A 965,806-nucleotide genomic window follows, 5' to 3' on the forward strand; every position below is an offset into this window, starting at 1 on the left:
CAGAAAAATGACTAGTTTTTTCAATATTTAAAAATATTTTTCAAACAAAAAAAGTTCATGAACCAGTAATCTTAAAAAATGAGACAAAGATGTGGGTTGATGCTTTACTGATAAAAACACATGATCAAACAAACAAAAGAGAGAGAGAGGGGGAGAGAGAGAGAGAAAGAAAGTAAACTAAAAAAGCTGAACTGCCATGGGGCTGGTGTTGTGACATAAGAGTAAGTCACTGCCTGGGGATGTCAACATCCCATACGAGTGTCAGGTCTAGTCCTGGCTGCTCTACTTCTGATTCAGCACCCTGCGAATGCACCTGGGAAAGCAAGCAAAGACGGCCCAAGTACTTGGGCCCCTGCACCCATGTGGAAGACCTAGATGGAGTTCCAGGCTCCTGGGTTTTGCCTGGTCCAGCCTCAGCTGTCGTGGTCATCTGGGGTGTGAACCAGTAGATAGAAGATCTCTTACTCTCCATCTCTCCCCATCTGCCTTTCAAACAAATAAGATAAAGATGAACTACCTCACTGATAAGTAATGAAAATTAAAACAAAAGTAAACTCTTTTGCTAATACTCATTGTTGAGAAGGCATGAAGAACTGTTCTTATTAATCACACAGAAGTGCAAATGGGCATTCTAAAATTCAACGGTAGCATTCTAAATACATGGAGCCTTTCACCCAGGAATTCCACTTCTCTGTCTTTTCCCCATATAATTAATTAAGTATGTAAACAGATAAGTACAAGCATATTTACTATAGTAGTATTTGAATAGAAAGTTCTTATATTTAAATAAATTCAGCTAAGGAAGATAACATGGGAAACTTTCTTGAATTACTTAGATTAACCACTAGATGTCATAACTTCTCCACAAAAATTACACTACAGCACGCACAGAGCTGGAAAGAACTTTGGATGTGTAAAGTACTTCACTTCAGGTGAGGAGGTAGTGCCTACAGATGCTGCCCACTAGATTCTAAAACAAGAGCGATTTCCTACATCACAAAACACTTTGTAAAGCAGAGTATGCCCCAAAGTGAAATCTTTAAATTATCTTTTTTGAAAGAATTATAGCCAAATAGGTTTATTTATTTAAGAAAGCTTATATTTAATGAATACAAATTTCATTGGTACAGCTTTAGGAATATAGTGGTTCTTTCCTCCATATCTGCCCCCTCACCCCCATTCCTGTCCCACCTCCTACTCCCTTCTCCCATCCCATTTTTCTTTAAGATTTGTTTTTAATTAACTTTATATATAGAAGACCAACTCTATACTAAAGATTTCAACAATTCACACCCCCCCCACACACAAAGTATATTGTTTTAAAACAAGTTTTACAGTTAATTCTCATAATAAAACTCATTAAGGACAGAAGTCCTACATAGGGAGTAAGTGCACAGTGACTCCTGTTGTTGATTTAACAATTAACACTCTTATTTATGACATCAGTGATCACCCAAGGTTCTTGACATGAGCTGCCAAGGCTATGGAAGCCTCTTGAGTCCACAAACTACTTCAGTATTTAGACAGGGTCATAAGCAAAGTGGAAGTCCTCTCCTCCCTTCAGAGAAAAGTACCTCCTTCTTTGATGGCCCCTTCTTTCCACTGGGGTCTCACAGAGATCCTTCATGTTGAACATTTTTTTGCCACAGTGTCTGGGCTTTCCATGCCTGAAATTCTCTCATGGCTTTTCAGCATGACTAGGATGCTGATTCTGAGGTCAGAGTGCTGTTTAGGGCATTTGTCATTCTGAGTCTGCCGTGTGGACTGCTTCCCATGTTGGAACATTCCTTCCTTTTTAATTCTATCTATTGTATTACAGACATTTGGTCTTATTTATGTGATCCTTTTGACACTTAATCTTATCTATATCATCAATTACACACTTAATATGATCACTTTAACATGTAAGATGGCATTAGTACCACCCAGCTTAATGGGATTTGGAGTTCCTGGGCAAGTTTTTTGGTTTTATAGAAAGCTTTTATTTAATAAATATAAATTTCATAAGTACAACTTTTGGATTATAGTGGTTCTTCCCCCCATACTCGCCCTCCCACCCCCAAACCGTCCCATCTCCTACTCCCTCTCCCATCCCATTCTTCATTAAGATTCATTTTTAATTATCTTTATATAAAGATCAACTCTATACTAAGTAAAGATTTCAACAGTTTGCATCCACACAGACACACAAAGGTCCTCCATGGGGAGCAAGTACACAGTGACTCCTGCTGTTAACAACTGACACTCTTATTTATGACATCAGTGATCACCTGAGGCTCTTGTCATGAGCTGCCAAGGCTATGGAAGCCTCTTGAGTCCACAAACTATGTCAGTATTTAGACAGGGTCATAAGCAAAGTGGAAATTCTTTCTTCACTTCAGAGAAAAGTGCATCCTTCTTTGATGGCCCCTTCTTTCCACCAGGGTCTCACTCACAGAGATCCTTCATGTAGGTCATTTTTTGACACAGTGTCTTGGCTTTCCCCATGGCAAGTTTTTAGCTTTATCCTTAGTGGCAAGTCTGTGGGAATGTGTGCCAGACTGTACATCTCCTCCCTCTTATTCCTACTCCTATTTTTTACTGGGATCTATTTTCAATTGAATTTATACACCTATAATTAATTCTATGTTCAGTAAAGAGTTCAACCGATGGTATTAAGTAGAAAAAAAATTTTTAAATAAAATAAAATAATAAATTGTTCCTGGACAGTCAAGACAAGGGCTGTTCAAGTCATTGCTTCAATTATCTTTCAGAAAGCAGATTTAAAAAAATCTATTAAGTTTTTCTATGCTGTCATAAGGCTTTAGCCTAAAAGCACTAAAATTAAGTAGACTCACATAGTGTGACTTAGGAGTTTCCAGGAGGAACTCAGTCTTCAGAGGGAAGATTCTTGCCACTTGAAATGCCACCATGGAAAAATCATCTGGGGAGTTCACAGTTCCCAACCTTTAGGAGGGACACTCTAAGTGACGGAGTCCTCTCATGGGAGTGAGCTCTCAAAAACTCTTGCTGGACAGTAGTAAAGATTCATTAGGGTTTAAACAAGAACAAGGCCTACTGAGACTGACATGAGAAAGGTGCCTAGGGAAAAGGGAAGGCTGGAGTGACAGCACACCAGGAAGATGTAGCTCTTAGCCTGGGATTAGTATATCTACTCTAATGTCCTTTAAGCTAAATAAGCACAACAGGATCTTACTACAGATGCCCCTCAGTTTATCACAGTGTCACAACGAACTCATTATATGAGTAATAGTTGTGCGATTATTTTATGAATATCTGCATAACTATATCTGCACAGTGTCTAATCTGCACAATAATTACCCTAGAAGGACAATGGCAATGCCCCTGGGGCAGATACAAATCTGAGCCTCAGTGAGAACCAATGTTTTCCCACTGCATAGCAAGCAAGAGGCAATTTGGATAGAATCCCAAGTCTATTTGCCTTCAAAGCTTCCCCTGCTGTTCTGTGAGTGACCTCATGTGGGATGAGTTACATAATTTGTGGGACCCAGGGCAAAAAGAAAATGCACGGACTCTTGTTCAAAAATTAAGAATTTGAGGACAGACACCACACAATCCGAAACCACAGGCGGGGCCTCTGAGTGCCCTCCAAGACTCCCAGAGGGGCCATGAGAACGTGCTGGGAGGAGGAGGGACTTCTATTTGCCTTTTTATGATTCACGTCTATGCCCTGCAGAATGCATGGCTGACTTCTCTTGGCAGTCTGAGTGCCTTTGCCTTTAACAAAGATTTTACAGGCATCTGCAACACAGAAATAAAAGCATAAACTCAGGCAGGCCACTAGTGGTGATGGCAAGGGTTTTAAGTAAAAACTTAGTAAGGCAAATTTTTGGCCATTTTTTTCTCTTTAAAGTATCTTTAAAATTCTAGTCCCTTATTTCCTAACACATGCTTTGGTTGTCTGAATAAACTGAACTTTTGTTTCATTCTTTCACTGCATCACTTCTAAGAGCACAGAATTTCAGTTGATTGGAGCTAGACTATAGATAATTCTTTTACCACCAGACATCAGGGCTTCTTCATTCCTATTCTGTCCCTGCCAAAGCTGGCTTCAGTCCACTGGCACCGGATTTCCACCTGGTGGAAAATCTGACTCTCCTTGCTCCACCTTAGCATGTCCGACTGTTTCAGCCTTGGTGTGTAACAAGTTGTACAGACTGTTGAGCAGGGGATGGGGAGAATCTGCCTAAAAAGAGCAGAAGGGAGAGGCCACACTCCGCTGGGTCCTATTTTCTCCCACGGATCTCACTGATCCCTCAACTGAGGAGCTCAGTGTCCCCCTCTGGGACACTGAAGCCATTCGATTGTTTGGGCCAAGCATTAGGAAAACAACCAGATTAAATTCACTTATCGTGAAATGTCAACACAACTCTGCTTCCTTCTCCAGACCTTATTTCACTTCTATCTTGCTCTTTGTATGCATGGTCAACTCAACTGCACAAACATCTCTGCCTACTGGGAAATTATCAGTTGTACTCCCTTCCTAACGTGTTGACCCCCAGATGCAATTGGTCAGTTGATAAAAGCAAACAAAAGATTATTTTTATAGGAATGGTTTATTTGTTCCTGGCAGCCACCCGACAACATAACCATTATTAGATTAATTTGACTGGAAGTATATTTAGTTCCTGTGCCATGTAAGATCAGTGTTCAGTTCACTGCTTTAGTCACAACAGCTACCACTCATACCACCCCAAATCGGAAAGAGCCTCACTCCCAATCTGAGCTCAGATACCTCCCCCTTCCCTGACCTACAGATTAGGTTGTTTCCCCAAATTTTGGCAAGAAATATTCAGTACTTTTCAAAGGAGCCTGGGATCCTGGGAAACATCTTTTCTGATAGGGAGCAAGAAAAGTTCACATACTTCATAGCCTGGAAACAAATATCTCTCAAAGACTGGTCTCCTGCATCTGCTGCCTAAGAAAGCACTGCACAATGTAGCAGCTGAAAGCAACAATAAGCATTAAATCACACACTGTGTGTGGGTCGGGAAGTTGGAGCCAGTTTACCCAGGTGATTTGGGCTCAGGATCTCTCAGTCAGGTCGTAATTAAGATGTTGCCAGGGCTGTAGTCATCTGAAGATTTAACTGGAGCTGGTAAATCTGCTTCCAAGACGGCTCTCTGATCTGGCTGGTGAACTGGCACTGGTCATTGGCCTCAGATTCCCCTAATCTAATCATAAAGTTGGGTGTGTCCTCACTACATGGTGGCTGCCTCCCTCCAGAGGCAATGGGCCAAGAAGGAACAACAGAAAGGCTACACTGTATGACCTATAGCCTGGGAAGTCACCATCAGTTCTGAAAAAGCCCATTAAGACAGGTCAGCTCTGCTTGGTGGGGGATGGTACCACACAAGACTGTGACTACCTGCAGGCAGGATCCTTGGAGTTCATCCTAGAGATCAGCCTCCACTCTGGCCATTACACAGGAAGCAAATTCCCTGAATAAAGATAGTGACCAATTTAGTCATGGAAAAGGAATATTCCCCACTATTTATTATTGAATTTGTTCAGTCTTGTGAGCTATTGTGTCAATAACAGCTAATAATCTGACTAGCTCTGGACACAGTGAAAAAAATTCTCTCCTTCTAGACAGCTCTTATGTCTCTGCTATGTCTGCAAGTTTACTTTTCCAGGCCCTGTATTCCCTGATGCACTCCTGTTTATACTACTGCACAAGACCTTCCACTTAGATTTAAAAGGCTTAAACAGTGTTCTAAGGGGCTCCTGCTGAATCATTTTAAGCATAGAAGAGAGTAGGTCATAGTTGCATTGTATGACAATCATTCTGTTGCTGTGTACAGGATGGATATGTGATGGGGAGAGAGATAAAGCAACAGTGGTAAACAGAGGGTGATGTGGTAAAAGAACCATTTCAGGTAATCCCTTTATCACAAATAAAAGTTTTACAACTCTCAGCATTTCCTTTGGTTCCTCATTTCTTCAATTAGCCTGAAACTCAGCAAATTAATCTGGTCTTTGGTATGCAGTGGGGTGCCCTTAAAAGTTTAACCACTAGCTCTCAAAAAGCAGAAAAGCCAAAGCCCTAAATTGTAGTATTTAATGATTTCTGAGGCATAACTACTTGCTCCATGGCCAATTTCAAGTCACTGAACAGGGAGAGGGAACAGTGTACACAACTGGTTCTGGTGAACCAGACCAGCTGGCTCCAGCACTCAGTTGCTACCTTTGAATTGTCAACACAGAAGCAGCCAGAGGAGCAGGCTAGCAGGTCAGGAAAACCAGGAACCAGCTGGGTCAGTTCTCATCCACACAGCCAGCAAGGGAGAGGCTTCATAGGCACTAGAGGATGGCTGTTGGGTCCCCACTACCAGCACATCCCAAGATCATCTGAGAGCGAAGGTGGGAAGAGGCACATGGGAAAACTAGAGTTATCTTGATTTGTTTACTAGAGTTATCTTTTCCACCTGCTGAGAGTGAATCTTGGAGTAAGACTACTAAATAATAATATCAGATTGCCCCCACTAGTTTCCCCAGCTTCCCAAGCTCAAAATTTCTATTTCCTTGCTCTTTCCTTATAAATTCTCCTATGTTATACTTTGACAAGGGGTCTAATCATATATATTTTTAAAAGATCCTGTTTCTTAGAGGTGCTCTCAGAACACAATAGTGCTGTGCTGTCTTGATTCCTAGTCCTCCCCTTGGAATCTGCATCAGTGTTTCTGCACCCCAGCTCCCTCCTACCTAACCCCTAAAACTCCTCACACCCCTGAAGGAGGAGTCGCATTTGTCCAGTGACTCATGACTCTCTGCTTGGCTGCCTTCTAATAAAATTTCTCTCCACAGAAGATCACACCTTTGATATTTGGCCTGAGGGCAGACTCATCTTGGTTTAGTAAAATATCATGCAGTTAAAGTATCAATAACTCCTTTTCCCTTAATGATAAGCTGTGACATTGTTCTATAAAAATCCTAGAAAAATGAAAATATATTTCATCTTAATAAAAAGACAGAACACCAAAATCATGATTAGTAGATGCCTGCTAACAGGCTCAGTGTTTTACATAAAAAATATTTTTTTAGCCGGCACCGCGGCTCAATAGGCTAATCCTCTGCCTGTGGCACCGGCACACCGGGTTCTAGTCCTGGTTGGGGCGCTGGATTCTGTCCCAGTTGCTCCTCTTCCAGTCCAGCTCTCTGCTGTGTCCCGGGAGGGCAGGAGGATGGCCCAGGTCCTGCACCCGCAAGGGAGACCAGGAGAAGCACCTGGCTCCTGGCTTTGGATCAGCGTGGTGCGCCGGCCACAGTGTGCTGGCCGTGGCGGCCACTGGGGGATGAACCAACAGAAAAAGGAAGACCTTTCTCTCTGTCTCTCACTGTCCACTCTGCCTGTCGAAAAAAAAATTTTTTTTTTCTCCTTTCCATACCATATCATTTCCTTCCCAAAATTTGCTTAATTTGTTTATTGAAGAGTCTAAGAATTTGGTGTATTTCTTAACAAAACACAAACAAAACAAAAGTCCTGTTAATCGCAGGCTATGGGTGTGCTTTTTCTCCAAGTTCCAAGTCCTGCAGTGAGGTTTAAAGGTCTCCAGAACTGGGCAGGAGGACAGAGAGAATGACCTTCTCTGGAAGAGGCTCTGCCAGTGTGTGAATGGTGTGTATTTGGGAGCAGGGAGTAGAGGGGAGCAAAGAGAGGGAGACACGGCCCTCTTAGGCCAACCTGTTAGTTTGCTTCAGGCCTGAAGACACCTCTGACCAATGAAAATGGAGTGGCCAATTAGGACCCCTTCCAGTCCAGTGATTCTGTGCCTTCTGCTGACATCTCCTTAAGACTTTTTTCCTTTTTAGTTTTCCAGAGGATCTGAAACAAATTCTTCAAAATCCCTCCAAAGAGTTATTTTATAAAATATTTTGGAGATAACTTGAAGTTTGATGTATTTGATAAAGAGGCACAAGATCAGGCAAGGTAGAGAAAAAAGCAGAAGGTAAAAATGGGTCCAATGAGCTGTGCATGTTTCCTCAGTGTTGTTATGTCTACACTTCATCTTCTGGAGCTGCATGGTGCTGCTTTGTCTCATCATTGGTGATAAATTTTACCACTAAGGTCATGTCTGCAGTTTAGCCCATGGTAAGTTATTTTTCCCTCTGAAATTAATATGCCATCTTCCACATGGAGACCATCTAAAAATCCTGTTTCTCACCATACTTTGGCCAAGTAGTTTTAATTCCATTGATGTTTAACTTTGTTGTTTTTTTTTTCATATTTGTTATTTTAAGTTTTTTTTTCCTCCCCATTTATTTCTTTAAGTATGATCACTTGGATTTTTATTTTATTAAAGAGATTTAAACTCATTACTACTATTTACTTTGATGCAAAATTGTCCCAGATTTGGCCAGTGGGAGCTCCTTTAAGCTGGTTCCATGATTCTTTGCACATTTCCTCACTTCTGGGCAGATGTGCTGGGCTCATCTTATACTTTTCCTGCCCAGTGCTGGGAACAGTCTTTTCTCCGAGGAGCTCTGTGCAGGGTGTATTTTTAAAAACTGGTCTTGGATAATGGCTGCAAACAATGCAAATGTCTGACTTCTGCTTGAAATATCAACCTTGTGAACTTAGTTAACGAGAAAGAATTCTCTAGCATTTAGTCACCCTGGTCGGTGAAAGCAGCTAGGGATGCTCAGCTGACATGGCTTCTGACATCCAGTGCAACATACAGCTCTACATCTAACACATGTTCATAGTGCCTTGGGTTTCGGTGAGGAGTGTTAAGTGGGAACTGTCCCCAGTTGACGGTAACTGGAAACTAAAAGCTCATCACAGGTTTCAGAAATGTTGTGGTGACCTCCCTGCCACTTCTCCTGGTAACCTCAATCTTCGTAGACTGGAGAAAGGTCTGCCTCAACTTTTAAGAACTCCCCATCTTTGGCCGGCGCCGTGGCGGCCATTGGAGGGTGAACCAACGGCAAAAGGAAGAAGACCTTTCTCTCTGTCTCTCACTGTCCACTCTGCCTGTCAAAAAAAAAAAAAAAAAAAAAAAAAAAGAACTCCTCATCTCCAAGATCACAGACTCCACTGACCAGGCAGAGGAAATACACAACCTCACTGGGTGTTTTGTGGACCGTTCAAACAGCCTAGGGAACTCCTGGGACCACGCTTAGAAATCAATGAAGGCACTCGATACTTCTGGAATAAGATTCTATGCTTTCCAATTCCTTTCTGGTTCCTATTCTAAAGGACTTCAAACAGGACTGCATCTTTTTCAATTTACATACACTTGAGAAACATAATTAGAAATATTTCACCTTAAAGCAACAAGGAGGGGCCAGTGCTGTGGCACAGTGGGTTTAAACCCCAGCGCAGGCATCCCAAATGAGCACCAGTTCGAGTCCCGGTTGCTCCTCTTCTGATCCAGCTCTCTGCTATGGCTTGGAAGCAGTAGAAGATGGCCCAAGTCCTTGGGTCCCTGCACCCATGTGGAAGACCTGGAAGAAGCTCTTGGCTCCTGACTTCAGATCAGCTCGGCTCTGGCCATTGTGGTCATTTGGGAAGTGAACCAGCAGAATGGAAGACCCCTCTCTCTCAGGCTCTACCTCTCTCTGTATCTCTTTCAAATAAAATAAAATAATTCTCAAAAAAAAAAAAAAAGCAACAAGGAAAGAACAGAAGCAGAAACTTGTAAAAATACATCTTTTAATAAACATCAAGAAGTACAGTGCACTTTCAATGAGGTTTTACATTACAGTTTACAGCAAATATTGTATCCATTATTGTGTATATGTACAAATAAAGTAAACTCAGGTTCATTTGTTTTCTCCCATGGCTGGGTAAACCAAATCTGACACACCCTAACACTTGAACGTTGTTTCCTAAGTTGCTGTCAATAAAGGCCTTTAAGTTGTTATCTATAAAGGCCTTTAAAATTAATAAGCTTTTAATATTAATGGAAAAAGATAATGCCTCTCAACATAATGACAGCCTGGTAAGTACTCTAAAGTGACTGAAAAAAATTGTAAGTATTTGCTTTCATTTGATAGCTTTCAAAAGTAGCTTCTCAATAGCAAATCTGAAACCCTAAAGAAAAATAATAAAGAATTCTTTTTTCTGCCTAATAAATCAATAATAAATAACTAATTTAATGTTACAAACCAAAAGATTCTTGTACAAAAGCTAATGTTTATATTTACAATCCCATGAATTAAAAACTGTCTAGTATCTTAATGGCTTAGTCTAGTTTTCTTTAACATTATGTATATGAAGACCAAGTGGATGGTGGAATTCTCAATACTTCTGGACAAATGCTTCATGGGAGAGATTAATTACCAAATAGGCAAAATTAATATTAGCAGTTTTAATATTAATCTCAAAATTTCACCCCCATTGTCTTGGAATGATACAGACTCAGCCACATCAGAAAAAAATGAAAAGGATCAGAACTCAAAGAAATCAGAAACTGTAAATAAAAATCCATAGCCTTGAGAAAAGTATACAACTGGCCTTATTTTCTATATACATAAAGTAGTGTTACAATTAGGAAAAAAAATACCACATGTAACTACAGAATTGTAAGAATCTTATTCAGATTTGCAAAAGAGGCATAATAATTTTACAACTCCCTGCTTGTAAAATCCACAATGGCTAAAGGAACAAAATCCTTTTGGACACAATGCTAACATGTAGCAAATTACACAATAAGCAGCTCAAATTCCTAATAGTAGAGGTCCAATATCCCTGAATTTCTAAGTATCTGTCTTAGCATTAACATGGTTTTATCTAATCGTTAACCCATCAGAAGAGATTTTAAAAATTTCTTCCTTTTTAACATGGCATCATACTTCCAAGGGTGGAAAGGATACAACTTAATTGCTCTACCACTTCTGCCCATTCCTGTGCATCTGATACATAGTGTTTCACAGCATCCAGGTTAAGCTAGCTCCCTAAGGATCCAATGAATTGAAGTAAACTGAATATCTCTAGGTCCAGGATATTGCTGGTGCTGTACAACTAGTGTGCTAGAAAGTCAGATCTCTGGTCGAAATATATTCCTGGATCAATGATTCTAAAGTCAAAGGCCAGCCATCAGTGAAGTCAGGCTGTTCCCTAATATCAGATAACAACTGCATTTTCCTGATTATTTTAAAAGTTATTAGTGGATGGAACCAGAGAGCACACTCTTCAGGGATTCTCCAAAGCACCTCTGAAGGTACTGGGCAGAAATATATACACAAGGAAATCATCAGTGATGGTGCAGGAACTGAGTCAAAGGTAGAGGAGGTCATGGGAAAACCATTCCTTACTTCTTCACCCATTGCTCAACAGGGAGTCACCAGAGTGAGGCTCTGATGTTGTCACTGAACAACAGACTCTTGTCCCCTACCACATATGTCTTTCAAAACCCAAATCATTAGGGCCCTTTTATTTATTTCTGTTAGCCACTAGGAGATTATGTGTGGACATGAGTACTGCTTGATGGGTGGTATCTGGAAAAAGGTTTCCCCTTCTTCCCAGGAAGCACCAACCTGTCACATGGCACATTTAAACTCTGATAATACAATTTATGAAATCATTAACTTTAAAAATTACAGTAAGTATTATCCATAACTAATATAGACTTGAAATGTTAGTCTTACCCTGATATCACTTAAAATGTATTTTACTTTTAAACAGTGGCATGAGGTAGAAGATAAGAAACTCACAAAAGAAAGTTATCTTCAACATACTAAAGTCTACTTAGCACAATTAGTCCCAAGAGTGAAGTAAGAAAAATTATAGCCTTAAATTGGTAGATTATTGACTACAGTTAAAATTTTACCTTTATTTGGAGTAAATTTCTCATATATGAATTGCCTTTGAGTTTATGGTATCACAGAAAAAGGAAAATATACAACAGAAATATTCATAAAGATTATATGCAATGATTTCTCAGAGTTATCACTCTTTAACCATGTTATTCTGTCACCTCAATTGTGACATAAGTCCTTTCTATTTAAATATTTGACCAGATATCAATATGAAAGTTAAAAACCTCTCCATAGAAGAAGCAATAGGAACGATTCACATTTAAAATAATGTCCTTCTCATAAAAACTAGCAGCACTTCATTCTAACAAGACATACAAATTTGGTTTCACTGGTCAGGAACAAAGGAAAATGTATATATGTCCAAAAATGCTCCTTGCACAAGGGGAATATGAGGCTACAAGAAATTTTCTTTAACAACTATTTCCCCATTAGGTGGCATGGGAAACTACTGGAATGTCGATTTCAATGGCAGAGAGGCGGGAGCGTGCTGAATAGGGCTGTGAGTAAGTGTGCATACTGGGAGGATGGGAGTACAGTGGTTGCCAGAAAGGAGAGGGCAAGGATTTGCAGACACAGTACCAAATAAACAGCAAGAGGGAGGTCATAAACAGGCCCCCTGCACTGGCGATCGTGACATACACTGCATAGTCAAACGTAAAGACTGGCTCAAATTTCCTGTTCAGGTGGAAGTTGTAAAAGATGACCCAGATGGACGGGGAGAGGCTCACGGTACCTGCCAAGAAAAACAGCAGCCCGGCCACAAGGTGGCAGCCGGCACTATTGACCAGACACTTGGCCAGCTTGATGTTAGGCACGGAGGCTCTGAAGGCCGTGTTGCACATTCCTATGAGGGAGAGCAGCAGGGCGCCCATGGCGATCAGGATGCTGAGGGGCAGGGCAAACTGGAGAACACGCAGGTCCAGCTGGTCAACCGACGAGTACCAGGTAGTGTCGTACATCAGGCAGTCACTGCTCCCGTCATACCGGGCACATTTTACCCACAGGCCTGTGTAAACAGTCAGGTTCTTCTCATTCCTGTTGAACGTGATCAGTCGTAACTTTCTCCAGTTGGGAAGCATAGTCCCCGCAAAGAGACCTGCTACTGAGGCGATTCCACACAGGAAAGAGAGGACCGTGGCCGCATGGACATCCCGACAGCCCATGGCAGGAAAGCTGGTGCAGTACTGGCAGTCAGACTAGGGGTGACACACAAGAAGACACATATGAGGGGACAACAGGAGAGCAGAGCAGGAAAGGTGGTGCCCACTGGCAACACATCTAATAATGAGAGTCAATACGAAGGGGAAACTCTCCTTTGCCTCCTGCGTATAACAGGAATGTATAGAAACACAAGTGCACGTGGTCCTGGAGCACAGGGTACACACCTACACTTGGTTATCACTGCCTGGGTTCTGTAGCAACCATAATCTTTAGTCATCAGTGTTTTTCTTTACAGTTAAACAAAGGAGCAAACAATGTCAAATTCTCTTAACATCATACCTCAAATTCTCTTGGCTGTCAATAATCATTCATTCGGCACACATACATCAAGTACATTTATGTGCTGGGCACTTAAATTTATAGCAGGGGCCAGAGCACTCATCAATCATCATTTAGCTGCAAATATCACAAATGCTCATGCAAGTGTAAAGTAAGAACAGCACACAGCAAAGGGGAAGGCAGCTCAAGGCAAAGGTGTGGGCCAAAGAGGCAGTACAGGACAGCAGAGTGGCTGAGAGCTGAACCCAGCCAGAATGCTCGAGTTCTAATCCTTACCTCCTTATCTACAGGCTGAGTGACCCTGGGCCAGTTACAGAACTTCCCTGCATCTCATTTTCCCCATTTGAAAAATGGAAAAAAATAACAGTACCTATTTCATGTGTTGTTCATTGGATCTGATGAGTTAATGTCATGTCAAGGGCTTCAATCATGTTTGGAGCTCTGTAAGCACTATGCAAGGGTACTACCTCTCAGCATTCAATGGTCAGCTCTGTACTTCGCATGCTGGCCAGTTCAGGAAACATTTGTTGAATGCATATTTAAGAAAAAGCAACTGATTTCATTTCTACACACTAGACACATTGGTAAATTACAGAAAGCAAATGGACTCATCTCCAACCAGTTAGTCAGGTGAAAAGATAAGAACAAAGGTCCTTGAAATTATTCAACTATTTCCTGACTGATTCAAGATCACCCAAGTGCTTTTCAAAGAAATCTATAGCCCTCATTGGTTCATGTACTTTTACTATTCACATTAAGATGAATGCAAAGATTTCTGAAGCAATGACAACCTATCTCTACTAATGCTATTGAAAAAAAAAAAAAAACAGAGCCAGGCTTTTCTTATCCCAAATTAGAAAGCTGTGTTCCTTTTCTATATGAAAAACAGTATCTTATTCAGCTTTAATTTCTTCAAGAGTTTGAAACTCCCTTTCAAAACACTACACGAATGTATTTTCTCTGTCTTATATAATACCCCCATGAGGCAACAGAGCAGACCTTTTTTTTTTTGGCCAGAGCATGAAAAAAGTCACAAAGAATAATTTTTATTTCTGGAGATAGTGTGGTGGTGCCTACAAAGTCCATCATCCTTTGCAGAATCAAATATCATCTGCTGAGATGGTGGAGTCGCACTCCTAGGAGTTCAGGATCAGAAAAATTATCATGACCAAACTGCTAGGAAAGTGGGTCAAGACACGATTCAAACATGTGTTCCATCAGAAAGGCATAATATTCTAAACAGTATGTTACATGTATATTTAAGCCAGTCATACGAAACAGGAATAACTTTACTAGCAAAAAGGTCTATGTGTATATACCTATAATCATAGATATATAAGTATTCAGTATAAAATCAGAGTTTATGCACAAATGACTATAAAAGTCTGTAAGTTAAACATGGTTAGTTCTAAATGTTTCCACTAATATTAGCTTATTATTTGTTTATTATGTTGCCTCTATCAGTATTCTCAGAAGTAGCAATTGTTTAAGAAAATCTCATGGATAAAAAGACCTAAAGAAATTATATTCCTAATTTTTTCATGCAAATTGGGGGGGGGGGAACCTCCTGCTTAATGTTAGTACCTTGCTTGCACGTGTCTTGATTAATTTTTACCATGATGATCCAGCAATGGAAACTCTAGTGTGGATTTGAGGATATTTACATTGGATAACAGGATAACAGTATTAATGAAGCCAAGCTCCACAGTCCAGCTCTAACCTGGTTTTTGCTTATTCACCTATCTCCTCATCAGGAACAACTTGCACACCACCTGGCACACAAGTCATTCTAGCTTTAATAAATGAGCAGAGAGCCCTACACTAGTCAAGAACATGAAAGGTGGGCCACAGGAATTGGATAAAGAAGTAGCTATTAGTAAGTAATCATTCAGCAAGTACATAAAAAATACAAGTATTTATGTTGTGCAGAGTATCTAGCAACTGCAAAACACACTGTTTGGCCTGGGAAGGACACTGAGACCACTGGAATCTAGAACCTGTTCCCTGTGTGTTAACAGTCAGGAAAAGAACATGCTGTTTAATGCAAACTCTAATGCTGACAGTGAATCAACTATATTACTACATACTAAATATTCATTGTTAGCTAGTTTATGAAATGAACTAATAAGGTATCTACTCATAGAAATTTATTATCCAGGGTTACTAAGCAATAAAGGAAAATAAGGATTTGATCAATGTTGTCAAGATAGATGAAAAAGGTTCCCCCTGTTTTTTCAAAGCTTGAGAACTCCTTCAGACAACCCACTCAGAGTCTAACACAATCACAACTACTACTTGCTTTCAGAGGTAAGGAACAAATACTTGGAATTTCAATGTAACAGATTTCATCAATCAAGCTAACCTATACCACTGACTACTGCAAAGTAAGTGCAATGAAAAGCAAGATCAGGATGAATAATGTTGTTATTAATAAATTCCTTTAAGTCTTAGCCTACAGATTATAAACTGACATTAATAAACAGAGGTGGGCCAATACTTGTTTCGATATTAAGTGTGTTTAACTATATCCTCTACCCAAAGACACAATGGCATTTTTCAGAAAAGAAATACTATTAGCCTCTGTTCTTACGCTAAATTCCAACACTGGTAATGAAACTGGCATCTAGTTCCTTCTAACTTCCTTTCACTGCTTTACTTTTTATGCCCTGTTCTTAATTCCAGATGCCTACGATTTGATGTCACATATTTTACTAGAAGAATAAAGCAATATAGTTAGGGGAAGGAATATATTCAGTGTCTTAAAAATCAAAGATGCTAAATTCCAAATTAGGATTTTTTCATACTTGAGAAGATAAAAAGACCTCTACGTTTGTGCTATGTCAATTAACTTTGAATCCAGATTAATTTCTTTAAATGAAAATCTTATGTCACACCAATTTTTACCAATCAGTAGTTTCAATTTCTCACATAGTAAAGTCATTACAGTTTCCAGTCTTCCCCACAGTTTACCCCCATCTGGTTCCTGCTAGATCCTCAACCTCCCTCTGTCACTCTCCCAATTTACATACCACAGTCTATGCAGTCATAATGTCTTTTTTTTAAAAATTGCATTTATTTATTTGAGAGGCATGGAGACAGGGAGAGAGACAGACCTGTCAGCTAGTTCACTCCCCAAATTCCTGCAATCACCAGGGGCTGGGCGAAGGCCAAAGCTGGGAGCCAAGAACACAATCCAGGTCTCCCATGTACGTAGCAGGAGTCCCATTACGTGAGTCATCACCACTGCCTTCTAGCATCTGCAGAAACTGGTCAGGTACTTCAGCATGGGATGTAGGCCGCATATCCTAGACTAATCACATACCTCTGCTTTCTTTTAAAACTTCAAAAATGTTTCACTTTCTGATTTGGTTAAGGGATTCCCCTCATGTTATTCTTTCTCCTATAACTTTCTTAACCCCATCCTATTTTTTTGCTTAACTAACAAATTTATCCTTCTTTCTGGTTTCCACCCCAATCTTCTTCCTCCTGCCTATGGTTACATGCTACAGCAGCACAGCACCTCTGTGTTTTTTGTTTGGTAGCAGTAATCATGTTTATAATTCCTTGTTCAGTGTTCGTCTTTCCCACCAATCTATGAATCCCAGAACAAATATCTTTGTTTTGTGCACTATGGCTAACACTGGCACATAGAAGACACTTGGTTATTTGTTGAATCAATGAAGAAACAAACAAAGGGTACTTATGAGGCTGATCAGGATACAGAGAAAGTTATAAATTTGCTTAAGTATCAGTTTCATTCATCTCATTTGAGACAATTCACATCATCATGGGTAGTGAAGCATCCAGGCTGCTGTTATAACCATGCCCCTGTTGTCGACTCCTTACCGGCCAAAAGTCTCAAAGGTCATTTTCTTCTCCCCAGAATCCTGTGACCAGGAAAGATGAGGCCATTCGCAGACTACTTATAAATAGACTATGCCTCTAGAAATACATATCTAAGTTTGGCAACACTAACTTCAATAGTGGTTAGGAGAGCAATCTATTTTGTCTGTGTTTATTTTGTTTTCAATTTATAGGCATGTGGCACATTGGATATACTTCATTAAAAGTGCTTAGAATATCAAATGTATGTTTTAATAGCAGTGTGTGGGGAGAATACATCTTTTTTGCTACATAAAAACCCCTAACTGGGGATGACAGAAAAGATGTAAGGCTAAGAACACCCTTCACGAATCTGAAGCTGGGTCACTCATACTGACGCACAGGTGCCACTTCCAGCTGGCAGGCAGCTTGTACTGCTGTCGAGGAGACCAATGACCCAAATACTAGTCACAACCTATCATTTTCAAAGTGAGCAAGTCATCTATGCCTTCTGAACCTCAAATTTCTCATCTGCAAAATGTCCCCCAAGGTAGCTGTGAGACAATGAACAGCAAAGCCCTTTGCAAACCAGAATATGGTCAAAAATTTAACTTGATAATGATAACTAACTAGGCATATTTACTTTAACTAGGAAGAAGCCTTTCTTTTGAATTCTCAGCTTATAACCACAAACGATTACAGTCACATAACAATAATGACAAAATTTTATCTTCAGAGCAGTTACTGACCAAATCAAATAATCACTGTTTCAAAACAACCTCTTCCCATTTGTTATTCGACTTCTTTTCACAGTGACTTTCAGAGAAGAAAGTGGATAAAATTTGGAACATACTTAAATGTTATCAAAGATATCACTTCAAATAAAAATGTTCTCAAAAGGACGTATTTCTGTGCTTTTGAACAGAGTTCAAGCAAGGCTAAGAGCTTTAGGAATTCAAAGACCATTACTATTTTTTCAAAGGCAATTTCAAGGAAAAGCTATAAGAGAACATGTCTAATAGCTAAATTTCTCAAAGATAACACTGATAATCCTGTCTACCTGTAATTTGGGATTTTTAGAAAATGTAAGTCATCAACCACTGCACTCAGAAGAGGTCTGCCCCACACTTTAATTTTGTTGAAGAAGATTAGAAAGTGTCATTACTGTTGGATAAATAGTAGCAGGAGGAAGGGAAATAAGATATTATCAAAGGATGTACTTACCCTTTGAGGTATCTGATAGTTTTAAAATAGCTTTAACCAACTTAAAAGAAACACATGTACATCTGAACACACAGTAGAGATGATCTGGACCTAAAGAAAGAGTAAAAACATCCCAGATTAAGACAGTACTTCTCCAAAATCCAATTAAATTCATATAGAATTATGAAGCTCATATAGAATTTGAAAAAAAATTAAGTCTAGGGGCTGGTGCCGTGGCTCACTTGGCTAATCCTCCACCTGCGGTGCCGGAATCCCATGTGGGCGCCGGGTTCTAGTCCCGGTTGCTCCTCTTTCATTCCAGCTCTCTGCTGTGGCCCGGAAAGGCAGTGGAGGATGGCCCAAGTGCTTGGGCCCTGCACCCGCATGGGAGACTAGGAGGAGGCACCTGGCTCCTGGCTTCAGATAGGCACAGTGCACCGGCCGTAGCAGCCATTTGGGGGGTGAACCAACAGAAGGAAAACCTTTCTCTCTGTCTCTCCCTCACACTGTCTGTAACTCTACCTGTCAAATTAAAAAAAAAAAAAAAAAACTTAAAAAAAAAATTAAGTCTCAAACCAATACAATGTTATATCAAAAGGGTAGACATTAAGTTTTTTAAAAAGACAGCTTTTTTTTTTTTTTTTTAAAGATTTATTTATTTGGGCCGGTGCTGTGGCTCAATAGGCTAATCCTCCGCCTTGCGATGCCAGCACACCGGGTTCTAGTCCTGATCAGGGTGCCAGATTCTGTCCCGGTTGCCCCTCTTCCAGGCCAGCTCTCTGCTATGGCCCGGGAAGGCAGTGGAGGATGGCCCAAGTGCTTGGGCCCTGCACCCCATGGGAGACCAGGAGAAGCACCTGGCTCCTGCCTTCGGATCAGCGCGATGTGCCAGCCGCGGTGGCCATTGGAGGGTGAACCAACGGCAAAAGGAAGACCTTTCTCTCTGTCTCTCTCTCTCTCACTGTCTACTCTGTCAAAAAAAAAAAAAAAAAGATTTATTTATTTGAAAGTCAGAGTTACATAGAGAGAGGAGAGGCAGAGAGAGAGGAGGTCTTCCATCTGATGGTTCACTCCCCAGTTGGCCACAACAATGGCTGGAGCTGCACCAATCTGAAGCCAGGAGCCAGGAGTTTCTTCCAGGTCTCCCATGTGGGTACAGGGACCCAAGGACTTGGGCCATCTTCCACTGCTTTCCCAAGCCATAGCAGAGAGCTGGATCGGAAAAGGAGCAGCCAGGACTAGAACCGGTGCCCATATTGCTGGCACTTCAGGCCAGGGTGTTAACCTGCTGTACCACAGCGCCAGCCCCCTGCTTATTCTTAAATTCGTATATTATTTATACTTAAGATACAGGAGAAAAAATTAACTCACTGTCTTGGAAATATACGACTAACGTTTAATGAGCTTTTACATCTTTTTTATAACTACAGCGAAAGAGTAAGGAAGGCAACGACACCCCTACAGTTGTCTTGGAAGTAAAAGAAACTGTCTCTTCTCTTCTTTATCGAAGGATACTGACAACAAAACCAGGCAAAGGTGATCTGCACAACGTATCCGAAAATTTGCAGCTAGAACTTTTTTTTTTTTTTTTTTTTTTGACAGGCAGAGTGGATAGTGAGAGACAGAGAGAAAGGTCTTCCTTTTTGCCGTTGGTTCACCCTCCAATGGCCGCTGCGGTCGGCGCATCTCGCTGATCCAAAGCCAGGAGCCTTTTTTTTTTTTTGAGTTTATAATCCCACCAATGTCTCAACACACCACCTAAAGATGTTTCCACACTCAGGTTCAGCACCCTTGTCTGAAACGCCTGGAACCAGAAGTATCTCAGATTTCAGGGTCTTTTTGCCTTTTGGAATAACTGCATGTGCATAATAAGACAGAATGGGGATGGGACCCAAGCCCAAACAGGAAATCCATGTATGCTTCACATACACCTTGGACACACAGCCTGCGGCTAATTCCACACCGCACTCTGCGACCTGGCCCAGGAGGTCAGGGGTGGCGTCTTCCACCTGTGGCATCACACCGGTGCGCAGAAGGCTTCACGCTGTTGGAGCATCTGGATTCCCGACGTTCACAACCTGTACCTACTTTAAACATCTGGAACTTCCTCTTCAACGACTGTTATTCTCCAACAGGCAGGATGAGAACCACAGCTCGTGAACTGGGGCGCTTCCAGGACGGAGGCGACCATCATGGGGGGCCCTAGGGGACCATTCTGCACAAGGTCTCTGCAGCAGGGTGCAGGGAGATTGCAGTCCGGTCTCAGTGTTAGGTTTCCTGAGCTGGAATCCAGGACACCTGCTCACTCCGAAGTCGGAGGAAACGGCTTACCGGTTAGGAACACGCACAGGATCCGAGGGCAATCACGGGGGTGGGGGGGACAAGGCTGGCCGTTCTCTAACAAGGCTACCGACCCCTTCCCAGGCCCGGAGCCCAGAATGTCAGAAGACAGCAAACCAAGCTTCCAGCGCAGCCCGCAGCCCGCAGCCCCCTCCCTCCCACGCCCTCCTTAGGAGCTGCGTCCTTAGAAGCACCAGAGCCGGCAGAAAAAAATAAAGCAGGCGATCAAAAGGCCTCCAGGCTGAGGCAGCGGAAGGAGACCGCGGCAGTGCGCGGGGCCGCGCTCGGGGCAGGCGTGGGGCTGAACCGCGGCTCGGGCATCATCGTTACACAACCAGCGTCACCGCCTCGTCAAAAATAGCACCCGCAGCCCCGCACCGCGCACCGGCCCTCCCGCCCCCGCGAGACACCGCCACGTCCCGCACTCCCGCGGACATCGTATTTCCAGAGTTTTATCAATTATCTCCTCACACCCACTCAGTGTCCACGTCCACGCTGTGGACAGCGTTTCCCAACGCCCCCGGCACTCCTCCCCTCAGCTATTTTACATAAAATTCTCAACTGCGTATGCAAAAGACCCCAAGCCCGCAGACTCGTGACCACACCTACCTGATCCCCACACTCGGGGCAGAACCCTAGCCCCCTCGGAGGAGCCTCTGCGAGCGTCTCCCTCTCGGCGTCCCAGGAAGTGCGTTCCCTGCAAGCCGTCCCGGAGGCTTCTGGGAGCGCAGGCAGGTTCTCCCGCGCCCCGAACGCGAACGCCCGAACGGCCGCGGACTACAACTCCCAGCATGCACTGGGCCGCCGGCGCGAGCAACGTCCCGCCGCCCTCGTCGCCGACCTCCCCCGTCCCTCCCCTCGCACTTTAAGTTCCGACCAGATTCAGGTCTTCAAAAAAACAAAAACAGAGACAAAACCGACCAGCAGCACCAAAAAAAAGAAAAAAGGACAAAGCGAAAGGAAACTAAGAATAGTTGTGACGGGTATTCAACCCGTTAGGTTAGCAAAAATTCTGAATCCGTACCCCTCCACACCCCTCCCACCCCAGGTATTGATGTAGGCCTGAGTGGTTCTCAATCCAGCGACGGGGTCCTGCACGCAGCCCCTCTTTGGGGTTACCTGTGACGCTGGGATACACCTGGTTCGGACGGCTGTCCTGAAAACTAAGGGACTTAAGCAAGTACCGAGCACACTGGATATTGGAACATTAGATATCGGAACTAACGTTGCTGTCCCGCAGTGTCAGCTGCGCTTCCCTGTCTTTGCTGGATTCTTCTTCAGTCTTTGTTTCTGTATTGATATTTGAAAGAGAGAGAGAGAGACAAAGATGGAGATCCCCGCTACTGGTTCACTCCCGCAACGGGCAACAGCTGGGGCTGGGCCAGGCTGCAGCCGGGAGTTCCACTGGGTCTCCCAGAGGGTGGCATGGACTCAAGTGCTTGGGTCACCGTCAGCTGCTCCCAGGGGAGTTTGCAGAATGCTGGATTGGAAGCGGAGGCGGGACTCCAACCCAAGCCCTGGACGTGGGATGCAGTGTCTGCCTCTGCTGAATTCTAAATACGAGGCCCTGCGTTGGTGAAAATCTGAATTACAGTAAAGGATTCGGACCTTCTAAACAGCACTGATCTGATTTTTTTATGAACACAGGATGCTGAAGTGCTCCACCTACAACTTTAAAATGATCACACACAAGTGGAGACACAGAAAATGTTGCACATGTTTGAATCTAGGACAGAAAGTATATTGGTGTCCACTATACTATTCTTTCAAATTCCCTGTGGCTTTGAAATTTTCAAACTGAAAGAAAAAGGATCATAGTTGACACAAAAGTAAAGGATGACAATCATATCTATGTCACTGCGCCCCTGTGTGGTCCTGGGCAAGTTAAGGAGCCTCTTTGCGCCTCTGGGTGTCACAGTAACACTGTGCTGTATCCACACTAGAAATTTATGAGAACTAAATGAGTGACTATACAAAGAAAAGTCTCCAACGGGGTGCCGCACAATAAGGACTATATATTTGCTATCAGCATTTTCAGTAATAACAATGGGATTATCTGTCCATGCAGGAAAAGGGGAAAGGTTTTATCTGTCTGCTTCTACTCCTTTCTTGTTGGCCATATTGCTTCAGAGAATGGATAAGGTTATTTGAAGCCAGGAGCAACCTGATACCAGAGCCAGGCCCAGAAATGCACTAATGAGGAAGAAAGCATTGAGCAGGGAATAAATGTGTGGGCAGGGATAGGCCCTGGACTTCAGGCCAGCTCTGGCATTAGCAGCGAGAGGACGGCAGTGTGACACAGGATAATCACTTCTGTGCTCTCACTTTCTCCCATCTATTGATCTCAATTTCAAAATCTGTGAACAATTCCATATTATAATTTATTACCCAGTCATTAATGAATACTGCCTGGTTAGCTGACTTTAGCTAGAGTGTATATGTAGTTGATTGTAACTATTACAAATAACAACCCAAAAATAAAGGAAGAACACCTTCTTCCTAGGCTTATTCAAGATGACAGCTTGCCTTTGGTATAGCAAAGAGAGAACAGAGTATTCAAATGCCCAATGCTTAAATTACCTGAATATAATTACCAAAAGGACTTTAAAATTAATCCTAATGGAGAATGGGATTGGCAAGGGGAGATGGAGGAGGAGGAGCAGTGGGAGTGTGGGTGGGAGGGTGGGTGTGGTGGGAAGAATAACTATATTCCTAAAGTTATACTTATGAAATTTGGATTCCTTAAAAAATAAATTAAAAAAAAAAAGACTTTAGATAAGTTTTTAACAATCCTGGCTGTCCTGTTTTTCTGATCACAGATTTAACTTAAGAAGTAAAAGCTTTTTTAAAATGATTTATTTATTTATTTGAAAGGTAGAGTTACAGAGAGAGGGACAGAGAGAGGAAGGTCTTCCATCCTCTGGTTCACTCCCCAAATGGCCACAACAATTGGAGCTGGGCCAATCCAAAGATAAGAGCTGGGAGCTTCTTCCAGGTCTCCCATACAGGAGCAGGGCCCAAGGACTTGGGCCATCATCCAATGCTTTCCCAGGCCACAGTAGAGATCTGGATCAGAAGGGGAGCAGCCAGAACACAAATCAGTGCCCATATGGGCTGCTGGTGCCACAGGTGGAGGCTTAGTCTATTACACCACAGCATCAGCCCCAGAAGTAAAATCTTAGAACAAATGCATTGCAATAAACCATTTACCACCAACCTCTTACAAAGATTCCCATTTGGTCACTATACTTCTACTGCTGCTGTAACAAATTACTGCAAACTCAGAAACCTAAAAACACCATAGATGTATTTGCTTACAGGTCTGGAGCACAGAAGTCCAACATAGGTCTCCTTGGGCTAAAGGCAAGATGTCAGCAGGGCTGCGGTTTCCTTGTGGGAGTTTTGTTTTGCTTTTGGAAGCTGCAGGAGAAAATCCTTTTCTTGCCATTCCCAGCTTCCTGAAGTCACCTGCATCCCCAGGCTTGTGGCCCCTCCTCTCTTCAAAACCAGCAGTATCTGGCCAAGTCTTTCTCATATCACATGGACATCCTTCTGCCTTGTTCTTGCATCTTTAAAGAACCCTTGTGATTTCTCGGACCCACCGGGATAACCAAGGGTAGTTTTTCTGTTTTGCAGTCATCTGGTTAGCACCTTTAATTCCATCCAAAACCTAAATTTCTCCTTGCCAAGTACAACAGTTCGTTTTGCATTACTACAAAAAAGTACCTGAGGCAGCTAACTTTATAAAGGGAAGAGGTTTTTTTTTTTTTAATTATTATTATTTTACAAGCTCATGCTTGTAAAGGTTTAAGGGCATGGGATCTACAGTGGTTCAGTTCTGGTGAGGACCTCATGACCCAAGGATCACACCAGGATGGAGAGGGAGAAAGAGACGAAGAGGGAGAGAGCAAGAGTGCAAGCTTGCTCTTTTAATACCAATCCTCTTTGGAGAATTCAAGGGTTCTCATGAGAAATACCTTCTCCGAGCATGCCCCTACTGACCTATGGGACCTCTGACTAGGCCCCATCTGATAAAGGTTCCACCACCCTCCAATATGGCCACCACAGTGCTCAAGCCCCTAGTCACATGAGCCTTTGGGAGGATATAAATGAAAGCACATCCCGACCATAGCACCACGTAACACATTCACAGACTCACAGATGAAGATGGGGATATCGCTGGAGACAATTATTCTCCATACCAACCGTTCCAGTAACCTCTTCCTATCTGAACCCCAAAGCCTCTTCTCCATCTTCATATCCACATTAAGCAATTAAAAAAAAAAAAGTTAAACTCCTTTTTGTTGATGAAGAAACACTACATTTCTTCTTCTAGTTCCCTCTCCACTTGTGGTTTTCATGCTCACCCCCCTATTCTCCAATGCAGTTAACAAATGGCACTGTCCTAGGTCCCTTCTTTGTCAACAAACTTCTTCAGAGGGCCACCAGTTTTCTATCTCCAGAAATCTACTACTTTAGCCCAGACTTTCCACTTTAGTATTATTTCTAATACTTGTATTTTTTTTTAAGATTTATTTTGTTTATTTGAAAGACAGAGTTACAGAGAAAGGCAGAGACAGAGAGAGAGGTCTTCCAACTGCTGGTTCACTCCTCAGGTGGCCGCAACTGCCGGAGCTGCACTGATCTGAAGCCAGGAGCCAGGAGCCAGGAGCCAGGAGCTTCTTCTGGGTCTCCCACGCAGGTGCAGGGGCCCAAGGACTTGGGCCATCTTCTACTGCTTTCCCAGGCTATAGCAGAGAGCTGGATTGGAAGTGGAGCAGCCGGGACTAGAACCGGCGCCCATATTGGATGCTGGCACTTTAGGCCAGGGCTTTAAGCACTTATTATGAACCAAGCACTGGCCTCTTTGTCATCAATCATCTAATTACAATGTCCCCTTATATTTCCAACAAAGACACCGAAATGCAGATGATTAAGTAATTTGCCCTACATTGACAAGGGTTAAGTGGTGGCTCTCGCTAAAAGGTTGCTGTTACTGCTTGGGATGCAACAGACACACGCCAGTCTCCTTATTGTGTATTTCTTCTCCAAGACTTACTCCACATGCTCCTTGAAGGTATTCCTGAACTTTAAATGGCCTCTTTCTATCCTCTTTGCTCACCCAAATCCTATCTGTGTTCCCCCTTCTCTCAATATTTGTTCCTTCTATAAGCTATTCACAGTTCATCAATCCTAACTTGTACAGGTTTTATGTTAGTTATATCTCACCAGAGTATTTCCAAGTCCATAAATGAAATTCAACAAATACAGATTAATGAAAGGCTCCCCATATGCAATTTTAGGAGCATATCAAAAAGTAATAGATAATACTATTAATTGGGAGGTGTATTAATACTAAGTGTAGAGAAAAAATATGGGTGCCTCAGGTTGAACGTATCATTCCCACCCCCCAAGTTCATATACTGACGTCTTAATCCCCAGTACCTTAGAATGCAACTTGATTTGGAGATAGGGTCTTTACAGTCAGGTGGTTAGGGTGGGCCCTAATCCACTATGGCTGGTATCCTTATAAAAAAAAGGAGAAATTTGCAGAGAACCATGCACACATGTGATGATGAAGGCAGAAATTGGGATGATGCTGGGGCTGGCTCTACAGCACAGGGGGTTAAACATGCTTCAGTGCCAGCATCCCATATGGATGCCAGTTTGAGTACTGGAGGCTCCACTTTCAGTTCAGCTCCCTGCTAATGTGCCTGGGAAGGCAGCAGAGGATGACCATGTGCTTGGGCCCCTGCAACCACGAGGGAGACCTCAATGAAGCTCAGTGAAGCTCCTAGCTCCTGGCTTCAGCCATTTGGGGAGGAAACCAGTGGATGGAAGCGCTCTCTCTCTCCCTCCAACTCTCTTAAACAAAATAAATAAATCTTTAAAAAAATTGGGATGACGCTTCTAAGAGGTTATTTCAAGTTCACAGAAAATGGGATTAAAAGTTTATTTTGATGTAAAAAATACCTGAAGTCCATGCTTAGTTTCTCATAATCTACATCTCCAGGAACTTTCTGAAGCCACCATGTACTAGCCAAGGGATGCCCAGTGTTGTCAGTAAGCTTCTGCTGCACAAGGCGTGGGCAGACTCTTCCACAGCCCTCAGAAGCAACCACCACAGCTGCCAGAACCGCGAGACCATACGTTTCTGCAGTTTAAGTCACCGGTTAATAAAGAAAGGACTTTCAGTAATTTAAACAGTGATCTATCATTTTTTGGGACTTTGTAGTGCACCACCACATTTGTTTGCTAATAAAATTACCATGGGGGAAGGAGAGAGAAAGGGCTCTGCACCAAAGAATTGGCCTCTAAGGAAGGAAGCTGAAGGCTTTTGCCTACAATGGCTTTCAGGCAGGTTAAATCGTTGTGCTTTGGGCTTTACCCTGCTTGCCACCCCTTCCTACCTCACCACTATTTTTTTTTTTTTACCAGATTTCAAAAGAAACCTGTATTTCAGCAGATGAAACAAAAATATGTTACAAATCCAGCATTATAACAATAATGGTTCCTTGAGGCAGATCAGTTTTTCTGGCTCATATTTTTATAGGAAACACTCTGTGTGCTCATATTTTTCTTCCAATTTCTCTTGACCCCAAAGTGTACCACTTCCTGGAAAGATTTGTTTTTGAAACTGAGGCTCAATTATTGACCAAGGGCTTTTATTTATTCTGTCATTTAATCATGTTCCAAATCTATCCAAAGTCATAAGCTTTTATTCAATGTCTACCCTTGATCTAAAATTTTCAGGATCCCTCAATTTATAGCAAACCATATACAAACAAAAATGGAAAGTATATTTTAGCTTTACAATAGTGCCCTTTCTAAATATGAGAAAATTACAGCAAAGTGTTTTTAAAATCTTTCATACAGAAATGATACCAATAATAATGTTTGATAACCAATAGAAAATGAAGGCAGTGGTTAGAAGATATTGGCAATTTCAGAAAAATACATTGGAATATGGATCATGAACAAAGGAAGCTTTTGTCCTTTGCTTTCAACCTTCAATGCACTCAGAGTTTACAAAACAAATAGGAAAAAATTGTCTTGCCATATATCGCTCCAAAATTAGTTATAATATAAAGTACATAGCCTGTTCTTCAAATTCCAAGAATTGCAAAGGACATGATTCAGATAATAGTTATGCTTCACAAAGCTTGGTAGCTGGGCATCCCAAAAAATTTAATTTCTATTTTAAATACATTAATATATACAAAGGGATTACTTCCTCTGAAGTCATCCAAGCACCCAATAAATATTAACTAAGAAACTTTCATATGGTCAGAAACATAAAAAAAAATTATAAAATCACTGGCTAGTATTGGTCAGAGTAGGTAATTAAAATTGCCCATGGCTTTTTCATGTCAGTCAACTAAAGGAATACCCTATCTGCTATTCCTGAGTTATCCAGTTTTTCAACATTCCTATTTTTCTCTCTGTCCTCACTCCCTTTCTCAAGCCTCATATTTATTTGATTTTGTTTTCTCCTTTAACCAGCTAGTGAAACCTAAGCACAGCTAGAGATTACCCTGACATTTCCCCTCTACTTCCCAAGCTCCAATCAAAAAAACAAGAGATAGAAAAGGTCTTTTTTTACAAACTTTTGTAAAGACAAGACTATACATTTTCTCCTAATGTCTTTTTCAAAAGTTATGAAATATTAGAGTGAATCCTTAACCCGAGCTGCAGGTAATGGCACATGTATCCCATATCAGAGTGGCTGAGTACAGTTCCTGGCTCTGGATCCTGCTAATGTGCACCCTGTTAGGCCACAAGTGATGGCTCAAGTAGCTGGGTCCTTGCCACAAACAGAACTGACCTGGACTGAGTTCCCAGCTCCCAGGTTTAGCAGGGCCAGGTAACGGTTTAGCCATTACAGATATCTGTGGAGTGTACCATCAGATGAAAGTTCTCTCTCTCAAAAAAAAAAATAAAAATAAATAAAAAATAAAAAAGAACTTATCAACTATTTTAGAATCTCAAAAAATTGAATACTGCATATATGCATTACTCATTGAAAAACATAAATGACCAGAAGGCAAGATAGGATAGTCTTCACATGAGTTAATATACATGATGTACTCAGCACAGTGCCAGAATATGATAACATTCCCAACTCAAAACAGATTACCACATATTCAAACTACATTTCTGGGTTGGTTTCACATGATTTTTCTGTAAGGATAGATTTAAGCCAAATTTGAGATACTCTTAAGGATTTGAAAATATATATTAAATTCAAGTTACTATATTTGGTCTTCAAATAAAATGCTTTGTTTGCAAATGTCATTTGTGTGGGTTTATAATTCACATTATTGCTTACTTTCATTTTTATGTCAGAAGACAGGGATTCAACCTGGGTCTCCCAAGTTGGCAGCAGGGACCTAACTATTGTAGCTTTAACACACTATCTCCCAGTGTGCACATCAACCAGAAACCAGAATTGGGAGTGGAGCCAGGGCTGGAGCTAAGACAGAACCCAGGCCCTGCTACAGGATGCAGGTGTCCCAAGCAGCCTTCTAACCACCACGCCATAGATCTACTCCCGGAACATTATTTTCAATCAACCTTAATTATATTACACATTTCTGGATAGAATATGCCTTTTTTGAACTGGGTTTTTAATCTGAACTTTTCAAATTCTATGAAAATACTTGAGAACTACTTCATGTGTTGATGTATATTTTTTGACAAGAAAAATTCGGCTTTTATTATCTCAAAGGAATCTCTGATCTCCATGCTTAGAAAGCAAATAAGCACAGAATTAAAAGGAAACACTTAATGGTACGAGAAATGAATAAACCTGAAATTAAATACCCTTGAGAGAGTTTTTCCCAATTATGTTTACCATTTAAAGGAAAACAAAATTCACCTACTGTGATAAATAATAATATGGATATTGTACAATGACATTGTGGTCAACAGTGCTCCCTTAAGATCATATGGCCTCCTGATACTGCAGCTGTCTTGGTTTGTAGAAGTAAACTCTATCATGTCTGTGCAACTAACTAACAATGGAGGTCTCAGAGTGTGCCTTCTGTTAAGTGACGCCTGATTGTATATCACAAAAAGCACAATACAGTAAGCAAACTGGAATTCTGTTTATTCGTAGATAAAATCTTCAGAGCACAAACCCATCTTCACAGTACAACATATCTAGTATTTAACAATTTGTTAGTATTCTTGTATTTCATGACAGTAAATAAATCTGATGTAGCAAGCCCAGTAAGAACTATTGGAAATCAATATTTGTTATATATAGTATATTGATACTCTGACTACTCAGTAATATAATGATTAAACATTCCAACCAGTATAGATTTTGAAAAATGTATTTTGAAAGGTAAAAATGCAGTCTTGCTTAATGAAAAAATAAATTGCATCTGAGATAATATTAAAATATTTGATTCAAAATAAAGCTTTCAAAATTTTATTTTATATATATTCTTAAACTTGGCTATTTACTCTTTAAAAAATTATTTATTTGAAAGACAGAGCATTATGGAGAAGAGGAGGTGGAGGAGAGAGGAAGGCATAGGTAGAGGTGGTAGAAGAGAGAGGGAGGTATTTTCCACCTGCTAGTTCACTCCCAGATAGCTACAACAACTAGGTCTGGGCCAGGATAAAGTCAAGGAGCCAAAAACTCCTTGCAGGTCTCCTACCCAGGTGGCAGGGATCCAAATACTTATGCCATTTTCCACTGCCTTCCCAGGCACGTTAACTGGGAGCTGGATCAGAAGCGGAGCAGTCACTACTTGAACCTGCACTCCAATATGAGATGCTGGTGTTGCAAGTGGCATCTTAACCCTGCACCACAACACCGGCCCCTGAAATATATATATATATTTACATACATACATATATATTTATTTATATACATTTATTTATTTATATTTATTTAATAAAACATAGAAGGAATCTGGATTTTTTTTTGTCTAGAATAAAAATCAAATGTCAGAAAAGGTTACACGGGGTACTCTCAGTAACTAGAAAAACTAGCAAGTAGAACTTTTTGGTGAGTCACATAATGAACCGCTTCAGTTAATTGTGCAGCAGTACCCTGGGCATTACTGATAGCAAACAAGATACTACTCCTCTCAGCCCTCAACACACACATACTATCCTTTGCCATAGCGCACACTGGGACTATGATGTCAGAACATTTTAAATTCATGCCATGAAACTATCCTCACATTGCTCCTTGTTTCTATGTAGAAAATATACTGCTGAAAAAGAAAATAGAAGCCACACTGAAGCTACAAATGTAAAACACAGCCAATATTAATGATCACGCTGAGGTACAGATTCCAAATGCTTTTCTCTACTCATGCTTTTGTTGTGACCTGGAACCACGTCATTCCAACCCCATGCACTTTCTGCTACGGGATGCAAGATCCATGAGGGCAGCAGATCCTGTCTGTTCTCTCAACACAGTTTGTAAAGCACCTTGCATAGTGCCTGGCACATGGGAGACACTCAATAAACACGGGTGTGAAGAAAAACTAAGACAGGAAGAGCCTGTCTGAGGACTAGCATGGGAGTTAGGAGTGGAGGGCAGAACAGGGAGTACAAATGGAACAACACTTGTAATCCAACCACACTGTCAAGTTAGAAGAAATTTAAGTCTAGAACAACAAATTTTAATTCAATACTTTCCAAAAGGACAAATAGCCTTATATAAAGACTTTCTTAAACATTAAATTTCAAAATAAATGCTAAGAATTTTAAAGTAGCAGAGCTTTTTAAAGCTCATTAACTTGCTACTATTGTGTAAAAAAAAGGTTGGAAAAAGTTTATAATAATGAAGTCATCTGGTACTGTTTGAATTTTTAAGATAATAAACATAATTATAAAACTCAGCTAAAGGGAAAATGTCCAATTTTTAAGTATTTTTTAAACACTCCAGCAGAAATTTAGAAACTATAATCTCTTACAAATGTATTAGTATATTGTGGCCAGCGCCGTGGCTCAACAGGCTAATCCTCCGCCTAGAGGTGCTGGCACACCGGGTTCTAGTCCCTGTCGGGGCGCCGGATTCTGTCCCGGTTGCCCCTCTTCCAGGCCAGCTCTCTGCTGTGGCCTGGGAAGGCAGTGGAGGATGGCCCAAGTGCTTGGGCCCTGCACCCGCATGGGAGACCAGGAGAAGCACCTGGCTCCTGCCTTTGGATCAGCGCAGTGCACCAGCCGCGGCGGCCATTGGAGGGTGAACCAATGGCAAAAGGAAGACCTTTATCTCTGTCTCTCTCTCTCTCACTGTCCACTCTGCCTGTCAAAAAACAAAACAAACAAACAAAAAAACTAAAGATATTAGTATATTGTATAAAATCTGCATTTCTTATTCTCTTTGCTAAAATATGAAGTGGACAATGAAACAGACTAGGATATAAGAAAATAAAACAAAAAGATCAGCCTCTTTCAAACCAGGGAAAAAAAAATTCTATGATATTAAGGAAGGAATTATTTTCCAAGAGCACAAATCACATCTATCATCTGGTTTCTGCTAAATATTATCAGTAATCTTTATTTTCATTGAACACTTATTCAAATTTAGGGTTTAGAAGTTTTCTCTATTGGGGAACTAGTATATTTAGTTCAGTCAGGCACATGACAAAATCAAAAGCAAAGTCTAGTTGCTTATTTTAGTAACAACCTAAGGAATGCTTCTCCACAATTTAAAAAACTGATCTCAGTACAGGTATCCTAAGTAATGAGTATCAGAGAATGTTACTATAGGTAGGTTGGCTATAAACTTGTAAAATGTAGCTTTCAGTTTTATTATTGATACTTAACTACAAGAGAATAATTTAAAAAGGTTTAATTCTTGAATGACAGTACATATGTCAGAAGGTTACTTATAACATTTTTCAAAATATATAATAGCTTTCAAATTAACACAGTTCCAATACCGTTTTTAGTTGACACATACAAATTGCATGTATTTATTGTTACAACAGGATGTTTTTGAGATATGTATAAACTATGGGGAGGCTCAGCTGAGCTAAGTAACACACACTCTTTAGACATTGATTTTTTGTAGTGAGAGCATTTAAGTCTTACTCTGATTTTTAAAATCCATTTTGTACACTAGACCTCCAGGACGTACTCTGTGTCCTTTGACCAGTATCTCCCCATTCCCCACCATCCCCAGGCCCAGTAACCACTGCTTTCTCTGCTTCCATGATTTCCAGTCCCCACACAAGGGGGATCACACGGTATTTGTCTCTTTGTGCCTGGCTTATTTCACTTAATAGTAGATTTCCCAGGTTCATCCACATTGTTGTAAATAATATTTTCTTATTTCTTAGGGCCAAATAGTATTTCTATCGATACCACTGTTAGCAGACTTCAATTCTACCCCTTCTGGAATTGTGACAGCATGCTTTGACGGTGGCTCACTGGATGTCTGTAAATTCAGCAGCTGTTTCTTACGATATGCATTGTTTTCCTGGTCGGCATGCTCGTCCAGTGACTTTCTTATACAGTCCTTTAACTCCTCAATCCCTTCTCCGGTAGCTGCAGAGACCGGGATGATGTGCTGGAACGCCACAGTCCTCTCTGGAATCATACTTCTTTCAAATAAATGCAGAAAATCTGAAACAACACAAATCTAAGCTGATTCTCAAGGTCTTTGAAAATAAGTTAAAACTGTTAGGGTTTTGATTTGTGAAGCAGGGCACTGAAAACTGTTGAGTTCTTTTTTTTTTTTTTAACTGACACATAAAAATTGTGTTTATGGGGTATCACATGATGGTTCTATACACGTATACAATGTATACTGTCCAATCAGGGTAAACATACCTATCTCCTCAAACGTTTAACATTTCTTTAAGGTAAAAATATTCGGAATTCTTTAAAAAAAAAAAGAAATATATAATACACATCATTATCTGTGGTCATCCTACTATATAACTGAACAAAACTTATTTCTGCTAATTATAACTTAGTACCCATCCCTGCCCAGCCTCTGGCAACCACAATAACACTCTTAGCACTGATGAGATCAGCAAATTTAGGCTGCACTTGGATGAACTCATCTGGAACTTGGCTTACTTCACTTCGTTTAAGGAACTCTAGTTCCAACCAAGTTTTTGCAAATGTAAGATCTCTTCCTTTCTATGGTGAAGAGTATTCCTTTATGCATATGTAATATGTACCACATTTTCTTTGTCCATTTATCAGTGAAAGACACTTAGGTTGTTTCCATTTCTTGGATACTATGAATAGTGCTGCAATAAACGTCGGAGCACAGATGTCTCTTCCATGGAGAGATTTCATTTCCTGTGGATATAAACCCAGGAGTAGGAAAGCTGGGTCATTTGGAAGCTCTATCTGCAGTTTTGGAGGAACTGCCTTTCTGTTTTCCACAATGGCTGTACTAATTAATGTACATCCTACCAACAGTGTGTAAGGGTTTCCTTTCCTCTACATCCTTGCCAGCACTGTTAGCTTTTGTCTTTTTTTTTTTTTTTTCTGACAGGCAGAGTGGACAGTGAGAGAGAGACAGACAGAGAGAAAGGTCTTCCTTTTCCATTAGTTCATCCCCCAGTGGCCGCTGCGGCCAGCGCACCGCGCTGATCTGAAGCCAGGAGCCAGGTGCTTCTCCTGGTCTCCCATGCGGGTGCAGGACCAAATGACCTGGGCCATCCTCCACTGCACTCCCGGGCCACAGAAGAGAGCTGGACAGGAAGAGGAGTGACCAGGACAGAACCTGGTGCCCCAACTGGGACTAGAACCCGGTGTGCCGGCGCCGCAGGCAGAGGATTAGCCTATTGAGCCACAGCACTGGCCTCTTTTGTCTTTCTGATAATAGTCCACTGCAGTTTGATTTGCATTGCTCTGATGATCTGTAATGCTGAGCATATTTTCATGTACGTGTTGACCATTTCTTTTGTCTTCTTTTAAGAAATATATTTTTATATCTATTGTCCATTTTTAAAAAAGATTTATTTATTTATTTATTTATTTATTTGAAAGTCAGAGTTACACAGAAAGAAGAGAGGCAGAGAGAGAGAGAGAAAGGTCTTCCATCCACTGGTTCACTCCCCAGATAGCCACAATGGCCAGAGCTGCACTGATCCAAAGCCAGGAGCCAGGAGCTTCTTCCAGGTCTCCCATGTGGGTACAGGGGCCCAAGGGTTTGGACCATCTTCTATTGCTTTGCCAGGCCATAGCAGAGAGCTGGATTGGAAGTGGAGAAGCTGGGACTTGAATTGGTGCCCATATGGGATGCCAGCACTGCAGGCAGCGGCTTTGCCAGTTACAGCACCGGCTCCTCTATTGTCCATTTTTAAATTGATTTTTCACTGTTGAATCCTCATATTTTCTGTATATTAACCCTTTGTCAGATTGGTAGCTTGTAAGTATTTTCTTCCATTCTGTAAGCTCTCTCTTCACTCTGGTGACTGTTTCCTTTGCTGTACAGAAGTTCTTTATTTTAATGAACTCCTTCTATTTTTGCTTTTAGTTCCTGTGCTTTTGGGGTCTGATCCAAAAAAAATTCTTGCCCATTCCAAAGTCCTGAAGCATCTTCCCAAACTTCTTCTCATAGTTTCAAAGTCCTTATATTTGGATACATTTTAAGTTGATTTTTATATATGGTGAAAGATAAGGGTCTGGTTTCATTCTGCAGATGGAAATACAGTTTTTCCAGGAGCATTTGCTGAAAAGTCTATACTTTTCCCAATATGTGTTCTTAGAACTTCTGTCAAAAATCAGATGCTACAGATGCAAGAATTCACTTCTAGGATCTGTGTTCTGCTTCACAGGTCTATGTGTATGTTTGAATGCCAATACCATTCTGTTTTAATTATTGTAGCTCTGTAATGTATTTTAAAGTCAGGTAGTGAAATGCCTCCTGCTTTTGTTCTTTTTGCTCATGATCACCTTGAGCATTCAAGAGCCTATTCTGGGTTTTCTTTTATGGTTCCACACAAATTTTAGTAGTTTATCTATTTTTGTGAAAAATGTCATTGGTATTTTTATAGGGATTTTACTGAATCTGTAAATTGCTTTAGGTAGTATGGACATTTTAATGACAATGATTCTTCCAATCCACGAACACAAGATGTCTTTTGATTTCTGGCTATATTCTTCAATTTCTTTCACAGTGTTTTACAGTTTGCACTGTAGATATCTTTCATGTCTTTGATTAATTTCATTAATAGGTATTTCATTTGTTGCACTGGAAATGTGATTTCTTCCTTGATTTCTTTTTCAGATAATTCACAATTGGTGTGTAACAATGCTATTGATTTTTCTGTTGACTTTGTGTCCTGCGACTTTGCTGAATTTATTTACAAGTTTGGTAGCATTTTGGTGGAGTCTTTGGGTTTCTATATAAGTGATCCTGTCACCTGCAAACAGTGACAATTTAACTTCTTCTTTTCCATTTTGAATACCCTTTCTTTATTTTACCTAACTGTTGGAAATAACATTTTTAATTCATTTTTTCCCTTCTTTGTCTTGTAAGTTTTCAGATTCTGGTAAGCTTAGGATTTTACTAATGATAATGTTAAGGCTCTTCAAGATAAATACTTAATAAATATATTTTTCAATGAATAGATTTTAAACTAAGTATAAATAGAAGATAAATCATAAAATGATGCACTTATAGAATTAATAAATTTTGCTTTGGGAGGTTTCAATAAATGAGGCAACAGATTATTTGAAAGGAATTTGCCATCAAAATAACAACATCATTTATAACGTGGAACCTTCTAGCTGGCCTCAGCACATAGAAAAACTTTAAATTCCCCAAAATAGGCCAGCGCCGTAGCTCTATAGGCTAATCCTCTGCCTTGCGGCGCCGGCACACCGGGTTCTAGTCCCAGTCGGGGCGCCGGATTCTGTCCTGGTTGCGCCTCTTCCAGGCCAGCTCTCTGCTATGGCCACAGAATGCAGAGGAGGATGGCCCAAGTCCTTGGGCCCTGCACCCACATGGGAGACCAGGAGAAACACCTGGCTCCTGCCTTTGGATCAGCGCGGTGCGCTGGCCGCAGCGCGCTGGCCGCGGCGGCCATTGGAGGGTGAACCAGCAGCAAAAAGGAAGACCTTTCTCTTTGTCTCTCTCTCTCACTGTCCACTCTGCCTGTCCAAAAAAAAAAAAAAAAAAAAAATCCCCAAAATATACCTACTCATTACTGATGCTAAGATCCATACTAACACTGAAGAGACAGTGGGGAGAGCGGAAGGGGAGATCATTTCTACTCCACATCACATCAGGCCACAGTGGCTGAGAGATGCTTTATCTCTCCTCTTCCCTGCCTCCATGGCATGGAAGCGGGCAGCATGATGGGTTAACAATACTATGAATCAGAAAAGCTGGACTGCAAGCCATTGGACAAGTCATCAGGGAGCTTGGTTTCTGAGATCTGAGGACCCCAAAGGAAGTCCAGAGAAGCCCACTCAGGAATCACCACTGAAGGCCTACATTTTGTTTTAAGATGGTCTAGGATAGCTACAAACTCTTGGGTTACCAGACTACCTCTGAAAATTCTCTTCTCTAAAAGACCTACAAGCAAACAGAATAACCTTATAAAGCAAATGACATTAACAAATAAAGACTGGTATCAGGAAATGTCTATATTCGAAGACTAACTCATTAACGCAAGAACAGCTCTACCATGTATGTTACACAGAGGAAACTTTTTGAGAGAAGAAAGATCTTCTGATGCTGTCCGCTAGTTTTAACATAGTACATTTACCCAACTGTTATTCCAGAGAGAAAACAGTACCATTAAAAACATGTGAGGCACTTAACCAGGCACCCTACTTTTCCTTGTTTCTACATGAAGCCCCCTATTAGTCTCAGAAAACTGAAAGTATCTCCACCATAGGGTGAAAGTGTTCGGCAAAGGTCAATGTTCAAAACTGTAGAGCGTCGCATAAAGTGATCCATTTGGGAAATTTCTTTCTTTTTTTTTTTTTTTTATTCTACAATTTCTTTTTTTTTTTTTTTTTTACTTTTATTTAATGAATATAAATTTCCAGTGTACAGCTTATGGATTACAATGGCTTCCCCCTGCCCCCCCATAACTTCCCTCCAACCCGCAACCCTCCCCTCTCCCACTCCCTCTCCCCTTCCATTTGCATCAAGATTCATTTTCAATTCTCTTTATATACAGAAGATCAATTTAGTATAAAGATTTCAACAGTTTGCACCCACATAGAAACACAAAGTGAAACATACTGTTGGAGTACTAGTTATAGCATTAAATCAAAATGTACAGCACATTAAGGACAGAGATCCCACATGAGGAGCAACTGCACAGTGGCTCCTGTTGTTGACCCAACAAATTGACACTCTAGTTTATGGCGCCAGTAACCATCCTAGGCTGTCGTCATGAGTTGCCAAGGCTATGGAAGCCTTCCAAGTTTGCCGACTCTGATCATATTTAGACAAGGTCATAAAAGACAGAGTGAGGATAGTAACCAATGATCCTAAGAGTGGCATTTACCAGGTTTGAACAATTATACAGCATTAAGTGGGGAAGAGGACCATCAGTACACACAGGTTGGGAGTAGAGCCATTGGTGGTAGAGTAGAGGTTATGATTACAAAGGAGTGAGGCCCAAGTGCACTAGACAGGGCCTAGAACAAAGGACAGAGTCATTATTAGAGGAGCTAAGAAAGGTGCTGTCTAAGCTACAAGTAATTTTTCTGATTGAGAGGCAAATAGAACCTGATAGAAGGGGCTTGATAATAATCTGGTGGGCTTTAGGCCTTGTAAATTCAGAGGCCCAGACCTATCTATCTCTTCCCATGGGGTATATCCTAAGGGAGGTGTGAACCTCCTAGGGGAAGGCACTCTGTTGACTTTCATTACTTGGCTGGCCTGGGAGGAGAGCTGGCCAGGTAAAGGCAGGTGGCATCTCTAACAAGAAATTTACAGTTCTGCCTGCAATGTTGCTCACCCTACTTGACCATCCCCTCAGCTGCAGTGGTCACTTTGGAAGTTGGGCTGAGTGAAGGGCTTTTCAGCTTAGAGCCAATAAGATCTGTGGCTCTGACCTGGGCATCCTTCGACTCCAGGGCAGGTCCATTTCCAGTGATCCAACTCTTGGCAGAGCTGCCAGGGCTCTTCACAAGCTGACTTCTGCTGAAGCCCAGGCTTACCACATTGAAAGCCACTGCAGTGGACTGGCCTGTTGGGTCTCCTGGAGGGCAGATCACTGTACAGATCAGCCATTAATAGGCCTGCCACCCATTGCTTCTGATGCCGAGCTTTCTTTTCCTCCTGGTTTGTGTTAAAGCAGACCAGAGGATGCAAGTCAAGGGAGTGCCCGTATCCCATCTCTAATCTTCGGTGGCCTGAACTACAAGTCTATAGTCACAGGCATGTTCTGTAGTAGTTTTTCTAAGGTAGACAATGCCCATGAGGAAAATTATATTCTCACTTTAAAACTTTCTTTCCCTTTGGTCTGAAAGGGAGGTTTTTTCTACTTACTGTATACTTCGCTGATGGCGAAGTGAATCTAGCTATGAGATTATTATTTGAGTTCTTATTTTGGCTATGCTATTGCAGAAAAATGTTAGCCATCTCTTTTATAAGGTCTAAAGATTAAAATGTGCATCCTACTGATTCCTTCATAATAGAATTAGTTTCCTACCTTGAAGAGAATAGAGAAATGAAAGAACAAGTTGGGCTTAGAATAGAGAAATGAGGGAGCAAGTCCTAGATCGCTTGCTGACAATAGCAATATCACATGAATACTTAGCAAACCGTTTCAACCATTAGATAACAACTTAAGAAAACATTTACCAGAAGGTCCAATGCCTTCTATAAATTTTAAGAATCATGTATTTGAAAACACCTCTTAAATATCTAACATGGTGTAGTTTGTTTAGCCAGTAAACTTAAGCACAACCATCTAAAATGTTTTTAGTTTCTTTCTACCAACAAGTCTAAAACATATGATACACAGATTCAGGTCCCACAAATTAAAATGTATCTTTGATTGATTTTAGCAGCTTAAATTTATGGACAATCTTATCTATAAGCCATTTAAAATAAAACTCTTAATAAAATTTCCCCTTGTGGACATACAATATGTACACACATATAATATAGCATAATAGACCAATATAGCAATTTTAATAATAGCTTTTAAAATCTTTAACTCTTTTTGTAGATTGCCAATTGATTTGAATTGCTTTTTCTTCTTAGTAACCTCAGTTAACCATACTTTCTCTCAGTTGGTACTGTTAATACATTATTGGCTTCATCTGTTTACAGAGCCATCCCAAAGTACTGAATACAATAAAAGTGGCTGGAAAAAGTCCATAGGAACCTATAGGAGGACAGCTAAACACAGAACTAACAATGCTTTAGTTTTATGAGCAGCAGATCATATATAACTGTGGATGACAAAAGACTTTAAGTCGCCATGTTTAAAATTATAAACTCATCAACCAACAAGAGGCACTTGCTTACTTCACAGTATTTTTGAAAGCACCTGTAGGATTTTACAAGTATTTAACCCTTTAAGCCTCTGGGGCTTTCTCATTAAGATAACTATCATGTCTAGTAACACAAGATCATTAGACTTTTTAATTCTCAAACATTTGTATTAATAGCATTTTCCATTATAGAAACTTAAAGTCTGGTACCACATCATATCTTGACAGTACTTCTAATATACTCCAAATAGACTGATTAGTTGGTGTCTCTATAAGATGAGAGACATAGGTCCTTCGATTTTTTCAGTTGGGCCCAAACTGGAAAAACCAAAGTCCAGGATTTACTGGAAATTTTAGAGACCAGATTGTTTGAAACTTTGATTTTTTGAATGCCTGTCAAGAATGCCAAGAAGGCTCAAAATCCAAAATATCTGGTTGAAATAAGATTTCTTAAAATCATGACATAACATAGACCAAATTTGATCATTGTTACAAGGTGATTATTCAAATTTTTGAAAAAAGCACATATTTAAATAACCCATAGCTCTTAATAAAAATTCAGCTGTTTTTGAACAATTAGAATTTAACAGACATCAAGAGAACATAATAGATTACTTTAACACATTGCTTTAACAGAGCATCAGAGTTTAATTCTATGTCAAAGAGAAATTGAGCTTCCTGTGATCTTTTGCTGTGAGGTTTCCTTCCTTTACCTTCTTTCATATTGGTGACCATGTTTCTGTGTTTCTGTGTGTAACACATCTTTAAGCATCTTTTGCAGGGCAGGATGAGTGGCAACAAATTCTTTCAGTTTCTGTTTGCTATGAAAAGTCTTAATTTCACCTTCATTCACAAATGAGAGCTTTGCAGGATATAGTATTCTGGGCTGGCAGTTTTTCTCTCTTAGTACCTGGGCTATGTCTCGCCATTCCCTTCTAGCTTGTAGGGTTTCTGATGAGAAGTCTGCTGTGAGTCTAATTGGAGATCCTCTAAGAGTGATCTGACGTTTCTCTCTTGCACCTTTTAGGATCTTTTCTTTATGTTTCACTGTGGTGAGTTTGATTACAACATGTCGTGGTGAGGATCTCTTTTGGTCATGTTTATTAGGGGTTCTATAAGCTTCCTGTACTAAGATGCCTCTGTCCTTCTCCAAACCTGGGAAATTTTCTGCTAGTATCTCACTGAAAATGCCTTCTAATCCTTTCTCCCTCTCCATGCCTTCAGGAACTCCTAGAACCCGAATGTTGGGTTTTTTAATAGTATCCTGTAGATTCCCGACAATATTTTTTAGATTTCTAATTTCTTCTTCTTTTCTTTGGTTTGCCTGTTTCCTTTCCTGTTCTCTGTCTTCTAAGTCTGATATTCTCTCTTCTGCTTCGCCCATTCTGTTTTTAAGGCTCTCTAATGTGTTTGTCATTTGATCTATTGAACTCTTCATTTCATTATGATTTCTAGTCACTATCAGAGTTTCTTGTTCCACTAGTTGTTTCATTTCATTTTGATTCCTCCTTAATATTTCACTTTCACGAGAGAGATTTTCTATCTTGTCCATGAAGGATTTCTGTAGTTCAAGAATTTGTTTTTGAGAACTTCTTAATGTTCTTATCAATTTTTTGAGATCTGCTTCTTGCATTTCTTCAATCTCATCATCTTCATAATCTTGAATTGGGGTGTCTTTTTCATTTGGGGGCGTCATAGTTTCTTCCTTGTTCTTGTTAGCTTGGTTTTTGCGTTTGTTGTTTGGCATGTTGGAGATATTTGGTTTCTTCAATGTGGTGTTTTTTCTTGTTACACTATGGCTCTAGATTAAGTGGACTGTCTGCTTTCAGTGGAGCCTTAGAGGCTTGAGATGAGTGTGGACTGAGAGCTGTGTTTGGTTCCTCAGGGTTGAGGGTGTGTCAAGGATGACACTCCCAGGTTAGGTGTGGTAAATCTCTCTTTCTTTTTTTGATTTAAAAGGGAAGTAATTCCACACAGCTGAAGGTAATTGGAGGTAGTTAGCAGGCAAATGATATACCCACAGGAGCCAGAGATTGGAAGCTCTTTCCCAAGGACCACACAGGGAATCTCTGCTGCCCTCAGTGTGGGCTCCAATTCTCCTGCAGTCTCCCACTGGGTTGCCAAGTTAGATGCTAATCTCCTGTTATTTCACCCCTCCCCACAGAGTCAGGTTTTTCTGCTAGGCTCAGGGCTGGTGCAGACCTGAGGTCGCCCTGCTTATGACGTATGTCCAAAATGGCGCCTGCTCTGTCTTGCTCGCCTTTGAGAGGTGAGCAGAGAGAGAGAAACTTGTGTCCGTATCAGTCACTTTTTAAATTTTTTTTTCTCTCTCTTCTAGTTAGCCTGGTGAACTTTTCCCCACGGAGTTTCAAGCCTCGTTCCCTCTAGCCTCCTCTTTCCGCTTGCCTGCTGGTATCTCGGGCTATGGAGGTTCAGCTCACCTCGCGTTCCAGCGCTGGTGCGTTGAGTCTGCCGCTGGTGTCCCGAACTTGGGCTCCCGCGCTCTCCACGCAGGTCCACTGTGAATCACTAGTTCCGGAAGAGTTTCCTCTGCTGTTTCATCCCCTACTCTTCCTTGACCCTGCAGTATCTCCACTTATATTATACTTTCTCTCCCCCCGGACTAAGTGTGCTCCCTGCCTATTCCGCCATCTTCCAGACTCTCCCATTTGGGAAATTTCAAACAAATACTTTCAAAGTAACAAGATCTATTTTTCTGTGTCGCACACACACAGGATTCATGTTCTTTCTAGAGGACTAATACTCTTGAGAGACCTACAGAGTTGACGTTGCAAAGCAGCACAGCTCTACAGAACTATTGGCTCTGCTTTAAAATTTCTGGTGTACGAGGGGAGTGAAATTCTGGAGCTTGCAGAGTCTGTCAATTAAAGTGGAACTCTTCAGGGAGATGCTGACTTCTTCCTCCTTTCATCCAAATCCCATGCACTCTATTTAAGGGTTCAGTTTAAATTTTATTTGTTTATGAAGCCAGACCTTTTCAGTTCAAATTAATTTTTCTTTTTTTTTTCCTCCTTTAACTTACTTACTGTGCATATCACATTCTGAAACTTGATGATTGTATTTACAATGTTATTTAAATGAATCAAATAGTAAGTGTTGTTTCTTCAAACATCCATGGTTTTTAAAAGCAGAAACTGTCAATTTTCTTTTCCAGTGATTATAACCTTCAGCCTTCTCTGTAGAGAATGAGTATCCATTACACTGAGATTAAATGAATAAATGGGCCTACCTTTAGGGTTCTGGAGTTGGTTCATTAGGTCCTGGAATTTATCTCGTGCTCCAGGCAAGTCCATTTTATTCACTGCCAGGAGTGCAGGTTTTGTCTGAAGTTCTTCTTTGTACAATTCCAACTCCTTTAAACCAAAAAAATCAAGGAACTTTACAAAAGTTACCTATATGAATTACTTACTGGCTAATGTCTTTCTTTAGTAGTATGGGTAATCTAGAGTCTGTTCACATTACTGAACTGTACTGAATCCCAACAACCACAAAATTAGAAAAGGAAACTCAGAAAGTGTTCCTGGCTAGGTCATATGTTAGTATATTTTAGCTCACATGACATCCTAGAGATAGCTAGGATTGTGTCCAAAGCCAAATACTGAGCTGCACACAGATGAAATTTAGATAATTTACTGTTTTACTTACAGTATTCTCAGAAAAAGTAAATGTACTTAAGGAGTACATGTCCATGACTTTGCATTAAGCAACCATTTTTTAGATATGACACCAGAAGCACAAACAAAAACAGATGAGATTTCATTAAAATTAAAATTCTTGGATTTTCTTGCTATTGAGTTATTTGAGTTCCTTATATATTTTGGATATTAAGCCCTTACCAGATATATGGTTTACAAATATTTCCTCCCATTCCACAGGCTGTCTCTTCATTCTGTTGTTTCCTTTGCTGTGCAGAAACTCTTTAGTTTAATGCAATCTCACTTGTCTGTTTTCACTTTTGTTGCCTGTGCTTGGGAATCATATGCAAAAAATCACTGCCCAGAGACCTGTGTCAAGCAGCTCATGCTTATATTTTTTTCTAGCAGTTTCACACTTTCAAGTCTTACTTTTAACTAATTTTAATTCATTTAAAATTGACTTTTGAATAAGGGATGGGATTAGGATAGAATTTTATTTTTCTGAACATGGGTATCAGGTTTTCCCATTTATTGAAGAGACTGCTTTCTCCCCCATTGTGTATTCTTGGTATCTTTGTTTTAAAAATTAGTTGACTACAAATGTAATAATTTATTTCTGGGCTCTCTATTAAGATTTATTTTTGTGGGGGCCAGATGCTATGGCACAGCAGATTAAGCTGCCATCTGCAGTGCCAGCATCCCATGTGAGCACCAGTTCGAGCCTCGGCTTGCTCCTCTTCTGATCCAGCTCCTGTTAATGTGCCTGGGAAAGCAGAAGAGGATGGCCCAAGACCTTGGGCTGCTGCACCCACATGAGAGACCAGGATACAGGATTCTGTAATTCTGACTTGCAAATGAATAAATCATTTTTTTTTTAAAGTTTATTCTTGTTTCTTTGAAAGGCAGAGTTATAGACAGTGAGGGAGAGACAGAGACAGAGATCTTCCATCTGTTGGTTCTCTCCACAAATGGCAACAACAGGCAGAGCTAAGGCAGGCAAAAGCCAGGAGTCTGGAACTCCATCTGGTTCTCCCACTTGGGTGGCAGGGGCCCAAGCACTTGGGCCATCTTCCACTGTTTTCCCAGGCCCATTTGCAGGGAGCTGCATTGGAAGTGGAGTAGCCTAGACTGGAAGTGGTACTCATATGGGACGCTGGTGTCGCAGGTGGTGGCCTAACCTGCTGCACTACAATGTTGGCCCCTGGGTTCTCCACTCTGCTCCACTGGTTTATATGTATACTGTTATGCCAATACTAAGAAGTTTTGATTAATATGGCGTTGTTGCAGAGGTCCTGACATTAGGTACTGTGAAGTCTCCAGTTTTTCTGTTTTAGCTCAAGATTGCTTTGGCTACTTAGATTTTTAAATTTCTGTTTATAATGCCATTGGACACAGTACTGAAGTGTAAATCACTTTTGGTAGTACAAACCAGATTAAAACTGGGTAATCTGAATAGGTAATTTTCAGAAGACATATAAATGGCCAATCATATACCAGAAAATGCTCAACATCACTAATCATCAGGGAAATACAAATTAAAACCCCAATGAGATATCATCTATCAGAATGACCATTATCAAAAAGGCAAAAGATAACAAATGTTAGCAAGAGTACAGAGAAAAAGGAACCTTTGTACACTGTTGGTGGTAATGTGAATTAGTATAGACATTATAGAAAACAATATGGAACTTCCTCAAAAAATAGAACTATCATTATGTTCAGCGATCTCACTTCTGGGAATAGATGCAAAGGTAAACAAGTCAGAGTATCACAGAGTTATCTACACTTCCCTGTTCACTACATCATTATTCATACTAGCCAAGATATGAAATCAACCTAAGTGACAGATGAATAAAGAAAATGTGGTATACATAAACAATGGACTACTATTCAGTCTTAATAAAGAAAGAAATCCTGGGGCCGGCACTGTAGTGTAGCAGGTAAAGCTGCTGCCTGCGGTGCTGAAATCCCTTATGGGTGCCAGTTCAAGTCCTGGCTGCTCCACTTCCAGTCCAGCTCTCTGCTATGGCCTGAGAAAGCAGAAGAAGATGGCCCAAGTCCTTGGGCCCCTGCAGCGGGCTGGGAGACCTGGAGGAAGCTCCTGGCTCTGGATCAGTGCAGCTCTGGCCATTGCAGCAACCTGGAGAGTGAACCAGAGGATGGAAGACCTCTCTCTCTTTGCCTCTCTTAAGAAAAAGAAAGGGAGGGAAGGAGGGCAAGCAAGTCTACCGCTTTAAATAACATGGAGGACACGGTGCTCAATAAAATAAGCTGGGCACAGAAAAACAGATATGGCATGATCTAACACATATGTGGAACCTAAAAGACTGAACTCACAGAAGGAGAAAGCAGAATGGTGGTTGCCAGAGGGTTGGGTGAGTGGGGGTGGGGGTATAGATCAAGGGAATAAAGTGTGAGTTAGGATGAATAAGTTCTCGAGCTCTATTACACAGCACAGGGACTACAGTTAATAACAATGTACGGGGGTGGCTGCTACAGCACAGCAGGCTAAGCCACCACTTGGGACTCACATACCCCACACAAGAATGTTTGGTTCAAGTCACTGCTACTCTGTGCTTCAGATCCAGCTTCCTGCTAATGTACCTGAGAGGCAATGGCTGATGGCTCAAGTATTGGGGTTCTTGCCAGCCAGGTGGGAGATCCAGAAGGAATTCTTGGCTCCTGGTTTTAGCCTGACCTACTCTCAGCTGTTGGGGACATTTGGATATGAATCAGCAGATGGAAGATCTCTTTCTGCATATCCCTCGCTCTCTGCTGCTCTGCTTTTGAAATAAGTAAATAAATAATTAAAAAAAAAAAAAAAGTATTGTGGGGGCCGGTGCCGTGGCTCACTTGGTTAATCCTCTGCCTGCGGCACCGGCATCTCATATGGGGACCAGGTTCTAGTCCCAGTTGCTCCTCTTCCAGTCCAGCTCTCTGCTGTGGCCTGGGAAGGCAGTGGAGAATGGCCCAAGTACTTGGGCCCCTGCACCCCCACGGGAGACCAGGAGGAGGCACCTGGCCTCTGGCTTCAGATCAGTGCAGCGCCAGCCATGGCGGCCATTTGGGGAGTGAACCAATAGAGGGAAGACCTTTCTCTCTGACTCTCTCACTGTCTATAACTCTGTCAAATAAATAAAATTTTTAAAAAATGTATTGTGACTGGCATTGTGGCTTAGTGAATAAAGCCATTGCCTATGATGCTTACATCCCATATGAGCACCACTTTGAGCCTTAACTGCTCCACTTCTGGTCCACCTCCCTGCTAATGCACCTGGGAAAGCAGCGCAAGATGGCCCAAGTACTTGGGCCCCTGCCATCCATGCGGGAGACCTGGATGGAGCTCCTGGATCCTGGCTCCAGCCGCCCAGTCCCAGTCATTGAGGGAAGCGGGGGAGTGAAAGAGCGGATAGGAGGGAACTCATTTTCTCCGATTCTCAAATAAATATTTAAAGAAAAGAGCCTAAAAAGTAGGTTGAAAAATAGTTTAAGTAGCAACAAAATCAGATTATGGTGTAGCAAGCTAAGAATGGAGAATTTTTCAAGGAGAAATAGGCAACATGTCACAGATGAAGCAAGAGAAAATATAAAAAATATATAATAAGGATTTGGAAGCCCACAAGAGTTTTATCCATTGTAATAGTTTAAGGAACAGATAAATATTGCAGAGCTGGAGTTTAAATAATCCTTTAAACCTATAAAAAGTTGGAATATGCATTTATTCTTTTTTTTTTAAGATTTATTTATTTGAAAGGCAGAGTTACAGAGAGGCAGAGGGGGAGAGAGAGAGAGAGGTCTTCCATACGTTGGTTCACTTCCCAGATAGCTGTAACAGCTGGAGCTATGCCGATATGTAGCCAGGAGCCAGGAGCTTCTTCCCAGTCTCCCACCTGGGTGCAGGGGCCTGAGCACTTGGGCCACCTCCTGCTTTCCCAGGCCACAACAGAGAGCTAGATCGGAAGTGGGGCAGCTGGGACTCAAACCAGCGACCATATGGGATGTTGGAACTGCAGGGGGCAGCTATACCCGCTATACCACAGCGCCAGCCCCAACATTAATTATTATGCTATTTCATATAATCCCCCATGCCTATTCATCAGATCAGATACAGAACACAGTGAAAAAAAAAAAAATAAAAAAGAATAAAAAACCCTACTTTTGTAAGCAGTATTATGGTTTCAAAGGCAGTTCTGTAATGAGTTTGGGATGAAAGCTGAAATCCAGAAATATCGACCTGGAAATGGAGAGGAAAGAGATAGTTCATAACATATGAAGAATAGCTGCATTACATGTTTTGAAATGCCTTATTCTCTCAAGCTAACAATAATTTCTCAATCTAAACTCTATTGGTAATTTAGTAATTCAAAGTAAGCAAAAGAAACTGAGGTGTCAAGATAACTATCAGTATAAAACACAGGAAACTAGTTTAGATAAGACTATACAAACATTGACAAGCATGAAAGAGTGCTATAATAGCATGTTGGAAATCTTAAGGAGCTACATATTGACACCTGATAAGGAAACAATGCAATTTGCATCTCCATACTATAAACAAAAGTTAGTTCCTGTATTTGGCTCCCATTTGAATAGACTCAGTGAAGTAACAAATGCTATTACAATCACCATTGCTTAAGATAAGGAATTGTTCTAAGAAATGTGACTTCCCAACAGGCCAGTCCACTGCAGTGGCTTTCAATGTGGTAAGCCTGGGCTTCAGCAGAAGTCAGCTTGTGAAGAGCCCTGGCAGCTCTGCCAAGAGTTGGATCACTGGAAATGGACCTGCCCTGGAGTCGAAGGATGCCCAGGTCAGAGCCACAGATCTTATTGGCTCTAAGCTGAAAAGCCCTTCACTCAGCCCAACTTCCAAAGTGACCACTGCAGCTGAGGGGATGGTCAAGTAGGGTCAGCAACATTGAAGGCAGAACTGTAAATTTCTTGTTAGAGATGCCCCCTGCCTTTACCTGGCCAGCTCTCCTCCCAGGCCAGCCAAGTAATGAAAGTCAACAGAGTGCCTTCCCCTAGGAGGTTCACACCTCCCTTAGTATGATATACCCCATGTGAAGAGATAGATAGGTCTGGGCCTCTTAACTTACAAGGCCTAAAGCCCACCAGATTATTATCAAGCCCCTTCTGTGAGGTTCTATTTGCCTCTCAGTCAGAAAACTTAATTGTAGCTTAGACAGCACCTTTCTTAGCTCCTCTAATAATAACTCTGTCCTTTGTTCTAGACCCTGCCTAGCATACTTGGGCCTCATTCCTTCGTAATCATAACCTCTACCACCAATGGCTCTACTCCCAACCTGTGTGTACTGATGGTCCTCTTCCCCACTTAATGCTGTATAATTGTTCAAACCTGGTAAATGCCACTCTTAGGATCATTGGTTACTATCCTCACTCTGTCTTTTATGACCTTGTCTAAATATGATCAGAGTCGGCAAACTTGGAAGGCTTCCATAGCCTTGGCAACTCATGACGACAGCCTAGGGTGGTTACTGGCGCCATAAACTAGAGTGTCAATTTGTTGGGTCAACAACAGGAGCCACTGTGCAGTTGCTCCTCATGTGGGATCTCTGTCCTTAATGTGCTGTACATTTTGATTTAATGCTATAACTAGTACTCCAACAGTATGTTTCACTTTGTGTTTCTATGTGGGTGCAAACTGTTGAAATCTTTATACTAAATTGATCTTCTGTATATAAAGAGAATTGAAAATGAATCTTGATGCAAATGGAAGGGGAGAGGGAGCGGGAGAGGGGAGGGTTGCGGGTGGGAGGGAAGTTATGGGAGGGGGAAGCCATTGTAATCTATAAGCTGTACACTGGAAATTTATATTCATTAAATAAAATTAAAAAAAAAAAAGAAATGTGATTTCACCATGGCACAAACATCACACAGAGTACTTACACAAACTAAGACAGCTGCATCCCTACTAAGCCATGTAACCTTATGGGACTACCACCGTAAATGCCAACGGTTACTGACTAAAATGTTATGCAGTCTATGACTGTACTTTCTCTTCAAATCTTATCTACAAAAGTAATCTATGAACACTAAGTTCATTCATTTGAACATTACATTGGTATGCACATGACTTACAACAAAAAGTAGATGTCTAGTTCTTTCTATATGCTTGAGGAATTTGTGGCCCATTCCTTTGTTCATATGTGCTCCTTCTATCAAACCAGGGAGATCAGCTACAGATATCTGATAAAAAGTAAAGGTTGGTTGAAAAAGAAAAATATATGAAAACTACAAGTCCAATTACACCCCATTTTCATATTTCAAATATTGTTTCAAATTTATGATCACTACTATAACTTTGAAAAGCCAACATATCTTTATAGTAAAACTAATGTATATTTTTAAAGATTTATTTATTTGAAAGACAGAGTGACAAAAAGGGAGAGAGAGCAAGATCTTCAATCAATAGGTTCACTCTCCAAATGGCTGTCAATAGCCAGGGCTGGGCCAGGCAGAAGCCAGGAGCCAGGAACTCCATCTGGGTCTCCCACAGAAGTGGCAAGGGTTCCAAGGATGGAGGCCATCAACCACTGCTTTCCCAGACAAATTAGCAGGGAGCTGAGAAGGAAGCAGAATAGCTAGCACACAAACAGAAACTCCCATATGGTTGCTGTGTTGCAAACAGCAGCATAACCTACTGCATCAGAATGCCATCCGCAGAATAAATATTTTAAAGATCAAAATCTCTTGTTACCAGATACTAGAGTCCCATTCAAAATCAGCAAGAAGCTGGAATCAGGTGAAGAGCTGAAAACTGTTCCCGGGCATCTTAACAACCGGGCCCTTTGTCCACTCCTAAATGCCCATAATGTCCACATTTCCATGAACACTATGAAGCATCCTCATATGAGAAAGCCGTATATACAACAGAGATCTCATGTCCTGAAACATTCCTTGGAGGTCCTCTACTATTTCCCTTAAAAATGACATATAAACAGTGTTCTTGGGACAGGCATTTGGCACAGTTGTTAAGACGCCACTTGGGACACCTGCATCCCAAGTCAGAGTACCTGTGTACAAGTCCCGGCTCCGCTCCTGACTCCAGCTCCCTGATGATGTGTACCATGTGAAAGCCCTGGATGGAGATCCGAGCTCCTAGGTTTGGCCACACTGAACAGTTCAATAACCCAATGTTGCAAGCATTTGGGAAGTGAAAAAAGTGGACGGTACATCTTTCTCTGTCTCTCTGGCAATAACATAAATGTATTTTTAAAAAATATCCTCATTTCTTCTAAATATTATTCTCTATATTATGTTACACAGTATTACAGTTTTAAAATTTAATATTCTATAATTGTTGAAGTTATTACTATTATATCACTACTTAAAATGAATATAAATCTTTTACACCTTTTGAATTATGAAACTAACACTGACTCATCATTATCACACAAAGTCCTTGACATTAGGGTTCATTCTCGGTTTGATAAATGCACAATGTCATTATAATACCATACAGAGCATCTTCACCACCATAACGATCCTCTGAGACAGCTTTGGAATCCTCTGGGCTAGCTCTGCCTATTCCATCCCTCCTTCCTCCCTGACTCTGAAAGCCACTGATCTTGCTGCTGTCTCCATAGTTCACTTTTTCCAGTGCATCACATTGTTGGAACCATAAAGTGTGCAGTCTTTTCAGATTGGCGTCTTTCATTCAGTAATACACAGACAAGGTTCTTCCTTGTCTTTTCATGACTGGAGAGCCCATTTCTTTTTATAGCTGAATGATATTCCACTGTCTGGATGTACCACAGTTTAATGATTCATTTACTGAAGATCTGGTGACTGTTGACAAGTTTTAGTATTTATCAATAAAGCTGCTAGAAAACATTTGTGTGCAGGCTTTTGTGGGATAATTTTCCCAAGTTATTTGGTTAAATATTAAGGGGCACAACTGTTAAACTGTACATTTTAAGAGGGACCTTCAAAAAGTTCATGAACAATTCACATTATCTTTCAATTCCATTTTTCGGGCCGGCACTGTGGCTCAATAGGCTAATCCTCCACCTGCGTCACCGGCACCCTGGGTTCTAGTCCTGATTGGGGCACTGGTTCTGTACCGGTTGCTCCTCTTACAGTCCAGCTCTCTGCTGTGGCCTGGGAGTGCAGTGGAGGATGGCCCAAGTCCTTGGGCTCTGCACCAGCATGGGAGACCAGGAGGAAGCACCTGGTTCCTGGCTTCGGATCAGTGCAGCGCACTGGCCGTAGCAGCCATTTGGGGGGGTGAACCAATGGAAAAGGAAGACCTTTCTCTCTGTCTCTCACTCGCTCTCACTGTCTAACTCTGCTTGTCAAAAAAAAAAAAAAAAAAAAAAAATTCCATTTTTCCAGGAATTTTATGAAGTCCCCCTCATATACCTTTAAATGCATTATTTTCCATTTTTTATCTCAGTTTTTATTTTCTCTATTATACAGAACATCAACAGATCTATTTCAAGGAAAAGCAAAATTTAATACTTTGATGAGACCAAATCCCATTAAAACTTTTTTTTCAAAAGAAGAAATTTATAATAAAGTCATTTCCATAAGCATTAGAAAGTGTTCCTAGTATATGAAAAGCAAGAAACCAATGTGGTAGTAAAATATACACTTGCAATGAGAAGAAACAGAAATTAAGGAAATAATAATACATACATAAAATAAAACAAAATAAAATGTTACAGTGATAAACTGGACCTAATATTCAGAAAAAGGAGAAATTAAATTCTTACATAATATTCTGCTATAATAGTACTGGGCAGAATTAATGTGACCATATTTCCCCTACCATAAAACAAAACCTTCTAATTTTTTTCCTAACACCACAGAAACAGGCAAACATTACAAAGTCAAAGCATCAACACAAAATACTTTTACTTCTTATCAAGTGTTCTACTTTAAAAACACTTACTTGTTTGAAATCACTATACATAATTTTTCCGAGTTGTGGCTTCAATGTTGTAACTGAAAGGAAAACAACAATCAATTTTTAAGGCTGGTACTTTGAAAAAACAATCAAATTAAGGCTGATACTTTGAAAACTGTCATACCATTACGTATAGAATCAACAGTATTGTTTTTGTGTGAATAGTTTAATTCAAATATTTTTCCCAATTTGTTGAAATGGAAGCTACAATTATCCTTGCCAATTACAATGTGCTTGGAAAAAACAAAACTACATAAGCTTAAACCTAATCTAATTACTGGTCCTCAAAGTTTTTCCACGGCACTGGGGGTGCACACAAAGAATGTTTGGAGAGGCTCAGAATGTAGGTTTCTGTCCCTTATATCTGGGTGACACTTTTCTGCCCTTTCTCACGCAGTTATCCTTAAGTTTCACGAATCCTCTCTCTAGCTTCTTTCCTAGGATTTTTTGCTTTGCCTCTCCTTTCTTTCTCAAGAGTCCAGTGTACTTTGATAAACACTGGCTATGTAATTTATAGTAACTAGCCCAAAATTAACCCTGGTTTATTGCAGCCTAATTTTAGAATGGGTTCATTTTATTTGCAGGTTAATGTTAGTCTATGCTGTTTTTGTTCAGTGATGGCAGAGATCTTATATTGACTCATTACTCTTAGATCTAAGCTTCCATTATATCTTAGTAGTCACTGCAACACCCCACTAACTGGTCTTTCCAGATTGTTTATGTCCCACACCAATTCATTTTCTACCTCACAAGCAGAGATTCTTTTTGAGAAAGCTCATCTAATCATTTCCTTCCATTCTTAAAGATTTCCAGTTGCTTTTCAGATAAAAACACGGATTACCCTCTATGCGATCTATGTGATAGACTCTACCTACATCTCCAGCCTCATCTCGATTCCCTCCTCCCTTAAGTTCATATTCTATAGGCACAAATCTATTATCTGCCACCACAAAGCCTTTGTGATTATGCCATAACCTCAGATTTAATGATCCTTCACCTCCATTCTCATCCACTAATTACCTCATTATTATTCTTCATAACTCAGCATCGCACTTTTCAAGGAACTCTAAAGCAATCACCTATACTCGTTCACAGAACGCATTTGTATACCCTTACATTTATTAGTGATATATATGCCTTCCACCACCAGTCTACAAGCACAAAAAAAGCCAGAACAGTAGCTATTTCTGCTCCATCAGTATTTGTAACCTAGAACCTAATGTGGTTCCTAGGAAAAATATTTACAAAATGAATGAAAAATATTTATCTCTGCCTTCTAGCATTTATCACAGTGCTTGATAAAAGGCAGGTGGATCATAAAATCTTAACTAAAGCAAATGATTACACAACAAAGAAATAAATGCAACCAAGTGTCTAACAAGTACCAGAAACCTTCCTGAGGGCAACAGAGGTATCAAAGACGAACAGGAAATGCACCTTTCTATCTGTCAAGTTTTCAAATCACGACTACCCTCAGAGTTTTTATTTTACTCACACTTAGAGAAAAATTAGTCTTTCAGAGTTTACCTCCACACATTTAAATACAGAATCAAATTATACTCACACGCATAATCTGCAATAGCAGGCTTTGCATGAGAAACCCGACTTAACAAAGAGGATTTTCCAGCATTTGGGAATCTGGAATGAGAAAATAAAAACGATACATTGCAACAAACATCAATATCATAATACTTGCTTATCTTTGAATTCTGAACAATTCAAGAAGTAGACTTCTTGAAAATTTCTAGGACTATAAATGCAGAATAATCTAGAAAAAACTGGAGAACAAAACACAAAAAAGATAAAGATAAATCCATGATAGACACTAGAGATACTGCAGATGTTTCAGCACTGAGATACTAAAATAATTGCTACTAGAAGAATAAGTAAAAAAAGATCTTGAAAGCCATAGAAAAAAATAGACAATATCTGCAATCTACTATCTCTAGCCAAACACTGGCAAAATATTACTCATATTATTATGTCAACTACATTTTTTTAAATATTGTGAACATTTTCAAATATAAATAAAAGTAGAAAAGAGTAATAAATCCCATTGAGCTATTATTTGGCTTCAACAAATATTAATGCATTGTCAATACATTTTTAATAAGTTGGTTTGCTTGAACAGAGACCCAAATAAGGTCTGTGCATTATAAATGGTAGCTATATTTTTTACATTTTTGATATAAGCTCCATCTCCATTTTTTTTCCTTTTGCAATTTATTTTTTTGGTAAGATTTATTTATTTATTTGAAAGGCAGAGTATACAGAGAGAGAAGGAGAGGCAGAGAGAGAGAGATGTCTTCCATCTGCTGGTTCGCTCCCAAGTTGACCACAACAGCTGGGCTGATGCAAAGCCAGGAGCCAGGAGCTTCCTCTGGGTCTCCCATGTGGGTGCAGTGGCCCCAGGACTTGGGCCATCTTCTACTGCTTTTCCAGGCCATAGCAGGGTGCTGGATCAGAAGTGGAGCAGCTGGGACTCAAACCAGTGCCCATATGGGATGCTCGCACTGCAGATGGCAGCTTTACTCACTATGCCACAGTACCAGCCCGTGCAAGTTATTTTATAGACCTGGGTCGTTTGTCTCGTAGAGTTTCTTTCTCACATAGTCTGGATTTTTCTACTGACACCTACACAACCTCATTTAATATGCTCCCTTGCCCCGAATTTTCTACAAATTCATATTTACAAGGACTGGATTTTTTTTAAGACTCCTTTATAGTTGGTTGGCATTCTTTTAATTGAATAATGTAAGGTGAACACCTTTCAAGGATACAGTGTAACTTACCTAATTTCCTGATAGACATTTAGATTGTCTCCAATTTTTTACTATTATAAATACCATTGCAATATATAAGATAATAAATACACTGTTAATAGTCATTTCCAAGTGTGGGAGGTTAATAAATAACTTTGTTTTGCTCTGCAAATAAATGCATGCTATTTGTCTAACTCTTTTCTGAACTTTTTTTTTTTTGACAGGCAGAGTGGATAGTGAGAGAGAGAGAGACAGAGAGAAAGGTCTTCCTTTTTGCCGTTGGTTCACCCTCCAATGGCCATTGCGGACGGTGCATTGCGCTGATCTGAAGCCAGGAGCCAGGTGCTTCTCCTGGTCTCCCATGCGGGTGCAGGGCCCAAGCACTTGGGCCATCCTCCACTGCCTTCCCGGGCCATAGCAGAGAGCTGGCCTGGAAGAGGGGCAACCGGGATAGAACCCGGCGCCCCAACTGGGACTAGAACTCGGTATGCCAGTGCCGCAAGGCGGAGGATTAGCCTGTTAAGCCACGGCGCTGGCCTTCTTTTCTGTACTTTAAACAATGCAGTGACTATCCTTGAATACATATCTTTAGTCTGTCTTGGGATACATTTCAAGATGAAGAAATACTAGATTAAAAATATATGCTCACATCAAAGTCTTTTTTATTTTATTATATAAGGCCTACCATACAGAAAAAGTACTAGGAATGAGAGTCACTTGAAAGATTCTTTCGTACATCTCATTATACATTTTCATACATTACATTCATATACATTACACTTATCCAATAAATAGTCATGGCGTAAAGACTCTGTATCAGGCAGCATATGAACATCAGAAATACAGTAACGTGACATACGTGATCCCTAGCTTCAGAATTTTCAAATTTGAGGAGCTTCTTTAAAAAATTCTGCCAAAATTTTATATGGACAATGTAGTATTTTGTAAATATTAAGCTGGAATTCTGTAAATGTTTAAGCTTTACAATGAAGCTTTTAATAACTCTCTCATAAAAACATTCCTATATTGGGGCCAGCACTATAGTGTGACAGGCAAAGCCACTGCCTGCAGTGCTGGCATCCCACATGGGTGCCAGCTCAAGTCCTAGCTGCTCCACTTCCAATCCAGCTCCCTGCTAAAAAAAAGCAGTGGAAAATGGTCCAAGTCCTTGGGGCCCTGCACCCTCCTGGGAGACCCCGAAGAAGCTTCAGATTGGTCCAGCTCTGGTCATTGTAGCCATTTGGGGACTGAACCAGCAGATGGAAGATCTCTCTCTCTCTCTCTCTCTGCCTCTGCCTCTCCATAACTCTGCCTTTCAAATAAATAAATATATCTTTAAAAAAAATTCCTATAGTAAATTTAGGATAAAATGCTGCAAGATTTCTTAAAATGACTTGTTTTCCCTGTAACATACATTATTTTCTCATATCCTTTTCCCCGAGCTCTTATAATTTTTTGAAAAGCAAATTGCATCTATTTTTATCCATGACTATCACTATCTAACTTGCTTATTTGCCAGTACCTTCGTATTTTCATAATAATGATTAGCACAGAAAAATTCAAGTAAATGTGCATGCTGGGAGGGAGCAGGTGATAGCTCAAGTGCCTGAGCCCCTGTCATCCACAAGAGACCCAGATTGAGTTCCCAGCTCCCAGCTTTGGCTTGGCCCAGCCCTATCTGTTGTGGGTATTTGGGGAGTGAACCAGCAGATGAGAGCTGTGTTTCTCCCTCTGCCTCTCAAATAAATAGTTGAAAACATTTTTTTTTCATTTTGATGCTTTAACTATATTTTTAAACCCACTTCTGAAAAATCTAGTATTTACTATATGTAGTCACCAATAAGTTGGCAACATAAAATGATTATATCAGCTACACATCACTGAGCATTCCTAAGTGCAAAGCATGTGTCCAACGGTAAATGCATTATCTTATCTATCAACGCTTTAATTTAAGATGAGCTCTCTAGCCACCAGCACAGATGAGAAAGCAAAGTTGTAGAGAGGCTGCGTAACTCATCTATTACCAGCCAGACAAGTGCTGAAGGATTTACGATTCTAACCCAAACAGTCCACTCTGAGTCGCATACCCCAGCCTACCTTTACTACTCAGCCTGGCTAAGCTTTGGAACTTGAAACGTTTTTTTCCTGTGGATGGCTGGACTCCCAGTTTTGACCAGAAAATCCTGTTATTCTCATAATATCCCCGAAGAATAGAGGATTATAGAACTCAGGTCTCATAACTCCCACAACTTTGTTTTATTGAAAAAATTAAAAGTGAATGGCAAGCCAGGATCACATCTTTGCTGTTGTAATTTGAGCAGAAATGGGCCTCTGTAAACAGTAAGCCAATGGCAATAAGACTCAATAGCTGCTCAGGCTAGGAGAGAGAAGGACTTAGACTTTGATAAGTCTGGCAAAGCAGTGAGATGCAGAAGAAAATGAAAAGAGCTTAGTGAAAAAAAAAAAAAAAACTATAGGGAAGCAGGAAACAGAACTAGGAATCTGGAGTAGCACAGCAAGATGGCAGTTTTCTCCATCTTCCCCTTAAGCCTTCCCACTAAATTACTGTGCAGTGTTACAGCTGGACCAGGGGAAGGAGTGCAGAAATGCCAATTGAAGTTTTTGTTTCCTTTATCTATTCTCCATCTTTCTATCCATCCCCCTCAAGGGGACACAAGCATTGCAAACCCCTCAACTAACTTACATTGTTTAATGAAAGGATGGAGGCTGGTAGAAAAGACAATACTATGGGGTATGCAGTACTGAGAATAGACAGATCCCAAGAAGACACGAAAGATACAGAAACAGTCTTGGCTACATCCCATATGCTGCTCACCAGTGCATAGGCCTGAGGACTGAAATCATTTGCACTGGTCTTCAACCATCTGATTAATGATACCTCAATGGCTTGGATCACTCTTTATTTTTTTCCTTTTTTTTTTTTCTTCTGTATATATATTTTAAAATGTGGTGTGTTAGGATTTTGAATTTTATTCCTTAGTATCTGATAGCATTCTTTAACTTTGTTATATTTCATTTGATTTACTTTTCTTTTTTATTCTCTAATATTCTCACTGAACTACTCAATTTATATGATTTTCCTTTAAAAAAAAAAAATCTTATTTATTTGACAGAGTTAGAGAGAGAGACAGATCTTTCATCCTCTGGTTCATTCTCCAGATGGTTGCAACTGCCAGCCCTGAGCCAGGCCAAAGTCAGCAGCTTCCTCCAGGTCTCCCAGGAGGGTATCAGGGGGCCCAAGCATTTGAGCCATCTTCTGCTACTTTTCCCAGGCATTAGCAGGGAGCTGGATAGGAAGTGGAGCAGCCAGGACTTAACTGGTGCCATACGGGATGCCAGCATCACAAACGGCAGCTTTACCTGCTATGCTACAACACCATTCCCCCATCTAGGATCTTCCTTTTACAAATTAACAATAATATGAAAGTCTGCGTTGACTTATTGGAAAATAACTATATTTAGCAACATATTCCCAAAATATATACATAACGCACAAATCCCATAAACTAGAAATAATTCTGGCCAAAATTATAATTTACACTTATTTCCTATTCAAAGACTGTTTCTACAAAAATATAATAAATATGTAATACTTACCCTACAAGGCCTACATCAGCTGTAAGTTTTAGATCAAGGTGAATTATTCGTTTTTGGCCTTTCAACGGTAAGAAATTTGTAAGTAATTTACCACCAAGACCTCCTTCAGCTACCAAAATTCTGTCCTCCTCCTTATTGAGTTCTCCTTAAAAAGAGAAATACAGCAAAGATTAATTAAATGGAATCATAAATATCACATTATTTTTATTTATGAGTTTTTATTCAGAATACAACACGAATGGATACAGTAAAATATGCTTACTGAAATATGGCAGGCACAGAAAGTCAGTGAGCATTTCCTTCGAAATCAATATCAACAACAGACAAATTCAAAGGAAGGGGAAGTAGAGACTACCCTGGGATGGAAGGAGAGAGAAGTCTGTGTTGTAATTCAGCAATTGTGTTGGGCGTAATGGAAACTGTTGGTGCACATGGTGGCGATGGGCACATGGTATTGTCATTGTAATTAATGTCCCTGAAATATACTTACAAATTACAGAAGTCAGTGTTAAATATCATGCATACCGTAACAATCAAACAATGCCCAATGGAATCAATGGCAAGCGTGGTAGCAGTCTACGCAGACCCACGCAAGCTGAATGGTCTTGGGACAGGTCAAGAGAAAGCAGGGATTTCCCTGCCCCCCTCTACACTGGTTCTTTCATATTGCCTGGTTGTCTTCAGCAAGACAGCCAAGACTCCAGTTCTCATCTCTTCCCTGATCCTCTCCCGGGGCTTCTTGACTACACCAAGGACGACAGCCCAGCAATGGCTGAGTCTGGGACTGTTCACCGACCACCTCCACACAATCTAGTCCCACGTGCACAGCAAAGGCTCCCTGCCTAACTCTTCCACAAGACCAATTCACTGACAGTTACCCTGTGTTCTCTTAGTTGTCCCTGAGGACCTGCTAGAAGAGACTCCAAGTGACAGGCCAGGTGAGGAGGACACATCTCTTGTCAAGGTTGCCTTTGTCAGACATAGAAATGCTGTTTATTTTTCAGTCATCCTTCTTTATATATGAAAATAAGTCCAAAATATCACAGTTTTCTTTCAGAAATACTTACCAAGAAATTCTAATTTACAAATCTAAAAGGCTAAACAATAGGATTACGTCTCTATTAAAAGTCAGACCCTAGAAAATTACTTTTGCAAGCAGCTAAAATGAGACAATACAGCTTATATATAAAGTAAGTACTTTTATATCTTTAAAATAATCTGAAATCTAACAGTCAATTTTGAACAACTTTTATAAAGATTTTCTAAACTGGCAACTAAAATTGTAAATGTTACGATGAGCAACTGGCCTAATGGTTAAGATGCCAGTTGGGAGGCCTGCGCTGTGGCACAGTGGGTAAAACCTGCCTGCAGTGCCGGCATCCCTTATGGGTGCCGGTTTGAGTCCCGGCTGCTCCACTTCAGATCCAGCTCTCAACTATGGCCTGGGAAAGCAGTAGAAGATGGCCCAAGTCCTTGGGCCCCTGCACCTGTGTGGGAAACCTGGAAGCTCCTGGCTCCTGGTTTCAGATCAGCACAGCTCTGGCCGTTGTAGCCAACTGGGGAGTAAACCAGTGGATGGAAGACCTTTTCTCTCTCTCACTCTCTCTAACTCTTTCAAATAAATAAATCTTAAAAAAAAAAAAAAAAAAAAGATGCCAGTTAGGACACAAGATGTGGGAATGCCTGGGGTTCCTGGATCTGGCTTTGATTCTAGGTTCTCACCAATATGGACAAGGCAATGGTGATGGCTCAAGTGACTGAGTTCCTGCTACCCACGTGGGAGACCTGGATAAAGTTCCTAGCTCATAGCTTGTACCCTGGCTGGCCATTGGGGGCATCTAGGGAGTGTATTGATGGGTGGATGGGAGCTCTGTTTCTCTGTCTACCTGCCCTGCCCCTCTGGCCCTCAAATGAATAAAATTAAAAAAAAAAAAAAAAAAAAAAAGTTCAAAATTCTGAAACTCTAGAGAAGCTATTTCCCAAAGCTCTCATATAATTTCAGAAAATATGCACATTCTTGGGCGAACACAGTGGCACAGTGGGTAAAGCCACTGCTTGGGACGCCTACATCTGATATCAAGTGCTTGGAATCAAGTCCCTCCACTTCCAATCTAGCTGCCCTCTAGCGCACACCCTGGGAGCAGCAGATGATGGCTCAGGTATTGGGATTCCTGTCACAGAGAAGTGAAACACAGACGGGATTCCCAGTTCCTGGCTTCAGCCTGGCCCAGCCCTGGCTATGGCAGACTTCTGGAATGAAAGAGATGAAAGATCTCCCTCTATTTCTGTCACTCTGCCTTTGAAATAAATAAACTTTTTTAAAAAGCGCACATTTTTCACAACCTGAGAAGCTATAGTACACTTACCTATAATTTTACCATTTTCATCTTTTACTGAAATACCAACAGGTGCAGGGATTTCACAGTCTTTTCCTTTGGAGCCTTTCAGTGCACTAACCCTACAAAAAAAAAAGCTAAATTAAAATAAGGAAAACCTACTATATTAAGTAGCCTTATGCTTTAAGCAAATTTAAAAGTTTACAAGTAAAAGCAGCAATCAGCTCTTCTAACACAAATGTTAAACAAATATTAAAGGAAAACTAAAATTATCCCGAATTATTTTTTATTGGATTTTAGACTACAGTATCCTATAAAAATGGTATCAATAATTTGTTACCATGGTAACTACCAAAAGTCATTTTAGCCCATAATGAACTAAAGACTTTACATGCATGAAATGAAGAGATGGTTGCTACAATACAAACAGGCTTAAAAAACAAATAGAGAACCTACTGGCTGAGGAAGCAAGCGTTTAAAAACTTGACCTCAAACAGAGTACTCAAATTACAGCAGAACAATTTGGCTACTCTCAAGCTGCTTAGGAAAAAAAAAAATGGGTACAAATTCTAACTTAGTGATTCTACTTTAGGGATTTTATTACACATAAAAATTATCAAAAAAAATTATCAACCATGGAAAACAGTGTCACAAAAGGACATTGAATTATACTTTTATTGTAAAAATAAAGAAAAAAAGTCAACAATAACCTAAGTAGGCAAATGACAAAGTAAATTATTAATATATTGCACAGCCATTCTGAATAATTTTCTGACATGGAAATAAATGTTACATGAAGAGAGGAGGTTGTGAAGTATTGGGCTGTCACTTTTGTATCCCCAGATTTTCTATGTAAGAGACTTAGAAAAGTCAAGGGAAGGTTAACAGTGCTAATATCCGGATGGAAGACTGACAAGGGATTGACGGGGTTGGTGGTGGGGTGGAATAGCACAGTTGGGCTATGAGAAAGATTTCCTAAAGGCTGTAAAAAATAAGTGAGAAGAAAACAGTGGATTCAGAGAATTTCTGTTTCTACAAGCAGAAGTATAAAAAAAGAATACAGACAATTAGAAGAAATGGATGAAAAAGCCCCAGATATTCTGTAGAGCCCGTTTTCTATGAGCTGAGACATTTTAGACTTTCGCTCCATTACAAACACAGGAAATAAAACCAAAGTCATTCAGCAAGTACTTACCGACTGTTTGCTCCTCCTCCAGCCACAAACCGCTTTTGAGGATATTTGTCTTTCAGTTGTTTCAAGGTCATTTTTTTATGGGCTACAACCCAGACGTCACCACCTTTTCCACCTTCTCCACCCAAGCGAGGATAACCCATTCCACCACTTCCTCCCTTGGTGAAGATTCTGAGGTTATCAATGAAATTTCCATACTTAAAAAAGAAAGAAAGAGGTCTCTATACCAAAGGTGCTTATGCGCTTACCAACTCAGAACTCCTAGCTCTTTGCTTTTTGTTCCACTAAAAGTTCTTTAAGGGGATGGGAGAGTGGGAGCCTTTCAGTATGCCAGTTCTTCTTCTTCTTTTTTAAAGATGTATTCCATTTATATAAAGGCAGAGTTAAACACAGAAGGAAACAGACCTCCCATATGCTGGCTCACTCCTCAAACAGCCCCAAGGCCTGGGCTGGGTTTCCCACAGGGTGGCAGGGGCCCAGTACTTGAGCCATCTTCCACTGCTTTCCCAGACACATTAGCAGGAAGCTGTATCAGAAGTGGAGCAGCTGGGACTCAAGCTGGCACTCAGATGGATGCTGGCGTTGCAGATGGCAGCTTAACCTACTATGCCACAACTTGTCTGTCCCTCAGTATGCCACTTCTATAAGCTTTTCCTTCTTGACTCACCTTCAGGCTGACCTCTCTCCCATGTGATTATCTCTGTTAAGACTTTTTATCAGCCGGCACAACAGCTCACTAGGCTAATTTTCCGCCTGCAGCACCAGTACCCTGAGTTCTAGTCCCGGTTGGGGCACCGGATTCTGTCTCGGTTGCTCTTCTTCCAGTCCAGCTCTCTGCTGTGGCCTGGGAAGGCAGGGGAGGATGACCCAAGTGCTTGGGCCCTGCACCCACATGGGAGACCAGGAGAAGCACCTGGCTCCTGGCTTCGGATTGGCATAGCTCCGGCCTTTGCGGCCATTTGGGGGTGAACCAACGGAAGGAAGACCTTTCTCTCTTTCTCACTGTCTAACTCTGCCTGTCAAAAAAAAAAAAAAGACTTTTTCTCAATTATTGTCTCATCTATCCTCAGGGTGTCTGCCTTAGTCTCCTCTTCATTCTAAACCCTCTCCCCTGGGTGGCCTGAGGCTGTAACTATTACCCAGGCGAGACAGTTTCAATGTCCAATTCATTGGACATCTCCACGTTCAGTAGTTTAAAGCAACTGAGAGCAGGATCTGTATTTAATTTATATTTGAAACCCAATATGTAACTTGTTAGTGGCTATCAGTCAAAAAGATAAGTCACTTGAAAAAGAAAATGTTAACATAAAACCTTTCCCAGGCAAAATGTGTTCCTCCAATAAATCCATACTTTATCAATTCATTGAGATTGCACAAAGTGGAAATCTTTTAGACTACACCTGCGTCTTTCTTGAAGTCCTGTACTCTTCGATCCAGTACCAATGGCTTACTTAGGACAGTATGTTAGCTCCTACGTGATCTCTCAATGTCTACTCATTTCTTCCTGAATGCATCCTTCATTTTGCTGCCAAGTCATTTTTCTGAATCAGGTTTGGTCCCTAACAATGTTTCTCCTCTATTCAAAAATTATCCATGACTATTTGTGCCTATAAAATAAAGTCTAAAATTCTTAATATCAAGGGGCCAGCATTGTGGCCTAGTGGGTTAAGTTGCCACCTGGGAGGCTGGCATCACATATGGGCACCGGTTCAAGTCCCAGTCACTACACTTCTGATCCAGCTCCCTGCTGATACTCCTGGGAAAGCAGAAGAAGAAGGCCCAAATACTTGGTCCCCTGCCACCAATGTGGAAGACCAGGATGAAGTTCCTGGCTTCGGCCTGGCCCAGCCCTGGCCACTGCAGCCATTTGAGGAGAGAATCATAGAACAAAGATCTCTTTCTGTCTCTGTCTTTCCCTTTCCCTGTAACTCTGCCCTTAAAATAAAATATATCTTTTAATACTATTATGAAACACCATAACCCTTCAGCATCATTTTCATTTGTTCAACTCTTATCTCCCTACCTCTTTGCTCTACTCTAGATGATGTACTACCCAGTCCCCATGACACCCTGCTCACACCTACTCTCTACTTAGAATGTCACCCTCTCTTTTCTAGCATAAACCCGTGTGAGGGGCCAGCATTGTGGCACAGCAGGTAAAGCCACCACCTGCCACACCAGCATCCCATATAGGTGCCGGTTTGTGTCTGGGCTGCTCCACTTCTGATCCACCTCCCTGCTAATGGCCTGGGAAAGCAGCACATGATGGCTCTAGTATCTGGGTCCCTGCCACCCACATGAGAGACATGGAAGATGCTCTTGGCTCCTGGCCTCAGCCCGGCCCAGCGCTGGCCATTGCAACCATCTGGGGAGTGAACCAGCACATGGAAGATCTCTCTCTCTCTCCCTCTGTAACTTTTTCAAAATAACTGAGTCTTAAGAAAAAAATAAAAAACCTGAATGCCATAGTTTCTACATTCTCTCAAATAATGGAACCAAAATGATTCAAAATATGGCTTCATTACTTGACAAAACACTAGAGAACCATCTTTCTTTCTTTCTTTCTTTTTTGACAGGCAGAGTTAGACAGTGAGAGAGAGAGACAGAGAGAAAGATCTTCCTTCCGTTGGTTCACCCCCAGATGGCCGCTGCGGCCGGCGCGCTGCGCTGATCCGAAGCCAGGAGCCAGGCGCTTCCTCCTGGTCTCCCATGCGGGTGCAGGGCCCAAGCACTTGGGCCATCCTCCACTGCACTCCCTGGCCACAGCAGAGAGCTGGCCTGGAAGAGGGGCAACCGGGACAGGATCGGTGCCCCGACCAGGACTAGAACCCGGTGTGCCGGCGCCGCAGGCGGAGGAATTAGCCTAGAGAGCCCCGCGCCGGCCAGCAGCTGTAGATTTTTACACGCATGATTCCACAGCCGGCACTGCACAAAGAGGGACCCAAAATTTTCTGCGAGAAACCACGTCAGTTACGTATTCTCATTTCCTGATAGTCTTTAGAAAGAAGTTAAAAACCTGCACTGGAGGACAATTTGTAACAGCGGGATACGGATATTAAAGGGGGGCAACCGAGATACGATCTAAACCAAAAAGCCAACCAACCGTACACCACATTAAGCAGGTACCGCACCTCCGCATCGCAGGTGCACACAACGCTCCCCAAGACTGGGAACTCCCCACCCCTTATCGGCAAAGCCCTGGACCTGAAGAGCGGAGAGGACTTTGACGGAACCAAGCAACAAGGAGGCCTCCGGCACGGAAACGGGGCGGGGTGCGACAGGGAGCCAGCGCCCCGACTAGCGGCTACAGGCACTGGGCTGAGAGACAGCGGGTACGGACCTTTCGGAACAACAAGCAGCTACAGTGCACCATGATTGCGACCGACGACGGTTCACTCCTGCCGCAGCAGCACGAACTGACGTGCGGCGCCGCCTTTGTACGTCACTGACAGCGCCCTGCGCATGCGTTGTGTGGTGAGTTCGCGGTGGGACGCATGCGCCGTCTGCCCTTCGCCGCCGTCTGCCCTTCGCCGCCGTCTGTGAAGCCGGAGCCGTGTTTCTATGGATGTAAAGCACAATCAAACACTGGGAAGAATTCAGGCGCTGTGGCAGGGGACAATAGGGTGCCCCAGGAATTAAAACTTTGAGTAGAGTCCTGGTGGAGACCGAGACTTAAAAGACGTTCTATGCTAATTGAAACCATGCACTCTGGAAAAGCCTCGCAGTCTATGAAACCGAATGCCTAAAAGCCAGAGAAACCAGCTAGGAAAAAAAAAAACCTGAAAAGTTCCCAGCCAAGGCTTCCAGGGGACAATGGACTTAACACTTACGGCGCGGAAGTGTCACTCAAGATAACGACCAGGCCGCCTGTGGCACAGCAGGAAGGAGGCCAGCATGGCTTCTCGCCCAGCTGTCTGCCAGTGCACCTGGGAAAGCTGCGCGGATGGCCCACGTGGGAGGCCCGGGTGGAGCTCCAGACACTTGTGTTAGCCGGCTTTTTGTCACTGTTACTAAAATTCCTGAGAAAAACTGCCTATGAAGGAAGGAGGTTTGTTGTGGCCCGTGGTTCTGGAGGTTCACAGCCCTAAATCAGGTGGTGAATGTAGACGATAACTGGAGGGGCCTCACATGGCCCCTAGGAAGCATGCTTGTCCTCCAGACAAGCGCTCTCTAATGCTATAATGCTCTCTATAAAGCCACTGTCGTTACATGAGGCTTAACCTGCGCAACATCATGCAACGTAACCACTTCCCCAAATCCACACCTTCAAACATCACAGCCAATTAAGTGTTAACCTTTACTTCATTAACCGTTAACGTAAGGCTTTGGGAACCAACGCCATAATACATGAGCCCTGAGAGACTCCCAAACTAAAGTAAAGTGAAGCATTGACAAAGAGCTTCAGGCCACATGAAGAAAAAATATGTGAAGAAAAAATAAGTGGCTTTATATTATTGCCCTTCTTCCTAGAAATTTACAGTTCATTCATTTATATGACAGTTGGGATTCCTAATTTGTTCCACATACTCAGTTCCTAGTAAAAAAAAATTGGACTCAAACTTCAGCATGTAATAGAATTCATTGGATAAAATCCTACAAAGTTTTCCAACTATAGGCTGAGCATCAGCCACACCTCCCTACCCCTGACCTAACAGAATGCTGAGACAACTTCTAATGACTCAAAAGGACGTGGCAATGACTGAACAAAACAGAGGTTGAGTCTCCATCCGGAGAGCAGGCTGTTCACTCTGAAGGGCCCTGTTAGAGTAGTGTCAGAAGGTTTATCTGTGGGTGATCCTCACATTAGTTTTACGTTGAACAGCCCTATGAATAAATTATAGCTTACACAAATGTCTTCCGTTATCTCCTTAATTATTTTCAGTGGTGGGAGCTTTTCTCATTTGAGTTCCAGGATTTTTTGCCCATCTTTAGATTGAGCAGTCCTGAAGACATTTTAAGGCCACAAATTCTGTCTCGATTCAAAAATTACCATGTTGGTTCCTGTATAGAATAGTAATCAGAACTTTGAATTTAATTTAAAGTTACTTCTTTTCCCCTCCCACAGCTGCTGCTGATTTTAGGAGCTGGCTTATCAAACAGAACATTCTGGACCTGGAGTATGGAAGACAGAAAGAGAAGGGTAATAAGAAAATTACTTGAACTTTTTTTTTTGGTGGGCTATGTTTGAATTCCTTCTTGATTGTCTGAATCATGGGATTAAGCACTCCCTTATGGGTACTTTTGTGCGTACTTGGAAGAATCCCATCACTTGGGCCTCTCCCCTCTGGTTCTGTTAACGGATATCGTTTCCCTTAATACCCCTAGAAAACCATCTGGGATCTACCTAGATCCCATCCTTGTGGCTGGACCCTTGATCTCTTTCAGTAACTTCATTGGATTGAATCCCAAGTTAGCTCTGTCTCATACTTGATCTACCTCCGGTCATGAGAAATTCTCATGTAGACTACCTGGGCACAGATGGAGTTCAGGCCAACCTCAAAGCTGTAAAACCCGTCCCCCTTTCCCACTGACCATAGCTGGTAGGACAATTTCTCTGCACAGGAGAAAGACTACAGTCATTATTCCTCCCCACAGTAAGTGAAGAGAGCAAGCTCTCCTATAGGCTTGTTGCAGATCCCTGCCCAATCAAAGAACATGAGGAAACGGGTAAATTACTCCCTCCTCCTCCTCACTAGGAATGCAAGACCTGAAGGGTCCAAGAATTTTGTGATCATTTCCTATAAAAATCTGTAGGTGGGGGCTGGCGCTGTGGTGCAGTGGGTTAACACCCTGGCCTGAAGTGCCAGCATCCCATATGGGCGCCAGTTCGTGTCCGGGCTGCTCCACTTCCGATCCAGCTCTCTGCTATGGCCTGGGAAAGCAGTAGAAGACGGCCCAAGGCCTCGGACCCCTGCACGCATGTGGGAGACCCGCAGGAAGTTCCTGGCTCCTGGTTACGGATTGGCACAGCTCTGGCCATTGCGGCCATCTGGAGAGTGAACTAGTGGATGGAAGACCTCTCTCTCTTTCTCTACCTCTCTCTGTAATGCTGTCTTTCAAATAAATACAATGAATCTTTAAAAAAAATCTGTGTGTGGATGTAGCAGCTTACTTTGGTTGGAAGCATTTACTCCATCTTAATGTGTCAGGTGGAACTTGTCATTCAATACCTTGAGGTATTTCCTTCTTGAAGAAATAAAAATTTAAAGCTGCAATTTAATTTGACTAACATAGACACACATTGTTTTTGCATTCTTTCCTGTCTCTCTGCGTGATTTGAAACTTTCATCATTTCTCTTTCCTTGGTTCATTGATAATTTAGTATTGGAATTGGCCTAGGGAAAATGTTGATATGAATTTTTCTCTTTACAAGTTTTCTATTATAACAACATATTTATTTGGAAATGATACCCTCAGCCTCTTTTATCCTTTTTTTTTAAAAAAAGAGGTTTATTTATTTTATTTGAAAGACAGAGTTACAGAGAGAGGCTGAGGTGGGGAGAGAGAGGTCTTCCATCTGCTGGTTCACTCCCCAGATGGCCTCAACAGCCAGAGCTGTGCCAATCCAAAGCCAGGAGCCAGGTGCTTCCTCCGGGTCTCCCACATGGGTGCAGGGGCCCAAGGACTTGGGCCATCCTCTGCTGCTATTCCCAGGCAATAGCAGAGAGCTGGATCAGAAGTGGAGCAGCCGGGACTCAAACCGCACACATATGGGATACCGGCACTGCAGGCGGCAGCCTTACCTGCCATGCCACAGCGCCAACCTCATCCTTTTTTTTTTTTTTTAAATGAGAAGGAAAAAATAACGTCCAAGAAACCTCCAAGTAAACCACCATCCTTCTAGTGATTAGGTGCCACCACCCAACTTCCGTTACTCTGAGAGTGGGGTGGGCAACATCCCATCGTCATCAGTGAGCTGAGCTCTGGAACAGAGAGTTCTCTTTTCAGCCCTGGGGCCAGAGAGGCAGCACTGAGTCACTTAGTGATGCTGGTTGTGCTTCTCTTGCTGGCACAGGGTCGATCTTAAACTGTGACAATTGCCCTCCTCCATGCTATTAACCTACATTTTGACTTCTCTTTACCTACTGTGTAAATTCCTCTGATAGGAATGATTACATCTGTTCATTAATGAAGTCATCTCATATGAATGTCATCTTAGAAAAAATGTTAATAATGCCAATCTTGTCATTAAGACTCCGGACAGAAAATTCTCTCGTAGATTAAAGGCAGTATTTTTTTCTTTTTATCAAAGAAAAATGGTGCTATATTATTTGGTGAACACTTTTTTCTTGAAAGAAGATGAGATCTATAATGTATCAAAATGACTTATAGTTCACAGAGGAGAAAAATCCAATAACTACATCAATTTCATATTGCATCCTTCTAAGATACTAAAATGATACAACAAGAAAGCAAGCAGATCACACAAAAATATTACTTTAAGGGTAGACATAAAAGGCTATAGCAGAATTAGACAGGATATAGAATTAAGTAATCCTGACCTATTTTATTTATGGAGTCACATCGGAGTTACTACTGACTCAAAGCTATGATCCATCTAGTCTAGCATTTTACCAAAAATGATAACCCAAGTGCATAAAAACTGCTATGCTAATGCTACTAATCATGTCTGAGAATGTCAGGTGGCATTATTTGGTAGATAGACCAGAAAATAGTTCACTGAGTTTTTCTGACCCATCGCTTCCAAGGAACCTAAATACATCCTGGTTCACTTCATGTCTTATTTGATACGGCCATAGTTGAGGTTCAGATGAATCACCAAATTTTTTTCTCATAGTATGTTTAGTGAAGATCATGACTGTGGTAATTTTTACCAAGTCAATTCAGGTATAATAATGGTTCCCGGGCCGGCACCGAGACTCAATAGGCTAATCCTCCACCTGCGGTGCCGGCACACCAGGTTCTAGTTCCAGTCGGGGCGCCAGATTCTGTCCCGGTTTCTCCTCTTCCAGTCCAGCTCTCTGCTATGGCCCGGGAGTACAGTGGAGGATGGCCCAAGTGAACCAACAGAAAAAAGGAAGACCTTTCTCTCTGTCTCTCTCTCTCACTGTCCACTCTGCCTGTCAAACAAACAAACAAACAAATAATAATGGTTCCCAAATTTATATCCCTATGATAGTTTCACTACTTTTAATTTAAATTTTTAAAATTTTCTTTATTTAAGAGACAGAGAGTCAGAGGAGAGAGTCCTTATCCTTTGGTTTACTCTAGAAATACCTGCAGTAGCTGGGGCTGGGCCAGGGCTCAAGCTGGGAGCCAGGAATGCAACCCAGGACGCCTGTGTGGCTGGCAGAGACTCGGCTTCCTGAATCATCAACTTGCTGCCTCCCAGGCTGTGCATTGTCAGAAAGCTGCAACCAGAAGAGGAGCTGGGACTTAAACCCAAGTGCTCTGGTAGAAGACAAGGGTATGTTACTTGCTAGACCAAATGCACACCCCTCTCCCAATGGTGATTTTAATTTGAAGTTAGTCATTAGAGAAATTTACATGAGATTTGCAATTATCCTCTGAAGGTTTGTGCAGGAAACTAGGCGTTGCTATAATACATGGGTCATGTGCACATGTGTGTGCATGTATATGTGTTTTGTTGTTGTTGTTACTGACATTCTGGATTGCCTTGTTCACATGGCTCTGAACCCAGGTCCACAGCTTCTCCAGCTCCCAAGGGATCCTCAACATCTCTAATTTTGGAGCCAGTAGCATGTGTAGCAACACAGCCAATGGTACCAACTTTTTCTGCAGATGGCCTGCATCTGCATCATTGAGGGTTGGTAGTGAATGGCCAACGTAGCTTCAGCTTTGTCTCCATGGGTTCTTTGTTCTTGCTTCACCCCTGTATGTCCAACTAAACTTCCCACCTCTCTGACCTGCTGACAACAATGACTACAGATTCACCACCCACCCCACTCCTGCCCCCGAAGCAGAGGAAATAGCCTTGCATGTGCTTTTTTACCAGCTTCCTTTGTGGTCCCGAATTTGTGACTCGTTTGGGGAGCGGACTATTTGGTCCTCCAACAATTCCTTTTCAGACTTTTATTTCCTCAGCACCCACACTGCATACACTCTAATACCTATGATAAATTCCTTATTCCATAGCATTCCTAGTGCTCCCTTGATGGAACTCCATTTTACAGATGAAATACAGAGAATGGGATAATGCTTTAGTTACATCTTCGTTAGACAGCTAAAATAAACAAAAAGAAGACAGAAAAATCTAAGAGAAAAGATGTCTCTTGGAGCACCAGTTGGAGATTCAGCTGCTGTACTTTCAATCCAACCTCCTGCTAATGCACCTAGAAATGTAGCAGAAGATGGCCCAGGTATCTGGACCCCTGCTACCCACCACACAGGAGTCCTGGATGGAATTCCAGACTCCTTGTTTTGGCCTGGTCCAACCCTGGCCATTGTGGCCATTTGGGGAGAGAACCAGCAGATAGAAGATCTCTCTGTCTCTCCACTCCCCCCATTCTGCCTTTCAAATAAATAAATAACTCTTCTAAAAATATATGCCCCTCAAATGTGCAAGAAAGAAAGTGTGTGGTTAGCCTGGGAGGAGAGCTCAGGATAGAGTACACCAAGGAATGTGGAAGAACCATGAATAGAATAAAGGTTTTTTTTTTAATTATTTATTTGAATGGCAGAGAGAAAGAGAAAGACGAAGACATATCTCCCATTTGCTGGTTCACTGGCCAAATGCCTGCACCAGGCTGAATCCAGGATCAAGACCTCAGTAGGTTCCCCATGTGGATAGCAGGAGTCCAGCCATTGGAGCCATCACCTGCTGCCACCAGGATGCACACTGGCAGCAAGCTGACCTTAGGAACAGATCTGAGGCTGAAACCCACACTCTCAGATGCCATGTGTCTGTCCCAAGCAGTTTCTTAACCATTACACCAAATATTCACCCTGAAATTAGCATTTGTCTTGGTAGACTAAAGAAGGTCGCCCTCACAAATGTGAGTGGGCATCATCCAGTCTATTAAGGGTCTGAGTAGGACAAAAAGGTGAAGGGAGGACAAATTTGCTCTCTACTTGACCTGGAACATCCATTTTCTTCTGTTTGTAAACAGTAACACTCCAGGTTTTCAGGCCTTTGGTCTTAGAGTGAAACTTACACCATTGGCTCTCCTGATTCTCAGGTTTTTAGACCTGGACAGAACTACACACGCAGCTTTCCTGGGCCTCCAACTTACAGACCACAGGACTTCTCAGCCTCCATCATGAGACATTCTGGCAAAATAGTATTCTTTTTGCATGCCTGTAGGTACCTAGTGGTTCTGTTTATCTGAAGAACAAACAATAATATAAATTGTCAGATAAAACCTAAAATTACTTTAAAAACTAAGAAACATGAAAACATCAGAGTGACATGAAATTTTTTAGAGAAAAGATAACCGACAGAGATCAACCAACAAATGCCCCAAATATTGGGATTATCTAAGAAGGATTCAACACAGTTACTATAAACATATTCAAGGACATAAAGGAAAAGATGTGCATCATGAATGAAATATGACAAAGCTAAGAAGGAAAAAGACACACAGAAAGAAACAGGGCCAGCGCTATGGCGTAGCGGGTAAGCCACTGCCTGTAGTACCAGCATGCCATATGGGTGCCAATTCGAGACACGGCTTTTCCACTTCCAGTCCAGCTCTCTTCTATGGCTTGGGAAAGCAGTGGAAGATGGCCCAAGTGCTTGGGCCCTGCATATGCATGGGAGACCTGGAAGAAGCTCCTGGCTCCTGGCTTCTGGCTTCGGATCAGCACAGCTCCGGCCATTGCTGCCAATTGGGGAGTGAAGTAATGGATGGAAGACCTCTCCCTTCCTCTCTCTCTCTCTTTCCCTTTCTCTCTTTTTCTCTCTCTCTCTCTCCATCTCTGCATCTGCCTCTCTGTAACTCTGCCTTTCAAATAAATAAATAAATAAATCTTAAATGAAAAAAAAGAAACCAATAGAAATCCAGAACTTTAAAAAAAAATCTGAAATAAAATTAATCATATGGACTTAACCAGAGAATACAGATAACAAAAGCCAGCAAACCAGAAGATAAATTGACAGAAATGATCTAACCTGAGAAACACAGATTAAAAAGTAAAGCAAAAAAGGCTCAGAAACCGTATCAATATGTCTAAATAATGGGTAATTAAATCTCAAAGGATATGAGGGATAAAGAATGAATAGAAACAATATCTCAGGGAAAAATAGCTGATTGTTTTCAAATGTGGTGAAAGATCTCAATTTACACACCCAAAAAGCTCAAAAACCCCATATAAAATACATTTAAAAAAAAAAAAAACATGATTGTGGGGGCTGGTGCTGTGGTGTAGCTGATACACACTGCCTGCAGTGCCAGCATCCCATATGGGCGCCGGTTCTAGTCCCAGCTGCTCCACTTCTAACCCAGTTCTCTGCTATGGCCTGAGAAAGCAGTAGAAGATGGCCCAAGTGCTTGGGCCCCTGTCCTCCCATGGGAGACCTGAAAGAAGCTACTGGCTTTGAATCGGCCCAGCTCCAGCCATTGCGGCCATTTGGGGAAACCTCCCTCTCTCTCTCTCTCTGTCTCTGCCTCTCTGTAACTCTTCCTTTCAAATAAATAAATAAATCTTTTTTTAAAAAAACATGATTGCATAATAAGTAATTTGATTGACTTTGTTTCCTGCAAGGTACCACTAACTCCATGGATTTTCTTGGAGTGTTAGGAATGTTTTTGCTATTTATAATGGGTCCTAGAGCCCATACCTGGACTTATGCTAATGAGATGACTCAGGATGGGGGCTTATTACACCCAAAAGACCAACCATGTGATCACAGGTGATATCAGTTAAGCCTTTCAGAGAACCTGCAGATGGAGTTAAATCATAAGAATGATTCAAGGCCAGCGCCTTGGCTCAATAGGCTAATCTTCCACCTTGCGGCGCCAGCACACCGGGTTCTAGTCCCAGTTGGGGCGCCGGATTCTGTCCCGGTTGCCCCTCTTCCAGGCCAGCTCTTTGCTGTGGCCAGGGAGTGCAGTGTAGGATGGCCCAAGTGTTTGGGCTCTGCACCCGCATGGCAGACCAGGATAAGCACCTGGCTCCTGGCTTTGGATCAGCGCGATGTGGCGGCCTCCTTCTCTCTCACTGTCCACTCTGCCTGTCAAAAAAAAAAAAAAAAAAAGATTCAATCAATCATGTCTATGTAATGAAGATCTAGTGAAAACTCTCAATTGAGCCTCTTCGTTTGGCTGGTTCTGAATCATATCCTTGACCCAAAAAAAAAAAAAAAATGGTGTAGTTCTTTTTTTTTTTTTTTTAAAGATTTATTTATTTACTTGAGCATCAGAGTTACAGAGAGAGAGAGAAGGAGAGGCAGAGAGAGGGAGAGAGGTCTTCTATCCTCTGGTTCACTCCCCAGATGGCTGCAATGGCTGGAGCTGCGCCTATCCGAAGCCAGGAGCCAGGAGCTTCTTCCAGATCTTCCACAAAGGTGCAGGGGCCCAAGGACTTGGGCCATCTCCTACTGCTTTCCCAGGCCATAGCAGAGAGCTGGATCAGAAGTGGAGCAGCCGGGACTCAAACTAATGCCCATATGGGATGCTGGCACTGCAGGTGGTGGCTTTACCCACTATGCCGCAGCGCTGGCCAAAAGGTGTAGTTCTAATAGTGCTGTGAGTCATTCTGAAGGATTACAGATCCTAAACATTTAGGGGGAAGCCCTCAGTGTGTAGCCAGCTGATCAGAGCATGGGTGGCCTGAGAACCCTGAAGCTTGTAGCTGGTTCTGCAGCAAGAAGGGGGCTGTTTCCTGCACCTGTGACTGTATCAGAATTGCATCACACACTCCTAGGCATGTCACCATCAAGTGGCACAGATATTTTGAAAGCTGTCAGAGAAAAATGGCACATTATATGAAATGGAACTATAATCTGAAAGTGTTGACTTCTTTTTTTTTAATTTATTTGACAGATAGAGTTAGACAGTGAGAGAGAGAGACAGAGAGAAAGGTCTTCCTATCCGTTGGTTCACCCCCCAAATGGCTGCTACAGCCAGCACGATGCGGCCAGCTCGCCGTGCAGATCTGAAGCCAGGAGCCAGGTGCTTCCTCCTGGTCTCCCATGCAGGTGCAGGGCCCAAGCACTTGGGCCATCCTCCACTGCCTTCCCAGGCCACAGCAGAGAACTGGACTGGAAGAGGAGCAACCGGGACAGAATCCAGCACCCCAACTGGGACTAGAACCCAGGGTTCCAGTGCTGCAGGCAGAGGATTAGCCTAGTGAGACACAGCACCGGCCCCGAGTGTTGACTTCTTATCAGGAAGATAGTGGAGGACAGGAGACCATAGAACAGTATGTCTAAAGTCTGGGGGAACCATATCAACTCAGAGCTCCATATCCAGTGAAAATGATACTCCAAGCACAAAGGTGGGAAAAATACACTGTCCAATACAGAAAACTAAAAGGATGTGTTGTCCTATGATTTGAATATGGTTTGTCCTCCTGAACTCACTTAAGAATTTAATCTCTGGGGGCTGATGTTGTGACCTATCAGGTTAAGCCATCCCCTATGGACACAGGTTGGAATCCTGGCTGCTCCACTTCTAATCCAGTTCTCCTCTAATGATCCGGGTCCCCTCTAATGGGCACCAGAAGATGGCCCATATGGGAGATCCAGATGAACTACTCCTGGCTTCTGACTTTGGCCTGACCTCACCCCAGACTTTGTGGACATCTGAGGAATGAACCCATAGATGGAAGATCTCTCTCTGTCTCTCCCTCTCTCTTTGTAACTCTGACTTTCAAGTAAATAAATAAATCCTTATTTAAAAAAGAAATTTAGATGCCAGCATTGTGGTGTAGGGGGTAAAGCCACTGTCTGTGAAGCCAGCATCCCATATGGAAGCCAGTTTGAATCTGGCTGCTCCACTTCCAATCCAGCTTCCTGCTAATGGCCTGGGAAAAGCAGTGGAAGCTGGACCAAATATTTAGACCCCTGACACACACACATGGGAGACCTGAATGAAGGTCCTGGTGTTGAGTTATAGGTCTGAGATTTTTCCCAATTAACCCACAAAAGACAGTCAGAGATACAAGGGCAAGAGGATTTATTGTTTTACTGCCAGCTAGCTGGGGCTCCCACCGACACATACAGCATAGTGCAGTGCGGGGGTGAGAAGCCCCGCCTCTCTCCTTCTCAGCGTTTTTTATACGCTTGAGTAAACAAGTACATCTGTCATCACACACGTATGCTAGTTTCTTATTTTTTATATGGCAAGTGCCTAAATTTGAGCATTTTATTGGTGTATCTCAGCAGTCTGGGGACTACGCGTCACACAAGGAAGTGGGAGACCATTAATTTCAGGAAGTATTTACTAAGTTTTGTTTTTCTAAGAATTGGGCCTTCCCATCTTCCTGGAGTTTGTGAAGCCTGGCATGGAGGTACAGTTATCCCCCACCCTTCTCTTACTCTGGGCATCCCGCATTAAGTCATTGAGCGAGCAGTGCAGTACGGAAGCAAAAAGCAATTAATATTCAGCATCAGTTAGTTCTAGATTTTTTTCACTTCAACACTAGCTCCTGGCTTTGGCCTGGCCCAGCCTTGGCCATTGTGGTAATCTGTGGTAATCATTATGATAATGCAAGACTGGATACTACATGCTGCAAAAGGACATACACTTGAAGAAATAGCAAAGGCATTCTTCAAACTTGAGAAAAATAAAACCAGAATGAAAAATCGTATCTTGGAAGATGAAGAATGATGAACATTGGCTATTGTAACATTACATCATGAAATTAATAATGTATGAGGGTACTTCACAAAGTCCATGGAAAATAGAACTAAAAGATAACCTGTGTTTTCCACGAACCTTCTGAAGTATGCACTTGACAACTATAGTGGAAGAGATTGAAGGGTAAGTAAATGACTCAAACCTTGTAAGCGTTTTCCGTTTCGCAGGAATTGATTCACTATTAACCCTAAGCACCCTGTGAGCAGTTAGGGATAGGTGTACTCCTTCCAGCAACCACCAAAAAACAATACAAAGAGAGAAAATGAGGATCCTACAATATAAAATTTTTATGCCTTCGGTGCTCTTATGTCCTAAGACAAACTTTTATCTCTTTTTCTTCTTAAACAATAACAATATATTTTGTACTGATAATCCTTTTTTTTTTTTTTTGACAGAGTGGATAGTGAGAGAGAAAGACAGAGAGGAAGGTCTTCCTTTTGCCGTTGGTTCACCCTCCAATGGCCACCGCGGTAGGCGTGCTGCGGCTGGCGCACCGCGCTGATCCAATGGCAGGAGCCAGGGGCTTCTCCTGGTCTCCCATGGGGTGCAGGGCCCAAGCACTTGGGCCATCCTCCACTGCACTCCCTGGCCACAGCAGAGAGCTGGCCTGGAAGAGGGGCAACCGGGACAGGATCGGTGCCCTGACCGGGACTAGAACCCGGTGTGCCGGCGCCGCAAGGCGGAGGATTAGCCTAGTGAGCCGCGGCGCCGGCTGTACTAATAATCCTTTTTAAAAGGACTAAGGACCAATGATCTCTTTTCAACTTCTCTCAACTTTTTTTTTTTCATTCTTGTCTCAATTACAGTGTTATATTCATCTTTGTCTCTTATTTTCCTGGAGGGGAAAAAAGCTTTCTCTTCAATTAGTCAGCAGTCCAGGAGTGCTTGTTTCTCTGTGGGGTTCCTACTTGTTTCAACTTCATTTCCTGCGCTCCTTCTCCCCAGGGTCATTGAATCACACTTTGATTAACACACTGTTACTAGGGTTTACTAGAGGCAACTGCAATTGCAGACGTTTTAAATTAATGTCTTTCATTATAATGACTCAGACGTTAGGGAATTGAAAAATGATTCTTTTTGTAGGTATTGGGCTGCGTTACTCAGTCGATGTCTCTGCTGTGGGTGCTCTTCTGGATTCTGTGGGGAATGAGGATGGCAGTGTTTCCTGGAGACACGAGTTCTACAGAGTAATCAGGCAGACACAAGGGTGACAACGGCTGCACAGTGATGGGAAGGTAGCAAGCCTGGGGGCCTGTGACAAGACTACCAGGGCATTTTCACAGGCACCACTGGAGTTCCAAAGACTTGAGGGGCATGGCTGGTTTAAAACAAAAATTGATGGAAGGTCCTAAGGGGAGGGAATGGCATAGATATGAAATAAAAATCAACTGAAAATGTTTATTCAAAGCCCTTGGTACTAAATGACAGACACTAGAAAAATGGGAAATAAAGATAGCAGGGGCTGGGGCAGGAATCTGGCCTATCAGTTAAGAAGCCTGCGTCCCACGTTAGACTGCCTTGGTTTGATCGCTGGGTCCAGCTCCTGGCTCCAGCTTCCTGCTAATGCAGACCCTGGAAGGCAGTGCTGGCTCAAGTAATTGGATTCTTGCCGTCGGTATGGGAGACCTGGATTGAGTTCCTGGGGCTTCGGCCTGGCTCAGCCCGGGTCATCACAGGCATCTGGGGAGTGAACCAGCAAATGGGAGCCCTTATCTCTCTGTCTCTCTCTGAGTATGCGTGTCTCTGGCACTCAAACCAACGAAACAAAATGAAACAAAAACAAAAATACCTTGGGGGGTGGATTTCACATCTTTGTGGAGAAAAGAGAAAATACTGTAGTATTTCACAGTTAGGGGACATGGAATGTCCTGCAGTAGACAGCTAACTGCAGAGAGAAAGCTGAATTAAGTGGCAAGGACTTCGGAGTGTGGTCAAGTCTCCACGAAAAAGAGTGAGAGAGAGAGAGATGGGGTGGGTGAGATGCTCTACTATGTAACTAAGAGACCAATGGAAATATAGTGAGGACAGGATGTTGATGATAAGATGTTAATAAATATTTTGCTGCTGGTGAAATTTTAATAAAAATAATGCTTGTCTTGAAAAATATACTGGTTTTGCTAAATGCTTGAGTTTGGATATACAGATTGAGAATTCCTAATCTGAAATGCTCTAAAATCTGAAGCTTTTTGAGGATTGACATAATGCTACAACAAGAGGAAAATTCCAAGCCTGACCTCATATGATGCATCGCAGTTAAAATGCAGGTGCACTAAAAATATCGTACAAAATCACTTTCAGGTAGTGTGAAACATGTAAATTTCATGTTTAGAATTGGGGGCTGACGCCGTGTCTCACTAGGCTAATCCTCTGCCTGCAGCACCGGCACCCTGGGTTCTAGTCCCAGTTGGGGCGCCGGATTCTGTCCCGGTTGCTCCTCTTCCAGTCCAGTTCTCTGCTGTGGCCTGGGAAGGCAGTGGAGGATGGCCCAGGTGTTTGGGCACCTGCGCCCACATGGGAGACCAGGAGGAAGCACCTGGCTCCTGGCTTCGGATCGGCGTAGCTCCGGCTGTAGTGGCCATTTTGGGGGTGAACCAATGGAAGGAAGACCTTTCTCTCTGTCTCTCTATCTCACTGTCTAACTCTATCTGTCAAATAAATTAAAAAAAAAAAAAGTCAACACTTTCAGATTATAGTTCCATTTCATATAATGTGCCATTTTTCTCTGACAGCTTTCAAAATATCTGTGCCACTTGATGGTGACATGCCTAGGAGTGTGTGATGCAATTCTGATACAGTCACAGGTGCAGGAAACAGCCCCCTTCTTGCTGCAGAACCAGCTACAAACTTCAGGGTTCTCAGGCCACCCATGCTCTGATCAGCTGGCTACACACTGAGGGCTTCCCCCTAAATGTTTAGGATCTGTAATCCTTCAGAATGACTCACAGCACTATTAGAACTACACCTTTTGGCCAGCGCTGCGGCATAGTGGGTAAAGCCACCACCTGCAGTGCCAGCATCCCATATGGGCATTAGTTTGAGTCCCGGCTGCTCCACTTCTGATCCAGCTCTCTGCTATGGCCTGGAAAAGCAGTGGAAGATGGCTCAAGTGCCTAGAAGAAGCCCTGACTCCTGGCTTCAGATCAGCCCAGCTCTGGCTGTTGTAGTCATTTGGGGAATGAACCAATCTATGTCTCTTCCTCTCTGTCTACAACTCTGCCTCTCAAATAAATAAATAAATAAAACAAAAATATACTTTGGAAAAAAATAAAATAATAAAAATATCTAAATTCTGCATGAGTTTTGGGGAGACAAATGCCAACAGTAGAATTTCCAAATCACTTTCATTTGAAAAAGAATATGCCAGTTTTATCCCACGGTGATTAAGCCAGCTCTTACTCTGTCATAAGTACACGAAACAATGATATTCTTGAAAATTTGCTAACACTGTATGTTACCAAACTGATTTGCTGTAAGCTTTAACTGGGGAAAACTACGTATCATTTCCTTGAAGTTAGCATCTTTTCTCATTTTTACTGGGAATTAGAAATTACTCTTTTGTGAACTGCCAGTGTTTTTGCTCGTTTTTTTCCCACAGGCTATTATCATTATTATTATTCAGGATATCCTTCCTTGTGTGTGTGTGTGCCACCACAGTCATACCCAAATATCCTTTACAAATGCGTATGAGGAAATATTTGAGATCACATAAGTGGAAAAAAGTGTACTAAGTTATCCTTATGCCAGAATTTGCATTTTAACAAGCACTGGTGCTTTCAGTAGAATGTTTGTGTTCCTCCAAAATTCATGCTGAAATTTAATCTCCACTGTAATCATATTAGGAGGCGGGGCCTTTAGGGGATAATCAAGTCACGAGGACACTTCCCACTTGAATGGGACTGGGGCTCTTCTCCAGGGGGCCTCACACAGAATCTGCCCTTTCTGCCTTTGTTACGTGAAGACACGAGGGCGAGGAGAGAGACCCCTGACACCAGGTGACTGGGTGTCCGTCTTGCACTTATGGGCTCCAGAGCTGTAAGAAGTAAATTTCTGTTTTTTCTTTCTTTCCCTAAAACAACTGTTTATTTATTTGGGAGGTAGCATTAAAGACACATAGAGGAAAAGAGAAGTCCTCCATCCTCTGGTTCACTCCCCAAATGGAGGCAAAGGCAGGAGCTGGGCCAATCCGAAGTCTCTTGTGGATCTCCTACGTGGGTGCAGGGGCCCAAGGACTCGGGCCATCTTCTACTGCTTTCCCAGACCATAGCAGAGAGCTGGATTGGAAGAGCAGCAGCCGAGGCTCGAACCGGCCCCCAAATGGGATCCCGCCACTGCAGGCGGAGGCTTTACCTACTATGGCCACAGCTGCAACCCCAGGAAGTAAGTTTCTGTTCTTCATAAATTACGCAGTCCCTGGTATTTTGTGACAACAGCACAAAGACAACTGGGAACAAAAAGTGGAAAGAAACACACCAACCATTGCCTTTTTTATATTTTTCTGTATCTTACAAGTTTTCTATAAAGGCTTCGCAAGACTTGCACACACAAGCGTTTCACGAAAAATAAAGTACATTTCACAGAAATAACGTTCGCAGGTCCTTCGGTAGAGAAGTGAGAACAGATGCACCTTAGAAGGGACTGGGGCCGAGCCTGTGTTACCTGGAGGATGGGAGGGGATGGGCGGTGCCCACAGCCGGCTCTGCTGGGACAGCAGCAGTGGTGCGTGGAAGCGGCCCCGGTGGGATACTGGACTGGGAGCCGGGCTAGCACCTGGGACAGAGGGGGCTGTCAGTAGAGGTAGACGCCGGCAGAAGCGGGCTTCTGGGGACGGGGGGGGGAGAGCCACGAAGGAATCGGGGTGCCGGGCGTGGCGCACACCCTCGCGCGGATCTCCCCGCCCCAGCTCGGGCACCTGCCCAGGGCGCGGAGCGAGCACGGCCGCCGGCGGGGCGCTGAGATCCGCTCCAGCTGCCTGTGACCATCGCCGCGGGGTTCGGGCACGGGACACGGCCGTAAACCACGAAGACGGTTCCAGCGACGTGTCGGGGCCGCGGAGGGTGCAGAACACGGACGGGGAATTCTAGGGACCCGCCTAGAGGCTCCGATCCACCGACGGCCGAGGGAAGTCGCTACAAACGCCCTGAACTCCGGCGCAGGCGAAGTCCGTTTGTGTGCCGGGGTCAGCGATGTCCACGGTGCTTGGTTAGGGGGTAGAGCCGCCCTGGCAGGCTGAGCGTTTAGTGGGGCCCACAGCCGTGAGAGCTGGCGTGGGGGCCGGGGTCTGCGGACTCACGATGGCCCGTTCTCAGCGAGGAAGACAGCCCCGAGCCGCTGCCCGCTCCGCGGAGTCGGAGGCGGGCGAGAGGCGCTGCAGCACGCGGCGGCCCCCGGGCCCGTGCACGGCGCCAGGCGGCGGGGGCGGCGCCTCCCGAGCGGAGCCGCCCCCGCCTCTGCCCCCTCGCTCGGCCCCTAGAAAAGGAGCGCGCCGGGGCTGCGGGAGGGACTCCGAGTCCCACGCGGCGGCGGCCTCCGAGAGCCGGAGCCTCCTAGCTGCCTGCGCCCCGGTTAGGGCGAGACCGGGCCGGCCGAGCGAGACCCGAGCGCCGTGGCGCCTCTGCCTTCTCCGGGGCGGCTGGTGCCGAGCCCCCGCGGCCGCGGCCGGCGCCTCCGGGCGGGCGCAGCGCACGGCCAGCCCCGCGCCGGGACGCGCGCCCTGGACACCGACGAGAGCTCCCCGGTTCCCGCGCGCTCCCTCCTCGGCCGCCAGGTGAGCCTCCCCGGGCGCGGACCGTGGCCAGGCGGATAACCTGGGCAGGAGGGCGAGACAAGTCCTCGGTCCCACCCCGCGCGTCCCTCTGACAGCTGCCCACTGCCGGCCGGGTGCGGGCCATCTGCGGTCTGCGGCGAGGAAGCGACCCGCGCCTGCGGTTTAGATGGGTTTCCTTTGATTTCTCTCTGAGAGTAAGTTGTTCGGGGGAGGTGGCTGGGTACTGGGAGACGGTGCCTGCGCACTGGGTGACGGCTCTGCCGCGCCAGCCGGGACAGCAGCTCCGTGGCGGATCGTAGCCTCCACCGGTGCGCCTTCGGTCAGCGGAGCCACGAACTGGCCGGGAGAGGTCGAGATTTCGCTGACCCTAAGCGGCCCTGCGCCCCGGTTAGCCTCTCGCCTCTGTTTCGCGTGCGTGGACCTGCCGCCAGCGCCCCCGGAGCAGCGGGAGAGAAGCCGGGGCTCCCCTCGGACAGCGCCTTCAATGAGTACTGGTGCAAGCTGCAGCGACTCTGAAACGGAGGGAGGTCCAGGTAGCAGATCGGAGACATTTCCCTAAGAGCGAAACCTCAGGGTTACCCACACAACGGGCTGGGCCGGCGGGGGGCTTGGAGCGAGGTCCGCAGGCTTCGAACTTTTCCGCTCTGTGACGGGAGGCTGCTGGAGCGCCTGCCCTTTCCTTCTCCCCTCTGAAAATGTTTAAATACACTGTTGAAGACTCGAGTAACTTTGCGAGCTAAAAATGCCCTCTCTCTCCCTTGTTCCTGTTTAGCGATGGGCTCTGCCGCGAGGCGGCGGCTCTCCCTACCCCTGAGCTGCGCGCTGCTCCTCGGGCTGGTGGGCGCGGACCTTGAATTCCAGAAGGCGGTGCTGGCCGGCGTCAGCCCCGGGATGGCAGAGGACGTGGACCCCCAGTGCTGGACCGCGTGCTCGCTGACGCTGATCGAGCTCAAGGAACTCAAGATAGAGCGCAGCGTGGATGCCTTCTGGAATTTCATGTTGTTCCTGCAGAAATCCCCGCGGCCCGCACATTACAGCGTCTTCTTAAACATAGCTCAGGACTTCTGGGACATGTACATAGACTGCCTGCTTTCCAGGTCCCATGGGATGGGCAGAAGACAGGTGACGCCTCCCAAGTATAATTTTCCAGAGAAAGTAACAGGAGGTAATTTAAATGTGTACTTAAGAGGATAGTTTTAATCACAATTCAATATTTAATCCTTTGGATTTTTTCAAGTTTATTCAACATGACAGCAAATTTCCCTACGTGATAGGCTTTTTATTTTTATTGGTTTTATATAATTTGGAAACCATGGGAGTACTGATGTATAAACACTTGACCCTAAATGGTCTTGGAATATAACACATTTTGGTAATCACAAAAGTTAATGTATTGTTTTCCCAAGAATAGTTAGTTGGAAAGCACTTTAACCCTGTAGTTACTCATAATTGTTGAAGAATGTTTAAACATCATGTACTTAGGCTTCAGAAATGATTTTTTGATAGTGGTAGAAAAGGGTGGAATCTTGAGTCATAGTAGAGTAAATATGAACGACTTCTCTCTAATCTACAGGACTGAGTTTTATAAAACACGAGGTTTTAAAGAAAAGTTTAAGAGGAAAAACACAGAGGATACCTCAGGCAAGATAATATTATCTGGAGGCTTAACCGTCAGTGTTTATGAGGTCAGATATCTCCTGCAGCAGTTACCAGAATAGATTGTTATTTGTAGTTCTTTACTATTGGTCAAAGTTGTATTTTTGTTGATGTGTAATTGCTTTACTATTACTGTTCCACCTTTTCAGGTTATTTGTTAACAATTTTTATTTACTTTGCAGAGTGTCTTTGTTTTAAAGAGAACACCACTTACAGTGGACATGTGATGTATTTTTACCACAGTAGTCAATTGAGCAGCATTGTAACTTATTTTTATAAGGTACCTTATTCCCTCAATATTGATCATAGAAACTGTGCCAACTCTAATGCCAGTATTATCTGAAAAATACTGAATCTTGATGTAGTATACTGTGTAGGTACTGAAACGTGCATTTCATCACCAGGCCATCTTATATATTAAAGTATTTTTCTATGCATTAAGAACTAAAAATTTTGTGTTCTCATTTTCATTGTCTTAATTTGGACAATAAAACAGCAAAAGGCAGTAAGAAACTTTATTTTAGTGAAGTTTAATTCAATAGAATTCTTGTCCTTAGGTGTTATCTTCTTTTTTAAATATTACCTGTGTATGTCTCAAATCTTATTCCACAAAGGATGTGAAGCGTTAAAGAAACCTACCAAACAATAGCATAGCAGGACTCAGAAGAGGAAACTGGAATGATGGGAAATGAAGACAGGACGTGCTAACATGCAGGTGGTTTAGATTAGTGCTCTTGAGTGCATGTCACAAAAGCCTAAACCTTTGACATAGGGTACCTGTAGATTTGGTTTCAATTTCTCAGAAGTGAAGAGGGTCTCAGGATTCACGTGCTACTATGAAAACCCAGGCCACAGGTTCAGGAGAAGCCACCCTTTCCCAGGGCTCAGAACCAATGGGAACCTGCCCCACGGATCCTCACAATAGCTACCAGGTTGCCCAAGTATCATTATAATGACAGATTTCCTTTCTATGCAAGTAGATGCCAGTATACCCAAACTCAAATATCATTCATTTTAAAAGCAGCAAAAGTTATATGACACAATTATGTTTGTCTGATGGTCTGATTGAAGAAAGTACTTTGGAGTAAAGGAGGGTTTTGTTTTTTTTTTTTTTTAATTTATTTTGACAGAGTCATAGTGGTTCACTCCCCAAATGGCCGCTGTGGCCAGAGCTATGCTGATCTGAAGCCAGGAGCCAGGTGCTTCGTCCTGGTCTTCCACGCGGGTACAGGCGCCCAAGCACTTGGGCCATCCTCCACTGCTTTCCTGGGCCACAGCAGAGAGCTGGCCTGGAAGAGGAGCAGCCGGGACTAGAACCTGGTGCCTATAGGGGATGCTGGCGCTGCAGGCAGAGGATTAAGCAAGTGAGCCACGGCACAGGCCCCGGGGGCATTCTTTGAGTTACAGGCTGCTTTGAAATTGTGATGAAGCTATAGACCCTTTGCTAGGGGTTTTACAAGGACTCAGGAGGGTATATGAACTCCAGGTTAATATTCCTAATGGACTTGCATGGATCTCAGGTATTCTTTTACTCACACACATATATTTTGAAAGGCAGAATTGGAGAGACAGAGGTAACTTCCATCTTCTGGTTCACTCCACAAGTGGCTGCAACATCTGGGGCTGGGCCAGGCCAAAGCCAAGAGCCTGCAGCTGGACCAGAAGCAGAGCAGCTGGGACATGAACCAATGCCCATATGAGATGCTGGTGTTGTAGGTGGAGGCTTAACCTGCTACACCACAGCACTATATAAACAAGTTTTTATAATAACTGGGTAGCAAATAATATGTTTGTAAGCTGAATACATTCCTAGATTGAGAATTTTTTTATCTTGCCAATTGATAGCGAAGCCTTAAGGAAAACCAGCTGGAAGGTAGGGCATGATCTCATGACAAGGACCAGATACTGAGGAGGGTGTCTAAAACCCATTCCTTGCAGATGGCCTGAAGAGGTAGCCACAGGCACAGTTGAGAAGCCATCATCACACTTAGCCAATAATTTACTTACTGAGTACTGACTGCAATCATGAATGAGATATGGTCTCTGTCTTATCCTTGGGAAGTTAAAGTCTGGGGCAGGAGCTTATTGCCTACAGAATGGGGCAAAGATTCATAGTTCTTAGCCATGGTGTGTCTGATGTATACCTGAATGTATCTGGTGCTTTTGTGTGTGTATCCCATCAGTGTTTGCCCCTTACACACATCCATTCTGGTCTTGGGCCTTCAGCGAAGAAAAGGAATAACTTGTGCTTTCAGATGACATTTTGAAGGTGGCAACAAAGGAAGGGATTTGAAAGAGAAGAAAGCCCACGGGAAAGCTGATGCACGTTGTCTACTCTTGTGAGCCACAAGGGGACTGGGGCAGGGTGAGGTGCAAGCCAAGGTCAACCGGCTACTCAGTTCTTTGTAAAAAGTTTAACTTTACTCATTTGAGAGGTAGAGGGAGAGAAGAGAGAAGGGAGGGAGGGAGAGACAGAAAGAGAAAGAGAGAGAGAGAGAAGAGAGAAGAGAGACAGAGACAGAGAGGGCTCTCATCCACTGGCTCACTCCCCAAATGCCTTCAATGGCTGGGACTGAGCCAGGTGGAAGCTGGGAACCAGGCACTCAATCCAGGTCTCTCACAACAGTGGCAGGGACTCAACTTCTTAAGCCATCACTACTGCCTCCCGGAGTCTGTATTAGCAGGCAGCTGGAATCAGGAGCCAGAGCTAGGAACAGAACCCAGGGCACGCCAGTGTAGGAACATGAGCCAAACATCATCCCATGGCATTTCATCTGATTATAACTGCGATAACTTCTCCTTTCATTGAAGATGCTACTATCCTTACAGGCAGGCTAGCAGATAGTTGGGGAAGGTGGAGGAAAAGGAGATAGGAGAAGATGGACCCCAGGGGTTGATGGGTCCCCCTCTTACCCGATAGTGAAAGTGGAATGCAGGCATCTCTGCCCAACCCTGCATTCAATGGCATCACGTTTGTACTTGAAATTGTAGCCAAGTGTTTCCATCATGCAAGTAGGAAAATGCTATAGACATACATGCTACTCCCCACTCCATCCACTGCTTTGGATGGGGGGCTGCCTCTGGCTCCAGGAGTAGGCAGCACTCAGAGCTAGCCAGTCAGAGAATGGGGCAGGAGTGGGCATGTGGCCAGTTAGGAACCCCGAGGTGCAGAGGCAGCTGTTGGAACTGGTGAGACAGACACGCACACACACTTCTCTGCTGGGCAAGATCCTACTCACAGAGTTTCAGTCCCTTGATCCAAGAACACCTGTAGCCCAAATCACTGCTAGGTTTGATAGGTGCAGAGCTTGCAAACCTTTTTTTTTTTTTTCTTTTTGGCTTAGACTGATTGAAGTAGTTCACATGCTGCCTGTCAACTCAGATACAGAAAGATTCTCCAAAGAACAATGATATTTATTCGGGTAGAACAGAGCACTACAACTGGAATATGCATGCCATAGTAAACTTTGCGCCTGTCAAGAAGGGTAAAACAAGGGCATTTAAAGGCAAATGGGAGAAATCTACATAAACTGCTTGGACACCAAGTTCACTGACCTTGGAGACCCACAGCAGGAGGTGTGGCCCTCCTTGGGCCAGTGTTCTGTCCAGGGCATCTAGTCTGGATCCTTTCAGTCTTTAAAGAATGTTCAAGAGAAACTGTTACAGAAACCTGGGCATACCTGCAGGAGGCATACAATGTATGAGGTGTGTGTAGGACAAGAGAGTCTCTTTAGGGCCTTTGAAAAGTCATTGAGAAAGTAACTTAAATAGGCGAGCACAGGGCCTTTCTCTGCCCTGCCTGAATGTGACAAGAACAATCTCACCTTGGTATCACCGACTCGAACACACCGAGAGTCCACCCTGACTGACAGACCACGTTTTACAATTTCAGTTACGAGAATCAGTAGTTTTTCTAAAGAAACTGATGATAATATTGTAGTGTAAAAATAAATTATTTCTTACTTTGATTTTTTACTAGTATTTCACTAAAATCGTTATTCTAAAATATTTGTTTGCCTTTACATACAAAGATATAAAGCTTGTAAGCAGAATTTATCCGAGCGTCTCCCGGGGGCAGAGGGTGGGAACACTCTTCTTGGGCTCATCGGCAGTCTTCACCGCTTTCACCCTCTGCGAGGCGCCCCCGCCAACGGGCGGCCTTTTGAGGGCGATGTCGGTGTCAGCCAGGGGTCCCCCCAGGAACCGCACAGGGGTGCTCTCCACCGTTACGACCGGACCAGAGGGCACCTACAAAGGCCAAAGGCAAATATCTGAGAGCCCGTTTATAAAGTTTTTCAGTAAGAGAAACATCCACTCACCCTCCAGTTTACTCTGGAAAAGACACCAAATGTGCTCTCAGTGACAGGGAGCACAGGGCACACTGGAAAGGTGAGGGCTTTGGAGCCTGGAACGGCGTTTGAATTCCGGTTCTATTGCTCCTGGGCTTTGTAACTGGGGGCAGATTATGTCCAGCAGAGGACGCCACACCCACGGGCATCTGGCATGGACAGTCCTGCTAGGCAAAGGACACGGCACACTTTCTGTGGGAAATGTAAAGATACAGAGACTCGTGTCTGTAGCAGCTCCGCGGGAATCTCCGGGGCTGTGTTTGCGCTCCATCAGCGCAGGTGGGCATGGGTGTGCCTTGGAGATAGGTGTCCCTTAATGATTTGAAATTTGAGTAGCAAAAAGAAGAAAAAAATGCGATGAAAACCCCACACAAATAACGTTTCGGGAACCTAAATTCAATGACTACCGAGAAAGAGTTAAAAAGCAAAGTAAGCTTACCGTTGTGTTAAGGCCTTTAATATCTGTCTGGTGAAATATCGCATTTTGTGGTCGTTCACTGTGTCTAGAGGCTTCTATAGCTTTTTCCTGAAGCCTTTTGGCTTTCTGAATATTTTTAAATCAGAAAGAAAAGCGTATCAGTTGCTGGTAGAGCGTTCGCTATGAGCAGGTAATGAAGATACAAAGTGCAGTCAGCTGTGCCTCACTTACGCTCTGTTTATCAGGTAGCCTGGAACCTGCACTGACTCATTCAGGCTAAAAAGGCAATTTAGTTAAGTAGATTGGGAAGCTAAATTCTTTGTGCATTGAGGAAGATACCAGTCACCTGACGATTTCCAGAGGTGCTGGTCATACACGACCAAGGAGTAAGGCAGCTTTTGAGGAAATTACATGTAATTCCTAGCACAAAGCTAACAAGCCACTAAATGTCTATCAGGTGACGCATGTTTCAAAACGTGCTGCATACACGAAATACTAATTCCGTACACTTAAGTGTTTCAAACATTTAGAATAATATAATGATACCAATCTTTGCAGTGGATTTGAGTTCAATGTATGAGACATTACAGAGGTGAAACAGGAAGTAGTATGGTCCCGAGGGAGGAGGCTGATTTGCATTAATTATCCCTTTAAAATACAGGCAACTATGAAGATAATTTGCAAGTAAGGCTGGGAAGAACGTTGACTGAAAAGGGCAGGGCCATCCTCGCTACTTTAGTGAGCTCATTCTCAGCTCTGGCTTTCCTCTCTTAATATGGTTCCACTACTTTCAGGGACTAAACAATTAGCAATTTCATATCTGGAGAAAGAAGTATAACATTAGGCAAAAGTACATCCAAGGTATTAAATGAAATTTTGGAAATTCACGATGCTTCTCACAGATTCCAAGTGAACAAGTAGCATTATGAACTTTTTTTTAAAAGGCTTGATTTGTAGCAGCTGCTGGTTAAAAAAATTTTTTTTAAAGGCAGAGTTACAGAGGCAGAGAGAGAGAGAGAGAGAGAGAGAGAGTCTTGCACCTGCTGGTTCATGCCCTAAATGGCTGCAGTGGCCGGAGCTGGGCCCATCTGAAGCCAGGAGCCAGGAGCCAGGAGCCAGGAGCTTCTTCCGGGTCTCCCACACAGATGCAGGGGCCCAAGGATCTGGGCCTTCACCTACTGCTTTCCTAGGCTGTAGCAGAGAGCTGGACAGGAAGTGGAGCAGCCGAGACTCAAACTGGCACCCACATGGGATGCCGGCACTGCAGGTGAGGCTGGCCTCAGCATTATGAACTTTTTAGAATAGTTTCTAGCTTCTAATTAAAGCAGCTTATCATAGGTTCTTCCAAAGGCATATTTAAAATTCTCACTGAAATGTTAATATCATGTTCCTCCCAGGGATCAGAGAGGGAGGAAACTCCTGGGAGCAGTGGGTGACACAGCACGGCTGCCTTTTCCATCCTTCACTGGACTCCCTACAGAAAGCAAATCCACGAGCGGCTCCAGGTGGAAAGCACAGCCTCTTTGTCCTGCGCTCTCCGGGCTGACTTCCACCTCCTCCTCCATGCAGGCAGCAACCCAGCCTTGCTTCCTGCTCCAAAACCAACTGAAACTCCAAGCGGCACCTTGTGTACTGGGACAGTGCGGCTTCAGCCATCACCCTACACTGCGTCTGAGGATCTAACAGTGCCTGACAGACTGCAGAAAGGTTACCAGAAAAACAGTGAACGGACAGTCATTGCTGAAACTGTAAGAACTGGTTACTTGTTGTGGATATTGTAAGATTTTAAAACTCTTACCTTTAATGTTTTAGCATTTGATGTTCTAGCCAAGAAATTTTCCCATGATTTATTAGCCAATTCTCTTTGTTTGTGTGTGGCTTGTATCTGAAATGAGAAACATAATCAAGAGTTTCTGTTTCTATGCCAGGATGTCGAAGGATTGAAGGTTCTTATTTCGAGGCAAACACCTCCCTTCCCAAGGTTAAGGCTGACTAGCGAAGGCAGTAACAGAGTCATAGAACTTAACAAGTGAAAATACAGCAGCCTTAAAGTGAAAAAAAAAAAAAAAAAAAAAAATCCGTAGCTGCTCTTTGTGTGTCTCCGGTTTGAACTGCTTCCCGTAAGATGTAATGTGTAACTGCTATTTTCTTAACAACAGTAGTTCCCAGCAATACTGCTTTACACTGTTGCCACTAGTGAGGACAGATCAAAATTCAGAAAAAGTTATCTGAATGACTTAACAGCAGATTCACAGGAAAAGTAAAAAGAGATTCTTGTTGACTACTAAAAATGGCTTATGCAAAAGTATATTGGCAAAACTGCTTCTATTTTGTGACTGCAGCAAGACAAGCCACTTTGTGAGAGTGCGGAGTGTAACGTGGTGACGCAGTCTAGGAAGGCAATGACAGCAGCCTGCGAAGTCTGCTCCTCAGCAGGCTATCTAGTAAACACACAGTGGGAGCGCACAGCCCTGGTTGGCGTAGAACAGACCTTTCTCTCGGTCTCTCCCTCTCTCTGTAACTCTACCTCTCAAATAAATAAATACATCTTCAAAAAAAGTTTTTGAAAAGAAAAAAAAAGTCCTCCTGCTAACCTGAGCATCTGAGATAATCTTTGTGACACGAAGTCCGCCACCTCCTCAAGGCACAGCTTCTTGAATAAACCTGATTTCCTCGCATCAGCTCTTGTCTCTCGAGCACTGGCTTTTGAGCGGCAAGCAGTAGCAGTCTGCTTTTGGTACCAAGGTCATAAAACATCACGTAAAATACGTCACTGAGCCTCATTATCTTAACTCTGGCTGCTGCTTCTTCCTTTTTTTAAATATTTATTTATTTATTTGAAAGGTAGAATTACAGAGAGGCAGAGGCAGAGAGAGAGAGAGAGGTCTTCCATCTGCTGGTTCACTCCCCTAGATGGCTGCAATGGCAGGAGCTGCTTCGATCTGATGCCAGGAGCTTCTTCCGAGTCTCCCACACAGGTGCAGGGTCATCTGCTTTCCCAGGCTACAGCAGGGATCCGAAGTGGAGCCGCTGGGACTCGAACTGGCGCCCATATGAGATGCTGGCACTGCAGGCGGCAGCTTTACCTGCTACGCCACCACTCCAGCCCCCTTTCTTCTTCTTCTTCTTCTTCTTTTTTTTTTTTTTTTTGACAGGCAGAGTGGATAGTGAGATAGTAAGAGAGAGAGAGAGAGAGAGAGAAAGGTCTTCCTTTTTGCTGTTGGTTCACCCTCCAATGGCCGCGGCTGGCGCATCGCGCTGATCCGAAGCCAGGAGTCAGGTGCTTCTCCTGGTCTCCCATGCGGGTGCAGGGCCCAAGCACTTGGGCCATCCTCCACTGCCTTCCCGGGCCATAGCAGAGAGCTGGTCTGGAAGAGGGGCAACCAGGATAGAATCTGGCACCCCAACCAGGACTAGAACCCGGTGTGCCGGCGCTGCAAGGCGGAGGATTAGCCTGTTGAGCCACGGCGCCGGCTCTTCTTTTTTTGACAGGTAGAGTTATAAACAGTGAGAGAGAGAGAAAGGTCTTCCTTCAATTGCTTCAATCCCCAAATGGCCGCCACGGCTGGCACTGCACCGATCCAAAGCCAGGACCCAGGAGTTTCCTCCTGGTCTCCCATGTGGGTGCAGGGGCCCAAGCACTTGGGCCATCCTCCACTGCACTCCCAGGCCACAGCAGAGGGTGGGACCGGAAGAGGAGCAACCGGGACTAGAACCCGGCGCCCACATGGGATGCCGGCCCCGCAGGTGGAGGATTAACCAAGTGAGCCTCGGCACCGGTCCCAACTCTGGCTTCTTTTAAAACTATACAAAGTCACTGAAATAACAGAAAAGAAAATAACTCATGGTTGAAACATTCAAAAGATAAATATACCCTCTGGATAACTTCATCTTGTTTATACATAGAAATCGTTAGCTTGAGCCCCAGTGGTATCCTATGGCTTACTTTTGCATATACTTTTTGTTCATTCTGCACATCTTGGCGAGCTTGGCTTTCAATCATTTCGCTCTGCAGAGAAACAACCATCTTTCCAATGTTTTCTGATCCTGTTGTAATAGCTTCCAAACTTTTTTTATCTGTAGTGACTGGTCTTAACTTTTCCAATTTTATTTCTTCACATATTTCATTCCATATTTCTCCAATCTGTTACAAGAAAGTTTAAGTTTAATGAAGTTAAATGATCCAAAAAAATTATATAATTTTATGTAATTTTTTAGCTATTCCTGTTAATGTACAAGTTTTTCCTAACTAACTTCTTGAAATAAGCTAGGTGCATTGGGAATGATTTGGGGTACCAGTTCAATAATTGAGAAGTAATTTACCAAATGTTTTTCCATGATAAAGTGTTCGTGTGTGATGCGCCATGATTTATGTCCAGCTCACGCCCTCTGTTTTGGAGCTACTTTGTTTTCACAGCTGCAGAAACTGCTGATTTAGTCTCCTCTTCCTGTTTGCCTCCATAACGGTCTATACTGACAATCAGGAAGCTCGAGCTGAATTTGTGGAAGAGTGTCCTCCAACACTAGAACCAGCTACCCTGAGAAATACGGCCCTGCCTCTCATTTTCCGGTTAAAGCAAATTATAACTGGATCTGAAGCTTTTATCTCCATGGTTCTATCATGCTCTTGTACTCTGGGTTATCTAGAAATAAATGTATGTGAGACAATTTAAGATTAGAGAAAATTTTACATATCTAGGTTAGGCACAAGAGTTAGCTTTTTTTTTCATTTGAAAATAGTGGTTTATTCAATTACACTCAAATACATAGTGCTAATATTAATAGGATGAAAATACTTTCCTAAAAAAGACTTTCCTGAAACTTCAAAATTATTTACTGATGAAAATATAATTAGTGAGATAAGTAACCTAATATTCTTCCACCAGGATATGATCATGACATAAAGTAATGATAAGATATTTTAATAAGTAGTAATAATATATTTTAATAAATAACATTTAACTCTAGTTCCTAATCTTTTCTAAAGAGAATAAATTACATTTCTTAAATGCTGTCAGGATTCTGAGCAGCTCTATGTCAGTAACGACCATTTTCAAACTAATAAATTGCTGAATGAAATCTTATTCCATGAAAAACACCCCAATTATGGTACATTTCTTTAACAGCATTAGATGCAAAATTTGGAAAATAAAACTGTACAATATATAAGTGATTGCTCATAATTTTTATGAGTAGATCATGTATTTTTCAATTGATTATTTGTCAGGTAGCTTTTAATAAGAAGGTTACTTAAAAGGTACTTACTTTAAAATCAAGATATCTATGTATGATACAAAGGGTGACAAAATCTTCAGCAGATAGGCCTGGTAAATTTTCAAAATCTAAACAAAGGTTACAAAGAGAATTTACTTAAATAGAGCAAGTCATTCCAAGAGGCATGTGTTTATCATAAAAACAAATGCAAACAATTATTTCTGAGTTCACCTTAATTTAAGAAAAAGTTGCTCCTGTGAGAGCATCTGGCTGATTCCTATAATTTACCCTCTGACAGATCATCTTTATCTGGACTACAGAAGAGGAATAATCCTTTCTGTGTTTTTGCTTTCAGAGGCTGAAGTGTGTTTCAGGACTTTTTCCTTAGTAGGAAGCAAGGACATCAAAAACAAAATGACCTCAGATGACTCCAAATGCTATCCTGAGTCTAATCATCTAAACTAACTGCCCTGAATCCGAGCTGCACACTGGAGCTGGCTGGAGAGCTTTAGAAAATACTGACGCTGGCATCCCACACCCGCAGCATCTGATGTGTGGTTAGGGATGCAGCCTGGGCACTGGAGTAGCAGTGGAACATCCATTTACCAGCATAAAGGGACGTTTGGTCATTATATTTGAGAAATGGGCTCCTGAGTAAAATCAGCATGCATATTCTGCACATCCACACAGGCTGTTATAAACCAGAGGAGCAGTTTCTTACCTAGTTTGCCCAACACAGCATAAATTTTTGCTCTGATATTCTCAGCAACGTCCATAACTGCAATAGATGGGCAGTTTGCAGGCAGTGGCATGATTTTTTGCTCTTCTTGAAAACTAGTAAACAAGGGTTTCTTTGTATCTAATCATGGAAATACAGAAAGGAGATAAAAACCATAGGGAAAAAGAAGTTAATCTTAGATTTTAGTCTACAACATAAAATTTATAAAAATATTTTAACAGTAAAAATGTCTTATATATGGTTACTCTTTTGAAAGCATAAAGAATCAGTAATTTCCTCCCCACTCAGTAACAAAACTTAAAGTTTTCATTATTTATGTAAAGTTTGAAAGTTCTATAAAATTACTTTGAAAAATCAAACTTACATAAATACACTAGCATTTATGAGATCTAGAAATTGAATATGTCAGTTTAACAATGATGGCACCTCCTCTGTTTTTGGTTTCCATCTACTATGTTATAAATATAAAAATATTTTATGTTGTTATAGATCAAAACTCAGAAATAATAAAATTGCATTGAAATAGAAAAAATCAGAAGAAGTATTTTTGTTAAAATTAAGTAATACAGTTTAAATGAAACATAGAAATCTTAAAAGATTTAGAAAATGTAGCAATACAGACTATATAAATGAACTATAAATTCTGATATTGTAAGCTTCATTAATATAGAATCTAGTAATTAAATTTATTTATTTATTTTTATATATTTGACAGAGTTAGATAGTGAGAGAGACAGAGAGAAAGGTCTTCCTTTCATTGGTTCACCACCTAAGTGGCTGCTACGCCGATCCGAAGCAGGAGCCAGGTGCTTCCTCCTGATCTCCCACGCGGGTGCAGGCGCCCAAGCACTTGGGCCATCCTCCACTGCCTTCCCAGGCCACAGCAGAGAGCTGGCCTGGAAGAGGAGCAACTGGGACTAGAACCTGGCGCCCATATGGAATGCCGACGCCGCAGGCAGAGGATTAACCAAGTGAGCTGTGGCACCGGCCCCTAAATTTATAAACATTTGTTTTCAAGCATTCTGCTTATATTGCAAAATTTTATTGGTAAGTGAAATATCACCCAATCTATATCTGAATGCAGGAAAGCAAAAGAAACTTCTTTAGAAAGTACTGTTAGTTTGAGTTAACGAACATAATCAAATACCATTTCTTGAAAATATTCTATAACAATATGAACCTGCTAATAATTTACTTGGCTTTCTTCCAATTATTCAGAATTTATGTTATCAAGTTTTTTTTTGTGTGTGTGTGAAGACTTTTAGACAAAGGAGTAAAAGTCTTCAGACCTTCCCAACACCTTTTAAAATTCTCTTTAAAAAATATACATTTGCTTCTACAAGCATAAATAAACTTACCAATGATCTTCCCATTTTTGTCACGTTTTACTCCTAATTCTTTTTCTTCCTTTCTCCATAATTTAATTAAAAGACTAGCAGCTGTCTGATCTTTCTTCCCTCGCCAAGCATTGACATGAGCTGCTGTTTTGGGATTATCACAAAATTCAACCATTATTCCAAGTATTAGATTACAGAATTTTTTTTGGCTCAACTTTGTCAAGGAAAAGGAAAGAAGAGAAAAAAAGGAAAAAAAAAAGTTGCCATAAATATTAAGGATTATTGCCTTTAAAAAAAAGGAAACACTTGTATTATCAGTAATTTCACCATTATTAGCAATTAGTATTGCACACTAAATAGATATTTTAGCAGAACTGTATTAAGTAGAATCCTCAATCAAATGAATTAATTCCTGAGAAAGAGGCATATATCAAAGGTTAAAGTTGGTATAAAAGTGTCATTAAAGAATATTTGTAATTTCTACTGAACTTGCTTGGCTCCGTCCATATTTAATACAATCCAGAATACTCATAATAATAACAGACACACAGCAGTCACATGTGTCAGGCACATATGTATATGAACACATCTGTGTGCACCTGCACACATACACCCACAATGTCACTCATTTGATGCTCCTGACAGTGCGATGAGGTAGCTGCCGTTATCCCTGTGCGACAGGTGAGGAAGCACAAGACAGAGACATCAACCGTTGTTCTTTCAGGGGGTGAAGAGGCACAAGTAATTTTCACACGTTTGCGAAGTCAAAGGAGGCTTATATTCTGTTAATAACATGAAGGCCAATGGCAATCACAGACAGTGGCACAGTTGGAACTCTACGTGAGTCAACCTCGAATAGGTTTTCCTCCCTCTCATCGTGACTTTGGACTCCACTTGGAGTCAAAGCTAGCAGAGGGTTACAGTCATTGCAGCTGCTGCCTGGGCAGTGTCCTTCTGGAAGACTGAGAAAGCTCCCCTTGCTCCTTCCGCAACACATGGGCTGTGACACACTGGACTTCACACCACCTCCAAACTGTACACTGTTCTCTAAAAACACTTACTTTGCTCCTTATCCACTGTTGAAGGAACACCTGGACAGTAGGGACTCCACTTTAAAGCACCCAAGACTCCATCTTGAGAAATCACCCCCTGTCGTGAGACTCAGGTCTGAAACTATGATCTAAAACTCACACAGTAACAGCCCTCACACAGTAACAGTCCTCACGCAGTAACAGTACACTGCATCCCACTTGGCAGAGCATAGAAACTTGCTACCATGATAGCTCAAGCTTAAAACAGGCTGCAGCAGCCATTGGAGGGTGAACCAACGGCAAAAAGGAAGACCTTTCTCTCTGTCTCTCTCTCTCTCTCACTGTCCACTCTGCCTGTCAAAAAAAAAAAAAAAAACACAAAAACCACCAAAAAAAAAAAACCAAACAGGCTGCACCGGGATTAATGTTAAGATTATAATTTGTCTATTGTCAAGATTGCAACTGATTAGTTTCCCATAGGCCTTATTCAGGTCAGCTTGACCCTAGTAAACATGTATTCCTCCCAATCCTAGCAACTATGTATTCTCCCTCCTCTCTTTGTGGCTTTTGCCTTTATAAACCCTGTTGCTTTGAACTTCAGGGTCCAGAGCTCTTTAGGGCATGAGCCCGCTCTCCACCACTGACAATAAAGGACTATCAGATTTTATCAGTGGGTGGTGCTCTTCTGTTCGCACTGGCTCAGGCCACTGTGGCCCTTAACCTTTAACACCAGGGAAAGAAGCTAGAAGTTACTAATAAATGACCATGGATTTTGATACAACCTAGCTCTTCATAAACTGTTTCTTAGCAGACTGATGGAACACAATGAAAAAACAAGTTCTCTGTTTATGTATATTTGGGAACATTGACCTAAGTAACCAGATTTCTTAATTGGAAGAATTTTCAGTGTTTCCAAATACTTAGTTATTCATGTATTTATTTATTTATTTATTTTCATCTGATTTGAAAGGGGTGGGGAGGAAGGGAGAGAAGGAAGGAGAGAAAGAGAGAGAGAGAGAGAGAATCTTCTACTTCACAAATACCTACAACAGATAGGGCTGGCAGGCTGAAGCGAGGAGCCTAGAACTTTTTTCTTTTTTTAAAATTTATTTGACAGGTAGAGTTATAGACAGCGAGAGAGACAAAGAGAAAGGTCTTCCCTCCGCCATTCACTCCCCAAATGGCCACTACGGCTGGCACTGTGCCGATCTGAAGCCAGGAGCCAGGAGCTTCTTCCTGGTCTCCCATGCGGGTGCAGGGGCCCAGGCACTTGGGCCATCCTCCACTGCCCTCCCGGGCCACAGCAGAGAGTTGGACTGGAAAAGGAGCAACCAGGACTAGAACCTGGCGCCTATATGGGATGCCAGCGCCACAGGCAGAGGATTAGCCTAGTGAGCCATGGTGCCAGCAAGCCTAGAACTTAATCCACATCTGCCATGAGGATGGCAGGGACCCCACTACCTGAGCCATCACTTGCTGCCTCCCAGAGCGCACATGAGCAGGAAGCTGGATTGGAAGCAGAGGTACCAGGACCTGAACCCAGGCACTCTAGTGTGGGATGCGGGCACCACATGTGGGACTTAACCACTGTGCCAGATGCCTGCTCCTTCATGGTCTTTACTATGCTATTCTACTACGACTCCCGAAAGGGAGATTTTGTTTAAAACAAGGCATTTGAACATGATCTGGGGCAACTCTATTCACAGATTAGTTTTTGCTACTATTCAGGTTAGAAAAGGCGAATAAAGACATACTTATCTTTTGTCTCATAATTGTTATAATGATACTTACTGCCAATATATCCAAAAGGAGAAAAATTCCTTCCTTCTCAAGAAAGTAATCCTCTGAGGAATAACACCCCAAAATGCAGCACCTTAAATTAAAACAAAGTTATTCATTTGCCAAAACTTTGTTAAATTCAATTGGTGGAGCCTTCTTTCTATCAAAGCATTTGCAAATAGTATCTGTTCTTCATCCCTTCACAAGTAGCTAATGTTTTTACTCAAAATATACAGAACTCTGAAGAAACTTCACCAGTGTGGTTTAAACTGAACTGTTTTTTAATCGATGTCAGTGAATTATTTTTCATCATTGCTTATTTCCTTCCTGTAAATGCAACATTCTCCTTTGCTTCCATGACATTAAGGATTCTTAAAGATCTCCTCTAGTTGCTCCGGTAACTATTGCTTTTAGGTTTATCTGTTTGTTTCTCTTTCAAGATGCTGGCGTGTCTCAAACATTTGCTAATTTGGGATTCCATCTCATATTTGGTGAATAACCACAGAGGCCAGTTGCTACTCCTCCTGGCATTTTAAGCTCCCTTGTATCCCTTTACTAAACACGGTTCCCTCATGAAATAAAGAGACCCTTGTTTCTACTGCTTGTTCCATGGCAGTGGCTGTGGAGGAGGTGGAGGCTGGCGCCTGAAAAGCCATCAGCTTGGTCCTTTCCATTCACGCGGTCTGGTTACCACCTCTGGGGTTATACCACATTATTCTGGGTTCTGAGGATATTTCTGGATGTGATTTACGTTTCAATTAGCAGTAGACTAAATAAAGCAGAGCAAGTAGGCTTTAGCTAACCAATAGAACAAGAAGGCTGAGTAAGAGGGAACCCCTCTGACTGCCCTGAGAGGCAAACTGAAGACCGGCCCTTTCTGGGCCTTGGGTAGATGGCCTTAGGAGCTCAGCCCACTGGCTCTCCAGGTTCTCAGACCTGCACCTGCAGACTGGAATTACCACACAGACGCTCCGGTCTCCAGCCTGCTGACTTCTTCCCTCTGCATGAGATTTTGTGGCCTTGGTTATCACGTGAGTCTCAGAGAAGAGAGAGAGTGAGATCTTCCATCTGTTGGTTCACTCCCTAAATGCCTGCAACAGCCGGGGGAGGGGGAGGTGGGCCAGGCCAAACCCAGGAGTCCAGAACTTGGGACTCTCACAGGGTGGCAGAGACCAGGTTCTTGAGCCATCACCTACTGCCTCCCACAGAGCACATCAGCAGGAAGCTGGAATTGGGAACCAAGTGTGGACTCAAACCCAGGCTTTCTGATCAGGAATGAAGGTGCCCTAACAGCCCTAGCAAATGCCTGCCTCCAGGAAACATCTTGAGGAGGACTGCGGCTGCGTGGGTACTTCTGTGAGAATTATGGAATGACATGCCTTAGCATACGCATCTTTAAAAAGAAAAAAGTTTAGAAAGCATTAAAAAAAACCCATAAGCCCGCTGTGTAATTCTGCCTTTCTAATAAATAAATCCTTAAAACAAAACAAAGCAAAAGAAACCATAAGACAACTGTAAAGGGGCCGGCACTGTGGCGCAGCAGGTTAATGCCCTGGCCTGAAGTGCTGGTATCCCATATGGGCGCCGGTTCTAGTCCCAGCCTCTCCACTTCTGATCCAGCTCTCTGCTGTGGCCTGGGAAGGCAGTAGAAGATGGCCCAAGTCCTTGGGCCCCTGCACCCATGTGGGAGACTCAGAAGAAGCTCCTGGCTCCTGGCTTTGGATTAGCACAGCTCCAGCCGTTGCAGCCAACTGGGGAGTGAACCATCAAATGGAAGACCTCTCTCTCTCTCTCTCTCTTTCTGCCTCTCCTCTTTCTGTGTAACACTTTCAAATAAATAAGTAAACCTTAAAAAAAAAAAAAAAAAGACAACTGTAAAGACATAAGAGTGGCTTTGTATTTGAATAATGGATAGGATGACTTTCCAGAGTATGTGGGCAGCATTTTTAGGCTAAAAGAAAAAGGCATAGAAGGAGCTATCTTTCTGATACAGTTTTGAGGGAAGAAAATCGGGGTACATGGCTTCAGGTATAATTTTCTTATGTTGTGACTCTACCTAAGTGGGTTATAGCAATACTTACCAAATGCTGTCCAGCGTACTAAAAAGAAGCACATTATAGCCTAAGCCACTCTGTAACTTCTTGGGGTCTGTTTTCATCACGTGAAGAATTATATCTACTCCTTCTGTTCCAAAAATTTCCTGTTTAAGAGATTTGTTTAAAATTATTTCTTAAATTTTTGAAATAAATAAATATACTCCATTCCTTCCCTACTTCTGAAATCATTTTATTCTACCAGGAAGATTTTGTTAGCAACATTGTCAAGAAGATAGTATTTTTAATATAATTTTAAAAATTCAGACTTGCTTGTTCTGAGGAATTTAAGACAAATTATTGTGAAACTAATCATTAAAGGCATCAATGTGCCAACATATATCCTTTTGCATTTTTCTTCCTTTTCCTTCGAAAACAAAAATACCCCTTAGGACTGGCCCCCTGATTTTCTCTACATCACAATAAATGCAGTCTAGCAACTAGCATCACGCCGGATGAATACTATACAGCAATAGCAGACATGTCTAATGCTTCCAAGAGAGAAGTGTTTTAGTGGAAGTTAAACCTTTCATTAATTTATATGATGTTACTATTACTTAGTATTTTCTCCTTATCAATTATTTTACTCATTTTCTTTTTGTTTAGTTCTGGATCCCAGTAAGCAAGATTATGATTATTCTTCCAGAAGAGCACATGGTATCAGAATGTAAGGAATACTGTATAAAGGTATGGAGCTAAGCATATATTCACTGTTCTTAAAAGTTACCTATGTAAATCTTCACCATTTTTCAATTTTATCTTTTTTTTTTTTCAAAAGATTTATTTTATTTATTTGAAAGACAGAGTTACAGAAAGATGGAGAGACAGAGAGAGGTCTTCCATCTGCTGGTTCACTCCCTAGATGGCCGCCAATGGCTAGAGCTGTGCCAATCTGAAGCCAGGAGCTTCTTCCAGGTCTCCCATGTGGGTGCAGGGCCCCAAGGACTTGGGTCATCTTCCACTGTTTTCCCAGGGCATAGCAGAGAGCTGGACTGGAAGAGGAACAGCCAGGACTAGACCTGGCGCCCATATGGATGCTGGCACTTCAGGCCAGGGCTTTAACTTGCTGCGCCACAGCACTGGCCCCCAATTTTATCTTTTCAATTCCATTTCTTTCTATTTATCAATTTCTGAGACTCAGACTACACTATGGAGCTCAACGTGATCAAAAGAAATGAAGCTCATACTCTTTTAGTTTTAGGTATGAACCCAATTGAAAGCCCAAAAAACATTTACAATAGTAGAGACTTTAGAAAACTGGGCAGTTTCTTATAAAGATGAATTTATATCTTCTTATGATCCACCAGTTATACTCCTGTGTATTATTCAAGACAAATGAAAGCATGCGGATCAGCAGGGGAATGGATAAACAAATTCAGGTACATTCATGTAGTAGAATATCATTCAGCAATAAAAAGATTTTAACTACTGATATAGGCACCAACATGGACATACTTTGGAAATATGATGCTGGATGACAGAGATCAGACACAGAAGAGTAAATACTTTGTTATGCCATTCATTTAGAGGCAAAACCAATCAATAGGGATGGAAACCTGAATGATGACTGCTTAGAGGTGAATGGGGGATGGCCGTTAAGAGGATAAGGAAATTTTATAGAGATATGGCCATAGTCCATATTTTAATTGGGGTATTAGTTACTTAAAGGGGTATATAAACCTACTGATATATATATATATATGACCTGTACATTTTACTGTATTTAATTGTACTCTGACCAAAAATATTAAATTTTCACAAGATTTTAAAAAAAATACAACATCTGCAGGCACTTCTAAAAGAAAAGTTCACAGTGTTAGGTGATTGGGAGATCTGACCAAAATTTTGATTCATGGGCATACATACCTTCCTTTGAATATGATTTTCGCAAAGACCAGATAAGATAAGCAATATATCAGACTGGATTTCCAAAACAATGGCCTCTTCATTTTCATCAGGGTTGCTTATAATAGTTTGAAATATTCCTATTACAAAATATTCAAAGATTGTAAAGGTATTAGAAACCCATATTTTTCTATTTTGATCATTGTTTAGAAACCACTTCTAAAAACTTTCTTCACTCAGACAAATTATTTTTAGAAGCGGGGCTACTTTCATTGCATAATAACCAGACGCTGTGGACAGAGGATGATAAATTGATTTCCTGAGTCTCTCTTCAATCGGTAGCCCCACAAATGGAAAATTCTATCAACACATGTATTATAGCCCTGCAAACACTGAACTTCAATACATTCAGTAGGCCTGCAGACACAGAAACACCAACACAGAAGTAATGTCAGGTCTTTAAAAGGTGCCCTCAACAACCTGATGCTTTGCCCAGCAAACCGTGTTTAGAAATACACAGAGTTTTCACGAGGCAGCGATGAAGGCCTTCGCAAACACTTGTGTATGACCCAATGCCAGCCTGCAGCCTGCCTCTATCTGCCTCTCCCCAGGTCAACTTTAACAAGTGTGGAAGATCTCTCCAGGCATATTCCTCTTCTCCTCGCAGCTTTCTGTGCCTTCTCATGTCTGCCCGAGGATACCTTCAGCAACTTCAGGCAGCAGCATTCTGTGTCCTTTAAATCCTTTGCTTGTAATCAAAATTGAAGGACTGGAAAACAACCTCTAATACTGATCAAATGACATTCACGGTTAAACAAGGTCTTAAAAAGGAACTTTAATCTTTAGATAAGCAACGAAAGTTATTTTTCCTGTTGAACGGAGCACTGGCATTTGCAGGCAGATATGCAGCTACGTCCTAGAGTAGAGGCTTACAGAGACATTCCTGGTCCTGTTGGGATGAGTTACAGGTGGGGAGTGAGACCCTAGGGAGGCCCCTGGAGCCTGATGGAGGACAGCTGTGGGGCTTCCCAGGGACACAGGCTCCTTGTCCAAGGGCATCTTCTAGGAATCCAACCTGGGGGCCACAGGTCTGTTTCTGTTTCTAGATTATCTCATTCTCCTACCTAGGTGTAGGTCTATAACTTCCCTTGCTGTCTTTTTTTTTTTTTTTTTTTTTTTTTTTTGACAGGCCGAGTTAGATAGTGAGAGACAGAGAGAGACAAAGAGAAAGGGCTTCCTTTTCTGTTGGTTCACCCCACAAATGGCTGCTACGGCCGGCGCGCTGCGGCCAGTGTGCTGCGCCGATCTGAAGCCAGGAGCCAGGAGCTTCCTCCTGGTCTCCCATGCGGGTGCATGGCCCAAGCACTTGGGCCATCCTCCACTGCTTTCCTGGGCCCCGGCAGAGAGCTGGCCTGGAAGAGGAGCAACTGGGACGGAATCCAGCGCCCTGACCAGGACTAGAACCCGGTGTGCCGGCACTGCAGGTGGAGGATTAGCCTAGTGAGCTGCGGCACCGGCCTCCCCTGCTGTCTTTAACATATAGTATAATAATACTGAATGGTTTTCTCCACATTTAAGTGTACTTAAACTCTCTGCCTTTCTCTTTCCTTGTTCTATTCTAAATCATTCTATTGCTTCCAGTTTTCTTCCTAGGACAGCATTGTACACACAGCCTCACTGATACCTCCCTACACCTCAAGATTAAGATAAAAGGTGGTAGAGTATCACTCAAACCCTTTCCAGCTTGTCCGCTGACTATATAACTAGCCTCATCCATTTGTCTTCATAAAACCCTGGTTCCTCTTAAACTAGCTCTGAACACATCATCAGACATATTTTAGCACTAAGTCTTTGTTCATGCTATCCCTTTGTTTGAATAGCTATCCCATTTTTTTTCCCTCTTGAAAATACTCTTACCCTCACAAGCTCCTGTTAAGACTTCCTAGCCTTTAAAAACCTACCCAAGCCTCCCAGTTTCTGCAACACACTATACTACTAACCAAGTGCCTCACTGATGGTGTCGGGTAACACACGCTATCTTCCTATGATACATGTATTGTCTTTTGTGTTCTCATCAAAGGCAAGGTCCCAAGTGTCCTGCTCTATAAATGTTTGCAACCCAGTGTCTACACAGAAAGTGTAAACCCACTCAAGTTTATAATGCAGTTACTGCTTACTGAGTGTCTACTACCTCCAATCCCTTTAAGATTCGGTGAGATAAGGCCCTGCCTCCGAGAGCTCACATGAGAACCAAGACCAACTTCTCTCCAGCTAAAGGGAGAAGGTCCTGAGAAGAGATGAACCTTTACAATTGTTCTCTTTTCCCTATCACACCTCCCAGACCAGGCAAATTAAGACTTCTTCCAGGGTGTGTAGAAGACTTATTTCCTGGATTTCCTGCAGTATGGAAGAGGCAGGCCTTAAGGACTGCTGCCTGTGACACCAGCATCCCATATGAGCCCCTGTTCGAGTCCTGTCTGTACTGGATGGCCCAAGTGCTTGAGTCCCTGCCACCCACACGGGAGACCTGAATAGAGTTCCAGGCACCTGGCTTCGGTCTGGCCCAGCCCCAAATAAAATAAATAAATCTTAAAAAAAACTACTTTCTTCAGTAAACTAGCATGTTGTTTCTTACCTGTAAGTTGCTGAATTGCTCCATTTTCACACAGATCTGTGTTTACGGTCTCATCTTCTGTGCTGACCATGGCTCGCAGGAGTCGTAAACTGTAACGCATCTGGGCAAACTTGTTGCCGCGACCACCTGAGCCATGGAAACTGTTGCCATGACTAAAGAAGGGATCTGAGGCGAAAAACCAGTAATTTACTTTACATCAAGAAGCTTCAAACATTAAAGCAAAATGCTTAAAATAAAATAAGACAATATGTCAGATATCTTATAAATCTACCTCTAAGTTTAAACGGATGTCAAAATTTTGTCATATTTGTTTTAGAGAAACAAAATTTCATCTCCCTTTTTCTATTCTCAGAACAGATACATGCTTTAAGATTTTATCAAGTATATCATATCGTACATTTATATTGCAATTTGCCTCTGTTACTAAATATGTTTTTGAAATTATTCACGTTGTGGGCTGGCGCCGTGGCTCACTAGGTTAATCCTCTGCCTGTGGCACTGGCATCCCATATGGGCGCCAGGTTCTAGTCCTGGTTGCTCCTCTTCCAGTCCAGCTCTCTGCTGTGGCCTGGGAGGGCAGTGGAGGATGGCCTAGGTGCTTGGGCCCCTGCACCCGCATGGGTGACCAGGCTCCTGGCTTCAGATCGGCGTAGCTCTGGGCCGTGGTGGCCTTTTGGGGGTTGAACCAACGGAAGAGAAGACCTTTCTCTCTGTCTCTCTCTCTCACTGTCTAACCCTGTCAAATAAATAAAAAAATTATTCATGTTGTTACAAATAATCTACAACATTTATTTGAATTGTTTTCAGAATTCATTTTACAAATGAGTCACAGTTTATATGTTCATTACTACAAACTGCCACAATAAACATTCCAGTTCATATTCTCTTCTTTCCAATGAGAAGAGTTTCTCTACATGACACTAGAATTTATAGGGGATACTCACTGAAATTTTAATGAATTTGCCAATTTGTTTCCCAAAGTGACTATATGGATGTAATATATAACATTAATTGATCGTTCCCCAAACCTGTTAAACGTGAAATGGTAGTTCATTGTTATCTTAATTTATACTTCCTTGATTACCAATAAAGTTGAGTACTTTAAATGTTTTTAAAAAATAATTTGGGATTTTCTCTGTGAAGTGTCATTCCTATCCTTTCTATACTTCTCTATTTTATGAACCTGGATGCTAATCCCTTATCAGTCACAGGGTAACAAACGTCTTCCCTCAAATTATTGACTAATAGTTTATTCAGATGTCAAAGGATCTTAACAGTATTTTTAAGTTTTATAATATTCAAATGCATCAATCTTTTTTGTAAAGCTTAAGCTTGAAAGTCCTTTTAAAGAAATACTCTTTTTTAATAATATGCATTCAAAAGTTATTGTTACTGGAACTGCATTTTTTAAAAAAAAAGATTTGAGGCCGGCGCCGTGGCTCACTAGGCTAATCCTCCACCTGTGGCGCCAGCACCCCGGGTTTTAGTCCTGGTTGAGGCGCCGGATTCTGTCCCGGTTGCTCCTCTTCCAGTCCAGCTCTCTGCTGTGGTCCAGGAGGGCAGTGGAGGATGGCCCAGGTCCTTGGGTCCTGCACCTGCATGGGAGACCAGGAGGAAGCACCTGGTTCCTGGCTTTGGATCGATGCAGCACGCCGGCCGTAGCGGCCACTTGGGGAGTGAACCCAACGGAAAAGAAAGACCTTTCTCTCTCTCTCTCACTGTCTAACTCTGCCTATTTGAAAGGCAGAGTTACAGAGTGAGAGTGAGAATGAGAAAGAGAGAGAGATCTCCATCTGCTGGTTTATTCCCCAAAATGGCCACAACAGCTGGGACTGGGCCAGGTCGAAGACAGGAGCTCCACCAGGGTCTCCCATGTGGATGGCAGGGGCCTAAGTACTCTGGCCATCTTCTGCTGCTTTCCCGGGTACATTAGTGTGGAGCTGGGTTGCAAGTTGAACAGCCAGGACTCAAATGCAAGCTCACATGGGATAACTGGCTGCATCACAATGCCGGCCCCTACAGAAATATTCTGAAAACAGAGTAAGACAGCTGTGGAGTAAGGCCCTCCAGTGATCATTTCTTCATAGAAACACCAATTTGAATAACTGTACATGCACCATCTACCTTCATAAGAGCCAGGGAAAACAGGTGAGCAGTTACAGTACCTGACTTTAGCACAATGAAAAAAAAAAAATATGCAGGAAAGAATGAGTTGCCTATCTTAACTTCATCCTCAATTCCAAGCAAATTAGCAAGGGGAGAAATGCCTCCTACTTGGAAGAGGGAGAAGAAATTAACCAGGCCTTAGACTTGAAACCTAGTGCCAGGCCTTCCAAGGCGAAACAGTAGTTGGTAGAGCCCCACGGCCCCCTCCCCCAGGACAGTGTCCACAGACTGAGCCTCAGGAACCACATTCGCCTGCTGGCCAAAGGGCTGCTTCCATCACCACTCCCCCAACCTTAGGCATGCAGCGCAGCATGGAGAAAGACTCGGTCTTCTGGGAGGTAAGCCAGGAAAGTAGGCAGCTTTGCTTGGAACTGAGTGTGAGGCTGATGAAAACCAACTCTTGGCTGGCGCCGTAGCTTAACAGGCTAATCCTCCGCCTTGCGGCGCTGGCACACCGGGTTCTAGTCCCGGTTGGGGTGCCGGATTCTATCCCGGTTGCTCCTCTTCCAGGCCAGCTCTCTGCTATGGCCCGGGAGTGCAGTGGAGGATGGCCCAAGTCCTTGGGCCCTGCACCCGCATGGGAGACCGGGAGAAGCACCTGGCTCCTGGCTTCGGATCAACGAGATGCGCCGGCCGCGGCGGCCATTGGAGGGTGAACCAACGGCAAAAAGGAAGACCTTTCTCTCTGTCTTTCTCTCTCTCACTATCCACTCTGCCTGTCAAAAAATAAATAAATAAATAAATAAATAAAAGAAAAAGAAAAAGAAAACCAACTCTAGGTGTATCCTAACAGCCCTAATCCTCAGGCCAATGGCCAGACCTGTAGATGAAGACCCTGGACCAATGTGATGTCAGGCAGAGAGACCTGCTGCTCTAATCCAAGGAAGCTGTATTCCAACCAGCACCACCTGTGGCTCAGACCGTAAGTTCACCACAAGAACAGTCAGGCCACAGAAGCATGGACTTGATTCCGCTTCTGTGCTGCACTGGTCTTGGTGGGCTGAAGGTTCTGAGTGCAATCTAGTGTTGCAGTGGTGGTGGTCACAGGACTGTATAATCTATCCTTCCCCTAGGCCCAGGCAACACAACATACCGATAGTCAGTATCTGCTTTGGGGAAGATGAGGAAGGTGGGTACCAAGTTATAACACAGGATCCTAGATGTCCCATTCACTGTGTGGCCCAGTGACAGGCAGTATCCACTAGGTAATGACCATAGGCTGTGATTGTGGATGGTGAATCCAGGCCTGTCTTGGTCCACAGAAAAGGCTTGTGGGGATGCACTGCCCGTGTTAGTAACTTCCCCAGTCTATCGTGAGCAAAAGACCGACTGTTGATTTGGGACAATCCTGGACTTGGAGCATCCTTTCTTGCTGAAACAAGGATGATGGCAGGCTTAGAGAAAATAAGGAGCCTGCTTAGAGCCTCTGGAAGGATTCTAAGGAACACACAAAGCCATATTATTGAGACAGAGCACCTAATCCTTCCATTTGCAGACATTGTTGTATGCTAACAAGCATCAGGAACATTGAAGGGACCATGATCTCACCTAATGAACAAACTAATGTGGCAGACACTGATGATAAACCAATTAATATGTGTGTACACTTAGAGAATTTTAAATAGTCAATGAACTTCAAGAAAACACAGATAAACAATTCATTACTTTGACAGAGATTAAAGTGTTGAAAAAAATCAAATATAAATCCTTGAGTGGAAAGCTACACAAAAGGAAATGAAAAGTACAATACTTTAGCAGAACAGATCATTAGCAGAACAGACCAAACAGAAGAAAGAAGCAGCTAAGTTGAAGACAGAGCTATTTTGAAAATAGCTCAGGGCTGGCGCTGCTGGCTTTGGATCAGTGCAGCTCTGGCCTGCAGCCATCTGGGGGGTGGACCAGCAGATGGAAGACCTCTCTCTGTCTCTATCTCTCCCTGTAACTCTGTCTTTATCTCTCTCTATAACTCTATCTTTCAAATAAATAAAATAAATCTTAAAAAAGAGAGAGAAAGACAATCTGCAGGTATAGGAAGGTCAAAAGTCTGATTCAACTCAACACAGCCTGCTTCAACATACATTATAATCAAGCTCTCAAAAGTTGAAAACAGACAGCCGGCGCCGTGGCTCAACAGGCTAATCCTCCGCCTAGCGGCGCTGGCACACCGGATTCTAGTCCCGGTCGGGGCGCCGGATTCTGTCCCGGTTGCCCCTCTTCCAGGCCAGCTCTCTGCTGTGGCCAGGGAGTACAGTGGAGGATGGCTCAAGTGGTTGGGTCCTGCACCCCATGGGAGACCAGGATAAGCAACTGGCTCCTGCCTTCAGAACAGCGCAGTGCGCCGGCCATAGCGCGCCAGCTGCGGCGGCCATTGGAGGGTGAACCAACGGTAAAGGAAGACCTTTCTCTCTGTCTCTCTCTCTCACTGTCCACTCTGCCTGTCAAAAAGTTAAAAAAAAAAAAAAAAGTTGAACACAGAGAGGATTCTCAAAGAAACAGGTAGAAAAGCGATAATATATAAGGATGTTACAGTTTGCCTGACTGGAACTAAGAAACTAATTAAAAATAACAACATAACTATCAAAAGATAGTCAACACAGAAAGATGCAAAGTAGGACATCAAAAATTCAAAATGTGAGGCCGGCGCCGTGGCTTAATAGGCTAATCCTCCGCCTTGCGGCGCCGGCACACCGGGTTCTAGTCCCGGTTGGGGCGCCGGATTCTATCCCGGTTGCCCCTCTTCCAGGCCAGCTCTCTGCTATGGCCCGGGAAGGCAGTGGAGGATGGCCCAAGTACTTGGGCCCTGCACCCGCACGGGAGACCAGGAGAAGCACCTGGCTCCTGGCTTCGGATCAGCGAGATGCGCCGGCCGCAGCGGCCATTGGAGGGTGAACCAACGGCAAAAAGGAAGACCTTTCTCTCTGTCTCTCTCTCACTATCCATTCTGCCTGTCAAAAATAAATAAATAAATAAATAAAAATTAAAAAAAAAAATTCAAAATGTGGGTAGAAATGCAGTGCAAGTGCAGAGATTTTTACTAGTGTTTTTAAAAGGATTTGTTTTTTTATTTTGAAAGGTAGAGTGACAGAGAAGGGAAAGAGAGAAAGAGGAGATGGGAGGGGAAAAGAAGAGAGGAGCAGTCGAATCTTCTATCTGCTGCTTCCTTCCACAGATGGCTGCAACAGTTAGGTTTGGGCCAGGCCAAAGCCAGAAGCCAGGAACTCCATCTGGATCTCCTATGAGGGTGGCAGGGGCAAAAGTACTTGGGCCAGAATCTGCTGTTTCTCAGGCACCTTAGCTGGGAGCTGGATCAGAAGTGGGGTTGCCAGGATCCAAATCAGCACTCTGATATGGGATGAAGGCAATTCAAACAGCAGCCTTCCCTGATACCTTACAGAACTGCTCTCTCATTATTTTTTAATCTTTCTTTTTTGTGGTTGTTTCCTATTTTTATGACAAATGATGAATTGTTATCATTTCAAATAGTTTGTTAGAATCAAAACACTCTACTAAAGAAAATCACTTAACTACAAAGGGTTGTAAGAGGGGGAGAAAACAAGCAAGCAAAGAAGGGAGAGGGGATTAAGTAATGAAATGTTGGTAGTAAGACTCTACCTGCAATAATTTTCTTAAATAAAAATGGATCAAATTCTCTAATTAAAAGGTATAGAGTGACTGAAGTTTTTTGAAGACCCAACTACCCAACTATATACTGTTTACAGGAAATCACTTCATCTCTAAGGACACACGTAGACTGAAAGTAAAGGAAAAAGATATTCCATAAAAATGGAATTCAAAACAAAGTAGGAGTAGAAATGCCTATATCAGATGATGTAGAATTAAATAAAAACAAGACAAACAATGAAGGTCATTATAAAAAGAGGTGAATTCACCAAAAGTAATATTTATAAATACATATACATACCAGATTATGTAATTACAAAACAATATTAATAGACCTAAAGGAAGAAATAGACTCCAATACAATAAAAAGGACTTTTAACAACCCACTTTTATATATGGATAGATATTTCACACAGAAAATTAACACAGATCACGATTAAACTGAGTCCTAGACCAAATGGACCTAACAGCTTCTACAGAACATTTCGTCCATTAGCTGCAGAATGCAAATTCTCCTCTTCTCACAGCACGTGCAATATTATCCAAGACAGACCACATGGTAGGCCATAAAACAAGTTTCAACAAAGTTTTAAAAGGGGCCAGCACCGTGGCTAACTTGGTTGATCCTCTGCCTGCGGCGCCAGCATCCCATATGGGTGCTGGGTTCTAGTCCCGGTTGCTTCTCTTCCAGTCCAGCTCTCTGCTGGGGCCCAGGAAGGCAGTGGAGGATGGCCCAGGTGCTTGGGCCCCTGAACCCGCATGGGAGAATAGGAGGAAGCTCCTGGCTCCTGGCTTCGGATTGGTGCAACGCCGGCCGTGGCAGCCATTTGGGGGGGTGAACCAACAGAAGGAAGCCCTTTCTCTCTGTCTCTCTCTCTCACTGTCTATAACTCTATCTGTCAAATAAAAAAAAATTTTGAAATTTTACCAAGTATCTTTTCTGACCACAATGCAATAAAACTAGAAATCAATAGTAAGAAAGACTTTGGAAACTTGGAAATCTATGGAAAGTAACCAACTCCTGAAGAAAAAATGGATCAAGGAGGAAATCAAAAAAATTTAAAAATTTCTTTGAACAAGTTAAAATGGAGATACATCATACCAAAATCCACTGAATACAGCAAAAATAGTATTAAGATGGAAATTTACAGCAATCAAGGCCTACATTTTGAAAGCAGAAAAATATCAACTAAACAACCTATTGTTGCACTACAAAGAGTTAGAAAAACAAGAACAAATCAAACTCCAAATTAGTAAAAAAAAAAAAAAATTATAAAGATCAGGGGGTTGGCACTGTGGCATAGTAGGCTAAGCCTCTGCCTGCAAGCCGGCATCCCATATGAGTGCTGGTTCATGTCCCGGCTACTCTTCTTCAATCCAGCTCTCTGCTAATGGCCTGGGAAAGCAGTAAAAGGTAGCCCAAGTGCTTGGGTCCCTGCACCTACTTGAGAGACCTGGAAGAAGCTCCTGGCTCCTGACTGGCCTGGCTCCAATTGCGGCTGTTTGGGGAGTGGACCAGCAGATTCAAGACCTTTCCTCTCTGTCTGTAAGTCTACCTCTCAAATAAATAAATAAAATGTTTTTTAAAAAGTCCATTAAATTTGTTAAAAATTAACTAAAAATTAAAAAGATCAGAGAAGACTGAATGAAACAGACTTAAAAATACAAGATTAATGAAATGAAGAGTGGTTTCTCCAAAAAGAAAGAAAATTAACAAATCCTTTGTTATGCTAAGAAATAAAAGAAGACTCAAAGACTCAAAAAAAAAAAAAGAGCAATGAGAAGGGAGGCATTACAAATGACACCATCAAAAATACAAATGGCCATGAGAAGCTATTATGAACAACTATATGCTAACACATCTGATAATCTAGAAGAAATTGACAAATTCCTGGATATTACTCTGCACCTTACCAAGAATGAATCATGCTGGGGCTGGCATTGTGGCATAGCAGGGAAAGCTCTTGCCTGTAGTGCCAGCATCCCATGGGGTGCTGATTCAAGTCCCAGCTGCTCTACTTTTTTTTTTTTTTTTTTAAATTGACAGGCAGAGTTAGACAGTGCGAGAGAGGTCTTCCTTCCATTGGTTCACCCCACAAATGGCTGCCACGGCTGACGCTGCGCCGATCCGAAGCCAGGAGCCAGGTGCTTCCTCCTGGTCTCCCATGTGGGTGCAGGGCCCAAGCACTTGGGCCATCCTCCACTGCCTTCCTGGGCCCCGGCAGAGAGCTGGACTGGAAGAGGAGCAACCGGGACTAGAACCCAGCACCCATATGGGATGCTGACACTGCAGGTGGAGGATTAACCAAGTGAGCCACAGCGCTGGCCCCCAGCTGCTCTACTTCTGATCCAGTTCTCTGCTATGACCTGGGAAAGCAGTAGAGGATGGCTCAAGTCCTTGGGCCCCTGCACCTGTATGGAGAGACCTGGAAGAAGCTCCTAGCTCCTGGCTTTGGATCTGCCTAGCTCTGGCCATTTGGGGAGTGAACCAGCAAATGGAAGACTTCTCTCTCTCTGCCTCTATCTCTCTATAAGTCTTTCAAAAAAATCTTTAAAAAATGGAAAAAAGGACGAATCATAATAAAAAACCTGAGGAGACCAACAATGAGTAAGGAGACTGACTCTGTAATAAAAGGTTTCCTATCAAAGACAAGACTAGGATCAGCTCCTTCACTGCTGAGTCCTACCAATGCAAGAATTAATATTAGTTATCTGGGAAAAATATTAGTTGTCAAATTACTCCAAAAAATTGAAGAGGATGGAATCCTTCCAAACTCATTCCACAAGGCCAGCATCACCATGATATCAAAAACAGAGGATACAACATAACAAAAAAATGACACACCATTATCTCTGCTGAACACAGGACAAAAATACTCAACAAAATATTAACAAACCAAATCCAATAGCACATTAAAGAGTTTGTTCACCATGATGAAGTGGGAGTTATCCCAGAGAAGCAATACTCCAGCATACACAAATCAAGCAAGCGTGATAAAGCACCCTCACCAGAATGGAGGAGAAAGTCACAGGATCATTCAAGTACATGCAGTGAGTCATTTGCTAAAATTCAACATTGTCTCATGACAGAAATTCCGAACAAATTAGGCACAGAAGGAATGTACCAAAACATAATAAAGGCCACTTACGAGGGTGCTTCCAAAGTGTTCATGGAAAACACAATTAAAAGATTTTGGTGAAGGGCTGGCGCCGTGGCTTAACAGGCTAATCCTCCGCCTCGCAGCGCCGGCACACCGGGTTCTAGTCCCGGTCAGGGCGCCGGATTCTATCCTGGTTGCCCCTCTTCCAGGCCAGCTCTCTGCTATGGCCCGGGAAGGCAGTGGAGGATGGCCCAAGTGCTTGGGCCCTGCACCCCATGGGAGACCAGGAGAAGCACCTGGCTCCTGGCTTCGGATCAGCGAGATGCAGCGGCCATTGGAGGGTGAGCCAACGGCAAAAAGGAAGACCTTTCTCTCTGTCTCTCTCTCACTATCCACTCTGCCTGTCAAAAAAAAAAAAAAAAAAAAAAAAAAAAAAAAGATTTTGGTGAAGAAAAAAAAATGAAATCCATGTATGCTTTCTAAGAATTAAAATATTAGGGCCAGCACTGTGGCATAGCAGACAAAGCCGCCACCTACAGTGCCGGTATCCCATATGGATGCTGGTTCCCGGCTGCTCCACTTCTGATTCAGCTCTCTGCTATGGCCTGGGAAAGCAGTAGAAGATGGCCCAAGTCCTTGGGCCCCTGCACCCTGCATGGGAGACCCAGAGGAAGCTCCTGGCTCCTGGCTTTGGATCGGTACAGCTCTGGCCATTGCAGCCAACTGAGGAATGAACCAGTGGATGGAAGACCTCTCTCTCTCTGCCTTTCTTCTTTCTGTGTAACTCAAACTTTCAAATAAATAAATAAATCTTTAAAAAATAAAATAAAATCTTGCGGCGCCGGCACACTGGGTTCTAGTCCCGGTTCGGGTGCCGGATTCTGTCCTGGTTGCCCCTCTTCCAGGCCAGCTCTCTGCTGTGGCCCGGGAGTGCAGTGGAGGATGGCCCAAGTGCTTGGGCCCTGCACCCCATGGGAGACCAGGAGAAGCACCTGGCTCCTGCCATCGGATCAGCGCGGTAGGCTGGCTGCGGCGGCCATTGGAGGGTGAACCAACGGCAAAAGGAAGACCTTTCTCTCTGTCTCTCTCTCTCACTGTCCACTCTGCCTGTCAAAAAAATAAAAATAAAAATAAAATAAATAAAATAAAATATTAATACATATTGGGACTTTGCCAATTTGGTAAGCTACATAAGAAGTAATCACTTCTGGCTAGAGATGTAGATTTTAAGCTCCAAGAAGTAAGGATTTTTTTATTATTTCTGAAATTTATTTTTAAAAATTATCTTTTCCCATTTATTTGAAAAGGAGAGAGGGAGGGAGTGAGAGTAGAACACAGAAATAGTACAAGAGATAGAGAGGGAGATAGAGAGAGAGAAAGAGAAAATGAATCAGAGAAAGATCTCCCATCTGCTGATTCACTTTACAAAGCCAGGGCTGAGTCAGACCAAATCCAGGACACCAGAATTCAGTCCAGGTCTCCAACACGAGTGGCAGGTTGCCAACTACTTGAGCCATCCTCTGCTGTTTCCCAGGGTACACCTTAGCAAGACCCTGGATAGGAAGTGGAGGGGCCAGGACTTGAGGTTTAATTACAGTGCCAAATTTCTGTCACAGACTTTTATTTATTTTCAGCAGTTAAAATAAAATAGTAGCTAGTACCTAGTAGGCATTCAATAAACATTTGAAGGAATGAATTAAAATATTATCAGGATTTATCTCCTTCCTAAATATAATTTCTGGATAGTAATACTAAAGTATAAATCAAATCATGTGTATGATTTCTTTTGGTTGTATATCAACGATAGTTACATTTTCAGAAGTCTCGCTCTAAATGAAATCTCAGTGCTTTTTCTTAAAACATAGAGATACAGTAAATGGAAAGCAAATCTATATGTTTTTATTTCTCTTCATCTTAATAGACTTCAGTTTTTTTCTACACACATATATGAAAGTTGAGATATGTGAGGGCCACTCACCTTCGCTTTTACACCACTGTAGAAATGCAAGAACTCGAGCATTTCCCTGGCATGACATGTAGTCTTCTATCAATAAAGGAGCCACCGAGGACAAAGTGGCGATTGCATGCAGTTGCAATTCTTCATGCTGTGCCAGAGACCATTCAATTATTTTATGTCTCTCAGGCTTTTTCACATAGGTAAACAAAGCCAAAACAACTTTGCCCTCAATTAATAGCTATAAAAATAAAGCAAAAGACACTTTGTTAGAAACATAATAACTTTAATCCAAAAAATTTAAAGAAATAGTTCCAATTTAATGTTTTATTGATGATAATTTCAAATATTTCCTTCACCAATCTACAATATCAAAGAACACAAAAACTAAAAAGACAAAAACAAAACAGAACTCAATAGTACATCAGTTGGCTACGAGCCCCTTTTCTGAGTTATGAACTCTCTAGCTGATAATATAAAATGTGTATTGTTTTTAGATATGCTATATATATATATGCACATATATATATTATAGCTTACGCTTATGATGAAACCATAGTAGAATATTTTAGCAAACAAACTTGTTGGCATTTCTTTCCTCATCCTCTCTTTCAAAGGAAATATATATATATATATATTTTTTTTTTTTTTGACAGGTAGAGTGACAGTAAGAGAGACAGAGAGAAAGGTCTTCCTTCCCTTGGTTCACCCCCCAAATGGCCGCTACGGCCGGCGCTGCGCCGATCCAAAGCCAGAAGCCAGGTCCTTCCTCCTGGTCTCCCATGCAGGTGCAGGAGCCAAGCACTTGGGCCATCCTCCACTGCCTTCCTGGGCCCCAGCAGAGAGCTGAACTGGAAGAGGAGCAACCAGGACTAGAATCCGGTGCCTACATCGGATGCTGGTGCCGCAGGCGGGGGATTAACCAAGTGAGCCATGGCACCGGTCCCAAAGGAAATATTTTTTAAAAGATTTATTTTCTTATTTGGAAGTCAGAGTTACGGAGACAGAGGGAGAGAAAGCAAGAGAGTGATCTTCCCTCTGCTGGCTCACCCCCAAGATGGCCACAACGGCCCGGGCTGGGCCAGGTGGAGGCCAGGAGCTTTATCCAGGCGTCCGGTCTCCCACATGGGTGCAGGGCCCAAACACAGGCCTCCGCTGCTTTGCCTAGTGCATCAGCAGGGAGATGGATAGGAAGTGGAGCAGTGGAGACATGAACCTGCTCCCATGTGGGATGCTGGAGCTGCAGGCAGAGGCTTTACCTGCTATGCCACAGCAGTGGCCCCTGAGAGGAAATATTTCTTTTCTTTTCTTTTTTTTTTTTTAAATTTTTGACAGGCAGAGTGGACAGTGAGAGAGAGACAGAGAGAAAGGTCTTCCTTTTGCCGTTGGTTCACCCTCCAATGGCCGCCGCGGTAGTGCGTTGCGGCCGGCGCACCGCGCTGTTCCGAAGGCAGGAGCCAGGTGCTTCTCCTGGTCTCCCATGGGGTGCAGAGCCCAAACACTTGGGCCGTCCTCCACTGCACTCCCTGGCCACAGCAGAGAGCTGGCCTGGAAGAGGGGCAACCGGGACAGGATCGGTGCCCTGACCGGGACTAGAACCCGGTGTGCCGGCGCCACAAGGCGGAGGATTAGCCTGTTGAGCCATGGCGCCGGCCAAATATTTCAAAGACTCAGTTGTGCATTATTAAAAAAAAATTTGAAGTGATGACTACAGTCAATATTTAACTTCTGAAAATACTCTATCAAATGAATGCCACTCAGGTCACAAGCCATGTTACACATCTAGTGCGGAAAAATTGTACTGAATCTATAATTTCAATGCAAATAAAATAAAAAATGCAGTTATTATAAAATGACAACAGAACTATCATCACAGTTGGTTCTGATACATATTTACAGTTTTCTGGAGTATAAAACACTTGATGCTATTTTCTATTTAATTTTCTTTTATTTCGGTGTTAATCTATAAAGACTTTTTTCACAATACTGATTTTTAATTTTTGTAAATTCTCCACAAGTCCATATGGAAAGAATGTCAGACTTAGAGCAGAGAAAACAGGAATAAGAAAAACTACCAGTTGTGGCATTTATAGGAAGAAAGTGGATAATGTTTTTGATATACCCTGTGAGCTACAAATAATAGCATACATGTTCTTTATCATCACTATTATTGGCCACAAATGTACAACATGCACAGAAAGTGCTTCACCAAGTTCACCACAATCTTTGTGCTGTTTTACTCTGTTGGCTATAAAGTGTCCAATCAACTAAAATTGTTTTTTAAAGTGGAAAGTTTATTGTTTCTTTGTGTCTCATTTTAATAGCTGTATAATACCATACTGGAATAATAAAACATTTTATGGAATGATTTTCTCTTTGGCATTTTAGAAAACATATTTAAATTCTATTTAGTATCTATTTTGACACAAACATTAAAGTCATAACTGTAAAGACAATTTCTCATTTTCTGAGTATTTAAAAATACATACACATACCTCTAAATGGCATTATTAAGAAAATGTTGAGCTCATTTAAATACTCACAATAATCCCACGAGGTAAGTTATTAGTCTCATGTGTAAACTGAGCTATTTGGGATTTAGAGAAACTAAACCTACTCAAGATCATAAGCTATCAAGTAACAGCACTGGGATTCCAGCTGACAAAAACCTTATCTTCTACGTTATCTTCCTATTATCAGTAATGAGTTGATAGATAGATTCCCGCTTCTTTTTTATGGGAGGCAACTGGAGCGTGGAAGACTTTTAGGACTAAAAGGAAATTGCACTCTATGCAACAAGCAATGAAACAAATGAAACTGCTAGTGATACAGCTTCTCTCACTTTATAGTTTACAGAACCTTCATCTCAGTCTCACAAGAGGCCTGTCAACTGGGCAGAAGTATTAAAGTCTTTCTTTTACAGATGGTGAAACTGAGCTTCAGAGAGTTTATGTGAGTTTTCCAAGGCCATACAACTAGTAGGCGATAAGCCAGAAGTGAAATTCAGTCCCAGCATTCTTCAAATTACATCATGTTGCTAGATTGGTATTAAATGTATTAAAGTAAGTGCAAGAATCATAAAAAAATATTAACAGTGCTAGGTTTGCATGGAGAAAAAGCAGATTCATAAGGGATTGAGATCGGTAGTGCAAAGGTTAACAGTTTCCTTCAACATTATATCATTCCTGTTGTTATGGTCAGAGAAAGATTATAGGTTGCATGTGCCTGTATGGAACTCCTTTTATGTTTTCTTATTCAGGAGTTCTAAATATGTTAATAAATCTCTTAGGTTCTATTGTTTTTCACTGATTTAAATTGAGGTACTTCATTGCTTATTAGCAGATAAGCAAAAAAAAAAAAAATTTTCAAAGCTAAAATGCAGGCCAGTAAGAATTTGTTACTTTTTATGGTACCTATAAGGTCAATGAAAGATATGCAACCATGATTTAAAAAATATATATATTATACTACATATTTTAAATATACTACACAATTTTATACTACATATTTTAAATATACTACATATACTACATAATTTTAAATGAATTCTTTTCTTTCAATTACTCTTTACCTGGACAGTAGGTAAATCTTTACATAAAATCACAATTATATTAAACAGCAATTTCTTCAACTCAAAATCTTCATAGAAATTTGCAAGTTTAAGACCTTTTACCAAAGGATTTTGACTTTTAACTGTGAAAGAAAGAAAAAAAAAGAGTAAAATGAAAGCTAGATTATACACAAGGCTTATTGATACAAGTTTTAAGTTTTATGGTTTTTATACCTTCATTAAAGGTTGCAAATAATATCAAATCCTTGGTAAAGCCAGTTTCCTGATATAAACAAAATGAACAAAGAGATGAATTAGAAGTTAAGATACAGACTTCAACACTCATATTTACCAGCTGTTTAAACGGCCTTATTAAAATCCCCTATTGTCATTCATTTGAATTTCTAAAGTGCTAATAATAATGAAATAAAAGTAAGAAAATAAATGTATACCGGCAGACAGACTTGCACTTTATTTAATTTTAAACTTATTTCTACAGGTCCTAAGAAATATTTTACATTATTCTAGAGTATTTTACAAGATACCATGTAAAATGTAGCAGGAATCCCAAATGGTTTTTAACCCCAGAGTAGGGTTGTTAGAACACAAAGTGATCCCTTGGCTTGAAGTATCAGGGGACAGGGGTGACCACAACCACTAGAGAGTAGGGGAGAAATCCCATAAAGGAGAAAGAGAGAGGGAACTCCAAATTCTGTGTATAAACTCTTCCCCAGTCTCTGGCGGATGCCTGACCCACGTGTGCAGCGAATACTCAACCATAAGGCTAAGATGGATACTAGATGAGGCAAGAGGGACTGAACTAAGATTTAAACTGCCACAGGGCTGACTGGCAAGTTAAATGCCTAGTAATCACAATATACAAAAGGCTCTTCAGAGGGGTCTACCAGACCCACAGTAAGGGTGCTCACAATGAACAGAATGACAGGAACTGTCAGCAGACAAATGGAAACTGTAAAAGGCACACAAAAAAGCATTTCCAAAACTGAAAAACATCAATCTGAACCAAAGGCACTAGATGGGATTAACAGCAGAATGGGGATGACTGAAGATTAGACTTAATGAATTTAAATATGTAGTAATTCCAATACTCATTTTGAAGAATACAGAGAAAATGATTGAAAAAAGTGAACAGAGCCTCAGAAACAATATCAAAAAGTCAGGCACATAATCAGAGTCTCATAATAAGAAGGGAAAACTAAGGGTCTAAGCGGCAGGCACTGTGGTGCAGTGGGCTATCACAACGGTTTGCAATGCTGGCATCTTGTATCTGAGTGCTTTTCCAGCTCTCCATCCGGCTTCCTGCTAATCCCCCGGGAAGGCAGTGGATGGTGGGTCCAGAACTTGGGGCCCTGCACCCTTGTGGGAGACCAGGAAGAAGGAGTTTCTGCCTCCTGGCTTCAGCCTGGCTTCGACCAGATGGTTGTCAGCATTTGGGGAGTGAACCAATGGCTGGAAGATTTCTTTCTCCCTCCCTGTCCTTTCTCCTCTCTTTCCATCTCTATTATTTTTAAATAATATATACATAAAGAAATCTTAAGGGACTAATGCTGTGGTGTAGCGGGTAAAGCTGCCACCTGCATTGCTGGCAACCCATGTGGACACCGGTTCAAGACCCAGCTGCTCCACTTCCAATCTAGCTCTCTACTATGGCTTGGGAAGGCAGTGGAAGATGGCCCAAGTCCTTGGGCCCCTGCACCCATGTGGGAGACCCAGAAGAAGCTCCTGGCTCCTGGCTTCAGATCAGCGCAGCTCTGGCTGTTGCAGCCATTTGGTGAGTGAACCAGTGGATGGAAGGCCTCCCTCTCTCTCTCTCTCTCTCTCTCTCTCTCTCTGCCTCTTTGTAACTCTGCCTTTCAAATAAAATAAAATAAAATAAATAAAATCTTAAAAAAAATAGGGCCAAAAGGATACTTGAAGAAATAATGGCCAAAAATACTACAAATTTGGTTGGTGACTTAAATTTATATATTGAAGAAGGTCCATGAATCCTAAACAGCATAAAGATAAAAGAGATCACACTTTGGCACAAGTAGTAAAACTGCTCAAAATTGAAGACAGAGTAAAAATCTTGAAAAAAACCAAAGGATTTCTGAATGTGAGCCATTCTAACCGGGGTGAGGTGAAACCTCATTGTGGTTTTGATTTGCATTTCCCTGATGGCTAGTGATCTTGAACATTTTTTCATGTGTCTGTTGGCCATTTGGATTTCCTCTTTTGAAAAATGTCTATTGAGGTCCTTGGCCCATCTCTTAAGTGGGTTGTTTGCTTTGATGTTGTGGAGTTTCTTGATTTCTTTGTAGGTTCTGGTTATCAACCCTTTATCTGTTGCGTAGTATGCAAATATTTTTTCCCATTCTGTCGGTTGCCTCTTCACTTTCCTGACTGTTTCTTTTGAAGTACAGAAACTTCTCAATTTGATGCAATCCCAAATGTTAATTTTTGCTTTGACTGCCTGTGCTTCTGGGGTCTTTTCCAAGAAGTCTTTGCCGGTAGCTATATCTTGCAGGGTTTCTCCAATGCTCTCTAATAATTTGATGGTGTCGGGTCATAGATTTAAGTCTTTAATCCATGTTGAGCGAATTTTTGTGTAAGGTGAAAGGTAGGGGTCTTGCTTCATGATTCTGCATGTGGAAATCCAGTTTTCCCAGCACCATTTATTGAATAGACTATCCCTACTCCAGGGATTGGTTTTGGATCCTTGATCAAATATAAGTTGGCTGTAAATGTTTGGATTGATTTCTGTTGTTTCTATTCTGTTCCATTGGTTTATCCATCTGTTTCTGTACCAGTACCATGATGTTTTGATAACAACTGCCCTGTAGTATGTCCTGAAATCTGGTATCGTAATGCCTCCGGCTTTGTTTTTGTTGTACAAGATTGCTTTAGCTATTCGAGGTCTCCTGTGTCTCCATATGAATTTCAGCATCATTTTTTCCAGATCTGAGAAGAATGTCTTTGGTATTTTGATTGGTATTGCATTGAATGTATAAATTGCTTTTGGGAGAATGGACATTTTGATGATGTTGATTCTTCCAATCCATGAGCATGGAAGATTTTTCCATTTTTTGGTATCCTCTTCTATTTCTTTCTTTAAGGTTTTGTAATTTTCATCGTAGAGATCTTTAATGTCCTTGGTTAAGTTTATTCCAAGATATTTGATTTTTTTTGTAGCTATTGTGAATGGGATTGACCTTAGAAGTTCTTCCTCAGCCATGGCATTTCCTGTGTATACAAAGGCTGTTGATTTTTGTGCATTGATTTTTTTTTTTTGACAGGCAGAGTGGACAGTGAGAGAGAGAGACAGAGATAAAGGTCTTCCTTTGCTGTTGGTTCACCCTCCAATGGCTGCTGAGGCCGGTGCGCTGTGGTCGGCGCACTGCGCTGATCCGAAGGCAGGAGCCAGGTGCTTCTCCTGGTCTCCCATGGGGTGCAAGGCCCAAGCACTTGGGCCATTCTCCACTGCACTCCCGGGCCATAGCAGAGAGCTGGCCTGGAAGAGGGGCAACTGGGACAGAATCTGGCGCCTCGACTGGGACTAGAACCCAGTGCGCCAGTGCTGCAGGCAGAGGATTAGCCTATTGAGCTGTGGCACTGGCTTGTGCATTGATTTTATATCCTGCTACTTTGCCGAACTCTTCTATGAGTTCCAATAGTCTCTTAGTAGAGTTCTTTGAATCCCCTAAAGAATCATATCATCTGCAAAGAGGGATAGTTTGAGTTCTTCCTTCCCAATTTGTATCCCTTTAATTTCTTTTTCTTGCCTAATAGCTCTGGTGAAAACTTCCAGAACTATATTGAATAACACACATTCAGAAATCAGAAATTGAATGGCTCACATTCAGAAATCCACCAATAATAGATGCTGGAGAGGATGTGGGGAAAAAGGGACACTAACCCACTGTTGGTGGGAATGCAAACTGGTTAAGCCACTATGGAAGTCAGTCTGGAGATTCCTCAGAAACCTGAATACAACCCTACCATACAACCCAGCCATACCACTCCTTGGAATTTACCCAAAGGAAATTAAATTGGCAAACAAAAAAGCTGTCTGCACATTAATGTTTATTGCAGCTCAATTCACAATAGCTAAGACCTGGAACCAACCCAAATGCCCCTCAACAGTAGACTGGATAAAGAAATTATGGGACATGTACTCTATAGAATACTATACAGCAGTCAAAAACAATGAAATCTGGTCATTTGCTACAAGATGGAGGAATCTGGAAAACATTATGCTGAGTAAATTAAGCCAGTCACAAAGGGACAAATATCGTATGTTCTCCCTGATTGGCGACAACTAACTGAGCACCAAAGGGGAAACCTGTTGAAGTGAAATGGACACTATAAGAAACAGTGACTTGATCAGCTTTTGTCCTGACTGTTGATGTAAAATGTAATACTTTATCTATTTTAGTATTTTTTTTGTTCTAGTACTATTGGTTGAACTCTGTAATTAACACACAATTATTCTTAGGTGTTTAAATTTTAACTGAAAAGTGATCTCTGTTAAATATAAGAGTGGAAATAAGAGAGGGAGGAGATGTACAAGTTGGGACATGCTCAATCAGACTTGCCCCAAATGGTGGAGTTAGAAATGTGCCAGGGGATTCCAATACAATCCCATCAAGGTGGCATGTACCAATGCCATCTCACTAGTCCAAGTGATCAATTTCAGTTCACAACTGATCACACTGATAGGGCTAAGAGTCAAAGGGATCACACAAACAAGACTAGTGTCTGCTAATACTAACTGATAGAATCAAAAAGGGAGAGAACGATCCAATATGGGAAGCGGGAAACACAGCAGACTCATAGAAGGGCAGATGTCATAAATAGCACTCTGGCCTCAGAATCAGCCCTTAAGGCATTCGGATATGGCTGAAGAGCCCATGAGAGTATTGTAGGCATGGAAAGCCAAGACACTCTGGAAAAAAAAAAAAAAAGACCTAAATGAAAGATCTCTGCGAGTGAGATCCCAGTGGAAAGAACGGGGCCATCAAAGTAGGAGGTACCTTTCTCTGAAGGGAGGAGAGAACTTCCACTTTGACTATGACCCTGTCGGAATAAGATCGAAGTCGGCGAACTCAAAAGGCTTCCATAGCCTTGGCAACTCATGACTAGAGCCTAGGGAAATTACTGATGCCATAAACAAGAGTGTCAAATTGTTAAGTCAACAACAGGAGTCACTGTGTACTTACTTCTCATGTGGGATCTGTCCTTAATGTGTTGTCCAATGTGAAGTAATGCTATAACTAGTACTGAAACAGTAGTTTACACTTTGTGTTTCTGTGTGGGTGCAAACTGATGAAATATTTACTTAATATATACTAAATCGATCTTCTGTATATAAAGATAATTGAAAATGAATCTTGATGTGAATGGAATGGGAGAGAGAGCGGGAGATGGGGAGGTGCGAGTGGGAGGGAAATTATTGGGGGGGGGGAAGCCATTGTAATCCATAAACTGTACTTTGGAAATTTATATTTACTAAATAAAAAAAAAAAGAAAAGAACCAAAGGAAAAATTGATACATTGTAATAAGGGAAACAACAATTTAAAACAATGAATACTTCTCATAGAAACTATGGAGTCCAGAATACCATGTTTAAAGTGTTGAGAGACATTTTCTCAATGTGAAATTCTACAGTCAATGAAACCGCACATCAAGATTTAAGGTGAAGTAAGGAGCATCTACAGGCGCAGCCAGCAGATCTTCACCAGAAGCAATGCTGAAGGGAGTTCTTCAGGTGAAAGAGGGAGGCCGCTAGGTGCAAGAGAAAGCATCACGAAGGCTAAATTAGATGTAAACTAGAAAACATGAGGACAGCCCCACGTTTCTGAGGAATGTAAAGAAACCTTGACGGAGTGACAAGTGCACTGGTGACCGTTAGGACACACAACATAAGTTGGCATAACCATAAAATACATAAACATATAACAATTTAAACACCTGCCAGGCCCACCACGTCCACAGCTAAAACTAATGCAATTTGATTCATACTTACAATCATTGGTGCTCCAGGGTTTTGAGCTATAATTGTAGTGATAACTAATATATCATTTCTAAGCTGACGATCATAATGACTAAAACTTCTCATAAACAGATTCTTAAAAACTTCCTTCAAGGCCCTAGAAAGTAAAACCATATTTTAAAAACATTTCTGTGGAAGGAACGTTTGTGTATCTCCTCCAAGATTCAAATGCTGAAATCCTAACCACCCAGGTAGCTGAACTGGGAGGTGGGACCTGTGGGGGGCAATGAAGTCTTGAAGGCGGAACCCACATGAATGGGATTAGTGCCCCCATAAACAGGGCCCCAGGAGGCTCTCTCACCATCTTTCCTCCATGGGAGGAGATGAGAGGTCGGCAGTCTGTCACCCAGGACTACATCTTCACCAGAGCATAACTGTGCGGGCACCCTGATCCCAGACTGCCATCCGGTCCATGATTCTTTGTTATAATAGCCCAAACTAAAACATGTATTTCTATGGAAATACCACTGGAAGGTCTATCAACAAAATCCGACTTTTCATATTAGATGTTTTGTTTTAAGCTATTTCTAATCTCCCACATTTCCCAATCTGCTTCCCTAGTTCACTATGCATGTATCATAAAACAGTCCCACCAATGCACGTGGTCAAACTGACTGCTCTAAAATAAAGATTTAATCACGCCATCTTCCTTTTTAAACCCTCTTTTTTTTTTTTAAGATTTATTTTATTTATTTGAAAGACAGAGTTACAGAGAGAGGTAGAGACAGAGAGAGAGGTCTTCCATCCACTGCTTCATTCCCCAGATGGCCGCAATGGCTGGAGCTGTGCCAATCCGAAGCCAGCAGCCAGGAGCTTCCTCTGGGTCTCCCACGTGGGTGCAGGGGCCCAAGGACTTGGGCCATGCTCCACTGCTATCTCAGGTCACAGCAGAGAGCTGGATCGGAAGTGGAGCAGCTGGGTCTCAAACCAGCGCCCATTTAGGATGCTGGCGCTTCATGCCAGGGCATTAACCCGATGTGCCACAGTGCTGACCCCCTTTTTAAACCCTCTTAAGGGGTGACTATCTGGTGCCACAGTTAGGATGTCAGTTGGGACAACCATAGACCATATTAGAATGCCTGGTTTTGAGTCCTGACTCCATTCCTAATTCCAGTTTCCTAATGATGTGTACTCTGGGAGGCAGTAGGTGATGGCTAAAGAAGTTGGATTCCTGCCCTCCATGTCGGACACCTGGACTGAGTGCCTGACTCTCGGGCGGGCATTTGGGGAATTAAACAGCAGATGGAAATTCTGTGTCCATCTGCCTTTCAACTCAATAATTAATTTTTTTTTTTAAAAGCTTCTCTGTTCTTGGGATAAAGCCCTGCCTCCTTAACAAGGCTTATCAAGTTTTTCATGTTATGGTACCTGCTAACATTGTTAGCTTTATCTCTCACCATTCTACCTTGTTTTTTCTGCTCTCTCCATAATGAATTTCTCTTAGATTTTTGATTTTGCTAATTCTACTTTTTTTTTTTTTTTTTTGACAGGCAGAGTGGATAGTGAGAGAGAGAGAGAGACAGAGAGAAAGGTCTTCCTTTTTGCCGTTGGTTCACCCTCCAATGGCAGCCACGGCCGGCGCATCTCGCTGATCCGAAGCCAGGAGCCAGGTGCTTCTCCTGGTCTCCCATGTGGGTGCAGGGCCCAAGCACTTGGGCCATCCTCCACTGCCTTCCCGGGCCACAGCAGAGAGCTGGCCTGCAAGAGGGGCAACCGGGATAGAATCCGGCGCCCCAACTGGGACTAGAACCTGGTGTGCCGGCGCCGCTAGGCGGAGGATTAGCCTGTTAAGCCACGGTGCCGGCCACTAATTCTACTTTCACTTCTGCTTCCCCTATCTTGGGTGCTCTGTGCATGCAAAACTTTGCTGTGCTGCAAATTCCTATTTATCATTCAGGAATCAGATTAGGGTTGATCAGGAAGACTTATTAACTCTCCAAATCTGCGTCAAGTTCCTTCTACTGTAGACACTTGTTACTTTGTCTCCTAGGGCCCACATGCCAGTATCCTTATTTTACTGTAGGCATTCACTCCTCCCCAGCGTTTGGTCCTGGGAAGCTGCCCTGGGCTGCCTTCTGTAGTCAGAGCAGTCCTTCTCTCAGGCATTGTTATTCACTATGAAATGGGCATTGGCCAACATCAGACGATTTAGGGCCAAAAGGGACTCAACTCAACTTTTTCCGTGTGCTTTCAGGTAGCAAGCTTACTCTTCTGTTTAGCTTGGCATTGAGAGGATCTGAATCTGTACTTCCTAGGTCTCACCACGTGGAGCCTGAGAGTGAAGCCAATGCCATGGGAAACTGCAGAGGGATAAAGACCAAGTCCAGCCCTGACTAACCCTGCAGGTGAAAGTTTCATGCTTCGGCCAGCGCCATGGCTCAACAGGCTAATCCTCCGCCTTGCGGCTCTGGCACACTGGGTTCTAGTCCCGGTCGGGGCACCGGATTCTGTCCCGGTTGCTCCTCTTTCGGGCCAGCTCTCTGCTATGGCCCAGGAGTGCAGTGGAGGATGGCCCAAGTGCTTGGGCCCTGCATCCCGTGAGAGACCAGGAGAAGCACCTGGCTCCTGCCTTGGGATCAGCACGGTGCGCTGGCTGCAGCGTGCCGGCCGTGGCGGCCATTGGAGGGTGAACCAATGGCAAAGGAAGACCTTTCTCTCTGTCTCTCTCTCTCTCACTGTCCACTCTGCCTGTCAAAATAAATAAATAGATAAAATTAAAAAAAAAAAAAAGAAAGTTTCATGCTTGGTTTCATGGTTTTGTGAGCCCACACATTTCATATATGGATTAAGTTAGTTGGGTTGTTTTTTTGATCCCTTGCAAACAAAAATGTGCTGACTCAACCCTCTTCTGGAGAGAACACGCAGTATGTTACACGAATCTCTTTCAAACATTTACTACACTTGCTTTGAGTTGCCTCTTCACTTGTCTATCTCTCCTAGCAGTCATAAATTCTGTGAAAGTAGAGACGTTTGTATTGCTTTCAATTGTAATTTTATGGCCCAGAACTGAACCTGGCACAGAAGAGATAACAGTTATTTGTTGAATAAATGAGTGAGCAACTTGTAGGCTTCATCACATTTTACTGTTAAAGCTTATTTCAATATTTGGAAGGCAGTAAATATTCAATAAGAAATTTAATGAATGATTAAATGAAATAGTTTTTTTAAAAGTCTTGTTTCATTCATATGCAAAGGCATAATTTATCCCTAGCAAGCTGCTTTAAGAGCTGCCATGTAGAAAAACATAGCCTATTACTGTTAGGATTCAGTTACACCATGGCACAAAAAGATGTCCTAAAGCATGTTCAATGAATCAAAAGCCTAACTGGATGCAGGCTTACCCAAAGACGTTAGCTATGTCACTATCATTTTAAGGTTAAAAAAATCTCTCTATCCAGCCACATACACTTACAGCAAGCATTCCAAGTTACTAAGCTGTTGTATGATTTCCTCTTTTGAAGACTTCTCCAGTAAGTTCCAAAGTATTTCTGCCGAGCGAAACAGAAGCTGTCCAGAGGGATCTGGGTCATTGAGGTGGGCACAGATTTCCCTGGCTGCTTCTGCCTTCATCATGGAAGTACAATTCACTTCTGACAATAAAGTTTAAGAATTATTTATGTTGTACAGCAGAAACAAAAACAACTGGCCATGAAGTATTCAGATCTAATATTATACAAACCAGAAGTGGAGAGATGTTGCAGAACTTTAAGTACCCAAAGTTTCTCAGCAAGCTGATTTTCAAGCAAGGTCATTGACCAGACCATCGTTTTTGCCAGTCCTCCAACTTCAGCCATTTTAATCTTGTATGATGAACTAGCTTGCTGGTACCCTACCAATAATTAGTTAATGAGTGTGTATAGTTATTATAGATAATAATCATTAAGACAAAAAATCAGTAAGAGAAAATAATTTACCATTTAACAACAGCAAAAACAACAGAAATTTTTAAAAAAGGGTATAGCTTTGAAAGTTTTTTAAAGGTCAGATTATAAGTACAAATATCTCAAGCTGTGCACAATACAAAGCTTTTGCCTCAACTACTCAATTCCGTAGGCTGCTATAGCACAATACATAGCAAGGAGCAACCATGGACAATATAAAAATAAATGGATGTGGCTGTGTTCCAATACAATTTTATTTGCAGTGGGTTGATTCTGGCTCCATGGTTTACTAATTGCTGGTAATGTACTTGAAAAAGGACCATGAATTTTCGGGCACATCTTGAATTCTAAAAAGAACATGTTTCTGACTTGCCAGTTGATAGGACTTTCTTTTTTTTTTTTTTTTAATTTATTTTTTAAAATTTTTTGACAGGCAGAGTGGACAGTGAGAGAGGGAGACAGAGAGAAAGGTCTTCCTTTGCCGTTGGTTCACCCTCCAGTGGTCACCGCGGCTGGCGCGCTGTGACTGGCGCACCATGCTGATCTGATGGCAGGAGCCAGGTGCTTCTCCTGGTCTCCCATGGGGTGCAGGGCCCAAGCACTTGGGCCATCCTCCACTGCACTCCCAGGCCACAGCAGAGAGCTGGCCTGGAAGAGGGGCAACTGGGACAGAATCCGGCGCCCTGACCGGGACTAGAACCTGGTGTGCCAGCGCCGCAAGGCGGAGGATTAGCCTAGTGAGCCACGGCGCCGGCTTGAAAGGACTTTCTGTAAAGGGAAATAGCATGATTACATATACTGAATGTGGGGCAGGCACTGTGGTGCAGTGGGTTAATGCCCTGGCCTGCAGCACCAGCATCCCATATGGGTGCCGGTTCTAGTCCCGGCTGCTCCTCTTCCAATCCAGCTCTCTGCTATGGCCTGGGGAAGAGTAGAAGATGGCCCAATTCCTTGGGCCCCTGCACCCACGTGGGAGACCTGAAAGAAGCTCCTGGCTTCAGATTGGCGCAGCTCTGGCCGTTTCGGACAATTGGGGAGTGAACCAGCGGATGGAAGACCTCTCTCTCTGCCTCTCCTCTCTCTGTGTAACTCTTTCAAACAAACAAACAAACAAACAAATAAATCTTAAAAAAAAAATACTGAACGTTTTCAGTATTCAGGTTGGTACATTACTTCAGTGCTTTCAAGGGACAAGTATGTTGGTACGAGCAATAAAATTAGAAGTAAAATGTAGTGCTGCTTTGATAAATGCTAATTGGCATTTTGGGGAGTTGATTCTTGGGGACATGTACTATAAGAATTTCCTTCTGCATGAGGGACTGTGAGAAATAGCCCTTCTTTCAATGCTGTCATACAGATACCCACCTACCTAACTGTACTCAATGAGGGAGTAAATAAACATCACAAGTACTTTCTCACCTGAGATGAAACAGTTTTTTCTTAGTAATCTCACTAATTTTACTCCCTAACTTGTTAACGTTTGAGAACAAAAAGAGTCCTTTACTTTGCTAAAGTTCTGAGAGATCTGTCAGCTTCTCCTGACTTTCTGAGCTCACACTCTGGCCATGGAAAGGTCCTGTCCATTCCTGGGATGTGTTCTCTATGATGTGCTCTAGCTACTCACTGCAAGAACTTAAAACAGCTTAAAAGCTGAATGAAGGGGGAAATTTAAATTGCCTACAATTTCACCATTTAGAAAAAGAAGCTTTAACATTTTGGTATATTTCTTATTGATATTTCTAATGTTTATATTGATAAATTGATATTTCTAATATTAATGTATTTAATTTTAACAATACACTATATATTGAATTTATATTCTATTATTGCTACTAAAATTTTTATTGTAGGCTTCTTATGCTCTAAAATATTTTCCAAAATCAAAATATTTGTTTGCATACTGGTCTATAATATGGATGGACCAAAAGATACTTTCTACTTAAATAAAACATTTTTTTCTATTAAGTTTACATTTCTTTAGAAAAGTATAATAATAAAACTATGGATCTAATTCCTATTCTATGGCTACGTTTCATCTATTTGCTCTAATGAGGATTTTCCAGCTGTGATCCCAATATCCAGCTTAGCCCATCACTGGAAACTGTCAGTGTGAGAGTGAATGAGAGTGTTAATGCTCCTGATTTCCAGTCTGATAAAACTAAGGTCAGGCCTCGCTTCTTCGCACATCAACATCTGTTTTAACATACATGCCACTGTCTGCCTTCCTTTTCACTGACTGTATTTTGCCAAAATTAACTCTAAGCTTGTGTTGTTAACTACACCTTCTTAAGCTTTGAGAAATCTGTCTTCTTATTTTTTACTTACTATCTGCTAGTTCCTCTGCCTACAAATTTTACTTCCCATCATCCTAAAAACAACAAATCCTAGTAACTTTCCTTTGATTTTGTTATCATTTGAGCTACTCTCCAGCTTTCTTCCTGTTCTTCATACTTTGATCCTACAATAAAAGGAAGTTTCAAAAAAGTTCATGGAACTTTACATTATCTTTAGAAAAATTATTTATTTTCACTTTTCTTGAAAGGCAAAGAGACAGACACAGAGAGATTTTCCATTCACTGGTTCATTCCTCAAATACCTACTACAGCTGGGGCTGGGCCAGGCTGAAATCATGAGCCATTTGGTTTTCCTGTGTGGGTGGCAGGGACCCAAGAACTTGAGCCATCATCTGCTGCCTCCCAGGATGCTCATCAGCAGGAAAGTGGATTCAAAGTGGAACTGGCACTCAAATCAGGCACTTCAGTGTGGGCACTCCAATCAGCCTCAACCACCAAGCCACTCACCTACCCCATAATATCTTTTAATTTCATTTCTACGAGCCTCCTGAATCCCCTTCATGTAAGCTTGCATTCACGCACTGCCTCTTCTCCCTCACTCTTAAACTCAGTCACTATTCTTCCAAGCCTCTCATCTGTCAATCCTGCATCTGTCCTGAGCACTTTATTTCAACTGATCTGACAAAGAACAACTTTTTTTTTCAAAGATTTATTCATTTATTTGAGAGGCAGTGTTACAGACAGAGAGAAAGGTCTTCCATCTGCTGGTTCACTCCCCAAATGGCTGTAATGGCTGGAGTGGGGCTGATCTGATGCCAGGAGCCAGAAGCTTCTTCTAGGTCTCCCACACAGGTGCAGGGGTCCAAGCACATGGGCCATCTTCTACTGCTTTCCCAGGCCATTAGCAGAGAGCTAGATTGGAAGAGGAGCAGCCAGGACAAGAACCAGCATCCATATGGGATGTTGGGGCTCCAGGCAGAGGCTTTACCTACTATGTCATAGCACTGGCCCCTCAAAGAGTAACTTTTCAGATGCTACATCAACTTGGTACCTTCGTCCTCAACTACAGAAGCACCTGCAACACTTCAGAGACCACTGCCTCCCTCATCAAACATTTCATTAATTGGCACAAAAGCCATAGCAGGAAGTGTTTAGGTTTTCTTCCCTCCTTTTGAAACTCCCTTTGGACACATGTAGTGACATAGCAAGTAAAGCTGCCACCTGTGATGCTGGCATCCCATATGGGTGCTGGTTTGAGACCTGGCCACTCCACTTCTGATCCATCTCACTACTAATGTGCCTGAGAAAGCAGCGGAAGGTGGCCCAAGAGCTTGGGTCTCTGCTACTCACATGGGAGACCTTGAGGAACCTCCTGGCTCCTGACTTCAGCCTGACCCAACCTCAGCCATTGCAGTCACTTGGGGAGTGAACCAGTGGATGAAAGATTCTCTCTGTCTCTTCTTCTCTCGCTGTAACTCTGACTCTCAAATATATAAATCTTAAAAAAAGAAACTCCCTTAAATGCTAATTTCTTTGGGTCATATTTCCCAAATTTCAATGTGGTGCTCTCCCTGATGTACTTCTTAATCCCTTGTTATTTATACACTTTATCTCCTGGCAAACTTGAGCACTCTCATGGCTTTTATTTTGGCCATCTCTGTTTTGATAAATTCCAAGCCTATATTTTTGGCCTCTGATATTTTTAGCATCCAGTGTCTACTACCTACAAAACACTATATCATTAGTAGTTCAAATTTGATATTTAATAATATCCTTACTAATTTCTTTAGTTCAGAGGTTATTTCCATTTTTCCCTAGTCATAATCTTTGTTTTGAGCTCTAATTTCCACCTGTGTTAAAGAACACATAAATTAACAACTACTTACACATTTTCTCTTTTGCTAGATCGATTATAGAAATTGTAAAGGTAGGAAGTCTATCTTAATAACATTATATCCTCACAGGACACAGGCCCCTTGACACCACCCATTTCAGTGTATTTCATTTTACCATGCTATATTACGATGCCTTAGCTGTAACACATAGAACTGTTTTCCCAAACATGATTGAGAATGATCCTAGCATTATGAATTTAGCATCTCATTAGGTGGGGGAGATATTATGAATAATTTTTAAATGTTAGAAAAATAAGTTTAATGGCAGCATTAAATAGCATTAGTTAAAAGTAACAGTTACATTTAAACTAATTTGAATGTGACCTCACAAAGTGTCATAAATATTTAGCATCAGAATAAAAATAGCATGCAAACCCCAAGCAAAAAAAGTATTATTTTTAGGATGACTGAATTATTTGAGACTACAAAAAAGTTTTTTTTTTCAATATGTGGCATTTATGAGCCTAACTCTATCTTTCAAGTTCAAAGAGAAATGAGATAGCATATTTTATTTTCTAAAGTCACAAGCTGAAAAGTTCACCTGGAATATGCTTCTTTGGTGGTTCTGAATGATAAAAGTCAACAATACACTTACAAATTTGTATCCTTAATTCAGAACTTGGTATTTTCATTAAATCACCTGCCAGAAAGAAAAATAAATGCTATTTAATAACACTGTTATAAGTCTACTTGCAAACTTAAGCATCAAATATTAACATTATGATTATTAAATATATTCTTATCAGGGATACAAACTGGGTCATGTGTAATTTTATATGTATATGTGTGTGAGTAAACACATATACAATTCAGCCTCTTCCTCCTAGGAAGAAAAGAATGATTAGTAACATAAATGCTGGAGGGACTGTGTATTATCACCCTTTTGGCAAGATGTAGATTAGTAGTTTTTCTCCTAACTAGAGTCAGTAATTTGTATTCTTCACTTAGAGATGTACCAAGTAAGCTTTGCTTTTCTATTTGCTGGCAGACTGGAAGGGAGCAAATTTCTAGGTAGTCTTTACCCAACAGGTTCAAGTTATCTGGGTGGTACTGAGGAAATGGAAGGTCCCTTTACTATCTAAACTACTATCAAATTGGCTTCAGCCTATTATTTCAAGCTGGATTGCATTTATTCTGTTGAGATCCTACAAGTATTCCAAGGGAACCTGAAAATGATGTGCAAACTCTGGAAATGATCCACGCCCACTGGATGCCTGAGGACAAATGGAGTCGCTGGCATCAGCTTTAGAAACGAAAGGGATCCAGTTGGATTCTATGAGAGTAAATGAATGATTAGGTGTTTCCTGAAGACTTGAATTTTGTCTTAGACTTTGAATAATGTTTATCTCTGGAGGACAGCGAGTGAGAAGGCAAGGAGATGGAAGGAGGGGACACAAAACAATGCCTTGTTAAAATTTTTATGTATTTATTTTTTAAAGACTTATTTATTTACTTGAAAGAGTTTTACACATACACATACAGAGAGAGAGAGAAAGAAAGAGAGAGAGAGAGAGAGAGAGAGAGACTTCCATTTGCTGGTTTGCTCTCTAGATGGTTGCAACAGCCAGGGCTGGTCCAGGTTGAATCTGGGAGCCGGGAGTTTCCTCCAGGTCTTCCACATAGGTAGCAGGGGCCCAAACACTTGGGCCACCTTCTGCTGCTTTTCCCAGGCCATTAGCAGGGAGTTGGATTAGAAGTGGAGCAGCCAGGACACAAATAGGAGCCCATATGGGATGCAGGGGTTACAAGTGGCGGCTATACCTGCAACACCACAGCTCTGGTCCCAAGGAATGTCTTACTCTTACTTAAAGTTCAGCACAATCCATCTGCAAAAGATACCACTTTAAAAATAACAGTTGCGAGATTATTTTATTTTTTTTTTTAAAAGATTTTATTTACTTCAAAGACAGAGTTACAGAGAGAGGTAGAGACAGAGAAAGAGGTCTTCCATCTGCTGGTTCGCTCCCCAGATAGCCACAATGGCTGGAGCTGCGCCCATCTGAAACCAGGAGCCAGGAGCTTCTCTGGGTCTCCCACGTGGGTGCAGGGTCCCAAGGAGTTGAGCCATCTTCTACTGCTTTCCCAGGCCATAGCAGAGAGCTGGATCGGAAGAGGAGCAGCCGGGACTAGAACCGGCACCCATATGGGATGCCGGCGCTTCAGGCCAGGGCTTTAACCTGCTGCGCCACAGCACTGGCCCCTCAAGATTATTTTATTAATTTAATCTTTTGGACATTTCTTTTGAAATTGAAAAAATTACTGTTTAGGTTTCAAAAAACTTTAACCAACAAGAACAACTACACTTTTTTTCAACAAAAGTACTGAAACGTGCAAGTTTATAGAAAATTCTAGAATTTCCCAATCGCTTCTCCACCTTTTTAATTCTTTTTCAAAAATGGCAGGCTGAAAGTTACAGGCTGAAGAATTACAGACAGAAGAGTAACAGAGTTTCTACCTTTAGAAGAAAACTTGATTTGACTTACTTGTTCACGGTAGAAACTGGAAGGTATTAGGAAATATCATGCTAGCCTTTGTTAAACATTTCATACTGTGTTTAATTATTTTAAACTCAGGTTTCTACAATTAAGAAAATAAGGAATAGTAGTACTTGCAGTCAGTGCTTAGTGAAAGGAGCTCAGTTTAAGCTAAGAGTTCATTCTACCCTCAAATGAAACAGTGACATGTTCTGTAGGCATCAGTCAGTAAGCAAGCAACGAGCAGGTGAACACTCAATAAGATATGTGCCATGTATTTGTCATACAAATGTCTGCTCATACAATTAAAATAATGGAGGGAACAGAAGAATAATTTTAGCAATAATTTACCAAGAAAAGCTACACTTTTAATCTGTTAACACTGCCACATTTTTTTTGGGTTGGCTTTCCATTACACATTTATTGATGACAGAGATTCATGGAATTAAAATTTCCCACTATTTTTCAACCTGCCTGCTTCTTAACATTTCCTTCTCTAGGGGGCTGTTCTGTGGCGTAGCAGGTAAAGCCGCAGACTGCAATGCCGGCATCCTATTTTTTTTAAATATAAGAATATTTTTAGACTTTTTCATTTTTTAAAAATTTATTTATTTATTTATTTGAAAGGCAGAGTTACAGAGAGGCAGAGGCAGAGGCAGAGGCAGAGGCAGAGAGAGAGAGAGAGAGAGAGAGAGAGAGAGAGGTCTTCCATCCTCTGGTTCCTCCCCAGATTGCTGCAACGGCTGGAGCTGTGCTGATCCGAAGCCAGGAGCCAGGAGCTTCCTCCAGGTCTCCCACGCAGATGCAGGGGCCCAAGGACTTAGGCCATCTTCTACTGCTTTCGCAGGCCAGAGCTGGATCAGAGGTAGAGCAGCTGGGACTTGAACCGGCACCCATTTGGGATTTACCCGCTTTGCAACAGCTTTACCGGCTATGCCACAGCAAAGTCTCTCATTTTTTTTTTTTTTTTAAAGACTTATTTTATTTATCTGAAAGGCAGAGTTACACACAGAGAGAAGGAGAGACACAGAGAGATTTTCCATTCTCTGGTTCATTCCCCAAATGGCCGCAACAGCCAGGACTGGGTCAGGCTGAAGCCAGGAGATTCTTTTGGATCTTCCATGTGGATGCAGGGGTCCAACCACTTGGGCCATCCTCCACTGCTCCCCCAGGCTCATTAGCAGAGAGCTGGATTGGAAGTGGAGCAGCCGGGACTTGAACCAGAGCCTATATGGGATGCTTGCACTCCAGAAGATGGTTTTACCTGCTGTGCCACAACCCAGGCCCCAATAAATCAATCTTAAAAAAAATTTTTTCCTTCTCTAATTCCTTGTGTTTACAAAAATCTCCATGACACTTTCTCTTATTCTAGGCCAGAAAGTAGGTGAGCTCTAGGTAATTCTTTCAAAACAACTAAAGTTGAAGACTATGAAACTTAGATTTAGGTTACCAATGGAAATGTTAAAAATAAAATGTTATAATAAAAATATAAAGTACTAAAAATAAAATTGCTAAAAATAAAAATGCTTTTTACTCATTGAATAACATCTGTACAAAGTGGAATGCTGAGTTCATAACTAGCAAATACCTTTTCTCCTTTTTTTTTTAAAAAAAATCATTGGGTCAGTCATGTATTTTTTATTTCCCTTTTACAAATAAAGACATAAATCAATCAACATAACGCAGGATTTGTTTGGGAACATGCTGTCATGTCTCAGGGGCTTACTCAAAGCGCTCATGTTTCACTGATCTCATTTCCTAGGAAACTATTATTTTCTTTCTCCAGAAAGTCAAGCAATCACTCAGGCATGAATTCCTACCTTTTTATGATATTTTTTCAGATTTCTGTGTCCAAAATACAGGTACCTGCTGCTTTATGTGTACTTTGCCAAAGTTCTTAATGCACCACCATTTTATGATTTTTATTTAAAATTTTAGATAATTTACTGAACAATGAGGTACTCAATGATTCTAGAAATTAAGTATTAAAGTTGTAAGCTGAAAACTTTCTGTTGCTGCTGGAAGAGGAGAACATATGCTTTCTGACCGAAAACAAATGTCAAATATTTCATCAAACTAAACAACATCAAGTCAGTTAAGCAGGAAGAATTATCTGCCAGTCTTTGCAATTTAGGAACACAGAATCTCATTATCAAGAAACACCTGAGCAGAAAACAAGTGCAGAATTATCACCAAGCACACCAGGATTAACTCCCAGCCAGAAAAGAAAGAGTGAGCCCAGATTTGGAGAGCAACTTTCTGTGAAACACAGTGGACTGACTGCAATAGCAGGGACTGGTACCTGTTAAACTCCCCTCCCATAAGGAAGTCTGAACGTACCGAGAAGTGCAATCGAATTGGCAGTATCTTCAGCATACGTTACTTCATCCGATGTTTTCTTTTTCAAAAATGGCAGGCTTCAATAAGAATGAAGAATTTAAGACAGTTTTGTAATGAAGTCCTAGATGGAAACATCTTTTGTAAAGAAGGGAAGGGAACAGTTTCTTTCTAAAGATAAAATGAGGATAATATCCTGTTCTTTAGCCCTGGGGGAACAGAGAGCTATAAATAAGGAATTTCTAACTGACCAGAAGGAAAAGTGTTTTATAGAAGTGAAAAGAGACACATGTGAAAAGCATGGGTTAAGAAAGCTGTTTCACATCTCATGAATAAATGACTTAGGAATTCTCTTTCTCATTGAGGGCAAAGCAATAATGAATTACAGCATAATTCATCAAAAGTTAGGAAGATAATAGTTTGATACAAAGCACAGAGCCAAGCTTACCTATAACTTAAAAACCGTGCAAGGGTTTTCTCTAAAGTTTTTCAAACTCTAGTTAATAGATCAGTGGTCTGTTTGTACTTAAAGGTCAGTGCCCTTTTCCTTGTTAACTGGATTAGGGACTGTCCACAAAGAACAGTTTGCTTTTGGGGACACTAAGGAATTCAAGTTAAGTATCAGTTATACTACAATTGCATTTCACAGCTGTCAAATTTATAGTTATCTGAAAATAACTTATCTAACTATCATGAAAGATAAGGCACATAACCTGGGTCATTAGTCTGAACTTCAAAGGAGAGATAAAAGTTATTTTTTAAAAACAAAATATAAACTGTTTTGGCATTTTGTGAATTCAAAATTTGAGTCTCCTGTGCTATTTAAAATACAATATATCCTATATATAGAATTTTAAAAAATATTTATTTATTTGAAAGATTTATTTCTCTGAGCTGGTTCAGAGGTGGAGTAGCTGGGATTCCCACCCACACTTTGGTAAGGGGTCTGGGAATCCAAGCATAGAATTATTGTAAGAATTAAGGTTTGCACTGCTGAGGAAGGCTCCCTGGGACTGTCTGACCACGTTCCCCTCCTCCTCCCAGCCTCTTGTCCACCGAGCCCTCAGGCCGTCAGCATATCCTGGGGTGAGAGTTGAGGGAAGGGGACTCCTGTCTGTGATGGGTGGAGTGGCTGTGTGGGCTCGCACCAGAGCTCACAGAGCAATACCAAAGTCTGGTTTGGATTGGGCAGGGTGGTCGGTAACCCTAGAGTATTTCCCAAGGTCCTGGGAGGGTGGCTCACTAATGCTGCTTTGAACATTAGTGTCCCAGTTTGGAAAGTTGCATCAAACCTAGCCCCAAGCCCACACGGGGAACTCCAGCCTTGTCCCTCTCAGTGATTCTGTTGTAGAACATGGAAACCTGGGCCTGACTCTGGGGTGGTGGGAGAAGGAGGTGGGAATCAAACCCAGCCATTCTCCCCCTGGAATTCCCTTAATTGAGTGAGTTGACCTTTAAATGGAGCTGACTTGCAGCCAGAGTGGGCACAGGCCACAAGCTAAGAGGCCCGGTGAAGGGAACTTCAGAGCTGTAATGTCTGTTGCAGGCCCACTGGAGGCCAGAGGACTGGGGTCAGTCAGTGGAAGAGCAGTCGGCTGTATGTATAAACCGAGTAAATATCTAAACTGTAGAAGTCACTTGTATGGGCCTTTGGCGCAATGGTTAAGTCATCTCTCGAGAGCCTGGGTTCAAGTCCCCGTTTACTTCTCCATTTCAGTTTTCTGCTAATGCTGCCACCCACCTGGAAGTCCAAGATTAATTCCTGTCTCCAGGCTTTGGCCCTCCAGCCATTATGGGCATTTCTGGGCTGAACCAGCAGATGGGAGGTCTCTCACTCTTGAAATAAAAGTTTTAAAACAAAACAAAACAAGAAAGTAAAGGTTTAAGTATTTCTAAGAGCATTTAGCAAAGTGCTTAGCACACACATTGTGAATGCCCCATAGATAGTAACTCTTTTGACTTAATAAAAATTACTTATTTGAAATGCAGAGAAAGAGACCTTCCATCCGCTGGTTCACTCCCCAAATGGCTGCAATAGCCAGGGCCAGTCTAGGCCAAAGCCAGGAGCCAGGAACTCTGTCCTAGTCTCCCACATAGATGGCAAGAACCCAAGTACTTGGGCCATCATTCACTACTTCCCAGGTACATCAGCAGGGAGCTGGGTTGGAAGTGGAGCAATCAGGACTAGAACTGGCACTCCAGTATAGGATGCAGGCATCACAAGTGGAGGCGTAGTCCTCTGTGCCACAATGCAGGTCCCTAGAACTTTAATTGATGTCTTTCAAGAAAAAATAACGCAGTTGGAAAATGGCCCTGAGAACTACCACAGGTGAATGTAGAATACACAGGTCAAGCTGAATTTAAATATGAATATTCAGAGGACAAGCTCTGAGAAGGACAGATTTATAAATGCCACAGAGGTGCATTTCTAGTGTTTCTAGAGTAAAATAGCAAATAATATATTACTTTATCTAACTGACTATTCTTATCTCTAAAGTGAAGAATTCTTAAACTAGTACTTTTCATCTTCAAATATTTTCCTTTCCTTTCCTACCACAGGAGAGAACCTATAAGAAGCAGCATCAGAAGAGTTTTTAAACTAAAAAGGCTAAGTAAAAGTAGGCATTATACTTCTGATACACTAAGGAAAACAAGTTGCTCATTATTCTCAATGTTTCTATCTTCTAAAAATGGCTTAAAAAGAATCGAGTAAGGATAAGATGTGGAGAAATGCAGGACAGAAGTAGAACTCAGGAAAGTAGAAAAACTGCAGAGCCACGCAGGAGTGCTGGTGTTGAAAGTAAGGATTGTGTTTCCTTAGAACTTGCACAACCCTGAAATTTGAAAGTCTTGTACATAACAAAACCTCATGTCATCATAATAATAATTTTTAATTCATTCCTTGAAAGCAGGAGAGCAGTCATTTATTTTTCATGGCTCCTATGAAAAAGTAGGACATGATGCAAGCATTCAACAAATTATTCTTGATTATTTTATTCAGATTATCAAAAATAGTAAATTTTAGTGGCTATAAAATTTTAAATATTATTGCTGCTAAATTCCAAAAAACAGACAATGTTATTGAAGACGTTAAGTTGGTAGAAACACTTAGAAGATAAAATTGTCACATTTATTTACAATGGCGGTTTCAACACATATCCAGGTTAGCCACTGTGTGGCAGCAAAGTAGCATAATGTATCGTAGTTTCCAGAATTGGTTGTAGAAACAAAAAAGTAGGGATAATGGGATGTAGTATTTTTATCATTGTGACTTCTAATTTGCATTAAAAAGTATAAGCCAAACATAATTGATAATTTATTCTTCATTCAAATTTATAAAATCAAATAAAACTTGACACAGAGCTTACTATTATCCTTGAGAGCCAAATTTTCTAAAGACAGAAAAAAAACAGACTAAAACAACACGTATTATCTATAAATTTATTTAGTGAGTTTCTAAAAATACTAAAATTCTTTGATTTAACTTAATACTTACCAATCACTTGACAGTAACTAACTACAAGAAAATATTTTAGTATGCTTACCATCTAATCTTTGTGGCTCATGATCACAGGCTACTGTAAAACTGACAACATCTGAAACACACTGCTGGCCTCCAGGGATCAGCTGAAGCTTCCGGAGTCTGTGTCACTCTGCTGCCTCATAATGCATAAACCTTCTGCGATACACAGTAATAAAATACCACATTCTAACACAAGATTAAAGAAAGTCAACCTACCCACACAGTTGTAGGATATCATATGTAGATTCTATGAAACGGGGATGGTGTTCAATTTTTTCTGCACACAGATTAAGAATTTTAAATATCTGTGCCAAATCCCTTAAGGGCTTTAGTATCATTGGTTAAGAAATAAACAGTAAGACCAATATATTTATTAAAATAGTCCTTATAGCCCATCTGCCAAGAAAATCTATAGAATTCCACCTATTTTGTTCAATATGGCAGATATTATTACAATTATTTTTATTTTCAAGACTAAAGAAAATTTAGAACCATTTTAGAAGTATTATTTTGACTCAGTAATCTCACTCAATTTCTTCCTCTCACCCCAGTTTAGGACTAGATTACCAACCACAACACCACACACTCAGTGGTTCAGTGATCTACTGTTGGCCATGGACAACACCACACTGCACAAAGTCACCTTAGTGATTAGATTCAATTATATCCTTTCTCTTCAACCTCCCATGCATAAACACCTACCTCAAGGCTTATCTTATATTACCACATTATTTATTCAAGTTTAACTCAGACACATTTTCTTATATTTCAGGTTTAAATTGGTTGGGATTTCATTTCATTTAAAACTAGTATGCAGGTGGGCACTTAGCCTAGCAGGTAACACAGGAGCATGTGTATAAGCCCAATTCCCAGCCCTAGTTCCTGAGTCCAGCGTCTTGCTAATGCACACCATGGGAGGCAGCAGTGACGGCTTGAGTAGCTGGGTCCTTGCCAACACGTGGGAGACCTGGATTGCATCCCTGCTCCTGGCTTTGGCCCAGTGCAGATCAGGCCATGCCTCTGAAGACTGAGCCAGTGAATGGGGGCATTGTCTTTCTCACTCTCTTTCTGCCTCTCAAATAAACAAACAAAAAATTTAAAACTAATATGAAAGCAAACTGTAACCTCTCTAGACCTTCAGGTAAAAGTACCTTTTATTTTACCCTTTTAAATAACCCTTCTGTTGCAAAAATAAAATTTGTTGATTTTGTTTTACAACTAAGAAATCATGGTAGTTGTGACTTAAACGTCTTGGCTGAATGCTGCTACTTCTGGCCTCCTTCTAGGAGCTTCTTAGGAAAAGCTGGAAGAGCGGGTATATGAGGACTTAAATCTGTTAACTTCCTAGAGAAGTGATCAAGATAGTGGCCTAATTTATCTTTGACAAGTTTTATAACTTCCTAAAGACAGCCTGCTACAGGCATTTAGAAATAGAGCCATCTGCCACCAGCTGTCTCACCTGAAGCAATCAACAGGAAATCACCTCCCTGGCTACCGGTAAATAGTGCTTAATGCTCACGGGCCCTCACTGATCCAACAGAGCCATAGAAAACCAGCTCAAGAATAACAGAAAAGACTTAGATGAATGTAGGAGGCACATTTTCCTGACGGGAAGCCTTACGGTGCTTTGAACTGGAACAAGTTAATGCCAGAGGCCGCAGTCTTCTTTATACATGTCAGAGATAGTTTACATCAGTTCTCCTCCAAGTGTGGTATACAGGATACTGCCCATTCTGGAACTGTACCTCACTAGCCTGTGGTAAGAAAGTCAGACTGGGCATTTAAAAACTATAATAATCTGATATTTTTGTGGCACTTCTATTCTTTTTTTTTTTTTAAAGATTTATTTACTTGAAAGAGTACAACACAGAGGAGAGGCAGAAAAAGAGAGAGAGAGAGAGAGAGAGAGAGGTCTTCCATCTGCTGGTTCACTCTCCAGATGGCCACAACGGTCAGAGATGCATCAGTCTGTAGCCAGGAGCCAGGAGCCTCCTCTGGGTCCCCAACGTGGGCACAGGGGCCCAACGACCTGGGCCATCCTCTACTGCTTTCCCAGGCCACAGCAGATAGCAGATCTGAAGTGGAACAGATGAGACTTGAACTGACGCCCAAACAGGACGCCAGCACCACAGGCGGCAGCCCTAATCACCATGCCACAGCGCCGGCCCCTGCAAATGGCTTTTAACAGCTGTAGCTGGGCCAGACCAAAGCTAGGAGCCTGGAACTCCATCCCAATCTCTCACATGGGTGCAAGGACCCAAGGGTTTCTTCCACTGGTTTCTCAGGTGTGTCAGCAGGGAGCTGGATTGAGAGTGGAGCAGCCGGGATAAGAACCGCTACCCATACAGGATGCTGGCATTGTTGGCAGCAGATTTACCCACTGCAACATAACACCAGCCCCACTTTTATTCTGTTTCACAATTACACACAGTTTTTTTTTTTTTTTTTTTTTTTTTTTTTAAAGAACAAAACAAAAAAATGGTTCTTCAGCACAGATAGTTGTGAGGTTTTGAGCCACGTATTCTGACGGTGGCAGATTCTGCGGGGATACTGCATTCACGCCATGTTATGCGGATTATCCGGTACTTGCATGTACATTGCCTATTCTGATCTTACCAACCTCATGAGGTGTGAGCATATCCTATCTTAGAGGGATGGAGAGGTGAAGAAGCTTATCAAAGGTGCAAGTGCTCACACAAAGTGGTAGAATCACGACTTGGGCTCGGTCCTACTGACTACACCCACTGTCTTCCTAAATCTGTAGAAAGTGACATTATCCACAGTTAATCGTGCTACACTGCTTCTTCCATTTATTTATATTCTCTGATAGAAAATAAAAGTCTGTAAAAAATGCAAAAGGTTTCAGTATTTTTTACTGTAGACACAATAATGACCTCCCCAAAGACGTCCACCTGCTAAGCTAGGGAACCCACGTACATGCCACCTCACATGATGGAAGTACTTTTCAGATGTGGTTATGGATTTCGGGATTATGCAGGTAGGCACAATGCAATCACAGGGATCCTTGTACAGGAAAGAGGGAGGCGGGGGGGGGGGGGCTGAGAGAGAGAAGGAAGTGTGATGTCATAAGCCAAGTTGAGAGTGATGCCAGCTGTGAAGAAGGTTATGAGCCAAGGGATGCAGGCAGGAAGCCTCTGGATGGTGAGACAGGCAAGAGAATGGATTCTCCCCTGGAGTCCTCACAAGGAACCAGCCCTGCCGGTACCCTGACTGTAGCTCAGTGAGAGGAAGTTCACACTTCTGATCTCTAGAACTATAATATACTGGCTTACATTGTTTTAAGTCACTAAATTTGTGATAACTGGTTGCAGCAGCAACAGGAAGCTATAGATTTTCTAGTAGAATTTCTCCAGTTTCAGAATAACCAAAATGAATACACATATATACATGCGAAGGATACAAGTCCATTCTGATAATACTGCATCACTTTCTTGACAGATTTAAGTTGTTTTTCTTCTAAATCATCCTGAAACAAATGATCTATTTTAGCCATTTTGTGTTATTAAATCTGTTGACATATCTACCATTTTACTCAATAAAGGAGACCCACTACAATTATCAAGTAGTTCTTAAATTACTATACCAGAAGCATTATAAATGTTTCCTGAAACAGTAAAAGCAAAAATAAACTACCATTTTAATTTGATTGGGAAATTGAGAATTAAAACTAGGCTAACATAAAAGCAGCAATTACTTCCAGAAATAATATTAACAATACTTGCAGAAGTATGTTGAGAATTTTCTCTATGCAATGCACCAGATAGGCACTAACTATGTACATATTACTTCATTCATCTTCAAAATGACTTTATTAGGAAAATATTATTATTATTATTCTTTTCCAGAACAGGAAACATAAGCTGAATCACTGTTGATAGCTTGTGCAAAAACACATAACTAAAAAGTGATGGTGCTGTCTCTCTCTCTCTCTCACTGTCCACTCTGCCTGTCAAAAAATAAAAAAAAGAAAGAAAGAAGGCTGGCGCCGCGCTCAATAGGCTAATCCTCTGCCTGCGGTGCCAGCACACCGGGTTCTAGTCCCGGTCGGGGCGCTGGATTCTGTCCCAGTTGCCCCTCTTCCAGGCCAGCTCTCTGCTGTGGCCTGGGAAGGCAGTGGAGGATGGCCCAAGTCCTTGGGCCCTGCACCCGCATGGAAGACCAGGATAAGCACCTGGCTCCTGCCTTCGGATCAGCGCGATGTGCCGGCTGCAACGCGCCGGCCGCAGCGGCCATTGGAGGGTGAACCAACGGCACAAAAAGGAAGACCTTTCTCTCTGTCTCTCTCTCACTGTCCACTCTGCCTGTCAAAAAAAAAAAAAAAAAAAGTGATGGTGGGGGCCAGCACTGTGGTGTATCAGGTAAAGCTGCTGCCTGCAGTGCCGGCATCCCATATGGGCGCTGGTTCAAGTCCCAGCTGCTCCACTTCCCATCCAGCTCTCTGCTATGGCTTGGGAAAACAGCAGAAGATGGCCCAGATCCTTGGGCCCCTGTACCCATTTGGGAGACCTGGAAGAAGCTCCTAGTTCCTGGCTTTGGATAGGTGCAGCTCCAGCCATTGTGGCCAATTGGAGAGTGAACCAACCGATGGAAGACCATTCTCTCTCTCTCTGCCTCTCCTTCTCTCTCTGTGTAACCCTGACTTTCAAATAAAATAATAAATAAATCTTTTTTTTAAAAAAATGATGGCATTAGGAGTCAAATTTGGCAATATGACTCCAGAAACCACACTTTTTTTTTTAACTTTTAAAACATGAAGTTTAGGGCTGGCATTGTGGTATAGTGCACAAGGCTGACACCTGCAATGTTGGCATCCCATATGTGTGCCAATTCATGCTCTGGCTGATCTACTTCTGATCCAGCTCCCTGTTGGTAGCCTGGGAAAAGCAGTGGAAGATGGCCCAAGTGTTTGGGCACCCACATGGGAGACAGGGAGGAAGTTCCTGGCTCCTGGCTCCAGCCTGGCCTAGCCCTGGACATTGCAGCTATCTGGAGAGTGAACCAACGGATGGCAGATCTCTCTCTCTCTCTCTCTCTCTCTCTGTTTCAAATAACATTTTAAACAGCTTTTAAGATAAAAAAAAAAAGTTCAGTGTACTGTATAAACCAAGTATTCTTAGTCAATCAAAAAAGCCAACCAACCCAAATTCCTGCACAGTGATGTGTTTTCATGACTGAGTCTCTCTATCCTTTTAATCTTCATAAAACATTTATAAAAAGCTGTGGCATTATCTACACTTTTTCCCTCTTTTCCCCCCTCCAACCACACTTCATAACAAGCAATTAACAAATACTAGATGACCACTTCTCTACTCTTAAGATTCAATCTGTTTATATTACCTTCTCCATGCCTCCCTACGTCACAAATATATATATTCCCATGAACTTTTTACAGATCCCTTGTATATTTATCCTAAATTTAAACAGTCCTTGCATGTAAGATACATACTGTTTGAAATGTTTTCAACAAAAGGAGTTAAAAGATTTACAGTTGGTGGAATACATGTTACCATTCAGGGAAACAAAAGTTCATAAGTGATGTAGCTTACTCACGTTATCGGTTCCTTCAAGGAGTCTGATGACACGATTAAGGTCCATAGGTTTGAAAACACCCTAGAAAACACACAACTGCTAGTATTCTACATCATGGGAATCAAGAAACTATATCAAACATACTACTTTTAGAGGGTATTTTCCCTCTGTAACTTGAGAATAATCGTATGACCATTACACAGTAGGAAGAGTGAAAAGCAGATGAGATCTTCAGGAGCAAATAATTTTGGAAAAAAACCCACAAATCCTTCTGAATTCTGGTGTCATTACTGTAATGCTTAAAATTTCATTAGCTCTGAAAAGCCCATGAGCATGTGAAATAATAGCACTTGTGCTTTAAAAAATAAAAGTATCTGATATGTGCATACATTATGTTAAGTTTGCATAAGGAGATACACGGTAAGACCAGCTTCTAAACTATGGGTAGGAGATCCTCTTCTTTAATTAGGTACTCCCTCTCTCTTCTGGTACTAGCATTCCTCTACCCACTGCATTAGAAACAGGAGCCTTTAAGATTTTACATCTCACTTTTCATTTCACGGATTTCTCGAGACAATTCCTCTTCCTGATTCAGGCAGTCATCATCTCTCACTCAGTTGCTAAGGTTTCCTGCTGCTCTCCTACTCTCCACTCCTGTACCCTTCAACACCACCCTTTATGGTCAAAATAATAAAAATCTAATCTGAACATGACCTAAGTCATGCGATGACTCATCACTAATGCCATATCCCAGCTCCTCTGTCGTCCCTTATATTGTTGTAATCTTATTCCCCTCCTTGGTTCATTCCCACAGATCCTTCAAGATGAAGTCCAGGTGTCACTTCCCCGAATGATAAAAAAAAAAAAGGCTAGAAAAATGGTCTCTCCTCCATGCCCCTATAGCACCCACGTGTATGTGTATCTGTTGTAACTACAACCCCGTCACCTTGTTCTGAAAGGGCTTCCATGTTTTCCCCCCAACCACTCCATGCTCTCAAGTCTGCATAAGGACTAAAAAGTTGTTCTCTGGCACCCCCAGCACCCAACACTGTGCCTGGCACACAGAATTGTTAGTTGCTCAACAAATGCTTAGAAAATGCATCCAAGAAGAGGCCATTTGATGATAAAGCTATCCGGTAAGGAATGAAACAAGAAATGCTACTTTCCAAAGTTGAATGACTTTTATGGAGATACAGAAATCTCCAGTTGTAAATGCTGCTTTGGTTATATTTATTTCAAAGATTAATTCTTTATTGAGTAGTATTTTCCTTTCAATTTAAGTATTATGTTAATATCACTTGTTCCCATTGCATGAATTAAGCTATTTCAATTTCCTTTGTTTATTTTTTATGGCCTGCTTTCACATTAACTCTTACTTTAAAATAATTGGGGCCAGCGCTGTGGCGTAGTGGGTAAAGGCCACCGCCTGCAATGCCAACAGCCCACCCATATGGATGCCGGTTCAAGTCAGGACTTCTCCACTTCCTTTTTTTTTTTTTTTTTTAATTTTTTTAAAGATTCATTTTTATTCATTCAAAAGACAGAGTTACATAAGCAGGTAGACACACAGAGAGAAAGGTCTTGCATCTGCTGGTTCACTCCCCAAATGGCCACAATAGCTGGAGCTGAGCAGATCTGAAGCCAGGAGCCAGCCAGGAGATTCCTCCAGGTCTCCAACACGGGAGCAGGGGCCCAAGGACTTGAGCCATCCTCTGCTGCTTTCCCAGGTGCATTAGCAGGAAGCTGGATCAGAAGTGGAGCAACTGGTACTCGAATGGGCACCCAAATGGGATGCTGGTGCTGCAGGCTGGGGATTTAACCCACTGTGCCACAGTGCCAGCCCCATGCTCCACTTCCAATCCAGCTCTCTGCTATGACCTGGGAAAGCAGACGATGGCCCAAATCCTTGGGCCACTGCACTCGCATGGAAGACCTGGAAGAGGCTCCTGGTTCCTGGCTTTGGATTGGCCCAGCTCCCAAAGTTGTAGCCATTTGGGGAGTGAACTAGTGGATGGAAGACCTCTCTCTGTGCTTCTGCCTCTCTGTAACTCTGCCTTTCAAATGAATAAATAAATTTAAAAAAAAAAGAAGAAGAAATATTGGCAGAAAAAGGGATGATTATGCTTCCCAAGTCAACCAGAGGATGCTCTGCTGCTCTCCAGGGCAGGTCAGAAGCCTTCCCCTCCCCTCTTCATCCGCTGTAAAGCTCCCTGCCTGCCCAGGCTCTGCCTACAGCAAGTGATGGCAGCTGATGGTCTGTGTTCCCATTGGGTGGTCTTCATTTATCTCCGCTAAATTCAGCCAGGAGAACGTGATGATAAAACTGTCATTTTGTTGGCTTGGTGGAGACTGAACTAGAGAGGATCAGACGGCGGGAGGGAGTCTAGTTGGTAACTCTGGACTTTTACTAAGGTTTTGGCAACTAGAATAGACAACAGCGAATGGAGCTGAATCATCAAAGAAGCAGAATCAGCAGGACGGAATGACTGATGGGACGCAGCGGGAAAAGAGGGAAGGTAAGGGTGACTTCACGGCTTGAGGGTCATACAAAAGACACAGGCAATGCTGGAGGAAGCGGCTTGTGCTGGGGATGAGTTACAGCTGCGACAGGCTTCTGAGTCATAGACTTAAACAGTAATTGAAGATTTTGAGTAAATAAGGTCAACTAATCACAAATACATATTTATCCTACAAATATTTATTGAGTGCCCATACTGTGTTTGGCAGTTCTAAGGGCAAAAGATTCGGCCATGATTAAAATGTTCACATCTGCTTCTATAAGAAACTGCCATGCTTTGGGGGAGACAGGTGAATAAGTTGTATAGTACAGGACAATATGATAACACTGTGCAGAAAATGAAGGGGGTGGGAAGTGCTGGGGAGCTGGGAGTACGATTTTACACCCAGCGGCCAGCGAAGGACTTGCAGAGAGGTAAGCGTATCAAAGAGAAGACTTCCAAACAGTGGGCAGAGCAAGTGCAAAGGCCCTGAGGCTGGGACACTTGGCCTTGTTTGAAGAGAAGCCAAGGGTCAAAAGGCCTGGAGCACGGAAGCCTTTCTCAGCTAGGACTTAACTTTTCTGCTCTGAGCTTAGAATGGAGAAGTTCTGGGAAGGACACAGAACCATCAAGATATCTAAGGGGGCTTCAAAAAGTTCAGGGCCAGTGAAACTAAAAGCTAAGCTGATTTTGGTGAAGTTATTTTGAAATCCATGCAGTTGTTTTCATAATTTGGATTTTTCATGAATTTTTTGAAGACTCCTTTGTATTTCCTACTCTTGAGGAACACATATTCTGGTGGGAGAGACAAAAACTTAGACAAATGAAACAGTGACCATTGTAAAACAAGCGATAGTGGGTGACAGAATGTGTGACTCAGACCTAGGGCAAGTAAACGGGAAGTGCCACCCAGGGAGCTGCAGCTTCCCAAATCACTTGGGCCTTGAAGCTCAGGACGCCTCTGGAATTCTTAGTATTTCCAGTGGCTTCCAGGATGTAAGAGTGAGACTGGATCACGCTGAAACAACACTTGCTTTCATCCAGACACCCATCTGTTCACCTTGCCTCTGCAAAGATGCTTCTAAGTGGCAGCGAAGATTCGAGAATCTAGAAGTGACACCTTTGGCTTCCTATGTCTTTGACAGCTTTGTATCAGCTTCCTTTTTACAGACCTAAATCTTAACTGTTTCAGTTACCCTACACCAAGCTTATAAATTTGAAGAAATAGGCTTGAACGTTGTTACCTAAGGCAACAGATAAAATGTGCAAGTTATTTTGCACGTTTTTAATGAATATTTCGCTTCTGCTTTAAGTAGTATCGATATTTGTGTTTTTCTTGGAAATAACTTGTGTAGGAGACAAAACCACAATTTACATTTGCAGGATATTGGATTTTTCTTACTTAACTAACTTTGGAGTGGTTGTAGATGGAATTGTGGGAAACAGAAATCTGGATTATGGATTGAAGCTAGTAGTCAATGGGGAAAACAATAGTTAAGGAATGTGGAATTCTGAATTTTATCTTTTGTTCCATGTTGTGGTTTTCACAGAAAGGTATTCATTCATTCTAAGCACTCTATCTTCCGATTTTCTCTCTAAAATCTTTTATAATGACTCCTAAGTGTAATGGTTAGAAAACCTTTTTAACATGACTTACTGGGCCAGCGTAGCGGTGCAGCAGATTAAGTCGCCTTTTGAAATGCCGGCATCCCCTACCAGAGCGCCCACTGGAGTCCTGGCTGCTCCACTTCTGATCCAGCTCCCTGCTAGCATGCTTGGGTAAGCAGCGGAAGACAGCCCAAGTGCTTGGGCCTCTGTCATCCACATGGGAGACCTGGGTGGAGTTCCTGGCTCCTGGCTTTGGCCTGGACTGACCCTGGTGAAGACCTTTGGTGTGTGAACCAGCAGATGAAAGATCTCTCTCCTTTCCCCACATCTCAGTCTCTGTCTCTGCCATTCAACTTTTCAAGTAGATAAAAATAAATTTAAAATAAACATGAGAAATTAAAAAAAAATATTTTAAAATGACCTGTTACACTTTTCAGGTGGTCGCCACTTTTTTTTTTTTTTTTTTTTTTTTGACAGGCAGAGTGGACAGTGAGAGAGAGAGAGAGACAGAGAGAAAGGTCTTCCTTTTGCCGTTGGTTCACCCTCTAATGGCCGCCGCGGTAGCGCGCTGCGGCCGGCGCACCGCGCTGTTCCGATGGCAGGAGCCAGGTGCTTATCCTGGTCTCCCATGGGGTGCAGAGCCCAAACACTTGAGCCATCCTCCACTGCACTCCCTGGCCACAGCAGAGAGCTGGCCTGGAAGAGGGGCAACCGGGACAGGATCGGTGCCCCGACCGGGACTAGAACCCGGTGTGCCGGCGCCGGTGTGCCGGCGCCGCAAGGCGGAGGATTAGCCTGTTGAGCCACGGCGCCGGCCAGGTCGCCACTTTTTAAAGATGTAGCTACTCGGCTGAAAGGCTGAGCGATGGACGGGGAGATTCTGAGATTTCCATCCGCTGGCGCACTCCCGGGATGCCTGCAGCAGCTGGGCCAGGTGGAAGCCAGGAGCCCCGAACTCCATCCAGGCCTCCCATGCAGGTGGCGGGGACTCAAGTACTCATCATCTTCTGCTTCCGAGGGTGAACAGGGAGCCGGCTCCGACGCTTGGACAGGCAGTCTGGACATCCCAAGCACCCGCTTACCCCCCGGGACCACAAGGCCGGCCCTGGTCGGCTGCTTGCCTTTTCTGTCTCGGTTTGGTCATCTGTAGATTTTTCTCTTACGCCAAAACATAGAAATGAAGAACCACACAGTCTCCCCAGCTCACCCACCTACCTCTCCAGTGCCGGGGAGCGGAGCGGCAGCCGTGGGCGCCCCTGCAGCCGGCGGGGAGAGCAGCGGTCTCCGGCGTGGAACCCCTCCACCTGCGCCGCCGGGGCCCCGCGGGGGAGCTCGGCCCACTCCCCGCAGCCGCCAGGTCCCCGTGCGGGAGCTCTGCAGGGCTCGGGCGCCCGGGATTCCTGGACCCGGGGGCACCGCCGCGCCCCTCCCCCGGGAGAGCCCCAGTGTGAATGAACCGCGGCCTCCAAACGCTGGGCCCGGGGTCCCCCGGCGCCGGCTCTCCCGGGACCCCGAAGCCAGCGCGAGTCGGAGTTCGGCCGCACGGCCCCTCTCCACGCCCCAGCGACTTCCCGGGACGGCGCGGACAGCGAGTCCACGCTGTCCGGACGCCAGCGGCGGAACCCCGGCTGCCCCGGCCCCCCACACCGGCCCTGCCCGGCGGGGTCCGCCCCGCGCCGCGTCTCCGCCCGGCCCCCGGCCCCCGCCCGCACCTGCGCCTCCGCGTCCGCCGCCGCCGCAGCCCTCAGCCCTGGCGTGTGGCGGGCACTGCTGGACTTCTTCCTGCCGCCGGGTTCCGGGGCCTCGGCCGTCGGCGCGGCCTCGCGGGCAGACATGTCTGGCGGCTCCGGGATGCGGGGCGAGGTCCTCCTGGGCTTCTGCTGTGCGGGGGCCCGAAGAGGCCCCACCACCAGGAAGAGAAGGCAGCCTGACGGCCACTGGAGTCTCGAAAAGCCCCGCGGGTCTGGTTGCAGCCTTCAGCCACCGCGATGCCCCCTGCACGGAGCCCACCCGGGGACCTCGACGCCCTCTAGCCCGCCGGTTGCTACCACAAGCTGCTGCGTTGCTAGGGGCGAGGCCAGGGGCGTGACTCCTACGGAAAGCCGGAGAGCCAAACTACCTCAAAGGTCAATCTCGCCCTCCGCTCTCCGAAGGGCCCGTTTGCAGGTGTGCTGGAGGGAGGAGAGGGAGACCAGGTTAGGCGGCGGAGGGGCGGTCCCTCAGGCGTCGAGCACGTGTTGGTGTTGGTAGTTCGGTGGCGTGGTGAGGGGAGGCTGTGGGTTACGTTGCAAGTGAAGTGATGAAGAGTGTGGAAAGCATACCCGTTTAGAAATGACCCGTCTCACCTACCTTGCCCAGCGTTTACGCCTGTTCTGCACCTCCGTAGCCAGCCGGACTGGGGACGGACAAGGCCTGCTACCCAGTGTTGAAAGGCTTTTGTCAACTATTGAGTCTAGGGTAGGTTAGCCCTTGGAAGCCCACCTTCTGTCATCTATACCGGATTGAATGAGATGGCGATGTTGAGTGGTGCTTGGCACGGAATAAGGTCTGGTCAAGATCTTCTCTTTCCTAGCACTGTCGTTTTCTACCCAGTGTAGCCTGAACAATCAGAAGGCCGAAGATATTAAAGGAAAGCTCATGAGGATCATCTGGATAACTTCACTCCCAACACCGTGCCTTGACAACTTTAAATCTTTCTGCCCTTTTAATCTTTCAAGAGTTAAATGTGGCTTTTTATGTCAGCTATTGAATATACAGATTTTAAAATGACACCTGACAAACTCCATGAAAATAAATGTCACTTCCCTTCTCAGAAATTCTCTCTTCATTTGTAAAATGGACAGGTTGATCAATTTTTAAAAATAATTTATATATATTGAAAGGCACAGTTACAAAGAGGAGAGACAGAGACTGAGAGATCTTTCATCTGCTGGTTCACTCCCCAAATGGTTGTAATGGCCAGGGCTGGGCCAGACTGACGCCAGAAGCCACGAGTTTCCACTGGGTCTCCCATGTGTGTGCAAGGACCCAAATACTTATGCCATCTTTGTCTGCTTTCCCAGGCGCATTAGCAGGGAGCTGGGTCGGAAGTGGAGCAGCTAGGACTGGAACCTGTGCCCATATGGTGGTGTCACTGGTGGCAGCTTTACCCACAATGCCACAACACCGACCCTGATCAATGACTTCCAAGGTTCCTTCCAGCTTAGACACTGAATGACATTTCTGGCCTTAGAATAGAAATGGAAAAATGAGATTGGGCCTGGCAGCGCTTGACATATCCCATAGCCGAAGAAACTAAGATTCTTTGAAAGACAGTTGAGCACTTCCAATCCCTATATCTGCTCTCTGTTCTTGTACTTGCCTGGTCCTTAGTCCCCTGAAAGTTCACAGAGATCAGAGACACTGTTGTCAGTGAACACCTTTCTGTCTTGTAGTACTATACACTGTTGGCCACTCTCTCCTGGAAACTCCCTTGCTTAGGTTTCCACATTCCTGTTTTTTCATTTTTATCTTTACAGGTACAAGAGCACTTAAAAAGTATCTTTTTGTCTACTTGAAAGGCAGAGCTAGAGAGAGGAGGGAAGGAGAAGAGAGAGAAATATTGTCCATCCACTGTTTCACTCCCCAGATACCTGTGGGAGCTAAGGCTGGGCCCGGCTGAAGCATAGCAGTAGGAGAGTCATGAGGAATGTTATGGTGATAGGAGAGAGATTTGTGGGAGGAGCAGAAACTAAGGCTGCCACAGAAGTCTGGAAAGAGCCTGGTAGGCCAACAGAGGAGTTGTTGTTATGTTTTATCTAATATGCTGTTAATTTGTAATACTTATCTTATACATTAAGAAAAAATGCTACCTATTATGACATGATGCTTAGAAGCCATTGATTGAAAGATGCAGGGGAAGGGGAGGGAGGGAAAGTGAGAGGAAGATCTTCCATTCATTGGTTCATTCCCCAAAAATGGCTGCAATGGTAAGGGTTGACTGTTGCTGTGGATTCCTTCCTGAAGAGGAGGAGCGTGGTCACCACACAGACCCCAGGAGTCAGGTGAAAGCGGGCAAGAGGCGAGCAGCCAGCAGACTCGTTTATTTCAGTTGGTAGAACAGCTTATATAGCCAAGACAGCCAATCCAGTCAAGGGGCAGTCTATGCCCTAACCAATCACAGCCTGTTGCCAGGCAGGCTCCGAAGCCATCCAATCACAGCCTGTTGCCAGGCAGGCTCCGTTTGCCATGTGGTTTCCAAAGCCATCCAATCACAGCCCGTTGCCAGGCAGGCTCCGTTGCCAGGTAGGTTTCAAAGCCATTCCTGAGTAACTGACACCCGCTTGCCAGAGGCCATCTTGGCATGGCCTTCTCATTCCACCACAGTGGGCCAGGCTGAAATCAGGAGTGTGGAACTCCATCAAGCTCTCCCACTTGGGTGGCAGGAACCCAAGTAGCTGAGCCATCATATGCTGCCTCCCATGATGCATTTGCAGGAACCTGGATCAGAAGTGGAGCTGCTAGAACTGAATCGCACTCTGATATAGGATGTGGAGATCCTGAGAGGCAGCTAAACCTGCTGCACCACAACGCCCACCTCTTTTCCACAGGATCTTATTTGTCGTTGTATAGTCAGAGGACACCAGCTGAAAGGAGACTGAAACCACTTGGACAGAGCAGAATCCTGTGAGTTGACACCCAAAACCAAGATGGTCACCCTGGCCCCTCCAAATCAGAAAAGAGGAGAGATCGCAATGGGCAATGCTGCACTTAAAGTGGCGCTTGCCTCGGAGACACCAGCTGACTATTGTGTTTCAGCTCAACCAGCTGAAGCTGATAAGGGTCCATAAACCTCCCTGACCCTGGAAAGGCAGACCCTCCCCCTGGGCCTCCCTGAAGTCACTTTCCTGACTAATGATCAACAGGATATTTATTTTAACCAACTGTGTACAGACCCATGTATTTATTCTGTCCAGAGTGCCAGTTTCCACTGCTCCATGAGCATAATTCTCACCAGCTCTCCCTCGCTAGCACTTAACAAGCCTCTGAAATTTCCTCCTTAGTGAACTAAGGGAAGCTCGCCACAGGGCAGGTTTCATGGTGGCCTGGTGAGTTAACAGAACCAGTTTGTGTGTATATATATTGTTAACTCCAATGGTATTTGTTTTAATCACTGACTAGTGAACATGATAGACATTCTCAAACGGCCCACACTCAGCCATCTTGAGAGAAGTTCTTGCAGTTCTACACAGGTGCCAAGCATCCTCCTGTGCTACTTCTGCATTATGTTGTAGAGTTGTCACTGGGTGTCCATGAGGGAGTGGTTCCATTCCACCTTTCCCAGAAGTTAGCAAAATCAAGGGGCCGGCCCCATGGCACAGTAAGTTAATCCTCCACCTGCAGTGCTGACAATCCATATGGGTGCTGGTTCTTGTCCTGGCTGCTCCACTTCCGATCCAGCTCTCGGCTGTGGCCTGGGAAAACAGTGGAAGATGGCCCAAGTCCTTGGGCCCCTGCACTCATGTGGGAGACCCAGAAGAAGCTCCTGGCTTTGGATCAGCGCAGCTCTGGCCATTGCGGCCATTTGGGGAGTGAACCAATGGAAGGAAGACATTTCTCTCTGTCTCTCCCTTTCACTATCTGGAACTCTACCTCTCAAATAAATAAATAAGTTAGCAAAATCTGCAGATGCTCAAGTCTCTAATACAAAATGGCTGGTATTTGCATAAAACTGTGCACATTTTCCTGCTTTAGACAATTTCTGGGCTACTCATATACCTAATGCAAAATAAAAGCTATGGAAACAGTTGCTATGCTGTTATTGTTTAAGGAATACTGACCGTGAAAAAGACTACATGTTCAGATTTGCTTTTAAAAAGATTTATTTATTTGAAAGGGAGAATATCAACAAAAGAGGAAAAGACACATACACATACACAAAGAGAAAAAGAGAGCGAGAACTCGAGAGAGGCAGAGAGAGAATCATCCATGTGCTGGTTCACTCCCCAAAAGCCTGCATCAGCCAGAGGTAGGCCAGGCTGAAGCTAAAAGCCAGGAACTCCATCTGGGCCTCCCACTTACAGCTTCCCGGGCACATCAGCAGGAAGCTGGATTGGAAGCTGAGGCAGGAACTGACCCCAGGCACTCAATATGGCATGAGGGCATCCCAAGTGGTGCCTTAACCAAATGGGTTAAGGCACAATGCCTACCCTGACATGCAAGTTTTTATAGAGTATTTTTGCTTCACGGTTTGTGGTGGAATGAGAAGACCATGCCAAGATGGCCTCTGGCAAGCGGGTGTCAGTTACTCAGGAATGGCTTTGAAACCCACCTGGCAGCGGAGCCTGCCTGGCAACAGGCTGTGATTGGATGGCTTCGGAGCCTGCCTGGCAACAGGCTGTGATTGGTTAGGGCATAAACCGCCCCTTACCAGATTGGCTGTCTTGGCTATTTAAGTCACTGTACCAACTGAAATAAACAAGTCTGCGGGTTGCTTGCCTCTTGCCCGCTTTCACCCAACTCCCGGGGTCTGTGTGGTGACTCCGTGCCTCTTGCCCCCACCACGCTCCTCCTCTCAGAACAAATCCTCTCAGAAAGAAATCAACCTCGACAACGGTTGGCTAACTTTGCTGATGGAAAAGCTGACATTGCAGAGGGTGAACATGCCGCTGTCTTTAGATGGCTAACTCCCTATGAAACTCCGCTCACCTGAGCCTTTCTAGAAAACTTTCTGAACACCCTCTGCCTTGCCACCGTGTGTGACATTCTGTTTTCATATGCAGCATATACTTAATGGTATTTACTGATTCAGCAGCCCAACCCCTTCCTACCATACAGGGGTTCTTAAAAGCTAGGAGGTCACTTAGGTTTGCACCACAGGCTCTGTGATATATTGTCTAAAGCAATGGTTTCCAAAAACTTAGCATGTGCCAGAATCACCTGGAGATCTAGTTAGCACAGACCCCTGAGCCCCTCTCCGGGGTATTTACTTCACTAAGTCTGGGGTGAGGCCCAAGGGTTTGCAGCCTTAACGAGTTCCCAGGTGATGCTGATGCTGCTTGTCTGGAGACCACACTTTGGGATCTCCTGGTCTGGGTCACACTCGGTACTCATTCAACACTCAGAGGTTTCGAGATTATAAGTTACATTTTTAGTTGATTTGAAGCCCAATTTAATTTCACACATTACCCAGAGTAAGGCCAACACTCCTAAGTCATCGCACTGCCTGTCTGCCCAGGGGCTCACTAGGAATGCAGACTCCCTGACCCCGTGGTAGATCTACTAAATCGGAATCTCCATTTCAACAAGACGCCCAGCTGAGCCACACACACCCAAGCTTGAGAAGCTGCTCTCCTGTGCCACTGTTTTGGAGTAGTTTCACATAAAACCAGCTTTTACTAATTACTCCACTTGTGAATTTTCTGTGTTCTTTGTTCCCAGGATGATGGTAATATTAGATTTATTTACTTTTCTTCTTGGTAAGTAAACCAAGCCTAAGGCTCTTAAAAGCTTTAACTGTTTAAATTATGTGAATTTGATTTTAATCATTATTCACGGATTCTTTTTTTATGATGCCAAAACATAGAAGGATAAAAGGGTGAAATAACTATTGAAGTGGCAAATTATTTCAGCAAAAAGAAAAATGAATAGTAGAGAAGCACAGGAGATGAATTATACTTAGAAAATAGAGATGCTTCAGTCTGAAAACAATTCTGCAGAACAACTGTTGAGTTACAAATTTTAGAAGCAACTATAGACTTAAAAATTAACTAGAAATTTTACTATGTTGACCTACATACAATGTTTACTTTAAAAAGTAACAAAGAAAGCTAAATACATTTTCAAAATAAATAAATGTAGCTAAGAAATAATAAGATTTTTCTAATTTTTTTGCTTTTGAGTTTTTTCTTGATTGCACTCTACCAATGTTTGGTAAAACTGTAATTACTTATTAGCCTCAATTAAAAGCATTCCAAATAAGTATTTTAGATTACATGTTTAGTTTGGGATTCTGTAAATTAATGCCAGATGTTTGAAATTTCAAACAAATATTACTCCTTTCTGAGTCAGAGTAAATTAAAGAGAATTTTTATAGAACATATGAAATTTAATTATTGTCTTAGCAGGTTAGCTTTGGGGGAATTTTGTATCACTAGAAATGCATATAGCACTGGAATTTAATCTACTTTGTTGTCTTTAAAGTCTTTCAGGTCAGGCTGGCCTCGTGGCACAGTGGGTTAAGCTGTCGCTTGCTATGCTGGCGTCCCATATTGGAGCGCTAGTTGGAATCCCAGCTGCTTCACTTTTGATCTGGCTTCCTGCTAATGCTCCTGGAAAGGCAGCAGCAGATGGCCCAAGTGCACGGGCTCCTGCCACCCACCCAGGAGACTAGAATGGAGTTCCTGGCTCCTGGCTCCAGCTTGGTGTAGCCTTGGCTGGTGCAGCCGTTTGGTGAGTGAATCAGTGAATGGAAGCTCTCTGTCTCTCCTCTCTGTTGCTCTGCCTTTCAAGTAAATAAATGTTAAAGAATCTTTTGGATTGACTTATAGAAATAAAACCTGAGAAAGAAATAAAACTAACTACTACTTCTTTCCATCAGTTATTGATGCAAATTTGGGAATAGTAACCATGTAGAACAACAAAGATCAAAGTAAAAGAATGGCCAAGCCTGAAGTCAAGTGTACTGACAGTAGTCCAGAGTGCACGTGATTTAAAGCAGAAAGCAGGAGGAACTATGCATATCTGGGGGAAAGTTCAGTAAATGCTAATAAATGAAGAATTTATTAAGGGCTGTATTTATCTGATGGGAATCTTCGGCTCTATAGGATTAATTACATGAAATGAACACGTTCCTGAGCTTTTAGTAGTAACAACCATTCATTGTGTTTACATGGTTTCGGGGGGAATTCAGAGAAGCACACCCAGTAGTTAGACAAATCTACTGCAACAACACGAATTCCTCAGGCTCTGTGACGAATTTCACAGACTGTGTTGGATTGCTGGGGCCACAGTAACACAGCAAGTGCCGCAACAACAGAAATGTATTTCCTCACCATTCTGCAGGCGAGGAATCCAAGACCAAGGTGCCTGGCCAGGCGCCTCTCCTCGGCCTGGTCTCTTCGTTTCTTCACACGGTCCTCCCACTGTGCATGCCAGTCACGTTGGATTAGGGCCCAACCACATGACCTCACCTGACCTCCATCACCTGGTTAAAGGCCCTGTCTCCAGAGACAGTCGTAGTAGTTGGAGCAGAGGGTAAGGACTTCAACACATGGATTTGAAGGAGCCGCAGTTCAGCCCATAACACATCCCAGTATCCTTTGGATTCAAAAGTGAATTGTTACAAACATGAGGCAACGATGATATTTTTTCCTAGGACAGTGATATTTCTCACAGTAGTGATAAATGACTGCTCTCATCTATCACCAAACATTTGTTCCATGTGAACCCATACTCAAGATAAATGTACTCTCAGGGATCTCAACAAATCAGGATTTTGAGCCTGCAGGATCCTATGCCAGACTGTCAAAATCACATTTCATGCATCCCCTTCCATTCAAAGAATCCACTCCCAAGATGGCCCAAGTCCTTGGGCCCTGCACCCACATGGGAGACCAGGAGAAGCACCTGGCTCCTGCCTTTGGATCAGCATGGTGTGCCAGCTGCAGCGTGCTGGCCACGGCGGCCATTGAGGGGTGAACCAACAGAAAAGGAAGACCTTTCTCTCTGTCTCTCTCTCACACTGTCCACTCTGCCTGTCAAAAAAAAAAAAAAAAAAAGAATCCACTCCCAAAAGTACTGTGCTATGGGGGCTCCCTGAGCCTGCCATAGAGAAACCACAGCCGACATCACTCACCTGCCGCCACTTTACTGGGGACTGCCCCTCCCAGGAAGCAGAGGAAGGGAACTAGAAGCGAGGCCCTAGAGAAGGGTGACTCGGTTTTGGAACTAGCACAGGTAATTGCCTGGTCTTTTAGGATATTTTCATGAAGGATTTATGAACAGCCCATCTGAGGGGACAGAAAGGGAGGAGAATTCATCCACTTCTCCCTGGGGCTACATCTCCTTGACGCAAGCTCAGCCTTCCAGTCCTGTTGTCAGAGTTAACAAGGCATACACGCCACGCTCAGAACACACGGGCACTGCAGTCACTGGCTGGGGCATTTCCGGTTTAAGTGAGAATCCTGCTTTCCACTGGCAATGCTGTTCTTAGGACATTAGCACTCTGGGACTCCCCAGCAGCGACCAGACAAGCCAGAGACTCCCAGATCCAACACACAGGCCAGAGGTCGGAGCACACAGGACTCCTTAGTAGCAGTGTGCCGGTGGTGGCAGCAGCCACAAGGGGTCCACGCTAGGAGGAAGGGGCAGCTCCAGGCCACGGCCCTGAAGCAAGGCAAGGAGTGGAGGCCGAGAGGGTTAGGGGTGTGAAGAGGCAGGGGAAAATGGGCATGGCTGCACAGATGTGACTGATAAATAACCCAACTTCTGTAAAAATGAGCTACAATTCATCATACTACGTCTTCAATGTCAACCATCGCTCCCACTGCACTGGAAACTGGCATTTAGAAGTCATTCAACGTTTCTGCTTGAACATTGTGTAAGTCCTGATTTAAAGGCGCTTCATGGATATGCGTGTAATGAAATAATTTGAAGAATACCACCTTATTTTGTTTAAATTTGTCTTTACTTATTTGAAAGGCAGAGTTACAGAGAGAGGAGGCTGAGGGGGAGGAGGAGGAGGAGGAGAAGAGAGATCTTCCATCCACTGGTTCACTCTCCACTTGGCTGAAAGGCAGGGGGTAGGTTATGCCAAGGCCAGGAGCCCGGAGCTTCTTCCGGGTCTTCCACATGGCTGCAAGGGCCAAACACTTGAGCCATTTTCTGCAGCCTTCCCAGGCGGGTGCATTAGCAGGGAGCTGGATCAGAAGTAGAGCAGCTGGGTCTTCAACAGCGCCTGTGCTGGATGCCAGCATCAGACACTGGCCCCAGACACCTTGTTAAGTAGAGGGCTTTCTAAATGACTACTTTGGTAAAAACAAAGTCCCCTCGCCTGCAAAATCATCACACATATTGCTTTCTGGATGCCTCTGAAAACAAAACAGGAACCTATTAGATGGCCTCCATCAAGTCCTGGAACTATTACTCCGTAAGGAGGAAAAAAATCCATTTTTCAAAAGAAGTGAAAACATTTGTATTTTTATTTAAATGTTTATAAAGCAGATCTATGAGAATGATATAAAAATCTGGCATGTAACTTGACAGTGATACTTTGGAGATTACACAGATTTAGCAAATATCAATTACACAGTTATAAAGAAAACAATATTTTCTAAGCAGATACAAAATATCTAATGAAAAATCAAGGCAAGAAAATGAGTACAATTAACTGGCAATGGAAATCCAATTTAATATGAATTGCACATTACCCTTTACAAGATTTTAAAGGTAAGAATTATTGCAGCCTATTTTATTTGAACAGTCTTACACAGTATCATGATAAAGAAGCCAAATCCAGAAAGGATTAATTTTGACTTCAGGTAGCAAATAAACCCAACATTTGCAATGGCTTAAAGGCAGAAAAAAGCTGTGGAAGTAGGGAAGTGCTCAAGCTCTTTCTAGCCTAAACTGCCTTGCGGGGGAGGGGGCTGGCCTCAATCCTCTGAGGACAGTCGCTAGTCCACATCCCCAGCAGCAAGGAGGAAGCAGCAAGAACACAGGCTGCTGTCCCCTGGGAGACTGGATCTCATTGGGCAGCAGGACAGCCAGCTTCAAGGGAGCTGAGGCGTGGGAAAGGTGGAGCTCGTCAAAGGAGGGGATCCCGACTTCCACTGCTGCCTGGGCTCCGAATCTACAAAGCTGAGCAAGACCTGTACTGAGAAATCTGGAGAGAACATGTTCTCAAGGCTGGCAATTTGGAAACCACACAGAAGCATCTGCTTTTGTGACTGAATTTAACCCATTTAGTCATACGGTTGGGAAAGCTAAAAAATTACTCAGTGTGTGTGGGTCTTGGGCCGAACAAAGGACATTTTTGTCTCAGTTGGACAGAATCTTTGAAAATTCAGCACTTTAAAATTTTCTCCCACTAAAAAAACTGAAGAATCTATTCATTCCAGTAAATCTCACTGTTCAAAGGTAAGAAGAGATTGTATTTTCACTAAAATTACTGCAGTTCCATTTAGAGCTAGTGACAGATACAGAATATATGCCTGACTTTGTTTTACTGACTTATGAACAAGTGAGAGCGGAACATGTCATTTCATGATGACATAATCTTGACACTGGCCTGAGGCTAACATACTCTGTGTAGTAGGTCACAAAATTACCAGATAAATTCAATGTAGCATTTTAGGCTGTTTAAACACGTATTCCAAAATGCGGATTCTATAGACTGCTGCAGCTATAATTAGTTCAGTGTTTACAGTATTCCTAAAGAAATACCTATGAGTTTTATTTATGGTACTTTATTTAAAATATCACCTAAGAAACCTTAAGCTTCATAAATAAACTTCTTTTGCGGGGAAAACTCTCCATATAGAATCTATTATGAAATAGTTTCATGGCAAAAGGCAATTAAAAAGAATGAAGGCTATATCATATCACACTAGACAAATAAAAAACTGCTATATTCTCGAAGCCCTTTTACACAAATATATTTCATAATCTGACTGATGCTAAGTATAAATATACCTGAAGCTACTGTCACAGAATTTTGAAAGTAAAATTCCTTAAGTGAGGGATATGCTAATTTACAAAAATTAACCAGGTCGTGTAACACCAGATCTCATTAGCCATCTTTATGTATGTAGCCCAAAATAATTCTCTCAGATAAATATTTATAAATATAATTTATTCATACTTTTACATATTTTAAAATTTAAATAAAAATCTCACATGTAGACTATCTGGGCTGATTTCCATATATGCTTTGAAAAATAAATGTTAGCATGAATATAGTCATATTTAAATATGACTTTAAAGATTCTTACTAGAGAAGACACTAAGTCTGTACATAAAAGCTAAGTAGCATGACATAACTCACGGTTATTTTCCTCATAGGAAAAAGTTACTAGATTTTCTTTGCATAGAATTAAAACTGGGTATATTTTCTATATTCTTCTAATTTTCTCAGGGGTGCTTCTCAAAACACCCATCAGGGCACAAGTCACTGCTCTGAAGTTAACACCCCATTCTCACATTTACCAGCAGCAGAAATCAGTCCTACCTCTGAGGACAGCAGAATGATGTGAAAAAATACTTACTAGGAAAAATAATGATTCACAAAAATAATCACATAAGCAGTAGAAGCATTAAAATCAATTTCATTTTTAGAAAGGCTTTAAACACTTAACATAATAATTTACTACATTTACCCTACAACTTCAAGATTATCTCATTTTTATAAGACTGAAAAGGAGATATTATCATTTTGAACAATTATGTCTTTCATACATTTTCAGAAGTTCTTTTATATTTTCAAAGGCTTCTTTTTTGATACTTTTATTTATATTGCGGGCTACTTATTATAAACATGCAACAATATACTTGAGTAGTCATCTAACTTTTAGAACTATTTCACTGTATTTCCAAATTGAATGGTTAGGGTACGGTATTCAGTGAGTGAAATTTGAGGAGCAAGACGGTATTGAAAATATCTTCAAGTATGACAGTGTGTATAGGTATTTACCCTTAAAAGTTATCATCCAATTGAATTCCAACCATGGACAAGTGATCCCCAAGAGGGAAGAAATATAATTAAATAAAGAACACAGAGAACCCAACTGAAAAATACGAGATATTAAAATTCACCAAGCAGAGAACATCAGAGAGTCTTGAGTAGCTCATCAAACCGACAATGCAATGGTGGGAAAACAGCTGGTGGTGGGAAAGGTAGAGCCTGCTAAAGAAAAGTCCTTCTATTTTTGGCAGCTGGATTAAAGTCAGTGGGTAAGTTCAGAAATGTTACAATTTCCTGGAGAGGAATGCATATAATTGCATCTTGGCTGAAATTTTCCATCTTAATAAGAGTCAATGGAAAAACACATAGAGCATTCTAAGATTTGAACAAAACACAATTTGAGGTGGAATGTCAGCACCAAAAACTTACAGGCATAATCTGTATGATCCTGTCTCTACAGTAGATCTGTAATTAACCACTTATCCTCACACCCTTCATGCCGTAAACTGCTCCGTAATGAATGGTTGTGCAGGCAGGAGGGATGGTCTGGCAGAGAAAGGGAGATAACCAGCCCCACTGGCATTATTAAAAGATTCTGCAGAACCTCAGTAACTTATCGGCACTGCTGCGGCTCTCTATCTACCGCAGGGCTTCACTGCACAGGGAGGCACACAGACTGCTTGGGGTCCCCAGGCTCCTGTTGCAGTAAAGTGACTGGACTGCCCAATGAGCAGTATTGTATTTATGACTGACGGACACAAACCACCGTCAAGAATGCCAGTGTCATCCTACAAAAGAGGAAACGTCTTTTATGCCTGGGGATGGAGCAGAGGCTATGCAGCTGAGTAGTTACAACCGTGGCTTCTAAAATATGTTACCTGGACTTGGAGGTTCACTCTGCCACTTTCTAACTGTGTGGACTTGGGCAAAAAGGTAAGTGATGCTCTTTCTAACCTTCAGCTCCTCATACACAAAATGAGGATGGTACCTATCTCATGGGAGTTGTTTTGAGTATTCAATGGGATAACACAAGTGACTGCTTAGCATGGTGCATGGTACATTATAATCCTTCACTGAACATAATCTGTAAAACCCCATACCAGCGAGAGTGGTGTTGGCTAACGTGTGGTGACAACTATTGTTTGTCTAACAACAATTACACAGTCCCCAGAATTGGTACCATATCTGAGACGGCAGTTTGGGAACCCAAATATTATGGAGTCCTCTCCCTGATCAACATGTTAATATGAAAATGAAAGTGCTCTGTACACGAGAAAGAGTAAATTTTCATGAGGTATGCATTATCAGCATGTATATCATGTCTCCAGTGCACTTTTAAAATAATTTCATGTTTGTCTTTTAAATTTGCTTTTATCATAAAATCACATTGCTTCATACAATTAGCTACATTCTTCACATCCTATCTTATGAGAGAAATACAGGAATGTTACTATGCACCTTATGTAGATGCTACTGTAATGTATCATTTCTTAAAAATGATGTATGCTTATGCATTTCTATTTCTTAAGTTGGATAATAATTAAAAATTTAAGCTTCAGAAAAAAATGTATTCAATGAATTATATTAAAAGCTTAAAATGTTGCTGGTTTGCATAGTATTTTTAACATTATGCCATATCTATATTGCTAACCATGACTATTTTTGCCCGAGTATGAAGTAGTTAAAATAACACTTGTGTTACAGTTGTGCAAAACAAAAACAAAACATACCTAAAGTTAAACAATATGCTGACTACAAAAATTCATATTGGCAACATGTGACACTTGTGAAAATTAACTTGAAGAAAATTCTGTCACTAATTTGACTGCACTCTCATTTCACAGGTATCAACCTGCCTCACTGACAGCACACCTAGAGCGGAACACAGAGGAAGTCCTCCACACACCTTCCCGTGGCAGCAGGGAGCGCCACTCAGCGTCACATCACCGTGACCCGCTCCGGGGAGAGCTGCGGGATCGCTCCAGCAATGTCTTCTTCCGGAAACTGGCTCTTTTCCCAGCCTTTCTTGATTCTTTTTAGCTTTCGGTTTATGCATGGAAAGAGCAAAATGATCTTACCCAGAATGACAACTGAGGGCAACACCAGAGCAAGAACAAAGTTTGGCGGCGTGTAGAACCTGTAGTACTCTTCCTCGAAAGCTCGCTTCCAGCCGTAAATTAGGACATGGAGAGTGCTTATGAGCAGCGCCACATACCCCAGTGTAGACTTGAGCACGGGCAGGGAAAAGGAAGCAAAGAGTAAGGAAAAAAATCAGTCAGACTTGTGGACCAAGCCTTCCAGATACCCCAGCTTCACGTCTCAATAAAACGGAATTAAACACTTTCTAACCACTTCTTAGATTCCACCTATAGAGCTGTATTGACTTATTAATATGCATAACTTATTTTACACAAAGAAGGCCACAATGTGTACATTTAACATTCTGATAATTGCATGTATTCTATCAGGGTCATTTTCCTTATGTCTTTAAATATGAACCATTCATTGATACTGCATAATATGCTATTAAATGCATGTGCATAATTTAGTTAACCATTTCTTTTTGTTGATTATTTACTGTTTTTTCAACTATAAATGATGCCACTTTAGACCCTTTTCAATGTCTTTATCAGATAGTAGTGGGATTATTGGTCACAATGTGTAGCTTTTCCTTGTGTGTTGATAAACTCTGCTAGCTTTTCTTTCATAAAGGTGATCCACATCCCCAGAGTGGTGTACACAAGGGAACTTACAAGTTTATAGAAAATTAAAAAATAAGCTTATTTGGGTGCAAAAATTTTGAAATCCATGCATAGTGTTTCATAATAAAGACTTCTTATATATGTGAGTATGTATATGTATACATACATATAAATACATAATAAACACATATATGATAAAATTACTTGCTGAAGAGCATTCTCATGGGCATATAGACATGCACACAAACATATATATGTATATATACACACCACTAGTTATAGGTAAATATGAAAAATTCTGCACTATTAATATGTAATATAAATGGCAATTAAACGTAAGGCTTTAATGTCAATACTAAATGGAATTGAGAATATTTAAGTCAGGCAGTTTATAGGTTGAATTCTAAAATCTTAGCATTCTTTGATCCCCTAAATTATTGTGTTTAAGATTGCTTACTCAGGCCAGCGCTGTGGCTCACTAGGCTAATCCTCCGCCTGCAGCGCCAGCACCCTAGGTTCTAGTCCCAGTTGGGGCACCGGATTCCATCCCGGTTGCTCCTCCTCCAGTCCAGCTCTCTGCTGTGGCCGGGGAAGGCAGTGGAGGATGGCCCAAGTGCTTGGGCCCTGCACCCGTATGGGAGACCAGGAGAAGCGCCTGGCTCCTGGCTTCAGATAGGCGTAGCGCACCAGCCGTAGTGGCCACTTGGGGGGTGAACCAATGGAAAAAGGAAGAGCTTCCTCTCTGTCTCTCTCTCTCACTGTCTAACTCTGCCTGTCAAAAAAAATTGCTTACTTTGAGAAATGGTGCAGGTTACAAAAAGTAGTATTATATCAGTATAATGATGTAATGTCTAACTTCACAGGGCAAAATACCCACTCATGCAGGCAAAGTGATTGCAATTACTCATCTAAATTTGCAATGATAATTTGTATCTGTCTAGCACCTTTTATCAGAGAATTTTCAATTTCTTCTTAGGTGTGATTAAACTGGTAGTTGGGAAAATATTCATTTTCTCTTCTTCAGAAAGGGAAAATGAGTTTAGACAAGGGTTATGTCCTGAATTTGAATGACATTTTTCGTGATTTTTTTTTTTTAAAGCTCAAACAGACAAAGAAAGGAAACAAAAATATACTACCAAGGGACACTCATGCACATGTCGTACTATAAACAATTTGCATTTAATCAAGATATATATTTTGTGATATGTAAGTTGGGTCTAAGTTTGAGCTATATGTTTTTAAAATATACAAACTAATTATATAGGTATTACTGGGGAAGGCGAAGGTTTAACTACTGAAGTTCTGAACTCCTATGCATCCACATACAGCTGTTATAGTAAATGAATCACTAAGAGGAGTCCTAAGGCTGGCCGCTGCCATGTCCATGAACCTCGTCACCTGGCTTGACACTGCTTGTATTTGTGCGTAGTTTGTACACAGACTCACATTTATTTAAAATGCTTGACTTACTTGTTCCCCACTTGAATTCAAATGAATGATTTTTGTTCTGGACAGATTAAGATGAGTCAAGACAAAAAATACGTTTTCCTTTATTTAGCCAATAATAAATTAACTTGGCAATTACTTTATTATTTTTCTCTCTAAAATAACCTTCATCTTGCCTTTCAAATAAACAAATAAATCTTAAAAAAAGAACCTGTATCGTCACATGTTTGGGGGTGCTGTCAGCGCCTTCGGGACACTGAGGGTCTTGTCTTGCACTGACGATGCTGCACTGGTTCTAAGCTGGTTTCCTGCCACGCGTTCCCCAAGATGCATGCACAGATACAGCCCCCGAAGGCACTCTCTCTAGAGGGAGCATGTTTTCTAAAAATTTTATTTCAGACTAGTTCTAAATTTCCAAATATACAGGAATCGTGAGGCAGTAATGGCTCTAAGGAGCAGGTTTAAAATGCAGCTTAAGAACGAACTCCATGCAGCCCCAGTCCTCACCAAACAAAGCCACACACACCTGAATGAAACTGAATTCCCTCCAGTTGAGCGCGTTGCTCACGGAGGGGATGGAAGTGACTGCCAGCAGGGAAAGCAGGCCCAGGCTCATGATGCCGAAGGAGATGTACATTTCGATCCTCCAGACCTCCTCCTCGTTCCAGGAGTTCTCGATGTTGGCATGGACCTGATAAAGAAGGCGGATGTGAACGTCCACGATCTGCTGCGACAGTGACTGAGCACCGAGTTCCCCCTCCATCACACACGAACACACTTGAGTTGTACTAAATCAACACTCTGGGGACCTCGTTACTGTTCAGAGTAGAAGGGAGAGTTAAATGTCAGGACTCAGCCCTTCTGCTCATGTCATTGTATCTGTGATATCCTCCTGTTACAGGGAACCTGGAGTCCAAGACTATGAAATACCAAGAAGTGCTGGCAGTCACACTTGGGTTTGAGGTACTTTCACAAGCTGGTTTAAACTTGGTAGACTACTCGGGGTACATTCTGGTCTTAATTCAGCTTAGAATTCAGGCAGGCAGTTTCTTTCTTTAAAAAATATTATTTATTATTATTATTATTATTTTGACAGGCAGAGTGGACAGTGAGAGAGGGAGACAGAGAGAAAGGTCTTCCTTTGCTGTTGGTTCACCCTCCAATGGCCGCCACGGCCAGCGTACTGCACTGATCCGAAGGCAGGAGCCAGGTGCTTCTCCTGGTCTCCCACAGGGTGCAGGGCCCAAGCACTTGGGCCATCTTCCACTGCCCTCCCTGGCCACAGCAGAGAGCTGGCCTGGAAGAGGGGCAATCAGGACAGGATCCTGCACCCCGACTGGGACTAGAATCCGGTGTCCTGGCACCGCAAGGCGGAGGATTAGCCTATTGAGCCACGGCGCCGGCCCTAAAAATATTATTTATTATTTTTAAAAATGTGTTGAAGGGGTGGGGTAGAGAGAGAGATGAAAGAGAGAATCTTCCATATGCTGGTTCACTCCCTAAATGCCCACAACAGCTCAGGCTAGACCAGGCCAAAAACCCCAGGAGCCTGGAACTCCCATCTAGGTCTCCCACGAGGTGGCGGGGACCCAAGAAGTTCACTCATCCCAGGCTTCCTGCACAATAGCAGGAAGCTGGAACTGGAAGTAGAGCCAGGCACTCTGATCCGGGAGCAGTGGCTTAACAGGCTGTGCGAGTGCCCACCCCCAGGCAGGAAGTTTCCGGACTACTTTTATAGCTTCCTGCCTCACCCAATTAATGTAGCTGAATTGACTTATCTCTTTCTTCTTACCTCCTCTTCTCAGGAAACTGGGTTTTCCCTGAGGACAAAGCTCTATGAGGCAAATATTTACTTGAATTGGTGTACAGCGGCTGTATTTGGATACAGTATTTTTCCAAATGTGAAACAAGTACTAGAAGTTGCATAGGTAGGTCAGGATGCCCCGGATGCTTGTAAAATGCAAAGTATTTTATGCGTTTGTTTTGTTGCAACGTCCTTGGCTTTCATTGAGAAATGCTACACCAAAGAGCTTCAGTGAAATCCCTCACACTGTATTTGCAGAATGGGAATTACTGCGGAAAATCCACTTACCCTTCCATGAAGGTATTTTTCCTGCTGCGTGGTAACAAGAGCCTTTTAAGTAATGGGGTCTCCTTTTTCATTGTTTCAGAAATCACCAAGCCAAAGCAGAGCTGTGTGAACACTCTGAACCAGCACAGATATGTTCTTTCTTTTCCCCCGATGTATGTTTTCTACTCTTTTTATGTTTTTATTGGTTCTAATTTTATTGTCCATGTTTACTGACAGTTGCTTGATCATTTCGTGGACTGCCAATTATAAAATTACATTAAGATATATATGCTGGAGCCGGTACTGTGGCATAGCCGCCACCTGCAGTGCCGGCATCCCATGAGTGCCCATCTGAGACCCAGCTGCTCCACTTGCAATCCAGCTCTCTGCTATGGCCTGGGAAAGCAGCTAAAAATGGCCCAACTCCTTGGGCCCCTGCACCCACGTGGGAGACCCAGAAGAAGCTCCTGGTTCCTGGCTTGAGATGGGCCCAGTTCTTGCCATTGTGGCCATTTGGATGGTGAACCAGCAGATGGAAGATCTCTCTCTAACTCTGTCTTTCAAATAAATAAATCTTTTTTTTTTAAATCTACCATATTAAAAAAAGATATATAATGCTGTTGTAACATAAATGATTAATGTTATCATTCAATGATAAAAGCAACCACTGCAATCATAACACTATGGAAAAAAATAAAAATCAATGTTTTATTTATTAAATTATATTCTGCAAAGTAAGAGATGGCAGCAGCTTCTAACCTGATGTTGACTTACCCAAATAATTCTTATTTTTTTATTAAAACTGTTTATATTTATTTGAGAAGCAAAGACAGACAGAACTCCCATCTATGGTTTACCCTTCTAAATGCCCACAATAGCCTTAATCTGGGGCTGAAGGCTGGGAGCTGGGGATTCAGTCCATGTCTCCCCTGTGAGTGGCAGAGACCCAAGCACTTGAGCCATCCTCACTGCAGACAGAAGTGGAGCCTGGTATCAATCTTAAGCATTCTGATATGGGACACAGGCATCCTAACCAGCATCTTTTTTTTTTTTTTTTTTTTTTTTTTTTAAACATGGAGCTACAGAGAGAGGTAGAGACAGAGAGGTCTTCCATCTGCTGGTTTACTCCCCAGATGGTCGCAACGGCCGGAGCTGCGCAGATCCGAAGCCAGGGGCCAGGAGCCTCTTCCAGGTCTCCCACATGGGTGTAGGGGCCCAAGTACTTGGACCACCCTCCACTGCCTTCCCAGGCCACAGCAGAGAGCTGGATTGGAAGAGGAGCAGCTGGGATCAGAACCCACGCCCACATGGGATGCTAGTGCCTCAGGCCAGGGCCTTAACCCGCTATGCCAGAGTGCCGGCCTGCAGCCAGCATCTTAATGATAGGCCAAACCTCACCCTTGGCCAGAATACTGTTCAGAGTACAGTTCTTTTCCTCCCTAAATAAACCAAAAGAAAACATGCATTAGGAGGTATGCACGACATCACAGTCTGTACTAGCAAAGGCATTCACTGGCGTCAGATGAGTAGCAAGCAGAAGCTCAGTACCTGCTGGTAAGCCATGTTGAGAAACAGGTATCTTTCTGACCGTCTCATTGGTAAGCAGAGGCTGTAGGCAACGTGGACAACAGTGAAGAAAAAACTTAGTAATCCGAGCTGTTTCCTGCACTGCAACCAGGTCTCCAGCCAAGGCGGAAATCTCCTGTACTTGGTGCCATAATAAAGTTGATAGGCAGCTGCCAGGAGCCCTGCTAGGTACACCAGGGACAGCAGGGTAATGGCAACGACAGGCAAGGTTTTATTCACAACCTCAACAGGGATCTTGTAAAAGTCACTCTGCTGATTTCTCGCATATGGGTGGACCACATCTCTGACAAAGGAGTAAAGGAAGAAAAACGTGGCCAAGCTTATGGCCACCACTACTGGCCCCCTCCAGAGGGTAAACAGTCGCAGGGGTAAATTTTCAATCTCTCTGGCAGATGATAAAGATCCCAAGTCAACGGGGATGAAATTCAATTGACGGGCAAGTTCAATGACCTGCTGTCGAGCCTGAATATTGTTGCTGCATATATAAACCTGCAGAGAGAACAAAAAGACTCATCATTAATGACTGTTGTTGTATGTGTGTGTTTTAATCTGAAAGATAAGTCAGAGTCACAGAGAGAGAGGTGGGTGGGGAGAGAGGGAGAGAGAGAGTGAGAGACACAGAGAGAGAGAGAATCTTCCATCTGCTGGTTCATTCTCCAAATGGCTGCAACGGCCAGGGCTGTGCCAGGCCAAAGCCAGGAGCCAGGAGCTTCTTCTGGGTCTCCCACAGGGGTACTGGGACCCAAGCAATTGGGCCATCCTCCACTGCTTTCCCAGGTGCATCAAAAGCGAGCTGGATCGGAAGTGGAGCAGCTGGGACACAAAACGGTGCCCACATGGGATGCCGGAGCTGCAGGCAGCGACTTTACCCACTACGCCAGGACACCAGCCCCTAATGATTGTTGTTTAAAATAATGGCAGTGGGCACATGCTCCTCTCAATCTCATCACTTCGGACAGCCTTGAGTGATGCAAATGATTCAAGTTAAGGAGGGAAAGCATTTATTAGCCTATTATTAATAGATTAGAAATGGTGCCGTAAAAACAAAAAAGTCCTTGTCACCTGGGGATGACATGGGGGAAAAAAGTGGGACGATCCAGCTGCAACCCGGGATCCTTAGACGAGAGTCCTCAGGAGTAGCGAGCCAGGTGGAAAAAAAGGTGGCGCTGTCTGGGTCGCAGGGCAAAGCCTCCCTTCCAGCAGTGCAGGTGGACTCTAAGCTGCTGGCTCTGCCTCTCTCCCTGAGGCTCTCTAACTAACTCCCCTAGGAAAGCGGGGGTGGTGGCTCTCCCTGCTTTGGGGACAATCTTTGTTCTAGAATTACAGTGATTCTGCCTACAAAAGTGGTTGCGAGTGCTGCTCAGATACAGATACTCAGCAGGAGACAAGATGGATACGGCCTCAGCAAAGAAAACCTCAACACTTTGTCACGATGCTGGGCAATGTGTCTGACACTTACCTTTAGGCTTAGAAACCAACTTGGCTGAGTATCCCTGAAAAACCATGGCCAGTCTCAGGTATATTACTTCATGGGTCATATATGGGCTAGAGAAAGACTGCTGCAGAGTCTCCAAGAAATGTCTGGGAAAACAAACTCCTAAATATGTCCCTGAAGATGTTTGTATAAGGGCTCTGAAATACGCCACACTGATCCTATTTACATAAGGGGGATGATGGCAGGGCTCTTTGGTTTGTTAGTCTTGACTAACATCAGCCAAAAGAATGACAAATCCTATACTATCAAAAAACACTCATGAACTTCTAAAATGGAAGTCCTTTAATGCTAAAGAAATAAGGAAAAATAATTTATGAGCATGGTGACAACAGTAAACTTTTTTTTTCATTTAGGAATAAAATGTCTATAGACTACAAAATCTTATAATAAATCTAAAAGGATGAATCAAACATTCAAAATAAGGGCACCAGCACTTTGAGAATACAAATCAAACTACTAACATAGCTTATTTTGGATTTAATCATTGTTACATAATTTTATCTGTTAAACATTTTAAGCAATCACAAATGTAGATAAAGGATTAAATCCAGGCTTGTCTCACAGGTCCTAGCTGTATTTCACTTGATCCATAGCTATTGATAAACTTCAGCAGAGATGCAAAAAGAAAACAGAAAAGAGTATACCAATAGGCTCCAGGAAAGTACAGGTTGTTTTGCTGGCCTTTGCAACAGATTTGACAATGAAATGGGTATGATGAGTCTGATGTACAGCACACAACACCACTAACTTCACATTTATGTTGTAGGGAATCCACTCCACTGTCTTTACAGACAGGAGTAATAAATGCATTTTATCATAGTGCTCAATCACAATGCATATCTTTACAAGATTTTTAGGGCATCCTATTTTATGTCTCATGGAAACACTCATATCACAAAGATACGGACAGAACTCGCCACCTGCTGTATTCTCAAGTAGAATTAGATAAAGTGCTACATAGATTTGAATGCTCAGAGGGAAGCTAAAAGACATCCAGCCTGTCTTTACTTGCATAGATTAAAATCTATCCTTAAAAAAACTCCAACTGTACTTTTTAAAATCCTATGAATATTTTATCTATGTATAATAAAAAGGCTCTCGTAAAGCATTCTTCTTGAGATTCATGTCTCGCTCGGAGGTGGAATACCGTGGGAACAAATTTTGGCAGGGAAGGGAGAGGGAGGAAAAGAGCAAGAAGAAAACAGGTTTGTTATTGTTTCTGTGTTCAGGGGAGCCAGGAGAGACCCAGTGCAAGGAACCTCATTATTCACCGGCCAGCACCGTCTTGCCTTTAATTAACTGGCTGTGTCAGGGCAGACCAGGTGACTTTCGTTGCTTTCCATATGGCTTTGAGAATGGAAATGAGTCCCTACGATATCAGGACATGCATTTCCAGACACTCATATGTAGTTTACAAAACAATCACTGAAGGGAGTCAGAATTTGTTTTTAAATGTCTGGTATTTGTTTAACTATAAAACACCAGATGAGTAACGGTAAAATTTACAAATACACACCTGACGGCTGGCGTCCTTAGGTCCTAACTGAAGGGCCCAAGCTGAGATAACATTGAATCCTTTGACAACCAAGGAATCTGGAAATAATGAAGCCAAATATTCAGCATTGGACTCCGGGTACTGGTTTATCCTCATGTTATTGCTCACGTCAATCAGGACTTTGCCCACGAGCAGGTGCCGCAGGTCCCACAGGGAGGTGTAATGTTCTCTATGTATAGCAACGAATATTATATTTGTTTTTGTGAGAGCATCTTCATGATGGGTGACATCTACCACGTGAGGAAAAAATTCAGAAGCAAACTTAGGATTTCTGCTTCCTATAACCACATGATAACCACATCTAATCAGTCGAATGGTCAGGGATTTGGCAAAATCCCCACTTCCTATCACTCCCACAGTGACCTTCCTTGCATCTTTGATGCCATTTATGCCATTAGGCAAAAAGGTTTCACTTAGGCTCTTCGGGCTTCCCATCATAGAGATGGATTCCATGGTACGACTCTTCCAAGATCACCGGGAATATCTAGGACAGAGAACAAGAAGTGTCCATCAGTTATCTATTACCAAGCTTAAAAATGCTTGTGGTCATTTAGCGAGATTCCACATTTCTAGAGGTAAACTATTATCAAGGTACAATTTGCAACCTAAAAAAAAAACAATTTCTAAATAGAAAAATTAACTGCCACAAAGACAATGAGCCTAAATGGGGCTTCTCACATTTTAATGTATGCATGAATCACCTGGGAATCTCTCTCTCTCTCTCTTTTTTTTTTTTTTTTGGTTGTTCTTTTTTTATTATTTTATTTTAGAAAGCTTTTATTTAATGAACACAAATTTCATAGGTACAGCTTTAGGAATATAGCAGTTCTTCCCCCCATACCTGCCCTCCCACCCCCACTCCTGTCCCACCTCCTACTCCCTCTCCCATCCCATTCTTCATTAAGATTCATTTTTAATTATCTTTATATACAGAAGATCAACTCTATACTAAATAAAGATTTAAACAGTTTTCACCCACACAGACACACAAAGTATAAAGTACTGTTTGAAGGCAAGTTTTACAGTTAATTCTCATGTTATAACTCATTAAGGACAGAGATCCTTCATGGGAAGTAAGAGCACGGTGACTCCTGTTGTTGATTTAACAATTAACTCTCTTATTTATGACATCAGTGATCACCCGAGGCTCTTGTCATGAACTGCCAAGGCTATGGAAGCCTTCTGAATCCACAAACTCCGTCAGTATTTAGACAGAGTCATAAGCAAAGTGGAAGTTCTCTCCTCCCTACAGAGAAAAGTACACTCTTCTTTGATGGCCCCTTCTTTCCACTGGGGTCTCATTCACAGAGATCCTTCATGTAGATGATTTTTTTGCCACAGTGTCTTGGCTTTCCATGCCTGAAATGCTCTTATGGGCTTTTCAGTCAGATCCAAATGCCTTGAGGGCTGATTCTGAGGTCAGAGTGCTGTTTTAGGTGCTTATCATTCTATGAGTCTGCTGTGTAGCCTGCTTCTGGGAATCTTATTACACAGTAGATTCTGGGCTGTTTGGCCTAGTGGCTAAGTCAGCAGTTGGGATGCTCATGTCCCATACTGGAGTACCTGAGTTCCACTCCTGCTGCCATTCCCAGCTTCAGCTTTCTGCTAATGCACACCCTGGGAGGCAGTGGTGCCAGCTCAGATAGTTGCATCCCTGACACCCATGTGAGAGACCTGATTGAGTTCCCAACTCCTGACTTCAGCTTGGCCCTGGCCCAGCTGTTACAGGTCCGGCGAGGCTCAGGATTCTGCATTTCTAACAAAAGCGATGCTGTGCTGCTGCTCAACAGAGCCTTCTCTGAGCAGCAACAGGGTCCCTGGAGCAGAAAAGGAAGACTGAAGTCTACACCCAGAATGTTTCCAAATACAGCTGTAAGGAGTGTGATAACCCAGCATCTCAGCAGGTCAGAGGAAGCAGCAAACCAGATAAGTTGCCCTAGAGGCACACAGAAGGACCCTGGTACCAGGTGACATGGCACACAAGACCACTAAGACGATACACTGTTTAAAAAGAGAACTCTAAATCAAAATTATAGTCATTTGTGGTGTGGCCCACAAACTCTCCCATGCAGATGAGGCGCTACTGGCTTTAAATTAGCTCATAAAAATGAATCCTTGGGGCTGGTGTTGTACTGTAGCGGGTTAAGCTGCCATCTGCAATGCTGGCAACCCATAAGGGTGTCAGTTTGAGTCCCAGCTGCTCCATTTCCAACCCGGCTCCCTATGTATATGCCTGGGAAAGCAGTGGAAGATGGCCTAAGTCCTTGGGCCTCTGTATCCACATGGGAGACCCACATGGCTTCTGACTTTGGCATGGCCCAGCCCTGGCTGTTGCAGCTATTTGTGGATTAAATAATGGATGAAAAATACTCTGTCTCTTCTCTTCCTCTCTCTGTAGCTCTGCCTTTTAAATAAATAAATATTTTAAAAATTGAACTTTGCTAGTTTAATAAAATTATATTTAATGCTATTTTATGAAAATATTTTAATGATATTTTAAGAAAATGATATTTTTGGTATAATTTAATAAATGATATTTTAAGAAACATAAGCATCAGGGCCGGTGTTGGTGCACAACAGGTTTAAGCCACTACTTGTGATACCAGCATCCCATATGGGCACTGATATGAATCCTGGCTACTCTACTTCAGCTCTGGCTCCCTGCTGATATGCCTGGGAAGGTAGCAGATGATGGCCCAAGTGCTTGGACTCATGTGGGAGACCCAGTAAGAGTTCCTGGTTCCAGGCTTCAGCCTGGACCAGCCCCAGCTGCAGTGTCCATTTGAGGAGTGACCCACTGGATGGAAGCTCGATCGATCTCTCTCTCCCTCCTCTCCTCTATCTCTCACTCTGCCTTTCAAATAAATAAATAAATAAATAAATATTTTTTAAAGTAGAAAAGAAACATATGTATCAAAATATAGCAAAGGATTAATTAAACACCATAGACTTCTATCCTTCACCCTGAATCCTATGACTTCCTGAGAAAGATAGTTTCCCCACGGCAAAGGAGTTAGCAGTGTGTTCACAGTCTTAAATTACACAGCACTTGTGAAACAGCTTTTTTGCCCTTTCATTTGTTGGCTACAAAGCCTATGATGCAGCAATTCTTCCTGGAAAATGTTGTCAAGCTATTTTTTATTAAGTGACTAACATCTGAAAGGTTCCTATTTGTATAACTTTCTCAAGAAAGTTCACATCTGTATAACCTTGTCAGACAGCCATGAATCGGTGTCACAAACGGGTCTAAACGAAAAATACTCCTCCATTCCACCATTGCACAATTTCTTTTATGTTAACACCAGATGTGGACAACTTCAGAAGGTTAATGGGTTTTACAGGCACTGCTGGAATGTTTCACAAGCATGTTTTGTAGGTCTGTACCAAATTACTGGAGTCATGAAAATTCAACTTTTCAATAACTGAAAACATCCATACTTCAAACTGGAAAGACATTACTGTTGGTACTATTATCTAGTTCTTCCATAGCACACACTGCTTCAGTTCAGCCTAGTGTTTTGCAGACACTGACTGACTGGATCTGCACAACCACCCTTGAGACAGGCGCTAACTTTGTCATGTCAGTTTTGCAGAAGAGGAAGAGAAAGCGAGGAATCCAGGATCAGAACCCGGCAGTCCAGCTAAGGCAGGCGTCATCTGGGTGGATGTAAGAGATTTAAGAAAGGTTTTTTGGGGGTAGTGACAAAGGGATGGGTTCGACAGTCTGAACATGACTCGACTCCCCAACTCACACATGTTTCAACTCCAGTCTTACGTTAATGGTGCTCACGGGATGGAGGCTTGGCTCAGTGATAGGAGGAGGATCTGAAGCTCTGTAACCCCCGCCCATCCCCCTCCAGCAGCAGGTACAGGGGCGCACTGGCCCCTTGGTGGGGCTGGGCCTTCAGAATCCCCAAGGTGACTCAAAAAACAGTGTGGCCAGCGTGGGGCCAAGCAGGACTCCCTGGTAGCATGGCCACTTCAGGGGGCAGTGGTCAGCACAGCCACGGGGAGAGCTTGGTGGGCCAATGTGTGGGCCCCTCGCTGGGCTGAGCTGGCATCCAGAGCTCCTCCTGGGGCAAGCATGTGCTCTCCTGTAGTTGCAGAGGGGAATTTAAAAAAAAAGAGGGGGGTGTGTGTGTGAAGGGTGGGCCTTAGGGATGGGATTGAATTGGACTGGGTTGCTAAGATGGGGCCCGTGATCAAACCATGGTGGCTTCCAACCAGGGACCACTTGGATGGATGTGTGTGCTCCCTGTCTCTGTGCTTCCAGGCTGGCCACGTGACTGTTCCTCCCCGACACACTCCATCTGCCAGCCTCCACCCTCATTGGACACCAGACAAAACGGGGTGCTTGCTCTTGGACTGTGAACCTCCAAAAGAGAGCTGAAATCAACCTTTCCTTTGTAAGTTAGTTCCTCTCAGGTGTTTGAGTCGTGAATGAAAAGCTAATAGTGTGGGAAAGTTATGGCTGTACTCATAACAGTGTACACTGCTTCTTCTTCAGTCATTTCATTGCTTCTCAGCATTACCTAGTGATCTAATGCCTAATTTAGGGGCTGGGAACAGAGAAAACTGATTTGAGAATCTACTGCCCATTTTATTTCACACCTTTCAGGACAGAAGAAGTGCTATACATCTGCTTTCCCCTAAGAGTGGTACCATGTACCAGGGTAGCACCAAACCATCAGCATCATCTTGAAGATACTACTGTCTTCAGGACCAGAAGCAGTAAAAGGAACCAGAGATAATGAAATTAATGTTCATTTCCTTTGAATCTTAAGGATGAAGTGACCGACACTTAGATGCTATGCATTATCTAGGGGTGAAAAAGGTCACTAGATTAACACAAAGCGCTCATGGCCTTTATAGTCCAGTCCTGAGTTCTTCTAAGTATACCCTGAATCATCTACCAAAGTAAAAGAACTACCAAACCTTTAAGTCTAACAATGAGGATGATCAATGTCTTTTCAAGCTACAAACACAAATATAAGTTTTCTGATTACCTTAAAAAGTAAGTTCAAATCCCTTCTGTAAATAAGAATATGAACAGGTAAAAAATACATTAGGATCGTATAATATCACCAATGAGACCCTTGTAATGGCACATATTTGGTACATTTTAATGGGCGACTCTGGTCTAACATGTATGAAATTTCCAAGGGCAAGTTCTAACCAAACCCTTTAATAGTGTGGCTATGGCTACAAACAGAAGTTGGCTTAATAAATGACTCTTTTCATGACAGTTTTAAGGTATGTATGTAAAAGCACCCAATAGAGAAAGGGAAACAGAGAGAGGGAAAATGAGAGAGAGCGAGCGAGTGAGAGAGAAACAGCTGCAATTCTGTTATGGATCTGGAAGATGGCAGGCATTTAACACCATATGCTTGTGTGCCTTTTCATAATTCAGAGTTTTCAAATATAATACTCCCTTAATTCTGAAATGGTTTGGAGTAGAGATTATGCCTATCTTAGAGTCGGGGAAACACTCAGAACTTGAGTGATTTGCCTATGACAGTGCAGTTTGTGGTGACACAGCAGGACCCAAATACAAGTCTTCCAATGTTGCTTATGTGTCTACCTTGTATGGGGAATATTAAAACTTGCAATGTCTACCTTATACAGAGAATAATAAAACTGTGTAGCATCTCCAAGTGTCACTCACAATGCTTTCTAAAAATGATACTATCTGTAAATAAACTGTGGCCCACAGCTTAGAGTAGTCATAGATATATCCAGAGGTGTACATTTGGGAATTTTAGTTATAAACACATTTTAATATGGTGGAAATAACCCCTTCTTTTGGATCAAAACCAACAAATGACCTATATTTATTAATACTATGAAACAAAACGTGATTGGCTGCTGTGTAACTGTGGAAGAAACCTGGACAGCAACCCTCATGTCTTCTGCAGTCTCTGCAGACACCATGAAGATGGGTACTGTTTTAGAGGGTGAGGAAGGAAAAAGGCCTGGACGTGTGTCCATGTCCTCTTAGCTTCACCCATACCTAGGACAAAGAGCTATGGGTATCATCTGGTGCTGAGACATTGGAGCAAATCAGCCTCAATTTGTAATTTGCTAACCTAGTATTTTGTATCATTTAGTTAACAGCTTAGCTGAAGTTAACATCACGATATTCATGGGGGGAACAAAAGGGTCATACAAATGAATGATGTCAGGGTCAGCATTGGTGAGTGGGTTAAGCCACCGCCTGCAAAGCTGGCGTCCCATATGAGCTCTGGTTTGAGTCCCTGCTGCTTCACCTCTAATTCAGCTCCCTGCTAATGGCCTGGGAAAGCAGCAGAAGATGGCCCAAGTGCTTGGGCCCCTGCCACCCATGTTGGAGACCCTCGTGGAGTTCCAGGTTCCTGGCTTTGGCCTGGCCCAATCCTGGCTGTTGTGGCCACTTGGGGAGTGAACCAACAGATGGAAGATCTCTCTGTCTCCTTCTCTCTGTAACTCTGCCTTTCAAATAAATAAATTTTCTAAAAAAAGTTTTCTGTGTGATTAAAAAAAGAATAATGTCAACATCTGAAGGAAGTTTATCTATTTATAAAAAAGAATAGTGGAAACACACGAACTTTGTCAGTAACAAGGAATGCAGCAACAATAATCTAACAGCAGATCTACCCTCTGTGGCCCAACAGGAATGCATTCAGATCACTGTGTGCTTTGTGTCTAAGAGATAAAAGGTAGAAGAAGACACAGTGCTTACACCGATGTAATTTACATTCCAGTAGGGAGAGACAGGATGTACTTATAATAAAAAGTGCAATAAAAATCTTCTCATCCCCTTAAAATTAAGAGCTAGATTGTATGATCAGAGAATACTCTAGAAAGTCAGCGAAGAGATAATTTTTCACAGTGTGTTTCCTTACCCCAAGCCACCGTTTGTGTGTGTGTGTGTGTGTGTGTATGTAAGAAAACTAGTAGGGGCCGGCACTGTGGTGTAGCAGGTAAAGCCGCTGCCTGCAGTGCCGGCATCCCGTGGGCACTGGTGGGCGCTGGTTCATGTCCTAGCTGCTCCACTTCTGATCCTGCTGTCTGCTGTGGCCTGGGAAAGCAGCAGAAGATGGCCCAAGTCCTTGGGCCCCTGAGCCCGTGTGGGAGATCTGAAAGAAGCTCCTGGCTCCTGGCTGTTGCAGCCAACTGGGGGGTGAACCAATAGATGGAGGACCTCTCTCTCTCTCTCTGCCTCTCCTTCTCTCTCTCTATAACTCTTTCAAATAAATAAATAAATCTTCAAAAAAAATTAGCAAAGACATTTGCAACACAATCACTAATTTGCACAGAATTTCTTCAAATCAATTTGATGACACTATAGTACGAATTCACCTAGCTTAAAATTAGAAGATCCTCAAATAATGTGAATTTTTGTGTGACCTCACCTTAAGGAGTGTTTGGGCACTGGTTCTTAAATAGTAAATATACGATGGAGCCAGGAGTTTGCTGTAGCAGTTCAGCCACCACTTTGGGACACCCGCAGCCCATGTAGGGGTGCCTGGTTTCGAGTCCCGGCTCTGCTCCAGCTTCCAGCTAATGTGCACCCTTGGCGGCAGCAGGCGAAGACTCAAGCACTTGGATCCTTGCCACCCACGAGAGGGATCCAGATTGAGTTTCCAGCTCCTGGCTTCCACTCCTGCAGCTGCTGCAGCCAACTGTGGACTGAACGGTGGATGAGAGATCTCTGCCTGTCTCTGTCTCTCCCTGCCTTTCCACACACACACACATACACACACACACACGGATAGAGTAGGGGGCTTTTCATTAAAATTATTCAACTTAAAAGAACTGTCCTGTCCTCTGAGAGCATGTCTCTCCTCCTTGTAGGGGTCAGGGTCCTTTCTCATAAAAGGATGGTGACAGTCCCCGTGTGTCTGAGTTGGCCATCCCGCGTGGATTCTTTCCTATGTTCTCTTTTACTCGTCTGCAAGTCTGAGGACCTCTGCCCTCAGTGGTAGAAGCCCTCTCTGTGAAACCGCTCCTTCAGCTGCCAGAGAGGATGGGGGGCACCAAGGCCCCCTGCGCCCCGCCCTGACACTGGATATGTACCCTTAATGACATCCAAGAACAGGGCCACATTCTGAGACGAAGTGTCAAAAATCCTAGTCGGGTTTTTTACAAACATCTATTGTCATTTATTTGAAAGGCAGAGTGGCAGAGAGAGGGGGAAAGACAGAAGTATTTTCCATCTGCTGTCTCACTCCCAAAATGGCTATGACAGCTGGGGCTGGGTCAGGCCAAAGCTAGGAGTCAGGAATGCCACTGGGTCTCCCACATGGGTGGGCAGGGGTCCAAATACCTGGAGTGTCTCCTGCAGCTTTCCTAGGTGCGTTAGCAGGAAGCTGGATCTGATGCACAGAGTAGTAGGGACTTGAACTGGCGCTCTGATACCAGATGCCAGCTGAAATGTAGCAGCTTAACCTGCTGTGCCTCATCACCAACCCCTCCCCTCCCCAAACTGGATCTTCTATAACTAGATGTTGACTGTTACCATCACACTTTGGATTAAAATAGCCCCTAAATTCTCTTGGAATTAAAATAGACAAAATCTAACACTTTATATCTATGACAACAAGGGAGAAAAGTGGAGTTTTGTTTTGGAGTTTTCGTTTTTTTTTTTTTTTTGAATTCTTACTTATTTTTATTTGAGAGAGGGAGGAAGGGAAAGAGAGGAATGGGGAAGGGGAGGGGGAGAGGGAGGGACAGGGAAGGGGTAGGGAGAGAATAGGTAGACAGAGGTCTCCCATCCACTGCTTTACTCCCCAAATGCCTGCAAAGGCAGGGGGTGGGGCTGAAGCCAGGAACTCACTCTAGGTCTTCCACATGGGCAGAAGACTTGAGCCACCACTGCTGCCTCCCAGGGTCTGCATCAGCAGGAAGTGGAGTCAGGGAGAGACAACGACAGGCAGAGATGGGATGCAGATGTCTTAACACCTGCCCCTGGGGAGTCTTCAGCCCTTTAGAAAGTCCTGAAAACAAAGCCGCAATTCTCCCTGAAGGTAGGAATGTGATTTTCCAATGCAGTCCCTGGGCTGGCGGCATCAGCAAAACCTGGAACTTGCTCCAGGTGCAAATCTGCAGGCCCCACCTCAGTCATCTTCGGTCAGAACCCTACAGGTGGAGCCAAGAAACCTGTGTTTTAACAACCCCTCGAGGTGATTCCATGCAGGTCAAGCTTTGGGAACAACTGCCCTGGTGTACTGCAGCCTGGCCGGTACTTACTGCTTGTTTTTACATTAAAATCCATTTACTTCAGATTATTAAACTGTTTCGCTCAGCTGAAAATCATTCTCCAATAATTAGGAGTGAACAGTAGTTTTATTAAAATATGAGCTTATTCTTTGAAATTCAATTTATAAACTGCAGCAATTACACATAACTTATTGATAGCTCATGCTCAGTATGAGTATGCTGTGTTCATGTTTTATAGCACCAAGCAAGGAACTATCAGGAAAGAAATAATAAAGCATTACAGCTAAAGTCGACTAAATCCAAGCTTCCAAACTCAACTAGAATTTTGATGAGGAAATTCAAAAATAACAAGTAATTTTCAAGTTATTACCTAGGTTCAATATGTATTCAATACGTACATTTAGGTGTGATTTATGGCATCTCTAGACCCTAAATCACCAAACCAAAATTGTTTATGTTTATTACATTCCACTTACTAGGACAGGAATGCAGTCTGGTTCGTAATTAGGAAGAGATTCAATAAAAAGCCTTTCTGATTAAATCTAGGTTAGTCCAGAATTTCACTTAACTTTTTTCCCCCAAGGATTTCAGTTAATAAAATTTTAGGATCCTCTTCAATAAATTAAAACAACCACATCTCAATGCCGCCTCACTCATGGTCCTTCTAATTTTGGGGCAGAGACTGGTGTGCCCATCCGTCCCTCTACAAGCACAGCCTGCTGTCTCAAGCAGAACCATGTGCCCTGTGCATCCCAGGGCTTCCTCAACGTGGAAATTAACATGACCAGAAAGTACGTCCAAAATGAAGCAGGGCACAGCACGTCCTAGCAGGGCTCAGGTAACCTTGCTGCAGATGGTACTATGTTTACTGGCCAGCAAACTCAAGTTCTCTGTGTTGCACCCATTTCTCTGTAAAGAGTGCTATGTAAGGCCTGGCACTCTGGCCTCAATGCAAGTCCACTTCCCTATGCCATCGCCTTACCAATTAATAGGTTACATATGCCCACGGCACCAGGGCTCACAGAGTGCTGTCAGCTGTAAGGATCTCCGGTGATTGACATCAGTCTAGGAATCCTTCCATCACCAAAGGTCATAATGATATCAATCATCCAACCATCCATCCATCCACCATTCACCTAGCCAACATCTCACTAAGTGTATCCACCAGGCATTCAGCTAGGTGCTGATACACCAATTACACAAAACAAGCCTTGGCTTCCAGCTATCTAATCAATACGATGAAATTATGAACGTTAAAGCATACATAGCAACTTAAAAAACTTTAATGAGGTATGATTTACACATAAAATTCACCTATTTTAGCTATAAAAACTAATGACTTGCAGCAAATTGACCAAGTTATGCAACCATCACCACATTTCACTTTTAGAATACTGTCATTCATAGTAACTGTTACTGCTCATAATTTAAGAAAAATGGCCAAGGACAAATTCTCCTTTTCTTACAAAATGAATCTACTTCCCTCAAGCCAGTGACCTGAGTTTGGGGGACTTGGCTTCAGCCAAGGGTAGCAACAGAGAGTCCTTGTGTTTCAGCAGGTGGAGAGGCAAAGCTGCAATCACAGAGTTGCCCCCAACCCCCTTCCCCGAGTCACAGACGGCAATTAAAGCAATGATTCTCAATCTCAAGTGCACACTGAGAAGCCCTGGGAGCTCTGCAGTACAGTGATCCCTGCTCACTGCTCCTCTGCCCTGGTTTTTATTTATTTACCATGGGGTTCAGCCAGGACATCAGGATTTTTTTTTTCAACACTCATCACTTGTTTTGATTGGCATCCATGATTGAAAACAACTCTCAAAAGACTGAGATCCAATTTAATATTATTTTGATATTTGGAGATAGCAGATGTGGTTTTCTGACTCCTATGTGCATTTTACATCATGTTTTGCAATAATGAAAAATGACACTTGCAAGAGTGAAATCGTTGCCCTTGAGTACAGGAAGCTGTAGACCATGTGTGCAGTCCACTTCCCTCTCCCACTCAGACAGGAACTGAATCAGAAGGTCCACTCACGGTTTGTAATTTCCTTACTTCCCTAGTGGGAAGGACAATGTCATTCCTTCACATGTGTCATCCCACCACACAGCACATTTTGTTCCTGCTGTTTTACGACACTCAGAATTCAGGATGTGCCGATGATAGCATCTCTTCCTTCTGTCCTACCAGGGCCTCCTCTCCCCAGTTCCAGGCATGATGGCCCTGCTGACCTAGCAGATCAGAGTCAGCAAGTGAACTGTCTCACTCTAGAACAGCACTTGTCAAATGTCAATGCAAGCAGCATCACCTGAGGAGCGTGCTAAAATGCACATTCAGAGCCTGAGCTGGAAGGCAGAGGATTCTGTATGTCTTACCAACTCCCAGGTGATGCCTACAGAACTGGTTCATGGGCCACACTTTGACTAACAAAATTCTGCCGTCTCTCTACCTTTTCATTGGATGGTTTTCACAGGTAATCCACATTATGTAATGATAAAACCATGTCGTTTTTAGAAAGCTTTGGTTTGGGGATTTCAAGGTAAAGGGACAGGTATAGCCTCCTGAAGTCACCTTGATTCTCTTTCTCCAAGTCTCAGTTTTCTTTATTGAATGAGAAATAAAAAGATGGCATTTAACTCCTGTGGGCCTTTCCAACACAAGGATTCTGGTTTCTAAGTCTTGAAGCTAATTAATAGCGGTATGTCACCACTCTACATTTAACACTTCAACCTTTAACAGCCCCATCTAAAAACAATTTAAGTAGCTCACGACTCCCTGAAATTTCAAGGACCCTGTTCTCTTGGATAAACTTTTGACTTGCTGTAAGTATCTGATGCATGGGAGGGGAAAAAACCCTCAATTATGCTCAGCTACACAGCCTCCTAAGGCTCTCAAGGTTAGACGGACTTCCTGGACATTCCTCCAGCTGAATGGCAGCTGTGGTGCTAGATTGTATTATAAACAGATTCTTATTGGTTTCACTCATAAACATCTAGGGCATTAATCATTAGATGAGGTAACTCAGTAATTGCTTCTTGGCCTTCTGGCTAAGATCAAGTGAAGGACTCAGCGCTGTCCTCAGAGGTCTCGATGACACAACCGACCTGCTGATGTGCACAAGTTATCCAGAAAATGAAATCCCCCAGGGACGTGAGCCGAGGGGACTGTACTCGAATTAGCAAGCCCCATCCGAACCTTTCTTCTCCTTCTCTCCTGCAAACACCCAGCTCCTTTGAAGCTCATGGCCCCTCGTGACACCTCTCACTGTCCTCACTGCTCTCACCCATTATGTCTAGCTACTTCCTGGAGACCCTGCGCCCAGTACACACATGGTCACCCTTTCTGCCCCCATAGCTGTCTGCTTTCTCCGAATTTCATCATTTCCGGGGAAGAACCATTCAACTTCACGGCCTCTTGTTTCCTTGACTCATTCATCAAAGGCGCTGAATCTTTGCCTACACCCCGCCTCACTCACTCACTCACTCACTCACTTCCTATTATCTCCAAGCATTATCCCCTAGCCTCCTAATAATCTTAGTTTGAACACTCAGATAGATAATTCTAGACAGAAGAAATCGGATCTACTGACACCTCGTCCCATTACTTCTTCACTCTGCGTTCACCTGCTTCCAGTTTCTCTATACTCAGTCTAGGTTTCAGAGTGTGTATGCAGCCAGTCCCTTGGACAGATTCTCCACTCTGTTACTCTTCCTGATATTCACCCGGCAAAAGCCTAGTTCTGGAAGAGGCCAGCCAGCCATTGTCCCTGTCTCTGTACCCATGTAGGTGAAGGTTGCTGAAGACAAGTCAAACTTCTGAGCTCATTAGTTTCACCCTAAATCCACACTCATCTATCAAGGGACATCTCTCTGCTTCTGCCCTGGAGGCCAGGCCTTCTCTCCCTGCAGGGGGCTGTGGTCACGCCCCCTCTCAGTGAGAGCTCTAACATAAGAGGTCCAAACCTGAGCTCTTTTTCCACCCAGCCCTATTTCCACTCACCAGAATTTCCTCATCTTAGACACTCGAGTCAGAGTCTGAGAGCCGGTCTCACGCCCTTGCTTCCCCTACCCTTGACATAAAATCCCATAGCAACTCCTGTCCTCTACAACATTGCCTAACTCCCTCTTCCCTGACACCTGCCTGGTCCAGTGTCTCACCTGACAAACACTTCCTAACAGGGCGGCCTACCTTCTCCTTTACCCTTTTCAAAGCCATTCTCCACACAGCATCTAAGCTAGTCCTCAAGCAGACTCTGTCACCAAAGGGCTCTCTCCTCCTCCTTGTGCTCAGACCCAGAGCCACCTTCCTGACCACGGTGTGAAAGGCCCTGACCGGGCCAGCCTCTCTCACCTCTGCGTGATCTCTCTGCTGTCCAGCCACTGCCTCTCTTTCTAGAAGCAGAAAAGACCCATCCGCTTTCTGCCTTGGGAACTTTGCATATGGTAGTCTCTCTCTGCAGTACATTTACTCCAGTTGTTTTTTCCTTTTCTTGTCACTCCTTGTTAAGTTTCCTGGATACTTATTTTATGGGACTGTTTCCTATCTCTCCCATCAGACCACGAGCTCCCTGAGAGCTGAGCCATGTCCGTCCCGGCCTCTGCACTGTGTGGTACACAGTGACTAAGCACGCAACAAACATCCACTCTTACTGAATGCATACAAGAAATGTCAGGACCCAGAGAGATGCAGTAGGCCTCTAGATCAGACCTCTCTTTGCTGTCAAGACAGGCGGACCCAAAGGGAGTCAGTGACAGGTCAATGCCATGGTTGTTGGCTGTGCCAAGAATAAACGCAGCTCCTCACCTCCGGTGTATTTCACTGCAGCCAGGGCCTCGTCTTCCAAAGTCTGGTGTGTCCTCTTGCTCACTCTTCTATATTATCTGTGATCCTTTACAAATTAGCCTTCATCTGCGCTTTTTGTCCTTCAGAAATAAAAAAAAACAGTCGTGGTCATTCACCGTAAGGACATTCTCCATGGCACCAGAATGGCGAGAAGTGATCTGGATAAAGCTTTTCATCTCCTTGCACAATTAGCTCCATCTATCATTATTGATAAACAGCTAGCAGCAGAACCTGCAGCCACCCCTAAGCAGAATACGCAATTGCTCTTACTTTCTAAATATCCAGGAGGGGCGTTTTCCTTCTTGAAATGGCCTCTATGCTTAGGAGCAGCAGAGGGAGAGATGGAGGAGGAGAAAGCACGCAGGTTAGAGAAAGAAACGAACTGATCAGTGAAATGAAGAGACTGTAAGGGGTTGGAGAGGCAGGGAGGTGGCGGGTGCGCCGCAGGGGCTGGACACAGGATCGGACCCTGATTTAACTCAGGAGCCTGGGGAGGGGGCAGGCGCCTGAACCCCACTTCTCTCACGGTGATGCCCGTGCCTTCACCTTGGCCCCGAATAAGTTCTCCCACCTACAAAACTATACGCCACGGCGTGGGGGAGAGACAAGAGATGGCAATTCCTAAAGGAAATCCTCGCAGATCGCTCTCCGCTCCATTTTTATAAGAGCAACATTTTTTTTTTTTTCTTTTAGGGCAGAATTTTCAACAAGTTTTGGCTGAAGCTGAACGCAGAGCGCAACGACAATCGAGAACAGTCCACGAAGATGCCAATGACTTCCTGACACAAAAAGGCCTAGATGCGCCACGCCGGCATCCCCGGGTGATCCGCCAGGTGACCCCGGCCCGTCCTCAGGGAGGCAGGGGGACGCGCCCGCCCGCTCCCTCCCGGGCACGTCCTACCTGGGACGGCGGCTCCCGGCTCCCTTTCTCCGGGGCCCACCCTCAGGGCTTCCAGGCAGCCCGAGGCAGCCCAGAGGAGTGGGGAGCGGACTGCGTGCCACGGCCACCCCACCGCCCCGCGCAGGGCGCCCGGCCGACCAGGGGCAGCGGCCCCGGGCGCGGGATCCCGCGGGGGCCCTGGGCTGGACCCGCAGCTCCGCGCCACCTCCTCCGCGCGCTCCCCAGCCCCGCTCACCTCCGCGCCGTGCACAGGCGAGCTCCGCGGCTCCTCGGGCGCGGCGCCCACTCCCCCAGGGACGCGCCGGGGCGCCGGGGCCTGCACCTCCGACCGGCGGCTGCAGCGGCTACCGCGGCGGTCGCGCTCCGCCGGCTTCCCCGCCTCCGCAGCCGGTCCGCCGGGGCGAGCGGGAGAGCGAGCGGGCGGGCGGGCGGGAGGCCGGCGCGCCGTGACGCGCCGCTAGGGGCTGCGCGCCGGCAGGGCGCGGGGAGGCCGGGCGCCGGCGGGGCTCGGGGCGCGCGGGCGAATCGGGGCGCTCGGGGCGCGTGCGGGCGCCGGGGGAGGAAGCGTTCGAGGGCCGCGCGGCTCCGCAGTTCTGCGCGCCCTGCAAGTGGTAGCCACACACCACTGCTTTGGGACTACGCGGTCGCCTTTCCGCTCCAGACTTGGTCATGGCGTCCCCTTCTCCATTGCCCACCTCCCCACCCACGGATCCCGAGGAGCCTGCCAGCAAACGGCGCCTTTTCCCTGCCTGTGCCTTCCTGTCATCTTGACCCAGCTCCAAGCACCTTGAGGCTGGAGTGTGACCTTGGAAGGCGCTGCGCAGACAAGCCCTCTGACGCGCCACGTTGCAACGCTCGCCTGGCGAGCAGGATCCCGCAGCCCGCGGGCTGGCGGCTCCAGCTCTGCCTCTGACCTTGGCGGCGCGGCCAAGCCGCTCAGGGCCGCAGCCCGGAGCCCCGGGTCGAGGCCTTGTGTGTCCGGTGGGTGTCAGCCTAGCCGTTCGGGTCTTTGATGTTCGAAGATCTTTGATTTTCAGTGTACCCGAAATTCTCATTTTTGAGGTAATTTTTTTCCCCATGACCGAGTAGACTCCCATTTCATCAGAGAAAGTTTAGAAGTTCTCCTTCCCGGTGGCTTATTAACCAGGCTCAAAACAAACAAAAAAACCCCAGAAGGGGGTCCTGGTTGGGTCACTGGGGCAGTGCACTTTCCCCTTGGAGCCCATGTGCCCACGAACCTTTGCAAAGGCTGCCGGCCTTGCATCCTTCGATTGGAAACAGGCCAGGTCCACGCTCAGTACTGCCCGGGCTCGTCGTGAGCATAAACCAAACGTTTAGTGATGTGTCAGGGCGGGGGTGTTGACCCCTGCTAAAATTATTTCAGTTCAGCCACTCTCATAATGAAATGCGCAGGTTTTTCTTGAGCATTTTGAAGAACTGGTGTAGAAAACTGACGAATCTTAGCAGTAACTGAAAAGTAGGTTTTTTTTTTTAATTTTGAAAAAGAATAGCATTGTGTAACTTCCACGAAAGGTTATGAAAAGATACATCATTTTTGTCTACCCTAACACCAGAAAGTATTGTATAAAGCACATGCGTAAACCATTTATTTGAAACAGTTTTGAAAGCTGTCTTAACATGGACTTTGATGATCCAAAAAATACATAAATACACACAATACGAAGAAGAGAAACAATGAATCACCCATTTCCAGTTTCCAGAAGGAATATGTACTTTCCATACTTGAACTTTTAAAATAAGCAAATGTCCTTGATAGACAGCCCAGTGTTGCCAAATGTTGGCCAAGATTCGCTGGTGTTGATATACGATGCCGTTTGGTTCATTCCTGAACAATGCTTTCCACCATTGTTTTTTCAGTTGGAGTTTCAGAGTATAAAAAATGATTTCGCCCAGCTTTTCCAGGTCATGAAGTACTCTCTGAGAAATCTCTTCAGCTCCCTGAAGTAGTAATTGATTCTGCCATGCGCAGCAATAATTTATTAAATGGATCTCTGGTGGCCTAGCGCTGCTAACACAATTTTTTCTTAGAAGTTACTGAATAACTCAGAATGGTAGTTCCTAAAGTGTGTAACTTTCAGCCCTTGTGCACCCATAGGTTCCTCTGGCAACTCATTTACTACAGAAAAATTTACTGAGTCCTTGTTATCCCCAGTGGCTGGAGCTCCAGGAACACTGCTGAAGATAGAGGCAACAGTAACCTGCTTGGAAAGAATTTGCCAGAATTCCTGGAAGATGCCTCAGTAGACAAGTGTGAGGAAGATGTACGCAAACTCCCTTACACTGGGCAAATAGCTGTCAATTATGATGGGAAGGTAGATTTTGAGATAAATAGTAAGAAGAATCTCTTCACGGGTTAAAGGCTTTGATAATTGAAGCAAATTTCTGTTTGTTTATTTGAGAGACAGAAGGTGTGCTCCCGTTTGCTGAGTCCCTCCCCAAACGCCCACAGGCTGAAGCTGGGAGCCCAGAATGCGATCACCTCTTCCATGTGGGTGACAGGGACCCAGGTTCTTGAGCCGTCCGCACTGTCTCCTAGAGCGCACATTAGCTGGAAGCTGGAACAGGAAGTGGAGCCCGGAACAGGAAGTGGAGCCCCGACTTGAACCCAGACACTCCTAAGTGGACGGAGGCCTCCTAAGTGGCATCTTATAAGCTAAGCCAAACACCAGGCCCTGTGAAAGCATATGAACTTATATCTGTACAGAACAGATATATTGTAACTATTGTTGTAACATGAGCAATTTCCATATGTTCACAATTCTTAATGACTGTGTAGTCCATAATATTGATATAGAATAGCTTTCTTAACCCCAAGCTTTAGGAAAATGCATTTTCTAACCCACTTAATATAAGCAACATTGCTTTAATCTTATTCAACAAAGTACTTCTTGAGGCAGTAAGTGGGAAGAGTATTTCTTTTGGATATATTCTGAAATATGGGGTTATTGAGTTAAAAGAAATCACATGCTTCTTCTTATATTTTCACATATTTCTTTGTGTAACAACCAAAAACTTATGAAAAATGCAGAAGCGTTCTTGTCTTTTAACTTCCTCTCATTGGCACTGCATTTTTAAATTATTTTTAGTTACTTAAGTAGAGTGAGGAAGATTTAAGATGTGGAATTTACCCACAGGAAAAAAAAGAATTTGGGTCACTTTGGTTATTAATCCAGTAGAGGCCTTAAAGCTATTTCCTTCCCAATGGGTCTCTCAATTCTTTTAAGCTAATTTTGTGGTAATCAAAAAATTATCTTACATTATAATAATGCTTAGAAAAATCAATGTATAAGCATTGTTTTGCTGGGATAGGTCAGCGAAGTTGATTTAAGAACATCGTTGGAAAGAGGAGTCAAACTTTGAATAGAGCCTAAGGATGGCCATTGTTGGGCATTCTTGTAGGAAGGAGAAACTGTCCAAGCTTTCTAAAGGAATGGGATGCAATGTCCCAAGCAGACCCTTAACCGCTGCACCAGATGCCCACACTTGCCATTTATTTATTTATTTTTAATGTCATTTTGGACACCATCTGGACCAGTCTTTACCTAAAAGTTTGCAGAAATCATCATGGTGGCTGGTCTGCAAAGAAGGGCTCCTAGTGAACTAAACCTTCTGGTGTAAAAGCCCATAAGAAGTCTCCCCCTACGGTGAATCTGAGCTGGCCCCGTGTAACACAGGGCCTGCAGCAGTGTTGATGCTGTGGCACTTCTAAGGACAGATCACACGATTTGCAGCTTCTGTCTCAGTCTCTTGAAATGCTTACTCGGGCATGGTGCGGCACTGTGGTATAGCAGATAAAGTCACCACTTGCAGCATTGGCATCCCATATGTTCACAGGTTCAAGTCCCAGCTGTTCCAATTCAGCTCCCTGCTAGTGCACTTGGGAAAGCAGCTGAGGATGGCCCATGTGCTTGGGCCCTTGCACCCGTGTGGGAGACCCGGAGGAAGCTCCTGTCTGTTGGCTTTGGACTCACCCAACTCCTGATGTTGTGGCCATTTAGGGAGTGAAGTAGTGGATGGAAGATCTCTCTGTTTCTCTCTGTCTCTCCCTATCTCTCTTTCTGAAACTCTGCCTTTCAAATAAGCAAATCTTAAAAGAAAAAGAAATGCTTACTCTGTGGGAACCAAATATCCATGTAAGAAATTTGCTTTGAGCCCACCATGCTGTGAGAAGGCCCAGTCTCATCTCATAGAGAGGACAGGTGAAGAAATACATCCTGACCAGACCAGCACGCCGCCCCCCTTGCCCCACTGTTCTTGTCTACCCAGGTCAGGTGCAAATGAAACTTAGATGTCCAATCTGATCAAACCTGTGGTTGATTTCAGCCCTACTATCTCATGCCAAAGCATGAAAAACCCCAAGTAGAAATTCAATGAACTCAGAACTGTGACATAGGACAAATCTGGGGGGCAATTTAAGATTCATTTTATTTTTTTTTTAAATACAGTTACAGACAGAGGTAGAGACAGAGAGAGAGAGGTCTTCCATCTGCTGGTTCACTCCCCAGATGGCCACAACGGCCGGAGCTGCACCGATCTGAAGCCAGGAGCCAGGAGCTTCTTCCGGGTCTCCCATGTGGGTGCAGGAGCCCAAGGACTTGGGCCATCTTCTACTGCTTTCCCAGGCCATAGTAAAGAGCTGGATTGAAAGTGGAGCAGCAGGGTCTGGAACCAGCGCCCATATGGGATGCCAGTGCTTCAGGCCAGGGCTTTAACCTGCTGCGCCATAGTGCTGGCCCCTACTTTAAGACTTTTAAAGTACAGGTATAAAAACTTTCAGAAGAATATTTCCTTTGTTTTTTATTTTTGAAAATTACAAAGATATTATTTCATGGTTTCATACCATTTCATCATCTTTTTGAAACCTGGTTTAAGATTGTAGGTTCCAGGAATAATTGAGTAGTCTCCAACATCACAAATCCTGTTGTCAGTATCTGAAACCAGCCTGAAGAAACAAACGGAGCTGTTGTTTCTATAAACAAATGTTTGACCTTCATGACTGTAAAGGGATAAGACAAGATTAGTAATGGAAGAGATAATGAAACAGGAATCTATTTTAATCTGTTTTGTTATCTTTTAAATTATATTTGACCTAGTTCATTTATTTAAAAATACATTTCAATACAATTAAAATGTTTTTTAAAATGTTGGAATTTTATGATTCTAAATCCAACTATATCTGAAAAGACACTGCTGTCTACTTCCAGACAAATGTTATAAGGACTGATTACAGTGTTTGTAGATGAAAACATGATTTGTCATGCTCAGTTTCATACACTAAGCTATTTAGATTGAAATACACAACTTAGGGCGCCAGCATTGTGGCACAGTGAATAAAACTGCTGCCTGCAGTGCGGGCATCCAACATGGACACCAGTTCCTGCCCTGGCTGCTCCACTTCTAATCCAGCTCTCTGCTAGTGGCCTGGGAAAAGCTGAGAAAGACAGCCCGAGTGTTTTGGCTCCTGCCACCAATGTGGGAGGCTTGGATGAAGCTCCTGGCTCCTGGCTTTGGCCTGGCCCAGCACTGGCTTTTGTGGTCATCCAGCAGATGGAAGATCTCTGTCTCTGTGTCACTCCCTCTCTTTTTGTATCTCTGACTTTCAAAATAAATAAATAAAATTTTTTAAAAGAATGCACTACCTAGGTTGAAATATAAAATTTAGAAGCCATGTGATAAAAATTAGAAAAAACAGAAATGAAAATTTGTTATGTTTCTGATGGGAAAAGAATATTTAAGGTTGTATTCATGGAAACAATCTCAAAAATAAACATTTTTACTTTTTACTAAATAAAATGTAGAATTCTGCATATTTTTTAAAAAACATAGGGAAAGTATTTGCTGTGAATTTGACAATGTCTTATATATTCAAAACAGCTCACACAAACTCAGAAAAGAAGCTCCAATAAATGGGCAAAAGAATTGAACGAACATTTCAGTAAAAAGGGAGAATGTATTTAGTAAACAGACAATGGGACAAATGCTAACTAGAGACTTTTAATTTTTTTCCTGTTTATTGATTTTAATAATCATCATCACAATAAATCATCAAAGGTTTTGCATTTACAAGACTTCCTTAAAATCCTTTATCTCAGTCAAGGAGGCAAGTAAGAGACCACCGACTTAAAGATACTAGAAGTGTTTTTCTTGAGTTTGCTTTTATTATACAATTACGCAGTAAGGTATTCTTCAGACTTTCCAACATTCAAAGAGTACCCCAGGGCTTATTGTCTTATTTCCTAGATTGGTTTACAGCAGTAAATTTATCCTTTTTAAGAAGATCATTTATGTTTTAAAGCCATCTTTTCCAGGTTTTTTCATTGAATTAAGAGGATCCATTTTATTTTTTAGATTTATGTATGTATTATTATTTGAAAGGCACACACACACAGAGGAGAGAGAGACACACGTGCACAGACCGATCAACTGGGACATCTTCCAGAACAGGCAGCCTGCCCAGGTGACCTTCCATCGATCCACTGGCCCACTCCTCAGCGCCTGTGATAGCCAGGGTTGGGCCACGCTGACGACAGGAGACTTGAACTCAGCCCACGTCTGCCCTGTAAGTGGTAGGGATCCAACGACTGTGGGCTCCGGATCCCTGCATTATGGTGTGGGAATTGAGAGTCCCAGTGGGGCTTAGAGAGACCCCCAGCTGGACTTAGTCCAGGTTTTTGTGTTCCTGTGTCTAAGACTGCAACTGGGAGACACAAAGAGAGGTGAGCAGAAAGCAGGGTTTATTGAAAGGCCAAGGGGTGATAAACACTCAGATGTGAGCATGGGCAACCTTACGAAGGAGAAATGCCCCCACCCAGGCTGGGATCATCCTTTTTTTCAGTCTAAGAGATGGTGTTTGGAGCAGGCCCTGATTGAATGTCCAAAGGAGAAAGGATTGGGGATGGGGCTGTGGTACACGTGGTGGTCCCCAGGAAAGTGAACCTTAGCTGCGTGATGAGAATCTTCAATCAGCATGGAAGGTGATGGGATTTGGGTGGGCATTGCAGCTGGATGTTGGGGGTCTGGTCTTCAGTTTCTTGCCACTCCCTCTATACCTCCTACCCATCTCACAGCCACTGGAGCCATCATCTAGTGCCTTACCAGAGCACCTGAGCAGGAAGCTGGAATCAGGAATCCGGAATCCGGAGCAGAATCCGAACTCAAACCCAGGCACTCTGAAATGAGGTGTGCATATCCTCCTTGGTGTCTTAACTGCTGTATCAAATACCTGCCCTTCATGTTTGATTTTAACACAGTAACTAATAAATTTAACTTTGTGGAAGATAGATAATAAGCAATCTATATTACAAAATAAAAATATGGAGCATGTTTGATGTTGATAAACTCTATTGGAAAAATAAAGAATGTGGAATAGGAAGTGTGGCCAGGGAAGGCTTCCAAGGTGGCATTTTAGTGGAAATGAGAGATGAGCCAGGGAGCCATGTAGACAGCTAGGAAAAAGCATCCAAGTTGGAGTGAAATCAAACAGAAAGGCGCTGTGTCCAGAGAGCAGACCAGCTTGTCTGGAGCAGAGTGAATGAGACCAAGCCGAGGCAGGTGAGGTCAGAAAGCTTACGAAGGGTGGGACATGGGGATGCAGGTAGGCCCAACTGTTTAGGGCCTGAGGCTAATGTAAGAAATTTAGTTTTTGTGCAAACGAGATGAGAAATCTTGGAAGATTTTAAGTAGGTGTGACAGAATCTGATTTACATTTTAACACACAAACTGTGGCTACAGTATTGAAAAGAGACCAAAGAGAGACAGCGATGGAAATCGCAGAACTAGCTAAAGGGCTGTGATGATAATCCAGGTGACAAGTGATGGTGGAACAGAGGCAGATGGCAGGTGTGGAGTTAGGGAAAATGCTCTTCATATATTCTCAGGGGGGAGTACATAGAACTCAATGGTGGATTGGACACAGGGTCTGAAAAAAGATTGTTCAGGATAGTTCCAATGTTTTAGGCCTGATAAATAAGGAGCACTGAGTTGGCATGCAGAAAGAAGGGGGAGACTGTGACAAAACCAGGTTAGGATCAGCTCGGGTTTGAGACAGTTAGGTTAGCGACGACAAGTGGAGGCTTCGATTCCTAAGCCTGGGTTTCAGAAGTGTGGAGTACAGATACTACTTTGTGGCTAATGGCATGTAAAATGTTTAAACCATGAAGTCACCAATGGAGCATCCCAATACCTGATGTTGATGGAGGTAAGGAGTAAAGGACTCTCAGAAGGTGCCACTAGTGATGCAGGAGAAAAATAACAGGTATCCTGGAAGCCAAGTGAAGAGTGTTTCATGAAAAGACATAATCCCTCTGTGTCAAAGGTTTTTAAGTCATCAAGTAGGATGAGAAAGGAGATTTAAAATGTGAATGTCGGTAACTCACCTGGCGGGAACTGGCTCAGAGAATGTAAGAACAGAGTAGACCACTCTTCTGCATGAGTTTTGCAGTAAAATGACAAAGAGAAATGTTGCAGTGACTGAAGGAAAAGATAAGGTCCAGAGAAGGGGATACTTTAAGATGGGAAATATCCAGTAGAGAGTAAAGGATCCGTGGTCCAGAAGAGAGGGCAGCCTCGTTGGAGAAAGGCCAGGGTGGGCAAGAAGAGATGGGAATTCGTGCAAAGGAGATGAGGTTGCTCTTTGCTGGGAAACTCAACAGCTTACCCTCACCGGCAGGAAAGGCACTCTAAGCGGGTCCTGATACAGTGAGGTAGCTAGACATGGAGGGGGAGCTTGTAGAAGCTCCCTCAGACAGCTTCTCAAGGAAGTAAGAAGCAAGGTTGTGAGCTGAGGAGTGAGGATGAGGAAGAAGGGAAATTTGGGGAAAGAGGAAAGACATGGAAAAATGGGATATAATAAGAAGGTGAAAATAAATCCAAATGTCTCACTGATCACCACAAATAAGAATGGAAAAAAACTCTCCAGTTTAAAAAAAAAAACCTTTCAGACTAGAATGAAACAAATACTCATTTATGTTATTCATAAAGACCAGACATAAAGTTCAGGGGTACAGTAAAGCCCCAAATCAAGGAGTTTAGTAGAAATACAAAGTGAATACCAGTTAAATGAAGCACGGTGTGAGGAGATGACTTTCAGACACAATGACTTGATTGCAGTTGAAGAGGTCATTACAGAGAAGATAAAGTGAGTCTAAAGCTGCATGCATGTAATCCAATAGTCTCAAAACAAAATATGGTAGAACTATAACTGGATTTTTTAAAAAAAAGTTCCAGAACAGGAAGAAATTTTAACACATTTTTTTGAGACATTGATATGTCAGGCAGACCAAAAGTCAGTGAGGCTGTAGACAGTGTGAACATCCTTAAGCTAACACACACATTGCAACAAAGGGAGAAGGTGGTACCGGTTTAAACTTTTGCGAATTACTGTGTGGCTTAGTGGAAGACAGCTGCATTCTTGTATCTGCGGTCCCGGGTAATCGGAGGCGTTATTCCCCGCCATGCGGCCTTGGAAAACACCCTTCATTTCAGAGAGAATGAAAATAGAAAAGGCCATAACATCTTAGTATTATTTTGAAAATACTTTTGCAGGAGGGTTTGTAGCTAGGAGGAAAAATGATAAAGGAAAGCAAGGGAATATAGGTCAAACACTCGAGATGCGCGACATCATTGGGTGAGGAGCCAGCCGCAAGGAAAGGCAACTAGAGGGCTTCTGAGACACTGGCGTTTATTTCCTAAGCTGGTCACGGGTACATCCACATATATATGTTAGTAAAAATATGGTTTAAAGGGTGCTTTTCTACTGGTATAAAACTCTGTTCAAAACAACCCAAACAGTAAGAGTGTGTGGGGCAGGTGCTGTGGTGTAGCAGGTTAAGCCGCTTGGGACACATGCATCCCACATCGATGTCTCAGACGGACCTGCCTTTGCCTCTGCTTCTGCTGCAGCCTCCTGCCGATGAGTGCTCAGGTACAGAGTCCCTGTCACCCAGGTGAGGGACCTGGGTGGAGCTCCTGGCTTCTGGCTATGGCTTCACCCAGACCTGGCTATGGTGGGCATTTGGATAGTGAACCAGTGGCTACAAGAGTTCTCTCTCTCTCTCTCTGATTGGAAATAAAATGAAAATAAGCACTTTTGTGAAGTTCATGGGAATTGTGTATTGTGAACAACCTATGCAAAGATTTCAAATAAAAAAACATCAAAGTGTATTGGCTTTCATAATTGAAACACTAGTGGTGGGAGAGCTGAGGTGTGGTTTGATCCAGAGTCTACAGACAGCAAGAGAAGAAGTCTGCCTCCTTCAGAGCACATGGGCTACATTCAGGAAGGATGAATATCAGAATGAATGACAGCGAAAGGCAGAGTCTGAGCAGGAAACACTAGTAGATGTCCACACCCACAAAGAATACAAGGAACGCAAATATTTTTGTTAGTATTTATTTTTTTAACTAATTAATTTGGAAGTCAGAGTTACAGAGAGAGAGAGAGAAAGAGAGAGAGGTCTTCCATCAGCTGGTTCACTCCCTAATTGACTGCAATGACTGGAGCTGCGCCGATCTGAAGCCAGGAGGCAGGAGCTTCTTCTGGGTCTCCCATGCAGGTGTAGGGGTCTAAGGACTTGGGCCATCTTCTACTGCTTTCCCAGGCCATAGCAGAGAGCTGGATTGGAAGTGGAGCAGCTGGGAGTAGAACCGGCGCCCATATGGGATGCTGGCACTGCAGGCGGCTATACCACAGCGCCGGACCCTGTTAGTATTTCTCACCTTATGCTCATCTTTTAAAATCCTTGTCCCCCAACTTCCCTTTTGATAACCTGGATTTCTAGCTATAATGAAATGTATTAAGAGGCATAAAGGTTTTATTATATCCCTCATTTATTTTCTAACCATCACGTTCCAACTTATGCTTTAACTTTTTGCTAGAAAGATATTTTGATTCAATAATAATGTGATGACATTCTATCTAGTAGTAGTATTAAAAACTTATTTAAAAAGTGACTTCTTTCCTGGTACACATTTTAAAGCATTTCTTTTTTTTCTTTTTTCTTTTTTTTTTTTTGACAGGCAGAGTGGATAGTGAGAGAGAGAGACAGAGAGAAAGGTCTTCCTTTACCGTTGGTTCACCCTCCAATGGCCGCTGCGGCCAGCACATCGTGCTGATCTGAAGCCAGGAGCCAGGTGCTTCTCCTGGTCTCCCATGTGGGTGCAGGGCCCAAGGACTTGGGCCATCCTCCACTGCCTTCCCGGGCCACAGCAGAGAGCTGGCCTGGAAGAGGGGCAACCGGGACAGAATCCAGCACCCCAACCGGGACTAGAACCCGGTGTGCCGGCGCCGCAAGGCGGAGGATTAGCCTGTTAAGCCACGGCGCCGGCTTAAAGCATTTCTGATTTGAATATTTTTGTACATTTTTATCAATTATTAAACCTTCTCTTGAAAAAAATAAAAAGTGACTTCTGATCCTCTCTGTGGTGTTCCAGATGTTTCTCCAGGTCATAATTAGTGCCGTATTAACCCTTAATATAATTGCAACTCTTCATTCATTTCATGTTACCTTACTTTAATTTTTAATGCTTTTCCAATTTTAAAATGTCATTATAACATAGAACTTTCCCAAGCTAATTATGATCATATCTTATCATTTATCTATAATAGTTATGGACTTATTTAGGTAATTGAAAATTTCTCTTTTAAGTCCAAAAGTTAAAAAAAAATTATTCCAGATAGTAATCTCTTCAAAGTCCTAAACAGATTAAATGCCGTATAATTTTATGTTCCCTTCATGATTCAGGCTCATTAGGAATGTAAATTACTTTGTTATAATTACAATAATTTTAGATGCAAGTAGCTGTTTGCTTCTATACTTAAGAGGACTACTCTAACTGACAAGCACAAAATTTTTCTGATTTTTTGGTCTCCCACTGTCAGCTTTAACTTTTTAATGCTATCAGTATGCTGGTACCTAAAAGTCCAACTCTAAATTGTGGTATCTAAAGTGCTACATCCTGATAAACTAGTTAAGCATTTCATATAAGCATGTTAAAATTGTTGGTAACAGGTTCTAGGTGAACTTCTCACTAAAAATAAGATATCTGAGTTTTAGTGCAAGTATTTGTTTTTTTAAGACTTATTTAGTTGAAAGGCAAAGTTACAGAGAGAGAGAGAGAGAGAGAGAGAGAGAGAGAAATCTTCCAACTACTCCCCAAATGGCTGCAACCAGCAGGGCTGGGCCAATCTGAAGCCAGGAGCCAGGAGCTTCTTCTGGGCCTCCCATGCAGATGCAGGGGTCCAAGGAACTTGGGCCATCTTCTACTGCTTTCCCAGGCCATGGCAGAGAGCTGGTTCGGAAGTAGAGCAGCTGGGTCTCAAACTGGAGCCCATACACGCTTTGCCATAGTGCCGGCCCCTAGTGCAAATATTTCTAATATTCTTTTATATCACAACAGTTTTTAGATTTTTAATTGCAATTTTACTTCTCACCAAATTTTCAGTTCTATTTCACATAGTTTAAATTTCTAAGGAAGCTTTCTATACAAGGAATATGGATTATTTTGTAACTAGCAAAAAGCACTAATGTTACCGGAGAAATTGCAGGGTTCTACACCTGGCCAGACCAGGCGGGCGACTCAGCATAGAGGCAGAGGGCTGAGCTCGAAGCTGGTTGAGGCGGGGGTGGGGAGGTGTTAAAGAGATGGGTATTGCTTCCCCACCTCTGCTCCTCTTGGAACAAAGGGCTTTTTGGATAAACATCGGAGTTTTCTCTTGAAGGTCTGAAACAAAGGACTTTATGGATACAAATGTTATCAGACAGGAGGAAGGGAGCAGGGTGTTTGAGATGCAGATACTGGGCTGCATCTGGGAGATTGTGGAAGCTTGTCAGGCAGGAGGCAGGAGGGGTGGGGACCTCCACCTGGCAGGTTATCAGGTAGAAGGGGGCAGGGCAGGGCAGGATGCGAGGGCCAGGCTGCCCCTGAAACACCATCGGGATGACCTTGAGATGCAGCATATGCTGGACATAGATGTCTTCTCTTTAGGCCTTTATGTCACACACACATAAGCTCATACCTGACTTCCTACCTAACACTAAGTATCAATAAAGCTGCTGAAATGTTTATTACATTTTATGATCCAACCACTATAATGTTTGAATTCTATCCTTCTTACTAATAAGCTTGACTTTGAGCTTTATTAATTCCTTTCCAAGGTATATGTAAGAACTATTCAAAAAGACTTTTTTTTTTTTTTTTGACAGACAGAGTTAGGCAAAGAGAGAGAGAGAGAGAGAGAGAGAGAGAAAGGTCTTCCTTCTATTGGTTCACCCCCCAAATGGCCGCTACGGCCGGCGCTGTGCTTATCCGAAGCCAGGAGCCAGGTGCTTCCTCTTGGTCTCCCATGTGGGTGCAGGGCCCAAGGACTTGGGCCATCCTCCACTGCCTTCCCGGGCCACAGCAGAGAGTTGGACTGGAGGAGTGGCAACTGGGAAAGAATTTTTTTTATGTGCAATTTCCATTTTATTTTCTTCCAGAGAACTAGTTTTTCTCTAGTCCTTAAGAACTCAGTTCCTGGGGCCGGCACTGAGGCACAGCGGATTAAAGCCCTAGCCTGAAGCACTGGCGTCCCATATGGGCGCTGGTTCTAGTCCCGGCTGCTCCACTTCTGATCCAGCTCTCTGCTATGGCCTGGGAAAGCAGTAGGAGATGGCCCAAGTCCTTTGGCCCCTGCACCAACATGAGAGGCCCAGAAGAAGCTCCTGGCTTCAGATCGGCTCAGCCCTGGCCGTTGGGGCCTTCTGGGGAGTGAACTGGTGGATGGAAGTCCTCTCTTTCTGTAATTCTTTCAAATAAATAAAATAAATCTTTTAAAAAAAACACCTCAGTTCCTTATCTGGGCTTTGGTGGAGGTCTTGGGCAGTGCTGGAAGGTCTCCTTGGGCTGGGGGTCTTCCATTCTTCCAGGTCTCACTAGATCCCTCCCTGACTACCTCGCTGTGGATGCCACACCTCGCACAGTATTACCGTGTTGTGTGCAGCTTTGGGAAGCACAAAAGCTTCAGAGATACTCTTTAGAAAAGTCCTGGTGACTGCTTAACGACCTCCTGCTTTGACACAAGGGGCGCACTTCGTGCTGTGAACAGATGCAGGGGCACCACCTGGTTCCTTCATCGTCATTCTGGAAGTGAGAAGCTGAGAGACAGATTGTTTTCTAATTGTCTATTTCTTTTTCTTCAAAATTACTTTAGTGATTTAATTATCTCTCAATCTGATAGTAAGCCACTATTTGGTGCTTGAAAAGTCACAAATCTCTGTAATCTGTAGTATAAAATACAAAAGAGTGCGGTAGTGGTGCTTGGTGTACTGGCTGAGACTCCTCTTGTGATGGCAGCCCCAGCCTATATCAGAGTGTCTGGGTTCAAGTCCTGGCTCTACTCTCTGTTCAGCTTCCTGTGAATGTAGTGTGGGGGGCGTCAATGCTGGCTCAGGGTGTTGGGTCCTGGACTAAGTTCTGGACTCCTGACTTTGGCCTGGCTCAGTCCCGGTTGTTGCAGACATTTGGGGGTGAACCAGCAGATGGAAGATCTATCTGTCTGCCTTTCAAATAAATAAAATAAATAAATGAAAATATTTAAATATACAGAATATTAAAACTCTTTTTAAATGAATTTCCAAATTGCTCAGCTTCATCGTTTAGTCATCACATCCGTAAGTCCTCAGTTTATATCCTACTGGCCTTGATTAGGACATTTTTCATTCCGTTTCAGATGGGGTCCCTGCTAAATGATCCCATCAATTAAGTGACCCACTGGTTAGACTCTTTTCCTTTTGAAACTTTTCTTGAGTTCTCCAAGCCCACCCCAAACTGTACCTTCTCCAACTACAAAACTTATTATTGACTTAGAACATGTTACTATTCTATTTGCGCCCTTTCTGGGGTAAGCACTTCATGATTTTGCCAGTCGACTGCAGCTAGCTCAGCACCTGTCCACAACACTTAGAAGAGCGTCTTGGACGACACTTGATAAGGATGAGATGGGTGGGGTCATTGCAGAGTGCACACCGACAGTCTGCCTGCGAGCGCTCCGGTCCTGTCTCGGTGAAGTACAGTAGTGTGCATTTCCTTTTGGCAAGGCACTCTTGCCAAAGACACTATTAGGACAGGAAAGCAAAATAGCGATGAAAAGCCAAAACTCAAGGAATTCTGGCCAGAGATAAAAACGACGAAATTCTCTCGGAATTGGTTTCCTAGAAGCAAATTGGCCTTGACTGTGCTTCAGTTCAGATAGAATCCTTTAAAAGCAGCACAGCGGTATGCGGCGAATCTAATCATTGTCTACAGCGAAAGCATTCAACTGTTGGCTGATATCACCTAGATTATTGCTTCAGCCTTCTAATTCATTTTGGAAAGTCACAATTTGTTTTCTGAAGACACATAGTAGAAAGTGCACATCTTTTTAGAATAAAAAGTATGTTCCTTTTTAAAAAGCATTGATTTATGTAAAGTCAGAGTTACACACACACACACAGACACAGAGAAAGAGAGAGAGAGATGGATCTTCCATCAGCTGGTTCACTCCCTGAATGGCAGCAAAGACTGGGGCTGGGCCAGGCCAAAGCCAGGAGCCAGGAGCTTCTTCTAAGTCTCCCAAGTGGGTAGCAGAGATCCAAACATTTGGACCATCTTCTGCTACTTTTCCCAGACCGTTAGCAGGGAGCCAGATTGGAAGTGGAACAGCTGGGACATGAACTGGCACCTTTATAGGATATCAGCTTCACAGGTGGCAGCTTTACCTACTACACTACAACACTGGCCCCAAGAGTATGTTTCTTTCTTCCTTTTTTTTTTTTTTTAAAGACATTTATTTATTTGAAAGAGTTACACAGAGAGAAGGAGAGGCAGAGAGAGAGAGAGAGACAGAAAGAGAGAGAGAGAGAGAGAGAGAGAGAGAGAGAGAGAAAGGCCTTCCATCTGGTTCAGTCTCCAACTGGCCACAAAGGCTGGAGCTGCGCCAATCCGAAGCCAGGAGCCAGGAGCTTCTCCCAGGTCTCCCACATGGGTGCAGGGGCCCGAGGACTTGGGTCATCTTCCACTGTTTCCCAGGCCATAGCAGAGAGCTGGATTGGAAGTGGAGCAGCAGAAACTTGAACTGGCGTCCATATGGGATGCTGGCGCTGCTGGCAGCAGCTTTACCCACTACACTGCAGTGCTTTCCTCTGGTGTGGGTTTTTGATGAAGCAGGTGTGTGGGACTTTTTTTTTTTTTTTAAAGTAAGCATCATTTTAGAGTGACTAAAGGAAGAAGTAAGCAGAAACTGTCTTTTTTCTTCATGTGTGCGTGGTTTAGAAAGTAATTCCTAAATTGGGTTCATAATTCATACCTTTAAGTGTCCAGGTAAAGTCATTCATATCTATATTTCTCAAGTGTTTATTAGTTTCAAGATAAACCTATCATGGAATGAAAAGAAACAGGAGAGTACTTTAAAAATTTGTGGAAAAACAAAATTAAAAAATAAGCTCATTTTGGTACAAAATTTTTTTGAAATCCACTTATAGTTTTTTCCTAAAACATTTTCCATGAAATTTTGAAGACCTTTTGTATCAGCCATTATTCTTTTCTTTGAGAAGTCTGTAATATAGATGGGTTGATAATATATGCTACTTATTATTTTTTTAATTTTTAATTTATTTATTTGAGAGGTAGAGTAACAGAGAGAGAGAGGGAGAGCGAGAAAGGTCTTCTATCCGCTGGTTCACCCCCAGATGGCTGCAACCTTGGATCTGAAGCCAGGAGCCACGAGCTTCTCCTGGTCTCCCATGCAGGCTCAGGGGCCCAAACACTTGGGCCATCCTCCACTGCTTTCCCAGGCCACAGCAGAGAGCTGGATGGGAAGAGGAGCAGCCGGGACTAGAACTGGTGCCCATATGGGATGCTGACATCTCGGGCAGAGGCTTTTTAGCCCACTATGCCACAGCACTGGCCCCAGTGCTACTTGTTGAGATATGAACTCGTGTGAGACAAAGTCAGTGCATCATTTTTGTCAAAGAAGTATATAACAAAAATATGATTAAGAGAGAGGAGAAGAGAAAGGAGTTGCTTGGGACTGGGTTAACTGTAGGCATTTTTGCAGAGATAGACTGAGTTGTACTTGAACAATGGGTGGAATTGGAGTAAGGGAAGAATAGAGAAAAAGGTAACCTTGGAGGCTAAACATGTTAACAGTATGTGCAAGATCATGGAGTCATAGACGTTTTGGGGAAAACTGGTTTTTTAGGGAGCTGAAAACTTACAGACCGAACTAGGAAAGGAGTTTGGGATCACTCTGTGGAAGAGCGTGAATGCTGGGTAAGGACTTGTGGGCAGCAAGGACACCTTTGGGGAAGATTTTGATAATATATGCTACATACTTGATAATATATGCTATAAGAAAAGTCTTGATCCAAGCTGCGTTTTAGGAAAGTTAACTTGTCAGTACGGTGCCATTTGAAAGTGGAGGCAAGAGACAGGGCCTATGAGAGCGTTTAGAAGACTGAAGAAACCACTGACATAAGGCAGACCAGAGGAGAGCAGCCGTTTCCTGTTCATCGTCCTGCCTTTTCTGAATGTGGCTCAGGTGACCATTGTCCCTCAACAGCCACAGGTAGGGCACATGACCCAGGGCTGCTCAAGTAAGGGAGCCCATTCTTCTGATCCCAATTATTGGTTCAAAGATGGGCATGTGATGAGAACTGAGCTAACTGAGATAACTCTAGATCTTGTCCTGCTAGACTTGATGTGATGTGGGCAGGTAGGCAGCTAGGAGGAGGAGTGTGAGGTTTGACAGCGGCAGCCAAACCATGAGGTCATGTGGGCTGCTAACTGACAGCTCCAGATCACCTGCAGTTCGACATCTATGGCAGCACCTCCCATGGTAGAGTTCCTGTGGCCAACCCACTGCAGGATAGCTGCAGCAAGCCCCTGCATAACAGCCTGGCCTGGTCCACAGGACAGCCTGACTCAGCCCATGTGGCAACTCCTTTTCTGGGCACCTTGCATGCCTTCTTGTCTGTGCACCATCCAGGCCTGCCTTCCATGCACCACCAAGCTCTGCCAACCCCTCTTCTGCTGCCCTCACTGTTTTTTCAGGTAGTGGAAACCGCAAGTTTCACGTGTTGCAAATGTAGAACCAGCACTAGATGGAAATACCCATCGGGCTGCAGGGTATGCCCCTGCAATGACCTTTAGGTCACTATAATGTCATTCTACTTATAATAAAATTACCATGGGAGGGGCTACCACTCCCATCAAGCCTGAGCATGACATGGCATGACACTTGCAACGTTTCCATACAATGGCATGGAAATGGGCAGTACTCAAGTCCCACCCCAAACCCTGCCCCCTTTTGAATATTCAATGAAGCTCCATTCCAGACATCACTTCCCCCTCGCCTCCAGATAATATAAAACAATGGCTTTGGTGAGGGGGAGTTTTCCTTGTGAGTGTTTTTTGTCTTCTTTGGGGTCCTTTCTTGTTTTGCCTTTTTGTTCACTCTCTCTTTCGCTTGAGTTTGGCTGAACTTTACCTTTGCTTTGAGTAAATCCTGTTTCCCTGCACATCTTTATGCCTCCACTTGGAATTCTTTCATGTGAGGAGACAGAAACCTGGAATAAAGCCAGCTGAGGATCCCACAGCCCACAGCAGCTCCATTGGGAAAAAATTCTTCAAGGGTCCTGATACTGTCTCATGACAGTGTTAAAGAAAAGGACTTTTTGTTTGTTGGTTCTAAGAATCAAGGAGGAGATCATTGTTTTAAAGGGAAATAAAATAAGACAAAATGAATTAAAGTGTTCTAGACAATATAGGGAAAGATATTTACAGGGCATGTAAATATCTGCTGATACTGTCAGCAGCCTTTTTCCTTGTCACATTGTGGGAGCCAGACACCAACATGATCCCCAGTGTCTCCTCTGAGGTTCATGCCTTGGCACAATTCTCTTCCATATCGTGTCAGGGTTGGACTGTGACAGAGGAACACAGAAGCGGTGGTACATTGTCAATGCACCTGGGTAGGCGTAGATGCTACAGGCTGCAAAATATAATCAACAAGTCCTGATAATTGAGCGGACGTTTAGACAGGAGGGAGTACCCAGTTTGACAAAATGGTACATCATTTAGGGATGTCACAATGTCTGATTTTACTGTAATAATATAGCAACAAAAGTCACTGCCAACTAAGAGATTTGATTATTCTTTTTCTACTAGCTGTGACACACACACATCTATTTGCACACACACATTGGTGAGAAGAGACCCTGAAAATAAAGAGTGACAAGAGCTACATCTCTCTCGCCATGGCCTCTTCACGCTTTTCTCTCCTTCTCTTTGATTGTGTCAGGTGAATGCTGATCTCACTGGAGCATTCCCCGACTGGTGGACAGGCCGGCACCAGGATCAGGGTCTTGCAGGCACACTCATGTCTCAACCTGGCAAATTACTTCAGTTCCGCTACTACTTGATTCTATGCACTGTTAAACTGGCCATCTCAGAAAATGCAAAGAGAAAGAGAAAGAAGTGGCCATTTTACAAGATAATCAGAGAAACAGAAGGTATCCTGGCAAAATGGCAATCCCAGGTGTCTTTTTTTTCCCATTAGAAATGATTTTATGCCCTGTAAATATCTTTCCCTATATTGTCTAGAACACTTTAATTCATTTTGTCTTATTTTATTTCCCTTTAAAACAATGATCTCCTCCTTGATTCTCAGAACCAACAAACAAAAAGTCCTTTTCTTTAACACTGTCATGAGGCAAACAAAATACATAGGGTGGAGAAAATAAAACAGAAATGTAAACAAGGAAGTTAGGCTAGACAATTGCTAAGATTCCTTTTAGCTCATAAACTTAGTAGTCATTCTTAAATATCTTGTATTTAGCATCAATGAACTCCTTGAATAAAAATAGAAAATCTTTTTAATGATGCAATTAATACAAACTTTGATGCTTTTTCACAAAAATGTTGTAAAATGCCACGAACACTTAAAAGGCACTTATGGGTTTGACAAAGCTAACATAATTTTCTATTAAGTATCTTATTCAGAACAGGACAAATCTTGATATTCAATAGGGTTTATGCAACACAGCAAACAAGGAAGTGGGGCAAGGCAAGGAACACAGGCTCTCCCTTTCTCACCTCATTTCCCTGCCTCCCTTGCCCCACACCTTGGATTCCCAGGGCACTTTTCTCTTTCAAGTGTCAAAAACTCTTTTTTGCTTGTATAATCTGGTGAGTGCCTTCCCTAGGTAGTTTTCATTTTTTTTTCTGCATTTGTCCAACATTTTAATGAAAAGATAGACACTTCTTTGAAAATGTTTGTTTTGGCCATTTTTGAAAGAGCTTGCAAAATGAGTGAAAATTTTAGTGATTTTCTAAAACACACAGCACATTTTTTATGATTGGAAGTAAAAAGTTTTCTTATGCTACCTAGCAACATCAAAAAATCAAACTGATGCAATATTCACTTATCAGTTGTTTTTAAGCAGAAGAATCCACAGTGAGTCTTTTCTGACTACACTGCACCTTGCTAAAAGGGGCTATTTGACTTTTTACATCTCTACATAAACACATGCAAACCCAGAGAGTATATGGGTCAACCGGCTCCATGATTTTCTTTTCTTTCACGGTGCTGTTCTTTCCCTCTGTTCCTCACTCCAGCCTCTCTCCTCTTGTTGACATTCATTTCACGATAGCTTGTTATAATGGAGAACATATTATCTTTCAGGACAAAGGCAGAACGCCAAAGTGGGAGGCAACATTTTGGCACTATTATGGGTTTTCTTAAAGATTTTGCATTTTTCTTCTTTTATTTCTTTAGAAGTGAGAAATTGATCTCACCAGCTTTAATAAAACAAATTTAGCTCAGCCTTCAGCTGACAAAGTGTTCTTTTCTCTGTAGTCGCTTTGGGGAGAAGATTCTTGAGCATTCTTTGGGGAAGATTACTTAAAAATTTATTTTTCTTTTTCTTTTGGTCAGACTTGTGAAGAATACCAGTGTAATGTAAGAATAAAATCCCAGTTTTTGTGTTGCAAGTCTGCTTGCCCTAGTTTAAAAATTATATGTTGAATTTTGAAAATCAAGCATTTGGTTGCCACGGAGAAAACAGAATTCCATCATGGAATTGTTTAAATAGACTTGGTGTATTACCCACTCCTGGTTTTCTTCTAGAAAGTTGTCTGCAAATCCTTCCCTCCTCTACTAGCAACACTGTACAAATGTAATGAAAACTAATTTTGGTTTTCACTGAGTTCTTATAACTAGGCACATATTCTGCTTTATTCTCTGAGAAGAATATAAAATAATTTGTTTTGTCCAAGGGATATTGGGAGGAAGGAAATCTTTAGGATTGACTAATAGAGAGGTAAGATACTGGTCTACATCGTGAAAACTGTTGCCCTTAAAGGAATTCAAAGAAACTAGATTTGGATGTATATATAAAGATAATAGATACATTCTATAAACTATGTAATAGGGACTTAGGAACTCCAGTAGGTATAGAAAACCAAAGCATTGGTAGAGTATTTTGTATTTTAATTTCAAATTTTCAAAACAATATTCAACACATTTTGCATTAGATTTGCTTCTCAGTAAATTAAGGAATGGGCCGGTGCTGTGGCATAGTGAGTAAAGCCACCGCCTGCAGTGCCAGCATCCCATATGGGCACAGGTTCAAGTCTCGGCTGCTCCACTTCCTATCCAGCTCTCTGCTATGGCCTGGGAAGACAGTAGAAGATGGTCCAAGTCCCTGGACCCCTGAATCTGCATGGGAGACCCAGAAGAAGCTCCTGGCTCCTGCCTTCGGATTGGCACAGTTCTGGCCATTGCAGCCACTTGGGGAGTGACCAGCGGATGGAAGACCTCTCTCTCTCCGTGCCTTTCCTTCTCTCTCTGTGTAACTCTGACTTTCAAATAAATAAATAAATCTTTAAAAAATTAAAAAAACAAACTTTTAAAAAAGTTTTATTTTATTTGAAATGCAGAGTCACAGAGAGACACAAAGAGAAAGAGAGAGAGATCTTCCATCCATTGGTTCACCCCCAAAATGGCCACAATGGCTGAAGCTGGGCCAATATGAAGCCAGGAGCCAGGAGCTTCTTCTGGATCCCCCACATGGGTGCGGGTGCCCAAGGATTTGCGCCATCCTCTACTGCTTTCCTAGGAGCCATCAGTAGGGTGCTGGATTGGAAATGGAGCAACCAGGATTCAAACCTGTGCCCAAATGGGCTGTTGGCAATCTAGGCGGTGGCTTAACCTGCTATGCCACATGCCAGTCCCCCAAAACAAACTTAAAAGGAAGAAATAGTGGCTCTTCATTTGAAAGCATAGCTCATTGTCTTGACTAGTTCACGGGATTTTTGAAAACATTAACTTAGTCATTTATATGTATTGGAAAGGTACAGTCACACACACACACACACACAAACACACTATCTGCTGCTTCACTCCCCAGATGCCCACAACAGCTGGGCTTGGCCAAGGCAGAAGCCAAGAGACAGGAACTCAGTCTGGATTTCTCACGTGAGAGCTGGGGCCCAAGTTACTTGAACCATCATCTGCTGCCGCCTAGGGTGCCCAAGAGCAGAAAACTGGATCCGAAGCAGAGTAGGGGAGACTTGAAGCAGGCAATCAGATATGGGTTGTGGGTACACAAAGGGTGGCGTAAGCACTGTCTCATGCACCTGCTCCTTACGTGGCTCCTTGCCCAGCAGGGTTACAAGCCTCTCCCTCAGACAGCCTGAGGCAGTCTTGGGACTTCCTGTCCCCGACCTGTGAGCTCAGAAGCCAGAGAGGACGTCTGCAGATATGGAGGGTCTCTGGACCCTCCTCAAACCCTTCTAATGTCACAAATGCATGTCCTCCCTCCAAAGATGATCCAATGCAAAATGCAGAAGGTGGCAAGATGCTGAGCTGGCAGATGCCGTGTGGCCCCAACGCTGGTTACAAAGCAGGAGCACTGGGTTCTAGGCCTCGTTCTGCCACCCATGAATGCGTGACTCTATAAAAGTCACCCCTCCCCGGCCTCAGTGTCATCTAAAAAATGGGACTTCCTAGGGGATTTATAATTTGAAATGATGCAACTCAGCGTTTACTGAAGGTGTTCTAGATTATGGCTGTGTAGACAGTAGAACATCATTTATGAACTCTGGTTTAATGAGAGATGGAGGGTAGCTGATTTTGGATGGTGATGCATTGGGACCAGGATTATAATTGCTGTGTTCCTTTCAGAACATGACACGTTATGTGGAAAGTGATAATTTTACTATCCTCGGTTCAGTTTTAATGATATCCCTGCTAGCAAAGCCATCTACTGCCCAGGTTTTTTCTAGAGACACACTTTAGCAATGTGCATAGTCGTCTTCTTTCTCTCTTTAATTCTTTGGACTCTAGATTGCCTTTTCCCTCAAAAGAAAATAGCCTATTCTTTTTCTCTGGAAATTTCTGGGATTTTTCTCCTTCTCCCTGGTGGCCTGCAACTTCACCAAGGTTGTATGAGGGCACACCTTCTCCTCCCCTCTTGGCTCCTTTGTCTTACAGAGACTTTGATCTGAAGTCTAGCGCCTTTCTGAACTCTAGGAGATTTTCTTTCATTATTTATTTCCTCACTTTCTTGCTTCTGTTCCAACCTTCGGAGACTTACACAAAGGTATTTGAAATCATTTGAATCTCTTTTCCATGTCTCTTACTTTTCTTTAATGTTTTATTACATTCATGGGTTTTTTTCTTTTGCATTGCATTTTGGGAGAATCTCTCAGTTTAGTCATTTCATTACGTAAATTAATCTTCAATAGTATCTGTTAGGATTCAGAAGAGAAAAATTTTGAACATTAATATAGAAACTAAATTCCATAACAGATACTATTACAAGGCTTAATTAGAACACTGTTATTCATAGCAGAATGTTCTAATTTGTGCATGTAAGAGTTTTATTTCATTCATTCATATTTTAAATTCATTACTGATTTGTGTTCTCATTCTCTCTGACCTTTTTTCTACTTGGGATGTTCTTGAATACACATATTTTTGTATGTTAAAATATTTTGCTGTTATGTTAGTATTTTTCTTAATAAATAGTATTATGATATGCAGAATGCTTCTTTTTAAAATTTTGGCAATCATAATTTTAATTCCAAGGAACTCAAATTGCTTCTTTTTTCTCTTCACTTTTTTAAAGATTTATTTATTTATTTGAAAGGCAGAGTTACAGAGAGAGAGGGAGAGATAGAGGTCTTCCATCTGCTGGTTCACGCCCCAGATGGCCACAAAGGCTGGGACTGGGCCAGGCCGAAGCCAGGAGCCAGGAGCCAGGAGATTCTTCTGGGTCGTCCTCATGGGCAGTAGGTGCCCAAGCACTTGCACCATCTTCTGCTGCTTTTCCCAGGCCATTAGCAGGGAGCAGGGTTGGAAGTGGAGCAGCCAGGATAAGAACTGGTGCCCATACAAGATGCCAGCATCACAAGTGGCGGCTTTATCTGCTGTGCCACAATGCTGGCTCCCAATTATTTCTTTGTTTCATAGCAGTCATATTTTTGCTAGTGGATATAACATTCTCAAATATCTGCATGTAAATTAGCTATAAATATTTTAAAGTCTTATCCTGGTTCTCCATCAACTCTCTATAGGCTTTTGTTGTTCAGATGATTCTTTCTAAAAGTGTTGATTTCCCTCAAGTATCTGGTGATGACTTAGTTGTTCCTATGGCTGGTGAGAGTCCATGTTCTTGGTAAATAAGAATTCCTGTTTACTCGGCTGCTATTTCAGGTTTCATTTTTGGTGACAAAGGAGGAGCAGTAGAATCTGCAGCCCAGATGGCTGGTGCATCAGTTTTCTTCATTTGCTCTAACAAACCGCAAACTGATGGCCAACAGTTCTGGAGCCTGGAAGTTCACAGTCAAGGTGTTGTTGAGGTCGTGAATCTGCTATAGCCTCTAGGGGAAGATACTCTGCTTCTCTCAGCTCTGGTAGCTCTGAGTGCTCTTTGACTTGTGGCTGCAAGACTCCAACCCTGGGACTGTCTTCACATGGTCGTCGTTGATGCTTGTGTGTCTCTGGTCTTCACATGGCTTCTCCCTCTCTGGGTCTCTCTCCTTTTTGAAACCAGCAGTCATATTGGATTAATGGGCTACCATACTCCATTATAATCGCACCTAAATCAATCATATTTGCAATGGCTGATTTCCACATTCTCACTACTAACATGTCTTTTTCTGGGACACAGTTTAACCCATAACAGTGGAGACTCATTTGTCCACTGAGTGAAGGTGGGCTTCCATCCTCACCTTGTGCATTGTCCTGTTTCTCCTGTCCCAGAAACTCTCTGGGAGTCTCCTATTGCAGAGCTCACACCTGGATGTTATACTTGAACTTGATGACAAACACTCCAAAGGTAGCCCTTTGCTTTCTGCGCCTCTGCTGTCACTGCAGAAGTCTATTGGACTCCACTTCTCCAGCCCCAGCAAAGGAGCCAGGCGACTTTTCCAAAGACATTTAGCTGTGTTTATAAGTGAGGTCTACAGGGGCCAGCGTTGTGGCGCACTAGGTTACTCCTCCGCCTGCGGTGCCGATGTCCCACATGGACCCCAGCTCTAGTCCCAGCTGCTCCTCTTCCAACCCAGCTCTCTGCTATGGCCTGGAAAAGCAGTAGAAGATGGTCCAAGTCCTTGGGCCTCTGCACCCACATGGGAGACCCAAAAAAAAAACTCCTGGCTCCTGGCTTTGGATCAGCACAGCTCCAGCATTTGTGGCCATTTGGGGAGTGAACCAGCAGATGGAAGACCTTTCTCTCTCTCCTTACTGTCTTTAACTCTACCTCTCAAATAAATAAATCTAAAAAAAAAAAAAAAAAAAAAAAAGAAGTCTACAGCCAGCTGCAATGGCTTTTGGGTAGAAAGGTAACTGGCCATAGCTTCTGGCTGAGTACCCAGTGGTTTTTCCAGAGATGATTTGGTTTGGTTCACTTGGAGCACAAAACTCATGCATGATTTGATTTTTTTTAAAATAATCACTTCTTTTTGCAATAAGTTTCTGTGGATCTTGAGACTTGGAACTTGCTTCTCTAATCTGAACTCATTTGTTTCTGCTCTCCCCAGATGCTTTTTTTTTTTTTTTAAGATTTATTTATTTGAAAGGCAGAATTACAGAGAGGCAGAGAGAAAGAAAGAGAGAGAGAGAGAAGCTCCAGGAGCCACAAGCTTTCTCCAGGTCTCCCACGTGGGTGCAGGGGCTCAAGCACTTGGGCCGTCCTCCACTGCTTTCTCAGGCCATAACAGAGAGCTGGATCAGAAGTGGAGCAGCTGGGACTAGAACTGGTGCCCATAAGGAATGCCGGCATAGCAAACAGTGGCTTTACCTACTACGCCACAGTGCTGCCACCCTCCCCCATGCTTTTTTGAAAGTTTGTTTATGGGAGAAGGAGAAAAGAGAGAGACAGAAGACAGAAGAGAGAAGACAGAAGAGAGGAGAGAAAGTCTCCTATTTGCTGGTTCAGCCCTGTTGGGCCAGGCTGAAGCCAGGAGCCAGGAAATCAATCCAGGCCTCTCAGGAATCCAAATACTTGAGCTAATGCACACTTGCCTCCCAGAGTGTGCATTAGCAGGAAGGTGGATCTGAAGTGGAGGAAGGCTGGGATCTAGGCACGGCGATGTGGGATGCAGGTGTCACGAGCAGCATTTTGATAGCTGTACCAAAGGCCCGCCCCTCAGGTTCACCCTTTTAATGTTGCTCTTTGAACTTCTAGACCAAATCCCCACCCCTATTTACTATTACATTTTAATGTTTGCAGCCAATGGCAATGACGCAGCAGAGAGGGGTAAATGTAAACTGACAACAAGGACAGTGTGGTACGATTTAATAGCAAAGCCTTTTGACTAGCAACGGAATAGGACCCAGTGCTGAAACGGAAGAGTTGGCCTTAGGAACAGGAATATTTTTTCTGTTGTAAAAGGGGCTGTGGGTGTCAGACGGATGTTCTTTGGTAGATAGATTTGCTGGCGAGAGGCCACAATCGTTTTCTTCTGATTGCATCTATTCTCTGAGAACGATTTACTAACTCAGGGAGGGAGGAGAGGCTATTGTTGTTTGAGCAGAGGGAAGGTGTGAAATGGTTTACCAACAGGAAAAAGGGATTAAGAACAGAAACATAGGGCGATGAGGCAGTGCCAAGCATCCACTGAGTACCTGTGATTGTCAACTTAAAGAGAGATGAGTGCGGTGGGGCTTGGTTGCTTTCCAGGTAAGTTCCCCCTCTTCGATGGGGACATAGGGCAGGTGAAGAGTTTGTGCTCCTCCCTCACAGGGGAGGTGGGTGAGACAAGGCCCTGCCTGGCTGGTTGCTCTGTGAAACTAAGATGAGGATCACTTAGCACCTTTGGTTCTCAGTTGCTGGCCTAGTTGCCAAATGTGAGAAAATGGGAAAAAACCCACTTTGGACTTCGCAGCGTTGTTACATCCTTTGCAGAGACAGAACGAGTGGACATTCCTCAGCTTCTGGCTTCCAGGGCGTGAAGTTAAGTCATTCGCTGGAAATGTAGGTTTGGTCAGTGACTCCTATTAGGGTCTCAGTGTCTGCCCTTTGTTTGAGTGAGTTTTGGTGCTTTGCAAATAATCACTCCCTGGGGAAAACACAGAGCTAGTGAAAATCGCATTTAATTCAACAAGGCTCAATGATCTGCCTCTGCCACTCAGACTCTAAGAAAGTTAGGGTGACTTAAACACTCTGGGTCAAAGAGGAAGGGTTTGTTTATTTACTCATTAAAGAGAGAGAGAGAGAGCGGTCTTCCATCCCTGGTTCACTCCCCAAATGGCCACAATAGCTGGGGCTGGGCCAGGCCAAAGCCAGGAGCCAGGAGCCAGGAGCCAGGAGCCAGGAGCCACCAGGAGCTTCTTCTGAGTCTCCCATGTGGGTGCAGGGGCCCAGGGAGTCGGGCCATCTTGCGCTGATTTTCCAGGCACATCGACAGGGAGCTGGATCAGAACGAGAGCAGCCAGGACGTGGTCCGGCGCCCATGCGGGCTGTCTGCATGCCACGGCGCAGGCTCCGAGGAAAGGCCTTAACCTGTGCACCATGGAGCCCGTGTTGTCACAGGAGCTTGTGAGCCGGATGGAAGAAGTAACAACGCAGGGCAGTAACAACCCTGGTCCTGAGGTCCATTTCAACTCTGACCTCTAGTGTAGCTGACCTTCTGTTAGAGATTTTCCTCAAAAAGTTTCCTTCTATTAAAAATTACAAATAAAGCCCCTTTCCCCCACTCTGTGTTACAGTGTTGAGCTCCACTACGCAGTCTATTAAGATTTCTCGTGTGTGGCAGTACAACTTCAAGTTACAGCCAAGCGTAGGTTAGAAATGACTTTCCAGGGTCGTGCTTGGGCCCTGAGGCTTAGCTTCCTGGTTCTCTTTAAGACCTGGTCCAAGCAGTCACTGCCCAGGCCGGCTGAGGAGCAGGCAGAAGTGTTGGCTCCAAGGAGATCCACGGGGTCTTAGCATTACCATTTTGGTCCCCACGTTCCTCCCTGTCCCCGCTCTCTCTGAGTGTTGCTCAGAAACACAAAGCCCGTGCCGCGGGAAGTCTCATTTTAGTGGGATCATGGCTCTAAGCAGGGATTACACAGCTCAGGTGGCCTCACCAGTCTCTTCCAGTTCAGTACTTCTGCAGCTGCAGGAACTGGCAGCTTGTTCTTGGCTCAGTGAAAATGGACATCCATGCACAATTCTGGAATCTGACCTACTCCCTCGCGAGGAAGGTGAGGACCCCTGACCAGCCGAAGGAGGAGCATTAGTGCAGGAGGTCCTGGACCTTGGCCTCAGGGCATGTGACATGGTCACAAGTCAGTGGTTCATTAATTATTCAAGCACAGGATCATATTCAACAAATCAAAGATCCAATAATTTACCACCCCTTCAAAGGGCCTCTTGAAAACATTGGGAAAAACTGGCGTGGGGAGAGAGGACTTCTGATTATCCAAGCAAGGCTTACCATTAAATCCACGCTGGGGCATTCCTAACACTTACTTTGAAGGCAGATTTTTTTTTTTTTTTTTTTTTTTGAGGAGCTACTACTGCATCCTGTTCATTTCCTCATTTCCTTGGAAGAAAATTCTAGAGTTAGTGGTCTCAAGGAAAATGATATAATTTTGGACCAGCACTGTGGTATAGTGGATAAGGCCACTGCCTGCAGTGCCAGCATCCAATATGGATGCCTGTTAGAGTCCCGGCTGCTCCTCTTCTGATCCAGCTCTCTGCTAATGGCCTGGGAAAGCAGCAGAAGATGGCTCAAGTCCTTGGGCCCCTGAACCTGTGTGAGAGACCCAGGAGAAGCTCCTGGCTTCTGATCCGCCCAGCTCTGGGGCATTGCAGCCATCTGTGGAGTGAACCAGTGGATTGAATACCTCTCTCTCTGCCTCTGCTTCTCTGTACCTCTGCTTTTCAAACAAACAAATAAATAAGTAAATATTTAAAAAAAGGAAATAAACACCAGGAGGACTCATTTTGAGCAGGAAAAGGAACTCTGCTTGGGAAAGGCAGGCTCTGGGTTTCTGGTCAGCGACGACCCAGGTGCTGGTCCTTTCACTCCAGGGAGACTCTGTGACTGTCCTCCTTCTGATGTGACCCACATCAGAAGTTTTATTTGTAAAAACACCTTTGCAGGAGTGGGTGTTTGGTCTAGTAGTTAATATGCCCGTGCTGCACATCAGAGTGCCTGGGTTTGATGTCATGACTCCAGCTTCCTGCCAGTGCACTCCGGAAGCAGCGGTCATGACTTGAGTAATACGATTCCTGCCTCCCACGTGGGCCACCTAGCTGTGGTCCTGGCTCTTGGCCTCACTGAAGCCTGGCTCTGGTTCTTGTGGGCATTTCGGGAGTGATCCAGCAGATGAGAGCTCTCTGTCTGCCTGTTTTTCTGCCTCTCAAAATCGCTGTTTCAAAGGAGCAAGAAACCATCTGTTTTTCCTTCCCACTGCCCAAATTGTATGCTTAATTCTATTTCTATACCTTGAAACTTCAAAGAAAAGTTGTATCTCTTAGCAACTAAGATTATTGCAAACAACATACACTATGCAGAACACACAACTATTTTTGTTTTCATTAAAATATATTTGCTACTTTTGCAGATTTCTCTATCATATTTAGAGCTGCCATTCTTGGGGCCAGTGTTGTGGTGCAGCAGGTAAATCCAGCGCCTGTGACACAGGCGTCCTGTATCAGAGTGCCAGCTCGTGTCCTAGCTGCTCTGCTTCTCATCCAGCTCCCTGCCAAAGCACCTGCAAAGGCAATGGAAGATGGCCCAAGTCCTCGGGTCCCTGTCACTCATGTCCTGGCTTTGAACTGGTCCAGACATTGGCTGTTGCAGCCATTTGGGGAATGAAACAGTGGATGGAAGATCTTTCTCTTTCTCCCTTTCTAATCAATCAATCATTCAAGCTGTCATTCTTTAAATCATCCAAGCTAAAAGAATGCTAAAAATGTTACCTTGAATGCCTTCTCTCTCACTCTTCATTTTTTTTTAAAATTTAAAATTAACATAGATTAATTTAATTGTCTGTATAGACAGAGACAGAGGCAGAAACAGAGCTATCTCCTGTCCACTGATCATTTTCTAAATGTCTGCAACAGCTGTGGCTGGGCCAGGCCAAAGCTAGAATCTGAGAACTCAAGACAAATCTCTACGTGGCTGGCAGGGACCCAGTACGTGAGCTATCTCCTGTGCATCAGCAAGAAGCTGGAATCAGAAATGGAGCTGGGACTTGACCCAGGGACTCTGATATGGATGCAGTCATGACAAATGGCATCCGCACTGCTGTGCCAAATGCCTGCCCCCTCCTCATTTTCTATTGGTCGCAGACTCCTGGGGAGCTGCTCTTCTTAACGTATTTCATTAGCTCTACTGTTTTATCCATCCCCTCTGTAATCACCCTGAAATGGGAATTTATTTCTTCCTGGAACATTGTACTCATCTCCCAAATATTCTTGCAGTTTCCCAATGTGCCGTCACCCCTTGGCCCTCACCATCAAACCCATTCCTGCATGGCTTGTAGATAAATCATTCTGAAATACAAATCAGATGATTTTAAGCCCCTGTTTCCAGTTTTTCAAGACTTCCCTACTCCTTGATGGGAAATGTCCAGACACAGCTTCATGTCATATGATGACCTGGCTGGCCTTTGTCCACACCTAACCTGGTATTGCTTTCCCCACAAAATCTGGTATTTTCTGCTCCAGTCACTCTGAAGTAGACCTCCCATCCCCTCCCATCCCACTCTATCTTCCCATTCTGCCTAAAGGACGTCTACTTACACTTCAACACTCAAATAGTTCTTTTCTCTCATCAACTGCACCTCTTCCCAACTTTGCCCTCCTAAACAAAACTGGACTTTCCTTCTTCAGTGACACAGTACTCTCAGAATCCACTGCTCTCCTAAAACTTGTCTTCCCTCTGACTTTGAGTAGCGACTAGATCAGTTCTATCTTGCTTTATCCTCTGTCTAGCACTGGCCTTGAATATGGGAGGTGCTTTGTAGATATTGATTGGAAAAAAGGAAATCCAAACTTATTCTTTGTTTAAAAATATAACTTTTATTTCTATAAAGGGAACAAATTTCAAGTATTTCATATGTACAGTTTATGAAATATGATACTTCCCACCTTACCTCTATTTAAAAAATTTTTTTAAATGATACACTTTCAATTTTCTTTATAATCAAAGCTTAACCCTTCACTAAAGAATTAAACAAGTATTACGTAGAAAAATCACTGTTCCTCAAGAGTATAGATAAGAGCTATAAGCAATAATCAAATCTCAAAATGTCAGTTTCATTTATATACTTTTGTACTCTGTATATTGGTTACCACAAATGTTTTATTCTGCCTATAAAAATACATACAAGCATTATCAAAAATTTAGAAAAATTGCAAAGTTATTTAGTTTTTATCAATCTACGACTATACACTGGATATAGATGTTTTGTGTCTTCCTCTTGAAGCCTTGCAAATTCCTTTTCTGCTGTCACTGGGAATTTCCAAAGAGGTCTATCCCACGTTTCAGAAGAGGCCCAACGTTGCTTGTTACCGTGACTCATAGCAACAGTGCTCCAGTCACCAAGCCAGGACTCAGATGTTGTCCTTCAGAGCTTGTTTGAGGTGCACTTGGTTGAACCTCGTTTCCAAGCTCCTTGGTACCAGGAAGGCCAGCACTTGATGTCTCCCGACAGTCCTGAAGGTGCAGGCACTTGACTGCTGCATCTCAGAGGTAGATGAGGATGCTATGTGTGTCCTGCTTAACTCACTGGTCCCATGTTAACTTCTGAATCTGGTTTGCAACTCTAACACCCTGGATTCCTGTTTCTTATGGTGAATCATGTCTCGTCTCCAACTGTGCTCCTCCCAATTCCTTTCTTCACTGTCTGCAAGCATGTCTCTGTTATGTCTGAACTCCAGGAGTGCACAAACTTAGAACTCAGGAGGTTCCTTAGCCCCCATGTAATGATGAATAATTACCCTTGTAATAGAACAAAAAAGTAGAAACAGTCTCCAGTGAATGTATGAATTAGTTTTCCTCATTTTGATCAGCAGCATTGACTCTACTGTCTTTAGTCATAAGTAGCTTCTCTGTATAAAAGATAAGGCTTATGATGATTCTTGCTAATTATGAGAAACCTCTGAATATACAATAGGTTGAGTTACCAAGTCATGGACAGCTGATGTATAGTTTGCCTTTTCAATAACCGGTTCATGGTATGCTTTCACCAATGTACTGAAATAAGTTCAACTATGTTGTACATATTCAAGTGGGAATTATTGAATTTCCTTTTTATCCTGGATAGCTTGTTTTATGTGTGTGTGTGTGTACACACAGGTCTCCCACGCAGGTGACAGGAATCCAGTTACTTGAGCCATTATTACCAGGAAAATGGAGACAGGAGCCAGAGGTGGGTATTGAACTTGGGCACTCATACACGGAACTCAGGCATTGCATCTGGCATCTAAACCACCCATTTCCTGTGTGCTTTTGTGAGATAGGTTTTCCATGAATAAAACTCGGTTGCATGAGAAAGTTCTTAAACAATAACCACAAACACTGGACATACTAGTATCATAGATTCAGATAAACATGGTTCATGATACCTGTGCAATGGGTAGCAAGGACTGGTATAATGTCTTTTATTATTTGTAATGCTTGGCAGTCTGGCAAAGCAGATGTGATTGTTCTGTTGTGTTTAGCTTCATCAAACATAGAGAATATGCTGAAGATTAGTATTTTAAAAGACATTTTTGCTTAGAATCAAATCTGCAAGGAAATATATATCTGTTTCAAACTTACTCTCCCATAAACAGAGATACATTAATATCCTCAAGTGATCATTTTATTAACAAATACAACTTTGAAATGTTTATGATGAAACATACCAATATGGAAAAAAACTGTGTAAATAGTAATTCTACAACTGAGAAGACATCTCAGTTTTGTTAATTTTGGTGACGTCTTCCCAACCGTGTCTGATCTTCAGGATCTTCTTCCTCAAGCATGGCAGAAGCAGTACGGCTTTAGACATCAGGACAACAATGGGAAGGAAAACAGCGAGCATAAATGTTGGGGGTGTGTACCACACAAATTGCTTTATATCTATCCATTTATCCCAGGCAAAAATCAGTGCATGTATTGTGCCCAGTAGAAGAGAAACGATTCCTAGCTTGCTCTGCAAAAGAAAAACAAAAGTATACTGGTGAAAACCGGTTCAATAGGAGTTTATACTATCCTACGTCATCAGAGGCTGCTCTGTTGCTTGGAAATCCTTTCATTCATGTTTGTTTTGCCATTGAGTTTCTCAACAACGCTCAGTCACGTGTTGCCATGCTCCACATTCTCTCCATCACCGCCTTCCTTGGATACTGCTCTTGTCTCCTGGCTATCTGAGTTGAGAAAATTCATTACCATCCTTTTAGTGTCAGGTGACCAACAATTCTGTCTTCTGCTTTCCTAGAACTCTGTCCATTTCTCTAGGACACTTATGGTACTTTGTCTCTTGTGCATTTGCCTTAATTCTATTAGGAGACACTGAGGATCAGGGCCGTGTCTGATCACAGGACCCTTGCAGAATCAACACAGTGATTTGCACTTGTTGGCTGCTCAATGTTTGTGCGTTAATTGAAGATTGCTGCAAAAGTCAACTTGACCTCAGTGATCTTTATTAATTGTGAAGGCAACTAATATAATTCACTCTGTTTTTGGTGAATGAGTATCATAGGGAATTAATTTGGCCTATGATTAAAAAACTCAAACGTTCTGATAAAATGGAAAAATACTGATGATTATTTTAATACTTTAACAGAATAAATATGAAGAAAAATTTCAGCCTGCTTTGGCGCTGAAATTGCTTACAAATAGTGATTCACCTATGTAATCTTATGGCATTCTGCCAACAGCTCCACTAGATGACTTCTGACCTCTACTCACTGTACTGGAAATGATTATTAGCCTGCCAGAATGAATCTAACTCACAATTATTCAGGCGTACTCTCAAGCCTCAATGAATACCATCAAATAGCTCAGTTCATATTTCCGGATAAGCACCTCTAAGGTAAATCATAGCAGAACCAGCTCTTGGATTCTAAAAGTTTCCAGGTTAATAATTGAAAAATACATGTTCCTGGTTGAAAATAAGTTGAATAAATGTGTTCTACATACGTCTCTTGGACAAGGTGTTGCACATTGAGTGAAATGGAATCAGTTGCTATGATGCAGTGGTTGAATTACCAATCGAAGCTGAAGAGTGGTGTTCAGGTATGTGTGATGGGGGAGCAATGTAGGAAGAAAGCTACTTATTGGAGGAACAGAGCACTCCTAGGGCTAGAAGGCTGAACCTGCAAATGAGAAAATACTGCGTTGGAGAATGTGGTACACTATCTGAGCTGCACTGCACCAGTTCCGATGGAGCCACACTTTCCAGCTTAATCAGCTGCCCTTATGTCTGCTGAAGTGAACCTGTGGACATGCAGAAAGAACAGTGAGGGACGTCTGACTTAACGGAAACTTCCAAAGAAGTCCACCTATAAAGGCCAAAATCCTGTAATTGAAAAAAATCTTGGCAGTGCTGATAACGGAATTTAGTCCTCTGAGCCTTGTCAGACATGGGTCTCTTTCTGCATCTTGGCACACTGCTCTGATGAAGTGTAATCTACCACTAAGGGATGCACTTCCGTAAGTCGGTGATAGTTTTTGAATTTCAAGAATATTTAGAAACTCCTGAGGAAGCTACATGAAATTTAACTTGGAAAAGCACCTTCTAAAGTGAAACACCTGAATACCTTAGGTAGATAACACTCTGCATTGCAAGCACAGATTTTAAAGTCAGAAGACAGGTAACATAATATTCTTATCTATGGAGAAATGATAAACCATGGATATTAGATTCCTAAAATATCATATGTGTAGTTATTTGGTTGCCTGCAAGTTTTGTAACAAACTTCAACTATTAGAGTACTTTTCTTTGAGTATTGCCTTTTATTTACGTCTAGAAACACTGTTCCTATTTAGAAATAACAGGGAAAATGATGAGAGAGGATATTATTAATTGGAACAATTGTGGGATCTTTGCTATTGGAAAATCTCTTGTGTTTTGTTGGGTGAGTCAGGGTACTTGATATTATAAGCACAAACAAGATTTATCTCTTGGGGAGAGCAGAGTTATTTTACACATCATTTACCTGAATATAGTGAAATTCTCTCCAGGTCAAAGAGTCACTCACAGACGGAATAGATGTCACTGCTAAAAGAGCCAGGATTGCAAGTCCCACAATTCCCAGAGACACATAAATCTCCATTCTCCAAACATCATGCTCAATCCAGGCATCCTCTTTGTTTTGCTGGACCTATCAGGGAGTAAAAGAGGAAAAATGGAACATAAACAATACTCACTTCCCACATGTGTCTCCTTCTGCACTTCCTGTCTACAAGGGAGGCACTGAAAACAAAGAGGGCTCCACAAATTGATGACTTTTTCTTTTTTTCTGAATCCTTCTAACAGAAGTTTTACACGGCAGCTATTAATTTCTTTTCTGGAATACAACATGTATCTCATCTGTTTCATTACCTTATAATAAAATCATAATATGCATGCACACATGGTAAGTAAGAAGACAAGGACAATTAGCATTAAAAAGTAAGCTTGGAGAGTGGTAGAGGATTAGAGGCATCCCTATCTCTGAACAAATACTTATATTTTTCAATGTTTTTAACATTGTGCTTTATTTTCAGGCTAAAACACATTCTTCAATGTAAAAGTGTCTAGCCAAGACCCAGTGAAGTTATCATGGAACATATATATATTTTTTAATTTTTGACAGGCAGAGTGGACAGTGAGAGAGACAGAGAGAAAGGTCTTCCTTTGCCGTTGGTTCACCCCCCAATGGCCGCCGCGGTTGGCACGCTGCGGCCGGCGCACCGAGCTGGTCCGATGGCAGGAGCCAGGTGCTTATCCTGGTCTCCCATGGGGTGCAAGGCCCAAGCACTTGGGCCATCCTCCTCTGTACTCCCGGGCCACAGCAGAGAGCTGGCCTGGAAGAGGAACAACCGGGACAGAATCCGGTGCCCCGACCAGGACTAGAACCCGGTGTGCCAGTGCCGCAAGGCGGAGGATTAGCCTATTGAGCCATGGCCTGGCATCATGGAAAATATTTTTAAATGCTTAATACTTGCTCAACACATGGTTTCAACAGAGGTTTGGGGCATTGGTATCACAATGAGAAAAGATCAATGTGTTAGACGACCCCGACTTGTTAGTGTGGTAGTACTGTCAACATCGTCATCCTACCTGCTTGTACGCCCAGTTTAGCAGCTTGTATCTGTAGGAGCGTCTCATTGGATAGGATAAACTATAAATCGCATGCAGGACAGCCAAAAAGAAACTGAGGAGCCCAAGCTGTTTTCTTGCTAACATCCACCTATCCAGCCAGGGTGGAAACTTCTTATACTTGGTTCCATTCTGAAGCTGCACCACTGCTGCTATCACACCCGGCAAGTAAACCAGGGCCAGGAGGGTGATGGAAACCACTGGCAGCACTTTGTTGATGACCAGGATTGGAATTTTATAAAAAATATTGCTGGTGGGAAGTGACTAACGGGTGGATGGTTTCCCTCAGAAGCGTGTAAAGAAACGTCAGGGCCGAGGCGACAGCGGCTATTTTAATTGGCAAGCGCCATTTTGGAAAGAGCTCCTGTGTGTGCTGCAGTTCTGGGGGGCAATCGAATTCATCAGCGTGCGCTGTGTGGTGCGTGTGCACAAGCACGGCTGTTTTCAGCATGCTGGTCTCTCCTGTGTCCTTGCTCTACAAAGGAAAGAAAGTGCACATCTTAACACTCAACAAAACAAAGTACTTCTCTTCATTACCTATTGCTCACTCATTGTGTTTGTCAGTGGGGAAGGGCATTCAGAACCCGGCCTGCAGAGCCGGGCTTGCTGGGGACAGTGCAGCCAACGTGGCACTGAGCGAAGGTGCACCTAGGGTCACTGGAGTTCTCCATGAAAAGAAACAAATGCTTCAGACACCTCTGCTAAAGCTTAGACACTTGAAGATATAACTAATGCAGCTGGAAAGCCAAAATTGAAGAAGTTTTTTTTTTCTTCTAAATGTAGTAATAGGGGCTGGTGCTGTGGCATAATGGGTTAAACTGCTCTCAACATCTGCATCCCATATAGGTGTGGGTTCAAGTCTCGGCTGCTCCACTCCCCATCCAGCTCCCTGCTAATGTGCCTGGGAACGCAGTACAAGATGGCCCAAGTACTTGGGCCCCTGCACCCATGTGGGAGACCTGGAAAAAACTCCTGGCTCTTGGCTTTGGCCTGGCCCAGCCCCGGCTGTTGGCATTTGGGGAGTGAACAGTGAATGGAAGATTCTCTATCTCTCTGTAACTCTGTCTTTCAAATAAATAAAATGAAATTTTAAAAAATGTAGTAATCTTTGGTAAAAATAATAAACTTGTAAACTATGAGTTTGTTTTTATTGATTACTGGACAAGTGTCTGCAAAGAAATGAAGAGTAGATTCTTCACTCATACAAAGGATCAGGAATAATGTAATCATTACTATTACATAAACATGTAATTTATCTCACATACTCTTGAAATTTGATTGTTATTTTTAAAATAACATCTGTGTACGTACTGATAGTCATACATATTAGAAGGTTATAAAAAGGCTCTATAAGTAGTTAAATCCCACAGAAATGATTTATTCCTGAGAACGTTACACTTTATCCAGGTGCATTTCTAGACAGTCAACAATCCAAAAGAAGATTGCATTGAATAACGTGTCATTTCCATCACTGACCGAAATACCAAAACACTATGAATGAGTTTACTTCTCATTCAATATGTGGATCTAGAACATTGTAATACCCGAAATCATGTTAATGATTATCTTGTTCATCTAATTTTATGCAGAGTAATTTTAACTCATACAGTTCTCTATAATTTCTAGTGTTAAAAATGACAGCTCTCAGTATTTGACTTTCACTTTGAGTAATAAATCACTGTTATAGCCAATGCTTTTTCCAACTGCTCCATTTAGAGGGAGTTGAGCGTGAAACAGCTTCTGTCAGCTCTAGATGTTAAAACAAAAAGTATCACCAACTGAGATCAACTTTATGGTTAAGAGCAGATTATGAAACAGCAAGTGAGACACTTAAAAAATGAAAATGATTTTATTTTATGCATGCTGTTATTTTTATAGAGCATGTCTTAATAAATTTCTTATTTTTCTTAATAATCAAGAGAAAAATAATTTCTGTTAAAACTGCTGATGAGATAATTTAGAAAGGTAAGAGTTTGAACCAAAAATTTCTGCCACGTTTTCAATGAAGTAATGAGGTAAGAAGCCTTTAATCCTGCGGTTGGCCAAACGCTAGATAAGAGATTCTCCAAGAGTGAATGTATTTGGTTACAGTAATATCTTGGTGTGCTGCCACAGTACCTCTGAGAAAAATGTTTGCTTAAAAATCTGTTATATAGACACTGGTGATTTTTTTTTTTTAACTTAAAACCACAGACGGTTGGAATTAGAAGAACCATGGAGATGGCCCCGTAGAAAGCTTTCACTTTGTAAATAAACCATGAGCCAGGATTTCCAGCGACTTCTTCAGTCAGTTGGCTTAGTTGCTGACAACCAAGGTACTATTCCTCTCACATATACCACACTGTCTTTCATCTCTCACAGTGTTAGTGACAGGAATCCAAATACAGACTTCACCAGTGGAGTAGGGTGAAAAAAAAAAATCGCTATTGCAACACTGGGAGATACAGGATGACATATGAGCTACGTTTATATATTTTAATTATAGTTATTATTTTACCAAATAATCATCTTCTTCTAGATTTCTCCTAGGTTTCATTTTCCAAAGTTCTTCTTGGTTTCTCATATCTTTTCTGCTCTCCATTAATTCTACAAAACAGTATGGCTTAAGCCACCTATAAAAATAAAAATAATAATCTTCAAATTTCTTCTATTGATGTTAATGTTTGATGGGACAATATGAAAATTGTACTCGAAGAACTACAGTAAATAAAGTACAACTAAAACTCAGAGTGACTGAGTGACCCATTCACAATGTGCAAGAGTTTCCTGCCAGTGCCCTCACTTCAACAGTAACCACTCTGCTTTGTCCCATTACCTACACCACGAAAGACCCAGGTGTCTCGGTGAGTGGGATGTCGGTGAACTACCAAGGGTCGGATGTGCCTTTTATTTCAGGAAGGGTTAGCTCTAGGTTCTCACACAGGGGAAAACCAACTCCCTCAAAGGTAAACAGAACTGAGAACACATTTTTTTTTGAGTAACAATGTTATCAATGGAGGCAGCAATAGCAGATTAGGAAGTCAGATGGTTAACAAGCTGTTGACAATGGAATGGGAACTAATAATTACTGGTGGATTTTGTGGGGAATGTGGCCTGGGTTTCAGACAATGAGCAGAACAGATACTGTTAGCAATGAACCCAAGGTGGCATAAAGGTCAGGAAGGTGCTGTCTGCAGAGTGCGGTTTCACCCTTGGTGGGGCACAGCTGGAGTAACCGGCTGGTCCAAGTCTGGTGAGGGTGCGGAGTGTGCTCACTGACAGGCCCGCTCTCTGGGTCAACCTCCTGGGAAATAACTAGAAGCTTTCTGCTGGCTGAAGAGATATTTTCCCTAAGATCTTCACAGATCTTCAGCCAGGCTTGGTGGACCAACTTTTAGGGAAGGGAAACACAGAATGTCGCAGTATTATTTGTTGTTTTATTAATTCTAAAGTGATCTTCACAGGAATACATCTTGAATTTGTACTTTGTGAAATTCTGTGAGAAAGCTGAGACACACCATTTGATGGACAGAAGATATTCAGAGTATTTCTGAATTTCGGATCACCCGTAATACTTCATTAAGAGGAAAGCTGACAGGGACAGTTAAAAATACTGAACAACAAAGCTGGGTGCTGGGAGGCCACCAGCCGTTTCTCTGTGCGGTAACCGTAGAGAAAGACGTCATTATTTGAACAGAAGAAAGTCAACAAACAGAGGCAACAAGAAGACATGGGCAAGGCACAGAGTAGCCCTGTAACTATTTAGAGAGGGGAGGCCAGGCCTGGCTCTCCCAGCCAGAGCCCTCGCCTCCCCCGAGCTGGGGAAGTCAGAGCTGGGTTCTTCATCATGGGCCTTGGAAGAATCCCCAGGAACCAAGTACTGACCAACTCAACGTCTCTTTCTCGGAGACACGTTACTCCACACTGTCCGGTGACTCAACTCCGAGCTGAGCTGGGGCGGTGTGGAGGAACGGGAGTATCACCTCCTGACATCAAGGCGAGTAGTGAGTAGTGTGTTTGGGGGACGTTTCAACCCTAGGAGTGGCAGGCCCGCAAAGACTGTGGACACGGCCCGGTCTGTGCAACACGAGCTCATCAACTCTGGGGACAACCGTGGCAGGCAGGGCGCGCACAAGGCCTGCCGTCCACTGCCCGGACCCTGACGCCCAGGAGAGCAGGCCGGAGGTCTGGCTGTGGCCGGGAGGGACGCAGAGGCCAGGGCGTTGATGAGCCCAGGCGTTGCCAGTCCTGCGTAAAGTCAGCGCGCAAAACCAGGCCGGCCAGAAACCGGGGAGGCAGAGGACACACACGGCACCCGCGGTATCCAGCAGACGTCGGCCACGCACACACGCTCTGCGGCGAGCTCTCCCCACGAGGCCAAGGGCAAAGACGCCAGGACGGGCACGGGCGCGGGGCTCAGGCGCCGGCCACCCCGGCATCCGACCCGGGGTCTCCTAACCTGGCTCCCCGGGGAGAGGCGGCCGCGTCCGTGCACTGCTCCGGGAGGCTGGGCTGGCTTTCCTGCTAACCGTTGCCACGCCTCCGCAGACCCCTGTTCGCGGAAGAACCCCTCCCCGGGCTGGCACGCACCGCGGGCCTGGGGCTCCCAGCGCACACTCGCCGCGTGGTGCCCGTGCGCTCCTACACGCCGCTCCCTCCCCGAGCTCAGCTTCCACGCCACGGAGCGCTCTCTCGCTGCAGGCCGGGAGGCAGAGGGGCTGTTCCGGAGGCACCCGAGCCCCTCCCGGGCCCTGCAAGGGCAGCAGCAATGTCCCGCGTGAAAAACCTCCGATTGGAGACCCCAGACCCAGCCGCACGGCTGCACGCACCAGTCATTCCCCCCGCGCGTGCAAACGCGGGCGCCCTGGCCAGGCTGCAAAACTAGCCCTCGGGACCCGCGCCCGGCCAAACGTCACCAACATCCATCACCGCCCCCAGGCTCTCGCCTCCTGCGCGTGCCCGGCCCCCGGCCCCCAGCCCCGCGCCCGCGCCGCGCCCCGGGGGCCGAGGGAGCCGCCGCCCGCCCGCCCCGCGGCGTCCCCGCGGGGCCCTGGCGACGCACGGAGCGCGCGCCGAGCAGGCGCGGCCCCAGGGACTCACCCGCTCCTCCGTGGGGCTGCACGGTAAGACGCGGCCGCAGCGGCGGTGCCCGGACGCCGGAGTCCCCGGGGCGCGGAGCCCGCTCGCCGGCCGGGCAGACCCCGCCTCCGCCGCCGCCGCCGCCCCGCGCGCCCGGCAACCAGCGCCACTTGCCGGCTGCGCCCGGGCCGCGCTCAGCGCTCAGGACTCGGAGCTCCGCGCTGGGGGCCCCGGGCGGCGACTGCGACCCCACGGCCGCACCTGAGGCCTGGTCCTGCAGCTCTGCAGAACGGACCTGAGTGAGAGAAAGCGAAGGGAAACAAACGGCCAGCCGCGTTCCCGGGCTGTCCGTGACTCATCGCGGACACCGTCCGTGTTTTGTTAGAAACCGCATTTTTTTGGGGTACTCATGGGCTTTCCTTTTGAAGATTAAATGACTGTGGCCCGACACCTTGTGGTGGAAATAGAATCCTACACGTTTTGGTAAATCTAGAAAAAACTAAGTTTTACAGAAAAAACCTGCGTGTGTAGCACAGGCTACAAATAATTAGCACAAATTGTTAAGGGCGCCTAAGCGTTGTTGGGTGTTTTAATTGACGCTGGTTTTAAATGGTTAGACAAAGCCGTGTGCTTTCATTCTGCTAGATTTGGTAGAACAAACGTCATTTTTTCATATGCAGGTCGCAAGGCGATTATTATAGTTATATATAGATAATATTACAAGTTCCTCTTACAGCTGCTTTTCTTCTAATTCAAACTTTTAAAATCAAGTCCCAGATATTTTTGTTTCATGGTTAGACTGCAAGAATTTTTATTTTTGTGTTTCTTTTCTTAAAGACTTATTTGAAAGGCAGAATTATTTTATATATATACATATCGAGAGAGAGATTGATTCTGTCTGCTGGTTCTCTCCCTAAATGGGAGCAATGGAGGGGCCTGGGCCAGGCTGAAGTCAGAAGCCTGGAACTCATCCAGCTCTGTCACCTGGGTGCTAGGGGCCGTCTTCGGCTGCCTTCCCAGGCCCATTAGCATGGAGCCCGATGGGCAGTGGAGCAGCTGGGACTTAAACTGGTGCTTAATTGGCATACCGGCATCACAGGTGGTGGCCTAACCCTCTACACCACAACACCGGCCCCTATTTCTGCATTCCTTATACATGTTTCAATGCTGAATGTTTTAGTTTAGTGAATATCGTATGCTCCAAAGTAAAATGATTGGAAATGTCAGGCAGGTTACTAGTTTGCAGATATTATGAAAGTAACACAGTATTAGATTAAGAAAAACACGCTACTAACGAGTTTCTATTGAGTTGTCAGGAGTTAATATCCTAGCTCAAGTAGCTACATTTTTTTTTTTAGTTTTTTGCATACAAATGTCCTGTGATTTGAGTGTGAAAAGAAGGAAGATACGGTTTTTGAGAAATGTGGTGCCAAAGCGGCTGAGATGCTCGGAGTCAGCCTCCTGAACACTAATATTTCAAAGCCCATATGGCTTGTCGAAAACAGTGTTACGCTCTCGTAAATATTGAAAGGCAGATTGTGCATTTTGGGATGACTCACGAGAACGAGAGGATTTTAAAGTGGGAATTCAACTGTGAGTCGCTAACAAATTTGGATCACTCAGAATATTTTGTCACAAACTTAAACTATAGCAAGACAGCTTATTAGCAAAATCAACCTGCAGTGTTATTTCAGGTCAAATACCAAGCTAGTGACTCACATTAACGTGTCATGGGAGAAAATATAATAAATTAGAATCCATGAGTACTTTAAAGTTTTAAAATCTCATTTATTATTTGAAAGGCACAGTGACAGAGATTGAGAGAGGCAGAGAGAGGAGAAATATTCTATCCACTGCTTCACTCCCCAAATGGCTGCAATGGCCAGGGTTGGGCCAGGCTGGAACCAGGAGCCAGGAACTCCATCTGGGTCTCCCACATGGATGGCAGGGGCCCAAAGTACTTGGGCCATCTTCTGCTGCTTTCCCAGGTGCATTAGCAGGGAGCTGAATTGGAAGTGGAGCAGCCAGGACTTGAACTGGCACTCTGGTGTGGGATGGAGGTGTTACAGTTGGCAACTTACTCTGCTGCACCACAACACAGGCCCTCATGAGTGCTTGTGCCAGACCAATAAACAACCTGATCTCTTTGTTTATTTTCATTATATTAGAGGGGCAGAGGCAGAGAGACAGAGAAGTATCTTCTCTGTGCTGATCCAATCCCCAAATGCTTGCAACAGCTGGGGCTGGGTGAGGTGGATGCCGGGAGCTGGAACTCACTGTGGGTCTCTCACAGGAGTGGCAGAGAGCAGGTACTTGAGCCTCCCAGGCTCAAGTCATCAAGGGCTAATGAGCTCATAAGCAAGAGGCTGGAATGGAGGAGGAGCCAGGCAGAGGAATAGGAGCGGGCTGAGCCAGGCACCCAGACAGGGGATGCAGGGATCCCAAGAGGTAAGTCAAACCCTGCCCCAACAACCTGCTCTCATTAATTAATTTAATTAATTTTAGAATATTTGTTTATTTGAAAGGGAGAGAGAGAGAAAGAGAGAGAAGTCTTCCATCCATGTCTTTACTCCCCAAATAGCCGCAATATCTGGAGTTGGACCAGGCCAAAGCAAGGAGCCTGGAACTCCATTTAGGTCTCCCACATGTGCAGGGACCTGTGTACTTGGACAGTCCAGGAGCTGGGCAGGTCCAAAGCCAGGAGCCAGGAGCTTCTTCCAGGTCTCCCACATGGGTGCAGAGCCCATGGAGTTGGGCCATCTTCTGCTGCTTCCAAAGGTGCATTAGCAGGGAGCTGGAAGTGGAGCAGCTAGGACTTGAACTGGTGCCCATATGGGCGCTGGCATTGTAGGAGGTGACTTTACCCACTATGCCATGGTGCTGGCCCCGAAAGCAAAGTATTGAGGCTAAAAACACAGATTTAATCACCTTCATAATATTTATCTTAGGCAGTTTCTCCTTTTTCCGCATATCCACCTCAAACATTACATGATAGTGAAGTAAACTCTCTTTTTCAAAGCACTCTGTCTTGGTTAAATCTTTGTTATAGTCGCATAGCCCATACCCTACCTTTTTTGTATAATACCTTGTATTATATTATAGCCCTTTTCAGAATCCATATGTATTGGAGATTTTTATATGTATCTCTGTTTATCTTACTGTGAACTCCAAGAGAGCAGAGGCCTTAACCACTTTTATCTTTGTATCTCTTGCAAGTTGGAGATTGCTGGACTAGCCTTGCATCTTGGTAAATTTATAAGGCATATGGATATGGAACCCATGAATGTCTAGACATCACTTAGATCACTTATCCATCTGCTACAGGTTTTGTTGTATGAGGAACATTCTCTTATCCACCTTCCTTAGTGCATATCCTTCTTGTTTTCTGTTCCAGGAAGTGTGGGTCTAGGGTTGTCATTACCATGGAACTACAGGCCTTGGATGTCTGGATCTATAGGGAGCAGAGAACTAAAGAATGTTGGGTAGGAGGTGCTAGTCCAATGCGTAGTCCAAGAAGCTTGATTGGCCAGAACCATGCCTACTTCCTGCTAGGTTTGAGCCTCCAGAAGAAAGGATGCAAGAAAGGACATTCTTGTTTATGAAACAATGGCTCTTCCCCAGGGCTATTTTATGTGGCCTTAAATATTACCTAATTTATGTCTTGCAAAATCCCTACTTTATTGTGACTATCCTCAGGTTATAGGTTAACTGGAGCTTAGAAAGTTTAACTTGACCCAAGTTGCACAGCTTTTAGAGGTCAAGTCGCATTTTCAACCAAAGTCTAGCTGACTCTGGTGCTCTCTCTGCTACACTTCACTGCTTCTCAACCACACAGAATGAATCTGTACTTCCCCAGGCTGTGCCAAATTGGGAAGATTCAAGAGGGTAACAGTTAATAGAAAGCATCTTCCCATCCATTCAGCTGTACTTTTGGTGTCAGGCTATGGGCTAAGCTCCCGTAACAAAGAGGAACTAGACAGAGAGGTTTTGAGACGTCAGTGTCTCTCTCCTGTATAATCCTGCAGAGTAGTGAAGCATTCCATGTCGGCAGGGTCATTCTGCTCCACAACGTCACTCAGGCATCTTAGCTCCTCGTGTCTTGTCGCTCTTCTGTCTCCAGGTGCACTGTTCTTGGCATAATGATCGAGGCTAAGGCACGGGCACAACATAGTCTAGCTCATGAGAAAGGGAATGAGTACAAGTAGCAGGTAAACTATTTGCTTGCAAGAACTGAAGCACAAGTTGTGCAATCAGCATTTGAAGTCTATTACTGTGGAGAAAGGACAGCACATCTCGGTGACCAGCTAGAAGTAACTGCCATGTCCGCACCTCCAGGTCTAGTTTCTGTGTTCACGGTGGAGATGAGCTTCCTGCATTCTCCTTCACCTGGTGAAGTGCCCTTCCTCAGTCTTTACACCTTGGGAGAGTTCAGGTGTAAACCTGCTAGTTCACAGCTCACTTTTACACCGGAGCCTGATCACTGGTGCCAGCGCAGCCTTCTGTGTTCTGACAGTGGGCATCCCGTGTGGGGGCTGCCTTACGTGGTCTTCCTGCTGGCCCTCCAGGTTATGCCTGGACATGGGAGAAACGCAGTGGGAACATTGCTGGGTCCACCATGGGTCTCCTTGGTACCAGAGAATCTGTTTTGCTTTTTAGTTAAAAAAGAGCTAGGTAGGTACCATACTGAAACACCAATACCAGAGGCATTAAGGAGACAAGTATATATATATATATATATATACATATACATATATATACACACACATACATACATGTATATACATGTATATATGTATATGTATATACACACATGTATATACATGTATATATATATATGCTTGTCTCCTTAAAATAAAAATAAGTAAATATATATATTTATTTTTGACCAAACAATAACCCCTAATGATCTTTTTCTTACTGGGTTTATTCTGTTTTAGGTGACACCTTTCCAGTTGCACACATTTCTGCCTGTCCAGCATCATTATATTCCCAGGAGTGGAACATTTGCACCCAGCCATCAATCCAGGTATGTTTCAACAGCATTTCCAGTTTCTCCAGTTTCTCTTGGGTTTCTAGTCTTCTTGAGGACCTGAAATACGTCGTCTTTTCTTAGCACAGAAGGTATCTAAACCCCAATGCGTATTATTTCAATCTATTAATAAACATTTAAGTGCACTGTATATACACAACATTGTGCTAAATCCTGTACGATAAAGTTCAACTCAAACAGTTGCTTATAAAATTCCAGTAAAGATATTGCAGTTTGCAAAGAAAATCCATAATGAAAATATTTGTGGACAAGAAGAAGGTGGCAGAGCTGGCATTTTTCTTATTTCAAGTTTAATTGCTTTATCAAGTTCATTTCCAAGTAAGTTTTTTGGAAACCATCTGTTTGAAATGTGAATTTATATTGGGCATAACTAATAACAAAAATCCCATCTCATGGTATTGAGATATTATCTAATACTAGTATATATATTTATATGGAATGGATATCTTTGTAAGTATATTGGGATGCGTGCTTGGATAAGGTATGTGATCAACAATTGGAGAGACCTTTTGTTGTAGGGAGAAGGAAGTGTGGAAAGATTCAGTAGGAGACCTCTTTCTCTGCACTTCCCTTACCTGGTACTCAGTCTTCCATGCGAGATTGTAAGCCAGGCAAGGCAGGGGTCTTTGCTTTCCATTTGTCTCCTCAGGCTTAGGATGGAGTATAAAATTTAGCAAGGAGTTGACAAATACTTATTGAATGAAGGCTGCTTTGGGAAGAATTTTGATGAGCAGTAAGTGGTCAACAGGGTCAGGTGATATTAAAAGGTCAATTAATACAGGAAATAAAAAGAGCCTATTGGATTTGACATTTAGGAGGATTCTACTAACTGCATGAGAACAAATACTTAGGGTGGAAGCCCAGCTGCAGTGTATCAGGGAGGAGTTGGGAGAGGGAAGTGAAGACCATGACTGGAGACTTCCAATAAGGAAGAGTGAGAAAGGAAACAGGGAGTCCTTAGATTCTCCCTACAGATTGAGAGGACGGAAACTCTGTAAAAGAGAGATCCAGGATACTTGAATACAGAAAAGAGAATAAACGGTGACATTAAATGCTGGAGAAAATAGAAGTGGAAAAATTACCTTTGGGCAGGAGCAGGGGCACCTTTTTCTCAGGGATTAGGATAAAGAAGAGAAATGGCAATTGAAATGTACACAACTTTTTGGGTAGGTGTGAAGCCCAGTAAGTGAGCTCAAGACTGGTGGGAGTCAAGACCAGATGAAGGGGATGAAGGGTTTGGACTTTTTAAAAGTTGAAGAATTATTCCCTGCCTTCAACATTTATAGCTTTTATTTGGGTGAAATGGAAGGACAACATTTGTGAATAATTGGATTTAGTGGAAAAAACACAGAGTCGCTTGGAACCAAGTGTTGAGTAATAGGATAATGGGGTGCCTAGAATTCATAGAATTGGTGGAGAAATGATTTAAGATTTGTCTGCTGACAGAAGTAGTTAATGGCAGAGTGGATGTTTAGAACTTGGCCTCAGAAGAGTGAAAGGTTTTTCAATGGGGAGAAGAAAGAGAATGGTTGTACTCCTCACTCCCAACCAGAAGCAATACGTAAGGATTAGCTTCCCTTCTGCCTCACAATGTGCTTTTTTGTGTCCATAAATTCGGTTTTATAAACACAGGATGATTCCTCCCCTGGACATGGTGCTATCTGGGAACTTCTAACACAGTGTTATGATTGTGATTTTTAAATATTTTTCAAAGAGTTCTCCAGGGTGAGCAATATAATACAGGGTGTTAGCCATCTTGGGGTCTATATCCTTAAGGAGAGAGCATGCCTCAGACATTTTTTAAAAAAAAATCTTTAAACTTTGTTTGCTTGAATTCTCCCACTATCCCTTGCTGGAGTTATGATTTTTAAATTTTGGTTAGCTTCCTCAAAAACCATCATTGTAATCTGTATCATTTGTGCACACCTCTATTTAGCTCTTAGTGGATCCTGTCCAGTCACTCATGTAACACGCCTATCTCACGTATGTATAGGCAGCAGCAGAGAATATTTTTTCAAAAGATTTTATTTATTCATTTGAGGGGTAGAGTTACAGAGAGAGGGAGAGACAGAGAGAAAGGTCTTCTGTCTGCTGGTTTACTCCCCAGATGGCCACAACTGGCCAAAGTACACACCCAGAGATAGATTTGTGGACAACATAGAAAGTTTTATGTACTGTTTCTTTAAAATCTGAGATGGAACATGGTTCTTCTTCTAATTATCAGTTTAGGAAGCTATTCTACTTACCAGTATCAAATGAAGCCTTCGGAAAGCCGTGACTTTACACCTGCAGATCCTGCTTTGGTCCTGAGCTGTGTGCTGTGTGGCCACAAGGTGGCTCTACAGGCTTTTGTAGTAAAAATGAACATCCTTGGTAGCCTCTGGAGCTACTGCTTTCTGCTTCTGTTATTTTACCAGATTTTCTTGAACTCCTTGGAAAGAAGATACCATTTTGTGATTAGGTTGGTATTATGGTATTTGAGCATATCTCAGTATCTAATAGTTTTCATGAAGGCAGATATAAATCACACACAAATTCTAGTTGTTGCTGAAACACCTTGTGGGCTATGCAGGAATTGTAGGGAGGCAGAGAAATAACTCATCCCCAAGCAGCTTGGCCAGCCCCATGTAAACCTCAGGCGTTATTCAAGGGATTGGCTTCAGCACCATGAACAGAGCTCTGAACTGAGGCATGGTGATTTCTGCCATTTGGTCCATTCATTCTTGTCACCATGGTGCACGTAATTTGTTTATTCAAGGTGTTTAATGATTGTTCTATTGTATACATTGGGGTGTCTAATTCATACCTGTAGGTAGAATGAAGGAAAATCAATCTTGCCAAGTCTCAGGCTCATAATTGGTAAAGTGAGAAAGCAATGTTACCTATGACATAAAGTGGCTGTGGGGATTAATGAGATATCAGTATAAATTGCTCAGCACAGTGTCTTGCACATAGAAAGAGTTCAAGGAATGCTACTGTTATATTGGAGAGTAGTGGATGGTAGTGTTGGAATCAGGAGCTGTCAATAAGTGGAAGCAAGGAGTGTGAAGAATGGTGGGTATGTGTACCGAGGGACTGAGGAAAGGGGACCGGGGGTGGTGATGGGAGGTCCTTTATTGCATCCTACCAGGACAAACGATGTTAATTCTTCAATTCTGATTACAACCAGCCACAAAGTCATAGAATTTCTTGCAGTACATTTAGAGATAATCTAGTTTACCCATGTTGCGGAGAGAATGCCATGTCTGGGACTGACTCAAGGTCAGCCAGTGAAGGTCCAGTTTTAGAATGTTGACTTTTATGCTGGTGTGGTTTACCACTCTTCACATTGCTTTATGTTAATCAGGATATTTGCAACTGTGAGACTGTGATGGTTCTTGTCTGTATTATATGAGCTCACTGTAGTGCTGTGAGTTGCTGAAATATAATGCCATATGGAACCGAGGGAGGGCAAGATACTATAACTTTAAATCAAAAGGACAGTTTGCATGGAGACTTAGTCCTCTTTGGCATACTATGCTCGAGTTTGTGGTGCATTAAATGTATCTCTTCCTAGAAAGGCAAAATGCAATAGGGTTTTCCCCATTACGAGTGAATTACGGCTTCTTTTGTGTGTGATCTCTTCAAGATGCTTCCTATTATCTTTACTTATGTTATAATTTTATGCAGACTTATTTCTCAGTAAGCTCCCACATAAGAATAGCAGTAACATGATTTTATGGGCTAATATATTTCCCTGAAGCTATGCGTTCAGAGTCTTCCTTAGACAAAAATCTTACTTATGTACCTATATTAGCATCTCTCTCTCTCTCTCTCTATCTCTCTCTCTCTCTCTCTCTCTCTTTTTTTTTTTTTTTGCATCTATCTCTTATACACATGGCTATTGGACAGAAGCAGGTTGAGAGTTGCTCAAGTTTTAGAGGTTGCCAAAATGGAAGGACCTTTCTTTAAAAATTACATTTAGGGGCCAGCATTGTGGGTAAAGTTGCCGCCTGCGATGCCAGCATCCCATATGCACACTGGTTTGTGTCCTGGCTGCTCCACTTCTGATCCAGCTGCCTGCTAATGGCCTGAGAAAAGTAGCGAAAGATGGTCCAAGTACTTGGGCCCCTGCTACCCAAGTGGGAGACTTGGATAAAGCTCCTGGCTCCTGGCTTCCAGCTCACCCAGTTCTGGTCATTGCAGCTGTCTGGAGAGTGAGCCAAAGGGTGAAAATCTCTGTCTCTCCATCTCTCTCTGTAACTCTGACTTTCAAATAAAAAAAATTTTTTTAAAGCTTTAATCAAGATACAAGATGTAGAAAAGGAGAGGAAGGAAACTACTAGCCTTGTGCTAAGTCAAGGAGAGTGTGTAAGTGGCTTACCCTATTGAAGCAGTTATTTTCTAGGTTGACAGCTTTTGCCACTTCAAATAATGCTGTGGTAAACACCCTTGCCCTGATGCCTGTACTCACTGGTGTTTCTGTCTCTGTGTGAAAGATATCTAAGCAAAAGATTCTTGGGTCTCAGGCTGTGTGAATTTTAAGTTTAATTGATAATGTCAAATTGCTTCTGAACAACATTTTCTGAAACCTTCACACAGTTCTCCATAGATATTTTTGTTTTTTGTGTAACTTTTTAAAAAATTCTTAACAGCCTACATTTTGCTTTCTCCTGGAAACCTCAGCAATAGAATTTTCCAAACAAGAAATTTGCTAGCCTGAAGGTTAGATAATTTCGTAATATGGCTGCTTTAATTTGTTTTTCTCTGTTTACCTGAAAGTCCAAGCATATCTTCATAGGTTAACTGGCCATTTGGAGTTTCCCTTCTTATAGGATCAATTCCTATTGTTTGCTTGTATTTTGTATTTGTGTTTTTGTTTTCAAGTTTGAATACCTTGATGTCAAGGAGATTGTTTATCTGATAAATGCATCACAAATATTTTTCCGTAACTTATTTCTTTATTGATTTCTGTTAAGGTATCTTATGCCATATAATAATTTGTTTCTATAAAGTTAGTAGACCTTTTTTGATAATTTTTTTAAGATTTATTTATTTTATATGAAAGAATTACACAGAGAGAAAAGGAGAGGCAGAGAGAAAGAGAGAGAGGTCTTCCATCCACTGGTTCACTCCCCAATTGGCTGCAATGGCTGGAGCTGAGCCGATCCAAAGCCAGGAGCCAGGAGCTTCTTCCAGGTCTCCCACATGAGTACAGGGGTCAAGCACTTGGGCCATCTTCTTCTGCTTTCCCAGGCCATAGCAGAGAGCTGGATCAGAAGTGGAGCAGCTGGGACTTGAACCAGTGCCCATATGGGATGCTGGCATTGCAGGCGCTGGCTTTACCCAGTATGCCATAGTGCTGGTCCCATAGTTAGTAGACCTTTAACAATGTTTATTTACAGTTACATATAAATATATCCTTCTAGATTTTTCCTAAAAATTATTGCTTACTATATAATATTGTTTATATTTTCTTTAATCTCTCCAATGTATTTGTGTGTATTACAAGAGACAGAGATATAATTTCTTTTCTTTCTTCTTCTTCTTTTTTTTTTTTTGGACAGGCAGAGTGGACAGTGAGAGAGAGAGAGACAGAGAGAAAGGTCTTTCTTTGCTGTTGGTTCATCCTCCAATGGCCGCCGTGGCCGGCGTGCTGCGGTCGGTGCACTGTGTTGATCCGAAGGCAGGAGCCAGGTGCTTCTCCTGGTCTCCCACGCAGGTGCAGGGCCCAAGCACTTGGGCCATCCTCCACTGCACTCCCGAGCCACAGCAGAGAGCTGGCCTGAAAGAGGGGCAACTGGGACTAGAACCCAGTGTGCCGGCGCCACAGGCGGAGGATTAGCCTATTGAGCCACAGCGGCGCCGGCTTCTTTTCTTTCATATGGTGATCACTTAAGCCAAAAATTCTTTTCCTACAGAATTTATATATTACTTTTTAAATAAGTGACTCTGTAGATAGAGCGGGGTCTGCTTGAATTTAGCTTTTCTTATGTTTCACTAGTTGTTCTTTATCATGCAGTAACAAATTGTTTTGAACACATTAGCTTGATAGCAGACTTTAGTATCAAGTGAGGAAAATCCTCTCATTCTTTTATTCAACTCTACTTATCTGTTTATTTTAGTTGTGGTTTTATCAAACAATAAAGGCACACAGATTAATGGTCGAATGCTTCTGAAAATATTTATGAGAATCAGGGAGTGAGGGAGGTTGGTCTCCTGTCTTCTGTCACTCCCCAAATTCCAAAAATCCCTGGGTTCAGGCCTGGTTGGAGCTGGGAGCCATGAACTCAATCTGGGCCACCCCCATGTGGGTGGCAGGGCCCCAAGTACTTGAGCCATCATCACCTGCTGCCTCCCAGGGTGAGAATAAACAGGAAGCTAGAATTGGGAGTGGAGCCAAGACTTCAACCTAAGCACTCAGGTACGGGATGCTGATAATCCCACTGGCATCTTAGCCACTGCACCAAACACTTGCCTTTCAATAATAATATAAATAATATGAATACAATAAATAATATAAAATTATAATATAAAAAAACGCACAGTTCTTGTTGGCCCTTCTGTGTCCTTTCTGTCTTTTACAGGCAATGGCTAACTTCAGGATTCCTACTTTATGTTGACTTTTCCTCTGACAGTCCATAATGGCAGATGAGGAGACATTTCTCATTTGTCCCCATACTCACTGCATATGCACACCACCTATCCGCCATCCCCGGGGTGCTTCTGAGTAGATAAATATCCACTGATTATTTTGTTATTCTCCGGAATGCTATTCACCACGGTGATATTTGGCATACTTTGATTACCCTCTTCCTCTCTTACACATTTTTTTTTTAAATTTCTGAAAGACTAATAATTATGACTTTTTGTTTGCTTGCTCAGTTTTTAATTTAATTCATTCCCTTCCAAACTTGGCACCATGTGTCTAAATCTTCTCCAAGAAGCTCTGGTGCTCCTGAGACTGTTAATTTTGCTGTTGTAGGGAAACCTCAGTGTTTTCTGATTGCTTGCAGTCTGGACGGGTCACCCCTTATGCTTGATGCACAGCTGTTTTCCGAGATCTTTTGCCATTATCTGGAAATTATTTTTTTGTTCTGTATTTAGTCTTCCTGGAGTTTTTTTTTTTTTTTTTCTTGTGTTTAATCTCCTTTCTCCTACGTCCTAAGTTACTTCCTCCTTGGTGAGAACTTTTGTTGAGGTTGATTCCTGAGAGGAAGGGCATAAGAAGCAGGTGGCTACTTTGTAGGAGTGGAAGACTTTATTTTATCTACACTTGATGGATTGTTTGGCTGTGTATACAACTCTTTGATATTCATTTGTCTAGAATTTTGCAGGAATCATCCCCTTGTTTTCTGGCTTCCAGGTTTGCTTTGAAAAGTCCCAAACCACCTACATTCCTTTTGTTTTGTATGTGGTCTCTTCTTTCTCTGTAGAAACTTGATTTCTAATTACTCCAGGATTCTAAAATTTAAAAGTTGTGTGCCTGCTTTCATGCAGTCTCTCATAAATTGGTTGGGCATTTGTATGATCAGTTAGCAAACAAAGGCCCATGATCACACCCCCTTCCCAGCTCTTAAATTCTCTCAAATTAAGGACGAGCATGGTGGTGCAGTGGATTAAGCTGTCGTCTGCGATGCCAGCATCCTATATGAGCCCTAGTTTGAGTCCCGGCTGCTCCACTTCCAATCCAGTTTCCTGCTAATGCGCCTGGAAAAAACGGTGGAAAATGGCCCAAGTTCTTGGGCCCCTGCCAGCTCACGTGGAAGACCCAGATGGTGTTTGAGGCTCCTGGCTTTGATCTGGCCTAGCCTGGGCTGTTTGTGGCTATTTAAGGAGTGAACTAGTAGATGGAAGATTAATCTCTCTCTCTTTGCCTTTCAAGTAAATAAAATGTTTTTCTTTCTTTTTTAAATTCTCAAGCCTTTGTTTCAATGGAGTTGAGAGTTTCAACTCTTTCTCCTGTGGCACAAGCCTGATAGCCTACCTTTCCTGTCTAACTTTGTTGGGTACAATTTTGCTTTATTTATTTTTTTTGCTTTATTTTATGTCTGTCCTCTGATTCTAGGGGAGTTTATCAATTCTTTGTTGATGGTTTGCTTCTCACTACTTTCCTTGTCCTCCTTCCATAGTCATTCAGGGACCTATAATTTAAAATGTTTTTGATTTTATTTATTTGTTGTTTTTTAAAGAGTTATTTTATTTATTTGAAAGCTAGAGTTTCAGAGAAGGGAAGATGGGGAAGAAAGAGATCTTCCATCTGCTGTTTTACTCCCCAGATTGTTGCAATGACCAGTGCTGGGGCAGGCCAAGGCCAGGAGCCAGGAACTCCATCTGTCCGTGCTGCAGGCAGATGATCAAACTGGTCGTTGCCTTCAGCTCCCATGGCAAGATTTCTGGACATTCTCTGAGGGCACTGGACAGCAAGGGTTACCTGATACCCTGGTCCTTGACTTTACTTCAGGAAGGAATGCAGGGGCTGGTACAGTGGCATAACAGGTTAAGCTACCATCTGCAGTGTCAGCACCCCATATGGGCTCTGGATTGAATCCTGGCTGCTATACTTCTGATCCAGCTCTCTGCTAATTCACCTGAGAAAGCTGCGGAAGATGGCCCAAGTCCTTGGGCCCCTGCACCCACAGGGGAGACCTGGAAGAAGTTCCTGGCTCCTGGCTTCGGTCTGGCCCTGCCCTGGCTGTTGTGTCCATTTGGGAAGTGAGCTAGTGGATGGAAGATCTCTCTCTCTCTGTCTCTCCTTCTCTCCTTCTTTCTCTCTCCCTTTTAAACAAATAAATCAATCAATCTTTTTAACAAAGAAGGCATTCAGATATGAGCTGGAAAATCACAAATATCAAGCAGCAAGTATTTTACTGAGAAAGCAAAGATACACACTTTACAGAATGGAACCTACTTGAGGGGGAGCCCCGTTTCTGAACTGTGTTTAACGTTATATGGGTCAGGTAGTGAAAGGGTGGCACACTCTGCTAAAGGAGAGCTGCGTTCTAGTGAGGGGAGACATACTTGTGTTCTTTTTCCTGGGAGGTCAGTGTAAGTTTCCTGGAATCTGGCTGCCGCCCCTTTGCTGTCATGGCAGCTGGTGGGTGTTGTCATTTGGCATGCTAATTTATTACAGTGAGCTCTGTATCAGTCTAGGGCAGCCTTGGCCTCCTCAGCTGGAATGAGCCTTATCCAGGCAGGACGTCCATGCATCTTCAGAGCAAGGGGGAACAAGCCCATCTCCTGTAGGTCTTGACATCATAGGAACCATTAGCTCCAGGTGGTTCAACTGCTTCCTTCACCCCCAGTCTCCATGGGACTGGATGTGTCTCCTTGTGAAACCACTGATGTATGAACCAGAAAGAAAAATTGTCTGTTCTCCACATTACTTCAGCAATGGGGAAGAAGAAACAGGAAAACACAAAGATCACTCCTGTTTGCAACAGGAAAAGGATGGGGGACAAACAACTGGCTCCGGCCCACAGATTCTGAAATTTCTCTAAGCCAGCTTCATAAAGGTTTCATCAGCTGGAGGTTGTCTTAAATCATCTTTTAGAGAGGAACTCCTTTTATTGTGGTTCCTTGTGGCTTTTGGTTGTTTTTCTAGAAGGTTCTTTCTCATCCAGCACACCATCTTGTTCACATCGGAAGGAGACTTTGTTGAGTATGTCTTCCCTGGGAATGCATGTGGCTTTTGGTGTCCTTTCCTTGTATTAAAACTTTTCTGGGCAGCACCGTGGCTCAACAGGCTAATCCTCCACCTTGTGGCACCGGCACACCGGGTTCTAGTCCCAGTCAGGGCGCCGGATTCTGTCCCAGTTGCCCCTCTTCCAGTCCAGCTCTATGCTGTGGCCTGGGAGGGCAGTGGAGGATGGCCCAAGTGCTTGGGCCCTGCACCCCATGGGAGACCAGGAGAAGCACCTGGCTCCTGGCTTCGGATCAGCGTGGTGTGCCGGCCGCGGTGGCCATTGGAGGGTGAACCAACGGCAAAGGAAGACCTTTCTCTCTGTCTCTCTCTCACTCCACTCTGCCTGTCAAAAAAAACAAAACAAAACAAAACAAAAAAACAAACACTTTTCCAAACCAATTTTTTAAAAAACTAGTCTTGTGAGTTATTTGTCAATTCCATAAAAGCATTGCTAGTTTTCAATCTATTTGCTTTCAATAAGCTGTGGGCTTGTCATGTTTCAAGGAGGTTTTTCCTAAACGTTCTTCAGATTTCCCTGTTTATTTCTTTACTCTCATGTCTCTCCATGTGAGAGTTGTTACTTCGAGTTGTGGCTTAGTTGGGAAGATGGTATTATTCTGACAAATGAAGTGACTTAATCACTTTAAATAGCTGAAAAGTCTTGTTTATTGCTTAAGATGTTTAAAAATTTTCTCTTTTACTATTTGGGCAAACAAAAGCTATAATTTTGAACCCTATATTGCCCTTGAAATTTGGACTCTACATTCTCTCCTGTTATTGTGTAAAAACCAGATAATTTTTTCCTTAACTCCTGTGTCTCATGTTACACCATAACAAGGTCAAAAAATAGTAGGCACAATACATTGTAAGTCTAAAATTTTGCAGTTACTTCCCTAGAGCTATTGACCTAGTAAGCAGTGGCCTGTCTTTCAAGTTATCACAGTTGGCAGTTTCAACAAATGTTTTACTTGGCATTGCAGGGTTCTACAGATTTCCAGACTTTCATGTTTAATCAAATGTCTTATCCACTCCACATATCTTAGTTTTGTTATAAGAGCTTCTCATTTTAGAGTAATAAAGTCTATGTAAGGTAGGATAAGAAATAGCTGTTATAACAAAAAATAATCTCCAAATCATAATGGATTCATGCAGTAAAAGTCTATACCTTGATGCTACGATTTGGATGTGGTTTATCCCTCAAAGGCTCATGTGCTGGAAGCTGGGTCCTCAGCGTGGCAGTGTTGAGGTCCAAGAAACTTTAGGGGGTGGGGTCTAGCCGAAGGGAATCAGATCTTGATTGGTTCATGAAGGGGGTTGGCCGTTTCCCTTTCTGCTTTTCCATCATGTTGTGATACAGGCAGGGGGCCCTAACCAGGATGTCAGCACCATGCTGACTAGACCCTCCGGCCACCAGAATCATGAGCCACATAAGCCTCGTTACTCTAAAAGTTACCGAGCATCGGGTATTTTGTTATAGTAAGAAATAACAAATCAACACACTTGCTCACCTAAGTTTAATGTGATGTTCAGATAGCCATCTCTATAGTTGTGTAAGGAGCTGGGTTCTTTCAATCTTATGGCATTGACATTTCTACTGGGTCCTTTACATCTGGTTGGATAAAAGGGGGCAAATGAGATAGTGACCTGTGGGAGATGGTGATGAGGGAAACACATCACTCCCAGCCACATTCTAACAGCTGAAACTCAGTCACATGGCCACACCTCATTGTAAGCCAGGTTGACCAGTCCAGTTTAGTTGTGTGTCTTGAAGAAGAAGGAAACTGGTTTTACAACTGCTAGCTATTTTGTTTTACCCTCTTTAAAGACTAAACCTCCAGTGTTCTTCCAGGATTGAAGTAGTGTGGTTTCCGCCTGTTCTGAGCGGAGGGGAGATGTAGGATGAACTCTTTCTTAAATCGGCTTTCAGCCAGTCCACTTGAGCGTCCCATTCTTCTAGAAGTGGGTTGTTGATGCTTTTGGGGGATTTTCCAGTATAAATTGGTTTGTGCTTGGCTTTTCCTTAGGGTTTCGTTTCCTGGGACTCTCCCAGGATTTGAGAAACAGACCTTGGTATTCTCGCTCCCAACAGTCGCTGCAGTTGCACGTCCTTCTGTTTTCCCTGTCCATCGTAGGTTTGTGATTTACAGGAAGTTCCCTTTGAAGTCATTTTCGTAAACCTTACTAAGCCTGTAGGACAGAGCAGGACTAACTGAGCTCAGTCCACTGTCCTTGTTTCCTCTCAACACCCTCCTCTTCATAATTTTCTTGGGTATGAGATCCCACCTTTAATGGGAATGGCTGAATACATTTTGATGTATGAAGAGGTCCTCAAAAAGTCATGGACATGTACATTGTAAAAATATGCATAGATTTTAAGAGTTTTTGTGCTAAAATAAAATAATGTTTATCTTTTTTTTCTTCCTTGAGAGAGAGAAAGAGAATGATAGTGTGTTTTCATCTGCTCATTTACTCCCCTGGTGTCTGTAACAACCTGGTCAAGAGCCGGGAACTCAATCCAGGCCTCCCATGTGTGGGTGGCAGGGACCCAACCCCTTGAACCATTACCTGCTATCTCCCATTCTGTATATTAGCATGAACCTGGAGTTGGGAACAGAGTTGGAACCCAAACTTGGGCACTCTGATATTGCATACAGGTGTCCCAGGTAGCATCGTAACTGCTAGGGCAATCACCCATTCCAGTCAACTTGTCTTTTTTTTAAGATTTTTTACTTTATTTATTTGACAGGAAGAGTTACAGACAGTGAGAGGGAGAGACAGAGAGAAAGGTCTTCCTTCCGTTGGTTCACCCCCCAAATGGCCGCCACAGCCAGCGCACTGCGCCAATCAGAAGCCAGGAGCCAGGTGCCTCCTCCTGGTCTCCCGTGCAGGTGCAGGGCCCAAGCACTTGAGCCATCCTCCACTGCCTTCCCGGGCCACAGCAGAGAGCTGGCCTGGAAGAGGAGCAACTGGGACTAGAACCCGGCACCCATATGGGATTCCAGCACCGTAGGCGGAGGATTAGCCAAGTGAGCCATGGCGCCGGCCCTCAACTTGTCTTTTAATTCCATTTTTCCTTGAACTTTTTGAATTACTCTTGTGTTAATAGGATAGATACATATCCAATAAACAGAGGGTTAGTTCCACTCTCTGTGGCATAGAGAGTTTCCAGTGCATTGTGTAGAAGAAAACCCAGAACTCATTTAAACAGTAAGAATGGATTTTATTCATATACTATTGTAAAAGAGGAAAAGAGACCCCAGGACAGAACTGGGCTGTCTGCAGTGCCAGCATCCCATATGAGCAGGGGTTCAAGTCCTGGCTGCTCCATTTCCAATCCAGCTCTCTGCTATGGCCTGGGAAAGCAGTAGAAGATGGCCCAGGTCCTTGGGCCCCTGCACCCATGTGGGAGACCCAGAAGAAGCTCCTGGCTCCTGGCTTCAGATCAGCAAAGCTCCGGCTGTTGAGGCCAACTGGGGAGTGAACCAGCGGATAGAAGACCTCTCTCTCTCTCTCTCTCTCTCTCTGCCTCTCCTTCTCTCTCTGTGTAATTCTGACTTTCAAATAAATAAATAAATACATATAAAAAAACCCCAAAAGACTGAATAAAGAATTGTATGTGCGTGCGTGCACACACACACACATGTATAAAACATGATTATTGACTGCAGAGAAGAATACATTCCACTTTGTTAACTTTGGCTATACGGTGGAGGAAATACAGTGCCAGGCAGGAGAGAGTTGAATAAGATAGAGAACTCTGAAAGGAGCCCATAAAAATACCATTTTGCACATAATTCCATTATGGAAAGTGTATAATATATACATAGATGCATTGCTATGTATCTATAGACATGTTTGAAAGGATGCAGAAAATATGTTAACCATGGGATGGTTGATTAAAGTGACCATGGACTTCTTAGCACTCATTCTACAAGAAGGTGAGCATCTATGAGCTCTACCCTGAGGGCAGGTGGGCTTGATGACTGCTTTGACAGAGAGAAGGCAGTGGAAGTCATGTTCTGCTAGTTTCCACACTGAGGCCAAAAGAACATGGCAACTTCCATTTCTTCACTTGAAACATTTGTTCTTGGAAACCTGGGCCGCCCTGTAAGAGCCACCCTGACTACCCTGGGGCCAAAAGGAATGAGGTATCACCTCAAGCAGCAGCCCAGGGGCCTGAAAGTGAAGATATTTCTGAAGATGCACTTGAAGGGATGTTTAACAAAACATCAGTCGTACTATTCCTTACAGCTGGCATTTCAGACGATTTACTCTTTTGCTCGTGTTTTCCAAAGAGGAAGCACAGTGTAGTTGTTGAAAACATGGATTCTGGGGCCTGGCGTTGTGGCGGAGCAGGTGATGCCACGGCCTGTGAGGCTGACATCCTGTATTGGTGACGGTTTGAGTCCTGGCTGCTCCAGTTCTGATCCAGTTCCCTGCTAATGCACCTGGGAAAGCAGCAGAAGATGGCCCGAGTGGTCGGTTCCCTGTACCCATGTGGGAGACCCAGAAGGAGCTCTAGGCTACTGGCTTCAGCCTCTCCCAGCCCTGGCCATTGCAGACATTTTAGGAGTGAACTAGTGGATGGAAGCATGCTCTCTCTGTGTCTCCCTCTCTCTGTGTAACTCTGCCTTTCAAATAAATAAATAAATCTTAGAAAAAGAAAAAAAAAAAAAGAAAAGAAAACATGGATTCTGGAGCCAAACTCCCTGGTTTCCAGAATCACAACTGTACCTTATTAGCTGTTTACACTGGAGCAAGTTAACTAAGCTTCTCTGCTTCAGTTTCTCATTTATAAAATGGGATAATAATAATGCCTGCTTGGTGAGATTGTTGGGGAATTAAATGAACAAATTCATATCAGGAATTAACAGTGCCTAATAAATGTTAACTGCTGTTAGCAAAACATGTATGATCCATATTATTTTCTTCAAGACTGTGGACAGAATAATGCCAATGAGGGAAATACACTACTTTTTCCCTTAATAAATTATTTGTTAATGTACTCAATATATAGACTTAAGAAAATCAGGATTAAAATATAAGTTTGATGTTTATGCTATTAAGTAAAAGGATAGAATTATCATTTGCCAGATGGTAAAAGATAACTTAATTTTACTCTATCTGGTAAATATTTAGACTAAAATAGAGAGCTGCAAGACAAATTAGGGGATGCCCACAGACTGGGGATTTGCAAAGGACTTGGGATGTGGCCAACTAGAGAAGAGAGGTTAAAGCTGATATTAAAGGTGTGGGAGATTTCTGTTCCTGGTATTTACATGTGCTTGGAAAGGCTATAGCAGCATTCAATGAGCTCTTTGGTGAGATCATATCTCATCAAAACTTTAGTTTATCAGGAAATATTTTCCTGTGAAATGGAACATAAAACATAAAAGAAATAAATGAGAAATACATGATTCTCTCCCTGGTTTGATTTAAAATAAAGTATTATCCATAAATTAATTTCCTTAAAGCTGTGCCAAGGCAAGTAAACTGAGTGGAGAGGAAATTTTCCTGATAACATGAGACAATGAAGCCTGTTGTTAATGTGTTTTTGGTTTGAATTATGCACACTGACATTTACATTTACTTGAATGTATTTGTCAGCTGTTCTATAATCTTCACTCTGGCTATACTGAAATACCCAAATTGTGTGATAATAAGATGCAAGTGACCTGGTTCTCAGAACCAGGTCATTAAATATAAATAGATCATTCTCTATGATACTTTAATGTCAGAAGGTAAAATATGTTGTTTTATCTTCTTGTCCTAAGAAGTTTCATCTAGTAAGTGTGGGTAGCTGAACAGAGATAAAAGGAATACAGGAAATCAATGCAACTTCCTCTTTCCTAGAGTAGATTCAGATATGTCTCAATTCTTGGTCATGATTCAATTCAAGTGGAAAATGCACTTGACTGTCTACATAGCATCCTGTAGAGTTTAATGGAACACGTAAAGATTCAAGAGAAGATGAAACTTAGTTTTAGTGACAAATGATATCACAAGGCAGCAGGATGTAAGTGCTAGATTATCTTGATTCATATATTATGATCTAATTCTAAAAAACAGAATTTCAGGAGCCAAATAAAGTCTGCAACACAGATTAAAAGCCATAGTTATTGTAGGATCCTGGAGAATGAAGTTGATAGTTTCACCCAGGAGGATCGGGACCCTTTTCTGCATCCCAAGGATGATTAGGATTTTGATTAGTAGGGAGGGGACCCTCTAAAAGAAAGAGGGCACATGTCTAACATAATGAGTCAGTGGCATAGAGTCTGTTTGCACTACAACAATTTTGAAAAAGTAGGTGGCTAAAGAAGCCCCAAGTTTGATAATCTGGGAATTCAGATGTTTGAAGGCTTGGCCCTGGGTTTTTAGATACACTCAGTGATTATCCTAGATCAGCAATTTCCTGTTATCTTACTTAGAAAGATAGCTCAGCAAAATGTGTAGAGATAGTCCAAGAAAAAAGAATTTTATGATACAAAAAGTATTGGAAATGTTGGGATAAGTCTATCAAGATAAAGTTTGTTATTGCCGGATGGTTCAGAGCCTAGTGGTATACCTCACTAATCATCCATTGTGAGTTCTTAAAATATTTTAATTATTTTAAAGTATTGTTTAGTTTGTTTTAAATAAATGATTTTAATACAAGGTTCCTTTAATCAATGGTATTTAATTCTTTTTTCTTTCCATCCCTCTCTTCCTTGTACCTTAATTTTTTCTGTTCTAAAAATCTTTCTGTTACATTATAATTTCAAAAATCTGTGACCCACAAGTGTGTGTTAAGAATGAAGTTTACCTCTTTACAAAATTTATTCTTTTTTTTTGAGATTTTATTTATTTATTTGAGAGGTAGAGTTACAGACGAGAGGGAGAGAGAGAGAGAGAAAGGTCTTCCATCTGCTGGTTCACTCCCCAAATGGCTGCAACGGCCCAAGCTGTGCCGATCCGAAGCCAGGAGCCAGGAGCTAGGAGCTTCTTCTGGTCTCCCACGTGGGTGCAGGGGACCAAGGACTTGAGCCATCTTCTACTGCTTTCCCAGGCCATAGCAGAGAACTGGATTGGAAGAGGAGAAGCCGAGACTAGAACTGGTGCCCATGTAGGATGCTGGTACTGCAGATGGAGGATTAGCTTACTGCATCACAGCACCGGCCCCCAAAATTTATTCTTAAAATACAGATGAAAGTAAGTATTTGCCACTGTTGAAATTGTATTACCTTAGTCTTTACACTGCTATGGTTTTAACAATGGAGCATGGTTACTTTTGCCGAAACAATTCTTTGAAATGGGAAGAATACCTTTCTATTTTTTCTTTATTTTAACCTAAATTGCGTCTTCTGAGTGATGAGGAAAAAACTGGGACATTCATCTGCCACCCAGATGAACTGAGTCCCTGTGCGGGTTAATAGGTGATATCTCTGCCAGACATCAGGTTTGCTGTACGCATGCACTGGAAACCAAGCATTTTTCTCACTGTCATTCAGTTATTAAGAGGTAGAGCTAGAATTAGAATCAGCAACCATGGTTTCAAAATTCCTACATTTCAATGCTTGCTGATATGCAAATAAGGACTTAGAAAAACTGCCAAAGGCATGCTTCTATTCTGATTACCTATAACATTTAAGAAATATACTCACATGTCAGACATGCAAATATAGTTCTTTGTAGATGTGGCAATTAACATACAAAAATCAAATAACAAACAGAAAACTAGAAATAAATTAATGGGAAAAAGTAAACTTCCTTAATTTTTTTTAATTATTCAAAAGGCAGAGAGAGAAAAATTTACACACACACACACACACTCACACAGAGGGAGGGAGAGAGAGAGGGAGAGAGATGTCCTATTTGCTGGTTCACTACCCTGGGTCAGACTGGAGCTAGGAGCCAGGAGCCTATTACAGGTCTCCGAAGTGGGTACTTGGCAGGAACCCAGTCATGTAACCTATCATTGCTGTCTCTCCAGACCAGCATTAGTTGGAGCTGGATACCAAACCCAGCACTCCAACGTGGGACGTGGCCATCCTAACTGACATCTTAACCAATAGACCAAAGCCAATCTCAAAAGTAGTTGTTAACTATTGTAAATAAGTGACATATTTTCAGATCCAGTAATAATGTAATGACATTGTTTTGCATGTGAATGACAACGAAACACCATAAAAATATCAATTTAACATTGGAATAAATAAAGTATTTTTCAGGTTAACATACCCTGCAAAATATTTATGACAGTAAATTATTTATCAATTGTGGTTTATTTAAAGACTATCAGTAGAGAACTTGATGAAATTTAGAATATATTTTCCAGAAATAATTATTGTAGAGAGCTAATTAGGTAAAATATAGCAAAATTCAAAACAGAAATGGATAAGATTCATTTGTAAGAGGAAAAGGATGCCGGAAATACAAAGTAGTGTAACAAGAGAAAACTTTAATCTTGCCCCAAGTTCAGTGGGGACCAGCGACTCTGAGCTGCACATGCCTTAGGCTGTGTATGGATTGGAGGTGTGAATAAGGAACCAGCTGACGTGTGGAATTGGTTTTTTAAAAATGTGAAAATGCTTGAGGTTGACATTTGTTAAAACCTATTCCACTAAAATGGTATAATTTTTAATAAATACACAAGAAACTCAAATGTCAAAAGATGAATCAATCTTCTTTTTAAAGATCTTTTGGAGCTGAGCTATTCTCACCCCTACTGTGACTCTTTCACTTGGAAATTATTCACAACAAAAGGACAAATCTCTCATTTTTGTAGCCATAAAGGGAAAAGAAAGATGCTATTTGAATTGTAAAAGTCTCTTTCTCAATGCTTACTTTATAATAAAGAGGATACTTTAATCTGAAGAACAATCCCTTTCCTCATTTGTCACCTAATATGTTGCACTTCTTCAGTCCATCATCTTGATGACTATAATTATTAAATATGAAATAAATTCTCCTCCTTCTCCATTAGGCTATTTAAATTTTCATAAGGTAATGCAGTATGGAAGGTCAGGAGTTCCTCTCCTAAAACCCAGGTAGGAAACTTCATTTGTCTTCTAGGCAAGAATGGCTTTAACAAAAGATCCAGAGCATTGGTGCTCAAGGAAACGGGTCCAAGGAGGCAGCAAGAGACATGTGGACCAATGGAAATGTCCTCAATTAAATGTCTTCCACGGTGACTCTCTCAATGTTATTTCTCTTGTCCCTTTCCCTGACAGATACTAACCCACCCCACCATAAGGAGCTTCTTGCTCCTAGCTGGTAGGGTTGACAGAACTCTACTGTTGGGTCTTGGGGTGTACCATGGGTAGAGACCATCAGAGACTTGATCTTGTTTCAGGTCCTAGGTCTCTCTATCACAATAATGGCAAGGTTGAAAAATACTAATACAGGGGCCAGCGATGTGGCATGACAGGTGAGGCTGCTGCCTGTAGTGCTGGCATCCCAGGTGGGTGCCGGTTCGGGTTCTGGCTGCTTCACTTCCAATCCAGCTCTCTGCTATGGCCTGGGAAAGCAGTGGAAGATGGCCCAAATCCTTGGGCCCCTGCACCAGTGTGGGAGACCGAGAGGAAGCTCCTGGCTCCTGGCTTCAGATTGACACAGCTCTGGCCAATGCAGCCAGTTGGGGAGTGAACCAGTGGATAGAAGACCTCTCTCTCTGTGTAACTCTGACTTTCAAATAGATAAATAAATCTTTAATAAAAAAAAATACTAGTACATTCAGTAGAAAGGCAAAGGTTTTTTAAGAATGTCAGTGACCCAAAGAGAGCAGTAGTTCTCAAATCTTAAGAGTGCATCAGATTTCAGGCATGGAAAGCCAAGACACTATGGCAAAAAATGACCTACATGGAGGTTCTCTGTGAGTGAGATCCCAGTAGAAAGAAGGGGCCATCAAAGAAGGAGGTACCTTTCTCTGAAGGAGAGAACTTCCACTTTGCTTATGGCCCTATCTAAAGACTGACAAAGTTTGTGAACCCAAGAGGCTCCCATAGCCTTGGCAGCTCATGACAAGAGCCTGGGGTGATTACTGACGTCATAAATAAGAGTGTCAATTGTTAAATCAACAACGGGAGTCACTGTGCACTTGCTCCCCATGTAGGACCTCTGTCTTTAAAGAGTGTACTATGAGAATTAATGGTAAAACTTGTCTTCAAATAGTACTTTATACTTTGTGTGTCTGTGTGGGTGCAAACTATTGAAATCTTTACTTAGTATAGAGTTGATCTTCTGTATATAAAGATAATTAAAAATGAATCTTAATGAAGAATGGGATGGGAGAGAGAATAGGAGGTAGGACAGTTTTGGGGGTAGGAGGGCGGGTATGGGGGGGAAGAACAGCTATATTTCAAAAGCTGTACCAATGAAATTTATATTTATTAAATAAAAGCCTTCTTAAAAATAAGAGTGCATTAGAATCCTACCCAGCCTGCTTAACTCCAATCTCAGATTTCTGATTTAGCAAGAGCAGCAGGGAGGGGAAGAGACCTCACATGTTCCCAGATGACTCCTGCTGCTGGTCTGGGAATCACTTTGAGAAACAGTTATGCTTTTATGAGGTGGGCTCAATTCATTTGTGTACCTAAAATGGGTTTCAAATAAACTGAAATATGGGCTGCCTCATTTGAGATAGGATTGCAGGTGGGTCAGAAGATCAGAGTCGTAGGCTTATTGACCCTGGCTACAATCAGCCTGTCTGTTACAGTGTGGTATATGAATATTATTTCTAAAATTTGACATGACAGAAGAAATTTGAGGTTCACTCAATTCCATAGGACCTTCAAGTTTCCTGTGATTTAATACCATTGGGAAAAAATTCAATAACTTTTTTTTGAGCAGAGTATTTAAAATAATATAAGGAGTCCTCAAATCATTCCTAAAGAGTGGTACTTTGCAAGAAGAGATGCATGAGTATTCGTTGAGCTAGTTCATTGTGGGAGACACAGAGATGGATATTTAATATGTTATCATGTTGAGAACAAGTTGCCCCTAAAAAGCTTTCAAGAGAAACACCCATTGAGACTTGTATCTGGACACTACTGAGGAGTCTGGGCAGTGCTGTTAATCTTATCCACCAGGTCAGTTTGACTTGGGTGATGTGTAGGGTCGGTTTCCTCTTCCACATCTGGAACAACCTTGTGCAAATGTTTGCTCTGTCTGTACATTCCTTATCTATCCCAAGAAGCATCCTTTTTAATTAATCAGTAGCCTTATTTTCAGCATAGCCTGTCTCTAAAAGGTGTTTGTAACCAGGTGTGTTCTAACAGCAGTAATCGCTAACCTGTGAAAAATTCACCCTTGGTTACCTAAAACCCACATTTTTGGGCCAAGCCGTTGCATGTTCACTATGTAATGATAAATGAAAATTTTCTGCTATGGAATATGTAAATTCTGACTAGACTTGGAGCACTTTGGAACACTTCCCAAGACTCACTATGTCAGGCCTGGGTCACTCATATTCTGCTCTGTATAAACCTTGTATTACCCTTTTCATCGAGCCTGTTTATTTCCATGGACACTGTTAGTTCTCACCACAGCTGAATGGTGGAGGTATTAGTTTGCTGTTTTCCTTCACCTAACTGGATGTCGAGTACAAAAATAATTTGCTCAAGGTCACAGAGCTGGTAAGTGGAACCAGAGTTCAACCCAGCTCTCTCGGACTTCAAGTTCCAAGCTGTGCTGCATGGTGCTGGGAGCCCTTTTCTTCCATCATCTGAGATTGCATTAGCTTCAGGACGAGTTAAGTCAGGCTGAAGTTATATCTAAGTTCCCAGTGAAGAGGCAATCAAGGAAATTATGGCTTTATTGGCTTATGCCACTTACGCTTCACGTTTTCAGGGGGTTTTATGTATAGCTGGAAGTTTTGAGCAAGCGCTTATTATGCCTCTTCGTGAGTGTGTGTGCTTTCCTTTGGTGGTGAGCTGCAGCTGACACCTGTAGTGTTTCATAATTTCTGCCTGTGTCATGTGGGCACAATGGAGTGGTGAATTGGGCAGTTAAATGATTGCAAGTGGATTTGCTTAAGATCAGGTTTGAAGACCAAAATTTTTTCCTCTTTGCTTTGCTGAGATGCAGTCTATCAACCTTTGTCTAGAAACCATCCCTGGTTGCCGCTGCGATCAGCGCTCTCTGAGTTTCCAGCTCCTTCGCCATTTCATTTTTGCCTACTTTGTCTTCACATCATCTCAGTTTCTAAGTCATAAACACTCTTTACCCTGTTTGCTGTTCTATTTCACTTGAGCGTCAATACATCGCTTGGAGCGTTAAAAGGACTCATTAATTTCCTTTATCATGATCTCTTTCCCATTTATTACTTGTTTGAGTGTCGTTCCCAACAGGGTGCCAAAGTGAGTGTTTTAATTGGACGCTTTATTAATGACTTTAGCGGTCGTCTTCAATTACTTTAATTGGCATTGTGTTGTATTATTTTCAAGTCAATTCTTTTCACTAAAATTTCACATATTAATTTATTGAATACACAGGCAGAAAAGGAAATTAGCTGAGTGAATTAAGGCTTGTATCTGAGAAATGGACTGCAACTGAAAACATGTGGGATGTTGAAAGCTTTCTGTTCAATGAGAGAATACAAATGTTAGAGAGATCAAGGGATCGGCTGGCAGCCCTGCTGATGGACTCTGATTGGAAGTTAGCCAACGCTGGCTTTGAATCCTAGATTTAAACTTGTTAGATCAGTGATCTCGTTCAATTAACATGCTTCCTCATCCAAACAAGTGGGGACAGTAATACAGATAGTGCTTGACTTGCGATTTTCAACTTTACAATGGTGTGAAAGTGGTAATCATTCAGTAGAGACTGGACACGGAGAGAAATTAAGAATAACATGTTAGTATTTCTTCCAGCTTTAAATAGAACCTCTCTTTGATTCCCCTCTCCCACAGCCTCCCATTTTTCTGTTCTTTGGAACAGCAAAATCCTTCAGAAGGAATTGTCAATGTTCTCCTTGTGGTCTCTGAGCCCGTTTCAGCCATACTTTTGCTCTCTTGTCACACCCATGCCACTCCACTGAAACTGTCTTCTCACTGTCACTGGTAACCTCTGTGTCACCCGGTGATAAATTCCCAGACCTAGTTTACTTGACTCAGCGGGTTTTGACATGGTTGATCTCTCCCTCATCGTTGAAAAACATCCGTCACTTGGCTTCTACACCTTGACATGACTGCTGTGTCTTTTCTTTCTTGGGTTCCTTTTACAGAGGTCAAGAACCATCTTGCTCTGTACTTAATAAAATACTCCTGGAGCTTAAAGTCACTTCCTGGTTATAATCAGAATACACAGTCTACACAGAACATTTTTTACTGTCCCATATCTGATCATTTTTTTCAATGTTCCTCACCCATGTGCTAAATAAGTTTGGGGTCTCTCTTATTCCTGTACGAGGCAGTGGGGGAAGATTGCAGTGTTTCATGGAGAGGCTGTTTTTGAGGATTTAGTGTTATATACACATTCAAAATTCCTGGCATTCTGGCTGCATAGTATGCGCCTAATAAATGTAAGCTATTTCCTGTTACATGCAGGCGAGTGGGCCTGCTGATACTGAACTCAGGCAGGTGCAGCAGCCCTGCTCATGGGAGAATCCCATCTCTCCCATGGAGGCGCCTTTTCTTCAAGCCAGTCGTTTACAAGTCGCAGTTTCCTCCCTGTGTTAGTCTACATGGGAAACGTGAATGGATACTTTTGATTTCTGCAATAATTAGGATATACACTGGCATTAAATTCTATAATATGTGACGAATTATTCTTCCCTAAATGTGAAAAATACCATGAGGGAATGCTGTACTGGACCTGATACGTGATTGACAGGAATGGGGGTGCCACACTTTCTGTACTCAGGCAACTGTCAAGAGTAATGGTAGAAAGAAAGGGGTTGGGACATGAAGTCTAGATCCCAGTTCTATCATGTGAATAATAATAAGATAAGGCACTTCTTCAGAGAGATTAAGGAGGAGCAGTGCTGAGCTAGTGGAGCTCCTGCCATAAAGAAGGAGTTGGGAATGGGGAATGAGATTTTTCCCAATGTTAAAAATAGTTGGAAAAAAGTTTTGATTGAATGCTGCCTTTATATTCAAACATTTGACTGTGTTTATTTTCTTTAAATATTTGTGTATGTATTTATTTGTATGAAAGAGTGAGAGAACAAGAGTGAGCAAGAGAGAGAGAAAGAGGGAGAAAGACAGAGAGACCTTCCAGCAACTAGTTCACTCCCCCAATGCCCACAAAGGCCAGGGAAGCACCAGTCTAAAGCCAAGGGCCAGGAACTGCATCCTGGCCCTACATGGGTGACAAGAGACCCAAGTTCTTGGGCCATCACCTGCTGCCTCCCAGGTACATTAGCAAGAACCTGGAAGGGAAGCAGGGCAGAACTCCATTGAGGCACTCCACTATGCAATGTGGGCTTTTCAACTGGCGGCTTACCCTGTGTCACAGCACCTGCCCCGTGATTGTGTTTATATTTGTAGGTTATAGTTTTATAATTGCTCCACTGCTTTGTTGAATGTTCAATGTTGTTACAAAGATATTTAAACTCAGACTGATTTGCTTTTTCCCCAGGGAATGATTTGATCTTTTTAAAATGTATTCCTTCATTATTTTTGAATTTTTATAGCTTTACAAAGCTGTGCATCAATATTGATCTCTTTGATTCTAATTTTTTTTTCTGGAGAAAGTCTTGCTATTTGATGTATTAGATTGAGATCTCTTGTATTTTTTCTTGTATTTATATTTTAATAATGATAATGTCTTGTTATTCTATTTTATTTTAGAGGATTTTGCTTTATTTTATGTGGCTTCTTTTAGATATAGGTAATGACAGAATGTCTATTTCTATTCTTGTTTTTTGTTACTTTTTGAAATTTCTAAGAGTGACAATAGTTTTATGATGAAAATAGTCTACCATATTTAAACTGGTTGAACCTATACATTTTAAAAAGCCATATCTTAAATTAAAAATATACAATAAGGACTATTGTGAACTCAATTTTGTTGTTTTGGACTTTTCACTGTGAAATTATGCTTACCCAAGGACAATGTGTTGAATTAGAATTAAAAATTTTGACTTTGACACCTCTACCTCTGTTAAGGATATAGGAATGTCTTCCAGAAATTAGAACATGAAATGACAAGAAATGAAAACTTCATGAATATGTCAAGTGGCATCCTGATGGATTTCTTGATCATTGCTTTTGTGTTGGAGTGATCTTGTACACTAGTGGTTCCCAAATGTTGTTGCATGTCAGATCAAGTGAAAGGACTTGTTAGGTTGGCGCTGTGGCTCACTAGGCTAATCCTCCGCCTGCGGCACCAGTACCCCAGCTTCTAGTCCCGGTTGGAGCACTGGATTCTGTCTCTGTTGCTCCTCTTCCAGGCCAGCTCTCTGCTGTGGCCAGGGAGTGCAGTGGAGGATGGCCCAAGTGCTTGGGCCCTGCACCCCATGGGAGACCAGGAGAAGCACCTGGTTCCTGGCTTCGGATCAGCGTGGTGTGCCGGCCGCAGCGGCCACTGGGGGGTGAACCAACAGTAAAGGAAGACCTTTCTCTCTGTCTCTCTCTCTCACTGTCCACTCTGCCTGTCAAAAAAAAAAAAAAAAAAAAAAAAAAAAAAAAAAAAAAGAAAGGACTTGTTAAAATATGAATATATAGGAGTCATGTTGGATTTTTAGATCTGGGGTGGGGGCTAGGAATCTGTATTTTTACAAGCATCTCAGATGACTCTGTACTGCCAGGTGTGTTAAACAATGCTGTACCTCATTGGCACACATTAGAAATGTTTCCCCTGGAGCTACTCCTTTAGAGCAATTGCTCACTATGGCACCAGCAGCAAGCGTGGAGAATGCTATGAGGATACATTCTGGGGGCAGGAAGATTCTTTAAAGATGCAGATAAACATCTGTGTGAGAGCCTGTTGGAGAGTTGGTGCTCTTTGTGGCCTACAAGGCAGCTAACATTTCTCTTAGATTTCCCTACTTCAGTTGTGCTCTCTGCTGTGACATGATTCCAGTTGCCAAAGAGAGAACCCCAAAGTATAGGTAGGAACAGATAAATGAACAGCTGCATTGTTTTGGGAAAGATATAACAGCCCAAAATGTATTTTTTTTTTTAAAAAGTAGTGAAGTGTGTTTCTTCAAAACACACGAAGTAGCATGAATGATTGTTCTTTATAGTATTTCATAATTTGATCTGATTTATCAAATTAGCCTTTATGTGTGTATATTTGTCCATTATAATAAATCAGGTAAAACGCTCTAATGTGAATGTTTTCTTTTATCTCCAGGAGACAATGAAAAGGGTTCCCTTTGTTGTAAAATGCACTGAAAAGATAATTATAGCACTTTATACTTTGGAGAAATTGTTCATAAAATGACTTAGAGCTGCTTTTAGTGAGAAATGCTTATATCTGATGATGCAAGAAAATGGGACATTTTAAGTAGAAAATAAATGGTTTGTATGAAGTCTTAAAGATTTTTTATTACATCTGTCATATTATAAAGTGGTTTACATCTTTAAATGTTGCTTGTAAAACATATGTATTGTGATTTTACTATAATGCTTTTTAAAATGCAGTTAGATTTTCAGACTTACCTCTGATGGAACATCTTTGGAGGTATAATTATGCCTCATATATTAAACACTTCTTTAATTTGCTTGAGCAGTAAGGAAATATAGCTTAAAAATGTTCGTGTAGTGCTGGAACACTATGATAAATGTAATCTTTGAAGAAATTTCTCTGGAGACAAAGGGATTATTTGACATTTTCTTGGGAATTTTTTGTTTTTGTTGCGACTACAGTCTGACTCCCTGAGTGTGAATTGACACTAGACATTTGGATGTAAGTTTTTAGAATGATTATTCGTTTATTTTACTTGAAAGGCAGAAAGAGAGAGAGAGAGAGATCCTCTTGCTGCTGACTTGCTTCCCAAATGGCTGCAACAGCCAGGGCTGGGCCATGCTGAACCCAGGAGCCAGGAGCTCCAACCTGATCTCCCATGTGAGCAGCTGGGGCCATCATCTGCCGCCTCCCAGGATGCATTAGCAGGAAAGCTGCATCGGACACAGAGCAGCTGGAACTCAGACCTGCACTCCAGGAGGGGATGTGGACATTCTAAGGGACAGCTTAACCTTCTGCACCACTACACCTGCCCCTCCTTGTAATATTTTGACCATAAACTAAGATGAAGAATAATTGTGCTCTTTCTGGTTAAAAATAGTAACTAAAATTATGATAACTGTACATGTGATTTCTTAAATTTCTGTTTATCTCAGGACAAATAAAGGAAAAGCTGTGTCAGTCTGCCATTTTTTTTTTGTGGTTGAAATATCTCACAAAATATTGTAATTCTATTCTCTTTCTTTATGTATCAAGTATTAGATATTAAGATACTTAGTTTGGAAGGTGTTCTAAATTGGAGCTAATCTCATCCGGGTCACCGAGACCTAATCAGAAACATGTTTTTATTTTCTGCTGGTGTATCTGTAGCTAGGGGAGACTGTGCATCTTTTGTTCAGCACGGTTGCCTGCTGATCCCATTGTGTGTGTCCACTACACGCTGGGCATTGAGTTCCCGCAGCATCCTTTTCCACACCTTTGACACATGCACCCATGCGACTCCGCTCTTGTTCCCTCTCTAGTGCTCAGGTCTGGGTTTTTCATATTTTGTGTTGATTTTAGGGTTGCTTAATCTTTCAGAGGGGGTTACTCCATTCCCCACCATTTTTTATCTACCCATCTTTTTTCTCTCTTTTTTTTCTTTAATTTTTTTTTTTTTTGACAGGCACAGTGGATAGTGAGAGAGAGAGACAGAGAGAAAGGTCTTCCTTTACCGTTGGTTCATCCTCCAATGGCTGCTGCAGCCGGCACACTGCGCTGATCCGAAGCCAAGAGCCAGGTGCTTCTCCTGGTCTCCCATGGGGTGCAGGGCCCAAGCACTTGGGCCATCCGCCACTGCCTTCCCGGGCCATAGCAGAGAGCTGGCCTGGAAGAGGGGCAACCGGGATAGAATCCGGCGCCCCAACCGAGATTAGAACCCTGTGTGCCAGTGCTGCAAGGCGGAGGATTAGCCTGTTGAGCCACGGCGCCGGCCCCATCTTTTCTCTCTTGAAATCACTCTGGCCTGATGTCCTTATGGTTGGGATGCCTTTCTGGATAATTTCCAAAGAAAGAGAAATCGGGTGTGTGTTCTACTTTGTGTGTTTGGTTCAGCTCAGGAAGGTTTTTTTCCCATTCTTGTCTTTGATGAATTGCAATTGTTCTAATAAGTTTTAATTCCTTTTTGAAAAGTCAAGAAGTTCTAGCTTGAATTTCCATTTTTCCTTCCTTTTGCTTTCATGTTCTTCATTTATTTCTTAATCTTATCCATCTTTAATCTGTGAAATAATTTCAATTTTATATCTCATCATTTATTCTATTTGCCTGGGTATCAATTCTATAATTTTTAAATTGCAGTTAAAATACTATTTTATTTATTTTTTAATATTCCTCTAAAAACTTACATTAAAATTTTATTCCTTATATGTAACTTAGCCATCTTTATTTTTTAACTTCATTTTGTTCCTCTCATGGATTTTGGTTTCTTTTTCATAGAATTTGTGACTTGTTTTTAGAAGCTAGAATATTTAAATATTTTTCCTCCTATTCCTATAGCTCATTTTTTTCCTTTTCTTTAATATGTTGTACTCTTTTCAAAAAAGATTTATTTTAGTTATTTGAAAGGTAGAGTTACATACACACAGAGAGAGAAAGATCTTCTATGTCCTGGTTCACTCCCCAAATGGCTACAATGGCCAGGGCTGGGCCAGGCTGAAACCAGGAGCCAGGAGTTTCATCCAGGTCTCCTGCACGTGTACAGAGTCCAAATACTGGGACCACCTTCCACTGCTTTTCCAGATGCATTTGAAAGGAGCTGAATCAGAAGTGGAGCAACCAGCACTTGAACCAGTGCTCCTACGGGATGCTGGCATTGCAGGAAGTGGCTTTACCCACTGTGCCACAATACTGGTCCCTGTACTGTTTTTTTTTTCTTTTAAAATAAACTTTTTATTTCAGAATAGTTTTAAATTTACAAAACAAAAATTTTGAAGTAGTACAAAGAATTTTCCTGTACCCCACACCCAGCCCTACCTATTCTTAGCATCTTATAGTAATATGTGTGACATATCTGTCACAATTATTAAACCACACCAGCTTCTCTTATGTTATTGTTTCTCAGTATTTTTGCATAAGCCCCTTCTAATTTTCTCCCGTTCTTTCTTTCTTTCTTTCTTTCTTTCTTTCTTTCTTTCTTTCTTTCTTTCTTTCTTTCTTTCTTTCTTTCTTTTTTTTTGACAGGCAGAGTGGACAGTAGAGGGAGACAGAGAGAAAGGTCTTCCTTTTGCCACTGGTTCACCCTCCAATGGCCGCCGCGGTAGGCGTGCTGCGGCCAGCGCACCGCGCTGTTCCGATGGCAGGAGCCAGGTGCTTCTCCTGGTCTCCCATTGGGTGCAGGGCCCAAGGACTTGGGCCACCCTCCACTGCACTCCTGGGCCACAGCAGAGAGCTGGCCTGGAAGAGGGGCAACCGGGACAGGATCAGTGCCCCGACCGGGACTAGAACCCGGTGTGCCGGCGCCGCAAGGCGGAGGATTAGCCTACTGAACCACGGCGCTGGCCTCCGTTCTTTCTTAAAGTCAAAGCTGTTCTTTATTGAGATAGAGTTCTAGCTTAGTCACCATCCTGACTGTTTCCATGTAATAATGATTATTATTTCTCCTTAATAGATGAAGAAACAGGCAGAGAATGGAGATGCTAGGATTCAAACTTGTGTCCATGTGCATTGAAAAGCTATTTTCTCTGTGATTTCTAGAGTGAGGAGAGCTTTTTCTATGAAGATTGTTAAACAAGCAGTCAAAGTGCTTGGATTACATTTAGCAAGCTTGATTCTAGTTGGATTACATGTAGATTCTGTACAGGTATGGAGGTTATTCTTTTACTGTTTCTCCTAAAAAAGTCAGCACTGGGTATGAATGCAACATCTCTGTAGCTCTCTGGGCTCTTCCCTTGTTTGTTTATTCTTAAATTACCCTTTCCTGAGTCTATGTGACCCAGGAGGGAAGGCTCTCTCTCTCTTTTTAAGACTGATTAATTTATTTGAAAGGCAGAGTTACACACAGAAGGGAGAGGGAGGGAGGAGGGGAGAGAGAGAGAGAGAGAGAGAGAGAGAGAGAGAGAGAGAGGTCTTTTGTCTGCTGGTTCACTCTCCAAATTGCCACAACGTCCTAGACCAAAGCCAGGAGCCAGTAGCTTCATCAAAGTCTCCCATGTGGATTCAGGGAGCCCCTCCTCCACTGCTTTCCCAGGCTCATTAGCAGGGAGCTGGATCAGAAGTGGAACAGCTGGGACTTGAACCGATGCCCTTATGGGATCACAGCACTGCAGCCTGGGGCTTAAGCTGCTGCACCACAGCACTGATCCCTCTTTTTTGTTTTTGATCTGGTGTTTACGGCAGTTGGAATTGAGAGCTGGTCTCTGTATCAATGAAGAGAGAGCTTGGAGCTCTGGCTGCTTCAACGTTCAGTGTCCACTCACTCAGTCGGAGGTGACTGCTCAGTGTTCCTTAGCCTGTGCAGCCCCAGCATTTTTGAGGGCCTGGCAGTGTATCCTCCCTATATCATTTTTAGGAAGGGCAGTTTATTGTTCCTCATTAGCAAAGTGTTAATAAATCATACTTCAGTTCCCAATGATTTGATCTGTGATATAGCTAAGAAATAGAAATGAAGTTCTCCTGGCTTCAGTCATTAGGTTGGCTGGCCATTTCTCTCTTGTTCTGGTTTGTTAATAGTCAGAAAAGGGGTCAGATGGCATCAAAGAGTGAAAACCTATGTGTTGGGTTTAATTAGAACCTCTCGTAGTTATTTTTGCAAATCATGCTTTAATTATTTCCCAAATGTAATATTTTGGCTCAAATGTATTCTTCTAGCAATTTTAAGCTTATATTAGGGCAGAGGGGTTCATGGGACCGTGAAGGATTCTTAATTGCTGTTTTCTCTTTTGCCATTGGCTGGGGGAAATGAGAATGGCCTTCCCCTTCCTGTTTTTTCTGGCACATGCATCTTCCCTTGAGGTGGCTGCCCTCTCTTACACCCTCTCCCCCATCCCTCTAGAGGTGGCTGCCCTCTCTTACACCCTCTCCTCCATCCAGGCCCCTGGAGGTGGCTGCCCTCTCTTACACCCTCTCCCCCATCCCTCTGAAGGTGGCTGCCCTCGCTTACACCCTCTCCTCCATCCAGGCCCCTAGAGGTGGCTGCCCTCTCTTCCGTCCTCTCCTCCATCCAGGCCTCTGGAGGTGGCTGCCCTCTCTTCCATCCTCTCCTCCATCCAGGCCTCTGGAGGTGGCTGCCCTCTCTTCCATCCTCTCCCCCATCCAGGCCCCTAGAGGTGGCTGCCCTCTCTTCCATCCTCTCCTCCACCCAGGCCTCTGGAGGTGGCTGCCCTTGCTTCCATCCTCTCCCCCATCCAGGCTTCTTCCCTCTGTTTCACTCCTATTTTCAGGGTTGCATAATTCAAGGAACCCCCTGTGAAAAGCTGTGACTTCAGTTATTTCCAAATACAATGATGTCGTAAGAGTTTCCAAACTCTACATTTTGCAAAAGTTCTCACAATTGTTTTTAAAATAATTAAAAAAGACACATATAGGATTTAAGAGAGAGATATTTCCTGACTGGAACAAATGAAATATTTCTATAATTTCTATAAAAAGCTAACCATCATGGGCGTTAAATATGTATATTTAAGATAACAGAGGCAGTATTGATTGAGATTAACGACTGATTTTTGGAAGAAATCATTATAAGGTTGTTCCCTGTACTTAAACAATTCTGTGAATCTCTCAGATAAATGATGTAATAGCCAGAGTCTGCTGCGTGCTAGTTCAGCTGGTTATCAAAACATTGCTGTGTTCCCTGGGATCCTGAGTTCCTTTCCAGCAGTTAAATAAGATCAAAATTATTTTTATTATAACATTTTTCCTCTGTCTCACAAATGTATGATATAGTTCTCCAGAGGCTGTCTGATGTATGGTATTGCAACAGATATGAGAATTCGATTGCCTTCTGTGAAGCCAGATTTAAAGAGGTTAAAAAAGTGCAGAACAAAGGCACTTGAGATATGTTGAGCAATGGCATCCTAAGGGAATCCATCTTCCAATCCCTGAGCCTGTGAGAATGTTACTTCCCAAGGGGACTTGGCACAGGTGATGGAAGAGATCCAAGCGAGAGATTGTCCGGGTTATCCAGGACAGGCCCAGCGCCATGACAAGAGCCCTTGAGTGGGAAGAGGACATTGCAGTGTCAGTGTGACAGTGATGCTGTGTGAGAAAGACTCAACAGGCCAGGGGTGCTTTGAAGATGGAAGGGTTCTGTGAGTCAAGGAGCGTGGGAGGTCCCAAGAAGTAGGAAAGGCACGAAAAGTGAATGCTCCGTAAGGCCTCCAGAAAGGAGCACCGCCTGACTGTCACCCTGATTTTCTACCACAAAGGCCTAGTTCAGACTTCTGACCTGCAAAACTCTAGGGAGATAGATTTGTGTTGCTATGTAACTTGCTAGGTTTAAGGTTCTTTGCAAAGGCAGCAATAGGAAACTGATCCAGTATTCACTGAAGTCCTCTTTTAAATGCAGTTTTATTCCTCTGCTCTAAATCCTCAGCGAGTCCTGATTGCTTTCAGAAAAAACATCAAGCCCTGGAGTTCAAACCATCAGGTATTGGTCATGGGACTCTACCAGTTAATTCAGAACCTTGTTTCTCTTGACTGCCTAGTTTCTGATTTAAGTACACCCACACAAATACACTGCATGTTTTCATAATTACCAGCTTTCCCAAGCACTTGTTCTTTTGTACACATAATGATCCCTGCCTTGGTCTGTCCAATTCCTGCCTCTCCTTATAAACTCACCATCTTTGATATCATCAATGCAAAGGCTGGCCTCAGCCCCTCAGGCTAGGTTGCCTCTTTCATTGGTAACACTTGGCATGCTATATCAATTCATATATATTGCCATCTTCCTTTCTGACTGTGAGCTACTGGGAGAAGTAACAATGTCATATTTGTATACTTCCAGTACATACTATGTTTCATGATTCACAGTATTGCTCAATGAATGTATGTTCCTGATTGTTCAGTTGATTGATGGCTGCTCAATCATTCTCTGATAAAGTATTCATTTCTCATGAGTCAACCTTTAAATGTGATTCTACCACATATGGAAGTGAATTTGCCCTATTGTGTGGTCTCTCCTAGTTCTTATTTTATTTCTCTCTTTTCCCTGCCAAATAGCTTAGGAGTGAGTGATTTACATCTGTGAATTAAAATTTACTCCTCCTGTGACCTCTTAACACACCTGCCGTGTTGCTTCTGTTCTATTGTCTAAGCTTCTCAAAGGTCGTCCTGACTCTCTAACTGTGCTCTTTGACCTTTGTGATAACTTTGAGCACTACTATTTCAAACTTTCTATCCTTTGGTTTCTATGTACATTCTTTCTCCTCCTCCTCCCCCCCTCCCCCCCTCCTCCTACTCTTCCCCCTCCTCTTCCTCCTCCTCTTCCTCCTCCTCCTCCTTCCTCTTCCTCTTCCTCCTCCTTCCTCCTTCCTCTTTCCTCCTTCCTCCTTCCTCCTTCCTCCCTCCTCCTCCTTCCTTCTTCCTGCTTCCTCCTTCCTCCTCCTCCTCTCTTTTATTTTTTGGCTAATTATTCCTCTTTGCACCCATTACTTCTGGGTGATTGCCCAATATTAAATGCTGAAGACTTTCTTCTTCCCTCTGTGTATTCAGTGTCTCAAAGGCCTCAGACTTTCTTTTTCTCCCTCCCTTCCTGCCTGCCTCCCTCCCTCCCTCCCTCCCTCCCTCTCTCCCTCCCTTCCTGCCTGCCTGCCTGCCTGCCTTCCTTCCTTCCTTCCTGTTTATTTGAAAGACAGAGTTATATAGGTCTTCCATCCACTAGTTCACTTCCCAGAAGGCCACAATGGCCGAAGCTGAGCTGATCTGAAGCCAGGAGCCAGGAGCCAGGAGCTTCCTCCGGGTCCCATACTCGGGTTTAGGGGCTCAAGGACTTGAGCCATCTTCTACTGCTTTCACAGGCCATAGCAGAGAGCTGGATTGGGAGAAGAGCAGCCAGGACTCAAACTAGTGCCCATATGGGATGCCAGCGCCGCAGGCGGAGGATTAACCAAGTGAGCCATGGTGCCGGCCCATAGCAGTAACTATTTAAGAAATAGTTAGAGAATAACAGAATCTCAGAGCTATAATAGACATTCCAAATTAATGGCTGGATTCCATACTGTTTTACATTGATGCAAACTAAACCTAGGAAAAAACAGAACACATTTTTGATGATTCATTGATGGACTAAGAGTTGCAAGACTTTTTGAATGAAAAAACTCACTGGTCAAATTCAACAACACAACACACTATCACCCCAAGTATCTAGCCATAGAAATCTTAAATGAAACACTCATTGACAAGACGACAATGAAATCTGAGCCATCACATTGCTTGTGTTTCGGAAGTTCAGAAAGGGCAGAGAGCAGGGAGGCCTTGCAGAGAAAGTGGAATGGGAGGCTTTAGGACACAGGAGACTAAGGGTGTGGTTAGGCTGCCTGGTTGTTTGACTTCCAGCAAGTTAATGAACCTGTCTGTACTTTAGCACATGTCCATGAATAAACATTGTGAAAATTTCCCATTATTGACCTGAAATAATATAGCTAGGACTAATGAGGTGGTACTGTGAGGTGTCTCAAATTACATGGAAAAGCAATTCAGCGGAAGTGTAAGGTATTGTCATTTTTCCCATTGGAGATCACAGGGTACAGTAAGCAGAGGGCGATTTACATTAAAGCTGTTTTTTCATTGTGTCTACATAGGCCAGTTAGGAAAGAAATCAATAATATTTTTTGTATTTGACCAATATATACAGAGAATTGAATTAACTCATGTTGCCCTATATTATTTCATTCTTTAGTAGAAGGATTTTGGATCTAAATTACTGCAATTGTTCTCCATCCCCTCAATTTCACCACTTTTTCTTTTTTTAAGGGGAGACTCAAGAGCAAATCCTCAATCATATTTAAGGCATAAGACTGAACATGTGAAAATTATGTTGTGAGCAAACAGTGCCAGACTAAATCTATTTCATACTAAAGAACAAAATGGAAAATGTTATAAGCTATGCATCTGATGCTTGTGTTGCCAAGATAAAAGTCAGAGGATGGAGAAATTGAAAAGACATGTGCATCCTATAGCCATACCCAGCCTAAATTGTATTCCAAGTTAAAATGTGTATGAAAGTGCACTTCTAACATTTTAGTGTACCTATAAAGATTTATTTATTTTAAAGTCAGAGTTACAGAGAGAGAAAGAGAGAGAGAGAGAGAAGAGATCTTTGATTTGCTGGCTCACTCCCCAAATGGCCACAATAGCCAGGGCTGCACCAGGTTAAAGCCAGGAGCCAGGAGCTTCTTCCAGGTCTCCCACGTGGGTGGCAGGGGTCCAAGCACTTGGGCCATCTTCCACTGTCTTTCCCAGGCCACTCTCTGAGGGTTGGATTGGAATTGGAAAAGCCGGGGCCTGAACTGGCTGCCACATGGGATACTGGCACTCCGGACTGCAGCTTTACCTGCTAGGCCATAATGTCAGCCCCGGCATATGTTTTTGATAGGAAGTAATGAACACACAATAGACACTGATAGCCTCCCTTTATAGAATGAAGATTTTCTCAGTTAATGAAAGCATCGAAGAGTCATACTTTAAATGGTTTTCAACATTTACCAGCTACAGTCATGAGGAAGTAATTAGCCTAATCTTCTTTTCAAGAAAACTTGAGCTCCTATTATCCTCTCCCCGTTCACATCAGCCTTGGTAAGTGAAGTAATAGAGTCGACAAGAATACTTCCCAGCTTGCATTTATTCAGTCGGTGGAATTTATTACCACAAGAGGTCATCAAGTCGGTTATAACAGCTGGATTGAAAATGAGGTCAGGATAATTTTATAACCAATAACATTTATATAGTAAAGTAAGTGACTTAAGAATTTTATGCTTGAGTTCGTAAGTTCATATTTTAGTTCATAAAATATTAAACCATGGAGTCAGAAAATTTCTCTTGCAAAATATCATAGATACTTTGGATGGAGACCACTTCCCGTGGCTTATGACAGACAAAAATGACCAGAAAGCCACATAACAGAAACATCATTTGATAGCAGCTCCGATGTTTATATAATACAGTACCAAATACAGCAAACAAATGTCAAACAAAATTTGAAATTCAGCCTGTCTGTGCCTATCTAGGGATAACACAGTTTGCTTAAAGGGAAGAAAATTCAAGTGAACAAATTATTGGTATTATGGAAATATAAAAATTCTTGTTTGTTGAATGCAGCTTAAAGTAAGAATTCATGTAAACTTGCTTATATGTTTATTCATAGCCTAAATGCATCTAGCTAGTAGCAAACTGATCCAACTTTTAATACAAGAATGGTCACTTTTATTTGTGGAGTTGGGGAATTTAGTTGGGGCTATTTCATGATCTCTCTCCTAGTTAGACCTATAAGGCAATTCTTTCCTCAGAGTAGTAGCTTGACCAGGAATTCAATACATTTAAATCAAATGCATTGGTGTTTAGTTACCAGAATCCAGACTTTTACAGCAAGATATTATCTAGGTTGAGAGACTGTGGAAGACCAAGTGTTGCTCTTTTTTTTTTTTGTTTTGTTTTGTTTGTTTAAGATTTATTTTATTTATTTGACAGAGAGAGAGTGTTCAAGCGAGTAAGCAAGCTTAATCTTCCATCTGCTGGTTCATTCCTCAAATGACCACAACAGCCAGGGTTAGGCCAGACTGAAGCCAGGAATCAGGAGATTCTCCCAGGTCTCCCACATGGGTTCAGAGGTCCAAGCACTTGGGCCATCTTCCACTGCCTTCCCAGGTGCATTAGCAGGGGGCTGGATTGGAAGTGGAACAGCTGGGACTCAAACAGGTGCCAATATGGGATACCCATGTTGCAGGCTGTAGCTTAACCCACTATGCCATAATGCCAGCACCCGAAGTGTTGCTCTTAAAACAGGAGAGATTTTATATTGACATCACAACTCCTGCTTTTAGCTGCATTTTAGATAATAAAAAAATGTTGTGGGCTAAAATTTGTAATGTGTGATACTGTATAATACATGTTAGTTTGATCTTATGATGTAAGCCAGTAGTCTTTGTTCTAGACTTCTGGAATGCCAGTAGTCTGAATAACTCTTCTTAGTTTCTCCTTGTTTAGGTCCTGCTCTCCATTTGGAGTATAGAGGCTGCTCAGCAAAAGCATTTTTTAAAAAAAGATTTATTTATTTATTTGCAAGTCAGAGTTACACAGAGAGAGAAGGAGGGGCAGAGAGAGAGAGAGAGAGAGAGAGAGAGAGAGAGAGAGAGAGAAAGAGAGTCTTGTTAAGAATCAGATTTTCTGATTCATAGGTGTGTAGTGGGCACTGAGGTTCTGAATTCCTCCTGAGTTCTCAGATGCGGGCGAAGCTTCTGGTTTAGGGTAGGCGCTGAATGAGAAGCTGGCTTCTGGAGAATTGGACCATCTGGCCCTAGGGTTGGATTCCCTACCTTTGCCTCCGGCATTCTTGCTACTTTGCCAAAGGTCATGCGCTGATAGTGGCAATCCACAACTTGAAGCATTCAGATAAAGACTTACCAGCCTTGAAACTGCTGTTTTCTCCCTCAAGCTATGTGAAAAATGACATCAATCTTCTTTTTCTATTTGACTTTGCATGGTAGATCCAAAACCTGTCTGTCTCATTCTATGATTGTTTTGTGAAGTAATATCAGAATTTAGAAGGTTTAAAAAAACAAACAGGTAAACGAATCTGTGTTTGGAAATGTGGCTTACTTAAAGGATTCTTAGTTTGATATAGAAATAAAAAGCGGTCATTTGATCTCAAGTGGGTATTGCTGGGAAAATGAGTGGTATCACTGATAATTACCACGGAGCGAAAGTTTGTGATTATCGGGAAACTGTCCTCCGGACATAGACACCCTTGTGAAAGTGTGAGAAAAAAAGATAGAAATTCACTTTACCACAAGATGGCAGTAAGATCCATGTTTTTAAAGGAGGGCTTTTAGATACGAAATGATTTCAGTCAGATCTCTGAGGAAGAGATTTTCAAAATCCATAGAATTTCCTCACGCGGGGGTCCGTGGAAAGGCTCTGTGCACCGCTGGTTTTGGACATCCTTGGCTAACCACAGTCTGAACTGTGTGTGCTGGGCGTTGTCCTGGGCCCTCGGTGGACATTGGCAGAGGACAATGTAGATTTGACAGCAACTGTATAGTGTGATGAAAAACATTTATTTTGGTTCCATTTAACCACCAGTCAGGGTCCTGAGGTACAAGTCAGTATTCTGAAGATGGGAACCTGAGAAACGTTGACAAGTTCTCAACTCTGCATGACATCATTTAAACTCCCTTTTCTTGTGTGTGAAGAGTCCATTTATTGGAAGTTTTGAAAACATTTTGGTGTTCTGTTCTTTGTGATACTACGTTACTGTTACTTTTTTATCTTTCAACATAGTCTCTTTATCTTGGTCATGAAGGCCGCTGTATTGTCTACTAAAAATCAGATTGATGGTGTTGTGAGCACCTTGTCAATGGTTCCTTGGAAAGCTGACTCAGATTCAGTTTGCCTAAGCAGAGTTGAGTAGAAGAGTGAGGAGAACATTACAGAAGCCACAAAGGCATCCAGATGAATGAAACCCTGCCTTCCTGTTGGACATGGGTTAGAGGCACCTGGTTGGAGGAGTTGGGGGAGGTTCTCCGAAAGAGGAACAGATGTGGATTACATTATTCAGAAACTGTTCCAGTTTTAAAGAAAACTTTAACCAGGCTCTCCATATACTCAGGACTTAAAAGTACCTCCAAATGCCCGTTACAAGCCAAAACTTTTGGGTAGGTAATTGAGGATGGGAAAAGGAAAGGTGTTCTGGCTGTAGTGACAGGTGAAATTTCTTCCTGTTCTTGCCGTTGGCAGGATGCCTGCATGCCAAGCTGTGCTGGGCCTGGAAGTTGGCCAGAGTGAGGCTGAGGCCAGGAAGCCAGGGAGTGACACCTGTGCAGGTGTGTGTGTGGCCTTAGCTCAGGTGTCCCCTGTGCAAGCCGATACGGACTGCATTTTGTTTACTTTATACTCTGCTGAACGGTTATGTAAACTATGTGTGTCCGAAAATGAGTGGGGCTTCCTTAGAATCAGTGCTCAGGAAAGAGGGTGTAGTCTTTGTGGGATTAATTTTTTTAAATTTTTATTTAATAAATTTCAAAAGTACAACTTTTGGATTATAGTGGTTCCCCCCCCCCCATAACCATCCTCCCACCTGCAAGCCATTCCATCTCCTGCTCCCTCTCCCATCCCATTCTTCATTAAGATTCATTTTTATGTGGAATTAAATTCTAAGACTTGAGAGTTATAAAGGCAGTCGTTCCAGGATGCTCTCTCAGTGACTCTGTTTTTGAGTAACAAAGCACTATTGTTTGAAATAACTCAAACGACCTTCTTCATCAATGCTACGTTAGGATGCTCTCCTGGGTAGCTGACATATTTAATAAAGGATAAGGAGAGAAAAATGTTAACATATACTCAGTAAACATTCCAGGGATGTATTATAATTAGAAGTGGTCCTAGAAGTGTAAGTTGCTGTGAACTTGGAGCCCCAAGTTTCAAGGTTGGAGAGCGACTACAGCCACAGTGTGTTACTCTGCAGGGATGTAGTGGGTAATAAAGCAATGAAGCCAGCAGACGTTAAGCTGCATTGACATAGGAAACAGAGATGCAAGTGCGAAACTGAATTCAGTATAGGAGGAATCATACTTCTGAGTGAAAATATCATTATCATTTTGGTTTGCTATTGCTGTTACATTCAGAAAAGATGTATTTTACTGTGGTGGTTAATATAGACTACAAAAAATGAAAAGAAACCCCTAATGTATAAGAATGAAACTGACATGATTTGATTATTGTTTATAGGCCTCGTCTGTCTTCCTGTGGAACAGTGGTCCTTCTACTTCTTATTTGTTGAACATTGTGGTTAGTGGTGCATTAAGCCTGTGATTATAAAGTAAATTGAAAGTATGCTGCTGCAAAAATTAAATGAAAAAAACAAAGGAGGGGAGATTGAAGGAGGGAGGGAGGGAGAGAGAGGAAGGGAGGGAAATACAGTTATCTTAGAATTGTATCCATGAAATTTGTTCTGTTCATATTAATAAAAAATTCCAGTGGTAAAGTTTTTTTGCTACTCTTATATTGAAAATAAATGGTGACATATCTATGATCATATTTTCTCAATTTAGTCAATTTAGTTAATGAGGTTAAGCTATTAATTTAAGAATGTGGGCTTAATTAAACATTGACATCGTTGTATAACAGCCCTATAGGCCTACAAGGCCACCATCCCTGTGACCACATGGGGAGCACACATAGGACGTCCTTAGCAGCTGACTGTACTGGATCCTTATCATTTAGCCCGAGTAAATAAAACACCTGGGCCACAGTGGACATTAAATTCAGGTTTGGGGTGGCGGCTGATACCGCTGTTATGTCTTTAACCAACTCACAAAGGACACTCCAGCATCATTCCTGGGGATGAGGGAGACACACTTCATGGCCATGACATCCAGGAACAGCAAAAAGACACAGTCTCCCCTGGGTTTTCTTTCTACCTTGTTACCTTTAGAAAACAGGTGTCATGTGAATGGTTAATAAAATGTGCACAGAAAAATAAAAAATTCACCTGGCATCCTACAAAAGGAGGACTATGTTGCTGTTTAAAGCAATCAACAAGCTACAAACATCTGAGGCTCCTTCTTAAAGTTCATGGAGAAGTAGAATTAAAATATGAGAATAAAAATGTATGGTTTATTTCTCAACATAGACCCCACCAAGTTCAAGACACTTTTTTTTTTTTAAAGATTTATTTATTTATTTGAAACTCAGAGTTACAAAGAGGCAGGGGCAGATAGAAAGAGAGAGAGAAAGTGAGAAAGTGAGAAAGTGAGCGAGAGAGAGAGAGAGAATGTCTTCCATCTGCTCATTCACTCCCCAGATGGCCACAATGGCCATAGCTGAGCAGATCCGAAGCCAGGAGCCAGGAGCTTCTTCCAGGTCTCCCACGCAGTTGCAGCGGCCCAAGGACTTGGGCCATCTTCCACTGCTTTCCCAGGCCATAACAGAGAGCTGGATTGGAAGTACAGAAGCCAGGACTTGAACCGATGTCCATATGGGATGTCAGCGGTGCTCGCGGTAGCTTTACCTGCACTGGCCCCTCAAGACACTTTTGTAAATAATGCTGCTGGCCATGTAGTCCATCCTCCAGCAGTTGAGGCAGTTTCTGAGAATTTAACCATGTCAGTACAATTTTTTTTATAATACTTACTGAAGGAAAATGACTGCCCTTTAATGATCCTTTAACAAACAGTAAACAAAAATAAGTGAGAGCTGAATTGGGATTGTAAGGTGGATACCTAAAGGTTTCCTATGGAAACTCTCACAAACCTGCCCTTGTATTATTAAAGAAATGAGCAGAAGCATTATTGAGGTAGAAAAGGACTCTGGTAAAGTTTCCCATGTGGTGGCAAAGACCCAACCACTTGAGCTGTCACCTGCTGCCTCCCAGGGTGCACGTTAGCAAGAAGCGAGAGTCAGAAACAGAGCTGGGTGTCTTCTAATGTGGGACACAAACGTCTTAATCAGTATCTTAGCTGAGAGGCCAAAGTCTGTCTTAAAAGAACACCTCTCATGCTGGGGCTGACGGGAAGAAAATGCTTTTACTTAAATATTCGGTCAATTTTTAATGTTTAGTCAATTTGATAAGGTTTCACTTTAATACAATTAAAAGGCACACATATGAATTGTAATTTAAGAATAATATACACACATGTAATCGATTATACCCAAAGCAAGACACAAATGCGGAAGTCTAAAGAGTGTTCCTGTGCCCCTTTGCAATCTTTCCCCCTTACTTTCTGTCCCAAGCAACCACAGATCTGCTTCTTCTCATTATAGATTAGTTTTCCCTATTTTAGAATTTAAGGCTATGTAGGTACTTTCTTAAAGACTTTCTAACAGTTGCTTCTCCCTGCTTTCTAACATAAGATAATTTTATTAAAAGCTATTCTCATTTTAACTTTTGCTAAGTCAACTTTTGCACTTAACCCTGTGGACTTCAACGGTGACTGCAGAGGCCTAACTCAGCCGGAACACCCTCTGTGCTGTGAAGACTCTGTGCAGCTGGTTCCCAGGTACCAGGATCTTTCAACAAACTGCTGTGGCCAAGGAAAGCTTGGCCATGGTCCAGGAAACATCTACTGTACCTTAAAGGGAATGGGCTTTATCTTAGCACCATTGTATTGAGAGTGATTGATGGCCCCAGCGTTTGCCTCTCCCTGCAGACAGGGAATGAATGTAATGTACCTCCTAAATCAATAACCAGGTATTCTTCAATTTTCTATGAGGATCTTCAGTTTTCAATGTGATTGATAACTGCACATAAACCTGTGTTATTTTAATCTGATTCAATGCACACATTCACCCTGTGAAAAAAGTACAAGCCCTATAACCAAACTCAGGCTTGCAGAACCACCAATTTAAGCACCTAACTGGTAGTTTCAGGGTCTGAATACCCAGCTGGACTAGCTGAAGATCCTCTTTTTTTTCAACCAGACGCTGATCATTTAGTTCCCACCCTACCCTATTGAAAGAACCTCGCTGATGGCGCACTGCAAATTCACTTTCGTGTTTTATTTTTAATGCACTGATGTTTAAGGATCTTTGATTTGTGAATGGAAATGTTAAATCCACATATAGAGAGAAGAAATGATATTTGAGTTTTTAAAATGTTTTCATTTTATTAAAAAATTTAAAACAGATAAATAAAAAATTGTACACATCTATGAGGGCCAGATCATGTTTTGATGTATGTGTATGTTATGTGTTGTTCAGTCCTGGCAACGGTATCTATCTTCTGAAACATTTAATGTTTCTTTATGATGAAAACATTAAAAATCCTACCTTCTAGTCTGTTTTTAAACAGAGAAAAACACAGTACTTTATCTACAGTCATCCTATTGTACAACATAACCCTAGAGCTTCTGACTTTACTCTATTACAACCTCATACTCATAAATCAGTCTTTCTTCTCCACTTCCCTCCAAGCCTCTGGTAGCCACCATATACTTTCAACTTCTATGAGATCACATAAGGTCATGTGATGTTTGCCTTTCTTTCTTTTTTTTTTTTTTTTTTTTTTTTGACAGGCAGAGTGGACAGTGAGAGAGAGAGACAGAGAAAAAGGTCTTCCTTTTTGCCGTTGGTTCACCCTCCAATGGCCGCCGCGGTAGGTGCGCTGTGGCCGGCGCACCGCGCTGTTCCAGTGGCAGGAGCCAGGTGCTTCTCCTGGTCTCCCATGGGGTGCAGGGCCCAAGCACTTGGGCCATCCTCCACTGCACTCCCTGGCCACAGCAGAGAGCTGGCCTGGAAGAGGGGCAACTGGGACAGGATCGGTGCCCCGACCGGGACTAGAACCTGGTGTGCCGGCGCCGCAAGGCGGAGGATTAGCCTACTGAGCCACGGCGCTGGCCAATGTTTGCCTTTCTGTGCTTGGCTTATTTCACTTAACATAATGACCTCCTGTCTCCTTCTTGCTGTTGTAAGTGACAAGATCTCATCCTTCTATATGGCTGAGTTGTGTTCCTTTGTTTACACGGACTACATTTGCCTTATCTATGTATCAGTGGATGAACACTTCGTTGTTTCCATTTTTCACTATTATGAATAATATTGCAATAAATGCGGGTGTGCAGATATGTCTTTTCATCTGATTTATTTCATTTCCTTTGTATACATACCCAATAGTGGGATTGCTGGATCATAGGTTAGTTCTGTTTTTAGTTTTTTGAGGAACCTCGATAATATTTTTTATGACTGCACTAATTTAATCTTTCCACCAACAGAGTGCAAGTGTTCCTTTTTTTCTCTATGTCCTAGCCAATACTTGTTATCTTTATCTTTTTGGTAATAGCCAATCTAAATTGAGTTTGGGGTAGTATCTTTTTTATTATTATTATTATTTTTTATTTTTGGCAGGCAGAGTGGACAGTGAGAGAGAGAGACAGAGATAAAGGTCTTCCTTTTGCCATTGGTTCACCCTCCAATGGCCGCCGCGGCCGGCGTGCTGATCCGATGGCAGGAGCCAGGTGCTTCTCCTGGTCTCCCATGGGGTGCAGGGCCCAAACACTTGGGCCATCCTCCACTGCACTCCCAAGCCACAGCAGAGAGCTGGCCTGGAAGAGGGGCAACTGGGACAGAATCCGGTGCCCCGACCGGGACTAGAACCCAGTGTGCCGGCGCTGCTAGGCGGAGGATTAGCCTATTGAGCCGCGGCGCCGGCCTTTGGGGTAGTATCTTACTGTGGTTTTGATTTGCATTTTCCTGATAAGTTGTGCTGTGAGCATTTTTTTGTGTGCTTGTTGACTGTTTGTCTCCCTTTGAGAAATGTTTGTTTAGACCTACTGCCCATTTTTCAATAGGATTTTTTAACTTTTATTTAATAAATATAAATTTCCAAAGTACAACTTTTGGATTATAGTGGCTTTTTCTCCCCATAACCTCCCTCCCACTCACAACTAACCCATCTCCCACTCCCTCTTCCATCCCATTCATATCAAGATTCATTTTTAATTATATTTATATATCCAGAAGATTAATTTAGTATATACTAAGTAAAGATTTCAACAGTTTGCACCCACACAGAAACACAAAGTATAAAGTACTGTTTGAGTACTAGTTATACTGTTAATTCACATAATACAACACATTAAAGACAGAGATCCTACATGGGGAGTGAGTGCACAGTGACTCCTGTTGTTAATTTAACAATTGACACTCTTATTTATGATGTTGGTAATACCCTGAGGCTCTTGTTATGAGCTGCCAAGGCTATGGAAGCCTCTTAAGTTCACCAGCTCCGACCTTATTTAGACAAGGCCATAATCAAAGTAGAAGTTCTCTCCTCCCTTCAGAGAAAGATACCTCCTTCTTTGATGGCCTGTTCTTTCTGCTGGGATCTCACTCACAGATCTTTCATTTAGGTAATTTTATTCTATTTTATTCATTTATTTTTTTGCCACAGTGTTTTGGCTTTCCATGCCTGAAATACTCTCATGGGCTTTTTAGCCAGATCTGAATTCCTTAAGGGCTGATTCAGAGGCCAGAGTGCTGTTTAGGACATCTGCCATTCTATGAGTCTGCTGTGTATCCTGCTTCCCATGTTGGATTGTTCTCACCTTTTTAATTCTATCAGTATTAGCAGACACTAGTCTTGTTTATGTGAACCCTTTGACTCTTAATCCTATCATTATGATCAATTGTGAACTGAAACTTATCACTTTGACTAGTGAGATGGCATTGGTACATGCCACCTTGATGGGATTGAATTGGAATCCCCTGGCACATTTCTAACTCTACCATTAGGGGTAAGTCTGATTGAGCAAGTGCTGAACTGTACATCTCCTCCCTCTCTTATTCCCACTCTTATATTTAACAGGGATCACTTTTCAGTTAACTTTAAACACCTAAGAATAATTGCGTGTTAATTAAAGAGTTCAACCAATGGTGTTAAGTAGAACAAAAAAATACTAAAAGGAATAAAGTAGTAAGTTGTTCCTCGACAGTCAGGATTTTTTTTTTTTTTGCAGTTGATTTTGCTAATATTACCTGGTCATTAATCTTGTGAAATGTATAACTTGAGAATCCTAACCCTGTTATGTAGATTGTCTTCACTGTGGTGATCATTCCCTTTGATGTGCAGAAGCTCTTTAGTTGGAACATAGCCCATTTGTCTGTTTTTTATTTTTTGTGTTTGCTTCTTGTGCTTTTGTGGTCTAATCCAAAAAATCCTCACTCATTCCAGTGCCTTGAAGCATTTACTTTATGTTTTTTTCCTAGTAGTTCCATAGTTTCAGGTCTTTCATTTATATCTTTAATCCATTTTGAGTTGATTTTTTTATACATGGTTGGAGATATGGATCTAGGTTAATTCTTCTTCATGAGTATATCCAAATCTCTGATACCATTTTTGTAAAGACTGTCATTTTCCAATGTGTTTTCTTAGTGTCTTTGCAGAGATCAGTTGACTGTATATGCATTGATTTACATATAGGCTTTCTATTCTGTTCCATTGATCTACATATCTGATTTTATGCCATTATCATGTTCTTTTAATTACTATAGCTTTGTAATATGCTTTGAAGTCAGATAGTGTAATGCCTCCTGCTTTGTTCTGTCTGCTCAAAATTGCTTCACTATTTGGGATCACTTGTTGTTTTATACAAATTTTAATAGTGCCTTTTCTAGTTGTGTGAAAAATGTCATGGGAAGTTTGATAGGGATTTTATTGACTCTGTAAATGGTTTTGGGCAGTAGGGACATTTTAACTATATTGATGCTTCCAATCCATGAACATAGAATGCCTTTCCGTTTTTTATGCCCTCTTAAATTTCTTTCACCTATGATTTATAGTTTTTATTGTAGAGATCCTTTACCCTTTTGGTTAAATTTATTCCTACGAATTTTTTTCCAGCTATTGAAATGGGATTGCCTTCTTTATTTCTTTTTCAGATGATTCACTATTGGTGTTTAACAACACTACAGATTTTTTTTTTCAATGTCTGAATCCAAGTTATTTTAAAAATTCCAATTCTAATAATGAAAAAAGGTCATTTAGCAAATTAAAATAAGTAACAAATGCATAAAAATCTTCATAAAAGCATCAAATAGCTTAAAAGAACATCAGTAATAAAACAAGATCCAGGAACTGGCGGCTATCCAGAGACATGTTTTCATCAGGAGTAAGTATAAATCAGAAGGAACCAACACAATACGGAAAACAGCCACACTTTGAATTTACTAGGTGATCCTTAAGCATCAAAACTGAAATAAAGGGGCCGCCGCCTGAGGTGCCAGCATCCCATGTGTGCGCTGGTTCAAGTCCCGGCTGCTCCACCTCCAATCCAGCTCTCCGCCATGGTAGTAGAGGATAGATGGCCCAGGTCCTTAGGCCCCCGCACCCGTGTGGGAGACATGGGGGAGGTTCCTGGCTCCTGACTTCAGATCAGCCCAGCTCCAACCATTTGGAGAGTGAACTGGCGGATAGAAGACCTCTCTCTCTCTTCCTCTGCCTCTCTGCAATTCTGGCTTTCAAATAAATAAATAAATCTTTTTAAAAATTTGAATTAAAGAATTAATATCTGCACTGGATTAAAGTGATGGCATATTTTTCATAGAAAAAGCAAACGAAAGCATATCTAGAAGTGTACCTCATCTGAGGCTTCAGCTGTTTTCAGCAGTAATTTTTCAAATACCATGTTCAAGACATAATCTAAGATTATCAACTATCTAAGAAGATGGTATACTGGATTGAATAGGATTTCTCTGAAGAACTTTGACTTATTCAGTGAATGAATTTGCACAATGAGTGCAGAAGAAATCAAAATTACATAGCAAGGTATTGATTTAGCCCCAAATAAAGCAGCATTTTTTTTTAAATTTCTTAAATTTATTCAGTTGAAAGTCATAAAGAGACAGAGCTTCTGCTGCTAATACTACAGATTTTGCATGTTTGCTTTGTATCTTGCAACTTTGCTAAATTCACTTATTAGCTCCTTTTTAAAGGTTTATTTATTTGAGAGATAGAGATAGAAATAGATATTGGGGCGATTGGGGGGGGGGTTAGTTTCCATTCACTAATTCATTTCCCAAGTAGCACAGCTTGGCCTGAGCTAAGTTGAAGATAGGAGCCAGGAACTCCATCTGGGTCTCCCACGCTGGTGGCAGGAAATCAGGGACTTGAGTCATTATATGATGCTTCCCAGGAGCATTAACAGGGAGGTGGATTATAAGCAGAGTAACCAGGACTTCAACAGGCACTCCAGTATGGGATGGGGACATCACAGGTGGCAGCTTAACCTGTTGTGTCACAACACCTACCCCTGGTTATTAGTTCTAGTAGCTTTTTGTGGGATACTTTGGTGTTTTCTATATGTAAGAGCATGTCATCTGCAAACAGTGACAATTTAACTTCCTCCTTTCCAATATAGATGTTGTTTATTTCCCTCTCTTGTATAATTGCTCTGGAGGCGGGGGACTTCAGTACTATGTTGAATGTAAGTGATGAAAATGGGCATCCTTGTCTTGCTTCAGCTCTTAGAGAGAACACTTTAGTATGATGTTAGTAGTTGGCTTGTAAATATGGCTTTTATTATGTTTGGTAAATTCCTTTTATACCTAATTATTTTTCAGAGCTTTTATCATAAGGGGGTGTTGAATTTTATCAAATGCCTTTTCTGCATCTATTGAGATGATCATATAATTTTTTCCTACATGCTGATAATATGGTATATCTTATTTAGTGATTTTTGTGTTTTAAAAATCTGCTTTCATTGATGGGCATTTGGGTTGGTTCCAGGTCTTAGCTATTGTGAATTGAGCTGCAATAAACATTAATGTGCAGATGGATTTTTTATTTGCCAAATTAATTTCCTTTGGGTAAATTCCAAGGAGTGGGATGGCTGGGTTGTATGGTAGGGTTATGTTCAGGTTTCTGAGGAATCTCCAGACAGACTTCCATAGTGGCTTAACCAGTTTGCATTCCCACCAACAGTGGGTTAGTGTCCCTTTTTCCCCACATCCTCTCCAGCATCTGTTGTTGGTAGATTTCTGAATGTGAGCCATTCTCACCGGGGTGAGATGGAACCTCATTGTGGTTTTGATTTGCATTTCTCTGATTGCTAGTGATCTTGAACATTTTTTCATGTGTCTGTTGGCCATTTGGATTTCCTCTTTCGAAAAATGTCTATTGAGGTCTTTGGCCCATCTCTTAAGTGGGTTGTTTGTTTTGTTGTTGTGGATTTTCTTGATTTCTTTGTAGATTCTGGTTATCAATCCTTTATCTGTAGTATAGTTTGCGAATATTTTTTCCCATTCTGTTGGTTGCCTCTTCACTTTCCTGACTGTTTCTTTTGAAGTACAGAAACTTCTCAATTTGATGCAGTCCCAAATGTTAATTTTGGTTTTGACTGCCTGTGCTGTTGGAGTATTTTCCAGGAAGTCTTTGCCTGTGCCTATATCTTGCAGGGTTTCTCCAATGCTCTCTAATAATTTGATGGTTTCGGGTCGTAGATTTAAGTCTTTAATCCATGTTGAGTGAATTTTTGTGTAAGGTGATAGGTATGGGTCTTGCTTCAAGCTTCTGCACGTGGAAATCCAATTTTCCTAGCACCATTTATTGAATAGACTGTCCTTATTCCAGGGATTGGATTTGGATCTTTGGTCAAATATAAGTTGGCTGTAGATGTTTGGATTGATTTCTGGTGTTTCTATTCTGTTCCATTGGTCTATCCATCTGTTTCTGTACCAGTACCATGCTGTTTTGATAACAACTGCCCTGTAGTATGTCCTGAAATCAGGTATTGTGATGCCTCCGGCTTTGTTTTTGTTGTACAGGATTGCTTTGGCTATTCGAGGTCTTCTGTGTCTCCATATGAATTTCAGCATCATTTTTTCCAGATCTGAGAAGAAGGTCTTCGGGATCTTGATGGGTAGACTGGATAAAGAAATTATGGGACATGTACTCCATAGAATACTATACAGCAGTAAGAAACAACGAAACCCAGTCATTTGCAACAAGATGGAGCAATCTGGAAAACATCATGCTGAGTGAATTAAGCCAGTCCCAAAGAGAAAAATATCATTTGTTTTCCCTGATCGGTGACAACTGAGCGCCAAAGGGGAAACCTGTTAAGTGAAATGGACACTATAAGCAACAATGAACTGATCAGCTCCTGTCCTGACTTTAGATGTACAATGTAATACTTTATCCTTTTTAGTATTTGTTGTTGTTGTTGTGGTTCTAGTACTAGTGGTTGAACTCAGTAATTAACACACAATTATTCTTAGGTGTTTAAATTTTAACTGAAAAGTGATCCCTGTTAAATCTAAGAGTGGAAAAAGAGAGGGAGGAGATGAACAATTTGGAACATGCTCAATCGGACTGGCCGCAAATGGTGGAGTTAGAAATGTGCCAGGGGATTCCAACACAATCCCATCAAGATGGCATGTACCAATGCCATCGCACTAGTCCAAGTGATCAATTTCAGCTCACAATTGATAGCTCTGATAGGTCTAAGAGTCAAAGAGATCACACAAACAAGACAAGTATCTGCTAATACTAACTGATAGAATCAAAAAGGGAGAGAAAGATCCAACATGGGAAGTGGGATACACAGCAGACTCATAGGATGGCAGATGTCCTAAACAACACTCTGGCCTCAGAATCAGCCCTCAAGGCATTCAGATCTGGCTGAAGAGCCCATGAGAGTATAGCAGGTATGGAAAGCCAAGATATCATGAAAAAAAAAAAAAAAAAAGACCTAAATGAATGATCTCTGTGAGTGAGATCCCAGTGGAAAGAACGGGGCCATCAAAGAAGGAGGTACCCTTCTCCGAAGGGAGGAGAGAACTTCCACTTTGACTGTGACCCTATCGGAATAAGATCAAAGTCAGCGAACTCTAAAGGCTTCCATAGCCCTGGCAACTCATGACTAGAGCCTAGGGAGATTACTGACGCCATGAACAGGAGTGTCAAATTGTTAACTCAGCAACAGGAGTCACTGTGTACTTACACTCCATGTGGGATCTGTCCCTAATGTGTCGTCTAAAGCGAAGTGATGCTATAACTAGTACTGAAACAGTATTTTTATACTTTGCGTTTCTGTGTGGGCACAAACTGATGAGGTCTTTACTAATTATATACTGAAGTGATCTTCTGTATATAAAGAGAATTGGAAATGAAAAAAAAAACAACCTGGTGTTAAAATGGAAATGGCATAGAAAATTAATTAATTTGAAAAAGAAAATTATGTAGGATCTCTGTCTTTAATGTGCTGTACATTGCTATTTAATGCTATAATTAGTAATCCAATGGTAGTTTTTTCACTTTATGTTGCTATATGGGCAAAATGTTGAAATCTTTACCTAATATATACTAAACTGATCTTCTGTATACAAAGAGAATTGAAAATGAATCTTTACATGAATGGAAGGGGAAAGGGAGCGGGAGGGGAGGGTTGCGGGCGGGAGGGAAGTTATGGGAGGGGGGAAGCCATTGTAACCCATAAGCTATACTTTGGAAATTTATATTCATTAAATAAAAGTTTAATAAAAAAAAAAAAGAAAAAAAAAGAAAAAAAAATCTGCTTTCATCACTGGGATGAATCCCACTTGATCATCACAAATAATCTTTTTAATGTGCTGTTGGGTTTGGTTTGCTGGTATTTTATTAAGGATTTTGCATTGGTGGTCATCAAGGATATTTGCTTTTAGCTTCCTTTGGTTGCTGTCGTTATTTTGTCCTTGTCTGATTTTGGTATCAAGGTAACTCTGGTCTCATAGAATGAGCTTGGAAAAATTACCTCCTCTTCTATTTTTTTGGAACAATTTAAGAAGAATTGGTGCTAATTCTTTAAATGTTTAATGGAACTCAGCAGTGAAGCCTTCTGATTTTGGGCTTTTCTCTGATGGGAGATTTTTTGTTATTGATTCAATATTGCTATTCACTATTGGTCTGTTTAGTTTTTCTGTTTCTTCATGTGTCAGTCTTGATAAGGCAGGTGTATCAGGAATTTGTCCATTTCTTCTAGGTTTTCAAATTTAGTTTTCATAGTGATCACTAGCAATCCTTTATACTTCTGTGGTGTTTATCATGAAATCTCCCTTTTCATGTCTGATTTTGTATGTATTTGAGTCCTCTTTTTTCTTAGTCTAGCTAAGGGTTGGTCAGTTTTGTTTATCTTTTCAAGGAGCCAGCTGTTTGTTTTATTGATTTTTAATATATTTTCTACTCTCTGTTCTCTGTGTCTTTTGATACTCATTTTAAAAACAAAGGGTAATCTTCTCCATGGTGTATATAGTACTTAGTATATTGCACCTCTTAGTTTTATTCCTTAGAAAGCTATTTTTCTTAGAGCCTGTTTCTGATCTGTAAACTCAAGATATCCAAGATACTGTGGGTGAGTTCTGGTCCTACTGAAAAAGAGTTATGTGGGATACATTTTCAGTACAGTTGAAGGCTTTCTATGTAATTACTTTTGATTTTTGATGAGAAGTCAAGTTGACATTAAACTGACTTAGCGAATGATGTAGTGATTTTGTCTAAAATGGCAGTAAGATGAAAAGGACTGCCATCATTAAGAGCCTCATTAACCAAGTGTCTTTCGGAAAAAGTTTTATTTCTGTGGTGAACTTTGCAGAAGGTTGTCAATAGGTAAAATACATAATTCTCTGTCAGTGTTCTTTAGCTACATAATAAAAATGAAATTGAAATAATTAGGGAATAGAACAGGTCACTAAGAACCAGGCACCAGTTTGAGATGCTCCCAAAGGATCAGGTAAGAGAATATGTGTATATAACCCTCAAGTAATTTAATATTCTCAACCTGCGGTGAGAGAGGCGGGGTAGATAGTGAATAAGTGGAAAAGAATGTGAAACAAGAGTGTATGAGGCTGTATAAAATCTTTATGAATTGTGGTGGTGGCTTTGGTGCTATGTTGGGACAACTCATTATCCATATACTGACCTATCAGTGTACTTCATCTCTTTGTGTGCACTGATGTGAGAATTATGTGTTTCCCTGTGTGCTCATTTAAAAATCAATTCTATAAGATACAGAGAAAGGGGGGAAAATCACGATGTTATAGTCTCTGAAAACCCCACTGGATGCTTCATCTTCCTTCATATTTCATTCACACTCTTGAACGTCAGTTGTACCATTCATCTTTCTCATATGATATTCCTAATGGAAATGCACATACAACTTAATGTGAATGTTCTTCTGGTCCTTGGGATTATCTATTGCTTTGCTACATAGGAGTTTTGTCCACTTATCTCAAATTTGCATCTCCCTCTTGTCTCCTCTCAGTATAGTTATATCCTTAAAAATATCTCTATTGAATATACATATAAATTTAAGTAATTTGCTTAGAGCTCCTTTCATCCACTGTAACGTGCCTCTGGCTTCCCAAGATTGCAACATAGAGGATTGTGTATGTAGCCCCACTTTGCTTTCCACTCCCTAGCTTCTGGAAGTTGTGCCTTTAGTTTTATAAAGTAAAAATTGACAACATTTACGTTGTCCTGTCATACATTCTACTGGCTACTCAAAATCATGCCAAATTTGAACTTCTGTCATTGCTTGAGTTATTTGTATCATTATTCCTAGAGTACCTGATTTCTGCTTGTGTCTTCTTCACTGTGTTGCTAATGTTTGCTAGTTTCCCATTTATTCTCTCTACTCTTTAGAATTAATTATTTTCTTTTCCTTAAAGCCACTGAATGCCTGTTTTAACTTGGAATGGTTGCATAAACCATGTTTTTTTTGTACCATATTCTACTTTCCTGGTGTTTTAAATTTCCTTACTTGTTTCTAATAAAGGCAGAAAATATATTGATAAAAATTCCCAAAAGAAAATAAAATTTCAGTTAATAATGAAACAATTTTACTAGCATGTAAGTTACTTTGTGCTGTGGAGGTAAAATAGTAGTGTTTTACTTGGGATTATAATTAGCATTTTAATATGTAGTAAGATCCATAAATATGGATACTTCCTATAACTTACATGATTGTGGACTAATTAAACATGGTGTCTTTAATCCCAGTGTTTATTGTATTGTAATGAAAAGAGAAAGGCAGAGAATTATGACAAAATTACTTCTGTAGTGAGAGCCACAGTTGAGAGAGGGAACACAGAATTTGATTTTATTGCTGAGATATGAGTAGAGTGTGGGTGATGACCTGATCTTTATCATTTATTAAATATATGGAAATACTTTGAGACTGAAAAAAACTGGCTGTTGAGATGGGGCAAATAAGAGTTAAATTCTAGAAGACGCAATATGGGAGAGTCGGCAAGATGGCGGAATAGGCAGGAAGCACACTTAGTCCGCGGGGAGAGAAAGTTTAATATAAGTGGAGATACTGCAGGGTCAAGGAAGAGTAGGGGATGAAACAGCAGAGGAAACTCTTCCGGAACTAGTGATTCACAGTGGACCTGCATGGAGAGCGTGGGAGCCCAAGTTCGGGACACCAGCGGCAGACTCAACGCACCAGCGCTGGAACGCGAGGTGAGCCGAACCTCCACAGCCCAAGATACCAGCAGGCAAGCGGAAAGAGGAGGCTAGAGGGAACGAGGCTTGAAACTCCGTGGGGAAAAGTTCACCAGGCTAACTAGAAGAGAGAGAAAAAAAAATAAAAAAAGTGACTGATATGGACACAAGTTTCTCTCTCTCCGCTCACCTCTCACAGGCGAGCAAGACAGAGCAGGCGCCATTTTGGACATACGTCATAAGCAGGGCGACCTCAGGTCTGCACCAGCCCTGAGCCTAGCAGAAAAACCTGACTCTGTGGGGAGGGGTGAAATAACAGGAGATTAGCATCTAACTTGGCAATCCAGTGGGAGACTGCAGGAGAATTGGAGCCCACACTGAGGACAGCAGAGATTCCCTGTGTGGTCCTTGGGAAAGAGCTTCCGATCTCTGGCTCCTGTGGGTATATCATTTGCCTGCTAACTACCTCCAATTATGTTCAGCTGTGCGGAATTACTTCCCTTTTAAATCAAAAAAAGAAAGAGAGATTTACCACACCTAACCTGGGAGTGTCATCCTTGACACACCCTCAACCCTGAGGAACCAAACACAGCTCTCAGTCCACACTCATCTCAAGCCTCTAAGTCTCCACTGAAAGCAGACAGTCCACTTAATATAGAGCCATAGTGTAACAAGAAAAAACACCACAGTGAAGAAACCAAATATCTCCAACATGCCAAACAACAAACGCAAAAACCAAGCTAACAAGAACAAGGAAGAAACTATGACGCCCCCAAATGAAAAAGACACCCCAATTCAAGATTATGAAGATGATGAGATCGAAGAAATGCAAGAAGCAGATCTCAAAAAATTGATAAGAACATTAAGAAGTTCTCAAAAACAAATTCTTGAACTACAGAAATCCTTCATGGACAAGATAGAAAATCTCTCTCGTGAAAGTGAAATATTAAGGAGGAATCAAAATGAAATGAAACAACTAGTGGAACAAGAAACTCTGATAGTGACTAGAAATCATAATGAAATGAAGAGTTCAATAGATCAAATGACAAACACATTAGAGAGCCTTAAAAACAGAATGGGCGAAGCAGAAGAGAGAATATCAGACTTAGAAGACAGAGAACAGGAAAGGAAACAGGCAAACCAAAGAAAAGAAGAAGAAATTAGAAATCTAAAAAATATTGTCGGGAATCTACAGGATACTATTAAAAAACCCAACATTCGGGTTCTAGGAGTTCCTGAAGGCATGGAGAGGGAGAAAGGATTAGAAGGCATTTTCAGTGAGATACTAGTAGAAAATTTCCCAGGTTTGGAGAAGGACAGAGGCATCTTAGTACAGGAAGCTTATAGAACCCCTAATAAACATGACCAAAAGAGATCCTCACCACGACATGTTGTAATCAAACTCACCACAGTGAAACATAAAGAAAAGATCCTAAAAGGTGCAAGAGAGAAACGTCAGATCACTCTTAGAGGATCTCCAATTAGACTCACGGCAGACTTCTCATCAGAAACCCTACAAGCTAGAAGGGAATGGCGAGACATAGCCCAGGTACTAAGAGAGAAAAACTGCCAGCCCAGAATACTATATCCTGCAAAGCTCTCATTTGTGAATGAAGGTGAAATTAAGACTTTTCATAGCAAACAGAAACTGAAAGAATTTGTTGCCACTCATCCTGCCCTGCAAAAGATGCTTAAAGATGTGTTACACACAGAAACACAGAAACATGGTCACCAATATGAAAGAAGGTAAAGGAAGGAAACCTCACAGCAAAAGATCACAGGAAGCTCAATTTCTCTTTGACATAGAATTAAACTCTGATGCTCTGTTAAAGCAATGTGTTAAAGTAATCTATTATGTTCTCTTGATGTCTGTTAAATTCTAATTGTTCAAAAACAGCTGAATTTTTATTAAGAGCTATGGGTTATTTATATATGTGCTTTTTTCAAAAATTTGAATAATCACCTTGTAACAATGATCAAATTTGGTCTATGTTATGTCATGATTTTAAGAAATCTTATTTCAACCAGATATTTTGGATTTTGAGCCTTCTTGGCATTCTTGACAGGCATTCAAAAAATCAAAGTTTCAAACAATCTGGTCTCTAAAATTTCCAGTAAATCCTGGACTTTGGTTTTTCCAGTTTGGGCCCAACTGAAAAAATCGAAGGACCTATGTCTCTCATCTTATAGAGACACCAACTAATCAGTCTATTTGGAGTATATTAGAAGTACTGTCAAGATGTGATGTGGTACCAGACTTTAAGTTTCTATAATGGAAGATGCTATTAATACAAATGTTTGTGAATTAAAAAGTCTAATGATCTTGTGTTACTAGACATGATAGTTATCTTAATGGAGTCTTTTTTTTTAAAAAAATTATTTATTCATTTGTAACTCTTTACAGAGAGAAAGGGAGATACAGAGAACTTCCATCCATTTGGTTCACTCCCTAAATGGCTGCAATGGCTGAGGCTGGGCCATGCCAGAGCTGGTAGCAGACACTTCATCCAGATCTCCCATGTGGTTGACAGAGCCAGGAGACAGCCTAACCTGCTGCACCACAACGCCAGCCCCTAGATTTGGAGTGTTGTCTAAAAGCTGCCAAGGATACATGTCATTTAATCAATTTTCATATAAGAACAATAGTAGGGACCTGGCATTGTGACACAGAGGGTTAAGCCTCCACTTGCAATGCCAGCATTCCATATGGGCACTGTTCCAGTCCCAGCTGCTCCACTTCCCATCTAGCTCCCTGATAATGCACCTGAGAAGGTAGAGGAAGGTGGACCAAGCACTTGATCCCCTGCCACACCATGTGGGAGACCTGGCCATGGTGACCATTTGGGGAATGAACCAGAAAGTGTCTCTCCCTCATTCGCTGTTACTCAGCATTTCCAATAAATAAATAAATCTTTAAAAATAACAATAATATTTAAATATGAAGAAATCTTAAATAACTTTTTCATCTGATTAAGTAATATATATTCAGTGAATATGTTATTTGTTTAACCTATCTTCTATTTTCCATCATTTAGGCTATTCCCAAATTTTCTCAATTACAAATGATAAAAGAATCTTATAAAAACTATTGTTCACAAATCATTGCTGACTATTTACTTAGAATAAATCCCTGAAAGTTGTATTTTGAGTTGAAAGGTCATGCATACTTTCAAGTAGTTAACTTGTATGTACATTTGTGTATTTTTTATGATTAAAAGATTCCGCAATGTGTGTGCCAATTGAAAAAAAAAAAAAAAAAAAGAAGACGCAATATAGTTCAGGTGGTTTTCATACTGTTAGAGGTAAGGTATGAATAATTAAGTATCTCACAAGTAAACAAATTTCTCAGTCTGTTTCATTTTGGCTAATAGTATTTAATAATATAAAACATAATTTGTGAAATATACACTCACCCTGGCATACATGAAAAAGGCCTGATTGGCACTGGGACTGAACTGACATAAGGCACAGTAATTGTGCCAGCGTAGCCATCCTTATCACATTAATGTGCCCCATTATGTGATGATTAAACCTTTCCATTTATCTAGCTTGCCATAACATTTGCATTCCAAGCAGAAATGAGGGTTACAAATTATGCTTAGGCAAGGGGGAAAGCTGGCACTGAACTAGTAATGGTGACAGTATAGAGAAAGTTTTCTAAGTGTTTTCACATGAATTTGCTCATCTACTTTCTATAATAACCCTGAGAAACGTGTGCTGCAGTATTACCTCCGCCTTATTGCTGACAAAACCATAGATCAAAAAATTGTTATGTTTTTCAGGGGAGCTTATGATGAGAAATGAACAGGATTCAAATCTAGGAAATACAGCTGTTAGTCTCTTTAGAACTCCCGTTCTGTTTGTCACAGACAAGATCGACATGATGAAGGAAAGGTGCTGGACATGTGTGGACATCCACATTTCTCAAATTATGTGGATGGCAAGGACCCAACTACTTGAGCCACCACTCACTGCCTCCGGGGTACATGTTAGCAGGAAGTTGTAGTGGAGAGTGCAACTGAGACTTGAACCCAAACTCTGCAGTATGGGGTGTGAACATCCCAAGTGGCAGCTTGACTGCTGTACCATCACTGGACGCACCTTGGTAAGTTCCACGGTGCTCTCTCCCCTTTCCCTATCTGGCAGCACATAATGCCACTTTTCCTTTCAAGTAATTTCAAGTCAGAGTGATCACACTCTGGTTCAAGCAATATTATGTTCCTTGCCTTTATAGTTCCAGAGTCCTTCGAGTTGCCTTCTAAGAACACATTCACAGAGCTGGCATCCATTATCAATTGCCCATGAAACTGCACTTAGGCTAGGGAATGACATTTTCATCTACTGACTAGATGACTAGTTATGCTTCCAATGTGGGCGCGTACAAGCTTGCACTGTTTGCGTATATATTCTAGTGTCAAACGCATTCTTAGAATTTGCCAGAAGAATTTAAAAGGCCAATTTTGGGTAGTTTTTGGAGATGGCATTTCTCAAACCTTCAGGGTTCTTGATATATTTACTTATAAGGAATGCACATGTACTGATGGAAATTTGGTGTGGAATTTACATAGCTTTGTTTATACTGTTTTTCTGTGAAATGAATTCTACCCACCTGTCATGTTGGTTGTCGACTGAGGATATTTGTGTGTGTGTGTTTTAAACTTTGCACCATCCTCAATTAAAATTATTTTCTATGGTCCTATGGATTTCTGTGTGTCAATATGGTTGAAATCTTTGGATGATTTTATTCTGGAAGAATAATTTCACACTTTTATAAACTGTAAATATTCCAAGCTTACACTGCTAAGGCATTTATCTGTTCTTTCATTTATCATACATGTATGGAGTACCTACAATGTTTAAAATAGTGCATCCTCTGGGTTAATGTTTAAAATATTAGCCTTTGGAGTCACAGCACTCTGCTAGGGGGCCATCTTGGTTAGCACATTTGTCTGCTCTTGTCCTACTATAAAGCTATGTGTAAACAAAGGAAAAGGAAACCTTGTATTTAAGTTTTGTTCCTTGCTCTGTCAATCACTGAATGTCCAGGGAAAGATAATTTTAACTGCTCTCCCCACCTCCTGCCATTTCTCCATCAATAAGCCAAGGATTATGATAAATGTCTTACTTACCACACTAACCAATTTTAAGGCTCAATAGTAAGGATCAATGAGCCTTGCCTGTGGCTGTATTGTTTATCTTAAGATGAAGAAAACATATTGTGTGCACTGGAGTAGGAAGAGAGGGGTCTACCAAGGCCTGGATGATTTTACTCCAAATATACAGCAGCTGAAATAGGCATGTCAAGAGGTTGAAGACAAAGAAAGCAAGAAGCATAAGCCATGAGCAGCATTACAAAGAGAATAATAGAATTTTTGCATAGCCTGAGTCTCTGTGTTTCTGTTTGACCACAGCCAGGGGTGATGAACATGTTGGCTGGTGCATCCTGGGCTCCCCAGAAAGCAAAGCCTAAGGCAGAAGCTCACGTTGGGGCACCTTGTTGAGGCAGCATCATCCTGGGGAGTAGAGTTGAGAGATACATGTTCGGAGGAGGACGATGCACTGTAGAGCCAGTCTTTGTTGGGTGGACTGCTGCGGAGTCCCAGGGAACCACCAGAAAGGACACGTGGCATGTCTCAGGCTCTCATCTGTCAGTTCCTGTCTCCTGTTGGTTAAAAGTTACCCCCGTGAAGTGTTTGGCTCCACTTGCGTTTCTGGGCTGTGTATGAATGAATTGGAACAGGGCCTGGGCTGTCCTGTGCTTCCTTCCAGGTGACACTGTTCCAAGTGTGATCTGTGGATGGCGCTGTCCCTAGTCCACAGTATAAGTCCAGAAATTGAAAGTGAGCATTCAGAAATTTTTATAACATTTTGACTGAGTAGTTTGATGTCTGTTGAGTCTAATGATAAAAAAATTGGGGTTGTCTTTGTTATGTTTTTGCTTTTTCTATCTGTGCATTTTCTAGGCTGTGCTTTTTTATTGTATTTTAAAAAATGTCAGCAATAGGTTGGTTAAAAAAGACACTTCACCAAAAATAGGTTGAAAATGACTGCCTTCGTTTGAACAGGGAAGCTCTGTGTGGAAAGAAAGAAGTGCACTGTTCAGGACCTGGGTGAAGGAACAGCAGGTTCTACTTGGTGAGGTCAATCACACCACATGCAGAGCTGGGCACTGCAGAGGTGGCTGCAACAAGTGACCAGAGTCCCTAGAGCAAAGGGAGATCTGAGACACCTGGGACACCTAATCGTCACCGTTATCTGATCACTCACACACTCGTTCACTGTCTTTTGGTCTCAGGAACCCTTCAGAGTCTTAAAAATTATAGAGGGTGCCAGAGAGCCCTTAGTCATGGGAACTCTATCTATTATTGTTAGAAATAGTCCTCAGAAAATTTTAAAATATTTGTGTTAAAATTTACTAGGGACAATAAGTTCACTACATAATGACACATATAGTAACCTTTAATGGCCATAGTATAAAATATAGCAATGATTACACTTTCTAAAACAGAAGTAGTTCAGTGTGAACAGTAGCATTGCTTGTCATTTTTATCAAACCTCTTTAATGTCTGGCTTAGTCGAAAACAACGGGAATCCCATATCTGCTTCTGAATCCAAGTGTTGTGAAGAGTGGGTCCTGTTTATCCAGGAGATGGTTATTAAGTGTGTCGTGTTCATTGCTATGGGTTAATAATGATGATCCAGATGTGAAGAAAATTCTGTCCTCCTCCATTCTTCATTCAAAGTTTAGAGGGAAAAATAGACTAAAAAAAAAAATTCCTAAATAACGTGCCAAGTGTGTCAATCTAGGCAGTGTTCCGAGTGTCCAGGTGGGCATGACGCTTACTCCGGGGAGGAGCGAGTGTGTTGGATGGCGGATGATGTCATAACTTAGTGTAACTGTACTTATGTTTTATGTAGGTAGAGTGGCCACCATTTGGATGGAGAATGGGATGCTTTTCACATTCACTAGCCCACGATTGGTGAAGTGAGCCATGGAGAATTTAAGAAACAAAAAAAGGAAGAAAAAAAAAAAACACGGGAAGGGAGTGCTGAGGGAGGTGGCAGAGTACAGCACCAAGGCAGGTAGAAAAGAGGTTTCTGGAAAGGTGTTATATATGTTACATAAAGGAAGTAACAGGGTCGACCAGGACGTGATGGTGAGGACACAGAAAAGACTTGTATAAAACTAGGACAAGACAGATGTCATGTATAATTTATTACCCAGAAAACTGTTAGTTAGAGTGGACATAAAATTACAGGGTAGGAGAATCAGGTGTAGAGAAAAGGTGGCCTAGCAGTTTGCTTTCAAAGTCAGTTACAGGATTATTGAGAATAATAGGCAGTGGGGTGAACAGCTGAAGTGAGAATTTATGAGGTTGCAAGGGAAAAAGGGAGATCAAGAAAAGCCATCACTTTTTATTACAGCAAAAACGTTGAAGCTTATATATATTTCTGAAAGAATATAGAAATGATCTGGCATGAAGTGCAAAATGAAGCATATTTTGGGAAAGAAGAAAAGAAATAAGGTAAAAAAAGAAACAATGACCATTGAAGACTGATTCTGAAATTAACTTTTTCTTAAAATATGCTGTTTTGTCATACAACTCCCTGTTTAAATTATCTTTAAATGGTTCATTATAAAGTACTGCAGTCTCATTATTAAACAAATGGAAATGCAGGGAAATCAGCCCATAGCGCCACCATTTACTTTTAGTATTTGGTCAGCATTTTCCAGTTTTCTTTCAATGTGTGCTTTTCTTTGGTTTTAATAAGATGTTGATAAGACGATCTAAGAAGGTTTTATTGGACTACGGGACAAAAATACAAATATAAATACCTTGTAAACTCTTTTTTTGCAAACAAAATCCACGATAGCCAAATGGAATTATGTGTATTTTATGTTGCTTCTCATACTGTAACCATATTTATGAAGCTTTTTTGAAACCATTTTGGGTATTTAATATTGAGAAACTTTATTCTAGCAAGCAAGGAGGAATATTCCAGTGGGCTGTGGTCATGTGTCTGGAGTGGGTTTATTGTCTAGAGTTTCTTTTAGCAGAGTTCATGGATACTTTATGGAAAATCAACAATGATTTATCTATAACTCTTTTATCCTCTCTTCACAACCTTGTTTGATAACAGCTTTAGATCTACGCTTCCAGAGAAAGAAAGGACAGATCAAAAGTTCATCAGCTCTCTGATTCTACTATAAAGAACCAGCTCAGGTTGGGATGAGAATCGTGTCTAAGCTCTGATCTCTTATTTCAAGAGATCTTTTTATTTTAAAATAGTTGCATGTATTTTTGTTCACCCCTCTTTGCCCTGATTTTCCCCAGAGAGAACTAGATGCCCTTAATTGTGTCCTTTATACATTTTTAAATGTTTTTCTTTCCTTAGGATAGTTTTACTTCATTAGAAGTTTAATCCCCCTCCACTAAATTCTTATTTTAATTCCTAGTGATATACATGCCCTGAGGTCTGAATTCAGTATGAAAGGAGTGGTAATTTATGATGATTCCGAACCAATTCTTTCACTCTTCAGTGGATTTTAGTTTTTAAATCTACTCTATTTAGCAGTGTCTGGATCTGGCAAGAACACAATAAAATATTTACCGAATGAGTAAGAGTTTATTTTCTCTTCTGAAAAGTAATGTTTCTAAATAAATGTCAGAAGACCTTTGTAGCTTTGTTTCTTTGTGCCTAAATTCTGGACTTTGTGTCTGACCTTTTCCAGCCAAAATGTCTAACAGTTTCTCAGACCCTGCTGTGCCTTAGAACCACCTGGGCAACTTGTTGGCCATGCAGACTCCAGAGCCACAGTCCCCAGGTACTGTCCCTCATCTGTCTGCATTCTTAGCAAGTGCTAGGCGTGTCTGTGTAGTAGTTACAACCATTGTCAGCGTGGGTTCTCGAAGACTCGGGCAGATGCAACTTAGGTTTATATTTTCCTCTGTTTGGTTGGGCGCCATCCATTTCAGCCAGCTCTTCTAGAGAGCTGGTTTTAGGAAAGGCTCTTAGGGCACCCTTTAGTTCATCAGTTTAATATAATTTCAATTTCTAAAAGACTATCTTATCTTACTTGCACATGTAGAGGTTAACAGCTTGGCTTGTATTATCTTGTTGTGAGGAAATGTCCGTGACATCAGATCTTACCTGATTAAACAATTAGCCATTATTTTAGATATAAAACCCCTAGTAACATTTCATTATCATGTCCTCATAGAGAAAGGACTGTCAGACAAGAATGTCTTGGGCTGTCTGACTACGACAGACATGCCCTTGACATATTTGATGCTACTTCTTTACAAACTGTGCTTTGCACCTGTGGTCACTCTCAGAGCCACCATCAACACTTCATGGAGGAACTGGGCATCTTGGTGGCTGCGTTTGCTTCCTCTGCTCTCAGAGTGTGACTGTGATTCCTTGAATTGAGTTCCATGGCAATCCTGCCCTGGATAGCTGTCTGTCTGCCTCCCTTTGGTGGCGAAGAATTATTGGATGTGCTCAAGAGGTATGTGGCTGCCACAGATCAGGGAAAACATATGGTATTTGTCTTTTTGGGACTTGCTTATTTCGCTCAGTATAATGGTTTCCAGTTGCATCCATTACCTTGCAAAAGACAGGATTTCTTTTTTTTTTTTTTTTAACCACTGAGTAGTATTCAGTAATGTATATATACTGTGGCAACTAGTAGAGTGGCAATGTATAGAAGTGAAATGAATATTTTGATATTTGATGACTGTTTAAGGCCATTGTCTTGACTGTTGAGGAACAGTGTTTATTCTTCATGCCATTTGTTGAACTTTTTACTTGGTGTAGGGTTAGTAAACTGAAAATAGATCTTTGTAAACATTAAGAGGGAGAGTAGGAGGAGGAAGAATGGTGGGATCTTGGGAAGGAGGGAGGGTAGGGTGGGAAGCATCACCATATTCCTGAATCTGTATATATGAAAGACATGAAACTTGTATACCTTAAATAAAATATAAAAAGAAAGACTAAAAATCTGTATTACAGCCCCACAGGAAGGGCCTTGGCTGGCATGCTAAGGGTTTGGGCCTTGATTCTCTCATCTGGGAAATAAGGAGACAGTGAAAGTTTTTATGGAAAGTAATGACATGATACGATCTGTTTTTAGGTGTTCTTAAATAAAAGCCTTTGGCCTAAAAAAAATTAAACAAACAAACAAACAAAGTCTGTGGCTGAAAGGGGACTGAGAATGAGAAGTCTGGCTGCTGAATTGCCACTTGTAGCATAAGTCACTTTCCCGCGGGGTGATTAAAATTCCATTTTGTAGGAAGACATAAAGAGTATAAAGAACATAAAACATGTAAATGTTATTTAGGGCTTGATAAATAAATCTGTTCTTTTGCAAACAACTATAAAAGAATAAAATTCAGCATTCAACTCTCCAAAGTAACCAACCAAACCAACCAACTCCCCTGTTGGTGAACTTTCAAATGGAATAAATATGCATAAACATAATTACATATGCACGAGAGTTTTGCATTATAATGATCTGGAGAACTAACAATGATAATGGGCCTCACTGTATTGCCTTTAATTGTCAGGTTCTGTGACTCGGTCAGTGAAGAATGGAGAGGATGGTTCTCCCTCACTCCTGGTGCTCCCTGCTGGCCTGTCTCCACGTCTCCAGTCCCATCTCACTTTCACAGAGCAATATTTTTCCTATGAATGTGGGGGCAGACACTGGGTATACATATCTCAGTCTCTTCACTTTTCTTTAAGACCAACTGTGGTGGGAAATGACATGTTCTGGGTCTGTTTCTCTGTGCTACACATTTTCAGTGCCCCATCTTTGTAGGGGTCTGCCTACAAAGCCTTTAGCAATGCCTTTTTCTGGATAGGAAATCTAACGCTGGATATCATATTGGGAAATCCACAGTTGTGGAATTTCTTAACGCTCTTATCCAACATGGTCTGCAGTAGACATGAATGAGTGCCACCCAGAGTCCCTTCAATAAAGAACTTGTTGAGTCCAGCATTGTGGTGAGCAGGTAAAGCTGCCGCCTGTGACACCAGCATCCCGTATGGGTGCTGGTTCGAGTCCCGGCTGCTCCATTTCCAATCCAGCTCCCTGCTGATGGCCTGAGAAAGCAGTGGAAGATGGTGCAAGTGCTTTAGGCCCCTGCCACGGAGACCCAGAAAAAGCTCCTGGCTTTGGCTTGGCCTGGTCTGCCTGTTTTGGCCATTTGGGGAATGAGCCAGCTGATGGAAGATCTCTCTCTCTCTCTCTCTGTGACTCTGCCTTCCAAAAAAATAAAATCTCAAAAAAAAAAAAAAAAAAATTAAGAAAGGACTTGGTATCCCGCTTACTAGGTGGCAGTCAGCAGATGCCTCGTTCGGTGTCTGCCTCAGCTTGGAAGAGATAGATCTCTTTGATCCAAGATGAAGCCTTGTCAGGGCTGCCTGCACTGTGACTGAACCAGGAGAGAGTTAAATGGGTCAGTGTTTCAGCCCACTGTGTGATGGCTCTGATGGGGTATGTTCCCTGTGGAGATCCTTGCTACCTTGGCCGAGGCTGCTTTGGGTCTGCGTCACAGTTTGAGTTTTTCCTCTGCTCCATCCTGTCCCCTCCCCTTCCTTAAAGCCTTACATACGAAAATGAAATTAAAAGTTAAGTTTATTTTGGTGCAAAGTTTTTTTGGAACCTATGCATATGGGCAGTCCTCCAAAAGCTCATGGAAAATGAATATTATGAATAAACCATACTTGGAGTTCAACATTTTTTTGTAACAAAATGAATTTTTCTTATTTTTCCTTTGAGAGGCAGAGAGACAGTGAGAGATAGACAGGGCTCCTAGCTCACTCCTAAAATGCCTGCAATTGCTCCTTCCCGCTGTGGGCCAAAGCTAGGAGCCAGGAATTCAATCTGGGTCCCTGCATGGGTGGCAGGAACCCAGTCAGTTGAGCCATCACCACTGCTTCCAAGGGTGTGCGTTGGCAGGAAGGTGGAGTTAGGGGTGGAGCCAGGCAACTTTTGGAAGCCCTCTCATACTTCTGAAACCCAAACACTGTCTCAATGTTTACACCTGGGAACTTCAACCTATGACATGGCCTCTTGTGGTTTAAAAGGTTTTACGTGTGTTTCTTCCTTAATGTTTGCTTTTCTTAGCTGGTTCAGAATTCAAATAGGGAAACAGTGGTGCCATTAGTTGACCTCCTTAGGTCTCAACAATGGATATAACACAGCCTAGGAGGGGACAATTTGATCCTATTTCTGCGCAGCCCAGATGGTGGGTAACATGGACCAGAACGGGTGGCCCTGGGAAGGGTCCCCTGTGAGTGCCTGGCATCCTTGGTCATTTCTACAGAAGTTAATGTGTTTTCTGTCTCTGAAAAGGACTAGCAACACAGCTTCCTATAAAACACTAAAGGAATCTTGTTTTCAGAGGACTCGAAATGTAGTTGATGAGCACAGGGGCGTCCTCAGACAGAGTCCAAATCCCCGAAGATGACTGGAATACCCTGGTTTCTGTTGGGTATACATATTCATTCTTAGTTCAAAGCATAACTGGTTGCCAACATTCTGATTTCCTGTAGAAAAGAGCATACAGTGAATCATCAAAATATTGTGACAAATACTTCTGTGAGGAGCCCCATTCTGCATACCAAGCCAGCTCTGGGTCAGTAATGGTGAAAAATTAACAAAGGCTTCCATCGATAACAGAGGAAGTAGGACATGAATTTTATTTATTTATTTATTTATTTATTTTTTCTGTTTCCCAGTATTTTTATTTAAAAGGCAGAGACACAGAATCTTCCATCCACAGGCTCCCTGCCCAGCGTTGGGCCTGAGCCAGGCCAAAGCCAGGAGAGGACATGAATTTTAACTAGAGTGTAACGTGTTTCGTAGGTGATGTTATCCATAAGGACTATTTCGCACCAAACTTTCCTTTAGAATTTAATATGCATTCTCTTACAAATCGAGCTAATGGTCATAACTTGGTTATGGGAACAGAGTTTTATCTGCTTCATGGTCATAACTGGGGATGGGGCAGAGTTCTCTCTGAGAAGGTCCAACTTTGGTAACATTTCACTTGGGAAAATTAAGGAAAATAAAACACATGTCTAATAAGCCAGATCAATTGATGTTAGCCCTGGAACTCAAAAGAATAACAGATGTCACAACAGGATAGCATTCATATTGAGGTAGGCTTTTGAGTTTGTTTCCATCAATGGTTCTCCCTGTGAGAATATGAAAATTGGCCCCCATTGAACCAAAAGAGCAAGTGAAAAGTGGTTTTGCTGGGAACCAGACCAACCATCGAATCTCATGTTTATTTCACTCCAGTATATTACATTTCAGGGACTCTGTTAGTTACCTCAGATCAGGGAGAACACATCTGTTTTTCTGGGATTTGCTTATTTCGATGATTGTTTATAGCGCTTGTCTTGTCTGTTGAGGAACTTTTTTAAAAAATTTTTTTCTTTTCTCTTTTCTTCATACTATTTGTAGAAATCTTTTACTTTGTGTAGGGTTAACTGTATGATTATTAGGTAAACTGAAAATAGATCTTTGTAACAATTAAGAGTGGGAATGTGAGAGGGAGGAGGAGGAAGGGTTGGAGCATGGGCAGGAGGGAGGGTAGGCAGGGAAATATCATTATGAACTAAATCTGTAGATATGAAATGCATTAAACTTATATAACTTAGATAAAATTAAAAAGAAAAGCAGACCATGATGTTCACAGAACAGCATATTACATAGGTTTAGAATAGGATGATGGGTAGGCCATATTGTAACACAGAAATGATGAGCATTTGATCTCATTGCCAACAACCTTGCCTTCAGAGTGATCTCCGTTTCTTCATCAACATTAGCACTGCCCTAATTGTTCTACTTCTCGAATGAAGATTGCTGATACACTGTATCACAAAATATTTCTTTTCTTAGTTTTATTCAATGCAGACCAACCTCTGCTTCCCAAATCCCTCCCTAAAATCGTCCAGTAAGCTCCTGAGACCCCAAAGTTCTCTTACTTTACCAAGCTAAGTAAGCCTAACTTTGCTTGATCACAGATGTTTTCTTAGATTTGGAACTTGGCTGCATATTAGAATTAACTGGAGAAATTTTAAAAATCTTGGTGCTCCATCCAAATTTCGGACTAATTAAATTAGAATTTCTGGAGTTTAGATCTGGGCACTAGAATTTTTTCAAGCTTCTCAAATGATGTAGATGTGCAGCCAAGGTTGAGAGCTATCGGTTTAAATGATTATATTGGAGATGGAGGATGCACCATATAATTACTGCAAGTTACTTGTAGCCTTGTGATTTTAACCCTGATACTGTTTTACATCGACTCTGCTTGTTGATGCTTGTGAAGTTGTCTTAATCTATCAAAGGAAGTAGATTGATGAGCTGGAAGAAATGCTTTCTTGATGATATTCATGATTAGACTGCAAGGAGGTGAAGTGAGATATTGACAACATTCACATTTGATTCTTGGAGTGAAAGTGAATGAGGTTATTTGAAAAGCTCTTTCAGTGTGATTAGAATGGCAAGAGGCATATTTTCTTTTTTTCACATTTTCTTTCTGGACCATCTAACTATCACTTCCTTTATTTGGTTCCTTTAGAATTGATGGTTAAAGATCAAAATATGATTATTTCTCTGTATTTCTGTTAACATTGTAAACTAATTTCTCCTCTAGGGCAATGGTAATTTTGTCCCAGAGGCTTAAGGCGGAGCTTGTGAAACATTTATATTAATACTCTATAACGCTTAATTAACTCATGTTAGCCAAGTGTGGGATTTAATGTAGTGGAGAAGAACTAGTGACAAAGGCAAAAAAAAAAAAAAAGATACTTTTATAAAATATGCTTCAAGCTGGAACATTAGATTAAATCAGACAAAGTTGAACTTTTCCCTTTTCAGTCCTATTTGAGGCTTAACAATCATGCTTGTTCCTGGTATTCCGGACTATTCTTCAGAGATGTGCCCTTTCTTAAGTAGGTAGTTCAGGTTTAGAAGCTTGAAGCCAAATATTTAATATTTGGTACTAAATATTATTTAAACTAATATTTGACCAAAGAATATTCTGCCTGTGCAAAAAGGCAGACTAGAACATGTAACCCTACTGCTGTTCAAGATATGTTCATATTTTACTTAAAAACTAAGTGGCCTGCACGTTCAATTCAAAGAATCATCAAGTTTCCCAACACAATTGCAAGAGTTGAAGACTAGAGCAAGAGTAAGAGGTGAGGAGGCCACATTTGCTTATAACCTTATTACAACCAGTAAATTTTTTCTCTCACTTCTGGGGTTCAAAATAACCCCAATTTAGCTTTACTTCCTTGAGAACTGGGTTGAAGTTGAAGAACAATGAATATATTTTAGGTTCATCTTTGAATTGCTAACAATTTTTGTTTATATGCGTAAACTGGATTCTGACTGATTTAGAACTTTTTTTGTATATGTGAAATATTCTACCTGTTTCCAATGTCATAATCTCTAAAGCTATGTCTAAACCATGTTACCTATAATTGCATGACTCTGTCAACCAATGAGTGGTTCAGTGATAGAATGAAGCAAATCCATAAACACTATGAAATATATTACTACAAACTTAGTGTCTATACAAATTCCTGTAAATATTACTCCTTTTACATAGCCAAATCAAATTTTCTTTTCATGACTTTCTCTCCATTTCCATGTGTCTGTGGAGTGTCACTGACAATGTCAGCTCCTAAAATCATGTACTTCTTTGCTATCTTTCCCTTTCTATTTTCCCTTCTCTGAGAGTCTAATTTCTTAAAATTAGGTTCTTGAGGTCTAGACTTGCAGAGGGCCAAGCAGACCCAGAAACTCTGGGAAGTAAGTCTGTGACTCCCAGCCTCTTAAGCATGAGTCATTAGGAGGTAAAATAGAAAAACCATTCTCATGGTTCTCAATCTGGGTTGCATGTTAGAATCTTCTTGGGGAGCTTTTAAACATTAATATAACACTCTGCTCATTCCTGGTGAATCTGTATTAATAAGTCAAGGATAGAGTTATGGCTGAAGGATTATAGAAATTCTGTGCTTGGGTGGCAGCTCCTGGATTCAGGAATAGGGAGCCATGGCCTCCTATCCACAGCAGATACAAACTCCGGTATGAGACGACATGGTCAAGTGGGAGACTACTGGACTCCTGTTTCTCAAACTAGCACCACCATTAACAAGCCCTCATATTCCAGGCATATCATTTCAAATCCTTGATTTTTAGCTTCCTGTATATAAACTTGAGAAATTAACTATAGTGCCTTTTAAGGCTAAGATCCATGACTTTAACATTTCATTAAAAATCAACACATTTTTAGAGTATTGCTTCTAAAACCCTCAAATAATTCAGTTTATTTGAACAGAGGTGCTGCCAATACTGCTAGTCTAGAAGGTTTGAAACAATTTAATTTTAATTTATAATCAATATTTAAATCAATTCTAACTTTGGTGAATTTCATAGTTATCCTTAGAGCTGAGGTTCTGGATGTATGAATTTTTGAATTTTATCTCTTCCAAGAATAGTGGGAGCTAAAATAAATGATCACATAACCCAACTAACTGCTCAATAAGGTATATGATTTTACAGTGATAGTTTTTGAAATTGCTTTATTTTAAGAAGTATTAGATCTTTTGGTTTTCATTGTAGGCAAGGAGTGGAGGAAGGTGTTATTTGAGCTGCTATGTTAACACTTCTAAAGCATATGCATCAGGATTTTTTTTTTTAGCAATGGCTTTACAAACAGAGAAGAAGCAATTTGACCTTTATTTTGCAGAAGGACGGGGGTGGGGGTGATGAATATAGTTCTGCCTATCCTTGTCAAATAGAAGGGAAGAAACCTTTAAAAATAACCCACCAATTTTCAGCCATTATATTTTAAGCCACAGGAACTTGTGAGTTATCTTTCATCTTGGTTCTATCACATAACCAGAGAAATTACACAGCATCTCCCAGAGGAGAGGTCTGGCTGGGCAGCAATTCAAACAAAAATATATTATAGAAATGTGATTGTTCAGTGTGTCATTATAACAGTTATTCATCTCTGCCACTTAATCTAAGGTTTTCTCACTCCTCTCCTCATTTTATCTTTTATGGATCTGTACTTTTCTCTTGATGCATGTGGCAGAAAGTACAGTCATGAGGCAATGACACCAGGGAAGAATGTTCAAGGAATTTTTTGGACTTAAATGTCACTGAAGAGAATTGACAATATCTCTTCAAATGGAAAACAGTTGAATTTACCTGCCCTCAAACCTTTTGATTTACATGAGTGCAAGGAGAGCTTGGTGTGCTCAGGATGAAGAGGACTTTAATACTAGACAATAATAACCCACTTTCTGGAAGGTCAGAAGTGTTCATGTAGGTCAACCACCATTGTGTAACACATTGTAGAACATACTCCCTTGAAAGACCATATATCCAATTTATAAAATGCTATCCATTGACATATAGTAACAAGACAGAATATACAGAATGTTTAAAATCTGTATTGTATTAGAAAATATGGTACTTTACTGTGTCAGTTACCCAATACTGCAATAGAAATTACCTGAAACAATAGTCATTGCCCCCCAGTCAGTAAATAATTTGATGAGGCTCAGCTGGGTGGTTCTTCTGCTGATCTGCCTTGGGTTTACTCATGTGGCTACATTTATAGCTCTAATGGGACTGGACAGTGTAAGAAAGCCCTGCTGACAGTTGATATGGGATATTGGCTAGTTGTCAATGGGGGAGTGTAAGTTGGGATGGCTCATCTCTGCTCCCTGAAGTCTCTTCTCCTCTGAGGATATGGGGCTTCTTCAGGGCAGTCTCAAGACAGCCTTCCAAGAGGCAAGACAAGAAATGACAAAATCTCTTGATGCCTAGGATATGGAGCTCCCACAACACTAGACCTGCCCAGATTCAGGAGTAGGGAACAAAACTTCATCTATGGATGGGAGGAACAACAAAATCACATTGCAAAGGGACAGGCATATGGGGTTGGAAAAGTGTTTGTAGTCATCTGTATATACAACCTATAATAAAATATCCTATGACAACATAAATAACATCTGTTCCAAATGAAAGTGCTTTTACTGCTCCCATAAAAGTCTTCTGTTATACACAAAATCATCACTAGAGCCCAGGATTTAATCCTCTAAATCATGTCTAGATGTGGGCAAGTTTCTTTCTATGCTGCAACATGGTAATGGCTCTTTCTTGATCCAGAAACCTGTGAAATAAGAGGATGTGTGTGTGTGTGTTTTACTCTGCATACAACATACAGTGAAAGGAGAAGATATCTGCAACAGACATTTGCATTCAAAAAGGGGAAAAATAGAACCACACAGCAGTCACTGGCCATGGAAGTTTTGAAATCTAACCTGGCACATGTTGCCAGGTTTCCCTATTCTGGTGGCTGAGAATGTCCTTGATTAGAGGCTAATTTCATCCAAGTGGATTAATGCTCTTACCCATTGTCTTGACTCTTGACTCAGGTATCTGAGACTTTCTTTTTCTGTAAAAAATGGAAAAGTTTTGTATTTTTAGCTGAGTCATTGTCTCAACTGAAAAGCCAGAGGTTTTTTTTTTTTTTTAATTCTGAATTACTTTAGTGTATGCTGGAGATGGTTTTGCTAGTACAATTTTCTCAGTAATGTTGTGTATTTCCTATAAATGTTATCAGTATTTACTATGTGCCCACAAAGCCATATTCATAATTCTTTTTTTGAGAAAGATCCCCCTCTATTTTTGTGTGGTTGCATGCTATGGGATATTGCCTTTAGTGTTCTTAGAAATTCTTTATCTCTGAGGGCCTATTACTTTCCATCCTAAATATATCTGAGACCATAACAAAGGGTTTTATACCCACACTGTTGGCTTAATATTTGTTTTTACCCAAATGAAATGGAATCAGTATATGTAAGAGTGATCTGTACCCCTGTGTTTATTGCAGCTCAATTCACAATAGCTAAGATATGGAATCAACCCAGATGTCCAACAACTGAAGACTGAGTAAAGAAATTATTGTGTACATACACTATGGAATACTACACAACATTAAAAAAAATGAAATCCTGTCATTTGCAATAAAATGGATTCAGCTGGAAACATTATACTTATTAAAATAAGCCAGTCCCAAAAAGACAAATATCAGATGTTCTCCCAGATCTGTGGTAACTATCAGAGTACCCAAAAGGTATTTTTTAGGAGTGAATTGACACTTTGAGATGTGATGATTGTAGCCCTTGTCTCTACTGTTGAGGAAAAATGTTCTTTTTTTTTTCTTCATACTCTTTGTTAAACTCTTTACTTAGTGTAGGGTTAATCTTATGAGTATAAAGTTAATCAAAAATAGATCTTTGTAAAAAATAAGAGTGGGAACGCGAAAAGTGGGAGAGAGAGGGATGGTAATGTTGGCAGGAGGGAGGGTAGAGTGGAAAGTATCACTATGTTCCTGAATCTGTATATATGAAATATATATATTTGTATACTTTAAATAAAATTAAAAAATTATTTTAATTTTTAATTAGTTTTAACAGATTTAGTGTGATTTGCAGATACAATTCTAAGAACAAATTGACATTTGCTTCCTCCTCCCAACTTCTTTCCTTCTCTCCTTCTTTCTTTCTTTTTTTTTTTTTAGTTTTTGAGATAACATATTTTAACATTGGATTATAGTAAAAATGCTTAACACTTCATCAAATAAGAAATTACCAAATAAAAAGCAAAAATAGTGTAGTAGGGATATAGACAGTGGTGATAAACAATTAATGAATGGAGAAATGACCATTTTACCCATTTACAAAAATATAAATTAAATTTGAAGTAATCACAGATCATTAAAACTATAGAGTATAACATTCTTAACCATTGGTTTGATAAAATTATAAGACAATGTTTTATAAAACTATATTTCAGAAATACTGATACACACAGACATTTCTTTTTTCTTTCTTTTTTGTTTGTTTTTTAAATTTTAACTTCCACAAATCATGGAAAACATGCAGTATTTGTCTTTCTGGATCCAGCTTATTTCACTCAAAATGATATCCTCTGGTAATGTCCGTTTTGCTACAAATGGTAGAATTTCATTTTTGTTTATAGCTGAATAATACTCCATTGTGATTATATACAATATTTTCTTTATCCATTCATCTGACGATGGATACCTTGGTTGCTGGAATCTTTTTGCCAGCTAAAGAGACTGGAGATAAGAAATAGGGATTTTTCCCCCCAACTTAGCAACTTCCTCTAGATTCTGTTTGTAGACAGTAAGTTCCTTCTTTCATTTTTTTCTATTTTCCCATTGCTCTGTCATATGTAGTTAGAAATAGCCAAAATTCTGACTTCCAATACTCTGAGAGCTTTTTAAAACAAAAGTTAACTGGGCACATTTTGTAACTTACAACTCATTGTATATTTATTATCATAAAATAGTATTTTCTTTTATGACTCTCTGTACTTTTTTAGAACTGTGTAACTCCTGGTCTCAAAGGCAGTGCTAAATGCTTTAGGTTTTGTTGCAGCAAACTACTTCTGGTGCCAATCATGTATTAGCTATCTATTACCACAAAACAAACCACTCCCAAACTTACTGGTGTTACACAATACACATTTACATGCTCATTAGTCTGGGTAACCAGTTTGGGCTGGACACAACTGAAGGCTATTATTTGTGTCTCATTTGGGGTTACTCATGTGGCTATAGTTAACTGGCTGCTTGACTGGGGCTGGATAGGCTGAAGTGGCCTCACATATAAACCTGGTGATTGCTGACTAGCTGTTGGCCAGCTGGTCTGCAGGGCTTCGGCAGGATGGTTTGGTCACATGATTCCTTGTGCCCCTAGAGTCTGGCCTTCTTCCCATGACCCTTTCTTGCTTTAAGATCTGCTTATTTATTTGGAAGGCAGAGTTACAGAGAGAGGGAGAGACAGAGAGAGACATTTTCCATCCATTGGTTCACTCCCCAAATGGCAGCAATGGCCGGAGCTGAGCTGATCTGGGGCAAGGAGCAGGAGCTTCATGCAGGGCTCCCACATGGGTGCAGTGGCCCAAGCTCTTGGGCCATCCTCCTCTGCTTTCCCAAGTGCATTAGCAAGTAGCTGGATCAGAAGTGGAGCAGCCTGGACTGGCGCCCATATGGGATGCCAGCACTGCAGTTGGTGGCTTTACCAAGTATGCCACAGTACTGGCCTCAATGATAGTTTCAATACAGTACTCTAAGAAGGTCAGAGCCATACCCAAAATTTTGACACCTAGATTAGAATTCACAGATCATCATTTTCACCCCATTCAATTAATCCAGGTAAGTCTAGAACAGCCCAGAATCAAAGTGTGTGCAAACATTCTTTCCCTCTAGGTGGAACAAGCTGCAAAGGGATGGTGGGCATATAGTGATGTGAGGAATTTTTGCAGTCTTCTTTGTAAACAATCTATCTACCATAAACACTTAAAGGGATATTAAGATTTTTAAATTAATGGAAATTCTACAGAATGTTCTATGCTTTTTGATAGTTGTAAAGAGAAAATGGTTCAAAAGTACATGCATAAAAAATGGAAAAATTTTGTTCTTTTGGGGGAGGAAATATGCAGATAAATGATTCAAGACAGTATAAAAACTGAGCTAGAAATAAATGAGCATGCATTTTACTGTCCATTTATAGACACGGAATATTTATGAAAAATTGTTTCCTCTACCCTAAAGCTAAATTTTCAATCTATTTCCTGAGACCATACCTTTAAATAGCAGTCCCAGAGTTTCCCTGTGGCTTTCCTCTCAATAACTTTATGCTATACTTCTTCGTTATCTCTTCATATTCTGGTGTAGTTTTGCATGAAGCCAGGCCTTGCTTTGTTTTAGGGTAAGCTTACCATCTACTTTGGAGTAATCCAATAGTAAGAACAATTTCCATGAGACTTTATAAAAAGGATATGAACTTTTGCCACTGATTGCATGATTTTTTGCATCACTCTTGGGAAACATCATTTGAAAGTTATTTATTAAGGTGTCATAGGGTAACAAATTCACTGGTTTAATCACAACCCTGTGGTTGCATAGCTAGAGAGAAAAAAATCCCAATATCATTGAGAACATTTTGTTGTTGTTATTATTTTGGATACCTACATAGCCTGTTGAGCAGGAAAATTCCAAAATCTATGCTTTCCAAAAAGGGGCTTCAAGGAGACTGGATTGGATAGAAGAAGAGATCCTGCAGCCAAAGGAGACTTGTGTAAAAGGCTGAAATGAGAAAGAAAGATAGAAGGGCAAAGCGAAGCTGAGAGCTCCGTGGAAACACAGACGGGGAAGATTCTGGAAATGCTTTCATGATTGTTTCATGGAAGTGGTGACGGGTGGGGTGGAGGGAACAGCCACTTTTAATTTATCCTTTCATAGTGATAGACATGCTGTACAATGCTGTTAGCTGAAGATGATTAAAGGGATTCCTGTTGAACTAAATACCTGCTATTGCCTCATTATACATCCGTGGCTTGTCTCTGTGTCAGTCCTAAAGCCGTCAAGTTGACATCAGAGAACAGGCACAATTTGTTGAGAGGAGAAGCTCTAAAAAGTCAGTTATTTTTACTTGGAATGAAAGATATGTAATCCTGTATTTTATAAGTTTTTGGTTTTAAAGAAGAGTATTTAAGAGTGGTGAGAGACTGGAAAACTTTATAAATTTTAATTTTTTAGCAGAAGTAACATTAAGTCATTGTTGCAGTTCTGGAAATAGTTTATTTGGAATCATTTATTATGCTTGATGAACTCAATGAAAATCATGAAAGGGACACCTTTTTATTTCCTTGCCCTTCATAATGATATTTACTGTGTGCACAGCAATCACTCAATTTCCAGAGATGCTCACCACCTTCTCCTGCTGATTAAATTCTTGTTTGGTCTCACTGCCAAGTCTGTTGGATTAAATTAACAAATTCTGTTTGCCTTAGTGGGAATGACCTGCATCAACCTTCAGCTTGTACAAAATAATAATCTTTCCAGTGATATATTGATTCAGTGCTCTTTATCTCCTTTTAAAGAAATGTGCAGTGAAAATGTTGTCTTCAGCTTGCTAGAATTTGCAGACCTGCATTGCTTATTTTAAAATATTTGAAGCTTTGTTCTTCTACACATAAAAACTGCTTTCTCTTTGCTCTTTTTAATGATTCCTGTTCTTCCAAAGTATCACCAAATCTTGAGGACTCCAAGGAAAGACTTTAACATGATCTTTTAGTTTGTAAAGTGTCCCATTCTTGAAAATTATCTACATCAAAGGGCCAATTTAAGATGATTGCAACATTTCTTTTTAAGAATTAAATCCAATTTTATCAGATTTCTTTCCTTTGTATCTCTTATTTGCTTTACAGCCAACAGCTAAGATATATTGAAAATTTTTGAAGAAAATGAAATAAAATTTTTGATGGAAGAAGATTTGAAAGTGTAACAAGATTTTATAAATTTTCCACAAAGCCTAAGCAATTGCAAGCAATATTGCAAGCATTAAAAAAATTAAAATGGGCCAGCGCTGTGGCTCACTAGGCTAATCCTCTGCCTGCGGCACCGGCACTCCAGGTTCTAGTCCTGGTTGGGGCGCTGGATCCTGTCCCAGTTGCTCCTCTTCCAGTCCAGCTCTCTGCTGTGGCCCAGGAAGGCAGTGGAGGATGGCCCAGGCCCTGCACTCACATGGGAGACCAGGAGGAAGCACCTGGCTCCTGGCTTTGGCTCGGCGCAGCACGTGGGCCGTAGTGGCCATTTAGGGGGTGAACCAACAGAAGGAAGACCTTTCTCTCTGTCTTTCTCTCTCACTGTCTAACTCTGCCTGTCAAGAAAAAATTAAAATGGCATTCACTGCATTTCAGTACAAAGGAATGGCACTGTAGAATGAGGAACAGGGACTGAGGGGGAAGTAGTATGAGAAAGAAATCAACAGTTGCTCCATTACAGGCTGTGATCTACAGTTTGTGTGTATTTTCAGATTCATTACTCACATGTCCAACTCTCCATGTTATTATTTTTTTTTTCAAAGATAGGGTAAGCAAGGAATAAAGAGATTCAATGGATGGCCAAGATCATACACGGAATGCAGGCAAACTTACCATTTGACTGTAAGTCAAATTTGTACTGAAGATTTTTTTAAATAAAACACACTTTGTTCTTAAGGGTGAAAATTTCTAGATTATCAATCTTTCACTCACCTTCAGCACAAAAATATAACCAATGATTCTGCATATCTCATGATAATGGCACAATTACATAGGTTATTGGGGGAAACTTTCTCCCCACAGGGGTGCTTGCTTATTATATTATACTTCAATCTAATTGGATCATCTCATATATTTTAATGAAAATCAACTTTCTGTTATCGGAGACTAAAGTAGAGAAACCAACCAAGGAAGTCAGATCAGCCACATGGAACTGAAGAGGGTGACCCCCAGGAGTGACCCTGACGCCCAAGCTGTGTGTCTGTCTCCCCCTCATTCAGGTTCCATTTCCCGAGTGGGAGCATCTAGCTGAACTCAGTGTGCTTCTGATGTGTATTTTTGTGCATCTCCCTTATGTGGGTACTTAGTCCAGAGCAATGGCAGAAATAGTGACTTTTTAAAATCAGAGAGCTGGCAGGCTTGGATTTACTGGGAGACTCCCAGGCTGTACCTAACTAGCAACTAGAGGCACTGTGTGATCATGTTAGCTCTTTACTCTGTGCCGATGGAACATCTGTCAGCCATCTTCCTCGCCCGCCCACTTCTCTACTGTTCCATTGAAACTCTTGGCTTTTGCTCGGATTCCTGTCACATTTTTTAATGAACAGCAAACACATCTCTGTCTCTGAATATATGCACAGACATGTCATTTTTTTTCTAGTTTGGAAAACCTTTTGTGTTAGCTCCAAGAAAGCTCAACTTCTTCCTTTAAGTTTCTGTAGCTCCATTGGGTCCTACATTCCTTAAGGAATCCATGCCACAACAGGCAGAGAAGCACAGGGTCTACCTTCACTCTCAGCTGTGGAAGGGAATGGGGAAAGGGAAGGAGGAACAAAAGTTCAGATTTCAAAAATTTTCTGTCTGATACAATGACCAGTGTAATGATTTTCCAACGTAGCGATGGAATATCCTGGACCAATGTTGCTGTTTCTTGTTTAACATACAGAATAAATAAAAGCATCCTTTGCACTTTAACCCAAAGGAATGGTGTTCCGTGGTATCAGTTTGCAGGGGGCTCCTGTGAAAAATGAAGCTGATTCAAAATTAGTACTGGGAAGATAATTCTGAGAGCAGCCAACAGGATCTGCAGGTTGTAGCACAGGTGGTGGGGTTATGGCCTAAAAAGGTAATGGGGTATCCCTTCATTTGTGTACTTCTGACATGGGTCTAGAATTTTGATCATATCTTCTTAACACCTTAATTTATTGCCTAGGACGGATTTCAAATCCCGGATTGCCTTTGGATTGTTCAATTTCTAAGTACGGTTGTTGCCTCTTACTAACATTAATAATATCCATATTTTCATTTTTCTTTTTAAAAAATAAGAGTGTGTGCTCATGTACCATGTGAGTGCTAAGGTCATTAGGCTAACACTTTTCTAAGGCCCAATTTTTTAGTATTCTACTATCCTTGGGTTATCAACAAAAGAATTTCAATCATTCAACCTTTCTATTGTACTCGAACGTGGCTTTTGACATGTTTCTTATTTTCCTCAAGTGTGTAGTTTTTTTTTTTTTTTACTGTCATTTTCTTGACATCACGTCTATATCAAAGAAATGATTTTCAAGGAGTTTTTCATAAGTTGAGGTTTCCGATTGATTTTACCAGTCTTCTCCTGCAAATCGGAGTTGAGGGGTAAACACACAAATGAACAAAGAGAATCACCGTAATACATGGAAGCAGAAGGGAAGTTTGTAACCAGTGCTGTCTTCAGACCCAGTGATGTGGGACTGGCCCTGCTGAAAGGCAAGACTCACTCCTAGGAGTGATGAGGTAGCCAGCTGGGACTGAGAGCGGTGTTCTTGTGCTTTATGACTGTCTGCGAGCAATGATAAGGGTTGGGGCGGCCTTCCAAGCTATGTCATAGCATTTGTAGTGCTTGCTGGGCCTTGAACATGCCTTATTGTGGGTTGGCTATTTATCTCTTCCCAGAGCACTAAATTATATCAGGATGGTGTCCTGTGATTCATTTTGGGTAAGAGATTTCCATGTTAAAATATAACAAAATGAAACAAAATAAAAGACAAATTACCTAGTGTATGAGATTATCAAAATGAGCTGCGAAGCATTTTGTTTTTCTTTTTTAAATGAAAGGATTCATTGTCAGAATTTAGAGATAGTGCAGACTGCGATCATTCTGATTTGTGTAGAAATTATATTTCATCTGCTTTCAGATAAGAGTCTTCTATTGGTGATTCAGCAGAAGGCCAATGATACAACGCCAAAAAGCTATTAAATCTTCTCTGGCCATGCTAGCTGAGATTGGGAGAGGGATTCATTGATATTAGACCCTTTTTCTCATTATTTTTAGGTGTCTTTGTGTTCAACATTTTAGTTTCAACCATTTCTCTCCTTTCCTTGCTATAATAATTTCTCCCTTTCTTCCTTGGTTATTTGACATGTTCATTTGTCTTGGGAATGATGTAGCTTATATTCCTCCATAGCTATGAATTTTACTATATTTCAATCAGCGCTTTAAACTCCATATACTTTACCGTACGTTTCAAGTCAGTGGTTACCTAATGTATGTGTACTGTGTTCTTAGCATTATATATATTTTGTATACTTCACAAATATGACTTAAAGAGTGGTGGAAGAGGCTTTCTTTTATTTTTTATGCTTTTTTTCTTGACTTGTAAAAATGGAATATATTTGAGGTGAATATATATATATATAATGAAATGATATAAGGTAAACAGTTAATATATCCACCATCCTCCACAGTGAATTCTTTTCTTCCAAAATGTAAAATTACATTTTTAGTTAAATATATATAAATATATATGTATAAATATATATATTTAAATATATATACATATATATACATATACTACTTTGTGCTATAGCAATGAGTGGAAGAGAAAATGGTTTTCCTTTCCTTTTTCATTCTTGCTAATGATATAGCACAAAATGTCATCAGTCTGCCACAATTATGAATTTGTTGACAAAACGTGTCTTACAGCCGTGTGTCCTGAATCTTAAGTTCCTGTGTATTTGAGTTTGTGTAACTTAGAGGATACTGAGTGTAAAGGAAAACACAGCAATATATTGAGCCTGTTAAGATGGCTAAAGATGTTCTAGTCATTCATGGAGGTATAATGGAGCCACACAAGTGGAAGTTAGCACTCTACACTGATACGACATTTTGCACGAAAACAAGTTCGGCCTCATCCTGTCTTTCTTTCTTTCTTTTTTTTTTATTTATTTATTTTTATTTTTTGGACAGGCAGAGTGGACAGTGAGAGAGAGAGAGAGACAGAGAGAAAGGTCTTCCTTTGCCGTTGGTTCACCCTCCAATGGCCGCCGCGGCCAGCGTGCTGTGGCTGGCGCACCGCGCTGATCCGAAGCCAGGAGCCAGGTGCTTCTCCTGGTCTCCCATGGGGTGCAGGACCCAAGCACTTGGGCCATCCTCCACTGCACTCCGGGGCCACAGCAGAGAGCTGGCCTGGAAGAGGGGCAACCGGGACAGAATCCGGCGCCCCGATCGGGACTAGAACCTGGTGTGCCGGCGCCGCTAGGCAGATGATTAGCCTGTTGAGCCACGGCGCTGGCCCCTCATCCTGTCTTATTAATGTTAGTAAGAAAAATGCTAGTTCTGCAGAGAGAATATCAGTATTTGGAAAGATCCATAGGGAGCCCTCAGTTTGGAGGGGCGGGGGCTTGGGCCCTGTGCGCCTGTGCAGCCCACACAGGGTCAACCAGCATGGAAAGATAGTTACTTAATGTACATTCCTGGAATTTATTTATTATTTTATTTTTTAAAGATACATTTATTTGAAAGGCAGAGTTACACAAAGAGGGAGGAACACATACACACACACACACACACAGAGAGAGAGAGAGAGAGAGAGAGAGAGAGAGATTGATTTTCCATCTGCTAGTTCACTTCCCAAATGATTGCAATGGCTAGGACTGGGTCAGGCAGAAGCCAGGATCCAGGGGTCCATCTGGGTCTCCCTTGTAGGTGCAGGGGCCCAAGTACTTGGGCCATTTCCATTTCCACTGTTTTCTCAGGTGGATTAGCAGGGAGCTGGATTGGAAGAGGGGCAGCCGTGACTCCTGCTGGCACTCATAAGGAATACTGGCATCACAGGCAGTGGCCTAACTCGCTGCGCCACAATGCCTGCCCCATTCTTTGAATTTCTCCTCTCTACTCCTTTGGAAAACATTCTAGTCAGATCTTCTCAAATTCTTCCCTTCCGAGGCTGTCTAAAATATGCCATGTTGGACAGAGTCTGAGGTATTATAATGGAGAGTTGGGTAGCAAAGGGAAACGCACCGCTGGAAGAAATGCTGTTTTGTTGTGTGGTGTAAGCAGGCTTCAGGAGTGTATCTTGGAGCACAACCACCCTGTGAGCGCAGGGGTGAAAGAGGAAAATGGTGATTAGAAAACATGTCCCCAGGACCTTCTTTCTTCTTCCACCACATTCAAGAATACAACTGGAGGAGCTGTTGTTTTAGTTTGAAGTCACTTTTGGTAGCATGCCGCTGTTCTAGAAAGATGACCTCACTGGTTTACTTAAACATGTGAGTCCAAGTATCCACTTGTGTTCTGCCTAGGAAGGGGAGGGTTCACACAGGGACCCCTGGACTAGATCGTCATGGGGCTTGAAGCACTATGGTTAGTCCTTTTCACCAACAGACAGGAGCCATTTGAGGCCGGTATTGGTCAGTTAATGCCTCCTGTGTGCCAGAGACTGTGTGAGGTAATTAGCATGTGGATAGTATCATAACTCTGATCCTATTAGCAACCCTGTGAGAAAACAGAAAATGGCTTGCCACAGTGACACACAGTTTAAGAAATTAATTGCAAAAGTGAAATGCTCAGTATAAAAATCTAATCAACATCACAGAGTGACAAGAGATGGTCTCCTTGGCTCTCATTTGTCCTTTTCAGGTGTCATCACCATAGTTAACTGTTTCATGGGCAGAACAAAATATATGGAATGTACAGAACATTCCCCAAACCAATGCTTATTCATATCACACAGACAAGATGGGACCCTAAAAAGTCTTTTGTATTTATTTGTATTTGAAATAATTTTTATTTTACAAAAGCTAGCCGGAATTTGGAATGGATTTTACTCGAGTGCCTCTTTCCAAAATTTAAAGACTGTTTTCCAAGTATGTGTTGGTAATGGTCCAGTCTGAACAACGGGAACCACACTAGATATGTCGACACACCCCGAGGCTGTAGGGGACTGCTGAGAGGAGAGTGGAGGAAGGATGAACAGAGCTCTAGACACCAGGGGCACGAGCAGTATCGTCGGTGGGGCTGAAGCACAGCAGGAACAGGTCAAGTTTGACGGAATCTGGGAAAGTGTGCATCTGGACCCAGACTACTAAACAGGAGGCGTGTGCTGGCTACTGGAGGTCTCTTTGAGAAAGGTGTCCTGAACCAGTGCTGGGAATGCCAATGGCTGCTGCTGGGGCAAGGGCCAGTGCATGGCAATGAGGCGGGGGCAGGAGGTACTAATTCCTTTCTCTACTTTCCAGATCTCTCCTGGCTATTCGAAGAAAATGACAACTGACAAACAACCAAAGTAGTTTTTAAAGTTTTAACATCAGGTTCGTGGAAAAGTATGCAATTGTAGTTTAGGCGCCAATAACTTTATAACCAGCACAGTATCTTTGATCTTGAAAGGTATTTCTGAATTTAGAGTTTTTGGCTGTTGGTTCTAGCTCAGAGCTCTGAGAAGTTTTTTAACTGGCCAACAGTTTGGAAGAAAGTAAACAGTAGTGAACAAACCATTGTACTTGGGATATACCTTTTAATAGTTGCACCAAAATTATACTTTTTCTAGAAAACAGTGGCTCGTACACCTTCCATGTATTAGTTTGATTAATAATGAGAATAATAATGTTTCTGCCTCTTAGATTGTGTTAATTATAATTGAGTAGTGTTAATTGCATCAAGATTTAGAACAAGTTTTTAACACATACAGTACACACCATGATAGTGTATAGTAGGATTTGTGTTTTCATGGGAGAGACAGAGGACTCCAGAATTCGATTTTTATTATTTTCATTCAGTGTTCTAGCAACAGAAATGTATGGGTTAGGATTTCCTAGGGTGGCTAACTTAACTGTGAGGGCCTTAACCTCAGTGCTCTTAGGATGTGAACTCAGTATGGTATAGTTTTAACTGTGTGTTTGTGTCAGGAGTAGCCTTAGGTGAGGGAACAAAGTGTATGGATGGTGTTTGCCCTGGTAGTGGTATGTAAGAGTTGCATGCTTTTTTAGTCCTCCTCTTTCCCTATGCTGCCTTGAGCCCTCAGCTTTCCCGGGAAGGTGTGTTGTGGGTGGGCGGGGGGCAGGGCAGCGAAGGCCACTGAAGGATCCTGGTGGCTTGCTGATTGTATCCAGTTGATTGGGCTGCTATGACAAGACACCACAGACTGGGGGCTTAAGAAACAGAAACTGATGTTTCCGCGGTTCTGCAGAGGGAAGTCTGAGCTCATGGGAGATTTCTGGGGGGTGAGGCTCTCTTGCTGTGTTGCAGGTCGGTGTCTTTATGTCATGTGCTCACTTGACCTTTCTCTCTGTGCAGAGAGCTCACTAGTGTCTCCTAAGGACACTAATCCTGGTAGATCCTGGCCCCACCCTTATGACCTCCTTTAACCTTATAGTCCCTTAGAGAGACTGCATCCACACTCAGGGTCAGGCCCCAGCATATTTATTTTTAGGGGACACAGACATGTAGTCAGTTTTGCTTCTTTTTCTCAGGGCAAGTATTGGGTACTGGAACTCCTTCATTTTTTTTTTTTTGACAGGTAGAGTTATAGACAGTGAGAGAGAGAGAGAGAGAGAGAGAGAGGTCTTCCTTCCGTTGGTTCACTCCCCAAATAGCTACTACAGCTGGCGCTGTGCTGATTTGAAGCCAGGAGCCAGGTGCTTCCTCCTGGTCTCCCATGTGGGTGCAGGAGCCCCAGCACTTGGGCCATCCTCCACTGCCTTCCCGGGCCATAGCAGAGAGCTGGACTGGTAGAGGAGCAACCGGGACTAGAACCGGTGTCCATATGGGATGCTGGCCCTGCAGGTGGAGGATTAACCAAGTGAGCCATGGCAGGCCCTCCTTCATTTTTTTTTTTTTTTTTTTTTTTTTTACAGGCAGAGTGGACAGTGAGAGAGAGAGAGAGAGAGAGAGAGAGATAGGTCTTCCTTTGCTGTTGGTTCACCCTCCAATGGCTGCCGTGGCCGGCACACCGCGCTGATCCACTGATCTGAAGGTAGGAGCCAGGTGCTTCTCCTGGTCTCCCATGGGGTGCAGGGCCTAAGTACTTGGGACATCCTCTGGCCTGGAAGAGGGGCAACCGGGACAGGATTGGTGCCCCGACCGGGACTAGAACCTGGTGTGCCGGCACCGCAAGGCGCCTCCTTCATTTTAAAGGTCAAGAGAAACACTGAAGCCACCTGATAGCGTTCTATCCCCTGGCTGGTTTCTCAGCTGAGAACTGCTACACCTGTTCCTGATTTTCCTTTGGTGGAGTCTGATCTTACTTATAATTCTTACTGTTGAATTTAAGTGAAGTTAAAAATCAACTTCATCTGTGGCATATCATAGTCTTTCCATGTGCGGCATAATTTTATATGAAATACATCTAGCTCAGTATGTAAAAAGGAATGATAGTTTAAAAAAATTGGTTTGCCTCTAATTAGCTTCTAGTGAACAACTTGGTATTTGTATGGAGTCCAAGGGAATAAGAGCTTCTAAAGGCATTTGACAAATGCAACTTGGTGGTTTAGAATAGCAGGAAGGTGTCCAGTATGCTTGGTGAAAGTGCTCCAGCCCCGTGCCAGAGGTGTGGGAAGCCACATGCAGGCATTTTATCTTCCTTCCTGTGCTCTGGTGAAGAACTTGTTGTGAGCAGATCATAAAAATATGCTTTGAACCTTATTTGAACATTCTTTTGATGCTTGGTCTTTTTTTAACACAAATTTACACAGCTTGTACACAGCAAATGGATCACTAGAGAGTATGATGAGTAAAATATCTACTCAAAACAAAGAATCCCCAAATTCACATTTCTATCTGAATTGCATCCTGTTACTCTTCTAAGAAAAGGAGAATTTGCTGAAGTCTCAATCCTATTGCTTGTCACCACCTCCTGTCTCCAAATTTATTGAAAGAAGTGATTGAAACCAAAAGTTCCACATTTCAAAGTTAATATTTTTCTTGCAAATTGAAGTACTATTTAATAAAATTTCATGAAATAAAATGTATGTGTCACATTAGGTGCCAGAGATGATGCTAGGCACTGAGGAGCAAAAAAGGAGGAAGAAAAGAAAGCGAGGTGTGTAGAGTACGTGAAATACACATGTGCCGTAACTATAGTACGGAGAGACTTCCCAGGTAATAGAACATACTTGCTAAGAGTGGAGGTGACATCATGGAGTTGAGAATTAGCCAAGATTCCCAGGGATGCAAGGTCTGGAGAGGGACCTGATGGAGGCTGTGCGACCTGAGCACGGTGGTGCCAGGTGTCATCTGTTGGCACTCTGGGCCCCCTCCCCTTCAATGTCCCTGTACAGTCACATGGGTTGAGAAGCTAAAAGCTGCCGTGAGATGATCTAGTGAAAAATTCACAAGGCAGGAGAGAGGCAGAGTCCACTTCCCCCCTGGTAGTGATGGCATCTGATGGGGAGGATCCAACAGACATTGTTTTTTTACACTTTCTGTTTGACCACCAAGCCACTGGCCTTGGCTGTGATGACATAGGCAGTAGTTCTGGCAGCTTTTTGACCTCTGGATGTCAGCAGCAATTCCCACATTTTGGACTACCGCCACGGTGCTGGAGCTGAGGGCTTCTGTGTGGCCCTTGACTTGGGTTCCGGTTTCAACAGTGTTGTTGACACTTCTCGTCCCGAGTTAAACGCCTTTCTGTCTGCGATATACCCAGGGTGGCTTCTGTTTCCTGCACTGTGCTCTGACTGCTATGAAGGATTTGGGAGATGCACAGGAGTTTGCCAAGTGAGCGGAGGAAGAAAAGCATATTCCATTCAAAGCAATCAGAATGAGAAAATTAATAGGGGTCATAAAACACCGAGGTATATTAAAATGAGTCGGGGTAAGTCATTATTGATGGAGTGTGAGCAGGTGGATAGGTGGAAATGAGATTGGTGACTGAAAAAGAGCGGAGACTGTGGCGTGGATGTATGGCTTTCTGAAGCTGGAATTAGGTAGCTGTTAAGGTAATTTAGGCGAGTGAGTGATGCTATTAAGGTTGTATTTCTCAGTAGCCCCTTCTCGTGACTCCATGCAGGATGAATTGAGGGCAGTGGTTCAGAAAGGAAAAGCAGACACATGGAGTAGGAGATCACGTGTAGAGAAAACTCTATTCAGGCTCGGGCCTTTGAATTATGTTGCTATTTTTTTCATGGAACATGTTCTTAAGACCATGCATTGTTCTGGTTTGTTTTTCATTTTAGAAAGAATTAAGGCTTCGGAAAACTTGTTTTTTTCTCTTTTGTACTCCATTTTTTCTGCTATCCAAAAGAATCTCCAGTCTCACATATTTTAGATTTATTTATGTTAAGAGGAAAAGAGCTACTGATCTGTGTAGAAAGGGAATATTTTTGTCTTCCCATGAGTTTTACATCAATTTAAAAGAAAATTTCCTTTTAAACCATAAATGAATTTCTTTCAAACTTCTCTCTGTGAATTACTGCAGCACAAAGTGAGAAAAGCAAGATAATAGCAAAGAAGTGGGGGCACTTGGGAAGGACGCCCTTGGCAGTGAGAGCCAGGGCTGGCATGGGTAGTTCCAGTCATGCCAAGTTGCTGCCAAGTTCTTGGAGAAGCTGTTGTGGCAACTTCCTTGGCTCACTCCACACCTTCTCCCCAAAAGTGTTTGCACACAGGACTGTCCTGGAAATGAACCTTTACTCTAGACCAAGAGAGGCTCAACACACGGCGGAGAACTTTAGGGCACCTACTGTTTGTTGACAACGTGGAAGACTATGTATGTCCTTAAAAAGGCAACAAAAGCAAAGAAATATTTTCCTTATTTATAGCCAGTCTCTGCTGTGATCGAAGCATCTGCAAAGGAGGCAGCAGGAACTGGGCTGTGTTTGCATGGGTCTCTTCTATACCTTTGCCCAAGACAGGCCTTAGGGAAAGGACGATGTGCTCTTGCTGTGGGTAAGGCCTATCTTGTTATTGCAGAGAAGTGGAGTTTATTTGCTTATGGACATTTGTCAGTTACTGGGCAGTGCTGTGTGTAGCTAACATATAATGCAGATATGTTTTATAGATAGACATCATTTATCAAACAATCCATTATTTATCAATTCACGACTTCCCAGAAGATTCATTCTAAAGGAAGAGAGTATTTACAGTATGGAACAAAAAAAAATCACACATAATTTTTAAGTTAATAACTCAAGCATGAAGGGATATTAAAAATAATGATTGTACAGAGGGATTAACTATACAGTCTGCCTTTAGTTGCCATTCTCTTCTAAATCAAGCTGAGACTCCGTGGTCATATTATCTGATTTCATCTAGGGGTCCCCATCCCCCTCTGTGGATATGGCCATCTCTGACAGCATGTTTATTTATCAGAGCTTGGGATATTAGTGTTAAAGCTTTTAATCTCATTCATAAAGTGGACAAAGCCTTTGTAATGAATCAATATAAAACATTTTCCCTGTTTCTGCTGACAGATGCACAGGTCCAAGCATTTTGGCCTGGGAGGATTTCTGTCTCTTTCATGATGCTTGTTGGGAAAAGTCAGTGTGCAGGCGAATGGTCTCCTTTTACCTCCAGCTCACTGGGTATGTGCTCTGCCTCTCTCTGTTCTATGACCTCTTAGATCTTTGAAATCCCTTTGTTTCTCTCATTATCTGCAGTGGTAAGAGAGATGTTTTAGGACCTGGATTTTTGGGAAGAAGAGAGAAAACTTGAAGCTGAGACAACCATCCTCCAATATACCTTGTTCCTGTCACGATGCCAAAGCCACAGGCTTTATAATTCCTAAGTCAGGTTATCAATAGAAACTTGGTTGCTTCTGTGTGGCTATAATTCTTTGTGCAGGCAATTCACTGTTCCCAAATCATTGCTCTTGATTTCCTCCATCCTCCCTCTCCTCTAATGTCTTCCAGGCCCATTTCTTACCTGTCACACAGCTACCTATCCTTTGAAATCAAGTTAAAAGGGCTCTTGCTCCATGAGGCCTTTTCCAGTATCTCTAGACTTAAATGATCCTGTTCTCCTTTGTAACCAAGATTCCTTAATTTTACTATATGGTGATGTCCTAAGCTATAATTCTTGGTCACTTGCTTCATCACAATCATTATTTTATATTAATGAATGTGATTTTTGTGATTTTTAGAGGCACTGTCCCTCTAATTAAGGGAGAGAACAAAGTTCTTTGGTTATGATTGGGTTGTCATAAAAGATAAATCCCCAAACTTGAGAAGTTTAATGTAACTGAAGTTAATCGGCACTGTAATACTTCAGTGTGGTTTCTGGCAGGCTGTCTTCCGTGTGCGTTGTGGGAACCCAGGCTCTGTCTGTCTTGGGGAATGGCACTTTTCACCATGTGGCGTCCAGTGACTCAATGAGAGCAGAAGAGAGAGCGCCTGTCAGTCACAGAAGGGCTCACATCTCTTCTGCTCACATGGCACGGCCACTTGGCCACATCCAGCTGCAAAGAAAGACCAGAAGGTAGAGACTGTGGCTAGAAAGACATTTTCCTAGGCCCTGGTGGGTAGGAACACAGATCTTTCTTGAACAGGTAGCTTTGCTACAACTGCACAGATGTCTCTGTAGCTACCTTGCCTCCAAATATTTGTCTGTAAATGAATAAATAGGTCAAGATGAAGGCAGTTAGACCATGAGAGGCACAAGGTAGTGTGCATTTTTGGCTACTGGTTGCAATGTTTCACATACAACATTGGTATGAAAGTATCTATTTGTTGTAAGGCAGAAATGATCAGTTTATATCTTATCTGTGCTCCTTTATCGATTCCCTGACTGAAGAGTCACGGAGTGTTCTATGGAAATAGTGACTAAGCTTTGTGAAAATACATGGTCATCTTTATTCTCTGAGTATATTTTATCTTTTAATCTCCTTAGAAGTCATTACTTTGTTTCCAAGAACATTCTAGAAGATACATTTCTATTTTGAAAAATAATTGTTCTCCTTGTTGGACAAACATCCATTTGTTCCAGTGATCAAAGAAGTTTCTGTAACCTTGGGAAAGACTCAGATATTTGATAGGCAGCAGCAGCATCATAATTTCTAAGGGAATTGCATTTTCCAGAGGAAAGATTCACTGATACTGCGTTTGCTATTTTTTCCCTATCCAGACACACTAGATAGGATGTCCGTTCAAAAGTATATACTGTTACAAAGGAACAAGATGTCAAATACACAGGCCAGAAAAGAATATCTCTTAATAGAACATCTTTGCCAGAAGGCTGTGGCATCCAATAAATTGAACAAGTGAACAAAATTAATGGCTGTTAAGAAATCAAAGTATCAGCCACGCTATGCTTGGTATCTGCAAGGAAAACAAAACCCTTTAGATCTGAACTTCCACTTATTCTATATGTGTGTGTACTCAGGAACTGTTATGCCTTATCACTTTTATCTTCTTGTATCACAGCCCTGTGAAAAATTACAGTTGGGTCAGTGTTGATGTTTTTACTAAAATACATTTTCTTTCATGCTATGAAGAAGATTTCCAGTGCTTGCTACTTTTATGATTACTACTGCATGACTCCCTCCACTCCAGTTAAGGTTGTGTCAGTATTTCTATGAAAAAAAATCCTTTTTATTTATGTATTTGTTTTTCTTCTGTGGTGGCATTAGCTAAGCAGAGGTGAATCTCAGAGCTTGTGCAAGGTTAAAAAATTGGACAAATAAAATGTAAGCACCAAACCCTGACTAAAAATTCCACACAACAAATATTGCATCTAAAATATAAGTGAAGTTCTAAGAGGATTATTTCCGCAGAATTTGATAAGAAACAACCTTTAAATTGCAAGTTCTTGAAACAGAGAGAGATCTTACGATACTCCAAGTGCTAAGGGATGAGATAAAGTGTTAGAAAGTTGAAATTCGGTATTCAGATCTTTACCTGGAGGGATAAATAAACTTGAAGTGGGTAGTGGTGGCTTCTGGCTGGGTTGTACACTCTGGATAGGACATTGAGGTTTCTCTCTCACTGTCACACTTTAGAAGTGGTACTGTTCACTTAGTTTTGTCAGAATAAAGACAAGACCACCCTGAGTGCTTGGGAGCCTCGCTTTACTGCTTGTTCTACTTCTGGACCAAAAAAAAAAAAAAAGGAAAATGAAAGAGTGGATGTTTCTTAGCTTTACAATTCACCCTGTTCATCAACCTGCTGGTTTAAAAAAAAAAAAACAAGTGGGTGATGTAATCGAACATATAAACATTTTAAAGTTTCACAGATTTAAAAAGAACTTCTTTTTGTCAAGCAATAATCTACTCATCCATAAGTATTGACAGGCAGGTGCCCAGAGCAAGTGAAAAAAAAAAAAAAAAAAGTCCTTGAGGCAGTGGGCTAGTAGGTGTCAAAGTCACCAGGCAAAAATGTCCTGGTTGCTTTGCTAATGTTTCTGTTCCTGTTTGGAGGGTTTAGTAAGGAGTCAGAACAGGGAAAAGGCAGAGTATAGAGCCTGGGATAAGGGCTCGGATGTCTTCTGTGTTCTGTGATCTTGACTTGGGCTACCATTGCCCCCCTTTCTTTCCCAGTATCCACCATCTACCATTTTGATGCCTATTGACCCTTTGGCTGGTCCACAGCCTTCATACTTTTTTTTTTTTTTTAACAATATGGGACAGTGTATGAGTATTGCTACCCTAGCACAGAACATTGAGAAAAATTCTAAAGCAGGTCTCCTGAGCTGTCTTTAGCATCACCACCTCTATAGCTAAAGCAGAGCTGTGTGATTAGAAACCTGCAAGTTCTTTGCCATATCTGCAGTGCATATTTAGTTATTAAACATTTCTTGGGAACCAAAATAAGTAAGATTGGCCAGTGAGCATGTGCTCCACATAAAAGGAATCTTGAGTACCTGTGGTTATTTATAGCTATTGTGCTTCAAAGTCACAAATGAGCGTTTCAGACATTAACAGTTGTCTAGTAGCTGTGATCAAACAAAACAGCCAGTCTGGGACACTCACAGCACAAATTCAATTGTTTTCTAAGGCAAGAGGCAGTAATACAGCCTGAGGTCATTTAGGAAAGCAATGTAGCAAATGTGGATAGATAACTGGAGAAATCATCTCAAAGGCATCGAATGCCTTATTGTGCTTGGGAGGAAGGGAGAAATTCTGTTTGCATTTCCAGCTCACTTCTCTGGGACTTCCTTGCATCTACACAGAAAACACTTTGCATCTAAGATTTGCTCTGCAGATTAGGGAGGGAAAGTATGCCCTCTGTCTTGAGGCTGCAGGCTGAGCATTTACAAATAGACGCATCTGGGCTGTGTTGGAAGAAGACACACTCAGAACTGTCCAAGGAGACAGAGAAGCCCATCTGTGTATAAAAGCCTGAATTGGGCTGCTTTTGCTTTTGTTGTAAAAATCCATTCTGTTCAAATCCCAGCTAATGAAAATGTGCATCTGTAAATAAAAAATAAATCAAGGGGATGTATTAATCCTGCAGCTGCTGTCCACTTAACTTTTCTTATAAAAAATAACTCAATTTTCTAGTCTGAATGTTCTTGCTGCTTAGCAATGTAATGGCAATTTGAGGGGGGACAAAATAACTGTTGAAATCTATTTATGTACAACATTGGCAGTAAAAGCATCTATGCAGTACTGTGCAGTCACTTGCTTTTGTAATTATGGGGATACTTGAGGATCAGGGTATGACCCTAGAAACCCATTACCTGGTATTTAAATTGCTGTTTTATTTGCCATGCTATTAATGAATTCATCTCGCTGACCTAGGACCGGCATTGTGCATAGGCCAGTTAGGCAGCCTTCCATGGTTTATAACTGCAGGAAAATACAAAGGAACCCTGACCAAACATTTCTTCCCACCTGCATTCCATGGTTATTAAAATGTTTGTCTTTCAAAGTGTTAGAAATATTCTTTGAGAAGCATACTCTATTAGATAAAATTATATAAAATTAATGTTTCATCTTTCATAATCCAATGTAACCAAAAAAGGAGGCAGGACCTACAAGAAAAAGAAAACGAAATCTTTAAGTTCCAACGAAGCAAGAGAAAGATCTGAGAGCAGTGTTAGCTCAAACAGATCACCTTCCCTGGGTGGTTGGAAAAGCTTACAGGTCCTGGTACATACCTCATTGCTAATATTAACCTGGAGTCAGAGCAGAAATGGAGGCCACTTATTCAGAATAATTGTGTTCTAGAGGGGAATATCCACAGATACTACATATGGTAGAACTGAGGTTGAAGGGGTAGCCTAAAGATAAAGAACCTCCCACCCTGTCAATAACGGAAGGTCTTACATATAAGTCTATGTCAAAAGGTTCCAGGAAAAGTGGAACTAAAGGATAAGTTTAGGCAGATGTTCGGCTTAGCAGTTAAGATGGCACTTAAGATACTTGCATCACTTATCAGGGGGTCTGGGTTTGACACCTGGCTCTACTTCCCACTTCAGCTTCCTGCTAATACAAACTCTGGGAGGCAGCAGGAATGGCTCAGCTGTTTAGGTCCCTGCCACCCTCATGGGTGTCCTGAGTTGAGGTTTTGGCTCCTGGCTGGGCTGGCTCAGCTATGGCCATTGCAGACGTTTAGAGAACGAACTAGCGGATGCGAGCTCTCTCTGTCTCTGTCTCCAAATGATAAAATAATAACATGTAGTTAATTTTATTGCAGACTTTTAATTCAATGCTTAATTTTTAAATAATATGTGTTTTCCACAAACTTTTTGAGGGTCCCTAGTATGTAGGGATTTCCTATCTTTCTTTGCATCAATATAGATTTATCTCTTAATCCCGCTTTTCATGAAGGTTTTGAAGTATAGTTGTAGAATTGAATAACTTAGTGGTTTCAAATGCCTCCAGAAATTAATAGGAATTTCATAGTTCCTAAGATTTCTTTTGTGTTTTATCCTGAAAATTTTATTTATATATCAGTCTTGCCTTATTTTAATAATACGTTGTTTTAGGGAAGAGGAAGGAGGGTTGGAGTATGGGTGGGAGGGCAATCATGGTGGGAAGAATCACCGTGTTCCTAAAGTTGTGATTATGAAATTGTATGAAGTTTGTAACTGTAAAAAAAAAACCCTTGTTTTAATAATACTAGCAAATTCTCTTAATAGGAAGTGTTCTGCATTCTAACTCTCAGAGATAAATATCAGGGAAATAATGTCTTCTAATTTTGCCAAGTGCTTATTTACTTATCTCTTGTGTGATAGCTACATGTAAATTAAACAAGAATATGAGAGAGACAGAGAGAGAGAGAGAGAGTGAGCGAGCGAGCAAGCTCCTATTCAGTGCAGCAGCCAAGTGAAGCTGGGGCCGAAGCTGGGATCTGGGAGCTCGGTCCTGGTCTCCCACATGAGTGACAGGAACACACTCCCTTGAGCCGTCACCACTGCCACCCAGGCTGTGCACTGCTAGGAATCTGGAATTGGGAGCCAGAGCTGAGACTCCAGCTCAGGTCCGGAGACATGGGATGTGAGCATCTCAGTTGCTCCGCTAAACATCCACTCCCGCGTTTGGTCCTGACTGGCGTTAACTGAAACCCATCGAAGAAGGCGGTGTTCAAACTCACTAGAGCACTCAGTTTTCAGTTCCTAGTTTTTAAAAAAGTCTTCAGAGTAATCAGCAAACCTCTTATTGCGGTGGCTCTTGCAACTGGCGGTTATAATTCTAAGGGCTTGGAGAGTTTGTTCTGGTGGAATTTTGTAGTGGTTAAAGTCAAGAGTTTCTCTTAGCATCTTTCTCCTACAATTTCAGATTTCCCTGGAGTTTTTCTTTATGCATGAAGTACATTAACTCCATTGTGTAAATTGCTGCCTTGTTCCTTGGTATCTCATTTTTCACAGTGACCACAGCTGAATGTTTTTTCTTTTCTTTTAAGCCTGATTGTGCCCATCATGCCCACTGCTCCCTGAAACAATGAGATTTTTGGAAGTATTTTGTGTTGCCCTCACCATTCCTACCATCTTTGCTGAGCCATTTTCATTTTTATGGATTTTTGTAAATGGCAAGCAGTGGAAATCAAATAAACTAGCATAATTCCATAACTCCATTTCGCAGTAATCAGCTCATTATTATCAGCTTGAAGGTTGGTAACTGGAGAGTAGGAGGCAGCCAGATGAAATCTAGGGTTACTGGGTGCTAGCGGATTTTTTTAAAGTTTATTTATTTATTTGAAAGGCAGACTTAGAGAGAGAGACAGAGGCAGATAGAGAGAGGTCTTCAATCCACTGGCTCACTCCCTAGATGGTCACAACAGCGGGAGCTGAGCCGATGCAAAGCCAGGAGCCAGGAGCTTCTTCTGGGTCTCCCACGTGGGTACAGGGGCCCAAGGACTTGGGCCATCTTCTACTGCTTTCCTAGGCCATAGCAGAGAGCTGGATTGGAAGTGGGGCTGCCAGGACTTGAACCATCACCCATATGGGATGCTGGCACTGCAGAGGGTGGCTTTACCTGCTATATCAGAGCACGGCCCCACTAGCAGATTTTAAGAGATGTTTGATGACTTCTGTTGTTACTTCCCTATGTTTTCTTTGATAATAGGAATTAAAATCCAGGTAGGTACCTTGGATTAGTTGCACTATTTTTCTTTATAAGAAAACATTTTTGGAAGAAAATGCACTTGTGATTGTTTTATTTTCTTTCCAAATGTGGGTAAAACATTGTTGTGTCAACAGAGACTTTTCCCCATTATCTACACTACTAAAATGCTGATGTTGATGGACATTTGTAATTGACTTACATATTGAGCACAAAATTGTGCTTAGCTTTTTTAAAATAAGCAGCATAATCCCTGTTTATCATCTAAGTGTTTATCTTTCCTACTAATTAGAAGATAATTATATATATGATGGATTTAAAATCCTACTAATTAGAAGTTAATTATATATATGATGGATTAAATATTTATGCACTGAGAGATTTCAAATAGTATGTAAGACTGCTTTTAGGATCCTTGGGAAATAATCTGGGGCGTATCTTAGATGCTAATTTTTTACTGATAAATACAATCCCAGTGCTGTGCAAGTGAGCAAAAAATCAGGATAAAAAAAAAAAACCACAAACATAAGGTAATGAATTGCTGGGTTTTTCTTTGTTTCGCTAAAGGACATAGGTGGTTTTTTAGCCCCTCAAGAGATCAGGATATTGAAAAGTACCTTGTCCCGAAATGTCCCATGGAGAGAGGAATGCTATCCAAGCTCATCTGCTAACTGCCTCCCAACTCCAGTCTCTCCCTGGTTAAAGGGAACTCTGTGAGGGGTTCACACTCCCACATTTTTGGGTTCTAGCACACCTGTGCAGCTAGGGAAGTCAGACCCCCTGTCTAGTAGGGGCATTACCTGTGAGTCAGGATCCAGGAAAGCAAACACAGGTTGTCTAGGTCCTGTCAGTTGTAGTTGGCTGAACCAGACAGCTCTCCCTCGGGTCTCAGGGCAGGCCTATGAGGCAGTGACATGCTCGCACGGGCTGAAGGCAAGTGAAATGCAGAATCTAGTCTTACATTTGATGAGCATAACCCATCCTCAGTAGCTATGGTTTGTGATGTACCCTGAAAAAATTGCTTACTTGCATACCAATTTCTCCTGTAGCTTGTCTTACTTAGTTATTTAGATGTGACTTGATTTTTCTAGAGTGGAATAAAATGACCTTTTCTGCTTTGGTATTGAGACATTGAGAGCTATGCCACAGTTTGGGGAAAACCTTTGCTTAACTCACAAAGTATCAAGTTGGAAGATACTATTGAATCATGCCCAATGCATTTTCAATATGCAATAAGATACAGGTAATTGTTTTAAATTTGTAAGTGGACAACTAATATAACTGCTAACAAGTAGGTCATTCATACTTTCTATAAGTGCTTTGAGATCCTCTGTACAAAATTGAAAAATTATTAGAAATAATATGGGAACTGTAGGAATTGGCGACATATCTAGACCACAATTCAAATTTAGGGAGAGGTGAGATAATTTGTTTTTAAAACATGTTGATGGCTGGTGCCGTGGCTCACTAGGCTAATCCTCCGCCTGTGGCGCTGGCACCCCAGGTGCTAGTCCCAGTTGGGGCACCGGATTCTGTCCCAGTTGCTCCTCTTCCAGTCCAGCTCTCTGCTGTGGCCCGGGAGTGCAGTGGAGGATGGCCCAAGTCCTTGGGCCCTGCACCTGCATGGGAGACTGGGAGGAAGCACCTGGCTCCTGGCTTTGGATTGGCGCAGCGCCCACTGTTACAGCCATTTGAGGGGTGAACCAACAGAAGAAGACCTTTCTCTCTGTCTCTCTCTCACTGTCTATAACTCTCTCTCTCTCTCACTAACTCTGCCTGTCCAAAAAAAACAAAACAAAACAAAACAAAAAAAAACCACAACATGTTGACTGTATTGAACACTGGAGTCAAAATTGGCCACGTGGTATCTTTGAGATCTTAACTAATCTTCCTGACTTACATCTTCTGGATCCAAAGCCCGATTCTGCTTTCTAGCTTTGTAGCTTTGAGTAGTTCTTCATCACCTCTAAGCCCTTGGCTTCCTCATCTGTAAAATGACAATGATTCACAGGAGTTTACTGTGTTCCGTAAGCCCTGTAGCTTTTTTTTTTTTGTAGTAGTAATATAAAGAAAATAAACATAATGGCTTGAGTACACAAAGATGAATTTCTAAGGGCAGCACAGGATGCTTCTTCTGTCCCGCCTTTTCTCCTCTGCTAAAATTGCAACTTCAAAATAGTGCTGTGTTCAAGCTGCTCCTTCGACAGCATCTCATTTCATTTATCTTGTAGCTTGCTGCCCATTATTTGCATAAAATTGAGAAATTCATTATTTTTATTTATTTATTTTTATAAGAGAGAGAGAGAGGCCTTCCACCTGCTGGTTCATTCCCCAATTGGCTGCAATGGCCAGAGCTGTGCCCATTCGGACCAAGAGCCAGGAGCCAGAAGCTTTTTCCCGGACCCCAACAAGAGTAAAAGGGCCCAAGGTCTTAGGCCATCTTCCACTGCTTTCCCAGGCCATAGCAGAGAGCTGGATTGGAAGTGCAGCAGCCGGAACTTGAACCAGCACCCATATGGGATGCCAGCACTGCAGGTGGCGGCTCCACCTACTACACCACAGCACGGGCCCTGAGAAATTCATTGTTTCTTTGAATGTGATTCTCATATAATTCTCCTTTTAGTTTCTTCTTATTCCATGATTTACATGTTAGAAAACATTTTACTGAACATTATAGTCAATTAATTGACAAAGCTTTATTGAAAAATTACTAAGTGCAAAGCACGATTTTTTTTTAATTTTTTTAAAGCTTTTATTTAATGAATATAAATTTCCAAAGTACAGCTTATGGATTACAATGGCTTCCCCCCCACAAAAACTTCCCTTCCACCCACAACCCTCCCCTTTCCCACTCTCTCTCCCACCTTCCATTCACATCAAGATTCATTTTCAATTCTCTTTATTTACAGAAAATCAGTTTAGTACATATCAAGCAAAGATTTCAACAGTTTGCCCCTACATAGCAACACAAAGTGAAAAATACTGTTGGAGTACTAGTTATAGCATTAAATAACAGTGTACAGCACATTAAAGACAGATATCCTTACATGATTTTTTAAAAAAATTGATTAATTTTCTATGTAATTTCCAATTTAACACCAAGTTTTTTTTTTCATTTTCAATTATCTTTATACATAGGAGATCGATTCAGTATATACTAAGTAAAGATTTCATCAGTTTGCACCCACACAGAAACACAAAATGTAAAATACTGTTTCAGTACTAGTTATAGCATTACTTCACATAGGACAACCCATTAAGGACAAATCCCACATGGGACGTAAGTACACAGTGACTCTTGATGTTGATTTAACAATTTAACACTCTTGTTTATGGCGTCAGTAATCTCCCTAGGCTCTAGTCATGAGTTGCCAAGGCTATGGAAACCTTTAGGGGTCGCCGACTTTGATCTTATTCCGACAGGGTCATAGTCAAAGTGGAAGTTATCTCCTCCTTTCAGAGAAAGGTACCTCCTTCTTTGATGGCCCCGTTCTTTCCACTGGGATCTCACTCGCTGAGATCTTTCATTTAGGTCTTTTTTTTTTTTTTCAGAGTGTCTTGGCTTTCCATGCATAAAATACTCTCATAGGCTCTTCAGCCAGATCTGAATGCCTTAAGGGCTGATTCTGAGGCCAGAGTGCTATTTAGGACATCTGCCATTCTGTGAGTTTGCTGTGTCTCCAACTTCCCATGTTGGATCGTTCTCTCCCTTTTTGATTTTATCAGTTAGTATTAGCAGACACTAGTCTTGTTTGTGTGATTCCTTTGACTCTTAGACCTATTAGTGTGATCAATTGTGAACTGAAATTGATCACGTGGACTAGTGAGATGGCATTGGTACATACCACCTTGATGGGATTCTATTGGAATCCCCTGGCACGTTTCTAACTCCACCATTTGGGGGAAGTCAGCTTGAGCATGTCCCAAATTGTACATCTCCTCCCTCTCTTTTTCTCATTCTTGTATTTAACCGGGATCACTTTTCAGTTAAAATTTAAACACCTAAGGATAATTGTGTGTTAATTACGGAGTTCAACCACTAGCACTAGAACAAAAAATACTAAAATGGATGAAGTATTACATTGTACAACAACAGTCAGGACAAGAGTTGATCAAGTTACTGTTTCTCATAGTGTCCATTTCACTTCAACAGGTTTCCCCTTTGGTGCTCAGTTAGTTGTCACCGATCAGGAAAAACAAATGATATTTGTCTCTTTGGGACTGGCTTAATTCACTCAGTATGATGTTTTCCAGACTGCTCCATCTTGTTGCAAATGACCGGATTTCATTGTTTTTGACTGCTGTATAGTATTCTATAGAGTACATGTCCCATAATTTCTTTATCCAGTCTACTGTTGATGGGCATTTGGGTTGGTTCCAGGTCTTAGCTATTGTGAATTGAACTGCAAAAACATTAATGTACAGACAGCTTTTTTATTTGCCAATTTAATTTCCTTTGGGTAAATTCCAAGGAGTGGGATGGCTGGGTTGAATGGTAGGGTTATATTCAGTTTTTGAGGAATCTCCAGACTGACTTCCATAGTGGCTTAACCAGTTTGCATTCCCACCAACAGTGGTTAGTGTCCCTTTTTCCCCACATCCTCTCCATATCTATTGTTGGTAGATTTCTGAATGTGAGCCATTCTAAGCAGGGTGAGGTGAAACCTCATTGTGGTTTTGATTTGCATTTCCCTGATTGCTAGTGATCTTGAACATTTTTTCATGTGTCTGTTGGCCATTTGGATTTCCTCTTTGGAAAGATGTCTGTTGAGGTCTTTGGCCCATCTCTTAAGTGGGTTGTTTGTTTTGATGTTGTGGAGTTTCTTGATTTCTTTGTAGATTCTGGTTATCAACCCTTTATCTGTTGTGTAGTTTGCAAATATTTTTTCCCATTCTGTCGGTTTCCTATTCACTTTCCTGACTGTTTCTTTTGACGTACAGAAACTTCTCAATTTGATGCAATCCCAATAGTTAATTTTGGCTTTGACTGCCTGTGCTCCTGGCGTATTTTCCAACAAGTCTTTGCCAGTACCTATATTTTGCAGGGTTTCTCCAATGCTCTCTAATAATTTGATGGTGTCGGATCATAGATTTAAGTCTTTTATCCATGTTGAGTGAATTTTTGTGTTAGGTGAAAGGAAGGGATCTTGCTTCATGATTCTGCATGTGGAAATTCAGTTTTCCCAGCACCATTTATTGAATAGACTGTCCTTACTCAAGGGATTGGTTTTGGATCCTTGATCAAATATAAGTTGGCTGTAGATGTTTGGATTGATTTCTGGTGTTTCTATTCTGTTCCATTGGTCTATCCATCTGTTTCTGTACCAGTACCATGCTGTTTTGATAACTACTGCCCTGTAGTATGTCCTGAAATCTGGTATTGTGATGCCTCCGGCTTTGTTTTTGTTGTACAAGATTGCTTTGGCTATTCGAGGTCTCCTGTGTCTCCATATGAATTTCAGCGTCATTTTTTCCAGATCTGAGAAGAATGTCTTTGGTATTTTGATTGGCATTGCATTGAATCTGTAAATTGCTTTTGGGAGAATGGACATTTTGATGATATTGATTCTTCCAATCCATGAGCATGGAAGATTTTTCCATTTTTTGGTATCCTCTTCTATTTCTTTCTGCAAAGCATGATTTAAAGCATTAAATATTTAGCAGTAAAAAAGGTAGAGTCTATTCATCTCCAGATGTTTATCCTAGAGTCAGACACACACATAAACAAACACTAGATTACTAGAGTATTCTCTAGTACTGGAACCTAATGGGTGATTGGGAGGAAGCTGGGTGGGACCCTGTGCCTGGGAAGGAGGGTCATGCTCCCAGGGCAGGGACTGACTTGCCAGCAGCACTGGGCTGTTGAAGGTGGAGATTGGTCAGGCTGTGTTTCTTTTTCCCTTGTAGCTGCAGATTTCTCCATCCTTATTTTTTTATTAACACTTACCTCAACATCTTTAATTTATATTAGGTTTTCAAAAGTGATTTTTGAAATAAGATTATTCTACTTCTTTCACTTCTAGGATTTAATACATATTGGGCAAAATTCAACCAGTGAATCAGGTTCTTCCTGTCTCAAATATGTGTTTTTATTGTAGGTTGATGTTTCAGAAGATTAACTTTTCATATGCAAAGATATCCAGTTAATGATTTCTTTTTTTCTCTCCTTAATGATTTTTCTAATGACTTTCCTAAAGGCAGCTATATCTTAATAAATGAAACAGCACATACTTTAAATTCCTAACATTTAAGAATAAAGGTAACAATTTGTTTTAACATGCTAATAAATCATTTGAGTTGCCTGTTGATACATCCTTATGATCTGTCTTGGAAATAGATCCTTTTGCTATTGTGGTAACTAAATAATATTTTGAATTAAGATTTTTTTCTTTATATATTCTACTTACCATCCCCAATTAAAAAAATAGCTGGCTCTGGGACCAGTGTTCATATGGGGCAAATTAGAAAGTAAATTACCCTATAATCCTTTCAAGGCATTCATTTGCTCAAGAAACATTAATGAGGCCATTTTGGTGCCAGGCACTATTCTGGGTGTTGAAGATATAGTACTGGAAAATATGGGTTAGGAAACAAAAAGTGAAAAATAACCTTACTCTGGTAGACTTAGGGGGCATTGCTATTAGAAGTCCTCAAAGTGTTGTTTAGAAAAATGCAGGGATTGCTGTGGAGAAGGCACAAGGAGGGAAAATCAAGGCACAAAGCATTTGACCAGAAAGATGAAGGGGGATTTGTTTTTGAGACTAGAAAAATAAACCTTCCCTGGATCAGGTAGTTGAATTGTGCATCCTCAGAGGATATATTGAAGTCCTAGTCCCTCATACATATAAATGTGACTTTATTTGGAAATACGTCTTTGTAAATGTAATGAAATTAAGATGAGGTCATTAGGGTGTGTGCTAAGTCCAGACTGACTGATGTCATGGGAAGGCAGAGAAATATTGAGAGGATGCCACGTGATGGCAGAAGCAGATTGGAGTGGTGTAGATGCAAGCCAGGGATCGCAAAAGACTGATAATCTTGTCTGAAGCTAGAAAGAAGCAAGGAAAGACTGCTCAGTCGTGGAGGGAGCAGGGCTTCTTAGCTTCGAAACTGGGACAAAAGAAATTTCTCCTCTTAAGTCATCCAGCTTGTGTTGCTTTGTCATGGCATCCCTAAGAGACTAACACAAATGGTAATGAGAAAAGGAAGGCGGGAAGGGGGATTTCGAGTTGCAAGTAGAAGGTAGGAGTAACAGCTGATGTTGGGGAAGTGGCTCAAGAAGAGAAAAAGACTATGGCTCAGGAGAGCCAAAAGAGTTCACTTGGCCTTGCATTGCTGGTGGGGCTGCCATAAAAAAATACCACAGACTGGGTGGCTCAGGTGGCAGAGATGAATTTTCTCAGAATTCCGGAGACTGGACATCTGAGATCACCGTATCGGCAGGGCTGATTTCTTCTGAGACCTCTTCCCTTAGCTTGCAGGGGGCCCCTTCCCACTGTGCCCTCACTTGGTCTTTACTCTGAGCATGTACCTGTCTTCCCAAATCTTTTTTTCTAACAAGGACACAAGAAAGACTGGATTAAGGTCTACTCACATCATCTCATTTTACCTAACTTACCTCATTAAATGTCTGTCTCCTAATGTACTCACATCCTAAGTGACACATACTGTGCTGGTTATTTTATGATGTCAACTTGGCTGATGAAGGAATGCCTAGAAAACCGGGACAGTGTCATCTCCAGTGTGTCTGTGAGGGTGTTTCCAAATGAGATTAGCCAGTGAGTCTGAGTCTAGCCACTGGGAGGGAGTGGCCTCTGTGTGGGCAACATAAGGGGCTGGGACTCTGGGGACCTTAAACGCAGAAGACAGTTTGGGTTCCTGCAATGAGAGCTGAGATTTGCTTACCTCCTGCCTTAGACATCAGTTGCTGACCTTTGGACTCTTGGACTTACCCAGCAGCCCCCTTGTGGACACTCAGGCTTTAAGCCTCAAACTGAGAGTTACATCCTCAGCTCCTGGGGTTCTGAGGCGTGCACATTGGACTCAGCCACACAACTGGCACCCAGGGTCTCTAGCCTGCAGAATGTCTTGCCATGGACTTCTCAGTGGCCATACTCCTATGGGTAAATTACCCTAGTAAATCCGCAATTATATACCTGGTGACTATGCGTCTCTAGAGAACCTGAGTAATATTCAAGCTAAATGTGTGTCTCAAAAATTCAACATATGGATTTTGGGGGACATAATTCAGTCCATGGTGTCAAGGAAGGGCAGCATCTATGTGGAAACTGGGTCATGGATTTCCCAACATTTCTGAGGCAGCCCAACTTTTCCTAAATGCATGGATGCCAGCAGCTCCTGGAGGCAGCAAATGGTGAGGCTTTCACTTGATCAATAGCTTGTACTTCTCTTGGTGCTTGTTCAGCAGGAGCAGTCTCATCACTGCCCAGTTTCCAACTAATTTATCCCATGTGTGCATCCCTCCTTAGGAAAGGGCACCAAGCAGAACATGATGCATGGAAGTCCTCTAATCTGTGTTGAGGGGAGCTAACAAATCAGCTTGAGACCCATAGCCTAGGACAGTCATTCATGGTGGCCCAACAAGCCTTCCAGTATGTTTTATTTATGAGAAAAACCCCCAAAGGGCATAAATTCTCCTGAGCAAGACTTCCCAAAACAATGTAAACTTTTAGAGTATACTTGATTAAAGGAAGTCACCTGTAGCCAATAAAGAAAATAAGAGTAGAAAAACAAAGTTATGGAAAGCATGGGTTACTTCCTCTTTCCTTTGTCAAAGGTATAATGGGCCACATCCTATTTGTCCTTTGGAAATATTGCCTTGGTGTTGTTTTACAAGAAATTGCCAGGAAAGCTTGTTTTGGGGGACTTGTGGGGGTTACAGAAGGGTGCCTCACCCAGCCTTGGAATGTGGAGCTGAGAGACAAGGCCAGAGCTGGGATTGCTTGTATAGCATCACTGAGGAAGGAAGTTAATAGAGTCTGGCAGTGTATGTTGTGTTTGGTCAAGGCCTTCAAGAGTGCTTGCTGTAGGGGTGAGAATATGCATGGGTGGGCAGCCATGCTTCGTGGACTGTGAGGAAATACCAGTAATTATCAGGACAGTACCGTGCTGCCTCAGGAGGAAGATGGAATTTCAGGAACAGAGAGTGTTCCTCATTCTGTACTCAGCAAATCTTACCACCTCTCCACATTGCTGCCTTATGTTTTCCAATTAGCCTAAAATTATTCCCTCATTGCTGGACACGGTATAGTTGATAACAATGAGAAGCAGGATTATAGATTTGCAGTCAAGCCTTGACATTCATTCACATGTGGTAGCACCATTTGGAAAAACTCAAATTCTCAACTACTAATAATAGTCATGAAATTTGTTGATAAGGGAAAGACTAAATAATTGTGTTGAGAAGCAGCTACCTCTTAAATAAAAAATTCCTTGTCATAGTGTTTCTCAAACTGTAGTTTCAGAATCACTTGAAGAAATAAAAGGCATGCAGATTGGAAAGGTGGAAGTTAAATTGTTATTGTTTGCAGATGACATGATCTTATGTATAAAGAATGCCAAAGACTCCATCAAGAAAATCATTAGAACCAGTGATCAAATTTAGTAAAGTTGCAGGATATAAAATCAACATGCACAAAATGGTGAATTATCTGAAAAAGAAGTAAACAAAAAGTTCCTAGGAATAAATTTTGCCAAAGATGTGAAAGATCCCTATAATGAAAACCGCAAAATGTCAATGAAAGAAATTGAAGAGGAGACCAAAGAATGGAAATACATCCTGTGTTCAGGAGTGAGAAGAATCAATATTGTCAAAATATCCACACACTCCAAGGTAGTCTACAAATTCAATGCAATCTCTATCAAAATTCCAATGACATTTTTCACAGAACTAGAAAAAAACCCTGAAATTCATATAGAACCATAGAAAACCTTGAATAGGCAAGGCAACCCTGAACAAAAAGAACACATCAGGAGGCATTATACTACTTGATTTCAAAACATACCACAAAACTCAAAACAGCATAGTATTGGCATAAAAACAGACATGTAGATCAATGGAAAAGAATAGGGAACCCAGAAGAAAATCCCATACATCTCTAGCCATTGATTTTTGACAAAGTTGTTAAGAACACTTGTTGGGGAAAGTACAACCTTTTGAGTAAATGATGCTTGGAAAATTGTATATCCATATGTAGGAGAATGATACTCAACCTCTATCTCTCACCATGTACAAAAAAATCAACTCAAAAATGAAACTTGATAAAGGGCGGGATGGGAGAGGGAGAGGGAGAGGGGAGGGCCACGGGAGGTAGGGAGGTTGATGGGGGGGAGCTACAACAATACAAAAGTTGCATTTTGTAAATTCACATTTATGAAATTAAAAAAATGGATTAAATACCTAAATGTAAGACCTGAAACTGAAAACTAGTAGAAGAAAACACAGAGGAAACATTTCAGGACATTGGAATGGGCAAGAATGTTTTTGGGGACCAGATCATCAAAACACAGGAGATAAAAGCAAAATATACAGATGGGATACATCAAACTAAGAAGTTTATGCACAGCAAGAGAACCAGTCAACAAAATAAAGACACCAGCTACAGAATGGGAGAAAATATTTTCAAATTATTAATCTGGCAGTGGGTTAACATCTAGAATATATGATTAACTCAAGTAGTTCAACAGCCAAAAAAGCAAATAATATGATTAATAAGTGGATTATAGACCTAAATAAACACTTCTCTAAAGACATTCAAAAGGGCAGCAGGTATATGAAAAAGTGCTCATTAACATCACTGATCATAAAAATACAAATTGAAGCCACAAGGAGATATCACCCTACTCCAGTTAGAATGGTTATTATAAAAACGATAACAAGTGCTGGTGCGGATGTGGAGAAAAGAAAACCTTTGTGTATTGTTGGTGGGGATGTAAATTAGTGTAGTCATTATGGAAAATGTATGGATGTTCCTCAAAAAATGAAAAATAGAACTAGGATGTGATCCAGCAATTCCGCCAGAGGTTTATAGGCAAAAAAACCAAAAAAAAAAAAAAAAAACCACAAAAAACAATTGAAACCAGTCTGTTGAAGAGACAGCTGCACTTGAGTGTTTATTGCAATACTGTTCATAATAACCAAGAAATGAAGACAACCTATGTCTGTCAAAAGATGATAGGATAAAGACAATATGATACATGTACAAAATGGAAACAGTATTCAGCTATAAAAAGATAAAATCCTGTCATTTACAACAACCTAGGTAGAACTGGAGGGCATTGTGTTAAATGAAATGTCAGGCAAAGAAAATTCTACATAATCTCACTCATGTGTAGAGTCTAAAAAAATTGATTTCATAGAAGTTGAGAGTATAATGGTAGTTACCAGGGCCTGGGAAGAGTAGGGGACAGGGAAAGGTTGACCAATAGACATGAAGTTATAATTAGGAGCAGTAGGTTCAGCTGTTGCATTGCACAGGAGGGTGGCTATAGATAGTGATAATAGATTGCATATTTCAGAGAAACTGGAAGATGGGACTTGGAATGTTTTGTTGAGGGGAGTTGATAAGTGTTTGAGGAGCTAGATAACTTCGGCTTGGTTTAAATATTATATAATGTATACATATATTGAAACATTATGGAACCCCACAAATATGCACAATTTTTGTGTATCAATAAATTTTAAAATGTAAAAAAATAATTTAGAGGCCTGCTAAAAATGTAGTTTTTGCTAACTCCACACCAGAACAACTGAGACAGAATCTCCACATGTATTTTTAAAATACTTTGAGTGATTCTTATGTAAGCTAAAATTTGTGAAGTACTATACATATTATTCAAATTTCCATCTGAGCAAAACTTTGAGTTTCAGCAAGTCATGGATCTTCTTTGGTTTGCTCTCAAATAGAATTAATTACCAAGGTAAAATAGAAATGTGTTTAAGCTCTCATGACTACTATTTCTATCATTAACAGAAGTGGTAGGAAGGACATGAAGAGCTCTTTATTCTTTTACTTGCTGTTCAGTCTCTTTTTTCTTCCTCTTACAAAACATGAAAAACATGAACCATAAAAGTAATAGGAAAAAAGTAAAAGACTTTCAAAAATAATCCCTTCCTTTCTCCAGTGATTGGCCATTCATCTCTGCCACCTTTCAAAATTCCATAAACAATATGGCTTATTTATAAATTCTGTTCTTTTACATCGGTTAGTTTTTCTTTCCTGATGCTAATATCATATTGTCTTTTCAGTTAGCTTTATAAAGAAATATACATATGCTGGGGATGAACTTCCTTTTTCTTCTTTAGTGTTATTCTTGCCTCTTGCATAGAAATCTAAGAACCAACTTTTTCAATTCTGTGAAAAGCTCCATTGACATTTTCATTGGAGATGCATTAAATATATAAATTAGCTTGGGGAGAACTGGTATTAATATGATATGAAGCCTTCCTATCTGTCAGTATAGGATAACTTCCTATTTATTGAAATCTCAAAATTTTCATTAAAGTTTTATAACTCACCACTTGTAATGTATTTAAAATTTATCATATGTAATATATTTTGTAGTATTTTGTGTTGCTGATACATTGAAGACATTTTCTAATTTTTTTAAATAATGCTGGATAGGTGATCCTACATCCTTCTCAGGATACTACATGCTGAGGTACACATCTCTCCGTGTCCCTCAAATGTGATGTTAATTTTGATCAGTTGGTCAAGGTAATGCCTCATTTATCCAAAGAAATTATAATATTTTTGTTCCTTTCAACTAATAAACAACCTGTGAAGTGATGTTAAGACCAGGAAAACATTCGACTTCTCCTCAAGTATCTGAGATCAGACTAAGTCTCAGGTTCCGCCAGCTGTCTCCCAGGACTGTTGTGCAGCTCTGTGCTGGGGTCTTGTGTAACTGTATAGCGTCGCCTGTTCCTGGTGTGCTGATCCAATCGGCCTGGCTGCCACAATGGTCATTTTTGCTCAGACTCCCAGAAGCTGCCGCCAGTTCTCTCAACCTCTTGTTTTCAGGCTCCTACCTGTGCTCATTCTCATAGTTTGCTGCTTGCAGCTCGGATCTGATTGTTCATATGGTGTTGGGGAGAGTCCCCTGCAAGCTTTTTGCTTCCTGTAAAACCAGAGTACCATATGTCAAAAATTTCATGGTTGTAGCTGAGAAAGCTCTCTCTCTCCTGGCTGGTCTTGACCCAGGAAGCCAATGACCTCTTACACTTAAGGTAGAAGCCCATGAAACATTGTAACTTTATAAAACTTTTCTTAATACTAAGATAACTTGTTCCTGTCATAATCATATTTGAAGCATTATGCATTAAACAGTATAAAAATCAAAGTTCAGGTGTGTACCTCTTCAGCTGACAGATTTAATGGGTTATGGAAACCAAGGTGTTCAAAATGTTAAAATGGCGCAAAATTGAGGTCAGCAAGGACATTATTTGAAACTTATGAAAGACAGAGAACCGAGTTGTTAAATAATTTCTAGATTCTATTCAGTTTAATAATACCTATGTTCTTTAAAAAAGGTTTTTAGAACACAGCATAATGATTTGCAAGATGCTGTAAAGTGATTGGTTATTGCCCCACAATTTTTATTTGCTTTTTGGAAAGTTACATTTTTCATGTACTTGATAAATAAATAGAAGGCAGTTTCAGAAGATCTTAAATTGTACACAATGAGATAAAGGCTGGAGTATTCTTTCTCTTTTATTAAGAAGACAGACATATTCCAATTTCTTTCATTTATTTTATAACAGCGCTATCTAGTTGGAAGGATTGCAGGTAGAAAATCTATAAGTAGTGAAAAGAAAATACCATTTGGGTGATTTACATTGCTGGAGGCTGGCATTCCATAACGTTGAGACACATATCCCTCAGGTGAATGCCAGTGTGGCTGCCGTCTATTTTGGGGTAAATAGCCGAGTCATTATTAAAAGGAATTCGTTAACTACACAAATTTAACGATACACTAATTTTTAAAGGGTTTTTGGTTCTTGGAACTCTTATATAATGGGCAACAGTTGAAAACCCAAACTTAACAGCACAAACTTTTGTACTTTAAAAGCTATTTTGAAATTGGGCCAAGGAATCTATGCAACCACATCTCTCTCTTCCCTGTTAGGAGATTGATAAGTCCCATTGCTCTCTTTTTTTCAGTCTGACTTTATTTGAATGATTACTTTTTACAATTGTATTATTTTGTTATATTCTTGAAACTGTGTTAGTTTTCTAGGGCTTCCGTAACAAATTACTGCAAAGTTGTTGGCTAAAAAACAAATATGGAGTGGCATCAGCAACACTGTGGAGTCGGAAGCCCTGGACCCTCCTTCCTTTCACAAATGTGCCTCATAAACAAGTGAATTCAGCACCAATTCACAGACAAATTTCTCTTTGTTTTTTTTTTTTTTTTTTTTTTTTTTAATTAAACTTTTATTTAATGAATATAAATTTCCAAAGTATAGCTTATGGGTTACAATGGCTTCCCCCCTCCCATAACTTCCCTCCCGCCCGCTACCCTCCCCTTTCCCGCTCCCTTTCCCCTTCCATTCATGTAAAGATTCATTTTCAATTCTCTTTGTATACAGAAGATCAGTTTAGTATATATTAGGTAAAGATTTCAACTTTTTGCCCATATAGCAACATCAAGTGAAAAAACTACCATTGGATTACTAATTATAGCATTAAATAGCAATGTACAGCACATTAAAGACAGAGATCCTACATAATTTTTTTTTCAAATTAATTAATTTTCTATGCCATTTCCATTTTAACACCAGGTTGTTTTTTTTTTTTTTTCATTTCCAATTCTCTTTATATACAGAAGATCACTTCAGTATATAATTAGCAAAGACCTCATCAGTCTGCGCCCACACAGAAACGCAAAGTATAAAAATACCGTTTCAGTACCAGTCATAGCATCACTTGGCTTTAGACGACACATTAGGGACAGATCCCACATGGGGTGTAAGTACACAGTGACTCCTGTTGCTGATTTAACAATTTGACACTCCTGTTCATGGCGTCAGTAATCTCCCTAGGCTCTAGTCATGAGTTGCCAGGGCTATGGAAGCCTTTAGAGTTCGCTGACTTTGATCTTATTCCGATAGGGTCATAGTCAAAGTGGAGGTTCTCTCCTCCCTTCGGAGAAGGGTACCTCCTTCTTTGATGGCCCCGTTCTTTCCACTGGGATCTCACTCACAGAGTGAGTCCTAAACAACACTCTGGCCTCAGAATCAGCCCTCAAGGCATTCAGATCTGGCTGAAGAGCCCATGAGAGTATAGCAGGCATGGAAAGCCAAGATATCATGGAAAAAAAAAAAAAAAAGACCTAAATGAATGATCTCTGTGAGTGAGACAAATTTCTCTTTGTGAGAAATCAGACAAATTGAAATGTCCCTGCACCCTGGAAAAACATGGAACCAGACACACAGGAGCTGGTGGACATCCAGGACATCTTGCAGGAAACCTTGTCCCCAGCACAGTGCAATATGACCAGAAGCTCTCAGCTCCTCCCAGGACAAAGGCTTCGTTTGTGTGTCCAGAATCCCACATTCCACAAGGATACTTTTGGGGTTTTGAAGGGCCCAGCACAGTCTAGCTACCCAGGGGTGAACAGAAATGGCAGAACCTCCTCCTCCTGCCTCCTCCCTGCTACCCTCTTCCCCCAGGTTAGTACAGAGTGAGGCAGAAATACCAGCTTTCAGCTTTCTTCTGGGGGGAAAATGTTGTGTTTCAGGGACCCAACTTTTCCAGGGTTTCTTGAGTAACTAGTACTTACCTCTCCTGTGTGGCAGTTCTGGTATAGTGTGGATGCTGGGAGAAGAATGGAGACGGTGTCAGCAGGCACACAGTTCCCCTTCTGGCTCAGACAAGAGTGGATGGACCAAAACACAGCTGCCTGATTCTCCCTGTGGAGGGAAAGAGCTGATAGAGGTCCCACAGTCTCTGACTTGGATGGTTGGTAAGAGTCCTCTCCTTTAGGAGGCTGGATCACGAAGACTGAAGAGGTGGTTGTTTTTGTCTAATGCTTGGAGACTAGCACAGAGAGTAAAGAAAAAATAAAGAACCATGCAAAGATGTTCCAAATAAAAATAAGATAATTCTCCAGAAACTGACTCTAATGGAAGGAAAGTTTTTTAAAAAATTCTCATAAAAGTTTTCACAAAGGTGAAGATAATACTAGATGAACCAAGTGAGAATTTTGAAAAAGAGATAGAAAATATTAAAAAGAACTGAACAGAAACCATGAAGCTGAGGAACACAATAACCAACTTAAAAATTCACTGGAGGGCTTTAATAGCAGCCAAGATCAGTTAGAAGAAAGAGGGAGTGAATCCAAAGACAGGTCACTGGAAATCATTCTGTCAGAGGAACAAAATGAAGAAGAAAGAATGAAAGAGTGTGAAGAAAATAAGGGAATTATGGGACCTCATCAAGAGGACCAACAGGTGGAGAGAGAGAAAGGACCAGAAAGCTTAAGCAAAGAAACAATTACTATCCACACTCAGGAAGCCTAAAAGGCACCAAATATGATTAAGTCAAAGAAATTACTTGTGATTTATCCAGACTGTTTGGACTCAAAACAATGAGAAAATTTTGAAAGCACCAAGAGAAGTTACTTGTTATATATAAAGGGATATTTGAAAGACTGCAGGCCAGAAGGGAGTGGGATGATATATACAATTGCTGGAAAAACTCTTCCGACCAAGAACACAATACCTACCAAAACTCTTCTTCAAAAAGGAAGGACTAAAAGTTTTCTCAAACAAAGACAGAATGGGTTCATCACCACCAGACCTGCTTCCAAGAAATTCTAAAGGTAATTACTCAAGTTGAAATGAAGGATAATAAACAGCAACATAATAGTATGAGAAATGATGGAAACTATTTCTGATGGTAACCATATAGATAAATACAGAATATTGTACTATGGAAATGGTGGTGGTTAAATCACTCAATTCTAATATAAAAGTTAAATGACAAAAGGCTTAAAATAGCTACAACTAAAATGTTAAAAGATACACAATGTGAATAGATATAAATCATGACAACGATAACGCTAAGTGTGTGTGTGAAGTTAGTAGGGAGTTTTCACATGCAGCTGAATTTGTTGACAGGTTAAATTAGGCTGTGAGATATTTTCCATAAGCCTCTAAGAAATTCTCTCTCTCTCTCTCTGTCTCCCACATACACACATAATACCGTGGGAGTTACACAAAATAAAAAGAGAATTAAAGCATATTAAAGCATATTAATACAAACAAAACAAGAAAACATGAAGGAAGAACAAGAAGAAATGGAAAGATGGAACAAAGGGCTATTAGAATAACAGAAAACACCTGATAAGGTGGAATTAGTAAATCCTTCCCTATCAATACTGACTCTAAATGTAAATCAGTTAAATCCTCCCCCCCCCCAACAAAAGTCGCAGTTGCCAAAAAACCAAATAAGTAAATAAAAAGGGTGAAAGTATTAATTGTTAAAGAATTGAGTGATGTTTCTTCAAAGAGGGCCACATATAGTCTACAGGTGTATGAAAAAGCTCTACCACAGTAATCATCTGGGTGATGCAAATCAAAACTGCAATGAGATATCACCTCATCCTGTTAAGATGGTTTTTATAAAAAATAAGATAAAATACATCAAATGGCTATGATATGGGGAAATTGGGGGTGCTGTATGCTGTTAGCAAGAATGCATAGGGTGCCGTCCTTATGGAAGGACTCAGAAACAGAACTGCCACATGATCTAGGAACACCACTCCTGGGTATTTATACAAAAGAATTGAAATAAAGTTCTTTTTCCCAACTTTTAACATTTATATAAGGTGAAAAAATTTCATGTTTACAGATTTAGGAGCATGGTGATACTTCCCCGCCATGCTCCCTCCTATCCGCACTCACCCTCCCCCACTCTTCCTTTCTTTCTTTTCCTTTTAATTTTTACAATGACATAGTTTTAGTTTATTTTATAATCATAAGGTTAACTTTCCACTAAGTAAAGAATTCAACAAACAGTAAGAAAAAAAAAGCATTGATCCTCAATAGTACAGACAAGGGCTGAAAGAAATTTCTGGAAGAGGTATTAGTTCTGTTATGTTTATTACAATGCTATTAATAATAGCCAAGATATGTAAACCACATAAATGTCCATTGATTGACAAGTAGATAAGCAATATGTGGTATGTGTATCCTGTAGAATACAATTACTCCATAAAATGAAGGAAATTCTGCAGTTTGTGACAATATGGCCAAGCCTTGTGCATATTAAGTGAAATAAGTCAGTAACAAAAATATTTCATGATTTCACTTATATGAGGTTTTAAAATAGAAAAGTTCATAGGTCAAAGTGGGATGGTAATTATCTGGTGCTGAGAAAAGGCAGAAATGGAGAATTATTAATCAACAGACATAAAGTTTCAGTTAAGCAAGATGAGTAAGCTCTGGAGATCTGGGCAGTGTTATTTCTATGATCAACAAGAATGCATACTTAAAATTTTTAGGAGGGCAGATATCAGATTAGTTGTTCTTACCACAATAAAATAAAATAAAACAAAACACAAAAGCAAATTAAATCTATTCTGTCATGGTTCTGAAGACCGAGTCTGAAGCCAAATTTTTGGAAGGGGAGAATTTATTCTTTGCCTTTCCCATTTTTGGTGATTGGTGGCATTCCTTGGTATCCTTGGCTTGTAGCCACGTTAACTCAGTCTTGGCCTCCATGATCATACTGCTTCTTCCTCATTGTGTGGCTTCCCCTCTGTGTGTGTGTTTCAAAATCCTTTTGTCTTTGCTGTAGGAGTATACATGGGATTGCATTTAGCATTGACCTGTTTAAGCAAGGGTAAAGCATCTTTTCTCAGGATACTTAATGACATCTTCTGCCACTGAAGGTAATAGTTACACATTCTAGGGATTAGGACTTGTACATGTCTATGTGAGGGAAACTATCTAGTGTATACCATTCCATCCTCTGGCTCCTCGAAGTCATATCCATCCTGTATACAAACTATGTCTCCCATAATCTCAACCCACATTTGAATGTCATTGCTCAAAAAGTCCCAAATAGCATAATCTAAATCATCTAAGTAAGTTATAGTCTAGACATTGGACATGATCCATTTTGAGACAACATTTGTCTTCATATTTTGATTTATGAAACCAGAAAACAAGTTATTTATTTCTAAAAGACAATGGTAAGACAGACTCAACAGTTATAGGAATTCCTATTTCAAAAGGAAGAAAATGGATGTAATAAAGGGGTCACTAAAGAAGGACGGTGGTGGGTCATACGGTGACCCCACAAATTATATGTCCAAGTCTGTATTCCCAAAACCTGTGAATATTTATTGTGTAGAAGTAGAGTTGGTTGAAGACAAGATCTTCAAAGAAGGCGCTTATTTGGATTTTGTGGATGAGAATTCAATCACAGCATGTTGATACACAAGAAAAATTAGGGATTTTGGGCGAGAGACACAGAGGAGAGGTGATGTGACCTCTGGGGCAGAGACTGGAAGGGTGCGGCACAGGAAGTAATGACATAGCCACTGGAAGCTGGAGGAGGCAAGGAATGGTTCTCCCCTGATCCTCCAGGACTAGCGCAATCCTGTAGACTCATTGATTTCAGGCAGCTGGCTTCCAGGCTCTGAGTTGTAGTCACCAGGGGAAATAATACAGAAATTGGAACATTTCCACAGTTCTGTTCTCTTGTTCAAAGCTGAATTACTTATACATTATGTAAAACAAATAATGTTGACAAATAAAAGTTTGCGATTAAAACTTTGACTCCAGAACATTCGTCATTAACAGGCAAACACAAGGAAACGGGCCAGTCAAAAGGAGGTCATGACATCTGTGTATTTTCTGCGATCCTCAATGAGGGGCAGAATGCATTTATAAGTTTGTTGAAAAATGAAACAAGTCACCTAGTACTGAAGCTCCATAAAGTAACAAATTTTGGTTTTGTGTGTGTGTGTGTGTAGACAAATTACTGGACAGAGAAGTTTATGTATATATCATATGAGTCAGGACTGGGTTAATAACATAGATATGTGTTAACAGAGATAATTTAAGACAGGATATAAGTAAGCAGATACGGGAGAAAAAGGGAACGTTGATCCGCAATGCAGAGACAGTGACTGAAGGGTGAAGTTATGCCCACTAGGGCTTCAGCAGTAAAGGGAGATGCTGAGGTAAATAGAGCTGAGTTCATTTGGGCTGTTCTGTAGTTGTTTGTTTGTTTGTTTTAAAGATGTATTTATTTATTTGAAAGGCAGAGTTACAGAGAGGCAGAGGCAGAGGCAGAGGCAAAGAGAGCTAGAGCCCTCCCATCCTCTGTTTCACTCCCCGAGTGGCCGCTATGGCAGGAACTGGGTCATTCTGAGGCCAGGAGCCAGGGGCTTCTTCTGGGTCTCCCACTCGGTGCAGGGACCCTTGCACTTGGGCCATCCTCCACTGCTTTCTCAGGCGCATTAGCAGGGAGCTGAATTAGAAGTAGAGTAGCTGGGACATGAACCAGCACCCATATGGGATGCCGGCACTGCTTCACCTGCTACACCACGCTTCTGTAGTTTTGATCCTAAGATCTTTGAGGTGATAGAAGCTAGTCTGGTTTTGGAGTATGGGATAAGTGGAAACCAGAATCAACTTTTCCTGAGGACACAGCTGCTGTCGGATGATGCTAACGTAAGAGAAATTTTTTTCTCTGTCCTCCAGCCTCTGTTCTCCCTCTATCTGCCCTCCCTTACTCACAGAATCTAAGAGACTCAGAGGGCAGAGATGACCCTTGGCTTGCTGAGTGCTGACCCAGCACCACCCAGCAGAGTGCAGAAGGGTAGGCGTGGAGTTGAGAGTCTCTATTAAGGATGTGCTCAGACAGGGAAGCATGGCATATAAACAGAAATAACAAAGTGACCTGAAGTCATTTTTCTGTGAAGCACTGGGTCCTGTGTTATCTCCTCAGTTCAAATGCATCATTTAATTCATTAGGAGCTGGTGAAAGGCAGACTGCTCAGAAATGGCTGTTGCCTGCTTATGGAGAGAGCGAGCTGTGAACCATTGGTGTGACTCAGTTGCTAGACAAGGAGGTAGAGGAGTAATATTTTCAGAAATGCAGTATAAGCGTTCCTTACACTTTTAGAGCCTGCTGGTGTGGGGGTAGGGGAGGATGGAAGAATGCTGTGATGTTTTAAGGATGTGGTGCTACTGCATTAAAAGAGGCTCCTTTGCATAGAAGGAGCAAGCCACTGTGCTTGACTGGGAATCATTTAGATCTACTGCCAAGTACCCCACTTAGTCATAAAAATGGATGCAATTTGAGAAAATTATGCTCCTGGCTAGCTCTTTTACTGGAATCAGAGGGCAGTTTAATATTTTGCAGTTATGTTTCATTTTGAATGGAAACTTCTTTTTGTAAAAGTGGTTTTGTGGCAGGCATATGAGGATAGACGTTCTCCTGCCCTTCCACACTGCACTTACCATTGCAGAAGGGTCCGGCACACTGTCACTCCTCACTGAACAGTCTCACAACGTACTTCTGTGTTGACTGGGTACCTTGAGACTGAACCGTTGGCTTCTTGTCCCAAGTTCATTTAGTTAGGGAGGTACAAGGTGCAACAGCACCGCTGAGATTCCCTGGCATCTCTCCAAGGGAGTGCTGGACTGATGTGGAACCCTGGCTTTTTTGGGAATCTTTCTTGGTGTCTAGGAAGACTGCATTCCCAGTGGCTCATGGGTGTCTTCGAAAGCCTGGATCCATGGCTATATGATAGTCTTAGCTCCATTTTCTCTGCAGGTGCTCTCTGTCATGCTATTCAGCACCTTTCCCTACTCCTGTAGAACTTGTTGGTTTCTGCCATGATTTCACCTCCCTCTTCCCTTTCACATTTACACCTCTGTGTCTGATGTTGGCTAAGAGGACAAGGATATCCCATCCTGACTTTTATTGTACTAATAGACACTGGAAATGGGTGCTATAATATAGCCATTGAGCATTTGGGTTTGAAATATAATGTGGATACCTGAGACAGTAACTTAATTCCTTTTCTACCTTAATTGCCTCTTTTTTTTTTTTTTTTTGACAGGCAGAGTTAGAGAGTGAGAGAGAGAGAGAGACAGAGAGAAAGATCTTCCTTCTGTTGGTTCACCCCCCAAATGGCCACTACAGCCTGTGCGCTGCGCTGATCCGAAGCCAGGAGCCAGGTGCTTCCTCCTGGTCTCCCATGCAGGTGCAGGGCCCAAGCACTTGGGCCATCCTTCACTGCCCTCCTGGGCCACAGCAGAGCGCTGGACTGGAAGAGGAGCACCCGGGACAGAAGCCCGCGCCCCAACCGGGACTAGAACCTGGGGTGCCGGTGCCGCAGGCGGAGGATTAGCCAAGTGAGCCATGGCGCTGGCCCCTTAGTTGCCTCTTTATCAAAGAGTGGTAATGTAATTTCTACCACAGGAGTTTTATATTAATTGGAGGTAAAGCATGCACAGTGCTTAGAACAGCATCAGGCACATAACAAGTGATTAATAAATGTTAGCAATTATTGTTAGATTCTAACTCTATAGTGAGATTGATGGATTTCCTCTTCTATTTGATTTGGGTTCAAGCCCACCTCTTCAGGATGTCTGAAGATGCAAACAGCTCTACTGGCCTCCTTTCCTGGAATAAAGGGCACAAGAGATGAAGAGGTATGTCTGTTATATGAGACCATACCTGGTCATGATTGCATAGGAGGCAGCCTGTAGAATTGCTGCTGTGGCTGCTGGCTGGACTCTGCTTGGGAGTCTCCTTTGCAGACACGGAGAAATCTCCACTTGTGCAGGTGTTGTGGGCCCCAGATGCCTTCTTCCACAGTGAGATCAGCAACAGAGATGGGCGTTGGGCTTCTCTTTCAAAGACCCTCTAGGCCAGCTCTGAAAGTTCCTCAGAGACAGTGCCTAGTGCTGTTTACATGACCCCGAGCCTTAATTTAGAAGAATTCCGTCCTGTTTCTGGCCGTGCTAACACACCTCCAGTGGCAGGTGTCTCAGGTGGGGGAAAGTTCCCGAACAGTGTGGCTGGGTTGGTTTTGTGACTTGAGGAGGGAAGAACAACGTAATAGAAGTTGCACTTGGTGGATGTGATGTAAAGAGCGAGACAGTTAGAGCTGAGAAAGAATAGTTAAACTTTCTAGAACAGTTTCAGAGGGCCCAACAGAGAGTCTCACAGATTTTTTTTCTTTTGAATGGGTAGACAACTGTCTTACTTTTGTGACAAGGGCTCATGTTTATTTACCCGGGTAAATGGAGCCTCTACTTGGTGTGGCCAACAGAGGAACAGACAATGAGAGAAGATTTATTAAAGTTTGAGTGTCCCTAGTCTGTCCACACCCACTGCACCTCTCCTGTGCCAGAAAAGAGAAATAGAAAATTTATTTGATCTTTTTTGGGTTATGTTTTCTGCCTCCTCCATCATGAGAAACTCTGAATTTGCCAGTGACATTGTTGGAGTTTTCTAGTCATTATTGAGAGAATGAACGCAACAGTATTTCACCCAGGAACCCCCTCTGCTCACTGGAAAGAAAGGAAGGTGACTACTAAAAATAGAAATAATGCAAGTGAGGGCATCTGGCAGGAGGGGTGGAGAGCAAGGACTGAGATTATGGGTCTTTGTATTAGTTGGGGGCCGCAACTTGAGCTGGAGAGGAAAGAAAAGAGGGTTCAGAGTGTGCTGTGGATTTAGGTCCCTATGATGTCCTCAGGAAGACAATGGTAATGATTGGAATTACATAAATAGTCCATTCAACCAGACAGTGGGGAAGGGATATTATTAGAAAACTGCCATGTTTTTTTTTTTGTTGTTGTTTGTTTGCTTTTTTTTTTTTTTTTAAATTTTTTTTCTTTGACAGGCAGAGTGGACAGTAGAGGGAGACAGAAAGGTCTTCCTTTTTGCCGTTGGTTTACCCTCCAATGGCTGCCGCGGTAGGCGCGCTGTGGCAGGCGCACCACGCTGTTCCGATGGCAGGAGCCAGGTGCTTCTCCTGGTCTCCCATGGGGTGCAGGGCCCACGAACTTGGGCCATCCTCCACTGCACTCCCTGGCCACAGCAGAGAGCTGGCCTGGAAGAGGGGCAACCGGGACAGGATCGGTGCCCCGACCGGGACTAGAACCCGGTGTGCCAGCGCCGCAAGGCGGAGGATTAGCCTACTGAGCCATGGCGCCGGCTTTGCCATGTTTTCTATTTTCCTTCAAAGTAGACATTTCCTCAGCAATAGGCACTATTTGTTTAAGCCCATCCTCTTAAACTTCTGATCAATGATTTATTTTGGGTGAGCATTGCCCTTGTCAGGGGATTTGTGCTTGTATATACACATCTCTGTATCTATTTATATGTCATAAACAAATCAAAGTAGCCATCTTTTTCTGAACTGCCACGACCACCCCTTGCCTGCCAATCTTTCTCTGTCCCACTTAATAGTTTATTATTCAATTCTTAGAAAGGGATAGCAAAGGAGGGAAGGCAAAGGAAGAAGAATTAGAAGAAGGAAAAATAATCAGAGATTTTAAATGTGTTCACTGAGGTGCTTTTTTTGGTCATTTCAAAGACCATACAAGACTGGGGTTAGACAGAAGGGAACTGGAGACAGAAAAGAACTCACACTAAAAACGAATGAGTGGAGGGACAGAAATTAATGAGAACCTTCACTGTAGTGAGCAAAGGAATGAATAAAAAGGACTCATTGCCAAGCCTTTATGAATTGTAGACTGGTCAGTGACATATTAATCTATGGGCAGATTCCTCTAAATAGAAGGAAGACAGAGGTCTTCAACACCTGTGTGGAGACAAGGACTTAAAGCACCTTCACTTCTTTACCTAGGTAGACTTGGATAACTACAGCTTTGATGAAGAAAACACATTGTTGCATTCAATCCCACGAAATCACTTTTAACTCACTTTATTTCCATTTATCCAATTGGCAGAAAACCAATTCTGAACCAATTAAGTACCCAGCTCATTCTTTTTAAAAAAATTTTGTTTAAGTTATATAAGTTTCATGTATTACATATACAGATTTAGGAACATAGTACTACTTTCTACCCTACCCTCCATCTCACCCATGCTCCAAACTTTCTTCCTCCTCTCTCTCCCATTCCCACTCTTAATTTTTACAAAGATTTACTTTCAGTTTACTGAATGATCATAAAGTTAACCCTACATGAAATAAAAGAGCTCAACAAATAGTAAGAATGAAAACAACAACAAAAAAACACTTTCTCAAGAGAAGCGACAAGGGCTGTAAACAAGCATAAAATCTCAAAATGTCCATTTCACTCCAATATATTACATTTTTGGGTGAGATATTAGTTACCTCGGATCAGGGAAAACAAATTATGTCTTTTTGGGACTGGCTTATTTCACTAAGTATAATGGTTTCCCGTTGCATCCATCTTGTTGAAGACAGGATTTTGTTTTTTTTTTTCTTCCTTTTTACAGCTGAGTAGTACTCCATACTGTAAATATACCATTATTTCCTTATCCTGTCAACAACTGATGGACACCTGGGTTGATTCCATATCTTAGCTACTGTGAATTGTGCTGCAGTGAACGTGGGGGTACAGATAACTCTTTCATATGCGGACTTCTTTTGGTTTCGGTACATTCCCAGGAGTGGGATGGCTGGATCATGTGGTAGGTCTATATTCAGATTTCTGAGGGATACCATACTGTCTTCCACAATGGCTGCACCAGTTTACATTTCCACCAATAGCGGATTAGGGTACCTTTTTCCCCACCCTAACTCATTCTTACACTTGAGTATAAAGATGGCTTCAGAAAAACACGGAACTGTGGTGGTTAGTCTCATTTTAAATTCATGATGTCAGGTGGGTACTCAGTGCTGTCTCCCCTCCCCTTCTTTACTGCCCTCTACTTCTTTATGTTCTCATTTATGCAGATAGAAGGATACTTCCTAAGTTTTTGGCTAGTGGCATTAAAAGGTAAATTTGTTTTGGTACAGAACTCTTGAAATCAATGTATTTTTTATGAAATTTTGAAGATCTCTTGTACACTTGCCTTTGACATTTCAAAAAGAGAAATGGAGCACTCAGCTGGTATTCTTAAAATCTCGTCACCAACTCTCTCCAGTGACCAGCATTATTTGTAACAGCTTTGTGTGTTGTCACTTGGCCTGTCCACATTCCATCAAAGTCAGGTGTGCTGATCCTTTTGTGCAGTGAGTGAAATCTCATTTCTCTCCATCTTCTTGAAACTTTGCTTCTCTAGTTCCCCCTCTTTTCTCTTATATCACCAATTCTCCATTTAGTTCACACTCTACCTTCAAAACAACATCAAGTACTCCAAATGCCTCCTACAAGCATTCTTTTGTTCTGCTTAAGTCAACACACTTTCAGCCTTATGATACTATTGAGTCAAAGTTTGTGCTGTGCTTGTCACTCATGACAAAACATGTTTTGGTACAATGCTAGGTGAGTTGCAAATAATCTGCTGCAATTAATGGTTCATGTACCAAAGTTTGCGATTGAGTTATTTGTACAAGCAGAATGGATTTAGTGTTTCTGTTAATATCACTCTTACTCACTAGTTATGATACATGCTTTTTAGTGGCAAACAGGTGAAGTGAAAACTATCACATCAAGAACAGCATTTATGTGCTGTGTGGAAATAATCATTATGAGATGAGGGCAAGTCTTCAGCAGGCTGTTTAATGGTGCACCCAACTTTCCAGTTCATATGGGAAAGTCCTTCTAACATCAGGCAGATGGTTTCAGAATTTTATTTCCCCCTAAATATATTTATAGATATTCTAAGAAGATAATTTGCTAAAAATGTGATGTCATTAGGTGAATATGGCAAAAAATTGTGAATCCTATAACTAGCTTTTTAAAAATACTGTAGTAGTTGATAAGGGTATTGAGTCAAAAGTATGAATTCTAAACTAGAGAAATTAAACCAATGAAACTGTAATTTTAAAAATCACCATGGTGATTAAAAAGTCTACATCATGGTGGGGTTTGGCACCATGGTTGAGATAGCAGTTAAAGATGCTCATATCCCGTGTTGGATACTTGGGTTCCATGTGAAGCTCCAGCTCCTGACTCTGCCTACTGAGCAGACCCTTGGAGGTAAGGGTAATGAGTTCCTGGGACCCAGCTTTGGCTGGGCCCAGCCCCAACCCTGGTCATTGCAAGCATTTAGAGTAAACCAGCAGGTGGGAGTGTTTTCTGTCTGTCTCTTTGCTCTCTGTATCTCTGTTTCTAAATTAAATAAATAAGAGTTAAAAGGAAATAAAAGTACCACACTAAGGGACAAAGTAAATGAGAACTCGAGCTTTAACTTTTCTAAAACAGTTACTACAATGGACTATCAGAATATTCTGAGCTAGGATTTTATTCAATGTGACAAGATTGAAACCGGTGTTTTAAGAGTGGCACAAATTCATCTGATATTTGAAATGAAAGGCAAGACAGGGCAACTGGAAGTTCCTGGATGGCAGTGTTTATAAACTTGAGCTCGAGGGCTAATCAGTACTGAGATTTACAGCATCCTCAACAAATGCCTGCTAATTGGCTGAAAAAATCCAGTCTCTCCTGTTTCCTCTCCATGACCACTCTCAGCTTCACCTCTTAACTGTGGGATTTGTCATGTGAGACTTAGGTTGGCTTTTATGTACCACTTTGTTACTGCTTCCAGCCCAGCTTTAATTCTTCTTCCTTCTGAGCTCTCCATTATCCCTAAGGTTGAGTCTCGGACATATAATTCTCCTCACCTTACAGCATTCTGATTAACAACAGGATCTATAATTTTGAATTTGAACTTCAGTTTACGGAGAAGAGAGTTGAGGGGTGGAAATGCTGCTGCTGAAGTGGCCTTGATTGCACTTGCACTCCCCAGCTCCGTGTTTGGAGTGAGTGATAAGTGTTTCAGAGAAGCCCCATCTCATTCTGAGTTAAATGGCCTCCTAGAAAGTGCCTCTGTGCTCCACTGATGTGCCAGGGAGGATTTTTCTAAAAGAGAAGGACTAAAGTTAAGTGTTGATCAAATAGAATTGGGTTTTCTTTTCTTGTTTTTAATTATTATTTAGGCTACCGGGTACAGAGGAGTCTTGCCTTCTATGAGTCCATCTCTTTGAGTGGCAATTATAGATAAATTTTATTTGCAACAATTAATTTCCAGTTGCTCTTAGACTGGATGGTGTCTGTGAATGTGCATGCTAACAATGTCATAAAGGCAGCTGTTTCTTTAAAGCACTCCAGTTCTGAGCAGGCAAACATAAAGTGTACAAAGGAAAGCTAAGTTACTCCACTGATCAACACTCTTGAGTTTTCTTCGATAGAGGAACTCCTTGAGCTTTGAGGGTTCAATTCAGTAGCTCTGGAATTAGTCTGAGGGATCCCACTGAAATAAGCAATACACCTGCTGACTCTCGGTCCAGGCATGAACCACACTGATGAAAGTGTTACTTATCCATGGAGTTTGTGGAGTATTGGGGTGTTTTTTTTAAAGTGAATTTGTCTGGATTGCTTAACGATACCATTGAGACCTATGATTTGCATCCAGTCTCAGTGAGACCCAAAGCTGCCTAGGTAGTGGGGATATGCCTGTGTGGCCAGCGAAGTTAAGAACAACACAATGATTCTGTGCTCTGATGCACTCTGAGCGCACATTCCTGAATCAAGGAGAGCAGCCTAAGGCTGAGATGTGTGGCCTTGCTTGCTACTGTTTCTGTATTGTATCTCTCCTGGAAGAAAATAAACTGTACCAAAATTTACCAACCACTGTTACAGAACTGCTAGTGGAAGTTTCTCTTGTGTCCTTCTATAACCTATTATGGATATGTATGTAAGTTTTTAAATTTTACAGAAGACTATGAAATCCATAATGTTTGATGCTTTGATCTTTAAAAGCTATGTGTATGCATTACTTTTACTTTTAAAATAACTTAACAGAGATGCAAATATCCTTGGATGGAGTAAATCTTAAAAATCTTATGTAACAATTCTATATAAAAAATATATTTTTACAAAAGTTTCAAAATTTTTTATGAAACATAGCTAAATATCACTTGTGGCAATTTCCTAGCTGTTGCTAATGGGCAAGGGCTTTAAATCGGAGTTATGTGTGTAATCGACAGAACCCAGGTGGCAATCTTATTTACTGTCCTCTGAGTCTCTCGCATGGCATTCAGTGTGTTCCTTGTGACTCTTCCGCACTCTTTGTTTTTCCTTCATCTTTTGAAGTCTCACAGACTCCTGCTTTAAAAGTTACTGGTTCTCCTGAAATCATTTCTTCAAGATTATATTGGACTTTAAGGTCTGGCTTAGACGAGGTCCTGAGCAGTTGCACATTTATTCTTTTTTAAATAATAGATTCCACATACGGTGTGTGGCTGCCTCCATTCTCATGACTCCCCATTAGATGAAGTGCTTATTTTGGTTTGCCAAGTGCCATGAGTCTTGGCAATTGGGGCTGAGAGGCCAGCTGGGCAGTCCTACCATGAAGTAACAAAATGGACAGGTAGAGGGTTAGGAAATGAAAAATACTCCCCTAGGGGGCTCAGTAGAAGTTCTAGTCTCCGTTACTACAGTGCACGGTAGTGTAACAGAAGCTCATCTACTTAGGGTCCTTCCATGATTCTAATGCAGTTGGGCTTCACAGTAAAAAGGTACAACAACAACAACAACAACAACAACAAAACTTGCCTGCTAATGTTTTCAAGTCTCCTGCACAGAGTTATTTTTGGATTTAACAAACAAGGGATTTATTAAAGAATAGAATCACTTTTCAGGAATTTGTGGGAAATAGAGGAACATGAGTGGTGTGTGTGTGTGTGTGTGTGTGTGTGTGAGAGAGAGAGAGAGAGAGAGAGACAGAGAGGAGTGAGTTCACCTGTACCATGTAATCTGGCCACATACCTGCTGATGTCTATGGAAACAGGCCTGGTCAGTCTTCCCCCTCACATTTCTGAGTTTTGCAGGTTGGGTTTTAAATGTCGGGAGGCATTCATGGTGTAGCTGGCTTCTTACAGAAGTTCTGTCCTGTGGCTCAAGGGAGTGATCTCTTCTCATGTGATAATAATTCTCTTCCCTTTAACAGTCCTTTTAAACGACTCTGCTAGTCATCCGGGCTACTTAACTGTGTCTATTGTACCATCCTATGCATGAATGTGCATTCGCGAGGGGAGGAAGTCTGACAGAAGAATGGAGTCAAGACCCCCTGCAGCGCTTCACAATGCAGTTGGGAACTGAAAGGATAGTGAGGGTCTTAGGGCAGATTGAGGAGTCTTTCCTTGTTCATGAATATGATACAGTGGGGAATATCAAAGACTTCAGATGGAAGGAATGACAATTGTGTAACTGTGTTCACGGCGACTGCACTGAACTTCCGACTGAACATCTGCCGTCACGGTTACCTCTCGCCCTGCTGGGGAGAGAGTTGGTGAAATGCACGTGGGGGGAGGGTATGTTCCTTCCCTCAGCTGCCCTTACCCCCAGTACTTCCAGGAAGAAGATGCAGATAAGAGGTGGCAGAAAGAGCTGAGAACAGAGAGGAAATGGAAAACATGCATATCTAGGCAGCTAAAAAATGCCCACACCAAACACAGTGGAGTCATGCCTTCCCTTTAGGTCAACAGAACCCAGTTGGTAAGAAATTTAAGCAATTCTCAATCTATAAACATTAACATCTGGCTTTGAGTGAGCAAAAATTCTTTGAACATTGTTGAAAGAGAACTTTTAAAACAAAGGGTATGAAAAACCATTATAGAATTAATCAGTTTTATTCATCCATCTGTCTTATAACAGATTGCATAATGGTAAGACCAACAGGAAAGTCATAAATTGCAAATTTATTAAGATGTCTTTGAAAAGTGCATTTGTGTTTAATGTTTGCCTTTTTCACAATATAGCACAAGAAAAGACTGATGTTAAGTATATGACATAAACTTTAAATATCCCCAGGGAATAAACACACACACACACACACACACAGAGAGACAAACACACTTAGCATTTATCCATGGTGACCAACCTCAAAGATAGTAAAATAAAAACCAATACAATCCAGGAACAGCATGAACTATTTCATGTGTCAATGATTTATATTGAAGGACTCCTGTCTCCAATAAAAGTGGTTTTAGAAGAATAGAAATTGCTGTTTGTGACTGTCTATCATATGTCAGGTACTCTGCTGTGTACTGGGTTCACATTGGCTTCCTCAGTTTACGTAAGGGCCATATTATTCAGTTGTTGTTACCTTTGATTTACTCCAGTGAGAAACTGACATTTGGGGCCTCATTGTGTGAAGTTCCATCACGCCACCTCACTCCGTGCTGCTCTTCCTGCCTGACCCAGAAAGATTTATTTTGATGACATAACAAGAAGTCCAGAGGCAGGCATGGCCAATGTTGGTTTAGCAGCTCAGTGAGTCAGGATTAATTTCTTTACAAACCTCTGACCTTTCCTTTAGGATTGTAATATGGCTATGGCAGTTCCAGCCATCACTTCTTGTATCCAAGGAAGAAGAAAAGGAGAGGGAAATTCTGCATCAAGCGCCTCTGGCCCTTTAAAATGCTTTTGGAAAATTCTGCTTGTGTGTGTGTGTGTGTGTGTGAGAGAGAGAGAGAGAGAGAGAAACGAACATGAGTGCTTCCACCTGCTGGCTCCTTCCCCAAAGGCCTGCAGTAACCAGGGATGGACCAGCCTGAAGCCAGGACCCTGGAACTCAAACTGGGTTTCTCCCATGGTGCACATTAGCAGGAAGTTGGGTCAGAAGTGGAGGAACCAGGACTCAAACAAAGCATTTTGGTATGGGATGTGGGCATCCCACACAGCAACTTAACTGCTGTAACAACACTCACCCTTGAACTTTAAATAAAGTATTCTGACAGAGAGATTATTATTATTTTTAATTTTTTTTGACAGGCAGAGTGGATGGTGAGAGAGAGAGACAGAGAGAAAGGTCTTCCTTTTTGCCGTTGGTTCACCCTCCAATGGCCACTGCGGCTGGCGCATCGCGCTGATCCGAAGGCAGGAGCCAGGTGCTTCTCCTGGTCTCCCATGCGGGTGCAGGGCCCAAGCACTTGGGCCATCCTCAACTGCACTCCCTGGCCACAGCAGAGAGCTGGCCTGGAAGAGGGGCAACCGGGATAGAATCTGGCGCCCCAATCGGGACTAGAACCCGGTGTGCTGGCACCGCAAGGCGGAGGATTAGCCTGTTAAGCCATAGCGCCAGCCGAGATTATGTTGTTTTGAATTGCCAAATTTATTACCCTCATTTTAAAAAATATCATTTTTTGGTTTGTTCAAGAAAATTGCACTATCTCTGGGTCATACATAAATATATCCTTGATATTCTATCATAAATTTTAGAAAACATGATAAATTTAAAAAGAATTATGTTTAGATGTATATCCATTTGGAGAATTTATTTTTTATTTTTTATTTTTTATTTTTGACAGGCAGAGTGGACAGTGAGAGAGAGACAGAGAGAAAGGTCTTCCTTTGCCGTTGGTTCATCCTCCAATGGCTGCCACAGCCAGCACGCTGCAGCCAGTGCACCACACTGATCCGAAGGCAGGAGCCAGGTGCTTCTCCTGGTCTCCCATGGGGTGCAGGGCCCAAGCACTTGGGCCATCCTCCACTGCACTCCCGGGCCATAGCAGAGAGCTGGCCTGGAAGGGGGGCAACCGGGACAGAATCCAGCGCCCCGACCGGGACTAGAACCCGGTGTGCCGGCGCTGCAAGGTGGAGGATTAGCCTGTTGAGCCATGGCGCTGGCCCATTTGGAGAATTTTTTATGGTTTTTAAAAATTTTTAAATTTTTGAGTATCTACTTGGTGTTTGTCTGGATTTCTTTTAAAAAGATTTATTTTATTTAGTTGAAAGGCAGAGTTACAGAGACAGAGGGAGACACAGACACAGACACACACACACACACACACACTTCTATCCAGTGGTTTACTCTCAAAATGGCTCAGTGGCCAGGGCTGGGCCAAGCCAAAGCCAGGAGCCAGGAGCTTCTTCCAGGTCTCTCATGTGGGTTGTAGGGAGCCATCATGTTCTGCTGCTTTCCCAGGAGCATTAGCAGAGAGAACTGAATCAGAAGTAGAGCAGCCAGGACTTGAACCAATGCCCAAATCGGATGTGGGCATAGCAGGCAGTGGCTTAACCCGCTACGCCACAACACCTGTCTCTGTCTTGATATTTATAATCACTTTTGCTTCTTTTTGGTTTCATCACCCAGTTTTATATTCTAGACACTAAATTAGTCTTTCCTGCTTTTACAAGGAGTTGATGCCTTTTAAGTTTCCACTTAATATATAGAGTTCTTTTCCATTCCTTTCTTTTCCTTAAAAGTTTTCTATTAAAGTATATGGGGTGTTGGGCATGTAGAGTTTCCCAGACTGGATTTTTAAAATTTCATTCTCATGTAAGGTTCTCATGTGTCTATGTGCTTTGATTTTCCACCAATTGGGAACTGGATCCGGAGTCTGGACGAGACTTACGTTTGATAGCTTTGGCACAATGACAAGCAGTGTTGGGTTCTCTCATCAGGAAGCACACAGTAATCTGATTTTCTTTGTGAGATACCGGCAAGTGCTGATGTTTAAAGCTTAAATATATTAAACATATTAATCTATTGGGGTGTGAAAAATGATAGTCTATGCCTATTATTTCTTTATTAGTTATAATTGAAATACTTTTAATGCTGTTTACCCTAATTTACTACTTAGTTAACCCATTTGATAGTCAGATAGGATAGGTGGAGATATGTTTGATTCTCCCCCTTTATTTCTGTTTCAAGAAAATGAATAGATTTCCATGGTTCTTCAAAGGGATCATTGGTTTCATTTATTTATTTTTAAAGATTTATTGATTGATTGATTTGAAAGGCAGAGTTACAGAGAGGCAGAGGCAGTGAGAGACAGAGAAGTCTTCCATCCGCTGGTTCATTTCCCAAATGGCTACAATAGCCGGAGCTGGGCCGATCTGAAACCAGGAGCCTGGAGACTCTTCAAGGTCTCGCAGGTGCAGGGGTCCGAGGACTTGGGCCATCTTCTACTGCTTTCCCAGGCTGTAGCAGAGAGCTGGATTGGAAGTGGAGCTGCCAGGACTCGAACTGGCGCCCATAGGAGATGCCAGCACTGCAGGTGGTGACTTTACCCGCTATGCCACAATGCTGGCCCTTGCTGGTTTTATTTTGTAATATTGTAACAAACTCATAGATTTCGTTGTGTTTGTTGGATTTTAATTCACTGTAATTGTTAGTCATTTATAATTTTAAATTGTTCTATTTGAGGCCAATCAGTGCTTCCTGAATTGAGCTTCTGACTACTTTGACATGACGGCCCGTCTCTGGTGGCCATTTTACTATTTGGTCTGGTCAAAAAATTACACAAAATCTTTCCCAGTCTAAGAATCCTTGGTTTCATTTAGTGATCTTGGTATTTCAAGACCAAAATCTGGATTCAAGGGACATTCTTTACTCCTGCAATTGTCATTGTTTCCAAGCCTGCTTAGTGAACAGAATTAGGAACATATTAACACATACTATTTTAGAGGTGAGACACTGTGCGTTCTAACTGATGCTTTCAAAGGAAAACAAAAACTGCAGTGCTGTTTATGGACCCTCCTCTGTATTACATTCCTATGCAAAGAATCCAGGGGGGTATGGGGTTAGAACATCCCATAATTACTCATTTACTTTAATCCACAACACAATGCAACAGTCTTCAAATAACAATGCTAATTCTACCAATATAATCACTGATGCTTTTAAGTAAGTTCTTATTTTTCCCCACCTTTTTAGATAGTTGTACTGCACTTACCCTCTCTGAGCATGTAGCCATTACATCTCTGCTCTCTCCCTTGGCCCCTTGTTGCTTGGCTGGTGCAAATGATCATATATTTCACGCTCACCAGCTTCTGTGTTGACGTCTCCCTAGGTGTTCTGGTTGTCTGATGTCTTTGTTCTAGTGGATTTCCCAGGAAGGGCTCCCAAGTTTAGTGAAGTTCTTGTATCCAGTAAGAGATTGTTTGTGTCCTTCCTACTCCAAAGTCAGTTTGGGGGTGGCGGGAGGTGGGGGAGGACTTGAAACCCTTGCCTCACACTTTCTTTCCTTGAGGATTAAATATTATTTCCTTTTCTCTCCTCTTAATAGATCAACGTCTTAAAGTCTAACCTAATTTTCTTTCCATTAGAACTCACGTGTTTTTTTACTTTGAAGTCCAGGGATTGACTTGACTATGTCTTTGTGTTAGTCATAGTAAATCATTCTTTTCACATTTTCCATGTGCCATCATATGTAGTTACAAATTTTTATTTATTTCAAGCAAGTTTTCTTCAGTTAGGCTTTTTAGTGTTTGGTTTTTCTTTTTAGATTTAGTTTTCTTCTTTTTTCAAGATTTATTTGAAAGAGTTACAAGAATGGGAAAGACCAAGGGGAGGGAGAGGGAGAGGGAGAGGGGGAGGGAGAGGGGGAGGGGGAGAGAGGAGAGGGGAGAGGGGAGAGGGGAGAGGGGAGAGGGGAGAAGGAAGAGAGGGAGATTCCATCTGGTGATTCACTCCCTAAGTGGCCACAAGGGTCAAGGTGGAGCCAGGAGCCAAGATCTTCCTGGGCCAGGAGCACAGGTGCAAGCACTTGGGGTCATCTTCCACTGCTTTTCCCAGGCTATTAGCAGGGAGAAAGATTGGAAATGGAGCAGCTGGGACTTGAACCAGCACCCATATGGGATGTCAACATCAGGTGGCTTTACCTGCTATGCCACAATGCTGGCCCCTGATTTTCTTCTTTAGAAACTCTTTTTATATGTAAGATTTTCTTTGCTTTTTGTCGGAAGTTGTCTCTGTTTTGAATTATTTCTTTAGGACTTACAACATTTTCCTCCTTTCCTCTTATTTAAGACATCGTTGTATTTATATAGTCTATGTTCTTTCTAGTTTGGTCTTCATTTCCAAAATTTAATTTTTTTATTATACCTTTTTCTGAGTTCTGTCACTCATTTCTGAGTTATTGTGGTTCTTATGTATGCTTATATCACCCTTCTTAATGTCTTTTATCTAGTCTGAATAGAAAACTACAACTTTGACCTGTTCTGTGGACATCTCTTTCTGTCATCTTCTCATTGCTTGTTGAGATTTTATTCTGTTTATTTTCTTTTATCTTGTATGGGATTTGACCTTAATATGCTTCTGTTGCTAATTGTTAAGTGAAATTAGCTGTATGTGCTTTTTGTAGGGAACATGGATGCCGGTTGCTTTTCCTAATCAGAGAGCCTTCTGAGCTCTGGCTTTCTTTAGATAATTATGCTCATAGTTTTAATACAGTGTTTATAGAGATATTTCTTGATGCTTTTCAACTTTTAGCATTACTCATCCCTATGCAGATAGCTTTTTTACATCACTGCAAGTCTTCCCATATCTATGACATATGTCACCCACACTCCCCAAATAGTTACAACTTTAATTCTGTTGGTGTTCAGTATTTATATGGCAATTAATGTGAAAACCCTATTCACCAGTGCATTAGAGTGAGTTCTTCAGATAGAATGTGTATATATGGAAAGAAAGTTACCACAAAAATTGGCTTATGTGACTATGAATGCTGGCAAGTCCAAAATCTGCAGTGTGGATCTGCAGGCCAGAGACCTAGGAGAGCCAGTGGTGCCAGTGACCAGTGCTGTTGCCCCATTCCTTCTGGCTTGGCGTGGGGATGGGCGGGACCTTCTGTTCATCCAGGGCTGCAATGATAGCAGAGAGGGAAATCTGCTCAGCTCAGTTCACACACGATCCTCATCTCAGACTCTCGTTCAAGGGCTCCCTAACAACTGAGCCCTTAGCTAGAATATGGTTTCTTTCGCTTTGTTGTTCATTCTTTGTCCTTCCTGATGGTGTCTTGTTTTGTGTTTCGCTCTGTCTTCTCTGTACCTGAAGCTCTCCTGAGTTGTCTGTGTTTCTGATCAACACATCAAACTCTTATCAGCTGTTCTCTCAATTCTGTCTCCATGCTGTTCTCCCAGATCCATCTGACCTGATCCCACTTGGACAGAACATTTTCTAAGATGACTGACTGCTCCCCTGCCTCCCTACCATCTCCATTCATTATCTCTAACAGTTCTGAGGGCTGTTGTCAAAAGGCCCACAGTTGATTCTTTCACATTTCTGCAGGCTTGAAGTCCAAAGTCAAGTTGTCAGCAGAATTGGCATCTTGTCGGCTCTTGGAATGAGAATCTTTGCTGGTTTCAGGGGGTTGCTGGCAATCCTGGGCATTTTTGGCTTGTGGATGACATTATCCAAACATGGCACCGTGGCGTGTTTGGATGTAGGTCCAAATTTCTTCTTCTTGTCAAGTCAGGGATCATATTGGATTTTTTACCTACACTAATCAAATCTTAACTTGATGACCTCTGTATAGATCTTATCTCCAGACAAGATGATATTCATAGGTTGGGGTGGTTAGGACATCAGTTTGCATCTCTGGGACCATCAGTCAACCTGTTACACCTTTGCTCCTCTGGTGACTTGAAGGTGCTGTTTTGAAGATCATGCAACTTCCCCTTCCTTAGCATAACTCTAATGTTTGTAGACAACTTCCTCTAGAATTTCCCAGGAAAGAGTGCAATGAAAGTTCTTTTTCGAGATCTTGCACGCACATATTACCATATTTTTATTCCATCTTTCTGCTTGGGATACTTCATATTTGCTATGATATTCCACTGAAATAAGCTCTGTTGAGAATTTTGGAAGCAGGTCTTCATTGCTTCCAGCTTCCAGTGTTGCTCTGAGTCTTGATATTTTGTATGGGAGCTGCTTCACTTTCCCTCTGGCTACTTTTAGCTTCTTTGCCTTACTTATGCATTTCAGGGTGCTTCAGGGTGGTGTGCATTACCCGTGGGTCTATTTTCATTCATTGTCATCCACTGCACTGGGAAGTTGGTGAGCCCATTCAGAACAGAAACTTTTTTTTAATCAGCTCTAATTTTTCTGAATGATTTCTTCAATTTCCCATGTTTTATTAATTCTGTGATGTTTTACCAGAATTCCTGTTATTCTGATGTTAACTTCCTGAGCCCAACCTTTAATATTCTCTTTTATTTTCTCCCCTAGTTTTTATCTCTTGGTATGTTTTGCTTTCCTCAACTTTTCTTCTGTTGAGTTGTTCATTTGTGCTATCGTATTTTAATTTTTCCAGAGATCTTTATAAATCTTTGTTCCTCTTTATCACAAATATCTGTCTTCCCATTTATTCATTTATTTACTCTTTTGGCATATATTTACCAAGTGCCTACTGCATAACAGGCATCATTTTGCACATTTAGTTATTTCAAAAATTATATTCTGTACTTGGAATAAATAAACAAAACAGACACTCAGCATCTGGCTGGTGTATGAGGCTGGTATTCCAGCAGAGAGAGAAAGTGAGTAAAGAATGAAGCTAATAGCTGACTATTGATATAAAATGTGAAGAGTGGGCAGCAGCCTCGAGTTGAGTTAGCTTGCTGGTCAGGGGATGGTTTGTGTTTTGCAGTTGTGTGACGTGAGGCCGTCTGGTTGAAAAGTGACATCTTCAGCAAAGACAGCATCAAGGGGACGAGCTGTGTGCACGTCTGCCGGAAGAGCCTTGTGTGCAGACTGAACGCCCAGTCCACAGGCCCTGATGTGGAAATGTGCTCTTTAGGAGGCAGCAAGGAGACCGGTGTGGCTGCAGGGGATTGAGCAAGGGAGAAGGAGACCTCAGGAGGAGGGGAGTCAGGGAGGGTGGAGCTTTGTATAGCCGTTGTAAAATGTTGGCTTCTACTCTGACGGAGTGAGAAGGCTTTTATGTAGAGCCAGTTTGTCTTTGACCACGACTGCTTGGGTTGCTTTATTTAGAAAAGACTGTGGAGGTCATCCAGCAAAGTAGGCAGGCCTTTCGGAATCTGGTCTGTATTCATGTATGTATGTACTTTGCATATCAATATATAGGCAAATAAATGCATAATAAAACATATAATATGTAAAAATTATAAAATAAATGCACATCCCAATTGGAGTTAGCTTTGAGTGTGACAGAGTGTTTCATTCAATCCTTTTTTGGCTGGCTCTCATTGCTCCATGAGAATAGTTTTGTGCTTGTGTGGGATAACTAAGTGCATGCATCCTGCTGGGTTTATGAAGGGATGTATTATGGTGAGTGGTGTTATGTTATCTCATTATGCGTTTGCAGAGTGTATTTTTGTACCTCAAAAATTAGGACTTTATACCTTGGAAATTATGACGAAAATTAATCAGCTACATAATTAGATTAACAAATTTCAGTTTATGCACACATTAGGGAATTAAATACAATTTCTAAAGCTCCTCGTCTTCCTGCCTGGCTGCGGATTCTTCCTGGGGAGTTGCCATGTTGTTGGTGTCTCTGTCTCTTGTTCAGGAAGCTTTGCACAGAGGTTACCAGAAGGGCCATGTGCTGTGTGCAAGCCCCATGTCTCCGGGGAGACAGGCAGACAGTGGGCACATTCTTGACTATCTGATTGGATACTTACTGGGGGAACTTATTTTTTTCTTTTTGCAGATCAGATTCAGTGGAAAGAATCTTGAATTTGCTTGCCTGTAGGCGTAAGGTGTCTGGGCTGCTAAATAGAAGAACAGAGCAGGAACTCTCAATATTTGCTATGAAACATTCCTTGAATACCCATGATTTCATACGGCAACCACACCCTCAGTTCCCAATCCTATCTGGGAATAAATCCCCATTTTTCTCCCTAGTAGATAAGTTGTGGTCAGTAGGCTGAGGACTTTGCTATGTTTCAAACTTTCAACCACTCCCTTTGGGATTCTTTTCCTTCTTTTTCTTTTAGTTCCAATTTTACTTCTACTTTCACTCATTCTCGAACTTTCTGGAAATTCTGCTGTGAAAACCGAGTTACACATGAACTTTTGAAAATTCTCATTTAGAATTTGGCTTTCTCTTGTGTGATAAATCATGTATCACTCTTTCGCTTTCCAGTTTGTTCAATTTTGCTGGTACAGTCTCTTCTCCCATTCACTTTGCTTCAATGATATAATTGCTATAACACCATATTGTCATTATCACTTCAAAGGGAGTGGATTTGGATGTGTGTGTTCAATCCACCGTATTTACCCTGATCTTCCGCCTTTACTGAAATCAAAATATGTGGCATATACTCATCCCCTTAATTGTGTGAGGCAGGTGGGGTGGAATCCCTAGCACTGATCAGGTGAGAAACTAGAATCATGCGAAATCTAACAGAACTGTCCAGTTTCACAGGTTTGGTAACATTGGATAAGGATTGAGGGCTGTGCTCTTGCAGGGAGATTCCTCTTCCTCTTTTGTGCAGTATTAGTCAAGGTTCTCCAGCAAAGCAAAACCAACAGCATATCTACCTGTCTACTTAGAGACTGACACCTGTCGTAAATTTTTAAGAAGTTGGCTCACGTGGTCATCAGGCTTCCGGGATGAAGTCTCAGTTCACGTCCCAAAGCTGTCCCTGTTATGGGCAATCTGCTCAGTCTACCCACTTAAATGTGAGTCTCACCCACAAATATCCTCTGGAAGCACCTTGAGTGATGTTACTGGGAATATGGGTACCCCATGAGCTGACCAGGGAACAGGTAAAATTAAACAGAACACTACAAAACCCAAAGCTGCTTGAGAAAGAGGAAACACACACAGCCAGGTGCAGACTGCCATTCTTTTGTTACACGGTTACATGCCATTATCATTCTTTTGTTAGTGTTTTCTGCTCCCAAACTCTGTGTATCCATTGCATCAAAACAACATGAGATGTTCATTAAAACCACGTAATCCAGGACATGCCAAGGAATCTGCTGGCTCAGCATCTCGGGGGAAGGGCCCATAGAATTAGATGTATTTAGTAATAAATGTTTCCCGGGTGATCTGCTGTGCAGTAAGATTTCGAACCCACAGAAACAGACTCCCTTAAAAAAGGGATACTGAGGGATTTCCCTGAATTTGGGCTCATTTCTCTGTTCTTTAGTTTATCTCTAATTCAGTTGTCATTTAGAAGGAAGAAAATGCTCGCAATATGTGACTTCAGCTTATCTTTTGTTGCTGCTTATTGAAATTCATGATGATGGATACTTGGTTCTAGTATTCTTCCCAATTAAAATTTGGAAGATAATCTAAAGATTTTACAAAGAGTCAGTCATTGACGGATTATAGGATTTTGTAATCAAATAAGCTCTACCAGTTAGGACACACTCCGTTTGCCAAGACCACTTATAACTGTCTATCCACAAGGGCTTGTAGAATTCAGACAGGCAGTGACTTTTATTTTTTTAACTTTTATTTAATGAATATAAATTTCCAAAGTACAGCTTATGGATTACAATGGCTCCCCCCCCCCCATAACTTCCCTCCCACCTGCAACCCTCCCCTTTCCCGCTCTCTCTCCCATCCCATTCACATCAAGATTCATTTTCAATTATCTTTATATACAGATCAATTTAGCATATATAAAGTAAAGCTTTCAACAGTTTGCACCCACACAGAAACACAAAGTGTAAGATACTGTTTGAGTACTAGGTATAGCATTAATTCACATTGAACAACACATTAAGGACAGAGATCCTACAGGAGGAGTAAGTGCACAGTGATTCCTGTTGTTGACTTAACAGATTGACACTCTTGTTTATGGTGTCAGTAATCACCCTAGGCTCTTGTCATGTGTAGACAGTGACTTTTAAACATAAATTGTCTTTGGCTCAGTAGGCTAATCCTCCACCTGCGGCACCGGCACACAGGGTTCTAGTCCTGGTTGGGGCGCCGGATTCTGTCCTGGTTGCTCTTCTTCCAGTCCAGCTCTCTGCTGTGGCCTGGGAGGCAGTGGAGGATGGCCCAAGTGCTTGGGTTCTGCACCCGCATAGGAGACCAGGAGAAGCACCTCGCTCCTGGCTTGAGATCAGTGTGGTGCCCGGCCGCAGTGCACAGGCCGCAGCAGCCATTGGAGGGTGAACCAACGGCAAAGGAAGACCTTTCTCTCTGTCTCTCTCTCTCTGTCTACTCTGCCTGTCAAAAATAAATAAATAAATTTAAAAAAATGAACACAAATCATCTTGAAGTATTGTTAGTCTAATGCTGTCAGATATTGAGTAATTTGCTCCACCTCCTAGCATTTAAAGCGGTCAGAATTAATTAACTTTGGCTTTATTTGGTACAAATTACTTCAAATTTTAGGAAATACAAAATAATGTGAATAAAAATAAGAACAAGTGTGAGATACTGTCAGTATAATGTGTGCCTATTTTATGCAAAATGGTAATCAGAAGTGTGCAATGGATCATACTTCAGGACTACAAAAACTCTTGCTTGATCTGACCCAGGTCAGATAAAGACACAAGTGAACTGCCGAATGCTGAGGTGTAGGCTTTTAAACAAAAATTAATGTAGTTGATTGATCTGCATAGATAGCCATTGTTCTTTAATTTTTTTTCTCTTCCTTGACAAACACAGAAAAAAAAAATATAGTGGTTCCTCTGGTTCACTCCCAAATGCCTACAACAGCTGTGACTCGAGGTAAGCTGGGGCCAAAGTCAAGATGCGGCTCAATAGGCTAATCTTCCAGGCACCCCGGGGTTCTAGTCCCAGTTGGGGCACCAGATTCTGTCCCAGTTGCTCTTCTTCCAGTCCAGCTCTCTGCTGTGGCCCGGGAGTGCTGTGGAGGATGGCCCAAGTGCTTGAGCCCTGCACATGCATGGGAGACTGGGGGAAGCACCTGGCTCCTGGCTTTGGATTGGCGCAGTGCTGGCCGTAGCGGCCATTTAGGGGGTGAACCAGCGGAAGGAAGACCTTTCTCCCTGTCTCTCTCTTTCACTGTCTAACTCTGCCTGTCCAAAATAAAAAGAGTTAGAAACTTAATCCAGATTTCCCACGTAGGTGGCAGGAATCTAATTACCTGACTCATTACCACTGCCTCCCAGAGTCTGCATTGGTGGGAAGGTGGAGTTAGGGGCCAGAGCTGCACTCAGCTACTCGGATGTGGGGTATAGGCATCTTAGCCACGGATTTAACCACTGGCTGAACTGCCCGCCCTTGTCTGCATTGTTGATAAACGAAGCTTACCTTAAATTACTAAAAAGGTCTGACACTGCTACCAAAGTCACAAATTTTGTGACAGCTTAATGGAAGTAATGGCAGCTAATAAATAATTACGCCTCTTCACTAGGCTTTGCGATGATAATATTTTGAGTTTTATCTGGAAAAGCAAAACCTAAAGTGTCAAGACCTAATTGATGTTTTCTAATATTAATAGTTTTATTTGTTGGCAATTCAAATGATCTACAGGTAAAATAGCTTTGAGAGATTTAATAATGAAGTTGTGTTTCCCGTTCCTGAATTTTAATGTTAATTCAGTCAGTTTTAAAAATTTGTGGGAAGAAAATATTGTCAGGAGGAAGCTAATCATCAATTTGCTACAGCTGAAACCAGCACAGCTGGTGGATGAGTGTTTTAATGTATTTCTAGATTAAGCAAGGCAGTTTAAAGAAAACATCATGCAAAATTCAATCTGCCATGGGTTTAAAATAAAGTCTTCCTCTGTGTTTCTGCAGAAAGAGTAGCTACCTTATGTTTTGTCATATTGCAGTGGATTGTCTTTAATGAAGTGTCTATCCCCCGAAGCATTATTGTGATATTTTGTTTGTCTTGGTCTACACGAATGCAGTGGTTTGGGTTTAGTGAACAGAAGAACATTTTTTATTCTTAGTAATGCCCTAGTAATGGCAGCTTTTCTTTCCTGAAGTTGTAAATGAAAGCGATTCACGCACACTCAGAAGGAGAGCTTTGCTGGTGATTCCAGTGGGGCTTCACAGCAATGACAAGGCTGAAAAGGTACAAGGGGTCCTCGCAGAGGAAATCTTTGACTTTTCCCCCTTAATACTAGGATGCAGGGGCTGGAGTTGTGGTGCAGCAGGCTTAGGTGCTGCTTGCTAAGCCAGCATCCTGTATCAGAGTGCTGGTGTTGGGGTCCTGGCTACTCAGCTTCCAGGCCGGCTCCCTGTTAATGCGCGTAGGAGGGCAGTGAAATACGGCTTGGGATCCTGCCATCCCAAGTAGGGAGACCTTTGTAGGGTTCCTGGCTCCTGGCTTCAGCCTGGCCCAGACCTGGCTGCTGTGGCCATTTCTGGGGAGTGAACCAGTGGTTGGAAGATATCTCTCCCACTCTCTCTGTCACTCTCTCAAATAAATAAATAATGTTAAAACAACTAGGATGAAGTGTGATTCAATGTGAAAAAGAGAGAGTCTATTATCATCATCATCTGTGTATTTATTTATGTAGATATACTCTTATAGATAAATACATTTTCCTCTTCACCTTTAATCTATTTTTATCTCTTGCCATCCATATTTCCATTCATCCCTCTACCTGTCTGTTTACCTACCTACCTAACCACCTATGTACCTATAGGAAGATATGCCCCAAAGTGATATCTTGGTGGTGTGTTGTTTTATTATGGTTTGCTAGTGATATTTGTTTTATGAAGATCAATTTTATAATAAAATAATGAAGCATAAATATAAAATAAAATATACTATATAAAATATAAATACAGTAAAATGATAAAATTTTATACTTAATCTTATTTAATTATACTTAATAAAGCAAGTATATTGTTAATGGATAGAATACCAAATATTGTATATAGATAGAGCATAAAATATTTAATATATATTTATTTAGGTGAACATTTTTAGAGAGACTAGTAATAAAAGCAACAGACACCATCATAGAGTAGGCTACCACTTACATCATGAAATCCAGCTTCTGAGAGCCATGTTCTTTTCCTTAGCTTGATCTAAGTGTGAACTCACAAAAGTGTTAGAGGATTCTCAGTCATCATCACATTGCTAATGGCCTCCATGCTTACTCTCTGTTTCTGAGCAGAGCACATTATCATCAGTCTGAGGGCAGTTAATCATTCTGTCTGTCTACCCACCTATCTACCTTCTCTATCATCTGCGTCCACTTATTTCCTTCTCTTACAGAAGTAGTCACACCGTGTGTGTGCTTTGCTGCACCGCACTGTGCAATGTAATCGCACCCATACAACCTGTAAACGACGAGAACTCGTCTGTGGTTAGCATTTCTCCCTTATAAGGAGTGAATCTTTTTTTTCTCTCTGCTTTTACACTTTACTCATGAATTTGGCCTTCACAATTTTTCTCTAACAGCTTCTGACTATAGTGTTCTTAACATTGTCATTAAATTTATAAACATTTAGTTATTATGTCTTAAAGTGCTTCTGTTGTCTATTCTCTGTCTCTTTTCCTCCTGAAATTCCAATTATGTGCATGTCAGAGTGTTTAGTTTTGTCTCCCAGATCTCAGTATTCCATGATTTTCCTAACTCTTTTTTTTTCTGTTTTGCTTTGTTGCTCTCTACTTACCTTTATTTACTGAATCTAATATTTTCATCTGCTGTGTCCAGTGGGCTGTTAAGTCTACTGCACACATTCTTCATTATTTTGTATTTATTCTTTCTAGTATCATAATTTACTTATTTTTCTTTATAGTATAGCTTAAAAATTCCCCATCTCATTATGCATGTTTTCATCTTTTTCTACTAGATTTTACAGTAATATAAATGTTAATTAACTTGATTTAGGCATTCTACAATCTACAAATATACATATTTCACAACATACTGTATATAACAAACATTTACAATTTTCATTTGTTAATAAAAATGTTTAAAAATATATTTGTCATGACAGTTTTACTGTCTACATCTGATCTGATAATTCCAATTTCTGGATTGTCATTTGGTGTACTTCTATTGACATTTTCCCTTAGTCTCTTTGCTTTTCAATTATTGATTTTATTGTAGGCTGAACACTGTGTGTGAAAAAATGCTAGAAACCTGGGGAGAGGGTAAACACCTCTCAAGGAGGCAACCCCCCTCTGTAGTGTTGTATGTGTCTGAGGCTAAATCAAACCACCCTGTAGTTGGGTTGGGTCTGTGTTGTGTTGGAGCTTTCCTTTGACTTTGTTCTTCATTAGTTACACACATGTTGAGGCTGAGTTCAATGGTTTTCCTTTTGCTTGGAATTCTACCTTGCTGTTCAACCCAGGCATCAACTTTCTGAACTCAAGGACGGCTCCCTCTTCAGCTTATTCAAGGGAGGCTAGATTTGGGGGCCTCTGAAAGGTTGTGCTTTCTTTTAATTTCTGCACTCCATTTCCGGAACCTCAGGGTGTGACTTTCTCCTTCACTGTCCCTTGTGAACATGTCATGGTCTCTTCCAGCACCCCTGGCCTCCCACATCCTTTCATCCAGTGTAGAAGAGAGGGCTGATGGACGGACTTGCTCAGTGCTCAGGGTTCCGAGTTCCACTTAGCTGTCAAAGTTAGATAAAAATTTGGCTTTTTTTTTCTTTCTTATTCTTCCTAGAGTGGTTTCTTTTTGCTGCAGAGCTCTGCCAATAAGGAACAAAACTGGGAATCTCCTCTCCTAAGAAGAGTGCTTCGTAGTCTGGGATTTGTTGGTTTAGATGTCTGTGTACTGTGTCTTCCTATGCTCTTCCCTCTGTGCCTGGGTGTAATCCAGTTTCTTCTTATAAGGGCACCTCAGAGCCTGCGTGAATGACCTCACTTTATCTTAATTACATCTTCAAAGGCCCCGATCTCCAAAAACAGTCACATTCTGAGATGCTGGAAGATAGGACTTCAATATATGAGGATTTGGGAGAATGCAATTCAGCCCCATAAGAATCTTTTTGCAATCTTCTACTAAATATTTAATTTTAACCTTTCTGAATTACTTCGTTTTAGCTGATGCTCTTGTGCACATCATAAAGTTGTATTTTATGGATAAATCTGATAATAAAACTACTAATATGAAAATATTTTTATTTATTAGATGAGGTATTTGTTTACTATTAAGTTGTTCCTAAGTTTATATCATTTTATATTATATGTGTTAGTAAATATGTCAATGTGTATATATGAACATACTTCAAAAAGTTCATGGAAAGTAGAAATAAAAGAAATTTATTTTGGTGCAAAAATTTTAAAGTCCATTTACAGTTTTTCATAATATGAATTTTCAATGAATACAGGGAAGACCTGTATGTATCAATTTCAATGTACAGTTGATGCAATTGTATGCATCAATTTCAGCATCTTTTTAGAAGATAATATACATTTCCATGAACTTTCTTTTTAAAGATTAAGCAATTTTCTTTGATGCCATGTTGACATCATTATCCTTTTTTTAAGGTTTATTTTATTTATTTGAAAGGCAGGGTTACAGAGAGAGGCAGAGACACAGAAAGAGAGAGCGGCCTTCCATCCACTGGTTCACTCCCCAAATGGCCACAATGGCTGGAGCTGAGCTGATCCAAAGCCAGGAGCCAAGAGCTTCCTCCGTGACTCCTACGTGGGTGCAGGGGCCCAAAGACTTGGGCTCTTCATTGCTTTCCCAGGTGCATTAGCAGGGAGCTGGATCAGAAGTGGAGCAGCCAGGATACCAGTGCTGCAGGCCAGGGCTTTAACCTGCTGCACCACAGCATTGGCCCCAACATCATCATACTTTTTAAAAAATATTTTATTTATTTATTTGAAAGGCAGAGGTACAGAGAGAGAAGGCGAGACAGAGAGAAAGAGAGAGAAAGATCTTTTATCTGCTGATTCATTCCCCCGAATGGCTGCCGTGTTTGGATCTTGGCTAGGCTGAAGCCAGGCGCCTGGAGCCCAGAGCCAGGAGCTTCATCTGGTCTCCCACATAGATGCATGGGCCCAAGCCCTTGGGCCATCTTCCAATGCCTTCCCAGGAACATTAGCAGGGAGCTGGATTAGAAGTGGTATGGCCAGGACTTGAACCAGTGCCTATATGGGACACCAACGTTGCAAGCAGCAGCTTAACCCATGGTACCCCATCACCAGTCCCATCCATGAACTTTTAAAAAGCCCCTTTATGTGATGGGCATGATGGCAAATGGTACATGATACATTCTAAGTGGCCAAGGCCCCTTAAATGTCCACACATTTGAGTGTAGCCCAGCGGAATGAGCTGCCTGCTAACTAATGATAGTCTTTTGCATTTTTTAAAAGTAATAATCTGAATACAATCTTCCATGAGTGGTCAATAGCATCCTTTTTGCATAGTTTAGCTTTCAGTATCTTAGTATATTAGCTGTTATTATTGTTTCTTTATTTGCGAGGCAGAGACGGACAGTTCACTACCCAAATACTTGCAACGGCTGAGGCTGAGCTGGAATCAAAGACAGAAGCCAAGAACTCAGTGCATGTCTTCCACACGGGTGGCGGGAACTCATTCCTGGAGCCATCCCTGCTGCTTCACCCGGTCTGCATCAGCAGGAAGCTGGAGCCAGGCCCTGGGGCCGGGAAACCACCCCAGGTTGTGGGTGGTGTGCTGGCTTCTTACACACCCGGCCAGCTGCCCACTCTGCTGTATTCTCTTGTTTTACTGCCTAGAAGATATTTCGAAATATGATATAGAGAACTAAGTAACAAGTGGTGAATCTTACACTCTATGTACAGCTTTCCTATTTTTGCTGTTTGATTCGGTATAATTATTTGGGCTTCCAGGCCTTTGAAATTTTTATAAAAAATAAGTTGCATTAATGTTGTCCTTGTTATGTCAAATGATTAATGATACTGGCAAAAGGTAGTGTTAAAATAAGCAGAATAATGTTATAAATATAGAGACACATGCAGACATTGAAGTCAGGCAGACCACCTGGGCTTCAATCCCAGATCCATCATTTACTGTATGACCTTGGCCAAGTTAATTAACCTCTCTGAGTTCAATTTAATCATTTGTAAAATGAGGATAATAATGACTATCACCTTTGTTATGAAGATTAATGAGATAATAGATACCACAATCCATGGTAACCCTTTTGGGCTTTGTACTTTTCATTACTAATGAAATCATAGCTTCACTTTCTTTGCAGGTTTTAGCCATTATAATGTAAACACCATGAGTGGTGGGGGTATTATTTCAAATATTTACTGGATGCCTTCTAGATGCAAATGGACATTTGTAGATGTGGGTAATATAGTAGTGAACAAAATACACAAAAAAACTTTGCCTTCATGGAATTGACACTTGTAGGACTATATTTATCCCACTTTTTCCAATTAAATTTTATTAATAAAATATATATTTAATAAAAATACTGTATTCTCAACAAAATAGACATATATATTTATTTTTTGGCCTAGATAATTAAAATTCCAAAAGTTAGCCACAACTGTGTCATGCCATTTTGTCATTTGGTTTTTATTTTTCTCCTCTTTTGATTTCTTTCTGTGCTAACTTGACTTCATTTATAGGATGGCTTGCTCCACATGATTGTCACTGCCAGAAACTGGAGGACGCTGAGTGTTTACACTTGGTATCTTTCTCTCACAGATGACCACTGGAGGGGCCTCTGTAGGCCTTGTCCATTCTGAGAGCTGATTTCAGGGGATTGGAGTGCTGTGAGTGAGTTGTGCGGGGTTGGCTTCCCTTCCCACGCCCAGGAAATGCAGCCGGGTTCCATTTCAACCCCATGAGATCAATTTCCAGTAGGAAACCAGGGTTACTTCTGGAAGAACTGTAAGACAGACTGTCAGGTTATTAGAGTTTAGTTCAGGTATTGAACTATGGACATCAAAGTTAGGCAGCGTGAGGTGATAGAGTAATTGATTTTAGACCTTGGAAGCTCTTCATGCCACCTCTTTTGTAGTTCTCAGCGGAGCTCCAGTCACACCAAGGAGGAAGTCAAACTGATGCTACTTTTATTGAAGAAGGAAGATAGCAAAGAATGGATGGTGCTTGAACTAATTTATGAGTATAACTGCTATTTTTTGGAACAATGTTTTTAAGTTGATACAGGTCATATAAATATTTGTTGAAAGCACCTTTTATATGTGTGGTTTATTAAAAGATCTATGAATCCAGATATTTGTGGTCTTACTGATGGAACAACTGAAAAATGTATTATTTTAAATAAGTTATTCTCTATGGGCCTTTGTTTTATCCCCTTTGGCATAGGAAGACTGTACAGATTTATTGTTTCATTCATCACGTCTTGATTACCTGTTATCTACTTGCACCTCTTCTACATACTGCAAACACAACAATGATAAAACAGAAAGTATTGTTGGCTTGTTGAAAATGATATTATTGTGAGAGTTATTGAAGAAACAAAGACTAGTACATGTAAGATATAATGTTGCCTGGTTTCAGTATGCCAAACAAGATGAATGTAGGATCTAGGATGTCAGGGGCCTTATCTACTCCCTCCTTTTCTTTATCTCTAATGCCCAGAACAGTGCCAGGCCACAGGAATGTCTAACAAGTGTTTGTAATCTAAATGAATACATAGACTTATTTGCAAATGGTCTATGCCTGTTATCAAGGATGAATTTCTCAAAGACATTCAGGGCTTTCAGAAAAAAAGAAATGAGTAGAAACTCCCTCTTACTAAGTGTAGGAACAGGAAACTCGGTTGTGATGGTGACATTTTATCTATCAACTTGGCTAGACTCTGATGCCCAATTAGGCCAAATGCTAGTCTAGCTGTTGGGGTGAAGGTATTTTGTAGATGCAACCAACACCTATGATCTGCTCACTTTAAAGATTAAAAAGGGGGTTGTCCGGCGTTGTGGCTCACTAGGCTAATCCTCTGCCTGTGGCGCCGCCACCCTGGGTTCTAGCCCTGGTTGGGGTGCCGGATTCTGTCCTGGTTGCTCCTCTTCCAGTCCAGCTCTCTGCTCTGGCCTGGGAGGGCAGTGGAGGATGGCCCAAGTGCTTGGGCCCTGCACCCGCATGGGAGACCCGGAGGAAGCACCTGGCTCCTGGCTTCGGATAGGTGCAGCGTGCGGGCCATAGCGGCCATTTGGGGGGTGAACCAATGGAAGGAAGACCTTTCTCTCTGTCTCTCTCTCTCACTCTCTAACTCTACCTGTCAAAAAATAAAAATAAAAAAATAAAATAAAGAAAGGGGATTTTATTTGATGGGCCTCATTCCGCTAATTGGAGCCCTAATTAGTAAAAACCATGGTAGCTTGAAGAACAAATTGTGCTTTAAGAGTTTAACACAGAAACCCTGCCTACATTTCCATGCTGTGGGCCTGTCCTACAAATTTGGAACTCAAGACTCCAACTCTTGCCCAAGTTAACAGCCACCTGGCCTGCTATACAGATCTGCCAGCCCACACAATCTTGTGAGCCAATTCCTCAAAATAAATCTCTCTCTTTCCCCTCTTTTTGTATATATCCTGTTGGTTCTGTCTCTCTGAAGTACTCTGGCTGGTGTGTCATTGGAATTGTTTGAAGAACTTTTAACTTCTTGTACTGTAATTAAATGCATTGTTACTGAGTTTAAAATATAATTCTAGTCTGTTGAATTCTTTCAACACACTTAGTTTCCTTTGCTAATTTGGAGACTATTGAAAACAAATTGGAATGTTAATATGAGCTCTAACATGTGAGCCTTCAGGGTAGCTTCGTGTTCTCAGTACTATTTTCATCTCTTCTTCATTAATTTTCTTGATTTATGTTCATGTTATAGACAATCATGTGGGAAGTAATAAAGCAGAAGGGATTTTGTGTTCCAAATGTAAACCAGTGTGGGGGCATGGGAGGAGGAGCTGTGGAGGTGGGACACTTGTGCGTCATAGAACTCCCTTGGGGGTGAAGGAGTAGAGAAACTAGATTTCATAATTTACATTGCATATATTCTGGTCACTTATCTCTATGTTTAACACTCAAACAAATGCCAGAAAGTAATCACCAAAATGGCAGAATTTTAAGATGTTTATGGGAGAAAATTGGAATATGACTAAATCTTGGAAATATTCTTTCAACATAGTTTTTCTTAGGCAAAACACAGTATCAAAAAATTGTAAAAGAGAAATAAATTTAAAACTTCTGAGTCAATATATGACACATATACGAAAGAGACCCCAAGAAGCTATTTAGTTTATTTTTTACCTCTAAAAGGATTGTGTTTGATGTTGTTTATTTATGAGAGAGAGAGAGAGAGAGAGAGAGAGAAAGAAGAGAAGAGAGGAGAAGAGGGAAGGGGAGCGGAGGGACGGGGCAGGGAGGGGAGGGGAGGGAAAATCTCTGATGTGCTGGTTCCATCCTCAAGTGCCTACAGGTCCTAGGATGGGGACAGACCCAGTTCAGGTCTCCCAAGTGGATGGAAGGAGCCCACCTACTCTAACTATCGCGGTGGCCTCTCAGGGTCTGCATTGGCAGGAAGCTGGAGTCAGGAGGTGGAGGTAGGAATCAGCCTGGGCACTCTGATACAGCGCGTGGGCATCTTCACCAGTGTCTCCACCACTGGACCGAACATCTGTCCCAGAATGTGTGCTGTAAGCTACGTAGTAAAACCCTCTCCCAAGGGACAGAGCCCACTGTTCTCCTTAGCTATCCATTTCAGTGTTAAATAATAAATTCCTACTGTTGAGAATTCTTCCTTTTATAGAATATAATTTTTCTCTTGTTCTGGTCCAGTGTGGAGTTGGAGAGAAACTGGTGATTAGTCCCTGAGTGAGAGCCCTTCATGCATTTAGAGCTTGTTATTAAATTGTCTCAATCAACTTTCATCTTCGTGCTGAATAATATCTATTCTCTTGACCTTTTCTGATAGATTTTTCTCTAAACTCTTCAGTCACCAATCATAGCTTTCTGCTGAACCGGCTCCCTCCTCTCCCTGTCTGCGTATTGTGGAAGATAGAGCCAGCGAGAATATTTTTGGAAGAGTAGGAGTTTGTGGAAAGGATTTAATCCTTTGTATTTATGTATATATGCACCTTTCTTTATATAATAGATATTTAAAATAATTTTGTAAATCAAATGCTATTTTAATATTTCTAGCAAGTTTGCTTTTGAAAGGATATAGAGAATCTTTTTGAAAATACATACTTTTGTTAGGTAAATGTATAAAGAAAGCATTTATTAAACTCAGGTTTTTCTGTTTAAATAGAGCTTTTCTAAAGTAGAGCTTATCTCAATTATTTTTTTATGTTTGTTCTTTTGTTCCATAGAACTTGTATGACCCATTTCTGCTTGTGAATTTTTATATTTTAAATTTGCTTTTGAGTGCTATCTTTGTATAGTTAGCTCAACATTTATTTTGCATCTTTGCTAAAAATATTTGTAAAACTGCAAAAACAAACCCTTCTCTGTTCTTTAATAGACTACAATTTAGGTGGAGAGATAGAACACCCCCAAATAGTTCAAATATGAATTGGGAAGAATCTAAGTATTGTACATTGAGACCCTGTTTTAAAATAGGACCTTCAATGTCTAGGGGAGACATAAGATGGAAATGATGACAATTTTATTTCTTGCAGGCCCTGGGGATACAGGGCCTACCTGAAGGCCACAAGGAGGTCTGGGCAGCACCTGGGGTGGGGAGTGGGAGGAGGGAGAGGGAGTGAGTGAGTGCCAGTGCCCTGTGGGCCAATACCTTTACTGAATCCAAGGCATTATTTAAACAGGTTTCGCAGGGGTGGGTTTAAAGCAAGCAGGCCAGAGTTCCACTAGGTGACCTGGTGACTCTGAGATGGCCACTGTCCATGCAGTCCATACTGGAGGGGAGGGTCAGTGGGGCCAGTCAAGAGAGTTGTGTCCAGCTTACTTCCCACATGGGTTCTAAGGCAACATCAAACTATGAGAATTCATTACAGATCCCTTCCCAGGGAGAGACTGTTGGGTATCAGCAAAGATGTTTGGAAGAGGTTGAATTTGAGCAGCATCTTGAAGGTGATGTAACTTCTGTACAAGTAGACATAGGAACCAGCAGCAAGAGCTATCTGATGGGGTAATGGGACTGGGGAGTGGTCCATGAAGAATCAATCACAAGAAAGGAGAAGGCTAGAAATGTAGCTGAGGGGATGGTGTGACTCTTGATGTTGCATTTGGGAATGTGGATTTTATAATGCAGGCAAAAAGCAGTCAACGATTAGTTTTAACAGAGGCATAACAAGGCTAAGTGTTTCCTTCAAAGAAGAATACAGTGAACATTGATTGTTATTGTTATTTGTTCGCTACCCAGAATCCAATCATTGTTCCTGTTTTGTGGTAGTCTTCTTTGATGTGCTGTTTTTGTTTTTTTTTTGACAGGCAGAGTGGACAGTGAGAGAGAGAGAGACAGAGAGAAAGGTCTTCCTGCTGTTGGTTCAACCTCCAATGACCGCTGTGGGCGGCGCACAGCGCTGATCTGAAGCCAGGAGCCAGGCGCTTCTCCTGGTCTCCCATGGGGTGCAGGGCCCCAGGACTTGGGCCATCCTCCACTGCACTCCCGGGCCACAGCAAAGAGCTGGCCTGGAAGAGGGGCAACCGGGACAGAATCCGGCGCCCCGACTGGGACTAGAACTCAGTGTACCGGAGCCGCAGGCAGAGGATTAGCCTATTGAGCCGCGGCGCCGGCCTTTGATGTGCTGTTAACTGGAAAGGTCTGTCTCCCACCATGGCAAACAGAAAAGGGGTAGACATTTCTTCTTGTCTCTTGAAGTGGGAGACACATGGCTTCTATTCAGCCAATTGGAAACTCCCGTGCAGTTCTCTGACCTGAGACAGTAACACAACGCCACAGTGATACATAAGAACCCAACAAGAGACCACATATGCAGCTGGGCTGGTGATGAGCACGCACTGGTGGTGGCATCCCCTGCTGTGTCCTCCTCTGACTCAGTGAGGTGACCTTGACTGAGCTCCCTACTCTCTGCCTGCTTGGACTTTTTCAGTTCCCCGAGCTTGTTTCCATTGCCTTCAAATTGAGGACTTTCTAATGTTCTGTGCATAATTCTTTCTCTCCTTATGTCGCCCAAGTCAATTTCAGTGGGTTACAATGACCAAAAAAATATTCATCTAGAATCTTCGGATGCAGTGGAGTGGAATAGATAGAGGCATGATGCCAGTGTTTGCCATTGTCCAGGTAAGAAGTGATGCCACTTGAGTTAGGACCATGGCGGTCAGAATTAATAAGAGGCAGCACCTATAAGACAAATGATAAATTGAATATGAGGCTGAGCAGCCTGCCTCTCTGTCACTGTTGCATTACCAAGGTTGACCTTGCCTAATCCAGCTGGTCTGGTCTGTATCCTGCCTCTTTCTGTAGGATGTATACTTTCCTTCCGTGGCTCTGAGCTGAAGAGGATGCCTTTTTCAGATAAAAGAGGACTTTTGTTTTAAATAAAATTCACTGGGATGTTGCAACTGACTGAAGTGCAGTAGAGGAGAGTTGGGAATGAAAGGCCATGATAATATTGAAGGGGAAGTGACTGGGCAAGCAGTGATATTATTGACTGCAATGGGACGTGGAAGAAAGAATTAGTAGGGAGAAGGGATGATTACTGAACATAAGTCAGCTAGTTTAGCTCTGGGGCCGGCATTGTGGCATAGCGGGTAAAGCCACTGCCTGTGACACCGGTATTCCATATGGGTGCCAGTTTGTGGCCTGTCTGCTCCACTTCCAATCCAGCTCCCTGCTAATGGCCTGGGAAAGCAGTTGAAGATGGCCTAAGTACTTGGGCCTCTGCCACCCATGTGGGAGACCTCGATGAAGATCCTGGCTCCTGGCTTCAACCTGGCTTAGCTCTTGCTGTTGCAGGCACCTGGGGAGTGAACCAGCAGATGGACTCTCTCTCTTGCTCTGACTTTCAAATAAATAAATAAATAAATAATTTTTTTTTAAAAAAAGATAGTTTGGCTCATAGTTCTAGTTCATTATAGGTGCCAGAGATCCATGTCCTACTCTGATTTGTGCTGCTATTAAAAAATACTGGAGATGGAGTGATTTATAGAGAATAGAAACTAATTTCTCACAGTCTAGAATCTGCAGGGCTGTCTGGTGAGGGCTGTGCTCTGTTTATCTTATTTTAAAAAATTTTTTTAAAAAAATTTATTTGACAGAGTTAGTGAGAGAGAGAGAGACAGAGAGAAAGGTCTTCCTTCCGTTGATTCACTCCCCAGATGGCTGCCACGGCCGGAGCTATGCCGATCCGAAGCCAGGAGCCAGGTGCTTCCTCCTGGTCTCCCATGTGGGTGCAGGGCCCAAGCACTTGGGCCATCCTCCACTGCCCTCCCGGGCCACAGCAGAGAGCTGGACTGGAAGAAGAGCAACTGGGACAGAATCCGGTGCCCCAACCGGGACTAGAACCCACTGCCCGTATGGGATGCATATGGCAGAGGATTAACCTAGTGCGCCAAGGCGCCAGCCCGCTCTGCTTTATATTAATGGTGCATCTGCCATGGACAAGGATCAGTTTCCCGCTTGGCAGAAGTGGTAGAAGGGAAATAAGGAGTCACCTTTCTTCCCTCAAGTCCTGTTACACTGGCACTGATCCGCTCTGGAGGACGAGCTCTTGTGACTCAATCACCTCCCCAAAGCCACACCTCCCAGGGCTATTTTTTCTTTTTTTCCTGCATTGGGGGATTAAGTTTCAACATGAAATTTTGAGGGGTCACGTACATTCAAACCGTAGCATTACATGTCTTATTTATTTTTCACTCTTCTCTGTGTTCTTGCTCCCTCCCTCCCTCCCTTCTCCCTCTCTTTCCCTTCATACAGTAGTAATACATTTTCATAGAAAAGCATCCCCCCCAGACATAAACAATTCAGAAACACATACAGCTTAGATATTGGCTGGATTCTACTGGGCCATTGAGAGGTGGATAAAATAGCTTAAAAATGACACCCCTTGCTCGGTCACCACAGCTTTAAACAAGATTTCTTTGGATGCCTAGACCTTCTCATTGTCTTATTATTCTATTGCCCTCTTTGTGTCTAGCGCCTTTCCACACATGACTATTCTGTCTTGTTTCCCAGAGATTATGACAGCCTCTCCACTCTACAGACTTTTACTTCACACGGCACATTTATGTTCTACCAAACTTCTTGGGATGAGTTGCCCCTCACCAGGAAGGCTTCCTCTGAGCTGTGTAAACATCTCAAAGTCTCGTTTTGCAGATTCCCTGTCGTTATCTAAGTACTTCCTCTTAGCCAGGCCACCACTAAGGTTATGGTTGGGCACTCCTCTTCATCTTCCCCTGTTCTTTCCCAGTATCCTTCCTGCTCTCCGGGTTGCTGTGCCACCTCCCAGCCCCATGTGTATTCCTCTGCTGGTCATGCACAATGTATGGCTCCATTTTCTAAATCTTGGCATAAACCAAACCTGTCATCGCAAGTCCTTATCAGGTTAGTTTTCCAAAAATTGTTTTCTAAGTAAACTAAGTCTTGTTATCAGCTATTGGGTTTTTGCCTCTCTCCTTGTCACGTACGCTCCACCAAGACGCTATCTATCTATACTCATAATTTACATATGGCAAAAACCAGCTCTTTCCATCCCCCTCTTCCCGCTGTATATTCAACCATTTGCATATTTTTGCATCTATGCTCCAAAAAGTAAATTGAATTTTACTCTACATATTTGGTGCCATAAATATCATAAGAAATCAGTACACATAAAGCTTACTTTTATCAAAAATGTATTGCAAAATTTTGACCATTTAGATATCAATGGTCAATGAAGTTATGGAATGTTTTCATAATTATGAACAATGCTTTAATGACTGGTGCCTCTGTGTTTTTAAGAGCTACGTGGCTGGGGGCCAGTGCTGTGGCACAGCAGGTTAAAGCCCCAGCTTGCAGCGCCAACATCCCATATGAGCGCTGGTTTGAGTCCTGCCGCTCCTCTGCTGATCCAGCTCTGCTATGGCCTGGGAAGGCAGTGGAAGATGGCCCAACTCCTTGGACCCCTCTACCTGTATGGGAGACCGGAAGAAGCTCCTGGCTCCTGGCTTTGGTTCAGCTCAGCTCTGGCTGTTGTGGTCATTTGGGAAGATCTCTGTCTTTCTCTGGCTCTACCTCTCTCTGTAACTCTGTCTTTCAAATAAATAAAAATAAAACTCAAAAAAAAAAAAAGTTACATGGCTGGAAATGAAACCACTGTGACAGAGAGTCAACATTCTGCTTGGTTAACACACCACCTAGAAGATGTACCGGTGTACACTCCCACCAGAACTGTTTGAGAATCTCTGTTTCTGACAGCCTAGTCAATATTTAGTCATTCTAATTTGGAATTTTTGTTACTATGTTTTCCAAGAAGCATTATCTTACAGTAATTTTAATTTGAATTTTCATCAGTACTAGTGAGGCTGAACATCCTTTCAAATGTTTATTTGTAATTTTTTTCTTTAAATTACATATTCATGTCTCTTTTTAAATTTTTTCTTTTCCTCTTTTGTACAAATTTATTTGTCTTTTTTGAAAGAGAGACAGACGGACATCAGAAAAATGGATTTTCCATCTACTGCTTCACTTTCCATATGTTCCCAACAGCCAGAGTGGAGCCAGATTGAAGCCAGGAACCCAGAACTCAATCCAGGTTTTCTGTGTGGGAGGAGGGACCTGCGTACTTCAGTCATGACCTGCTCCAGGGTTCACAGTAGCAGGAAGCTGGATTGGAAGCGGAGTCGTTGGAACTGAAACCAGGCGGCCAGCTAACGGGAAATAGGCACCCCAAGCTGTGACTTAACCACGGCAACTAACGTCCTCCCTTTCTGTTTTGAAGAATGAATTTGTAGGCTTTTTCTTGTATTATATAGTAGTTTATTTGCAACTATGTTCTCATAGCATCATGCACCCTATACTTTCATTTCTAGTAGTCCTTTTTCTATTAATATTTTCCATTTTTAAAATCTGGTTTTACATCTGTATATTTGAGGAGACATTCCTTCCTTTCAGATTAAAGGATCTTTGTATATACATATAATCTTATTATATATATATATTTATATAAAATCTTATTTTTAGTTTTTGCACTTAGCTTTCTAATCCAGGTAAAGTTTGTCTCTGTGTGTATGACTGTGCACGTAACAGTGGATGTTCATATATTGACCTCTGATGTGAAATGCCTTTTGAAGTATTTCTGAAACATTAATTTTCTTTGATATATACTTAATAATTCTGTACTAATACCACTATTGTTTAGTTATTATACCTTGAAATGATATGTTCTAAGGCTTAAAAGACTTTTTTATTCAGTCTAATATTTTAGTTAGCAGTTTTAATTTTAATGATAGTGTTTTAATGTTTAAGTAGGTAAAATAAATTAGTATTATATCAAATAATCTCAATAAAATCCCGATAGTGTTTAACATGTATTGGAAATACCTGTTTGAACTCATAGTTTGTCTAGTAACACATCATATTTTCTAGCACTGTTTGTGAGAGAGAGACTGAAGAAATGTTACCCCTGGCAATGAGCCTTTTTTAGCATTCTGATTTTGGTGTCCACAAGTAACAAAGTTTCTGAGGTAGAGCAGCTTCCAGGTCTGCAACAATGAATGTAGAAGGTGAAACTGGAGGGTCTTGCTCTGCCAGAAGGCAAAGCAGCTTTTGAGGACTAACAAGATCTTTTGAAAACTGCATCAGCATCAGCCACAGGACACTCCTGGAAGAAGGTGGGACAACTTCATCACTGAAAATAATGGCTACGAGGGGCCAGCGCCGTGGCACAGTGGGTCAAGCCACCTGCAGCACCACCATCCCATATGGGTGCCAATTTGAGTCCCGACTGCTCTGTTCCCAATCCGGCTGCCTGCTAATGTGCCTGGGAAAGCAGTGGAAGGTGGCCCAAGTACTTAAGCCCCTGCCCCCATGTGGGAGATCAAGAAGAAGCTCCTGGCTCCTGGCTGTTGTGGCCATTTGGGGGAGTGAAACAGTAGATGGAAGACTCTCTCTCTCTCTCTCTCTCTCTCTCTCTCTCTCACACACACACACACACACACACAGGTGCACTTGCTAGCTCTCCCTCTTGCTCTTGCTCTGTTTCTACCTCTCTGTAACTCTTTCTAATAAATAAAACAAGTCTTTAAAAAGAACAATGGCTGCGATTGATGGAAACGCATTGTTGATACATAATGATGTTAGAAAAGAAAATGGAACAAATGGAACAAAGAAAGAATAAAATATTTATTCTACTCTAGTTGGAAGTGCTTTTCAGTGTAACCAAACTGTCCTAATTTAGAAAGGATCTCTTTCCTTGAAGAATGACAATCAATAAAGAATAAATAAAACATTTTTGCAGCTCCCAATTGATTCAGGAAAAGATCATCAGAGTGTGCTGCACAGAGAGAGGTGGCTGAGGAACTCGATATTTGCATGGCAGCAAAGCACTCACTTCCTGAGTACAAATGGAAAAATGTGACTCCACGATGGAGGGATTGGGCCATCCCCACCGGAACCAGTGGTGACTCAGCAACATTAGCATTGGACAGTAAATGCTTCATTCCTCTAAAAATGATGCTGTCAGCAGAAACAGCATCACCACTGAACATTTTTGTTAAAGTATTAAACCTGAATCTAATGGAGATTTAACTTTTGTTTTTCAGGAAGTAGAATAAAGAGGAAAAGGCTAAATAAGACCCTGTAGAAAATGAAAAAAAAATCTCAAATATAGTTTAAAGTACAAGACAATTGATATAACTGTCTCGTTCTGTTCACCCAATCAATGACAAGAGGTAAGTGTGTGTGTGTGTGTGTGTGTCGGAGTGGCGGGGAAATTGTACTATATTAAAAGACACAAAAACATAATGAAATGCCATATTTACTGTCAGGGACCATGCAGTAGGTGGCCTTACCTCTTGGTAATAGAAAAACCTGGCGTGTCAGATAAAATGTACTATAAGCCATGCGCCTGTAACCGCCCTGCCCCCCTCCCTAATCTTGTAGAAGCCATGCGCCTGTAACCGCCCTACCCCCCTTCCCTAATCTTGTAGCTTCCCGTAACAGGGCCCCTTCCCGTAATAGGGCCCCGCGGGTTTTTCTTGATTGCGTCAGCACTGCAGTAGCGAAGACAAGCCCTTCCTCTTTCCCATGCCTCAATGATATATAGTGAGCAGTTCAAAAAATAAAGTTGCAGCTTGATCAGCACTTGTCTTGCTGCCATCCTTGTGTCTCCTGCCCCTCTCATTTCTCCTTCTAGGTACTCGACCCCAGTTGCTGTCCCGCGGGTCGGGACATCTGGCGCCCAACGTGGGGCTCGAGTGTGGCCCTTGGGGCTCGAAGTGCCTGTAAGATTGGAGAAACGCCGCCTTCCAGGAGGAAAACTTGGATCCAAGTGATTGTGCGACCAGCTCGGAACTGCCCACCCGAGATCATCAGCATCGGTCGACGCTGAGGAGCGAAGACGGCGCAAGGTAAGTGACAGCCATGGGGCAGGCATTATCGTCACGGGAAATGTTCATTAAAAGCCTCAAAGATACTCTCAAGACACGAGGAGTTCGGGTTAAAAAGAAAGATTTAAAAGTGTTTTTTGATCATATAGAAAGACTGTGTCCCTGGTTTCCCAAGGAAGGCACAATCAACGAGGTTAAGTGGAATAGAGTTGGAAGTTGTCTAAAAGATTTCCATGAGACTTTTGGCCCTGCCAAGGTGCCTATTACCATCTTTTCATATTGGAATCTAATTAATGATATTATAAAAACCCGGCATACAGATAAAGCTGTCGACGCCCTGGTGAGGGAAGGCGAGGAGACGCTACGGCGATGCTCCCAACCCCCCTCTAGATGCCCTTCTGTCATTCTAGATATGCCCCCTGTTTCTGATAATGGCACCCCAGATGACCCCCCAGATGTGATCGAGGAGCCCACCCCTTCCCTCTCCAACAAGACGGGCCAATTATATCCTGTTATTCGAGACCGGTCAGCCTTTGAAGAGAGAGAGGAGACTGCCCATAGTGCCCCAGATCCCCCTAAACCCCCGCCATATAATCCTCACCTACCCCTTACCGTTTGCGCCCCCTCCTTCCACGATCTTAACCCACCTATACCTGACTTGTCGGCTCTGCGGCAGTCACTTCAAGCCAGGCGGGAGCACATCCAGCTCCTTAAAGAACTAAGAACCCTCGATGATGAGCTCCGCCATCTCGCCTTGGAACGACCCCTTCCACGATCTAAGCAAAATAACACCAAGCCCAAAACCCAACCCCTTCTGGCTTTCCCTGTAACCAGGAGACAAGCCCAAGGCCAGTCCGACCCTACCACTGATGGGGAAGATGAGGATGAGGATAATTCACCCCACCAACATGAGGAAGACAGTGAGGATCCGGGGTCAGAGGGAGAGGATCAGGCCCCCCATCAGGGACCGGGAGATGGACAACCGTCATCTTACAAAAGGCTTAGTCTCAAATTTATTGAAAAACTTAAAACAGCTTGCACCCAATACGGCCCCACCGCCCCGTACACTCAGGCCTTATTAGAAAACCAAAAAACCCGCTGGTTCACGCCTAATGATTGGGATTTTCTTGCCCGAGCCACTCTCAGCGGGGGTGATTACGTCCTGTGGAGGGCTGATTATGTTCAAATTTGTAAAGAGTTAGCTCAACAAAACCTTACTAAAGTCTCATCAAAACATTGGACCCTCAAAAAACTTTTGGGAGATCCCCCGTATAACTCCAATAATTTACAAGCCCAATTCCCTACTGGGTTACTAACACAAATTAGCACTGCCGGCATGGGGGCATGGAGAAAACTCCCTCAGAGAGGAGCGGTCACCGCCTCTTTAGCTAAAGTTCAACAAGGGCCCGACGAGCCTTATAGTGATTTCGTTTCGCGCCTTAATATGGCAGCTGAGAGACTCGTCGGCCCGGGAGAGAGTGGAAGCGCGTTCGTTACACACCTTGCCTTTGAAAACGCCAATCCAGTTTGTAAGGACGTTCTTCGGCCTCATAAACATAAAAATGACCTTTCAGAATTCGTGAGGCTCTGCGCTGGCGTGGGATCAGCCCACGCTATGGGTCTGGCTATCGGAGCTGCATTTAAATCGGCTCACAACCCCTCCGCAAAAACCTCCACTTGCTATGCTTGTAAACAGCCTGGACATTTTGCCCGTGATTGTCCCACTGCCTCATCAACCAGGCCTATGGCACAAAATATAACCCCATCCCCTCCAGGTAGGCCACTTCCTTCCACCCTGTGCCCTCGATGCCATAGGGGTTATCACTGGGCAAATGAATGTAGGTCAAAGACTAATTCTTCAGGCCAGCCCCTCCCTCCTAGGCTGCCGGGAAACTCCCAGAGGGGCCAGCCCCTGGCCCCAAATTATCCAAGGACAAACCCTGGGGCGATACGGTTTGTCCCTCCTCAGGCCCAAGCCCAACAACAAGTTCCTCAAATGCCTCAACAATTACTTCCCTCCAACGAGCAACCCCAGGTAGCGCAGGACTGGACCTCTGTGCCGCCTCCGATACAATATTAGATTCCACCCAGGGCCCACAAATTATCCCTACAGGGGTGTGGGGCCCTCTGCCTTCGGGTACCTGTGCTCTTATTCTTGGTAGAGCATCAGCCACCCTTAAGGGCATTCAAGTTTTTCCTGGCATTATTGACGGTGATTTTACCGGACAAATAAAGATTCTAGCAGCCGCTATTAACGGAGTGGCTGCCGTTCCACAGGGCACCCGCCTAGCACAACTAATTCTTATGCCTTTAATTACTAAAAATACATCCTCAATTTCCTCCAGGCCCCGAGGCATTACCCCTTTGGGCTCCTCGGATGCCTATTGGGTCCAGCCAATCACAAAAAATAGACCTACACTAACCCTTACTATTGAAGGAAAGGATTTTAAGGGCATTCTAGATACGGGGGCGGATGCCACGGTCATATCTCAAGATCATTGGCCCACCCACTGGCCGCTGACCGCATCTTTTACTGACTTACAAGGTATAGGCCAATCTAATAACCCCCAAGTCAGCTCAAAGGTATTACACTGGAAGGATAGTGAAGGCAATCAGGGCACTGTAACTCCTTTTGTATTACCAGGCCTTCCTGTTAATCTGTGGGGACGTGACATTCTCTCCCAAATGGAAGTTATCCTGTGCAGCCCTAGTAACGTGGTCACACAACAAATGCTGCGCATGGATTATGTGCCTGGCACGGGACTTGGAAAAACAAGACAGGGCATAACTCAACCCATTACAACTCCCTCTAAAACAGATAAACACGGGCTCGGATATTCGGATTTTTAGCAACGGCCACTGGCCTTCCTGTACCCCATGCAGATAAAATCACATGGAATACTCAAACTCCTGTTTGGGTGGATCAGTGGCCGCTTACTCAAGAAAAACTAAATGCCGCTACAGCGCTTGTACAGGAGCAGCTCGAGGCTGGACACTTAGAGCCTTCTAATTCTCCCTGGAATACACCCATTTTTGTCATAAAGAAAAAATCTGGCAAATGGCGCCTTTTACAGGACTTGCGTGCCGTTAATAAGGTCATGGCACCCATGGGTGCCCTCCAACCTGGCATCCCCACCCCTGTAGCCATTCCAAATGGTTATTTTAAAATAATTATAGATCTTAAGGATTGCTTTTTTACTATTCCTTTACACCCTGATGACCGTCCTTTCTTCGCCTTTAGCCTTCCCCGTGTTAACTTCCAGGGACCAATGCAAAGATTTCAATGGAAGGTCTTACCCCAAGGAATGGCCAATAGCCCCACCCTTTGTCAAAAATTTGTGGCACAAGCAGTAGACCCAATTCGTTTACGCTGGCCACATCTTTATATTTTACATTATATGGATGATATTCTATTGGCAGCCCAAAATAAATCAAACCTACTTCGTTGCTTCACGGACCTTACTAAAACCCTTCTCGCCCTTGGTTTACAAATTGCCCCTGATAAGGTTCAGTTACAAGACCCCTTTACCTATTTAGGCTTAAAATTACAACAAAACGAGGTTTTCGTGCCTCGCATCCAGTTTCGCTTAGACTGCCTCCATACCCTTAACGACTTTCAAAAACTTTTAGGAGATATTCAGTGGCTCAGGCCCTATATAAAGGTCCCTAACAACACTCTCTTGCCCCTTTACGACATCCTTCGAGGAAACTCAGATCCCTCTTCCCCCCGTGAACTCACCCCGGCTGCGAGAGAGGCGTTAAACCAAGTAACACAAGCCATCAGCCAACAATTTGTCTCTCAAATTTCGTATACCCTCCCTTTAACTTTTATTGTCTTAGCCACGCCACACACGCCCACTGGAGTGTTTTGGCAAAAGGCCCTCACACCTGGTAAAAAGGGTCAACCTCTTTTCTGGGTCCATCTCCCCACCTCCTCGTCTAAGGTAATTTCTGTATACTCTTCCCAAACCACTTCATTAATCATTAAGGCTCGCTCCCTTTCCCGCCAGTATTTTGGAAAGGATCCCGATATAATAATAGTGCCATATACTCAAGAACAGACCCAGTTCCTTCTTCAAACATCTGACGACTGGGGAATAGCCATGTCAGGCTTTATGGGGATTCTTGACAATCACCTCCCTGATGACCCGGTACTACAGTTTGCCCAGTCCTATTCCTTCATTTTCCCAAAAATTACAAAAAGTAACCCCATTCCAAAGGCTGTCACGGTGTTTACAGATGGATCTTCCAATGGGATGGCCGCCTTCGTGGCAAATAACCGTTCTCATGTATTTAAAACATCTTATCAGTCAACTCAGTTGGTTGAACTGTATGCCGTACTTCAAGTCTTTACACAATTTTTCGATCAGCCTGTAAATATCTTTACTGATAGTGCATATGTGGCTCAATCTATCCCGTTACTCGAAACTTCCCCTTTTCTTAAGACAACTTCTAACGCTACGCCCTTATTTGCACAAATTCAAAAGTTAATTCACAAGAGACAACAGCCTTTCTACTTGGGACATATCAGGGCACACACAAACCTACCAGGGCCACTATCAGAAGGTAACGCCCAGGCAGATGCAGCTACGAGGCTTGCCTTCCCCATAATTATGGGATCAGTACAAAAAGCTCAAAAATTACATAAGTTACATCACCTAAATGCTCAATCCCTCCGTTTACTTTGTAAGATTTCACGAGATCAGGCTCGTGAAATAGTAAAACAATGTCCCACATGCATCACAAGCCTCCCTGTACCGCATTTAGGAGTCAATCCGCGTGGTCTTCTCCCTAATCAGTTGTGGCAAATGGATGTCACGCATTTCCCAGAATTTGGCAAATTAAAGTATCTCCATGTGTCAATAGACACGTATAGTGGTTTTATCTTTGCTTCCCCCCATTCAGGAGAAGCTGCTAGGGATGTCATCTCACACTTTGTCACTGCCCTTTCTGTCCTGGGAAAACCTGCTAAAATTAAAACAGACAATGGTCCTGCTTATGTCAGCACTAAGTTTAAACAATTCTGTGAAGCGCTCCATGTTAGCCATGCTACAGGCATTCCCTATAACCCACAGGGACAAGGAATAGTTGAGAGAGCCCACCAAACATTAAAAACTTGGCTCACTCGGCTTAAAGCCACTTCCTTCTCTTTTACCTCTCCCCGCGATCGCTTAAATCATGCGCTTTTTGTGACAAATTTTTTAACTTTGGATAATAATGGTCATTCCGCTGCTGACCGTCACTGGCACCCTTCCCCTAATACGGCTCCACCTATGGTGATGTGGCGAGACCCCCTCACCAACAGCTGGCATGGCCCAGATCCAGTACTTATCTGGGGCCGCGGCTCAGCCTGCATCCTGGATCAAAAGCAATCGGCACCCAGATGGCTGCCTGAAAGATTAGTTAAACAAGTTAATTCGTCAAACTCTTCTAATATTAACCCTACACCAGAGCCTACATCTGGCCCTGAGGATATTTTCCCCTTGTGTTTACAGGAATGAAAAGACCCGGCTGGACTCTACTGGGACTCATTACAGGACTCCTTGTTATTGTCGGTATTGTTGCCATTGTTGCTATTTGTGTATCTTATCTTCTCTCTATTCGCTCTTCCCCTACCACATTTCCTGAGGGCTCACTGATTAACCCCTCTGAAGGGCCCTAACAAAATGTCCCTCTTCCTTGCTCTCCTGATAATGGCAATCTACACCATCCATTGGGCTCCACCAGTCTTTGCAGGGTTTGACAACCCTCAGGCCATTCAAAAACTCCTTCAACAGCATAACCCTTGTACCTGCTCGGGGGGCATAACAGTATTACTCCCACAAACATCAACCTCCTATGGATCCCGAGTCCTCAATCGTGAGCCTCATTTTACACATGACTGTGGAGATAAAACTGCATATCGGGCTGCCACAGATTCCAAATGGCAGTGTACTCTCAAACCTAAACTAGACTCTTCCCGCCCTGAGGATCAATGCCCATCAGAATGCAATAGTACTATCCACTACTCTGTGCACTCCTCCTGTTATACTCAGTATCAAACCTGTAATGAGGGGAGTAAACATTTATTGTTTGCCACTATAACAGGAGATCATGGGGGAATATTTGGAGGAGACTTATCGTCTTCACGCCTCAGCTCTCCTCCCTGCCCCCCTAAGGGACAAGTGGCCTGCTGGTACCCTGCAGCCCCTGTGGGAGTGTCTGATGGTGGTGGCCCTCAGGACACACTTACCAGGTTAAAAACACAAAAGATGCTCGAAACCGCATTCGAAAGCCTTTATCCTTCTCTCCAATACCACCCTCTGGCTAACATCCGATCTCGAGGAATGGAAGGCTTAGATGCCAACACCGCCGATATCCTCACCGAGTCCCATAAATTACTTAATATCTCTAACCCCTCCCTTGCAAACAGCTGTTGGCTCTGTCTGCGCCAGGGACCCCCCCTTCCTCTTGCCGTATTTTTACCGCTTAATAGTACCTCTATGTTTAATGATTCCTCTAACGCTCAGCCTACACATCCCTTTCCTGTTCTTCCTTACCCAGCTGAAAACATCACTTGCCTTTATAAACCTCCCCTTAATAATTCCTTTGATATTGATGTAGGCCTCGCTCCCTTTTGTACAGATAATGAAACAATAGATTTCCCTCTTTACGCCCCCAATTCCACCGTATTTGTATGCAAGGATAATTTAGCCTATACTGTCCTACCAGCAAATTGGAGCGGTAATTGCGCACATGCTACGCTTTTCCCCAATATTGAAATCATTTCGGGAGATACCCCTGTTCCCATCCCCTCCTTTGATTATATTGCGGGGCGACCGAAACGAGCTGTTCAATTTATTCCTTTAATAGCTACATTGGGAATCTCCTCAGCGATGGTTACAGGTTCAACAGGACTAGGAATTGCGGTCCACAAATATAGACAATTGTCCCAACAGCTTATTAATGATGTACAAACCCTATCCACCACCATTCAGGACCTTCAGGATCAAATTGACTCCCTAGCGGAAGTCGTTCTCCAAAACCGTAGAGGCTTAGACTTGCTTACTGCCGAACAGGGAGGTATTTGTTTGGCTTTACAGGAAACATGCTGCTTCTACGCCAACAAGTCCGGCATTGTTCGTGATAAAATCAAAACACTTCAAGAAGACCTGGAACGTCGTCGACGTGCCCTGGCTGAAAACCTCTTCTGGACTGGATGGAATGGACTGCTTCCCTATTTGTTGCCACTTCTAGGCCCCTTTGCTGGAATACTTATTATACTATCTGTAGGTCCTTGTCTCTTCAATAGACTCGTGGCCTTCATCAAACAACAAGTAGACAATTTGGCAGCCAGGCCAATTCAAATACATTACCAGAGTCTAGCCATGCAAGATCCCATGGAAACTCATCATCCCCTCTCCGGCCAATAAAGTATAGCCAATAAGGTCACGGTCCTTTCAACAGCTAACCTTCCCCCGTTCATTGCTGTCCAGTCGGGAGCCCAGGAAGGGCCCCAGGCCTATCAATAAAATGAGCAGTAAGCCAATGACGGGCACCTTCCCGTACCCACACCCGCCTAAGACAGGAGTCCTTGGGGACTGGCAAGGATATCCAGCGACGGGTAAGAGGTGTTAGGGTTTCGGGTCGATTCCTAAGACAGGCACTGCTCGTTCGTCAAACTTGGCCTAAACCACAGCTATCCTTCTTAAATTGATAAAGAAGGGGGATATGTCAGGGACCATGCAGTAGGTGGCCTTACCTCTTGGTAATAGAAAAACCTGGCGTGTCAGATAAAATGTACTATAAGCCATGCGCCTGTAACCGCCCTGCCCCCCTCCCTAATCTTGTAGAAGCCATGCGCCTGTAACCGCCCTACCCCCCTTCCCTAATCTTGTAGCTTCCCGTAACAGGGCCCCTTCCCGTAATAGGGCCCCGCGGGTTTTTCTTGATTGCGTCAGCACTGCAGTAGCGAAGACAAGCCCTTCCTCTTTCCCATGCCTCAATGATATATAGTGAGCAGTTCAAAAAATAAAGTTGCAGCTTGATCAGCACTTGTCTTGCTGCCATCCTTGTGTCTCCTGCCCCTCTCATTTCTCCTTCTAGGTACTCGACCCCAGTTGCTGTCCCGCGGGTCGGGACAATTTACTTCCTGATGGGATACTTGTTTTAACCAATGAACAATTGAAACCATTTTAGGGCAACTGAGGACATTTGAATATGAACTGGGGAGTATAACTTTTATTAGTTTTATTATATATTAACTTTTATAGTAATTATATAGAAAACAATTTTTTACAAATACACACTAAAATTTTGAGGATAGGAAGTCATGATGGTTTTAGTTTAATATATTGCAGCAAGTAATTAAACAAATAAATATTATTTCTAGATGTTTTAAATGTTAAACTTATAACTGCTTATTTAAAAGATATATATATATATTTATCTTTCTGTGCATTTGAAAATTTTTAGAATACAAAGTTAATGAGTATATATATATATGTATATATATATATAAACTGATATATAAAAGTAAATACAGGGGCAGGCATTGGTGCACAGCAGGTCAGAGTGCCTGGGTGGAGTTCTGCCTCTACCTCTGCCTCTGCTTCCAGTTTTGCTTTCTGCTAATGCCCCTGGGAGGCAGCAGGTGATAGCTCAAGTACTGAGTCCCACTCCTGGCTGGGGCCTGGCTGTTGGGGGCATCTGGGGAGTGAACCAGTGCATGGGAGACCTCACTGCCTGTCTGCCTTCCAAATAAATAAATGCATGAATAAATAAGTAAATATTTTTTACAAAAGAAGCAGTTCATTATGAACACATCAGAAAATATATCTGAATATTCTTTAATGGATGCTTGTCATTTATTCTGGTTTAGCAACAATTTCTATTGACCAGAAAAGCAGTGGCCTGCAGGAAAGTTGGTTCTGTTTTTGACCCTCTTGCTGGATTCCTTTTAGTGTTTTTAGTGCATAAAGTTTTGGAATTTTATCTCCTCCTTTCTAGTAATGTTTTTAAGTTGTCAAATGTAATGCACATACAGACACATGTATGAGAAACAAGTATTCACTGTGATGGAATTTCATTAAGCAATTATGGTTGTGACTATTGCACAAGTTAAAAATCTGGAAATTGCCAGCACCTGGACCCCCACTTGTTTCGGTTTTATATCACATTTTACTAACATATTATTCATTCTGAAATTTAATTTCTAGGTCATAATATTTTTTGCAATATATTCTAAATTTTTGGATTTTATCTGAGATTTTGAAAAAAAATAGTGAAACAAGATATTTTCTCTCTTATTTTAGTTTACTTATTAGTTTTATCTGGTGGAAATATATTGTTACTTTAGATTTTTTGAAATATTTTATAATTTTTTCCTATGAATTATATATTATATATACGTATATATGAAGAAAAGTTATGAATATAAATAAGTGTAGATATCAAGTGCTTATAAGATAATTTGACAAATTATTTGTTCCCTAGAACACATTTTCAGGCTTTCATGTTCACTTCTTGTTAAGTCTTCCTGTAAGAGGTGGAAGTTTAGTTATTTTCCAACTAAGAATAGACACTTTCATATATACCAGCTTTGAGTATAATTCTCAAATATTTGGCCACTATAAAAGCTATATTGCACCGGATTCGAGTCCCGGTCGGGGTGCCGGATTCTGTCCTGGTTGCCCCTCTTCCAGGCCAGCTCTCTGCTGTGGCCCGGGAGTGCAGTGGAGGATGGCCCAAGTGCTTGGGCCCTGCACCCACATGGGAGACCAGGAGAAGCACCTGGCTCCTGGCTTTGGATCAGGGATCAGCACAGTGCGCCGGCCGCCGCGGTGGCCATTGGAGGATGAACCAACGGCAAAGGAAGACCTTTCTCTCTGTCTCTCTCTCTCTCACTGTCCACTCTGCCTGTCAAAAATTAAAAAAAAAAAAACAAAAAAAAAAGTTGTATTTGTCAAAGACACAGATATTTCTAAGAGAAAGTTTTCTTTTTCATTAGCAGTTCCCAAAAATAAATCCCAGTAAACCACCCACTGTTAGAACAAGGTCGTCTGAATTAATCAGATTTAAGTGGGAGGCAGATCTGAGGCACATCTTGTGACTTGTGAGGAGGCTTTGTAATCAAGACCTAAACACTAAATTCTATAGAACTTCTGAAAAATACCAGAAATCATTATTTTGATTTTCTCCTTCCCCATATTCTCATCAAGATGCAAATACATGGCACTTACTACTTTCTAATTATAATTTACTAATCAGGTATTAAAAAGAATCTGCATTTTGGGAGTTTGCAGACAGGTATTAGTCAGGCTGGGTTCTGCAGTTCAAAGTAAAAGAGGGAGTGGTTATAAATACAAAAATTCATTCAGGTTTGCGTCCACATGTCCACTATATAAAGCATTCCCTGGTAAAGAAGGCAGCAAGAAAAAAAATTGCAAGAAAGCTAGACAGAGCAAGTTGTTAAGAGTTCACTCTTCATCTACATGGAAAACAAGGGCAGGACAGGCTGTTTGTTTATCTATGGGCACAAAGAATGCAAAGAATGGCTGTATAAAGCACTGCTTATCAAAGCCTTTACCCAAGCAAAATAGCCCTAGGAGCAAGAGACTAGCCGGGTCTGTACATATGCTTCAGGACTTTCCTGCATGAGTGGGAACTTTCTTTAAAATCAGGCTGGTGGAAAGCATTCATTTAAATGTTGTCTTAAATGGTATAGTTTATCATGTTTATTTTGATAAAAAACTTTAGAAGTATTTTATTTATTTGCTTCCAGGAAAAATTTGATATTTTATGAAGATGTGGGTTTCCCTGTTGCTTTCAGAATCTGCCCTGGGATATCCGTCCATTTGTGTGTGGTGTGGGTTTTCCATTTTCTGACACTGCTGCTCTTTGTTCAAACAGCAGTAATCAACATTTTCAGATGTTATTATGTTCTATCCAGTATTCTAAATCCACTGAATATGTTAACTTAGCCTAGGAATGATAGACAGACAGAGAGATTAAATTTTATTTATTTTTTGGACATGGTGATTTTCCTTACATAATGGGAATTTGCACAGAATGTGATAATGAGATATCTTATGGACTTTCCTTGGGCCTAACCCTGGAAAGAAGAGTTTGAGCTATTTAAAGCAATTTAGATTGTCAAATACCAACAAAAATTCTGGAATAGATTATATGTATAAATTAAGTGTTCTATGCAAATTTGAATCGAGATTTCTTATCAATTTCATATCTTCTGATCTTTCCTAAAAAGATAATTTCATTACTCATATTATCATTTGGTTAGGTATCAGTTTAGTAACTAAATACTGATAGTTGGTGAATTTCTGCCTCTTTATTGTTTTGTAATGGTGCTATTTTAAATTTTTTTTTTTTTTTTAGATTTTGGGCCAAATGGACTGGATGGGGGAGGTAGAAGCCAAGTTAAGCCTAATGTGATTGAAATGATGTTCAGCAGCTGAGATCTGCTATAGCTAAAAGTGTACGTTTAATGGGAACAAATGGATTTTCTAGTACATGGCAAAAGTTTTGCTATGTAAAAACACTAACTTGCTTGCCTCTCTCAGGTTTAGTCCAGTTTGCACACACCTCCACATTCAGCGTCAGTAGCTTAACTGTCTTGCCGGCAGAAATGTGGCTTCCATGCTAACTGAGATTTTTAATAGTATCCTCAAGAGATAGAAAATGATTGGGTAGCTTGATTGACCACTTTTGTAAATGGGTAAAATAAATTGTAATGCAACAAAAGTCTCAGTTGAAGTTGTAGATTATGGCAGGGATAGCATGTGAAAGAAAGACATGATTTGTAACTTAAATGAACATAGGTATCCCCTTAAAGTGTTTCGTGTATCTCATTCCTTCTATTTTGATGTAAATATTTAAAATCAACTGTTGCTTATGTCTCTGCTATCCACAAACCTTTTTGTAATGCCCTAAAATTTTAATCCTAGTAATTAAGGCATCTTTTGAACTGACGCAGAGACCACTATGAAGTTTTGCTAGGTCGTGCCTTATTTGACTATGATTTTCTTTGATTTTAATAGGTTTCTCACAATCATAAATTTTGACAAGCCATTAAGAACACGGAGATATTAAAGAAGGATTTTGTAATGAGGATTCAGTAATAGGATCTGGTGCACGGTAAGTGACAAACAAACTTAATCAAATCCTATTCATGTTTGAGGTTTGGAGATTCTATAGTGAACAAATAGGCAATTTTGTGACTTTTTGAACTTTGCATTCTAGTGGAGAGAGAAAGATGATAAACTAAGAAGTCAATTATACATATGTCAAATGCTTTAAGTGTGATGGAGAAAATAATCTAAGAAAGCCTATGGAGTTTGGGGGTTGGTAGAGTTTGAAATTTTAAATCGTATGTTTAGGAATGGCCTCTGAGAATTTGCCGTTTTATCAAAGACCTGAAGCAGGTGAGTGATTCTTGCAAACATCTGTGGGAAGAGTGTTCCTGGCATGAGGATCAACAAAAGATAATGTCCTGAAATAGGAGTTTGTGCAGCATGTTCCAGGGACAGCGCTCTGATTTAATGTGTTGGTCATAATGCACGGGAAAGGGGTGCAGAGGGACTAGTTATCTCAAACTATTATGGAGAAGTAGGATTTGGGGTATGTTTTGGAAATGAGTGCTGGAAAGATTTGCTCAGGAATTGGATGTGAGATATGAGAGTGAGAGTCAAACATGAGGAAGCTGTTTGGCTTAGCCATTGAATGGTTGAAGCTGCCACTTACCAAGGTGGACAGGTTGCAGAAGATTTGGGTGGGAATACAAGGTAAACAGGCTTTGCTTGGCTTATGGGAATTTGCCAAGAGAGAAAGAGCATGTGGAAGCAAAGATGTTTTAGACAAAGGGCTCATTCTGTGCATTGGCATTGAACCTTGAAAATACTTTGATTACTTAGATAATGGTGAGACATTCAATGTAGTGTAGGTACCAGTGTAGGTTAGGGGTTGACTGACTTTGGTTCATGGGTAAAATTGGGCCCACTTCTTGCTTCTATAAATCCCATGAGCTGTTGAAAATGGTTTAACAAATCAAGATAAGAATAGCATTTTGTGGCATGTACAGATTATAGAAGATCCACATTAGTGTCCATAAAAGAAGCTTGAACAGAACCTAGCCATGCTCATCTATTTATGCATTATATTTGGCTGCTTTTGCATCAAGATATCAGAGCTAAGTAGTTGGGACACAGAATATGGCCTGTGAAACTGAAAATATTTACTATCTGGTACTTTACAAAAAAGACTTGAAGATCTTTGGTGTACACAAACGGAGTAGCAGGAGTTAAAACAGATTTGCAAGAGTGGGTTTCGGGGGGCAGATTATGAAGTACCTACTGTATCCTGAGAAGTTCAGACTTAATTCTGAGGCAATAGAAAGCTATTGAAAGTAAATGTCTTCCTACAATATCACAAACGATATGGAAAAAATCCTAGCAAATTCCTAGAAAAATAAACATGGAGAGAGTAAGGTACTTGCCCAGAGCTTCCCCAGCACTTTAACGTGAAGGCCCTACAAGGCCGGTTGTGTCTCCACCTGCTTCTGCCTCTCACCATCTACCATGCAACTTCTCCAGACCAAGGAGTCCCTCCAAAAATCTCAAGGAATGCTTACACCTGGGTTAGAATGGCAGGTGAAATGATTACTGTGATTTCAATGTTTTAACCTAACTTACAGATTTACTGCATAATCAAGAAAAAGTTAAGAAACTCCATAAACTACGAGTAAAATGAATATGAGCCATTGTTAATAAAATCTGATCTTGGGCAAAGCTGATGCAGGCTGAAATTTGGGACTTCTGTGGATCCTTGCTGGAAGTTTCCTATTGTCACTTTTTCCCTTCTTCCACTCTTATGCAGTGCAAATGAAAGTATTAGCAATGATCTAAAAACATTCTTTCATGATTTTTTGTGGACTCTTAGGGTGAATGATTGGGACCATATCATTAACTCTAGATTCTGTTGAATGGAAGAGATTTTATAGATTAACTTATCCTAGGATTCTGCAACGTCAGTGCTATGGTAAGATACTACACTTGAGCTGGAAAAACCCAACCCTTGGAGGAGGACTGATGTGCAGTGAGAGGTAACAAACAACACATGGCGATAGCACAGCATGGGTGGGAACTCAGGTAGGAAGGCAATATGAGCAAGGAATGATACTCGGAGCTCTCTCCAGGCTAATGTGGGATGTTGGGAAAACCTCCACTTGGGCAATTTAAGAAGCAGAGTTGAACACACTATTTCTTGAAGAACAACAGTTGGCAACAGCTGCCATTCGGTTCCCTGTTTATACTCTGGAGGCTTCTTAGTTGACATGACTGGGATTTTGCCAATGAATTGTAGGGGGCAGATATTGCCAAACAGCAGAGAGGCCGCCTCCTGCATGGGAGCAGGTCATGGAGAAACATCAGAGGAATAGAGGCCCCGTGAGATGGAAAGCAGAGGGCTTCTCGCTGCCAAGTTACTACAGCTTGATTTGTCCCTTTGACCCTATCACATGTGAATGTGGGTGGAGGCATTGAGGAAACACTGGAATGGGACTCATTGATTCAGTATTACCAGCTAGTTCCTTCTGGAGGTTCACAAAGGATGCATATGAGCATCTCTGTGGCTCATCCAGATGGAGCTGTGTTTGTAGCTAAAGTACAAACTTTGCCCAAGGGGCAAGTAATACTTCATTGTTGATTATTTTTCCAAATGACACAAATCCAAGACATGTTAAATGGAAGCAACATGGGAGTGTGTGGCATCTTGACCATCAATGCCCACCCCGTGCCAGATGTTTAGTGGAGATTCTAGAAGATGGCTTTGTGGTGTTGAGCTCCTGTGAAGTAATGTCCTGTCTGAGATAACCGTCGAGAAAAAAGACTTGTTAATACAAAATGTGACACTAGACGGCGCTCTCTTCCAGGAGACCAGCCCCAGGAAGACCTAGGAGAGGATCAGAAGACTATAAATAAGAAAATAAATTTAACAGTTATTCTATGGGAGCGCTGCAGTCCTTCGCAATATTAGGAAAGGTTATATACTTCCAAGGAAGACTTGTCAGATAGTCTAGTTACTCCGGATTCTGGTTTTAAAAGAATATTTATTTATTAATTTGAAAGGCAGAGTTACAAAGAGGGAGAGAGTGAGAGAGCTAAAGAGAGGAGAGGGAGGGGAAGGAGGGGGGAGGGGGAGAGGGAGAGGGAGAGATTTTAGATCTGCTTGTTTACACCCCAAAGCCAAAGCCAGGAGCCTAGAATTCCATTGGGGTCTCCCAGAGGCCCAAGTACTTGAGCCATCTTCTGCTGCTTTCCCAGGTGCATTATCAAGGAGCTAGATAGGAAGTGGATCAGCTAGGACTCCAACTAGCACCCATATGGATGCCAGCTCTCAGGTGGCTTAACTGCTGTGTCACAACACCAGCCCCCTGAATCTGATGTTTTTAAAGGCCAGTGGCTAATGTTCAAAGGCCAGTCTGGAAGGGTACACTTGCGGAGACCCTATGTTAATTCTAAATTATGGAAGGCTGTCTCTGGGTAAAGAGGCAGGCTTTTATTGCTGTTTGCTAGTCAACCAGGTGTCATGGATACAAAGTGAATTTGTCTTCTTTTTGTATTTGTTTTGTATAGGATTGATGGTGAGCACACTGTGTCACACATATGGGAAGTAGAGGGGTGGCATTAGAAGATCATCTTTGGAAACCTGTCACTGTAAATACCGGTACACAGGTCGCTGGGATATAGTGATATAAAAAAAAGCAAGTGGAATCTAGAATGTTCCGAAAATTAGTTTCTGAGTCATTAGGAATGTGTGATATACATGGGGAAATGTCACTTCTGCTGGGAAGGAATGCAGAATGACACCATAATTCTAACTAATTTCATGGTGTGTTAAATGTCACTTTAATCTTTCTGTTGCAGCCATATAGTGTAACAAATGGGTTGTTAATTGATGGCATTATGCAATCATTAGAAAATATTTTGGGAGGTTAATTTGAAGGCCACAAATACTATGTATTGAAACCAATTGGCTAGAGAGGAGAGTGAATTTGGCTTTGTTTTAGGAATAATTACATACAAAATCAAATGTCTCTATCAAATCATACAAATGTTTCAAATAACTTAGGTGATAGAAAGGGAAAGTAGTGATCAAGCTCATAAGAGAATATCAAAAGACCCATAAAACATATTGTCACAATTAATATGCTTCATAAAGAAAATTCTAATTTCAAATCATAGTAATTATTAGGGTATTACTAGACTTACTCTTCTGTATAAAATGTTGTAAGACCAATAATGAAGTGTACCTGAGACATATGTTTCAGGCAGGTATTGACAAATACCTCCTATGTGTACTGAGAAAACGATCGTCCTGGCCTACAAGTTATTTTTCAAAATACATTTTTAAAGATTTATTTATTTGTCTAATTGAAAGGCAGAGTTATGGTGGGGGGAGATCTTCCACCCACTGGTTCGCTCCCCAAACTGCTGCAACAGCCACTTGGGACAGGGCTGGGCTAAGGCCAGCAGCCAAGAGCTTCATCTGGGTCTCCCATATAGGAGCCAGGGCCAAGCACTTGGGCCATCATCTGCTACCCACACCCCCAGCCCCCACCCCCAGGTGCATTAGCAGGGAGCTGGATCAGAAGTGGAGCAGCCAGGACTTGAACCAGCATCTATATGGGATGCTGGCATTTCAGACAGTAGCTTAACCCCCTATGTCACAACGCTGACCCCCTTACGTCATTTTTTCCGTTGGTTATGGATGCCCCTAGGAGAAATATCCATCAGACTCCCTTGTAAGCATCCTAAAGAAAGATCTCTTCCTATTTAAGTGAGAATGTTCTTCTATATGGAGTACTGTTAGCACACAATTCCTGTCTGTCTAGGGTTGCTTATGTTAAATAAACTTGGAAATGTGTGAATTTGCAGGACATAGCTCCCTGGAAAATATCTCACTAGTGAAGGAATCATCTGAGTATATATGGGAGACTTTCATGACAAAAATAGTTCCTTTGTAGGTAAGTAATGCTCTGGCAGCATCACTCACAGCTCACATGTGAAATGTCGGCCAGGGCAGGGTCTGAGAACAGTAGGGGCTACCCCAGACCTCTCCCTCTTTTCCTTTTTGTGTGATTTCCTTTCTCCTTGAAATTACTGGTATAATTTGATTCTGGGTAAGACCTCTGATCGCTGTGGAGCTGATTGGACAATTCACCTCTTTATATCATATCAACCTATATCTCTCAAGGCACAGGATTTATCACTATAACCCTTTAAATTGGCCTCCAGGATTTTCTAGCTCCAAACCTTTCTTCTAGAGCAGTGTCAAAACTTGACTCCTTCTCGATCCAGGTCCTCTAGACTTTGCTCATGAATTGATCATCAGTAATTCATGTTGATTAATTATTAATTAAAATACAATTTTTTTGGCTGAACTTCCCTGGTTAATGAAATGAACCAGCAGATGGAAAACCTCTCTCTCTCTCTCTCTCTCTCTGTAACTCTATCTTTCTTTTTTTTTGACAGGCAGAGTGGACAGTGAGAGAGAGACAGAGAGAAAGGTCTTCCTTTGCCGTTGGTTTACCCTCCAATGGCTGCCACGGGCAGCGCACCTTGCTGATCCGAAGGCAGGAGCCAGGTGCTTCTCCTGGTCTCCCATGGGGTGCAGGGCCCAAGCACTTGGGCCATCCTCCACTGCACTCCCTGGCCATAGCAGAGAGCTGGCCTGGAAGAGGGGCAACCGGGACAGAATCCAGCACCCCGACTGGGACTAGAACCCGGTGTGCCGCAGGTGGAGGATTAGCCTATTGAGCCGTGGCGCCAGCCTGTAACTTTATCTTTCAAATAAATAAAAATCTTTTTTTTTTTAAAGAAATAAATGCATCTCTGGTCACATGTCTTAACATGGAACATAGTGACAGGATACATTGTTTCTTTCCGGTTCTTTGTAGATGGAGGTAACTTTTTTATCTTTTGATCCATCCATGTGACTTTTTCAATGCCTCTTTTGACACATTGAAATAAAAATGTTGGTACATGTATCTATTTTGTACAATTATGACAGCAATATCTGTCACTATTTTGTAAATTTCCCACAGTAGTAGGTAGAATATATTTTCCCTAAAGGCACTCATGAATATTTGACAAATTAAATTGAGTGGACAGATAATGCCTTTGGTTATCCAGCCAGGCGAGCATGTTATGACAACATTATTAACATAAATAAACACGCTTTACTCCAATTCAGTTTCTGAGACCTGCTTTGCATTTCCTTTATCGTGAGGAGAGATTCTTAGGGCAGGGAGCAATTTCAAAGGATTTTTTCCCCATCTGTCCAGCAGGTTTCAGAAAATTCCTGACTTTTCCAGTAATCAAAAATATGGGAGAAAGGAGGAATAAGGCAACTGGAGAAATTTGAGAGTCCATTGTGTGTTACCGATTTGATGGGTCAGTGTCTCAGGTTTAATGAAAAGTCACTAGAAAGCCATCAATGGAGGAAAATTGATATTTAGAGAAACTTGTAATTTGTCTACTTGCAAGAAACATTTGCATTGAGGTCCAATTACCATCAAGACGATTTTTCCTGGTGGTTCATTAAGCCGGACAGATGGTCAGTGATTTCTGTTGAGGGAGTTGGAGTTTACAGATGAGGGTTTTAATGAGTATTCAGACATTTGAGCACTTCAAGAGCCCCTCCCCTTGCAGCCCCTCTTACCTTTACCCATCTGTTCACGTGCAAGGGGCCCAGTCCATCACCTGGACACTGCTTGGGGAGCAATGGACTTGGGGATTTCAGATATTGGGACTTTTGCAGGTTAGGGTTTTGTATTAAGTCCCCAGAGGAAAATGTGAATCTTTAGAGTATTCTTGCTTTAGTTACTTTTTCTCTTGCAATTAGGCCTCCTTTGTAGATATTATATCTTACCTATTCATGCAAGTAGATAGGTAACAATAGGAGTGCGATTGTGGGGTAGGATGGGTAAAGAAAATAATTAGGATAAGAAGATTGTCTTTACTCTCTCATTTTATTCTCTGAATTAAACTCTTTAAGGGTAAAGCCAACATTGCTAGAGGAATAATTTATTATAGGTAGTATTTGAACCTGCAATAAAAATCTTTTCCCACATTTCCCCTGAAGAACTTATAATATCTTTATGAAAAAGGTATACCATATACCAAACATTGTACATCTTCATTAAATGGGAAGGTCTCTGTAGGCTGTAGTTTATGTTCTCACTGGCTGTTAGACAAAAAGGAGAGTGTTGTGTCCATTTGGATACACTATCAATACAGTTTATTAAATTTAGTTTTCTTGATTTCTAGAGAAAAATTTCCTAATATGTGAATTCATTTGTCATGGGGTACAATGCGATATTTCAACACACGGAAACTGAGCGAAGCAGGCAAGGAGGCTTTTATTCCTCATCTCTGTGTCAGGAGCTTACCAGCTTTTCTCTCCCAGTTCTTCACACAGAATGCAAGAGGCTGCTGTGACCGCTCACTGCTCTAGCCTTCTGTGGAACACCGGAACTTGTTTCTTCTACTGTGTGTTGGAACCCATTTCCCAACCTCCCTCCATCCTTGCTTCCCCTTGCCTTTGCTAGCCTCTAGTAATCACTATTTTAAGTTCAGATTCACTATTTTTCTTAACTTTCACATATGAAAGAGAATATATGTGATATTTATCTTTCTAGTTCAGGCTTATTTTGCTTACAGAATGATTTCCTTAAGATGTAGGCTTAGAATTATATATACACTTATATATAGTTCCTTCAGAACTAGGACAGCTGGGTCATATGGCAAATCTAATTTGAGTGTTTTGAGGAACCCTATAGTGGTCTCCATAATGTCTGAACTCACCTGTACTCCCACTGGCACAGTGTAAGTTTTCCTTATCCTCCATATCCTCACCACTATTTATCATTTCTTGTCTTTTTGACAATAGCCATTCTAAATGGCGTGAGTAGGTACTTTATGTGGTTTTGATTTGCATTTCCCTGATATTTAGTGATACTCAGGAAGTTTTCATTTATTGGTTGGACATTTTTATTTCTTTTCTTTTTTCTTTCTTTCTTTTTTTTTTTTTTTGACAGGCAGAGTGGACAGTGAGAGAGACAGAGAGAAAGGTCTTCCTTTTCCGTTGGTTCACCCCCCAGTGGCCGCTATGGCCAGTGCACTGCGCTGATCTGAAGCCAGGAGCCAGGTGCTTCTCCTGGTCTCCCATGGGGTGCAGGGCCCAAGGACCTGGGCCATCATCCACTGCACTCCCGGGCCACAGCAGAGAGCTGGCCTGGAAGAGGAGCAACTGGGACAGAAGCCGGTGCCCTGACCCGGAATAGAACCTGGTGTGCCGGCACTGCAGGCGGAAGATTAGCCTATTGAGCCATGGCGCAGGCCTATTTCTTCTTTTAAGAGGTTTAGTCATATATTTTGCTTAATTTTTAAGTGGATTATTTTGTTGTTGAGTTTCCTGAGTGCCTTAATCCTTTGTCAGTTGAATAGTTTGCAAATATATTCTCCCATTCCATCAACTTCTCTTCACTCTTAATTGTTTCCTTTGCTCTACTCAACCTTCTTAATTTGTTAAAGACCTATTTCTATAGGCATTCAGGAGCCATGTTCTCCTTTATGATATGCATTTTTGCCTTTGTCATAAAACTGTAAGCCATCTATCCTCATCCTTTTTAGTAGAATGGATTCCCCTTGTTGGTAGCAAGTGGGTTGCAGAACAATGAAAGCAACACACACTGTCTTAGTTTGCAGAGAATTGAACCTCCATCTATATCATTTTAACATTTACTAACCTTTGAGGTATCCTTTTATGCCACTGTGACAAGTTAAATGGGAAGTGGATGCAAGAACATTTCATTTGTTGACATCAACCAACTTGTGTATCTTTGAGACTTTCGTCCACTTGCCTGATCATCCTTTGTATGTGAACTTTGTATAAACTTACTATTGTTTTATAATATTTTATATCTTCCCTTCTGTAGTGTGATAGGACTCTAAGAATGTCTTTTGAACATTGACCACACAAGAGGTATGTGCTGAGTGGTGTATAAAATTAATAACAACAATATTATGTTTGCATCTGCTTTGTATAGTAGAAGACTTCTCACATATTACCAACATAAGCTTAATAAGAATACTACAAAGCAATTTCTGCCACACTCATTTTACAGGTCAATAAAAGGAAGCAGGGAAGAGAGAGAAAGAAGTGAGAGAGAGAAGTTAAGTTGTTGGTTAAGCAGGTTTAAGACTCAGGTCTTCTGACCCCTACCCCAGTAAATTCTTGTCTACTCTTTAAACTTCTAAGTGAGCCCTGTACTAGCCTTCAAGAAGTGGATCTTTCTCTGAGAGAACAAAATGATCCCAGAATGATAAATACATTTTAGACTGTAGTAAGTCTCTGTAGAGGCATAGCATGCATTAGAAATTCATAGGGTGGCATGTGTGTCCATACATGTGTGTATGTCTGGGTGTTTGTCCAAGTCAAAACATAAGAAAATCATTGATATTTGTAAGGAAAATGTATGAAATAGGAGTTGCTATGAGTAATATTTGGAACATAGGGTTGGCGGTGGTATGAGATGGAAGATGGGTCCATAGGTAGGGAAAAAAAAGAGCTGTTTAGTTTGTGGGCATAAGTGTGGATTTGTGGCCTTGAAAACCAAACTGAGGATCGTGTCCTTAAAACTGTCCCATTTATGGGGAGACTTGGTTTGATTGTGAGGCGTAAGCTATGTGTAATATCATAAAACATTTATTTATTTTTATTGGGATCACCTTGTCAGCTTATTGAATAAGAGCCCGAGGTTGATTAAATGTTCTTGATTGTGATGTTGCAGGCAGCATTTACTTGTATGCTCTTGTGTGGGGGTTTTGGAACATCTTGGTATTTGTGTGACCCAAAGCTCTTGTTTTCACTCCAGATGTGCATTCTTTATAGCCACTGGGGAAGCATTGAGTTGCGAAGTAAAGACCCCTCACTGGCATTTTAATTAAAGATAATGTATTTATGCATAAAGAGAAGATTATTAGAAAATATTAATAATGTAATTTAACCTTCATAGGAAGAATTTTATAGTTTTCAATAAACTGTCTTTAATATACATGGAGTTTGCACCATTTATACTTCCTTGTTTTACCTAGAAGTCTGTTAATAATCTTTTCTTTTTGCAAACAGTGATTTTATTGACCAACTAATTACTTTAAAAACTCATCTCAGGGCAGGCATTTGGTGTAGTGGTTAAGGTGCCATTTGGGATACCCACATCTCATATCAGAGTGCCGGCGTTGGAGTCTCAGCTCTGCTTTCCATCCCAGCTTCCTACTCATATCTGTCCTTGGAGGTAATAGGTGTTCACTGATGTGCTTGGGTCCCTGCCATCCACTGAGTTCTGAGCTTCCTGCTGTGGCTTGGTCCAGACCCGGCTGTTCTAGGTCTTCAGGGAGTGAACCAGTAGGGGGAAGATCTCTTTCTGCCTGTCTCTGTTGCTCTGCCTTTCAAATAAATAAAAACAACAAGAACAGCAACAAAAAAACTTGTATTTTTCAGGTAAATCATTAAAATCAGACACTTAATTGGCTTGAACAGTTAATAAAGGTAAAGTGAACCCTGATATCTTATCAGAAAAATATCTGTAATACCTAAAATATTTGCTAAGGCTTCTCTGTCTTTGTCTTTGATCTGAGTGGCTCAGGATTTTGCCTTTGCATTTTCTTCCCATAAGACCCAAGATTAAGCCATTTATGGTGAAGAGACAAAAACAAAATTATCCTATCCTTGAAAGAATTCAAGTGAAAACTGGTGAGAAGATGAACTACAGGCCAGGCACTGGGAAAGAAACAATTTGGGAATGCTGAAAGCAACTCACATTAGAGTGAACATTTCTGTACTATATTGAGTTTAAGCTAGAAAGATATTATTCATCTATTTTGATGTAGTTTTTAAAGAAAGCTGGCAGATACTGAAGCTTTGAAACTTATTTACAGACCCTGAATAAAAAAAAAAAAACCTTAGAAATAGGCATATGGGACTTATTGAACCAAAACTTCTATCAGAAACATTTTATTTGGTGGAGCACTTTCATAATCAAGTATCCCAATTGAAATAAACATTTTGAAGATCAAATCTTCTTTTTGACTGCGATTGAATCTAATTCTATTGGTGCCTGATCCCAAGTGGCTATACCAAGTGGCTTGTCTATATGTCACTCTAAATTTTGAGCCATAGGCTTTTAGTTTTTCCAAGTCCTAAACTCAGAAAATATGTCATATCCCTGTAGAGATGTGTAGAAAAGCTATTAAAGGGCCGGTGCTGTGGCGCGGTGGTTGAAGCCCTGGTCTGCTGTGCCAGCATCCCTTATGGGCTAAGTTTCGAGTCCCGGCAGCTTCACTTCCAATCCAGCTCTCTGCTGTGGCCTGGGAAAGCAGTGGAAGATGGCCCAAGTCCTTGGGGCCCTGCACCCATGTGGGAGACCTGGAAGAAGCTCCTGGCTCCTGGCTTCGGATCGGCACAGCTCGGCTATTGCCGCTGTCTGGGGAGTGAACCAGCGGATGGAAGACCTCTCTCTCTCTCTCTGCCTTTGTCTCTCTGTAACTCTGCCTTTCAAAAATAATAAATAAGGAAAGAAAAAAAAGGAAAGCTATTATATCTTTCATTATAGCCAGAAGCACCTACTTTGCATTATTTGCTAATAAGAATTTATATCCATATCTTGATGTAAATTTATAACATGATTTGTTACAGTCCAAAATATAGTTTTCCTGGAAAGTGAAGGATTTTTATCTTAACTTTCGTATATTTTATAAATACTCACTATATATATTTATAAAAGATACAAACATTAAGAAGTAACATTTCAGAATTTTACATTTCCTCTTTTCAGTGAGGAGCTCAGATTTGTGTATCCAAACCAAATTTCTCTCCTGAGCTCCAGAGCCACACATCCAATTTCTTACTTGATATCTTCACTTGGAAGTTGTCTCAAACCCAATGTTTCCAAGTAGAAGTGGAATCTAAAGTCTGATTTCTCCAAACCACTACATGTCAATAAGTTACAGCAGTTTCCCCTGCCCCCAACAAAAGGGAAAGAAGTGAGAAATCAAGAAGTCATTGCTGACTCTTTCTCACACATGCGTCCAATATAGCAATAAGCTCTACCTGTGACCCCAGACAATGCGTGTTTCCAATCTGACCCCTTCTCTATAATTTGCCTTGTTAAGCAGCTTTAGTTTAGGCCTTGAGTTCTGTAACAGCCCCCTGGCTGGTCTCTCTGACCACACTCTTGCCCATAATAGGTGCGATGATTGTTTTCATGTCACTCTTCAGTCTAACACATCCAATGGCTTCTTTCTCACTCCACATAAGAGTCATTTTTCTATTATGTACATGAGGCCTATGCCAAAGAATGCTATACTTCACAATATCTTGTGTTTTTCTTTTTTGCTTTGTTTTCCTAGATTATCAGTTCAGTAGGAAGAGGGACTCTTTATGTTCACTAGAATATGCCAACATAGTGCTGGGCATGGAGTAGGCACTCATGTTGGCTAACTGACATAGGTGTGCTATTTGAAGGTAGGAAATGTACCCCATAGCTCTATGTATAAACTTATAGATGAAGCATATACACAGGTTCTTCAAATAGTTATGGAAAAATGGAATTAAGAGATAAGCTTCCTTTGTTGCAAAAGTTTTGAAATCCAGGAAGAAGTTTTTCATTATGTACATTATCATGAGCTTTTTGAAGACCCTCATATCTTCCATAAACCATACTATTTCCAATGTAGTTGCATGTAAATAAGGCTTTGTAGAAAGCCACAGGATAGGAGAGGGAGAAGGCTCAGTTCGAGGTTTGAATCTGTTGTGTGATTCTACAACTCAGCCTCTCTGTTTTCAGAATGGAGCTACTACAGTATGTGCCTTATTCTCATGTGATACAATGTTTGAGAATACTGGCTAGGTTCCTATTTTATACAAGCTGAGGCCACCGGGCTGTTTCTTGGTTTGTTGTTTTGAACAGACCCTGTGCGTCTTTCCTGGTGAGTGGCTCACTTCAGGGGTTGACTGATGAGGAGACAGGGGCCCTGATCGCCAGACCTGCTTCGCAGGCTTTTAGGGAATGTAGAACTCGCTCAGGTAGTGGGCGATCGTCTCCACCTGGGTGTAGGTTTGGCTGTAGGCGATGCCCCCACCCTCGGGCAGGACGAGCACGTGTACCACGTGCGTCTCGACCATCCCTCGCGGCTCCATAAAGGCGCCCCTTCCAGGGTTGGCGCAGGTGGGTCCGCGGTGAGCGTTGCTTCTGCTCTCGGCAGCGGTTCGGCCGCACGTCTCCAAGCCTGTGTGGCCGTCCAGGCAGCTTTCAGAACGAGTCCAGCCTAGGTAAGTGCACGTGGGCGAGACCGACTGCCACTTGTGCTGCGCTCCTGCGTGCAGGAAGCAGGGCCCAGGGCTGAGTTAACACCCAAAGTACTCTGTGCTCAGCTTGCGATAAGTGATGTGTGTCTAATTAGAAGCATTACTGCCTAAGACACAAGGTTCTCTGAGATAAACAACGCTCTCTCCATCATCGCACTTTCTTGGCACTTCAAAGTAAATCCCCCCCCCCCCCCCCCCCATTCAAGATGTAGTTGTGCAGCTGCAATTGTTCTCTGGCGTGCTGTCCGGGGAAGCTAAGCTAAGCAAATGCCAATAAAGGTGCAAAAACTTGATTGATTGTTGGGCATAAACGTGAAGTTACTCTTCAGTCACTCCGTTTTGCGTTGGTCTGAGAGACCCGGGCGGCCCTTAACTGCCCTGAAATCCCAAACGAGGGACAGACCGTGTTGTAGGAACCAGTGTTTCATCAGCAAGTCCCGCCAGCTATCCCTGGCGTGCGCTTCCCCAGGTAAGTGTTTTCCATGTGATAGCAAAGAGAAAACAATGCTTGAAAAATCCCTGTGAGGCCAGCTGTGGGCTGTGAGGTCTGGCTGCTGCTTAACTGGGATTACTGGGAGTTACTGGGAAAGAGGGAGCCCCATCTGCTTAATCTGCTGGGAGGGGGAAGGAGAGATGAGTGGCTCTTCCATTGCCCCCTGTTCTGCTGCAGAGCCATGGAAGCTCTCCTGCCTTTGAGGAAGTTCCTTGGTGGAGCTGTAAGTGAGGAATTCTCTGTGTCTGCCCTTCCAAGACCCAGGGGTTGCATCAGCTCAGAGCTGGGACCCCAGAGCCCCTGGGTTGTTGAAGTTTTCCTCTTCAGCAGGGGCTGAGATGCAATGTGAGGATGTAGCATAGCTGAATTCTTTTGGAAAGCATTGCCCTGCGGGAAGGAATAAAGGAAAGAGCGGACTATTTCCTTGACTGGTTTCTGTCTCCTGGTGTGCTGAGACCTACATCCACTGCTTATTAAAGAGTAGAAGCGGGCGGGCCCTGGGAAGAGCTGCTTCTGATTTTCACACCCCTCCCGCCAAGTTGCTAAATGCCTCGAGGCAAGTTTTCACAAAGCCAGTGTTGGCAGCTTTGTCCCCCTCTGTAATAATGGCAAAGAAAACCTTCTTGATTTTTTTTTTTCTTTTTGTTAATGAAATCTACAAATCAAGGAACATTTGAACAGAGACCTAGGAGAGCACTTCTGTTAATGTTTTATGATATTTATTTAAAAGAGCATAAAGGAACCTGAGATTTTTTATGTCAGGATGGAATTGAAATGCATTATTGCTTACCAATGAGAATATACAGGTTTTTTTTTTTTTCATAAATTGGATCCAAGTAACCTAATACCCTGCTGTAAAAGGGCTTTTACCTTATGGATGTGTAGGATTAGCAAACTTTATGGTGCTCAGTGTAATGCATTTATGTCTAGTGGGGCCTGATCTAGCTTTTGAAAACTGCTTAATTAAACACCAGTGCCTCATTCAGCATCCTTACCAGGGAGTGAGGAAGAGCTGAGATCACACGAGCCATTGCTGTGCACGGGATACGGATCAGGTGGAAGCATTTGTTTATACTTCACTTTGTGCAAAGAAAACCCTACCGTGATGAATCTGACCCTTTTCTTGCATAGCTGGTGGTTCCTACTGCACAAAATGACTTTAGTAAGAGAGAAGAATCTAAAATGAAAGTTAGGAAAATCATGTGTATAGACTCATGTTCAGAAAATATGGATGATGCAATAGACATAAAATGAAAAGTAAGAACGTACCCTTCGATTCCCATTTAGATCTCAAACTTAAGGAATCTCACTTGTGAAACTTTCGGTGCTTGCATCTACAAAGATACCATATGCCTGAATATCTGCGTATATGAACCTCTCCTTAGATATCCACGGAACACAATGTTTTAAAAATCGTTCATGATAGCAACTATCTAAGTAGACTGCACATTGCTTTTAAAATTTAGTTCCTTAGCAATGAATAAAGATCCCCTCAGTCTTTTCAATGTGTGGTAATTCCGTTGTGTGAATGGACAGTTATGTACTGGATCATTCTCTTTGTTAATGAGTATTTATTTTTTGCTGGTATAAATAATGCTACCCCAAATGCTCAAACATTTATCTTTTAGAGGTATATCCCTAGAATAAGTTTCCGGAAGTTAATTTGCTGGGTTAAAGTCGGGCATGTTTTAGATGATAGTGACTTTGCCAAATTGCACTACAAAACTTTGAAGCTAGCTGGTGGTTTTACAAACAATATCCAGGAGTGATTTCCTCCACACTTTCACTTACTTGATGGTTAACTTCTGGCTAGATATGATGTACACTTAGGGGCTTGGACAACTATCACCTGTCTGGTGGAAATTTTTACAAACTAAGTTAACAAAAAAAGCAATCTTCCTAGGAAGGGGAATATCTGGTCTGTGAGATCATTTGGTCTGGCCCTTCCAAGGAAGCCACAGGTGGGACTCCAAATTCAGCGATGTACTAGTTTATAGCTAGTTCTTTAGCTTTGGGTGACTGGTGAATGATGCTGTAAATATCCAAATGCTCCTTGGCAGAGAAAAGGTTCCCCACCCTGGTGGAGTCCATAGGATTTGAAAGCTGAATTGGAGTTTATTTTTCTGGTCCAAGTGAGGAAGTATATGTAAACTTGAGTTGACTTGTCTATTTAATACATTTAATAATAGAAACTTAACTATTAAATGAATGTTTAATATTTATTAACATTTGTAAGACATAAAATTGTACATAAGTGGTACAATGTGTGTTTTATTACATTTATACACTGTGCCAGATTCAACCAGGTAAATGTATTTATCCTTTCAAGCATTTAACATTTGTTTTTGGCTATAGAGTTGCTTGTATTCTGGATATTAACACCTTGTTGGATGTTTAGTTTGCAAATAGTTTCTCATTCTGTGGTTGTCCCTACACTGTTTGCTTGGCTGTGCAAAAACTTTGAAATTGCATTTTTATTTCTTTCACTGATTGGGATTTGATCCTGAAATATCTTTGCCCATTCCAATGTCTTGATGTATTTTCCCTATATGGTGGTGGTAGTTTTGTTTTTGTTTTTTGGTGGTGTTTTTTTTTTTTTTCTTTTTTTGAACAGTTTGAAAGTTTCAGGTCTCAAATTTAGGTTTGTAAGCCATTTGAGTTGATACTTGTACATGGCAAGTTAGTTAGGGGTCTAGCTTCATTCTTTTTCTCATTTTTTTCACTCATTTTTTGTGCATGTGGATATCCAGTTTCTCTAGAACCATTTTATATTTTTGACAGGCAGAGTGGACAGTGAGAGAGACAGACAGAGAGAAAGGTCTTCCTTTTCCATTGGTTCACCCTCCAATGGCCACTGTGTCCGGTGCACCGTGCTGATCCAAAGCCAGGAGTCAGGTGCTTCTCCTGGTCTCCCATGTGGGTGCAGGGCCCAAGCACTTGGGCCATCCTCCACTGCATTCCCGGGCCATAGCAGAGAGCTGGACAGGAAGAAGAGCAACCGGGACAGAATCTGGTGCCCCGACTGGGACTAGAACCTGGTGTGCCGGCGCCACAGATGGAGGATTAGCCTATTGAGCTGTGGCACTGGCCCAGAACCATTTATTAAAAACAACTACCCCTTTTCAATGCATGTTCTTAACACCTTTGTAAAAAATCTGTTTGCTCTAGAAGTGTGGATTACTTATAGGGTGTCTGTTCTATTGGTCTACAGGTCTTTGTTTTTGCCAATATCATGCTGTTTTGATTACAGTGGTTCTGTAATATGTTTTTTTAAATTATTTAACTTTTATTAGTAAATATAAATTTCCAAAGTACAGTTTATGGATTACAATGGCTTCCCCCCCCCATAACTTCCCTCCCACTGACACCCCTCCCATCTCCCACTCCCTCTCCCATTCCATTCATATCAAGATTCATCTTCAATCATCTTTATATACAGAAGATCGATTTAGTATATATTAAGTAAAGATTTAATCAGTTTGCACCCACACAGAAACACAAAGTGTAAAATACTATTTCATTACTAGTTATAGCATTACTTCACATTGGACAACACATTAAGTATAGATCCCACATGAGGAGTAAGTACACAGTGACTCCTGTTGTTGACTTAACAATTTGACATTCTTGTTTATGGTGTCAGTAATCTCCCTAGGCTCTAGTCATGAGTTGCCAAGGCTATGGAAGCCTTTTGAGTTCGCCGACTTCTATCTTATTTAGACAGGGTCATAGTCAAAGTGGAAGTTCTCTCCTCCCTTCAGAGAAAGGTATCTCCTTCTTTGATGGCCCTGTTCTTTCTACTGGGATCTCACTCGCAGAGATCTTTCATTTAGGTTTTCTTCTTCTTCTTTTTTTTTTTTTTTTTCCAGAGTGTCTTGGCTTTCCATGCCTAAAATACTCTCATGGGCTCTTCAGCCAGATCTGAATGCCTTAAGGGCTGATTCTGAGGCCAGAGTGCTATTTAGGACATTCTATGAGTCTGCTGTGTATCCCGCTTCCCATGTTGGATCGTTCTCTCCCTTTTTGATTCTATCAGTTAGTATTAGCAGACACTAGTCTTGTTTGTGTGATCCCTTTGACTCTTAGACCTATCAGTGTGATCAATTGTGAACTGAAATGGATCACTTGGACTAGTGAGATGGCATTGGTACAAGCAACCTTGATGGGATTGTATTGGAATCCCCTGGCACATTTTTAACTCCACCATTTGGGGCAAGTCCGATTGAGCATGTCCCAAATTGTACATCTCCTCCCCCTCTTATTCCAACTCTTATATTTAACAGGGATCACTTTTCAGTTAAAATTTAAACACCTAAGAATAATTGTGTGTTAATTACAGAGTTCAACCAATAGTACTATAACAAAAAATACTAAAATGGATAAAGTATTACATTGTACATCAACAGTCAGGACAAGGGATGGTCAAATTAGGTAGTGTTATACCTCCTGCTTTGTTCTTTTCTCAAGATCACTCTGGCTATTCTGGTTCTTTATGGTTTTTCACCAGAGCTTTAACTCACTGTGCCACAACTCCAGCCCCATCTTTTCTTTTTCTTCTACCCCCTTTTCAACAGCATTAAAAAAAGTTTTTCTTTTTCAGATGATTCACTATTGGTGTATGACAATAATACTGACTTTTTTCACATTGACCCCTACCTATAACTTTGCTGGATTTATTAGTTCTAGCATTTTGGAGGAATCTTTGACATTTTCTATATATAATATCAGCAAATGATGAAAATTTCACTTCTTAAATTCCTATTCAGTTGCCTTTATTTTTCTTGCATAGTTGCTCTAGATAGGATGTTTAGCACAATGTTGAATAAAAATGGTGAAAATATGCATCCTGTCTTGGGCCAGATCTAAGAAAAACCTTTATTTCCACATTCAACATGTTAGCTGCTGCCTTGCTATATATGGTCTTTATCATATTGGGGTGTATTCCTTCCATACTCAATTTGGTGATAATTTTGGGACAATGAATTTTGTCAAATACCTTTTCTCCATCTATTGAGATATCATATGATTTTTGCCTCTCATTTTGTTGATGTGGTTTATCAAACTTACTGAAGACTTTTTATTTAAGATTTATTTATTTGAAAGTCAGAGTTACACAGAGAAGGAGAGGCAGAGAGAGGTCTTCCATCCGATGGTTCACTCCCCCAGATGGCTGCAGTGGCTGGAGCTGTGCCGATCCAAAGCCAGGAGCTTCTTCCATGTCTCCCACGCAGGTGCAGGGACCCAAGGACTTGGGCCATCTTCTGCTTTCCCAGGCCATAGAGAGCTGGATCGGAAGTGGAGCAGCCAGGTCTTGAACTGGCACCCATATGGGATGCCAGCGCTCAGGTCAGGGCGTTAACCCACTGTGCCACAGTGCCAACCCCCTGAAGAGTTTTGCAACTATGGTTGTTGACCTGTACCTTTCTTTCTCGTTGTGTATTTTCTGGTTTTTATATGAAAGTAATGCTGGCTTCACAGAATGAATTTTGGAAAATCTCGTTCTATCTTTTGAAATAACTTAGGAAGGATTGATGTTAATTCTTATTTAAATGTTTGGTCACATTTTTCAATGAAGCCATCTTGTCCTGGACTTTTCTTTTGATCAGATTTTTTTTATTGATTCAGTCTTACTGTTCATTATTGGTCCATCTAGATATTCTATTTCTTCCTGTTTAAGTCTTGGTAAGGTGTATGTATCCAGAAATTTGTCTAGATTATTGAATTTGTTGCCTTATAATTAGTCATAATAATCTCTAACACTCCTTTGTATTTTTGTGGTATCAGTTGTCATGTCTCCGAGTTCATTTTTGATTCTGTATATTTGAATCTTTTTTTTTCTCGGTTAGTCTACCTAGCAGCTTATCAATTTATCTTTTCAAAGATATAGCTCTTTTCTCCCATGATTCTTTTTGTGTTGCCTTTTTAGTCTTTATGCCATTTATTTGTACTCTTAATTTTTACTTTTTTTTTACTTGAATTTGATTTGTTTTCCTTTTTTAAAGATTTATTTGAAAAGTCAGAGTGAAAGTTACACAGAGAGGAGAGGCAGAGAGAGAGGGAGGTCTTGTATCTGCTGGTTCACTCCCCAGATAGCCACAATGGCTGGAGCTGTGCTGATCGGGAGCCAGGAGTGTCCTCTGGGTCTCCCACACAGGTACAGGGGCCAAAGGATTTTGCTATTACCTGGGAAAGCAGTAGAAGATGACCAGAGAGCTGGATGGGAAGTGGAGCAGCCAGGACTTGAACCGGTGCCCATATGGGATGCTGGCACTGCAGGTGGTGGCTTTACCTGCTGCACCACAGCGCAGGCCCCTGATTTGTTTTTCTAATTCCTTGAGGTAAAGGCATAAGTTGTTTGAAATCTTTGTGTGATTTTTTTTTTTTTAATTTTTATTTATTTATTTATTTATTTTTTTCTTTGGCTCTCCATCGCCGGCAATAAAGGACCATCAAATTTTATCAATGTGTGGTGCTCCTTTGTTTACACTTGCTCAGGTACAACACTAGGACCAGATAAGAGCACACAATTGTTAAAAAAGCCAATGAACTTGAGCACAGTCATGCTTGCCCTCTCTTTGCCAAAAGGCAATGTCACGGGAAGGCGCTCTCTGATGCGGGAAGCTGTCAGGCTTTAGGCTCCAGTAGGTTGAGAGGGCAGGTCTGCTGTCCATTCCACAACAGGGACTCCACCACTTCTCCAGTTTAGCTCTCATACTTCTGTCTCATGGCGCTGCCTGAGAAGACAACTGTATCCTGGAAGCAAGAAGCTGACTTTTGCCTTTTTCATTTTTTGTAATGCATTAAGTCATCTGGCTCAAACACCTCATCGCTCTCAGCAGAGAGAGAAACAAGATATTCTTCCATGAAGGTCAAAGGACTGGCCTAAAGTAACACAGAAAAGTGGCAAGGCCAGATTAAACTGTTTCCAAATTCCAGCCCAGTGTGTTGAGACTCTAGGGTAAGAGGTAGGGGTTAAAGAGAAAAGGCAAACCTGAAAGAGGGTGAGGTATCTGCCTCAATTTTGGAATCCAATGGATGATGGATGCCCTATCCCTGGGTCTCTTGTATAGTGCATCACTTATTGAAGAAAAAAAAAAAAAGGCAGTGTTGAAATGACTCCCATCAGAGAGGTGCCGCTGGCTGAGTGGCAGATGTTGGGAAGTTCATTATTCTCAGGTACCACCTAACTTTGAGACTTTAGTGCAGCAGGTCCACTGGCTCCCTCCATGCCTGTTAGATCCCTGTCCACAGAACTAACACAGTGGATGACACACCCAGGAGAGGCGATTGCTGTTTTATTAGGGAGATCATCACAGGACAGGAGGCCAGGGCTCTCACCGCCACCTTTGAAATGGGAGGAGGAGGTCGTGTACTAGGCTAAGAAGGGCCTGGAGTCCATCACAGCTCCCATCCCCCAGGGCAGGTCTCCTTGGCATTCCCTGCCTCCAGCTGTCTCCTAGGCCAGTCAGGGCAGGGGATCTCAGAACCAACGACCAGGGCTCAGGCTCCAGCCACTGCCTCTTCTCTTTTCAGGAAAGGGTCTGAGGAAGGAGGTGGCCACAGCCTGGCCCATCGCTGGTGGGAGAGGATGGTGTTCTTAGGGGAGGAACGGCAGGAATAGAGAGAAGCCCACAAGGGTGGAGGGGAGCTTCCAGGCTGGGGCGGGGCTGGCGAAGAGGCGGGCCACAGCCACATTGGGGTTGCCCTGTGCAGGCTCGAACCACTTCTGAAGACACCGTCCACTGCCCTGGTGCTCTGGGCTTGCCTTGAAGGTGTTGTTCCAAATCTTCTCACACAGGTCAGCTGGGGTGGGGAAGTAGTGGGGGAATGGGCGGCAGGGGGCCCCTGCAGGGCAGCGGTTCCTCCCCCGACTCCAGTCCCAGCCACCATGCCAGTTGGACTTGCAAGTGTATGACGTGCGGCAGTCTTCCCACCACTGCTCACAGTCCTCATGGCACAATGGCACGCCCACAGCTCGCTGCTCTGGCCCACTGGGGTCCACTGGCTAGATCCATGGCCCCAGGTTTGGGGAGCACTCGTAGAAGCAGATGGCTTGGATGAAGTGCCTATGACAGTCTGGGGTCAACAATCCACAGTGAACGAAGCTGAAGTTGTAGAGCGGGGACACATCCAGGTGGGCTTCCCAGCTCGTAGTAGCTGTGCAGCAGGCGTTGTCTTTCCAGGGCTCACACTCCACATAGAGCTCATCTTCTGGATCCGGCTCCCTCTTGTGGTGGTTGGCATTCATGCAGACATTGAGCAGCTTGTCCCCCCTCCCCGTGGGCAGGACCGTCCACAATCCTAGCAGGAGCCACCACCACCGCTGCTTGACAGAGCTCTGTTTCAAAGCAGGAGCCTGCAGAAACTCCCTGCCGGGCCAGAGACTGGCAGTGAGGCCAATTTTTATTTATTTTTGTTTCCTTTGGTGCATTGATTAGCAGACTTACTTTTAGTGCTACTTTTCCTATATCCCATAAATTTTGGTGTTTTGTTTCAATTTTCATTCACTACAAGAAATTTTAAAATTTTATCCTGAATTTTCTACTTGATCTCTAGGTTGTGCAGGAGCAAGCTGTTTTAATCTCTGTATTTTGTGTAGTTTTCAAAGTTTTTCTTGTTCTTGATTTCTATTTTGTTGTATTGTGTGCATTAAAGACACTTAATAGGATTTCTACCCTCCTAAATTTGCGGAGACATTTTTGAGACCTCACAAGTAATATGCCTTGGAAAATGTTCCTTATGTTGAACAATGTGTCTTCTGCAAAAATTGATGGAAAAGGTCTGTAGCTGTCGGTCAGGCCCAGTTGTCACAGGGTACATGTTGACTCTACTTTGGCTTTGTGTTTTCCATCTGTGTGATTTGTCCTTATCTAGAAATGGCTGAAAGTGACCTCATATTGGAGGCTGGCTCTTTTATGTATATATGAAAGTTAGATTTATGAATTTGGTCCAATATTGGGTCCAATATTGTATATATATATTTTGACAGGCAGAGTTAGACAGTGAGAAAGACAGAGAGAAAGGTCTTCCTTCCATTGGTTCACCCCCCAAATGGCTACCATGGCTGGCGTGCTGCGCCAATCTGAAGCCAGGTTCTTCCTTCTGGTTTCCCATGCGGTTGCAGGGACCCAAGCACTTGGGCCATCCTCCACTGCACTCCCGGGCCACATCAGAGAACCGAACTGGAAGAAGAGCAACTGGGACAGAATCCAGTGCCCCAACCGGGACTAGAACCTGGGTGCTGGTGCTGCAGGCAGAGGAGTAGCCAAGTGAGCCGGGGCGCCAGCCGGGTGCATGTATATTTTCAATTGTTATTTCCTCTTTGAGTCAAACCCTTTCTGATTATATAATGACCTTCCTGCTTTCTACTGTTTTTGATTTAAAACGTATGTAATCTGACATTAGTTTTTGTTTTGGGCTTCATTTGCATCGAGTATCTTGTTCTAACCTTTCACTTTCAGTCTATAGGTGTCCTTAGAGGTGAAGTGAGATTTTTATAAGCAGCATATAGTTGGGTCCTGTCTTTAAAATCCATTTGGTCATTCCCTGTATTTGAACCGGAGGACCCAGATGCTTCATCTGAGTATTCGGAAATTCAGTTCCTAAATTGTTTACTTGTTAGGTGAGGTCATGGTTCCCTTGGTGTTCTTGGTACTTGTTGGAGTATGACATTGTCTGCACATTGGTGGATTAATTTTGGCCATCTGGCCTTGCCTGTGACTGTTCTAGAAATACTAAGTTATCTGTTTATTTTCTTAGTCTATGGATTCTTACAGTATGTCAACACTAGATAGCATCCTATGTCAGTGTTTGTCCCAGGTCTACTGTTGATATATTTTTTACCACAATATTCCCCTCATTTTTTCCCCTCAAGTCTTCAGTTGAAGTGTTGTTCAGTATGAACTGGTGAAGTGCCTAAAATGGGGTAGTCCATCCCTACAAGCCTCTTCTTGGGTCTGTGTCCTGTATCCACCAATGCCATGATGCTGGATGTGGAATCCAGAGCCCATCAAGACCAGAGAAGCCTGGGATAGGAATAAAGCCAACCGTGCAACTTCCTTTCTGCTTCTGAGGTGACCGACTGCCCAGTACTGCTCCTGTAAGCCTCTGGTGGTGCTGGCTGGGGTACTGGACTGACAGCCAGGACCCTGGAACTCTGATGGGCGATGATGAAGGCCCAGAGGCTCTGTCTACAGACACTGGCCTGGGGTCAGGGACCATTAGCCTCTGCATCATCTCGGATTTTGGCAGCCTGATACCCAGACCCCGAATAGTCTTGTGATTTCTTATTGTCTGCCTAAGGTTGTATGAAGGGTTGAAGCTACCTGAGCAGGGCCTATGTGGGTCACACCTAGGTGTCAGTGACCAGGCCCTGTGATATCTTGGGTTTACCCAGGCCTGTGAGAGGCTGGTGGTGATCCACACCAAATCAAGTGTGTATCGCTGGGGTACATGTCTCTACCTGATACTGGAGCAGGTTCAGAGACTGTCCACACACACAGGCCTAGGAATGGAACTGTTAGGTTCTGCCCAGAGTTGCGCATTACCAACCCAGCCCTGATTTCCAAGATGCAGTTTTGTGGCTCCTTGCTGTCTGTCTGGGGCAGAGGAGTGTTATAAAGGCTGCCTCCTAGCTATCCAGATTGGCCTTAAGTTGGTGATACCTGCGCCAATCTGAAGCCAGGAGCCTGGAGCCTCTTCTGGGTCTCCAACATGGGTTCAGGGACTCAGGGACTTGCGCCATCTTCTACTGCTTTCCCAGGCTATAGCAGAGAGCTGGAACAGAAGTGAAGCAGCTGGGACTTGAACCGGTGCCCATATGGGATGCTGGCACTGCAGGTGGTAGCTTTACCCACTACACCACAGTGCCAGCCCCATTTTTTTTTTTAATCTTTGTGCAGGAAGTAATTGGCTACTACAATAGATATGATACTTAGCAAAATGACAGTGCTCTTCACAGCAATAGTTATAGACTAATGAACTTCAAAACAAGTATTGTACTCCGTGGTTTTATTTTATTTCAAATTGGACATAAAACTTTACCTCGAAATTGGTGGCCTTTAGGGGCCAGCATTGTGCGTGGTGAGTTAAGCCTGTGTCTGCAATGTTGGCATCCCATATGAGTGCTGATTGGAATCCCAGATCCTCCAATTCTGATGAAGCTATCTGCTAATTGCCTGGGAAAGCAGTGGAAGATGGCTTAAATGCCTGGGCAACTGCTATCCACATGGGAGACCCAGATGAAGTTCCTGGTTCCTGGTATTGGCTATTGCAGCCACATGGGCAGTGAACCAGCAGACAGAAGATCTGTCTTTGCCTCTCCCTCTCTCTCTTCAGTTCTGCCTTTCAAATAAGTAACTACATCTTTAAACAAATTGGCCTTTTGAATTATTCCCTTATCCACCCCTATCTTTGATAGGGAATCTGGTTCTGGATGATGGTGTAGTCGTAATGTGGTTCTTTATCCTAGGAAGATTTTATTATTTACATTTTTATTTTTATTTGTTGGGAAAAAAGCAGGAATTGTCTTTGAATTTTATTTTTCAAAGATTTTTGTAAAGTCCAGGGAACCAGTAGAGTATAAAGTGATTACTCCTTAAATGAAAATGTGTTTTGGAGTACTTTTATCTCTAGGTATGGTAATTTGTGAAGAGTTTCATTGTGGGTTCTTTTCTATTTTGAGAAGATGGCTTTCATGTAAAGCATTTGCATTTCAGTCATTTGGAAGATTGGGCTGTGGGAACAACCTCTTGTCCATAGTTAATTTTAGTGGGCTCTTTGATAAGTGCTTATCTAGACCAGCCTTTCCTCTTGGTTGGTTTCCGTGTCTTCCCTTATCTGGACTTTGATTGGGTCTGGTACTGGAATTGACTCTGTTCTGTCTGGTTTCCTGTCGGCTCCTGTGACTGTCCGTTTGTGCTGGTAATAGGCACTCACTACTTCTTGGTGGAGTCCTTGCATCTTCTTTTTTTTATTTTTTATTTTTTATTTTTATTTTTTTTAACTTTTATTTAATGAATATAAATTTCCAAAGTACAGCTTATGGGTTACAATGGCTTCCCCCCTCCCATAACTTCCCTCCTACCCGCAACCCTCCCCCCTCCCGCTCCCTGCATCTTCTGATAAACACTGAATCTCCTTTGTTCAGCCGCCCTTCAGTTAATTAGATCCAACAACTTCAATTAGATCCAACAAATGTGTTAGTGGCAACTAAGTCATTTTGTAGCAGGAACAACTTATTCTTTATGAAAATCAACTCTACTATTGAAATAAGTAAAGTAAGATACAGCTATAACCAGTCTAATCTCCATATTTTTTGACATCTTTTGAATGGAGTGAATTTAGGCTTAGTACTTGACAAATAAAATGAAGCTTTTAGATAACTCTAGTTGCTCCCAGGAATTATAATTCCTCTACCAGATACCTGTTTTTAAACAGCTATTTTAATTCTGCAACTAGGATCTCTTTATAAAAACTTGTATATCTACCTATATACCTACCTATCAAAATTTGAACAAAGTTAATTTTGGCTTCAATCCCATTACCAACAGCTTGTTTACTGAAACTGCAAAATAGATCATTAAGTCAGTCTCCTACATAAAGTGACTTAGTTTTACTTGGATTTGAGGTCCAATTATGTCACCTAGTGGATAGTTGACCTTGGGCAAACCACTTCATTTTTTTCCATCCTTATTTCAAAGAAGGATGAAAAATGATCCTTATTTCAAAGGCTTTGGAAAGCCACAAATCAAATAATACATACGGACGCAGCTTATAAACAGAAATGCTATGTAAGTACTATGACTTTAGAGCGGATTATAGGACTTGGAGCTTTATGTCCTTCAGTATCTCCTAACAACCACTTGCAAGGGTGCAACTGGAACAAACATTGGCCTCCTTGAATTCCTCAGTCCTTTTAAGCCCTTCTAGTGGTCCAGGCTTTATTCAGAGACCAACCACTGATCAGCTGGTGAGAGATTTTAAACAAGAGTGACCTAATTGGACCTGTGCATTTGAAAGGTCATTGAGGCTGCTGTGTGAGAATGGAATGGTAGTTGGTGGGAATGGCAGCTGATGGAGAGGGGAGATTACCTAGGAGGCTGTAACTGATCACTCCATGGCCTTTTGAATTTAGAAGGAGTAGCAAAAACTAACCGTGTGAGCATTGCAAAATTCTGGGAGTGAAATCGAGTGGATGAAGAACAGTTAAATGGATGAAGAAGAGTTAAACGTGATTTTGGCTTGATCAGCTAGCAGGGATTTCGTGGCTTTTTCTTGTGAAGAAAAAAAAGGAAGGTTATAATTAGCAAGATTTTGTGACTTTATCCCAAGATGGAAACTTGGGAGGGTTTCAGCTGGCAGGATTTTTGCTGCTTTTCCTAGGAATAGGACACCCCGAGAAGGAACATGTTTGTGGGGGCAGTTAGTGGTTCGTTTTTGTACGAGTGGCAGTTGAGACATTGATGTGGATGAATGTCCTCTTAATTGCATATGCTTTTCGGCAACCTGGGAGGACACTGATGTAGTGACAGTAATTGAGTCCTTGGGAATGAGAGGTTGTTTAGGACAGAGTTTGTAGGTGGGGGAGAGGTTAAGAGATTTTCAACGTTTAAGCAATGGATGTATCCTTTGCCCATCCTGTCTTTAAGAGCCGCAGCTAAGAATGCTAAGAAAGCGTGGCACTGCTTGTATCTGGGAAGGATAGAGTTCCACACTACACAATGTACTCAGCAGTGTTAAATGGTGCAGAGACATCAAATTAGAAAAGAACTGCACAGTGTCTCTTGGGTTTGCTGAAATGGAGGTTGTTCGTCACAGTTAGAGCTTGTATTAGTGAACGGATGGTGGAAACCTGGATTTAAGTGGATTGAGAAGTCACTTGGAGATAAGGAGGCACAGAAAAAAGTGCACAGCTCTTTCAAAGAACTGTGGCTGCCATGTATGTTTAACTGTTGAATAAGTGAAGGTAGATGAGAGAGAAGGTCATACTGAGGGAGACATAGACAATGTTATTTTAAAGATAACAGAATTCTGAGGGTACTGAAGTTTTCCTTCAGTGATAGCATGAGAGAAAATGGAGTTACAGGAAGAGGAGAGGCATAAACAGTGGAGCGAGGCCTCGAGGAGGCAGGTGGGATGGATTTAGAGCATTGAGGGGGAGGCATTGGTATTAGGAAGTTGACACTTCTTTTTGGTGACTGGGAGAAAGGAGTAGATAGACACGCGAGGAATTGTGAGAATTTTCCCCTCCAGCTTATATTTCTCTATATAATTTGATAAATGAGAATTTTACCACACATGCACACATTTCTAACACAGCTTACAAAAAATCTGACAAGGAGAACAAATTTTCTTAAAGAGCTGTGAGGTAGACACTAAGTGTTTAAATACAGAGCAACTCAACAGTGGAGGACTGCTTTTCTCCTTGTGTCTTAATTATGGGAGTATGTGTTAAGATTCAAGGGAATGTAATGCTATATTATATGTGTGTACATATTGTATGTCCACATGGGGAAATTTTATTAAGAGTTTTATTTTAAATGGCTTATAGATAAGATTGTCCATAAATTTAAGCTGCTAAAATCAATCAAAGATACATTTTAATTTGTGGGACCTGAATCTGTGTATCATATGTTTTAGACTTGTTGGTAGAAAGAAACTAAAAACATTTTAGATGGTTGTGCTTAAGTTTACTGGCTAAACAAACTACACCATGTTAGATATTTAAGAGGTGTTTTCAAATACATGATTCTTAAAATTTATAGAAGGCATTGGACCTTCTGGTAAATGTTTTCTTAAGTTGTTATCTAATGGTTGAAACGGTTTGCTAAGTATTCATGTGATATTGCTATTGTCAGCAAGCGATCTAGGACTTGCTCCCTCATTTCTCTATTCTAAGCCAAACTTGTTCTTTCATTTCTCTATTCTCTTCAAGGTAGGAAACTAATTCTATTATGAAGGAATCTGTAGGATGCACAATTTAATCTTTAGACCTTATAAAAGAGATGGCTAACATTTTTCTGCAATAGCATAGCCAAAATAAGAACTTAAATAATAATCTCATAGCTAGATTCACTTCGCCATCAGCGAAGTATACAGTAAGTAGAAAAAAACCTCCCTTTCAGACCAAAGGGAAAGAAAGTTTTAAAGTGAGAATATAATTTTCCTCATGGGCATTGTCTACCTTAGAAAAACTACTACAGAACATGCCTGTGACTATAGACTTGTAGTTCAGGCCACCGAAGATTAGAGATGGGACATGGACACTCCCTTGACTTGCATCCTCTGGTCTGCTTTAACACAAACCAGGAGGAAAAGAAAGCTCGGCATCAGAAGCAATGGGTGGCAGACCTATTAATGGCTGATCTGTACAGTGATCTGCCCTCAAGGAGACCCAACAGGCCAGTCCACTGCAGTGGCTTTCCATGAGGTAAGCCTGGGCTTCAGCAGAAGTCAGCTTGTGAAGAGCCCTGGCAGCTCTGCCAAGAGTTGGATCACTGGAAATGGACCTGCCCTGGAGTCGAAGGATGCCCAGGTCAGAGCCACAGATCTTATTGGCTCTAAGCTGAAAAGCCCTTCACTCAGCCCAACTTCCAAAGTGACCACTGCAGCTGAGGGTATGGTCAAGTAGGGTCAGCAACATTGCAGGCAGAACTGTAAGTTTCTTGTTAGAGATGCCACCTGCCTTTACCTGGCCAGCTCTCCTCCCAGGCCAGCCAAGTCATGAAAGTCAACAGAGTGCCTTCCCCTAGGAGGTTCACACCTCCCTTAGGATATACCCCATGTGAAGAGATAGATAGGTCTGGGCCTCTGAATTTACAAGGCCTAAAGCCCACCAGATTATTATCAAGCCCCTTCTATCAGGTTCTATTTGCCTCTCAATCAGAAAACTTAATTGTAGCTTAGACAGCACCTTTCTTAGCTCCTCTAATAATGACTCTGTCCTTTGTTCTAGGCCCTGTCTAGTGCACTTGGGCCTCATTCCTTTGTAATCATAACCTCTACTCTACCACCAATGGCTCTACTCCCAACCTGTGTGTACTGATGGTCCTCTTCCCCACTTAATGCTGTATAATTGTTCAAACCTGGTAAATGCCACTCTTAGGATCATTGGTTACTATCCTCACTCTGTCTTTTATGACCTTGTCTAAATATGATCAGAGTCCGTAAACTTGGAAGGCTTCCATAGCCTTGGCAACTCATGACGACAGCCTAGGATGGTTACTGGTGCCATAAACTAGAGTGTCAATTTGTTGGGTCAACAACAGGAGCCACTGTGCACTTGCTCCTCATGTGGGATCTCTGTCCTTAATGTGCTGTACATTGTGATTTAATGCTATAACTAGTACTCAAACAGTATGTTTCACTTTGTGTTTCTATGTGGGTGCAAACAGTTGAAATCTTTATACTAAATTGATCTTCTGTATATAAAGAGAATTAAAAATGAATCTTGATGCAAATGGAAGGGGAGAGGTAGCGGGAGAGGGGAGGGTTGCGGGTGGGAGGGAAGTTATGGGAGGGGGAAGCCATTGTAATCCATAAACTATACACTGAAAATTTATATTCATTAAATAAAAGTTAAAAAAAAAAAAGAAGATTGAAGGGAATGACCTAACTGCATAGGTTGGAAAGATTTGACGTGAGGTCTGCTAAGCTGTAAGCAGAGAGAATACATAGTATTTGTGTTTCTGTGTCTGGTTTTACCCAAGATATCCAGTTCCATTCATTCTACTGTAAAAGCCAAGATTTCATTCCTTTTAATGATTTAATACTTCATGTGTTTACATAATACACTCTGTATGTATTCATCTGTTCATGGACACCAGGATTGATTTTTTTTTTTAAAGATTAATTTACTTATCTGAAAGAGTTACAGAGAGAGGTTACCCATCTTCTGGTTCATTCCCCCACGTGACTGCAATGGCTGGAGCTACGCCAATCCAAAGCCAGGAGCTTCTTCCAGGTCTCCCATACGGGTGTAGGAGCTCAAGGACTTGGGCCATCTTCTGCTTTCCCAGGCCACAGAAGAGAGCTGGATCAGAAGTGGAGCAGCTGAGACTTGAACCGGCGCCCATATGGGATGCTGGCACTGCAGGCAGTGGCTGTACCACTATGCCACAGGGTTGGTGCCCCTAGGGTTGATTCTTTATCTTGGCTGTGGTGAACAGTGCTATAGTGAACATGGGAGTGCAGGAATTTCATCCCTACACTGATTGCATTTCCTTCACCTATGTACCCAGAAAAAGCATAGCTAGGCCGTTTGATCTATTTTTAATTTTTTAAAAAATATGTTTAAAATTCATTAAATTTATTTGAAAGGTAGACTTATGGAGAGAGATCTTCTGTCTACTGGTTCACTCTCAAATGGCCACAATGGAGAGTGATCATGGTGGGTTGTAGTGTTTTACAGCACAGTGGGGTAACTGTAGCTCCTGATGTATTATAGTCTATATAAAGACCGCAATGGAAAAGCCAGTAAGCTCCATACACAAAGAAGGTTTGGAAATGGAAAGGCTGATTGTGTAGATTGGTGGATCTGTTCTTTGTACATGTATTGAAATATTAAATTGTTCTTAAAAATACTAGAAGTGTTACATGTTAATCCAAAATTCAAAAATAAGAAAGGGGTAACCGGCATTGTGGCACAACAGTTAAGCCACCACCTGTAGTGCCAGCATCCCATATATGTGCCAGTTCAAGTCCCACCTGCTCCCCTTCTGATCCAGCTCCCTGCTAATGTGACTGGGAAAGCAGCAGAAAATGGCCCAAGTGCTTGGGCTCCTGTACCCACATGGGAGACCCAGAAGAAAATCCTGGCTCCTGGCTTTGGCCCGGCACAGCCCCATTGGAGCTGTCTGGGGATTGAATCAGCAGATAGAAGATGGTTCACACTCTTTGTACCACCTCCCCCAACTCTGCCTTTCAAATAAATAAATCTTTAAAAAATAAAGAAACAAGAGGTTGGCGCTATGGTGTAACTGGTAAGTCACTGCCTGCAGTGCCGGCATCCCATATGGGTGAGACTTCCAGTCACGGCTGACCCACTTGTGATCCAACTCTCTACTATGGCCTGGGAAAGCAGTAGAAGATGGCCAAGTCCTTGGGCCTCTGCACCCACATAGGAGATCTGGAGGAAGCTCCTGGTTTTGGATCGGCTCAGCTCTGGCCATTGTGGCCATTTGGGGAGCGAACTAGCAGATGGAAGACCTCTTTGTCTCTGCCTCTTCCTTTGTGTAACTCTGCCTTTCAAATAAATACATCTAGAAAAATTAACAAAAAACCCACAAGTTTTAATAATAGAATATGACATAGGTAGAATTTTAAACATGATTTTTCATGATAATTTTTTTGTTTTCTTGAGACCATTATGGTGCTAAGCTGAAGGGTTCTCTGTTCTCTTTTCCTTTGAAAATATTGTGTCAAAAGTGACTTGTGCTCTTCACTGGATTTACTATTCCATTTTTGAAAGATCATAGGTTTTTGTAGCTGATCTTGGCCTTGATACGTCATGGGCACAGAATTGCAAGAGAATTATTTGTTTTGTTCCCTCAAGATAGAATCTTGTCCATGGAGAACTTTACTATAAAAATAAACTTAGTGTCCAACATATAATTTTAAAGATTCTACTTCTCCCAGTTTTTATTTTCTTAGAAATAACTATTTCTGTACTCCTCACAAGAATTCCAAAGTGACTCATTTTTTTATACCTTTCTATCATTAGATTTTCTCATAACTTTCCATAAAGGATACATGAATTCATTCCCTAAGATGAAGAATTCACAGATCTCTGTTTGGAAAGAGAATCTGATGGTTGGTATTGTGTGTCAAGTGGCTGAGCTATGGTTTGCCCAGACATGTGGCTGGATGGTATTCTGAGTATATCCCGGAGGGCACTTCTGGATGAGAGTACATTTCAGTCGGTCACTCAGTCAAGTAGTTAGGCTCACTTACACTGGAGAGAGTAATTCAATTAAACCAGAACCTGAACAGAATAAATACCCCAGTACAAGGGAATCCCTTGACCTGATTGGAGCTGGGACAGCTGTCTTTTCCTTTGAACTTGAGCCAAAATGGGCTCTTGCCAGCTCTCAATCCTGCGGGCTTTGATGGTTGTGCATCCTGTCAGCTGTAGATCCTGTGACTTTTCAGCCTCCATGATCAGACTCTCATGAGACAACGCCTTAGAGCCAGTGTCTGTCTGCTTACCTCTAGATCTTTCTGTACTACGTCCTATTGATTCTGTTTCTCATGAGAACCCTCACTCATTCAAATGCCAAGTGAATATAAAGTAGTCTTATATATCATTCTTGGAATAGAGGGCAGGGAAAGATAGGTATCCGTGGAAACAGCTTGAATATTGATAAAGTTTTGTATCTCGCAGAACTAGTTTTTAGCATATGTCTTGAGTGGTCTGCATTGAACGAGTCTGTGGTAGATGCTCACATTTTAAACTTGAACTCTGATTTATTCATTTGATAAAGTAGAGCTATCTCTATGTTCTAAAGACTTACTATCCTACTGATCTGTTCAGTGTGCCTCATTGTAAGTGATTGCTTGAGATAAGTAACTGGAAAATTACTGTGATAAGACTGCATTTTATCTTCCCCAATCTATCAATTATCTGTGCTCTGCCAAAGAGCCATACCAAACATGAAATCCAATATTTGGTTTAAAGCACTTCATTTCTTTTTGACTTGGATGTTCATTCATGAGGCTGTAGTGTCTTCCCTAAACTTTTGTGATATTAATACTTGCAATGGAGGCCTTGAAAAATAACCCATTTATTGGGTATCAAAAGAATTTAGTTGGTTAGGTAGTCTGACAAGGCAGAGATCCAGGATCAATTCTAATATTGCCTTTCTCAGACTAACAATGCTTCTTGTATAAATGCTATCAACCAGTTGAGTCTCCTTTTTCTTGAACTATTCTGAACATTTCACCTTGTATGGATTCTTTCAGGCCAGGTGATATATTAGTATATTGGTGGAGCAGGTTAACTAATGAGCTCTCAAACAGGAATTTAAATGAGATCATGGCACTTTAGAGAACTGTTTCACTTTTGTTTTTGTTTCTGCAGTAAGATATATCCACTTGTTACTTAGTAAAGAAGAAAAAAGTGGTGCGAACATACAGAATATCTTTCCAGAATTTTAAACAAAATACCAAGTTAGACTTCAGTTCTGCTGGCTTTTGTTATTTTAAATGTTAAAATACTTCTATGGTTACCAAATCATGACTCTTAGGCACTTGTACACAAAGGGTAAGTAGGGCTCTAGGTGTTAGGGAGTGATGTGCTCCCTTCAGATTTGTGTTGAAGCTCCAATCCCCAGTGTGACTCTTGGGAAGTGGGTTTCTTTAAAGAGGCAGTTAAGGTTAAATGAGTCATAAGGGTGGGGTACTAGTCCCTTATGACTGATGTCACTGTAATAGGAAAAAATCTGTGCTGTGGACACACACAGGAAAGAACACACGAGGGAACCGTCAAAAGGGGGCCATCTGTTAGCCAAGTGGAGAGGTCTTGGGAGAAACCCAAATATGCACCTTGATCTTGGACCTCTAGAAGCCTCCATAACTGTTAGACTGGGTAACATAAACCGTTTTCTATTTACTTTGTTATGGCACCCTGAGAGACTATAACACTGGGTAATATTTTTATTTTTAAAATATTAATTTAGAAGATGTGCTCATGCACATATACACAAGGAGGAAGGGAGGGAGAAGGATAGCGATCAAGATCAAGATGGCTCTTATGTGTTGGTTCATGCCCTAAATGCCCACAACAGTCTGGGCTGGCTCAGACCAAAGCTAGGAGTTGGGGATTTAATCCAAGTCTCCCACATGGGAGGCAGAGACCTGACTACTTGAGCCATCATTTGCTGCCTGCTAGGATGCACATTAGCTAGACGTTGAAACTGAGAGTTAAGCTAGAACTTGAACCTAGGTTCTAATATACAGGAAGTAGGCAATCTAAGCAGTTTTTTTTTTTTTAACCTCTGAGCCAAATGCCTGCCCCAGAAAATGTTTTTAATTAAATACTTTTTCAGGTGAAATGCAGTGTTCCTGACTAATTCCATGTCAGGAGAAAAGGGTAACAAAGCTCTTGTTGCGTCTGCAGCATCCTGGTGCCATGTGTTTAATATTGGTTGCTGCATCATCCATCATGCTACCATGCGTGCTGGTTTCCCAAGACACTCTAGAGGATGTTACTGTGCTGCCTTGGTAATGATCACAGATGTAAAGCTCACCCAGTGTGTGTGTGTGGGGAAAGGTGAAGCATACATAACTGACTTTCTGGACATGCTAAATTTATCTTGTAAGTCTTAGAGTGAATGTAGAACAACACATTTTCCAACCACATCTTGAATCCTTTAGGTAACAGGCTAAGATTGCACTAACTGCTGTCTCAGTGGTGACCTCACTCCTGTTTCCCACCAGAGAGAATAGCTGGGGCACTGGAAAGAGTGGCCTCAGGTGTAAGGGACGTCTGTGCCTCATCCTCATGACTTCAGACCTGCCTGGGAGAGCACGATGCCACCGTGATTGGCGTCCAGACAGGACATTAACGGGAAGGGCCTGATAGTGTTAGGGAGCAGCAGTCTCAAAGACGCCACTGGAGATGGGTACCATCGTGTAGGCTGAGGAGGGGGTAAGTGGTCTGTCCTGTTGCTGTGCAGGTGTCTGTAGCACAGAGGGTACAAAAGGCCTGCTATCATCATCACCCTTGGAGCTATAGACTGAAGTGGTGATGTGATTGGAACCACAGATGAGCAGGAGTGGATGCACAGGAGCACTTGTGACTTGAGCCAGGGTTGACATGGGCTCTATGTAGCCCACACCCCTGCACTTGTCTTTTGTGAGACCTGAGTAAATCCAGCAAATGTACTATGATGGCCAATGGGAACAGTCTTAAGAGTGGAGCTATTTATGGGGTTGTAGGAAGACCTCCACAGGAGTAAGTTTCAGAGGTCCTCAGCTGTGCCCTTGGTTGACTCCATTGCCAGAGGGGGCCAGACTCCCAAAGGAGTTTGTCTAGGACATTCATTCTACTTCATTAATCACCATGTCTCTGGAGTGCAGAATAGGAATTGTAGTGTGGTACATCCTCAGTAAGTCGTCTTCAGTGTCTTCAATGTGCTGCTTCTCCGTTGTGTTGTGTGAACACACAGTCCTTTGAGATACACTCTGTAAGTGTTCGACACATAAATGTTCGGTGTTACATTGTTTCCCTGTATGACTGTTGACAATTAATTTAACATTCTAAGTGTTAGAGATGCTCTGCAAAAAAGAATGTGATACAATTCTGCTTGAGCTGGGATTCCACGTGCGTTGTGCTAGAACACCCTGTAAAATGAAAACTGTGGTCCATGCAAGGTGTGTTGCGAAGCTGGGCATCAATGAATTAGGCATAACAATTTTGCTACGTTTGATCTTAGGTGAATTCTGAAGGAATTCTACAATCTTTTTTTATTTAAAATTTATTTATTTTTTAATTTTTTTTCTTTTTTCTTTTTTTTTTTTGACAGGCAGAGTGGACAGTGAGAGAGAGAGACAGAGAGAAAGGTCTTCCTTTTGCCGTTGGTTCACCCTCCAATGGCCGCCGCGGCCGGCGCACCGCGCTGATCTGATGGCAGGAGCCAGGTGCTTCTCCTGGTCTCCCATGGGGTGCAGGACCCAAGCACTTGGGCCATCCTCCACTGCACTCCCTAGCCACAGCAGAGAGCTGGCCTGGAAGAGGGGCAACCGGGACAGGATTGGTGCCCCGACCGGGACTAGAACCCGGTGTGCCGGCGCCGCAAGGCAGAGGATTAGCCTGTTGAGCCACGGCGCTGGCCTAAAATTTATTTATTTTATTTGAAAGTCAGAGTTACACAGAGAGGAGAGGCAAAGAGAGGTCTTCATCCACTGCTTCGCTCCCCAATTGACCGCAACAGCTGGAGCTGCGCCCATCCGAAGCCAGGAGCCAGGAGTTTATTCCGGTCTCCCATGTAGGTGGAGGGGCCCAAGGGCTTGGGCCATCTTCTACTGCTTTCCCAGGCCATAGAAGAGAGCTGGATAGGAAGTGGAGCAGCTGGGACTCGAACTGGCGCCCATATGGGATGCCAGCACTGCAGGTGGCGGCTTTACCCGCTGTGCCACAGCGCTGGCCCCAGGAAGTCTATATTCTTAAGAACTCTGTTCTGCTATTTAGGGTCTGATCGCTACCACTTCATCTTAAAATACTATCAGCAGACAATATTTTGTTAGTCCCATATGTCTCCTGAAACTGGCAAATAATGACCTGCTCAGAGCCTTTGCACAAACCTCCCACTTTCTGACTGCTTTTTGCTAAACGCATTGTGTGTCCAACACCTTGTTTTCTTAATAGAATTTGTCTCCTGGTGGCCTTGCTTCATATTTGCTCCTTCATCAAACTCCATGACAACATTGGTCATATGTATCTTCCTCCACGTTTTTACACAGCTCTGAGTCGGTATCAGGAGACTGAATATCTTTTGAATGGAGATGTGTTTATGTAGTAGCACTTTAGATGGTAATATGTATGAAGTTATGGATCATACCAAAATATAATGCAGTAAATAGTGTTCAGCTACCTAAAGTAAACTAGGTGTTTGGTTAATTGAATACAGGATTATTCTTTATCATTTATTAGAATAGTCAGGCTGACAGAACTTTAGAAAACAAGGTTTATAGTTCCTCCTTGGAGTTATTTTAGTTCTACTGTTGGGATAATGTTAAGAGAAAAATGAAGCAGAATGAAGTATTTGCCTTACCTTTCCGGTTTAGTTTAATAGAATGAAATTTTGTCACTAGAATAGAATTTTATAAACCCATATTCTTAAGAGCCTCTTTATACTATTTCTATAATCAGGAAGTCCTATATTAAGTTGAATGTTCAGGAAGTTGAAAGGAATTCAGAACAGTGAGTCTTATTATTTTATCAAATATTTGCTGAGCATACCAGGAATTTTATAGAGTGCTCGGTAGATTGGATATCAGAACTACAAGAAGCACAGTTTATTTTTCATTATCAACAGTGATAACAATAAAAACACAGAAGTATTGAGAGACACTGAGACTGTAACAATTTTTCTCAAATATAAACACAAAAATCTGTCTCTAATGGAGGTAAGGAGTGAACAATAAGCTAGTCCCATTGAGAAGGAAGAAGACTTGGGCCAAGTGGAACTGTGACTCCATTCTGAGCAGCAGTGCTTATGGCTGCAACTGAAATAGCCCCACTTCTGCTGATCTATGATTTTTTATTTATTTATTTATTTTTTACTCTACCGGTGACTTCTATTTCCTTGTCATTCCTGTCTCATCGGCTTGTTTCTTTAGGAAATATTTTAGCCTAAAACTTTAGGCAAGGTAGAAAACTCGGTGGCTTTTATTCAAGATTTATTTCTTGAAAAATAAAAAAATCAACGTTAATATTTTCTGGGGTGGTCTTCTGAGGCAGCTGAGAGTGTAGGGTTTGGGGGATGCTGTGTCACATGCATGAGAGCAATCATTGCAGATGAGTGGACCTTCATAACAATATGTAAAGCAATGTCAGAGACCCAGGATGACTGAATTATGAAGGGATTGTGGGAAGATACACATGCCAGTGAGGCTACAGACCATCTAGGGGCCGGTGCTGTGACTTAGTAGGCAAAGCATCCACCTGCCGCCCCAGTATCCCATCTAGGTTTCTGTGCCAGCTGCTTTTCTTCCAATCTAGCTCTCTGCTGGTGGCCTGGGAGGGCAGTGGAGGATGGCCCAAGTACTTGGGCCTCAGTGCCCATGTGTGAGACCTGGGGTAAGGTCTTGTCTCCTGGCTTCAGCCTGGCCCAGCTCCAGCTGTTGCAGCAATTTGGGGAGTGAACCAGCAGATGGAAGACATCTCTCTTCATCTCCCTTACTCTGTCTCTCAAATAATCTTAAAACTCTACTCCCCATTGCTGATTTTTAAGAGTTCCTAGATTTTTTTTTTGAACTTCTGGTCATTCTGAATTCTCTGAATGCTCTAAGAAGAAAGAAAAACAACTATGACCTTTTCTGCAGAGACAGACACGCAAAGGAGAGAAATCTTCCATCCACTGGTTCACACCTGACATGCCCAAAATGGCTAGAGCTGGACCAATTTGATACCGGGAGCTTTTTCCAGATCTCTCACTTGGGTGCAGAGGCCCAAGCATTTGAGCCATCTTCTGCTTTCCCAGGCCCATTAGCGGGGAGCTGGATCAGAGGTGGATCAGCCAGGTCTTGAACCAGTGCCTATATGGGATGCTGGCACTACAGATGGAGGCTTTACTTGCTATGCCACCTCGCCGGCCCCTAATCTCATTTTCTGTGAACTTCTTGAAGTATGCTTGGTATGTCCAGAGTTGGCACTGATTTCTTGGTGGCCAGCATAGCTTTGATGCAAAATGAAGGGAAATGGGCATCAAAAGTTCTGGAAATATTTTGTCTTGGTCTGGATGATTGCAGGTGTATCCACTTGTGAGAGTAAACACGTCATACTTAATGGTTTCAGAACTCTTTATGTGTTTTATATTTCTGCACACAATAAGGAAAGAATTTCTCTTAGAAAAGACACCAACCGGATTTAAAAAGGCAGGTGCATCGATGGCTGTCTCCTGTTGAGCGGCTGCAGGATGGCACAAGGGTTATGAACAATCGGACTTCCTTGCTCTCCAGTGCCCTCCATGTGCTGTGTTTTTCTACATGTTTTCTACAAAAAGCTTTGATGTTTGCCGTAGAAGCAGGCTTGTAAGGTGTCCATGATGTTGTGATGAGGTTACTTAGATGAAGGTCTTTGCCTCCTGGTTAGTGTTGGACACGGTGGGATTGAGGCCCTGGTGCGGGTGAGCTACGCCTTCAACTTGGTGGCAGGGAAGAAGCGGGTGAGTCCAAGCTCACCAAATGAGGGAAATCGGTCACTTTGATAATCTCTTTACTACAACTCTAATGTGAACTGGTTGTTCACTAATTCTGTCTTACAATGTGATTACTTTGAAGGAGTTCAGTAAGTTTATTTGAAAGTTTAGTGGATCCCAAAGAATAAAATCTGATAATTAAGACACATTTTGGGATGCACTGATGTGTTTTTGTGTGTAAATAGACTAGAGTGACCTTTGTCTTTATGGACCAAAATTAAGAGCTAAAGTTTCCTATATTGTAGAGAGAATTGACATACCAGACATAACTCACTGGGTTATTAATTTGTTGGAAAACCAGGCATTAAAAGGTCATCTGCAAGGAGCCAAGACACAGCGAATACACTGGCACTGTCTCATGAATCTATACCTAGAAAGAGCAAGCTTAGGGCTGGCCAGTTCGTGCTGGGCACTGTAATGAGGGCACTGGGAGGGACACGTTGGATGCTCATATTTGATGAATATCATTGGGATAAAGGATGCTCAATTCTTGTCTATTTAAATGCTTTAGGAGTTGGTTTTGAAAAATCCTTTCTTTGGATCTGAAAGGCATGTCTAATTGCCTTCAAGTATAATATCTGATAATCATTAAGTGCCAGCTAATAGGCTTAAAAGCAGTGTCTGAGAGGATTTCTTTGTTTTATTTTTGTAACCCTACCTCTAAAAGCTCTAGAGGGAGAAGAAAGCAGATCTTTTATGTCCTGAAAAGGATTTCAAGATAGCAATCATTGGGTTTTTCTAGCTGGCAGTGGGTGTACTCCTGTTGCCAGTGCATTTTATTGAAGGGTGATGGGGAAAAAGTATTGCCATATACACACAGGCAAATATTACACCACAGGGCTTTTATTAATTGGCATTTAGACCATATACTCTGCCTAATCAAATGCATTGTCCTTGTGAAAATTGCTTTCTCCAATAAAACCCAGAGAAGTCTTGTTTCATTTAGTTTCTCTAGAGAATTCAGTCTATGCTCTCAAGCTAATACTAACATAATCAGTAATACTAACATCTAATGTGTTGAACATATTTTCATTTTCTTTGTATTCTTGAAATATAGAAAACACTGGAGGCTTTGGACATTGTCAGTGTTTCTACTTAGTTGAATAGAGTTTTATAGGCTTTAAGAATGTTAACATCTGTAACTTTGAAGTTTAAATTAGTCTTGTTTTCTTTAACCCTTTACCTGCTTAATTAAAAAGATAATTCTGAACAAAATTCAAAATAAAGCAGGATTTTTACTTTAATTCTCACTCAGTGGCATCAAATGTGACTTAGGTTTTGAGATGACACAGGTACAGAACCTTGAGGATGCAGTCTCTGTACTAGTTCTGGATTATCTGGAAGTGTTTTCTGATCTGAAACAATTTATGTGTTGATAACCCAGCTTCCAAAGAGGGCACTGGTAGTCCATGCCATGACTTGCTATGGAAAATACTAACTTAAATGATCAGCTGTATACAACTGAAATCAAGTGCTCGTAGAAGGCAAAGCTTTGAGTGGTCAAATGTTTACTGCCACTGAAATTTTAGTTAAAATGCAGACTATATGTTGGTGATATTAGGAATGTGATTAACTTGTTTGGGATGCCTGCATCCCACAATAGAATGCCTAGGTTCAAGTCTTAACTGCTCCTCATTCCAGCTTCCTGCTAATGTATGCTTCAAAGGCAGCAGGTGATGGCGCAAGTGCTGGGTCCCTGCCACCCACCTGGGAGACCCCAGTGGAGTATCTTTTGGCTGGAAGTCATATTAACATTCCTCAAAGGGAACTGATGCTATTTACAGGAGGGAAAATAAGCAGTTTTTGGGAACTGCTAAAACGTGGTCTCCGAAGTGACATCTATCCCAGAGACCCTAAGTGCCACTATGGTCTGCTAGTCACAAAGAGGCTAAAGAAAGAAGGCAATCAAAATTTTAAATTTCTCTTGAAAAGATGCATAAAAACTATAAATATCTGTGGGATACTATGTGATACATGTATGTGCATTGTGTGATGTCCAAAAAGGATAAAAACTCAGCTATTTGCTCAAACATTGAAATTTCTTTGATAAAAATGTCCAATACTATCTTCTAGGTTTTCTTTCATAAACTGTCCATCCACTTCCCGGTTGCTCTGCTTTTGATCCAGCTTCCTGCTAATGTACCTGGGAAAGCAGCAGAAAATGGCCCAAGTACTTGGGTCCCTGCCACCAATGTGGGAGACCCAGAAGGAGTTCCAGGCTCCCGGTTTCAGTCTGGTTCAGCTCTAGCTGTTGTGGCCATTTGGGGAGTAACCCTGTGGGTGGAAGCTCTTTTTCTTTCTTCCCCTCTCTAACTCTGCCTGCCAAATAAAAATTTTTTTAAATAGGTGTCTTAGCTGGGGATCTTGGACTGGTTCTCCTTATCTGGAAGTTGAGAATGCATCTTTGGGCTTCTCAAACTGATCAATAGGTAGAGAAAGAGAGATATGTACTGGCTTGGGTTGTTTCTCTTGATTTATCCTGAGGATAATTATGTTGTTGCAATACTGGGGGTGATTAGGAGCAGGCTGTTTCAAATGCTTACATTCTTGGAGTGCCTTTCACTATACACATCACCTCTGGTAAAACCTAGGTGGAGGCCAGCACTGTGGCTTGGCAGGTGAAGCCGCCTCCTGCAGTGCCAGCATCCCATATGTGCACCAGTTCAAGTCCTGGCTGCTCCACTTCTGATCCCGTTCTCTGCTCTCTGGCCTGGGATAGCAGTGGAAGATGTCTCAGGTCCTTGGGCCCTGCACAGGCAGGGGAGACCTGGAGGTGGTTCCTGGATTCTGGCTTTGGATTGGCTCAGCTCTGGCCCTTGTGGCCATCTGGGAAGTGAACCAGCAGGTGGAAGACTTCTCTGTCTCTCTGCCTCTATAACTCTGCCTTTTTTTCTTTCTTTCTTTTTTTTTTTTTTAAGCTTTATTTTATTTGAAAGTCAGAGTTACACAGACGGAGGGGGAGGGGAGAGGCGGGGGGGGGGGGGGCGAGGGGGAGAGGGAGATATCTCAGCTAGAGCTGTGCTGATCTGAAGCCAGGAGCTTCTTCCAGGTCTCCCACATGGGTGCAGAGTGGAGCAGCCGGGACTAGAACCGGCACCCATATGGGATGCCAGCGCTTCAGGCCAGGGCGTTAACCCACTGTGCCACAGCCCTGCCCCAATAACTCTGCCTTTCAAATAAATCTTTTTTTTTTTTTGATAGGCAGAGTAGACAGTGAGAGAGAGAGACAGAGAGAAAGGTCTTCCTTTGCCGTTGGTTCATCCTCCAATGGCCGCCGTGATCCGCGCTGATCCGAAGGCAGGAGCCAGGTGCTTCTCCTGGTCTCCCATGGGATGCAGGACCCAAGCACATGGGCCATCCTCCGCTGCACTCCCTGGCCACAGCAGAGAGCTGGCCTGGAAGAGGGGCAACCGGGACAGAATCCAGTGCCCCAACCGGGACTAGAACCTGGTGTGCTGGTGCCGCATAGCGGAGGATTAGCCTATTGAGCCGCGGTGCCGGCCTCAAATAAATCTTAACTGAAAATTTGCAACTAGTTTTTATCATTAGATAATAATTAATCTAAGAAGAATTAGGTAATTATTTATGTAATCTAGTTCAAATGTCCCAAACTATTAAGGATTGATAGCCTAGGCAACATTACCAGGCAAAAAAACTTGTGTAATCAAATTGCTTCAGAGGGAAAAGGGAACACTGGATAGTAGAAAGATTTTAAATACCATCGGCAATCACATGAATAATTAGAAATGGGGGAGAGGGTTTGGCCTAGCAGCAAGGACACTGAAACACTGTGTCCCACAATGGGGTGCCTGGGCTTGACACCTGTGCTCAGTTGCTATAGACATCTTCTTGCCAATACCAACCCTGGGAGGCAGTGGTTAACGACTCAAGTGATTGGGTCTTGGCATCATGTGGGACCCATGGACTGAGTCCTAGCTCCTCGCCTCTACCTCGGCCTAGCTCCTATCACGCTGGGCATTTGGGAAATAAACCACTGGACTGGAGTTCTGTCACTGCATATGAAATAAAAACTTAAAAGGAAACAATACTGTAATTTATTTTGATATGAATTGTATATGTGTAAATTCCTCCCTCTTCTATTCTTTCACTGTGTCACATAAGGTGTATTAATAAGTGATCGACTTGTACTACAAAACATCAAAGAGGGAGTGTGACACTGATCTTCTGGCTCATCTAGATTTCCTCTGTTAACTTCTCTGAGTCCTAGACCAGGCATGATGCAACTCTGAAGAAGGGTCCCAGCTTCAAAATATTTCATCAGGCCACCTTTATGTTCAATGAGGCTGATCCCTTAACCTTTGTCTTCAGGACTTCTATTTCCTTAAATACTCCAACAGTTGGGTGTGGTCTAATGTCTGTAATAAATTCCTTAATCCATAGCACCTGGATTTCTGGGACCCTCACAGAACAGTCACCTTAATCCTTATTATTTGCATTAGTACTAACAGTTAATGTGTCGTCAACATTATTTACTATTTTTCCCGAGAGTTGAAGCTTAAATCAGAAAATAATTGATATTTTGAGTTTTAATTAAATAAAGTACTATTGGCGAAGAGGATTAAACTAGGATTTCATTGCTTTACATCCCTCACTTGCTACACTTGGAGCATTCTGAACAAGATTCACACTAGAAAGAGGCCTTTTCTCCTTAATTCCTTGGAACCCACTATGTGTTGTGATACTGTTTTAGCTATATTGTTGAGTTTGGCATGAATCCCCAACTTCTGTACATGTACTCTTTGAGAGCTGATGATGAGTCCAAAGTTTTGGGAGTGTGGGGAGAAAAATATTTTAGGTAGACTATTGACCATGCATTAGAAAGGGAAATATGATTTCTTTATACCTTTTTTCCAATGTCTATTTGAAGTTATATTATGGCCTTCATAAATTTGAAATAGTGTTCCCTTTGACTGTATCTTATGCTTAGGAAGAAATCTAATAAATTGGTTTCTGGAGAGAGAATCCCAGGTAGACTCATGATAGTGGAATAGACTTTTGACTTAAGACCAGTATATACTTATTACTTGGCAATAAAAGAATTGGGCTGTGTATAAACTTTAATCATTAGGATCCCTGCATTATAATATTTAAGTTGTATTAAAGATGTATTTTATAATATCTCAGTATTTTATGTCCTGTGAATTTCATTGAGTTTTCCCTGTTCCTGTGAAGTCATTAAAACTAATTGCATGGAGCCTTACATTATATTGTTCTGAATCTATAGAAAAAATATGGGAGATTCCTTGTTTTTTAAAGGTAAAAATTGAGACAATTCAGAGCTCAGAAAATGCCTTGTTTTTGCCATACAGTTAAGAGAGGAAAATGTGTCCTTTCCACCTTTGAAATGGAAGTCATTCAAGTGACACTAGTAAAGAAGAAAAGCATTTCTTGAAATCTGGCCTGATCTGGTAAAACTTGATTTAGTGTAGCATTCAGCCACCCCACACCATGAGAACCTGACTGAGCTGTAACTGGGCTGAAAAACAATAGAGGTAAAATAAAAACCTCAAGAATAGTTGTCTCTAATGTTTATTAAATTGGTCAAGGTCTTAAAAGTAATATCTTTGGGAGGTCAGGTCATAAATTCTCTAAATTTGACAGTCCACTTAAAAGGAAAATGCAGGCTTTCAGACAGCTGCCATCGGTTAAAGAATTTTTATCACTGACTAATCTTCCTTGTGATTTAGGAGATGCCAGGGATTACATGAGGCTTAAGTCAGGCTGACTTCCATTACTTTATCTCCTGTATCCCCTCTCCAGTATTTTGCTGCCATCAAGAAGTTACATAAATATTCCCAGGGTGTAATCAGTCAGGCAGCCCGTTGCATCCTTTCAGCTGGCTGGCAGGTCATCCTGGGGAAGACAGAGGCTTTATAGGGCAGGCTAAGGCTATGCATTGCAGCGAGCATAAAGAAGTATCTTCTCATGGGCTAAAATAGATTTTATTCACATGAAAGAAATCTTGTGAAATTGCCAACACTGGCTTTCTCTTATCTGGGCTAAGGTTTGAAAACATGGTGAGTCTCTGGAAAGATTCTTGCCTTCCTTTATTTCAGGTCTTGAAAAGATGGAAATTTACTCCATTTCTTTTTCCTGTTGCACTCTCAACAATATGTGAATCATTTCCCTTTAGTAATATCTATATTCAAATGGACATTCTAGTTTTGTAATATCCAGTTAGCTTTATTGCCTTAAAGGAAAGCACTGGGAAATCTTCATGTGTTATCTTCCATATGTGATGAAACATACATGGGCTGAGAGCATACTGATACATGATCTTTAAGATTTAGATAACTTACTAGTGTTAATTATTGAGAATCTGTGCTTTCTTGAAAAATGGAGAAAAGAAAACCAGGAGGAAACTGAGGTATTGGAGGAGAGGTCATGGTGTAGATTTGGAAAGCACCTAATAAGAATTACTGGGTGGGGCTAGTGTTGTGGCACAGTGGGTAAAGCCGCCACCTTCAGTGCTGGCATCCCATATGAGCTCCAGTTTGAGTCCCTGCTGCTCCTCTTCTAATCCAGCTCTCTGCTGTGGCCTGGAAAAGCAGTGGAAAATGGCCCAAGTCCTTCAGGCCCTGCACCCACATGGGAGATCAGGAAGAAGCTCCTGGCTTGGGATTGTTGCAGCTCGGCTGTTCAAGCCAACTGGGGAGTGAACCAGTGGATGGAAGACCTTTCTCTCTCCCTGCCTCTCCTTCTCTCTCTCTCTCTTTCAAACAAATTATTGGAGTAGGTGCAGTTGAGTGTTACTGTATAGCATTTCTGTCTTTCCTCCCTCCTTCCCTCCTTCTCTCCCTTCCTTCCTTCCTTTCCTCACTCACACACTTGAAAGGGAGAGTCACAGAGGCAGAAGTCTTTGATCCACTGGTTTACTCTTACAATGGATGCAACAGCTGGAGCTGTGCCGATCCGGAGCCAGGAGCCTGCAGCTTCTTCCAGGTCTCCTGCATAGGTGCAGGGGCTAAAGAACTTGGGCCATCTTCCCCTGCTTTCCTAGGACATAGCAGAGAGCTGGATTGGAAGTAGAGCAGCCAGGCTCTAACCTGCACCTATATGGGATGCTGACACTGCAGGCAGTTGCTTTATCTGGTACATCACAATGCTGGTCCCAGTATATAGTATTTCTTGCAGTAATAAGGTGTTTAATGATTTTGATTTGTTTATGTGCTTACCCTTAGAATTCTGTACATGTGTTCACTATAAATTGAGATAACCCTGTAAACATACATATGACTGATCAGGAAGATGATGCTCTGTTACATCCATGAAGGCAGCATATGTGTTTATTACAGTCTTGGTGTTAGAGTTCCCAAGGCTGCTCCTGGGAGAAAAATCTTGACTGCTGTAAGTTTTTCTCAGTTCATGTTACAAAAAAGTGATGTATGAAATTCTCTCTAGAAACACCCTGGTGAGCATCCCTCTCCTTGCCCCCAGGCTGGCTGAGTGTTAGAGCATGTGTCTGTGTCATGCTGAAAGATGCTGCTCTGATAGCTGTCGGGAACACAACCCCAAGTTCACTGCAGCCCGGTATCTGTCAACAACGGAAATGGGAGATAACATTTAGAGTGGTTTGCCTAAGGCATTCACTATCTGTCCTCTTCTGAATTGCTAAAATTTATCCCTAAATTACCTAAGACCGTCTAAGAACAGCCTACCAGCACAGTATCATTGGGGCTATACAAATTGATGTGGCTGAATGGCCATTAAGATCTCTCCTGAGGAAGGTTATGAGACAGAGCTTGATGAAGAGCATTGCTTTTTGTCAAGGACATTGTTCGCTTTGGTACATGGGGTCTATCTCTTTTCCCAGTTTAATACACAATTCCATCTCTCCTGGTCAACATTTATGACACAGAATCCTAGATACTGCCATATATCTCTTTTCCATTCAGTACTAGAAATCGTAAAGACAAGTCTAGCTCAGCATCAGTAATATTCCATGCAGCATTTAACAGCATGCACTTCTGACCTTGAAAAGAATGCATGAACTTGCCTTCTTGCAACCACTTTTTCCTTCCTTTGTGGATTTAGACCTAAAAGGCAATAAATTGACAACTGGAATTCGTGTCAAATACACTAGCTGTAAACATATCAAGGTATACCACATGAGATTTGTCTACATGAACAACAAAAAATCTGGATTAAAACAGTGACCTTCGAATAGTTTCAGGGAAGAATCTTTCCTCCTATGAGCTTCAGAGGACTTAAATCATAGCTCCAGTCTCTGCCTCAATCTTCTATGAACAGCTTCTCCATGTGTATCCCTTTTATGTCCTCTCTCCTTAGAAGGACACCGATTGTTGTACTTAGGGTCCACTTAAAAATTAATTTATTCTAGGTTTCAACATCTAATTACATCTTTAGGGACTCTCATTTCCAGATAAGTTAGCATTCTGAGTTTAGTCCTAGATTTTTGAGATGACATTATTCAACCCAAGATAATTTTGGAAGATGTTTCTACCTACTAACAGCAAATGATTAGAGACCTCAAAAATTGCAATTATGGATAATTCAGTAATAGACACAAATCCTGTACATAAGAATACATTTAGAGTTATGGACAAAAATTAAAGAAGACCTAAATAAATGGAAATGTAGATCACATTCTTAGATTGAAAGATTTAATATTAAATATTAACTCTCCTCATATTGATCTGTAGATTCACTGTAATCCCAATAGCAGTTATAGCAGGGTTTTTGGTAGAAATCAATGAGCTGATTCTTCAATTTGTATTAAATACCAGAGACCTGTATAGCAAAACCAATCTTTTAAGATAAGAAAAATGTTGGAGAACTTATATGAATTCAAAATTTACTATATGGGAGTACTTCAGAAGTTTCTGGGAAAATAGAGTTGAAAGATGAGTTTATTTTGGCATAAAACCTGAAATCCACACATAGTTGTATGTACTTTCATAAGCTTCTGAAGACCTGCCACACTCCATTTTTAAAGTTACACTAACCAAGGTAGTTTCCAGATAGAATGGAATATAATAGTTCCAGAAGTAGCCCCAAACATGAGTACTCAATTGATCTATTGTAAAATGACCAAAGAAATTCACTGTAGAAAAGGTTTTTTCTCCAAGTAAATGAAAGGAACACAAAAATATGAAAATCTCATGGAAAAAACTTTGTTCCTATTGCATCATTACAATAAGATTAAGGACTGGAGACTTGTGTAAGAGCTAAAACTATAAAACCACAAAGTAAGCAGAAGATAATCTTTGACCTTAGGATAGACAATGTTTATCATTTTTGGGGGGGTTGTGCATTGATATGACACAGAAAGTGCTAACCTTGGAGGATTATTGGTATCTTGGACTTGATCAAAATTAAAAATTTCTTTCCTCACTGACCAGGATAACGTTAACATTTTTTTTCAACTTGAATAAACTTTGGGTAGCCTTCTTCCTCTGTCTATGCACTCAACCTCCCTTTCAACCCTGGTCCTTTTACTGTGGCATAAGCAAAGTTTAAATTCCTATTCCAGCCGGCGCCGCCGCTCAATAGGCTAATCTTCCGCCTTGCGGCACTGGCACACCGGGTTCTAGTCCCGGTCGGGGCGCCGGATTCTGTCCTTAACTTAATAGAAAAACTTTCCAAATAACCCAATTTAAAAATGGACAAAGCTTTTGAACAGATTTCTCCAATGCAGACATACAAATGACCCATAGGAAACACATGCAAAGTCAGGAATCATTAGGAAAATGCAAATAGACTATGAGATACCTTCTCAAACCTGTTAGGATGGCTATTGTAAAAAAAAAATCAAAAAATAAAAAATACTAATAGGGATGTAGAAAATTGAAATTCTTGTACATTGTTCATGGAATATAAAATGGAAAATAATGAGGTTCCTCAAAAACTTAAATAGAACTGCCAATGGATCAATAATCCCTCTTCTGGGTATTCATCCAAAGGAATTAAAATTGAGATCTTGAAGAGATACCTGCACTCCTGGCTTCATTGAAGCATTAATCATGATAGTCTGCCTATGGGAACAAGCTGGACATTCATTGGTGGGTGCCTTGAGAAAGAAACTGTAGTACATATGGTAAAAGAATACTTGATAGTCTTAGGAAGGAAGAAAATAATGACTGTGGATGAACCTGCAGTGTATTTTGCTAGGTTCTGCACAACTCCAGTTACATGTGATATCTGAGTCAGACTCATAAAAGCAGAACATATTAGTGCTTGGCAGGCCAATGGGTAGAGATAAACCGAGAAATATTGTAGACTTAGTCATGTAAAATAACTAAAGCTATTTACCTAAGTTCTAGTACTCTGCCTGTAGTTAACAAACTTTGAAGTGTGTAGAGAGGATAGATCTCCTATTTGCTGTTTTCCTAAAAAGGAAACCAACACTCAAACAAAATCTGGGAACCCAAGGAAACTCTAGGAGGTGGTGGATATGTCTATTATCTTGATTGTGTGTAGTGTTGACCTATGTTCAGAGGCATCAGATTGTCCATATTAAATGTGTGCAGTTCTTTGTAGATCAGTGATACCTCCATAAAGGTGTTGAACCAAAATCATAACAGTAACTGTAAAAACAGGCTATAGACTATGCATATCTGATAACTCTCCCCAGCCTGAATTTGCCTGAAAGAACATTTAGCACTGTTCTGTAGTAGAAGCACTGATCTGGTGCATTGGGCCTATCCTGGAGCTTTGTTCTTTCTAGAACAACCTGACCTGAAGTTCTTGGCGAAGGGGAGGACATTCGTCTTCTCCCCTGGTGGGCCCTTGTGCTAGGCACTTCACAATGTTCATCACAATTAATTCTTATAACTTCCCTGGTAGTCATACCACATTATTTCTGTGCTTCCAAGACAATGCAATGCATGCATTATTGTGCTGTGAGGAAGGAGCCCAGGTGTGGTCTGGACCCCATATCATCAGTTTCCAAAGCCCCTCATGAGTAGGAGCGCTGTTGTCCCTCATTGCTGTGGGCTGTACTCCCCTTTTTTCAGATTGTTCTTGCACATCACCTTGTAGTTGTTGACAGCTCTGTGCCCAGTAGGTTGTAAAGAACTCTTGTGTTTATCTCTTATCTCAGGCACTTAAAAATGGTTGGCCCTCTATCAACATGTGCGAATGAATTAGTCCACACCACAGAGATCGGAACTGTGCTTAGCATTCCAGATTTACACCTGCAGAGTCTACTGGAAATCACACTGTCTTCTCAATACTATTTCTAGCAGAGCATCTGAGTCACTTTGAAATAAGAAAGAATCAAAGTAACAAAGGGTAAATTGTTTAAATCTCAAGCTGAGTTATTTCTGGCTCTATTTCAAGTTCAAGGACATGATGTTTATTAGTCCTTTGATATAATCTGAACTGGCCATTCTATTTTGGGGAACCATCAGTGTTTGATTTGCCTGCACAGAGAGTCTGTGCTGCAGTTAGCCCCATCTTTGACAATTTTTTGATCCAATTGTTACAACATGTTGTGCTTAGAGCTTTAAAACTGCTCAAAAGTGGAAACCAGGAATATGCATTTGCTCTGTTTAGCTGTATTTTCCATGATGACTTTATCTTCTTTTTGAAAATATTTTACTTAAGGTAACAAATTTTATGTATTTAATATATACAGACTTAAGAACATACTGATACTTCCCCCCTACCATCCCTCCCACCTACACTCCCTCCCTGCCTCATCCTCCTCCTTCTCATTCCCGCTCTTAATTTTTACAATTATCTACTTCCAGTTTACTCATAAGATTAACCCTACACTAACTAAAGAGTTCAACAATAGTAAGAAGAATAAAACACTGTTCCTCAATAGTAGAGACAAGAGCTGTGGACAATCATTGAATCTCAAAATGTCCATTTTACTCTTATTTATTACATTTTTGTTCCTTATTAGTTCCCACATAATTGGAAAACATGGTATTTCTCTTGAGGACTGGGTTATTTCACTAAGTATGATGATTTCTAGTTGTATCTATTTTGTTGCAAAAGACAGGATTTCATTTTTTTAATCAATGAATAGTACTCCGTAGCATCCATATACCATAGTTTCTTTATCCAGTCATCTTCTGATGGACATCTGGGTTGATTTCATCTTAATAGTTGTGAATTGAGCTACAGTGAACATGGGGGTACAGGTAACTCTTTGATATGTTGATTTCATTTCGTTTGGGTAAATTCCCAGGAGTGGGGGCTGGTGCCGTGGTTCACTTGGCTAATCCTCTGCCTGCTGCACTGGCACCCCGGGTTCTAGTCCCGGTTGGGGTGCTGGATTCTGTCCTGGTTGCTCCTCTTCCAGTCCAGCTCTCTGCTGTGGCCCAGGAAGGCAGTGGAGGATGGCCCAAGTGCTTTGGCCCTGCGCCCGCATGGGAGACCAGGGGGAAGCACCTGGCTCCTGGCTTCAGATTGGCAGTGCGCCAGCTGTGGTGGCCATTTTGGGGGTGAACCAACGGAAAAGGAAGACCTTTCTCTGTCTCTAACTCTGCCTGTCAAAAAAAAAAATTCCAGGAGTGGGATGACTGGGTCATATGGTACATCCATTTTCAGATTTGAGGTATCTCCATACTGTTTTCCGCAATGGCTATACTAGTTTACATTCCCATCAACAGTGCATTAGGGTGTGTTTTTCCCAACATCATCACCAGCATTGGATTTTTTATTTCTGTATGAGAGCCATTCTACCTGGGGTGAGGTGAAACCTCAGTGTGGTTTTGATTTACATTTCCCTGATGGCTAGTGATCCCGAGCACTGCTTTATCTGTTGGCTGTTGGAATTTACATTTTTGAAAAATGCCTGTTCAAGTCTTTGCCCATTTCTTAACTAGATTGTTTTGAGTTTCTGGAGCTCTATATAGATTTTGGATATTAACATTTTATCAGTTTCTATTTACTTATTTATTTGAAAGAGTTGCACAGAGAGGAGAGGTGGAGAGAGAGGTCTTCCATCTGATGGTTCACTCCCCAATTGGTTGCAACTGCTGGAGCTGCGCCAATCCAAAGCCAGGAGCCAGGAGCCCCTTCCAGGTCTCCCACGTGGGCTCAGGAGTCCAAGGATTTGGGCCATCTTCCACTGCATTCCCAGGCCACAGCACAGAGCTGGATTGGAAGTGGAACAGCTGGGTCTAGATCCAGTGCCCATGTGAGATGCTGGAGCTCCAGGCCAGGGTGTTAATCTGCTATACCACAGCGCTGGCTCCTTATCAGTTTCTTAGTTTTAAAAATATTTTCTCCCTTTCTGTTGGTTGTCTCTTCAGTTTGCAGAGTGTTTGTTTTGCAGTGTAAAAGCTTCTTAGCTTGATATAATCCCATTTGTCAGTTTTGTCTTTGATTGCCTGTGCTCCTGGGACCTTCCAAAGAAGTCATTTCCTAGGGACTTGTTTCCTACTTCTGTATGTGGAGATCCAGAGTTCTCAGAACCATTTGTTGAAGAAACTATCCTTTCTCTAGGGGTTGATGTTTTTTTGTTCATTTGTCAAATATAAGTTGGTTGTGGAGGTGTGGATTGATTTCTGGAGTTTCTATTTTGTTTCATTGGTCTATACATCTTTCCTTGTTCCAGTACCAGGTATTTTGATTATGACTACCCTGTAGTGTTTTGAAATCTGGAAACATGATGCCTCAGCTTTGTATTTATTGCATGAGGTTGCTATGGTTATTTGGAGTACCTTGTGTTTCCATGTGATTTTTAGCATCATTCTTTCTAGGTCTGAGAAGAATGTCATTGGTATTTTGATTGGGATCATGTTGAGTCTGTAAATTGCTTTGGGTAATATGGACATTTTGATATTCTTCCAATCCATGAAAAAGATTTTTTTTTCCTTTTTTTTGGTGTCTTGTGGTTCTTTAATGTTTTGTAATTTTCATTGTAGAGATTCTTCATCTCCTTGGTTAAATATATTCAAATGGTATTTAATTTTTTGTAGCTATTAGGAATGGGATTGATTTTAGAAGTACTTTCTCAGTTATGGCATTATCTGTATACAAATGCTATTGATTACTGTGTGTTAATTTTACATCTTGCCACTTTACCAAACTCTTTGAGCTCCAATAGCCTCTTAGTGGAGTCACTTGATACTTTTTATAAAGTCATGTCTTCTGCAAACAGGGATAGTTTGACTTCCTCCTTTCCAATTTGTATACGTTTGATTTCTTTTTCTTGCCTAATTCCTCTGGCTAAAACTCCCAGGACTACATTGAATAGCAGTGGTGAAAGTGGGCATCGTTGTCTGGTTCCTGAAATTAGTGGGAATGCTTCCAATTTTTCCCCATTCAATCGGGTGCTGGCTCTGTATTTGTCATAAATTGCCTTGATCGTCTTGAAGAATGTCCCTTCTATACATAGTGTGCTTAAGGTTTTCATCATGGAAAAAGGGGCTGTAACAACAGATAACACAGAAACTAAGAGGATCATCAAGAATTTCTACAAAAAGCTGTATGCCAACAAACTGGAAAATCTAGAAGAAATGGGTAGATGCCTGAACACGTACAATTTATCAAAATTGAATCATGAAGACATAGAAAACTTAAGCAGACCAATACCCAAGATGGAGATGGAATCAGTAATCAATATCCTCCCAACAAAGAAAAGCCCAGGACTGGATGGTTTCACTGCTGAATTCTACCAGACATTTTAAATAATTAATTCCAATTCTTTTCAAGCTATTCAAAACAATTGAAGGTGAGGGAATTCTCCCAAACTCCTAAACCAGAAAAAAAAACAATAGAGAAAGAACTGTAGACCAACATCCCTGATGAAACCACATTTAAAAACCCTCAACAAAATACTAGCTAATTGAATCCAGCATAACATCAGAAAGATCATTCAGCTGGACCAAGTGGGATCTATCTCTGGTATGCAGGGATGGTTCAATATTCACAAGTGAGTAATTGTTATATATCACATTAACTGAAGAATAAAAACCATATGATTATCTCTATAGATGCAGAGAAAGCATTTGATAAAATCCATGATGACTTTGTTCTAGAAACTGCAGTACATACTTGTTCCCTTTTGGGGAAGTTCATAGTGCTGGCTGTGATCTATGGATTCTCGGGTAAATGGATATTGTAATACCCTGGAAAGCACACAATGACATCTCTCCTGGTGCTTAGTTTTGCCAGCATAGAAGTAACCTGGGGAGCTGCCTTCTTAGATCTAAAAATTTGAAACTGCATTACTTAGAAAGAGAAACTACTTCTTTTGAAAATGTCCAATATAACCAAACATGTTAGACCCCTACCATAGAAAGTGTAGATGCAACATATGGTTCTTGTTGCCTACAAAAATCCCCCCTTATTTGCTAGCAAATACGTTGGATCTATTCAAACCTCAGTTCCCAGCCCAAGATGGTGGCACTGGTTTGTGTTAATCCAATGTGGCAAACCCATATTCTTAGCCATTGAATGGCCTAAATATGCGCATGAGACTTTTTTCTTACTGTTGTTCCAGAGATTTATTTATTTGAAAGACAAAGTTAGTGAGATACAGAGCTTTCATCTGCTGGTTCATTCCCCAAGAGGCCACAACAGCCAGGGCTGGGCCAAGCCAAAGTCAGGAGCCTGGAACTCCATCTGGATCCCCTACATGGTGGCAGGGGCCCCAGTACTTGAGCCATCACCCACCCCTTTCCCAGGCACATTAGCAGGGAGCTAAATTGATTGCAGAGCAGCTGAGACTTGAATGGGTACTTGTATGGGATGCTGGTATCCAAGGCAGTGTGTTCTAACTCTGCTGGGAGGACCCCCAGAAGATAATTTTCTCATGGGTAACAGCTGTATGAAGGGAAAATGCTTTTCTGCTCTCTTTTTTCATCTTTGGGGACCGTGCATGCTCCTATGTTCCCTTAGGGAAATCATTTGCACACACTCAGTTCTCAGGGGGATGTGCTGACTGGAGCTGGCAACAGGCACTGTAAGGCAAAGCAAATCAGTCTCAGGGACCCAACGACTTAGCTTAACTCTGCTACTGACCAGTTCTGGAATTGCTACTTCACACTCCTTGTTACATGAGGAAATGGAATAACTGTGACTTAGGCTTCAATTGATGCAACATCTTGTTACTTGCTGTGGAAAGCATGTAGACGCTGATTCTTGTTAATAAAGATGATTGGAGTTCTTCCTTCCTTTCCCTGCTCACATAAACCCATATGTTGGCATTCCCCAGGGCTATTTTACATTGGAGTTTAACTGAATACTTAAAATTGTTGCATTTTTGATCTTCTAGAATTTTAAATATTCTTGAGTCCTTGGACCATGCAGTCAATACATGGTAATTATCTAATTATGTATCTCTTAGGTGGCTATTTTCACTGTGAAGTCAAGAATGATGAAGCCTTAAGCCATTGTCTATTTTCAGTGCTGATATTAAAGTGTTGCTATTCGTGTCCTGTTTAAAGTGACAAGTAAGAAATAGACACCTGAATAATTAGAATCTGATGTTTCACTTGGTGTTGACAGTAATGTGTGTGTGTGTGTTTGTTCCAGTCTGGACAAGCTTTAATACTTAGAATATGCCTTTTTTATTTTTATTTTTTTGACAGGCAGAGTGGACAGTGAGAGAGAGAGACAGAGAGAAAGGTCTTCCTTTACCGTTGGTTCACCCTCCGATGGCCGCTGCGGCCAGCACATCGTGCTGATCCGATGGCAGGAGCCAGGTGCTTCTCCTGGTCTCCCATGGGATGCAGGACCCAAGCATTTGGGCCATCCTCCACTGCACTCCCTGGCCATAGCAGAGAGCTGGCCTGGAAGAGGGGCAACGAGGACAGAATCCGGCGCCCTGACCGGGACTAGAACCCGGTGTGCTGGCGCCGCAAGGCGGGGATTAGCCTATTGAACCGCAGCGCCGGCAGAATATGCCTTTACTTAGCCACTATTTTCTGTATTTGTTCCAAGATTTCTTTCTCTAAGGATTTATACTGATGTTTCGGGGCCTTTAGAGACCACTGTAAATAATTTATGCACTGACAAATGCTTGCCTGTCGTACAGAGAGCAGGATGGTGGTGGGGTCAGAGCCTTCGTTACTCTGACTTACCTGGCAGCTCGGCTGCACTTGCAGGTCCGGGGGAAAAGCCCTGCTCTCCTATTACAGCTACTGAAACGAGGACGGGTGCCTTCTAATGTTCTGAAGATTTATTCTGCCAGGAGTAGATGAGCCCTACTGCCATCTTAAACTTAGCTGGAAAGCTACATGGCCTTTGGTATTGCTGTTGAGGTACAGTTATTTATATCAAAACACGTTCTGTTTTTTCATACTCTGTGGTATGCATGCCCTTTCTTACGGGAGCTTGAGTCTTGACAAATATGCTGAGTGCCTATAGATACTTCATTCCTGCGAACACGCAGGTTCTCGTGTGGATCAGAGTAGCTGGCTTCTTAATGATCCTTAAACTCCTCAGGATTATTGGTCCCTTAGTCAAAGTAGAAGTCAGGGTGATGTTGCCTTGATGCTCCTCTGCTCTGGTTTCGTTCGGGATGAGCACTTGCACAATCATCTTACGTGTACCGTGTTCTAGTCTGACAAGATGGGCTCCAGTATTTTTTTTTAAAGATCGATTTATTTGAAAGGCAGAGTTACATCAAGGCAGAGGCAGAGGGGAAGAATGGGAGAGAGGGGTATGGTGGGGGAGAGGGGTCTTCCATCCACTGGTTCACTCCCCAGTTAGCCACAATGGCTGGAGCTGGGCCAACTGAAAGCTATGAGCTTCTTCTGGGTCTCCCACGTGGGTGCAGGGGTCCAGGTACTTGGACCATCTTCTGCTGCTTTCCCCAGGCACATAAGCAGAGAGAGGGAGATCAGAAGTGGAGCAGCCGGGACTCAAACCGGCACCCGTGTGGGATGCCAATGCTGCAGGTGGTGAGTTTACCTGAAAGTAGCCCAGCCCTGGGCTCTAGTATCTTTTTTTTTTTTAAACTTATTTGAAAGGCAAAGTGAACACACAGTGAGGGATAGCCCTCATCTTCTGTTCACTCTCCAAATGTCTGTAACACCTGGGACTGGAGTAGAGCAAGGCCATGAACCAAGAAGTCTGTTCAGTATCCAACGTGTGTGGCAGGGACCCCAGTACTTGAACCATCATCTGCTGCCACCCAGGCACATAGCAGGAAGCTGAATCAGAAGCAGAGGAGGACTTGATCCCATGCACTCTGATACAGGATGTGGGTGTCTCAAGCAGAGACTTAACCCAATGTGCCACAATACCTGCCCCCACTGCAAATTTTGACTTGGGTGCATATGCTTGTACATCTCTCACAGATTATTTTACAAGTATTTTCTTAAGGAATATTTTAAATTATCTAGTACTAAGTGATGAGTGCTGTTCCAGATCAACCCTATGTTTTTTAAAAGTTATTTATTTCAGAGGCAGAGTTAGAGAAATCTTCTGTCTACTGGTTCACTCCCTAAATGGCCTCAATGGACAGGGCTGGGCCAGACCAAGGCCAGGAGCTTCTTCTGGATCCCCCAAGTGGGTGCAGGAGCTGAAGGACTTGGGCCATCCTCTCCTGCTTTCCCAGGTACATTAGTAGGGAGCTGGATAGGAAGAGAAACAGATGGGATTCGAACTAGCACCCAAATAGTGGCTTTACCCACTATGCCACAAGGCTGGCTGTTGAACTTTATATTTTGTTTCCAGACTTCTCTCTGCAAAGAGTATATAACTTGGTTATATGGAACATTTGCAATCTGCTTGTCATCTTAAGGTTTTTAAGAGTGTGTGTGTGTGTGTGTTTAAACTGAAATGTACTTCTTTAGGGTAAAATAGAGTGTCTTCATTTTAAACGTCAATCTCCAGTTATGCGTTTTTTTTTATCTTAAGTAAGAGCCATCAGAATCTAGCAGAAGTCGGAGTAGAGACTGAGATGGCTTTGGGTTTCCAGTAACCCGAACATGATGAATAATGAAAAGAAAGGGGTTGTAACGGTGGTGTTGGAAGGGAAATGAGGAGTTAGATTCCTTTTTTACCAGGAAGGACTGAAGGATCTAGTCAGCTGCGGGCAGAGGCGTGAGATGATGGTGGTGGTCGTCTAAGAATTTGAGAGTTAATCTTAGAACTTGATGCTTAAGACAGTACTTTGTGGCAGCCTTGGTATAGAGGCTAGTTACCAAATAGTATAGAAATATCTCAGTATTTTTTGGAGTAAGTGTATCCATGCCGATGGATGCTAACTAAGTAGTTGCCCTGCCTTCAGATAGTACGTGTGCTCCAATGCTGACCGCTCAGTGTTTGGTGTTTGGTGCATGCCTTAGTGCAGGGAATTGATGTCTGTGTGAGGCCTTTGTTTCTTGATTCCTGAGCCAGGAAGTGCTGTGTGAGCCTCCATGTTGTTTGCTACTGATAGTCTTCTGGCCCACACAGAAGTTGATTGTGGGGGAAAAAATGTATTTTGAACAAGCCATGTCAGGAATGGTAAATAGGTCAAACTCAGTGGAAATCTCCTTGGCAATATATTTTTATTAGGAAAACGTTTTCCTATCAGTTATTTGCGTCTGGAGGAGGAAGGTGCCATGATTCGGAGTCGGCGACCTGAAGTCCCATCTGCTGCCTTCTGTGTTGTTGCATCAGAACAACTCTGTCCCCATAGCCGGTGGCTACTTCCAAGGTGGAGCAGTGCTGCCCACTGACCTCCTGCGCCCCTGCGGCGTGCTCCTGTTTCTTACCTTTGTGGACTCTGCACAACCTCCCTCCCACCTCGCCAGTCAGTCCTGTGCAGCCTCAGCCAGCCTCTCCTCTTCTTGACCTTTACCTCCTGGAGGGCCTTGGGACTGCCCTGCAGCTGTTGACTCCAGTCTTTCCCGGGCGACTGTAATTACTGTCTCAGCTGGAAACACTGTCCTGGCGCTCCCACATCCTTAAAGTCTCATCTTCGGAGCTTTGTTACTTAATAGTCAGCTTTACCTGTCGCATCTTTTTAGATGTCTCCAGATGATTGTGATTTTCATCTGTCTTGAAATGGAACTTCTACAGTTTTGGATTTACTCTTCTAGTCTTCTGCATCTCCGTGAAGGTCACCAATTTCCTTGAATTTGCTCTTGCTATAATTTAATCAAGCTTGATCATTTTTCCCCATGCCATTCCAGACTGTGTTCAGTCCAGTAGGGCTGTGCAGGAATTCCGTGGTCAGTGTTGGCTGGCACAGGAGTCTGTGCCTCCCAGGAATTGGTCTGCTTCAGATTCCCACTGCACGTAGTCCTGAGCTAGGAGCACACTTGGGAAGTGCGGCCTTGGGATAAATTCCACTGTGGACGTTTGGGCACAGCAGTTGGGCATCTTTGGACAGTCATAGATGGGGAATTATAAAGCACAGTCCACAGCCACTTAGAGCTGCTGTAACAAATTCCTACAAACTGGGTGCTAGACTCGGTGGAAGACTATTCTCTCACAGTGTAGGAAGCAAGAAGTCCAAAATCAAGGTGTTGACAAAATTGGTCACTTCTGGAGGTTCTACGGAGAAACTGTTGCATACCTCTCTCCCGTCTTCTGGTGGTTTCTGGCAATCCTTAGTGTGCCTTGACTTGTAGACACCTGATGTGAATCTATCTCATCTTCACACGGATTTGCTTTTTTTTTTTTTTGACAGGCAGAGTGGACAGTGAGAGAGACAGAGAGAAAGGTCTTCCTTTTTGCCGTTGGTTCACCCTCCAATGGCCGCCGCAGTAGCGCGCTGCGGCCGGCGCACCGCGCTGTTCCGATGGCAGGAGCCAGGTGCTTCTCCTGGTCTCCCATGGGGTGCAGGACCCAAGGACTTGGGCCATCCTCCACTGCACTCCCTAGCCACAGCAGAGAGCTGGCCTGGAAGAGGGGCAACCAGGACAGGATCGGTGCCCCGACCGGGACTAGAACCCGGTATGCCGGCGCCGCAAGGCGGAGGATTAGCCTAGTGAGCCACGGTGCCGGCCCGGATTTGCTTTCTCTCTCTCTCTCATTGTGTGTGTGTGTGTGTGCGCTCATCTTATCAGAAGGAAAAATGTCATTGGATATAGGGCCAACCTTAACCCAGGGTGTCCTTGCTTTAGTTACATCTGAAGATAGGTGGAATTCTGAGGTTCTGGGTAAAAATGGATTTTTGGAGGAACTTGTATACTTTTTTTCTTTAATTAAACACAGATTAAAATGAGTGAGATTTAATGAGGCTAAGTTGTATATAAAATATGCAGTTGTGGTGGCAGAGGGAAAGCCTCACACAAGTCAGCAGAAGCTCTGGGAGACACAGTGATAGTGTCTGGTGTTACAAATGCAGTAGCAGGAAGAGTGGAGGAGACATCTCAAAGCACAAATGTGTGCACATGTGGACACGAGTAGAGAAGATGAGGGAAGAAGCTGTAAGTGCTTGTGTGGTCTGACAGATGCTAGCAGAGAGGAAGAGACAGCTGCTCTTCGCAAGCAGATGGAATGGAGGTTGAGCATTAGGAATACATGGAGGTAGAAGAAGATCTTGGATTCCTGGCTCCTGGGTTTAGCTAGGCCCATCCCTGACTTTTGTAGGCATTCACTAGAGGTCTAGGCATATTTTTGATGGTGAAAAGTTATTTTACCTTTCTGTTTATTAAAAGCTTGTTTAGCAAGGCAAAGCACTCAACAGTAACCAGCCACTAAGCTGGGCATGAAGTTGAGTGTTTTTTTTTTTTTTTTTTTTTTTTTTTTTTTTTTTTAAGATTTACTTGTTTAATTTAAAAGTCAGAGTTACAGAGAGAAAGAGAGGTCTTCCATCCGCTGGTTCACTCCCCCATTTGCTGCAACAGTCGGAGCTGTGCTAATCTGAAGTCAGGACCCAGAAGCTTCTTCCTGGTCTCCCATACGGGTGCAGGGGCCCAAGGATTTGGGCCATCTTCCACTGATTTCCCTGGCCATAGCAGGGAGCTGGGTTGGAAGTGGAGTATCCAGGACTTGAACAGGTACCCACATGAGATGCTGGCCCTGCAGGTGGCGGCTTTACCCACTACTCCATGGCACCAGCCCCCAAAGTTGAGTGTCCTTAAAAAAAAAAAAAATTCTGTTCTTGAAGAGTTCACACCTTCGGCAGGGATCAGAGGAAGCAGAAATGTCGGCATTTTAATTTTTTATTTTTTTGCCATGTTACAGAATAATGTGGACTCTGATGGATAGAAGATCCTAAAATATATTTTCTCAGATTTCAAGTGAAGAAAAATTGCCATTCATATTTGTATATTAGACAAAACTGAGCTCTTTTGCAGCATTTTCTTCTACGTGGCTTCTATGTTCTTAACCGGCTAACTAGAAAGCAGTTTCTCAACCGTCAGTTCTGGTATTTTGGGGGAGGACCCTAGCTGTGCACTGCATGATGCTTAGCAGCATTGCAGGTCTGTGTGCTGCATGTGGTTAACACCACCCCTCACTGTTTGACAGCTTGCCATGTCCCCATACTAAATTCCCCACTAGGCCAAAAACCACCCCTGGTTGAAAACCACGGGCTTAAATCATGGCCATGATACAGAAGATATACTTGAAATGTAGAAAGATTGCTTAACATGATGATACAATGAAGAAAAATGTATTAAATTATGTATCTGGTAAAAAGATTTGATCTAAAACTTTGACGTGTAGCCAGTGTTGTTGATGGCAACTGTTCTGCAGTCAGGGCCCTGTCATTACACTAGGGAGGTCATTGTCACCTGCAAGGACTAGAATAAAACTAACAAATAGCCAGTTGGTCCTCATCTGCTGGTGCTGGGATCCCCTTGAGATCCCACATTGAAGAGGGAGATGATGTGGTGCCATCCAGGACTGCAAACAAAGGCCGAAGCACTTTCAGATTAGTCCATTTCCTACGTCATCTTGTTTGTAGTTTCATCTTGAATAAAGTCTTTAGAGGTTGGAAAAGCACAGGAAGTCTAATTTAGGTTGCTCTCAAAAACTGAGTTGGATTGATCTAAGTGTAGTTGATGTCTTCCACTGTTACCAGTTCTATAGAACGTTGGTTTTTGAAGACCTCTCAGAGTTGCAGTTGGAATTTGTTGTGGAGTTTGGTTAATATTTTTCACTGTAACCAAGAATCTCATCACAGCAAGTCTCCTCTCCTTCCACATGAGTTCAGAGGAATTAGCACCCTGGCAAAGCAGGGCTTTTTTCTTCCTCATTCTGTTTAGCTTTTATTTGTAGCTTTGTTCTGTAGGGATCCTAAACCTACAGTGAGTAAAATGTGGCTCATACCAAAACTGCTGACTTGTTTCAAAGCATATTGAGAGAGCAGCCAATTTTCAGGGTTGTGCTTAATTTGAAAAATTGGTTAGGATGCCTCGCATGCAGGGAGGCATCTGGGACATTTGAAAAATGACATTGGTGTTCCTAGCTGGAGAGGCTGTTGACCAGCACAGAGTAAAGCAGGCATACTGCTTTGCATTCAGACATAGATATATTTTCATTTTATTCCTTTGTGTTCAAGTGTGTATCTCTCACTCCCTTTATTGCTGAGCGTCTTTAAAACATCACCACGAATCTCTCTATTACTGTGGACTTAATAACAGGATTGTTTCTTGAAGGATCGTGATGCCTGGGTACCTGGCACACGGCGTGCAATACGTCATGCACGCCTCCCACTGTCACTACAAATGCCAAATGGCAGCCTTGGAAGAGTTCTCCCTTGCTGTCTCCAGCAGGAGCTTCCTCGACTGCATCAGAGTCAGAGCTGGCCAGATGGTGCTGAATCTAGGGATTCTTTCTCCGTAGATGCACTTCCATCATTCCTGCTAGGCTTACGGGTTGTAGGTGAACCAATCAGCTTTAGGCTGTGTTAGTTGTAAGATATCTTAGGACACACAAACTATCACCAATCGTGATCTTCCGCATTTCAATGGGAGGGTGGTTGTCCTTGTTTTCAGGCATTTTATTTTAGGACACTGAAGTGACAGGCTGTGATGGGTCGGCGGGCACAGGGGCTTGGACCCTGTCCGTGGCTTTGCGTGTACCTAACCTGTATGAGAAACGTCACTGCTAGGGCCTCGGATTGGCCTATTCTTCCCATACACTCTGAGGGTTAAGCGTCTGAACTTCATGTTCATTGTTGCTGCAACAGGTGCAGTGGCACCGATTTCTCTTCAGAGCCCACTTGCTGTCCTGATGCCTTGTGGCTGGGTCTCTGTCCGGAAGGAATTGCTCTCGGGAGGAGCAGCTTGGTGTACTCCCATTCAGTGATCGGTGCAGGGAGCAGTACGAAGGCCCAGTCCTTTGGCTTCAACCCTGCACTTCTCTGAAGAAGCCTCCTTGCCCCAGAGTTACCTAAAGGATTGGCTGCAGTCTCTGGCAATGGCATTTGTATTGCAGTTGAACCTCCCTCTGCCAGGTCCTAACACCCTCACTCCACCCCTACCCTGTTTGCCTAGAACACGCCCCAGGAATCTTGCTGCACCCAAATCCCCTTCTTGGATTCTGCTTCTGGAACCCAGCTAAGACAGTCACTTAGGAAGAAATCCTCCCAGACAAAAATCCCAACATTTGATACCATCTCCTTTACTCATTTTGAGGGTGTTTCTCAGTCTCAGCCCAAGAATGACTTAGTGAAACATGGTGGTAATATTTCTTGTGCTGCTGGAGGTAATGGTTTTTCCCCATCATGTAAAAGGTTATTATAATCCTGCAACAAGCATTTAGGGAGCTATTTATCTATGCCAGGTGTTGGGTTGGATGCAGGTGCACTGGATGAAGAGAGTCTGCTCTGAAGAACTGTCTGACGGGGAGGATAGGTGCAACCACATCACTTCTGCATCTACAGCGGGCTGCGCTAGTGCAATGAACATAATTGCACTGTTTGCTGCTGAGAACATGCAGGGCTGGGGTACTAACGAGAGAAAACTTGCACAGGGAATAGATGCCATCTGGGTGATACTGCAGAGTGGGGTTAAGTTCTTTGGCAGGGATTAGATATTTTCAACTTGGCAGGTCTTAGTTTTTAATGTACACTTCTGTGAGGTAAAGAATGATACTGCACTACATGTACACAGTGTGTAGTTAGCAAATCATGGTGGTAAGCGTAGTTACTCTGCCACATCGATCATGAACGGCTGTAATTCAATAATGTATTTACAGATCCAGACGGGCTGCCTCTGACCTGTGGACCATGGTTTATTGATCCTCGTTTGGAGGCTCATTAAGAGATCACTAAGAGGCAGAAGCAGTGGTTACAACGTCGGATGACAAAACTGCAGACAGTCTTCCCTCCTCCTGTGCTTTACACCCAGTGCCTCTTTGCTTCCTCCCGCCCTCCCCCCTCTCAGCTGCTCAGGAGACTTGTCCTTCCAATAATTCTTCTAATTTTTCCTTTGGTGTTTAGAAATACATGAGCTTTGTGCTTATTGCTCTTAAATCACTTTAGATGACAAAAATGTGTAAGTTCTATACTTTATATCACATTCCACTGTATACTGGAATGAATGTTGTATTTTCAATGCAAATACTCTACTGTGGTCTTTTATGCAGTTTGGTAGAATTAAAGTTCTTTTTTCCTGTTGATTCTGATCAGTGCTGAGATCTTGATAAACAAGAGTTGTCTATATTTGTATTTGTTTTAAATTGAAGCGTTGATATTTGGAAGATGTAACTTTTTATAGAGTTCTATTTACTCTGCAACATGTGCTTGTTACTATTTCACATCAGTAACTTGAGGATGTTTTCAGTGTGAATGAGGCTTAAAGTACTGAAGTTTATTTAGGAAAAAAAAATTCTAGTCTAACAAGCCATAACTCCTCTCATATTTTAGACAAGTCTATTCCTAAACCAGTTAGGTGAGCACTTTTCAAAGGAAATTATTTCCATTTATGATATTCAATGTGACACCTAAGTAAAATGGATTTGACAATAAAGGAAAATAGAAAAATATCCTTTTGTCAGGGATTAGAGAAAGAAAAAAATGAAAGTCATTTAAATTTGCTGAACAATATACTTTGAGGGAAAATAACTTGTGAACAAAATTACAAATAAAAATAACTGACCCAGGTATTAACTGAGTCAGGTACAGAGGTGATGGAAAGATGACCAGCCACCTCTTGGAATAGGTAAGAAAGCTCATTTTTTTTTTTTTTTGACAGGAAGAGTGGATAGTGAGAGAGAGAGAGAGACAGAGAGAAAGGTCTTCCTTTGCAGTTGGTTCACCCTCCAATGGCTGCCGCGGCCAGCGTGCTGCGGCTGGTGCACCATGCTGATCCGAAGGCAGGAGCCAGGTGCTTCTCCTGGTCTCCCATGCGGGTGCAGAGTCCAAAGACTTGGGCCATCCTCCACTGCCTTCCCGTGCCATAGCAGAGAGCTGGCCTGGAAGAGGGGCAACCGGGCAGAATCCGGTGCCCCGACCGGGACTAGAACCCGGTGTGCTAGCGCCACAAGGCGGAGGATTAGCCTATTGAGCCACGGTGCCGGCCGAAAGCTCATGTTTTTAAATGCAGGCACATGTGCATTGCACGGTCCACTTAATGACTGAAGGCTGGCATTTTCTATTTGAAAGTAAGCATAGGGACCAGTGCTGTGCCTGAGCAGGTTGAAGCCCTGGCCTGCAGCCCCGGCATCTCATACAGGCATCTGTTCGAATCCTGGCTGTCCTGCTTCTGAGCCAGCTGCCTGCTTTTGTGTCTTGGAAAGCAGTGGAGGCTTGTTGAAGTGTTTGGGCCCCTGCACCCCTGTGGGAGACCCAGAAGAAGCGCCTGGCTTCTGCCTGGCTCAGTTCTGGTTATTGTGGCCATTTGGGGAGGGAAACAGCAGATGGAAGGTTTCTGTCTATCCTTCTCTCTGTTTGTAATTATTTCAAATAAATCATGTTAAAAAAAAAAAGGTAAGCAAGTGTACAGTGTAGAGTCTGCATAGATGAAAATTCCCTAATTTTATTTGATTTTTTTGTTATCTGCTGTATGGTTTTTCATTCCACTGCTGTGTCTATGTTTACTACCTTGCTTCTGACTTCTTGTGAATGGGAGCTTGTCTGGGCCTGAAGCTCCTTTGTAGGAGACGCGTCCTGGTTGGAAGGCTATGGTGAGCTGAGAATGGTCCCTGAAGGTGGGTGCTCCAACACCACATCCTCAGAGCGTTCCCTTACGAGAGTATCGGGCACAGCGAGAGGATGGTGGACTTGGTTCAGGGGCCAGAGAAAGAGGAAGAAACACTGAAGGACGGCTAATGACAATCACAGCTTCCAGTTAGCCACCTGAAGGGCAGCAGCTGTAAGATGGTTGAGCTTTGTTCAGTCCCTTTAGCTACGGCTCAGTAGCAAGTGCATTCTTCCTTCTTACTCCGATCACCATCTTGACTCTCCAGGACCACTTTGCACCTCTGTCTATCTGCAGCACTGTCCCCCTGTACTACTTGACGCTGTTCTGTAGGTTTTGTTCACTTGTCATGTTAAATGCAAGTTGAATTCACCTCCTTTGTCCACCCTGCAAAAGTACTTGCCTTTCAGGGCTGGTGCCCAGCACTGTGGTGTAGCGGGTACAGTTGCTACCTGCAGTGCCGGCATCCCATATGGGCGCTGGTTCAAGTCCCCACTGTTGTACTTCTGATCTGGCTCTCTGCTGAGGCCTGGGAAAGCAGTAGAAGATGGCCCAAGTGCTTGGGCCCCTGCACCCGCGTGGGCGACCCAGAAGGTTCTGGCTCCAGATTGGCATAGCTCCAGCCGTTGCAGCCATCTGGGAAGTGAACCAGTGGATGGAAGATACTCTCTCTCCCTCTTTCTCTGCCTCCCTGTAATTCTGCCTTTCAAATAAATTTTTTAAAGTACTTGCTTGTCCATGTGCTCTTGCTTTAAGGTGTTTTTGGAGCACACATCATACATCATTGTTTTTCTTCCTCTTCGTATTTTTTCCCCACTAGATGTGTGCTTATTTGGAAAAAGAGTCATGGCTTGCTTACTTTGTTCTTCAAAATTAGGTACTCAATTTGCCAGTTGAATGAACAAGTAGACACTTAGATGATGTTTTAAAAAGCTGTTACCATGGAAAATTCCAAATGTATACAAGTAGAGAGATTAAAACAATGAACCACTGTATAACTCAAACCTAGCTTGGAACATCAATGTTCTGCCAATCTCGTCATAACCTCTTTTTAAAAATAAGGTGTGTATTTTAAGTGAATATATTAATAAATATATCTGTATATTTACTAATAGATTATTTTAAAAATAAATACAATGAACAAATTGATAATATTGGTTGATTCCTTTGTGTCATCTAGTATTCATTCTATATTTAATTTCCTCTGATTGTTTCCAAGATGTCTTGGTATTGTTGGCTTGTGTGAATTAGGATCTTTTTCACCAAACTCATGTTACCTATAGTTGATGTGTCCCAGATTCATAATTTCATGTAGTGCTCCATTTTATGCCACTTATTATTAACTGGAAACTAGGTCATTTTCCCTTAATATTTTCCTGGTTTGGGTGATTTGTATCTTATGCTATTATTGAACATGTTCTTCTATTTTCTGTAAAGTTAAATCTAGAGGAATGATTGAAATTTGGGTTCGTTTTCTATACTTCATGTAATCCAGTGTGTCCTTTCTACTGCTTCGTGTCAGTACTAACACAATGTCTAATGTTCCAATTGTAGTGATATTAAGATTTATCAGTGGGGCTTAGTTGAGATCATCTCTCTTCCATTGAAGAAGTTCTGTCATCTTTTAATGTTTTAATAGCCCATGACTGATCATTTCTTTGAGCTATTCTTTGATTAGGAGTTACAAAATGATTTTCCAATTCTAGTTCTTCTTGCATTTATTATCTGATTCTTGTATGAAAGATCTTTTATTTGGTTGCTTTACAAAACAATTTTAAAGAAAACATGGATAAATTCTTCATTTAGTCCCATGAATTTTCAGAATGATTTAGTGTGCTAGCAGTGTTCAAACCCATCCATTCATTTAATATATTTCAGTGTATTGATGCATGTGCTCTTTGATCAAACTTCCCCATTTATGAGAACAAGGTACTTGAGTCCTTGTGATGTCTTCAGTAAATATACCTAGCCCTTTGCTTTCAGGTGCAGGCAAGGTATCCTCTTGCTAACTTCTCATGCAGACCTGGAATTGTTCATTTTGTAGCATTCATGAAGTAAGCTAAAGAAGCCTACTTCCCTTAGCATGAAATATTGTTGAGAGTTGATAACCTGGGTGCTAGGGAGCCCAGAACCCAATCTGGGGCTCCCACATTGCTGGCAGGGACCGAACTACTTGAGCCACCATCTTCTCTTTCCTAGAGTATGTATTAGAAGGAAGCTACAATTTGAAGTGGGGCCAAGATTCTAATGCAGGCTTCCAGTATGGTATACAGACTTGCCAAGTGGTATTGTTAACTTCTGTACAAAATACTTGCCATCTTCTGTCCTTCCTTCCATCCTCCTTCTGTGTGTTTGTATTTGATCCTTAACATGCTCAATCAAAACCCTAGTGTTTCAAAGACACTTAAAATTATCCTACCTATGGTTCTGCCATCAGCATCATGAGTAGGAAAGAAGAGGGTATGAGAAGGAGACACACAAACCTCCCATCCTCTGGTTCACTCCCCAGATGCCCCTGACAGCCAGGGCTGGCCTAGGAATGAAACCAAGAGCTGGGAACACTATCCATGTGTGTGCTCTCTCACACCCACTCATTCTAGCATTTTGAATTAGGCTTGGCTGCAATCCTTGAATTGATTTGCTGTCCTCATCCACTAGACTCTGACCTTGTTGCTCATGGACTCCTAAGAGACTAACCTTGAACAAGTGTTCTGTTTTGTACAACTTCTCTTAAAGGTAGGCCTTGGAGTTATTGAGACCACAGAGGGCCTGAGCCCAGTGCCCCCTTGCTTTCTACTCTCCCACAAACAGGAACCTATGGAGTTGCCCAGCAGTCACAAATGCCCTACATGGGGCTGTTTGAATCGTGCACTCGGAGTGCAGACCTCTTATTTCTGGGGTGGACACATGAATACTTCACGGTTCCTGGGTCTCCTGTCTTTCAGAACCTGCTGGAATTCTCTTAGCATTCCATTTACTCAGTCCTGCATTCCCACCATTTTTCTGGGATCTTACTGCTATCAGTGTTCCAAACTTCTTGCTCATTTGTATGTGTGTTGTATGTGTCAAGAAGCTTAAATTTATTTTGTCTTAAGCAACACACATTTGATTGAATTTGCCCATAATATTTGTGCACATTTGCGAGGTACCTTGTGATGTTTTACATCATGTATATTGAATGATGATAAAATTAGGGGAATTAGTATGTCAGTATGCCAGTCACTTTACTATCATCATTTCTTCATGGTGAGTACATGAGAAATTCTTTTCTAACTAGTTTGTGATATACAACATATCATTGTTAACCGTATTCACCCATGCTGCTGTGGAACACCAGAACTTAATCCTCCTATGGAACTGTAATGCTCCCACTGACCAGACTCTCCCTTCCGCTCACCCAATCTCCAGCTACTGCTGTGTCCTGGACAAATACAAACTGAAGAAAGGAATCATGGAGACAGAGACCTGTAGAGACCAATGACAAGCAAGGAAGTTGAAACACTAATAAATCAGCCGTAAAGGAAAAACCCAAGACCTGATGGCTTCACTTCTGACTTGTACCAAATATTTATAGAAGAATTAATGCCAGTTTTTCTCTTAAAAAAAAATGGAGAGGGAATCCTTCCAAACTCAATCTATGGGGCTAGTATTACCCTGATACCAAAATAAGTACATCACACACACACATACACACACACACAAACAGGCCAGTATTCCTGATGAGCAGATGTTGCCGTTGATTTCTCTACAATGTTGCAGTGGGTTCGTTTCTGAGAGGGGCAGCGTGGTGGGGGCAAGAGGCGCAGAGTCAACACACAGACCCCGGGAGTTGGGTGAAAGCAGGCTTGAGACGAGCAGCCGGCAGACTCGTTTATTACAGTTGATACAACAGCTTATATAGCCAAGACCAGCCAATCTGGTCAAGGGCGGTCTATACCCCAACCAATCACAGCCTGTTGCCAGGCAGTTTCCACAGCCATCCAATCACAGCCTGTTGCCAGGCAGTTTCCAAAGCCAGGTGGGTTTCAAAGCCATTCCTGACTAACACGCTCGCTTGCCAGTGGCCACCTTGGCATGGCCTTCTCATTCCACTACAAGCATAGATGTAAAAATCCTAACTTGCTGTTAGACCAGAAGTCATGGGATACTTTATCACTTTGTTTTCCAGTCTGCCCTGTTTTACTGTGGAACAAACCTGCCCAGGCATTAAGGCCCTGGAACAACAGTTACTCGTTATCTCTCGTGATGTTTTGGGATCATGTATTGAGGTGCAGCATGATATGGGTGTGCTGTCTCTCCCACAGTATTTGTAGCTTCAGGTGAAATGAGTCCATTGGTTGAGAGTTGAAACCCTTGGCAGCTAGCCAACCATCTCTTTCCTTCTCCTTGTCTACCTTAGGCTTCATTAGACAGCAGAGACCTCAAGTTAGCTGAAGTTCTTACTTAGTGGCTGAAGTCTCCAGGGAGCCAATATGGCAGTGGCTTAGTTCTTCAAGGCTAATCCTGGCAATGGCACGACATCAATTTGACCTACTCTATCATTCAAAGGAATCTCAGGACAACCTAGACACAGGGCAAGGGAAACAACCTCTACCTCTGGGTGGCCAGAATGGCATCCAATAGCCCACCACAATATCTTAGTTATTCCATTAGCTTTTTTTTTTGTTTAAAGATTTTATTTATTTTATTTGAGAGGTAGAGTTATAGTGAGAGGGAGAGAGAGAGAGAAAGGTCTTCCTTCCATTGGTTCACTCTCCAAATGGCTGCAACGGCCAGAACTGTGCCAATCTGGAGGCAGGAGTCAGGAGCTTCTTCCAGGTCTCCCATGCGGGTGCAGGGGCCCAAGACCTAGACCATCTTCAACTGCTTTCCCAGGCCATAGCAGTGAGCTGGATTGGAAGAGGAGCAGCCGGGACTAGAACTGGTACCCATATGGGATGCCAACACTGCAGGTGGAGGATTAACCTGCGCCACAGCGCTGGCCCCTCTGTGAGCTTTTAAAAATAATGTTTTTGGGGGCTGGCGCTGTGGCACAGTGGGTTAACACTCCAGCCTGCAGTGCTGGGATCCCATGTAGGTGCTGGTTCGAGACCCGGCTGCTCCATTTCCAATCCAGCTCTCTGCTATGGCCTAGGAAAGCAGTAGAAGATGGCCCAGGTCCTTGGGCCCCTGCACCCGCTTGAGAAACCTGGAAGAAGCTCCTGGCTCCTGGCTTCGGATCGGCGCAGCTCCGGCCGTTGCATCCAGTTGGAGTGAACCATCAGATGAAAGATCTCCATCTCTCCCTCTCTGCTTCTCTCCTCTCTGTGTAACTCTTTCATATAAATAATAATAAATAGCATTTTGGAAGTGGGACTTTAGCCTAGAGAGTGAGACACCTGTGTTCTACATTGGGTGCCTGGGTTTGGCTCCTGGCTCTGGCTCCCTACTCCAGCTTCCTGGGAGTTACTGGTAATGGGTTCCTGCCACCAGTGTGGACTCCTGGAGTATGTTCCTGGCTCGTTTCTCTCTCTCTCTCTCTCTCTCTCTCTCTCTCTCTCTCTCTCTCTCTCTCTCTCTCTCTCTTCCCCCTCCCAGAGACACACTCTAAAAAGCATTGAACATAATTAAAATCACATGCAATTCATTTAAAATAGTTTTAGTATTTACAGAGAATTGGGAAACCTTACAAAATCAATTTAAATCATATTCAGATCATATTCATCAATGCATAAAAGAAACTTCTACTCATTAGCAGTCATTTCCTGTTTCTTTTAGTTTTCTATAGGGGACTGGGAGAATAAAAAAAATGATATCAGTATCACCATCTTCCTTCTGTGTTAATTTTTTAAAGGGCATATTTCTCACTTTTGAGAAAGGCATTATTTTTCTAATTGATAATTTATAATGTATATGTTTATGGGGTACAGAGGGATGTTGTGATAAATGCATACAGCAAGAATGATTAAATCTATGTTAATGAAGCAAATACTTGCCTGTTTTGTGGTGAGAATATTTGAAATTCCTTTAGAAACTTTGAAATATTCAAAACTATTGACCATAGTCACCATGTTGTACAACTGAACTCAATAACTTGTTCCTACCATCTGTCTAAAACTTTGTACCTTTTATTGAAAATAATGCAAAAATACAATTTTGAAAATTCATTGAGAGTTTATCTTCCTTAATGTCTACCAGATGTTATAGAAAACAGACAAAATGATGAAATAAACTTTTTAAAAAGTTTGAAAAACCAGACCGGTGCCATGGCTCAATAGGCTAATCCTCCGCCTGCGGTGCCAGCACACAGGGTTCTAGTCCTGGTCAGGGCGCCGGATTCTGTCCTGGTTGCCACTCTTCCTGGCCAGCTCTCTGCTGTGGCCTAGGAGTGCAGTGGAGGATGGCCCAAGTGCTTGGGCCCTGCACCCGCATGGGAGACCAGGAGAAGCACCTGGCTCCTGCCTTTGGATCAGCGCGGTGCGCCAGCCTCAGCGTGGCAGCCATTGGAGGGTGAACCAACTGCAAAGGAAAACAAAGCATTTTAAGGATGTATCACCATAGATTTTGATCAATTTCTCAGTATTTACATTATTAATCACCTAGTATTAACCTTAGATACACACATTCCCCTTCCTTCCTTCCTTCCTTCCTTCCTTCCTTCCTTCCTTCCTTCCTTCCTTCCTTTCTCTTTCTTTCTCTCTTTCTTTCTCTCTTTCTCTCTTTCTCTCTTTCTCTATCTCTCTTTCTCTATCTCTCTTTCTCTATCTCTCTTTCTCTCTCTTTCTCTCTCTTTCTCTCTCTTTCTCTCTCTTTCTCTCTCTTTCTCTCTCTCTTTCTCTCTCTCTTTCTCTCTCTCTCTTTCTCTCTCTCTTTCTCTCTCTTTCTCTCTCTTTCTCTCTCTTTCTCTCTCTTTCTCTCTCTTTCTCTCTCTTTCTCTCTCTTTCTCTCTCTTTCTCTCTCTCTCTCTCTCTCTTTCTCTCTCTCTCTCTCTCTCTCTCTCTCTCTCTCTCTCTCTCGGTGAAAGGCAGAGTGGATAGTGAGAGAGACAGAGAGAAAGGTCTTCCTTTGCCGTTGGTTCACCCTCCAATGGCCGCCACGGCCGGCGCACTGCGGCTGGCGCACTGCGCTGATCCGAAGCCAGGAGCCAGGTGCTTCTCCTGGTCTCCCATGGGGTGCAGGGCCCAAAGACTTGGGCCATCCTCCACTGCACTCCCGGGCCACAGCAGAGAGCTGGCCTGGAAGAGGGGCAACCAGGACAGGATCTGGCGCCCCGACTAGGACTAGAACCCGGTGTGCTGGCGCCGCAAGGCGGAGGATTAGCCTGTTGAGCCACGGCGCCGGCCACATATTCCTCATGAGTGAATTTGAAAATTTTCTAATAAAATTAGAAAGTTGACTTTACCCAAACAGTTCTGCTTTAACCTCAGCCTCTTTACTCTTCTGTAAAACGGAGATAATGGCATTTAATGAGTTGGTATTAATAAAAGGCGTAGACCATAGTCAACACATTAAAAAAAAACAACAACCTTTGAATCTGAACACAGTGTTACTAGAGGCTGGGAGGTGTGGGAGGGAACAGACAATTCCCATAAAAAATAGAGGGGAAGCTGGCAGTATTTAATACATTGTTACATAGATGCTGTCGTGAGTAATTACTAGGAGAAAATGGTGTGAGGGCCGCATGGGAACTTCTACCCCCAAATTTTTGGTTGGCAAATTTAAAATTAATAAATTTAAAACCCAAGAGGTGGGTGTTATGGCACAATAGGCTAAGTCACCACTTGTGGTACCTGCATTTGCTATCAGTACCTGGTTTGAGTCCTGGCTACTCAGCTTCCAATCCAGCTTCCTTTTAATGCACATCCCGGAAGGCAGTGATGATGGCCGAAGTACTTGGGTCTCGGCCACCACGTGGGAGACATGGGTGGAGTTCTCCTCTTAGCTTCAGCCTGGCCCAGGCCTTGCTGCCGTGGGCATTTGGGAAGTGAACCAGCGGATGGAAATATTTTCTTCCTCCCTCTCTCTCTCTCCCCCTCCCTTCCTCTCCTTCCTTCTTTCCCTCCTTCCCTCCCTCCCTCCTACCCTCTGTTTCTGTCTCTGTCTTGCTCTGCCTTTCAAACAAGTAAAAACAAAACGCCATTTGAAAATCTAGGAACATAGATGTGGGTTCTGTGCCTTGTGCAGCTATGCCTTGATGATGGGACCTTGATCCTCCAGTGCGTTTCTCCCATTCTGCCTTGATGCTGCTCAGGTCAGGATGCAGGTGCGGGATCACAGCTTCGGCTGGAGGTGTGGCTCACAACTTTCCTAAATTGGGGGTGGGGTGTGTCTGAACCATAGGTGAGATCTCAGTATAGTTTTTTTTAAAGGGGATATGAAATCAGGTGTGGAAAACGCCTTCTACAAACTTAGTCTTATATACACTGACCATAGGGGAGGCATTGTTCGCTTGTGAAGCATTTGGCTCTGGATTGAAAATGCTTAGGCTTAAATTGCCCTCTGATATGTGTCCTTGCCAAAATTATCCTCTTTCAGCTAAAGTTCATCTATGATTTGCGGGATAAAACCTGCAAGGCTCTTGTGAAAATTGAAGGAAGTAAAGTATGTAGATATTATAGCTTCATGCCTAGAAAATGGTGAATGCTCATAGATTTTAGCTGTCATTAATATGTGGGATCATTAGTTGCATTAACAAAGAAAATGGGAACATTCATTCATTTTAGAAGGATTTGAGATGTTCTTAACAATTTGTAATTTACTTCTTAGAAGTCTAACCAAGATTTGAGGTTTTTTAAAAGACTTTAATTCTGTCCTTTTCCACGTATGAATAGGGCTTTCTTTGCCACATCAAACTTTTTTTTCTGGAATAGTGAAATACCAAATGATATTTGTCTCTTTGGGACTGGCTTAATTCACTCAGCATGATGCTTTCCAGATTCCTCCATCTTGTTGCAAATGACTGAGTTTCGTTGTTTCTTACTGCTGTATAGTATTCTATGGAGTACATGTCCCATAATTTCTTTATCCAGTCTACTGTTGATGGGCATTTGGGTTGGTTCCAGGTCTTAGCTATTGTGAATTGAGCTGCAATAAACATTAATGTGCAGATGGCTTTTTTGTTTGCCAATTTAATTTCCTTTGGGTAAATTCCAAGGAGTGGGATGGCTGGGTTGAATGGTAGGGTTATGTTCAGGTTTCTGAGGAATCTCCAGACTGACTTCCATAGTGGCTTAACCAGTTTGCATTCCCACCAACAGTGGATTAGTGTTCCTTTTTCCCCATATCCTCTCCAGCATCTGTTGTTGGTAGATTTCTGGATGTGAGCCATTCTCACTGGGGTGAGGTGAAACCTCATTGTGTTTTTGATTTGCATTTCTCTGATTGCTAGTGATCTTGAACATTTTTTCATGTGTCTGTTGGCCATTTGGATTTCTTCTTTCAAAAAATTTCTATTGAGGTCCTTGGCCCATCTCTTAAGTGGGTTGTTTTGTTGTTGTGGATTTTCTTGATTTCTTTGTAGGTTCTGGTTATCAACCCTTTATCTGTAGTATAGTTTGCAAATATTTTTTCCCATTGGGTTGGTTGCCTCTTCACTTTCCTGACTGTTTCTTTTGAAGTACAGAATTATGAAACATGAACTTTTTACTGAGTAAGAAAAGTCATCTATCCCAAAATTAACATTTGGGATAGATGACTTTTCTTAGTAAAAAGTTCATGTTTCATAATTATCATTCATTTGCTATAAAACCAAAACTCTTTTGTTTTATTCTGCCTGGAAAAAAAAAATTCCAACCTTAGGTAAAGCCAACTGTCTGCCTACCCTGGGCAGTGTTGAACATAACTGGGGAGAAGTTTGCTACTGTGCTGACTGATCTCACTTTAAAATTTGTTATAACCTCAAGTGGGCTGCCATGACACTCAATGGCCATATTATACATCCTTAGTGTAGTAACACACTTTTGGTTACTTAACCGAAATACCTGAGAGGGACTCCTTTGGAAAGAAGTAGTTTATTTCCGCTCAGAATTGGAGGTTACATGGTCAGCGGCCCCGCAGTCTGTTTGCTGAAGGCTGGTTAAGGGCAGGTGGGGAAGCAGGTTAACATCACATTGTGAGGCAGGAAGCAGGGAGAAAGCACCCAGGCTGAACTTGAACTGAACCTCTTGAGAGAACCACCCTCCAAAGGCACACCCCCAGTGACCAAAGACCTTTCATCAGTCCCACCTCCAGACTCATCTAGATCATGTCTCCTCCCTTAATTAATCAACCCTTAAGATAGAGCTGTTTGAACTCCAACATCTTGAGTTCTGGGGAGACAAATCATGCTGTATCCCTCACACCTGGTATGTTGAATCCCTAGGTAACATTTCAGTATCTTTCCTTTAAAACATGTATCGCCTCCCCCCTCATCTTCCTCTGGTGCTGTTAAAATGAAAGCAGTTTGCGTAAGTACCTAATCTTGTTCTCTCCACTTGTCTGTGTGCCTGCTCCTGTGTTTGCCTTAATTCTCTCTTCTGAATAACCTCTCTAAACTACTAGTAAAGAAAACCCCTCCACTTGCACACAAGGACTTCATGCTGGCAATTCTCCTTTCTCCTTGTATTATCAGCTTCTCTCTTTATTGAACTTGTGCATGAGCAAGTAGTGATTTCTCTTACTTTAACAAAACAAACCATACCTCCAGCTACCAAACACATTCTGTCCTTTTATAGCAAAGCTCTGCAGAAGGTCCCGTGTGTCTCTCACATTGAACCTATTCTAATCAGATTTTATACCCACAACTATTTTACAAGTGTTTGTGGGGAAACACCAGTGACCTCTAAGTCAACAAATCCATTGACTTTCTTATCCCTCCTCACGTTGATCTACCACCAGGATTTGAAACTGTTGATTACCCCCTCATCCCTGGAACACATTCTTACCTTGGGTCTCAAGATATTTCACACTTCATTTGATATCTCCTTGGATGCTCATGTTGAGTCTGTTTTACTGAATCTTGATCTTCAGCAGCTCTGAACTCCAGAGATGCTGACCTGTTCTCTATCTACACATAGTCCCTTGGTGGTATTATCTTTCCTAAGACTTTACATAACCCCTTTGTGCTGACAACTCTGATTTATTTGTTGGGCTAGGGCCATCCTCTTTACCCCATCATAATATATTCAAATATTGTCTCTTTGTTTAGAGGCCTTGTAGATAATTAAAAATTAACATGTCTCAGCCTGAACTCCTCCTCTGTTATACTCATCTCAAAATTATCTTCCTGTTTGCTTGTTGAATAACTTAGTCATCTTTGAGTCCTCTTCAGTGAACATCTAGTTGAGCAGGATACCATGTAGGTTCATGCTTAAAATCTCATCGAACCAACATCTTCTAAGCCATGCCCCCTGGCACTGTCCTGGTCTAAACCACAAATCACTTATGGTTTTGCACCAACTTCTCAAGTGTTCTCACTCTGCAAGTCCTTGACTTCATTATCCTATTTTCTATTCAAGCTATTCTACATGATGTCTTTGAGTCAGTGCAAATTGAAAAGACAAAAACAATATAGATCATGTCACTTCATTGTTCAAGACTTCAACAATTTGAGCCAAAGTCCTTATATTGCCCTACAATACATTAAGTATGACTGAACCTCTTTTATCTATGAATACAGAAATTGATCTCTAGCTTCAGGATCTATGCATTATAATCAAGCATATAAACTCTAATATTGCTAATATAAAAATGTTTTTATAGCACTTATTGTAATTGTGACTAGTTACTGTAAATGTTCAAGGTATGTTTCAAAGGAGTAGAATCTTTTCAAGGTCCCAAGATTGGCATAATATCTGTACATAAATCAATAAAACCAGGTTTAATTATATTACTCATTAATATCTATAGCCTCATTTACTAATTAACGTGTCAAATAACGAGAGAACACTGTTAAACTGCTGCACAGCGGTGGAAACCCTCTAACATGACCTGAAGTGGAATGAATCAATTGATCAACAATGTCTGCTAAGAAAGGGGATAACGAAAAGGTGTAAATGTTAAACTTTTAATCTTGACTTAAAATATATGAATACACATTTATTTGGAAATCTCTTGATGCAGTGTCAGTCTTAATGTAAGTGCTGTAAATTGGAGTTTTATTATTTGGCTTGAAGCATACCCATAATATGAGGTCTATAATTTTTGACTGTAGATTATGAAAGTAAAATGAGACTTTAGATAATACTTGAAAATGATTGGAGCTGATGCTGTGGTATAGCAGGTAAAGCCGCCACCTGCCATGCTGGCATCCCATATGGTTGCCTGTTCAAGTCCTAGCTGCTCCACTTTCAATCCAGCTTTCTTCTAAGGTCTGGGAAAGCAGTAGAAGATGGCCCAAGTCCTTGGGCCCTTCCACTCACGTGGAAGACTTGGAAAAAGCTACCCGTTCCTGGCTTTAGATCAGCCAAACTCCAGCTGTTATGGCCATTTGGGGAGTGAACTAGTGAATGGAAGACCTCTCTCTCTGCCTCTGCCTCTGTAACTCTGCCTTTCAAATCAATGAATCTTTTTTTTTTTTAAATGATCTCACTATAAAATGGCATCTCTAGGTTTTATAGTTAATATTTCATCTCACATAATTTGTCTCACCTATATAAAAATGACAGGAGTTTTAGAGATTCATATTGAAGCTTTACAAATTGTTCGGTTCAAAATTAACTGTAAACATTTTTTACATTGTGTTTTAATTAGTGTGATATTGCCCATCTAATATTGGGACCAATATGAACATCAAGTATAACAGATGTAAGCATATTCTAGGAAAAGAAATGAACTGACTGCTGATAAGCATACAGTTCAAGTAATGGAAGCAGACAATGTGGGCACGCAGTGGGGGAAATCTAGTAGTGCTAGTGCTTAAACAGCAATAAATCTGTACGTATATTTTATAGAAGAAAAGACATTGTCATTTACTCTAGAAAGTTAAGTGAATTCTTGCTGCATTATTATGTTTCTGTTAATGTCGACTTTATTTCCAACTCTTTTTTCTATGTTTTATGCTTTATTTGATGCATAAAAGTTGATGACAGCTGTAGCCTTTGAACACCATCCTTTTATCCATAAAAGTAGCATTCTTTGTTCCATTGAGGCTTTTATCTTCAATTTGAATTTGTCTTGACTGATATCACAACCTCATTTCATACTGCTTATCTCTTTGCTTTGTTTTCCTTTATGGCCTGAGTTTCTTTGATATACTTCCCTTTTGTAAGTTGGAAGGTCTACCGAATTGCTAGATTGATTCTAAGACTTTTAAAAAGAGCTTTTCCTACTCCATTTTACTCAAGACACCAGAATTAAAAACTATTGACTTCTCCGTATGATGGAGATGTGGAAAACTTCCAATTTCTCCAATCTGTTAGTTAAATTATACTTGAAATTTCCACAATCATCATAATCACTATGATCTCTATCTGTATCTCTCTATAGGTTGGTGTCTCCCCCGCTTATATACCTACTATCAAATTTGTCACTTAGGGGCATTTATTTTGGTTCATATCTTACTTTGCTAGTGTATATCTTCAACTGGTTGCTTTCCCCTCAAAATGGCTCATAAATCATGTACTTTACATAGCATTCTTAAATGATAATTTTCCATCTTTGGCCAATTTTCCAGAGTGGTGGTTTAGCAGGCTACAGATTTCATGAGTCAGAACAATTTCCTTTTAATATTTGCAAATGTTGGTAGGAGTTGTCTGGCATTTAATGCAGTCAGAAAAAAAATACAAAACTATGATCAAATTGCTCCTTATCTTTGTAGGTAAAAGTCTATTCTCCTTGAATGGTTGCAGGTTTTTCTCTTGGTCTTTGCAAATGGAGAAATTGTACCTGGTAAAAATCAAGATGACTGTTCTCATTAAATGATTTTACCTGTTTTTTTCTCTGAGCCTCTACACGCCTCCTCTCCCTCAGCTGAAAGTCTTAACAGTTAGTGTTTATCTTTAAGCCAGGTTTACCTCTGTTTCATATTCTTCTCTTTTGATAGTGTTTTCCTCCTTCTGATATTTTTGGGCTTCGTTTTTTCTTTTTCCTGGTGCCTTTTGGTATAAAGTTAAGTTTATTGAGATCCGTCTCTTTTCCTTTCTATAGCATTTATTGCTACAAACTTTTCTCTTATACCTGCTTTTGTGGCATTTGGTAAGTTTTGATAGATTTCCATTGTTTGAAAGTAATTTTTTTTTTTATCTATTTTATTTTATTTTATTTTTTTTTTTAACTTTTATTTAATGAATATAAATTTCCAAAGTACAGCTTATGGGTTACGATGGCTTCCCCCCTCCCGTAACTTCCCTCCCGCCCGCAACCCTCCCCTCTCCCGCTCCCTCTCCCCTTCCATTCATGTAAGGATTCATTTTCAATTCTCTTTGTACACAGAAGATCAGCTTAGTATATATTGGGTAAAGTTTTCAACATTTTGCCCATATAGCAATACAAAGTGAAAAAAACTACCATTGGATTACTAATTATAGCATTAAATAACAATGTACAGAACATTAAAGACAGAGAACCCACATGATTTTTTTTTCAAATTAATTAACTTTCTATGCCATTTCCCCTTCAATACCAGGTTGTTATTTTTTTTTTTCGTTTCCAATTCTCTTTATATACAGAAGATCACTTCAGTATATCATTAGTATAGAGCTCATCAGTTTGTGCCCACACAGAAACGCAAAGTATAAGGATAAAGTATTACATTCTATATCTAGAGTCAGGACCTAAGCTGATCAGGTCATTGTTTCTTATAGTGTCCATTTCATTTCAGCAGGTTTCCCCATTGGTGCTCAGTTAGTTGTCGCCGATCAGGGAAAACAAATGATATTTGTCTCTTTGGGACTGGCTTAGTTCACTCAGCATGATGTTTTCCAGATCCCTCCATCTTGTTTCAAATGACTGGGTTTCATTGTTCCTTACTGCTGTATAGTATTCTATGGAGTACATGTCCCATAATTTCTTTATCCAGTCTACTGTTGATGGGCATTTGGGTTGGTTCCAGGTCTTAGCTATTGTGAATTGAGCTGCAATAAACATTAATGTGCAGATGGCTTTTTTTATTTGCCAAATTAATTTCCTTTGGGTAAATTCCAAGGAGTGGGATGGCTGGGTTGTATGGTAGGGTTATGTTCAAGTTTCTGAGGAATCTCCAGACTGACTTCCATAATGGCTTAACCAGTTTGCATTCCCACCAACAGTGGGTTAGTGTCCCTTTTTCCCCACATCCTCTCCAGCATCTATTGTTGGTAGATTTCTGGATGTGAGCCATTCTCACCGGGGTGAGGTGAAACCTCATTGTGGTTTTGATTTGCATTTCTCTGATTGCTAGTGATCTTGAACATTTTTTCATGTGTCTGTTGGCCATTTGGATTTCTTCTTTTGAAAAGTGTCTATTGAGGTCCTTGGCCCATCTCTTCAGTGGGTTGTTTCTTCTGTTGTTGTGGATTTTCTTGATTTCTTTGTAGATTCTGGTTATCAACCCTTTATCTGTAGCATAATGTGCAAATATTTTCTCCCATTCTGTCGGTTGCCTCTTCACTTTCCTGACTGTTTCTTTCGAAGTACAGAAACTTCTCAATTTGATGCAATCCCAAATGTTAATTTTGGTTTTGACTGCCTGTGCTCCTGGGGTCTTTTCCAAAAAGTCTTTGCCTGTACCTATATCTTGCAGGGTTTCTCCAATGCTCTCTAATAATTTCCTCTTCAGATAAATGCTTTCTAGATTTGATCACAAGAATATTCATTTGATATAATTTTGGGTGTTACTTTCCATTCCATTTCTTCTGTTTTTCTTTGGCAGAAAATCCTATCCCTAAAGGTTGGGTGTATGCTGTCTTCATGTCACTTTTCTCTCCATCATATTCTGGATGGTTCTCAGGACTCTTATCCAAAGCAATAATTTATCTTTTTGACATTTTTTGTATTTTATTTTTTAATAGCTTCTAGGCTTATAGATTTCAATATTTTATATTCAAAAAGGTTTAAAGGTTCCTTGTGGGTATATTTGCTTCTCAGTCGAGCCTATTTTGTTTACTTAAGAGAGCAAGGCCATTTTTAAGGGTTTCTTTTACTGCCTTTAGTACAACTTCAAAAGCACGATTTTGCATCTTACTTTGCATCTCATGTTTAGTTTCATATTTTATGTTGCAGATATTTTTCATGAGGTTTTAAAGGACTTTGTGTTAGTTCTGTCATTTGTTCCAAAACACTGGAGGTGAATTCTCCTTGGTTCTTCTTTTTGTTTACCAAGGGCTCATAATTAGGCTTTTCAAAATATAACTGAAATGCTAGATTCCAGGTCAATGTGATAAGTTTACCAATTAACTAGCTTGGGGAAGTACAGAGATTATCTGCATCTGACAGCTTTCCATGATTTTTCTTCTATCAGTTGCAACGATTAGTCTAAGGGTCACTTTGTCTCACTTCAGTTTGCTCTCAGCTCCAGAAGCTTTGACTTTTGTTTGGTTTTTGGCTTGCACAGTTGCAGGAATGTCACTTTCCTCTGGGGATAGGGTCCCTGCTTTCAGGTTGCATAATCCTATGTGGTCTCTTGGCTGCTGGGGGCTGTGAATCTCTTGAAACAGGTCTGTTTACACTGTTTTCATGACAGCTAAACTCCTGTATACCTTACCACTTCAAATTGAAGTGGGTGCCATGATTTTCTTGGCTTGCTTCTTGCTGCAGTTGCTTGTGAAAAGGAGTTATGTATCAACACTTTTTTTTTGATGTCCATCATAACTTGGAGGCATTTAGTATTACTATTTTTAGTATTCTTGTGTCTTTTTGCTCATCCCTGTCAGTTTCTGGATTGGAGAACTGGAATACACCCATTTCCTAATGCATTATCTTTGCAGAGGCTGACCTCGATACGCGTTTTTACTGCACATGCATCAATTCACTCAGCTCCTCCTCCTTACCCCTTTATAAAGCAGTTAGTCTAACTTTTCTCTCTTCTCCTTCACGCTTACCTCCTCTATATTTTGCAAAGGGTCACTTCGAGCTGGTTCCTTGCTTTGTCTACTTGGGAATACATCGTGAACCCTACCCCAGTGAATAACCACCGTTCAGAGGAAGGCTGTAACATAACAAAAACATAAAATACTTTGTGTGCCTCATGGAATATTTTCAACAAATGGGTTATGGTCCCTGCCTCCGACTTCCAGATGCTCTTACTGTCTAGTTCCTCCCCGTCCTCTGCATGTTAAGAATAATTGTTGAACAGTTCACTTGACACATTGATCTATTGGTGCTTGAAACTTACATTGGTTATGAACTCGCTACCAAACTGTGTAGTAAACAGTTTTGTTCTGCTTCTTAGGCATTCACTTGGTCTTGAAGTAGACAGGCGTACAGGTTAAAATCGATTAGGTTTGAGCTGGAAGACCATACCTTTAACACGCCCCTGTGTGACCTCATGCCCTACCTGATACCTTCAACACCCCCCTGTGTGACCTCATGGTCCTACCTGGCCGCACCTGAGTGCCCACCGGCCAATCAGGTTAATTAACCACTCCTCTTTTGAAGTGGGTTAAAAGCCTGGGACACAGTGTGTCCCGGCTCTTTTCTTTGCCCTGTCCTCTAGCCAGCAGGAGGCTGGCTGTAGTCCTGTGCCTCTGGAGCTGGTTCCTGGTGCTTGGTATGAACCCAGCTTTACCTCTTTCTCTTAGATAAAGCTCTCACGCTCCTATGATATCTCTCACTGAATAAAAGCCTAAAATGTAGCATGCTGCTCGTTTATTGATGCTGGTATTTAGAATTCTTCTCTAAATATTAGGCAAGAACCCTCTCGGGCTTATTAATATTGGGAATTTATTAATCATATGGTGATATCATATGGCACCCCAAATTATGGTAACGTATCTGGCACCCCAGATGGCACTTCTGGGGAACTTTAAGGGACCATATTTTGATATAATTTTAGGGGCCCAATTTCCAATATCAGTCTCTTTGTACATTTGTTGATAACACACAGCTAGACTATTTATAAGACATAACAGATAGCTAGGAATTGATAAAGTATGAATTTTCTTTGTTTTTTTATTTGTATTTGATATCATTAATTTTACATTATTTTTCTCTCTGTGGCAGTTTTCCCACCCTTTCTCTTGTCTAAAGGAGAGTTCAGAACAGCTGAGAAATATTGAAACAATTTTATTGAAAGAAAAGCCTTATGGAAAACGAGATTAATATCTGCTTCTTGACATTTTGGGGTTTCAACTGAGTTTTTTTTTTTTTTTAACCTGAGCAAAATATTCTTTGCCATTTTTGAATGATGTGTGAGAAGTCCATTTATTATTTGAAAATGTGCTATTTAAAAAATTCTATGTTTAAACAAAAGGCAATTGGAGTTATCAAATTTTCTTCAGGAAGAAAAAGGAAAATAGAATTAAGGAGAAATGCATTATCTTTTAAATGATTATGCAAGAATTGCCTGTGTTAGCCAAGAAGTGCCTCTCAACACCATCTCAGCACCCAAGTTTATGTTGATACCATTGCAGGAACTCAAAGTTCAATTTAGATCAGAACAAATCATTTAGAGTTTTGTTAGCCAGAAACATATATACACCATACCAGTTAAAACATTCTTCCATTCAGAAGGTCTCTATGTAGTATACTTTTCAGCATCTTCTTTGATCCAAGCTCAAGTGTGTTCTAAGGCAACTTAAAACTTTTCCCTGTACCACTGTGTGTATTTGAAATTGGAAGCTTGGCCTGATTCTAGTCGGCACTGTCTTCCCAATCACTGGGTGAATGAAGGCTCCGAGAACCCTTCATACATCGTTTATGCTACTCTAGTCTGCTTACCATTAGATATTTTGTTTTCCCTTTTACATTCACTCCTTTTTCAAAATTTGTTACATACTTCAATATAGATAATCAAATCTGTCACAGGGAAGAGATCAAATTAACCAAAGACTAATTTTCTTTACAGATATGAGCTTAGCAGAATCATTACTGAATATTGACCATAATTTTCTTCAATCTCAAAATGTCTTTACTTTTTTTTTTCTCAAAATGTATGCAAAGATCTAATGGTAAAAATTCCCATTGTTGGTGTTACATCATTATATTATGATGCATTTTAGAAAAATAGCAAAGACAAGATTCAAAAAATCAAACATAATTCTCATTGATATTATTACTTCTGATTGTTGAAATGTTAGACAGTATATATTGCATCTTGCAGTAACAAACAGAAGCAAATTAAGTTTCTGTTCATTGTAAATTATAAAAGTCTATATTTTATGTAAAATATATACAAACATTTAAATGAATGCATTCAGGAAATATTTGTAGTTCTGTTGAATAAGGCAGTCTTTTTAAAAGATTGATTTTATTTGAAAGAGTTACATAGAAAAGGAGAGAGAGGTCATCCATCCGCTGGTTTACTCCCTAGATGGCCACAATGGCCAGGCCTGAGCCAGACTGAAGCTGGGAGCCAGGAGCTTCATCTGGTTGTCCCATGTGGGTGCAGGGGTCTGAGCACTTGGACCATCTTCTGCTTTGCCCAGCTATTAGCAGGGAGCTAGATTGGAAGTGGAGCAGCCAGGACATGGGTTGGTACCCGTATGGGATGCTGGTGTCACAAGTGGTGGCCTTACCTGCTATGCCACAACACCAGCCCCAATTTTTTTTCCCCAAAGAATGGTGTATTTATTTATTTGAAAGGCGGGGTTACAGAGAGAGGGAGGGACAGAGATAGTTCCCTTCCATCCACTAGTTCACTGCCCAAATGGCTACAATGACCAGGGCTGGGCTAGTTTGAAACCAGGAGCCAGGAGCTTCTGTCAGGCCTCCCACACGGGTGCAGGGCCCAAGCACTTAGGACATCGTTGTTTGCTTTCCACACCACGTGAACTGGGGGCAGGATCAGAAGTGCGGCAGCCTGGCATTGCAGGTGGTGGCTTAACCTGCCACACTGCAATGCAGGCCAGAGAAGCTGTGATGTTTTAACAACAGTTGGTTTAAAAAGTTTGTATATCTGATGATCTTTTTAACAGAAGCTTTTATTGACCTGGTGGACGATTTCTTCCTGTGCAGCACCGATTCTCTATTCTGGTGACCTCATATTTTCCATGGAGGGAACTCTTTGTGATTAGGATGGTAGTCACTGACTCCAGCAACCATTGCTTGGATACATGACTCAGGCCTAGACCACCAGAGCATTGTATCATGTCCTCGTTCTTTGGGTTGTGTTACTTGAAACCTAGACCAAATCCATTCATGTAGGCTCAGACTTCACGGTTAAAAATGCCAATAGATCACCTACTATTTTTTTAAGTGTTTGCTGCTTTTTTAATTATTTCACCAGCATGAATAAAGCTCTGAGTAGTGCAGAACCATCGGCGGGACAGCGTAGTGGTTGCGGAATAGAGCCGTTGGCGTGGAGGGCCTTAGTTTGTGTGCCAACCCTGTTCTTCCAGCTGTGTGACCCTAACCAGTCAACTTGTCTTCCACCGCTAACTCAACTGTAGGAGGGATAATCCTCATACCTTCGGGGCTGTTAGGATTATTAATATAATGATTAGTTAATATTATAAAAGGCCTCGAAGAGATCCTGCAATATATTCTGTATAATATTTGCTAATGACAATTTGCTAATGACAAATACATGAATTATTGTAGAAAAAGTTCATATTATAGAAAAAGGTTCCATAGAAGTACCTTACAAAGTACAGATAACATGCAAAAATGTTAAGTTTTTTTCTATTGGTTGCAAAATTATTCTTCATCCTGAAAGTTTCCGCCCAGCACAATCCTTCACAAATTTTTTGAATCCTTAAATATCCTATTTTTAAAGTATCCTTTTCCTGTTACATGAGTGAGCTACTTGGGTGTAACCCATTGGGTACCAGTTAAAAAAAAATGGGGCCGGCGCTGCGGCTCACTAGGCTAATCCTCTGCCTGCGGTACCGTACCCCAGGTTCTAGTCCTGGTTGGGGTGCTGGTCCTGTCCCGGTTGCTCCTCTTCCTGTCCAGCTCTCTGCTGTGGCCCAGGAGGGCAGTGGAGGATGGCCCAAGTCCTTGGGCCCTGCACCCACATGGGAGACCAGGAGGAAGCACCTGGCTCCTGGCTTCGGATCAGCGCAGCATGCCGGCCGTAGTGGCCACTTGGTGGGTGAACCAACGGAAAAAGGAAGACCTTTCTCTCTGTTTTTCTTTCTCTCACTAACTCTGCCTGTCCAAAAAAAAAAAAAAATGTTTGCACCAATCTTATGTTTTTTTTGTTTTTTTTTTGACAGGCAGAGTGGACAGTGAGAGAGAGAGAGAGAGACAGAGAGAAAGGTCTTCCTTTTGCCGTTGGTTCACCCTCCAATGGCTGCCGCGGTAGGCGCGCTGCGGCCTGCGCACCACGCTGACAGGATCAGTGCCCCGACCGGGACTAGAACCCGGTGTGCCGGTGCCGCAAGGCCCAATCTTATGTTTTTAATTCCTTTAAACACAAGTTTCTTAGAAACCTAAGGTCTTTTGAGATAGTGCGAGGACCTGACTTTTAATTTTTTGAGCATAACAGCAAATGCATCCTGCCTGGTTCTGCACTTGATCCATTGTCCTGTGACTAAGGTTCTCAAGGCTTTTGGACAAAAGTATATTGTGGCAGGGACTCCAAGTGATATCACCTCGCTTTTATTTTAATGTACTTTATTGAGTGTATCTTGTATTCTTCATTTTCTGTATAATTTTTAACTTTAACATTTTTCAAGAAGGAAACTTTTAATGGCAAAAATGCAAAATTTAAGTCATTTTTTCAGTCTATTTCTTTTCATGGCTCCTGTTGAGGTATTGGAAATTTATTTAGTAAAACTTGTGAAGTCATACTGCACACATTTAAAAAAATTAATCATTTTATGTCCACGAGGGGAAGCAGTGTAGTTTTAGAAACATTAATCACTGCATTTCATGTCATGAATAATACATTGATACTCCTTGCTGTACTTTATCTGGTAATATATGTATGCAGCATGTTGACTCCTTTGCATGCATATTGTAGCTCCTATGATGTATTATGTATAAACAGTTCCGTTTATTCCTTTAGAGCCAATGATCAAATCAGTTTGCAGTGAAGTAGAAAAGTGATAGGCATGCTTAGGGACATTAGGGTCTTTCTTCAGAGACAAGCCTGATGCTCACTTCTGCCTGGCTGGGGGTGCCACTGAAAATAGTGACTTATGTGTTAGACATCTACATATGTAAAAGCTCCAAAGCTAACAAAATGACTGTAAAATCTATATTATCCTTTCACCTTGGTGCATATGTCTTTGTAATTAACTGGAATAGCATATATAAGAGAGCCAGACTTAGGGCTGTGGTTTTCTCCATCTTTCAGCAGGCACCCATGCTGTACCACAAGGTGTCTGGTGCACTGTGCAAGCATGTGTGCGCTCTAAGCCCATAGGTGAGCTTCAGCCACAACTACCTCTTTCCTGGTTCCAGAGTCCCCAGATCCAAGGTCGTAGCCTGCAGGCCCTTTACCAGCTGGGGGCAGTGTGCTGAACTGCATCAGGCAGCCTGAGACCAATGGCCTTCTAGGTGGTACAGCTGAGAGCCCCACCATGAAATTGAGTCTTCATTTGCTTTTCTTGGTTGCTTTGAAGATTTGCATTTCCTTTTTAAAAGATTTATTTATGTGAAAGATACAGTGACAGAGATAGAGACACAGAGAAGGATCTTCCATCTACTTGTTCACTTCCCAAATGGTTGCAACAGCCAGGTCTGGGCGAGGCTGAAGCCAGGAGTGAGAAACTCCAGCCAGGTCCCCCAGGTGGGTGAAGGAACCCCAGTACTTGAGTTGTCATGTGCTGCCTCCCAGAACACATTAGCAGGCAACTGGATCAGAAGCATGGAATAGACAACACTCCGACCACGCAATCTGATACGGGCTGTGGGCTTACCCAACTGCACTACAGCATCCACCTCAAAGTTGTACTTCTCTAGTTCTGCATGCCAAACAGAAAACAGATACTCTGTGCATGTATTCACAGAGGGAACATAGGGATGTTCCTAAGAAACATTATGCATCATGACATTTGAGCAAACTTTCGGCATGACAGGAAGTATGCTTCTGTGTTTCCTTACAGCTCAGGTTTAACGTAACGATCGTTGGAAAATTTAGTATGATTTCCTGTTATCTTTAAGTCATTTGGCAATTATAGTTTCCACAAGATGCAAGTTTTTTTTCAATATGCAGAAGCACAAATGTTATCAAACTTTTTCAAGTAGTTGAAATACATGTCTGCTGAGAAGAAAACATTTAATTTGTAATAAAGTCAATTCCATGGATGAGAATAAGTAACCGCTAGAACTTAATGGCTCTCCATTAAGCCAGATACTTGATTCTTTTGTCTTCAAACCTAAACAGGTAACAAGATAGCTAAAGATGATGACTCAATTTTGTGGCTGCTGGAAATTCTGAAATGAGAAGGATGAGAATATACCTATTGAAAGTGCATCATGGGAAGAGGCCACCTCGGCCCTTCTGGGACTCGGTTCCAATATTCTGGCAGCCACTGTTGCCTGATAAGACTGAGAAAAAGACTTTCCCAGATCAAGTGTTGATGGCGGTATTCCACATCCAGCTGAATGTTGTTACAGGTGCCCAGGCAGCACCTTAGTCATCCCTGTGTCTTCATCAAAGCACATTTCATATGCACATTAGACAGCAACCCCCATTAAATGACAAGTACTCTTTAGACAAATAACAAACAAAGGCCACTTCCTACCAGGTCAACATTTCTACATTGGTGGGCTGGGTAAGTGATCCGAAGGGCAGGTTTCATAAGCTAAGGCAGAGTGTAGTATCACCTGAATGAACACATAGGGAAATAAATGGGATCTTGAGCATCACAGTCTTTGTGAAAACTTCCTTGGGAAAAGGCGATAGCTCACTTTTTCCTGCAGCCGTTTGCTGTAAGTGCTTCCTGACCACTTGTGCTGTCATCTATTCCAGGCTTGGAAAACAATCTGTTCTTAGAGGTGCTTTGCTTATTTGCTCTTGGTCTTGAAGAACTACTTGTTTTATTTGTGGAAGCATTACTGGGATCACAATATAGCAGGAACTTGGCCTCAGTAATGTCTCGGCCTGGTGTCTGTGGTCAAAGGATTGAATGAAAGGAAATCTTACTAATAAGACACAATAAATAAGACACAATAATCAGTGCCTCAGTTCATGCTTGTGCTGGAAGAGAAAAATTTTGCCTTTGAAAAACGTAAAATCCCTACAGACTAGAAAATCTTAAGAAAATTGGCTATCATCCCCTGGATTTAACAGCGCAGTAACATTTATGTGCACACATTTCCATCATTGAAAGTAAAATAAATTACATGAATTAATTTCAATTACTTTATCAAACACATTTGCAGGATTTCCTGACATTTAAATAATTACACATGGGCTGCAGAAAAGAACATGTGTCTGAAATGAGATTCAGTCCCAAGAGGGCAGCATGAATTTTTTTTTTTTTCCTCTGAAGAGTTTCTTCTGCACTGAGAATGAAGATAAGTGCTCAATCTTTTTGAATCTTGTTAAGTGCCATTAAATTTTCAGAAATAGGCTCCAAACTATGGATCATAGATTTTTTTTTTTGCATAAGGTCTACCATAAATTGAGTATTAGCAGATCAAGTGAAAGTATCTGATTGCAAGCTCTCATTACAGAATTTTTCTTCTCTCATCTAAATGATTTAAGAAGTAACTGTGGAAATTACCCTATTTTTAATTTACAAATCTAGACTTCAACAGACAGTCCCAGCACTGGTGATAATAGAGGATGAGTCCCAGAGTAGGCCCTGAGCTTTTGGGATTCTTTCCTACTGGTTCAAGCGACAGTGGTCGCTAATGGTGCGTTGTAGTCTGAAGTGAAGAAAGGGAGAGAGAGGAGTGGTTTACAAGGAATGGTGATGGTGGTAATGTGGGATCAGAAGCAACTTCACCACATAGAGATTCTACATTGTTTCTCCCCATTTCAGAAATTGAGAATCGGTCTAGGATGTAGACCCCAGGACTCAGTCCATCACACACATATGAATGGTTGCTTCATTGACTTTTACTCTTAGGTGTTATTGATAATTTTCTTAAAATATCCTCTATTTAAATTTCAGCCTCTAGAGGAAACCCCAGTATTAATAGGGACTTTAATTTAAAAGTGAATTTAAATATCTGAAGCACAAGATGAAGTAATGATATTAAATAAAAGATTCTAGGTAAATACCTGTAGCATCTAAGGAAAATGAGGAATGGAGGTTGTGATGAAGTCTTCCGGAGAAGACTCAGATCCTTGACACGAAAGGTTGCAGGGATAATGAGGTTTGTACTCGATGAGTCAGGTTCCAATCTCATTCATCTACAGTTTATTGTAAATTAAGTAAATTACTTTGGGTCACCAGTTGTCCCTAAAATAGAATGAGGATAATGTCATCTATCTTGAAGAACCTTTTAAGGTTGGAAAGTAATATACCCCAAAACACACCCACACAATATCTTTTATGTGAACTTATCAACTGTATGCATTGTATCAATACTAAGTGAAAAAGGAATTGTTCAGATGAAAACTGCAGATGTGGTACAGCTCGAGAAATCAGCATCTGGAATTAAAGTGTCCAGATAGACATGGGCATTCTTCCAAAAGCTCATGAGAATGTGTATCATGAGAAAACTAAGCATGGACTTCAAATTTTTGGGGCCAAAATAAACTTTTCAAATTAGATTTTCCACAACCTTAATGAATTACTTGCATATATTTGGGAAATGAAGTTAAGGTTAGACATGCTAACACTTGGGAGATAGGCATTGTGGAGAAGTGGGTAATGTAGAATATAGAATGTAGAATGAAATCCAGACTCCCTGTGTTGAACTCCCGGTTCTGTCACTGGATAGCTCTGTTTCATTTGACAAACTTCAATAGCACTCTACTTGTGGTCTGGCATCTGTAAGTGGAGATGCTGATAATTACAACGACACAATGGGTTGTTACAATAATTGAATTATGCAATATTTACTAATCTAAGACCTCGCACATAGCACACACTGAGTGAATACCGGTTTTCATCATGGTTTTGGGGGTACTTGAGCAGAAAAGGTAGATTATCTTGGAACTGTGTATATGTCATGGGTTAATTTCTAGTTTGGGTGTAAAGTATCGATAAGGGAGCAGGCATTGTGGTTCAGCTGGTAAGCCACCTCTTGGGAGGCATACATCCCATGTGAGAAGGTTCTAGTCCAGACTTTGCTTCTGATCCAGCTCCCTGCTAATGCATATTTTGGGAAGTGGCAGGTAGTAGCTCAAATAGTACACAGAACCCTGACACCCATGTGGGAGAGTCAGATGGAACTCTGTGCTCTTGGTTTCAGCCTGGCCCAACCCCAGCTATTGTGGGTATTTGGGGAGTGAATCACCAGATGACAGTTCTTTCTGTTTCTTTGTCTTTGAAAGAAAGAGCAATAAAGAAAAATAAGAAAGACCATCAATCTTAAGTTAATAAAGAAGACAGATAAGCTATAAAAATCATAAGCTCATCACAAACAATTAAGCACATAAAAAAAAAAAACATTAGGGAGTGAGGAGCGGTCTCTAGATGGAATATTCCTAGTGTTCTTAACACTACAGCAAGAATCCCTGGTAGGTAGAACAGAGAAACCTGCAGATCTTCTAATGTGTGTAAACTATGTTTGGGCTGCTGTAATAGATCAGAATTACAGTGGCCTCAGCCACAGAGCAAATCTCTAGCCTATGAACAACTGGAAAATAACAAAAAATAATATCATAAAAAGGAAACTTCAAAGAAATAATAAATCAAATGAAAGACATCTAAGAACGTCACGCTGAAAACAGCTGAGAGAAATTAAAGACCCAGGTAAATGGAGAGAGCGATCGTGTTCCTGGATAGGAAAATGCCTTAAGGCTGAAATACATAGGCCTCCTGCCCTGATGCATAGATTCAGTGCAATCATTGTTAAAAATGTAGACAGGCTATTGTAAAGAGTTACACAATGGGTCATATTTATGGTAATACAAAAAAGAATGACAAAGACCATCTTAAATAAAAATTGTTAGGTCTTGACTACCTGATTTCAAACTTTACGTATACAACCATGAGTCATGTGGAGTTGGCATAACCATAGATGAATAATTAAACAGCCCATATATATTGTCAAGTGATTTTCACCAGAGGTGCTACAGCAATTCTTTGGCAAAGGTATTTGCAACAAATGTTGCTGAAAGTAATGAGTCTCTGGAAGAGAATGGATCTTGACTCTTATCTCATGCCATGGACAAAAATTAATTCCAAATAGTCATAGATCTAAACAGAAAACCAGAACCATAGTTTGATAAAAAACAGAAGCATATATTTTTTAAGATTTATTTATTTTTTTGAAAGAGTTCCACAGAGAGGAGGAGAGGCAGAGAGAGAGGTCTTCCATCCACTGGTCTACTCTCCAATTGGCCGGAGCTGCACCAATCTGAAGCCAGGAGCCAGGAGCTTCTTCCGGGTCTCCCATGCAGGTGCAGGAGCCCAAGGACTTGCGCCATCTTCTGCTCCCCCAGGCTATAGCAGAGCTGGATTGGAAGAGGAGCAGCCAGGATTCGAACCAGTGCCCTTATGGGATGCCGGCACTGCAGGCGGTGGCCCCCAGAAGCCCGTCTTTAGTATAGGCAGATTTATAGGACAGTATACAAAAAGTACAAAATCTTTAAAAAAAAAAAAAACTGAACATAGGTAAAAATTGTAAAATTCCATTAGCTAATTCTTTAAATGATTAAGTCACAAACCAGGCAATAAAACTCAAAGAATATCTGACAACAGACCTCTGTATAGACTAAAGAATTACTACCAATCGGTCATAAGAGCAACACAATTAGGTGAAATAAGTTAGTTGCAAAAGAAAAATATGAGTGACCAATAATTAAAATTTTCAAAGATTTTTTTCTTTGAAAGATGATGGAGGGAGAGGGTGGGAGGGTGGAGGGAGGAGAGTGAACAAGCAAGCTTCCATCTGCAGTTAACATTTCAAATGGCTGCAACAGTAGGGTCTGGGCCAGGCTGAAGCCAGGAACCGGGAACTCCATCCTAGTCTCCCATTGGGTTGTCAGGGTCCCAAGTACTTGGGCCACTGTCCACTGCTTTCCCAGGCACATTAGCAGGAAGCTGGATTGGAAGAGGAGGAGCCGGGACTTGAACTGGCACTCTGATGTGGAATGCTGGCATTGTAAGTAGCAGCTTGACTCACAGCACCACAAGGTGGGCCCCTAAAAGCCTCATAACATGGTTAGTTATAAGGCTGTGCGGTCTAAAGCAGCAATGAGATACTGCAAAATACGTACTGGGAGGCCAAAGTTGAAGAGGGGGCAAAAACAAATCTTGGTGAGGACTTCCAATGATAGGAACTCTCATACGTAGTCTGTGGAGTGTCAAGGGATAAAAATACTTAGGAAAACTGGTAATTTCTGAAGCATTTAAACTTACGTGTCCCTGAGATCCAGCAGTACTACTTAGAGCTGTGCACTAGGACTTGCAGACAAATGGTTATAGCAGCCCTGTTCCTAGTTACTGAGGACTAGAAGCAACAACCTGAAAGTCTAACAGAAGAACTGGTAAGTTGTGGGACAGCCAAAGAATTGACTACTGTTAACAATGGAAACTGCTGACATCGCGCACCACCAATATGAATGCTTATCAACATTGTACAGATGGAAGAAGCTAAACACAGAAGAGTATGTAGTATAGGATTCTGCTTATCTGAAATTCAAATACAGACAAAAAGAATCTGGTGATGGAAGTCTCCTGGTTATGGGGATGGATACTTGAATTGGCTGGAAATGAGCACATGGGAGTTTCTGTTCTGTGTATTTTTCAATGGTGGTTTACAGCCATATGCAGAGGTCCGAGATCATCAGGCTAAACTCGTCAAGGGCTTGCATGTTACTGAGTCAACTATATCAATAAAGCCAGCAGAGGAAAAAGTATCAGATCACGGATTATAAATAAGTCACGGAACAGATGGAAACAGTTTTGATCTCCAAAGGGTGAGAAGAGTTCAAAGAGTAACGTGTAAAGCACAACAGAATACACGGAAACAGTCACTCGCTTCATGTGTGTGTTGGCAGCATAGTCGTCTCCGAGCACAAAATCCTTTTGTCCGGAAATTCATTACCTGCAGAGCGCAGCCATCCTGACTGCTTCTAATCCCCGGTGTATTCTAATCTTGAGTGCAGCTGACTTCATGTCTAAACTAACATTTCTGTTCTCCTTGTTGTCAATAAAACTCCAATAACAAACATTTTATGCATCTTAGATTTTCATCAGAAAGCAATTCCTTTCAATGCAAACTGTCAACTTTTTATTATTTGACATCTTATTTTGCCAAATATGTGATGAGAATATATGTGGGGATGCTGAGGAGGTAGAAAGGGTTTGTTAAGCTTGAGTGAGGTTGGATGAAGGGTATTCCAGTCCTTACATAAGGAAGTGATTAATCTCGACACACTCTACTTAATGGAATATGATACATTCTCTGAACCTATGAATCTTCCATAATTTGTTGATAAATACTTGTATGTACTCCTCTAATTTAGGACTATGGTTTTCCTGCTGATTTATAAATCAATGACAATCTAATGCTTGCAGTATATGTGAATCCTTAGTTGTCTGCTTGTTATAAGAATTATGATCAAGTGTTTTGGAGTAATTTTTCCTACTATTATATCTTAATATAATTCAGGAGTGATAGCTGTTGATACCTAACAGTAAGTTGTAATTTTTTTTTATCCAGTTCAACCTTGAGCTGGAGGAAAAGATATTTTTTGTTGGAATAGCTTAAAAGCATCTAAATATGTAATTTGTGGTGCAGTGTTCATTCAAATCAGATCACCTTGGCATTCTAGTTAATATGGCTTTGGGTATATTGTTTCTTGCTAGTTTTGAGAAAGAAGCACAGTGAGTTCTGATGCCAGTGTTGAGCTCTTGCACTGGTATAGGCTGCCTCACTTTGATAATTTGGAGCTGTGTCCATTCAGAGAGAGAGTAATTGGACTGGTAAAATGTTCTGCCCTGAGACCACGGCAGGATAGCCGCAGACTCCCCTGGAGCCTTTGGGGAGGGTGTGTGGCCTTGGATTTTGGACTTTTGGCCTCCAGAGCTGGGAAGGAAGTTTTTTCTGATATTTTAAGACACAAAGTTTATAGGGACTTGATAGAGATGTGCCAAGGAACTAATATGCCATCCATCTGCTAAATAGAAAGTGATAGGTTTACCATTCAGAAAAGATCTGTAAATTAAGAAGCTAAGATTATTTCAAGTTTTCACAAGTTCTGAGAGAAAGAACAAATAGAACGAAGGAATTAGAATCTGACTCTGAGAGGAACGAAAAGCAGTCATTTATTCCTTGAACTACCAAATGCCAGAAAGTTGTTTTCATGATTCTCTAATCCAGCAAAGACAGAGAGGAGCCCATGTCAAGAAGGGATCATGAATGTTGGAATTTGAGTTGTGCAACGGAACTGAGTGGTGAATGGCAGGAAGGGGAAATGCCAGTCTACCCAAAGGCATTGACATCAAACAACATCCCCGTGAGGGGTGGGTGCACTTGGCCTAGTCATTAAGATGCTGATTAGACGCTTGGATCCCCCATTCAAGTGGCTGGGTTTGATTTGTCAGCTCCAGCTCCTGATTTTTGGCTTCCTGGTTGTGCAGACCCTGGGAGGCGGCAGCAGTGGATTGAATGATTGGGTTCCTGCCACCCACACGAGAGACCTGGCATTGGACTCCTGGCCCTTGTGGACATTAGAGGAGGGAACCAGAGGGTAGGAGCTCTCCCACCCCCTTAAATAAAAATAAATCCTGTAATCCGCACCCCCCCCCCCCAAAAAAAAAAAAAAAACTTTATCTGGCAGTCCATCAAAAATCAGAGTTCAATTACCAAAATGAAAGAGAAAATGGAAACTGGGAGACTGTTTTCCTGTCCCTGTCACAGCATCTTCTCGGCACTGAGCAGGTTCCTCTCTGCCACTCCAGAGTGGTTCTGCTGCTTACGTCTCTTGATCTCTGCTAAGCGGAATGGAAAGAGACTAAGGTGTGTGGGCCAGCATGTCTCAGATACCGGATACCGTGTAGGCTCTTTGAGGTTTGTAAGCCCATGGAATTCTCCTAAGAGCCCCATGAGGTGGGTGTTAATCCTCACCATTGAGTAACTTGTTGTGGCTCCTCAGCTGGTGACTGAAGTCTCACGCTGCTGCCAGGACATCATACTGCCTCCAAGGGAGAGCACGGCACGCCGCGAGACTTCAGAGGACTTGCGAGTATTTTCCTTCTAAAGCTAGGCCATGGTTGTTAATAGTCGTTAATTGTTAATGTACTTGAATTAGGAAAAATGTTTCTGCCGTGGAAGGATTGGCTTCGGTAATGTTCTTGCTGTTACATACACACATCACATGGGGTTTTCGCTTACGTTTTTTGTTTCTTGAGAATTTCTGTTCCCTTAATAAATCCGAGACAACCTAGCCTTATTGCTGAAATTTTTTCTTACTTTGCCGGCTGCCAAAATGATCAGATTACCCTTGGAATGTGAACTGATTTCCTCCATACTTGCTAAATGAAGCAATTATTTTGTGTATCTGGTTTATTATTTAGACAGTTTTACCTTTAATAGTTCTGTGTCTTGGGTTTTATACATGTTTTAAGAGCTCAGTTTGGTTATGCTAGAAGACAGTGAATTTTTTCTTTTTCATTGACACATAGGGAAAATGAACTTTTAAGAGATAATATATTTTGGGAAGGAATCTTTTGCCCGTAATCATTCTGCCAAATGTCATGGGGGTTTTCTAGTCGTTTTCCTTATTTAGTTAACCAATAAATATTGATTCATGGCCTATTGTGTGCTCAGCATGTTATTTGTAGACTGTTTTAGGTATTTTAAAAGAAATAAAAGAAGAAATACAAGGAAAGATTCCAGCCTTTGGAAGCTTACAATTTAGCTGTGGTAACAAGGCTAACATATGAAGAGGCAGAGATGCGGCTTCCTAATTGCACATTAGGAACTCAAACATCAAACAGTGTAGTTTAGTTTAAGATTTCATGGAGCCTGGGAAATCTGAGCCTACAAATTAACAAGGAATTGAATAAGACCATTTATTTCTTGTGGGATGAAATAGAATGGGAAAAGGTGAAATCTGTGTTTGTGAAAGACAGTGAATGGATTAACCTCACTGAGAAATAAAGAAAATGGGAAACAAAAGGAGAAAAAAAGAAATTGGCTACGGTAGATAAATGGGAAAATATTAAATGCTTTGAAAGCTAGTCTAAGGAGTTTGGATTTGAAAGCGGTAGATGACAATAAATCCTTTGTGATAAGAAATTAAAATATAAAAAGAACTTCTAAAGATTTAACATCACAATGTGACAGTTGGATTAGAGCAGAGGCAAGATCAGTGTTGGCTTCAAACGGTGTATCTGCTAAAATAGTGCTGTGTTGCTGCACAGTGGGGGTAGGAGGGCTGGAACTACAGTAGGGGCAGCTGGAATGCATGGGACAAGGTGAATTCTTCTAAGACGCCTTGAAAGAAAGGGTTTCAGAGAGTAGAGAATGAAGGTGCCTGTAGGCATGCTGTGACTGAGTGGGGAAGGACATAGAGATTCATTCGTGCCAGGTAACAGATGCCACGGCTGAAGCTGTGAGCACACAGCAGCCCAGACACCAAGGAGGAAAGATTATCACTAGAAGGTGGTTCTTGGCAGCAGACACCATAAAAGAATACATCCGGGTGGGCAGGAGGGTAAGGTGAGAAGAATCACTATGCTCCTAAATTGGTATATATGAAATGCATGAAGTTTGTATACCTTAAATAAAATATTTCTAGATTAAAAAAATACATCCAAGAGAAGGATAGCACCATAAAATTAGCAGGATGAGATCTTCAAAAATTACCAGTGGAGTAGATGGTAAAGGGGATATGAAGACATTACAATAGTTAGAGATGAAAAATGTAGATCAACTATATGAAGAACTTTGCAGCAAAGAGAGGGACATTGGTTTGTAAATAGATGGGCAGGAATAAGGGAAGACTGTGTTGATGGCTAGCTTCCATGGTGGGGCCCAATTATCTGGAGATTCCTCCTGGTATTCACACCCCTGTGCATTTCCTTCCATGTGGAGTAGTGCTCAATAGTAGTGCATTGTAAAAATGATGGTGTATGATTCGATACTATGTAATAAAAATATGGTGGCTTCACAATGTTTTTTGAAAAGATTTATTCATTTAGAAACTCAGAGTTAAAAGTTAAACACACAGAGATCTTTTATAGCTGGTTCCACTCCTCAGATGGCCTCAATGGCCAGCACTCGGCCTAGGCCTGAGCCAGGAGGTTCATCTGGGTCTCCCACATGGGTGAAAGGGACCCAGACACTTGGGCCGTCATTCACTGATTTTCCCAGGTCATTAGCAGAGAGCTGGATCAGAAGTGAAGCAGCTGAGAACTGAACTGGTGTCCACTTGGGTTGCTGGCATTGCAGGCCAGAGCTTTATCTGCTATGCCACAACGTCGGCCCCCACTATGCTCTTCCATAGAATTCTCATGCTGGAAGAAATGCCATTATATTGTGATGCTCTTTATTTTCAGCAACAAATAGAGAGGCACTGAGGTCTCCTTTCAAAAACGTGTGCCATGAGGGAACTTTTTTTAAAAAAAAAAGGAAAAATGGAATTAAAATGTTTATGTTGATGCCAAAAATAGAAATCCATATAGTTTTTTTTTCTGATAGTATGTTTTCTACAAACATTGAGAAATATTCTTGTGTTATTAAGCCATGTTAAATCCAATTTACAACCCCAAATGCATGTATGGTTGGCATCCTGACTGCCACCTTGTAAGAAATCTTAAGGCAGAACGACCCATTAACCCTCAGCTGAATTCTTGACACACAGAAACAGATAACAAGTGTGTATTGGTTTAAGCCCCTAAGATCTTGGGTAATTTGTTACGTAATAGTAGATGACTGGTACACATCTCTTTAGTGTGTATGCTTATCTTTATTTTTTATTTTATGAAAACCTGAATATGTTTGGGGGATTTTGGAATGATTCAAAATGCAAACAACAATAAGAACTGAAAGACAAAACAGAGTAGATGGAAAATTAGGAAGACAAAAATACAGCTGGGGAGATTGTTTTCAACAAGCAGAAGTGGCCTATTTTCTGAAAGTAATGGAAAGTGCAAAATAGATGTAGATGCCATTCCATTCCGAGATGAAGATAGGAGTGCCTGAAGTAATTTGTATGAGATCAATTCACTTTACTAAATCCTCACTGTGTACACAATGCTATACTTTATACTCCTACGTAAATAGGTTAGAAGGTGATCTACTTATCTATAATACAACAATTTTCTGTAATGGTTCACTTTTTTTTTTTTTTTTATTAGGCAGAGATAGAGAGAGAAAAGTTTTTCCTTCTGTTGGTTCATGCCCCAAATGGCCGCAATGGCCAGAGCTGCCCTGATCTGAAGCCAGGAGCCTGGTGCTTCTTCCTGGTCTCCCATGCGGGTGCAGGAGCCCAAGCACTTGGACCATCCTCCACTGCTTTTCCGGGCCACAGCAGAGAGCTGGACTGGAAGAGGTACAACCGGGACTAGAACCAGCGTCTATATGGGGATGCCGACGCCACAGGTGGAGGATTAGCCAAGTGAGCCACGGCACCGGCCCTGATGGTTCACTCTTAATAATAGACGATGACAGTATTAATATTCTACTCAAGGGTTAGGCACCTGCTAAGTGATTTATTAAATGCACGTGTAACACTTTATAACCAAGTAAGTTAAATTTCTCCTATCTCCATATTTTCTACAGGGATTACTTTTTATTTAGCCCACCTACATCTTGGCATGACACCAAGAAGCTATGTGTATGATCTCTGTAGGCCCCACTTATCGCTTGAAAATCAAATGGACCTTTGGTTCTGTGGCTGTGTTTGAACAGGTTGAGATGACTATTAGAATAAAGGATGTGTAGTCAGTGCCGTGGCTCACTAGGCTAATCCTCCACCTGCGGCACCGACACACTGGGTTCTAGTCCCGGTTCGGGTGCCGGATTCTGTCCCTGTTGCTCCTCTTCCCGTCCAGCTCTCTGCTGTGGCCTGGGAGTGCAATGGAGGATGGCCCAAGTCCTTGGGCCCTGCACCCGCATGGGAGACCAGGAGAAGCACCTGGCTCCTGGCTTCAGATCAGCGCGGTATGCCGCCCTCAGAGGCCATTGGAGGATGAATCAACGGCAAAGGAAGACCTTTCTCTCTGTCTCTCTCACTATCCACTCTGCCTGTCAAAAAAAAAAAAAAAAAAAGGATGTTGAAGTGCAATGAAAATGAGATGACCACGTGTAGGTTCTCAGATTGGCTGTGAGCCCTTTGATACATGTCTTTAGGGAGGGGATGTTTATTGCATTAATTGATGTTTTAAAAACAGAATCCTTTGTAGATTACTGCATAATACCTCAGAGACTGATCGGAATAATCTTTGCTCTAGTTGCTTATAGCCAAACATCATTGTTCTAGGTCATGGTGATCTGGGTGTCAGAAAAGACAGGGGACGAAGATGCATGTGTGTACTGAATGCATCATGTGATTAGTGCATAACTGAGTTCCAGGAATGGAATTCTTCTGAGTGTTGTCTGAGATGCAAAGAAGAAATGGCAATGCGTTAGCATTGTAACATGCATTCACAAGTAATGCTTTAGCACTTGAAATATTGTCACTGGTGGCCCAGAGTTAATGTCCTCCTCAGCCTTGACTAAACTTTAAACAGATTTCTTCCTCACTATAAGAATTGTATATACTTTGCATGAATTGTCTATATTATATATGTCTGCTTTTCCTTGTCCATTTGTGTGTCAGTGGATATTTACATTGTTATATCTTGGCTACTGTGAATAATGCTGCAGTGAATGTGGGAGCAGACTTCTCTGGGGTTGTGATTTTGTTTCCTTTGGGAGTGCCAGTGTATTTTAAACAGTCCATGGAAAACAGAATTAAAAGATACTTTAGTAGAAAATCATTTTGAAATGCATGCATAGTTTTTTTATAATACACTTTTCTAGAAACTTTTTTTTAATTTTTGTTTTTTTAATTATTATTATTATTTTTTTGACAGGCAGAGTGGACAGTGAGAGAGAGAGAGAGAGAGACAGAGAGAAAGGTCTTCCTTTTGCCGTTGGTTCACCCTCCAATGGCCGCCACGGCTGGCGTGCTGCGGCCGGCACACCGCACCGATCCGATGGCAGGAGCCAGGTGTTTCTCCTGGTCTCCCATGGGGTGCAGGGCCCAAGCACTTGGGCCATCCTCCACTGCACTCCCTGGCCACAGCAAAGAGCTGGCCTGGAAGAGGGGCAACCGGGACAGGATCGGTGCCCCGACCGGGACTAGAACCCGGTGTGCCGGCACCGCAAGGCGGAGGATTAGCCTGTTGAGCCACGGCGCCGGCCCACTGTTAAATTTCCTACCAAGTATCCCAGATGTGAATAACCATCATTGGCTTGTCCATTGTTCTTTCAATTAAAAATGGAATTCTATGAAATCGTGGCTAGTTCAGCTCACAAGTCAACCAAGTGCAACCATTTTACTTTAGCATGTAGCAAAGCACTTTGTGTGCCATTCTTCCTTTGTCAGACAATTGCATGTAAGATGTGTGCCCAAAGTGCTGAGGTTTAATAATAATATTCTCTTCTGCTTCATCAAGTGTATTTTAAGATGAAATTTTTTTCATATTTTGTTGGACTGTCTGTGTTGGTGAAAATGACTATCATACAGTACGGTATCACTTGATTCCAATAATGGTGCCTACAGTTTTATCCACAATTGTTCTTTTTTTAATTTATTTATTTATTTTTTTTTGACAGGCAGAGTGTACAGTGAGAGGGAGAGAGAGAGAAAGGTCTTCTTTTTGCCATTGGTTCACCCTCCAATGGCCGCCGCGGCTGACGCGCTTTGGCTGGCGCACCGCACTGAGCCGAAAGCAGGAGCCAGGTGCTTCTCCTGGTCTCCCATGCGGGTGCAGGGCCCAAGCACTTGGGCCATCCTCCACTGCACTCCCGGGCCACAGCAGAGAGTTGGCCTGGAAGAAGGGCAACCGGGACAGAATCTGGCACCCCGACCGGGACTAGAACCTGGTGTGCTGGTGCCGCAAGGCGGAGGATTAGCCTATTGAGCCGCAGCGCTGGCCCACAATTGTTCTTGAATTATTAGTGCAAGTGTTAAAGAAAGCAAAAAAAAAAAAAAAAAAAAAAAACCAAAAAAAAAAAAAACCAACTATGAAAAGAGTTTTTTTTTTTTTCTAAAGAATTACTTGAGAGGTAGTGTTAGACACAGAAAGGGACAGAGAGAAAGGTCTTCCACCTGTTGGTTCACTCCCCAGATGACCACAACAGCTGAAGCTGGGTCAGTCCAAAGCCAGGAGCTTGGAGCTCTTTCTAGGTCTCCCAGGTGGGTGCAGGGACCCAAGCCATTGAACTATCTTCCACTGCTTTCCCAAGCCATAGCAGAGAGCTAGATGAGAAGAGGAATAGCTGAGACATGGACCAGAACCCATAGGAGATACTGGCACTGCAGGCAGAGGCCTGGCCTACTATGCCACAGGGTCGGTCCCTGTTTGTGATTTTGATACTTCCTTGAAGTCCTTGAAAATCTCAGTGTTGATGTTTTCAAACTTTTTGCCTTCAAAGTCCAACCATTTTCTTTTATCTTTTCAGTTTACCTAAGGGTGTGGAGAAGGAGGGAGTGGGAGAGAGAGACCTTGTATTCACACCCTAAAGGCCCATGACAGCTGCAGCTGGGTCAGGCTGAAGTCAGCTCAAAATTCCATCTCTGACCCTCATGTGAGTGTAAGGGTCCCAAGGACTTGAGTCATTATCTGCTGCATTTCAGGAGGCACATTGGTGAGAAGATAGATCAGAAGCAAAGGAGGCAGAATTTGATCCTGCGCACTTTGGTAGGGAATGTGGACATCCCAAGTGGTCATTTAACTGCTGCCCTGAAATGCCCACTCCCAGAATCCAACTCTTCTAGACTTAGGGACTTTGATGCCCTTTTCCATACAGCATCACCTTCAGTATTGTCAACAGAGCTAATGATGAAGCATTTCTGAGGATGCTGTATTGTAGACTTGGATTTTCTTTCAAGGCTGTAATATCCATTTGGTATATTTTGACACTGACCTTTTCATGTTATGTCCAGAAAGTGTCAACACAAGGGTTTCAGAAAATAAAAGGCTGAATATTCCTCTTTCAAATAGTTCCTGTGAGTTCGTTAACGAAGTAATGGAGGGATTGCAATTGTCAGTCATGAGACCAGGGGATGAGAAACTGAATTCATGCATTGGAAGCCCATGATTAACATCTATGATAGTCATATATACAAAAATGTGGTATACTTTTCCTGTTTTAGCTGCCTTTGTGCTTCTCAGGAGTATTTTATAGCTTTCCTTAATAGATTTTGACCATTTCTATGCTTGACTATAAATATTTATTATCACAATTGGGTGTCTCCTCTTTCATTATATCCTCTAATTGGTTTTGTATTGTCTGGGTAGAACTATGTCCCTTTATAAGGACAGTTAATATCCTATAAATATTAATATTTTGTGAATTAAATAAGTCTAATACAGCATCAATGGAATTATTTTTTATTGTGGATAAAAATATTGATCATTTAATATTGGAGAATAAACAAAAATAACCATGAATATCCAAATGGGAAGAATAGTGGTATATGGGGTGAATTAGTGTTAGGTGATTTCACAGCATATGATTAAAATGTTATAGTATTGGAAGCAAAATAGACACTGTGATGAGAGGTGAAGAAAATCTGGAAATATATACAAATCCTTGTGAACATTTATTATATGAAAAAGTCAGCATATCAAATAAGTTCTTGATGTACAAAGCAACATAGTGCCTATAACTCATAACAGTATATTGGGTACTTAAAATTTACAAAGAGTAGCTTTTATATAAAGTGTTTTTACCACCCCAAAATTGATTATAATAGAGCAGGTGGGAGGGAGTAAACTTTGGTAGGTGATAATTATGTTTATTGCTTTGATAGTTTCATGGGTATATATTTGACCCCAAACTCATCAAGTTGTCTACATTGAGTATCTATAGCGTTTAAGTTTTTCAAATTTAGTTTTAGAATTTTCCTATTTCATCTATTCATTTCTGATTATTCCTTGATTTGTGCTTGTCTTTGCTATTGTCCAGTTTGTTTCTTTAATGATTACATAGCAGGTCCTTCTGAATGCTAGGAATGACAACGTCTACATCTTCAAGACTTGCAGGCATTAATCTGTTAACTTGTCTTGCTGGATTGGTCTCAAAGTGACTTACTATCTTGCTTGGCAATTGTTGTGAGGTTATGCATACTTTTTGTGGAAATTTTGCAAGCTGATCCTATGGAGTTCAGTGTTTAAGGGTTTTGGGTTGGAGGGATAACTTGGAGTCTGCTTGTCTTCTAAGAGCTGATATTCCCCAACCTGTCTTGCTTGGCAGAACTTGACCTCAGTGTCTGCCTGTCTCTTCCTGCTGTCACACATCTAGGCAGTTTATTCTGTCTTACTTCCTACTGCTCTGCCTCTGCATATAGGTTTGCTTGTCCCAAATTGGACTTCGAGGCATAGCTGCTCCAATTCCCAGCTACCAAAGTCTTAGTTTGGATTTTTAGCACACTAAGAAAACCCACCAGTTTCTGCTTCATCATTTACATATTTTTGTTAACCCCTATTAATTGTCTTTTTTGACTCCATAAATCAGACACTCTGTAATAGCTATTATTTTATGTGGACTTTAACCAAAAAAAAATTTATTTGTTCATCATTTCTCATTGTATTTGTCCTGATTGGAATGGTGACTGATTTGGGGTATTAAGAACACTTCCTGGAAGTTCTAACTGATTCACACATTATTGGAAACTTGTATAGTGTATTTTTGTAAGCAAACACAGTAAAATCTTCTTGCAGTGCCTGGGTGGTCTGCAGGGTATAGAAAAATTGTGCACTTAATGTAAGATTTTTCTTCATGCCAAATGCTTCTCCTGTAGACTTATTTCAGTGAGAAAATCATGGTCTGTAGCTTGAGCCAGCAATTTACAGATTAGTAGACAAGATTTATTGAACTGAATAATAAAAAGGAAAAGCCATTTTATAATGCATGATAAAAGGCTAACCAAAAAATCCTTGTCTTCCCTATTCTGTACATAAATCAGCACCTTATCACTTCTATGTAGTCATGCTTAACATTTTTTTTACCCTAGAATTGAGTAAAATCTTTGTAATACAGGCCTTAGAATACATTTTTATGTCCCATGTAATAAGCATTTCGAAAATGCCATTCTCAAATTCTTTTCTCATTTTTATTCTGACTTTGGTAGAATTTGCAATCCAGTAACTCACGGCTGAGTGTCAGATCCCCAGCAGCCCTGTGCAGGGGCTTGTCCTGCAATGAGACTTATTGCTCTGCATGAAGAAATGGGAAATTCAAGACAAATACTTCAGCCTTAAGGTTATTGGGACTGGTTTTTTGTTACATAAAGTATGACTTTAGGGGTTATTATTTCTAAGGGCCGGTGACATCCATCTTAGGCTCGTATGGTTTTGTTAGTCTCAATTTGACAAGAAAGGGGGTAAAAGTTTGTCTATAACCTGTAATTCCATTCATCATGTCCTACTGTGTCCTATTTCAGCTGCTGCTCCTGTGTTCTCTTTGAAGTTGCTGTTGACAAGAGTTTACACACACACACACACACACATACACTCACAATATGAGTTGTCTGTCTGGGTTAGGTTGCATTCGCATCAATACAATGGTTGAGAATGAATGTCCAACATTTCTATACAATTAGGAAAAACAATGGATATGGGAAACGGATACATCCAGAAACTAAGATGTTGAAAGAAATCCTGTGTTTGGGATAATTTGCAAAGGAGGAGATGGTTGAGAGAAGATATAATTTTCTTGCTAATAGGCAAGTAATCAATAAATATAAATGGTAAAATAGGTATGCAATTACTAGAAGGCAGGCAAGTATATTACTCATTATTGTAATGGTCAGATTCTTTAACACAATGTTAAATAGAAATGGTGGTAGAAACCAGTCTTGTGTCTTTTCCAATCCAGAAGAAAATTATTGTTTAATTTCATCATGAAGAAGACATTTGCTAAGATTTCCATAATACTTATACAAATATTTTAGTACAGTATACATACCAAGAAATGCATGTAAGTGTATAGCTGGGTCTTTGCCTTCTGATGACTCATAGCACCCAGAGTAAGAACAAAGGGTTACAAGGACCCCAAGAGCCTTGAATATCCCCCATTTCTTTTTCTAACATGAAAGAGTAGAATGGTATGATCCAGTGAAGCATTATTTATAACAAAAGACCAAATAATATGACATCCACACAACTTTCTTACTCCATGTAATAACCACTACAAATAAGAGCAAATATCTATTTATCTTTTTGCATCTGGCTGATGTCACTTAGCATGGTCTTCAGTCAAATCTATTTTGTTGGAAATATCAGAATTTTATTCCATCGTATATATATCCTACATTTTTTTTACCTGGTCATCAGGGGATGGACATCCAGGTTTATTTCATATCATGGCTACTGTGAATTAAGCTGTTATAAACACAAAAGTGCAGGTAACTCTTGTCTATGCTAAATGCAATTCCTTTGGAGGTATTCCCAGGAGTGGAATAGCTGGGTCCTATGCTGGGTCTATTTTTACTTTTCTGAGGAATCTCCATACTGTCTTCCATAATGGTTGTACCAGTTTGCATTCTCACTAACAGTATATTAGTGTATCTTCTTCACTACATCCTGGGCAACTTTTTATTCTGGATGGTAGTCATTCTAAACGGAGTGAGACCATACCTCATTGTGGTTTTCATTTGTATTTCCCTGAGGGCTAGTGATCCTGAGCATTCTTTCATGTTGATTGACAATTTGTAATTCATCATTTGAAAAATACCTGTTTTTATCTTTCCCCTATTTCTTAACTGGATTGTTTTGTTATTGAGGTTTTTAAGGTCCTTACATATTCTAGATGTTAATCCTTCATTGGATACATAACTTGCAATTATTTTCTCCCATTCTGTATGTTGCCATTTCACTTTAATGGTTTCCTTTGCTGTGCAGAAGCTTCTTAGCTTGAGGTAATCCTATTTGTATATTTTTGCTTTTATTGTCTCTGCTTCTGAGGTCTTATCCATGAAGCCCCTGCCTATGTCAGTATCATGCAGTGTTTCCCCTATGTTTTCCTGTTGTAATTGGATGGTTTCTGGTCTTGCATATAGAGCCTAGATCCACTGTGAGTTGGTTGTTGCACAGGGTGTGAGGCAGGGGTATTGTTTCAGACTTCTACATGTGGAAATCAAATTTTCCCAATGCCATTTGCTGAAGACACTCTTTTCTCCAGTGAACAATGCTTGCTGATTTGTCAGATTAGTGGATTATTAATGTGTGCATTAATTTCTGGGCTATCTATTCTGTTCCATGTATGTTTTTCTACCAGTACCAGGCAGTTTTGATTATAACAACCCAGTAGTATATCTTGAAATCTGGTATTGTAATGACTCCAGCTTAGGTTTTACTAAGGTTGCTTTCGCTATTCAAGGTTTTTATTTTTTCCATGTGATTTTTAAGGATTTTTTTCTAGGTCTGTGAAGAATGTCCTTGACATTTTGCAATGATGTGGAACACATAAATTGCTTTGGGTAGTACAGGCATTTTGATGATACTAATTCTGCTAGTCCACATGTATGGTAGGTTGTATCTTTTTTTGGTATCTTCTATTGCTTTCATTAATGTTTTGTACTTTAATTGTAATTACATTTTATTTCATAAATGAAGTTTATTGCTTTAGTATTTTACTTAGCACATTTAATTAATTTCATTTGTAATTTCATGTTTCACATCCTTGGAGGAAATTTTTTTGTAGTTGTTGTTAATGGGCCTGCTTTACACATTTTTCCTTAGCCAAAGCACTGTTTGTATATAAGAATGCTATTGATTTTTTAGTGTTGATTTTATATCATAGAACTTTAGCAAATAGTCTAAGTTCTAAGAATCTAATAAGTGGAGTCTACATAAAGGATCATGTTTTCTGCAGACAGATAATTTGACTTCCTCCTTTTCAATTTGTTATCTCAGCAGTTATTTTCCTTGCCAGTGACTTGGGCTAAAGCTTCCAGAATATATGGAAAACCAGTTGTGAGAAAAGGCCTGTGCTTCCAGCTTTTCTCCATTAAATATAATGCTGGCTGTGGGTATGCCCTTGATTGTGTTGAGGTATATTGCTTTACACCCATTTTTTAAAGGTTTTTATCATGAAAGGATTATTTTATCAAATGCTTTTCTCTGCATCCATTAAAAAATTCTTGTGGCTTTTTTTTTTTAATAAAAATTTATTTTACTTGAAAGTCAGTTACAGAGAGAGAGGTAGAGAGAGAGAGTGTCTTCCATATGCTGGTTCACTCCCCAAATGGCTGCAACAGCCAGAGCTGTGCCAATCCAAAGCGAAGACCAGGAGCCAGGAGCTTCTTCCAGGTCTCCCACAAAGGTACAGGGGCCAAGGACTTGGGTCATCTTCTACTGCTTTCCCAGGCCATAGCAGAGAGTGGGATTGGGAGTGGAGCAGCTGGGACTCAAACTGACACCCATATGGGATGCCAGCACTGCAGACAGTGTCTATACCCACGATGCCACAGCACCAGCCCCAATCACCTGGTTTTTGACCCTTCATTTGGCTAATGGGATGCATCATGCCTTCTTACTTGCCTATGTTGAACTATCCCTGCATCTATGGGATCAATCCCTGTTGGATTGGGTGGATTACCTTTTTGATGTGTTTGATTTGCTAGTATTTTGTTATGTCTTTCTTGGTTTGAAAGTAAGACAATCCTTGCTTCAAGAATGAGTTTGGAAGGGTTCCCCACCTTTCAATTGTTTTGAATAATTTAATAATAATTGGATGAATTTTTTCTTAAATGTTTGGTAAGATTCGGTACTGATGTTGTCTGATCCTGGGCTTCTCTTTGTTGGGAAGCTCTTTATTACTGATTGAATCTTGGTTATTTGTTTAGGTTTTTCTATGTCTTCATGCCTGAATTATGGTAAGTTGTATTTGTCCAAAAATCTATCATTTCTTCTGGATTTTCTAATCTGGCATATACCTGTTTTTAACAATTCTTCAGGATTCTTTTTATTTCTGTGGTGTCAATTGTAACTTTTTTTCATCCCCAATATCATTAATTTGGGTCTTCTCCCTTTTGTTAGTTGGGTCAGTGGTTTATCAAATTTGCTTATTTTACAAAGTTGTTTATTTCACTGATCTTTTTTTATTAAACTTTTATTTAATGAATATAAATTTCCAAAGTACAGCTTATGGATTACAATGGCTTCCCCCCTCCCATAACTTCCCTCCCACCTGCAACCCTCCCCTTTCCCGCTCCCTCTCCCCTTCCATTCATATCAAGATTCATTTTCAATTTTCTTTATATACAGAAGGTCAGTTTAGTATATATTAAGTAAAGATTTCAACAGTTTGCCCCCATATAGCAACACAAAGCGAAAAAACTACCATTGGAGTACTAGTTATAGCATTAAATAAGAGTGTACAGCACATTAAAGACAGAGATCCTACATGATATTTTTTAAAAATTAATTTTCTATGCCATTTCCAATATAGCACCAGTTTTTTTTTCCATTTCCAATTATCTTTATATACAGAAGATAGATTCTGTATATAATTAGTAAAGATTTCATCAGTTTGCACCCACACAGAAACACAAAGTGTAAAAATACTGTTTCCGTACTAGCTATAGCATCACTTCACATTAGACAACACATTAAGGACAGATCCCACATGAGATGTAAGTACACAGTGACTCCTGTTGCTGACTTAACAGTTTGACACTCTTGTTTATGGCGTCAGTAATCTCCCTAGGCTCTAGTCATGAGTTGCCAAGGCTATGGAAGCCTTTAGAGTTCGCTGACTTTGAACTTATTCTGATAGGGTCATAGTCAAAGTGGAAGTTCTCTCCTCCCTTCAGAGAAAGGTACTTCCATCTTTGATGGGCCCGTTCTTTCCACTGGGATCTCACTCGCAGAGATCTTTCATTTAGGTCTTCTTTTTTTTTTTTTTTCCATGGTATCTTGGCTTTCCATGCCTACAGTACTCTCATGGGCTCTTCAGCCATATCCGAATGCCTTAAGGGCTGATTCTGAGGCCAGAGTGTTGTTTAGGACATCTGCCATTCTGTGAGTCTGCTGTGTATCCCACTTCCCATGATGGATCGTTCTCTCCCTTTTTGATTCTATCAGTTAGTATTAGCAGACACTCGTCTTGTGTGGTCCCTTTGACTCTTAAACCTATCAGAGTCATCAATTGTGAACTGAAATTGATCACTTGGACTAGTGAGATGGCATTGGTACATGCCACCTTGATGGGATTGTATTGGAATCCCCTGGCACATTTCTAACTCCATCATTTGGTGCAAGTCCGATTGAGCATGTCCCAAATTGTACATCTCCTCCCCCTCTTATTCCCACTCTTAAATTTAACAGGGATCACTTTTCAGTTAAAATTTAAACACCTAAGAATAATTGTGTGTTAATTACAGAGTTCAACCACTAGTACTAGAACAACAACAACAACAACAACAAAAAAAAACTAAAAAGGATAAAGTATTACATTATACATCAAGAGTCAGGACAAGAGTTGATCAGGTCATTGTTTCATATAGTGTCCATTTCACTTCCACAGGTTTCCCCTTTGGTACTCAGTTGTCAGTGATCAGGGAAAACAAATGAAATTTGTCTCTTTGGGACTGGCTTAATTCACTCAGCATGATGTTTTCCAGATTCCTCCATCTTGTTGCAAATGACCGGGTTTCATTGTTCCTTACTGCTGTATAGTATTCTATGGAGTACATGTCCCATAATTTCTTTATCCAGTCTACTGTTGATGGGCATTTGGGTTGGTTCCAGGTCTTAGCTATTGTGAATTGAGCTGCAATAAACATTAATGTGCAGATGGCTTTTTTATTTGCCAATTTAATTTCCTTTGGGTAAATTCCAAGGAGTGGGATGGCTGGGTTGTATGGTAGGGTTATGTTCAGGTTTCTGGGGAATCTCCAGACTGACTTCCATAGTGGCTTAACCAGTTTGCATTCCCACCAACAGTGGGTTAGTGTCCCTTTTTCCCCACATCCTCTCCAGCATCTGTTATTGTTAGATTTCTGAATGTGAGCCATTCTCACCGGGGTGAGGTGAAACCTCATTGTGGTTTTGATTTGCATTTCTCTGATTGCTAGTGATCTTGAACATTTTTTCATGTGTCTGTTGGCCATTTGGACTTCCTCTTTCGAAAAATGCCTATTGAGGTCCTTGGCCCATCTCTTAAGTGGGTTGTTTGTTTTGATGTTGTGGAGTTTCTTAATTTCTTTGTAGATTCTGGTTATTAACCCTTTATCTGTTGCATAGTTTGCAAATATTTTTTCCCATGCTGTCGGTTTCCTATTCACTTTCCTGACTGTTTCTTTTGAAGTACAGAAACTTCTCAATTTGATGCAATCCCAAATGTTAATTTTGGTTTTGACTGCCTGTGCTCCTGGGGTCTTTTCCAAGAAGTCTTTGCCTGTGCCTATATCTAGCAGAGTTTCTCCAATGCTCTCTAATAATTTGATGGTTTCGGGTCGTAGATTTAAGTCTTTAATCCATGTTGAGTGAATTTTTGTCTAAGGTGAAAGGTAGGAGTCTTGCTTCAAGCTTCTGCACATGGAAATCCAATTTTCCCAGCACTATTTATTGAATAGACTATCCTTATTCCATGGATTAGTTTTGGATCTTTGACCAATTATGAGTTGGCTGTAGATGTTTGGATTGATTTCTGGTGTTTCTATTCTGTTCCATTGTCTATCCATCTGTTTCTGTACCAGTACCATGCTGTTTTGATAACAACTGCCCTGTAGTATGTCCTGAAATCTGGTATTGTGATGTCTCCGGCTTTGTTTTTGTTGTACAAGATTGCTTTGGCTATTTGAGGTTTCTGTGTCTCCATATGAATTTCAGCATCATTTTTTCCAGATCTGAGAAGAAGGTCTTCAGTATCTTGATTGGTATTGCATTAAATGTATAAATTGCTTTTGGGAGAATAGACATTTTGATGAAATTGATTCTTCCAATCCATGAGCATGGAAGATTTTTCCATTTTTTGGTATCCTCTTCTATTTCTTTCTTTAAGGTTTTGTAGTTTTCATCGTAGAGATCTTTAACGTCCTTGGTTAAGTTTATTCCAAGGTATTTGATTGTTTTTTAGCTATTGTGAATGGGATTGATCTTAGAAGTTCTTCCTCAGCTGTGACATTGCTTGTGTATACAAAGGCTGTTGATTTTTGTGCATTGATTTTGTATCCTGCTACTTTGCCAAACTCTTCGATGAGTTCCTATAGTCTCTTAGAAGAGTTCTTTGGGTCCCCTAAATAAAGAATCATATCATCTGCAAAGAGGGATAATTTGAGTTCTTCCTTCCAATTTGCATCCCTTTAATTTCTTTTTCTTGCCTAGTAGCTCTGGCTAAAACTTCCAGACCTATATTGAAAAGCAGTGGTGAGAGTGGGCATCCCTGTCTGGTACCAGATCTCAGCAGAAATGCTTCCAACTTTTCCCCATTCAATAGGATGTTGGCTGTGGGTTTTTCATATATTGCTTTGATTGTATTGAGGGATGTTCCTTCCATACCCAGTTTGCTTAGAGTTTTCATCATGAAAGGGTGTTGTATTTTATCAAATGCATTCTCTGCGTATATTGAGAGAATCATATGGTTTTTCTTCTGCAGTCTTTAATGTGGTGTATCATGTTGATTGTTTTGCGAACGTTGAACCTTCCCTGCATACCAAGATTAAATCCCACTTGGTCTGGGTGGATGATCTTTCTGATGTGTTGTTGCATTCTATTGGCCAGAATTTTATTGAGTATTTTTGCATCTATGTTCATCAGGGATATTGGTTTGTAATTCTCTTTCAATGCTGTATCTTTTTCCGGCTTAGGAATTAAGGTGATGGTGGCTTCACAGAAAGAATTTGGGAGGATTCCCTCTTTTTCGATTGCTCTGAATAGTTTGAGAACAACTGCAATTAGTTCTTCTCTAAATGTCTGGTAGAACTCAGCAGTGAATCCATCTGGTCCTGGGCTTTTCTTTGTTGGGAGGGCCTTTAAAACTGTTTCAATTTCTGTATCAGTTATTGGTTTGTTTAGGTTTTCTATGTCTTCCTGGCTCAATTTATGTAGGTTGTATGTGTCCAAGAATCTGTCCATTTTTGACAGATTTCCCTGTTTGCTGGCATACAAGTCCTTGTAGTAATTTCTGATGATTCTTTTTATTTCTGTAGTGTCTGTGGTTACGTTTCCTTTTTCATCTCTAATTGTATTGATTTGGGTCTTTTCTTTTTTTAGTTAGTTGGGTCAATGGAGTGTCAATTTTGTTTATTTTTTTCAAAAAACCAGCTCCTCGTTTGGCTGATTTTTTGTAATTTTTTTTGGATTCAATCCTGTTGATTTCTTCTCTGATTTTAATTATTTCTCTTCTCCTACTGGGTTTGGTTTGGTTTGCTGCAGATTTTCTAGATACTTGAGATGCATTGAAAGCTCATCTATTTGGTGCCTTTCCAATTTCTTGATGTAGGCACCTATTGATATGAACTTTCCTCTTAACACTGTTTTTGTTGTATCCCATAGGTTTTGGTATGTTGTGATTTTATCCTCATTTACTTTCAGAAAATTTTTGATTTCTCTTTTAATTTCTTCTATGACCCATTATTCATTCAGGAGCATGTTGTTCAACCTCCATGTGTTTGCACGTGCTCTAGGGATTTCCGAGTTGCTAATTTCCAATTTCATTCCTTTGTGGTCTGAGAAGCTGCATAGTATGATTCTAATTCTTTTGAATTTGCTGAGACTTGCTTTATGGCCTAGTATGTGGTCAGTCCTAGAGAAGGTTCCATGTACTGCTGAGAAGAATGTAAATTCTTTATGTGTAGGATGAAAAGTTCTGTAGATATCTGTTAGATCCGTTTGGGCTATAGTGTCATTTAAATCTACTGTCTCCTTGTTGATCTTCTGTCCTGTTGATCTGTCTATCTCTGAGATTGGAGTATTGAAGTCCCCCAGTACTATTGTATTAGGGCCTAAGTCTCCCTTTAAGTCCCTTAACATATATTTTAAATAAACTGGTGCCCTGTAATTAGATGCATATACATTGATAATCGTTATATCTTCTTGTTGAATGGCTCCCTTAATCATTATATAGTGCCCCTCTTTGTCTCTCCTAACAGTTTTTGTGGTAAAGTTTATGTTGTCCGATATTAAGATGGCTACTCCCGCTCTTTTTTCATTTCTGTTGGCATGGTATATCTTTTTCCAGCCTTTCACTTTCAGCCTGTATGCATCATTGTTGGAAAGCAGCAAAAAGCAGCAAAAAGATGGGTTTTGTTCCTTAACCCAATCAGCCAATCGGTGTCTTTTAACTGGACAGTTCAAGCCATTAACATTCAATGTGACTATTGAGAAGGAGTAATTTTGCCCTGTCATTTGCCAAAGACATTTTCTAATATATAGTTTGAGAATCCTGTGATCTTTTGCTGTGAGGTTTCCTTTCTTTACCTTCTTTCATATTGGTGACCGTGTTTCTGTGTTTTTGCGTGTATCACATCTTTAAGCATCTTTTGCAGGGCTGGACGAGTGGCGACGAATTCTTTCAGTTTCTGTTTGCTGTGAAAGGTCTTTATTTCACCTTCATTCACAAATGAGAGCTTTGCAGGATATAATATTCTGGGCTGGCAGTTTTTCTCTCTTAGTACCTTGGCTATATCTTGCCATTCCCTCCTAGCTTGTAGGGTTTCTGATGAGAAGTCAGCTGTGAGTCTAATTGGAGATCCTCTGAGAGTAATTTGACGTTTCTCTCTTGCACCTTTTAGGATCTTTTCTTTATGTTTCACTGTGGTGAGTTTGATTACAACATGTCGTGGTGAGGATCTCTTTTGATCATGTTTATTAGGGGTTCTATGAGCTTCCTGTACTAGGATGTCTCTGTCCTTCTCCAAACCTGGGAAATTTTCTGCTAGTATCTCAGTTTTTAGGCCTTCTAATCCTTTCTCCCTCTCCATGCCTTCAGGAACTCCTAGAACCCGAATGTTGGGTTTTTTAATAGTATCCTGTAGATTCCTGACAGTATTTTTTAGATTTCTGATTTCCTCTTCTTTTCTTTGGTTTCACTGCTTCCTTTCCTGTTCTCTGTCTTCCAAGTCCGATATTCTCTCTTCTGCTTCACCCATTCTGTTTTTAAGGCTCTCTAATGTGTTTGTTATTTGATCTATTGAATTCTTCATTTCATTATGGTTTCTTGTCACTATCGCAGTTTCATGTTCTACTAGTTGTTTCATTTCATTTTGATTCCTCCTTAATGTTTCATTTTCATGCAACAGATTTTCTATCTTGTCCATTAAGGATTTCTGTAGTTCAAGAATTTGTTTTTGAGAACTTCTTAATGTTCTTATCAATTTTTTGAGATCTGCTTCTTGCAGTTCTTCTATCTCTTCATCTTCATAATCTTGGATTGGGGTGTCTTGTTCATTTGGGGGCATCATAGTGTCTTCCTTGCTCTTGTTACCTCCGTTTCTGCATTCATTGTTTGGCATATTGGAGATAATTTATTTTTTTTATTTTTATTTTTATTATTTTTTTTTGCTATGGTGTTTTTTTCTCGTTATACTATGCCTCTAAGTGGGCTGTCTGCTTTGATGGATCTTTAGAGGCTATGATGGGTGTGGCCAGAGAGCTCTGCTTTATTCTTCAGGTTTAAGGCTGTGCAAAAAGTGACTCAACCAGATTGTTCTCTTCCTTGCTGGATCTCTCTCTCTCTCTCTCTCTTTTTTTTTTTTTTTTGACTCAGTTGGGAAGTAATTCTACACAGCTGAGTGGAATTGAGGGTAGTTGAAATCTGGCCTCTGTGAGTATTCGTTTGATCTACCCCTGGGACCACACAAAGAGTTTATGCAGCCCTCAATGTGTTCTCAAGTTTCGCCACAGTCCCAAAGTTACCGAGTTTGTGTACTCGGTGAGTTCGCTCCCCCCACCCCCCTCAGATTTTCAGTTTCAGATCATTAGCTCACCTGCTTTGGCTAGATTCTAACCTCCTGTTATTTCTCCCAACCAGAGTCAAGTTTTTCTGCCTGGCTACTCGCGGTTGCCACTTTACACATGTAAAATGGCGCCTGTTCTTTGTCTTGCTAGGCTTTGTAAGGTGAGTGGAGAGAGTGGCTAGTGTCCGTGCTGGTTCCCCTTATTTATTCATTTTTTTTTTCTCTCCTCCAGTCAGGCTGGTAAACTTTGCCCAAGTGGGGCCTCAGCCTCTGCCTTTCTCCGCCAATGTCTCGGGTTTCTGAGGTTTTTGTCTTACCTCCCATTCCCGCGCCGGCGAGATTCTGCGGCTCGGCTCCTGCGGCGGGGCTTCCACGCGGTGGGCTCCTTGTAGGTCCTCTGTGTCACATCCACTAGATCCGGAAGTGTTTCCTCTGCAGTTTTTTTCTTGAGTCTTTTCCTGAGGCTACAGTAACTCCACTTTTATTAAACTATCTTTTCCCGGACTAGTGCCCGCCCTCCCTATCTGCCATCTTGGGTATTTCACTGATCTTTTGTATTTATTTTTATTTCTATTTAATTTACTCCTCAATTTTATTATTTCTTTCTTTTTAATAATTTTGGGTTTGACTTGTTCTTTCTGGTCCTAAAGTTTTATTGTTAAATCATTTATTTGATATGTTTCCAATTTTTTGATACAGGGACTCTTATAAATTTTCCCCTTAAGACTTTTGTCATATCCCATAAGTATTGCTATGTTGTATTTTTGTTTTTATGTATTTTAAGGAATTTTTATTTTTTTATTTACTTATTTTTAAAGATTTATTTATTTGAAAATCAGAGTACACACACACACACACACACACAGAGAGAGAGAGAGGGAGGGAGGGAGGTCCTCCATCCACTGGTTCATTCCCCAAATGGCTTCAACGGCTGGAGCTGCGCCTTTCTGAAGCCAGGAGCCTCCTCCGGGTCTCCCACATGGGTGCAGGGGCCCAAGGAGTTGGGCCATCATCCACTGCTTTTCCAGGCCATAGCAGAGAGCTGGATTGGAAGAGGAGCAGCCAGGACTAGAACTAGCACCCATATGGGATGCCAGTGCTTCAGGCCAGGGCTTTAAGCCACAGTGCCGGGCCCTTAAGGAATTTTCAAATTTTCCTTTTGATTTCTTCTATGATCCACTGTACATTGAGGAGCACACTGTTGTTCCATTCTACATATTTATATAATTTCTAGAGTTTATTTTGTTTAATTTCCAGTTTCATTCCATTGTGTTCTTAAAAAGATAATTGATTTGAATTTCAAATTCAATTGCTCAATTGTTTTGAATTTGCTTAGACTTATTTTATGGTCTACTACATGGTCTATCCTAGAGGATGTTCCATTAACTGATGAACAGAATGTGTATTCTGCCGTGGGATGACATGTTCTGTTGATATGTGGTATGTCCATTTGGACTATAGTGTGGATTATCTCTGTTTTTCTGAATTTTTTGTCTGGTTGATCTGTCCATTTATGGAAGTGAAATGTTGAATCCCCAATTACTATTGAATTGGAGCTTACATCTCTGTTTAGATCCATTAACGTGTTTTATAGAACTGGATGCCCTAGCTTTTGGTGCCTGTTTATTCACTACAGTCACATCTTGTTATTGAATGATCCTGTAATCACTACATAATTTTTCTTTCCAGTTACTGTGTTAATGTCTATTTTGTCTCAGTAGAGCTATTCCTACTTGTTTTTGACTTCCATTTGTGTGGAGTATCTTTTCCACACTTTAACTTTGATTCTGTGTGTTTCTTTATTGGTGAAGTATGTTTCTTGCAGGCAGCAGATAGACAGGTCTTGTTTTTTAATCCATTCATATAGTCTGTATCTTTTAATTGGAGAATTTACACCATTTATATTCAAAGTTATTATTTATAAGTAATGACTTTGTTTTGCCTTCCTCTCAATACTTCTATTTGTTTTTATTTTTCTTGTTTTTGAATCTTTGTTTTACTAGGAGGGTTTCTGCCTTCACATTGTTTGATTATGCTCATTGCCTTTCTCTGGTTTTGTGTGATGCAAGTCCTTAATTATCACTTGTAAGGCTGGACAGGTGGTGACAAATTCTTTTAATTTTGGTTACTATTGGAAGGTCTTTATTTCACCTTGGTTTATGAATGGGAACTTCTTTGGGTAAAATAATAGGGTAGCTGTTCCTTTTCTTTTAGGACTTGGATTATATTTCTTCATTCTCTCCTGGACCCTAAAGTTTCTGTTGAGAAATATGCTGTCGATCTGATGGAAATTTATTTAAATTTGATTTGGTATTTCTGTCTTGCAAATTTTAGGATATTCTATATAGTTGCACTTTTGAAAGTTTGACTATAGTATGTTCCTTGTGGAGACATATTGCCTTATTCATTTGTGTGTGTGTGTGTGTGTCTGTGTTTCTGATTTGATTTTTGTGTACCTGGGGGAATCTCTTGATAATATCTCCTCTAGTAGGATCTCTGTCCTTAATGTGTTGTACAATGTGAATTAATGCTATAACTACTACTCAAATAGTACTTTACACTTTGTGTTTCTGCGTGGGTGCAAACTGTTGAAATCTTTACTTAATATATACTAAATTGATTTTCTGTATAAAAGATAATTGAAAATGAATCTTGATGTGAATGGAGTGGGAGAGGGAGCAGGAGATGGGAGGGTTGCAGATGGGAGGGAAGTTATGGGGGGAAAAAGGCACTGTAATCCCTAAGCTGTACTTTGCAAATTTATATTTATTAAATAAAAGTTAAAAAAAGATAGAAGCTTTATTGCCTGGAAATGTACCTCAAGGACTTGGAGTGCCTAGGGCTTATACTTTGCTTCCAGGGGAGTGTACTGGGTGTGGCCAGTGAGCTCTGGCCACCATTTGTGGGTGGTGCAGGTATCCAGAGTGACGCACAAGTTGGGCATTTGGAGCACCTTTGACTGTAGGCTACTGGGGGCGGGGATGCTGGCACCAAATATGGTGTTCACAGTCTCAGTCCTTTAGCCTGTCAGGGTGAAGCAGGGGTTCTCAGCCTAGAGTGATCTTGTGGTGCCTGTACACCCCACACATGCAGACACCTGTACCATACAGAGCACTGACCCACTCCACAGTGTGTCCCTTGAGCCCTCCAAAAGATCTGACCCCAGCATACAGCATTTCCATAGTCAGACCGGTCAGTTGTACAGAAACCCCAACACAACCTCAGCTCCATGGCCTAAGCTCAGAACTGCCACAATAATAGGGTACCATCATGCAAGCTGCCCCATCCCAACCCTGGCAGCCTTCAGTAGTGGTAGACCTGTGAACTGTTCCCGACTCAGGACACAGTTCAGCTGCAAATCCACCTCAGCAGATTGAATCTGGCACTTAGAGGGAGGGGAGGAAGCCAGTGTCACCTTACTCCATGGAGCAAAGTAGTTGCCCAACTCCCACCAGATCCCCAGGCTGGTCATGAAGCCAGTGGTCCTGTGGAATTCCTCCTCAAAGTTCCGGTGGCAGGCGCCACAGCAGCCTCTTTGCACCATGCCCTGGGAAAGTGGTGTTTCCCAGCCTGTAGCTAGCCTTGTAGATGCAGGAGTGGCTGGAGGCAGTGTGTCTGTCCTCTCTCCTTGCTGCCACAGTCTCTGTTCTGTGCTATCCCTTTTCCACTGATAATTTATCTCAATCAGTCCCCTGCGACCATGTTCCTTCCTTTCTTTTTCTGGTATCTTTCTGGGACTGAGCGGAGCGGTTATTCCCTGTTCAGCCATCTGGGACCTAATCTTCTTCTTTATAATACTTTAAATCAGATGAAAACCACTGCCTATTCTATTCCTGTTATGAAGTCAATAATTAATAAATGATGAATTTCATTATTAAAATTGTCATACCATCTTCTCAGGCTGTAAAGGTGGTGACCAATTAAATCAGTTGATTTTTATAATATACTGGTTTTGCATATTTAGAATTAACAATATATTTTCTTTCCTCTGCAACAATTAATTGAGGGTTGCCAGATAAAATATAGAATAGCCAATTCAATTTGAATTTTAGATGAGTGACAAATTAAAATGCATTTTAGTTTGCTAAATCTGGCAACCTTACATCAGGTAATACAAGAATACTTTAACTCTGCTCACCCTCCTCCTACTTACATGAGATCCATAATTCATGTTAAGCTATACACTTGACATTTTATGCTCAGTATTTGTTTAGATTTACTCACATATTTACCAGCATGCTTGTTCATTATTCTTTTTTGTTAACCTCAGCTCTCTATCTGGGGTCATCATCCTTCTCCCTGAGGTGTAACTTTCAAAATTTAATTCCCGTGTTAACTTGCTTGTTCTGAAAATGTCATTTTTCCAGTCCCATTCTTGTGTGACAGTTCTACTGAGTACAAAATTTTAAGTTGGCAGCTTTTTTCATCTTGGCAACACCAAAATAATATTCCAGACATTACGTTTTTTTCTTCTCGTTTCTGTGGTGAAGTTAGCTTCCAATATAATTGTCTGCCTTTTGTAGGTAATTTATCTTTTTCTGCTTGATTTCTTTAAAGATTTCCTTCTCTACTTGCTTTATAGCTTGAGCATGATGTGTCATCTTCTGGGTTTGTTTACTTTTCTTGACATTTCTTAATGTTCTTAAAATGGAGAATGACTGCTTTTTAATATTACAGGAAATTCTAAGCTATTAACTTTTGTTTTTAAGATTTTATTTATTTGAAAGGTAGGGTTAAAGAGAGAGACCAAGGCAGAGATAGAAGTCGTCCATCCACTGGTTGGCTCTCCAAATGGCCACAATGGCTGGAGCTGGTCAAATCCAAAGCCAGGAGTTTCTTCGGGGTTTCCCCAGAAGGGTGCAGGGGCCCAAGCACTGGGGCCATCTTCTACTGCTTACCCAGGCCATAAGCAGAGGGCTGGATCGGAAGAAGAGCAGATGGTACATGAACTGGCACCCATATGGGATGCTGGTGCCACAGGTGTGTGATTAGCCTAGCTTAGCCTACTGTACCCCAGCACCAGTCCCTCCTTAGTGATTTTTTTTTACAGGCAGAGTGGATAGTGAGAGAGAGAGACAGAGAGAAAGGTCTTCCTTTTGCCGTTGGTTCACCCTCCAATGGCTGCTGCGGCCGGTGCGCTGCGGCCGGCGCACCGCACTGATCAGAAGGCAGGAGCCAGGTGCTTCTCCTGGTCTCCCATGCGGGTGCAGGGCCCAAGCACTTGGGCCTTCCTCAACTGCACTCCCTGGCCACAGCAGAGAGCTGGCCTGGAAGAGGGGCAACCGGGATAGAATCTGGCGCCCCAATCGGGACTAGAACCTGGTGTGCAGGCGCTGCAAGGCGGAGGATTAGCCCGTTAAGCCACGGCGCCGGCCATCCTTAGTGATTTTTGATTCTGAGTTGGAACTTAATGTGTAGAAATCACTTGAAGTTTGTATTGCAAGTGAATTTTATGCAGAAAAGTTGCCATCAGTCCTTTGAGTCACCCAAGTCCAGTATCAAAACAAAGTAAATGAAATTTCCTTTTGAGAATTTTAGAGTTTTACAGGAAGTATAGTTTATTCCTGCTTTTAGTTTTGTTTAATGCCAAAATTCCAGTTAGTAGTTTCTAGCTTTTTGGAGAGTCTCATCCTAAGTTCCCCACATAATGAGAGTGCTGGCCTTTTTCCTTTCTCCCTAGCTCCAGAAACCTGTCAGTAGGCATTTCAATTTCTTGAATTCAGCAGAGATCCTTAGGTGAATGCCAGATATAGCAGTTTTTACCTCTCTGTGTGTAATTCTGTTGAAGGCTTTTTGGATTCTTAATTTTCATGCTTGCTTAATGATACATTTTAAAAAAACTGTTGTATTTTACATGGAATTTTAATTGATTCTGTTGAAACCATGATTCAGAGTATTTAATCAGCCATACTTTGAGAAACAAAAAATATGTAATGTTTTAATCATTGTACTAATAATCACAATTAGAACAGCTACCATTTGTAGACTTTATTATATGCAAGTACTGAGTACTATTTAATGTAATCTTTAAGTCAAACCTGGAAGATATTTTTCCCCCAATTACAAGTGACAACATTGAGACTCAATGCCATATAGCCTCACATGGTGGAGCTAAAGTGACCCTAGTTTAACTTTCAAGCCAGTACTTCTGGCCATTGTAATTCATAAATTCTCCCATGCCAGTGGTATCTCCTGAAGTGTTCTGCACTGCCTTTGGGGGAACAGTCAAACTAAATGTTCTTAGGAAAGAGGCTCCAAGCTTCAATCTAAGGCCTTTTAAGCTTCAATGCATGTGCTCTGGAAAGGTTCTCTTTCTGCCACAACAGTTTTCTGTTTTTTGGACAGGAAGAGTGGACAGTGAGAGAGAGAGACAGAGAGAAAGGTCTTCCTTTTTGCCGTTGGTTCACCCTCCAATGGCCGCCACAGCCGGCGCACTGCGGCCGGCGCACCGCACTGATCTGAAGCCAGGAGCCAGGTGCTTCTCCTGGTCTCCCATGGGGTGCAGGGCCCAGGCACTTGGGCCATCCTCCACTGCACTCCCGGGCCACAGCAGAGAGCTGGCCTGGAAGAGGGGCAGCCGGGACAGACTCCGGCGCCCCGACCGGGACTAGCACCTGGTGTGCCAGCGCCACAGGCGGAGGATTAGCCTATTGAGCCGCGGTGCCTGCCTGTGCTGGTTTTGCGTATTTCAAAAAAGCTTTCACAATACTACCTTAAAGCACCAAGTCGATGTTTACTTTTAAAATGACTTCAAGAGGTTATACCACTTGAGGGAAAGGATTCAGAAATAAGGTAGTTTGCCTCTTGTTTCAAGATTTCTGGTTGTGATATGCTTAACAGAACTGCTGATTGAGTAGGAAGAAAGTTCAGTGTGTGTGTATAGGACTTCGTTGAGGGAAGCCTCATATTCTAAAACAGTTGTCTTAAAGATACTGTGTAAGTATTTCATTCTCTATTCTTTTAAATAAAATTATTTTAAGCTGTTTACCAAGTAGCATCCAATGCTTGGAATGAAAACATCAGCTACCAATTTCAGGCCTGAAACACTTTTCTGAAACCCACAAACAGACACAGCCAAAGATTGGACCATCCAGTGATAACCAGTGGTAATGGATTCCCTTTACTGTTGCCTGGATTTGAATCCAAACTGCTCCCTGGAAGGAGGCTATTGTGCTGTGTGTGTTGCTTCCCTTGCTCATGCAATTTCCATGCCACTGTGTCTTTGCTGGCTGCAGGGTCGATCAAATAATTAGACTTGCAGGTGAGAGTGTGTTTTACTGATGCTTCCATTGTTTTGGTTCCTATGTCTCTGAGATTTGGATTTTATGTTTTTATAATAACTTTTACTATGAAGTTTCAATACTTATTTAAAAAGTTGCTTTTTATTATATTTTTAATGTATCAGTTAAATAATAAGAACTGTCTTTTTAAAAAAATTTATTTATTAATTTGAAAGTCAGAGTTAGAGGAGAGGCAGAGAGAGAGAGAAAGGTCTTCCATCCGATGGTTCACTTCCCAGTTGGCCACAATGGCTGGAGCTGCGCTGATCCAAAGCCAGGAGCCAGGAGCTTCTTCCAGGCCTCCCACACGGGTGCAGGGGCCCAAGACCTTGGGCCATCTTTCACTAATCTAGAGCTGGATCAGAAGTGGAGCAGCCAGGACTGAAACCACCGCTCATATGGGATGCCAGCGCTTCCGGCCAGGGCGTTAACCCACTGCGCCCAGCGCCGGCCCCAGAGAACTGTCTTTCAAAGACTTTATTTGAAAGGGTAACAGAGTTGGAAAGAGCGATGGCTTCCATCTCCATGGTTTACTCCTTCAGTGGCTACTATATAGCAGGCCTGGGCCAGGCTGAAGCCAGGAGCCAACAATCTGTTCAGGTCTCCCACGTGGGTGGAGGGGACTCAAGTACTTGAGCCATCATTTGCTGCTTCCCTGGATGCACATTAGTAGGTAGCTGGATGGGAAGCAGACTAGCCGAGACTCAAGTGGGCACTTAGATTTGTCCCAGAAATCCCCAGTGGTGGCTCAACTTTGCCACAAGGTGGCCCCATGGCTAATCAGTTTTGAAACTGAGTGCAAACAGAGCATTTTAAAGTCCCTCATCAGAATCTTTATATTTACTTATGAAGCAATATCCCCAAGTAATGTTACTAAGCATATGTCCTTTTGCCTTAAGTAAATAATCGCTGGTACTCCCAAGCTGTTCTGAGCAGAAAGGAGATGTCGGTTAGATGTGCTTCTGGACAGAACACATGGCTTTAGTTATTTATAGAAAAGTGATCAGAGGAAATAGATTGGGGAAGCAGAAATATTTTTAGACCTTTCAAGCTTTGGGTTCTAAATTGTAGCTTATGTCTTACATGTACCTGTGATGGGAGGTCTGTTTCATAGCATAAGATTTCAGTAGAGATAATCTCTATTGTAGAATTTTCTGTGAACATCTTCATTTAGGTGGTCTGGAACTGGTAGTTAAGTGTTCCCTCTCACCTCTGGCCTAGAAGGTGGAGGTGAGGAAAGTTCTTTTGGATTGAATAAGATCTTTTTAATGAAATAGGAAAGCTCCCTTTGATAGAGTGAACAGACTATTCATTTAGGACCATCAGGGCACAAAACACAATACTGAGCTTCGGCACTGAGAAATCCGAGGAGTCAACCATGGAGCGTGACGGTGTCTGGTTGCAGCAACAACCCTTGTTTGGGCATGCATAATTATCTAGTTTATCTGCACTGCTTTCATGTGCAGAGTGGAGAGTGTGTGCTCTGTGTTCGAGTCTCACCATTTTACATCCTTGGGTTGGTGATAAATGGCAATTTGTCTGACTTCAGTTAGAGTGGATTCGCAATACACATCCTGAAAGAAACTTACGATGATCGATCCATTGTTTCTCCCAAGGAGAAATCGTCTGGAAGAATTCCACCATTGTTCAGCTTCACTTCCCTCCACAGCTGGAGGGCAGAAAGGTATCCCTGGTATTTTTTTTTTTCCTTTTGAGAAGAATTAGGAAGCAATACTTTAAGGTGGGAGATGACAGAAACGTGGCTCGACTCTGTCTCACGGTATCCAGGGCAAGCATTTTGCTGCATCTCTGGAATTATCCACAGAACCTCTCAAGAGCAGGTGGAGGCCAGGAGACTGGAATAAGAGGCAGAAACAGAAAAAGTCAAAACCCTTCGAAGTGAACTCACTAGATTTGTTGATAATTTCCACATGAGGTATCTCTGAAGGCGAATGGGTTTTGTTTGTGTTAATTTAGATTTTGGAAGAAAACCAAATTTAAAATCAGATCTAGACCCACAAATCAAAAAAGTTATGAGGGGGCGAATGACCTGGAAGAAAGTGGGAAAATGTAGAATTGTAAGGAAAAAAGCTTTAAAATGATTCTGTGTCACGTTAGATGGCTGCTTGTGCTCTGTGGGTCTCAAACGTCGTTAGTATAAGAGCAGTAGGGACGCAGAGGGCAGACGCAGTGATGGGAACTTTCCTTTGGGGACAGCCCATCAAAGGGTACACGAACTGTAGGGAATTCCAGTGAACTGAAAGCTAGTTTCATTTTTAAAAACTACCGCAGTATCCAGGCAATTCTCAACGACACGGGGAGAATGTTCCTTGCAGGAGGTAGGCCGTTCTCACTGGCCTCGTCGGGGCCTGTTCCTTCTCCTCCCTCTGTACGTGGCCTTGACAGCATAAGTGGTGGTGGATGTTCATATGTTGCTGCTGAATTCAAGCACTTGTCTATATTCATGACAAAAGCTACACTAGGATGAATACAACAGTAAGAGCAGGAGGTGTTTATGGAGGTTTTGACAGCACAGGTAGTTTTCCTAAGTAGTTGTGTTTCTTTTCACCACAATCATAAAATGGTTGGTATTGCAGTTTTCCATTGAGGAAATTAAAACTTTGAGAAACTAAGAAATTTGTCTCAGGTTATATAGTCCATTGGTGTAGGAGCTGAAATTCATGTCTAATTCTGTCCAACTGCAAACTTTATTTTCCATATTCGGTACATTACTCCTCATTAACTTTACCTGGTCATCGTTGGAGAATGCTTTTTAATGAAATTTTGGTAACAGTTATGTTGTTTCTCTTTGGATTTCTATCCCTGTTTATTCTCTGAGCCCCAGGAAGCACTTTCACACTCTGCATCCCTTTGACTCATCAGGCAAGCCTCCTGATCTTGCTCTTTGTCAGGGATGGCTTTCAGCAGTTTGGGGGACAAACATTTAATCCGTCACTTTGTAATCTGTGGACTTGCAGGATAGGGGAAGCCAGTGATGGAATGTTCTACAGATAGAACACACCTAGATTACTCTAATTGTGACACGTCTGAGTTAAGGCTCCCAGAGCATCTTAGTGCTGAATTCCAGTCCCCGCTGTGGGGATCCCCTGGAATGGAGGATCAGCATAGAGGAGATGGAGAAAGGTTCTTCCTCCTTTCTTGTTTAAGGACTGTTAAGGGGAGTAAACAGGAAAATGCTGGTATCCATTTTATTCCCTCTGACCGGGTTTTGGACTGCAGCATCATCTGTGGTCCCTGAAGAATGTTATGGGCTGAACTGCAAGTCAGTTTGAGTTGCAATGGATTAGGCGACTGTGCACGATGATTAAGTCATGATCTCATAATGAATTTTTGATGTTACTGAATAATCATTTATAATTTAATTTTGCATATCTTAAAATACTCTACATAATTGAAGAGGTTAAATAACTCATTTTGCATTTCCCACCACTAAAAGATGGAGGGAAGCTTGTCCCCAGCACAATAATGACTATTCAAAAATTAGTTTAAGTTTCTTCAAAAATATTTAATCGTAAGTATTTTAGATCTTTACAAATTGAAAAATCCAAAATTCCTGAGCTGGCTATATCAAGTGAGCCTAATTATTCACATGATGGCACGTGCACAGTGCTCACCCAGATGAAAAATGTGGGACGTGGCACCCAAGGCTGAATGTTTGTGATTCATAACACAGTTTAGAGGAGGAAAATAGCTAGGTGCACAGCTACTAACCAGCCTTGCTATCATCCACACATGGAGTATTAACTTCTTTTTGTTAAAAAGTAAAAGAAGTGTAAATCACAATGTTTGCTTGATGCCATTTTTGTTATTTTTATATCTATGTATATATCAAACTTCTCTGTTTATTCATCTGTAGCCATAGGTTAAAATGCTCTATAGAGAAGACAGGACTCTGTGCCTTTACTGTGGGCTCCAGATGCTACATTGAGAAGAAGGGGTAACGTGCAATTATGGAGTACACGTTATCTGTGTGTACTGTTTGCAGGGGAAGACACATGTGTGTTTAATAAGCAAGGGACCATGAACGCTCCTAAGCTTGGAGCCATGTAGGCTCATGGATCATTCTAAGTGAAATTTCTCTAATAGAGAACCTGTGCTCCTCATTTCCCACGTGGAGGGTCTCGGATGCCATCGTGTGCCTTCCACTTTGGCCCATGGCTCACTTGGCTTCCCTGATGGCCGTGTGTGGGGAAAGTCAGCCCAGCCCTTTCCATCTGTTTTTAGGAGTCATTTCTTTGACTTTTATTCTTTTCCCACCTGAACTCAGTTGAACTCCAAAGGTTGGAAAAAACACGGACTCCTGCATGTCATCAGGTGTGGATGGGTTTACTTCAGGGAAGGGCTATTGGGAAGCCTTTGGATGCAGGTTTAATGCCACAACCTCTAATCTGCTTTATCAGTAATAAAACTGTTGTTTGAGTCTCCATCTCTGCTTCCTGGGCTTTACTTTTAAATCCATTCTGACCCTACAATCAGAAGAGTGTTACTTACTGAGCCATGAGATCCCAAAGGTGATGCTGAAGTCTCTGGAGCATATGTTTCCATGGAATGTAAAAAAATCGGGCTACCTGGTTGTGTATTCAACTGACACCATGACAAATTACAGCCAAAATCACACCATTCAATTTTAAAAGCAATTAAGCGTCTCTAACATCTGAACTAAGTATCAGCATCTAAATCTAAAACAACTTCCTTTTTGTATTCTTCATCCAGAGCAGAGATGGAGGAAAGCATTCAAGCCCAATGTGTAAGTCTGATGACGTTTTACCTCAAAAGCAGCCATTGAGGCTTCAGCTTGTGGCTTATTGATTTTTTTTTTTTGATCACTGAAAAAAGGTACTTTATTAATTAGATCTCTTTTCCATTGGGTCAGCCCAAACCAAGGTAATCTAAGCATTAGTGCATGAGATTTATGGAAATAAGATATTTGTGTTAACAATTTCAAGGGTTTGTATTAATTCAATCAGAAGTCAGGGTGTATTAAAACTCTTGAACATTTTACAACACCTGTTGGATATGGATATCTTACAATACTTAAGGAAGGAAACATAAAAAACTTCCTTAATAGTGTCCTGATCTCATTAAATTTCTTTAATCTTGTGTTCTCTATTTTTAATCTGGTAACAAATTGAAAATTATATTTTTGTCTAAGATTTTAAAAATATAAAATTGTTAATAGTATTGCCTTGTCTTTCAATTTTTTTTTTTTTTGGTATATTCAGTGTTAATTCTTGAATGAGAATCTGTAACATAGTAGATTTTTCATTTGTTTTTCCACATTACAAATTAGTTCTGCCACAAGGAATCCATATCAGAATAACAAGAAGAATTAAAGTATTCTTTGTAATACATTTGCTTGCTTCATTAATCTAAGGGCAGAAAGGATTGAGCCATTATGTTCCCAGTTAGCATCAGACGGTGAATGGACAGCCCTTGCTGAAGTGTTGTTAGTATTTTGTTTCCTGTTGGATAGGTCCAGAATCAACCAACCAATACTAATTAATTGAAATTCTCAAGGAACCTTTAAACTCAGGTTTACATCTGTGTCTCACATCAGTAGGTTGCTGTTAGCTAGCATGAGAGGTAAAGAGTTTCAAAGAGATACTTAATAAATTGTTTGGGGGATAAGCAATAGAGTTACACCGGGTCTAAACATATTCTGCAGATACGTAGGCAGATAATTTATAGGACCCGTACATTTGTATTTTGTGAGACTATGCAATTGTCATCATTACAAATAGCAAATTTTTGCAAAATGATAATACTATTCCTGACTGAAAAATGTCGATGGCCATCCAATAGAAATTTCTTGTTATCCATTCCTTTAAATTCTTTTAGCATTTGTTTTCTTATTGATTATTTAACTCTCAATATACAACCATGCCTTCCTCTCATGTCAGAGTAACTTTGGAGTCTAACGTAATTGGTGGTATGCTTTGTTCTAGTGTGCTATAGGACTTGGGCAATTAACTCTTCTGAATCTCAATTTTCTTGGCTGTTACATACAATGCACAGTAAATATATTACAAAAAAGTTGTGACTTTGGAAATTTGAGAAATTTTAGCAAATTTGTGACATGAAGTACATGCTCCATACTGCTAAGAATATTAAAAGTCTTGTATTTCCAACTAAGACATCATATGTTCTGCAAAAGGAACAGCACTGGGCTTTTTTAGTGCAACAGTATTTGATCCTACTGCCAAATATTCTACATAGCAGCTTCTTCCTGGAATAGTTAGAGCTCTTAAAAGTGTTTTCAAGAGAAGACCAGACAATAGTCACTTGAGTAGATCTGCCTCGTGCTCTTTCATTTGGCTTCCTTGGATCTAGATAAAGAGAACAGGCATGCTGTAAGAACGTCTTCGGTCAGTTTGAGGTTCCTTCTGTGCAACCTGAAGGTGACTGTTTCCAGAATGCATTGCTTGAAAGATTTTGCATACAAACTACTGACTAGAGGCTATCATGAAGATTGGAAATGGAAAGGAAGAGACCTCTCAGGTCAGGCACATGGGCGTCAGCAGACGGCAGACCCAGGGTTTGCCTGGATTTGGGGGCATTTGCTCAGAATCCTCCCTCTGATGGTTCAGGCAGGCAAGATCACCAGTGGCAACTTCCTTATTATCCTGAGGCTCTGGATTTCCTGAGATCTCAGAATATCTAGAGAGTTTCTGTTTTTCTCATCAAATTTTAGTGGAAACCATGCACAGCTTCTGTTAGTTTAAACAGCTGCCTTAGAAATATTTTCCCAGTTTTGGTGAATAAATTAGACCAAAGCCTGGCAAGGTGACTCAAATTCATTTGGAAGACAAAGGAAAACCAGGAACTTGCTGCCTTCAGTTTGGGCTGATCTGATACCTTGCACATTGCAATAACTCTGAAATCTCGAGTAAATTTAGTCATTGAAAAGACTCAGCGTGGGGTGAATGAGCCATTTGACTTCAGTATTCTGTTTCCTTAACAAGGAATTTTTAGTGAAAAGGAAAATGAAAGAAATTATTTTCAGAAAATTTTATTTTGGTAAGGAGAAGGATAAAAGATTAAGGACCTTACCCGTCTTGTTTGATGGTGAGCTATTGGAATGAAAATTTTGATTTTGTAGGTTGTGAGTATTTACTTACATGAGACATTCTAGAAAGTTCCTGGGAAATATAGACCCGTAGCATTAGAACTAAGCTAATTTCAGTAATTCTGTTTCTCACACTGTGCGGTAAAATTAGAAACTGGATTATAGGGAAGTCCATGGAGATTATGCTCCTCCATCGGCTATCTGTATCCAGAGCCATTCCATTTCAGGCTGACTTTGTATCAGAGTTGAGGATACAGACATGTGTGTTCTAAATCTGCAGTCTTGGAAGCTATAATTGCCTGATAACAGTAATTGTTTTAACTAGCTTTAATCATAGATTCTAGTATATTGATGGTAAGGACTGGTTTGATAGAGTGGCAAACTCAATTTAAAAAACCGTCTAATTCCTAAACTTGTTCAAGTTCTTTTTATAGATCAATCCAAGATTTTTGCAAATTTTCTAAGACCATGGAATTAATATAGCTCCAGTATATGGGGGAAAATTGGTAAATATGAGTTGATGAGAGTCCCTGGTTCCAGAATACCCAGTCCTGTACTAGTTCTCCCAACAGCCTAAATCCATGTAAATCCACACTCACTGAGGAGTTCATACCTGCTTGTGATGGAGGCTCACTGTGTTGTTCTTTACAATAGTTGCATCACGCTTACAAATTCATGGTGGGTTTCCTTAAAATCACCTTGTGAGATAAGCTAGGAAGATACTCTCAAGTGTAGCATCTCAGGGCCAAATGGCATCATTGACTTGGCTGCGATTGCTTGAGATGTTTTCGCCAGGGTTGAGAAAAAAAAAAAAAAAAAAGAGAATGGAATCTCGGTGCACTGACTTTCAGCCCAGAGTTCTTTCTAATGTTTGAGCAATATTAATGGGCTTATTTTAATTTCAGGCATTAGCATTCTCATGTGAGCCAGTGATATGCCCCTAACAGATACTATTGATTGAAAAAAAGACATTACCAGTGGAAAATAACTGTAGGCACTGTGACGGACATGAAGCCCTGTATTCCATACAAACTCTTAAACTTGTTTAATTTCTTTTTGTCTGGCCAAGGCTGTGCTATCAGCTCTCTCCTGTTGCCAGAATGAACAACTTCAAAGAAACTATCAGCAGGCTGGCAGAGCTGCTCCCCTAGCCCAGATCCAGAGAATCGATGCCAAGCCACTTGTACCATCTGTTGGGCAGGAGTCATTGGAGGGAGGACTGCTGGACAGCTGGAGCTGTCAGCTTTGAAATACCACTTACAGGGGGAAATACCAGAATTCGCACCAAAAGGCATCAAAACAAAGTTCCCCGTGAGTCCCCAAAAAAGACTGGTGATATATGGTGGCATTTCTGAAGGAGGTCTTCTCTTTGCACACATTCGGGTCCCTTTTTATCCCTCCAGGCCCTTTTGTGGAGAAGGTTTTGTTGTACTGTGTGGAAATTAGATAAGCAGAGGCCATTCACCTGAGTACACAGAAGGAGAGGGGAACTGAAAAGACATTGCACCGTGACTCTTGAGCGCCGGCCCTGGCAGGGCAGATCTGGAAATGTCATGGGATTCTGCTCTAGGCTCACAGGCATGGAGAATCCTTTTCTGCCAAGGGCCATTTGGATATTTATAACATTATTTGCAGGCCATACAAAATTATCAACTTAAAAATTAACCTGCTATAGATTTATTGAATTTCGATGCCTGCCTGCAACTGCCTTGGCAGAAAGACCAAAGGATTTTGTGGGCCTCATATGACCCGTGGGCCAGACATTCTCCATCCTTGGCCATTTATTCCCACATACCTTCATTCACTAATTCACCAAATGCCTACCGATTCCAAGGGCTGGTAGATGAGAGAGAATAGCAACTCATTGACCGAATGTCTACTTTGTTCAGTGCATTTTAAGTATACTTTATTTAGTACTGGCAAGAGTCCAGTGACACTGGAATTATATCATTTTCAACAAAGAAACTGAAGTATGGGGTGGAGGAGTAATTTGCTCAAGATGATCAGATAAGAGTGGAAGACTGGGGATTGAAATCCTGGCATATTTATAAAATTGATTACTGGCATCTGTTATGTAAATATCTCATTTTCCATAAATGCATAGAAAATGCTCTTCATTATTTCAGTAATCTTTAGATATGGAAGAGACATCAACCTTAATCAGAAGATAGGGACACTGTCAGCACCAAGAGTCAGGTTGGACAAAAGCCTCAAAGTTACCCTGGGATGGTGCTAATCATTCAAATTTTAGATTTTCTTCTACTCAAGTATTTCTACACTTTAAATTTACTATAAATTATGATATTTGTGAGGAAGGAAAAATTTAAATAGTCTAATATTTTTATTTTCACCCTTTAATGCGGGTGCCAGATGAGTTATTTGCCCTCTGAAACTGGCCCAATTTAATATGATATAATTAATGTGGACAATGTTGACTTAAATACAAAATATAACAATTATCTATAACTATATAACATTTATCCCTTTTGATTCCTTTGTTTAAAGCAAGTGAGATACAGGTGGAAGACAATTCAGTCCTTTGAGTTAAGAACTAAGAATTTCGTAGTGAGGATGTAAGACAGAGGGTGGTCTGATACACAGCTGTTACAGATTGGTACAAGCATCTGGTCATCAGTTTGTCATTATGTGACAAGGGCCTAAAACTGTGCATAACCTACAGTACTACAGATGCTGCTTAGGTATTGGAATTCTTATTTTGGAATTACTGGTGATGATGGAATAGGTGCAGTTTAGTCGTCCACTTTTAAAAGATTGGAAGAATGAGTTAAATTGTTCCATGTTCATATGGAAGAATATTATTAAGCAATGAAAATTTTTAAGGCATTTTAATGTCATAGAAAAGATTTATAATGCAATTTAAGGGAAAACAGCTCAAAATACATAATAGTTAAGCAGATCACTCCTAATAGATGACACAGCTCTCCAAGGAGAGTGCTCAGTCCAGCAGCTGGAGTTCACCTGGGACCTGGTTAGAGCTGTAGGTTTGTGGGTCCCCCCAGATCTGCTGTATTAGAATCTAGGTGTGGGGAGACGTAATCTGTGAGTTAACAGTCTTCCAGGGTTCTAATGCTTCTAGAAGCATAAATTAAAAAAAAAAAAAAAAGCTGGAGGATAATGAATCAAATTATTCATTGGGATAAACTCCTAAGATTATCACAACAGAATTCTAGATGATTTTAAGGTTTTTTTTTTAATGAGTTTCATGGTTCTTATTATATTTTATCATTAGAAATTGTATTTTATATTGGGGATATTCAGATAATGCAAAAGAATGGAATTTTTAAATAATTCGATTACATTTAAAATTCTAAACTCAGGAGTTTCTTCTCTACCTCTTAAATTTCATTCTTCAAAGTAACCATTATTAGTAACATATTCCATATACTTAGAGCTTTTAATTTAAGCTGGAATCTTGCCAAACATAGTGGACTGGGCTGGTTTACATAAAAATATATATGTAAATATATAATTTCACAGATTTTTTCCAGGTCAGTAGATTATAGATTATGTCCACTGATTCTTTTTCATTGCATACTTAATATTCTATAGTAAGGACATGTCATAATTTATTGCTACCATTTAATTTGATGGATATTTATTGCTTCCATAAAACAATGCTACAATGAACGTTCTGTCTTTATGATATTCTTAGTAATAGATTAAAATATAATTGAAATTTCCAAATAGTCTCATACATGAATTTATGTTCTCAACAATTTTTATTCAGTGCTGTGAAAGATTTGCTGCCTTCCTTTTCCTCTCAGTTTTCCAGTGTCTTACACAGGAAGACTGGATTGATGTGCATTGACAAGGGCTCTGTCCAGTTGCTGTACTCTGTAAAATGGAAGGGCCCTGGATTCCAAGAATTAAGTTATATGAAAATAAATTGCCCAATTTTATTAATTCCATTTGTCATACTCATATTACAATGAAAGATGGTGATTATGGAAGGGCAAATACTGTGAAGTCTTGTTAGCATCTTTTGTATTTGATAACATCATTGAGAATAAAATTGAGTTCAATCACACAGGAAAATCAAACCCAATATAAAAATGCCCTCACGCACTTAACAATGGCTTGTAAGAAGAGAATTACAGTGGCTGGTGCTGAGGCGTAGCAGGTAAAGCTGCTGCCTACAGTGCCAGCATTCCATGTTGGCACCAGTTCAAGTGTTGGCTGCTCTACTTCTGATCCAGCTCTCTGCTGTGGCCTGGGAAAGCAGTGGAAGATGGCCCAAGTCCTTGGGCCCCTGCTCCCTCAAGGGAGACCTGGAAGAAGCTCCTGGCTTCCGATGAGCGCAGCTCTGGCCCTTGTAGCTGTCTGGGGAGTAACCAGCAAATGGAAGAGACTCTCTCTCTGCCTTTCTGTGTAACTCTGTCTTTCAAATAATAAATAAATCTTTTTTTTTTAATTTTTTTTTTTATTTTTGACAGAGTGGACAGTGAGAGAGAGAGAGACAGAGAAAGGTCTTCCTTTTGCCGTTGGTTCACCCTCCAATGGCCGCCGCGGCCGGCGCGCTGTGGCCAGCGCACCGCGCTGGTCCAATGGCAGGAGCCAGGTGCTTCTCCTGGTCTCCCATGGGGTGCAGGACCCAAGCACTTGGGCCATCCTCCACTGCAATCCCTGGCCACAGCAGAGAGCTGGCCTGGAAGAGGGGCAACCGGGACAGAATCCGGCTCCCCAACCGGGACTAGAACCCGGTGTGCCGGTGCCACTAGGCGGAGGATTAGCCTATTGAGCCATGGCGCCGGCCAATAAATAAATCTTTTAAAAAAGAAGGAATTACACTGAAAGGATTTGCTTCCTAAGGCATATGGTAATTTCAATGGAAGATACTCTTTCAGGAAATCAAAACATACATTACCCAGGTTAGAAAGTTTTTGTTCATATAAAGTCTTGTACTGCCCATTTTTATGAAGCATGTTAATTATTTTCTTACTATGCGAGACATTGAATAATGTTAAATATTAACGTAGACACAAAATACAAGATATAGGCTATTATATACTATGAGATAGTACTTAGTACAATAACTGTAAAAAAACACAAATATATACTAGTCATTGAAAACCCTTTTAAGGCAAATTTCCTCAACAAAATTCCATTTAGTGTAATGAAAATTACTTTTAAAATATTTAAGTCATATTAATTGAATTATTTCACATAGTATTTAAAGGTTAGTAAGACTCCAGTTTAAATTAAAACAAGCCATGGTAAGCCCCAAATAAGTACCATGCTTTTGGTCATAAAAGCTAAACAGAATGCAAATACCTACATGAAAAAAAATCCTTCCATTATTAAGCTGTGTTGTATTTACCTTTTTATCTACATCTTTTTATTCCAACTAAGTTAACACATTTATACCCTGGTTTTCACTTTATGGTGTAAGTTGCCTTGCACGCTGGTTTATAATACTCATCAACATAATCTTTAATTGCTGTAAATTTCCCATTATGTGTTTGTCCATGATTAACCTAAGCCATTTCTTCAGTGTGGGACACTCATTTTATTTTCCCTTGTCACTGATAAATAATTTTGAGATATAAATACTCATGTCAGTGTTGTTTGGGCCATCATAAGTTATTTCTAGAGCAAAATGGTTGATGTTAAATTTTTGGAATGAATAGTATGGACTTATAATATTTCGCTTATCTACTTAGTACTACAAAAAGACTAAAATTTAGAACTCAAATGCACTGTTTAGAATCAAATGGATACTGATACATCTTTGATTTATTTTAAAATACCTTTTTTTGGCAAATGCTCAATGCTGGCTAGATAATATAACTTAAATAATAAAGGCTATAGAAAGAATTTGAAATATAGATGGCTATCACAGAGCAAGCCACTATTTAAGATGTGAATATTTCAATGTTAATAAGTGTTCCAGAGAATAAAACGATTCCCAGGTAGTGGCATGCGATTCAAACCACCAGTGCCTTGTCCTTGTTGCAAACTCTCAGCAAGAAATGATCCTGTTGTTGAGTGATTTTTATGCCTGTTTGCTCTCACAAGTTATGTGTTGTGTTGAAGGAATGGAAGTGAAATTGAGTTTAAAGTTTCTAATTTCCTATGTTTACAAACTTTTGAAAAGATAATTTTTTTCCCTCTTTCAAACTGAAAGTCTCCTGAGTACTCAAAACAAAGAAATCTCCACCAAAAAATAAATAAAAGAGCACATCATACACCTATTCTCCAGGACTTAAAACATGGTTTTAAAGCAAGCCAAGGAGTCCAGCAATAATGGCGGAAAACAAGAGTAGAGGGTGGTTAGCTCATTATATCTTTCTCTTTCACAATTATGTTCAAAACATTCCTTTTTGCTTGTTAATTCATTTCAGAGTAACTACCTTCAGCCAGGTTTCTGCTCTAGCTCCTGCTGACTAGGGATATGATTTCTAGCAATGCATTCACAGTAACAAACTTAATTAAAAGCAAATTTCAGGTCCAGTGGTGTTCATTACAATAGGATCTTAACTCTATTTGTATTTTACCAAGAATATGAATCAATCTATCCAAGGTTTACTTCACCTTTCTGCAAAACCACCTTGCAATTGGTTTTATATATTTGACTCACAGAAGATACCTTGCAAAGCCTGTAATGTTTTTGTGTATTACTATTTCATGACAGATAGGATGCAACTCATTTTATAAGAAAGATACTCATAAATAAAAGGGGGTATATTTGTTTAGTTTATCCTTTGTGATGCCATATCACACTTCAGAGTAGAAAAATACCTTTTAAGGAGCCTAACATTTGTGTCTATCATGAAGATAAGGATTTAGCTTGTATGAGACATTCAGTATGGATTTGTTTTCCAAAGGAAAGATGTTGGGATAAATAGTCATTCTCCTAGGACAGAGAAATAGACTATATGAATTCAATCTGCCTTAAATAATGATAAACACAGCTCTTGTTGTATACCACATGTTTTCTAAGCTCTTGAGATTATTAATTCCCACATTACTTACCACAACCACAGGAATTGGGTACTGCTATTACCCCTCCCCCCATGGAGAGTAAACTGAGTCACAGAGAAGTTAAGTATGCTACCAGCGCTCTCACCTGGCTGCCCATTGGTAGGGACTGGAATCAGCTGCTCCCTGTCCAGGCACAGCCCTCATGCTCTTACTCGGTCTTCTCACTGGGGGGCCTGGATTGGAGGCAGTACAGGGGAAAGTGGTTCTAGATGCCTAGGCTACCGTTTCACACTGCCCAATGCGAACTGTGCCTGAGGAAGTAGGAGGAACTGGCGTCCCCTCCTCGGTCTGTACTTACAGAGGTGTGTAGGGCTGTGTTTCTCCAAGTTCAGTATGTGCCAGAATCGGCTAAGGAGCTTGTCAAACACAGCCTGTCGTTACGTGTTCTCTTCCGGAGATTGGAAACGACGACACGTTTTTCTGATGAGTTCCCAGCTGATGCTGAGCCAGGGATGATAGTCTGAACAGCACTGAAAGTGACACTGGGGCCTTGGGGAGCAGGAGTGCGTCACAGCGCTAATGGGTTGAGATGCGACTTTGGCTAAGAAGAGATTGTCCAGTGAATTAAAAGCCAGAGTGGCAACTGCTGACATGATGGCCTTTGTTACTGTAGTGGAGAGGAATTTATACAGGTGATTATCCAATTACAATAACTCAGCCGGAGCTTCCCAGATACTGAGGCGTGAGGAGGTTATGGCCCAGGGACCAGGCAGCCGGAGTGGGGGGTTACCAGGGAGGGAATGCAGAGCGAAAAGGATGATCCAGGCCCTGTCAAGGTTTAGAACTGGGTCAGGAGTCTTTCATAGGAAGTGAAAAAGAGTCTGTGGTGGTTGGAGGTGATTGAGTTTGCCAGCTGAGGGGTTCACAATAGTCTTCTCTGTTCATCACACTTAACGTTTTAAAGAATCCTATTCCTCTTCACCGTTCTCCCTTCCTTCAATCAAGGAGCAGTTAAACAAGTTCTATGTCCTAGCCTTTACAGGGAGATAATGGGGATTCTGGAGTTTGTGGTCCAACAGGGACAAACAGACAGTAAACAGGTAGCTAGACAAGGACTCCTGGAATTAAGGGCAGGAGTCGCACAGTCCATGGGCGAGCAGTACGTGTTCTGTCTGCAGGTGACGCTGTATGAGGCTGTACGGTGTTGCTTGTGACGGTGGGTCTCCTGCAGGGCAAGCTCTTTCGACTTGTGTGTGAGTTACTTCATTCTTGGACAGGAAAACAAGGGACTGTCTCATAGACTTGCCCATGCTTATCCTACATCTTTTCCCTCTGAGCTCGCCGGAGGTGAAATTTAAACTCCCTCAAGATTCGTACTACTTTGCCATTGACCACATAACCTACACGGACGTGACTTTCCTTCCATTGTCTGTTTCAGGTTGTAAAACTACTACAGGTCAGGGACCCAGAGCCAGGTAATTAATTTTGTCAGCACTGAGAGCTTCATGCACAATTAGGTGCTTAAATGCTGTTTCAGTGTGGGGATGATGCTAGTGAAATTTTCCTGTGAACTTGATTGATGATCTAAATAATGCTTGGTTTTGCACAGATAATACCTATGGCTATGTTTAATGCAGTGTTAAGAAGATTTTGCTTGTAAGACAAAGCTTCAAAACATGGTGAGAAATCCATGCAGGGGACATACTATTCTTTATTATATCATAAGGCCATATGCCTGTGTAGAGGGAACTATTTTAGGCTAAATTTGAATGATGGGAGGTAAGAATACATGTGGACTGTGGCAAGATGTTACAACAAATACATTAATAGACCTTAGCTTTAGATTTTAAATAAAGGTCACACATGTAAGCAAAAGCATATTCTAAGGAGCTATAATTATACAGCAATATTGCATCTTTGTAGATTTTCTATTGTAAGTATAAGAATGATGCGTTGAGTTTCATTATCCTCATGTCCTTTGATGCCTAAAGTTCAGTCAAAATTAACTTGTTCAAAATCTCTCAGAACTACATGTTCTGTTTTCCAGAATCTTACAAACTCAATATACGTCATTAGAATCTTTGTAGCCTGGAAAACTATGTTAAAAGACCAAATCGATTTCCAGAAACCATGCTCAGCCTGTGCTTGGCTGTCCTTCCTCCTGCTTCCCCGTGGTGAGCATTCATTTGTGAAGTCCCCAGGTACAGTCTAGAGCGCTGGGGCTCCCAGTCTTGGTGTGCTCCGGCCCCTTGACTTTGGAAAGGAAGCATAACCCAAAGTGTAGAGATTGTGGTAGTACCATTTTACAGTCATGTTGAGAGGTAGGGAGAGCTCACACTCAGACACTGAGGTTCCTGTGGCATTTGGTGTCGGGGTGGTGCTGACTGGCAGTTTGTTAGAAGGTATGTAGGCCTTCTCCCATATCCATCTTTGAGGCTTATGATTTTCTCACTACATTTTAAATACTTGTGTGTTGGGAGCAATTAAGATGCCTTGTCCCACACTGTGGTGCCTGGTTCGAGTCCCCACTGTGGCGCATGACTTTGGCTTCTGCTAATGCAGGCTCTGGGAGGCAGCAGTGAGGGCTCAGGGAGCTGGCTCCTTGTAACCGCTCTGGGACAAAGGAGTTTCCTGATCCTGGCTTCAAGCCTTGCCTTGGCGAATATAAGCATTTGGGGAGTAAATTAGCAGATGGGAATTCTGTCTCTCAAATTAAAAAGAATTAAATTTGCCTAATTGACTTTGCTTATGTGGCGTGGGGTTGCCTTGTGAATCAAACCTTTATAACATGAGAAGAAAGGATAATGTTTATTATTGAAGAAAAAAATACACATATGGTAAAATTATCATGCCAAGGCAAATTTTCTGAAAATGTACTTCTTTGAGCAATAATCAAATAAACAGCAACATTTTGGACATGTTGGAGGTGTCCCACAAATTGTAAACTTACTTAACTACTGGCTTTTTACTATTTCCTGTGTGTGACATGTAACATTCCAGTGAGATTTTCCTGGTGCTGGCTTAGCAGAAGGCTGCTAGCAGCCTGGCGGAGGGGCTTCTGGAGGCAGCCGCCTGCTGAGGCTTAGAGGGGTCTGCATGCCAGGCTTGCTCTGTTCACAACAAGAAATACTTAGGAACAAAATGGACATCTTGCGATTTGCTGGTTGTTATTAGATCTTGTGTATACTCCTGCAGAACTGTGGTCTGTTTTTTTAACTTGTGGAATATTATGATTAGTGTTGCATTAAGCCTGTGATTATAGAGTAGAATGAAATTTTGTTTTTGCAAAAAATTGAAGAAAAAAAGGAAGGGAGGGAGATTGAGAGAGAGAAATATGGTTATCTGAAAATTAGAATTATGAAACCTGTTTTTTATTAGCAAAAATTTTAAAGAAAAACCTATGTTGATCTCAAAATGTTTTGCACCAAAATAAACATCTTTTAACTTAAAAAATGCAAAACAAACACACAACAAAACCCTATTTTGCTTGGCAGTCTAGAAGATGTAGAAGTTGATCTGTTTACTTCCATTGATCAGTCTTCTCTGATTTACTTACTTGAATTCTTAGCCAGCACTCTTATCTGCGACTTTTTCTGTTAAATTTGGAAAGCATTATAGCTTCTTAATGCAGTGCCTAGACCATATGTTTGTTGAGCTATTTTGCAAGGGCAAATGCAGATTAACTAAACTTATGCTCTGTGGATAAATATTCCTCTCTCTTGGACCTATCAAAATCTGAAGTGAGTTTGCCATATGATTGCTGTGCATTTACCTGATTTCCTTTTGCCTATTTCTAAGGTTCTGTATAAAAATTTAATGGAAAATGGAATTAAAAGATGTTCAATTTGTTATATTTCTTTGACATTGATGCATATACCCCCCCATAGGCATTTAATGTTAATAATTGAAGACACCCTCATATTAGCTTTTTTTAAAAATTTTTTTTGACAGGCAGAGTGGAGAGTGAGAGAGAGAGACAGAGAGAAAGGTCTTCCTTTGCCGTTGGTTCACCCTCCAATGGCTGCCGCGGCCGGCACGCTGTGGCCGGCACACGGTGCTGATCTGAAGGCAGGAGCCAGGTGCTTCTCCTGGTCTCCCATGGGGTGCAGGGCCCAAGCACTTGGGCCATCCTCCACTGCACTCCCTGGCCATAGCAGAGAGCTGGCCTGCAAGAGGAGCAGCCAGGACAGAATCCAGCGCCCCAACCGGGATTAGAACTGGGTGTGCCGGTGCCGCAAGACGGAGGATTAGCCTGTTGAGCCATGGTGCCGGCCAGTTCATATTAGCTATGATGTTTTCTTTTTTTTCTCTTTTTTTCTCGCTCTGGATCCTTTTGCTGGTAGTTTTGTAGAGCAAGTCCCCGCACTTGTTTAAAAATAAAAGCTATTTTGTTACAGAGTGGTTGTCATAATTAAATGAAATTAACATGTAAAAAAAGTGTTTGGCATTACTGTTGCCAGTATATATACAGTATAGAAAATCTGGGATTATTTTATAATTAAAGAAAATATACATTTCAGTCATAGAGGGTCTCTCTTTGATGGAATAATTAGGAGCCATGATGGAATGTATTCTCTTTTTTAAGAAACTTTTTTAATGAGTATAAATTTCATGACTACATCTTTAGGAATTCTTTCCACCTTATCTGCCCCTCCCACTCCCTGCCCTCTTCCTCCTCCCTCTCCCATTCCCAGTCTCATTTTCCATTAAGATTCATTTTTAATTAACTATACACAGAAGACCTCTGTACTAAGTAAAGATTTCAACTATTTACACACATGCACACACTAAATATAAAAAACTGAGAACAGTCTTATAGTTAAATCTTATGGTATGACTCATTGAGAAGTCCTTTGTAATCATAACCTCTACTCTACCACCAATGGCTCTACTCCCAACATGTGTGTACTGATGGTCCTCTTCCCCACTTAATGCTGTATAATTGTTCAAACCTGGTAAATGCCACTCTTAGGATCATTGGTTACTATCCTCACTCTGTCTTTTATGACCTTGTCTAAATATGATCAGAGTCGGTAAACTTGGAAGGCTTCCATAGCCTTGGCAACTCATGACGACAGCCTAGGATGGTTACTGGCGCCATAAACTAGAGTGTCAATTTGTTGGGTCAACAACAGGAGCCACTGTGCAGTTGCTCCTCATGTGGGATCTCTGTCCTTAATGTGCTGTACATTGTGATTTAATGCTATAACTAGTACTCAAACAGTATGTTTCACTTTGTGTTTCTATGTGGGTGCAAACTGTTGAAATCTTTATACTAAATTGATCTTCTGTATATAAAGAGAATTGAAAATGAATCTTGATGCAAATGGAAGGGGAGAGGGAGCGGGAGAGGGGAGGGTTGCGGGTGGGAGGGAAGTTATGGGAGGGGGAAGCCACTGTAATCCATAAGCTGTACACTGGAAATTTATATTCATTAAATAAAAGTTAAAAAAAAAATAAAGTGCTGTAGGAGGTACCAAATGAAGAAAAAAAAAAAAAAAGAAGTCCTGCATGGGGAGTAATTGCACAGTGGCTCTTGCTGTTAATTTAACAATTAACATTTATGTTATAAATTATGTTATAAATTGTTATAAATTTATGTTTATAAACTTATGTTTATAAATTAACATTTATGTCTTATGTATGACGTCAGTGATCACCAGAGGCTCTTACCATGATAGCCCTGGGTTTTGGAAGCCTTTTGAGATCAGTCTCCATCAGTATTTAGGCAAGGCCAAAGGCAAAATGGAAGTTCTCTCCTCCCTTCAGAGAAAAGTGCATCCTTCTTTGATGACCCCTTTGTTCCACTGGAGTCTCATTCATGCCACAGTGTCTTGGTTTCCATGTCTGAAATGTTCCCATGGGCCTTTCAGCCAGAACAGAATGCCTTAGGGGCTGATTCTGAGGTCAGAGTGCTATTTAAAGCGATTGTCATTCTATGAGTCTGCTGTATGGACTGTTTCCCATGTTTGAACATTCTCTCCTTTTTATTTCTATCCTTATTATTAGACACTAGATCATATTTATATAATCCCTTTAACACTTAATTCTATCTACATGACCACTTTAACACTTAATTTGTTCACTTTAACACTTGAGGTGGCATTTTAACCACTTAGCTTAATGGGATTTGGGGTCCCAGGGGAAGTTTTTAAACTGTACACTTAAAAGTTCCAGTTTAAAGTAACCATAAATTAATATGATATATAGCCATGTTACATGATACCTAGGGGACACTTTTCAGTTAGACAATCTATATGAGTATTATAAAATCCAGGAGCATCACACATGAAGTAGGATACTGATTCCTTTACCTTGGCCCTACACAGATGCTAAACTGTAATATTATGCACAGTTTTATTTTTGTAAAGCTATTTAGTGAGATTTAATTCACAACATAAGTTATTAAATAAATATTGGTTTATTCAAGCAATTTTAGAAACAGTGTCCATTAACTGATGAATGGATAAAGAAAATGTGAAGCACATACACAGTGGAACTAGCTGTAGAAAGGATGATACCTTGTCATTCACAATGTGGATGGAAATAAAGGTAGAGTAAGACAGGCATAGACAGACAAGTACTGCATGATCTCATTCATACCTGGAACCTAAAAAAGCTGATGTCAGAAGTTCAGAGTAGAGTGATGGTGACCGGTTTCTGGAGGATAGTAAGAAGGGAGGAGTGATGGGTAAAGGATGATGAATGACTATTGTTATAGTTAGTAGCCCTGACTACTCTGCTTCTGATGGAGCTTCCTGCTAATGCAATCTGGGAGCAGATGATGGCCCGTGTGCTTTGGGCTTTCGCACCCATGTGGGAGAGATGAATGGAGTTCTTAATTTTGGTTCATCCCAGCACTGGCTGTTGCAGGCACTTGGGCAGTTAATGCTGTTAAAGAACGTTACTGAGATATGGCTAAAATATTAACATGTAGTTAATATGTCAATATTTAATATCCCAGGCAATGTCCGTGTGTAGTAGAAATTATTAAAAATACTATACTAAGCAGGCTGTAATATAAGGTGGTTTATATTCTTAGAATCATATCTTTGGGGGCTGGGGTCAAGGAGTAGTGGGTAAAGCTGCCACCTGCGATGCTGGCATCCCATGTGGACACAAGTTTGTGTCCCTGCTGCTCCACTTCCTATGCAGCTCCCTGCTAATGACCTGGGAAAAGCAGCAGAATATGGTGTCTGGACCCCTGCTCCCTTTTGAGAAACCTGGAAGAATCTCCTGGCTTCAGACTGGCTAAGCACTGGCCATTAGGATGGTCTGGGGAGTGAACCAATGGATAGAGGATCTCTCTCTCTCTCTCTCTAACTGTAACTTTCAAATCTTTAAGAAATCATATCTATAAATTACACGGAATGTGATCTCTTTGTTTTAATATCGTGTTAACATGAGAACTGATGAGAAAAGAACCATCATAAAATTACCTTCCATAGTTGGTTCACTCCACAAGAGTTTGCAGCAGCCAGAAGTAAACCAAACCAAAGCCAAGAACTCCATTCAGCTCTCCAACATGGTTGCTGGAACCCCAAGCACACGGGCCATCATCTACTCCCCCCACAGATTGCATTAGCGAGAATGAAGACAGTTCAGGATGGAGAAATCAGAGATGGTTAATTCAGTGGGAAATCAAGAGAGATGAAATTAAGGTGCAGCTTTTATTAAGTCAGTTAATAAGAGTGGGTAAGCAAAAGCTACACTGAACAACAACCTCATTATTTACATGATTTAATTGCTAAGATGATGAAAGAAAAAGACAGAATCTTCTCCCAATTAAAAGAAAATGAAAACAAACACATAATTATGAACTGAAGCCTTTTAGCATGAAGGCATTCTTGAGACAACTGCTGACCCTTGAATGAGAATTTAGGATTAAATGTTAGCAGCATGCCATTGTTAATTTTCTGTCTTTTATGATTATATTACAGCTATATAGGGGAATGCCATTAAAAAAAAGGCCACAGGAAAATGTGTAAAAACCATAGATTGAAAAACACATACTGAAGAATATACTTAGAATTCAGGACAATAAGACATCACAATGGCAATTTACTCTTGGATAGCTCAGAAAAAATAAAATTTTGTGCTATTTTCTTGGAACTTTTCTTTATTTGGGGACTATTTTATATATTAATCCTAGTGCTTTTATATGTAGTTATAAGTAAGAGATAATATTTGTTGAACATTGCTTTAGAACCTTATTATGTATTGAGCCATTCAATCCTTATAACAACCTAGTGGTGTTGGAACTATTACTTTCCCCATGGTGTAAATGGGAAAGTGAGACCCAGAAGAGTTAAGTATCTTCCTCCTATTTATATGGTTAGGGAGTGATGGAATTGTGTCTTGGACTAAGGCAAAACCGTTCCTCATAACGGTGAAGCTTCCCTGCCTCCTGGCATTTCAGATTGTGTTTCTAGAGTCACAGCAAGTCTTCCAAAAATAATTTCTATAATTTGAATCTGGGAAACTTTCCTTGACCTGCATTTTAAAAAATGTTTTTCATTTATGAATCCTGCCATTTCCAAACCAGAGCTTCCCAATCTGTACACCATGAATGGGTGCACAGGCACTGGAGATTGTGACCCCAGCTGTGGGTGTGGTGACCAGTGGGCTTGGGATCGTATGGCCCCATGGTCAGCCTTCTGTGGCCCTGAAGGAGCAGAGCAGTCATTTTACCCTTTTCTGTGAACACCATAATCCCATCGTGGGGTGAATTCTTAGGATGTTCCTCCTTGCTCCTTCAACCCTTTGTTATATCATGTGATGAAAATAAACTCACCTCACGACCATAGATTCACTGATTTATCTATAGAAAGATATTCTTAGAAAATGTACACCAAGTAGAATGAAAAATTACAGACAGAAGGTATTTCTCAGTGAATGTTCTGCATTCTTATTACCAATATTCTTTTAAACTTACTTTTATTTGCAAGGCACAATAAGACACAAAGAGACCTCTCATCTGCTAGGTTACTCCCTAAATGTCTGCAACAGCTGGGATGAGGCCAGACTGAAGCTGGGAGCTCAACCTGGCAGAGACCCAACTACTTAAGCCATCACCTGCTGTCTCCCATGATGCATATTAGTAGGAAGCTGGAATTGGGTGCAGAGCCGGGAGTCAAACCCTCGCTCTGTGATGTGGGATGCAGCCATATCAAGCAGCATCTAAACGATGAAGCTAAATGCCTACCCCTTATTCAGTTAGATGTCAAATAGATTGTTTCGTGTGCTGGTGTTGCTCTATACACACATAAATGTACAGCATGTATACTTGTGTCCTTTGTTTAATCAAGTCAAGACACCATAATACAGTTGTAGTACATTGAGTTATGATGCAATTGCCTGTTGACAGGTAGCAATGCAGTCCTCTGTAGAACTATAAAAAGTTCAGTAAAAAACCTTTGCATACATAGTATGTTTTGTAGCCTGGAAAATGTATTACTGCATTGAAGTGATGAAATGATTGCCTTTGCACAGTATAATTTGGTCGATACTCATAATTTCTATTAAACCAGTGTTCAGACAGTGCTACATCCATCATTTTAAATCCATTTAAAAAGCTTTCTACAGTTCCAAAATGTATGAATAACTTTTATGTTTAATATAGAAACTAATGTTGCTGTCTCTCCTGATATGAAAATGAGAAGTCTAATTTTAACTAATAATTCTGTCAATGTTATAAAGTAACTAAAAGAGACCTGGTGCTGCTGGTTTATAATAAATGTATTACTGAGTGCTGCTTCTGAGTGGGAAAGTGATAATTAGAGTAGGAGTCTTCTTTTCCTCATAACTTAAGTGCTAGTGTCTCCTTCCCATCTCTTCCCCCTGAAATTTCCATCAGAGAAGACAAAGCCAAATGTTAAGTGTTATTTGACAAATATAAAGGAGATAGATGCATCTGTAATTTGACATGATCATTGAATAAAATACTTTATTGATGACTTCTGATCAACAATCTGCCAACTGGTGACTGATAATGGTAAAGAATCACTCGCCTTAAATGTCTAGCCAAAATCCACTTACCCTTCTTTTCAAGCAAATAAAGAAGATGCGAGTCAAATTCAGACAGATAAAGTTAATGGTTGTATGCAAAGGCAATAGCTAACAAAGCACATTAGGAATAAATTAGCAACTAATATAAATAATGTGTGGTAAGAGTTATAAGTCTTATAATTTCTTTCCCAAATAACCCTTATACATTTCAAGAGAAATGTGCTATTTTAGAGTTGCTGTTCACTCTGGAGTCTATATTTGCACCCTAGAGCATGAAAAACATCAGTCATCTATTTGTGAAATACTTCTTAGCTGCAGCTATGCACTGTGTGCTGCGAAGTAGTTATGAACAGCATGAGTGAGGTCCCTCACTCAGATAACCTACAGCTGAGTGGAAGGGAGAGACATGAACAGGTAACAGCTTATGCCCTCGCAGGGGCGTAAACGCTGGGCCAGAGAGCCCCGTGGGCAACATGGAAGAGGTTTTCAGCACTGACTGGCAGTGTTGGAAGTGTCTGGTTAGGAAGGCACAGAAGTCTCTGGAAGGTGTTGACTATACTGGGTTTTCATGCACATCAGCAATGAGTCGATTGCAAAGAGCAAGTAGCATGTGCTGCAGCCTCCAGGCAGAAAAGATATATATATATATATATAATATTTTGACAGGCAGAGTGGATAGTGAGAGAGAGAGAGACAGAGAGAAAGGTCTTCCTTTTTGCCGTTGGTTCACCCTCCAATGGCTGCTGCAGCCGACGCATCATGCTGATCCGAAGCCAGGAGCCAGGTGCTTCTCCCGGTCTCCCTTATGGGTGCAGGGCCCAAGGACCTGGGCCATCCTCCACTGCACTCCCGGGCCATAGCAGAGAGCTGGCCTGGAAGAGGGGCAACCGGGATAGAATCCGGCGCCCCGACCGGGACTAGAACCCGGTGTGCCAGCGCCGCAAGGCAGAGGATTAGCCTGTTAAGCCACAGCACCGGCCTGCAGGAAAGAATATTTAGGGAACTGAAATAGCTCAGTCACTTTCCATTAGTGGAACATTCTCTACCACTCTGCCTCTCAGAATTTTAAATTTCTAAATGTTCTATTTTTCATTGACACATTATTTGTACATACATATAAAGCACAATAGGATGCTTTGATTCATGTGCATATATGTTGGATGGACTTTTTTTCTCATTGGATTATGCTCCATAGGCTTTCCTTTTCATGGAAGATGTTGGTTCTTAGAAAATCATGGGAGATTTCATGGCTCTTAAATGCTAACTATGGTTCCCAGGGGTCAGCACTAGCATGCATGGGGTTTTTAAGCTTCTGATATGCCAATGCAAGTCTGGGATCATTGACGTGCTCATGAGATAGAGAGAACATACCCCTCTGCGTTGGGTGAGAGGGTCATATTGTCAGCCTCGTTATCGCTTATTTTTCTCTTAGGGATAAACAGCATGTTTCTTCCTGGATATGTGTTGGTGGGACTATGGGATGGATATGGGGAAGTTAGCATTGATTTAATGACTTTGTGTACTCCAATTAAAGTTATTTCTTTGCATCAGTTTGAGATGGGATGCTGCATTTTACCAGTGTGCTATGAGCCAGACTGATTTTCACTACAGAACTTCAGGAAACTGTGCCTCTTAGGAGCCGTGGTCATACTTGTAGACTACATTTCAACAACCTTTAATTTTGGTCCAGACAAGCCTGGGAGTGTTCCGAGAAGGGTCTTCGCAGCAGATCCTGTAGTTTTCGCATGCACTTGTTCCCTCTCCATGTTACATTCTATCTCTTTGTTGCACTGTTTCCTGATTCTGCTCTGCTGTCAAATGTGACAACCACGCCAGAGATGCCTGTTGATATCAGTACTGAAGATTAGGGTTCCTGACTCCCTGGTTACATGCTGTGGCCAAGGCTGTAATTTTCTTCTGTTATTACTTAGGAAGGAAATACCATGCCAATGTTTTGAGAGAACACTAGCATTTTTGGTTTCTCACGTCAAACTTCAATTGTTGCTTTAATTTTTCCTTTGAATTGTTTAGGTGCTGCTACTAATCCATCTTCTATGATCTCTTGGGCTGATAGTATTTTTGTGTTCAAAGAGAGCCTTCTAATTACCTCTGTTAAACTTACCTTGCTATATTTGGCTCTGTGTTCTTAGCTAGTGTGATCTCTTTGAATTTTGAAAGTTAGCCAATATTTTTGCTACCATTCTATTTAGTATCACCTGAAAATTTCATGGACATGCATTCTTTGTCTTTATCCAGTCTGTTAATAACTTTAGCAATATAAGACTTGGAGGTGGAGCCCTGCCCATGGTACCAGTTCAACTGGAAGCCATTGCCAACTTATAGCAGGTGCAATAGAAAAATAATAAAACATGGATGGGGCTGGGTTTCTGGCTTTGGCTGGTACTCTAGGTGTTGACTGAGTGATGATTTTTTATGAAAACACCACCTCAAAGATGATAAAACACCTTCTGCCTCATACTCTGCTCTGCTTTTCTTTAAACCTCTGAGAATATGGATCCTTTTCACAAATTTCTTTAATTAGAGAAAGGGATAATTCAACCATCCTTAACCTTCTAATGATAGTTACATTCAGATTCCAAGGTGCTTTACCTATGTGAGGTGCTGTGAAGTAAGGTATTTGTTCATTTACCCGCCATGAATACTTTGAGTACAGTGTCACTCCTCTTGCTGAATAAAGGTGTACGTATTATGTATTTCATGTTTTATGGTCTGCTTTGTGCCTTGCTCTATCGGGCGTTTTCTGTTCATCGTAAGTTTGCTCATGTGACTATTTCACTTAAACTTTGCTAATATTTGGAGCTGCTATAGGACATGGCATAGAAACATAACATATTATCCTAAAAATGATTCATTCAAGTTATCCAAAAAGCAAATTTTGTCATAAGTGACCAAATGGTGTTTAAGCTGGTTATCATGAGGCAACAAATTAAGAATGTGGTGGGATCTCATCTTGGGAAATCAATGACCATTGTTCCCAGGAATTCCTGCTATCTTCTCTCTGCTTTTCCCTGGTGGAGGTAAATCCGCTCCCCTGGGCTTTCCCGGTTAACACTGCCTGAAAATGCTGCCAGGCTCAGAGGTACATAGTGAAGTGCTTTTCCTTTATAGCCATATGCACTCCATGAGGCTCGTACTGAAAAAAAAAAAAAAATGCTGATTCTAAAGATCTGAGGTGATGCCTGAGAATGTTTACTTTTAAACAGCCCTCTGCTTGAGGTGCAGCTCAGCCCTGTTTTGTGAACTGAGTTTGAATCCAATCTGGAAGGGATTGGTCCTACGGGGGTCATTCTTGCAAACCTGAATGAGACTCCCTGTGTACTGGCATGTGTTCTAATGCGCCCTGTTCCATATGGAGAACAGTTATCCTGGTCTTCAAATTCAGTTACCCACCCAGGTTCCACAAATGCAAGCCTAGCCGCTGGTGATTCTCTCCAGGACCCAGAGCTACATCACATCTCAGTACAGCCTTCTTCAGCGATGGCTCGTTCCGTATTATGCAATACGTAGTTTTGTTTATATGTATCTTAATGTCTCTTGGTTCTTCACAAAAATGACTGCATAGATAGGGTGTAAAATCATTATTTAATTGAATTTAGTAACAGGGTACAAGGGTGAGAAGAAAAATGCTGTCTGTTCCCCATCATTGATTATTCATTATTCATGTTATGATTAACATAATGATTCTCATACTGTCTCTGTAAATGTTTTATGTGTTGGACTTTTAGCATGTATCTTGGGCATTGGCGTTTTCCAAGCAGAGTTAGTCAGGAGATTGTTATGGCAAATGGAAGCTGATATCAAACTTACTTTCACTTTCTACTTGAGGCAGGATATAGAGACAGATATTTACTGCTGAAATAACAGCTTCTACTGAGCTATCTGCCTCTTGGAATATAAGCATTTCTTGATGTCCACAAGGAGTAGTACAGGACACAGGATTTAGCTCTTTTTTGGTAGCTCTACTTCTTGTATAGTTTATCTTTTCCCTTTGAAAATCATGCAATCTCACCTATATAACCCAAACTCATCCTGGCATGAGATTTGCTTTTGTAAAGCCTTAATTAGTAGACATGATGCAGATATTAATTTGTTTAGTATCTGTTATAAAACCATTATTGTGGTTGTAGCATATAGTGTTATTTTAAAAACTTTTAGTAACCTTGATACAAAGAAAACTATTTCACATAACAATATTAACACTTTCCTCTCCACAGTGCTATAATTGCAAGGTATGGTTTATTTTACAGATAGTATTCTTTAATAAATTAAAATTTAGACTAATTCAATGAATGATAATCAGCAAATATAATTTAGCAGATAGCTCCAAAGCCCATAAATTAATACAGAAATTATAAGGCAATGTTGCTTCCATAGGGAAAATTCAGTTAACATCTTTGCCATATGCACTCAATAGTTAGGTGTATTTATAGTTGTCTTTATAAATAATGTTTTAATAACAGACTTGAAAAGGGATATTTAATTGCCACCAAACAATTGGAATGAAAGTTTCTGGGTCATGAAGACATTTAGTGCATTCTGAACTAACCTCAGAAGATCAAAGCAAAGCCCCCTAGAAGTGATGTTCTTTCATTTCTGTTTTTTAGTTTTTTAAAAATTTCCTTTTTTTGAGAAGTATAGTTTCAGAGAGAGGGAAAGACAGGAAGGTCTTCCATACTTTGAGAGGTAGAGTTATAGACAGAGGGAGAGCCAGAGAAAGGTCTTCCATACTTTGAGAGGTAGAGTTTCAGAGGGACAGATGGAGAGAAAGGTCTTGTAAATTTAGCAGAGTCCACAAGTAGTAGAAAAAAAAATTCAAAACAGATAGGTTTGTATTTGGTGTTTGTGTTTCTTTGGCACTTATCAGAAGGAAATGCCCTGTACCACATTAACTCAAATGACAAAACAGACTCCAATCATCTTTGCTTCTGTGGACCTGATGACAAGTAAATGTTGTACAGTTATTTACACTGCATTGGCTTCCCAATTAGAAGAATGAAAAATACCATTATCCAAGTGGAAAAAATGACCCACAAGCATAATGTAATTTTCTATTAAAATTATAATTTTTGCATCACCAGAAAATCCATTTCAAAGGTGTCATTCTCTTTGAACCCCCTGCCCTTTGCCATCAGAGATGAGAACAGAACCAGCCTACCTGTCAGATTCCTGTACAAGGAGTTTATGACGTAGTAGAAGGCGGTGCTGTCTGCTTTCCTGCTGCAAGGAGCCCCGGTGTGTGGGAAAAGGCCCAGCTGGCTGGGGGTGTCACCCTCATGCATTGCACCTACCAGATGTGATGCTCTGTGCTAGCTTGTCAGCCAACTCTGGAAGATTATTCACGGGAAATTAGGCTGCAGACACAGAGGATGTTTAATATTCTTGCTGCCCACAGTTTTCCAATTGTATGTTGGGATGATAACGAGGCACAACTTTTACTCATCATCATATAGACATATGGACAGTAAGAGAGGAAGAGATCATTCCTTCCCTCTGTGTGTCCCTGAGGAGAGAAAGGTGGGTGCAAATGGATTTGCAGAATGGCTCCTCTTGCTCCATGTTGGCGCTGTAGTTACTTTGGTAATATCTTGTAGAGTTGTCTGTGTGCCATAAGAGTAGTATCTAGGAATTATGCCGTGTTTTCAAATCCCTAGTGTATTTTAACTATATCCCAATATCAAGGATAATAATTTTTTAAAATTTTATTTAAGGAATACGAACTCCATTCTCAATTGTATTTTTAATTTTATTGATTGAATTTTTAAACTCCAAGATGTCTCTCTCATAAATGATTTCTGTGTCTGTTGCATTTCTCACTCATATCATGAATTTCCTTCTCACCCAATTTCATTGTACTATGCCTCTATACTTTATTGCATATTGCAGAGTTTCCTTAATAATTTTGAGTTACTTTTCAGTTGAATCACAGATTGTCCCACATTGGGGTATGCTGGGGAATTATTGTGTTCCTTTGAAAATGTCATATTAGGGCTGATGCTGTGGTGCAGTGGCTTGAGCCACTGCTTGTGCCATCGACATCCCATATCAGTGCTGGTTTGAGTCCTGGATGTGCCACTTCTGATCTAGTCCCTGCCACTGTGCCCGGAAAATCAATGGCAGATGGACCAAGTAGTTGAGCCCTTTGACCTATGTGGGAGACCTGTTTGATGCTTTTGGCTTTGGCCTGGCCCAGCCCTGGCTGTTGGTAACATCTTGGCTTTTAACAAGAGGATGGAAGATCTCTCTCTCTCTCTCTCTCTCTCTCTCTCTCTCTCTCTCTCTCTAACTCTGCCTTTCAAATAAATAAGTAAATATTTTTTAAAAAGAAAATTTCATATTTCCTCACCTTTTTTGTGCTTCTTATAACTGTATGTAAATATACCTCTGGTATAGTAGTTGCCCCTACTAATTGAAGGAGCCTTTGTAAATTTAAAGTTCAGATGAGATGTGTGGTGTCCATTGGATAGGTGCTTGGTTCTCATTGTAAGTGAGCACACAGGTTAGCCTGGTCTCTGATTTCATTACTTATAGTTGATGTCAGCAGTATTGAGTTCCTCAATATTGCAGACTATAGGTTTTGTGGAGGAAGTCGTGTATGATTTTGCAGTAGTCATAGCTTCCAGGAGTACCTGTCCTTGGGCCCTGTGCAGTTGGTGTCAGTGGTGCTGGGGCTTCTTGTGGCAGCACCTCCAGTCATAGTGCTGTGGGTTAGAGATGGGAGGGGCCTGTACCCAGGTCTTGTGAGGCAAATTCTGGGGCTTCCAAGGGTTATGGTGATGGCAGGCATGGTTCTTAGTCACTGTAGTGAAGAGGCTGGCCCAGGTTTGGGAGCCGTGCTCTGGTACTGCCAGAGTCATGAGCCTGGGGCTGCAGGAGGCACAAGAGTCTGTCCTCAGGACCTACAAGGTGAACAGCAGCCTTGGGGTTTCTGGAGGTGATGGATACAATGCCCAGGCTGCATGCCAGACCCTAAGGTAGGATGTTTTTAGCAGTGGCTCCACTACGAAAACAAGGGCACGGTTGCAGCAGCTTGAGATCTGGCAAATGTGAGTTCCTTCTCTGGAACAAAGCAGTTGTGTGCCCCCAGCCAGTTTCCCAAACTGTGGGATCCTCCTTCGGTTAGTGTGCCCAGTTGACGGTGGTGATGCAAATCACTGGGGCTTTCCAACCTTTCACAGCCTTGGGAGCTCCTGTTGGCTGCAGAACCAGTCTTCTGGCTGGCACGCACTTCCTGTCCCTCTCTGCTGCTGTTCCCCCAGTTTCCATGCCATTCAGGGCTCTGCCTCAGCCACTCTCCTTGAAATGCAGTCCTTATTTTGTTGCCATGGTTCTTCCCTGGGATGTAGGCTGCTGTAGGACAGCTCCATCGAGTCATCTCCCAAATTTTAACACTTTCAATACTGTTTACTTATTAAAGTTTATTGTAATTTGCACATTTCTAAATCATTCTAATTATTTTCACAATTTTTGGCCTTTTTGTCTGAATGATTGCCTCCTGCTACAGAATATAGGCAACTGTTTTTAATGTTACTTTTGAAATTCTCTTGAAATATATTGTTGCATTTTCCATATTTTTTGCCAGTCTTGTAGTTTATTTCTTCTATTAAGTGTCAGAAATGTAACCCAAATTCCTTTGCTGACAAGAATGCTAGTTTGTCTGAAGATGTTCATTTTATTTCTAAGCTCAAAAACATCACTTATTTCTAGGTAGGCACAAAACTGCCTAGAGAAGGTGATAGTGCTGTGGCACAGCGGGTTAAAGCCCTGGCCTGAAGTGCCAGCATCCCATATGGGTACTGGTTCTTGTCCCTGCTGCTCCACTTCCAATCCAGCTCTCTGCTGTGGCCTAGGAAAGCAGTAGAAGATGGCCCAAGTCCTTGGGCCCCTGCACCCACGTGGGAGACCTGTAAGAAGCTCCTGGCTCTTGGCTTCGGATGGGTGCAGCTCTGGCTGCTGTAGCCAATTGGGGAGTGACCCGGAGGATAAAAGACCTATCTGTCTGCTCTTTCTTCTCTCTGTGTAACTTTTTCAAATAAATAAATCTTTAAAAAAAAAAAACAAAACTGGCTGGAGTAGAGACTGTATTTCTCAATCTCCTCTATACCTACTTGTGAGCATGCAGCTCCGCTAGTCATGGCGTGTAAGCACAAGTTCTGTTTCGTCATTTTCAGGAATTTCCTTAAGATTGCAAGGCTAGATCCTTCTCTCGTTTTGTGTCTTTATCATGTTGCCTAGGAAGCAGGTGTAACACCATCCATTTCTGAAGGTAAAGATACGGTCTTGAGAATGGTTGAGAAGAGAGCTCAAAGGGATATTGGTTTCCTCATTTTTTTTTGTTTTTTACTCTTTTTTTAAAAACTTTTATTTAATAAATATAAATTTCCAAAGTACAACTAGACTCTGTAGAACAAGTCAATTTTATATAGTGGGCGGTGCCATGTCTTTTGATCTATATATAATCTATGACTGAAATTAGCTCTAGAAGTGGGATACACAAGTGTTTTCTTGATTACCAGGAAAATGATGTTAGAAGTCATGCATGGTAGATCTAAAGATATGGAGAATGTACACTGAACTGAGGCAATGTCTGGGTCTACCTGACTCACAGGAGACTGCTGCTTGGGCTATTGTACCAGAGAAGGGTGAACTAGCCATGTGACTGAAGGTGGAACTCTTTTTTTTTTTTTTTTCCTAGGTGACGAGATAGGTCTAACCTAGTTTTTTCCTGGCAGTTAGATGAGTTTTTAAAATGTGATCCCTCTGTTATCAGACCTGGAGTTAAAGTACATTTTTCACCAGTTCATATTCAGAGGGCAGAGAGGGAAGGACAGTTTGGTTCCTGACTTCTGCATGTCTTAGAGGTGTTACCTTAGCCAAATCACTTGATATCTATGTGTATAATTTTTGACTACTGGTAGTGTTCCATTTGGGCCACCAGTTTTTTCCTGATTTCTTTTCTCTAAAAAAATAAAATGAGTAACACTATGCCATTTTTGTTTTTATAGTTTGTCTGTGAATTTGTTTAAATTCTTCGAGAAAATATGGCATGGATACAATTCAGAATACTTTGTATTACTATTGTGGTATAAATGTGGTAACTTTCATACAACTTTTACATCCACCGATCCTGATGTGGGGCTCATGCATTATATTATATAAGCTTTCTATGTCTTTGCGTTGATATCCTTACAATGGAACTTGATTGTCTGGGTATGGTTCTTCAGAGAGCTTTGCAGCATTTTCACTTATGCTTCCTAGTAGACTTTTATACACTCAGTGGTAGTTGACAGTCTTCTAGGAGTAGCTGGTTGCTTCACTAATCATTAAAGGCAAGGCATATGTGAGGTTTGGGGCTTGAGCTATGGAGAGTCAGCAAGCCAAGTCTTTGAGGGCTTCATGGAGACTAAATATTTTATTCACAAGTAATTCAGTGTGTGTCTGAGGGCTTCTTCCACGAGTATGCCGATCAGGACAATGCTGATTATATGGTACTAGCGAGGAGGGAAGCAATTTTAGCTGTGTGCATCCCTGCCAAAGTGAGTTGGCCAGCATCCTCTAAGATAGGTTTTAAGCACATAAAATTTTGTGTATGAAGGGAACACTCTAACTCTTTATCTAAAGCTAAAAGCTAAGCACTGTGGATTTTCAGTCTTGAAGTAACTACTTTTTCCAAAATTATAGGGTAGGGAATGTTTAGCCATCCCATTGATCTGATAGACTAGCTGTCTGAAATAATTTTTTTTAGTGCTTTGCAATAGCGGTGACTTCAGGGCAAATTATGTGCATTTTAAGGTTTAAAATATCTTTTTTTCCCACCCACATAAAATTTTTGGTCTGAACATTTAAATACCATTAACTCTTATTAGCTAAACGACTGAAGAATTTTCTTGTAATATCTGAACATGTCTTAAATAAGATAATTATTCTGTTAAGTTTTTTGTTACTCATTTGGAGGCAGGTATTCAATGTCTGTACTTTACAGAGATGGAAAATAAGTGCTTAAAAGCATCTCCTTAAATAAGTAACATGTCATTTATCTTCTAGGGTAGTTAGGTTTTATTTTTGGATTGAAGCCAAAGCTTTGTCTCACCTTTGGTTGTACAGTGGAGTCACCCACAGCATTTTAAAACATTCTGGCTTCTGGGTCCTAGACCCAGTATTTCAGAATTCAGTGCTCTGAGGTATGTTCTGGGCATTGATTGAGTGTTTACAAGAGCACAGAGGAGGAAGCCAATATGAGGGTTCTAGGTGACCTCTCCACCAACTATCATGATGGTCTGGTGTTGGTCACAGTATACATGACCCCGAGTCCATAGGTATTGAGAGAGGTGGGAAACAGGGAAAAGATTCTTAACTGTTAAGGTTAGAGCAGAAATTTCTTAATTGTTTCTTTTCCTAAAAGCGTTTTAAGCTGCATTACATAATCATAACCCTATATCCATAACTGGATAAGAAACCTGACACCATAAAATCTAAGAAGATTCTTTGCACTAATCAAAGGAGATTGGCATATACAAATCAAATAGAAGACAATCCCCTCTGTGCCTCTGCATGACTTACAAGCAGAGGGATTATCTTTTCTTCTACATTCTCTAAGATATTTGCACACTGAATCACCTTGGAAGTGAGAGGTAGTATCTGCTTCTTAAGCAAAAGGCAGATGTGTTTATCATGCGTTATAAAAGATATACTTTCCCTAAGCTCAATAACACAAGCTATTGTGTATTCAGTCATTATCTAGAACCATCTGCATCATCCCTGTAGAAAATTTGGAAACAAAAAGAAGTAACCCAAATATGCTGATGTCCATGCTTCTTTCTGTGCCTGAGGAATGAAATCCGTTATGTCTTGCCTGAGAGTCTCATGTATTCTATCAAAATATCAGTAAGCTGATAATTGATTCTGAAGCTCACATGGAAAACTGAAAGACCCAGAAATACTGAAGAATGATAATGTTAGAGGATTCACTATCATATTTCAGTAAAGATACAATAACGAAGACAATGCTATCTTACTTGAAAAACACTACATACATAAATCAATGAAAGAGAACAGAGATCCCAGAATTAGACCCATATAAATACAGTTCAAAGACATGAAGACAATTAAATAGTGAAAGGGCTGTCTTTTCATTGATTGTTCTAAAAGTATTGTGCATTTATATGCAAAAAATATACTTGGACACTGACTTTATACCTTTACAAAAATGACTTAAAAACAATCATAGTTCTAAATGGACAATTCAAAGCTATACACTTTTTAGGGAAAAAAATAGAAAATATGAATTATCTTGTTTGGTGATGAGTTTTTAGATAAAACTTCAAAAATGCAATGTATAAATATTGATTTATTAAAACTAAAAATGCTCTGCAAAAAATCTGTTAAGAAAATGAAAGAACAAGCCACAGACTTGAAGGAAATATTTTGAAATCAATTATCTGTTAAAGAACATGTACCTAATAAATACAAAAGTTTCTTAATACTCAGTCTTAAAAAGAGTAAGCCAATTAGAAATGGGCAGATTACCTGAACAGACATCTGACTAGTGAAATAGTAAGCCAATTAGAAATGGGCAGACTACCTGAACAGACATCTGACTAGTGAAATAGTAAGCCAATTAGAAATGGGCAGACTACCTGAACAGACATCTGACTAGTGAAATAGCAACCAATATGAAAAAGTGTTCAACATCATTTGCCATGAGGAAAGTACAAGATAAGATAACCTGGAGATGTCAATGCATAATTATTAGAATGGCTAAAAGCAAAACAGTGAACATGACCAATGGCTGGTAAGGATGTAGAGCAACCAGATCTTTCATTAATTGCTGATGAGAATGCAAAAAATAAAGCCACACTGGAAGATGACTTAGCAGTTTGCTGAAGAGCTGAATGTAGTATTACAATACAATCTAACACATGTATACTCCTAGGTATTTATTCAATTGAACACTCATGTTCATACTCTACACAAAAACTTTATGGACACGTGTGTAGTAACTCCAAACTGGAAATGACCAATACGTGCTTCAGCAGGTGAATGGGTAAACACACTGTGGTACAACCATACTATAGAATATTATTCAGCAATAAAAACGAATAGTTAACAAACTGAAAAAGCATTGAGGAATTGAGAAACCTTATATACATATTGTACTTTGATTTTTACTTTTTTTTTGAGAGTGAGGGATTGAGAAGGGAAGGGGGAGAGAGAAAGAGAGACGTCAATCTCCCTTTTGTTGCTTTGGTCCCCAAATGACTGCAACAACCAAGGCTGGGCCAGACTGAAGTCAGGATTGTGGAATTCCATTCACTTCTTCCACATGGGTTGCAGTGGCCCAGTGACTTGGGCCATCTTCTGTCTTTCCCAAAATGCTTCCAGGGAAGCTGGATTGGAAATGGAGCAATCAGGACTTGAGCTGATGCTTCTGGGATGCCGAACCTGCTGTTTCGCAATGCCAGCCACTGCTGCTACCTCTAAGCATTATCAGGAGCTGGTATCAGAAGCAGAGCCAGAACTGGAACACAGACACTTGGATATGGAATGTGAGTGTCACACATAGCCACTGTGTCAAATTTCTGCCCTATATAATTCAATTTCTATGACATTCCGTACCAGGCACAATCACAAATACACTACAAAGGTCAGTGGTACTATTGGCTAGGGGAAAAAATGGAAGTTGAATAGACAAAGCACGGAAACTTTTTTAGTGTGTTGGAACTATATTCTATGGTATTATGATGTTTGATATATGACATTACACAGTTGTCAAAATGCATAGTACTTTACAGCATAAGAAGTGAGTCAGATCCCAACCAAAGGAAAATCGGATACCTGCAAAACTCTCTAGGTCATCAAAACAAGAGAAAATCTAATAGGAACTTAGGAAACCATAATGGCTAAACATGTATACTGATGGGACTTTGGAGTAGATAAAGGACTTTAGATGAAAACTAAGACCAATGAAATCCAAATAACAAACGCACTTAGCAAATCCTAATATATCAATATTGCTTCAGTAATTATCCTGAAGTACATTATTAATGTGAGATGATAATAAAAACTGGATCTAAGATTTATGGTAACTTCCTATATTCATGAATTTACATTAATCTAAAAGTATTACAATACAAAATTATTAAAAATGGGAAGTGCATGGAAAGAAAGATCAAAATTTAAAAGGCAGAACAAAACCATGGTTAGGTATATTTGCAATTACCCTTCATAAAGACTGCTTCAAAATCTAAGTGAAAATTTTCAAAAACTAACAAAAAATGAAATGCATCAGCAAGTTAACAAAAAAATAGTGTTCCATGCAGACAAAAGCTCCATTCAAATTTGCTCCAAGGAAGAAAGTCACACTAAAACTAAAATCAAGTACCATTTTTCAACAGATTGCCAGTGATTTAAAACCTTGACAGGACAGTTAGCTGGTAAGGCTTAGGATGAGGCACTTTCATATAATGGCAATGGGAATGGAAAGACAGTGTGAAGTTGTGGTGTCGCATACGAGTATGCCCAAGAATTCTATCTGTGCATGTCCTTTAACAAACAGATTCCCTTACATATATTTACTCTTAGAGGTCATCTGAACAAACTGGAAACAACATAAGCAATGGTATTATTTGTTAATTTAAAATATCGATGACAACCTGAACACATGTCCATTAAAATTTATATTCATGAAATTGAAACCAGGTTTGCAGTAACAAGGAATGAAGATGTCATTTATGGAATAATCCTCAGGATACAGTGGTGTCAAAGAGAAAGATGCAAAAGGGTGATTATAGCATGCTACCTTTTATGAAAATAAGGGGAATTTATATATAATATTTGCTTATTTTCAAATCATGAACTGAGAAAGTTTCAATTAGACACTAAAGAACATGTCTACATGTGGAGATGGGATAACAATGGGTCAGAATATGGACGGGTTATGTAAAGAATTAAGATTTCTGTGACTATATTTAGTTTATATTACGAATTGTGATTATTTCACATATTAAAAAAGATACATTTGAGAAATACATAAAATATTCTTTTAAAACTTATTTATATAGAGAGCAAATTTGATGAATTTCATATATTCAGATTTAAGAACATAGTGATACTTCCCACTCTACCCTCTCTCCTCCTTCATTTCTTATTTTTTCTTTTAATTTTTTTCAGGGACATACTTACAGTTTATTTTATAGTCTCAAGTTAAACCTTCCACTAAATAAAGAATCCAGCAAGTAATAAGTAGGGAAACCACTGTTCTTCAAGAGTATGGGACAAGGGCTGAAAATAATTGCAAAATATAAATTTCATTCATACACATTACATTTTTTGTACTCTATTGTTAACACAAACCAGGGAAAACATACTTGTCTTCTTGGGACTGATTTCACTAAACATAATGTTTTCCAGTTGCATCCATTTTGTTGCAAAAGACAGGATTTCATTCTTTCTCATGGATTAGTGGTATTCTGTAGTGTATATATACTGGATTTCTTTATGCAGTCATCAGTTGATGGACACCTGAGTTGATTCCATATCTTAGCTATTGTGAATTGAGCTACAATGAGCATGGAGATATAGATAACTCTTTCATATGCTGGTATCATTTCCTTTGGATACATTCCCAGGGATAAGATGGCTGGGTCACATGGTACATCTATTTCAGATTTCTGAGAAATTTCTATATTATCTTCCATAATGATTGTACTAGTTTATATTCCCATCAACAGTGGATTAGGGTACCTTTCCCTTCATATCCTTCTAGAATTTATTGTTTTTTTGATTCTTGGATGATAGTGATTCTAACTGGGTTGAGGTGAAACCTCATTATGGTTTTTATTTGCATTGCTCTGATGGCTAGTGATCCTGAGCATTTTTTCATGTGTCTGTTAACCATTTGAATGTCATCCATGAAAAATCACAGTTCCTTATAGACTGCTTTAGAATGAAGTTTTCTCTGTCCCTCTGTGAAGGTACAGTTGTGTATAGTTCGGTTACGTGTGTGTGTGTTTCACACGGGAAAGAGAATGCCCATGAGAGGGAATGTGGGGGGTGATGAGATGCCCCCAGTGGCCGAGAGTATGAAGAGGGCTGGTGCTGAGCTGCAGTGGGCTGAGCTGCTGTGAAGCTGGCATTCCACATCTGATTGCTGCTTCCAGTCCCAGCTGCCTCTTGGCCCGGACTTGGCCTTTGCAGCCATTTTGGGGAGTGAAGCTGCTGACAACTCTCTCCCTCCCTCTTCCCTCTGAATCCCCCAGTCCCCCATCTCCCTTCTTGACTCTGTTCCTCTCCCTCCCTCTCCCTCCCCCTCTCCATCTTCCCCCCTCTCTCCCCCTCTCCTTCTTGTCCTCTTCACCATTCCCCTCCCTCTCCCCTTGCATCTCTTCTCCCTCTCCCTCCCTCTGCCCCTCCTCCTCCCTCTCCCTCTCCCAGCCCATCTCCCAATCTATCCTTCTCTCCCCTCTCTCCCCTCCCCCCTTCCCCTTTCCTCCTCTTCTCTTCTCTCTCTGTCCTTCTTCCCCTCTGGGTCTCCCAGCCCTCTCTCCCTCCCCTCCTTGCCCATCCCTCCCCTTCCCACCTCCCCATCCCTCCCCTCCCCTACTTCTCCCCCAACTCTCTCCCCCTGCCCTTCCCTCCCTCCCTCTTCTCTCCTCACCTCCCATGTGTGTGCCTGTGCATTTCTCTTTCTGTTACTCTTTAAAACAAAAATAAACTTTCTGAAAGAGTATATAGGAATCTGTTATCTTATTCTTTGAATGTATAAACTTGAAATGCTTCAAAGTAAAACAGCAAGTCAAAACAAAACAAAACAAAAAATTGTCTAGCTAACTTCCACATCCTTCTATTTGTGGAATTTTCTATGGCAAAACCATAACTTTTTACCAGCAATTGGTCATTTAGAAATTTATAATCTTGGAAACCCTTGAACTGTTATTGGTTCTTACAGTAGTATCTTACAGGGAATTTTAAGTTATGTTCTTGAAAGGAAATAAGGTAGTTGCCAGATGAAATTCCATTAAAATAGTTCCTCATTGCAATATTTAACACATTTTGGAAAACGGTGTGAGATAACAGGTCAGTACAGAGTAATGTTTCTGAATGTTACCCTGGGACATTAGAGAATGTGTTTAATTAGTTATGGTGATAAAATCAGTCTACAGTTGGTATGTCTAACATTCTTCATTATGTCTCAATATCTACTGGGTAGTTTCTCAAATAGTCTAAATCGGACTGCAGGATATTTTAATTTATAATATGACTTTCCTGTTGGAGAAAATAAGTTTTCTTAAAACTTCACAATGGCATTGCATTTTCAAACAGAATTATTACAGACATACATTTCCTTATCTCCTCAATTGTGTAACATCATTTCTAGGTAAATTAAGGAAATTTAGAAGCTTAAAAAATAAGTAACTATATTACTATTAATATTACTATTACCATTAATTAATAGTGCAAACTATTAGATTATGTAAGTATGTTTTTAAAAGAAAAAGGAACATGGAATGCTGTTCCTATAGCCAAGGTAATGAGGCATAGTTGATCTTAACTAGTCCTGAAATTTTAAATTAGAACCAATTACATAAAAATGTTAAAATCCTAAATATTTCATTTCTTAAGATTGGAAATGAATAATTTTTTTCCTGGCATTTGTCCTGCTTTATGTCCTTAATATTTCTTAATATTATTCTGCTCACTGAGAGGCAAAAATCTGATGTTTGAAAACAGACAGTAACTATCCCTGCAGTATTGGCAGCGTCTGTTGGATGTGTTTGGGAAGCTGGCACCCGCATGTACGTGGAAAGATAGTTGGCTTTTCCGAGAATCCTCCGCGGAGTTGGCTACCAGGGTAGTGAGAGCCAGGTTTGTTCTGTGAAAGCTGTCTGCTAAGTTTAATGATGGATGATGGAAATGTCTGTGGGATTTATGTCCCTGTTGGTTTTTCAGTGACAGACATGCCATGATCAGGTAGGCATGTGAAACACGCTTGTTCTTGTCATGCGGTTTTGGTAATTTGACAGGTCTCAGCAAAGATATTTAAGTCTCAAGAAATGTTATTTCTGTGGAAGGCAAGGTATGTTGAGATTTGGAAGCTGTCATGTTAAGGAGAGGTGTCTGACCTACTAAGTAACATTTTCATGGTCCAATATTCTCACACATTCATTGTATAGTTTAGCAAAACCATTACAATTTCAGTAAAGAATGTCTTATTAAAGAAGTGTATTTACTTAATGTACCATATAACCTGAAACAAGAAACATTAAAGACAAACTAAGTCTTAACTCTGCTGTCCACAGCATGGATTCTTGGAAGTGCAGAGAAAATGTAACTTTGGGTGGTTTTGTACTTTGTGGGTGCAAACTTTATAATCAGTTTGTCATTGAGAAGGCTTGAAAACTGGGTCTCTTTCCCCACTGTGGGTCTCCTGTGGCACGTTTAAATCTTGTAGTCTTTCAACACCACAGTCATGTCAAACTGCAGTGTTAGAAAAGGCTGAAAATAGAGGCTCATTTTGTTGTGAAAATCGCACATGAAACTAACACAAATAATTATGTTAAATTGCTTTCCCTAAATTCTATTCAAGCTATTGAAAATAGCTTAGAATCAGGAAGGGTTGATGTCGTAAAATGTTACATTTCTTTATTCAGTGAATTTATATTGTGTCAACTGTGTACCAAGCACTGTTCCACATCGATTGAAGACTAAAAGGAAAATAGAAGGTTTCTATTGGATAGGAAATGTAATACTATACTGAGTGCATTTGAAAAAACGTGAGTCTTCCTTTTAAATGGACAGAGTCTCTACGAAGTAGTCAAAATAATCTCGGGTAAAGCACTGAAACCCTGTATCTTATAGATGAGCTTTGTTGACTTCAGTCTACTTTATTTAATCTGATTTAGTCACAAAGTAGTTTACTGATCTTGAGTTGCTCACTTAAATTCCTAATATATGCAATGACATGTATGTTAAGGTCCCTTGACCTGAATAAATTCTGTTTTCTTTGGAGTTTAGACTATAGGTTCTCATTGTCTAATACAAATCCTGATCACTTACATAATACTGTAGCTTCTCTATGAATGATTAGCTTTTGTTTCTCAGGTGTGTTCAATTTTCTGGATTCATGGATGCCAACCCCGGCATGGAAGGACATCACTCAATGATATTGCAGTTTCTTCATTTTCTTGAGAAATAGAGAGGCTGTATTACCATCTTACCAGAGTGTCATGTGGTAACGTCTCAGCAGTTTAATTTTTGCTGAATTAACTGGAAATGATATGCCTCCCATTTAAATGGAATGGAAACATGTATTTTATTCAGTCTTAGGAGATGTTTTTCAGTGTAGAAACAGGATAAGCTTGGATGCTAGAAATCTGAGTGAAATAATTCTTCGAATGAAATGTCTTCAGTCTACTTAACTAGATAATTTTTCTGGGATTTAAATGAGTGTATGTGTGGCAGCGGGAAGGAGTTCATGTATTCTAGTGTTATAGCAGGGCCAGGACCTGGTATTTCCACCAGTCACTGGCTGTGCTCTCTAGGGGTTGTTTGTACATTAGTGTGAGAATTTCATGCTCAATCTCAAAGTCTAATCCAGGCGAAAGTTCAGCCTTAATTCAGGAGCATCTTCCTCTATCATAGTTAGCCAATTTAGACAAGGGAGCATATTGATAGATTTATAAAACTAGCAAAGGATGATATTGATAGATTTATAAAACTAGCACAAGGAAACATTTTTAAAGTTTAATAAATATTTTTGAAGTAAAGGCTCCTAAAGATAAGACAGGAAATCTCAATGTATTTAGTTTCCTAGCCAAAAGCAGTATGATTTACAAAATTTAGGGACTGGGCTCTTTACAGCACCACAGCCCATTGGGCTACCCAGGGAAATGTTAATAGCTTCTTAATGGACCTTTCAGTCAGGAAAGAGATACACTTAAGGTATGTGGTGGTAGTGAGGAGAAGCATCTCTCTCTCTCTCTCTCACACACACACACACACACACACACACTCTCTCTCTCTCACACACTCTCACACACATACTCTCTTTCACACACACACACTCTCTCTCTCTCGCACACACTGATTTTTCTATCAGTCTCTTGCTTATGAAGCTTCCTCCACAGATACATCGCACAGTCATCCCTTCATATTCATGACTTACATGCACAGGACAATGGAAATGGGTTATATGCAAGTGCTAAATGCCACTTTCTGCATGTGACTTGGGCGTCTGGGGATTTTGGTAGCTGAGGGAGATCATGGAACAGGTACTCTGTGGCTACTCAACGATGATGGCATATGTAGATTTCCAAACCCTAGAATGAAGCTGAAAAATTATTTCACTTTCAAGAAATTATCTAACTATACTTTACACTCCCAGTGTGAACAACTAAGTAGCCTCAGTGGAAGACAGATGTTTTTTTACTTTTGTGCTTTTTATGTAAAAATTCTCTAAGTTAAAACCAAGTGTGTGCATGCACTTTGGTTACTACAGTGAGAAACCTGAAGCAGGCTATCTTATCAAGAAAAGAGGTCTATTCTGGTTCACAGTTCTGAAGGTGCAAGATCTAGGGGCCTTATCAGGTGATGGGCTTCTTACTGGCAGAATCCTGATGTGACACAGAGATTTATATGGCCAGATACAGGGAACATCTATGTCTATCTGCCCCATGTGTGTCTGCTCACCCTCTCTTAGGGTTTTTCAAATGAGGTGACAGGACACAGGAGCGTCCATTCTAAGAGCAAACCACTGGATAGCTATGTGCTCCCACTTTTATTTAGAGGGTACCAGCAAGTCTATAAGGCAGCAGGCACATAGGCAAGGTTATACATCAACTTAAAATTTTGGGAAAAGGAATTTGGTCTAAGATAGAGATTAAAGCTGTGTTGTAAATCTTCAGAGACAGGTCCATTTAGATGTTCATGCAAATTTACAAATTCCCGAAAATATTCCAGTTACCAATTCATGTCTATTAGCCCCCTGATGCTCCCCCTGTCACATTCCTTTGGGGTGGGTGTGCCTGTCCCCAGCCTGTTATGGTGTGAGAAGAAACTGCAGCCATGCTTCTAATTTCAGGGGATGTCCCCCTGAGAGGCACTTAGGCAGCATCTCTACACCCTCTCTTCTAGAGCCACTAGGATTCAATCATAGAAGTTCCACTCTAATGGCCTTATCTAATCCTAATCACTCCCCAGAGGTCCCACTTCTGAATACCATGAAGTTCCCACCCCTTCATATCATTAAAGTGTGACTTTGGGGATTAAACTCTTGCATGAATCCAGAGACAAACCACAGTTGTGTACGTGTGTGTGTGTGTGTGTATCTGAAAACTAATTAGGAATGAGTGAATATTTGATTGTGGAGACTTATTCACTATAAATATATTAAGTCAGGTAGTTCTGTTAAAGAGAGAAGTAAAATGTTTTCATAGCCAAAAATAAAAGTAACTATTTTTGGGCATCTAGAATTCCATTTATTCCTCCCTACTATTCAGATTCTGGCTGAAATCAATGAATTGGTAAGATTTTAGGTTTCATGGAAAATGATTCTCCTAAAGCAATGAAAGAATGTTCTCTTGAATGAGTAGAATTCTGAATAGAAAAAGCAAAAATGATGTTTTTAAAGGTCATAGTCGGAAGATTTGTCCACTGCAGCCAAACGCTTGGGGCAAGGAAGGCTACTTCAAGTTCAATAGCAGAAGTCCCTTCTCAAGACTGAGACCACGGATGCTGCAGGGATCCATTGCTCTTCATAGACTGCTCTCATCACCAATCTTCCAGGAAAAATGAGCTCTTCCAGAGTGCTTGAGGGCCCCCAAAAGTGCCTGAGAAACTCACGCGTTGTGTCAACAGTTGCTCTAATTTCATTCTTTTCTGTGGCTGAGCAGTATTCCATAGTGTGTCTATACCTCATTTTCCAACCCCCAGTTGACAGACATCTGGGCTGACTCATAGCTTACCTATTGTGAATTGAGCTGCTGTAAATATGGTGGTACAAATAACTCTTTTATATGCTGATTTCATTTTCTTTGTGTAAATTCCCAGGAGTGGGATGGCTGGAGATCATGGTTGATCTATTTTTAGATTTCTGAAGAATCTTCATACTAGTTGCCCTTCCTACCAACAGTGGCTCAGGGTACCTTTTCCTCCACATCCTTGCCAGCATTTATTATTTTTTTTTTATTTTGGATGATAGACATTTTAACTTCACTGTACACATCAGGAAAATATAAACACAAAGCAGCCCAGGGTGGATATATTAAAATCCTAAGACAGGGAAATAAGGATGTGTAGTTAGATAAGGAGGGTAATTCAGCAAAGATAACATTTACAACTACACTTTTACCAAATAATATGGCACCCACATTTATTTTACTGTATGTTTTTTGATGTGTACAGTTCAGTTGCTTTTAGTGCATTCATATAGTTCTACAACCATCATTGTTAGGTATTGCAGAACGTTCTCCTAATGCCAAATAGAATCCCCATGCTTACTTGCAGTCTTTCCCAATGCGTTTCTCCCTCCCACAACCCTGGCAACCTATCCCTTAGAAACTACAATAATTTCTGTCTCCATGGATTTGATAATTCTAGAACTAATTTACATTAATAATACAGTGGGCTCTTTATCTATGACTTTTTAACTTTACCTAATTTTTCAAGGTTCATATATTTTAGCATTTAACAGTACTTCCTGTTTCATAGACAGGTGATATTCCACTATCAATTTACCACATATTGTTCATTCTTTTGTTAATGGATGGACATTTGAGCTTCTAATTTTGGACTATTAGGTAATTTTCATAGCATTATTATTCCAAAGATTTTTGTTAGTCATATTTTCATTATTCAGTTCTTTTGTTTTTTTTTTTTTCCAGGCGTTGCAATGCTGGATCATATGGTACCTATACGTTTAGCTTCTTGAGGGTGGCCAAACAATTTTCCAAAGTTGCTGTACCACTTTGTCTTCCCACTGGCAGTCTGTGAGGGTTTCAAATCTTCTGCATCCTCTCCAACACTTGTAATTGTTGGCATCTCCTTGTGAATTTTAATAGCTTTGTTGATATATAATTGACATACACAAAACTGTATATATTCAATGTTACACAATTTGGTGACTTTGGGCATCCTTGAAATCATCACAATTAAGATGATAATCACTAAGTGCCCTCATGTCCTCCATTGTGTGCGTGTGTGAGTGTGTGTGTGTGTGTTAACACAACAAGAGAAATGCACTCTTACATATTTAAGGGTACTATATTTTAGTATTAACTGTGGTCACTATGCTGTACACAGATCACTAAAACTTACCCTGTATATGTGGAACTTTCTACCTGTTAGAAAAATGTTTCCCAAAGTTCTACTTTCTTAGTCCATGGCAACCATTGTTTTGTTCTGCAGGTCTATGAGTGTGTCTATTACAAATATCTCTTGTAAATGAATTTTTGTAGCATTTTTCCTTTATGACTGGCTTATTTCACTTAGTGTAATGTTCTCCACATTGTCACATATGGGAAGAGTTCCTTTTTTTAAGCTGAATAATATGTCATTGTGCACACATCACATTTTTTCTACTACTGATATTTGAAAGGCGGAGAAAGATACACAGACACCCCCCCCTCCCCCCGCCATGCACACAGAGAGATAGAGACAGATCACCAATACACTTGTTGACTTCCTAAGTTCCCACTTAGGCTGGGACTCAGCCAAGCTGAAGTCAGGAGCCTGGAACTCAGTGTGACGACATGTGTGACAGAGACCCAAGTTGGGTGGGAAGTATCACTCTGCTCCTAAATCTGTATACATGAAATACATGAAATTTGTTCACGTTCACAAAATTTTAAAAATTCAAATAGACAACATATGGAAAGGGGAAAGTATTTTCAAACTATATTTCTGAAAAGGGGTTAATATCTCACTGTTATTTCTATTTGCATTTCCCTAAAGACTGAGGATGTGTTGAGCATCTTTTCGGGTGCCTATTGATTACTTGGATATTTGCTTTCAAAAATCCCTACTCAAACCTTTTGCCCATTTAGTTCAGTTAACTTTTTTGTTGAATGTAAGTTATTTGTATATGCTGGATAATTTCATCAGAATATGTTTTGCAAATATTTTATTCCATTAAGTTTGTTATCCTTTCTCTTTCTTGGTGATATCATTTATTATAAAATATTTTAGTTTTGATGACTTGAAATTTTTTTTGTTTTTGTTGCTTATTATTTTAGGAACACATTGAAGAAACCAATGATAGATTCCATGTCAAATAGTTACCAATCTTGCTTATGGATTTCAGTTTTACATCTTGCACTTCTTACAGTGTCATGTGTTAACTTATCAACCTTGTCAAAAATCAAATAACCATGAATATAAAAATGTATCTTCATACTCTCAATTCCATTCCATTTATCTGTCTTTATGTCAGCATCATAATATTTTGATTATTATGCCTTTGTAGTAAATTATGAAATTGGAAAGTGTTAGTTTTCCAAGTTGGTTATTTTTTTCAAATTTGTTTTGCCTGTTCTGTAATTCTTCTGATTTCAGATTGAGCTTTGGAATCAGCTTCGATTTGCTTCAAAACAAGTATTTTGAAGATTTTTATAGGGATTACATAGAATAAGTAGATCAGGTTGGAGTATTAATATAAATCAAATCTTCTGATGTATTAGGTAAATGCTTTTTCAGATTTCTTTGAGTAGTTTCAGTGATATTTTGTAGTTTTTAGTGTGCAATTTTGCACTTCTTTTCTTAGTTTATTCCTAAGTATTCTTTTTGATGATATTTTAAATAGACTGGTTTATTTCATTTTTAGATCATTCTTTGCTAGCCTATCAAAATAGGTCTCATTGTTTTGTGCAGTGACTTTGTAACTTTCAAACTTGCTGAACTCTTATTAGTCATAGTATGTTTTCATGGGAGTCTAAAGCTTTGGGTGTAATAATATGATGTTAATTCAAAGAGTTTTTTGGAAATGAAATTAGAAGGTAAGTTTAATGTAAAATGTTCTTGAAATCCATGAACAGTTTCCTGAAAAGAAATATTTTCTACAAATATTTTGTAGTCCTACCTCCCCTGATACCATTCTCTTCTAGCTTTTCCCTATTTCTCACTATGCACTTTTTTTTCCTTAACCAACTCAATTCACTTGCTCCAATATTGGTTTTTAAGGCAGGGACTAGATTGAATAACGTGTCATACCCTGTGCTTTACTCTCCTGATTCATGATTGATGCAGCTCTGTGAGAAAAGTTGACTATCAGTGCGTGCCCAGTCTCAGGACACCAGTGGCGCTGGGTGCTGGTTGGTGGCCTGCATTGCAGGGCATGCAGCCTAATGTCAGGTGCTGGACAAAGCACCCTAGTCGTTTTCAAGGCAGTCATGACAGGGGAGCCTTATAGTGACCATCACACTGGAATGAATTTGGTTTAATGGTGGTGAGGAAGGGGTTGCTATTGATGATACCATGGCCACAGCCATAAACTCCAGAGTATCCTGGACAAACGTGGAGGTGAGGTCACAGTCGTCCTAACAGGTTGACACAGAGGGAATTTCAGGTGTTAAGAAGGTAAGGTAAAAAGGGAAGCCGGATACAGAAGATGAGTATGAGTGCTGGGGTGTGGAACACATGTTAGAAAGGCAAGACTAGGAGATGCACTCTGTACTCATAAATTGGTTAAGAGCATAGGTACTGAAGCTGGAGCGCCCAAGTAAAAATCTCCCTCGGCAACCTGAATGATATGTGCATTTGAGTAAGTTGCTTAATTTCTGAATGTTTTAATCTACTCATCTATAAAATGATTTTATCATTAACCTTGTTTTAGGGAGTTGTTTTAAGGATCCTGTGAATGAATATATGTGAGGATGTGAAGCTGCTTCTCATCTAATGTGTGTTATGGAACACCGTCCATTAACATTATCTCAGTGTCTGTAGTAACTACATTTGTTTCCTAGGTAGGGGTATACCCTGAGGCCGAGTGCACGGGCGGAAGCTCGGCGGTTAGTGGCTCTTGGACAATGGGATGCTCGAAGATCCACATTGTTCACTATGTTATAGTAAGGAGGGGCTGTGGTGGGTTTGCTAGAACCTCCCTCTTCAGTGTTGGTCTGGACTGGCCTCTGCATCTTTTTAATTTCTCTAAAGGCTTATTTCCTTTTCAAATTCCATACCTGGGAGAGAATATGTTAAAGAAACTTATTTGTGATAGGGCCATAAGATTGGTAGGGGTCAGCATGGACTTGATCAGCTACCCAGGAAAATTTCCTTGGAATGACATTGGCATTTCTGAAGTCTAATTTTAAATTTTCAAACTCTGAGAATCACCAAGCATATTTGCCTCTGAATAGCGTGGAATAGAAACTTTGTGACATACTTTTGGAAAATCACCTATAGTGATCTTTCTAGGTAAAGTAACTCTAAGGTTATGTTTTGTAAAATGTCAAATATAGTGTTTTCTCTTTTAGTTTAAGCCCTTCTCTTCCTTACAGAAGGAAAACCATAAAATTTTAAATTACCACTTTGTCAAAATTTATCTTGCTATGTTTAAGACAGTTAACTAAGTATAGTCTACAAATTTGGTAGGATTAATCCTTTATTTTTAGAATACTGAGAATGTTTCCATTAGAATAAGTTCATTGAACTGTGTCTACTTTACACTGGAACTCATTTTGCTTTCCATCAGTTTTTTGTTAAGGGTAAAAATGAGAAGTTTAGGACATTGACTACTTACCAATGTGGTATGCTAAAAACCCACTTCTGCTTGTGAGGCACTAGAGTGGATGTGGATTCAGACTTCAAGACAAGAGGTCGTTACACTCGTGTCAGTGGTATATCTGAATTCAGAACACTTCTATATTGATAGAGAACTAGGTCTGAATTCTTAATGGACCTCATTTTATGATAAGCTTTAATTGATAAGATATTACATTTAGTTCATTACTTTTAAGTTAACTACTAGTATGCTCTACAGTATCATTATAAAGAAGATTTTCAACTGCTTTTGAAAGTAAATGTGGTTTTTTAATTTAAGATATGAGTATCTTCTCCTACAAAATAATTGTCATAAGACTTCTTTAAATTTCATTTTTATATTGGATGTAAGATTTGTTTTCTAAAATGTAGAATAATTTTAAAGGAGTACTGCTACTTCCACCTTATAGCAGTGTTTGGTGAAAGGACTCTAGTGTGTGTGTTTTGATTGTATGGATTTCTGAGTTGCCACTGTTGGTCACGGGCAGAGGAAGAGCTGGGTGTTCTATGTTGTGGAGTTGGATGAGCTCCTCGGCTTGATGTACGTTGGCCTCCAGGAAGGCAGAACCCGAACAGAACAGGTTTGGGGACTTCTGAATGGGAAAGAACAGATGTCCCAACTTAGTTTTCCCTGGACTTGTTTCTAGGGAGGCGGGCCAGGTGCATTCTGTGTCTCTGACAAAGATGAAGGGGTGGAGAATAGCCCTGAGTTCCCAGAGATAAAATCCCTTTAAGGATAAGAATATTCATTCTGGCAACTTGGAATCCCTGAATTCACAGGGAAACCTGATTTAAATTTCTGCTTATGCATAAAATTTATCTTTTAAAAATGCTTGAATTATAAATATTGAACTACATCTAAAATAGTTGTCAGTTCCCAAGTGTATATAATGCCCTTCATTTTTATAAATTAATAGAGGCAAATTATAGAGTCGAGAATATTAGAAACTAGGAAGAGGAAAACTTCCCTCTTGCTGCAGGGAATTGTATTCGAGATGTGATGACAAGTTCAGTGACAAAGACGATACTTGGTCAACTGTAGTTACGCTCCTCCAAGCTTCTGAATTAGACCTTAACCTTTGTGCTTCTGTTACCATCTTTGAACACCTTCTTCCATCAAGAACCTGCTGAGTCCGTTTTCTCAGACTCGCTGACCCTCCTCATCGCCCACGTTGAACATCTCCTCCTGGCCTGTCTTCAGGAAGCGTCCTGTCAAGTCGGCCTAGTCAGGATTCCCCCAGCCTCTCGGGTTTCCTCCTCCTGACTTCCTGTTCACTTTCCTCTACCCTACTCCTCAGCTATACATCCAACTGGTCCTTTCCGTTGTTGGAATTGAGCCTCGTTCTGTGGCAACACTTCCTGAATAACATCTTTACTTTTCAACTACTTGACAAAGATAAGCTTTAGAATAACTATTTCTCAAATATCATTCCTATGTCTTGAATCTGTAGAATTAAGTATTGTTAGTGAGCCTAAGTCAAACAGTCGCTGTCACGTTGCACTGACAGGGATGCCTTATTTGGATGATTCTCATGCATGGTGCATTGAAGGAAGAGACACAGTTAAAAGAGAAAAGAAGATAATCTAGTTCCCTGAATACATTTTGTTCAGAAATTGGTAAATAAGCCAGCAGTTGCTTAACACAGGAGTTGTCAAAGCACAACAGCTTGCTTGTGCTCCCGGCCCATCTGTGTCCTGTCCCCAGGGTTTGACTCAAGCCAACAGCCTGGCGAGCACTGAGCTGCCTTTGCCTGGGCAGCAAACAAACCCAAGGAAGGTCAACAGAGGTCAGGAATCGGCCCAGCTCAAACTCAGGGCAAAAAGAGTTGCTCAAGAGCCCTTCTGCTCCTGGGGCTGAATACAGATCTGAGTCCGCACTAAAACAGCAGCGACAAGTCTTGGCACAGAGCACTGATGGCAAGTCGGAGAGTTCGGAGCCCCTCTGCAGAGTGCTCCTGCGGAATCTTCTCTCCGCTCCTTGTCGGCAAAAGGCCTCCCTGCTTGGGATTAGGAGAAAGGCCCTGAGGCAGACCTGTGGTCCCCTTCACTTTCCGTGCTGCTCACTAGCTACCAGAATAGCATTCAGGCACTGTACTCCTCTGTGTCTCTGTTTTCTCATTGGCAGACGGGGTACTGAGGAAAGATTCCAAGATTCCTGCCTTAATTATGAAGGTGAGCCGGTGCCAGGTGTAAAGGCTGAGTCTCTGCCTGTAGTGCCGGCATCCCTTAGGGGCACAAGTTTGAGACCCATCTGTACCACTTCTGATCCAGTTCCCTGCTAATGGCCTGGGAAAGCAGCGGAGGATGGCCCAAGTGCTTGGGCTCCTGCACCCACGTGGGAGACCTGGAGGAGGCTTTTGGCTACTGGCTTCGGCCTGGCCTGGCTCCAGCCGTTGCAACCATTTGGGGGGTGAACCAGTGGATGGAAGATTCATTCTCTCTTGCTTTTGCGCTCTCTCTCTCTCTTCTTCTATCCTTTTTCCTTTTCTCTCCTACCTCTGCCTTTGAAATAAATAAATCTTTAAAAATAATTATGATTGAGCATTATTTATGTACAACAGAGAAAGCTGGACACTGAAATACATCAGTGGAGTATATGGTCTGGTTGGAGACAGAAAAAAGGAAGATGCAAATAATTAATGCTATTATGTCATTGTGTATTTATCAATGACTCAGGGTCTTGGCATAGGCAGTAACTAAAGTGCCCTTCAGATAATAATGCCAATCATTGTTTAAGTAGAGACTTCAAAGGTTAAAATAGCCTTTGACCTTTAACCTCTGGCCTCCAGACTCTTAGCGAATGGCTGCTCTTGACCAGGGAAACAGAATCTGCAGAGTGTGCCATGAAATGAAGCCGCCAGGGTCAGACCAGGAGAGACCTTACAGGTCGCATAAAGGAGGTTTCATTTTTATGCAAATTGGGTGGAAAATAATTGACACATGGATAATATAGCACATGTGGCAATTAAGACTATTCCTACCTGACTTGTCTGGATGTAAAAAGAGAAAATAAGTACATTGTTAGGTAAAAACACACATTCACACACAGTTCAATGAAATTTCATCACAAAATAATAGTGTTTTTAACAATTTTGTCAGCTATTTTCTTCACTTAATACATATATACTGGAATCTAGCAAAATAGTGCATCCACAGAGGTTATTTAAATTTTATTACAATCTGCTTCATGAAGACAAAAGGGACCCTTTTAGAAGGTTGCTTATATCTACTCTGGGAAATGCAATGGTTATTGAAATTGAGGTGTGATTAGGTTAATCTCTCTTTAGATAATGCATAAGCATAACTAAGTTTCCAGTCTTTCAGCAAAAGAAAACATACCTATATTCACAAAATACCTAAACTAGGCCTAAAGATTAATTTAAGAACATAAGAAAATCCTGTGGAATGGCCAGACAGCAGGTAAAGCCGATAGATCTATCCGTCCCCCCATCCATACCCACACGTGCAGAGAGCACAGCATAAGGAAATTGCAAAGCCTTGATTTTCTGTGTGTCCATTTTTATTGATGCCATCACATATTTTTGGCTCTCAATCTTCAGTATGAAAGTAGAAGAAATATTGATGGTACAAAATATTTATAGTTTAATATTTAATGGTAGCGCCATTCCTTTTGCTTTAGCTAATTTGGAGTGCAGTGTAATAGAAGTACTTTGACCTCAAACTCTTGTGCTTTTTTGGGAGAAGTGGTTTCTCAGATGTGTCTGTATCTGTACATGTGGCAGAGAGAGGGAAGGGTGAGGCAGGAAAGTGTACAAAGGAGAGAACTGCGACGTAAATACCAGTAGCCAGTATGTATGTATGTAATGTATGTATGTATGTGTTTATTTATTTGAAAGAGTTTGACAGAGGCAGAGAAAGAGAGAGAGAGGTCTTTGATCCACTGGTTCACTCCTCAAATGGCTAAAACAGCTGGAGCTGCGCTGATCCAAAGCCAGGAGCCAGGAGCTGCTTCCTGGACTCCCATGCAGGTGCAGGGGCCCAAGGACTTGGGCCATCTTCTACTGCTTTCCCAGACCATAGCAGGGAGCGGGATGGCAAGTGGAGCAGCTGGGCTTGAACCGGTGCCCATATGGGAATGCCAGCATTGCAGGCGGCGGCTTTACCTGCTACGCCACAGCACCGGCCAGTAACCAGTCTTAAATTCACACTGTCCATGCATAATTCCCTAAATGACTCTTTCAAGCAGCTTTCTACAGGAGGATTGCAGGGCTAATTAACAAGTTCAAATAACTGAGACAAATTCCAGCTAGGAATTTTGGCTGGTGAAAGTATGTGACCTCTTACTGGTTTTCATATTAATTAACATGAGGGCAGTCCAGCAGAACACAGAGAATGATATAGGTAGGACAACAAGAAACTGCATTTTTGGATCCCTAAAGTTGCTGCATGGTTAGAAAATTTCCTGAAGACTTCAGCTCAATAGAGGCATTGTTGCTTTTCTTCTTCTGATGTTTTTAAGGCTGATACATTGCAGAATTGTGTCTTTGCTGAATTGTTGCATTCTCAAGGACCTGCCTTTGAGATCAGGGTCACAGAATGGAAATTTGCGAAACTTGGCATAATGCTGCTGTGAGGATGTGGAATAAAAGCTGCCCTGTTGGAATCCATGAGAATTCTTTCACATTTGACCCTTTCCTAGTGTGGGAGAACCTTGGGAATTTAATTTTGACTCTTTTGTTAATCACTATTGTCGTCTTGGCTTTGTTCTTTCACTCCTCAACAACACTCTTAAAGGATTTAAGCAACATCCACGCTGAGCCAACATGCAGAGCTTTCAGATACAGGATGGCTTTGAGCACAGGTCTCTGCGGTGAGGACGCTGCAGACCGCGGCCTTTCCGAAACTCCAATCTGATTGCTGTTTCCTGTGTGAAGCCCACCGAGAGCCCCCCGGTGCACTTTGAATGCTGTCCAGCTTCCTATCACAGGACAGGGCTTTGCACGGTCCCTTGCTTGTTTTCCCAACTCCTCTGTGTCCCTTCAGACCTGGGGATCTGCCTGTCAGAAACCAGCTGTCCTGCTTTTTGAATATACATCGCCTGTTCTCCACGTTGCTCCATATTTGGTGCCCACAGTCTTATATTCCCTTCTGGATAGCTCCTCCCTTTGTACAGGTTTCGTGCGCCTTCCAATAGGGTGCTCGCATTGATGCTCCAGAGTGAGGCCGCTTGCTCCCGGGTCTGCTGCTCCCCACATCGCCACACTCTGCACCCTGCACTGCACAGCCTCACCGTTGACCTGAGGAGCTGATGCTTGCTTGTTCTGGCATCAGTGTGGCTGGCGCCAATGGCTGCTCTCTGAACACTGTTGAATGAGTGAATGCACAAGGGAAGAGATCTGTCTTTGTGTAATTTTATTGTTTAAAACACATAAATGTAAAATGCAAGGCATCCACTGATTATTTCCTTTATCTAATGTTTTTAACCCCTTCTCTGTCGGCAACTTGCTATTTGTCACCCAGAGACACAGGTAGAACTTCCTAACTTTAACTTGTAAAACCTCCCTTCCGAGTGTGAATTCTTGCCAGCCAATAGATATGGCTACTTAGCTTTACCAAATTTCTTGAAATAACATCATTTTCTGGCTTCATTTTTTCCCCCTCAGTGATCTTTTTACTGTCTTATCTAACATTCTTCAAAGCGACTCCCTCAATACTTAACAAGTGACAAGTCCAAAGCTTGTTCTTAGTCCTAGTTCAAGTCCATCACACACCAGGGGTAGCCTCCTCTGTGTATCACAGATACACCAAACTCTGTTGATGAAAACGAAACTATGTTCTCTCAAACTCCCACAGCCCTGCTTGTAAGAATGTCATCAACTTCAAAGTGTGTTCCCAATTATACTCCTACATGGGTGTCTCCAAAAGTTCTGTCTAGGGTTCTTTTTCCTGCAAACAAGAATTTATCATTTTTTCTCCTGCACATTCTTCCTGTCTTGTTCAGACTCTGCTTGTCCAGGTGAAGTGTCCCTGCTCTCCCCTCTGCTGTGAGGTCAGTGTTCTCGCCAAGATCTGACTGCAGGTGCTCCCAATCCAGTGGTCCTCAGAGGGCAGATGTGCTGCTCAGGTGCAGCAGGAGCAAACAGAACAGGGAATTCTCCACTGTTACGCTCTCCATAACACTGCCCTGTACCAAGAGTCTCCCAAAATCTCTGGAAAACTTCCCTTTCTGGCCTCATCCTTGGTGCAGTATGCCACCTTGTACAGTCTGTCCTAGAAAATGCTACTCTCATCACTCCCAGAAATCCAACTCTTCTGAACGTAAGAAACCAAAGCTATTTCCTATATAACAATATGGACAATCTGTTGAACCTCTTTCTACCTATCTGGCTCTCCCTTCCACCTGATTTCTCTTTATTTTTCCCAAGTGATATAACAAACACTGCTTGGGGTCATTGCTGCAGGTATAGTGAGTTAAACCATCACCTGCAGCGCTGGCATCCCATATGGGCACTGTTTCATATCCTTGCTGTTCCATGCCAGAGTCAGCTCCCTGCTGCTGCGCCTGGGAAAGCAGTGGACGATGGCCCAAGTGCCTGGGCCGCTGCACCTGTGTGGGAGACCGTGGTGAAGGTCCGAGGTCTTGGCTTCGGCTTGGCTCAGCTGTGGCCATTTGGGGAGTGAACCAGTGCATGGAAGCGCTCTCTCCCTCTCCCTCCCCCCTCTCCAACTCTCTCCCTCTCCCCCCCATTGTAACTCTGCCTTTTAAGTAAAATAAATAAACTTTATTCATAACAAACAACGTGTGCAATCACATGCTGTGTGAAAGGTAAATGTAGATGGATGGAGGTATGGTTTGCAGGAAAAAAAAAAAACCATCCATTCATATAACACGTAGAAACAACACCTGCTGCACACTAACTGGGTAGCTCAGAGGTCTTGAAAGTGAAGTACAATTTAGATCAACCATGAAAAACTTCAATATAGGGAATTGATTCATAACCTCCCCCCCCTTTCTCTCTTTCTCAATTCTGTTTTTGAGAATTTGCTTACGAGGTAAAATTTGTTTGCAACCCCAGAATCAACACTCTCAGTGCTTTCCTGATCATTTACAGATATTTAGAGTAGCAAAATATTTGTTACCAGATGCACATGTTACCAGCTGAGAGTCACAAAAAGTGGCACCCTGCCTTTTTGCTTCACTTGTTATGCTTTAAACAAGAGTCATTTGGGGGACTTGTCTGGTGCCAATATTTGCTAGTCGTTTTGTTTGCCATCTCCCAGTTTCATTTTAGATGATCTATCCAGCATTGTTAGTCTAGAATGTACTCATCTATGCATTTTTCTGTTGCCCTTGCAATATTCTGTAATTATTCACTTGGGAGTCATTGTTAAGAATCTTTCAACAAGCACATTTGTACTTAACCTTATATATTGCTTCTTTTATCTGTAGAATAGCTTCACAAAAAGTAAGACTCGTCTGTGGTAGACATTTGGTACAGCACCCTAAATTGATATTCTGTCATTGCATATAAGCAAATCATTGATGTTAATATTTAAATGCACATACACATGTATATGTTGGCAAGAGCCAATTAAAAGCTTTTTACTGGTACGGTGAGAAATCTTTGGTATAATACTCTATTACAGGGAGAGAACATCACAAAAGCTTGCTTTTTATGTGTAGAAACATCACCTGTAATTTTAGTTCTTAAGTATCTATTTGAAATTGAAACTCTTGAAACTATTCAAGGTCGTTAATTTATAAAATTCTTGTGAAGTTAGCCTTGTATTGATTACAGCCCTTGGATATTTTCTTTTTTTCTTTGGAACTCATTCCTGATTTGGAGTTCAGTGCTGCAGTCTCAAATGCCAATTACACTTAGGCTGTAATATCTCACTTCTCTATGTTTTACAGAGAAAAATGGATGGAGAAGGAAAAAAGCTTTTAAAGTTCTTTGAATGGGAGTTTGATACTTTGTAAAATGCTAGTCAAAATCAGTTGATCAAAGGTAGAACAGGTGAAATGGTAGATTGTTAACACCACAGAAAAATGTAAGGGCCACTAGAGAATCCACCAAGGGAACTCTCAATGTAAGGCATTTGCTTGATAGTGATGCCAAGTGGATTTGATACTTCAGCAACGTTAGGAAGCTTGTGGAGAACTCTCTTCCCATCTGGCACCTTGAGCAGCCTACCTCATGTGTCCATTCAGCCAATTGCCATAGCTGAAACAAGGTCTTTGGCAAAACCCTTTTGCAGGACAACTTTAACTTAGTGAACACTATCAATTTTGCCTTATTCTCAGTTTAACATGAACATTGTTAACAGGTTTAATTCACAGTTCAAATCCGATCAAAATTCACTCAAACTCATACACATGCTAATACAAAATAGCATACATCTCTATTCTGATTCCTTGTACCATGGATTAACTTACTTTGTGTTGGCATCAATCTAACCTTTAGAGAGATGAAATCCCTTAAGGGAGAAAATGGCTTTCCCAGGTTAAGTTGGGAGGATGGGATTTGTAGCCTGAAGACCACAGAGAATGGGGTTAGTTTCCCTGAAATGAAAAGGATGGTTGCTCTGATGACCAGAGATGGCAGGACCTCCAAGGGGAGCCAACTGGTTACCCTGTCTCAGCTGCCCCACCAGTATATCTTGTGCTCTTCTTAGGTTCCACTGCCAGCTGGCTCCCAGTCCAGCTTCTGGGAGATGCTAGCAGGTAAGAGAAGAAAAGGTTGCTTCCTTTATCTGCTCCTCTGCTTTTGCCTGTACCTTTATACCACTCTGATTAGGGACCCTTGTTCCATGACTCAGCTCTCACAGGGCTCCTAAAATATTGTTTCCTCCTCTTGTTTCTTTATGGCTAGGGGCTGAATTAGCTTTCTTACACTGCATTATCTGTGAACTAGAATCTCTTGTGGGTTTCCTTAACTTTGACCATATATTTGTAGGTCCCTTTCTTTAAAACCTTAGTTTTATGGATTGGTGGTTTGCCACATGAGTTAAGGTGCCATCTGCAATGCCTGTATCCCGTATGAGAGCCATATGAGGTTCAAGATTCAGCTGATCTGCTTCTGATCCAGCTCCTGCTAATGTGCCTGAAAACTAGTGGAAGATGGTCCACCTGCTTGGGCCCATGCCATCCACATAGGAGACCCAAATAAATCTCCAGGCTTTGGGCTGGTTCAGCCCTACCCTAGCTATTGCAGCCATTTGGGTAGTAAACCAGCAGATGGAAGAGATCTCTGTCTCTCTCCCTTCCTTCCTCTTTTCCTCTTTCTGTAGCTCTGCCTTTCAAGTAATAAATCTTTAAAAAAATTAAAAATTTAAATTGAACCAGTTAGGAGGGATTCTGTCTCTTCCTGGAGCACTGTCAGATGCAGGGGCCAGAGACGTTGAGCACTAGTATTTTGGGAATGAAGCATTTTACTTTGGAAACCTGACTATCCCTTTTCTGGAATTTGTCACATTTTTGAGCAGAGCACAGTCTGTAATTAAGGAGTATACTGAAGGCTGATGTCTTTTTTTAAAGATTGATTTATGTATTTGAAAGGCAGAGTTACAGAGAGGCAGAGGCAGAGATCAATATCTTCCATCCACTCCTCAACTGATCGCAACAGCCAGAGCTGAGCCGATCTGAAGCCAGGAGCATCTTTGGGTTTCCCACGTGGGTGCAGGGGCCCAAGTGCTTGGGTCATTTCCACTACTTTTCCTGACCATAGCAGAGAGCTGGATCAGAAGTGGAGCAGCTGGGACTTGACCTGGCATCCAGATGAACTTATTTCTAGAACATGTATAGTCTTTGGGACCCTTTACACAGTGAAGAGGAATGCAATAAAAATGACCAAGATTTATCACTTGAACTTGCTTTGTGATACATTTTGCTACTCAAGTGCCAATAAACAATTCTGCACATATTTGACTCCTTTCTAAAGCATTCTGTTGGCTGTCGTGTGCCACGGACCGGCTCCACCGGAGACCCCAGACCGAGGGAGAACAAGGGTGAAGGTGTCCAGGAGAGCGAGGATCGACGGGGGAAATGACAGACAGACACTCAAGTTGTATGAGTATGCTGCTGCATTTATTCTAGAGCAAGCTTGCAATTTTTATACTATTACAGACAATTCTAGGGGGCAAGAATCATTAACAAATTACAGAAACTTAGCAAGGTTATGCAGAGTTCACTGGAACAATGTGGGCACACAGTGGAAATGTTGTGGTTCCATTTGCCAAGATTTTTTTCTAAGAATGAAAAGGTGAAGGTGAGGTTACTAGTTAACTTTTATTGTGGGACGCAAAGACAAAGGAAACTTGCTGAACAGGTCACCCAGCGAAATCCCCATTCATCATAAGATCCCATATAATCTAATAGTTCTAAATTAGCTGAAGGGGTCCAACGTGGACGTTGGACCATCTGCCGTTCAGTAAGTATTGTTCATAACCTCCTGGCAGGGAGCGCTTGAGAATTTTATCTAATAGTTGTTTTTGCTTTTGATTAGGGTTCGAGTGCTCATTTCCAATAAGCCTTTCAAGCCTAATTTCTTCTGAGGTTACTGGAGTTTCTATTAACAATTCCTGTTGTTCCACTTCACCTAGGAAAGAACCCAATGTACTATTCTCATTTAACTTTAATAGTGCCTCAAACATTGCCCTAACTACTGGAGGACCAAAGTCCGTGATATTTTTTACCAAGTCTTGTGAAACATCAATTTTCTCTATTTGATTTTTTGTGTTTTGATCATGCTATGTTATTCCTTTACTATGTGGCGAAACTACAAAGTGCAAACAAAGCAGGTAGATGATGCATATCAAGATCACTACAATTGCAGGAACACACTGGTTCAGCAGCCACCAGCAAGCACGTCTCCAGCTCATTTTATGTGAGTCGGGGGTCATCACGACCGCGGACTGCACAGGAACTACCCGAGGCTCCGCTCCACAGAGCACCCACCCCGACCCTCCAAGCTTAGACCACAAACGCAACAACATTTTGCTACGCTGGAATCACAGCTGTGGGCGTGGCAGTCGTGTAGAAGTGGTGATTTGAAAACTATGATCAGTGCTTTTCTATCATAAAGCGGAGTTGTGTTATTAGAGTTTCATCTATAACATAGCCTACGACTACTGTGGGGTTTTCAAAGAGATACCGCATTGTGGTTGAAAAGACCTGACTGTTAGGATCAGATTGACTTAGATACCACGAGCATCCTTCTGACTGATCTGCAAAGTAGAGAAAATGATAGCAAATTGGCAGGTTCTTAAAATCTACGGTTCCCACTAGGTGATCTAAGTGTAACCTTTCCTCTTGTTGATTGGCATAGGCTCTTTTTTTAAGCCTAAAACATTTTATTTAAGGTATACAAACTTCATTCATTTCATAAATACAAATTTAGGAACATAGTGTTTCTTCCTACCCTACCCTCCCTGCTGCCTGCACTCCCACCCTTGCTCCTCCTCCCTCTCCTATTCCCATTATTTTTTACAGAACTCTATTTTTCAATTAACTTTATATTCATAAGATTAACACTATACTAAGTAAAGATATCAAATAGTATGAAAAAAAGTTCCTCAATAGGACAAAAACTGCTCAAAATCATCACATCTCAAAGTATCAATATCACTTCTATAGATTAACTTTTAAGTACTCTATTAGTTACCACAGATCAGTGAGAACATATGAGACTGCCTTATTTCACTATGTATAATGGTTTAAAGTTGAATCCATTTTGTTGCAAAGAATTTCATTTTTTACTACTATGTAGTATTCCATGATGTACATACACCACAAGTGAATTATCCAGTCTTCAGTTGATACCAGAACTCAGCTATTGTGAATTGAGCTGCAATGAACATGGTGGTACAGATCACTCTTTGCTATGCTGATTCATTTCTTTTGGGTAAATTTCCAGGAGTGGGATGGCTGGGTCACATGATAGGCCTATATTCAGTTTTTCTGAGGTATCTGCATACTGTCTTCCACAGTGGCTGTACCAGTTTACAGTCCTACCAGCAGTAGATTAGGATACCTTTTCCCCCACATCCTGGCCAGCATTTGTTTGTTGATTTCTGTATGACAGCCATTCTAACTGGAGTGAGGTGAAACCTCATTGTGGTTTTGATTTGCATTTCCTTGATGGCTAGTGATTCTGAGCATTTTTTCATGTGTCTGTTGGTCATTTCAATGTCCTATTTTGAAAAATGTCTGTTTAAGTCCTTTGCCTGTTTCTTAACTGGGTTGTGTGTTTTGTTGTTGAGTTTCTTTTTATTTATTTTATTATTTTTTTGGACAGGCAGAGTGGACAGTGAGAGACAGAGAGAAAGGTCTTCCTTTGCCGTTGGTTCACCCTCCAATGGCCGCCGCGGTAGGCGTGCTGCGGCCAGCGCACCGCGCTTATCCGAAGGCAGGAGCCAGGTACTTTTCCTGGTCTCCCATGGGGTGCAGGGCCCAAGCACTTGGGCCATCCTCCACTGCACTCCCTGGCCACAGCAGAGAGCTGACCTGGAAGAGGGGCAACCGGGACAGGATCCGGCGCCCCTACTGGGACTAGAACCTGGTGTGCTGGCGCCGCAAGGCAGAGGATTAGCCTATTGAGCCGTGGCGCCGGCTGTTGAGTTTCTTGAGGTCTTTATAGATTATGCATTTTAATCCTCTATCAGTTGCATAGTTTGCAAATAATTTCTCCCAGGCTGCCACTTCACTTTGCTGAATATTTCCTTTGCAGTGCAGAAGCTTCTCGATTTGATGTAATTCCGTGTGTCAATTGTGGCTTTGACTGGTGTGCTTTTGGGATCTTTTTCCAGATGCCTTTGCCTATGTCAGTGTCTTGCAGAGTTTCCCTAATGTTCTTTAATAATTTTATGGTATTAGGGTGTAGATTTAGGTCTTTGATCCATTTTGAGTGAATTTTTGTGTAAGGTGTAAGGCAGGGGTCCTGTTTCATATTTTTGCATTCAGAGATTCAGTTTTCCAAGCAACGTTCATTGAAGGGACTGTCCTTGCTCCAGGAGTTGATTTTAGCTCCTTTGTCAAAGCTAAGTTGGTTATAGATGCCTGAATTTATTTCTGGAGGTTTTTGTTTGTTTGTTTGTTTGTTTTGTTTTGTTTTTATAAGATTGCTTTGCCTATTCAGCCTTTCTTGTGTTTCCATATGAATTCCACCATTGTTTTTTCTGGATGTGAGAACAATGTCCTCGGTATTTGTATTGGTATCACATTGAATCTGTAAATTGCTTTCAGTATTATAGACATTTTGATGCTATTTATTCTTCCAATCCATGAACATGGAAAATTTTTCGATTTTTTGTATGTGTCTTCTATTTCTTTTTTTAATGTTTTGTCATTTTCATTGTAGATATCTTTGACATCTTTGGTTAAATTCATTCCAAGGCATTTTATTTTTTTTTGTAGCTCTGTGAATTGGGATTGATCCCAGAAGGTCTTTCTCAGCCATGGCACTGTCTGTGTATAAAAAGGCTATTGATTTATGTGTTTTTCTTCTCACTGCTTTTGAGTAATCCTATGGTTAATCTTTTGAATTCCATTTCTGGCATTTCATCGGTCTCTTCATCTTCACATTCTAATATTGAAGCATCGTGTTCCTTTTGGGTGGGGATTATGTTATCTTCCTTATTTTTGTTTCTTGAATTTTGGTGTTTTTAAGGGATTTGTGGAGATACTTGTTCATTTTTTCCCTCTGATGGCTTTTATCTTTGGACTCTGGGTCTGTGGCTTAGTGTAGTGTCTGCTCTTCAAGTGAATACCCAGAGGAATGTTCTGGGTGTGGACAGGAAACTCTGACCAGTGGTCCAGGGTGGGGCAAGTATCCAAGGTGACACCCACATTGGACATGGTCGATCTCCTGCTTTTAATCAGAAAGTAGAGTTTGATCAGCTCTATTGCAATACTGACACCCTCACCTCCTCTTTTCCAAGGTGTTCAGTGCCTGGGTGCTATCCTACAGTGGGTGTGATAATCATCCACACTTTCACAAGAACCATAAAGGATTCATGCAGTCCTCAGTGTGAGCATGGATCCTGAAGCAATGACCCTCCCAAGGCAATCAGGGAGCGCTGATCATGTGGAGCCACCCACAGTGAGACCCAGCTACACCCTGCATCCTCCCACACAGCCACATTATTCCCCCAGTGCCTGTACACAAGACTCGCATAGTTATGGCACGCTGAGGATACACTCCACCTTGCTAGTCTGTCCCATCCACAGAGAGATGGAGCTACTGCTTGAGCCAGCTGCTTGTAGGTGTTCTGCCTAGGCAGTTTGAGTCCCAGAGCCTGTGACATTCTGGAAGGCTGGGGGCACCTCACAGTCTTAATGGGTGCCCACCCCTTGTCAGTCCTCCTGACCAGACTCGGGTGTCTCTTCTCGGCTCATTGCTGGACAATGAGCTGGACAAGCTGGTGCAGCTATTATGTATGTCCAAGATGGCGCCTGTCCTCTCTCAGCCCATTGCTGGGGAGGGGTTGAGGAGAGAGGAATGCACCTGTTTTTTCCCCTCCAGATTGGCAAGTGCCTTGTCCTCCACAGGGCTCCAGGCTGGACTCACGCCAGGCTTTCGCCACAGCTCTATTGCCAGTGGCATGGGCTTCTGCAGTCTGGTCTCACTTTACTCTCCAGAACTGGCACTGAGGCTCTTGGCTCCTGGGGTCCTGTGTTGCTTCCGTGCTGGTGCTGCATGTCCACACCCTCCATGTAGGTCCACGGTGCCTCTCTTCCTTCCTGGCTCCTGGCTTTGGATCAGCGCAGCTCTGGCCGTTGTGGCCATCTGGGGTATGAACCAGCAGATGGAAGACCCCTCTCTCTCTCTCTCCCTCTACCTCTCCTCTCTCTGTGTAACTATTTCAAATAAATAAATAAATATTTTAAGAAAAAAAAAAACAAAACTAAATGTTGGGGCCGGCACTGTGGCACAGTGGGTTAAAGCCCTGGCCTAAAGCACTGGCATCTCATATGGGCACCTGTTCTAGTCCCAGCTACTCCTCTTCCTATCCAGCTCTCTGCTATGGCCTGGGAAAGCAGTTGAAGATGGCCCAAGTTCTTGGGCCCCTGCACCCATGTGGGAGACCCGGAAGAAGCTCCTGGCTCCTGGCTTTGGATTGGCACAGCTCCAGCCATTGCAGCCTTCTGGGGAGTGAACCAGTGGATGGAAGACCTCTCTCTCTGTCTCTACCTCTCTCTCTCACTCTTTCAAATAAATAAAATGAATCTTTTTTAAAAAAAACTAAATGTTAAGTAGAGAAAATACACTGCTAAAACGTTTTCTTATCTTTACACATACATGTTAAAAATTAGAAAATCATCAGTCATGTGTCATGTTGTCCATATATAAATGACTTTGTTTCACCAAGCTGTGCCAGATTCTTAACAATATGGATGCCTTTCATATGTTTATGTGCCACTATCATCTCCTATGACTTCATTCAAAGCATGTCCAAAACTGAGTTCATCTTCACTAAATTGCATTCCATTCTTCGGTGTTGTATTCCCTGTATTTTTTCCTTTCGTCAGCTTCTATATCTAAAAATCAAGATATTTTGAAATGTTTAATTCTTTGATTGCCTAGATCTTACCAGTAATCAAATCAAGATTTTTTTTAATACAAAATTTAAATATCTTCTGAATTCCCCCTTTCTTTCCACCTCCATAGACACCATCAGAATCCAGATTTTTACCAGCTTCCTATGAATACTCCTAAAAGATTACATAATTCTATGGTGATGCTCCTCTCCAATCTGTTATGCATCTCACTCCTAAGTCAACTTAAAACCTCAACTTGATAACACTACCCTCTGCTATTACTATCACCAACCCCATGTTATTTTTAAGATCCTGTATAATATAGCACCACATTAAGTATACATCACTCTTTAAACTATCTCCTCCCCTGCTCTTACATGCCTTGCTAACACCTTGGTGATTGGCTGTCAGGCTACCCTTCAGGTAAGTTTCCAATGACTTTGTCCTAGGCAGCCGATACTTCAGCCACACATACCTATATTCCTGCAGTTCTCTGAGTCCTACATCTGTTCTTAACTATTTCTGTATTTCCATATGCTATGTCCTCTGCCTGGAATTTTCTTCTCCATCTCCACTTGTCAGATTTGAAGCCATACTTGAAGCATTCTGAGTCTTTTTCTTTGACTTCTCCCTTGAGTATCCGTGCACTCCCCACCCTTCTGTGTTGTGTTCTTACAGTGTTTTCATATACAAGTTCTTCTTCAGCTATCCATTCTTAGACTCCTACATGGTGTCTCCTAATGAGCAGGTGCTGGATAAATGCTAGTTTCATAGCAGAATGTCATATAAATTTTCTCTTTATGACTTTGTTGAGGCCAGGGTAACTTTGTTGAGGCCAGGGTAACTATCAGCTCTGTAGACCTCAGGATTCACAAATTAAATCTTTGTGATTTGAAAATTGCTGCAGGACTCATATACAACATGTATCCATTTAAACCATGCTAAGACATATCTTTAAATGACATATTATGGGGTCAATGGATTATTTTGAGCATCTTGGTAAGGAAATAATTCTAGCTAATTGTTGCTAGTGCTACATAAAAGAGAATTTGGGAATGTTAAAAGTTTGGAGATACGTTCTTCAAAATCAAAGATCTACTGGATTACACTCTACTTTAAAATCTAATGATTCTTAAAATTCATACTTCATAGTCGAGACCTTGCTTGTTTAATTGTCTTCACTTTTGAAATGACTACGTACTTGAATGAGAGAGGGGGAGAGACAGAATGATCTCCCATTCACCGTACAAGTGGCCACACAGTGGGGGCTGGGACAAGCCAAACCTGGAGCTTCATCTGATTCTCTGATGTTGGTGGCAGGGGCCAAAGTGCTTGGTCCATCTTCTCCTGCTTTCCTAGGTGCATTAGCAGGGAGCTGGATCATAAAGTGGAGCATGAGGGACTTAAACTGGAGCTCAGATGGGATGCCTACATTACAGACGGCAGCTTAACCCACTGTGCCCCAATGCCAGCCCCTTGTCTGCATTTTTAAACAGTTAAATTGAGAACTGCTTGAAGGTAGGAATCATTATATATTTTAGTTTTTCCTCTTTTCTCGCACCGTTGAAAATATCCAACATGTAATGGCATAGTAACATGTGGCCAAAGTCTCTAAAAGTGAATAGGTTGCTGCGAAGCTAGCAGTGAGTGGCTTGTGGCAGCCCAGTGATCCAAGGCAGGGAACAGAGGGTGAAACATCTTGGGGACAATGCAGGAGACCGAATTTTCCTAACTTGCATTGGATGATGGAGACTAGCTGGTGAGAAATGAGCTTAACCCTTCTTGGGGCGGGGGCTGTGCATGGATTTGATTCTCAGTTCCAGCTTCCTGCTAATGCAGACCCTGGGAAGCTGTGGCGATGACTCGTTGACTTGCCTCCTGCCATGTACCTGGGAGCCTGGATTGAGTTCCCTGCTTCTCGTATTACTCATTCTCTCATTATTCATCTCTAAAATACTGGTATTTTTAGAGTCCATATGTTGATGGACTCAAAGCATATTAATTTTTCTGTGTCTGGTTTATTTTAGTTAAAATAATGTATATTTGTGTTAGGAGTGACAGGATCTTGTTTTAAAGACTGCATAGTACTCCATTGTGTATATGTACCACATTGTCTCTGTTCATTCATCCATTGATGGGTACTTAGCCTACTTACACATCTTAGTTATTGTGAATAATGCTGGCATAACCATGGTGTACAGTTTTCTTTTACATGCCAATTTAATTCCTGAGCGTAGTTACCTACACTTCGGATTGCCGAGTAATGGGGAAATTGCATTTTCAGCTTTTGGGGAACTTCTATACTATTTTACAAAATGTTTGCACTAGCTTACTTTTCCAGGAACAGCACCACTTGTTATGGCTTGTTACTTTGATACTAGCCATTCTGGTGGGAGTGGGGTGATACTTCACTTGAACTTCTCCAAGCTCTGACCTCCAGCTGTCCCTACCCAGCCCCTTTGTTACTCTGCATTTCCCTGATGGTTAGAAATGTTCAACATTTTTGGATACCTGTTGGCCATTTATAACTCTTATTTTGATGAATGTGTGTCCTGATTGCCCATTTCCAAAGTGGGTCATTTGTTTGCTTGCTGTTGAGGATTTTGAGTACCTCGTGTATTTTGGGTCTGTGGTTTCTTTCTTTTTTTTTTTTTCCTTTTTTTTTTTTTTTTTGACAGGCAGAGTGGATAGTGAGAGAGAGAGGCAGAGAGAAAGGTCTTCCTTTTTGCCGTTGGTTCACCCTCCAATGGCCGCTGCGGCTGGCACATCAAGCTGATCAGAAGCCAGGAGCCAGGTGCTTCTCCTGGTCTCCCATGCGGGTGCAGGGCCCAAGGACTTGGGCCATCCTCCACTGCACTCCCGGGCCATAGCAGAGAGCTGGCCTGGAAGACGGGCAACCGGGATAGAATCCGGTGCCCCAACCAGGACTAGAACCCGGTGTGCCAACGCCGCAAAACAGAGGATTAGACTGTTGAGCCATGGTGCTGGCTGGGTCTATGGTTTCTAAATATTTTCTCTCATTTTGTCAATGGTCTTCTCATTTATTGTTTCCTTTGCTATGTGGAAGCTTTTTAGTGTAATTGAATGCCATTTGTTTTTGCTTTTGTTTACTGTGCTTTGGAATCTTATCTTATAAATCATTGGTTAGACCAGTATTATGGAAATTTCCTTCTATTTTCTTCTAGTAGCTTTATAGTTTCAAGTTTTATGTTTGTTTTTTAAATATATTTTGAGTTGATTTTTTTGTATATTGTGCAAGATAAGGCTCCAATTTTATTTTGTATTACATATCTATTAAAAAGACTCTTCCTTCTTTTTTGTGTTTTTTTACACTTTTGTCAAATCAATTGTATCAGATTCAACATGATAATGCTCTTTACAGGAAGAATAAAACTATATTAGGGACATAGCCTTACAACATACAACATCAGTTTATTTTTTGAAGTTCATTGTATTATAAATCCTGGAGCTAAAGTAGCTTTTAATATTATTTTCATTAACATAAACATACTAATTGAAACTTTCTTTCCAATGGTCTCTGAAAATTCATTTGTTCTCCAGTTAGGTTTGATGTTGCTTTGCATTCCCTTTCCTCTCCAGTGTTATCAATTCAATTCCTGTGTGTGTGATCTCATTTGAAAGGAAAATTAATTTGCCAGTTCCCACAGTGACATTTTAATATTGTCTTTTTGGGGGTAAAAAATATACAGAACACTAACCATAAGAGGTCATGTATGTGTCCGGTTGAGGCATGCTTTCAAAGAATTTAAAAAGTTAGTTTGTTAGATCCCTCCTGTATATAAACCCTTACTCCTCTTTTCCTTCTCCCTGGCACATGAGTGTAGTGAAAGGGAGCTTAGTCTGATTACCAGAATAATAAAAATAAGAGACCATAGAACTCTTCTGACCATCCTCAATTCTAGATTTTATTCCTGAACTTTTCAATTTCATATACATAGGTTATTCTTAGTTTATTCAGTATTTTATATATTTTCTAATTCAAGCTTTAAATAATTACTGTCTATCATTTCTGTGCCAACTAGTACTAGGCATTTTAGATTAATAAAATGCAATCCCAACATCAAGGAAGTTCAAGTCTGGGGGGAAGCTTTCAGTCCGAGTATTTTTACAGGGACAGCTGGTTGAACTACTGGTTTGAACAGACTTTAAAAAAAAAAAAAACATCCTCTTAGTGGGCAGTGTTGAAAATGACCATCAGATTGTATCTAGCTCAGCTCAAAGGAGAGAATTTTTAGATAAGCTGTTTATTTTAATATTTTATCTCTGATTTGTATTAAAATCTAGGACATGTGTATAGATCAAACCAGTCAGATAATCACTAATTCCTGATGTCTTCCCTTTTTGTTCTGTGTTACAGCCAAGGACACTTTGTAGGCTGATCAGACACCTTTATTATAGGTTTGTACTGAGATGCTTGTGCTGCATTGCACATCAAAGTTGGGTCAGAGAGTTCAATAAATCGATTTTTCTGTCCCTTCTCTTTCTCCTTCTGGAACTCGACCATAACTGAATGCGCAGTTTCCAGTCTGCAGTGGGAAAATCTGTGCGTGAGCAAAAGCGTCAGCTTTGAAGTTGTGGGAGATGGTTCTGTTGATCTTCTTTCTGCTCAGCGTAGAGGGTAGGATGCGTCTGGCCCATCTAATTTAGACACTTAAAAGTCAGACCCCAGTTCTACTGTTCAAAACCACGTGGGTTGTTGGTATCCTGCAAACCCAGGAGCCTTCTGTGAAATCAATGGACTTGGCAGTGATATCCGAAGAGGTGAGCTTAGCTTGTTGTTTGCAAGACATCTTTGAGACTCAAGCAAAATAAAAGCAGATTGTTCAGGTGATATTCTTAACACGTATGAAGAAAAGCATTCTGAAGGCTTCCGTAGCATGGCTGGAATTAGGAGACATACACGTTAACTGTGCTTTCTAAAGTGATGCGAAAGTATTCTATATCTATCTTATTCTTTGAGTCTTAACTGACCTCTAGAATTGAAAACGTAAATGATCTAAGACTTGATTTCTGTTTTCTTTCCATATATAAGAAATTGTTTTGGGTCAAAATATTTATAATGTACAACTTTTCTTCATCTTTCAATTTCAAAAAAAGTAGATCATGTTAGAGGCTCACACTGGTAAATTGCAACTCCAAAATGGTTTGATTAATGCTGTTATTCTGCAATAGGAGTTGGGCCTGGCCACAGTGAAGAAAAATACAGCTTCATCCAGACTCAAGATACTGGGTAGGGTGATACTGTGAGAAAGACTCAAGTCCTCAAGTGAGCCGCTAACTGCTAGTGTAAGAGTGTCGGAGGCAAAGCTGTATAATTTTCAGCCACTGCTGTATTTTTAGATACTTCACCTTCAGGTGGGTTCTGTGGACCAGAGATAAAGGTCTGGCTGTCATCTGTCCAGTAAAGAGCAAGATGATTCTCATTTTATAAAAATCTTCCGGGGCTGGCGCTATTGGGTAGTGGGCTAAGCCTCTAGGCTGGTGGCACCGCCATTCCATATAGGTGCCAGGGAGTGTCCTAGCTGCTTCATTTCTGATCTACTCTCTGCTAATGGCCTGGGAAAATATTGGAAGATGGCCCATAATCCTTGGGCCTCTGCACCCATGTGGGAGACCTGGGTGAGGCTCCTGGCTTCTGGCTTCAGCCTGGCCCGGCTCCAGCCACTGCAGCCATTTGGGAAGTGGACCGGTAGATGGAAGATCTCTCTCTCTCTCTCTCTCTCTCTCTCTCTCTCTCTCTCTCTCTCTCTCTCTCTCTCTCTCCCTTTCTCTGTGCGAATTCTACCTTTTGGACAAATAAATAAAATGATGAAAAAAAATCTTCCAAGTAAATAAATGGTTATTTTACCACATTATTGCTTCATATTTGTGATGTGAAGATAAATGTTAGGTATATCTCTACAGTTGCTGTATTAGAGAACTATTTACTCTCCAGCATATTCAATCACTATCAGAATATTTACCATGAAATTATGGAATCAGAGACTATGACCCCTAATTTAAGTCTCATTTGACTTCCTATATCTAATATTGCATTTGTGAGAAATTGGGACCTTTCAAAAAAAGATTTATTTCTTTGATAAGGCAGAGTTGCAGAGAGAGAGGAGAGAGGGGGAGAAAGATCCTCCATTGACTGGTTCACTCACCAAATGGCTGCAATGGAGTGGGTGGGTCAGGCTGAAGTTAGGAGCCAGGAGCTTCATCTGGGTCTTGCATGTAGGTGCACTTTGGCCATCTTGCACTGCTTTCCCAGGTCTTCAGTAGGGAGCTGGACTGGAAGTGGAGCAGCCAGGACTTTAACCAGCATCACAGCATACGAGCATCACAGGTGACAGCTTAACCCACTATACCACAATGCTGGCCCCAGAAATAGGTTCTTAAATTTCCTAAACTTCAGGCTCCACAACACCAGAGCCCAGCTATGCTTGGTGTAAAGCAATAGTTTTCAAAGTGTTGTCCTTGACCAACAGCATCAAAATACCTGACAGCTTCTTAGAAATGCAAGTTCTTAGATTCTATCTTGGAATTACCAAATAAAAAAACTTGTGTTTTGGGGGTGAGGATTAGTGGGGTGAAGGGACCAGCAGCCTGAGTTTTTTTTTTTCATTTATTAAACATTTATTTAATGAATATAAATTTCCAAAGTACAGCTTATGGGTTACAATGGCTTCCCCCCTCCCATAACTTCCCTCCCACCCGCATCCCTCCCCTTTCCCGCTCCCTCTCCCCTTCCATTCACATCAAGGTTCATTTTCAATTCTCTTTATATACAGAAGATTAGTTTAGTATATATTAGGTAAAGATTTCAACAGTTTGCCCCCATATAGCAACGCAAAGTGAAAAAAATACTGTTGGAGTACTAGTTATAGCATTAAATAACAGTGTACAGCACATTAAAGACAGAGATCCTACATAATATTTTTTTAAATTAATTAATTTTCTATGCCATTTCCAATTTAATACCAGGTTGTTTTTTTTCATTTCCAATTATCTTTATATACAGAAGATCAATTCAGTATATAATTAGTAAAGATCTCATCAGTTTGTACCCACGCAGAAACACAAAGTGTAAAAATACTGTTTCAGTACTAGCTATAGCATCACTGCACATTAGACAACACATTAAGGACAGATCCCACATGGGATGTAAGTACACAGTGACTTCTGTTGCTGACTTAACAGTTTGACAGTCTTGTTCATGGCGTCAGTAATCTCCCTAGGCTCTAGTCATGAGTTGCCAGGGCTATGGAAGCCTTTAGAGTTTGCTGACTTTGATCTTATTCCGATAGGGTCATAGTCAAAGTGGAAGTTCTCTCCTCCCTTCAGAGAAAGGTACCTCCTTCTTTGATGGCCCTGTTCTTTCCACTGGGATCTCACTAACAGATCTTTCATTTAGGTCTTTTTTTTCTTTTCCATGGTATCTTGGCTGTTGTTGTTGTTGTTCTAGTACTAGTGGTTGAACTCTGTAATTAACACACAATTATTCTTAGGGGTTTAAATTTTAACTGAAAAGTGATCCCTGTTAAATATAAGAATGGAAAAAGAGAAGGAGGAGATGTACAATTTGGGACATGCTCAATCGGACTTGCCCCAAATGGTGGAGTTAGATATGTGCCAGGGTATTCCAATACAATCCCATCAAGGTGGCATGTACAAATGCCATCTCACTAGTCCCAGTGATCAATTTCAGGTCACAATTGATGGCTCTGATATGTCTAAGAGTCAAAGGGATCACACAAACAAGACAAGTGTCTGCTAATACTAACTGATAGAATCAAAAAGGGAGAGAAGGATCCAACATGGGAAGTGGGATACACAGCAGACTCATAGAATGGCAGATGTCCTAAACAACACTCTGGCCTCAGAATCAGCCCTTAAGGCATTCGGATCTGGCTGAAGAGTCCATGAGAGTATTGTAGGCATGGAAAGCTTGCATTTTAATATACCTTCTAGGTATTTCGTCTGTAAGCTGGAGTTGCAAAATAGTGGGAGATGTATGCTTTCCCACCATATCATTTCTTCCGACCTCCTGCTGCCTGGAAACCAGCATTCTACTCTTTGCATCTATGAATTCGATTTTTTCCCCTAAGATTCTGCATATAAATATCTTTGGAATGTGTTTTTCAGTGTAACATATTACTTGTTTGGTTGGGAAAGCACTTGTGAACTCTATTTAAAGGTATTTCTACCTTTTTGATTTTTCCTGGATTGGGCTTTTACTGAAGGGCTTTTCCATCAGGTGCTCTGAATTGGCAGTGATGGAGTTAGAAGGCATAGTGCACACCTAACTGCACCTTCTTGTGGAGGCTTATTCTAGAATTTCTAATTTCGGTGTCACTGTTGCTTAAAATTTCTAAACCCTAATATATCCTTATTTTAAAGACAGGGATAATATTTTTTGGAGCTTTGTAAGGATTCATGAAGAAATACTTGTAAGCATAATAGGAATTCAATAATAAGAGGGGAGGTTATATATAAACATGATTTTATAATTGTCTTAATTTTTTAAAAACTTTTATTTAGTAGATATAAATTTCCAAAGTACAGTTTATAGACTACAATGGTTTTTTCCCACCCACACACAACCCTTCCATTTTCCACTCCCTCTCCCATTCCATTCACATCAAGATTCATTTTCGATTATCTTTATATGCAGAAGATCAATTTAGTATATATTAAGCAAAGTTTTCATCAGTTTGTCCCCACACGGAACTAAATTGCCAAATACTGTTTGAGCACTAGTCATATCATCAATTCACATTGAACTACACATTAAAGACAGAGCTCCTACATGGGCAGTAAGTGCACAGTGACTCCTGTTGTTGACTTAACAAATTGACACTCTTGTTTAAGGTGTCAGCAATCTCCCTAGGCTCTAGTCATGAGTTGCAAGGCCATGGAAGCCCCCTGAGCTCGCCGACTTTGATCTCATTTCGACAAGGCCATAGTCAAAGTGGAAGTTCTCTCCTCCCTTCAGAGAAAGGTACCTCCTTCTTTGATGGCCCCATTCTCTCTAAAGGGATCTCACTCGCAGAGATCTTTCATTTAGGTCTTCTTTTTTTTTTCCAGAGTGTCTTGGCTTTCCATACCTAAAATACTCTCATGGGCTCTTTAGCCAGATCCGAATGCCTTAAGGGCTGATTCTGAGGCCAGAGTGCTATTTAGGACATCTGCCATTCTATAGGCCAGCTGTGTATCCCGCTTCCCATGTTGGATCCTTCTCTCCATTTTTGATTCTATCAGTTAGTATTAGCAGACACTAGTCTTGTTTATGTGATCCCTTTGACTCTTAGACCTATCAGTGTGATCAGTTGTGACCTGAAATTGATCACTGGGACTAGTGAGATGGCATTGGTACATGCCACCTTGATGGGATTGTATTGGAATACCCTGGCACATTTCTAACTCCACCACTTGGGGCAAGTCCGATTGAGCATGTCCCAAATTGTACATCCCCTCCCGCTCTTTTTCCCACTCTTATATTTAACAGAGATCACTTTTTAGTTAAAATTTAAACACCTAAGAATAATTGTGTGTTAATTACATAGCTCAACCAATGGTATTAAGTAGAACAAACAAAAATACTAAAAGGGATATAGTATTAAATTGTACATCAGCAGTGATGATAATGGCTGATCAAGTCATTGTTTCACAGTGTCCATTTCACTTCAACAGGTTTCCCCTTCGGTGCTCAGTTAGTTGTCTCCGATCAGGGAAAACAAATGATATTTGTCTCTTTGGGACGGGCTTAATTCACTCAGCATGATGTTTTCCAGATTCCTCCATCTTGTTGCAAATGACCGGGTTTCATTGTTTTTGACTGCTGTATAGTATTCCATAGAATACATGTCCCATAGTTTCTTTATCCAGTCTACTGTTGATGGGCATTTGGGTTGGTTCCAGGTCTTAGCTATTGTGAATTGAGCTGCAATAAACATTAAGGTGCAGACAGCTTTTGTATTTGCCAATTTAATTTCCTTTGGGTAAATTCCAAGGAGTGGGATGGCTGGGTTGTATGGTAGGGTTATATTCAGGTTTCTGAGGAATCTCCAGACTGACTTCCATAGTGGCTTAACCAGTTTGCATTCCCACCAACAGTGGGTTAGTGTCCCTTTCTCCCCACATCCTCTCCAGCATCTATTGTTGGTAGATTTCTGAATGTGAGCCATTCTAACCGGGGTGAGGTGAAACCTCGTTGTGGTTTGATTTGCATTTCTCTGATTGCTAGTGATCTTGAACATATTTTCATGTGTCTGTTGGCCATTTGGATTTCCTCTTTTGAAAAATGTCTATTGAGGTCCTTGGCCCATCTCTTAAGTGGGTTGTTTGTTTTGATGTTGTGGAGTTTCTTGATTTCTTTGTAGATTCTGGTTATCAACCCTTTATCTGTTGCATAGTTTGCAAATATTTTTTCCCATTCTGTCGGTTTCCTATTCACTTTCCTGACTGTTTCTTTTGCAGTACAGAAACTTCTCAATTTGATGCAATCCCAAATGTTAATTTTTGCTTTGACTGCCTGTGCTTCTGGGGTCTTTTCCAAGAAGTCTTTGCCAGTACCTATATCTTGCAGGGTTTCTCCAATGCTCTCTAATAATTTGATGGTGTTGGGTCATAGATTTAAGTCTTTAATCCATATTGAGTGAATTTTTGTGTAAGATGAAAGGTAGGGGTCTTGCTTCAAGCTTCTGCACGTGGAAATCCAGTTTTCCCAGCACGATTTATTGAATAGGCTGTCCTTACTCCAAGGATTGGTTTTGGGTCTTTGATCAAATATAAGTTGGCTGTAGATGTTTGGATTGATTTCTGGTGTTTCTATTCTGTTCCATTGGTCTACCCATCTGTTTCTGTACCAGTACCATGCTGTTTTGATAACAACTGCCCTATAGCATGTCCTGAAATCTGGTATTGTGATGCCTCCGGCTTTGTTCTTGTTGTACAAGATTGCTTTGGCCATTCAAGGTCTCCTGTGTCTCCATATGAATTTCAGCATCATTTTTTCCAGATCTGAAAAGAATGTCTTTGGTATTTTGATTGGTATTGCATTGAATGTATAAATTGCTTTTGGGAGAATGGACATTTTGATGATACTGATTTTTCCAATCGATGAGCATGGAAGATTTTTCCATTTTTTGGTATCCTCTTCTATTTCTTTAAGATTTATTTATTCTATTTCTTTAAGATTCTCATCATAGTTATCTTTAACGTCCTTGGTTAAGTTTATTCCAAGGTATTTGATTGCTTTGTGTCTATTGTGAATGGGATTGATCTTAGAAGTTCTTTCTCAGCCATGGCATTACCTGTGTATATAAAGGCTGTTGATTTTTGTGCATTGATTTTATATCCTGCTACTTTGCCAAACTCTTCTATGAGTTCCAATAGTGTCTTAGTGCAGTTCTTTGGATCTCCTAAGTAAAAAATCATATCATCTGCAAAGAGGGATAGTTTGAGTTCCTCCTTCCCAATTTGTATCCCTTTAATTTCTTTTTCTTGCCTAATAGCTCTGGCTAAAACTTCCAGACCTATCTTGAATAGCAGTGGTGAGAGTGGGCATCCCTGTTTGGTACCAGATCTCAGTAGGAATGCTTCCAACTTTTCCCCATTCAATAGGATGCTGGCCAAGGGTTTTTTCATAAATTGCTTTGTATTGAGGAATGTTCCTTCAATATCCAGTTTGCTTAGAGTTTTCATCATGAAAGGGTGTTGTATTTTATCAAATGCTTTCTCTGCATCTATTGAGAGAATCATATGGTGTTTCTTCTGCAGTCTCTTAATGTGGTATATCACGTTGATTGTTTTGTGCACATTGAACCATCCCTGCATTCCAGTGATAAATCCCACTTGGTCTGGGTGGATGATCTTTCTGATGTGTTGTTTCATTCTATTGGACAGTATTATATTGAGGATTTTTGCATGTATGTTCATCAGGTATATTGGTCTGTAATTTTCTTTCAGTGCTGCATCTTTCTCAGGCTTAGGAATTAAGGTGATGCTGGCTTCATAGAAAGAGTTTGGGAGGATTCCCTCTTTTTTTATCTTTCTGAATAGTTTGAGAAGAATTGAAGTTAGTTCTTTAAATGTCTGGTAGAATTCAGCAGTGAATCCATGTGGTCCTGGGCTTTTCTTTGTTGGGAGGGCCTTTATTATTGTTTCAATTTCTATCTCTGTTATAGTCTGTTTAGGTTTTCTATGTCTTCCTGGTTCAATTTAGGTAGGTTGTATGTGTCCAGGAATCTATCCATTTCTAATAGATTTCCCTGTTTGCTGGAAAAGAAGTCCTTGTAGTAATTTCTGATGATTCTTTTTATTTCTGTGGTGTCTGTTGTTACATTTCCTTTTTCATCTCTGATTTTATTGATTTGGGTCTTTTCTCTCTGTTTTTTTTTTTTTTAGTTAGTTGGGCCAGTGGGGTGTCAATTTTGCTTAATTTTTCAAAAAACCAGCTCCTTGTTTGGCTGATTTTTTGTAATTTTTTTTTTTTTTTTGATTCAAACCTATGGATTTCTTCTCTGATTTTAATTATTTCTCTTCTGCTAATAGATTTGAGTCTGGTTTGCTGCAGATTTTCTAGATCCTTGAGATGCATTGAAAGCTCATTTATTTGGTACCTTTCCAATTTCTTGATGTAGGCACCTATTGCTATAAATTTTCCTCTTAGCAGTGCTTTTGCTGTATCCCATAAGTTTTGGTATGTTGTACTGTTGTCCTCATTTACTTCCAGAAATTTTTTTATTTCTCTTTGATTTCTTTTATGATCCAGTATTCATTCAGGAGTATGTTGTTCAGTCTCCATGTATTTGCATATGTTCTAGGGATTCCTGAGTTGCTAATTTCCAACTTCTATCCACTATGATCTGAGAAGCTGCATTGTATGATTCTAATTCTTTTGAATATGCTGAGACTTGCTTTATGGCCTAGTATGTGGTCAATCCTAGAGAAGGTTCCATGTACTGCTGAGAAGAATGTAAATGCTTTATGTGTAGGATAAAAAGTTCTGTAGATATCTGTTAGATCCATTTGGGCAATGGTGTCATTTAAATCTACTGTCTCCTTGTTGATCTTCTGTCCGGATGATCTGTCTATCTCTGAGAGTGGAGTGTTGAAGTCCCCCAGTACTATTGTATTGGAATCTAAGTCTCCCTTTAAGTCCCTTAACATATCTTTTAAATAAACTGGTGCCCTGTAATTAGGTGCATATACATTGATAATCATTATATCTTCCTGTTGAATGGCTCCCTTAATCATTATATAGTGCACCTCTTTGTCTCTCTTAACAGTTTTTGTGTTAAAGTTTATTTTGTCTGATATTAAGATGGCTACGCCCACCCTTTTTTCATTTCTGTTTGCATGGTATATCTTTTTCCAGCCTTTCACTTTCAGTCTGCTTGCATCTTTGTGGCAAGATGTGTTTCTTGTATACAGCAAATAGATGGGTTTTGTACCTTCACCCATTCAGCCAATCTGTGTCTTTTACCTGGAGAGTTAAGACCATTAACGTTCAATGTGACTATTGATAAGTAGTAACTTTGCCCTGCCATTTTCCCAAAGATATTTTCTAATATATGCTTTGAGTTTCTTGTGATCTTTTGCTGTGAGGTTTCCTTCCTTTACCTTCTATCATACTGATGACTGTGTTTCTGTGTTTCTGTGTGTAACACATCTTTAAGCATCTTTTGCAGGGCTGGACGAGTGGTGACAAATTCTTTCAATTTCTGTTTGCTGTGAAAGGTCTTTCTTTCACCTTCATTCACAAATGAGAGCTTTGCAGAATATAATATTCTGGGCTGGCAGCTTTTCTCTCTTAGCACCTGGGCTATGTCTTGTCATTCACTCCTAACCTGTAGGGTTTTGAATGAGAAGTCTGCTGTGAGTCTAATTGGAGCTCCTCTGAGAGTAATCTGATGTTCCTCTCTTGCACATTTTAGGATCTTTTCTTTATGTTTCACTGTGGTGAGTTTGATTACAACATGTCGTGGTGAGGATCTCTTTTGGTCATGTTTATTAGGGGTTCTATGAGCTTCCTGTACTAGGATGTCTCTGTCCTTTTCCAAACCTTGGAAGTTCTCTGCTAGTATCTCACTAAAAAGTCCTTCTAATCCTTTCTCCCTCTCCATTCCTTCAGGAACTCCTAGAACCCAAATGTTGGGTTTTTAATAGTGTCCTGTGGATTCCCAAAAATATTTTTAAAATTTCTAATTTCCTCTTCTTTTCTTTGGTTTGACTATATACTTTCCTGTGCTCTGTCTTCTAAGTCCGATATTCTCTCTTCTGCTTCACCCATTCTGCTTTTAAGACTCTCTAATGTGTTTGTCATTTGATCTATTGAGTTCTTCATTTCATTTTGATTTCTCTTCACTATCACACTTTCCTGTTCTACTAGTTTCTGCGTTTCATTTTGATTCCTCCTTAAGATTTCATTTTCACGAGAGAAAATTTTCCATCCTGTCCAGTAAGGATTTTTGTAGTTCAAGAATTTGTTTTTTGAAAACTTCTAAATGTTCTTATCATAAATTTTTTGAAATCCATATCTTGCATTTCTTCTATCTCATCATCCTCATAATCTTGGCTTGGGGTGTCTTGTTCATTTGGGGGTGTCATAATGTCTTCCTTGATCTTGTTCCCACGGTTTCTGTGTTTGTTGCTTTTCATTGTGGAAATACTCTTTGAATTCTTCTTCCTTCACTGTTGTGTTTTTTTCTTTTTATACTATGACTGTGTTAAGTGGACTTTCTGCTTTTGGGGGAGCCTTAGAGGCTTGAGGCTTGAGATGAGTGTGGCCAGAGAGTTTTGCTTGGTTCTTCAGGGTTAAGGTTTTGCCAAAGGTGACACACTCAGGTTAGGCGTGGTAAATCTCTCTCTTTATTTATTTATATATATATTTTTGATTCAGTAGGGAAGTAATACCGCACAGCTGAGCAGAATTGAAGGTAGTCAGCTTCCAATCTCTGCCTTCTCTGGGTGTATCATTCATCTGCTTTTTCCCCAGGACCACACAAAAAATCTGTGCTGCCCTCAATATGGGCTCAAATTTTCCTGCAGTCTCCCACCGGGTTGCCAAGGTTACTGAATTGTAGCATCTCTGGAGAGTACTCACATGAACTCCATGAGTTCTCTCGCCCACTGTCTCTTTTTTCACTGCCTAAGTTCATTAGCTTCACCCTTTCACTAAGTCCCAACCTCCTGTTATTTCACACCCCCCAGAGTCAGTTTTTTCTGTTTGACTGGGGGAGGGCACAGCTTTCAGGTCACGCACAGCCCTGAGGTCACTCGCGTACCTTTTATGTATGCACAAAATGGCTCCTGCTCTTTGTCTCCTGCTTGCCTTTGCGAGGTGGGTGGAGAGAGACCATACTGGTCCCTTTTTTTCCCCCCCTCTCCTGTAGTTAATCTGGTGAATTTTCCCCAGCGGGGCTTCAAGCCAGTTTCCCCGCCGATGTCTCACCTCCCCTTCCAGCGCAGATGCATAGACTCCGCTGTTTGGCTTCTGTGGGCGTCCTTGCTCTCCCCGCAGGTCGTCCGTGTCACATCCACTAGATCCGGAAGAGTTTCCTCTGCAGTTTTTTCCCCAAGCCTTTCCTGAGATTACTGTAATTCCACTTTTATTAACCCGGACTATCAGTGTGTGTCCTTTCTATTCTGCCAGCTTGGCTCCGCCCCCCCCCCCCCCTTGTCTTAAATTTTAAAGGGCAGACTGTGTTTACAGGGAACATGGTGGCAAAAAATAAAATGCTTAAATATGACAGGTGCATGTCTGAATAATAATAAAAATGGTTCAGTGAAAAAAAAGTGTCCTTTTTCAGACAATATGCATGTTAGTTTTGTGTGTTTAAAAATACTTCTTGATTCCAAGATGGCAGATTAGGGAATGACATACTGCGCAAAGCTAGTAATAAAGAACAAAACAAAAAAAAGTGTAGCATGTGCAGTCTCAGTGGACCCTACAAGAGGAAGAGGAACACAGTGGAGGGTGCGGACGTGCAGCAGGAGCACAACACAAGGTTATAACAGCTGAGAGCTGGAACAGGAGGTAGCTTAGAATGGAGGTGAGAGTAGACTGCAGCAAACCATGGTGATACAGCTGGAGGGAAAACATGGTGTCAATCTGGAGTGGAGTTCTGGGGCCTAGTGGTTGCTAGTTGTTGCCCGTGGACATAGTGGAAGTAGGGGGGCATGTTTGTCTTGCCACAACTCCCCTGTAACAGCACCTACTGCCTGGCTGAGGAAGGGCGGGCGCCATTTTGGGTTTGAGTTGCAGCTGTGGAAGACTTTGTGGGTGCATGGCAACTGGCTGAGACAGGACACCTTCTTGACAGTACTGGCAGCAGTGCAGGGAGAGAGCAACATTCGTCCAGTGGCTCTTGTGTACACTTGTGATCCAGCAACTGTAGCAGAGGGAAAAATCAGCAGTTCCCACGGACTTTGAGCCTGGCTGGGAGGTGGCTGGGCACCCACGTAGAACTGCAAGGCCCTCCCAGCCTCCCAGATCAAGACCCCTAGGTGGAAATGGCACAGGAAACATCTGCCTTTCTGTTGGTTGGACCAATTGGCAGGGCAGAGCCAAACCTCTGCACCCAGCAAGTGTGGGCGCCCTGTGTGCTGAGACCATGGGGACTTGGTGGTTACATGAGAAGGTACGTGGTGTAGCTGGGTCCATGAGCACTTGCATTCATAGCTCTTTGCTTGCTTGGGGCAAGTCATTGTAGCAGGGAATGTGTTCACAGTGAGGAATGCACAGGTCATTCATTTGGTTCATACAGTAGCACAGATGACTGGTGAACACATTGGAGGCTAACATCCCAGAATTGCTCACCTTGGAGGAGAGGAAGTGAGGGGGTGATCACACCAACAGACATGACCATTCTCCCACTTGTGTAAACAAGAGGAGACCTACCATGCTCAACTTGGGTGTTACCCTGGATACTGACTGCACCCTGGAGCACTGACTAGAGCTCCCTGGCCACACCAAGCACATACATGTTGGTATTAACTGTAAGTGCAGACATTCCACTAAGCCACAGAGGGTTAGCTCAAAGATAAAAGCTATCAGAGGAAAAAAAAATCAACACAAATGCCTAAAGATGAACTCAGAAATTCAAGAAAAAAGAATAAGGAGGACAGCGTGACCTCCCCAAAGGAACACAACATTTCAATATTGCAATGTAAAGATGAAGAGATTGAGGAAATGCTAGAAATGGAATTCAAAAACTTAATCATAGGACTACTCAAAAGCAATCAGAAGCAAATCCATGAACTAAAGAAAACCATATATGACATGAATTAAAATTTTTCCACGGAATTGAGATTTTAAAGAGAAATCAAAATGAAATATTAGAAATGAATTCAATAAGATTAAAAAATGCAGCAGAAAGCTTTAACAGCAGACTTGGCAAGGCAGAAGAAAGAATATCTGAACTGGCAGACGAATCTTTAGAAATCTTTCGGTCAGACCAAAACAAACAAGAAATTGGAAACTTAAAAACAATACTGGCAATTTAAGGAATACTATCAAACAACCCAACGTTAGGAGTTTCTTAAGATGTGGAAAGAGAAGGCCTAGTTAGTGAAATAATTACATAAAACTTCCCCAATTTGGAGGAAGAAAGGGACATCCAAGTAGAGGAAGCACATTGAACTCCTAAGACATGACCAGAAAAGATCTTTACCACCACACAATGTAGTCAAACTTTCCACAGTAAAACATAAAGAAAAGACATTAAAATGTGCATGAGGGAAACACCAGATTGCTTTCAGAAGATCTCCAGTTAGACTCACTGCTTATTTCTCATCTAGGAAAGAATGGAGAGATATATTCCAAGTCTTAAGATTTATTTATTTATTTGAAAGTGAGTTACTCAGAGCAGAGGCAGAGAGAGAGAGGTCTTCCATCCAATGGTTCACTCCCCAATTGGCTGCAACGGCTGGAGCTGCGCCAATCCAAAGCCAGGAGCTTCTTCTGGGTCTCCCACGCGGGTGCAGGGGCCCCAGGACTTGGGCCATCTTCTACTGCTTTCCTAGGCCATAGCAGAGAGATGGATCAGAAGTGGAGCAGCCAGATCTCATACCGGGTGCCCAGGTGGGATGCCAGCACTTCAGGCCAGGGCATGAACCCACTGTGTCACAGCGCCAGCCCTCCAAGTCTTAAGAAAAAAAAAAAAACCTGTCAACTCAGAATACTGTATACTACAAAGCTCTCATTTATGAATGAGGATGAAATAAAGACCTTTCATAACAAATTGGAAGAATTTGTCACCACTCATCCAGCCTTGCAAAAGATGCTTAAGGATGTGCTACGCACAGAAACACAGAACATGGTCATCACTATGGAGGAAGGCGTAGGCAGAAAATCTCATTAAAAGTACAAAGGAAATCTAAAGTAAACAATAGGAATATTTACAGAAAGTGGTGATGCCAAGTCGTTTTTTAGCAATAGTCATCTTGAATGTAAATGGCCTCAACTCTCCAGTTAGGCCATAGAGCAAGTCTCAGCATTTTCAAAAAAAAAATTAAAGTCATACCATGCATCTTCTCTGACCACAATGGAATGAAGCTGAAAGTCAACAACTCAAAAATCTCTAGAACATATACAAATACATGGAAACTGAACAGCATGTTTCTGAATGAACAGTGGGTTGTAGAAAAAAATCAAAAGAGAAATTTCTAGAAATGAAGTCAAGAACACATCATACCAAAACTTGGAGGATAAAGCAAAAGCAGTGTTAACAGGGAAGTTTTAGGAATTGGTGCCTATGTCAAGAAATTGGAAATGCACCAAATCAATGAGCTACCAATGCATTTCAAGGACATAGAGAAACAACAACAAATCAAAACCAAAATTAGTAGGAGGAAAGAAATAGTTAAAATTAGAAAAGAAATTAATAAAATTATTTTAATTTGCAGGGGACAGGATTCTGTATACAAGAGATCCAAAAGAAATCATTGAGAGATTACTGGAACTCATAAAAGAGTTTGGTAAAGTGACAGAATATAAAATAAACATAGAAAAAATCAATGGCTTTTGTATACACAGACAATGCCATGGCTGAGAATGAACTTCCAAGATTGGTCCCATTCACAATAGATCCAAAAAGCATTAAATACATTGGAAAAAATTTAACCAAGGATGCCAAAGATCTCTATGATAAAATTACTACACACTTAAGAAAGAAATAGAAGCAGACATTAAAAATGGAAAATTTTTCTACATTCATGGATTGGAAGAATTAACATCATCAAAATGTCCATACTAAAAGCAATTTCTAGATTCAGTGTAATCCCAATCAAATGTCAATGACCTTATTCACAGACCTAGAAAAAATGATGCTAAAATTCATATGAATACACATCAGGCCCCAAATAGCTTAAACAATTTTATAGAACAAAAAGCTGGAAGCATCACAATATCCGATTTCAAGACATACTACAAGGCAGTTATAATCAAAATAGCCTGGAACTGGAACAAAAACAGACACATAGACCAATGGAACAGAATAGAAACTCCAGACATCAGTTTACACATCTGCAATCAGCTTATCTTTGACAAAGGAGCTAAAATCAACCCCTGGAGTAAGGACAATCTCTTCAGCAAATGGTGCTTGTGAAACTGGATCTCCATGTTCAGAAATATGAAACTAGATTCATAGTTGACACTAAAATCCATTCACAATAGGTCAAAGATCTAAATCTATAACCTGATATCAACAAATTACTGGAGGACACTGGGGAAACTCTAAGACATTGGCATAGGTAAAGACTTCTTGGAAAAGACCCCAGAAGCCCTGTCAATCAAAGCCAAAATTGACAAATTGGATTAAATCAAACTGAGAAGCTTCCTCGCTGCAAAAGAAACACTGAGCAAAAAAGTGAAGAAGTAACTAACAGAATGGGAGAAAATATTTGCAAACTATGCAACAGATAAGGGGTTAACATCCAGAATCTGTAAAGAGCTCAAAAAACTCAACGACAAAACAAATAATCCAGTTAATAAATGGGCAAAAGACTTGAAGAGGTATTTTTCAAGAGAGGAATTCGAGTGGCCAACAGACACTTGAGAAGATGCTCAGGATCACTAGCCATCAGGGAAATGCAAATCAAAACCTTGGTGAGATTTCACCTCACTCCAGCTAGAATGGCTTTCATACAGAAAGCAACAAACAATAAATGCTGGTAGGAATATAGGGAAAAAGGTGTCCTAATCCACTCTTGATGATAATGTGAACTGGTACAGCAACTGTGCAAGACAGTCTGGATATACCTCACATATCTGAATATAGACCTGCTACATGATCCAGCCATCCCACTCCTGGGAATTTATCCCAACCAAAAGAAAGCAGCATATAGAAGAGTTATCTGTACCCCCATGTTCATTGCAGCTCAATTCACAATAGCTAAGACATGCACTCAACCCAGGTGTCCATCAGCTGTTGACTAGATAAAGTAATTGTGGTATTTGTAAACTATGAAGAACTACTCAGCTGTTATAAAAAAAAAAAAACCACTTGAAATCCTGTCTTTTACATCAAGATGGTCACAACTGGAAACCATTATACTTAGTGAAATAAGCCAGTCCCAAACAGATATCATATGTTTCCCTGATCCGTGGTAGCCGAAATACCTGAAATGCAATGTTTAGGACTGACACTGACATTGTGAGATTTGATGATTGCCACCAGCTTTTGGCTCGTCTGTTGAAGTTTTTTTTTTTTTTTTTGTTCATACTATTTCTGGACTCTTTTACTTAGTGTAGGGTTAAATACAATCATTAAAAAGCTGAAAACAGATCATTGTAAAAATTAAGAGTGATGATATGAAAAGGAGGAGGAAGAAGTTTGGGAGCTTGGGTGGAAGGGAGTGTTGGGGGAAGTATCAGTATGTTCTTAAATCTGTATGAGATATATGAAACTTATATGCCTTAAATGAAAAAAATTATTGTTCCCAACATATCAGTAATATGAACTAGCAAAAAAAGTGAGATAATGAGGACACAAGATCCTCAAATGATACAAACATAAAAAATATAAAATTATGAATGCTGCATACAGTCAAAATCTCCTATGCAATAGCACACTTGTTATGGTAGGAAATAATCTCTTTGCTAAAGAGTTTAGAAGGTAAAAAGAGCAGGTCTTAAACCAAGTGGTATAAATTTAATATGATTCAAGCACTATGCTGTACATGAAATCAGAGGTAAAGGCAGTGGGAGAAAGAGCCACTCTTTTTTTTCTATTCTAATTATCTTCGTTTCAGTGGATTAGAAAATGGTAAATGTAGAAGTCCAGTTGGAGATGGTCCTGAGCTCAGTCGCCTGCCAACTTAAGTCTGATAAATGGCAAGTGTGTATAATTAATACTGTCACTTTTCCCTAGACCAAAGGGCGACGGCAGTAACTATAGATTGTAATTGTCATCGTTGTCACATAAAATGTGCTATTATTAAGTTCAGGCTGAATTTTATTGCTGGAAATGCTCATAAATTGAGCGGTCAGTCATTTAAATTACCAAGTGGAGAGCTTTGTGGCTTGCTCTAAAACTACTTTCTAAGACAATGTATTTGACTTTGGACCTCCGAAACTAATTGCAGTTTTTGAACAGACATTAGACAGGCTATAACCTATAAGTGAGGATATTCTGACAGACTTGTCATGTACGTTTACATTTTCATTTCCAATATTTCTGGTGTAGGGGTGAAAGAGTAGGGAGTGGTTATGAAACGACATGTGAGTGTGAGGGATCGTTTTGAAAATTCAATGTTTTCTTGTGAGATGCTTGCTTTCCAGGGGTGATGCTGAAAAATTCATGTGCATGATGAAAATTAAGATGGCTTTGTTATTAGTGTCTTAGGAAGTCATTGTGGCAGAGAAAATGAGTGGAGTAGCAAGAGTAAGAGCACCGCTAACACTATGAAAAAGATTATTAATGACTTTTAAGATGTTTGACAATTCTGTTGGTTAATTCAGTTTCTTCATATATTTAAAATCACTGTATTTAAAATAACATATCTCAAACGTTTTTGTCCTACTAACATGCCATGTTACATCCTTTGGTGAGAACACTTTTTATGAGATACATGAACTTGTATTTAATATATCTTATTTATGTATTTTTCAGCTATGGCATAAATAACGGAATTTTCGGCTAAAATTATAAATAAAGGAAAAGATATCAGTACCTTTATAATACTGCTACCCCTTGACATTTCTTCAACCTGCAAATTTCTTATCATTTTAATAGTTCTATATTTTAACAGTATGTGTCTTTCATGATATTCCATCCTTTCTATGATTTTCTATGCTATTTGGTAGATATTTGGTAGATCTTTTCATTGCAATGAAGTTTATTCTATCATTCAAATTTTTAGTATCTTTCCAGACCATTCCATCTGTTAGTCTACCTTCTCTCCCCCATATTACCCTTCACAGAATTATCATATTCATAGAAAGTGCTCCTAGAGTAAGTCATTTGCCTTCTCATTTTCTGTCTTTTCGTTGCTAAAATATAAGTTCCGTGACAGCAGGAACATCTTTGCCTTTTTCACTAATGTATTCCTAACCCCTAAAACAGGGCTTAAAACTGATTTCAGCAAACATATATTAAATAAGCAATTAAAATTCTACTGGGCTATTTTTCCTTTGTTGAACACAATATATGTCCATTTTTGCATTATTATCATGTATTCATACATTCAGGGATATAATCTCTGAATGCAAGTTTTTAGATTTTAGAAATACAATGTTTGAAAGCTTATGAAACAATTCCAAATGTTGGAAAAATAGGTTGAAAAGTCTAAAAGTACTTGAATTGATCATGGTTCTCCATAGGAACAGAATAAACAGAACCAGTAGGAGACACAGACATACATGCACATGCACTCACACAGACACACACATACACACATACACAGGTTTATTCCAGGAATTGGTTCACAAGACTATGGAGGCTGAGAAGTCGTGGGGATGCCAGTGGTGCCCTTTATAAGCCTGACACCCAGGAAGCAGATGATGGAGATTCCAATCAGACTCTGAAAGACTGAGAACCAGGAAGGTCAAGGGTAGCAGATAAAGTCCCAGTTCAAGTAGTCAGGAACAGAACAGAAAATCCATGTAATCCATGCATGAATCCATGCATGGATTCAACCAACCTCAGACTAAAAATACTTGAAAAAAAATTACATCTATACTTAACATGTGCTGACTTTTTACTCCTGTTGTTCCCTAAACAATTGATACAGTAAGGCAACTATTTGTTTAGCATGTATATTTCATCAATTATTATAAATTTGAAATTATTTATAGCATACAGGAGGGTGTGAATAGGTTCTATGCAAATACTATGGCATTTTACACCAGGGACTTGAGCATCCTCAGATTTTGGTCTTTCCAGGGGGTTCTGGAACCAACTGCCTGGGATCCTTAAGGATGACCAATCTGTCGACTTGTCTTTGGACGTCTTCACCAAGTGCCAATAGCATGTGTGTATTGTCTCATGGTTTCACCTGTTCTGCCTATTATAATTTTAGAACTTTCTAAATGCATTGACAGAAATGACATACTCAAGATTTTTAAATTTTCTTTTGACTTTCAGCAAGTTCATACTTCGACTTTTATTTTGTATTATTAGTAAGTAGCATTTTCTCGTTGGTGTGTTTATATTCAGTCCTCTATTTTGTGTAAACATTTTTATTTTTCTTTTTTTAGATTTTATTTATTTGAGAGGCAAAATTAGATTGATTTTTCCATCTACTGGTTCACTCCCCAGATGGCCACAGTGGCCTTGGCTGAGTCAGGCTGAAACCAGGAACCAGGGACTCCTTCCTGGTCTCCCACATAGGTGCAGGTGCCCAAGAACATGGGCCATTTCCTGCTACTTTCCCAGGCACATTAACAGGGAGCTGTACTGGAAGTGGAGCAACCTGGACTTGAACCAGCATCCATATGGAAAGTGGGTGCTATAGGTAGAGGCTTAACCCAGTGCACCACAGCACCGACCCCATCATTTTCCTTCTTAATGTGAGTTCTAGTTTACGTTAATCTTTTGGATTTATTAGTTGTAGTCACTTGTGAGTAAGTATGTGTGAGTACTGTCCCATTTACACCAAGGACTTGCATCCTCAGGTTTTGGTATCCTTGGTGGTCTTGGAGCCTCACCTGAGGATGCTGAAGGACGATTGTACTGTCATCCCTGAGACATTTAACTCCGATCAGGACTGAGGTATCTCTCTAAATATCTCCGTCAGGATATGGTGACTAGGCTCCCACTCCTGAGCACCTATTATGATGTGAGTTGTGTCAGACGCTGTGGCCAACGCTTTGTACTACTTAATCTTCCTACCAAATCTGATAGTGTACCCCATTTAAACAGGTGGAATGGAAGCTCGATGAGTCAAAATAACGCCCAAGGTCTGAACCTTACCAAGGTTACTTACTTAGTAAGTGTTGGTGCCGTGACTTACCTTCAAATCTGTTTCCTCTTTAGTCTGTGCCAGGATATCAGTTTTGAATTGCATATGTAGATGATCAGTAAGGCAGTCACACAAATGTCACTGAGAAAGATGTTAAAAGTGAAATGATCTGGAAAATTGATGACATTAAAATGTACATTTTCCATTTAGTTGAATTAAGTTGCATGTTTAATATAAAGCCACAAATACTTAACCTTATCCAGTTCATAATAACATGGCTGAAATTTTTAGATAAGATTATTTTAGTCTTATTGTTATATAAAATATTGAATGATTTTAAGATCTACAAAAATATTCTTTAGTTCTATTCTTTGGACAGATTTAAGCTGTATAATATTTAGTTCCACTGAAGTTTGCATGATAATTTCAACAGATGATGTGAAAACTGCCTTTTCCAGGACATATTCATAATCAAAAGCTTAGTCAAAACTCTGAGTGAGACTTACTCAGTTCTTCACATTATGTTCTTAGGTTAATCAGTTTAGAGAACACACAATTTTTATGGTTGTTTGTTGATTTGGAATCGTTTGAACCTACCTGAACTGGGTATTATTGCAACAAATACAAATTAAAGAGTCACATGATGTAATCCTTACATCTTATGTTGTAAAATCACATATTTACACAGAAAAATGATATAGGGAACAGATAAAGTAAGAAAAAAGGCTTCTTTAAAACATTTGATTTCATGCCACCAAAGAAGATCATTCTCAAATACGACAGACTCTTTGTAACTTGTGTTAGATATTGTGCTTTTTAAAAAAAGATTAATTTGTTTATTTAAAAAGCAGACTGATAGAAAAGGGGGGGCGGGGAGGGTGAGTTTCTACCCAGTGGTTCACTCCCAAATTCCTACAACAGCCAAGATTGGGCTAGACCAAAGGCAGGAGCCTGGCACTCCATCTGCATCGACCAGAGGGTGGCAGGACCCAAGGATTTGAGCCACCATCTGCTGCCTTCAGAGAGACATAACAGCATCTGATGTTTTATTTACTATGAAAGAGACCGAATAGAGACTGTGTCAGAGAGCCAAAGTGGACATTTCCCACCTCCCTTGTCATCTTCCTGGACTCCAAAGTGTTTATGGAGGGGTGGGGGCTATTTGTGGGCAGATATCCCCAGAACTGAGGAGGTGTTGGCCGCGCTCCTCACATCCCGAGTGTGTCTTTCCTTTGAATGTTGGAATGGATACACTTTTATCATTACCCAAAAGAGGATGAGAGAAGGAACTTCTACAGTTTATCTGTTGGCTACAATTTAGAGAAAAGCCTTTCTTTGAATTATTAATTTAGTATTCTTTTGTATTACTGAAATATATCCAGTAGTATTTGTCTTTCAATAAGCCTTAAATTGCCATTTTTGGCTCTTCCTTTTACATTGGTGAGAAAAATCAATCATTTCCTTTTTTCCTGTTTTTAGTAGACTTTATTCTTACCAAATGTGAGAGTTGATAGGGAAATGATTTGGTAGTTTTTTTTTCATGCTAGTATTTTGGAAATAAAGTATGCTGGAGTGTGATGGTATGGTGAGCTGTCTTAACCAAGCACTGGTTTGGGTATCAAATGATGTGTATTTTATTACGTTATACTACCATATAGTTCTGTGACTTTAAATACAAAAAATTAATCTCTGACTCATTGTCTGTGAAACACGTGTGTTCAATTAGGAAGTAACAAAGGTAGCACAGATCTCTTTCTGTGACTCTGACTTCCTTTTGAAGGGTTGTATATGGAAACTGGACTCGAGTATTCTGTTGAACAGTCACTTCATATTTGCATAACACAATTAGTGTTGCACAGTAGTTTTATGTGCACTAGCTCACAGCATCCATGTTACAATGCTGTAGGAAGGGAGGTGGTATTATTGATAAAAAAAAATGTGTAGAAACTGAGTTTCATGTCAGCTGAGTGATTGGATTACTACTATTGGATTGGCAATGCTGCATAAGTAATTCTAGCTGTGGATGGGAGTCCTGGGAGCCTTGTTAAGGGTTTGTTGAATTACGACATGCTGATGCATCAGTGTCTGTTAGCTTCCCACTGGATTTTCTTCTGCTCAAGGTGAGAAGTAACTTCCTGTTCCTGGTTAGCATCCAGAATTTACTAACTAGCCCTGACTTACATCACACTGGGGAGAGAGAAAACAGCCAGTGGTGAGAAAGTAGTCAGGGCCGGTGTCTTTGGATCTTCCTGGATGGAGGTGCATGGTTCATGGCTTGATTATAATAGCGTTTTCGGGACACCTGCCTATAAGATCTCTCTATGGCTGACGGCCCCAAACTGTTCTGTTAGGAAAATATATTTATGAGTCATTACTAATGGCTTTGAAGTGTATAGTTGTGGCTAGGTTTCTTGAAAAATATTTTTGCTAGAAAGAAAAATAAGGCAGATTATAAAGAGGCCATCTTCAAGTCTGTATAACCACAATATATTCTTAGACATGGGAATATGGCAGTTAATATGTTGTTGTGTGAGGCATTGCAGGTCCTCAAAATGTATAGAAACAGTCTCTTAGACATGTTGTTAATGTATAAATTTAAGTTTCAGCTTGTATATTCTGAGAACATGCTAGTATTTCAGTTTAAAAATATTATTTTGCTTTATTGAAACAACACTAAGTCCTGCAGAGAAATTGGGACATTTGTCAAGCCTAGATTATTTCAGAAAAGGACATGTTTCAAACCAGTGTTTGAGGTATCTGCTGTATGTCTTGTGCATCCTGCTGACCTGCTGACGTTTTTCTATGTACACAACTCTTCTGACATTGTGATTATATTCTTACATTGCATATTTTTGTTTAATTTATAAAGGCCCTATGCAGAGTTAAAATATTGACATTAATTTCTTATTAGGTTATTCATTTATTTTTTTGCTAGAAAAGATCACCTAGCTGGAAAGACATAATTTACTCAAAGTAGATGGAATAGGTGACATAAATTAGATGTTTTGGCTTGCAATTTTTTATATATCAAAGGCAAGAGAATAATATCAATTATATACATATTGAGATACCCCAAATCACTTTGAGATTTGAAGGAGTGTCTCCATATATAGTAAATAGTCTCTCAGCACAGTTGATATAATTCAGATTCAACAAAATCAGTTATCTAATTTCAGGAATATCTCGTCTTAGAAAAATCACAAAGATGACTTCTATAGCATTTTTAGTAGGAAGAAGAGTTGAATTAGAAACAAGAGCACTTGAGTCCAAATGTTGGCTGTTTGTCCTTGGGCAAATTTCATTCCACCCATGCTATTTAAGCACTTTGTAACAAGGAAACCAAAAAACAATAAAATAAAGCCTGTGGTCTATTTGAGGACCTTGGAAGAAAAGTGGAATAGAAATTAGATGCCCTTTTACAGCCATGAAAATAAGCACCTTTATTATGCCTCTAAGAAATCTAATGATCTTTTATATTCCATTATGGAATTTTTAATAACAGGATATGAATGTGAGGGAAATAGAAACAAGTGTTAGGCATGACATGGGTGGGCAGGAGACTAACTAGGATCTCGAATTCTTATCAAAACACACGTACCAGATCCAAGTAGGAGTCTGACTTGCTCAGGAAAAGATAATCAGTTCAGCTAGGCAGAGAATTAGTGAAATAGTTCACGGTCTGAATGGGTTATGTAACAAGTTTAGTCATTCAGCCAGAAAATGTTCTTGAGGGTCAATTATATGTCAAGTAATGTGCTGTGGACACCAAGGTGAGACAGACATAATCCTTGCCCTTCAAGTATCACTGATGACAGTTGATTCAGGTATAATCCAAGGTTGTGAGTTAAAGATCATCTCTATCTACTGAGGGTAGATGCTCAGTTAATTCACCAGGGTGAGTTGCACAGTTGTCCAGGGGCTGAGACACCTCAGGTCAAAATAAAGGTAATTCAGGAAAAAGCTTTGCATAGGATTTGGGATTTGGAGATTTTACCTGGTTATTGTTGTAATTCTTCAATCTCAACCTGAAAGGAGAATGGCAGGATTGCTTTGTAGTCTTTTGACATTGACTCACCTGTATGTCCGGTCTGGTCTCTCAGCTAGGGTTATTCAGTCTTTTCTCTGATCTTTGATCACGAACAGAACAGAAATTCAGTACATAAGTACAGGATTGTGTTCATAAAGAAGCAACTTGAACAAGTAAATGAATAAGGCATTAGAACTTCTGATGCTAAGATGAGGTACTTAATGTGGATATCAGACAATACACTGGGATGTTGGTGATGGCACTTGAAGTTCATCACCCCCATTGAGATTCTGCAGTAGAAAACAGAGCCTGGGGTCTGTCCAATCCAGTGATCCTTACCCTATAATAAAAATGTCATGAGAAATAATTTAATTTTTTTATTAATCTAAAGAGAACAGATTTTATGTATTCCATATGTACAATTCTAAGATTACTTCTCTCAACCCTCAGACCCCCTCCTTCCTTCCTTTTTTCTTTAATTATTACAAAAACATTTCATTCTACTTCATAATCATAGGCTTAATGAGAAGTAAATTTTTTATTGATTTCATCTATCAGAGTCAGAGAGGTCTATCAGTCTACACTCCCCTGGCTTACTCCCCGAATGTCCACAGCAACGAAGACTGCATCAGTCCAAAGCCAAGAGCCTGGACTCCACTTGGGTCCCCCACATGGATAGTAGGGGCCCAAACACTGTAGCCATCATCTGCTGCCTCCAAGGAAATCCTGGCAGCAAACTGGGGTGGAAGTGGAACAGCTGGGAATGGACCAGCTCTGCAGTATGTGATGTGGACCTCCTAGGCAGCCGCTCCACAGCACCAGCCCTGAGAGGGAGGGTTTTCAATGTCTTTTTATTTATTTATTTATTTTTATTTTTTGGACAGGCAGAGTGGACAGTGAGAGAGAGAGAGAAAGGTCTTCCTTTATCCTTTGGTTCACCCTCCAATGGCCGCTGCGGCCTGCACACCATGCTGATCTGAAGCCAGGAGCCAAGTGCTTCCTCCTGGTCTCCCATGCGGGTGCAGGGCCCAAGGACTTGGGCCATCCTCCACTGCACTCCCGGGCCACAGCAGAGAGCTGGACTGGAAGAGAAGCAACCGGGACAGAATCTGGCGCCCCAACCAGGACTAGAACTTGGGGTGTTGGCGCCGCAGGCGGAGGATTAGCCTATTGAGCCACGGCGCTGGCCAAATGTCTTTTTTAGGGTTCATGGTAGTCTCCATTCACATTGGGTAGAAATGTGAACAAGGAGACATCTGCGTGCTCCTGGTAATCCTTTGCTAAGGCTTTACTGTTTTGGGTGATTATTACTTGGAAACTGCTCAGTTAAGGTTGTGTCTAATGAGACAGAGCTGTGTTTAAATATTCTGTGCTAATAAACTCCAGGTATTTCAGGGATACAAAACCACCCTGGCTTTTTGCCATTTGGATGGCGGCACTGGGGATTGCCAGAGTAGCACTTTAATCGAAAGACCAATGAATGGATTAGAATGGCACTGATGAGACGACAGCACAATACTCCCAGAGAGGCAGAGGTTCCTTCAGTTTGTTCAAAGGAAATGGAAACAAGAGGAAATGCTAAGATTCAATTTAAAATTCCTATCTAGTTATGAAACTTATTTTCTAAATGGCTGTCACATGTGACTCAAAGTCTGGCTGCATTTTTTTCTTCTACCACAAAATTATTTTTTAATAATTCCCTCCAAAATAAACACTTAAGAGAGAGAGATACCCCCCCCCCCCCCATGCACTGGTATATGCTGTAAACCTCTGCAGTGGCTGGTACTGAGTCCAGGCTAAATCCAGGGTCCACAAATGCAATCCAGGTCTACCACCTGGGCAGTAGGGCCCAGTTAGTCTACCTAGCAACACTGGCTCAAGGAGTTTGCATCATTAGGAAGCTAGAATCAGACTGGAGTTGGCAATTGAACACAAGTACTCCAGTGTGGACATCCAGACTGTGAGGCTAAGTGCCTGCCCCTCCCCCAGAATTAATAATTTTTACATATTACTACGTTTGTGTGCCAATCACATCTGTATTCATCAGGTAGATATTATGGTCATCTAACTATTTAAATGTGCTAATAACTGTCAAATGATACCATGGCAGCAATCTGTCTTGTTAATATTCTGTGTGTACGTGGCCCAGTGTCGATTTCATAGCAGTGTTAATTTTTAAGTTTTTTATGAAATTATGCTAATACTAGCAAACCCTTCTTTTACTGTCACTTCTAGAATTCAATGGGATGACCTCTGAAATAGTGGTGAGTTGCACAACCAGTAGGCCTATGGCAGACACATCCTGAGTCTTACTAGGCCACACCAGACTTTGTCTCTAAAGGCCCTGTCAGAATGATATTGGAATTAATTAAAGGAAGCGAGGAAAATAGGGAAGATGAAGTTAGTGATGAGGCTATGCATGTCGTCAGGATCCGTGGTGATCTTTACTTTTGGGTCAGTGTTTGAGAGCGCCAGGAAAAGGGGCTGAAGTAGGTGGCGAGAGAAGAGGATAGAGCTGAGCAGAAGGGATTAACAAAGTAAAGGTTGAGGTAGAAGTAAGTGGTTTCAAAGGATACAAAACCAGGGGATGATAAGCAATCCATTTAATTCATTCTTAAACAGTCATTAAGATATCAAAGCAGGGACCTTGTCAATCATGTCGTATTAACCTAGTAGATACTTCCTAGGTAGTTGTTGCAATCAAGGTTCAGTTAGGCAGCCATAGTTATCAAAGCCTTTGAAACCTGGTAGTTGAAAGCAGAGATCTGCAAACGATAGTTCCCCTGGCCAAATGTGGCCAACTGCCAGATCTTGAAGCTGGGGACTAAGGATGCTTTTTCTAGATTTTAATGGCTAAAAGAATCAAATATTTCATGACACAGGAAAAATATGTTAAGTTCAAATTTCAATGGCCGTAATTGAAGTTTTGTCTGTATGTTTTGTCGGTGTTGACGTTCCTGATAGACAGGTGGAGCTGAATAGCTGTTAGAGGTCATGTGACTTGGAGAGCTTGACATATTTATTTGGTGGTCCTGCTCCATGGTAAATCCTAGCTCTGCTCTTTGTGTGGGGACTCATTCATCTCGCAGGCTGAGATTTTTTGAAGATTATTGTTGGGTTGAGCATTTTCCTAGAGATTGACCCATCTCATTTAGCCTTCACAGCTATTCAATGAGACAGCTGCCATTTTTATGCCTATTTTGAAAGAAACTGAAGCATAGAAATGTTGAAAGGTTGCGTATGAATGGCATTGCTAGTCAGTAATTGAATTGAGATTTGATTCCTGAAAATGACTCCAAAGACTATTCTTTATATTCCCTAATTTTCAGGTTTTCATCTGTAAAATAGGATGAGCACTACCTTTCTTGTAGAGTTAATATTGGGATTGAATTTTGAAAATATACAAATCTTTAATACACACAAAGAATATACTCAATAGGTTCATCTCTAAATTGTTTTTGAACTGCTTGCCTTTTCTCATGTTTTACATGTTAACATGCAAGTTTGAGTTTGCACACATAATCTTTCTGGGATCCAGTCTAGAAAAGTATCCCAAGGTAATTTCAATGCATGATGTAAGGGTGATGTGCTGAGAATTCTAGGTTATTGAGTATATGTATGGAGAAAGACATCAAAGTTATATACATAGAAACATAACCATTGTGATGAAGGCACAAATCCGAAGTTGTGAATACGTTGTATGGAAATTCAGAAGAGGGAGACTTTTTATAAAAATCAGGGTTGAAATTATGAAATAACAAAATGAGAAAGACACAAAAAAACAGACATAAAAGGAAGCAGAACTAGCCAAAATGTAATTCGCCCTGAAAGCTTCAGGGAAAGCATGTGGAGAGTGACTGGAGGGGTTGTTCAGGAGACACCTTTGACAATTCAGGTTTGCTGAGGAGGTGAGTGTGTGCTGATGGTAGATACAGAGCCATGGTCCAAGAAGCCAGCCATGGTTCTTCCTCTCAAGGAGTTCACACTTTAGTCAGGGAAGCAATGATACAATGATTACAGTACAATATCAACAGTTTGGTCACAAGAATATCATTAGCCTTATTTATCATTGAAGAGGCACCAACCAACAGCCTAAGGGAAGCAAGTAGGTTTTATTAAGGAGTCAACATAGCTGGTGGGAAGGCAGATGGGATATAAAAACTGCAGGATGCAAACGAACGAGAGTGACCAAGGAACACAACCCAAGAAGTTCATTAGGTTATCAAAGAACAATATAAGACGTGTTCCTCAAAGTATGACCTAATAGGGGAGGCGGGGGCCAAGCCGAGTCATTTTAATACATATATTCCAAAGTGTCATTTCAAACACCCAAGAAAACAAAAGCATGCATACACGCACACACACACACGTTGACTGAGCTCATTAAAGGTAGAACTTTATTGTGAAAGGTACTGGTTTTAGATAACTTGGGTAGTTTAGGATGAAAAGATCCCCAAAGTGTCTGTAGGTCTCGTAATTCCACATTCCACTGTTACTCTCCATGCAGGATGAACTGAAAATCAAATGTGAACCTTGTAAACAATACAGAGGACTACAAAATAAACTGATTTTGTGCCCAACATTTGTGGTCCCAGTACCCTACAGCTTTGGCCTGCTTCCCGAATATTCGCCTTCTTCAAAGTGTCGTCTTCATCTTCCCTTCCTCCCCCACTTCCTCTGTCTTGTGAAATATTTCTACTGTAGATTACACACCAGCACCCAGTTAGCCAGATGTGAACATCTGGGCACATTTGCATCTTGTTAAGATGTTAAGTAACATCTTACAGGTAAGATAAAATTAAAATCCTCCTTCATATGCCTCTTCAATGTTTCCCCTCTTTCCCCATTCAGAACTACTTACTAGTATTCTTGTATAGGACATTGGTATTTATCTCTCTCCAAACTAAACAATTTTGATGTAAGAAAGCTATAAACAGTATGTAGGGACGTATGTACAATGGTTGGGTTGCTACTTGGAAATCCTATGTCGCACGTTGGACTGCCTGGTTCTAGTCCAAGATAGCTTCCTGCTAATGAACATCTTTGGAGGCAGCAGACGATGGATCAAGTAGCTGGGTTCCTGCCTTGCATGTCAGGGTTGACCTGTCAAAGTCCTGTTTTGGCCTGGCCCAGCCCTGGCTGTTGTAGGTATTTGGGGAATAAGCCAGTGGATGGAAAATCTCTGTTTCTCTATCTCTCTGCCTTCCAAATATATGGAAAAAAAAAACACATTAAAATGAAAATTAAAAATTGATGAAAAATATAGTCCTGATTCTATATCCTGAAATTTTAAAGGACGTGTTTTTATTTATTTAAAGTTTGTTTTAGGCTCATTGATGTTGAATTATGCAACTCTAGCTTGTTAGCTTTTTTAATTTTTTTTTTCTTGAGAGAAAGAGACACAGTCCACAATTAGAGGCAGAGGGAGCTCTCATCCCCCAAAACTGGAACAGCCAGAGCTGGGCCAAGAGGAAGCCAGGATCTGGTGCCCCAATCCAAGTCTTCCATGTGGGTGGTAGGGACACAGCTCTATGAGCCGGCACCCAGAGTCTGCATTAGCAGGAAGCTGGGGTTAGGAACTGGGAGGGGACTGAAGTGGAGGCACTCTGATAAGGCACTGGGCATCCTCACAGGCGTCTGAACTGCTTGGTCACCCTCTGCCCCTCTAGCTAGTTAGTTTAACGACTCTGTAAGACTCCATTTTGTAAGTACACCATACGTTATTGATACATCTTCCTGGCATAGGGCATTTGTTTCCAGTTGGCAGCTATAATAGACCATAGTGCAAAGAGTATTCTTTGTTTAAAAGCAGTTGGATTTATTTATTGGAAAGAGTTAGGGACAGATCTTCCACCTGCTGATTCACTCAGCAGATGGTTGCAGCAGTCACCACAGGATAAGGCAGGAGCCAGGAGTCGCATTCAGGTCTCCCACATGGGTGGCAGGGGCCCAAGCCCTTGGGCCACCTTCTGCTCCCTTTACCAGGCCATTAGCAGGGAGCTGGATTGGAAGTGGAGCAGCCATGGCAGGAACCAGTGTCCATGTGCGATGCTGGTGTTGCAAGCGGCAGCTCTATCCACGACTCTACAATGCTGGCCCCCTGCAATGAGTGTTCTAAAACAGGTATCTCCTCTTGTACCTGTGTGGAGTTTTAATTATACAGAGATTCTCGGGGCTGGCGCCGGTTCTAGTTCCAGCTGCTCCTCTTCCAATCCAGCTCTCTGCTGTGGCCTGGGAAGGCAGTGGAGGATGGTCCAAGTGCCTGGGCCCTGCACCTGCGTGGGAGACCCGGAGGAAGCTCCTGCATCCTGGCTTCAGATCAGTGCAGCTCCAGCCGTTGCAGCCATTTGGGGAGTGAACCAATGGGCAGAAGACCTTTCTCTCTGTCTCTCCCTCTCACTGTCTGTAACTCTACCTCTCAAATAAATAAAAATATTTTAAAAAACTATGCAGAGATTCTCCACACTGGAGGCAGATTGCAATGTCTCCATCTTGGCTGGAGACTCACCCCTAGAGATTCTTATTCATTCTGGATCAATGTTGAAGAACTGGTGTTAAATATAAACACATATAACTTAGTTTAGATGCATAGTTACAATTGAGAATCTATCACTTAAAGTAGCTCCTGGATCATAGGCTATACAAAGTTTTTTATTTTCTGTATTCACTAAAAGTGTACATAATTATGGGGTATGTGATGTTTTGATAAATATAGATATGTGCTACTCAAATCACCATGAATGTATCTCCTCAAATATTTCTTTCATTTTTGTTGAATGCCATAAAAATCCTTTCTTTTAGCTTTTTAAAACTTGTATTATTGTATTTATTTGAAAGGCAGAGTCAGAGAGAGAGAGAGAGAGAGAGAGAGAGAGAGAGAGGTCTTCAATCCTCTAGTTCACTCCTCAAATAGCCACAACCACCAGGGCTGGACCTGGTGCCCACATGGAATGTCAGGGCTACAGGCCAGCTTTTACCCACTGTGCCACAACACTGGCTCCCATGAAACATTAGATATATAACATTATCAATAGTCACCCTACCGAGATACAGAATATCAGAATTTATTTGTGATATCACTTTGTACCCATTGATCAAAATTTCCCAAACCTCCCTCCCCAACATAAAGAATGTGCACGGTAGAACACTGTTCACCCATAAAGAGTGAATTTCTGTCATTTGAGACAGCATGGTTGGAACTGGAGGTGATCACGTTAAGAGAGATCAGCTGAGCACAGACAGACAAGTATTACATGACCTTACTCATATGCGAGATTTTAAAAAGTTGATCTCTTGGAAAATCAGAGTAAAATTTCCTATATGTATTGGTAACTTTCTCTCTGCTTAACAGTGTCTGTGTGTTCCTATTAACTATATCATCAGCAGTGTTGTGTTTGTCTGACTTGATTTTTGTTTTTTAATTTAATTAGCTGAAATGTATACCGTGCGGATTTTAATTTTGTATTTTCTAGATTACTAGTGGAAAGAGTTTTGTTTTATTATACATTTAAATTTTCTCTGCTGTGAACTTTATTTGCTCATTTTTAATTAGGTTTTTAACATCACTTATTTGTGTGAGCTTTTAATACCCAAATATTTTACCTTTATAAATTATGTTACTGATATTTTCTTCAAGTACATGACTTTTCACTTTATGGTAATTTTTTCATGTTGAAATACTTTGATGTAGTCAATTTTATTCACTATTTTATTATGACCTATGTTAGTTATTTATGAATTGTTTTGGAAATTCTCCCCTAGGCTAAGATGACAAAGTATATTCTCTTACATTTCATACAAAAGCTTAACACTTACGTTGCCAATCCGTATGAAACTTATCTTTGTGAATATGTGAGAGCGTTATATAGTGGCTGGAAAGAACCACAATGAGAAGCTGACAGTTCTGTATGCCAGTGGTCCAGCAAGTGCTGAGGGGGAGGTTTGAAAGTGGTGCTGTAGAGGGCTATCTGGCAAGCTTTGGGCTATGTGTTACTTTGCCAGGGCTGTACAACAAAATGCCACAGGCTGAGGGACTTAAACCACAAAAACGTGTTTGTTCAGGGTTCCAGAACCTGCAGGTGCAAGATTAAACAGTCGGCAGGTTTGGTTTCTTCTGAGAGCTCTTTCCTGGGCTTGCAGATGGCCGCCTTCTGACTGTCCTCACGTGGGCTCGTCTTGGTACGTATACCCCTGGTGTCTCTGTATCCAAACTTCTTATGAGGACACCTCAGTATCTCCAGAGTCAGTCATATTCTGATGTGCTGGGAGTTAAGGCTCCAGCATCACACATTTTTGAAGGAACACATATTTGCCCAGGCAGATGACAATGAGCCTGCTGTATTTTTAAGACAACATGCCATGTAATCAGCTTCCTTAGCAACCCTGGTAGCTCAGGGCTCCGTGAGAGCAGTGGTAGAAGCTGCCAGACCGCTGAAAGGCTAGACTTGGAATGAACATGGTACCTCGTCTGCTTTCTTTCATTGGTCAACAAAAGCGCAAAGGTTGGAACAAAATCCAGGAAGGGGAAGAGGGCTCTAGTTCTTGAAAGGAGACAAGCGAGCAAGAGCAGAGTTCTCGGTGACCATCCTTGCGTGAGCAGAGTGAGTTCCAGAGGTGAGAAGACCAGTGGGTAAGCTCAGTCTCAGGTGGCAAGGGAGGATGGTGGCTTGGAGAATTAGCAATTCAAAGCGTTGAGCAGGGCAGAATGACCAAGTAGGATAGGGGGCACCAGGAGCCTCTGGATTTGGCAGCGTTTGGTTACCGGGGGGGCGTTGGGAACTGGAACAATCATGATTTTGCCATTACTAATTGAAATGGAAATAGTGGAGTAAATAGTGAGCAAGGAGCTCTAATCGCATACCATTATGAAAATCTCTAAAAAGGAAGGGAAGAAATGGAAGAAAAAGGAATGTTCTTGGAGTGGTATAGGGGAACTCGGGAAAGGAAAGGGAGTAGTTGACGACACATCCATTTTAGGGTGGGGATCTTGGGGAGACTAGCAGCTGCCTTTGCTTAGCCTGTCATCTTGTTTGACCTTTCTCGTGATAGTTTGACTACCATACAAGACAAAGTCTGGCCATATTTTGGAAGACACTGAAGAGCAATTTCTCATGTAATATTTTTTCACTAAATGGCAGGGCACTCATAGAGATCATATGTTCCTACTGCATTTTGTTGGGCTGATGTCTTTTTTTTTTTTTTTAAAAAAACAACTTTTATTTAGTAAATATAAGTTTCCAAAGTACAGCTTATGGATTACAATGGCTTCCCCCCCATAACTTCCCTCTCACCTGCACCCCTCCCATCTCCCGCTCCCTCTCCCATTCCATTCACATCAAGATTCATTTTGAATTGTCTTTATATACAGAAGATCAATTTAGTATATATTATGTAAAGATTTCATCAGTTTGCACCCACACAGAACATAAAGTGTAAAACATTGTTTCAGTACTAGTTATAGCATTAATTCACATTGGACAACACATTAAGGACAGAGAGCCTACACGAGGAGTCAGTACACAGTGACTTCTGTTGCTGACTTAACAATTTGACACTCTTGTTTATGGCGTCAGTAATCTCCCTAGGCTCTAGTCATGAGTTGCCAAGGCTATGGAAGCCTTTTGAGATGTCCTAAACAGCACTCGGGCCTCAGAATCAGCCCTTAAGGCATTCGGATCTGGCTGAAGAGCCCATGAGAGTATTTTAGGCATGGAAAGCCAAGAGACTCTGGCAAAAAAAACAAAAACAAAAAATACAAAACACAAACACACAAACACACAACAAAAAACACCTAAATGAAAGATCTCTGAGTGAGATTCCAGTACAAAGAATGGACCATCAAAGAAGGAGGTACCTTTCTCTGAAGGGAGGAGAGAACTTCCACTTTGACTATGACCTTGTCTAAATAATATCAAAGTCGACAAACTGATGTCTTCAGATGGAGGACTCACCTCTAGGAATCTGCTTGAAGAGTAAACGGGGCGGGGACCGGTAAATTAGTCTTATGGGCCCTACCTGGTCTTTTGCCTGCCCTGTGAGTAGTCATTCTCATATCACCTGTAACTTTCCTATACATTGGCAGCAGTGAATAGTTGCAACATGCACTTTGGTGAGCCGTGAAACCTAAAGCATTTAGTAACTGGACTTTTTCCAAAAATTCTTAACAACCACTCATCTATAATATTTAGAAGTCCTTCTAAAGTGTTAATTAGCAGGCAGCTAACGTGGCTGTGGGTGGTGGATGAGTGGACAGCATTGGTCATTGCCAAGGCACTGCTGAAGGTGTTGAGGACCATGCACATACATTTGGCTAAGTGACAGTCCGTTTAAAAGTGCCAGACTTAGCAAACAAAAATTCAGGGCATACAGTTACATTTGAATTTCAGATTTAGAAAAAACATTTTTTTTTTGTTGTATAAGTAAATACATTGTAACATTTGAACATTTAGGACATCCTTACACTAAAAAAGAAACAAACAAACCTGGTTGTTTTAGTTGTTTTTTCTGATACTCAAAGTCACTTGGGTGTCCTGTATTTCCTCTGGCCACCCTAATCCTCGGGTAGAATGAAGAGTGCTTTCGACAGCAGACCTGGAACAGAGGCTGAGTTCAAAACCTGGCTCTACTTCTTCCTGTCTGAGTAACTTTCGGCAATGTCTTTAGTCCCCTATGCCTCAACTGTGATATGAGAATACTAACTGGTTTTCCTCAAGGGGTTAGGTAAACTTCACATACAAAAAGCATTTAGAATGGTGTCAGAAAATAAATGTTCTCTGTGTGTTTGCTGCTGTTCATTGAGCAGCAAAATGTATCAGTGTGAGAACAAATGTGTATCTTCCTAGATAGAAATGCTAGGAAGGACCTGGCGGTGGTGCAGGGACCCCATCACAATTAGGTGGCCATGGCCTTTGTACGTTGTGAAGACATAGATGGGGACTTCTGTCAGCCCGTGGAGGGTCCCCTTCTAGGTGTGATGCTGAGCCTGGAGGCAGAGCCTCTTGTTCAGTCTCCTGAGATCTCAGAGTGGTATTCTCCTGTTGGATCTCTAAGCAGAAGTGACACAGTGTGGCATAACAATAAACTGTGTAGAATACTTTTTCTTAGTCAATATAGTGAGTCTATAAATCTTTGGCAAAATTACTTTGTTTTATGGGAATGGTCCCATCTACTAACTCCCGAGGATTATTTTTCAAAATAAACTATTTCTTAACTTCAAATAGAATGTGTCTAGAAAAACAAAGACTAAAGGTAATATTCCTGATCCAAATACTACCTATTAACTAATGAAAACATTTCTATAATTGCAAACGTTAGTTTCTACTTTATCTTTATGCCCGATTTTTCATAATGATTTGAAATCTAGGGCATGCTGTGACAATTCAGAAGTGACAGCAGTGTGGAAACTGGAAATGAAAGGTACACCTACTTCTCATAGTGAAATGCCTTTTGGAACCTGGTGTGGTTCTTAAGTCAGTCTGATATGACAGATAAAAGCAGATTTTAAACATCTGAGCTTGCCTTGTCAGGATGCAATAAAGATCTAGATCAAAAAGAAATTGTCAAATACAGATCTTTTGCAATTATGAACAATTCATTCTCTTGGAAGTCAAGGCTTTTATTCAACATGGTTTTAAAAATTATTTGCTTCCTTATTTACTTTTTCTACTTCAGACCCCTATGTATCTTTCTAACAATGTTATTTATGCACTTCCATATGAATACATGAATAGAGCTCACTGTTCCTGTGTTGTTTCCATGTTTTAGGCTTAAATAGTCTTACCTAATAGCCATGTGCTGGGAGCAGAGGAACCAGCTTTCGCTTGGTATGGTTTCTTGGTCCTTAGTCCAGTATAAGGTTTCATTTGTGCCCTGACAATAACAAATGAGCTTATGGAAATGACTCTTGAGCAGTAGTCGTCATGAATGAATAGTTCTAGAATAATGCAGCATAATAATTCATAACAATTCGGAATAATGATGTGGAGAAATCTTTAATTATTTTCAGAATTCATTAAGTATTTTAATGATTAGAAGTTTGGATTTAAGTGCTATTCAGTTAGCATCAACAGATATTGTAAAAAAAAACTGTATATCTATCACCTATTAAAGGGAAAGAATAGGAGGAATAAAGTAAATGAATAAATAAATATTAAAAGGGTAGGGGATGCAAGATTGTGCAAAGATGTAATATGTCTCTAAGCCAGGACAATTTGGTTTGATACATGATACTTTTATTTCACAGTTTTAAAATGCATCTCACAGCCAAAACCATTCTTTACTCCTCTCCTTGGGGAAATATGCAAAGACATGCCGTTGCACGCAGGCTTGTCCCACTGGAAGGCTTTTATTTCAATGCTATCAACTTCTATTCTCTCCAATCATTTTTCCTTTATTCTCAGTATCCATTGTTGCCAGTAATTCACTGGCGCAATCTGAGCACCACTGAGAACTGCTGTGGGCGCTCTCTGCCTGCCGACTCGGCTCAGACGGGCTTTTCTGGGAAGAAGGTTAGTTCTGACTCCATAGACGATTAATACCTAAATGGACTGAAATTAAATTTCCATTATCTCATACAATCAGATTGATAAGGAAATCCAATTATATATTTTTGCTGTACAGAAACACCCGTAAGCCATATCTGGTCCCCTTGATCCCCAGGACTCTGTGTGATAACACTGTTGACTGTTATATAGAGGGGGGGCACAGAGGAGGCATTAGGTTAAACTCCCAGCTCTCTCTACTCCCAGTCCAGCTTCTTGGTCGGCTAAGCTGCGGTGACCTTAGTTCCCTGTCATTGTCAGTGGCTAATCTGTAGTATAAGTTAAAGTGTTCAATAGAGTGTGTGGATAAGTTGATAGGAAAAACTCCAACAATTTGGAAGGTTAATGTGGTTTGCTAAGCTGTTACACTTCAAACATGTTAATGGCATTGTTACTACCATGACCATCAGCGTCATAATCATAATTACCATCAATAACCATATCTTATTACTTTAAAACTGTGACGATATGGTATCACAGAGAAGGATTCACTTAATTCAGTCACACTATTAAGTCATTTTTTAAAAAAAAAATTAATAAAGGCAACTCAACTGGGTCGGTCAGATTGTCCATAGATAAAATGTCTCTTGCCACTTGCATGCAGATTTGGTCTTGCTAATGGTAATTGGCTTCAGCTGACCAGCTCCGGGTGTGAACCCTGTCTCATAACATCTCATTTTCACATCAGTGTCCGTCAGCTAAGGCTGCTATTACAAAGTCCTGCAGATCTGGTGGTAGATAAACAGTAGAACTGTATCTCGATCTGGAGACTGGAAGCCAGGGACTAAGGTTCCAGCATTGCTAGATTCTGATTAAGGCCTCATTCGGCATCGCAGACTGCTGACTGCTCGTTATTTGATGGTACTTCAAGAGGTAACGTGGAGACGCCGGTGTTGTGGTGCAGCAGGTTAGGCTGCTGCCTGCAGCCCTGGCATCCCATAGCCGAGTGCTGGCTCAAATCCTCGATGCTCTGCTTTGGATCCAGCTTCTTGCCAATGCACCTGGGAAAAGCACGAGAAAATGGCCCAGGTGGTTGGGTCCCTGACACCCACATGAGATGGAGTGCCTGGCTTCAGCCCGGCCATTGTAGTCATTTGGTGAGTGAATTGGCAGATGGAAGTGCACGCTGTATCTCCCTCTCTCTCCATCTCAGCCTACCTTTCAGAGAAGCAAAATCAGTCTTAAAGGTTCGTGGGAAAATGAAAACAAAGGAAAAACAGCCTTTAATTTCATTTTCCACAAACTTTAAAGTACCCTCAATTCCTGACTTTGCAGAGAAGGGACAGGGAGCCCTCTGGGGTCTCTTTCAGAAGACCATTGATTTTCTTGGTGAGGGCTTTCCCTTCATGTCTGACTACCCCTCAAAGACACCACCTTCCAGTACCATTGCACTGGGGCTGGGTGTTTCGACAGGTGAGCTATCTGGGGATACCATCAGTCAGTCCTAACCATCAGCTGAGTCTGAAGTGATCCTAGAATAAATGTGGGCTCTTGGTGTTGGAAGGGTATTGTGTGGTACCCAGTTGGTCACTTACTGCTTCTAGTGAGGATGGTTCTGTCCCTGGAGGTTACCAGTTGTGTCATCTGTTCATCCACTTGCAGGTCATCTTCTTGGGTGTGGATGTTTCATCTCACCAAGGCCTCTGTTTCAACAGCTTATAAGAAATCCTTCACATGTGCATCTTCCAAACAGCCATCGCTTTCTAATTTGTTTGATTCAGTCAGTGAAAATGGAGAAAAATTGCAGTAGCAGGCCAGAAGGACTAAAAGTGTCTTTAATAAACACTTTAATAGAAATATTTCTTAGCACTTCCTCTATGACATGCTTTGTTAGGTATATGTATTTCATTTGATCTGTTGTCTTTTCAAAAAATTTCTTATTTGGAAGGTAGAGGGACATAGAGAATGAGAGAGAGAGAGAGAGAATGAATCTCTTCAGTTGTTCACTCCTCACATATCTACAAGAGGTGGTGCTGGGCCAGGCCATAGCCAGGGGCCAGAAATCCAGCCCAGACACCCACATGGATGGCAAGGACCCAAGTTTGGACCATCACTGCTGCCTCCCATGGTGCCCGTTAGCAGGAAAGTTGGAATCAGGAGTGTAGCTGGGACTTGATACCAGGCACTCTGATGTGGGATACAAGCGTTCTAAGCAGCATCTTTAGCGCTTTGCCCCATATCTGTCCCCAGCCCTAATTTATTATTTTCCCTATCTTACACAAGAGGTCATTGAGGCCTAGAACATTCAAATAAGCTGCATAAAACTAAAAAGTAATAAAGCTAAAATTTGAAAGCTTATCTTGTTGCAAAGCGCATGTTCCTATGCATTATATTACACCAGCCTCTACCATTTCCCTCATTAAATCTGCTCAGGGGATGAGCATTTGACGTCGTGTTTAAGACTCCACTCTGAATGCTCAAGTCCCTGTCCTTGTGATTGGGTTTGAATCTGGGCCCTACCTGCACTTTGAGTGTCCTGCTAATGTGCACCCTGGGAGATAACACTTGGATCCTTGCCAGTGAGTGGGACTTTTAGATTGAGTTCCAGACTTGAACCTGGCCCAGCACAGGGAGTGAGCAGCAGGTGAAAGATCTTTCTGTCTCTTTTCAGTGTGCTCCTCTTTCAAAGAAATAAAAACTTAAAAACAAGAACATTTTTAAAACCTTCTAAAATAGCATGAGGTTTTTATCCTACTAAGGTGTGAAGTTGAGCTTTTGGATCTTGCTTTTAACTCCAGCATTTGAATATCAATGGGGTTTATGTGAGTGTGGGTTGCAAAGTGAAATATTAAATTGACAGGAGAATCTGTTGCCTCTTCTTTACCTTATTGATTGTTCTGGGTTAATTATAAAAGAAAGCAATTAAATCAGTGTTTTCTTATGGATGGAAAAAAAATAAGTACATAGCCAGGGTTGTAACGTGCATGGTTTGTCTTCAAAGGTTCATGCACTGGAGGCTTGGTCCTTAGTGTGGCAGTGTGGGGTGGTAGAGAGGAGAGGCCTTGTGCCAGTGCCCCATCCTTGGGAATATTCGGAGCAGGGCTTCCCGTAAGAGCAAATTGTTATGAAGTGAGGCCCCTCACTCCTGGCCTCTTCTGTACATATGTGCTTCTCTGCTGTGTTGTGATGCGGCCTTGGGGACCTCACAGGGTGGTGGTACCATGGAGCTTGGACTGTCCAGGCACCAGAAATCATGACCCGAGTGAGCCCCTCTTCTTCATAATGTGCACAAGCCCAGGTGTTGTGTTACAGCGACACAAAACCAAGACAGGGAGGAAACAGCAGACTCCAGAGGAAGCCAAGGTGTTGATTGAAAAGGCAGAGTGAGGGGGAGAATTTTATTTTATTTTTTTACATTATGCATTTGATTCTATTTTTCATGTTGTCTTGAGATAGCATTAAAGATATGACTGATTTTTAATTACTTGCAGAAACCAGACCAAGGTATCTTGGAATATAAACCAACCCTAAAGGCATACAAAGGAAGTCCTAACTAATGTTTTTGTGCGTATTTTTCTATATTATAACTCTGCTATAATAAACAATGATAGCCACTTCCATTTATCTGAAATTTAGTTCAGCATTCCTTAATCTAATGAGTCTTTGTGGAAATTCTGTAATGTTAGTTATTCCATTTCACCAGTGCCCCTTGTTCAGACCATGGCACATCAGTAGCCTTAATTCATAGCAACCTCATTATTGGTGTCTAAATTGAACACACTGATGCTATTACTGCATGATCATAATAATGGCACTCCCGCCCTCCTGCATGCTTCTTTCCTTTTGTAACTAAAGTAGGCCATGCTCCCAGATACTACTTTTTTAAAAGCACCACATTGATTACTTCATGAAATTAGTGCTCCTCCTGTGCTGTCATGGTTGCCGAGAGAAGCAAGCAAAACATTTCACTGAATTAATACTGTACAGCTCGTGTGTGCAACTAACATTGTTGGAAACGCCTTTTATGTGCTTGTTACCAGAACGTGTATGATATGACAGTCTAACTTCTAAAGTTATCTGTAATTATTTCAACCACCCTGCAAAATATAAATAGAATCATTATCATTGTGTCACTGAAGAAGTTGAGAGTCAGGTGAATTTAAATATCTGATAGAAAATAAATCGTGCTTCCACTTGTGGAAATAGAGTAAACACACTTTCCTCCTTCCCATTAAATACAAATAAAAATGCTGACCGTGTCTATGAAGCCACACAAGAAGATGCTGGAAGGTGTCAAGAGGAAGGCACACCACTGCCAACCTTGGCACTCCAGGCCAGCATGGCCGCAAATTGTCTGGGTGTTTTCTTGGCTCATTTATCTCAGATGTGGAGTTGAAAATGGAGCCAACTTGTAAGCGCAAATACAGAGGAAAAAAAAAATAGCCCAAACATGTTTTCAAGCCCAAAGTTCAGGAAAGGGGTAACAGGTTGCCTTCCCTGTTTGATGAGACTGAGATACGCATCTTCTCTCCACTAGGTGGAAATGGGAAGAGCTGTGAGTGAGCCAAGACTTTCCCTGCCACACCGCGGTATCTGTAATAAATAAGACCACTCTCCACATCCATGGCATCAGTAGAAGCCACACGAGGGAAAATAACAAGGCCTTCCTATGTTTCCCAGTTAGGGTGGTGTCTGTGGGGGCTCCATGGGGAGCTAGAGCTCCCACACAAACCCAGGAGTAATGGGGACCCCCTAGTGTAGTGCCTCATTAATTCTTAAACAGCACTCTGAGGTAAAAGCTGTTGTTAGTCCGGTGGAAGAAATGAAGGAGCCTGGTTACACAGGAGAGAAACTTGCTGAAGACCACGTGGTAGTAACTGGAGGGCTGAGGAAGTCAGACATCCTTGTTAGAGGCGCTTGCTTGAATCTTGGACAAGAAAGGCCCAGGAAACGAGAGTGACTACTTACTGGACCCACATGACTGCTATGTGAATGAGTGGCCAGTGTGGTGGTATGGGGAGAAGAATGTCCGCCAGTCTCGTGTCACAGGTCGGCTATCGGAACTTCGTGACCGATTCAGAACTATACGCTACTAAACACCTCTGATGTTTGGACTTGAAGGGACTGCACGGAGACGACTTTACAAGCCCTGTGCCAGGCAATGTCACCTGAATCAGCCCACCAGCAATTCAGTCTCTGTTCTGTGGACTTTGATTAGAATTGACAATGCAGATATGTCCTGTAAGGGTATTTTCTATTGGAGATGATTTTAGGAATTTTCAGAGACTTGAGTGAAGTTGTGTGTGTGAACTTATTTTTTTTTTATTCATTTTGATATGTGCCCCACTCATATGTTGCATCTGAAAACTCAAGATTACATCTTAGAATAAGCAAGTCGTTGATGGGGTACTGTTATAAAGAACGACTGCAGAGCTGTTGTTTGGCCCATCTGTAAGATTCAAAAATATTTTTTAAAGTCAATTGTTTGGTAAGCTCCTGCTTATTGTGCTGGGCCAGCGTTCTCTCTGGCATTTTACTCTTGAGAGTTTATTTGTGTCAATTCCTACAGGCAAGACCATCTGTCAAGCTATTTTCTTCTTGGTATTTACAAAATAGTTTTGAAATTGTAGTTGTAGCAGTTTTGAAAATAGATATTCTTTCTCTACTCCTTTCTGCCCCCAGGACCTGTCTTGGGTGAGCCCACCATCATTCAGAGTGTCCTTACAGCCTTTCAGCTTCCCTGTGGCTGGGATCATCATGAGCAGCCCTGGGATCACACGCAGGAAATGCGCTGATGCAACTAGAGCCGGTCCACCAGTGTGGAAAGCGCATGCCTTTCCTCCAAGCTTTGCACTATAACCCAGGCTACCCGTCCAGCTCCTCAGCTGGCTCTGTTCCACACACTTCCCTGGAAGGTGTCCATATTGGCCAGAGCTCAATATAACTCACTTTCCTTGATACTCATCTGCTGGTGCACTCTCCAGATGTTCCTGATAACTGGAAGTAGGCCAGGGCCAGTAGCTCAATATATTTCTCCCACGTGGGTGGCCAAACACCATCTATGTGAGCCATCTACAGTGGAAGGAGTCTGGAGGCTGGTGTCAAACGTAGGTGCTCCAGTATGAGATACAGGAATCTTCATTGCTAGACTAAAGACCTGTCCCTGTTGCACGTATCTTTCATAAGTAATTTCCCTACTGCTGCAGTAATTGACCTTGGCTTTCCAGCCTGCATTTTTAAATCAGACCAAGCCAGCTGCTCTCCCATTGCTTTTTGGGCAACAAAACGACTACTACTTTGTGTTTTGGGTCATCAAACTAATTTTCCATTGCCTTTCTGTACCTGAGTAAACACAGCAAAATTTTAAAATGGAAAGAAAAATGGAAAATGGGAAGGAAGGAACGAGACAAGGAGGGAGGAAGGAAGAAAGGAATTGGTATTGCATCAACAAGTCAGCTGCTTTTTTCCTGTCTTTCCTCTACAGATTATGGCTGAAGCTCATTTACAAATGCTCACTAAAAAGAATAGAAATACTTAAATTGATAATGCTTTATTTGGCTTTGTATCCTTTGTTTTAATTGTTGGAATATGATAAGACCTAAAATGTTAATTACAGAGAGATGTCTCTGGAAATGTTGGCTCTATCTGCATTAACACTGAGAAGATGAAATATAATCAGAGAGACCCAAACACACTCATATAAACCATAGGGGCATAAGTTAATAGTGGTTGCAATAAATGATAAGGCTTAATGTTAGATGATTAGCCTGCACTTAATTTATGAATTTGCTATTTGGTTCCTTCTGTTGAGTAATGATTTCATACTAATATATAGAAGTAAAAGTAGAATAATGTGGTTATACAATATCATTTTTTCTAGAAGCTTGTGAACCATCTAGGATGATACAAGCTTTATTGTCATACCTTTTATATGAAATTGGGTAGAACCAATTTTATTTTCTTTTTCTAGAAATGAGGAAATGAAAACAAATAGGTCTGAGTTCACAAGGTCTGAGCAACAGTGTGACATACTGCTCTTCTTTAGGAAAGATTTATTACCGCTACAAGCTGCTATGATTTGAAAATCCAAGTTTATGAAGGGATTTATGATGGCAAATGCATAAGAAACAATTTTGTAGGAATTGAGTGACTCAGGCAAGGTTGTGGAGGGATTGTCTGCCTTAAAACTTCAGATCTGAGGTTTCTTGAAACTTAAAATAAGTCTTCAAAGTTGGCTCTCTTCCCTTATATCCTATTGACTTTCCATGGGCTTCTAAAGGGATAGAACCTCAGAACAACAATCTTATTCTGAAAATCTTTCCCATAAATAGAGAGCAGATCCTTAGTTTTTTTCCCAAATGTAGCTACAAAGGGCTAATTGTTCCATTGGAAATTTTCAGATAAATTTATATTCCTATAGTTCCTATACATACATTATTTTATAAAAAGCAGATTCTTAAATGTTTCACTATCATGTTGAAATGTCAAACTGTAGCAGATTTATGGGGGAAAGTTAAGGATATGACAGCTTTGGGGTACTTTAAATCAAAACAAATAAATAAACCAGGTAATAAACATATCCATCACTTCCAAAAGTTGTCACATTTTTCTTCCTCTTTGATGTGAAGTTCTTTGTATACAAATTATACCTCTGTAAAACTAGAAAACAAAACCATCACATGAGCTCATTGGGTTTACCGTGCATCTTCCTGACCTGGGACAACTTCCTCTTTATGCGCTGCTCCCGGTAAAGGATGGTCTGCTAAGTCATATTTGGGGCTGTGATAAATGATTTTTTTTTAAAGATTGACTTATCTATTTGAAAGGAAGAGAGGCTGGCACCATGGCTCAACAGGCTAATCCTTTGCCTAGCGGCGCCGGCACACCGGGTTCTAGTCCTGGTTGGGGCGCCGGATTCTGTCCCGCTTGCCCCTCTTCCAGGCCAGCTCTCTGCTCTGGCCCAGGAGTGCAGTGGAGGATGGCCCAAGTGCTTGGGCCCTGCACCTGCATGGGAGACCAGGAGAAGCACCTGGCTCCTGCCTTCGGATCAGTGCAGTGTGCCGGCCGCGGAGGCCATTGGAGGGTGAACCAACGGCAAAAAGGAAGACCTTTCTCTGTGTGTGTCTCTCTCTCTCTCACTGTCCACTCTGCCTATCAAAAATAAAAAAAATAAAAATAAAAAAAAAGAAACAGAAAGAGAGGAGAGAAAGAATATGAACGAGAATCTTCCATCCACTGGTTCACTCCTTAAATGGCCACAAGGCCAGGGTTGGGCCTGGCCAAAGCCAGGAGCCAGGAGCTTCTTCTGGGTCTCCTACGTGGGTGCAGGTGCCCAGTTTTGGGGCCATTTTCCACTGCTTTCCCAGGTGTATTAGCAAGGGACTGAATCAGAAGTGAAGCAGCTAGGACTTGAACTGGCACCCATATGGGATGCCAGCAGTTGACACAGAAGCTTAACCTTCTATGCCACAGCGCCAGCTCCAATAAATGCTTTTTTAAAATATGTAAATTTAATGGCCTTGGAAGGCAGTGGAGGATGGCCCAAGTGCTTGGGCCCTGCACCCGCATGGGAGACCAGGAAAAGCACCTGGCTCCTGGCTTCGGATCAGCACGATGCGCCGGCTGCAGCGGCCATTGGAGGGTGAACCAATTGCAAAAAGGAAGACCTTTCTCTCTGTCTCTCTCTCTCACTATCCACTCTGCCTGTCAAAAAAAAAAAAGTAAATTTATTTATTTGAAAAGCAGAGTGACACAGAGGAAGAGAGAGATCTTCTATCTACTTCCCAAATGCCTGCAACAGCCAGGACTGGGTTAGACTGAAGCTGTGAGCCCAGAACTCCACCGGGGTCTCCCATGCTGGTGGCAGGGCCTAAGTATTTGAGCCATTATCTGCTGCTGTCTTCTAAGGTACATTAGCAGAAACCTGGATCAGAAGCAGAGTACCTGGGTGTCAAATTGGCCCTCCAGTTTAGGGTGTGGGCATCCTAAGTGGCAGCTTCACTATGAACCATACTCCCTGCTATAGTTCCCTTCAATGAACACTATGAACCTGTTCACATGACTTGATTTGGCCAATAGGTTATCTGCAAATACAAACACAAGTACAGGTTTGTGCTTGTGTATTATGGTTTCCCTCCTGAATCCCAGGATGCTCAGGGCAGCCTTCTGAATAAGCCACTAGAGGAAAACCGAGGCACTCTGACCCATGGCATCAACCAACTGCCAGTCTGAGTGTGGCCATGGGGCCAGTGCCGTGGCTCATTGGTTAATCCTCTGCCAGCGGTGCTGGCATCCCAAATGGGTGCTGGGTTCTAGTCCTTGTTGCTCCTCTTCCAGTCCAGCTCTCTGCTGTTGCCCGGGAGGGCAGTGGAGGATGGCCCAAGTGCTTGGGTCCCTGCACCTGCATGGGAGACCAGGAGAAGCTCCTGGCTCCTGGCTTGGGATCGGTGCAGTGCCGGCTGTAGCAGCCATTTGGGGAGTGAACCAACGGAAGGAAGACCTTTCTGTTTCTCTCTCTCACTGTCTATAGCTCTACCTATCAAATAAATTAAAAAAAAAAAAAGTGTGGCCATCTGGGACGAGCCAGAAGCTGACCTGCTAAGAGAATGTAACTGCAGGAGTTATATTCCTGTAGCATAATAGGAACAAAAATAAGTTATCCCAGCTAATTTCTGCCCAAATTGCCAACCCAAGTAATGGTAAGCAGAGAAATGTCTTGTTTTGAGCCACTGAGTTTGAGTGATTTCCCTTACAGCAGTACATAAGCAAGCAATGTCAGCTATAAGGTGCATTGTAATTTTCCCAAAACTGGGTAAGTTTTTTGTCATCATTGGCAGAATGATGTTTGGTAAACTACCCTCTCTGCAGCTCAACTGGCTAACCAGTAGACTAGGAATACTATTAGTCTTTTCCTTGTTAAATTTCTTTAAATTACATGGCTTGTTGAGTTTATTTTGTTTTCCAGTTGTAGAGAGAGAAGTTGTATGTTTATATAACTTGCTCAGAGTCATAAGAATACTAGTTGGCAAAAATGAAATTACCTTCTTTGTATAAGTAATGAGCAATTTAGTTACAAATCCTATGGAATTGCATAATTGGAAGATAATTCACATTCTAAAATAAACATGCATAAAATATTCATCATTGAATTTGACAAGCAAATAAAACAAATAACAGGAACATATGAAACTGTTTTGGAGGACAAAAAGAATACAAATAAATGGAAAGTTCTGTCAGTTTCATGGAAAGACTTGATATCCTTAAGCTGCCAGTTATATGCTAATTCATTCTTAGAATTTCAATTACCATTCTGGTTTTTTTTTTTTTTTTTTTTGGTTCAAATATGAAAAGCTGAAACTATAGTTCATCTAAAAGACTAAGATATGAAAATGGTCCAGAACTGTGCCTGGAAAATAGAATTTTGTGGAAAAGATCAAAACATGGGGAATACTGTAGAAGCTATTGTAATTGAAACAGCATGGCTCTGGCATCTTTATTCTTAGATAGCCTTCTTGCTTCCCATTTCACGGAGAAAATAAAAGCAATGAGAAGGGAATTTCTGTATGTTCTTACTGTGATACTTACATGGACTTAGGTTGGTCCTGTCAGAATAAGGGCAGGGGAATGGTGCAGGATGCTTGATTCTCCCCAAAAGCTGTCTTTAGCAAGACAAAAGCACTGGGCCAACTCCTGGAATAGCAAGGAAGTAGAGATTCCACCTTTCTGAGTTTTCAGTTTACGGTGAAAACATAAAGAAGTTACTCATCCTCCCACACTTCTGATGGCTTTTTTGTTTCAGCAGGCACAAGCTAGACAGGGCAGACAGGACTGCAAACCTGGCCTTTTGATGGGTTTTCTCTGCACCCTCTAATTGATTGTTAGTGCTGTTCTGTGCCAACCCCCCCTCCCCTCCACCCCACTCTAATACTGCTTAAAACACCCCCCCCGGTCAGTGTCTCTCTTCTGCTTCTCTTTGAGCCCTCCATCCTGGCTGCTGTGGCAGGAAGTTTCTTTTCTTTCTTTTCTTGAAAGATTTATTTATTTATTTGAAAGGCAGAGTTACAGAGAGGCAGAGGAAGAGAGAGAGACACAGGTCATCATCCACTGGTTCACTCCCCAATTGGCTGCAGCTGCGATGATCTGAAGCCAGGAACCAGAAGCTTCTTCCAGGTCTCCCATGTGGGATTTTACCTGTAACATTACCACCACATGTGCCATCCTATCTAAATCCAGACCTGCAAATATCCAGATTCTGTCTCCTTTCCTATTACTGTTGGCAAATAATCCCTGGTTCTTATTTTAAACCAACCCTTTTGCCTGTTCAGAGCACTTGCTTTAACAGTTCTCTCTCATAGCACCAATTCTTCCTGTTCCCCTAGTTTATATACATGCCTACAGTCTTGCAGTCTTTTTCTGACCTTCCTTGATGCCTTATTGTCTTCTAGATGCCATCATCACTTCATCACTCATTCCCCTTTACAACAGAGCACCTTTAGAGACTTTCTGCAATCACTGATCCTACTTCGCATTCTCTGAAAATCACGCTAGTCTTTGGTGCTTACTGCTCTATCAAAATAACCCTTGTGAAACACAAGCAGGACTTGTGTGTTGGCAGAGTTCATGAGCAATCCTTGACTGTCATTTTACTAAATATAACAGCAATCTCTAACACCAATGATCACTCCTTTTTAAAAAAAAAAAGTTCATCTGAATTATAGGAAATTGTGTTATCCTCATATTTGTCAAATTTCTGACTTTTCTCCACTAAGGACTAGCCCCTGAAGTTATTCAATGAGTACTGAAGAAGTAGCATTTCTTATTTACCATATGTGGTCATCATTAGACATAAACTATATATCTGTGAATATCAAAGTGTATCTTTAGCTCAGTATCACAAACTTCCAGTTCAGCTACCCACCCAGTCTATTCAGAATACCCAGTTGCCTGTCTAACGAACTTCAGACTTAAACCTGAGCTCTTGAATCTTAACACACTAAAAATACCCCTCCCATATTCTCCTCCATGTAAACCAATGGAGTGGGTTTCCCTTAATTGCTTAGATCCAACATTATAATATCATTGTTCTTGTTTCTTTTATCAGCGAATCCTGTCAGTTCTATCTTGAAACTATTTGTAGAAATTTACCATCACTGTTTCCATTCACCATTGTTTTCTCCTGGATTATTTCAATAACCTCTTACCTGGCCTTCTTTTTATGCCTCCCAAACAGGTGAACTATACCACTAACAATTTAAAATTTCTGCATTGAAAGGGTTATATGATAACAAAATATGGCTATGGGATTTTCCTAGCAAAAGTAAGTGGAAAGGGCACCAATTTTGGAGTCAGGCCTGGATTCAAGTTCAGATTTTGCTGTTCACTGTCAGCATGAGTGCGGATGAATCATGAACATTTTCAGCCACTGTTCCTTTGTTGAAATATGAATGGCGTTTTCTCTCTCCACCCTACAGAAATTGTGAGAGAATTAAACAAATACAGAAACATGCCTATGTGTATGAAATAAGGGAAATTCTAGCCAAATAAAAAATGATAATTCTAAATTAGAAATCCTACGACAACTGGATAAATGGATGTACAATTGATAACATTTCTTATGGAATATGAATAATAACTTCAGATTGATAGAAACCAAGGTATAATAATCATGCCATAGAATTTGCTAGACAAATGGAATGGGAAAAGGAGGGAGAATGCAGCGCAGCCACTTTAGATGGATTTGTAGAGATTTATTGGGCTCTGGGAGCAATCTGCAGTCTAGTAAATTGGCATTTGAGGAGTGTCACAAATAATAATGTACTACATCTTGCACTACAATGCACAGGTGTCCAAATACTATTACAATCCGAGCATTGTAAAATTGTAGGAAGGTAATAGCATGGCCACCATGAGAAGAGTGCTCAGAAAAGAGCATTTTAAAAAATCTATTTAGTACAATCAGTGCTGCTACCTTTAGTCTAATAAAACCCCAGCAACTCAAGAAATTAAATTATCTGCTCCCAATTCAGCTACTACTTATTTAAGTAATAACTGCAGGATAAAATAATTGTATGTCAGAAGGGTGTTTGAAACTTCAATTTTATTAGATTAAGCCGATCTATGAGGGATTTCTTGGGGATACAGGACTCTCCAGATTAGTACTTGTAGAATGAACTTTTTCCAGTAAGAATTTTGATATGAAACAGTATTCTAGAAAACTCAGTTTATAATAACTTTTAGGTCTATAATATAGGCATGGGATATTGGATACATGTTTTGTGGACCGTGTTCTTGGATTAATTCTAGAGTAATATTTCTGTTAAGTTCAACTGATTCATTATTTAGTTGAAAGTTGGCTTTAACCAGAAATATAGGTTCAGTTCTAAATACAAAGGAGATAATAAAAATGTCATGTGTTTTCTATGTTTCACCCAATTATGTTCAGCATCCTACTTTCTAACTTAAGAAAAAGGCATTTGATAAGTTTCAACATGTTGTTCAGGTATTTGGATGAGTTTTATGGGCAGAAATGAAGACACAAAAGTACATTAAAGATGAAAAGGCATTATAATTGTCATGCTTATATTCTAGTTGTCATACCAATTTCAATATCTTCTTGGAATTATCCTAAGTGTTAGAGCCACAGAGCTGAGCAGGAAAGATACAATTCATCATCTGTTACATTTTTATGAGGTGTTCAGAAATAAGGCCCCCACACTTTCTGAGATCTCTAGATTCTATTTCCTGCCCATACTTATTTGAAACTTCTCTCTCTTTATGAATATTTTAAAGTTTGGGTGTTTGGTTAGAGGAACTTTCTGGCCATCAGTTTTCTAAGCTCATGGCAACCTCATGGCTCCAACCACTAAGATATTAAAGTGGACATGGTGCAATTAGTTTATTTTGTGCAATGATTTTTCCAGCTTTATTAAGTGATAGTTGAAAAATAAGAGTTGCATACTTTTAAGATACACACCGTGAGGATTTGATAGATGTATACATTCACATGGTGACAATCCTTAATGCTGTGTTGTATACAGGAAATTTGTAAGGACAGTAGATCTCTCGTGTCCTCACTTGGTATTCCTACACTCAATTTCAGCTGAGGTTCTCACCCAGACTTGCTGTATTTTTACTGAGTGCCTAGGGACTGTTTGAAGTCCTCTTGCTACCCTTGCTTGCTTTTGCTTCTTCCTGCAAAATTCTGATGCCACAAAGGTCTTTTTAGTCCTTACGGCTTGTCCACATCTACTACAGAAACAATGGGAGTTGTGGGGTTACAGATACATTTTTACATCTTTTCCTTTTGATGTTGTCTGTTTTTTTTTTTTTTTTATGTCTATCCTAGTTGGCTTTCTCTCTTTTTATAGGGAATGTAAGGAGAGTTAAAAACAAAACAAAACAAAAAATTCTGCCACTGCTTCCATCCTCCTAGAATTGAAAACATGTATTTTTGAACTTGTCTGGACAAGTAGTGAATCTCAAGGGATGGGATAAAACTAAGATTTATACACATGCAGGAATTATAACGAACAGCACAGCTGGTCTGCACACAGGACTGGAGACAGTGAATCAGGCAGTTGTTTATCAATATCAGAATGTTTTCCTTCTTGGAAAGCTCTCTTTCAGGCTGCTAACGCTATACTTAGTAGTACTACATGAATATATATATATATACACACACACACACACACATATATATAATCTCCATATAGACTGCATATATAGATAGAAAGATATAGAGTGCAAACAACCAAGTAATATCTTTGAAGTGAGAACCAAAACGGTGTCTGGTGAAATATTTATAGTAATTTAATGTAATTAAAAATTAAACCATTTGGCACAGGCTAGCATATTTCCTGTGTCAGTTATTTGTTTCCGTATGCTCTCTTGTTGATCGTTTTGACTTGGATTTGATGTTCACAGTGTCCACTGTTGGTCCTATTTGAATTTCTACATTCAGTCTACCCTCTGCTTGCATCTGTTGTTCTTCCACTCTTCACCTAGTTAATTTCTCCTTGTTCTTGCATCTTTGCTTGAATGCCATTTTCTCACAAAAGGCTTTTCCAAACAACATGACCTCCTAGTTAAAATGAAGTTCTTTTATTCTTTATAATAATACTTAGTTCTTTTGTAGCTTCTGCATTGTATCAGTGATTGAATAAACATTCAGCAAAGCCAGAGTCTTACGATTTCCATGTTACATTTAACTGTGCGATTCTGAATAATAAAGCAAATCATTTCTAAAGAAGATATAAAGGATCCTATGACACGGTAGATGAATCTATTCACTGTATGACTCAGGTGATAAGTTTGTTATTAAAATCAGAATCATGGTCCATGTTTTCTTTTAAAGGTGCAGATCATTTTTCACGTGATACCTCATGATTTCCGCACACTTGCTCTACTACCATGCTGGGGAACATTCCCTCACATAGTTAAATTTAAACGCCTTGGCTTCACTCTAAACTTATGATTGGGCAACTTAACTGTTTGCCTAGTCAGAATTTTCTTGCAGGCCTGGATTAAGGGCAACTTGGATTCCAACACAGAAACTAAAAGCCCCATTTGTGGATTTGTTACAAGAAAAGTGGTGGTTTATGAACTACCGTTGTGTCTTGAAGACAGGCAGAGGTGAGACATAGTGTTCTGCTGGCATTCGTGTCTGGTTCCAGTTTATTTCTGAGTCCTGACAGTATCAGGATCTTTGGGGTTCCTAAGTATTTTTTTATTTTAAAAATGTCCTCTTTTTTGTATAATCTAGTTTAGGAGGTTTTTATAAGTTGTAAACTGACTAGGTCTAATGAAAACACTAATTATAACCTATCGGATGAACTCCTGACAAAACATGTAAGCATTTCATGTTGCTCTCAGTTGTGAAAATCAGTAGTCATGTGACGAGAGAAGATTTATTCTCCACCCAGCGCTTGATTATACTATGTAAGATGTATGTAACTATCAAGAACCTGCTGCTCATTTGGTAATTGACTTCAGAAGTGAACTTGAGGTTCATTTAAGCCATGTAACCACACCATCAGATTCTTCCAGACATATCATCCTTTTAAAACAGCCCAGCTAAGTTTCTCAGTAATAGCCACAGAGTTCATCTGAAGCAATGACAATAATACAACTGAAGCTGGAATCCATCTTCATATAACTTAATGCATTTGTTTAACTTCGTCCTGGTCTGTCAGGGCGCTCCTATAAGAAGGGAATTTCAGGAAAAGATTTGCTCTAAGTATCATTTACCTCTGCTTCTGGCCGTGGAAAAGGCTGGGGCAGGAGATCAGCCCAACTACATGCAGTTTCAAGGAGTTCTTGTGCTCTTGCTGTTATCACAGAAAATCCCTGTGGATGTTTTCCCAAGCCAAAGTCACTGAAAGACAATTTGAGCCTGACTCCACCATTGATTCCATGCTCCAGTATTTCCAAAGATTAATTTTCATACCATATACCTGGAATGTGATGCATTTCAGCCAAAGATAGAAAATTCACAGAACAGTCTGTAGTTCAGGAAACTGAAGAATAACTTTCTTTAATGGTCAGCTCCAGGTGAAATCAGGTTGATAAATAAGGACAAAGATGAGGGCCTACTTGAGGTGGTAGCTGTTTAGCTGAGTCAGAGCAGGCCAAATGTGTGGTGGCTGATTCTCCCTGAACACTGTAAGCAACTGAGCCAAACGTGCCAACGGAACCAAGTGTTTTCGGTGCAATTTGCAGCACCTCCCTCCCTCTCTCTCTCTCTGTCTCTCTCTCTCCCTCTCCCTCTCTCCCTCTCTCTCTCTCTCTCTCTCTGCCAACCCAGAGCAATTTTCAGCTTGCCAGGAATGATCCAATACTTTTCATCTGAATCGTTTGAAAGCATAAACAATGCCTTCTTAGATTCTTTTGCATGTTTGTGCTATTAGGACAATACTAAATGAAAATACTAGATTTATAAACTCAGCAATGAGCTAATTGCAAATAGCTAATTAGTATTTCAATTAGGGTCTTGAGGTATACACTACAGCAATCTGTATCAGAATGTTGGGAGATAAATGACTAAAAGATTCCAAATCAATTTGCTGTGATAATCCCTGATTTTTCAAGCGTTTGTACTGTTTTTGTCCTTATGTTTGAGCAAATGTCTGAAATACTACATTGAATGTAGTTTTTATCATTTTCATGTTCTATTTCTTAACACGTTCCTGGTTATATTTGCAGTCATTTAGCTGGAAGTCTGAGTGGTTAAACTGGAGTGCTATGAGTTTTCCACCACCATTACTAATTGCTGTTAGCATGGCTAATGACACCAAGAAGTGATGATCTCACCCCAAAAAGAGCAAATGGGATAGAATGATGCGGACTGACAGAGGACTCGGAGGCCTCGTGCAGAGAGCCTGTATTTAGGAAGTGTCTGCTGTTTCTGTGAGACTTCGCGTTCGAGGCACTGTTTGTGACTCTTTATTAGCCCTCGGTGTCTATGTATCAGGGCATTCAGCGTGCTGATGGGGCGTAGGGAAACTTTGTCAGAACGAAATGCCATCTCTTCCCGAAAGTCTTGCCCATTTAAATTTGTGGAAGTAATGAAGCTGATATCATCAAAATATCCCCTGCTCCTGAAAATGAAATGTTTTCATTGATTTTTGCAAGTAGGCCAAAGTCAGCGTTTTATCATAATTTCTTATGGATTTTCCTCTATCCATGGAAATAAAGCTGTTAACTCTTAGTCTGAGGTTTAGCTTTTTTTCCACTTTGCTGAAATTTGTGTTACAATGTTTTTAGGTTTCTTGCCTGTTGCTAATATTAAACCCTTTTAAATACTTCATTACTCTTTTTAACTTAGGTGTCGGCTGTCAGGGCAAGATGAGAATTATCATGGCTTGTGTAGAAAATTGGAAAACCTGATTTTTAGGTATGTCAGTTTTAGTGTCTGAGACAAAGGTCCACATGGTACCCTTGCTGTTTAAAATACAGTGGGCAGGGGCTGGTGCTGTGGCGTGACGGGTGAAGCCACCGCCACACTGCTGGCATCCCACATGAGCGCTGGTTTAAGTCTTGGATATTCCACTTTCGATCTGGCTCTCTGGTGTGCCCTGGGGAAGCAGTAGAAGATGGCCCAACTCCTTGGGCCCCTGAACCCAGGTAGGAGACCCAGAAGAAGCACCTGGCTCAGATCAGCACAGCTCCGGTCATTGCGACCAATTGGGGAGTGAACCCGAAGATGGAAGACATCTCTCTTTCTCTCTCTCTCTCTTCCCCTCTCTCCCTCTCCCTCTCTGCTCCTTGTATCTCTGCCTTTCAAATAAATAATTTTTTTAAAGTTTATGATGATGCAAAAACTAAAAAAATTAAAATACAATACAGTGGAGTTGCATAACATAAATTCTGTTTCATCAACTCTCCTAGTTGTGAACCATTTCATTCTGAGTAACCATCCTGAGCTTTATTTATTTATTTTTCTGTCTATGTAGAAAATAAAGAGCTTTGGAAAGCCTGTCACTTGAGTGTGTAAGGAAACAGAATAATTCAAATGAAAGCTTTAAGTGAGTAAAGTTAAACAGATGTCAGAAATTATTCTCATTTTCAAGGCAGAAATGCTTACCAGCACATTGAACTTGGATGTGGTCATGTTTTTATTTCTTTGGCACTGAGCGTGACCTAGTTCATCCAGGGGTGATCATGGACTCCCCATGAGAAACTGATGTCAGATTTCCCAGGCACAGGTGACTATGAAACACTTGTTTTTTGGGGGCACCCAGGGAGAAATCGTAAGCGATAGAAGAATGAGCCTTTTTTTGCAACACATCTTTCATCTGCTCTTCTAATGACCTACAAATCTTTGGTGCTATAAAGAATGAAATAATTAACTCCTGAATGATAGGAGTAGAGATGATCATGAGAACAAAATCTCACTTAGAAAACTCACCATGCTATGTGATGGTGTAGGATGTTAAATCCAGTTTATTAACTGGCAGTTGTAAGTGCCTGCATTATCTTATCCAGTCTCTTAGGGTGTGAAGGGAAGGGGTTGTTGTTGGTGCCAGTCAGTCAATATGCAGTTTCTCATGGCTGCTTTGTCATACACTTGGATGAGGCAATTTTGAATCCTCTCCTCTCTCTCAAGATGGGCATTCTAACCCATCTGGCATCTTGAGGTCAGACCCTAAGTAGTTAAGAAATTGGGAAGGAGGTTGTGATTTTGGCACAGTTCAGGGGGAGGCATAGCCTGGACCTACTTCACAAAGTCATCCAATTCTATCCTTGTGTCTCAAGGCTTTCTTTTAGGTGTTTCCAGATGATGGTCTTTGAAGAACTAGCAGAGGACTCTATCAGAAATGTTTTCTGGCAAACCTGAGGTGGAATCACTGCTGGGATTTCCTTGCAAAACTGTATTGGTGCCCGCAGCTTTCTTGTTATGCGGAAACTGTAGTCTGAGCCTCATAAACCCGGATATTTAAAGTTAGTTCAATATATACTCTGCAAGTGATTACTGGAGAAGTCTAAACTGACAGCTACAAGGAGGACTTGCAGACAAGTGCTGAGATATAAAACAGCAGTTACCTCCCTCCGCCCCAGCTTGGCAACAAAGCAGCAACTTAGGCTTTGTAAACCCTGTTAGGAAAGACAAGCCCATTAAATCATAGAACTCAGATTTTTCTGATGAACATGAATGCAGGGTCTTAGTCTACCCATAAGGGATGGACTGGGTCCGAGGAAAGGTGAGTGCGCCGCTCGCCTGTTCCCCAGCCTCCTGATCCTGGAGACAGTCAGACGCAGCGGGGAGCCAAGTCTAGTAGCAAGAACTCATTTACTTTGTGCGTAATAGTACCTTTTATAGCACAAAACTGCAGAGTCATTGGGGCAGGGCTAAGGACCAACCAATCACTTAAGAAATCACCTTACGGGGGGATTTCTATAGGACTAGCCATATGTCTATATACTTGTTACTAGTTTTGTTACCTCCCCTGATGTTGCACAGCCAATTAGTTTTAGTGGTAAACAACTTTGGATTCCGCCCATCTTACTTCCTCTGGGCACCATCTTACTCGGCTCCATGCGGCTTCGTTCCGCGCAGCTCAGGCCGGGGCACCCGAGGGCAGCTGCGCATGCGGAATCCCCGGGCCTGGCCTGGTCGCGCTCATGCCCCGCACATGAACATCCTTCAGAAAAAGGTCGGCTGACTGTTACAAGGAATGCATGGAGACGCAGGAAGAACTTAGAGATCCCATGAATGTTCCCATTTTTGTGATGTGTTCATTTGGGAAGGAAATAAGCAGAATAATATAAATTGATATGTAAATTTGTCATACTCTAAATATCCTTGCTATCCCAAAGATCATTTCCATACTCTTATGTGAAATGTAGATTAATAATCAAAATGATCTGTAAGTAAAAATATATTTTTATTCAAAACTTTGGATATACTTTTGTGCATTGAGCATATTTTACCTAGAGAAATGAGATTCTGTCATTTCTCAATCAACACTTATGCTTTAAGGTTAGCCTGGTTACCTCTGCATACCGTACCTATGGCACACGTGGAATGCAGTTTCCAATTGTTTTCTGCTCTGAGCATAAAAGCAGAATCATGTTTGAGGAAGCATTGGTGAGATACCATCAACATTGCCACCTGAATCCAAACCAAAGGAATGTCCGATTCAATACACCTTTGGATTTTCAGTATTCCTAAATCTTCATTGGTAGCGCCTCTGCCCAATAAATCTTTTCTTAGAATTCTGAATTATTGGCTTCTTAGGTAGCATTTTGGAAACTTTTGTCCCTCATTTTTCAGGGGAGAAATACACTAACAACAGCAATAATACTAAAATCTACTCCTGCCTTTTTAACTATTTCCATAAATCATGAGAAAGCAGAATTTAAGATTATGTAAATAGATTGATTTCTGCCCTTGACTCAGGAGACTGTATTAATGACCCATATCCAACAACTGAATGAATCTACACACGTGTGTTGCAGAACTAAGCTGATAACTAGTAGAGCAGAAGCAATAGTATCCTTCAGAGTACTAAGGAGCTAAACTCCCTGTTTATTCTCCTGTGGTCCCAAATAGTTTGGAAGAACTGATTATCTCACCCTTTATGAAATGTAAGACTACCTATGCATTACATACACTTACAATTTTTATTTATTTATTTGAAAGGGGGGGATGGAGGGAAAGAGGAAAGAGGAGAGAGAGAGAGAACTCTACCACCCAGTGGTTCACTCCCTAAATGCCTACAATGGCTGGAGCTGGGATCTCAATCCTGGTTTCCCTTGTGGGTGGCAGTAACCCACAAGAATCGGCATTGACAGGAAGCTGGAATAAGGAGCCAAGGCTGGGAATAGAACATAGGCACTCTGATGTGTGACATAGGTGTCTTAACCACTAAATGCCCACTCCTTACATACGTGTTCATAGAAAACAAAACTACAAAATATCCAAGAAAATCTGGTACACCAACAAACTGAATGTCTGATATCAGGACAATTTTCCCTTTTGCATGCTGCTTTTCAGTACTCGGTGCAAGTGTGTACATATTTTAATAAATGTATATTTGTATACTATTTTATTTTTAGCTTGACCTTGGAGCATGCATATTTTCTCACGAATTTCATACTATTGTGTCAATGAATAGGTGTCTATTGTATACATAATTTATGAGTAATTTAACCTCAAGACTGTATCTGTGCCTTGCTATAGATGATGCCTCAATAAAAATACACACCAGCTTTGAACCTTTGAAGTGTGTTACTGTATTGGATAGGATGTCCCTGTTCATTGTTTTGACATCATGGTTTTCTGCTTATCTTTGCTATTATAAACCACCACATACTTCATGGCATAAGGGTACAACAGTTTATTATGCTTGTGAATTCAGTGGCTGGGAATTTAAGCAGGGCACAGCGGAGACTGAATGATGTTCAGGGCCTCTGATGAAAATACTGGAGTAAGTGGGGGCTAGAGCCATCTGGAGATTTCCTCACTCACATGTTGGTCATGACCCAAAGGCTGGACTCAGCTAGGACTGCATACTGGAGTGCTTCTACAAGGCCTCTCCACATGCTGTGGGATTTTCACAGTATGCCTTCTGGGTTCTGAAAGGCAGCATCCTGCAAGGGAGAAACTGGAACATAGGATTCCAAGTGTCCAATCAGATGAAGATGACATCAGGTAATTGAATCATGTAGGGCTGCAAAGAGGATGAACTGCCTTTGATCCAACCTCAGAAGCCAGGAGGTTTGCTGTCATCTTACTCTGTCGCTTACAGGTGAGTCAGTGGAGCCAATGTAGATTCAAGGACGTTAGACTTCATCCCTTAACTGGGAAGCGGTAAAGTCACATTGTGAAGAGTCGATATTATTGCAGGCACTTTGTGGAGTAAAATCCGTTATGCCTGTGACATTGGACTTCGTTGAAGGGGATTTGTTATCTGCTTAGTTGAACTGTGGGAGTAAAGTTGCAGTTGTGTTGGGGTTTCTACAACCCACTTTCCCAAACCAGGAAGATAAGTGGCTAAACATAGAGGAAGTTGCTTCATGTCTTGATGTCCAAGCTTCCAGAACAACTTCTGAGGTGGATCAGTGTTTCTGATTTACTTTCTTTACCTTCACTTGCAGCCAGATCCTCTTCTCAATCCTCAATGCTTTTTTTTTCTTTTTCAAATTGTAAAAGTAAACATTCTGTGAAATCTGTGTTTATCATCCCTTTTATCTATTCAAAACCTGATCGCTAGGATTATGCAAAAAGCCAGATTTAGTTGATTATCGATTTAGTTTTCCATAGTAGCTTGAATGCATGGATACATATTTTTTTTCTTTTAATGGTGCTTATTAAGTTGTTTTTTGCTAGCTTAACTACATTATGAAAAGGTTTGATCCCTACTCTCAGGGAGCACATTGGAATGCTGGGGGAGGGTTGAGAAGATATTAAAGTGCATATCATAGTGTGAATACAAGAGCATATTATGTTAAATGAAAAGAAAGATAAGTGGTGAGTGATGAAAGAATGGGCAGGGACCAGGCTGGTAAAGAGATAGAAGTAAAGCACTTGAGTCAGCAAGTCAAAGAGAAATTTTGATTGAGGAATGGAAGAAGTACAGTATGTTAGGAAAAGAGTTGCAGACTGGTGCCTCCTCACACAGGGCACCAAAATGTTAGGAAAAGAGTCGTAGAATAGAAAGGAGGCACTGCAAGAATATACAGCCAGACCAAATTTATTAAGAGAAAATAAATCCGCAGAAGTGGGTGGCCAACTGCCTGCGGGTACAAGATGGAGTATGTGGCAGAAGGCCCCGACCCCCAGTGCCGGGCCTTTTTTAAAGAGGGCTATGGCTGGAGGTGAGGGTAGGGGTTAGCAGGGAGGGGAATTCCAGGAACTGGGCGGGGGGCATTGGGAACCTGGATGGGGAATGAAGGCAACAGGATTTGAGACCCAATCCCAGTTGAGTTTCAAGGGCAGAGAATACATTCCAAAGTTTCTCTCTTTTTGGGCAACAAAGGAGGATGGCAGAGCCTTATGTGCTTGTTTGATCAATCCTTATTCTGTGTACAGATAAGGAGAAGGGGCACTGGTTTATCTCTGGCTACTTCCTGCTGATATGGGACATAGTCATGAAGCCAGAATCACACTATTTGGATTGCTACAGCTCTGAGTATGTCTTGAAATCTGGGTTTGTAAGGTCTTCAGCTTTGTTTGTTGGATTTTGTTGTAGTTCAACATCACTTTATTTGGATCTTTTGTGCTTCTATATGACTTTTTGGGTTGATTTTTCTAGTTCTTTGGTAATTATTATGGATATTTTGATGACTATTGCATTGACTCTATAAATTCCTTTGAGTAGCGTGAACATTTTAATATTCTAATCCATAAAGATGAAAGTTCTCTCTCCATTTTTTTTAACCTGTACAATTTCTTCCATCAGTGCTTCAAAATTTTTATTATAGAGGTCTTTTATTTCCTTGATTAAATTTACCTATAGGCATTTATTCTTTTTGTGACTATCATAAGAGAATTACATTTTGATTTTTGAATGGTAGCCATTCTAACTGGGATTAAATGATATCTCCTTGTGGTTTTTATTTGCATTCCCTCATGGCTAGTAATCCTGAGCATTTTTCATGTGTCTGTTGGCCATTTTTCATCCTTTGAAAATTACCTGTTCATGTCCTTTACCTAATTCCTAACTGAATTGTTTTGTTACTATTGAATTTCTTGAGCTCTTTATAGATCCTGAATATTAATCCTTTGCCAGTTACAGTTTGCACATATTTTCTCCCATTCTGTCAGTTGCCTCTTCACTTTGTTGAGTGCTTAATGTAATCCCATTTGTCTATTTTTGTCTTTATTGCCTGTGCTTCTAGGGTCTTTTCCAAGAAGTCTTTGCCTACTCCAATGTCTTAGAGGTTCCCCAATGGTTTCCTCTAGTAATTTGATGGTAGTATCAGGTCATAGATTTAAATCCTTGATCCATCTTGTGTTGATTTTTGCACAAGGTATAAGATATGGATCTTGTTTCATACTTCTGCATGTGTAGATCCAATTTTCCCATTTGTTGAAGAGACTGTCCTTTCTCCAGGAATTAGTTTGTCAAAGATTATTTGGTTGTAGATTAATTTCTGGGTATTCTGTGTTCCATTGGTGTACATGTCTATTTTTGTGCCAGTACTAAGATGTTTAGATTATAATTGTGCAGTAGTGTGTCTTTTTTTTTTTTTTTGACAGGCAGAGTTAGAGAGACAGAAAGATCTTCCTTCCGTTGGTTCACCCCCAAAATGGCTACTATGGCCAGCGCGCTGCTCCGATCCGAAGCCAGGAGCCAGGCGCTTTCACCTGGTCTTCCATGCGGGTGCAGGGGCCCAAGCACTTGGGCCATCCTCCACTGCCTTCCTGGGCCACAGCAGAGAGCTGGAATGGAAGAGGAGCAACCAGGACTAGAAACAGTGCCCATATGGGATGCCAGTGCCGCAGGCGGAGGATTAACCAAGTGAGCCATGGTGCCAGTCCCAGCATTTTTTCTAGATCTGAGAAGAATGTCATAGGAGTTTTAATTGGGGATTGCATTGAATCTATAAATTGCTTTTAGTTGTCGACATTGTGGTGATATTAATTATTCCAATCCACAAACATGGAAGACTTTTCCATTTTTTGATTTCTATTGCATTCTTTAATATTATATAATTTTAATTTCAGAACTCTTAACATCTTAGGTTAAATTTATTCCAAGGCATTTTGAGGTTTTTCTTTGTAGCTATTTCAAATGAAACTGATCTTACAAGTTCTTTCTCTGCCATGGCATTGTCCCTGTACACAAAGACTATGGATATTTGTGAGTTGATTTTATATCTTGTAAGTTTATCAGCTCCAATGGTCTCGAAGTGGAGTCTTTTGGTTCCCTTCTATATAGAATCATGTCATCTGCAAGCAGGGCTCATTTGAGTTCCTCCTTTTCAGTTTGTGCTCCATGCTAGACTCAATGTCAGTGTGGTCCCTGAAGTTCTCCCGGAGACAATGACAGGGCTTCTGGGTTGCAGGTGGTGTCCTTGCTCACTGCTGCATGTTTGTGTCATCTACACTACTCCATGGTGTCTCTTCTTCCTGGAGAATTTCCACCACGAACATCTCTCCAACTCTCCTCTTGGAATGCACTTACTATGCTTTCTCTTCGATTATTTTTCAGAAAATTGAATTTTTATTTGAAAGAGTTACAAAGAGGGATAGACAGAGACAGATCTTTGATCTGTTGGTTTGCTCCTCAGATTGTCACGATCGCTGGGGCTGAAAGAGTCCACAGCCAGGAGCTTTGTTCAAGTCTCCCAAATGGGTAGCAGAGGTCCAAGCCCTTGGGCAATCTTCTGCTTTTCCCAGGCCATTAGCAGGGAGCTAGATTGAAGTGGAGCAGCAGGGACACAATGGTGCCCTTGTGGGATGCTGGCATTGCAGGGGCCAGCTTTACTTATTATGCCAAAACACCTGTCCCAGCAAGTTCATTATTGGTATATAAAAATGCTACTGATTTGTTAATGTTGATTTTGAGTCTTTCAACTTTGCTGAATTTGCTTATCAGCTCTAATAGTCATTTGGTGGATTCATTAGGTTTTTCTGTGTACAGAATCATACTATCTGCAAATAGGGATGACTTGACTTTTTTTCTTCTTATATGTATGCCTTTTATCTATGACCTAATTTGTGTATCTAAAACTTACAGTCTAATATTGAATAAAGGTGATAGGGTTGGACATGAATTGTCTTTGTCCATATCCTAGAGGGAACACATTCAACTCTTCCCCATTCAGTGTTACATTGGCCTTGGATTTGTGAAATACAACCTTTATTGTATAATTCCTATATAAATAATTTGTTCAAGGTTTTTAATCATGAAGTTATATTTAATTATATAAATTCTTTCTCTGTGTCTACTCACATGATGTTATAATTTCCATCCCTCATTCTGTTGATTTAATATCTATTAAAAATAGAATCCATCCAGTATTATGGCATTTTCAGATGGAGAAGTCACTCGAAAAACTTAAGCTTGTCACCTCTATTGCTTTATTCAAGCAACACCATTAAAGACTGAAGTGTTAGGTTACTATGCTTACTTGTAAATAAGGAAGGCTTGTAAAATTCATTCACTTAAACTATCCAAACATCATTTGCGTGTCATCTCTCCTAGATACCTTTCTGGGCAACTGAGATAGAGCAGGAATCAAGATAGAAATGTGGTAGCTGTTATAGAAATCATATTAATATGCTTATATTTTCTATTCTCTACATTATATGAAGGTGTTATTAAAGTATGTCTATGCTACTCCTACATAGTTGGAATTTTCTTAGAAAATAATTCGCTTGACCAGGGCAAAGAAAATCCCATGTAACAACCAGTGTATAATCTGAAACTCATCTAACTTTTTGCCTAATTTGAGATGTCAGTAGCAAATATGAATAATTTATGTAAGTAACAACTGTATAGTATGATTTGATTTATATTATCCATTATTTCTTGAGCTCTTTAATCTTCTTCTTGTTATGTTAGAGAATGACTGCGTGTTCCTTGAGTCATTTTCACTCTTTCTCCTTGAAACACATTTCTCTGCCAGTAAGGTGTGATCATGTGAGTGATTTATTGAGAATGTGGAATGTTGGCAGGTGTGAAAATGCATCAGTTCCAGCCGTGGTATGTTAATCATCAGTGGGAGATCCTCTGTGTTATCTCTGATATTGTGGAATGATGCAAATGTGCATGGTCACCTTGGGAGCCATATGTTGGACCTATTAGAGCCAATATATGGAAGCAAGAGCCTGGGTCCAGATTTTCCACTTGTAGAAGAACAGTTGGCTTGATAGGAAATTGTACAAGATTTAATGAATTACAGCAGCTAGAGTTACTTTAACTGTTATAATCTACACCCAGTCTCATGTTACCTGTAGCCAAATAGCTGAAGGAACCAGAGGTTTCAGTGGATTGGGAAAAAAGAACTTTTAACCCATTAATATTGAATATTAAGGAAAAGTTCATTGCATGCTTGTTTGCTCTATCTCACATACATACATTTCACAAGAAACCACCTTGTGTAACTCATTCCCTTTGAATGACAGCTTAGAGAATGAATTTATTTTAAAAATTCTTATTTTTAATTTGACTTTCTTTCACTTATTTTGAAATTTAACTGAAGTCTATCCAAAGGATGTGAATGATGAAACAATGAAGAGAAGATTGGTTAGTAAGTCTTCTACCATATATCCCCCAAGTACAAACACATACACACAAATTGTCAGATATAATGAGAGGAATGCCATAGTTGTAGTCAGTGTAATGAAGAATCAATGATTTGAACCAAGGAGCAAACAGATGTAGCAAGGTCATGGAATGAACAATTTATTAGTAAAAGTAAACAATGGAATTACCAGTTTTTATTTCAATTTTTGATGTTGAAAAGGGTATAATTTAGTAGACATTCAAAAATTAAGTTGCAAAATGAATATCTTCAGTACTAGATCATATGTAGAAAAATAAACAAACTTCATTTTTTAGTCTTGAATTTTGTGAAATAGTAACTGATAAAACTAGATGACATGGGAATGGATAAAGACCAAAAAATCTAGGACATTTTTCATTATTGTTTTGATTTTTAGCTCAATGATCTTGTTTATTGGAAATGTCTGAATATGTACCACCAAGGTGGAGTCAGACAAACATAAAGATTTTTTAAACCAAACTAGATTTCAAAAGCTAAGAATTAAAGAGCTTGGCATTGATTTATGTTAACACTTTAGAATGAATTATTAAGCAAATAGCTTGAGTGCACTTAGAAAAGAAAATAGTATTCATTAGCTGACATTTTTAGTAAGTTCAAGTATTGCCAAATTAACTGGCCATTTTTTGAAAGGGTAATGAAACTGATAGAGGGGAAATTGATAGTCTTATACATCATAAGATAAGCCAGACATCCCCCAAAGATTGCTTGTACACATAAAAGAATCCTATGCTGTAGAATATCACCCTTAAGTGGACTTCTGGTCACTTACATGTGGATGTGGAAGCAACGTGCAAAGGTTATTAAATTTATTTAGACTTAAGCTAGCTCACTTACCTAGGAAACATATAACCTAATTAGCTCACATTTAGTGGAAAAGTGATCTTAATTTTGTTATTAAGAGGAAAACTTGACTATATATATTCATTAATTAATATTGTAAAACAATATTTTCCACCAAAGAAACCTTTTATTTAAGGAAAACAAATTTCATAAGTACAACTTTAGGAATATAGTGATTCTTCCCACAATACCCACCCTTCCATCTGTACTCGCCCACCTCCTCCTCCCTCTCCCTTTCCCAGTCTCATTCTCCATTAAGACTCATTTTCAATTAACTTTATACACAGAAGACCAACTCTATACTAAGTTAAGATTTTAACAATTTTCACACACACACACACACACAACTGTTTGAGAACAAGTGTCATAGTTAACTCTCATACAACTCTGAGGACAGAAATTCTATGTAGAAAGTAAATGCACTGTGACTTCTGTTAATATAACAATTAACACTCTTATATATGACATCGGTGATCACCTGAGGTTCTTGACATGAGCTGCCAAGGCTATGGAAACCTTTTGAATCCACAATCTCTGTCAGTATGTAGACAAAGCCATAAGCAAAGTGGAAGTTCTTTCCTCCCTTCAGAGAAAAGCACATCCTTCTTTGATGGCCATTTCTTTCCACTGGGGTCTCACTCACAGAGAGTCTTCATGTAGATCATTTTTTGCCACAGTGTCTTGGCTTTCCATGCCTAGAATGCTCTCATGGGCTTTTTAGCCAGACCAGGATGCCTTAAGGGCTGATTCTGGGTTCAGAGTGCTACTTAAATTTATTGCCATTCAATGAGTCTGCTGTGTGGACTGCTTTCCGTGTTGGAAATTTCTCTGCTTTATAATTTTATCTATTATTATTACCAGACACTTGATCCTATCCATCTGTTCAGTTTAACACTTAAGATGGCATTTTTATTGCCTAGCTTAATGGAATTTGGGGTCCCATGGCAAGTTTTTAAACTTTACCCTTAGAAGTAAGTCCATAGGAATGTATGCAGAACTACACAGGTTTACAATGACAAACTTCCTCTTCCCTCTCTTATTCCTACTCCTATTTTTTATTTTTTTAAATTTATTTGACAGGTAGACAGTGAAAGAGAGACAGAGAAGGGTCTTCCTTCTGTTGGTTCACTCCCCAAATGGCTGCCACAGCCAGTGCTGTGCTGATCTGAAGCCAGGAGGCCGGTGCTTCTTCCTGGTCTCCCACGTGGGTGCATAGGCCCAAGCACATGGGCCATCCTCCACTGCCCTCTTGGGCCGCAGCAGAGCTTGACTGGAAGAGGAGCAACTGGGACTAGAACCCAGTGCCCATATGGGATTCCAGCACCACAGGCAGAAGATTAACCAAGTGAGCCATGGCACTGCTCCCCCCCGACTCTTATTTTTTACTGAGATATATTTTCAATTGAATTTATACACATACGATTGTGTTAAATAAAGTGTTCAACATCAACCCTTCAGGCATTTGGATCTGGCTAAAAAGCCCATTGAGAGTATTTCGGGCATAGAGTCCCAAGACACTGTGGCAAAAAACCTAAATGAAAGATCTCTGAGAGGGAGATCCCTGCGGAAGGAACAGGCCATCAAAGAAAGAGGTACCTTTCTCTGAAGGGAAGAGAGAACTTCCACTTTGATTATGGCCTTGTGTAAAAAAGGCTGGAGTTTGTGAACCCAAGAGGCTTCCATAGCCTTGTCAGCTCATGACAAGAACCTCGGGTGATTACTGACATCATAAATAAGAGTGTCAATTGTTAAATCAACAACGGGAGTCACTGTGCACTTGCTCCCTAAGTAGGATCTCTGTCCTTAATGTGTTGTACTATGTGAATTAACAATAAAACTAGTACTCAAACAGTACTTCAGACTTTGTGTATCTGTGTGGGTGTAAACTGTTGAAATCTCTACTTAGTATATACCAAGTTGATCTTCTGCATATAAAGATAATTGAAAATAAATATTTTATTTTATTTTTTTTAAATTTTTAATTTTTTTGACAGGCAGAGTGGACAGTAGAGGGAGACAGAGAGAAAGGTCTTCCTTTGCCGTTGGTTCACCCTCCAATGGCCGCCACGGTAGGTGCGCTGTGGCCGGCGCACCGTGCTGATCCGATGGCAGGAACCAGGTTCTTCTCCTGGTCTCCCATGGGGTGCAGGGCCCAAGCACTTGGGCCATCCTCCACTGCACTCCCGGGCCACAGCAGAGAGCTGGCCTGGAAGAGGGGCAACCGGGACAGAATCCGGTGCCCCGACCGGGACTAGAACCCGGTGTGCCGGCGCCGCAAGGTGGAGGATTAGCCTATTGAGCCGCGGCGCCGGCCGAAAATAAATCTTGATGAAGAATGGGGTGGGAGATGGAGTGGGAGATGGGATGGTTGTGGGTGGGAGTGAGGTTATGGGGGGGGAGCCACTATAATCCAAAAGTTTTACTTTTGAAATTTATATTTATTAAATTAAAGTTAAGGCTGGCGCCGTGGCTCAACAGGCGAATCCTCCGCCTTGCGGCGCCCGCACACCGGGTTCTAGTCCCGGTCGGGGCACCGATCCTGTCCCGGTTGCCCCTCTTCCAGGCCAGCTCTCTGCTGTGGCCAGGGAGTGCAGTGGAGGATGGCCCAAGTGCTTGGGCTCTGCACCCCTTGGGAGACCAGGATAAGCACCCGGCTCCTGCCATCGGAACAGCGCGGTGCGCCGGCCGCAGCGCGCTACCGTGGCGGCCATTGGAGGGTGAACCAACGGCAAAGGAAGACCTTTCTCTCTGTCTCTCTCTCTCACTGTCCACTCTGCCTGTCAAAAAAAAAAAAAGTTAAAAAAATAAAGTGTTCAACAAATAATTGAAGAAAAAAAAAACTACCTCAACAGTCAAGACAAGGGCTGTTCATGTCATTGCTTTTTGAAGTTTCAATTTTACTTCTACAGATTTCCTTTTAGGTGCTCTATTAGTATCACAGATCAGGAGAACTGGCTTATTTCACTAAGTATTATGTTTTCCAGATTCATCCATTTTGTTGCAAATGACCAGTTTTCTGGTTTTTTTTTTTTTTTTAACTACTGTGTAGTATTCCATAGTGTACATATCCAAAATTTCTTTATCCAGTCTTTGGTTTATGGGCATTTAACTTTATTCCATGTTTTAGCTACAGTGAATTGAGCTGCAATAGATGTGGAGGTGAAAAAATCTCTTTTGTTTACTGCATTTTGTATTTGTTCTATTGAATTCATCATTTCTAAATTGCATCTTGATTTTTTTTTTAAGATCTCAATTTCATGAGATCTTTTCTTGCATGTCATATATGGATTTCATTAGTTTGTGCATGTGCTTCTGATTACTTCTAAGTAATCCTATGATTAATTTTTTGAATTCCATTTCTGGCATTTCTTCAATCTCATCCTCTTCATAATCTAGTATTGAAATGTGTTCATTTGGGGGCATCATGTTGTCTTTATCATTCTTGTTTCTTGAATTGGTGCATTTGTTATTCGGCTTGTGTGGTGATCCTCATTGGTTTATTTATTTATTTTTTTGCTGTACTATGCATCTGCAGATTCACTGCTTTCAGTGAATATCTAGAGGCGTGCGGTGGGTGTGGCCAGGGAGCTCTGTTCAGTTCTCCAAGATGAAGGGTGTGCCTGAGGTGACACCCAGGTTTGGTGTGGTAAATCTCATTTTTAAAGATTTTATCAGAGGGGAAGTTTGTTCTTGTCTGTTGGTATAGACTCAGCTGAGTTCCTCTCCTCAAAGGAGACCAGTGCCTGGGTGCTAGCCCCAATGGGTATATTACTCATCCACTCTGCCACCAGGACCACACAAAGGATCTGTGCAGTCTTCAGTGTAAGCTCAGATTTCCAGCCATGTCCCTCACCAGGTAACCAGAAAGCCCCGAGAATGTGGAGTCTCCCACAGTGACTGCCCAAAGTCCCAGCCATTCTGTGAGTCCTCCCACAAACCTCAGTTTTTTTTTCCACAGTCCTGGCACAGATGCCAACCATAGTCATGAGCTCCCAGCCCCTGTCTGTTCTCCTCACCAGACTCAGGAGTCTTCTTGGCTAGTCGCTGGGTGTGGACATGGGCTGGCACAGCTGTTATGTATGTCCAAAATGGCACCTGCTCTCTATCAGCTTGTTACAGGACACCACTGCAAGGTGATCGAGGAGACAGAAACATGCCTCTCTCCCTTTGTTTTTTTCTCTTCTAGTTTGGCAGATATGCTATTCCCTCACAGGGCTCCAAGCTGGATTCCCTCTAGGCTCTTCCTGCTGCTTTATCGCCAGTGGCTTGGGCTGCTACGGTCTGGTCTCACCTCAGTCTCCAATGCTGCTGTGGAGGTTCTCAGCTGCTGGGGTCCTGAGTTGTGGGCCAAAACCAATACTTTATAAAATTTAAAATTGGCTTATTTCAGTAGTACATTGAAATGTATTTAAAATCTTATCTATTTTAATTACTTGAAAGCCAATGCCAGAGAGAGGAGGAGAATTGAATATGGGGGAGTGAAGGTGAAATTTTGGGAGGAGTGAAAGAGGGAAAAGAAAAATACTAAGAGATCCTTCTATCTTCTGGTTCACTCCCCAGCTGCCCTCAATAGCCAATTTCGTATCAGGCCACAGCTGGGAGCCAGGAATTCCATCTGGATCTCCCATGTGGATGGCAGGGACCCAAGTAGTAAAGCCATTAGCCACTGCTTACTAAGGGTGTGCCTTAGCAGCTATCTGGAATCAGAAGTGAAACTGGGACTCAAACCCAAGCAATTCATATTGGATGTGCGTTTTCTCAGCAGTATGTGCCCTGCTATGTCAAACTCCCATCCCTACAACTTGAATGCAAAATTCTCCAAGAGCACGCCTATCATAAGCTATTGCCTCAGATTTCTGGAGACCGGAGCTCCCAAATCACAGTTTCTACAGGGCTTCTGCTGCTCCAAAATACTGCAGGAGAATCGTTTCCTTTCTCCGTTTATGAATGGAAATTCTGGTGTGGAAATGCAGAAGAATTTTTCAAACTAAAAAGTTCACTAGATGCGGACAGCAGTAATTTTGAGTTGACATTAAAAAGAATCAGTAACTTTGAAAATAGATCAGTAGAAATGATCTGAGCTGAGTAACAGAACACAGAAAAAAGGAGCAAAGAGACACAGGTGGAACAGTGTCCAGTGTTGTACCATATGCTAACCCAAGTTTCAGAGAAGAGGAGAAAGTGAGAAGAACCTGGAGTCGTGTGTCACTTAACAGGTAGCCACGTTGAGAAATGTGTCTAAGCAATTCTGTCACCGTGTACATCGCAGAGCAGGCTCGCACAAACTCAGGATTCTGTGGTGCCGCCGGGTGACAGAATCTTACGGAACCATTGTATGTGAGGTCCGTCGTTGACCAGCACATCATTCTGAGGCACATGGCTGTACTAGAAGGAATAATGTGTATAAACCTTCCACATTTTATGAAAAACATTTATTTGCAGGAATAAGAGGCTAACTAGTTCCAGATAAGATACATAATAAAATAGTGACATTGTACTGTACTCTAAACCTTAATTCACTCATTGTAACTGCTTTACTGATCTCTCCTGAACAGGATCCGTGTTTATCTTGCGAATGCCATTGAGCCTCATTCTGACTCAGAGCTTCTGTTACTTTCTTTGGGTTAAATTTCACGAGGGGTTGATACCTTTGGAATCCATGTACAACAGAATTGTTAGTTGCCCATGGAGCCCAGTTCTCTACTGTTCTTTACCTTGACAGGCAATGACAAACATTTTCTGTACAGGACCAGAGAGTGAATGGTTTCAGCTCTGTAAACTGTACAGTGCTACATTAGTGATCCAGATGTGGTAAGGGTATAAGATGTCAAAAATGAGTAAATGTGGCTTATACCAACATAACATTACTTACAAAAACAGGAAGTGGGTCAAATATGGCATGGAGGCTATAGTATACTGAGTCCTGGTCTGCACTAAGGCTATAAAACAAAGGACCTTTGAGTCCAGAAATTATATGTCCCTAGCAGAAAATAATTGTAATACAAGTAGTTTCAAAGATTCTTATGTTAGGATTTATTTTTATTAGAAAAAATGTACATTTTTATATAAAGAAAAATACTCAGATTTGAAAGATAATGACCTTGAGGAAGATCTCTAGTAGAGAGTGTCAAGCTGAACTATTATTTATGAGAGGATTAAAAAATGGAAATATAATAAAATTTCAATTTTTGGCCAAAAATAAGGGGCATATACAACAGATAAGGAGTAGCATAATGTAATATTTTTGTAATAACATTAGACTTTTTAAAAGGTTTACTATGTAGCCTGTTATTTGTTAAGCAATTTGTATATGTTGTCTAATTATACATAACGTGTATGAAAGGCTTTTATATTTTCTTTTTAAAATAATAACTCTGGGAAATTATTTGCTTAAGGTCTATATTTAGTAACTTAAAGACCTTGATCTGAATTCACTTTTGACTGAGTACAAAGGCATTACTCTGACCTGCTGGTTGTAAGTAGTGAGATTATAGCTGCTTTAATTGTATTTTCTGTATCATTGAATCTTTTACGTTAGACACTTTGAAAATATATTATTTTAATAATAAAAATCAATACATTAGCAGAAAGATATTAATGGCTGACTATAGCAAGCAGCCATTTCATAGTCATAGTAATGTGTGAAAATTACTATACATACTTTCAAAATAAATTCATTGTATGGGCCTGGATGGAACTATTTGCCTTAATAGATACATGTGAATTATATTGACAGGTTTTTATTGACTTCAAATCCATGAAAGCATTTACTTTTCAATACTTAAAATCCTGAGCTACATGAATTTTAATACAAAATCTTTTACCTTCAACAATTCTTCTGAAAGTGTGGCCTGAAAATAGTAGGAGCCCACAACTGTTTGCCAATCTCATGATAAACTTCTAACAAAGAAATGGAGATGAAGTAATTGAGTTGTTTTATATTAGATGATTCTTCTATTTGTTTTTATTTATTTATTTTGACAGGCAGAGTTAGAGAGAGACAGAGAGAAAGGTCTTCCTTCCATTGGTTCACCCCCCAAATGGCCGCTACGGCCGGCGCGCTGCACCGATCCGAAGCCAGGAGCCAGGTGCTTCCTCCTGGTCTCCCATGCAGGTGCAGGAGCCCAAGCACTTGGGCCATCCTCCACTGCCTTCCCGGGCCACAGTAGAGAGCTGGCCTGGAAGAGGAGCAACCAGGACAGAATCTGCTGCCCCAACCGGGGCTAGAACCAGGGTGCCGGTGACGCAGGCGGAGGATTAGCCTAGTGAGCCGCGGCGCCAGCCAAGATGATTCTAATAATAATAAGCAGGACTTCTATTTCATGTCCTGTTCTCTTTTTTGCAAAGATTTATTTATTTATTTGAAAGTCAGAGTTGCACAGAGAAGGAGAGGCAGAGAGAGGTCTTCCATCCACTGGTTCACTCCCCAGTTGGCCACAATGGCCTGAGCTGCGCCAATCCGAAGCTAGGAGTTTCTTCCAGGTCTCCCACGCTGGTGCAGGGGCCTAAGGACTTGGGCCATCTTCCACTGCTTTCCCAGGCCATAGCAGAGAGCGTGATCAGAAGTGGAACAGCCAGGACTCTAACAAGCTCCCATATGGGATGACAGAGCCACAAATGGAGGCTTCGCCTACTACTCCACAGCACTGGTCATCCCCCACCCCTTTTTAAATATACATTTTTGTCTGCAAAACATACAGCTATTTTGCTACAGAGAATTTGGGAAGTGCTGATGTAGGACTTATTCTGTGTATTCCTACCAACTATACATGCCTATTGTACTTATTCTTACCTGGGTATGAAATTTAAATGGAACTTTTGAAGAATGGCAGTTAATGAAGGCCTGGCATTTGCAGCAAAGTGTGGGAATCAGAGAGCATCATATTCAGTGAAACATGAAGTAAGTCAGATGCAAGAAGACAAGTGCTACATGTTTTCTCTCATATGGAATTAAAACAAAGTAGATCTGAATTTAGAACAGTGACGATTAGAAGTTGGGAACTGGTGATCAGAGGTGTCTGGGTAACAGTTATTGAAACACAGAAAGAAGTAAGCTCAGTGTTCCATAGCACAGTGAGATGACTGTAGTTAATAATAACATGGAATATACTCCATGAAGAATGGAAAGAGCAGAGCCAGCGAGCTCCAAACACAAAGGAAAGATAAAATAGATGGAAAGGTTGGTTAGCTCGTACACTGTTTGTGTTGAAATACTACACTGTATGTCCAAAATGTACAACTATGGCATATTAATAATTTTTAAAATTACAGTTAAGTGAAATTAGACAATGGATGGCTTGGAAGGGGAGGGTTACATTGGGTGCTACGATTATTTTGGAATGTGAAGACTCATTGTGGCAATGAGGACGTGTGCTTATCTATGAATGGGCAGACCTAGTAGCAATAGGTAGAAATTCGTTGATCTCTTTGGCTCATTACTCAGTAGTCTAATTATTAGAGCATTAACAATGAAAATGTCTTTCTTACAGGATGAAAAATCAACAGCATTATAGCTGTTGAAGTAATTTTGCATGACTGTTTGAAAGGCATTTGGTGTAGACTGATTTTTTTTCAAAAGTCCTTGTCCAATTACAAAGTTCCATAGCCCTCAAAATAGAATGAGTAATCCACGTTTGTGGTATTGTACCAGCAGGTGCAATGTCTCTCTCCGGGAGATCTGAAACCCACAATGCTCTTAGGTCAATCTTGCCTCCATGGTATGTTTTCATTCCCTTGGGGAGTCATGCATCCTGAAATTGTATTCAGTACCATATGTACATTTCCTTCTAAGCCTGTCTGTTTTAAATATACTTTTGACCTTGAGCTATCCAGATATTTTTCTGAATATTTTAATCATTTTACTTTTGCATGTGTGTTCTAAAATAATAAGCCAGTCTTGAAATATATACAGGAACTGGGTTTGACAGTCTTAGATAGAACTCAGAAAAGATGAATGAATATATTACATCCTGAAATAACCTCTTCTCTTCTGACTCTCCTAGGGACTTTTTTTATTCCCTATTTTCTGCACCATATTATATTTCCATCATTCTTTTATAATAAATATTTGTCATAGCTTAGGCAGATTATTCTTTTCTTGATCTCTTTCAAAATCAAAATACATAGATAATGTTTTCTTTTCACATAAGAGCTGGGAGTTCCTGGCAAATAGGAAACATTTCTTCCTCTGTGGTTTTTACTATTTTAGTACTTATTATGAGACTAAGCAATGAAGGTTTGTTGAATCATTGCTGTGTTGAAATGCAGTGGGTCGTAACTTGTGACACTGGCCTCCATATCAGAGTGCTATTCAAATCCCAGCTGCTCCACTTCTGATCCAACTCCCTGATAATGCACCTGGGAAAGTAGCAGGTGATGGCCCAGATGCTGCTAACCCTGCCCATGTAGGAGGCCCAGATGGAGTTCTGGGCTCCTAACTTTGCCCTGGCCCAGCTCTGGCTGTTGCAGCCACTTAGAACGACATCTTCCATCTGCTGGTTCACTTTCCTTCTCTCTCTCTCTCTCTTGCTCTCTCCCCTCTGCTCCTCACCACTGCTCTAAATTTCCAATAAGTAAACAAATTTTAAAAAGAGTAACATCTTTGTATGTTACAGCACAAAGCATTTGGAATTTTAAAATTTACTCTTAAAGAACTAAATATACTTAAGTCATTTGTGTGTGACTTAAATCTTTAACCTCTTTGAAGGCTGAAATTCAATTAGATCTTTACAACCACAAAAGAAATCCTTATACAAGGATAGTTCAATAAATGTTTCCTGATTGTTTAGTTTTGGTCTGACATTCAGATATATTGAATAAAGTGATTCAAATGTACTAGAGAGTTCCATTATATTGAGAAGTCTCTTCTCTGTTGGTAAATAACAAATCAGTTCCAGGCAGAGGGGGTGACAATGGCCATTTCAAAGATGCATCATTGGCCGGCGCCGCCGCTCACTAGGCTAATCCTCTGCCTGCGGCACCAGCACCCTGGGTTCTAGTCCTGTTCAAGGCTCCAGATCTGTCCTGGTTGCTCCTCTTCCAGTCCAGCTTCCTGCTGTTGCCCAGGAAGGCAATGGAGGATGGCCCAAGCACTTGGGGCCCATGCACCCACATGGGAGACCAGGAGGAAGCACTTGGCTCCTGGCTTCGGATCAGTGCAGTGTGCCGGCCATAGTGGCCATTTGGGGGGTGAACCAACGGAAGGAAGACCTTTCTCTCTGTCTCTCTTTCTCACTGTCTAACTCTGCCTGTCAAAAAAAAAAAAAGATGCATCATTAGTAAGCAGACTGCTTATGAGACTGGCAATGCTAATAGAATTATCCTGGGCCTGAGACAGAAATTTGAGCAGGCTCCTCTTGTCCCCAACACCAAATACAGAGATTAAACTGTAATCTGTAACATGTTTGGATTTCCATTCTCTTTTACCCATTTAAATTTAGTGACATTAGTCATGTCACATAGTATGTTTCCACCATAATAGCTACCTTACAAGTCATATGGAGGATTACGTGAGGTAATCTAGACTACATGTGAGCACAGTATTTATCATCTAGGAAACATTCAACAAAGGACAGTCCTTTCATATTCTTATCTTGAAAACATACATTTATGAGACAGACAGCAATGGAGAAGGGGCAGAGGAAAGAAATTTTCCATCCACTGGTTCTCCTGTGAAATGGCTGCAACAGATTGGGCTTGGCAAGGTCAAAGCCAGGAGGCAGAAACTCCATCTGGTCTCCCACCAGGGTAGGAGAGACTCAAGTGCTTGAGGCATCATCTGCTGCTTCCCAGGCACAGTACCCAGCAGAGGGATTGGAACCAGAATAGCCAGGACTCAAACTTAAACCAGCATTCCAATGTGGGATGCCAGTATCCCAAGTGGTGGCTTCTCCTGCTGCGTCACAATGTCCACCCCACCCTTTTTCATTCTTTATAACTGATTCTAGAATATTCTCTGGCTTACACCTCTGATATCGTTGCTTAAATATGAAATAACACATAGGTTCTTTGCTGTATTTCTAGCCTTGGAATTCACCTACACTTGTCTTGCCTCTATTTGTTATTTGTTTGCTTGTTTGATTTTGCTTTGAGTACTCGGCTTTAAAGCTAACAAATTTCAATAAGGTCATCTTAAACAGAATAGAAAAAACATGGAAAGCATGAAAACAAACATAAATAATATCAGATGATTCCATAAGATTTTTAAAATGGCTTGTGGATCTGATGAAATCTGTCTTCTGTATATATAGGTGGTATTTTAACAACCTTAGGCCATCTTCATGTAAGCTTCTAGGATTTCTTTCTTGTAAAAAATTATCTTGCGGTTAGGGAACATACTAACAATGTGTCACAGTATCTTTACACTTACATTGTTACATCTCATTTTTCCCATTCCACAAGAGAAGTAATGACTTAGCCCAGCAAAACTCAAAGGTATGTGAAATTTTTATCTATCTATCTATCTGTCCATCTCTTATATCTTAGTTTATGTAGTTATGCGATCATGGTACAAACTAAAGTTATAATCTTTGTACTTGAACTCTACTTGATAAATATATTCTATAAATGAATAAACATGTAACACATTAGTTAAATACCAAATGAAAGAACCTGAGCGTTAAATAGGTTTCTTTAGAGCCTTTCTCCCTCTCCCTCTCTGCCTTTCAAATAAATACATCTTTAAAAAACTGCTTTTGGCCGGCGCTGCGGCTCAATAGGCTAATCCCCCGCCTAGCGGCACAGGCACACCGGGTTCTAGTTCTGGTCCGGGCGCCGGATTCTGTCCTGGTTGCCCCTCTTCCAGGCCAGCTCTCTGCTATGGCCCGGGAGTGCAATGGAGGATGGCCCAAGTGCTTGGGCCCTGCACCCCATGGGAGACCAGGAGAAGCACCTGGCTCCTGGCTTTGGATCAGCGCAGTGCGCCGGCTGCAGTGTGCCGGCCACGGTGGCCATTAGAGGGTGAAACAGTGGCAAAGGAAGACCTTTCTCTCTCTCTCTCTCTCTCTCTCTCACTCTCACTCTCACTCTCACTCTCACTCTCTCTCACTGTCCACTCTGCCTGTAAAACAAACAAAAACTGCTTTTAAAGCCCATCAATTATTCTAAGCTTTCATTGATTTCATGTATATCCAAAAATTATATGGGTCAAGAAATTGTGATATTCTGTTACTAGTTTATTCTTATCACAGATACTGCATGCAGTCTAAAATATGGTGAGGGGCTGGTGCCATGGTGCAGTAGGTTAATCCTCCGCCTACGGCGCAGGCATCTCGTATGGGCACTGGTTCTAGTCCCGGCTGCTCCTCTTCCAATCTAGTTCTCTGCTGTGGCCTGGGAAGATATTAGAAGATGGCCCAAGTCCTTGGGCCCCTATACCCAGGTGGGAGACTGGGAAGAAGCACCTTGTTCCTGGCTTTGGATTGGCACTGCTCAGCTGTTGTGGCCATTTGGGGAGTGAACCAATGGAAGGAAGACCTTTCTCTTCCTCTCACTGTCTCTATCTCTACCTCTCAAATAAATAAATAAATAAAACTTAAAGAAAAATATGGTGAATGAAATAATCCATACCATATTCCTATACATTAAATTCTTACAAGATTATAGGCAATGAAATATGGTATCTCTATTTTAAGTTAAGGAATATCATGTGATTATACTATGTTTAGTTTTCATAATTAGAATTTCAATGTAAAATCATGAGTCAGTGTAAGCACTTTGACCTTATGCAGTTTAATCCTTCATTACTCTAAGTGTTCACAGCTACTGTATCACTACTAAACTTTGTTTACCACAAGTACACTAACATGATTAATTTGTCTCCTGCAGAGTCCTGTGGTTACTCAAAAGTAGCAATTATCATGAGCTAAAAATGCCAGACTACTGATTATTGACTAGGAATCTCAACTGGACTTAGCTGGCTTCTGATATTGTCCAGGTTCCCACATGAATCTATAATCATCTGGAATCCGGTTTATCTCTGATGACCTCAACTTAGCGGCTGTCTCCTGCAGGCTAGCCAAGTCTTGTTCACAGGGAGACTCATGCCAAGTACATGTAGCAAGAACGTAAGCACCAAGATACAAAGTCTGTTTTTGTATCTTTATATCTTGCTTGCTAGTTTTATCCCATTGGCCAAGGAAGTCATCCACTAATCAAAGGTGAAGACACAAGATGGCATGAATAGTTTGGGATCATAATAATCTACCATGATGAAGGTTTTATGGGGCCATTTACTTTTTCTTTTCTTCATAGTGAAGTTAAAGCATAAGATAAAAATATAGCTTGTTTCAACTCAAATGATACCTGCTTGATGCTACAAACATTTATTTGATTGCTAACTAACCCCTAGAGCAATAAGAATTTCCCCATTACAAGTGTCTCAGCATTTTTTGTCTTTGAAGGAAGCTTGAATATTCCTCTCCCCACCCCTACCATCTTAGCTAACCCCTCAAAAATTAAATCTTATCTAATGAGTTTCATTTTTTAAATTTTTATTTATTTTATTTTATGTTTTCTTAATTTTTTTGACAGGCAGAGTGGACAGTGTGAGAGAGAGACAGAGAGAAAGGTCTTCCTTTGCCCTTGGTTCACCCTCCAATGGCTGCCGCAGCTGGCGCACTACGGCCGGCGCACCGCGCTGATCCGATGGCAGGAGCCATGTGCTTCTCCTGGTCTCCCATGGGGTGCAGGGCCCAAGCACTTGGGCCATCCTCCACTGTACTCCCTGGCCACAGCAGAGAGCTGGCCTGGAAGAGGGGCAACCAGGACAGAATCCGGCGCCCTGACCAGGACTAGAACCCGGTATGCCGGCGCCGCAAGGCGGAGGATAAGCCTAGTGAGCCATGGCGCCGGCCTCTAATGAGTTTCTTTTAACATAAAATGCATTCCGTAAAACAAACCAAACTACAACAAATCAAAACTCTCAACCTTCTTTTAAACAGTAGATAAATATATCCAGAGAAAGTTTACACATATACCACTCATTAAAAAAAAAAAAAGAATAAAAAAATCAAGATTTCTAACCTGAAATTAAAATAATCAAAACACACAAACAAAAAGCCAGAATTTAGACATTTAAGTAAATTCTCCTATATAATGTTGGGTTTCAGCAACTCAATTTATGAAAGAATGATAATTTGGTGAGGAAGTTGTGAGCTTAAATGCCACTCCACTATTTATACGTAAGCAGCATATTTGATTGAGTTCTACCAGCATACTCTTTTCTTTACACTTACAGGTCAACATCTTAATGCATCCCTCCTCCCCTTTCTACTCTCATTTACTGACAAAGAATTTTGATATTTTGATTGTTCACTATCCTGGGCATTTATTTGTGAAAATGTATAATTAAAAGACTGTAATTCAATGGTATAATAAGCTCTCTCAGAAGGTTTTTTTAGACAAACTAGTGTGTGTGTAGGCCAAAGACACAGATCAAGAGAAGAGTGACACTATGCAAAAGAGAGACTTCACAATAAAAATTAAATTACAGAATGTGCTCACGGGGAGCATAGGTGTTTTCTTTGGAAGACAGGACAGATTTATCACTTTATGGAAGGAAAGAGCATAGAATAACTGGGCTCTTCATGGCAAATGTATATTATGAAAAAAACTATGAATTTTAAAAATTGAGACAAAATAAACTACTCTTTCAACTCTACTTTGCATTAATTGTTTGAAATCCCCTTGTAGGTATAGGTTACAGGGCAAAGCTTTGCAAGAGATCTGCATGAGATGCAACAGACATAGGGAAGATGTTTTTCCTTCTTATGCTTCTCAATAAGATCAGAGGTGGAATCACTGGCTTAGACTGAAACTTGAGGTCTTTCGGTTCATCTCACATTATTTGAGCATCTCTCATATGACAAGGATCCTCCTAAATACTTAAAAGCCCAAGAGGAATAATGAACAACTTCTCTATTGGAGAACTTTACAAACTAAGTGGAAGACTATCACAAATTCAGTTTAATGTTTATAAGTTGGCTGTAGGAGAAAAATGATTGCTAAACTTGGTCCTAAATGATATCGAGACATGAACCTCAAGAAGATAAGGAAGCAGGTGAAAAGCAGACAGAATTGTAATTGCCAAATGAGCCAACACGGGACAATATTGATAGAGCTGCTTCTCAATTATTTTTATTATCACTTTGGAGAATATGAAAAGTGTTAAGAAATTTACACATCTCTCTTCCTGAGATACTGAATTGCTTCCCACCAATACTGCCAAGGATGAAACTTCGTGTTTCCTGTTAGTGGAAGACTCTGCCTAAACCAGCTGAACTGGCAATAGGTACTGTGTGTGAATCCTCCTAACAGCAATTCTATGGGACACTTGTGTGGAGGAATCCAAAGGTAGACAGATATAAACAGAAAGGGTTGAAAAGCTAGAATTAGCGTGACTTTTGCTTTCTATCCAGAGGGGCCACAGTAACCTGGAAATTGTTCTGATGTAATAAAATGAAGTGCTTGAAATGTTTTATTGATTAAATTCAAATATATACTCTAATGAAATACCAAATGAAAAGAAGAAATCAACATATAAGGATTGTGTTCCTTAATTTCACATATTCATATTTTAGAAAACTGATATTCTTGTTATCTGCATTTAAGTAAATAAGTCAATAATTATGTTGAATTTGTATTTTGCGTACCAAATAAAATAGACTTCCCAGTTATGTTAAGTATATGATCATATATTTATATATAATATTTAGTTATATAAATATATATAGGTTATATAAATACCACCTAATAGGGTGATCCACTTAGTGTTTTTCTAAGATATCCTTCTAATCACAATCTCATGGAGATTTTAATTAGGCCAGCTTCACTTAATGATATTAATTCATAATCATATCAATGCCACTTTCATGTTATAATTCAGATGTCTCATTTTTATATTTTCCAATTTAATAATTCACTTTTAGTGCCTTTGGGGAATACTGTAGGGAAAGGATAAACAACTAGATATAGTAGCTCATCAGACTTAGATATTATACTTTCAGCATTAGAATTATGACCTATTTGGGTTGTGAAATTTATTTATTTATTTGAAAGAGTTACACAGAGAGAGAAGGAGAGGTAGAGAGAGAGAGAGAGGTCTTCTATTAGCTGGCTCACTCCCCAGTTGGCCACAATGGCTAGAACTGTGCCGATCAGGAGCCAGGAGCCACTTCCGGGTCTCCCACATGGGGGCAGGGGCCAAAGGACTGGGCATGTTCTAATGCTTTCCCAGACCATAACAGAGAGCCGGATTGGAAGTGGAGAAGCCAGGACTCAAACCGGTGCCCATATGGGATGCAGGCACTATAGGCAGTGGTTTTACCTGCTATGCCACAGCGCTGGCCCTGTGGAAATTTTTTATGATGATTTCTAAAAATGACTTATTTTTTACTATGTAAGAGTTACAGAGAGACAGATCTTCCATCTTCTGATTCACTCCCCAGATGGCTGCTGGAGCCAGGAGCTTCATCCAGGTTTCCCACATGAGTGGCAGGGGTCCAAACACTTGGTCCATCATCCACTGCCTTCTCAGGCCATTATCAGGGAGCTGGTTTGGGAGTGGAGCACTTGGGACTTGAACCTGGGATGCTAGAGTTGAAGGTGGTGGCTTTACTCGCTGTGCCACAATGCTGGCCCCTTGGATGATTTCAGTATTAATTTCTTTCACTCTCCTACTTAAAACAACTATACATGTTTAGTCTCCATCTTGAGTGGAATCATCAAGTCTCATTTTTGATAACTCATCTTAATGCCTATCTATTGTTGCTGTATCATCTTTTCTAATATTTATGGAGGCAGGGTAAAATGTGGTTATGAAGTTAAAATTGGAATCAGATAAACCTGGATATGGTTGTGTGAACTTAAAATTTAAAACACTTTAAGCTTGATATGTTTCTTCCTTTCTTTCTGTCTATTCTATCCATCAACCATCCAATTTTATGTATAGAATTTATATAATAGTCTCTAACAGGAGGATCATCTCAAGATTGAATGAAATTAAGCAAAAACAAAACAAAACAAAACAAAATAAAAAACCAAGAAAGTACCTTCATTATTCTTGGCAGGAATAACCTCTGTGGTTGCTGGTATTAATAATGAAATCATAACGAACTTTCCTCTGGAGGCAAGCATGTCCTCGCTCCCTCCTGAACCATCATGCCCTCTAGATTGCTTTGTGCATCGTTGTTCCTTCTGTCTGAGTTCTGTTCCTTCAACCGGTATCCAGCCAAAGCCTCACTGTTCTATGGGACTCAGTCCCATCCATGCCAAACACAAGTTTTTGAACCTAGATCTCGATGTTACGTACATCCTTTGGTCCTTAGTTGGGTTCATGGTCCACTAATACTGTTTGCTGATTGGCCTTGTGGATAGCTTTTACTGAAAGAGATTTTAAGTTATTGAAGATACATGAATTACAAGGACAAAAGTAAGAGAAATCAGAGAACAAAGCAAAAACACTAACAACTAAAACATTCCCACCAGGAAACTTCTAGAATGTATTTACTGTATGTACTTTGACATGTTTACTGAATAATAGAACATCGGAAATTACTTTCTCAGATTCAAAGGAGCATTGGCTAAACCCAAAATGGAATTTTTAATTGAAGTTCTTGTGAGCCACTTTTTTTTTTTTTTTTTTTTTGGTGCAGAAAAAGGAGTTAGATCACAGGGCGAAGGAAACTTTATGGCCAGCTTCCTGCTGCGGTTTGATTTGAGACCTCCTACAAGCTTAACATTACCGGTGGCAGCAGGACTGATTTTAAAGACAAGCGAGGCTGGTTTTCTTTTGCTGCTCTGCTTTGGACCTGCCTTTTGTTATCTTGAGTTACCTAGCAACAGGTCGTATTGACCTCAGGCCAAAGGATGCCAGCCAGCCTCTTCCCTGGGCAATGATTGTGGGCGCTTATTCATTAACTACATTCTTTGATGCTCACATAAAGGCCCACATGAGTGTGAAAACTGGGACAACTGTGATTTGGCTAATGTAACAGTTACTCATTGTTTGTGTCTTTAATATTATACAGTGAGTTTCAGCAATGTGTTGAGTAAACTTCTTTGATAACTTGAAGAAAAATAATTTGGTGGTCGCTTACTGTAATTTGGAAAAAAAAAAAAGGAGTAGTGATTTCCCTATGGGTGGTTTCTTTCGAATGGCAGGCTTAAAGCTGGCTGCTCACAGTGAGGATCTAATTGCCTGGTCTTAACTAGGCACACTGCTGCAAGAGGTCTTGGAAACAGGGCTTCTGGAGTTTGTATCACCTTGAGCTTCATTAGAATGATGCCTTCTCTTTATGGCATTGGGATGCATTTCAACAGGAAATGTGAGCTAGTTTCACTTTACTTTGCAAAAAGAACTGTTATAAAAAAAGTTCAGAGTTGCTAAAAACTGCTTCTTATGTGTTTTAAAAATTCCATTCAGAAAGGTATATTCATCTTACTTTTAAGAGCTAATAATGCATTGTAACATGAGCCACTTTTTCTAATATTTGTGTGTAAGCTGCCAGTTTTACTTCAGAAATGTATTTACCAATGCATTTGGAATATTATATAACTGTATTGATGGAGAACCATAGGAAGTTCAAATTTTATAAACCTAATTTAAAAATTATCTTTGGGTTGTTTATATGATTTCATGATAATTTTTTTTTTTTAATCCTGAGTTGTATGCTTTGACTTCTATTTTTAGGATATCAGATTAAAAAGTAAAAATTGCATGGGTTAACATCTACTCATTTATGTAATGAAAATCTTGAGCTAGATTACCTATCAAGGTTTTTCTGGCATGAATACAGCAAAACATGAATACACAGTTGCTTGAGATTTTTTATTGGCTATGATTTATCAAAGAGGTAACTCATGGGTGGAAATAAGTCTCAGAATAGGCAAGTTGCTGAGATTTCAAGAAAAGTTAAGATTTGGAACATAGCATTTAGTTTCTTATATGAGAGTGAACAGTAGGAACTAGAGACTTGAAGAATCTGAGGGCTGCATTAAAATTCCCAAAAGGAAAATTGCCATCCTTTTGTAAATTAGACTGCAGTTGGGAATGGGTGGCCTGGTAGAAAATAAAAGGCAGAATTACACAGACAAAATTTTTAGGAAGTGTAGTGTGGTTGAGAGACTTCTACATAGAGAGATCCTAGTAATGTAACTGTTGTGCTGGATCTGCTGCTAACTTCTGTCTGTACAGTTAAATGCATGTATTCTGAACTTGTACCCTGTGTAAGTGGATTTGATGCATTCGTGAGCGAATATCTCACAGGGTAATAAGAGCCGTGGGTAGGGGACAATGCTGCCTTGCTAGGATGCTTGCTCTTCTACTCACTCATTCCATAGCATTGGGTAACTTGCTTATGTGACTTCTGATTCTATGCCAACTACCCTTCGGGGAACTTGGCATATCCAGGTAGCAGAGAGCAATCTGAGGAGCACGTGGCTAAATTGCTCCAAATCCAAGCCAGACTATCTTGTTGACCAGTTCATTGAAATTGGTGGCACCCCAGATCAAATTTCCTTCTGGTAATCATGTCAACAAGTGGTCTTGTGCAGGCCACAGGGTTTCATGAACATTCAAGATGTTGAAGACATCAAGTATGTCCAAACTAGAAGAAACAAAGGACACGGGCAGCATTTAGGCTTATCCGGCTTTCACAATGTGCGTAATGCCTGATATCCAATTCATGATTTTTCCTCTCATAGTATAGCCCTTTGCCTGTAGCACCAGCATATAAATTTCCCTCCAAATCTTTCTAAATGGGGCTTTCCTAATAGCCATTTCTCTGTCTCTTGATATTAGTAATTTTATTTATGTGGAGTCTTTTCTTGTTTAAACAAGAAATGGTATTGGGGAACCAGAAGGTATTGAGCAATTAAATCAGTGCTGGAATTGGATCAGACGATGCCTTATGTTCTTTGCTTTGGTTACTCCTTTGGTAACAAACAGTGTGGGGACAACATACTTAGTCTGTCATCTCTATTTTATTAAGCAGAGATTTCTTGTCACCAGACATATTGTATTGTCTCAAAGGAGAACAGGAAATATTTTTTCAAAATCTAAGATTTTCCATAAAATCAAATTGTTTTATGGGGCTTAAAATAATTAGAATATGGCTATGTTTTCCTTACTACAACCACTATTCTCATTTTAATGAAATAGAATACAAAACTCTATATTTCAACTCTTCTCCCAATAGTTTAACGTCTATGGGCTGTGTTTTTTATTTTACAAATATTTGTATTTCATGGTCTGTGAAGTCCTGCCAAGCTCTGAGATTAAGTCAGAAAGTTAAGGATATTAGGTGGGCTTTGCGCAGTTCTCAAGATTAAAGTCAGGGACAGTGTCTAATTGCTGCTTTCTGAAACATCCCTTAGACTCATTAAGGTGAATAAACCATTGCAGCAATCTGGTACTGAATGCTATTTATCTTCTGATATTCTTCAAATGGTTGCCTCTAATTCTTTGCATACAGTTCTTTTGCAGGCATTCAGTCCTTGAAGCAAATGACATTTTTCTAATTTTAACTCCAGTCAATCAGTTGGTCGAGTATTGATGAACAAGCATTTGCTATAACAGTGTCTTGAATAACATCAATGTGGATTGAACATGTGCCATGCCTAAGAGATTTCTTAATTAACCTGCTGACACTGCCAATGAGAGTTCAATGTTGTTTCAAGAAAGAGTCCCATTAGCATTACCACTTTGCTATTTTGACCATTTGCTCCACTGTTCCATACATATCGTGTCTTTTACTATTATGAAAATTAAATAATTAATGAAAGCCATTTAAATACGTGAGTTAAATTCTTTAAAATGCTGGTCAATCTGTGATGTTTGATTACTGAAGTTATAGATACATTGAAATATGAGACTTTAGGTTAAAAGAAAAAATCAAATGAGCTATTTTTGTGTGTTTTCGTGTCTATTTATCCATTTTTAAGCTCATTTATTTATTATTGGAAGGAGAGAGAGAGGGAGAGGGAGAGAGGGAGTGGGAGAGAGAGAGAGAGATCTTCTATCCACTGGTTCACTCCTCAAATGCCTACAACAGCAGAATCTGGACCAAGCCAAAGCCAGAGCCAGGAAGTCTGTTCAGATCCACCACATGGATGGCAGGAACCCAAGTACTTGAACCAACAACTGCTGCTTCCCAGGTGTATTAGCAAAAAGATGCATTAGAAGCAAAGGCTATTGGGGGAATAAATGAATGGCTTTCACTCTGGAAAACCTGGCACATGTTGATTTCAGTTTCTTTTCTGTCGTTTTTTTAGTATGTCTTAATAACTTTAACAGATATTGTCCATTCCATTAAAATAATACTGCATTTATCATTAATATATCAATTCAATATCATTTCGGCATCTTAAAGGATAATTTTAAGAGAAAATGTGTGTGTGTGTTTCTGTGTGTGTGCATATACTTGTGATTCCTGGACCACTTTCAAACTCTATGAGCTTCCTTGGTGCTCTTTCCTGGTCTGTGTTGTCCCTCCCTGTTGAAACTGTTCTACTTTTTTTTTTTTAAAGTTTGTTTTCATCTGCTTGAAAGGCAGAGTAACAAAGGGACAGAGATGTTGTCTATCCACTGGATCACTGCCGAAATGCCCACAATAGCCAGGACTGGGCCAGGCAACAGCAGGAGCCATCTGTCACATGGGTGGCAGGGTCCAGAGCATTTGAGCCATCATCTGCTGCCTCCCAGGATGCATCTGCAGTAAACTAGGCCAGACCAGAGGCTCCAGGGCTCTGATACGGGATGCAGGCATCCCAGCAGTGGCTTAACCTGCTGTGCCACAATGCTGTTCTCCAATGCTATGATTTTTGTCATTATGCAAGAAAATTTTATGCAGATCTAAAGAGATAGAAGTTTTCTCTTCAGTAGCTCCTAATAAAATGGGGAAGCTTAAGAGCAGTGAAGAGATTACCAGAATATAAAGCAATCCAAATACAAAAGTGAGTTTTAAGAAACATCCAGGAGAGCAGTGATAATGCCATCGCAGATCTTATAATACAGTTATTTAGAAAGATGTGCACTCTTATAATCACAACTGCTTTTCACACTACTGTGCAATGAGTGCCACGTTCTTCATCACACAAATGAAGTAACTTAAGGTCATAAAGGTTAACTAATATGCCTCTGTTAGGGGTTTTTTGGATGAATATCAGATGAACATGAACTTAACATCTTATAAAGATAAATTTACATGTTAGCAGAGTCCCTGGCTCAGGCCCCTTTCGGACTAAAAGCTGGGACTTAAATCTCATCAGAGGCTCCCTATTAGCAGAACTCCTGTCTTTATGGTTACAACACTTGGGTCTCTATGTTCTTGCTGGCCAGAAGCCAGGGTTTACTCTCAATTCATGGAGGCCGACCAGGGTCCTAGCTACCTTTCAGTTTATTTTTCCATAGCAGGAGAATTTCCCTCACTTTGCGTCTCTGCTTTTTTTAAAGATTTTATTTAGAGGGGACGGCCAAGTAGGGTCAGCAACATTGCAGGCAGAACTGTAAGTTTCTTGTTGAGATGCCACCTGCCTTTACCTGGCCAGCTCTCATCCCAGGTCAGCTAAGTAATGAAAGTCAACAGAGTGCCTTCCCCTAGGAGGTTCACACCTCCCTTAGGATGTACCCCATGTGAAGAGATAGATAGGTCTGGGCCTCTTAACTTACAAGGCCTAAAGCCCAACAGATTATTATCAAGCCCCTTCTGTCAGGTTCTATTTGCCTCTCAATCAGAAAACTTAATTGTAGCTTAGACCGCACCTTTCTTAGCTCCTCTAATAATGACTCTGTCCTTTGTTCTAGACCCTGTCTAGTGCACTTGGGCCTCATTCCTTCATAATCATAACCTCTACTCTACCACTAATGCTCTACTTCCAACCTATGTGTACTGATGGTCCTCTTCCCCACTTAATGCTGTATAATTGTTCAGACCTGGTTAATGCCACTCTTAGGATCATTGGTTACTATCCTCACCCTGTCTTTTATGACCTTGTCTAAATATGATCAGAATCAGCGAACTTGGAAGGCTTCCATAGCCTTGGCAACTCATGACGAGAGCCTAGGGTGGTTACTGGCGCCATAAACTAGAGTGTCAATTTGTTGGGTCAACAACAGGAGTCACTGTGGAGTTGCTCCTCATGTGGGATCTCTGTCCTTAATGTGCTGTACATTGTGAATTAATGCTATAACTAGAACTCAAACAGTATGTTTCATTTTGTGTTTCTATGCGGGTGCAAGCTGTTGAAATCTTGACTTAGGGCCGGCGCCGTGGCTCAACAGGCTAATCCTCCGCCTTGCAGCACTGGCACACCGGGTTCTAGTCCCGGTCGGGGCACCGATCCTGTCCCGGTTGCCCCTCTTCCAGGCCAGCTCTCTGCTGTGGCCAGGGAGTGCAGTGGAGGATGGCCCAAGTGCTTGGGCCCTGCACCCCATGGGAGACCAGGAGAAGCACCTGGCTCCTGCCATCGGAACAGCGCGGTGCGCCAGCCGCAGCGTGCCTACCGCGGCGGCCATTGGAGGGTGAACCAACGGCAAAAGGAAGACCTTTCTCTCTGTCTCTCTGTCTCACTATCCACTCTGCCTGTCAAAAATAAAATAAAAAAAATAATAAAAAAAAGAAATCTTGACTTAATATATACTAAATTGATCTTCTGTATATAAAGAGAATTGAAAATGAATCTTGATTTGAATGGAAGGGGAGAGGGAGCGGGAGAGGGGAGGGTTGCGGGTGGGAGGGAAGTTATGGGAGGGCGAAGCCATTGTAATCCATAAGCTGTACATTGGAAATTTATATTCATTAAATAAAAGTTAAAAAAAAAGATTTTATTTATTTGAGAGGTAAGGTTACAGACACAGAGAGGGAGAGACAGAGAGAGGTCTCCCATCTACTGGTTCACTCCAAATGGGCAAAACAGCCAGAGCTGAGCTGATCTGAAGCCAGGAAACAAGAGCTTCCTCCGGGTTTCCCACGTGGGTGCAGGGGCCCAAGCACTCGGGCCATCTTCTACTGCTTTCCTGGGACATAGCAGAGAGCTGTATCAGAAGAGGAGCAGCTGGGATGCTGGCATTTCAGGCAGAGGCTTAGCCTACTGCGCCATAGCTCCAGCCCCTCTATGCTTTTATAAGGACTGATTTGGTTAGGTCAGACCCACCTTGGGTAATTTCCCTCCTGACTATCTTGAGGTCAACTTAATAATATCTGCAAAGTATCTTCTAGCATATAGTACACATTATCCCAGGAGTGGTATCTAACCGTATGTGCAAATCCCTTTCAAGATCAGTGGGGCAAGGGTTTGTACAAGGGCTGATGAGCAATGGGTAGGATGCTGGAATTATGTGCATACCACTGTGTCTGAAATTACATGGTCAAAAACTAATCTTGCTGACTTCATATCTTCTGTTCCTTATATGAGAGTACTTCAAAAAGTTTATGGAAAATGGAAATTTAAAGATAATTTTATTTTGGTCTAAAATATTGAAATTCATGCACCGCTTGTTCATAGTATGCATGTTTTAAAAAGACTTATTTATTTGAAAGTCAGGGTTACAGAGATAGAGATCTTCAGTCTGTTGGTTCACTCCACAGATGGCCGCATGGCCAGCGCTGGGCCAGGCCAAAGCCAGGAGCCAAGAGCTTCATTCAGGTCTGCCATGTGGGTGGCAGGGCCCAAACACTTGGGCCATCCCCTGATGCTGTTCCCAGGTCATTAGGTAGGCAGCTGGATTGGAACTGGAGTGGCCTGGATTTGAACTGATGCCATTATGCTGGGATGCTGGTGTTGCAGGGAGCAGCTTTTACCTCACACACCACAATGCCAGCCTCTTAGTATGCGTTCTTAATGAACCTTTTGAAGACAAAAAGGTTTGATTTTAACAAAAAGGCTCTTTAGTTATCATTTATTATATGCTTATCTACTGTGATTGGATTTCAAGTTATTGGAGATTTGGTGATATAAGATTTTAGTCCCATTTTATACAGGTGGAAACTAAGGCTTGGGGATGCCGTGCGAGCACTTAAGATCACACAATTTACATATGAGGGAGTCTATCAAGTTCTTTGACTCCATATCCTGTGCTATCATGTAAGAAAATACTTGAAAGGGGCTTTGGAGGATCTTATATTTCAACAGGTAGAGATAGTATCAGAAATGACCAGTAACAAGGAGAAACAGCAGCAAAAACAGGCATGGAGTTGGGCAAGACTGAGATACAGCATTTGTATTCCTAAGAGTGGAACTGAATTTTATCAACCGAATTATCACCTTCTTTTGGAATAGCATTTTGTCGCACAATTCTTTTTTTTAATACTAGGAACATTTATTTAAAGACACTGTAAATGGTGCTATGGGAGTTTGCGATGTCGTATAAAGAACAATTTCATTTTTGATGCAGGAATGTTATCTTGAGGTCTTCATGAGAGACCTATTTCCAATTTTCAGATGAGGAGAGCTGAGATTACTGAACTGTGTTATTTTTATTCTTTGCTTGCTTAGAAATCTTAGTACTGAATTTGTGTCTGATTTTACAATCAACGAGCTACTCACTTTTTTTTTTTTTTTTTTTGGCCTAGTTTTTGGTCTTGCCCTACCTTAAATTCTTTCAAAAACTATTCAGGTTAGGAATAAACAAATACATGAATAAAATTCATTAGGTGTTTTACAGAAACCTCTCAAGGATTTTCAGACAGTAAGCTCTGAAATTTGGTTTCCTGCTTCTTACCTATCAATCCTTCTGAACTAAAATGAACTGGAACCTAAATCATTACGTTCATTGTTATGCTATTGTCAATACATCCTGCTGACCTGGCCCACATCACATTGAGGGTATGATTTGGACTACTGATATAAATTCCACTCTGATGTCTCCTTTCTTTACCTTAGAAAGCAATTGGAGGCAAAGACGTAAAAAGAGTAGTGAGAAATTAAGGTCCTTCAAAAATTGCTTGCGAAGCTGTGTCAGCTCAATTTAGATGAAAGTGTGCTGGCACGGACTGCCAGGCTGTGGCGCATCAGCAGAGTGATGATTGTTACAAATAAAAGCCCCACACCTCTCTCGCAATTGCAGAAATGTAACTGCATTAGAAAAATGATGTTGTACAAGTCTATTGCAAATGTGATGCAGGAAACCTTTGTCATGATGAGCTGTTGGAAAGAGTTCATAGCAGCAGTTAGAGAAACTTGAGGAATAAAACTCAGCTGAGGAAGCAAACTGAAAAATCTAGGACTCTAAAAACACCAGCAAAGAGGAACGGAGAAGGGTAGGAAGGAGGTGAAAGGGCATATGGCATGAAAACATGGAAAAGGTGGGAATCGCCCAATAGGGGTGTATGGATTGGTAGGCAGGCCTAGGAAGTGACTAAGGCACAATGAGAGATGGGAGTGGTGAGACGCACCCGCTCATGTGCAGAAGGAGAAAGCAAACAAGACGCTGAACCAGAGGCACATTAGTGATTTTCCGGAGAATGGGAGATGTGTTTACTGTGTGTGTGTGTGTGTGTGTTTGATCCGCAACAGGGTAAGATGAATACCGGCGCAGTTCTTTCTTGTAAAAGCAAGGGAAAAATAAAGACTTTTATATTGAATTCATGGGAATTCAAATTTAGTGAGGTTGTTTTATCTCTTTGGCTGTTTGATAGTAAGAAACCAGGGGCTAACGCTTTAATCAGCATCATGATGGTGAGCTGTTTAGAGGTTACATACATTTCAGGCAATGCCTCACGAGTTTCCTGTGGCTTTGCTAACAAATGGCCAGAAACCTAGTGACTTTAGATCACATAAACTTAACTTTCCCAGTGCTGAAGGCTGGAAGTCGGAATCTGGACTGGGGTCCAAGTGCTGGCACTCCTTCTAGGCACTGCATGAAAATCCAGCCATTGCATTTCTTTTTTTTTTTTTTCTTTTTGACAGGCAGAGTGGACAGTAGACGGAGACAGAGAGAAAGGTCTTCCTTTTTGCCGTTGGTTCACCCTCCAATGGCCGCCGCGGTTGGCACACTGCGGCCAGCGCACCGCGCTGTACCCATGGCAGGAGCCAGGTGCTTCTCCTGGTCTCCCATGGGGTGCAGGGCCCAAGCACTTGGGCCATCCTCCACTGCACTCCCTGGCCACAGCAGAGAGCTGGCCTGGAAGAGGGGCAACCGGGACAGGATTGGTGCCCCGACTGGGACTAGAACCCGGTATGCCGGCGCTGCAAGGCGGAGGATTAGCCTAGTGAGCCGCGGTGCCGGCCCAGCCATTGCATTTCTGCCTTCTCTGTCCTCACACCTCCTCCTCCTCTGTGTGTGTAAAGTCTCCGTGTGTCTTTCTCAGAAGGAACGCATGAGGGTATTTAGGCCACACTTGGATAATCCAGGATGATCTCCCCAGTCATATCTGCAAAGTTCTGTCAAAGTAGCATTCACCTACCTTCAGGTCTCTCTGGGAACAGCGTTGGGCCTACTGCAATGCCAAATTACATAAGATGGTGTCTTGGCATAAAATGAGGACTTAACTTTCTTGCTTTCTTTGCCTTTCTAGATTTCTTTGTCATTTTCTGCTGCTGTAACAAAGTATTTGAGGCTAAGTGCTTACAAATGAAAGAAATGGTTTCTTTAGCTCAGTTTTGGAGGCTGAAAGCCCAAGGTTGGGTAGCTCCTCGAGTTCAGCTCTGGTGAGGGCTCCCTTGGCTGCACCACACAAAGCAGAATGGAAAGAAAAATAGCCATGTGCTTAAGTGGCCAAACTCACGGGGCAGCCTTGCTTTCAACAACCTGCTCCCGTGGGAGCTAACCTAGTCCACAAGATGAGCATCAGTTCCTTCTCTGGATGCCCCCTGACCTAAAACCTTCCACTGGGGCCTACTTCATGGTACACCACGTCTACACTGCCAGGTCAGTGAACAAGCCGCCTGCACACGAGCCCCTGGGGAACAAACCACAACCAAACCAGAGCATAGGCCTCAGGTCATGCATCTTTCACATGGATGTAATGATACTTTGATTATTTCATTCTGAGAATTGAATGTTTTCAAAGTGATAAAGCGTTAATCAAATACAATGATAAATCTTACTGTCAAATATTCTCAATTAGGTTCTAATAAAATATTGATAACACTTTACTATGATTATGTGACATGAGGGAATCTGGGAACACTTACAAGGTTAAAAATGTATTTAATCTCCTTTATCTGTTTTTTAAAGTGTAGATAATAACTGACATTTTGGGATTGTTTTCAGGACTCAATTCAGTGAGTTTATATATATATATATATATATACACATAATACTTGGGAAAGTATTAGGCACAAAGTAGTAGAGTTAATAATAAAATAACAATAGACTAAAAACTCTGAATACTTTATAATTTGAAATAGGTAAATGCGTAAAAATGGGAAGGGGACTTTTAAAGAAGTGAAATGAGATTGTCAAAGAAATGTTCTGATAAAAACTCTGAAGTGAAAAATGCTGTTTTGGATCTAATCCTGATTTCAGAGTGGTCTTATTTCTTTCCGTTTATTTTTATTTAAAATGTGTCTTGTTTTTTGCTTTGTTAATTAATTGTGTGATAACATAAAATAGAGCTTGGAGCTCCGCCCTAAGGACAACACATGGGAAACTGCCTGGGTCCTGTGTGGCTGGTGAGTCAGGCCCTTGGGGGATCAGGGTGGGGAGACGACCTCCAGGTCAGAGGCCTGTGACTGTACACGGTGTGGAAAAGGGAGTCACGTGGAGCAGACATCCTTGTGTAAATAAATATAAATGATTGAATATGATACAAGAGTATTTTGAGATTCTGAGTCTGGTAGAATGGGCCAGAAAAGCTACATAGAGTACTCGACATTTGAGTTGAATTTAGAAAGGTGAGTAGGAACACAGCTCTCGGGCAGAAGTGGAGGAATTTTTTTTGGCTAATGGGCACTCTGTGGGTACAAATGAGCATAGCAGATTCAGAAAACTCTGGTTAGCAGGCTGATTGAGCATCTGTGGTATTCTAGGAGTTGACTTTGAAAGAAAGACTATGTCATCAAGGAGTTTACAATGCAAATGTATTTTACCTTGGTAATGAATGTCTTCGTTACAATTAATAGTAAAAAAATTAAATGGTAAGTTTGAAGTTTTAGAAGATATAGCCTGTAAGTTAAATACACTGATCAGGATGGGATCCCGAAGCTATTGGCACTTTATATGTATTTTTATTTTCCATTAAATGTTTCAAGAAGTTTATGAGGGTGAAGGCATTCTACAGCACCTAAAAATAGACTTGCACTTAGCACAGAACAATTACGATTTTCTTGTCAATAAATGTTATGTTGAGAGGATATGTACTATGGAAGGGAGCCTCTGGGGAACAGGTGAAAGGGTATGCCAAAAACATTTCTGAATTCAGGGTGCACTGCAGATGGTATGTAAGGATGCTATTTGGAACAGTGGCAGGAGTTTGGTTCACAAGTTCTGGGCTTTTGAGTAAGCACCACCCCCTTCAAAGTGCAGCATCACACGGAGATTGTGTGGACTTTGCACACAGGCAGGCAAGAGACAGAAAATTGCTAAATATCAGTAAGAATCACTGTACCATTGATATCTGACTCAAGAAAAATATTTATCTGAGATTGCAGCTGTCATTCTTTGCATAAACCCTATGCTACCTTCTGTGGTGTTCATACTGGATCTTCAACTCTCAAAATGTAAATTCAAAAGTGGCAGTAAATCCAATTCTCAGTTTATATTTTTTCATTTTTGTTTTATATTTTATTTTCATCTATTTTTGCTGGCATTGATAGAACTGAGCTGTGATTACAATTAATAACAGATAGTGGTTTCCAATATTTAATGAATTACAATGAGTGATAATCTATACTGAATTTCAACAATGGGCATCTGACTCTTGAAATCAAATAATTTAAAATAATAACATTTAAAACTATTCCAGCATTGTAGCACAGTGGGTCAAGCTGCTGCTTTTGATCCTGGCATCCCAGATCTGAGCCCTGGGTTAGAACACCATTGGCTTTGCCGATCCAGCTCCCTACTGATGCACCTGGGAAAGCAGCAGCAGACAGCCAAGTGCTTGGACCCCTGACACCCACACAAGAGATTCAGATAGAATTCCTGGCTCCTGGCCCAACCCTGGCCATTTCAGGGAAGATTCTCTCTTTCACACATAAACTTAAGTAAGTAAAATAATGGCTGGCACTGTGGCTTAGTGGATAAAGCAATGCCGGCATACTATATGGGAGCCATTTTGTGTCCCAGCTGCATCACTTCTGATGCAGCTCCCTGCTAATGGCCTGGGAAAAGCAGCAGAAGGTGGCCCAAATGTTGGACCCCTGATACCCATGTGGAAGACCTGGAAGAAGCTTCTGGCTTCTGGTCTCCACTTGGTCCAGCACTGGCTGTTGCAACTGTCTGGGGAGTGAACCAGCAAATGGAAGATCTGTCTCTCCCTCTCTTTCTCTGTAACTCTGCCTTTCAAATAGATAATAAATCTTTAAAAATAAATAATTCTTTAAAAATGTATTCCATTACAGATGAAAGTAATATTTAGGAGAAATAAATTAATATCAGAATATTTAAAATGAGAGAATTAGAGTTTTTGGGAATTAGAATGGTTGCTAAAATTAAAATGATACAGTCTATAAAATAGCCAGTCCATAAAGAGAGGAGATTAACAACTTCATTAAATTTGAGGGTTACAGATAACTTTATTAACACAGATGATACTAGCATAACAAATAATCACAGACCAATGGAACAGAAACAAGAGCTCAAAAGTAAATCGATACGTTTACAGTCCATTGCTATCTAAGGAAGATGGCAGGAACACACAATGGGGAAGGGCAGTTTCTTCAGTAAATAGTGCAGGGAATACTGCATATTTCCATGCAGAAGAATGAGATTAAATCCTTATACATGGCCGGTGCCGTGGCTCACTAGGCTAATCCTCAGCCTTGCAGCGCCAGCACCCCAGGTTCTAGTCCTGGTCGGGGCACCGGATTCTGTCCTGGTTGCCCCTCTTCCAGGCCAGCTCTCTGCTATGGCCCGGGAGTGCAGTGGAGGATGGCCCAAGTGTTTGGGCCCTGCACCCCATGGGAGACCTAGAGAAGCACCTGGCTCCTGCCTTCAGATCAGCGCGGTGTGCTGGCCGCAGCGCGCTGGCCGTGGCGGCCATTGAAGGGTGAACCAACGGCAAAGGAAGACCTTTCTCTATGTCTCTCTCTCTCACTGTCCACTCTGCCTGTCAAAAAAAAAAAATCCTTATACACAACAATTAACTCAAAATGGATTAACGGTTTAAATGTCCAACTGGAAACTCTGGAACTACTAGAAGAATACATGGAACAATGTCCATCGCATTGGTCAGAACAGTGGTTTTGTTTTACATAAAAGCAGCAACACTACTCTATACATCCAAAGGAGGTGAAATCATAAATGATGCCTTCGTGCCCGTGTTCATTGTAGTGTTTTCAACATAAGTGTCCATGAACTTATGAACGGATAAAGAACATGTGGGACATGTATACTGTGGAATACTCTTTGGTCTTTATTAAAGGTGAAAATCCTGCCATGTACAACAACATGGATGAACCTGGAAGGCACTGTGATAGCTGAAATAAGGTAGATATAGAAGGGGAAATACCGCATGAGCTCACATGTGTGGAATATAGAAAACGCTGAACTCATGGAAACAGTATAATGGTGATTATCAGAGGGTGGTTATGGGGGGAATAGGGAGATGTTGGATACACAACAGATTTCAATCTTACAGGAAGATTAAGGATTTGTTGTATACCATGATACCTATAATTAATAACAGTATATATTTGAAAGTTGCTATTAGAATAGTTTGAGTGTTCTTGCCACAAAAATAATGTGTATTTGAGATGATATATATGTTTACTATCTTGATTTAGCCTTGAATACAGATGTGTAACATATTTATATATACACAATATGATATATGTGTATTTGGTATACATATGTGTATATACATATATAAACAACATAAGTATATATATGTATATACATGGTATTTGCCTATTAAACATGGGAAATTCTTGAAATAGGGAATGTTAGAAATATTATATAGTAAAATGTTTGGAATTATGATGGAGGAATATAAAAATTTTAAACTCATGATTTACTTATTGATTTCCGGAAGCAGTATTTTTCATACATCAGCAGCTCTGAAAGCAAGTTCTACCTAACAATCTATATCGTATGACACTATTTCTGGTTTCATTTCTGTTGCATTTTAATATCTCCCAAATTAAGTTGAAACTTATATTTGATGCATCGTAGACTTACTGAAAGTGAGAGATGGTACTTTAACAAGTGTTAAAGGTCAGCAGTATTCTTAAAATTGTATATGAATACATGAAATGTATTTATTAATAACAAAGAGTATAGAATATGTTTATAATAAAGTTAAAAATCTTTGCCTTCTCAGGAAAAAGAGTGAGGAGATGCATTAATAAGTGATTAAAAAATTTCCCAATTAAAAAAAAATTTCAAGTTGGAAGGACTGAGGACAAGATAAAACAAAGCCCAATATTTGAACGTATTTTGATAAAAGTTCTTAATTTCAGTGATTGGAAGACAATCATGTAAGTTCCCAAAGAGAAAGAAAAACGCACAGGCAAAACCAAGAATCAGATCTTCATGAGACATAACATCTTGTCTCCTCCCCATTTGCTAAGGACAAGAGACATTACAGAGCATGGCTGTCATTAAACCTTGCAAAAATCTGCTCCTAGGTTGTTTCCTCTCAGGCTAACTACATTGTGTTCCTTTCTTCTCATGATGTCTCATCACATCACTGGAACAAACACTGGACGTGGAGTTAGAAGATTTGGGTTCTGATCCCTGAGCTGCTCAACACAACTTCCCCATCTTCACCCAGAAAGTCTAGGAGTTACACGATTCTGACTCTGGTTCCTGCTCTGTGCCAATCAACCTCCCCATGTTCTGTAAGGGAATGCCATCATTGAGGCTTCCCTTTCTCTTCTTGTTAATTGATTGGAATTAATTTATCTTTAGTGGCTCTTCTACCTGTAACATTCTTTGATTTTATAATTAACAGAATTTGAGAAGTAACTGTACTTTAGAAATGAAGACATTTGTGACTTTTTAAAATTTTTTTCAATGATTTTGACAGTTTTATTCAAAAGTGCGTCCTAGTAACTTTCATTCCAGACTGGCTGCAAGAAATGAAGCGTTTATCATGCCCCTCAAATTTTTGGCATTAGTGACATAATTTTAGCTTGAAAAAAAAAAAAACTTTTGGAAGTAATTATCTCCCATTTTAAGGCCAACGACTGTTAGACCAATTAATTAGCAATTTTCTTATTAACATTCTAAGTCAACAGTAAAATGTTGAATAATTTAAAATTATAGCTAGAAAATGGTAAAAATATTTTAAGCAAAGCTATGTTTCTGTATTACAAGAAAATATTGGGAGCTTGCCTATCATGTTTCAGTAAGATACTCAGTATCCTTAGTGAAATTAGGGATTTACTATCAACTAGCGTCCTTACAAAGAACAGATTTCAATGATTGTCATCTCTATTGAAAAAAGTGAGAGACTTTAAATATATTCATAATTTATCTTGATATTTACAGAATATTAATGTATAATGGATCAATGTCAACTCCATAGATATGTAGCAGTTGAGTTTGGAATATAACAATCTTTCATCAGTGACAAAATCGTGGAATAAAGACCGTAATCATTAAGTTTACAGATTATGTCAAAGTGGGTAGGGTGAATACATTGGAGGAATGACCTCATTACAAAGCAGGATAAACTGAAGAGATGGCAGAACCAAGTGGAAGGGAGCTCATTAAGTTAAGCTTAAGCCAGGTGTGCGGTTGGAAAACTTGTGAGTAAGTACAGCTTGGTGGTCTGGTCAGGATATCTGACATGCAGATCACTTGGATCAGGAGACAGCAGTGTCAAGAGAACTCTGTCCACCAAATCATGCCAGACTGTGATGCTGTGAGGGCCCATGGAGGACAAGGGTTATGCTTTAGAATCATTGATTTGGACATCTTTAAATGACCTCCAAGCTCATTTGTCCCATACTTTAAATGCTTTTGAGTGGAATTCCACAGGAATATATGAAGTAAGAATATTGCACTTACAAAAACATAGCTCATTGTTTTTCCCCCAGCTGATTTGGATTCAGAAGTTACAAAGCAAGAATGCGTAATAGGTAGCCCAGTTGTAGTGAATGCCATAGCTGTTAAAGAATTCCTTATGATGCAAGTTGATAGAAAAACAGTAAAAATTTTTATTCTGAATATTTATTCATTTGCCAATTTAATTGTAGAAGAAAATAAAATGTCTGTGTACATATATATTTGATACTGTAGTTTTGTCATTTTATAGAAAATTTTATTTATACCTCTACCCCAGAGATTTCTTATTAAATATTTGTAATAATATTTATGTATTTGAAATTCAGTTTTGATGAGGAATCCATAAAGAATTAAAAGAGGCTCTGATATGAGTTCACCGATTTTTCAGAGTTCTTCAGTAACAATGATGAAATGCTCACAATTTGTCATATAAAGCATGTAATGAGAAAGCCACCCAGCAGTGCTTCATATATTTTGAGGAACCATTAAGCTGAATTAATGCTACAGTGATACACAATATGAAAAAGTTCAATTTTTAAAATCAGGCCATCCATTAAAAGTAATAGTTTTCATAGGAGGCACTTGAACACAAAGATAGAAAATATCAATGAATATTAAAAACAGCAACGCTTCAGACAGACTTCAGGAAAAGACTGTTAACCTTAATGATATCCAGTTATAGAACTCAGTTAAATTACTAATGATCATTTAAAATAAGAATTTATGATATCCTAATGTTATGGACTATGTTGAACAGAGACCAATACATGACATATACATATAAAGAAACATCACAGAGTACACCATAAATATAGATTATTCATGTTAATATTTTAAATAAAAACTTATAAATTAGGCCAGTGCCGTGGCTTAACAGGCTAATCCTCCACCTGTGGCGCTGGCACACGGGGTTCTAGTCCCGGTTGGGGCTCTGGATTCTATCCCGGTTGCCCCTCTTCCAGACCAGCTCTCTGCTATGGCCGGGGAAGGCAGTGGAGGATGGCCCAAGTGCTTGGGCCCTGCACCTGCATGGGAGACCAGGAGAAGCACCTGGCTCCTGGCTTCGGATCAGCATGATGCACCAGCCGCAGCAGCCATTGGAGGGTGAACCAATGGCAAAAAGGAAGACCTTTCTCTGTCTCTCTCACTATCCACTCTGCCTTTCAAAAAAAAAAACCTTATAAATTAAAGCACTATTATGCATTAATTGAAATGGTATCAAAAGACTAGGGGCTTTTGGCTTATTTGGGGACAATTCAACTCTCCATTTCTTGAAAACAAAATCCTACTGAAAATTTTCAAATATCAGGTGGCTGTAGAAAGAATACAATGAACTTGTCTGTCTTTTGATTCCATGCTTTGAGTTTACATAGTAAGTATAAGTAGGCGATTATCCTGTGAAGCTTCAGCCTTATTCTCAGCTCTAGGATTTGTATATGCCACTTAGAAAAATCTAATCATGTTGAAGGAATGGTTTACCTGATTCACCAAACATAGGACAGTACCATATACTTTAGTTGCATTCCAGTGTGAATTTAACTGTCCTCAGTTTTTAAAGAGTTTGGAAGCCAGGAATCGGGGCTTTATGGTTAGCCAAGAAGGTCAGATTTGAAAATAAATGATAACAACATGGTATGGTGATTAAAGTGTATACATTACTATTGAACCAGTATGGGATGTCCAACTCTTAGTAGATTGAGAAAGACTTGCTGGGGAGGCTGTTGTTGACTTTTTGTCTTAAATAAAAATAGATTGAACCTCTGCTGGATATGGTGTTTGATTCGTAGACATGGAACTCCAAGTTAACTCACACTAATCTATTTATGGAAACTTTTTTGTTCATTCATCTCCAAAATGTATTTTGACTACTCACATACAGGTTCTTGAGTTAGAGATAAATAATGTCATCACCTTAGAAGGTAGATATGAAGAAATACATTTTCCATATACTGTGTGAAATATCTAAGGCATATAAGCCAATATTGTAAGACATTGTGATATGTGTCACCGTAGATTTATGCACAGATTTTCAAGGGGGAGCTAACTCTGTTATATAGGAGGTCGCATAAATGCTTTAGAAAGGATACCCAAAAGAATTAATACCTGAATTGAGTCAAGAAGAGTGAGTGAGAGTCAGCTAAGTAACTGGACAGGGGATAAGGTATAGCATGCTTTCAATAGAAGTAAAGTACTTCTTAAAAAAAAAAAAAAAAAAAAAAAAGAGAGGCTGGCTCTGTGGCTCACTAGGCTAATCCTCTGCCTGTGGCAGTGGTACTCTGGGTTCTAGTCCTGGTCGGGGTGACGGATTCTGTCCCGGTTGCTCCTCTTCCAGTTCAGCTCTCTGCTGTGGTCTGGGAAGGCAGTGGAGGATGGCCCAAGTGCTTGGGCCCTGCACCCACATGGGAGACCAGGAGGAAGCACCTGGCTCCTGGCTTTGGATTGGCGCAGCGCATGCAGGCTGTAGTGGCCACTACGGGGTGAACCAATGGAAGGAAGACCTTGCTCTCTGTCTCTCTCTCACTGTCTAACTCTGCCTGTCAAAAAAAAAAAAAAAAAAAAAAAAAGGTTCTGTGTTAACAGGGCAGCAGATTTTTAGTATATTTGATTAGCAGGTCGCCTTTATGTTTGTTTTGCATTGATGAGATTTATTGTGAGAGTGGCTATCTAATGAGGACTTTAGATGAAATTTATGGGGGCTGGTGCCATGGCTCACTTGGTTAATCCTCTGCCTGCGGTGCCAGCATCCCATATGGGCGCTGGGTTCTAGTCCCTGTTGCTCCTCTTCCAGTCCAGTTCTCTGCTGTGGCCCGGGAAAGCAGTAGAAGATGGCGTAAGTGCTTGGGCCGCTGCACCCACATGGGAGACTGGGAAGAAGCACCTGGCTGCTGGCTTCAGATCGGAGCAGCTGTGGCTGTAGCGGCCATCTGGGGTGTGAAACAGTGGAAGGAAGACCTTTCTCTCTGTCTCTCTCTCTCTCATTGTCTATAACTCTACCTGTCAAATAAATAAAAAAAATTATGTGTTAAAAGTGAACCTGGAAGAAGAGTGAATACAGTGGAGGATAAGTAACTTGTAGGAAATTTCAAGGTGTGTAGCTTTCCTTACATGAAAGGATGAATGTCTAGCTCAAGGCAATTGTAGTGTGCATGGAGAAATAGTGCACAAATAATTCTGAGCTACTGAGGAGAAAAACATGAGGGACTTTTGTAGCTGTTATTTGTTTCACTTCTGCCTTGTTCCATGAAAATTGAAGGCAGCTTCTAGAAATCATAAAGTGCAACAAAAATATGTGTTAGTCATGAATGACGTGACAATCAAGGGAATTGACGACTGATCTCATAGCAGTTGGTCAGAGTAAAAGAGCACAAAAGATAGCACCTCAGCTTCATTGCTTGAAAATATACAGATGCTATCTTTACTGAAATCAGAAATTATATGGGAAAATTTCGTTTTCTGGGGAGACTGTTTTGTACATGTTCAATTTTAGGTATCTATGTATCATTGATGCTGGAGTATTCAAATGACAGTGGAAAACTTTTGTTTAAAATTCAGGAAAAGTGGTTTGAGAGACCCTAATCATGGTATGTCAGCTAACAGTTGCTTGAAAAATGCTCCACAAAAGGTCTTCCAAAGCTCAGTGATTTGCAGCAGGCAGTTATTTCTGTCTCCTGGATCTGTGGGTTTGCGGTGGCTTGACTGGACTAGGATAACCTTGTCTTCGGGCTATAGTTGATCTCAGTACTGCTTCAGTGTTGTCTTACCTCGAGACTAGACGCTTCCTAAGAGGTAGTATTCTCATGGTGGTAGCTGTTATGCAAGAACAAGTATTACCTGTCTTGAGGCAGAATGTGTCTGCACCCACCTAACTACCCTTTATTCCGTTAACTGAAACAAAGCACTTGGTGAAGCCTACCACCAAAAAGCTTGGGCAACACACTCCACAGCACAGCAACTATGGGAAAAGAATGGAGAAAGGGGAACACTAGTGTTTGAGGATTTGTCCTTAAGAATGGAAGTAAAAAAGGATGGAATAAAGTGAGGGAAAAATGGAGTCTTGACATCTAAGTAGGGGACTTGAATAAGAACGACAAGGAAAATAGCATCTGGTTCTATGCAGAGATCAAATGAAAATGTCTTTGCCTGTCAGTTTTGGGGTCATGAATAACACTAGGTTTGGGGTAATGTTGGAATTGGGGAGAACTGTAGTAAGTGAAGTGGACAAAGAGCTACTACCCCTTACACATTTTGTCAGTGAAGGAAGGAAAGACTATAGAAGCATGGAATTGGTAAACTGTCTGAGAAAGTGGTATTCCTTATTTCTCACTTAAGATTAATAATAAAACACATAGTTTTAGCAACAATATTTTGAAATTATATGAAGATAATCACAAGAAAACTCATGCCAATCATTCGTTTGGTTGCTTTCATATATACTTTTTAGAACTTGTCCTCCTTTTGTTCTGTATCCCAATTGACTCCTGCAAATTTTGTTTTCCAGGTCTCTATCTTTGGCACTCTATCTTCTGGCTACTCCCGTTGCCAAGTGTTCAACTTGCTGACAGCAGAATCTATAATTGAGCCCACAGAATTATATCAGAGATCTGGAAATGAAAGCCTATTACTCTGTGGAAGGTTGGTTGCTTTGAATCTCTTTCTTTGTTGAAGTGAAGGTTTATTCTCACTGTGAATATACACTGTATGTTTTTGCATTTGTGTTTCCAGTATATAATATTCTGTCATCAGCATCACTACAGGATTTAGAGAATGCCTTGGAAGCTATCAGTATCTCACAGGCTTTTGTCAATGTAAATCACTGATTTTTGTCATAGATGTCAAATCTAGAAGCATGTTTTATAGAAATATGGAGTAGTTTGTTGGAACCAGAGTTACAGTATGGGCTAGGAGACAACCTCTTCTACAGTTGGGTACTGGCCTACAGGAACGAGATGGCGTTGGTTCATTCCCCAGTGAAAATTCCTCCATGTGGGAATTCGAGGGGAGATGTAGAAGTAGCCTCCTCTCAAGTTACCCACCTACTTGCGGAATTTTTTCTTCTCTCCTTATAACTCTGCACTGTGCTGCTTCAGCAATCTTGATTCACAAAGGAGAATGTTTTCATTGGAGGAATATACAAATACTTTCACTGGATATGGAAATTGAAAAATCCATCCAGACTATGGTTTGCCTTAAAGAAACTGAGTTTTTTGATTCCTTATTGACTAGTTTGATGATAGACCTCAACAACCCAATAAAGGCAGGACAGTTAAGGGGCTGACCTTCAAGGAGGATGCCAGGGAAGGAAGACTCCTATTTATAGTTAAAAAAAAAATTAAGACTTAAGAATAAATTGGCAAACTCTCTATGAAGGAATCTTTGAAATCCTATTTGAAGATCATAAAATTTGACTTGAACAAATAAAATACTTTTGGATAGAAGACTTGTTATCATAATAATGGATAATCTCTAATGTATAAATTACCAAATCCCAAGAATTTCTGAAGAGCTAGAGAAGCTAGTTGGAAAGTTCGTATCTTAAAAGTAACAGTGAAAAAATTGGTAAGGTACATAGGGGAGGTGGCAGGGATGTAATGAATGCTTATTCATAAAATGATTAGACTATAAAGTTAATCCAAGTTAATTAAATTATACTGTGTTAGTAAGATTAATGGAAATTAATAATAGCATAAATATGTTCACATATACAAATTAATAAATGATGGGGATGTCCTACTTTAGTGAAGGGAAGTAGTTGTATTCAATTTGATAAAAACACATGTTTCAAGAACCTAGCATTAAATTACATTTATTATTTAAAGAATGAATCTTGTCCCCTAAAAAATAGAATAAATTTGTGGATTTTGCCTTTTACTACCTCTGTTAAATATTGTATTTGTTATGCTAGCCAGTGCATTTCAAGTATGTCATGAACAGGAAATGAAAATCATACATATTGGCAAGAAAAAGTGAAGCTATATTTATTTATACACTAGATGGGCATGTACCTAGTTAATGTGAAGATATCCCTAGAGACCGATGAGAACTTGGGTTACTTTCAAAATTCTACCTCTAAATGCAATCAATACACAACTGGAAAACAAAAGGTTGTTTAGTTATTCTTTAAAATTTATTTGAAAGGCAGAGAGAGATCTCACATCTACAGCTTCACTCTTTAAATACCCAGAATACACAGGGTTGGAACAGGCCAAAATGAGGAGTCTGGAATTCAGTCTAAGTCTCCCACATGGGTGTCAGGGACGCAGGAACTTGAGCCATCCCCTGCTGAAGTGGAGTCATACCTTGAACCCAGGCACCCTGATAAAGGGTGTGGGCAACAGAAGTGGAAAACCACTGAATGCACCAGTCTTACCCCATGAAAATGTTAAAATACTAAGTATAAGAGCATCCACAAACATGAAACACTTAGAAATAAATTTAACAAAGAATGTACAAGATTCATTCAAGGAAAAATACAAACTACAGGAAAGATTAACTGAATGAGACTATCCTCTATCTATCTATATACACACAAACATATATATATATATATATATATATGGATAAAGATGGGCAATTGATATGACTTAAGTTGATTTATCGTTTAATTTCATTCAAAAATCTTTGTTTTTTTTTTTAAATGACAAGCTGTTTCTAAAATGTATCTTTTAAAGCACAGTAAGTTAAGCTGAACAATTTTGAAAAACAAAAACAATAGAAGGATTTAAATGATCTGATTTCCAGGTGTAGTGCAAAACAGTAGTAATCTAGTATTTGTTCAAGGATGGGTATATAGACTAATGGGACTGTACAGACCCACACATAGATAATGTATCTTTAATAAAAGTGCCAAGATAATTTTAGGTGGAAAAATAGTGTTTTCAAGACACTTCAAGGCTCTGGAACAACAACTAATGAGCAAAAACATCTTTCATTAACTGACAAGGACATGGACATTGCCTGAAAAGAAATCAGAGACTTCCATGTAAAATCTAAAACTACAGAAATTCTCGAATAATTCATATAAGAAAAATCGTGAGAGATCAGAGATGCAGTTTCTTCTTTGATACGACAAAGCACAAATCATAAGAGAAAAGTAATCAGTTTTCATCAGTCCTGAGAAATTAATTTTTGCGTACTACAAAGTGTCAGGAGACATGGCATGTCAGGTTGCATGAGAAGTGTGTGTATTTATATACATCTGACAAACAACTAGCATTCATAATACATAAGAATTCTTAAAGCTTAATAAAGAAAAGCCAATAGAAACAGTGAAATTTTTGAGCAGAATTTTCATAAATGATAATATATTGCTGGCAAATAAACACGCTGATTTCCAACATTATTATCCAACAGACCTTTGAAGTATTCAAACCATAAGGAAGTCCCACTCCACATCAAGTAGAATGGCTAAAGTATGACAAACTGCCAGCCAGCTGGAAGCCTCACATAATGCTGGCACGAGAATCAGGTTCTCGAGCCTCTTTGGAAACCAGTTTGATCCATTCTTACAAGATTAAACATGCACTTAGGAAGGCAATAGCTGTCCCACTCTTGGTATTTACCCAAGAGAAGTGAAAACATTGGTCACATAATTCCTCCTGAATACATTCATTTATTTCATTTAAATGGGAAAAATCACTGTCCATTAAATAATGAATAAACAAATAAATATGACATACTCATGTATAATACTATTCCGTAATAAAGAATAAAACACACATATAATGCAGGTATTCACTAAAACTTCGTGTTACGTAAAATAAGCCAGAGGAAAAAAGCCTACATTTTTTTAAGGGAATATTTTTTATTTATTTATTTATTTTTTATTAAACTTTTATTTAATGAATATAAATTTCCAAAGTATAGCTTATGGGTTACAATGGCTTCCCCCCTCCCATAACTTCCCTCCTGTCCGCAACCCTCCCCTTTCAATTACATAAACGTTTGGAATTTTGAAACAAAATGTTTACAGGAATCCAGTGTTTGCTTAGTAAGGTGAATGCCAAGGGGATGAGGACACCTTGAATGATACAAATATTCTGTATGCACTTTATAAAATCAAAATCTACCCTTAAAATGAATACAGTTTAGGTAAATTGTGCTTCAGTGTCATTTAAGTCACCATAATAAACTGAGTTAAAAGGTAAAACACATCATGGAAAAATATTTACAGTAAGTGTCCCCAACCAAATGTGTAATTGTTAATAACATAAAATGGGTAATAAGAAAAAGTTCTAATAACCCACAGAAAAACAGGCAAAGACTAGACATGAAAAGAAAGATGATATATAAAACACTTTCAATTCTGTTGTAGAGAAAGTATAAATTGAAATTATGAGAAGATAAAATTTTTATTTAGTACACATTTTAAAAGCTTGATAATACTTGTCAGTGAGGTTTACGGAAATGCTTTTTTTGCTTGATGGCTGTTTATCAAAAAAGCCAAACCTTTGATTTAGAAATTCTCCACTCAAGACCATTGCTGCTAATGAATTAGCAACTCAGCATATGTTTGCGTTGATTTATATACAAGGGTGGTCATTGCAAGGTGGTTTATAATTTTATAATAGAGATAACTACTACCCACAGTACATGACAGGTTACCTAAGATGTGCAACATTCCTGGTATGGACTATGGGAGGGCCACCACAAAAAAATGAATCAATTCTGTATGTAGTGATTAGAAGGTGCTGCCAGATACTCAGATATAAACAGTTAAGGGAAAAAAGCAAAATACAGAAATGCACACACAGACACTTGGATGTGCACATGTACCCGCACATACATAAGCAAATAACTGTATTTGCTTGAATGTTAATTGTTTAGGTAGAAAAACATAATGCTGTTTTCAATTTTGGCATTCAAAAATTTATATCATGGCATCAAAGTAACTTTTTCAAAGTGTTTGAGATTTTAAGAAAATAACGTATTTTAGAAAAATTTACACTTGGAATCTTAATTTCTGAGTTGCAGAGTGAAGTGTATTCACCCTTCAGATGTGCGTGTATGTATTCGAATAAGAAGGTAGAAATAAATGTTGTGCTGTTGGCCATCAGAGATAATCAGCCCCCAGTACTGAGGGCATTTTTCCCAGATCCATTATGCTTTTTGATGAATTTGCCATGTTAAACCCTTGCCATTATTTGCAGTGACTTCTGATTAGTAAGGTCTTTTTTTTTTTTTTTTTTTGATAACTGAGCAGTCTTCTCAGTTAATGTCTGTTGTGTGAGTAAAGCATTCGGATTTTCTTCTGAGGAGAGCTTTTGACAGTGCCAGAATAATATTATCTAAATTCCAGCATGTCAGATTAATATTATCATTTCAAGAATGGCTTTTGCTTAAAATATCTCCTCATAATATAAATGTGCAAAGTGCTTGAATCGCCTTTGGTTTCATGCTGTTTGATATCATGTGTTTGTACTAAGAACACTGGGATAGCACTATTGTGGCAGAAAAATTACATAGATTTAACGTAATACTAGTTATTCCTTATTTTATACCTCACTTATTTTTGTGCTTCCAAAGATCATGTCAAAAATTCATAGTAAGTTAAATATAACTATATTTATAGTTAAACTTGACAAAGGTTCTGGGTCCCCATTTTTGCTGTGAAGTGCAAGCATGCCATTTAAATATATAAGTATATATCAAAATAGGAAATTTGTTCTGGCCACTATATTACTGAATGATAGCTGAGTAAAAATAAAAGGTAAGTTAATTTAGTTGTGAATTTTAAAAGAAATGAGAGAAATGAGAGTCTGGCACTGTGGAATAGCAAGTAAAGCCGCCGCCTGAGGCGCTGGCATCCCATGTGGACACCGGTTCGAGTCCAGGCTGTTCCACTTCCATCCAGCTCCCAGCTAACGCACCTGGAAAAGCAGTGGAAGATGGCCCAGGTTCTGGGTCCCCTGTCACCCACTTGAGAGCCTCAGAAGCCCCTGGCCCTTGGCTTCGGATCGGCCCAGCTCCAGCCATTGTTGCAGCCATCTGGGGAATGAACCAGGAGATGAAGATCTCTCTGTCCCTTTCTCCCTCTCTCCCTCTCCCTCCCTTACTCTCTTTCTCTCTAATTCTGCCTTTCAAATAAATAAATGTTTAAAAATGTTTAATTCATCTGAATTTTATAATAAAAAGGAAATGCAGTACTATTCAAGAAGCAAAATATTTAATATTCTCCTTGAATTTTATCACAGAATTCCTTGAGAAGAAGACTATAGACAGAACAAAGAGGAACAAAAAGGCAAGACATTATGAATTTGGCTCTATGAGTGTGTATGGAGAGGAGCAAACTGTACAAGACAGGCTCAGCCAGATGCAGAGGTCAGGGAACAGAATTGTGCGAATGCAGTCTTAGAATTAGAGAATGAATGGAAGGAAGGTGGCTAACCAGAGGTTAGGGCAGCAGAGATAATTATTAGATAGACTGCAGAGGTTCCCAAGTGTTAGGTAAATTACTCTAGTCAACTCTACCTGAGGCTGCAAATTCAGCGTGTTAATACTTTCTTCTTATCACTACACCTGTTAACACTCTGGAAGATTGCGTTTGCTCTTTATGTTGAGGAGTTCCCCAGATGAAATTATTTTCTGTGACCTCTGGAGGTGTGTGATGCCTGCTTCTGACCTCCATACCAGCAACCTAAGCACCTGCACTCTTTGTGTTTCTTTGTCATTGGCTGAAATTCAATCTTTTCTTTTCTGTTGAGTTATAATAGTGGTTATTCAGAAGAGAACTATTCTGGATTATGTAGAAAAATCCTGAGGAGTCATTGCCAAAGATCTTCAAAGTACAGTGAAAGAAAAACATTTTTGTCTTTCATGGACTTTATTATTGCTTTGATTTAAAACCTTTCTGTTTGGGAAAATAGTCTAGTGAGAGAGTTTCACCTGTTACAGGGCAGGTATAACATTATCTTATTATATTTTAAACTTTAAAAATCCTTTCATTATTCCTGATATAAGTATTAAATATGAAGATAAATGAAATAATTGGAAGTTTATGAAATTTGTATGATTATTAATTTTTTATATTTCACAAATTCATTTATTTTAAATTAAAAGCGACATTTTTAGAAGATGCCTTAGTATATTTCACAATTATATTGTAATCTGGACTCCAGAGAAATCAAACCTCCAGACTAATTTACCTGTTCAATTATTTTCTGACAACCTAAAAGGCATTCTCCCCTTTGAATATCCATGCTGATAGAAACACTCCTTTTATTTATCAATTTTTTAAAATTTTTTAAAGTAGTTTTTAAGATTCAATATGGGCTGGCGCCGTGGCTCAATAGGCTAATCCTCCGCCTGCGGCACCAGCATACCGGGTTCTAGTCCCAGTCGGGGCACTGGATTCTGTCCCGGTTGCTCCTCTTCCAGTTCAGCTCTCTGTTATGGCCCGGGAGTGCAGTGGAGGATGGCCCAAGTGCTTGGGCCCCGCACCCACATGGGAGACCAGGAGAAGCACCTGGCTCCTGGCTTCGGATCAGCGCAGCACACCGGCCGCAGTGGCCATTGAGGGGTGAACCAATGGGAAAAGGAAGACCTTTCTCTCTGTCTCTCTCTCACTGTCCATTCTGCCTGTCAAAAAAAAAAAAAAAAAAGATTCAATATGGTTTGTAGATACAACCTAAGAACACAATATTTCCTTCCTCACTTCTTCCATACCTCCTACCCTCCTTCCTTCTCCATTTCTTTCTTTTAGTTTTTGAGACAATATATTTTAAATTTACATTACAGTAAAAAGACAATACTTCACCAAATAAGAATTTTAACAAGTAAAAAGCAAAAAGACCCTAATTTAGTGGGAATATAGACAATGGCTATATACGATAAATGAATGGAAAAATGACCATTTCTCACACATATAGTAAATTTTAAAGTATTCCCAGATCATTAAAATTGTGGTAATATAACATTCTTAACCATTGGTATGACAAAGCTATAACACTAAATTTCACAAAAATATATTTTAACTTTGATAAACACTGGCTTTTTTTTTTTAAATTTCAGCTACCACATAAAAGGGAGAGCATGTGATATTTGTTTTTCTGTGTCCAGCTTATTTCACTCAACATGATGTCTTCCAGTTGCGTTCATTCAGCTGCAAATGTTAGAATTTCAATCTTTATTATAGTTGAATAATATTTCATTGTATATGTATATATACGCTATATATACATATATATATACAAACACCTATATATATATATATACATATATACACACACACATATATATACATATATACACATACACACATACACATTCTCTTTATCTGATGATGGATGCTTTTGTTGATTGGGAATTTTGGCTATTGTGAACAGTGAGGCTATAAGTATGGTGATGCAGGTATCTCTTTGATGTATTGTGTTCTGGCCTGTTGGGTATATACCCAGTCGTGAGGTTGCTGGATCATATGGCAAGTGTGTTTCTGGTTTTTAAGATTCCACACTGGTTTTCACAGTGGCAGCACTACTTTACGTCCCACCAGCAGTGCGTAAGCATTCCCCTTCCTCCACATCCTTGACAGCTTCGTCACTTTCTGTGTTTTGGGTGTTAACCATCTGACAGGGGTGAGGTGATGACTCACTGTTGTTTGGAATTGCATTTCCCTGCTCGCTCGTGCTATTGAGCAATTTTTTCATAGATTTGTTGGCCATTTGTATTTCTTCTTTTGAGAACTGCCTACTGAAGTTCTTTGACCATTTCTCAACTGGATTGGTTGTTTTTTTGTTGAGTTTTTTAAGTTGCTGATATATTCTGGATATTAACCCTTTGTCAGCTAAGTGGTTTGCAAATGATATTGATGCTGATTTGTGATATATAACTTTCATAATTTTGAGGAATCATCCTCTTATACCTAATTTGTAGACGTTTTTCATCACAAAGGGGTGTTGAATCTTATCAAATGCTTTCTCAGCATCTAGTGAGATGGCTATATGGTTCTTGGTCTTCATAATGTTGATGTGATTTTTGACTTCTATTGAATTACAAATGTTGAGCCTTGCATTTCGAGACTAAATCACACTTGATTACAATGTATGATGTTTTTGATTTGGTTCTGGATTTGATTTGCTAGTATTCTGTTAAGAATCTAGGCATCCCTGTTCTGTAATTTTCATATAGTATGTTTGGTTTTGATATTAACGTAATGCTGGCCTCATAAAAATAATTTGGGAGAATTCCATCTTGTTCAGTATTTTGGAATAGTTTGAAGAGTATTACTACTTCCTCTTTGGTTTGTTGTGGAATTCAGTAGTAAAACCATCAGGTTCCAGAATTTTCCTTGATGGTAGACTTTTGATTACTACTTCAGTCTTACTACTTGCTATGGATCTGTTTAGATTGTCTATATCTTCTTTATTTAATCTTGGTAAGTTATAGGAATCCAGGAATTAATCTATTTCTTTTTCTAGTTTTTTTAGCATATAGTTCTTCATAGTAGTTCCTTATGGGCCTTTGTATTTCAGTGGTATCAGTTGTAATGTCTGCTTTCACAGCCCTATTTTATTATTTCATTTTTTTTCTCTGTTTTTCTTTGTTAGTCTGGCTAGAGGTTTATTTTGTTTATCTCCTCAAGAAATCAACTTTTTGTTTATTGGTCTTTTGTATTTTTTTTTTTTTAGTTTCAATTTCATTGCTTTCTGCTCTGATTATTTCTTACCTCCTGCTGATTTGGGGTTTGTTTTGTTCCTATTTTTCTAAGTCCTTAAGATGCTTCATTAGATCTTTAATTTGATACATTATACTCTTTTAATGTGAGTTCTTAATGCTATAAACTTCCCACTTAATACTGCTTTTGCTATGTCCCACAGGTTTTGATATATTGTGTTTTTATTTCAAGAAAGTTTTCTTATTACCTTTTTAATTTCTTCACTGACCCCTTGGTTATTCAGTAGCAATTTGTTTCATTTCTGAGTGTTTGAGTAGTCTGTTGTTCTTGTTGATTTCTAGTTTTATTCCTGTATGATCTGAGAAGATACATGGCATGATTTCAATCTTTTTAAATTTGTTGAGACTTCATTTGTGGCCTAATATGTGGTCTATCTCATGTGCTGATGAGAGGAACGTGTATTCTGTAGCTGTTGGGTGAGATGTCCTGTAAATTGTTAGGTCCATTTGCTTGATAGAATATCTCAACTCTGTATATTTATGGAATTTCTGTCTGGATAACCTGTCCATTGATGAGAGTGGGATGTTGAAGTCACCCACTGTTACTGTACTGGAGTCTATCTCTCCCTTTAAGTATAATAGTATTTGCTATATACATCTGGGTGGTCTTGTATTGGATATATATATATATATATATATATATATATATATATGACTGTTATTATAACTTCTTGTGGCATTGAATATTTTACCAAATAATGTCATTATTTATCTCTTTTTTGCAGTTTTTGATTGAAAGTCTCTTTTATCTGACATCAGGATAGCTATGCAAGATCACTTTTGGTTTCCATTTGCCTGGTATATGTTTTTCCAACCCTTTGCTCTCAGTCTATGTGTTTCTTTGTGAATTGAGTTTCTTATAGGCAGCATATAATGGGATTGTGTTTTTTTTTAAAGATTTATTTATTTGAAAGTCAGAATTACACAGAAGGAGAGGAAGAGCGAGAGAAAGAGAGAGAGAGAAAGATAGAAAGAGAAAGAGAAAGAAAGAGAGAAAGAGAAAGAGAGAGAGGTCTTCCATCTGCTGGTTCACTCCCCAATTGGCTACAATGGCCGGAGCTGCACCCATCTGAAAATAGGAGCCAGGAGTTTCTTCCAGGTCTCCCACGCGGGTTCTGGGTCCCAAGGATTTGGACCATCTTCTACTGCTTTCACAGGCCATAGCAGAGCTCTAGATCAGAAGGGGAGCAGCCGAGTCTCCAACCAGTGCCCATATGGCATGCCAGCACTTCAGGCCAGGGCGTTAGCACCGCACCAGCCCTGAGATTGTGGTTTTTTAATCCATTCAGCCAACCTAAGTCTTTTGGTTGGTGAATTTAATCCATTTACAATCAAGGTTGGTATTGATAGATAAGAACTAAGATCTGTCATTTTGTTGATTGGATAATGTTTCTTTCTTTTTTTTGACAGGCAGAGTTAGAGAGAGAGAGAGACAGAAAGGTCTTCCTTTTTCCATTGGTTCACCCCCCAAGTGGCTGCTACAGCCAGTGCATTGCTGACAGCGTGCTGCACTGTGCCAATCCAAAGCCAGGAGCCAGGCCCTTCCTCCTGGTCTGCCATGCAGGTGCAGGGCCCAAAGACTTGGGCCATCCTCCACTGCACTCCTGGGCCACAGCAGAGGGCTGGACTGGAAGTGAAGCAACCGGGACAGAATCCAGTGCCCCAACTGAGACTAGAACCCGGTGTGCCGGCGATGCAGGCGGATTAGCCTAGTGAGCCAAGGTGCCAGCTGGATAATGTTTCTACCTGCTCTGTTAATGAATTTGGTGTTATCATTCATGTTTATTTATATTGTAGAATGGCCTCCAGAATTTTTTGTAAGGCTAGTCTGGTGGGAGTGAATTCTCTCAGCTTCTGCTTTTCTGGAAAATACTTTCTCCTTCACGTTTAAAGGATAGCTTCCCTAGATTTGATATTCTTGGTTGGATGGCTTTTCCTTTTAAGACCTTGAGTATATCATCCAATTCTGTTGTGTCCCGTAGAGTTTCTGCGGAGGAGTCTGATGTTAATCTAATTGGTTTTCCTTTATATGTAACTTGATGCTGTACTCTTACTTTCTTTAGGATTCTGTTGTCTTTTACTTTTGACAATTTGATAATGATATGCCTTGAAGAAGATTTTTTTAGCTTGAGTCTGCTTGGGATTCTTTGAGCTTGTTATATCTTCCAGGTCTCCCACGTGGGTGCAGGGTCCTAAGGATTTGGACCATCTTCTACTTGTTATATCTTCCAAGACCTGAGAAATTTTCAATTATTATTTCATTTAGCAGGTTCTCTATGCCTTTATTTCCTTTTCTTCTCCTTCAGGAATACCTATATTATGAATATTTGCATGTTTAATGTCCCATATATCTCAAGTCTTTTTTCATTGGTTTTAATTCTTTTATCTTTTTGTCTGTTTAGGTTATTCAAAATTCTTTTCTTCAGTGTCAGAAATTCATTCCACTTGGTGTATTCTGTTAAAGATCTCAATTATATTTTTGTTTTGCTGATTTAAGATTTCATCTCCAAAATTTCTATTTGGTTCCTCTTAGTGAGTTCTGTCTCCTTAGTAAAATTTTCACTCATATTACTCATTGATTTCTTCATTTCTATAATCTGTGTTCTTTTGCATCTCACTGAGTTTCCTTATAATCATTTTGAATTCTGTATCTCTCACTTCATAGATTTCCTCCAGTTCAAGATCTAATTCTGGAGGAGTATTGTGTTCTTTTGTAGGCATCATGCTTACTTCTTCATTATCTACTGTGTCCCTACATTGTTGACTGTGCATCTGAGGTAATTTTCTCTTCTTTTTTATGGAATAGGTTTTATTGGGAAAGAGTTCATGGTTATGCAAGGTATCACTTGGTTTATTGCTTTGGCTTTTGTTCTGGATGACCTAGGAGTGTAGGCTCTGGGTGATTTCTTTGTCTTAATCAGTGTCAGTTGTGTCTGTGAGACAGAGGTCTACTCTTGCAGTTCATAGAAATATGGCTTTGACATTGGAGGGTGAACCAACGGCAAAGGAAGACCTTTCTCTCTGTCTCTCTCTCTCACTGTCCACTCTGCCTGTCAAAAAATAATAAAAAAAAGAAAAAAAGAAAAAGAAATATGGCTTTGAGATGAAGAAGGTATTCTTGGGTGTGTACCATTGGTCCACAGAGCATTCGGTGCCAGTCCCCCTAGTTAGGGGGATAGCCAGGAACTTTTATTTTTTAGTTTTTGGTATGGAGTTTATTAGACTGTCTGGCTAAGTTCACAGGCCTTGTATAGATTTCTTATGTATCCTCAGTTTATTTCTTATTTCTTTTTTTTCCAACTTTTATTTAATATAAATACAAAAAGTACAACTTTTGGATTATATCAGCTTTTCCCCCATAACCACCCTCCCACCCACAACCATCCCATCTCCCACTCCCTCTCCCAACTCACTCTTCATCAAGATTCATTTTCAATTATCTTTTTATTTTTTGACAAGCAGAGTTAGACAGTGAGAGAGAGACAGAGAAAAAGGTCTTCCTTCCATTGGTTCACCCCCCAGATGGCCACTACGGCTGGCACACTGCGCTGATCCAAAGCCAGGAGCTTCCTCCTGGTCTCCCATGTGGGTGCAGGGCCCAAGCACTTGGGCCATCCTCCACTGCCTTCCCGGGCCACAGCAGAGAGCTAGACTGGAAGAGGAGCAACCAGGACAGAATACAATGCCCCAACCGGGACTAGAACCCGGGGTACCGGCGCTGCAGGCGGAGGATTAGCCAAGTGAGCAGCAGCACCAGCCTTCAATTATCTTTATATACAGAAGATCAACGTAGTATATACTAAGTAAAGATTTCAACAGTCTGCACCCACACAGACACACAAAGTATAGACTACTGTTTGAGTAGTAGTTTACCATTAATTTGCCTAGTACAACAAGTTAAGGACAGAGATCCTATGGGGGGGCAACTGCACAATGACTCCCATTGTTGATTTACCAATTGACACTCTTATTTATGACATCAGTAATCACCCGAGGCTCTTGTCATGAGCTGCCAAGGCTATGGAAACCCCTGTTCACAAACTCCAATCTTATTTAGACAAGGCCATAGTCAAATTGGAAGTTCTCTCCTCCCTTCAGAGAAAGGTACCTCCTTCTTTGATGGCCCGTTCTTTCCACTGGGGACTCACTCACAGAGATCTTTCATTCATGTAATTCTTTTTTGCCACAGTGTCTTGGCTTTCGATGCCTGAGAAACTCATGGGTTTTTAGCTGGATCCAAATGTGTAAAGGGCTGATTCTGAGGCCAGAGCGCTGTTTAGGACATCTGCCATTCTATGAGTCTGCTGTGTATCCTGCTTCCCATGTTGGATCATTTGCTCCTTTTTAATTCTATCAGTTAGTATTAGCAGACACTAGTCTAGTTTATGTGATCCCTTTGACACTTAATCCTATCATTATGATGAATTTTGAACTGAAACTGATCACTTTGATTAGTGAGATGGCATTGGTACATGTCACCTTGATGGGATTGAATTGGATCCCCTGGCACATTTCTAACTCTACCATTAGGGGTAAGTCAGAGTGAACATGTGCTGAACTGTACATCACCTCCCTCTCTTATTCCCACTCTTATATTTAACAGGGATCACTTTTTTTTTTGGACAGGCAGAGTGGACAGTGAGAGAGAGAGACAGAGAGAAAGGTCTTCCTTTGCCGTTGGTTCACCTTCCTATGGCCGCCGCGGCCGGCACACCGCACTGATCCGATGGCAGGAGCCAGGTGCTTCTCCTGGTCTCCCATGGGGTGCAGGGCCCAAGCACTTGGGCCATCCTCCACTGCACTCCGTGGCCACAGCAGAGAGCTGGCCTGGAAGAGGGGCAACCAGGACAGAATCTGGCGCTCTGACCGGGACTAGAACCCCGTGTGCCGGCGCCACAAGGCGGAGGATTAGCCTATTGAGCCACGGCACCGGCCCACTTTTAAGTTAAATTTAAACACCTAAGAATAATTGTGTGTTAATTAAAGAGTTCAAGCAATTGTATTAAGTAGAACAAAAACATACTAAAAGGAATAAAGTAGTAAGTTCATCAACAGTCAGGACAAGGGCTGATGAAGTCACTGTTTCTCATAGTGTCCATTTCACTTAAAGACGTTTCCTTTTAGGTGCTCAGTTAATTGTTACCAATCAGGGAGAACATATGATATTGGTCCCTTTTGGGACTAGATTATTTTACTCAGATTCCAGATTCCTCCATTTTGTTGCAAATGGTGGGATTCACTTTTTTAACTGCTGTATAGTATTCTATAGAGTATATATCCCATAATTTCTTTATCCAGTCTTCTGTGGATGGGTATTTAGGTTGATTCCAGGTCTTAGCTATTGTGAATTGAGCTGCAATAAACATTGAGGTGCAGATAGCTCTTTTATTTGCCAATTTAATTTCCTTTGGGTAAATTCCATGAGTGGGATGGCTGGGTCATGTAGTGGGGCTGTATTCAGGCTTCTGAACAATCTCCAAACTATCTTTCATAGTGGCTTTATCAGTTTGCATTCTCACCAACAGTGGATTAGTGTGCCTTTTTCCCACATCCTCACCAGCATCTGTTGGTGGTAGATTTCTGTATGTGAGCCATTCTCACCAGGGTGAGGTGAAACCTCATTGTGATTTTGATTTGCATTTCCCTGATGCTAGTGATCCTGAACATTTTTTCATGTGTCTATTGGCCGTTTGGATTTCCTCTTTTGAAAAATGTCTATTGAAGTCCTTGGCCCATCTCTTAAGTGGATTGTTTGTTGTTGTGGAGTTTCTTGATCTCTTTATAGATTCTGATTATTATTCCTTTATCTGTTGCTTAGTTTGCAAATATTTTTTTCCCATTCTGTCGGTTGCTGCTTCACTTTCCTGACTGTTTCTTTTACAGTACAGAAACTTCTCAATTTGATACAATCCCAATTGTTAATTTTGGCTTTGACTGCCTGTGCCTCTGGGGTCTTTTCCAAGAAGTCTTTGCCTATGCTTATATCTTGCAGGGTTTCTCTGATGTTCTCTAATAATTTGATGGTGTTGGGTTGTAGATTTAGATCTTTAATCCATGTTGAGTAGATTTTTGTATGAGGTGTAAGGTAGGGGTTTTGCTTCTTGCTTCTGCATGTGGAAATCCAGTTTCCCCAGCACCATTTGTTGAATAGACTGTTCTTGCTCCAAGAATTGGCTTTAGTTCCTTGATCAAATATAAGTTGGCTATAGAACTTTGGATTGATGTCTAGTGTTTATATTCTATTCCATTGTTCTATCAGAGCAGTACCATGCTGTTTTTATTATAACTGCCCTATAAGTATGTCTTGAAATCTGGTATTGTGTTGCCTCTGGCTTTGTTTTACTTGTACAATATTGCTTTAGCTATTCATTCTTCTGTGCCTCCACATGAATTTCAGCATCATTTTTTCCAGATCTGAGAAGAATGTCTTTGGTATTTGGTATCACATTGAATCTATAAATTGCTTTTGGGAGAATGGACATTTTGATGATATTGATTCTTCCAATTCATGAGCATGGAAGATTTTTCCATCTTTTGATATCCTCTTCTATTTCTTTCTTTAAGGTTTTATAATGCTCACTGTAGAGATCTTTGACATCCTTGGTTAATTTTATTCCAATGTATTTGATTATTTTTGTGGCCTTTGTGAATGGGATTGATTTTAGAAGTTCTTTCTCAGCCGTGCATTTTCTGTGTATACAAAAGCTGTTGATTTTTGTGCATTGATTTTATATCCTGCTACTTTGCCAAACTCTTCTATGAGTTACAATAGTCTCTTAGTAGAGTTCTTTGCATCCCCTAAATAAAGAATCTTATCATCTTCAAAAAAGGATAGTTTGACTTCTTGCTTCCCAATTTGTATCCCTTTAATTTCTTTTTCTTGCCTAATGGCTCTGGCTAAAACTTCTAGGACTATATTGAATAGCAGTGGTGAGAGTGAGCATCTGGTACCAGATCTCAGTGTAAATGCTTCCAACTTTTCCACATTCAATAGGAAGCTAGCCATGGGTTTTTCATAAATTGCTTTGATTGTATTGAGGAATGTTCCTTCTATACCCAATTTGCTTAGAGTTTTCATCATGAAAGGGTGTTGTATTTTATTGAATGTTTTCTCTGCATCTATTGAGATAATCAGATGGTTTTTCTTCTGCAATTTGTTAATGTGGTGTATCACATTGTTTGATTTGTGAATATTGAACCATCCCCGCATGCCAGGGATAAATCCCACTTGGTCTTCGTGGATGATCTTACTGATGTGTTGTTGCATTCTATTGGCCAGAATTTTATTGAGGATTTTTGCATCTATGTTCATCAGGGATATTGGTCTGTACTTCTCTTCCAATGCTGCATCTTTTTCAGCTTTAGGACTTAAGGTGCTGCTGGCTTCATAGAAAGAATTTGGGAGGATTCCCTCTTTTTCGATTGTTCTGAATAGTTTGAGAAAAATTGGAGTTAGTTCTTCTTTAAATGTCTGGTAGAATTAAGCAGTGAATCCATCTGGTTTTGGGCTTTTCTTTGTTGGGAGGGCCTTTATTACTGTTTCAATTTCTGTCTCAGTTATAGGTCTGTTTTTGTTTTCTATGTCTTCTTGGTTCACTAGGTACATTGTATGTACCCAGGAATCTGTCCATGTTTGCTGGCATACAACTTTGTAGTAATTTCTGATGACTCTTTATTTCTGTGGTGTTTGTTGTTATATTCTCTTTTTAATCTCTGATTTTATTGATTTGAGTCTTTTCTTTTTTTAGTTAGTTGGGCCAATGAGGTGTAAATTTTGTTTATTTTTTCAAAAAACCAGCTGTTTGTTTTGCTGATCATTTGTAGTGTTTTTTTGGATTCAATGCTGTTCATTTCTTTTCTGATTTTAATTATTTCTCTTTTCCTACTAGTTTTGGGTCTGGTTTGCTGCAGTTTTTCTAGATCCTTGAGATGTATTGAAAGCTCATTTATTTGGTGCCTTTCCAATTTCTTGATGTAGGCACCTATTGCTATAAACTTTCCTCTTAACACTGCCTTTACTGTATCCCATAAGTTTTGATATGTTGTGCTGTTTTCCTCATTTACTTCCAGAAAGTTTTTGATTTCTCTTTTGATTTCTTCTATGACCAAGTGTTCATTCAAGAGCATGTTGTTCAATCTCCATATGTTTGCATATGCTCTAGGGATTCCTGAGTTTCTAATTTCTAGCTTAATTCCACGGTGGCTTGAGAAGATGCATGGTATAATTCCGATTTTTTGAATTTGCTGAGACTTGCTTTATAGCCTAGTATGTTGTCAATCCTAGAGTAGGTTCCATGTACTGCTGAGAAGAATGTGTATTCTTCAAGTGTAGGATGAAAAATTCTGTAGATCTGTTAGATCCGTTTCGTCAATTAAATCTGCTGTTTCTTTGTTGATCTTCTCTCTGGCTGATCTGTCCATTGCTGAAAGGGGATTATTGAAGTCCCCCAGTACTATTGCATTGGAGTCTAAGTCTCCCTTTAATTTCCTTAACATATCTTTTAAATAAACTGGTGCCCTGTAATTAGGTGCATATATGTTTATAATGATTACATCTTCCTGTTGAATTGATCCCTTAATCATTATATAATGCTCCTCTCTGTCTCTTAACAGTTTTTGTGTTAAAGTTTATTTTGACTGATATTAAGATGGCTTCACCAGGTCTTTTTTTGGTGTCTGTTGGCATGGAATATCTTTTTCCATCCTTTCACTTTCAGTCTGCATGCATATTTGACAGATATGTTTCTTGTAAGCAGCAAATAGATGAGTTTTGTTTTTTAATCCATTCAGCCAGTCTGTGTCTTTGAACTGGAGAGTTGAGGCCATTTACATTCAATGTGACTGTTGATAAGTAGTGACTTTGCCCTGCCATTTTTCCAAATATATTTCTAATATATGCTTTGAACCTCCTGTGATCTTTTACTGAGAGATTTTATTCGTTTACCTTCTTTCATATTGTTTGGTGTGTTTCTGTGTTTCACACATCTTTAAGCATCTTTTGCAGGGCTGGATGAATGGCAACAAATTCTTTCAATTTCTGTTTGCTATGAAAGGTCTTTATTTCACCTTCATTTACAAATGAGAGCTTTGCAGGATATAATATTCTAGGATGGCAGATATTTTTGCTTACTATATCCAGTTTTATTAAACTCTTTTTCTGGACTATCGATGACCTCCCTCCCTATTCTGCCATCTTGGAAACTCCTTAGGAATTTGTTTTTAATATTGAGACAAGGGTGCATGCCTCCTTGCCATACTGGCAAGCCAGAGTGATGCTGCAGCTTGTGTCACCAATTACTGTAGGTCTAGGACTATATGATACAGATGGACCCTTCCTCGTGTCCAATTAGGAGAGTTCTGCTCGTGCTATGGCTAATAATACCCATAGCCCTTGTCCTAGGACCAGGGAATATGAACAGATCCCTGCTCCAGCCCTCCAGGATGACTACAAGGTACACAGCAGATTTTGTTCTGGAGGATATGAGTCCAGACAGGTGGAATGCAAGTAGGTTCTTTCCTACATCTACTGGGTAGATTCAAGTGGCATTGAGAAATTTAATTATTAATGTCCTGATGTTACAGCATATAATTGGGTCATTATCCAGGGAATGCTGCTCTGCAGAAGTGGGGGAGGGAAAGAAGCAAGTTGTCTCCCCTGTTCCAAGCCTGGTGGTTCCTCAGACTACAGTCAGCTGCCCCAGCTGAAGTAAGTCAGTGAGTGACTGAAAGTCCCTGTGCCAGAATACATGACAATTTCTTCCTACCTTGCGGCTCACTCACAGCAGCTGCCTGGGCAATGTGGCTTGATGAAGTGGTGTCTCTGTCTTCTTGCTTCTGGTCCCAAGGAGTCTTCACTGCTTTTCTACCCTCCCAACTTCTTTGCTGAAAATAACTGTCAGTCAGACCCCTGGAGTGTAACCCTTTCTTTGTTCTTTTCATTGCCCAGAGCAGCTGAAGTTAGTGTGGCTGTAACTTTTTCAGCTGTCTTGGATCCTGGGCAGGGATAAACCTTTTACAGGATGTGGACGTTGTTCGGGGCAGGGCCTGATTGAGGATCCAAGGGAGACAGGAATTGGGGTGGGGCTAAGAAACATTCCTTTGAAAAGTAGGTCTCTTTTAGACAACCTAAGTCCAGAATGCTAACTACTTATTATAATTTAATTTTAAAGTTTCATATTTAAAACTATTTTCTGTTCTTTTTGATAATAGCCATTCTGACTGGAGTGAGGTGTTATGTCTTCATGCATTTCCCTGATGCCTGTTGATACTGATCATTTTTTCATATAATTGTTGGCCTTTTGTATTTCTTCTTTTGAGAACTGCCTTTGCAGGGCTTTTGTCCATATCTGTCCATATTTTTTCTTTTCTTTTCTTTTTTTTTTTTTTGAAGAGCTATGGTTGCCTATAACTTTATTTTTTTAATTTTATTTAAGTTACAGAAGCTTCATGTGTTTCATACATACAAATTTAGGAACATAGTGGCACTTTCCTCCCACCCTCCTTCTATCCCATGCTCCATTCCTTCCTCTTTCTCCCTCTCATGTTATCACTCTTAATTTTTACATAGAACAATTTTCAGTTTAAATAATGATCTTATACTTAATCCTACAAAATAGTATGAAGAAAAAAAAGAAAACAAAAACACAAACACTGTTCCTCAGTGGAAGAGACAAGGGCTATAAACAATCATCGAATCTCAAAATGTCTATTTCACTCAAATACATTACATTTCAGGTACTCTATTAGTTACTTCAGATCAGGGAAAACATGGTATCTGTCTTTTTAGGACTGGCTTATTTCACTAAGTATAATGGTTTCCAGTTGCATCTATCTTGTTGTAAAAGACAAGATTTCATTTTTTTTATGTAGCTGAGTAGTATTCCATAATGTATATATACCATAATTTCTTTATCCAATCAAGAGTTGATGGACATCTGTTTTTTTTTTTTATTTGACAGGTAGAGTTGTAGACAATGAGAGAGACAGACAGAAATGTCTTCCTTCCATTGGTTCACCCCCCAAATGGCCGCTATGGCCGGCACTGCACCCATCTGAAGCCAGGAGCCAGGTGCTTCTTCCTGGTCTCCTATGCGGGTGAAGGCGCCCAAGCACTTGGGCCAACCTCCACTGCCTTCCCAGGCCACAGCAGAGAGCTGGATTGGAAGAGAAGCAACCAGGACTAGAACCTGGCACCTATATGGGATGCCAGTGCTGCAGGTGGAGGATTAGCCAAGTGAGCCATGGCACCGGTGGACATCTGGGTTGATTCTATATCTTTGCTGTTGTGAATTGTGCTGCAATGAACGTGTGGTACAGATAACTCTTCCATATGCTAATTTCTTTTGGTTTGGGTAAATTCCCAGGAACAGGATGGCAGGGTCATATGGTAGGTCTATATTCAGATCTCTGAGGTATCTCTATACTGTCTTCCACAGTGGCTGTACCAGTTTACATCCCCACCAACAGTGGACCATGGTTCATTTTTTCCCACGTCCTTGCCAGCATTTGTTGTTTATTGTTTTATGTGTATAAGCCATTCTAACTGGAATGAGGTGAAACCTCATTGTGGTTTGCATTTGCATTTCTCTGATGGCTAAGGATCCTGAGGGTTTTCTCAAGTGTCTGTTGGCCATTTGAATTTCCTCTCTTGAAAAATGTCTGTTCAAGTCATTTGCCCATTTCTTAACTGGACTGTATTGTTGTTGAATTTCTTGAGCTTTATAGATTCTGAATCTTAAGCCTTTATCAATAGAGTAATTTGCTAATATTTTCTCCCTTTTATCAGTTGCCTCTTCACTTTGGTGAGTGTTTCTTTTGCAGTACAGAAGTTTCTTAGCATGTTATAATCCCATGTGTCAATTTTGGCTTTAATTGCCTGGGCTTCTGGGGTATTTTTCCAAAAAGTCTTTGCCTAGGCCAATGTCTTACAGAGTTTCTGCAGTATCCGCTGTTAATTTGAAGGTATCAGGTTGTAGATTTAGGTCTTCATTACATTTTGAGAGGATTTTTGTGTAAGCTGTAAGGTATGGATCTAGTTTCATACTTCTGCATGTGGAGATCCAGTTCCCCCAGCACCCTTTGTTAAAGAGACGGTCCTTCCTCCAGGGGTTGATTTTAGCTCCTTTGTCAAAGATAAGTCTCTTGTGTTTCCACATGCATTTTAGCATTTTTTTTCTAGATCTGAGAATAATGTCAGTATTTTGATTGGTATCACATTGAATCAGTAAATTGCTTTTGATAGTATGGACATTTTGATGATTTTGATTCTTCTCATCCATGAATGTGGAAGTTTTTTTTTCATATCTTCTTCTATTTCTGATATATTTTGGATATTGGTTCTTTTTCTGACAAGTGTCTCTTCATTCTACTTATTTTTTTTTATGTGCAGAAGCTTCTGAATTTGTTAGAGTATTTCTCTCGCTTTGCTTTTGTTGCCTGTGTCTTATCCAAGAATCATCAAGTATACCAGTGCCTTGTAGTATTTCTACTACATTTTCTTCTAGCAATGCCATAGTTTCTGGTCTTATATTTAGATCTGTGATCTAGCCTGAATTGATTTTTTATATATGGTGAGAGGTAGGTATTTAGTTAAATTCTTCTATACATATACATGTAGTTTTCTCAGCACTATCTATTGAAAAGAATATATTTGCTCCAGTGTATGTTCTTGGCAACTTTGGCACAAATCAGTTGGCTGTTTATATGTGGATTCATTTATGCACACTCTATTCTGTTCCAGTGGTCTCTCTGCTGTTTATTTTTTTTCCAACATAATATAGTAGCTTTGTATTCCACTTTGAAATCACGTGTTATGGTTTCTCCAGTTAGGTTAACAAAGGCTGGCAAGGATGTGGAGAAAGGTCTTCCATTCTATACATTTTCGGGAGGAATGTAAATTAGTGTATCCACTGGGGAGAAGAATATTGAATTTTTTTTCTGAACTAGAATTAGAACTGCCCTATGATCCAGCACTCCCACTACTGGGTATATACCAAAGAGACGTGAATTCATTGAACCAGAGATATCTGCTCCTCATGTTTATAGCAGCACTCTTCCCAGTAGCCAAAACAGGGACTCAGCCAAGGTGTCCATCATCTGATGAATGAATAAAGAAAATGTAGTATATATACACAATGGAATATTAATCAAATATAAAAATGATGAAATCTTGTCATTTGCATCAAAATGGATAGAACTAGATGATAGCAATTTGAATGAAACTGCGTATTCTCCCTTATATATGGTACTAAAATTAAAAAAAAAAAATTCAGTCTAAACACAGAGTGTTCATTACTAAAAGCTAGGAGGGATAAAAAGGTTTTTGGATTTAAAAAAGTAGGGTAAGCTGGGTGTAGTTCATTAGTTGTGAGATACTAATAGGGGAAATGAGGTGATGGGTAAAAGAGAACTCTTTGGATTACCAAATTACTTTTGGATTCCCTCTTCCAAATGCCCACAACAGCCAGGGATGGGCCACCCAGAAGCCAGGAGCCTGAGCTGCATCCAGGTCTCACATGGGTGTCAGGGACCCAAGTACTTGAGCCATCGCATTAGCTTTAGGGTTAGGGTTTAGGTTAGGATTTAGGTTAGGGTGAGGGGTTTGGAAGCTGAAATGGAAATAGAGCAGCTGGAACTTGAGCCAAGAACTCTAATATGGGATATGGGCATCCCAATGGGCAAGTAGAACACTGTGCCACGTCCCAACCCAGCATGACTCAAAATTTTCTTGAAGATTTATTTTTATTTATTTGAAAGGCAGAGTTACAGAGAGAGGTAGAGACAGAGAGAGAAACATCTTCCATTCCCTGGTTCATTCTCCAAATGGCCACAACGACAATGGCCAGGCCAGGCCAAAGCCAGGAGGAGCCTCTTCCAGGTCTCCCCCACGGGTACAGAGGTGGGGCACAAGCACTTGGGCCATTCTCTGCTGCACTAGCAGGGAGCTGGATCAGAAGTGGAGCATCCAGGACTTGAACCGGCGCCCATATGGGATGCTAGCAGTGCAGCCCAGAACTTTAACCCGCTGTGCCACAGCACCGGCCCCATGACTCAGATCTTTGGTGGCCAATAATCAGGACTTTTAAGATTCACTGAGCTGCAATAGGAGGAACAAAGAGGACTAATGAATGGTCTCTTTCCATTTATTTCAGTCAGTAGCACTATCTATTCTTTCCGTTAAATATTAAATGTGTGTGAGCGGTTAGCAAATGTATCCCGAACCATTCAACACCATTAATTTGTGCCCTTTGTTCGCCAACAGATTTCCACAATTTGAATGCTACAGATACATGATGATAAAAATCTGTGAGATTTTATTTTACATTAAGACTAGTCTTTTATTACATTCTTTTTTATTATTTTTTCTTTTATTACATTTTAAATCTGGTATGCCAAATGCATCAGATCACACCTAAAAAAAAAAAAACAAAACAACAACAACAAAAAAACACCTCCATTCAATTCTCAGGCTGTAACACTGTGGTCCCACATAACCGCCCACACCATGCCTCTAGTGCTACAGGACGGGATAGGTGCACTGTGTATGTGATGGAGTAGGGGCTGTATGCTTACAGTTGTCCTTGCTTGTTCCACCAACAGCATTCTCTTCCCAGAAATGCTCTCACCGTGACACCAGGGAGACAAGAATGGTCAAGGCGGACAGTGCTTCTTTTTTCTCCAGGGATAATGGGTAAGAATCTATTCAACACTGTGTGTGTGTGCGTGCGTGTGTGTGCATGTGTGTGTGTGTTTACTGCATTTCCAAATGAAGATGAATGATGCAATTATCTCTGTAGCACTCTGGTCCTGATACCTTTCATATACTTGCCGCCCTGTGCTAGAGCATCACAGACAATCTGGGTCCTATCAAGTTTAGTTAGCACAAGGAGGTTTTAATTCTTGTGCCCATGTGATCATTTGCAGGTGGCTATTTGGAGGGGTGGGTTGGGAAGGATTCTGAACACAAAGCTGGTTCCTCAGGGTTCTGTGCTGGAATCGCTTGGCAACGTGTGATACGGTTGTGAGATAGTGGTGTCCTCACAGTCGTATTTGGTTTTTCTGTTCTAGCAGTTTTCATTGCCGAATCAGGATGAACAAGATAAATGACATTTATCAAGATCTTATTATATGCCAGGCCAGACACTCTGCTTAGAGCAACTTAGTTATTCATTTACTCCTAAGAGAACTTCGTGTGGCATTATCTCCGATTTATAGATGAGGCAATTGAATCTTGGAGAGGTTAAGTGACGTGCCTAGGATACAAAACTACAGGTCAGGCTCAGGTTTAGCAAGGATGACTCCCGAGCTTACACACTTAACCGTTTCAGGATGCTGTCATTCATTTCCTCAAATCAGTTAAAACTCCATCTTCTGGATTACGGTTTTGTTTTTTTTTTCCCATTAAACCATCTTTGATCGATCACAAAGATTACTGGAAAAAATCAAAAGGCTACTTTTTTTTTTTTCACTAGAAGTACAAGTCTCTGAACCAAAAATAGAGCCTTGGACCTTATTGAAACGGATTCAGAAATTACCTAGCTTGACCCTCTGCTGCTTGGCTTAAACATTTGTTGGAGCATGAAGGCAATCCAGTGTCAAGTGTCCTTTGTTTTCTTGAGCAAAACTTTGATGTTTGGGTAAAGCATGTAGGAGTTAATCTGCTAATCTATTCAGTTATAATTCCTATTTAAACCAGTACCTACTTATCATAATAATTGGCAAATATTTTATAAGCTAGAAGTAAAATAAAATGGCATAAACACCTTTTACTCAGTGCTAGATATGTATTTATCAGTTTTTTATTTATTTTCTTTTATGACAAAAATGTATGCGTACAGCCTTTGCAAGGCTTAGGGTTTACAAAAGCAGGGAGAGGAAATGTCTTGGTATCTGTCTTCATAGAACAACATTCCAGAGGAATATGCTTAAACTTCACAAAGTGGCACGAGCATACAATTAAAGGTTGGGCAATATAAGAAAGGAATCTGGCTTGTGAGAGAGTGTGATAACCCGGATCTACACTGGATTCATGGGTACAGAGGGCGTTTATGACAATTGGTATTTAACATGAGACCTTTTGGTTAGAAGGGAGTTAGCAATACCACCTGTGGGATAAAGAGCGAAAATGGATGGCATCAGTGTGGGTTGTATAATGGCCAGAGAGATTTGCATAATTCCTAAGGCAGGAAGAATGATCATTATTTTGAGTAACGTAAAGATGGTTAGCAGGGCCCGGGAGCGGGATGAGGGGGCTGAGGGAAAATGGAAGACCCAGAGACCAGGTCTCACGGGCCCCTGTTGGCCTTGGTCAGGAGGGGGTTTTGTTGCCACAGAGCTTGTAGCAGTCATTGGCCTGCATACAAATCCAACTCATTGAAGCCTGTGTGTGCTTTACCCTGTACTCTAAATGTTTGTATACTCCTGTTTGTTCACTCTTTTTAAAAATGTAAGTATAAAGGGTGCAATTATTGGAGACACCTCTTTCCATCTTTGATATCTCATAATCAAACTGGAACTGGCAGATTTTTTAAAAAATGAATTGTATCATAAGTAGAAATTGTATTATGTTATAACATTGAAAAGGTGACAGTGTTCATTTCACAAAAATGTTTAGGGTCTCAGGAAAGGGATTTAGAAAGTCAGAAAAGACTTTGAGAAAGGCTTCTGTTTGCCCTGCTGAGCCCTTGGCGGAAGCAGACATTTGCCAGGTGAGTCAGGAACTGTCAGTGGGCCCAGCGCTGGTGTGTTGGTTTAGGGGATGCACCTGACATGTACTGAGCCTAGGGTGGAGATGGGGCTCGACTAATAAGTTGGACATAAATTTTGATATCACACAAAATGTTTAAACAAGTAATCTATTAGGCCAGAGCCTTTTCAAGTGGTAGCCGGACTGGATAAAAGGGGTAGTTATTTGTGTGTGTGTGTGTGTGTGTTTAAGATTGATTTATTTGAAAGGCAGAATGACACAGGCAGAGAGAGAGGGGAGAGACAAGGAAGAGAGTAATCTTCCATCTGCTGGTTCACTTGCCAAATGCCTGTAAGAGCTAGGGCTGAGCCACTTCAAAACCAAGAGCCCAGGACTCCATCCAGGTCTCCCACATGGGTGGCAGGAACCCAAACACTTATGCCATCCTGTGCTACCTCCTGGGTGTAATAGCAGGAAGCTGGATTGGAATGAGAGATGGGACTCCATCCAGGCACTCCGAGAAGGTGGTGGCTTCACTGCTGCCCCAGTGCCTGCTCCCAGGGGTGGTGTTTAGGCATTCTTGGTGTTTTTTTCTTTGTTTGTTTGCTTGCTTTTTATTTTAAAAAAATTTTAGGACGATTGCTCCAGTATCTATTCCAGGCAGTGCTTAGCTCCTGGAAGTCATTTTACTACATGATGTCCTGCGTGGGTGGAGACTTTCCTGGTGTTCTGGCTTTATCCTGAGTGTCGCTTCATGAGTTCAACAAGCAGTCACAATCCTGAATTCAGTATAGGAGCTCAAAATTTGCTGTTGGGTTCCTCAGTTAATCTCCTATTGCTGTTCTAACAAATTACTACAAGCCTGGTGGCTTAAAAACCCCAGATTATATTCTCACAGTTTTGATGTTCAGATGTCTCATATCCGGGAGTTGGCAACTCTGCATTCTTTTGGGCAGGATATTTTCTCCTGCCTTTTTTAGCTTCCAGTGTTGTACCTGAGCAAGTGCAAACAGAGGAGCGCCACACATTGATAAAATGTGATGGTTTTTGACTGTTGGCGGTGGAGAGCAGGCTCATGCCCCAGAGAACTCTTGACCCCGAGCCCGAAGCAATGGAGTTTACAAAGGCAAAAACAACAGAATCGACACGGGGTGGGGGAAAGGAATACATGCTTTCTGGGATCAGGGGGGAACACATGGCTACTGGCGTCAAGCTGACCTAAAACTTATGCAAAACTAATATCAATTATAATCTTATACAATCTCAATTATAATCTTGACATTAATCCAGGTACTGGCCTAAATCATATGTAGGACATTGACAAATTACAATTTTAACATTAACTCAGGTGCAGCCTATCGGCTCCCAAGCTTGAGTGATCATGCAGGTGGGTTTCTATGCTTTGCCAAGTGCGATGCAGGTTGCCAAGTGTGATGTAGTGGACTGTTACTGCCTTAGATCATAGTTTCAGACCAGAGTCTCATGGTGGTGGTTGGGGGTGGGGTGCCTTCCCAGGATGGGGTCTCAGGTGCTCCAAAATGGAGTCCCTACCGTCAAGGTGTTACTTCACCGTCGATCAACAATTTGTGTTTGTTGCTGTCCCCTTCCACAACCTACAGACCTCATCACTCAGCCTCTGGTTCTGTGGTCACGTCTCTCTCTTTTTTTTTTTCTGACTTGAACCGCTGTTGCTTAGTTAACGCCCCTGGATAATATAGGACAATCTCTTTCAGCTCAAGATAACTTAATCATACCTACACCATTCCTCTTCCTTGGAAGGTACCATATTCACAGGTTCTGGGGCTTAGGATGTAGACACCATTGTGCCTACCACAGATCTGTAAATTTTAGTGTCTAATTGTGAATTCTGCACATGTTAGGGACCCCAGTACATGATTAAACATTTTTATTTCCTCAACAAAAGAGGAATGTGATAGAGCTTTAGACTTGCTGGGTAGGAGACAAAAAGCTGTGTGATTTCTCTTTGCTTTTCCACCTAGTTCCATTTCACTAAAGTGACATTGTCCCGCTGAAGGGGATGAGAGGGACTTTGAAATGCTGCCGCCTACAGCACCTTGTGATGCTGAGATCCAGAAGAGCTTTGGCCCCTTTGTTCCTCAGAAGGGAGTCTGTCTCTCTGCAGGAAGTCGCTTTGAAGCAGCCCCAGCTTGGGGTTGCTGAGTGCAGGCACTTCTCAAAGAAAATGCCGCTTTTCGTTCCCTGTCAACGTGAAGTTCATGCTCAGAGGAATGCTGTTTCCAGTGTTTCATATGTCTATTAATAGGACACTGAATGGCTCTGGCCAGCGGATAGGAGTCACGGGACTAATCAAAATGGAATTCATTCACCAGTGTTTGCATCTTATTTGTGCAAGTATGAAGTAACACAGCAGAGGAGTAAGGAACATTTGCATTTTAGTAGGATCCTATTCTCAAGGACATCAAGAAGATTTTAAAAGCATTAAGCCCCTAAACTTTCACAGTTCAATTATTCAGAAGGTGGAGAAACTATTATCCCATTTAAAATACTGGGAGTTACTTCTGATGGCTGTATCAATTAGCCTAAACATGGGTGATCCCTCTGCAACTTGTCCAAAACATTTGCAACAAGGAGAGCGTCAGTGATCAAGTCTAAGACTAATTGGCACATCAGTGTGGCATGATTTGTGTGAGCTCGAGCAGTTGACTGGGCAAAACAGTCCGTATATTTGCACATGGGGCAGGCATTTGGTGCAACAGTTAAGATGCACCTTGGGACACCTGCATCCCATACTGCTCCATTTTTTATTCTAGCTTCCTGTTGATTGACACCCTGTGGGAGGCAGCAGGGGGATGTTTTAAGCACTTGGGTTCCTGTCACACACATGGGAGAGCCTTCTAGCATTCTTGACTCCTGGCTCAGCCTGGCCCAGCCCCAGGTGTGGTAGACATTGGGGAGCGAAAGAGCAGATGAAGTTTCTCTCTCTCTCTCATTTTCAAATAAAATAAAAATAAATCACACACACATACATAAATATACAAACATGAGATACACATAGTCCCTAAGATTGAGAGCTGGTTCTTCAAGTCAAGTTTCAAAATTGGGGTGTTTGAGGAAAGAACAAATATTTTGGCAGGTGAATTGCCCAGAGTTTGGAGCAGAGGCATTGGCTTCTTTTCAATTCCCAGATAAGTAAAAGTAGTTCTGGGCTTCCTAACTAACGACTGAGGTAAGGTCCGAAGCTCTGATCATTCTTCCGATTTATTGGGTGTTTTGTAAGTCGATTTCCAAGTTTTTAACCACCTTGACTCCTTCCCTTTTCCTGGTTGAATGTTTAGTTTTGACCCAGTGTCCGCACAAAGGAAGCCGCTGTCCTCTAATTTGAGTCTGAAGAGATGTCTCCTGATTTAGACAGGCTGCAGGCTGGCTGCGTCACCCACGTCCTCTTGTCAGGATCTCACATTCTGAGCTTCTGTGGTGAACCAGTGTCCTCTTTCTCAGAACTCAATCATGCTTCTCTCCATGGAAACAAACAAGCCTGATACTCCGGTGGTGTCGATGGGTATTATTATTAGTATTATTTTACCTTTCTGTGATGGGTTTCAAATTCCAAATGCTTTTTTTCACCCAGGATGGTAGTAAGCAGGGAGTGCTGTGGTAAGCTTTTAAACCTACACCTCACCTGGCTGTAAACCTCCTGGCTTCTTTGGAGCTGTTTGATGAATGACAAAGTGAGCTGTGAAGGGGTTCTGTTTTCTGGTGGCGGACGCAAAGGGCGAGGGCTCTGGAGTATGGAGGGTTTACACACTGAGAGGGACCTAGAAATAACTTTTTATCCAGTACTGCTTTTATTTCTCTAAGTGATAACCTCTGGGAGTCCAGCACAAGCTGTGGCACATGGGCTCACCTCGCCTTTGCTGGACGCTCTGTAGGCTGGAGGATGCTCTGGACAAGCAGTGCTTTCCTTTTCTCCTCTCATAAACAACCTTGCTGTAATTGATGGAATCAGACATCCTATGCTTTTCTAGAAGAAGTATCTGTTGCTCTTTCTGAAGGCATCTTGGTGTCAAAAATCTCTAAAATGTGCATAGTCTTTGCAGTACATTCCTTTTAGGAAATGATCGTAGTTAAATCAAAGATTTATGATCAATGAAGTTGTACCATGTTCTTAATAATGAACATTTAGAAAGAGTACATATGTGGGTACTTTATAATGTTCATGGAAACTGAAATTAAAACATGTTTGTTTTTGTGAAAAAAATGAAATCCTTGCATACAAGGAGTTGTTTGTGGAAAATGTTATGTTATGTAAAAGCTGTGCGTGGATTTCGAAGAATTGTTGAAATCAAACTTTTAATTCCATTTTCCACTAATGGTTTAAAGTACTTTGTGCATTTGCAACATGAATTGGTGAAGTGAACTGAGTCTGGCTGGGCCCAGCAAGGCTGGAGGAACCACATGGTAGGCCCAGCAGAGCCCACACTGCTGGCTGAAGGAGGGAAGTTGAACGGCAGAATAAGGAAACTCTGGTACAGAAGTGACTGTATTTTGCAGACAAATGGAAAATGATGAGACAGAGACGCTTGGAGAGAAGGGGGAGAGAGAGTCCAAGTGAGGACAAACTTGGAAGGGGCCTAGATTCATGGAAAAAGCTGTAGTGGACACACTGGGCTGCCCGCGAGAGGTCCTGTGGTTTGGCCTGGCTGCATCTGGTTTACAGGCTCTGGGCACTCAAGGAGGTGCCGAGCAGAACACAGGCCTGGAGCAGACCCAGCAGGGGTGGCAGAGGCACGCAGTGTGGTGGGACCCCTTTGGGCTGCAGGCGACAGTGTGGTGCTCAGTAGAAGCTTGGTGAGAATTGAGAATCCCCAGTGTCTTAGGCTCTCTCACAGGGTCTGCAGTGGGAAGAGCAGCCTTGTGGGATCCCCCGCATGCTTCAGACAGGCTTCTTATGGACCTCCATGGAGAATCAGGGTGCAAACGTGGATGAGAGACCTTTAGGGCAATAGGTAGCTAGATCAAAAGACCCATGAGAGTTTGGCTCCAGGGCAAGACTGCAAAGCTGTGGAAGTTCATTTGCTGCAGGCCTGCATGAGGCACTGCACGCTCTCCACGAGCTGTCCACACAGCGGCATTTCTGACCCCCCGCGCTGTGCTGCAGCTGTGCGATAAGGGGAAACCCTTCTCGCCTGTGGTTTCCTGCTAGCACTCTCCTAACATTGCACTCTCTCTGGAGAAATAAATCAAGAGGGTCCATCTATTCTTACAGAACACACATTGAAAGGTGAACTTACATGTGAAAGGGAATAAGCAAATCACTAGCACACACATGTGCTGGCACATACAATGGTACTATGTAAAGCACTAGAGTATGTAGGGCAAAGGAGTAGATTCCTCTGGAACAGAGAGGATGTTAAAGTCCAGTAGAGGGGCCAGCACTGTGGCTCATTTGGTTAATCCTCCACCTGCAATGCCGGCATCCCATATGGGTGCCAGGTTCTAGTCCCAGTTGCTCCTCTTCCAGTCCAGCTCTCTGCTGTGGCCCGGGAGTGCAGTGGAGGATGGCCCAAGTGCTTGAGTCCCTGCACCTGCATGGGAGACCAGGAGGAAGCCCCTGGCTCCTGGCTTTGGATCGGCATAGCTCTGGCTGTAGCAGCCATTTGGGGAGGGAACCAATGGAAGGAAGAAAGGTCTCTGTCTCTGTCTCTCTCTCTGTCTCTGTCTATAACTCTACCTGTCAAATAAAAAAAAAAGTTCAGTAGAAAAATTTTGTGTTTCCTAAACAGGATTTCTCTCCTATTGTATAACTCACTTGTATTTACAAGTTACTTGATGCTCTTTGATTCATCCCATATGAATTAAGGCTCAGGGAACTGACAATGAATCATGTTGGTGGGAATAATTACGTACTTTGTCGTCCATCCAGCAATCTCGAGTGTCTCTTAACAATGAAGCTGATGCAGGCTCACCTGTTAGAGCTCGAGGAAAGTAAAATGTGAGACTACTCCCCACTTTGTGTTCTTGACTCACGTTAAATAAATAAATAAATAAATAAATAAAGAGTAGATTAGCAAGTGCAAGGCGTAGTTAGGAAAAAGAAGTTCTGCCCTTTCTGTTGCACAGTGGGTAACTATCAATAATGATAATACACTGCATATTTTTCTAAAAAATCTGGAAGAAACAATTTTGAATATTTTCATCATAAAGAAATGATAAATAAGGTGAGAAATATGTTTGCCCTGATGTGAACATTATTCAATGTTTACATGTGCCAAAACATCACAAGGGACCCCATCAATATGGACAATTTTTATCAGTTAAAAAAAAATGAAAACTTATTAAAAGTGGTATTTTCCTAAACTGGCAGGTGTTATGGAAAATATAAAATGAGAGAACAGCAGTGAATGACAGAGGGTGCTGCTGTACTGACGTGAGTAAGGAAGTGTGCTCTGGGTGCCAGCTCAGAGTTGGAACATGAATAGCTTGTGAAGAGAAGGAGGTGAGAGGCAGGGCTAATGAAAGCCCTAGGAATAGCATCAGGGCTGGCCTCTGACGGACAGCTAAGGCCAAAGTGGTGGAGAGCAGTTAGTGAGGGAGACAGGAGTGAGAGCGAAGTGGCACACCAGGACAGAGAAGGGAGCCACAGGGGAGAAGTGTGGTCTTGTTCGTGTTTTACTAAGGCTGTTGTCAGGAAGAATGAACAGGGGTGTTAAGAGTCCAGGCAGGAGGGCTGCATAGGAGAGGACTAACATGCTCAGACTTTGTGGCTTAGATCAACATTGTCCACAGCTAGGAAAATGAGCAAATAGCACTATTGTCCAGTGAGAGAAAAATCAGTGGTAAGGGAACATGGAAATGGATGACTTAACTATGACATGAGCCCGGGAAAGCAAAGGCCATGGAAGCACAAACGCTCTCAGGACTCTTAGCAACGCTGAAGGGCGCTGAACTACATACTCAGAGGCATTTCAGAGAACGAGGTTCAGTCAGTGCATCTGGGAACATCTTACTGTGTCCTTCTTTTGTGGAAAACAAGCGTGAGATGTCTTTGAGAGCCTATGTAGCCATAGAAAATCTCACTTGTTCTTGCTATTTGTAGGATCAGACAATAAATCGAGGGAACAATTTTCTGTTTATTACTGGAACTGCAGTTTTGTTTGAACACTTGGGTTTTGGTCTCCCTAAATATCTTATGCCAGAATTACCCCCTGCCAATTGGAAATGTAGCCTGTACCTGGGAAGGGGGATTTGCAAGTATTAATGTATTAAATTATATTAATGCACAAATCTTCTTACTGTATTTAATGATATAATTGCATGTGTATTCTTGAATAGTTCTTTAAAACTTAACAAGTACTTCTTCAGAGTATTTGCCAAAGGAAAAGAATCATTGTAGGAATATAACAGAATTTCTGTCCTGTAAGTAAAGACAGATACATGAGAAGACAAGGCAATCTGAAGAAGAACCATCAGAAATCCAAAGAGGACCACAAGAACTGTATATGTTGGAATTATTGCCAAAGATTGAGAAATAAATATGCTCAACTCTATTTACAGATTAGGACAAGATTGAAAATATGAGTAGAGAAGTAGCAACTACATAAATAAAAAGGCTGGTCTGTAAAAGAGCTAAGTACTGAAAATCATATCTAAAATGAGTATCTCAGTGGATGGCTTTAACCTTACATTAGAGATAGCTAAAGAGAGAATTGGCAAACTGGAAGCAGTTCAGAAAATCAAATCTAGAAGGAAGCATAAAGGTATGACAGAATTACAGAGCACAGTGTTAGAGGATTAGTGGTCTAGATGATAAAGGTCTAGAATATATTTTAATAAGAGTCATGGAAGGAGAAATACGAGAGAATAGATGGAAGAGACAGTGAACATACAGCGAGAGAACTTTGCCAAACTGGTGAAAGACTTCATCTATTCTTGCTTCTATAACAAATACCTAAGACTGGGTGATTTATAAATAACAGAGCTATTTTTCAGGGTTCTAGAGGCCATGAGACTGAAGCTGAGTCACGGCAGCTTCACTGTCTACTGAGGGCCTCTCTGCTTTCAGTTGGCACCTGAACACTGTGGTCTTCCGTGGTGGGAAAGACAGATGAGAGAAAGGGGCCAGTGCAGTGTGAAGCCTCTTTGATGAGGTGTTAGTTAACCCTACTCCTGAGGGAAACTCTCAGGTCTTAATCACCTACCAGAGGCATTGTCTCTGAGTACCATACCATCGATGATGAAGGTTCAATACATGCTTTCGGACCACAGAAAACTTAATAGTTTAATGAGCATAAGAATACCAGGCATTATAATTAAAGAAATTCCTGCCTCATAAGAAAACTACAGACAAACAAACTTGGAGATTTTTAACACAAATACATATAAAAACAAGTTCTTCTCAAAAGAGTCACTGTTGACTTTTTATTTGAAACAAAAGAATCCAGATTGTATCCAGAGCAGAAATAATTACAAACTTGGTTGTCCACGCCCAGCAAAAGTAGCTTCAAGAATAGAGGAGATAAAAGTGTTTTCAGAAGGGAGACTAAAAATATGTCAAGAGCCCCGCTGTACTGATGATTGTTCCAGAGGGCATTCTTCAGGCAGAAGGAAATGGTACCAGGTAAAAACAGGGAGACAAAGAAAAACATGAAAGCAACAGAAGAGGTTACTGCCTGGTGATAGAAACAAGCTCTGACCACCTGCCTCTATTGTCTTGGTTTAGAAGGTAACTAATCTAATGAAGGTCAACAGAGTGCCTTCCCCTAGGAGGTTCACACCTCCCTTAGGATGGACCCCATACAAAGAGATAGATAGGTCTGGGCCTCTTAACTTACAAGGCCTAAAGCCCAACAGATTATTATCAAGCCCCTTCTGTCAGGTTCTATTTGTCTCTCAATCAGAAAACTTAATTGTAGCTTAGACGGCACCTTTCTTAGCTCCTCTAATAATGACTCTGTCCTTTGTTCTAGACCCTGTCTAGTGCACTTGGGCCTCATTCCTTCATAATCATAACCTCTACTCTACCACTAATGGCTCTACTCCCAACCTATGTGTACTGATGGTCCTCTTCCCCACTTAATGCTGTATAATTGTTCAGACCTGGTAAATGCCACTCTTAGGATCATTGGTTACTATCCTCATTCTGTCTTTTATGACCTTGTCTAAATATGATCAGAGTCGGCAAACTTGGAAGGCTTCCATAGCCTTGGCAACTCATGACGAGAGCCTAGGGTGGTTACTGGCGCCATAAACTAGAGTGTCAATTTGTTGGGTCAACAACAGGAGCCACTGTGCACTTGCTCCTCATGTGGGATCTCCGTCCTTAATGTGCTGTCCATTGTGACTTAATGCTATAACTAGTACTCAAACAGTATGTTTCACTTTGTGTTTCTATGCGGGTGCAAACTGTTGAAATCGACTTAATATATACTAAATTGATCTTCTGTATATAAAGGGAATTGAAAATGAAAAAAAAGAAGGTAACTAATCTGATGTTAACGTGGCACATAGAAAAATGACAGATGGAGATAATATCGTAAGTCTTTGGATAATCCAGGTAATACAAATGTTCCAAGTAAAAATTACATATTTTATTTTTACTTTTAATTTTTAACAGATTCAATGAATGTGCTTTGTAAATACAATTCTAAGAATATAATGACATTGCCTTCCTCCCTCCCTCCTCTCTCTGCCCTCTGCTTCTCTCACTCCTTATTCTCCCTTTCTTTCTTTATTTTAGCTTTTGAGACAATGTATTTTAAATTTACATTATGTTAAAGGACTTAATACTTCACCAAAAAAAATAAGAAAATTAGATCTTAATAAGCCAATAATTTATGTTGCAGTTGCTTTAAAAAAAGCCTATAAAGGAATATGAAAAGAGTTAATAAATTCCAATCTGAAAAGAAACTATGAAATCATGAAAATCCTGCATAATTCACAGAAGAGTGAATTATTAGAGGACATTTAGTGAACGTAGATGAGTAGGGCCTGCATTGTAGTGCAGCAGGTTAAGCTGCTGCTTGTGTCAGTGGCATCATATCACAATGCTGGCTTGAGGCCCAGCTGCTCTGCTTCTGATCCAGCTTCCTGCTTCTGTGCCTGGGAAGGGAGCAGAAGACGGCTGAAGCACTTGGTCATCTGCCACCATGTGGGAGACCAGGATGGAGTGCTTAGCTCCTGGCTTCAACCCTATTCAGACCTGGCTGTCATGGCCATCTGGGGAATGAATCTGTGGAAGTTAGCTGCTCGGTCTCTCTCTCTCTCTCTCTCTCTCTCTCTCTCTCTCCCCCTGTTGCTCTGCCTTTCAAATTCATTCATTAATTAAAAAATAGCATATTGTAGGGCGGAGCCAAGATGGCAGAATAATGAGGATGCGCACTGATAGTCCGGGAAAAGATAGTTTAATAAAAGTGGAGTTACTGTAGTTTCAGGGAAAGGCTCAGGGAAAAAATTGCAGAGGAAACTCTTCCGGATCCAGTGGACGTGACACAGACGACCTATGGGGAGAGCAAGGACCCCCATGGCTCAGGAGCCCAACCGCAGAGTCTAAGCATCTGTGCTGGAAGGGGAGGTGAGGCATTGGCGGGAAAACAGCAGATAGAGCCTAGAGGGAACGAGGCTTGAAGCACCGCCGGGGAAAGTTCACCAGGCTAACTAGAAGAGAGAGGGGAAAAAAAAAAAAAAAGGACCAATACAGGCTAGTTTCTCTCTCTCCACCCACCTTGCAAAGGCGAGCAAGACAAAGACAAGGCGCCATTTTGGAAATAAGTAAAAGCTGCATGACTTCAGGGCTGTGCGTGACCTCAGAGCTGCACCCACCCTCAGTCAAGCAGAAAAACCTGACTCTGGGGTGTGTGTGTGAAATAACAGGAGGTTAGGACCTAGTGAATGTGTGGAGCTAATGAACAGAGACGGTGGGTGAGAGAACTCAGAGTTCACGTGAGTACTCTCCAGAGACGCTACAATTAGGTAACCTTGGCAACACAGTGGGAGACTGCAGGTGAATTTGACCCCACACTGAGGGCAGCACAGATTCTTTGTGTGGCCCTTGAGAAAGAGCAGAGGACTAGTGTACCCACAGGAGACAGAGATCGGAAGCTGATTACCTTCAGTTCTACTCAGCTGTGCAGTATTACTTCCCATCTGAATAAAAAAAAAAAAGAGAGAGAGAGAGAGAGAGATTTACCATGCCTAACCTGAGTGTGTCACCTTTGGCACACCCTTAACCCTGAAGAACCAAACAGAGCTCTCTGGACACACCCATCTCAAGCCTATAAGGCTCCTTCAAAAGCAGACAGTCCACTTAATACAGTCATAGTATAACAAGAAAAAAAACGCCACAGTGAGAATCCAAAGAATATCTCCACAATGCCAAGCAACAAACACAGAAACCAAGGAAACAAGAACAAGGAAGACATTATGACACCCCCAAATGGACAAGACACCCCAAGCCAAGATTATGAAGATGATGAGATAGAAGAAATGCAAGATACAGATTTTAAAAAATTTATGATAAGAACATTTAGAAGTTTTCAAAAATAAATTTTTGAACTACAGAAATCCTTACTGGACAGGATAGAAAATCTCTCTCATGAAAATGAAATATTAAGGAGGAATTAAAATGAAATGCAGAAACTAGTAGAACAAGAAAGTGTGATAGTGAAGAGAAATCAAAATGAAATGAAGAACTCAATAGATCAAATGACAAACACATTAGAGAGCCTTAAAAACAGAGTCAGTGAAACAGAAGAGAGAATATCAGACTTAGAAGACAGAGCACAGGAAAGTATACAGTCAAACCAAAGAAAAGAAGAGGAAATTAGAAATCTAAAAAATATTGTTGGGAAACTACAGGATACTATTAAAAAACCCAACATTTGAAATCTAGGAGTTCCTGAGGCATGGAGAGAAAGGATTAGAAGGCCTTTGTAGTGAGATACTTGCAGAGAACTTCCCAGGTTTGGAGAAGGACAGAGATATCCTAGTACAGGAAGCACATAGAACCATGACAAATTATAACCCAACTCACTACAGTGAAACATAAAAGATTTTAAAATGTGCAAGAGAGAAATGTCAGATTACTCTCAGAGGAGCTCCAATTAGACTCACAGCAGACTTCGCATCAGAAACCCTACAGGCTAGGAGGGAATGGCGAGACATAGCCCAGGTGATAAGAGAGAAAAATTGCCACCCCAGAATATTATATCCTGCAAAGCTCTCATTTGTGAATGAAGGTGAAATAAAGACCTTTCATAAGGCCAGCATCATGGCTCAATAGGCTAATCCTCCACCTTGCAGTGCCGGCACACCGGGTTCTAGTCCCGGTCGGGGCACTGGATTCTGTCCCGATTGCCCCTTTTCCAGGCCAGCTCTCTGCTGTGGCCAGAGAATGCAGTGAAGGATGGCCCACGTGCTTGGGCCCTGCACCCCATGGGAGACCAGGATAATCACCTGGCTCCTGCCTTCGCATCAGCGTGGTGTGCCGGCTGTAGTGCACCAGCTGCGGCAGCCATTGGAGCGTGAACCAATGGCAAAAGGAAGACCTTTCTCTCTATCTCTCTCTATCAATGTCCACTCTGCCTGTCAAAAAAAAAGACCTTTCATAGAAAACAGAAATTGAAAGAATTTGTCGCCGTGCATCCAGCCCTGCAAAAGATGCTTAAAGATGTGTGAAACACAGAAACACGGTCATCAATATGATATAAGGTAAAGGAAGGAAACCTCACAGCAAAAGATCACAGGAAGTTCAAAGCATATAATAGAAAATATCTTTGGCAAATGGCAGGGCAAAGTTACCACTTATCAATAGTCACATTGAACATTAATGGCCTCAATTCTCCAGTTAAAAGGCACAGATTGGCTGAATGGGTTAAGGAACAAAACCCATCTATATGCTGCCTACAAGAAACACATCTTTCCAACAAAGCTGCATGCAGACTGAAAGTGAAAGGCTGGAAAAAGATATACCATGCCAACAGAAATGAAAAGAGAGTGGGCATAACCATCTTAATATCAGACAAAATAAACTTTAACACAAAAACTGTTGAGAGAGACAAAGAGGGGCACTATGTAATGATTAAGGGATCAATTCAACAGGAAGATGTAACTATGATAAATGTATATGCACCTAATCACAGGGTACTGGTTTATTTAAAAGATATGTTAAGGGACTTAAATGGAGACTTAGATTCCAATACAATAGTACTGGGGGACTATTTCAATACTCTACTCTCAGAAATATTCAGATCAACTGGACAGATGATCAACAAGGAAACATCAGATTTAAACGACACTGTAGCCGAAATGGATCTAACAGATATCTATAGAACTTTTCATACTACACATAAAGAATTTACATTCTTCTCAGCAGTACATGGAAACTTCTCTAGGATTGACCACATACTAGGCTATAAAGCAAGTCTCAGCAAATTCAAAAGAATTAGAATCATACGATGGAGCTTCTCAGACCACAGTGGAGTGAAGTTGGAAATTAGCAACTCAGGAATCCCTAGAATGTCTGCAAACACATAGATATTGAACAACATGCTCGAGATTGAACACTGGGTCATAGAAAAAATCAAAAGAGAAATAAAAAATGTTCTGTTTGTAAATGAGGAAACAGCACAACGTATCAAAACTTAGGTGATATGGCAAAAGCAGTGTTAAGAGGAAGGTTTATAGCAATAGGTGCCTACATCAAGAAATTGGAAAGGCACCAAATAAATGAGCTTTCAATGCATCTCAAGTATCTAGAAAAACTGCAGCAAACCAGACCCAAATCTAGTAGGAGAAGAGAAATAATTAAAATCAGAGAAGAAATCGATAGGATTGAATAAAAAAATTACAAAAAATCAGCCAAACGAGGAGCTGTTTTATTTTTAAATAAACAAAATTGACACACGATTGAACCAACTAAAAAAAAAAAGACTCAAATCAATAAAATCAGAGATGAAAAAGGAAACGTAACAACAGACACCACAGAAATAAAAAGAATCACCAGAAATTACTACAAGGACTTGTATGCCAGCAGACAGGGAAATCTATTAGAAATGGATAGATTCCTGGACACATACAACCTACGTAAATTGAACCAGGAAGACATAGAAAAACTAAACAGACCCATAACTGAGACAGAAATTGAAACAGTAATAAAGGCCCTCCCAACAAAGAAAAGCCCAGGACTAGATGGATTCACTGCTGAATTCTACCAGACATTTAAAGAAGAACTAACAACAATTCTTCTCAAACTATTCAGAACAATTGAAAAAGAGGGAATCCTCCCAAATTCTTTCTATGAAGCCAGCATCACCTTAATTCCTAAGCCTGAGAAAGATGCAGCATTGAAAGAAAATTACAGACCAATTTCCCTGATGAACATACATGCAAAAATCCTCAATAAAATACTGTCCAATAGAATGCAGCAACACATCAGTAAGATCATCCACCCAGACCAAGTGGGATTTATCCCTGGCATGCAGGGATGGTTCAATGTTCACAAATCAATCAATGTGATACACTACATTAACAGACTGCAGAAAAAAAAAACATGATTATCTCAGTATATGCAGAGAAAGCATTTGATAAAATCCAACACCCTAAGCAAACTGGGTATAGAAGGAACATTCTTCAATACAATCAAAGCAATTTGTGAAAAACCCATGGCCAGCATTCTATTGAATGGGGAAAAGTTGGAAGTATTTCTACTGAGATCTGGTACCACAGGAATGCTCACTCTCACCACTGCTATTCAATATAGTACTTGAAGTTTTAGCCAGAGCTATTAGGCAAGAAAAAGAAATTAAAGGGATATAAATTGGGAAGCAAGAAGTCAAACTATCCTTTTTTGAAGATGATAAGATTATTTAGGGGATCCAAAGAACTCTACTAAGAGACTATTGTAACTCATAGAAGAGTTTGGCAAAGGAGCAGGATATAAAATCAATGCACAAAAATCAAAAGCCTTTGTATACACAGGTAATGCCACAGCTGAGAAAGAACTTCTAAGATCAATCCCACTCACAATAGCCACAAAAACAATCAAATACCTTGGAATAAACTTAACCAAGGACGTTAAAGATCTCTATGATGAAAATTACAAAATCTTAAAGCAAGAAATAGAAGAGGATACCAAAAAATGGAAAAATCTTCCATGCTCATGGATTGGAAGAATCAGAAGAATCAATATCATCAAAATGTCCATTCTCCCAAAAGTAATTTATAGATTCAATGCGATACCAATTAAAATACCAAAGACGTTCTTCTCAGATCTGGAAAAAATGATGCTGAAATTCATATGGAGACACAGGAGACCTCGAATAGCTAAAGCAATCTTGCACAACAAAAAGCCGGAGGCACCACAATACCAGATTTCAGGGCATACTACAGGGCATTTATAATAAAAACAGCATGGTACTGGTACAGAAACAGATGGGTAGACCAATGGAACAGAATAGAAACACCAGAAATCAATCCAAACATCTACAGCCAACTTATATTTGACCTAAGATCCAAAACCAATCCCTGCAGTAAGGACAGTCTATTCAATAAATGGTGCTGGGAAAACTGGATTTCCACATGCAGAAGCATGAAGCAAGACTCCTATCTTTCACTTTATAGAAAAATCCACTCAACATGGATTAAAGATCTAAATCTATGACCCGACTTCATCAAATTATTAGAGAACATTGGAGAAATCCTGCAAGATATAGGCACAGGCAAAGACTTCTTGGAAAATACCCCAGAGGCACGGGCAGTCAAAGCCAAAATTAACATTTGGGATTGCATCAAATTGAGAAGTTTCTGTACTTCAAAAGAAACAGGAAAGTGAAGAGGCAACCAACAGAATGGGGAAAATATTTGCAAACTATGCAACCGATAAAGGATTAATGACCAGAATCTATAAAGAGATCAGGAAACTCCACAATATCAAAACAATAACCCACTTAAGAGTTGGTCCAAGGACCTCAATAGACATTTTTCAAAAGAGAAAATCCAAGTAGCCAACAGACACATGAAAAAATGTCCAAGATCACTTGCAATCAGGGAAATGCAAATCAAAACCACTATGAGGTTTCACCTCACCCCGGTGAGAATGGCTCACATTCAGAAATCTACAAACAACAGATGCTGGAGAGGATGTTGGGAAAAAGGGACACTAACCCACTGTTGGTGGGAATGCAAACTGGTAAAGCCACTATGGAAGTCACTCTGGAGATTCCTCAGAAACCTGAATATAACCCTACCATTCAACCCAGCCATCCCACTCCTTGGAATTTACCCAAAGGAAATTAAATTGGCAAACACAAAAGCTGTCTGCACATTAATGTTTATTGCAGCTCAATTCACAATAGCTAAGACCCGGAACCAACCCAAATGCCCATCAACAGTAGACTGGATAAAGAAATTATGGGACATGTACTCCATAGAATACTATACAGCAGTAAAAACAATGAAATCTGGTTATTTGCAACAAAATGGAGGAATCTGGAAAACATCGTGCTGAGTGAAAGAAGCCAATCCCAGAGGGAGAAATATCATATGTTCTCCCTGATCGGTGACAACTAACCGAGCTCAAAAATGAAACCTTGTTAAGTGAAATGGACACTATGAGAAACAGGGACTTGATCAGCCCTTGTCATCACTGTTGATGTACAATTTAATACTTTATCCCTTGTAGTATTTTTTTTGTTCTACTTAATACTATTGGTTGAACTCTGTAATTAATACACAATTATTCTTAGGTGTTTAAAGTTAACTGAAAAGTGATCTCTGTTAAATATAAGAGAGGGAGGAGATGTACAATTTGGGACATGCTCAAGCTGACTTGCCCCAAGTGGTGGAGTTTGAAATGTACCAGTGGATTCCAATAAAATCCCATCAAGGTTGCATGTACCAATGCCATCTCACTAGTCTCAGTGATCAATTTCAGTTCACAATTGATCACACTGATAGGTCTAAGAGTCAAAGGGCTCACATAAACAAGACTAGTGTCTGCTAATACTAACTGATAGAATAAAAAAGGGAGAGAACAATCCAACATGGGAAGCGGGATACACAGTAGACTCATAGAATGACAGATGTCCTAAACAGCACTCTGGTCTCAGAATCAGCCCTTAAGTCATTTGGATCTGGCTGAAGAGCCCATGAGAGTATTTTAGGCATGGAAAGCCAAGACATTCTGGCAAAAAAAAAAAAGAACCTAAATGAATGATCTCCGTGAGTGAGATCCTAGTAGAAAGAATGGGCCATCAAAGAAGGAGCTACCTTTCTCTGAAGGGAGGAGAGAACTTCCACTTTGACTATGGCCTTGTTGAAATAAGATCAAAGTCGGCAAGCTCAGGGGCTTCCATGGCCTTGGCAACTCATGACTAGAGCCTTGGGAGATTGCTGACGCCTTAAACAAGAGTGTCAATTTGTTAAGTCAACAACAGGAGTCAGTGTGCACTTACTCCTCATGTAGGATCTCTGTCCTTAATGTGTAGTTCAATGTGAATTAATGCTATGACTAGTGCTCAAACAGTATTTTGCACTTTATGTTCTGTGTGGGGGCAAACTGATGAAATCTTTACTTAATATATACTAAATTGATCTTCTGTATATAAAGATAATTGAAAATGAATCTTGATGTGAATGGAATGGGAGAGGGAGCGGGAGATGGGAGGGTTGTGGGTCGGGGGAACTAAGCTGTACTTTGGAAATTTAGGTTCTCAGTTTTCTTAAGCACAATAGATAGTACATTTTGAGTAACCTACGTACGTGGCCACACTGTCGTCTGCTGTACCAGCTTTGACACTTTGTACTTCGTATTGTCAAATACTTTTGTGAGAAGTGGCTAAATTCATTATTTCTGATTCTGTTCCTGATTTTGTTCCATCATTTGCTAGGGTTTGAGTTCATTTCCAATTGTGGCTTTTTAAAGAAGGAATCCTATGGGTCTTAAGAATGATGCATTAACTCCAGCTTGGGCATATTATTTAAAGTTCAATTCTATATGTTGATTTTCTGCTTCTAAGATAAATAATTATACATTTTTCTAGTAGCTCTTGCTACATTTGCTTCAGTTCCTAATTGCAACCATGTGAATGAATGTTGGATAAGCGCTTTAGGGTCCTGATTGTGTGGGACAACTCACCTCAGAGGTGTTTCTCTCTGCCTTTTTTCTCTATAACTCCAGAGGCTGGGATAAAGTGCTTTAACCTCCAGGTTAAACAATAAAATGACTCTTCTGAAAGAGTATTATCATAACATAAAAATATTTTAATCTAAGTTATTTTCTACAAGTATATCATCAGTATCCTTTTCACTATAGAATTAATCACCTTGACCTACAACAAAGTAAGGGCTGATGAACAAAGACTCAATCATTTAAAACTTTGATAGAAATTACATTTTTGAAAGACAAAAGTGGAAGACTAAGCTTTATATAGAAGTGTTTGTATAAGGGAAGATGAAATAAAATCTTATGCTTGGTTTGCCTTTTTGTTTTAATGTTTCCAGAGTTCAGTATCCTATCCATAATTGCATATTATTTTTTCACAAATCCTTTCAAATATCTATTACTTTCTGATTTATAAACCTTAAGGAAGATTATAAATCAGAAAAGGGTCAAATCACAAGGGCTGTAGAATAAAGAATGGATATACGATATATTCATGAATACCAAAAAAAAGTTAAAAACAAGTTTGTAATTTACAGCTCCCCTGAGGCAGCAATAAGTAATACACTGAAAATTTACCCATTTTATGCATCTATTTTGCTTGTTTTACTACTTTGCTTTTCATAAAAAACACATTTATTTTAGAAACTGTCACTTCTCTCTGGCATTTATGTGATCTCTGAGCTATATGTGAAACTACACATATTTCTGCTTTATATTTTTTACTGAAAATTATTTTTACTAATTTATATCAATCTTTTGTTCCATGCTGAAATTGTTTGTATTACTGTGTAACAGTCACTTCAGAAAATGAGTCTTAATACCAGATTCAGTTTAACATCTGCCTTAAATCTTTTAAAAATTGCAGCTTGAATGACATTTTATCATTAACTATAAAGTGGAAAAATTGGAAATGTTCGGAACACAGGTCACACCAAAGATTGTTCTATGAGAATAACACTGTAAATTACATTGCAGTGGCACTGCCCTCATAAATAGTCTACGTGATTCACAGCTATACTCTGATGAATTCTCACGTTGTTCTTGGGGCTTGATGGAAGGGTATGACAAATTATTGTTTTCAGATATAGGGTGCTGGTATAAGCTGAGCTTAGTACACAGAAGCAGGTGGCCTCTCAGTTCTTGCTTCCCCAAAAGAAAGAGAGTGAAGAGGCCAAGGCTTGCTGTTCATAGTATGTTATTGAATAGAACTTTAAAAACAGTGCAAGGGTGTGGTAATAGAAATCTCTTACTTCCTCCTCCTCAGTTTTCATCCCAGTGTATTCTGGTCAGAATGTGGATTTTCCCTTTTAGAAAGTGTACTTTAGAGATTTGTCAGCTGTATCCCCCGGTTTCGGGATGGTCTCCTGATGCAGGCCCATTCCTTCGTAGACTCAATTGCCCTCTGATGCAGTAATAGATTCAGTGATGTGCTGGTAACCAAGCTGTTCACTGCTGCCCTCTTTACAACACCCTTGTCAATCTTCCTTTGTGTCATATGAGCATTCCCCGCCTAACAGACAAATATTGTCAAGGTTAAAGAAAATCATCTAAGGGGTCTAGCTGTGGGTGCAAGCACCAATACAGGCCACTCTGCTCTGCAGTCTCTCAGAAGCCAAGAGAGGACATTAAGCTGTGTTCTTGATTACAATGCTGTGTGGAGTGGTGGTTTGGCAAGAACACCAAAGCCTTTGGATAACAATAGTATGCGAATTAACAGTAAAACTACTACTCAAACAGTACTCTGTACTTTGTGTGTCTGTGTGGGCGCAGTCTGTTGAAATCTTTACTTAGTATATACTACGTTGATTTTCTGTATATAAAGATAATTGAAAATGAATCTTGATGAAGAATGGGATGAGAGAGGGAGTTGGAGCTGGGATGGTTGCGGGTGGGAGGGAGGTTATGGGGGGGAAAGCTGCTAAATTCAAAAGTTGTACTTTGGAAATTTATATTTATTAAATAAAAGTTGAAAAAATAATAGGGAGGCTGAGCTAGAGATAAATTAACTGTGATTCAACCAGGGGTTATGAAATGGACCAACTGGAAATTGCCTCAAGAGCTATTACACCCTGGAGGATTTGTATTGATGGGAAAATAGCGTATAAACAAATGAGCTGTGATAAGCAATCTTCCTTTCTTAACCAACACCGGAGTCTAGGATTTAGAAGTGGTAGAGCTAAGATGATTTGATACCACTGATCACGTTTGTAACACCCACAGGTTGTGTCATGCACTCCAGGTTGGAAAACTCTTACTCATCTGCTAGTCGCCACACACAGAGACGTATGCTCCAAACCTTGGGTTGGATTTGGACATAGTTCTGGTCCTTTTATTAAATGGCTCATCTCTTCAGAGTAGTTGAGTATATTTTAGTTATGGAACGGTGGCAAAAGTTTGAGAAATATGTGCTTATTAAGTTTTATGCATTTAGCAAAATAAACTCTTTATTTCTGAGTACTTTAGATTCCCAGAAATGTTGTGAAGATAAGACTAAATTCCACTTGGTTTTTCCTATTACTGTCTTCCATCAGTGTGGCACTCTTGTCCCAATATACAACCAATGTTTGTACATTATTAGAAAGTCTATGTTTTATTCAGTTCTTAGTCTTTACCTAGTGTTCCTGTGATGGTTTCCTGTGATCTCATCCAGGGTATCACATTCTATTTAACCACATATCTCCTTAGACTCCACTTGGCTGTGACAGTGTCTCAGAATTTCCCTGTTTTTAATGATCTTGACAGTTTTGATGAGGACTGACCAGACACGTTGTTGTCCTGCTGGGATCTGTCTGATGTTTTCCTCATATGTAGAGTTAGGTTATAGATTTGGGGGAAGAAGATCACAGAGGATGCATGATGTTATCATATCTCTTCAAGGACAAATGCTATCAACATGATGAAAGACTGTTGATGTTGACCTTTGTCACCAGACTGAGGCAATATTTATCAAGTTATTTCATTGTAAAATTATTCTTTGCAAGGAATTAACTGTATTTAGCACAAACATAAGGATGGGAAAATGATGCCTCACCTCCTTGAGAGTGTAATATCTTCATGCATTATGTAGAAATTTTCTGAGAAGGATATTTGTCTACTCTTTTTATGTATTTATTCAATTATTTATATCACCGTACTCATATTTTATGCTGTGAGCTATAATCCAATATTGCTTTATTTTGTTTTTTAAATTGTTCCAGCTTTGGCAATTGGGAACTCTTTAAATTGGTTTGTGTGTCCCTTTGACATATCCTTACTACTGTGTGATTTTTCTCAGAGCACTCCTTTGCATTCAGACATTACAAAAAGTTCCATATTCATCTTGTATATTCATGCCTCTACCTGCGAATCAGCCATTTCTTCATATATATCCAGTTCATTTTGTAGAGAATGGTATTAAAAGTTCTGGATTCGGGGCCGGCGCTGTGGTGCAGTGGGTTGGCGCCCTGGCCTGAAGCGCCAGCATCCCATGTGGGCACTGATTCTGGTCCCGGCTGCTCCTCTTCCTATCTGGCTCTGCTATGGCCTGGGAAGGCAGTGCAGGATGGCCCAAGTCCTTGGGCCCCTGCACCCGGGAGACCTGGAGGAGGTTCCTGGCTTCAGGTCAGCGCAGCTCCGGCAGTCGTGGCCAACTGGGGAGTGAACCATCGAATGGAGGACCACTCTCTCACTCTCTGCCTCTCCTCTCTCTGTGTAACTCTGACTTTCAAATAAATAAGTAAATCTTTAAAAAAAAAAGTTCTGGGTTCTAGGTGTGTTTGTCGCTATTGAGATGCCATTATTTCTAAGTCTTCTCTAAATGATCAAAGGAATATATTTGTGAATACTGTACTAATGAGCACATGTACACATACATATTCACATTTCTATTTGCATGAAACTTTATATATATGTGTGCATATATATGTGTGTGTGTGTGTATATATATATATATATATATATATATATATATATAATGTTGTGTTTCTATACTCTTGTATCCAATGTGATTCATTACCACCAGGATTACTCCAGCCTTTTCCCCTTGCTTGTCGTAAAGTTGAACTTCGATACTGAGGAACCAGGCTCTCATGCACTATTCACTTACTTGTTAATTCCACTACAGATGTATAGTGATTCTGGAATTGACTTGGATCCCTTTGGGAAATACTTTATGAACTAGAGTACAACCCTCACAGAGAGTTCCCTTTGCTTTTAGTCTTACATAATCCATTCACTTCCTAAGTTACCTACATCGATACCTCCCCACCTCATGTAGTTGACCTCATACATTTTTGTTATAAATTATTTTAGGGTCACAGTCTGCATTTAATCTGTCAATACTCAATTTCCTTAATGATTTTTAAAAACATTCTCTTGTTTAAGGCTCATTCTTTGTGCTGTAATGTTTTAATACTTTTGAAAACTGGAGTGCATCTATTCACGACTAAACCATCACATAAAATAGTTAAACCACCATAAAACATCCTGTATAACCTATTCTGCCCTCCAAGGTGTACTACTCATTAACTTTTGGTAATATTGACCTACTTACTGTCTCTGTGGCCATGCTTCTGTCAAGATGCTGTACAAACAGAATCATGTAGTATGTAGTCTCATTAGATTTGCTTTTTTTTTTTTTTTTTTTGGATAGGCAGAGTGGGTAGTGAAAGAGAGAGAGACAGAGAGGAAGGTCTTCCGTTTTGCTGTTGGTTCACCCTCCAATGGCTGCTGCGACCGGTGCATCATGCTGATCCGAAGCCAGGAGCCAGGTGCTTCTCCTGGTCTCCAATGCAGGTGCAGGGCCCAAAGACTTGGGCCATCCTCCACTGCCTTCCCGGGCCATAGCAGAGAACTGGCCTGGAAGAGGGACAACTGGGATAGAATTCAGCGCCCCAACCGGGACTAGAACCCAGTGTGCCGGCACCACAAGGCGGAGGATTAGCCTGTTAAGCCACGGCGCCGGCTTAGATTTGCTTATTTAACTGCAATATGTGATCAAGATTTATTGATGTTTTATATGATTGGTAGCTTAAGCATTTTGATCACTGATCTACCCTTAATGCTCATGGCACCTACCTTGGGTTCTTGACTCCACCTTCTGAGTTACTAACTTTTTTCAGCTTGTTTGTTGATGGTGGGATATTGCGGAACCATCTGCTTTTATTCATTTTGTCTTCTCTTTGTTCCTTTTGAGACAAACTGGCAGGGTTCCAACTTGTATTACAATCTCAAGTAACTCCTGGGCCTCTTCATGGCTTGAGGATTTATTGCACTAAATGAGAAGTTTGTCAACAAATATTTGAGCTAATCTCTTCTGTTCTTGGTATCTGCTGACATGGCAAAAGGGATCAGTGAGTCAGCATTTGATTTAGTTAGTAGCTCTTGTGTGAGTACTGTGAACTTTTGGCCTTTTAAGGTGTTGTCCAAAGGTTATAGAGCCATACTCATATTTTTCTCTAGAAAAATCCTTCCTATATTTTAGTCTTTTGTCATCTGTACAGGCTGACATTTCCCACGATCACCATCCTTTGGTATCTTTTTATTTAAAAATTGTCCTTTTGCCTTGTCTCATTCTTCTTGCATGTTGCTAAAAACAGTAAGAAGGAACCAGGACATACTTTGAACATTATACTTCAGAACCACCTCAGCTAAATTTCTAAGTTAAATCTAAAATTTTTATAATTTTTTAAAAGTGTTACTGTTTATTTGATAGAGAGCATACCTCTATCTGTTGGTTTCACTCCCCCGAATGCCTGTAGAACCTTGGACTAAACTGGGGCCAGAGCCAGGACCTGAGAAAGCAATCCTGGTCTCCCATGGCAACATAGCCAACTACTTGAGTCATCACTACTGCCTCCCAGTGTCTGAATTGGCAGGCAACTGGAACCAGCAATTAAGCAAGACACTCTGATGTGGGACACATGTGTCTTTAACCACTAGTCTAAATATTTGCTCCCCCACTTCTAAAACTTCTATTTTATTCTTTTATGTCTTTTATTTGACCTGACATTCTAGCTCATCATTTAATTTAATCACATTAATAATTGCTTGTTGGAGCACTAATATAATGTAAAATACACATCCAATAATTCTAAAATCTGCAACATCTCAGCGAGTATCTATTATTTGTCTTTGAAAATTCTGTTTGATTTATATCTGGGTCTTGATATGATGAGTGATTTTTTCATTGAAACTGGACATTTGGGTACTCTGTATGTGTCTCTAGATCTTATTTAATCCTTCTTTTTAGCTGACTTTGTTTCACATGATTCCTGATAGGTATGTGTGTTATGCCTCCTTACTGTCAGAGGAGCAAAGTGTGTTTTCCTGGTTAACGTTTGTTGAAACCAGACAAGAGTGTTCTCTTTATTGCTGAGTAGAAGTGAGACTACTGCATCTCCAAGTGTCTCCACTGACATTATGACTGTTGGCTAAAAGTTATAGAATTCTGATTCCCTACTTGGCCCTAAAAGGCCAAAATATTATTCCAAGTATATATTAACTGGAGATATAGGAAATAGTGACATTAGATGTGATACAGCCATTCTGATGACAAGGTCTAATGACAAGGTTCATGAGAGGGCATGACAGAGCTGAAGTGGAGTAACTTGTGCAGACAGTGAGGAGGTCAAAGAAGTGAGAGGTTGAAGCTCTCCACAGGGAGCTACGTAAAGGTTGAGAATCTTCCCAGAATCTTTAGTGCAGTCATGAGAGGAAGGGCAAAAACGTCAATAAATAAAGACCAATGGGCTGGCGCCGTGGATCACTTGGCTAATCCTCCACCTGCGGCGCCGGCACACTGGGTTCCGGTCCTGGTTGGGGCGCTGGGTTCTGTCCCGGTTGCCCCTCTTCCAGTCCAGCTCTCTGCTGTGGCCCAGGAAGGCAGTGGAGGATGGCCCAAGTCCTTGGTTGCCTGCACCTGCGTGGGAGACCAGGAGAAGCACCTGGCTCCTGGCTTCGTAGCGGCCATTTGGGGGTGAACCAATGGAAGGAAGATCTTTATCTCTGTCTCTCTCTCTCTCTCATTGTCTAACTCTGCCTGTCAAAAATAAAAAGACCAATGATGGCAAAGTCTAAGGAGGAATTTCATTAGAAGAATATATTTGAGGAAATAGAGAAGAATTATACACTGAAGTGCAGGGAGTCATCTTCCTCCTCATACAATCTGAGGCTTGTTGAGGATGGAGAGGATGCTTCTGCTGGACAGGAAGAATTGGAAGACAAGCAGTGTGGTGGGACTACAGCAAGGTTTCCTTTAGAGGAATAGTAAGAGATGAGCTTTCAGAGAAGGCATGGCGGACACCTGGGGCCCTACATCAGAACGTGAGTGCCCAGGGGAGTGTGGGTTGGGCACTGTAGTCAGGTGGAACATGGTATTGATGAGTGGATACACAAAAGGATGATGTATTTTGAGTCTGGGTGTTGATGGCCTCTCTAGGAAACTTGAAATTGTAGTGACTGAGGTGTGCCCATATGAAGTATAATATATGAGAGTATTTGTTATCTTCAGGAGAAAGAAAACATTACAACATCCTCTTGGGAATTCTTTCAGCCAAATATTGTATGCGGTGGTGAAGAAGTGTCACTTTACAAGAACCACAGAGGTCAAAGGCTTTCTTTAAAAAACCTCAACAAGTGATGTCCCAGCTGGGGGAAGAGAAGTTCATCCAGAAATAAAGTCCGTCTCTGGCCTCCATTGAATCTAGTAATGGGTTGTGTCTCAGCCAAGCTTTGTGCAGAATTTACCAAGAGCATTAGAAGTTCTGGGCACTTAACTAGAATCTCTCAAATAAGTTAAAGTGTAGTGAGAGGGAATACTGTTAATGTATGGTATGCTGTGGAGACTGATAAGAATTACGAAGTGAGCTGTTGACGACTTGGGAAGCATTCATTGAAATGATATTAGAACTGAGTATAAATGGGTGGCAACAATCAGGCATGGTGGTATTATTTTTAAAGATTTATTTATTTTTATTTGAAAGAATTAGAGAAGGAGATAGAGAGAGAGAGAGAGAGAGAGAGAGAGAGAGAGAGAGAGAGAGAGAAATCTTCCATTCACTGGTTCACTCCCCAGATAGCTAAAATGGGCTGGGCCAGGCAGATGCCAGAAGCCTGGAGCTTCTTCTGGGTCTCCCATGTGGATGCAGGAGCTCAAGCACTTGGGCCATCTTCCCTGCCTTCCAAGGAGCATTTTCAGGTACAGGATTGGAAGTGGAGCAGTGGGGACTTGAACTGTTGTCCATATGGGATGCTGGTGCTGCAGGTGGCAGCTTAACACACTGCACCACAGTGCCAACCCTAACAGGGTTTTCTTAATAGAAGTCCATGTGCAAAGTTGGGAAATCATTACTGGATATGTACTGAAATACTGGAAGAAATATTGAAAAGAGGAGAGAGTGAAGATAATGATGGAAATCAAGAGATTCAATAGCAAATAGGAAAGAAGGAAAATTAAAGATGGAGAAAAGATTAAAATTAATAAACAAAATGATACTCCTTCCCAAATTTTACACATCATCTAGGAACCTTATTAAAATACAGAATCTAATTTAGTAGTCTGAGAAACCACATTATATTCTATATTTCTAAGATGATCACAGGAGATACCAGTGCTGCACATTTTGTACAAAGCTTTTAGTAGAGAGAGGAATAGATAATATAGAAACAGAAAAGCTGAGTGAGGCAAGGGATAAGTGTATTTCCTTTGTGGTCGTTACTCAGTATCTGTCCTGCTGTATTTTGGGTAGGTCTTGGATGTGTATACTCTGCTTCATTTGAAGTCTGAGAATAATTTGGTAAAGGGAGTGTAAGTCCCTACTGATATAATAAAAGAGCAAGGTAAGGTTAGAAACACACAACATTTTGAATGACCTAATGTATTCTGTTCTGGTGTTCTCAGGTAGCTTCTAGAAGCCTAGAATTTTCTTAGTGTGATTATCCACGCTGGCATAACAGTTATAGCTAACAGCTTTGCATCTTTGCGAGGAATTCAGTTGGCATTAAAGAAAGCGTTTAGTTTGAGAAATTCACATGAATTTTAATGACTATCATACATTTAATCCTCTTGGGGCACTTGCATTTTAGAGACAGGATTGCTTAATCAAGAGTAACACATCTTTAATAGGGCATGATATTAGGGAGAGGGTAACCTTTCCAATCCTAATAGATGATCTCATGGGCCAACAGTTCCTTAAGAAATCAGAAATACAATATTTATTCCACTGGCACTCTTATGTACAGTCTTCTCCAATGACTAACAAGTCATTCTTCATTTTTACTTTCTTATATCAATAACACTGAAGAAGTACAGGGTATTTTTCCTTTGATTCTCAGTCTTAAATGATAAGTCTAGTTGAATCTACACGTTCTATTTAATAAGCAAAACATGACCATCTCTTTATGAACAATATTTTGTGGTATTTTCTTCCAAGCCTCTCTCTGATCATGTTTTGCACAAGTGGATAAGATGTGCTGTCACTCACTACTTGTGATATTATTGGTTTCCGTGCTGCATCCTTTATTTTTCTCAATTTCTTTGGTACTTCTGCCACAGCTGCACAGAGTAGCAGGTGATTTCTAGCTGGTATGTGACTATTCCTCTGGACAATTTGGTTGTGCTCAGTTGCTGCACTGTGGCAGGTGCCTTGCAACTATAGAACTTTCCCCCTATTCTGTGGCTATCTTAATCACTGTAACAAAGCTGGCGAAGTCTCAAAGCTGCATTTGAACTTGCAGAGTGATCACAAAGGCGGACCTTGCATTTACGTAAGACGGCTTATGGGTTTTTAAAGAGTCTCCTTTCTTACCTTCTGCCTAGATAGCTTTGCTGCTGATGGGAACTGGCAAATTCTTTGTGTGTCACTTCACTCACTTTATAAGAAAGCATATCTCATTATTAGCTTGGCATTCCCAGGCAAAATTTTCGTATAAAATGTTTGAGCCTTCTCCCAAGCCTCCTAACAAGGTCTTTGTATCAAAATATGTAAGTGAGAAAATGAAAAGTGAAATTATATCATTCCTGGCTAATTGCATGTAGAAAATAAGCAGCTTACACATTCCAGGTTGCTCATAAGCACATTGTGGATTTTTGTTTGTACTCTAAATTTGGAGACGTTAGAAACAGTTTAACTTTTAAAAAAATTATGTATTTGAGAGAGACCAAGTGGGAGAGAGAGAGAGGGAGAGAGAGAGACAGACAGCTCTTATCAGCTGGTTCACTCCCTAAATGCCCACAATAGCTGGAACAGGCCCAGGCTGAATCTAAGAAGTGGAAACTCAATACAGGTTTCCCACATGACTGGAAGCAATCCAAGTAGGTGAGCCATCACCTGCTGTCTCCAGAGAGCACGTTAGCAGGAGGCTGGAATTGGGAGTGGTACTAGGACTCTAACCAAGGCACTCTGAGATGGGCTGCAGGCATCTCAAGCAGCATGTTAACCACTAGGCTCAGTGCCCACCCAAAAAGCACCTTTCTAAATCACCACACACATGTACTCCCCATCAGTATTGCTATCATTGTGCAATGTTGCCTGAAAGTGTTCAATTCATTTTTTTGAAAGTTTCTATCTTTTCCTATTCATTTCCTTATGTTCCTGGCAATATCATTTAAAGTTATCATCACATTCTATTTACTGGACAGTTACTTTGAAAGCATATACAATATATAAAAGTCCTGGGAATGTAAACAGTCTCGCCAGGAACCATAGTAAATTCTCTCTCAAGCTTGCTAGCTTACACAAGCTCTGACCCAAAGTCAAGCAGCTTAGCTCATATTTTTATCCCTGAGGCAACTGTTGAGTGTTATGGCTCAGTGTAGTGCATTCACTTTTATTGTCCTGTTTGCCTAATTTCTTACTGTTTCATCCCTTTCATTTGCACACAACTGAGAAGTAGTTGCAAGAAGGGGAAGGGTGGTTTTCTATTTTTCCTGATTATCCCACTTCTCTCTCTTTTTTTTTTTTTTAATTTTTGACAGGCAGAGTGGACAGTGAGAGAGAGAGAGAGACAGAGAGAAAGGTCTTCCTTTTGCCGTTGGTTCACCCTCCAATGGCCGCCGTGGCCGGCGCATCGCATTGATCTGATGGCAGGAGCCAGGTGCTTATCCCGCGCTGATCCAATGGCAGGAGCCAGGTGTTTCTCCTGGTCTCCCATGGGGTGCAGGGCCCAAGGACTTGGGCCATCCTCCACTGCCCTCCTGGGCCATAGCAGAGAGCTGGCCTGGAAGAGGAGCAACTGGGACCGAATCCGGTGCCCCAACCGGGACTAGAACCCGGTGTACCCACGCCGCAAGGCGGAGGATTAGCCTGTTGAGCCACGGCACTGGCCCCACTTCTCAATTAGTTAGGTTTCCTAGAAGGAGAGCCTGAGGCAAGACGCTCACCCTGATTTTACTGGATGCACTTGTGACCCTATGGGGTGCAGTCCTGTGGAAACGTAAGTGAGGATGAAAGCAGAGTAAGACGGAGCAGCAGAGTGGTGCGCAGCAGAGCTGACGCAGCCTGGCCGGAGAAGAGAGTGTCTCGGGCTTCTCCCTGTCTCCCATCTGCTTCTGGTTAAAGTTAACTCCAAAGGGACGTGGCATTTCCCTGGCATGTTACCTGGCCAGCCCCTCATTCCACTGGGGAGGCCAATTTCCGCAGCATTATGGCAACCACAGCCTGCTAACAGGTGAGTGTGAGGTGGCAGCTGTCCATCTACCTGTAGCCTCAACGTCAAGAGGGTCTTCAAGTCACATTCATCAGGGGCGAGAGGAGGGCTCCAGTGAGGGAAGCAAGCAGGGTCAGCAGAGAGGCAGGCTGCCATGATGGGAGGGTGTGAGAGGTGGGGCGAGGGCCGGAAACAGACTGACCTGCGTGTGGTCTGATGCAGGGTCTTAGTCCACCCAAACGAGGATGGCCTAGGTCCGAAGAAAGGTAAGTGCACCGCTCGCCCGTTCCCCAGCCTCCCGATCCCGGAGACAGTCAGACACAGCGGGGAGTCAAGTCAAGCAAGCAAGAACTCGGTTTATTGGCATGTAGCAAAGCCTTTTAAAGCACAAGACCACAGGATTACTGGGGCAGGGCTTCAGGACCAACCAATTACTTAAAAGTTCATTTTACAGGGCGACTTTTTACAAGACCAGCCATATGTCCGTACACTCGTCATCAGTTGTCACCTCCCCTGATGCTGCATGGCCATTCAGCTTTGGTGGTTACCGACTTTGGGTACCGCCCACCTTACTTCCTTTGGGTACCATCTTTGAATTGCCACGTGTGCCTAATTTCCCCACAGTCTGATGCTGTCCCTTGTGAAAGCTGAGGCAGCGCTCTATGATGCTCTCTCCGGTGAAGACACCGTCAACTTTATTCTCTGTGGAATCCAGGAATGTCTTCCGTCTTTATGATGATTTAATCTACTTGGAAGACTTGCCTAGGGGTTGACTTTACATTTTACACATTGTAACTAACCAGCGAATCCCATCCTCCTCTGTTCTCTGGAGGCCCCTCACGTTCCAGATGTTCTGTCAATTCTTTTTTAAATAAATTTGTTTGAAAGGCGGAGTTATAGAGAGGAGAGTGCGAGAGATCTTCCATCTGCTGATTCACTACTCAAATGGCTTCCATGGCCAAGGCTGGCCCAGGGGACAGACAGGACCCCGCAATTGCATCTTGGTTTCCCATGTGGATAGCAGAGGTGCCAGTACTTAGGCCATCTTTTGCATTCCCAGGCACATCATCAGGGATCTGGATTGGACCCGGAGCAGTCAGGACTAGAATCAGCACTCTAATGTGGGATGCTGTGGACCAGGCTGAAGCCAAGAGCCAGGAACTCCATCCTGGTCTGCCACAGGCGCAGTAGAGGCTCCAGCTCTTGGATCATCTTCTGCTGCCTTCCCAGGCATGTTAGCAGGGAGCTGTATCAGAAGCAGAACATCTGGGACTTGAACTAGTGCTCAGGTATGGGATGCTGGCATTGCAAGCTGTGGCTTAGCTCATTGTGCCCCAATACCCACTGGAGCTAATTGATCTTTTGCTTCAGTGCACAGACTGAAATAGCACTCTAGCAGGGTGCCTACTATAAAAAAAGGCTTACTGTGATTTGGAAGTCTGAAAATAATTTTAAAGTGCAACTTTCTTCTTAAAAATTATTGCTTTATTCAAGGGATAAAAGGAATATATTTTATTACAGAAGACAAATAATAGATAGGGTTTTTAAAAAAGATTTATGGGAGCCCACGCTGTAGTGTAGCAGGTAATGCTGCCGCCTATGGTGCTGGCATCCCATTCGGGCACCGGTTTGAGATCCGGCTGCTGCTCATCCAATCCAGCTCTCTGCTGTGGCCTGGGAAAGCAGTGGAAGATGGCCCAAGTCCTTGGGCCCCTGCACCCATGTGGGAGACCTGGGAGAAGCTCGTGGCTCCTGGCTTTGGATCAGCACAACTCAACTCCGACCATTGTGGCCATCTGGAGAGTGAACCAGCAGATGGAAGACCTCTCTTTCTCTCTGCCTTTCCTCTCCATGTGTATCTCTGACTTTCAAATAAATAAATCTTTAAAAAAAGATTACTTGGGGATTTACTTACTTGAAAGGCAGAGTTACAGAGAGAGAGGAGGAGAGAGAGATCTTCCAGTGGCTGGTTCATTCCCCAGATGGCCACAACGAGTGGTGCTGGACCAGGATGAAGCCCGAGCTTTACCTGGTCTCACACGTGGACGCAGAGGCCCAGGTACCTGGCCATCTTTGGCTGTTTTCACAGGCACATTAGTAGGGGGCTAGGTTGCAACCTGAGCAGATGAAATTCATATGGGATGCCACCAGCAGCGGCAGAACCCACTGTGCCACAGAGACGGCCCCTGCCCTTCATTGCCTTCCTGGTTCCAATTTGGGGATGAACTCAGAAACTTGAAGCAGGTGTTAAGACTTGTTTCAAGATGAACATGGATTTTTTTTTTTCCATAGTTTTCCCATATAGCCAACTGAAAAAATAAACTGATGTCTAAACTCTGGATCTTTTGGATTTCTGAGCACGAAATGTGGAACTCAAATGGTCCTCTCTTCTTCAGACATTTTTCCAGGCAGTTAGCTTGTGCTTGAACGTACTCTTACTTGTCATATGTGCACGTTTTTCTTCTTTTGCATGCGCTGATGCTAGGAATTGAGCTGATAGGAGCAGCGATCACAGGGCCACTCCACATCCCCCTTTCACAAATGCCGCTAGACCTTTACCTCTGACAGAATGAGCTCTCTTGTGTCTTGGAAGAAAGAAGGCGGCTAGCTCTCTGCCTGTTGAGCAAGTTCAATTTAAGATCTTATGGGGCGGATTTCACAGCAGGCAAGCAGAAACAGTTTTATTGCCTCTATTTTCAAAATATCTTTTCAAATTACAATAATATACCCAAGAAGCATATAAGAAAAGTCAATCTTTGTGGGCTAAAACAGAGCATTTACCCTTCGGACCCAAAATAGAAGGAAAGGAAGAACTTTGTTCTTAAGAGTTTATTTTCCAATTCTAAACTCCATACTTGAAGGAATGCTTTTATAAAATGACTCTTCTACAAACACTAAGCCAGATTGCAGATCCTCTCATAATTTATAGCTATGTGATTCTATGATGAATTTCCATCTCCAAAAATGTTTGAGGATTGGGGGAAGAAATCATTGTATTTATATGCATTAACATTTCTTTATTTAGTTTCAAATGAATTATATATGACTCATTTTATTATTCATCGTGCTTAAGGAAAACATCTGAGCGAGGAAGGTTTTACTTAGTTTCCATGTTTTATAATTCCCCATGGAGTGATTCACATTCATGAGGGGAATCCAAGCTTTTAGGTATGATAGAGACAACTGTGGATTATTATAATCCAAATGAGGATATGGCGCAATATGTTGTTTCAGAAAGCATAGCTTACTTTTAGTTACGTGTTTCTTAGCATAAAGCTAAAATTCATTGCTTCAGTATTTATGATGAATAGTGGGCTGGAAATTAAAATTGGATAACTCTGTATGGAACTCAAAAATTGTTACAAAAAATTCAAAGATAGAATAGACCACAAGACAGGTAACTACTTATGGAAATTTGGACATTGATGTATTTATGAATAAGTCAACGTATTTTATACATAATGTGTTCCCTGAGTGGAGTTCTTTGAAGATTCTGGAAAATATTCACATATACACATTTAATGAGGAATTTAGGCAAGAGAAAATAGGGTACTAGCATTTCCAGCTCGGCTAGCCATGGCTAAGTAAATCTTCACTCACTTCTTTGGTCCCCACAGTCTTTGCCAGGGGTGCAAGCCCCTATGAGATATGCAGTTCCCCATGTAAAGGCTCTGTCAGCACTCTGCTATTCTCAATGTTTTTATCTGAAATAATTTCTCTTCAAGTACAGGATAGGTAGAACAAAAGCATTTTCTGCTTAACTACTTGCCTTTGGTATTTAGAATAATAAAAACAGAAATATTTTAAATCCCAAGCCCCAAATCATCCATAATTTAGCAAGAGTGTGAAAGCAAATAAAATGTATGACTATTTTGAGGACAAAACCTGAAACTTGAAGTAGTATGTTATAATTCCATTCTATCAATGTGGAACCCTTTAAATGTATTTTTTTTTTAGTAATTATCCAGAATTGAGTCAATAACAATTTATAATCTGTCAGCAAAATCTTTAGGTGACAAAAATATCCATCCTAACACTTTAACACTTTTCTGATGAAAGCCAATGTAAAATAATTGACACAAACCTATGATCAAAATGCCAGAAGCTTTATTAGAAAGAAGGCTAAATAGCTCAGATGTCTACTTTGTATTTTTTATTCTTGTTGTAAAGGCAGTGATACAGACACAGAGAAGGAGGGATCACCCATCCACTGGTTCATTCCTCAAACACCCACAGCAGCAAGGCTGGGCCAGGCAGAAGCCAGAGGGCAGAACTCAAGCTGGGTCTCCCACGTGGGTGATAGGGATCCACGTGCTTGAGCCATCACTCCCTGCCTCCCAGAGCGCATATGAGCGGGAAGTGGAATGGGAAGTAGAGACTGGCTGAAAACCCAAGCCCCTGGAAATCGAAGCAGCATTTCAAATTCTTGGCCAAACACCTGTCCCTTCTCGTGTTTCTAAAATATTGGCTACCTGTTTTCCCAGTTCCCTGGTGACTAGAAACCATGAATGAGAGGAGGCAGTACCACTGGTGGCAAGTGCGATGATGCTACATGAAGAGGAGGAACCTAAGTTCTATGTAGAGAGAGGGCAAAAGTCACTAAGGTAACCTGAAACTGGGTAATACAAAGTGAAAGAATTTAACAGGTCCCACTCCCCACTAAGTCACGTTAGCATCAGGGTCAATGTGCAAAATGGTAAAACTTTTTTAAAAAGATTACTCTGTTTAAACTTTTGCTATCAAGATGAAGGCAATCATCATTATTTGAAACATTGACTTCTGAAACACATTCTGATAACCCTAACAGATTTTTCCACTGCTAAATTCTACTTTTTTAAAGATTTATTTATTTGGCAGTGACACTCACACACACAGAGACACATACACACACTCAGAAACACACATACACAAAGAGAAAAAAGAGACTGAGTGGCAAGCACAGTCTTTTAGCTGTTGGTTCACTCCCCAAGTTACTACATCGGCTGGGACAAGGCCAGACAGAAGCCAAGAGCCTGAAAGTCCATCTGGTTCTCTCGTGCGTGTGGCAGGGGGCTAAGTACTTAGGCCATCATCATCTGCTTCCCACGTGCGTCATCAGGGAGCTGGACAGAAGCAAAGTAGCTGGGACTCGAATGGGCACTGCAGTCTAGGAAGTCAGCAACACAGGCAGTGGTTGTACCTGCTCCATCACAGTGCCAGTCCCACTTAATTCTACCTCTTACTTTTAATTCTAATTCCAGCTGCGTTTGTGGCAAAAATGAGACATTACCTAATTTCATCAATTAGAAAGTTTACTTAAAATCTCAGATGTGATTTGTGGATTATTTTTTGTTTTTATGGGAAAATGCTTTTACTCAGTAACAATTTTGGTGATATGATTTGCTTTTGTTTTACTACTAGTTGATATTTAAATGTTGATTTTTACTTGTTATAGATTCAACAAATATTTGCAGCTAATAAATTAACAGTGCCGTATTCTATTGGACAGTTTCATGGAGAAGTAACAAGAGGTTATGAAAATGCTTTAGCAATTACTTATCCTCCAGTTAAGATTCTTTGAAGACATAGCTGATATTTCAGTATAATAGATTCCCTAACCATAATTATAGAGCTATACTGAAGCTGTAGTGTTCATGTTGGAGTACATAGACTGCTAGAATTAGTACGAGGAGGAAAAAGTATTTGGTTTATTTATATTTATTTTAAGATAGAATATTAAATGTTCAAATCTCTTGTATTATTATGTGCATCAACAGTGGTTCTTTCCCTTGGTCCGTCCCAATAAGTTTTTTGAGTTACACTGCCAAGGGCAAGAGCAGCCTCAAATAGACATTCATTATTTGATGCTCACAAGGACTCTTGTGCTTCCCAAGCTCTGTGAGCAGAAAATGGGCTGAGAAAGCCTCTCACTGATTAAAAAGTTGTATTGTCTCATGATCTTTGCTGTTGTAGCCTGGGAGGATAATGAAAAAAGGATTACTCCCCAAAGGTGGATTCAAGGACTGTGGAGAACAATGACCTGACAGTTATTTTTAGGAAGACAAATTAGAGACCAATCAAGGCATATTCTCCTCTCCCAGGGAACAAGCTCCTTCCTGTATATGGCCAGTGCATACTGCTGTTTCTAAACATAGGTCTTTGTGATCTATTTCTGCATCTGAACGGAAGTGATCATAAAAAGTGTGTTGTCTCTGTTCCAAGGCTGTGTGTCTGGTACTTGATGAAATCCTGGAATTACTGAGACCTGGGACTTCGAGCTCAAAACAGTAAATGGGAGCAATGTGGGGGTATTTTCCCCTGGAAGAAAGTGATAGTCTGAGATGTAGAGAACCAAAAATTTGGTCTCAAGGGCCAGCTGTGGAAGTTCCTGTAACAGTTCATCAGAATTGGATTCCTTAGCCTGGCAGAGAATTATGAGGTAGCTCTCTCATTAGGGCCTGAATTGGTCATCCTTTGACTTTTGACAAGGAAATGCAAATACAATTGATGTCCTCACACTGTTTCTGCAACAGGACAGCTTTGCTACTGTTTCTCTTCTTTCTCTGAAGCCTGGCGGATTTCAGACAGTTCCTTCTGCCCCAGCTCCATTCTAGCAGAAGCTAACTCCTGTCAGCAGCACTCACGTAAACCCTTTGCTGAATGTGAACTGTGCTGTTAATCCACCAAGATTTTAGCGGTGGTCATTAACCTAGCCCATCCTGCTGGTACGTGGTTATCTCCAGATTTTTGCTATAATAAATAAAGCTGCGATGACTTACACACACCATTTTGGAAATGTGTAAGTGAATGTAAAGTTTCAATTTTCAAAGGATTTGCTTCCAGATATTTCTATTGTTATGTGATTTATAAGCCAATGCAGATATAGATTGTCAAAAACTTTCTTACCTAGTGTAGACACTTTGAAACAAATTTTCCTGACATGGTTAAAAGTGTGAAGTGTTTCAGTATGTTTTGAATCCAGTTTTTGAAAATGAAGGTATAACGTGACATGCAAAAAAAAAAAAAAACTAATTTATGTCAGGAAAGGTACATATTTATTAAGAAAATTGTGGCATCAAAGGAGGAATATGTGATCTCATTACTAGATGCGTAGATAGTATTTGTTAAAGTTCAGCACTTATTAGTGGGAAAAATCTTAAACTAGGAATGTAAAGTATTTTTTTAATAAATGGTGATTTATATACAAGTGGACTTCCAAGAATTAAGGGATAAATTTATTTTGGTAGAAAATAATTTTGAACTCCATGCATACAAAGGAATTCACAAAAAGTTCATGAAAAATGTGTATTATGAGAAAAAACTATACATGAATTTCAGACTTTTTAAAGATTTATTTTATGTATTTGAAAGAGTTATAGAGCAAGGGAGGGAGAGACAGAGAGAGAGAGAGAGAGAGAGAGAGAGAGAATGTCTTCTATCTTCTGGTTCACTCCCCAAATGGCTACAATGGCCAGAGCTAGGCTGATCAAGAGCCAGGAACTTCCTCCAGGTCTCCCACGTGGTGCAGGGGCCCAAGGACTTAGGTCTTCCTCTGCTTTCCCAGGAGAGCAGCTGGGACTAGAACTGGCATCCACATGGGATGCCAGCACTGTAGGCCAGGACTTTAACCCAATGTACAACAGCACCAGACCCACAGACTTATCTTTTAATTCTATATTCCATGATATTTTTGAGGTACTTTCATTTTATATATGTATATTTATATGCATTTTACAGATATACATAATTGTGAACTAGTCAAAACTTTATTTGTAATTGGGAGTAAGGAGTGTCACTAGCTGACATAATCTATTATACATAGTTTTAGAGTACATACAACATTTTAAATTATTCATTGACTTTTTTTTTTGACAGGCAGAGTTAGACAGTGAGAGACAGAGAGAGAAAAGTCTTCTCTCCATTGGTTCACCCCCCAAAATGGCAGCTACGGTTGGCGCGCTGCGCCGATTCGAAGCCAGGAGCGGGTGCTTCTCCTGGTCTCCCATGTGGGTGCAGGGCCCAAGCACTTGGGCCATCCTCCACTGCCTTCCTGGGCCACAGCAGAGAGCTGGACTGGAAGAGGAGCAACTGGGACAGACCCCGGCTCCCCAACCGGGACTAGAACCTGGGGTGCTGGCGTCGCAGGTAGAGGATTAGCCTAATGAGCCGCAGCGCCGGCCATTCATTGACTTTTAATTGAGAAATTATTATGTGTATTTCTGAGGTATATTAGGTTTTGATTTATGTATACATTGTAGAGTGGTTCAGTCAAGCTGATTAACATAACTATCATTTCACCAATTTGTTTATTGTGAGAATGTTAAAAATCTGTTTTTCTTACACGCATGCTTCCTATCAGAGAGGTAAGGTTCCAGGTCCCCCTCTGTGCCCTGGCCCCAGCTTCCTGTGAGTGCACACCTGGGGAGCAGTGGCGATGGCTTTCTCTGGAGTGATTAGGTCCTTGCCACTCGGGTGAGGGACTGTTTTGATTCCTAGCACCAGCTGACCAGACATTAGAGGAGAAGCGCACCAGATGGGATCTCTCTCGGTCTCTCTCATTCTCTCTCATGCCAAATATTTTTAATGTCTTAACTGTGGCTGCCATGCAGCACAATAGGTCAGTGGAACTTACTCCTCCAGGTTAACTGAAACTTTGGGCCCTTTGACAAACATGTCCCTTCTCTTCCTCCTCCTCGCTTACCCTCCTTTTTTATGTTTTAATGAGATTTGCTTTTTTACATTCCACATTGGAGATCTTCACCAGTACTATAAGACATGAAAACGAAAGGAAACATGTCAGAATTAGATTAGAGATATAAATATGCCATTGTTAATAGATGCTGTGAATAGAAATATGATATGAAGAGATAAGCATACAAATGGAGAGAAAAATCCAAAAGAATGAATTTTTCAAGGTCTGTAGATATGAGAATATCCAAATCAGTGGCATGCCTATATTTCAGCAACAAAATGCTTTAAGGACTATCAATGAAAATGTTGTAGAGAAAGTGTTATTTTTAAAAATGCAAAATCCTGGAAATAAATCCAATAAAATACGTGCAATTTCTACGTACCAGGATTTTTCAACAGCAACTCTACAAAAAGGCCCCTTAAAAAGGCCTCTTTTTTAGAATCACTACTTTATTAAAAGTGACATAAAATTAATAAGAATTAGAGACTGAATAAAATAGAGATTTATGATACGTATTGATTGCAAGATTCAATACTGTCACAATGTTACTGCTCCACATGCCGAACTATATTTCTGATGCAATACCAGTGAAATTTCCACTTGTTTTCCTTCTTGGAAATTAACAGACTAGCTTTAAAATATGTGAAATATTTTAAGAGAAGGGAAATTCAAATAACAGCAGAATTTGATCTGGATTATTTCCTACCCTGACAACATGATGGAAGTTTCAAGTTCCTTTGCTACGTGGTCTGTCAGGACCCTTTTGCCTCAGATCCCTGATGGCTGTTTCTTCCCTGATTGGGGGTGGTAAGAACTTGCATTTTTCTCCAGAGTCTCTTTATTTTTTTTTCACTTTTAAGCAATTCTTTTGTTAAATTATGCCTCTTATATGTGGCAGCGATTTTTTTTAAACTTTTATTTTATAAATATAAATTTCAAAAGTACAAATTTTGGATTATAGTTGCTTTCCCCCCCATAACCTCCACCCCACCCACACCATCCCATCTCCCACACCCTCTCCCACCCCATTCAAATCAAGATTCATTTTCAGGCCGGCGCCATGGTTTAATTGGCTAATCCTCCGCCTTGCAGCGCTGGCACACCGGGTTCTAGTCCCGGTTGGGGCACCGGATTCTATCCCGGTTGCCCCTCTTCCTGGCCAGCTCTCTGCTATGGCCTGGGAAGGCAGAGGAGGATGGCCCAAATGCTTGGGCCCTGCACCCACATGGGAGACCAGGAGAAGCACCTGGCTCCTGGCTTCGGATCAGCACAATGCACCGGTCGCAGCGGCCATTGGAGGGTGAACCAACGGCAAAAAGGAAGACCTTTCTCTCTGTCTCTCTCTCTCACTATCCACTCTGCCTGTCAAAAAAAAAATTCATTTTCAATTATCTTTATATGCAGAAGATCAACTTGGTATATACTAAGTAAAGATTTCAACAGACTGTACCCACACAGACACACAAAGTATAAAGTAATGTTTGAGTACTAGTTATAGCATTAATTCACATTGTACAACACATTAAGGACAGAGATCCTACATGGGGAGCAAGTGCACAGTGACTCCCATTGTTGATTCAACAATTGACACTCTTGTTTATGGCATCAATAATCACCTGAGGCTCTTGTCATGAGCTGCCAAGGGTATGGAAGCCTCTTGTATTCACAAACTGCAACCTTATTTAGATAGGGCCATAATCAAAGTGGAAGTTCTCTGCTCCCTTCAGAAAAAGGTCCCTCCTTCTTTGATGGCCCATTCTTTCTGCTGGGATCACACTCACAGAGATTTTTCACTTATGTCTTTTTTTTTTTTTTTCCCACAGTGTCTTGTCTTTCCATGCCTGGGAAACTCTCATGGGCTATTTAGCCGGATCTGAATGCCTTAAGGGCTGATTCTGAGGACAGAGGACTGTTTAGGGTATCTGCCATTCTACGTGTCTGCTGTGTGTCCCACTTTCCATGTTGGATCATTCTCTCCTTTTTAATTCTATCAGTTATTATTATCAGACACTAGTCTTGTTTATGTGATCCCTTTGACACTTAATCCTATCATTATGATTAGCTTTGAACTTAATCTGATCACTTTAACTAGTAAGATGGCATTGGTACATACCACCTTGATGGGATTGATTTGGAATCCTGTAGCACATTTCTAGCTCTACCATTAGGGGTAAGTCCAAATGAGCATATGCCAAACTGTACATCTCTTCCCTCTCTTATTTTCACTCTTATATTTAACAGGCATCACTTTCCAGTTAAACACCTAAGAGTAACTGTGTGTTAATTAAAGAGTTCAACCAGTTGTATTAAGTAGCACAAAAAATACTAAAAGGAATAAAATAGTAAGTTTTTCCTCGACAGTCAGGACAAGGGCTGATCAAGTCATTGTTTCTCAGAGTCTCTTTACTTAATCTCTTGAGCTAAGGAGGGTGAGTGACTGCACTAAAACTTATTTGAAGTTTGTATCATTAAAGTCTGCATCCTTTAAGCCCATATCTTCTTGATCCTATGGACAAATTTGCTCACAGTTAAACCTTTGAACAAAATAATTAATCACCAAACCAATATGTCTAATTTAGACCTGCTAATTGATGCTTCTGTTTGCAAGAATTCAAATGGTAATAGACAAAGCCCACACAAATCGTGACCTTCAATCTCATATTCATATCTGGGGGCTCTTTCCCACTCTCAGGAGTACCTGTTATAATAGTTTTCTGATTCATCGAACTCCCATTATCAATTTTAAATCAATGTCTGAGAAGCTCTCTTGGCCTCCTCATTCTGCGGGTATTACTCCCCTGGATAACTTTTGGAGCCTCTTTGTGTCTTACGACACCTTGTACTGTATTACAGGAATTTTCATCAATACATCTCTTGAGCTAGAATGTAGTCAAAGAGGTCACAGGATCTGAGAAACATCACAGTTTGTCAGAAAGAGCAGGGGCTTCTGCACCTCTCACACTCAGTATCTCATCCATGAACTAAGGCTTCTTCTTCTCTCTCAGGGGCTGCACAGTCGCTTGAATTCAGTGGTAGAAGGAGAAAGAATTTGCTAAGCAGCACTTTTTGGCCTGGCCTGAATGGTGCAGATCCTTTGAAAACATTTCCTCGGATAGGACCCAGTTACATATCCCATTTCACTGCAAAGCATGCTGGGAAATGTAGAATCGCTACGTGGCCCAGATCAAAGTCTCTACTATAATGTCTGAACCAGTTTGTCTTTTCTCTTCATTTTCTCATCACCCTAATCTCTTCTATTATGACCCTTTTCATTTATTCTCTAAAGCTATAAAACATGGAGGCTTCCATAGTCCAGTGGAGTACAAGGAAGGGCAAACAGCTCTTTGTCAGCTCTCTCTGGCGTCTGCAAATTTCACCCCACCTCCCTCAGTAACTGGGTTGTTGTTCATCTTGTTCTGTTTTTGTTTTAAACAACTGCCCTGGATTAGATCATAAATAGTTCTTGCATAATCTATTTGAAAGTCAAATAACTTGTTTTCTTTTATTGAGTGGTACTCTATTAAATACAATTTCCATAGTCTTAGAAATGAGATTTCAAAATCCACACACCTGATATTAAAGGTCTCTTAATTGAATCCTCATTATGTGAGTCTTGTTTATATGGACACTATTTCCCAGAGATTGAAATTAAATCCCAAGAGGGTTCTCCATTGCTTTCATAATAGGAATCCATTATTTTCAATGCTTTCCTACTTCTCCTTACCCTTCTAGACTCAAACACAGGATGCTATTTGCTTCCCCTTGAATAAAACATGCAATTTTAAGTCTTAGAGTCTTTTCTTCCTGCCAAAAATATCTTTTCTCCCTTACCCTTCTCTCATTTTCCTTCTCTGACTTCTTGATATAACGGTTCTTTAAGGCATAACTCAAGTGCCGTAGCCTTTGCAAAGCTTCGCTTGCTTAATATCCATAATCACAATTAATCAATCACTTTTTCATTTTTGTTCCCACAGGAAGTGTTTATAGTTTCCTAACTGCATTTTTCATGTGGACTTGCATGTTGTTTTTGCATGTATCTTTTTCCCTTCACTGACTATATCCTGTGAGATTCTTGATACCAGTTACAGCATCTTTCTCATCTCTGTGATGCCAGGATGTGTGCAGAAATTACATACTTGTGGTGCTTAGTTTTCATCATCCAGAGACTCACAGATCAATGTTTTATACAGAAACAAGAACCCTTTGTGTGTGTCTCCTTGAGTCTTAGAGAAAAGATCTTGTAAATAGTTTTTGAGGAATTGAGAAAGTGTTCTCTGAGCAACTGCAAAGGTCCAGAAATGAGAGGAGCAAATTTAATGTGTGTTAAGTGTAATTAAGTAATTTTTTAGAATAGCATTGATTAACTATTAGCACTGGAGATTGCTTCTGTTTTTAAACAAAGCCATGCCACCTAGATCATATGGGCTTTACCAAGAAGGCACAATAAGTATTTTAAAATTCTATGTAGATATACTTCAGGATATGAGTGATCTATATATCAAGAATACATTTTCTATGGTTATGAAGGAGGGAGAAAAACCTACTGGAAAATATATGGTTGAATACAGATTTGCCTTTAAATAGCTTATGCAAGAAAGGCAGGTAAGGCAGTTTATCAGTGACTGACAGGTAATCTGTAAGTCAGATGAGTTTTGTAGACAGAATTAGAGGTCAGAACAAACCTTGTCTCATCAAGAATGCCAGCTTTGCCTTTCCTGAGACCATTGGAGCCCCTACATAGAGTCAGAAAACCAAGCCTCTCCCTTGGTAATGGAGTAAATATGAGGCTACCTTAAAAAGTTCATGGAAAAGGAAATTCAAAGATATTGGTCTAAAATTTTTTTGAAACTCATGCATTAATTTTCATGATATATATGTTCCATGAACTTATTGAAGACCCTTTATGTAAGGAACTCCAACTCTACTACCTGTTGAGTACAGGATGTGTTTTATTGCCAAAGATCTGCTGTCCGTTGTTTTGTAACAGGAGTATTTGATACTCACTTGGCTCCTAAGAATCACACCGTTGGATGACCTTTTTGCCACATTGCCTTGGTTCACGGATTAGGGTTCTCTCTCTGCAACTCCACCTGGCACTGAGTTGTCGGATGTAGCCTAAGTCTTACCTAGACCCTCAGCTTCATTGCCCGCTGTTAGGCTAGTCTACCAAAGTCTGAAGCCCTGTCCTCCAGGTGCTGAATCCTTCTCTATACCCCACAGTACTGGGTAGGATCTGACAAATACAGGTTTCCCTCTGCAGTCCTGACTGTATCATTCTTCAGCTTCTTAGGATCCATGTTGGTGGTCCAGATTTTGGTTTTGATCTTAGTTCTAACTTGTCAAGTCTGAGAAGATGTCATTTATTTGGTCACTGACCTTCTGATAGTTCAGATCTCCTTTCTAATCCGCTTTCCTAATGGGCTAAGTCAACGTCCAGATGTGTTTCCCAGTGCCTTTTGCTTTTATCTGCCTGCCTTGCCTCCAGCTAAGAGGATCTTGGTATAAGTTTCTTCTCCAGTTTTGTTGTGCAGGACATGTGATTTTTCTTCATTGTGATTACTACTGCATTTGCAAGTCGACCTAATTAGTCCCTTGATTTCTCTTAGACCAATGTTCCAACTGTATCAGTTATGCATCATCACACTACCTTTTGTGAGTCCTCACAACACACAGAACTGGACTAACATTCACTGCTGTTTCTGCAGCCGTGGAGAGCTTGCCTGCTACCCTCTGACACCTCTCATGAATGATTAAGCTTGTAGCTACTTTCTTTCACTTCTTTGTTCCTTCTCCACGTGGTCTGGGTAAAGATATCAAGATAGCTGTAGGCAGGAAATGTCCCAGTATTTTCATGTGCAGATTATGAAAGGTTACCATTGAATCCCAATTTAAGAGCCAAATGTGCTTCCTGTGTGCTAATCATCTGTAAATTTCGATCAGATTCTTTATTTCTAAAATGGATTAATTATCCTTTGCTTTGTAGTGAGAATTTCTTTTTAAAGATTCATTTAAAAGTCAGTTACAGCATTAAATAAGAGTGTACAGTACATTAAAGACAGAGATCTTACATAATATATTTTTTTTAAAAAAATTAATTTTCTATGCCATTAACTAGTACTCCAACAGTATTTTTTTTCACTTTGTGTTACTATATGGGGGCAAACTGTTGAAATCGTTACCTAATATATACTAAACTGATCTTCTGTATATAAAGAGAATTGAAAATGAATCATGATGTGATTGGAAGGGGAGAAGGAGCGGGAAAGGGGAGGGTTGTGGGTGGGAGGAAAATTTTGGGAGGGGGAACCCATTGTAACCCATAAGCTGTACTTTGGAAATTTATATTCATTAAATAAAAGTTTAATTAAAAACAAACAAACAAACAAAAAGTCAGTTACAGGGAGAGACAGACATAAACAAACACAGAGAGTGAGAGAGGGAGTATTTTCCATCTGCTGGTTCACTCCCCAAATGGCTGCAATGGCTAGGGTTGGACCAGGCTGAACCTAGGAGCTTGGAACTCCATATGGGTATCCCACGTGGGTGCAGAGGCCCAATAATGTGGACCATTTCCACTGCTTTCCTAGGTGCATTAGCCAGGTGGTAGATGGGAAGTAGAGCAGCCATAACTTGAATCATTGCTCTTACGGGATGCCGGGGTCACAGGCAGCAGCTTAATCTACTACACTACAACACCAGGCCCTGTTGTGAGAATGTTAAAACAGAATCAGAATATGAGGGCTATTATAATTCTTAGGGTATATGTGTGTATATATATATATATATATATATATATATATATATAAACACATCCTAGACGTGTTATTGTAAATATTTAAAAGGTTTGTTAAGACAAAATAAATCCTTAGAGAAGAACACTACTCAAGGAAAATCTTTGTCTAGGAATAAAAGCTAAGAATAAGACTATCTTTTCCCATAAAATCCAGGAAGATATTTTGATATAATGCAGCTTGAGGATTGGAGAGCATTTATCAGAGAAATGTAGTAACATGTGTTTGTTTCTGTTAGCAGGGTGTAAGAAAAAAAGCTATAATCAAAAAGTATAGGTGATATTTTCAGTAGGGTAAAAACAGTAATTGGTGGTTGATGGCAATAAATTCTACAACAGTCTAGATCAGCCTGCTTAATGAAACATTCTGTGCTGATGGAAACATTGTTCATTGAAAGTCCTGCAGTGGTAGCCACCAGCTGCTTTCAGGACTGGGTGTTTGAACTCCGGATAGTGGCACTGGGGACATGAATTTGAGTTTCAGATTTGAATGAGCCAGTTGCCTGTGTGTCAGGCAGTGTTATATTCTTGATGCACAAGTTCAATCCATGTACCAGTGTACTAGAAGCATCAAAGTCCTCTGTGAGTTGTTTTTTTTTTTAAGTGCAGATTCTTGGGCAAGCAGTTGGCCTGGCACGTAAGACACTGGCTGAGGCACCCGTATTCCATATCAGAGTACCTGGATTTGAGTCCCTGCCCTACTCTTGGCTCCAGTTTCCTGCTGGTGCAGAACCTGAAAGGCAGTGGTGATGGCTGAAGTAGTTGGGTCCCAGCCACTCACAAAGAAACAAGCATGGAGTTCCTGGCTCCTGGCTGCAGCATGTCCAGGCCTGGACATGGAGGACATCCGGAGAAAAAATCAGAGGATGGGAACTCTGGGTGTGCACGTGGATGAGCACGCACAGCTCTGCGAGGCAAAGGGATGACTGAACACATGCGTGCATCCATGATCCAATCAGAGTCCATAACCAGACTCCAGACATGCTGCGTTCTCAAGGCATGCAGGAGCTTCATACACATGTTAACTTTCCAGAATTGCTTATCAAAGTGTTTGCTCTTGACAGATTATATTAATCCAGGCTTTAAGTGTTTGGGTGTGAGAAATTGAGATGTTCTGCTTTAGAACTTTAGATTGCACATAATTTACAGATTTACAGATAAAGACCTTTCCTTTCCTTTCCCCCTCCTGTCTTTCCCTCCCTCATTCCATCCCTCTTTCCATCTTTTCCCTCATTCCTCTCTCCATCTTTCTCTCCCTACCCCTCCCTCTCTCCTTCCTTCCCTCCCTCCCTCCTTCCCTTCCTTTCTTCCCTCCCTCCCTCCCTCCTTCCCTTCCTTTCTTCCTTCCTTCCTTTCCTTTCCTTTCCTTTCCTTTCCTTTCCTTCCTTCCTTCCTTCCTTCCTTCCTTCCTTCCTTCCTTCCCCTCCCCCCTCCCCCCTCCCTTCCTTTCTTCCTTCCTCAGAGAATTCAAAGACAAATCTGAAGCTGTTTGTCAAATACCTGATGAATACAATCAAGGCAGTATGTGACTTCCTTACATTAGGTGCCTGAGTTGCAAGAAATAATTTCATGGTTTCACTATGGCAATGACCACTCAGCTAAGGACTTCTTTTCAAGCTTCCCTTGAAGTCAGCCTGGATGGAATGGGCCAGGAGTCGTGTGTAGAGTATTAGTGCCTTCTAGGGCAATTGCCTGGCTTCTACATTCTTTTCTTTACTCAAGAGCTGGACTATGGGCATGCTGGCGAATCTGATTTGGTCTTGTGACTCAGGAAAATACTTTGGGGAGCAGTGAAACAAAAAGACAGTAGAAATTTTAGATTCCTGGATGACTTCACTGAGCAGACTATCCTACTTTATCTGGACTGTCTGCCTCTTTCAAAGGAAAAAGTAAACTTTTATTTCTTTTGTAGTACAATTATTATTCATTTTCATTTTCTTTCTCTCTCCTTCTCCCTCTCCCCTCTCTCCCTCTCCTCTCTCTTCCTTTCCTCTCTCTCCCTCTCTTCCCCCCCCCCCTTTTCATTATTTTTGGAGAATGTGGCATCTCTTCTGGATTGAGCAAAGCTTGGAGCCATTTAAGCATGAACTCTTATGTTCATGGTTAATGGAATAATGTTGACAGTTGTTGGATCGGGGTACAGACTTGATCTGACTACAGTAGCTAGGAGGTGGAGCCTCTGGGAGGTCTTTTAGGTCATTGGGGGCTTATCCTTGGAAGGTGGTTCTCATGAGATGCTTGGTTATTTAAGTGGAGTTCATTCTGACTTCTCCCCTTGCTTGCTGGCCCACCATGTGGTCATCTCTGGACCCAAGCTCCACCACTGCAAGCCACTACCAAATGCCAACAATGGGGACACCAGATCTTGAACCATCCAAACTGTTAGCCAAAGTTCAGCTTTTCCTTCCTGAGGTGGTTTAAAGTAATGAGAAGCTGATTAATACAGCATCTTTTTCATTGTGGTAGTTTAACCATGCCCTATGTAGCAAATAAGATAGTAGAGATCAGTGAAGTTTATGAAACTTATTTCAACAACTGGGAACCTAACAAATTTAAAAATAGCATAGAGGGGATACACATTTGGTGCAAAGGTTAAGACATTGTTGGGGACACCTGCCATGTGAGTGAGAGACCTGGACTGAGACATTATCTCCTGACTTTGAACAGGCCCAGTGTCAGCTGCTGTAGGAATTTGGAGGGAGCACATGGAAGATACCTCTCTGCCTGCCTTTCTCAATCTCTCCTCTTCTCTCCCTCTTTCCCTCTCCTCTCCCACTCTCCCCCTCTCTCTCTTCTTCTGTCCCTCTCTCCCTCTCTGCCTTTCAAATAAATTAAAAAAATAAAAGTAGCATAAAATCTTTTAATATAAGATCTTGTTAAAAGCAGTTTCTTAAAAAGAAACCATATCTTGGGTATATTTTGCTGTTTTAGAATACCAAAATATAAATAATAGAAATATATGTTAATTTATATTTTTGCCTAAATTTTTGTGACAAGCACTGAAAAGATTCACATCCAAACATTGAAGAATATTTAATTATACAATCTGAGTGATCTTTCATCAGTGATGCAGAGATAAAGGCTGCTTGTCTTCTTCCTTGGTCTCCTACATTTACATTGTTTTGACAGATGTAAACTGTTTTTTATAATACTAAAAAAAAAAAAAACTGCACATGTGACCTCTGCCGTTAATACTTGTGAACTCTGTTCTTTTTCCAGACACAAATTCCTGGATCCCTATTATAGATAAGTCACAGTCCCCAACCCCCCACACATAATGGTGCTGTGTTTCTAAGTTTGCACCATGCACCCCACCCCACTCGTTTTCCATTTCTGACTGCGTCATTCCCTTCCAGCCAAGCCTTTCTATCCCCTTGATGGAGCTCCACCTTTAAGTGATGGATACCCTTCTTTCATCTGAGGATGTTAGGAACAATTAAAGCTTCTCTTGGAGAAAATGCTATTCCCAGCATGATCTGTTAATGCTACTGTCTGAATCCTTACACCTATGAGTGTAATAAAAGAATTTCTTCTTCTAAAGGGTTACAATTGCTTTGCCAAAACACTGTACTTTCTGAGAATCTTTCACTGCTGGTGTGCTAACAGAGTTCTAAATATGTCAACATTTCTAATTAACATATTACATCAGTTCTTTCATCAAAAATTCAACTTGATTTCTCAGAGGAGCATGATGTTGATATTTAGATTGTATCAAGAGAATTGAAAATGTTAGGTCTGTAATGTACATTGGCATTTCCCTGATTCATTTATTTTGTCCATTAAATTGTTCTTTCTCCCAAAGGTTCTTTCTTTTTTATTTTTTTAGCAAGAGAAAATATTGTTTTTACTTTTCAATCATTTACAACCTTTACAGATCTCATAGTTCAGAATGATAGAGTTCACTTTTATTTCACAGTCTTGTGTAATTCTAATTCCTAAATTAACTAACAGGATGTTCTAATTAGATGAAAAGAAAATTAACAATTATAATAAAATATTTATATTTTTGTATATATTTGTTGAATTTTCAGTTGAATATAACAGAACATGAACAATTTTATCTCAGTTGAAAAACAACATTACATGTATATTTGTCTTTTCACATTTTTAAAGGCAGAAGATGGTTTCCTTGGGTATTTGTGTGTCTGAAGAGCCCCCTACCTTTCTTTAAAGGACCTAAAACTGAAAATCAGAAGCTCAAAGTGAAGCGGGTGCAAAACTTACCCAGCTATGTTGCAAACTCCTTTTGTCCCATTTGATCTGATAGTGTTTTAAAAAGCGTTCTTGAGCAGAATATACAGCAGCTCATATCTTTGTCATGTCCATTATACCCTTAGTGTCTATCAACTAATTAGTGGTTTCACATTTATTCGTTTGTTGGTATAAATTAATGCCATTGAGACTTCCTCCTTCCTGCTCTCCAAACTGTCATGCACTTGGGTAATAATGTATCCTGGGAAAGTCTTTCTATCTGTAAAGTTATCATGTTCATCTACTTTCACAAAAACTCACCCACAAGTTCCAAACACAGTGAAAAAAATGAGGACATGTGGAAACATAGGTGTTTGATGTTTCATAACTGAATAGCATTAACTGTAAAAGTAAGCTCTTGTGCCTAAGACCAAAGCTTGCCTGAAATCCTGTATCAGGTATTTCTGTTCTTATCTTTAGATGTTATCTACACTATAAAAGTTATCTACACTATAAAAGGAAGAAACTGGGTGGACATATCTCATAGAGAAGTAATTTTGTAAACTGTCAGTATAACAAACATGCCATGCTTATATCAAACAGTGACAAATATCTGCAGACAGATTCTTTTCAAATATGCATAAAATGGTTAAGATGAGAGATCATATCTTGAGATATAAAATATATATAAAATAATTTTGTCAGATGGGACACAATGTATATACTCTATGAAAATACTAAACTAGAAGTCAAAGAGACAGGCATCTGGAAAACATCCAGATATATCTAATTAAATAACACAGTTTTTAAATAACCTATCCGACAGCAAAAGATGACAAGGAAAGGCAGAAAATACTTTGAACTAAGAGCACGTGAAGCATATCAAAATGTTCATATTAAACTAAAGGAGTCCCTAAAAGGAAATTAATAACATTAACTGCTTAAATTATAAATAAGGGGCTCAAATAATTTTGGGGCCAGCATTGCAGTGTAGCTGGTGAGGCTACCGCCTGCAACACCGGTGTCCCATATGGGTGCTGGTTGGAGTTCTAGTTGCTCTACTTCTGACCAAGCTCCCTGCTAATGGCCCGGGGAAAACAGAAAATGGCCCAAGTGTTTGCACACCTGCCACCTGTGTGGGAGACCCAGATGAATCTCCTGGCTTTTGGCTTCAGTCTGGCTCAGCACTGGCAGTTGTGGCCATCTGGGGAGTAATCCAGCAGATGGAAGATCTCTCTCTCTCTCTCTCTCTCTCTCTCTCTCTCTCTTATATGTATATGTGTGTGTATGTGTATATATATATATATATATATAATGTATATGTGTATATATATAATATATATATTATACATTATATCTCTATATATTTATATATAGGTATATAAATTGTGTGTGTCTCCCTCTGTCACTCTAACTTTAAAAATAAATAAGTCAAAAATTGAATGTTAATTTGGGGAATCTTTAGTTTGATGAAGATCAAAAAAGAAAAAGCAAACACTAAAATTTTAAGTAAACAATAAAGGAAATAGTAACGGAAAGCACTGCAGTTAGTGATTTATAAAACATTAAAGGAACAGATAAAATAAGTGCAATAAAATGTTTCCTTGAAAAGATCAGCAAAATGGAAGCTAGTTGTCATACTACTCTAGATAAAAATATGTGAGGATTAGGGGGATAATTACCAGTATTAGGAAGAAGAGCATAAAGTTTCCTACCCTGCAGACATTAAAAGGATAAGATACAACCTACAAAAGTCATTCAAGAAAAATAATATATGTCTCTATGTCTTCTGAAAAGTTGAACTCATTTTTAAAAATAATTCTCCTGCAAAGAAAGTTGCAGGTCCAGGTGGCTTCGCTTGTGAACTCTACCAACATTGAAAGAATAAATAATACCAATAATACACACATTTTCCAGGAAATATAAAAGGAGAAAACATGCCCCAACTCATCTTAGAAGGTCAGTATTGGCCTGACAATAAAACCAGACAAAAAAAGAAAACTATTGACAGCATCTCTTTGAAATAGAAGACTTGCTTGAAATCTTACAAATCAAATGCAGTAGTAAAGCATTAAAAAAAAATACGTAGGGGCTGGCCTTGTTGTGCAGTGGGCTAACTGATGCCAGTATCCCATATTGGAGTACAGAATCGATTCCTGGCTGCTTTGTTTCCAATCCAGGTTCGTGCTCGTGTGCCTGCGAAGGCAATTGAAGATGTTGCAAGTACCTGGGCCCCTGACATCCATGTGGGAGATCAGGATACAGTTCCTATCTCCTGGCTTCTGCCTGGCCCATACCTGTCTGTTATGGCCATGTGGGGGTAAAACAATGGGGATGTTCTCTCTCTGTCACTTTGCCTTTTAAGTAAATAAGTAAATAGATCATTATGTATATAAGTGCCTGGGTTCATGTCCTGATCCCATTCCCAATTCCAGCTTCTTGCTAATGGTCTCCTGGTTGACAGCACGTGATCTGGTGGCTGGATCCCTGCCACTGATGAGAGAGGCCTGATGGAATGCTCAGCTCCTAGTTTTGCTGGGTCCAGCTCTTGCTAAATAAAGGCATTTGGGAGTGAACCAGCAGGTAGGAGTCTCTATCTCTCAAGTAAATAAAGTAAATTTTTTTGACAGGCAGAGTGGACAGTGAGAGAGAGAGACACAGAGAGAAAGGTCTTCCTTTTTGCCATTGGTTCACCCTCCAATGGCTGCCGTGGTAGGCGCGCTGTGGCCAATGCACCGCACTGGTCCGATGGCAGGAGCCAGGTGCTTCTCCTGGTCTCCCATGGGGTGCAGGGCCCAAGGACTTGGGCCATCCTCCACTGCACTCCCTGGCCACAGCAGAGAGCTGGCCTGGAAGAGGGGCAACCGGGATAGGATCGGTGCCCCGACCGGGACTAGAACCCGGTGTGCCAGCGCCGCAAGGCGGAGGATTAGCCTAGTGAGCCGCGGCGCTGGCCATAAAGTAAATTTTTAAGTTTAATTTTTATGTCATTGCGCATAATTAAAGGCATAAAGAGTAGCAAGTCACACTGGGTTCATTTTAAATCCCAATGGTTCCTAGTTGAAAGACCTTGAGCAAGACATAGGATCTAAGTTTGTTTTCTCATCTGTATGATGGTAATACACATTGTAAAGGGGTATTGTGAAATCAAAGAAGAACATGGTGATCCTAACACAATTTCCAGAACGTAGTAGATGTATCTTTGAAAATGTATAATTAGGTCGTGAGCATATTGAAATCTGTACTTTTTCTAATTTCCCATATGGCTTGGCATAGCACTTTTTCTAATAAATTCATCTATTGGCTAATTGATAGAATTTTGAAAGTATGTTTTGATTTCTTAATAGCTGTTTATTATGTGTGGACAATGATGATTTTTAAACAATTGGAAAACTAACATGTTCTTCAGCATATGTAAAGTTGGCAAATATTTTCTCCCATTCTGTCAGTTGCTTTTTTGCTTTGTTGAGTGTTTCCTTTGCTGTGCAGAAGTTTCTTAGCTTGATATAATCCAATTTGTCTTTTTTTTTTTTTTTTGCCTTTATTATTACCTGTGTGTCTATGGTCTTATCCAAGAATTCTTTGTCTTTGCTAATGTATTGTAGTATTTACCCTGTGTTTTCCTCCAGCAATGATAAGGTTTCAGGACTTTTTATTCTTCACTTTGTTAATGTGATGCATCAGGTTTTTTGATTTGCATGAATCATCCCTTCCTACTGAGGTCCTTCCTACTTGGTCCAGGTGAGTTAGCTTTTTGATGTGCTGTCAGATTTTATTAGCTAGAATTTCATTGAGGATGTTTACATCTGTTTTTAGCAGGTATATAGGTCTATACTTCTCTTTGTTGTATCATTTGCTAGTTTTGGAATTAAGGTGATGCCTTATAGAAGGAGTTTTGGAGCCCTCCTCCCAACCTTTAAATTGTTTTGAAGAGTTTAATAATTGGGATCAGTTCTTCTTTAAAAGTTTGATAGAATTCAGCAGTGAAGCCCTCCATCTCTGGGCTTTTCTTTGTTTGGGAAGGTGTTTATCACCTTCAATCTCCATCTTAGTTATACTTAGGTTTTCATTCTTCAATTTTTGCAAATTGTTTTTGTCCAGAAGTCTACCCTTTTCTTTTAGATGTTCCTATTTGCTGTCACATAGGTGCTTATAGTAGTTCCTGATGATTCTTTTTTATTTCTGTGGTATCTGTTGTAGTGTCTCCTTTTTCTTCTCTGATTTCCTAATTTGGGTCTTCTCCCACTACCCTCAATTTTGTTTGTTTGTTTGTTTGGCTAGTCAGAGTAATGACTTATCACTTTTATTTTAAAAAAAAACTGAGATCTTTACTTCACTGATGTTTTGTATTACTTCTGTTTCAGTTTTTTTTTATCCTCTCATTTTTCTTTCTTTTTTCCCACTGATTTGGGATTTAATTTATTCTTGTTTTTCTAGACCCTTGAGATGCATTGTTGGATCATTTGTTTGATTTTCCAATTTTTTTTAAAAGACAGTAATTTTAAATACAGAGTTACAGAGAGAGGGACATATAAAAGGAGAGGGAGGGAATAAGGGAGGGTGGGAGGGAGATCCTCCATCTGCTGGCTTACTTTCCTAATGACCACAATTGCTGGAACTGGGTCATTCCAAAATCAGGAGCCAGGAGCTTCTTCCAGGTCTCTCATGTAGGTGCTGGGAACCTAAGTATTTATGCCATCTTCTGATACCCTCCCAGGTGCACTAACAGGAAGCTGAATTGGAAGTGGAGCTGCTAGAACTTGACCCAGCACCCATATGGGATGCTGTTGTTGCCAGTGGCAACTTTGCCCACTAAGCAACAACTCTAATTTATTAATGTAGGCATTGATTGCTACAAACTTTCCTGTTAACACTGCTTTTGCTATATCCCATAAATTTTGATATATTGTCATCTCTATTTCTAGGAAATAATTAATTTCCCTTTTGATTTCTTTTATGACCCACTGTTCATTCTGGAACGTATTGCTCATTCGTAATGTGTTCACATATTTTTCGAGTTTCTTAAATTGTTAAATTCTCGCTTCCTTCCATTGTGCTAAGAAAAGATGCTCAGCATAATTCCAGTTGTTTTGCATTTGTTGAGACCTGCTCTCTGGCCTAGTTTAAGGTCCATCCTAGAGAAAGTTCCATGAATTAACAAAAAGATGCATTCAGTGGCTGTGGGATGGAATTTTCTTCAATAGTGCAGATTTGCTTTGTTCATTCTTTGTTGAATTTTTGGTCTAGTTGATCAGTCCATTGATTAAAGTGGCATGTTGAAGTCCCCAATTATTATGGTTTTGGAGCCTATCTCTCCCTTTGGATCCATTAGCATTTGTTTTAAATAGCCAGGTGCCTTAACACTGGGTGCATATACATTTACTATAGTCATTTCTTTTAATTTGACCCCTTAATGCATTTCTTTGTCTCTTTGAACAGTTTTTGCCCTAAGTCTATTTTTTTCTGATACTAGCATAGTTATTCTTCCTTGTTTTTGATTTCCATTAGCACAGAAAATCTTTTTCTATCCTTTCACTTTTAATCTGTGTGAAGCTTTGTTGGTGACTTGTGTTTCTTGTAGGGAGCAAGTAGATATATGGGTCTTGTTTTCTCCATCCATTCAACCAGTCTGTATCTTTTAAATGGAGAATTTAGACCATTTATATTCAAGGTTATTATTGATAAGTAACCTGCCATTTTCCCATAAATATTCCTGTTTGTTTTGGAATTCCTTTGTACTTTTCCTAGGAGATTTTCTACCTTCACATTCTTCATTGATGCTATTTCTGTGTGTAGCCTATCCTTAAATACCATTTGTAAGGCTAGATGAGTGGTGACAAATGCTTTTAATTTGTGTTTAATTTGGGCTGTATTTCACCTTCATTTATAAATAAGAGCTCCACTCAGTATATTATTCTGGGTTTACAGATTTTTTTTTTTTTATTTTAGTACTTGGACAATGTCTCTATTTTCTCTCCTATCCTGTAGGGTTTCTGATGAGAAATCCACTTCCAATCTAATTGAAGATCCTTTGAAGGTATTCTGGCATTTCTCTCATGCACTTTTTCGGATCTTTGCTTTATGCTTTACTTTTAAAATTTGACTATAATATGTTATGGGGGAGATATTTTCTGATCATGTTTATTAGGAGTTCTATATGTGACCTGTACTTGGATGTCCATATCTTTTTCTAAATTAGGGAAATTTTCTTCTGTTATTGCATGAATAAGTCTTATAATCCATTCTGTCTTTCCATACCTTCAGGAATTCCAAATATATGTTTGTTTGGTTGTTTGATGGATCCCATAAATCTCAAAGAATACTTTTGTTTCTTCTAATTTTTTTTGTTGAAATATTTATTAAGATCTGTCTTCTAGCTTGCATATTGTTTGTTGTGCCCAAGTCTGTTAATGTTTTCCACTGTATTTTAATTTGACATATTATTCATTTCTAATATTTCAGTTTGATTTTTATTCAGTATCCCTAACTCCTGAAAGAATTTATCATGTCACATATGGGTTCCCTTAACTCACGTATTTGCTTATCTGTATTTTTTAGTAATCCTATGTTCATTCTCGTGAATTCATATTCAGGCATTTCATCAGGCTCGTCATCTTCACATTCTTATATTGAAGCGTTGTGTTGCTTTTGTCTTCCTTGTTCAGGTTTCTTGTATTTTTGTGTTTATTTTTAGGTATAGTGGAAACACTTGTTGGTGTTCTCTGGAGGCTTTTTTCTTTGAAATATGCCTCTATGGCTTACCGGAGTGTCTGCTCCCTTAGCCTATTTGAAGCTTTACCAGCTGTTAATCTAAGAAAAGTCCCATTCATTGGTGGCTGCAGAAGAAGCTTCTGCCTTTTCAGAGTGCTTAATCTTTTAAACCTCTTTTCTCCCCCATTTAGAAACATGAGTAGCAAAAGTCAAATCTGGCAGCCAGATTTTTTGTAGGTTATTTTCCCCCTCAAAATTGAATACAACATATTTCCTATAATCTCTTTACAATAAAAAAAAATGAATGTAGAAAACAGTCAAATGTTAAAGCCATGCAAACTGTCCCTCTGGATGGAACAGCATTGTCTTGCCTATTATTTAGCACAAGAAATTTACAGTGTCATAAAGAATATTCATTTTTAAGCTTTTACAATATTGCAGTATAATTGACTATCCTTATATTTTCTCAGATGGACAATTTCATTAACAATTGAGGGAAAAGTGGAAGATAAAAGCCTTCATAGTTCCATCTACGTGTCATGAGTTATTTTGGATATCATGGTTTAAATAATAGTGTTTTAAAATCTATTTGAGAAAATCTTTGATTTTTATGCAATTTTTTTCAAGCAAAATCTAGCATTCACCAAAGTGCTTTTACTTTTATTGTGTGAACAGAGACATGACATTAAGATCTCTAAAGATGGTGGTTGTGAGGACAACTGATTATAAACAAATGAACATTGTGACTCCGTGGGTAGGGAGTTCATGCAAAGCAGAGGCCAAAGGGATTCTTGTATTTAAGCAGGGACCACAGCATCCACACCATGGGGTGTGGAAGACTTGTCTATCTACTGGTTAGAGGAGGTGTAAAAAGAAAATGTTAGAAAAGAGGGGAGGGGAGGGAGAAATGTGGAGGAAGGTGAGGAGAGGGACAGAAAATGGATGCACCGTCACAGTTGACAAATCACACTCGAAACGTTTATTGTGGTATTCATGGCCTTGCGTGTTCTGTTACTTAGCTTTCCCATATGTGCTGCAAGCATTCCTGTTCATTTGTCTTTCATCCCCGTCAAATGGAACTCACGATGGCTCCTGCAGGTGGCCTGAGCTTTCTTTCCGGTTACCTTTGCCCTTGAGGTTACCTTTTCCATATCTTCACCTCTCCCTGGCAGCAAATTCCTACTCATTGTTCAAGTGACTTCACAGATGCACGATTCGCCAAAAAGAAAATATATGCATTGTAAGTGTCCATGTCAATAAAATGGGGAAAATTTTTAGAATATTACAAATATAGAACATTTCCACGATGTTTGATTCATGATCTTGACAACCTAATGTGCTCTTAGTCTCATACCTCCTTTACACATACCCTGAACACACAACAGAAGAAAGAGATCTACTTTCTCACAGTGTAGACTAGATTTATCCTTTCTGCAGTTTTGTATAGATTTACATAGTATTTACCCTTTCATATTATACCTGATATCTTTTCCTCATTATGCTTTTTTTTTGTTTTGTTTTGAGGCTCATCATTTAATTTCAAGTATTGGTATTTCTTTCTAATCTATTGCTAAATAATACATGATTATACAGATATTACCATAATTTGCTTGTTGGTAAACATTGGATCTGTTTTTAGAATATTATTCATGTGTTTTGTTATAATAATGAGCATGCATTGTATGTTGTGTGGATATATTTTGTCTCTCCTTGTTAAATGCTTAAGAATAAGATTTTTGAGTTGTGTCATAAGTATATGTACAGATTTTAAAGAGGTTGCACCAGGGATTTTCCCAGATATATACACCAACTTGAACTCCCCAAAGCAAGGTTTGAGGTCCCGTTGTGTCACAATTCACCAACAGTGATACTCTCAGGCTCTTATTTTAAACATTCTAATGAATAGCCAGTGGTATATTATTGTTGATGTTATATGCATTTTTTTCCTAATGCTGAACATATTTTTAGGCTTTTTTTAAAAGTTATGTATTGTAATGGTTAGTTAAGTCTGTTCAAGTCATTGGTTCAGTTTTTCTGAATTGTCTTCTTATTTTGAGTTTGTTTCTCTTAAGCCTTCTTTAGAATTATGCCATCTGTAAAAAAGGCAGTTTTTCGGCTTCCTTTTTAATGTGCAGCTATATATGCCTTGCGATGTTTTAGTGTACTGGGTAGGTCCTCCAACACGATGTGGAATAAGTCTAATGAAAATGGATATTTTGGGCCGGTGCCATGGCTCAACAGGCTAATCCTCCGCCTAGCGGCGCCGGCACACCAGGATCTAGTCCCGGTTGGGGCACCGGATTCTGTCCTGGTTGCCCCTCTTCTAGGCCAGCTCTCTGCTGTGGCCCAGGTGTGCAGTGGAGGATGGCCCAAGTGCTTGGGCCCTGCACCCCATGGGAGACCAGGAGAAGCACCTGGCTCCTGGCTTCAGATCAGTGCGGTGTGCCGGCCGCGGCAGCCATTGGAGGGTGAACCAATGGAAAATGAAGACCTTTCTCTCTGTCTGTCTCTCTCACTGTCCACTCTGCCTGTCAAAAGTAAAAAAAAATAAAAATAAAAAATGGATATTTTGGGTTTTTTTTTGTCCTGAGTGAAATCATTTCAGTATAATGTTAAGTATTTTGCTACAAGTTATTATTTTGTGTTTGTTGTTTATCATCAATGAGTGTTACATATTGGGAAAGCATTTTTTTGCATCTATTAAGATAATTTTATGGTTTTACATTTAATCTAGTAATACTTTTTTAAAAGATTTATTTATTTACTGAAAGAGTTACACAGAGAAGGAGAGGCAGAGAGGGAGAGAGAGAGGTCTTCCATCCACTGATTCACTCCTCAGATGGCAGTAACAGCCGGAGCTGCGCCGATCTGAAGCCAGGAGCCAGGAGCTTCTTCTAGGTCTCCCACATGGGTGCAGGGGCCCAAGGACTTGGGCCATCTTGTACTGCTTTCCCAGGCCAAAGCAGAGAGCTGGATGGGAAAGTGGAGCAGCTGGGACTTGAACAGACGCCCAAATGGGATGCCAACACTGCAGGCGGTAGCTTTACCGGCTATGCCACAGTGCCGGCCCCTAATCTAGTAATTCTTTGAATAACATTAATCGTTGCTAACCTTAGTCTAACCTTGAATTCCTGGAGTCAAACTTTTGTCAAAAATTTGAACTTCGCACTGGTCATGAGGTCTTAGTACTTTTCTGTATTACTGGATGAAATCTAATTTATTTCTTAGGGATATTTGTTATGTTTATGAATGATCTTGATTTCTACTTTTAAGTTTGATGTCTTGATTTTGTCATCATAGTATAAATAGAATTGCTATAATTTCATCTTTAATTGTTTAACAAAATTAACCATTGAAGCCTCATGAATATGACATTTTGTTGAAGGAATTAAGCTACAGGTTAAATTACTTTCAATAATGTAAATTGGCCTGCGCCGCGGCTCACTTGGCTAGTCCTCCACCTGCAGCACCTGCACCCCAGGTTCTAGTCCCAGTTGGCGCACCGGATTCTGTCCCGGTTGCTTCTCTTCCAGGCCAGCTCTCTGTTGTGGCCCAGGAGGGCAGTGGAGGATGGCCCAAGTGTTTGGGCCCTGCACCCGCATGGGAGACCAGGAGAAGCACCTGGCTCCTGGCTTCAGATCGGCACAGCACACTAGCCGTAGCGGCCATTTGAGGGGTGACTCAATGGAAGGAAGACCTTTCTCTCTGTCTCTCTCTCTCTCTCACTGTCTAACTCTGCCTATCAAAAAAAATATATAAATTATTCAGGTGATAAAACTTTCAAAATGTGTCTTGGTAGTTTGGAATCTATTCATTTCACTTATTTTAAATATTTATAGTAAGTTGTTTAAAGGAGGCTTCTGTTCAGCGTTTACTGTCCTTAGGAGCTGTATAGTCTTCTTGAACTGCCAGCCTGGGGGTAACAGATTTTAGTGTGCTTTTCAAAAACAACAGAATTTGAGGTACTTTTCTGTTTTTTTTTTTCTTCTTTTCTTTCTCTAATATTTGGTCATTTTAAGATTGTTCCCCCTTTCTAATTACTTTGACTTTATTTTTTCTTAGTTTTTACTATGTTTGAAGGTATAGGATGAGAAATTTCAAAATCTCTCCCTCATGTAATGATGTAAATATTTTAAAAGAATTGATCAAAATTTCAACATACTGGTTTTAATTTATTTTAGTTCATATATTTTCTAGTTTTACTTGTAATTTCTCAGACCCAAGTGTTTTGTGAAGCAGTGAGAACATAACAAATGCCATTTGGAAACCTAAGTAACTGAGATAGGAAAACAAGGAAAGCTAGTTTATTTAAGACTTTAAACTCCTGATTGAAATTACTACTTTTACTCAACATAAGTTTTATATGTATTTATTGGAAGTCTTCTTTGTGTCAGAATTTTCACTGGATCTTGGGATCACAGGATTAAAGAATTTGGAATCTTTCCTCTGAAAGTGATTTTGATCATGTGGGAGGAAAACAGTGATATATTCATATAAAGCAGTGTTGTGCAATCGAAAGATTTAGAGTTTGCAATTTTTTAATAGAAACATTCACTAAGTGCATGTGTAAAGGAATGTGTTATATTTTAACTATAAATATTCATTTGTTGCATTGTAATTTTTATTTATTTTAAGAGAGAAAGAGAGCAAGCGAGAGAGTATGTACAAGAGTGAGTGAGCTCCCTTTTGTTGGTGCACATTCCAAATGGCCACAGCCACCAGGGCTGGGCTGGGGCCAAACACAGGAGATGGGACTCAATCAGGTCTCCTGTGTAGGTCGCAGACACCCAATTACTTCCATCAGCTGTCACCACTGCTCTCAGCAGTTTGCATTGGTGCGAAGCTAGACTCAGGAACCAGAGCCAGGTATCAAACCCAGGTCCCCTGATGTGGGAAGTGGGCATTTTAATCAGCCTTTGAACCACTGGGCTAAACACCTCCCCCATTAGTATGCAAGTAAATGCCATTTCAACATACAGTAAACATATAATTATTGAGACATTTTGCTATTTTTGAAACTAAATCTCCAAATCTCCATGATGTATTTGACATTTCAGAATTTTGTGACACAGATAAAGAGGGAGAGACAGGGATCTTCAATCTATTGATTGACTCCCCAGTTGGCTACAATGGCCAAGGCTGAGCCAGGCCAAAGCTGGGAGTCAGGAGCTTCATCTGGGTCCCCGACATGGGTGGCATGGGCTCAATACTTGGTCCATTTTCCACTGCTTTTCTTTTTTTAAAAAATTTATATGACAGATAAACAGTGAGAGAGAGAGACAGAGAGAAAGGTCTTCCTTCCGTTGGTTCACCCCCCAAATGGCCGCTACCACCAGTGTACTGCGCTGATCCAAAGCCAGGAGGCAGGTGCTTCCTCCTGGTCTCCCACACAGGTGCAGCGCCCTAACACTTGGGTCATCCTCCACTGCCTTCCTGGGCCCCAGCAGAGAGCTGGACTGGAAGAGGAGCAACGGGGACTAGAACCCGGCACCCATATGGGATGCTGGCGCCGCAGGCGGGGATTAACCAAGTGAGCCACAGCGCCGGCCCCTTCCACTGCTTTTCTAAGACACATTAGAATCCAGGGAACTGGATTTGAAGGAGAGCAGCTGGGACTTGTGTAAGTGTTCTGATATGGGATACCAGGGTAGCTGGTAACAACTTAACCCATGGAACCGCAGCGCTGGCCATTACAGCATTTCTTAATTCAGACTTGGTCTTTCAAGTGCTAAATGGCCAGATACAGCTGGTGCTACTGCACTGAAACTTACTAGTGTGCTTGAAATATACAGAAACTGCTAATCTAGCCCTTACAGGAATGCATGTCCATTGCATTGGATAAACTCCATCTCAGAGGATATTTGACCATGATATGTCAATGAATTAGTAAAAGGAGTGATTCAAACCAGAAATATTGTCTCTCCTATTCCTGTGTAACTTTCACAACCTTTGCTACATTTGGTTTTTTATTTGCTTGTCTTCTGTCTCCCGCTAACTCCTGACTCCTCTAAATCATCATTCGAAGTCTTAGAACCAAAAGTGCTGTGCTCAGGAGCAACTGGGTCAAAGGGCAGCAGCTAGCTGCACTGGCTGATGTGAATGTGAATGAAGGCCAAGGGCAGGAAGCTTAGGATGCTTCTCTACAATGTGCATTGCTCGAGTTTCTATTCATTGTAGCATATTTTCTTACATCCTATGAGAAGTATACAAGTATACTACAGAAGGATGACAGTGTGTTCTTTTTTTTTTAAGATTTAATGTATTTATTTGAGAGGTAGAGTTACAGACACTGAGAGGAAGTGACAGAAAGAAAGGTTTTCCCTCCTCTGGTTCACTCCCCAAATGGTTGCCACATCCAGAGCTGTGCCGATCAGGAGCCAGGAGCCAGGAACCTCCTCCAGGTCTCCCACACAGGTGCAGAGGCCCAAGCACTGGGCCATCCTCCACTGCCCTCCCTGGCCACAGCAGAGAGCTGGATGAGAAGAGCAGCAGCCAGGACCAGAGCCGGCGCCCACATGGGATGCCAATGCCACAGGCGGAGGATTAACCTACTGTACCACGACACCGGCCCTGTGATAATGTGTTCTGACAGTCCTAATCCTTAATCTGTTTGTCTGCTTACGGTTTTTGAAAAGAATAGGAGGAGAATTCTACTTGGGCAGTACACAGTAATAAAATAGATTGGATTAAATTAACCATGCTTCCTGTAATGAGATAAAAAAAAAAAGTCCCCTTCATGATGGACCAAGATACTGAGAATAATTGATAGATTTAAGGCCTTGTTCCTAAGCAACATTATTTCTAGATGCCATTAGTATCATGTGGGCTTATTTTTGAGCCACTAGACTCATTTCACATTACTAGGATGAAATTTCTTGTGACCAAAGGAGTTTTCACATATTAATGGATGAGAAAACTACAAAGACCCATGCTAAAAATTAACTGACTTTTTAAACAAATCTAGATGCATTAATCTGTTCTCTCATGGACATATAACATATATAATATGTATCTATTGTATATGTATACACATAATTTTTTAGGAATGAATAAGGTAGGTGCTGGAATTGCTTATGGAAATCACTGGAGTTCTGGTTTCTAACTTTGTCTCTAATTCTATATCTAATTTGGGACAAATAGCTTAGTCTTTTAGAACTTTCTTCATTTAGTATATCTTGGAAATTTATGAGCTATGTCCATTAAGCTCAGGAGGAAGAGAGAGCATTTCCATACAGACCAACCAGTTGTATAGGCACAAGTCACAAAAATCCCTCAAGGATCTGTTTCCGAAATTTGGGTTCTTAGATCTTGCCTTACACATAGACTATATCAGATTCTTGGCATTTGCTCTTTTAATTCAAAAACGTTATTGAATGATGTTAAGACAGCTAAATGGAGTGATATATCATGTCCCTGGAAGGAAAGGTTCAGTACAATAATTGTGTGCATACACACACACAGGTACTTCAAAAAGTTCATGGAGAGATGGAATTAAAGGTAAGTTGAGAGGCAGCTGTTGACTCTGGTGGTTGAGATGCAGTTAAAATGCCTGTGCCCCCTATTGGAGTACTTGGGGTTGGTGCCTGGCTCTGACTCCAGCTTTCTGGGAATGCAGACCCTGGAAAACAGGAGGGATAACTCATGTCATTGGGTCTTTGCCACCCACATGACAGCCATGGCTTCAGTTGTTCTCTCTAGCTTCAGCCCTGGCCATTGCAGACATTTAGAGTATAGCCAGCAGATAGGAGCTCTCTCTGTCCCGTGTGTGTCGTATCATTCTGTAAGGTATATTCCATATATGTGCAAACAGATACATAAACATATACCTCTTAAATCAGTATTTTTAAAAACTTTCTTATGGTGACAAATTTTTTGTAAGCCACACTTAATTTTCTTGGTATATACATTTTTCCATTAACTTTTTGAAGAGCTCCTCTAAACAGATATAGCTACAGATATCCAGAAATAGAGGCATACACATGCTCATGTTAATCCATTGGCATATAGTTTTGGTAGAATTCCAATTAAAATTCCATCTTTTTTTTTCCTGGCATTTATTTTTATAGACTGTTCTTAAAGCCATTTAACAATTGTGCTGATAGAATGAATTGGTCCCAAACTGGGCAATTTGTGATATTTGGTGTTTAAAATCAATCTCTGAGGCAGAACACAAACTCTGGGTGATCGTGCTGTGTCAGAGGCGGCTGTTGTCCCTGCTTCCATAGATGCTAGGAAGGCAGATGCCATGCAACACCCTTCGATCCATTGCATTTCACTTCCTCGCCTCTGCTGTGCTGTTTCTGAGTAGGTCCCCATTTGGTTAGCCGACCAAGTTGAGGCTCCTCTCAGAATTAGTCATTGATAGCTCATTTTGACAGTCATGTGAACACAGCCATCTGTACGCATTCTCTCTGCCTGGAGCACTCTTCCCCACATATCTGTGTGTCTCACACTCTCTTCTTTGAAGTCTCTAACCGAGTGTCACCTACCAGAGACGCCTTCCTGACAGCCGTTTCCAATGCAGCATCCCTCCATCATTCTCCATTTGCTCCCCTTTAAAGTTTACTACTCATTACAGACATACGTACCAATATTTTCTGTCCACTTTTAGTGTCTGTCTCCCCTGACTTAAATAGAAGCTCCATAAGGCAGAGAAAATACTACCTTAGTTGTCCATCCTTATAGCCTCACATCTCAGCCTCTGTGCATCTCACAGAGGAGATAATCAACAGGATTCTTAAAAGTTGGAGACGATAAGGCAGGTAGGAAAAGAGGAAATATAATTGATTGGGAGGTGTGATTATCAGAACAGTTTTAACTAACTTTTTTATCGCCCTCCTCATTGAGCTGAGTGATAAACAGTGTGGGCAGTTGGCCACTGTACCTTCCTTTCAAGACAGTCCCGGGTTACTGTGCGCTTCCCCATCAAAGCCCTCTCTGTCATGTCCAATAGTGACTTCACCTTTCATAAACTGCCGATTCCTTCACACCAGATTCGGTCATTCCCAAGCTTGCTTTTGTACAGAGGGATTATCTCTGCACTGGAAATAGAATGTGCATGGCTATGGTTAAATCTGAGTGAACATTACCCTCTGACATTTCCTTCATTGCTACTTATGAATCCTGTTTTGCACCTTGATGATCTGTATCCATGATCAGATATTCTGACACACTTTGCCTTCCTTACTGCTTGCCACGTCAATGTTCACATTTTTATTATTCCTCGTAGGTCTGACTTTTAGCAGAACACATTCTATGTACCTCACTCCACACACACTTGCCCAAGCACAGGTAATGGATTCATTTCCTTCAATAGCAGTACTCTGAGCCCATCATATGCTGCTTTTTAAAATATTAATAAAATCACACCCATCTCTGACTGATGTCATTTGTAAGTATTTTACTTAAAATGTGGTTTTCAACATATGCTGCTTCATCTTGAATTGTTCTTAGTAAAGGATTTGGACAAGGTAGTACAAAAAGTTCATGAAAAATGAAATTAAAATATATGTGCATTTTCCATGAATATTCTGAAGATGTTTATTTATGGGGAAGTACAGTCTTAAAAGTCAGCAGAATCTCAAGGAAAAGACTGGGTCCTCTTTGTGTTACTTATACCACGTAAATGCAGGATGTCCTATGTGTTGAAAACTGGTGTATATCCCATATGTGTTGTGTGTAGTAACAACAGAGTAACACACATAATCATCTGGCAGAGTCTGGAAACTATACATCAGTACATAGTTGTAACTCTGGCTTGAACTGGAAGGTGATTCTTCTTAGGGAAGCAAAATAAGGTTCTGCCTCTATAGTGAAGAAGCAAAGCTACAGCGAGTAAACATACTGCTGACACGGCAGAGATGGTGTATCAAAGACAGTTGGCTCCAAAGGATTAGCATGCGGGAAGCATTTTGAAGAGCATATTGAGGGGACCAAAGCTGCTATGGAAATCAGTTGAAAACGTCTGTTCTTAAAGTCAGCTTTGAACGACTACAAAAATGGAAGCAAGGAATATAAATGTAGCTACAGAAAGTGCCGAATCCAATGCAGATGATTATGGAACAAACTTTAAAGGACAAGATCAGCAAGGCTGCCGCTTTTGACTACGTGAAGGCTTTAGCACTGCACAACACCAGGGGGCGCCACTAGCATGCTCCGCTATTCCAACAGTGCCTTCTGAAAGTATACAGTGTGACAGCCGCACCCGCCTGCTCCAGCCCAGCCCAGAGCCTCAGAATCTAGAACAGAAAGTGACTGGTGACTGTGACCCAGGCTACAGATGTCCCTGTTTCATCGGTTAGTACAGTTTGTAATTACGTTTAAGAATCTTATTCTTCATTCAAGTTGGTATATTTTAAAATGTGAAAAGATCTCTCTCTCTCCCTCTCCATCATTTTCTGTGCTTACTGTCAATATCCTCATATTTTTTTCTGGGTCATATGGTAGGTCTATATTCAGATTTCTGAGTTATCTCTATACTGAATGCCATACTTTGAATTGTTTTTTATAATTACAAGCTTAACCCTCAACTAAATAAAGATAGTAACAAGTAGTAAGTAGAAAAATCACTGTTTTTCAATAGTGTAGACTAGGGCTATAAACAATATCTCATATTCATTACATTTTTTGTACTCTCTCTTTCACTCCATGTATGTATACATACACACACACGTCATAAATAATGGAAAACATAAGATATTTGTCTTTTGGAGACTGACTTATTTCACTAAGCATAATGGCCTCGAGTTGTAGCCATTTTGTTGTGAAATACAGGATTTCATTCTTTTTCATGGCTGACTAGTATTTGGTCATGTATATATGTCTTGGTGATCTTAATAATTTGTTTTTGTTCTCATATCTATGATGATCTCAGACCTACAGAAAAGTTGCCAATGCACTGAAAAAACATTCTTCCCTGATGCTACTTCAGAACATATTGCTGACCTGATAACCTGCAGATCTTTAACATTCTAGTGTGTATTTTTTATAAGTAATAGATTATCCTATATAATCACAATGTAACCATCAATACTAAGAAATTGACATTGATGCATTGTTGCCATGTAAGCTCAAATGTCATTAAGGTTTCACCAATCACCCCAATAAAGGCCTTTATAGCAGAAGAATCAGGTCTAGAATCATACAATATTTTTGGGTATTTCTCAATAGTTTCCCTGAATGTGGAATATATCCTCATTGCTTCTAAGCTTTTTATGACTTTGATATTTTGAAGATCATGATACAGTTCATTTGGAAAACTGGCTCATATTCTACATGATGGATAAGGGTGCTATGATTTTTTTTTCATTGTGAATTATTAAGAGATAAAGATTTTAATTTATCAAGTTGTTGGTTATATTCACTTTGATCATTTAACCAGGCTACCTCACTCTACTTATTTTTCTTTGGAATTAGTGTTTTGTATGGAGATACTTGAAAATATATACCTATCACATTTCAGTTTAAATTTTAATCTTTTCAGTTGTTTGTAACAGTACAGGTTTATGAGTTCTTATTTTTTTCTATTTCTATTATTTATTTTGATGTTCAAAGTGGCCTGTACCTGGCCTTGGGGAGCCACCTCAAGCTGGCTCCTGTATCCTTTTGGACTGCCAGTTGCCTGTGAGTAGGTCCTTATTTTATGTCCCAAGGTGTTCTGGGTTCATCTTTTGTTTCTTCTCCATCCCTGTTGCTTTCACTGGGGAATTTTTTATCACTGGATACATTAAATCCTTTGAGTTGAGATACAGAATTTTTTTTTTCCCTGTGAAAATTCTGGCATCAGCCCTTGATGGAAACTAAAACTAAAATGTGATCAATTATGATCTATCAAAGACAAATCTAAATCAGAAAGATTATGGTGCAGTTTAGACAACATGCTTCTCAGAACCCTCTTTTAGAAAGTTTTCTTCCCCTTATCCATCACTAAGACTTTTGGCTTCTAAGGGGTTTTGACCTGTGGTGGCTGTTACTACAGATCTCAGCACCTCAGGGAAACTGCTGGACTAAAATTATAGACAAATCTACAGTGAAAGTAAGGGATTCCTAGGGAGAGAAAAGGGAGCACAGACATGTTGAGTCGTCACCTCAAGGCAGAATTGCCCAGGTTGAAGCTAATAATTATTGTCTTGTAACTTGCTGCAAAATCAATAAATGGCATTGTGTAGGAATTCTCAGGTCAGAAATAAAACAGAATATTTCAGTATGGATTATGAATAAAGGAGCTAGTCATTGACTGGCTTTCTAAAATAGATGAGTTATCAAATACCAGAAAAAGAAAAAGAAAAAACTTCCAGCTGATGTTGATGCATAATCAGCCTTCAGTAAACACTAGTATTTTATAAAGTATCCTGTGGTTAGAAATGTTTTGGGCATATTGAAAGTATACAGTCTTACTGAGTAATAATAGGTAATGTATAAATGATTTTGTAGCTAAGATGAATATTAAATATTATCTGAGAAACCCTGGTGATACATATATTAATCTCCTGTCCATATGTGAGTGGAATCTCAGATTATAAGAGATTAAGCCATGATAATCAAACTGCTATTGGTAATGAATCATATTCTAATTCCAAATTTTTCTTTTCTTACGTCTATATACCCCCTCCTCTCTTTACCTTAGCCAGTTCGTAACTAAGTTTTCTTCAGTTGTGGTTTTTTGACAAATAATAATTGAACATATTTATGGGTTTCAGTGTGATGTCTTTATACACAGATATTGTTTAATGATCAACAAAGTATTTAGCACACCCATCTCCTAACACATTTATAGTGCTTTATGGTAAGAACATCCAGAACCCTATCTTCTAGTTAATTTGGAATATACAGAACAATACTGTTAGTTACTCTACTCTCATCTGAACTAGAACTTTCTCCTCCTGTCTAACTGGAGTTCTGTACCTGTTGATCAATCTCTTCCCTTGTTGCCCTTTCTCCACTCCCTGCTGAACACATTCTATGCTTTCCTTCTATGAGATCAGTTTCTTTAGGTTCTACAAATTGGGAGATCAAAAGTGAGCTCTTATAATATTTGTCTTTCTGTGCCTGGTTCAGTTCACTTAACATAATGACTTTCAGATTCATCCATGTTGCCACAAATGACAGGATTTCGTTTGTTATGATGGACTCAAATTCCTTCGTGTGTGTGTGTGTGTGTGTTTGTGTGTGATATTTAATCCATTTAATCCATTCACTTGGGTTGATTGTCTACCTTCACTACTGTGAATAGTAATTGTGAATAGTACAGCAGTATATGTGGAGTGCAGGTTTCTCTTTAACATGCTGTTACCATTTTCTTTGGGTACATTACTGGTAGTGGGATTGCTGGATCATATAGTAGTCCTATTTTTAATGTTTTGGGGTACCTCCATATTATGCTTCATGGTGACTGTACCAATTTACATCCCCCACCAATAGTGTCTGAAGGTTTCTATTTCTCTACATCTGTGCAAGCTTTAGTTATGTTTTTGCATTTTGGGTAATAACCGTTCTAGTTAAGGTGGTTTCAGTTTCCATTTCTCTGATGATTAGTAATGTTGAGGGTTTTTTTTCATAGACCTATCATGTATATCATGTCTGATGTTTGTATGTGTTCTTTGAAATGTCTATTCAAGTCCTTCACTCATTTTTTTTTTAAATAAATAGGAGAGAGCTCCTATCTGCTGGTTCACTTCCCAAATACTAGGAACAACAAAGGCTGGGTCAGCCCCAAAGTGGGAACTCAGCCTAGGTTTCCCACATGGGATGCAGGAACCCAGCTACCTATCACTGCCACATCCCAGGGTTTGCTATAGCAGTGAGGTGGAATCGGGAGCAACAGGGAGGCATCCAACCCAGTCATTCTGATAGGAGATAAGTATATTATGTCTGATGTCTGAATCACTAGCACAGGTGCCTGATCCTGACCATTTCTTTAATTAGATTGTTGGCTTTTTAAAAATTCCTTACATATTCTGGTATTAAACACTTGTCAGATGCATGGTTTGTATTTTCTCCCACTCTGCACGTTGACTTTTCAGTCTGTTCATTGTATAGAAGACTTTTATTTTGGTAGATGCAAAAATTCTCTACAAAGCACTAGCAAAACAAGATCAACAACACATTAAAATGATGAGTCACCACAACCAAGCAGGGATCATCCCAGGAATGCACAGATGATCCAGCACATGCAGATCAATAAGCATGATGTCTCTCATTAACAGAATCAAGAGGAAAATTGATCATTTCAATAGATTTTGCAGGAAAAGCATTGATTAATATCCAACGTTCCTTAATGGTCTAGATCTCTGTAAATTAGGTAAAGGATGAACATACCTCAACACAGGAACAGCTGTCTGTAAAAATTCACAATTGACACTGTACTGCATAGGGAAAACCTAAAACCTATTCCTCTAAGGAATAGGACTTTTCACCACTCTTATTCAGCACAGTGCTGGAAGTCCCAGCCAATGACTTGAGGCAAGAGAAAGAAAGCTGTCAAAATTGCAAAGTGGAAATTCAAGTTGTCCTTGTTTATAGATTATCTAATCATCTAGAGACTCCATCAAAAATTTCTAGAACTAATAAAAAGTAAGTGATGTTGCAAGAGAACAGATCAACATGCAAAACTCAGTACCCTTTCTTTTTTTAAAGCTTTATTGAAGATATACAAGTTTCATGTATTTCATACACACAGATTTAGGAACACAGTGATAGTTCCAACCCTACCCTTCCTCCTACCCACATTCCAACCCTCCTCCCTCTCTTATTCTCACTCTAAAATTTTTACAAAAATCTATTTTTGGTTTAATTTATACACATAAGGTTAACCCTACACTAAGTAAAGAGTTTAACAAATATCATGAAGGAAAAAAAAATAAATAAATAAAGCGCAATGTTCTTCAACCATAGAGACAAGGGCTATAAACAATCATTGGATTTCAAAGTGCCCATTTCACTCCAATGTATTACATTTTAGGTATTCAATTAGTTACCCCAGATCAAGGAAAACATATTATATCTATACCTATAGCATTTCTATACACCAGTAGAAAAGTATCTGAAAATGAAATGAATGATTAATCTCATTTAAAATAGCTTAAATAAAATAACAAGAACATGGTAGATCTCTGCAATTAAAACTATGAAACATTGATGAAAACTGAAAGTGTATACAAATGGAAAGATACTCTGTGATCATGTTTTAGAAAAAATAATATTGAACCATGTCCAACTACCCAAAGCAATCTATAGATGCAATACAATGCCTATCAAAATACCAATGATGTTCTTCATAGAAAGAGACAAAAAAGCACTAAAATCCATATGGACCTACAAAAGACCAAGAATTGCAAAGTGTTCTTGAGTAAAAAGAACAAAGCTGGTGGCATCAAAATATGTGGTGAAAAATGAGTGAATTTCCAGTCCAGCTCTCTGCTGTGGCCCAGGAGTGCAGTGGAGGATGGCCCAAGACCTTGGGCCCTGAACCCACATGGAAGACCAGGAGGAAGCACCTGGCTCCTGGCTTCGGATTGGCGCAGTGCGCCAGCCATAGTGGCCATTTGTGGAGTAAACCAACGAAGGAAGACCTTTCTCTCTCTCTCTCTCTCTCTCTCTCTCTCTCTCTCTCTCTCTCTCTCACTGTCTATCTCTGCCTGTCAAAAATTTGAAAAAAAAAAATGAAAGACTTGAATAGATACTTCTTCAAAGAACACATACAAATAGCTGACAGGTCTATGAAAATTAGAGTATAAAGTTATAGTAAGCAAATCAGCATGGTATTGGCATAAAAATAGATGCTGCATAGATCAGTGGAACAGAACTTATAATACAGAAATAAATCCATGGAATTCAGATTTTCAGAGAAGGCACCAAGAAAACACTTTGGGGTAAGGGAATTTCTTTAATAAATGCTGCTAGCAAAACTGGATATCCCCATCAGAAAGATGAGTCTACAGCCCTATCTCTCACCATATGCAAAAATCAACTCAGTATGGATTAAACTTTAATACCCACAACATAAAACCATTAAAAGAAAACCTAGGGGAAATGCTTCATGACATCGACCTGGCCAAGGAGCCTTTGGGATGAGAGGTCAAAAGCACCAGCAACAGTAGCAAGAATATACAAATGGCATCATACAACTACTTAGATTTTTTTCTTTGTACTCAAAAGGCAAAGATGGAGTGAGGGAAAGGGAAAGGGAATGGCAAGGAGGAGAAGGGGGCACTGGAGGGGAAGAGGAAGCGGGAGATAGGGTAGTGGAGGACGAGAAGTAGGAGGAGAGGTCTTCCACCTACTGGTTCACTCCCCAAATGTCCACAACAGCAGGAGTTGGGCCAGGGGTAAGCCTGGAGCCAGGCACTCCGTCTGGGTCTTCCATGTGGGTGGCAGGAATTAGAATTTTCCAGCTGTCCTCCACTGCCTCCTGAGTGCATAAGCAGAGAGCTGGATCGGAGGCAGAGCAGTGGGGACTGGGACTGGCAGGGGTCCCGAGCAGTGGTTTAATCTGCTAGCCTACAATGTCCATTCCCCATACAACTACTCTTTAAGAAATCATTTTAACCATTTAGATAAGTTTACCAGATCTGATGCAAGAAATGCCTAACTTTGAACAAATTAATCTTATAACATTAAGAAGATGACATTGGGCTTTTTTTTTTTCTTTTTATACTTGCTTGGTAGTTTGTAGTTTTGTTCCAGGCAGGCCCATGAATATCTCATATATTACATGCTATATTTCAAAGGGTTTGATAGTCACAGAAAGGGAAAATTTCTGCTTTGTAGAGGTTTTCTAGCAGAAGCAGAAAAACCATGAGAAAAAGAGAAAAAAACCTGGAATCCAATAATCACGTGATAGCTAACAGGAGCCATTCTGGCAGCCGGGATACTTTAGGAAGAGAAAGTTGGATGACATTTGAAGACTCGTGAAATTGAGAGCTTGGGTGTTTATCCTGGGCACTACTTGGGCTTCCATTGTGTCAAGCACTGTTGCAGCTGTGATGAGACACAGTTTAGAGTCAAGCACCAACAGAGAACTACCAGCCATATTTTGTTTGGGAAACTTTGAGCATTTGGGCAGATCATACAAAAATATTTCTATCAACCAGTGAGTTAAAATGTCATATCTATCCTCTGTGGCCGCATTAAGCTCAAGACGGGAGGCGAGCAAGATTTCATAGCCTCTGTTGTAATTAAGTGGTATCTTCATAGCACTCCCAAATGCTCAGGAAGCTGAAAGACACATTTTCAGCATTTGCTGCTTCTCCAAATTGTGTTTTCTGTATAAGCAAGACAAATGAAAAACAAGTTTTCTTAACCACCCCATGCTGCTCAGAGCACCACAGTTTGTGAATTTTTAAGTGAAATGGAAATTGTTGTTATTTCCCTGATTTTTATTTGCAAGTTTCATACCCCTAACCTGTGTGCCTGCTGATCAAAAGTGACAGCTAGAAGTAGCAACCCATTTAAGAGTGACATAGTATGTTACGCTCAACACATCTCTAGTTTACAGAATTGAGAAAAAATATGCAAATGGGAAAGAGGACGACCATTTATATGTTTCTGTCAACAACCAAGTTAGAATAAAGTAAACAAACACTATGACTACAAATGTGATTTAAAACAAACATTCACAGGGTTAGGGACCACATATATCTTCCCTTTGTCCATTTTCCTGAATGTTCTATCAACTTTGCAAAACTGGCCCCCTATGGTGAAAAATCAAGAGCAAGAAAGGATTCACACAAAAGATTAGAGGGAGTGGACAAATTCTCAGCAGAGGAAAATCTGATTTGTTTGTTCATCTTTAAAAACCAAACTGCCTTTGAATTTAATTTCTTTACAGAGCAATAGAAGCATTATTTAAGTTACAAGCATTCTATTGAATATTGCTAACCAGCTCATTTCACAGAGCAGTTTTATTACATTTGACTCCTAAATCTATAGTCAAATCTATCATCTTCATTTATATGAGAAAGAAAAAGGAGATCCATTATTCACTGTTTTTGTTTTAAATTACTGTTGTTTTTTTTTTTATTTTAGGGGGAGGTGGATATTACTTTCTTTGGAAATAAATTCACAGAAAAAAAAAAACCTTGGAACATTGCAATAGTGTAATTTTTTGCCTCGTGTAGTTAAGAAGAGCTTTAATTGGATTTCTCTGACATAAGTAGAGGAGGCAAATGTTTGAATACAGGTGGAGTCTGATGCATGGTCCTCACCTAGAGATGAACTGGAAGGTGAGGAGAGTAGAATGTAGAAGGGAAAATAGATACAGGGCGGCCACCGTTACGGGCAATGAGTGCTCTCCTGCACTCAGGCTTATAAACAGATTTGTCAGGGTTGTCTGGAGGTGAAGAAAGGCTGACGCAGCTGACTGTCCCTCTGCCCCATGGACTGAATTGGGCACTGGGAGTGTTTAGTGCCCTGAACTTCCTGGATAGGTTTGCATGGGTGCTGATCAGGGTGCCGCAGGGTTTCATAAAGAATGGTATCAGAGAAGCACCCTAGCAGAAATCTAGAGGTACCAGTGTTCTCAGCGGTGGGGATCTGCTTGTGGGTCTGCACTGTACGTACGTTATGTGCATTCGCCAGAGGTTCCATTCAGCATCTTCTACACTGTGGGTAAGCCTAGTAGCATCACAACGACGGAGCCATATCGCCGGAGGGAGCGAGAAGCATTACCACAGCCTGAACCTGAACCTGGAACTGTAAAATAGCATGCTCCTCTGGACCCCAGTGTAGACGACTATAGCCCAAGTCACCCGTTGACGTAGAAATCTGCAAAGCACAGCCCATAAATTCAGCGTGCTGCCTGTGTGTTTCTTCAACCCAGTTGTGCGGAACACAGCCCTCATTCCCTTGTAACAGAACACCCCTACATTTCCACCTTTAAACATCTTGGTTTCTCCCTTCTTCCTTTGCCTTTGCCTTCTCCCTCACCCCTCACTTCCTCCTGTTGTCATTAATCTAGCCAGACTCATTCATTAATTGGTTTTGCCTTATCAACCTTTAGTTTTGCTTTCCAAGTTAACGTTCAGGTCCAGATCCTGTGTTTCATCATTGAAATCATTCACTTGCAAGAATGCTTATGTCTTCACATCTCAGCTCCTCCTAATTCACCTGGCTGAATCTAATTAATCTAATTAATCTAATCCAGCACTTCATAGACCATGTCTAGCTGGGAAATGGAATTTTGCTGTAGAATGTTACATAGATTACATGGAATGCCTTTCAGTTTATAACCACAGATCTCAAGTGGACATTCAGCACTATCCAGACAATTCTATTACATTTCTCTAATAAGTGTGAATTTCTATTGCCAGTGTCAACTATTTCATATTTCACGTCTCTGCTTAAAAGTCCCCTATCCCCTAAGTGAGTCTCAAATGATGACTTCATCTTGTATTTGTTTACCTAGACAGAAATGGACAGGGATGGTATGATTCTCCTGTAAACAAACTTAATGCCTAACTGAATAAAAATTCCTGTTCTCTTCTGCTCGTGAAGGAATGTGGTCCTCTACTGGCCAGCTCGATGCTTGTGACCTGGATCCTACTCCTTCTTGCCTTCCCAAATATTTCAGTGTTTCTTTACCCTCTCTCGTTTTTACATACCAACAATTTCTTTTGTTATCCCAAATAACTAGACCAATATGCTCTGGTATCTCAGATCATACAAAAAAGCAACCCATGTTTTTATTTTAATAACCCCTTTACACTTTAATTTCTAATCCTTGCTTGTTTTCTCTCCATGTTCACAGACTGGTTACAAGTACTCTGTATCGTTACCTTTTTTTCTTTTCCTCCCATTTTCTTTAACATTCTCTTTAGCCGGGCTTTTTCCTCTCTACTGTGCTGATACTGCTCTCATTCAATTCAGTAGTGGTCTCCATGTTTTTCAGAATTTCACACTGTTGACAACTACATAATTCCTGTTGGCCGGCACCATGGCTCACTTGGTTAATCCTTCGCCTGCAGCGCCAGCATCCTATATGGGTGCCGAGTTCTAGTCCCGGTTGCTCCTCTTCCAGTCCAGCTCTCTGCTGTGGCCCAGGAAGGCAGTGGAGGATGGCCCAAGTGCTTGGGCCCTGCACCCGCATGGGAGACTAGGAGGAAGCACCTAGCTCTTGGCTTTGGATTGGCACAGTGCGCCGGTCGTAGTGGCCATTTGGAGAGTGAATCAATGGAGGGAAGACCTTTCTCTCTCTCTCTCTCTCTCTCTCTGTCTCTGTCTCTGTCTCTGTCTCTCACTGTCTAACTCTGCCTGTCAAATAAGAAAAAAATAATTCCTCTTTTGTTTATTTTTTAATATTATATCTTCTTGCCCTTTCTTCCCTCTTTTCCTTTCAATCTCTAAAGGTTATAATGTCCTGAAACTTAGTTTTAAGCATTGTTTTGAAAAGACACTCTCTTCAAAAGTCTTTTATAATTTGACCCAGTTGGATTAATTGAAATACTATGAATTGAGTGCTGAGTTCCAAAGATCTGCCCTCAGGTCTGGCTTCTCCCCTCAGCTCCAAATTTATAAGGCCAACTGTGACGTGAAGGACTAATAGACATCATAAATAAATTTGTCCAAAGTAGGTTGGTATCTCCCACCCCACGGTGTGATACTCCTTCAGTGCTGCTTATCTCAGTGAAGAACACTATTGTTCACTCTATTGCTCAAACCAGGAGCACCCTGCACTTACTCTTAATACTTTTCTAATAGTCTTGTTTGAAAGATTTATTTATTTATTTATTTATTTGAGAGGCAGAGAGAAAGGTCTTGCATCTGCTGGTTCACTCCCCAAGTGCCCTCCATGGCTGGAGCTGAGCTGATTTGGAACCAGGAGCTGGGAGCTTCTTCCAGGTCTCCCATGTGGGTGCCAAGACCCAACCAGACGGGCTATCTTCTGCTGCTTTCCAAGGCCATGAGCAGAGAGCTGGATAAGAAATGGAGCAGCTGCGTCTTGAATCAGTTCCCATATGGGATGCTGATGCCACAGGCGGAGGCTTAACCTACTACGCCCCAGCGCCTGCCCCTCTAATAATCTTAATACAATTTAAACATCTTTCCCCCTCCACCACTCCCCTCGACACACTTACATACACACATACAACCAGTGTTAATCCATGCCTTTATGGCCTCTTGACTCCCGTCACCCCTGTACTAAGATGTTATCATCATGTGCTGTACTGTTGCACAGAAATCTTTACTGACCTCTCCATTTGACTGAACTTTTTTTTTTTTTGGGGGGGGGGCGGGGCAGGCAGAGTTAGACAGTGAGAAAGAGAGAGAAAGAGAAAGAGAGAGAGAGAGGTCTTCCTTCCTTTGGTTCACCCCCAAATGGCTGCTACGGCCGGCGTGCTGCACCAATCCAAAGCCAGGAGCCAGGTGCTTCTCCTGGTCTCCCATGCAGGTGCAGGGCCCAAGCACTTGGGCCATCCTCCATTGCCTTCCTGGGCCATAGCAGAGGGCTGGACTGGAAGAGGAGCAACCAGGACAGAATCTGGCGCCCCAATCAGGACTAGAACCCGGGGTACCAGCACCACAGGCGGAGGATTAGCCTAGTGAGCCACGGCGCCAGCCTTGACTGAACTTTTTTAAGGTAAAATTCATGTATTGATTATATCCCAATTGATCTTTTGAAAATGAATAGTAAATAATTTTAGGCCTTGCTGAAAAAACAAAAACACAAACAAAAACAAAAAACAGAAAACTTTTTCCCTTTTTTAGTTGCTCAGGACACTTGGAAAGTCAGATCCTTATCATGGTATACACATCATTTTTTCATGGCCTGGCCCCTGCCAGTCTCTGCCACCTGATCTCTGAGCCACTTCCCTTGGCCTTAGCTCTGTTTTTGTGCTGTTGGTACCTGCCATCCATTTCCATTGCTCTACCTTCTTTAGTCTGTGCCTTCCTGTCATTCATGTCTCGACCTACCTGGCAGTACTAACCAGTACTGCCACTACACATCCCATTTTGTTACTCAGTTTACTTTCTTCATGCTATTTCTCAAAATCTAAGATGATCCCTGTGGATGTCTGTTCTTTGTGTGTTGCTCCCCACCACCCACAACCCCACTCCCGCTTCTGCCATATAAATTTCATAGGATCAAGGATCCTGTCTGTGTCCTAGCTCTGCTCTCTTCACTGAACACAATATGAAAACTTGCAGATGTCTTAATAAAAATTAGTTGAGTGAACTGTAAGGACTGATAGGAAATATACAAAATTGCAGGAGCTTCTTTTTGACCCTCCTTTCAATAACCAAACAGTAATGCTTTTGAAATATTTGAAACTTTTGACTTTGAGCTAGCAGGATTGGCAATTTCAAAGTGGAAATCTGTACTTTCTTTATCTGCCTACTCCTAATGTTCATATTGTTAAGGGTGGTACTTGAGAATATACAACTATCTTTGAGAAATCCCATATACATGAGTACATGGATTTTTATTTTATGTAAATATATATTTATATTATATAATTATACATAAAGATTTATATTTATATAATTATCTAACTCAGAAATATGATTTCTAATGAGTAAAGTTATTTTAAAAACATTTCCCTTAATGATACATCTTTCCAATCAAACTATTTCAACTAATTAATTTCCTTTGCTTCTTTTGGGATCAGTGCCTCCAGGTACACATAGCCAGTGGGAGGAAAACTATAAGGAAAAGGGGGCAAAATTTTGCTGTTTGTCTTTTCCATGAATACACTGATAGGCTTGTGGAAGAAAACTCAAGTTTAGGGAAGGGAATAAAGAATGTTGCCCATCATGTGAGATATCACACACAGGTTGATAAAAATTCTGTAATGGCAAAGTTAAAATGTATGAGGGAATTTAGAAAAAATAGAAAGGTATTTCTGGCTCACAAAAAATATAGAACCACCATTATTTCTGTGAAATTTGTTAATTAGTACATATTTTGAGTTCTTAAATTGCCAGTATTTACAAGCAGCTTTGAATGATTTTGTTTTTCCAAAGGTAGGGAACACAGAATCTCTTTAAACCATCCACATACTATTAAAAAAATCCATATGCTAAAGATTTTGAGAAATAGCATGAAGAAAGTAAACTAATAGCATGAAGAAAGTAACCTGAGTGAATCCATATGCCTGAAAAATGTTATCTCACATTATCTATTATCTCACATTAACTATGCAGCAAAGTCTAGTTTGATAAGTATAGTAATTAAACAATAAAATGTTGTATCAGTGTCCAAGTATTATATGCAAGTATTCCATAATATTATATATTTGAAAATCAAGTATAAAATTTTTCATGAAATCAGCGTTCATAAAGTGCATTATCTCAAAACTTGTGTTTCTGATTGTACCACTTCATATTCTAGGACCTCAGACAATTTACCAATTGCTTCTATGCTTCAATTTCATCATGTTCAACATAAATGAAATACTTGTACCTGCTTCACAGAGTCGATTTAAAAGTTAACTGAAAGCATATAAGCATGAAAAATAGTGCCTGGTGCATAGTGGGCATTGAAGAATGGTTACTCATTGTTATTTTTAAAAACTTTTCTAAAGTAAGTATTCTAAGAAAAGGGAGGCCAGACACCTGTGGTCGGGGAGAAACCCATCTAAAGTTTAGTGTGGCTGAGAACAATAAAGTCATCTTGGTCATGCTTACTGAAGTTCTTAAGAATTGCACTTGTTGACTGACAAATGTGAATACTATTAATCAGTACAATCTGATATTAGCTATTAGAATTAGGCATTTCCAATATCTATTATTGGCTAAAACAACCAATATGGTGACTTTTCTATGTAGATTTAGTAAATGTACAAAATGTGACCACTGACTGTTATCATCTTCGGGGTATTTTCCCATTGGTCTTCCTAAATCTAAGTTCCTAAAAAGCTGTATACATGTGACTATCATACAAATAAAAACAAGAGGAAGCTAGGGTTCTGGAACTCATTCCAGGTCTCCCACTTAGGTGGCAGGAACCCAGTTATTTCAGTCATCACTTGTTGCCTGCAAGTGTTCGTAGTAGCCTGAAGCTTGAATGAAAAATTTCAGCTGAGATTCAAACTCCACTGTTGTGGGACATGGGTGGCCTAGTTTTCATGTTAACTCCTAAGCCAATCACCTGCCCCTAACATTTTCCACTGTCATTTTTAACAAAAGCACATTGCAAGATAGCATTTATCCCACAATAATATGAGGTAGTGACTATGGAGTTGCTATTGTGCCACAGCATGTTAAGCCACTGCCTGCAACACTGGCATCACATAGGATGTTGCAATATTTGCTTGCTCTTCTTCTGATCCAGCTCCCTGCTAACACATCTGGGAAGGCAGCTGGGTATATCTCAAGTACTGTGGCCCTGACACTCACATGGGAGACCCTGATGGAGTCCTAGGCTCCTGCCTTCTGCCAGTGCTAGAGCCTGGATTTGAACTCAATCTAATTCCAGAGTTCTATGGGTAGGATTAGGAACTCAAGACAGGTTCATCTGGAAAATGAACCTAATAGGTTGTTCTAATGATTAATTAAGATGAAGCATATCCAAACATAAACATTTATATAATTACAGCTACTATATGTATTTTAATTACCACTGTAAATATTGTAATTACCATCACCTTGCTTTTGCCTTGCAGTTGCCTTTATCTCCGATTGAATATGTTAGGAATAGAATAAAAAAATCATGAGGTCCTAATATAGAAAGCTATATTCTATACTTAAAACATTTATAAGCAGGGAAAAATAATGCATTTAAAATGCTGTGGATTCTGAATCGTATTTCTTACTCTTTTTTTCCTCTGGTGTAAGTTAAGTTGTGTAAAGCAACACTGTATGGCTTCGAATATAGTTATCCTTTATCTTATCACAGTGTGGGACAGGCATGCTGGGTAATGATAAGCTCATCAAACATTCTTCCATGTTAGATGCTAAGATAATGGCCCTGTGGACATAAGTCCTTTTCCACCCATTGTTCTGCTAAAGTCAGAAGTGGAATTAAACTTTGAATTGTGCTGGTAGTGATTCAGAATCCTCAACTAACTGAAAATACTGTTTCTCAAGGATCATTTTCCTGGGTAGAGTGACATCAAGGTTCTACCCATCTTTGGCCATTGGAGATGACATCACCTGTGGAGCTAACTGCACACCACTGGGCTTTGGCATCTGTGCAAAGAGTTAGCTGCACCTCCAAGTGAGATAAAACCTTTTAATCTATATACAGAGCAAGACTCTTTCGGGCCCCTGCTTTATAGCCTGTGGTGCATTGGGCCCACAAATAAATCACTGATAAGATGGAAAATTCGGCAGAAAATTTTGGACTCTAAAGTAGGCTGCAAACTATTTAATTTTAAAAATTCAATAACTGCTATCAAACACACATGATGAAGATGAATGTATCTGTTACAATTTTCTCAGTCGGCACACCAGAGAATACTTAAAAGACAAGGTTGCCAGAACTGGGATTGTGTCCACGCTTGTGGTTTTTAGTGCTTGATAAATAAAATATCTTCACTCAAAACTGAAACATACATTCGTGAACAAGAATCAACACATAATATAGTAATGTTGCTAACTCCAAGGAAGTCATAGAAATACCCAATGCAAATCAATGCCAAATAATGCATGTCATATAATTTATTGCAGGGAAATTGTTTCATTATAAAATTACAGTCTTTCTATAATCAGTATCTTTATTCAGTGCTTTTTTACTACTTGTCACCCAAAGTTGTCAGCCTTGGCATACGTGTTCTCATTGTGTGAGTGAAGAACAGGTTATATAGTGTTGCTGTTCTGTTCTGACACATAGTACACAGATGACAGTTTTTATAATAAAATTATCACTGTATTCTTCTGAGCATGAAATGGATGTTCCTAACCCAAGTTTAATGTTCGAATAAAGTTACTGAAATTCAGGCACAGAAGACATATTAAATTTTTTCTCCAGACCAAATCTTATATGAAAAACTCAAAAACTTTCCTTATGTCTGTGCTGAACTTTAATTAGGTTTGTTTAAAAAGAAGGGCAGTTGGGCATTTGGACTAGCAATTACGAAACCCCTATCCCATCCTGGAGTGCCTGGGCTCAAGTTCTGCCTTCGCTCTTGATTCCACCCTCCTGCTCATGCAGATCTTGGGAGGTTCAAGTGGTTCTGTCCACACCACACACGTCGGAGTCTCCTGTCTTGGTTGTAAACATCTGGGGAGTGAACCACTGGGAAGAGCTCTCTCTGTCTCACTTCCCCCCTCTTCCTCTAACCCCTATTCCCTGCTCCCTCTTCTCTCTCTGCCTCTATCAGTTACTTCATTAAAGGAAAGGAATCCACACTGTGATAAATCATGGGAGATAGAATTTAATATGGCAGCTGAGTGGAATCTCTTTCACACGAAATTAATAGAAAAAATTTAACTCCAAGTCAGTGGAAGTGACCTCTTTGATGACCCCATAAATCCTGTGCTATAACTGTTCTTTCTGATTCATTTGTGAACCTCTTTGTGTTGTGCATTGTGATAGAGTGATGTTGTAAAACAATATGTGCTACTGGCTGGCACCGCGGCTCAATAGGCTAATCCTCCACATGCGGCGCCGGCACACCGGGTTCTAGTCCCGGTCGGGGTGCCGGATTCTGTCCTGGTTGCCCCTCTTCCAGGCCAGCTCTCTGCTATGGCCCAGGAGTGCAGTGGAGGATGGCCCAAGTGCTTGGGCCCTGCACCTGCATGGGAGACCAGGAGAAGCACCTGGCTCCTGGCTTCGGATCAGCGCGATGCACCAGCCATGGTGGCCATTGGAGGGTGAACCAACGGCAAAAAGGAAGACCTTTCTTTCTCTCTCTCTCTCTCTCTCTCACTGTCCACTCTGCCTATCAAAAAAAAAGTAAAAATATATATATATATATGTGCTGCTAGACAATTTGAGAAAGGCAAACAGGTCAAGAAAAAATTATTGTTGAAGAGGACTTGTTCCACACAGTATCTGAGAGCCAGGGGCATGTCGCACCCCCAGGAAGCCACAGGGGAGGCACTGGATCAGGAAGCAGTGGACAGGGGAGGAACACTGGGCAAGGGCCTTTATTACAGCATTGGTGTGAAGAGACCCCTGAGGCAGCACAAGCAGACTTAGGGGCTGGGACAAGGAGCTGCTCCTAACTGGCTGGTTCTGGTGGGGGTAGGGCGGGGCAGGGAAGGGTGTGATGACGCCAGATGTGTGGTGGCCCAGGCTGAGAGAGCCTAAGAAAGGAGGTGCAGATTCTGGATTGATTGATTTGGCCTTGAAAATTGCACTGCCAGGTTAAAGACTCCTCTCTAGGAGGAGGGAGATGATTCTTGAGAAAAGTAGGTGACTTCAGCATATTGCCAGGCTGCTGGAAGGATTGTGTAACACACATGCAAGACACATGTTCAAGCATCAGGTTTATAGAGGCTACAAACATGGTTAATGCAAGAGAAACTACAGTTGAAGATTTAACATCTAAGTGGGTGCTGTTGGTGGCCCTCTGGCGTCGTCTTCAGCGTGTTTAAGGCACCACTGAGTGCTAGGAGGGTTGGCTGCCAAGGGCTCACAGCTCCACTCTTCTCTGGAGAATTGCCCTAAGCCAGTGGTTCTCAGAGTTTAATGTGATCAAAATTACCCAGAGAACTTACTAAACTACACATTGCCTGCCTGAACCTCATGGGTTCTCATTCAGTAGGTCCGGGCTAAGACCCCAAAACCTGCCATTTCTAATGAACTGCCATATAATTCTGCACCCACCAGTCTGGGACTTCACCTTGCAAACACATGCTCTAGGGCCACACAAGTCTGCCCAGAAGCTTCTGGAGGCCCTATCCTCCAAGGCAATGATGGACGGGAGGTGTGAAAGTCCTGCCACCTTGCCTCAAATCAGGACGACTATGGTCCCACCACCTCCTAAGATCTAGGCAAGACCAGGCTATGACTAGATTTCCACCGAATCCTCCTCATTGCCAGGAATATTTGCCTACCCAGTGCTGCTTCCCTTACCTACTACTAGGTTTCTCCTTCATAAATGCACAACACTCTGGTTTTATTTTTAGGAAACTCACTGAAGGTAACACTTCTACCAGAATTCATGTTTTTATGACAAACCACATCCTAAAATGATGCCACCATGTTAAAGTTTTGTTCAGAGTCAGTGTACCTGTTGACACTGAAAGACAGCAGTGGCTTTGACAGTGGTAGTAATGAATAAAATTATCAGAAGTACAGGAAATATACATTGCAAAAAGCATTTAAGGTAATCTGAGCTTTTAATTAGAAGGTAAACCGGGAGCTTAATTAGCTGTCCTTGTCAAGGGCATTTCGTGTCTACTTTTTGTCTGGTATTGCTTTTACAGGGCAATTTACAAAGAAGTGATCCTGCTTCTTAGTACTTTATACTCCCAGGTATTGTCTGGAGAAAGATTTATGATTTGGGAGGGGCTGAAAACATGCAGTATCAGGCAATATTTTGATATCTAAACCAGCTTCCCACAGCTGATTTGGTTCGATTAAAGAAATGTAATTAAATTTATATGCATGAATGAATAAATGAGTTATATACATTAATAATCTATGTCAGACATGCATACATCATTTATTTAATCCCTATGATTCACGGTTCCAAGCAAGTTTGCAACAAACAAGAAATTGTGCATATTTCTTTAAAGATTCAGTCTTGGTTTTGTTTTTTTTTTTTTTTAATTTGAGAGGTAGAGATACAGAGAGAGGGAGAGACAGAGAGAAAGGTCTTCCATTTGCTGGTTCACTCCCCAAATGAATGCCATGGCCAGAGCTGGGTCGCAGGAGCTTCTTCCCAGTCTCCCACATGGGTGCAGAGGTCCAACAATTGGGCCATCTTCCACTCTTTTCCCAGGCCTCAGCAGAGAGCTGGATTGGAAGAGGAACAGCTGCTATACTAATCCCATATGGGATGCCAATGCTGCAAGCAATGGTTTAGCCTATTAAGCCACAGTGCCAGCCTTGACACTGTGTGTATTTTTCAAAGCTAGGCCAAATGAGCTTGATAAAGATCTCAAATCCATGGAATATTGCTGTTTTCCTGTCAATAATATAATGTTTAATGATTTTAAGGATTCACGTGTGATTTAAGAGGGTTCACTGTGCTTCCCATTGATTTTGGCAAAACAGGATGTGGGGCTACCTCTTCCTCATCCTAACCTAAGTTTTGAAACAGAAATTTTCACATGTAGTTCTGACTCTGGTAGGAAAAGGGACAAGTATTTTTGACTTGCAGTTTCTCATCAGAAGCCAGACCATGGGAAAAATTACCTAGAACAGTGTAAAAAATATGAATAAAGCTTCTTAAATTGCTATTAGGGTAAATTTATTGCATGAGTTGTCATGAATCCACGTGCTTTCATGACCAAGGTTCTGAAGAGGTAGTTTTGTTTTGGTCTCATTGACTTTTCTATGATGGAACTGTTGGAATTAAAAGAAGCCAGTATGTATGGTGTCAAGTTTTGATTTTCTTACTTAATATCTATTTGATTTAAATGAGGTTACAGTTGCTTTGAATCTCAATTTCTTCATCTCTAAATTGTCAATGACTGTGTAATTTATGTAAATTTCTGTGCCCCATGGACAAAGCATCACAGGATCAAAACTATTAATTTTCCTGGTTTTAAATCTATACATACCTGCTTTTTCTCAACATACACTCTGTACTCCCAGCAAACTAAATTAACTGCTGCTATCTCTAACCATCTGCTCCTATGCGGCCTGTGCCTCATGCTGTCCACCTTATTTGGTTCTCTGTTTGTGTCCAAACATTGCGGACCAGCCTAACAGATTTTCTCATGAGGTTGTATTTGTTCCTCCTGTCACCATGCAGGGACACAGCCCTCCTGATGTTGCGCCTAGTTTACCATGTACTGTTCTGGTATACACATTATTTCCTTGGTGTTATGTATAGTGTGATGATTTGTTCTACCTAGAGCAGATGTACCTCATACATGTCCCAGTCCAAATTATGTGAAATAACATGATTACTATACAAGTAATTGTCAGCTCATTTGTTTTCTTCCCAGCCTATATCATGAGCTCTTGGAAAACACTCTGCATTTACTCTGTATGCCCAGAACTCATATAAGTAGTATAATCCTCTTGGTATATTTAATAGCTGTGCTTTTTCCATGATACAGAATGTTCCATTGTAGAGGCAAACATATAAATATATATTAATATACATATAAAATGTAGACAAAATTCTATATATATATATATATATGTAAAGTTATCGTCATAGTTTATCCTGCCAATGAATGGTCCGTGTGTTTAAAAGTTAACAATTAAGACATCACTGAAAAAGGCACATGTGACAGTAAACCTCCGGGCAGCCATGGAAGAAATCTTTTTGCCTGCTCTCTTCTGTATGAGACAATCTTACAGAGAGCTCGTGAGGCCATACACTCTTCGATCCTGAAGAACCTGAGATCCTGGAGAGGTAGCTTGCAGGCCATGGGTCTGTGGATTTAGCCAGCAGGTCCCGGAAGTCAGGGTTCCTAGACCCCTTGCTCTGAGCTGGTGATCCTCAGCCTCCTCCCGTGCTGAATTTCACATGGTGTCTTGGATGCTGCTTCCCTGCGATTCTCACCTTGGCTCATTTGGGCTCACTGATTGTTTTGTTTGACTCCACAGTGCAGCCATTGTCTTGTTGATAGTGTGTTGATACCTGCCACCATGCTCTATTCCATGACTCACTTTTAGTACTTGCCATACTGCTCAACTCACACTAGCGTTCCAGGCAGAAGGGATGTTTTCCTATGAAAAGTACCCTGTAAAATATGGATATAAAATGGCTCCCACTCCTTTTCCCAACCACAACAGGATGCATACTGGGTTATTTTGATCCTTGTCATGATTTTGCCCCTGGATTATTTCCGGTGTCTGCCGTGGGAGAAGGGAAGAGTCTTCTCCACACACTGCTGGGGATCAGTGGGTCCAGAATTTCCCTTGGGACTTCCCCCGTTCTGCACAGGCAAAGATTTTAGAAACCACCTCACAGGAATAATCTGAATCTCTGTCTGCCACACAGAAGTTGGGAGGAAACCACTGGATACAAATTTGAGAAACCACAAACTTGGACTTTGCATTTTGGGAATTTTCCATGAAAGAGGGCTGTAGGACATGCTCTCTAGTAAGCAGGATTTCCAAAACTGGAAGCAGGAACTGCTCCAGTCATTCTTGGTAGCATGTTGGAACAGGCCATAGAACCAGCTTGTTGACAGAAATAAAATATGAAAGCAAAAATTATCCTTTTTTTTTAGTAATGTGAACTGTATCACATTTCTCAACATAAACACTGACTCCAGAAGAATACACCAGTAACAACCATTCATAAGTATAAGATTTGAGGAAATTTGAAGTACATTATAAGATGTGTCAAAAAAAGTGAATTCACTCAAATAACATATGTTAATGGATTGTGTTAAGAAGAATTAGTCCAAGATCAAGGCCATGGTCCTGGGACCATCTGGAAAGGAGGAGCAGAAACAGATGGGACATTCATGCTCAGGGCCAAATTACATAAACTTTCCGTAGGACAAATGTGGGCATGCCCCAAAAAACACAACCAGTAAAATCAAAGTAGACCTTTCAGAGACAGACAGCTACTCACACACACACACACACACACACACACACACTTCCACACGGCAAACAGTTTCCAGTTCTGGATATTGTATGAGAATGACCCCAGATGTGCTGGATGGTTCTCCTTCTATTGCTCTTCTTCACCATTTATTTGTACTTTATTTACCGTCTGGGTCTCATTTGACCTTGTAGCTCTTCTAATGGAAATGTACACCCAACCCCTGAAATGCAATTTGTTTTCGTGATCACTGGGGAAACAGGCCCTGCAGACATTTTCTCCTAATTGTTTAATTAGAAATAATTCATTTTTTAGATAGATTACTAACTCTGATATCTGCATGAAAAGTAACATTATGTGAGACACATATTTAGTATACATTTGCATTGCAATTTTAAAATGTAATTTCTTAAAGGAAAACTTACATAGCTGTTTGGTGAAATATGGTTTGAGGATTTATGGGTCTTATAAACCAGCTATGAACAATACCCAAAAACTGGACTCCACCAATTGTTTAAAATGTAAAAGCAAGATGCATTTTTCTTCTATCTGAAGCATTATGAGAGGTGCTGAGAAATATCATTTGCTTAACTCTAAAGTCCAAATGCATGGCCAATCAAGGTTGATTGATTAGAAATGTCAAACAGAGTGGCATCCGATATCCTAAAGTCTGCTGACCTTGCATTCCAGAAGACAGATTAAACCGCACATTCTCTGTCTAAATTCAAATGGATTGGGAAAAAACAAAACAAAACTCTGTGCCTTGATCCATTATAGGCCTTGTGCTTAATTGATCCGTGACTCACCTGACCAGCTTAGTGATGCTGTCAAGAATATTTCTTTACATAATGGCAAGCCAGTGTAACTGTTCATCTCTGACTTTGAAAATAAGATACCAATAAATTGAAGGAAATCAAACTACAAGAAAACTATAAGGAAAATCAAGTGGTGTGCTTTTCATTTTCCATCATTTAAAAGTCACTGGTAGCTGGAATGATTTGCATAAATTGCTATTCTTCATATCCACAAACTTAGCTTATTTGCTGGTAATTTTCAAAATTAAATTTATAGGAATATCATCTTGCTGCAGTACAAAAACAATTCATGTAAATGATGCATATATAGTGATAATATACTGTACAACTTCCTACTCTGCAAAAAGAGTTGTTTACTATCTAAAGGTAGAGAGAAGCTTTGGATAACTGTGCAGTTTATATCCATTTTCAAGGTCAATTTTCATTATACAAGTAATTTTTGAGTATTTGAAGGTAAAATTTTGTTGCAAAATTATCATGAACAAAAAATTATCAATGCTCTGAGTTACTTTTTTATTTCTAGCGAATTGAAAGCACTTAATAGCCTTTTTTCAAGCTATGTCATAGTCATAAAATTTGCAAGAATCATTTAAATTTATTTACCTTTAAGAAGTGTAAATTATAACTTAAAGATTTATAACCTGAGCATTATATATTCATGTTCAAATTGCAAAGTTTTCTATGAGAAACAGAGATATACCATGGGAGTTTATAATATCCTGCTCCTCAAATATCACATGTAGGAACTAATTAATGTGTTGCCTACCCTTTTTCTACAAGGAAAATAATTTTTCTCTTGTATAATCCACAAGAATTAGCAGAAACAATTTTTCAAATACTTAATGATATAATGGAGTGGAGAGAGTGATCACTAACCTACCTGTGTATATGCTGTGTTTATTGTCATTTTACTAAATTTTATTGGATCTCAAAGAGCACCAGTTTTAAGATGTGCTATTATTTTACATGTTAACATTAAAGAATGAAACTTCCAAATAAATTCTGACATAATCCTAAGATGTCACTAATTCTAAGATGTATATTGATTTCAGAAATACTGATATAAAAATATACAAATGTAGAAAAAAAAAAAAAGGCTGGGTAAACCATAGTGATGTCTTTATAGGTAGTGCGACTAGGGATTCCACAGAATGACTCCTCAGGCCAAAACGAGCATGAACAAAAGCCAGACTGTGCTTGTTTAGCCATTCGTCCCTTAGTCCTTTGGTGAAGCATCCTCTTCAATATTTTTAAGGTTTATTATTTGTTTCTGATTTAGACCAGAATCTAGGATTTCAGTCCAGGTCTTCCAAAGGGATGGCAGGGACTCAAGTACTTGAGCCATCACCTGCTGTACCCAGAGCCTGTGTTACCAGGAGGCTGGAAGGGGGAGCCAGCTCCACTTTCTTGAACGTGACTGCCTTGGACTCCTAATTGATAATTCTACTTCTGTGCTTTCTTAGCATCTTCACCGTGTGGACAAACAGATAGTTCTACAAAGTAAGCCTGATCAGATTATTCTCCTGTTCAGATCCCTTCATTGTCTTCCAATAAAGCCTAGAAAAATACAAAAGCATAGAGTTTTCTCTCCTGTGGCTATTACATCCTGCATTATCAGGACTGTGAGCACCTTTTTGTTCTTTCCTAGGACATTTTATACATGTGCACAAACACATGGGAACATGCACACACACACACATTCGCTGTGACCCAACTAGACTAATGACTGATGCCAGAATTTGATTTATCTTAATTATCACTCTGTAGCCAGTGCCTGAAATGCAGACAGTCACATGGTAGATGTTCACTAAATACTGATGATTGAATGGACAAATGAATGGGTACCTAAGTAGGAATTCCTTTGGAAATATGGACATAAAGTCTCCCCCGCCCCCGCCACTTCTAGTGATGTTGGGTCTGATGCAATGAAAACTGGAGATGTGTCTGCTGCTTCATCTGGGAGTGCTGAACATTTGCAAAGGTGAAAGTCCTTTTGAGTTTTGCCAAAGAATGCGGATGGTGGGAATTGACTGGGACTTATGGGTGTTTTGGGCTGGGAATTGACTTGAACCAATTGGTGTTTTGGGTCAGTGATGTTGACATCTTTAATATAGTGGTCAGTTGGAATCTCTGCTCCGGAAGTCCCTGACATGAAAAACCAGGCGTTCTGCATCTCAGTCTTCCGATGGGGAATTCCTGTCAGTCTCAGGATTCTGAAGCTCACGATTTGCCACATAGCAGACACTGAAGTTCAAAGTGCCTACCAGCAGTGCAAGTGGTTGGCTGTCACCAGCTGGGTTTGGTGTCAAGGCTCCTCACTGCTGCCCTGGTCATTAGGCTGTGAGCAGTGGAGTAACTGTGGTTACTGAACTCATCGCTGCACACTCCACCCAAAACTTGCATGGAGGCAGTCCGTGAAATCTGTCTCTGTAGGACAGGGTCATCTGTCAATTTGAGAGAAACAGCATGAGCTCTGGGGCTCTGGGAGGCTGGCTTTAACATGAAGCATTGATGTCAGCATGGGACTGAGTGTGACGCTGGGTCTGGAGCACATGATGCTATATTTGGGCAGAAAGGCAGAGTGTCAAGTGGTAGAGCAAGCACTGTGGGAACCTGGGTCTATTCTGGTCATGTGATTTTCTGCCCCCACATTCCCCATTATGGGCTGTGTGCTCCTCCTCCATGGCTGTGTGTTTGTCTCCCTCTCAGCTTCGGGGTGGTTGCTAGCAAGAACACAGGAAGTGGAGAGGCAGTAGTTCTATGGGGAGATGGCCATCATTTCCCCATGGTGGAATAGTTACCTGTGTGATATGAAGCACCTTCTATGTTGAAATCAGTGGTCCATTTTTGTACTGTTTATCTTGGGTGAACATGTGGTTCCCAAATGTCTGAGATGGGGTGAATGATGTGAGTAGAACTGAATAACTCAGCTACTCTCAGCATATGTTCATCAAGGGAAGAGAACACAACATATCTCAATTTTGCATGAGATGTTTTAGAGGGATCAAGGATAGACTTTCACGAAAGAATCAGTTTGGGAGAAATGGCATGGCTACTCTTAATGTCTCAGAATTTTTACTAAGTTTTTGGCCGATACATGAACATAAGGTAATCTGAGAAGGAATTATGTCTCACAAATAATTTCTCATTTGAAATTTGGGGGTTATCATGGAATAATGGCTAATTCAAAAGCTGAGAACTCAAGAGAAAACACATGTAAAAGTATCTGATAAACTGAACGGCAAAACAACATTGAAAAATTTTTCTGTAATTTTGATGTATCTGTTGAGTTAGATAAACTTCAACTGTTTCTATAAATTTCAGAGCTATGTTGAACTTCAAAGAAAGAAGGACATGGCAAATTAATTGAATAATTGGATTGATGTATGATATAGTCCATACCCACATCTTTGCATCTCTGTATCTGTCATTTATCTTTGATCTTTCTGCATCACACACATATATTTTTTACTTGTTTTCTCTTTGAAAAATAATAAAAATACCTACCTACATCTCTCTAGCTATCTACCTATCTATCACCTTCCTCCTTGATGCACTTATATTCTCTTATGTGTTTTCTTCTCGAAAAATAGAGATATCTGGTCAGGAACTGAGGTATGATCTGTAGAAAGAAATTTGCTTTAGATGAGACCACACAATAAGATTTAATAATGTGATTTTATATGTAGGAGTGGGAAACTTCAACAAGTTTGTGAAAAATGTGTATTATGAGAAAAATAAACCCTTCGGCATAGATGTCAAAAATTTTTGCACCAAAGTAAGTTTATCTTTTAATTCTATTTTTCCATAAGCTTTTTGAGGTATACCCTTTTATTAAGGATATTTAAACTTGTGGCCTAATGATTTAGGAAATACTATTAGTTTGTAGGAATACTTTCTGACTAGATATCTGTCATGGTGTGCATTAAAAAAATGCCAGTGCAAATGTGGCCCACAGGTGAAAAGAAGGATGTTTGTCACAGCTGGCAGCAACTTGCTATAGGACTGGTGTCACATAAACTCTACTGGACAGCATAAAAGCTCAGGAGATTAAAATATGACAACATTTTGCTTAGGAATCTCTGGCTTTAAATCTGGAAACCATCAGATCCTGACACATAGAGAACTGTCGTAGGATCTCTCCGAATTTTTATTTCTACACTAGTCAGGGTAATGTAACAGTCCTAACACCCTACATAGCTCCCATGAGGCTCAATGACATGTGACTGATGAAAAAGTAAAGTGCTATAATAAAACACTTGACACTGATATCAAAGATAATTAACATGAAATTTATTTATATATGAAGGTTTGGGTGCAATTGAGCAACGTAGAGTAGTAACTATGTTTACAAATAAAGAAGTTCTGTAATGGAAAGTGGTAAAATGCATCAAACAGGATGGATATGGAAGAAAATATGTATTTATTAACCTAATTATTGAAATTACCACCATCCAAATGAGATGGAATTTTTATTTTAAAAGTAAAAGAGGGAACAGCATTGGGATGTAGTGGGTAAAGCCACTGCCTTGCAATGCCAGCATCCTACATTGGGGCCAGTTCATGGCCTGGGTGTTCCACTTCCAATCCAGCTCCCTGCTAATGGCCTAGGAAAGCAGCAGAAGATGGCTTTAGTCAAACACTGCTACTCAGATCCACTCAGATAGGAGACCCAGTTGAAGCTCTGGCATTGGCCTGGCCGTGACCATTGCAGCCATCTGGGGAGTGAATCAACAGATGAATGGTCTGTCTCTCCCTCTCTCTCTCTAACATTTCCAAATATATATATATATATTTACATACACACACACACATATATTTAAAGTAAAAGAAAATTTCCCATATTTTTAAATAAGAAATTTTTTCTATTTTCTTACTCTATTTTCTTAACTTTGGATGACTTTAACATTTAAAGAACCTAGAATATACTATACTGAAATGTCTCTTTAGTACCTGTAAGCTTCCTTCTTCAAAGGGGACAGTTACCAAATCATTTCTTCATCCCAATGTTAAGCTTTTCTAAAGAAACAAATTAAAGTGAGAGCTCACACCATATAGTCTACTGTGAATTTTCCTAGTCAAATTGCAGCTCTGAAAGCTTTACTTTGAGGGTCATGAAGAGATTTGCTGAATAAAAGGCTTACTGTTCAAATTCTTCTTTTCCTACCTTTCTTACAATGCCAGAATAAAACAATAAAAGGGAAAAACAGAAAATGAGAAATAATTCTGCTCAGCCTTCTCTCCAGCTGGCCTGGCTGAAAAAAATCTAGCAGGGGATGGTCTGATGGTTAGGATTGATGAGCACTGTCTCCCTGGTTCAAGATCAAGTCTGTCTCATTTGTAATTTTCGCAGTACCCTTGGCTAAGTAGGAAGGGTCCTGAGGTTGCATGCACCTGCTTCTGCCCTTGAAGCCAGTGGAAACAACCTCTGCTCTAACTAGGCAGTTCCTCTTTGCCAGATGAGCACGGGAAGTAAAAGCTACAGAAAAATTAAACCCATGCAATGCTGACACATAGAGTTGAAGAAAGAGGCAATGGTTTTATTCTATGCCTAACTTCTTGGGCACCTTCACTTCAGTAAATCAAAACACACTGCTATTAAAATGTAGAAAAGCTTTTTGGGGGATATGGGAGAACACTTTTACTAATAAATCTAATTACTTATTAGAATTAGTTTGCTATTAATGTGAAAAATTAATTGAAGCAGCTATTTTACCATGCACAGCTAGCATATTATTTTAAAACTGTAACAATGAAAAAAGCTGTGCAACATTTATCCAAATATATTATTTGGCATCACATTTAAGTTCCTTAAATAAGATCCAATACACACATACTGTGAGTGATTAGAATATTACGTATGAGTTTGATTCTCTTAGAGCTCTGGGTAACTGGCCAAATGGATTCAACTGAATCAACTCCAAAATAAAAATGTATATATTTCCACATTAAATAATATCAAAGGGGGATTAAGATGGCAGATCAGGGAGGGAGCTTGGTGCTCTAGTCTAGGAGAAGATAGTTTTAAAGAAGTGGAGAGAGTGCAGTCTCAGGGAAGAGTTAGGGACAAAACAGTAGAGGAAATGATATGCAAATTGAAGGGACACAGTGGACAACGTGGAGGGCAGCTATGGTGGAAGATTCACCATGTTCCTAAAGATGTACTTAGAAATTTGCACTCATTAAAGAAAAGATTGCTTTGGGAAAAATAAATAAAAATAAATAATATCAAGGGGAAAAAAGAAATCTCTAGGTAAAATGGACTAGGAAATAGATTGTAAGAACAGGAGAAAATGGCATGTGGTGTCAAGTAGCGGAAAGCAGTATGATCTTGTTGCTTTGTCAAACTCATGGGTCGTCTTTGTTAAGTTTGCTCTGGGATCTCCTTTGCAAGTTACAGAGCACAGTTCACAGATTCTTCCTTAGATTTCTAACACAATAGAAAGGACATCCAAGTTCCCCTCTGATGCGCAGAACACTGTCCTCCTTCAAGGGACGGTTGCCTGTGCTTACAGTTAGGAGTGCAGTGGAAAGTGAAGGCCTGGAGGCAAGAGGTGGTGACGGGGAAGGACCGCCCCCCCCCCCGGAGGCAGGAGGTGGTGACGGGGAAGGACCCCCCCCCCCCCCCGTGCGGTTTCAGCACTCTGGGCTTAGTTCTTGTGCAGCTGTGATTTTGTCTGCGACTTCACTGCATCTGTGTTCATGCCCCTGCATCGCTAATATTCTGAATATTCCTTTATTTCCACCTCAGCTCCTGCTTCTTTCCTAATTCTACCATAAAAAATACTGTTAGGAGGATTCTAGAGGAGGTCGCTTTTATTTAGGATGGGATGAGATGAAGAGGAATCTGTGGAGATTCCAAAATGATGGCAGGAGAAGATTCGTGTGCCCAGACTGGCAACAGCATCCACCTGTGTCCTCTGGCCGTGCAGCGTCATTGCTTAAGCAAGTCCATTCTGGAAAACTGATTGCGTCCTTGTTTAACAAAACAGAATTCAGGCTTGGAAAACTGGCAGCCAAAACTGATGGAAACCACAGAGTTATCTGCCTTTGTGAGAAGCTACATTGTTCAAAGATACGGCAAAGAGGAAGATAAGCAAACTCCCTAAAGAGCCTAATCACATAACTGACTTCGAGGCAACTTTCAAAGCAGCCAGGGAAGCTGTTTGAAAAGCCTGCCAGTGAGTCGGATCCTGCTGCTAGCAAAGGCCTTTCAAAGGCTGGCATCTGGGTCCAGTGATTGCCACTCAGAAAGGGCTGTCGGGAGACTCTGCTTTATCTCTGGTGATCGTGTGCTCGGCCCATTACCAGGCTGTTTGGACAGCGATGACTCTTGTCTTGATTGAAGATGAAAGTCTATCTCCTGATTGCCCCTCTGAATTAGACTCTTTCAAGCTGGCCTTGGTATTTATTTACAGTTCTGCATTGACTTCAGCAGGCATCCTCTCTTGCTGTATGTTGACTAAGATCTCCCTTTTCACAAAGTGCGGAATAAACTAAACACCTGGCTTTCTGCTCACCTTGGTGCTAGTAAATCCTAAATCATGAACCTTACATCATCTGTGTTTTCAATGGATTTTTGATAAAGCTCTTTAATCACTAATACAGCCTAAGATTTGTTTTGCTCGTAAGTTTCTTTAATTCATTTCACACACCAGCCACTATCACGCAGCTACTGGCATATTTTAGGTGTTGAAAAATGCCTGTTGCTTCTCCTGTCTCTCCCACCACAACCCTCCCACCCACATTCCATGCTCGGTGAGGTCTCTCATGAAGGTTATGTCAGTAATGAAAAGACTCAAGCTGCTATTTTAGGAAAGCTTTTGTTCTGATCTATCTTGGGTTGACTAAGGAGGGTTCCGTACTGCACTTTCCCAGCCAAACTTCCCGCAGCCACTAGTGAGGGTACCTTGCAGGAAACCCAGCTCACTTCCATCTGTGTCACTCACTGCCACCTTCACCTCTTACTCTCCTCTAATGATTCCTGCCAAAAACTTCCTCCCCAGCTGTACAGTCAGGCAATTGCATGCCCTTGGAATCCCTTCTCAGCAGGTGCTACAATCCTCCTACAGATGCATGTGCCATGCACTACTCAATCTTTAAACTCTCTCCTTTGTCTTAGGTCCCAGTTTTGTCCTTGGCTACATCCTTCCTTCCAAACTATCATGCTGATTTTAATCTACTGAACTGAAGCAATCATGGCTTGATATTAGCTACTGTATGTTTTGTCTCACTGGCTTGAGGCTAGACTTTTGGACTAATCTTATGTAAGTTTACAAAATTCAATACAAAACCAGCTTATGGAATTGAGCAAACTCCCTCCACTTGAACAGTGGCACTCTCTATATTGTCCACTTCTTTTACAATTGGGAGTTTAAATATTATTGTATGAGGAACTGTATAATTGTAGTGAAAAGATTTCAAAATAGTTACTGATTGCTAAGAAATTTTAACACCAGTCTGCACATGGAATTAGAGCCATGGAAGACTAAATATCATAGCTCCAGGCAATTAATTCTCTCTATAATTATTTGGAGTGGTACCAAAATTTTGACCCCATTTAAAGGATAAATGGGGCTAGGGATGTGTGCTGGTCAACTTGTAACCTGACCACCTAGTCTAGAAGCAAAGCCTCCTAACTGACAAGCTCCATCTGTTGTCGTAGAGCAGCCAGCCAGTCTTCCAGTTTGGGGTACAGATTCTTAGGGAAATTGACTTAAATACAAAAAACATAGAGAATACATACATACTATTTTGATTAACTTGATTTCTAATTCTTCATCTTAAATGAATGACTAAGGATTAATTAGACACAAAGAAAATCAGTAGTAAAAAAGGGAAGATAGATAGCTGATCTAAATGACCACAAATTGCAAAAGGAATTCAGGCATTGGGAGATAGTTAAAATATTCAGTACACAAAGACAAGTTTATAAAATGAGAATAAAATTCTCTTAAAAATAACATTTATAGAACAGGAAAGAGCTCTTTAAAATGCAAAATTACATACACGTGGGGACTGGGGTTGTGATGTACAGGGTAAAGAGGACACTTGTAATGTTGGCATCCCATATCTGAGTCCCAGCTGCGCCGTTTCTGATCCAGCTCCCTGACCATACACCTGGGAAAGCAGTGCAAATGCATGGGCCCCTGTCCCATCCATGTGGAGACCTGGATGGAGTTCCTGGTTACTGACTTTGACCTGATCCAACCCTGGCTGTTGTGGCCTTTGGGAGAGTGAACCAGAGAATGGAAAGAATGGAAATATCAATCTTTCCCTCTTTCTCTTTCTCTCTCTCTTTCAGCCTCTCTCTCACCATTTCTTTTTCTCTCTGCCTATATTTCTCTGTCATTCTGCCTTTCAATTAAATAAATATGTAATTAAAAACTACACACATACACAGATATAAATCTGACATTGTATAATGCAAAGGCTGAAAATGGACATACACTATTAGTTATACAATGAACCTAGAAGGTAGAAACTACAGTTAAAAAAACTAACAGAAATAGTGGGAACATTGTATAGGAATAGTTGATTTTATTTCTTATCATTGAAGAAAGACAAAAGTCTTCTTGTTGCATGATCCTCTAATTATCTTTGAGATAAATGAGACAACAGATACTGATAAAACCTTGTGAACTTTCAGAGTAGAAAGACTTTTTTAAAAACCAAAATATTGTGTGTTTTGCTATTTTTAAAGTTTTATTAAAAATTAAAAATTTTGAAAGTACAACTTTTTGGATTATAGCAGATTTTTCCCCTATAATCTCCCTCCCACACACAACCAACACATCTCCCACTCCCTCTCCATCCCATTCTTCAGCAAGATTCATTTTCAATTATCTTTATATACAGAAGATTAACTTAGTATAAGTAAAGATTTCAAAAGTTTGCACCCACACAGATACACAAGTATAAAGTACTGTTTGAGTACTAGTTTTACCATTAGTTTGCATAGTACAACACATTAAGGACAGAGATCCTACATGCGGAGCAAGTGCACAGTGGCTCCCATTATTGATTTAACAATTGACACTCTTATTTATGAGGTCAGTAATCACTCGAGACTCTTGTCATGAGCTGCTAAAGCTATGGGAGCCTCTTGAGTTCACCAACTCTGACCTTATTTAGACAAGGCCATAATCAAAGTGGAAGTTTTCTCCTCCTTTCAGAGAAAGGTACCTCCTTCTTTGATGACCTGTTCTTTCCACTGAGATCTCACTCGCAGAGATCTTTAGTTTAGGTAATTTTTTTGCCACAATGTCTTGGCTTTCCATGCCTGAAAAACTCTCATGGGCTTTTTTGGCTGGATTCAAATGCCTTAGAGGCTGATTCTGAGGTCAGAGTGCTGCTTGGGACATCTGCCATTCTATGAGTCTGCTGTGTATCCCACTTCCCATGTTGGATCATTCTCTCCTTTGTAAATCTATCAGTTATTATTAGCAGACACTAGTCTTGTTTATGTGATCCTTTTGAATCTTAATCCTATCATTTTGATCAATTATGAACTTAAACTGATCGCATTGACTAGTAAATGGCATTGGTACATGCCACCTAGATGGGATTGAATTGGAATCCCCTGGCATGTTTCTAGCTCTACCATTAGGTGTAAGACCAAGTGGGCCTGTGCCGAAATGTACACCTCCTCCCTCTCTTATTCCCACTCTTATATTTAACAGAGAACACTTTTCAGTTCAATTTAAACACCTGAGAATAATTGTGTTAATTAAAGAGTTCAACCAATGGTATAAAGTAGAACAAGAAAGGAATAAAATACGAAGTTGACCAGATTTCATTTTTTACTGCTGTATAGTATTCTATAGAGTGCATATCCCATAATTTATCCAGTATTCTGTTGATGGGCATTTAGGTTGATTCCATGTCTTAGCTATTGTTAGTTGAGCTGCCATAAACATTGAGGTGCAGACAGCTCTTTTATTTGCCAATTTAATTTCCTTTGGGTAAGTTCCAAGGAGTGGGATGGCTGGATCCTGTGATAGTGCTATATTCAGGTTTCTGAAGGATCTCCAAACTGTCTTCCATAGTGGATTTACCAGTTTGCATTCCCACCAACAGTGGATTAGTGTGCCTTTTTCCCCACATCCTCGCCAGCATCTGTCGTTTGTTGATTTCTCTATGTAAGCCATTCTAACTGGGGTTGATTTGCATTTCCCTGATGGCTAGTGATCCTGAACATTTTTTCATGTGTCTGTTGGCCATTTAGATATCTTCTTTTGAAAAATGTCTATTTAGGTCCTTCTCTCATATCTTAAGTGGAAGGTTGTTTTGTTGTTGCGGAGTTTCTTGATTTCTTTGTAGATTCTGGTTATTAATCCTTTATCAGTTGCATAGTTTGCAAATATTTTTTCCCATTCTGCCAGTTGCCTTTTCCTTTCCTGTTACTTTTGCAGTACAGAAACTTCTCAATTTGATGCAACTCCAAATATTAATTTTGGCTTTGACTGCCTGTGCCTCTGGGGTCTTTTCCAAGAAGTCTTTGCCTGTGCCTATATCTTGCAGGGTTTCTCTGATGTTCTCTAATAATTTGATGGTGTCGGGTCATAGATTTAGATCTTTAATCCGTATTGAGTGGATTTTTGTGTAATGTGTAAGGTAGGGGTCTTGCCACATGCTTCTGTATGTGGAAATCCAGTTTTCCCAGCATCATTTGTTGAATAGACTGCCCTCGCTCCAGGAATTGGCTTTAGATCCTTGATCTAAAAGATGGTAGATGTTTGGATTGTTTTCTGGTGTTTCTGTTTTGTTAGCTGGTCTATCCATCTGTTGTTGAACCAGTACCATGCTGTTTTGATTATAAATGCCCTGTAGTATGTTGTGAAAACTGGTATTGTGATGCCTCTGGCTTTGTTTTACTTGTACAGTATTGCTTTAGCTATATGAGGTCTCCTGTGTCTCCATATGAATTTCAGCATCATTTTTTCCAGATCTGAGAGGAATGTCTTTGGAATTTTGATTGGTATTGCATTGAATCTATAATTTGCTTTTTTGAGAATGGACATTTGGATGATATTGATTCTTCTAATACATGAGCATGGAATATTTTTGCTTTTTTTGGTATCCTCTTCTATTTCTTTCTTTAAGGATTTGTAATTCTCATCGTAGAGATCTTTGACTTCCTTGGTTAAGTTTATTCCAAGGTATTTGATTGTTTTGTAGCTATTGTGAATGGGATTGATCTTAGAAGTTCTTTCTCAGTCATGGCATTGCCTGTGTATACAAAGGCTTTTGATTTTTGTGCATTAATTTTATATCCTGCTACTTTGCCAAACTCTTCTATGAGTTCCAATAGTCTCTTAGAGTTCTTTGGATCCCCTAAATAAAGAATCATATCATCTGCAAAGAGGGATAGTTTGACTTCTTCTTTTCCAATTTTATCCCTTTAATTTCTTTTTCTTGCCTAATGGCTCTGGCTAAAACTTCAAGTACTATATTGAATAGAAGTGGTGAGAGTGAGCATTCCTGTGGTACCAGATCTCAGTGGAAATGCTTCAAACTTTTCCCCATTCGATAGGAATCTAGCCATGGGTTTTTCATAAATCGCCTTTACTGTGTTGAGGAATGCTACTTCTATACCCAGTTTGCTTAGAGTTTTCATCATGAAAGGGTGTTGTATATTATCAAATGCTTTCTCTGCATCTATTGAGATAATCATATGGTTTTTCTTCTGCAGATTGTTAATAGGGTGTATCACATTGATTGATTTGCGAATGTTGAATCATCCCTGCATACCAAAGAAAAATTCCACTTGGTCATGGTGGATGATGTTTCTGATGTATTGTTGCATTCCTTTGGCCAGAATTTTATTGAGGATTTTTGCATCTGTGTTCATCAGAGAAATTGGTCTGTAATTCTCTGCTGGTTTCATAGAAAGATTTTGGGAGGATTCCTTCTTTTTGATTGTTCTGAATAGTTTGAGAATATTTAAATTAGTTCTTTAAATGTCTGGTAGAATTCAACAGTGAATCCATCTGGATCTGGGTTTTTCTTTATTGGGAGGGCCTTTATTACTGATTCAAATTCTGACTCGGTTATGGTTCTGTTTAGGTTTTCTATGTCTTCGTGGTTCAATTTAAGTAGGTTGTATGTGTCCAGGAATCTATCCATTTCTGATAGATTTCCCTGTTTCCTGGTGTACAACTCTTTGTAGTAATATGTGATGACTTTTTTTAATTTCTGTGGTATCTGTTGTTATATTCCCTTTTTCATCTCTGATTTTATTGAGTTGCATCTTTGTCTGAGGCCACCCGACAAACCACACGGAGACGCAGCACTCAGTCAATTCATCACCACATTTATTGCCTCATCGCATTCCAGGCCAAAGTCGGGGGCCCAGCAATGAGGGACTGGAGGCCGTCTCCCTGGGGAAACTCTTCAGCCTCCAGCAGCGAGCACCAAGAAGAACAAGGATATATACCCCAGGCCCCATACAGATAACATTCATTGTGTGCAATAATGCATAGCACAGGAACAAAACAAGTTTACAAGGTAGCAAAGATCAGGGTACAAGCTCTGCTGATAGAGCAAAGAACATCATAAACCTTCATCAGAAGTCACATCCTGCCTGCAGGAGTGTGGGATGAAAAGTCTTGTGGCTTCAGAACAATAAGCACAGGAAACAGGATTAGGTAAGGGACAGCCTCAGCCTGCTGCACCTCATGTCGGGCCAGGGCCACTGGCCCCGACACATCTTCTCTCTCCTTTTTTTAGTTAGTTGGGTCAGTGGTGTGTCAAATTTTTTTTTTCAAAAAACCAGCTCTTTGTTGATCTTTCATAATGTTCTTTTGGATTCAATTCAGTTGATTTCTTCACTAATTTTAATTATTTATCTTCTACTGTTTTTAGGTTTGGTTTGCTGCAATTTTTCTAGGTCCTTGACATACATTGAAAGCTCATTTATTTGGTGCATTTTCAATTTTTGTTGTAGGCACTTGTTGCTATAAACATTGCTCTTCATACTGCTTTTGCTGTATATATGTGTATATATATATATACTATATATATATATATAGTTTTGATATGTTGTGGTGTTATCTTCATTTGCTTCAAGAAAGATTTTGATGTGTCTTTATTTCTTCTATGACTCACTGTTCATTCAGGATCATGTTGTTCATTCTCCATGTGTTTGCATATGCTCTAGGGATTTCTGAGTTGCTAATTTCCACCTTCATTCAATTGTGTTGTGAGAAGATGCATGGTACGATTTCGATTTTTATGAATTCACTGAGACTTGCTTTATGGCCTGGTGTGTGGTCAGTCCTGGAGAAGGTGCCACGCACTGGGGAGAAGAATGTGTGTTCTTCAAGTGTAGGATGAAAAGTTCTGTAGATCTGTTAGATCCGTTTGGTCTTTATTGTCGATTAAATCTCCTGTTTCCTTGTTGATTTTCTGTCTGGCTGATCTGTCCATTGCTGAAAGTGGAGTATGAAGTTCCCCAATACTGTTGTATTGGATTCTTCTTTTAAAATTAAAAAAAAAATTTTTGACAGGTAGAGTTAGACAGTGAGAGAAAGAGAGAAAGGTCTTCCTTTTCCATTGGTTCACCCCCAAGTGGCCCCTACGGCCACCATGCTGTGGCAAGCGCTGCACTGATCCAAAGCTAGGAGTCAGGTGCTTCCTCCTGGTCTCCCATATGGGTGCAGGGACCAAGGACCTGGGCCATCCTCCACTGCACTCCCAGGCCATCACAAAGTGCTGTACTGGAAGAGGAGCAACCAGGACAGAATCCAGCGCCCCAGTGGGAACTAGAGCCCGGGTGCCGGTCCTGCAGGCAGAGGATTAGCCTAGTGAGCTGCGGCGCCAGCTCGGTATTGGATTCTAAGACTCCCTTTTTATGTCCCTTAACACATATTTTAAATAACCCAGTACCCTGTAATTAGGTGCATATACATTTATAATAGTTACATCTTCCTGTTGAATTGATCCCTTAATCGTTATATAGTGCCCCTCTTTGTCTCTCTTAACAGTTTTTGTATTAAAGTTTATTTCATTTGATATTAAGATGGCTTTGCCAGCTCTTTTTTTTTTTTTTGGGGGGGGGTGGTTTCTGTTGGCATGGGATATCTTTTTCCAACCATTCACTTTGTCTGCATGCATCTTTGTTTGAAATATGTGTTTCTTGTAAGCAGCAAATAGATGTTTTGTTTTGTTTTTTTAAGAAAGTACCTGCTATTTTTATTTATTTTTTTGACAGGCAGAGTGGATAGGGAGAGAGAGAGACAGGGAGAAAGGTCTTCCTTTTTGCCACTGGTTCACCCTCCAATGGCCGCTGTGGCCGGCGCATCTCGCTGATCCGAAGCCAGGAGCCAGGTACTTCTCCTGGTCTCCCATGCGGGTGCAGGGCCCAAGGACTTGGGCCATCCTCCACTGCCTTACCGGGCCATAGCAGAGAGCTGGACTGGAAGAGGGGCAACCGGGATAGAATCCAGCACCCCAACCGGGATAGAATCCAGTGCCCCAACTGGGACTAGAAGATGGGTTTTGTTTTTTAATCCATTCAACCAGTCTGTGTCATTTAACTGGAGAGTTGAGGCTATTTACATTCAATGTGACTATTGATAAGTAGTGACTTTGCCCTGCCATTTTTCCAAATATATTTCTAATGTATGATTTGAACTTCCTGTGATCTTTTACTGAGAGATTTTCTTCCTTTACTTTCTTATTGATGACCATGTTTCTGTGTGTAATACATCTTTAAGCATCTTTTTCAGGGCTAGATGAGTGGCGACAAATTCTTTCAATTTCTGTTTGCTATGAAAGGTCTTTATTTCACCTTCATTCACAAATGAGAGCTTTGCAGGACATAATATTCTGGGCTGGCAGTTTTTCTTTCTTAGTACTTGGGCTATATCTTGACATTTACTCCTAGCCTGTAGGGTTTCTGTTGAGAAGTCTGCTGTGAGTCTGATTGGAGATCCTCTGAGAGTAATCTGGCATTTCCCTCTTGCACATTTTAGGATCTTTTCTTTATGTTTCACTGTGGTGAGTTGAATTACAATGTGTCGTGGCGAGGATCTCTTCTGGTCAGGTTTACTTGGAGTTCTGTATGCTTCCTGTACTTGGATGTCTCTTTCCTTCTCCAAACCTGGGAAGTTTTCTGCTAGTATCTCACTAAAAAGGCCTTCTAATCCTTTCTCACTCTCCATGCCTTTAGGAACTCCTAGAACCTGAATGTTGGGTTTTTCAATAGTATCCTGTAGATTCCCAACAATATTTTTTAGATTTCTAATTTCCTCTTCTTTTCTTTGGTTTGACTATATACTTTCCAGTGCTCTGTCTTCTAAGTCTGACATTCTCTCTTCTGCCTCACTGATTCTGTTTTTAAGGCTCTCAACTGTGTTTTTTTATTTGTTCTACTAATTCATTTCATTTTGATTTCTCTTCGATATCTCAATTTCATGTTCTATTAAATTTATCATTTCATTTTGATTCCTTCTTAAGATTTCATTTTAGTGAGAAAGAGTTCCTTTTGTATCCTGCATGGATTTCTGTAGTTCATGCATTTGTTTTTGATTACTCCTAAATATTCATATCATAATTTTTTCAGTTCCATTTATTGCATTTCTCTATCTCATTGTCTTCATAATCTTGTATTGAAGTGTCCTATTCTTTTCGGAGCATCATGTTGTCTTCCTTTTTCTTGTTTCCTCGGTTTTTGCATCTGTTGTCTGGCATTTGTGGAGATAATCGTTTATTTCTTCTCTCTTTTTTTTTTTTCCTTTTTCACTGTGGTGGCTTTTCTCACTGTACTGTGACTCTGTAGATAAGTGGACTGTCTGCTTTCACTGAATCTCTAGAGGCTTGTGGTGGGTGTGGCCAGAGAGCTCTGTTCAGTTCTTCAGGGTTAGGTGTGCCTAAGGATACACACTCAAGTTTGGTGTGGTAAATCTCTCTCTCTCTCCCTCCCTCTCCCTCCCTCCCTCCCTCCCTCCCTCTCTCTTTCTTTGAATCAGAAGGAAGTAATTCCAATCAGCTGAGCTCTTCTTCTCGATGGCGATTAGTGTCTGAGCACTAGCCCCAGTGGCAATAATATTCGTCTGCTCTATCCCGAGGACCACACAAAGGATGTGTACAGTCCTCAGTGTAAGCTCAGATTCCCCTGCAGTGTCTCTCACCAGGTATCCAGGGCTGCCCAAGCTTGTGGCATCTTCCATGGAGACTATTCACGTCTCAGCCACACCATGAGTTCTCCCACACACCCTCAATTTTTTTTCACAGTCTCAGTTCATAAGCTCCACTCATTCAGTAGGTTTTAGTCTCCTGTTATTTCTCCCCACCAGAGTCAGATTTTTCTGCTTGGTTGAGGGCAGGTGCAGCTCTGTGCTGTCGCAGGTTTTACATATTTCTAAAATGGCGCCTGCTCTGTTGGCTCGTATGCCTTTTTAAGGTGAGTGGAGAGAGAGGTTCATGTCTGTACCATCCCTTTTATTTAATTATTTTTTTTATCTCCTCTGGTTAGACTGGTGCACTTTCCCCCATGGGACTTCAAGACTCGTTCCTTCTAGGCTCTTTCTTGCAACTTTTCTGCCAGTGTCTTGCGCTACTGTGGTTTCATCACACCACTCTTTCTAGTGCTGGTGCGGAGGCTCTTGCCAGCTGGGGTCCCAAGCCTTTAGCGCTGGTGCCCTCCACATAGATCTACCATGTCCATCTTATTACAGAGGAGTTTCCTCTGCTGTTTTTTCCCCTAACTCTTCCTTGAGACTATACTATCCCCACTTTATTTAAACTACCTTCTGCTGGGCTAGAGCAGTAAGCTCCCTTCCTACTCAACCATCTTGGGACTGCCTCAAAAACCCAAATATTGTTAAAAAAAGTTTCCAAGGAATAATGTAGTGGTGCCCATAAATGTATCAGTCAGTATTCAACTGATACTTGGACTCGATTATCATCTTGGATGGTCTTCTGCTGTTATTTATTAATAAAACATAATTTTATACCAAGATTTCCAGCCATTTATAATTGAAAAGAGGCATAGTAACATCATTTTTATATTGGAAAATGGAAGTATTCTGTCAAATTTTCTTGAGGTTGGCCCTCCAGTAACTTGATATGCAAAACTAAGAAGAACGGTATGTACTGCAGCTGTTTTCAGAACACTAAGAAAAGTATTTCAGACCTATAGCTCAGGACTGAGCCTAGAATGAAAGCACATCAAATAATAACAATAGTGATAGTAACACATAGTGGTAATTACATTCTTATTTTGTGGAAGGCACTGTTCCAGATATATTAGAAGTCACTGCCTGAGTACATTCACATAGATTGCATTCCTCTCACCAGTTCCAAGAGCTAAGATGATTACCAATGCCATTTACAATAGTGAAACCATGACATAGATAATCCCAAGTGGCAGAGCTGAAGTCAAGGCCAGACAATTGGGTTAATGAATCTGTAGGCATCAAGTTATTCTTGGGGAAAAAAAAGTTCTTAGAGGTGTAAATAGAGTTCATTCAAACAAAAAAAATCTTTTTTCCCAGAGACCTTTTATTTAAGGTATACAAACTTCATGCATTTTCTAAATACAACCTTAGGAAGGTCCCACTTTATTCATCCTCTCTCTCCTATTCCCATCTTTATTTTACTAAGACCTATTTTCAATTAACTTTATACAGATAATGTTAACTCTATACTAGGTAAAGAGTTCAACAAATAGTGTGGGAAAAAAGCTGTTCTACAACAGTTGAGACAAGAGCTGTTCAAAGTTCTCACATCTCAAAGTGTCAAGTTCACTTCTATAGATTACCTTTTAGGTGCACTATTACCACAGATCAAGGAGAATATATGGAATTTGTCCTTTTGGGACTGGCTTATTTCACTAAGTATGATATTTTCCAGTTATATCCATTTTGTTGCAAGTGATAGAATTTCATTTTTCTTTCTTCTATGTAGTATTCCATGGTGTACATATCCTGTTATTTCTTTACCCAGATTCAGTTGATGAACATTTGAGTTGATTCCTTCTTAGCTATTGTGAATTGCTCTGCAATAAACATGCAATAAACAGATAACTCTTTCATATGATGGTTCATTTTCCTTAGGTAAATTCCCAGCAATGGGATGGCTGGGTCATATGGTGGGTCTTTTTCTGAGATATCTACACATTGCATTCACAGCAGCTGTAGCATTTTACATTCCCTCCAACAGTGGGTTAGGGTACCATTTCCCCCACAATCTCACCAGAATTTGTTATTTGTTCATTTCTGCATGAAAGCCATTCTATGGAGGTGAGGGGAAACCTCATTGTGGTTTTGATTTGCATTTCCATGATGGCTAATGATCCTGAACATTTTTTCATGTGTATGTTGGCCATTTGGATTTCCTCTTTTGAAAAATGCCTGTTTAAGTCCTTTGCCCATTTCTTAACTAGTTTTTTTCTTTAGTTGTTGAGTTTCTTGAGCTCTTTATATATTCTGATTATTAATCCTTTGTTGCATAATTTGAAAATAATTTCTGCCATTTTGTCAGTTGCCTCTTCACTTTGCTGAGTGTTTTGTTTGCAGTACAGAAGCTTCTCAATTTGATGCAATCTCGTTTGTTAATTTTAGCTTTGATTGTGCTTCTGGGGTCTTTTCCAAGAACTCTTTCCCTATGCCAGTGTGTTGCAGGGTTTTGCCAATTTTCTCTAATAATTTCATGGTAGCGTGTCATAGATTTAGGTCTTTGATCCATTTTGAGTGAATTTTTGTGTAAAATGTAAGGTAGAAGTGCTGCTTCATATTTCTGCATGTGGAGATCCAGTTTTCCCAGTGCCATCTGTTGAAAATGACTGTCCTTGTTCTAGGGATTACTGTTAGCTTTTTGGTCAAAGCTAAGATGTATGTTTACATGTTGATTGACTTCTCAAGTTTCTATTCTGTTCCATTGGTCTATTCATCTATTGTTGAACCAGTACTTGGCTGTATTGATTATAACTGCCCTGTAGTATGTCTTGAAATCTGGTGTTGTGATGCCTCTGGCTTTGTTTTTCTTGTATAAGACTGCTTTAGCTATTCGAGGCCTCCAGTGCTTCCATATGAATTTCAGCATTGTTTTTTTCTAGATCTGAGAAGACTGTCCTTGGTATTTTGATAGGCATTTCATTGAACCTGTCTATTGCTTTCAGTATTATGGACATTTTGATGATATTGAGTCTTCCAATCCATGAATATGGAAGATTTTTCCATTTTTGTGTCATTTTTTTTCTTTAATGTTTTGTAATTCTCATTGTAGAGTTCTTTGATGTCCTTGGTTAAATTTATTACGAAGTGTTGATTTTTTTAGCTATTGTGAATGGAATTGATTTTTGAAGTTCTTTCTCAGCCATGGCATTGTCTGGCTATACAAAGGCTATTGATTTTTGTGTATTGATTTTATATCTTGCCACTTTACCAAACTCTTTTATGAGTTCCAATAATCACTTAGTGGAGTCTTTTGGATCTCCTATATTTAGAGTCATGTCATCTGCAAATAGGGGTATTTTGACTGCCTCTTTCCCAATTTGTATTCCTTTGAGTAGCTTTGGCTAAAACTTCCAGGACTATATTGCATAGCAATGGTGTGAGTGGGCATCCTTGTCTGGTTCCAGATCACAGTGGGAGTGCTTCCAACTTTTCCTCATTCAATAAGATGCTGGCCATTGGTTTGTCATAAATTGCCTTGATTGTGTTTAGGAGTGTTCCTTCTATACCCAATTTGCTTCAAGTTTTCATCATGGAAGGTTGTTGTATTTCATCAAATGCTTCCTCTGCATCTATTGAGATAATCATATGTTTTTGTTCTTCAGTTTGTTAATGTGATAGATCACATTGATTGATTTGCAAATGTTGTCCCATCCCTGCATACCAGGGATAAATCCCACTTGTTTTGGGTGAATGATCATTCTAATATGTTGTTGGATTCAGTTGGTTTGTAGATAATTGAGGGTTTTTGCATCTATAATTATCAGAAAAATTGGTCTGTAGTTCTTGTTCTCTGTTGTATCTTTTTCAGGATTAGTTACTAAGGTGATGCTGGCTTCATAGAAGGAGTTTGGGAGGATTCCCTACCTTTGGATTATTTTGAATAGCTGGAGGAAAAATTGGAGCTAGTTCTTCTTTAAATGTCTTGTACAATTCAGCAGTGAATCCATCCAATCTTGGGCTTTTCTTTGTTGGGAGGGTCTTTGTTAGAGAGGAGGAAGAGAAGGAGGAGGGAGTAGAGGAGGAGTAGCACCCCCTCCCTCCTTTTCTTTTGGTCTGACTGAAAAATATCCAGAGATTTGTGTTCAACTCAGTTATTATTTCTTTTGCCTCACTGAGTCTGTTGTTAAGGCTCTCCACTGCATTTTTTATTTGATTTATTGAATTCTTCATTTCTAGTATTTCATTTTGATTTCTCTTTAAAATCTCAATTTCATGGGAAAAATTGTCTTTCATGTCATGTATGGATTTCTTTCATTTGTGGATTTGCTTCTGATTACTTCTAAGTAATGCTATGATCAATTTTTTAAATTCCATTTCTGGCTTTTTTTCAATCTCTTCATCTTCAAATTCTAGTATTGAAGTGTCGTTGTGTTCCTTTGGGAGCATCATGTTGTCTTATTCTTGTTTCTTGAATTGCTGTGTTTATTTTTAGACAATTGTGGGGATACTTTTTTTCTCTGTGATGTCTTTTATCTTTTAGGTATTCCTCTGTGGCTTAGTGGAGTGTCTGAACTTTCAGTGAATATCCAAAGGTGCGTGCTTGGTGTGGCCAGGGAGCTCTATTCAGTGCTCCAAGGTGAGGGTTGTGTCCAAGGTGACACCCAAGGTGAGCTTGGTCAGTCTCCTCTTTTTTTTTATATCAGAGGGGGAGTTTTTTCTGTTCTGTTGGCATAGTCTCATGCTCACCTCCTCTCCTCTAAGGAGACCAATGCCTGGACAATAGCTCCAGTTTGTATACTATTCATTTATCCATGCTACCATGAGTACCACATAAAGGGTCCATGCAGTGAACCTCAGTGTCAGCAGAGATCCCACAGCAATGACCCTCACCAGGGAATCAGGGAGCCTCTAGCATGTAGAACCACCCACAGTGACTGCCCAAAGACATAGTCACTTCCTGCGCCTTCCCATGCAGCTACAGTGGTTTCACTGTCCCAGCACACAAGGCTCCCACAGTCATGAGCACTCAGCCCCTGTCAATTCTCCCAGCCAGACTCAGGTATCTCCTCTTTGCTACTTGCTGGGCATGCATACATAAATTGGCACAGCCCTAATGTTTGTCCAAAATTGTGCCTGCCATCTGTGAGTTACAGGACACTAGTTCTGGGTGGTCAGGGAGAGATAAATCTGCCACCTTTTTTTCCCTCTAGATGTCAGGTACACTGTTCCCCACAGGGCTCCAAGCTGTACTTATACCAGGCTTTTCTTGCAGCTTTATCGCCAGTGGCTTGGGCCACTACAGTGGTCTCACCTCACTCTCCAAAGGTGATGCGAGGCTTCCAGCTGCTGGGGTCCTGATTTGTGCGCCGCCACCCTTCATGTAGATCTATAGTGTCCAAATAATTTGCATGATGTTTCCCCCGCAGTTTTCTCCCTAACTCTTCCCTGAGATTGCATTCTACCTTTTTTTTTTTTTTTTACATATCTTCCCCTAGACTAAAGTTCCCTCCCTATTCCACCATGTTGGAATCCACCCACACACCTTTTTTTAAAAAAGTTTTGTATTTATATAAGGAGAACACATTTCATGTCTTTTATATAAACAGTTTTAAGAGCATAGTGACACTTCACATCCTACCTTTTCTCCCTCCCTTGCTTTCACCCTCCTTCCTTTCCTATTTTTAATTTTTGCAATGACATAATTTCAGTTTACTTTACAATCATTAGCTTAACTTTTTTTAAAAGAATCCAGCAAGCATTAAAAAAACAGTTCCTCAAGAGTATAGACAGGGCTATAAATAATAATCAAATCTCAACATGTGAATTTTGTTCTTATACATTACATGTTTTGTACTCTGTATATCAGTTACCACAAATCAAGGAAACAAGATCTTTGTCTCTTGGGAACTGGCTTATTTCATTAAGCATGATGGTCTCCAGGTACATCCATTTTGTTGTGAAAAAATAGGATCCCATTGTGTTTTTACAGCTGAGTAGTATTCCATAGGGCATATATACCACAATTGCTTTATCCAGCCATCAGTTGATGGATATCTGGGTTGATTCCATATCTTAGCTTTTGTGAATTGAGCAGCCATAATAATGTGGCTACAGATATCTCTTTCCTGTGCTGATTTCATTTCTTTTGGGTAAATTCCCAGGAGTGAAATAGGTTAGAAATTAAAAAATCTTGAGATAGGTGATTCAGAAGGTAAATGCTTCTTGTCTCAGTAAGAAAAAAGTGAAAGATAATTTGATTATTCAAAAAAAACAATAGCAGTCCTGATTTTCAAAAGGAGATGAATGTTTTTTTTAAAAAAATTAAAAATAAAAGTTTATTTGAAAGGCAGAGTTGGAGAGAATAAGAGAGATGGCTGCAATGGCTGGGGCTGGTCCAGGCTGAGGCCAGGATACAGGAGCTTCATCCAGGTCTCCCATGGGTTACAGGGCCCAAACACTTGGGCCATCTTCCACTGCTTTCCCAGGTGCATTTGCTGGAGACTGGATTGGAAATGGAGCAACTGGAATTCAACTGGTACCCATATGGGATGCCAGTACTGCAGACAGCATTGTAACCCACTGCACCACAGCATTGGCCCCTAAATGAAGAGAACTCTAACTTGGCTCATTGTTGGTATATCACATAGCCCTCAAGGTAATTGCTGATTTCTGGATTGGCTTGAGACACTTGTCTACCTAAGGAGACTAGAGCAAAATTTAGCTGAGTAAAACTCTCCACTGATCTCCACAGAGATACCTATTTGAGCAGCTGTTGATGAGCGAATTTACCTTCATAAGAAGCCAGGTGGGAAACTTAAATGCCTGGCTTTTGTGTAACAATAAGTAAAGACACAATGGAAAAGTCATGAAGAAAAGAGTTGCCCAAAGCAACTCTACAACTCTAGGCAGCACAGAATGGAGAGAGCTTCCTCCCACATGGGAGAGGAGGAGGGAATTCTAGTCCTTTGTAGCAGTACCAGTTCTAGGTCTTCTAGAGTGAAACCCAGTGCTGGACAAAGACCCATGGCCCCAGAACCAAGGCTAACACCTAGGGACTGACCCTCTGGATCTTCATTAGCAGGGCAGTCAAGGGACTGTGTCTGCCTAATGTTTCCTGAATTTGAGTAGAACAATAAGGAACAGGACTCTGCCCATGGGGGAATGGGACAGCAATTGAGCACAGTGTTAGACATTGCAGAGTAAGGATATACATGATGAACTTAAGAAGAAGGAAACTGAATACATAGCATCCACTGTTCCAACTCTTGATCAGTTCTGAGTCAAAAAGAACTTTGTTCAATGAGGAAAGAGTAAGATCTCAGCAGTCCCCTCTCCTGCCACAGACATGTGAGGCTTATACTGCTGAAGACACTTCAGGCCCTCAAGGATGTCCAGTGTGGAGAGCCTCACTGTTGCATTGCCCTAGAGAAGGAGCCCAGCCCGCTCTGCATCCTCACCCACCCAAGCTCTTGCTACATGGGGCCATCCTGAGATGACGCTGATCCAAGATCCTGGAAACCAGCTGTTCTCAGAAACTGCATCTCAGCAATCCAGTCAGGAGCAGTCCTCTGCCTCCATCTTTACATGAAGAACTTGGTGATCTACTCTGAGCAGCTTAGCCTTCCGAGATCTCTGGGAAGAACTAGATGGCCCACCCACCATTCTGTGACCCAAGAAGCATCTGAGAAACTCGTCATCAAAGTCTCAGTTCACTTAGGTGCTGAGAAGCAGATTCTTGGCCCAAACCATCCATGCATGGCCCTGGTAAACAGCTACATGGAACTCCCTGAGTAAGTTGGCTTTTAGAAGTCCCATGCAGTCACTCATACAGCCCTTGGATTCTAAACATTTCCCATTCCAGGCATACTAGCTATTTAGTCTGGCTCCTGTGCATCTATCAGTGGCTGATATCACATTATGCTGCTGTGCAAAGTGTGTTGCACACATCTGGACTCACGAAGGTGACTCTGCCCTCACATTTTTTGCAATAATTAATAAAAACCCCATCCCTGCAGCCAGTTGCACAACATCCTGAGCTCTTAGCAACCTGTCCTGCTTAAGGGAGCTGCATCTAAACTGGCAGTAAAATACCATAACTCCTTCAACCTATTGCCACTGAAACTCCCACAGACATTGCCAACATCAATCACAGTTGAAGAAGCTACATGGAAACTTCGCTAAGTGCCCACCTGGAACCAAAGCCAGAAGTACATTCAGATATCACCCCAGAACACATCATCAGCAGGGAATATTTTACTCTGTAAGCCACCCTATAAAATTGGTAAGAGCAACTAACCCACCACATGCATGAACAGTAGCACAGGAACACAAGAAACATGGAAAAACAAGGAAATGTGACACATGAAAGAGACACAATAACTGGCAACAGACTTCAAACAAATGGATTTCAATGAATTGTCAAATAATTCAAAATGATAATTTTCATAAAAAAACTTATTGGGACACAAGAGAATGTAGACAATTTAACAACATTAGGAAGCCAATTCATAATGTAACTGAAAAATTCATCAAAGAGATAGAGATTTATAGAAGAGAACCAATCAGAATTGTAGCTAAGAAAATTAATGCATAAATTAAAAAATACAGTTGAGAGTCTCAACTGCAGAATTGGGCAGGTAGAAGAAATATTTTCTTAGCTTGAAGCCGAGTATTTTGAAACAATCCAATCAGACAAAAGAGAAATAAAATCAGAATGAGGAAAGTTTTCAAGACTTATTATAGAAAATCCATTCAGTTAAATAGTTGGCTGAAAATTTTAGAAGTCTTTGAAAAGATGGGACACACAGGTCCAAGAAAACCAAAGGACCCCTAACATATTTGACAGCAATTGCCTTTCTAGGACATTGTAGTCAAACTAAAAATTATAAAACAAAGCTAGAAGTTTTAAAGCAAGAAGACACAAATATCAAGTTACATGTTAGAGAATTCCTTAGTATTTTAGCAGGAGAATCCGAGTCAAAACTTTACAAGCCAAGAAACAATGGTTGACATTTTCAAAACCCTTAAAGGAAAAAAAAATTGCCAAACAAGAATACTACACCCAGCAAAGCTATCCTTTAGAAATGAGAAATAATCAATTCCCACGATAGTCTAAAACTGGAGGATGTGATCACTCCAGGCTTGCAAAAAAAATAAAAAAAAACCTTGATATTCCTACATTAGAAGTGAAACAATCATAATTGTCATTGTTTGTACACATGAAAGTACTAATCTCAACCTTAGAGGAGATATACAACAGAAAAAGAGGAATAAAAATCTAATGATTCACATTTTATTTTTGCCTTTTTTGAATAATATTTGCTATATATTTAGTTAAGAGTATCTCCCCCTGTGCTTATTAATTAGGACTATGGTTTCATAATTGTTTTCATTAGGGGTTGATATCTGCAGTATGTTGGTACCTTAAAATGAGCTAGAAAGATTTTATCTTTTTTTTTCTGAAAGAACATATTGTTGTGCTGTTATTTCTTCCTTAAATGTCTAGTAGAATTCACCAGTGAACGTATTTATTTCTTCAGTTATCTGTAGTGGAAGATTATAAAAATGATTTTGCTTTTTAAAATAATTTTGAGTCTATTCAAGAAGTTTCTATGTTAAAATTTTATTTTCACATCAATTTTATGAATTTATATTTTTGGAGAAACATGAATTTCATGTAACTTGCCCAAATTGTTGACATAAATTTTTTTAATATCCTTAAAAATTTTAAATAGAGCTACCCTAGGATTCAGAAATCTTGCTACTAGATACATAACCGAAGTAAGTGCAAACAGTCTATGGAAGAAATGCCTGCACTCTCATATTCATTGCAGTACTGTTTACAATAGCCACAACAGCTAATCAAGCTAAGTGTCTAACAGCAGATGAATGTATTAAGAAAATGTAGAATGTAGTCTGTGTGTGTATATATATATATATATATATAAATGTATATACAAAGAAGTGAAATATTTGAGGTGATTCATAGCTAGTTATTCAAAATTGATCATTATAGGATGTATACATTTTCAAAACATCTTATTGTATTCATTAAGTATGTATAATTATGTGAACCAAAAAGTAAACAGTGACCTTTTAGAAGATAAATCATAAAATCACCTTTATTTATTTACCTGTATTTCAAATAAATAAGCACTTAAAAGAAGATAATCTTTCAATCTTTCTCATTTTTCTCTTAGCACTTAATTTTAAAATGTTATATATAACATTAATGGATAAATTAAGTGATTTATATAACATATTAATGGATAAATTAATATGTTATATAATACATGCCATATATAATATACTAAAAGGAATATGGAATCTTGTGGGTTTGTGTCACAGTGTTATTAATCTTAATAAGTATTAGCTTTGATTCTTTAAGCTTTTAATTCCTATATCCCTTGCTTTTGAAATGACAATAGTATTTGTTCCACCGGGTTACAACATAGCTTTAAAAGTGATGTGATTAGCTTGAAAATGCTTTTAATGGGTTAAATACTGTAAAAAGATGTTTCAGTATCACTTTGGAGAAATCTTGCTATAAGATTTCCCTGGGTCCTAATTTCTTTTGCATTTTTGATCTTTACAATGTAGGACTTTGGCATCATTAAGATGGACTGGAACTTCTGGGAATACTTGAGATTCTCTGTTAGTAATCCTTGTTCTGAAGTAGTAAAAATTTGGGTTTAATATAAAATTTAAGTGAAAATGGTCAAGGTTGATTGCTACCTGCTTATTCTTGCATCTGTAGTTCCCAACTGGTTTGTAATGGAGTTGGCAAATTGGAGAAATGGAGATGTAATACTTTCTTCAGTACTGTGATAAATTCAGGATCTGAGAGAATGTGAGTTCTGCGTCACCTATGAAACCTATCTCTGTATTCTCAGGGGCATGCTGGATTCTGAAAGTGGTCCAGGTTAAGTGGCTTAGTGAACAGTGAAACGCTTTTCCTTACCTTAAAATGACAGCCTCCTTCACTCAAGCCTGATGGCTAGTTTCCATCTTTGTCGTTGCTGTTCTCTAAGGACTCAAAGATGCTTGTATTGCTTTCATTGATGATTTTAACTCAGTTCCTGTACTATCCTAGAAACTGCTGTTTTCCTCGAACTTGTAATTCTTACTCACTGGAGGGGACCCTAGTGTGTGTCGGTGCACATCTCTATGGTCTTTTGATTCTGAGTTGCTGAAAGTTTCAGATAGATTCTTCCAGATTAGAAGAGTGCCAGTGATCTGTAACTGTCGCTAGGATTTAATTTCATTACATGAGTAGTGAGTGACAACTGAACATTTTTCCTTTCCATATGTACAGGTGTAGAGCAGATTCCAGTAGGATACTGAAAAGAATGTACACATAGTCTTTTATATTGAGGAGTGACGGGCATAGAAGTTAGCTATTATTGGTTGTCCACATCTGTGAATATATTTGCATATAAATGTTTTTCAGTAGGCCTCTCTGATTGTTCTGTATGATTTTCCCAATTAGATTTTATTAAATTGCAATTGTTTCTTGTGTTTAACATTCCTGAGGGGTGTGTGGGTATGTTTATATAAGTGTGTGGGTGCTGGATGAAAGAAATGCACTTTAGTTCCTGCCTTCAAATACAGATATAGGAATGCAATATTATTTTCAATAAAAATACTTCATATCAGAGTTAAATTATTTTCATGAATGCATAGATGTGTCAGATTCTAAAGGATATATTACTGCACATCCAAGGAAGGAGGCAGCTGCCACAGGGAGTAGTCGAAGCACAGTAGCACAGCCAGTTTGATCAGGTGTCTGTGGAACGTCTACCAACTCCATCTGCTCATCTGCTTACTGAGTTCATTTGTGCAGTTCTGCTTCTCTGATGGACACTGTTTGTAAATTATGAATTAGTAATTATACCCTCTTGCTTCCTATTATCTTTGTGTAACTGATAAGTTATGTTAGAAGTGATTTCATTCACGTCAGTGAATCTGTTAGGAGTATACATTAGATAAGCAACTTTCTAAAACGATATGAGTTGTACATCATCAGACTTGCATATGATCAAGAAGTCACAGGATATATTTATTCAATGAATTTTCTTATTACTAATTCTCTTCTTCCTCACAAACACACGTGCTGCAACTTGACCCACATTCAAAGAGACGGTGACACAAGGCTAACTAATTAACCCACACGAAGTCTCCTTCCTGAGTCATGCTTCGGAAGAATGGCTTGGACAGGATACATGAAAAAATTAAGAGTAGTTATTTCTTAGTCAAAATAAACTGACAGTTTTATCTTCTGTATTAAAACGCTTAGTTTCATGATCAAGACAATATATTTAAAATGTTGACAATTTTATTTCTTTAAATTTTCCATAAACAAATTTTCTCAAAAAAAGAAAACTTAAATACTACAAAAAATCATGAGTGCATCGTTGAGGCCTCCAGCTACACACGTCACAGAAGTCACAGCACAGTAAGACCTGCCTGTGCCACTAGTTTGTTCACTAAATGAGTAGGTCCAAAAGCAGCAAATAATTTTTCCAGTGTTCCCGGATAGCTAAACCCTCACTCAGGTTTTTTAAACAATGGTGTTCTCCTCTTTTTAGGTGGGGTACTTCTTGGAACACCAGTACACCTTAATTAAAGTTAAGGAAAAAATAATATTTCATGCTTTAATATTTTATTTCTCATGCTTGATTTTCATTCTCAAACATGTCTATAGTTGTCTCCATAATGACATAGTATAGTATAGAGAATGATACTCTACATAGAGATATCAACTGAATAGATTACTAGTTATTCCTATATTATCCATTTAATTCTTTGATAATTGTCCAAGTATCTACTACATGTAGAGTAGTGAACAGCAATGCAGTAATGCTGGAAAGTACAGGAAGTAAAGGTATTGGGTCCTGGACAGAACAGGTTGTCTAACATCCTTGGCTTGCTAGCCTGTGTGCCTGGATTCATGACGCTCCATCATCTCTTTAATTGAGGAGAGCTCGCCCAGGGAAGCATGAACACTCACAGCCAGAGCCGAGTCAGACTCCTGCCCGAGTCACTCAGCCACCTGACTCACTGTGTGCGCCAGATCTCCACACTCTTAAGCTTTTCATCACTGATGGAAATCTCCTGTGTAGGGTGATGGTGATATAAGGGATTTAGTCCTGTTTTCATCATTTTTGCTTTTAGAAGTTTTCTAATACAAAGACCTTAAAATCAGCTTCTGTATTTGTTGTCTAGGGCTGTTCAAACACTGTGCACACACTGGGTACCTTAAACAAAGGAAATTCTGGCCTCAGAGTTGTAGAGATCAGAGGTAAAAGCCCACGCTGTTAGCAGGGCTGACGGCACCTCTTGAATGCTGTGAGGAAGAATATGGTCCAGGCCTGGTGCCTGGTATCTGGTGGTGATCTGGCAATCTTTGGGGGAGTCCTTTACTTGTAAGAGCTTCATTCCAGTCTCTGGCTTTACTTCACACGACATTCTCTCTGTCTCTCTCTGCCTGTCAAAAACAAACTAACAAACAAAAACTATTTGCTGATTTAATATCCTTGAGAATAGTCGGTAGAAATACATATTGAAGCTCATTTTCCGTGTGTGTGGGTAAGTCTGTCTCCAAAGACCCCTTTTCTGTAAGGACATCAATCCTAATGGCCCACTCAGTGACCGCACTGTAACTTGATTTCATCTACAAAGGCCCTCTCTTGGAATAAGGTCCCATTTTGAGATACTGGCAGCTAGAATTCCCATGTCTGAATTTGGAGGCGCCTGATGCAACAATACATATCAGTTTCCAACCGAAGACCCAGCAGGGCCAAAGCCATTGATCCTTCCAGCCTTCAAAGACATGGAGTCTATAAGCTCAACTTCTCATTTCGACTCCAGATACGAGACAATTCCCTTGGATTCTGACATATATGAGAGTCCTTCAACATGTTTGTGGGGAAATAGAATGAGAGGATACTGTGCACTTTCCATGAACCTTTGGAAGACTCCTTGTATTTAAGAGTGGTTGATGGTTGTTTCACTGTCCTTTCCCTCCTTGGGCTTTTTTTTGTCTTCTAGGTTTTTAATACCATGGTAGCTCCTCTCATTCCTCTGTCCCCTGACACTGAGATTTCATTCTTTTGCCCATAGGAGAAATGATAGGGGAGTACAGCAGGAGTGAGGGAAGGCAGCCTTTCTAACTTGCTACTCATCTAAGCAAACTGAACCTAAGACATTGAATACATTGACACAGATTAGCTTTATCAATCAGGAAATCCATTAAATTTCTCTTTTTAAAAAGTTTGTTTTTTTAAAACAAAACAGGTTTGATTAATTTAACAATGATACTTGGTAAGAACTATTTGCTGATTTAATATCCTTGAGAATAGTCGGTAGAAATACATATTGAAGCTCATTTTCTCTATACCAAACTATACTTACTAAGTATGTCTTTTTTTAAGGGTTAGAGGAAAATACCTTTTATGAAAATGACTTTCGGGTTCCCAATCCATCATGGTATACAACCAATTTACTCTGATGAGGTTTTGGTGCAATATCAATCAATATTTTCTTAATAAATATCACAAAACTTACATAGGTTCATATGTTGATTGAGATCTCTGGATGAAGACTGTATTAGTTGCCAACTTTAAATAGATTCTCAAGGTGATTGTTGTTCATGATAGAAATTGAGAAGCACTGGCTGAGATCATGTTTACTTGATCTTGATCTTAGAACCTCAATTCTATCCTGTTTCAGAGTTGTAAAATGTAACAAGCATAAGCCTTTACCATCGGGTTTGGAGCAACATAAAGGCATAATACATTTTAACAGGTTTTATTTTCATTAAGATCACTTGTAAGTAAATTAAAATTATTTGTATGCAATTAAAATTACTATGTAAGAGAAAGAAGTCTTTAATTAGGGGTCAGTAAAGTATAATTGCTAATGGCCAAAGCAATGGTGCCTGGACTCAAACTCCAGCTCAACTGAGCCTGGGGAGCTACTTCCCCATCATTCCTCTGGTTCCTTATCTGTAGATGAGCAATAATAACAAAATCCCCTGTCACAGAAATCTGCTGGTAGAATCAACAGAATTCTCCCTATCATATACTAACTTTTGAATTTGTTACCTACCATAATTACCAAGCAACTGTTACACTGCTCAGATGTGTCAATTTATTCCAGTATAACATCGCCCCTTCAGTGACTTCATCCTTTCTTGTAGTACCTAAATCAATGATTCTATTTCCTGCTTAAGAAATACAGTTTCCTGCTTCTGTTCATAAGCAACCCTGCACTTCTTTGCTTTGGTTGAGCTCCTAAGCACTTCTCCCGTGTGAATTAAAAAGTCAGGAAGGATAAACTAAAGAGGAGGGACTTCGGGTAATTACACATAAACATGCATGTCTGTACACATTTTAAGGGCTGAGAGCAATCGTGAAACTTTTTAAAAACATATTGGATTTCCATCCACAGGTAACAAATACTTGTCTGTAGAACCGAGCTCCTCGTGCTGAAGAAAATCAGAGTTTATGTCCATATGAAATGCTTTTCTGGTCCCTGAAAGCCAATTTAGCATTGCATGTCACTTTCAAAGTTTCTCTCACTTCAACAAGAGCCACTCATGTTGTCTGAGATGTTTGGTAATTGAGTTTCTCAAGGAATGTGTGACACATTGAGATGTAGTATAAAAGGATTTCTGAGTCATCCATCCCCAGACCCTTCATAATCCGCTAAAAATATATTTCAGCATCCCCTGACTGTGCCTCGGGAGGCCCTTCCAACCGCATATTTCTTAATCTGATCGTATTTTCTGGTCATCAATTTGATTTCTCGGTGACTGGCAGCAGTTGGTCTTCTTTGAATAGCTTGTGTCTATAAATCGTCATCTCTATTTTTTTTCCATTTTCCTGCAGCCACTGTTGATCTTAACCCCTAAATTTTATCACTTGTAGCCTGAATTACAGGTGACCTTTTCATTGCTACTGGTCAAGTCTCTGCTTATTAAGGCTGGAATGGCCCGTGTCATTTAAGATGAGTAGCCAGCAGTCCTGAATGAAAGGTTAAGGATAGAGATGCACAGGTAGGGAGAGGGAGGGGTAAGAGAGAGCGCGAGCGAGCAAGAGAGAGAGAGTGCACAAAGACACTGTGCTGAAAGTTGAGGGCTTCACTGCCTAAATATTTTTAAATTCTTTTTTTATTCTGCTTGTTTTACATGAGTGATAGCTTACCATTTCTGGAAAAATGGTTGACAAGTTGGAATGCCCTAACTGTGAATAAATTAAATACTTTATGCGATAAATTAACTATTATTTGAGTATTTGAGGAGAAAGGAATGCAACACTTTCATTACTGACCTAAATACATTTTTAGAAAATAACACAAGTGAATCACTTAAAATTTGGCATTTTCTGTGTAGCTTTTTAGAGAATTTGTGGAAAGGATTTTTATTTAAAATGGCTTCGGGACCAGCGTCGTGGTACAGTAGGTTAATCCTCCGCCTGCGGCGCTGGCATACCATATGGCTCCGGTTCTAGTCCCGGCTGCTCTTCTTCCCATCCAGCTCTCTGCTGTGGCCTGGGAAAGCAGTAGAAGATGACCCAAGTCCTTGGGCCCCTGCACCCGTCTGGGAAACAGGGAAGAAGCTCCTGGCTCCTGGCTTCGGTCGGTGCAGCTCCAACCGTTGCGGCCATCTGGGGAGTGAACCAACAGAAGGAAGACCTTTCTCTCTCTCCCTCTCACTGTCTGTAACTCTACCTCTCAAATAAATAAATAAAATTTAAAAACTAAATAAGTAAAATGGCTTCAAAGATTATCATTATGCCTTGTTTTTAAAAAAAAAAATTCCTAGGATGGATCTTTGGCAACATAGTTAAAATTCTCTCTCTCTCTCTATTTTTTTTTTAAGATTTATTTATTTATTTGAAAGTCAGAGTTACACAGAGAGAGAAGGAGAGGCAGAGGCAGAAGCAGAGAGAGAGGTCTTCCATCTGCTGGTTCACTCCCCAGTTGGTTGCAATGGCTAGAGCTGTGCCGATCCAAAGCCAGAAGCCAGGAGCTTCTTCCAGGTCTCCCACATGCGTGCAGGGGCCCAAGAACTTGGGCCATCTTCTACTGCTTTCCCAGGCCATAGCAGAGAGCTGGATTGGAAGTGAAGCAGCTGGGACTTGAACCGCCACCCATACGGGTTGCTGGCAGTGCAGGCGATGCTTTACCCACTACACCACAGTGCCGGCCCCTTAAATTGCCCTTTGTAACACCTGCACCTCTATCAGAATGCTGGTTCTAATCCAGCTCTTTCTGATTCTAGCTTCCAGCTAATGCGTGGCTCTAGGAAGACAATGGTGGCATAAGTACACAAGTACACAGGTCCCTGCTAGATTGTTTTTGGCTCCTGCTTCTACCCTGCTCAGTCACAGCTGTCACAAGAATTACTGGTAAACCAGCAGGTCTCTCTCCCTCTTTGTCTTCCTCTGTTTCTCTGTCCATAAAAGTAAATAAAAATTAAAATTTTTATTTCCTGTCTCATCTCTTTCCATCTTTTCTGAGCACAACAAATTTAATTATGGTGCTGAGCAGCTGATACAATTTATCTTTTCAAATTAACGTTTCCTTTTTAAACGTGCACTTTTTCTTCTTATTTCCTGATGAATATATCAAATTTTCAATTCTTTTTTTAACATATGTGTAGCAAGTATATAGTACCTACTGCAAGAGAAAATAAAACAAACACCAATCCCATTGTCTGGCAATTTAAGTCCAAAGGAAGCAGATATGTGGGTGCGATGACACTTTGACTAATTTCTTCAACTATGCTTACTGTTGCTTGATATAAGAAGAAATAACTTTACTAGAAATGTCAGGAGATAATTAACTTCTTACATGATTCAGGATATTTTAGTAATATAAAATAAGATTCTAGATTAAAATAATGATGCCAAATAAAACTTGGAAAGAAAGCAGATTTTTTTTTGCATGTCTGTGAATATTAAGATTAGTGGTGAATTAAGCCTGTGAATATGGAGTGTATTCAAATTATGTGTTTGCAAAAAACTGATGAAGGGAGGAGAAGGAGGGATGGAATTGGGAGCAGGGGAGTGAGGGAAGTGTGAACGATGTCTATGGAATGTGTAAAACCTGTTCTCTTTATATTATTTTTTTTTAAAAAAAGGACAAGTGAATTACATATGTATTTAAGGGACCATGCTTTTGAATTCTGGTTATTTTGGATACAAGTATTGATTTCCACACCTATTTAATGCAATAGCAAATACAGGAAAGTGCTGTATGGTGTTGTGTGGGACAGCCCCAGCCATGACCCCTGCCGCCCCCTATTGTCATTGCTAGGGGGTCATTCTTGAAGTGTTCGGAAATGAAGCTACTGATTCCCTTCAATCGCCATTTATTTAACAGCTGCTGTGTAATTAGGCTTAACTAGTTAAGCCTTCAAGATGAACACAATATATTGAAAGTCACTTTCTAACATAAGTGATAATTGTAGCAGCTGTGGAGGAGAATGACAATATATTCACATATACTCAACACTGTACAATCTGTTAAATACTATAGTGTGTACAAAGTTATCAGGGCATGGTGATATGGAGGAAATTAGGGGAATAGTATCCACACAGTGTTGCAAGGAGTCTTGTTATTTATTTATTTATTTATTTTTTGACAGGCAGAGTGGACATGAGAGAGAGAGACAGAAAGAAAGGGCTTCCTTTTCCGTTGGTTCACCCCCCAATGGCCGCTGCGGCAGGTGCGCTGCGGCTGGTGCACCGCGCTTATCTGAAGCCAGGAGCCAGGAGCTTCCTCCTGGTCTCCCATATGGGTGCAGGGCCCAAGCACTTGGGCCATCCTCCACTGCCTTCCTGGGCCACAGCAGAGAGCTGGACTGGAAGAGGAGCAACCGGGACAGATTCCAGCGCCCCAACGGGAACTAGAACCCGGTGTGCCGGCGCTGCAGGCGGAGGATTAGCCTAGTGAGCCGCGGGCGCCGGCCAGGAGTCTTGTTATTGAATGTTGTGGTTCTACTGCCCCATGCTCAGGAAACAAACAAACAAACAACAAACCATGAGTGACACAGGTATTTTGAGAAGAGCTGCTTACTGGTCAACAAAGAAGCAGGAGCTGTGGTTCAAGTAAACCTCCTCAACTGGGACTGGGCAAAAGGATTTGAGATTGGATAGGAGAAAACTAACAGGCAGAAATATTGGTGAAGCAAGTTCTGATTGTGGGGTTTTGGAATCAAACCAGGATAGGAAGATTGCTTTTAATCTTGGATTTCCTTGTTCAACAGACCTCTCACTTCTGAAAGCTGGTTGAGCTCTGGTATTTTTAGTTCTGCAGGTTAGGTCTGCCTTTGGCCTGTGCCCAGGCTACACCAACTTTCTCTTCCGTGTCCCTTCTGCATGTGAACACTCAGGTGCTAAATAACCCTCCTATGAAGGCAAGAAATTAAAATGTGATTAGCCTGATTGTTAAAGCATAAGACCAGGAAGTCTTGGGAAAAGAATGTGTAATGTGATAGAAGGTGGAGTTTGGGGCATTGAGGAGAAACCTGATTGAGGAGCATCATCCAGTTGTTGATGGCCCAAATAACACAGAAAGGCAGAAGAAGAGTGAGTTTTCTGTCTCTTGAGATAAGATACCTGTCTTCCCAATCTTGTAGGATATTGGATCCTGTAGTTATCAGGTATTCACAATCCTGGACTTAGATTGTGCTATCTCCACCCCTTGAGTTCTATCACTGGCTTTCCTGGTTCTCCAATTTGCAGATGACATACTACAGGACTTCTGGGCTTCCCTAATTGCCTGAGTCAGTTCCCATAATAAAATGAGTGTCTGTCTGTCTCTCCCGTCCCATGTGTCTCTCTGCCTTTCAAACAAATGCAGCTTTAAAAATAAATGTGAATAAACAGTTGTGGTGGGAGTACCCTCAGGCTTAAGGAATTAAGAAATCTTGGACACTAGAATTAAATTATAAATTAATCTATTATGACTTTAAAACCTTGAAATTTTTATTCTCCTACAAGTTATTGCTGCCATGAGACAGCTCTAATACCTCAGTAAATTCTTATTCTTCAGAAAACTCTGTAGGAAACGAATAGAGCAACAATACCTTGCTCATGTTTTACATTTTTCTTTTCAGAAAAATCTCTGGGCTCCTCTTGCTTAGGTGTTACTGTTTCCAATGACTGACACGCTTTTTTATTTTTTAGTTTTGTTTTTTTAATTTGACAGGTAGAGTTATAGACAGTGAGAAAGAGAGACAGAGAGAAAGGTCTTCTTTCTGTTGGTTCACTCCCCAGATGGCTGCAACGGCCAATCTGAAGCCAGGAGCCAGGTGCTTCCTCCTGGTCTCCCATGTGGGTGCAGGGCCCAAGCACTTGGGCCATTTTCCACTGCTCTCCTGGACCACAGCAGAGAGCTGGACTGGAAGAGGAGCAACCGGGACTAGAACCCAGCACCCATATGGGATGCTGGCGCCGCAGGCGGAGGATTAACCAAGTGAGCCACGGCACCGGTCCTGGCTGACACACTCTTTAACGTCGCATGTTCATTTGCTTTCTGTCATTTATCATACTCAAAAGCCATTGATTATATTTCTGTGTTTAATATTTGTTTCAAACAACAGGAATTCAAATTTTATGAGAGTAGAGATTACAACTAATTGTTTTTCCTCCCTGGTTTCCCAATTTGTAGCATATAGCAGACTCAAGATGCATTTGTTGAATAAATGAAGGCATGCATTATTAAGCAATATGTTAAGGGTTTTATTTATTTACCTGAGAAGTAGAGTTACAGACAGAGAGAGGGAGAGACAGAGAGAAAGTTCTTTCATCCATTAATTTACTCCCCCAAATAGCCATAATGGCCAAAGCTGGGCCAATCTGAAGCTGGGAGCCAGGAATTTCTTCTGGGTCTCCCAGGCAGGTGCAGGGGCGCAGGCACTTGGGTCATCTTCTGCTGCTTTCCTAGGCCATAGCAGAGAGCTGGATCAGAGGAGGAGCAGCTGGGACTAGAATCGGTGCCCAAATGGTGCTAATACACTAAAGGGCTGGCCCCTTAGCAATATTTAGCCAGAATTTTTGATTTACTATTAATTTCAAGAATAAATGTATAGCTCTTGGAATTATTGTGAAATGACTTGGGATCCTGACTTACATGGCCTTATATATGCTCATAGAATCATACTAGTGAGAGAAATAGAATTTCCCGGCTCAATGACCTCTGAAATCTTTGAATATGCTTATTTTAGATGTGCTAAATGTTTTTAATAATACTGTCAATTCTTTGTAGTTGCAAGGAACTTATTCAATTACCAGGATATAGTGAAGAAAAGAATGTTGTTACAGTGGATAAAAGTATCTCAGCTGCATAGCTGTGTGCACAGAGATTTGAGTAACCACAAGTGACAGTATGGCACAAACACTAGTTGACTGATTTTCCCAAAAATTGTGGATCCATCCTATGAACAGTAGTCTTCAAAACCAGTATAAAACTTTTTGGTAAACTGGTTTTAGTCTTATTTTGAGACATGATATTTCTGACAAGTTCCAAAGACAAAATATCTGCAATTCTGAACTTCATATGTAGCCAAATTATCAACAAGGAAAGTTTTTTTTTTTTTTTTGGTTGGGAGAAAATTGGAATTATTCATCAAGCATCGTTAACAAAATTTTTCAAAATTTCTGTTGATTTATTGGAGAGGGAGAAGGAGAGAGGAGGAAAGAGAGAAAGAGAAGGGGAGGGGGAATATAAAAGAGCACTGACACCTTCTGGTTTTGTGCCTAAATGCCCACAGTGACTTGAACTTTATTTAGTTCTAGCAAAATCTGTGAGCTGGGAACCCAATCTAGAGCTCCCATGTGGATGACAGGTAGCCAACCACTTGAGCTACCAGGCGCTATTGGTTGCATCCCTGGATGCACCTTAGCAAGAAAGTAGAATTAGGAATGCAGCTAGAACTCAAAACCAGGCACTCTGATATGGGATGTGAGAATCTCAATCAGTATCTTAGCCACTTGGCCAAATGATGCTCTCAGAAAGTCATTCTGTGTTCCTCTATCCAGTGTGACTTATGCCTTCTATATGCAAGGATTCTCATGTAGGTATTTTATAGTAGACAATGTCTCCATTCACACAATTAGGATAATACATGACTATATTATAAAATTATTTTGAAAAAGCAATGAGATTTCTTTTAAATGGGAGTCCAACTAATTAACCCCCCTCCCATATGTGATTATTATATGCTTTCCTTGATCTTTGGTTGTTTCTCAACTACCATAATAAACAGTTGACACTGCTTGGTGAACTTAATATAAATCATTCTTGCTCTTTTTGAACTTCTGTAATTGCAGTAGTTGTTTGAATACCCTATGGAGCTTATAGTAAATACAAAGTTTTTTCATATGATGGTTTTATTTGCATATGTATCTGTTTACTAATACAATTTATTACATCTGTATATCTTAAAAATATGTTACTTGTAGTTCTACCAAGAGCCTGGAAATTATCACCATTAAAGCCCACCTTTAAAATTTGAGTTACAGCTTTTCCCTGAGTTCTGTGTTAAAGTTGTAACATACTAACTCCATTGAGAAGGATAACTTTTAAAACTGGTGTTCAGCACATTTGGTCCATTGCATATCTTTGTACATAAAGTGATATTGAAGCCCAGTCACTCCTATCTATTTACATAACACTTTGGCTGTGTTTCTGTCGAAGGGCAGAGTTGAGTAGCTGCAACAGATGGTATGACCAAAAACCTGAAAATGCTTGGTGGTCTGACCCTTACAGAGAAAGTTGCCAACCCTGTATTAAATCATGGTTGACAGTTGTTCACAAATTGACATTGTTTATTAGATGCAATATTTACCACTTTGTAGAGAGCAAGGCAGGCAAGAATATAAAAGCAGACTAGCTGTCTCATGTGGCACTGAGTGCAGCAATTGGGAATCCCAGGGACTCAGGTAAAACACAGGTTCTCTTAGAGGTGGAAGTGAAGCCAAGTTTGAGTCAATGAGAGTGAACCAAAAATCAGCTGCAGCTACTCAATCATTTTGCCTATCACGGTGAATAAACAAAGGAGTAAAGTTTTTAAAAATGCAAGTTTTTCAGTAAGTTTCCATCTCAGTCACTTATAATTACTTTGACTGTTAAATGATTCCCTGATTACACATGCACTACTTCAGAGCCAAGAACAACAGCAACAAAACATGAAAGGAATTACATAGTTTGGTTCTCTGCTGAATAAAAAAAAAAAGGCAAGAAACTGATTTTAAAAAGAAACTAAACTACCGTTGTTTTATATTTGGGTCATCAGGCATTTTATTAGCTTACCCATATTCATAAAAATTTTAAGTTAAAGAACAGCTTTAGTTTTATAGCATCTTAATAAGCAATCCAAAACATTTTAATGAGTTCCATCATAAAATTTAATAACACACAAGAATAGCATTTTCTGAAAATGTCAACATTAAAAAAAAAAAAAAAACACAAGGAAAGCAAGTTCAAATAAGTGGTCTCAATGAAAACTCCACAAGCAAAATCCAAATATCAGCTAGGAATTTATATCTGATTTTGGTAGAAACACAAAGATGCGTTTATAAAAAAGAGATGTTTTAGAATCAAATATGTAGAGGAAACCTTTTTTTAAATTTCCTGTCTACTTCTTGGAAAAAGAAGAGACACATTAAAAAAATCAGAACAAATCAATTGTGTATGGGCTAAAAGTTTTTCAGATTATTTGCAAAATTCCCTGGGATTGAGACAGTTGTCATATCATAAGGAGAGCCAGAGAACAGTTCCATCTCCAGACATGCTGTGACCAAAAGACAGATGAAGTGGCCACAGTGGTTAGCAAACAACAGTTTACATATCAACAGAAGCTTACATACGCATATACACTTTCAACCAAGATGCATGAGTAACATGGTTTAACTCATTAAACCTCATACTTTGAATGACTGAAAAGGCAGGTGAATATTTAAAACAATGATTTAAGATATTGGACAATAAAGCAGTGAAGAAGTTACTCCTGGTTTTGGAGTTGAGGCAGCAAATTAGAGGAACTGTATGATTACCCAGGCTCCCTGCCAGAGGAGGGTTTCCTTCCCATAATGCTGGGTCCTCAAGGATCTTTAGGGTGTGTCAGTTGGCCAGGTCGCAAAATTATCTATGTCAAGCTTTTGTTGATACTGCAAGACAGTTTTACAAAGAGGTTGTGCAAATTGTACTCTGAGAAGTTGAGTATAGGAGTATTTTCTACATTTTTTTATTTTAACTATTTTTGGGGAATAATAATGCCATGGTTTTATTTTATATTCCCCTAGTTACTAAAATCTTAAAGAACCTTTTCATGTTTATTGGCTCTTTGGCTCTTTTCTTTTTATTGGGGTGAGGCATAATATTTCTCTAACTCATTTATTTTTCCTTTGGTTTTATTTTTTACCTAATTGATTTACAGGAATTTTTGTGTATTCTCAGACTGAATATTTTTATTTTTCTTTGCATCCCAAAATTCTTCTCCTACTCCCAATCCTAACTTTTCCCTTATAATGACTTTTAATTGAAATTAATGTGTTATTTTTATAATCTCCTACTTGTCAAATATTTTTATTTTTAATATTTTATAGTGCCATCACTATATGCCATCACTATATGCCATTACATAAACCAGACAGAAATTAGTAAATATCTAGATAATTTCAACAACACAATTGATAAATTAATCTATTATATTAGCATAGAACCCAATTTCAAATGATGAAAGGAAACATTTTTTTAACTTTTATTAATATAAATTTCCAAAGTACAGTTTATGGATTACAATAGCTTTCCCCCCATAATCTCCCTCCCACCCGGACCCCTCCCATCTCCTGCCATTGTGGCATAGTGGGTAAGGAAACATATTTTTAACAACATATATTCATTGAGTCTCTTTCATAATAGCCTGCTAAACATAGCCAACACTACTCAATGCATATAATGTTTGATTTTCAATGATTTTTGTAATACTAGAAGTTTGTTACATACATGATTGAACTTCCACGTTGTAGCAGGTGATATTTTAATTATTTTGCTAATGTGCAGCATTGATTGTCCACTTTTCACTAACAAGACTATAATGATTTCACTCTGCATACACAACAGTGGTATTGGCTTATAATTCTGCAGTAACAAAAGCACCCAAAATCTCAGTGGATTAATACAACAAAAATATATTTCATGCTTATGCTGTATAACAATATAATGATACACTGAGTCATACTCATTATAGACATTGTTAGGTAGGACAATATAAACTTTATGTCAACTGCAAAGAGCTGACAATATTTGTTAGCTATCACTATTAACTCCATGAATGTGGGACACTCATGTAAATTTACCAACTAGTAGGTTACCAACATAGTATAAGATATATCCAAGCATATGGATCTTATAGAATTGATAAAACTTCAGCTAAATTTATAAGTTAGAAAACAACTGTAGAAAGTTAACACCATTTTCCCATATATTTGAGCAAACAAGACAGTCTTCTAAATAAAGCATGGGTTAAATACAAGAAGTTATTACCAAGATTAAAACATTTTAGAACTAAATAACAGAAAATATGAGGGAACTTCAAAAATTTCATGAAAAAATATAAAAGATAAAAATATAAACTTCATTTCTCAACAAAAACTCTACCAAGTTCAAAACACATTGATAAGTGATGCTATTATCCAAGTAATCCATCTCCAAATAACAGAGTTGTAAGTATTTATCCATGTCAATACATTCTTTTTCTTCTCAGTATTCACTGATGAAAATGGGTGCCCTTTAAAGAATTTTTAAGATTAGGGAACAGGGGCTGGTGCAGTGGCTCACTAGGCTAATCCTCCACCTGCGGCGCTGGCACTCCGGGTTCTAGTCCCGGTTGGGGTGCTGAATTCTGTCCCAGTTTCCCCTCTTCCAGGCCAGCTCTCTGCTGTGGCCCGGGAGTGCAGTGGAGGATGGCACAAGTGCTTGGGCCCTGTACCCTATGGGAGACCAGGAGAAGCACCTGGCTCCTGGCTTCGGATCAGCACGGTGCGCCGGCCGCAGCGCGCCAGCCGCGGCGGCCATTGGAGGGTGAACCAACAGCAAAAAGGAAGACCTTTCTCTCTGTCTCTGTCTCTGTCTCTCTCTCTCTCTCTCTCTCACTATCCACTCTGCCTGCCCCCCCCAAATAAAAAAAATAAAAAAAATAAAGGTTAGGGAACAAAAAGAGGCAAATCAAGACTATAAGATGCTCCTAATGATGTTCTCTAAAATTTCCCTCAAATTCCCTATGTTTGATGAGAAGAATGTGCAGAGGCATCATTGAGGTGGAGAAGTGCCCTCTGGTGAACTTGCCTGAGTGTTTTTTTTAAGATTTTTTAAAGATTTTATTTATTTATGTGTGAGGTAGAGTTACAGTCAGAGAGAAGGAGAGAGGCAGAGAGAAAGGTCTTATATCCTCTGGTTCACTCTCCAAATGGCCTCAACAGCTAGAGCTGAGCTGATCAAAAACCAGAAGCCAGGAGCTTCTTCTGGGTCTCCCATGTGGGTGCAGGGGCTCAAGTACTTGGGCCGTCTTCCATTTCTTTCCCAGGCTATGGCAGAGAGCCGGATTGGAAGAGGACTTGCTAGAACATGAACTGGCACCTGTATGGGATGCCAGTGCCGCAGATGGAGACTTGGTTTCTATACCTCAGTGCCAGCCCTCTCTGGCCAGCTTTGACTAATGTTTCTCACAACACCCTCCTATAAAGCAGAGGTTATGTTTTTTGGCCTTCCAGAAAGTCTGCAAGAGAAATGCCTTGAGGCTCTCAGAAAACTGTTGACTTTTGGTCTTGAGCAGACTCCTATTGCTTTGACTAGAACACCTCCACCTCTTGGTATCCATTATATGACTTTGCTTTGTGTCCAGGGTTGTACTGGGGAAGCTGTATTTCACCTCCTGTTAAAATTTGAAAAATTTTAAGATAAGTACACACGTAAGTTCATCAGAGCACTATTCACAACAGCCAAGATATGGAATTGGCTGCCATTTCCACCAATGGATGAATGGTAGTATCCAATACACATATTACAGAACAGAATGAAACTCTGACATTTACAGCAAAATCAATAGAATTGGATATTAAGTGAAGTAGGCCATAACATTAGAAAATATTTAATGTAGAGTCTTGTTTGACTAAAAGATTCTGTGACCAAAATTATATGAAATCATTAAGTTCATGTAGACAAAGATACAATGAATTATATTTAAATTAGGAAAAAGTAAGCCAGAACATATCTGAACATTAACACCCAAGAGGGTAGGCAAATTCTGAGGTAGTTACACATGTAGAAAGCAGATAAAAAAATATCAACATTACAAAATCATGTGGGTCTTTGTTCAGATCAGTGATGAGACGGTTCTGGAAATGGACCGTGATGTTTCTTTGCTGCACTGAACTTTTCTTAGTAGTCAGGTTGTCATTGGCTATTGTTTGTAAGGCTGCTTGTGACAAAGCCAGGTTTTCTTATTTTACAGCTACAAGAAATGAAAGGAGATGAGTGGGGTACCAGCAGCAAGGCAGCGTCTGTCAGATGCCACCGAATGAGAATGTGGATGAGTGCGAGCTGCAGAGCTGGGCTGACCCACGTCCTGCGACAGAGGTAGGTGTGTGAGCAGACTCCACCTACAGTTTTCTGGCACTCTCTCAAGCACAGTTTGTTCTGAAGACAATAGAGAGCCTTCCTTCACCCCCATCCCCACATCCCAAACACAAATGCTGAGTAACACAAGCATTTTTACTTTCACCCAGCAAGGATGCTTTCTTTGACTCTTGGCAGACAATCTAGCTATAGACCAAAAAATTTTGGAATAGTCTTTGGTACACTGTTTTCTATTTATGAATTCAGAATATCTGAAATGGAAGCAGACCTTTTAAACTTTTCTTCTAAAAAAAAAGAAATCAAGAAGATAAAATTTGAGTTTCAATGGAGTTAAAATTGATCTGTCTCAGAAATGTTTTTGTTACTTCCAATCGATGCAATACAGAAGCTGAGGAGACATCAGTAAAAATTAAAAGAACTTCAGAGTTGATTTAATTTTTGTGATCTCAACTGGTGACTTTAGATAAGCCTTGCTGTCTCTTGTCAGCTGCTTGAGCAGAGCTCTTTCAGAAGTAATGTGGTATTTACCAAAACCCTGTCCTGGTGTTCCACTCAGCTGGTGAGTACTTCCCTTTGCAGTTGGCCCAGTTAGAGGGCAGATGCCGTTTCAATGTTTTATTTTTTTCTTACTGTAGACACAATGTTTAAATATCGTAGTAATCTTTGTATGGACTGAGTTTCATTCTTGTTCCAAATGCTATTCTATACCTATTTCTTGGGATACTTCCAATTCTTGCAGAAGGCATTTGAAACTTATGACATTGATTGGCACATAGCTCTTCAGACTACACCTGAGCAAGTGATGGGTTAGCTCACAGCTTTTTGCATGGTAGAGCAACTCCTCTAATTTATGGCACAAGGGTAATAATGAAGGAATTTCCTATCACAATTGGTGATTTTTTTGCTTTAATTTTCAAAAACAACTTAGGAAACCTATATCTAGTCGGTGTCAAACTCTTAGCTTATTACAGACGTAAAATTAATTTTTATTGATATATTTCCAATGTAGCTCTATACTTAATTGTGTAAGATGCATTTTCTTTCATATCCTTTTGGCTCTAGTCTTTCAGATTGGAATATTTTATAGCATTTTCATGCTTTTATGTGGTAGTTTATTTATTCCAGTGAATATTGGATTCCAATATCCTATTTGGATCCAAAGTTCAATATCTTAAAGTTATTAACTTTTTTATAAAACCTGTCTGAGAGGACAGAAAGGAAATAATGAATGAAATACTCAGTGCAGTTGACCTTCTGTATTGAAGGTTAACGTTTGTATTGGGGTGTGATCCTCAAGGAGTTAACGTTTCCATTTCCTTAAATGTAAGTAGAACAGCAAGGGTAGAGACCCACGGAGTGAACTATGTTCCAGTTGGCTGTTTCCCCATAATTGGTCTATTTCCTTACTCATTTGCTTCCACACCAACTCTGTTCTTGTTCAGTAATGGAGAGTTAGACAATTAATTATTCAGTAACATTTCACGTGTGAGTGATTTTAACGTAACTGTAAACTTCTTTAGAAGCTTTGCAAAGGTTTTTCAGAAATGTGATTGAAAATACTGTCTATGGGTCAAGTGTGATTTCGTTCTGATTCTAGTGGGACACAGCGAGGACAGACACAGTGCAGAACAGCAGGGATGATCCTACGTCACAAATTTGACTTGACGAACACCTTGTTTTCTAAGCAGACTCACTAGCTTTTTGGTTTGGATTTTTTTGAAGGTAGCGTTCGAATGGGTTGGTTTTCCCATGGAAAGTGGAACTTAAACTCTGTTGAGGACCAGATAAATGAGCTTGCACTAACGTCTCTGTAGCCCTCGGCCACAGAATTGATAGCCTGTACTTGCTAAATAACTGAGGGCAAGCTATCCAACTGTGGCCATGCTAGGCACATGCCATGAAAACAATTAGGTTAACACCATTGTTCTGAACATATTTTTAAGAACTTTGAAAGCTATCACAATCAAACCTTCCAATAAATTAGGCATTAAAATTGACCAATAAAAAGATGTTATAAAAAATAAAGTATATGTACATGACCATAACATTTCGCCCTGAATAGTTACTCCAAAGATGATACTGCCCAGCAAATGATACAGCACTTTTAACATTTCATGTACTCTGAGAATTTTGTGGCCTTTATATTTCATTTGCTTCTAATCTGTCATTGGGTATATAACTTATTTTAAATAGAAAAATAGAATTAATTGAGATGTAGCCAATCAATTTGTCATTGACTTCAGAATTGATTGCTACTTTGTGAATGTCCTCTAGCAGATCCTTTTCCTTTGAGAAGGAATACTATTCTTCATGAAACTAACGTATTAATATTTTGCAAATATTAATTAGGCATATCAAATCTGGAAATGATAGTTTCTTCTAGCTAACGCTAGTGGATGAGCTTAGAGTATGCAATTCTTTCGGTCTTATCATTACCCTGGAACATGGCTACATTCGCTTCAGGGACACTGAAGGGATATCTCACAGCAGGGTGCTTTCTCCAGGGTTCCAGGCTTCTTCTTCCTCAGCAAGCACTGATCTTTAAATGGATTTAAGAATTCCAAACAGCGGGAGCCTGTGAGTTTTCACTGCAGGACTGTCAACTTTCTGCTTGACAGACCTTGACTATTTTAATATACAAATGGAGGACTAGCTTGCCAGGCGCCCTTCTGTCAAACACCTAGGAACACCATGATTTATTAGCTAACACCTTAGTCTCTTATAGGAAAAATGGTTATTGCCTGTTACAGAAATTAGGCCTGTCTTGCTTCACGAAGCTAAGTTTTGCCTCCTGGGCTGTGCCGTCTTACAAGCTCATCATCCCCAGTGATGGTCCCCTAATTCCAAGGCAGCATCTCCCACTGCCTCTGACCTGCAGGAATCAGTTCCTGAATTTCTCGAAGTTTAGATGCCTCCCTCAGGAAAGAAATCCTTGCCTCATGAACAAAAAAATGTGTCTTCTGTACGTACTTTCTAAAAATGGATGGATTATGTTTAGATATTACTAATAAGTACATTCTAACTTTCCCAACTCCTTACGCCTTGTGAGTCCTTCTTCGGTATGATGCTGATGAATTTGCAGAATGTCTTCCTCATTTGCTCTAGAGTTTGTCACGCCAAGCCATCCAGGACCCATTCCAGAAAATTATAAAGTCCAGCTATAGATATTTTTGCCAACATTTTTTCCAATCCTATATTTTGAGGGAAATACCCTTATGTGAATAAATGCTTTCTTTTTAGCTTTATCTTTTGCATCTTCCATCTAACCTTCAAGGTCCTTGACCGTGTACATTCACTTAGTGTTTGCTGCTTCATCGTTTCCAGGCTTCCTCTTCCTTTGACATTTAGGGAATTGTTTTTCAGCCCTCTTGAGGGGAGCAAAACCTTATTCTGGTTTTCATCCTGGAGGCAATAGATGGTGGTAAATTTCTGGAGAACAGCAACATTTTACTAGGAAGCTACATCAGGTGAAGTCATTGGATGATCTGTGGCAAGGAGATTCAAAGCCTTGAGACAATTGCTCAAATATCATCTTCTAATCACTTTTTATTTCTTTTTTAAACAGTTTTTTATGTATGTGAAAGTCAAAGTTACTCAGAGTAAGAGACAGAAACAAAAAGAAACAGAGAGAGAGAATGATTGATAGGTTGATTTCCTATCCACTGGTCCACTCCCCAAATTGCCACAACAGCCAGGGTCAGGCCAGGCTGAAGCCAGGAGCCAGGAGCCTCTTCCAGATCTCCCACATGGATGCAGGGGCCGAAGCATTTGGGTCATCTTCTACTGCCTTCACAGACACCTTAGCAGGGGATTGGATCAGAAGTGAGAAGTAGAGCAGCCAGGGCTTAAACCGGTGCCCATAAGGGATGCTGGTGTCACAGGTGGCAGTTATCCACTATCCCACCATGCCAGCTGCTCGAATCACTTTTTTCTATCATGATCCTTTGGATGCTTCTAATTTCTTATCTCCTGGGGCTCTGAAACCCTAATAATCATTAGCTGGCTTGACTTTAAGCATAGTCTGCTGCAGCACATTAGACTCTCCTGTAAGCTATGAAGATCTCTGGCTTTCACAGCATCTTTTCCATCATATTCATTGGAGTTATTTTATCTTGCAAGGTCTCCAATGTTGTTGAAGCACCCAACCACAGGCTTCAGAATTAGCACGTCTACATTGTGATCAAATGAGGTAACCCCTTGAGAGCTGTAAGCCTTGACTTCACATCCCATCACAGTCAACCACAGATCAAAGTGTCAGTAATTGTGGTGCCACTGGGTGTCAGGGGTCATCCTCATCATAACCACCATCCTAACAACAGAGGTGAACAACCCAACACTGAAATGTCACTCAGATGATCTGCATTTGTGGCATGCTCCTTCCACAAACTTTGTTAGTCCACATTTCTTTCTTTTTTTTTTTTTTCTTTTTCTTTTTGACAGGCAGAGTGGACAGTAGAGGGAGACAGAGAGAAAGGTCTTCCTTTTTGCCGTTGGTTCACCCTCCAATGGCCGCCGCGGTAGGCGCGCTGCGGCCAGCGCACCGCGCTGTTCCGATGGCAGGAGCCAGGTGCTTCTCCTGGTCTCCCATGGGGTGCAGGGCCCAAGCACTTGGGCCATCCTCCACTGCACTCCCTGGCCACAGCAGAGAGCTGGCCTGGAAGAGGGGCAACCGGGACAGGATCGGTGCCACGACCGGGACTAGAACCCGGTGTGCCGGCACCGCAAGGCGGAGGATTAGCCTACTGAGCCACGGCGCCGGCCCTTAGTCCACATTTCTTAAAACTCTGGAATCCGACATGAAAGTTAAAGTATTGACTTTATTTGGAGGTGCAATCCTGGGCCTCTAAAGACTGGAGGAAAGAGAAAGGAAATCAAAGTAGGAGGCAGGGAAGAGAAGAGAAGAAAAAGCACATTGGTACAGAATGTTTCCCACCTGGCTACTGCTTTGAAAATATACTGCAGTCAATATCTAGCTCATGCAGGTCATCTCACAGACAGTAATTTCAGCACATCATGAATAGTTTTCCAAGAGGAGGAAGCTGGTAGTAATCCCACATCCTCTTGTCTGCTTGGTTTACGACGGTGTGGTTTCTTAGACTTCTGGCCTGTGTTCCACATGACTATTTAGGAAAGCGAGGGTACAAGAGCTGGTCTCAACCTGACTTAGGAAGAATGGTGACTTTCTAAATCTCCTGCCTGGCATTTCTAACTTATTATAGTGTCTGTAGTTTTGCAAATCATCAAATTATTTTTGGATGAAACAAGACATAGAACACAAATTCCAGATGTCTTGAATTGGCCTTTTTTAAGCTAATTAATATAATTACTTCTCATATACTTTGTTGTAAGAATCCTTATATCTATTCACTTAACAATTTTCAAAAATAGCGTTCACTGTTGTTAATGATAGTCACCATGCTGTACAGTAAATTTCTTGAACTTATCCTAGTGGACAATGTGTTTCCTCCGAGCAGCACCCTCCTTCCCTATGATCCCTTGAATTTGGAGCAGATTAATTCTGAAGTGCAGGTATATCATCCAGCTGCAGCTTTCTGATCTATAAGATGAAATTCCAGCGCTCGGATAAGAGGGAAAAATGCACATTTAAGAGTAAGAAGTTGAAAATGTGGAACTGAGTACGTCTGAAGGGCTAAACAGCACAGAAAGTGAAGAGAAAACCGCCAAGGGCATCTAACTGGGTTTAGATACATGGATTTGGTGAATGGCTTTTCACCACTTAATCACTTTCCCACCAAGGTAACCTAAGTACTAGAAAAATAAATTATTCAAGGTTGCTTAGACCTATTGTTAGAATTGAAATTAACAGTTAAATAGCAGTTACAGAAATAATTCCACAGATAGTATTTTATTTAATCTTTACCATAGACCTAAAAGGTAAATTTCTATATAGCAGGAAGTATTAACATTTCCTTGTCAACTGCCCTCTATTATGGGTGGGGAGTTGGAATTCTAAAAATGAATTATCCATTTTTCCTAATCTTGACTGTTAGATACAAATTAGGATCCCCAGTTAGTGGTGCCCACTTGAGAATTGGCATGTACAGATAAGACAGAGCTCTTTCTCCTGGGACGTAGCTGATGGCTGGTGTGATGTAGGGATCTGGAGATTTGGAGATGCAGTGGTTACTGTATCCATTGATCCCCTATCTTTTGAGCATTGTGGGTACTGATGAGCTGTGGCAAAGGTAAAAGTAAAAACAAAGGCAAGTTTCTGATCTCAGGTTTATAGTTATATTGGGTGAACCCCAAAAAGCAAAAGTAAAGTGATGACTCACAAATTCTACAATTTGACCGTACCAAATTTTCTGTACACATTTAATTCTCTTTAATCCCCTCTGTTTGAATATTGCTATGATATCCTCTATTAAGCTTTTTGAAATGTTGGTATAATGTGGATTCGGATGGAATAACCATCTGTACCTGTTAGTCCCCACTCCCAGTGGTGCTATCCCACACATTCATGGAACACCATTACCACAATGTTGATGTGAGACAGCCAGGATGCAGGGCATTTGTGTCACCATACTGATGCCCCACATTGCTGTGTTGTAGTTGTAGTCACTTCCCTGTCACTCTGAAACATTATATAGCCCTTGGAAGATCCTAATGTGCTCTGTGCTTGTGTAATATTTTCTTTTTCATCTCTGGAAGGCTATGGGATCAGTTACCTTGGGCTAACACAACAAAGTATCACAGACTCATTGGCTTAAGCACAGGAAATAGTTAAGTCTGGAGGCAAGGAGCCCAGGTTCAAGGTGTTACTGAGTTGGTTTAGCCTGAGAGCTACTCTCTGGCTTTTCGGCTGCCCTCTTCCTGGGTCTTCACCGGCTTCTCTCTGTGAACGTCTGTGTCCCTTCTGAAAGACACAAGTCTCGTTGGACTAGGGCCCACTTTATGGACCTTATCTCTCCTTATTGATGGCTCTAAAGACCCTTTGAGAAGTTCTGGCATTAGGACGTCCACATACAAATTTTGGGGTGACACAGTTCATCCCATGATGTTGCATAAGTGGAACCATGTTATATGAAAACTTGGGGTCTGTGTTTTTTTCCACTTGCCATAATACCATGGAGACTAATACAGTTTGATGTGTGTACCAATTGTTTCTAATACCAAGCAACCTTCCATCCTATAGATACACAACTTTCTTTAATTGCTTTCTCTTTGAAGAGCATCTGTGTTGTTTCTAGTTTTGAACTATTTTGAATAAAGTTGTTGTAAACAATTGTGTACATGTTCTGGTATGATCATATGTTTTCCCTTCTGTGGTGAAATGCTCAAGAATGCCATTGCTGGGGTATATGTTCTGTTACAGGAAAATGATGAAATATTCTCTACAGTGGCTGGACCATTCACATTCCTGTAAGCAGTATCTCTGTGCAGTTGTTCCTCTGTGTGTTCACCAGCTTGTGATGTTTCCTTTTTATTCTATTAGTCATTCTGATACATACATTGTAATATCTAATTGTGATTTTCACTGGCATTTCTGTAGTGTCTAATTAAGTAGAACAGCGTATTATGTGACTGTGTTTCATCCATAATCTTTGGTAAAATGCCTGTATATGTCTTTTGCTAATTTTCTAATTAGATTATTTCTTTTCTAAATTTTTAAATGTTTTTAAGTTTTTATTTAAAAGAGGCAGGGATGAAGGGGGAGAGAGAGAGTGAGAGAGGAGAGAGAGATCTCCCATCTGCTGATTCACTTCCCAAATGCCTGCAGTAGCTGGGACTGCCAAGCCAAAGCCTGGGGTGGAAGACGAATCGGGGTCTTCCATGTGGGTGCACCCCCTTCTCCCATGGTACCCACTAACAGGAAACTGGAACTGGGAGCAGAAGTTACACTTGAACTCAGGTAGTGTGGTATGGAGTTCAGACATCTTAATCACTGGGCCAGCACCTGCCCAAGATGGTTTATCTCATAACTGTTGAGTTTTGGAGGGTTCCCATAATTCTACAGACTTAGTCTTTGTTGGAATATAGTTTGAAGATATATTCACCCAGTCTGTAGCCTCTTTTGCTCCTCTTAACAGATTTTCATTTCGGTGAACTCCAACTCATGTCTTCCTTCTAATTGTCATTTTTTGTGTCTAGTTCATGTATTCTTTTCCTAATGCTATATCTTAAAAATATTCTCTATGTAATATTTATCTTTCTAAGGGTTTCATAATTTTAGTTTTCATATTTAAGTTTGTATCTATTTTGGGTTCATTTTTATATAGGAAATGAGACTTTTTTTTTACTTGTTTATTTACAATTACTCCAGTATCATTTATTGAGAAAGACATCTTTCTTCCATCAAATTGCTTTTGAATCTTTGCAAAAAAAAAAAAAAAACTAGGGCATATTTCTGTGGGTCTGTTTCCCAGTTTTATTCCCTTGATCTTTAGATTTATTCCTCCTCCATCATAATCACATTCTTGATTTCTGTAGAAGTATGGTAAATACTGACAGCAAGAAAGTTTATCCCTCCACTTTATTCTTCTGTTTCAAAATTGTTCTAACTACTCTAATTCCAGTGCTGCGTCCTATGAATTTTAGAATGATCTATAGCTATAAACAATTTATAGAATTTGGATTCTTTTAACAACTGTATATCAGTTGGTAAGAATTAACAATTGCTGTATTGAGTTTTCCAGTCTATAAATTGGTATGTTTCTCTATTCATTTAGATATTAAATTTTTTTACTGGTGTTTAGTTTACACCATATGAGTAGTACAAATATTTCATTTGCATGTTTTAAAAATATTTTTCTTTAGAGATTACAAATGGTATTTCATTTTCAATTCTTGTGAACATGTGCTTATTGCTAATATAAAGAAACATGGACTTTCATGCTTTAGTTTCTATCATGTAACTTTGCTAATTTTACTGATTAGTTCTAGGAAATTTTTGGAAGTTTCAATGGACTTTAGTGTCATCTACAAAAAAAGATAATTTAAATTCTTCCTTTTTGATCTGTGCTTTCCATTTTTTTCTTGCCTTCACTAGGCAAAACTTCAAACAATGTGTTGAATAAGAATAGTGAGAGCATGTCTTTTTGCGTTGTTACAGATCTTAGTAAGAAAGGTTTCAAACTTACATCTCTGAGGAGAATGATAACAGTAGGATTTATAAAGATGTATGTATTTGAAAGGTGATGTGAGAGGCAGTGAACAGGTGCAGTAGAGGGAGAGCAAGAGGGGTATCTTCCATCCACTGGTTCACTCCCCATGGTTGTAATAGTGGCCAGGCTGAAGTCGGAAGCCAGAATTGTTCTCCCATATTGGTGGCATGAGCCCAAATACTCGGACTATCATTTGCTACTCTCCCAAGAGCGTTCACAGGAAGCTGGATGGGAAGCAATACAGCCAGGAATCAAACCAGCACTCCTGGGGCAGGTGCTGTGGCATAAAATGTTATATAGTTCCACTTGCAATGCCAGCATCCCACATGGGCACCGGTTCAGGTCCCAGCTATTCCACTTCCCAACCAGCTCCTTGCTAATGTGCCTGGGAAAGCAGTGGAAGATTGCCCAAGTACATGAGCCCCTGCATTCACATGGGAGATGCAGAAGAAACCCCTGGCTCTTGGTTTCAGCCTGGTCCAGCCCTTATACTTGCAGCCATCTGGGGAGTAAACCAGTGGATGGATGTTTGCTCTTTCTCTCCCTCTTCCTCTCCCTTTCCATATCCCTCTCCCTCTCCCTCTGTCTTTCAAATTAATACATAAATATTAAAATAAAAACACCAGCTTTCCTATATGGGATACCAGTCTAGGAAACTGTGCTGTAACCCTGGTCCCAGCCATGGGATTTTTGTAGATGCTATTTTTCAAGTTGTGAAATTCCACCTCCTTTTTTTCTCAGATTTTTTTTTTAATTTAGTAAATATAAATTTCCAAAGTACAGTTTATGAATTACAATGGCTTCCCCTCCCCATAATTTCCCTCCCACTTGTGCCCCTCCCATCTCCCACTCCCTCTCCCATTCCATTCACATCAAGATTCATTTTCAATTATCTTTATATACAGAAGATCGATTTAATATATATTAAGTAAAGATTGCATCAGTTTGCACCCACACAGAAACACAAAGTGTAAAATACTGTTTCAGTACTAGTTATAGCATTACTTCACATTGGACAACACATTAAGGACAGATCCCACCTGAGAAGTAAGTACACAGTGACTCCTGTTGTTGACTTAACAATTTGACACTCTTGGTTATGGCGTCAGTAATCTCCCTAGGCTCTAGTCATGAGTTGCCAGGGCTATGGAAGCCTTTTGAGTTTGCTAACTTTGATCTTATTCCAACAGGGTCATAGTCAAAGTGGAAGTTCTCTCCTCCCTTCAGAGAAAGGTACCTCCTTCTTTGATGGCCCCATTCTTTCCACTGGGATCTCACTCACAGAGACCTTTCATTTGGGTCTTCTTTTCTTTTTTTTCCAGAATGTCTTGGCTTTCCATGCCTACAATACTCTCATGGGCTCTTCAGCCAGATCCAAATGCCTTAAGGGCTGATTCTGAGGCCAGAGTGTTGTTTAGGACGTCTGCCATTCTATGAGTCTGCTGTGTATCCCACTTCCCATGTTGGATCCTTCTCTCCCTTTTTGATTCTATCAGTTAGTATTAGCAGACACTAGTCTTGTTTGTGTGATCCCTCTGATCTTCTCAGATTTTTTTTATTATAAATTGGTACTGAATCATGTCAAGCCATGTTATTTTTCCTACTTAGCTAATTTGCAGGGTTTCATTGATTATCAAATATTGACCCAGTATTGAAATTAAAATCACTTGGTCATTATATATGATTCTACTTATGGACTGCTGAATTATATGTGATCATATTTTGTTGAGTTTTTGTATCTAAATGCATGAAGCATATTGGCCTATGATGTGTGTTATTATTGTACTGTTTTTGTCTGGTTTTAATTTCAGCATAATACTAACTTCATAGAAGAAAATACAGCATAATCTTTAATATTCTAGGAGAGCTTATATGTATTTTTAAGGGTAATATTCTTTTTAAATATTTTATGACAGTTATACAGAATTATCCAGTGAAAATATCTGGGCTTGGAGATTTTGGGAACACGACGTGAGGGATATTTTTATGAATTAAAACCACTTAATAGCTATGAGATTATGCAAGTTATTTATTCCCTAAATAAATATTGGTAGCTTGTGTTTTTCAAGGAAGGACCACTTCAAGTTGTCAGATATTTATGTGTAGAGTTTTTCATAGCTTCTCAGTGTCTGCAGGATCTGCAAAAATATCCCTTATTTCCTAAGGACGTTGGTGTTTTTGTTCACTCTCTTTCTAAAGGCTTGTCACTTTTATAGATCTTCCTTTCAAAGAACTAGCTCTTTGCTGTATTGGTTTTCTTTTTTTGTATTTTCAATTTCATTGATTTTTTTTCTCTTTGTTACTTCCTTCCTTCTATTTGCTTCGGGATAGTTTTGTTCTTATTTTTTGTGCCTTGAAATGGGAACTTAGGTTATTTCCTCTTTATAATTCTTCTATTTAATGCTATAAATTTCTCACTCCAAACCACTTGAAATGTGCCTCACAACTTCTGATATGCTGTATTATTTTTTACAATCAATACAATGTATATTTTGTGTTTCTCCTGAGAGTCCATCTTTATGAGTTATTTAGCAGTGTGTTACTTAGCTAAAAAAGTGCATTAAATGAATCTAATAAGTGCATTTACTGTGCTCTGAAAGATTCTATGAACATCAAATAATCCTGTAACCAGAGCTGTCTGTCATCCTGTATTAACAGGCCCTAATTTTAAGCATGTGGGTAGATCCCCTGCACTTCTTGTCACTGTCCTCTTTTGCGGTGACGGCTTCACCTTGTTTCACACCAATAGTCACAAGGGAACTTCTCTACAGCCTAACCATATTGAAGAAAAATGCACTGGTCGGGTTCACAGAAAGGTTAGAAGGAAATGATGATACTTGCTAGAAGTAATCTGTGGCTTGTTATAGCCCCCTCTAGGGGTGATTTTTGTAAAATACAACGGCAATGCAACATCCTTCTGGTGACTAGATATGTTAACAGTGTATCTGAACATCTGAACTGGAGGAAGAACCAATCACAGAGGCAGACAAATGTTTATTCCTGGGGAATGATGAATACCTTGGCTAGTGATTCGTGAACCTGGAAAAATATTGAAATACAAAAGAAAAGAAGCCGAGAGATTATCAGACAGTGAATACAGTTATTTTACTGAATGGGGAAAATGGCTCTGATTACCAGGGAGACCTTCAGTCATGGTACCTGTTGGGAGGAAAGCAGTAGTTCTGCACCCCAGTGAGTCAGTAGGTGTCTTTGGTTTTTCCCTGAGTCATGACAACTTGAGTCAGTATTTGGACAATGAAGAAGCTAGATTCCTCCAAGTTTGAATTTAACACCTAGGTCACTCTAGCAAGCGAGAGAATCAGACGAGAGGAAACAACCAAGGAAAAGGGGAGTCTTGATTGTGTGGTGCTGGAGGGAGATGATAAAGACCAGAGTTGGCCCTGGGGCTGCCTTAGCATTATAGCTGATAACACACTTCAGCAAACTGGGGCTAAGATTGTTAAAGAGGTTAAACCCACAGTCCCGTGTTAGGGAAGATATGCTGCCATCTTTTTCTCAAGAGATCCAGATACCCCAAGAGGGTACAGGCCGATCTGACAGGCACACATGGTAGATTGTACGAGACTCTGGCTACCTTGTCAGGCTGTAGCCCGTTGCTTCCTGGAGGTTAGGGCTGTCTCTGCCTTCACATTCCCTCGGGACACTGCCCATTGCTGCAGCCTGCTATGGGGCAAGAACTGAAATGCTAGCCCCCACCGCTGTCACCAGTGAGGAGCTCAGCAGCTTTGGCTCTGAGGTCTCATCTTGTGAGTGAGACTTAGAGGGAAGTCTTCCTCTGCACAGGCAAAGGAAGACAGTTACTTGCAGGCTATGATATCTCATTGCATAGATGAAATAATTCAAAATCAAAAAGCAGAAAACTCAAAAATCAAAACAGTTCTGGTGCCAAGCATTTTTTAAAATTACTATTTTTTAAAAAATTCATTTGAAAGGGACGGGGGTGGGGATTGGGAAGGGAGAGAGACAGAGACAGAGAGAGATCAAGAGTGCTCCCATCTCCTGATTCATTCCCCCAAACGCCTGCAACAGCCAGAAGGCTGGGCCAGGCAGAACCCAGGAGCTCAGAACGCAGTCTGGTTCTCCCATGTGTGTGGCAGAATCTCAAGTGCTTGAGCCATCCAGCTGCCTCCCATGGGGTACATTAGCAAGAGGCTGGAATCGAGAGTGGCACCAGTGCACTCTGATACGGAATGTGGGCATCCCAGTGGTGGCTTCACCGTTAGGCCAAACACCCACCCCCACGGTCCCAAGCATTTTGTATAAGAAATACTCAACCCGGGAACCTTTTCTCATGTTCTGTTTTCCAGGCAACCTTGAGTAAATAATAAAATTAATGGGAAGTACAAAGAAATTAAGGGTAATGAACTTTCAAACAAAAATACACATTATGGCCGGCGCTGCGGCTCACTAGGCTAATCCTCCGCCTTGCAGCGCCGGCACACCGGGTTCTAGTCCCGGTCGGGGCACCGATCCTGTCCCGGTTGCCCCTCTTCCAGGCCAGCTCTCTGCTGTGGCCAGGGAGTGCAGTGGAGGATGGCCCAAGTCCTTGGGCCCTGCACCCCATGGGAGACCAGGAGAAGCATCTGGCTCCTGCCATCGGAACAGTGCGGTGTGCCGGCCGCAGCGCGCTACCGCGGCGGCCATTGGAGGGTGAACCAATGGCAAAAAGGAAGACCTTTCTCTCTGTCTCTCTCTCTCACTGTCCATTCTGCCTGTCAAAAAAACAACAACAACAACAACAACAACAAAAAATACACATTATGTGTTCCCCATCAATACTGAGAGTGTGTTTTATGGGAGCCAACAGAAATAGAGACAAAATCCTTGAATAAGTCTCAGATCTACAATATAATGACAAATAATGATCAAGAGTTGAATATGCTCTGTAAAGTGGCACACTGGGGAATTCTGGAATTCTTAAATGACAGGAAATACCTTGTCTTAATGCATTGGTTAAACTTATGACACTTGGTGCTTAGTGACAGCCCAGAAAGTTACAATTTCTTCAGTGGAGAATGGGAAAAAATATAGAATCCTAGGTGCTGGAGTCCCTGTGAGGCTCTAGTGAGACAAACTTTCTGGCCATCAAAAATGTCTGTTTGCACATGTGTGCACACCTGTACATGGTATAGTATGATTTCTAACACAAGTATGCAGGGGACTTGGATCAGAGAATGAATTAGTTCTACAGAGGGATAGCAAGAATAATCATTTAAGTGAAATGTATTTTGAAACTAGAAAAAATTCTAAGTACAGGGAGTCATACCATTTGCCTCGGGAATGTATAATTCCCGGCATGAGAATCATTATCAAGCGTGAGACCATGAAACTTGGAGGAAGATGTGAGGAGCTGAAGTTTGGCCCTTAGTGTCCTAGAGCGTGAGCTGAGTGGAGTGATGAGAGATGAGCTACAACAGGTAGTGCAGGGCGGATTGGCAGAGTGCATCGGATATTTGGGCTTTATAAGGGTATTAACTTTCTCTTTGGAAAATGAGAGTGCTGAGGTCTAGTGTTCAATATATAAAGAGAGGGCAAGTTATTGAGGACTATTTATGCCAGGAAAGGGTCTGTACCTCCTTCCTAGGAACTGTGGAGGAGTCTTGAGCAATGGACTGTAACATACATTTCATTTTAGAAAAATCATTAGGGCAGTTACACTGAAGATGATTTTAGGAGGAGGGGCCGAAACTGAAGATAATAAACCATTTTAAACTTTGTTTATCAAATATGAAAGTTTAGCAATGAAAAGATGAAGAAAGGAACAGCTGAGAGAAGTGTTAGGCAGAAATTATGCCTTGGTTTTGCTACTTGGATGCAAAGGAAAATTCTTACTAAAATGATATCATCATCAAAAATTACAGGGTTTGCTTTATGTTAGAATGCACCAGGACACACAGAGGGCACTCAAAAATATTAATAATTTACCTCTTGTACATGTAGCCTTTAACTTGTAAAATATGTGAATAATATGAAGCACTGTTTTTGGTAACCCTGAGGGACTTTAAGCATAATATACAATGCTAGGCTATGCTAATGTGGCACCATGGTTTTCAAATTTGGGTTCATCTTGGCAATTCTAGCTATGCTACTCGATGTATTCAGCATAGTGTTTGTTCAAATTCCACTGGAACAATAAGTTAAAAACTTAATATTGTGCCTTTTGAGTTGGAAGCTATGGCAAAGCTACTGAAACATTAAATCCCAAAGCCCTAGGATACATTTATGGTGTGTATCTTACAATTTTTCTCCTAAGCCAAAGCATCATTTTGGATTAGTCTAAACCACTGTGTACCCACTATGTCTTACTGGAATTGTGATTTGTGTTTAAATCAGCTGTCCTTTCTTTCTTACTTCCTTTTTTTATTTCTCTGATTTTACATCTCATTAGCCAGGTCACTCACTGGTGTTCCCACTAAACCTTTCATTTAAATTTACCAAGCAATAAGGTTGCTATGAAAACATGAGATACAATAACGCATCCTCACTGGGTGGGTAGCACTGCTTCATTGTGCAGAGCCTGGATTCAGTCTCCTTGAAGGCGCTTCTGTCCTGGGGGCCAACGGTTGCTATTACTGCCAAGTAAATTATGTCTGTGTCTCTAGCATTGAAAATGCTCAGGAGGCAGTTCCTTCATTTTTGCTCATTTTTTTTCTGAAAAGCATGTGACCTTGACTGAGAACAAACTGATGGTTTTCTACAAACCAAGTCTCTGGGAGATGAAGGTGTCCCATGGAGTTACTGGGGATGACAGTCACCACTGGGAGCTTAGCCTTCTCCTAACTGGTGTTAGCTCTGATGCGAAGGCCAGATACTTGTAATGCAGGATGCACTACAGTGATGTTGTAATGCCCATGTTGTAGCCTGTTCCAGCCACAGAGTGATTGGCTAGCACACCACTATCCTCACTGACTCACAGAAATTTTCTGAAGGTCAGCTATGAGTTAGTTAACCACTCCATGTTCCTTGGGGTAGGCGTCCCAGAGGCAATGGGGGATTTTCAGGAGGAGCGTGAATCACAGTTTTTTAGGCATTACAAAATAAGTTTCAACTCAAGTATTCCTAGAGACTTCTGATAAGCAATATTTTGCTAGATACTAACCTGGAATCATTAAGTATACATAGTCATATCTATGTTTTTTTAAAAAAAGTAGCCTATCTGTTGGATTAACACACATGAACAGCTAAAATGTTGGTGGAATTTGTTTCAATGTTCATTTCTTTTTATCTACTTGAAATTCAGAGCCAGAGGGAAAGGGAGAGGGAGAACAAATATCTTCCACCTGCTAGATCACTCTCCGTATGCTCAGCACACCCAGGGCTGAACCAGGCCAAAACCAGGAGCCCTGAATTCCATCTACATCCCCACATGGGTAGCTGGGGCCCATGCACTTGAACCATCATCTGTTGCCTCCCAGGATTCATTAACAGGGAGCTGAAGAGGAAGTGGAGTAGCTGGGACTTGAACTGGCCCTCTGATAAAGGATGCAGGCATCCCAAGTGGTGGCTTCATTGCTATAACACATCTGCCCCTGTAGAATTTAGAAATAATAATCCCATTGCCATCAAAGAAGGCGGTATCTTTCTCTGAAGGGAGGAGAGAACTTCCACTTTGATTATGGCTTTGTCTAAATAATGTTGGAGTTTGTGGACTCAAGAGGTTTCCATAGCCTTGGCAGCTCATGACAAGAGCCTCAGGTGATTACTGACATCATAAACAAGAGTGTCAATTGTTAAATCAACAATGGGAGTCACTGTGCACCTGCTCCCCATGTAGGATCTCTGTCCTTAATGTGTTGTAGAATGTGAATTAATGCTATAACTACTTCTCAGACAGTACTTTATACTTTGTGAATCTGTGTGGGTGCCAACTGTTGAAATCTTTACTTAGTATATACTAAGTTGATCTTCTGTATTTAAAGCTAAACAAAAATGAATCTTAATGAAGAATGGGATGGGAGAGGGAGTAGGAGATGGATGGTTTTGGGGTGGGAGGGTGGTTATGTGGGGAAGAACCTCTGTAACCCAAAAGTTGCACTTTTGAAATTTATATTTATTAAATAAAAGCTTTCTATTAAAAAAAGAAATTATGATCCCCTTATCTCTCCTTGGTGAGGGACCCTCATGATTTAAGCTACTTTGAAGGTATGAGTAACTCCATCCTCTTTTATTCCCAATTTTGAAAACAGTTAATTAGAATTTTTTATATTAAATTATTATCACCTTGTTTTGGGAAAATGTAAACCTTGTTTACATTTTAGCTTTTGTTGTTTATATTTAATGTCAAGATTATATTTAACATCAAGAAATATGATTTATGTGTGTGTATGTGTTTATTGCTGAATGACTATTAATCCTTCTCTGGATTTAAAAAGACAGGATGAAAAAAGCAATCAAAGGTGATCTTTTTGCTTGTATTGTTAAAATGCCTTTGTATAGATACAGCATAACTAATTACAGTTGGCACTAGATACAGAGTAAGTTTTCCTTGTAATCAGGGAGAATTCTGCTGTAATAACAAGAAACACTGGTGTTCCTATGAAGGGGAAATTTGTGTTTTTGAAGTGACAAATCATGAAACAAAATCTTGTGCACTGGATTAGTATTTGGTTTTCCTAAGTCTACAACAATAGTCCTACTATAGTGAGTCAGCAGAAAATCTCAGGACCTACACTCACTAGGTCTGATCCATATACAGATGGAGTGAGAAAAAAGGTATTGAAATAGAAAAAAAAAAACAGATTGCTTTTCCTTAAGTGAATTATTGGTGAAACACTTCTGGAGCAGTGGGAGTTACATCTTACAAAATATCTGTTTCCCTAACTTTTTAACCTAGGATAATAGTAACTGCTAATAAATCTATTCAGCATACAAATTAATTTTCTTGGTTATGAGGAAGAGATCTTGGTTTTTATGACAAAGCCAACTACATATTTTATAACATATCCTCTAACATACTGGGTTCTCCACATTATAACTCACTGTGTATTTAATTATATTTCACTCGGGTTTATGAAAGCATAATTAAAATATATGCTATTAGCATTCTCGATGCTCAACATGCCACTGTAGGTTAAGATGGAAAGGAAGCTAAGTCAGCAGTAAAATTTCATTTCAAGTGTATCTGCTGACTTGTTTCATGCAGTTGCTGTATCTACACCTAGGAGACAAGGACAGCTAAGAGTAGGAGTGGGAATTAGGAGGATCAACCCAAATCATCATCCCTGTTGGCAAAATGTGGCTGGAGACATAAAGCTTGGGCCATACACACTGACAACTGGCTAGTGAAGTAGCTACATCATTGCCTATTAAAGAGTCTCATATGTACTTTTATATCAGTCCAGCAAGACTTTTAACTTAAGAAAGGTTATGTTGCAAAGTCAGTTTCAGAATGGAGCTGTAAAAACATATAGGACAGCCGGCACCGCAGCTCAATAGGCTAATCCTCCGCCTGCGGCACGGGCACACCAGGTTCTAGTCCAGGTCAGGACACCGGATTCTGTCCCGGTTGGCCCTCTTCCAGGCCAGCTCTCTGCTGTGGCCCGGGAGTACAGTGGAGGATGGCCCAAGTGTTTGGGCCCTGCACCCACATGGGAGACCAGGAGAAGCACCTGGCTCCTGGCTTTGGATCAGTGTGGTGCGCCAGCCGCGGCGGCCATTGGAGGGTGAACCAACACCAAAGGAAGACCTTTCTCTCTGTCTCTCTCTCACTGTCCACTCTGCCTGTCAAAAACAAAAAACAAAAAACGGACAGGACCATAAGAGCCATTTAAATCCTGCAGCCACACACGGTGGGTGCAGGAACAGTGCACTGCAGCTTTTGAGGAGGTGGAAGGATAACTTACAACACTTCTTTACCAACCTCCTTGTTTACAAGGAGCCACAGTGCCAGCTCTCCCCTCATGAGTGGAGCCCTTTCTCCTACATTCAGTAGGAAGGTCTTTCTGAAATCCTACCCAACTACTCTTCTCTTTGCAAGATTCTACAATTTTAAAAAAATCTCTATAGACCAAGCTTCTTGGTGGTCATAAGCAAAGAGGAGATCTTACACACAAAACAGGTTATGTGTAGCCTGCAAATTGTCCATGTGCATAAGATCAGGTCATCTGCTAGGGAGCAATAGAAAATCCTGAGCACTAGCCTCCGAGACTAAGTGAAAGAGTCAGCTGGCTCTGGTCTGAAGAATTGTGCTGGAGGTTTCAGATACATAGGATACATCCAACAAGAGATTTGCAGGTTCAGTGACAATCATAAGAGCTAGCATGAACAATACACTGAAATACAGAAAGAGCAATAGACTTGTTTGCAACATTGCTAGTTATCTTAGTTCAGAACAGTGTTACTTTTTTTAAAATGTAGGAATTTGCAATAAAAATGATGCTTTGAAGCTTTTGTAGTAGTAATCAAATTAGTTCATTGTCAAATTGTCAGTTACACTATGACTTATGCACTTCAGTTGTTACGAAGCCATATGACATGATCAGGATGTAATAGCCCAATGGTTTACTATCTGTTTACTAAGTAGCTCTAACAGTATACTGTAGCTTGGGTTCCATCCCCAGAGATGGGAATAAGATTAGTCTGGGATACAGTTGGACATTAGCCTTCCAGATCACTCTGATGTGCCACTAAAGGTGAGGACCCTGTTCTTAGTAGGTAGCATGTCTGAAGTAATCTACCAATGTTAGTTCTAATCCCTGCAATGACTATGAAGAATGGTTAACCTCACTTTTAAAATGAGAGTTTAAAAATGAGAGGAGTTAAAAAATTCCCAAGTGCATCTGGTGGTGTGTTAGGTTTTCCTCACTTTAATTGAAATGTCTGAGAGCAACTTCTTAGGAAGGAAGAATGTGTATTTGCTTGTGGTTTTGGAGCGTCATGTGCCAAGACTGGTGTCCGTCCACATTAGTCTGCTGTCTGATGGAGGAGCACGTGCGGAGGCAAGCCAGAAAGCGGAGGGAGGGAGCGAGGGAAGGAGGAAGCACCCTTCATCCACCTTCCATGTGGTGCATCTTAGTAAAACCATGATCCCATTGTTGAACCTACCCTAGCAACCTAATTCAATCCAATCATTTCCAAATTGCTCCACGCGCCCAGACACCATAATGGGATCAAGACTCCAAGGTCGTCAGCCATTAATATGAGACTTCAGGTTGGGACATCCAATCCTCTTCAAACCATAGCATGCAGTAAATGCTAAACCAGGACTTGAACCCAAAACACCATATACAACCCTGACAGTTTGACAATAGCCTGGAATATATGTGATTATAAGCAGAGTACATAAGAGAAGTTATGTTTTCTTATTAAAATTAAATGGCAAGTGTTTAAAAACTTTACAGTTGGGAGCCAGCACCGTGGCTCACTTGGTTAATCCTCCACCTGCGGTGCCGGCACTCCATGTGGGTGCCGGGTTCTAGTCCTGGGCGACCATTTGTAGGGTGAGCCAATGGAAGAAAGGCCTTTCTCTCTCCCTCTCTCTCTCACTGTGTGTAACTCTACCTGTCAAATGAATATATAAAAAATCCTTTATAGTTATGCTTTGTTAGTAGAGTATAAATTGGTCCATGAATCTCGGAAAGTAATCTGGCAAAAATCTATGAAAAGATTCACAGTTATGTAATAATTATGTAATAATCACTTGCTTGCCCTATGATAATACACTCCTAGTCCATGCGTGTGTTTTACCCTACTTACTTTTCTAACAACTTTACGAAATAGATGCTATTGTTAATCCTATTTTGCCATATAAATATCAAAGATGCTTGGAAGGTTTATTCAGCTGCTGGAAGGTGATACAGGCAGGCAGTAGCAACACTTGTTTCCTACCCATCAGCCTTCAATGTGCCTTCTTTTCTCACTTGGGGATTTTGTTTTCTGTACCTGATTATGCTTCCTGTGGTACTCTTGTTGTTGTTGTTGTTGTTTGTTTGTTTTTTTAACAGGCAGAGTGGACAGTGAGAGAGAGAGACAGAGAGAAAGGTCTGCCTTTGCCGTTGGTTCACCCTCCAGTGGCCACCACGGCCGGCGCGCTGATCCGAAGGCAGGAGCCAGGTGCTACTCCTGGTCTCCCATGGGGTGCAGGGCCCAAGCACTTGGGCCATCCTCCACTGCACTCCTGGGCCACAGCAGAGAGCTGGCCTAGAAGAGGGGCAACTGGGACAGAATCCGGCACCCCGACTGGGACTAGAACCCGGTGTGCCAGCGCCTCTAGGCGGAGGATTAGCCTGTTGAGCCACGGTGCCGGCCGGTACTCTTTTTTAACAGCTAAAGCGAAATCCAAATATCCAAGACCAGGGCAATAGCCGAGTAAATTATGGCAGATATTGTGAAAGAATATTACTCAAGCACTAAATATATTTACAATTTTAAATTTGGATCCACATTTATTAGGTCATTTCAAGTCTGCATAAGATGAACAAAGCTGTATATACTGTTTCTTATTAAATTGCAGAAAAAAAAAAAAAAGCCCAGTTTGTAGAATGTAATCATTTGAGCACCCCAGAAAGCTGAGACTGCTAAACCTGAGCCCACTTTAAACATTGCAGGAAGGGTGGGTCCCTCCAAGGAAGGAGAGCACCTGCAAAGGTCTCACCTTTGATAGAGCAGGGGGAAGATGGCTGTAACACACAGGGCTAAGAAGAAGTGGACTAACCTTCTAATGGCTTTGAAAGACCAAATGCAGCTTGTCAGGTTGTGAATTCTGGAGCTCAGAAACCAGTGTAGTTCACATTCACTTGAAAGGAATTCTGTATGCCTATCTGCCAGGAACTCATTTAGTGCAATGCATGGTGCTAATTAAGATTTCACAAAGTTTGATTTTGCTGTGGTTGGGTGAGTGGTAGATAAGAGAAGGGAATCTGTTCAGGTTAGCTATCATTAATTAACATTGAAATCTATTAGAATAGTATGTCAATCACATCATTCCATGATTCTTTTATTTGCTCCTTAGAGTTAGAGGTATCTGCCTTACTAAAGAAGGAATGCTGGGTTCTGTTTAAATTGTGTTTTACTGTGGGTTGTGTTTAAATTGTGTTTGTCAAACCCACTTTGAATGGAATTTGAGGCACTACAAATATCTGTAAATATGTATACGCACTAGGTTTCCCGATTCTGTGTTCTGTAATGATCTTTGTCAGTTTACAAGAAGAAGCCAAACAGCAAGAGAAATGATTGTTTGCTATTTTAATGGCAGCATGCCTGTTGTGACTTGACTCCATACGAGTTAATTATAATTGAATTAATCCTGGAAGTCCTTAGTGTAGCTTCACAAAACTGCTATCTACTATTTCAAATATGTCACTTCTCTAGTGATGAGTGAAATAATTTCACATGGCATTTGGCACTGACTTTACTTTCGAACAGCTAAAATAAGTTCACTGCTCCATTTTGTTGCATTTATATGATAAAAAGGAGAGAAGCAAGCGTATACAAAAATAGATTTCCCCAAAGGAAACACCCCCTCCACAGAGAGAGGGGGGGAGAAAGAGAGAAAGGAGGGGGAGAGGGAGAGAGACTGTTGTGTGTTTTCTGGGGCAAAAACTTTGTGCACACAAATTTTGGCGAATATCCTTCAATATTTAGAGACAGCGAGATGTTGCAAAATCAGATGGCAGTTCCAGTTCTTCACACTTATTGCATCTGGGAGACAGGTTTGAATTAATTGTGACTGCTGTGAAATAAATCTTTGGAATAAAACAAAATTGACTGTGTCTGTGTTTTTACAAAGGCCTTTCCAGAATGAAATTTGACATTTTCCCCTTCTCCCAGGGGTGAAGATTTACTGCTGACTATCGCTTCTATTTAATGAAACTTAGAGCTTTCAGTGGAGAAGCTAATTACTCTATTGTTTCAAGACATTTTCATTTTGTCTCCCATTGCACTCTGCTTCTCCCTATTAGATCCCTTACAGCCAGTGAGGAATATTTATTTCTAAGGAACAGAAGCAGGTTCTGGCGGTAGGTATACCGTAAGCATGCAAAGATAAGTAATTGAGAAGACTATTTATTTCTCAAAACATTGTACTCCCTTTTTAACCAAAAAGAAACTGAGGTAAAGCCCAGGGAAACAAGTGAATGACGTGGGAGTTCATCTCCCTGGGTGCCCAGTTGACTGTTTAACAAGCAGAAACTAAATATGGCCTGTGTTTCTCGGAGCTAACAATTGATGTTCTAATTCTGGCTCCTCATTGTAGAAGAAACAAGAGAACCCAGCTGGAGCCCAGCATGTAACTGGACCTAAGTCACAGCTTCTGCCTGTAATTATGTCCCTGAAGTCAAACGGTTTAAACTGGGAGCAAGCCCATGTTGCTGTCTTCTTTAGTGCAGGCTTATATTCTTAGAAAGTTTTTAATTTTCTAGGATAGAATGCTTTTTTCCTATTTTTTTAAAGATTTTAAAAAATTTATTTGAGAGAGTGAGTTACAGACAGAAAGTCTTCCATCTGCTGGTTCATTCCCCAAATGGCTACAATGGCTGGAGCTGGGCCAGACTGAAGCCAGGAGCCAGAAGCTTTTTCCAGGTCTCCCACATGTGTGCAGGGGCCCAAAGACTTGAGCCATCTTCTGCTGCTTTCCCAGGTCATGAGCAGAGAGACAGATAGGAAGAGGAGCAGCCAGGACATCAACCAGTGCCCATGTGGGATGCCCACACCACAAGCAGTGATCAGCCTACTACACCACAGCACTGGCCCCAGGGTATATATGCTTTTCACTGTGGCAAATCAGACTGTAAAGGTGCAATAATAAATTATAATCATAAGTGAGGAATATGATGAACTAAATAAAACATCGAGTGAGCAAAAGCAATAGAAATACGTTATTTTGGGGGAAAGAAATGACTTAGTTAATATCTAAATAATAGAGATTAGGACACGGTACTGAGAATTGATGCTTGGAGTGGTGTGCTGGAGGCTTTGGGTATGAGCAAGAGGGTCCTCAAGCTGATAATGAATTGTATTGAATGGATTGCCCTGGAAACACGAGTAGCCAGTGCTCACCAGCAGGCATTTCACACTCTAGGTTCAATCCCTTGAGAGTTCTATAGAAAGACTCTGATGACCCCAGAAAGAGAGTTCCTCCGTATTGTTTATAAACTCCAGAAATGGTGGGAGGAAGGAGAGAGAGAGAGACAGAGATCTTTGTGTGGACTAAAATACAAGCAAGGGATTGACATGTTTCCTGTCTAGTTTCTGTTGTAGTTCTTGCTCTTGCTTCAGTACCCAGTGAGTGCTCATTAAGAAATAATCATGTTGTTTTCCTCGCTGTGAAGTTCAGAAATCTAACTTCTGGGAAGGAAAAAACCAGGTGAGAAGCTGACCTTCAAACAAATGCTCTAAGGAAGGAATAAGTCTGGAGCCTTTACAATTATGTGTTATTAGTGAACATTCCCTCCTGAGCAGGTTTGACAAGGCTGGTTGCATCATGAGTAAGGACAGAAATTATTATTTCTTCAATTGGAATGGTGCATTTATGTATAGAATGAGTTTACACATACATTTTATCATTTGAGACTCAAAAATGGTGAGAAGACATTAGAACCAACATCAGCAGCCCTAATGGCTTAGGCCACTGTTGTTTAATGAAGAGATACTAGAAAGAGGAATGAATACCTTAGTGTTAAAGCCAAATATTATCCAGAAGGAATGGTATGATTCCCTAAGTTTAAAGAGAATCTAGGAATCTAATCTCTTCTTAATAAGTATAATCAGGAATGTTTCAACTTTAATCCACTTTGTATCACAGCACATTTCAATACATAGTACGTGAGCATACTAACCTAAATTGAAATATTATAACTTAAATCCTTGCTTATTCTGAGATTTGCTAGATCAGTGAACTTATAGTCTTATTTTTATATTCTAAAAATCCTTGCAAAAAGCATTTTGATTGACCCCAAAAATATTTAATCTCTAAGTCCTATTTGATGGGAAAAAAAATGAGCAAAACACGGTTGTTATACTCTAAATTAAGTCATGTATGTTGACAGCAACGTGGCCTGGGTTTACTGATTGCCTGTTTATACTTTTAACAATCTACACTATATAAAGTCTTTCTATAGACTTAAAATTTATGGGACATTACTCTTTTTGTTCCATACTTTCACATGAGTGGCTTTACATTAGTGAAAAGAACCCTTTGTTCATAAACTCAAATGCTATATAGGGTTTTGTGTTTGATGTGCTCATATTGAAATTTGAAATGTGCATGTAGTTTTTCCATATTATTAATTTTCCATAAACTTTTTGAAAACTCCTCATACTTAATTACTAGCTACTTGAATTCTACCTTGAAAACAGTTAGAAAATGTTCACAGTCTTGACTTGAATGTTATATTAAGCAGGCTTCAAAATAAAAAAGAATTGAGGTGGAATCAAACAGGATTAAAGTTTCTTAGAAGGATCAATTTAATCACTGAATCAGAAAAATTGGGGGCTGATAATATAATTATAAAGGCCCAGCAAAAGATATAGAAAAGAAGATTTATGAATGAGTCATTTTCATATAATTGTATCATCTATTAAGGATATAACCATTTGCCAACCAGGAAATTAAAAATATACATAGATGTTAACAGTGTGTCAAATGTGTGTACTTGGATTTTCAGGGTAGCCTATATTACCCTTTAAAACTTGAGCCCAAGGTAATTGATTCACTTCATTATCCCTCAGATTTACCTATCAACAAATGGTTTCAATTAAAGTTATGCCAGTTCTGTAGGGATATAAATAAGTGAAACCATATATGGAACTTTGTGGGGGGGGGGCTGGAAAAATAATATAAGTGAGATGAAAGGATCTAAAATCTGCTGCTAACAAATGAGCAGACATTTAAGACTTTGGCCGACGAATGAGGAGCCCGTGGCCAAGCATAAACCATTTGTGCCCTGTTTAGATCCTTTGGATCTCATAAAATCAAGCACTTTATTCTTCGGTAGGTAGGGCTGGCATAAATTAAGTCTCCTTTTCTTTCTGCCCACCCATTCAAATCAGAGTCTTAGGTTGCATAGAATAACATGACTTTTTTCTCCAGCAATCATTCAAGCTGACTCACAGAGAAAGTAAAGACTAGAGAGAAAAGAGGAGCTAACCTTGACATTCTGTCTGCACAGACCTGAGGTATCCTCTCCAGGTGGTGCGACCTGGAGGACTGGGCTGAGTATGTATAGAACGTATATAGTAAAGGGGCACTGTTGCAATGCAAACCTGAGACACCTGAGGGGTCCACTTCTCTGTTATGTTTGCAGGTTGAGTTATTCTGGCCAGGATACCTGCTCATTGACTAGAAGGTTATTGAGACTATGATCAGCTTTCTAGGCTTCAGGGAAGAAAGTCTGAGCAGTGTAAATGTCTGAAGGCTTTTCTGGAAGAACTTTAGTCTGTAAGTGTGAACTCATGCGTTTGTCAAAACTTCTTAAATACCCACTTACGATCTCAGCCTTTTACTGTTTGCTGGTTGTTCCCATCAGTGCAAAGATTGCTCTAGGGGAAGTCAAGCATGCGAGTATACTTTGTTCAAGAGCGTTTGCCCTGAAGAGAGAAGCCAGCACTGATTCCGAGTTTTCCTTGAAGAGGAGGTGGAAATTTTTAAAAACTATTTCTTAAATTGAATTTATTTCCTGTATATCATATATACAGGTTTAGGGGCATAGGGATACTTCCCACTCTACCTTCCTCCTTCTCTCTTTCCTATTCTTTTTTAATTTTTACATTGATCTACTTTCAGTTTTTTTACATATATGAACGAGATTAACCCTACACTAAAAGTTTAACAAATAATAATAAGAAAAAACACTGTTCCTCAACAACAGAGACAAAGGCTGTATACAGTCATCGAATCAGAATGTCAGCGGCAGGCGCCGCGGCACACTTGGCCTGCGGCGCCAGCACCCCATGGTTCTAGTCCTGGTTAGGGCGCCGGATTCTGTCCTGGTTGCTCCTCTTTCAGTCCAGCTCTCTGCTGTGGCCCAGGAGTGCAGTGGAGGATGGCCCAAGTGCTTGGGCCCTACACCCGCATGGGAGACCAGGAGGAAGCACCTGGCTCCTGGCTTCTTTGGATGGGTGCAGCGCCAGACATAGCGGCCATTTGGGGGGTGAACCAACGGAAAAGGAAGACCTTTCTCTCTGTCTCTCTCTCTCTGTCTAACTCTGCCTATCAAAAAAAAAGTCATCATCAAAGTGTCAATTTCACTCTTATATATTTTTTGTACTCTATTAGTTACCACAGATCAGGGAAAATATGATATTTGTATTTTTGTGACTGGCTTATTTCACTAGTGGTTTACAGTTGCATCCATTTTGTTGCAAATGACAGGATTTCATTCATTGTATGGCTGAGTAGTATTCCATGGTGTGTGTGTGTGTGTATGTGTAGCATATTTTCTTTATCTAGTCATGGTTAATGGAGATGTGGGTTAATTCCATATCTGAGCTATTGTGAATTGAACTGCAATAAACATGGGGGTACAGAAAACTTCCTATGCTGATCTCATTTCATAGGGTTGGAAGCAGGCCATCTGTGTTTGCTAATTTGGCTTGACCCAAAGGAAAAACAAATATGACAATGGTCACCTGAGTGCTGTGGTTACAGATGTCTGTGGGAGGACATGAGGTCAGAAATTCATCAGCTCATTGGGAAATGAGTTGTTGGTCTCCACTCAATGCCTGCTGTAGGCAGTGGATATGCAGTGGTGAACAAAACAAATAGGTTCCTCTTTCTCATAAAACTAACATTCTGGTGGAGAGAAAAATGGATTATAAATAAATATAAAAATTACAAAATCTGTCAGCATTGTTATGTACATGGAAATATGATAGGCAGTGACAAATCTGGGAGCAGGTAATTACAGGGATATCTTCCTCCAAGGAAAAAAAGGGCTGAGCCATATCTGAATGAAAAAATATGAATTTAGGGCATTTACACGGAGAAAAATGTGCAGATGCTCTGAAGAAAGAAGAAGCTTGGCTGTGTACAGCATAGAAATAGTTCAGAGTCAGTCAACAAGTCAAATGTGGCATAAAAAGTTTATTTTGGTGTAAATCTGAGAGTGTGTTGGATGAAGGTATGAACTGAGAAGTTAGTAGAAATAGCCAAACTGATCTTGAAACAAAAGAGAAATGATTCTATTTGGGGTGTGTTAAAGTTTGATATGACCATTTCATACTCTAAGCCATGTTGAGTGGGAATTAGGCAAAGTGGGAACTCTGGGAGATGGATTAAATGCCACAGTCGATACTGTTCAACCTGTCCAGCTGATACCTGACAACAAGGACATTTGTGTGAATGGTTGTTGTGTCTCCACATTGCTATTCCCATAAAATGAAATCAAGGATCAAATGTGGTGGTGGAATGAGAAGGCCATGCCAAGATGGCCACTGGCAAGTGGGCATCAATTACTCAGGAATGGCTTTGAAACCCACCTGGCAACGGAGCCTGCCTGGCAACAGGCTGTGATTGGTTAGGGCATAAACCGCCCCTTGACTGGATTGGCTGTCTTGGCTATATAAGCTGTTGTACCAACTGAAATAAATGAGTCTGCGGGCTGCTCACCTCTGGCCTGCTTTCACCCAACTCCCAGCAGCAGTGTGGTGACTCCGCACCTCTTGCCCCCACCACGCTCCTCCTCTCAGAATGAATCCACCGCAACAAGATGTCTTAGGATTTTATTGTATTGAGAACACTATTACGAGTTTGTGTTGTGTGTGTGTGTAGAGGTGGAGATGGGGACCACGTGGATGCTTATGTGTAATGGAGATGGAAGACAGTTCATCATGAGGATGTAGATTCAAACATTACACACAAGACTCAGGAGTCCATTCTCATAAACAAGAGGATTTCAAAAAGTTCTTATAATGTGCAGAAAAAAGTGTGCATAGATTTCAAAATTTCTTGCACCAAAGTAAACATCTTTTAATTTCAGTTTCCATCAACTTTTTAAGAACCACCAAGTTTTATTAGCATAAAACCCAAATTGCTGAGCCCTGTTTCAAAGACTTCCCAGACTTTTACATCTGCTTTGTCAGTCAGTCTTAAACGGACATACATCACTATGAAATTCTAATAAAAGATTTAAAGATGACTTCTTTTTTTTAGGTTAGATTCTACTAATTCTCCTTCTTTTTCTAATGAAATGAAAAGTCAAATTAAGCAGCAAGTCTAGCATAATTATGTATACATTCTTCTTGTCCAGTTTCTGCATGCTGGAACTTTTGAAAACTTGTAGTGAAGTGATGATTTTTTTTTTGTTTGTTTCTGTAGTCAAGAATCTCTTAGCAGTTCTACTCAGAAGTCCCTACACCCCTGGTTTTTAAGTTTGGGTCCTACACAGGATGCATCATGTTCCTGGTAAGACACTCTCCTGGGTTTCTCCAGATGGTTGCATCTGGCTATGAACCATTCAAAACTAAATATGGTAAGTAAGTGGTAATTAAATGTTATGCGCAATTCATTGTACATCTTCATTTTGAAACATTAAGCAACAAAACACTGTGCTTCCTCAGAGGAACTTGCCATCTGCATTATGTGCCTCAAGTTGGGAAACAGTGACTGTAAAAGGTAATGTGATGATAATGAAAATGAGGGCTGTGATAGACCTAATAAATCACCCAAATCATCTTCTGGCTTTGCTGCATTGCTGCTTATACCATCACCTTCAGAGCTCAGGAGCCCAGGAAAGAAAGAAGTGACTGCGAGTGGCCAGGGACTGCGCAGCCATAAAACAGTCTCCCATTCGAGATTTTCTGCTTTGCATCTTCTGTTCTGCCTTTCATCCCTTTGGCTCTATCTCCATGCAGTTTCCCTCCATCACTTCTTTCTTTTTCTGGGAACACAAAACTACTCATGTCATTGGGAAGTGTAAAGGGTGGTGCAATTATTATTGCTTTATTTTTCACCCTTACTTGAAGTCTTGGTTCTGTGTTGGTAATGATTCTACAGGTACCCATTTCTCTTCTAGAAGTACTTATTGCTTTTGTTGTAGCCAAAAGTCAGCCTGTGGATAGAAGACACATAACTAATTTCAATGGAAATCAGCTTCATCTTTGTACCCTAACTGCTTTTTCATGAGTTCTCTTGTTAGTGAGTGGATGGCAGATAGCTCTTATGGTCTCTCCTTTGGAAAAAATGGCTTGGACTATCTGAATTTTACAGTTGATGTAAATTAATTAAGTAGTTTTCAGTTTTCTCCCAACCTTTCATTTCCTTTCCCTATGAAGTTATCAACTGTGAGTCATTTTCTTATTTTTCAGATTCATAAGTAATTGATGAATAGTTTTTAGGGGACATTAATTTACTAGCATAAAAGCCTGGACATGGCTGCATTTTTTAAGCAATTTCTGCATGTTAGTAGAAAATATTTTTTCCACAATCTATGTGCTTTCAGGGTTTGTATTGCAGGTGGATCTGCTTCCTATGGATCCCCAGAACTGATGTCTTAAACACTTTTGCTACAGATAGAAATAGTAGAAGTGATTAGTGGTGAAGTTGTTACTTAAATTTAGAAATACAATCTTTAACTGCTACTCTTCAACTCTCAACTGTCTCTTACCTTGATAACCAGTCTATTGTATCATTTGTGGGGAAGAAAACCAAGATTTTTTATCACTACATATCTTCATTTGTCATCTAAGAATTGCCTACTAACCCACATCTCTGGATATTCCAAGCCAAACTTTTTGAACTCAGAAAGCTCCTTTTGTCTCCACTCAAAATGTATATGACTTAAAATTTGTAAAAAAATAGTATTTTTGTTACCTTGTAATGAGTCATAAGAAATTTATTTGCACTGAGAGTTGATTTTCTTTTCTTTTTTCTAACTTTTATATAATAAATATAAATTTCAAAAGTACAGCTTTTGAATTATAGTGGCTTTTCCCCCCATAACCTCCCTCCCACCCACAACCATCCCATGTCCCTCTCCCTCTCCCTCTCCCTCTGCCTCTCCCCTCTCCCTCTCCCTCTCCCATCCCATTCACATCAAGATTCATTTTCAATTATCTTTATATAAAGAAGATCAATTTAGTATATATTAAGTAAAGATTTCAACAGACTGCACCTATACCGACATATAGAGTACTGTTTGAGTATTAGTTTTACTGTTAATTTGCATAGTACAGCACATTAAGGATAGAGATTCTACATGGGGAACAGGTGCACAGTGACTCCCGTTGTTGATTTGACAATTGACACTCTTATTTATGATGTCAGTAATCACCCGCAGCCCTTGTCATGAGCTGCCAAGGCTATGGAAGCCTCTTGAGTTCACCAACTGTGATCTTGTTTAGACAAGGCCATAGTCAAAGTGGAAGTGTAAGACCCCCGAAAGGTATCTCACACTTCTACCGACCCCAGAAACACGAATTCCAGTCCAATCGCTGCAAGTGCATGAGGAAGTTTATTACATCTGCGCAGATGGGCCAACTCTTAAGCACAACAGCACCCTCTGGTGCAGTGCGAGAAGAGAGGCCCCGATCATCAACCGCACAGAGTATTTAAGATTTAAAACCACAACATTAGCATATCTCCATCCACAGCATTACCAAGAATCACAAGATAAACCGCAGCATGACGAATTCTCATAAGATAAAGGGTTTTTCCAGAGTAAGGGAACAAAAGACCTTGAGCAAGCATAAACATGGGGTCATCATAACCAAAAACTTAACATAGCTCCTAAAATAATTATCACATGCTAAATTATCTCATAAAAGCATTAGCACAATCATCACATGTTACAAGGTCAGCTAAAGTCTAGTTATCTTTAAAAAAATGCATTTTGCAAGCCAAAGCATTTTGCACAGAAGCAAAACAATATGCAGTTAGCTCAAGCGACTTCATTTTAAACCTTTAAACCTAGCCTGCCTTATCTTCTCATTCCCTCCTCTTTTCATGTGCAAATTTTAATCTTAAAATTTTAAAGAATTTCTATATATATTCCCTCTATAGTTTCGGTCTCAACACTTTGGTCCTGTCTTTGGTCCTGCCTTCGGTCCCGCCTTGCTAGGATCATGGCATAGGCGGCAGCAGAAAGCCCATGTATTACAAAAACTAAAAATAAAAGTAGTACTATTGAAAGAGTATCCGACCGTACAGTAGGGGACAAATCAGTCGAATTAAAACTTTTAGATGTATTTGCTATCTGGGGGAGTGTAAAGATCGTGGGTTGGCCCTGGGATTTTATAGTTGTGGCCCCAGGGACAGACCTTTGGTGGGAAGTCGAGGTTACGACTTCAGTCACAGGCCCTTGTCTAAACAATGTAGGCCATGACCTTTGATCCTCCTACCTCCCCAACATACTGGGACCTCCAATTTGGGGAAGGGCTTCCTCTTTAAGTTGAATTTTAAATAGGAGCCCGGGATTATAGTCAGAAACATAAAACCTTAAGCCCCATATTCTTCCCCTTTTCCAGTCAGTAAGGTTGGCCTTTTTTCCTTTTTCTGTGAAAGAAATATTAAGGGGCATAGAGCAGTTGGGATCTCTCCCAGGAATGAAATTACGGTGTACAGTAATCCAATCCCAACAAGAGGAGGGTTTCCAATATACGTGACCAGTGGTTTCACATCCCCAGGCCTTACAGTAGAAAGATTCTGCTCCCCCGCATCGTCTCTTTTCTTTTGTAGACCTGCCATCCTTAGGGCACACATAAAACTCTTGTTGTTGTAACTGGCATCTTTTTATCTTAGACTCGCACCCAAGCCGCGCGGGGCCACTGACCAATGCACCAGGGGCGAACGCGACACCATAGGCTGCCAAGTTATCCATTCCCTTTACTAGCTTACATACATCAGGGTGCAAGGCAGGCCACCAGGTCCCGGAGGGGGCCACGCGGGAAATGGACCACACGACCTCCGTGGTACCAGATTGCACCTCCCACGTGAGCCTCACCGGGGCATGCGGGCCGCCCATAATAGGGGTAAAAAGAATTGTAAGCAGTACTAAACAGTTTTTGAAATTCTTATCTTGAGTGGGTTTTGAGTACGTTGTAGTTTCCATTTTGGTGTCGGCTCGTCGGCAGGGTCGTCGGTCTCTTGTCTCTGTTCAGCTGTCGCCCTCTTGACGTGTGACACGTGTATCCAGGCGGCAATTCCGTCTACCTTTATCGCGGTCGGCGTAGTCAATAATACCGTGTAGGGTCCCTTCCAACGCGGCTCAAGCGTCTTAATCTGGTGTCTGCGGACGTAGACAATGTCCCCAATCTGGAATGAATGCGGGAGCGTAGAGCACTTGGACTGGTATACGGCAGTCAGCTGCTTCCCTATATGCCTGTGGATGAGCTGCAAAGCTCGGAAGCGGGTCTGCAAAGTAGAGGATGTTGCAAATGAGTCAATACTAGGTCCCAACAAATCTGCTGCGGGTGGAGGGCCTCCGTACAATATTTCATAGGGTGTTAATCCACATACAGAAGGTGTGTTACGAGCCCTAAACAAAGCCATCGGCAGCAGTTCGACCCAGTCTCTAGTGCCAGTCTCCATTGTTAATTTAGTCAAGGTCTCCTTAATTGTTCTATTCATTCGTTCTACCTGACCTGAACTCTGGGGCCTGTACGCACAATGCAATTTCCAATCAATCCCCAGCACTTTGGTCACCAACTGACTTACCCTGGAGACGAAGGCGGGTCCATTATCCGACCCCAATACCTTAGGTAAGCCAAACCGCGGGAAGATTTCTTCTAATAGCTTCTTAACCACGACTTGTGCTGTCTCCTTCTTTACTGGAAATGCTTCAGGCCAGCCGGAAAAGGTATCTACGAACACTAGAAGGTACTTAATTCCATATCTGCTTGGGCGGACCTCTGTGAAATCTATTTCCCAATTAATTCCAGGCCTAGCCCCCCGTATCCGGACTCCTTCAGGTATTTTAGAACATCTGGGATTTACCTTGGTGCATGGGATGCAGGCCTCTATGGTTTGTTTTACTGCTGCAGGTAGTCCCAATAAAAAATGAGAAATCTCCTCCCTATCCAGTAAGGTCCTTAATTTCTTATACCCTAAATGTGTCCATCTATGTAGATCTTGCACTAATCTTCTAGTTTCTTTTGTGGGCAGCACGACTTTGCCCTGTATTTTCCAGCTTTTAGTGGTCTCGTCGTAAATTCCCCCTAGCCTTTGTATGGCTGCCACATCTTGTTCGGTATAATTCCATTCCGGCCCCCGGCTGGGAGGGTCTTGCACATCGATGTTTAACACGCAGCTACCCAAGGCGCTAGTTCTGGCCACCTCATCCGCCATCCGGTTACCCTGTGCCACTGGATCCTCTCCTTTTTGGTGGCCGGGGCAATGTATGATGCTCACCTTCTTTGGCAAGAAGAGGGCCTGTAGGAGATCTAGGATTTCCTGCTTATTTTTAATTTCTCTGCCTGCTGAAGTAAGCAGTCCCCTTCTTTTATATATTTCACCATGCACATGCGCCGTAGCGAAGGCGTATCGACTGTCTGTATAAATGTTTACCCTCTTCCCTTTTGCCTGTTTTAAGGCCTCAGTCAGAGCTACCAACTCAGCTTTCTGTGCTGAAGTGCCTGGTGGTAAGGCAGAGGCCCAAACAACAGTCTTTCCGTCGACCACCGCCGCCCCTGCCCTCCTCTCACCTTGATGGAGGAAGCTGCTGCCATCTGTATACCAGGTGTACTCCGCGTCTGGCAGGGGCTGGTCTGTCAAGTCCTCACGGGCCCCGTAGACTTCAGCCAGTACCTGTTGGCAATTGTGACTGACCTGCGTATGGTCTCCTGGTTCCGGCAGTAGAGTGGCGGGGTTGAGAGAGGCCGTCGTTCCAAACCGGATGCGCTCGGGGTTGAGTAACATTGCTTGGTAATGGGTAATTCTGGCATTTGATAGCCATCGATCAGGTGGCTGACGTATGACCGTCTCAATAGCATGAGACGTCACTACGGTCAGTAGCTGTCCCAGAGTCAGTTTGTCGGAATCTTTCACAATCGTGGCCACCGCCGCTATCATGCGAAGACACGGGGGCCACCCAGAGGCGACACTGTCCAATTTCTTTGAAAAATAGGCCACCGGCCTCTTCCAAGGCCCTAATTTTTGGGTCAAGACTCCCTTTGCAATCCCCCCTCTTTCGTCTATATATAGGATAAAAGGCTTGTTGGGGTCAGGCAGGCTTAGTGCGGGGGCTTCCAAGAGGGCCTTTTTTAGTTGATCGAAGGCCAACTGCTGTTCTTCTCCCCAGATGTAAGGGGAATTGTTTTTTGTGAGGGGATATAGGGAAGCCGCAATCTCCGCAAACCCAGGAATCCACAGGCGGCAGAAACCGGCACTTCCCAGAAATTCCCTCAACTGGCGTGGGTTGTTAGGTGGGGGTATAAGCGCCACCGCCTGTTTACGTCCCTCCGTTAGCCACCTCCTGCCCCCTTTTAATTTATAACCTAGGTAAACTACCTGTCGGGCACATATTTGGGCCTTTTTGGCAGAGGCGCGATATCCCAGCTCGCCTAGCTTCTGGAGCAGGGATTCCGTGCCCTGTTTACAGTCCTCTTCGGTTTCTGCTGCCAGGAGTAAGTCATCCACATACTGTAAAAGAGTCCATTGAGGGTTACTCACCCTAAAGCTTGCCAAGTCATGATGTAAGGCCTCATCGAATAGTGTGGGCGAATTTTTAAATCCTTGTGGGAGTCTGGTCCAAGTCAATTGCCCCGAGAATCCAGTCTCCGGGTCCTTCCATTCGAATGCAAACAAAGGTTGGCTCTGGGGGCTCAATCTCAGACAAAAGAAAGCATCTTTTAAATCTAGCACTGTATACCAAGTGCGCGATGGAGGCAAAGTGCTCAGCAAGTTGTACGGATTTGGCACGGTCGGGTGAATGTCTTCAACCCGACGATTTACCTCGCGTAAGTCCTGCACAGGTCGGAAGTCATTGGTGCCTGGTTTCCGTACCGGCAGTAAGGGTGTATTGCAAGGGGATTGGCAGGGTTTTAATATTCCCAAGTCCAGCAGTCTCTTAATGTGAGGCCGGATTCCATCCTTTGCTTCCTTGGTCATAGGATACTGCCGTACAGATATTGGTTCAGCTGTAGGCTTTACATTTACTATAATAGGTGGCTGCTGAATTGCTAATCCTATCCCTCCGGTCTCTGCCCAAGAACTCGGAAACTTTTCGATCCACTCAGGGGCTAGTGAGGTTTTTATTTTTTCTTTGTCATTGTCATATAGACGATGTTCATCTCTTAATTGTAAAGTCAATACCTGCAGAAGGCGCCCTCCAGAGTCCGTCACTGAGGCCCCTTCCTTCTGGAAATGAATCTGGGCTCCCACCTTAGATAGCAAATCTCTTCCTAATAATGGATACGGGCAGTCTGGTACTAAAAGAAATGAGTGGGTGACTTGGCCAGTGGCTAGATCTACCTGCCGTTCTGTGGTCCATCAGCACATTTTTCTTCCAGTTGCTCCCTGGACGCAAGAAATTTTTGAGCTAAGGGGGCCAATATTTTTGTTTAAAACAGAGTGCTGAGCTCCGGTATCCACCATAAACGTGACCGGCCTGCCTCCCACTCTCAGGGTTACCCGGGGCTCAGGGGGAGGCTCCTGGCCCTGACCCCCCTAGTAATCGTCCTCTTCCCCCAGGGGAAGAACTGGGATGTCAGTCTCCTTTCTTCTTCTGGTGGCATTTTTGTTTGGACAGTCTCTGGCCCAGTGTCCTCTTTCCTTACAGTACGCACACTGGTCTCGTTCTATCCGCGGTCTATTTTTGTCTCCCGGGTATTTCTTTGTTTGACCTCTACCATAACCTGACCTATCCTGCCTATTAGATTCGCTTACTGCGGTGACCAAAATTTTAGCTAGTTCCCTATTTTTCTTTTTGTCTCTCCGATCCTGTTCTTTTTGCATTCTTTCCTCTTTTTCTTCCTTAGTTTCCCTCTTATTAAAGATTCTCTCTGCCTCTTTTAGGAGATCCTGCAATGTATAACCCTGTAAGCCCTCCAGTCTCTGCAGCCGCGCTCGGATATCTGGGGCCGATTGGCCAATGAAAGACATTATTACATCCGACTGCCGGTCAGGAGCCTGGGGGTCAAACGGGGTGTACATCCGGTATCCCTCCATTAATCTTTCTAGAAACCCCGCCGGGGTCTCCTCATTACCCTGAGTTATGGCACGTACCTTAGCCAAATTGGTGGGGCGTCTCCCTGCCCCTCTGAGACCTGTCAGGAGAATCTGGCGATAGAGACGAAGTCGTTCCCTACCGACTGCCGTACTAAAATCCCAATCCGGTCTGGTCAACGGGAATGCTGCATCAATCTCGTTTGGCAGTTGAGTAGGTTGACCGTTGTCCCCTGGAACATTTTTTCGAGCTTCCGTGAGAACTCGCTGTCTCTCCTCCGTGGTCAGGAGAGCCTGCAGGAGCTGCTGACAGTCATCCCAGGTCGGTTGGTGGGTTAAAAGAATAGATTCAATTAATCCTGTCAAAGCTTGTGGATCTTGAGAAAAAGGCGGGTTATGGGTTTTCCAATTGTACAAATCTGAAGCTGAAAACGGCCAGTATTGCATCTGATCCCCCACTGAGCGAAGTGGGAAAGCCTGTGCCTCCCACTGCCCGCCCTCACTCCCCCCTCCCCGACGCAAGCGCAGTCTGGTATTCATGGGGGTTGAACGAGCCGGAGGGTCCTCCTCCCCTGAACGGGCCGGAGGGACTTCCTCCCCTTCTCCCTGCGTAGAATCCGGGGAAGGTGCCGTAGGCTCTCTCGGGAGGGGTGCGTAAGGCGGTGGGGTGTCAAAAAGCAAAAGATCCTCCTGCCCGCCCGGGAGGACCGAGGGTTTCTTTGCCTTGAGGGAGTCTAACTCCTTTAATGGGTAAAGGGCCGAGGCAGGGGCAACCAGCGAATTTTGCGCTGGGTCTTCCCACACAAAGATGTCAACTGACGGGAGCCCGCTCTGATCTGCGGGTTGCGGTTTTAAAGGTGTTACGGACGGAGGCGGGGCGGGTAAGGCACCCGCCACGACTCGGTCAGCCGGGAGAAAGGGTTTTACCCATTTTGGGGGGTATTGTGCCAGGTCCTCCCACACAAAGATGTAGGGCACTTGATCCGGGTGCCCTTCTTTACCTTCCCTGCAGACCTGGCTCTTCACCTGTAAGATAATTCAAGAGTCAAAAGTCCCATCCCGCGGCCACCCGATGTTGAAGGCTGGCCACTCGGACGTACAAAAACTTGTCCAGTTCTTCTTCTGCACTCTTATAGACAAGTTTTGGGCCCGCTCCCGGACCTCTCTCCAATGACCTAGAGTAAGACTCAAAGGTGTAGTTAATTCCTGTCCCATGTTGGAGGGGAAAGGCAAATAAGGAAAGTATATTAGAACACAAATAACAATCACAAAACTCACAAAAACACTGCACACAACAATGGAACAAGACCTGCGCGCCCTAATAAGACGAGACCTGCGCGCAACAAAACTGAAACCAAAACTTCCGACGGGAGTGGCTGCTGCCACCAGCCCTTCTCCCGCAGACCACCACTGGAGCGTCCTCCAGGGTACGAGCCAGGGGTCACGGACACGTCTGTCCTTACCTACTACTGGCTCAACTCTTTTCGGCGTCTAGCGCCTGTACAGGTAAAACATAAACCTCCGGTACGTCAAGCGCCCCGGGAAAAAAATAAAATAATAAAAAAATCTACAAAACACACAAAAATACTTAAAACAGCAAAGACTTACCTCCGATTGGAAAATGGAGCATGGGTCTGGGGTCTCGAATCCCGGACGAGCCCCCAAGAATGTAAGACCCCCGAAAGGTATCTCACACTTCTACCGACCCCAGAAACACGAATTCCAGTCCAATCGCTGCAAGAGCATGAGGAAGTTTATTACATCTGCGCAGATGGGCCAACTCTTAAGCACAACAGCACCCTCTGGTGCAGTGCGAGAAGAGAGGCCCCGATCATCAACCGCACATAGTATTTAAGATTTAAAACCACAACATTAGCATATCTCCATCCACAGCATTACCAAGAATCACAAGATAAACCGCAGCATGACGAATTCTCATAAGATAAAGGGTTTTTCCAGAGTAAGGGAACAAAAGACCTTGAGCAAGCATAAACATGGGGTCATCATAACCAAAAACTTAACATAGCTCCTAAAATAATTATCACATGCTCAATTATCTCATAAAAGCATTAGCACAATCATCACATGTTACAAGGTCAGCTAAAGTCTAGTTATCTTTAAAAAAATGCATTTTGCAAGCCAAAGCATTTTGCACAGAAGCAAAACAATATGCAGTTAGCTCAAGCGACTTCATTTTAAACCTTTAAACCTAGCCTGCCTTATCTTCTCAGAAGTTCTCTCCTCCCTTCAGAGAAAGGTACCTCCTTCTTTGATGACCTGTTCTTCCCACTGGGATCTCACTCACAGAGAGCGTTCATCTAGGTAATTTTTTTTTTTTTTGCCACAGTGTCTTGGCTTTCCATGTCTATGAAACTCTCATGGGCTTTTTAGCCAGATCCGAATGCCTTAAGGGCTGATTCTGAGGCGAGTGCTATTTAGGGCATTTGGCATTCTATGAGTCTGCTGTGTATCCCACTTCCCATGTTGGATCTTTCTTTCCTTTTTAGTTCTATCAATTATTATTTGCAGACAGTGGTCTTATTTATGTAATCCCTTTGACACTTAATCCTATCTTTTTTTATCAATTATGAACTTAAACTGATCACTTTAACAAGTAACAATGTCTTGATTAGCCCTTGTCCTGACTGTCCAGAAACAACTCATTATTTTATTCCTTTTAGTATTTTTGTTCTATTAATACTATTGGTTGAATTCTGTAATTAACACACAACTATTCTTGGGCATTTAAAATTACCTGAAAAGTGATCCCTGTTAAATACAAGAGTGGGAATAAGAAAGGGAGGAGATGTACAGTTCGGCACATGCTCACTCAGACTTACCCCTAATGGTAGAGCTAGAAATGTGCCAGGGGATTTTCTTATTTTCATTGGCTTATTTTACATCCCCCTTTCCCAGAGGCAAACATGTGCTTCCTGGAGCAATCAAGACTTTTGACTCAATGGGTGGCAGTTTGTGGGCAATGAAAAAAATTCATGGAGGAACAATTTTGAACGTAATGGTACATCTTATTCCATTAACATTGCCATAGTCCAGACAGCTAATTGAATCATTCTTTGTAAAGGACTCTTAACTCTATTCCTAAAGGGCCAAGAATTCTACGACCTAGGTAGCATGATCTCTAAGTTGTCTGGTAGAAAATAATTGTATAACTTCCACTCTATTTCCTCTAAATATTACACATATAAATATCAACATTTTAGAAACAAACTTATTTTTATTAAAAGTAATGCACTAGGAGAAATAAAAAAATTAGGAAAACTTTCTGTGGTATATATTAAACAGATAACAATAAATTTGTAAAAGAAAATTGTGATAATGAAAATAATCTTAATCCATATATGGGACTATGAAGTCTTTCTTTTGAATTTGGGGTATAATTTCCAGGACTTATGTTTCTCAAGAACATAGACTATGAAGAATAATTTTGTATTTTCCCATATATAAGAATTTTAATGTTAATCCTTAGAATGCGCAACTGAGCATCTTCCCAGTCCTCATGCTTGATGGCATTGAAATCTTAAGTTCAGGTAAAATGTAGTCTTGGTTGTGAAGGTGCCCAAAGATAAAACTCAGTAAGCTTCGTACTCATATTTGTCTTTTAATTGCATGTTAGTGGGAGATATAAAGTAGACCCCACTTAGGAGCTCACATGACTACTTCCTTTTTCTGGAAAATACTACTGTGAGAGTCGGCGAACTTGGAAGGCTTCCATAGCCTTGGCAACTCATGAGCCTAGGGTGGTTGCTGGCGCCATAAACTAGAGTTTTAATTTGTTGGGTGAACGGTAGGAGTCACTGTGCACTTGCTCCTCATGTGGGATCTCTGTCCTTATGTGCTGTACATTTTGATTTGATGCTATGACTAGTACTCAAACAGTATGTTTCACTTTGTGTTTCTGTGTGGGTGCAGACTGTTGAAATCTTTGCTTGGTGTGTACTGAATTGATCTTCTGTATACAGGGAGAATTGAGAGTGAATATGGATATGAATGGAAGGGGAGAGGGAGTGGGAGAGGGGAAGGTTGCAGGTGGGAGGGAAGTTATGGGAGGGGGAAGCCATTGTAATCCATAAACTGTACATTGGAAATTTATATTCATTAAATAAAAGTTTAAAAAAAATACTACTGTGAAGTAGTAAAGATACTGACTTGAGAAAGATTCTACAACTTTCCTGTCTTGTGGTCAGAATAATGATCAATCAAATTATTAAGAATCTGGCAATAATAGAAAGCAAAAATGAAACAAAACAAAAAGTGATACAAAAGTAAATGAGATCTGGCACTAGGAGATGAATACTGGCAAAGTAAAAACTAGCACATAAACTGAATGGCAACAAATTTCATTATTAAGAACAAAAAGGAGATCCAATTTGTAACTTGCCAATTTCTAGCTCTCTTCTGAGACAGTATCTCTAGCTGTCACCTAATGGATTTAAATACATGGTTAATAATGATTTTCTTCTCCTACATATATAGTATTTAGGGCCAAAAATTCTAGACGATATTATGAATGATACTCACCTCTCCAATGTATTTTTTTTTTTGGACAGGCAGAGTTAGACAGTGAGAGAGACAGAGAGAAAGGTCTTCATTTTTCCGTTGGTTCACCCCCCAAGTGGCCACTATGGCCAGCACGCTGCACCGATCCGAAGCCAGGAGCCAGGTGCTTCCTCCTGGTTTCTCATGCTGGTACAGGGCCTCCACTGCCTTCCCGGGCCACAGCAGAGAGCTGGACTGGAAGAGGAGCAACGGGACAGAACCAGCGCCCCAACCGGGACTAGAACCTGGGGTGCCGGCGCCACAGGCAGAGGATTAACCTGGTGAGCTGCAGCGCTGACTCCATTGTCTTTTTAAAAATTATTTATTTTGTTTATTTTAAATCTGAAGAGAGTCAAAAAGAGAGGCAGAAAGAAAGAGCTCCTGTGTGCTGTCTCACTCTCCAAATGCCTGCAACAGATGAGGCTTGGCCAAGTTGAATCCAGGAGCAGGGAAATCAGTCTGGGTTTTACTTTTGGGTGACAGGTACTTAAGCACTTGAGCTACCTCCTGCTGCCTCCCAAGCTATGCATCAGCAGAAAACTGGAATCAGAAGAGTCAGGACTTGGCCCTGCTCACAGTAATATGAAACTGAAGCATCCCAAGTGGCATCTTAACCACTACACCAAACTCCTGCCCTTCTCCAATATCTTTAATTCTCTCCCCAGAAAATGACTACGTCCCATGTTTTTTTTTCTGCAGTAAAATTCTACTCATTTGTATCTCTATAGTGTTCATGTATGTCCCCCTTTATATTAAACTTCGGAATTCAGAATTCTGCCACTTCTTCATTCTCCTCCTCTCTCAAAAATTTATGATTGCATTGGCTTCTTAACCAATCATCTTGCCCTTTTGTTTTTCATGCTTACATCCGTGTTTTTACCACTATCGACAATTTTTTCTGAAGGAGGATCCTGATCACAAGACTTCCTTTATTGAGAAAAGAATAAATCTGAAACTTGTGCTGTGGTGCAACTGGTTAAGCCTACGCCTGTAATGCCAGCATTCCGTATGGACAACGGTTCAAGTCCCAGCTGCTCTACTTCCAATCCAACTCTCTGCTTATGTGCCTGAGAAAGCAACAGAAGATGGTCCAAGTCCTTGGGCCTCTGCACCCATGTGGGAGACCTTGAGGAAGTTCCTAGCTCTGCTCTGCATGCTCTGTTTCCCTCTCGGTCTCCCTCCCTCTCCCCCTGTAACTCTAATTTTCAAATACATGAACAATTTTTTTAAAAAAGAAATAGGAAAGAAAATATAAGAGAAATACTTTTCATTTTCACCAGTAATTGTTGGTGAAAATATTAAGTGAAGGCTCTTAAGAAATATTTGCCACATCTACTTGATATGCATACTTTTCTGTAAGATTTTTGTAGTCTTCCTTCAGTTATAATTAATTACTAATTGTATGCTGAATGTACTGGCATACAGTCATAAAACATAAATGTAATCCCTGTGTTCTGGATAATGAAACAGAAGTGTGGAGAAGACAGTCAATTGCCCAAGATCAGAGTAGAATTGAAGTTGTTTTTCTGCCTCCAAAGTTTATGCTTTCCACATTAAACTATATCCTACCCTTTATTATTTTGTCCTATATTTCTGCTCTCCTCATTCCTTGGGTACCTATAGATCAGGCTCATGTTCTGTTTCCCACTGTAACTGTTCAGTTGTCACTTCTTGAAATTTCATTTCAATAGGCAAAGTCCTTGATTAAGATTCATTTTCTGCAGAAAGTTTCCTTTATTCTCTTAGCACATGCAATGGTGAAAGTGAGCTCTAACACTACGAGGCACTTTGTGTAGTGTGTGCACTGCATTGTCTACTTTATATCCATGGGACCTTAGGATTTTTGTGTTGCCAGTTTGAGGATTATACACATATCTCAGTTTACAAACGAAAAAACTGAGGCAGAGATATTTTTTGTGAATACTCAAGATCACCAACGCAAGCTGCTTTCTGACTATGAAACCGCTACTTATTTCTTAATCTCTTCTTTAAACATTGTAATCTAATCACTTTGGGTAATTTTAGCTTGGTTTTCTGCAAACTGTTTTGGGATGTAGCTGTCCTAAGGGAGTAACAATGCAGATACTGCATAGAGGTGATTTCTGAAAATACCGATTAAAATTTGCGACTTACTGGTACAAAGAATTATCCAGATGCAGATAATTAGACTCACAGCTGTTGCTAGTTTGGTGTTGTAAGAAACATATATACGTCTAGGACCTCCTCCCATGAAGTTTGAATGATTTAGTGTCAGATCTGGTTACTTCCCAGAAGTTTGCTGGCATTAAAGATCAAGACACCTTGAGAGAGATTTATTTCCTTTAGGAGTAGTTGATGTTTCCACCTACTCATAAAGGTCACTCTCACCAGAAATGACGTTCCTACTGTATCGCATCACATCAAGACTTCTATGTTTGTTCACTCAGATCTTCAGTGGGCGCCATGGGAGGGTGAAGTAGGCATGTATTTCTGAGAAGTCACCATGTGTCAGCAGTGATGGGTCTGGTTTCCCTGGTGACTGCCTAAGGGTGATGTATGAGTATAAACCAGGCCATCAGCATTTCCATACTCTAGTAAAGGCTGTGGAAAACCGTATTTCAATGTCTCTAAATAGGGGAGGCTGTGATTCAGTGACAATTAAACCTTACAATGTCTGTGACTTGAACACAAGTCTATTTTTTGCTTATTTTACATTTAATGTGTTTCTCCTACAAATGGTGTCCCACAAACCCAGAGATCTCCTATCTATGGCTGTGCTGCTTGAGCCCATGGCTACAGAAGCTCCCACAATAGGGAAAGACAGAGCTGAGAGATGGCCAGGAACAGTTTGGACAGCCAGCCAGAGTAGTGATACACATTACTTCTTTCCACATCCCAATCCCAACAAACTCCATGTGGTGAGCACTACGCATGACACATGTATGAAAAGCACAAGTTTATTAGCTTGTATGCCATGTGGCCAAAACTCTGAAATGGATTTTACTGGTTAAAACTAAGGCTTCAGCAGGTTGTGTTCCCTTTAGTTTCCCCGTGGGAAAATCCATTTCTTCCTTTTTCCATCAGAAAAGTTGCCTATATTCCTTGGCTCTTGCACCGGTTCCTCTCACAAAATTGTTTCTTGTCCTTTTTATCCTACCCTTTGCTTCTGTCTTTCTCTTCTTGTGTTGGACCCCCTGTTGAATTTCTAACTAGATAATTAACCAGATAACTGTAATTAACAAGATAACTGAGGTTGATCTGACTACAAAGACTGCTGATTTACAGTCAGCTCACTAGTACCTCAACTCCGTCTGCCACGCAGCCTAAGCACCTTTTGCCAAGTAAGGCAAAATACTCAGAGGTCCTCTAGACCACAGTGTGGACATCTTTGAAGGGAGGGGTTCCATTCTGTCTACTACACAAATTATCACTTTGCCTTCAATTTATGTGATCCAAGTGTTATAATTAAATGACAGTCATATTAAGTTTAAAAAGATCAAGATCAAAAATATACTGTCCAAAAGAAATTCACTTTAAAATACAAAAAGTACAAAATATTTAAAAATAATTTGTAATACAAATATTAATTGAAATAGGGGTAAAGAACCAAATTAGCACCAGGAAAAGAATACATCAAAACTGATTATGACAGGGGATAAAGAAAATTTTCATAACTAGAAAACATCTAGTTTGATATTAAAAATATCAAAATACATGTGGAAATAATATGGCTCAAAGTACATAAGAAAGTGACCCAGCTGAAAAGAAAAAAGGGAAAAATCTACAGATACATTATGTGCCTTTAGCAGGGACAGAAAAAGTGAACAGGAAATCTCTAAAGATACAGAAACCTTGAAAAACAGTATAAATCAAATTGTTCAGTTTAATTTTTATGGAAAATTTTATCCCAAACAATTATTTTTTTCAAGGGAACATAGAAATTTAAAAATATGAACGATATTCTGTGCCATAAAATAAGCCTTAAGAATGTTAGAAATTGAAATAACAAGTATGTTCTTTGAGTACAAGCGAATTCAACTGTCAATCAAAAATATAAAAAAACCCCACACGTCTGGCAAGTTTGCAGAACAGGTCATCAGGGGACTGACTTATTTCTCACAGGTAAATGAGAATACATGTCCACATAGAAGAGTGTACTCAAGTGTTTGTAGCATTGATAGCACGGAGGGGAAGGGAAGAGAGAAGAGAGCAGAGCCCTGAGGGGGAGAGAGAACAGAATGTGTTCATGGAGCAGATATGGAAGCAAGCTGGGGCTGCACATATCTCTCTAAGCACAGGAGGTATGCTTCGGTCACTTTTCTCTTACAAATTGAATCATTAATCTGGTCTTACGCATTTCCCCATTCTCTGATACAGAATATTCTTTGCATTTGTTTCCTTCTGTTTCTACTTCCTCCAACAGACCAAAAAGATGACATTATTTCTACTGAAAATTTCTTTCAACTTGAATTATAAAATTTCAACCAATTTTGAAAGATACATTTGCTTAAGGATGAGATTTTGTTTCCAATTTTAATTTATATTTTAGTCATCTTATTTTCTCTTGGGCTATTTTTAAAGCTCCTTTAAACTTTTTATTTGGAAAATTTCCAGTTTCCTTGCTATTTCAATGAAGCTGAAGTACCACCCAGTATGTAATAGAAAATTTATTACATAATTTCTTTTTCTGGGGGAACCTATGAGATATATTTACCCTCTCATCAGCCTTTCACACATAGACTGGTGAACCTGTAGGAGAAGACTTCAATTTTAGGAATTAGGTTACAGGATTTCAAAGTCCTTTCTAATTTAAAGAGCATACAGACAGGCATCACTACCACCAGCATCATCCTGAATCACATTCACAATCCTTGAGTTTTGAAAAATGATGGAATAGAATTCCTATTTCAATACTTGCTATTTGTTTTTACAAAGATATTTTAAGTACTGTCTTTCCTCCCATTTCTCAATGTTTTATGAGGGCTTTTTTTTTTTTCCAGCAAATAACACATTTTAAATTTCTTTCCAAACATTTACAAATTTTTGTCAATTTCTGAAATAAACTGGGAAAGTGATTTTTCAGTTGCGCTTCTTTACATTTTATTTTGTTAGGATTTCTGAAAACACGTATTAAAAAAAGTTTACATTCTTGCGTGGCCAATGTAACAACAAGTACATTCTCAGCCTAGGCAGTAATGTCTGCCATGTTCTATACAAGGTCCAAAGGGTCTCAAGCCCTAAGACACACATGTACACACACATACACACACCCACATGCGCTAACACATAAGCAAACATTATTTTTCATTCTGAATAATATGAGAGATCCCTTACTTTGTTCAATTTCTATCCTATCTCGTCCCATCCTATCCTACGTTATTCTACCCTCTCCTTCCCAGATAACATTGTTTCCTAAGAGCAGAATTTGATTGGAATAGATCTACGAATTCAGGATATATGAGTGCTGACCATTCTGGTGCAGTGGGTTGACCCACACTGGCAACCCGCATCATAACTCCTGTTCCAGTACTGTGTCCCACTTGCAATCCAGCTTGGAAGGGCAGAGAATAATGTACTTGAGCCCCTTTCACCTACATGGGAGATATGGATGGGATTCTTGGCTTCTGGTTTCAGCCTGGCCCAGCCCTAGCTATTGCAGTCATCTGGTCTCTGGGAAGTGAAACAGTGGATAGTGGATCTCCCTTTCTCAGTCAGTCTGCTGAAATACCATACTAAAGCACCTAGAAAGCAAACTTTATTATCTAATTTGTCAAGATGAAGCCTGGCCTGATCTTGGCATTTTGGAAATGAACCTCAGATAAAGTACTCACTTGGGCATTCATTCTCATTCTCTCTCTCTCTCTCTCTCTCTCTCTCTCACACACACACACACACACGTGTCTGTGTATCTATCTATCCCTGTGGGTCTCCATAAATTATGAAGTGTTTAAACTGCAAAATACATAAAATGTATTCAGGACTGGAACCACCTTTTATACTTCTTCCCACTTCTATCTCCCCTCCCCTTTTTCCCACTTCTATCTCCCCTCCCCTTTTTCCCTCTCTCCTTTTTTCTCCTCTTTTTACTTATTTGTATTTCAGTGGAAAAGATAATGTATTAGGTATAATGGTAAAAACTGAGTAGCGAGCCGGCGCCGTGGCTCACTAGGCTAATCCTCCGCCTTGCGGCGCCAGCACACCGGGTTCTAGTCCCGGTTGGGGCACCGGATTCTGTCCCGGTTGCCCCTCTTCCAGGCCAGCTCTCTGCTGTGGCCAGGGAGTGCAGAGGAGGATGGCCCAAGTGCTTGGGCCCTGCACCCCATGGGAGACCAGGATAAGCACCTGGCTCCTGCCATCGGATCAGCGCGGTGCGCTGGCCGCAGCGCGCTACCGCGGCGGCCATTGGAGAGTGTACCAATGGCAAAAGGAAGACCTTTCTCTCTGTCTCTCACTGTCCACTCTGCCTGTCAAAAAAAAAAAAAAACAAAAAAAACAAAAACTGAGTAGCACATTTCTATCCATGTCAAATTCAAGTTCAAGTGGTATTTGAAGAAATGCATGCCTAGGAGAAGACTTTTAAATGTTAATATCACAGTTATCACATTCAATAGCTTCCATTCTATATTATTTACACTGATGTATTGAATAAATAACAATCATGGCAGTTCAATGCAACATATCCACTTGAGGTTATGGAAATGAGGCTTAGAAGGATCATGTAGCTCATTAAATCCCACAGCTGGTGCAGGGTTCCAATTCAGGTGTCTGTCATTGAAGTATTTTCCTTCTGTCAATATGTTGGGATGAGAGCTGACCAGTTACACTCAGCATCTCTCTCCCTGTTCACAGGAAAGCTGGTACTTTAACACCCATGATGGAATTTTAGCACCTTCTTGTATTATGCTTAAATGTCAGTGGACTGTGGGATGGGGTGGGGTTGAGGATACAAAAGCTTTCAGACCAAAAGTTTAAATGTCAGTGGACTGTGGGATGGGGTGGGGATGAGGATACTGAAGCTTTCAGACCAAAAGCTCCAGGTTTTTGAAGGAATGAGAACATGTTTCACTTTGGAGACTATTCTTTTCTGGTTGTGACAGTTGTGGGTGGAACTTAGGGAAGTGATGAATAATGAGTCCTTTTCCATTTGCCTTTATTGAAATAACTTAATCAAGATTAATATTATCAATTTTATTTGATCAGCTTTATATTTCAAAGTAGGAATAATTGCAGTCTTCATGGTGTGTTACTGTTATGTTTCTTTCAAATTATAATGCATGTAAAGGAAGTGTTACGTGAAGATAGATGACGAGGAAGACAAGGGTGAGGAAATAAAGGCAGCAGTGTCTTATTTAATAGAACCATAGGTTTTCCGTTGTTTCAGCTGAAGATACGTTAGTGGATATGGACTCCTGAGCCATATTTGAGTTTGGCTTATTTGTACAAGTTGATCCTACTTCCTGTAGAGAGAACAGATCTGTGCCTGAGCCAGGAGTGTGGGAATAAGAGCAAAGTGGTGAGGTACCAGACTCTCCTTGGGTGTGCCTGGCTGATCTCTGCTGCTGTTCAGCACGAGTGAGCAGAAAAGAGAAACAAAAGCCATCTTCCTCAGTTTGACCCAGTTATCTAAGAATGAGTGATGGACCACTAGTTGTTTTTATTCCAAGTGTGAAGGACAAGCAGCATTTTCAACCCTGAATGGAATAGAAACAGAATATGGGTTGTAGTTCGAGTTTTAGTCCAAATGTCTAAAAGCTTCTCATCGGTCACTGAGATCCTTACAAAAAGAAAAACCTACAGAAACTTAAACTCGGTGACTTTTCTTGGACACTTCATAGAACTGATGGTGGAGAGCAACCTGCCACCCCCAAGTCTAGATAGGAAATTCAGGGCACAGGAGAGGACTGCCCACCAGGAGCAAATGGCCCTTGAGACCTAAGCTTGTGGGAACAACTGGTAGGCGATCTTGAAGAACTCTTGGAGTCTGAATGTGGAGTTCCCATACTAGTGAATATTGCCTCCTGGAGCCTCACCTATTCCCAGGCAGAGCACTGATAAAAATGCCCTCGGTGCTCTGGAGAGAGGAGAGGAAGGTCAACCATTGCAAAATATGCTCAAAGTGTTCCTTCTATCAAAACTCTACTTGTCAAGGGAACTGCTAAGGCCTTAGCTGAGCTTGGAGGTGGCATTTTTCCTATGCTGTAACGTCTAGGACTCGTATCTTCCTTAAATGACGTGTGGAGGGGAAACAGCACAGTGGTAGAACAGTGGTGAAGGTTGCAGTCCGGAGGCACAGGCCTCCAAAGGAATGAGATTTAGTGCTGAGATCAGCAGGTGCCTTCTCTACCCCACATCTGAGCATCGTGCCAGCAGCACTTCAGCTAGTTGCAGGACTGCAGCGGAAACTGCGGAAGCTTGCAGGCCCTCCCTGAAGAAAGCAAACCAGGAGTCCTCAGGTGCAAGAGAACAGTCACAAACAAGGGTGCAATGGGAACTGGACGCTTCTGGATCTACAACTACAACTATTAAGTACAGCTCAACTCCTAGCCTGGTGAACATAAATACCCATATTAAAGTCCCGAATACCTTGGTTCTATTGATTCATACCAAAAACCTGACTTTATATACTTAGTTTTTACTTAAAATTGTTGATTAGCAGTAAGAATATGCATTTATGGGGTACAGTACAACACTTTCTTTTTTATTATTTTTAAAGACTTATTTATTTATTTGAAAGAGTTGGGTGGGGGGGAGAGGTCTTCCATCTGCTGGTTCACTCCCCAGATGAGCACAACGAACGGAGATGTGCTGATCTGAAGCCAGGAGCCAGGAGCTTCTTCCAGGTCTACCATGTGGGTGCAGGGGCCCAAGGACTTGGGCCATCTTCCACTGCTTTCTCCAGGCCTTAGCAGAGAGCTGGGTTGGAAATGGAGCAGCCGGGACTTGAACCAGCAGCCATATGAGATGCCGGCACTGCAGGCAGCGGCTTTACCCACTATGCCACAGCGCCAGCCCCAGTACAACACTTTCAATATGTGTACCTGAGATAAAATCAAGTTCAACATCCTGCTCCACATTTGCTCTCCTGATCCTCTCCCTGTGTTTGGAGCTTCTTTCCTCCAGTTCTTTGTACAGTATGTACCATATTACTGTGAACTATAGTAGTCCCACTGTGCTAGGGGACCCTTGAACTTCTTACTTTGTCTATTAGTTTGACTTCTGTTACCCACCCTCCCTCTCTGTCCTTTCTCAAACTCTTCCCAGCCAGTAGTAATGAGTCTCCTAGGGTTCAGATCAATTATTCTTAACTTCCATATATGAAGGAGAACATACAGTATTTATCTTTCTGCATCTGGCTTATTTCACTTAATATAATGATTTCACTTTTTTATCAAGCCCAATTTAAACCAAAAATTACAAGGCATATCAAAATGCAAGAAAAATTACAGTCCTTAAAGCCAAAGCAAGCATCAGAACCAGGATGAGGAATGACACAGATGTTGGAATGATCAGAAAGGAGGTTTTAAAAAGGATGAGTAATATGTTCAGAACTCTAATAGGAAAAGTAATCAACACACAAAAATAGATATGTGATCTAAGCCGAGAGACACAAGCTCTGGAGTGCTGCAGCTGCCCAGAAGATGCGGGATTATTCAGTTATTTGGCTCAAATGTTGAAACCGATCATGCTATACCCACTCCACAAGATTATTCTTCATTTTGAGATAATATATTTTCCATTTTATTGGTTTTAAAATGCATATTCTGTGTGAGTAATAAAAAATGAAGATAATTTTCTTCTTTTCACTCTGCCATAATGTTGTAAGTGGGGCCAGCTTCATGGTTCTTTAACCTGAGCAGTTGCACAAGGCACTGAGGTTATAAAATCCCAAACTTGGTTTAATATTCTGCTACCACTATCTTGAAATTCTTAACAATTTCTAAACAAAGGGACCTCACATTTTTATCTTGTATTGAGCCTCACAAATGATGTAGCTGGTCCTGGCTAAAAATAAAAACCTTGTGATTACCCTTGAAAGGATGAAATTCCAGGAGTCAAAAATTGCAATGAAAATGCCTGTTTTCAGTCTATTAAGTTTCATTATTCATGCTTCCAAAGATTGCTGCAATGTGTAACCAAGTGATCACTTGTTCTATATCCAAATTTGTAAGTTCAGACAATTTTTTTCAGGGGATTAGGAAAAGTACAGAATATGCAGCAACAGTGTAAGTTTTCCCCACAACCCTCCATCCTTGGCTTGAAGGGCATCAGGAACTATTGTTTTTCACATTATTTTGCTATTCCATGGCCAGATTTCCCCAAGTTCACATGTTGGTCATCTTGCAGCTAATTCACCTGTGTTTCATAGAAACATGATTTCAGCAGACATTGCCATAAGAATTTTTAATTTTTTAAAGCTTAATGATACTTCCCATCCTACCCACCCGCCCTCCCTTGCTGCCACCCTCCCTCCTCCTCCCTTCTTTATTTTTCTTTTAATTTTTACAATAACATAATTTCAGTTTACATATAATCACAAATTGATCTTTCTTTTTTTAAACTTTTATTTAATAAATATTAGCAGACACTAGTCTTGTTTATGTGATCTCTTTGACTCTTAGACCTATCAGTGTTATCGATTATGAGCTGAAATTGATCACTTGGACTAGTGAGATGGCATTGGTATATGCCACCTTGATGGGATTGAATTGGAATCCCCTGGCACATTTCTAACTCCACCGTTTGGGGCAAGTCCGATTGAGCATGTCCCAAATTGTATATCTCCTCCCTCTCTTATTCCCACTCTTATATTTAACAAGGATTACTTTTCAGTTAAATTTAAACACCTAAGAATAAGTGTGTGTTAATTACAGAGTTCAACCAATAGTATTAAGTAGGAAAAAAAATACTTAAAGGGATAAAGTATTAAGTTGTTCATCAACAGTCAGGACAAAGGCTGATCAAGTCACTGTTTCTCATGGTGTCCATTTCACTTCAACAGGTTTCCTTTTTGGTGCTTGGTTAGTTGTCACCGATCAGGGAGAACATATATTTGTCCCTTTGGGACTGGCTTATTTCGCTCAGCATGATGTGTTCCAGATTCCTCCATTTTGTTGTAAATGACCGGATTTCATTGTTTTTGACTGCTGTATAGTATTCTATAGAGTACATATCCCATAATTTCTTTATCCAGTCTACTGTTGATGGGCATTAGGTTGATTCCAGGTCTTAGCTATTGTGAATCGAGCTGCAATAAACATTAAGGTGCAGACCTCAGAATCAACTCTTAAGATATTCTGGTCTGGGTGAAAATCCCATGAGAGCTTTTAAGGCATGAAAGCCAATACACTGTGGCAAAAAAAATGTCCTACAGGAATGATCTCTGTGGCAGACACCCCAGTGGAAAGAAATGGCCATCAAAGAAGAATGTACTTCTCTCTGAATAGAGGAGAGAACTACTTCTTTGCTTATGGCCTTGTCTAAATACTGATGGAGTTTGTGGATTCAAAAGGCTCCTATAGCCTTGGCAGCTCAAGTCAAGAGCCTTGGATGATCACTGATGTCATACATAAGATTGTGAATTGTTAAATTAACAACAGGAGTCACAGTGCACTTACTTCCCATGCAGGATTTCTGTCCTAAATGAGTTGTATTATAAGAAATAACTGTAAAACAGTTTTGTGTGTGCATGCAAATCATTGAAATCTTTACTTAGTATAGAGTTTGTCTTCTGTATATAAAGTTAATTGAAAATGGATCTTAAGGGGCCGGCACTGTGGTTCAGCGGGTTAACACCCTGGCCTGAAGCGCCGGCATCCCATATGGGCGCCGTTTCAAGACCCAGCTGCTCCACTTCCAACCCAGCTCTCTGCTATGGCCTGGGAAAGCAATGGAAAATGGCCCAAGTCGTTGAGCCCCTGCACCCAAGTGAGAAGACCCAGAGGAGGCTCCCCGCTCCAGGCTTCGGATCGGCGCAGCTCCAGCCATTGTGGCCAATTGGGGAGTGAACCATCAGATAGAAGACCTCTCTCTCAAACTCACTCTCTCTCTCTCCCTCCCTCCCTCCTCTCTTTCTGTATAACTCTGACTTTCAAATAAATAAATAAATGTTTTTTAGAAAAAGAAAATGGATCTTAATGGAGAATGGACTGTGAATGGGAGAGGGAGGAGGAGGTGGGGTGGGAGTGTGAGTGGGAGGGTGAGTATGGTGGGAAGAATCACTATATTACGAAATTTATACTCATTAAATAAAAGGTTTCTTTGTGGGAAAAAAACCGTCTTATTGCAAAAATTAAGGCAAAAGAAAGGAAGGGGGCATTAAGGGAGGGAGAAAGGGAGGGAAGTGTGGTTCTCAGAATTATATCTATGAAATACATAAAATCTATTCTGTTTATAGTAATAAGACAATTTCAGAATCAAGATACCATTGAGAAGTTATGGTTTTCAGTCATAGCCAAAAAACATCTGCAACATCAATAAATCAAGAACTTAAAAAAAATAAAAAGGAAAGTTGGAGGAAAACTAAATTATAGGCTCTTTTGAGTTTTCTATGAAAACCAAAGGGTGTTTATAGCTGAGTTCAAGGAGTGTTTTACATGCAATTATTGTCCCTTTGATAGGTTATGATGAAAATGAACCTGGGATCTAAGTATAGGGGTGCAAAGCTGGAAAGCAGACAAAGTGTACCATGACAACAAGGCTCATACGTCAACTAGGGCCTTGATGTGGAAAGAGTGGGCTCTGCTGAGCCCCTGAATGCCCTCCATTCTCCCATAGCTACCCACAGGGCCCAGGTCATAGTATATGAAATTATAGGAAAGTGAACACCGAGTTAGACTTTTCCCAATAGGAATAAGTGAGAGAGAGGATCAGTAGGTGATTCATTGGCCTTTCCTCCCTGTCTACTTCAATCCACCTCTGACTGATCTAAACATGGAGCTTGATTTCTCTGAAAACAACTCACATGATAGAGCTATCAACTGTTCCACCTCTTTTTATGAAAACAGCTGGTGCTGTCCCTCTTGCATCATGGCCTTCCTTGCATTTATCTTTCACATTTGCTTCCAGGGATTGTCCCCTCCCCAGTATCCACTGAGATTTCAAAGTATGCTGTTTTTCTGTGTTCTAGGAAACCCAGTAAACACTGTTTGCTTCCAGCCTTGGCTTGGACAGTATTAATGTCAAGCTCTCATTTGAAACAGGTGATAAAGCTATAACAGTGCAAATTATTTATTTATTTCTCAATAGTCAATAGTTCTTCATTTTACACTATTACATTATGCTTCATTGTATACTATTATATTTTTATTCTATTTTCATGTCAGCTTTCTAGTGTCATATAGTTATCTATATAAATGCAAGTGGATATATAAATACATATCCTACTTTACTGATATAAAACACACTTTGGCATCTCTTTTTTTCCACTTTAAATATTTTTAATAATTTTTTTGTCACTGGAGTATAACTGAGATATTAATTCATGTTAGTAAGCTAACATAAATTTCAGAAAGACTGATGTCTTAAAAGGTAAGCTGAAGATTAACAATAAAACTTGGAAAAACTATTCCCAAAGGCAGGGTACTATTGTTTCTTTATCAATGTTTCTAAGTGTACACAAATAATTAAAGTATAATCAAGGTTAATATGTGATTTTTATAGCTGAAAAGGACTTTATATGAAATTACCATTGAGATTATTTTATTTTAGAAAGAATGATGTTGGGACATGGAGATGTCAGTAGAACTCAAGTCTAGAACCTATGGTTGTTAGAATATTCTTCCCACTCAATTCCCTAACCCAGTTTACATCCATGAGCTTTTTGTTGCAATTATAGATAAGATGGGAAATGACAAGAAGTTAAAGAAGTCTGTGAGGGATAGATCTCTCAGATGTTTTATTGAAAGATAAAGTATAAATTGAAATAAATAGCTTTTTAGGTTGTGGCAGCATTTGTTCCAAATATTTTACTAAAACACAAATTCAAGGGCAAGTTAAACAGTAGAATTTTTTGAAATGTGCAAGAAAAAACTGATTCTGACTGACATCCAAAAAAATTTTCAAATTCATCATGCACTAATGATTAATTGATAATTGAGTGAAATAAAGTTTTCAGCCATTCAGATGTATCAGTATGGATCTGGAAAAGAATATTGTGCCATGTTCTTTACCATCAGCAATCTTCAACTTTTAGAGTTCTGAAATCTTTGGAGGTTTTGCATGATATGTTTTAGACTGTTTCTTCAAATTACTCTTATTTTCCCCCAGAACTTGTTTACAAAGTAGGTTAGAGAGTGAGAATGTCAAGACAGTGAAAAGCTTTGCAAGGCACTTTGCGTTGGATTCTGTATTTTCATGAGCTTTGCTTTGTAACTCCTGTAATTTGAGTGCTTTTTAAATTCTGTGTACTTCTAATTTTTTAATGTTCCTTAGTCAGACTATGGCCATCTCTGTGTGGCATAGGCAAATCCATTTTCTTATGGCCATGAAAATGGGGGAGCTTGTAATATTTTGTCCCAACTTATAAGCCACATAATATACTCTGTGACTATTGCCCAACTTGTCACCTTTAGAAATGCGGGGTAAGAAATATAGGTCCAGGAACAATTTTAACAGTAAGCTGTTCACCTGCACCTTGGAATCCAGAACAAGCTATTCCTCTGAGCTGTGCAATCCAATCAGCACATTTGAAAAAATCTATGCCTTCTGCAAAATGGATGAATTGAGGTCATTCCCTGAATATATTTAGAAAACACTTTCCAAACTGCTTTGAGCAAGCTGGGTCAGCCAAGCCAAATGCAAGTGCACAGAAAGTTTCTGTCCTCACCAAAGGCTGTTCTCAGTTTCTTCCCCATAAAGATGATTTTACTCTGGCACCAATTCTGAAAATGACAGTTATTTCCCCACTTTGGGGGCAATAACCTTTTAGTACAAAAGACTGTCTGGTTTTGAGTCATTTGTCGTTCTCTGGAGAAATTTCTATTGATGATAAAGTGAAGCCGTCTTCAATAAATGTCTAAGTGGCAGTAAGTTTGCAAATGCCAGCATACTGACTTGACTTTCAGTAGAATACTAAACAGTGTCCACTGTTGCCTAACTCATGAGAGAACCAATTTTATTCATCTCCCTGACTTGTATTGCCAGAGGCTATGTTATCAAACTGATGAACTGCGTGTTTGTCATTCAGTTTTTACATGAGTTGCCATACAGCACATTCAATGGCTTATGAGTTGAGGATGACAACATTTCTTGAATGTAGACGCACAGGATAGCACCTAATTAAACACAGCATGTGCTTTTTGCCAGAATGCCGGTCAACTTGGGTGGAAAAAATATTTAATTCATTCTTAAAACTCAGAAGCTAAAAATATTTCCTGATCAAGAGTGGAAAGTCTAGAACTGGACCTGTGTTATCTGTCAGGGAGTAGCTAGCCACCAAATTTAAATCCCAAGACTGCTTTTTCATCAAGTCACTGTCACCAGTACCTGGACACAGACTGATAGGGAGGACGATTGGTTCACATTTGAGCCTGCGGTACTGTACATAGAGCAAGTTTGAACTAGAGATATGATTCAGGAAAGCCTACTGTGTTCTGAGAAAACCGATGAAAAATTCGCAAGCCTGAAACCTTATAGATGCTGCATAATTTAGCGCCCCATCCTTTGAATTCTTCAGAGGGAACCTCATCTCTGAACATGACACCTTTGCAATGATTCCTTTCACTCACATCATTTAAACCTCTGCTAGCATCTTCAATGCCCAGAATAGCTTCTGCAATGTCTGATAGTGACAGGGAATTGGGACATCAGCTGGCTCATATAGTTCTCACAGAAAATAAAGTAAATAATATCATAAATGGAAATGGAAATGACTTGAAGTGATAGTAAATTTGTATCTATAAATAAAGTAAACCTTATTCCTTCCATGTAGAAACGTGAGCAATATCTTCCTTCAACTAAAGATGATCCTATCCTTCCTTTAGAGCTCTGATGCTCTATGTTCTTTCATATTTTAGTCAGGAATAAAAGAGCTAATGATATGTAATATATCTTGATCTTCAGCATCTCCCTCATTACTGCAAAGTGAATAGGAGAATCCAGTATCACCTGGAAATACATATTATTTTGAAAGTTTTAGAAAGAGAAATAGCTAAATGTGATTAATATTGGCTTGTGAAAAGAGTACATATTGGCTTTAAATAATATCAGTAATACAATAGCATTTTCCTGTCAAGTAACTATAATGTCAGCTGATTAATATATCAGTTGCCTCACACATACTATGAGAAAGGAGTTACTACCTCCACTTTGTGGATGAGGATGGTGAGACTGAACCTTTGGTTCAAGGCTGCGCTGTTAGTTAAGTAGAGGAAGCAGAATTTGAACCTGTATGTGTGAGAATGTCAATAAATTCTTAAGTCCTGCCTTGTAAAATAAGCTCACTGATTCATACTTTGGTAGCTCAGCGCAGCAGATAAGTCATTCTTGGTGGATGCTCTTATACGTGGACCTATTCCACCCCCAATGCCTGCCTTGCGCAACCTTTTGCTGAGGAATTGCAGTTTGCATTCTGAGCCCGTTTGGTCTATTAACAGGTGCACTCAGTCCTTGCACTAGTAATGTTCTCCATTGGCTGGCTGTGACTGGGAAGAATCTACTCATTACACTAGTGCACCCCGTAGTTCCTTTAGTTATTATTGCATACAGTGCTGGAAATTTCAACATAGTCATTGTTTTGTCAGTAATTTTAATTTTTTTACATTTCTGATAATGACCTCTTTTCTACTCAGACCTTTGTGGAGTCCTTCTAACTCCTGAGTTTTGTATCATCACATTGCATTTTAGTTGGCTCTAGTTCTGGTTGCCCATCACATATACTAATCTATCCAAGAAGTTGCTGGGTAAATGGAATTAAAAAATAATGAAAATTTTTCTTGAGCTTTATGAAGACCCCAGGTATTTCTTGGTTTGTTCTAGAGTGCTGTACATCCTTTATGTCAGTTTGTAAGTTTTTCCTTCACTGGTATTTTCCAAAACTTTACAATGTCTGCATAAACATACCTACCAGATATTTGAAAAGCCAATATCTCGAGTTTATTCCCACACCGGTGTCATCTGAAGGAGGCAGGCTGATTTATCTCATCCGCTTTTATATCTCCAGGTGCTATGGAGAGATGGGGAACACTAAAGCTGATGATGCCAAATTCAGCAGACTCTCAGTTTGTCAAGAGACATGAAACTCCCAAGACATGATATGAAGAGTCTCAGAAAAGTTTCTTGGTAAAGAATTCTTTGTTTTTATTGTTGTTGTTAGAATAAAATGTTATCCTTAGCAGGTTTTCTTCGTTATACTCCGCTTCTCCTCCAGCTCTTGAATGGTACTGTGAAACAAACTGGGCAACAACAGTGATTAAAAACAATTTAGATTTTAAAAGGTAGAAAATTAACATGTATTACTTGTTAACATGTATTAACATGTATAAAATTAACATTTTTACTTCTGGGAAGCATTTAGTTTTTGTCCCAGAGCTGGTGCCTAAGGTAACCTGTAACAACTTTGCATGGTAAATTTTATTTTTTCTAATTATAGATAAAGTAAAGAGAAGAGTTCATCCGTGGTCACGTGGATGATAAATGGCTGAGGGAAATTTGAATCCAAGATGCAATGACTTGAAAATATGAAAAAAAAATAAAGGTGAGTGAATCTTTCTAAAGTCCAACTAATAGAAGTCTGATTTGCTCTTCTGATTGTGCATTGCTTACCAATGTTGTTCTTCTTAAACTGTTCCTAATAAGTCTAACTGATTCCAAAAAAGCAAAACCATCAGGTGGTTGGGAAACTTAACTGAATTACTACCACTTAGACTATTCATAGGGACTCCTGCTATAATTTTAAAGTTCATTCTAACTTGAATTCAGTATAGCTATCTTATTAATATAAACCTATTTAAAATTATATGAACTCTTAGGGATACTATTGTGGTGTAGTGGGTTAAGCTGCTGCCTGTGATGCTGACGTCCTATATGGGCACTGGTTCAGGTCCTGGCTGTTCCACTTCTGATCAAGTTCCCTGCTAATGGTCCGAGAAAAGCAGTTGAGGATGGCTCAAGTGTTTGGGCCCCTGCTACCCATGTGTAAGGCCTGGATGAAGCTCCTGGATTTGGCTTAGCTCAACCCTGACCATTGTAGTGATCTGGAGGGGGAACCAGTAGATGAAAGACCTTTCTCTGTCTCTCCCTCTTTCTCTGTGACTCTGACATTCAAACAAAAATAAATTTTTAAAAAATTATATAAACTCTTGAAAATTACAGAAGTAATATTCTCACTTGTCACTTTGATTAGTGAGTATTATATTATGTGACTGATTCTAAGGATTTTTAATAAAGGTTCCATTAGCAGGTACGGGCATTTATCCCAGTGGTCCAGATGCCATTAAGGTACTTGAATCCCGTATCAGAGTCTGCATTTGATACGTATCCCTGGCTCCTGACTCCATCTTGCTGCTCATGCAGTCCCTGGGAGGCAACAGGTAATGGCTCAACTAACTGGGTTCCTGACACCCATGACAGAGACCTTGCTCCAGCCTCAGCTCCTGGCTTCAGCCCAGCCCAGTCTTGGCCATTGTGAGCATTTGGGGAATGAACAAGTCGATGAAAACACCCTCATTATGTCTCTGTCTTTATGTCTAGTTGTTTATCTCTCTCTGCTTCCCAAATAAGTAAAAATTTTAATTCTAAAAAGTATCCTGATTCAAATACCATCTATCTGATGGTCTCCAGTGCTCTATATAGTTATGGCCCTTGGCTGTCCTTCAGTGCTGAGTGACTCTAGTTTGCTCTGGACTCAGTGCGTCCACAGAGGCTTTCCTGCTATTCTTCAAATACTTGAAGTGAAACACCTTAGCATCTTAGCACCTGCTGCCTTTCTGACCCATGTTCACATGGGCCACTCCCTCTCCTCAGTGAGATCTTCCTTCCTTAGGGTCAAATATCATTGTCTGCAGGAGATCTTCCCTTGCCATGCTGTCTAAATTATCCCATCGTCCCCTATGCATGCTCTTTCCAAAGAAAGTAGCCTGCACTGTATTTTAAGTTGATCATTTCATTAATTTAGGTGTGTCCCCTTACTGTAATGGAAGCTCCAGGAGGTCAGGGACTTCCCTTACCACCACTGTTGCTATGAATCTGAGTTGTTAAATACAAAAGAACTGAACCTTCAGTTATGACAAAAAGTCATAAGTTTATTAAAAAGCTGAAAGACTGTTCACAGGCTCTCCAAAGGCCAGCAGCAGGTGTGCAGGCTGAGCTTCAGTGTGCAGATGTTCTCAAAGACTTCTCCCTGTGGCTACCTGCGTCACATACCACAGTCACGTACCAATGATCTGAAGGTCAAAGCACCACCAAGGAAATGGAAAAACCATGTTTTCAGGGTTCCTGTTGGCAAACACCTTTTTAGATGCTGTACAGTTGCTGAGGTCAAGTGAACAGTTTTTTATGATGGCTAAGGTAGTCTCTCATCTGCCAGCTAGGTTATTGTTTTTTAACCAGTTCAGGGAAAACCCATGTTCTGAACCAGGTAGGCTCTCTGCCTGATGGGTACAAAGACCAGTGAGTGATGCTGACATTTCTGAGAAGAGAAAAGTTGTATATAACCAAGCAGCAAGGGGTCAGGAGTTATAACTCAAATCTGTTTCCCCTGTCTGGGGTTTAGTGTCAATTTTAAGATTTCAGGGAACAACGGGATGAGTCTTGGCAGGATTTGATTGTTAGCTCTGTATCAGTCCATATATGGTACTCAACATGTTTGGATACCGGTTATCCTTGGTCAGCAGACCCATTGCATCTGAAAGCATTCCAGTGTTCAGGTTCTGGTTATGCTCTGGTCTCCTTGGTTCCACAGGGAGGAAACATTGATTAGGTTTTCCTAATTAAAAGTAGGCTGTGTTATGTCGCATCTGCAAACGGACTCAGCAACCCATTATTTCCAGAGCAGAAAATGTCAACCTCCTATTGTCTATAGAGCAGAGTCAGTTTGAGCTGTCTGTATGGTCAAAGGTCAAAGGTCTTTTCAGTGAGGAGAGATGACTAGTTTATTTTAATTAATCATCTCAACAGGTCAACAATTTATTTTCTAAATCTTGTGAGTATAGATAAGTTTCGGTAGGTATAACTCTCAGACATCACGATGGTAATAGGTTCAATATGCCTTATGGAAACTCTGAGATCCGTCTGGGGCAGCACCCTCTACTCAAGCCCATTATTATCTCTGCAGTGAAACATATAATAACACATTATACTAAGAATGAAAAAGTACGATAGACAATAGCCTCGTATCTGTTAGCATCAGGTTTTTTTCACCCAAGTAAATTAAAAAGCTATTTTTGGTTTTCAGAAGGTTTTAAACTTTGAAATTCTGGACGAGTCATTATAGACCTATAAATGTACCAGATATCAATAAATGAAGACACTCACTTGTTCATTATGGCTGGCTTCAACCCTCCTGATTCTACATTCAATTTATTTTTAGTGGTTTGATCTTGACATTGACAGAAAGATGTTCACTTTTTCTGCCTTTTGATTGAAAATGTTCAGCTTAGAAAAAAATCAATGTTTATATTTATTTTCTACACTTACTTCCCTCTTCATAAATAAAAATTTCTGCCTTACTAAAGCTCTACAACATTCTGCAAGTTTCAGATCAACATTTCCAGCTTTTCTTCACCAGCTCTTATGAATGCCTTCTTGACAACATCATTAGTGCCTTTTTCAGATCTGTTCAGATTCTTGTATTATCGTGCTTTATTATTTCAAAATTTTATTCAAATTTATGTTTTTTCCAACTCTGATTAGTTTCTAGCTGACACATAATTTAAGAGACTATTTTCAGATAGCATTTCCCAAGTAAAGGAAGAGGTTTTTTTGCTTTAATTTTTTAAAAATCTTATATATAGTTTCTTTCTACCAACAAGTTTAAAACATATAATCCATAAGCTGTACACTGGAAATTTATATTCATTAAATAAAAGTTAAAAAAAAAGAATAAAAAAGAATAAATTAGTCTTCACAAAAAAAAATCTTATATATAAAAAGAACAGATTTCATGTATTTTGTTTAAAATGGAGGGATGAGCAATAAATGATCATTGTATTTGATCAGCATTCATCCAGTCGGAATCACGTCCTACACCAGCGCCTAATGTTCTGATGGTCCTTTAGCGAGATATTGTCATTTGATGAGAATTGCATGCCACATCATAATTACTAATGCAGATTTTCTCCACTGTACATACACAGTGGTTGGAAACATCCTGGATCTTCATCATTTGATGTATGTTTTTTATTTGCATCAATTTTTGACAAGACATATTAAATAATGTTCCTTCCTCCCCGTTACCTGATCTTGTAAAGTTTAGTTCTGTCTGAATAGAAGATCAGTTTAATTGAAACAATAGACTTGGCACCTAATACTTTTAAACACTGGATAGTGTAACACATATTAGAGTCTTTCCTTCAATCATGTATAATATCTTGTTTTCACACTGAGTGAAGCTCGTTTGAATGGTGCTTTCAAGGTAATGTTGATGACTCCATAAAATTTAATACTTCTGCTAATATTAATTTATCTCATTAAACATTCATGATTTCATTTCCAGATTCTAGAATTTTGTCACTAATACTTTTTAGAAGAAAGATGAATTAATAGCTAAATTTTTTTCCAAAAACACCCCAAGGATTACCCCCTAGGAATATGTATTCTTTGACAATAGTGTTGAAGAGGAGAGGCAAAGAGAACATATTTAAAGGAATATTGGCACCATGGTCTGTAATCTACTTGAATTCACATTATACCAACACAGCCAACATCTCATATTTATAATAACATTCATTATCCTAAACATAACTGTAAGAAGTATGGAAAAGCACAGAGCATACTGCAGGTTTTGATATCTTGATCGATGGAGGCTTGGCAACACTCTCGACTTCTCCAGAAGTTTTTGACTCCAGAACCATGCAACATGGAAGAGCTAGGAAAAAAAATTTATCTTTAGTAGTGAGAAAGAAGAGAAATTTTGAAACGAATAAAGGGAATAGAAAACCAGCAAGATGCGTAGATTATAGGTCTATTTTTAAGGAAAAAATTAATATGGGAAATAGGAATTTGATTATTCCTTAATATTTGTGCCCATGCTTCTGCTCTTTGGAAAGTTTCCTATTAAAATGTCTTGAATTTATATAAAGGGAACCAACTTCATGTATTTCATACATACAGATTTAAGAGCATAGTGATACTTCCCACCCAACCCTTTCTCCCTTGCTCTAACCCTTCTATCTCCTCCCTGATTTTTCTTTCAACTTTACAATACCAGGCTTTAAATTTACGAGGTAATCACAAGCTTAACCCTCCACTGAATTAAGAATACAGCAAGTAGTAATTGGAAAAACCACTGTTCTGGTTCCCACACTCTGTGAATCCCGATTTGAGAATCCATCTTTTTCTTAATCCATTACCTCTCACAGCAAAGTCCACTCTAAGTGCCCTGGGTTTAGAGAATCCTGGGTTTAGGTTTCTGGCATTAGCAAAGTCTATTTCTGGACTATCCAGAAATACAAAGAAAATGAGTTTGCTTATTTTTCCTTTCTTCTCCATCTCATGGATCTTCATTTTACCTTTTAGCTGAAATGAAACAGATTCTGTGTTACTTCCCTTATTGCTGTATTTTGAAAAGTAGAGTCTTTGTTTTGTGTGGATTATTTTAATAAATATTCTAAGAATTTGACCATTTTAAGTAAATAAGTTAATGCAAAAGGATTTCTTTTTTGCCTTCATGACTATTGTGATGCTCAAGACAATTACTTTTGCTTAAAATGTTATACTAGCTAATGAGTTTGCACATCTTTTCATCCCCAGATACTTTCCCTATTTCAAGCAATGGAAAGTTAATGTGATGCTTTGTGCCTTTGTACACATTTGAATATTTATTATAGGAAAAGAATATTGAAATATAACCTGATATTCCCCCCCATGGAATCTGGAGGGCCTAAATTTAAGGATATATAAAATTAAATCTTTATCTTCAGTATATTAATTATTACCCAAGCTTTTGGCCTATTAATGTAATTTTTTAAATATCTTTGTGGTTGCTGTCCAGGGGTGTATTTTCCTAAAACAGTGTAATTCCACACTTGTAACTTATAAGAATAACTACTACAAGGCAGTTTTTATTTTTTTTAACTTTTATTTAATGAATATAAATTTCCAATGTACAGCTTATGGATTACAATGGCTCCCCCTCCCATAATTTCCCTCCCACCTGCAACCCTCCCCTCTCCCGCTCCCTATCCCCTTCCATTCAAATCAAGATTCATTTTCAATTCTCTTTATATACAGAAGATCAATTTAGTATACATTAAGTAAAGATTTCAAAGGTTGCACCCGCATAGAAACACAAAGTGAAACATACTGTTTGAGTACTAGTTATAGCATTAAATCAAAATGTACAGCACATTAAGGACAGAGATCCCACATGAGGAGCAACTGCACAGTGGCTCCTGTTGTTGACCCAACAAATTGACACTCTAGTTTATGGCGCCAGTAACCACCCTAGGCTGTTGTCATGAGTTGCCAAGGCTATGGAAGCCTTCCAAGTTTGCCGACTCTGATCATATTTAGACAAGGTCATAAAAGACAGAGTGAGGATAGTAACCAATGATCCTAAGAGTGGCATTTACCAGGTTTGAACAATTATACAGCATTAAGTGGGGAAGAGGACCATCAGTACACACAGGTTGGGAGTAGAGCCATTGGTGGTAGAGTAGAGGTTATGATTACAAAGGAATGAGGCCCAAGTGCACTAGACAGGGCCTAGAACAAAGGACAGAGTCATTATTAGAGGAGCTAAGAAAGGTGCTGTCTAAGCTACAAGTAATTTTTCTGATTGAGAGGCAAATAGAACCTGATAGAAGGGGCTTGATAATAATCTGGTGGGCTTTAGGCCTTGTAAGTTAAGAGGCCCAGACCTATCTATCTCTTCACATGGGGTACATCCTAAGGGAGGTGTGAACCTCCTAGGGGAAGGCACTCTGTTGACTTTCATTACTTAGCTGACCTGGGAGGAGAGCTGGCCAGGTAAAGGCAGGGGGCATCTCTAACAAGAAATTTACAGTTCTGCCTGCAATGTTGCTGACCCTACTTGGCCGTCCCCTCGGCTGCAGTGGTCACTTTGGAAGTTGGGCTGAGTGAAGGGCTTTTCAGCTTAGAGCCAATAAGATCTGTGGCTCTGACCTGGGCATCCTTCGACTCCAGGGCAGGTCCATTTCCAGTGATCCAACTTTTGGCAGAGCTGCCAGGGCTCTTCACAAGCTGACTTCTGCTGAAGCCCAGGCTTACCACATTGAAAGCCACTGCAGTGGACTGGCCTGTTGGGTCTCCTTGAGGGCAGATCACTGTACAGATCAGCCATTAATAGGCCTGCCACCCATTGCTTCTGATGTATAAGGCAGTTTTTAAAAATGCGGATGCCAGAGCACCACCTCAAGAGGTTCTGCATTAATTGGTGTTGGGTGGGTCCAAGTGTTTATTGTCCTGTTTTGTTTTTTGTTTATTTCTAATGTGCAGACGAGTTGGAAACAACACTGTGAAAGTGTGGCTAATGTTTCCATCTTATTTCTCACTGTAGCAACTTCTAAAATTTTCACTTAACAGTAGGATAATCCTTTTCTTCTTCATCCCATCTTCTTTTTTTTTAAGAAAAAAAAAAGCTTTATTTATTTATTTGAAAGAATTAGAAAGGGAGAGACAGAAAGAGAGATCTTCCATCTGCTAGTTCACTTCCCATTTAGTTACCACTGCCAGCACTGGCTCAGGCTGAAGCTAGGCGCTTACTCTGGGTCTCCAACATGGATGGCAGCAGCCCAAACACTTGGGCCATTTTCTGCTACTTTTCCCAGCCCAACAGCAGGGAGCTGGATTGGAAGTGGAGCAGCCCGGACCTGAACAGGTGCCTATATGGGATGCCGCCGCCGCAGGCAGCAGCTTTACCTGCCATGCCGCAGCACCAGCTCCTATCCTGTCTTTATTATATTTTCAAGTCGTTCTACTTCCAATTTGTAATCTTAAGCAGAGATCTGGTGAAAGATTGCAATTTGCTTTAAGGAAATATTAGATTGTGGTAAACATAAATGTATTCCAAACTGGAGAATATGTCTGTTGCTTCTGAACAATATTAAAGCATAGAATTCCCATCCAACAGAACTCGAAACAAAGACCAGGTCTTGGAAAGAGGGGGCAGGGTAGAAGGGAGACCTCATCCTATGTGATACTATGTGATCCTATGTGATCCTATATGATACTGGTGTCACCCAGCGTGGACTGTGAACACCAAAATGGTTTGCTCTGCTTGCACACCGGGCACTAAAAACAACTCTTCCAGAGTCCTAGGAAACACTATCTTAACAGATCACTACCCCCACACCCCGCATCAAATTGCCCAGTGTTGATTCCCTTCCCTCTGTTCCCTTTAATATTGGGAAGACATTGGATTCTGCAGCCGCCCTCCTACCGGAAGCGCTGACACGGGCGATTTGGGAAGGGAGGCTTGGATGAGCTGAGAGACTCCGATCAGCGCTCAGCCTCTCCTCAGCTGCTTTCTCCGATTCTGGGGGGCAGATTAATTTTTCTGAAAGTATTGTTCATAAAAAGGAGAGTTTCAGGGCGATGATAGAATTGTCGCAGTGGTGAACCTAGTCTACAGAAAATTTTCTTTGACATGTTTTATTGAAATACTAATTAAACTTATTACGCCTAAACTTTAACAAGGGTCCTGTCATAATATCCTAGAATCTGCATCTTTCACACAGTTTTTGAGAATTATACACATTCATATAAGTAAGTCTAGTTAATGGGTACACAGAAACTTGTAATAATTTATCCCCTTATTTCTACATAATAAAAAATCAAAAGTGAGATATAATGCATAAGATGTACCAACATATTATCATATATAAAATGTTTTAAAAATTAGACATTGGAAATTTCCAGGAAAGTGACACTAATCCAAAGTGAATCAGCGAAAAATAGAAAATTTGATTAGTCCTAAATATTATGAAAATTGAAAACAATAATTGAAAGTTTAGGGGGAAATTAAAAACTCAGATTAATTTCAGAGGAAGTTCAATATACATAACAACATAATATACATATATCAAAACATATATAAGCTACTCCAAAGAATACAAAAGGAGAAAACTCCTTTTAATTCATTTTCTGAGTTGCTTGTATATTTGCCAATAAAATCATAGCAGAGAGAAAAGACCAAGTGTGCTCTCCCTTATGAAAATCTGTAAAATACAAAAAACAGCAAATAATGTGAAAGAAAAATATCCTGCAATATGATAACTTATGTTTTATTCCAGAATTGATTGCACTGCTTATTACAGAACATCAAAATATGGTTCAGACTCGCACCCTAAACAAGTCACTCATACAGTAATATATCCAGTCTTTTCAACACAAGACATGGAACAGAATAACCAAAGGAAAGTCTCTCACCTGAAAAAAGAGCACCCTCAATAAATCTGCGACAGTTATAGCTCAGTGAGGAGACGGTAACTGTGGTCATTGAAATCTGGGGAGAGGAAGACGACTCATCATTGTTCCCATTCCTCAGTTTGTTGGAGAAACTCTGCATCACAATGAAACGAGAAGAGACAAGGCACATCGAGGCTTGAAGAGGAAAAGAGAACTGTCATTGTTCAATTTCTTTAGTTTTTAACATTTTTTTCTTTTTTTTTTTTAACTTGACAGAGTTAGACAGTGAGAGAGACAGACAGAAAGGTCTTCTTTCTGTTGGTTCACCACCCCACCCCCCCACCCCCCGCAAATGGCCATTATGGCTGGCGTGCTGTGCCGATCCGAAGCCAGGAGCCAGGTGCTTCTCCTGGTCTCCCATGCGTGTGCAGGGCCCAAGCACTTGGGCCATCCTCCACTGCCTTCCTGGGCCACAGCAGAGAACTGGACTGGAAGAGGAGCAACCGGGACTAGAACCTGGTGCCCATGTGGGATGCCGGCGCTGCATGGCAGAGGATTAACCAAGTGAGCCATGGCACTGGCTTTAACATGTTTTTAAACATGTTTTTAAACATGTTTTAAACATGAGAGGCAAAGAGATAGAGACGGGGAGACAGGTAACTAGAGATAGGCAGACAGAGCTCTCATCTGCTGGTTCACTCCCCACACGGTCACAGTGGCCTGGCTGGACCAGGACAAAGCCGAGAACTGGGAACTCCATCCTGGTTTCCCACATAATGACAGGAACCCAGTTACGTTAGCAATCCATGATCAGGAAGCTGGAGTCAGGAGCCAGAGCTGAGACTCGAACCTGATATTTGATGGGGAACACTGGCATCTTAGTCACTAGGCCAAATGCCTGCTTGAAGTCTATGCCTTTGAAAAGTTAATTTAACTACTATAAAAACAGAAAGAAAACTTTTAAAATTATTCACAGGAGTGATAAATATGAGTTTCATGAACATAACAATAACACTAGCAAACTGTATGCAAGAATTGTATATATAAAATCACAGTATGTTTTTGAAACCAAACAAGACCTTCATGGAGAGAGAGAGAAATAATATTTCTGATGGAGACGCATTGTAGTGAAGATTATAGTTCCTTCTGGTTTGGTATGTCGATTTAATACCAGTCCCCATAAGGTAGGTTTTATTGCTCTGAAAGTTAACTCTCACAAGTGTCTGGGATTATTAAAGACCCAAGTCCACAATACTTTTAACAAAGAAGACCAGGAGAAAGGACAGAGATATAAAATGACACATTATAAAATTATAGTGATGAAGACAGTATTGAGATAGAAATTGACATATAGGCTATCAATTCAATTTATCATTTTTCACCTATTGAGTTTTGATTTTGTTTTAAGGTTTTATCTGATACAATGACAATAACCAAAATGTATTTGTGCAGTTTACAGATTTCTAGGGGTGTAGCAATACATGAGATGAATAAAAAAATCATACAGAATATTAGATGGTGACCATTGCTATGAGGAACAGTTACCCAAGGCAGGCAGAAAGTATCTGTGAAATGACAGGTGGGGGAACTGGTGTAGTCCTTACTGGGCAGGTGGCATTGAGGTCAGTGGTAACAGGAATGAAAAATGACAGAGAATGCTGATGCATTCACAACATGCCATCAGTGGGAGGGGGGAATGTTTAGATAATAAATGGCTTTGAGGCCATTAATGATATCGTAAATGGAATTTGACTGCAATTGAGGTAAAGTCTTAAATGTGAATGGCAAAACCCCAAAAGTATAAGAAAACAAACACACAGGTATGGGTATGTATTTAAATATTGGAACAGGGAAGGAGTTTTAAAATGAGGCCTAAAATATGAATGCCCAAAGAAAAAATTTAAAATTTGACTCGATTAAAATGATTTACAAATACGATCAGGTGCAGACACAGAGACTTTAAAATGCCCTTAACTGAGAAGAAACTAGTATCCAAAAAATGTGTAAAATACCCTCAAAATTACTTAAAACTAAAATCAACCTTACTAAGAAGCTGTTTCATTGGAAGAGAACCTTGGCTTTTCCCGGGGAGGTCTGAGCAGAGCAACTGCTCTGGGGGAAGCTGCCGGGCCCTGGCTGGCTGGGCGTGGGCTCTGGGAAGCAGGCAGTGCCCAGCTCACAGACCCCTGGGGTTGAAGGGCTCCACTGAGGGAGTGGATCTGGCATGTAAGGGAAAGTTAAGTGGCTCCACGGTTTCTCGCCTGAAACTTGAAGACAAAACAGAAGAAATAAGCTACACTTTGCAGGTGGCACAGATTCCCTTTGCATTCTCTTACGTTTTGTCTGCTGGGTTGGTGAGAGGCCGTCTCCCTACCTGTGTTCATCCGGTAACAGAGAAATCAGCAGGTTATTTGAACGCTCAGTTTAATAGCGCTGACAATTAAATTCTGAAGAATTATCTAAATACGTGAGCATATGTGGGATTGTGAACACCCACAGCGAAATTTGCTAATGGATCTGTCCTCACTTGAAGGACAGGAAGCCAGCAGAGTTAGGAAGAAGAAGACGCCCATTAGCCTTTGCTCTGAGACCTCCGTTGAAAAGACCTTGCTTTTATTAAAAGAGGAAAACCAGTCTTTGGGAATTGCTGGTTTCAGCTGCTATGGGCAATAATGATTTCCCTCACTTGTTTCCAAAGGTCAGGGGCCTGCAGGCGGGAGCCAGCATGGTAAGTGATGCAATTAGGAGAGAGACTGCAATGTACACTCCAAAGGCCCACATTTCACTGGGTGCTGCGCTGTCACGTTTATGCCAACACATTAAGACCAAGACAGGGCACGAACCCACGGAGAAGAGGGCAATTCGGTTGCGGACGGTCCACTTTTGTCTCTAGTGGGTATGCATCGGGGCGAAAGGGATTAGAGCCACGGACACATGAGATGATGATGTTGGGTGCTGAGAGGCAGCTCCAGTTTTTACTCTGTGTGTGTGTGTTCTGATGCCCGTGCCAGCAAACTACATCCGAACGGGGTGCTGCAATATTTTATTTTTTAAAACACAACCTGCAGAATAGATCTGAAATCAACTTTGAGCCAAGGAGCTGCTGTGAGCCCGGTGTTCTGCCTGCAGGTTTTGCTCAGTCGCTGCTGCTGCATCGCGCCGTGAGGCAGCTCATTAAGAAATTCCAGCCTTTCTGCCTTCGTGGATGAAGCTGCATCTTCACAAATCACTAATGACGCTGCTCCCTGAAATGCTTCACTTTCTTCGGCTGCTCCCCAGCTAGTTCATGCTGGAAATTACGTGACTTTATAATCTATCTCGGTACATGAATGTGGAAAAGATTTGGAGCATAGGATCGGCATGCCTTTCATGTTAGGGGGTTCAGATGCTGAAGAAGTGCTTGTTTTTTTATTGCATCATGTTTACAAATTTTCTGGATGGATGAATAGGAATTTTCCTAGCAATTTGTGCCTGCTGACAACAGGAAAGCTTGATGAATCACTATATAGTGAGCCAAGAACTAAAATCATCAGGCACACGTGTCAAGGTTTTATAGAAAACCACGACAAGGTGGGTGGTCCTGGTAAAAGTTCAAGGATGATAGAGAAATGATTGAGATGAAGGGAAACGAGGATCAAGACAGACTCCTACACTCACGCTCAGGGAGACCAGATGTGAGAGACAACATAGCTTTCTCTGAAATTTTTTTATTTAAAAGTTTTAACAGACATTTTAGAATTGGATACTTCCATGCATTAAATATGTACATATACATCATACCAGGTCAGGAATTTCCTAGGAACAGCTGTCACAAGAGACTACCCTCAGAAGAAAGCCAGCTCCCGTCAGCACAAGATGCTGTGAGGATCCTGTGGAAGAAAATGCCCAGACAGCACTGCGTGTGCAGCCCTGAGTCTTGAGGGACACAGTAGAACCATGAGGGGCATCAGGTGGGGAAGAGACTGAGATCAGGTGCAGTAACACTGGAGCTCGGGGCAGAGGAGAACCTGCTGTAGAGGAATGGCCACACATTTGGGACTCCTAAGGTGCCGTGATGCTTCTCAAAAAAATGGTGGGACTCTGATTTGGGGAGTACTCTAAGAGTACTGAGAATACTCTAAGAGGGAGAATAGGGATAAATGATCAAGCCATAGCCAAGATCAGATTATAAGTCAGATTCATATGAACTAAAGCTATTACTTAGAGTGATGATTTGCTAAGGATACAGGATAAATTCAATTAACATACACAAAGCAGGAGGGGGTGGACTCCTCGCCAATTCCTTCTCATGTCAGTACCACGTACCGGGTCCGGGGTACTGTGGTGAATCTCCTGTGAAGCATGTCAGTCACCTGATGCAGCGTGAATGTTTCGGTTCTACGACGTTAGTATTTACTTTGCAGTGGCATAGTTTACGTGAAATTTCCCATGGAGCTATGTCCTCAGAATGCTTAGACTCTATCTTTACCACGAGCAATCCTAAACTAGGGTTATCTGACTAATTGCATTCTCCAGGAAAGAATCTCCCCGTAGCAGCCACCAGCAGGCTACATGTCTAGAGTCCTGGGCATCAGCAGTTTACAAGATTAGACTGGATCACCGTCCTCAGAGAGCACGTGTCCAGTCATGTGAAAGTAGTCGTAGGCGGCTACTTCAATGCCGCCTTCTGTGACATTTATTATTTTCTGGGCACTTTATCTTTCAAACCTGATTATTATTTTCCTTATGAACAGAACTTGAACAAATATCTGAGAGTTTGACGACTGCATTACAGTTCCCAAGTTATGATGACAAAAAAATATCTTTTGGCATCTTTAGATTTGAGGATACAAAAAAATAATAATGTTCTCTCTGTTTACAGTTGAATTTATCAAAAATGATTTGGATTACTATCTTTGGGAGAAAAATTTTACATCAGTTAATAGTTCCATTGTAAGCTTTTGAAAGCTATTGTAAAATAATTTTTAAAGACAAATTTTCACTAAAACATTTTATAGAAGTAATTATAAAATTGGGGGTAATAGAAATATTATATGGTTGGTTATGTAGAATTAATAATGTTTTGTCAAATAAGGTGGACAATATTCATAATATTTTACCAAATTTTAATTGTAAATTTAACAGAAAGATGTCTGTAATTTTTTTTAAAGAATTAATTTAATTGAGAGGGAGAGTTACAGGAAGAGGGGGAGACAAAGAAAGATAATCCATTCACTAGTTCACTCCCCAAATGGCCCAGAGCTGGGCCAGGCTGAAGCCAGGAGCCAGGAGCTTCCCCACATGCATGCAGGGGCCCAAGGACTTGGCCCATCTTTGGCTGCTTTACCAGGCATATTAGCAGGGAGATGGTTTGCAAGAGGGGCAGCTGGGACGCAAACTGGCACCCGTATGGGATGCTGGTGTTGCAGGCACCAGTTTAACTCACTATGCTGCAACACCTGCCCTGATGTTCGTAATTTCTGACAGTGCTTTTATGTCCTGGTTTTGTTTCTAGCTATGCAGTTGTTTGCTGGGTTCTACTCTGGGTGTATAGTAAGTGTATATTCCTGTGGTGCATGCACACACTTAGGCCAGATTATAGGAGGACCTGTTACAGCTTGTGTTTGTCTCATCTAAGCTATTTTATTGCCTTGGAATAGCTCGATAAGAGAAAGGCAGGCATTTATTTCGATGATGTACACTTTACAGTAAGATAAATATTAACTTTAAATAGTTTTACTTAATAGCATAGAAAATACACATCTTTACCTTCTGACTTTAATTTTCTGCTCCTGCCAATACATGCATATTAATACATTAACACATAAAAATATTTCCCTGCAAATAAGGTACTTCCAGATATTGCATGACCATGAATCTGCTTTAGAGGTAAAATCTACTTCTAAAGTCCCCACATAAAACAAGAGATGATATCAAAATATGTAAAAACTGTAGAACATCAAAGAATGAAGGAGAGAGGAAATACTCCCAAAGCTGTGGGTGGAGAAGACCTGCTTTTTCATTCTGGTTTTGACACCGGGCAGTTACGTTTTTCTAAGGATTGAGTGCCGTTATCCCTTTGAGCCTCAGAGTTTCTGTTGACATTGATGTTTTGTTTGCATGTTAATCTATAAATTGAAAGACTTGGACAATTTACTTTGCTTTCCTGGAACATGATATTTGGTAATTTCTCAGCCTGGGACAAACTGCAGCTGGCACAGAGGCACAAGTAGGGTGGATTTTAGGAATCCTCTGGTTGTGTTGCTCCTGGGCCTGAAATGCTTTTGTGTTCTTTGTATTTCTGGTGTGTATCCTTTGGGTTACCTCTTGGAGTGCTTTCAAAACTCAAGTGTGCCTGAGTGTGTCTAATTCTCTCAGCTTTTTCCAGAAAGATTTTAAAAGGAGGAAGGTAAAGAGATGCTAGAGTGAAAAACACTTGGGAAAGATGCAGATGAACGCTAACTAAAGAGTCTGGAAATGAAATTTTCTGTCCAACAGACACGCACCAGGGAGATTTCGAGGCATGTTGCGGCTTCGCCAGCTTAGCCGTTGTCTCTGGCTTTGGGGCTGCTCCGGCTGACCACAGTTCAAGCTGTGAAGCTCCCTGGTAAGGCAGCAGAGGCTTGCTGAGCAGTCCCTCTGTCAGTCAGAAGAATGGCAGCCACAGACCTGTTCAAGAAAGATGGCGGTCTTGTAACGCACGGGAATATACTCCTCTATAGTGCGCTATCGGTAAGTGCCAAGTTCACTTTAGGAATAGCAGATCTGTTGATTTTTCATAACAAGTGCCATCCATTAAGAGATTGAAATTCCTTTTGTTCAAGCAAAATCCTATATGTGTCATCTACTCCAAGCCCAAATAATTGCTTGTTCTCTCATTATGCTCTAAAATGAAGAGTCTAGTCACAAGATGACGCTTGAGTGATGTGGCATTCTCTACCCTGAAGAGCCGTCTCAGAGTGGAAGATTTCCGCGATTGTATGTGGAGCACATTGCATCAAAAGACATTTGACTTGCTCGGGCTACTAATGGCGGGCTAATGGGAGGGAAATGTTAAACTGCTCAGTCTCTGAATTCTGGCTAAAGTGTTGCTGTACTGCAGACAGCTAATCACATATAAACAGAATAATAGATGCAATATGACTTTTGGCAGTATCTTGAATTTTTTTGTATTAAAATTCATAAAGTGTAATTTAGAAGAAGAAAGCATATTTTTAAATTGCTTTTCTGGAAATTTTTAGAATTCATTTTCAGCCTGAACTACCTAGGCAAGTATTTATTTGTTAAGATGAGGCCGGCAGCATTGATAATGTCCATATTTTACTTTAATAACATTGCCAAGAATCTTCAGCTTCTATGAAGCTATGAGATCACCTTGTCCAATTTCTCAATATAGGAATCTTTCTGATGAGGAACACAACACCTTATGAGACAATTCATTTTATTTTGGGATATAATTAACCATCATACTTAGAGCAATGCTTTTTGCATCAAAACTAAATTGCTTTATGATCTTTGTCTTTCATATTAAACTAGTTTTTCTCATTGCAATTTGGGTAAGTTTTTTACTGACTGAATCCGCTGATTTTCTCTTCTCTTCTCTTCTCTTCTCTTCTCTTCTCTTCTCTTCTCTTCTCTTCTCTTCTCTTCTCTTCTCTTCTCTTCTCTTCTCTTCGCCTCTTGAATAAATTTCTGTTTGTTTCACTAGTACACAGACTTTTCAGAACCTCATGTCCTACCTGGCTTCCTCTGAATGCATGAATGTTAGCCAGTAACTCTTTAAAGACGTTTGCCTCTAAAAATGCTTCTAAAGTGAATAAAGTGAATACCATATCATGGAATCTTTCAATTAAATATGTTAGAAGGCATGAGTGATTATTATAAGATTATCATACTTTGTTTCCTATTTAAAACTCCCATTCTTTGCCTCGTTTTGAATTCTTATTGCCTTTCCACAAACCCTGGAGCCCAGTGACCACTGGAATGGTGTCTCTGATTTCCACAAGTAACGTTCAACACACGAAGCTACTGTGACCAAGTGGCATTTATGTTCTGGATGCAGAGAGAACAAGGTGAGACACCCAGAGGAAGCTAATCATAACTAGAGGGTGGTGTCCAGCTATTCATGGAAGTTATGGCAATGGACTCATCTTAAGATTGGCAGCTACTGGACTGCGTGCTGAAGCAAAAATAGGGATGAGCCTGGTTAGGAACCTAGAGTTCTGGATTGAAGTGTCTGCCTTTCAGTGCTGTGACCGGGTTTACACCGCTTCAACTCTTACTCATTTCTAATAGCATTGTTTTTTCTCTCTTGTTCTCTTCCCAACACAAATCTAGAGATTTAATAAATCGATGCTGTTGCTAGTCTTGTAACTACTTGATTCCTTTAACCCTTTCCACATCTGAATAGCTTGCAGCTACCTCTTGCAGTATTATTTGTTTCATGACAGGATGTTGACTTATAACCTGTGTTGGCCACTATTTTCTATAAAATCAAGAGAACAATAGTACTTAGTTTATAGGGCTTCCATGAAGATTAGTGAAATAATCATATCAACATTTTGCATAGAATCTGCTGAGTGTGCAATAGTGTAAGTTATTTCCATATTATTCCGAGTACTTCAAAATAAATATGGTATAACATTTTAGCCCCAAAAAGCCTTTGTTAAATAATCTGCATTGTCTGTGCAGTTATGCAGTTTATTTGATGCCCCACTTTGATTCTTGCCCAATGAATTATTGAACCATATTCTCTATATCAACGTTAAACTTACCACTTACTGATGATGGCAAGACAAGCTATTGTAATGCTAAAAAATGAAGTTCTGAATTTGAGAAAAATATTTTTCTTTTGAGGAAAATTTTTCTTTTGAGTAATTAGCTGGTTTCATAGTGATATTCCATGAAAAGTAGGTGTAATGTCACTTTAGGAACATTCCAAGAGATTTGTGTATTTAAATTCATAAAAATACCAACTAGGAGCACTGACATCAGAAACATGGCAGAATAGGAAGTCCAAGATCAGGTTCCCCATAGAAATGTGCATTTAACAATGATAAGTGGGCCAAAATATCTTTAAGAGAAAGTTAGAGTCTAGGGAAGAAGCTGCAGTACTCCAAGCTCAAACTTGAGAATAGCCCCCATAGAAATGGATAAGAACAATTTAACTTTGACACTATCAGTGCTGCACACAATCTAGCACAGCTGTGCTAAGAGCCAGCCCCAACCCATGGCTTTTCCCTTGTGGAATGTGTATCAGCAGCCCCAGCCTTTGTTTGCGCTGCCTGAGGAGCTGCTTTGCCCGGTCTCACCTGGAGTGCAGATGGAACCTGTAGCGTCTGGAAACCTGAGGACAGCCAAGAACAAAGGAAAGGAGGGAGTCTCGCTGTATAAGGCAGAGCTCTGCAAGTTAGGAAGAGGGTGTAGAGCCATATTCAAGGAACAATGGCCAAGATCTCTCCAAGTCTGAGGAGGTCGAGATTGGCATCCAGATCCCGGAAGTCCTGGAGAACCAAGTAGGATAAGCCCCATACCAAAATACATTGTAACCAAACAATGAGAAGTCAAAATGGCAAATAACTTTGAAAGCAACAATAAACCAGGAGACCTTTCACATACAAGGAAGGCATCATAATACTCATATTTCTCAGCAGAAAACTTGCATCCCTAAAGTGAGTGTGATCGTATATTTAACATTCTGGAAGAAAAAAAAAAAACAAGAATACTAAACTCTTCTTCAAAAAAACTGGGGATATAAAGATTTACCCAGATAATCAAAAGCTTAAAATGTTAGTCACTAGCCCTGCCTTACCAGAAATGCTAAAGGAAATTCTTGAAGTTGAAACAAAAGGACATAAAATCATGACACTCACTGGTGAGGGTAGGTATATAGATGAACACAGAATACTGCGGTTGTATGGATAGTATGGAGATTCTGCATTGAAGTAGGGTGATCACTTTGTATTCTAGTAGAAAAGTTCAAAGAGAAAAGTATTAAAAATAACTAACTCCAAAATGTTATTGGATATATTTGCCTTCAATTTTTGTGTCATAGCCAACTATCTGAAATTCTTAAATAATTTTCATCAGTTTCCAACCTTCTTTTTTATAACTAGTTATTTGAAAGGCAAAGTTACAGAGAGAAAGGAAGAGAGACAAGGAGAGAGCTATCTTCCATCCTCTGGTTCACTCCCCAAATGCCCCAATGGCCAGGGCTGGACCAGGTCAAAGCCAGAAACTTGGAACTCCACCCAGGTCTCCTAGGTGGGAGTAGTGGCCCAAGTACTCAGACTATCTGCTGCTGCTTTCCTAGGCCCATTAGCTGGGGGTTGGATCAGAAGCGGAGCAGCCAGGTCACCAATCAGCACCTACAGGGGGTGCTGGCGTTGCAGGTGGCAGTCGAAGCCGCTGCACCACAACACTGGCTCTGTTGGCAGCATTCTCAGAAAGGCCTTTGATATTCCAAGACGATTTTCCCAAACCAGGCTTCTTGGATTGATGTCATGGCTTAATTTTCTGTCTTTAAATGTTTGATCACCTTAGACTGTGAGGTATGCATTTGACCCCATCCCCCTGGGACTACTCCTTCAGAACCTGACTCCATCCCCCTGGGACGACTCCTTCAGAACCTGCCTCTCGATGTTGGTTTCTCATCATACAGGGGTGAAATGATTTTAGATCTCCAGGCAGCCAAAGGATGCCTCTTTTCCTCAAGTAGATCTCAAAACTGGGCGATGCTGTGTGGTTAGACTGAAAACCAGTACAAAACAATCCCTTCTGCATATCTTCTTCACTATCCCAACCAACACTAAGAAGCAAGCTTTTGGTAAGAATCCTTTCTGTGAGAAATTACTTCCCAGCTGCTAAATGACTTCCCTTGGTAACAGTGGGGGTTCATAGGAGAAAATCCCACTGGTAATAGACAGTAGCCTCTGTCATAAATCATATTAGGCTGATCAGTTTTCATGCCAGCATTATGTTCTCAGTTATTTAAAAATAAAACCAGCCACATAAGCTTAAACTTGTCACAGTACAGTCATCTTAAATGAGTATAAGCCATGAAAGAAGTAGAAAGAAAAAGAGACACAATATTAAAATTGCAGTAATATCACTCTGTTGTGTATCTGGTATAAAAACCAACATGAAAGACTATTTTAACAATTACCTGAACTATCACTCAGTTCCAAGCTGCTTTATGATGTATTTAAATAATAATACTTTTTAGGTGATATTGTTTCATCTAAAATCATTATATGGGTATATTGACTGTCAGGTTGTTGCTAGTGTTGCTACATTTTAGGAAACAGAATTTAGAGGAACTCTGAATCCTGAAATGTAAAAAATTTACCTTGCTTGAATCTGGAAGTACTTGACCATGTCTTTAAAGAATTACCATAGGATTCTCCACATAGGTTAACATTTTTCTTAGCCTTGGATCTCTCTGTGTTTCCAACTAGAGAAAAGAGCATTCTAGGTGTGAATGTGAGATGACTATCTGCCTTTCATTGAGAAAGCCCAAAATACAATATCAAATTGCTTAGATAGTTGAAGAAATGATTTGTTTTTAAGAAGGTTAACTTGAGTTCACCTGTGAAGCAAGCGTCTTCAGTTTATCTTCAGGTCAAATTCTATTACTTTTGAGCAAAGGCTGCTATGACTTAGAAAATAAGGTAAAAGGGCTGGCGCTGTGGCTCACTTGATTAATCCTCCGCTTGCAGCACTGGCATCCTATATGGGCACCGGTTCTAGTCCAGGTTGCTCCTCTTCCATTCCAGCTCTCTGCTGTGGCCCGGGAGGGCAGTGGAGGATGGCCCAAGTGCTTGGGCCCCTATACCTGCATGGGAAACTGGGAGGAAGCACCTGGCTCCTGGCTTCAGATCGGCGCAGTGCCGGCCATAGCGGCCATTTGGGGAGTGAACCAACGGAAGTAAGACCTTTCTCTCTGTTTGTCTCTCTGTCTATAACCCTACCTGTCAAAAAAATAATAATAATAAAGAAAAGAAAATCAGGTAAAAGTAAAGCACCAGCATGAGGAAAAGGTGCCAGGTGAGAGTTCTGAGCATGACATTTAGGTCATAACACGAGTATTAGCAGAGAAAAGAGCTTCCCTTTGCCAAAATTGCAATTTTTCATATTTCTATTTGTTTAAAATATGTATTTATTTTGAAAGAGTTAGAGGCAGAGAGAGGATCTTCCATCTGCTGGTTCACTTCCAAGATGACCACAAGGGGAAGACCTGGGCCAGGTTGAAACAAGGAGCCAGGAGCTTCATCCAGGTCTCCCACATGGGTAGAAGGGGCCCAAACACTCAGGCCATCATCTGCTGCTTTTCCCAGGCAATCAGCTAAATTGGAAGCGGAGCAGCCCGGGCACAAACCAGAACTCCAATGGGATGCTGGCTTTGCAGATGGCACCTTAGCTGCTGTGCCACAATGCCGTCCTGAAAATTCCAATTTTTCATTTACAGTAAGTAACTGTTTGGGAGAAAAGTTGATGAAAAAGTCATTTGTTTTTCAGAGTAAAGGATCAGTGACGCTGTGACCGTGGTAGTGAGTGCGTGTTTGTCAGAATTTCCATGTAAAGGGCACATTACGGTTTGAACGGGATGCAGTTCCCCCAACTCATCCAGACATTCAGTCCCCAAAGTTTTATGTTAGTGGTTAGCAGAGTACGAGTGGAGACTTGATGCAATTGTGGCGTCTAGGAGATGAGCGCAGTGAGAGGTGGGAGGTTATTGGGGTCTTGTCCTCGGAGAAGCAGTTAGTAGTAGGAGAGGGAGGTAGTAGCAGGTGGTTCTCAGAGAGTGTTGGCTGTTTCTGCCAAGGTCAGCCTGGTGTCTCTCTCTCTGCTGCCTGGCTCTCTATGTGATTGTTTCTTGGCATACCCTCTGCCGTTGCTAGCTCTCCCAGACATCAGGCTCTCGGGGCTGCCTGATCTGTGACTGCGATCCCCAAACTGTAAGGCCACATAAACTTCCTCCCCTCCCAAGTTGTTGCTCTCAGATACATGTGTTAAAGGAAAGCCAATACAGGGCAGGTAGTGAATCCAGGTTCTGTGCCTGGACGATCATACCGTCACATGTTCTGTTCGTCATTGCACTGATAATGTGGTGTCGAATTCTGTGCAAAGGCCCTTGTTCCAGAAGTGGTGATAAAGGACTAGTTAATTTTGAAAGAGGTAAGTTTTATCAAGTATCAACTTCTGTGCTTTTCAGTTTAATTGTCTGAAACTATCATATGCAATTTAATAGGTATTTACAAGGAAATTAATATATTCTAGGCAATGTGTAGCAACTTTAAACTATTTTGTGTTATAAAAGTAACTTAGTAAATTTACATTTCAGATGGTGAACCCCTGCTCAAATCGCCTTCATTTACATGTTACTGGAAAAGGACAGAGGACAAAAATTCCACAAGTGACACCCAGGCAAGATCTGGAAGGGTGAGACGGATTCACAGTGGACTGAAGCTGTCAGACAGGCCTGCCAAGGATGCTACACAGGTGAGCCTGGAGCTGCCTGAGGAGAGGTCTGTCCCGCTGGAGGGCACTTTGAGGAGTTCTCCTCAGGTAGTCACAAAGGAGACACTGGTTCCCAAAGACACTCTCCTGAGGACTCATGGAAACCGGCTCCAGAAACCCTGAGAAGGCTGTCGGTGTGACAGAGCTGCAACAGCTAGGAGTTCTTACATTGAGAGAAATGAGTTGTCAGAGGTGTCATAAAAGAGATTTAAAATAAAACAGCAAAAGGAGCATTGAAATAAAAACAGGATGCTATAAAAAAGTGGTAATAAAGAGAACAAATTAGAGAACTAATAAATGATGAATTTGAATGGTGATATGAAAATAAATCCAAAAACGGGTGAAGAACAGATTATATATCGATGAAAATTAAATTAGTGAACCAAATGATCCAACTAAGAAAGTCTTTCAGAGTCAAAGGAAGAAAAGAAATGTTAAGATTATAAAAAGGAAAAAAAAAAACAACCTGGTGTTAAAATGGAAATGGCATAGAAAATTAATTAATTTGAAAAAAAAATTATGTAGGATCTCTGTCTTTAATGTGCTGTACATTGCTATTTAATGCTATAATTAGTAATCCAATGGTAGTTTTTTCACTTTATGTTGCTATATGGGCAAAATGTTGAAATCTTTACCTAATATATACTAAACTGATCTTCTGTATACAAAGAGAATTGAAAATGAATCTTTACATGAATGGAAGGGGAAAGGGAGCGGGAAAGGGGAGGGTTGCGGGCGGGAGGGAAGTTATGGGAGGGGGGAAGCCATTGTAACCCATAAGCTTTACTTTGGAAATTTATATTCATTAAATAAAAGTTTAATAAAAAAAACAATATACAAAAAAAAGATTATAAAAAGGTCAAAAGGGAAAGAAAGTTTTAAAGTGAGAATATAATTTTCCTCATGGGCATTGTCTACCTTAGAAAAACTACTACAGAACATGCCTGTGACTATAGACATGTAGTTCAGGCCACCGAAGATTAGAGATGGGACTTGGGCACTCCCTTGACTTGCATCCTCTGGTCTGCTTTAACACAAACCAGGAGGAAAAGAAAGCTAGGCATCAGAAGCAATGGGTGGCAGGCCTATTAATGGCTGATCTGTACGGTGATCTGCCCTCAAGGAGACCCAACAGGCCAGTCCACTGCAGTGGCTTTCAATGTGGTAAGCCTGGGCTTCAGCAGAAGTCAGCTTGTGAAGAGCCCTGGCAGCTCTGCCAAGAGTTGGATCACTGGAAATGGACCTGCCCTGGAGTCAAAGGATGCCCAGGTCAGAGCCACAGATCTTATTGGCTCTAAGCTGAAAAGCCCTTCATTCAGCCCAACTTCCAAAGTGACCACTGCAGCTGAGGGGATGGTCAAGTAGGGTCAGCAACATTGCAGGCAGAACTGTAAATTTCTTGTTAGAGATGCCCCCTGCATTTACCTGGCCAGCTCTCCTCCCAGGCCAGCCAAGTAATGAAAGTCAACAGAGTGCCTTCCCCTAGGAGGTTCACACCTCCCTTAGGATGTATCCCATGTGAAGAGATAGATAGGTCTGGGCCTCTTAACTTACAAGGCCTAAAGCCCACCAGATTATTATCAAGCCCCTTCTGTCAGGTTCTATTTGCCTCTCAATCAGAAAACTTAATTGTAGCTTAGACAGCACCTTTCTTAGCTCCTCTATTAATGACTCTGTCCTTTGTTCTAGGCCCTGTCTAGCGCACTTGGGCCTCATTCCTTTGTAATCATAACCTCTACTCTACCACCAATGGCTCTACTCCCAACCTGTGTGTACTGATGGTCCTCTTCCCCACTTAATGCTGTATAATTGTTCAAACCTGGTAAATGCCACTCTTAGGATCATTGGTTACTATCCTCACTCTGTCTTCTTTGACCTTGTCTAAATATGATCAGAGTCGGCAAACTTGGAAGGCTTCCATAGCCTTGGCAACTCATGATGAGAGCCTAGGGTGGTTACTGGCGCCATAAACTAGAGTGTCAATTTGTTGGGTCAACAACAGGAGCCACTGTGCACTTGCTCCTCATGTGGGATCTCTGTCCTTAATGTGCTGTACATTGTGATTTAATGCTATAACTAGTACTCAAACAGTATGTTTCACTTTGTGTTTCTATGTGGGTGCAAACTGTTGAAATCTTTATACTAAATTGATCTTATGTATATAAAGAGAATTGAAAATGAATCTTGATTTGAATGGAAGGGGAGAGGGAGCGGGAGAGGGGAGGTTTGTGGGTGGGAGGGAACTTGTGGGAAGGGGAAGCCATTGTAATCCATAAACTATACACTGAAAATTTATATTCATTAAATAAAAGTTAAAACAAAACAAAACAAAAAAGATTATAAAAAGGTCAGAAAATTATGGAGAAAAAAATGACAGTTATTTTAGAAGATCAGCTTAGTAAATCTGCAATTTAAATAACAAGGGAGAGAAAAGACACCAGTAATAATTAAAAGAAGAAAAATTAAATAGGAATAGGAATAAGAAATAAAATTAGAAGTGAGACATTCCAGTAAATTTATGCCAGAAAAATTTAAAGGGGACAAACTTCTCAAGATGTGATACCAAAAATTATTTTAAAAAAATTTAAAACTCAGGTTTGTATACTGCTCAACATACACATACATATATAAAGTGACCCAAATGTAAGATATCTTTATAAAAACATTCAAGATACAGATAAATATCATCTTATACAAAGGTTTTACGGCAAGAACTCAATAGATAACTGGTCAATTGATTTTATAGTGTATTTTTTGAGTCATTCCACCAACACCAAAAATAGAGGGAAAAATACTAAAGGAAAATATACAGTTTTTTCTACAAATGTAAATGAAGTAAATCAACAAACTCAAATAAATAAAAGTATAAAATTCCGTGAGATTGCTGGATACAAAATCAGCATAAATTGTGTTTCCAAATATAAGTGCAACAGTAAATTAAAACTTGCAACAGAAAAAATGTCATCATAGTAATGAAAACTAATGTATTTAGGAATATCATGACAAAAAGTCATGCAGGAACTTTATGGAGGGACCAGTGTTGTGGCCTAGCAGGTAGAGCAACTGCCTGCGATGCTGGCATCCCATATGGGTGCTAGTTTGTGTCCCAGATGCTCCACTTCTGATCCAGCTCTCTGCTGGTGGCCTGAGAATGCAGTAGAAGATGGCCCAAATGTCTGGGCCCCTGCACCCACACAGGAGACCTGCAGGGGCTCTAGGCTCCTTGTTCCTGCTTCAGACAGTCCCAAGAACCAGTGGACAGTGGATCTCTGTGTCTCTTCCTCTCTCTGTAACTCTGTCTTTCAAATAAATAAATAAATAAATCTTTTAAAAAAGAAGTTTATGGAGACAATCTACTGAGGTTTACAAAAACACAGGAAAAACTTTGATTCCTAGAGCTGTGCTATTGTGAGATAAAAAGTGTCAATTCCTTTTAAGCCACTCTTCAAATACAAATTACTATCCTTCAAAATTCCAACAGGATTTTTATGAAACCTAACAATCTAACTATAAAATGAATTGGAAGAATAATTATGAAAAAACATTCAAGACTATTTTATTTTAATGTACAATTTGGGATGGCATAAAACCATATGATATAATATAAAAATGAAATTATAAAGCTTTAAAAGAATATGATATGGGGAAAGAATAAAATAATGAAATTCTGAGATTGTTGTTACTATGATATGTGTATTTTATGCACATTCATAAACAATCACATAGAAGTTTATTTGTATTCTGTATGTCTAAGTACATATCATTATCTCTGCTGTCTCTGTCATATATTCTGTGAAATCTTACTTTATTTCATTAAAAATAAATTTCAACACTGTCTCCTTATATGCACCCCTAGTACTATTTCATTTCTTCTAATGAAGGTATACTATTACATAATAGGAGTGTAACTTTAATTTTATTATTTTGTACAGTTATTTTAGGGAGTAACCATGTCCACAGTCTTTGTACCTGTTAGGGTATGAGTGACGAAAATTCCTCCAAATGGAACTTCAAGGCCTAAGAATAAGTGTATACATTTTAAATTTAGGAAGGTGTTCCATCTCCTTCATAGAAGTCCCACTGTCAGGGTGAAAATAATATTTTTTTTTCCCCTCTCTGGATTCTAGATGCTGAACTATGTTGAGAAGCACTTTCTGCATTTTGTTATTAGGTTCACTCATTGGTTTTGTTTAGAATGTTGACAATTTAATTCAAGAAAGTTTGAGACTGTGCCCTTATGTTGTTTTCTCCCAAGAATTTAGGTAGTTCCTCAAGAATAATTTGTTAAATAATGTCTCCTTTTTCCACTGGTTTGAAGTGTTATCACCATTGTATTCAAGATAGTCTTGTAATTTGGTTTTACTCTATAACTACATCGTGGTTTGTAGTACTAAACTCCTTTAAATTCTGAAGTTTCTATAGATTTCTATAACTAGCAGGGCTATACACATTGTTAATATTTATTTATTTTATTTGAAAAGCAGGGTGACAGAGACAGAGGGAGAGATATCATCCATCTACTGGCTGACTCTTCAAATGATTGTACCAGTCAGGGCTGGGCCGGGCTGAAGCCAGGAGCCATAAACTCCACCCAGGTCTCCCACATGGATGGCAGGGACCCACACTCTTGGACCATCATCTGTTGCCCTCCCAGGAGCCCTAGCAGGGAGCTGGATTGGAAATGGAGCAGCTGAGACTCAAACCAGCACTCCATTATGAGATGACAGCATCGTTTGCCAACAGCAGCTTAAACTTCTGTTCCACAACTCTGGCCCCAGGTAGGAATATAACATCCTCTCCATTTTCACATTCATCACCAGATTTATCCAGATTATATTTTGCAGTTGAGTGCATGTGTGTGTGTCTGTGTACATGTGTGCTTTATCTGGAAATGTTTTTTAATCATTTTGTTAAGGTAAAGACCCCTTTTGGCCTATTTCTTGGATACATAAATGAATGTATTGGTTGCTTTAAACATATTTGTCATTACAATATTGGCCTTTATCTAAGAATAGCATGCATTTTTATTTCCTCAAGAAAATGTATCCTATCATAATTTAAAATAATCCTAAAATGGATTTTAAAATTCCCATTCACTTTACCTTGGTTCATATTTTACCAACATAAATACAATTTAAAAACTTTTCATATAATAATTTATACCCAGTTAACAAACTGAATTCTTATTTACTAGCGGTTGTTTTAATCAATATTCTTGAATAGCATAAGTATAAAATCATACCTCTTCAAATAAAGTTTTTAGATCTCCCTTTCTAGTGTTTATGTATTTTATTAAATTCTTTATGGAAATTCATTTTCCTAGTGTTTCTTTAAAAATATTTAATGATAGGAGAGAGAGAATTTTTTTGTTCCTGGATTGATGGGAATATTCCTAATATGTTTGACATTTAAAAATAATTCTGACTTTAGAAATGAATGTATAAATATGTGTACTCATACTAGGAAATTAGTTATATACTTCTCTGTTTTAAGTTTTTATTAATGAAGATTGAATGTTGAATTTGTCAAAAAGAACAGATTTTCCAAAATTACCAGGCATAGTTCACACACACACAAATAAAGGCTTAATATATCTGGAATGGAGTTCTGGATTGAGATACAAACATTTGAGAAAATCTGCTCTTAGGCAAGGTTGGTAGGCCTTAAAGACCAGAATGAAAAGTTAGTTTTCAAATCTATTTTCCAGCATTTAGAGTGGCTTTAATACAAACGATGATATAACTACATGGTCTTTTTTTAAATGACCACTCTGGTTCCCAGTTTTCAAAAGAAAATTATAGTGGTAGTGATGGCTTTGTGTAGGATCAGCGGCAAGAAGGTCAGTTATGGATTACCTTACCAGTGTGAGGAAGATATGGGTGGCTTGGACTTGAAGGTGATAGTGGAGATAAAGAAATTGAATGGTTATGATTATATTTTAAAGGGGGAGTGTACTCAAGTTGATGATGGAATTCATGTTGAAGATGAGAAAAGTGGATTGATGAAAACTGAGTTTTTGTTCATAGATTTTGATGCCTTTTATTTATATTTGTAAAATGCTAAAAGTAAGTACTTTGAGGTTTGCAAATTCAAGAATTCCATTTTTTACCCTAATTAGATTAATATGAAATAGATACCCTGGTGAACATGACCAATTGAAAGTTGATAATAGTAGTTTGGGTTTTGAGAGGTGATCAGGATTAGGAATAAGAAATTGGGATATATATTTCTTAAAAATAGAATCCTAAGCAATGGAATGAGACCAAGTTAGCTAAGAATACATATAGAACAGGGGAGGCTGTTCAAGGAAGAATCTTGGAACACTGAAATGATAACCACATGTTGATAAAACTAGAGGGGACGAGAAAGGAAACTGAGACATAGTGAGTGATGGTAGCTGGAGAGATTAACTTACTGAAAAGAAATACATTTTCACAGGAGAAAATTAAGAACTCCTTTTCAGTTTAAGATGGAAAAGCATATCCCAAACCAACACTTCAACTGCAAAAACTAGAAAAGCCAAATAAAACAAAAACAGAAAAGCTTAATAATTTCAGGCATTGGAGATATTTGACACAGTAGGATTTAGGAGCTGAAAAGAGGAGAGAGCAAGCCACAGCTGGGTGAGCCAACATTCTGAGTTACTTTCCTGTCAAAGCATCTTTTGATTCCTGTATTGGGTCATGAGTCTGAGAAGGCAGTCAGAGGGACAGGGCTCAGTGAGGGAGAGGCTAGCAGAGCTAGTGAAGTCTCCTGAGACCAGGAGATAAAAAGTAGAGCAGGGAGCGCCCAGTTCAGTAGAAGTTTGAAACCACCATGCTGGAGGGAAGAAAGGAACAAAAATTTTAACATTATATTTGCATTTTCCTCCTGAGGACATTTTAAAAATTCTAAAACTTTGCAGAACAGGTGGCTAATATGCTAAAGGCAAGAAGTTATGGAAACACGGAGTAGAAGTTTTGGCAGGCTCATGGTGTTCAATTTTAGCCCCATCTTGTCAATTTTTTTAAAAAATAAGCTGATATTTTGATTGGGGCTGATTGAATCTGGAGGTGAGTTTGAGAAGTACCATCATCTTAATATTAAGGTTTCTTATCTCCAGGCATTGATTGCTTTTTCTTTTTTAGATCTTATTAAGTTTCTTTTAATAATATAGTAATTTGTGATTTTTAATATATTTATAATACAGATCAGTATGTAGTTTTCTTATGGAATCTTTTTCAGATTTTGGAATCAAAAAAGTGAGAGCAGGAGACAGAGACATAGAGAGAAAATTTTCCTATCATCTAATTCACTCCCCAGCAGCCCAGAATGACCAAGGCAAGAGCCAAAGCCAGAAATGAGGAAGTCAATCCAGGTTGTTCATGGGGTGGCAGGGACTGAGTCAACTGGGCCATCATCTGCTGCCTCTTGGGGTCTACACAGGGGAGAAGCTGGAATCAGGAGCCAGGGTTGGGAATCAAACCCAGGTACTACAATATGGGTTAAGGGTTGTAACCACTAGACCAAATGCCTGCTCTTGGTTTTCATTAAATGTTAGTAGATTGTGGCAAAGCCTGGGTTTGTGTGTGTTTTCATATGTGTGTGTGCACAGTTCTATAATTCCTAATTGAATTATTTTCATGTTATGGATCTTTTCTGATTTTCAAATTCTTCTTCTATCAGTTTGGATAATATGTATCTTGCTAGCAATTTTCTTCATTTCACCTAAATTATCAAATTTGTTGGCCTATATGTGTTCATAGTATTCTCTTGTATTCCTTTTATTTTTCCAAAGTGGCTGATGGTGCTGAGGATGGATGATTGTGTTGGGATCTTGATGAGAAGAGGGCCCTATATATCCCCAAGCTTCCAGCTGGCAATATGAAATGAGTGATTAAGAGTACCCAGGCTCAGAGAAACCACAACCCATTCCCAAGTCAGCTCAGTCGTGTTTGATATTGAGGATATTTTTTCCTAACTCAGGTACCCAAAGATAAGACAAGGGGAACTTACCCTGAAAGAAGTTTTTAATAGTTTTCTAGCAGTAAATCAAAAAATTACCAGACAGGAGTGAGTGGGCATTGTGGAACAGTGAACTAATCTACCACTTGGGATGTCAATGCCTCATATCAGTGACAGGATGGAGTCCCACATTTGCTTCCTATCCAACTAATGCTGATGCTCACCTGGGAGACAGTAAGTAATGGCTCTGGTAGGTGGGTCACTGCTGCCCACATGGGAGACTCAAAAGGAGTTCTGGACTCTGGGCTTTGGTCTGACCAAGCCTTGGCTGTTGTGGGTACTTGGGAAGTGAACTAGCAGTTTGAAGTTCCTCTCCCTCTCCCTCTCTCTCTTTTTCTCCCTCTCCCTCTCTCTCTCTCTCCCACTCTCTCTCATATTCCCTCACCCCTCCTCTGTCTGCCTGCCTTTCAGTAAAGAAAAATGACCAGACATTCCAAGAAATATAATCAAAAGGAAAATGCAGACTATAGAAACCAGTATACATGTAATCTAATGTTTGGTGTTAATCTGTTAATTTTTGGGGGATTTTAAAATGAGCATAATTGAAATATTCAAGAGGATATAGGACAATATGGAAAATTTCACCACAAAATATAAGATTAATATGTAAATAATCAGACTCAAGTTCTGGTAGTTTGTTATTTTAAAAGTTACGTATTTATTTATTTGAGCGAGTAAGAAAATGTACTCCTGTCTACTGGTTCGCTTGCCAAATGCCTTCAATGTTAGGGGAGACCAAAGCAGGAACCAGGACCTCAGTGCTCATATCCCAAGTAGATGCCAGGAGCCTAGTCACCTGAGCTATCACTTCTGCCTTGCCCAGTCTGCATTAGCTGGAATTTGGAGTCAGGAGTTGGGACCAGGAGCCGAACCCAGACATGCGATTGATGGGGGATGCTGACATCTTAACCTATATCTAAAACACTAAACTTAACTCTTGCCCCCAGCATCTCTTTTAAGATTTCAGTTCTGGAACAGAAAATTCAATAATAAATATTAAGGTATCAAGCACTCAATAGATAGGAGCTTACCTTCTCAGATGAGAGTTTTTGAATTAACAAGATAGAAGATGAGTCAACAGAAAACATTCAGGCTATGACTTACAGAAACAATATGGGAAATACAGATAAGAGCAGAAATCCCTTTATATGTGTATTAACTTGGCAAAACAGAAGGAAAGAAAGAACAGAACCTGCAGAAGCAAGATTTGGTGCAGTAATGGCCAATCATTTTCTGAAACGATTAAAAGCATTATAGTACGTATTCAAGAAGACTTATAATGCCTGAACAGAATAAATTTTAAAAAATGCATTATACACTATAGGAAAGCTTCTGAACACAGAAGACAGAGACAATCTTGAAAGAAGAAAACACACAAATGCACACACCACTAACCACAAAGGGAAATATTGAAAAATCAGTTTACAGTAAAACAAAGGTATCCGTCAAAAGATACCATTAAAATAATGAAAATATGAGCCATTGAGTAGGAGATATTCTCAATTTATGTATATTAATAAAGAATCTATATGCAGAATGTCATTCCTAAAGCCCATAAAAAAGTCCCATTTTTTAAAAAGATTTATTTATTTAATTTAAAGTCAGAGCTACACAGAGAGAGGAGAGGCAGAGAGAGAGAGCGGTCTTCCATCTGATGTTTCACTCCCCAATTGGCCGCAACGGCCGGAGCTGTGCCAATCCGAAGCCAGGAGCCAGGAGCCTCTTCCAGGTCTCCCACATAGGCACAGGGGCCCACGGACTTGGGCCATCTTCTACTGCTTTCCCAGGCCACAGCAGAGAGCTGGATTGGAAGTGCAGCAGCCGGATCTCGAACCAGCGCCCATTTGGGATGCCAGCGCTTCAGGCCAGGGTGGTAACCCGCTGCGCCACAGCACCAGCCACAGACAGTCCCATTATTAAAAGTGGATAAAAGACCTGACAGGCACTTCAAAGCAGAAGACATTCAAATGGACATTAACAGTACAGAAATGGCACACAACATCACTTGTCTTTAGGGAATTGCAAGTTAAAAGTACAAGATATCTGCATATATAAATGATCACTGAAAATAGCTCTGTTGGAGATGGTGTTGGCTAGGAGGAAATGTTTGCTGCACTTGTGGACATCTAAATTGCTGGAACCATTCTGAAAAGCTGCTTGGCTGAGGCCACTGAAGGTTAAGCTCTGTGTCCACTGAGCAACAAGGGGTGGGTAAAGGACACCTGGCTTTCGACTTCCAGGTACATGATCAATAGACATGCAACCCACATTTGCACCAGAAGACAAGGACAAGAATGTTCAGAGCAGAATGGTTCTCAGTAGACATAATCCGGAAAGAAAATAACCATCAAGAAAAGAAACTTAGAAAACCGTGATGTGTTTATACAAAGGAAATAAGCCATAGCTCGGTAGCATAATGAGCTGTTTCTAACTGAGAGGCCGTGTACAGACCTCACAAAACCAAACTGGAGGGAAGTATTCCAAGCATGAAAGAGTGAATGTTTTATAAATCCATGTATGTGAATTTCAAGATCAGATAAAATCACTGTGCAGGATTGATGATTATGGCAGGAGAAGCAGGATGAATCTTTTATGATGATAGAAATATTTTATACCCTGCCGGTGCCATGGCTCACTTGGCTAATCCTCCATCTGTGGCGCCAGCACCCCGGGTTCTAGTCCCAGTTGGGGCGCTGGATTCTGTCCTGGTTGCTCTTCCTCCAGTCCAGCTCTCTGCTGTGGCCCGAGAGGGCAGAGGAGGATGGCCCAAGTGCTTGGACCCTGCACTTGCATGGGAGACCAGGAGGAAGCACTTGGCTCCTGGCTTCCGATCGGTGCAGCGCCGGCCGTAGCGGCCATTTGTGGGGTGAACCAGTGGAAGGAAGACCTTTCTCATTGTCTCACTCTCACTGTCTATAACTCTCTCTCTCTCTCTCTCACTGTCTAACTCTGCCTGGCAAAAAAAGAAAAAGAGCTGAATTTTATAAATAAAAGAAAAGAAATATTTTATACCCTGATATCTTTTCCATATGGTAATGATACAGGTATTTTCCACTGTAAAAATTCCTAGTGTCTTATATATTTATGACCTATGGAATTTATTAAATGTCAGTAGTTTTCCTTTATTAAATAATTAACATAAATGATAAATTTCAATGGTATCAAGTAGTGCAACCAGTATGACAATACAATAATAAATAGTCATTTTAGCATCATGATGACCCTGGTAACACTGAACCATTTGAAAGCAGTGAGAATGAATGCACTTTTGGAATCAAGTGAGGTCGGATGTGACAGTGACCTTAGTAAAGTGATGTAAGTGGGCGAGAATGAAGATAACAGGAAGTGTCTGGCAGAGATGTCCATAGCAGCGTACAGGAAAGTACAGGTTGAAGGCCTGCACTAAGCTTCAAGATAGGGGGAAGGCACCCTAGAGAGGATGTATAAATTTAGTCTGAAGGTCAAATAAGAGTCAGCCAGGAGAGGAGGTAGGAAGGCACATTGCCGGAGAGGCAGTGTTGAGTAGGGGCAAGGCGAGGTGGAACTGTGGCTCTGAGAAACAGTTTTGTATTAACCCATTATCAAGGGCGAAGTAGAGAGGCTTGAGAATCATGGTTAGATAATTAGAGAAGCCACTGGCAAGTGAAGTCCTTAGATCCCAGTTCAGAAGGTTGGCCTTTTTCTACTGACGCTTGGGAGCTACTATAAGCTTACAAATAGGGGCCTGAACCGTGGCTCACTTAGTTAATCCTCTGCCTGCGGCATCAGCATCCCATGTGGGCTACGGTTTCTAGTCCCGGTTGCTCCTCTTCCAGTCCAGCTCTCTGCTGTGGCCCAGGAAGGCCGTGGAGGATGGCCCAAGTGCTTGGGTCCTGTACCCGCATGGGAGACCAGGAGGAAGCACTTGGCTCCTGGCTTTGGATCAGCGCAGTGCACTGGCCGTGGCGGCCATTGTGGGGTGAACCAATGGAAGGAAGACCTTTCTCTCTGTCTCTCTCTCTTTCACTGTCTAACTCTACCTGTCAAATAAAAAAAAAGAAAAGCTTACAAATAGACGAGAGCTGCCTCCACATCTACTGCAGAAATAAAAGGGAGGCTCCTGAGGATTCTGTAATAAAAGCAGAATGTGAAAAAAATATTAGCATCTTTTCCCCAAAGACTGATGCCAAGACATGGGAGCACTACAGCGCTAAGCAGCACCCCTGTCTTGAATACCTGGGACGACTTTGCTCCAGCAGTTGTGGTTTGCTCCGACTTCTCTACGTTCCTTTCTTATTTGGTCAGTGACATGCGTTTGCAGACAGAACCTCACACATTAGGTGCTCTATGATTACATTGTAGATTTGTTGTGGTTGCTACACAGGGTTAAGGGCGAGGCGTGGAGCCATGAAATAGTTGTTGTCTGCGTTTTTTTTTTTTTTTCTTCTCCCTTTCCTCTGTGCAGAGTTAATTGGACTATGTAGAAATTCGGTTCTCAACTTGGCCTCAGAAAGCTCTTTTTATCATCTCAGTAGGAAACTCATTTTAGGCTTTGTAAGCATACTTTCATGATTTTGATGTGATTATCATTACCCTAATCATTTTTATTACCCCTCATTAAGCTCCTGGAATTCAAGGACATACCATCGCAGGGCAGGACATGTTTTAATAGCCCTCACTGTTTTTTTGTTACAATAATTACAAAAAATTCTGAAGTCTGAAGCCGTTATGTTGTCTGGGTTAAGAGGCTTAGGTGCTGTGGTTAATGGTTGTCTTCATTTTTATACAGATGTGCTGATAGCCTTAAGCCACCAAAAATGAAAGATTTTGTAAAAATAAAGACTAATACCTGCTTTGGGAAATATGTATAATGTATGATGTTTAACAGGGCTTGAGGAATAGATTTCCTTTAGCTAAAAACATGTTTCTAATTTTGAAAGGTACTACATTGTAAAAAGAATATAAATTAGAGCAATATCGGGCACACCATACCAAAAAAAGAAAAAAAAAAAGAAACACAAATGTCTTTCCTGGCCTCTGCACCAGACTGTCTCTTCTTCAATCCAGACTGCAGACAAGATTTCTGAGGCACAATTCTGGATATGCATCCTCCCAAAGCTGCTAAAATTCCATTAGACCCCTTTTTCCCACTTGAAAAATCCCTGGCACCCAAGTCTTTTACTGTCTGCCCATCAGGTGGCCACACAGTTACTGTTGGCCCAGAACTGTTCTAGGTGTTGTGGGTATAGCATGGAGATGGGGTGACTGGAAAGAGTTTATGTGCTCTGGGATTGAGCGTTTTGTTTCTTCAAGGTTGTTTCTCTAAATAGTTTCTTATTTTTCCCTTTTACATTTGTTTTTAGAGACAGACAAGGATAGAGAGCTCCCTTCTGCTGGTTCATTCCCCAGATGGCCACAATGGCCAGGGTTGAGCCAGGCCAAAGCCAGGAGATTGGACCTCAATCTGGGTCTCCCATGTGGGTGGCAGGGACCCAGACTCCAGTACTTGGACCACCATGTGCTGCCTCCCAGGGTGCACATTAGCAGCGTCATGCAGTGGCTGGGTCCAGGTTCTTGGTTCTGATAAAAGAAAGAATTTGAGGATGAGGTATAAATAAAGGTCATAGAGAACCAAATTTTTTTTTCTTTTTCTTTTTCTTTTTTTTAATTTTTGACAGGCAGAGTTAGACAGAGAGAGAGAGAGAGAAAGGGCTTCCTTCCGTTGGTTTACCCCCCAGTGGCCGCCATGGCCAGCGCACTGCACTGATCCGAAGCCAGGAGCCAGGTGCTTCCTCCTGGTCTCCCATGAGGGTACAGGGCCCAAGCACTTGGGCCATCCTCCACTGCCTTCCCGGGCCACAGCAGAGAGCTGGACTGGAAGAGGAGCAACCGGGACAGAACCAGCACCTCAACTGGGACTAGAACCTGCTGTGCCAGCGCCGCAGGCAGAGGATTAGCCTAGTGAGCCGCGGCGCTGGCGAGAACCAAAATTTATTTGTATTCCAATGAAAAGTACAGGCTCAAACTGGGGTGTAGGCATGCTCAGGAGAGACCATAGTCAGCAATTCCAGGGCCATCTCGTTACATGACCTGGAGGCACGGGGCTGGGGTCTGTGGCCGCATTTAACTGGACATCCCTAAGAAGCAGAAGCTCATTTTCTTGCCCATTTTTTTTTTCCTGGAAATCTCAGAAATGTCATGATGTCAAGTGCATAATGGGAGTAGGAGTGTCAACAATTGCACTTTTATTGTAATGACCTTGTGGTTAGCTCAAGGTCATCACTGGGATGCAGCTGGCTGGGATGCTGGTTATTTCTGGCACAGGTTCTCAGCAGCAGTTTTGCAGAAGCTGAGGTTGTCTGCCGCACAGAATGTGGGAGTGGGCAGAGTGGCTGCAGCAGCAGGCAGGGGCTCGAGACCTCAGTTTCCCCTTGCAAGCTGCCTCCTTGCCTACGTCAACAGGAAGTTGGGTGCAGAAGCTCAGCCAAGACTCAAACCCAAACACTGCAGTGTGGGGCACAGGTGTCTTAACCACAAGACCAAAGCCTGCCACCAAAGAAGGATGTGAACCATTAACCCTAGACTACACTTCAGTGCTATAAGAGGATGAAGCAGGATCACATTATGTAAGGACACTGGAGTTGCTTTAACTGGGTACAAAACAAGGGATCCCTGAGGAGAGGGACTTTGAGTTGTGTGTGAAAGTGGTAAGGAAATACTAACGAAATCATGAAAGCAAATGACAAAAAGAACCTGGAGCAAAGACTGATTTGGAGCAGCCTCACTGTAAACAAGGCAGGTAAACGGAGGCAGAGAAGCAGCCCAGCCGTAAGACGCCTGTGGCCTGAGTCTGAGTACCGGAGGTCCATTCCCAGTGCTGTTCCTGACGACCTTCCTGGTAATGCAGGTGCCGGGAGGAGCAAGGTGATGGCTCAATTTGTTGGGTCCCTGCCATCCAGAAGGGAGGCCGAATGGGGTTCACAGTTCCTGACTCCAGCCCTGGTCCAGCGCTGGCCATTGCAGTCATTTGAAGAATGAGCCAGTAGATGGAAGCTTTCTCCCTCTTAGTTGCTCTGTATGTCAGAGAGAGAGAGAGAGAGAGAGAGAGAGAGAGAGAGAGAAGGTGAGGGGGAGGGGGGAGGGGAAGGGGGAGGGAGAGAGGGGGAGACAGGGAGAGGGAAGGAGAAAGAGAAACAGAGAGAGAGAGAGAGGGAAACAGAAAGAGAGAGGGAGGGAAGGAGAGGGGGGAGAGAGAGAGAAAGAGCCTCTAGGGGATGCTTAGACTCAATTTTGTGTCCAAATACTCTGATTTTCAGCTTCACCCCAGCCCCTGATGTGGTTTAGCGGTGGAAAAGTAAGACAGAGGTAGATGCTTCTGTAGTTCTTGTAACGCTGAGGTTGTCCCAGCCTGCAGGTGGAGGCCAGCGGGCGCGCCTTCAGGAAGCAGAGGCTGCAGCAGTTTGTCCGCCTGCTGTCGGAAGCCAAACGTCTTCTCCCTCCTGGGATTTCCACACACTGTGAGTGATAAGGATTGTGTTTAAGGGAATGTGGTGCATCAGGATTCCTAATACTCACACGCTGTGAGCACGGGATGTCTCTTGTGTGCTTTAGGAAATAAAACCTGTGTCTGTTACAGGAACACACGAGAACGGGAATGTTGGTTGTGAATTTCCCAGAGGTGCTTGGATGGGGAGCGTTTTACCTGAAGAGTTCCCCCAGCAGAAGCTGGTCTGCTTGTGCTGTGTGATGAGCTTTCTCTCCTGCTGTGGACTTGACGTTCAGAAGGGCCGCCCTTGTTTCTGACTCGAAATCTCATCGCATTTGCCAAAGATCAGCTCAGCTGTGCCCATATTTCACCCAGTGTCACGAGTCGTTCCAGGATGAGGACAGTTAGGATTGCAGGAGGTGCAGTGTTTTCTTTTTCTATTAACTTAGTTCACATATCATCTTCTGATGTGGTCATTCATTCATTCATTTGATATATATGGAAAGTTCACTGTGTGCTATTTTTTTTTTCATATTTTCTGGAGATAAATGGTAAGCAAAACTGGTGGTAGACCACTGTCTCAATTTTAGATGATTGGGACTTTAAGAATATGATTTCAGTGGCTGACACTGTGGCACAAGGATTAAGGCACTGCTTGCAATACTGGCGTGGCTTGTGGAGTGCCAGTTGTCGTTCATAAGTCCAGCTTCCTGCCAATGCATGGAGGAGAGCAGTGAATTATGGCCCAAATACTTGGACCCCTCCCATGCACATGGGTGCCCTGGAGGAAGTTGCAGGCTCCTGGATTTGGCCTGGCCCAGCCCCACCCATTGTGAGCATTTTAGGAGGAACTAGTAGATGAAAATATCTCTCTCTTCCTTCCTCTCTATCACTCTGTCCTTCAAATAACTAAATTAATTTTACAAAACAAAAATACAATTTTATATCTCATCATAATCTATTATATTACCATCCACTCACTCATCTGGCAAGAACCCAATAAATAATTTAAGAACGTTTGAATAATAAAAAGGTAGAACAAGAATGAATGTATACCTGAATCCAAACATTATGCAAAATTCTATGATGAACTGCAGTTTGGAGTTTGCTATGGAGAAAGATGGGCTATTTTTCACACATGCAATCAGACTTGGGATCAGAAGCAAGGATAGAGCTCCTAAGCTCATTTGTTCAAGGAGTCCACAGTAGGAGAGAAAGCTCGAAGCACAGGACAAGCTCATACTCTTGGGTGCTTTGCTGATAGTCTTGTTGGATGCACAGTTTAACTCCCAGAGGGAGTTTAGTTACAAATAATTTTTTAATCAAAGAAAGAAGTATTTGGGGCAATTTGCCTACTCTACAGGAAAAGATGCCTTCCAACCAAGATGTGGAGTTTTGTGCTTCATTTATAGGTTTCTAGCACTGGTGATTAGTGTCATTCCACTGTCATTTTAAGTAGAGAAATATGCGAAATAAATGATACAGCACTGAAAGTGTAAGCCTAAGTCTCATTATGGCTAAACAGTTTATGATATTACCCTTTGCCAACACAGCTAAGATATTCTGCATGGCATGTATGTTTTAATACTGTTTTCTACTAACTACATCTATTTGCAAGTGCTGAGAGTGCGTTGTTACAAAGAATAATTTCCTGATCTCTAGGTTTAGAATTTTCTTCATGAAACAAACTGCATGCGATAGGGAGACAGGTTGTGCACTGGTACTGAAAGCGAGCGGTGGGAGGAGGGGAGAGTGTTTGATTCGATTCCAACAAGAACATCATCAGATGCTGCAAAGCTGACTCTGCCGAGGAAAGATATCGGGAGACGGGGTGCCTCAGGTGCTTCCCCGTCTGAGGGTCTTAGTGGTGTTCCGTGGTGATTTGGGGCTGCTGAGTGTGATTTCCGGAGCTGCCCCCATTGCAACTCTGCTGTTTCTCCTTACATGGAGAGATACAATATGAGCTCTTATTTTATAGTCCTGTAAACCATGTCACCCTGCAGTAAGCAGTTGTGGCTTCGGTGAAATGGTGTTTCTTTTAAGTTGTTGGTATTTGTATCTAAAATCAGGTTGTCTGAATATGGGTCTGACTTGCTGCTTCCTTCACCTGTACCTCAATGTGGAACTGCAGGCAGGTGCATGCTCCATTTAAAAAAAGAAAACTTTCTTATTTATTTATTTATTTAAGAGGTAGAGTTACAGACAGAAAGAGGAAGAGACAGAAAGGTCTTCCATCTGCTGGCTGGCTCCCCACGTGGCCGCTCTCTGCACCACAGGGAATGCATTTATTGAGGAATTTGATACAAAATAGTCCAAGTTCTTGCATCACTTGTCTGGAGAAGCCAGTGGGGAATTCCAGGTGCCTTACATTCATCAGCTTATTATAGAAAAGACAGGATCAGTGGTATCTTATTAATGGATAATAAGGTATGATCTATAGAGCTTTTAACTTGTACTATTTCAGATCACACACGTGACAATCCAGGAAAAAGAGGTTATTGCCTTCCTCATCTTGCAGAATGGAAACTAAGGTTTGGGAATGTTAGGGGCTCACAGTGCTCACATTCCAGCTGTCTCTGGACTGTCACCATCTACACATCATAGTAGAGTGGGCAGAGCCCATCAGGTTACTAATTACATTATAATGAACAGTAGGCTTCTACCTTTGGAGAGCCAGAGGGGGCCATCTGTGCACAGGCCTCTCAAATGCTCCAAGTTTGAGCAACTCCCTTTTCTCAGAAGGAGGCACAGACCTGGCCAGCACCCTGGCATCAGCTCAGTCCCAG

The 965,806-nt window shown here is 41.0% G+C and overlaps 7 protein-coding genes and 2 long non-coding RNA genes across 21 annotated transcripts; 3 read left to right on the forward strand and 6 right to left on the reverse strand.

Moving 5' to 3' along the window:
* Window positions 1-9,676: 9,676 nt before the first annotated feature.
* Window positions 9,677-18,421, reverse strand: CLDN12 (claudin 12). Its single transcript, XM_062178396.1, has 2 exons — window positions 18,331-18,421; window positions 9,677-12,980 (listed from the first exon to the last, which is right to left on the reverse strand). The coding sequence occupies exon 2, from the start codon at window positions 12,945-12,947 to the stop codon at window positions 12,213-12,215; it is 735 nt and encodes a 244-aa protein (XP_062034380.1). The 5' UTR covers window positions 12,948-12,980; window positions 18,331-18,421; the 3' UTR covers window positions 9,677-12,212.
* An 11,294-nt stretch (window positions 18,422-29,715) lies between these two features.
* On the reverse strand, window positions 29,716-65,966 carry GTPBP10 (GTP binding protein 10). The gene is made up of 10 exons (XM_062178834.1): window positions 65,884-65,966; window positions 62,547-62,740; window positions 61,382-61,473; window positions 59,016-59,160; window positions 54,200-54,273; window positions 52,621-52,673; window positions 49,806-49,913; window positions 47,866-47,943; window positions 43,304-43,427; window positions 29,716-33,246 (listed from the first exon to the last, which is right to left on the reverse strand). The coding sequence occupies exons 1-10, from the start codon at window positions 65,914-65,916 to the stop codon at window positions 32,957-32,959; spliced, it is 1,191 nt and encodes a 396-aa protein (XP_062034818.1). The 5' UTR covers window positions 65,917-65,966; the 3' UTR covers window positions 29,716-32,956.
* A 17,104-nt stretch (window positions 65,967-83,070) lies between these two features.
* Window positions 83,071-85,246, forward strand: FAM237B (family with sequence similarity 237 member B). Of its 3 annotated transcripts, none has more exons than XM_062178591.1 (2): window positions 83,071-83,090; window positions 83,863-85,246. In XM_062178591.1, the coding sequence occupies exon 2, from the start codon at window positions 83,865-83,867 to the stop codon at window positions 84,282-84,284; it is 420 nt and encodes a 139-aa protein (XP_062034575.1). In that variant the 5' UTR covers window positions 83,071-83,090; window positions 83,863-83,864; the 3' UTR covers window positions 84,285-85,246. The 3 variants fall into 3 exon arrangements, with proteins under 3 accessions (XP_062034575.1, XP_062034573.1, XP_062034574.1); XM_062178589.1 differs by lacking the exon at window positions 83,071-83,090 and adding an exon at window positions 83,114-83,623; XM_062178590.1 differs by lacking the exon at window positions 83,071-83,090 and adding an exon at window positions 83,114-83,284.
* A 2,901-nt stretch (window positions 85,247-88,147) lies between these two features.
* Window positions 88,148-154,713, reverse strand: CFAP69 (cilia and flagella associated protein 69). 7 transcript variants are annotated; one of them, XM_062178682.1, is made up of 23 exons: window positions 154,404-154,713; window positions 148,607-148,666; window positions 146,457-146,522; window positions 143,252-143,361; window positions 139,516-139,592; window positions 135,297-135,341; window positions 130,311-130,460; window positions 130,044-130,221; window positions 126,605-126,728; window positions 120,813-120,861; window positions 120,600-120,721; window positions 117,053-117,269; window positions 106,187-106,351; window positions 103,573-103,691; window positions 101,695-101,813; window positions 99,626-99,707; window positions 96,825-97,017; window positions 95,449-95,586; window positions 94,779-94,855; window positions 93,460-93,657; window positions 91,312-91,398; window positions 89,535-89,639; window positions 88,148-88,994 (listed from the first exon to the last, which is right to left on the reverse strand). In XM_062178682.1, exons 1-23 carry the CDS (start codon window positions 154,524-154,526, stop codon window positions 88,800-88,802), a joined length of 2,799 nt encoding a protein of 932 aa, XP_062034666.1. In that variant the 5' UTR covers window positions 154,527-154,713; the 3' UTR covers window positions 88,148-88,799. The 7 variants fall into 7 exon arrangements, with proteins under 7 accessions (XP_062034666.1, XP_062034665.1, XP_062034668.1 ...); XM_062178681.1 differs by having other exon boundaries at window positions 135,243-135,341; XM_062178684.1 differs by lacking the exon at window positions 154,404-154,713 and adding an exon at window positions 149,128-149,198 and having other exon boundaries at window positions 135,243-135,341.
* Window positions 154,714-164,268: 9,555 nt separating this feature from the next.
* On the reverse strand, window positions 164,269-193,559 carry STEAP2 (STEAP2 metalloreductase). 5 transcript variants are annotated; one of them, XM_062179260.1, is made up of 6 exons: window positions 193,385-193,559; window positions 191,207-191,325; window positions 177,169-177,691; window positions 174,119-174,646; window positions 171,026-171,190; window positions 164,269-168,577 (listed from the first exon to the last, which is right to left on the reverse strand). In XM_062179260.1, exons 3-6 carry the CDS (start codon window positions 177,658-177,660, stop codon window positions 168,290-168,292), a joined length of 1,473 nt encoding a protein of 490 aa, XP_062035244.1. In that variant the 5' UTR covers window positions 177,661-177,691; window positions 191,207-191,325; window positions 193,385-193,559; the 3' UTR covers window positions 164,269-168,289. The 5 variants fall into 5 exon arrangements, with proteins under 5 accessions (XP_062035244.1, XP_062035246.1, XP_062035243.1 ...); XM_062179262.1 differs by lacking the exon at window positions 193,385-193,559 and adding an exon at window positions 192,933-192,994; XM_062179259.1 differs by lacking the exon at window positions 193,385-193,559 and adding an exon at window positions 192,382-192,485.
* LOC133749891 (uncharacterized) lies at window positions 191,455-196,922 on the forward strand. The gene is made up of 3 exons (XR_009864627.1): window positions 191,455-191,609; window positions 191,939-192,078; window positions 194,320-196,922. It is a non-coding gene; the product is annotated as an uncharacterized LOC133749891 (long non-coding RNA).
* A 26,839-nt stretch (window positions 196,923-223,761) lies between these two features.
* STEAP1 (STEAP family member 1) lies at window positions 223,762-234,165 on the reverse strand. The gene is given in 6 exon segments (XM_062178202.1): window positions 223,762-225,828; window positions 227,837-228,001; window positions 228,943-229,224; window positions 229,226-229,456; window positions 231,479-231,593; window positions 234,061-234,165. Coding segments are annotated over 5 exon segments (1,020 nt in total). The 5' UTR covers window positions 231,563-231,593; window positions 234,061-234,165; the 3' UTR covers window positions 223,762-225,570.
* A 2,173-nt stretch (window positions 234,166-236,338) lies between these two features.
* On the forward strand, window positions 236,339-865,810 carry LOC133749586 (uncharacterized). The gene is made up of 7 exons (XR_009864601.1): window positions 236,339-236,487; window positions 238,977-239,065; window positions 395,228-395,356; window positions 408,049-408,145; window positions 706,685-706,818; window positions 730,453-730,543; window positions 865,692-865,810. It is a non-coding gene; the product is annotated as an uncharacterized LOC133749586 (long non-coding RNA).
* LOC133749957 (sperm-egg fusion protein Juno-like) lies at window positions 429,526-432,164 on the reverse strand. The gene is given in 2 exon segments (XM_062179327.1): window positions 429,526-430,297; window positions 431,869-432,164. Coding segments are annotated over 2 exon segments (1,068 nt in total).
* Window positions 865,811-965,806: the final 99,996 nt, after the last annotated feature.

This window comes from Lepus europaeus, chromosome 20 (assembly GCF_033115175.1).
Source record: "Lepus europaeus isolate LE1 chromosome 20, mLepTim1.pri, whole genome shotgun sequence".
NCBI lineage: Eukaryota > Metazoa > Chordata > Mammalia > Lagomorpha > Leporidae > Lepus > Lepus europaeus.

What these genes read in the sequence shown, in the direction of transcription:
- CFAP69 (XM_062178681.1), bottom strand. Translation starts at nt 154,526, where the DNA reads ATGTCTGCCCGCGAGGCCGCGCCGACGGCCGAGGCCCCGGAACCCGGC. An exon ending in AGCAATTCAGCAACTTACAG is followed by an intron (nt 103,692 to 106,186) that starts GTAAGAAACAAC and finishes ATTTTGTAATAG; the next exon opens with GAATATTTCAAACTATTATA. An exon ending in AACAAAAAGTATATGCAAAA is followed by an intron (nt 91,399 to 93,459) that starts GTAAGCCATAGG and finishes TTCTCATTTCAG; the next exon opens with ATACAAGCCACACACAAACA.
- FAM237B (XM_062178589.1), top strand. Translation starts at nt 83,575, where the DNA reads ATGAGTACTGGTGCAAGCTGCAGCGACTCTGAAACGGAGGGAGGTCCA. An exon ending in TGAAACGGAGGGAGGTCCAG is followed by an intron (nt 83,624 to 83,862) that starts GTAGCAGATCGG and finishes GTTCCTGTTTAG; the next exon opens with CGATGGGCTCTGCCGCGAGG.
- CLDN12 (XM_062178396.1), bottom strand. Translation starts at nt 12,947, where the DNA reads ATGGGCTGTCGGGATGTCCATGCGGCCACGGTCCTCTCTTTCCTGTGT.
- GTPBP10 (XM_062178834.1), bottom strand. Translation starts at nt 65,916, where the DNA reads ATGGTGCACTGTAGCTGCTTGTTGTTCCGAAAG. An exon ending in TGCTATTGCAGATTATGCGT is followed by an intron (nt 52,674 to 54,199) that starts GTGAGTATAATT and finishes TTTTCCTTTCAG; the next exon opens with TTACAACATTGAAGCCACAA. An exon ending in CCATAATACTGCTTACAAAA is followed by an intron (nt 43,428 to 47,865) that starts GTAGGGTTTTTT and finishes TTTGGTTTAAAG; the next exon opens with GAGTTGGAATTGTACAAAGA.
- STEAP2 (XM_062179260.1), bottom strand. Translation starts at nt 177,660, where the DNA reads ATGGAATCCATCTCTATGATGGGAAGCCCGAAGAGCCTAAGTGAAACC. An exon ending in CTAAGGACGCCAGCCGTCAG is followed by an intron (nt 174,647 to 177,168) that starts GTGTGTATTTGT and finishes TTCTCTCTGCAG; the next exon opens with GTTTATATATGCAGCAACAA. An exon ending in TCAACATGGCTTACCAGCAG is followed by an intron (nt 171,191 to 174,118) that starts GTACTGAGCTTC and finishes CTTCTTTATCAG; the next exon opens with GTCCATGCCAACATCGAGAA.